This window comes from Microtus pennsylvanicus, chromosome 12 (genome assembly GCF_037038515.1).
Source record: "Microtus pennsylvanicus isolate mMicPen1 chromosome 12, mMicPen1.hap1, whole genome shotgun sequence".
NCBI classification, from domain to species: Eukaryota; Metazoa; Chordata; class Mammalia; order Rodentia; family Cricetidae; genus Microtus; species Microtus pennsylvanicus.
In genome coordinates this window covers 8526515-9505944 of record NC_134590.1, presented here as the reverse complement: position 1 = coordinate 9505944, position 979430 = coordinate 8526515, and the positions used below count along the sequence as shown (strand labels likewise).

Genomic DNA, 979430 nt, shown 5'->3' with positions numbered 1-979430 from the left:
AATATGAACAAGTCTGTGTGCCTGTGTGACCTGAGTCCCATGGCAATGGAGCTAAGGAGATAAAATCTGGAAGAAGCCAGCAGACTTTAGAGAATGAAGACATCATGAGAAAAACCAACATGTTTTTCCAGTGTGTCCTGCAGATGGCCTTTGTTCAGGAAACACCATTCCGAAATCACTTTTTATTTAAAAGTAGTATTTGATCCTCATGGCAATTCAATTCTTTTCATTTTCTAGTCAATCTCATGGTGAAACAACTAAGTGGAATCGAGCAAGGTAGTAATCTGGCTCCTGTTGAAGTGGGGAGAGCCCAGAGCAGAAACAGGGAGTTCAAGCAGTGCAAAAGTGGTGTATGGTGCAGTGTAACAGGTCCCAAACTGGGTGAGTAGAGTGGATTTGCTACAGTTCATTCTAACTGCCAAGCTGAGAAAATTTAAAACACCTAGGAAACAAAGCTCCAAGAACATGTACACTGGCATGTCCGGAGAGGTTTGTCTGATGTGTAAGATCCCAGCCTGAGTGAATGGCTTATAATTGGTGCCATTCCATGGTGGCCTGATACCCACCACACACACTGATTGACAGGTGAACTCTCTCTGCTTCCTGGCTGTAAATCCAATGCTATCACCTGCATCCTATCCCTGCCTTATCTCCCACAATAAAGCTCAAACTGTGTGAGTTGAAGTAAACCTTCCTAACTGAAGGTGCTTTGGTCTGTAATTCCGTCACAATAAGTATCAAGTATGGGTATTAAATCTGAATTGGATGTGTCTGTGCAATCTCAGATTCCAACGTATCCACCATACACAGCACATGCTTGTCCTGGAAGCTGCTAGAGTCTGAGTTCCCTGGCACCACTTTCACAGAAACAAGCAAGGATCCCCAGGAAACAAACAATTCTAAAGATGAGGCAGAGATAATACGAGTCTGGAACAGGCTTTTCCAGAGAGCAGTTAGCGAGCAAGATTAATCAAAAGGACACAGATCCCCATCTGAAGGAATTCCCACTGGGAAAACGTGGGAGAGCTGAGTGTTTAAATAGCCACAGCGATAGGAACAAATAGGAACCCGAGTGTATAGTGGCCACAGAGGGATAAGTTACAAGTCTGATTAAAAGAGGTTTAGTTGCAGAGTACCTGGCCACAGAATACATATTAATTGTTAAGAGGAACAATGGAAATGAGTGGCTGACATCACTTTCGAGCAGTGATCAAAGACCATATCTTCAATGATAGGCAATTCAATTTATCCTCTACCAGTGAAGATTTATGTCCGAACCAATCAGTCAGCTGTTACATTTTCAGGTGGACTGGTAAGGTGTATCTGATGTTATAGAGAGACTGTAATGTAATGGAGAGACTGTGATGTAATGGAGAGACTGTGATATAATGGAGAGGCTGTGATGTAATGGAGAGGCTGTGATGTAATGGAGAGGCTGTGATGTAATGGAGAGAGTGTGATGTAATAGGGAGAGTATGATGTAATGGAGAGGCTGTGATGTAATGGGAAGACTGTGATGTAATGGAGAGACTGTGAGACTGATGTAATGGGAAATTGTGATATAATGGAGAGACTGTGATGTAATAGGGAGAGTACGATGTAATGGAGATGATGTGATGTAATGGGGAGACTGTGATGTAATGGGGAGACTGTGATGTAATGGAGAGACTGTGATGTAATGGAGAGACTGTGATGTAGTGGAGAGACTATGATGTAATGGAGAGACTATGATGTAATGGAGAGGCTGTGATGTAATGGGGAGACTGTGATGTAATGGAGAGACTGTGAGACTGATGTAATGGGAAATTATGATATAATGGAGAGACTGTGATGTAATAGGGAGAGTATGATGTATGGAGATGATGTGATGTAATGGGGAGACTGTGATGTAATGGGGAGACTGTGATGTAATGGAGAGACTGTGATGTAATGGAGAGACTGTGATATAATGGGGAGACTGTAATGGAATGGGGAGACTGCATGCACCACTTCTAACAGTTCTGCCAGCATTGCCTAACCTCAGTCTAATCAGGACAAAATTTAAAAGGACCAAATCCTAGGAAAGCATGCAAAAGAACTGCTTAAAATATTCAAATATTAAGACCATATAATAAATAACAGTGGGAAAACCACCCCAGGCTGCAGGAGACTTGAGACATGGCACACAAATGCAATGTTTTTCCGAGTTGGATTCTCAGCCTATCAAGGAAGTTGGAGGCCAAATGGTGAAAACTGAGTGATTTATAAAGTTTAAATGGTAGTAAAGAAAAAAGGTTTATTTGCTGTTTGGAGCCATTATTTTGCAGTTGTATGATACAATACCCTTAACTGGCAATTGCACTAAAGTGTTTAAAAGTCAAGGGACATCATTGCAGCTGCTTGTGTTTATACATAGTCAGAGGAGAGAGGGTCTGTGCCATCCCTCATACTTGGCAATAAACTAGCTAATTCTGTTGGGACACGTGTACAGTATGCTTATAAATGTCACGGCTCTCTCTTCCCACCTTGCGGATTCCACAGATCAAATGCGCACCCTCATACTTGGCAATAAGTGGTTTCACCTGCTGAGCCATTTGCCTGGCCCCTGCGACTCTTTTCCTATTAAGTAAATATTTGTGTATCACATTTGCAAATTCAAAGCATCACTTCCTTATACTTTAAGCACAATATATAAACTTATTCTTATTTATTTTATTTATAGATTTGGTTAATTTTTGACACATTCTATAAAATATTAAAATTCATTTCTAAAATTGCATGATATTTGATTTTCTAAGGATTTCAAACCGTTAACGTATGAGTCTTCGCATGCAACTAAATAAATATTGCAAGTCTCAAGAACCAAACATACATAATATCTCTCATCCTTTATCAATTGTTACAATATATTCTGCCATGTCTAGCCTGGTGCCAGGAACAGACCTGACCAGGGCCGGGAAAAAAATTAAGAAAAGACATGCACGCAGGAAAGCTGGGCTCAGGTGTGTGAACTGAAGATTTGGGCTGGGGTCTCTGATGGAGAAACCACAGCATTCCTGGATATTTAGCATATAGGGTTAAACAGAAAGGCAGAGTTGGTCCTTGTAGCTGAACAAGGGGAAGCTGGGTCTCTTATATAGGAATAAATAAGGAGGCAGGTTTTGTGCTGTACAGCTGGAATGAGGATACAGGCTTAGTTAGTCTCAGTAGATGCATTCTCCGTAGGAGGAAAGTCTTCAGGCTCTAAACATCCAGGAAAAGAAAACTACGGCATTCATGTTCCACACACAGTTAACACTCACACGAGGTTCCCCAAGGAAGTTTCGCCATGCCTCTGAACCTCACCCCAGAGGGAATGCTTCCACAATGTCTTATAAAACTACATGCTTCTAATTTTAAATCATGTGTGCATTCATTATCCAAACGTCACATTTTAAACAGAAATAGCAAACGTTTATTGTTGAAATACTTATCGTCTAATGTACAAGATTCTTGTAGCTGTAACCACTTCAATTTTTAAAGCTATCATTTGAAGGCTGTTCCTATATTTAATTCCAATGTTTAAGACACTAGAAAAACAATTCTATCATCACCCGTAATTTTCCCATTAGTTTCTGAGCTGATCTTACAAAGAGTAAATACTCTCCAGAGATCTGAGTTGGATGAAGGGTTGCCATAACAAAGTGCTACAGGTCTGGTGGCTGAGACAACAGTTATTTCTTCTCTCACCGTTATGGAAGCCAGAGTTCTGCCAAGGGGTCAGCTCGTTTGCTTCTGCTGAGGCCTCAATCTTTGCCTTGCCCTCACCACCCTGTGTCCCAAGTCTTCCTCTGTGTGCACACATCTGTTGCCTCTGGGTTCCCCAGTGTCTTTGTATGAGGGTGCTGGTCCGATGGAATGAGGGCCAACCATAATAGAGTAGCATTAGTGTTCCCTTTCAGAATTCCTGTCAAAGCCAGCATGAACTTATGGCTTTGATCTATAAATTTTGGTAGACACATTTTATTCCATAGCACAGAATGAGGACAAAAAGCTTCTGATCCATTATTTTGAGATTATATGTTCTCATGCAATGCTAACCCAAGTCAAGATCTCTGACAATGTCAATATAACGCCTTTAAAATAAAATAGCCATGGTCCAAAGGCCCTGTACTCAAGTTTCGTATTATCTGATTTCCTCACCGCTGCAAAATGACTGATGGTCAGTGAATGCAAGTTTGGCTTCATTTATTGCTGAGGTACTTTCCTATTCTTTCTATCTGTAGGTCTGTGCTCGTAAAGATTTAATTGGCACCAGAGGGTTTTTTTTTTTTCATAGTTCTAAGGTCACACTATTGGAATGATTGAGAGTTAGAAGGCCTCTACGTGACAGCTTGTTAAGATGACTACCACCAAATAAGTAGATGGGGGAAATCTGTTAGGCTTACCCCAGCATAAACTAGAAGGTAAGTTTTACTGAAGCTAGGCCCAGGACTTGAGGGAGGGAACAAGGTATGTGACATGTCCAAGAAGATCAGGACACAGAATCACAGGCCAAAGACAGAACCAGAACTGAGCTAGCCAACTGAGGGAAAATTAAACAAGAAACTGGGCAGTGCAATAAAAAAATGAAGAGTATTAGAAACCAGACTGTTTGGCAAGCTGAAGTTGGTCATTGGCCAAATCACTTTATCTCTCCAGACTTTGGCTCTTAGAGGTGCCTTCAAAATCCAAAACATCCATGGTTTCTCCCGGCTGTTTCTCTAATCTATTTATAGACTGAGCTGAAAGGAAGAGTAACACAACGTAAGTGTAATTTTCTCCCAGCGATGGTTTCAATGTGTTATTGTGTATTTTAGATGGGTGTGACATTTATCTAAGTTGCATTTATATGACCAAAAAGATACAGGTATCACTTAGAACTAAAATAAAATAAATGCATCTTAATCCAGGAGCAACAATAATCATCAAACATGAAGACCACCGAGGTTCATTTTTAACTCGATACATTGCACTTTTTAGAAGAACAGCTCCTGTGTTCCTGCACACCTTCTGCCATGACAGGAAATGTGCTTTCCACTGCCCTTGAGTCACATGTTCTCAATCTGGGTCTCCGTCTTCCCCTTCTTCTCCCTCTTTCTCTCTTCTTCTCTCCCATTTTTTCTCAGAAGCCCAGAGAACAGACATTTCATTCAGTATAGTCAGGTGTCGAACCCCCAGCAAAATTTAAAACCTAAAAGATTCACACTATATAGAATCCTCATTTCTGTAACTACAGAAACTCTCCTGACCTAAGAATCTTCAGAACAGTGAGGAGTTCTGGGAGAAAGAATATATGTATTTCAATAGACTGGGAGGTCGCCCAGGTGGCAACAGTAAGATTGTATGTTGTGTAGATTCTGGGGCTTCACAGGAGCAATGCCTCAGCTGACTTCGTGAGGCAGACAACGGAGGGCCTGGCACTATGAAGCTTCTCTTTCTGTTTCTCATTCCCCAATACAACTAATGAAGATGAGCAAATGTGTAGTCAAAACCTCACCCAACAAATGACTTGCTTTTCTGTTAGTCATTTGTTCAGAATAACATGAATAGAAGCAGTACATGGTAACTGCTGATCCTTTTCATTTCAAGGAAGCTACAAGGGAAAAATCGATCGTTCCGTGTAAAGTACGAGTCATGGGTCAGATACACTTCTCAGACACTAGGAGGGTGTTTCAACAAATTTGCCAGCTTGGAATAAAATGGAATCTAAAGAATTTTGTTTTTATTGTTCTTGGCTATTGATGCCTCTGTTGTGAGTGGATTTTATCCCTCATCTCATGTTGCATTTGCCAAATGAGTATAGAGAAAGCAGGAATGCAGTAGAGTTTGAGTACACCTCTTCTATCTGTGCTCATTATGTGAACTTTCAGGTGATGCCCTGATTCTATAAATATATAGTGTATACAAACAATGATAATTTAGGCTCTCCCTTTCCTCTGGTTGTGTTAGTCAAGACGTTTTCAGACCCACGTGAATCATGGTGATGATGACAGTATACTGATAAGACCTCTAGGGAAGTATCTCTCAAGAGTAGGATATAGATTATTAGCCTTTCCCCCCTAAATTTATGGAATTAAAAAAAATATCTGTCATAAAAAGAGTATAAAATTAAATACTGCAGCTTTATCTGAGGAACTAACATGACACATTATGGTCCTGGGAAGTTTTGAGCAGGATTTTACAGATCTATTTAATCTTATTTCCCAAGTTGCCTACCAGTTGACCACCCGTACCCCCTGTTCCCACCCCCAAAATTCATTAGTGTCTACATTTCTTCAGATTCTTCAAATCTCATATAATTAGTCAGAATGGGGAATGTACACAAATCCTAGCAGCTCAAAACCAACACACTTGGGAAGGAAAAATGCAGAAGCGTTTATAGTTAGATGGGAAGTAAACCCCCACCTCAAAAGGCTCATGTGTTGAAGGCTTGACTCAGAAGTGGCATTTGGGAGAAGTGATTGTATCATGAGGGTTCTAACCTAATCAGTGTGTTAACTGACTGATGCAATCATAATTTGGTCGTATTATTAATATCCCTGGGATATGAGCTCCTCCCTTCCTCTCTAAACTTTCTTTGCTTCCTGGCTTCCATGAGGTAAGCAGCCTGCTGTCACACGTTCCTGCCACCATTATTCTGTTCCAAACCACATGTGTTTAATAACAGAACCAGCCAGCGTGGATCCAAACACACACCTTCCCCATTTAGTTGTTTAAGACCCAATGATGGAAAGTTGTTTGAAACATAGAAGAATGGAAGTCTCTCTGTCAAATACTGCTACAGTAAAGTTAAGCTCCACCCTCTTCACAGTTTCTATAAATTTCATATTTTAAATTCTGGAAGATTAATCTGGTTGCCCATGCTAGGGATGCATTATTCATTAGTCCAAAGTTTGTGTGGATCATCCCTGTTCCTCCTTTGTTTCTACAGGCATCCTCAAGCGATGCTTCTGATTTAGAGAGATATCTCAAAGATATCAACTTTAAAATATCTTTAATCAGTATTCATTTTGTTAGAGTTCAAGGATGACATTGTGCCTCAATTTAGTGTTAATATTTTAATTTTATTTGGAAGTATGCTGTTCTATTTTTTTTCACTTCAGTGAGTTTGGCTGTCCATGTATTCTTCCAAAATTAGTTAATCCAAAGAACTAAAATTATTATAAATAAAGTTAAGGTCTGCAATACACTGTGTGGTTGAAGGCTGAGAATCATTCTAGGTAAATGAGCTTTTCAAATTAAAATGATTTATTTGTTCTTAGAATATTTGATTTTTTCAATATTATGTATGAAAACACTTTACATACATAAAGTTTTATTCTTCTTTGTCAATAAAAGTTTACTTATAAGCCCTAAATATTGGGTTTGAGGTCTTTTTCAATTAATAAATTAATTTCAATTAATATTAAAAATAAATAAATTTCACTTCATTTTAAGAGCAATATGAGATTTACAAAAAAAAAATAGCACAAAGCCAAGGCAACATCTGAACACCTCTTCCCCACTTCTATGCATGGATTACTATATCACTAACATCTGACAGGAATGTGGCATATTATTTAAAACTGTTGAGCCAATATTGAGCTATTATTAACTGAGGTTCATACTTGATAATTGAGACCACTCTGTGTTCTCCAATTCTATATGTTTAAGATGATGCATGTCTTGTATCCACAAACAAAAATAGTAGTCCATTTCTTTTCAATTACTAAGTGATATTTTCTTGAAGGATATCTTAGTTGTTTCAAAGTCTGGCAGTTTTGAGCAAACTGCTGTAAATATTTGTGTGCAGTGAATTGCACAGACAGATTTCAGGTCACCTGGCTTGTACAAAGAGGCATGATTGATGGATGACAGGGTACAATTATGTTTAGTTTTGTACAAAATCTGAGAAAGTAAGCCATTTCCCAATTCACACCAGCCAATGAGAGATCCAGTTGCTCTCCAACCAAATCAGCACTTACTAGTGTCTGTACTTTGAAATTTCGCCCTTCTCGTAACTGTGCAGTAAACCCCACTCCCCCTTTTGTGTCATTTCAATTCTTCTGCTACCAAGCCTCTTTCCCTTTTTCAGTTTATTTCTGATTTTTGTTTATTATTTATCTCTGGGTCAACACCAAGTGTTTTCACTTTTTTCCTTACCACAAATTTTAATCTTCTTTATTGCAATTTTCTATAGTTCACACAATGATTTTTATAATATCTTTAATATCACTTTTTAAATGGTGGAATAATGTCTGAGGACCAAATAAAAACTAAGATTAATACCTACTTTGAAATAAGTATTTGATAAGGTTGTGTTTCTTATATAAATTACATGTTAAATGAAGTAAAATATCAACATTGTGTGTGCTACAAAAGAATCTAATGTTTTCTTTTCTCCTTCATCACCTGTATTTACTTGAGTTATCCACTCAGATCTGTTTCTCAGCTACTGAAAACTATATAAGTCTTCTTGGGAATAATAAGCATAGCTCACTCTCCCAATGAGGACCTATTCTTCTGTGCATGATGCCAAACCTTAAGGACTTATGAAACATATCCACTATATCCATAATGTTACACTGTGCTTTTATATAATTTCCTCCAGCTTCTACCTCAGCATTTTGTCCACAGTATACATAAAACTATAAGAACCTCTCTTATTATTATTATTCTGAAGGGGTGGTAGGATGGTTTGCCTGTTAAGGAGCAGGGCTTTTTAAATATTTGTTACTAATTCTTTGAGAATTTCATACAGTTGTCAATAGCTCCTTAACTAGGGATAAGAGGTGTTGAGCCTTCCCTTCATGCTAAATTGTGAAGTGTCCAGACCTTGTGAAGATTCTGTGAGCACTTGGATGCAGTAGTCCGGTCATGTCCAGAAGACACTGCTTTGCATATGTCCTCGCTAACTTCTATACCTACCATCTTTCTTACGGCCTCTTCAACAATGATGGCTGTGTCTTGAAGAGAGAAGGATTGACAAAGAGGTCCCCTTTGTGGCTGAGCACTCCACTGCCACATATTCTCTGCTCTTTGTCCAGTACTGAGTTTCTGTGTTCACCCCTTTCCAGAGAACAGTGCATTTTAAATTTAATTCTTTGAACTTAATTATGAACATTTATCTCAAAGAGCAATGCCAAAAAGATCCCCAGACAGAAGCTCTCACAGTCCACAGCAGATCTTCATGATGTTTCACTTGGACAATTTATTGCTCTGGGATAATGGTCTTATATGCTGTAAAGTTTTGTTACTCATATTAGTTTAATAGAGTGCTGATTGGCCATTATCCAAGCAAGAAGTATAGGTGGGGCAACTGTACTAGGAGAATTCTGAGAAGAGGAAAGGTAGAGACACAATAACCAGCAAAGAGCAGAGGAAATAAGATGAGAATGGCTTACTGAGAAAAGGTACCTAGCCATGTGGCTAAACATAGACAAGAATTATGGGTTAATTTAAGTCATAAGAGTAAATTAATAATAAGCCTGAACTAATAGGTCAAACAGTTTATAATTAACATAGATGGCATGGGATATCCTTCTGTATATGTGTTGCTTTTATTGGTTAATGAATAAAGAAGCTGCTTTCTGCCAATAGCTTGGAAATCTAGGTGAGGAAAACTAAACTGAATGCTGGGAGAAAAAAAGGCAGAGTCAAGAGATGCCATGGATCCACCAGAGGGGAAAGACGTGAGCTGAACCTTGTTAGTAGACCATGAGCCTTGTGATATAAAATAAAATACTGGAAATGGGTTAATTCTAGATGTAAGTTCTAGCTAGCAATATGCTTAAATTATTGACCAAACAGTATTGCAAGTAATATAGTTTCCATGTGTTTGTTTTGGGACTGAGAAGCCAGGAACAAACAAATGGCCTCTGTATTTCTTTGGGACTGAACAGCTGCAGGACTGGGTAGGACAGAAACTTCTGTCTACAAATGGCACCCAACATAGGGCAAGAATTTCCACATAAAGCCTGAGAAAGCTTTAAAAAATTTTTAAATAAATAAGAACAGAATCAAGTGCAGCTTCTTGGTAACCATCTTTACTCTGTTAGACTCTGTTTGCTGGCACGAAGCAGAGGCATTTTTTAAGACAGATTTCCTGACTCAGCGTTAGTGGCCAAAACCTCACCGCTCTTTAAAGAGGCCCTGCCACCTCTTTATGAGCAGCCAGCAATATACTTCTTAGTGGTGGTATGGGCCTAGAAACTCTGCAGAATTGTGGCAATCCTGCCAATACTTCTGACATGAATCAAGACTCTTGAGAAGCCAAAAGATGGAGTAGAGCCAGTCATCAAAGCAACAGCTTTAATCCTAGCCATGTTGCTTAGCAGATTAAATGCTCATGTGTGCAGAAAAAGAAAGGTATACAATAAAGACAGATTCATAATGACAAAAACTCTAAATAGTTTATTGTATGTTTAAAATATATATAGGCTTGGGAGAGAAAAGAAAAAAGGGTAGAGAAATTCCTTTTTAAAAAAAAGAAATAGACTAACTGAGCATGGTGGCATATGCCTTTAATTCCAGCACTGGGAAGACAGAGACAGGCAGACCTCTGTGTGTTCAAGGCCAACCTGGTCTACAGAGTTAGATCCAGGACAGCCAAAGATACACAGAGAAACCCTGTATCAAAAACCAAAATTTAAAAATAAAAATAAAAGAAATAGAGTTTTTAAAGCCATATAAATATGAAAAATACACAGAGTCTGGATTCTGTGTGTTATTGTGTTCTCTTTGAATTGTTTCACTACTGAAGAAGGAGCAACAGCTGCTAAAAGACATTTGATTATAAATGATGCTAGATTAATCTAACCTATATATTTTGAAAAATGTCTTGACTTAAAAATTTAAGTTCAAAGATATGTTACTTTGGAAAAGAGGTTTTGTTTTTATTTCCACAGGAAATGAAAGCCTGTGGATTCATTCTGGGTTAAGAAAAATAAGGTTTGATCAAGAAAGACCCCCTGAAAAATCTCCAATGGGAACAGATGACCCAAATGATGCAACATTTCAGAGCATCTCTGTTGTAATTTTTTTTTTGAGTTCTGTATCCAGAATAGCCTCAAGACTGCTGGCTAAGATGATCCAGCCTCACAGACTAGTCAGGACTTGACCATAATCCTAAATTTACTTTGAGTGCCCATAAGATAATCAGTTCCCCCAGTCAGTATGAAGTAGTCTAGAAAACTATGCCCACATTCCCAAAAAATAAGTTATGGATGATTGTCTTTGTTTATACTATGGGTTACAAGTTGTTATGGATAATTATTAGGAAAAAAAGCTAAACAAAGGAGATTAAATTCAGGGTCTTATTTTGAAAAGGAAAAAAGAAAATGCTGTGGGATAGTACTCATGTATATTGTAAAGATTTGTCACTCATATTGGTTTAATAAAATGCTGATTGGCCAGTAGCCAGGCAGGAAGTATAGGTGGGAAAATCAGACTAGAAAAATTCTGGAAAGAGGAAAGACAGAGATGCAGTCACCAAACAGAAGCAAAGGAAGCAAGATGAGAATGCCTTACTGAGAAAAGGTACCAAACCACATGGCTAAACATAGGTAAGAATTATGGATTAATTTAAGTTGTAAGAGCTAGTTAATAATAAGCCTGAGCTCATGGGCCAAATAGTTTATAATTAATATAGTCTTCTGTATGTTTCTTCAGGCCTAAACAGTTGCAGAACTGGGAGGGACAGAAACTTCTGTCTACAATTTATGCCATTATTAATTTTCTAGTTAAAGGCCAAGAAATGGAAAACAAGGCAAAAGAGAGACTCCTGTCTAGCTCTCCAGTTAGCACAGACGGGGGTTTATCAACAGAACAAATGCTAATATTTGGGGCTGGATAACCTTTTGTTAGAAGAGAAATCTGTGCATTGCAGACTCTTTTCTGTATTCCCTGTCCCCAGAGAATCACAACTGCTCCCAACTGATGGCAATGTCACCAGCTGAGAGGCACCAGTATAGCTTGAGTTTCCATACGGAAGGATTATAATAGCAGATCCGTTGGGCATCTCCATATCCTTCTTTATTTGACAAGTTTGCTTTTGAAACAAAAGCGAATGATGTTGCCAAGCTTGGGAAATTTCTGAAGACTTGGATTTGGTGTTTTCATATTTTAAAGAGGTGAGAGGAGCCTCATCAGATATTCAAATGTGATCACATTTAATGACTTCAGATTATAAGGTAAGGGAATGATACTAAAGATTTTAGTATTAGTTTTAGTTTAGGATGTCCAACAAATGAAGATAAAAACAAGCAACATTTCATTGGTGTGTTTTATCTGTAACAAACCAAAGAAGAGGTCACTAACAACTGATGTTATCAACTTTGCACTCTTTACTTAGCTCTACTTGGTCAACCTAGACCCATGGTTTTGCCAATATTTCATTTTCTCTAGTTTTACATTTGGAAACGGATCAGTGAATGACACCAATGTCAGATTTCCCTTCGCCTCTCCCCATGGGTGAGTCTTGTTTTAATAAAATCTAATTTTAAAGATAAAAACTGTTCTTTTCCAAGAAACACTAGCATTTAGTTTTAAATGACTCATAATCATAAAAGACAAATATTAGAAAACTTTCCTACTAAGAAATAATATAATTGTCAATATGTAGTTCTGACTTCTCTCAGGAAGTTAAGTAAATATTTGTTAGGGTGATTAAGCAATAAGTAATAATTAAAATTAAAAATGAATGTGTTTTTTCTTTTTCATTTATTTATTCCATTGCTCGCATAAAATCATGCAAAAGCCATGCATTTATTGTGTTATTTGTAATCACTTGTCAACAATTAAAGACGGGTGAACTTGTAAGCCTAATTTTTAGTTTATAATATGCCAATTATTTTTGAAGAATAGCATTTATTTCTCCAATATAATTTCTAGAGGGTTTCATACGTGAGCACCATACTTACCTCATCTTTACCTTCTCACTCTCGTCCACCAACTTTTCCCATGCCCCCAGGCCCTCTCAAACGCATGACCTCTTCTTCTTTAATTATCATTGCTACACATAGAAGGGGGTTACATAAAAGTTGACAAGACGCTTCTAAGGCAGTCTATATGATAAAAACTAGTGATTTTGAATTCATACACCTAAAGTACATTGGCCAATTTTTCTGCCACTCACATTGCTCACCGTGCCCATCAGGATAATGCAAAGGATTGCACAAGGTAAAATATCGAGGTACACTAGGATTTAATATTCTACCTCACAGTGATCTCAGAGGTCTCCACAAACCTGAGATTTGAACTGAGAACATAACAGGAGGAAAAATAGTTAAATTACCTTAATTAAGTGAGGTGGATTTTATGGCAGAGCTTTGACATGATTTGAGCCACATGGGTAGGTCATGTGTGCAATCATCGTTTGTATTATGAGGGACTTAGCTGTCCCTCTTTGGTAAAACAGGAATGTATTTGATGTAATCATGTTACAAGTTGAAGTGCAGCATATAGGCCCTTGTTGGCCATGGTCTAAATAACTTGCTTCCTAATCTTTTATGTCAGGGATAACCTTATGTAGTGTTTTTAAAATCTTATTTGATTATTGCATTTATGGTTTTCTGAGCCATGTATGGTGTTTTTGCCAACAGAAAACAGAAAAGACAATTTGGCTTAATTTGACAGTCAATTTATCCAAACACTTCTACCAGATCAATCACATTTTCCTTGATGGAAACAATATACATAATAAATCAACTCCAGGAGACCAAAGACTAAGTTCAGTTTTCTTATAATGAAGTTAAGAATATGAGCACACTCAAATAAAGTCAGTTCCAGCAGGGATTGTGAGTTTCATTATTCCTGAAGCATCCCTATCTGATGAACACATTCAGAACTGGATGCAACTGAATGCGAGGATGTTTTACTGGCCTCTACGTTGAGTAAACCATGAAATATTTATAACACAGTTCTGTTTATGGAAGCACAGTGTGAGAAAAGAATGTGGGAGAGAAGAAGGAAGAACAGATTTAGCTGGCTGAACTTTAGTACAGGACAGAAAGGGAAAACGGAATGTGGAAGAGGGAGAAAGGTATCATCATTTGATTAAACTCCACGTGTGTAAAATGATACCTTCTATATCTCAAAGAGTAAGTATACAGTGATAGTCATTGGCTCATCTTGTTGGGTATGTTTTTTCTTTTCTTTTTTGTTTTTAGTTTGTTTTTTTTTCATTGTTTTGAGACATTTAAGGATACAACTTAGACCCATAATTTGTGCAACTTGCTGAAGATACTTCAACTGGTCCCTCAGAGATTAACGTGGGCTAAACGCTAGGAAATATTTCCCATTTCCTCAAGTTTTTGGAGATACACTTTTACGAGACCGACTATTAATCAATGCTAAAGAATAAATCACCAAAACACTGAAAGCATCCATATGACACACAATGCAGATCTTGGCCATTTTCCAGGGCCATCAAAACAATGCCCTCAAGCCAACTTGGTTGCTCATGAGTAAAGCATATATTATGTGTACACTACTTAAGTGCCATCATCTGCCTTACCACATGATTGCTAAGTTTAGCTGAGATGACTTCAATCTATTTAAGATTATGAAATCCTAGATCAAGATTGTTTTTTTTTTAACTAAAAAGAAAACTTCAGAAGCAAATGTGTTTCACTGGTACCATTAAAATGGTAACATAGAGGACAGTTGTGTCTTTTATAACTGTCAGTTTCTGAACAAACTGTCATTGTACCCATGATGCTAAAAGAAACACTATACATGAAGCAATACTGTTTGAGCAATATAAGAGAGCTACATCACCATTCATGTTGCTATTTGAAGTTTTGCTACATATAGTCTCTGTGGTGGTTTGAATAAGAATGCCCCCATAGGCTTATATAATTAAATATTTAGTCACCAGGGCATGGAACTGGTTGGGTAGGATTAGGAAGTGTGGCTTTGTTGGAGTAGGTGTGACCTTGTTGGAGGAGATATGGCCTTGTTGGAGGAGGTGTGTCACTGGAAGTGGGCTAAAAGATTTCAAAAGCCCACAGAAGGATCTGTCTTCGTCCTTACCTGTTTTCTGCAGATTAGGATGTAAAGTGCAGGGCAGCTTCTCCAGCACCATGCCTGTCTGCCTGCCTGCCTGCCTTCTGTACTGATAATGGACTAACCCTCTGAAACTGTAAGTCAGCCCCCAATCAAATGCTTTCTTTTATAAGAGTTGCCTTGGGCATGGTGTCTCCTCAAGCAAGGCAGCAGTAACTAAGACAGTTTCTAAGGAGCTTGCACTATTTCTAAGAGACATCAATAGGATATAGACGCGTGGTCACAAAGTGATGTTCACAGAATTCATTACCTAAATTCCAGTATATCACAAGTTTTGGTGTTGTAGTAGCAATATAATTTGGAATTTCTTTTAAAAATTCACATTTCCTATTAATGGTCTTAATGACTTTTGTCAAAAGTCACGGAGAATCAGAACAGATGGAAAGCCAAGCCCCCTCTATTCATTGTCTCCAAGAAATGCACTTTGCCACAAAACGTGTTACCTCATGGTGAAAAGATAGGAAAAGGTATTCTAAGCAAAAAGAGATCTCAAATACATAAGTCAGTAATGTATCGTAGACTCTGAGAAAACCAGGTCAGGATCTCAAGGCAGGAAACTGGAGGCAGGAACTAAAGCAGAAACCATGGAGAAACAGTACTTCTTGGCTTATACTTCTACTGGTTTGATCAGCCTGCTTTCCTATACAACCCAAAACCACCCACCCAGGAGTGGTACCACTGGCAGTGAGCTGAGACCTCCCACGTTAATGCGCCAGTCTTATGTAGGCATTGTCTCAGTTAAAATTCCCTCTTTACAAATATGCTTCTTTGTGTCAAGTTTACAAAAACCAAGCAGCAAACTGGCCCAGTGGTCAACAGCAGCACAGTTCTTGGTTCCTAGTGAAAGCATGGGGTGGATCACGATCCTCATCCAGGAACCAGGGCTATCTTCCATTCTCCTTGGGTATATGAACATATGTTCACATAAACATACAAACACATTATTGTAAACACTAATAATAAATGGACTGAGCAGTTTTTGTATATGTGTGTGTGTTTACTTATGTTCAGTATATACATGTACATATATTTGCATGAGTACACGTATAATATATGCATATATGCACACACATATGTAACAATAGCAAAAAGAGAGAAAGAGAGGTCATCAGGATAAATGTACATGAAGAGGGCAGTCTTAGGGAGGGTGTCTGGGAGAAAATAGAGAAGGAAGAAGAGGGAAGTAATGCAATTCTATTTCAATTACAAATAAAATTTTTGAAAAAAAATTAAAGGTTCACAGGCTAACTATTCCGGGCTTTTCCTTTTCAAGTCTAATAAACCAAGCTTCAAAAAAGTAAAAACTATTTTGTAAAAGCGCTAATTGTCAGGTTCTCAAGCAAAATCAAGTGAAAACAAAAAAATGAAAAAATGGAGAAGAAAAAGGAAAAAAGCAAAGAAAGCAAAATGTTACAAGGAACCTAACCATAACAAAATTCAGGGGCTGGCACAATGGCTCAGTGGATAAAGGTGCTTGCTGTGACACCTGACAGCATGGGTTTGATCCCTAGACCCCTCATGATAAAAAGAGAAAACCAATTTCTTTAAGTTGATCTCTGATGCAAGTCTTCCATGCATGAACAGTGACACATCCATACACATATGCACACACATGGTGTAGGAGTTCCTTCTATTAGTGTGTTGCTTTCATTGGATAATGAATAGAGAAACTGCCTTGGCTTAGTTTATAGGACAGAACTTAGGTAGGCGGAGTAGACAGAATTGAATGCTGGGAAGAAAGGCAGAGTGGCAGATGCCATGGATCTTTCTGCCTGAGATGGACACTGGTTAGACTCTTGCTAGTAAGCCACAGTCACGTGGTGATACACAGATTAAACAGAAATGGGTTAAATCAAGATGTAGGAATTAGCCAAGAAAAAGTTAGAGCTAATGGGCCAGGCAGTGTTTAAATTAATACAGTTTCAGTGTGGTTATTTCAGGTGTAAGCTAGCCAGGTGGCCAGGAAAAACAAGAGGGCCTGCTCTCCGTGCAACACACACACACACACACACACACTTAAAAAAACTAATTTAAAAATTTAGTAACCAACAAGTTTTAAATACATTCCCAGACTACTACTTAGAGCTACTAAATCAGAATCTTCCAGCAGTGACACACTCATAGTAGAAATTATGACTTGGCCATTTTCAGTTAGGGTATCACAGCCCTACAGGCATCCCTTCATGGTAGGTCCCATAAAAATGGCTCTTGTCTAACCATTGCTGAAAGTGGCCCTGATCTTTGGGAAGCTGTATGCCTTATGTCCCTGCCAGTGGATGGCTGGTTTATACCCCACAGCTTCCCACTTGTAAAACTCTCCAAGAAGAAGAGAGAGGAGGAGGAGAAAAAGAAAGAATTGGTGGTCAGACCTGACAGACCATATTATAGAAAGATGCATTGGAGCAAGTCATATTGCTTCAAAAATTTTGTTTTCTCTCCAAAAGTTGCAGGCCCTACCTCAGTCCCTACCATGTGTGGAGGGTTTTGTGTTGACTCCCATAATCGAAATACACCACTGATAGATGTTCTAATTACACAAATGATCAATGAGTAGGATGCACACACACACACACACACACAGAGAGAGAGAGAGAGAGAGAGAGAGAGAGAGAGAGAGAGAGAGAGAGAGAGAGAGAGTCATTAGCTAGAAACATTTCCAGACAATTCGGCATATAAAATAAAATTGATATCTTATGAACTCGAAACTTTTAAGGGAATTCTGGAGCCTTGAAAAAGAAAACATTTATCTGAACTTGATAGCAATGCCCTGAATCACACAGTTTAGTTGAGGAAGAATATGTAAGATCAGTTGAGTGCTGCATTTATGATTTTCCAGGCTCTGAAATCACATGACCAGTTTGTAGCTCCAGAGAGGCTTCTATGGAAATGGAAGGGAGACACGTTTACTTTTTTTTCCTACAATGTACGATGTCCAACCTTATGTGGAAAAAAAAAAACTGGTTTTGTCTCTAGGGAAATTTTTTCTCCATTCTCTTATTTAATTACCTAATGTTTTAATAGAGGCGTTCTTAAAATCCAGGAAGTGAAACAAGAGAGAAATGATGTTTCAAGGCTCTTGAGGTAAAAATGACCTGAGGCACTGATCAAAAACATTAGAACCATTATTATCATAAGAGACTGAAACAAGGCTCCTTAATTAGATTAGGGAAGAAGAAATAAACTTTGCGCTGCCAAGCACACTCGGTATTATGATATGAAATCACTTTCTAATATGAGTTTATCATGAATCATGTCTAGTGATATAATTTCAAAGCCCTATCATAAATAGAGAGCAGGCAATAATCATTCCAAAAATAATGCTAAACTCAATAGAGAGGAACATGTCCTCTGTGTTGTGTTTGTTTTCATTGCCAGTGAATTTTGTTAGTGAATTTCTGTGTCTGTCCCCGAGAAGAGTTCAATATGCATGGTCTTTTGGAATGGTCCGAATACAGTTCACACTATGACTCCTTAAAGACTTGCTTCCTTTCCTGGCAATTCATCTTGCTTTAAGATTCCAGGCCCGCTGAATCAATGTAGACAACAATCTGGTGGGATCCAATCACTCTGAGGGACTGTCTTACTCCCTAGTTATTTATGTGCCCAAAATACTAGATTTGTAGGTGTGAACGATAATCTGTCCTTATGGGGAATATGCACCAATGGGGAATGATGATTAACTAAACATAATGTGATATATTCCGCAACTTCAGAGACACATTGCCGTGTGGAAGCAGAGGACTGAAGCCACTAAGTGTGCCATGGTACCTGAGGGCTGAAAGGATGCCACAGACCTGATCTTCAGTTTGATGTACAAATCTACTTCCCTAGCCCAGCAAATTTCTTTCCTTTGATTTTCTTTTTTTTCTGATTTTCACATTCTAGATATTTATCTTTTCTTTTTTCTCCATCTTGGGTGTCTATTGTTAGTTCCTTTAATATTTTTACAGCTAAAAGCCACATAGAACTTTAGGGCAGTCCTCTTTACAGCTAAGATTCATTTAAATCACGGCCAGAGTTGCTTTTCTAAAACCTCACAGGACCCTATTGCATGTGGACTGTGCATCGACCTTACAGACTCAGATCCAAACAATGACTCTAATAATAGACATGGCACTAAGCAAAAAGATGTCTTGGAATCTTGTCATGTTCATGTTCATAAAAATATAAACTCACATGGAGAAAATAGGTAAATAATCTAGCTAGTGGATCACCATGTTCTTTTCATTCATGATAGACCTTCGTACAGAGACCGGGAGTGATAATCCAATCTTGTCTATTTCTGTTTTCAAACAGTGAGTCAGCCTTTAAACAGAAACTTTTGAAATCATATGTTTTAAGATGTGCATGGTCTCCTATTTTATCTTTTTAATTTTCTATTTTTGTGTAACATAATCTTAAATTTCACTTTCATTTTTAAACCAATATTTATTGAAGAAGTGCTTTGTCCCAGCTACCATTAAGTAAGGACTTACTTCTTTTAGTCATCCAAACACCGTTTCAAAGTACATATTATTCCTAACTATACAGATAAAGATAACTTGGACTGAGGTAAATTAAATAAAATTTCACGGAAAAGCATCATAAGACTTTTTGTCATCCACACATTTATGGATGTCAGCTCTGATGCAGAAATCTGTTGTGAGCCAACAACAGTGTATTTTACTCCAGAAGGGAGTCATTTTTCATGTTTGGTGTCACTGTGTCATGGATAGATATGCCCAACTCAATTTCTATGTTATAGAGCCAACTTTATATTTGAACCTGAGAGAGGATTTGCCACTTCATGGGAAAGAAGAAGAAGAAGAAGAAGAAGGAGAAGGAGAAGGAGAAGGAGAAGGAGAAGGAGAAGGAGAAGGAGAAGGAGAAGGAGAAGAAGAAGAAGAAGAAGAAGAAGAAGAAGAAGAAGAAGAAGAAGAAGAAGAAGAAGAAGAAGAAGAAGAAGAAGAAGTACTCTATTGTCTATAATTAAAACTTGGTCAGCTTAAAATTTAATTAAAACATTACACCATTTTCTCCTCCCTCTCCTTTATCCTACCCTTCCTAATTCCATTCTTGCTATCCCTCCAAAATTCACCACCCCTTTCTTTAACTTTTGTTGTCTCACACACACTTAAAATTGTATTTTTCTCAGTTCTATGTGGGAGACTCTTATTTTGTTCACTTGCCTTCAGTGGTGAGGGCACACACATTCTCAGAAAGATGCTGTCCTTAGACAAATGTTCTGGAGACAAGAAATCACTGGCTCTTCCTTGAGGAAAAAACAAAACTGTACCCCTCGATCCACAGCTCCTACTGACCTTGGGAAGGAGCTCATTGCTTGGAATTCAACACACTGATTTGGGATTACACACTGCTAAATTCTCACCCCCCTTTTTTTGGCTTCCTAAAAATGGAATTGGCAAACATCTTACCTTTTGACACCCCATCTTTTTCTATTACCAAATACAGATCTCTGTATTTCTTACCAGGTGACAAATGTGGTTTCGAACCTTCAGAAACACACTGCAGTGAGCCAAAGTTCTCGACATCTGAAAACTTGTGAGAATTTAAATTATCTAGCAAAAAGCAAATTGTTTTCAAATATTGTGCTGGTATGCACACACACACACACACACACACACAGTCTGAATTTGCCCCTGAAGGTTCACAGTACTGAGGTTTTGTTCTGAAATGAGAATTCATGGAGTCTCCAGTTCTCAGATAAACGCAGAGTCAGCTCCCATGACTGTCTGGGAGGCAGATGGGGGCCCCTCATGCATACCAAGCAACTGTGCTTCAGGAAAGAAAACAAAAACCCAGGTGCAGAATGGATTGGAAAGTACAGATGGGCCTTCAAGAGTGCCCACTGTTTACAATAAATAGGGATGGAGGTCTCATCACTAAGTGCACACTCTTCCTGGAAATCCCCTTCTTCCCAGCTGGACTCAAAAGGAGTACCACCCCAAAGGCACAAGCAGCAGCTGTGAATGACCTCTGCCCCTTCCCAGGGTGAGGCTGGGTGGTGCTCTCGTCCCATAAATGTGGTCATTACTAATCCCTGCTGCACTGTTTCCGTAGCCTGGCCACCTCCTGGCCATCTCCTGGCCACCTCCTGTCCACCTTCTGGCCACCTCCTGGCCACGCTTCCCAGCTCCTCCTGAAGTTCTGTTTACATCTGTTTCAATTCAGATACCAGGCACCTTCTCCACCCAGTTTAGTTTTACAGGATCATCTCCTAGGTGTGTCTGAGGCATTGTGGGAATGAAAGTTGGTCCCAGGAAGAGACTGGGAGGAAAGTAGAGGCCGCTGGAGATCTGTCTGTGTGTGGTGAATTTATCGTTTTCACACACGGTCCATGTGACCATTTTCCTAACTGATTCACTGTGAGCAGACGTGGAAACTGAGGCTAGCACTCTTTAAGGCTATCTTGGGATGGAGCATTGGGATGGGTGGGTATATTGGCTCAAGCCTTTAATCTAAGTAATCAAGGAGGCAGAGGCACGATGATCTCTGTGAGTTAGGAGCAACCCAAGGCCACATAGCAAGACCTTGTCTCAAATAAAACAAAATAACAAAACTAAACTAAACCCAAATCAAAATAAAATTACTCTGCTGTCTCTTTTCACCCCAAGTCAATTTTTACACTATTCAACTAATCTTCATAAAATATGGCTCTGATTGCTCCACACTCCAGCACACATCCCTTGTCTCATAAATAAAGCTTAAATGGCCTCCCCTAGATGTGGCCTCGATTGGATCTCCCAGCCCTGACTCCAGTACTCCACTGATGTGTTTCTCTCAAGCAACATCCCAGATTTCACATTTTCCTTAATGGAATGAATCCTGAATGTCCTATCTATCATCTGGCTCTTTCTTCTTATTCTTCTCACTGGGGTGTCCAACCACACTTCGCAGGTGAGCACAGGCTCCGTCAGGAAACAAATTACTAGGTATTAAACTCACAGTACCTCATTAAACTTCTAACCCTTGCCTTTGTTCAATAAAGATAGAAAACACTGTATGTCAAAATTAAATCAGCACCTGTAATCTCCAAATTTCTAGCCCATGTAGCAAGATCCTGTATCAAAACAACAAAAAACTCATAATAATAACCTCCATGGGATGCTTTTTAGGTACCATTTCGTGGAGAATTCAAGAAATAGGCAAATAGAAAAGCATAAAAGGCTTGGAGAGGAAAGAGAACTTTTTAAAATAAATCGAGAAAAAAGTAACTCATTCTGATTTAAAAGCCATAATATATATGAAGATAATATAAAACTGAATTTCTAAGAAAAAATATATTAGTCTCTTTCATCAAAAAATATGAGGATCAAAACTTTTCATTAATAAATATATCTTTAGTAATGGCTGGGGTGAGAAAAAATAAACACTGCTTCCCTAAATTAAAAATATCATATATGATATATATTGTTTTATATTATATATATGAGAAGATGAGCTCATAAAGACTAACAATATCCCTCTGAAAAGAAAGGCTCCGAGACTCTGAGGTGTATCATTTGCCAATGCAGTGTAAATACTTCCACTACTGAGATTTCAACTTCCAGCTACTCTTGTAACAGTGCTAATAAAAGAGTTAGAGGAAACATTCAGTCCTGGCTCCCAATGGCTGGTGTCCCAGCCTTCAAGCACATTTTGATGGAAGCCAGCTATAATCCCCTTTAGACCACTGAGGAGACTGAGAGCCAGAGTATGGACCAGATCTCTCGGTAGGCTTATGGCAGAGGTGTGCAGGAAGCCATTGTACCAGCAAGTTACTGAAAGGAGACACACAGGCAACCTCTATCCTTTCTGTTTCTACCAGGAGAGAGGAAAGCATCAGGGAATGACTCTGGGGGAACCAAGTTCTCAGTGCAAGACTTCAGAAGAGGGGGAAGCTCACGTGCATGGTAATGTTCAGAAGCGAAGCAGGAAGGGAACGCAAATGCTTCCTTTCCACACACATCTACCCAAGCCTTTCCCATGCAGAGAAGCCCAGGATAATCTGTCTCTTATTCCAGCACATAGCAAGTTCCTCCTTACTCCCTCAGTCTATTGTTCAGTTTTCTTCATTTCCACCCTGCTTTGCTTTATCTTCCTTTTCTTCTTGCTTGGTTCTTTCTCCCTGTGAATGTTAACCTTATTGTTACCTTTTACTTATCAAGAATCTAAAGCAATGGGTACACCACTTCCCAACATTATTCCTTACACACAGTTTATTACCACATTGTCAGGAAAGGACTGTGCTTAAAGGGGATATCAAAAAGTAGCCCCCAAGGTCAGGAACGGTGGCCTGTGCTTTTCATTTTACTTCTCAGGAGGCAAAGGCAAGTAGGTGCCTGGCAATCCAAGGTCAGCCTGGGCTACACAGTAAAACCCTGTCTGCAAAAGAAAAGAAAGGAAGGAATGAAGGGAGGGAGGGAAAGAGGGATAGAGGAAGGGAGGAAAGAAAGGAAAGAAGGAACAAAGAAAGAAAAAGGAAGAGAAGACAAAGAAAATAAAAAGAAAAGAAAGAAAGGAAAGGGGGAAAAAAAAGAAAGAAATGGATCCTGAGCTTGGCTTTATTGATGGATGGTAAAGGAGTCTGTCTTAGAGTTGAGAAAACACAACATTCCTGTTTGCAGTTTGGAATACAAAATTAATTTCTGAGACATCAAGTGATACTTTAGTTCTTTTAAGTGTACACAGATCGTGGGTTTAGAAAGATTTTTAAGTTTATTTTATTTTTGTGGAAGTTCTATAGATTGAGCCTTAGTTCATGGTAGATAACCACTATATCATCAAAATGCTTCCCAAGCCCAAGGTGCAAATTTTACGGATATCACTCTTACATTCCAACACCTTGTTAAGCCTCATTATTATTGTGTGACTATGTGTGTGCACCGTGGGTGGGGTAGGAACATGCCGTGCCACGGCATGTGTTTGGAAGTCATTGCTTGCTCCTTCCTCCTTTAGGTGGGTTCCAGCAATCAAAGCCAGGTCTCCATGTTTGTCTCCCAAGAACCATATCCCCTAAGTCTCTTGCTGACCCTTCAGATCCCAATATCTTAAAGAAGGAAAGAAGGTATAGTGAGAAATGGACCAAGTATACCTTCTCTTGTTTCCATAAAGAATTCTCTGGGTATATCATTTAACACTGTTAATTTCTAACTCAGCTTCATAACTGATAGGAAAAAGTGATAGACATTGCAAACCAAGTAGATTACAAAGCAGCTCATGACAAAAAAAAAAAAAAAAGGAAAAGCGCCTTTGCAGGGAAATCATTTTTTTTTTAAGTTATGTGCTCAAGACTCACTTTGCAGTCCTGAGCTTTTTGTCTAACATATTCCCAAGGGAAGAGTTGGCCCCTCTCCCATCCACCAGCACCCTCTTCATGTGCCCCATTTGTCAAGCCATTTGTCAGCACACAGCCGCATCCAGTGGGCCTGGACTCTGTCAGCTTCTCATGTGGAAAGGAAAGCAAAGCTGTCTGTGGCCGGCCACAGCTGTCCCCACACAACGAACAGGGCCCAACCTACACAAACCTGCCACTGTTGAACTGCGTTCCCCTGCCGCCTGCCTCTGAGTAGCTGCAGATCGGCATCGACGGCACCATTTATAAAAACAGTGACAGGGAAGTCAAGAAGCAGGATGGACACCTGGCTCTGAGTGCCTCCAGGACTGTTTCTTCGATTTTAACCCAGAAGAGAGCTGAGACAGATGGTCCTAAGGTCATTTCCAGGTCAAAATCTCTGTTGTGCCTTGCTGTCTTGACTCCACACGTTCAGAGATTCAACAAGTAGGATAACTTTGGGGACATTCATCCTAAACAAGGGAAGCTTTGGAGTTTAATTAGTTTAGAAACTCATGGAGCAAGGTATTATATAACAGAGATCTCCAAAAGGCATGGTAGCTGTTTGTACATCCACCGAGAAGGTACTGTGTAGACACATCAGATAAAATCCCAGAGGGGCAGGGCCTCCCATACCTGCAATATAGTGGCAAAGCCAAAACTCAGAAATGTTGTGAAATTTCTCTAAACTTGAATCTTTTGGAGACAGGGATTGGTTTTAAACCTTGGTCTGTCAAGTTATAAAGCTAATTTTACATGATATTCTAGTACTTAGTATAGTCCCAGGACTACCTACCCTGAGAATCTTCAAGGTTTTGTGGTTATATTCAGTCCTGGACACTCTCTCTCTCTCTCTCTCTCTCTCTCTCTCTCTCTCTCTCTCTCTCTCTCTCTCTTTCTCTCTCTATCTCTGTGATATATGAATGACAATCCAATTTTTTAAGAATTCAGCTGATTGTTTCATGCATCCCAGTTAGAGGTCTACACAACAGCCTTTTGTCTTTCTAAGCAAAACTGGCAAGGTCTTGATATGTATTCAACATTCATAAAGGAAAAAAAAATCCCAAGACATGGAGATATTAAGAACACTTTAACACTTACTTAGGATGACCAGGATATTCACTTCCAACACTAACCTCTTCCCAGTAGAGGGTCTAGAAAGCAAGAAGAGTCCTTCAAACACATACCTCTGCCATAGGCTGACCCAACAAGAAACTAGTTTACACGATGCCCTGTAAGTTAGCCAGGTCTAACTTAGGGCTGGTAAAGGCTTGCTCTTTGCTCTACTCGGCTCAAATCACACACTGGTACACCGTAATCAGTCAAAGTGTAGAATAACACCAACTAGGTTATGGGTTCTGTTTCATGCTCTAAAGAAACAGCTTTAACCGTTGTCTTCAGTTTGTAGGTGATATAAACAGCCAACACCTGTAATTGGCGTGTTCCAGGTGCTCTCCTAAGAGCTTGGCTTTTCTTAATCTGTGTGAACTTTACAGAAGTGCAATGAGAGAAAACTCACTCGGTGCCCTCATTTCACAGGCGCCGAAACGGAGACCCTAAGAAGTTAGGTAAGTGTGGGACTGGGATATAAACACATGCCGCTAAGCCTCAGGCCATGTTCCTCCCTGCTCTGCCACGTTATGTCTAAAAAAGATTCCATATACTTATTTTTTGCTATTTTTAGTCTTTGATAATGACAAGCCTACCTCTATGTTCAAGTGGCATTTTTGAATGACTTTGAATCTAACAATTAAAGATGGACTCTCCGATGGTTTTGTCATACACACAGGACGATGGCGTGGAAAATCTAAGTTGCTTTTACTTATCTGCTTGTCATAGTCCCATCAACATGCTATCCACTCTAATCCCGTGATGATTTTAAAATGACATAATACAAATCCTAAACACGAATGTCATTGGGGAATATTAAATCAACTGAATGAAACATGAGATGTAATCATATTGTTTCTCCCTGGCTGCTTCAATCCTGCCTGACATTTGCCTGATTCTTTTTTATAATAAATTACTTACAAACTTAAGTTAGCCTTCCTATTTAGTGATACTCCCCTTACCACATTGCTGCTGACAGATACTAGAGATGAGTTCCAGCTAACTTACCCATTTCTTTTGTTATAATTCTGTTGCCTTATTTATTGGTCCTGTTGACAAATGAAACATGTACATACTTGTGGCACATGATGTCATGCTAAATTAATTACACTTGCAGTATTATCCTTGCTTTTCAAAACTCTGTTTCAATATAATCACGCTACAGAAATACAGTCGTGTTAGTTTAAAGAATGCAACTAAATTAAATTTACTCATAAAAATCTCTATTAGAATTAGGATATGGCTCACTACTTTATAAAAACCAAAAAAAAAAAGTAGCAAATGTATGAGATCCTTCCTCAAACGCTGCTAAAGACAGCAAAAAAAAGTCCTTGAAAAAAAATCTACCTTTGGTTTGCCTCAGAGAAATAGCATATTGCATTGTAAACACTTAAAGGTTAATGTAGCCAAACACTGTTCGGATGCTCATTTACAAAATTTAGTAACTGTAGAATGTTCAAAGAGACAGAGGGAGCCTATATTCAATGTGAAACTGGAAAAGCTCTCTGAATTATGTAGCATGTAGCTTGTGAATCGGCACAAACCAAGACTTAATTCCTTAAATCTGAAATAACTCTTGAGCTCGTTTCATCCGCTGAGGTCAGCAAGGATGAAACTGCTTGCATGAAACTCCGGTAGTCTGATTAGACAAAGAAGGAGAAACTTAAGTTTCGGTCTCAACTTTTTAATCTAAAAATAAAATTCTACAGACAGCTCTTGGCTAATGTGCAATGAGTGTTAATTTGCTTCAACATGCATATGTAAAACGGTCCTCAGAATTAAGGAGCACTGGTCCTAGAAGGGGCTGTGAAAACTAAAAGGGATACCAATTGGAGATAGTTTCTGGTCTTGGGCTTTTCTTTTCCTTTTCGGTTGTTTGGTCATATTCTGAATTATTTAGTTTTATTTGTCTTTTTATTTTATTATCATTCCTTAGGTGCCTATTTGTTTTCTAAGGAGAGACACAAAGGGGATGAATCCAAATGGGAGAAGAGATGGGCAGGAACTGGGAGAAATGTGGAGAGGGAAAATTGTAATCAGAATGTCTTGTATTTAAAAACTCAATGAAAGAAAAAATATTATTTCCTTTGGGAAAAATTAAAATTAAAATAAAAACTAAAACAGCCTCTTGGAAGGCTGGAGCAAAATATCCAGCCATAGTTATAAAAAGTTTTGTCAAAACAATACAGCCCTCATGAATTATTCCTCAATGAAAAACATAAAATATAGCCTCCAGTGAATAGGGAAGAGCCTATAACTGAAAATACGTTAGATGTAGTGTGGATGGAGTCCCAAAAGACAAGAGATACCTTTACTTAAGGGTATCTAGGACCAGGCTTCTAATGTATTCCAGTGTATCATCTGTCACTATGGACGATGTTTTATTTTTAAACTATTCCCTTGAAGATCTACAGCCTCTGGAGGTAAGATCTTCAAGGGTGACAACAGCCCCAATTCCAGCTCTGTCTATGAAGTCATCCTTTGCACTATGACCTCACACACCAGTCGGAGCTATCCATGCCGTGTGCTCCCTGGTGTTTTGCTGGGTGCCTGTGCAATGCAGAAACAGTGTGATCTGAATTTCCCAAGGCAGTGATTTAGATTGCTGTGACCTCAGTTAGCATTAGGAACTGGACAGTGTTTCCTCTTGAAATGTTTGCCTTAGTTTAATAAACAAACTAAAGGTGTAAGGAGGCCTCTTTCCCACCCTCTTCTCTCCTGCTGCTTTGCCTTCCTGTTAAGTTTCTAAATGACAATCCAGTCTACAATAGTCCTCCTTTAGGCAAACCTAAACACCTTATGTTAATTGAAAAGGAAAATGTGCTACAATGTTGCCTCAAGCCTTAATTAAAGTTGATTATCTATAAAATGAAAATAATTTCAGACTTTATCCTCTACCAGATAAACTGGGAGGCAGTCAATTAACTAGTTTGTGCGTTATTGAGAAATCAAATATTACAGAAAAGAAAAAAAAAACTAAGTGGAATGATTCAGCTGGGAGTGAATGACTAACTGGACACTAACATTCCTTGAAAGAGAAAATTAAACAAGATTTATTTCTAGAGGAGTTTCATACTCTATGCCATTGTAACAAAATGCTTCCGAGTCAGTAGTTTCTAAACAATAAAATTGATTTCTCATAGGTCTAGCAGCCAACAGCGCAAGGGCAAAGGGCCAGCTTGTTCAGTGTCTGAGGAGGGCTCACTCTGCTTCATAAATGGGACATTATTTCTCTGTGCCCTCACAGCAAAAGACATTACCATGCTCTGTTGTGTGATATTTTGTTTGTGTTCTGACAAATAAAGCTTGCTTAGAGTCACAGGGCTGAGCAAGGCATTAGTTAACCATAGAGGTCTAGAGGTCTGGATAGAGAGGAGACAGAAAGTGATAAGGCAGGGCGGAGAGGGGAACTAAGCCCTTTCCTACACAGGAATAGAAAAGACAGGAAGTCACTGGTAGCTGCTCTGCTACTTCTCTGATCCTTCAGGTTTTTACTCTGATTTCTGATTCCTGGTTTTTATTGTTAAGGCTAATTAGATTTATACACCAATGCTCCCTCCTTTATTGGGAGAATAATGACACTGGCCACCTTTAGGAAAGTAGACCCCTTGTCACTCAGTCATTTACCCAAAGCCCAATCTTTTATTATTATCTTACTTGTATTGAGTTCTGAGGAATACAAACGATATTCTAAATACTCTATTCTGTTCATCACATGAATTTGCTCATTGTCTTTCCATGTTTCTATCAAACTGTTTTTTGTTTGGGAAAATATGGTTGAAATAGTCTTTATTAATTTAAATTTTACCATTGCTGAGCCTTCTGAGAATATAGCCTGTCAAAATAATCTATCATAATTTCATCTTAAAGGAATTAATCCTAAAAATCCATGATTCTAAACCATGATTGTTTTCAATCTTACTAGCTATTTGAGGTAGGATATATAATTTAACTCAAAATGAAATTAATATTATTATTGAATAGTTTCTACTTCCTTGATCAATAACATATTAAGTAATATTATTTATAATATAAATATATTATATTTAGCATATAATAAGTTTTCAACAGAAAACTTTAAACTATTATATTTATGCAAAATATTAGGCAGTTTGAACACTGAATGAAGTTTATACCGAGATGTTATCATTTTACTTCAAAAGTGGCTCTCAGGACTCAGGGATATAGGTCTGGCAGACTGCATGTTTAGCATATACAAGGCCCTTGGGTATGTCTCCAATACCACCAAACGATGGCTCCCTGCAATAGAAGAATGTGTAGTTTGCATTAGAGTTATGAATATGTGGGTATTATTTAACCAATTCTCAGATTTTATGCTTTTTAGCTATAGTATATTATTAGCATGGTATTATATAATGAATATCATAATATAAAACTATTGCTTTCTGTGTCGTAGAAAATGGCAATATTTTCTTGTCTTAGTAGCCACTAAAGGGAAAACTCTTCAGGATGGTTGTTCATGTATTCATCTCCGTCTCTCTCCACACACAGTCAAATAAACGGAATTGTCAATCATGGCAGAAACAAATAGTTAAAGTGCTTTTGTTTGTTTATCCACTATCCAACACTAGTATATTATCTTTTAAATTCATGCCTTTATATCTAATAAAAGATGAGTGAAATGTCTCGACATGTTTTATTGTTATACATTGCACCTTCTGCCCTTCAATAAGCAATCAAAATAGGTACAATAATATGGAAAACATATTAACAGGAGGGTGTGAGACCAACACATAAAAGTTCATTATATATTGAAAATTAATATTATAAAATATAGTAATTATAGGGCCCTGATTCTCACAGAAGCCAGTTTGTATGAGTCCGTGAGGGGAAGAGATGATTTGCCATGTGAGAACCAACTGTCATGTCAAGCCAAAGTCATATCAACTTGCTATGAAGGTGGGGACAAAAAGGTTTTTTAAGACATTGCTTGAGCGACTTTAAGTCCTATCCTCTAAACAGCACAGCCCAGTGATGCAGTCAATACTAAGCCTCACTCAAAGAGAGTTCCGGGTATGTCATCTAGAGGAGAGAGCTAGATTGTATTCTCTAAGTAGATAGAACAAGGGAAATAATTAATGTGGTGTGTGTTTTGTTTATTAGAATGACAATCTTTCTGAACCTCATCTTCTACCTTGGAAACACAGTTATCAAAATGAAATAATTTCATGATCCTTCCTGTTCCAAAGTGTTGAGTGGTTTTTCAAATGAGTTATCTGAAATGCACAAACATATACATTTTTTATTTCACTTCCTCATTTTCCTCCCACTAAATCTTCTTGCACATCTCTTCATATGTGGAATAAGGCTAAGGATAGAGTGGGAAAGAAAGTCACAGGCACAGGAAGAAGTTGGAGAGCTTTCACTCATGGCTCTCAGAAGTGATTGAGGCTGTCTGGGGCAGGTGTGGAGTAAGAAGGGATCGACATTTCCTCCTGTGGGTCAGGCACTGCATAGTTCACATGAAACAAGGTGTGGGAGAGCAGTTAACACCCTCGGCTGCAGTGCTGTCATCACAAGGTCAAAGTGCAAGAAGCGCGCGTTGTTAGGCAGGACGGTTTAACCTTCACTTGCCCTCATAGCTGGGCAGGCCACGTGTGAAATACTTAGTCTTTTTCTGAAAGCAGAGGGATTTTCAGGGGTGGACAGATATGAGCAGAACCAGAACTTCCTAGGTTAAATATTCATTACATGTGGGTGGTATTTTTTAAACAGACCCAGACTTGCTATTGAAAGGCAGATGTGTGTTTTCTGTCATGAGGGGGAACTGAGAGAGAGAGAGAGAGAGAGAGAGAGAGAGAGAGAGAGAGAGAGAGAGAGAGAAAGAAAGAAAGAAAGAAAGAAAGAAAGAAAGAAAGAAAGAAAATAGTACCCGGAACTGGACATTGCCCCCTGGACCAAGGGCAGGCATGAGGCAAGACCACAAACATACAGGGAAGACATGAAGAAGGGAAGAGGAATGAGGAGTAAAAGGACCAAAGAGAAGTAGAAAAGGCCAGCAGGCTCATCCCAGGAGAGCTCATTAAAAAGCCACAGCTGAGCCCAGCTTTCTCAGCATCCAAGAAAAACTTCTCAAGCTGTAATGGACAAAGTGGTTAATAGTGGAGGCCTGGGAGGCAGAAGTGACTGAGCTGCTCTTGGGTGATCCTGGGAAGAGAAGGGTCAGATACTTCCTCCTGCAATTGACACAGTCTTAAGGAAGCTAAGGACAGAGCAGAAGAGGCAGCATCACTAGGGATGCAACAGAGGAGAGATGGCTGACTGGGGCGATACACAGGAGAGGCTGAGTTCTCCCCTGCTCTAGCAACTGGGTGATGGCAGTGGAACTGAAGGCCACTGGTAAGGTGTCTAGGAACAAACGAGGAAGGAAAAAACAATAATGACACTGCCCATCCTTGCATCATTTTCCCACCCTACATCTTTCTGGAATCTGAATAAAAACAGCAGCCAAACAAGCTTATTAATGCAGGAGCATTAATCAACAGGCAGTATTCCTCTTTTCTGAACTTCAGTATATAAAGGTAAATTATTAAAGACAGTTGAACAGTTAGGAGATAGATAGATAGATAGATAGATAGATAGATAGATAGATAGATAGATAGAAGATAGATAGATAGGCAGGCAGACAGATAGATGGATGATAAGTAGAAAACAAAGTGAGAACTAAATGCAAGTTATGCTTCTTTGTAAGTACAGGTTAAATCTAAGTCAAACAGAAATTTATAAAAAAACTATTTTAATCTTTTAAATTGATTTGTTCAACTAAACATTATGCATAAACACTAATGTGCTATAGACCAGGTTGAATCCTGAGCTCAGAGCAGTGAGCAGAGATGGATACATTATCCATTTTGCCACTAGATCAGAAGAACATGCCTGTTTATACCCTAATGTGCTGAGGTTCTTTTTCCTTACTGAGATGAGAAGTTCAAAACATTAAATGTGGCTTTTCTCAGAGTAAAGCTGGAATCTATTTATCAGAAAAAGATAACTGTATTAGCTGCTTGTAGATTATATGAATGGGAGGGAAGGTTGACAAACTGAGGAGGTTTGCAGACTCTCATCTAAGGTTGGAGGGAAGGTTGACAAACTGAGGAGGTTTGGAGACTCTTTGTCTAAGGTTGGAGGGAAGGTTGACAAACTGAGGAGGTTGGAGACTCTCGTCTAAGGTTGGAGGGAAGGTTGACAAACTGAGGAGGTTGTAGACTCTCGTCTAAGGTTGGAGGGAAGGTTGACAAACTGAGGAGGTTGGAGACTCTTTGTCTAAGGTTGGAGGGAAGGTTGACAAACTGAGGAGGTTTGGAGACTCTTCGTCTAAGGTTGGAGGGAAGGTTGACAAACTGAGGAGGTTGGAGACTCTCGTCTAAGGTTGGAGGGAAGGTTGACAAACTGAGGAGGTTGTAGACTCTCGTCTAAGGTTGGAGGGAAGGTTGACAAACTGAGGAGGTTGGAGACTCTTTGTCTAAGGTTGGAGGGAAGGTTGACAAACTGAGGAGGTTTGGAGACTCTTTGTCTAAGGTTGGAGGGAAGGTTGACAAACTGAGGAGGTTGGAGACTCTCGTCTAAGGTTGGAGGGAAGGTTGACAAACTGAGGAGGTTGGAGACTCTCGTCTAAGGTTGGAGGGAAGGTTGACAAACTGAGGAGGTTGGAGACTCTTTGTCTAAGGTTGGAGGGAAGGTTGACAAACTGAGGAGATTGGAGACTCTTCATCTAAGGTTGGAGGGAAGGTTGACAAACTGAGGAGGTTGGAGACTCTCATCTAAGGTTGGAGGGAAGGTTGACAAACTGAGAAGGTTGGAGACTCTCATCTAAGGTTGGAGGGAAGGTTGACAAACTGAGGAGGTTTGGAGACTCTTCGTCTAAGGTTGGAGGGAAGGTTGACAAACTGAGGAGGTTGGAGACTCTCATCTAAGGTTGGAGGGAAGGTTGACAAACTGAGGAGGTTGGAGACTCTCGTCTAAGGTTGGAGGGAAGGTTGACAAACTGAGGAGGTTGGAGACTCTTTGTCTAAGGTTGGAGGGAAGGTTGACAAACTGAGGAGATTGGAGACTCTTCATCTAAGGTTGGAGGGAAGGTTGACAAACTGAGGAGGTTGGAGACTCTCATCTAAGGTTGGAGGGAAGGTTGACAAACTGAGGAGGTTTGCAGACTCTCGTCTAAGGTTGGAGGGAAGGTTGACAAACTGAGGAGGTGTGGAGACTCTTCGTCTAAGGTTGGAGGGAAGGTTGACAAACTGAGGAGGTTGGAGACTCTCATCTAAGGTTGGAGGGAAGGTTGACAAACTGAGGAGGTTGGAGACTCTCATCTAAGGTTGGAGGGAAGGTTGACAAACTGAGGAGGTTTGCAGACTCTCGTCTAAGGTTGGAGGGAAGGTTGACAAACTGAGGAGGTTGGAGACTCTCGTCTAAGGTTGGAGGGAAGGTTGACAAACTGAGGAGGTGTGGAGACTCTTCGTCTAAGGTTGGAGGGAAGGTTGACAAACTGAGGAGGTTGGAGACTCTTCGTCTAAGGTTGGAGGGAAGGTTGACAAACTGAGGAGGTTGGAGACTCTTTGTCTAAGGTTGGAGGGAAGGTTGACAAACTGAGGAGGTGTGGAAACTCTTTGTCTAAGGTTGGAGGGAAGGTTGACAAACTGAGGAGGTTTGGAGACTCTTCGTCTAAGGTTGGAGGGAAGGTTGACAAACTGAGGAGGTTTGGAGACTCTTCGTCTAAGGTTGGAGGGAAGGTTGACAAACTGAGGAGGTTGTAGACTCTCGTCTAAGGTTGGAGGGAAGGTTGACAAACTGAGGAGGTGTGGAGACTCTTCCTCTAAGGTTGGAGGGAAGGTTGACAAACTGAGGAGGTTGGAGGTCTAAGGTTGCTGCATTAACCTTGTCTTTGCCAATCTGACAAGATTTACAAGCAGCAGGAGCCGGGGCAAAAGAGGAAAGTACACAATGAAGAGAGAAAATTTGAAAGAAGTAATAATTCTAAGAAGCAGAGAAAGCCAAGAGAGTCCATTTGTTCAGTTTTTATACAGATGATTGAAAAGGTAGGCTAGAAGGATTACAACTCCCCAGCCCCTGGGTCAAGGGTGGGGCTGGGACTACCTGTCTTTGACTACCTGTGAGAGACTCACTGCTAACACAGCCTCATTAGAGCTAAGGTTGTTTCACAGGCAGAGCTGCCCTTCACCTTGTCGATATTAAAAGAGTGAGAAGAAAAAAGACACCTCTAAGACCTACCACTATTTTAGTCTTCAGAACATCCTTCCACAGAGCACATATCCTTTTCTGAGCACAGCTGAACCTTAGGTATCTAAAAGTTGACTTTATAAGACAAACAGAAACAGCTAAGTTTAAGGAATGTCAGATTGGGAAAAAGAAAAGTGTTTATCCCTAACACTGCTGCCTACGAGCTGCATGACTTGGGTAAGAAGGCACTGCATTGTAGTTAAGTACACATACTAAGCTGAGAACTCAAACTCATTCATTCTTTAATTCATTCAACAAGAATTAAACATTCTCTTCAGGCTAATCAATGTTCATGACCCTGTAGACTCATAGTTTAGTATAAGTCAATAACAATGGAACCCAATACGTCAGCATTACCAGAGAAGATCAGACATCTCTTCTGGGCAGTGGAAACTTCCTGGAGAAGGTCAAATCCAATCTTAAGTTCTAGAGTTGAGGAGGAGTTTGTTAGCTTCATCTGTTAAGCTTGCTTTTACCAATAGAGTGAAAGAAATCGTGGTCAACCAGGCCAATGAAACACTTTAGCCTGGGGACTGGAGAGATGGCACAGCACTTGGGGGTGGGGAGGTAGGTGCCTACTAAATCCTTGTTCTACAAGTCATAATATTCTTGTCAGGGAGCCTCTGGCCATTTTTCATCAAATAACACGGGTTTATATGGTTTTCTATAGAAAACCACATAACACTTTATCTAAGATAGACTTCTTATCTAATTTATGCTGTTGATTCATTACTATTGAACTTAGTCAGCACACTGTTCCTCACACTTGAAGAAAGTGTGTTTGATACCCTCCTTCCCTATAAGATACACTATAGTCTTTCTGTGCTGAAGAACATCAGTGAACACTTTGGTATTGTGTCTGGAATCTCTTCTAAACAGCAAAAGTACTAACAAAAAGCACAAAAGAAAGGCATGTTAAAAAGGACAGCTGTTTACAGCACCAGAGCTGAACAAGAAATCAAATGTTGCCTTGGTCATGTTCATGTTGGACAACACACAGTTCTCACTCCCATGTATGTGCAAACTAGTGACTTCAGAAGTGTCCCACTATTTATTACACAATTTCAGCCAAGTTGGTAAATTTACAAATATGGCATCCATGAAAGATAAATATTGTAATTGTAATTATTACTACTATTTATAAAGAAATAGAGACATAGTGAATACATTATCTTACTTAAGGACTTCTATCTAAGAAGTAACCAATCAATACTTACTCACACTTTGCCTCATCTGAAGTCTTTAACTTTAATCCTCGTTTGCAAATTGTGTGATACAAGGACACACACGTATAGATTTTGGAATGTGAATGGCTGGGTTCAAATGCTAATCACCCCCTTATTTTCTGTTTGGCCTTAAAATAACAGCTAACTCCTCCAGGCCTGATTACCTGATTGGTAAAATTTGGACTCTAAGACTTAGGACATGCCTGGCAGAAATGAAATAGATTATCTTAACTACTCAACACCATTGTTTGCAAACAAAAGTGTTTTGTTAACCTCTCTGTAGCCACCACATGTTCAACAAGGACTGAATCCAACACTAGGTAGGAACATAAGATTCTATGTACTTCCTATCAGACTCAGGACAAAGTACAGAGAAGGGGAACCAAGCCAGGTGCTGATCAGAGTGCAATGGTACAAGATGAATCCATAGATGGAGTATAATCTATACAGTATGAATAAATCTGAAAGATGACTGTATACGTAAAGATGTGTAGATAGCAATACTGTGCTAAATGCTTACAGTGATAGAGGATTAATCGGTTATTAAATATGCTTTTCAAAACAAGAGATGAGCAGAGGAAACTTCTAGAGGTAATGATTAAGTCATAGAACATAGGGCACTACACTTGTAAGTAGCTTTGCAGGTGTTTATTTGTCCTGGAATGCATCCGTATGGATAGATCTGAAATTAATAGGTTTTTTTCATGTTGGAGGTAGCAAGTACATGTGTTTTGTGTGTGCAGATTAGAGGCATGTGGATGCCAGAAGTCATTATCAGGTGTCTTCCTCAAAAACTCTCCACCTTAGTTTTTGAGACAGGGTCGCACATTGAAACTGGTGCTCACCAATTAGCTAGGCTGGGTTGCCTGCACACTCCAGACTTCCTTCCATCTCCACCTCCCCAGTGCTTAGATCACAGGCATTTGCTGCTCTGTCTTGCTTTCACAGAGGTTCTCAGATCCTCATGTTTGCACAATAAGCATCATATTGACTGAACCAGGCACATGTCTTTCTGTCTTAGTCACAATTCTAAAACAAATTTGATTACAGACAGAAATGGCAATATCTTTTGTTAATAGAGTCTTTCAAATCACTATGAATAAATTCAATGATATTATAGTATGTGTGTGCATCATATATAGCCTAGAATGTTTATACGTTAATGTATGTGTGTGTACATGTATGTATATTCACAATTCTTCATCTTCACATGTAGGGAACTAAAAGGGACATGGCAAATATCTATAGTTTTGTCCATTTTTTCTTGAACTATCTTGTTTCCATAATTTTTTCAAGATTATGGTTTTGGAGACATCATGAGTCGAAAAAGGCACCAAAGAAAGGACTCTGTAAAGCTAATTTTACACCGGTTTCTCTAGGCTATGTTGTCTAATAATGTTTTATCAATGTTGCTGTGTTACTTGTGTCTCCTAAGTGAGATCACCTTGTAGACTCGGTTGTCTTCCAATACAGCGGATTACCCGCATGTCTTAGGTGGAGCTCATGTAATCAGTGAGGGTAATAGGAGTGAAGGCTGGGGTGTTCTCAGGAAGGAAGGATTTTGTCTCAAACTGCAACATACCACTCCCTTTCTCATTCCCATACTGCTGGCTTGCCTGCCCCACCAATTGGAGACTTGTCATTCCCATAGGAACAGGAGACAACTCCTTATAAAAGAGATGAAGAGCAGGAGAGAACCAGAGAGAGGGTATTCAAGAAGGATAATTTTACATATGTGTGTATGTCTATATACATACATAGGGATATATATTCCTATATAGATAGATGATAGGGAGGCAGATGTAGATTACAGATCTCCACATAGAAAATGCTTGTGAGTAGAATTTTCTGGGGTTTGGGATTTTACAATATTTGCAGAGATCACACCACTTGTTCATCTCTAATCCAAAGCTGAAACTGTAAGAAAGGCAGAATCTGAAAGTTTTTATAACATCTGTTGGGACTCCAAAAGTTTTGGATTTTGGCGAATCTTCATATTTTCAAATTAAGTATGCTCAGCTCCCCCTCCACGTGTGTGCATGTCTTTTTAGTTTTTCTAATTCTCTATAGAAAAACTTAATAATACAGTGAACAGCCATCCTGGGTTGCATAAGACACGGGTTATATGAGACATACTAAGACCAAAATAGTCTAGGCTAACAAGCCATGGTCTTCTAATATAGTGCCATCTGCAGCACACTGCCCAGTGAGGAGGACCAATAACATTGTGTAGATTTCCAGATTTCTTCAGACGATCTCTGGTACAGCTTATCCAGCTAATTCCAAGTCAAATTATAATAACTTTGAACTGCACTAGGGTGTGTGTGTGCGCATATGTGTGTTACACAGAGGGCCTGCACCTTAGGGAAGGTCAGTAAACCAGAAATAAATACTCTCTCCACTGAACAAGAGATATTTAAATTAATAAGATCACATTTAGATTGGAAGAAATCCAAGGCCCAGATCTGAACCTAAGCTTGTTCTCTCATACGTAAAACATGTATGCATTAAACCACAAATGCTCATGTCTCTTAAGCAGCAAATTAAAGGGATTAAATAAAATGATGAGTACAAACATATGAGCCCGGTCATGGAGAGGCTGGAATTAACTACACAATATGTATTGAGAGGTGCATCACACTGAGTCACGAAGATGTCTGGGGAGATTAGAGGACAGAAAAGGGACAGGATTTCAGGTCTGAAATTATTTATCCAAGCATTGAATGGCCCTACTGAACAGTCACTACACCAAATGCTTCTCAAAGTTCTGGGGTTGCCCTCGGAAAGGTAGGGCTTGTACCAGAGGCTGGGTTAAAATCCTGGCAAATTGGTTAGATGGACTAAAATTATGGGCGAATGGAAATGAAAACGAAGCTGACAGAGCGGACCGATAAATGCTATTGAACTTTGGAATGAGAAGTTCAAATGTCAGATGTTGGTCACCGGGGAATCACCGTGGATTCCTTAATAAGTGTGGAGTGGAAAGTCACCTCAGCTGTTCTCGTCCCACGTGTGCGTGTGAGGAGAGACAAACAAGCAGTAACGCTAAACCAGCTCAACGGTCAGTGCGTCCTGCTGCTGGAAATTGAGATAGCAGAGATGACTGTAGAGAAAGAAAAGACGAACTTCTCACTTTTTCACAGGATTGAAAAATAAAAATCCCTCCTCAGACTGACTTTGAGCTGGGCTAGGCTCTGCGTTCGGATATTACTCATAGATAAGGAATGCCATAAAACACCTGTGCTGGGCAATAAAGCCCAACAGTGCAGCTTTTACACGAGGGCCCTAGTCTATACCCATCAATATTTAGTAGGACTTCTACCACGGCCTGGGAAGAGATACAACTCGACCCACCTCTCTGCAGAATACAGATAAAATAATTTCACTAAATATCAGCATTCCAGGGCTACCTAATCCCATTTACAGGCCCATCGTAAAGCCAGTAATAATACTTTGTACTTGTGAACTGCCTCACATTGAAAATCGCCAATGTTTTATAGGCCATAAATTCTCCCAACACCCTTTATGAGATAAAAAATAATTATACCCTCCAATTAACAGGTAAAGTAGAAACTAGCTTAGCTGAAGCGCACACTTGTCCAAGGCCACTGGGCTAAGACAGAGTCCACCTGTTCTGAGGCCTTGAAGCTGATCCTGACTTGACAGCAAGGACAGCTACAGTCCTTCCTGCTGGGCACTGTTCCTACCCCCCCCCCCTCGCTTCCCTTCTGGACCAACTTTTGGCAGCTCTCCTAAATTCCCTTCAAGGTGTTAACTAGTACCAGTTGATAATACTCAAGGTGTTAGCCTTCTCAGGAATATCTCTGTTTTATTGGGGGACTTTTGAAGTTGGATGGCTGACAAGACCCAAAGAAAGAAATTCTTTGAATCTCTGATATAAAGATTGCCCCTTTCCTATAGAGCACAAAGTGTCCTATTGGGGGGCCCTGCTCCCCTGTACCTTACTTCTTGGAGACCATCTCCTTGGAGAAACTTCCTTCTATGATAGTCAGAATGGAAAGTCTTCCTCTATTTTAAGGAGAAAGGAGCTGCGTTAGAGTGACATTGGGATAGCAGCTTGTCTGTGCGCTCCTTAGAGGAAGGGAAAGTTTCCCGCATTTTCTAGCTCTGTTCCTTGCACCCACCTCTAGTGTACCAGTGAATTGTTTCCCGGCATCATCTGGAAACACAAGTCCTGCCACTGGTGAGATTTCTCTTACCATGCAGGACAGGCATTTTCCATAGGAATTCCAAGGAGGCTGACAATAGTTGAAATCCCTTCTTACAGAACAATTTGAAGCCATCAGGAAAATTCTTAGTTGCCTCTACTCTTTTATTGTGGCTTGAATCTGATGTCCTGAAACAATTTCAAATAGAAAATCTCTTTAAGTGATTCAAAAGAAAGGTTGGAGCTAAGAACTTCGGGTCTGAAAATCACTTCCGTATATTTAGTACACGCTGATGATGTAAAGAAGAGTTTGCATGATAAACAACCACGAATTTAGAGAGGAAAATGCCGAAGGCAGTCTTTATCATCATATCACTGCAAGAGAAATTTCTCTCTTCTGATGGAGACATGAAATGGAATTTGTTTCTGCTGAAAGGGAACGAGTGTCTGCTATCAATGGGAGGCGCAATGTTACAACAGGAGAAGAGAGAAGAAAAAAATGAAAATCAAATTTTCTCCTTCCATCTTCCTTTCCCTGGACAGAACAACTCTGCACTGATGGCCTTCAGCCACCCTTCAGGAGGGATTTACGAAACAGGCAAAGAGCTTTCCTGGCAAAGGGAGTGACTCTCACCGTTAGGAAGCTGGTTCTGAAGAGAGATACCAGAGTGCTCAGGTGCCCATTTGTGCTGGTACTGGCTCTCACCCATGTATGCACCGCATCCCTTGCTGGTACTAGCTCTCACCCGTTTCTGCACCACATCCTAACAGTCTGGGGTTGTACAGAAGGTCTGCAGGAAACAACTGGAAGCTGAAGTTGGGTCATTGAATAGGGTTGATAGTTTGGGCTGGATTCTTTGCCTGGGTCTCATTTCGGGGAAATTTTGCATTAAAGTAGCTAAAACAAGAACAACCCTGACAGGACAGAGATTTGTTGGAATGAATTCTTGGCAAGGAATTTGAACTGACAGATCTGGTGTTAAAATTCAAAATGTATAGTTAACTAACTACAAAGGTCAATACAATTCCTCCATCTGTACTACTTTCAAAACATGCGATTCAATAAAAAAAAGTGTTGCAGGTTGAACATAGAGAGTGGGATTGTGGAAACAGAAGAGCGGTTGTCCTGACCCCTGTGACCTGTAGAGTAAGGATTTGTCAGTTTCCCTTTCACTGTGATTCCTCTCTGCTCAAAGCCCATGGAGCTCCCCCAGCACTACTCCCAACTTCTGCCCTGTTTACAGCAATAGTTACCAGGACTGACAACATGGGTACTTGGAATATTTATATAGCGTTTGTGCAATCACTCTTCATTGCCCAGTAAAAGAACTTGTTTGCAGGGGCTGGCTCCTTGCCAGAGTTATCTTGATCTTAATTTTATAAGGCAAGAATTAACCTCAGAGTTCAAAAATTGAAAAACAGGGTGGAGGAGTTGTTGGTAGATGATCGCTTGTGGTCAAGGAAAGCTGTTAGTTTCTCCGTGGGCAGATATCCAGGGGCAGTTTAAAATGACTTCCCTCAAGGAGGAAATGCCATAGATACACCTGGGAACTCGGAAGCAAAAGTAGAGAACAAAACAGTCTGTGGTGAAGACTTTTTATCATATCTACACTCCCATCCAAGTATCTAAAACCATTGCCATCATACGTCAGCAGTTTTAACTGATCTTGTTAAGGTTTTACATGGGCCATCCAAGCAGCTACACCTGAAGTCAAGAGGGTGAAAAGGCAGAGGCCAGCTGCTAATGAATGAATGAATCTTGGATGAGATCACCTCCCCCAATGACTCAGCTCCAGTTCTGGGAAGGTCAGTATCTTCCTCCATCCACTGCCCCACTGCAATTATGGATGGTGTCAGTAAGATGAGAAAAAAAAAGAACAATATGGGGAAGGGTAAAGAGAGGAGCCTAACCTTGGGAGCAGGGACTCATTCCTGTGTGAGTCTTCCAACCACTCCCACTTGAGAGAAACCAGTGAAGAAATAGGAATAGAGACGATCATCAGATAATGTGTAATGTGATTGCCAGGTATAAAAATATTTGTTATGTGTTCCTGTTTTGAAACTCATTTCAGGACATTATCACCCAAGAACTGAGGTGAAAACAGAGAGGAGGGCTCTGGAAGAGTCATTTCCAAAGGAACTGTTTCTAAACGTCAGGAGTCATGGTGAAACGGCTACTGTACGGAACTTGCTTTAAAGACAGACAGAGACAGACAGACAGACACAAAGAGAAAACCGCCGCTGAAGGAAGGCCATCTAGAGGCTGTTAAGAATTTAAAGACAGATCTCAGATAAAATATAGCGCCTGAACAGTCTTCATGGAGACACTGACGAGGATGGTGAGTGGATCCACATGCAGAGCCCACAGACAACATGGGGAAAGCTACACAAACATCTCCTCAGCAAACCTGTCCAGGCTCCTCTCTTAAGGGAGCACAGAAGGGATGCATTCAAGGTAGGCTCACATCGTGTGTGCCTCTCGATATGATTCAGGTTTGACTGGAAACATTCTGTTGATGGGAACAGACAGTTAGTGGAAGTCAACTTTTTTTCTGGTGTTTGATGGATGTTGTGATAACTCCCCCTAGCACTGTTTTCAGGAATGAGACTTAAAAACTATGGAATTCAGTCACGCAAAGGAGAAGTACAGTCAAGTGTGCCGATCAGTTATCAAGCCTTAGTGTGCATGCTGTTCCAATTTGTTAATTAAAGAGGATAATGAAACAGCATAGAAAGAGGTTTGTTGTCCTCATAATTTCTATTTTTAATTAACTAGAAAAATCAAAATACTATATGATTATAAAGATATAATCAACACGCAGAGTATTCTACACCCTAGGCAAAGAGAAAGTGTGAGTGGAAAATATGTTCTAAAATGCTAATTTTGGTTTTGTTTGAGTCCGGTGACTATGGGTGACGCAAAAATATATAAAACACATCTTATGCCCTCAAGCAGCTGACTAATTCTTCTTTCTTATTCCATTTGTTTAGTCATCTTCAATTTTCATATCATTAAAACTTTAAGGAATGCCTTAATTGAAAACAAGTTGAGTGAATGTTACAAAAGGACAAAGTAAACAAATCATAGGATTTGTTCTACAAGAATGTAAAAATTATTTTAACTCAATGGATTTTCACAGATAAACAAATGTATTTGGCAGATTTAATGTGGCACCCATGTCACATATCCTTATCTGATTGAACTAAACACATAAAATATCCCTACAGAATATATAAATATTACTATAGAAGGCAACTCTATAGAAGGAACCCTACAGAAGGCAACAAGAATAAAATCTAAATAAAAAAAAAATCTGTGCCTCGAAGGATCTAGGATAACAAAGTAAATCATAGTGAAGATACAGCCAGCTCCCTCCACACACAAGACTGCCTCCCATTCTCACTGGGTGTTCTCCAGAGAATAGATACAGGATGTCTGATTTCTTTTTATGCCGATTTTCCAGAAAGTGAGAGATGGTCACTGAGTGGCTCTTAGCAGGCAGAAGCGGAGAATGGTCACTAGATGATGCTTAGCAAACCGTTCTTGCTAATTGGTGTGCTCATCTGGAACACTTGTCTTGCAGAGCCTCCTATACCTGCCTTTCAAATCATTCAAGTTTCCATTCCAATGCTGTCTGCAGGCAGCCTTTCTAGACCTCAGTATGGCAAAACTGCAATCTACTCCCACACTGGCCTTGATCCTGCAACTCTGGCTTATTATCTCCGTGGTATTTCTGTGCAATTCGTTTTTTTAAAATTTGGGGGAAATTCTCCACATTTTAGGACTCTAAACTCAATGTGGGAAGTCTTTCGAGAACTGAGGGCATCTACAAGAGTCTGCGCAGGCTTCATAAGATGCGCTCAGTGAAGATTTGTGACCTCATGGGAAAGGAACATCTGCCTCTGACTCAGTCTTGCTTGATCACGTGCAGGTAACAGTGTCTGGCATCAGTGACATTTCAAAAATGATGAAAAGACAGAGACTGCAAGGAACAACACTCAAAGGACAGGAAACCAGAGCTGAAGAAATGGCTCCATGGATAACGACATTTGCTATTCTTCCAGAAGACTCAAATCCAAAGGAGAATGGATGCTCTTTTATGGTCTCCTCAGGCACCCCTACACATGGCATACACACACACACACACACACACACACACACACTTACACATGCATTTTTCTAAGTCATATTTTTGAAAGAGAGAAAAGCAAAAGGAAAAATGTCATGTAAGACAGATTGTATAGTGATTGTATAGTTGTCTGTTATATTTGGTATATGTCTTATTTGGGGTTTCTACTGCTGGGAAGAGACACCATGACCACAGCAACTCTTATAAAGGACAATATTTAATGGTAGTGGCTCACTTACAGTTCAGAGATTCAGTCCATTATCATCATGGCAGGACGCAGCATGTAGACACAGTGCTGCAGAGGTAACTGAGAGGTCTACATCTTACATGGGAAACAAGAAGTGATCTGAAACACTGATTCCACAGTGACTCACTTCCTCCAGTAACACCACACCTACCCCAACAAGGCTACACTTCCTAATAGTGCCTGTCCCTTTAGGGCATTTTCTTTCAAACCACCATGGTATGCTTGTTTCTATCATCCCTGAATAAATTGAGTTTGCTAGTTCTGGTGTGTCAATGTTGAGAGTGAGAAGGGGATAAAGTTCATGTGAAGCTTGGGCCAGAATGAGTGAGAAGAACATAGGATGGTACCTCCCTGCATTCCTGTGGATAGAGGAACATGCCAGAAAACAATGGAGCAGACGTAAAGTCGGAGGTTAGATCCTGATATCCCTCACTGGGACGGAGCATTGTACGTTTATATTGTTGTTATTATTTCCTTTTTTATTTTGAAGAAGTGGGTCTTGCTTCATAGATGTAAACTAGCCATGTAACAATGTCTCCTGGGTGCTGTAAGAGACGTTCTGAGTGCTGTGGAGATGGAAAGGAGAAAGAGCAGACACCACTTTGAAATATTCATGGAAAAGACGACAGTTCCAGATGAGTGGACCACAATAGACAAACCAAGGAAAGGAAACTAGCAAGTGATCAAAGCTGTGGCTGTTCTATTGGAAGGGGGTGAGAAAAGAGGAAGAAACATTCAAAAATTGGGTGGTGGGAAAAATCTGAAAAGTTAGAGTAGGCCCTCAGGTCTTTATTTGACTTTTTTTTTTAATGTAGTTGGTTATGTGTTGAAGGGAGAGCAGGGCCCCTTGTTTGTCCGTAAATAATCACACAGAAACTGTATTCATTTAAACAGTGCCTGACCCATTATCTCTAGCCTCTTATTGGCTAACTCTCACATCTCGATTCAACCCATTTCTATTAATCTGTGTTCACCACGAGGTCGTGGCTTACCGGGAAAGATTCAGCATGTCTGACCCGGCAGCTCCATAGCAGCTCTCTCTCACTCTGCTTTCTTCCTCCCAGAATTCAGTTCTGTCTACTCCACCTACCTAAGTGCTGCCCTATCAAAAGGCCAAGGCAGTTTCTTTATTCAACCAATGAAAGCAACACATAGACAGAAAAACCTCCTACACCGGTTACATGCAGTTCCTTGCCTTTGGAAGAAAGTTTATAAGCAAAAGTGGTCGATTTGGAGAACACAAGCCTAGTAGTCAATATTCTAAAATGGCTCCTAGTGACCTGTGACCTTTAAAGGGGCCCTCCATTTTGAGTTGGAAGAGGTGAGATAATTAGTTTACATCATATGCCAAAGTTGACATTAAAAGTTGGAGATAATCATTGGTGGGCCTAGCATCAGGTAATTTCTTCTTCAAAAAAAAATGTTTTATTGGGTTTTGGTTTTATTTTTTCTTTTTGTTTGTTTGTTTGTTTTGTTTTTTTGTAGTTTATTCTGTAGAAATAGGTCAGACGTACCACAATAAACCATAAAATGGAAAGCAAAAAATGGAAGCACAGAGCAGAAATGTCTGGGGGCTTCCAGGCGCTGGTACAAGCCCCGGCGAACAGCTAGTGAGATGAGACCTCAATCCCACCACTGGCAGAAATGACTAAAATGGAAGAAACTAAAAGAGGATTTTTTTCCAGAACCCTCAAATGAAATCACCAAATTGGCCAACAATTTGACTGCAAGACCCTGGGCAGAGAACTCAGCTGAGTCCACCTGTACTGTAGACCTGGGAGACAATAAATGGGTATTGGTTAGGCCTCTAAATCTGTGGTAATTGCTTTCAGCAGTAGAAATCAAGCAGGGGGTTGGAGAAAAAAAATAAGTCCAGTTCAGAGATTATAAAACGAATCTATCTTAAAAATAAATCAGTAGCTCAATGAAAAAGGTTGCAATAGGAATAGATGAGGGGAATGGGGGGCACATAAAAGATAGAAGCACTCTATAGACTCCAAATAAGGACCATGACGTGGAATCTGGGTGACCGAAAGGGTGATGGGATCAGTCATAAATGTTTGCAGGCAAGAATATGCTTGGAGGGTGGAGATGATGAGTTCCATTTTCCCATATGCTAAATGTAGGATGTCAACAGGTCATCCACACATTTACTAGTAGTGAGTGCTGAAGCCTCATAGAAAAGTCAGACTCAACCACCTCATTTGTAGCTACCCCATAGCTAAATAAAAACACACAGTTAATGTGACTTAACTTAGGAAATAACTGGTGAAAACACTGGGCAAGGGACATGACAATTCCATAAAAAATGGCTTCCCCCACTCCAATGTAGTAGATGCCCTTTCTCAGCCCTGAATATGATCTATGGAGATAATCTTCTGCTGTCTTGAACATGCTATCTAAAAATCTCTTGAAAAGTCTCCCACTCAACTTCAAAATTGTTCAAATGTCGCCTTTTCCATGCAGTGTATCTTCTGTGGTTTTCTGGGGGGACTCAGTCAATCAAAATTACATCAATATTTCCAAAGTGAATTAATAAGCTACGTCCCCAATAGACTAAACTTTCACAGAAAGAGACCATATGTCATCATCTTCCAATTCTTTACACTAAATTAATGGTCATGATCAAAATGGATACAAAATATCCACTGGATAGATGAAATGAAGATGGGAGAAATAAGATGATAAGGACCAGAACCCACAGCTGCAAATACAGCCTGATATGACATTGACGTTAACTTTTCTGGGCTTTGGGAACAAGCCATTCAGTCCAGGGTACCAATGACAGACCAAAAACAAACAACAAACAAAACAGCTCCATCCAAGTCCAGTTCTATGAACCAAAATGTTTTCATTGAGGTCACTTAGAGGAGCACGCATAAGGGACTACCTACAAGGGAGCGAGCAGCATACCAGTGGCTACATCCATAAAGAAGAGGCCTTCCCACAAATCGTTAACCACTGTATATCAACAGGGAGGGCTGAGGGGCTCATGTGCTGCTCATGCTCCTTAAAAACACTCCTGTCCACCCACAGAGAAATGTTAGTGGGCCCGATCTTGTGAAAGTCTATGTGGATTATCACAACTGGCCTAATTTTAAACCCCTGTGTCCATGTTGAACTCAGTGCATAGTGTGTCACAGTATGTGAGCATTCGATGAAGATTTTAGCACATGAATGCCCAAGCACAGTGCACATACACACATATAGATCTAGGCTTTTGCAGCCAAAAGTAAAGTTCAACTCAACAGACTCCACTAAAATTCAAGCTGTGTTTTGCGGTGGTTTTGCAGCTATGAGAAACCCTTTCTTTAACTCTTTGCATTGCATTTAGGAAAGAGAGAAGAATGTGTCCCCGGCTTGGCAGTTGATTGTAACACTAACACTAGTATGTGTGGAATATCCTGTTACTAAAAATTAAAGCAACTTATTTAATCTGACACAATAGAGAGATCAGATACAAGATGTTTGTACCGGTTGTGTTTAGCCCTGGAGTTACTCTTTGTGGAAAGCTCTGGATCCTCCTCCAAACAAGAAATCCTACACTTGAGGCTGGCCAGAATTAGCAAGCCTGTGATCTAGTTATTTATTGTTTGGGGAAAGCAGGGATCAAGAGATACCAGAATTCTGAAACAATTTCAATGACCAGATCTGAGGTTCTGCAGCCCTGATAGCAGAAAACCCTGTCCTAGTGTCTTGATGGGCCTCAGTGACAACCGCAGGGGTGCTGATAAGGGGACAGTGTGTTTTCAGTGCAGTTTGCTTTCGAATCAGCTCCAGCAAGAGCTGCTTAGAAGATTGACAAAGGTGCCTTTGCTTGTCTTCACTAGACTCACTGCTCCTGGATTCCCCTGTTTTCAATATGCTTCCATCTTTCTGGGTGTATCAGTGTAAAGGAGCCTAAAATGGTTTAAAATTTGGATCCTTATAGGGTTGCCCACTTGGTTCAATGGTTTCCACATTCAGATTCCATTCTTGTCTTTGAGTTATAGCTGACAGCCCCTAATAGGGATCACTTCATATGTGTAACACCGTACTCTCCTTGTTTTGAAACTAGTAAGTGGTCACTGAAATACAGAGGTGGGTGTGGTCTGATGACCGCTTGTGACAAAAACTGACAAGCGCTTCTCCTAGGTCTCAGCCAACTCCTCCTATGCATGAAGTGCATGCTGGGCACCATGTTAGCACTTTCTCCCCACTCCACTCTCTCCCCTCCCCACCCCAGACCACCAGCATTCATAGTTGCTCCTTTCCTTCCTTGCTCCCTCCCTCCCTCCCTCTCCCATTTCTTCTGACAGGGGCTTAGTCTTGCTATGTTGACCAGGATGGCTTTGAACTCATATACAGCTTCTTCTGGCTTCCAATCTCCAGTCCCCCAAGTACTCAGCTGAGTCCTAGAATTACAGTACTGTGCTCTTAGGCCCAACGGAGGAGATACAAGCACAGAGAAGTTAAGGCTCATTCCGTTCGGAAGTACTCAGTCATTTCCACAAATTATGAGAACTTTATAAATTACAGGGCAACAAACTGCAGCGGAAATATGTGCCATGTACTGGAGTTAAAGGCATGAAGGAGCCAGGTCCTTGGGGATACTACGAGAAAGAGGGTGAACTTTTCACACTGAGGGGTCTGGCTGAAGAAAGCAGGACTGTGGCCTTAAGGACAACAGCAGGTCACAGTGACCACCTTAAGCAGGAAGAATCCAGAATTTTCTTCCCAATTTGGCATTGCTTCACGGCAGCACATGAAGATGTGAGAACATTTCACATGACTGAGACAAAGCAGAGAGGGGACAGAACCCAAAGATTCACAGGGGAAATCAAAGAGTAAGTTTCCAGAGCCTATTGAATTCTGCAATTAGGTTTTCATTATTAATCACAAAAGCTATTATGTTTTCTGTGCCAGACGAAGATCACCCACATGATCTCATTGAAGTCTCTCCACCACTCTGGAAGCATGGCTTATTATCTACAGGGTTGTTCCTGGGGTGGCTAAGGGCAAAATCCAAACAACAGAACAGTGGTTTGGAGTGACTCAGTGGGGAGAATATGGCCTACATTTGGGATAACTCGAGAAGAAAGGAACTGAGTCTGTACTAAAGACTAGGCATGCGCCAGTCACTGAGTACTGCTTTCTAATATGATCCCAACAAAACTCAAAGAGGAATTTATTATTATTCACCAATAAAGGAGAAACTAAGGCTCTATGTAACCCGTGAATCTATTTCTTTTCCAAAAAAATGTCCATGACCCGGAGCTGAGACAGTTTTCTGTAAGGGACATTGAATGAGAATTCTATTGCCACAGCCAGGAACTATGGTCAGGACATGCCCAGGGATTGTTTGTTCAGATTGGTTTAAAAGTCACTTCCATCCTTAAGAGTATGGAGAACACAGCTTAGAACTCAGGCTCCCTGGCTTTGAGTTCAGTTACACCACCTCCTAGGTATTGCCTTTTCTCTCAATACATCTGTAAAGTGGGCTTTGTTTTGATGAGTCTTTGAAGACAATACCTATAGCCCAACATGGGTGATCTATGCCGGTAATTCCAATGCTGTGGGGGCTGAAGTTGTAGGACTGTAAATTCAAAGCCAACCTTGGCTGCAGAGTGAAACCCTACCTGGCGGTTGGGGGAGACAACAAGTGCCTGGGATATGGTTTCAGCAGCCAGACCACTGGCCAACAGCTTAGTCTCTCTTTTACAATCAAGGATACAGGAATAACTTGGACATCAGAACTAGTTACCTTTAAGTCTGCTCTGCACACCAGGATCTTCTAGAATCCTGGTGGCTCACTCTCCAGTTAGAGGTCCTCAAGGACACCCACTGAGAGAGGGTCTGGTAGGATGGGAGTGGGCTTGGGGTAGTGTGTGTGTGTGTGTGTGTGTGTGTGTGTGTCCGGTGGGGTGCAATTTCATTTCGTTTTCTCCTCAGGAGAAGATGAGGACATATGTGAAAAGGAGAGCCAGCCGTGTTGGGTTAAGTTCTAGGATGATAGCAGAAGTGTCTGGGTCCAAGGCCCTCCCAAGAGGTCCAGGAAGGGAGCTAAGCGTGTTGTTCGTGTAATAGTGATTTTATTTGGAATCAGAAGAATACACAGCAAACTACAATAGCGAACACCTACACAATAAACAGCAGAAAAGGAAGAAAGTCTCCGGTTTGTTTTCTGCCTTTTGCTAGCAGGAATGAAGCCATTGTGCTCAAACTGATTTTTTAAAAGTCCCTCCTACTCTTCCTCCAGCCTCTCCTCACCAGAGCCACCTGCCCCTCCCTGTGCTCCCTTTCCCTTCTCCCTAGCCTTCTGGTTCTGGTTCGCTGGTTACTTCCCTCCCGGCTTCTCTTCTGGAGATAGTTGCATCCCAGCTGCCTTAGGAGTGCGAGGAAGAGGTTAGAGGGAGAAATTGGCCACAAGAGAACTGAACAGAACTGATCAGGGCAAGAAGGAACGAAACCAATTCTCTCTCTCTCTCTCTCTCTCTCTCTCTCTCTCTCTCTCTCTCTCTCTCTCTCTCTCTCTCACACACACACACACACACACACACACACACACACACACACACACAGACTAACTCACTCACACACCACGTCCTCTGAGAACTCAGCTGGCTGCAACCGCGCACACCCCGCCCCAGCGCGCGTCCCAGGCCGGTGGAGCGCAGATCCAGATCCCCAGCGCAGCCGCTTGGCCGGGTGTTCCCGAGCCTCAGGTGGCGCGAGAGGGAGAGCCCGCGCGTGACAACCCTGTTGCCCACGCCGAGACTTTCAGCCCTCCGGTCCTCGAGGGGAGCGGAACCAGCGCGTCTGCCACTCAGAGCCCACCTGCCGGCCCTCGTTGGCCCGCTCCAGCTGTGCCTGGCTCCGGGCGCCAGCTTCACCACTGGAACGCTAAGCGAACTCTGACTCCTTCTCCTGCGCCTCCCGAGTGCCCCAGACGACCCAAAGAAGCGTGGCGCGACAGCGGGAGCTCGCAATGGCCGGGGCGCGTGGGTTACTGTGTCTGTGGCTGGGCTGCTTCTGCCTGAACCTGGCGCAGGGACAGAGACAGAGCCTGCACCTCTCTGAGCCCCGCCGGGCTGGGACAGACGACCGCACGACAGGTGGTGACCCGAGTCCGGACCTGCCGCCGCACGACAAGGTGTCGGAGCATATGCTGTGGCTCTATGACAGATACAGCGGCGGTAGTAGAGTTCAGGACACCCGGACGCCCGGCTCGCAGCCCCTGGGTCCCCAGCCCCTGCGCGGTGGCAACACCGTCCGCAGTTTCCGAGCCGCAGCTGCAGGTGAGTGCGGAGGGGAGGGAGCCCTTCCCGCCCCGGAGAGCAGAGGGCAGTACCTCCCGCCGTGCCACCCCGCTGTCTCCCGGCCCCAGGCTGGGCAGTCCTGAGACCTTTCTGGGTGGCTGCCTTCCGGTCCCCTGCCCTCTCGGAATTCTCCAGCTGCGTTCTAGAAGAGCCCAGTTTGAGCCGGACTGAGACCGGCAAGTGGGAGAAGAGTTGGGACAGTGGCGGAGCTTAGTTAGGGGTGCAGCGTGGGAAGAGGCCAAGGGACAACACCACAGCAGACTTGCCTTCTCCCGGGCACCGAGAGGAGATCTTTCGCTGTTGGTTAAAGTGCTTGGCGGAAATTCCCTCCGACAGGCTTTGGCTGCCTTTATTCTGAAACGGATGCCATTTTATGCCAACCTCGGGCCAGGAGAGAAAAGTGCACTCAGCGGGGCAGTTCCCCAGACCCAGCACTCTTAACTCCACGACCTCTGTGTTACCATATCTGACACTTTCTTCTTGATAGTCCCCTAGTGGCAAACAGACAAACAAAACCAGGTGCGTGAGTGTTTAGATTATTTCTAACCCATCTGGGCAAGTAAGTCTGGCGTGGTCCAAGCTGGAAAGAGTTGGGGATGGGGCTGGGACGAGGCTGCCGGTGGAGAGTAAACATCTTTTAGTACCAGCGACGGAAATCTCGTCTTCCCATTTTTCAACACAAATCATTGACACTGAAATTCATGTCTTAACGCCACCCCCACCCACCCCAAGCCAGCCAGCCCTTGTGCTGCAGTGATCAGTTTACTCCATCAGCTTGAGGGCAACTTTCCTAGACACTCAGTGTTTATATCTGCTTTGAGGTCGCACTAGGGGCTGTGTACACCACCTTCACGATTAAGGAATAGGTGATTGCAAAGTCTGCCTTTCAAGCTTGTGTTAAGAACCAGCAAGAATGTTAAAGGATAGAGACTGTGTCTGGACTGCTCTCTCAATTCTGTCCAAATTACTGGACGGCTCACCCCCTCCCCAACTTAACTAGTTAGGACCCTGGCAAAAAAAAAAAAAGAGGGGGGAGTAATCCATCAAAGAAATCTCTTGCTTGTCACTGGAATTCATGAATTTATTCTGCAACTCAGAGGCATAATGACATCTACAATCTACAATAAATGTGAGTTGTGCTTTAATACAGAGAAGTCTTTCTCTGGAATCTGAGCCAAGTCAGATTTCACTTTCTTCATAGACCCATGGGCAGGACATGTAAAGAGCTGTCCTCTACTGAGGACACAAAAACCCATCTTGCCTGTGCATAGCCTCCTAACCACTTAAAGAGAGGACCCTGACAGCTGACCACAGCAGTGACCCTACTGTTTACATTAATGAACCGTTGAAGGTGGAGCTCAGCAGAAAGAGCCTGTGGGGCTAACAAGGTCTGGAAGAGGGCTGGTGGGTGGGCAAAGCAGGTGGCAATGAGGAAGACATCCAAATCCCTCTGGCTTTGATATTTTTTTATTTTTTTTATTGATTCTTTCCCCAGAGAATAGTTGAGGCATCCAAGTGACAAATTATTTTTGTATCAACAAGTTTTATTTTGAATGTGGATCGCAGTGTTAGAAGGTAAAACTAGAGTTTGTCTCATTCACACACCTAGTGTGGCTACTGATTTTAGACTGAGCAAATCATGGATAAGAACCTAATCACATCTCTGGCTTTCACTCATTCCACCCTTTATAACTGCAATGCCCATTATCAGCCTCACCACAGTGTTAAACCATGAGATGATAAACTCTTCCCCAGGCCAGACACTCCCTTGAAATGATGGATTGCAGCTTGGAACATATACACAAGGCTGTGTGCCCTGATAAGAAAAGGAATCACTTTAGCATCCTACAAACTGTCTTAATGACTTATTCATCAAATGTAGACATGAATGTGTGTGTGTGTGTGTGTGAGAGAGAGAGAGAGAGAGAGAGAGAGAGAGAGAGAGAGAGAGAGAGAGGGAGAGAGAGAGAGAGAGAGAGCTAAAGTACCAGATTACCTCTACTTAGAGACTCCTGGAGAAGTGGTCCATGTTGGACCCCTTCCAGGTTGTTTAGTTGTTCACACAGTGATATGATTTTGCTATAAGACCCTTCTGAATGACGTGAGACATGATTCTGGGAAGGAAAGTGCTAAAGCTGTCATGTGCTGCTCTCCCCAACACACCCTTCACTAGGTGACCTGTGTTGATGTAGGCAAAAGACGCCATCTGTGTTAATAAATTAGATTTGTTTTCCCAGCCCACCATGCTTAAGCTCCACAACAACATATGTTCCTCTCTCTACCTAAGTAAGACGTTACAGACTTTATGGAAGGTCGGGTGTCTATGCTCTGTATATAGAGTGCCTACTAATCTTCCAGGCTCTGCTAGTGCTTACTCAGGCTGAGTTATAGCCTTAGAGAGCCATTTGCTCCTCGGAACCTACCTAATTAGAATTACTTATTGTTCTAAACCTAGAATAACTGGAGTTGAGCTGCTGTGGGCTCCCTCTGATTATTTGCTACTTAAACCATTACTGATGGCAGGTGGTGTAGATCCTAAACACACTTGCTCTAACCCCTTTTCTCCTCTCTCAGCTCCAGGCAGCTGATGTGCCAAAACCAATGGTTGGGTGTCTTGTAAGCTTTTCTTTTGATATGTAAGACTTTATGCAAAGATGGGTTTTATCTTTTCCTTTGTAAAAAGTGATTCACAAAGTTGTGGCTGATAAAGAATTCCAATCTGCTAGAAACACATCATCTGGAGGGAAGACAAAAAGATGTGAGATTAGCTTTTATTTTAATCTGGATTTAAGTGTGTCCTTGGCTACTATCGGCCTACACAGTACTTTACATAAGGTTTTCTCCTGTCCTGATCCTTCACGGTACATAATTTATCTTCCTTATTTCCATAGACACTTGATCTTACTTGTCTTAGTCGTAACTTCTCTAGGAAAAGCAAGAAAGCTGAGTTTTCTTATTAAAAATCTATCACCACTTATGACACACAGCTATAAAAATATCACATTTCAGAGGATGCGTATTACCTTTAAGGAAAGTATACTTGCCTTCATGAATAACATCAGGAAGTATTGAAGTACTGCAGACTCAGGAGTGAATGTTTTGCCTCGATGGAGAAGGATGGGGGATGATTCTTACCTGATCTGAACCAAAACCTTTCAATATCAAGGACTGTGGCTTTGACATATTTCTAAAGTACGATGCTAGCCGATAAGGCTATAGGAAGGTTGATATATGATCCAGGCCTGAATAATCATTACTAGAAACGCACATGAAGAAGCCAGTGCCCTGAAGGATACATGGATCAGTGGGGAAGGCTCATTTTTGCTGGGTTTCATAACAAGAGAATATAATGATGTTATTAAGGCATAGTAATCAAGCTTCCAGGCACCTAGAAACAAGGCTTGAAACTCTAGAGTCCTTGGATTGTATGATGTTTTCATTTAAGGGACAATAGTACATCTGGAGGCGAGGCACTGGGATGCGCAGCTGCTTTGAATTATACACTACTTTGAATACATGATAGCCTCTAATGAAGTTTTACTGTAATAGGCAAGACAGCTTTACAATTCCTGACATTTAAAAATCCATAATACCATGAATTCTTGATTATTCATGCTAGACAGAAAGGAAAAAGAAAATGAATTACATTTTTTTTAAAAAAAATCAAATATAGCTTTTGTAGTGTGGTTACGCACACTCAAAGACCCCAAGAGAGCACAAAGGTCAATGTGAAAAACTCTAAGCAGATAATTCACTCAAGCAGACGATTTACTCAATTTTATAGACTACAACTGCATATATAATAAGGAGCTGAGAGAGCTACATGCATTACCTGAGTCATGGAAGTTCATAAGTGCTTGTTTGATTTCATAAAATATTTTAATTAGATAGAAATGTGAAGGCCAAATTTGCTTTTAAGTCTTTTTGCATTATGAACTTTTCTATTAGAAAGACAGATTGAAGAAAACAGGTCCATTGATGGAAGCATAAATGGTCTTCATAATATATTTGCTGGACGAATTCTCAGCACGCAGATCTAATTTCAAAATTGGTTCTTTCTAGTGGCCTGATCTTATTTTATAAAGGGAAATTTCACAGAAAGTGGTCTCTGGAAGGTACTATATAACTGGGTGCCGAGGTCAAATGAGTTGGAAAGAATGGTCAGTGTGGAACAGGCCCTTTAGTGGGGATGTCCCCTTAAAAGAGCAAGTATTCTCCTTCCTCCTCAAGAGAACCTTCTGAGAATTGTGGCCCTAGGATGTCTAGTTGGAAAAACATGGGTACAAGGGCATCCTAATTTGCCATAAAAGATCTGTAAAACTCAGTGCCCATCTGACTACAGATGAGCTGGGCTCTCTCTTCCCAGCAGCACAGGCTTGGGACACATGATTACACTGTCACCTTAATGACTTAGGTCCATTTGGCATGGTCCTGTCTTCTTGTTTCCAGGTTACAAACTTCTCTCTGTCTAACTGTAGAGCTTCTGTGTCTTTGCATTTTATTTTCTCCCCTTCCGTAGGAGTCATTGTTTTCTTCTCTGTGGTTGATATTTATTGTTTTATGGCAGGCATAATATCTTGAAATAAAAGTCTTATTATTTGTGGAAAAATACAGTAGTGGATATACATATCATATCATTAATATTTGTGCCAGCATACATGCCTTGATGAGAGGAACTCTTACTCAAGGCTTCTCTCAGGTCTTTTATTTATTTCCAGTGCCTGCTGTACTTGAGAGATCTAATAAAGTTATACCTATCAGGAATGCCTGTGACAATAACTGTGCGATTTGACATTCATTGTCTATGACCTAATCAGGTTTCTGTGCTACATTATGGAGAAGAACTTTTATACCCAAATTTTAATAATTTTCCTCAAATTTGCTGATTTTGCAAATTCTGATAATTAGTAACTTCATCATTTTTATTGTAGCAGAAGTAACAGAAAGCTGGAATTCTTACTGTTAAGAATTCTGTCATTAAACAGAATTTGAAAGAGGGAAAGAGAGAGAGAGAGCATATGTGCAGTGTGTGTGTGTGTGTGTTTGTGTGTGTGTGTTATCTGTGTGTGAGAATGCCATGTGTATCTAGGTGTTCTTAAACGCCAGATGAGAGTGTCAAATTCTTTAGAGCTGGATTCTGAGAAGACATCCACCTGTTCTCCAAAGGCTGGCTGGCCATCTCCCTCTCTTTTAATAAACCCATCAGGTCAGAAACACCCTGAGAAAGAAGGACAGGAAATTTTCATCAGCTTCCTTTGAAGCCTCCAGCATAGAAAACCCTAACACACTGAATGAGACAAGAGATAGAATAGCACTCCATAATTTAGAGAGTGTTGATCATGTTGGGATCCTGAGCGCTCGGGGGCCGCTCTAGAGGAGCCATCCTCGGAACTCACAAGTGCACACGTGCCAGGTGAAACACAGAGGAGAGCTCCAGTCCCACAGTTTGTTTGCAAATGTCCAATGTGGGCTGAAGAGTTCTCACAAGATTCTTGGTGTTCTCCATGCTCCACAACATAGAATAACCAATTTCAAGGATTCTATTAAGAAACGTTGTAACCCCGCTTTGCTCAGCCACCAAGGACAAGGCAGAACTAATCACCTGTTGAAAATAGGGTTGGAATAGCACGAACTGTGCCGTAAGATGAGTTCTGTGTCAACGCCATCCTGTAGTACCCTGGGATACAAAAACACATCTTATTTCCAACATTTGAGATGTGTTTATGTTTTATTTGAAGCCAGAGGGGAAACGTTTTTGAAAAATATTAAAGATACTCATGTTTCTAAACTTGTATTATTTCTTTACATTGACTTTTTCAATTGAGTTTCACTTTTTGTTCTGTGAGATAGGCTCGTTTGGTTTAACCAGTTTCATATGTGAGAAACGAAGCCCAGCCATGTTAGATGAACTAGCAGTATGCTGAAGATTAGAATTTAAATCTTACTTGTATGTTTAGCCAACAGAAAAATGAAACTTCTAGCTCCTCCCCCCTTTTTCTATATTAAAATCATTTAGCTTGCTGGGTATGGGGACATGTGCCTTTAATTCTAGCACTCAGGAGGAAGAGGCAGGCAGATCTCTGAGTTCGAGATCAGCTTGGTCTACAAGACAAGTTCTAGGGCAGCAAAGGCTGCACAGAGAAGCCCTGTGTCAAAAAAACAAAAGCAAACAAACAAGGAAAACAAAATCATAATAATTTAGCACAACCAATCTCTGAGTCCAGCAGCTAGACTCAGTTCAGTCTCCACATTAACACAAGGGATGAGGCTGAAAGTTGCTGTGAAAGGAAAATACACAGTGTGCCACACCCTAGCTGCTTAAAGTAAGAGGGATGGACACAAAGAAAATCTTGAAATTCTAAATTACTGGCTGCAGTTAGTACGTAAAGGATTTTGCCAGGATTTTACTTAGTAAACTAATAAGAAGTAGCTGAGGCTAGTTATACAGTGAGAGAACTGTGCCCAGGCCCTTTAAGTGATAGCATTCCCAGTGTAGGGAAGGCACTGTGGCTATTGAGTGGTGGTGAGGCTACTGTTGTTGGGAGGAGGAGCACCTTAAAACTAGATAGGTTGCAAAAGAATTCAGCTAACTCAGGATGCTTCTTCCACTCATGCCCGACATGATGCTATTTTCAATAAATGAAAAAGAAATCTATGCCTTTAAAAACAACCATCTTTTGCCCTTGTAGAGCATTCAAAGTGATGTATCAAAATTGTGCGCCTTTCTCTCATCTGTGCAGAGGGTTTTCAACACAATTTGTTCAATTGAGAGAGACGAGACCTAGGGTTTCCCTTCTTAGCCTTTGGAAGGCAGAATTTCTCTCCCTTTGCCCTGACAATTTGGGGGACCCGCCGCAGTTTGTCATATGGTTTGAATTCAACAAACATCTCAGTTGAATTGGATATGTTGTATAAGTTGTGAGTCTAGAAAAGAGAGTACCAAAGCCATCAACCAAGAACACTATCTTGGCTTTAAATAAATTGGCGTTAATAATTTCTAGGGCAGTATTTTATCATTAGCAAGTAAAATAACTGTATTCTACTTCATGAAATAACTGTTTTAATAATTCTCATTTTCATAGCCCAAGAAGGGAATTGCAGAGGTCCCTCATACTCAAGAATGGTTCCTCCAGCTTTGGGGAATTTGAAGTTACTTGACATATTTTTCGCCTTGGCGTTAAGTAGGAAACACTCTTGAACTTGGTAAAGGTATCAGCTGTTGATTTAACAAATCAAACAAATGGTCTTCAGTCGATAGGTGATCTGGACTGTCAAAGTAATCAAGGGGCATTCAAAGAGTCCCAGGAGCTGTCTGCCCCCTGGGAGTTCACAGTCCAGGAATGCCCTTGGGTGGAGGTTCTGTGCCCATAGTTAGTGAACGTGTTTCTAGTCTAGAAAAATATACATTAGCTCATCTTTTGCTGCTGTTTTGCTCTGGACACAGTGAATGGCTGTTTTGGGATCACGCAAGACCTGATCATTTGACTGAGACTTCAAACAATACAAAAAGCCATGACTTGTGCTCAGCTTCAGAGCCTCTGTCTGAAAGAAGAAGGCAACCTGGGGCAGAGCCAGCTGACCCACCAGGAATGGCTGGTCAGCTAGTGACTTCTGGGTACCTTCATCCCCCACCCCCCACTGGACCTTTCTAGAAACTCAACTTCCTCTGGAGGAAGAAATGGGGAGTGGGTGGGGAAACATGTACTTAATTACATATTTTCAGTATGGTAGAAATACTTTCCCTGCTTCCTAGGGATTTAACTAGCCATCAAGATTTCACTTGCTTAAAAATCGGACTTTCCAGGGAAAGCTTCCCATTGAATCTGCTAATTCCCTTTGAAAACTTTCTGCGTGGGTCCGCGTGAAGGCGCACTGCCTCTTTTGTGCCTGCCCCACCGTCTCAGCTAGTACAAAGGGTAGGTGACAAATGGAGACCAAAATGGTTCTAAGACCCCTAAGCTGCAGCCTGATCACAAGCCCCCAAATTGGACTCCACTCCCTAAGCTCAAGTCTTGGTTTTGTTTTTCAGATAAAATCAGGAACACATCTTCCACCTTTATTTAGTGATTAGAAAGATTAATACAGGCAAAAGGCAACCCGAGTTCCCCTCCAAACAGTTGCTAACTTGCCAGCGAATTTCTGTGTCCTTTCATTTTATAATAAGTGAACAAAGCTGGTATATTCATTTTACAGAACAAAATAAAGGAAGACACTTCTTGAATACAGCTGAAGGGTCAGGGAAACACAGTACAAAGCAGAGCCCTGTCACCAAGGAGTTCACAGTGTTTTGAAGGAGGCATCATGCAAAGAAGTAATCACAGAGGCAGAGGCCTAGCCAAGGAGTGGGTTGTCAGCACAAACTGACCTCTTGGCCAGTGCTGTTGCTTTCAAGGAAAAAAAAAATCTCCCCGGGGAGAGACTAGCTTAGTGGGATAGCTTGTCTAGCTTGCTCAAGACCCTTCTGTCTCCAACACAGAAACAGACCTTCCAAACCACCCTCCAGTTCTCAGATATGGAGAATATCTCAAAAAAGTCAGGACACAAGGTTGCGTGTGCTTGGTAACGCTGCCCCAAGTGCTGTAGATGGAGTGCCTGAACAGAAAGTTTTTGTGCAAAGTGGCCACCAAACAGTATGAAAATAGCGCCACCTATTGGTAGCTGTATTTTCTCATTTAAAAAAAAGCCACCTCTTTTCTGCTTTGAGAAAAGCTAGAAACAAACCTGTTGTGTTTTTTTGCTGTATTTTGCAAGGTTCCTAAGAAGTTTCTGGTTCCCGAACACCTTCTGTTACATTGTGGTGACACTCCTGTAGTGCCATTGACTTACGGCTGCCTTCCTGTGAGTCCCTTACATGTTTCTCTGTGAAGCTGGAGTCATGACTTATATGACCCTGCCTCCAGCCCCCATTCAGCTATGACTTTTAGAGTTCGGTCTCACCTACGGCACTGAAAGACACATCATGATTGTGATCTGAAGCCTCTCACATATTCAAACGCAATTCTTGAGGCTGGACAGATGGCTCAAAGACTAAACGTGCATACTGCTCTTTGGGTAGGATAGGCGAGGCGTTTGCTTCCTAGCACTGGCCTCACAACCACCTGTATTTATAGGTCCAAAAAGACCTGAAGCCTCTCAAAGAGTGTGGTTATCACTCCTCACCAAAGAAGCGTGTCTCTCCATCAAGTGGAGACCACTATAGAACCACAACCAGACACAATGCAGAGAGCAGGGGGCTTGTGGAGACTCCATTCCCAGGGGATTCTTCTGTAGATCAGCTTCTGCATCTGCTGCTCAGGGAGCATTGTGGGAAAGGAGGAAGAAAACTCAAAGGGACCAGAATGCCAGGAAGTCTTCTATGAGACTGGAGCAATTCGAAGCAGGCTGCACAAACACGATCTAATAACAACAGTAGCTAACACTGAAGGGGGAACATCTCACAGGGTCCACCCCTAGACAAAGAGCTGTAGGCAGCTAATGACTGCTGAGAGAGGCTTAACCTCTACCAAGGATGAGCCTCTTTATTGGTTAACTTATACAATTAGCCCTGAAACCACATACATAGAAACAACAACATGAACTCAGTAGGTTATATTTATATATTTGTAAGGTATGTGTGTAATGTGTGTGTGTGTGCATGTATGTGTGTGGTGTGGTGTGTGGTATGTGGGTGTATGTGTGTGTGTATGTGTGTGTGATCATAATCAAAGAAAAAGTCTATCAATTTGAGAGCTTGGGGTCTGTACTATGCTGTTTTGAGATTTCCTCTGTCAAAGAAATTAATCCAAAATTCTTCACTTTAGCTTCAGGCAGACTTTTTATAAAAGGCCCAAAAGCATCCATATTCTTTATCAAAATATTACAAGATCAGTTTCTAGGCCACATACTAACATTCTTTTCCTCTGAAACCTCTTGATCTCTACAGTTCAGATCATTTTCAGCTCCACTGCCTTCCATGCTCCTACTGGTATGTCCCATTAAATAGGGCTTAAACCATCCCACTGCTTCCCTAACCCACAGTACCAACGTCCATATTACTCCAAACAAAATTATGGTCAGGCCTATCATAGCAGTACCTCAGTTCCTGGTCCCAACGTCTACCTTATTTAGGGTTTCTATTGCTGTGATGAGACACCATAATTATAGCAAATCTTGTAAAGGAAAACATTTAATTTAGGTGGCAGCTTACAATGTCAGAGGTTTAGTCCATCATCGTCATGGCAGGGAGCATGGCTGCAGGCAGGCAGACATGGTGCTGGAGATGGAGCAGCTACATGTTGATATGCAGGCAACAGGAAGTAGACTGAGTATCACACTGAGTGAAGCTTGAGCAAATGAGACCTCAAAGCTGGCCCCCTCCGTGACACACTTCATCCAAAAAGACCACACCTCCTAATAATGCCCCTCCCTTTGGGGGTCATTTTCTTTCAAACCACCACAGTTACTATTGCTGTGATGAAACACCATGAGAAAAGCAACTTGGGGAGGAAAGGGTTTATTCAGTTTACGTTTCCACAGCACTGTTCATCATCAAGGAACTCAGGATAGGAACTGAAACAGGGCAGGAACCTGGAGGCAGAAGCTAAAGCAGAGGCCATGGATGGTTACTGTTTACTGGCTTGTTTCACATACCCTGCTTAGTCTGCTTTACTATGGAATTCAGGACCACCAGCCCACAGATGGCACCACCCACAGAAGTGTTACCATCACCTCCTCCATCAATCACTAATTAGGAAAATCCCCTCCAGGGTCACATGCAATCCAGTTTTGTGGAGACTTTTTTTTATATTATTTATTTATTTATTTATTTATTTATTTATTTTTGGTTTTTTTGAGACAGAGTTTCTCTGTGGCTTTGGAGCCTGTCCTGGAACTAGCTCTGTAGACCAGGCTGGTCTCGAACTCACAGAGATCCACCTGCCTCTGCCTCCCTAGTGCTAGGATTAAAGGCGTGCACCAAAGGTTCCTTCCTCTGGGATAACTCTAGCTTGTGTAAAGTGGACATAAAACTGTCCAGCACGAGAGGACATGAGAAGAGTTAGAAGGGGGGGGACACTGAAGTGGTTAGAGGAAGGAAGGGAAAACAGGGAAGTGATGTGATATATTTTAATTTGTGTCCGGCAGAATATCTAGCAGACTCTTTTGTGTAGCAGGAACCCCGAAGGACCATCTCCCATTTAGGCAAGCTCAGCAGCCATTTCTCTGTGGGTCCTGCATGTCCACTTAAGCAGTCCAGGCAATAGTAGTTTCTTGCCCAAATGGCTAGCAAACTCTGTAAGGAGCCTCTTCGATGCTCATCTTCCTCTTGAAGTAACTGGTGCTTCCAGAAGCAGACATGTCTCACTGTCATGAAAAGTCTTAAGTTCTTAAACATTTTAAATGCCATATTCTGAAGGTCTCTGAAAGATTTGAAGAATATTTATCTAACTGAAATACATCTCTATACATTTAAAAAATCTAAATAACATGACTACAAGCTTGACTATTATAGATGATTATCTATTAACCTATATTTCTTAATTATACATTACATTTTTAAATGAACTACACAATCACAACATCTTAATCAAGATTGGCCTTAAATTTAATCAATAAACCAAGATCTATACCAATGCAAATTATTCATATCTATATCATATCTCCCTTTAAATGTAAATAAACATTTATAGACAATATTTGAGAATATGGGCAAATTTCTCCATACTGCTTCCTGTGATTGTTGGGCATAGTAATTTTGGGGGGTGTTCACAGTGGCCTTCGGTGGGTGGAGGGGTTCTTGTTCCATCAAACCACACCAGTCTGGAAGCAATTCACAGGTTCTCATCCTCTGTGGAAACAAGAGAAGAACCTCTTTTCCAAAACAACATGTCCTCAGACCCAAATTTGGAAGTCATGATGCTTTATACTATACATGCTGGTTTAGCTTAGCAGCCCATACAATGAAATGTCTCTTTGTACTTAGCTTATTCACAGTCAAAAAAAATGAAAATAACACAATAATATACATAATCCAGACTCTCTGTGAATTTCCCATTTTTACCTGGCTTATTTTTCTTTATTCCTTTTAATCTATGACTATCTATACTCTGTCTCTTTAAAGACTTTACCCTTTTTTTAAAGTACTAACTTTATCTTATGACTCTCTATACTCTTTTTCTTCTCTCTTTCAAGTTTATGTACATTTATCCAACACCATGACTCATCTGGATTTGTCTCAATTAGACAATACCATCCCAAACAGTGAGGTTCTTGTTAGCTAATGGTTAATGGGTCAATGTGTGTTTTGATGGAATTCTTTCAATGAATTCTTATAATAATTTTATAGTTGATACTACTAAGTGTACTTTATAGATGAAGGAACCAGCAGTTTTGGAGTTTAGCTATTGTCTATAGTATGTATGAGTCTTGGCCATAGGGCTTTTACTGCGAAATAAGGCACTGGGCTGAAATCGGAGAGCTAGGATGAGAAGGCAATATGAGAGAATTCTGAGAGTTAATTTACATTGAAGATTGGATCTTAGGAGGAGGCTAAGTGATCGCAGGGTACAATGCAAGGAGAAATGTGCTTGAAAGAAAGACATATTTAGATGGAATGAGATAGAATGTGGAGGAAAGAGACAAGGTAAGTTTACCAAGTGAGACAGTGGCACCCCATCCTTTGGTGTTCATCAATTCCCTGCCAGTGTACTTGTGAGGAACCTTTCATTGCCATGTACTTGAAATGGGCAGCCTTCTCCTCCTTGCATTCTAAATGCCTCTCAGCTATGTGAAGTTTCGGTAAAAGTATATGTTGCGGTGACTGGGCTGAATTAAGGGCAGAGCCCCTGAACAGCCCTGATGCCATGGCTTTGTTATAAAGGTCTGTAAGATATTATCCCAGTGTCATGGATTATACAAATGTGCACAAATGGCAGTTTCCTCCTTTTGCTTCACACAATGTTAGAAATGAGTAAAATATGTTTCCCATTGCTTTTCCCCCATGCTTGGGGACTTGATGAACTCATTTTAAGTTTCCACATCTTTATAAAAATGTTTTGTTTTTTACTGAAACGTGGTTTTGATCAGGAACATAATTTCACGATTACGTGTGTGTTTCTGAAATAAGTATGTATATGGAACAAGTGCATAGAGGCAATCTCTCTGGGATAAACCCCAGGGTCTGGATTCTTCGGACCTCACCTCAGCCTAGCTAAAACTCAGTGGATATAATTCTGAGAGAACTGCTTTCTGCCTTCGCTGACCCGCTTCCTGCTCTCTCTATTGTTAATTGCTCAATTAGTACAATGACTTAACAGCTGCAGTCATTTTACTTGATCTCTGTACGTTTAGATTTCGAATTTATGGAACACCAAACTTCAGAAAAGCTGAACAGCAACGCTGTGTTTTTACATTTTTTAAAGGTGTGGCTCATTTGTTGAGACACAGTATCCAAATGCTAAGCTCTTACCCAGTCTTGCTTGGTAAAGCAGGTAGAAAGAGTCATAATTCCTAGAACAATGTCAGTCCAGGCTTGGATCAGAACAGCAATTTATATTTATATTTAAGAAACAGTAGAACTTTCATGAACATTATACATATATTGATTCTGAAGACAGAGGGGATAGACATTGTAGCCAAAGATTAGCTTGGTGGCTTCCAACAAAGTAGATGTGGCTCCTCACACAAAAATTCTGATGGGAAAGTAGTAGTGGTAAGATAGGCAAGGAATTTAATCAGTCTGGCAATAACAGAAAGACAGCAGAGATGAGTTCGACACCTCAACTCATCTTCAGAGAATTGGTGGGAGCGCCAGGTTTATATACAGGAATAGATGGGGCAGGATGCAAAGGGTAGGTCTAGGTAAGCAATCCTGGACCAATTATGGTCTGACTGCTCTTTGTCTCCGTTCTGTCTCTTCAAGTGACTCTGGATGAGTCCTTATCACTTGAAGAGACAACATGGTCCCCAGGATGATTTTTTTCTAGTAGTGGTATAGGGACAGCTCCAGCTTCCATGGTGATGCAATCATGCCCTTTTAGTAATAACTCCATAATAAAGTCAACTTGCCTGTAAAGCTTCACAGTTCCTGGAATTCAAAGTGGCTGTTTACTGGAGATCTGGAAGCCCCTTTTGGAGGAGGGGTTCAGAATAGGGCACTGACAGAGTCACCTGTGAAGTACCTTAGTTGTTCTTATTGTTATGCTTTCATACTTGAGGGAGACAAGGCTAGGTACATTTTGGGGCTTCATCTTTTTGCACCACCAGATTTTAGGCAGATAATCCTTCAGCCAGTTACAAGTCTGGTCCAATTAGGCAGGAATCTACTCCAGAATAGAGAGATATGAAATGAATGCAAAGATGCTAGGCTTTCACGCTGCTTTTAGCAGTCTTGTGACCCGATGGGAGTCCACGTTCTTTATCTAAGGCAGTTTGGATAATGCAAAGTATTACAAAGTGTCTTTTGTAATAGTCTTATATTTATATAACTCTGGACAAACTAATGAATGAGAACATTAGTTTGTCCAGAGTTATAAAGCTAATAAATCCAGGTCAAATTATAGACCCTCTGCTTGCACCAGAAGGATGCAGTGGGGAGGTACAGGGTTTGTAGACACCTGTCTGGTATTCTCCAGAGCTCACACATCACCTGCTACCATACACAAACTAAGTGCTATAATTTCTGCACATTTATGAAGCTTCAGCTGAGGGCAAACTAGCAAAGCTGACTGAACTTGGCCGTGGTCTTCTTCTAAAACTCACTCCTGTCAGTTGAGTGTTTTCCCTAACAGAGACCCTCAATAACGAGAGGCTGAACAATTTTTCAGTGTTGTTTTCCTTCTTAAAAAGTTCTTTCTTTTGAGACTATAATATAATTACATCATTTATCCCTTCCCTGTCCTCCCTCCTGACACTCCCATATACCCCTCCTTGCTCTTTTTCATGAAAGCAAAATTCACTATGAAATTAACTATTTTAAAGTGAGCGGATGATAAAGGGGCAGTGATGTTGTCAGGTGCCACACTATTGCAAAGTCCAACTTGTTCTGAAATACTCCCGTCAACTGGAAGTAAAACCTCAGAATTGTTACGGAGTTTCTTCTCATTCCCAGCTACCTCTAACCCCCAACAAACCCCTCTGCTCCTATCTTTGGATTTAACTAGTTTAGATCGTTTAATGCAAATAAAATTAAATAGAAAGTGAACTTTTATATGTGGCTTCTCTGTTCTTGCATAACTTCTCAAGCGTCATTCTTGTTCTAACACAGTAACAGCGTTCTGTCTTATATAGACACTGTAAGTTGTCTGTCTGTCCATCGGCTGAAGACTATATGGGCCGTTACCACCTTTGGCTACTGTGAATGTACTTAATTCAGTGTCTGTCTTCAGTGTCTGAGGAATTTGCTTTATCGTATGTTAATTTCCTGGTTAGGTTTTTGAGGGAATGCCAAAGTGTTTTCCATAGCAGCTGAATTAATGTATACCTACCCTAATAATGAGGAGTTCCAGGTTCTTCCAGTTCTGGTATCTGAGGCTTTCGATTGTTGCCTGTGATACCCACACTGTTTCAGGAGGTGCCATATCATTGAGACTTTGGTTTTATTTCCCTAGTGACTAATGATTTTCAACATGTTTTCATGTCTTACCAGGAACTTGTCTATCTTCCTTGGAGATGTATCTACTCACGTCCTTTGTATTTGTTGAATTAAAGCTGTCCCTTGTGTGTTGCTTTCTGGCTACTAAAGTTTTAGATACACGGATAGGTGATGTTTTATCGAATTCTGTAGATAATCTTTTCGTTTTCTCAGTACATTTTAACTTGATAAAGTCAATTTTATTTAGAACTTTTATTTATTGATGTGTTTTTTCTTTTTACTGAATTCATATGGTGGCATATTCATGAGACCATTACCTAACTCTAAAATCATGAGGATTTATCCCCATGTTTGCTTCTTACAAGAATTTTAGAGCTTTAGCTGTTGTATTTAGTGCACTGATTTATTTTGAGTTGAATTTTGAATAGTGTAGACAACAGTAGTAGTTCCTATTTACTTCAGTTTCTCTCTTTGTTTTTCTTCCCTAGGAACTCTTGAAAGAAAGGGGCTGCACACCTTTAATCTGACTTCTCTGACCAAGTCTGAAAATGTTTTGTCAGCCACACTGTATTTCTGTATTGGAGAATTAGTGAACATCAGCTCGAGCTGTCCGGTATCCCAAGGATGTTCCCATCATGCGCAGAGACAACACATGCAGATAGATCTCTCTGCGTGGATCCTCAAACCCAACCAAAGCCAGCTCTTGGGTCACCTGTCAGTAGATGTGCCCAAACCTTATCGAGACAGCATGACTTGGCTGTCGAAAGACATCACCCACCTCCTAAGAAAGGCCAAGCAGAACGAGGAGTTCCTCATAGGGTTTAACATTACTTCCAGAGCTCATGAGCAGCCCAAGCGCATGCTACTTTCCCCGGAGCCTTACATCTTAGTGTATGCCAACGATGCCGCCATTTCTGAGCCAGAAAGTGTGGTATCTAGCTTACAGAGACACAGAGATTTCCCCGAAGGAACTGTGCCCAAACTGGACAGCCACATCAGAGCTGCCCTCTCCGTTGAAAGGAGGAAGAAGCGTTCTACTGGAATCCTGTTGCCTCTCCAGAACAATGAGCTACCTGGGGCAGAGTATCAATACAAGGAGGATGGCGTGTGGGAGCAGAGAAAGCCTTATAAGACCCTTCAGACTCAGCCCGCTGAAAAGAGTAAGAACAAAAAGAAACAGAGAAAAGGACCTCATCAGAAAGGCCAGACACTGCAGTTTGATGAACAGACCCTGAAGAAGGCAAGACGAAAGCAATGGATCGAACCTCGAAATTGTGCCAGGAGGTACCTCAAAGTGGACTTTGCTGATATTGGCTGGAGTGAATGGATTATCTCCCCCAAGTCATTTGATGCTTATTATTGCTCTGGAGCCTGCCAGTTCCCCATGCCAAAGGTAGCCACTGTCATTTACTTTGTGCTCGCTTTGTTTTCGCATGGGTAGAGGAGCAGGCTGAGTGTGTTTTCATTTAAGAAACTCTATTTGGAACCTTATTTATAACATTCTAAAGTATAGCATAATGGGCAATGTGGTTATGCTTGGGTTTTCTTTGATGATTGTTAAAAGTAATATGAGGTATGAAGGCTATGAAAACCATATGTGGAAAATATGCATTTTTGTTTCTAAACATGGTGCATATCCAGCCATGTGGTCACTAATGAATATACACCTGTCCTCAGTGAGCAAGCCCCAGATGGCAAAAGCTGATCTCTGAGTGGTATTTAAGGGATGTATGAATATCGTGGAAGCAATAGAAGAAATAAAGGGTCTACTGCCCTGCTGTGGGTCATTTTTGGATAAACATTTTCTCATGAGGTGAAATGTCCCCATGCAGGTCAAGATTTGGGTTTGGCTAGGTCAACTGGCCTAACACCCAACAGATGTATGTTTCATTGCTAAACTGCGAGAGAGAGAGAGAGAGAGAGAGAGAGAGAGAGAGAGAGAGAGAGAGAGAGAGAGAGAGAAGAAAAGCAGAACGTGATGACAGTGACCTCCCCCAAGGCCCATCTTACCCTGCCGAAATTACCTTTGTTTATTCCAAAAGCATTAGAGACTGCATTTAATCATATAAGGTTGTTTTTGTAAGTCTTTCCAACTCCAATGTCTGTCTTTCCACGCAAGTCCAAATGGCAGGTCTCTCTGCACTGGAGTATAAATAGTACACTCTATAGTAATATTAGCCACACCCTCGGGATCAGGTTTGGCTTATTACTCCTCTTCCAGTCTCAGCTTACAACAGCTCCAATCTCTACACTTAAAGGTGACTAAAAGGCAGAGTTCAGAAGAGGAACCACAGTGGGCTTTTAGTAAAACCTGAGACCATTTTTGCTGTTCTCTAAAAATAGAGAAAAATGTTCCTTTTCTTCTTAGTCTGCAATTTCAGTTTATGGGTCTTTATATCGCTACTTTATGTTTTAATGCTGTGGTCACTGATTGACATATACAGAGAAAGGGCTGAAGACACAAAACCAGGTCAGGCTCAGGACCAGTGACCTATCCAAAATCCTGTTTTCCTTGTTAGTTATTTTGGAAAGATGAGTTTTGTACATTTCCTACGAAGTTGTCATTCCAGAGGAGGTTTGTAACTTTCTATTTTTAGAATACAACCTGAAGTCAGGGTTATGAATTCGGGGCTGTATCAAGAGCCTTATCTTACTTACTTCAAGATTCTTAAGAACCTTCAGTGCTCAGGCAAAATGTGCTCAGCTGGGGAGACATTCGGAATCCTGGGTGCAGCAAAGATGGCGAATGTTAAAAGCAGAGAGGTGTCCTATTTCAGGGTGTGGCTTGCATTGTGACCTTGAGATATGGGAATGTAATCCAAAACCGACTTTCATATCAGAGTGACGGACTTTAGGTAGGCCTTTAGGGTTTGTCCAAGCAACCTCTTTTATTCCCAGTTGTTGTAGTTTCTTCTGGGTAACTTGGAAAAAATTTTCTTCTCTTCCTTCATCATGCCAATGAATGTTCAGGCTCAAAACAACATCTGAACACAGATGCCCAATCCCTTCGCTTTTCATCCCCAAACTCCGGAGAGCTCAGGTTCCACCTTTCTACAGTTTCTCCCCACGTGGGACTCTAACTTCATTCTCTTTCTTTTCACTGTCTGTAAACCCAGTCTTTTCAGAAGGGCTTTTGGAGAAAACTGAAGAGAATCATAGTTTGAAAGCTCCCATGGGCTATGTTAATAACTACAGAGATAAATTTAGGGAGAAGCATCTGTATACTTCAACTGTTATACGCGGACATACTTGTTCACTGATGCTGCTGCTTCACAAACACTTTTTGGCAACAGCAGACTTGATAGTTTCTCTGGGCTTGGATTTTGGTTCCACCACTATGCAACAAGGGCCTTTTAATGAGTCAGTAAAAATTTCTACATGTTATTTTTTTGCTTTGAAACAGTGAAAGTAGAGGATAATAAAAATAACAGGACCTGCACAACAAACAGGGCGAGGAAATGAAATCACAGAGCAATGGACGTGGAGTTGTGGGTACTCCATAACCATTACTCTCCATGCCATTGAGGAGACTGAGTGGAACAGAAGAGGCATCTAAAAAAACACTGTGTAGGGAGAGCAAGCACGCAAAGGAAAGCCACCAGGCAAGACAGGTTTTGTAAATGTTTTCAGTCCTTTTTCAAACATCGCAAAACTGAAAATAGGATTCTCCCTCTGGGTTCAAAAGCCCTGAGCTCTTCCAAGGAGGTTCTTTCAGGGGGAGAACGGATGAGGAGAGGATCTGTGGCAGTAACTGGACTCATCATAATATTTGTTGAAACTTGGAAGGACATCAGAGCTCCAGGGACACATAGCAGGGATCCATGTAGAGGGCTTTTCTCCGAGGTTGCCATTCTCTTTTGCCAAGTCAAGAGCAGACGTTTAGCCTTGTGCAGACTGCTTGACTTTCAGCATGTGCTAGGGCTTCCCTTTAAGCTCTCGTGACTTTGTATCTTCCAGTCAGTGCTTTAACAAAGGAGGATGGGAAGTATGAGGTACAAGAAAGAGGTAGTTAATAGGCACTGCTGTTAGCACAGTGTCTGATGTGGCATCCAGAATGAGATATTTAAATAAAAATACAGTTTGACCAGCAGAGGAAAATGAAGGTCTCTCCTCAGATCAGCATAGCACATGTGGGCTGACTGAAGTGCCAAAGAACTTTCAGACTTCAGATATATATTTTGCCTCTGAGGAAAGTTCTCCCAGGCCAGACTCCTCTGTTGGGCCTCCTGTTTTTGGCCTCCTGGGTGAAAGCCCGGCCTATATGGCGGGGCCCTTCGTCTGCAAAAGTTGACAACCTGCTCTGTAATTCGGAACAGCTGTGTTCTGCCTTTCCCAAATTCCAGGCTTTGCCCTTTCACTGATTCCAATTAGATAGTTTCTGGGCCATCACACCCATGTGGGCTGGACTGGAAGAGCGTGGAGCAAAACCTCATGGCCCAGGTCAGGAATGAAGGTTCTTAGCGGCTGACATACTCTCCCTTCCAGTGCATCTGTAATCAAATGTAACCAGAGGACGTCATCCACGGCTTGGTGGGGCAAGCCTGGCCACTCGAGGTGTCATCCACAGACACAACAATTTGGGTTAGTTTTTTTTTCTTTTTTCTTTTTCTGATTTCTGGCTCTTGCAGCCAGCCTGTTCTCCCAGAGAGAGACTCTTGGAATGAAGCCATCTGATGAAAACTACCCAGATAGCCAGAGCCAAGTGCTGTGCCTCTGCCTCCCTCACCACCTCGGCAGCAATGGAAAACAGAAATTTCAAATGAAAATGATTGAGCCATTGTTCCTGACAGAGATCCAAGAACCCAACAAGGATTAGAGGAATGAAGTTATTTCTGCAAGGAATTGTGAAAAGGCTAGGAAGAGCAAAGATACAGAGTTAGGCAACAAATAATTGAAATACTTTGAACTGAGTCTTCCATATAAAGAGATTCGCATTTAATTGATTCAAAATGATAGAGTATTAAAGATGCCTCTAGATCTTCCCGTTCTAATCTCAGCCATGAAGACGAACACTATAAACTCGAAATCTCGACAAAACTCAGCAAAATGGCACCTGAATTGATGTGGAAGGTGGAGGCGGTCGTAGGAGAGTGATGGGCACAGGGCGGGGCACAGATTTGCACTTGTGATTGGCACCAGCCCCAAGCTCAGAAGAGAGGACTTGAGAAACATGATCCTAGCTTGAAAACAAGACTTCTTACTGGCACAAACTTCACACCAAGCAAATGACAGCATGGATTATTTGTGCATGATGTGACCGTTCCTGGTAACGGTAGCCCCAGCAGAGGATTCCATAGCTAGGCAAAGGGGATACTCCCTAGTCATCTGAGAAGCCCCTGATACAAACACCACCCCAGAATCAAGGGCTGGGGCCTGATTCCGGTGGGCCCACTGGAGACTACTCGTGTACTCAGTTTCTGAACGCATCAGTTCTGACTTGGATTTAAAAAAAAAAAAAGACAGGAATTTTCCTTAGGAAACACCCACGAATATTTTCCATATCTACACCAAGTCACTTGCACAGAATCTTTTATTTTTGTTGATAGGAGTCATTTCTCATAAGTGGATAAAACGGAGGGTGTATGATTTCCTCTAAGTATTTCAGCCTTTTAACAACATTGCTCCGACGTCTAGATGTACACTCTAGGAGCTGGGGGAGTCAAGGCATAGCTGGACTAATTGTTCAAGTACTCACCTAATTAAGGCTCTCCACACTACATGACATCTAGGCATCAAACATTAAACACAGAGAATAATATCAGAAAACCTGATTTTTCCTGCCTCCCAGGCTTTACAGCAAGCTGTTTGAAAGGCCGAGTCTTCCACATAGCTTTCAGTCAATGATAGAAAAAGTGGATTGTGGCAAGAGTTCCTTGTGAAGATCGTTAATGGCAATACTGCAGCCTGCAGTGGCTGTTCACTACCGTGTTACATTAATGGTAGCTCATGTAAACCTCACAGACTTGGGGAGGTCTTTTGCTTCTGTTTGTAAATATTAATTATATAGACCTCTGGGAATCATTGTGGCCTTTTGTATACACTTGCATGCTCTTTTGAGCCGTATATTTTTTCTAATAATTTTCATTCAGTAAACACATTTTAATAGAGAGCAAACACTATGTAAAGTACCAGTACAGGGACTTCTTAAAACTTAAGGTGAGACTACCCTGTTCTGTGATCAATTAGAGCTGATTACATTCAATTACCACTCAACTAATTAAAACTATTTTAAATATGCACTTCCAGTCAGTAGGAAGCAAGAGTAAAACAGTGCTGTATTTATTAACAGTAGATACTTTACATTTTTTTCACAAAAATTAAAGTGTGGAGTATGGATTCTTCTTGTTGAAATTAAAAGACGGAATGATTCAGCTAGCATTTCCCTTTCTCTGCCCGCACACTTTGTTTAACTTGTTTGAATTTCTCTGCTCGTATGTCAACTTTCTGCATTACCTCTCCGTTGGCCTGGGTGCATCCTTGACCTTCTAACTTGTCCCGATTGTCCACTCTGGTGTTGTTTATTGATTGAGAATTAGGGTCCCAATTCACGGATCTAAAAGTCTCTGAGGATCTAAAAGTCTCTGAGGCAGAAAGAAGTGAGAGTTTTAGTTGAAATGATATTGTCCATCTTTGAGGAATTATCCTCCTTTGTTTGGCTGTTGTTTCTTTGTTCATTGTTACTTTTGCTTTCGGTGTGGTTTCTGCTTTGTTTTGCTATAGAGTCTCCTGTAACCCTGAAGTGAGCTTCAATGACCCGTGTTATTGAGGCTGGCCTCGAACTCCTTCCCTTTCTGCCTTCAATAGTCAGGACTGCAAGTAAGCACCGCCACGCTCAGCTCTGTCAGTCTGCTTGCTTGTTGCATTTGCGTTTTTGAGGGGCAGCTGGGGACTCACACCTTACACATAGTAGGCAAATGTTCTGTTGAACCACAACTTGAGTTCTCAAATTTCTGTTTATAAATCTGTTTTTTTTTAAAAAAAAAAAAGTAATTTCATCTACCTAAGGAAAAAAGAATACTAGGAGAGATGATGTGTTGCCAGGCATTGTGGAATCCTGACCACTCAGAGCTTCAGACTGTGGCTCTTTGCAACACTTCTAGGTAGAGTTGAGCTGTATGTAGCAGCTTCCTACGTGAAATGCATTTTGTTTTCTCAGTGAAGAGATTTAACCAAAGTTTTCCTGATTGAACTCCTAACACCTGTGTGAAAACTTTAGACCCCATAGTTTATTCCCAGAGGACATGGCCCACCTTAGACCACCAAGCCACCCTTTTTAAGTTGCCCATGGAGCAACAGTGACCCCCAGTGGTCAATGGTATGATCTTGTCCACCCTAATCTGTAGCCTGAACTGAATAATTGTGTTATACGAATGGAATAGTAAGTAACCAAGCAGAGACTAACCCTTTGGGCAACTACAAAACAAATAAATAAATAAGTAGCCTTCTATCCCACTCTGTTTTGTTTTAATAATGGTGAATAAATTTCACTCTAGAGTTGATGATGATTATCTCTGTTGGTGTGTTTATTAGAGTTCTTCAAAGGTTCATAGGGGGTCAGGGACAATTTTTTTGTCATTGTAATTAAAAACATGGAGGATACATTAATTGGATGGTTCAGGGCTGAGTTGTTTCTAATTAAATGATTCCTGCTAACAGAACCAAGTTCGGAGTTTCAGTCTACTGTTTACCAGCTGTTTGACTTCAGACATGTCATTTAACTCTCTGAGTCTCTGCAAAAATGTAACCAATTTGTTGTGAAGATTAAAGGCACCACCTACACAACTCCTGGAGCGTAGCAGGCACTGTTTAGATGCTACATCCTTGGAGGTAGAGGAGTTTGGGCTGAGGATTCAATGATGTAGACTTTTTTTAGAACTGTTCAAACAAGTCCTTTTTCTTTTTTAAATGTAATGAGGTCTGGGGAAAAACAGTTTCACCTAACATGTTGCTCTTATTTCTCTTTCCAGTCTTTGAAGCCATCAAATCATGCGACCATTCAGAGTATAGTGAGAGCAGTGGGGGTCGTCTCTGGAATTCCCGAGCCTTGCTGTGTGCCCGAAAAGATGTCCTCGCTCAGCATCTTGTTCTTTGATGAAAACAAGAATGTAGTGCTGAAGGTCTACCCTAACATGACAGTGGACTCCTGTGCCTGCAGATAACCCGGCAGAGAAGGAAGTCAAAGGCTCCATACAGTCACTGGTTGGGTTTTTGGACCATTTCTTTCTTCTTTCCTTTCTTTTTCACTCTATTTGTTTTTGCACTGCCAATGCGTTTTGTCCCAAAACATGTTTTATTGCAGAAAAAGAATGATCAAATAGATGGAAAATTTCCACCAAGCAAAACTGAACTTTATTTTCTTCTGAATGTAACTAAAAGTAAGATTTTGGTAAATGCAGGCATCTATTTCTCTTTTTTTTTTAATCACATAAGAAAAGCTATTACTCAAACTGACTTTAGGAGTGTTACAGACCCTGTTGACTTACTTTTGCATTGGGATTTAAAACTAGGTGGGAAATAACAGCAATAACTTACCATTTGTCTCTACTCATCTAACGACTAAAAAGATGTAGATAGGAATCTTGAGGTTTTTTATTAGTTTTCTTGCCTTAGATTCATGAGCAACCCAGTCTGCTATACACCCAGCTGGCTTTGATGTTCACGTAAAGAATTTCTGAGATTTGTTTACCTTTGCTTTTTCTCCACAATCATGGTGTGTGTTGAGTTAGCATATGCTGAGGGCTAGTGTGTGTATACACGTGCCAGGTGCCTGTACTTTTGTTAAAACCTTTTTCCTTTTGTGGTTCTGAAGCTCCATCTTCATGGGATTCCTTTTCTTTTTCAATATCATATTCTGATGAGCACCATCCACTAGTGATTGCCATGATTCAAGAGCATATGCCAAGAGCAATGCTTGATCCAGCCATCTGAGGGGATGTTTTCATTCCACTGCGTTCCAGAAAAAGAGAATCAGGAATTCCATTTTTGAAAACCCAGATGTAGCTCTCCTGTACCTCCAAAGAAAAAAACCATTTTCATATGCTCTAAGCTAATTTCGGAAGTACTTCCTGAAGTTATCGGTTCTCTGGTTCTTTTGCTATTATCCTCTTCCTTTGTGTGCTGCTGTCCACAGACATTGAGGCTTAAACTCCGTCAGAAATGACCACGTGGATGACTATCATGTTCCCCACTTATTTCTAGGCTCTCCACCACAGAGTCAAGGTATCAGCCTTCATCATGGAACTTACAGTCACTTATATCAAAGTTTGCTAAAAGCTATCGACTAGGAAAGAGAGCCAGTCCAGACCACAGTGTGTTTCCATCTCCAATAGTCAAAAGTGCCTCCTTTTAGAATTGTGGTCCTTGAAAATCGCTTTATAGTCTTTCCCTCAGAAACTGGAAATGTATCTCAGTGGGTAAAAGTGCTTACTCCCCAAGTCATTCCTGGGGCCAACATGGTGGAAGGAGAGGAAGGGCTCCCACAAGTTATCTTCTAACCTGTGCACATGCGTGCGCGCGCGCGCGCACACACACACACACACACACACACACACACACACACAATGTTAACATTTAAAAGATCTTGTGACTGTTTTTACCTGAAGGACAGAGTAAATTCAGGTAGTGTGTGGCTGGCGGTTGTCTCTTAGATCAGTCTTACATGATGATTAGAAATAAGAAAGTCACTTCACAGTGTATATGAGATCAGAAGCCATGAGGCTTTATCCCATTTCTGCCTTTAGCTGTCTAGAGAGCTCAGCCGTTATTAAAGGCTGAGAGTTTGCTTTCTAAGATGAGCTGTCTCACACACAGTCTTTCATGGGTGACATTTTAATTAATAAAACTTTATTTAAATGGAATACATAAAAAGTGCCTATTCGCAATGTGTTAGGCACAAGTTTCCATACGGTGCCAATGTAAGATTTTGAGATCTGGGATTGATGGGAAAAGCATTACATTTTTAAAAGCTGTTTCCTAGATTAAACCTGCTTGGCCATCTCTATTTCCCTCTCTTTCCCTTCTCAACCTCACTCTTCCTCCTGTCTTTCCTTTCAAACACTGCTCTAGCCATTCTTCCAGACACACACACACACACACCACAAAAAGATACACAGAAAGACAGAGGCAAAGACAGATACACACGGGGAGAGACATTTGAAAATAAAATAATTATTTTTTATTAAACAAAAAGTCTACAAAATCCACAAAAATACCACTGGGTTAGTTTTATGTTGAGCATATTTACTCCTAGATGCAGAACCTGCCCTGCAGTGTGGTTAACATACCCAGCAACACTCCACTGGAGAATGCTAATTTTTCATCTGCAGGTGGGTATCAGTTTCAGAAAGCTTCTTGATTAGGGGTGGGAGCCTGTGTCTGCCTCCCCACTTAGAGCTAGGATCCCATCTGGCTTGAATCTGTGCATTCTTTTCCTGATAACTGTTTTCTGGAATTCCAGTTAAGGGATTACCCATATCCATGCAGTATTTCAAGAATTCTTCATTGTAACCTGTGTAAATAATATATAATTTACAGAATCTAATGCTGTAGAAGGAAACTGGATATTGAATGCCTTAGATCTCAGGATTGCAGTATTCCAGATTAAATTTTACACTCACCTAGCTATGTATTAACTGATGATCATTTATTCATTAATATAATGTTTTACTATTTCTGTATAAAAGTCTTATAACCCATTTAATATTTTATAGACAATTGTAAGTAATACTATCATCAGTCTGACTTATACAATGTTTTCTTTAACTACATTATCCAGTTAATCTTGAAGCTTTAAATTTTCTCTGTGCTACCAAGTAACAAATGTCTGAACATGTTGAATCAAGGTTGGGTTAGAGAATAGCTATGCATACCTGATCTATAAGGATGAGTGAGCAACTAAGTAAGAAATCTTGGGTAAGTCTGATTTCTCAGTATTTTAATTTAGCTTATAAGGGATAAAATGATCCCCCTTTTTCTAAAAACAAAATTATCCCTTCAACTTTTCACACTAATTTCTGTAAATGTTTAAGTTGAAAATCTAATGCCTGTACAGTCAGTGGCAATTTAAATATATATTATATGTATATGGAAAAAGTTTAAAGATGCTTTTAATTTATTTAATGACTGTTGCGTTTCTATATTGGTAATGATTTTCTTCCTTACAAGGTGAGAAAACATATTTTTTTTTTTACTATAGTTCCTAGATGGGACATGCCATTTGGTTCTTTAGTCAAGTCCATGTCAAGGATGTCTCCATGTAACTGTGAAGGGAACTTCACTACTGATGTATTAAGCTTTGCTGAACTTGTATCATTCTCCTCCAGTAACGAAGTACTTTCATTCTATATTACAAAAATAAAAACAGCTTAATTCAACGTTTTCCCATACTATTCTCTTTCCTGGGGACGATCCTGCTTCAGAAACATTTCTCACTGGGCCACATTTGGTACAAGGAAAGAAGCGGAAACGAAGTTAAATCTTTCAGAAGAATGAAAGCTTTCAATGAACAGAGTTCCCCCAACATCTAACCAACAGAACGTGACCTGCATCTTAGAGAACCACAGAAGCTCACGCAGGGAAATTTCTTGAGGCTTTGCAAGTGGGAACCCTTATCGCGATTCATTTAATGTTTTCTTCCTTCATTAGACCACAAATTCTACATTTTGTGATAGAGAGATGTAGGTTTTTTATTTTTCCCCCCCTAACTGTCTGGCTTCCTAGCTCAATGATAACTTTATTTCTGCAGCCAAGATTACCACATATTGTCCATGTTAGAATGTTAAGATCTAAATGTAATTAGTCTGATCTTTATGTAATTAGTCTGATCTTTGAGATGCTGTTTAAATTGCAAAATTCTCTTTATGAAAAAAAGGCCTGAGGGTATGGAATAAAATACACTCCCCTGCCCTTCCCACCCTTCAGTCTGAGCCTACTCCACTGTGGAGGGTGAAAGCCAGGCTAGCTGAGACTAGAGGCATTAACTGATCATCTTGAGCAAGTTCCCTGTTCTCGCACAGCCTTGTCTATCCTCCATATAAATGAGGTACTAAACTCCTGCCTCTTTACCAGCCATACATGTGATGGAAGATTGCCGACAAGATTATGCAAAAAACTTGAAAAATTGAACATCAAAGGGGGAAAAACAGCCCAATTTAAAAACAGGGCAAAGAATTCAACAGAGTTCTCAAAAGAGGAACTACAAATGGCTCTGAAATATTTTTTCAATATTATATTGAAGTTACACAATCAGATAAATACAAATTAAAACTACAGAATGAATAAGAATTTTTTAAAAGGGGGGGCAAAAAACAGCAGTGTGGAGTTGGAGAAAGAGGAGCCCTAATTCTCTGCTGGTGTGATTGCAAACTGGTGCAGTCACCATGAGAATCAGAGTGTAGGTTCCTCAAATGGCTAGAAACGGATATTCCACAGGATCTAGCTGTACCACTCCTGGGCATACATACACACAAGGGACTCCATATCCTTCAGGAATACTTGCTTATCCATATTCATTGCTGCTCTGTTCACAATAACCATAGTGGAAACAATCTAGATGCCAATCAGCTAATGAATGGAAAATCTTCACAATAAAATATTATTCATCTGTTTAAAAAAGTGAAAATTGAAGGCAAATGGATGGAGCTGCAAACAGTCATCCTGAGTAAAATAACTCAGATAGAGAAAGACAAATATCTTGTTTTCTTTCTATGTGGATGAATCATTGGACAGGTGTGTTTTTATGTGAAAAACCATAGATGTAAGAACACTAGCAAAGAAATATGGGAGAAAAGAGAGAATACATTGATAAAAAGGGAGAAGGTGTAATATTAGAACAGGGAAGAGCAAATGAGATGAGGAATGGGAGGAGGTCAGGGTAGAAGAGAGAATATGGGAAAGGGATCCTTTAAAAAAAAGTCATATAAAAGCCTACTATTTTAAAAGCATCCTAAGTTATAAATGCACAATAAAAAGAGTTTAAATAGAGTTACACAATAACAGGAGTATGATACCCCCACCAGAAACCACCGGCTAGCAAGTACAAAGCCCCGTAACAGAAATGGATTACCACTTTTGGCAACAAGGCCCCTCCCCGCCCCCTGGGGACTGACAAATGTCCCTAAATTACGCTGTCATTGCTCTTGGTTGCCCTCCAGGACTTGATGGTAAGACCCTGAAGACACTGAACCCTGGAGAAATCAAGCCGGTGCTATCCTGGATGGTTTACCCTTAGTGACTAGCGTTCCCAGTGCTGGAAGTTGCTATGCACTCATCTAGAGAAAAAAGTACTCATCAGTCCTACATGGGACATCTGTATCAACCCTTTCCCTCAGGGATCACCACAGAAGAGGAACCCGTAGTGCTGCATGACTACAGTGAAACGTTTCAGGACACAACAGGGCAACTGTGACATAAACTCACAGTAGTGATAGCGAGCTCACCTGTGCAAGCTAGAGCTAGACCAAACCCCAGCGTGGACCGGTGGTGAAGTAAACATAAATCGCCATCCCTAGCTGGGGAGCTAGTGGCACTTGACAGCCTCTGGAAGAGGCGGAGCTAGTTCTCTTTAAAGGTATGACTCCTGATTGGTTGAGCATGCATTGGTGACTCCTGATTGGTTGAGCATGCATCAGTGACTCAAGAGGGGCCAGGCCCACCAGACTCTCCCCGGGGCTGAACAATATGGTGAGTGTTGTGACTCAGCCCTCCCACCTGGGCCATGGGGGGGGCAGTGTCTCCATGGTGCTTATCAAGGTAAGCAGTTGTCTTACCTTAGGTCGGAGCCCTGACACAATTGTCTGGGTTACAGTCCAGCTAGAGGTAATTTTTCTATTCCTTCCCACTCTAGTTCAGCAAAACTAGGCCTAACACTCCCTCTGACATCCTATCTTACCGTGTGATCTCTCACACAGCGTTCCTGCTGTGATGTCATCCTCTAAGGTGTATATTTGGCTTGTGCTTACACTACGAGCCAAACACACTTTGTTTTGTTTTTTGTTTTTTGAGACAGGGTTTTTGATGTATCTCTAGCTGTGCTGGAACTCTCTCTGTAGTCAGGCTATCCTTGGACTCACGAAGATCCACCTGCCACTGTCTCCCAAGTGCTGGGATTAAAGATGTGCGCCACTTTCGCTCAGCCATAACTCTTGTCTTTATATATTACCTGAGGTAACAGAAATGAATTAAAACACCCACTAAAATGCTTCCATACAGGAAATTCTGAGCATCGCTACATCTCATTGAGCTTGGCTAGTCCAACAGACTGAGGACACGTTATCATAGCCCCAAGGAATGTGTTCTGATGGTGCAGTGGGCAGTTTCCATCTCCTAAGCAGTGGTGACATTGCTCCTTCTCCCTTGAGCTGTGAGCAGAGGCAGAAATGAACAAGAAGCACCTTTGGCCCCAGTCTACTCTAGTGGATGAGCCATGTGGTAGAAGAGACTCTTCTGACAGACTCTGAGATATGTACTGTGTCTAACCACTCTGAACTCAGCACGCTCATTGATTATGACCCTAAAATGAACAATTATTATGTACTGTAATAATTGTGTATCAGTTTTCAATCCCTCTCCCTCTCCATCCCTACTTTTTCCGTGTATATCTGTAAATCTCCTCCCCTGTTTACTATGCCTATTTTCTCTACAATCAACAGAGAAAGAGAATTCTACTTCAAGAGGCAATTGGTAGCTTTGGGTAGTTACTATACAGAAGAGAATGTGACACATTCTATGTTGCCCCACACTTGAGTATCGTCAGGTTTAATTAATGATGGTTTGGTATTTATTTAGTGCTCATTTTCTTCTAAAGCATGGAAGCACTTCCTTGTTGGCAATGATATCTCCAATCCCAGACAAAGTTCAACTACAGTATAACAGATGTTTTTCCCTCACAGAAACACACACACTCATGCATGCACACACACACACACACACACACACGCACTCACATACACATACAAACACACAAGGCAGGGAGGGAGAGAAATGGAAGATGGTCGATAGAGAAGTTCAGAGGAGGAGAAGAAAGGGGAGAAAAGGAGAAAGAGAGAAGCACCATTAAAGCAGAGATAGGATTACCATTGTGGTCCAACCCTCTGCCAGAAATATCAGTTTGGCTATGTTGTCCTGTTTATGGATGTCTCCCATGACCGTGAGCACTGACACATGAGCACATGAACATTCACGGAGTTCGTAAACGAGCTAAGCTTTTGTAATTTCATTAGACAATCTTATTGTTACAGGTGGGAGAAGTTAATGACACAGAGCCACATGTGTGCAATTGTGACAGTCATGTAGACTGAGGATGTGTGGGCACTGGACCACATGCTGTTGTCACAATTGTGTGTAGGAAAACTTTGAACCTTTGCAGTCTTTATGTTGATGCGGAGGTAAATGGTGAGCCTAGGAAGAGCTTACTGAGTTCGTCTACATCCAGACATAAGGCAGCCCTCTGAGCTGTGCTCTACACATTGGCTAGATGCTCACCTTCTAGCATACTGAAGTGATGTGTGTTACACAGGCAGGCTGCAGGCTGGGTCAAGAGCTCCTTGAAGTTGCTGTTTCCCCTAATGTCACCTCTAAGGTCAGTCTCCTAATTATTTCAGCAGAATTTGAGAGGATTCTTTGTTAAGTCTATTCCACTCCAGTAGAATTCAGCCGGAGATCTAAAAGGGGATGAAGAATTTATTATCACATGAGACATATTTGTCAGGTAGCAGAAAGGTGTCTATTTTGAACAACCTATTAGACACACCTGTAAGATTATTTTCTGCTAGAGAGCAAAGGAAAATAATTTAAAAATAAGTATATAAGTGATTTAATTGAAATTAATCTTTCGATATAATATCTTAGAGAAAATTGACCTTTGCTATTATTCTTCCTTCTGTAAATGTATGGAATAAAAAGTCATGGATAAGACTCCATTACCACAGCAGCATTAAATACTCCGTGGCAGAGGTGGGTAGTGGAGCAAACCATTCATCTCGTGAGCAGGAGGCAGAAGCCACAAACAGAACAGAACAAGGTCCCTTTGAAGACTAGCCCTCAATGAACTAAGAATTTACCATTAAACAAGTTCTAAGCCTCTCACCACCTTCCCATGACAGCACTCTCGGGACTGACCCGTTAGTACATATATCTTTGAGGTCCCCTCATCACTCATGCAAACCACAGCATCACTGAAGATTCACTTATGGAGAGGAACTTCCGGTGTACTGAGCTTATGGGAAAATGACAGAGCTGCACCCCAAATGTTCATAATCAGGTTAAAATAAATGCTTTTGGCTGCAAAGTTTCTTACTCAAAGAAAGAAAATAATGGGAATATCTGCTTTGAACCACTGAGTATTTGAAGAGGGTTACCATGATAGCCACTGGATACAAGAGATTGGGAGTGCGATTCATTCAGCAGTGGCTGAAAGGGAAGGATGCAAAGAAGTGGGCCAACTGGTTTTAAGGCACAACCTAAAATTAGCTCTGATGTAGGCTTTAGATGCCAGGCACCTGGTGATGTCAACCAAAACAACTCACAATAGATAAAACATTTGGTGAGTGTGTCCTGAAGGCTGACTGTATCATGACCATTCGATTCTAAGATCGAATAAAATTAAAGTTTTGGCTCTTCCGTTCAGCCGCATTCGAGTCCTTCCCAGCCTCATGTTACTAACAGCTTCCTTTATTGCTTTGCATAGGCATATCTCCATTACCAGTGAGTCTGACCTAAAGGATAAGCAGGAAGTAGCCTCCCTTTGGCTGTAGGAAAGAAGGGTTCTTGTCTAATCATAGGCTCTAAAATGATTAAGTTCTTTGGTAGATTAAAGATCAAACGACAGTTACAAAAAGATAAACTATACTTTTTTGAGATCGTGTGTTTATCACTCTGATGGATAAGCTGTCTCAAATCATTTCTCCTGCTTCTGGGTCCAGTTTCTACTCAATTTCAGTGCTTAATATAGATGTTAACTTACATAGAAAGCTGTGCGACTCCTTCTAACATTATATGACCAAGAAGATCCCAACAAGGCTTTCTCTGATTCTAACAACTTCATAGATGGCATTGGATCTTCCAGAAGTCACTCGTAATCAGTCATGTCTACTTGGGCAAGAAGATGCTCTTGTTCACCTTAGGAAAGTTCAGCATCTTTGTAGGTTGTAGGTGTGGCTTCTTTTACCTGCAATCTCAAGACTAGGGAGGATGAGGCAGGAAGAGTGCTGTGAGTTCAAGGCCAGCCTGGTCCACAATCAAGCCACTAGTGTGGTCTGTGTCAAAACAAAAACAAGTACAACAACCACAAAAGAAAGTGCATAACTTAATTGTAGTGGCCAGAGTCTGCACCCTTAGCACTCTAGAGGTAGAGGCAGACAGTTCTAGGTCATACTTCATTCTACAGAGAGTGTGAGGCCACCCTTGGCTGCATGAGATGCTTCCTTTAAAACGACATGTGCAGATAAAGATAATTCAGTAAACAATATTAAATCACTTTGCTCTGGTGTTCATCAGCAGTCATTTCAATCCAGTTTTGATACTATCTCATCTTAATCAGCTGTCCAGGCAAACTACCTGACAAATCAAAGGTGTGAGGCACAATCATGTAAAATGTTGTACGAGAAAATCATATTACATGTGTAAAATATTACATAAAGCACAATTTTCGTATACATTTCAAAAAACTGAGAAATCTCCAAATTTTCATCAACTCTACTTCTTTGGAGATATCAAAACATGTAATAAACACTTAGAAATAACTTGGTCAGAAAGGTAGCTATTTCCAAAGCTGAAATAGAACATCGTGGTTCTAAACTAAACAAAGACAGTTCTTTTTAGACTCCCCAGCTGGTTCTCCATGCGAGGTTGAATGTTTGCCCAGAAAACCACAGACTTACAAGGAAAGTCTTCAGCTTCAGTTACCAGAGAGAGTTGCTTTGTGCATTCTGAGGACGTGTGCTCCTCTATCATTTTAAAAACAAACAAACAAAAAAACAAAAATCAAACAACACTCCCCCATTATTTTAAGCTGTTCAAGCTACAAAAATCCAAGACAACTGACGGGAATTGCTAGTGTCTCCTATTCTCCTATACTTAGAACGAAGTTCACAGGGCTCATAAACCATGGGATAGGTCTGAGTTGTTTTTCACAGTGTGTAGAATGCAATAGGATTTCTTTATCAGTTATTCCCTCTAAAGTTTTGGGTGAAATTTTAGTCACAGAAATAAGGTGTTTGGAATGGAATTCTTGAGCACTGAATACAACCTGATAGATCTATAAGATGTCCAAGTTGAGAAGAGCTCTTTCGGTGTGTGGGAAGGCTGTGGAAGTCACAGGAAGACGCTGCTGCAGCTCCTTTTGCCCTTTGTCATTCTGATTGGTCAGCTGATTGGTCTTTCCTTAACCTCCTAGTGGGCTTGGATGATTCCTGGTTTTCTGTTTTCTGATTGTATTGTCTTCCCTGTTCTCCCCTGTTTGTCTATTGCTCCCGTGAAGTGTATTCCTTCCTGTCTTGTGGTTTAAACCATCCTTCTTCTTCCTTTATGTATAGAATTCTCGTACGCATTTTCTGAGGTGCTGGCTGTTATCATGAATTGCCTTAACTGTGCATGTCTTGAAATATTATAATTTCTCCATCTATTCTAATAGATAACTTTGTTGGATATTGTATCCCAGCCTCCAGCTGCCATCTTTGGAAGCCCCTCTCCTGTGCCCATTGCACGTTGACCCCTCCCCGAGAAGGGTCAAAGTTGTCCACCAAACCTTGACACTTCCCAGGAAAGGTAAAGCGCACTCCCACAGGCTATTTAATCTGCTCCCCAGAAAATAAACACGTAGTTTTTTCTCTTCCTCTCTGGTGGTCGCGTTGGCGGCTTTCCATTTCTGCTCAGGGCCACCTGGATATCTTTTAATTTGGTCTGATTTGGTTTGATTGGGATTATTGCACCAACAGAAAGGCTTGGTTAGGAAATATTCCTAACATCTTGGAGGTCCCATTAGGGGCTGTTTTTCCTCTGGGCCCATGTGTTGTTGGACTTATCCCCTTCTCCCGGTTCTCTCTGCCAGACTAAAAGCGATTTCCAGGATAGAACGGATTCCTCTTGGTAAGTCCCCCCCCCTTTTTTTGCCCTATCCTACTAGGGTTTTGGGGTACACATTTGTATTTACTTTTGTCGATTTTGGGGCTTTCACAGAAGCCGCAGTCTGCCCCGAAAGCCTGATCCAAGCACCTGAGCCAGGCTTGGCTGAGGTGAATTTTGATTGACCAGGGACGCCTGCCATTCAATTTTCACAGCCCCGTTTTGGCCCAAGGGTTATTTCGGTGGGTGCACTGTGATAGACTTGAGCCACACAATTGGACATAGACTTTTAAAATGGGCGCTTGCAATTTGAAGCCAGATCTGTTATCGCCCCTGGGCTGCCTCTTACAAAATATTTATAAATTGGGACTCTCAGATACAATCCCAAACTAATTTCTCTATGTACTAAGATTTGGCATCAAATACGACATTGACAATGGGACACGACGGCCACCAGAGGGAACCCTTGAGTTTACTGTCCTCAGACACCTAGAAAATTTTTGTCACCTGGAGACAAATGGACAGAACTCTTGTAAGGTTTTGGGGCACTGCGCTCTTGCCCCTCCCTCCATAGCCATGTCTTGCAATAATGGTTTTAGTCGCTAGGCTCACAGCGTCTCCAGAATCCCAGCCATCTGGGAATTGGGATCCCAATAGCTTGGCCTAGACCATGCAACCAGAGGCACTGGCCCTTCCCCTACTCTCTCTGGAACCCTCACTATCCAACCTCTCCCGCGGAGCAACATTCTCCACATTCCTCTCCTGACCCACCCTCACCTGCTCCCTTCCTAGGTCAACTTTCTCCTTACCTACTTTCCTCCCCTCCCCCACACTGCATCTTCCTACCCTTGGACCCCATCTACACACTGGGCTTACCCCTCCCAGTCCTCCCCCATCTCTTCCCACACCAAATCTCTCCATTACCCCACGCTTCTATGCCCTCTAGGGGAAGTAGCTGGAGCCAATGGCATTCTTAAAGTCCATGTTCTCTTTCTCTTCCAGATCTTCCTCAGATAGAAAAGCAGCTGGGTTAAAGAGTTTTGCTATCTGTCCCAGGGCCATGATCTCTCCTGGCATGACTTCTATGTTATCCAGGCTTCTACTCTCACTCCTGAAGAGCGAGGTAGAATTCAGGCAGCAGCTAGACAATATGCAGACCAGACTCATCATGTAGACAGTAGGGTCCCTGCGAGGGAAGCCACAGAACCACACTGGGATTACCAGTCTGGCCAAAGCAGCCAACAGAAGCAGGTTCACTGCCTCCTTCAGGGGATGGAAATGGTCTCAGAAAAAGTAGTTAATTTTGACAGACGAAGACCCAGCCATTTTTTTAAAAAGATCATGGACCAACATGCCAGGCTGGACCCAATCTCCCCAGCAGGAACCATGGTCCTAAATACCCATTTTATTTCTCAGTCAATACCAGATATTAGAAAAAAGTTTAAAACGCTGAGGGTGGTCCTCAAACCCCTATACAGGAATTGGTGAAAATGGCCTTTAAAGTTTTTAAATGGCCAAGAAGAAACAGCTGAGTCCTCCTGATAGACAAGGCTGTAACAGGTAGTTAAGCTCTAAGCCCAAGCCTTTCCAGCTGCCCTAGGCAAAGGAAGTCAACCATGAGACTCCATCCACTGGAGCTCAGCCTAAGTCAGCCTCGCTGGCAGGCTTCTGCAAATATGGTCTAATGTGCTGGCTTTGTGGGAGCCTAGCCAGTTTGGATGTTCACCTTCCTAGATATGGACGGACAGGGGAGGACCTAGGACTTACCACAGGGCAGGGAACCCTGACTGCTCTTTGGACTGGAGAGGGAGGAGGAGAGGAGTGGGGGATGGGGGAAAAGGGTGGGAGGAGGGGGAGACGGGTGGGAGGAGGGGGAGGGAAATGGGAGGCTGAGAGGAGGCGGAAACTTGTTTTTTTTCCTTTTCTCAATAAAAAAAAATCCTTTCAAAAAATATTTTTAAAAAATGAAAAAAAATAACCATTTGGCATAATATTGCCCTGAACCCCCACTAGCTATGAGGCCATGCCCTATCTGCCAGCAACCTGGACACTGGAAATCACAGTAGAACTCTCAGCTCCTTCTCTATCTAGCACTATGTCTCCCTGCATATTGTCATCTTACACCATGATGATAGTAGACTGAACCTCTGAACTCTAAGTGAGCCCCTATTTTTCTTTTGAGAATGAGATCCCTTTGAACAACTTTACTTAAATTTCTTGACTTTCCTGATTTGTTTGCATCGATGTAGGGGCTCCAGATATTAGTGTTCCCTGTGCAATATAAGGAACAACCCAATTGGTTATTTATATACATTGTTTCTGGGATATTTGTTGTTAATCTCTCCCAAAAATTATAGCAAACACTTTATCTATGTTCATTTTCTGCCTATAATGAAGAAATTTCATCATTAGTAAAAGGTACTACAAATTCTATTGGGTCCATTCCTGTTAATTGACAAAGTCTTAATTTTCATTTCAGAATTAATTCAGAAACTTTTTCTACATAGGTCTTTAATGTTTTACTCTGTTTGTGTTACAAAAATGTAAATTCTAAAATATTATCTTCTCTGTGCACAAGAATTCCTGCAGGAGAATGAGTGTAAGGTAGAGTGACTAGGATGCAGTCCAGCTCTGGATCCAAGTGGGTGTCCTGTAATTTTTTTTATACCAGAGTGAATTTTCTCTTAGCCTCAGATGATAGTTTTTTTGTACTATTTAAGTCCTTATCACCTTGTAAGGTTTGAAATAAATAAATACTTAATTATTGATTATGGGCCATAGTCAGTTAATATCTCCCAGAAATTTTTGAAAATCATTAAGAGTTTGTAAATAATCTTACCTGGTTTGAATTTTTTGAAAACCTATTTTATATCCTAGATAATTAAGAAAATCTCCTTTTTGTATTTTTTTTTTCAGGAGCAATTTATAGTCCCCAGAAAGGCAATATTTTCTTTACTTCTTCGTTTTTTTCTATGGCATCTGCATTTGAATCAGCTAGTAAGATATTTATATGATGACAAATTATGGATTGAGGAAACTGTTTCCAATGTCTGTTGTACAAAATATTGACATAGAGTAGGGTTGTTTATTTTCCCTTGTGGGACAAATTTTCATTGATAACTTTTAGTGGGCTGGAAGTTATTATACATAGGCACCATGAAGGCAAATTTTTCTCTATCTTGTTCTTGTAAAGATATAGTAAAAAAAAAGCAGTCTTTTAAATCAATTACTATAATAGACCATCCTTTAGGTGATAGAGAAGGAAGGGGAGTCCAGGTTATAAAGAACCTATCAGCCGAATTACTTTATTTATGGCTCTCAAATCTGTTAACATTCTCCAATATCCAGATTTCTTTTTAATGACAAATATAGGAAAATTCCAAGGACTGGTTGATTCTTCAATATGTTGAGCATTCAGCTGCTACTAAACCATCTGTTTTAATGTCTGATTTTTCTGATGTTGAAGGCCATTGTTCCACCCAGAAAGGTTTAATGTTAACCATTTTAAAGGTAGGGCTGTTGGTACCTTGAAAAGATTACCAGCTGTTGTATCCTGTTTATGTACAATCTGAATAGTCTGTGATTATTCTTTATAATACTTCTTAATATTTTTGTCAGAAACATATGTTAGTTTATGGTTTGTTTCTGAGATTGGAGGAATGTTAATCTGGGTATTCCATTGCTGTAACAAATTACTTCCCCATAAATTCATTGCTTTGTTTACCACACATGGCTTTAATTTTTCTCTTTCCTTCTGGTCCCATACATTTGACCCATCTTGTACTTTTTTAACCTGAGAAAAAATTCCAATCCCTAGAAGCTGAACATTTACCTCCTGAAGAGGCACATTTAGATGCCAAGATTTTGGTACAATTATTGTTACATCTATACCTGTGTCTACCAAACTGGTAATTTCAATGCCATTTATCTGTATTTTTAACTTTGGTCTTTGATCATATATAGAACTTTGTCAAAATATTTGCTTTATGATTTCTCCTGAAAACTTATTTTTTTCAACTTGTAAAGTTCTTCTGTCATCCATGGCAATGTGGTTTTCATGGCAGGAATTGTCTTTTAATTGCTCTGTGGAAGAGTTTTCCCAATGCTGACAGGGAATGATTGAACCGAATTTGACACAGGGGGATGTGAGAGGCCCACCAAAGCATTTCCCAATGGGAAAGGGTTACCTTGCCTGTCTCTTGTTGATCTGCATTCATTAGTCCAACTCTGGCCTTTGCCACCTTTGCCACACCTTCTGCATACTCCAGAAGGCTGGGGCTTTCTGTTTGGAATATCTCCAGAAAAGAAAATATTGTTTCTAGAATGCCTTGCCTACAATCCCTTTTTAGATGAACTTGTTTATCACAATTATAACATATGGCATTTTGATTTTTCTTAAAGTTTTTTCTATCTATCTATCTATCTATCTATCTATATATATATATATATATATATATATCTATCTATCGCCTAGTTTTCTTAAACTATCTTGCCAGTTGCTGGTACCAATGCTCTACGGATTGGGTTTTGCAAAGGTATTTGATGTAGTGATGATGTTCTACCAGCAGGTGGAACAGGTGTGACATCAGGCAGGAGAGGAGCTGTTACTGGGAGATCCAGGTGTAAGAGAAGTCAGCAGCTGGGGCTCAGCATGCCAGGAGAGAATATGCCGCAGCCTAAAAGTTGACCATAGGATGGCAATGGGGAGGAGTGGCCAGGCAGCCACACTAGCTTTTGCTCTGGCCCTTGTGAGTGCCAGGCCAAGTTGGCCTGGGAGGGGTGGCAGGCTGCTGCTGTGCTAAGTGGAAAGTGAGGACTAGGGTGGCTATGTTATGGCAGATCACATTGTTTTGGTGTTGTTTAATAACGCCAGGGCAGGAACTAGATATTGCTATTTCTCTTACCATTTATCAAAAAATAAAACTCGTAGATAAATATTAAAGATAAAAAGCTGAGACAATCAAAAGCAACTGTGAAGCATACTGCCACTACCGGCTTCCTTGTGTGAAAAGGCCAGAGCAACCTTCTGGGCCTGCCTCCTCTCCAGAGGGCCTTCTTTCTTTCCTCCTGAGTCTAACAAAGACTCTATGATCCATTCCAGATAGTTGAATGTGAACCCAGCCTCTAGAACAAAATGTTCTGTTCATTTGAACAATCGGACCACAATGTAAGCAAAATCCCGTAGCAGTGATATAGAAACTTCCTCTCTGTGTATAACGTGATTATGAGTGAGATGTAGGGTACCATACTGTAAGTTTTATTACTTATATTCCTCCTAATGTTATGGAATTGAGACCCAAAGGAAGTGAATTTACTAAATTCATATGGCAAACTAAATCTTATTTCCTGATTGTTTCCTTCACAATTCTTTCATTATTACTACTTCTTGATCCTGCAAGTGTTTATTGAGCTTTGTGCTGTGCAGGTTCTGAAGAATGCAGATATAAACACAAAGGAGATGCTCCTGGTACCTTCCCTAAAATGGCTCATAGTCCAGTCTATTCAACATGTGACTCAAGAGGCAAATAGAGTCTATAAAAGACCAAAAAAGCGAGTGTCTTCCCACCTTCCTCAGAAAGTCCCAGGACATTGTGTAGGAAACAGCAATCAGCAACCTCTTCTTGATATCTAGACAGTAGAGATGATCGTTACTGTCTTAGGTGACTATTTGTCTCCATGGTTTTCTGACAGTTGAGAATAATAGTTTGGGGACATCTGGACCATGAATTCTAGACACTGTGGATGTAAATGCCATTCCATGTAGGAATACCATTACACAAATAATATTGATGTGGTCTGACAGATATTTACTCAGAGAATCGTCAGCGCCTCCCAATCCATCGCTTCTGAGCAAACCGTCCAGATTCAGTACTACTGACCTTAAAGCACCAGCCATTGGGAACATATTTCAATAGAATGCATTATGTTAATAATCTTCTAACCATCATGACCATCTTAGCTTTCCCAGGGCTTGTTCCAGATTCCATTTGTGCCTTGGCATAGCTAAAGCAATACGCTTTCACTCTCAGAAGTGATCTCATTTGTTTAATAATTTATATAGCCAGCCAACTTGTGATTAATAGAGGCTAATTCCTGCTTTGCTTTCGTACAGAGAATGGCTTCCTTTTCATTTCTGAACCACTTGCTGTGTGCTAGGCATTCACTTAAGACATCCTTTCCTTCACAAGCATTAAATGTAAAAATATTGAGCTGTCCTGTAGATAAGAAAATACGAGTTCATTTATTTCTTAGGTAAAATGATGTGTTACCATAATAGTGATGGTGCCACTAAGATTTGAGAGCAATTCTGCTCCACTACAGTAATAGACAGAGTAACTTTGGCCACAGTATTGAAACTAGAGAAGCCTATTCTCCAAGAAGCTGAGAGTTTGGTATAATGTTGGGCTGGGAGAATGTAATCTGCCTTAGTTAGGGTTTCTATTGCTGTAAAGGAACTCCATGACTATGTAACACTTATAAAGGAAAACATTTTATTGGGGTGGTAGCTTATACGTTCAGAGGTTTAGTCCATTATCATCAAGGTGGGGAGCACGGTTGCTGGGAGTATGGTGGTGTGTAGGCAGACATGGTCCGGTAGAATTCTACATCTTGATCCAAAGGCAACAGAAAGTGAACTGAGACACTGGGTGATATCTTGAGAGTATATGAGACCTCAAAGCCCACCTCCATAGTGACACATGTACTCCAACAAGACCACACTACTTCAAAAAAGCCACACCTCTTACTCTTTGGGGGCCATTTTCTTTCAAACTACCATGTAATCAGAAAGACGACACAAGTGTGGAGACAGGAGGTCCATGGATTCATTGGCCAGCTCCACCCTCACCTTGTGTGGGGGCAAACCTTGGCCATTTTCTCAGCTCTTACACTTGAATCTGAGCAGCACTAGGCCCTATGGAGGCTGTAAGTACATGTTCAGAATGGAGACAGCGGTATGCATTTCCACCATGAGAGATGTGTTGGTATGCCCCCTCTGAGTGAGGCTTTGTATTCTTGCATGTTGCCTTTTTACCTCCTAAAGTATGGAGCCTCACTATAGAGTCTAGAGGATCTTAAGAGATAATTTTTCACTAGTAAACTAGATCTTTTATGGTCTGAAAATATTGAACCCCTTTTTTACTCCCTTTATTTACCTCAGCATTACGATAACGTGAAGTGGGAAATTACTTACACATGTGAGTTAGGAAGTGTCATAGAAAATGTAGTTAGGAGATTTCCATGGGAATTCTACCAATCACTTAGGCTTTCTCACCCTCAATAAAAATTGCTTAATTGATTTATATGCTAATAAAAGCGATTTGTCATAACTGTGTGGGACTATATACAACAGAGGAAGGTAAAATTGAAAGCAAAAATGTCTGTAATCTTAGTCCTGCCAGAAGTGTTCCCATGCGAATTCGTGTGAGTATACAGGCTATTCTCTGAATAGAACTATCATATATTGTAATATTCTTTTGTAAGCTATTTCCACACCAAGATTAACATTCTTTATGGTAATGTTATAAATATAGACCATATGAATTTTCTTCCAGTGTGATGCTCCATGCTTGTATTCAATTATTTAGCCACTCCAACATGACAGCACACTTAGGATTGGTTGGGTTTTGCTACTTTGTCCTGCTATCACACCAAATGCTACCATGGAGATTAGTACACAAACTATCTATATAATCACTCATCTCATTCTTTCTTTTTTCCAGATTAAAATTTTTGTTTGTATTTCTTCGAGAATTTTATAAGCAAATGCACCATATTTACATAATTTTGGTCCCTCCCCTGTGCCCTTCAACCTCTTCCCTCATTCTTTCCCACTCCTTCTCAAACTCATGCCTCTACCTCTATAATTATAAATGTTACATACATATTTATACATACAACCTATTGGATTCAATTACTGCTTTCCATGTGTACAAATGTTTGGGGCTGATGGCTTTGGATTGTATAGCCTATCAGAAAACTTGTCCCTGGGGAAACCACTCCTCCCTCCTTCCGCATCCATCGCCTTCCTGCAGCTCCTCATCTAGAGGTGGGACCTTGTGAGAATTTCCTCATCCATATTAGCATGTATTAGCATGTATTAGCATGTCACCTGATGTGGTCATTGTTCAGTCCACCAAGCTGTTGTGGTTTCCTGAGTGCAGCATCCCTGTCAGGTCCAAAAGATGCTATCTTAGGTCAGGTATTAGTTTATTTCTTTTAATCAAATTCGAAAAATGTTTTCTTTCTCATTCTGATCCATATCATTAAGCCTTCTTCTGAGCACGTCCTCCCTTCATCCATACGGTATAATTGCTAGTGAGCATTGATCTTTTTAAACTTTGCTGCTTTAACTAGAATTTTAATTTTGTTGTTGTCAACAGCAACTCGATTTAGATAAGTGAATAGTTAGTTGCTGAAATTAATTTACTTAATCATTAGTTGCTTTGATTTATTTAACTTCTAGTAAACTGAAATGCATTATATTATTATTATTAGATATTATTTATTATCTTTGGTTCTTTTATTGTCAGTAAGGAATTGGTATTTTTTTGTTTTCATACATAAGAATTGTTTATTCACTAAAACTATGAGATGTTCAACAGTTGCTCATGTTACAACTATTTTTCCTAAGTGGACAGATACTTTTTATAGACAGTGGATCGTCTTTTATTGAGTATATTTGTATACCTACATATGTGTGTACACACAGAGACAATGTATAAACACAGACAGAGATATGAATAGACAGGTCACAGCTACAGATCAGTATGTGTGATATCTCCTCATCCTACCACCTAGAATTATTTCATCTCTAGTGTTCTAGCTACAACTCTTTTGCAGCCTTCTGCCTATGAAATTTAGCAGAATTTAATGTATTTTAGACATCTGCATTAAACTTTTATATCTTCCCTAGAATTGGAAACCCTTGATGCCCCACACCACACCCAGAACAGCACTTGGTGGTCATCAGTTGAAAGAGAGGACGAAGGCTTTGTGCTTTTCCTTCTCAGTTCAGAGAGCAGGGACCTGTCCCACACAGCGGCCACTGACCTGCCTGTGGTTAAATAGTAGGTGTTTCTCCTGACATTCGCCTGCACTCATTTCATTATTCTTCCTGGATTCAAAGAATAACAAAGTCCTCTCGCAACAACTGTCCCTATGGGAAAGGCTTAAGAGGGCAACACCAGTCCAGCCCATCAGGTACTCGGCCACATCCTTGCTCACAAAAGAGAAGCATGAGAGATTCTGTCGTTTTATTTTACCACTCTCAGACCCTACAATAACAGCAGTAGCCGCCTCTTAATAACCATCCAGTCTATTAACTTCCATTTAAAGTCTGAATCCAAGCAGCCAGACCTTAGCTTCTTACTCCCACCACTAGAGGGCGACCAGTTACTAGCCTGGAGAGACAATACCACAGGCTTATTGTATCCTAGCTTTTGCATGAAGCCTTGGTGCTCTGGTTCAGTTGAATGCGACCCTATACTTGGAGACATAGAGGTCAGGAAACCGTTTAGTCCTGGCATTATAAGTTTGTTTCTCAGTGTCGCTCTTCATCGTGAGATAATTATTCTACGGTGAAGGTCTTCAGTTGAATTTTGAAGTTAGACTTGGATGCTAACAAAATGCATTCTTCCCTGTTTATCTTTTGAGTTGATTGTTCTCAGAATAAAATGAAACTCACGCGCCCAATCTAATCATAACTGAACTGAGACAGAAAGTAGAACAGAGAGAACAAGGAACATCACTTCCAACTCTGGGCGGTCACTTGTATAAAACTGAATTGCCTAGGCTCCATCCGGAGACATATAGGTCACGTTACCCTATTTCTAACTTTTAATTGAAGGAAATATTATTTTTACAGATTTATATTATACCAATATTATATTTTCTACTAGTATGTCTGAAAAGTACGTGAGCCAAAGAACTTATTTCATAACAAATGTTACAGGGCTCCCTGATTTCATGTTTACATGGATTACTTTGAGAATGATTAAGAAATTAAAGATAGGCTTGGCAAGGGAACCAATCATTTAACACATTAATAGCACAATACTTTGTGGGTGACCTGAGAAATAGAGTCAGTTACAAGCTTGAATTCCTGTGCGATATTTTAAAGAATGTAACAGTTCTGACAACATTTATAAGTTTCTTTGGCAGGTTCCACATGGAAAAGTCATATAGTATCATTGTCTTTTCCTTCCTGTCAATTCCCTGGCAGGCACTATAGTGCTCAACAGCAATGTATGAGGATAAGTCAGGTCTTGGAGATTAGAATGAAGGAATATTGAATAATGTTCTTGGTCTCATATAAAAACTAAATTGCTATTCCCTAATTTTTTTGCAAGCTGGGTGTTTTTAGATTATTTACATTCTGTTTGTGCATAAAGATGGAAATTTGCATCTATGTTCAACTTGGTCTAATGTACACTGTAAGCTACCATGCTTCGTTGAACATTTAAAGATTAGTGTTAAATCACATGACTGATGTTTAAAGAAATGGTCAAAGTTTTTTTGGGGGGGGATTATATAAATCATGTCCAAACCATATTTTGTATTATGTGGTTCTCTTATAAGCAAACACAATCTGTTTATTTGAAAATGTTTAGAAGATATAGACAGCCCAAATCTAATTTGATGTATAGTTATCATAGCTGTAAAGCAACGTTACAGAAAAGTAACTGGACTGGAGGATCAGAAGATGGGCATTCAGAGAAGCTTTATTAACAGTGAGTGCAGGTTTTTAACTCTTCGGTTTCAGTTACCTCATGAGTAATTCAAGCACTCCTTTATCCAAAACAAAAGTCAAATGCCCTTGGCATGCCAAGGATTGTTCTAGATATAGAGGAGAGAACACTTTGTTGAAGCTACATTTTATAAAAGGGAAACAGAAAGCAAGTAAAGCAAATACAAAGGCTCTTCTATTAGAGAACCGTAAAACATGTAAGAGGCACAGAGGTGGAGTAGCAGGACACTTAGGATTCTAAACAGAATCATCCAGATTAAAAAAAAAACGTGATGTGACGTCAGAGTTGGAACCTAAGGAGGCAAATGTGTATAGGAAAAAAAAAACACCTAAATTCCTGGCAGATTGTTTTAATTGACTCTTTAACAAGTTCAAGGAAAACCAAGAAAGCCAACACTAAAACAGGGGCAGTGAGTGAGACAGGACAGAAGGCCATTATGTCAGGGAAGGACAGAGATGGAGGGCTGGCTCCTGCTACAGTTTATGAATGGTTCTTCTTTTCTAAGTGTTCTAAGTGACGTCAGAAACCACTGCAGAGTTGTACGGAGCTGTGTCCTGGCTCCTCTTTCACAGGTGTGCATGGTCTGTTATAGTAATAGCAGTCAGAAAGGAATCATGAGTGTCAAGTTGGCTAGGGGGCAATTTTAATAATCCAGAGAAAAACTAAGAGCGGCTTAAACAACAAGGCAACACAACAAATCAACTTACGTCTCTAATCAATTTCTTTGAGGTACTAATAATTGAACCTTGAGTTTCATGCCAGATGGACCAATCTCCCTAACTCTAATTAAATAATGCTTTGAAGGGGAATGATAGCCCTTGTATCTTGCTTATGGGAGAGTCAAGACCTTACAGCCATTTTCTGTGTCCCATCCTAACTACTCCAACATGTATATGGCGACAATTTTGGGCCCCTTCACTTTCTGTGGTTTTGGATTCCTTGCCTGTGTTTGTGAACTGAGCTGTAAACACTCTAGGGGAAACTACAAAGTTTCTTAGCAAGCCTCAAAAAAAAATGGGGATGTGCTAGAATTGGGGATTGTGTCACAAACACAATGTGTACATGTGTGTGAAAGGGTTCGTGGAAGGAGGAAAGCCAGGTCTCCCATGACATTTGCCAGTGTGTCCACAGGGAGTGGAGTCAGAGAGGAAGGGCAATCTCCTGCAAGTACTCTGCTATAGGGCTGGGATGCGACTGGGATTGGAAACAGAGGTCAGGACAGAAGACTGACTATGTAACCATGATTTTAGTATTATGTATAATTAGAAGCTTCGTTGAATGTGCTTGTTAGCTACACATCTGTTCTTGCTTGATCATACCAAGGGTTTTCTGACTATAAGCTCATGTCGTCTACACAGGGAAACAATTTCACTCCTTCTTCAATTTGGATGAGTTCTGTATTTCTTCCTGCCCGATAGCTCTGGCTAAGGCTCCCACTGCTATTGGAATCAGAGGTGGAACGAATAAGCATTTTCACCTTGTCCCTGGCCTTAGAGAAAAACCCTTCAGGCTTTACCACTAAGTATGATGAGCTGCAAGCCTGTCATATGTAGCTTTATTGAGGCCAATTCCAACTATAGTTATTGCTTTGTCTTCTTTTGTTTATAGTGAAGGGGTCACATGCTGTAAAGCCTTTCTGCATTTATTGAGATAATCATGTGGTTTTTATCCTTCATTCTATTGACATGGTGAGTCATATTAATTGATTTACATATATTGAATCTGGATTTGGTTTGCTGAATTTGCTGTGGATTTTTAAATCTGTACTCATCAAGGATATTGGCCTCCAGTTGTCTTGTCTTGTGTGGTTGGCTTTGGTATTATGGTAATATTAGACTCATGACATGATTTTGGAAATATTCTTTCTCTTTATCATAAGTTTTTTTGGACAATCCCAATGAAGATTCACCCTAAGTATTTTTTAAACACCTGGCAGAATCACCAGAAAACGAATTGATTCTTGGCTTTCCTTATTGAAAGGCTTTTATTATTAATTCCGTCTCCCTGTACTAGTTTGCTTTCTGCTGATGTGATAAAACACTGACCAAACACAACTTGGAGAGGAAAGGGCTTGTTTTATCTCATCAAACATACCCTACATTGGAAGGAAGCCAAGACAGAATCTCAAGGCAGAAACCTAGAGAAGAATCTCCATTACTGGCTTGTTTCCTCTGACCTACTCAGCTATCTTTCCTACACAGCCCAGACGGACCTGCCCAGGGATTCTACTACCCACAAAAAGGTAGGACCTCCTGCATTAATTAACAACCAATCAAATGCCCTGATGACATGTCCACTGGCCAATCTGATTGAGTCTGTTTCTTTCATTTCTGTGTTTAAATATTTGAATCTTGGAACTTAATAGAAAAGAAAAGAAAAACAAATCAAAAACAGAAACCCAATTAAAAAGTGGACAAAAAGAATTGAACAGATGATTTCTTTCAAAGAAGATTAAGAAATGGGTATGGGTAAATAAAAAGATGTTCCCATTTCCTGGTTACAAAGGGGCATGCTGATCAGACCACAGTGAGGTATCTCCTAAGATGAGTTAGAAAGTTAGAATGATAGCTACTAATAAAAGGGAACAAAATGGCAAGGCTTAGTGAGAATAACTTTCAACTTTCTTTTCCAAGAACTATACAATGACTGTTTTTACACTATATTTAAAATTCCACCTAATATAAAAAGTATACTGAAGCAAGGCCAACTTAACAAGATTCAAGACAAAATAATAGAAATCTGAGGGGGAAAAATTGGAACCTATAAACCATCTGTGGGATTCAATCTCAACTGCTGTGTGAATTGTTGGGTTTCAGTGTAAGAAATTTTTATTATGATAGAACTTAAAGCTAGTGCTGTCATTTGTATATGGAGTTCCCTCCCTTCTGTTTTGCGCCAATGAACACTTAAAAGGTAGCAGACATTGAATTTGCCATGCAGAGGATTAGATGAGTTTAGGACACTCCCACTCTTGTGGGTTTGGACACTTGGCCCTTCGCTGGTGAACCAGTTCATTAAGTTGACAGGACCCTTAGAAGGTGGAGCCTTGCTGGAGAAAGTCTGTCGCTAGGGGTGGACTTTACAGCTTGGCCCTATTTTCTGTTCTTTATTGCTTGCTTCCTGTCTGAAGATGCGCTGTATTCAGCCAGACTTCTGCTTTTGCTACTTTTATGTAAAGCTGCTAAACCCTTTCTCCTGTCAGAAAGGCCTCCCGGCCTGAGGATTGGTCCCATAAATTCAATGTCAGAGCAGGGCATGTTTACCCCAAACCGAGGAACTATAGACATCCCTGTCTCTGTTCAAACTGAAGGCGGCAGATCCCTCAAAGACCCATAAACCCCCCAGCCCTCAAGGAGAGGCCAAGCTTTGCAGAGGATTTTTGTATGTGCCTTGCTGTGTCCGTATTTCCTCGCCCAAGCAAAAGCCTTTCTTTACTGGTTGACTCTGCTTACTTCTGTCTGCTATGTCTGAGATAACCCACCTTCTCTTATCACGACCCCCATCCCTGCAGACACCGCTGAACGAGAATTCCTGGACAGAGGCTGTGTCTGCAAACACTGATGATAACTACAGTACTGTGGAGAGATTCGAAAGGTGCAGCTCTAAAGGTTAATTACTTCATCCTGGGCTAGTTTGAGCAGGCCCCTACAGCAGACATTCCTTATGCACCTCTGTGTCAGAACCAACATCCAGTGACTATTAAATTAAAAACATTTTGAAACCTATTAACTTAGAGGACTACTAAATACCACCAACTCCAAAGATTAGAATGTCATCAGATAACCCCTTTGGCCGACAGGGAAGTTTTCCCTATATTACTGTAACCTCGGCTATGACATACCCACCAATGTATTTCAAAGTCACCTTGATTTATAATAGTGGAACTGCTTCTGTGTTGTAACATAGAATTTGGTGTAATCTAAATCTGTATTCCTGGGCTGTGGTGACTCAAACTGTTCCCAAGAATAAGCTATCTCTTACTCCCTTTAAGATGAGATCTTGTATTTTTTTTTCATTGACATATCTGTTCTGCTCAAGATTTTTCCTGCCTTTTAATTTTTTTTTTTAACTAGCGGGGAAAACAAACTCAGTCAAGATCCCCAGATGGTAACACTTCTTATCACAGTAATATAAAAGTAACCGATAAAGAAACTGGTGCCAGGAAAGTGGCGTTGATACGTGATGAACTCGATCATCTTGGGCTTTGGATGATGTGGAAGACTTTGGGTCTTTGGCTAGAAAAGCCATTAAATGTTATGGGTGGAGCTTGAAAGGGCGTTTTTGTGGGAACCTGCAAGACTACAGCACAAGAAGTGGAAGCCATCTCCAGGGATTTTATAGCAAGGATGTCTACCTGCAATGTGGCAAGAGGCCACCTATGTGATAATGTAGCAGAGAACCTGCATCCTGGCCCTGCTCTTGGAATTTGCATGAAGTTGCATTTTTAAAGAAACAGGAGCTTCTCTGGTGAAGAAAATTTCAAGCCCTCATAACATTGAGTCTGCGGCATGGTTATCAACTGAGTTCTCACCTCCTATGTGGATCTGCAGGGAAGCAGCAACAGGTGAAGGGGGAGGGGCCACAAATATGCGATTCGGAGAGGAGAGAAACACTAGGGAGCTTAAGGCTGCAGCTAAGTCATGTGCTGAAAGAGAGGCTGCAATTGTTAGACTGTCACGGTTAAAGAGAAGGTCCCCGCTCTGCACTGTAGGAAAGGTGCCTTGAGGGTAAGACTGATCCCAGCCAAGGCTCCCACTTGTGAAGGAGGAGAGCCTGATGCCTTCCCTGCTCCTAGAAGGTAGAACCCCAAAGAGTCCTTTTATTTGCATCACTACACAGAGGCTGATTCAACTGTGCTCCCAGGGTCAAGTTCTGTCCCAAATGACTATCAGAATCGGGCAGGGTCCTCTGTGTCGCACTGCCTTTGAAGATATGAGAGATACAAGATGAGGTTCTTCCTCTATGGTTTCAGAGATCTGAGGAAGCCAGCCAACATGTGACAGGGTTGGTGTCCCTGTGAGGAGGCGGAGAGGGCATTCCATGAAGCTGGGAAGGGAAAGCATGGGTTGGGACAGGAACCACAAATGGCAGACCAGCAGGACATCTGCGGAGAAGGGTTACTCCCAGGGGGTGGAACTGGTCCCAGAGAGAAAGATTAGCTGCAGACAGCTGAGCTGGAGGTGCAGAGTCATCTAAGCCCCCTTGAAATTGAAGCCCCAGATACCAGACATGGAGCAACAGGATTTGGTGTTTTCCCTGTTCAGTTTCAGTCTTCCTTTGGTCCGATCTTTCCTTGCCACACCCTCATTCCTCTGTTTTGGAGTGGGGATGCATATTGTATGCCATATTGCACTGGAGTTCTATAGTTTGGTTGTGGATTATACGAGGAAGTCACAGTAAGAGACTTTGGGCCTTTGAACAGAGATGGTCATGAGCCTATGGTAGTCAGAGTTTCTAGAACGAAGAAGCCTTAGAGATTAATGAAAATCACTTTAATAATAGTGTGCATCTGGCTATGGTTAATACCCAAAGAGGAGTCAGTCATGAATAAAAGCTTTTCTAACTTTATAGTGAAGTACTATTAATAAAAACTCAGAGAAAGAAACTGGGGTCTAACCTGAAGATCAGAAAAGCAAAGCAACCAGCCATTGGCTCTTACCTGGACCTCAGTCCAAAATGGCAATCTTGCCTCCAGGAATCTCAGAATGAGACTGAGCCTGAGAGCTGTCTCCTCCCATTTTATAATCTTCTCTAGGGCTGGCATTAAAGGGGTGCACCGCCCAGTTTCTATGGCAATTAGTGTTACCACTGCCTGGTCTACAAGGCTGACCAGTTGGGGCTGTTTGACTCTCTGATCTTCAGGCAAGCTTTATTTAATAAAATACAATTGAAACGCCACTACACCATAGATTTTAGGATTATGTATTACACATTGTTAATTCCACCCGTCAAGGATAAGATTGCTACTACAAATTAAAGTCAAATTTGAAGCAAGCTTTAATTAAATACTGTCCAGGTTGATGCACTCTCTGGCCAGGTCCATCTGTGGTTTTCCAGAAAATGGCCTCAAATCACATTTTGCAGGGGCTTAAGAGGGCAAAATCCATAAGTGTCACATTTCCTATGAAGTCTAATCAGGGGCAAGCATACATCCTGCCTGTTTACCTACTACCTACACCCAATCAGGGGCAAGGGTACATCCTGACAAAATCAGGTGCAGATAGGTCAAACAAACTCATTTAGAGTAGTGAAAACATGTGGCTTGTTATCTACCATAAACAATAGCCTCCAGATGTCCTTGGATAAGGAGTTTGCAGATCAGAGGCATTTATGTTTCATGGATTTCATAGGCATAGTAATTGAAACTTAAAGTGTAAGTTTGGCTCTCACAGCCCCCCACCCACCTTGAGTTGTATTCTGAGTCAAATCCTTGACTCTGTGACAGGTAACTATTTACACTGGGATCTAATAAACATCAGCTTAATGATACCCGGAAAGGAATTGACATTTAGTTAAGGCATCAATAATGTAAGAGCCAACAGCAATAAGCAGAAACAGAACGTCAAAAGGCCCTGTGATGGCTAACACAGAAAGAATCTGGAGATGAGAATGGGGAACAGTTCTTTACTTCATTTCTGGTCCCCTTTATTTGCAATATTTTTTGAGTACAGCCAGATTATTGCTAATGATTTCTCTTAAAGCTAAACAATGACTTCTCTGTCTTAAATTGAGCAGGTTGAGTGCCCTATCATACTATAGAACTATTTCAACTAATGATAGATCTGGGTCTCCTTGTTTTCAAAAGGTACCCGGTACATCAATAGGCACTACAGGTAGTTATTTTGTTCCCTATTTCAGGGACTATCCTTTTGATAGAAAATTCCAGCTCATTTGGGGACAAGGGGTAACGTACTCTCTTCTGTAACTATTTTCTGATGAAAGCACATTGTTGCCAGGGCCCAGGAGAGCTGGAATACTAATAAAGGCAAGAACAGAATTCAGGCATTGGGGCATTTATCAGAAGCATCTGGTTCACTGACCCAGCTGAAGGGACATTGGCCGGACAGCTTCCAGCAAGCCCAGGGCTCAAAATCATTTGTAGCAGGTTGTAGTCAGCATCTGATGTGTGTGGATGGTAACAGCCAGCCCCATGAAAATCTGCTGAGAGATATATATAGACTAGGGACAGAAACTAAAATTTAGTAACTTCAAAGAAAATCTTACATTTGAAACTTTCAGGACCATTACTCTGGGAGTTGGGGGAGGGGAAAAGTCCCATGACCAGGTTGGAGGCAGGGGAGAGAGAAAGAGAAGAGAGAGAGAGAGAGAGAGAGAGAGAGAGAGAGAGAGAGAGAGAGAGAGAGAGAGAAACATTTCACTCTCCGACTTTCAGGAATAGAAAGATAGGCAGATGGGAAAACTTAGGCTATACTTCTCTGGAGTCCTTTACACCTGTAAGAGGTGGATCCAAGTCGTATGGCTCCCTAGATTCTCTGAAGTTTACACGATCTTTTATTTTTTTTTTTTTTTTTTTTTTTTTTTTTTTTTTGATTTTTTTAAATTTATTTTTTAAATTTCAGTTTACATTCAACCATAGTTCTCTGTTGCACCCCTCCTCCCACCCCTCACCTCTCCCCAGCATTCCTCCCAACGGGTAAGGGCTCCCAATGGGAGTCAACAGAGTCTGCTATATTGAGTTGGGGCAAGACCAAGCCCCTTCCCTCTGCATTAGGGCTGAGCAAGGCATCCCACCATAGAGAATGTGTAGTAACCTGGAAACAACCTAGATGCCCTTCAACGGAAGAATGGATGAAGAAAGTATGGAATATATACATATTAGAGTATTACTCGGCAGTAAAAAACAAGGACTTCTTGAATTTTGCATACAAATGGATGGAAATAGAAAACACTATCCTGAGTGAGGTAAGCCAGACCCAAAAAGAGGAACATGGGATGTACTCACTCATATTTGGTTTCTAGCCATAACTAAAGGACATTGGGCTTATAATGCATGTTCCTAGAGAAGCTAAGTACACGATCTTTTAGTTTACAAAAAGACTTAAAAGTTTTAGATATTTTACAAATCTGAACTGAAATCCACTAGAGTCTCCTGTTGCGGGAGGTCCTTCCGCTCCTCCAGCCAATAGCCTCTGAAATACCAGCCCATTGGGGCGTGGTCTCTCTCTCTCTTTAAAAAAGCGAAGTCTTCCCTCCCCTCTCTCTCTTACTTCCTGCTCCGCTTCCGGCAACTAGACTCCTTCCTGATTGCGCAGAGGGCTGTTGTCTGGGATGGTGATCTCTAAGGTTTTTTTCCCTTTAAATAAATACCATCTTATTAATCATAATTCCAAATTGCTGTGGGATTGTTTGTGACTTACGCTGACAGTCTCCCTTATCTAGACCCAGCCTTATTTGGAAGTTTCCTTTATGTCCTTTGTCAGTTGAGCCACCTTGAGACACAGTGACAGAGAAAAGAAAGCAACATAGACCAGCCAAAAATTTACATTTGGTTATGTGAATATTCTGTACCTCAAGGCTTATAAGTTGACTCATAACCAACCTCTAGAGAAATTTTTTCTTGTTTTGTTTTTTCCTTATGATGTGGAAACAGAAAAGGGGAGGTGATGTGGGATTCCCCTCTGTATGTTGTAAATACCATTGATTAATAAAGAAACTGTCTTGGGCCTGTCATAGAATAGAGAAAGGTAGGTGGGGAAAACTAAACTGAATGCTGGGAGAAAGAAGGGCGAAGTTGGAGAGATACCATGTAGCCCTGCCAGAGACAGATGTCAGGACTTAAGCCGGTAAGCCACAGTCACATGGCAATACACAGGTTAATAGAAATGGGTTAAATTAATATGTAAGAGTTAGCCAATAAGAAGATAGAGCTAATGGGCCAAGCTGTGTTTTAAACAATATAGTATCTGTGTCATTATTTCAGTTCTGGGTGGCTGGGACAAACAAGCAACTTCCTTCCTACACCCTTAGTTTTGTTCTATAGATCTAAATCTTAGATATTTCTAGGAACTTTTTAATATTTTTATTTTCTTTCCTAAGTGTAACTGTGAACCAAAAACATCTACAACACAAGATTCAAGAGTCAGAGAACTAGAATAACTGCCTGGAGATTGTGCCTCTAGATATAACAAAGACGCTACACCCATGAAATCTTGACAATATGGTTGCCTAAACTAAACCTGCTAAATGACATCTCCAGCAGATATGTGAATGTGGATGAGGAAATCTCACAAGGTCCTACTTCCAGATGAAGAGGTACAGACAACCAACAGCTGCTTAGAGAGGGAGAATCAGTCTTCTCCAGCAACGAGCCTCCTGATAGGTTTTCCAATCCCAAGTGGTCACTGCTACATGCATGTACATGAGAGTTACATTAAGTGGATTCAGTAGGTCCTGTGCGCGTGCGCGCACACACACACACACAGAAGGCATGAGAAAAGTTGGAGTAAGGAGAGAGAAGGGTAGAAATGATGTAAATACAGAACATGTCCTGTACAAATGTGGTGGGCCAGATTCACACATACCTTGAGATGAACGCAGTCCACTGGCTACAGGTTGGATACACCTCTTAGAGTCTGCCTGTGCCTGCATTGTCCCCCATCTCCTAACTCAAATCTCTGTCACAGTTACCCTTTGATCAATTTCACCATTCAATGAGGGTCAGGGTAGATGACTTGTTTACTTGTTTCAAAGGCTTTCAGACCTGAAAGAACACACTCAAGGTCTGTACCCAGGGGCTCCATCCACACCTGAGTAGGATTAGTTGACAACATCCAGGATGCTGGGACTGAGCCTGTTGATATTTTTTTAATTTATTTATTTATTAAAGATTTCTGTCTCTTCCCCGCCACCACCTCCCATTTCCCTCCCCCTCCCCCAATTAAGTCCCCTCACTAGCCCGAAAAGCAATCAGGGTTCCCTGTCCTGTGGGAAGTCCAAGGAACCCCCACCTCCATCCAGGTCTAGTAAGTTGAGCATCCAAACTGCCTAGGCTCCCACAAAGCCAGTGCATGCAGTAGGATCAGAAACCCCCTGTTGATATTTTTATAGAGGCTCCTGGGAGGGAACGAATTTGTTTTGCATATGGGAGTAATGCGATAAGCAGCCAAAAGGGGACTGTGGCACTTTTAAGACTTGCTGCATAAGATTTGAAACCTTCTTCATTAAAAAGTCACATATGTAGAAGTTCATACATTGTACCCTTCCTTCATGTCTGGGTGGGCTTACGTTTCTATCACTAGAACACAGCAGACATACATAATGTTAAATCACTTCCAGAGTAACTCATGGAGCACCGCTATTTCTGCCTTGTTGGCTAGAACCCTCTTTCTAAGATTCCAGTGCTGCTCTTGAGGTATCTGGCTAGTTTAGGGATACCATTGTGGAAAGATGCCAAACAGCTGAGACAGCAAGTATAGGCTAAGTGGTACAGTTTTAGTTGCTGAACAGTTCAGCTCAGGCACCAGATGTGTTGGTGAGGAAGGTCCCTGGTCATTCTAGCTCCCAGCACTGGTGTTGTGGAGCAGACAGACAGATCTCCTTGGCCACCTGTCTAAGTTCCTGGCCCACAGGATCTGCGAATGACAAGATGATGTGAGTGTTCTAAGATTAAGGATAGTTTATTAGACGTGTACAACAACGGGTACCAGCCCAGACAAAAAACATTACAACTAAATTGGGAATGAAATATACACGTTTAAGGCCAATATGAGGCTTTGGAAACAGTCAACAGTTGGTGTTCGATATAACTGTAGAATCTTTTGTGAATGAAGCAATGGCTGTAAATTATCCTAGCATGATATCTGGCAATAAAGAACAGGATGGATTATTACGTCAAAAGAACACACACATTTCTGAGTGATTATTCTTTGTGACCAGCTAGTATCAATATTTAGGTTCAGTGTTTCAAAACTTTAAATGTATATTTTGAAATTACAGAGGAACAAGAGTGGATTTATTAATAAGGTCATGAAAGTCTGGGTCTCATCTCTTTCTTTTCTACAAACTTCATTTTTTTCATTCTCCAAGACATTTTAATACTTAGGTAAAAATTAATAAACTACAAAGATGAAAATTTGACCCCATAAGGAAAAATCTGATACATGAAAAATTAGTATTATGTTCTAGAAAAGAGGAGTTAAAAATGATTTAATGATTAAAATATAATGGGATTTTCCATACTTCCATGTGTGTGTGTGTGTGTGTTCATGCACACATGTGTGCAAATACAAGCACATGTGCATGTATCTTTAATTCATGAATTTCAAAATGTAGGTCAGTTCAGTAGAGCACTTCCTTTTGGGGATGATCAATGCTTCTTATAAACTGAAGTTTGATCAACCATCCTCACTGCAGAGACTTGATTTAACTTAACAGTTCTGCATACAGACACCACTGACACATGGTTCAGAACTAAGTGGTCAATAAGGCCGCTTTAATTTCAACAGAGACAGTAGCAGTAGTTCCCCTTGACGCATCAAGGATCACTTCCCAGACACCAGGTAAGGATCTGTCTGTAAACATCACTGCACCTTTGTGCTACAAGTAAGACGCGAGAACCCGAAGGCAAATCATCTTGTCAAGGTCACTGAGCTAAAAATCAAGCTGAGATTAAAAGATAATTCAGTCTTACATATCTTCATCTTTATAAAGGAAACACAGTAAAAAAAATCATATGTGAGAATTACATATGATATGACCACTCACAGGAAAAATTAACCTCTAGGTTCGGTTTTAAGTCTATACATGTGGTATTATTCTCTTCAATTAGAATAATGGAACAATTTTGAGAATACTATTGTTATTTTAACTGTACAGTCCTAATGTCCATTCAGTATATCCATTTTATACCTGTATATGTTGGTAATAATAAAATATATACATGGAAAAACATATAGTACATTACAAACCAAATGCAAATAAAATATTTTTAGACTTTAGAAATTCTTAAAGCATGTTATATTAATCCTATTAAAAATGGCTTTTTTATATACAATACATAATCTTTAAAAATCTACTCCGAGAAACAAAACTCTTTGGTTCAGCAAAAGGACTCTAAATATGTAAATATAATTTATTAAGGATGCACTTTCTTATTCTGGGCCTCGCTTATCTGGCTTAAATCTTCAGGAAATAAGTTGCCGACTTTCTATAAAGAATGAAAAAATACGTGTGGAGTTGGTGAAGTTTGCTTTTCACATAGAATATTATCATATGAAAATACAATCAGAAGTTTGAACGATACAGGAATTAGGAATGATGCAGAATGTTGTTTCTACCCTGCCGGATTAAAAAGATAGAGCGAAATTTGCCACCATTTTGGAAGGAAGAGAGGAAGCAGTTGTGCTCAACACCCACCAACACTCACTGGTGAAATCCTCAGGGACGGGTGACCAGGGCACAGAACCTCTCCTATTCACTCTTTGGAAGACTGCCAAGTCACAGCAGAAAGAGAGCAGATTCTAAGAGCTCCCTTGACTTCCGAAATCCTATCACATCCCCAGTAGCTTGTGCTGTAATTATATACATGACTCAAATGCTTTAAACAAAGCCACTAATGCCTCAGTGATTACAACAAATACCAGCATCTGCCAACCGGCTTCTCAATAAAGAGTAAAGGTGGTCCTTCTGTTCTTTGTGTTTATTAATAGCAGTAATAACGGACTAAATAGTATATCTCAGACTTTGAAAGGATCAGCAACTTTACCTACCAGAGTTCATTGTGCTTAGTCTTTTGTGGGAAGGAAATGTCCTTCGTATTTTGTTCCACCAGGTTTTCTATTTTGCTAGTGGAAATACTTTTTAATATAAGGTAAAACATTTCCAAAGGCCCAATATTTAGCCATACTTTCTAAATGATTTTTAATGAAGATACTGAAAAATCTCTGAGGTATCACAGCTGGCCAAAGGAAAAAGAAAGTTTTTGTTTACTTTTCTAAGTCATTAAAAATAATGTAATTATCTGATTTGATTAACTGACTTCCTTAAGTAACTGGTATTTCTGACTAGTATTCAAATGTTTTCTTTTCCCTGGATGGAATCAAAAAAACAATTTAGTGTATTTTTAGGTTAAAAGAAGATGAAATTCATGATTTCTGGAAACCACCACTTGAAGATGTCACAATATATCCTTGGTGTCTGTTCAGCCCTGGAAAGATTCTTCTAAAGTTGTTCATATTCTTCCTTCTATCTGGATGACTTAGGTGCTCAAGAAGAAAATATTAATATTTTCTTAGGATTCGAGGCAAGAGAGTATGAGTTGTAGGGAGTAACAGATCTCAGAGAAAACTATGCTATGCCAGCAAAAATAGATCTGATCAAGTAAAAGGGAGGGGACAGTCTTTGACAGCGGAGACAAATACAGAATGGGATACAGGGGTAATTCACAGCATCTAAAGGAGATGTTCTCATTCAGAACCACATCTAGCCACTCTGCTTCCGGGATCCATCAGGATCTTCTCCCTGATGATCTTCCAAGAGACCTTCCTGATGCTCTCACGAGAGGAATACTCAGCACGATGTCATTGATCCTTACATGCCTGCCGTCACTTTTCTTCTGTCAGAAGTCTTTATCCCAGCCTGACATCTCATCCGGAGGCACCCCCCTTTCAGGAGGATACTTGTCAAAGTAGCTGTGATCTATGGGACCACTGAGCTAATGGAGAAAGGACAGAGCAAAGGTGAGGATCGGGGTGAGCAGGCATGCCAGTACGTCATAGTCTCAACCTCATAAGACCATCCCATTAGATGATTAGATAAAGCGAATGATTTGGTTCTTGGTTACATTCCTCGGGAGCTACCAAACCTGAGGAAGTATTTTCCAAAGGAAAGGTGAAACAAGAACTATCTACCTTCTTTTTTCAAGTTAAGAAACAGTTTCAAAACAAATTTAAAAATATCAAAATTTATCAGAATTCCTCTTTCATTTAAGTTTCTTACCAATATTGAATTTGAATAGTTCATTCAACCCTAATAACTAATAAACTATGCAGAATAGCAAACAAATGGACAATTCAAAATCTTAGTAATGCTGAAATGTCACTAAGAGAATAAAATGACTCTGGTATTAAATTATTTTGTAACCAAGTGGTTTGAAATTCTTTACTTAAAACAAACTGCAAAGCACCTAATTAAATAAGATGAGGAACAATTAATGACATTATTGTGATTTATTATGGTGTGTTGGGAGTTTGGGGGCCATTCGTGGGTCATGCTGGGCAGCATAGGCTAAGAGAAAGTGGAACATCACGTGACTTGGGAGCAGTGTGTCAAGAACTAATAGTCAACATTCTACCAAATTTATGTGAGTGTTGTCCGAAAGAATTGTGGAAGCTGTGTCTCCCTTTGCTCACCCAGACATCGATAGCTCAAAGTTTGCACAAGAGCTATTCTGTAGTAGAGAATGAAATTCTATTCTGACATATTCATGTAAAAAATGTGATATCGCCTAATTTCTTAGACTACACTTACTGTAATTTAAATACCAGATATCTATTGATCATTTAAAACGTACACACCAATATTATTCTTCCTGTTCCTTATCCTTATTCTTCCTGTTCCATTCTGTTCCCCCTTCTAAATCTTTCTCAAAGGCAAATAATTTTATGACTGACCATTGCTCTTAATCATTCTTTATATGCCTTACATTTTAGTTTATTTTTCCTGTTTGTGTAATAATGCAAGCATTTCTTTCATATATAGATATAAATACATTTTTAGTAGCACGTGTTGTTAGATGACAAATACATCCCAATTCTTAGGGTAATTAATAATAAAGTGCATTTCATCTGGGCACCTGAGCAACTCTGATGACTTTGAGATTTAGGAGACACTGCCATATATTTAATTCCCAAAAGGCGACCTCAGTGCTCATCAAATAGGCAATACTATTATTTTTATTTGTGTGTATTCATAGAGCATATATGTGTTCATTATACATGGATAGGGGTACCGCACATCACACATATGTGTACATGCCTGCGGAATCCACCTCATTGCTTTCTACCTTATGTTTGGAGACAGTATCTCTCCCTGAACCTGGAGCTCATCAGTTTGGTAAGAAAAGCACTGGTGAGTTTCAAGAACCCTGCGGCCTCTGTCTCCCCAGTCTTAGGATTACAGGCACACACTACAACGCACAGCTTTTTATGTGTGGGATCTTCATGCTGCGTGCAAGCACTTGATAAACTGAGCCTTTTCTCCAGCCCCAGCAATACAATTTAAGTCCCTATATCATAATTACTAGGACAGCCTCACCTATTAAGTAATATTTCAAAGAGGCACCTAAAATCTTTTGTGTACATGCTATCTCGCTCTTCCTCTCCTTCTCCCTCTTTCAAAAATCTGTTTTGAAAACTAGTTCCTAGAAACTAATCGAGGGAATGTCACAGCAAACTCCATACCTCTCTTCGCAAAGGTGATGGAAGGTTCCGTGCTTTCAGGCCCTCCCAATTAAAACCATTTAACCACCTAAAATGAGAAAAATATGGAGGGTATTACTTACATAATAAATAACTGGCATTATGTAATAAATGGATGGCATTACATAATAAATGAATAGCATGTCAGAGCATATTTATCAATCCATTTTTTCACTACCTACCTCGAAAAGTGATGCTGCAAGCAGTCGAAAGTTAAAGGAGAAGGAACTGTTCTGACCCGTTTTGTGTTAAACTCTTGCCTACTAAGCACTCACACGGCCCAGAAATCATCCTAGATATTTTCTTGTCACACTTAGATTCATAACTTATAGTCCATCACCTCTCCAGACTTTCAGAACTTTATTCCTCTCTTTATGATGCCCTCATTTCTTTTTATTATTTTTATTTTTAGATTTATTTATTTTATTTTATGTGTACAAGTTCTCAAAGAATTAATAAAAACATGATTGAGAAATAAAAAGTCAACCTTAGAAACAAAAATGACAGAAGATGTTGAAGAAACAGTGAAATGCCAGCTCGTATTTGGGTGCTGTGTTAGAGTTTAGGGTGTATTGAGTTTAGGAGGGATAGAAAGACATTACAAAAGGATGAGGAAACAACACTATCTGGGTCACCCAGAGAACGACCACAGGGCAGAGTGGAGCAATGGCGGTGACTGAGGCAGCAGTTGGGAGTCTGTCCCTGTTCTCCATTTGTCACACCAGAAGTCAAACGTTCCCTCCTTCCACAGCCTCACCTCACTTCACAGTTCCGTTCTAGTCCTTGACTGGATTTCCCAGCGCAAGCCTAATTTAGCAAAGGATTGGGATCTAGTGTGTTCCACTTTAGATGCCATTTTGATAGAAGCTCCTACAACTAGTTAAAAAGCAGGAGGCAGACAAGAGTGTTAGCCAATGTCTGCCTATCCTCTGTCCCTGTGTGAAGCCATAGGTTTTCCCTCACTACACACCTTGGCACTGAGTGGGGGTCCCTCTTCAGACATTGCTGGGTACACATTTCTGCAGGATCTTCTATTGCCACCAATGCTTTTTCTCCAAGGAACCCCAGAAACATTAATGCTAACCATCACTGTGATTCTACTGAAGAAAGCATCCCTGCATTTCTCAGCGTCCTTGCTGCAATTTGACTAATGATGACAGTTACTTAGCGTGAGTGACCTTTCCTTTGATCCTGGCCTTTGAGATTGGCTGCATTTTATGCAATGAAAGTACCAGGACACACACATACGTGAATAACATTCAGCGAAGAAACGCTGACACCAAGAGCAGAGAAACTTTTGTTTTCAGGAGATTTGTGGACGCTATTCTCAGAAGTAATGGTAATGTATTTGATATCTTCTCCTTTCAGGAAATGTATACTTATATGCACCCAGGTTCACTAGCCTTCCTTTAAAATAGGTGCTAGCAATCCCAGAGAACCTAGACAACAATGAGGACCCTAAGACAGACATATATGGATCTAATCTACATGGGTAGCAGAAAAAGACAAAATCTCCTGAGTAAATTGGAGCATGGGGACCTTGGGAGAAGGTTGAAGGGGAGGGGAAAGGTAGGGAGAGGAGCAGAGAAAAATATATAGCTCAATAAAAACAATTTTTAAAAATACTTATCAACAAAAAATAGGCATTAAGAGAAAAGACTGAAGCCTCATTTCTAGGTTAGCTAATAAACAAAGGAGCAAAGATGATTTAATAAAGAATGCACAAATTGTGCACGTTCATATAATAGGTGTTATGCTTAGGCACACGTAGTTTTTTGTAGAAAGCTGGCATGAAAATTTTCTTTTAAAAATTAATTTTGGTCAGAGGAGTAGAAAAATCTATATAAACGTTAAAATATTTTCAAAAGATTTACTTTTTATAATTTTTAATAATATATTTATGTATGTGTGCCCTTGCACATGTATGTGTGTATGTGTGTGTGTGCACCCACTTCAATGCAGACGCCCAATGAGGAGGGAAGAAAAGGGTGTCAGGTCCCCTGGGACAGAACTCAAGAAAGCCGTCGGCTGCTGACACAGTTGCAGGGAACTGAACGCATGTCCTCTGCAAGAACAGTATTCGTTCTTAACCACAGAGCCATCCCTCCAGCCCCTTAAGGAATGCTGCTGTTGTTGATTCTTAAGAATATGCTGGTTATTAAGAAAGCTATTGTCTTGGGAGATTTGTATGAAGTTTAAAGACCCCATTTATCTAGAGAGAAACACATAGGCTTCCCCACCCACACCCTGAAGTTGTCGCCTAGCTTGATAGCTTAGAAAAGGAGCCAGGAAGAGGAGAGCAGAATGAAATTCTGCCTTTCAGTGCAGAGAGCAGCATGCAATCCGTTGTCTCTTGCCAACTTTCCCTTGCTTTCTGACCCTGAAGCTGTCAGTGGCAGGATTCTGCCTATTCCAGAGAAGGAACAAATCATCTCTCACGGAGGAAGAAAAGTCAAATAACAGCATGCATTTGCATGCACATCCTGCCACAGTCTGGCTGCTGCATTGGAAAGAGCCTCAGGTAAATAAGAAGAAAAACACAAGACAGAACCTCTCGGCAATTAGACTCTGTTTTCCAGCCACCCCAAAGCTAAGTATGAGGACTCCTTAATGAGAAAGAGGGGGACAAGATAATAAGAATCACTTTAATTGGTGGGACACTTGTCAGTACAGGTTTATATGTCATCTTCTAATGAGAAAAGAAACTGTGGCAAAGTATGAGGTGCAAAGGAGAAGATAAATTGGATTTTAAGATAAATCGAAAGCTTTGCAGTTGAAGGCAATCCAGAGGATGATACAGAATAAAGTATTACAAGCACTTTAATGTCTGTGAAGTTGCAGAAGAGTCTGTCTTGTGTCTGTCTGCCTGTCTCCCTCCTTCCCTCTCTTCTTTTCGTTCTAATTCACCCTATAAGGGAGCTTGATTGCACAATGGCGAACACACGGCTTGATTGTCGGGGAGGGGGTCATGAATTCATACAGCAGGACATGCTGTTTAGGATTTATTTATTTATTTATTCATTCATTCATTCATTTCGCAGCTGCTGTTAAGAAAAACCAATAGCAGCCACATGCCTCCTTTTGTACCCATACTGCTAATGTTCTCCTATTTCATCCGTGAGAAACATCAGTGAAGGGCAGTAGGTGCAGCTTAGTAGTGCATGTATTTATCATGCTTGGAACTCTAGATTTTATCCTGATTCTCAGCACGCATGCACACAGAAACACCACCCGCCCATCTGAGAGGAATAAAACATTATAGGTGTTTTTAGTTTTCAAAGTGGACATATCAGTCAATTCAAAGGCTTGCAATAAGAAAATTTTCATATTTCTATGTGGGATCATCAAAGTATAGTTCAGGTGATATTTTCTGTCTTGCAAAGTGGAAATAAAAATGAAAACATCTGAAAATTCCAGGTCTTGCCAAGGATTGTTTAAAAGCCATAAATCTTAAAGGTTCAATGTGCCACATATGAATATTTAATCAAATCAGAGAGGATGCCAAGGAAGTTATTGGGGGTCTAACAGCCATTAAAGGGGAATGCCAGATGACCCATGAGTCTATAGAAACCAATGTACATCAACAGAAAAGTAAATGGAGGTTTCAGACCTCACAGAAACATTCAAAGGACATTATATTTTAAATGAATATATAGTATTATTTAAAACTAAAATAGAATACAAGTGACATACAATAAGTCACGAACTGATAAAAACTAAATGTAATTTGAAAATATATTAAATAAAAAGGTTTAACAACTAAACTTCCGAACATCATAAGTAACAAAGTCAATGACTCTCCCGGTCTTAGGGGCTGTGAACCACAGCACAGTTTGACTTCTTACTCATCTCTTTACTCTTCAATTGCTGCAGAAAGGATCTTAATACATCAGGATATGCTTTCTGTGAGGAGCTATTTAGACATTAGCAGGCTTTAAAGATGCTGGCGCTGGGCCCCTTCCTCACAGTGCACAGCTTGTAAGGCCGAAGACTGGAACTGCAGGACTTCATTTATTTTTAAATGAGCAGAGTCATTTCTCTGGCCCTGGAGATGTGACCTCCTGAACTGCCCAGAAAGCCATCAGTACTATCTCCAACAGGATCCAGAATCCCCAAACCTTAGAAGACTACAGTCTAGTAGGAGCCTTGACAAATCATTGCCCCTCCTAATGCAAGTGAACTTATCAATTTGGACAGGAAAACACCCTTGGGAAAGCTGTCTGCTCATGGACTTCAGGAATAATGATAAATCCTAACTACACATACAGGCTGGAGCGACGGTCCTGCTCACCTTGGGTACTCTCGCCATGGCACGAGAGCACTCAGCTCTGCAATGATCCCTTTGGCCGCCACATACTCTTATCCATGGAAGCCACACTTTATTCTGTCATAAAATTCCCCCTATCTTTGCTACTACACTTGCCTCTTGTGAATTATTCTAATGGGGCTGTAAGGATTGAAGACCGAGGTGACGCCAGAGCAAGATCCTGCATAGTCCCTCCCAAAGGCTTTGCTTTCACGGAACCACAGCGAAAAGACTCATTAGTTGGTGTCGAACAGCGAGTCAAAGTGTACTGTTCTCTTCTACATCTCTTGTAGAATTATATCCCACCTTACTTACAAATTCATTGCCGAAAACATTATTTAATCCCTCTATGGAAGCTAGGTTAGCAATAATAAAAATAACAGTGGATAAAAACTGTTTCTATGACTGAAAGATGCGATTTTACAGCTTTTAAAATAACTTTGCTCCTTCTTGGCATGAATGTCCGACATTAGAGAAATCACATTGAAATGATTTGGGCAACTACAGCTAGCAAACTACAAAGAAACACTGAACACCGAAACACCCAAAAGTTGAAAGCATGTAAAATGAAGACAATGGTCTCCTAAGAGAACCTGTCATGATCTCCTCATGTACTGGTGACTCATATGTCAGGCTGATACCAGATAGGCTCCTCAGGGAGAGGGAACCTGAAGTGAGAAAATGGTCCCAGCAGATTGGCCTGTGGGCCAGTCTGTAAGCATCCTCTGTGGCCTCTGCATCAGTTCTTGCCTTGACTTCCTGAATGATGGTCTACAAGCTGTCAGATGAAATAAACTCTTCCCTCTCCAAGTTGCTTGTGGCCATGGTATTTATCACAGCAATGGAAACCTTAAGGCACCTGGTTATTCTATATATTTCTATTTTTATCTTGGCAACAAAGAAAATCGGTACCTGTGCTTCTTAATATCGTTGATCCCATTCTTCAGATTCCCCAGCCTTTCTGTTGGATTTTGCCTGGAATAATTTATGAAAGAAGTTTATAACAGTAATATTTGAGTGGTTTTAGATAATTGAGTAACATTTGTTTTTAAATTCATAAAACTTTCATGAGATCCTACTATGTGGGTCAGCCACTTGAGTACAGGGAGAGAACAAAGTCACGACCCTCTCACCGAGGAGCAATAGCTGAGTGTTGATGTATCTACCAGTTATTTATATGAGCTTTGCATAGATGCTGAATAAATGCTATCTTTCCAACTTGGCTAAGAGAACTGGAAAATACTTTAGAGTTTCACTTACATGGAACCTGTAATTCAGTAGTGTGCAGGAATCCCAAACTAGGTTTAATGACTTTACTAACTTTAGATGTTTTTAAAAAATCATCAAAGATAGAGCAGGGGATATTGTAGAACAATGCAGTTTAAGCACGGCAAAGCAAAACAAAAACTCTGGAAGTCTCCAATGTTTTTCTGAAAAATGATGCTTTTTGGTAGTAAGTAGAAGGCTGCAATAATTTAAAAGAAGACTGGAGAAATACTATTTTTTAAAAGACTATTAGGGGGCTGGAGAGATAAGCCAGTGGGTAAGAACACTCATTGACTGTTCTTCAGAGGACTCAAGTTTGGGTCCTAGCCCCCACATGACAGCTCACAATCTGTAACTCCAGCCCCAGGAGACACAATGCCCTCTTCTGACCTCTGGGGCCACCTCTGCGTGGTGTACAGACACACATGCAGGTAAAATACCCATACACATAAAAATAAATCTTTTCTTGAAACCTATTTTAAAAGGAAGAAAGAAAGAAGGAAGGAAGGAAAGAAAGAAAGAAAGAAAGAAAGAAAGAAAGAAAGAAAGAAAGAAAGAAAGAAAGAAAGGAAGGGTGAGGAAGGAAGGAAGGAAGGAAGGAAGGAAGGAAGGAAGGAAGGAAGGAAGGAAGGAAGGAAGGAAGGAGCTGAAGAGGTAGTTCAGTGGTTAAGGAAATTTGCTGTTCTCCCACAGGACCTGGGTTGGGTCCCCAGCACCCACATAATAGCTCACAACTGGAGTCTGTAACTCCAGTTCCAGATTTGATGACATCTTCTAGGGTACCAGGTATGTACTTGTGCACAGATATATACTTAGTCAACACACACACAAAACTTTCAAAAATAATTTTTTAACTTAAAAACTTCCAGTAAGCAATGGTGGCACAAATCTTTAATCCTAGCATATGGGAGACAGAGGCAGGTAGATCTCTGTGAGTTCGAGGCCAGCCTGGTCTACAGAACAAGTTCCAGGACAGGCTCCAAAGTTACACAAAGAAACTCTGCCCCAACACCCACCCCATCCTCCTTGTCCCCCCCCAAAAAAACCCCACAAAAACCAATTTCCTTCTGTTATAACAGCAACATAAAAAGTTCAAGTTGCAAACACAGAAACCTAACTGTGAAGCATCTATGCACAGCGGGTGAAAGCCTTCACACTTCCTCCAACACCAAGCATTGCTAATGGTCATTCTCACCTGCAAAGCCTCCGGATCAAATCCTCAGGCCTCCTTGTTATCTTCCTGGGAAAATCCATTTTTTCTATTCCTTTGAGAATCAAATTGTAGGTCATCATTTGGTCTATTCCAGAAAAGGGTGGGCTGGGGAAGATGCAAAATAGAACACACTTCAATGAATGTCTGAGAGAACTTCGCTTCTCTTTTCCTACTTCTCCTCCTCCTCCTTCCTGTCTTTCAAACCCCCTCTTCCCTTGTTAGTTACTTGACAACAGATTTGGTTATATTCTGGAAAAAAACTTTCACCAACTTCATATCACTTAAATGATCCACACAGGTAAATTGTCAGGCAGTGATAATCACTAGAAAGAAAAAAAAAAGCCGAGGAGACAGAGAGGGAGAGTAGCTGTAATTTTCTCTGAGTAGGAAAAGCCTCTTCTTTGAGCTGACAGAAAAGTAGGCGGCTGACTGGACAGAGGGAGTGGATGGGCTACACACTTGTTTGTGGGCACCGACTTCCGAGACAGGAAGTGCGAAGGAATGTGTCGGGAGTGGGCAGCTGTGGGCAGTGTAGGTGACAGAGTGATTAAGCTGTGAGGGGAAGCGAGATTATTGCAGCATCATATGCATCTAGTGAGCTACAGTAAGGATCTGGGGACCGATTCTGAGTCAGCAGTTGAACTCATAGCAACCACAGTCATCTGTTTTTAATACAAGAGATAAAGTACAGATGGGGGTGCTGAGCCTGGCAGCCTGGGAAGCAGTGTAGAAGGTGGTGAAATAGACATGACTCTATCTAAACCGTGAAATGTGCTACTTATGCCCCTTTGTCAGGTTGATCCCATCATCTCGAAGGGATGGCAGCTGGGAGCTTACGCAGCTGATGAGGTTCAGGTTGGGCCATGAAGGACTAGGTTTGGTGGTCTTCTGAGACAAAGTACTGGCTGTCCATCTTCTTCCTAGTGAGGATCTCATAAGAAATCAGAGGTCGGCTACTAGAAGAATCCTTACTAGACCTCATCTCTTTCCTAAGGCTTCCAGACTTCCAGATTGCAAGAAATAGATGATGTTCTTAAAAAAAAAAAGTCACCCAACTTACAGTATTTTGTTATAGAGCCTGCGCTAAGGCTGATGCTAAAGTTAACAGGATTTTCTAATGTAGTGGATGCAGCGCAGAAGAAAGAAAAGGGAATCGAGGACCATGTTTGGCTGGAGAGTCCACAGAATGGAACTATTGTCACTAAGAGAGGCAGGCAAACGAGAGGATAAAGGTGAGTGCTGTCATTTGGATCTGGGCTACTCAGAGGCCTGATCCCCAAGCTGTCTCGCAAGGGGAGAGCAATGGAACTTTTGAGAGTGAGACATACTGCAAGAAAGTTAGGTTACTAGGGAGATGACCCTGACTGTGATGCTGGGGTGCTCACCTCCTCTTTTGCATGTTCTGGCCACTGCACAGTGAACAGAACTGTTTGCTACATGTTCCTGTTATAGTGCACCATGTTCAAAATCTACAGGGTCAATCAATGAGTCAGAATGGAACTAGGAACCAGAACGAATCTTGTCTTACTCATAAATGATCTCAGGTATTTTATTTCGCCACAGCAGTGGAAAGCCAAGTGACTCAGCAGGTGGTACAGCTAGTTACAGGGAAAAGAATCAGGATATGATGCAGAACCACATGGCACCGCCGGGCAGGCAGTTGGATTTATGAGCCTAGCATTGAGGAAAGTCACTAAGGAATTATGGCTTGGGTCATCTCATAAGGTTTATGGCCATAGGGCTTGAGGATATTACCCTATGAGTGTTGGATGGAAAAGGGGCCACGGTCTGACTGGCCCAACATTAATCTATCAGGAAAATGAAAAGAATCTGGAATGGAGACAATGAAGGAGCAATCAGTGTTGGCTAAAAAAGGAGGAAGAGGCCCTGGAAACCACCTAGGTGAGTATTTCAAGGAATGCTGAGTAAAATCTGGTTGAGCTGAAGTTAGGCAGCATTTTGATTCATATGTCATTTTGATTCCTAAAACACTTTCTTGTCTGGTTTAGATGATCTAACTGTTGTATTGTATCTCAATTATGTTTGCGCCCTCTGGAAAGCAATAGTATTCATCCGTGACAAGATACAATAAAATAAAAACAAAACCTTGAAGCAAAGGCAGTGCATCAAGTTTTCAATAGCCTGTGCTCCATGTGTGAAGACAATGAAGGAGGAAGCAGAGGCACTGCTGGGACATCTTCAGTACACACAGATATATACGCATGACATCTTCAGTACACACAGATCTATACACATGACATCTTCAGTACACACAGATCTACACGCATGACATCTTCAGTACACACAGATATATACGCATGACATCTTCAGTACACACAGATATATACAGATGATATCTTCAGCACACACAGATCTACATGCATGACATCTTCAGTACACACAGATCTATACACATGACATCTTCAGTACACACAGATCTACACACATGACATCTTCAGTACACACAGATACATACACATGACATCTTCAGTACACACAGATCTACACACATGACATCTTCAGTACACATAGATATATACACATGACATCTTCAGCACACACAGATATATACACATGACATCTTCAGCACACACAGATATATACAGATGATATCTTCAGTACACACAGATATATACACATGACATCTTCAGTACACACAGATATATACACATGACATCTTCAGTACACACAGATACATACACATGACATCTTCAGTACACACAGATCTATACGCATGACATCTTCAGTACACACAGATACATACACATGACATCTTCAATACACACAGATATATAAGCCCACATTCATATTTGCTACTGGGTTACTTTGTTTCTTTTTTTTTTTGTTTTCTCATTTTTCCTTATATTTTAAACACTAGATTGGGCAACTAAAAATAAACTTTTCTTCTGCCCTACCCTGAAAATGTTTGGCCAGATAGCTTTATGATGGTTCAAGGCCACCTTAGCAATTCCAGGCTGTTGTGCTTTCTCCTCCTCCTTTATTTCCTCAATTCATCTTGCTATTCTACCTGACACATATCCCAGGTGACGAAGACCGATGTGTGTATTTTTCTGTAACTCCAAGAACCACTATGTCACAACCTCTCTCCTAGTAATTTCTATGTCGAGGGAAAAAAATATTGGAAAGAGCCCAGGGTTAGCCACACCTTAACACACTTGTCCTCCACGACGACCTGGAAATTTTCTATTCTTCAACCCACATCTTAAATGATGATTATTTGAACATGGTTATAGATAATGAATAGTGATTCCGATAAAATACGGATTTTTATTTCCTCAGTGTATGTGGACAAAGATGTGGACGGACCATGCTGCAGGTAATTTAACAGAGTTAGCTAATTAAATGGCAGTATTTGAGATGTTTAAGAAGATCCTAGCACAGTGGTTGAGTACTTCTTTATAGCAAGCAAAGCCCTGTTTAGACTTTTACTGTTGGAAAAAGAAGAAAGTTCAAGAAGATTCCATGAAATTGTGTTTTTTCACGTGCATGCTGATATTTATATCCCTCCCCCCACTAACAAACCCATTTCAGTATTGCTTAGAAAATTCAAATCTCTTAGAAACTAACGTTGAGCACAACTGGCTATAAAGGTCCAAAAGCATACATGTGTCAAGGAAGGCAAGTCACAGAGAGAGCCAGAAGATCCGGGATCAAATTACTGATCTCAGGCAGATAGCTTTGTGGCCTAGTTGTCTAACCTGTATAATTTAAACAATAAAATAATAAAAATATTAATTATAAAATAATAATAAAATTCCTACCTTATCTAATCCACACAAGTGTATGAAAACTAAACTAGATTATATGTAGATGTGCTTTGCAAACAGTGAAGTATTTTACACATGTGGAGTATGCTGTGTTGCCTTTGAATGAGTGTGTATGTGTGTTCATGTGTATTTGTGGGTGAACACACACGCTATACTGTCTTCAATATTAAGAACCACAGCAGATTCATTAATCTTATCCTTTCATCTCTTTGGAAATGGCAGTCCACTCGCTGAAACACACGCTGTGTCTTGACTCTGTTCATTAGCACCTTAGAAAGGAGTTGGCAGGGCATTTAAAATTCAAATTCACCACTGTAGCTTTCTTTTAACATTTCTGGTTAATGACATCTGGGGAGATGGAAGAATCTGGTTAAATTTAGTTTGATTGATCGATGAATTTTACTGAACTAGGAAAACAGCTTCATTTATTTAAATTAAATTAAAGAAAACTTTCACCAAGTCCACAGCTTTTGTTGCTTCTATTCCTGGATTATAAAACCTTCACATACTGAATGTGTTATCTGTAACAATGAAACTTGCCATTTTAGGTAAATTATAACAATTCTATACTCCTTTGCTTTAGCTTTCTGAATCTTCTATCTATATTTTAAACTTCCTATTCAAGCCCTATGCTTGAAGTATGGAGGAAAAGGAGAAATCTTTAAAAAGATATTTTCAGATTGTTAAATTTTGTATTTTTATCATTAATGAACTGTTTTGTACTGCTCTGAAGACAAGGCTGGGCAACACTGAACTGAGCGCTCTCACTTACTTGCCCGTTAGGAGCTCATATACTAGAATTCCCAGGGACCAGAAGTCCACGCTGAAGTCGTGTCCTTTGTTGAGAATGACCTCAGGGGCCACATACTCTGGAGTCCCACAGAATGTCCACGTTTTCTGCCCAGAGCCAATCTTCTTGGCGAATCCAAAGTCAACCTGAGACAGGATGTCAAATAAAACTGAAGATGTTATAAACTCTATACTGCTCTTAAATTATTGCAAACTCTATGAGAGTTTTCATCCAATCCACACTTCCTTTAACACACACACACACACACACACACACACACACACACACACCATCTCAGATACTCCTTTGTATGCCATGTGCCAATCAAGCTGTTAAGAGAAAGTTTCTTCATGCATACCTCATTACCCTTGAAGACAACTGAAATTCATTCTTCTCCTCCCAGCAAACATGTCTAAAGTATATTTTAATTCGCTGGTTTGCCTAATGGGTTGAATAGAGAAGGGGGAAATGACAGAGACATGTGCCTTTAAGACTGCACCATGGACTAAAATAATAGCAAAGTGAAGAGTTTGGGAAAGAGTCTATTGCTAGGAAGGGAGGCTAAAACCTCTGCCTAGTCCTAAAATAAAGACAAACTGTTCACAGTGTGTACCTCCTGTTGATTTCAGCAGCGAAAGCAAAGTCAACAGCATCCTTCCCAAGTCTGCCCTGAGCTCCCAACACTTCTGGTCCCCACTAGCAAGGTGGGTGGTAGATAGTACAGGCTTTAACTTGCTTAAATGTAGGGTCAGCACGCACTCTGACGTAGATTTTGTTCTGGGATTATCACACTGAGTTTGATAATGAGAAGCTGAGTGCTGGGAAGTTTATGCATGTGCGGCTAACCTGGCATTTTAAGATACACAGCAGGGAAGGAGACAGTGGAGGGAAGAGTAACATCCAGCACATCTGAAAGACAGGAGGGTGTGGGCACCATCTACCAGGAGGTGACACCTGGGTTGTCCCTGACTGTGGGTTAGGAATTCTCTCCCTTGGTAAGGGGTCAGCGGTCCCCCCCCCCCCACACTTTTGCAATGCATCTCTCTCTTCTCCAAGCTTTTACCCAATGAATTCTGAAGACCAGACAAGAAAGGAGGTCAGAGCTTCAGCAGCCCCTTGCTGAATGGCGCAGTGTGTGTAACTGAAACCCAGCCCTGCAGAACAACAGCGAACTTCTTCGCACAGGGGAGGTGAGCATGTACCCATTCATCTCTAGTGTGTACTGATTTCATTTTAACTTTCTTCTACCTCCCTCAAGTAAAAGGAATAGACATTCTTTCTGGGCTCACCGTGCCCATTTTAATGGCTTCATTGCATGTGGATAATTTCAATAACATGGCAATAATCTATGCTTTAAAATGGAGAAAGTCAACATCAGGATCAGCTCACATTTTGAAAAGCTGGGGCCAGAAACTTAAACACCCAACTCCTTTGTTTGTTCAAATGTTGTTCACATTTAACACTTTTGTTTTTCCCTTAAGAAGTAAATCTCTTTAAACTCCACACCCCTCCCTTTTCTGAGACTTTTCATACTTATCACAGAGTAACAAAGATTTCTTTTCTTTTTTTTTATTAATTACATTTTTCATTTATTTTACATACTGACCACAGTTTACCCTCCCTCCTTTCCTACAATTTTCTCCCCCCACCTCCCATATACTCCCCTCCCCAGATACTACTCCTCCACATCCTTCAGTTCAGAAAAGGGCTGGCCTCCCACAGACATCAACAAAGCAAGGCCCATCAAGTTGAGGCAGGACAGTTTCTTTATTGAAAAGGGGAATTCAAGCAACCCCAAAGTGGGCTTTTCCTGTATGCCTTCAACTACACAGCATGACTCACAAACATTAAATCTGAGAGATGGCTGGGAATATTATAAAATTAAACTCTGTAACCAGCTGAGATGACAATATCTACATATTCCTCAGAGAAAGAAACAATAACGAAAGCCCTTGCTAATTTTATAAAGACTGAAGTTTAAGAGGTGAGGAAACAGCACTTATAACTGCAATTGCATATATGCATATACAGAAACATTGCATTTTGTTGGTTTATAACAGCCTCTAGTCTGTTCTTTAATTGTATTTAATTTCCCTTTTAAGAATTACTAGAAGTTTATTTGATATTTAGGAGAGCTATTTTAATTTTTTAAAATAATATGTTTTAATTTGAATTGCTGGTAAGCTCTTGCAATATTTGCGTATTGGCTCAATGAGGTAGTAACAATTATATTAGCATTTGAAGATTTACAAGATTGTAGCATTTTCTTCCTCTACTTGGACCATACCAACTTTGATCTAATACATTTGGCATTCAGAGCTACCCAAAGTTGTGTCACTAATGTAGAAGATGCCAGACCTATGTCAAGTTCTGTGCATTTTATATCAGAAGCAAATTCCCCAAACCCATCTCAGCACCATGGCTACACCAAGGAGCCTTTCCCCTTCTCTAGGCAGCAGAAAGGTAACCTCCTTTTTCCTTTATTCGATGACAGTGAACATCATCCTAGAGCAAGTTCCAGGATGCACGCAAACCTCTAGCTCTCAAGGAGCTTCTATCAAAAAGGAGAGAAACATAATGAGCATGGAAACGTGTCATCAAAATGATACAATGTCACCAGATAAGACATGTTGTGGGGAAGCCTACAGAAGATTTAGGTGCAGATGGCAAGACAAATTGCACTTGAAATAACCAGGAGAACATACTTCAGTAAGGCAGCATTTGAACAGATTTGAGCAGAAATCTGAATGAAATAAGAGAGAGTTCTGTAAGCATCTAAGAGGGTCCTGCCAGGAGGAAGACACAGCACAAAGGCCTAAGACACAAACACTGGTGTTCAGTTCAAGGCCTGTCAAGATTAATGAGACTGAGCCACGGTACATTGAAGGGGGATTCCCCTCTGTATGCTGTGAATGCCATTGGTTAATAAAGCAGCTTCTTTGGGCCTATTGCAGTGCAGCATAGGGCAAGGTGGGAATTCTAAGCAGATAAGAGGAGGAGAGAGTAGACAGAGTCAAGGAGAAGCCGTGGAGCCTCCACGAGAGACAGATGCCAGATGGATGGAACTTAACCGGTAGGCTACAATGACGTAGTGATACACAGATTAATAGATGGGTTAATTTAAGATATAAGAGTTAGCCAGGAATGTGCCTAAGCTAACAGGCCAAGCAGTGTTTTAATAATACAATTTCTGTGTGATTATTTCAGGTCTGGGCAGCTGGGAACCAAACAAGCAGCTTCCAACTACAGTACGTGGAGGTAAGGAAGATATGCATGAAGATCTGCCATGGGTTGGCAAAGCACAAAAAGAAAGAGTATGATAATTCACATCCTCGAGGGATCTTGGAGAGAAGAAAGCAGATGTCCTCTCCCTTTGTTTTCAAATTCTGTTTGAAACACCAGGCTTTGCGATCTCTAGAAAAACTATACACAGATTTTTTTTTAACAGTCTGCATTAAATTTCCACTACTAAGGATGGCCTACATTGAGCCAAGAGTTTTCAAACATACTTCTAATGGCTGAAATAAACTAGAAGGATTTGAGATACTTCCAAACCTAGAGCTGTGGGTGCATCATTCAGAAACAGAAAAATCAGCATGTGACTTCTTAAAGCTGTGTCCAGCAACAATGATCTTTTTCTTCCTCAGAAGTTTCTCTCTGGGGGTACATTACACAGGCATTGGTTCATTCACGTAAGAACTGGGCACTAAGTGACCAGTCTCAATAGGGCAGGTAACTCATGGAGACATAATGCTCCATAAAAGTATTTATCTGGCATTTTTAGGGCACCTTCTTTACCTCAGGCTAGACAAGGGAGCATGGAACCTCTGTTTTTCTGCCAACTCCCACAGTGGACTAACATTCTTCTCTAGTGGACAGCAATAGTGCTTTTCTCTGAGTGGCAGGGGGAGAGGCAGAAGTAGAGGCAGTGGAGAAACCTATTTACAAAACAGCCCATTCTCAACAGGGTGAAGTGATTCACTAAAACTCTCAGAACACTGAGCTGGGCAAGGTAACGGGAAGACTATCATTCATATAGGAAATCTAGGGAAATCCTTCAAGGCTCATCTCACAGTACATTTCCTCAAAGCCTTCCCTGAAACACAGAACCTGTCTCTGCCCTTCCATGTTCCTCACCACCACCTAGTTTGCCTTTGGTAGCAGATTCTCACTGGATCACTACACCTAGCTCAGATATTCATTGTGTAGACTATAAAGCGTGATGGGTGTTCAACTTGTGCTTGTTGCCGGAAAGTAAAAGGTGATTAACTATTAAAGTCTATTTAAATAAGATAAATTGTGGTTAGAAAAGCCACCATACACACTTGCATGATATAAAGGCCCCATTCAGCATTCAAAGACAAGTGTCTTGCAACAGGTAAATTGCAGCAGAAGATACTTAAAGGAGAAGCAGCTGTATGTGGTAGGCATAATTAATGGGAAAGCTCAACTCTCACCTAGTTAGTTAGCATGTAATGCTGTATCTGTAGAAAATGGTTGAGGCCAGTGATCATTTTCGTATTTTACATTAGGAAATTCTTGACACATGAAAAACGTGGCACAAATGCATGGGAAGCAGAAGGCCCTGGTGCCCCAGCAGCTCCGTCACTGGAAGAGAACTGGGATGGAAGCCCCATCCTCTGTGTTCTTGCCCATGGCCTCTTGAGCACCCACACTCTTAAGCACGCACTTATCAGTTTTCCCATTCATTTCTAGCCTCACCACACACCCACTCTCCCAAATACGATACACCTTCTAGCTTTTAATTGCTAAATAAATCTTATCATACCAATTTTGGGCTGCATATTTCTCACTCAAAGCCATGATGGTGAGTTTACTGAACAATGTGTACTTATGTTTGTTGCTGCATGGTAACACCATTTAATTAACAACTTTACTATCTATGAGCATAAACTCACTATAGCTCCAACTTTCCCTTCCTCTGCTGGTGAGTAGCTGAGCTATACTTAGCTCACATAACTGAGGAGACAATCTCATTTTACCTGGGTATCCTTATTTGGCCTCATAAATGCCTTGGCTGTTCCGAGCACTTGGGTATTCTAACATATTCCTAGCATCAGCTTGGCAAGCGTCATTAACAGCTCTGGTGGAAATTTCATTAGAAGCATATCAGGACTGTAGATCAGCTTATAGAGGACAATTTCGGCAAGGATGAAGAGTCTTCCTGTTTATAAACATGATGTGTCTGTCTGAGTCAGGATAAGTAATGACAGATACTACAAAAATACATTCAGGAAGAAACTAAAGTTTTAATTGTACATTAATTGTTACTCACAAGATGTGTTTCCCTGGGATATATGTGGATCTTAAAGCAGTGATTCAGGGGCACAGACTTCAAAGTTGATGGCTCTGCTAATTCTGTGTTTGTTGACAAGCCAGGAAGGGCACTGAGACCCACATCACAATCACTTATGAGCCAGATTTGTGAGTGGATGAATCGCTTTGTAGTTCATGAGCTACAATGATATCACTTGGTCACAATGACCCAGAAAGAGGGCTAAGAAGAGCTGTCTAGCTCTGCCCAGAAGAGGGAATGAGTCATAGCATCTATTCATTATGATCTTTTAATATCTTTCTATAATACTTTACAAGTTTTTCAGTAAAGCTGCTAAATATTTTCATTACCCATGGCCCTAGATACATTATATTTTCACACTTTGTCAGTGGCATTTGTATCCCTATTTGCTCAGTTTCTGATTATCTTAAAATACAATATGTATCAAGACTTTTATATCCTGTAACCATACTGGAAATTCTTCATTTAATTGTAAAGTCTGATTTCATAAAAGTTTGTTTTTTATACAATAAATCATCCCATCTGATAAGTTCTGCTCTTACTTTTCAATGTATCTTTTAAATAAACTTACATCTTACTGCATTAGGGAGAGCACACAGTAAAATAATGAATAGATGCAAGCACAGCAATAATCTTAAAATTTTTTTAACTTTTTTACGTGACACATTTTGATTATATCCTTTCTACTCTCCCAAATCTTCCCAGGTCCTCCCACCTCCCTATTCGCTCAACTTCATTCCCTCTGTCTTTGGCACTGGCTCTATCTCTGTCTCTCTCTGCCTCTATCTCTCTCTCCAAAGCAAAAATCAAAACAAAGAAAAAAGAAAGCAAAAAAGATTTTCAAAAATATCAAAGCAAAATTAAAAGCACACACAAATCAACATGGGGTCTCTTTTGAGGTGGCCAAGTACTCCTGGCATGGGCCATGGAGTGCGCCTGAGAGACCCGGTGGTACTCCACTGGAGAAAACCAATTTCTTCTTTCTCAGAAAGTGTCAGTTGCAAAGGACTTTGTCTTCACTTCCCCTTCTCAGAGCTTGAATTTTGTATGGTTTGAGCCTGTGCAGGTCTTGTGTATGTTGCCACAATCTCTGTGAGCTTACAAGTTATAAGTTTTTAAGATTTCTAAGACAATACTGTAAATGCTTTGTCAATTATACACACACACACACGTTTGTACTAAGTTATATTAGGTACCTTTTACTAGAATTTTTTTTTTAGTTTTCTAAGAGATCTTTTTAAACATATATGAATGGAGAATTCTATTAATGTAGTGTGTTTTGCTGGAGCTTTTGAGTTCATTATAAAATTGCTTCTATTTTAATTTGCTGACTATGGTTTTTAGTATGTATATTTTAAGCCTTTATTTTCTTGTATATCAGTCAGTGAGACTCAAATGGATGCTACAGAGTTTACTCATATATTTCCTGTTCACTTCATGCTCTGCCTCTCTCAAGCTCAACAACATACCACAGCAGAACGTTTTTCTGCAACTGATGAACCTATATTGACACACCATCCTCCCCAAATGTCTCTACTTTACACTAGGATTCGTAATTGATGTATAATAGACTTGGAAAAATATATAATTCCATGCTTCTATCATTCTATAGAGTACGGTGTAATTTTGCTGTCCTCACACCAGCCATACTCAAGCCTCTCCTGTATCCTGCACCTTAACAACTACTGTTTTCACTATGTCCAGTAGTTTTTTCTTTTACAAAATGTCTTGCAACATTTCTAGAATGGTTTTAGTTTGCTTACCAACAGCATTTGAAGTTTCCACCACACCCTTTCAGGGGTTGAGGACTCACTTGTTTTGGCGCGGAATGAGTTTCCATTACCTGCATTTACCACAGTTTATCCACAGCCCAGCTCCGTGGTAAACCCATAAATGCACTGAACTGAACGATACCTTGGTTGCTCCCAAGATTCGGCAATTATGGTAAAGCTATAAACATTTATGTTCAGGTCTTTAAGTGATCATAGTTCCCAGCTCTTTACAGTAAGCACAAAGAACATAATTGCACAGTTGGTCAACGTATGCTTACTTCGTTAACGTGCCATTTGCGTTATCCCAGTACTGAATGGAAGTTTCCGACAACCCACATTCTTCAGGACTTGGTATTGTCCATGTTCCAAACTTTAACCACTCTAACTTGCATGTGGTGGTCCAGTGCTGTTTTAGTGTTTAAATCCCTTCCCCATCAATCTATGATTTTGTGTTTCTCATGTTTCTTTCCTATCCATAAATTTTCTATGGTAAGCCATCACAGATGCCATTAGTGTATCTTTAATCAAGTTGCTAATCATTTTGCTTTAAAATTTTTGCACATTTCTTTACAATGGTCCTTATCAGGTATGTCTCTTAAAAATATTTTTCTTTGGCCTGTCTTTAACAGATCAGTTCCTTTTAATATCAGTGAAGACTAGCTTATCAATTATCTCTCCCATATGTACCTAAAAAGTCATCACCATTCTGGAGGTCATCCATGTGTTCCCCAGCATCACTTTCCAAGACTCTGATGAGTTGTTATCTTATTTATGTCTGGGATCAGTTTTGACCTAGTTTTATGCAGGGTATATGTTCTCTGTGTGGGTTACTGTGGGGTGGGTTATAGATGTAATTACTCCAGTGTCAGATTTTATTTTTTTGTTTGTTGGTTGATTTTTGAGATTATCTTGGCCAGACAGATCACCTTTGATCATTTATTAAATATGAACTTCTTTGTGTCTTATTTCTTCCAGCATAGCATTTGGAACATTATGTCTTTCAGAGAATCTGCCCATTTCATTTAAGCTACTGATCCTGTGGGCGACATACAGAGTTACCTTATCACCATCTCAGAATCCACAGAGAAGGTAGTAATATCTTCTCCTACATTTGTAATACTAATAATCTGTGAGCCTTCTCTCTTTTCTTACTATTACAACTTGAGATTTATCAATTTTATTGATCATTTCAAAGCATTAGTTTTTTAATTGATTAATTTTCTCTATGAATTTTCTGTTTTCAATCATAATGTCTTATACACTGATAATCTTTAATTATCTTCCAGTCATTTTGAATGTAATGTTTTGCTTCTCCTTCTGTTTTCTGTTTGGTATCCCTCAGTCAGGAATATATAGATGGTTGATTTTGGATCCTTCTCCTTTTATGATAAGGGTGTTCAATGTTTTATGATTCTCTATAAACTCTGCTTTGGGGAACATTAAACAAATTATAATTCATTGGGTTTTTACTTTTATTTGAATCAAAATATTTAAAAGTTATTACGAGACCTTTTTATTGACCCATTGTGATGGTCAGTGTTGTCACCTTGACCTGCAAAGGCTGGAGGGTCTTCTGCTTCTGCAGAGTGACACAAGGAAAGTTTCTGCAAGTGCACTTCAACGGATCCAGGCATCACTGCAAGTGGGTACTCAAATCTGGAGGTGCTGTCTACGTAGTTCTAGCTTTAGGGTCAAGAAAGATGTACAAGTAAAGGTGTTGTGGAATCTCCCTCTGTGGATACAGAGTGCCACTGAGGACAGATGTGTGGCTGAGGAAATACTGCTTGAAGGCCTTGAGCAGCCATTCTATAAAACTGTGTAGGTGAAGCCTAGATTGCATTAGAGACCCTAAGATGTTGGAAATGCCAGAACCATGGGATACTTGCCAAGAGAAGCTGCTAACAAAGAGTAGAACCAGTCATCTAAGCTCTCTGATGTGAGATCAAAATATCACACAACATTTCCCCATTTTTGTCTAAGTAAAAGGGAAGGTCTAGCATAGTAAAATCATATACAATAAGTATAATAACGATATACACATACATACAGGTAAAGATTACATTGACAATGTTCAGTCCATTTGCATTTGGCAAAGTCAGAGAAAATACTCCATTATCTATCCTATCATTTTGAGTTCAATATTTTGTACATAATTCACTTTCTATCCTAACTTGCATTACGAACCCCAAACTATTTTTTATGTATCTCAAACATATATATTTTACATATCTTTTGTGAGTTTCTTTTCTGAATTTGGTAACAAGGAAAACATAACTATCTAGTCTTCAACTCCATCAGAGACCTGAGAAGACTATAAATATAACATGAGTAAACAACAAGTATAGAACAAATAACTTCCAAAACTAAGAAACGACAGGAACATCTGGCTGCCTGGACAGTCACCCAAGGTTCCTCTGTAATGTTGGGGCATCTATCTTTGCCCTACAAGTTTAGAATATCTGATAGACTTTTTTGTGAAGCAGAAATTTTGAAGGGCTTATCTTCGCAAAAATTCAGCAGTCATTTTCTTTTATGTCCTGTTTGTTCAATTTAGACATGATGCGGTCAGCAGGTGAGGCAAGGGCAGTTTCTTGCCCAGTGACTAAGTTTTGCCTCAAAAAGAAGTAAACTCCACATGGAGTTTATTTGATGCTCATCATTTGATGGAGGAGGGTCATCTTTCTATCTGTTGTTTCATTGGTTAAGTAATAAAGAAACTGCTTGGCCTCTGATAGGACAGAAAAGTAGGTAGGCGGAGTAAACAGAACAGAATGCTGGGAGAAAGAAGCTGAGTCAGGTCAGTCGCCATGGTTCTCCCACTCCAGACAGACGCAGGTTAAGATCTTCCCTGGTAAGCCACCTCATGGGCTACACAGATTATTAGAAATGGGTTAGATCAATATGTAAGAGCTAGCCAATAAGAGGCTGGAACTAATGGGCCAAGCAGTGTTTAAAAGAATACAGTTTCCGTGTAATTATTTCGGGTAAAGCTAGCTGGGTGGTGGGATGCAGCCCAGCCCACCAATCCTATTACAACAATCATTCTCTCTGAAGTAGACTGGTGTTGCCAGGAGCAGGAATATCTCATTATTATAAAAACTTATATTAATAAAGGATCTTAAATGCCATATTCTACAGATCTCTTAAGTATCTATCTAAAATATATCTCTGTTCAACTTTGAAAACATATCTAACATGACTACAAGTATGATTGTAATAGGTGACAACTACTAATCTGTATTTTATTTATCTTATCTATTTATCTTCATTATCTTACGTAATTTGTAATAATAACTTCTAAGGACTAAAAATTTACATTACATTGCTAAATGAGCTTCACAGGTACAATACCTTAAACAAGAGTAGAAATACATGTATAGTATGTCCTAACAAATATAACCTTAGATTTGTATTGATATACAAAGATATCTTAAGAGCAGAAACATATATACAGCATAGCAAAAATAACCTCAAATTTATATCAACATCTGAAAATCCATATCAATGTAAAATATTTAAAGTTAGTAGTTACCTTTTATGGTTTAGAAATAGATTCAACAATCTACCCTAATAGATTCAAAAATTTATCCTTTTATTCTATCATTTCTATATCCCCTTTTTTTTCTTTTCAGAATGATATCCCTGAATCTAATGTCATTTATTAAACTTTTTCCTGTCCATTTTCAATAATTACTTATAACTAATTCCTCTAAACAATGAAAAATATTCATAACTTACTAAATGACAAAAACCAGCCACCCCACCTCTTGGGAATGAGGGCACTGAAAAAACTCTGCATGGAGTTTATTTTTTTAGGGCAAAAGCTAGCCATGTGGGTAAAGAAACTGCTTTTGCCTCATTTGTTTACAGGATACTCTAAGCTAGACTAGCAGAACACAAAAAAGGTGACTTCCAAACTTCGCTATGATAAGATAGGATAGTCCTTTAAAATTTCCTGCTTCTCAGAAATGTCTATCAGATATACTAGACTCAAAGGGCAAAGGTGAATGTTACCACATTAAAGAAGAACCTAGGGTGGCTTGTCCAGGCAGGCAACATTAAACCTTTCTGGTGTCTGTGATGGAGTTGGAAACTAGATAGTCATAGTTAAAGTTTTCCTTAGTTTTGATAAAAGGTAAATTAGCTAAAAGAAAAAAAACCTTTAGACTCACAAAGATATTTTCTTTAAGTTTGCCAAATACAAATGAACTGGATATTGTAATTGCAATTCTTACCTAATAACTGTTTGGTTGTCTATAATTTCACTACGTTAAAGTTAAAAACCTTAATTTTAATTAGACAGAAAGGGGGAAATGTGAAATATTCCTTTACACGTGTGAATATATGTAACTCTGATTGGTTTAATAAAGAAGTTGACTGGCCAATAGTTGGACAGGGTAAGGTTAGGGGGAGAGCCAAACAGAGAATGCTGGGAAGAAGAAGGGCAGAGTCAGAGGAATAGTGAGCAGATATAGAGAGAAGCAAAATGGACATGCCGTACTGAGAAAGGTACAAAGTCCAGGAGCAAAGCATAAATATATCAGTTAATTGAAAATGTAATAGCTAGTTCATAAAAAAAGGCTTAGTTATTGGCCAAGATTTATAATTAATATTAAGCCTCTGTTTGGTTACTTGGAAACATCTTATTGGACAGAAACTTCCCCCTACACAGTGAGTTTTTTTTTTTTAACTTTAAAGAGCACAAATACATTTTAATACTGGTTTATTCATTCGTTGGAACCAGACAAAGGTTCTTAGCACTATTGTTTCATAAGTTTTCCTTGGCTTAGAAAGTGAAGCAAGATTTAAGGAATTATGGCATGGTCAGGGAAAAGACATGTGTGAGAATATTCATAATCCTTTGTTTCTTCAATCTGTACCTAGTATGTTTTCTGGTGAAGACTGGACCCAGGTAGAATCTGACTTGGAACAAATGAATGAAACAAACAAAACAAAACCAAAATGAAAGACCATTTCACTTGTGGCTGAAAAGGAAGAACAGAATGAGGTCTTCATTCCTCACCACAGACATACTGTCTGTAATTACCAGCAGTGGACACACTCTTATGAATCTCTAAAAGACACAGCCATATCTAAGTTTTTCTATAACTTAGGTATTTTTCCTCAGAATATCTGTTTTATTTTCATAATGAAAACTTCTTACTTCATTAGGTGTCTAACTTTTCATGAACATTTCAGGGAATGAAGGAGAAATGCATACACATATATGTACATACATGCATTCATACATACATATATGAGGTTAAGATCACCTTTACAAGGACGTTGTGATTCCTGCCATGCTGCCAGCGGGTACCCTCAACCTTTCAACCATCCCAGGAGCCCTCAGTCAAAGCAGTTCTATGTGGCTTCCTGCCAACAGTCCAAACCCTAAATTTTTCTCTGCTGAAGCTTGCTTAATGACCCAGTGTCTGCTAAAATTTTGCTCGTGTGCTTTCTATACCTTTTAGGAACAACATCCATAAGCCTACTAGATAAAGTTTATTGACTGTGTTGTGTTCTAATGCTTTAGCAATCTCTGGTCCAAATGTTCTATCAATTTCTGAGTGGTGTATTAAAATGTTTGTTCCTCCTAATTCCACCAGTCTGCTGTTTACCTTTGAAGCATCTTATTAGGAATTTTTTAAAAGGCTTTTTCTATGACCTTGATGAACTGTGCACCTTCTTATCATATGTCTTCATATTTAGGAATACTTCCTCTCTGATAGCAACATGGTGACACCTACTTTAGAACTGATTCAATATTTCCCAGATGTATTTTTTCATTCCTAATTTCAACTTCTTGCACCTCATATTTTAAGCTGTTCTGCTGTAAACACCATATAGCTAGTTTTTATCTTATAATTTTATTTAACAATACATTTTTTAATCTAGAGAGTTAATTTCATTTACATACCTTGGACTTCTCTCTAATTTCTTAGTTTATACTCTTTCCCCACCCCCTGGCTTTCCTAATTCTTGCTGCTTTTCTGTGAAGATGACATTTTATCCTCCTATTTTAATTCAGTCCCTGCTACTTTGAGTGTATACGCTGCTGCTGTGGGGTTAGTTAGCATGTTCTCATTTAAATGTGATGCGTTACTGTGATGACTGAGTCACACCATAATTTTTAATGAGTTGACAGATTTACCACTGTCCTGTGACTACCATTTCTTGTTGCTTTGCACTCCTGGGTGGGGACAGGTGTTCATTTCTTCACCTTCTGCAATCGTGTCCTTTTTGTGTAGGAAACAGCTCTCATCTTTGTCAGAATGTCATTGCACCCTTCCTGAGGGATGGTTTCTCTGGGCTTATAATTAAAGTTTGCCAGTTATTCTTACTCAACATTTTTTAGCATGACAGTCTACTGCATTCTGACTTTTTTTTTTGATTTTCGAGACAGGGTTTCTCTGTAGCCTTTGGTTCCTGTCCTGGAACTAGCTCTGTAGACCAGGCTGGCCTCAAACTCACAGAGATCCGCCTGCCTCTGCCTCCCGAGTGCTGGGATTAAAGGCGTGCGCCACCACCGCCCAGCTCATTCTGACTCCTTTTGCTGATGGTAAGATACCAACTGAAAGTCCCTTCCTCTCCGATATTTCTTCCCTTTCTATCTTTCCGTTTACACCTACCTGCTTTTTCTTGTTTAAGGTTTTCTTTGTTTCTTATCCCCCTACTACAAAAGCTAACATCCAAGGAGCTCTGATGATTAGCTCACCCTGGAATTTGAAGGCCCTCCCTCCTGCAGAACACCGGAGCTGGCTCTGCATGATCAATAGAATACAGTAAAGTGCTGACCCGTGGGATAGGGCTTCCAAGGCAAGCAGCTTGTCCAAAGTTACCTGGATGATACACTCTGATGGAAGCCGTGTGTCACATCTTAGAGACATTCAACCAGTCCCATGAAGAGGTTCATATGGAGAATTATGGCCTCCAAGAGACAGCTAATATCAGCTTGTGAGCCATGATAGATTGGATCCTCTACCCTTATCCAGTCTGCAACTCTTCAAGTGACCATTGCCTCAGCCAACTTCTAGCTGAAGTTTCGCAAGCAATACTGAATCATGTCATGGTTAATATTGATTGTCAACCTGATAAGACCTAGGAAACTAGGTTACCTAGGAGACAGGCCTCTGGCCATGCCTGTCAGGGATGGTTTAGATTGGGTTAGCCTCTGAGCATGTCTGTGAGACAGTCTCTTGATTAGGTTAACTGATATGGGGAAACCTCTCCTAACTGCTGGACATTATCAAGGAGCTAGGAGGCTGATCAAGAGCAGTCACTGTTCTTTGCTTCCTAACTGTGGATGTACCGTGACCAGATGCTTCAACCTCCCACTTCCGGGACTTCCCACCATGTCATATGGTTCCCTCTGTGAGTCAAAATTAATTATTCTCCCTCCCATTGCTTTTGTCAGATGTTTGTTTCAGCAAAAATGAAAGTGACGAATACCCTAACCAATCCATTTCTAAAGACCCAACTCAGAAAGCCTGTGAGGTCACAAATAATTATCATTATTTTAAATTTGTTTTAGATTGACATGCAAAAATTAGGTCAAACAAGTACAAGCAGTCCGACTGTGGATCTGTTGATGTTTCTCTACCTCATAATCAGTTCATATGTGTGTGATATTAGGTTATTCGTGCATGTGATCTATGTGTATGACTGTGTGGTTGGGAAAGTTTTAGCTATTATTTCTTTAAAATTTAAAACTGAATACACTTATTTATTATCTCTCTCTCTGTATGTATGTGTGTATGTGTGTACACACACGTGTGCAACTATGGACATGGGTATCACAGTATGCATGTGAGTGTCAGAGGGTAACCTGCAGGAGTCAGTTCTTCCCTCCCACTATGTGAGTCCTGGGGATCAAACTCAGGTGTGCCACCAGGCTTGGCACCAGCAGCCTTTTGCACAGTCATTAGTTGTTTTTTTTAATATTTCTTTGAACTCCACTCTCTATATTATTTTTGTATTGGACACTAATCATTTTTCTCACTGTATTCACCAAATTCCTTCATTTTCATTCTTTTGGTTTCAATGTTTAAGTCTCTGTTACATTCTCTGTAATTAGTCAATTTTCTTTAAGTCTCTGATTTCTCTTTTTGTGATAATTTTCTACTCTGCATTCCAAATACACTATCCTAACAGACCCATAATTCACAGGTAATAAAGCACACTGCTCTTTGGTGTGCAGTTCACTGAATCTGATGCTGATTAAACCCCTACGAGAGCAGCCACCCCCATAGGAAACACACACTCTCACTATACAGGGAAATTCCTATGGGTTTCTTTCCCTACAAACGTAGAGATAACCATTACTGTGTTTTTGCCATCTATCCTAGAACTTTGATCACTGTGATTGTGGATAAGGTACTTGTTCAACACAGGTGTTACCTGTGGTAACTCATCATTCCTTTGTATGACGGAGAAACATTTACTGCTGGGTGTGTGATTGAATCTACTTATGTGCAGTTAAAGATGGATATTTGGGCTATTTCTACTTTGAGAACTATTAGAAACTAAGCTGTTTTGAGCAACCATACATAATATTTTCCACAACATGGTTTCAACTATCTTAAGTAAATGCCAAGTGTGATTATTTCCTTACTAAGTTGTCTTTTGCCCTGGAAGAAACTGGCCAGTCATACTTCAGAGTGGATTACCATTCTCTGTTGGTGAGAGAATGTCCTCACCAACACTTGCATTTTTTTTAATATATTAATTGTAGTGACTATGAAATGGCATTTCCTTGTGGCTTTACATTGAATTTTCTTGAAGACTGAATAGAGCCAAGTGATCCTTCCCACGTCTGTGTTAATGAAATAGGGTTTCAAGGTTTTGGCTATTTAAAAAATAGTTTCTCTTTCTTGTTATTAAGGACTTGTGGGAGTTTTTGTATATTCTAGACACAAGCTCACTGTTACACAAATAAAGCGAAAATATTTCTCCTGGTTTATGGCATGCCTATGTGCTTTCTTGGCAGTATATTCCAATAATCAGTATTTTATGACATTTATGAAGTCTAATGAATCCTTTTCTCCTTTAATATTAATACTAATTGCTTTCTAAAGAATCTGTACCCATCCAAAGCCATAAGAGTACAACACTTCTTTCTTGTTGCATACAGCATGAGGTGGATAGTCTCCAGGTGTTCCCTCGGGATTTTTATAAAGGACAACCTATTCTCTCACTCATGTGATGTCTATCTGTGACCTTTTGTCTATGAGGCCATATGTCTGTCCTTAAACAAATGTCACATCACTGTCCACTGTAGCTTTGTACTAAGGCTTGATACCAGGAAGTGTAATGTTTTGTTTGTTGCTCTTCTTTTACAAAGTGGTTATTGGCAGGGGTGGTGGTGGTGCACACCTTTAATCCCATCACTTGGGAAGCAGAGGCAGGTGGATCTCTATGAGTTTCAGGCTAGCCTGGTTACAAGAGCTAATTCCAGGACAGGCTCTAAAGCTACAGAGAAACTCTAAAAACAACAAAACAAAAACAAACAAAACCAAAAAACAAAGTAATTATTAATTCTTACCAGTCTACATTTGCATGTAACTTCCATTTCTAAAACTTGTCTTCTCAGATTTTGATTGTACTGACATTATTAATTTGGAAAATATAGATAACATCAGACAATTTTGCTTTATACACCACTACTGTCTACAAATCATGAACACAGTATATAGTACCATTTAATTATTTGTATTAATATTCTACAATTTTCACTGAAGAGCTATTACACGTCTTTATACAATTTATTTTATTATTTATTCACAATGATACTGTTCCAGTATAATATTTTACAATTTTGATGTCATAAGTACTATTTCATTTATGAGTTTTTATCATTACCATTTAAAAAAAGAGAATTTTATTTATTAATTTTGTGCCAACAATGCCTAACTCTACTGTTCTAAGTACTTCTTTGATGGTTCTTAAGACTTCTCTAAATAATTTTAAATAAATAAAATAATAATAAATAATAAATAAAAATTCATGCTGTATTCAAATAAAAAGAGGTGACATATCTGATTTTCTGATATGGGGCCTTTTGTTGCCCTTTCTCAGTTTATTTCACTTACTGAAATCTATTACAATGTTCCTATCCCAAGATCAGATCCTCTCTTCTTGTTCTCCATCTAATGAAAGAATGCCCAGTGTCACTGACTGGGTATGATATTAACTACATGTTTAACCCTAACTCCTCATATACTGAGGCATGTTCCCAACAAACACCTAGGCAGCAGTTTTTAAATGTGGATCTCACGTAGCAGGATACCCTCTATCAAGGCTTGGATGTTTATTTTCAATGTCTTTTAATGCATTCACACTTTATACCTAAATCAGCTGCATCAGGATGGTCCAATGCGAGCTACTCCACCATTAGTTAAAAACTTCCATTGTACATTTACTTAATTATTATAGTCTTATTTTCTCAGCAGGCACTTCATTTGTTAGGTCTTTCTGCAAACTTCTTAGATCTCTTTTTGCAAGTTCACTTCAGCATCTACTTCTGTTATTTGTTCTTCTGGCAACCAGTGCCATAGCAGTGAGTACGGCTTTTTCTCACACATTTATTATTGATATATTTCTAGCATGAGCTTGTCTTTCCTGGAACTTCACCTCCAGAAGTTCTTTGTGTCCTGAGCTGACAGCATATTATTTTAAAAAGAATACACAGTGATGCTTAGGAACATGGGCATAGTTCCAGCATGGATCCGTTTTCATTTAAATCTTTGCATGGACTTTTCCATTAAGAGCAGCTCGTGGCCAGGAATTCTTAGAGCTGCCTTTTTCCATCCACTACCATGAGCGAATGATGAGAGAAGCAAATCTGCTTGCATGTACTGTCTTCGTAAGTCTGGTGTTTGTGTAAACTGTGTGGTGCCTGCTGCTCTATAGAGCTCTCTAGCTCACTTTCCCATAGTGCCCAGAGTGAGGTCGCCCATTCCTCAATGACACAGCTACTAAATCAGTCATTTAGACTTGCTGTTGCACACAAGTCAACAGCTTTGGTCTTGGTGCCGAAGACACAACCTGGGCTCTGACCACGCAAGGCAACTGTTGTACATCTTAAGACCTTCGGTGTTTGATCACTGAGCTATCTTCTTCCCCGACCCACAGAAACTACTGTCTTGTCTAATGTATGTATCCATCCATCCCTAACACTCTTTTTCATGTCTCATATGGTATTTTTGAATTTTATGTCGCAATAGCAATTCAGGATATCTAGTTTTAAATGCAATTGGTAATTGAAAACTCAACATTGAGTTTTTGAATAACTAAAATCACTGTTTATTTTTTTGGCTTTGAAGATAAATGAGAAGGCTAGACAATGGCATCAAACAGGGCAGTCACTGCCATCTAGTCCTATAAATAGTCAATACACTACCTGAGGTTTGAGAGAAAACAACTACGGAAGGTTGAGAGATAAATTTAATAAACCGTCTGCAGCCCTTGTGAGTTTTTCTTTCTTCTGGAATATCCCAGAGGGTTTTCCCCGAAGATCTGTGGGAGGCGCTGTCAATGCAGGAACTGTGAGGGAGTGCAGTGATTGAAGCCTCGTGTTCGTACCTCCCCAGTTCTGAAAGCTGTCTTTCATGGATAAATAAAGCTTGAATGGATCAAAATGTTTCTTGGAAGCGAGCCAGGCTGCACATGAAAGGGCTCTTATTTTACTTCAGAGGAAAAGATCTCTTAAAATTTGAACATAACAAACTTAGTCACTTGGGCTAAATTTCACAATTATACTAACTAAACCTATCTTGTACACTATTGAATAGATTCACTGTGAAAGTTTGAGCATAGCATCTGCCTATGACATCTGAGCAGTAAATAGTGGTATTTTCCTACATCAAAGGGTGACAATGTGCTTATGAGTGTTGAGTTCAGCTATAGCCTGATGCCTTTAAGGAGCTATGGAAACGGACCTCGGGAAGCTGTCTCCTGAGCTCCAAAGTGCCTTAATTTTCTCTCAGTTTGACCATCAAGTTCTATTAATTTCTCACTGAAAGAAATTTATGTAGTATCCTCTTATGCTCTCATTGATATGCAATGGATTCCTATTGGGAATTAATGGACCTCAGACACAGACAGCAAGGAAAGCTGATCCTCACTGAGCCTGTAGTCTCAGAGATTCGGAACCCTCGCTGCCTATTAGAACAACTAGGAAGATGTCAAAACAGCCACCAATGGTCACATGGTTCCTTCTCTCCCTATTTGGAAGGCGGATACCTTGAGACAGAAACCATACTAACTTCTTTGTTCTTCACAAGGCAGTTCTTATATGCAGCACCAAAAGAAACACAGTTAAAATGATTAAACAATACTAACAAATTCTAAAGGCATTTTATGGTGTGAATCTTCAGTAAGAGTTGTAGATATGGTCAGAAACACTGGTTCAGAAAAGAATATATACATAGTCACTGGAGACATGGCCCAGAGGTTAAGAGCACTGGCTGATACTGCAGAAGGCGTGCGTCAGTTCCTGCCACCTACATGGAGGCTCACACCTGTCACCGCAGTACCGGGTGTTCAATGCCCTCTTCTGGCTCTGCAGGCACAAGGTGTGAACACAGTCCACATACACACATGCAAGCAATCCATTCATACTCCATTCATACACATAAAAATAAACACTTAAATAGGCTACACGCATGATAGGGCTCACAGTATTAAGCATGACGTATTCAAGGGCTGTATCCCCTGTAGTGAAAACAGCAGCTGCCCCCAAACTGAAAAGAGATTGCAACGATAGCACAATTTTGTGGTAGAAATATTCCACATGACACTATGAGTAAGGAAACTTGCCTTACCAACTTAAGGTAGCCGTCGGCATCCAGGATTAAGTTTTCTGGCTTCAGATCTCTGTAGATAATGCCTAGTCCATGTAGGTAATCAAAGGCTTCTGTCACACAGGCGACACAGAATTTGGAAGTCGGTTCATCAAAGCTGCCTCTGCAATGACATTGCTTTCTTCTTAATGCTCTTTGGTACTCTTCTAAGCACATCTAGATTGTATTATAAAGATTACCTGATGTGTGTGTGTGTGTGTGTGTGTGTGTGTGTGTGTGTGTGTGTGTGTGTGCGTGTGTGTCCTGGTGCATATGTGGAAATCAGGTGCCAATGCTTGACTTACCCCTTATTTGATTAAGGCCTTGGTTTTGTTGTTGTATATCACGCTAGCCAGTCACCAAGCTTCCAGGAATTATGTACTATGTAACAGGAGTCATTGAAGTCACAAATGCCTGTCACCATGATCAACTTTACATGGTTATGGGGACTCAAATTTAGGCCTGATTTATGTGTGGTAGCAGTTTAACTCCTGAGTCATCTCCCTAGGCTATGTCAATGGACTTTTTATATCATTAACATTCAAATTTAATTTACATGAAAATGGCTATAAACAGATCATAAAGAAATTGATGGGAACATTTTATAAAACTATAATAATTACACTAAAAAATCCCTACATTTATGCACTTCTTTCTGGTAATCACATATGAACCCTGAAAACAGGGAGGAAGACTTATAACACCTGTGGCGTATTGTGGAGATAGGCAGCTATTTTGATGAAAAGATTGACCAAGACTTACATAATTTATCATTTGACTAAAAATGGTTCAAGTGGTCACTTTCATTCTTGTCTACACAGCATAAACGAGTAACCCCAAGAGAAAGCCAGTCATAACTTCCCTGCTGGGCTCTCATTAATCTTTTATTAGAGTTATTTCATATAAGGATGGTTTCTGGTTTTATACATTGATTAATTTTTTTAATGTGGTAGTGATTCCTCATGTTTTATAACCCGAGGTGTGACTTTGGAAAGAAAACTCAGTTTGATTCCTGAAAACTATTTTCTCCACTCTCCATATCCTCAGGTAAGTTATTCAAGTTCCCACAAGCTGGAGCGCCATGCCTCAATGACGGGTTTGTAACCAGGGTTGTCCTAAAGTGCCTACCAGGTGGCAGGAACTATCTGTTTTTAGGATACAGATTTCTCAGCAGATTGACCCGCTGAATCAAAGATGCACTCTGCTAATGCTTCTGAGGGAATCCCGAAGGTCTCCTTCATTTTCCTGCTTCTTCCCACTGGAATCCAACAACATGCTCTTAACACAACATTCATTTACTTCATGTCTAGCTCAGTAGGTCTCAGCCACAAGTGCACTGAGAAGCCCTTAAACAAATGATCTGCTGGACCCCACCCCAGTAAAATGAACACAAGTGTATTAGCACACAACAACGCAGCCAGGCTTGAGAGCCACTGTGTCAGAGAAGAATGTGCAAAGGTCGGCCTGTCAGTAACTCCTGTGCTCTAACGCACCACGCCCTCCCATTCCTCATCAGGTACCCTCTTCTCCTTCCTGCTGCTCCTGGCCCACAGCTTTCCAGCTTTGTCTGCCCTGTCCAGTCTTCGTCATTTTAGAGTGCCCCTGCTTTACCATTTCCTTACAGATACACAGCTTCTCTGGAATTATTCAGCTTTTGTATTGGTGGAATATTTTAATATCAGCCATTTTCTTCAGATAAACTCTAAACTTGTTTTTCTAAGGTTTATACTTGTATAGCCGTTTACATAGAACATTCGATACTGTCTAGGGAACTTGCAAGCTTTCACCATTGTTCCTTCTACACAGAAGCTGTTTAGTAGCCACCTGTGATTATGACGATATCAACACCATTCCTTTAATAAAAGCCAACCTTTGTGGACATCTGACCCTCCTTTGTTTGGAGGAGGACACAGTCGCTCCCCCATCACACCCCTTTTTTAGTATTCTAAATCTGAGTTTACACACAGGGTCTACCTCCTACCATCCATGTGACCTCAGACAGCTCACACATGCCTGAAACCTTTAGTCCATATACTTGGAAGTTAGTATGTTTTGGAAGTTTCCCCATGATGGTTCTGTAGCGTTAGCTAACAGAACGCACCGATTCCTACTGTGATATATCTAGTGACAATGTCTTCCTATAACTGCACCCTAGACTACGTCCTCCTAGGCCAGCCCAGATGTGAGCTGATAAGAGCTACTGTTCACACATCTCTTTTCATTACCTGTCCCTTAGAATACTCCACAGCTCTCCACCCAAGCAGGCCTCCAGAAGCATGTACACATATTTATTGTCCTTGAAAGTACGATATAATCTGTGGAGATGAAAACATAAGATCAGAATTGGAGGTCCTAACCGCTTTCATTTGCTTAAGTTACTCCAGAAACATCTGGAAAAACGATTCCCATTTCCACACCGATATCCAACAGCCACACGCAGGGTAGGGGCGACATGCCCTCTTAGATCATTCATTCCTCTTGCCCTGAATCTCTGGCTTTATCCTGTACGTAGAACAGACTGACCATCCTCACCCCCATTTCATTGCCAAAGTGTTATCATTCTTGAAAGTACCAAGGCCACCTTCATCATAAAGCAACTCCTTATCCCACCATCAAATAGGGCCTCCCTTCTTCCCCAAAGCCACAGAGCTGAGAATGTATCACTTTAATATGTCCATTGCACAACAGGTCATTATATTCATGTTGTATGTCCCCTAACTGTTTAGCCAGTATTGGAAACAGACTCAGGGACAGAGACTTCTAAGTAGTTAGGCTGGTGGGAAGTGACGTGGCAAGGACACCTAGAGGTGGGGAGCGGCTTGGGAGAGGGGGTTTCCTGTAGGATCTAGTGTCAGCAAAGGCCCACCTCTAAGGAGATCTGCTGCCCTTGGGTGACCCTGGAAAGTAGATGCTGAGTCAAATGATCTGAGAATTGAGAACAATGCCCGGGAAGGACAGAGCTATTGTACTTCACAGGCCTCCGTACTCAAACCTGTGGTAAGAGAGCCTCAGACCTGGAGGAGTGTGCCTGGGTACTGCACCACATTTAACGCTTAGGTGAACACATTTTCTGGGGCTTAGAGTTCAAAAAGAATCCATTTTGGGGGGTGGAAAGGTGGATCAGCAACTACAGCATCCACTGCTCTCATGAGAGACCTGGGTTCAGCTTCCACAGGACAGCTCACAGCGATCTAGAATGTCAGCTCCAGGGCCTCTGTCACTCTCTTTTTGGCATTCATGGCTACCCCATCTGTACATGGTACACATCCATACATGCAGGCAAACACTCATACACACAAAATAAATATGCGTTAGGAAGAGTAAGGGAAAGGTAGAGGAGAATGGGGAAGGAATGGGAGGAGGGGGAAGAGGGAGAGGAGAAAAAGTTGCAGTCCCCTTCCTCACTAGTGCTAACACCAGATGGAAGCAGCCAGGACAGCTAGCAGATAATGCGCAGACACAGAAACTCCAGGAGGTGGTCTCTCTAGAAGCTGGGCATGGCGGCACGGTGGCACACATTTGTATCCTAGCTCTCAGGAGCAGCAAGATTTCTGGGAGTTCAGGGTTATCCTGGACCACGTAGTTAGTACCAGCACAGCCAGAAAATGAAACGGTTTGAGTATGCAGACTCCAGAGCTGTAACCCAGGCTGGTGGCCAAATGGGACACTTATTTCCTCCATCAGTTATAGAACTGCAGCTTCTCATTTTACATATAGATGAATAAAATTACATACTGATTATATATTATTTATATATTACTGTTGGTAAGCATTTACTGGAAAACACACACGGACATTTCTGATTCAGTTCCTCATGAGAGACCAGTGATGCAAACATGATCATCTCACCGCCACCCCTGGTTAATTCTCACAGTCCCTTCTGTGTAAATCTCAGGATACTAAATGTCTTCCCTGATATTATTCTAAATACCATCACTACTGTCCTGCATCTCAGCCCTTTGCTAAGAGCTGGTATTGAAAAAACAAATACAATCCTTAAACTGCCCATCACAGCTCATTAGTGAATATGAATTTTAAAAGAAAATTCTGGAAAAAATTATAAATATAATTGAATGAATACTGTCAGCCTATATGCCTGGAATCAGTCTAATATTTTTAACAATGAAAACTGAGCCTGTAACTAGGGATAGATAGGAGATTCTCGCAAGGCATTTGGTCTTTCCTATCAGCTGTACATCATCAGACTCACTAGAAGTACACTTAGGGATCACTAAACAGAAAAGGAAAATCAAAACTGGCTTATGTCAGCAGCTTATCAATACACAATTGAAGAGGCCTAGATAGTATCTCCTCCAATAACAACTACAGGGGGAAAGAAAGGAGTAACTATTAGAAGATGATCACTTTGTAGCTTTGTGCTTTGGAAACTGTGTGAACCCAAATGCTTCTCCCTGAAGAGGTTTAACATCCACCCACATGAGCAGCAGCTTGTGAGGTCTTGCTTCCTCTTCCCATATTCTGCATTACCTTTGGATAAAATAATTAGCTCCAACTACCCTAAAATAGCCCCCTACACACAGAGAGAGAGAGAGACAGAGACAGAGAGAGACAGGGACAGAGAGAGACAGAGAGAATGAATGACCACATTAGCAAGGTTTCCCTAGAATAAAAGCAATTGGAAACTCCTGCTCAAGATCTCCTAGGAAAACTCAGAGACATGATTTAATGCTTCCTGGCAAGCCAACTGCTCACTCACTTCACTACGAATGGAGAACACAGCTCCTCCAGGATCCTCTTCTCCGAGAAGACATGTTCTTGCTGCTTAGTGTCAACTATGTGCTTCTTCTTTATACACTTCATAGCAAAAGCAACATTCTCATTCTTAACTTTAACCTATGTGAAAATGAAAGACTCTTGTAATTAATACATCACAGCAGTTTGCAATACAGAATGTAACATGTTATCAATGAGAGTTAAATTGTTATACATTTAAAGAGTATATAAGCTTTTAACTACTTGTCTCTCTAGGACTGATTTCTATATAACTTTATACACTTCCGATCATTTTCAAAATACTTTATATAACTTGGTTCTAAAATTTTTGTACTGAAATAAGAAAAAAATGTGGTTGAATTTCATTGAGAGATTTTTTTTTAACAGTTTTGATTATGTAACATGAACAGCTTTCATAAGAATTGCCATGGCTTCTTATTTCTTGATATTCACCTCTAACTTTCACAGAAACTCATATCAAGTTCTATATATGTGGGAAGCTTACTAATCGCATGAGGTAATGTAAATTAAATTGATTAAAAGTAGGAATTAAGTTCCTTGATTGGAGTAGGCACATTTCCAAAGCTCAAAGGGCACATGAGGTGATAAAAGTATGGAAATGCATGTCCATCATGGTAGATATTGGTCTGGGACACTAAGATAGGGCCTCCTCTGTGCGTGAAACTTTTAAAAGAAACTCTTTCTTAAAAGAAAATCAAGATTGAAACAACTAGATTTTTTTCTGATAGGCATAAAAAATCCATACGCAGGCAATAATGGTTAGTAAATGGAAATTACTCCAGCCCATATTTTGATCATATTTACCATTGGTAATGTCTATGGAATTTAAATAAGTAGAGAAATTACTGCTTCAGTAATTATTATCTCGGAAAGCAGGTCTTTGCATAGTTAATTCAATCCTTGAGCTGTGTTTTTGGTAGGAGACACCAGTGCAGAAGAGTAACTGCCCAGAGCCCAAGTCACTACAAATGTTTCAGCCCGTTACAAAAGTGTTTGCCCTTTAACCAACAGAGACAAGCTCTAAAATGGGTTTGAACTGTGCCACTGGGGCCTGGGGTATCATTTCACAGATGTTTGTGCCCAGCCTTCCTGCAGACAAAAGCAGCGACATAGCTCCCGGAGGTGGCTGTACAGTGAATTGTTAAAAATTGGCTGAGCAGAGAAGGGCTTGGTAATTGCCACAGGCTTGGAGCCATCTGCACCCAATGAGAGCACAGATTCCTATCCCACAGTTTCCTCAGAACACTTGATCTGAAGCAGGACTTGTGCTATTCCTTGGGAGCTGATTATGAAGCACAGACAGGTGGTGGCGTGGACGCTAACTGAAATCAGCTCTGGCTCCCAGCTGTCTGGTTGAGCACCGCAGAAGGCTGCTCTTCAAACATCCTTTTGCATTCATCTTCCTTCCCTTTTCTCTAATGGGAAGTTTTACACAACCCCAAAATAGGGTAATGAGAGCCGAACACAGACATAGAGGTAGGGTTGCTTAAGGAATATGACTATAATATTGAGGATCCCATCTATGGTACTTTTGGGGCCACATTCTCTTTTCCTTTAGTGTAGAGAGAACATGTGTTATGATTGCACACATCTAAGTACATGTAATTCATTGCTAGGGAATACATTTCTCTTTTACATCTCATAATCCTTCAGAATGCTTACTCGGTACACTCTTCAATAATTACTATCCAAGACATTCATCACAGGATGTGACGTAAGAAGACTGACAGCCATCTAACTACTCTCTGCAAGCAAGGACAGACTGAGACATTTACTTCCTTCAGTTCAGAACACTGTCAGACAGCAATGATAACTCATAGAGTCCTCCAACACAAGCTAGATACAAAACAAAACAAAACGAAAACGTCAGAATGCTTCGCTCAGATGCTTGAAACGTAAACCCCTTACAAGCTCCACTCTTCCGAACCCACCAACGCCCAGTGTGGCGATAACCTCGAGGTTCTGGAATGGGGACGTTGAGGAGAATCTGGCCACCTTCTCTTTCAGCTGAATCATCTCCAGAGAAAGGGCTTTGGACAACTTCCAGTTAGACATAGAGCGCCTGAAGAGAGAAATGAGACGTCACACAAACACCCTGAGCCACCCTGCTACCCCGCCATTCACAAACTCTACTCTCCCAGGGCTCATTTCTACCTGGAACACTGCCTATCAGTGCAACAAAGACTATCTCAACCCTGATAGAGACACGTTTAGTTCTATCCAGGGGGAAAAGCAATCTAAGACACATCACACGTAAGGACTAGACAAAAGTCAAACACAGTCAAGAAGAGGTAAAATGGGGAACTCTTGTAGCCTTTGAAACACATCTCAAAAAAAGCTGTTAATAAATAACCCAGGCAGGCAGTTGAGGAGAACAAAGGCAGGAACCTCCTTTGTCATTCACAGAAGGCCACGCTAAGAATTTCTGCTTTTTGTCAACAAAGCTTTTCACGCCTTACGCAGAATAACTGCTTTATGAACCATGAACGAACACTTCACATTTAAGCATTGCTGTTCACAAAATGCATGTTTTGTTTTTGAATTAAAACTTACGGTTCTGACTTATAAGGGCCAAGGGCACAAAAACATTGCAAATGCATTTCTTGAAGAAAAGTAAAGTACTGATTGAACACTTTAGCTCAAAATTTAGTCTTTCCAGAAAATTCGAGTGCACCTCTCTGGAAGCCTGTCTCATGAACATGAGCTGCAGCTTTCGCGTGTGATGTCCTAAGGTCTGGGGCTACCAGAGTGGAGAGCATCCAGCTTGGGTGTATGTGGCCCTGGGTTCTATTCTCGGCACAAAATATTACAGTAAAATTTAAAAGCTTTATCAAGCAATTATAATTTAACAAAAGTTCCCTATAACTGAAAATAATCAATCCCTATTACTAGGTTTGGAGTGATGCACTCACAAACACATCCTTGGAAATTTTCAAAAACTTCAAACTGTGAGCCTGCTCTTCACCCGTAATCATGTTCTTTTGAACTAAGGCAGCATTCTGAAGTGTTCCCTTTATCTGGAAATTTCTCCCTCAAATTCCTACCCAGCCTCAAAGATTTCAGTTAGAGGCTTCAAACCTCTCCATTCTGGAGCTGAAATGGTGTCCCTAGAATGTTCTAATGAGGGCACATGCTGCTGCTGCTGCTGCCAGAGGAAACTGGCTCACTTACTTGGCATGTCTTTTTTCATCATCGCGGTTCAGGTTGGCCACATACCCCTCAAGGTATTTCTGGAGCTCCTCAAATGTCCCAACAGTTTGGTTGAATGTCCTAAGTAAAATAAAATGAAATGTTCTGTTGTGGCGGTATCAAGGCAATTTAACACTCTGTTCCCGTTTCCCTGTGTTTCTACATTGACACAGGGGAATACCCGTGTGTGTACTGGCCATTGCCTTGAGTGTCATTACTCAGAGGCTCTCTGTCCACCTTCTCTTAGGACAGGGTCTCACACTGGCTTGGAGCCTGCCAATTAGAGTAGATTGCTGGCCAGCAAGCTCCAGATACATGACTCTCTCTACATCCCTCCTTTTATTTTTATTACCGTCCAGCTATTTCACACATTTCTTCCCAGTTTCAAAATAGGAAAGGTAACTCAACCATATTCTTCTTGCACAACAATCAAGAGTTTGTTTAACATTATGAGCTAGGGAAGAAGAAATAAGGATCTCCAGATTTTCTGTCACTCTGTTTTAGTGTGAGTATGGTGCCCTTTGGTCAAGCCACCATCTGCTGAGCGTGTCTCAGATGCCAAGGACTATGCCAGACGCTGGCTCTGTGGTCACAATGTACAAATGACATATTTCTCTGTTTCTGGGGTTGATAGTAGGTTGGTAGGACAGGCGTTTAATAAATTAAACTCTAAGTATCAATATGATAGCACCGAGTGTCACAAATGGTGCTGTTGCTGCCATTGCTGTAGGATCTTAATTTATTCTATAAGTCATAATTAGAGTTCATCATTTCATTGATCAACAAAACTGAAATAACTTCCAGAGCGAAATGAGATGCTACTCACAGATACATAACCGCAGCGGCCCCAGAAACCTAGGCTGCAGGTCAACCTACTTGTACCTGACAGTTCATCTTCCTCATGTCTACTTCATACAATGTTTCATCTTTCACTGTGCCAGGTGGATATTCTCAACCCAATATGCATGTAAATTAAACACTTTAAAACTGTAAGCCTACAAATAATTTGCAAAGCCCATAAAAGTATTGCATTTTTCATGGATTCTGAGTGATATTATCTGATATACGTGATAATAGATGAAGTTCATTCTCTCATATATTTTCTCCTGGCTTCTGGAGCAATTATACCACAGCTGTTAGTCAGCACGTGAATATAGCTTCTGAAAACTCATAGAAAACAGATTTACTCATGGAACGTAACTGAACTAACACATTTTCCCTCCAACAGTTATCATCTCAGGATTGCCTTTATCTAAATAAAGTTTGCATTTGCTCAGCCCTGCGCCTTGGCAGGTTTGCCTCTTTTAGAGTGATTTCTACATTTTCTCTTTGCTTAGAGGAGTACCATTTTCAGGACCATTTCAGCAATTTAAAATAAAAGAAAGCCTTTTCCACCTCCATGAACCATGGTTGCTTCTCTTTCTGACCAGGTGCTATGGGAGCCCTGTGGCATGGTTGGCAGAAGGATGAAATGAGCTGGGGGACCTGGGCAGTAGCCCCTGTCCGGTCACAGATGGCATTGCTGGGAGCAGACCTTTAACTCACTTGGGGTTTACTTGTCTTATCTGTAGGAAAGAATTATAACAGCTTGGGGGTACTGCATTCTAGATACGTTAACATTAGGATTGTGAGGTTTTACACATAGTATTTGGCTTTTGGAGACAGTATAGAAATATATAGACAAAATAATTGTGTATTTTAAATTTCCCTGAAAGTACCATAAAAACGCCATGGATCTGTGAAGCAGGTCGTACACTAGAAATGCATTGATGATGAATGAACTTCTTGCATTATGAAGTTCACAGTGCTGCTCTATTTTTCAAAGCTTGAAAATTTCCACGATAAAAAGTATTTTTCTAGGGTTCTAATTTTCTTTCCAGTGTTTCACATCTACGATTCAGTAAATGCTATCAACAAACAGCCGCTGACTATATTGCACTGTTATATCTTGTCATTTTACTAGTTTTGTTAATATTTCATAGGAGTGCATCTGAATTCTTTGATGACACCATGTCTTTACATAGACAATGGCTCAGTTTTGGTTTATGTGGATTTATTCTTTAGATTGATTACATAACCAGTGAATATTTAACTGATTAATGAAGGGTCCAAGGAGTCAAATTAAAATGGGCTTTTAAGCAGTAAGGGCTAAAAAGCCAGCCTTATTTTTAAAAGTTACATAAGAATGATACCAATATTGAATCATATCATTAAAAATTACTACAGATGGTCATGTTTTTCTAGAATGAAACTAGTTACTGACTTCACAGGAAAATTCTCGGCTGGCTCAACAGTTAGCAGAAATTGCTGCCCTTGAAGAGGACCCATATTTGGTTCCCAGAGCCCATATCAGGTGGATCCCAACATCCTTTAACTCCAGCTCCCGGGATCTGACGCTCTCTTCTGGTCTCTTGGATACTCACACTCGGGACACACCCACAGATACACAAATAAATCCATAAAAGCACTAACAAACTGATTTTCCTAAAAGACAGAGAATTTAACTTAGCCCATTGCTGATAATTATGTACCAACTTTGCACACAAAATATTTAGCCTGCCAGCATCTGCCACCGCAGAGACAGATTCTGATCAGAAGGCCCAGTTCCTGCTCATGAATTTTAATGGAATGCATTTGCAGCTGAGCATTGACCAGCATTTCCAAGTGGCGATGAATGTGCAAACAGAGAGAGATCCTAGGAACAGAAGCCAAGTCTTCCAAGTAGCAGGTGCCTGCGTTTTCCAACATCAGGATACTCACTCTCGGTCTATCACGAGGCACGCGACATCATTTTCTTCAGCAATTATATTGGCTGATCTGACATCATCACTGCAGATGAAAGAGAGAAGTCAGCTCTCAACACAGTCAGAAGCTAAAAGTCTGTTTTGTTAGGGAAGCCGCAATTTTATGTGAATTCACATCCACCAGCTAAACCATCCAAAGACCATAGTTTTTGTTGTTTTTTTTAAATAGTGTTGTACTTTATATTCAACCTTTTAAAAGTAGATTTGAAATATGTCCCAGTAAAGGTTATGTACACAAAGAATTCAGGGAAGGTAACCGCGCAGGAAGCACAGAAGAATCACCAACTGCGATGTGGAATCTCGTGTGTGTTCTCTCACAGCTGAAATGGAATAGCTCTCCCACATCAGAGGGGAATTCCTAATGAACAAGGAGGCAGCACAGAAAGCAGCTGACCAGGGAGATGTGAGCATCATACAGTAAATCAGTTGAAATAGAATCCACGTATATGTTTACAGAGCCATGCCAACACATTAACTGATTACTGAAAGGCCTTCATATCACAGGGTATAAAATGGATACTTTTTTCTCAGTAAAATCTCTGAAATTGCTATCTGTGTTACAGTTGATGATGAACCATAGTGTAATTAGTGCTGCTAACTTCCTTCTATGAAATGGAGTGGAGACTCTTACCATGGATATTTTAGATATAATGAGATGCGGTGAACTGAAGGCAGTGAAACTGTCTATGTCAGTGGTGACTGATGAAATATCCGGCATTTCCTCAGTGACCTTGGCTGACATGTCAGTTCTCTCCTTCTACTAGTCATAAATTGGACACTACACAAAGTTGCATACTGATAGCATCCAGTGCTCAGAGACTCCCTAAGAGTAACCCAGGAGTACCAATGAAATGCGGTCATCGCAAGGACAGCTCTGGACAGTTTCAGCAACAGTAGATTCCTTCACATTTCCTTAGTGGGAGGACAGAGAAGACTCAGGTAGCCCATCTCCTAGAGGCCCAAGAAACTCCCTTTCTTTCTAGATGATATCCAAAGACCATCTTATGTAGTTTACCATCTGCCCTCAGTGTTTAGGATTCCTTCTAGGGGTAACAGTGGAATGAACCGTGCCTTAGGGTCTTTCAGTCAGAGGCAGGACAGCTTTAGATCAGTTTAAACACACAGCACCAGCGGTCAAGGTGGAGGTATTAACAGAGGCAGGAATGGGGGAGAGGGAACCAAGCATAGACACAGACAGAATCATGAGCTTGGCTTATGAATTCAGAGCAAGGGAATAATTAAGGTTTTCATCTGGCACGTCCACTTCACGACTGTCACAAAGATCATTCTCTGCACACCCCGTATCCACCACAGTTTCCCGCGTGTGCTTTCAGAATAACTGTATGTTAAGTGCCATGGATTTATTTTTATAAATAAAATTCTGAAAGAACCTTTGAGACTATTTAATGTCAAATTTTTGAAAACATATAAATTATAAGCTAGACTGAGCCATGGTCAGCAACCTTAGAAAAGACAATCATAAAAGGGTGCAAAAATTAAAAATAGGAGAAACCTTTGCACACACATTTCCTTCCCATTCATTTTAGCTTCGTGCTTTCCGATGCTTTGAAGAGTTGGTCGTCTACGTTAAACATAAATTTTCATATTTCCTATAGGAAAAGAACTATACTTGGCTAGCTGCAGCTTGGGTCCTGCAAAACCAAGTAGCATACTAGCTCTCAAGAGCTACTTAATAGCTATACTACGTTATAGAGTCCCAGGAATCATCAAGGTTTCTTTGTTTTGCTTCAAAGAGGGTAGGAAATTATTACTTGAATGTGTAAGTATTAAGAACAAAAATGTTGAAGTCTTAGATAATTATGATAGTGTAAAAAAGAAGATAATTTCATTATCACAGTGAGTTCATTACCAGCTAGGAAATAAGAAAGACTCAGCCTGTCTTTAAATTCCACTTTGAAATTTCTTGCATAATAAATAAAGCCCAATGCATTATGTTTTAGTACTTGGGCATTCTTTGAAATATAAAAGACATATGAATTTTAGATAAGCAGATATGTCTTTGGATAATTTTGGAGCACTTTCTCTTTGCACTGTGATTATGCAGCCTGTCATAGAAATCATCCAGACTAAAGCTTCATAGGTGAAAGTTCAGGAAAAAATAAAAGGGCAGAAATAACTTTTTCTTCAGTAACTCTTTTCTTCAAGCACAAACTTGAAACAAAAGCATTTGCTGATAATATAAAGATCTAAGGATTTCCTATATAACTTCTTATTATTCACTTAAAAACATATAGAACTCAAAAAATGCTTCTTTTTCTGAACTTTATTTTCTATTTTATGAAACTATTTCTATTTAGGAAAATGTATTTCTTAAGATATGGTGGGTTTTTTGTTTGATTGACTGATTGACTGATTGATTGAGGGAGTACAAAGTGTCCCTTGAGCCACTTGTCAGCTTTTTAAAATGTATTTCCACCATTTAGGTCAATAGTAAATTAATTTAGATTTCAAAAGATAGAAGGGTCACATAGAAATTTCAAATGCATTATTTTGAGCTGATGCTAACACTTATAAATTGAGCTCACAAAAATTTCTTTAAAATAAGATTATTTTTGACATGATGCTTTAAAGACACCTAGAATATGAAAAGTTGCTGTGATTTTTTTAAAACATTTTATTACAGTTATTTATTTGCTCTGAGTTTACGTGTGGTATCTATACGTGTGTGTTTGCATGCCATGATACACATGTGGAGGCCAGGTGACAATCTGGGGGAGTCAGTTCTCTCCCTCCACGATGCAGATCCTGGGGATCAAACTCAGGTCATTCGATTTGGTTGCAAGTGCCTCCCCCTACTGAATCTTCACATTTTAATTAAATAGAAAATTTTGAATAGGATAGTATTTCAAACAATAGGAGCATAAAACCTTGCTCTAATTTAATAATTTTCTCATTTTTATATTTGTTGGTAATATTTTAAAGCTAAAAACCAATCTTGTTTTTACTTACAGGAGACCTTCCAATTATTTACTGGGCAAAATTAGTGTTTGGTTAGAGAGTAGTTTTAACATGGAAAGCAGTCCCAGTCCTTTTTCCTGAGTCTTATATAAATCCATGGACTCACCTGATCAGAGCTTTTTCTCCAAAGTACTCCCCTTTCTGCAGGGTTTTGATCAACTGGGGCTGATCGTGGCCTTCTGTGCTCTGTGTGACTTTCACCTAAGCAAAGCGAAACAATTCAGAAGAGAGATGAGAGTAAATGAGAGATCTGACTACACACCCATCAGACAAACTCGGCAAAACCTTGTGAAGGAAGGAAAAGAGGAGGCTGTATCACTGTCACGGCCATCACACCCTTACATTCCTTACACTGTCACGGACACTACACTGTGATCGTCCTTACACTACTGCAGTAGTTACACAAATATTGTTCTTACACTGTTACAGTCCTTACACTGTTACAGTAGTTACACTGTTAGTCCTTACACTGTTACAGTCCTTACACTGTTACAGTCCTTACACTGTTACAGTAGTTACACTGTTACAGTCCTTACAATGTTACAGTAGTTACACTGTTAGTCCTTACACTGTTACAGTCCTTACAATGTTACAGTAGTTACACTGTTAGTCCTTACACTGTTACAGTAGTTACACTGTTAGTCCTTACACTGTTACAGTCCTTACAATGTTACAGTAGTTACACTGTTAGTCCTTACACTGTTACAGTAGTTACACTGTTAGTCCTTACACTGTTACAGTCCTTACAATGTTACAGTAGTTACACTGTTAGTCCTTACACTGTTACAGTAGTTACACTGTTAGTCCTTACACTGTTACAGTCCTTACACTGTTACAGTAGTTACACTGTTACAGTCCTTACACTGTTAGTCCTTACACTGTTACAGTCCTTACAATGTTACAGTAGTTACACTGTTAGTCCTTACACTGTTACAGTAGTTACACTGTTAGTCCTTACACTGTTACAGTCCTTAACTGTTACAGTCCTTACACTGTTACAGTCCTTACACTGTTACAGTAGTTACACTGTTAGTCCTTACACTGTTACAGTAGTTACACTGTTAGTCCTTACACAGTTACAGTCCTTACACTGTTACAGTAGTTACACTGTTAGTCCTTACACTGTTACAGTCCTTACACTGTTTCAGTCCTTACACTGTTACAGTAGTTACACTGTTACAGTCCTTACACTGTTTTAGTCCTTACACTGTTACAGTAGTTACACTGTTACAGTCCTTACACTGTTTCAGTCCTTACACTGTTACAGTAGTTACACTGTTACACTCCTTACACTGTTACAGTCCTTACACTGTTACAGTCCTTACACTGTTACAGTAGTTACACTATTATCATAGTTACACTGTTACAGTCCTTACACTGTTACAGTAGTTACACTGTTAGTCCTTACACTGTTACAGTCCTTACACTGTTACAGTAGTTACACTGTTACAGTCCTTACACTGTTACAGTAGTTACACTGTTACAGTCCTTACACTGTTACAGTAGTTACACTGTTACAGTCCTTACACTGTTACAGTAGTTACACTGTTACAGTCCTTACACTGTTACAGTAGTTACACTGTTAGTCCTTACACTGTTACAGTCCTTACAATGTTACAGTAGTTACACTGTTACAGTCCTTACACTGTTACAGTAGTTACACTGTTAGTCCTTACACTGTTACAGTCCTTACACTGTTTCAGTCCTTACACTGTTACAGTAGTTACACTGTTACAGTCCTTACACTGTTTTAGTCCTTACACTGTTACAGTAGTTACACTGTTACAGTCCTTACACTGTTTCAGTCCTTACACTGTTACAGTAGTTACACTGTTACAGTCCTTACACTGTTTCAGTCCTTACACTGTTACAGTAGTTACACTGTTAGTCCTTACACTGTTACAGTCCTTACACTGTTACAGTCCTTACACTGTTTCAGTCCTTACACTGTTACAGTAGTTACACTGTTACACTCCTTACACTGTTACAGTCCTTACACTGTTACAGTCCTTACACTGTTACAGTAGTTACACTATTATCATAGTTACACTGTTACAGTCCTTACACTGTTACAGTAGTTACACTGTTAGTCCTTACACTGTTACAGTCCTTACACTGTTACAGTAGTTACACTGTTTCAGTCCTTACACTGTTACAGTAGTTACACTGTTAGTCCTTACACTGTTACAGTAGTTACACTGTTAGTCCTTACACTGTTACAGTAGTTACACTATTATCATAGTTACACTGTTACAGTCCTTACACTGTTACAGTAGTTACACTGTTAGTCCTTACACTGTTACAGTCCTTACACTGTTACAGTAGTTACACTGTTACAGTCCTTACACTGTTACAGTAGTTACACTGTTACAGTCCTTACACTGTTACAGTAGTTACACTGTTACAGTCCTTACACTGTTACAGTAGTTACACTGTTACAGTCCTTACACTGTTACAGTAGTTACACTGTTAGTCCTTACACTGTTACAGTCCTTACAATGTTACAGTAGTTACACTGTTACAGTCCTTACACTGTTACAGTAGTTACACTGTTAGTCCTTACACTGTTACAGTCCTTACACTGTTTCAGTCCTTACACTGTTACAGTAGTTACACTGTTACAGTCCTTACACTGTTTTAGTCCTTACACTGTTACAGTAGTTACACTGTTACAGTCCTTACACTGTTTCAGTCCTTACACTGTTACAGTAGTTACACTGTTACAGTCCTTACACTGTTTCAGTCCTTACACTGTTACAGTAGTTACACTGTTAGTCCTTACACTGTTACAGTAGTTACACTGTTACAGTCCTTACACTGTTTCAGTCCTTACACTGTTACAGTAGTTACACTGTTACACTCCTTACACTGTTACAGTCCTTACACTGTTACAGTCCTTACACTGTTACAGTAGTTACACTATTATCATAGTTACACTGTTACAGTCCTTACACTGTTACAGTAGTTACACTGTTAGTCCTTACACTGTTACAGTCCTTACACTGTTACAGTAGTTACACTGTTACAGTCCTTACACTGTTACAGTAGTTACACTGTTAGTCCTTACACTGTTACAGTAGTTACACTGTTAGTCCTTACACTGTTACAGTCCTTACACTGTTACAGTAGTTACACTGTTACAGTCCTTACACTGTTACAGTAGTTACACTGTTACAGTCCTTACACTGTTACAGTAGTTACACTGTTACAGTCCTTACACTGTTACAGTAGTTACACTGTTACAGTCCTTACACTGTTACAGTAGTTACACTGTTACAGTCCTTACACTGTTACAGTAGTTACACTGTTAGTCCTTACACTGTTACAGTAGTTACACTGTTAGTCCTTACACTGTTACAGTCCTTACACTGTTACAGTAGTTACACTGTTACAGTCCTTACACTGTTACAGTAGTTACACTGTTACAGTCCTTACACTATTACAGTCATCACACTATTACAGTAGTTACACTGTTACAGTCCTTACACTATTACAGTCCTTACACTGTTACAGTCCTTACACTGTTACAGTAGTTACACTGTTAGTCCTTACACTGTTACAGTAGTTACACTGTTACAGTAGTTACACTGTTAGTCCTTACACTGTTACAGTAGTTACACTGTTAGTCCTTACACTGTTACAGTCCTTACACTGTTACAGTAGTTACACTGTTACAGTCCTTACACTGTTACAGTAGTTACACTGTTACAGTCCTTACACTGTTACAGTAGTTACACTGTTAGTCCTTACACTGTTACAGTAGTTACACTGTTAGTCCTTACACTGTTATAGTCCTTACACTGTTACAGTAGTTACACTGTTACAGTCCTTACACTGTTACAGTAGTTACACTGTTACAGTCCTTACACTGTTACAGTAGTTACACTGTTAGTCCTTACACTGTTACAGTAGTTACACTGTTAGTCCTTACACTGTTACAGTCCTTACACTGTTACAGTAGTTACACTGTTACAGTCCTTACACTGTTACAGTAGTTACACTGTTACAGTCCTTACACTATTACAGTCATCACACTATTACAGTAGTTACACTGTTACAGTCCTTACACTATTACAGTCCTTACACTGTTACAGTCCTTACACTGTTACAGTAGTTACACTGTTAGTCCTTACACTGTTACAGTAGTTACACTGTTACAGTAGTTACACTGTTAGTCCTTACACTGTTACAGTAGTTACACTGTTAGTCCTTACACTGTTACAGTCCTTACACTGTTACAGTAGTTACACTGTTACAGTCCTTACACTGTTACAGTAGTTACACTGTTACAGTCCTTACACTGTTACAGTAGTTACACTGTTAGTCCTTACACTGTTACAGTCATCACACTATTACAGTAGTTACACTGTTACAGTCCTTACACTATTACAGTCCTTACACTGTTACAGTCATTACACTATTACAGTAGTTACACTGTTACAGTAGTTACACTGTTACAGTCCTTACACTATTACAGTAGTTACACTGTTACAGTCCTTACACTATTACAGTCATCACACTATTACAGTCATCACACTATTACAGTAGTTACACTGTTACAGTCCTTACACTATTACAGTCCTTACACTGTTACAGTCCTTACACTATTACAGTCATCACACTATTACAGTAGTTACACTGTTACAGTCCTTACACTGTTACAGTCCTTACACTATTACAGTCATCACACTATTACAGTAGTTACACTGTTACAGTCCTTACACTATTACAGTCCTTACACTGTTACAGTCCTTACACTGTTACAGTAGTTACACTGTTACAGTCCTTACACTATTACAGTCCTTACACTGTTACAGTCCTTACACTGTTACAGTAGTTACACTGTTACAGTAGTTACACTGTTACAGTAGTTACACTGTTAGTCCTTACACTGTTACAGTCCTTACACTGTTACAGTAGTTACACTGTTACAGTCCTTACACTGTTACAGTAGTTACACTGTTACAGTCCTCACACTGTTACAGTAGTTACACTGTTACAGTCCTTACACTATTACAGTCATCACACTATTACAGTAGTTACACTGTTACAGTCCTTACACTGTTACAGTCCTTACACTATTACAGTCATCACACTATTACAGTAGTTGCACTGTTACAGTCCTTACACTATTACAGTCCTTACACTGTTACAGTCCTTACACTGTTACAGTAGTTACACTGTTACAGTCCTTACACTATTACAGTCCTTACACTGTTACAGTCCTTACACTGTTACAGTAGTTACACTGTTAGTCCTTACACTGTTACAGTAGTTACACTGTTAGTCCTTACACTGTTACAGTCCTTACACTGTTACAGTAGTTACACTGTTACAGTCCTTACACTGTTACAGTAGTTACACTGTTACAGTCCTTACACTGTTACAGTAGTTACACTGTTACAGTCCTTACACTGTTACAGTAGTTACACTGTTACAGTCCTTACACTGTTACAGTAGTTACACTGTTACAGTCCTTACACTGTTACAGTAGTTACACTGTTAGTCCTTACACTGTTACAGTAGTTACACTGTTAGTCCTTACACTGTTACAGTCCTTACACTGTTACAGTAGTTACACTGTTACAGTCCTTACACTGTTACAGTAGTTACACTGTTACAGTCCTTACACTATTACAGTCATCACACTATTACAGTAGTTACACTGTTACAGTCCTTACACTATTACAGTCCTTACACTGTTACAGTCCTTACACTGTTACAGTAGTTACACTGTTAGTCCTTACACTGTTACAGTAGTTACACTGTTACAGTAGTTACACTGTTAGTCCTTACACTGTTACAGTAGTTACACTGTTAGTCCTTACACTGTTACAGTCCTTACACTGTTACAGTAGTTACACTGTTACAGTCCTTACACTGTTACAGTAGTTACACTGTTACAGTCCTTACACTGTTACAGTCCTTACACTATTACAGTCATCACACTATTACAGTAGTTACACTGTTACAGTCCTTACACTATTACAGTCCTTACACTGTTACAGTCCTTACACTGTTACAGTAGTTACACTGTTACAGTCCTTACACTATTACAGTCCTTACACTGTTACAGTCCTTACACTGTTACAGTAGTTACACTGTTAGTCCTTACACTGTTACAGTAGTTACACTGTTAGTCCTTACACTGTTACAGTCCTTACACTGTTACAGTAGTTACACTGTTACAGTCCTTACACTGTTACAGTAGTTACACTGTTACAGTCCTTACACTGTTACAGTAGTTACACTGTTACAGTCCTTACACTGTTACAGTAGTTACACTGTTAGTCCTTACACTGTTACAGTAGTTACACTGTTAGTCCTTACACTGTTACAGTAGTTACACTGTTAGTCCTTACACTGTTACAGTAGTTACACTGTTAGTCCTTACACTGTTACAGTCCTTACACCATGACAGTCCTTACACTGTTATAGTAATCACACTGTTACAGTTCTTACACTACTACTGTCATCCACTCCTGCACTGTGCTCTTGTAATCCACTTTACCTGATCTTTTTACGGCAGGTACAGACAGCCCACTGTAATAGGAGAATATTCCATTCAAATCACCTACCAAAGGTCAATATATATAGATTGGTTTTTAAAGACAGGGTTTCAAATGGTGTGTCCCTGGCTGTCCTGGAACTTGGTATTTAAACCAGAATGACCCCAAACTAGAGATTTGCCTGCCTCATAAGTGCTGAGATTAAACGCATGCGCCACCACATCTGGCTTTAAACGCCATTTTTTAAAATGTAAAACCAGTGATTCTTTTTGAGAGATCCTCAGAATAGATAATCTGAGTCCTGTGGGGAACTTTGTTGCTTCAGAAATTCTATCAGAGTTGATAACTTAATCAATAATAGTGTGAGTATCAGTTTGAAGTTTCTCCATAGGTAGGCTTTATCTTATGAACCTCCAAAACAGTGCAAACTAGTGACTGGGAAAGGGCTCACAACTCAGTGGCCATTTCACAGTGAAGCACAGGCTAGAAGAGCAAGCACAGAAACCTAAACTTACAATATTCCCTATATGAATTACTCTAGTTAAATGTTAATAAGTGTTGTTTCATATTAGCTAGAATTTGTGATTGATATTTATAAATGTCACAATAAATTAGTACTTTAAATTGTAATAACAAATGCAATTTCTTTATTAGCCAGAATTCTTCCAAAGAATGGAACTTTACTTGTTGAGTTCATTCTTCCAAACTGTTGATCATATCTGTTACATAAAAATGATATTCCAGTCCTGTTCTTGACCCATTGGGCTGACTGGCAATCACATACTCATTCCTAAAATGAGCCTCTAGAAATAAACCAGTCTTTATAGACATCACACACAGAGAGGCTTCCACAGAAAACAGAGCAACCTGTGTGCAGTTACCGATAAGCTACTATGTCAGCTGTGCCCTCATCCCCAAACACAGACGGCCTCGTAGAAAACCCCAGAGACCCTATCAGTGATACTTCATTATTCTTTCAGTCAGGGGGCTTCTTCCAAGGCAACTCAGAACACAGTGACATTGATGGCACACCAATCAGAGCAGAAGTCTTAATAACTTAAGTTTTACTTAGCATTTACCTTTCCTTTTGCCAAAATGAAAAAGGTACTTCCTTCTTCTCCTTCTCTGATGATGTAATCGCCTTTGTCATAGTATTCCTATCGGGATGAGAAGCAAACAGAACATCATCTCAAGTGGAGTTGTGTGACGGAAGAAATAGAACCCTTTGTGTCTTTTTTTTATTTTATTTTTAAATTTATTTATTTATTAAGGATTTCTGCCTCCTCCCCGCAACCGCCTCCCATTTCCCTCCCCCTCCCCCGATCAAGTCCCCCTCCCTCATCTGCTTGAAGAGCAATCAGGGTTCCCTGACCTGTGGGAAGCCCAAGGACCGCCCACCTCTATCCAGGTCTCGTAAGGTGAGCATCCAAACTGCCTAGGCTCCCCCAAAGCCAGTATGTGCAGTAGGATCAAAACCCGCTGCGATTTGGGATCAACCTACCCCTGGATCCAGCAATACCACTCTTGGGAATATACCCAAGAGAGGCCCTATCATACAACAAAAGTATATGCTCAACTATGTTCATGGCAGCATTGTTTGTAATAGCCGGAACCTGGAAACCCTTTGTGTCTTTAAATGAATGGGGATGACAAGTAAGATGTCCTTCCCTGCCATTAATGCTGTGGTAAAAATAAGGAGAGTTGCTTTATTGATCAGAAAGAAGAGTTGTGTTTACTGAGAAACTTCATGTATTCGACATTCAACAGCCAGGGACACGGTGTGATATCATCTCTGGCTGAACTACAATGTCTAGTAACTGTCTGGAGAGGAGGTCAGAGGTTCATGAAGGAATGTAAGATTGCATGATGATTTGAAAATACTCCCAGTGGGTATGAGGAACAGCATCCTCTATTTTCCTCTGTGCAGCAATGATACCTAAAGGAGTCCGTATATACAGAACAGGTAGTTCATTAGTTCTAAAGAACCCTCAACACGAAAGGTCCCAGAGACATCAGAACCTACATGTGCAATGCTGGATTTACTGTTGACTTATCCTCATGAAAGTGAAAATGATCGTTTATTTCTTTCTTGGATTAATTTTTCTGTTTTTCATACACAGTTGTATAATTTGAGAATTCTTGAGCAGAAGTATTGTATCCATTCAACAGAGCAAAGGAGCAAGCTGGTATCCTTAGCACATCCAGACAGATACTACCCTGTATGGCCTTAATATGTTGTCTTAAGTCAGAGAACTAAAATGGATTTCTTATTTATATTAACAAAGTGGCTCTGTTTAATTTTTTTAAAAGGCAAAACTGACAACATAATTTCACTTATTTGTTTCCTTTAGACTAGAAAATAAATTCTAAACTTAACTACTTTAATGTGTTTGCCTTTCAATAACTTTCTGATCATTTAGGAAAAATGATCAAAGTGTAATAGAATAAATATTTATAGACTGACTATTACTCCTCATATCAATGAACACAGCTTCTATTTTCCTAGCATTTTATATCTTAATAAGACATTTCAACATTTCTTAGAAAAACACATGAAACCAGAAGAACCAGATTCAAAGCCCTGCTCTACATGGAATTTCTTTTAAAAAACAAAATACATCAGCTAAGAACATTCCCTTTAAAGTTAGAGAAATTCACTAGTTTTCTGTAGATGCTAAAACAATCAGGCATGAACCTAGAGACCTTAAGCAACAACCTTTGATTAGCATCCTGCCTCTGGGGACCAGACAGCCCAAGGACAGAGTTGAGCAGCTAGGTTTTCTTTACTGTGACCCTTAAGGATGACCACAACCCTAGAACCCAAGGTGTCTTTGTTCTGGACCACCAGTCTCTTGAGTTAAGCTGCTGATAGCCCACGCCTGAGGAACTCATCTTTACGTCTCTTGTCCCAACTCCAGCCTCAGTTCTCAACACCCACATGGAGCAGACATGACATGAGAAGTTTCTGAGGGGCCAACAGACTGCTCTTCAACCATGACAAAACCCTTATATGTGCAGAGGTGTGGCTTTGATTCCTGCTAACCAGCTAAGTTGAAAGGGGACAAGCTTGAAAGGGGACATTGAGAAGGGTCTTATTATGTCTTAACAGGCGGCTTCCCCAGTAGAACCAACCCAGGAATGATTCTTTGTCACCCCAAACCTCGGAAGGAAGGCAAATAATACCTCCTGGTGCATGGACAGTAACTCATAGATGAGGAAAGGCTGTGGAAATAGGTCAGACCAAAAATATATAGTGGTGAGTGCTGGCTATGATGCTAGACTGCCCAGTATTTGCCAACTGAGGAATGCAGGCAGTCAGGCCAGGGCAGACACCGCAACCAAAAAGAGAAGTGCAAACAGTGACTGTCCTGTGGTTACATCGCTGGGTCCCTTAGAAGACCGAGAAGTCATGGACTCTATCCTGTAGGGAGATGATTCGCTTTACGTGGATACTTGATATACCCATAAAGGTACACACGCACATAGATAGATACTTAAAATCATGCCTACACTTCTACTTTGAGTTTGCAAAACTGTTTTATTAAATTGGTTTCCATGGCCCGAAAGGAATTTTTAAAGGAACATGTCTAGAAGTCTGAAGACGGATACAGACTATGTGAAAAAGATAAAAATAAAGAAATCAATTTCAGAACAGAATGAGACAAGAGCAGAAAAAAAAGCAATGTTAATGGACACCCACCCCTACAGATAGAATTTCTCACTCTTATGAAGACACCCTTTGTGCTGATGAAGCAAAAGGCCATAAATTGAGTTCTTACGCAGGAAACCTAAGAACGGGGAGGCAACTACAGAGTGACAGAGTAAAAGCAAAAATAATCCCAGACTTCCTCAATCTAGAACTTGTGCTACAAATTTTCACTGTTCAATGTATTGAACTGACAGATACGACCCGCATACATGCACACTCATCCATAGAAGCACACATGTGTCATTCATTCTGTGACTATGAATCCAAGTTCATTGTCCAAAGGCCTGCTCATAGAGCTGGGGAGATGGTTCAGTCAGTAAGGTGACTGTCTTACAGGCAGGAGTCCCTGAGTTTGATCCCCATCATCCATATTTTTGAAAGCTGGATATGGGAGCACTTGGTTGAAATTCCAGCATGAGGGAGGTAAGGACAAAGGATTGCTAGGGATCACTGGCCAGCCATATTAGTAAGATCTGACCAATGTGAGACCCTGTTAAAAAGAAAAGGTGGGTGGTGTCTGAGGAATGATACCCACAACTGTCCTCTGATCCCTTCACACATCACATGCATACATACATGTGTATATACCCACACACTCATCTGAACTACACACAGCATGCACAGGGAGACTAGATTTTGAAAAACATGATTTAAAGTGGTAATCTCTGGAATGAAGAGGTAGTCCGTGGCCCGCTCTACAAAACATGCTTTCAATCCCTTTTCACCCCCTGCCCTGCTGCTTCTTAAACTGTAGTGAGCTTAAGAATCCCATTCGTGAAATCTTGAAACAGTGGAACTGAGATTCTCTACCAGCTTCTGATTTGGTGAGTATGGTGGGTACCTGGGAATCTGCCTTTCTATTGGCACCCCCATCAGAAGAAGGATACAGACATTCACATTGCTGTGCCTCTCTCACCCCTGCCATGGCTGGAGCTCTGTGGAAGGTGCAAAGGTGGACATCAGAGTACAGAACTGAGAGCCAGCGGGTCAGGTTCCAGAGCTCTGCCCCAATAGGCAACTTCCTGCTTAATCTCTGTGTTTGTAACTCAGAACACAAAGGACACGAGCCACATTAGAATGTTCAGTATCATCCATTGTGGCCGCTACTCCAAACCTGCACTGCCTCACGGCTGTCATTAGCTACACCCTAAAGCACAGCAATGACTGGGTGCCATTATCCCCGCCCATGTTCAGCTCAGCACATGAGCAGGGGCTTCCAGAAGATGGCAGACTTCAAACTGAAGGCTCTGGGAGACCTGAGTTCAAGAAAACTGATGGAAAACTCTACTCCCAGAGTCAAATACTTGGTGTTGGAATGCGGCAGCCTGAGTCTTAAATACATAGAATCTGAATGAAAAAGGAGGACCTGACTGGCCAAGGTATGGTTGAGGAAAAGAGTTTTGTTGTAGACGTGAGGGAGAGTACAGCCAGAGGCATCTGGAAGAGTCCAGAGCAGGGTGAGAAAGAAGTACACTAAACATGACCAGCAGACTGAACAGGCCTAAGAGTGGGTGGGGGCAGGGGAGAAGAGAGAGGAGCACAAGAGGGGACCAGGGAGCCAAGAGTGGAGGCGAAAGAGCAAGAGAAAAGAAAGAGAATAAGGACCAAGAAGGCCAGTTGCTGAAATGGCAGGGTTATATAGGAAAGGAAAGCTGGGGGCAGGGAGACCCAACCTCTTCGCTACAAAGTTTTGGTGTAGAGAGCTGGGTGGGAAAAGCAGAGAGGAGCTGGGTACTGAGCAGGCCTGGTGGCCAGAGCGCTTTGGCATAGCAATAGGCCGCAGAGTTAGCCATTTGTGCTGAGTGTCTTTGGAACCTCACAGGATCCACTGCTTGGTGTTCATGCACTTGTGCTTGAGTGCGTGCGTGCGTGCGTGCGTGCGTGCGTACGTGCATGCGTGTGTGTGTGTCTGTGTGTGTGTGTGCATGCGTGCGTGTGTGTGTGTGTGTGTGTGTGTGTGGTGGGGGGTGATGAACTGGAGGACAGAGAAACAAGGACTCTCAACCCTTCTTTGCCTTTTTCTCCCTATACATAAAGGAAAAAGGGGGAAAGGCTGTGGTGGCATTTCATTTGAACTTTATTAAATAAAGCCTACCTGAAAACCAGAAAAGCAAAGCAGACAGCCACTGGCTCTAACCTCGACCTAAGTCCGAGGTGGCTATCCTGCCTTCGGGATTCTCAGGGGGGACTAAGACTAAGAGCTGTCTCCTTCTATTTCATATTCCTCTTTAGTTCTGGGGTTAAGGGTGTGCATGGCTTCTGTCTGGTTTCTACGGCAAGCTGGTGTGGCTACTGGGATTAAAGGTGTGTGTCATTGCTGCCTGGTCTGTAAGGCTGGCCAGTGTGGCTGTTTTACTTTTCTGATCCGCAGGCAACCTTTATTAATTAAAATACAAATGAAATGCCATTCCAAAAGGCTTCTCTACCAAGCAGCAGTTCAGATACCTTTTGTTTTCTGGAAGACTGTGGGTCTCAGGACATGGGCTCTAAGAACTCAGTAGGTGCTCGGTCATACCTGCCCACACCGGGGTGGGGCCGACTGTGGTGAGGACCCCGTAGATGGGTCAGGAGTCAAGTTTTGCTGGGAAATTGTGTGTTTTTCTTAGAACTAAACAGATCCCGTTACTCCTTTGCTAATCAGTTCCACATCCGAGAATTTTCACACATCACAGAGACACGCTTGTTTGCCAGGTAGAATAAAGAAGCCTTTATAAATGGCACCACAGTCTGCAGATGCTGAGATGCAATCAGGCTTTGCTGGGTGTTTTTAAAAGACGAAGCTTACAAACTTGAATTGGCTGCTAATTAATACTCAAATTAATAATTTGAGAAATTCATGTGCATATTCTGTAGCTGTTGCCTATGGTCACTATCAATATGTCTAACTGACAATTTATTTTTAATGACATCAAGTTCACATATTTGCTGTCGGCATGGGATTCCCGTCTGGTGACTCTCCTCTATTAGTAATATTAAAAACAGATTTCTTTGGTTAACAACAACAAAATAAATATGTATATATAGGGCTTCTCTGGCCTGAAAAGAAAACATCCTGAGAAATTAGGATGAATTATTAATTTGCAACATCTGTGACTGGTTTATGTTACACTGGGAAAATCCCAAAAGGATACAGACAACAGAGGCTCGTTGAAGCTGATGTCACATCCAAAGCCCCAGGGGACAGGAGGCAGGGCATGATGTCCCCATAGCCTGTCCTTGATAAGCTATCAAATGCTTCATGACTTATGTTTAAACATACTGACATCATTTAGGTTTAGGGTGAAATGGTCACTGCTTCCTTCTCAGCACATAGGAGTTTACATTGCTATGAGTTTACAGGGGCATGAATCTCTCAACAATCAGAGTAGGTGGGCCCCTGTCAATCATAACAACTGAGAGCAGCTCTGCACAGGTGTCACCTCCAGCTACGATACTGCCACCAATCCCTACCTCCTCTTAACCTCAGAAAAGTCATTTTGGTTTCAATGAAATGGGCCCCCAAGAAAGGGAGAGAGGCTACTTGCTCTGAATTAGAATCTCTGAAATCTGAAGAGGTTTTTCCTAAACTGAGTATCATCAAAACCCATGGTACATTATAAAAGCATTATTCACAATAAGGCTTGACAACACGGCGTAAAAGCAGCCATCTGGGGATGCCAGGAATAAGCTTTGGAACACGCTCCAATCTGCTGTGTGCCTCTAGACGTTGAAAGAGGTAAAGCGCTCGATTGCAATCTCTTCCCATGTGCTTCCATGGCCCAGAATGAGTACAGCATGCTGCATGGTCTGGCTCCAGACGCCTCCCCCACAGCCCCAGCATGCCCTTTCTGTACCCTGTTTTCTAATTATGCCTCGCTGATTCCTTTATATTGTGAAAACTCTGCGGGGATTGTGATGTTAATTGGAGAAAATCAAAGGCCTCTTGAGTAAGGCAGATTAGTTGTATAAAATGTACTAAAAAGATTAAAATATGTAAATCAAATTTCATCTTACCCATGCAAATCCAATTTCTTTTCGCAAGTTCCAAAGCTATCTAACCCTTGCTGGTCCCTTAATTCAGGGTGAGTGGGCCAAAGAGTTCTCACAAATAAAACCTGCACCTGGCCTCTGTAGGTTAGTGTTCTACCATCTTTTCCTCTTTATTTATTTATAGTACTAATAACATGATTAGATTGTGAAATCTTCTAATGATATTTAGTTGAAAATTTCTTACCACTTCCAAGCAGTCAATGATCTTGGTTAGTTTATCTTCAGGTAAGTTCTTCAGCAAGGAAACACTTCGAAGTTAAAAAGAAACCTTAAATTAATTACCTGTTTTTAATTAGGAAAAGTTTTGAGATAAAGTCTCATTATGTAGTCCAGGTTACCCCTGAACTCATGATTCTCCTGACTCAGCCCACTAATCCCTGGGATTACAGGCAGGCAACACCACACCCAACCTTTAATTAATTTTGTCTTAAAAAACAAACATTGCATACAGTCACTATAGTTTTACATTCACTTACTATTATAATGTGGAGCACTTCAGATTTTCCAAAATAAGAATTTAAATAACTGAGAACCCATAAATAACAGAATTTCTTGACAATTGGAAATCATTCATATGCACTATACTATTCCAAGCATTTGCCATATGTGCAAAAACGAAGGTACCAAGATCCTACAATGGCCATAATCCTATCCCGTCAGTTCTAGGGGGAAACACATAAACATTGTGGTTGGTTTTCTAAGTGACTAACATCTGGAGAAATGTTTTTCTCTGCTTCTCAATGTCTCTTAGAGCCTGGGTTAGTTGCTCTATTCAAAATGAAGGATCAGATTTTCATCTAAATCCTTGTAATTTAAGTAAACACTGAACCTATGGGGACATGGAAATTATCGGTGACAAGTTCTTTGATTATTAATCTTACTGTACTGTCTTTTTAAAAATCAGTGTTTCCAGAGGTAGGTAACAGGGACATGTAAGTGCATACACCTGCACACACACACACACACATACACACACACACACACACATGCACACACATGCACACACAAATAAATAAACAAAATGCCATAATAATAACTAAAATTATTTTTTTAAAAAATTAGTCTTTTGCTGGACTCTCTCAGACCATAAGTGCTTTTCAAAGCCTGGTGAGCAAACTCGGATGAATTTTTAGATCTTTTATGCTATGGCTTGCTCCTTCGATACAGAAATAAAAGGAATAGAAAGAAAATAACTCCATGCATAAGCAAATGTAATTTTTGGTATCTGCTGCCATTTGCTGCAAGGAAAATCTTTTGCTGCTTGCTTCAATTATATAGAAACTGCTTCAATTGGGGAAACTTAGGAAAATCATGACACTGGCAAATATTGACCTATCTGCTTCTGTCACATGGTTACTCTCACCTTCTGAGGAAATTTCTGTACTCCTCATCCCTGGCTTGGGCTGTTCTCCTCATAATGTTCTGGAATACCTCTCTGTCGAGCGCCCACGTTTTAACATTGGTAATAGCTTTAGAAAATTTGAGAAGATAATACAACAGTGTTTAGCATCAGAAAAAGAAAATCCTCCAAAATGTTAGCCAGTGACTATATATTCATTGGGAATGTACTATTTAAACATGCAAATGAGAGGAAATAATGAAAGAGTGGGTAATTTTACATCACTTCAGTTTTGAAATCTGCCAAGATTTGGAAGAGGGTACCAGGATTGATTTGGGTAGGATGATATTCAAATAGTTTGCAATTTCCAGTTACACACCACATCCATCGGATGTGTTCTTGAGTCATGCTGGCCAGCCTGAAGCCAAGCCAGATACTAAAGAGTTCATAAGCAGGTACCTGGAAGTTAAAAGCCTTGTACGCACAAAGATGTGAATGCGTGTCTTTTGACAATGCTTAGACACAGCTGCCTAAGAGCTAATTCCCACCCTGGAGAAAGTTCTTCTTAACCTGAATTATTCGTATCAAAGATCACATATGAATCTTTTTAATGCAATTATGTTTTTATAAATAAGAGGATATAGGGCAGAATGCCACCAGCTTGGCTAGGAGACAACCTCTTAGATACAGTGGTGATCCCACAGCTTCTCTCTTCTTACCTTTCACAGAGGCAGTACGGGTACAGTTGTACAAAATTGCCAGTTCCCCAAAAGTGGTCCACATTGGGATGGACGATAGCAACTTCTCTCCTTGGAACACCTCTAGTCTACCCTCTGTCAAGTAGCATTTAAGAAAAACAGAAATCATCACAACCTATCTGGGTTCCATAGAGAAAAAAAATAACCAGAAATCATACAAAACATTCAGTTAAGCTACTTAGGAAGCTGAATATATCAGAGTGGGTGAAAGATCCAGCCTGGTTCCAGACCTGCCATTACTCACACCGAGCAGCTTTTCATCATGGAAGGTGGGGAGAATCACATACATTTCATGTAATCATGAGAATTAAGTGTTAATACAGGTAAGGAACTTAAAACAATAGATAGCACAGGTTAAATGTTATGTAAATATTCATTCTGCCCAATGAAAAATGTAACTATTTCTCCCTTACCAGGAGACCAACAATCAGTGTTTCTTAAAATCCCTGCACAGCTGTTTCAGTGAGGAAAGGAAAACTTATCAGAGCCATGACGCCCTGGCTGCCAGGTCAAGTTACCTAGTGCTACAACTGGCTTGCACCAGTTGTTGACTGTATAACCCTGGAAAGTTATCCCAAGGTCCTCTGCTGCTGAACCTCCCATTTGGGTCCATATCTAGACCTACACAAAGCTGCGGCAGAGAAAACAGAGCACTGAGCACACTTCCTACTGTTGCTTTGCCCTGAAACTCTCTTTTCTTTCATCTTTAAACGAAGCTTTGTCTTAAAAAAAAAGCCATAAGCAAAAATATCTAAATTTTTGAAGGAAGAAAAATTGGGGAAGCAATGTCAACCTTTCGTTCTCCTATTCCCAAATAGCTTAGATCACTATGTCATCCACTCAATTCAACAAACCTGATATAAGAGCTGATATTGTTTCAGGAACCATTCATTATAAGTGCCAGACAAGAGAAACAAAGATGTTTGCTAGGGCAGAACTATATTCTAGGAAGAAAAAGGTCTTTTCTTTTGGTTCTAAATTCCACAGATTAGATATGCAGTTCAATGACTTCTTATCACAGCTAATTCTAACTCCATCACAACCACTTAGTGGAGCTATCTTGTTGATATGCTGAATCTTAGTTCATGTCAAGGTTCTTTGCTTAATTGGCTATAGCTCATGGGATTTGAATAATACTGAAGGATTATATGGAATATCAAGAGTTTAAGATAACTATGCTGTACTATTTGATATTCATGCTGTATTTTATAAAGGAGAGAATTTTAATTATCAAATTAATTTGCTCAGGCAGATAATTAAGCCAGGCAATTCAGTCCTTAAATGTTACCATAATTAATTCAAATAAGAAACCAACTAATTTTCACTTCCATGTGGGCTGTGTGTCTCAAAGGTTGAAGTAATATTTCTAGCCAAGACTGATCAGAATTACTGACAAGGAACAAGATGGACTGGAGTGAGGTGCTTGTCCTCTCTTAGCAGGTTCCATAAATATTTGTTGACTTAATGACCTATCTTCTCCTGTCAGAAAGCTGTCGTGTTGCCGAAACAGGTGTGAAACAGGCAAGAAAAATGTTGTAAGAAGAAAGTATTTTCTGTGAGTCACCTATCCCTCTAAATTTGAACTTCTGTAACGCAAAAAACACTGTCAATAGACAAAACAGTAGCCTACAGAGTGGGAAAAGACCCTCAACAACCCCACATCTGAGAGAAGTCTGATCTCCAAAATATATAAAAAAAACTTAAGAAATTAGACATCAAAATATCAAACAGTTCAATTAAATATTAGGATACAGACCTAAAACAGAATTCTCAGCAGAAGAATCTCAAACGGCATAGAAACACACACACAAAAAAAAATGTTCCTCACCCTTAGCCATACGGGAAATGCAAATCAAAAACGATTATGAGATTCCATCTTATACCTGTAAGAATGGCTGAGATCAAAAACACAAGAGATAGCTTATGCTGGAGAGGATGTGGTGTAAGGGGGACTTCTCCATTGCTGGTGGGAGTGCAAACTTGTACAACTAGTTTAGAAATCAATATGGTGGTTTCTCAGAAAATTGGGACTTAATCTAACTCAAGACCCAGATATACCAATCTTGGACGTATACCCAAAGGATACTCAATCATACCACAAGGACACTTGCTCTACTGTTTATAGCAGCTTTATTTGTAATAGCCAGAACCTGGAAATAACCTAGATGCCCCTCAATAAAAGAATGGATAAAGAAAAAGTGGTGATTTACATAATGAAGGACTATTCTACTGCTGAAAACAATGACATCAAGAAATTTGAAACAAAAGGACGGAATTAGAAAAAAATCATCCCGAGTGAGGTATCCAAAACCCAGAAAGACAAACATAGTATGTAGTCACTTATAAGTGGCTATTAGCTATAAAATAAAGGACAATCTTGCTACAATCAACAGACTCAGAGAGGCTAGGGAACAAGGAGGACCCAAGGGAGGACTTATGACTCCCTCCAAGAATGGGAAATAGAAGAGATCTCCTGGTTTGGGTGGGAGTGGGTGGGGATGGGAACTTGAGGGGTTGAGTTGGGGGTTGGGTGGAAAGGGAGATGACTGGAAAGGGAGGGGGCATTTCAGGGTCAGGTAGAAAACTGGTGCAAGGGAACCCCCATGAATCTATAAGGATGACCCCGCTAAGACTCCTATCAATAATGGATATGTAACTGGCCATCTCCTGTCATCAGATTGGTGACTACCCCAATTGTCATTAAAGAGTCTTCATCCAGTAACTGATGAACACTGATGCGGAGACTCGCAGCCAAATGTTAGGAATCCTCCTAAAGAGAGGAAGGGAGGATTGTAGGAGCCAGAGGAGTCAAGGACATTACAAAAAAACAACAACAACAAAAAAAAAAAACACAGAGTCACCTAACCTGGCTCATAGGAACTCACACAGTCTAAAGCAACAACCAGGAATCCTGCATGGGATTGACCTAAGCCCTCTACATAAATGTGACAGTTGTGTAGCTTGGTCTACTGTGGGACTCCTGGCAATTCCTGCCCCCAGTGCTTTGGCTGGCTCTTCATCATCCTAGATTGCCTTGCCCAGCCTGAATACAAAGGGAAGTGCTTAGTCTTACCACTTGATATGCCCCCAAACTTTGCTGATACTCATGGGAGGCCTGCCCTTTTCTGAACAGAAACAGAAGAGAAATGGTTTAAAAAGAGAAGAGGGAGGGGAAACTGCAGTCAGAATGTAAAATAAATTTTAATTAAATTTTAAAAAGGCCAAAATCAGCAAAAACATTTCATATGAGAACTCAAAAAAAAATGTGTGAAACTCACCTGCCAGCACAAAGATGTGGTTGCCAGGCTCTCCTTGCTTGATGATGTAGCTGCCCTGTGGGTAGCTCCGCCCGTACATGCATTCCACCATGTCTTTGATCTGCTGGGGGTCCAGTCTCTTCAGAAACTGGTTCTTATTGAGGGCGTCTGTGATGAGTTTTTTCTCACTGTGGGGCAATAACAGAAGTAATGAAAAGCATCAATGATTCATGTCATTCTGGGTTTTGATATTATGATCTATAAGCTTATAAATTTTTTTGCAGAGACATATTTGTTTCTTGATCTCATCAAAAACTGCACCTATAGAATAACCATATATTATGCAACAAACCCTTAAAAATATCTGGAATATTTTACTGGTAGTAATTATGATATCAATTTAATTATCATTTATAATCCTATCTCTCAATGGAAAATTCCCATGCCATGCAGCTGTCACACGGGAGCAGATCTAGGAAACAGGAAGAAGTTGCATTTGTGAGATTACAAAGCAGTACCCTTCATGGGTGCACGTATGCATCCCTTCTTTGCTGCACACATGCACATACAGTGCATGGGTAGTGTTCTTCTATATTTTATTTAATCCTATATCCTGTAAAATGGCTACTATTCCCATGTTTTATGAAGAAGCAGAATGAGAGGTAGGAAGAAATTTACTCCTCCACAGACTTAAATCCGAGCCTGTGAATCTGCCATCTATGACACTTCCTTCTATCCCACTTCCTCTTCCAAGGTTAAAGGCAGCCCCTCCTTAGGATTGATTGACATGGGGTGGGGTTCAAGTCTGGATTTGCCGGTTTTTTTTCTTTTTTCTAGGCATGACTAGCCTGGAGAGAAACTTCGTTTCCAGAGACACACCCTGCACTGCTCAGATTCAAGTCTTACTTACTGTCAATCCTAGAATCCTCTGCCTTCTGTCGGAAAAGCAGCAGCTCAAAACAGTTCCTCAACTGCCATGTGTTTCAAATGATTTAATTAGCATACCCATCGCAGACGATACAAAGTATTGATCTAGAGGAAAAGCTGCTCCATGAGCTTTCAGAGCTTTTATAGTCCATTTACTGTCAACGGGATTTTAAACCAGTTTTTCTGCATCATTCATTCAAATGCCCGTTAAAGGTAGATTATTATTTTTAATTTTGAAACTAGCAACCTTTTTCTATACAAATGATTTTCAAACACAAGCTAAGTCTTCCTAAAATGAGTAACTTCACTCATGACCTCATCCACGGGAAGAAAACAGATGATCTCCTTTGTAGGAACCCTCCCTTCTTAGAGTGTCTCCCCCATCCATAGAGAAATCCAAACCCAGGGACCATCTTAAGAACTCCCTCCTCTTCCATCTAAACCATCATAGAACCTTGCTAGTTCTATTTTAAATGTAAAAATTGCTTGTTTAATACAAATATCACACAGCTAGAATAAAGTATGCACTAAAGCAGACTCCTGCCCAGATCCAAACTCTGTCCATCTCAGTGAACCTATGGACAGTAACAAGGGCTATGCTGAATAGCCCTGGATCTTCACATATGCATAGTGAGAAGGGCCATTCTGAAGCCCTGGATCTTCAAGTAGGATTTTATGCTTTCAGTAGAGATTATATTTTTATGCATTTATCCACTATGAAAAACCATGTGAGACTTGAAACCAGAGAATCCTCTTCCATAGCTCATGTGTCCTTTATGTGCATTCCCTTCTCCCTTGTCACCTAAATGATTCACTGTGGCCACACTTAGTGCATTTACATATACACATGCATACATGATAGGCTGGTCCATGAATGAGGGAGAATGTGCAAGCTAATTTTCTTTGGGGGATTGGGTGACATTGCTTACTATTACACATCAAGCCCTTGCATTTTCTGCAAAGTTTGTGGTTTCATCTTTCTCGAAAGCTGAAGAATATTCTAATAAATATAATTGTTATATATTTAATAAATTCTTATTATCCATTCATCTACTGATGGGTATCTAGCTATTTGGATTCTGTTACAAAAGAACCACTGTTGTTCTTTTAATTTTCAGGTGGCAATGATGTCACCACCATCTAAGAACAAGTTACAGCTCTGGACAAAGTTAGCAGCTTTCTCTTCTGAGATTTCAGCTTCTTGGGACTTTTCCTTGAGGCGCATCCTGCACTATATTACAAAAATAATCTTGCTAGAAAAAAAATGACTGAATGTTTCAGTCTGGGCTGAACTCTCCTTTATCCACAAGCATAAAAATCCCCCAGCTGGTATATACTGAGAGCATACTTTAGCTAGGCACCCTTTTTGGCTCGAGTGCTAGATAGGAACAGTGTCCAAAGGCTCAAGCACCAGTGAACTTTCAATGTCCCTGTAGCATTCCAGGATTGTTTCCTCAGTGCCCAAAAACCCCGGTCTCATAACATACATTTTTTAGGGACACATTAAAGGGCCCCGAGTTTAAGAAAAATTGAAAGTTCACAAAAGTCTAGCAGTAAACAATTATCTTTGAGGCAGTGTTTCAAAAAATCATTTTAAATCATTTATCTGTATATTGACTTCTGTTTACATTCTATAAAACTGCTTTGAAATACCATTTGTCTGTGGAGGAAATCAATATTCTAAAGTATACTATTCACTGTTTTTGATAGCGTAGGTCGTTTTTTGAACAAATCCTTTAATGGAGTAGGATTGTTATTGTCTCCTAGTTCTGTCAGCTTTACCTTAAAAAGAGGAACATGTTTTCTCCTCCAGTGTGGTTTAGTTTCTCCTCACCTCAAGCTACTCATACCATATTCATCAACCAAAGAAAAAAAAGCCTCCAGTGTCCTGAGTGGATGCAGATTTCATATGAAGCTTCCTTTCTACTCGCAGGATGCTTGGATTTGTGCCAAATGCACTGGACAACTTTTTCAAACACTTACACAGGACACATGTAACAGGCATCAAGAATATAAACAGAATGTAGAGGTGGCTCCGTTGGCAAAGGGTTTATGGTGCAAATCAAAAAGACCTGAATTCAGATCCCACTAATCAGGTAAAAGCCAGGTGGGGTGGCATGTGTCCTTATCCATAGTGAGAGGGTGGGGGAGACAGGAGAATCTAATTGGAAGCTAATTGGTCAGCCAGCCTAGAAGAATTGATGAGCTCCAGGTTCAAAAGAAACCCTGTATCTGAATAAAGAATAGAAGTAGAGAGTGACTAACGAAGACACCTAACACTAGCTTCTGATTTCTACACACACTCATGAATATGAACTTTTCACTTCGATGTACACCAGTTAATTATCAGCACAACTTTCTCTGATTCCACGAAGCAACAACAGAAGATGATAGGTGACTAACAGACAGGTATACAGATAGACAGACAGATGACAGAAGACAGATCCAGCTGTTGAGACTTCTAGAGGCATACTAACAGAATAGTGACTCCATAGGAAGGGTCTCTTGGTGCAGCAAAGCGTTCCACCTCATGGAAGACAGGAGGTGGAGGACATAGCCTTCCTACCACTCTGTTTGATCTCATTGAATGCTCAGAAGAAATAGAATCAGGGAACACCGACTAAAACATCTTACACATTGAACAAAACCAAGCTTTCCTTCTTTACGCTGTTTATCTCAGGTAGTTTTGTAATAGACATAAAAACTCAATGTACTATTAGAATTTCTATTGTTGTGATAAAAAATTATCAAAATTGACTAGGAAGGAAAGGGCTTATTTTATCTTATAGCTTGTAGTCCCTCATTTAGGGAAGTCAGGGCAGGAAGCTGGAGGCAGGAGCTAAAGCACTGACTGTGGAAGACTGCCGGTGACAGGCTCTTTCGTCATGGCTTGCTCAGCCTACTTTCTCATACGTCCCAGGACTACCTACCTGGGGATGACACTGTTCACAGTGAGCTAGGCCCTCCAGTACCAATCACTAATTGAGAAAATGCACCACAAGCTCGTCCACAAACAAGCTGGTGAGAGCATTTTCTCCATTGAGTTTCCCTCGTCCCAATCTACCTTGCGTCTAGATGACATAAAAGTAGCCAGCTACAACTAGCCAAACTTCAACTACAACAATCATATTGCCATTAGTCACCTACAACAATCATATTTGATACTGCCATTAAATCAATTCAAAGATACCAAGCCATAGAAAAGATGCACTATAAACTCCAGACCAAATACAATTAAAATTATGCGTATGGTATCAGATAGATGGTTCAGTAGATAAAAGTGCTGAGTTTAATTCCAGCAACCAAGGTGGAAACAGAGAACTGAGCCCTGAAGTTGTCTTATGACCTTCACATTAATGCTGCATCCACATTGACATACGTCCTATTAATATACACATTACACACACACATACACATATCACACACACATACACACATCACACACATGTCACACACATACACACATCATACACATACTCACACACACAAACACGACACACACATCACACACATGCACACATCACACATACACAAATCACACACAACACACACATATCACACACACATCATACACAAATCACACACACACATATACACACAATACTTTTTAATAAAAATCTTTTAAAAATTATATCTAATCCCACCATAGTTAAATTGCTGAAAACAAAATACAAATAGAAGAGTTATTAAAGCAGCAAGATAAGAGACACATAACCTTCAAATGACCAACAAGAAGACTAATTCACTCTTGGGCAGAAATAATGGAAACCAGAACACAATAGGAAATCTCCAAAGTGATCCACAGAGCCCATTTCAATATCTCTGCTCTGAAAACTGACTTCAAAAATGAAAGCAAAATGAACACAATTTCAAAGTGTTTTTCCATTGGTAACAGATTCCTAATAGTGGATAACTCCAGACCGAAGGGATGAGAACCAGCAGAGGTAACAGGGAAGACAGAGCCACAGAGGAAGTGAGTGTGTGGGTGGCTAAAGGAAGATGGCCTTTATAAAAGAGTGATACCTTGTGGGGCATAAAACACATAATAAATGCATGAAACAGCCAAGACATGGAGATGGAAAGTAAATGGAGTCAACATAATAGAAGGTTCAGAAATTGATAAAAGTCTAACGTGAAACACTCATAAGTCAATGAGGCATGCTATAATTTAGAGCGTTTCCTACAAGATTAATCAGAGAATGTTTAAATAAAATACCAAAATAATGTAATAAAATATATGTTTAACTAATGCAAGACAATGACCAGATGAGATAGCAGGTTAGCCAAGATTGTCAAACTGATAGCCAAACAAAACAACCAGGCATGCTATGCATAAAACAGATGCTTCAAAGGAATGGGGTAGGAAATGGGAAGATGGGTGATACAACTGACCAGCTGAAAGGAACTGGGGCTGTTTCCTGATGAGAGCACCAGGGATCAGTTAACATGCTAAACAGGCATGCACCTAGGAAGACGCTATCAAAGTCTATAGAATGAGCACCAAAATTCAAAGTAGAAGTTGACAAATTCTAGATTCAACTGATATTTTAACAATCTTCGTTTAGTAAGCTCAAAAAACACACTATTCTGAGTGTACACCAAACTTCATGAAAACTGGTCACACATTAAACCAAGGGGAAAAAACACAGAGCTTTGAAAAATGGATACCTCAGTCAAAGAAAATGTTAAATCTAAGAACAATCTGGTACAAAACATCCAGGAAATCTGGAACACCATGGAAAGCCCAAATCTAAGTATAATAGGAATAGATGAAAGAGAAAAAAAAACCCAGAAAATATTTTCAACAAAATAACAGAAGAAAACTTCCTTAACCTAAAGAAGAAGATGCCTATCAAGGTACAAGAAGTACATAGAGCACCAAATAGACCAGATCAGAAAAGAAATCCCCTATACATAACAATCAAAACATTCACCATAGAGAACAAAAAAAAAAAGAAATTGGAAAAGATATCAGAAGATGGAAAGATCTCCCATCCTCATGGATCAGTAGGATTCATACAGTAAACATGGCCATCCTACCAAAAGCAATCTGCAAATTCAGTGCAATCCCCATCAAAATCCCAACACACACAACACAGATCTTAAAAGGACAATTTTCAGCTTCATGTGGAGACACAAAAACTCCACAATAACTAAAATAATCCTAAATAATAAAGAAGCTGCTGAAGATGTCCTCACTCCTGACCTCAAACTGTACTACAGAGCTATAGTAATAAAAACAGCATGGTATTGGCACAAAAACAGACACATTGATCAATGGAATCTAACTGAAGACCCAGACAAAAATCCACATACCTACAGACATATCTGTTTTCACACACACACACAGGAAAAGACAGCATCTCCAAAAAGCAGTACTGGTCAATCTGGATGGTTGCATGTGGAAGAATGCAAATAGATCCATAGCTATTACCTTGCACAAAACTCTACACCAAATGGATCAAAACCTCAGCATAAGGCCAGATACACTGAACATGATAGAAGAGAAAGTGGGGACAGTCTTTAATCCTTGGCACAGGAAAAGACTTTCTGAACAGAACACTGTTAGCATAGGCACTAAGGTAACTAACTATTAATGTTCTGTGGCTTGGGCAGACTGTGGTACCACTGGCAATGGGACCAGAATTTATCCCTAGAGCATGGACTGACTTTTTGAAGCCTATTCCCTATTGCGGGGGGAGATACCTTGCTCAGCCTCAATACAGGGGGGTGGGGGTTGGTCCTGCTTCAATATGATATGCCAGATGTTTTTGACTCCCCATGGGAAGCCTTACCCTTTTTGAGGAGTAGATGGGAGTTGGGTATGGGGAAAGTGGGGGAGGGAGCAGAAACTGTGGTTGGTGTGAAAAAGGCAAAAAAGTTATTAAAATAATAAAATATAAAAGTTTAAATCAATGAAGTATAAAATATGTACTCATCAGAAAGCAAATGTCTTAAGAGCCATTTCTTTGAAAAGACTAATAAAAATGAAAAGCATTCACTAAAGATAAGCATGAAGAAAGGAAGAAAAACATCTTGTTTAATGATATTTAAGAACAGTCAACAAAATAAATCTAAAATTAATAAAAAGTTATTTTGTACATCATTCTGTAAACAAATAAGCATGTAGCTGTTGAACGTAAATTATCATTTTCATCACAAGCACGCATACACACACACATACAAACACACCAGAGACAAACGATGTTTAAGAAATGAGTAACAAACACAAAGTTCTAGATCCCTACGATCCTGCTCTGTTCTCACATACCTACTTCTAGCCACACCAAGAACCTCACCCACTGTTGTCACCAGCATGTTCCCAGTCCTAGCTTTGTATACCAACTACTTTTCCATTGTTGTGATTAAGCACCACGACCAAAGCAAATCACGGAAGAGTGAATTCAGTTTATGGTTCTATGGGGTTAGAACAAATGTGGCAGCAGGCAGTGCAAGCAAGAGACTAAGAGATCGCATCTGTAAATGCAGCCTTGAAGCACAGAGAAAACTAGAGCTGGGTAAGGCTATTAACTCTCAAAGTCCACTCCCAGGGCCTAACTTCCTCCAGGAAGTCTACACCCCATCACCAAAAAGTGCCAATGTGAGATCAAACGTTTAAATCTATCTTAAACATGTTTAACATTCTGGTGTATGAAGCTAAAAGCCTATGAATCACAGTGCTGACCAGCATGTCAACATAGTCATCCTCAAGGGTTTAATAATGGCACTTATATACGGGGGTAGCAAACAGCTGTCTACTTAGACTTAAGGCCATATCAATGGGAGGTAATGTATGACTGGTACTGTAAACCTAGCCAACTAAACATGGCAGAGAGGCCATATACACTAGATGGGAACTCACTGCTACCATTTACCTAAAGAAAAATTATTTCTCACTGCATGCTTAATATTTACTCTTCTGCCACAGATAAGTGTAGATTTTACGCTCTCGTCAAAGAAGCTCCAAATTTAGTACATCTGTAATGCAACTTCTACACCTAAAGCTTAGAAAGGTGGTGAAAAAAAATGATTGGAAAGTTGACAGAAGCCAGAAGAGCAGAATGTGCTGCTACGTAGAGCCTTTTAGACATGAAAGGGAAGTTGTACCCATGAAATGATAATGATATAGCTGCCTAAACAAAGCCTCCACAATGATGACACCATTTGACACACCCCAGCCCTAGATGAGAAGTTATAGGCAATAAACAGCTGCTGAGAAAGAGAAAACGACTACCCAAAACCAAGAGGTCAGCCCTAAAACCATGTGGATGAATTACATGAAATGGACTCTGACTCTCTCTCTCTCTCTCTCTCTCTCTCTCTCTCTCTCTCTCTCTCTCTCTCTCTCTCTCTCACACACACACACACACACACACACACACACACACACACACATGAGAGGAATTGAAGGACGTGGAAGGAGTGGAGCAGAAAAAGAAGAATGGGTCAAAACAGTGTAATTACACTATCATGGGTGAGATTCTCAGAAAGATAAAAATATATTAAAAAGAAATTACTAATAACTTGATAGACAGCTTCCTATCCCTAAAAATCCATCATTTTATATCATTTTGTTTATTATTTTTATTTTAAAACATAATCAGATTATGTAGCCCAGATTGGCTTTGAACTCTAGACACTCCTGACTTTGTCTGTGAAGAGCTAAGATTACATGTTAATGTACCGTTATGTCCCTCTTGAAATTACAATACTCTTAATATGGAAAGTATACAGAAAATGTATATAATATAGACCATTTATACATTTATTCTAAATTGAATATTCATAAATCAAATTATTAAAAATAAACAAGATTTAAATCACAGGAAGATCAGCAATTAATAAACGGACCCACATGAAACTGAGAGGCTTCAGCATAGCATAGCATACCATCAATAGGCCAAAGTGTCAGACTATAGAATGGCAAAATACTTTTAGCAGCTACACATCCAGCAGAGGGCTAATATCCAAAATATATAAAGAACTCAAAAACTGGTTTATCAAAGAAACAAACAACCCAATTAAAATATGGGATACATATAGAAAAAGAGACTCCTCAAAATAGGAAACTCAAATGGCTGAGATACACTTAAAGAAATAGTCAACATTCTTAGTCACCAGGTAAAAGCAAATCGAATGACTCTGAGATTTCATCTTACACCTATAATAATGACTAAGAGCAATAACACAAGTGACAGCTCATGATAGCAAGGATGTGGAGCAAGGGGAAAATTTTCCATCGCTGGTGGAAATAGAAACTTGTACAACTACTAGATGGGAAACGATCTACCTTAGGATAAAATTTGAAACACCCAAATTTCCAGTATAAAGAAGGTCAGTTATTTAGGATCATACAATAAACACCACCACACAGCAATGATAATCCTTAAGTCATCATTAAGTGTAACACAAATGGGTTTTGCTATATAAAGAAAAGGGGAGAGCCTGTAGAGTTGTGATCTATAGCTCCAATAAAGTAAGTTATTAAAACACGTAAAACTCAACTTATGGGAACAGTAGTACAGTGAGTAACTTTGAAGTGGATAATGGATAAAAACTGGGAGATGCACTAGGAGCTTCTGAGGCAATGTTCTATTCTCACGCAATGATCAATGGTTACATGGATATAGTCACTTTATTATTTGTGTGCTTCGATGAGAAACCAGTTTGTGTACACTGTGATAATGCACACACATGTGCAGCCAGGGACCAACTTTGAAAGGCTTCCTTCACCGTTCTCCACATTACTTTTTTTTTTTGAGACAAAGTCTCTCACTAAACCTAGAGACTCCCAGTTGGCTAAACGGGCTGGCAGGGAAAATCCTTGAGGTCCTCCTGTCTCTGCCTCTCAGTTTTGGGACTACATGTGCACATTAGAACAGATGGCTTATTATGTGGGTACCAGAGATGTGAAATCAGGTAGCTGTGCTTGCCTGGAAAGCACTTAAACCATTGAACTATCACCCCAGAACCATCACTGCTCCCAATGTATGTTAAAATGTTTGTGGCTCAGGAACTGGAAAAGGCTAGCCTCAAATATCAGCTCTCTCATTCCCAGCTCCACAACCCTGGGCCCGTTACTCAGTCTTCTGAATTGTGGGTTTCTCCACTGTGGTTGGGGAATGGCACCCACACTTGCTCCATGGGAATACTCTGCACCTCATCACCAATAACATGACAGCATATCCACAACACACAGCAACATCAGCAGTTGGCAACACAAGGAATTATAGCATGCTCTTCTGGAGAGTCATGGAAAACCAAGGTTCTAGAAAAAAAAACACATTTCTGAGACAACTCTACTCCATTCCAAGTTCCTCTAGTGGGCAGAATCTCAAATTCATCCCAGCTGAGGCAACATCACAACCTTTCCTAATCATTTTACAGCACCAACCTGCATAATCAACATTCTTCTGAGCAATAAATCTCCATCTTCTAAGCTGGCTCAGGAAATTCCCTTTGTCAAAGTTCACCGACATTTCTCACTGCCCAGTTCTCAGCCGAGCTTCTGAGTCCTGGATGGTAGTGACACCTGGTCTCATCTTTGCTCATACTTCCTCATCACATGTCATCGCACTTCTTTACGTGAGGTTTGGCCATCTCTTACTACCAAGGTACAAGCATCAGTTCCGTGACCACATCATATGCAGTACTGGGTTTTATTTCACAGCTTAATTATGTAATTGAGTAAGAGGTATACACAGGACACTCTTGCTGTGAACACATGACCTTGAACTGGGATATCAGAGTCTGACTCCAAGGTCTCCCATTTATTAGCTGTGGAACTTTGAGCACGTCAACTAACCCCTTAGATTTTTTCTAAGCTGTAAAACAACAATAAACGCAGTCCACAGGTCGTAGGATTTCTATGGGAATTAAACAAGTTAGGAGCATAATGTACTTAGAACAGTAACCGGGACATAAAATATACAGCTCAAGAGTTAGCTATTACCATGATGATTCAGCTGCTCGCCACCAACTTCAAAACTGAGAACTGGAAAACCCTTTCCTTTTTACATAAGTTCTGTCTATATTCATCCAGGGAAATCACTTCCAAAGGTTGGTAGAACTCTCCTACTGGTTTAACCACTCTACTTGTCAAGTCTCTTCCCATTTTATGGTGTCCAGACCCACTGAACTTCACTGAACTATCTGCTGTCCCCAAGTGTGCCATCCCACATTATATCCCCATATCTACATCTTATTCAATATCCTTTTTGAGATTTTCTCTTAAGGCTGAGTGTGGTGGTACACACCTTTTATTCCAGCGCTCTGGAAGCAGAAGCAGAAGATTGCTGAGTTCAAGGCCAGCCCGTTGTATATGGTGAGTTCCAGACAGGTGAATTCCACACAGTGAGAACTTGTTTCACAATAAATTATATATATATATATATATATATATATATATATATATATATATATATATATATATATATATACTCCTGCTATGTCTTACAAGTATTTACCACTTGTGGAAGAAATAATTTCCCTAAAGAGAACCCGAATAGTCAGACCAAATCTATGCTTTCCTCCCCCAGCTACTACTTAACCTCTCAAGCTATACCGGGCACATATTAGGAATTTAATGAAATCAAAAAATCTGGGAAACATTCAAATTCCTTCTGTTTGTTTAAATATTATGGATGGAGGAGCAAGAGTGGGTGCAAATGACGCCAGTCACCTAATAAAACAGATAGAACAGAGTATGTTTCTCTTCATTTCCTATCCCCACACCCTAAATGTTGATAGATAAAATAACAGAACGATACCTAATAAATGTATGTATTTACAAACTGATGAGCCATCCTGCATAGAGAAGCCGTCATTCCGTGGAAATCAGAAAACAGGCATGACTTTGTCCTGCCCATTCTCATACCTGCTGTCCATGTAATCAAGCATGCCTTTAATTTAATCACATTGCTGTTTCCTCCTGCTTACAACAAACACTTCTCGGTCTCTTTCTCGGGTTTCTGCAGATGGTTCTTTTTCCATGGGTATTAAAGAACAGAGATTAATAATGAAATGTTGAAAACAACCGAAATGTACAAGGGGCTTAGCCTGACACACTTGATGATATGCGTGCACTTGATGGCACAGCACAGCAATTAGGTATAAAGGATAAACAGTTCTAAGTGTCTAATTAGATCCGATCTTAGATCTTTCAACTGATTATTTTGGAAGTCAGCTGTATGGGGAGAGGAGTACACCTCCTTATAAGACAGAGGTTCTCAGTGCTAGTGGTGAGCAATGTTTATAAATCTATAGGATGAGCCTGAGATCTCATCTCAAACCAATTTAAGCAGCCTCTCCCAGGGCTGGACCCAGATGCCTTTAAAAATAATGCCCCAGCACTCGGGAGGCAGAGGCAGGCGGATCTCTGTGAGTTCGAGGCCAGCCTGGTCTACAAGAGCTAGTTCCAGGACAGGAACCAAAAGCTACAGAGAAACCCTGTCTCGAAAAATCAAAAAAAAAATGCCCCAGGCAACTACTACAGTGACATGGCTCAGTGGGTTGCACGTATGTGCACACACACACACACATTCACACACATCAAATGAATAAGCAAATGTAAAACTCTTTTTTCTGAAGAGCTATAGGCACAGACAAGGGATGCCATCATTTCCTCTCTAGTTCTGCAACACTAGAAGGATGGGGATGACACATAAAGCAGCAACAATCTACTAACAAATGGGTGTGTTTGTCAAGCAAGCCATCAAGTAACACCGAGCAATTAATAGCTGACTATTAACCAATGTTTACTATAGCACTTTGATATGTCATGTTCTCTTTCGCGGTCTAACAAATGAAAACAAAAATGAGAACAGCTGTATTCCTGACTCAGTCCTCCAAGCCCCCACATCTGGAACTTGAAGCATGGCCTAGCATTTGGAAGTACAATGCTAATCAGCCTAGGACTCTAATACTTAATTTTTTGATTGTGATAAAATGTATGTTATAAAAATGTGTGCCATTTAGCTACTTTTGGATGCATAGTTCAGTAGCATTAGGTATATGCCCACTGTCTGCAGGCATCACTCACCTGCCCCCAGCTCTGTGCCTGTTACACAGCCCATGTCCCTGGCCATCTGCCCTGGTCATCTCCACTCTGCTTTATACCTCTGTGTAGTTGACTGCTTTAGATATCTCACCTATGTGGAACTACATGACACTTTTTTTTTGAGGCTATCATGATGTCTTTAAAAAATCATTTATATTATAGCATGAAATATAACATCTTGCTAAGGTTGTATCATGTCCCCCAGGTCTGCATTCTGCACACCACATCCTGTTTCTGTATTCATTATCTGGAAAACACTGGGTGGTTCCTATCATTTGGGTCTGGTGATGAATGTTGTCATGAACACAGAAGTATGACTCTGAATTTTTTGCATGTGTGCTTTTTAGACCTGCATGGCCATTTTTGATCAGAGAGACTCTGGAATAAAAGACTTTGGGATGGCCTCTACACTGTTATAGAACACCTTGCCATATAGATCCAAGGATTTTTTGCTCACGAACAAAACACACAAGAGTGGAAGGCTACCCCTATCTAAGTCAACTGTAAAGAGACTCCCCAACTGCCACAAAGAAGTGCCCACACGGCAGGTCTGAGTGGCTGACATCAGACCTCTGCTGAAACCAGGAAGAAATCTCTGTAAACACAATGCACTTAATACTACAAACAGTTGTATGAACTTGGAGGAAAATCTTTCTCTAGAAGGTTTTAGAAAAGAGCACTCTAGCCTTGTGATCCACCTACGCAAACCGAGAACACTCTGAGATAGCACATACATGTTGTTTACATTGTGAATTTGGCAGCAACTTATTACTTGGTTTTCTCCAAGTTCCTAGTCCCAATATCTCTAGTCCCAAGACATTTCAAACAGTGACCACTTCTAGTCTCTCCTTAGCTCCCCATCCCTTGTCTCATGGTGTGTGTGTGCGGGGGGGTGGGGTGTTGGGAGCTCTAGAGACTCTTTTCCTTCCCACCCCCAGAGCTCGGTTATAACTTCTGAAAAGATTGTCAAACTGTTGCTAGAAAACGTAGCCCCAGGCTGAGCTGGTGTGACAAAACATCGTCCTGAGAGGCCCACATGGACATAGGGATCCCTGACCACTCATACTCTGACATAAATTATATATAAAACATCCTCCAGCTATGGTTGGTTTTAGATTTAAAGAAGAAAAAAAAAGACACCTGTCAGTTAGGACCGCACTGAAAGATTTACAACTGAAAAATACTTCAAAGACAGATCATTTTCAAATGAGAGATGTGTATTCCTAGGATAAGAAAGGTACCCTTTGCAAAGAAGGGACTCCCCTAAAGTCTAGGCACCCGAGAGGTTGACCTTGTCTCCACTCTTCTCGCCTCGGAACTATACTGCTGTTTAACTCTTAGAAGGCAGGCAGGGAGTGGTGTTAGTTCACAAAGACTGCAGTGTTAGCAAAACCTGGGCCAAGGCAATGCTACTTTCTGGCCTAACAAGCAGAGAAAGAAAGATACTGTTTCCTCAACTGCTCTATTTCTACTATTGTCTTCTGTGGGGACACAGCAAGGAAAGTGCACAGTGTCTAGAAGACAGCAATTGTGACTGAAAGAGGAAGCATATCCGAAAGGTACTCCCTCTATCAGAAGACTTCAAAAAGGCTTCCAAGACAGGGGTTCAAAGCCAGCTTACACAGTTCCAAACTCATATGACCAACAAAGTCTATAGTAGCTACAAATTGAGGATCCAGAAAGCAAAATAAAACACATGTCAAAGTTGCTGGGGTTAAGTTGTAGCTAGCTTAACAGCTAGGTGAGGTGACACATACTTTAGATTCTGGAAGGTGCTATGCAGGCTACTGAGAGAATATAAGTCAACGGTCTTACCCACTGTGAACCTGTGTGCTGCAATAGTGACCCATATGTCAGGATATGGCCATGGGTGCAATAGGGACATGGATGTTATAGGGGTACACAGCTGCTTTCTGGTTGGATTTAAGGTCCACTCCACGGGGGGAAACACATGCCTCATACTGCAAATCTAGCCAAGAAATCATGGTTAGGGAGCTCACAAGCCCCAGTGGGGACTGTGCTAGTATTATTTTACTAAACGTACATAGTATCAGACTGCCCTATAAATGTGTGTCTCTCTACCCACAGAGCAGGGCAAGCTTCAGACCTGATCAGATTAATTTCTTCATGCAATTATAGTGGCAAACGCAGAGGCTTACAACTGTTCGAGCCTCTGGACTGCTCATTCACAGTTGGAACCACTGTAATATACCATGTTCCCATGGCTCAGGGGCCATATCAAAAGAGAGAAAGATTTTAAGGGCCAGGAGTTGAAGAAAAACACAGCAAAACATTGTCTTCTGGACATAATGGAACCACTGTGCTCTTGAACTAGCCAAAGATACGGTTGCCTGCTGCACAAGACCAGGGCAGCCAATATTCTTGCACGGAGTGGGACGGGATTCATGTACCCCGCTCCTAACTGAGGCATTACGGACAGCTGATGGCCTCTGGAGGAGAGAGGAGTTACCTTTCATAAGGGATGTGGCTCCTGGTAAGTTTACCACACTCCAGTGTATGGCCCTATACACACGAGTGTATGGACAGTGCAAACTGGAGTCTATGTGTTATTAAAAGGTAGAAAATAGGGGACCCAATTTTTGAGAGATGTGGATATAGTGGTGGATCAGGAGAGGGATGTAGAGGTTGAATTGGGGGGGGGGGATGTGGAGATAGATCTGGGAGGGAGAGGTGGATCTGGGAGGAAGAGGTGGATCTGGGAGGGAGGATATGGGAGACATTGGAAAGAATACGATTAAAATATATTACATAAAATTCTCAAAGAATAAAAATGTATTTTAAAAGAAACTGCAGATGACGACCAGGAACTAGGCAGTTTACTAAGCCTCACGTACTAGCACCCCGTGTGGTTACAATGACAACAGTGGCTTAACTCTATTTAAAAGATGGAGCATCATTGATTTAGCATTCAGTAAATAAGCATTGATTTGAATTTGTTACTGTGCAGGGTCGTCCACTGCTTGCTGTAACCTGAAGGTATTGGTTAGAATCAATACAGTTTCTGTGCAGTATAAAAATATCACAGAGTTTCCTCCTAACAATGTAGTCTGGGGAAGGGGGCGTATCCTCAACTCTTACGGTGAACACTTAACTTCAGAATATTCAAAACAGTCAGACTTTAAGTACTGGGTATTTTCCGAGACTTCGTTAAATGTTTTCCTGAAACCTAGCTGCTGACAGCCGGAAGTCAGGGTCACAGCAAGAAGGAATAAGTGGTAGAAACGAATAAGAAGAGCATTTGCGAGTTGAGGGCGGGGGGGGGGGGGCTGATTGTACCAGCTCAGAGCCTGTATTCCTAGAGAAAAAAGGCAGAGCCCGAAAGCGAGAGGAGCCAAATGGCAGCATCAAGGGAGGCCATTGATTCATTTAACTGCTTCTAGATGATAAGACAGCTGCACTTAATTCTAGACCCTCTTAAAATGCCCCTTATTTAACCTCCCCTCTTCCATAAAGCTTAAGGGAACCTCTCACCCACCCCAGCCCCCTAGAATTCCCCAAGCCTGCTTATATGACCTTAAGGGAAGCCATTCATACTGTAGGCTGCGTCTGGTTGAGATATGCACTAGGCACCAGGTAGACTTGAAAGTGCAAACCTGCTTCCACAGTCCATCAACACTACAAGCTTGAGTCGAGTGATAAATTACCCTGAGCTTTAATTTCACCTTTGGTACAAGGGAGAAATCTGATTAGGCAAGTCCAAAGCATCCAAGAGCTAATGTATGGAAAGTGCCCGGCAGTTAATAGTTAAATGATAACTTTGTTTTCTCATCCCATCCCTCAGCAGCTAGCTTGGATCTGGGTATCTATGCGAGCATTATTGTTATAAATCATAACCTTTGTTTCCAAACACCGTGACAACTTCCTGCGCACATGGCACTTGGCAAGCATCACCCGTGGCTTCTAGCAATCTGATCAAACAGTTGGAATTCTGTTTTCCCAGGCCTTCACTGGACTCAGCGCTTCAGTGTTTGCTTGGATAAATAGTGAGGCTGAGCTAGCAGCAGTATTCTAAGTGTATGCACCAAATTTTTAACTACGAAACTTAATAAGCAAAAGTCTAGAATTTGTTCTGAACATTTCTAATTGTCTGTTAAAAGCTCTCAGGTAGCAATGTATAAGTCACCAGCTCAGCCCCTGTGCCCCATCCCCATGCTACTCCCTGGTACTGCCTACTCATTTCAGAGAAGCCCTTTCTGAAGGTATCATTCTTCAAGGAGAATCAACAAAAGCAGACAGGGGTTTATTTGCTTACTTGATAGTGTTTTATTTGCTTTGCTAGTTATAGCATTTGAATTACCTAGATATAATTATTTAACAGGTAACTTACTACAAGGTTTTTCAACCAAAGTAAGACAAATCTTATTCTAATTCTAATTTTGGGAAAATAACATGTAGCAGAGGTTAGACCTCTGCATCTGTGTCTTTGAATTCCAGTTCAGAAACAAAGGAATTTGCACCCTTAAATAAGTGATGTCATGCCTCAGGTCCCAGTTTTCTCATACGGAAGGTGGGATATGATGATCTACTGTAATTTATGTAGCATTTAGGCTGGTGACTAGCCCACAGTTGCTAGTGTATGTGTGTGTGTGTGTGTGTGTGTGTGTGTGTGTGTGTTGTATGAGGCTGCTTGTTTACTTCTCGATCACCCGGACTCCCAAAATAATTACACAGAGTCTGTATTCATTCATTAAATCACTGTTTAGCTTATTAGCTCTAGCTTCTTATAGGCTAGCTCTTCTGTCTTAGTTTAACCTATTTCCACTATTTTATATTTTACCATGAGGCTCGTGGTCTACCAGCAAGATTCCAGCTGTCAGCTCACATCTTTCCCCTCTGGCAGTTCCATGGCATCCCAATGACTCCACTTTCCTTTTTTCCAGCATTCAGTTTAGTTTTCCCTACCTAACTCTACTCTTTTGCCCTATCACAGGCCAAGACAGTTTCTTTATTAACCAACAGTATTCACAGCATACAGAGGGGAATGGAATCCCACATTGTGTGTGTGTGTGTATATGTGTGTGTGTATGTGTGTGTGTATATGTGTGTGTGTGTGTGTATATGTGTGTGTATGTGTGTGTGTGTGTGTAATATGTAAAGAGGGGCAGCGATGATCTGCAGAGTCATTGGATTACATATCTCCATGTTTGTGAAGCACCAGACTGGTGACCAACACACATTTACTAACACATTATTTCTTTCCAAAGGTATTTCTCCGTTGAGGAAGGGAGACACGTTTCTCTTGTGCACACTGACTGCTCAGCACTGCTTCAGAAAGGAAGCACAAGTGAAAACAGCATACTGTTCCTCACTGCTTTCCCACATCTCACTTCAACGTGTGACTCACCAGCCCTTTTCCACGTCACCTATTCAGTGCCTGCAGTAGGAGTGACTAATAAAACTGTCCTTGCTATAACCGGAGTCAACATCTGAGGTCGAGGGCAAGGCTTTGTTGTCGCTTTCCTTTCCAGAGATGAACAATTGTTCCAAATGATAGTCTAAGCGCTCTTAGCGAAAGGCGCTCAGACCAGCCCCTTACCAGATGTCTCTGATGAATTTGCCTGTGTTCCACCAGCCATTCGGCATGAGCTTGTAATTCTGCTCTACCAATGCTGGGGTTGGCTAAACAATGTCTACAGAAACAGAAAACTCAGTTTCAGCACCTGATCTTACTCTGGATACTTAATTAACTTGCTACTCATGGAGAGTCTCACATGGACAGAAATACTGAACCCTTACCTGTCTTGGCCTTGAGAAGCACGGGATTTATTCACATAACCATATGTGATCTGCCACACGCAACACAGTTTGGGTCAGATTCATTCTTCACACCTTTACTCACAGGCCTTAGCTTGGGGCACAGCTCATGTTGACCATCAGCGCAGCAGACAGGTCCTACTCAGCTCCACGCGGAAGAAGGAGCCAGAACCACCATTAATAAACCACAGACTCTGTCATCATAAAGCATCTTGGCACTTGAACTGTAGGACTGAGGTCTGTGGGCAGATCTACAATATCAGAAGTTGCTAAGTCAAAGCTTGGATTCCCACCTGAGCTCACCTTCTATGGTCTATTTTGTAATGTCCAGGTGTGCCTTTCTACACTCTTCCCAGAAGAAAGTAGCATGAAAGGATTCCTAAGCTTCCTCTAGCTCTAAGATCTTCTGATATCCACCTATGTCACATTTAAATCAGAGACCAAGACTCCCAATAGAATGGAGAGACTCTCCTGTGAGTTAGAGCATTCTGGTAAACCTGGTCCCTGTGATAGAAGCAGACTTCCTACCTACTCAGCTGTCTGCTTTTGAAGATCTAAACTGGTCCACAGGCTCAATGCCTAGTGACTACAAAGGGCCTTGTAAGTCCAGGGCCACTTCACAGCTATTCTGCTCTGTGTCCACCTCAGTCTGCTAGGATAGTGAACATTTACATTTTCTGTGGCTTTACTTATACTGGCCTCACTTTGTCTATAAAGTGTTCCCAAAGAGCCCATAGAGATCTCCATTCTATCACTGGCAGTGGAAGTTATAGGAAACACCTATTCTAGAATGGCAATAACCAATAGTCTTTAGACGCATGTAGATATATAACCATAATTAACTGAAGTTGAAAATCAATATCATTACAGGCTCTACCCACTTTTCAAGCATGCACAGCCACATTTGACTACCGGGTACCACACTGGACAGCATGGGTTACAGAGCTGTCCAGTCACTGCACAAAGTTCTACTAGAACCTAATCCTTAAGAACAAATCCTTGAACGGTAGCAGAGAAAAATGTCTAGACCTCCTCCGCCCCCTGCCATGCCACTACATGTCCCCACCCCCACCCCCGCTCCAAGTACAGAGATGCAATGGGGCAAGTTGCCTCTTCAAACTCTAAAAGTGCACTTGGCAGGTCCAGGTCAACAAAGCTGCCATGGGCTAAGGCTATCTTGAGGTCAATGAGGGTCACTCAGCCGTCGCAGTGTATCTGTGGAGAGGTCTTCAAAGTTACAGGCGTGGTGCTGTGAGTGTCAGCTCCTCGCAGATTATTGAAACAGAACTTCAAAGTTCTTAATTTGTCATCTCACCAAATTTCATCCTCTGATTTCTCCTAATGGTTCACAGCTCTAAGACTGTTGATTTTAAGAGAGCTGTGAACCACTGCTGGCAAAGGCATTCTTTTACAAGAACATACCACAGTGATATTCAATGGCTTTCTGCACAGGCGTGGAGAGCAAAAGTTATCCAAAGTATATCTGATACATATATATTAGCTATAAATTTAGATCTCAATTCATCCAGGAAACATTACAGAAGCTCCACGAATAAATTATGAGAGCCTCAGAATGAACAGAACAGCCATTTTAACTGAGTGCATTCTGCTTGGAAAGTGGCCAAACCAATGGGTTACGTGTATTAGGTCTTGTTAGTGACCAACACCCCATATTCCTAATGCTCTGACTTCTAGAACATTGTTTCTTATAATTTTTTTTCATGAACGTCACAAGAAATAGTCAAAATTTATTTGGATAGACTCAAAACCAGAAGTGTTTAGAAATGGAAAAATGAATTGTTCGTGGGAAATACTTCTAAGACTCTGGAAAATCACATCTCTGCTTGGATTGAGTTAGCTGTGCTCAACCAGTTATTTCAGACTGAAGGAGACATGTGTTTGTACATTTAGCAAGGGAAGTTGAAGCACAAGTCAGTCAATGAAAGATGAGAGGCCCATATTCTGCTTAAGCATTTCACCTATGACCTCAAGGCTCTATGAGAGCAGATGATAATTATTAGGGCATGCATGATCTGCTGCTCTGCTTAGAATGAATCATTACAGAAAATCAATTCATCTTTGGATCTCCACAACTATAAAAGAAAATCAATAATTGCCTCTCTTCTTCCTGACCTACACATAGACATGTGACCGTCTGGCTTGCTGCGGGGGTGAGAGGACTCACAGCTACCCTTACTCACAGAATCGCTACCTTTCCAGTGACCTCGTCACTGAAGAAAAATGATGGGGGCTTCACTGAGAAATTCAAAGGGTACAGGTATCAGTACCCTTTGCCGTGTAACAACCGAGCTAACCAAACAGCTCAAAGGAATACGTTTGTCTCCTATTATTCAGCTCTAGGAGAGCAGTGTTTTACTCAAGGTGAGTGCAAGTCTTCAGACGAAGCAACTAAGCAAATCCTTGGTTTCAATAGAAGAGAGGGTAGCTTATGTGGATGGAAGGACAGAGATGGATTAGAGGTAAGCTTTCTCATACACTGTCCCATATATAAAACCAGATTCAATTTGAGAACATTTGGGGATGACAGTAAATCATCTATTACACATGTTCACATAGATACGTGTGTGTAATGATATAATGCATAGTGTATAGGTATACATCCTTATATCAAAATATATAGTCTATCAAAAAGAATAGTGGTTAATGTTCAAGTTCTGAAAAATATGCATGTTTATAATTTATAAATCCATACTACTAAAATAATTATTACTAGTTGGCTTAGATAGTAAAACTTTGGGCCTCACAAAACCTTACTAATATCTACTATTAACCAGATTCACTTCACCTACAGAATCGTATGATTAATAACTCAGCATGACTGGTTTTCCTCTCAAGTATTATTGATCATTCACTGCTTCAACTGCTGTCAACAAGGTGAAGAATTAAACCCCCCTTCATAATTTTGTTGTCAAGATTAATCAGCTATTTGTTTAACTTGGATGCTTTGTCTTGATTTATGTTACTTGTGCCTGTGAGTAAATTAAAATTTGATTTAATTTCATAGATCATGCACAGAGATACAGGCTCAACCAAGACATTACCAAGGCAAAGCTCTCATGTCAATTAAAAGCACTTACTCATTGGAAGACAATGCAGAGAGGAGACCATAACTCACCTTTCTAATCAATCTCTCCTAATCAGGAAATCAAACTTTAGACAGAAGTCTACCCATATACACACACACTGGCATACAGTTAAGAAGAAAACAGTGGGAACATTTTCTTTCAAAAGTTCAAAGTTTTGTCCCCAATGTGAATACATGGCGAGAACACCGAAATCCTAAATGCCCAATTTGATCAATGCACATTGGATACATGTATTGAAATACCAAACTGCACATATAAATATGTGCAGTTATTACATGTTGATTTGAAACATTTAAATGGCAATCAATCAAATTTTAAAAATTAATTCTAACTTTTAATTCATTCCCTTTGCCTGAAATGCTCTTTTCACCTGATTTCTGCTCAGCGTTTGTCCTTTGTGTCTGAGCTAAAGGTCATGTCATCCACCAGCCAGGCCTTCATGATAACTGCACATCTTTCACCTACGCCCCACTCCCTGGACACTGCCTACCACATGGCTTCTAGCCACTGTGCCTTTTGTTCCAATTAATAACCACACAGTCCTCGTTTGTCTCTCTCTGAGTGCTATCTCTCCACACAAAGTGAGATCTGTGCTGCTTATTTTAAACAACCAGCATGAACTGTGCTGTGAACGGATGGAGTCCTCATCCTTTGCGTCTCCATCATGGTCCTTTCTCAGGGAGTGTCAAGAGAACAGGGAGGTGTCTACTAAACTTGGCCCCTCGGCTGCACCTGTCTCTGAAACTATACACCTCACACCCCCGGTAAAGCACAATTCCAAATTTAAAGAAAAAGCTGCATAATAAGAGGTACAGTCCCCAGACAAACCTCTTCCACTAAGCTCTCCACAGCAGGGGTTCCCGTGCCCACGCCAGTTGGGAAGCTTTATGGCCACCTCTCTGGTCCTTCCTACTGTGAAGGCCCCTTGAAGGAACAAAGCACAGAAACTTCTTACCTGGAGTCCTTCCTGACTCTTGCTTTCTCAAAGGAAAACTCAGGAGGTTTGTTGAGGTCATAGGTTCGGGTGGTGGGCTCCGCAGACACTCCAGCCTTCGCCCCCCTCCTGCTGTGGAGAGAGACGAGCCCCGAGGTCTTGCGGTGGACCTCCAGAGGCACTTTGTCGGGAGAGGCCTGTGGAGGGCTTCCTCCCTGCACGTGAATGACATCCAGCAGCTTGTTCAGCTGGATACACTTGCTCGTCAGCTCTTCGGTGAGCTCCGCGATGGCCACAGTCTGCTTGGCCAACTGCTCCCTCAGCTCCTTCAGGTGGTACTCCCGGTCCTGAAGCTCCGCATCCTTCCTCCTCAGCTCCCGCTCCAGCTCTGCCACCTTGCTCCGCAGGGCATCCGTGCCGAGGTTCCCTGATTGGCCTTCTGGATGCTTAGCATGTTTGGGTTTCACCGAACCATTTCCCATGTTGTTCGGGAATCTAAGGGAGGGCACAGAATTGGGAATGAGCAACTGGAGTTCCGTTTTCTGACAGCCCTCCCCTTTCCAGTCTGCTTTATAAACAGACACACGGCAGTTGCCCTCCTTTGATGAACAATAAACTCTTCCATGGGTACAGAGGAAATGAATGACAGAGTTTCAATATCCCTCTATCAGGAGTAGTTAGCATTTGGGTTCCTTCTCCCCTGTTCTTTTACCGGTACAAGCATCACACCTGAGCATTTTCTACAACCGACCTGAGTCGCCTGCTGTTCTCTTTGGTCATTCCCTCTGGACAATTGTCAAGAGCATCCAACAAGACTGCGGTTTGAATGTCAGCACGTCAGAGATTAGATGCTAAGGGGCAGCCACAGCGACAGAGGCTTGGAAATGTCACAACTCCTGCCGGTCCCAGTGCGGCTCTAGTAAAGAGCACCCCTCGGTTTAGAAACAACACGCCTGACTTCCTCCCAGAGTAGAGGCAGAGTGGGTATCTCTTTATTAGCACTTTGTCCCTGCCTGGCACTCTCGTAAGTGTTGCCTCCCTGACAACGCTAGTTTTTAAAAACTTTTGAACCGTGGTCCCTGAGAAGAAAACATCCACATGAAGTCTCTTCTACATCCTTCACTTTAGATCGCTGTCACGTCATGCAAAAAGTGATGGCCTGTGGTCTATCCTTGTTAGGAAAACCTTCAGAGCTCGAAAGATAGCTCAGGGGGTCAAGCACTTGCCGCACAACTAAGGTCGCATCCACATGAATGCCGGGTAGGCACGTGAGTCAGCCTGCCTGTATTCCTAGTGCCCAGGATACAGAGACAGGAGATACCTGGAGCAAGTTATATAACTAGCCTAGCCAAATTGGTGAGCTCTAGGGTCGGGCGAGAGACCGTGTTTCAATGCATCAGAAGGTAGAAATGAATTTACAGTGACAGCCAGCATCAACTTCCAGCCTGCCTAGGCATAGACACGTATGTGTGAGCGCACAGACACATACACACACACACACACACACACACACACACACTCAGAGTCAGGTTCGTGGAGTCCCCAAAGTTGTTATCATTAATCCAGTGGGTTTCAGGTTTCTAGAGGAAAATTAGAGATTATAAGGGATAATTTTAGTTCATTTATCATGTTTTAAAGATCCAAAGCTATGTATTTATTTTAACATTTATTACAAATTTAAAAAGCTAGCACCAAAACATTTTGTTTCATTGATATTATTAGTCCAAGGGAAATTAAGCTGCGTGTTTAGGTTTACTGAGACAATTCTACATAAATAATAATAGATTTTTAAAAAGTAAGTCAGGGTTTAGCAATCAGAGTGGCAACTGCCCACAACCACCTGTACCTCCGTCACCCAGGGATCCAATGCCCAGTCATCATAAATACCACACTCACAGGTGCCTACACATAATTAAAATTTAAAAAATAGAATCTTTTTTAAGTAAATCACCTGCAAGTCATAAGCTTATGGAGTAAATGCGCACAGAAGAAGACAGCTGATGTTGCCCTAACTGCCCTTTGCACACCAAGCACCGCGGTTTTGGATGGCATAGTCTGGGGAACCATACAGAACTGTGAAAATCATCTGAAACACTTCTGATTTTATAAAGTCAGAGCTGAAGTTCATCAACATGCAGATTTCAAGTTGAGAGAGAAACAGAGATCTTGACTTGATTTTATTACTTCTACCAGATTAATTGTGGCCTCCACAGAGGCTGGCTAGGTACAAAAATATAACACAGCCTCCACATTTTAAATAGATGCTACCAGGCAATGGAGACTGCCCCAAACCAAGACAGAAACAAGAACGAAATTATCTTTCAACACTGGGCTACCTCTCAGCGGCTTCTCGCTGGGATCCTCCATGAATAAACATAAGCCTCCGCGGAGCTGCCTTCTCAGGCTGCAGACATGTAGCCTTCTCAGGCTGCAGACATGTAGCCTTCAGAGGCTGCAGACATGGAGCCTTCGCAGGCTGCAGACACGTAGCAGACATAGCCTTTAAGCTTCTGTTCAGCCGGCAGCATTTATTATTCTCACCCGTTAAGATCACACAGAAAGATAGAGGAGAGTAGAATTTAAAGAAGTGAGTCTAGACAGACTTGTATCCAGAGCAAGCCATTCAGAAGACATTAGAGAGGCTTGAGGGTTCACTTGAATGCTATTCTGAGAGGCACTCCCAAAGGTCTCTGAAATTAATACGTACACACGCTCCTATCGTGCAGCCCTGAGCCATCTTCCAGGCAGACTTTGTGAACAAGGAGAGGCAAGGAGGTCAAGGGATTGTCTTACAGAGAACCCAGCAAGCATAAGCAGATTTCAATGGAATATTAACCTAATGACTCACTCTGGAGTCACGAAACAATTGCTTACTAGGTTCCAAGTGTCATGGACTCTTACCAAGGCATGTCATCTTCTAGATTAGAACATGGATTTGATTATGAAGGGAGTTCTAACACCCTAAATATGAAAAGGTCTAGAATCACTTCTAGGGACAGAGCAAAATCTGTGTCAATTCAATTGTCTCGCAAGCACTATTAAGTAGAATGTCAGATCGCCCCAAACACCACTCTGCTCTTCGTTACTGAAGTCACTTTAGAAGCAGTTTTAAACTTGCAAGCTATTGAGAATTTCTCGAATGGGGAGAAATGAGAGCAGCTAATTTACCTTTCAAGTCACTGAAATACACAAGTTACCAAACACTTCCAGACTAGCACAAGCTCTTACTTCACCTGTTTGAGTGTTGCTGCCCCTAAGCAAGGTTTCAAGTTTCCAGCTGCATAAAACCTGATTAGCTTCCAGGTGCCTGCTTCTTATCTGTCCCTAAGGCAAGTGATTCCTCAAACATGGATTGCTAGTCACAAGGAGAACTGAGCTGCAGGATGTTGCTCCATCAATCTAGCAGCTACAGGTTATTAAAAATCAATTTCACCTCAAAGGGCACTGCGTGATGTCATAAGAAATGACTTTAGAGATAAAAGCCCAATTTAACAGGAGCAGCAGATTCAGGCTATGCAAGGGGAGGGAGCAACCCGGCCTCTCTCAACCTCCTCTAAGTTACATGGCATCCCTGATTTAAAATTTATATCTATAAAAAATGATATATTTATCTCCATATCATAAGGTCATAATGAAGATTGTAAAGCACCTTCTTCAGTACAAAACATTTACGAACCATCAGGTATATAGGGGTTTCTTTTAGCAATATGGACTAGAGATGGATGCATGTATCTCTGCAGTGGGAAAACACAGTTTCATTTCTGTAAGAGGCAGAAGTCTAGGGAACTGGACACCTTGAAAACAAGAGGTCTTTAAAGATGCACACAGTGCCTTGTGGGATGGAACCCTTACTCTTTCTGGACCTTATGTTCTACTGAGAAAAGAAACCATTGTGGAACAAAACACAACAAGGGAACCAAGCCCCACAAACCCCCACCAAAAGACTGGCATTGAGAAAACAGTTTGAATGATTGAGTAATGACACAAAATCATATCCAGAATTTCCAGGTCTCCTTAAGCTTGGCAACTCCTTGGCTTCTACTTATTCTCACATGCTGAAGTGAAATTCTTAAATCAAAAAGGCTCACCGAGTTATCTCTGAAGGCACAACATTGATCACTTGGAGTCTTTTATTTTAAAAGTTACCACCAAATTTAAGATCACCTAGACTTTCTTCTGGGTTATCTTCTAGGTTTCATAGTTCTGTGGCAGTCAGGGAGGAGAGAGAGGAGATTAAGTCATGGCATTTAGCAAGAGGAGAGGATAATATTATAGTTTCCTTCATTATATTAATTCTCTTTGTGCATAAAAATCTACTCAAAGAAGGGCAAAGGAACCAGAAGAACCTGCAGGCCAGTTTCACACCTTACAGTCAGTATAGCAAAAACTTGGTTTTTTCTTCAGCCCCGGAGTAGATTAAAAACAAAATCTTGGCTCTCATCTAGATGATATTTGTTATGCTCTAGAATCTGATAGAAATGTATTCACATGAACAGACACTGTACATACACAGACACAGATACAGAAACACATGGGGTTGGGGGGGGGAAGGGAGGCAGCTAGAAAAGGGGGAGGGGACATTTGCAAGCATATCTGTAAACATGGGAGATGGTGGTGAAGTGCTAGCTAGGGCCACAGAGCCAGAGTCCCTGATTCAGGAATTTCAATTAGTTTTTCTGTGTCGTCAAAATAGCAACTAGGCTTCAGTAATAAAAACAGAAAAGACGGATTGACACATAGATAAATAATTTGCATATCATTTAGAATTCTTAGAGGGTCATAAGACTTAGACAATAAAAAGAATTTAGCACTGTTCTCTGGTGTATGGCATTATGACTGAGTAAATACTAAAGAGTTACTGTAAACATTATTTACCCAAGGAAATGACTTATCTCGATCAAAAGTTATACCAAATTAAGCAAACTATTAAATTAAATTAAAAACTATTAAAAGAGAACCATCAGAGACCTGACTCTACCCCACACTATGCTCACTACAAAGCCACAAACATTGCAGGCATATGAACGGGAAGGGAGATGTGAGGGTCCTTGTGGATTTACAGGCACATAGATCACTGGAACACAGCATCCCAGAAGGGGACTCAATTTGAGCAGTGAACTGACCCTTATGGAAAGCAAAGGAAGGCCAGAATTTAACCCCAAGGAAGATCACAGACCTAAACGTAAGACACAGAACTATGAAACCTAGAAGATAACCCAGAAGAAAGTCTAGGTGATCTTAAATTTGGTGGTAACTTTTAAAATAAAAGACTCCAAGTAATTTATGAAAGAAGAGATTGTTAAGTTCACCCTGTGCTAAAACTCTGCAAAAGAAGGGAGTGGACCAGTCTGGGAGAAATCAAGTAAAGGGGATGTTCTCCACACACAACATTTTCCACAAACCTGAAAAAGACCTGAAAAGGTACTTCACCCAAGATTGATAGACAGCAAGGGAAAGAAGGCAAAGACACAGTCGTCTGTGGGTAGATAACTTTACACCAAGACTCCGTGATGACAGTTCACGCAGAGCATCCCAAAGCCAACAGGACAGGGACCAACAGGAAGGATGGTGTCACCAGAGCGTGTGTAAGGTGTTACAGAACCTCGGAAGACAGGGTGGTCACTGTCACTAAGTTAATCGTGGCTCCCTTGCTTATTCAATATGAGTCATGTGGCTTCCTCAAAACTTCCAGCTTCCATCCACAAAGGCGGTAACTGTAAAACAACCATGTCCTTCTAATTGGTTAACAAACTGCAGTTCATATATTTAACAGAATATTATTCAAGAATAAGAAGTAGTATTTGTTGGGAGAGGGGGCTAGTTGTTGGTTATGGCCACCCAGTTACAAAATAATCACACACAAACTGTATTATTTCCAAAGTCACTGCTTGGCCCATTAGCTCTAGCTTCTTATTGGCTAACTCTTACATCTTAATTTAACCCATCTCCATTAATCTGTGCATCACCATGAGGTCATGGCTTACCAGCAAAGTTTCTGCACATCTATCTCTGGTGGTAGCTCCATGGCTTCTCTCTAACTCTGCCTTCCCATGCTATAGACCAAGCCAGTTCTTTATTCAATAACCAATAAAAGCAACACATAGACAGAAGGACCTCCCACACTAAGTATTAACCCATGAAAAGAATTAGAGGAACTTTAAATACATGTCACTACTTGAAGAAGTCAACTGGAAGAACCTACATACTGTGTGAGTCCAGTTGCACAGAATTATGGGAAATACAAAGCATAGACAACGAACAGATTAATATCTGCCAAGAGTTGAAGAACAGGGGAGAATAAATTGATGGAGGAGGATTATCTTTCTATCTGTTGCTTTCATTGGTTAATTAATAAAGAAACTGCTTGGCCCTCTGATAGGGTAGAATTTAGATAGGCAGAGTAAACAGAACAGAATGCTGGGAGAAAGAAGCAGAGTCGAGGAGTCGCCATGATTCTCCCACTCCATACAGATGCACGTTAAGATCTTTCCTGGTAAGCCAGCTCATGGTGTTACACAAATTATTAGAAATGGGTTAGAGTAATATGTAAGAGCTAGCCAATGAGAGGTTAAAACTAATGGGACAAGCAGTGTTTAAAAGAATACAGTTTCTGTGTAATTATTTTGGGTAAACCTAGCTGGGTGGCGGGACGCAGGCCCACCGCTCATATCACAACATATTTCAGGGCATAAGCTAGCCATGCGGGCAGCCGGGTGCCAGGGACATAGCCCCGCTGCTCATATTACAACAATAAATAAGTGAAACATAGCAAGTACTGATGACATTGAGACCATGCTATATGACACTGCAATAAGAGATATAAATTATTGCACACTTGTCCTAACACATGGGATACACAATACAAGGGATAAATCAAATAATATCTGACAGGATTTGGTTAGTACTATGTTCATATCTGCTTATCAATTGCAGCTAACATGTCACACTGCTGCAAGATGTTAAGAACAGGGGACTAGAGAGACAGCTCAGAGGTTGACAAACCTTGCTGTGTATCCCAAAGACCAGACTTCAGTTCCCAGCACCCACATAAGTCAGCTCACAACTACAACTCCAGGGGCTCTGGCGCCCTCTTCTGGCCTCGATGGGCACAGCACACATATGGCGCAAGCACACAGATACATATGCAAGTAAGTAAAAATAAGTGTTAAAAGTTTTTAAAAAAACTATTTTCTAAGTTGTTAGGAACAACAAAAGCTGATGGGGGTGGTACATAGTTACTGTACTGTTCTATGAACCTAAAACTGCCAGAAAGTAGGGAATCTATTCATTAGAAAACAGAACACTTACGATGAAATACACACAAGAAAACCTAAAGCCTAACTCACTGAAGAAACGGGCTAAAAGCATGATGGGTGGAAGGAAAGTAATGAGTAATAAGGCTTAAAAAAGTAATACACTGGAGTAGGAACCCAAAAATGCACATGCCTTATTGTGGTATCTGGGTTTCAATGCAAGCCAAGTTCTTTTTCAAGCTGTATAGTCATATCTGTCCTTTAGAAGATAATGCTCCTGGAATAACTAGGAAACCAAATGAAGAAAGCTTAGGGGAAGGAAAACGAAGACAATTGCACCAATCCACGTAAGATGTGCTTATGAGATTAAAGCCAACCCAGAGTCTCAAACCTATCCTAATGACTCAAACGTCTTGAACTAGAGAAAATACAGACTATCTCCATGGTAACTGGGAGGAGGAAAACATTACTATAGAGGATTTCACAGAAGTGATCGTTATAGGTAACTGCAACTTCCTTTCTTTCAATAAATCATGAAAAGCAGAGTCGATTTTTTTTTTAAAAAATCAAATTGGCAGTTTAGTTTGAAATTGGAGGAGGGGATTGTACTGGCTTCCTTAGATAAATTCTAAGCTTATAAGAAACTGGCATGTATCTATATGACTATCATTTACTGATCTCTCCAGAGCTCTTTTAGAAAACAATTAGCCATCACTAAATACCTAAATCCCTGCTTCTTCTCCCTGAAGCAACCCAAATAGAACCGACCCCATGAGAAACAGCTAATTTTCATGGCAGTGCCACAGTTGAGATCCCATTTCCACCTGCCCTGTGACAGTGGACAGCAGGCTCAGTTTGGAGTCTGCTGCTGTTTTATCTGTCCACAGAATCCTGATTTGGAGAATGTTTTCCTCCTAATTCACAACCGCATGAGCTTGTCATACCAAACTTCCAGCCACCACCAGCTATCTGTGAAGGAACTCACCCCCAGCAGAATTCACAGGATGAATTGTATGAATACTATGTATCCTGTATACTATAAGATTTAGTAGCATTTCATTCAACTCTCTTGGTGGGGTGGTAGGGTGGCCGTTTTGCTACACAAGCATATTGACAGAAATGTGGGCTGTGGTGCACAGGTCAGGACATTAGAGCCAATGGAATTTGAGTGATGGCAGCAAGAAAGGGAATCAAGACTTCATGTTCACCTTGTGGTAACTGGATGAGAGCCGATGCCATTAGCCACAATGAGGAGTGGAGTTGGGAGATGGAGAACCAGTTTAAGGTTGGACATGCTCAAAACAAGAGGCTTGTATGAACTTCAAGCCTAGGAGTGCAGTAAGCAGTAATAAACAAGGAACTAGAATGTCTAATGAAAGGGAGAAATGAAGGCATGTAGCTGTAGTTGACAAGTAAGTGGAAACTGAAGAAGTTCCCAGGAATTCATGACCACACAAGGAACAGTAGCATTGAAACATAAGCATTAGATTGGAAAGAAAAGCAGAGCTGCGGTCAGAAGCTATGTGTTAACGTGAGGAGGACACCTACACAGAGAACTCCAGGCAACTGAGCACAGCTAAGAGCTGGGGAGGGGATCCGCCCCAGGGAAGAGCACACCAATTGGTTGTCCAGTGACAAGTGACAAGCCCTGAAAATACACAAACAAGTAAACACACATACAAGCAACATTATATGGACTGAACAGGATATCTTACGTATCTATCTAATTTTTGATCTATCAATCTCTATCTATCTATCTAGATAGATATCTCTAAAATACATATATAATACACATATCTAGATCGATACATATGTATATCATATAATAACAACTAAAAATGAGGCCATGAATTTGAAGGAGAGCAGGAGGGACATATGGAAGAATTTTGAGGGAGAAAAGGTAAGAAGGAAATGTTATGACTATATTATAATCTCAAAAACAGTTGAAGCGATTGAGAGTCAAATTTGGGGTAGAGTCTCTAACTGCACAGAAGACACTGGGGCAAGTCAGTTCCAATGTTTTGATTTTGGAGCAGCTGGAGGAAGTTGGTGTTTCCATTCTGTGTCCCTCATTCACTTGGTGTTCCACAGAGCACCATCTACAGTAATCCGCCATGGCACAGACAGGAGAGAGGGGCCATGCAGTGGAGACAGAAGATTTAATGAGTTTGAGATGCCCCTGCACCAACAAGATGGGGATGCCTATACAAGATGGGGATGCCTATGCAAGAAGCAAAGAAAGAAAAACTCAGGTAAGTTCTACAAAGAAAAGACTTGAATTCACATGACGAGATGAGACCACGGAGGGAGGTAAGAAAGAAAATCATTGTCAAATGAGGACATACATCAAGCCTGCAAGATTATAATTTATGGGAGAAGAGGAGAAGCAATCCCTTTTGGTTTGAATAGGGATAAGGAAAAAAATTGTAGGAATAAGAGAAGTCTTATAGACACCATGGAGATAGAAATTTCAAGTGGCCAGCAGCTCAAATCCCAGAAGCATCAAAAAGAAATGAGATCAGAGCCGAAAGCACAGACGTTAGCCATTTCAGAAGAGTGAAGCTAGAACCTCATTGAAAAGGTCCCGCGAAAAGAGCTGATGCCAAGAGTTGGGACTTCAGGATGATATTAATGGAACATGCAAAGAATTTTTACAGTAATAGAAATAAGAGTACTTATAGGCCCAAGATAATGAGCCAAGCAAATAGAGAAAATGAAAACACGGGAGAAGAGGGAATAACTGGAGAACAACACAGAGGAATCAGACAATACGAGACTACAGGGCTTAGGCAACCACTGGGCAGCACACATCTACTTCCCCTCTGAAGTGAGTTCTCGTCTTGTCTCCTGCAAATTCAGAGGCCTGGAGTCCAGGCCTGTTAAAGGTAGGTTCCCAGGCATTGTCTTTGCAAGTTGTTTATTCTTAGTTACGCCTTGTTGCGATTCGGAGAACAGTCTAATTCTCTGAGGAGATTCATCACCCCATCACCCCATTACCCTGGTGTGAGAAACACAACAGGAACACGAGCAACAGCTGCTGTGTATTCTGTGGGATGATCGCCTTCTCCGTGAGCTAAATAGAAACTTGCAAAGACGAGAAACGGTTTCTAAGGCTTTTGTGTGTATGGGGGTGTGGCAGGGAGCAGGTGGATGTTTTATTCTCTTTAAGAGAAATTGCCCCTTTCCTACAGAACTTGGGAAATAAGACGAAGATGCAGTAAGCTAGGCGGCATCCTTCCTAAGGGTCCCCTGAGCTGGTTCTGTTCTCAGCCCATGCCTCTCTCCTCTTCTGCCTAGGCACTCAGTTCTCATACTTGAACTGGAACCCATTTCTTTTTCTCTCATCTCCAAAGAGACTGGTTTCTTGGCGTTTGCTTGCTCTTTCCCCTTCTTTACCAGGATATGCAAAAATGTGGAAGTCCCTCAGGGTGCTGAGTGACAGGACACCCAAACAAGTTTACAAGCACTTATAAAAGTCCTTGCAGGAATCCTGCGTCCCCAGTCGGCTAGCCAGACCTTGGAGAACAAAGCCTGGATGGCCACCGTGACAGCAGTCCTGAGCCCTCAGTCCCAACATAGCTCAAAGATGTTGCAGTCACACTGTGCTCTGAACCCAGTTGCTGTACGGAGCCACCGGCGCCAAAGCAAGCGCCCACATGTCCACATGCAAACAGCATGAGAGACCCGCTGAGTGTGAGAGAAACACACTCCCAGCAATGCACGCCCGGCAGCACCCTCGTGTCCCCATGCCGTCCCTCTCCGCGCCCCGGCCCCGGGATGCCCGAGCCCCCCAGGCTCACCAGGCCGCCGCGTAACTTTCCAGGTGCGCAGCTCGTCCACTCCGCGCGGCCGCGGCGTCTCGGCGTCCTCCGCGACGCCGCCCTCCTGCGGCCCCAGCCGGACTCAGCTCGGCTCTCCCCCGCCGCACCGAGCGCACCGTGCGGGGTCCCGGCTGCTGGCGCTGCCGCTCGCGCTGCGTGGGAGCCAGGGACGCAGCGGGCGCGCTGCGGGCAGGAGCTGCGGCGACGTGGGTGCTGCCGCCTCGCTGGTCTGCGGGGGCCGCTGCGAGAAGGAGGCGCGCCGGAGGGAGGAGGGAGCTCGGCGGAGAGGAGGGACGGAGGAGGGCGGGGGTCAGCCCGGCGTGGCGTGGAGAGCCCGGAGACCGCTTCCTTGAAGGTGGGGTCACCGGCGCCGGCGCGAACCTGTACTCGGGAGCCAGCCTGCAGCAAAGGCGACAGTCTGCACTTTATACCCCGAACCTCCGGAGTGAGGCAACTTAAGTAGGGCGATAACATCGTGGATGCAAGCGGGTGGTTGGTTGTGTTATTATTTCTATTTCAAGTGTGTGGGCCGAGGGAGAGGAAAGTTGAGGGGGGTATTCATCATCGCCTTCCCTCTCCACCTCTGTGCCTCCAGCCTGCTTCAGTGCAGACTCCTGCTCTCGCTGCCTGGCAAATCTGCTGGCACACATCCTGGACATGCTCTCTGGTGTCACAGTGGTGCCCTTCTAGAAGACATGTGGCCCACGGGTTGCTTGGCCATGCTCTCTTCCACCACTTTGGAGCTTTAACTCGCTTCTAGTCTGCCTATTGTATGTGATGCCTGGTGGGTCAGTGTTTGAACTGAGTTTCAAAGGGACGGAGATAATCCCTCCTAAAATCTGTAAGGCTTTGTTAACATTCAAGAAGGTAATTTAATACTCTCCTGTGGCCTTCTAGGCACAGTATCACGAGGAGTGCATTATGGTTTTGTAAATATAAATAGATACAATCACCCACCGCAGTATGCTGGGCTCTAGTGCTGTGAGATCCTGCTGTAGGAAGTCCCCCTTTCTTCCTTCTCCCAGAGGGACATCCTGGCAGATTCTCAAAGACAAGAACAGTTTCTTAGCGGAGTGGACAGTACAGTAAGGGTCTATTCTTTGATTTGTATCCAGAGAATGTTAGAACTGGATTCCCTGGGGGTGTCAACCACCCGGAGGCTGTGGGTCTCCTGTAACTCCGGCATGCACTATTACATACATAAACCCACAAAGAAGGAGGCCCGTGTACACTTGTTGAATAGGGCCATTAAGTTCCAGAGGAGGAAAAACGGCTGTTGGTTTTTTTTCTCCTCAGTGGGGAAAAAGAATAAGCTCCTGTACTTTTTCCACGTCTGTACATGTTATGCTGACCTCCAATACCTCCTAACCAGAGAAGATGGGGGTAAAGAATTTTAAAGAAAAGGGGTAAATCCGTGGAAAAATAATTAAGTCATGAGTAAGTCCTGGTTTAGAAGAGATCTTAAGTCAGACTTGACACGTTGAGCCAAAGCTACCATTTTTAAAGAATATAAGAGACAGTAGGAGTCAATGGGTTTCATGAAATCTGCTGGCTCAGTGTGTGTACGCTGCTAGGTCAACCATGCAACAGGTAAGTTCTGGTCATGGAGGTCAAAGTTTGAAAGCCAGTGTTGGGTACAGACAGTGGCAAAAAAAAAAAAAAACCTAGAGTTAGAGAAGATGTTGGGTGCTCTCCTAGCACCCAGGTGGTGTTCTTTTAGGTCATCTTCACGGACAGCAGAGAAACGGAAAAAAAACATACAATCTGGGCAGTGGGGCAGGGTAGAGGCGGAGCTGAAGCCAGAGAAAGAGGCCAAGGAGGAAGAGGAGAGGGAAGGGGGAGCCCTATTGCTTAAGAATTTGAGGCTCTCACCCATTTTTTCTCAGAGAGTTTTAAGCAAGCCCTGATTCACTCTTAGTGTTTACTCCTGGAAATTCGATGGTGAACAAAATGAACTTATCCTGTCAGCTTAGAGTCTTTTATCCAGTGGAAGACACCGACGTTAAACCCGAAACTATACATGTGATAAATACTGTGAGAGAATATGAGGTCTTCATGGGAGTCTGTCGCTATTAATAAATAACCTATGTAAAATGTCTGAAATGATAAGGACATTTATTGTTCCATGCAGCAAGAGGTCCCAAGGTCAAGAGGCTGTAGTTGGTCAATTCACCGACTGAGTAATTCCAGGGAGGATTGTGAACTGTTTCCGTTATTCTGTCTGTTATCCCTGGCATGCCAGCTTTATCCCCAGAACTGCCCCACCCATAGCTTTTGGACTGGAGACTCTCGAGTTATGCAATTCTGGCCCTGCCAGAAGGCAACACAGTGTCTTTTTCAAGAACAGGACAGTCTCTCTCAGAAACCTCCAGTGAGCCTGCTTCTCACCTTCCCCTTTCTCAAAACTGGGTCGTGTGCCCAGCTCCCAAGGCAGAGAACAGGGCCAGTGGCATGTTACTTTGGTTGTTTGATTTGGGCTCTTCAGGATTAACCCTTGAAATCTTCAGGACTGCAGTCGCTAGTTGGATGACTGCACGGAAGAGGAGGAGGTGGCAATGATCCCGAGTAGGCAGCGTCAGGTCGGCTAGGAAAGCTCAGAAACATCTCACTGAGGACAAGCAATGTCATTCAAACTGAAGAGGAGTAAGAATTAGTTGGAGGAGAGGAGGGAATTTCTTTGTGTAAAGTCTGACCCTGGTGGTGTGGTAAAGGCTTCCTACTTTGTAACTTACACCATATACTGCACTAGAGAAGCAAGCTCAAGGAGTTGAATCACTGAGTTGATAAAGCTGATGATCTTGACTTCTTCAATCTCATCAGAGAGTGAAATGACATCACCGATTGCCTTTTCTCTGCCTTTGACAGAGGAATGCAGCTTACCTCTAAGCACCTTCAGAGGCATGTCTTTGGTCCTCAGACACAAAAAGTCAGTGTTGATGTATAAACCTTCTCTTGGATGTGACTATGATACACTTGGTTCCTCTGACCTCTCTTAAAGCTTCTCATGAGAGAATGGGTATTTTAATGATGTCAAAGCTCAGGCGTAGCCTACAGTGATGTGCAGAACAAAATGGCTCAACTTCTCCTCATTTTGCACCAATGATAGAAGTCCCAGCGCAGCCACCATGCCTTACAAAAGTCTCTCAGAGTCTCCTGTTCACCCCTTCCCACAGAGCATTGGATCACATTGGAGCAGGTTGAGCTGGGAGCAGGTTCTAGGAATCCTTCCAGACTCCCAAGCACCTGGACTACTAAATTCCTGTTCAGTCTCTTTCAGCTGGAGATCTTTTCCTGGGACGAATTTCCAGAGAGGAGCCTCTAGAGTTACTCTCCTTCCCCCTCCACAACAAACAATCGGATTGGCTCTGTGCTTCTAGCATCAAAGTTCAGCTTAAAACTCTCAAGCCAAGCCCTCTTCTGGATGCCAGCAGATCTGGGATGCAAAAGGAATAAAACCAGCATCCCAGTGGCTCATACTGTGTTCTCTCCTTTGTCCATCTCCTGCAATGGCTTCCTTTCTTACTTTCCTCATTCACGTGATTCTATACGAGTTTGGAACCTGACTTCTTGAGCAGTCATTCTCAGTGTTTTGACCACTGTATCTTCTTTCTTCTGGCTTCACCAAATTCTAATCTAGGAAATGTAGAAGGTGCCTTTGGTGCTTTGGTGTTTGGGCTCCAGCATTACTTGGCATGATAAGACAGCTGGGCAATGACTTCAACCAGTTTCCATGCTGTAGAGCATGTGCCCACCCCACCATCCAATGCCTCCTTGACTCCCATGAATGCAGCACAGTGGCTTTCTCTGACACCACAGCGTGGGGATGCTCCATGTACCAGACTTGTGGACGTGTTCCCACCTCTCCTACTAGAATTGAAAATAAGGACTTTGCAGAACTGACCCTTACAATTCCATAAATAACCTATTTCAAGTCTCTTCATTATTTAGAAAATAATTTTAACAATTAAACTCCTTCATATATTTCATTTTTTCACCAAGATATCAAAGACCTGCATGAAACCCATATATATGTGTGTGTGTGTGTGTGGTTGTGTGTGTGTATAGACACATACACAGTGTCTCTTCTTCTATGCAAACAAAGTTTTACTGTTTCTAATGTCTTATGATCATCCCAGCCCAGTCACTGGGATCATTGCTTTATTCCAGCCTGACATTACTGAGGGGTTAGTGGCCTCTCACTTGCTTAGCCTTCCTCTCTAATCTGAGTGAGGAGGATGAGCTTCATAAGCGTTAATTACAGGTGAATTTGGACATTTTTCCTGCCTCCCTAGGCAGTGGCTAGAACCTCCCTGTGTCCTGTCCCTAAACTGGCTTTTGTCTAGACCACGCTTCTCTCTACCTTTTACTACCTCAACTTCTGCCCAGTCTGAAAGATTCCAAGACTCTGCTCTTAACCCGGCTGCCCTTTCTATCATCAGTCTTTGCTTGTGGGCATCTGGTCCCCTGGCAGAAACCCCCAGCACTACATTTCTTCTCGGCTCCTTTCATGGCATTCATTATTTTCTGCTTTGTATTACCCCCATCGATCTGCGTTTGTACCTCCCTGGTGGAACTGCCAGTACCCAAGGACATGGCTCTCCTTTGCTTTGCCTTTGCTGCGTCTCTCCTAACGCGTGCAGTGGGGCTGATTCACACGGTCATTAATCATCCGGGATAATTAAACTTATGCTTCTGAGATGCCATGGAATATGGGGAATGTTCTTGATTTTCCTTATGAGATAAAGACAATGGTTTGGAATGATAATTACTTCATTAAGCACTCTGCTGAATCAGGAATCAAAAGATAGTAAATTTCCCACAAAGTACTAAAATATTAATTAATTTAGCTATCTGGTTTTGTCTGCATTGATTTTTTTATTAAAGAGTGTTTTTCCTTAGTTGTGGATGCCCTTTAAATATTATAGTTTTTTGGATATAAAGTATCTCTCTAAACAACTTGGGAATTGAACGATTGGCTCTAGACCAATGGCTCTATTTGGAGAGGTTTTTGAAACTTTAGAAGGTAAAACCTAGCTTGAAAAAGTAGGCCACTGAAGGTGGGTCCTTGAGGAGTGGGTAAATACCTTGCCCCTGGGTCCTTCTTATGTCCTATGCAGGAAGTGAAGAACTGCTTCTACCATGTCTTCCTACCCCAGTGATGGTTACCAAAGTACACGGAGCATTCAAACAACTCCACCCAAGCTGAGTCAAAACAATTCCATCCTCTACTTCAAGTCATTTCCTTCTGATATTTCAGCCACAGCAACCAAAATGCAGCTACCGTACCCCTGCGTACTCTGCACCAAGCCCCTAGGGTTTGGCACCCTACCATTCCAGCAGTCTGCGCTGTCTCAGAAAACCACACATCCAACACGCTGGCCTCTAAACGCTTCTGTTTCCCTATAATTAATCTCATACCTAATATACATCTCACTCAGCTTCAGCCATCCACTTCCACAGTCATACTTGGAATTGTTACTGAGATGACTGATTTTGATAGTATATATTCACCCAATAGCAGCCCGGACCTGTTTTCCCTTCAAGATCAGGGCCTTTTGGCTCTGCTTCTCAGCCACAACAGCGCTAGCGGTGGCTCATGCTATCTCCATGGTTGCAAGGCTGGAGCTATTATAGCCATTGAATTCAACCTCCCTGGACCTGAGGACCACACTAACACAGCTTCTGTAACACTCATTGTTGAAGGATCCTCAATAACTCCAGCTTCACGGGTTGACCTATCTGAACTCACAGGAGTTCTGGCTGTCCTCGATGCTGGTTGGAGGGGACCAAAACACAGCCCAGAAATACAGTGGAGTCCATGCCTTGTGGAGATGATCTTGACCACTGAGGGGGAAGGAGCCAGAAAGAAGACAACAGATAAATTGTTGGCCTGTCTGCCCACCCAAGAGCTGTTCGAAGACTTAGTGGTTCTTCACCTCTGGCTGCTTTTCCATGACTCAGCAACCAACTTGGTTGCAGAGAGACTGCGCTGTGGTCAAATGGGCAATATACCACCCTGTGTCTGCTCTCTTCCCTTCTTGCTTCCACTTTCTCCCTCCCTACTGCTGCCCTGGAGCAATCCCCTGAATAAAGTCTCTGCAGTAAGTGTGGTCTCTCTGAGTTCTATTTTCTAGGGAACACAAGCCAGGAGATTATTCCACTCTATTACTACACCCTTTCATCCTTCAATGGCAATGAAACATATTCACAGCTTACAGAGGGGCATCCACATCAGGTCTTCATATCAGAGGAACACACACTGGTGTCTTAGGAGGACCCAGACTGATGTTTCTGATTCTCAAAGGACTTGTGCTTCCCAGGGAGTGTGTGAAAATGCAGGTCCTGATTTACTAGGTCCTTCTCTCAGATCCTGTTTAGCACTTTCAACACACTCCCTACTCCATGCAGCTGACGCAGGGATCACATTTTTGGCCTACAACCCCTTCCTGCTCTTTCTGGTGGATGCCCCACTGAGAAGAAGATTTCTAAGGGATCTAAATTGACCTTGACATTCAGGATCTGGGAGGTAATGATAACCTTGTGCTAAGCTTTTCTAAGAAATGACTGAGGATTAGAAGATCGGGGTCATGATGCAGCATTGGAGCCGAAATGGGGGGGGGGGGGTGAGTAACAGAAAAAACAAATATGCACTCCAGACTTTTCTCACTCAGAATCAGGCATGCCCCCAAGCCTATTTTTAAGATGCTAGATCCTGGCAGATCCTTTTCCTTTGTGACAGCTTCCATCAAAGTGTTTTGTAATCCAGATTCTCATAGACCTAGTAGGATTAAATTGTAAACCCCTAAGGGGCCAAACCAACATTTCCTTCATGATAATCAGTGATGATCTATGGGGAAAAATAGAATTAGAAATCTATTCAGTCATAACTTCCATCTAGAATGCAGCATGGCTTGAGAATACACATCTCCACTCGGCACGTCCTTGAGTCCAGTGACAAGAGGTGAGCTAGCTGTTTGGAATCCCAACTGCCGTGTGCTCCAAAAAGCAGAAATGGCTTGAGATAGCCACAGATCTATAAATGGCACTCCCAACTGTAATTTTAAAAGAACACACACCCATACCTGGAAACCAGTAAGGCACTGGGTTTTGAATTTTCATTTGTTTTATAGGCTGTTTATATTGTCATTACACACTAATTTACATTAGCAGTAATGCAAACTTAATGCCAAAATAAGGAAGATAAAATAATGTGAGTGCTATTATTTGGCTTCCATTGGCTTTTCTGGAGTAAAATACTAAATGGATACGGACTGTTACTTTCCTATCTTGGTCAAACAGCAGAGCCTTAGTTTGAAATGCATTATGTTTGTCTCTTCATATAACCATCCAAGAGAAGCTAAATCCATTAGGACCTCGTTGGAGATATAAAATAGTTTCATTTCCCAAATTCAAACTGCTCTTTCCAGAAAATCCTCTAAAACACCAGAAGTTTCATTTAATCAGAAAGCAGTAACATTTCCCTGAAACAAAGATCACTGCTAAGAGTCAGTCCTTCATTGGGTCAATTATTTCGCAGGTCTTGCATAGTCTGTGTAAACAGTGTACCATTAAATGAACTCGTTTGATGCCATAATGCCAGGCAGAACCATCTGCTTAGAGACAGCAAACCATAAATCATCTCCAGACCTCGTGTGCAGCCAGCACGGTGCACTGGAAGGCTCTAAGACGCAACTCCTCCGCTGTCTTAACACATGGTCAAATGCCATTAAATATTTCCATTTCATGAATTTGGAAATGGGAATACTACAAAGTGACCTAACCTATGTGTTTGTTTTGTTTTTTTGTTTTCTCCTGCTTGTGTGCTACCAGTTTTGCGGCTTATTTATCTGATGTTCCTCTGGAGAGCTTAACTGGGAGCAGTGACAAGTTTAACTGTCCAGGGTGGTCCATTTAAAAACAGGCTCCTGTGTTGATGGAATACAATAAAGTGTATGCATGGATGGTCCTGGTCTCTAGTTTCCTCCTCAGGGGCCACAAGGATGCATGGCAGCATGCAGACTGGCTGTCTACCGACATTCGCTAAGCATCCGACACATAGGTGGAGTCATCAGCAAACATTCTGGAACGGGGATGTCAATATTGCTAGGTTTGTTAGCAGTAAGATCAATGATTAATTTCTTTTTTTCTTCTACTCTTATTTAAATTTAAGAAAAATGATAAAGGCATACACTGATTTTTTTAATTGTAGATTTTTATTAGAAATTATGCAGCCATGATTAACAGTTGGTTCATTTTTCCTCCTTTACTGAGGGAACATTTCAAAAATGACGTAATTAGTGTCCCTCCTGCAAGAGTTAGTTGCAATGATATGTCCTGAGATTTTGCTTGGGAACTAAAGTCCATCTGCATCGAGAGAGGAATCGTTTGAGGGATCTGCAACAGGGATGATGGATACCAAAATTTAGCCTTGGGACAGAGATGAAATATCATCTGGTTCTGGATGCAGGTTCGTGGGAAGAAAAGGAACTGCTTTGTGGAGGGAGTGGGTTAGAGAAACATAGTGGTGGATGGGGAGGATGTGGTTCCCTGACAGCTTTGGCACCCAACTTATGCACCAGTAGGAATGAAGCCTGCTGGACGCAATGCTTTCTGGGTGGACAGTGGGCTTTGATACTTCTTGTGAGTCCATATTTGTCTAGCTCAGAGGTTGTGATTTTTTGGTCTCAGAAGACTTTTATAGTCTTAAAATTATTAAGGGCCCTTTTCATATTTTTGTTTATGTGGGTTCTGTCTATCAATATTTATCATATTCAAAACTAAAGCTAAGAAATTTTAGAAACATTTGTTCATTTTTAAATAACTATTATTAATAAGTTACATAGGAGCATAAAAATAGCTGCTTTCCAAAATCAATGAAAAGAAGAATTGTTTTATTCTTTTTTCAGTAAATCTTTTTAATGCTGACCTGATAGAAGGTGCAAAAGTCTAGATTTGTGTATTGATATCTGTGTTTGATTTAATGTTTTATCATTTATCACGAGGTGGATGGGGCACTGCACGAAGGGAAAAAGAAGGATAAGTTCTCATTGTTGTCAGGACAGCCATTCTGATCTGTGATGCTGGGTCATTACCTCTCTCACTACTGTGGCCTGGTGGAAGCAGCCAAAAGTGGGCATGCTCATTTTGGCTCACAGTTTGAGGGGATGCAGTCCCCATGGCAGGGGGACATGATAGCAGACATATGAGAATTCATCTTCCATTAGGAATCCAGAAGACAAAGACTGTTGCTTGGCCAGCTTTCTCTTATTTCCCCCTTCATCCAATCAAGACTTCAGATCACGGGATGAAAGGTAGAAATACCCTCACAGACAAGCACGGAAGTGTCTCCTAGGAAAACTGTAACCTAGTTGAGTTGACAATGAAGATTGACCATGGCAGATGACTGGATGTTAAGGTCTTAGGGGTACCCATGGTTCCCAGACCACACCACACTTTTGAGAAGTGCTCCAGACTAGGAGTCCTCATGACTCCTTAGGTCGCAAGGATTCCTTAGGTTAATTATCACTCTGGGTGTCTCTGAGTTTCTGCCAAAGGCATAATCAGCTTATCCAAGCCCCACTTTCCAACAGGTAAATAAAATAAAATAAAGAAAATGTGTGGGAATCACTCGACTTCGAAAAATATTCTCAATTCCCAAGTGCAAGTAAGTTAGACAACATATGAATGAAATAAGATGTGTTCCTCGGTTGTAACACTTACATTTGCTTGATTTTAGAATTAGATTATAGTCCTCGTCATGAAGCTGAATAAGCTTCACTCTATGTGTGATTAAGAACAATGAGGCCAATTTTAGGCCCTTTCGCATGACCATTTATCTGTTGCTCTAAAAACCTGGAAAATACACAGGGAAAAGTACCCACACGGAGGACTTTTAACAGCTGAAACCACTCATTCATGTACTGACCATACTATTGATTCAACAACCAGAATTGGAATCTAAGGAGTCAAAGTAGAAAAAAAAAGTAAGTTCCCTGTTTTCTGGACATTTTAGAGTAAAACGGAAAATTCTGGCCTTTGTCTTATGCTGATCCTCTCAGGAACTATTACTTCCATGCAAGGAGCTTGACTGAAACACAGACGACAACAGCAACAACAACAAAATTATCGTGGAACTCCATTTAGTGGGCTACAAACCCAGGCAAATAATTACAAGAAAGCATGGCAAATGAATGGAAAATGAAGTGCGAGCTCATAGGAACTTTGAAAAGCAAAAGTATTTAGTGAAGGTTGACTGTTATCACTTTAGTCTTGGCAAGATGTCAAGAGATGGGGTCGCTGATTCTGTCCTCTGAAATACGCAGCTTCTAATGTCGCTGCCACCACCTTCTAACCTCGCCTAGCCTGTTTGTGAGGACAAACGAAGCAGTGTTTCTACAACCCCTAGCACATATTGTCTGTCACAATCAAATATTCTGCTGCATTCTTTTTTTTCACAGACAGAATATGTTCATTTATTTTTTATGCAGGTGGTATAAACACGGGGATATAGCTTAAAAATGTCTGAAAATGGCATAGCACTTCATTTATTCTGATTACCTCTTGTGATAACATGATAGAAAGTATAACTAAATATTCCTTCAATACATATTTATTTCACGACCAACCAATCTACAGGCTTAGGAGTAAAGCAGGTTTTATGTCTTTAGTTTTAAGAGCTAAGTGGACACTTAATTTTTGCCTTATCTGGTGTTTGCATTAGCCATAAAGAAATTCATAAGCCAAACTGAATTTCATATGAATTGCAAACTAATCCCAGACAAAATTATAAGAAATTACTTGAAATAATTATATTGTTAATTTAAAGTTGATCATGTTCCAGAATTTATTGTTTTATAATAAGTTAAAATTTCATCTTATTGTTTTTATAAAATTTCAAAGTGTAATTTAAACTTTGACAATATGTTTATGGTATATTGAAAAGAAAGCCAAGGTAAAAATATCATGGGGCAAATCTAGACAGTAGGCAGATTTTGCTATACCATTGTCTCAGTGTTTCATATCACAGGCGGAGGTCAAGTCTCTGCTCACCACTCTAAGTGTACTTTAACAGAAAGTTGTTTTTCATTATGTGTTACTTGTCTTAATTTGAATGCCTGATTTCAAAGCTAACAAGAAAACAAAAAAATCAGATGGCTAGACTTTACTTAAAGAGAATGAAAAAAGTCGATGCACATGTTGAAAATCACTCACACTCACCCTGTTCCGCATGTGGATAGCAACGAATGTCTAATCACTTGATGTATCTATTACTACTCTAAACAGAATCTTTACACAGCAGGTCTGCAATACTCAGGTAAGAGAGGCTAATCACTGTGGCTACTGCTTGTTCTGTGAACAGAAATGATCTACCGTTCCCTCGCTGAGCCTGTGTGTTGTTTTTAGTCATTATGAACTCCTGATAGTACTGCTGGGATGCCCAAACCTGCTCCTCTCATGTTATCTCAGAGGTAACACTTCTTCCTTACCAGATTCAGATCGCCACTGCCTGCTACGGCATATTTTGTTGTCATTTTTAGGAGAGCTAGCAATTAAATTACAAACATTTAATTTATCAGAATAGAAATGCTACTTAATACCATGTCTCTATTTCCCTGGTAGGATAAAGCATCATTTCTTTTTTTTTAATTTTTAATTTTTTTTAATTGAAAAAAAAATTCTGCCTCCTCTGCTGCATTCTTTTGGTAGAGATGAATGGGTTGACATTCTAAGTAAAGAAACCTATACTTGTGAAGGCAAGGACATCTAAAATAATACAATATTCAAGAAACAAACTTGATAAGCACAGTCAAACACCATACAGTAATTATTGAGATAAAGTCAGAATTTCATAACTCATGTACAAGAACCTTTTCCTTGAAACACCTACAGAGTAAATTAAAATAAAATATAAAGTCTTTGATAGAATAAATCACAGGGCTGGAAAAGAAAGACCAAGAGGTCTCATGTGTGAGCATAGGGTTAAGTAGCACCTCGCAACTTTCATCAGTTAGGGATGTGGCGTGGCAATGGACTTTGCGGTGATGTAGGATTCAGCTTCTTGAGCACGCATGCCCCAGCCTTTCACTCCTTCCTGAACAGGCTTGACTGACATTTCTGAGGAGCATAGCATTTGTAAATATTCTCGTCAAAAGTCCCTATTGTAAATTCTTCAGGGATGCTGCAGTAAACTCATACATTAAAACACACACACACACACAAGCATGCTCACACGCATGCATGCACACGTGCAGGCAGAGGCAAATCTGAGGCGTTCAAGGACAGCGTCCCAAGCAAAGGCGGGTGGACCTGGGAGAAGTCTATGTCCTGCTAACTATACTGCTTACTCTCTGAATTGTGCTTTCTGAATCAATTTCCTCAGACTACCATAGCAATGAGCTATACCCTGAAAGCAAAAAACAGGAGGAATATGTTGTGTCACGATCCTAGAAACTAGATTTCTAAACATGTTAGCAGTTCACCCTCCCTCTGATACCTCCCCTCATCTGAGCTTCCAGTGACAGGCACCAGGCCATGGTGTCCCTCAGCTCATCACCATAGAATTTCAGTTTCAGCTTCTGATTCTGTCATTCCATACCAGTCTGTCTCTTTGTGTGTGAAAGGTTTTCCTTTTTCAGAACAATAGCTGTACTGGATTAGGATCGCCTTCATGAGCTCCTCTCATGATATCTTCAAAAACTCATCTTCAAATAAGACCACATCCACAAGACCCAGGGGTCAGAGCTTCAGCCTACGTTTTGGGGGTGACACAGTCCACTTCTAATAGCGTCCTTAACGAATTAGAAACTAAATCTGTGTGCAATGGTGGTGAAAGTACAAAGTAGCTTAAAGGCCCTCTCTCTGCTCATCCAGAGCCTGCCTGAAAAATAAGAATGTCTATGTCTGAGAATCTTTGCATCGTCTGTGAATGACACAGCAGGCATCTGCGCTAGAGAATGGAACTGAAACCAGAAAACAAAGGGGTCTTTACACAATTGTTTTAGCACCGAGGGGCTACTGATGTTCCCCAGTGGCAAAGTGCTGTGCTCAGCTGTGCTCCATGAGTAGGTGGTTCCAGCAGTAGTCTGAATGATAGAAATGAATGGGGAAGATCAGAAAGAAACAGCAACTAAGCAAGCTGATGAGAGACTCTGGAGAAGGTCATTGTCTGTGCAAGTCTGAGGGTATGGGGGCAGAGGGTGCACCCGGTCCAAATACCAACCATAATAGGAAATGAAAGGGGTCAACAAGATTCGGGGGCACTGGTAAGAAAGAGGACCCAATCTTGACTTGGAAGCAATGAGCTCAATTAAGCAGGTGGGGACGAGTCACCATTAACTGATCAGAAACCAGAGGAGGAAATACAGGTTCTCTAACAGACAGAGAGAAGACACTATGTTAAGATATCCACAAGGCTCTCCCAGGCATGAAGCTTATTAAAGCCACTTTTGAGAACCTCCTGCACCCGGAGAGTTTTATAAGGACACTGTTCCATGGCATTCCTTTTTTCTCACAAAGCATGCAGTCACTCCACACTCGGATGCCTCCTCGGGCTCTTTCCGTCCCTTTGCACTCAGCCTGCTCCGTTGCCCCACAGCAGCCCTGCATCTTCCCTCACGGTCGCACCATCATTTTCTGTCTCCGAAGCCACAGACCTCAAACCTTCCACCAGGCCCTACCATTCAGCAACCTGGTCATCAAGTCTTCAGCTTTTCAGTGTTTGAGTCCCTTAAACTGGCCTGGCCGTTTTCTTCCTTAGCTTCTGGTTTACTCATGCTCCTAAATGCCTCCCCTCCCGCCCCATTACAGGGGCCACCAACCAATGCTATCTGCAAATATTCTTGGCCTCTCTCTCACACACACACACAATGCAGACAATTGACTCTCTGAAGAATGTGAAGTCTGACCATGTTGAATTCTGCTAAGATCTTTCCCTATCCCCCATTTCCTGATACACAAAATAAAGTCCAAACTCCACACCACAGCCTACAAGCCTTGAAGGATTCTGCTTCTGCTCATCGTTGGGCTCCCTATCTTCCTCAACACATCTAACACAGTTAAGGACTTGAGACTATAGTCTCAGAGTAATTCTTGCTCCCCCTTTCCTGGTGTTTTCTCTCCCTCACTTAGCCCTCTCCATCTTGCCTCTGAAATCACTTGCTTTTGAAAGTTCTCTCTGTCCTCTGAGCATAACTAGCCTTCATTCCTTCTCCTCCTTCTATATTGCATGCTTCCTTCTTACACTTGAACATTGTATGTCATTTTTAATGCAGTTTAGTTCCTCCAAGTCTCCTGCAACAAGTTGCAACAGCAACTACCTGAGTTCCATTCCACGTATAGACTGAGCAGGCAGGCTTTGTGTGCACTGTGTTTTTGCTCATGATGGGAAGATGAACGGATTAGTCATCTCAGGTTTATAAAATCTGTGGAGCAGAAGATCGGTCAATTCAGCTACCGAAAGTCAGAAAATGGTAATATAAAAAGAAAAATAAGTTGGTATAATCCAAACTGAGATATTATAAGTAATATCAGAATTTAATGTGCTTAGTTAAAAGCTTTTGTAAGACGAGGTTGCTGTTGTATTATCTATAAACCAAACCATATAGATCGAGTCAGAACAAAGTGAGAATTTCCAAATATAAAATTGATGGCATTTTTTAGGTCTTTCAAAAAAGGAGTCAGCAGACCGATATATTGCTTTTGATATTTTGTTCACACCAGGCAAAGCAACTCTCCACACTACCTCTCTCCAGTCAAAATAGAGACACAATATAAAACTACATTTATTTTGAAAAAAATAGAGTAGAGAAGTTATTCATTTTCTGATTAGAATTGCCCCCCAAAGGTATCTGACCTGGCTTCTGACTACAAACGTGCCTGCCCTGCCCCAAGGCTTCCCACCCAGACACCCACATTTCGAACGTGGCTGTGGTGTTCCTGGTCTAAGCAGGCCACCTGCTCTCCTCCTGCTCTCTAATGGACCGCCACAGTTCTTTCTTGACTCCTAAGGTACTGTAGGATCCTCAACTCACCTTGCTGATCGGTGCATAGATCTCCCTAAGCTACCACCCCTGGGTCAGGAATGCAGCCTGATTTCTGTTTGAAACACTCACTCCCCTTCTCTTTCAAGGGGCCCTGCTAAACTGCATTTGAACAACCAACAGCATATCTGGAAATAATTCGGCGTTTGACAGTTCACAGGTGTAAATTCACAGGGAATCCTGAGGTGGGAGGTGGACTCTTGAGAATTTGATTTTGACTATTTGGTTGTTGAAAATGATTTTGAGGTTCAGATACCTGGGGAAGTAGAGCAATGACCTTCTCAAAACTTGCGGCTGGCTCAGATTTAAGTTCAGTCTTAGCTTTGCAGTTGGGTGAAAGCTTCATGGTCCACTGCTGCCTTCACTTGAAACCAAACTTCTTATTCCCCATCAGGGTGTCCCACCTAGGTCCCGCATCTGTTGTCTGGTCCTCCATCCTAAGGCCTTGCTCTAGGCTACCATCCCTTTGTAAATGAACTATAGCAGCCACTTCAAACTTGCTTTCATTGCCCCTAGTTCTCATCTTCTTGCTCTATTCTGTATGTACTCTATAATAGGCTAAGTCACTTTCTACTTAAAATCTCTTACGGGCTTCCCCATTATAGGAATGAATGTAGTCCTTGCCCAGCATGGTCTGACTCACGCTCCTTGCGGTTTAGGCCCTATGGCAGTAGCTAGCCTCTGGTCTCCCATGGAAACAATCCTGCTCTATCACCTCCTTCACTGCTGGGGCTTTGCACTTCGCTATCTACCTTTCTTTACAGTGATGATTTGTTTTCATCTTTAGTTCTTGGCTTAGTATCACCTTCACTTGGCCCTGTCAGTCCCCTGACAGTGAAGACTTTGTCCTGTTTCAGGTCCATATACTTCCTTTGTGGGAATACATGTACTTACCACAAGAGCTAATGATCACCACTTTTGTTTTTAATTAACTTATTATTCCTTTTTTCTTCCTCCTATACTACAACAGGGGTTTTTTCCAGTTGGCATTCCCAGGACTTACCATTAGCACCTACTAATGGCCACTCAATGTGTGCTTATTGAGAGGGTAATCTTTAATTGTATGTCTTCTGATAAGTTTAAAGGAACTTTTTATAATTGAATGGGATTTTATTACTTGGATATATGATCTGCACTAAGGATCGATGAGTTCGTAGTTCAAGTTGAAGTCCCATTTTGGTCACTGCTTTATTCTGGGAATTCTGCAAGTGGTAAGCTCTTTGTCATATATTTTCATTCAATTCTATCAAAATAATATAAGACAATGACTGAAATAGAGTCCTTTTATTGCATGCGCAACCTCTTTAGAACTTCAAACCAAGAGTAGAATAGATAAGAAAATCAAGATCCCTCAGCGACCAAGGACTGTAAGCTTTTGTACCAGGAATGACGTGCCTTCTGTGTTCTGAGAATGCTCGCAGGTGGCCACAGAGTCGTCTCTGACCAGTCTCAGGCCTTTCGCTTTCATTTACTACTCCATCTATTCATCTCACCCCAAAATGGCTTCCTCCAGACTGTGCTGCTTCTGGAATCTTCCTTAGTCATTATTCGTTCCCTTCTTTGGCCTTTCTCCTCCTCATCAGGAATCTGCATGGCTTCCAGTCTCTGTGCACGGGCCAGTTCCACGAATTCCCCTTCTACTCATGCACTGTTTGTACCATTTTGTTTGCCTTTTATTTAAACTTGTTGGGATTATCAATAGAACAAACCATCGTGTTCATCAGGGATAACAAAGGCACCACATTCTTTGGTCAAGTGTTGGCAGAGACAGAGATATTAGAACAGTAGCACCCTCTTAGCAGGTAGGCTTGAAAGCTGACTCTCCTTCTCTGCACTAGAAAACTGGTCTGGAAAATGAAGTAGGTGGCTCATGTACAAGAAAGGAAATCATATTCTCGTCCACCCTTCAGTATATGTCCTTTCTCATCTCAGGCATTGTGGCTTAAATGTATGTCCAAAGGGTCAAGAAGGTTGTAATATGCTCTCACTTAGATGACTCACTCAGAGCTGGCGACTCTTCCCACACATACATCAAAGCTTTCCATGCACCAGCAACTACCAATGGGCACATAGTCCAACAGATGTCAACAGATGCATAGACTACACACCAACAAATGCCAACCGATGCCAACAGATGCGTAGTTCATGCACCATCAGATGCCAAGAGACACGTAGGTCTGAGTGCCAGTCGCTTTCCCTGTGATGTGATAAAATTCTGTGAAACAAAATCGAGGGGAAAGGGGGTCATTATGGCTCACAGCTCCTGCTCAAAGACCACCACTGCAGCAATGCTCGCAGCAGCTGCCCACACTGCATCTGCAATCAGAAGAGTGCAATTAATGGGTGCATGTGGTATCGCTAAGGCAGTCCCCAGGGGCTCGTCATTTACACTTGACACTGAGTAAGTCTTGTCTATCGCCACCCTCAGCTGGATGAGCTTGCCTTCAGAGCACGCTTGGTCACAACACCCCAGGTTACAGGTGCGTTTACTCTTTGGATTCATTTTTCCCATGCTTGTGGCTTCTCTGTTAATTCCACCAAACTCCACAAGGCAAAAGTGCTGCCCAGACGCTCTTTGCAAGAGTTAGAGCAGGCCCGAGCAAGGTAGCTATTGTTATTTTTTTGGTGGCGTAGATATAACCTTCAAATCTTCATCCTATGCTTTTTCTCAGAATCTCCCTTTCTGAGTGTCTACATCTTCAACATCCCCAAGGTTTTCTCCCTGCCCTCCTGATTCCACAGCGGTTTCCTCTTCATCCTCAAAGGTTATCACCTGAGGAAGAGAGCCTTCATCACATGGCATCCTCAGACTCAGTGGAATGTCAACATACTCTTTCTTTGCCTCAGAATCATCCACTCTCAGATACATAAAGCCCTGCTGACATTTACAGCACCTTACAATAAACTGCACCCAAGGTTATAAACACACAAGAAGTCACTATTGCCATTTAGCATGTTTATGTGACCACTAGCTTCATGTGGCCAAGGTTTTACTGACAGTGATACCTCTGAGACACAACCCAAGAGCCCTAGTAACCTACCCTTCACATAGTTCCAGCTGTTCACCCATTTCCTAAACAGTGCCCAGGCCACATGTACCTGCACAGCATGGAAGGGCGACACAGACTGCAGGTCAATGAACAAACTTTCTGTCTCCTGCCCCTTCCTAGGGAGGTGGGTCTGCTGGGAAAATTATATAACCCTGTCTTCTGAAGCAGAAGTGCTCTAGCAGATGCTGGACGCTGAGTTTTCCATGGGATTCATCAGGTTGAAGCTATGTTGTGCTGTGCTCCTGGAACTCAAGGTAGCTATGCCCTAAGGGACCCTGAAGTTGGAAGCATGAATTGAAATCCTTTTTTTGCAAGGGACCATAGAGCTATGGAAGAAGGGTTGACAGTCCCGTGAAGAGGGAGTCTCTGCCCATGCTCTCTTGTCCTGGAAGTTGTAGGCTGCCTCCTGTGACTGCCGCTCCTTAGTCTGTCATCTCAGACCTCCTTCCCAGGTGAGCCATAAACACTGTGCCAGAAGTAGCTTCATGTCCAGTGTGTCTATGGAAGCACCGTTTTAAAATCACCGATAATGTGGAGAAACATTTTCCCTGTGTGCATGTATGTGCACCAAATGCTTGGAGACCAGAACCGGAGTTATTGGAAGCTACTGGGAACTGAACCCAGGTATTCTGCAAGAGCAGCAAGTGCTCTTAGCTGCTGAGCCATCTCTCTAGCCCTGCAAAACACTGTTTCTAATGAAGAATCAATATTCTTAAAATCTTCCATGATGTTCAACATCCTATTCCTAATTGTTGGATAGTAGCTTGTGTGCTTTTTGACTGTAAATGTTTTCAGATTTTGCATTGGAGCATAATCTTATCCCACATATCTCTTCTGGGGAAGATGTACTGTGAGGCAGTGTCAAATAGCCATTGTGCAAGAGGACAGGGGTCATATTAGCCCACATGTCCTCCCTGTAATAAGGAGAGTCTATTTCCTGTAATAACCAATTGGCCCATTTTATTGTTCTGATTGATAAAATACAGCAATGTATTTTAATTTAATGATACTGGGCCAGTTATACATCTTATGAGACCTTAGAACACTTGTTCTTGTTTTCTTAGAAGTTTTCAGGTGCCATATGAATGAGCATGTTTGGAAGAGGAACACGTGTAGAAAGAGGTCCTGAGTGTTCCATACGCCCCAACTGAAGCCTAACAACCAGCAGGCTGGCCAAACACCAGCTGCCTGAAGAGTCATGAGAGAACCATGATACTCATGTACCAGTGCTCTTATAGTAGACACTGTAGCACCGTGGACTGTGTTAAGTGAACTTCTTGTTATTACTGTGTGAAGTACAATGCAAAGGTGCCAGCCAAGTTGACTTTTTTTTTATTCTTTTCAAGGTAAGGTCTCATTATGTAGTTTTGGTTGGCCTGAAACTTGATAATGTAGACCAGGCTGGCCTTGAACTCATAGAGACCTGCCTCCAAGTGCTGGAATTAAAGACCTATGCCACCACACACATGTAGTTGGTTCTTTCTATAGCCTAAGAAAGAAAGGTTTACCTTAGGCCTCTTTCCTTAGCTTGTAGACTGTGCCTCCCAGTTCAGGCTGTCTTGCCTGTGTCTCCACATTATCGTACTCTGATCAAATATGTATCTCTCTTTCTACTTCTTATAAGGATACTGGCCCATCCGGGAATGGATGCTAGCCTGAAGACTTGACTTTAACTTAGTTGCTTTTGAAAATGACTTATCCCCAAACAGATATCAACCTGAGATCCTAGGGCTTAGAACTTAAACCTAATTGTTGTGATTGTAGGTGGGCCATAATCTAGCCTATAACACCAGCAAAGACCAGCGAAGATAAGGGACCTGATTAGCCTAACCCCAACTTCTGACCTATGAAATCAAGAATCAGATAACCAGTCGCTGTCCTGTGTTACTAAAGCACTCCATTGCACAACTGCCGGGCTGCCATTCATTGAACTTTGGCATGCTTGCTGCTTGGGTTTCAGAGGGTACACTCGTAGATACCACTGAGTTCCAAGAACTGTTCTCACTATACAGAAACCTGCTGAGATCAACATCTCCTAGAAGCACACTTCGTCTCTCTGGCACTCCGTGACTGGCTATCTGTGACTAGCCACAAGGGTTTTTATTACTTCTTTCAGGTTATGAAGGCAGAAGCTGTATCCTCATCATCACCTCAAACAGGCCTTGTTTTTCAATCAGTATGGATGCCTGAAGTATGTGTTTGAAAATTTGTTCTCCTCCAAGTTTAACAAGACCTATTTTATAGTAAAGCTAGATCAAGGTCCCCCCACCTTCTCACGTCAACAGAAAACATTATTTATTTTTATGCCAATGCTGTATTTCTAAAATTCCAGTATTTTTGCCAGAATACACTTAGTCCTGTGAAGTTAAATTTCATGCATGTCAGAGGTATTTCCTCAACTGGGTAAATATTGAAAGGGCCAATCCTGCTTTTCGACAGAAAGTGCTAAATGTGTTTGGTTGTCAGGATTGACTGAGTATTCCAAAGGGTATCCAGATGTTTCTGGCAGTGTCTCAAAGCCCCAGTGAGTCTCCAGCCAACAACTGTTGCTTTGATGAGTAATCTCTTCTCCAGGAAAGGAGGTTTTCTAGTTAACTTACCTTTAGTTGCAAGTCCATATTCTCTGTTTTCATTTTGTGTATATGTGTGTGTGTGTCTGTCTGTCTGTCTCTCTGTCTGTATTGTATGTGTCTGTGGGCACATGTGTGTGCAAGCACAGTGACACTTTCACCCAAGAAATGCTTAACAAACTAGCCTTACAGTTCTCTTCCTGGAAAATTAATTTGTGATTCTAGTTCTAACTGGATTAATCTCCTTCAGAAGTTTACCATGTATTTTATTGTCCAACTTCATAGAGAATTTAGCAAATATTAGTGAAAACTACTAGAAGAATTAAGTTTTGTTTTATGTTTTTACTTCTAAAGAAGTATTACTAACATAATAAATATAATATACATGTCAGTGCTTTATGTAATTTACGTTTTTCCCCTTAGGGGGAAAATGTTGCAAAAATGTAGGTTCGTCGGGATGCTCCAAACTCCAAAACAAAACTCTTGGATATTTCCTACTCCCAAATGTGTCTTGATGGTTGGGTATGTAAATCAGTGGTAGAAGAGTCACCTTTCATGTACTAGGCCCTTGTTCCACACCCAGAATAGGACAAACAAAAAGTTCTCCATGTCTATCTCACTACCACCACCATTTGTAACTGGGCTGCTGCCCTGTGCTTCAAAGGGTCAACAGTTTCCCCTTGTGGTTGTCTGAGGAGATGGATAGGTTCTGCCTTATTTGGTCTCCACACTGCCTTCCTTGTGTTGGCTTTAACTGAGTTTCGGCCATTTTCAATGTTCCAGGAAGTCTTCAGCGGCTGCACAACTCTAATTTCGTTCACAAATATACAAAGTTTATCTTGTTTGAAGACACAGATTAAGCCCTAGATAACTTCATTTTTGATTGCAAATCGGCCATCCCAGGTAAGAAACCCTAACCTCAGTGTTAGGCTACTTTGATTTTCTTTGAGCTTTCATCTCTTCTTCTCACAGCCCCTAGCTGGGCAAAGGTCAGTTCACACATCCTCGTCACCTCTCTGGCTGGGGCCCTTTTTCTTCCTTTCATCTTTAGGAGTGGCACAATAGCTCTTCCCCTTTCTTTCTTGTTTTAAATTCTACTTTTATCTTTGCAGGTTGGACAGCATGAGAATTCTCTAACTTTGCTTTGCATCCCTTCTGCACCTGGCAAAGCTCTAGCTCCAACAAGGTCCCTTTCATAATCCAATTTCTTTGATTTTTTCAGGATCAACAAGTAAGTGATTCTTGTTATAGTTCTTTCTGAATAGAGAGCCGGTGTGCCAGGAGGTATTAGAGACTTTCTTCCCCAATTTCAAAGTTGAAAAACCCTTAATGTAAATTCTTGCAGAAATCACCTTTGGAGTCTGGCTTCTCAAGGCTTCCTCAGCCTTCTCTCTTTAAGAAGCTATCTTCCCACTCAACAGAATTTTTGCAGGACTGGACATAATCTTTCCTTGGAAATGAATAAAAGATGCATCCAATAAAAGCAGCCAGAATTTTTCCTTTGCATCCTCTGCTTCTGTATTTGGAAGGGGAAAAAAAAGTCTCCAACAACCAGGACATAGAACATTAATCCAAATAAAGTATCTTGACAGCTTTAATGATAAATGTAACTGTGTCAGCTAGCAATCACTTATTGAAATGGTCAAAATAATCTTAATATAAGTTTATCATGAAGCCAGCCTTTGAGCCATCAAATAATATCTACAGCTACCTGTATCTACAGCTACATGTGCAATCCACATGTCCTGGAAACCTTTATAGACATAATATAGTCCTATAGATTAGAATAAATTGATGGTTTTAGAGGGTTTTTTTCTTTTTTTATTTGTAATGTGGCGTTTGAGCTCACTGGAATAGAGGACAAAATGGAAGGCATTGATATTCATTGGGCATCTACTCTAAGGAAGTTACTGTCCATCATCATCTCATTATTTTTCACAATAAATCTCTAAGTACTAGTGAGAAAGCTAGAGAGGCATATACTAACAACAACCTGAGATCTATAGCCAGGATTGAAGAGTGGTTCTCTCCAAAGGGTATGGCCATTTTCCTCTACTTACATAGATCTCTACAAAGCAGAATTAAAGAGAAAATGCAGAGATAGGGGACTCTTTCATCGTCTTGCTCTTTCCTGCATGAAGTATGTCGAGGGCTTAGATGAGATGACACAGAGATTAGACAAGAGACGCGAGGCTGCATCTTATGAATATGGAGACACAAGAGGTAAACTCTTTCTACTGAGGATTGATGAGGATTGATGATTACAGCTTTTCTGGCTGTAAATATGTTCTCACAGACCATCAAGGACACAGTGCTGTGGGTTTCTTGGAATAGACCGTACATATCAGGTCTTCTTCCTCCCTCACCAACGGAATACTCTGACAATTGACTCACTGTGTGTGTGTGTGTGTGTGTGTGTGTGTGTGTGTGTGTGTGTGATTGTTTCCTTGCTTGTGAAATAAGAATGATTTTAAAGCACACCTTACTTTCAGGGGTGAAAAGAATTACCCAAAACACACATGGCAGTAAATTAAAGCACTGTAACATATAATAGGTATGTAAATGATACTTCTTATCATTATACTCAGAATCTTGGAGCATCTATAAATCTCTGTCATGAACATTAGCCATGAGAACCAATGGTGATATTACTAGATTGTCTTAGATATCCCTAAGATGAACTGTGGAATTTAGAAGAACATGATCTATTTTGTTGATAACTGTGAAGGTTCGTAGAGAATAATGGTTTCAATCAGGATGTGAACCTTAATTCTACTGTCTACTAGAAATACAGGCAGGACCACCTGGCTGAATTTTTCTCTTCTGAAATAAAAAAATGGCTACTTCCCAAGAGCATAGTGAGGACTAACCAAGCCATATTTGGTAGAGCATGTAAGGTGAAATGAGAAAGGCATCTGTGCGGGTATCTAAAACCTGGAGTCCCAGAACCAGAAATTCATATGCTAAGTGGGCTTTTTAGTTTACCTACCCTAGTGCTATGCCAGGGTCTCTGAAGCCCTCGTGGTGTGCTAAAGCTTACCCCTCATCTCGGTCACTCCACAAAATAGCTTCATGAGATAGGCTTTATTATCCTTAAGTTACAGGAAAAGGCAGAAAGATTTACCCACAATCACAAAATTGATCAATGATAATAGCCAGTACTTGAATCCAGATCTTTTGAGTAAAGACTTCTGGACTGGGTTCCCATGTCCTCCTGCTTTTGTCTTCACATCTCAGGTGAGTTATTAGAGACCACAGGAGGACAGGTATCCTACAGGTCCTGCCCATAGATGTTACACTAGTCAAAGTGAAACGGAAAGACAGGGGAGGAACCTTTCTTAAAAGTAAGAATACAATTTCAAAGTAGACAGAAGGATAAAACGTGAGTGGTAGTTCATCTTTTGTGTGTGTCTTTCATCTGCAGTCCTAAAGTCATAAAAAGTCTTCCCACTGACTAGGTGACTGAGTTCCCGTTGAGATTTCAAGAGATTTCTGAAAACAAGCTAAGCGGGAACATAACCAAACATTTTTATATTTCATGGTTTTATTTTTCTAATAGTCTCTTTTCACACACACAAATATGAGCATTGAAACCCCATTTAGAGCCAGTGGGAATATTATTAAATTATGAGGAAAACATTCTTGATAGAAATGTGTAGATAATTGCTATGATTTTCCCCCTAATCCACTGTCAATAGCTCTCACTCCTGTGGTGTAAGCTGACATTTACTTTCTTACTTTTTTTAAACTCCTGGGTTTCAGCTGAAGCTCAGTTTCCAGGAACTCCCTCCCCTTTGGGATTTGGGGTCACTGTGTACCACAGCCTCAAATTCCTCTCACATCCCTTGCCCATGTACACAGTCATACAACTCACTGTCTGTCTGTGCCGGTTTGGTAGGCAGTGCCCTTGTGACAAAATTATATCCCTTGGGAAGGAACTGGAAAGAGAGGGAACAGATATTGCCCTCTCATGGATGGGACTTGATGTGGGAAGCCATGGAAGCTGCCACCACAGTCCGAGGCTTTTCCTGCAGTCTGGGATTGCTTCACTTTGGTCATTAGAATCTGCCATGCTCCTTTAAAAGAGTGCTGAGATGTGAAATATATAAAACTCATCCCTTTCAAGGAGCAAGGCACCCTGGTTAATTTCTCACAGAGGCATGAAGTCAGGATATTACAGTAATGGCTTCAGGATGGGTATGGAGAGGGAGTCACGGGTCAAATATAAATGTCTTGACAAGCCTGAAGGGATTGGAGTTATGAACCAAACTATGGTAAGATGAACTCTGGGATAGCAAAGTTAATAGGTTGGTTACACATCTCCTCCCAAAGATTCATGTATGTGCCTGAGTATTTGCCAGTTCGTCCAAGAGCACAGCACCCTCCATGCTGAAATGATCCTACAATGTGGAAGATCACCAAGGCACCAAAGGCACGGAGACAGTTTGGGGAGTTTGTCAGCCAGCACAGACACGTTGCAAGGCCTTCGGTGGGCTGGGACCACAAGTCAGTGTGTGGTGCAGAAAGAACTCACCATGCAATTTGACAGATTCCAAAAAAGGAACAAAAATCCTAAGAGAAGACATTCATGACAGCAAAAATTATGGTTGGTGCGACTTGGCTGAATCGCCTGGGAATTCATGTGTCTGAAAAGATTTGCCTAATATATTGGGGTTAAATTCAGTCATGAAAGGGCCTATTTGAAATCATGTTGTTCTTGCAGCTGGCTGAGGGCATACTACCCCGAATTAACCAGACGCAAATGCTATTTTTACTCTTTCAACATCTGATTAAGTCAAGGGTTCACATCCTTTAAGCCTAGCGCTTTAAAGTCGCAGTATAGGCAGTAAACATGGGGACGCTTACAATATTCTGATTAATGAGGTGAATTCTCTACTTATGCAAGATGTTCTCCATCATCAGCTTTCATCTCAGTGCTTATTGAGAGTTGGGGCACGATGTAGACGCCTTTTCTGCTGTGAAAGTCAGTGTGCTCAATATACACTAATTCGTTTTGGTTTGGTTTGGTTTGGTTTTTCAAGACAGGGTTGTTCTGCGTAGTTCTGACTGTCCTAGAACACATTCTATAGATCAGACTGGCCACGAACTCAAAGAGATCCACCCGACTCTGCTTCTTGAGTGCCGGGATTAAAGGCGTGTGCCACCACTGCCCAGCTACTCCTTAAGTAATGGTAACCAAAAAGTGTAATAAGATCCTAGATATCTTTGAAATTTGGATCCTGGATTTAAGCACTATGATTCTAAGGCCTAGGAGACAAAATATATAATAAAATACAGAGCTATTTCAAAGTGGATTCTTGCCTCTAAGTACACGCTTGATTATTTTAAACATGCTGATGTTTTCAGATTATCACGGTAACTATTAAATACACATTTTATTTGATTTACTTTCTTTTTATTAATTTTTAATTTTTTTAAAAAAGGAAAACAAATTATCTTTTTAAATTACATATACCAATCCAAGTTCCCACTTCCTCCACTCCTCCCATTCCCTCCACATATGCCCCACCCCACCCCATCCACTCCTCAGAAAGGGTAAGGTACATTGCTTTGGGGAAGGTTCAAGGCCCTCCCTACTATATCAAGGCTGAGCAAGGTATCATCCAAAGAGAATAGGTTCCCAAAAAGTCAGTATAAGCAGTAGGGATAAATCCTGGTGCCACTGCCAGTGGCCCCTCAGTCTGTCTCAGCCATGCAACTGTCAGCCATATTCAGAGGGACTAGTTTGGTCCTATGCTAGCTCCTTCCCAGTCCAGCTGGTGTTGGTGAGCTCCCATTAGCTCAGGTAGACTGTTTCAGTGGGTGTCCGCATCATGGTCTTGACCTCTTTGCTCATATTCTCATTCCTTCTACTCCTCAACTGGATTTTTGGAGCTCAGTCCAGTGCTCTGATGTGGGTCTCTGCCTTTGTTTCCATCAGTTGCTGGATGAAGGTTCTATGGTGACATTTAAGATAGTCATCAATCTGACTACAGGGCAAGGCCACTTCGGGGCCCCCTCTCCTCTATTGCTTAGGGTCTTAGCTGGGGTCATTCTTGTGGATTTCTGGGAATTTCTCTAGAGCCAGGTTTCTTGTTAACCCCATAATGGCTCCCTTTATCAAGATATCTCTTTCCTTTCTCTCATCTCTGTCCTTCCTCCATCTCAACTATCCTGTTCCCTCAAGTTCTCCTGGATCCTCCCCTTATCTCCTCCTCTTCCCCTTCTCCCCTCCCTTCTTCGCCCACCCCATATTTCCAATTTTGCCAGGTGATCTTGTTTATTTCAACTTTCCAGGTATACGTGTGTGTGTGTGTGTGTTTCTTAGGGTTCACCTTATTACTTAGCTTTTCTAGGATCATGAACCATAAGCTCAATATCCTTTGTTTATGGCTAGTATCCACTTATGAGTGAGTACATACTATATTCATCTTTGGGTCCCAGGATACTGGGGTTCTTGTTCCCTTCATTTGCATGCAAAATTTAAGATGCCATTGTTTTTTACTGCTAAGTAGTAAGTAATCTAGTGTGTAAATGTGCCACATTTTCTTTATCCATTTTTCAGTTGAGGGGCATCAAAGGCAGCCTACTGAATGGGAAAAGATCTTCATCAACTCCACATCAAACAAGGGACTGAGCTCCAAAATATATAAAGAACTCAAGAAATTAGACATCAAAATTATAAATAACCCAATTTTTAAAATGGGGTACAGAACTAAACAGAGAATTCTCAACAGAAGAATCTCCAATGGCAGAAAGCCACTTAAGGAAATGTTCAACATTCTTAGCCATCAGGGAAATGCAAATCAAAACAACTCTGAGATTCCATCTTACACCTGTCAGAATGGTTAAGATAAAAAACACCAATGATAGCTTATACTGGAGAGGACGCGGAGTAAGGGGAACACTCATCCATTGCTGGTGGGAATGCAAACTTGTACAACCACTTTGTAAACCAGTATGGAGGTTTCTCAGAAAATTGAGAATCAACCTACCTCGGGATCCAGCAATACCACTCTTGGGCATATATCCAAAAGATGCTCAATCATACTACAAAGACATTTGTTCAACTATGTTCATAGCAGCATTATTTGCAGAACCTGGACATTGTTCAAAACGGCTAGTAGATGGGAGCAACTCAGGACTTGATTGACGGAAGAGAGGATAACCAGCATTCGCAGGCCTTCTGGACCCATCAGTCTGATTCTGTCTCACTCAACCATATCATTTTCTAGTACTATAAAGCTTTCTATAAACAACTGGGACTTTATACATACTTAGGACTAACTAATTTTAGGAAGCTGATTTCTGAAAGGTAGCAGGAAATTCAAAATGCTAGATAAGAGGTCTAAACAAGGTAAAGACTCAAGAGTCAGCCTGGCCAAGTGAACAAGTGACAGAGAAATGGTGGAGTCATTTCTCCATGGCTTAAGAGGCCAGAACACCAAATACAGCACAAGGTTTTCAAAAGCTAAAGGCACAAAGAAACTCAGTGCTGGACCAGGGATGGAGGCGAAATAGCATCACAAGCATGTATACTCCCAGCTTTTATATCTGTTCTCATGGTGGGTCCTAAAAATAGAAAGTGCCCATGGAATAATTCCTATTTTTAGATTGTACAGTCAATAGTTCCAAAACATTTCATAGTTTTATCGCAGCCTGTGTTCCTACCATCCATCTTTTTTTTATAGCCCTATGTCTTCAGGTGTCCAGGATTTTGATTTATACTACTACCAGGTCAGATACAGCGCTATCCTTTGGAACCTTTTCTGTGGCCAAACACGTCCTCTGAATGGTCCAGGAAAATAGTAACCGCTAGCAGTGTGGCCCTAGAGATTGTCCCCTCACTCTCAGAGTCTGCTTCTAATTGTTTCTGTCTTTGTAGAGGACTGTCCCGAAACTCCTGGAACAAGTGTGGAAGCAGGGCCAGAGCTTGGCGGGCCTGGGAGTTCAAAGCTTGCCTGACCCCAGCCCAGCCTCTGGGCAGCAATTAGATCTTGCTTAGTGTAAGAGAATGAGCATCCAGCACTCTTTCCTGAATCAAGTTAGCTTTGGCAGATGCCAACCAAACTCTAGGTTCCTATACAGCCCACAGCTGAAGCCACCCTATGCCAAGTGTTGCCTGGACTTCCTCTAGAAAGCATATAAATCCTCATGTCAGAGTCGGTGTCCAGGGGTTTCCTATACACATTAAAATGCTAGCTCCACTATGACACTTGCCCCAGCCCTAGTCAGAATTAATTCCTAATTTGTTTAAGAAATAATAGTACTTTATTCATATCTTTAATTACAGCATTGTTAAATAAATAGGTCTTAATATTCATAATTTGGTCTCTGTTATAAATTTAATTATGCCTTGCCAAAATCCATCTTAATGCTCTAATCTCCAATGTGCCTTTTATTTGGAAACAGCATCTGTAAGGTAGCAAGTTAGATTTATTGGGGTTAAAAAAAAATGGTTCCTAAGCCAATAAAACTAGAGACCTTCTGCCTCAAGAAAGAGATGGCAGGGATCTCTCTTTCCCAGAATGCATCCCTCTTTCCCAGTCTGCAGAAAATAAAGGTCTTTTAAGGACCCAGTAAGAGGGCAGTCACGTGCAAACCAGGAGGTCTTCCCTGAAGCTGAGTCTGCAGGCAGTGTGATCTGGGATTTCCAGTCTCCAGACCCCAAAGGAAGTCATGTCTTCCTGTGAGTTCAGACCGTGCTGGTACAGCAACCGTCATGCGCAGCTCCCGGGTGGGACATGGGCTCTTTCGAGCAGAAATCAATTCACGTTCCTTTTGTTTTGATCAGTACCTTAATTATACCAAGTAGCGAGTTAAAACTAAGATCTTTCTTTGGCGGTGTTACATGTTGCCTATAGTAAACATTTAAGTTTGGGAAAATGGCGGGGGAGGGGGTTTCTTTTGAAGTTTCTAGTTCCTATGTCCCTCTTACCGGCGCCACGTACCCTAACAGTACTCATCAAGCAACTACACTTATGAAGAAAGATGTAACAATGAAGACATCCATTTTGTCCTTTCTGTTGTCCAGCCCCACTCAGTCCTCTTAAAGTCAAGCTTACAGGAAGAGTGCTTTCCTCGGCATGTCCCTACAGGCATGGGCACAGTGCCCGAGGATGCCTTGAGTCTTATAATCAAGAGGAAAGAAACTGTTTCTACCTCAATGAATCGCAGAGACATTGGCTTCTGAAGCTTAGTCTATGAGGCAGGCACCTCTAAGCAATGGACTATGGTAAAAATGTAATCAAATTCGGACCTCACGGAGGTGATATGATTGTTTGATCCAATTCTTTCTAACATACTCTCATCAAAACCTTGTCTTTACACCAAAATGCATTAATGTGATCACTCGCTATCAATTCAAGAGCACCCTGATGGCCCTAACTGACTATGTGAGGAGTTTGCAGATTAATTTGCTAAAAAGGATGAAATGCATTAAACCTGATTCCATTCTGCAATTATTTTAAAGGGACTAAAATGAAATCACTTAAGGAATTCTTACTTTTTGAATTTCTTAGATATTTCAAGATAATGTCCAAGCATCGCCTCTTTGAAGTTTGCTTTTAGTTAATCTTCACAGCAGACTCTCGTGTGTTTCTGATCACACCAAATAAAAATGTAAGAACAATCTAAAACCTTGATGAATGCATGGCAGAACTTCATTTCAGTGTTTTCATCTCATGCCCAAAGTATTAATACTGCACATATACTCACGTAAGAAAATGGTCAGACACACATTTTCCTTAATCTACTGATAACCCAAAGACATCCTCAGGCCTCACCAAGGCAAACTGTAACAAGAAGAGAGTTCTCCCGCTTGGCACATTCCTATCGGGATGAGTTTAAGAGCCTGAGGGATGGTTTGCATACAAGAAATCAAGAGGAAGGAATATTTCTCTCCTACCTGGAAAAAACTAATGAGTGCCCTGATCTCTTGACAGTTCCTCCCCTCTCCACATCCCGTCCAGCATCTGACAGGTTTATTCCACCATGGGTGCTGCATGTATGTGAGTGACAAGAAGTGGTCACATGACCACTCAGACTGTCCTTGCCTCATCCCTCCATCTGGGTGGTCTTCAGAAAGGGACACAGATTAAAAGCAGAGCGATGATGCCACCCACATCGTGTCCAGGGTTAGAACCTAGCCAGCTTAAGCATATTGGCTATCCTAAAATAATAAAAACAAATTAATGGAAAGGCCCCAGGGGAAATTAACTTCCACTTACAGGCCGAGGGGCAGACACAGCTGTTAAAACTCGCTCAGCTGAAATCCCACAGCAGCTTGAAGGGGAGGCTTTTCAAAGGCTTTGAATCGGTTATGAGAAACCCAGCTAAATATTAATTGCTAGAATGAATTTCAGTGCAGGACAGGAAGAGCACGTGAAGTATGAACAATGGTTAAAATTGTGGCTGGGCCATTTGCAACATTTATATTCCAGTGGACATTGATAGACAGGTTCAGGCCCATTTTAGGTGGGGGATCATTAAAACCCTAAGAAATTTTTCCCCTGAAAACCCAGAACACACAAAGTCTTTCCACTAAGAACTTGAAGCCCCAGGAGCTTCACTGAGTGTGCTTTTCAAGGAGATTCCTGGGTGACATTTAAGTATTTTCATATCAGCCTAAAATTCCTATAATAAAACTCCTACCTAACAATGACAGAAATAGCTTAAATCCTATGTTGCTGGTCAGAGACGGGGCTCAGAGGATACAGGCCCTTGCTGCCAAGTCTCGTGACCTAAGTTCGACTCCTACATGTTAGGAGGAGACAAGTGACTCCTGAAAAGTTGCCCTTTGACCTCTACATGCACACCACAAGCAAACACACATAAGAACAGAGTTGCAAAAGTAAGTTTTAGAACCTTAGCTTAAATTTTAAAATAAAATCAATTGTCTGCATTCTTTTCCCCAAGGATCTTTCTATTTGGCTGAAGGGGTTTACAGCTCTATAAAGGTTTCCAGAGGAATCCCTGGAACCTTAGTAACACAGGAGTGCTGTGGAATAAGCCTCTTTTACACTGTGAAGAAGTCACTCAAATTGGTTTAATAGAATACTTATTGGCCAATATCCAGGCAGGAAGTATAGGTAGGATGATCAAACTAAGAACTCTAGGAAGAGGAAGGACAGAGTCAGAGAGTCACCTGTTGACTCGGAGAGAGCATATTTGGCACTGCTGAGAAAAGGTACCAAACCACGTGGTAAAGTGTGGATAAGAATTATGGGTTAATTTAAACGTAAGAGCTAGTTAGTAATAAGCCTGAGCAATAGGCCAAATGGTTTGTAAATAAATATTAAGTCTGAGTAATTATTTTTAAAGTGGCTGTGGGACTGGATAGGGCAGAAAAGTCTCCATTTACACAGGAGTGCTTCTGAAGAGAAAAGAAATGAGCTTACAAATCATTACACTTTCTTCATCTTTTTTTTTAAGAAAAAAAAGGTTGAAGTGGGATTCCCCTACAACAAAGGTTAACTTGCCTTAGATGATATCTGAGGCATCCTTTGGCTCGTGAGCACTAAAAACTAAAATACACAGAGTTACTCATACTGACAAACAGCAGAGTTAATGCTTTTTAGGCAGCTAGGGAGGCTTACAGTGGAAGATCACAAGCCTGGATACGACGGCCTCTTCACCAGTAGAACTCAATTCTTCTATCTACAGGCAGAGGAGATGTCATTATAAAGCTATGATGGGGCTCACAGACACAAAAGGAGACTTACAGAATCTGAGACTCTAACTCACAGGAATCAGCACTGTGGGGGATGCAAGAGGCCAATCTTCAAGACATTGTATTGGGACCAACTGGTTCTACCCGTTTTCCTTCTACCTTTCACGCTTAAGATTCAAACCTTAGGGAATAATTTCATTACTCATATGATAGACTGATGATCACTCTCATTCTGCCCCATTTCAGCATCCCTTCAACTATTGGGAAGAATAAAAATCTAAAAATTATATTTCTAAAAATTTTAAAAATTATTTCCTATAAATTACAAAAAGCATAATGCAATCTTCTTTAAAACCAACATTCCAGAATGTACCTAAATCTTTAGCTATTCCTATGCATTTGTGTGAGCTGATGTCACATGAAAGATGGCCTGAGGTAGAGGCATGCTTGTCTTGTTTGTACAGTGTCCCATGTATAGCAAGGTTGTCAGAGGGTTTGTTTTCTTGCAACATGTTTAGCTGAGGTCTCCAACACCAGACATTAGCTTAACAGGCACTGAGAAGCATGCAGGACAGGAATCACTCATGTCCTATGCACTTTTCATGGCTCTGTAGCCAGTGATTCTGGCTATAGTTTCTGATCATACAGTAAAACCCTGGGCAGCGCATTCCTGGAACCAAGAGCTACAAGAATATTCAGGATTTGGCACTGTATTTTCCAACTCTCCTCCTGATCATAATTAGATCACTCCACAGACTACTCTTGTTTTGAAAATAATTCCTGGAGCTACAGGTGTCTACTAATAAAACCTATTCTGCTTAAATATGGCTAGTTATAGTTCCATTTCGAACAATATACCCTTGTTGTTTTTGTACCTACTTCTCAAGTAGTGATTGGGAGCCCTACCAAAGTGGCATGTCCAGAGATAATTGTTCTCTGAGAAAATGAGGTGCAGGAGGGAGCTATATTATGGGTAAAATAATCAACCAGAACCCATCCTGTCAAGGAACACAATTGTAAAGAAATCAAAGCCATTTCAAAAGGGGCTTACTCAAACTTTCGCTATTTGCACATGATATGATAGTATATATAAGTGACCCCCAAAAACTCTACCAGGGAATTCCTACACCTGATAAATACCTTCAGTAATGTGACAGGATAGAAGATCAACTCAAAAAAATTAGTAGCTCTCCTATATACAAATGATAAATAAGCTGAGAAAGAAATCAGAGAAACAACACCTTTCACAATAGTCACAAATAACATAAAATATCTTGGGGTAACACTAACCAAAGAAGAGAAAGACCTATTCAACAAGAACTTTGAGTCTTTGAAGAAAGAAATTGAAGAAGATACCAGAAAATGGAAAGATCTCCCATGTTCTTGAATAGGTAGGATCAACATAATAAAATGGCAATTCTACCAAAGCAATCTATAAATTCAATACAATACCCATCAAAATCATAATACAATTCTTCACAGACCTTGAAAAAAGAGCAATCAACTTCATATGGAAATACAAAAAACTCAGGATAAGCAAAACAATCCTGTACAATACAGGAAATTCTGGAGGCATCACCATTCCTGATATCAAGCTCTATTACAGAGCTACAGTAATGAAAGCTGCTTGGTATTAGCATAAAAACAGATAGGTTGACTAATGGAATTGAATCAAAGACCCAGATATTAATCAACATACCTATGAATACCTGATTTTTGACAAAGAAGCTAAAATTACACAATGGAAAACCAAAAGCATCTTCAACAAATGGTGCTGGCATAATTAGAGGTCAACATGTAAAAAAATGAAAATAGATACATGTCCATACCCATGCACAAAACTCAAATCCAAATGAATTAAAGGCCTCAGTATAAATCTAACCACACTGACCCTGATAGAGGAGAAAGTGGGAAGTAACCTTCAATGCATGGGCACAGGAGACCATGTCCTAAATATAAAGCCAGTAGCACAGACACTGAGAGCAACAATAAATAAATGGGACCTCTTGAAATGCAGAAGCTTCTGTAAAGCAAAGGATACAGTAAATAAGACAAAAAAGGTAGCCTACAGAATGGGAAAAGATCTTCACCAACCACACATGAGACAAAAAACTGATCCCCAAAATATATAAAGAACTCAAGAAATTAGACATCAAAATTCTAAATAACCCAATTTTAAAAATGGGGTAAAGATCTAAACAGAGAATTCTCAACAGAAGAATCTCCAATGGCCAAATGCCACTTAAGGAAATGTTCAACATCTTTAACTATCAGGGAAATGCAAATCAAACCACTCTGAGATACCATCTTAGACCTGTCAGAATGGCTAAAATCAAAAACACCAATGCTAGCTTATACTGGAGAGGATGTGGAGTAAGGGGAACTCTCAACCATTGCTGATGGGAATGCAAACTTGTACAACCACTTTGGAAACCAGTATGGTGGTTTCTCAGAAAATTGGGAGTCAACATACCTCAGGATCCAGCAATACATCTCTTGGGCATATACCCAAAAGATGCTCAATCATACATAAAGACATTTGTTCAACTATGTTCATAGTAGCATTATTTGTAATAGCCAGGACCTGGAAACAACCTAGATGACTCTAAACAGAAGAATGGATAAAGAAAATGTAGCACATTTACACATTAGAGTACTACTTAGTGGGAAAAAACAATGACATCTTGAATTTTGCATGCAAATAAATGGAACTAGAAAACACTATCCTGAGTGAGGTAACCCAGACCCAAAAAGATGAATATGGTGTGTACTCACTCAAATGGATACTAGCTATAAACAAAGGATATTGAGCCTATAGTTTATGCTCCTAGAGAAGCTAAGTAACAAGGTGAACCCTAAGAAAAACATATATAGATCTACCTAGAAAGTCAAAATAGACAAGATCACCTGAAAATATTGGGAGCAGGGGAGGGGGGAGAAGGAAGAGTGGAAGGGGAAGAGGAAAGGAGAAGGGGAGGCACTATGAGAACTTGAGGGAATGGGATAGTCAATATGGAGGAAGGACAGAGAGCAAGGAAAGAGAAATCTTGATTGAGGGAGCCATTATGGGGTTAGCAAGAAACCTGGCTCTAGAGAAATTCCCAGAAATGCACAAGAATGACCTCAGCTAAGACCCTAAGCAACAGAGGAGAACTGGCCTTGCCCTGTAGTCAGACTGATAAATATCTTAACTAGCACTATAGAACCTTCATCCAGCAACTGATGGAAACAGAGGCAGAGACCTGCATCAGAGCACTGGACTGAGCTCCCAAAGCCCAGTTGAAGAGTGGTAGAAATGAGAACAGGAACAAAGAGGTCAAGACCATGATGTGTTCACCCACTAAACAGTCTACCTAAGCTAATGGGAGCTCACCAACACCAGGTGGACTGGGAAGGAACAAGCATAGAACCAAATTAGTCCCTCTGAATGCAGTTAACAGTTGCATGGAGCAGACTGGGGACCACTGGCAGTGGCAGCAGGATTTATTCCTACTGCTTGTACTGCCTTTTTGGGAACCCATTCTCTTTGGATAACACTTTGCTCAGCCTAGATTAGTAAGGAGAACCTTGGACCTTCCCCAAAGCAATGTACCTTACCCTCTCTGAGGAGTGAATTTGGGTGGAGTGGGGGGGATATGTGGAGGTAATGAGAGGAGGGGAGGGAGTAGAAACTTGGATTGGTATGTATAAAAAAAGATTGTTTGCTTTTTTAAAAAACTTATATTAAAATAAGAGGGGCTTGAACTGGCCTCAGTTTTTTGAATTCCTGAACTGTTCTGAAAGTTTCATTACTTCCTGGGAGGAGTTTAACTGCCCTGTGGGAGGAGTTTAATTACTCTGTGTGGGAGGAGTTTAACTACTCTGTGGGAGGAGTCACAACTTTCCTACACTACCATCTGATCCAGGACTTTCAGCTCAAGTAAATTTGAAGACTTTTCTGTGGAATGAGATCCAGAACTGAGTCTATACTCTGTCTGTGTGCATGGACACACATGTATTAAAAGTTTGAGTACATTGAGAAGTGAAAGAGAAGTCTTATTTGGAATCTTTACTGAAAGGTGTAAATATCATATCTACAAAAAATACTGCAAAGAAACACAGATATTCAAGACACTACAGACTCATATTCGTTTGCTGGAGAGTAAGAAACTCTCACTTCTGAGCCTTACCCAGGGTGCAATAGAAACATTCATTTTTTCAGGGCCTATTGGTGGCATTCAGAGCTTCCTGGCCGCCTCAGACAGAACTGAATTTAATTCCTGAACACATTCCAAATGCTAAGGTTCATTATCACCATAGCACCTGCTTGTTATTATGACATCTCAGCATTCTTCCCCAGGCTCAGTTTGTCCCTAGTTCTGGGATTGGTCCCTTAGGATACTAACTTTAGGCTGACAGTTGCTCTTGCCTGCCCAAATGCTAGACTGCTATTATTTCCTTCTCCATTCCAGCCAGAGCTGGGGTTTTTATTTCTATCCTGACCTGTGACTCCGCTGTTTTTCTCACTTAGCCTTTTCACACATTGAGGTCATCGTTTACGCGCACTGAAAATGCTGCTGGGACAACACTGTCATGATGATGCGCCGATCCAGGCTTGCATGTGTATTTTATGTGACACCTGATAGCGGGAAGGGAAGGAAGCAAACACTAAATGATTTCTATGATGTGTCAGGTATGTCTCAAAGACCCTCTGTATGTGTTGCTCAGCTCATATCATAAACTCAGTGGTTTGCTTCCCAGAGCCAATCATCTTTCAGTATCCATCAATAATTTGCAGGACTACACTAGAGTTCGGCTTAATTAACCACCCCTCTCCCAGAAGAATCCTTCATCGTACTTACTTGCCTTGTTTTCAATCACTTCCATCCTGGGACCATTTCAGCTCAACCTCCCAGCACTTGTGTTCCTTCCTGTTTTCATTCTTTCTATAGGGAAACTCTGACAAAACCCAGGCTAGTTCTAAGGGAAATAAAAGCATACATATCCCTTTGATGCTAAAACTGACCTTGCAGAGAAAGTGCTATGGTAGCTAGCAGATTTCTAACATACCTCCTTTTCTCTAAAAGCAGGCTCACCTGTTTTGTTTTGAATCAGGGGCACACTGGAAGTGAATGGGATTCTCCCAACAGGATAAAAATGAATGTGACTTATCACAGGATATCTCAAAGCTTTTCTGCTCTTCTTGGCCTTCCATGTGTCCTTTTCAAGCAGCAAGAGGATTGCTAAAAGATAAGCTCACAAAATATGATAAAGTGCTCCTCAAGAAATTCTGGGATAACTGTGGGATGAGTGAACAGTAACATTAGCAGCTCAGAGGAGACCTCTCCCATCAGTTAAGCAGATTCTGGGTCTCCGTGGACATAGATTCCACATGCACAAACCCACACAAGAGTTCACCACACACTCTTCCGCAGCATTTCAATGTTTAATGTGTTGCATTGCTTGTCCCCTCTCTGTATTCTGAAGCATAAAAACTGTTAAAGAAATAAGTCTATTTTTGCAACAGGATTCCTAGTATTAGGTTTGGCCACGGCTTAGAAAATAAAAGTGTTAAGTTCCTAAAAGAACTGTGAGAATTTGGATTCAGACACCTCCCCAGGGCTTGAGGTGTTAGGACGAGGTATTTCTATGCCTCCTCTTTCCAACCACCCCCAACACAAGATGAGAAATGGGAGCCAGAAAGAATTTATCTTTGAGGGAAGTACTGGACCCTTGCTTTTAATAAAAAACATACTATTCTCTGGAGCTCCTCCTATGGAGAAGATAAACTTTTCTTCCCTGTGTCCAAAGGAGGGCAGCTGGACAAGAATCTGTGGTGAGGTTTAAGGAGCAGCAGGGCAGTGTGTGGAAATGAAGGGGTGGGTGATGCAAAGGCATGATGGACTCATGAGGCTGTTGAGGTTTTGTTCTTTTGTTATATACCCACTGCAGAGCCTGACCAAGTCATCTGCTCAACACTTCTTAAGAGAGAAACAAGGGACACGAGGACAAAGCAGTGCACCAAAGAAGCCCTGAGGAGCTAGCAAGGGCACCTCCTATACCTATCTACCAGAACCTAGCCCCTGAGAGCTAGTAGATTGCAGGATTTAGAGGGGCAGCCCTGAGGTGCACACAGGGCCTGTAGTCTTGCATGGCACCACAACAGCATGGGTAAATGCAGAACTCAGGAGAGAAATGACTAGTCAATGTCACCAGCTACACACACCACAGAGTGAAGATGTGTGAAAATGGTTTAACACATGGGCTGTGGGATAATGTTCTTGTACACTATAAAGATTAGTCACTCATATTGGTTTACTACAATGCTGATTGGCCAGTAGCCAGGCAGGAAGCATAGGCGAGGTGACCAGGCTAGGAGAATTCTAGGAAAAGGAAAGACAGAGAGTCAGTCACCAGTCAAACACAGAGGAAGCAAGATGAGAAGGCCTTATTGAAAAAAGGTAACAAGTCACATGGCTGAACATAGACAAGAATTATGGGTTAATTTAAGTTGAAAGAGCTAGTTAGTGATCAGCCTGAGCAATAGGCCAGTTTATATCTAATGTATGTCTCTGTGTGTTTCTTTGCAATTGAATGGCTGCAGGACCAGATGGGAGAGAAACTTCTGTCTACACCTGTAGTATTCAGGCTGTAAATACCTCGTAAGCCTTAAAACCTGTATACAAGAAGGGACTTCAAAACAGACTTAAAAAGTGACAACTAACAGGAAAAACTACCATTTTTTTTTCATAAATTTCAAAAACTACACTTTGCTATTCGTTCTTTGTGGCAGCTGTTCCCCTGGCACTTCCAGACAGTCTACCCAGACCATCCCTAATTGACAGCTGCAGGATCCCCAAATGTGATGGTTTTCAATGGCAGATTCTCATGATTAACTTTCCCCTAATTCTTTTTAACTGTCAGAAGCCACTTGCTGAGAAATGTTTAACAACATGGTCTCCTGGGAGGAATAACACACCTGTTGTGTGTCCAATTTTCCAGTTTCTATGCCATAAACACCAACTATGTCTAATGACATCAGAACTACCAAACTACCAAAATGGCACCAGAAAAAAAGGAAATTTAGGAAAAGATTGGCACAATTGCTCCTCAGAAACCAGAGCAAGCCATCAGTGAATTGAAATGTAATTTAGAAATACATTCATTCTCAACCACTGTCTAGCTTCAAAATGTTGTTAGATTATGTCTTTGTCATTTGTGCTGTGTGTCCTTCCTCAAGCGATTCCAAATGGTAGGAAAAGAACAAACAGAACACTCGTGTGAAAATAAGATGGGGAGGAAACACAGATGAAAGGGTCCCCTTCACCAAGAAAAGTCTTGATGGATGAAACTAATTATGCATAGAAAAGTGGATAATTAACACATTTAAGGAGATAAAAAACAGTCCCAGTAGCTTTAGATGGCCCTGCTGCAGCATATTTTAAACCCAAGGCCTTTGGAGTAGATTTACTGGTGGTGGTTTCTAAAGTAATTTGAGGGATAATAGGTAAAAGTGTTAATCACGCAAACCTGACAACCTGAGTTCAACCCCTGGAACTCACCATGGAAGGAAAGACCTGACTCCTGAAATTTGTCCTCTCTCTCTCTCTCTCTCTCTCTCTCTCTCTCTCTCTCTCTCTCTCTCTCTCTTCCTCCCTCCCTCACACACACACACACACACACACACACACACACACACACACACACACACTAATATAAAGTAAAAGAAATTACCTTTATTGTATAGGACATTCTTTGCCACTGCACTGTGTGATCCTATCAATTGCTTATGGGAACACAATTGTTTATAACACAACACTGTAAATAACAAAAGATTCTAGGGTTCTTACACCAAAGAAAAAGGTGCCATAATCCCCAAGATAGTACAAGGGTATGTTTGGGACAAGTCTCTGATGTCCAGAGATCTAGTATTAGCTGTTTCCAGACTAAGCTTCTCACTGGGGGTCTCTGTGTAATTCAGATCTTTGGCTATAGACCAAGTGGAGAAGAAAATGACCAGAGCACAATTAAGGTGCTTTGTCAAAGAATGTGATAAAAAAAAAAAAAGACTATATCTATCACTGCTATTTCTTAGAGGAAAATACAAGAAAATCAGACTGTTTTCAATCAAAACCAACAACAAAGAAAGATTCAACAGCATGACCTCAATTTCACATCTACATTAAGAATTCAAGAAGAACAATTTTGAAGTCATTTCTGAGTAGAAGAGTTTATCACTGGCCCAATTCAATTACATGTTGAACTAAGGCCAAGTCAATTTTTAAAACAATATCACAGCAAAGACTGTATTCTCACATAGAACTTTAATAGAAGTCTACTTTGCTTTTGATGCGCTATGTTTACACAGTGATTATGTCCTTATGAAGTTCGGTGAACAGCATGAGGTCAGGCCAATTAGAAGAAAACATGAAGCCCTTCCTGCACTGGTGAGTCTGCTTCTCCTAGCTGCAATCTTCCTATTCCACGATGAACAGGGCCACGGTTTGCTGTGGGTATTTAAAAGTCTCACTCTGCCTTACTAAAAAGAAGAGTTTATTTTCAAAATTCCATCTGAATCCCTTTGTAGGTACATGTGATATGATCTCATGTCGCCAAAATGAAAAGTCAGAGTTAGAGAATCATATTTTCTCCCGATTGCCCTTTGGTCATAAGCCAGTCTCCTCCTCTTCTTAGGCAGACAGGCAGATTATGAATGGACAGGTGGTGACTCATAGATGATAGATACCAAGCAAATAGGTAGATAGGATCAAGATAGGCTAAAGTCCCTCCATGGGACTCCACCTACATCTAAAGAGCTTCTCCAGTAACACAGAGATAGAAGCTATCTTGGTTAAGAAGTTCTCAATCCAATATTTGCCAGATTTGCAGAGGAGAAAGCCCAACCAAGAAAATTAATTTTGTGAAATAACCCAGACAGGATGTGACCTCAAACCTAAAGGCCAACTCTGAGTATGTCATGAGTATGTGCCTACCTCAAACTTCACCTCTTGCTCAAGTTTCAGCAATGTTCCCTGTGAACTTATTAAACTGGATAGGGCCAACTAGGGACTCTAAGAGTAAAGTGACATCCATTTTGGCATGGCTTTATGGATATGGCCCCATTTGGAAAATAGATGACCACCAGGTACTCAAGGAACTTTCATAATTGTGAGCAAAAGTAGGACAGCTGCATGCAGGATGGGGCCAGAGGGCTATTTTACGGATTCCCTGAAGCTCATCTTCAAACGACGAGGCCCAGTTTTGTCACGTTGGCCTGATGGGGATGTGCTTTTAAAGACCCCAGGCTAACTCAGGCAGATCAGAGCTGCAGAAGGCTCTGCTTCTGCAAATACAGCTTCAGCCATGTTTCCAAGAACAGAGTGACTCCTTACAGCCACATTTATTTAGACGATGAGGCTCTGTCACTGTCCTCTTAGAGTTAAAGTCAACACTGATGACCTAGATACAGAAATTCATTTGGAGCAATTGCCTCCATGACATTTGAGGCAGCTGACAAGTGAGAACATGAAGAAATGCTACAGATTTTGAATTGTAGAACTATAGTAGTTGAAAAATGTTTGGAAAGAGAAAGAAGTCAACTTCAATAATAACCAAAGACATAAGGTATCAATTTTTATCTAATTGATACTTCTTCAATGATATTATCCAATAATTCAGAGAATAAAAAAAGGAAACAAAATAAATGTATTTACTTATTAAATATGCATCTAATAGATACCATATACTTAACATAGATTTAGCAATGTAATAATAAACATCCTTGTTGACAGATGAATAGACAGACAGATAATAAGTAAATTGGTAGATAGGATCAAGATGAAAACAACAGCTTTGCTTTAATTGGTCTTACATTTTTAAGACAAAATAATAAATGATTAAAATGACTTTTGTATTCATGTTCCTGTATAAAGTCCAATAGAAATCTTCATAAACAATGACAGGAGAAATGTCCATATCAGGTATGTAGAGCAATGCCTCTCAAAAGACATGATATTTGAGAGGCGATGGCAGTGTAAGGGCATTTTTAGTTTCAAAAACATGCAAAGGGGATGATATGCCTAAAAGTATTTGATGTGGCATTGAATGTATTCTATTATACAATCGTAAGAGATTAGAAACAACATAGAAGGTTGTTCTTTGCTTGGATTGCTTTTTCTGGAAGAAAGAGCTGCCATATTGTGGGTTGTCCTATATAGAGGACCAAGCAGTCAACAATGGAGACCCCAAGCCAACAGCCATATGAAAACCCTTGGAAGGCACCTGGTAATGGCCAAACCTTCTGACTTTGGTGGTAATCCTGATCCACCTACCTAAGCTTTGCTAAAGTTCTTCAACTAGAGGAGACTAAATTCATAAACTAATTTAACCTGGCCCAAATGGTCTTTGACATTTGAAACTCCGTCTTTTAGATTTGTAATCTAGTCCCCCTACTGCTCCTGGCTATCTCCACGCCCTTCTCTGACTCCCAACAGTGACATCTTTATGGCTTTTTCTCAGACACACAGTAAAAGATGTGTATTTTAAACAATTGTACTAGGCCAAATATCTTCATTCTGCCAAACCAAAAAATGCACACCTACATGAATGAGGTTTATAATAAAAACTATTTGAGAAGGGTATGTGATGTCCAAATTTCACTTGAAGACTCGCTGTGCATTGACATCTTGAAGGCTGTAGGACATCCTGCAGGAAAGAATTTTGTTGGCTTTAATATTAATCAAAGTTTAGGCAATTATCTATTCTTGTTTCTATACTTTGATTCTTTATTGCATGAGCAGTGGCTATGCAATACTTTAGGAAAAATTATTCCCGTTAAAACAACTAAAATTATGGGGTTTGCTACATTGTTATTGCTAATGGGCTAATAGAGAAATGACTTGGAAGCATACATAAGTCATTTTAATAGAGAAAGCCTTGCCTGGTCTTGTGAGTTAGGGACTTTTTTTTTTTTTTTGGTTCAGAATCAATACTGTAAAATGGTTACAAATCCAACACAATCCCCAGTAGTATTCAACAATATTATGGAAAAATACCTGGAAATCTGCATTAAAACATAAAATACTCTAAAGAGCCAAACCAATTCTAAGCAGGAAGAGCTGTTTTGGTGATATCACGATACCTGAGCTCAAATCACACTACAAAGCTATAGTAACAAGAGCAGCATGGTACTGATACAAAAGCAGACACGTGTATTGATGAATAGAGTACAGAATACAGAAAAAGCTTACCAGCTGCAACTACTTACTTTATGGACAAAGATGTCTAATTAGAGGGGGAAAAACCTATTCAACAAGTGGTTTGGGAAAGAATCAGATATCCATATAAGGAAATATGATGCTAGATCCATATCTTTCACCCTGCACAAAAATCAGTTTGAAGTATGTCATAGACCTAGAAGTCAGATCCACTGGTGGGAAACAAAGACAGAATATTCAGCACAGGAAAAACTGTTTTGTCAAGGATTCTAATAGTAAAGGAAATCATCTTAAGTATTTACACTAGATTACATATAATTAAGAAGCCAAAAAGTAATAATGGCAAAGTGAAGAACCTGCAGGATAGGGGAAAAATCTTTCCTAGCTATCAACAGACTGGCGATTAATGTCTATAATATAAAGTACTGCAAAAAATATCAACAAATAGAGCCAAATGTTACAATCTATCAAAGAAAAGAAGATATCTCAGGTAGGGTATTGGAATTCATGCAGAAAAAGGACTCTTGCAAGGAGGAGTGGACAACAGGAGTTGAATAAAGAGCAGTAAGGAAAGGGATCAAAGAAGAACAAAGTACATACGAAAATGCCGCAATAAACCCCTGGCTTTGGGTGCTGTCTAGACGCTAATTAGAAATGCAAAGGATATTTGCCTTGCTTCCTTCTGTGTTATAATCCATTGCCAAACACAGGTGTATAGGGAAGTCATTCCTCAGTAGCAATCACTACCACAATTTTAAGACTTTGCCAAGCTTCCCCCTCCTGTCTAACTAGCATCCAAATCAGAAAGCATGACTATTTACATGTTAGCTTCTAGAAATCAGATCAAAAAGATTAGAACAAGAAGAAAAAATGGATATACACATAATGATGTGATTCTTGGCTCTTTAGGTAGTAAAAATACAGCTCTTGTAGGAATAAAGATTACGACAAACTTAACTCATTTCCTGGAGTGTTAATCGGTTGGAGACCAAGTCTCTAACAAATATAAATGTTCCTTTCTTTAATTAATAAATCCTACCCAATTAGCAGAATATGCTGGCTACAATCCAGAGCCTTATCACAATTCAAAATGAATTCTTATGCCTTGGCCTGGCATCAGGGTTAAAGGAACCAGGACAGATAGACCTGGAGGAGGTGAAACCTGCAAAGTCACCTGGTACAGGGTTGGCTCTTAGTTACAGAGGATTCTGTTCAGAGTAAAGCCTGTATCCCACAAATACCACGACCTATGGTATCTGAAAATCCAACCAAGAAGTTTAGGGTTTTGCTGTTCAAAGTATGACCTCTAGATTGGCCTGGCAACACCAACACCTTCTGGGAATTTGCTTTAAAATCAGAATTGTTTAAGCCATGTGTAGATGCTATATGAACTAGCATATTTAAAAAGAAGAAAAGAAAGAAGCTATTGTAATCTGCAAAGATTGCATGTACAATAAGCTCACTAGAACTAACTACCCACTGTGGTTGACATAGTCTTTGCAGTCAAAGTCTATTGTGGATCCAATGGAAATTTCCACACAAATAGAAGAAAAAAACTCTAAAATTCAGATGGAGTCACAAGAGACCAAAGGAGACAAAACCGTTTTTGCAAAAGAGGAACAGATATGGACGCATGGAATTTCTGATTCCAAAGAGTAAAACTAGATACAAAACCAATGAGCAGACAAGCGCACACATAAGCTAGTTCATATGAGATCAAACAATCTTCACAAGCTGGTTTTGTTGGAAAACATAGACAGAGACCAAACTGGATCTTAATCTTATACTGTACACAGGAAACCAAAAATGAATGAATGACAAGCATGAGATATGAAACTATAAAATACCACATCAGGAAACGTCTCCTTGGCATCGATGGACCCTGGCAGCCTTGTTTTGAATCTGACATGTAAAGCACAGGCAACAAAAGTAAAAGAATAATTGGGATGGGAACAGACCAAAAACTTCCGTATGACAACAAAAGTAAGTAAAAAATAATAAAAAAAAAATCCCATTGCCATGGCAATACTAAGATAAGTCAACTTAGAGGGGGAACGTCAATTTTTAGATGGCAGGAGAAGTCTCAAGCCATAGTAAGTTCTTGAGTCTACTCCTTCAGGCCTGTGGAGAGGTGGGATATTATGGTGGAAGGGCCTCACAGAGGTAACTCCTTGGTTCATGGTGTCCTGGGAGCAAAGAGAAGGACATGCTCTCTTGAAGCACACACCCTCGCTACTCTAACTCCTTCCAAAATGTCCCTATAAGGGCTATTGCTTCTCAATGTTGCAAGATTGGCAACTCAGCCTTTAGTTTGAGGGACATTCAAGACCAAAAGCATTAACATCTGCTAATAACCAAGGGGCTGAACACAGTGGTATACACTTTTATCCTAGCACTCAGGAGATAGAAGTAGGCAACTTCTGTTAGTTTGAGTTCAGCCTGGTCTACAGGACAAGTTTCAGGACAGCCAGAGCTGTTACTCAGAGAAACCCTGTCTCAAAAAACAAACAAAACCAAAAACAAAATAATGTGTATGCCGCATACTGAGAAAGTTTAATATCAAAAATATATGAGGCATGCATATCACTCTAGAGAAAAAGGAAACAAAAACAAAAGCAACTGGGCACAGGACCTAAATAGACATTCTCTCAAAGGAGATGTTGAAATGACCAGCAGGTCAATGTGAAGATGCTCAAGACCATGTTAATCTTTAGGTAAATGCAAATGAACACTGTGGATAGCAGCTCAGGGAAATATATACCAGCACAGTTGTTACAGAAAACAGCATGTGAATGCTTCAGAAATTAAAAAATAGAACCACCATATGAGCCAGCAACCCCACTTGTGAATACATGGCTAAATTAATTAAGTTTGCCGAAGAGCTCTCTTTCTCACCTGTTTTAATGCAGAACTACTTAGAAATCTAAGATACAGACTCAACAGAAATATTTATCAGTGTATGAATACAGAAACTTTAGTATTTATGCATATGAAGTGTAATATTATACAACCTTTAAAATAGGAAGCTAGATATGGTAGTGTACACACATCATCTTCAGCACTGGAGAGACAGAAGCAGGACAATCACAAGTTCAAGGCTAAAGTGAGCTACAAAGTAAGCATGAGATCATCCTGAGCTCAGAGTGAAACTCCACCTCAGTAGGGAGGAGGAGAAAGAGAATATCATACCATTTTCAATTATATGGACGGATTTGGGAGACATTGCACTAAGTGAAATAAGCCAGAAGGGCATCACTGCATGTTCTCACTAATATATGCAATCAAAATATATTTCTCTCTTCAAAACAGTAATAGCATGGCAATTACCAACAGTTGGAGGCAATGGGTGTGAACGGGGATATGTTGGCCAAAGGACGTCGACTTTGGGTAACAAGGTGACTGTGTGGTAGAGAACTAATATATAGTTTTTTGTATATAGTCAATAGAAGCACATTGCATACTTAGCGAATTCTAAGATAGTCTATCATAAGTGTTCCTATCATAACAGAAAGGAAGGGGTACACATATGAGGTAATGGATATGTCAACTGGCTTGATTTTAATGGCTATTTTGTCATACATAAATATTAAGATATCTCTTCGATACATATAAGATATATATCAAAATACATCTTAAATATATCCAACACACACACCATTAGGAAACACTCTACTGTTATATTACTTTAGCAGCAGCTAGCTCCAATTGGTAACCTCTTTCAAAGGTGCAGTTCTCCAGCCAAGTCTCACTGGGTATAAAAACCACAGTTAAAGGTAGGCCGTAAGCCAAAAGTAGACAGCCAACACAAAAAGACATCAAGGGTACTTCTAGAGGGTTTTTGTCTTATAGGGCTTTGTCAGGGCATTTTTATTTTTTTTTACCTAGCAAGTGTTTTGCTTCTATTTTGTGTTTCTGATTTTATTTTTATGGGTTTCTCTGGGTGAGAGGGTATGTGTGTCCCTGTGTTTGTTTGTGTTTCTAGTAGTTTTTTTTGTTTTATTTTCTGTTTGTTTTGTTTATTGGTGGTTGTTTCTTGATGTTTGGTTCTTTTTTAATAAGAGAGAGAAAGAAAGGGTGTGGATTTGTGTAGTTGGGGAAGTGGAGACGATGTGGGAGGATTTAAGGGAAGGGAAACTATGATCAAAATATTTTATATGAAAAATATCTATTTTCAATAAAAATTAAAATTAGAAAAATGGCATATAACAAAATGTATCTTTTTTCTTCACTAAGCATGCTTCCTGCTTTTTTTCATTTTATAAAGGTTTGCATTATATTTCTTACAAATACTTTACCTCATGTTCTACTGAGTTATACTTGTAGAATAGGTTGAACATGAGATAATTTAGATACAGCATTTAGTTTTAGGTACAAACAAAGCAATTCCAAGTTAAAGCTACAAAGAAAAGCAAACAGTTCTTATTCTCAAATCACGCATGCTGGAAACGGCTGTATATTGAGAGTACCAAGTATGATGGTCATGGATCTGGAATACCAAGATCCTCCAGGAGCAATTTTTTATTGTTTTTATTATGCTATATATTTTTCTCCACTTCTCTCCCCTTTCTCCCCTCCCCTTCACCCCTCTCCCATGGTCCCCATGCTCCACATTTACTCAGAAGATCTTATATTTTTCTACTTCCCATGTAGTTTAGATCCATGTATGTCTTTCTTAGGGTCCTCATTGTTGTCTAGGTTCTCTGGGATTGTGAATTGTAAGGTGGTTTATCTTTGCTTTATGTCTAAAAGCCACTATAAGTGAATACAAATGATATATCTCTTTCTGGGTCTGGGTAATCTCACTCATTATTATGTTTTCTAAATCCATCCATTTTCCTGCAAATTTCAAGAGGTCATTGTTTTTATTTTTGTTGTGTAGTACTCCATTATGTAGATAAACCACATTTTCCTTATCCATTCTTCAGTCAAGGGAAATATCAGTTGTTTCCAGGTTCTGGCTATGACAAAGCTGCTATGAACATAGTTGAGCACATGTCCTTGTGGTATGGTTGAGCATCCTTTGGGTGTATACTCAAAAGTGGTATTGCTGGGTCTTGAGGTAAGTTGTTCCCTAATCTTCTGAGAAATTGCCATACTGATATCCAAAAGGGCTGTATCAGCTTGCATTCCCACCACCAATGGAAGAGTGTTCTTTTCCCCACCCCATCCCCACTGCCACATCCTCTCCAGCATAAGTTGTCATCAGTGTTTTTGATCTTAGCCATTCTTATAGGTATAAGATGAAATCTCAGAGTTGTTTTGATTTGGATTTCTCTGATGGCAAAGGACGTTGAACATTTCCTTAAGTGTCTTTCAGACATTTTAGATTCCTCTGTTGAGAGTTCTCTGTTTAGGTCTGTACTCCATTTTTATTGGATTATTTGTTCTTTTGATGACCAATTTCTTAAGTTCTTTGTATATTTTGGAGATCAGAGTTCTGTTCAATGTGGGGTTGGTGAAGATCTTTTTCCATTCTGTAGGTTGTTATTTTGTCTTATTGACTGTGTCCTTTGCTTTACAGAAGCTTCTCAGTTTCAGGAGGTCCCATTTATTAATTATTTCTCTCAGTGTCTGTGCTACTGGGGTTATATTTAGAAAGTGGTCTCCTGTGCCAATGCTTTCAAGTGTAATTCTCACTTTCTCTTCTATAAGGTTCAGTGTGGCTGGCTTTATGTTGAGGTCTTTGATTCACTTGGACTTGAGTTTTGTGCATGATAATAGATATGGATCTATTTGCATTCTTCTACATGTTGGTATCCAGTTATATCAGCACCATTTGTTAAATATGATTTCTTTTTTAATTTTATGTTTTGTTTCTTTGTCAAAAATCAGGTATTCATAGGTATGTGGATTGATATCTGGGTTTTCGATTGGCTTCATTGGTCCTCCTGTCTATTTTTATGCCAATACCAGGCTGTTTTCAGTACTGTAGCTCTGTAGTAGAGTTTTAAGTCAGAGATTATAATGCCTCCAAAAATTTCTTTATTGTACAGGAATGTTTTGGTTATTCTGGGTTTTTTTAATTTTTCATTTGAAATTGAGCATTATTCTTTCAAGGTCTGTGAAGAAATGTGTTGGGATTTTGATGGGCATTGCATTGAATCTGTAGATCACTTTTGGTAAGATTGCTGTTTTTACTATTCTAATTCTGTACACCCAAGAGCATGGGAGATCTTTCTATTTTCTGGTGTCTTCTTCAATTTCTTTCTTCAAAGATTTAAAGTTCTTGTCATACACATCTCCCACTTGTTTGGTTAGGGTTACTCTGAGGTATTTTATGCTTCAAAATATATCTTAAATATATACAAAACATATTCATCAAGATATAACATAAATATATACAATTTTTAAACAAACTATACCCCAGCAAACCTGGAAAACATGGGGTGGGGAGAAGCTATGCTCTCAGCTGTCTTCCCTCTGTACCTGTTTGAGGCCTTTTGTAAAATGGAAGAAGGAAACTTGGGAATGTTGGTGTTTGTTTTGTTTTGATTTTAATCTAATGACAGAAGGTATCCCAATGGCTATGTTGTGTGTATTGAGTTCCTTTGGGCTTTTCCCTCTAGGAGCCAATCTTTTGATAAGATTAAGCTTCAAATAATTGAGTTGTCAGAAGTGACCCCAGACACTCAATAGTGTATAGAAAGGAGAAAATAGAAAAGAATCGGCTCCAGCTGGGGCTGGGTTGGATGTTTGTGCAAGGACACCAGAGCTGGCCCTGCGGCAATGATCAGGGATTGGTGCAGGACACCCACTCAGCCCAGTCATCCCTTCAGCTGTAAGGGGACTAGACATTTTTACCCTCCATATTACATTTCTCTCTCATGGGGACAGCAAGTTCCTTTATATCCAGCCTGCCCTAGCAGACCTCAAGCAAAGCATTGAGAGTGCTCAAATTTGAAGTTGGATTTGAACGCGCCGGGTTTGTGTGTTACAAAGGGCAACTCCTATCCTTCCAGATGCCCTATACTTTAAATCCCATCAGTGTAAGCCAGTGGTTCTCAACCTTCCTACCTCTGCCACCCTTCCATACAGTTCCTCATGATGTGGTGACCACAACAGTCAAATTATTTTTGTTGTTACTTCATGACTACAAGTTGTTACTGTTATGAATCATAATGTAAATATCTGTATTTTCCAAAGGTCTTAGGTGACCCCTGTGGCAGGGTCATTAGAACCTCAAAGGAGTCGCCACCCACAGGTTGAGACTCACTGGTAGAGTGGCTTCACCCCTCCTCTCTGCAGTTGCAAACCAAAGCAACCCATTCTGAGGCAGCCAGAGGCTGACCTGCCCAACCATCTTTCAGAGAAACTTACCTATAAACCTGGCCAGTCCCTTCCCTATCCATCCTGGAATCTCAGAGAAATATTAACCACTGAAAAGAAAAACTAAAGGCTTCGAATGATTTGTTGCTTTATTCTGATTACTCTTTTAGGAAAGAGGGAAGAAATAAAAACAGTGAAGAAAACCAAAATCCTGTGTTATTTCTGCACTTAATGAAGCAGCTTCAAAGACCTGCAGACAGATGATTTTGCACTTTTGCATATAGTGTATGGAAATGCTTGTGGCTGTTTTCTGTAGTTAAGAATATTTGTAAAAAAAAAAATTGAAAAGTAAGGTCCCAGAATGCCTTATTTGCATCTTAAAATGAAACTTTTTTTAAATAAAAATATTTATAAGAGTTATTCATGATATACATCAATTAGGAAAAAAAAATCTCATTGCATTGTAGCCTAATCATTCAAATGGTGCCTCAGAAGGGGCCTGCCAGCCCCAAGAGCCGTTTGCATGCGTAGATATCCTCCTGGCCTGCAAAACACAAACACAGCTGTCGTCATGCGGGCAAGGCTGGGAGGAAGGAATCACACAGACATTCTCTTCTGGCCCACCCACGTCAGGAAGTGAAAAGTCTACCAAATGATATTACCTCGTTAATCCCATCATCATTAGATTTGCAAGGTGATTTGAATTTTATCTCCTTCAAACAGGCAGGGAGTCTTGACGAAATGACTGGTCTGGCGAGGTCCATTAAACTTGTTCACATCCTTGGAGATGCTTCGAGTTTGCTATTCTACGTAAGAAAAACCAGTCATTTCTCCTGTTGAAATTTGATCATAAAGCCACAGAAATATAACAATACTCTACACATATAGCACATTGGAAAGCATTCAGAGTCTCCTAAGTTCTCCTGCTGTTTATCAAGCCGAACACTAAACGCCTTTTGTGTGCAGGTGTTTTCTAACATATCTGCCTTGCCTTGGAAACAACTGTGCTGTCTCACATCATCTGCCACTTAGAAATAGAAAATTATTACAACATGGTTTTTAAAATCTGTGTAAGAACGTTTTATTTCTACAGCCTTCAAAAACAATTCTTGCTAAAGGTGCATGCATCTGCATACATGGGTGTCTAACTCCCTAACCACAGTGCCTGGCCAACAGGAGGAAATACTTTGGGGATCAAGAAAGGAATGGCAGAGGGAAGAGTTGAGATGGAAAAATGGAGCTAGTCAGGAAAACTTAACACTCTCCCGCAGGAAAATGGCTTCGTCTTCAAAGACAAGTACCCTTTTATGGCTGAGAATTTCTAAAGAAAAATTTACAATAAAAATTTGTAGGTGTCATGCTCACATGGTCTGTAGGATCTCGGGGAGCTATTTTTATGGATTTGAAACACTTTTGTCAAAACATATCCGTGGCCTCACCTGCTTAGCAATGCTTTATCGTGAAGAAAACATGGTGGTGTTAATTTGGAAACCACCCGAATTGAGAATGAAATGATGTCAGTGTGCAGATTCACTCAACTGGGAAGACCTCAGTCCAAATTCTAGTCCTTAATCTGCTGGCCCTCTGTTCCTCCCTTCCCTCTCTTAACAGAGATATTGCTCGTTATCTGGGAGCATCATTGTCCTGCTGTGGGAACTTCTTCAGCCAATAGCCTTTAAGATACCGGCCCACTTATTTGTTGGCTCACAAAAGATTTCCGCAACACTGTCCGTGTGTTCAATAAAATCAGTTAGAATACCTGATACTGGTCCTCTCCACTAGACAGTTGCCTTTAGCAGGAGGATGAATTTGTCTCATCAGTTAAGAACTTTCTCAGTTGTTATCAGACTTCCTGATGGTGAGTAGACAGTAGCAGTCCTTGTGCCAAAGCTAGTTTTAAACATCTGTTTCTCCCATTAAAGTTACTGCTCATTTCATCTTAAAATAGAAATAGAATAATGCTAAGCTATTCCAGAAATGATAAACCTATCACTCCTAAATAATTACTAGGGAGAACATCATTCTACAGGTGAATAAAATTATATTCAATGATTCAATAAATAGATCTTAGTCATAAGACAAATTACAAAATAGACTCAAGTATGGCGTTCTCTCCCCCCACCAGCCCCAAAATCACATCATATACTGAAGCCCAACTTGTTTGTGTAATTTCAAGTCTTTAAAGGTTTAAGTAATGCAATTTCTGCTAGTTAAATGACTCAGCCTAACGTATTTGTTGTGGCGGATTGAATAGACAGTGCAGATTCTCTGTAGGTGGAAGAAAGGGGGGGATAGGAAAAGGAAGGAGTGATATTTAATAATAAACGAAGACACCCTTTAGCGCCTTCCTGAAGTCATTGTTGCTGGTATGTCTCTGGAATTATAGAACTCTATTATTTTCTATAAATAAATAAACTTTTCAGCAAAGACCAAATTGAACAGAGTGTCTGGCTACAGTATTTGAAAAGAACTTCTGCATTTTTCAGGACCTTGCCCTGAGTTTCTGACCCATAGATTAGTAGGAAATCTATGCCTCACCATCCCATATATCATTTCTGCCCTTATCTGCTTGATGTAGCTAGAAGTGCTTTGCAATCTGACTCCTCCACGAGGCTCTGTGGAGGAGTTAAGGATGCTATCAATGTACAAGCAACACGGGATTTGTAGAGAAGGCAAAATGCATCCACAACAACAGACATTGGCTGAGGCCTCTGATGTCAGATTCATTTTTATCTGACAATGTGGGAGTACAATAAAAATGTGCTAGAAAAAAATAGTGTTTGTTTTCTCCCAGAAGAGTCATAGGAGATGAAAGAGCTTGGAGCGTGAGAGCTGAAAGAGTCATTGCAGAATAGCAAAGACAGAAACAGATGAAGTAACAAACATGGGCTGTCAGCACTGGGGGGAAGTGGAGTCTGACCCTGACCATGATGTAAAATGACCTCAAGAAATCTCACAGCATATTGATCAAGTCATGTTTAGTCCTGCCCAGCTACACTCCGTACATCATACTTGGTGCATACACATGTATCTCACTGTATGGATTTACTGAGCTTCACAGATATTCCAGCTTTTACTGATTTCAGATTTGTGGCAATCCTTCTGCATCGCTGTTTCGATTTTGGCAGCTGGTGCAATATTTCAAACTTTTTCATCATTATTGTTGTCTCTTTGATTATTTCTGACCAATAATTTCTTTTTCAGTTATTTTTTATCTTACTTTGGTAATATTTTGGTGGTTGTCATGAGCCATGCTCATACAAGAAAGTGACTCTAATTGATAACTGCCAATTATGTTTCAAATTCTCTACCACTGACTGCTTCTTTGTCTCTGCCTCTCCTCAGACCTCCACATTCCCTTAAACACAATAATATTGAAACCACACTAATTAATACCATAGGCTCTGAGTGTTCCAATGAAAACAAAAGTCCCAAATCTCTCACTTTAAAGAACGAGCAAACGATGCTTGAGCTGAATGAAGCGTGCATTCCAGAAGCTGAGATGGGCATGAGGAGAGCGCTCCGATGGTAAAATGCTGCCTCACAAGGACCTGAGTTCAATCCGCAGAGTCCATGTGAAAAGCTGTGTGTGTTGACACAAGCTTGTAATCCTGGCACTGTGAGACAAAAAAAGGCACATCCGTAGAGTTTTCTAGCCAACCAGAATAGCCTACTTGGCAAATTCTAGGCCACTGAGAGATACTGTTTTTCAAAACTGAAGTGTGACAGGGCATGAGGAATGAAATCCAGTCCTCTCACCTCCACCGGTGTGTTCACACACTTGCACCTACATACATGCACCAACACCCTCATAGCACACACAAAAATTATTTAAAAAAACAAAACAAGAAAGCCTGAAAACAAGGCCTCTTGGGCCTGGAAGCCAACAGATAAGTTCAAAGAACAAATCTGTGAAAGAAACTCCAAGTGCAACTTCAGAGAACACATGAAGGGCTTTAAGAAGCTGACTTGGCTTGCTTCGTGATAAGGAGAAAACTTTAGAGGTCTTGATGGACATAGCATATAGCCTTAAACGAAAGATGAATCTAGAGAAAGTCCCAAATTCTATTTACACCTACAAACGTTTGGAGGAAGGAAGCTGTAAAAGACAAGCTTGATACTACTGTGGGTTGATTCTTGAGGCTGAGCGCAAGACATAATTTTTATTGGAAGGTCAAGCAGCCAAGGCTGACACAGAAGCAGCAGCAAGCTGACCCAGCTAAGATCACTGATGAAGCTAGGCACACACCAGATTCTCAGTGTAGACACAAATTGGGGGAAATGCCATCCAGGACTTCCAAAGCTAGAGAGAAGTCAAAGGCAGGCTTTCTTGTCAGGGAACAGTAGAGCTAGCAAATTTAAGTGAATGCCATTGCTCATTTAACATCTGGAGAATTGCAGGACTGATGAGAATGGTTCGTTCCGCTCTGCTTGTATTCTGAAAATGGAATGCCCACATCTGACTACCAACATGTAGGTGAACATAGTTCACTGATTTCTTAAGACCTATATAGAGACCTACTTCTCAGGAACAAAGAGATCCTTTAAAATATTGCTTATGGACAGTGTACCTTATCAACCAGCGCTCCGATAGAAATGCACAGAGAGCAAAGCTGTCTTCGTGCCTTTTAAGGCAACTTCCCTCCTTCAGTCTGGGGACTGATGAAGGATTCTAACACTCTGACAATTTAACACCCAGAGATAAGAGGTAGTGCATGAAGCAATAGCAACTGTTAGACTCCTGGAAAGGACTCCTCCATCTAGAAGCCTTTAAGAACATTTATGGGCCGTGAAGGGAGATCAAAATAGCAACCTTAACAGGTACGGGAACAAGTTGACTCCAATCCTCGAGCCTCTGAGAGTGGAGGAAGTAACTGCAGCTGTGGTAGAAGCAGAAGAACTAGAATTAGAAGCGGAGCCTGCGGATGTAGCTGAATTGCTGCAATCTTGCCAGGGAAACTGTAATAGCTGAAGAATGGCTTCTGGATGGACAGGGAAAGTCATTTTGTGAGGTGAAATATATCCCCAATGATGATGTTGTGGGCCTTGAAATGACGGCGGAGAATTTTAGAATGTTACATAAACTTAGTTGATAAGGCAGTATTAGGTTTGAGATAACTCTTTTGGACTGCCAACAAAATTGCTTTGAAGTAAAATTTGCCCGCCCATGGTATGCCCCAGAGAAATCTTATGAAATTTGGGGTCAATTGATGAAGTGAACTTCATGGTTGTCTTACTCAAGGAGTAATCATATCTAACCTAACCTTCATCAACCACCAATGAGAGCAGTCTGCAGCCATCTATACTAAGGCAAGATGTTCCACCAGCAAAAATATTATAATGTGCTAAACAATCAGACGTTTGTTAGCATTCATTAAAATATATTGAAATTATGTTACATATATAAATGTGTGTCTGTGTATCTGTGTGTGGCGTATTCAACATTATGCCATTCCCCACTTAATAGACTTCAATATAGCATACATAGAACTTTCACAGGGACTGGAAAACCAGTCAATTGTGTGATTCCTTTTACTGTGACATTTTCTTTATGACAGTGGTCTAGCACTGTGCCCACAGTATCTCCTGGCCATACCTTTACTCTGTTTTCCTACATACAAAGAAATAATCCAAGCAAAGAGAGTCTACATATGCACAAATGCATGACTTGGTATTAGAAAACAATAGGCAAGGGTTTGAAGTGTCGCCAGGTTAATGTGGACAAATCGTAGCCCTTTTAGTGTGTCTGTTGAAAATCCATTGCCAGAGAGAGCTTTGTAGTCCCATGGAGCCCCGGCTATAACACAAAGATAAATTAGCTGGCATAGAAACAGCAAAGAACAGAGGATTTTGCAGGCTTCACCAAAGATTCGTAGCAGTTTGAGATATAGTAAATCCATCCCAGTGGTCAACCTGGGGCTGAGAATTGGCTTTCTATGTATGTGACTTAAAGGAGGATCATCCAGCGATTATTTGAAACAATAAATCTGTTGGAATGACAGAATATGCGATGAATTGTTCATCTCTGCATATACAATTTCCAGAAGTTAAGAGACAAATTCACAGAGAAATACCACATTTGTCATGCACCCCACAAAGCAGAGTTCATGAAGTCAGCACGCCCATCATTATTATGTGTGTCAATAAGCATCTTTAGCAGGAAACTCAGAGAAGGGCCCTGACCTTGAACCCTGAGGGAATTTCTTTCCTTTGGTAGCCTCAACCCCCCAGCCTCCAGTGCACTTGTCATGAACCTGCATTCACTTCACACCGAAACAACAAAATCTCGCCCAGTCCTTCCCTAGACATGTTGCTTATCACTTCCAACTTTATCTAAACTGTGGAATGGATTTTCTCCTTACAAGATGAGGCCCTGTTCTCTACAGTCTGTTCTGGTGAACCACAGGGGAAAACTGTTTCCCGTCACAGAACCAGATGTGATGCATTTCTTCCCCAGCAATTGAATGGCATATATTCCCACTTCCATTTTTTTTTATCTTCTTCAAATTTCTTACAGTGAGACAAGATTTTATGAGTAAAATAAATACCTAGGACTTGGTGATTGAATTTACTTGAAATCCATGTCTTTAAGCTGTAATACAGATTTTCATTTAAAACAAAGTACTGAATTCCTTTCCATTTCCCTCTATTTGAGGGTTTCCTCCTCCCTTTACTTAAATTCAGCAAAGTCATCCATTTCCTTTCCTGTACTTTGTACTAAGTACAACACAGATTTATATCCAGAGAACTTCTTAACCAGGGGCCACATCTCAAAAAGGGAAAATTTAAGAGCGAGTTTGCATACACAACAGTAACAGCAAAGCATGTTGGGATAGTGCCTCTCCTGCTAACAGTGCTGACTTACTATGTATTACTTCTCACCTAACGACTGTGAACATTGTCTGCTGGCTTGGTGATTCTGGAAACAGCATAGTCCCTTTATACTAAAAATAAAAACCCGTGACCGCCTTTCTGAGCCAATGTCAAAGGAGAGAGCTTCAGTTTGGAGGGGAAGGATTAGTACCCATTGCTTTCAACAAAATCCATCTTCATAAAGACCTGGAAAATCCCCAAACCACCTCAACTATTTAAGTAGACAGCATACTAATAAAAAACAAGTGAAAACATCAGACAGGAGACCTAGCTATCTACTGGGGCACTGGGCCATGCCCTAAGAATTTGGGGGTGGAAGAGTCTGAGAAGGGGCAAAAGACACAGCAGCAAGCCCATAGTTGTGAGCGTCAGAGAGGTTCAACTTGGCTTAGGTTGTAGGTGCTTTGCACTTTCTTTTTCTTTTCAGTACTAAGTTTGTATCCTTCACCTATATTATTACATAGATTCTGTTTTGAGACAAACTGGCTTCAGACTTGCTTTTCCATGCTTCAGCCTCCTGAGTAGGTGAGATAACAAACCTACTCCTACCAGCTTCTGAGATGCTAAAGGTCCTCCTTTGACACTAAAAACAAAACAATGAAGTTGACCTTTCAGAATTCATCCGAGGACATTTCTCTCAATAAAACATGAATTGTGTCAGGGTGGTGGGGCGGTGAGGGCACAGGGTTCATTTGACTTCCACAGTAATATGGGCCAGGTTATCACTAAAGGTCCCTTGGTTCTTGATGTACTTCTCACATACTTCTTGTTGTCATGAAAGTTCTACACATCTTCAAGATGATGGAGGAACATGAGGATCAGCCCTGCCCTCTCTCTCCCATGCCTCAGATGCTTGTTTTTAGATGTGGTACTCAGAATAATTCTTGTCATTGTGTTAGTATTATTGGCATAGAAACAAAGCCACTATCCTGTTCAGTTCAGCAGTGATACAGACTTGGCTATAGTCCTAGGACAAATATCCCAGGAAGGTAGATGAAGGTATATGTTGGACTCCTTTGGAGACTCAGAAGCACTAAGCAAGACCAAACAGAACTTGCACCATGTCATTCTGGATCCTCAGGCCCTCTGCTATTGCTTTCCCAAATTTCAGTCTATAAGACTCACACTGATTCCTACCTCCTTCAGTCCCTTCTGCACATTAAGAAATGCCCAGAGATCTCCAGAGACTTACGTTAGCTTCACTTACACAAAAAGGCTGACTCACTGGCTAGACTTCTATTCCTAGAATTCTGTTCCTACACAATGCTAAAGCAGAGAATCTTCCAGCACTCCCTGACTTGTGTTTTAATTGTATCCTGTGTAGGCATTACCTCTCCAGTGAGTGTGGCCTGTCTGATGGGAGGCTAGACCTTACCTTATGATGGTTCTTCTCCTCTTCTTCCTTTCCCACTCCTCCCAGTGCTTTAGTCTATATAGACTTTGAATGAATTGCTCAAAAATTGTTTTATGCAGTAGAGCTATTTTCTTTTGTAGATAAAAATGTCCTCAGGCAAACTGGTTCTCTAACTAACTTTATAAGCTTGTGTTCTAACTTCCTGGGCAAATTAAAGAGAAAAGGCATTACTATAACTAACATTTCTCTCAAGGAGCAATTTAAAAACAAATCTGAGTGGATGTTACTCTTTCTAATAGGCTACAGAAGATGTCATCAGGACTCTTCCGATAATGCACTGCTAAGAATCACAGTTACTCATTTTCCACTGCAAGTCACTCAGTACTCAGATCTTTCATGCAGAAAACTCCATTTTAAATTAAAGAGTAACAAATCATTGTAAAAATTCTATACTGACTTAATTCTTCATGAAAATTGACTTGCAAGACACAGGAATGACATGTCATAAATGTCCTTCTGAGACTGTCCTCTCCAAGAGAACAACCTGGAACTTGTCCTGACATTGCCAACTCTTTGTCTCCTTATGTCAAGGTCAGCGACCTGCAGCATTAGAAAGGCCCACGCAGTGGGTGGCTAACTCTCTTCACACCCAGGCTCTCTTGGGCTGGGGCGGGGGCGGGGTGTTTCATCTTTGGGCAAACTAGTGTTCTGCCTTAGGAACAAGTTTGTTGTGCAACATTCTGAGAGGCTAAAAAGAACACCCACCCTGTGTTTTCTGGAAGTCTGGTAAGTGCTCCATAGTCCACCTTTCCAAGAGGAGATAGAGATGCATTTCAGATCTGCTGTAACAAGCACCCTGGCAGCCAGGGACCAGAAAGATCGACTGATAGTAAATTTGATGAAGTCCAGGGCAGGGCTCACGTTGCTAACAACCTCTCGGACGCAGAGCAATCTCGCTCTCACAGTCATTACTGTGCTTGCTCTCTGGTTCTGCCCATATTTAGAAACCTTTGGCATCAGAGTGCTGAGAAGCGCTCTGAGCCCATCTTCTCCCTTCACACACAGCCTTGGCCGCCACCTCCCCACGCACACCCTGCTGCACTGCCCTTTCTCTTAGGAAGCAGTCTTGGGGCTAATCTTTGGAAGGACAGCTTTACTTGATGAAGAGCATTTTTTATCATTGCACTGGCTGTTTATCCTATAATATGTTGCTACAGATGTCTGAGTGTTGTGTTGGTATAATTATATACAGCAAATGTAATACCCAAAAGAAGTGTAAAATAGCATCCAAAATCCCTGGTGATTAATTGTCCCCCATAAAAATCCCTCCTACATGCATTAAACGCTTCACTGACTAAATAATATGTGTCGATCCTTAACTCGAGCACCCTGCGATATGAGCTAGCCTCAGGTAAGCATGCTCCAGACAGCAAATGCTGTGCCAGCAGAGTTCTGTGTCGTTTCATTTAACTTCCCCCAAAAGTCTTAGGATTTACTCATGACTCTCAATTTTTGCCAATGAAAAGTAGAAGTTCAAAAACAGTATGCAAGTCATTAATCACAACATGAATACAGACTCAAGTCTTCTGAATTCAATTCTAGAACTCCCTTCTCTCCCCACCCCACTCCCGCCACTATCAAGACACTTTTGAGTCATTTAATTTCCCGAGCTTGTTTTAAAACTACCTGCACCATCTGGGGTTACTAGGAGACCCAAACATGAGCTGACCAAGGATATGCCAATGATGGGCATGCTGAACAGCATGGGCAAAAGTTCAGGAGTCCCCACCCTTCACAAAGAACTCCAGGCAGCTGAGGAAAGCTGAGAGCAGGAGAGGTGGTCTCCCCCAGGAAAGAGCACACCAACTGATTGTCCAGTGCCCAATAGTCAGCCTGAAAACATATATACAAGAAAGATTATACAGGCCAGCCTGGTCTACAAGAGCTGGTTCCAGGACAGGCTCCAAAGCTACAGAGAAACTCTATCTCGAAAAACCAAAAAAAAAAAAAAAAAGTATTGTGGAGAGTGACTGAAATAGATGCCCAACATTGACCTCTGACCTCCATATACACATGCATAATGGCACACATAGGAACATGCGTGCACACACAATACATCAGTAAGTCTCCCCATGCTCTCTTTGCTTAGAGCTATAGTTTATCACAGCACATTCATGTTGTAAGCTTAAAATATAAGTATTGACTGTGCATCATGTGTGTATTTGGTCCCCTCAGAGATCAGAAGAGGGAACAGATCCCCTGGAATTGGAGTTGCATATAATTGTGAGCCAACGTGAGGGTGCTGAGAATCGAACAAATGCTCTTCGTGGCTGAGCTGTCGCTCCAGCCTGACCTTTAAAAGTCCTTAAGAAGTAAATTAATAAAGTAATTTCACTGCCAACGCAGCAGGAGATGTACTCGTTTCCTGCCCATTTCTAGGCTGTTTCCCATTACTGACAGAGGGGTCAGGAAGGAATGGATTCTCTTGCATCTTGCACAAATATCCAGGTCAGAGGAGGAACCCAGGAGTTGCTAAGGCAGAAGCCCGAGAAAGAAAAGAACTATGGTTCCATGCAGTTCTCTGCAGAAATCCCCAATCCCAGTGCCTCGGAAGAACAGAGGTTACTTATTAAATCATTTGCCTTATTCCCAGGATTTAATCTTTTACTAATAAGAGCACTGGACAAAGTTCATCAAGATTTATTGCCGTGTCCAAATGTTTAGCTAACAGGTCATATGACGTTAGAGCCTTCCCCAGTAGTCTGTTTCCACAGAAGAGATAATAAAAATGTATGACTCTACATGTTTTTAGCAAAAGGAAATCAAGTTGCATCTTCATATCTAAGCAAAACCCACTGCTTTATAATTGAATAAAGTAATGTGGCGGTTAATTATTTTGTTATGGTAATTTATTGTTATTTAAGTATCGTGTTCTTAGAGTTATTTTATTGAAACAGATCAGTGGTTCTCAACCTTCCTGATCTACCTCCTTAACCAACCAGAGCACCTCCAGTGTCAGTAAGAGCAAACAAGGCAATGGGAACTTTGTCGAAAGCTTAGATGGGCTGTATGCATCCATCTAACCATGAAGGGAAGTAAAAGAATAAGGCCTGCACACTGAAGGAATTTTCTAGATCAGTCGTGGAGGTAACTGAGTGAAACTCTTGCCTAGTATCTGGGAGCAACATGTACCTATAAACTTCCCTGCTAACAGAAATATAATAAGTCCTATAGAACATATAAGTTTGGGTCTATTAAAAGCCAGATCAGATTTGTGACATATCTCGGCTTTCTAAACAGTTTGACTCGCAAATCTGATTAAAGGCAAACATTGTGAGAAATGTGGAAATATTGAGACATCAGTGAGATGGGAACTTTTCTAAGTCCTGAATGAGATTTGATGTTAAGCTCACTCCAAAAGGCTGATTAAAGGGAGCTCTCCACCAGCCCCACTGGAGGCATCTACGTCACAGCTCTAGCACCTACGGCTTAGGGAACATTGTGGCAGAGGAAGAGAACAGATCCCAGGAGCCAGAATCCCAAGAAGTCTGCTCTGGAACAGTCTTTCCTAGAAATTGCTCCTACACAAAACCAGAGGAACAGTAACATCAATGGACATGTTAGTATGGAAGAGGGGACATTTCACAGGCTCTAATCCCTAAGCAGACTACAGGCAACTAATGGGAAAAAGAGAATGAACCCTCTGACTGGTCCAGTGCTGACTGGAGAGCCCTGAAACTCAGTGAGGGGGGATGGGAGAGAGAGAGAGAGAGAGAGAGAGAGAGAGAGAGAGAGAGAGAGAGAGATAGCTGGATAGATAGGTAGATATAGATAGATAGGTAGATATAGATGATAGATAGATAGATAGATGTAGTAATATGGGCGCGGCGGCGGGGCTGCGTCCCCAAACACCCCAGCCGCCTGCCCTGCCCGGCTAGCTTATGCCCCGAAATAATTACACAGACATTGTATTCTTTTAAACACTGCTTGGCCCTTAGCTCTAGCCCTTACTGGCTAATTCTGATATCCCTATCAACCCATCTCTAACAATCTGTGAGCACCAGTCTTACCGGGAAGATTCTAGCCTAAGTCCATCCTGGGTCAGAGCTTCATAGTGTGCGTCTTCCCTGGAGCAGGTAGCATGGCGTCTCTCCTGCGTCTGCTCAGGAGAGGAGAGCTGTCGAGTCTGACCTCACTTCCTCTTCCTCCCGGCATTCTGTTCTGTCTACTCCTCCCACCTATCTTCTAACCAATGAAATGGGCCGAGGCAGTTCCTTTACTGCTTAGCCAATGAAATCAACAGATTGATATATGACACTCCCACATCACTTCCCCTTTTTCTGTTTAAACAAAAAAAGGAAGGCTTTAACCTTAACATAGCAAAATTACATATAACAAAACAGTTATCAAGTAAAAGTTACATCAGAAACATTTATACATATAACAAAATTGACCGTAAATCTCTATCAATAAAGCAAAATCTATACTAATGCAAATTATTCATGTCTATATCATATCCCCCTTTAAATGTAAAAGAACATTTATAAACTATATTTGGGAACATGGGCGCAGTTTTTTCTCTCCAAACTGCTTCCTGCTGAATGGGGGCGTCGTTAATTAGGCCTTTCATGGTATAACCTGTGTGCTAGTGTCATTTCAGTTGGCAGTTGAGCAAAGCAATTTTCTGAAGATGTTCACAGCAACCCTTCAGGAGGACGTGGTCCATCATACAAAATCGGAATAGAAGAAATCCATAGAGTCTCATCCTCTGTGAAAACAAAAGAAGACTCTCTCCAAAGCATCATATCCTTAGACCCAAATTCTGAAATCGTAATACTCTTATATCCATTCTGGTTCCACTTGGCAGCCCATATAATGAAATGTCTGTCTGTACTTAGCTCCTTTACAGTCAAAAATTTTAAAGAAAACACAATGTACATAATCCAGACTCTCTGTGAATTTTCCATCTTTACGCGGCTTATTTTTATTTATATCTATAACTATCTGTACTCTGTCTCTTTAAAGACTTTACTTTTACTTTTTTCTTTTTAAACCATTAACTTTATTCTCTATATTCTTTTTCTTCTCTCTCCCAAGCCAACGTACATTCATCCAACAGTGTGACTCATTTAGTGGTCTGAATCTGTCCTATTGTGAATCTGCAATTTTTTACTATCCAGGAGCACTTTTGATTTGCGCCTTTAAATCACTAGGCGCTTAAGAATCTAAGCTGTGACATTCCTAGGTTAACTTTTTGCTTTTTGAGCGCACATCTTTGACCTGGAATAACCCTGTAGACCAGGCTGTCTTTGAACTCTCAGAGATCCGCCTGCCTCTGCCTCCCAGACATTGGGATTAAAGGTGTTTGCTACTACACCTTGAACTCACAGAGATCTGTTTGTCTCTGCCTTCTAGGCACTGGGATTAAAGGCGTGTGCTACCACACCTTGAAGTCACAGAGGTCTAACTCCCTCTGCCTCCCAAGTGTTGGGATTAAAGGTGTGTACACACAACAACTCTCTTCCTTTTTTTTTTTGTTTTTTGCTTTAAGAACTTCAACTTTCAGCTTGCATATATTTTTAACACACTTTAAACCATTCAGAAATTTTCTCTGTCTTTGAATCTCTCTTTACTGTATATCTCTTTTTCTGACCACAAGAGCCTTTAATTTACCAAGCAATATCAGTAGGACTAAAGGCGTGGCTTTGCCAGCTAGATCCAGTCCATTCCTTAGCTTTTCAGCCTCTTGGCTGAGGTACTGGCTGTAGCCATGTTTATAGCATTTCAAGGTCCCTGCCAGCCAGCAAGCTACAACAGACAACACTCAAGTCCTCTCTCAGTAGCCGGCCCTCCTGCCTCAAACAGTCAGAGTTTGCCCTGGCAGGATGGCCCAGAAAGCCGGCATTTTTAAACGGCGCAGCTTTTTTCCTGCTACGGCTGAAAACCGAAAAGCATGTGTTTAGCTTTTCTTCAACACCGTTTAAGTGTTTCGTGGCAGGACCTCTTAATGAGCTGCAGGCTTTGCAGCTAAAGCTGAGTCAGGAAGCCTCTCTTAGATGAGGTGCTTGCTTGCCTCTAGCAAGCAGAGTAGACCCGAGAAATTGCCACAAGAAACATGCTTTACTCTATTCTTTTCCAAGCTTTCTCAGGCTTTTTGTGGACTCAGTTAGCCACACGTCTGGGCGTCATTTGTAGTAATATGGGCGCGGCGGCGGGGCTGCGTCCCCAAACACCCCAGCCGCCTGCCCTGCCCGGCTAGCTTATGCCCCGAAATAATTACACAGACATTGTATTCTTTTAAACACTGCTTGGCCCTTAGCTCTAGCCCTTACTGGCTAATTCTGATATCCCTATCAACCCATCTCTAACAATCTGTGAGCACCGGTCTTACCGGGAAGATTCTAGCCTAAGTCCATCCTGGGTCAGAGCTTCATAGTGTGCGTCTTCCCTGGAGCAGGTAGCATGGCGTCTCTCCTGTGTCTGCTCAGGAGAGGAGAGCTGTCGAGTCTGACCTCACTTCCTCTTCCTCCCGGCATTCTGTTCTGTCTACTCCTCCCACCTATCTTCTAACCAATGAAATGGGCCGAGGCAGTTCCTTTACTGCTTAGCCAATGAAATCAACAGATTGATATATGACACTCCCACATCAGATAGATAGATAGATAGATAGATAGATAGATAGATAGATAGATAGATATGCTTGTGAGTGCATGCATGTGCACACACACCCACAAACCAGGGATGGGGGAAGATACCTGCACATAGCAATAATTATCAAATAAAAAGAGGCTACCAATTTGAGGGTCAGGAGACATGGGGAAGGTTGAAAAGAAGAGAGGTAATGTGATTATATTTCAATTACAAACATTTTTTAAAGAGGTGCAATAAATTTTCTTTATTCTTTTTCCCTTTTATTAAGCATAGATTCTTTTCTCATATAATATAATCTAAATAGTTTCCCCTCCCCCTACTCCTCCCACTTCCTTGCCACCTCTTCTCCTATCCAGATCCACTCCCTTTCTGTCTCTCATTAGAGAAGAATGGGTTTCTAAGAGATAACAACATAAAATACAAGATAAAACAAAACCCATCATACTGAAGTTGGACACAGAAAGACAGGAGAAAAATAAAAGAGCCCCAAGAGAATTCACCAGAATGAGAGACTCAGCCATTCACACACTCAGAAGTCCCCTGAGAGATCTAAACTGAAAGCTAAGTATACTGGCAATTTGTTTGTATTTTAATAAATAAAGACTGCCTGAAGATCTGAGAATAAAACAGTCCCATTGGTCAGCCTTACAGATCAGTTTATGGTAGCACACACCTTTAATCCCAGTAACCACGATGACGGGCACCTTTAATGCCAGTAGCCACACTAGTTGCCATAGAAATCAGGTGGTGCGTGCCTTTAATCCCAGTGGTGCATACCTTTAACCCCTCCCTAGAGAGGAATATAAAATGGGGTGAAACAGCTCTCAGACACAGTCTCCTTCTAATGTCCTGGGAGACAGGATCGCCATTTCAGACTGAGGTAGAGGTAAGAGCCAGTGTTTGGCTGCTTTGCTTTTCGGATCTTCAGGTTGAACCCCAATTTCTGGCCCTGAGCCTTTATTAATCATGCTTCAGCTAAGCACAGGCACAAGGGACCTGGTGCCAACCCATCCACATAGGCCCAGCGATTGCTGCCTCAGTCTCTGTGAGTTCATAGGAGTTTCACTCAGTTACAAACACTTCTTTTGAAAGGGGAGCTCCCCCAAAGGGAAATGTGATTGAGCTAGTAAAATATTAAGCCACACCATTTAACTCTCTGACATTTAAGAGATTCTGTCATACAGTCCCAGAAATCATACATTAGATACATTTATTTTCTTTTTTGAATTTTATATTAATGTTTAATTTTTTTTCTTTTTTTCCTTTTTGTATTACTTAAAACAAATACCAATCCAAATTCCCACTTCTTCCCCTCCTCCCAGTCCCATCCCTCTCCCTTCACAGACCCTCCCTTCACCCCTCCAACCCTAAGGGAGTGCCATGCACCCCACCCTGTGGAAAGTCCAAAGCCCTCCCTACTATGTCTAGGTTGAGCAAGATTTAATTCAAAGAGAATAGGATCCCATGAAGCCGGTATATGCAAGGAGAGACACATCCCAGTGTCACTGTCAGTGGCCCCTTAGTCTGCCCCAGCTGTCAACCCCCTTCAGAGGGACTTGGCTGTTCCCATGCTCATTCACTCCCAGTCCAGTTGGAGTTGGTGAGCTCCCATTAGCTCAAGCAAACTGTCTCAGTGGATGACCCTGTCATGGTCTTGAATTCCTTGCTCATACTCTCCCTCCTTCCACTCTTCAACTGGATCTTGGGAGTTCAGTCCAGTGCTCTGGTGTGGGTCATTGCCTCTGTTCCCATCTGTTATTGGACAAAGGTTCTATGGTGATACTTAAGATAATCATCAGTCTGACTACAGGGGAAGGTCCTCTATTGCTTAGAGTCTCAGCTGGGTTCATCCCTGTGGGATGCATTTTCCAGCACATATATGTGCATACCCTACACACATGTGCATACTTCTAAACATAATATGCACACTCCAACACATACATGTGCATATCCCTACACATATGTGCATACTCTTACACATATGTGCATATACCTACACATGCATGTGCATACCGTTACACTCACATGAATGCACCCTATGCACAAGTACAATACATAAAGTCCCCTTGCCAAGGAAACGATATCTACAAAACACACACTGTAAGCTCAATAACTTTCTAAGACCTTAAGTTTAGTAGGAAAGGTATAAAAATAAAATATTATTTATTTTGGGTTTTGAAGTGAGCAAACTTTAATATTATGCTGTATTTTCAACTTAAAAATTCTAATAAGTGTTTAGCAAATGAATGAAAAGTAAAGAGTATAACATAAAACAAATGGGCAGATTTAATTCTGAATCCAATGTGGTAGAATGAAATCTTTTCATTTTCCCCCAATCTACCTCCCATGCATTCTGTCATAGGAAGACGCTGGTTGTTAAGGAAGGCATGGTTCAAAGCCAGGAAGAGGAAAAGCAATGCTTTCTGGGAATAGCAGATCTGTGCACATTAGATTTGAGCACAGAAAGAGAGGACACAGTATAGGATGACATCTGCAAAACAAGACAAGACAGGACAGATAGGAGACAGAGGGAATGCTCCAGGACAGAACCCGACGTGAGCTATTAACACCTATGACGTGAAAAAATTTTAACATAATAATAGATGTATGGAGAATGAGAAGATGCTCAACAGTAGTGATAGTGACTAGCATTTATTGAACTGGGTCTTATAAGTGCATAGAGAATTATGAAACTGAAAAATTATATGACGTATCAATGATTAAATTTAAAGGAAATGTTATAACAAGAGGAAACTCATTCTGTGTACATAGTGGTATTGACAGTTATTAATATAAACAGCATATTAATAAGATAAGTACAACTCATCTATGAGGCTAAAAGTGCTGATGCCACTGCCTCAGTTAGGGAACGGTGTGCAGGCTTACAGGTGGAATTTCATAGAATGTTCTCATCGGTCACACTGAAGGATAATGGATAATGTTGAAAATAGTTCATTCAAGTAAATGTGATATAGCAATATGTAACAATTTTATCTCTAAATAAATATGATACAACCTCCAAAGGCAACAGTTGAGAATTAAAATGTTTATTGTACAATGTAGGACCAGTGGACTAGACTGTTGCTTTGTTTAAAAATTATAATTTATAAAATTACCAAACATACTCATTTTATTCAAAATATTTAAAATAGGCTCCATCTATTGCAAGATAAATAAAGGACAAACAAACCAAATCCTTCAAAGGCATATTGTCACTAAAGCTTCTTCCAGGGCAAGTTCAGAATGGCAAGGCTTTCCTCTCATCCAGGTATGAGGTTTACAGATGGTTGACTAGCGTGTGCAAAAATGGCACCTGCAGCTTCCTCCTCAAGAATGTGTACAGCCTGCAACTGTTCACCCACAGACACCGCCTATCAAAACTAGCTAACAAGTACACTGAGGCTCCCGGTTGTGCAGTAGTTGGTGCGTCCCCACCAGAGAACACACAGTCCATCTGTCCGCAGCTTTTCTGTATGTGTGTCTGTCCTTTCTTTGCTCCCTCACTACCCCAATCAGTTTCTAAAGACCAAGCCATGCTGGAAAGAGTAATGGACAAGTAATGAACCAAAATGGAACTAACAGGAATAACTAGGCACCCAAGAAACAATTCTTAGGTCTAAGCATCTTCTTCTGAGATTAAGAGTTAGAGATCAAAGTTTGGGGGAGGTTTGTTGTTGCTTAATTGTTTTGTTTTGTTTTTATGGTGTTGATATTGGTTTTAAACTTGTCATTATGAAGTGTGGGATGGTTTGCAAATGCACTCTTGGCTTGCTTTGAATTCCTGGTGATCTTCCTGCCTCAGGCTCCAGAGCACTGTGGTTAGAGATGTGTATCACCATTTGAAAACAGTATGCCCACAATAACAGTCATTCTGTGTGCTGGCTCTAGTCAAAAGCTGCTGCATGGACCTTTGTGAAAGGTACAGTGGTTGTTGTTGTTGTTGTTTTCCAGACGATTTTGGCCACACACAAAAACACTCATTGGAATGTTTTATGAAGTAACATCATTTTCAAATCTAAAGAAATTGCCAATAATTGTTAATGCCCATAAATCCAGGCCTAAGGTTATATTTACATAATTGTCTACTGAGATTTTTCTGGAAGAACTAAGTACTTCAAACAACTTGCAAATATTTGATGGCAGATAATGAGCCCATCTACCCCCTGCTTCTAATTTTCTTCTTGGCATGAATTAATGTATATTGTGTGTTTTGTAGATGTGCAGTTCCTACATATGAGTGCATACATGCACAACCCTGTAGAGCTCAGGACAGGACACAGAATTTCTTCCTTAGTTGCTCCTCAGGCTTATAGCCTTGATGCAGGGACTCTCACAGACCTGGAAACTTGCTATCAGGTTTAGATTGGCTGACCAGTAAACTCTTGGGATCTGCCTGTCTCCAACCCTCAAGGAGAGGGCTGTAGGTATGAGTAACCTTGGCTGGCATTTTAGGAGGGCATTGAAGATTTGAACTGAGGTCTTCTTGTTTGCAGAACAAGAGCTCTTACTTACTGAGCAATCTCCACAGCCCCCATCTTATTGTTTTCTAATCTTCATAGCTTTACCACACAATTTGAATTTACCACCTAGTTTGCCAATCACCCATGTTTTCCTTTCTAATAAGCTGTGCCCTCCTTGAATGCCAAGTTTTCATCTTGTCCATGTTTTATGCTGGTGTCTGCTTTCTATTAACCCTTCACTAAATATTAGTCCACTTAGAGTGAAGAGTTATCTGATGCACTTATTGAATTAAATTAATTAGATTGAATCAGAATTTAATTTGATGTCATGGTAGGCAGACTCATAAAAGAGCTATCAAATGGGCAAAGCTTCAGATCATTAGGAAATATAATGTACAAAAGATGAATTCAAGTCTCAGCTGCCTCTCTTATGAGTTCCAGAACTTCACCACGAACACAATCTCCATGAGCCTCAGTTTCCCTATCATAAAAAGCAGATTTATTACTAACAACTATGTTAGTAATAAATCTATATAAAGTATTTAGCATAATACCTGCCCCAATTAAAGCTCTGTAAGTACTTGCCATATATATTGCTGCCCTTTATGTTCTAGGGAAACCTGATTGTGGTCACTGTTAGGATCAACCTGGTGTGATTTAAGTCTTTGAAACAGGGGTGTGTATTCCTGTCAGTCACACACTTTTCACAAAACCAGACGGACTTTACAATAGCTTCAGATTGTCACAGCATCCCCTCCAGTTGTAAACTGTGACTCGTTAGACTAAATCCGGACTGAACATTGTGTGGCTATTGAATGTCAGACTCTGTCTTGCCCTGACCTGCCTTGATGATTTGGTATGACAGAAAGCAATATGCTACTCTTCACATGATCTCATTGGATCTTCCTGCCAACCGCATTTGTCCCTCAAAGGAGAAATGATTCATGAGATCCAAGTGTCAAGCGTAAGAAGCAGTATATTAGCTCTTCAGTCATTTACCAGGCAAAACCTTCTCCGTTGCCAAGAGTGGCCTCCTACAGGTCCAGTGAGCTCTTGTCTCACTTCTTCTTATCAGGATTTCTCTCTTGAGATGGGCTGCCTAGGCATAAAACATGCATGTGTGCGTTCTTGACCCTTACTTGGTAAGGTAAATTTGCACTCTAGGAACATTGTTAAATACTCCCAACTGGGATGCATGCTCCCTTTTTCCTAGAGAATCTGTGGTCTTGTGGCTGCTTTAATTTGTAGAATATGGTGAAGGACATTGATCTTTCTACGGCTGTCATGAAAGGCTTGCCTTTCCCCTTCTCTTCCCAATTACTGTAGCACTCTCTAAATTGTTATGAACTGAAATATTAGAAGAAAGCCTTAGCCATGTGACATCAAGTAGACTCTCAGGTCAACAGTTGCAGCTGAAGCCAAACTCGAGTCAACAAAGTCTAGGGGTCATCTATGTGAGTGGAGGATTTCCATGGGATTCTGTACCTCGGCCACTAAAGGCATCACTATTTGCTGGTCTAGTCTCCCAGCTGAGCACCAGGGATGTAAAGCTGAGAAAGGGGTCCCTACTACCATCTGCTGATAGCCTTGGCCCCAGAATCTGAAAGTATAATGAAATGCTTGTTGTTTAATGTTAATAAATTAAGGATGACATAATATGCACCCAGTGGGAGCATGAACCAAAGAGGAAGTCAGTGAAATTTAAAACCGTATGGAAAAATCCTTGAAAAATATGCATGGGGATACGCATGAAACAAGATAAAAGGTACACCTGCATGTGTGTGCACACACACATACACTATCATCTTTTTTTTTCTTTTTTAAAAACTTAAATGTATAAGGAATGGCCCCCTAACTTACTTTACTCAGAAAGGGCTTAAAAGCAAACACATGCCTCTTAATATTCTTGTCCATCACTGATTTTTTTCATACCTAGACCTCATCCAGCACAATCTAATATTCCATCCCACCCCATGAAGGCTCTCAAGAGCTATACCAGAATGTTGGTGTCATTAGTACCGGAAACTTTTTGTATCCTTCAATAATGGTAATGACTACTTCACTTATACCCAATGGTCAAGAACTACAATACACAACCCTGAGATGGTCCCAGACACTCTCAGATATAGTGTGCAATTCAAGAGCTCAATACCATACAAAAGAATTGCAAGACAGAAACCTGAGATGGTCCCAGATACTCTCAGATACAGTGTGCAGCTCAAAAGCTCAATACCATAAAAAGGGGGTCACGTCAAACTTAAAAGTTGGTCTATGGAACAGATGCCTGGGTTGAATTTTTTTAATTTGTAATACTTTAAACAAAAAGATAAATTTTACCAGTCAACCAAGAAATACCCCAAACAGATTTCTCATGAAAACTTTGCAAAGTAAGGATGCCCTATACAACAAAATGACTAAGATGTGGGCCTTTGTTTTAAGAGAATGTCACTTTGTTATAGCCTCTTAAAGAAACCTCAAAACCCCATGAAGTAGACAACATTCCATCCAGAGAATAGAGCAGGACCATCTTTGAACACAGTGACATCTTTGAATCCAGTGACATGGTGGGAAACCACACACATATTAATGGCATTGTCCAGCCACCGTCAACTCGGGCTTTCCAGGAAGCAGTCTAGGCTTCTGTTTATAAACATTCATGATGTCACTGGGAAAGGTGTCAGAGAGCCTTGATTTCCAGGAAGGGAAGCGTTGGTTCTGTACCCAGGGCTCAAGAGTGGAACAGCAGAACAGTGCAACCGAGTAGAACATCACACACATGTTCACAGGAGAAGGGAAATCAGAAGCTTCCGAGGCGAAGCAAGAATTTCCAGGTATTGAACATCTGTGTTGAGTCCTATGGATTCCTTCCCAAAGCTCTGTGTGTCCGATGTCTTTTACTTTAGAGTTGAACCACTTGGAATTTTATGAAGATGTCCCCAGTAGTCCTTACAACCAAAGCATTCGTCGGAACTGAAGATGGAATTCAGCCGCCTTTTTAGTAGCAGCAAATGTTGTCACTTTCTTCCTAATTCTCTACTTCTGTGGCTTTTGTCTGTTCTCTCAAGCTATGCTCAGCACCCCCAAAATATAGACTCCGGCAATTTCCGTGATTAACTGTATGTGAGATACAGCTGTGTACAGGAATAAATGTTTTCAAATCTAAGAGGGGGAAAAATTCTGTCCTACTGGGTAAGAAAGAAAAAGATCATGATTTTGGAAGAATCTTTTTTTTTCTTTTATTTTTGGGGGAGGGAACAATAAAATCAAATGTTTATTTAATGCCTATTATATGATAAATACTATTCATGATACTTGGGACACATCAGACACTAAAACAAGGAGCCCTGCCCTAGTGGAATACACAGTCTATGGTGTGTTCCCACTTCAACTATGTACTGCTTGTTACCTTGGACAAGTTGCTGCACTTCTCTGCCCAGTGGGGGAACAAACAGGCTGGCTCAGTGGATTCTGAGCCTGGTATATTGCAGGTGATGAACAGGACACCAGCCCAGACTCTCCACCCAGGCTGCAGAGAGGCCTCAAGCCTGGTTTTTAATAATCAAGTACAGTGGAGAGAAGGGGAAAGAGGCTGAGCCACACAGGCTAGTGGGCTCTGTGGCATTCTGCTGCTGTTGTTTAGTGGTAGCCTCACTGGTCGGGTCTTTACCTTCTTCTGTAGCTGTTAATATGGTCTTGCTTTCTCTTTGGCATCTATGGCTGTCCCAGCAAGTGTTTTGGAAGGGGCCTCATCATGTAGTTTAACCAAGCTGTTTTCTCCATTGTCTTGGTCACATTGCTTCTGAAGCAGGCAAGACCAAATTCCTGAGCACCTCTGGAGATGCTAAAGCTAGAGTAGACCCAGGCTTGCTGACAGATTTTAATTCAGCAGCTGTTGTTGGAGTTCCCATGGTAAATACATTGTTTGTTCCTCTTCAATCATCAGATGGGTGTGGTTGCTGTTTCAGGTGAAGGTGGTCATGGTCCTAGTCTGTGGGTCTTCAATAGAGTCTTCCAGGATGTGGCCCAAGTAAGCAATGTTTACAGAAAGCAATCTCTGTGCCCAACTTGGCATCCCTGTTGGTTTTAGAGGTCTTGGACAGGCATCCCTAGGGCCAGAATCTGGCCAGGGGTCACCTCTGGGAGCATTGTGTCTTCACTAAGACATGTTTGCTATAGGGATCCAGTATCATTGCCAGAAGGCTTCAAACATTTGGTTCTAGGACCTTCAGAGTACTCTGTGACCCAGCAAATGCTTCATCATAATGCAGGCCAGGTGAGTTCAGCATCCACACAGCATCTGGGTGCAGAGCCTGAAGGGCTCGTGGCTCACCAGGCTCACAGTTTAGCGCCCATGTGCCCTGCCCAGGTCGCTACTGCTACCATGAGGGGCCTCATCATGTAGTTTAACCTACATGAATCTTTTCCCCCAAAGATTATTCAACACTATTTTTTGGAACTAAAGTAGGAGATATGGAAGAATAAGAAAAACCATAGACTAAAACGATCAGACAGAAATTATGCCATTGTAATTCATATTATCAAAACTGCATGAGCCCTACAATTTCCTTGGCATTTGCTAATGGTGTTATTGCCTGTCTGACCCAATGCACCTTCACAGTACAAATGATGGGACAAGATATTTAAGACTTAGCTACATGCCGTGCTTCACATTTGTAGCATTCCAGCTAAAATACCAAACGCCATCAATTAAAAAGATCTCTGTGTCAGTTATTTGGGAACTCTTGGGTAAGAAAGAAAAGTCCACCTACAAAGATCTTCAGAAGTAAGTAGGCTCAACGATAGATACCTTTACTAGTGAGAACCAGGATAAAACAGAGGGCAGATCATGAGCAGAGTCTGTATGGTAGGCTGACAGCTGACAGCTGACAGCTGGTCATTTAAAACATCCTTCCACATGACCTCACTGAATCCTGAAATCAAACGTGTGAGCCAGCCCATTCTTTCTATTTCATAAATAATCACCAGCTCACAGTAGTTCCCAAGGAAAACCTCTGCATATCACAGCTTCACGATAAACAATGCCTAAGTGAAGATGAGAAAGATGAGACAGCATCACTTGAAAACACATTTAAGAAAAAAAATAGGCTTTTGCTTTCTTAAGAACTGGAAAGTGAAATTAGACATCTGAATGTAGATATCTGTCCAGAACTGGAGGAGGGAGAATCAGCATAAATTACAAACACACAAAGGCAAAAAAATAAAAATTCTAACATTACAGAAATATAGAAAATAAAAAAATTAGGGCTGGTGAGATGACTCAGTAGTTAAAGACTCTTGCTAACAAGCCTGGTGACCTGAGATTAATCCCTGGGCTCCACATAAAGCATGGAAAGACTCCATGGCAACACATCTGGAGGTTAAAGGGCAGCTTGCAAGAGAGCACACACACAAAACTCAAGACAATTGTATGAAGTCTCTGGTGATTGTTGTTTTCTCTATACTTGGAATTGCATATTCCTTTATTATCTCTTCAAATGATAATGGTTTTTATACTATAGAACACACCAAAAATGTATTCTTATAGCAACTTGATACAAGGTATAGTCATCTAGACAGAAAGACTCTTAGGAAAATGACTCCATAAGATTGGCCAATAAGCAAACCCATAGGGCATTTTCTTGATTGATGATTGATGTGGGAAGATCCAAACCATTGTGGATGGTACCACAGTGGTCCTGGATGCTGTAAGAAAGCAAGTTGAACAAGCCCTGAAGAGCAAGCCCCTACGTAGCATCTCTTCATGGCTTCTACTTTGTTCAGGCTCCTGTCTCCACATTCCTGCCTTGAGTTTCTGACCTCACTTCCCTCTGCAATGGGACGTGACCCAAGAGTTGTGAGCTGAAATAACCCTTCCTCCCGAAGTTGCTTTTGGTCATGATGTTTTATCACAGTAATAGAAACCCTGACTAAGACAATGAATGACTCAGTCTGATTTATCTGTTTCTTTCCGTAACTAAAAAATGTTAAACATGCACCCTCACACAGAGATATTATTTCTGTTTGTAAAACTTATAAATATTTATCACCTACAACATAGAGCCCTGATAAGTAAATCTGGACAGCTCCTATCAGCTGTAGAGTGAGATGCTTTGTACATAAGCTCCACTTCTGAGTGTTTTCAATATGAAATGCAGAGACTCACTAGGAAGCAATAGGATCCCAATTCTCTCCTTGCAGTCACACACATCCAGTGCTTAAGATACTTTTTCTACAAAGAAGCAAAAAGAAACCAGATTGTGTATCACACCATAATACAATCAATTAAGAATGGATCAAAGATTTAGATATAAGACCTAAAACTCTTCTAATCTACACGGGAAGTAGAAAAAGGCTAGATATCCTGAACAAATTGGGAGTGTGGGGAATCATGAGAGAGGGCAGAAGGGGAAAGGGGAGGAAGGGAGAGGAGCAGAGAAAAATACACAACTCAATAAAAACAGTAAAAAAATAAATAAAATAAATATAAGACCTAAAACTCAAAAACAGAAGAAAACAAAAGAAACACTTCAGAAGACTGGATCAGAGCAAAGAGACTTTTTTCATAACTTCCCAAAAGCACTAGCAACAAAAGTAAAAATAGGCAAAGAGGGTTATTAGCAAACTAAAAACTTTCATCCCAGCAAAGAAAATATCAATAGCATGAAAAGGTAACCTATAAAATAAGAATAACATTGTAATTATTCACATGAAGAGGACTAATATCCAGAATCATGATAGAGCCACAATTCTAACAGCTAAAACAAAAAAAATGAAAAAAAAGAAAAGATATTGTGGTTTTAAAATGGGCTACTGATATCAATAATCATTTCTCAAAAGAAGTTATACAAATGACCATGGTAACATGGAAAATTGTTAACATCAATATCCATGGAGAAAATAGTACTTAAAACCACACTGCGACACCATCTTTGGCTACGACCAATACAGCAACAAAATCCTCCACATTCTGGTGAGGATGTGAAGATGTAAGGAAAGGAGCCCTCGTGCACTGCTGGTAGCAAAATAACCCACACAGCCACTGTGGACACCCCACGGGGCGCCCTTAAACCAAAGAACCATAAACAGAACTACCCATGACCCAGCAGTTTGACCATGAGCACGTGTCCAGAAGAAATCGCATGTTGAAGAGAGTTCTACGTTCCATGCCACTGAAGCAGTATGGCAAACCGCGTGGCATCAGAGTGGGCATCCATCAACAGACCAGTAGATAAGGAGGATGTGGAACACTTGCTCTACAGTAAAATGAGATGCATTCGTGAAAAAGAATGAAGTTTTCAATCTTGCAGCAATACAAACGAGCTTACAGGCTGGAGTATTGGTAAAATAAGACAGGGACAGAAAACCAGGTCTCATCTATGTGGGGAAACCATCCAGATTGACACAAATACAGACTACTACTACTAAAGGGTAGAAAGGATGAAGAGAAAGCGGTCAATGGACAAAGATATGGCTGACTAGGAGGAATAACATCTAATGCCTCATAACAGGAGAGGATAATTAGAGCTGAGGCAATTCACTGTCTATGTCAAAACAGCCAGCAGAGAGGATTTTGGATGTTTCTCACACAAAGAAATGATAAGCATTTGAAGTTCTAGACATGCTAATTACCTGATTTTATCATTGTGAGTTGTATATGTGTCTGTGTTATACTATACCCCCAAAATATCTACGATTATGGACCAGTTAAGGTTTAATGTATTCTTTTTAGTTACTAAGATTTCAAAATCTTCCATTACTTCTTTGACTTAAACTTGAACAGTCCACACCATATCAAAATCCCAATTATCTAAGGACCTTGTCAAGCAGCACTTCTGTGCTAATGAACTGGAGGCTGGGCTTTACGGGGGCAAAAGGAGGCCCTGGGAGCTTCTGAATAATTTAAGATTTAAAGCCACTTCATCTAGATCAATTACAACCCAGCCTTGGTTAGCTTCATTTGCATATCCCTATTAGTTCTCCACCTCACCAAAGGCTGCTTTCAATTACAGCACAGGGCCTCAGTTATCAGTCACAAGTGATGCTGACGGCAAACAAGCAGCGCTCGCCTGCTCGTCTGTGGTAGAGAGGGCACAGCAATCCACCAAGGGGAGAGGCAGTCTCCTGGCCCAAGCAGCTTGAATGGATATGATGGCAGGGGCAGGGGGCACAGGACCCCAGCGAGCAGCAGTGTAAGCAGAGCTTTCTGAGTTCTGGAGGATTTGCAAATGCAAATGCTGCTCACTTTTGTAATTCTTGCATAATTGCAGGAAGCAGAGATGTTGACAGTCTAGACATGGAAAAGCTACTTGTAGCAGGATTAATAAAAACCCAGAGACAGAAACTGGCATTCAACCTGAAGGTCAGAAAAGCAAAACAGCCAGACACTGATTCTTACCTCTACCTCAGTCCAAAATGGCGATCCTGCCTCCAGGAATCTCACAATGAGGCTGAAACTGAGAGCTGCGTACCCCCATCGTATATTCCTCCCTAGGGCTGGGATTAAAGGCATGAACCATTGGGATTAAAGATGTGAACCACTACCACCAGGTTTCTATGGCAAATTAGCATGACTACTGGGATTAAAGGTGTGTGTCACCACTGCCTGGTCTATACGGCTGATCAGTGGGGCTATTTTACTCTCTGGTCTTCAGGCAAACTTTATTTATTAAAATACAAATGAAATACCACTACAACTACCTATTCCAAAATGGAGAAAAGTGACTTTTTAAAAATATACAATCAAAAATCTCAGTAACAACTTCTAACAAGATGTTAAAGGAGATTATTTATTTTATCAACTAAGAATTCCACAGTTTCAGACTCAGTGTAATCATATTTGGTTTCTGGATACTAGCTACAATGCTACCTGACAAAACAGTTCTCTCCAGGCCTGCAGAGATGTCTCAGTAGGTAAATTGCTTCCCATGCAAGCATGAGGACCAGAGTTCAACCCTCACTGCCCTTGTAAAAAACAGCTGCTGTTTGGGGAGGCAGAGACGACAAGACAATTTCAGGAGCTTTCTGGCCAGCCACTCTAGATAATCAGTAAGCTCTTAGATTATTCAGAGTCTATGCAATGACCTTTCGGGGTCCTGCCCCTAAAGATATGAGGGAGAGCCATTGAGGAAGACTCCAACATCAAACTCTGGCTCATGAACATTCAAAGACAGCCTACTCATTGCTGAACTCATTGTTATCTAATGTGGAAGCTTTCTTTATTGTCAGGTCTGTAACTCACCAAGATTTTCAGGTCTTCTCTCAGGGTTCTTCCTGTTCTGCTGTCATTATGTCCCATCCCAACAAAGCCGCAATGCTCATGGGTGGTAAAGGGCATGGAGACAAAACCAGTCCATAGTCAGCTTTAGAGAACGGCTTCTGCTTTCCAGCCTGTGAACAGCCACTCCCATAGTGGAAGCCTATCAGCTGTGATTAGTCAGCACGTTACCTTGGATTGGACAGTGAGCTCTCATACCACCGTGGTCTCTATGTAGAAGAAGCACATAAAAGGAGAAGTGGAGAGTGCAGACTCCTCAGCAAGCCAGCTACTGGTTACTCAAGCTACTGCAGAATTCAGTGTTCTGACTTCTGGGAATACTCAGGAGCATGGGGTGTCATGCCTCTTGTCCTATGGTTGATTCTAAGCTCTGTGCAAGAGAGGTGGGCAGCTTTTGAGTTTGATATGCGTATACCGCATGCAAGCCACCCTTTCCCTCTTCTACAGAGAATCTTTTGCATGGATGTTGGGCACTGCCTCCCTCCCTGGACACTGCCTCTCCTCCAAAGGCAAATTCAGTGATCCCAACAGGCAATACAGAATGGCAGTACTGTCACTGGAGTCCAGGAGATGTCTACAGCAACCTCAGTGTCAAGGGGCACAAGGATCCAGAGAGACAGCATCAACTGCTAACTCAATTACTTCAGCATTACAGCTTGTGCTTGCCAATAGTCATCAAAACAAATTATGTTGCTCCTAGGAATTATGATTAGTCCTCCATGTGCAGAGGTAAAAACACAAACCTGGGTGTTAGAGAGGAGGAAAAATGCCCAAGCTGGAGAAGTCATAGACTCTAGCCGAGCTGTTTCTTTCCCTTCCCCTCCCTCTCTGCTCTGTCCCTTCCTCCTGCCCTTCCTCTTCTCTTTACCTCCCCACCCCCACTACCTCTAACCAACTCCCATAATCTCCCCCCATTCTTCCTTCATTTGACTGAGTAGAATGAGAATTCAAGATTAAAATGATGCTCAGTTTTAAAATAATAACATCCTATTTGGCTCTACTAAGCTTATGGCCTATAAAACTCATTACCTAATAAGTACACTAGTGTCTCATAGCTATTTAGTAAGAAAGTGTTTGCTATCAGAAGCCCACATGGGTTTACAAACAATACATTCTATTAACTAACCAGTACTTTCTTAAGAAGAAAAAAATCTGGGAAATTTTGAGAAAAAAAAACATGAAAACTATAGACAAGCATCCATATTAAAGAAAGCAATGTGTTTTTCATAACATTCCAGAGTCAGAATGATACAGGAGAACGACTTCAAATTCCCATCATTTGAGTACAGAAATGAGGTTGAGGGGTTGCATGACATCCTCAAGGAAAAACTATCAAGCAGTCTCAGCAAGCGAACTTGAAATCTGGCCTCTTGTCTCTTGAGCAGCTCTCCAGGTGTGAAGCTGTGATAGAAGCCTAGGGCCGGGAGTCATGATAACGGCCCTAGCTTTGGGCAGCACGAAAAGCCAAATTGGGGGACATTAGATGAGCCCCAGCTAGCTCTACCCTCTAAGCCTAGGGGAGTTCTGGCCACCTTTCCTCATCTGGGGATTCAAGAGCAGACTCTCGGCCAACTCACAGCACCATTGTTTCATCCTTGTAGGTTCATGCCCAGGGCATCATGTTAATGTCATGAATTTGCCAGTGGTAGGAATGTCCCCAGGAGGAATCCAGCAGACAGTATGACTCAGGGCGTTACCCATCACCAGACACGCTCCATACAAGTAACTACATGTCACCGCTCAGGGTCACTCTTGCCTTCTGCTCTTCTTTTCGCTGCCACCATCTTCTCTAGTCCTGAGTGATATTCTCCCTCAGAGATCTTGAGAGTAAAAAGGAGTCTTCTTACATTGTCTTATGACACATGGTACCTAGGACCATGTCCATATCATTTTAAGGAAACCGAGGCCACTGTGCTGGCCAGACTTAGCAGGAAGTAAAAAAAGACAGCTAGAAGTTTCTACTGTCCTTCCCACTTTGGCTGAACTCTCTTTTCTAGCTCCCCTGAGTTCATGAGAATGTATAAACCCTTTTATACTTCTTGACACAGATAATGGCATGTAGTGAGACTTCTATGACTGCAGAACTAACAAATGCACATACAATCGGGATTTTGTCCTGAGCCCTACTGAGCTGGGGCTGGAATATAGGCTTGAGTATCCCTATGCTAAAAATCAAAAGTACTCAAAATCTGATATGTTTGGAGAAATAACGTGTTACAAGTAGGAAATCCCATATTATGAAACTTAGTTTCACATACAAATCTATTAAAATACAATGTAACAATACCTTTGGTGAGGATGTGAAGGAAAGCAAGCTCATATGACTTGTCAAGAATGGGAAATTGGAAGCAGATTAGTGTAACCATGATGGAAGACAGCATGAAGGTTCCACAAAGCAATGCACAGAACAGCCATGCCGTCAGTGATCCCTGGCTGTGTGCAGACTGGAAGTAAAACCAATGAGTTAATGAGATATCTGTACTTCACCCTCTTTGCAGCCAAGCCACAACAGCTAAAATTTACAAAACTAAGCCCCAGCTGACAGAGGATTAGGTATACCAAATCATGTCAGAGATAGACAGAGAGTATTTCAGGTTTGGGGTTTTTGAATTAGTGATGCTCAGTCTGTATTCCAGTACCAGATCAACAAGGATTGACTATCTTTTTATGTACATCTACCTTTATTATATCATGATACATACCTCAAAGCATACAATAAAATAAAACCAAAATCATAAAAACAACCAAAATTATATGAATCAGGAATACTTTATAGACTAGGAGAGAGGCAGCAGGGCTGAAGACAAAACTGAAGCTGCCAAGTTCTTGTGCTTGCTGGTGCTAGAACCTGGCCCCCTCCTGAAATTATAGTTTCATAAGACTTCCATTGCTTAGGCAATTCCTCAAGCTTTTCCTCTCACAGGTGTACGATTAGTTGGGATTGTCCTGAGATTAGCACTCCCATTATTCTATTTAGCATTAGACTTTCCTTTAAACTTCTCATCACCTTGAAGACAAGACTTGGCTCCAACATTACATTTCCTGCTGCTCCTTTTCTCTTCAGAATGTGCATTTTGTGTTTCTCTTTGCCCTACTTGCTCCTTTTCATTGTAGACCTATGTAAATGACCACCAGTAGCCCTGTGACACAGCCATTGGTAGACTATCTGAAATCTCCTCTGCCAATAATATTAGTCCAAAACTCTCCAATGTAGTCTCCAGCAGATTTTCCCAAGAACAGAAAGTAACCACATTCTTTCCCAAGAAGAATGTCAAGAATGGTCTCCTGGCTACCTGCTAATATTCTTCCCCTCGGGAACCTCTTGAGCAGGGCCTGTATAGTCCATATCACCCTCAACACTACTGTCTTCCATGCTCCTGCTAGGATGGCCCATTACACCCTGCTTACAGCATTTAACTGCTTTCCTAGTCCACTCTCAAGGTCTTGCATATTCCTCTGAACAACAGCAAGGTCAAGCCTGTCACAGCAATACCTCAGAGCCCAGTACCAACTTCTATCTTTATCACTGTTCTATTGCTGTGAAGAGACACTGTGGCTAAGGAAACTCTTATTAAAAGAGAGTATTTCTTTGAGGGCTTGCTTACAATTTTAGAGTATTAGTCCATGATCATTGCAGCAGGATGCTGACAGAGATGGTGCTGGAGCAGTAGCTGAGAGCATTACATCATGATCTTCAGGTAGCAGTCAGAGAGAGAAAGAGATTGGGCCTAGCATGGGCCTTTAAAACCCCAAAGCCCACCTCCAGTGACACACCTCCTTCATCAAGGTCACACTTACTCCAGAGAAGCCATACCTAATTCTCTAATCCTTCCCAGGCAGTTCTACTAACTGGAAGCCAAACATAAACTATATGAGCCTAGGGGTGCCATTCTCATCTGAACCAAGACAGGAACCCTACAGGAGATACTGTGTTGTGCGGGGATGGCCCCAAATCCCCATACCAGGGGAAAGTCTCTGCCTGTTCAACTCTCTGGCACCACAGCTGAATGGGCATGTGCATGTGCATGTTTCCTGGCTTTTGATTCATTCTTTTGTGAGTTGTAAAACATATGTGTGTCTGTATATACACATATACATATACATTTGATATGTAAACATAGATATATAATATTGAAAACCTGTGACTAACAACTAAATATTACTTTCAATACAATTACCTAGCTAATGAAATAACCAGATTTGACTTTTTAAAGTATTAAATGAACAATACCTTAGCAAGAGTCTAATATTTAGGCTAAGAGGGAAATGTATATCATATTACTTGATAAATCTCTCCATTCTTTGTTCAATGTCATTTATCTGAAAGTTATTAGATAGAGTATCAAGAGTCCCTTATGCCTTTAATACAGTAAATTCTTCCTCCTGGGGGAAAAAAGTCCTTTTTCTTATACATGCATATATAATACTGATATCATAAATACTTACAGGAACTGATGAAGCAAATTAACTCCATGCAGACCAGATAAAATATTTCAAATATCCTAAAATATATACCTTAGTAAATGCAAAAGACATTTCTGTACTTATATCCACATAATCTTATTTGTCCCTTCAGAGACCTAAGTAAAATTTATCTTATTAATGGGATTTTTCTATTAATGTATATTATTATTCCATATACAGTGAAAACTGGATTTGGACTAAATCCCACCACTTTTTCCTGAAATGCATCTAGACCAGAGGATATTAACAATTGCCCCTTAAGTGCAAAAAGCAAAACAACCATCTTCAGCTTGTTCAACCTAGTCTCTGCTAAAAATGTGTGATGTTCTTTCAAATGCACTGAGAAAATGTATCCAAACCTGGTTCAGTCAATGAAACACTTGCCGTTTAGATTAAGGACCCAAGTTCAAGTCCCCAACACCCCAGCAAAGGCCAGGCACAGACGTATGTATATGAAACCATAGCTCCAGAAGGTGGGAAAAGAGGCAGAAACAGACAGATCTCTAAAACTCAGTGGCTAGTCAGATTGAGCAATTGGTGAACTCCAGGTTCAATGAGAGATGTAGGGATAAGTCCCGCCCCTTAGGGAGCGTGTTCGCCTCGGGCTAATGTCTGCCTATAAATTTGGCAAGCGTGCTCCGAGCTGTCTCTTCTACTTTCCTGGTCTCTGCGGGAACGGTGGTTCTGTAAGTCTATTTCTACATTAAAACTATATATATTTTTACAAACTGTCTGCATTCGTTTACGCCGCTACATTTTGGCGCCCAACGTGGGGCTCGAACCCACGACCCTGAGATTAAGAGTCTTATGCTCTACCGACTGAGCTAGCCTGGCAGGCGGCTGGGATGTTGGGGACGCAGCCCCGCCACCCTTATTACTACAGAGAGACCCTGCCTTGAAAGTTAAGGTGGAAAGTGATGGAGAAAGGCACCCACCTTGACATCTGATGATGTGGGATGCCCTTCTATATGTTGTAGATATGGTTTATGATTGTTGGTTAATAAAGAAGCTGATTTGGCCAATAGTCCACAGAATAAAGACAGACAGGAAAACCAAGCAAAGTCAAAGAGAGAAAGAAGGCAGATCTGGAAGATGCCAGCAGCCGCCAGGGCAGCAAGATGTGAGGTAACAAGCCACAAGCCTTGTGGTAAAATATAGAATAGAAATGGGTTAATTTAAGATGTAGAAACTAGTCTGTAATAAGCCTGTGCCATTGGCCAAACAGTATGTAATTAATATTAAGTCTCTGAGTGTTTATTTGGGAACTGGCAGGCAGGAGAAAAAACTCTAGTTACAATCTGGCCTTCATGTACAAAGGCATACAAAGGTCTACACCCAAATACATACACATATAACACACACACATACATAATAATAATAAGAAAATATATCTGCTTAATAGAATAAAAAAATCAAAGTTAATTTTTAAGAATATTTAAGCTATTTTGTTATATCAGAGGAAGATTGAAATAAATGCATGCATGGTATAATGCCCTCTCTAGTAATGAAACAGTAAGTTGTTCCATTTATATTGTTCCCAAATAGACAGTTGAAAGTACGCTTTTTACCATAGACAAATGTCTGAGAGCTATTCTCATGGATGCTCAGCTCATTAAAAGCAGACCTGACCTTTGAACTGTTCAGTAGCTTTTCTAACCATTGAAATAGCAGGCTTTGATCTTTCTTCAGGTCTAAGAACCCTTCCTTTTTTTGGCCAAGGTCACCGGTGCCAGACTCTTGTGATGAAGGGCAGAGATGCCCATGATGTAACTTGTGAATTTTCCCTGCATGTGACAGAGAATGAAGAAGGAGATGTCTTTAAAATAGTAGCCCTTGCTCTTTTCCTCAGGGGACACAGCACAACTATTGCAGTGGATGCCTGAAATCCTCATTATAACCCAGCTCTACTCATACTATGTTTTTCTTGTTCATACATGTATGAAAGTTTAACTAAGTGCAATGAGAGATTAGCAAGAACTGAGAATAAGACACAACTCTAACAACATACTGAAATGAAGGTAACATAAACATGAGCTTTCTTGCTCTCCCTCCCTCTCAGTATCTTACTGCATATTCACTGTCTCACCTGAAGAAGCCTCTCCATGGCTTCTCTTCTACATGACTGTGACCCTTGTCTGAAGTACCAACCATATCTATACTTCGGGCCATTAGTTAAAATAATGGTTGCTCAAATGGAAACACTGTGATACCAGCAGAGTTACTATGACAACCAAGATGTCTAGGAAGAAATGCCTGTTGGGCAATGCACACATTGTGGATATGCTGGGTAAAGGGATGAATCAGTTTCCAGGCTGGGCTTCATTGTGCCCCTCATACAGGCAATTTCATTTAAAATTTATGAATTATTTTTTCTGAAATTTTTCATCTATTTTGTTAGACTGTGGTTAACTGTAGGTACTTGAAACTCTAGAAAGAAAAACTGCAGTCTGGAAAACCATCATATTTATTTATAGCACTGGAGTTGACCTTGACACTGTGTAGTAGCCATTGTCTTCAGAAAAGAAAACAAAGAAAGATCCTCCATAAAATATTCTGGGGGAAAAATGATTCCCACTGAAAACATGGGACTACTTTTTAGTGGACCTAAGGGATTTGAGGGCAAGGGAAAGAAATATTAGCACCAAGTTATGTTAATTATATAATGAGAAAAAACCAGCATGTATATTATAAAGGTATCATGACTTCACAATTTTGGTCTAATTATAAGTTGCTTTGGAAAAGAGGTTCTTCTTTTCACAGAAGATGAAAACCTGTGGAATGTTTCTAAACAAATATGGTATGGAAAGGTTGCCATGAACACCCTCAAAAAATTACTTTGCCCAACTGCTGACTGAGATGAACCATGAAAGACCTGACTAACAGTGCCCCCAATCAGCAGGAAGAAGTATGGACAGTACTATGCCCATATTCCCAAGTATTGTTTATAATTGTTTGTTTACATTTAGAGGGAGATATGATATAGATATGAATAATTTGCATTGGTATGAATCTTGGTTTATTGATACAAATTTAAAGTAAATTTTGTTATACTGTATTTGTATATTTCTGCTCTTTATTGGGGTCTTGTGATTGTGTAGCTCATTTGAAAATGTTATGTATAATTAAGAAATATAGCTTAATAGATAATCATCTACAATTGTCAAAATTGTAGTCATGTTAGTTAGATTTTCTAGATGTACAGAGAAGTATTTCAGATGGATAGGTATTCTTCAGATCTTTCAGAGACCTTCAGAATATGGCATTTAAAATGTTTTAAAATTTAGGACTTTTCATGAGAGTGAGACACATTTGCTCCTGGCAGCACCAAGCTACTACAAAAGGATGATGGGTAGTGAAGAGGCTCCTTATGGTTAGCCATTTGGGCAAGAAGCTGCTTTTGCCTGGACCTCTTCACTGGATATGCATGACTAGATATGAGAAATGACTGCTGAACTTGCATAAAGTTGAGATGATCCTTCATGGTTCCTGCTTCATGAAAGAGTCTACAAGACATTCTGCAGGATACAGAAGAAAATGACTGGCTAACTGCCAATACAGGTGGAACTGTATTTGAAATTTCCTGCTTCATAAAAAAGTCTGCTGGATACTATGGGTCTGTGGGCTGAAGATGGATACCCCAATGGTACAGAAGAACTTTGGGTGACTGTCCAGGCAGTGAGATGTCTGTCAATTCTAGAGTTTTGGAAGTTGTTTCCAATACACTTCCTGTTTACTTAGGTAATATTATATCCTTCTGGAAGATTTGATGAAGTTAAAGAATAGATAGTTATAGTTATAGTTTTCCTTATTTATAATAAAAGATAAAATAGATATAAATATCTAAGTGTAGTTTTTGCTTGATACCTGTTTTGTTATATGTAATTTTACTATGTTAAAGTTAAAGCCTTCCTTTTTGTTTAAACAGAGAAGGGGAAATGGTGTAGGAGTTCCTTCTGTTTGTATGTTGCTTTTGTTTGTTAACAAATAAAGAAACTGCCTTGGCCTAGTTGATAGGGTGGAACGTAGGTAGCCAGGGAAAACAGAACTGAATGCTGGGAGGAAGAAAGCAGAGTGAGAAAGAGATGCCATGAACTCATCACTGGAGGTAGTTGTTCTGAGACTTTGCTGGTAGACCACGAACTTGTGGTCATATACAGATTAATAGAAATGGGTTAAACTAATGTGTAAGAGATAGCCAATAAGAAGTTAGAGCTAATGGGCCAAGCAGTGGTTTAATTAATAGTTTCTGTGTGGTTATTTTCGGTGTAAGCTAGCCAGATAAACAAGTGGCCCCTTCCCCTGCAACATATCTTGGAGAAGATAGCATCTAGTAATAGTATTATCTGGTGACTGTGGACTACTCAAAGCACTTAATTGGTGATTATTAAAACTATAAAAATATTATGTACTTTTTCCTAAGCAAAAATATTACAAAACTGCCACCAAACACAATATGAAATAATCCTGAGTTTTTTAAAAAAATTCTTCCAGTTTGTGCCAAATAGAAAACTTCATCTCTTGTTATTTTGTATTTATGTATTCATATTTCTGTTATTTTTTGTTGCTCACTTAAAGCCTCAGCCATATCATGGTTATTTGCTATGCCCTAGGAATGTGATGACTTGCAAAACAAGTTCCTAATCTTCAGAGACGTGCAGGTAAAGCAGAGCAAGTGACAGACACATGATATATTACAGAGTACTGGAGAACATATGGGTATAGTGGACCTAGAGAGCAGAGGGAGGGAGGAGTTGGTGACAAGAGGGTCCCTGGTTATCAGGCTTGGCACTCACACATCACAGTTCAATTGACCATGAGAATGAGCGAAGGAGGCCCCTTTTCTGGGGGAAAGTAACATTTTTCAACCTCAAGTTCCCAGACTCAGGTCAAGAGCCAGTCAACCTTGTGAAAAAAGAGAGTGCTCAGGCCTACTGCAATGTTAACTCTTTTCACCGAAGAAACAGCTTGTGGTCCAATGACTTCAGAGTGACATAAGCAGGCTTTGAGTTGTTCCTTGCTGCGGCTGCCCTGGTTTTGATCACAGTGTGGCAGAGTTTTCAGTTCAGACACTAGCTCTCAGTTCAGCAGAGTGAGATTTGTATCCTGAGCTCTTAGGAAGTGCTGACCTTTGATTGGCCTGCTCAGTCCTAAGAATATATTCAGCCATAGATATAAATCAGTCATAGATGACTTGTTCCAAATGCACAAAGCCTGAGGTGTGATCCATGGTATCAAAATAAATGAGAGATCAATTAACTAAAGATAATGAGTGGCACCTGCTTTTTTGGTTGGAAGGATTAAACGTACACTAGCTAAGCTGATGTTTCTTTTCAATAACCTTGACACAGAACACCCAAGCTCAATCAAATCCCAGACCAGATATGTGCTTCCTCTGCCTGGCCTTAGTGTTTGTCATGTGTGGCTTACTTCCTGTGTTGATTTCAGTCCCCTCTTCATGCTAGGCTGCTGCTTTAACTGTCTGACCTCCTGCTCTTGCACCATAGCTGGTTGCTTTGGCAGACTTCCTCACGTCCCACCTGCTTCTTCCCATCATCTAACCCTCTTCTTCCAAGCAAGCCTGCCACCAGTGCTGGGAAGTGCATGCTCTCTGTCCTATCTCCCTATCTCTGAGGCCCGGGAGAGGGAATGACTGCAAATAAGAAAGTGTGTTATCTCTGCTCTTCAAACACGTGTCAGGCATTGGGGCCCCACACCTTGCTGGTGGACCGGGTGTTTACAACAGTGAACTTTGTCCTAACTTCATTCTTCCTCCCTCAGCCCTCTGAGAGGGGCAATCTCAGAGCCTTGGAGTGAAGCCAGAGTCCATAGTCATGTTCTCTTGGGAGAGGAGTGGCAGCTGGATCTCAGGCAGCTGCTGTATGGCAAGCTGATGCGGCAAGCTGATGCAGATAATCGCAAACTGGGAGGGAAGAGGAAATGTATTAAGGATTCACTGGAGCGCATCTCCAAGAACCCAGAAAAACTGGAGCAATTAGGAAACTTGGGCTGACAAGCAGCTATCAGGACCACAACTTTTCTTTTTAGACGCAGGCATTGAACTAACTAGGAAATGGTGCCTCTTGGATAGCTGTGACCAGCAGCAATTAAGCACATTTCCTATGTGCTCAGTTGAGCAGGGACTATTAGGCCATTGAGAGTATTTTTGGCTACGTGTTTATCTAGGTTTCAATGTGTCTTTGACAATGGATGTTGTATGTGCCGTCCCCAGGCCCCCTATTTTGCAGGATAGGCGTAAGTAGAGCTGTCCAGTCATTCCTCATTTTGATTAAAAGGACTTCAGCAACCACAAGAGACTTCAGTAAGCTGTACTGTTGTGTTGACTGAGTTTTCTGTCCTGCCAGGTTCCAACAGTCGTTAAGTCCCAAAGAAATCACATAGAGGTCTACATTAGTTATAAACTGATTGGCCCATTAGCTCAGACTTCTTATTAACTCTTATAACTTACATTAGCCCATTATTCTTGTCTATGTTAGCCACGTGGCTCGGTACCTTATTCAGCAAGGCAGTCACATCTTGCTTCTTCTGTGGCTGGGTAAAGACTGTAGACTAGGTCTTTCTTCTTCCCAGGATTCTCCTGTCCTCATTGACCAACCTCTACTACCTGTCTGGTTGTCCCGCCCATCCTTCCTGCCTGGCTACTGGCCAACCAGCGTTTACTTAAAATATAATTGACAAAACAGACCATTGTTCCACACCACTGTTGAGTAAGACCAGAGGGCATACAAGCTAACAATTAGGAGTACAGTATGGTGTGAAAGAAAAAGATGTGGGCTTAGATTCAAATTTGAAGTCATATGAATGTTTGTTTTCTGGTCTATAAAGTGGAGAGGAAGTGCCTCACACATTCTTTCAAGATTCCATGAAATAAAAACCTCCTCATAATAGAAGGTCTAAATGCAAGCCATCCCATCCTCTGCCTTTGATGTCCTGAGAGAGAACAGACAGATGCAGCAGGAGGCCTTCACCCTTGCCTTCCACTGGGCACTCAGGTCTTGTATTCCAGCTAACGAGCAGCCAGTTGCTCTGAACTGTTTCTGTAGCTCAGCTTCTAAGTCCTAATAAAGTATGAGATAATGGTTTTTACCATCTCCTCCTTCTGAAGAGGAGGCAAACCTGTAGAATGCGCACATCTGAGGGGTACATTTTTTCGAACAATGAGCTTCACAATGTATTTCCCGAGCTTGTATCAGAAGGAGAAGGGTGCTCACAAGCAAGGCTCTGAAAGATTCCTCAATGCAGTGGTCTTACATGGGTATGCTTTAAACACTTGTCTTCCATAAGGTTTTTCAACACATAAAGGATTTTTTTCAATACACTGTGGCTTCTATTTAAAGCTTAGAGACCATTCTTCTCTAATATTGTTATTCAGGGAATGTTTGGGCAAAAAGCAAGAGTATCTTTATATGTTGGTTCAATTAACACAGCTAGCTCTTGGGCTTAGTCCGTGGGGAATTAGAAATTGGTACACAATGTAAGAACAGTGCCCTGTCCATACCAGAACCGCATCTGAAATAGCACAGGGAATAGGAAACATTTTGAAGATACTGGCTTAGGCATTCCCCCAGACAACCTCAGATTCAGTGGGCCCCTTAGAGAATTCACAAGGCTCATTGTCTACTAATGATTATAACTAGGAATTATTATAGCCAAAAAGTACACACAAAAAATCAATGCATCAAAACTGTTGCAGTGGTTTGGAAGAAAATGGTACCCCAGGCTCATAGGGAATCACTATTAGAAGATGTGGCCTTGTTGGAGTAGGTGTGGTACTGTCAAAGGACATTTGTCTTGGTTTTTTCCTGTTGCCGCAGGATCAAGATGTAGAACTCTTAGCTCCTTCTCTAGTACCATGTCTGCTTGCATGCTGCCATGCGGTGGTATGGGAAGTCCTTCTGTCTATGTGTTGCTTCTATTGGTTAATGAATAAAGAACTGCTTTGAGCTTGCCTATGGCAGGGAAGAACAGAGCTAGGCAGGGAAAGCTAGGCTGTATGCTGGGAGGAAGAAAGGCAAAGTCAGGGAGGTGCTATAGAGCCACTGCCACCAGAGTCAGACGTGCCGAAACTTTGCTGGTAGGCCACAGCCTCGTGGTGATAACCAGATTAATAAAAATGGGTTAAATTAAGATGTAAGAGTTAGCCAATAAGAAGCTAGAGCTAATGGGCCAAGCAGTGATTTAATTAATATAGTTTCTGTGTGATTATTTTGGTTCTGGGCAGCGGGGACGAACAAGTGGTTCCTTGCAACAATGCTGTTTCCCACAACAATAATGGATTTAGCTTCTGATATTGTTAAGCCAGCCCCAAGTAAGTGTTTTCCTTTATAAGAGCTGCCATGGTCATAGTGTCTATTCACAGCAGTAGAAAACCTAACTAAGACAACCGTTCAAGGGGCAAAGACTAGAGGAACAAGCAGCAGGCTGCTCATAGTCTCTGCCCCGTGGAGCCACACAAGATGTCCTTAATGTTTCCAGCAATGACTATTGGTGAGCATAAAATTCTGCCTACAGAAAGGCTTGCTGAGATTAGAGGTCCAGGATTTTGTTTTTAAGAATAGTTACATAGCATCCTTTCCCTGGAACGTATCAGCCTGCTCAGCTTCCAGAAGGAAGTAAGGCACTTAGAGTAGGCCAAATAGTTTGTATAAAATAGCTAAGAGCCACTTTATCAGTTAGGACGACATGAATTTTCTCAAAACGGGAGTGTCCAGAATCTAGCTATGGGTCAACTGTGTACATAAGTCATTCTCAAGACAACAGCCAGGCCTGCTGTGTCAAGTCCTCTCTAAACAAACTCCCATAAAACCATGGGAAAGCCAGTGAGACAATTACCATGGAAGTATCAGGGCATGGAGGAGTTTTAACCATCTGTTTTACAAGATTCATCTACAATAACTTAAGCAACCGTGGTCACTTTTCTAAGAGAAAAGACTCAAGGCAGAGATTCTAATGAAGTGAGAAGCTTCGAAGTGGTGACAGCCTATGCTAACAAGTATGAACCTTGTAAGTGACAATAGCAAATAGTCCCTAAAAAATAAACCAAAAACCAGGAAGTTTACAGCCATTGGATAGACTGAGTATCATCATGGCTCTGAGGTTGCAGATTTATCACCCTATTCTACAGGTAAGGAAATGGAAGAGCTGAGGTGTGATTTGACCACTCTGAGATCACACAGCTGGTGATGGGCCCAACAGGGAGCACACTATGATGTGAATAAGGCTTGTCCCCTCCAAACTCATACAGGAGCTTGGTCCTTCATGTGACAGATGACAGAGTAGGGAGGCTGTGACCTTAAGAGGCAGTGAGACCACTGAGGGACTTTAACACCTTTCCTTTAAGTTTGCTAAGAAACCAGAGCAGATTGAAGCCATGCAAGTTTGTATGCCTTGATTCAGCCTATCTCTCTCCATGTAGCATCTTTCATACAAAAGGGCTGGCTGCTCTTATAGGCATTCCTACTACCCAATGACAGATGGCATCGTTATACAGACAGACAACCCTTGCCCGATAGAAAAGACTGCTGGATCTAAACTTTCAACTTCCCAAATTAGGCTACATGAATTTTTCTTCTTTATAGAGTGCTCGGTCCCAGGCATTCAGTTATAGCAATACAAAACAACTAAGATGCAGCAGAACCTGGTTGCCCAACTTATAGTGGTATGCTTTCTTCCTTCATTTCATTGCTATGTTTTGAAGTCCCCAGGGAAAGTAATCCCTACATTTGTCTTAAAAGGCCTTAAAAGATGTTAGATCATCATAGAATCAGTAATGGTGGCCATAACATTTATTAAACCCATAAATCCAAAATATTAAAGTCTTATGCCAAGGATATTAAGAAATGAGCTCTAAAAACATTTTTAGACATAGAATGTGAATGTCGCCATGACAATGTTGGTGAAGTGAGGGCTGGGTCCAGAACTGGTGTCAATGTCCTAGATGGTTCTCTCTGATACCTTCTTCCATATGTTAGTAGGCTCTGACTACATTAGCCTACTAACATAATCTAGTTGATGTTCAGCAATCCCATATTCTACTCCGATGTTCGCAGAATCCTTAGTGGATTTAAGTCTCTCATCTATGAATTGACTAATCAACTAATCAATGCAGAATGTCACTGAAGGTTAGCTGATGGACCGAACAGGAAGTCTGTACCAGACGATTTAGAGAGCGCTTGGTGCTGGCCTCCAGATAAACCCTGCACTTGCTCGTTGAACTCCTTTGTTTAGCCAACAGGCCACATATTAGGAGAGACATTACCTAAACTCTTCCTCTCCTCTTTGCTCCCCTCTCTCCCCATGGGGACAGAGATAGGACAATTGTGCAGAAGACAAATTCTTTTCTGTAAGAAGCTAAGAACTCTAAAATGCCAGTGAAACTTGGGGAAGGTGCTGAAAAGATGGACCTGATGGTCTCATGGTATCCTGTTCTTCCTGAAGATGCAAGCCAGGTCCCCAGCACCCAGAGACAGCTCATTGCCCTCTCGACTCCAGCTCCAGGAATGTAATGACCTCTCCTGGATGCCTTGGAGGCATGCACTCACATGTGCATATGTGTTCATTCAGACATACATTTATATATAATTAATTTAGAACTTGTCAGGAACAGGACTCCTGACCACAGGGAGGATGACACATCCCCTCAAGCTTCTCTGTCAATCAAATGGCGATTACTAGGGGAAGTCCACGTGTGAGAGGAGGAGAATCAAAGTCGTGACTCTGAGTCAGCACAAAATAAGATCAAGCTCCCAAGGTGCTGGACAATTAATTGCTTAGTCGGTCCCTGCCTGTCTTCATCACTCACGAGACAGAGAAGGTGAAACTGGCCTCCCCCACTCACAGAAGTTATTAGCTGTTCCTCCCATCCAAGCCCAGGAATTAGAGTTTCCCACCTCTAAGTATCAATGTTGGGTGCTTCTGATACCTGATGATCAGTGAGAAATTGCGTAAGCCTCTGTTTATCCTGAATGCTGGACTACTGAATTCACCCTCTTTTGCTGAGCCCACATAATTCCCAGTTCAGCATTCCTCCTTTGTAAGGATATTTGATTTTATTTTTCATTGTATTGGAGGAGGCACCTAGGTGAAGTGCCCTGGAGGCCACAAAAGGGGAACTGGATCCCATGGAGCTGGAGTTAGAGGCATATGAGCCACAGGATGTGGACACTTAGGCCTGTTCTTGAGTAAGGTTTGTGTGAGAGCTCTGGGCAGCTAAATCTGTCCCTCGCATGCAGTCCTTTCCTTTTCCTTGCCAGTTGCAATTCTTTGTCCCAGCTCCATTCTCTCAGCTACATGCTGGTGTATAGCACTCTATGCATACATCAAAACCTCCGCTTTTTGAACAGTTCTTTATGCTGCACCACCAAAGACATCCTTCTTGTTGATCAGATTTTGGTCTAGAACAGCAGTTGCCTCTTTGTTTCCTCCCTCTCTGTAACTTGGTATGGACAACAAACTAAATTAGAGTCTTTATACTTTCTTCCTCCTCCTCCTCCTCCTCCTCCTCCTCTTCCTCCTCCTCCTCCTCCTCCTCCTCCTTCTTCTTCTTCTTCTTCTTCTTCTTCTTCTTCTTCTTCTCTCTCTCTCTCTCTCTCTCTCTCTCTCTCTCTCTCTCTCTCTCTCTAGCTGAATGAGAATTGTAAAACTAGACAGATGGCAAAATTTTTTAATTTTAGTGTAATTAATCACTTTGTGTGGGGATTTTGCATGGTTTAACATCTTCATCTATAAATACAAAAGAGCAAGGAAGTAGGTGGGTTTTGTGTAAATGGATCTATGTATAAATATGAAATCACAGGAGATAGAAGAGTGAGAAAAGCATTTCACTGGTTTTGCTCAGCTGGAAATGATGCTATTTTAGTAGTTATCATATATGAATATTAGAAAGGCACACTGAAAATACAGCTAACTTGGTGGTTTAGCTCCTTTAAGAGATGAATAAGATAATGATTCTGAGTCAGATTCTGGAGTTTAACAGGATGAACTTTCAATATTGACTCCTCTACCTGCCTATCAGGTGACTTAATTGATGTGGGATTCCCCTCTGTATGCTGTGATTATCATTAATGAATAAAGAAACTGCTTTGGATCTATAGCAGGGCAGAACTTAGCTAGGAAGGAAAACTAAACTGAATGCTGGGAGGAAGAAGGTGGAGCAAGGGAGAAGTCATGCAGACCTGCCAGAGACAGATGCTGGGAACTTTACCCTGTAAGCCACAGCCATGTGGCGATACATAGATAAAAGTGTTAGCCAATAAGAAGCTAGAGCTAATAGGCCAAGCAGTGTTTTAAACAATATAGATTCTGTGTGATTATCTTGGGGGTCTGGGTGGCTGGGAAATAAACAAATGGCCTCCTTACAACAAATTGTATAACTTCAACCTCTGTAGACTACAATGTCTTTGTCTATAGCATATAATTACTGAAGTATCTCTCAGATAGAAATTTCAGAATATACAAAGCATGGAATAAACACCTTCAATTAGTAGCCATCATATGGGTGGGGGCTAAATGGCTCCATATTATATTTCAGGGCTAGTTTCATGAAAATGAAAATGATAATCAGGCTTAATGCCTTAGTATAAGTGGTGTGCTCGTGGCTGACTTGCTCATCCTTCCACTATCTATAAAGCAAACTGGCTCTTGGATTTAGTTTATTAAATAAACCAGATTCAATAGCATATTGGCCACATTTATTGGATTGACTTCCACAGTTGGGGGTTGAGTAGTTCCATGGTGGTCATGTACAGACTATTGATAACTGGTCAGTCCAAAAACCTGAAAACCAGGGCTGAAGAGATGACTCAGCAGTTAAGAGCACTCAAGCTCTTCCAGAGGACCCAGGTTCAATCCTCAGCAGCCACATGGTGGCTAGCAACTGTCTGTTACTCTATTTCCAAAGGTTCTGATGCCCTCTTCTGGGCTTCTCGGGCACCAGGTACACACAGATACACACAAGCAAACCATTCATGTACGTAAAATAATAAAACACTTTTTTACAAAAGATGCTAGAAGCCCAAGGACAAGAGGGGTCAATGGCATAGACCCAGACCAAGAGAAGGGTAGAATGTCTCCTGGAGTATTCCTGGATTGGGTCCACATTGATGGAAGATGGCATCTAATGTGAGGGAGTTTTCTAGTACCAATTAGTTTTCTTTTCCTACTGCTCTAAGCTTCCATCTATCTCATTTGCTCTTCTACATGTCAATCCTCTCTTGAAAGGCCCTCATGGATATCCACAGAACTGTCAGCTTTTTATTCCCGTTTTTCCCTTCATTAAATGTTACTTGGGAAGAATGAAAGAAATCAATATTAACTCCACCATTGTAACACTAAATACCTTGTTATTAGTTATGGTTTTTCAAACCCTGCCTTCACAAAGTAGCTTCAACAGGTGCCATGATTTCGTACAGTGATGGGTATGATTGTGCCTCATGACATCAAGGAGAGACAGGGTAGACCTTTATGCAGGGTCTCCAGACAGCCTGGTGGTGCAAGGATAACCATTGCAGTTAGCAAAGGTCTGAGTTGGCTTATGACCTTATGTCACAGACAGGACAACTACATAATGTGCAGGGTTCTGTGCAAAGGGAAAATGCAGGCATCTTGTTCAAAAGACATTTAGAATTACTGACTGTGACAATAGAGCATCAAGCCCAGCTCAGGACCCTGCTGAGCACAGGGCTACAAGCAACCAGACATCTGACGGTATCTGGTTATGGAACTAATGCAAGAGAGAGAGAGTGACAAGAAATCCAGGAATAAACTGAGTTTCTGCTTGCAGGAAATGGTGGAAACAGTGAAGTCCAGAGCCGAGAAGATGAAAAGAGGCCATCAAATCTGAGAGTCTGGAGGATTCCCAGAAACAGACTTCAAGAATGCTGAGTTACCACCCTGTGGTGGTTTGAATAAGAACAGCCCCCATAGGCTCATATATTTGAAAGCTTAGTCACCAGGGAGTGGAACGGTGGAGGGATTAGGAGACTTAGGAAATTTGGCCTTGTTGAAGAAAGTATGGTTTCAAAAACCCAAGTCCGTCTCAGTCTCTCTCATCCTACCACCTACGAATCAGAATATACCTCCCAGTACTGCTCCAGCATGAGCCTGCATGCTGACGTACTCCCCATCATGGGGATAATGGGCTAAGCCTCTGAAATTGTAAGTAAGCCTCCAGTTAAATGTTTTCCTTTATAAGAGTTGCCATGGTCGTGGACTAAGACACACCCTCATCAGCGAAGTTTCGGCTTGTGGCAAATAGGAATTAACACCAAAAACCACAACTGGATGGTGTGCTGAGTGGAAGAACTTGGAGCACTCACTACTGATGGGATGTCTTCATTACACTCCTCCCATGAAGGATCAGGGGTCTCTGTGGAAGAGAAGGAAAACAGACTGTATGGGCCAGAGGTGGTAGAAGACTCCAAGGAAACAGACACAACAGCACTGATGTATATGACCTCACATGGACTGTGGCAGCATGCATAAGACCTGCACAAGTTCAAGCCTGACAAAATCTCAGCATGGGAAGTGGGCAGGATGTCCCACGCATAGCCAGGAAGCTATCCCCAACTCATAGCTACTAAGAGGAAGGAAATTGGTTTTCTCTCCAGTGGCGTGAAACTGGCTCAAACTCAAATAAAAATAGGAAAATTAGGCTTCCTATTAAACAAGAAGGGTCATTTTCTTGTTTAAGGAGAAATTCTGGCATATGCTTACAAAAAATAAATTGGAAGTAGTTCAAGAGAAAATTGAAGTTAATTGGAAAAGGTTGTCATAACCTGTCCTTGGTTTATTTCAAAGTTATCCTTGAGCTTCTCTCTTAAATACAGCATTTTCCTACTTAAATTTAAATTATTTAATAAAGAAATCTTCTCCCAAATATAAGAGTTGTGTTGAACCTTCGATTAGGAGCTTAAGACTGTTTGCATTCTGTAACCACCCTCAGGAGTAGCCTGCCAACACCTTAAAGTTTAACTCTGATGAGCAAATAAAACTATACTGAGAAAGAAACCTAAATACAGAGCAGCTATAAACATCAAATGATATAAATATTATATGCACACAAAAGCCTAATGTTTATCCTCTCACTTTTCCTTCCTACATGGAGGTGGAATGGCCTCATTTTCCTTTGCTGTACCTAACACTTTCCTTGATATATGAGTTATATGATTAGAAAGTGTTCAGAGTGTATAAAGAAGTACTATGGAAGGCAAATCATTTCCTAATAAAATCAGCACTATTTCTTGTAGCAGATTACTGGCTATGGCAAATGTTACTCATAAAATACCTGTCAACGGACCAGAAAGGAAATCTAATTGTGTAATAGGTAGGAGAGTCTTACATCTTGTTTTGTTTACAGGGACTATGTTGTGTGCAGTGGAATTGTAAATCTTCCACATAAATCAGGGTGCTCTTTGTATATGGAGCACACAGGAGATAATTAAAATAAAGCACTGTCTCTTATAAAAACCTATAGGCAACTTTTTGTGCTCTGTTAGTTTTAAAGAAAAAGGTACATATTATCATGCTTTTTTCATTTCTAAGCAACAATTAGGAAAGAATCTAGAATATATTCTTCAATGAAAGCTCTTTGCTAATATGTAGAATGAAAAACAGACACACTCTTTATCATGAGCATATATCCAGGAGTATACATAAATCTTATATGTATTTGCACAACAAAGAAACAAGAAAGAAAACTTGCTGGTCCCAAGACTGTTGAAATTCAAAATTTATGTCTGTGTTTATCTCCTTGCTAGCCTTTTCTGTCCTTCCTGACTGCTTCTACCTCTCTGATGTCTGTCATACACGTTTATAGTCTATCACTATGCCAACCCCCTGGAGGTAGGAACTAAAGCCTCTAAAACTGTTATTTCCTTTGTACTTTATACCAAAGTGACACTTAGTGTCATTTGGACCTCGTTCAGGTTTTCCCCTCATCCAAAAGGATCCATCCTTAGCAAAAGATAAAGCAATGGATATCATAAATTGGATCTCACAGAAATGATACAATTTTATATTGCAGAGGATAACATCAAGGCAATAAAATTATGGACCCACGGAGTGGGAGAAATGTTTTTCAAATGGTGGTGTGTTTGAAGAGGAACTCACACCTTGAATATAAAAGAGATGCTTAGAACTCAGTAACAAAAAAAAGACAGCAGAATTTAAAAATTGACTAAGAGTTTAAACAGATATTGCTCTAAAGAAAATGTACAAATGGTACCAACAAGTCTATTAAAAAGTAGTCAACATTTTTAGCTATCAGGGAAGTGGAAGCAAAACCTAAGGCATCACTTCATACCCACCAGGATAGCTGTGGATAAAATATGGGAAGACTGGTACTCGTGCATGGTTGGTGGGAATGTCAAATTAGGTATGGTTGTTCTGAAATGCCCAGGAAATCCTCAGGTGGCTAAAAAAAAAGACCTACAAGGTTCAGTAATTCAACTCCCACAAATATAACATAAAAAAACAGTATGTGATCACATAAGAACTTGTACATGATTGTTTATAGCATCTCTAGTGACAGAAAGTTTGAAAAAATGGAAATAGTACCACAGAGGTGGCTCAGTAGTAAAGAGCACATACTGCTCTCCTAGTGAACCCAAGTTCAATTCTTGACACCCACATTGTAGGGGCTCAAAACTACCTGTAATTCCAGCTCCATGGAATTCAAGACACTCTTCTGGACTCCATGGGCACATATTCTTACATACACACAGACACATACATACATGCATAAATAATTAAAATAAACATTTTTTAAATAAAACCAAAATATGGTATATCTGTGGTGTGGGAGAATTGTCTATATTCTTTCAATTATGTTTTAAATAAATGCTAATTTGTCAGTAGCTAGGCAGGAAGTATAGGTGGGACAACCAGACAGGAAGTAGAGGTGGGTTAATGAGAACAGAAGAATTCTGGGAAGGAGGGATCCCATTCCTCCCCAGTCCTGTCCAGACACCAAAGAAGCAAGACGTGACCTGCCCCATCGAAAAAGGTACAAAGCCATGTGGCTAACATAGACAAGACTACTGGGCTAATATAAGTTATAAGAGTAAATAAGAAGCCTGAGCTGATGGGCTAATCAGTTTATCATTAATATAGACTTCTGTGTGATTTCTTTGGGGCTAAAGAGCTGTGGGACCTGGTGGGAGGACAGAAACCTCAACAACAAATGCAGCCAACATGGAATATTATTTGGCAGAAAGGAGGTATTGAGTACTCAGACATGCTACAACATGAATAAACCTGGAAAACATTTTATTACAAAAAAAAGTGCAAAGAACTTAGTGTTCCATTTAAATGGAATGTCAAGAATAAGCAAATCTATCCTGTCAGAAAGTATGTAAGTGATTACTTAGGGTAGAAGATGGGCGATTGGAGTTAAGCTGAAATAAGCTGAAAAATTCTCACCCCACCCCTATGACAGCGATAGTGTAGACACTGATAAACTTGGTCTCATGAAAACCTGCATGTTTACCTATTTCTTCAGAGTGGAGACATTACAAATATATGAGCTTTGTATCCTCATTTTTGATTGTGTGAAATTCATTTTTACATTTCAGAATCTCACAAGATAGCCATCATTAAAAAACCTCACAGATATTGTGAGAGTCAAATAATGTGGCACATCTAAGACGCACTGGAGGCTGTAATTGAATACAAATGTAAGTGGTTACTAACATCAGTTCTTTAGAGCCAGGACCTGGAGAAGCATGCCCCAAAGAGAATGGGTCTGCAAGACACAAGTGCCCCAAACGCAAACTCTGAGATCTGAACTCACAGTGGAAAAGAAAATCTCACCACCAAGCAGGTGGAGAGTCATGTCACCCTGCACTCACTTCCTTCCCAAGACAGGAATTTACTGGTGCAACTCAATTATCACTGCCAAGTTATTAAGAGAATCTAGACTAGGGGTAGAGGACTTGATTCTCTTTGATGTATCACCACGATGACACGACAATCCAATGACCACCATCCTTGGACTTGCCAAGCAAACCTGATACCATCCTCTTCAGTCAAAGGCTGCTCATAAGGAAGCGTTTGCACTGCTGTTTGCCCAGGCTCCCACCTGGGCACTTAGAACTGCCTCTGTACCATCACTCCCTGGCATTTCATACATTGGAACAGGTAAGAGTGGTCCACCTTGGCTCATAGACCACAATCCATCCTGGTGGAAAAGGGTGGAAGCTGAGCGATCCATCTGCAGCAGCAGGAGGGTGAAGCAGTGGCTTTTACATACACTAGACCAGGACCTCCCAGCACAGTGCTGCCAGCTTGGGACACACACTCAGGCACATTAGCCTCTGAGGAACAACCAGACTCGAGCTGAAACACAATGCAATCACCAGTCTCGACTGCCTTTCATACTTACCGTACTGATTTTCTCATGACTGTGACCCGTTCCCTGCTCTCTCTAAAAACTTTGACCCCATGCAAGTTCTACCGAGAATCTCAACTCATCTCCATGGAAGGGTTTCTTCGCTGGCTCAGTTGTCCTACAGACATTTTATCTGGGACCACAGGAATCCTACGACGAAGAGTTATTAAGATCATTGCAAAGTTCTGCACGGCCAGGGCCTCTGTGGTTGGTTACAGCAGCATGAATTGTCCTCCTCAGAAGCAGAGCCCTAGCCTCCAAGTCACCTGTCTTTCTGATATGGGCATATGCCTACTTCTGCAGAAACTTAGCCTTGCCCTAAAAAATTTCAACAGTAGAAGAATGAAAAACACTTGAGTTTCATGGCTAGAGCATTTTTTTTACTATCATGGAGAGGCCTTTATTCTAGAGTAAGTGAAAATGTAACAGTTAGCAGATGTATGGAGTCTTCCCAGAAATACAGACATCACTGGGAATGGTCTAGAGCATAACAGCAGAAAGAATATGGATTTTTGAGTCAAAGACCAAACAAAAGTTTGTTCAGCTTGGCCTCATCTAAGTAGTACATCTTGCTGCGGGTACTTAAGAACACTGAACTGGCTGCCATCCATTACAACTGTCTTTCCTGAGGTTGGCCTATGTGCTGGCTACTTGTCTCATGAGAACAAACACCAACAGAAACGCCTTAAGGTTGTAGAAGCCAGCTTGTTTTGGCTAACAGTTTCAGAAGGTGCAGTCACTATGACAGGGCAGGTCTGGTGGCTAGGGGAGAGTGGCTTTATCTTTGCTGCTGGGAACCTGGAGTGTCTTGGTGGATCAGGAAGCAGAAATCATCAAGGCTGGTCTGATGCCCTATATCGTCAGCTCTGTGTCAGTTCCAAAAAGCCCTATAATCTCCCCCAACAGCGCCCCAAGATGAGAAACAAGGGTTCAAACACAGACTTGCCAACTTCACTGTTGTCCTGCAACAGTGAACAGCCAAAGCAAGCAGCGTTGAGCCCAGCATGCACTAGGCACACCACAAGGGAGAGAGAGCTGCACCTTCACAGTCTTTAGAGAGACCTCGGCCGTCCAAAGTTAAAGTCAGCATAGATCCTGGCTTCTGTGTGACCTCCCGAAAGTATGACTTTCCAGTCATTATTTTTAAAGTGAAGGGTAAATGTCAGTTTCCATGTTTGAAAGGAATAACAGTGCGGTTTAATTTTTTTTTCCTCAGCACACTGAATGTTTTTTTTCCTATGCATTCCCCAAAATGGACTTGGTGCAGTATAGAAGCTAAGTCTGGTTTATGGGGCAAGCTCTTAAGAAACTAGCCCCTATGTAGAGAACACAAACAGTATCTGTACAAATCTTCTTGTCTGATCTCATGTGCTATTTCAGGAGGACGAGAGGGAGAGGAGCAGATCACAGCAGCACAGGCATCTAACTTCAAAGCCACTTCAATTTAAACTGCTGTTTGACTTGGAAAAACCATGGTCAGATGTGTGGGCTTCTTTTTTAAAATCAAACAGCACATAAAGCCCCAGGAGCTGAATTCCCTGGGTTTTCAAACCTCATCTTTTCCAGAAAGGAAAGGACGAGCAGTCAGGAGTGTGGTGTAATGAGACATTTATAGCAAGTCGAGTTCGTTGCTGTGTCAAGGTGTTTCTCTGCTAATGACACTGGCAACCCCTTCCCCATGAATAAACAGATGCAGAAAAATGGGACCCCCCCCCAGATGAAAGATCTGCGGTAGAACGCCATCCACCATGCAGTCAGTCTTAAAGGGAGGCTGGAGTGATCTTCCCTCTTCTTCTTCCTAAGAGCGTATGTTCTGACTCTGCTTTCTCTTGGGCTAGCCTCCAGACTTCAGGAACCTGGGGGGCCTCAGACACTCAAGGAACTTCATCTCCTATTTCCCATTGGCTGTTTAAACTAGTTGTTTGTGACTGTCATAACAAAATACCAATATCTGGGTGAGTTAATTAAAAGAATTTTTTTCGCAGTTCAGAGAGCAAGTCATGATTAGTGCACCAGCACAGCCTTCTAGAAGAGTCCTCTTCCTATTAGGCAGAAGGATATTGAGAGCCAATGGATGCTGAAGGAGGACACCGAGGAGGCACTGCCTCCTAGACACAACAGGAAGGATGCACATATGAACTCACAGAGACTGGCAACGTGCACAGGACCTGCATTGATCTTGGCCAGATCCCAAGGGTCCCCTAAATAAGAGGGAACTTGCATACAAGTCACCATCCCTAAACCAGAAGTTATCTCCAATTAACTACTAAAAACTTAAAATTTTGTTTTTCCCATGGGGTCTCATAGAGTATACAAACCACACTTAGAGCAGGTCCCATATTCAGCAGTAGTAGTGGGTCAAGAAGAAGGAGGAGGAGGAGGAGGAGAGGGGGGAGGAGGGGAAGGGGAAGGAGGAAGAGAAAGGAAAAGACAAATTTCATGGTAATTTTGGAGTTTTTCTTTGTTTTATATTGTTTTATAATGCTTTGTCTGGGATTTCCTGCCGGTCTTTTGCTTGCATATTATGGTGTCCAGTTTTGTGCTTTTATGGGATTTCTCTGTGTGTGAATGTCTATGTCTCCACAACCATATGTATTTCTTAAGGTTTTTCTTTGGCTCTCTATTTTCTGTTTGCTTGTTATCCTATTCTAGCCTGTTTTTACTTTATCTTTTGATTTTTTTTAATTTTCTATTTTTGATACCTGTTTGTTTTCTAATGAGAGTGAGAAAGGGTTTGGATTTCGAGGGGGAATTGGGAAAGATCTGGGAAGAGTTACAGGAGGAGAGGATGGGAAACCATAATCAGAAAACACCACATAAAAAATATTTTCAACAACAACAACAAAAAGCCTTCTTCTTTGGTTCTATCTGGTACCCATCTCACCTTGCACAAACAGAAAACAACACATGCCACCATACTCTCCTAAGTATCAGAGAGTGCAATGGAAACCAAGGCATAGAACACACGCCCAACAAAAACAAGATCAGACATCAGTACCTAGAATTGCAATTATCCCAAACACAGAGGCCTAGATGCCAGTATAAAAACACAACCAGTAACAACCAGGATGACAAGACAACTGAAGGAGGTCAAGAGGATACAGATTGCAAAGGACAAAATCAAAGTATTGTTATTTGCAGGTGATATGATCATACACATAAGCCCCTCCAAAAATTCTACCAGGAAAGTCTTACAGCTAATAAACATTTTCAGTGATGTATTTGGATACAAAATTAACTCAAACAATCAGTAGCCTTCCTATGTACAAATGACAAACAGACTGAAAAAGAAATCAGGGAGACAACACCTTTCACAGTGGTCTCTCATAATATAAAATATCTTGGGATAACTCTTATACAAGCAAGTAAAAGACTTATATGATAAAAACTTCAAGTCCTTGAAGAAATTGAAAAAGATATCAGAAGATGGAAAGCTCTCCCATGCTCATGGATTAGTAGGATCAATAAGGTAAAATGGCCATCTTACCAAAAGCAATCTACAGATTCAAAGCAATCGCCACCAAAATTTCAACACAATTATTTACAGATCTTGAAAAGACTTTTTTTAGATTCATATGGAGACACGAAATCTCAGAATTGCTAAAACAGCCCTGAATAATAAAGAAGCTGCTGGGGATGTTACCATCCCTGATGGCAAGTTTTACTACAGAGCTATAGTAAAAAATACAGCTTGATATTAGCACAAAAACAGTATGTTAATGAATGGAATCAAAATGAAGACCCAGACATAAATTCACACACCTGTGGACACCTGTTTTTTTGATAAAGAAACCGGAAGCACACACAATATCTTCAACAAATAATGTTGGTCAAACTGAACGGCTGCATGCAAGTATCCAAATAGATCCATACTTATCACCTTGCACAAAACCCAAGTAGATCAAAGACTGAAACATAAAACTAGATACACTGAACCTGAAAGAAGAGAAAGTGGGGTATAGCCTTGAACACATTGGCACAGGAAAAGACTTTGTAACCAGAACACCATTAACACAAGCACAAAGATTAAAAATTAATAAACAGGACTTTATGAAACTGAAAGGCTTCCTCACAGCAAAGGACACCATCAGTCAGATAAAGAAGCAGACTACAGAATGAGAAAAGATTTTTACTAACTTCACTTTCAATAGAAAGCTAATATCTAAAATATATAAAGAAATTAAAAAACTGGTTATCAAGAAAACAAATAACCCAATTAAAAATGGGTACAGATCTAAACAGAGACTTCTCAAAAGAGGAAACACATGTGACTGAGAAACAATTAAAGATTTGTATGACATCCTTAGTCATCAGGAAAATGCAAACTGAAATTACTTTGAGATTTCATCTGACACCAGTCAGAATGACTAAAATCAATAAAACAAGAGACAACTCATATTGGCGATGATGTGGAGTAAGGAGAACACTCTGGTGGGAGTGAGAACTTGTACAGATACTACGGAAATCAGTGTGGCACTTCCTCAGGAAGAAGGGAATCAAACTATCTCAATATCCAGCTATCCCACTCTTGGGCATGAATCCAAAGAATGCTTTATCCTACCACAGAGACTCTTGATAATCAGACACTGGAAACATCCTAGATGTCCCTCGATAGAGGAACATGCATAAAGAAAATGTGATACATTTACACAATGAAATATTGCAATTGTAAAAGAAAAGCATGAAAACACGTTATTCACAGGTACATGGATGGAACTAAAAAAATTCATCCTGAGTGAGGTAACCTAGATTCAGATAAAAAACTATGGTATGTATTCCCTTATATATAGATGTTGACTGTTTAATCAGTGATAACCAAGCTACAATCCCTAAAACCACATAGGTTAAGTATAGAGTAAGAGATAGGGGGCAGAAGAAGGACATAAAGATAGGTCTCCCTAGGAAAATTGTGTATACACACACACACACACACACACACACACACATGATACCATATATACATATACCATATACACATATCCAAATGTTATATATATATATATATATATATATATTCACACACATAGAGTTTTTCCCATATATATGTATGTATGTATGTATGTATGTATGTATGTATGTATGTATGAGCTGGGCGCTAGTGGTACATACTTTTAAATTCAGCACTTGGGATGCAGAGATAGGTGCATATTTTGAGTTTGAAGTCAGCCTGGTCTACTGAGTGTGTTCCAGGACCACCAGGGCTACACTGAGAAACCATGTCTCAAAAAACAAAACAAAAAGAATATAATATATAGTTATGGATAGATGGGGATGAGAAGGCTGGAAAAGGATGACCAATAGCAGGGAGGGGGGAAGAAATAAGAAAGTTCTATGTGAACAAGAATTAACACAAGAGATTATCTGCATACTTAAAATATTTAATGTCACATGTAAGGAAAGCCTGATATATCCAGTCTCACTATAAAAATGGCTAAAACCAAAGAGACCCTGAGAATCAAGTTCTATGGCAAGACTTTGTCTTTCTGAGCAGGCCCCCAATAGACCTAGTTCAGTAACATTTGCTTGCTTTTACTCATAGTTCTGCTACCTAATTATTGATCTTTGATTACTTTCATCTGCACTTGATTCTTCCATGGATATGAAAGATTATCTAACTTCATCTTAATTTATTCTTTTAACTTTGGTATGTGTCAATTCTTGTCCACATCCAGCCATTTTTATTATTTTACTCTATGATACAATATCTTTTTCTGTTCCACTTTTGATTTTTTTAGGTTTTTTTTTCTTTTTGCCCATTTTAAATAATGTTTCTGGGGCTAGAGAGATAGCTCAGCAGCTAAAAGTATTGGCTGTTCTTCCAAAGGGCACAGGTTTAATTCCCAGCACCCACATAGCAGCTCACAATGATCTGAATTCCAGCTATAGGGGCTCTGATGCCCTCTTCTGGCCTCTTCAAGCACCAGGCATGCACATGGTACACAGACAATCAAAATAGTCACACATAAAACAAATTTAAATTTTAAGCCAGGTGTAGCTGAACAGGTCTTTAACCAATGCCCTCGGGAGGCAGAGGCAAGTGGATCTCTGAGTTTGAGGCTGGTCTGATCTACATAGGGAAGCCTAACTCAAAATAACAAAATGTATTAAATAAAGTTTCTTTGAAAGTACTTGTATATGTATTTGGGTAAAAAATAGAATCAAATAGACATTCTAAAATTGAAAACACTCACACATGTCCTTGGTTTAATTACAAATGAGAGTAAGAGAAGGTACTCATTAACCAAAAGACAGATAAGCGCAAGGGACGCAGCTGATGCACAGAGGGAAAAGACTGGGAAGGCACACAAACAGGTCAGCACAGCTCCAGTGCTGGTTCTCCCACCTCATCCAAGCCCAGCTGGGAGGATGCTAATAGCTGCTTAGCCCCAGCAATTCAGATCATGGCACTCAGCGCCAACCTGGGAGCTGGGCTTTAGACCACTTGAGAGAGATGCTGCCTTAACTCCTGGCCTGGACCCATGGAGGAAGGTCAACCTGAAGTTCCAGGGTCAAGTAGCACCAGAGAAGAGGGTAGCAGTCTTGAGTCTCTGCAAAGAGCAACAATAGACTTGTCCTGAACTGCTTGGTTGTTTGAATAAATATTTTTCCTCTAGCTTTAGAGGATTTCAAAGTAGCTTTTTTTTTTTAATTTATCACTTGCAGTGGGAACTATACTATAAATACTCCTTTACTCTTATACCCTTCTCAAATGCCTTAATTCATGTCTTCCAAAAGAAAAAAGTCTACCTCAATGTCTCTGTGTGTGTGAGAGAGAGTGAGAGACAGACAGAGACAGAAAGAGACAGAGGGAGGAAGATGGAGAGAGAGAGAGAGAGAGAGAGAGAGAGAGAGAGAGAGAGAGAGAGAGAGAAGAAGAAGAAGAAGAAGAAGAAGAAGAAGAAGAAGAAGAAGAAGAAGAAGAAGAAGAAGAAGAAGAAGAAGAAGAAGAAGAAGAAGGAGGGAGGGAAGGAGGGAGGGAAGGAGATGGAGGGAGGGGGAAAGAGGGAGGTGGGGAGAGACAGAGAGGGAGGGAGGGAGAGGGAGGGAGATGGAGAGAGAGACAGAGAGAAAGAGAGGGGGGAGATTGGGAGAGAGAGACAAAGAGGGAGGGAGATGGAGAGAGAGAGAGAGAGAGAGAGAGAGAGAGAGAGAGAGAGAGAGAGAGAGAGAGAGAGAGAGAGAACTGAGATTCTGGCTGGGAGCTCACAGGACATCTGGGTCGCTCTCTTCTCCGGCAGATCCCAACTGACCCATATTCATTTAGCGAGCCTCTGCATTCCTCTATCCTTGGCTCGTTTCATGGACTTCTAAGTTTAATATATGGTTTTAATTAGCACTAAAAGCTTGACTCTTGAAGAGCAATGGCCTTTTCTGAGTGGAAGCATTCGTGATTCCTTGAGGAATGGAACCCTATTCCAAGGGAAGGGAAGTCCTGCTCGCTTCAACACTCTGCTCTTGAGTTGAGAAGGAAGCTGGTGTTCAATGCTGCCATCCAAAAGGGCAGAAAACCTATTTGCTCACCTCTCTATAACTTGCCAGATTGAGCTTCTCAGCATCCTCCTGTTGAGTACTGTAGGCCCTCGGTTCTGAGCTGAGCAGTGTTTGTTGACGGTTGGTTATCACATAAAGAAACCGCTTTCACTCAAAGTTCTGTCTTCAAGCTCAGCCCTGTCCCCAATCCGTCCTTCTTTACTGGATTATGATTTTTTTTTCAAGTGGTGATATGGCTTCTTATTCTTCACTCTGTTTTATTCTTTGTGTGCCTCCCCTTCCCCATAACCCATACATGCATAAATTTAAAACAGGCAGACTGTAAGGCTGGCCCAAAGATATGCTTTATCTTGCTTTTACAATGCATCTTTAAATGATGCCTTTGCGATTAAATTTATATCAATAAAGCAAAATTTAAAAAAAATGACGCCTTTGCTACGTGCAGTTAATACTAAGGAATGTTACATGACAGCTCTCACTTCAAGATTCTCTTGAAAAATCAGATTATCTGCCACCCATGGCAACAGTTAGCTAAAGCAAACTAATCAGTGTTGCTTTCCATAAGCCTGGTCCAAGTCAGTCATTTCCCTGGGCACTATGAGTTCCAGGAAGAAAGCACCATACAGAGTACAAATAGCCTCCGGGTGGACAAAGCCTTAAACAGCCTAGGGCATCTTGCTGTATAGTCTTATGTGAAAACTCCAGACTTAAAGAGGCCTAGAACCCCGAAACTGTGGGCTACAGATGAGTGTGCAATCAAGGAATTGTCAGTTGATGCCACCAGGTGAACAGAGGAAGAAAGAGATCATCAACCCTGCAAATCAGCACTCAAAGCAACGGAATTCTGGAGAAAAGGGAGGAGCTCCATTGTCAATGTTGGAGGTTAACTCTTCTCAGAAACTGGTTCCATGGAGTAAGGGGCACCCCCTCCACAATACCAAGGCTGTTCCTTAGTTCCCCAGTAAATCAGGATGGTCGTCTTTTACACATTATTGAAGGAAGCCTCATAACAAAATAATTTCCCTCGCATTTGGTCACAGGCTATGCTATGTTTCTTTGGTAGTTTTTACTCTCACAAACTTTTGGGTAAGCTCCTGACATATCTGATTACAAGAACACTTTTCAAAGTGTCTAGCCATAAACTTATAAATGACCTTGGCAGGTTGTTGCTTTTGTTTGTTATTGACATTAACAAATGAAAAATAGAACAGCAACTAGGAGACACTTAAAATTCAAACTACAGCTATGCTTATTTAAAGTAGAAAAATTGAAGTTTCGTCTCATATTTTAGTATTCCCAAAGCTTCGTGGTAGGCATCTACTCTTAACATATGTCCCCCCATTTTTCTAAGACAAAACAAAATTTGATTTGCATGCCACTTCAGAACATCCCATTTCATCCTGAATGCCTCCACTGTAGATCCTCAACCAGGAGCACTGTGTGGTATCCCACAATCACCTGCTCATTTGATGGGGACGGAAGGGCTAAATAATTCATCCCAAACTTGAATTTCCCCTGCACCACAGAGCAAGGTGAAAGAGAATGTAGAAAGTGTGGTTCAGAGTATAATCCTCAAGTCATGGTGGATGTGAGTGGGGTGTGTGAGCATATCTTCTAGGCAATGGCGCCTGGTCTTTATCGCTCATATTTTTGCTTCTCTAGTGTGTGTCCTTTCCCTACAAATGCTCAGTTGGGGAATCGGTTTCAGTAGAGGTATGCATTAGTTGAACTCCTCTAGAAGCAGATCCTGAGCTAAGCATTGAATGCATGCAGTTAATTCTATAAGTTGGGGAATGGATGAGACCGAGAAGGGCAGCCAGTAGGGTAGTGATATTGAGCCTGCTGTCTCCGTGGGGAACTAGAACTTCTTCTGAGTGGGAAGCTGTGGAAAAGACATGAAGCACTCATCAGAGCAACTCTGCCACCATGCACTGGGTTGGGGTGTTTATACTCGCACTCTATTGAAATATCAGCTTGCTCCAGGTATTTAATTTCTTCACGGTTCAATAGCCAATATGGCTTCCAGAAGCCCCAAAGCAGGTGTTGTCCATTGGTAATTGGAACCAAATGTAGGAAAATGGTTCTAGATTTTCAAAGACAACAGGACAGACTGCAATACGGCATATCTCAAATACTCTAACTTCATACAGTCATTCAGACTGGCTCTTTCTGATCCCTTTGTGTTGTTGTATGCAGAACCTCCTTTCCCTTGGAGGTGAAGGCCGTCTGAGAAACTCATTCCCTTTTATCTCGCATTAACGAAAACAGCTACTTTTTGACAGAGGAAACGGTTTGTGTAGCATCTGTGATGTGGCACACAGATGTGTACCTCCCAGAGGTGAAACGCCTGCATCCAGAGCACACTGCATCACTGTAAGAGAGCAAAGATGCAGAAAACTGGGGGGATGTCTTTCCTTCCAGGAAGGACCACGGCTTTGTGGACTGCTTTGATGTCGACTCTCCTGCTTTACTACATGATGTTTTAGTTTACAAGCAAAGGAAACATCTGGGCAATTTCTTTCTGCTGGCTGCTCTCTTAAGTGGCGTTTGGATTGTTGTTTGGACAAGGCCAATACTCAACCTTGCCAGAGATAACACATGCTCTGGCTTTGTTTCCTAACGTTTGTAACATTGCCTCAACAAGTGTCCAAGCCAGCCCTGCGCTAACCAGATGACCCTTGGCTACTAGCGTCCATATTTACTCTCATCAGAGGGTAAGGAGATGGCAGGACAGCTAATGTACTTGGATGGCAGTGTTCTGTGCCTGATCATTACCCAAGCAGGACAGGGCCATGGGGGGGGGGGGAGTTATCTGGCTGTTTTCCTTTGATCCACATGTAAATCCATCCTGCTGACTAAGCACATATCATTTTCCTCTCCAATCGGAACTGACTTTATTTTTTTTTTTAGGTTGTTGCTATCTAAGGCCTTGGTGTAGGGATTTGTATCTGGGAAGATCCTTGAGACACAACAGCAGGCATGGGATGAGACTCTTTGTGTCAACTTCCCACTGGCCATTCCGCACATGCCTCTTGCTTGACTATGAACCGTGCCTCCTTGTTTCACTCCCACTACCTTGCCTGGTGAATTAAAGCTCTTTACATTCTCATAGTCACTCGGCAGGTCAAAGATGCTTTGGAGTATATTTTCAGGGATAAAGACTGCTATATTAAATCTTGTTATTACAAACCAGAAGAGAGAAACTAGATTGTGATGCTTAATTGTATTGTTCTAAATCAGAAGACAAAAACTAGACTGTGTTAAAATACTGCTATTCTAAATAAGAAGACAGAAAGTAGAAATTCATTGGTCAAATTTAGTATATGTATAAATTTTGATCTAAAGACATAGACCAATGTGAAAAAATATATTCATAATTTTAGCATATATCAAGCTGTATAATACAGATATGCATGCTTTGTTTGATTCTGAAAAATCTAAGCTAGTAGATATATAGAAAAATTATTAAAATTAAATACACTGAGTTTTGTTGTGTGTGTGTGTACACATGTGCATGTGAAGGGCACAGTGTGCATGAATTTGGCTGTACACCCATGTAGAACCACAGGTAAACTTCAAATGCCATTTCTCACAATCAACCCATCTTTTCTGATACACGCTCTGCCACTGGTACCTGAGACTTGTCAACGAGGCCCAGCTAGCTGGCCAGAGAGTGCCAGGGATCCTCCGCTCCTTAGCCCTCGGATTACAAGCACCTGCCACTCGCCCAGCTTTCTCAGTGGACACTAGGGATCAAACCCAGGCCTTTCATAGCAAGTGAACTCTTTCCTAAGTCCCTAACCTAATTTTTAATGACAGTGTTTGCATACAGTTACATTTCGTTTACTCCTTATAAAAATGTTAAACATTTGACCCATTTTTAAAATGTCATATCACATTTGCCAATAAAGTTTTTTTTTTCTTCTTCTCTCAAAATGCTAAAGATTCAACACCACTGGGCCCTCATTGTGCCCAGTTACCATGTCCGCAGCAAGAAAACTCTGCTCCTGCAAAGGTGAGAGAGCTGCCCAGTTTGCCACAGACCTTGTCACTTGCTGTTGGCTGTTCTCTGTGGAACTCGATGTCTGTCACCAGTGTTTCTGGGAACACACACTGCCCTAAGTGTTTGTATGGATGTGAGACTACAGTTCTAGAGCAATGGAAAGTTAATTCACTTACCATTTTTCATCGCGTACCTACCATATTCATGAATGAGTGCAAGCTAATGGGTAAAGGGAAGTTTGTTCCTATCTTATATTCTTTATCAATGAAAGACGTTTGGCTATAGGGATAGAACATTGGGCTTCAGCACCTGTCTTCGCGTCACCTCTGCTGGCACATGGCTTGAAGCAGAGTCAACAGCCCTGGGAGAGTTCAGAGTGGGACTGATCAAAATGACAAACGCTGAGCTCATTGACATAGGCTCTGGGAACTCCTCTTCCAGGTCACAAAACACTTATAAGGGGTGAGGGGCCTACTGACTCTTCTTCTGCACAATGTCGCGGTCTGGATGGCAGCGGATCCTTTGATGCCCACATGTTAGGAAACCGGAGTTTATCCCCCTGCTCTTCCCATGGCCTTTTACTACTAATACTGTTCAAATAATAATGACTATTTTGTTCAATTTAGCTTTGTATAAATAAATATCACTGATATGTAAAATGTCTTGACTTTTCCAGAAGGTGTTCGCTTTAAATTGTTTCCTTGGGCTTGGAACATACCGCAGGAGTGTGCCTTAATCAGAGAAATCCATTGATCAGGTCTTCCATCCTGCCCTTCTAAATTAGAGTGCTTCTGCCCAATGCTAACTGAGGGACAGAGACAACACCCATCCCTGATTCCCACCTCCCTCCAGAGTCAACCATGCCAAAGAGAAATCATAATCTCATCCAAAAGGCCTTCAGAGTAGAAACCTAAGCTGTGAGCCGGAAAGAAAGCACTCAAGATACCATCTATGATGTTAAAGAAAAAAACAACAACTTTTAGAGTGAAGAATATATTTATTCTTCTGTCTCTTTAGCAGCAGATTCATCCCTTACCCGATTCTACAAAGCCTGAGTTGATGAGCCGAGTTTCTTCCTGTGAACTTTGGCTCTGCTCTGCATGCCCTAAGAGCCTTTTCCATGAGCCTGGAACGCTGTGATCTGCACACAGATGGTTTCCAATCATCCTGTAATCTGCTCTGATAAGCCCCTCAGAGACGCCTCCCTTGACCACCCCATCTAAAGAGCCCCAACTCCCACTTTCTTACAAGTTAACATTATCAGAAGTAATCTAGTTGATTCTCTCTTTTGTTGTCCATGTCCCTCTGGACTTGGCAAAGTGTTCTACCAGAGCCAGGTCCTGACTTCTGTGAATCACCGTGTTCTAAATACATGGCTCATGGTAACTCTTCAGAAACAGTTGTTGGATGGAGGAATAAATAATAGAGATGCTTATATGTTTGTGTGCTTAGAAGCAGAGTTTTAAAAATCAGGAGGAAGTCTTCCTCTGCTACCTGCTGTAGTAATAAGAGCGGCGGGGCTGCATCCCCAGCACCCCGGCCGCCTGCTTGGCTAGCTTATGCCCCGAAATAACAACACACAAACTGTATTCATTTAAACACTGCTTGGCCCATTTCTATCTAGCCTCTTCTAGGCTAATTCTCATATCCCGATCAACCCATCTCTAATAATCTGTGAGTGCCAGTCTTACCGGGAAGATTCTAGCCTACGTCCATCCTGGGTCGGAGCTTCATCACATGCGTCTGCCCAGGAAAGGAGAGGATGGCGTCTCTGAGCTCACTTCCTCTTCCTCCCAGCATTCTGTTGTTTACTCCACCCACCTATGTTCTAAGCTATGAGCCCAAGCAGTTTGTTTATTACTTAGCCAATGAAATCAACAGATTGATATATGACACTCCCACATCAACATGCCTTATCAACCTCTGCGTGGATACAGCTTCCATCTCAGAAGAGCACTTGGCAGGTGAAGGGAGATGCAGGAACCAGCGGCTATTGCTCCCTGGAGCCTCACTAAACACCTCTACGCTATACTCCCATCATGCCTTTTGTGTGTGAGGAGCTTGGAACACATAGGCCACCAGCTGGAACAGCCTTTGTCCTGCCTGCAGGGGTCAGTTTGCTCCAGCCCTGGGGGAGGAACAGCCTGTTAACCACGCTGCATAATCATTTCCCACTTCCTTCACTTTCTCCAGCTGGGCCCACTTATTCCTTGTCCCTGTCTCCCTTGGGAGCTTGACTCTAAGAACCAAAAGGCTTTGAAGGCAAGGTTTATCCCCAATGGTGAGCTGTACGGATGCACTGATGAGGGGCTGAGCAGCTGAGGCCAAATTCCTCAGATTCCTTGTCTCACGGAAACCTCGCACCTTCTCCATGACGGTGATCCTTGTCCACACATCTCAGATGAGAGACCAAAGCTCTGAGACTTAACCTTCCTGATGCCACAACCCAATGTAGACCAGACGCGACACATAAGTCTAGGTCAAGCTGGTTCTAAATGCTTTCAGGCTTCATTACCACCAAATGAGTAGATCTCTATACCCGGTTTTGTTTTGGTCTTTAGCACTTGCTCTTATTTAACTGAATAACTGGTTCCTGTTGTCTTTCATTATTGTGTGGAAGATAAATATCTAAGTGTATTAATCTAATTTTCTGTAGATAGCCACCATGAAATTCAAGGAAATGAGGTGATCTCTGCATTTTTAACTTTTATCAAGGGAATTGAGAAAATACGTTTTTGCCTGTCGGCTTTCTAAAATTCCCGCCGTGCCTGTCCCAGATATCCCCACCCGACGCTCTAGCCAACTGGGTCCATAAAGCAAACAGCAGCTTCTAGCTCCACACTTTCTATACCGTGCTGCCCCCTAGTGGTGAAAGTCAACTCAGCATACATACTCCCAAACTGCAGGTGTTGGCCGGGTCCAGGTACACTAATTGGATAGTTCAAAATAACTAACCGGCACTTATTGAATGACACAGATTCCCTCTCGGCCCAACAACCCGGGATTGTGATGTGGGTTCAAAACTACTGTGAGACATTTCCAAATGAAACAGGCTCCATTCCACCTGTTATCATCTTCTTCTAGACCAGAAATAAAGCAATGGCTAGAAGGTGTGAGGACAGGCTGAGACTGTGGCACATGATACGTGGTTCACAGGCAGCTGTCACAGGCAGAGCCTACCGTCCCCCATATCCGAGGGAGTGAAAATCAGCCAGCGCTGTTGCTGTGACACTAGCTATAATGTGCACGGCAGTCCCTTCTGAGGAATCCTAGCCTCTTTTATTTGTTTTAACTCAAATGAGAAAGTAGGGACTTTAGAGGAAAAGAGACAGGGCCAGGAAGCACTCTCCAGAAGAAGTACAAGTCCCAGTCGCGCGGAGTCGTTTGTTTATTGCAGCTCATTGTGTAACTTATTTATGAGAAATCGTACCAAGCTCAGAAATCACATCAGCATAAGGTTCTGAGGTTGGCCAGGCTGCCTCAATCCGCCCGCCCTCCAGCTTTTCCTTCGCTGAATCAGCAGCTGTTCTAACCCCTCACAGAAGTGACGAGACCAGCCCAGTGTGATGGGCCAGACCATAGAGCTTGCAAAAATTCGGACAAGGGTGACTTTCTCTTTGATTTGCTTGCAAAGCCACAAACAGTGGGAAGGTCATAGACAAGGCAAGGGGAGACAAAGCTAGACCCTGGCCGCTGTGGCCTCACATGTCCATCCCCAGAGAGCATCTGGTTCAGCAGCGGGTCCAGCCCACACGGGTGACATACCACCCAGAAAGGGGGAGCCAGACTCGGGTGACAAGGAGCTCCGTGGATCACCTGAGAATCTTGAATTGGAGTAACACAAAAGGGCTGAGGGAGAATCTGAGGCTGTCTCTCTCAGAGAGGTTAAATGTACTCCCGCTGAAGGGGATTTGTGTGTCCCAGGGGAACAAGGGCTACCACATATTTCCTAATCTAAAAGCGCGCTGAACCCACAGAAGGACGCGGCTTCTTTTGCTGCCTCCAGGTAGTCGCGTGGCATAGTGCCAGTCAACGAGGAAAAATAGAAATCCCCGGAGAGTTTTCCTAGCTAAAAAGACAGTGTGTCCTTAGGAAATCTTCAACTTTCTCTCATCCTTCTTTTCCACGCTGGAACCCAAATGGAAGCCTGGAGGCACTGTATCCATAAGTCATGACTGGAGGCAGCAAGCATGGAAATGAAGGTTTAAATGTTAAAGATGGTGGCGGTGGGTATCACTGTGCATCGCTGAGCCAAGAGGGCAGCCTTGCCTGGGGTGTCCATCCATCCTGCAACTTTTATGAGACAAACCTTAATGTGTAAGCCTTTCTTGTACAAACTGTCTTAGCTTGAGCTTCAATAACAAATTACTATACATCAAATGTCTTAAGCAACAGAACTTCCTTCCTCTCCATGAAGGCTAGATGCCTAAGGTCGGTGCTGGCAGATTCTCTTCCTGGTGATGCCTTCCTTGCTGACCTGAAGACAGCTGTCTCCTCACAGTAAGTGGATGGCCTATCCTGAACACATGTATCTGTTGAAGAGGTCTCTTGTGTCTACGAAGACACAGGTTCAGTAATATGGACGCCACCTTCATGGCCTTAGTGCCTTCCAAAATGTCACATCTTCAAATGGCATCCCACTGGATCCAGGACTTTGAGGGATGGACAGATGTATGTAAGCATAATACATACACAGCTACAGTAAGTCTGAGTTAGCTCAGCAGTTGAGAGCATTTGTTGTTCTTGCAGAGATCCTGGGTTCAAGTCTCAGCACCTGCACAGTGAATCACAAATATTTGAAGCTCCTATCCCAGGAAATTCAATGTCTTCTCCTGACCTCTAAGGGCACCTACCTGCTGCACACACAAACATATAGGTAAAATGTACACCTAAAATTTTTTAAAAAAATCTTTTTTAAGAAAGAATTTTTATCATTTTCCTTTAGCCATATTGTACGGGTACATGGTGGGCTTGAAAGTGTCCTATAAGCCATAGCATAGAGAGCGTAACATAGAGGTCCATCGGGAAGGCTACCCTTGTCCAGAATCAAGGTGAGCCTTTGACCTAGTTGAAACTTTATCAAGATTTATCTTACTAGCCTAAGCCATCTTGGAGAAATAGAAAATAGTTCTATTTTTTAAAGGACTCATAATTAGTTAAGTCATAAGTCAACTTTGACTCTGCTGAATTCAGGATGTGAACAATCAAACACTAATTTCTATGTGGCTATCAGCATTAGCAATGCATCTCCCATTTTTAAAAATGTGCCCATATATCTGTTGACAACATAAATGGCCTAACTTCATTTTGATACCCAGACAGCTTCCAACAGCATGCAGTTCTCACAGCATCCTCGGAGGAAGGATGAAGAGGAGGTCATTGTGAAGCCATCAGTCTGTCCCCACCACTGGCACCTGGTCTCAAGTTTGAATATAAACTGATAAAGAGATGGATTCAAGACAACACTTGAAAGAGCAACACAGCAGGAATACTTTGTGTTAATTCATCAAGAAAGTGGGTAACACTGAAAGCAAGCTCCTCCCGTCATAAGGCATACATAGAACCGTCAGCAAGATTCACAATCACAATTACAGGCCATAATTATGTCTTGTATAATTATGTGTTTCTATTTTTCTGTTATATAAGTATTTTTATTAAACAAAGAAAAAAACACTGTAAAAAATTTTAAAACATTTTACAGGACTCCTGCATTTATTTCATTCATAACCGTTGTAAAAGGCTTTATATAGTTCCCATCACATCCACAAAATCACACAGAACTCAATGAGCTCAAAACCAAAGGTTTTATGTTCTCTGGGGGTTCATTCCTTAGTTCGGAAGCTGACACCTTCCTGCCCTTCCATTTGAGATGCCAATGTAGTTGATGCAGGGTGATGGTGGTACTGAGTTGTTGAGGGAAACTATTTAACTGCAACATCAGAAACCGCATCCAAGCAGAAGGCGCGATTGCTGAAGAAGGAGACTTAGAAACCTCATCTGCTTTCTGAAAAGGTCTTGTTTTCCCTTTTTCTTTAGTTTTTTTAAGACAGGGCTTCTCTGTTTAGTCCATTTATTCTGTTTTAAAGAAAAAACAATCTACGAAGTATATTTTTCTATGTGTATGTTATTTTAATAAAAAGTATTATAAGAGAAACATGTGAAGTCAAAGTTGTAGATATTTGAGAAATTCATTTCTTTGAAAAATGTCATCTTTGTCTATCCAAATCTTTTCTAATTAAGTCAAATTCATTGGGGTTCATGTGGCCCTGGTGTACAGTTTCCATGTGTTTTCTTCACCTGCTCTGAGGATGACCACACTGGGGAAGTGTTGAGGTTATGATTTTTTATTCCATGCCTAGGAACCACATTGTACTAAACACTCTAGAGAACTGAATCTATAATTTATTCCTGTACATATACCACCTGCAAAATGGAAAACACCGCAGGCCCACAGCCCCATCATGGCTCCTTCCTGGGTTTCAGCACAGTCAAGGACTTGGAGGATCAAGGGAACCTGATTTGTGACATATATAATCTTGTGACCTAATCATGGTAACTGAAGGAACTCTTAACACATGTGAAGATCAAGAAGTGTTAGAATAGGGGTCCGAGTTATATTTCACATGAAGTAGTATGTTGGTGAGTCACAAAGTTCGGCTTCAGAAATCAGTCCTGGGCCCTGTTCCCTCTTTACCCTTATATAGATGTCAGATATGTGCTTGAACATGACTATAAATGACTATAAATATTTGTTCATAGGCAGGGAAGACAAGGGTTGCTATAATGGCATTAGAGATGCATGTTTAAGGAGTTGCTAGCCAGTAGCTCTGGAGCCATATAAAACTAGCCTAGCCATAGACTAGCCAATATTTCTCCAAGTGTAATCCACCCCTTTCAGGTGAAGTACGCAGGAGCCTGTGCTACTGAAGGCATGGCATCTTCACCAAGAACAAGCTTCATAATTATTTTTATCTATACTTTGGTTTATGAGCAACAAGGTGTGATCATTTCTCCACTCATTCATTCATTCCTCCACTCATTTATTTGTTCAGTGGATATTTATTTCATTTCTGGTAAACACTAGATAGTACAAAACAACTTGGTTATTATAGTATCTGTCTTCAGAAAACTTAGCAGCCCCACTTTTGCTGAACTGTGTTACATAGTTCCCAGTGTCATCTGAGACCTTAATAGTTGTTACAAAATGTTAAACAGCTCATTCTGCTGACTGAAAGGAGAGCCATCAATCACCTGAGAGCTAAAGAGTATAGACAGTGGTAGCAACTGGAGACCAGGTTTTCATTATCCCTAGGGCTTGCTAAGTGGAAGCCAAACCATTACCTATGCTAACTCCATTTTCTGTGCAGAACAAGAGGAGGTGGGGCAAGAGGAGGAGCCATACATTGAAATCTCTGACCAGAAGTGAATAGGACTGTATCTCAAGACTACTAGTGAACAGAAAGGCTGATTGTTTACCACAAATATGAAGTTCAAAAAAGGTATTAGTTGAAACTCTCTTAGAAAATGACATGGCTGAGGCTGGGGAGATGGCCCAGTAGCTAAAGTGTTTTCTGTGCAAAAATGAGGACTTGAATTTGGATCCCCAGAACCCACAGAAGCTTGTGCCCATTACTTCAGGCCTTGGGAAACAGGTGTGTCCCTGGAGGTCACTGGAGCCAGCTCAGCTGAGTCAGTGAATCATGAGTTATGTAATATTATATCTTGACGTAGGAGATTTTTCTGTGTATGTGTTGCTTTTATTGGTTGATGAATAAAGCTGTTTTGGCCAATGGCTTAGCAAAGCAAAGCCTGGTAGGAAATATGAACAGAGATATATAGAGAGAGTAGGCTGAGTTAAGGAAATGCCATGTAGCTGCTGAAGAAGACAGGCGCTGGACCCTTACCAATAAGCCACAGCCTCATGCTGATACACAGATTAATAGAAATGGATTAATTTAAGATGTAAGAGCTAGCAAAAAGTATGCCTGAGTCATTGGCTAAGAAGTGTTATAATTAATATCGTTTCTTGTGATTATTAGGGTCTGGGCGATTGGGAAACAAACATACGGTCTCTGCTTGCCCTTCTCTTTCTTTTCCTCCTCCTCTTCTCCTTTAGAAAGATAGAAGCTATTTTAAGATCAGGTCTCACTATGTAGCCCTGCTTCTGCTTCAGCCTCTCAAGTGCAGGTGCTACAGATGTGAGATGCTACACCCAGCTTAATTCCCACGTCACCTGTCTGTTCCTGCAGGGGACTTGCTGGTCCGCCAGGCCTAAGAGAGAAGTGACACCTGGCAGCTCTGCACCCTTGCTGATGTATCTGAGACATTATAACAGGGCTTGTCATAAAAGAGCAGCTAACTCTGGAGTCCCCAGAGGTAAGGGGCTGGAATTCAGCACAATACTAAGAAATTTAAACAAGGTCAAATTAGAAGCTCAGCAGAGCATGCTGTAGGGAAGATCTAACACCCAGGAAAGTGAAGAAGGGAGAGCTGAATGAGAGCCTTGGCCTCTAGATGACAATTCTGAGCTTCACATGTGAGGCTCCCCAGCTGACTCCCCAAACCACACACAGCACATTACAGCATACTGTTCTGTGGTTAAACTATGTTCTGTCCTCCAATAAGACTGGTATTCAAGGTAAACTAGCCCCTACACACAACACGCCATTACGTTGAAAATGATGGTGACAATCAATGTACTGAAGACTGGGAAGTTCTGTGGAAAGGCCTTTATGTTGTATTCAACTTGGCATTTCTTTATCTTGGTTTGTGAATGTGTGTATGTGTGTAGGTGTCATGTGTGTATGTGTGTAGGTGTGGTGTGTGTATGTATAGTGTATGTGTGGTGCAGGAGGGTGCATGGTGTGTGTGTGTGTGTGCTGGTGTGGGGGGTGTATGTGTGGGGTGTATTGTGTGTGTGTATGAGTATGATGTTGTGTGTATGTGTATAGGTGTGGTGTGTGTATGTATGGTGTGTGTGTGGTGGGGGAATGCATGGTGTGTGTGTGTATGTGCTGGTGTGGGGCATATTGTGTGTGTGTGTATGAGTATGATGTTGTGTGTATGTGTGTAGGTGTGGTGTGTGTATGTATGGTGTGTGTGTGGTGGGGGAATGCATGGTGTGTGTGTGTATGTGCTGGTGTGGGGCGTATTGTGTGTGTGTGTGTATGAGTATGATGTTGTGTGTATGTGTGTAGGTGTGGTGTGTGTATGTATGGTGTGTGTGTGGTGGGGGAATGCATGGTGTGTGTGTGTATGTGCTGGTGTGGGGCGTATTGTGTGTGTGTGTATGAGTATGATGTGTGTATGTGTGTAGGTGTGGTGTGTGTATGTGGTGTGTGTGTGCATGTGTGTGTGTGGTGTAGAGGGGTGCATGGTGTGTGTGTGCTGTTGGGGGGGAGGTGTATGTGTGCGGTGTATGGTGTGTGTGTATGAGTATGATGTGGTGTGGGAGGGGTGTCCTGTGTGTGTTGTGTGTGTGTCCTGTTCTCTCCATCAGGATACTAACTTTCCACAGGAGGCACTTTGGGAAATAAGTGCTGGGAAAATTGCTACTTAATAGATTATAAAATGTAGTTCCATGAGGTCATAGATCAAAGAGATTACCTGTAATATATGATCTTAATATTTTATTAGTGTGCTCTCATTGTAGTCAGTAAAAGTAACTTTGAAAGGACTACCATCCATAAAGCAACAATAACTAATCTTTATTGTTGCTTCACGTCTTCTGGAGACTTTTCTAAGCATTTTACAGGTATTACCACATTTCTCTTCCCAGGAGCTTTCCAAAGTAGACATCATTCATCTCCCCAGATTACAGCTGAAAGGATAAAAGCCTGGGCCACTCGTGGAGACCCCTGAGACCATGACTGTCAGAGTCCGGGGCCGTTGGGCTATGTGGATCTGCATTCGTATGGGAAATTATCCAAACCGTGATTCTAATGTTACTCGTGACCGCACTGAATAATCAGTCAAAGCTGTGAGTCTTGCAGCAATTAAAATAATTCTGCCTTTTTTAACCTGCACTTGCAGGTTAAATAACAATGTCAGGGCTTGCGTAGTGAGTGTACTAATGATCTGAAATCGATATGAACTACAAGAGAAAGGCCACGGGGAGGGTGAACAGCTGGACGCCGAGGAAATGTTCGGGTTCCTCTGGGTGGCACATTATATGAGCCTCTAGTGTGTGCGTGAGGGGGCGGGGGTGAGGGCGGGAGAATATTTATCTTCACTATACCCCGAGTATGAGAAAATTGGTTGCAGATGGCTCACAGCTGTAAGGAATACCTTTGTTTCATTTGAAACTTGGTATAAATCTCTTCCTTAAACTACCTGCTCCGATGACTTTTAATTTAGAGGCTGTTGGGTAAGCCCCTGTCTCTGACCCCCATATATTATCATAAAGGTGGTGGGGTGGTTTGGGCAAGAAACCCTTGGGAAAGTCCCTGGATTTATTGAAAGGTAGGGTTGCTTCGGGCAATTTGGAGGGCTTGAGTAAAGACTTTTTACCGATTATCAACATCGCAAGATGAAATCAACTTTTACAAGAGGAAGGTTTAAGGGAAACAAATCCCCTTTAGCTTGCTATTTTTCTGGGGGGGGGGGGAGTGCTATGTTAGATTTAGTGGGTTTTATTTTGACCATGTTTTAGAAAATGGAAATAATATTCTGAAAATTGGGCTTGGATTAAAAAGACAGCGGTTTGGGGAGTTGGTTCCCCTTTTATTTTCCCTACAAAGTTAGCAGTGGCTGGATCAAGGACCAATGGTCTACTCGGTGAGGAGGCTAAGCTGACTACAAGAGGTGCTTGGTTCCATGAAGTTCAAATCAATGCACGCCATCTTTGGAAAGAAAAGTTTTCTGTAACTGTGTGTTTGTTCCGTGCAAGTTTTCTCTAGTTCTACAAAGTAATTTTATATTATTTAAAGAGCTTTTCCTAAATATTGAAAGTTACATCAACTTCTATATCACTGTTTTTCTTTCTCACTCACTGAAGGCTCAAGCATCATCAAACCCTAAGTCTTTGAAAGGTGAAAGTTCGGTTCTTGGCAGTATCCTCCTTGAACTCCTTGGAAGTCCTGAAAACGTTTGTGGGCAGACATGCTCCCCTGATATGCTTTGGTGAATGTTCATTTGCACTTGGCGCAGCTGCCAGCAGAGCCCAGTCGGACCTCACTGCGGGTTCCAGGGTCCCTCAGAGGATTTGCAAGACACAGTGGATGAAGAGCTAAGGAAGACCAAGGGAAGTGTGTGTAGTGCTTGTAAGCCCTGTAGAATTCAACTATTCATGTTTGCGTTTTAGCTTTTGATAGACAGGAGATATATGACAAGACGGTGGGCGTGTGAGCTCAAGGCCTAGCTAAGCAATGCAGGGGAGCTGGCAAAACTGGATTTCCATTATGATCAATAATCAGACTCATTTTTCATCATTCAATCCATTCTCAAAAATGATACTGTTGAAAACTCTGCAAAGAATTCCAGCGAAAGCATTTCCACTCCCACCAAAGTTACTGTATAGCCAGAAGACACACTGACCATTGGTGACAATCCCACTGTGTAGTCAGAGAACACACTGACCGTTGGTGACAAGCCCACTGTGTAGTCAGAGAACACACTGACCGTTGGTGACAAGCCCACTGTGTAGCCAGAGAACACACCGACCGCTGGCGACAAGCCCACTGGGTAGCCATGCGACAGGTATGTCACTTTGTAACTTCCAAGTGGCTTCACACTTAGGAGTTTACAGTGGTGGTTTCACGCATGTATTCAAGGTAATAAAATCAAGGAGTAAAGTTTAAAAAGGGAAAACCCAGATGGTCCGAAATCTTTCTACATAAAAATAAACCTTTTTCTAGAATCCAATAAATATTTCTCAAATAAAATAAATATTTTATTTATCTTCCCATAGATAAATAAAACAAATGGAAAAAGAGACCTGGAGATATCGGAGCCGGTACAAGGATCAGAATAGCCACAAACAGCATTCGTACCCGCAACTTTGGGGCTGCTCTTGGGATATAGACTAATTGTATATATTTTGTGTTTATAACTTAAATCTTATTTCCAAGTTATCCCAAACACTTTTTTTAACCTTGCTCCCCACTAGTGTATTTTAGCACATTCTGTTAGCAAGTTCCACATTTTCCTGGGTTTCAGCTTTGCCCTTGATGGCTGGCCACCTCCTTGGCTTGGCAGACCAGCCCATCCTGAGCAGAAGCGCTCACCTGCTCTCCAGGGTGTGACAAAAAGCTGAGGCGTGGGGGGAAAGAGAAGGAGGTGATTTAATGGGGGGTGCATACATTCATAAAATTTTCAAACAATAAACTAAAACAACAAAACCCCGGACACCACCTGAGGACCCACGCCTTTCTTTTGCCACTCGGCCTGTTGTTTTTTATTGTTTGGTTTGAGATGGGTGCTTTGTATTGTTGTTCTGCTTTCTCTGACCCCTGTGGTCTTCCACCCACTGAGGAGACAATGAATATGCTTAATCAACAGGTCCCAGGTAACACAGCTGGAATCTGCACTTCCTAGAAATTCAGTGACAGATTTGCTGCTTACTTGTTGCAAGGTTGATGAGAGAGAACACTGGATAAGGAAGATGCTGAGCTGTCAGAGGAGGACTCATCAGTGGAAGTGTAGGGACACCTTAGGACAGGCATGAGCTTAGTGGTGCCCTATAGGAACTCGTTTGACAACTCCGGCACATCCATGAACAGCTCTATGCAAATTCCAATTAAAGAGCACCGGTGAAGTTTAGTCTTTACAGGGAGCTAGCATTTGTGCCCTTGGATTTAAACGGGATGAAAATGAAAACATCAAAAAGATAAAACTGGGGACTCGGGTGCAGATTGACTAATGAGGCAAGAGGGAAAAAAATAGTTACAAGGTCCCTCTAGAGAAAATATAGTAAATGAGAAGGAACAAATGCCACATGAAGAAGCCTTTGTTAATTGAGTATCATAAACCTGCTGAAAAATCCTGTTTATGTGAAAGACAGCCAAACCTTGGGGGAACGAGATCCACAATTGAGACCATACACATTCTCTTACTATGTTTGGGCGTTAGGGGACTGAAACGTGTGCTTACTATCAAGATAATCTCAGGAGAGCTTTCTCTGCTAGCTAACACAAAGCAGTTCTGTGTCTTCTATAGATGAAGCTGTGTTTTGTTTGTTGTTAAACTTAGGCAGAGAGAAGTCCATGCTAACTTCATAGCTTTGACTCCATGTGTGTGTTCACAAGTACACTTGGGCACACCCAGGTTGAGTCAGTCTCTCAGAACACGCAAAAGGTACTCCAGGAGTATTGCCCATACCCTGAAGCAGGGGCTCTGCCCCTACCCTGGAGACGCTTAGGGGTTTGATAAGTTATTGTTTGCCATGTAGTATGGTAATATTTGAAGACGCTACGCAGCTAGACAAACCATACTGTTGCACGCCCAGTGACATCAATATTTCCAGTGGAAGGAGAACGGGAGCCATGAGCACTAAGAGAAGGAAACACTGAGATTCACCTGTTGAACCCTGGGGCGGAAAACACAGTTACCTAACTGTGTCACACCAAGTATGACCAGGAGAGCATTTCTAGCTGCCCCAGGGGAAAAGAGCTCCTGCTGTCGAGAATGATGGAGATGGATTGTGTGCATCACGTTCTTTCTGTATTCATCAGCGCATTAGCGGATGTCAATCAGAAAGAAAACCCTTGAACTTGGTTTAGCCGCTATACTTCTACTGAACACCTACCCCAGTGTGTGTATGTGGGGTCTCTCGTGAAAGGGTTTCGTTTCTGTGCAGCACTCATGTTCTGAGCAACAAGTTGAGGAACACCATGGTAATTGTCCTCTGCACTTAGACAGGCCGGGTTTATGAGTTCTGGCCACAGCTCACCATCGATACACCCAAAGGCCAGATTTGTCCCGCAGCGGAAGTATCCAGAAGGGTTCATGAACTTGTTGATAGTAAGACCAAGAAAAGCCCTCAAACAATTTCTATAAATTTCAAAAAGAAAAAATAACTTGCTTTGGGTTTTTGTGTATTTTATTTTGTTTTGGTTTTTTTTTCCTCCACTGGGGATGGAGTCCAACGCCTTACACATGTCAGGCAAGAATTCTACTATTGAAGTACACTTCCATCCCTCAGACAGCAAACATCTTTGAGACATTGTCTATGTAATTTATCATCTCTGTTGATGCAGCATAGAAGTAGCCATATATATCCTATGAATATATAAATGTTTCAATAAAATGCTATTTACAAAACTGGGCAAATGGCATTAGACTCATGGGTTGTAGTTTGTAGTTTTTTTAATCAAAAACTTAAAAACAAACAAAACAAACCATCCTATGTCTTGTGAAAACAAAAACAACCAAGAAAAAAATGAAAGCTAGGCCCCAGAAGTCAATGAACTGGAATTTGAAAATTAATAGAAATAAGTAAATGGGCCCTGTCACTCTCCAAACCTATGAAAAAGAAATGGAACTGAGGCAGAGAGGAGGAGAAAATTCCTCACCGCAGTGGAAAGTTGCAGCAGGAACACAGGGGGAGGAACTTGCCCTGCGTGCCCGAGACATTTAAAATTAGCCTTGCTTCAGCTACTGCCCCGAGACCACTGGGGACCGAAAGCCTGAAGACAATTGTTTGGCTGAGAATCAAGTAGCTGTCACTTCGGTGACCCTGCTGCTCGCTACTATTTTTATTTGATAAGCAGAACCTTCTACTTGGGTCCAGATTTGAGGCAAGATCATCAATGATTCATGGTTTGGGGACCAAAGCCCCCCCCCCATCTCTACATTGGCTGTGTTTGGGATTCCTTGGCTCGAGTATTGTAGATGTTTTCAATTAGGTGAAAAGTGAAACCTCAAGAGAGTATGGCTTTAACCCAAATAAAACCTCCCCTTGAATATAATTTTTCTCTCTCCTTCTGAAGGTGAATGCTAGTGTGTATGTGTGTGTAAATGGTTGAGACAGCTGCATCACACAGGTGGCATCCCAAGCAATAAATAATACAGATTTTATAGATGGCTTGAGGCGCACGGTCTCAAAACAATTAATTTTACCACTACACATTCGACCTAAGAGCACTTTTATCACAGCAGGAATTCCTTATCAAATTCTCAGGTGCAGGTGCCCCATAAACACTTTGGAGTCACGGCCGAGGTGGCTTAGTAACTTGAGAAAGAATAAGAAGTCATTAGAAGAAAGAGAAATAGAAAAGACTGACCTGCACTCAAGAAGGCAAAGCCAATGCTCAACTCTGCAAAGAAAGATAAATATAAAACACTGGCCCTTGCTCAAAAAAACAAACCCAAAATTTCATCCCTTCCCTTGTGGAGGTGTTTGCTTATCAGTCAGCCATATGAGGTACTGGGAGACCCAGGGAACTCAGAAGTCAGCAGTCCAGACAAGGAGTTGTTTTGTAGCATGTAGTTGTTATGAAGCATGCTCATAGTTACAAGAATCTTATTTCACTTAGAAAGCATGTATAAAAATGGTCAAATGGGGGACAAAGGAGTTACCCTCCTTACACATCAGGGCTACGGAATACCCTCTAGAGGTGACTCCCCAAAACAAGAATATTTCAGAGGAAAAACACACAGGAAGAAGAGAGTATATTCAAATGTACTTTCAAGTTATGTGTGCATATCTGATGCTAGAGACAGGTTTTATTCATTCATAAATTATTACATTTCTGAATATTCCTTATCCTATTGTCTCCATTTGATTAAGCAATGATTTGTGCTACAGATTCACATGATCTCCAAATTAGAGATTCTGCCAGGATTTGTTCTTCAGTTACCAAATTTCAGTTTGGCTGTTTGGTTGGTTGGTTGGCATTCATTTTTTTCCCTCACTTTACGTCTGCTTGACCTTCATGTCTTTGTTTAATAGCAACAAGGGGCGAAGGAACTACTACAATTATTTTTGAGATCCTTCAGAGTCCTTACACTGTCTCAAGTTCAACAAGTATTTTTGCAGACTGTAGCCTGGAGTGACAGTTGGGTACACAAATCACCATGGCTACTGAGCATACATTGAAAGAGCGTCCATATGCTTCTATCCACCAGGCTCCCCTGAGATGCAGCTTGTAGGCCCTAGAACAGAGCAGGGGCACTGGGGAAAGAGGAGGGCATTACAGAAAAGTCTGGCTCTCTTGGTGTGAGCTTTATGTGCAACCATAAACCTACAGACTTAAAATCCCTGTAGTGCATACGAAACATCATATTTGCCTTCCTGGCCTCTCCCACTTAAACTCAAGTCTTGTTGCGTTTCTTACCCCCATTCCACTGTCAAAATAAAATTGTTCTGGTGTCTTCCTAGGTACAAGATTCTGATGCTTGATGACTGGGACCTAATCTCCTGGAAGCTGTGGTTAGCATGGGACACACATAGCACAAACACATAACCAGTTAGAAACCAACAAAATCCCCAAAGCACCCTGTGATCCAGGTCTCTTTCCAGAAAAAAAAAAACGCGCTCATTTGTTTAAGCCTGAAATGTCTGGCTCAAGTATTATTTCACTATTTTCCTCAAATGTCTAAAATGTTTAACACCTCGTGAGTCTCAAGTGGTTTCCACTCTTTCAAAGGGAAACTGTTACACATTCTCTGTTAAGAAAAAAGTGTTAGTAAGACAAGAATGACAGGATATTTGTTCGTCGGGTTTAACTGTATTTGGGCATTTGTCTGTTCTCTAGAGATGTGTGTGTGTGTGTGTGTGTGTGTGTGTGTGTGTGTGTGTGCAAGCATGCACGTGAGTGCATGTGTGTGCTTGTGTGTTCAACAAAATCATTATTATGAGAACCATTTAATGTATTTAATCAAAAGCCAAAATTACTTGTCTGTCATCCACGGAGAGAGAGATCACTGAACACCCTGAAACACAGATTTACACCTGAACTCTACAGATGTTAGTTGGAGGGGGGAAAAAACCCACTCTCCATTGAACTGTGAAGTCAAAGAGCAACCTATAAATATCTTTAATTTAAAAATTGAAGAATAGTAGAGCTACAGCCCCGTGTGCACTAGGAAAGTGGGACCACAGCCCCATGTGCACTAGGAAGGGGGAACACAGTTAATAAAGTGCAGCATAAACAAAAGAAACACACCTGAAAATAATATTCCCCAATTCTTTCTAAGCAAAAATAAAAAGTTTTAACTTTAGCATAATAAGTCTGTATACAATATGAACAATTTTTAAGTGAAGATTATATTCACAATGTACTGAATTCCAATTCACTTGTGTCTGGTAAATTTAAAGAAAATACTCTATACTCTATTCTATCTTAGTAATCCAAAATTTTATACCTAACTTACTTGCTATCATATCTAAGAATAACTGCAACTACAGCTATCTAGTCTTCAACTCCATCGAAGAAACCAGAAGGATATAATATTATTTAAATAAACAAAAAGCTCTTTGCATATGACTTCTAAAAACTCTAGAAATGACAGAGACATCTGATTGCCTGGATAGTCACCCAAAGTTCCTTTACAATGTTGGGGCATCCATCTTCAGCCTATTGGCAGACTTTTCAGTAAAGCAGGAAATTTGAAAGACTTTCCTCCTATATTGGTTTGTCAGTCACTTTCTTCTGTGTCTGGCAGAATGTCTGGTAATTTCTTCTGTGAAGCAGGAATCCTGAATGACCACCCTGCCTTGTTTTGGCAAAGTTTGCAACAGTCACTTTCCTGTGGTCCTCATGTCTAGTCTGCACAGCAATAGCCAGCAGTCAAAGGCAAGAGCAGTTTCGTGGCTCAGTGGCTAACCTTGCCACAATAAACAAAACTCCATAAGGAGCTTCTTCAATGTCCATATCTTCTCTGAAGTAAATTTTTGGTGCTCCCAGGAGCCAATGTGTCTCGTTGTCATGAAAAACTTTAAATTAACAAATCATTTTAAATGCCATTTCCTATAGGTCTTTGAAGTATGTGAAGATGATCCATCTATCTAAAATATATCTCTATGTGATATGGAAAACTTACCTAGCATGTCTACAAATTTTACTATTATAAATGATTAACAACTGACCTGTTTCTTGATTATCCTAAATAATTCATAATAATAGTTTTTCAAAAACAAGAATTTTACCTTACATTTTTAAATGAACTGCATAGGTACAATACCTCAAACACAAGCAAAAACATGTAATATATTATAACAAAAATAACCTTAAATTGATATCAATATACAAAATCCTTTAAACAAGAGTAGAAACATACATACAATACATAAATTTGTATCAATATGCAAATTTCCTCTAAACAATAGTAGAAACATATGCAGCCTAACAAAACTGACTTTGAATTTGTACCCATATACCAAAATCTATGCCAATGCAAAATATCTGAGAAAAGTGGTTGTCTTTTTGTCCTATAGTCCCCTAAATATAACAAACATCCATGACCCACAAAATATTCAAAGACCACCCACACCCCCTTTTCTCCTGGGATTGTGTACATTGTGTTCTCTAGACTACTTCCTGCTGAATGTGGGCAAAGTATTTTCAGGGTCCCAGAGGAAAAAAAAATTGAGATAACAGCCACATCCTGGAGAGACCACTTAGAACCTTTGTTGGTAGACATCACCTGTCAAGTTTTAGGAGGTCTCCCCTGATCAAACCAGATCTCAATCAACCTGGACTGAATCCATAGCCTCTTGCTTCTTATGGAAACAAAAGCAAAACCTCTTCTCCAAAACATTTTTGATTTCCCTTTGACAAACACTTTTTTTTTTTTACTTTTTTAAAGTTAAAGCATTCTTAAAATATCTAGGCTGGTTTATTTTCACAGTCCCTCCTTCAATTCTAGGTCTCTTATCAACTGTCCTTTGCTCTTCAGCAATCAAAAAATTCAAAATCAACACAATACTCCCTGTGTGTTTTCCATCTTTATGCTGCTTTTTTCTTTTACTTTCCTTTTACTGTCTCTTTAAAGACTTTATTATTTTTAATCTATTTATTTATTTCTATTACTGCCTATACCCATTTTCTTTCTCTCTTAAGCCTACACACATTGTAAAACACGCTGGAACCTGTTTAGAGGGTTTTTTTCCACCTGGACCTCCTATCTTTTAGCCTTTTTTGACCACACGAGTGCACTTTAAGACTGTTAAGCTACACCTGGCTCCTCTGCATGCTCTAGCAGCTAGTTCTGCCCACTCTCAGGTCAGGTTGTGAAAACCAAGCCCCAATTTGCACCCTGGTCAGAGGTTCATGGCTGAGAACTACATTAAACCTTCCTAGCTGTGAAAGTCGGTACTTGTGTTGCCACAACCGGTTTTTGCTTAGCTTGCTGGTTCTAGTTCTTAGCACTGCCAGCTCAACAGTGAAGTCAGAAGTGATAGATGTTGTGAATAAGTTTTTATTGTCATTGGTTAATAAAGAAACTGCTTTCAGCCAATGGCTTAACAGAGTAAAGCTAGGTGGGAAAACTAAACTGAATGCTAAGAGAAAGTAGGCAGAGTCAGAGAGAAACAATGTAGCTGCCACAGGAAACAGATACCTCTGCTGAAACTTTGCCGGTAGGCCACAACCTAGTGGTGATACCCAGATTAATGGAGATGGGTTAGTTTACTATATAAGAGCTAGTTAGAAATATGTTTAAGCTATTGGCCAAACAGTATTGCAAATAATATGGTTTCTTGAGTGCCCCAATCATCAGGCAGTGGCCTGTAACCACGTTCACATTCCCAAAATAATGGATTACGGATGTTTGTCTTTGTTTAGAGTATTGGTTACAGGTTGTTATGGATAATGGTCAAAAAGAAAACTAAACAAAGGAAATTAGATTCAGAGTTTTTGTTTTTGAAAAAAGGGGGGTACTGTGGATCAATGGTCTTGTACCCTGTAAAGATTTGTCAATTGTGGGGCTGGAGAGATGGCTCAGAAGTTAAGAGCACTGGCTGCTCTTCCAAAGGTCCTGAGTTCAATTCCCAGCAACCACATGGTGGCTCACAACCATCTGTAATGGGGTCTGGTGCCCTCTTCTGGACTGCAGGCATATACAGACAGAATGTTGTATACATAATAAATATTTTTTAAAAGATTTGTCACTTGTATTGATTTAATAAAATGCTGATTGGCCAGTATCCAGGCAGGAAGCATAGGCAGGGCATCCAGAATAGGAGAATTCTGGGAAGAGAAAAGAGTCAGGCTGTAGACATCACCCAGACACAGAGGAAGAAGGTGAGAACGCCTCACTGATAAAGGTACCAAGCCATGTGGCTAACACAGACAAGAATTATGGGCTAATTTAAGATGTAAGAATTAATTAATAAGAAGCTTGAGCTAATAGGCCAACCAGTTTATAATTAATGTAGACCTCTGTGTGTTTCTTTGGGACTGAATGACAGTGGGACCTAGTGGGACAGAAACCTCTGTCAACAGAACAGAACTTTTTTTTTCTCTTTTCTTTTAGGTTTCTCAGGCGCTAGGTGGATATTCAAGCCCCAAGTTGGTATGCCAGAATATTGTATGATGTTTTACTCTTTTGGACAGTTCCCAAATAACTCACATATGAAGACCTATTCTTAGTTATAAATGCCCAGCCTTAGCTTGGCTTGTTTTTAGATATCTTTTCTTATCTTAAATCATCCCCACTACCTTTTGCCTTTGGGTTTTTAATCATTCTTACTTCTGTATGTCTTATTTTTCTTCTTCCTTCATGACTGGCTGGGTGACTGGGTGGCTAGGTGGCTAGCCCCTAGTTTCCCCCTCTCCTTGTTCTCTTGTTCCTCCTGTTTCTTTTGTCCCCTGCTATTTATACTCTCTGTCTGCCAGCCCTGCCTATCCTTGCTCCTGCATGGCTATTGGCCGGTCAGCTCTTTATTAGGACCATCAGGTGTTTTAGACAGGCAAAGAATCACAGCTTCACAGTTAATCAAATACAGCATAAACAAAAGTACCACACCTGAAAATAACATTCTCCAACAAAATATGGCTCTGATCTCTCATGGTTTTAGGCTTCAGCTCCTCAGGCCTAGAGTGGATGGCTCCTCTCCCATGTGTTTGCCTTGTCTTGCAAGTAAAGATAAATTACACAATAAAATCACATGAAAAGCTTCGCCCTGATTAAATTAAATCTATTTCTTTATTAAAATTAATCCTCCAAACATGGACAGTGGTGAGTGCACACCTTTAATCCAAGCACTCAGGAGGCAGGATGCTGGCAGATCTCTGTGAGTTCAAGGCCACCATGGTCTACAGAACCAATTCCAGGACAGCCAGGCTACACAGAGGAAACACTGACTCAAAAAAAAAAAGAGGGGCTGGAGAGATGGCTCAGAGGTTAAGAGCATTGCCTGCTCTTCCAAAAGTCCCAAAGGTCCTGAGTTCAATTCCCAGCAACCATATGGTGGCTCACAGCCATCTGTAATGGGGTTTGGTGCCCTCTTCTGGCCTGCAGGCATACACACAGACAGAATATTGTGTACATAATAAATAAATAAATATTTTTTAAAAAAAAAAGAAAAAAGAAACAGAGAGAGGGGGGAGAAAGAGGGGGGAGAGAGAGAGAGAATTTACAGCTGTCTTTTTTATCTTTTTTTAAAGTTCAGAATCTCATCCTATGTGTCATATAATTTTGATTCACCTTGATTATTTTACACTAACTATTGTAGACATTAGTTAATTGTTGAGGACTGGACTCAACAAAATCACTTGTCGCATTTTGTCTAGCAATCACCTTGGTTACCGCTGAGATTGTGGCAGTCCACTTATAAGCATTGCAGCTAGCTGAATCTGAACCACGCTGTGCTGTAGAGCCAGGAAAGGCAGGAAACAAAGTTCAAAGGGCTCTACCTCCCACAGTCAGTGCCCAGAGCTGGTCAATAGAAATGCCTAGACGCTACTTGACCTATGAGCCAAGGAGTCTGTATGTATAATTCTATGGTTTTTAACAGAGGAGAGGATTCAAGAATTTTCCTAGTTAGATGATTACAAGATTTAAAATAAAAAAAGGAAGGACAGTAAGAATCAGCACGGCTGTGCCCGCCTAAGCTTGTGGTCTCATGCTGCAGTCTCAGAGCCGCTGCAACGGCGGACACCTGAGAGCCTGTAAATTTATCAGCACCTCTAACCCTGGCCTCTGATGGGACTGTTGAACATAACAGGCAGGCATGGCCTGTGCCCTGCCTGGGAAGAACAGGCAACAAGGGACTGACTGCCTGGTCCCAAGTACCCTCAGGACGGCCAAGCCACTGAGGGAGTCTGGCTTGGCCTGCACTGTGCAGTCCAGCTTTAGCTAGGAGCCTAGCCTGACCTGAAATGCAAGCTACAAACAAGTACCCTCGGGGAACTGCAGCTTCAGGCCAGTCTGTGAAAGTCAAAATAAGAAGGTGAAATATGCTTTCTTTTTTCCATTTCCCATTTCTTGCTTCTTTGTCAAAAATCTGGTGTCAGTCGGTGTACAGATTGATACCTAGGTCTTCACTATTGGTTCCACTGGTCCTCAACAGTTAGTATTTCTGAAATTAATAATTCTTCATCTTTTAAGTGTTGTTTGGTTCAAACGTCTTAGAAACATTTGAACATCTTATTTTATGAGCCTCTAATTTACATATGAAATAACTTTGGATTTATAAGCTAATGCCATAAGAATATCATAAAATCTCTTCATTCTGAAACCAAATTTTATTCTAGTATGCTGACAATAAACACAGTTGGTTGGAGACAAAGACTTTAGTCACGACTTTTTTTTCTCTAGCTGGGATATCCACTAATCAGTCTGTCAGTACTTATTAGCCCATAAAGGCTCTAAACATAGCTTTCCAAAACCCAATTTTCCCTTCATTTTTTTTCTCCCTCCTTCTGACAGAATCGAGTGTCTAACTTGTAGTGTCCGAGCGACTACTCATACTACGGTCCTGTAGCGCCCGTACTACGTGTATTAAGGTCCTCTGCCTGTAGGCGGCGCCTGCACTGCGGACCGTTGGCAAGTCTCCACCTAGGGCCCTGGAGATTTAAACAAACAAACACACCGAGACCGGACACGGGTCATCCTTGAAACAAGAATGCCAACAATGCCCACTTTATTTTGTGCAGGGGCAGCTTATATAGTGCTCTGGCCACGCCCCAGCTCTCCGGATCTTTCAGCTGCAGCCACCAAAAGCCACTCCCCTATCTCATGCTCAGAGCAGCTGCAAGCAAGTTGTTTACAGGAAATTCGGGGTCTGAGGGTCCATAGCCCCCAGCATCTCCTTACTTCTAGCACCAGCTTCCAACACGTGTGACTTTCTGGGGCTGTTGTTAGTGGAAGTGGATGGAAACAGGGCCTGGTCACACTAAGGAAGGTACCAAAGGGTAACTTTGGAAGTAGTTTCTCAGCCTCCCCCTCCAGAGAGTGGCAAAGATGGGTGCAGCCTTGACTACCCCTGGCCAGTCTGCAATCAGGGACCAACTTGAACATGAAATCAATACAGCCGAGCTGAGCTGAGCAGAGCTCACAGTGGTATCAACCTGGGCCCTGAGGGCATCATTGATTTCAAGTTCCCGGAGTTTGTAAGTTTCCCTTGAAAGCGGTGTGTCTCTCTGATTTTTCTGGTTAAAACCATTGGGGTTCTGCTTGCTTCTTCCCTGCAAATCACACCGGTATCTCATCTCTATTTGGGGCTGGAGGCTGGTGGGCCAGACTGGGATAGGATGACATTTTTAGTACTGTCTGACTACTTGAATTTTAGAACATAAAATGACTTAGGTGAGAGAGAAAATGGATGGGGGACTTGGAGCTGTAGAAAGGCCAGTTGGACCCCATAAATTCTATTTATTGACTTTGCCAATTAGTTATTGCACACCCCCAAGTCCTCAATTGAAGGACAAGTTCATTATTAATTGAAAGCACTGAACCAGCTATCCACAAATTCCTTTCGTAAAGAGCCAGATCATGAATATTTTATACTGGCAGACCACACTGTCTCTATCACAAATATAAAACTCGGCCATTATCGTACAAAGTAGTCGTTGGCAATATAAGTACAGCTATTCCAGGAATGGCTTATTTATACAAATAGAAGGCAGACTGGATTTCGTATGTGGTTTGAAACACCTGAGTTAGATTATAGGGAGGCTGTAACCTGACAGTCAACGAATCCTGACTGAGACAGTGTAGTACATGGCATCATTCATGAGGTCGTTTGATTTCAGCTTTGACAGTGCCAGAGGATGGGAGAGGGTTCCACCCACACTAGGCAAGTACCAGGATTTTCCCCCAGCCCTCTCTTTCAAAGATTTTCTTTTACTTTTTTATGTTATGTATATGGGTGTTTTGCCTACATGTCTCTCTAGGTATCGGGTATATTCAGTGCCCGCAGAGGCCAGAAGAAGGCATCTGATCCCTTGGATCTGGACATACAGGCAGCTGTAAGCAGTCAAGTGAAGGCTGGGACCCTAACCCAGGTCACCTGAAAGAGCAGTCAGTGCTCTGACCAGCTGAGCCATCTCTCCAATCCCTCCCTCCAGTCTTCTTTTTACTTTTTATTCTTTGAGACAGTTGCACGGGGTTTAGCTGACTTTGAACTCCTTCTGTAGCCAAGGTGGACCTTAAATCTGTGACTTCCTTCCCTGTGCAGCAGCTGGAATTCCAGGACCGCACCTTCATGCCTGCCTCTATAAAGCATTTTTGTACCTATTCAACCACCAGAGACATTGAACTTAATGTAATTAAAACTAAAACGCAGTTAACAGGGAGAAAAGGAAACGTGTTAGATGTTACAATGAGAAAACACACAAGACACGTCCAGAACCTTGGACAGTCATAGTAGGCAAGTCCCTGCTCCAGAGTAAAATAAATTATCAAATGTGGTGTATGGGTTTTGTTTGAACCCTAACAACTAACCTTTTAAAAACTATAAAATATGGGTGTAATTTTCAAATATCTTCAGTATTGAGACCAAGAAATTATTGGCTATGTTGGGAATGTAGTGACATTGGAATCATTTAAGGAGACATTTATGCCGGTGTAGTGGTGGCACACACATTAAATGCAGCATTCAGGTTTCAAACTTCCAGGGAGCCCTTGTTTGCCCCCCTCGCAGGGATGGGTGTAGGCAGAGTGGTGGAGCAGGCAAAGAAGAACAAAGGGGCCTTAACACAGAATTCATTTTCATACGTAAGGATGAGAAGATGTGAGGTCTGAATTTACATAGAGCATTTGGGAAAGAATTTAAGACAATCAAGTCTTAGCCCAACCTTACTTTCTTTATCTTAGGTTAACTGTCCCTTTCCTTAAACAATCTAACTTTTAGTTGAAGAAATTGCAGTGACTTTTCAGATGATAATTCCCTGGAAAGTTACTTGTTTTTATTTTGAGCAGTTGCCTTCATTGTTTTTCCATGAAAATATCCCTAACTGACCTGAGAACGGTGATGTATATACTGCTTGACTGTGCATGCACAGTGGGCCGAGGAAATGGCCAAAACTGACTGGAAATGTGTCATCTCTGAGTTCAAAAACCAGGCAACCAAGGAAGTAATGTGACATTTTACTGTCTCCATTCCTCCTTGATGACTTGCTGCTACTATGTGTATGGGTGTTTTGCCTGCATGTGTGTGTCTGTGTAACAAATTGACACCCAGTGCCTGCAGAGGTCAGCGGAGGGCCTTCAGTCTCCTGAAACTGCAGTTACAGAGGGTTGTGAGCTGCCATGTGGGAGCTGGAAACAGAACCTAGGTCCTCTGGAAAAGCAGCCAATGCTTGTAATCACTGAACCATCCTTCCAGACTCTCTCTGTTGACCTTTAAACCCATGGATATAATCCTTAAAATACAAACAAAGACAAATTCAATACAATAAAGACAAATAGGGTCACTTTGTACACAGATTGGCGCACCGATTGGCAATCCGATTCTATATAGTTGTCTATGTCTCAAGTTAGGGAGTCCTTCAGCATCCAGTAAGCTTGTGATGGCCAAGAAGGGTGTATTAAGCTCATTTGGAAAATAACTTATTTTTTTAGTGCCTGGGACCCTGTGTCTCTTACCTATACAGAGCAGCTTTTCTTGAGTCTACTCAACAAAACTGAAGTGTGAGTCTCATGGAAAACCCAAAGTATCAATCATGGGTGGATATGTACATTGGATGGAGAAAAAAACCTCTCCAGAGAACTACATAGGATGAATGTGTTCCTCCTTCCTCTGTCCTCTTTTGCTTTTTCTCTGCATGAGGAACACTTCATGCTTTGGCTCCTACAATGGTTTTCTTTGTAGCACTAAGCCTAAGGACATCTTATGACCAGAGATTCCCTGAACTGAGACGGGAGCTCTACGTGAATCCCGTCAGAAGGTACCATGAGGAGGATCGCTAGAGCAAACCTCTCCTGTGTCCCTTCCCTAACCCTAGGCTTAGAAAATCTGCACTTTGACAGTGAGGACAAGGACGTGAGCCTAAGAAGAACAGTCAGCTCATCTCCCACCAACAACTAGCTTGGTTTAGTCTTTATGATGGTGGGCAGAAATAGGTGCCTAGGAGTCTCAAACAACCCAACCCATTTTTCCACATCAAATAACCAGAGAGTGTGTTCACGGAAGTACAGTACATTTCTACATTGTAGTTAAGTTGTTTCCAACCAGAAATAACTGCTAGAACTTCACAATCACTGAGGGCAAGTTCACTCCCCTTTGGTCACCTTCACACAGTGTTAGCCAGAGGGGAGCTCCCATCCCTACTAACAGCCCTCAGCAATAAGTTTTCTTTGGGATGCTATGTGTACCATTGGCCACTGATATCCTCAACCTAGAATCTACTCCTTGTTTCTGGTTGCCTACTGTTGTGAAAAACTGTCCCTTCTGGGAGAATCACCTCAGGGATTCGACAACATTGTGACTGTATGGGCAGATCTTCACCGAAGCTTCATAATAATACAGTAAATAAATATGACGCGCCTACGACATTTCAGTGCTATAGAAAACCCTGGTGCTGAAGTCACTGGCTCGTGGTGTAGATAAGAAAAAACTTCTGATTACATAAAGAGTCACTGTGGGAGAATCACACAAAGATGAGAAGGAGGGGCACAATGACATCATCTGTCCCAGCAGAAGAGAGCAAGGTGACAGGCCTCAATGCAGTGGCTGTCCAACCAGGCAGAAAGACAGAAAGGTGTCCCAGAGAACAAAGTCAATAAATGCCTTTCAGAGATGTCTGAGGAACGTCTTTGGTGGCAGGAGGAAAGACAGTGGATTTAGGCCATCCTATAGAAGGTTCTGGATTCCTTGATGAGTTTGAACTTTACTCAGTAGGAAAGAGGCTTTATAAGGGGAATGACAGGAACAGGCAACTGTATTCAAGGACCAGCCCCATCTTTATTGTTAATTCCTGTAAGTGATCCTGCCCACCAATAAATCCCATTTATTCAGCATTCCCAGAACGGCCCTTTCACTTTCTCGCTTTTCCAGCTTTGTTTACTTTTTATCATTACCCCCACCTGAAATAAGTTCTCAATTTCCTGTTTAACAGAAGTCTACCCATCGTTCTGAGCCTAAGCCAAATCCTCTCCTGTCCAAAAGGCCTGTATAGCACCTCCCATGATACCGTGAAAAGATTAGGCTCCGGACTAGGGCAGCTGCTTTTTCACAGCAGGCTGTAGCTTAGCCTGTCTCCTCCCTCTCCTGGCTCTGTGGCTAAAGTCAGCAGCAAATGGAGAAAGAAGGGGGAAAATAGTGAAATAGATCACTTCTGAAGTCCATATTGGACTCTCAAAATCTCTCCTTGCTTTAAATTTATAGACTGCATCGTTGATTTCATTTCCATCATTTTTTCCTGTTTTTTGAGACAGGGTTTCTCTGTAGCTTTGGAGCCTGTCCTGGAACTCGCTCTTGTAGACCAGGCTGGTCTCGAACTCACAGAGATCCACCTGCCTCTGCCTCCCAAGTGCTGGCACCATCAGCACCCAGCAACTTACATATTGATAGTTCTTACATATAGAAAACAATAGTTGTTGATTGGGTAGTGAATGGAATTGTCTGAGGAAAGTACCACATAGGCGAATTCTTTTCTCCATTTTAATTCTGCTGTGGGTTTCTTTGTGAACTGTGGAGTCTACCTACAAAGTAATTTCACAAATTTTGAGTCATTTATTTTACTAGTTGGGAGCTGAATGAAAAGCACAAAGGAAGCAGACACAGTGGGTCAGGATGACGGTTCTACGTGACCCACCTGGTGCTATGGTCATCATCCTCATGTAACTAGGCCTGGCATCCCTTCACTTTCCAGCTGTTCAGAGGGATACACAGAATACAGGCAGCATGCAAAATGCCCCCGGTGGTCATGCTTCCTCATACTGAATCTGCTTTGTTTCCTCTGTGAACAATATAAACATATCAAAACTTGATAACTCATGAATCACCTGTGAGCTTGTTTAGTGGAGCAAGTGACAGTGACTCATAACTCTGGACTGATCTTGAAAGGGTCTAAAACAATCCAGTAAATTCTCCTATCACTAGTGTCTTCGTTAGGGTTTCTATGGCTGTGAATGGCCCACAGAACAAGCTGGGGAGGAAAGGGTTTACTTGGCTGCCGCTTCCACATCAACATTCATCACTGCAGGAAGTCATAACGGGAACTCAAACAGGGCAGGGACCTGGAGGCAGGAGCTGATGCAGAGGCTATGGGGTGCAGGTGCTGTTTACTGACTTCTTGTCCTGGCTTGTTCATCATGTTTTTTATAAAACTCAGGACCAACTGCTCAGGGATGGCACCACCCACCATGGGCTGGGCCCTCCACCATTGATCAGTAATTAAGAAAATGCCTCACAGCCGGATTCCATGGAGGCATTTCCTCAGCTGAGGCACCTTCCTCTCTGAGGATCCTCTCTCTCTCTCTCTCTCTCTCTCTCTCTCTCTCTCTCTCTCTCTCTCTCTCTCTCTCTCACACACACACACACACACACACACACACACATACACACACACACACACACACACACACACACACACACACATGACTCTAGCTTGTGACAAGTTGACACACAAAATCAGCCAGTACGGTTGACCTCTCATCAACATGACATACAAATGTATCACTATTAACCCACAACCCTTCCTTTCTTTTTTTTAATCCTTCCTTTCTTATTCATCGCCAAGATCTCACACTAAAATCATAATTTTAGAAGTCCTACAGTCTTTACAAATCCAAACACATTAAAATTACAGTCTCTTTAAAATATCTAATCTTGTTTAAAAGTTCAAGACTTTCATTTGTGGGACCCATTTTGAAAAATCAAAATTAAGTTCAATACCTTAAGAGGGAGGAACCTGGGCAACATCACAATCTGAAACGAGCAAAACCAAATTCCAACAGTATAAATAACTCAAAATCCAATGATCTGGGAGTCACTCACCATCTCGGCTCCTCCAAAGGACTTGAGTCACTTCTCTGGCTCCACCCTCTGCCCAGCTTGTCTTCTAGGCTCTGGCTGGCTCCACTCCACTGCTGCTGCTGTCCTTGGTGGTCATCCCATGGTGCTGGCATCTCCAAAACACTGGGGTCTTCTGCTGTAACCAGGCTGTTCTTTTACCAATAGCCTCTCCTAGGCTCTCTTTATGGTACCAAGCCTTAACTTTGACTGACTCTTCAGTCCTTGGCCTTCAACTGCCACTGAGGCTGTGCCTTCACCAACGGAGTCTCCTGGCCTCTCACAGCCACGACCCAGCTGGCCTCTATGACCCCTGCATGCCTTCAGAACCAGTACCCCCTGGGTGCCTATTACACATGACCAGGTCCTGCTGCCAGCAGAAGGTACAACCTTGGCCGCCTCTGGAACACAGCTTCTCTGTGTTCTCAGAAATCAGTTTCCAGACGATTTCCTCTCAGTGATGCTGGGCTCCTCTTACTCATTGCTAATGTCTTAGCTCCACGTAGCCAGCACTGATTGTCCCAGTAACTTAAAGATTTCACTTCAGTAGTTCGGGTGTCCTCAGCCTCAGCTAACCAGAACCACAGGATCTTAATTCAAAATAACAAATGGCCTGTTAGAGTCCTTAAACTTCCCTCTGAAACTTTACAAGCCAGACACTCCAGCTTTGGCACTGTCTCAACGTTCTTGTCTTCTAAGTTCCCACAGAACATCCCACAGAGCTCTTAACAAACGGTGGCTCTTCTAGGCCAAAGTTCCAAAGTCCTTCCACTATCCTCCCCAAAGCATGCTCCTGCCGCAGCAACACCCCACTGCACTGGGACTAATTCGTCTTCGTTAGGGTTTCTACTGCTGTGACAAAACACCATGACCATAAAGCAAGCTAGGGAGGAAAGGGTTTATTTGGCTTCCACTTCCACATCAACATTCATCACTGTATGAAGTCAGGACAGAAACTCAAACTGGGCAGGATCCTGGCAGGAACAACTGATACAGAGGCCATGGAGGGGTGCTGCTTACTGGCTTGCTTCCCATGGCTTACTCAGCCTGCTTTCTCACAGAACCCAGGACCACCATTCCAGGGATGGCACCATTCTTTATGGGCTGGACCTTCCCCCACTGATCACTAATTGAGAAATTATCTTACCCCTGGATATTTCATGGAGGCATTTCCTCAACTGAGGTCTCTCTCTCTCTCTCTCTCTCTCTCTCTCTCTCTCTCTCTCTCTCTCTCTCTCTCTCGACTCTACCTTGTGTCAAGTTGACACACAAAACCTGCCTGCATGTGCACTTAGAAAATTCAAATAAACACGATGAACAATTAGTACATATCACTGATAGACCAGGGGTTCTGAACAGGTCTTTCCATTTATGAGTTTCCAGCATGTGACCCTATCCACTAGGGATCTGGATAGCCATTACCTTCCTTATGTCACCTAATCATGATGTCATTTCTCTAGTGACTTGCCACTAGGAAAACTAAAATGAGGGCGAAGGCTTTTCCAGAGCTGTAGTTACTAAAGCTGTCCGACCCTGAGTGTCTGACAGTGGAAAGCTGGCTAGCTCGTGTGTCGATGTCTTATCAAGCTCAGATTCTGATTCCGTCCTCCAACCTGGTCAGAAACAGGCCTGGGACACAGTATTCAGCCACAGTGATGCAGATTTGGGACCAGTGTTAGGCAAGTTTTCTGTACCCGAGAAGGCAATATCTTAAAAGCAGTTGGGCCTCCAGAAGCTCTATATAAACAGGTTTTGTTGTTTTGGATATGTGGGCTTTCCTGTTATTTTTGTCTTTATTGGGGTGCACACATGCTCCTGCAGTATATCCCCAGGAAGTCATCCTGACATGGAGGCATTAATTCGGGTTTCCCCCAACCCTCATCCTGAAGCAGTCTGTCTATGCTCGCTCCTGGTGTGATGGGTTTACGTCATTCCTTCTTCCTTCGGGATCTACTGCTCTCTCCTACTTACCCAACTGCTCTCTGCTCCTCACTGCACCCTGTTGGAGAACAGAAGGAGCCAAAGTCAAGGGCTTCTCCCAGATCCTCCCATATCCATGTCCTGGTGAGGCTCAAAGGTGACCCCAACCATCAGCAAACAAAAGCATTATAAGCCGGAATAGAGCGTCCTGTGATGTCTCCACAGGAACAGTCAGCGACGTGACCATTTCTAACAAGCGCAGTACAAGAGATGAAAACAACACAGTTTCTGTGTGAGAGGAGACTCCAAGCATATCAAGGGTCATCAATAGCCTTGCCATTTAGTCTCCTTTTTCTGGGATAATCATCAAAGACATTTTTCGGGTGGCCCTCTAGACAGTGGTGTGCTGATGCATTTTCCTTTCTTTTCTGGTGTTTAGTGGTACTATGAATGAAATCCAGGGCCTCATGAACAATAAGAAAAGACTCGATCACTGAGCTCAAAATCCCTGAAGCAGACTGGAGTGTAGCACAAATTCTAGTTGGTCTTACTAATAAAAACTCGGAGTCAGATATTAGGGGGTGGAAGCTAAGAGACCAGAGAAGCCATGTAGCCAGCCACCAGAGAGACCTTTCACCTCGACCGAATCCTCAGACTGAAGGGGTGATCCTGTCTCTACCAATCCTCAGACTGAAGGGGCGATCCTGTCTCTACCAATCCTCAGACTGCATTCTCAGATTCTCAGACTGCATTTCCAGACAGCGCTGAGTTCCTGTCTCCTCCCACCTTATACTCCTCTCTCCACCCAGCCATATCACTCCTGTCTCCACCTCCCTACTGCTGGGATTGAAGGTGTGGGAGCTCAAGTGCTGGAATCACCTTTGTGTGAGCTCTGTTTCTCTTAAAGACTAGACCTATTTTGTGTAGCCCAGGGTGGTCCAAGTCCTGGGATTAAAGGTGTGTGCCACCACTGCCTGGCCTCTAGTGGCTTAGCTCATCACTCTGATCCCCAGGCAAGCTTTATTTGTTAAAACACAAACAAAATATCACTATACTGAGCACACGCTGCTTCTACAGAAAACCAGGATCTGATTCCTAGTGGCCATATGAAGACTCAGAACCATCTATAACTCCAGTTCCTGAGAATCCAATGCCCTCCTCCACCATCCTCGGGCATACATTTGTTGTACAGACATACAGGCAGGCCTTTTAATGATGTATAAAAACATTAAGGGCATTTAAAAGGGCTAATCTACACAAGCTGCAGTACAAACACCATAATTTCTAAGAGAAGGTCAGCTCTCCCCCATGCAATATGTGAGACTAATCCAACCTAGAACAGAAATATTTGCATAACTTCTAGATAGGTAGCATCAGGACAGTCATTCAGCACCTACAACAAGGTAGACAGTTCATAGTTCTGAGCACCTACAACAGGGTAGACAGTTCGTAATCCTGAGTACCTACAACAGGGTAGACCATTCTTAGTCCTGAGCACCTACAACAGGGTAGACAGTTCGTAATCCTGAGCACCTACAAGAGCGTAGACAGTGCGTATTCCTGAGTACCTACAACAAGGTAGACAGTTTGTAGTCCTGAGCACCTACAACAGGGTAGACAGTTCGTAATCCTGAGCACCTACAAGAGCGTAAACAGTGCGTATTCCTGAGTACCTACAACAAGGTAGACAGTTCGTAGTCCTGAGCACCTACAACAAGGTAGACAGTTCATAGTCCTGAGTACCTACAACAGGGTAGACAGTTCATAGTCCTGAGCACCTACAACAGGGTAGACAGTTTGTAGTCCTGAGTACCTACAAGAGGGTAGACAGTGCGTAGTCCTGAGTATCTACAGCAGGGTAGACAGTTTGTAGTCCTGAGAACCTACAACAGGGTGGTCATTCAGCTATGCTGAGCACCTAACTGCCTGCTGGACACTTCACAGGTAGCAGTGAAATCAGTTGATAATCCCAGATCCAGTAGTTACAAAACAATGTCTCAGTTTCACTTGCTTCACTGCGTCTAGCTTTTTTTCTGCTTCTAGGAGCAAAGACGGGTGGGTAGTTTTTACAAATAAACTAGTTGACCTCAGAAGTGTTTCTACCTCATTTCAGGTCTGTCCTGGAAAAAAATAAAGCTGGTCTTTCCCTAAGGTAACTTCTGTCCTTCAGTGATAATGAGGCAGAAAGCACCGGGAACAGTTTGAAATGATCTTGTTCTCAACCTTTAGAAGAGTGGAAATGCTCAGCTGGAAGTCTCCTCCCCCAAGGGTTTCCTCCTACACTGTCTCAGAAAGAAGAGACTGGGGAGTTGGCCTGAGTCAGGCAGCAGAGGGACTCTTATTAGAAATGACTTGGGGGAGGGGGCATCACTTTACTAAGCAAATATTCGGTGCTGTGTGGGCTGAGGGCCATTAGTTAGAGAGTTGTGAGGGAAAGTGGAGCAGGAGAATGCCTACGAGTGTCCGGGGATGGGCTCCCAGCAGACACCGATTTAAACAGTGACTCAGGAGTCAACACATCTTCACACAGCTGAGGAAACCAGGTTTGAGGCCATGAAACCTGGCTGAGTAAAATCATAAGGGATGCCATTTTGAAAAAGCAGGACAGTAAGAGTTGTTTATGTTAGCAACTCCAAGTAGTTCAGTGAGGAGGGAGAAGAAATTACATCTATGCCTTAGAACTGAAAACCAGTACCAGGCCCACCCCTGAGAAGCCCCGTGCTCCCTGTTCCCAGCCTGTTAAAACAGACCAATAAATATAAATAAACATATCTCGGAAGAAGACATACAAAATTGTTAACAGGTATGATGACAAGAGTTCAGTTCAAAAACCATTAGGTGAATTAAAATCAAAATGAGATATTCCCTCACTCTAGTAAGACTGGTGGTGATCAAAAAGGTTAGCATGAGCCAGCAAGGATGCAGAAATAGAGACCCCTTACAGTTCATCAGGAACACAGATTAGTGCTGCAACCAGCCTGCTGGAAGAGAAGATGGCCTGAAGGATACTTGTGTCTCTCAATCTCACTGTGAGTCTATTCAAAGGCCTGGAAGAAGGCAGAAGAAGGGCCAGGATGACCAACTCAGCTGCCATACTGGCTCAGATTTAGTACTCATAGTCAGTGAACCCCAACATCCTCTCCATCTACAGAACAAGTGGAGGAGTCGGTCCTATGAAACCAGATGGAGAGCACGTCATGGCCATCCAAGATGAAAACCTGAAGTAAAGCTGTAATCAAAGATGGTGGCAGCTGCAGGCACCTGCCACAGGACTGTGGAGCAGCTCTGAGGTGCGTGAGAGAGCCTTGGAGGAGGAGCCTGCAGAGCCCACAGTGTCCCTGGGACGCCTAGGGAAGTGTAGGTCCTCCAGGAAGATGCTTAGTAAAAGTGGACTCATGAAATCGGGAGGAAAGATAGCAGAAGAGAGCTGCATGCACAGGAGAGAGTGGCAAGACAACAGAAGCTACAATATAGGATCTGGGAGGGAGACGGGTGCACAGCTCCAGCAGAGAAAGAACACGGGTAGTGAGTAGAACTGATATTCTCAGGGAAGAGGAAAGAAGCAGCCAATCGTCACCCAGACACAGAGGAAACAAGATGAGAATGCCTCACTGGTAGAGGTACCAAACCACGTGGCTAAACAGATGAGAATTAAGTGTTAAGATGTAGAAATTGGTTAATAAGAAGCCTGAGTTATTAGGCCAACCAGTTTATAATTAATGTAGGCCTCTGTGTGTTTCTTTGGGACTGAACAGCTGCAGGACCGGGTGGGACAGAAAAACAATGTCAATAGAAAACCTAAAAATGTGGGCTTCATGGAATTTGAGACTGGGATGCTGGTTGCTAAAAGCTTTGGAGAGAAGGAGGAAGAGAGGGGAGGGCTGGAGAAGTGTTGAGCAGCGAGCACCAAGTTAGACATGAACCAGAAGTTCTGCTCTGCCTCTACAGCCTGCAGAGATTGGCCTGACAATAATGTGTATTCCAGAAAGCTACAGGGAAAGAATTTAATTGTTTCACCACAAAGAAATGATAAAAACTTGAGGGGATAGACAAGTTTAATCTGACTTATTAGTTATGTAATAGAAACATAGCATGGTACCCCATAAATATGTGCAATTTTTATATTCTTATGTATACATTTTACAAATAAATTTAATTTAAATGTAAAAATAAGAAAAGAAAGTATTTACTTCACAGGCCACAATCAGGGCTCAAAGTTTCCTGGCATGGGTTTGAAGCACTCAATTTGCTGCATTTGTGGAATCAGTTTCAAGTTGCCTTCTCCCCAAAGGAAGGTCAGAGAGAGGCCATGTGTCTGGGCCACACTTGAAGGCTAAGAGATGGTCCCTACAGCCTTTCAGGGCCACTTGCTCACTATGATTATGCCGCATCCATGAAGTCTCATCCGTCCCCCTAAACGTTTTCCAATGAAAAAACTGTTTTTAATAAAAATTAATCAAGCTGTCATGGCCGCTCACGGTGTCACCTGCGTCCGTGTACAGTCTAGGTTTTTCACGTTTATGTTGAAGATCCGCGTTTTCAAAATTGACCCACTTGGGAATATGCTAGATCCCTGTCTGGGGACCGTGGTACGTGGTTATAAAAGCAGCTGTGCAGGCGCTTACATTGTTTTGCACACTCAGCTGTGCAGGTGCTTACATTGTTTTGCACATTCAGTTGTGCAGCGCTTACGTTGTTTTGCACACTCAGCTGTGCAGGCGCTTGCATTGTTTTGCACACTCAGTTGTGCAGCACTTACATTATTTTGCACACTCAGCTGTGCAGGCGCTTGCATTGTTTTGCACACTCAGCTGTGCAGGCACTTACATTGTTTTGCACACTCAGTTGGCTCTGGGTGGCAGAAAAGCTGTTTCTACTTTGCTTGATGAGCAGATGAAGCCTGGAAGAATGCGATTCAAGCCAGGGGGTCCCTTCCCTCCACACAGCTAAATTTCATTCCTGAAATGCAGATGTCTGGCAGCTTCTATCCCCTCAGCAAGTGCTTCTTAATTGCCAACGGAGAACCACAGGTGCTTCTCCCTGAGCATCCTTCCAGGCAGCCAAGACTCGGTGGTTCTGAACCTGAGAACGACCCATCTGATCAAATGGATGTTTCCTTTGGAGTCTGGCAGTCACAATGGTCACTAGACTGCACATTGAGCATGGGATGCCTTAGTTGAAAGTTACAAGCAGACTGTGTAACAAAGCTATAAATTGTTGCCTTTTTGTTGGGCGAGAGTCTGTCTTGGAATGAAGTAATGATTCCTTTCATGGAGCTCCAGAGACGTCAGATCTGGCATCTGGCCTGGGGTTAAACATTTGCTGAGGAGGACCATTTGTTTCCTTCAACGTACTGCGATGGGATTTCCGGAAGTCTTCACAGTTGGGAGTGTCCCCTTGCCTTAGGTGGCAGCTGTTGTACAACCTTGAAGGGGCACTGATGCCACAAGAAGTAGGCTATGCCACCGGGCCACAGAGAAGCTAAATCAGATCCGCAGTCTGGTGTGGGGGAGTGGCATGGAACTGACGGGCTAAGCCAATGCCATGAACGCCCGTTTCTCAGAGCTGTGGGAAAGATTGCTTTCCTGAATATCTTTGACACCCGTATGTGCTGCCATCTTAATTCAGAAAATTGAGAGAGGTTCAGGCTGTAACTGTGGTAACAGCATCACCAATAGCAAAGGCCCAAACATAACGAGGTCCTCCTACAGCCTGGTACTTTTGTCAAGTACTCAGAATTTGCAGACATTTTTTAGTCGAGGTCACTATATGCATACTGTCACTTGTCCTGGCGGAGAGCTCCTAGGATAGAGAAACCAGACTCCAGTTACTCTTGTAGCAGACTTCGGGTAATCAGAACATAGCCTTTGGAGTCCAACTGACCTGTTTTGAGTGCCAGACTTTCAGATATTCTTGACCTTGTGAGGTTACTTAGCTCCTCAAGCCTCAGTTTAGACATGAGCTAAATGGGCACAGCAGCTTCAGTGCCAGCTTTTTGTCCTTACCTTGACTATGAAAGTCCTGACTATCGTGCTTGACATATACACAGGAGACATTGGAGCAAATTTTCCTAAAGTAAGCAGCTAACATTTTCAAAACTGAAATATATATATATATACATCTTTATTAGACCAATCAGGTGCCTTGGGCAGGCAAAGTGAAACAAATGCAACACATCTTTACATAATTAAACAAATGCAGCTCAAACATATTTAATACACCTTTACACAGTAAAGTAATATTCCACAACAGACATCTTTAGACTGCTGGCTTTGAAAACAGAAAGCAAGGGTTTTGCTTCTTATTCCTATTTTAAAATATTATTTCACCTAGTATGTTTCCAGTTTCTCTATTTTCCCCCCTTGTGCTCAGTGTAAAAAAAGTGGAAGAAATGCAATGGAGCGAGAGGTCCAGGTCTATCAATAGATAAAACGTGGACCATGGTCTTTAGCTCTTTCTGGAAATCCTGGTATTATGTGTCTTATGGACTCTTCTGAACCCAGCACGTGCCTGTACAAAGGAAGGGGGGTCTGCCAGTGAGGTCAGCAGCAGAAGTGGTGGCTTCAAATGGGAACCGAGTGAAAGGTGTTCAGCTTGACTGAACTTCTGAGTTACACACTAAAAAAAAAACCAGAATACTAAAAATTGACCAAAAAATATAATTTAAAGTCACAGTATTGTACTCTGTAGTCAAAATGTACTTTGTACCACTGATTTATTTTTGAGTGGCCATTTTTTTGTTTGTTCCTCTTTCTTTTATTGAATATAGCTTTTTTATTCCACAAAGTATTTCCTGATTATGGTTTCCCTACCCTCCACTACCTCCAGTTCCTCCCAGCTCCCCTTCCATCCAATCTGTCTCTAATTAGAAGACAAACAGGATTCTAAGTTATAATAATATAATATAATACTGTAATAAGGTAAAACAAAAACTAACACATTGGAATACACAAACAAACAAAAGGAAAAGAATACAAGAAACAGAGATGCAAGATTCACTCATTTGCACTAAGGAATCCCATAAAAACACAAGTCTGGAAGTCATAATACATATGCAAAGGACCTGTAGAGTTTAAACGGGGGGGGGGGAGAATAATTAGCTAAATAAATAAATGAATGAATAAGTAGATTAAATACATAAATGAAATAAACATTTTTAATTTTTTTTTAAAAAAGTCCTGATATTACATTATGAGACAAGGTACCTCCAAAGATGTCATTGATTGTGTCTTCCGTTGGCCGTCTACTGCTGGGGATGTGGACCACCCTAAAGAGTAGTTGTTTCCACGGTGAGACTCCCTTGGAAAACACTAAGCTTTCATTTGCAAGTGACCATCAGTTGGTGGTAACATCTGAGTTAGTAATGGGTGCAGGTATCCGCTTCTCCTTTCAGCTCTAGGGCCCCATCTAGTGGAGACCCTGCAGGCCCTTGTGCTTGCTGCCACAGTTTGGTGAGTTCGTGTGAGCATCAACCCTGCTGATACAGAAGGCCTTGTTTCCTTAACATCCTCCCTCCCCTCTGTTACACTCTTTCTCCCTTTTCCACGGGATTCCCTCAGCACTGAGAGGAGAGATTTGATGGAAACATCCCATTTAGGCCCGAGTGTTCCCGGTCTCTCATCCTCTGCAGTCTGGCCGTGGGTCTCTGTATTTGTTCCTGTTTGCTGCAAGAAGAAGCCTCTCTGAGGATGGCTGAGCAAGCCACTGTTCTATGAGTACAGCAAAATGTCATTAAAAGTCATCTCATTGCTGTAGGATTTTGTTTGTTTGTTTTTCCTGACAGGGTTTCTCTGTGAAACAATCATAGCTGTGTCCTCTTGTAGACCAGGCTGGCCTCGAACTCACAGAGATCCGCCTGCCTCTGCCTCCAGAGGGCTGGGATTAAAGGTGTGCGCCACCACCACTGCCCAGCCTTGTATCTGGTTTTATGTTAAGGTCTTTAAAGTTGAGTTGTGTGGAGGATGGAAAGTATGGCTCCGGGTACACTCTTCTGCATGCATCCATGCAGTCTGACAGCACTGTTTGTTGAAGCTTCTATCTTCTTCTTTCCAGTGTATATTTCTGCCTTCTTTACCAAAATTCATTTGTTCATAGGTGTATGGACTTATGTTTAGGTCTTTAATTCAATATGTCTGCTTTTCAATATGTCTGTTTTTCAATATGTCTGTTTTTGAGCCAATACCATGCTGGTTTTTTTTATTGTGATAGCTCTATAGTATAATTTGAGATGAGGGATGGTGATACTTCCACAAGTTCTTTGATTATTCAGGATTGTTTTTGGCTATCCTGGGTTTTTCATGTTTCCGTATGAAATTGAGAATTGTCCTTTAATGATGTGTGAAAATCTGTGTTGGAATTTAGAGAGGGATTACAATGAGTCTATAGATTGCCTTTGGTAGGATGGACATTTTTACTATGTTGAACTTACTGATTCTTGAGCACGGGAGACTTCCCATCTTCTGATATCTTCTTTCAAGTTCAAAGACTTGAAGTTCTTGTCATACAGATCTTTACTTCCTTGGCTAGTTTTTCCAGATACTTTCTATTGTTTGAGGCTATTTAAGGGCGATGTTTCCCAGATTCTTTCCTCGGTCTTTTGTCATTTATTTATAGGAGGGTTACTGATTTTTGTGAGTTTATTTTGTATCCAGCTATTTTCCCGATAGTGTTTACCATCTGTAGGAGTTCCCTGGTAGAATTTTTAGGGTCACTCATATATACTATTATATCATCTACAAAGATACTTTTATTTATTTATTTCCAATTTGTATCCCCTTGATCTCCTTCATTGCCCTAGCTACTACTTCAAGTGCTATTTTTGAGTAGTTATGGAGCAAGTAGACAGCTTTGCCTTGTTCCTGGCTTTAGTGAAATTGCTTTCTCTGTAGTAAGGAGCGGCAGGCTGCGTTCCCACCCAGCTCCTTCAGGGCTAGCTTTACCCAAAATAATTACATGGAAACTGTATTCTTTTAAACACTGCTTGGCCAATTAGCTCTAGCCTCTTACTGGCTAACTCTCACATCTTGATTAACCCATATCTAATAATCTGTGTAGCACCACGAGGTGGTGGCTTACCAGTAAGATCTTAACCTGCATCCATATTGGAAAGGAGAGCAACTGCCTGACTCGGCTTCTTTCTCCCAGAATTCTGTTCTGTCTACTCCGCCTATCTAAGCTGCTGTCCTATCAAAAGGGCCAAGGCAATTTCTTTATTAATTAACCAATGAAAGCAACAGATAGATACAAGACCCACCTCCATCATTTCTCCCCACTTCAGTTGATGTTGGCTGTGACCTTGCTGTAAAATATCTTTGATAAGATTAGGTATGTCTCTTGTATCCCTAATCTCTCCAGGTTTTTTTTTTTTATCATGAAGGGTGTTGGATTTTGTCAAAGGCCTTTTCTGCATCTAATAAAATGACAACCATGTGGTTTTTTTCTTTCAGTTTGCTTTTATGGTGGATTATGTTTATTGATTTACATATTTTGAATAATTCCTGCATCTCTGAGATGAAGACTACTTTAATCATGGGGGGTGATCTTACTGATGTGTTTTTACATTCAGTTTGCCAGTATTTTATTGAAAATTTTTGCATCTATGTTGATAAGGAAAACTGGTCTGTAATTCTCTTTCTTTGTTGGGTCTTTATTTAGTTTGGGTACCAGGGTAATTGTGTCCTCAAAAGATGGGCATTATTTCTTCTGTTTCTATTTTGTGAGATAATTTGAAAAGTATTGGCATTAACTCTTCTTCAAATATCTGTTAGAATTCTGTGCTAAAACCATCTCACACTGGGCTTGCTGTTGTTGATGATGATGATTTTAATGACTGATTCTATTTTACCAGGGTTTATAGGTCTCTTTAAATTGCTTACCTGATCTTGATTTAGCTTTTATAAGTGGTATGTATTGAGAAAATTATCCATTTTTTTTAGATTTTTCAAATTGGTAGACTATGTCTTGATGGGAGTTCCCTTGGTGTCTCTTATTATGTCCCTTCTTTTCATCTCTAATATTTTTAACTTGGATTTTCTCTCTCTACCTCTTACTTAATTTGGAGAAGAGTTTGTCAATCTAGTTGGTTTTCTCAAAAAACTAACTTTGTTTTATTGTTTCTTTGTAATTTTTGTTTGTTTTTATTTTATTGAATTCAACCCTGAGTTTATTTCTTGCCATTTACTCCTTTGGGTGTGATTCTACTTTTTGTTCTAGAGTTTTCAGGTGTAATGTTAAGTTACTAGTATGAGATTCAGAACCACTTTTATGGTGTCCCATGGGTTTGGGTATGTCATGTTTTCATTTTCATTCAACTCTAGAAAGTCTTTAATTTCTGTCTTATTTCTGTCTTGACCCATTTTTCATTTTCAAAGTTTTCATTGCCAGATTTCCCTCAGTTTGAGATTTCTTTTTTTTTTAAGATTCATTTATTTATTTATTATGTATACACTATTCTGCCTATGTGCATACCTGCACCCCAGAAGAGGGCACCAAATCTCATTACAGATGGTTGTGAGCCACCATGTGGTTGCTGAGAATTGAACTCAAGACCTCTGGAAGAACAGTCAGTGTTCTTAACTGCTGAGCCATCTCTCCAGCCCCCAGTTTGAGATTTCTTTATCGATTCTATTTCCACTTTTGTGCCTTGAGCTGTTTTATTTACTTCCCTCCACTATTTGTGTTTTCATAGATTCCTGTGATTTATTCATTTCATCCTTGAAGGCCTCTAGAATATTCATAAAAGTTATTTGAAGGTCCTTGTCTTGTACTTCAGCTATGTGGCAAACCTCAGGACCTGCTGTGGTAGGGTTTCTGGGCTCTAATGGAGACATATTTTCTTGGCAGTTATCAACTTTTTTATGCTGGCATCTAGGCCCTTAGACTTCAGATGATTGTAACTCTAGGTGCTAATACCTGGTCTCGTTTTCATTGGATGGCGTTTTATTCCTTGGTCTGTTGTCCTCTGTGGTTCTTAGGAGGGCGTGGTCTCTGTGTCTCTGTGTGTTGTCTGGTAGGGAATTCTTCTGGGTTCCTGCCAGGTGAGGCCACTGAGGGTTCTGGGTAAAATGTGTTTCTAGGTATTGGGATCCGACATTTAGGGACGGGGATGTGAGCTGGTCCCCGGGGGAAGGAGGGGGACAGGACTGACTACCAGATGTGGTTAGGCCCCTGGGAAGGGGGTCAGAGTGTGATGCCACAACAGGTAGTGTGCTACCAAGATCTGGGGATGAGACTGGGGGATTGGATTTGGAGAGGAAGAGGGAGACTGGAGACCTGAAGCCTGCCTGCTTGCCTCATTGGCCTACTTGTTTCTCTGCAGGCTTGACTGGCGGGTTCCCAGGGAGAGTCTGCTGGGGCTGGGGCTGGGGCTGGGGCTGGGGCTAGAACAACAGGATGAGTGGGGGGGGTTGGAGGGGAAGACCTGAGTAATGCTGGAGTTGGGACAAGAGAGGACTTGCCATTTTTGAAATGGCCAGCACTTCAGTGTGAATTCAAGTGTGGTGAACACTTTTTTTTTCTCTTGAGGGGATGAAAAAGTACTAAAAGCTTTGGTGAGAAAGGGGGCATAACTCTCTCTCTCTCTCTCTCTCTCTCTCTCTCTCTCTCTCTCTCTCTCTGTGTGTGTGTGTGTGTGTGTGTGTGTGTGTGTGTGTGTGTGTGTGTGCGCGCGCGCGCATGGGCTTCTGTGTGTTCTGTTTATTTTGCTGATATGGATGAGGCTGAGAAATTTATACATTCACACAGAAGTGGCCAGAACTACAATTCAAAAGTCACATATTCCATTTCTGTATAAAAGAAAGATATCAGTGCCAAAGTTTATTTGACTGAAGTCACAGTTTTGCCTAAGGATGAATGCTGACTTCAAGGGTCCCGCATCTCACAAAGCTGACAATACACGCTTGGAAATGCCACAGTTCTTCTCACAATTCCCACAAGATGGCAGCATTTCACCAAAGATGTCCCTTTCATAAGAGCCAGAAGTAGAAATTAAGTAACCCACAGGTTGAAAATTCATAAAAACAGAGAAAGTTCAAAAAGTTCCAAATCCTGATCATCACCAATTAAATAAAGACCTTTAACCCGAGAGTTTACTTTCAAATATAAGGACTTCCAGCCTCCTACAAATTAGAACAAGCCCCCTTCAGTTCCTTCAGCACTGCCCTGTGTTTACCACATGGGGGCAGTAAAGGCCCTTTCACATCAGAGTCGTTTTGTTTTTTAGGAGTTGATGGTTCTGGATCCATCCTTTTAGGTTCTTGTGGAGAAGAATGTACAGTTATCTCTTGGGGATACTACCCCTCCCTGAGCTGTGGCTTGCACATCCGAGCAAGGGCAGGGTCACAGGCGGACTCACTCTTTCTCCATCATCGGCCTAATGAATTCAGGAATTTTCGTCCTTCAATCCCCAAGGCTCCACAGTTGTCCAAGTCTTCTTGAACTTTTCTTAAACATCTCCTGAGCTCCCGGTCCAACCTAACTTGATCCTATTTGGCTTCTTGAAAAGAAAGACTATGTTCAGCATTTGCGGGAGGTAGACCACATTCCCTGGGGATCCACAAAGATGATAACAAGCCGGGTATTGGAGACGAAAGATCATGTGAGGACAGTCACAAAGGACTATCCAGAACCATCTTCACTCTCTGAGTACCTTCAGTATAATATCAAGGCTGCTGTGGATCCCTCTCACCCCGACCCCACCCAGCATGTGTTAGCTAACTTACACGCTTACAAGGTAACATGGTTCGGTTCTACTTAGATGAACATTGCTGCAAAGAAATCATGGAGAGAATTCAGGAAGGTCGGTAGGAGATGAAGAAAAGCCAGAAAAGAGACTTCTGTTGGGTAGCTTAAAGTTTACTGGAGGGGGGGGGATAAGTAGGTGGGTGGGTGGATAGAAGGGCAGAAAGGAAGTGGACTTTGTAAAATCACTTCAGTCTCTATTGCCCCGCCCCTGTAATTGAGGATGATCCGTCTGCATCTCTGTCTGCCTTGCTACTACTCAGATTGTATCTGTGCTGAGTGAGGCAATGCCTTCTTGGCACTCCCATCACACACACTCGGTGTTTGTAGACAGTTTGTATCATTAGTCATTGCCCAGCCAGCTCTGCTCCTATGTTTCCACACAGACGAGTCCCTCCCGCCCCCTCAGCCATGTCTGCCCCGCTCTCTGATCTCCTTCCAGCCCTTCGCTCTTCCTCAGGCCCCAGAGCTCTTCACTAACAACTTACTGTCTCAGGTAAAAGATCAAAGTTATCCGGGGAGGATGTGGGGGCAGGACGGGGGATGTTGTGTAGACTTGGGGGTGGGGGAGGAGTGGGGGGAAGTAACACTTTTCACACCATTCTAAAGCCAGAAGCAGAGACCAAACGACTTCATTACTGGCCACAACTATATTTAAAGTGCTTGACTATTGCACGCCAGACACTTACACTTGGAAGCATACCTGCAAAATGTATTGAAGACATTTAGTGCTTTTCTTTCTCTTCATCAGAGAAAATCTATTACAGAAACCATAAACTTTTGCAGAACAAAGAACAGACCCAAGACAAGAGGAATGAGGACCACAGAAAGAGGCCTCATCCTTGAGCCAGAAGAGTCTGCATGCTCCAAAGCCTCCCACAAGCAGTCATACCAGGGGCAAGCATGAGCCAGTTGGAAAAGAAGATGGGGAGGTGGCACAGGAAGGTGGAAGTTGAGCTGATTTATGTCTGCTGGCCTTGACTATCTTGATGAAGCAGGAGGCGAGGGTGAATGGCAATGAAGTAGTTCTGAAGAAAGTCAGACCAGAGCAGCCTGGAAAAGAGAAGCGTTTAGTCTCAGCAGAAAGTGGACACCCCCACCCTGCTGGGCTTTCAATCTGAGAGTTCGGTGCCCTCCACCCCAATATACCAGAACTATCATGAGTACTCGTTCCTTCTGACGGTCCCTGTTCTTGGTTCTGTACTCTTTCCCCCATCCTGACAACCATTCTCTCAGTAGGGGTCCGTTGTTGTCTCGTCACCTGCACAGTCATTTGGTCAATCTTTCTCCTCTGTGCTCCCCACCCCCACCCCACAGGCCTCTACCAAACCTCACCACATAGCTCTAAGACTGAAAAGTCTTCAGGGACTGTGAGACAGAAGTCAAGCTTCTTTCTTTGATGCATAAGACTTGATAAACTGAAAAATGGTAACAAAATGTATCAATTATATGAATATATTTTTGAATAATGTGGTGGTTTGAATAAAAATGCCCCCTTCTCGCCCCCCCCCAGATTTATAGATTTGAATGTTGGTTATTAGGGAGTGGCACTACTTGGCAGGGATTAGGATGTATGGCCTTGGTGGAAGAATTGTGTAACTTGGTTTGAGTTTGCAAATGTTTGCAAATGTTCAAAGCTTCCTGCTGTCTGCAGATCAGGATATAGAACTTGCAGCTACTTCTCTATCATCATGTCTGCCTGAGTGCCACCATGTTCCCTGTCATGACAATAATGGAATAAACTTCTAAACTGTAATTCAATTATAGTCTTCCTTTGTAAGAGTTGCTGTGATCGTGGTGTTTCTTCACAGCAATAGAACATTGACTAAGACATATAGTAATTCTGCATCTCTTCTTTTTTGAAAGATGGAGTCCATCCTGATTTAGGCTTAAATACATGACCTGAAGGCAGCTAAAAATGTCACAGAGAGAGGTGGGGTGGAAAAGCTTGAAAGCATGTGTGTTCTTCTTGATCTTCTCTCACAACACCTGGAGAAGTCCATGTGAAGAAGCTCACCTCAATAAATTAGGACACCTCACAAAGAGACTGAACATCCTCTATATTGCAGACAAGGCCATCATCACCCAGACAACTCCAACTGACCACAGAAAAAGGATCCGGTGAACTCACCCCAAAGTATTGACCCACTGATTAATAAACTAAACTACCAAGGATTGAGAAGTCTAGAGGCCAGGCCTTCCATGGAGTAACTGAAAACCCTCGGGTACAGATTCCAAAGCAGTCCTCTCAACTGTGACCATGAATGCTCCTTAGAGCTCCTATTGCTGAGTCTGCCATCCATTGGTTATATGGTCATGGAAAATGGACACAAGGATCCTCTTCATCAGGTTCCTGGGAAGTTTGTCCCAGCCAGTCGGCAACTGGACCATGGCCCTTACTCCCCTTCACATCCTGTCTTACACCATAGGATGCTGCACTCCTCGGGTAGGCATTGTGATCAGACACCTGCCTCGGACTTCCCACTAAGGTAAGAAACATGCATTCGGGTTGTAGAATCCCTGGGAACACAAGACCAGCCTTGTCTGTATGTTGAGTTCCAGGTCAACCAGGACTACTTAGTGAGAGGAGAGAGAGAAGCAGACAGAGAGAGAAAAAGACAGACAGACAGATAAAGAGAGAGATCAACCAGATTCTTGGCCTTGAAATGTGAGCAAGGAAAAGTAAAGAAGATCTACCATAGATTGATCAGTAGCATCCTTCTGCCTATGAAATGCCCAGTTCGCCAGAACACCAAATTGCATTCCGGAATTTGCCTTCTGGAAGCATCATAGTACTGTCTTCTCCCTAACAAGATTTCCAGGATATTGCTGCCTCCCTTGAACTAGCTTGTTTCCACCAGTTAGCTCTTGGCCTTTTTCCTGCTTTGGTGCTGTTCATCCTTTGGGTTCCTGAGAAGCTGCATCTATCCCACTGAGTATGCATTCTCTCTGTATCTCTGCATGGTTAGTTGTTTTGATGGAAGCCTCTCTCTTTCATGCTGGTTAGAAAAGATGCCATTGATGCTCCTACTAGAAGATATTATGGTCTTCTATGTCATATACCCATCCTCCAAGCTCCTTCTGCATACCTCGATGCCAATGGCTCATACCCTATATCAGGAATTCCATCACCTGATATGCAAGAAGTTTTTTATCTTCATCCTCCCTCCACCAAGGTAACTAACTCATAACCAACCAATGGGAGTTCAGGTACACAAGCCAAGTAAAGTCTGGCGTGTACCACGAGTATCAGAGTTCCCTTGGGAATCAAGATGCACCTGGAACTTTACTTACGATACTCCCTTGCTTGGCTTTTTCAAATTTTTATACGATGCTCTTAGCTCACTTGTGGTTCCTTTTAGAAGCAATTTTGTAGTATTTATTCCCTAGAGACACTCTTACCATGTTAGTAAATTATACTTAGTTTTTCTTTCTATCAAGTGCCACTGACCACCTTGAAAGACAACGAATCGCCTTTCCTCCGGCCCACTATGATGTTCATTCAGAGCAATGCCAATGATCACAATTAAGCAAATCAACATCCATAACTGAACAAATCCCTCCATATGTCAATGATTATTAGGGAGAAGGGTGTGGTTGCTGCTATCTACTGGTCTATCTTCCATCATTAGGGACGAAGAATATATCTGTTGATTAGGAAACTTTTGGCATTGCCCTGAAATCTGCCTCTTTCTAATTTGTTTACTGGTACCCATCTTGCTTTTTTTTTAATATTTATTTATTACGTATACAATATTCTGTCTGTGTGTATGTCTGCAGGCCAGAAGAGGGCACCAGACCTCATTACAGATGGTTGTGAGCCACCATGTGGTTGCTGGGAATTGAACTCAGGACCTTTGGAAGAGCAGGCAATGCTCTTAACCACTGAGCCATCTCTCCAGCCCCCCATCTTGCTTTTCACACAGCAGAGTTAACAGCCCACCAAGCTGTGAGTCTCGACAACTCTGCGTCTAGAATCTCTCACATGCTTTTGAGTCACATGACTTACCATCTTCTCGCTACTCTAAAATCTGTCAGTGTCCTCTCAGAACCTGATACTCAAAACTGAAAACAGGAGGCTGCCACAAGACAGACATGTGTCAACTGACCTTCTCCTCAAGCCGAGTCAGGCTTTGTCTGTCTGTTTTCCTTACTGAGACTGAAATGTTTGCAGGAAACGCAGGTGTGGTGTCATCCGAGGGTCCACATGAAGAAAGCAATCAGTTAAAACAACCAGGCTCCCTTACGTGGAGATTTGGAGCCCGGTTTTTCTCCTCTTGAATTAACAGCATTGGATTTTGAGCCTAACCTGAAGTTTTAACTTCTATCTATCAGGCATAAGCTCTTGATCTTGTTTTGTCCATTATTGTCCCCAAAGGAAACTTTTTCCCCAATATTGATATATCAGTTTGTGACCTGTCTAATCCTTTTCCTGATTAATAAGAGAGAAAAATGAGAGCAAGGCAAGGGCAGAGCCAGAAGCCTGTCCCCTCGTTAAACATCCTTATGCAGGGGACACGAACTCATTAGTATCCCCCCAGCGGAGACTGTCGCCAGCAAGCTTACAACTCTCCTAACTACTATGACGCCATCGGAATTTATTTGCTCATGGAGTGATGTAAATACTTCTTTTTAAAATTGCCAAAATCAATTTTCAGCGTGCACTTGAAATGTTCCTAATGGAGAGAAAATTATATAGCAACAAAATCATGATTTCAGGGGTCAGAGTCAGATAAATCTGAGTTCTGCCACTTACCAGATTTGTGACCTTAAGCAAATATTAATATATCTAAGCCATCATTTCTTTATTTCTTAAGTAAAGATAATTATGGTTTCCATTTCGTAGGAAAGTTGAAGTAAATAAAATTAATCAGAAATTTAAGAGTCTGGATGTCCATCCATAAATCAAAGGACAAAAAAAGTGTGGTATATAGGTAATAAAATTTTTTTCTGTAATGAAATCACTTTGATAAAATAAGCCAGAATTAAAAAATATGTTAAAATAAGAAATCATTATTTTAAAATAACACAAATTTAGAAAAATATTACGAAGAATATGTCTTTAAACTTGTACAGATATAAGCATGTAAATGCATACTGTATAGACATGTATATGACATGGAAACAGAAAGATGGTTATTAAAGAGGTTGTGAGGGGAGGGAGAGAGGAGGGAGATCTAATGGAGAGGGCAGAGAGAGAGGAGAGCAATTCACTGAGGGAGGGAATAGAGAGATCTATGGGAAGGGGGAAAGGAAGGAGGGAGGAGGGAAAAGATCTAATGTGGAGGGAAGGCAGAGAAGAGAGAGATCTAATGTGGAGGGAAGGCAGAGAGGAGAGAGATCTAATGTGGAAGGGAGGGAGAGATGAGAGAGGGGGATCTAATCGGGAGGAAAGGATCTAATGAAGAGGGCTGGGAGACAGAGGAATCAGTCACTGGCACTCTGTGTCAAGGAGAGAGAGCAGGACTATTTAGGAGGGAGAGGGGTCCGGCAAGAAGACAAGATGGTGCAGGAGAGACAGCACTTTGGCGGCTAATAATCACAAAATATAATTACACATGTGTATGAAAACGTACATAAGGAAACCTATTTCATTGCAGCTGAACCCAAAATAATAATTTCTAAAATACCTTCATTAAACAGAATTTAGTAGAGAACAGAATCATGCAGCCGTAACAGTTCATCTTCTTACGCTAAAGCAACACAGATGCTAAGGAGATACCAGCTGATGGAGAAGGAACCAGAAGGCTGCATGGAGGAGACTTTTGAGCAGAGAGCTGATGGCAGAAGGAAAACAGGCAAGATGCTGCCCTGGGAAGAGTGTCTCAAGCCTAGGCAATGGGAAGAGCTCCCGCTAGGTGATGGGATCTGAGATATGAATGATCACAGGGTAGAACCACAAGAAAGGAGATGAGGATGGAGATGAAACAGGTTTAGACCTCATACGACCTTGTATTTCACCATGGAGGATAATAAATCATCATCAGAATATGGACAATGATATTAGCAATGCAAACGAACTCTGCTCTGATGATAACCACCGTTACGTGGTTACTAGGCCATAAGAAGTCAGAGTCTGGGCAACTGCTGTGGGAATCCAACAGAAGATGAGGGTGTCTTGACCCGATGAGAGTTGTGGATGTGGTGGGCAGTGGTCTGTTTCCAGAAAGAGTTGAAGATGCAGTCTTCAGGACAGGTGATGAGAGACCAAACAAGGATAACTTTGTGATTTGGCAGAGCAATTTAGATTATTTATTAAGATGAAAAATTCTCAGACCTGAGAGTTGTCTGTCATTAGTCTATGTTATTAGGTTAGTCTGTGGGTATTGTCTTGACTGTTTATTAATGTGGGAGGGCTGTACCAACTGTGGGCAGCACCATCCCTAGGCAAGTGGTCCTGGGATTATTAAGCGAGTTTGCTGGGAAGGAAGCCAGTAAGTAGCACTGCTCCATGGCCTCTGCGTCAGTTCCTGCCTCCAGGTTCCTGTCCTGAGTTTCTGCCTTGGTTCCCCTCAAGGATGGAGTGTAACCTATAAGCCAAGTACACCCTTTCCTTCCCAAGTTGCTTTTGGTCATGGTGTTCTATCACAGATATAGAAAGCAGTATCGGCCGAGCAGGATGCTCAGGTTATTGCTGACCATTTCTGTGGGTTGGAGCCAAGGGGGAAGACAGAAGAGAGAAAAGGGCACTGGGATGTAAGTCTTGTTTCTCTGGAGCCACAGGCCTCTGGGAGGGAAAGGTTCATTTCTTTACTAAAGGAACTTGATTTTAACTCTTAATTCTGATCTCTGTCTTTGAATCTTGCTATGGTGTCCCTAAGGCTAGTTGTTACACTTCACTGAGTCTTTTATAATTTTATCTCCCCATGTGTAACAATAAAACAGGTTTAGGACATTGACAGTGTTGTCTGAAAGAATAATGAGAAAATTAAAGAACTCTTTGCATGTGCTGGACTCTCTAAATACGGGCATTCTGTGAGGAGAGGTATTTTGGTGACAGACCTGCACTCTTCGTTATAAAACTTACTGGCAGATCTAAATGTCACACTTATTCCACTCTATAGCTGGCGATCACAACAGGATTGGATTCATCTCTGTGACTGATTGTGTAGGAATACCCTAGCAGAGTGCCCAGCCCGTTGTCATGGCAACATGATCTCTTTGTCATCTATTGAGTTTACTCTTGAAAACTACAGAACCAAATTTCAAAAAATAGAAAAACAGTAGGCTGAGGTGACAGCTCAGTCAGAAATTTGTTTGTCCTGTAAGCAAGGGATCCTTAGAACCCATGTTTAAGACAGGCACGGTGCCCACAACCGTAATCCTAGTGCGAGGGAGGTGGAAAATAAAAATCTCTGGGTATTTCTTGCAAGCTCAGGAGCTTCAGTCCAGTTGACAGACTTTTTTTCAAAAGCAATATAATAAGGGTGGTGTCTAAGGAATGACAGCCGAGGTTTCCTCTGGCCTGTATAAGCATGCGCACACCATCACCGCCACCACCGCCACAACCATCACCACCACAAATCCCATGACATTTAAAGCAAGGTTCCAGTTTTATTTTTTTTTTATTTTTTTTTTTAGTTTTTTTTTCGAGACAGGGTTTCTCTGTAGCCTTGGAGCCTGTCCTGGAACTAGCTCTTGTAGACCAGGCTGGTCTCGAACTCACAGAGATCCACCCGCCTCTGCCTCCCGAGTGCTGGGATTAAAGGCGTGCGCCACCACCGCAAGGTTCCAGTTTTATGTCAGGATACATTCACAGCTATCTGCAGTCACGTCAGGCTTGTCAACTGCATGTAGTCATGCTAGGAGGAGAGAAAACATCTCCTAGTCTGGAACTCTTGAGGATGTTAAAGGAGCATCAGAGCACAAGGGAAGCATGCAGCCTCCCAGCCAAAGGGATGGGATTTCCTTGACGGTGAGACCACCACTGTCTTCCCCTGCAGTTAATCTAGCTGTGCTGACCATCATCTAGCCTCCTTAGACCATGCTAAAGAGACCAAAGAAGTGATGAGTCCTTTACGGGGCAGCAGACTGTTCTGTCCCAGAGCCCCTGCCCACTAGCATAGTCCCCAGGAGCCTCCCTGGGGTCTGTTAGGACTGTCCCTGCCCCGTTCTGGAGTCCTGAGTCAGAAAGGCTTAACCTTCCCCTTTGTGTTTGTTCCCTTCTGTCTCTTTCAGGTGCTGCAGAGCCAAAGCATACCTCAGCTTATTCTCTGGGCTTCTTGACTCTTTCTCTGAAGCTCCCATTCCAGACAAATGGCTGCTGGTCCTCCACGTGAATCACGCCCATGCCTAACTCAAACATCACGACTCTTTCTCCCTCTTAGGCGCCCATCTATGAATCCATAACAAACTTTTCTCTAAAACTTACCTTCTCTGGTCTGCGGACTTTGGCCTTTGAATTCATGAGACAAGAACCTGAAAGTCACGAGCTTGAGCGGCCAGAGTTTCCAGGACCCTAGCTCCTGAGAATGGTGTTGTTTTCAAAGGCACCCCATAACCCATGAAAATGGGGGAGGCTGAGAACTCCCTGGGTCGTTCTGGTCCCAGCTCCTCTTTGCCCTTCACAATGGCCTTGTTAGTTTTTGAATAAGTAGAGAGCAGCAGCTGATACCTGTTTTCTAGAACTCACGGGGTCAGTTCAGTAAACTAGCACAGCTGGAAACAGGCCTCTGAGTTACCTAGGCTACTCACTCACCCAATACCTAATTTAATAGCAAATAGTTCCTGGGTTCCCCGGAGAACCGGTTTCTTGGCTTCATTGTTTTCTCATTAAGTCTGAAACTAGTTTGACTATTTCAGATGCTCAGATATCCTGAATCTGACACCTCTTCCCAAGCCCTCTTCCTCGCTCACCCAAATCTCTCTGCTCTGCTATTTCCACATCCATCTGGGGGACCGGGTTTGTCTTTCTCCACCTTCACCTATTCTCTTGTATAAGCCAATTTTCAATTGCTGGGCTGGGTAACGACCACTCTTTTCTATGAAGAGTCTTATCTTGTTTCGTGGCATGCAGCTGGAGGGGTGAAGGGAGATTCTGCCAGGCCTTTGTCTGCTACCCCAGAGTCCTAGCTAGGTTACAATTCACGGGGTACTTCCCCACAAGGAAAGGTCTTTATCCTCCAGGGATGGTGTGTCCCCTTTCCGATGTCCTTAGATAATAGGACTTTGTCTAGCATACAGGACATTTTCAACAGCCCATCTCCAACTGGACAGCCTTCAAAGGAAACCATCTCGTGTCCCCACAAGGGTGGTAACAAATTCAGGACAGGACGGGGATCATCACCTCTCTAGATCTTGGTAAGCCAAAGAAAGTCTTTCTGTAAATGACTAGGCACTTTAGGATGTCCACCTATACATCTAGATTAGCAAGCTAGCTAACAGCAGCTGTGACAAAGACGCACACATGACAACAGAGTCATTTGTGGAGTCCTTGGGCTTTCCCAGTCTAGCAGCTTGAAGTTATTATATTGGGTCTTGTATAAGCCAATTTTCAATTGCTGGGCTGGGTAACGACCACTCTTTTCTATGAAGAGTCTTATCTTGTTTCGTGGCATGCAGCTGGAGGGGTGAAGGGAGATTCGGCCAGGCCTTTGTCTGCTACCCCAGTCACAGCCTCTCTCCTTTTCCCTCTATAAACACACTTAAACAAACACAAAGGGGTCAAGCAGAGGAGAAGGTAGCAGTATACAAACAGGAAGCTGCATCTACTTGCTAATTTTCCTTTGAATTGGGCAAGCCCAGAAAGTGGGTCTAATACTAAAAACCTTTAGGCCCTCAACAGTCCATTCTGCTTCCCTTAGTCCAGACCCATGACTCACAAAGAAGATCCTGAGGTTCAGAGAGGTGGAACTTCACCAGAGACCCAGAAGCCTGGCTGGAGGGGGGTCACTAATTAGTCCCCAGTCCTGCTCTGGTGCTTTCCTAGGAAGTGTTCCACACTTATCCCATGTCCCTAAGTCATTCCAATCACTTTGCTGGGTTTTTATATTACTGTTAAGGGCAGACTTAAAGTCATCTATTAATAACTACAGGGAAGGATTAACAATTTAACCATTTATGGGCTGGAGAGATGGCTCAGCAGTTAAGAGCACTGGCTGTTCTTCCAGAGGACCCAGGTTCATTTCCCAGCACCCACGTGGCAGCTCACAACTGTCTGTAACTCCAGTTGCAGGGGATCTGATACCTTCATACCAATGCACATAAAATAAAGTTAAATAAAATTAGAAAAAAAAACAATTTAACAATGTGAAAAAATACACACTAACTTGGATTTTCTTTGCTGGTCTCTGTAGAGGCAGTGCCACCCACGATAGTTATATCAGAGTCGCTTTGATTTATTTAATTTCTCAAGTGCAGATATGTTAATTATTTATCTAAAGAATATGAAATCTGCGACTTCTGGATGATAACCAGGCTACTAATCGTCTTGCTCATGAGTATGTTTACCGAGCACACGTTATCTCCTCATCACCAGCCAGCTGCACCTACGAGTCCTAATCACCTGAGAAGAAACAAAACACGATGCCTGTCCTCCAACCACGTCGTCTCAGGTGAATTGACAACGCATTCTGCTAAACTCACTTTCCCACAGTGATTCATCAGGAGACAAATGATTTCACACTTTCATTTCCCCAAGCAGCGGGGTGGGAAGGGAAAGAAAGCAAAGCCTGGCTTAGGGAGACGGCAAGTTGGGTGTCTCATGAGGGGCACATCTTTTACAGCTCCCTCAGGATCCCCAGACTTTTCTCTACCAGTGCTGAGGGGGACAGCTCACACAGGTGACGAGACCCTAAGACTGAAGACACGCTGGCATAGAGAGAGGACAGAGGCTCGCTGAGTGCAGGAATGAGGCCTGCAATGGCTACTAGTACTAAAAGGGAATTAGCTGCCTGGGAACTTCTTCAGTGAATTAGAGGGAGGGAGGGAGGGAGGGAGGGGTAAATAATCCTCTGAAAGGCCTTGGGTCTTAAGTACAGAATTGGAGTATTGTTCTAGTTCACATCGAGGCAGTCTGCAACTTTGAGTTTCTAAACCACACGACTTGGAGACAGAAGTCTTCAGTCCCAAAATCCTTGTCATCATTGAGTAGAGTCAAGTGACCTTGACTACACGAAGCAGAGAATGGAGGCAATTCTCAGTCATCTAATCACACACACACACACACACACACACACAAACACACACACACATACACGAAACAAACAAAACACAAGCTTTGCCTTTCAACTTTCTGCAAGGCAGATAAAGTCCATGGCCTCCCCGCTTCATATCTTTGAGTTTTACGGTTAGTCAGTAGTCACTGACCGCGTTCTTATTCAGGAACTCCTCTGAACCCTCAGCTATAGCAGAAAACTGCCCTAAACTGCTTTATTCTCGGTCTGGCAGTCTCCTACCCTTAGACTAGAGAGGCGAGTGTTGTTTTGTGTTGAGAATCACGGGTGAAACAAAAACCACCCGTGAATGGTGGTGGCCACTCATAGTCTTCAGCTCCATATCTACGGATGGAGTCCTCACACAAGGAGCAGGGCAGCAGCAGAAATGTGCCCAAAGAGAAAGGGTGCTAGGAGAGGGGTAGACTTGGAAGGAGCCGAGGTTCCAAGACAAAGGCCACAACAGGTTTAATTGCAGTATCTTTGTTAGACATGGGCCACCCCCTGGCGCACTGAGCTGGGTCCTCAAAAGCAAGGGGTTATTTCAAGTAGGGATACACTCTCCTGTTATCTACCCACATCCATCTTCGGTCAGACCCCAGCCAGGCCCCAGCTCAAAGCCCTGTAGGTTTGGAATGTGTGGTGGGCATGCCTCAACACAACTACTGATGCCGCCTGGTGCTGTTCACGCTTGCCTGTACGTGGGCTTCCAGCCAGCCATACAGGTCATACATGTGTCTACTGAACTCCTGTGAAGGCCACACACACACACACACGTGGCACAAAAGGGAGAAATACTCAGTAGAGTCCAGGAAAGTTTCCACATGGTTTAAACCTCTGGCTCACTCGGATAGTAAAACAGAACGGGAAACCTTCTCTTTAAACTGCCTTAGAATCACTAGTCATAAGACCGCATTAGAAAAAAAACAAGATCAGTGGCCATATTTAGGTATCTCATGTCACAAGGGTAGCGGTTTTGAAAACCTGAGCGAAAAGAACTACTTAGATAAACTATACTTTCCATACAGGGACAGAGAGTAAACACGTGGCTTTGGAGTCATCTGGTCTCTGCCCCAACTATAACACTGCGATTGCGGCAGGGAACAACCACAAGAGACACGCGTAAGTGGCTAGCATGACCATGGTCCCTTAAAGCTTTATTTACGGACACGGAAATTTAAAATTCCCATCGTTTCCATACAGCATAAAATGTAATTCCTTTTTCGAGTTTTTCAACCTGTTACCTGTATAGGCCATTGAGAACAAGTAACTGGCTAGAGGGGACGACCCCTGACCATAGACAGATGGAATATAAACATTGCTACTGTCAGCTACGGTTACGGCAGCCAGGGGAAGACAGCGCTAAGGGAATGGGACAGTATTGCAGAGGTATAGTCATCACATTTTAACGTTTTCTGTAAGATGTTTTAGCATCCTAAGAACTTGGCTGGCTGGTGAGAGGCAAGTCCTCCCAAAGCTAGACAGGCCTGCAGAGAGTGAAGGTGCAGGGGACTCCTTTCATACGCACCCCGACTAATTCCTAGTCTGTTCCACTGGCCCTCTCCATCGCCTGACTCCCATGTGGCATTTCTCCTGTCCTAATCATTTCAGGGCACCCGAGGACCGCCCCAGGCCCCAGGAATTAGAGATTAATGTTTGCCTTGCCATGCCTTTCCCAAAGAAGCCTTCCTATAAGGCAGGGCCTCTGTTTCTCTGCCTCCTGCACCTACTGATTCCCCTCCGGTCCTCATGGCTATGTCCTGTCCACTTCTCTGAGAAATGTAAGATCTCTTTCAACAGTGCTGGCTCTCCTGTGTAACTCTCAGTCACTTCCACCAATGTAAATCTAAGACCAGGATGCGTGGAGTCTAAAATGGATCCAGGACCCCAGCATCACAGAGGCCCCACGCCAGTCTTGCAGGTTGAAAATCTTCAGGGAAACAAGATTCCCCAAGCTATCTGCAAGGGTACAAAAGCCTGGAATACCCTGATGAGTTAAAGCCTGGCTCTGCATTAAAAGGCCTAGTTTAACCCTGTGCCTCTCATTAGCTCTTCAGCCTTCGACAACTTATCAGAATATTCACATTTCCTGTTGTGCACCTAAGGGTGGGAATGACGGTGGCAGAATCTGTGCTTAAACACCTTAGAAGTGTCTGAAACATGCTTGCTAGGGTTTCTTTTCAGAGCACAAATACCCATCCATGCTCATAGTCCTAAGACCCTCCTTCAGGAGTGCACACATTCTGAACCTCTAGCTATAAGCCCACCCAGCCACAGTTCTGTCCAAAACGCAAAGAAAGACGCCACACCTCTTGGCCACAGAGTGTAAAATGTATTGACGTTGTCAAGGGACGACTTGGTTCAGGCCTGTTGAGACAAGGCATGCGCAAGGCGTGCTGGTTCTCAAAACAGCATCAGAGAGGTCAATGAACACGCCTGGGGTTGGAACTTGGATTGTGCGTTTTTATTAGCCGGGCTCACTACTCTAAAGTTTCTCCTAGAGCATGTCTGAGGGCTGCTTTCAGAGCAACTACAGGCCTATTAGATGTTAACAAGGTGAACTGGTTCACAGTGAGACTGACCATTGCGCTACCAGCAACCTGGTTCTCATTAGCTTTGTTCACTGGGGGAGGAGGCCACTTTTCCAATTTCCTCCTCATTTACACATGTAATCACCAACAGGCTCCAGAAAATAATGAACAATAAGTTAGTTAAAAACAAATATGGTTATGTCATAGATTTTTTTTCCCCCAAGACCCTTAATGTCAGACCATTTACATTTACGGGGATGGGTGGGGCGTTATGGGAAACTAATAACAATAAAAACAAAAACTACTGAAAAATACATCTATAGAACACAGGGGTCAGTTGTAAACAGCTCAGAGGGGCGAAGAAGACACCGTCCGTCCTTCCGGCAGGATGGGCAGGCCAGCGGGCCAAACTCTGCTTCGTTTGTCTGTTTCCCTAGTGGCTATTTTCCTACCACAGTGTTGCGCTTCATTATTATATTAAATAACTTATACGGGCAAGGAGGAGTGTGCTAACCAGCAGCCAACTCAAAACCTCCGGGGAAGAGGGAGAAGAGACGTTGACCACACTGCACACACTATGGGAACAAGGTCCCCGGGCAGCGGACATCCACCCAGTCTTCATCCTCACCAGGACACTGCTGGCTCAAGCAGAGGTCTGGGATCCAAACTGAGGTGTGTGTGTGGGTTCTCCTCCCTCCTCTCCCTTTTTCATTTAAATTAACAAAGAAACATGGACTTCCATAGAGCCAGCACTTGGCTGGGTAAGTTCCATTAGCAGCAAATGTTCAAGCCAAAAAAAAAAAAAAAACAACCAACCACACACACACAAAAGAAAACTCCATCCAGGTGCAGAGCTGTGATTCACGTGGAAATTCCAGGAGATGAATCATGGGCAGAGCCGGGACTTTTAGAGGATTCTTTCTCAAGTGTCTTCAATGAGCATTTTGGTCTCCACGCTCTGAGTGCGTCTGTTGGCTGTAGGAAATGAGTTCTCCATCTGCTCTGCAGTTGGGCTTGCTTGCAGGGTCTGCACTGATTGTTCCTAGTACTAGATGCCAGAAAACAAAGGCCAGGCCCTCCAGGGTCTGTTTGATGCAGCAGCAGCAACAACAACAGCAACAGCAGGTCCCATATGTTAAACTCTGCCCAGCAGGCTGGACCTGTAAGGCAGAAGGCAGAGGATACTTGTATTGGCTCAGATCGCCTTGGTTAATGCTCATCTCTCCTATATTTTCAATGTCTTTTCACATAGTGAAACGATGGGTAGAAATCAAGATCTGCAGGAAAACTGCTACACCCTTAAACAGTTATTAATGGAGACAGCCAAAGCACTGCTATTGTTTGGTTGAGTGGTTTGATATTAAAACAAAAGGTGAACACCATTAATGATAACATGTGCCTGATAGCCAGGCTTATGCCTTAGGCTTCAGTTGCTGTGATAAAACACAAGGATCGGAAGCATCCTGGGAAGAAAGGGTTTATTTGGCTGACACCTTCCACATCACAAGCATCGTCAAAGGAAGTCAGGGCAGGCACCTAGAGGTCAGACTTCGAACCAGAGGCAACAGAGAAGTAAGTGTTGCTTACAGGCTGACTCCTGATGGCTTGCACTCAGGACCACCAGTCCATGGCTGGCTCCGCCCACAATGGGCTGGCCTTCTCCTGTCAGTCATCAATTAAGAGACCGCCTAACAGGCCAAGCAGGTGGGGGCATTTTCTCAATTAAGTTTCCTCTTCCAAAATTATTCTAGTTTGTGTCAAACTGACATAAAACTTGCCAGCACAGTTTACTTAGTAGGATAAAGGCAACTTCCACCGTGTTTTCTATGATCACTGAAGGGAAACAGCAGGTGATAAGGTAGGTGTCTGCCCTCTGCTGGGGGCTCAAGTTTGCACTGGTGTTCTGAATGTAGGAACATCAGGAAAAGCATCTATGGACAGCAGCTCACTGCTTCAAAGCTAACGGGTACATGAGGTTTCAGGCAGGAACTGCCATTCTAAAGAGTTTACTGACATTTTTATCCTTTCTGTGGTTGCTAGGCCTTGGCCAGCACCTGCCATGTCCTAGCGTCATTCTGGTGATGCGGATGGGCATTATAACCCAGGCTGGCTGCAAAATCACTGTGTAGGCCAGGCTAGCCTCAAACTCGCAATTCTATTACCCCAGCCTCCCAAGAGCTAAGATTCTAGGTGTATGTCAACATGCCTGGCGTGCAATCCTCAAAATCATTTGGACCAGATAAACATTATTGCTGAACATTTCTGAATTTACACAACTGTAAAGAGATCCCCACATCCATGCCTGAATTCAGCTAGCACACGGCTCTCTCACCGCACATTTTCGGTTTCACCCACTGAAGTCTTTGGTTACGTCAAATTTTTTGGTTACCATATACTGTGTGTAGAGTCTACAGAGCCATGGGAAAAGCATGCAATCCATTCTTTCCTGTCAAGCCTTCTATTTGCAACCTAACAACTGATTGCCACAGAACAGAGTAAAAGAAAAGAATTATGGGTAGGTTTTGGGTTTTTAAAATATATCTGCATTTCACGTGTAATTCAGATACTGAGTTGCAAAACTGATCTGTCTACTTCTTCAAATTCACACACACACACATAGGAGCTGGTATCTGGCTGGTAACCGACTGTGAAATGATACCCTACCTTCAACTGACCTTAATTTTAACCAGCATTTTTGTTGTTGCTTTGCCCAAAAAGAGTTTTAAGATTAGAACTAGTCAACAATAAAGTCTGGACTTACAATGATAGAAAAATGGTATTTTAAAATTATTTATTTTAGTATACCATGGGGTAATCTCAGTTTCACATTCTATTACATAATAGGGGAAAAACTGAAGTCATGGTATTAGCTGCCAGTGCAAGAAAAAAAAAAGGAAAACCAATAAAACTGAGTGATGGGTTGGCTGGGCGATGGTGGCGCACGCCTTTAATCCCAGCACTCGGGAGGCAGAGGTAGGCGGATCTCTGTGAGTTCGAGACCAGCCTGGTCTACAGAGCTAGTTCCAGGACAGGCTCCAAAGCCACAGAGAAACCCTGTCTCGAAAAACCAAAAAAAAAAAAAAAAAAACTGAGTGATGGCAATGAGAATCCTAGGCCAGAGAGATTCTCTGAACTGAAGCTAAGACTCTGCCAACATGACGAGGTAGGCAGGGCCCGCCCACAAGGTACATACATGGCTTTCCTGCGGGGACATTGACGCTGCCTTCAGACTAGTACAAGAAGCACCGAGACTCACCTTAAAGACTTCCATCTGTCCTTCTCTATGTTATTTTCAGGTCCTTCACTCTCGTAGGATGCCAGGTAGAGAGCTACAATCAACCAAAGGAAAGAAGAGTACGGCGTGAGTGAAGCCTTCTGATACCTGACCCCACGGCTAGGAAGACCTGCCTGCCTTAAGCCTGACTTCCAGAACACCCTTCAGATACGCTGGAAAAACACAAAACGAACAGCACTTCTCATTGACCAGCTCAGCAAAACCTGCTTCTGATTGGCCACTTCAACAAAACCCCTGCTTCTGATTGGCCATCTCGACAAAACCCCAGGGCTCTAAACGGAAAAAGTACTTCATCACCCAAGAATTTATGAGGCAAAAAACTTTGAAAATGCAAGCCATACAGTGCTGTTGAAGTACTCGGGTTTATTTTATTCCTTACAAAGGAAAGGGTCATGGCTCTTTCCTGGAGCCTCAGAACTTTAATAAAGGCCACGTGCATGTTGTTTAAATCAGAAAGAGCAACATCTCAAAACTGTATTGATCTTACTTATAGAGATGAAAACAATCAAGTTCCCGCCCCCGCCCCAAAACAGGCGACAGGAATTCAAAATGGCGGTTGGACAGACACCATCAACACACCATGAGGGTACAACAGTGCAGCAGAATAAGTTCTCAGGTCTTCTGCAGAAGACTCGCCTGGTGAATCTTCCTATGCAGAAGCAATCCTTTTTTCCTGCCCCCACTGCCCAATGCTTTCACAGTCAAGGCTTCCCATAGCTTTCTGAAATATTCCTTAATAGCTTTCTACTTAAGCTCATCACTGCAGAACAGGCATTAGGAAGGATGCTTAAATGCATTGTGTTTGGCTGATTAAAAACATTTTAGGGGTGAATTGCAAGAAAGAAAAGGGTGGATCAGCTCAGAGGCCTGGTTTCGGAAGTGAGAGCCAACCAAGTAGAGACATTTAAAGACAGGATCTGGGGGTGTTCAGGGCAGGAACGCCCTAAAGGCCTCACCGTCTTCACTGAACACGGGCACTGAGAGCAGGTACTGTAGGACCTTCCGGTCATGCTCAAACGGACACTCCACCTGCTTCCACGTCATGAACTCGCTCACTTGTTTGGCCAGTTCCCAAAATTTCTGAAAGAGAATTAAAAAATTGTAGGGCAATTGTCAAGAATGAATGGGCTTGCAAGACACAACTCAGTTTGCAATGTACCCAGTTTTGGAACTCTGGGATCAACTCTTCTTCGCTTAAATTAACATTATATTTGCTAAGTAGGGAGGGTGAGATCTAGTCACGTTCCGTCAGGTGACAGCACTGATGGGTGACAAGGTTACTAAGCTACTTGGTGGTGTTCATTTCTCACAGGCAGTAGGGGAATAGCAAGCTTGTTCCAAGCTGTGGCTCTGCCTTGCTACTGACTGGGACACTTAGAAACAAACCATTCCCACTCCTATCCTCTGGCATTAATTTTAATATTTTTAGGTTTTTGAGACAGGCTCTCACTATGTAATACTGGAAGGCCTGAAATTCACTATGAAGATCAAATTGGCCTCAGACTTGTGGTGGTAATCCTCCTGCTTCTGCCTCATAAATGTTGAGATTGCGAGCCTGTACCACCATCCTCCCTGATCCCTCCTCTAGATAGCCGTACCCTACGTCATTACACTCACCTCAAAGTTGACATGGCCGTTAGGAAGACGGTTGGCACAGCCCTCGTTGAGGAAATAAATATCTTTGATTAGGAGACTGAAGAATGGTATCACAATCTAGAAAGAAACAGATCAGGGTTGCCTCGGTAAATAAGACATTTAACCTCTTCTTACAGACAGAAGTGATTAAGGAACAATGTGGATTAAGGATTATGTGGAAGGCCACAATGAACAAGTGTACACTGCACGTCCGCAAGACAAAACTCGCTTCCTTACACGGCATAGCCCAAGATGCAAGTGTCATCAAGACCCAAGCACAGTAGGGACTAGCACTATTGATAAGTGGATGGATACTTTTTGTACAGTTTTTCCGATTTTCTTCAATGTTTAACTTGATAAAATCGAAAGGTTCTGACCAAAATGAAAGTATATAAAAGGACGCTATTCATTTAGTGACCCCTGATTCTAGCAAAGACCTAAAGGCACATGGCCTATCTCCTGGTTGTGCTCCAGAATGCTCCATCACCACTTAGACATCTACAGTTTAGTTGACGTTTTCTTTCTTTCTCCTTGTTTTTAGTTGTCGTTTTGTGTTTTATCCTTGAAGCCTTTGCTCAAGATAATGTGACAGCTGAAGGTTTTAAGCAACAGTTGCTACATTTCCTGTTGAAGGAACCTGGCCGTGTCAGAGAACATGTACGTGCCTGCTGTCTAGGAAAAACCCCTTGGGAGGACCTGGCACCGTCTGCGGCAAGACAGATGCTCCTCAAGAAAGGGAGGGAGAGAAATGTAGGAAATAAAATTAAAGACTGTCCAGAGGACAGTATGCGTCTCTGATGATACCTTCTTGGCCCTGATTCCTTGGTCTGAGGAGGTGGTACTCAGCCTAAAGGAGCAACCTTTAAAGGGACCCTAAGTCTGACCTCGTCCATCACAAACAGAGATCAAAGTGCAGATACAGTAACTTTTATTTTTTCCCCTCAAAGGCAACATATTCGAATCAAAACGTTCTGCAATGTAAATAATGCATCAAACAGATTATTTGGGAAATTCTGAAAACCCCAAGATCAGGTCTTTGAAGTCTCCTAAGCTCATGACTCATGGTGTGAAAACGAAGTTTTGGCTCACACACAAACAGTAAGTAACAATCCACTTCTAGAGAGAAACTCCGACCGTTTCCCCCTGAAGTCATTTTCAAAAGGATAAAACACCTTTCAAATTTTCGTTTCATTGATCTCTGAGGATAATCAAATTTATCCTCAACTTTACTAGTACCCTTGACTACATAGTATTTGTTCTTGTCTGTGGAGCCCCTAAAGCAGAATTAGCAGGGAGTGTGGGTACTTTCTTCCCCTCTGACATTATGGGCACAGGGCTGGAACTAAGAGCAAGACAGATCTGAACTCCACCTCTTCCAAGGAAGCCTTAGGCTGGGAGGTGCTGGGCTATGGACTCCTAAAACACTGGCTCTACAACTGGCTAGTAATAAAAGCCAGGGGCTGGAAAAATGCAAGGATTTTGTTTGTAGGTTTTGTTCTGTTTTAAATGTATGTGTTGTTATTTCTGGTATGGCCTAGGAGACATACGCCTTACATTTTTAAGTCGCTGGGGGAGGGCCTCAAAAGAATAATGGCTTCAGGGTGCATGAAAAATCATGTGAAATTTCAATGACAGTGACCACAGGATTTCTCTGGAGGATGACCATGCTCATTCATCTAGACACCGGCTTTCCGCTACTATCCAAGTAGAGTTTACTCTTAGAAGGCAATAAACACCCATCATCCCGGGATAGCTTCAGGGAAACGGAGACAATGAAAATCAAGGGGTAGTAGTTGACAGGGCAGCAGCTTTGAAGAAAGAAGTTCCTGGGCTACCCCAGTTCTTGGGGCTGGACTGTGAGCCTCAGGTACTGTCTTTGATTGGTACTTAGACTCAGTTCTTGTCACAGCCTATAAACTGCAGGAGGCAGAAGGGTTCCTTCTGTGAATTTTGCCTTCAGTCAGTGTCCCTACACGATGCCCTACTACCAACAGAGTTATTCTTCCAGGAACTAGGCAACACAGCCAGCCTCCCTTGGGGCACTTGACTGCTGTGTCTCATGCCCATGAGAAGGAGGGAATCTCAAACTTCATTTCCTTCTTCACTCATGGAAGTCCCCACCAGCTCTGCACAACCAATTGAACAGTGAAGAGGAGAAGAAAATAATAACTCAGGATTGTTAACGAGAAAAGTATAGAGAACAAGTCTTGTTTCTATTAGGTCCTGCCAATATTATTATTGGGCAAATTTCTCAAGTAGCCATATATAAACTATTATATATATGGTAGGGTCATATATTCCTGACTGGCCTGAAGACTTACTATGTAGCCAAGGGTAACCTCGAACTCCTCTAACTCTCCTGAGTGCTGGGATTTCAGGCATGGACCACCTTGTGTGGTTTTGTGTGGTGTTGGGGACTGAACTCTACTGTTTTTGTGCATCCTAGACGAAGACTCTACCAACTGAGCTACACTGTCAATTTCCCCTTAAATAATATTCTGAATCCTGGGACTAGAGAGCTGGCTTAGCCGTAAAGAGCACCGGCTGCTTTTCTAGAGGTCCTGAGTTCAATACTACATGGTGGCTCACAACCACCTGTAGTGAGACCTGATGCCCTTTTCTAAAGTGCAGGCACGCATACAGACAGAGCACTCATAGACAAACACATAGAATACATATATCCATTCTGAATTCATTTGGGGCTGGTAATCTCAGCTACCAGGGCGGCTAGGCTGGATGATTACAGGCTGAAGACTGTCCGGAATTCCTTCTCAAAAACAAAACAGTGAAATGATGGCTGGACATACAGTATAGTTGAATAGCAGAGTGCTCCCTGGTAGGGGTAAAACCCTGGGTTCACTCCCTAGCACCGTAAAAGCAAAACATTGGTAATTCAGAGTCAGCCTTTGTACTTGAAGGTATTATCAGTTCCATGTCTAGAAGGAGATGCTAATGAGGAGGGCCAAGTCTACAGAAACAAACAGAATAGCAAAAAGATGGAAAACCACATAATCACGTGAGGCATGGTTAAAAACCCAGAGCCACAAGCACTTGCAAGGAGGGAGACTGCTCAGAGAGCACCTCAGCACTCCTGTGTGGAAGAAAGATTTGATTGGCTTCCTAATAAGCACCTGGAACGTGCTTCCCCCCCACACAAACTGGAGATTTGAAAAAGATCAAAGACCATGACTCAAGATATGCTGCCCAGGAGACTGTAAAAGGGGACGTTGCTTTGGAATCCTTCTGCTCAAGATAAGAAAAATAACCTCAATGTTTAATGAAGGCTAGATTTAGCTGGACATGTTCTTATTTCTTATTTTTCTATCAGCTTGTTTGGTTTTTTTTTTATCAGCTACAAGGTAAAATCTACAAATTTATGCAGAACTGGCTTTTAAAAGCAAAGCAGGAAGAATTTACTAAGTGGCATAAACTGTAAATAACTAGGTTTGTTTTCTTTTCTGGGAACAACTGTTAGGGTTTCACAAGGGACCACTCTTGGTGGCTGATGATGGAGCGGCAGTCCTCAGACAGACTCCACAGCCTCCTCCCACCGCTCACTGAGGGCCATGTGTGAGCCTGGTATGAACCACAGGGAGATGGGGCGTGGTCTCACAGCCTCCCTGCATCCTTCACTTCAGGATGTGGAGGTCCTCCCACACATGTGTTCATCTTCAGAAAATCGACCCACTTCCGATTAGGTCGTTTCAGCAAAATAGAAACCCTAGCAAACTCTCAGGCACCTGGACGTTTCCTCGTCTAAATATCAGAGTGAATACATTGTCAGTGTTTCTCAGGAGTCACTAGAGCCGGTATTTCGTGTGTGATGACAGAAATGTCGCATGTTTAAAAGGAGATTTCGTCACAGTTCTTGAGCCTGATGATTCAGGGGGGACGTGACTTAGAAGCCGGGGAATGTTTTAATCCTGTTTTCCCAAGCTGGTTGAAAATACTACTTAACGCGGGGACAGAATTCAAATAGACAATAGCTGCCACTAAGAAATCAGCATTAGCTGTTTGTCATAATTGGACATTAATTCTCAAATAGCACGACAGACAATCTGTCCTTCCTCCACGAGGAACTGAGACAGAAATGGGCCAGTGGGACCAACAGAATCCAGAACTCCATAGATCCAGGGTGCACTAATGGGTAGGGGACAGACGACAGGATCATTCTTTTTTTTTTTTAGAAATTGCCCCTGTATTTTTCATTCCACCTACATATCCAATTAGTAACAGCAAGCCTAATGTTAGAGCAACTACCCTACTTTCTGAGAATAAATGACTGAACTGTAGGAGGTAAGCTAATTCTTCTGAAAGAAAAGGTTACATTAAGCGAGCTCCTTTATGCAGAACTTAAATGTCTTTTCCCCATTAAACCAAATTACTCTCTGGTGCTATTAGTCACCTATCACATGATTTAATTCACTGCCTTAAACACAGAGAAGACACTACAGAACACACCAAAAGCACAACAATGCAAGTCATATCCAATATCCAATGCAAAATTAGATTCCAAGTCACTCCTCTTTGTCCACAGCTCAACACGGCTCTATGGTCGCCTTCCTCGTGTGCCAAGGGATACGATGTGTATAAATGCACTTCTCTTAGATCTGAGCTGGCAACAAAACAGCCCCAGGGAGTGGTTCACGTGTCAGTATAAAACATGGCAACTCCCCAACAGGTAATCCACACTTTTCAGAGCATACCTTCTCTCTGCTGCTGTGAGCAGTCAGGGACCTTTGCGCTGCTCCTCGGAGAGCCGTTCTGTAGTTATAGAAATTGCTTGAAGGGTCCATCTGGTGCTGTAGAAAGGCAATGTTATTAACCACTCATTCTTTACTGTAGCTGTTTACAAGATCATGTCTTTAACTATACATACAAATTCAAAGTTAGTTAGGGAATTCATAGAGGTATGATTTACCCATCACATACACTCCACACACACACAACCCCTCAGGGTTATACAGGAAGGGCTGTTGGTATTAACCAAATTTGCACAGTGGTGAATAACTATTCTCAGGCTAAGGATGCTACACAGAAGTGTGCAAGGCAAACTGGGATGTTGACCTCTCTACTGTTCGGGATTCTGGGTCTATTCTGGCATACACAATCATGTGATTGGGAAGTCAGCATCTTCCATCAATCACTCCAAAATGCCCGCCTCTATTTTATAAAAGGATCAACCTTAAACCCAGTTTGTGTTGCCCTATTCCAGCCAGATCCCTCTCCTACCTCTGGGTCTGAAAGTCTTTTCCTTTGATAGTCCTACCTAATCAAGAGGCAGCACCACAGAGTGGTGCCTTGCTGTTCTGCCCAGGCTGTCCTGAAACTCAAAATCCTCCTGCCTCAGCCTCCTGAATGCTGAGATCACAGGCACGCTCTCTCCATTCAACTCTGAAACATGACTTTCACATACCTCAAGAATGTCAAACTTGGCAGTCTTCACTTTGGCCCAAGTTTTTTTTAGTCTCGAGACTGGGCTCATGTTCATACCAGCTTCCCGTTTAAAATGCACATGGAGAGAAGAAAATCAAAGTAGAAATGTAAGAAGTCACTCTAGCTTGGACTCCAAAAAAAGCATACGTTGCTAAGCATTAATAACTGAGTTCTGCACGTGTGGTAACAGCCTCGAGTTTTACACCATTTCCTTGCAAGCTCATCCTCAGTTAGGGCTGAGCACATTCTTAGGATAAAAACAGTAAACATTTTAGGGTATGCAGCCCATGTGTGGGGCATGACACTGCCACGTTGTACCACGTGAGCAGCCACAGACACACAGAAACAACAGGCCGTGGCTGCCGTCCTCCACACGTTACGCATAGATTCCAGGGCTTATGCTTTGCTGACATAGGGTCTCAAGAGGCTCAGACTGGCTGGACTTGGCTTTGAAGTCAAGACTTGAATTCCAAACCCTTCTCCTTCATCTCCTACGTGTTAGGATGAAAGGCGGAAGACTTCATACCTGACTAGATGAAGTTTGAATTTAGATTATATTTGTATGTGAGAAATTCTTTTTTTCCCCAATTTTTCTCAATCACTTCAAAAAATGAGAACTCTAGTTAAGTAAACGAAACAAGACAGTAGGTGACTGGGCCACAGGCTGTCCTTTGATGACCTGTTTCTCTTAATACGAAAGTTGATGCTGCTGACTGATGCTGTACTCACTTGTCTCCAGGATTCAGCTGGAGCGAGTGACAAACACAGACTTTTTTATTATTGATTTTTATTGGGCTCTATATTTTTCTCTGCTCTCCTCCCTACCTCTTCACTCCCCCTTCAATCCTCCCCCAAGGTCCCCATGCTCCCAATTTACTCAAGGGATCTTGTCTTTTTCTATTTCCCATGTAGATTAGATCTATGTATGTTTCTCTTAGGGTCCTCATTGTTGTCTAGGTTCTCTGGAATTGTGGTTTGTGGGCTGGTTTTCTTTGCTTTATGTTTAAAAACCAATTATGAGTGAGTACATGTGATAATTGTCTTTCTGGGTCTGGGTTACCTCACTCATTAGATTTTTAACAGAGGATAAATGAACAAAAGCTATTCAATAAATTCAAGGTTACTAAGGAAAGAATATGCATCTTTGCACCAATTTGGTTCCATAAAACATTCTGAATGCTCTGAATTACTCCAGATTAAAAAGAACACAGTTTTCAGAAAAGAAAGATTTCCTTTTCTTTCCTCCTTTTTTTCTTGTTTTTGTTTTCTTCAGGACAGTGTTTCTCTGGAAAGAAATTTTTCAATGGATACATTTTGAAAGCCCCATAAAATCAGTGTTCTCACAAAAATACTCACAGATTATTGCCATCAAGGAATTGAAGTTCCCGATGTTGAAACACTCTCGAGCCACGTCGATGAAGTATTCGATCATTCTCGCTCTATGTTTCTTCTTCACGGGCTGTAAGGAAAATGACAATGAGCGGACAGGAACCCAATACGTGGGCCCAACAGCTCAAAAGTAAGCAGGAAAAAATGCACTGTCTCACCATGCAGATTTCTGTAGCGACCAGGTAGCTTAGGCGATTGAACCACTCTACGTAAGCTTCTAAGTTTCTCGTTTTCTTCCGCTCACTGTAGCAAGTCTGTGGAGAGCAATACGGGCAGATGAGGTCTGGAATACACAACACGCTGATGCACTATGTTCCTCTGGGGTCATGAGTTCTCTCAGACCCTCAACTCCAAAGAAGGATTTGCTGGTTCGTTTTAACCCCCAGCTTGCCACAAACGAGAATCCGATGGAGGAGACTCTTAGTGGGGAATTATCTAGATCTGGCTGGCCTGCCAGTGTGTGGGAGACTGTCTTGACTGTTAATGGAAGTAGGGAAGAGAGCCCACTGAAGGTGGCACCATTTTCTTGAGGCAGGGGTGCTAAACAGTATGAGGAGCGAAAGCTACTGGGCACAGCAAGGGAAGCGAGGAAGGGCACAGGCCGGGCTGTACTTAACTTCTTTCTACTCCATTTTTTTCCTTTAAAGATAAAAGTCTTATTTTTGAGAAACTTGTTGCCATATATTTTTTAGAGAAAACAACATAAGAAAACAAAAATGTTACCCTTCCTTCATCCAAGGAATAAATAAGGGCATAAAACCTCTCCTTAAATGGTGGCAAATCTCTCTGCTCTTGACTGTGTGGTATGACTAGCTGCTTGAATTCCAGCCTTGATTTCCCCTCTGTAGTGTTCTGGAATCTGGAAGTGTGAGGTAAATAAGCCCCTTCTCCCTAAGTTACTTACTGTCTGGATACTATATCCCAGCAATAGAGATGTCACTAGAACAAGGGTTGCAGGCTCAAACAGGATGCAAATGCCAATTGCTATCAACACAGCAAGGAGTGGCTGAGCGTGCGGGGCTAGAAACCCTCTCTCACATTTAGATGGGAGGCAAGATGTCGGAGCACCATTTACCCAAAGATAAATGGAATTCTACGCTATTACTCTCTTGCTTAGGGTGAACAGGGTGAACGGCACACTGTTCAAAAGCAGAAGCTCATCTTATCTTGGAGTTCAAGGCCACGCTTGAAGAGGTTCATTAATCCCTCTTTCCTTCCTTTCAGAAGACACAAACAAAAAAAAGTCCACTGGCCTCCTACTGAAAATCATGTCTTCACTTCCCATGCGGAGTGAAACTAGTCTAAGGCCGGAAACAGCTGTGGCCTTGTCTCCCCGAGAGACTTCAGCAGTAGGCGAAGCAGCCACAGACCGCCTAACAATTCAAAATGCTTCTAGAGGTCCCACTCTAGAAAGAAAAAAAAACCTGTGCATGTGTTCATGAAATGGACTGTGTAGGTCCAGGACCATGTTCTTTCTGTGTGTACTTTGCCATAACGCTGTCGTGAGGGATTCACTTACAGCAAGGGACCAGGCTAACTGGAGCTCTGCTGGGCAGGCTGGATGTACATCCTGTCTCCTGCCCCTGCTGCTGAATCACAGGCAGACTATTCTCTTTGATTTTCTTTCTGGCTTAATCTGCTAAAACCATTAGATGCTTTTTATCATCTACCTTCAGCACCACAAACACTTGGACCTTGCCAGGAAGGGCTTCTTAAATTCCTAAATAAGGAGGAAGTGATGGGGTAAACTATTGTACAGGCACTTAAGAGACCCAGCCCAAGAAAACAACAGTGAATCACACACAGCTAATGAAAAACACAAAAACAAACAACTTGATACTAATTACCTTATCATTGTCCAAGGGGTCCTTCTGCACGAATGCCTGAACAAATTCTTCTGGACCAATGTAATTGAGTCTCTCCTGAAACAAAAGCCAACAATATTAAATAAACAATATTAAAGAAAATGAAAAGAAACAGATGGCCACATTTCCCCTTATTAATTTTGGCAGCACCCCCAAATTTCTTAGATTATAAAATAAGCCTTTAGCCCTAAATACTTTCTTCATCTTCAAGAGGTGAAAGGAGATGTTTCATAAGACAGCTGAAGAATGAACAGTTATAGGAAAATAATTAGAGGCAGAAGATAAAGAAGGTCAATAAACCTTGCTTTCCCTCATCTTGTTTAGTATGTGTTTATGAGTAAATTCCCAGGATATCAGAAACATCCATATTCAAATGCCAAAAACAAAACACGCTTCAGTTTTGTGGATTGCTTCCCTTTTGAGTTATTCTGACCTTTATCAGCAAACAGTCTCGTTGCCAAAACAAACAATTCTGGGGCCACAAAGGGCAAAGAAGATAGGGCCTTACCAGCTCGATGTGAGTCAGCTGCTGGGCCAATGTGTAAGGGTCGCTGCAGACCGTCATGATGTCGCGCTGTATGGATTGGGGCTTGGTCTTCAGGACCGTGAGCCGGTCAGTGGCTGTGGAGCTGAGCTTCGCCAGGACTTCCTCGTACTGGCTGAGGGCGGCGAGTTTTCGGATGAGACACTGCATCATCTGCTGGACGTTCTTTCGGTACGTCTGCTAGGAAGCAAGGGGAGGATGACACTCTTGACCTGCCTGTCCTTTGCCAACCTCAGACACCCTGCCTTCAAACGCTTTGAGCTCCACCGGCTTCCAGTGTAATGGATACTACACACAAGGAAGTGCTCTCTAGTGAGAGTGTGCCTGTTCACTTCTGTTAGACGAAACCAACGTGTATCTCAAAGCAGATCATCCTCTCCGTGTTCCTATAGCCGCCTGCATGACTTCTCCATTCCTATCACTTTGCCTCATTCTTCTGAGGGCGTGGAAGCTACGTGGGGAGAGCGCACCTTACTTTCCACTCCCCTGTCATTCACTTTCCTAACATCTACAATGGAACTGGATACCCATTTTTGTTATCTGACCTATTCTTGATTCATGTCCATTTTTTTCCCATTCATGAGTTGATATTGATGTCCACACACACTCTGACACGTGGCAGTCAATCCATTCATCATCCATCCATCCATCATCCATCATCCATCCATCATCCATCCATCATCCATCCATTCATCCAACATCCATCATCCATCCATTCATCCATTCTCCATCCATCATCAATGCATCCATCATCCATCATCCATTCATCCATCATCCATCCATCCACCCATCATCCATTCATCCATCCCTAACCCCTTCCTCTATCCTTTCTTTGCGTATACTTATTTAATACGGTGTTGCTCTTGTCTTTCTTTTCTGGCCCCAAACTGCTAACAGCAACTATCCTTCTAGGTAAATGATGATGCCTACGTAGACGAGAGGAATGCAGGCTGACACAGTGCCAGCTGGTCACTTAGGCTGACAGTCCCAGGGAGTCTACCAAGGCAGGCAGGCCCGTGCTTATGCCTCACTGGCTTTTTAAAAGGTGCCTGATACCATCTGCCAGAATTGGCAATTTGGAAATTATAAATCTAAAAGGCATAAAAAGTATCTTTTTTTCTAATTTGGCTTAGAGTGTGTTTAAACACACACACACACACACACACACACACACACACCTGTAGCTGTTCACAATAAAGAAATTACAAATCTGAAATTGGCTACATCTCATGTAGGCAGAGGTTCAAAGCAACCACTGCCTTCTCCATCTTTTTTCGTCTCTACCAGGCAATGACATCAAATACGCTCTTAAGCAGGCCCACTGTATACCCTCTGTTTTTCTCTACTTTCACAGAGCAAGTGGGGCCTGAGGACTGGGAGTTCAAAGTCATCCTAGGGATAAGCCTGAGATACATAGGAACCAGTCCCCACCCCACCCCACCCCCCAAAAAAAACCCTCACCTTTAAACAACCTATCACCCTTCTAGGACTAGAGGTGGAAGCTGGTAGTCTAACACTCAAAGAAAATGTGTCTTTCTTTGGTACCCAAACCAATCAAGGCTAAGGAATGTGCTTCTCCTTCCCCACCCTAACCTCACCTTTCTTTGGGAACACTGAGATACACTAAAACTAACTTGTGTTTACTTCAGTCTTCTGTACCAAATGTCCTTATAAATGAGTGCTCCTGCTACTTCTTAAAATTATGCAAAGAGTTCTTGAGACACTTCAGCTGCACCATGTACCATCCTAAGTAGAAAACATGTTATAAGGTTGCCTTTTTACAGCCATTAAAACCTACTTACAAGAGTAACCCACAACTGCCATTACTAAAATACGAAACCCAGCATGATGTGGCTAAGAGGATATTGGTCAAATTCTTCTAAGAAGAACTCAAAGGTTTCTAAACGGAAACTTACTTCCCTGAACCCACCGTTCCTCGGGTGGTATCTGAACCTGTACAGAGAGCCATACGTGCCCAGGGGGCGCTCTGGGAGGATGCACACAAAACTGACAACAGCTGGCGCTGTGCAGAGAGGAGGGATTGGTATTTTTACTTTGATTTGGTGCAAATACAGTGGAAGCCCACCTGGTGGTATTTCTCGGACACCATACATATGAGACATGTGTAGGAAAGTTCTTTTTCACTTGGAAAAGTGAAAAACTAATCTTCAAAATGTCCATTATTTACATCCCACACGGGTTGTCTGGGCACCTCACACCTCACCTCTTCCCTCTCAGGGTCCCTCACACAAAAGACTTCGGGTAGAAACAGCCCATTTTTCTTCAGGTCACCACCTGAAGGTCCCAGCAGAATAGCAAGGGCAAAAGAAAGGGCTGAGTAGGAACAGTCTGCAGCCTGAGTCCCATGCGGAGGATTCCCACTGAGCAGGGGTGAGTACTGGGAGAAAGATGGGGGAGGGGGTACTGGGAGAAAGATGGAGGGAGGAGGTACTGAGAAAAAGATGGGGGAGGGGGTGCTGAGAGAAAGATGGGAGAGGGGGTACTGGGAGAAAGATGGAGGGAGGGGGTACTGGGAGAAAGATGGGGGAGGGGGTACTGGCAGAATAATGGGGGAGGGAGTACTGGCAGAAAGATGGGGGAGGGGGTACTGGCAGAAAGATGGGGGAGGGGGTACTGGCAGAAAGATGGTGGAGGGGGTACTGGGACCCTTTTCAGTCTCTTGCTTTCATCTGATCCCTTTGAGGAGTGAGGCCCTGCGTGGTTAAGCATGCTTCCTCACTGAGTCACGAACTGCTAAATGTGTACTTATTCTTTTTTATGACCTCAGTTGCCAGAGACAGTAATTACCTGGCAAATAAAGACAGAAGTCCTCATAGAGACCAGCCCCTTAAGGAAGAGAAAATCGCGTTCTATCCACTCCAGCCATTTGTCATGGAATTCAATCATTAGATTCATTTCATGATTCTTCCCGGCGAGCACCAATAAACCACCCCATTTGGGGCAAATCCCCAGGGGAGAAGCATATTAAGCCAAATTATGTGGAACTGTCCTAGCAGATTCTAAGGAACCTGACTAAATTATATACAGGGCACACCTGGATTCACCGAGTGCCAAAAACCTTCCCTGAAGTCAGAGGCAAGAAGCAACAGGCCCTGGTTCAAACCCAAGCTTCTTCCACAGGGAGGAATGATGTCTCCCCATTCTCGCAGTTGACTTCTTTGTTAATCCGCTCAGTTTTTCTTTCTTTCTTTCTTTCTTTCTTTCTTTCTTTCTTTCTTTCTTCCTTCCTTCCTTCCTTCCTTCCTTTCATCCATTCATCCACCCATCCATCCATCCGTTCAAATATTCTGAGAACCAACTACATGCCAGGCATTCAGACAGGAGTTAAAGATGTCATGGGGAACAAAGAGAGCATCATCAAAAGTCCAGCGGAGCCACAAACAATTTAGCACAAATCCCAGAGTACTGTGAAGCAAAAAGCACAAAAGCCAAGAATGGGAGGGGCTGGGACTGGAGTTGTGAAAGGTCTCTCTGAGGAGAGAGGTTTAAACACGTGACAGGAAGGAGACCGCCAAGACAATAAATGCAGCAAGAGCCTCTACCGCACCAACATTAGCAGCCACTCAGTGCCATGGTTTCTGGAGATGGGAAGGGAGCGAGCAATTTGGTGGACGAGGCAGAGCACACTCCACTCAAGCAACGGTTATGTGTGGACCCAGTTCCTTAAGTCTGGATAAAAGCAGCCGCCCTGGCCAGTCAAGGCAGATGCAGCCTCCACTTGACGGAGTCCCTGTTTCCCTAGGAGATCTTTCTCGTGCCGTGCCACCGTCAAAGCCAGCTGACTTTTCATGGTGTGGGAAGAGTAGGCCAGTAACACAAATGCCAACAAGAAGCCAGAGTCAGAAGGCTGTCTGACCCTCTCCTCCACGTCACCCAATCCCTGGAGGCTTGACCTTGTTTATAAAGATCAGACCTCAGTTGGCAAACAGAAAGGATCAGCATCTCTGGTTTCAGATAAGAAAGACCAATAGCCATCAATAAGGCATTTTCAAATCACTGCATTTTATCTGTTAAAAAAAAAACAAAGTGTTCCTTTTGGGAAGAAACAGTTATAATCTAATTTCTCTGGCTAATAGCTCTGTACAATTGAATGGAAATGAAAATTTGATTGTGACTCCTCACCTTCATACAGAAACAGCCCTAGGATGGCACCTATCTTGGTCACAAACCAAAGCCACTGAGCCAACCCTGGCCCTGCCAAGCGGCCAGTAGCAGCCACCCATACAGAATGCCTGCAGCAATGCTACCCTGGCGGACTTTCCCTTTTGTGGGGGTTCATTCACAGCAGCATGAACCTAAGGCGGGAAAACTGACTAGAACACTGTGCGCTCACCACCAGCTGGGAGTTCCACATGATGCTTAAAGCAACAGCGAAAGCCCCTGAGTTGAATGCCACACAAGACAACCAAGCACAGAGCTCTCAACAGCCGGGTTTTCCTAACTTCACTGATCTCGGCTTAGGAAAATGGCAGCGTGAGCATTCCCGTGAATCAGGACAAGTGTCTTGAGCTCTTATCTGTGCAGCACGGAGCTGAGAGATCGGCTTCTTCAGGGAGCTGTCATGGAGGGGGCAGTGTGTCAATGAAAAGGACATCCCTGCCCTGTCAGGTACTCCAGCTACTTCTCTCTAGGTGACAGAGTTACACCGTGCCAAACTTACTCCCAGACGCTTATCTGCCGCACGGAAACTACAAACATATTCTTGCCCAGCAAGCCTCAACACACAAAGTTAGCCCTCCAGGCCTGCTTCAAATACCTCGGCTCTGTTGAAGCTGCTTAGCACCTGCTATCAAAGGCTGAGTTGGCAGAGGTGATATTTATGGAAGATGACCTAAGAGACCTGCTTTGAACCTCCACTTATTCCAGGTCCTAGCCTTGAATCTACTTCCGGCACCAGAATACTTGGATCGTTTCCTGCACGCCACCCCCAGCCTGACACCCCAGTTCCACGAATTACCTTTGTTAATTATACAACACTTTGTGCTCTCCCTTTGATCAAAGTGTGCGCTGTGAACACCATAAAAGAGCAAGCGAGGCCTCCTATGTGAAACCCACCTAAGAAGACTTTGTTTTCTCTTGTTTTCATTGCATTCACCATCACACCGGCTCGTGTATGCCACACGAATGTTCTACCAGCCCCAGATTTCTACGTTTTCCATCTAATGCCCGGAATCCCTAGGATGCTTTTTCCTTCCCCTGTAAATTATGTAACCAACTGTATTTCCCTTTTATCTGGAACGGACCAATCACAGCCGTCCTTTCCAGATGCACTCGCTCTCAACACCGGCATATGTGCGTTCCCCCTCCATAGTCTGGACTGTCTATTTCTAATGAGTTATTAATATGCTATTTAGTTATATCTACTGTAAGTGTAGGTAGACACACAGAGAGAAGAATTAACATGTGAGCTGGGTCAAACCTTTGAAGAACACAGACCAAAGTGGAATAAAAACAAAACGCGCCTGGCCACACGAATTAGCATGAACACAGCTGGGAACAACAGCCTAAGACTCCAGATCACACTCATTTAAGGGCATGGAATAATCATTCACCATGTGACACACCAAAAAGGCCAACATATGCTATGCTGAGGGCTGGCTGAAGGCAAAAGAAAAAGGCAGCGCTGAGTTCTGGGTCAGTTCAGCCCCGCTTCCCTCCCAGTTTCCACCTGGAAACCCCATTGGCTCCACTACATTCCCGTGACCAACCTCCTCGCCGCTGGCCATCCTGTGTGCCAGGTCCTTTAGGTTTCTCATCATTCTCTCGTCCCGGAAGTCATAGGGAAACGTTTCCGTCCACTCTGTCAGGAGTTGAAGAATTTTAGGTGCAATTTTTCTCATCTGGTTCTAGGGAGAAAAAGAAATCTACATCAGGGATATCCACCACCAGGGTCTGCGTTAAATAAATAACGAAATAACTGTGTCACTGACTAACTTCTGGTGCCGCACGTTCTCTGGGGAAGAAGCAACAGCTATAGCCCCCTTCATAGCAATGCCAAGTATAGTTAACAACGGCAGGACAGTCCTCTGTGACTTTTTTTTTTTTTTTTTGGTTTTTCGAGACAGGGTTTCTCCGTAGCTTTTGGTTCCTGTCCTGGAACTCACTCTTGTAGACCAGGCTGGCCTCGAACTCACAGAGATCCGCCTGCCTCTGCCTCCTGAGTGCTGGGATTAAAGGCGTGCACCACCACTGCCTTGCTTTTTCTGTGACTTTAATACGGCTCCTTGTTTTATTGTATTTTGTTTTATTTTGCAGTGCTAGGGAGCTAACCTAGGGCTGTACACAAAGGAGGTAAGTGTTCCATCACTGGCCCACTTCTGCAGCCCTACCCCACAATTCCTTCACACCAGCCACTGTGCCAGTTAGGGCTACGCAGGGGTCACTTTTGGAAACCATCACCATGAAATCTAAGCCAGAGTTAGCAGATCCAAAAAAAACCCCAAAACAACAACAATAACAACAAAACCCATAAAACTCAAATGCTGTGTTACCTTATCACTGTCCCCTTCACTGAGTCGCTGGTGCTCAACACACAGGTGGCAAACCTTGGCCATCAGCTCGTACGGATGCATGAATAACCGAGAGCTGAGCAGGAAGGTGAATATGTACGTTCTCTGCAGCAAGAGAGAGAGAGTCGTCTTCGTCACCACCTCTCTGAGTTTGCGCCATCCCAGCACACTATAATCTCCTCATACATTGGAGCTAAGAGGCTGTGGGTTCTGGTAAATGCCAAGTCCCCTCCACCGCCACTTTATCTTTCCCCTTGAAACATACTAAAAATCACAGGATAAATTCGACTCCCGAAATGGCCCAGAGGACATTTTCTTATCTGTTATCAGGGAGCCAGGATGTATTTGTTTTCCAGTGTAATCAAGAAGAATGAAATTCAGCCCAGCGAGAATCAAGGCTGGCTTAAATAGGTTACCCACATTAAAGAAGGTCACATGTCCACATACTATTTTAACCAATAAATAACAACGGAAAAACAGAAACCCTACCCTACCCGCATTCAGTCAAGAACTGCCCAGTGTGTTCCGTGCAGCACACACGGTGTTTGTGTTACAACGTTCGAAGGCTGACTTTCAACTGACCTCCTGGCTTGCTCAAGACTAAGCAATCTGATAAAGCACAATATAGCACTATATACTTTTCTCAAGCAACCACTGATGAAGTGGTGATTATTTATGCTAACAGTTTCAGGTTCTCCATCAAAAGAGGAATTCCATGGGTTGTTGGCTCCCCCGGCCCTCCTTCGGCACCTTTAGTGCTTCATAAACACTTACAGTACTGAACAAGGGATTCCTTATACTCTCGATAACAAGTTTGCTATCTCTGGGAACATATTTGAAAAGGCTATGTAATGAATCACGCAGAGATAACTCAGTTAAGGACATTACGGTGAATTACCATTGGCAAGCGCACGCTCTCCTCTGCAACACGAGGTTATGATTGTATTTATAAAAACTAATAAATGTGGTCTCTAGGCATTTCCAGGAACTCATCATCAATAAACGGCTGCCTGTTAAACTCAACCTTCTTGTCCTTCTAAATCCCCCTCAACAGACACAAGAGGGGAGGGGCGCTCACGTGGCCCAGAAAGACCACCTGGCTTGACTGCTGATACTGAGAGGAACCAGTGAGTAGATACGTCTCCCCTTTTGCCTCTCGGAACAACCAAGACTGAGCTAGAATACAGCAGCCCTCCCAGGTTAGAAAGTGCTGTCTATGCATGTCAAGAGAAAGCAAAAGTGAGGCCCACACCACCCGATGTCTGATCTGTAAATTACTGCATCTGTGTGTAACTTATCTCTCTCTATGGACTTTCCCTAGGTACATTAAAGTCACATGACAGAAGCACCCAATGCTATCCTTAATTGCATTTTCACAGAGCAAGACATCAGCATGGATCAAGTCTACAGATATCTTTTCATTTAGACTGCCTAATGTGGTGGACAACCTAAAAAAAAAAATCAGATGTGGAGACTTTGCCTATCTGACCCATCCCCAGGCTCAATGTGGTCTCAGAACTTTCAATAATTACTGTATAATTTCTTCTTAGAAAAAATTCTTAGCGACCAAAGTAATTTCCCAGCAAAGATAGTATGCCCGTATACCATACTGTAATTTCTTTCTTTCTTTGTTTGTTGAGACAGGGTTTCTCTGTAGCTTTGGAGCCTGTCCTGGAACTAGCTCTTCTAGATCAGCCTGACCTCGAACTCACAGAGATCCACCTGCCTCTGCCTCCTGAGCGCTGGGATTAAAGGCGTGGGCCACCACCACCCGGCTCATACTGCAATTTCTAAGCCATACCAAAAATGGGTTTCAGAGGAACACTGATACCTACATCTGGATAGTAATCCACGTTGGGTACTAAGTGTTGGATAAGTGCCTCCAAAGATCCAGAAAGGAGGTTGTTGTCATGGTAACACAAGCCCCCGCAGCTGTCCTCTGCAGACTGGTAGAGGTTTCGATTGTAACCACTGCTGTCAAACATTGCTGAAAAGGGAGGTGTCTGAGGCATACTTTCCTAAAAAGAATGAAACACAAGAAAACACAATCATCAGTGACATGTGATACGAAAAGTAAGATTTCATCAGTAATTCTCATAACAGCGGAAAACACGCAGCTTGAGGAAATAGCTGTGACACACTGTCAGAACCAGGAAGAGCCCAAGTGCTCTGAGTTCACACGTACACACACACACATGCAATCAAATATTACAAACTGCTTAGATCCAGTCTGGACTGGAATCCGCATGGTGTCGTTTTTACACACGTTCCTTTACAGTCACTTGTGAACAGGTGTAGAGGAACCTGGCTCCAGCTGCTTAACCTCACTGAGCCAAGAATTTTCAAGTCAAGACATCACCAGGACGAATCAGATAAAACTGAAGGAACCTGACAGGCACTGGACATGTGGACGAGCACCAGGGCTGAAGTTGAAAAGATCTTCATTTGCAAGAGGCCTGGAATTAAAGGGCACCGATTGCATCTTTGCCTGTGTGTGTCTAACGTGTGTGTCTGTGTTTGCTCATGTCAAGAGACATCATGCTGGCTCCCCAGCGTGTTATCTGGCCTTTGCTCCTCTCGTCAGCTCTCAGGTTTGGGATGCTGTGTGTGTACTGTGTGCAGAGCCTGTCTCAGTCAACGGGCAGGATGAGAAGGCACTTTATATTTGGGAACAGGGAGTACTGCCTCAGTCTAGAGAAGTTGCTCTTGACCCTCTGTATTTTGCTACTCAAAAAGCCCATGTCAAACAGTGTTCAGTGCAGGCCGAAGGTCATTAGGTTATTATTGGGATTCCTGGGGACCTAGTGCAGGGCCCTGAGAGCAGACTCAGATTTCTGGCCGCGTGTCTAGACACTGGAGGCATTCAGAATTCATGGAGTCTGGGGATTCAGAGCTGAGGGAAACTCAAAAGGACTGATGAGGAGCAGCCATGGAGGTTGCAGGAGGACACAACCTGAGCTAATCCTTCTTTTTAATAGGCTGAAAGGTAATTGCATCTAAATGAGGGGGCTAAGCTCAGCCCCCCAGCAGCATCTGTTCCACCTGTGGAGGTGGGGGATAAGATTGGGGCTAAGAACCTCGTAACCAGGTGGTGTGTGGCTGCGGTAGGCGGTGCCCACGGAGAGGGTGTTAGAACAAAAAAAAGTCTATAATGTCAGTGTGTCAAATGAAAGCAGCATTTAGGAAGAGCGTATCAAGAGAGACATGGAGATACAGGAGTCCTGGAAATGGTGGCGCACGCCTTTGATCTGAGCACTCCAGAGGCAGAGGCAAGCAGGTCTCTCTGAGTTCAATGCTAGCCTGGTCTACATTGTGAATCCCAGGACATCCAGGGCTATGTAGAGAGACCTTGTCTCAGAAAGAAAGAGAGACATAGAGAAAAATAGCTTCATGTTCTGACCTCTATCCAACCAAAAACCAGGACAGAGATAGAATTTCTAAAAGTTCCATTAAAAAAAAAACAAAATTGGCCAGGCAGTGGTGGCACACGCCTTTAATCCCAGCACTTAGGAGGCAGAGACAGGTGGATCTCTGTGAGTTCGAGGCCAGCCAGGACTACAAGAGCTAGTTCCAGGACAGGTTCCAAAGCTACAGAGAAACCCTGTCTCAAAAAACCAAATATATATATCTAGAAATGGGAGGAAAATTATCCTTGAAAACTCCTCCACTGGGATTTTCAACACCTGGGTTATCAGTGTTGTGCTTCTATTAGGGAGGACATGGTCATAGCATCCAAAGGCTAGACTGTCAAGTCCCTTGGCAAATGGTTAAACAGGACAGCCACTCAGATGATAATATCTGAAATCCAGAAACTGTAGGTAAACTAAAAAACAAACAAATAAAAACAACAAAAAAAACCTCAGTGTTATTCCCTTATATGGCATAGACTGAAGTGACTTTCTTTCCTCTTCAAATCGCCACTTTTCCTGAAGATAATTCAGGTATAATTCACTTGTTACAAATCACTGGTCCCTGACGAGACAAACGGTGGAGAAAACCTTCACCTGCGTTACTTGTCACAGCCCGGGAGGAACCCTGTCTCCATCTGGTTGTGGCTCTCTTAGAGCAGCCTCCAACAGTGGCAGCCACACAACATCCTTCACATACAGGATGAAGGCTAGGACTCCCGAGATGGGAAGCTTTGATACCCAGAACTGTGACTTTTCCTTGACATCTCTACTCACCTGTCACTGAATCCAATCAAGTGTCTTTGAAGATGGTTGGCCAGGACTTGAGAACTCCAGAAAAATCAATAAATGATAAACCTCCAAAAGGGCCCCAGAAACTGTTTCAAGAGGTAGAAACTACATTTCTAAGTACACTCGATGAGAAGTGGCTGGTCAAAGGACCAAGGACGGCCTGGAGGATGGGGGTGGGGGGCTGGAACTCAGTGGAAAGGTTGTTCTGAGTGATTAGCACAGATGGTGAGAGGCTAGAGAATAAGCCGCCCAAACTCTTGTTTCTAAAAATGTGGGACCTGGAGCTAAGGAAGGTGAATTGGGGTGACCAGGATAACATACACAGCCACATAACTGCAGGACAATGTGGCTCCCCAAGGAATCTGTGCCCCAGTGCCAGGAGCCTATCAGCAGTAAACAGCTTACCAGATAGTCCCAGCTCACCCCAGTTCCCTTTTAAGAGCTTATCCCCCAAATTACCAGTATTTATTATCACTCTTATTTACTCTTCTGTAAAGTAGATAAGAACTTGGATTCCACCCCCACACCTATCCCCCAAATTCGGACTCAGTGCTGGAGAGACAGCTCAGCAAAGAACGCTCGCTGTTCTTGTACAGGATTTGGATTCAACTCATAGCACCCACATGGAGGCTCACACCAGCCTCTAACCCCAAAACCTACTTCTGGCCTCTACAGACTCCTGCATGCATGTGCTGCATGTATGTACACTCATGCAGGCTCACACACATACACACAAATATAAATCTTTTTTTTTTAAGAAAAAAAAAATCAAACATATTGAAATAGCCCTTGATAGTTGTGAAGTCTTAGAAAGTCATCTGTCCCACATCCAGGTACATTTCACACCTGTCACTTTCGGGATTGCTCAACTTTTCCCAAACCCTAATGGCACACACATACACACAAACACACACAAAACACACACACATACACACACATGTCTGTGTCAACATCTTGTCAGCCTAGCGGAGCTCTTCTTAGAACACTGTTTTGAGGGTGGTAGCAAAAGCCTTTAGGGATCATACCACTCCAATCGCAATGGTAGCACTCAGAAAATGACCCCCCCCACACACACACAAAAGACTCCTCAAGAAAACACTGTAAGTAGAGCTGGCAATCTAATGGAGGTAAGTTAATCAGTATTGTAGCTTAATATACCTAAAACATTAGTGGAAGGAAAGAGTGTGTCTCTGGCGGTCATCTGCCATCACACTGACGCAAAGACCTGTGGCCAGCCGCTGAGATCCAATCATGACACGAGACCTATACACAAGGGGCGTATTACTTAGTTCTCGCCTTGGGCTCAGACCCATGCCTCTGTCCGTCATCTCCAAGCCCTGTTCTCTTCACGGTGACCCTTCTGCCCTCTGTGATCTCAGACGCTAGGAAAGTCATCTACTTTCCATGGCTCATTTCCCCAGAACTTCCCCCCACCCCATGAAGTTGTCCCTCCAGAGGGACATGCAGGCAGGGCTCTGGGAACCTCACTGACTTCTCTTGTTCAGAGTTTCCTGACTACAGATGTCTTTCTGGATTGCCCTCTGGTAATTCTTATAATCCTTCTTTACATCCATTTGTGACAGACATCCTGTTTTGTTTTGTCTCTCCCACCTCCATGCCTTCCCTGCTTCCCCCCACACACATAAGAAGACTACAGTAACTTGCCTGGAATTACATACAAAGTAATAGGTAGATTAGGACTTCAAAGTTAGGTCTCCAGATCCCAGGGACAAACTTTATTATATTACTTAGATTACATTTAAAATAGTCTTTGAACTTCTAATATATAGCCATAAAGTGAAAACCCCAACATTTTGCCCCAAACTGTATGCTATTAGAATGATTTATATGTTTTACATGTTCTGCATATATTCTTATTTCTAAGATATGTTAAAATCATGAATTATTCTTATTAAAATACAATCACACTGCTAAGAGTAGCAGTTAAGCGTCTGACTCTGGTGATCAATACACATTTCCATCCAGACCGGAAGTTCAGAGGTTCCAGTATGTGCCTCAAGAAGCACACTCTCTTTACAACTGGGGGGCATGGAGAGCCAGAATAAAGGGGTTCCGTTGACTTACTTAAGCAGCATATGAAAGAGCGCAGCGTTGTAGAGTAGATGGCTCAACCTGTGCCCATGGCTCCATGAAATGCAGAGGTATTTCCCTGTATTTACTCACAGATTACCAGCCAAAGAAAACTGTAATGAGCCATTGACAATAGACCATGGGACAGAGTGTCCATCACTCATTCTAGACCGTCTCTAGCGAGCAGCCAATGCAGGAGTTTTCTGAAAGTCTCACCGCCTAGTTAGGAGATCAGTACAGAAGGTACTGTTTGGAACCTTAATTTTAAATACCTAAGAAGACAAAGGTTTGGTTTCTCGCAAGCATTCACGGTCCCATGACCCACATCTACAGCTAGGGTTCGTTCAACACCATTCACCTTCCACATCAAGGTCTCCCACTCCATTAGGCTCAGGTCTGGGACTGAAAAGTGGAGCCCAGAAGATGAAATAAGATTGTAAATCGTCAAGAAAATAAATTCAGTATCTAATGTACTAGACATAAGAATCTGAGACTGCCTGACCCCTGGGCTCCACCATCTCCAGGAACTTCTTGCCAATGACTCCTCGAGGGAGATCCAGGCAAGAAGTCGCTCTCACCCTCGGGCTCCCATCCATCTTTCCGGCTCCCTGCAGTTCTGCTGCCTCTGTTGTACGGTCATAGTGACTAATGGGTTCTGGCTCTAGGGTTCATGTGCTTACTCCTTCACACACTTTCTAACGTAAAACCAGCCCCTCCGATGTCCATTCCTTTTCCCTTTATGAAAAATCTGTCCTGTCCAGTATACTCATAAACGGGGACCTGCTAACCAAACACCTTGCTTAGGAAACAGAGATTACTTCAGAATTATAGTGTATGACAGCAGTTAGTTAAATCCTGGCTCGATTTATACCTAATAAACACATAAAAAGAGTTAATTCCCTTGAAGAGGAAATCTGTGTGAGACACACACACACAAAAAAAACCTGTTGGCGATTCAATCACTACTTAACCTACACTGCTGACTGGAAAACTGTTCTCACCTTAGAGAGTTTCATTTCTAGGTTGGTTGCTTGAAATTCAAGATACATCCTAGTCAGCTAATGGAACAGATCTTTTTGAAGAAATCCACACCTCTCTGCTGCTGTGCCCACATAAATGCGCTGACATGTCTGCATAGACACTACTGGAGCTCCTGTCCAGCACAGGGTGCTGGCCTAGCGCGAAGCCTAGAAGGCTTATATCTACTGCAAAGCAGGAGAGTGAGGTGGAACGACAGGGAACCTTTCTCCAAAGACATTCAGGACCAGCTCCTTCTAAATTAAGTGTGTGTGTGTGTGTGTGTGTGTGTGTGTGTGTGTGTGTGTGTGTCTGTATGTGCGTGTATGCATATGTGTGTATGTATGTGTATGTATGTGTGTACATGTGTGTGTATGTATATATGTATGTATGTGTGTGCATGTGTGTATGTGCATATGTATGTGTGTATAAACGTTTATGTGTGTGCATGTATATGTGCATGTGCATATGTGCGTGTGTGTGTGTGTGTGTGTGTAGTACCAATTCAGCTGAGTTAAAGAGAATACAAGAATGGCAGGTCTGAAGGGCAGAGTTCCTGAAATGGGCTCCCTGGCCCAGTGGGGCATCACTCTGGGTAGAAGGCATAGTAAGACAACAAGAAATAGATTTTTATTTTATGAAACGATAGACTAGGATGAAGAAAAAAATGCCTTTCTGAGCACAAAAGCTAGCCCACAGGTTATAAGTTACGCTGGAAACGCTTCCAGCAGGAACAAGACACACCGAAGCCAGGCAGAGTAGACAAATATTCCTTCTTAAAATTGACTTGGGAAACGGAAGTCAGTTGACAGACATCTTACAGGGGCTGCTAATTTGTGCACAAGCATAGATCATGTTCTTCCAAAGACCCTGAAGATGACCCTGACATTGATCCCAAAGCAAGGGCCTGCTGTGGGTGATTTACAGGATGAATTGATCTGAAAGGCATGTCGAATGGCTTCAGACCAACCAAAGCTCCAGATGAAAAGCCACCTTTCCTTGACCGGCAGATTGTGTCTGAATTAGCAACTGCTTTGGTAGTGGTGTTTACGATGAAGCAGGTGCACTGGGGAGGAGGTGGTGTCAGGTGAGAACTCCAACTGGGAAGGAGGCTGGGGTATGGATGGGCGTGGAGCCACATCAAAAGCCACCCCTGACTTCTGTGACAGACGCTCTGACAACCTTTCCTAGAACAGCACGTCAGTGATCCTTCCATCTCAAGAGAAAACAGAAAATGTGCAGGGCAGAGAAAAGCACTTTCCACTCACCCTGCGTCACCACAGGGCGCAGTGTTTATAAACCCAACAGCTCTGCACTGATTACAGTGTTTTAGCATCAGTTAAATGCTAGACAAGTGTCCTGACTTTAAAAAAAAAATGCAGGCAAAGCTCTCCTTATCTCAGCTGAACCTTGAAAGTGTGTTTGTTTAGTGGGAAGAGATTTCATTTAGTACCTGGAATTTGACCTTTCTCAACTCCTGTCTAGATTCCAAGGGAACTTTGAGCTTCAGGATCTGCACACTGGACAACTCTTCTTTTCTCAGTTGATGCTGCAGACGCTAGGTAAAAGTTCCTAGCACCCTCCTAGCTAATGCCTAGACCGACAGCTTCCCTTGTGTGACACAAGACTTGGGAATGCAGACAGACTGAAGGCTCCGGTGACTGTGGAGCTGAGCCTGGGTGGCATGCCAAAGGTGAGCCTCTGACGCTATCTAAAGCGTGGCTTATTCTAAGCTTGGAAATGTCAAGATGATTATCTTCTCGATTCTTTCCTTAGACTGAGAAGCCCTTTCAGCAGAGACCTCAGAGAGGATCTCTGAAAGCTGGGATGCTGCTCCTCCTCTAATCGTCTTAGGAAAAGAGGTTGTGCAGTGAGAAGACACAGGGCTGAGAGAAAGACGAGAGAAAGTTAAGAAGTTCACAGATGAGAGCAGAAAGGCAGAATACACGGAAGCAACTCCGCAGTGTGCAGATTTGAGAATTGAATTCCAACGTTCAGTACGTTTCCCAGTTAAAAGAGGGGAAAAAATAGCTTATTTAAAGTTTTATTATTAACGTGTACGTGGGGGTGGTACCTGAGGAGGCCTGAAGAGGGCATCAGATCCCTGGAGTTATAGTTGTCTGAGCCAACACAGGGGCTGAGAACCGAACCTATGTTTCCTCTGCAAAGGAATGGCGGTGTTTCCTGATTTGAGTTGCCACGTGCTCCGCACCCCCAAACACACAACTCAAATTTACATTTTGCTTTATCAGCTCTTATGCTTAACTAGGATTTTTTTTCTAACTAATCCCTAATTGGTGATGGAAAAGAATTCTGACTCAACCAGTTACAATTTTCTGTTGGAAGAACAACAAAGATAAGATTCGTGATCTTCTGTCATGGGACAGTGGCAGCAACTCTGAATAGGCCTGGGGTGTCATTGAAATCCTTCCTATTGGGTGTGTGGGAAGGCAAGCCAGGCCATGCTGACATTCTTCACGCCTAAAAAGCCTGTACCATCTACAGCATTCTTGCAATTCTCGATCTTAGCAGTAGGTGGCGCCTGGCTCCCTGTCTTTGACAGAGCGGGCGCTTCCGAGCACTAACAGCTGGGGCTGGTTTAGGAAAACAGGAGAAGGGCGGCTACGGTACTGGGGGAAAGGTGACGATCCTAGCACGTATTGAACTCGGGGAAGGGGCACCGCCCGTGCTGGACTAGCCGGCAGTGCCCAACAGATCTATTTCCTGATGTCTCAGGCGCCCATCTGTGATGAGAATCAGTTATTTCATAGTCATAGATGGGTAAAACTCATCTCCAAATCATTACTACCAGAAGGGCTGGACTCCTAGAAGACTCGCCTCCTCTTGGATCTCTGATAGCCACCACCAGCCACAGTGACCACAGCGACCGAAGGGCACTTCACACAGGCAGAGATTAGGCTAGAGAGTGACTTGGTGGCCCAGCGCTTCCACAGCATGCACAAGGCCCTGGGTTTCATCCCCAGCACAAGACGGAAAGAAACAGAGGGGGGAAAGACAGACAATCAAGAAGTATGCAATTTTGTTCAACTTAAGCATATTTCTATGTAAAGATCTATATGCAACTAGAAGCTGCCATACTAAAGAGCACAGACATGCTGGGTTTATAAGATATATGACAAATCTGAAGCTAAATCATGAAACATCACAGGGGGATAACTTTTATTAAGATATTTTACTTTTCTGTGTCCAGTTTGTTTCAACAGGGAAATGGCTTGATACTTGGTAGAGGCATTTGTAAAAAGCCAAGATTATTTTTCTTTGTATTTAATTATGTAACATGGTAACTGGGATTTTTATTTTTTTTTAGGACTCTACGTTCTTAAAATGTATGGATTTTTTCCCCTTCAATGTTTTTTTCTTTTAGATAAATTGAAAAAGGTTAACGATCTACAACACGTTTTCCGTTCCACACGACTAAATTGTTTGTGTCAAACTTTCGCATCGGGTTTCTGTAACACATTTTAAATCAAATGGATCATTCCTGGGTATATATTTACCTTAAGAGAAAAATATAAATACATAAACCTATGAAAACTGATTGGTAAAAGAAAAATTGACAATTAGTAGACAAGAATGACGAGTTAATAAGCCAAGAAAAATTTTCTGGCCCTACTTTACTGATAATTAGTAATCTTAAGTATTCCTAAAATGAAGAAGAAAAAAAGCAAAAAAGGCAATTCCAGAAAATACTAAATTTCTATGAAAATCCACCGAAAAGCAAGTGTTACTTGCCCCTTTTCGTGTCCCATGTGCTCAGGAAACACCTGCACGGCTAACAGGCATCCCACGCTGGCATGACCCTCTCTCATACGGATGGATGAAGGGCACAGAAACGAAATGAACCAGCTGCCACAGAGACACAGAGGCACCGGAGACCCATATCCTTCCAACGCCCACCCCACAGATACCACAGCTACCTAGAGAAGGTGTGGGTCTTTTGGGGCTCCCCATCTGCCCAAACCCCAACTTTTCATTTCCAGGGCAGAGCTCTGCAAAGCTACAACTGTCATTTTAGAAGGAGCACTGCCTGCCCAGGTCTAATTTTTGTAGACTTAACTAATGAATTAATAAAAAGATGGCCAACAATATAATACAATATAATACAGCGTGTTAAGTGGTTCTGGAATAATAAAAGGGGTGGAGATAGACAATACTTAAATTCAATTACTAAACCCCTCAAATCCTCAATGGTACAATTAGCCAATTTTAAGAATCCACAAAACCTCTTTAAAATCTTCTCATTTATTTTCTCAATATTTGCGCCATTAGAATTAAGATTCTCTTCAACCCTTGCCTGGGCTTCCTAAACTCTTCTCCCAGGCAAGGCCTAGAACCCTTCTTTCCCTATCTCCTTTCCAAGTATTCTCCTTGGAGGTCATCCCAATATTGCAAGTTCGGGTCTTCTAAGTAAGTAGCCTTTGGAGACTGAACAGGCTAGTCCCATGGCTTTCTGTACTAGACTGGAGACCCCCACCTAGTCTGTGTAGGTCCTCCTGGCCCCCATCTTCCTCCCTGTTTTCCTACCTATTCTCTTTCCTTTAGATGAGTGGTATTTAACCGGTTCAATTTGGCCTATTGTACTCCATTAAACAGCGAGGTCAATGTTAGATTATAAGAATGAGATGTTAATAATGGCACAAGGAATATTATGATAAACAATGAATACCTAGCAATATTTGGTTACATATACTTAAAATAGATTAGATGCTAAGGTTAGGAAAAAGACAATGCAGATACATTCTGTTGATTCTCTTTTCCACCAGGCAGGACACAGCATGTGGTTGGTACACAGACACCATGTAGAATGTAGCTCATGCTATGGGGAAAAGCTGAAATAAATTCTAAGAACCAAACAGGCCTCAAGTCCAAGGCCAGTATTCTTGGTATCCAGAAGGGCTGACACCTCTAGGAAAACAAAGGATTGACTGACACAGGGAAGTGACTTGCTCACCAGAGGTTGATGGTATCTCATGCCTGTCAGCAAGTCTACTTGAAAGGGATAAAGCAGCCAGCACTGTTTGTGACCGCTGACTTCTGTCAAAAGTGCCCTGGGTCCTCAGTGACTCAAACATTGCTCCCTGCCCCAAATAAAAATGTCATTAATGAATAATACTATTTAACTGCGGTTGTCATTTTTCTTCTATATATCCTCAACAGTCAAAAAAAAAATCCTTAAAAAAATCAGTTCTCCTTGTGCTTTGAATCCCACATTACCAGTAATCTCCTCCTGCATCCTCAAATCGGCTACACACTATCTTGGTTTTTAATCCTCTTTGCATAGGCTGACCACCCTGGTCACAACTATGCGCAGATTAAGGCACGGTCACCACAGGCTACGTTCCAGCTACTGTGCTCAGGACGAAAGAATAATTATTTACCCACCTGAGTCTGACTGGGCCAGACAACAGCCAGGAGCTCGGTACCCTGATCCCTAGCCTCTTCCCGCTTTATCCTCCTGGCTCGAGACCCGTCCTCCCTGTGAGACACCATCAGGGCTAAATATAGATCTACGCACACCAGCAGTTCCTGACCATTGTCACATGGCGCTGCTGACGAAGGACTCCTTGGAGACGCGTTCATCCAAACATACATACACAAGTATGCGTGCATATTTATTCATATGCACCAGACCCCGCAAATTCATCTGCAAAGTGGTACATTTACATTCAGAAGAGAAAACTGCAGCCTAGATGCTCTTCTGGCGCTGTTTACCACACCGGTCCACCCCCATCTCCCCGCACTATCTATCTATCGGAAGGCTTAGCCACGGTGTTTTGCTTTGCCTGAACTGCATCAATTTGAATGGTGGCAAGCAATAGTCAAATCTTTCTCACACACACAGAGGCGCGCACACCTCTGTTTTCCCATTTGCCCTTTTCTCTAGTAGAGTCCAGAAGTTGCTCTCAGGGCTCTCCAATAAAGAGGCGCCTCCCTCACGCTGTCAGCCCATGAAGCTTCCAGGTACCCTAAACCACGTTAGTATAACCCAGGCTAGTGTCCGAAGGCAACTCATCTGGTCCAAAGCAAACGCAAAACAAAACAAACAAACAAAAAACCAGGCTACTTGTTTAAGTTTGCATAAGAGTCAGGGAAACACAAGACTTCTGTTTCCCTGTCTGTTTCTACAAGTCAGACCTTAGATTATAAGGAATCAGCAACAAAAATAAACAACAGTCGGTACACTCACAAACACCCCAGGAAACTAGCCCAAAGTATATGGAAACAACCTAGATGTGCACAGGAAGCTTAGAAGGAAAGCAAAAAAGGATGAATGCGACTCCAACTCAGACAAACCCTCAAGATCTAACAAGATCTCTAAACAGAAGGCCTGGCTGGGCACTGGGGCGAGGCGCAGCACTGCGTCCACGGATCCCCGGGTCCCCGGCGCTCAGCTCCGCACCTGTTGGGACCGCGGCAGCCTCTGGCACGAAAGCAGCGGGCGCGGGAACTCCTAGGTCCCTGGCTCCGCCGGCGCTCGCTAACCGGGGACCTCGAGCCACGCCGGGTGCACTGGGCAGCTAGCTGGGTCCGGGAGCAGCATCCACGCAGCCCCGGAGCTCCGTGCAGCCCGCTCCCTCCATCCCGCCGTGGGGGCCGGCGGAGCACCTACCCGCACAACGGCCCCGGGCCTCCGCCTCCTGGCTGCTGTACCGCGGCGCCCCCAAAGGAGAACTCAGGACCAGGAAGGACCGAACGCAGAAGAAAGGAAAAACCCGCCGATCCAGTCGGGGTCCTTGTTTATACTGAAACTCCAGCCGCAGTCGCGCACACCCCCTTGCTCCTGAATGCCCGCCTCCTGCCGCCGGCGGCCCGCCCCCGCCTCTGGCCACGCCCATCCTCACTGGCCAATCGCGGCGCTGCTCTCCGCCCACGCCGCCCTGCAGCGGGCGCTCTGGGACTTGCCGGGCCCCCGCGGGTTGGGACTCCCGTGACGCTGCGGCCGCAGCCGCCCACGCCGCCCTCGGAGGCTGGGTTGCTGGCGCAGCGGCTCTCAGCAGCCAGGGCTGGCCCCACTCCGGCGTGCGCTTCCTCCTTCGTGCCGCTGCCCGCGGCTGTTTGTGCAGTCATGTGTCCCCGAGTGTGTATTCATTTGCCTGTGTGCTCTACCTGTAAATACCGGCTCGACTCGTTGTACAGTATCTATGATCATAATTATGAACTGTAGGTTACTGTCCGTGTAACTTTCCGAGCAGATCCGGAAGGAACCACAGAGTACTTGCTGGGTGCTAGATATGGTGCAAAACGCTGGGGGCGCACTGGTGGCTGCGACCTGCTGGTCCCAGACCTCTGAAGCTTACTGGCTACTGGAGGGCAAACCCTAAGTAAACTGCCCGTCACTGAAATTACAGGTGTGAGAACTTTCCTCCTCTAATACATGAGGCTAGTCCTCAGTGAAGGTTGTTTTATCATTGTAACCACATACTTAAAGCTACCATCAGATACCTGATAACTATTTTAGAAAAAAGGGGGGGGGGCTCAAAACTTCCCTTGTAGGCGCCATAGAAAGGTAAGCGAAGAAGTGAGGGGAAGAGATCCGTGGGAGGAAAATTGTATAAGATCTGAAGACTTGGCAGCGCTGTGACCCTGGGTAAGAAAAGAAGGATTTGAGAGCTTCCGTTAACGTATAAGTACTGATGGACCATCCAGTAGGGCTGCAATTGGCATTAATAGAGCCCCTGCTCTAAGGTCCCTGCCTGTCTCCTTCCCGGAGTGGAAGGCGCCACCTTGACCTAATGTTCATTGCCTGTCCTCTGGCTGGAGAATCATTAGCAGGTTCCCTTGCCTATCTCTCTAGCCTATGCTCTCCTATAGATGGGTCTCCCTGGACCAGCAGTTTATTCTCAAAACTCTGAGTCTTTTGTTTACCTCTGGCATCTCTGAGCTGTGAAGAGGACAAATGAGCAGGACTGCAGGCCCTCAGTCATGGCTGAGCTTTCCATCCTGTGTTTGCTAACAAACAGACCACAGGACACGGGGCAAACCACACTCTCATTACGGAGTCTCTCCCCTCACCTGATAAAATGTGAGCTCCATGGGAGCAGAGCTGGGCGTTTACCTGCCCTGTTTCTACCATAAGCAAACTGACCAATACATAAGCCCTTGATAAGTGTGTACTGGCTTAATAAAAGGATGATGGATGGATGGATGGATGGATGGATGGATGGATGGATGGATGGGTGGATGGATGGCTCAAAACACAGTATGTAATTTTGTTTCAACTGTGTCTTATATTTTCTATACCTCACAGTTTCCTCCAGATCTTTTGACTCCATGGGATCAATTTGTGTCCTCCTGAAAGATGTTGGAGGGCCAGTGAGATGACCCATCAGGTATAGGTGTTTGCTACCAAACCTGGCCACCTGAATTTGATCCCCAGAAGTCATGTGGTGAAAAGGGTGAACTGAATCCTTCAACTTCACACACACACACACACACACACACACACACACACACACACACACACCCTTGATTAATATAACAAAAATGTAAATATTAAAAACTCAACAATAGTAGTCAAGCTGATTGAGACAAAGCCCTGCAGAGCAGAACCTCATCATAGCACTAAAGGCTGGCGGCCCGCGTTACATTTCCACTCCACAGAGACTGCGTAGCTATGTAGGGAAGGTTGCTTTTCCTAAGCCTCCTGCACTTCAGGTACACAAAAGAAGTGCAAGTATCGTCATGAACAGTACAAGTCCAACTTCCTTTCTTTTTGCCACTTTCATTTCCAAAGAAAAATCCCAACTTACATCATACTGTATTCAGTATAGTTTTCAACCCACCTTTTGGGAACAATGATGTTATTGCTGCAGGAATCCCGTGAGAACATAGGCTGAATTGTCATTGCGCAATCCTTTCCATTCTGTTTCCTCCATTTCTGCTCACCTTCTGCCTTTTTAAATAATTTATTTCATTTCGCTTATTACTAGAGGGTGTGCGTGTATGTTTGTGAGAGCCAGTGTGTGTGTATGTGTGTGAGCCAGTGTGTGTGTGTCAGTGTGTGAGAGAGAGCCAGTGTGTGTGTATGTGTGTGAGCCAGTGTGTGTGTGTGTGTCAGTGTGTGAGAGAGAGCCAGTGTGTGTGTGTGTGTGTGTGTCAGTGTGTGTGTGTGTCAGTGTGTGAGAGAGAGCCAGTGTGTGTGTGTCAGTGTGTGTGTGTGTCAGTGTGTGTGTGTCAGTGTGTGTCAGTATGTGTGTGTGTGTGTCAGTGTGTGTGTGTGTGTGTCAGTATGTGTGTGTGTGTCAGTGTGTGTGTGTGTGTGTCAGTGTGTGTGTGTGTATGTGTGTGTGTGTGTGTCAGTGTGTGTGTGTGTGTGTGTGTGTGTCAGTGTGTGTGTGTGTGTCAGTATGTGTGTGTGTGTCAGTGTGTGTGTGTGTATGTGTGTGTGTGTGTGTCAGTGTGTGTGTGTGTGTGTGTGTGTGTGTGTGTGTGTGTGCCGCAGCATGGCTGTGGAGGCCTGAGGACAACTTTTGGAAGTTTTTCCATTCTGGATTGTAGGGATGGATCTCAAGTGTCAGGTTTCATAGCAACTGGGTTTTTTTTTGGAGGGGGGGGGGGTTTTGTTTTGTTTTTTGTTTGTTTGTTTTTTGAGACAAGGTTTCTCTGTAGCTTTGAGCCTGTCCTAAAACTAGCTCTTGTAGATCAGGCTGGCCTCAAACTCACAGAGATCCGCCTGCCTCTGCCTCCCAAGTGCTGGGATTAAAGGTGTGCGTCACGGCCACCAAGCCTCATAGCAAGTGCTTTTACCTGCTGACCTTAGGTGTAAGGATTGTGTTGCACACTCTCCAGTTGAGGCTGGGAACCTCATGATCGCTTCCTCCCCCATTTTGATTAGTTGAGTAGCATTCATCTATTATTAAAAAAAAAAGAAGTTTCTCTGATGAGGGGGTGAGAACTTGTCCTTATCCATGGTGTAAGGATAAGTATTTAGCATACAGTTGGAAGCAATATTAATTTAGCAAAATGATTGTAGTGGAATCTCCTCTAAAGTCTATGACCCCTGCAGACATGGGTTCATGGCTAGGTTTATAGCACCAGGCATAAGCCCCATCCTATTGAGAAGTCCAATTAAACAGCTGCTGGTTATGCTCATATCTTAAGTGCCACCATTGCAGAGCTGGGGCTATCTGCACTGTGGCTCACAGACTTACGACCAGGTAGCGTTGTGAACAACGCTTTCCCCCTGGTGGCTCGCACAACATCTTCTGACACTATGAGTTGTTAGGGATCTTTAAAAGCTTTATGAAACCATCATGTAAATCTTCAGAATGTGTTTATTCTACCCTCACTAATTTGTTCTCTTGGTCACTCTGGAATGCGGATCCAGGCCCTTGAAGGTGTGAACCCCGAGCTCTAGTTTGTAAATGGATAGAAACAAAGGCGCAGGCCACATTGCTAGTCTCTGGTTAGCCTGGACACTGCCTGTTCTTCCAGCTTTCAAACCAAGAAGGGTAAACCTGCTCTTAGGAAGGACGGTTTACAATGCCTGTCTTACGTCATGACGAAAGATGATGAAAATTTTGTACAGCAACGCCAGGAAGAGCGAGCACAGGAAGTGCCGATACACTGCATCTAATCATCTCTGGCTATCACTCTGCAGCTTGTTAACCTGTCGTGTATTCAAAGTGGCTTCTCAGTGACAGGCAAAAGTGATGGTTTTTCTTCAACAGGTAAAAAGTAAGAAGGGAAAAAAACCCTCTGATACCTAAAGTACTTAACAGACGAACCACTCCCCATCAAAGAAAGTCCTTTCTGTTTCACAACTAAGAGATTTCTGAGAAAGGAGGAGAATGTAACACCCACCCCTCCAGACCCCATAGAGGAGGAAACTTTGCAGCTGTGTGGCCAAGACAGTGGAGAGCACAAGGCCCGCCTCCTGGGACCTCCGCCTTTGAACTCAGCAATCTCATTCGGTTGCAATGGGAAGACCACTGTGCCAAGGCCTTAGGACAACGAGAGCACTTGGCTCCAGGCCTTAGAAAAAATCCCTTATTTCCTTCCTTGATTTTTTATGTTGTTTTCCATCACTTCCCTTTCCTGGTGGTCTGAGGACCTACAGCAGAAGGGGAAGAAGGCTGCTTGGCGTGCTTTGGTTTCGTGCCCTCTTCCTGCTTTGACCTAAGGAAAGCCTGTTGGTGACCAATCTAGCTTAGAAGATGGCCATGTTGGAATTCCTTGGAAATACAAAGGTGGGAATGGGCTCCAAACATTCACATCCCTGGACCACGGTAAGAAGAACAGGGAAGGACGGGTCTGAAAATGTATTTATTTATGATTCTGACTCCTTGCCCAGTGCCTTCAATTCTTTGATGACTGTAAGGTTAAGTCTTGCTGCTTTGGGGGAATTTCTATGATGAGACAAATGACCTTGGGATGAATATTTCAAACATTATCAACATGAGTCAGTTTACAAAACTCTTTCCCATCTATTAATTGTTTTAGGGAGGAGATCAGTGAGAAGATTCTATCCAGCCTGCTAAGACTTTACACCTAAGTGGGAGGACTTGAATACAGAAGACAACTTCCGGAAGGTTCTTTGACATACCCTCGCTTGTGCTGTGATCACTGCCACTCTTTAGCTCACAGACCCAAAACTTCCTCAAAAAATGTAACAACTGCACGGGAAATTCCACCGTACATATGATAGTTTTTCAGTTCCTTTAAGGACGTGTGAAAATTCTAAAAATTACTGAAGACAATAGCCGCCAAAAGGCAATGCTACTACTTTTGCTTTGATGAGCGTTGTTATTTTACTTACCTACCAGTTCAAATGTATTGTTAGAAAGAAGTTATGTGTGACACAGACAATGTCTCTCCTTAGACTGACTACTGACAACGAATAGCTAATATAACATGACCCGATCACAAGAGCAATGCATCTCTGTTGATAATGTAATGAACCACAGCATACTTTTCAGCACTGACAAAGAAACACCTAATAAATACGTGTCATTTGATTACAGCATATCACCACTTTGAACAGGAGTGTAACTGTGCTTGAATTTGTATGGCTATTCTTCACCGTATAAATTGTTATGGTGAAAAGCAGGTGTGTTTCTTTATTTGTGCTTTCTATGTTGCCAAGATCTGTCTGTTTTCTTCTGAATGAGTTGGTTTTAAAATGAATTAAGAATAAGATAGCTTTCTGTTGTTTTATTTTGAGACAAGGCCTCATGTGTCCTGGACTGCATCAAACACTCTACTTGGCCAAGCATGACAAGAGGGTTTTATATTTGAGATACTTACCACCTTTTATATTAAGCTCTCTTATTTTTCTAGAAGGTCCCTTCAGTTCTAACTAATTATCACTCTATGTCCTAGAACACTGAGTAAGAAGGAAGAAGGGAGAAAAATGAATAATAGAATAAGACAATTTTAGAGCTGGAAGGAATATTAATTATCAACTCTTCTAATCTTTCCGATCCTCATGCCACCAATCAAAGCATTTCTGAGATGAAGAAATTGAGTCCCAGAGCGAATAAATGATATTTCCAAGGCTAACAAGATAATAGCAAAGTTACACTTGTCCAAGCCCCGGAAATAAGTCAGGACTTCAAACAGTACCTGATTTGACTTGCTAATTATTATCCCTGCAGGGGCAATTCTGTAGGGCTACCTTTACATTGTACAAGCAAAATTTGTTATGAAACACCGAGAACAGATGTCAACACTAAGGACTCTTGTTGACATGACAACGTAGAATTCTCTAGATTCTGCTGACATAGTGAAATTCTCTAAATGTTACTAATCCTGGTCAATTATGATCTTACGTAATGTTTAAGGCAATGAAAGAATAAACACTTTAATATCTTTATCCATAAAGTAATTGTTTTCTGGTCACTCTATTAGTCAGACCTCACAAAATTATGGTGGTCAAAGGGCTTCCTCAACTAGCATATGCTGTTGTTATTATGAAAACTCATACCTGAGGATTCATCTCTCGCATAGAGTCAGGCAACCAATCAGAAGATTGTGTCATCTTTTAAATCAATTAGACCAGTGGCTCTCAACTTGGGGGTCAAACAACCTTTCAGCAGGAGTCGCGTATCAAATATTTACATTATGATTCCTAACAGTAGCAAAATTACAGTAATGAAATAACAACAAATTATTTTATGGTTGGGGTCTCCACAAGGTGAGGAACCTTACTAACGGGTCGCAGCGGTAGCAAGGTTGAGAACCACTAAAGTAGGCAATTTGTCCAAAGCAATGACTTCTGGCTGATTATGTAAAGTTAAATCAGTGACAATACCCAAAAATTCATTTTGATTTGTAGATGAACATTATCTCATCAGTAGAACCAGTATTCTAACACAATCTATCTAGATGCTGTTATGCTTGGAAAAGCATAGTGTTAAATGTATTTCACACACACTCACAAACATTCACTCAGACAGACACACAAACACACTCACTTACACGAAGTGATCATAGAAGTCAAGTTTTTCTCCAAATGAATGAGGAAATCTGTCTCTGGGACCAGTTGAGTCTGGGCATGGTGGGCCAGTGAGGCTCTAACTTACCCTGTAGAATTCAATTCCTTTCAGAAAGACTTCAGCAGATTTGACAGTGTGCTGATAATGATCATTTGAATGCAAGTAAATAGATACTTCACATTTTTATTTTGTGAAGTCCTTAAAAATGGAAGAATTTATAATCAAAATTGGATTTTTCCATATAGCTATACTATATAAACTTAAAATTCTATATTTACTTAAACACAATATATACTGATGAAGCTAAAAAAAATGTCTCTTAACTTTCTCTCCTTATGGGTTGATCACATTTATAAAGTTGAAGTACCTGTCAGTAGTCCGGGTAATTGCATCAGGTGCCACTGTGTAAAATGATAATTTATGTGACGCAAGTTTATTAAAGAATGTGATGGCCCTCACTTGTTTATCACATTAGCCGCCTCTCGTGTTCTGATGTGACTGTGTGGGGCCCACTCTGTGATGGGCGCGGTGACACATGGCTAGCCCATGGATGAGCTTGGCTTCTTGACTGAAATCTGCTTGAAAGTCAAATCTCCCACATAACAACACCATTAGCATATGATTAATGTTTCCAAGGCCTGGAATTAACTGGTGATAATTTTAGAATCTACAATTACCCACACAATTGTCTCTAATTAGCTGTCTCTGAAAGAGTGGTCAAGAAGGAGAGGAAAATGGAGGCTGGCTGAGGCTCTGTCTCCCTATGGCTTGCACGGTACCTCTACTTTAGATTTCTTGCAAGAGCGAAGAAGAGGTGCTGGGGTAGGAGATGGGCTGGAAGGACAGGGCTGTGGCAGAAAGAGCTAGAAGAATAGAAAGGCAGGTTGTCTGAGCCGGACCATGGCTCAGGGATTTAAGAGATCACCTAAGCATTAAAGTAACCAAATCTGAGGAAGCCCAGGTCTTCTCTACAGAGGTACGAACTCAACACCTCTCTCTCACAGCAAGAAATACATGGGGGAGGACAAAACAAAATGTCCCAGTCTAGACAAAAGCCCCACAGAAAAGGAAAATATTTGCCTTATGTTCTGTTTGTTGTTTTATTAGAAACTCACAACAAATTCCTTTCCTAAATACCCCAGTTGAAAAGTCAAACACCAGCTGTTACAAGTCATAAACCCAAACTTTCTTGATGTCCCAAATACTAATAAGTGCCATTTTCCTCCAAAATAGTTGAACTAGGACATAGTGTTTTAAAAACATCTCTAAATAGATGTTTGGTTAGCCCTAGCCCCTCTCACTTTAAACTTAGTCATAACCTTCTGATTCAGAGTCCACAGCAAAATAAAAATGAACATGAATTTTGCTCTTTCTCTTGATGAGACAAAACAACTGTCAAAGCCAGCCTCTAAAAACTGTCACAGAGCGACAAACTTGAGGGAAAAACCTAACAGTCAAGGGGCCCAAAAAGCTCCATGAACGTTACAGGACAGTTCTCGCCCTCTGTGTGTGCGTGCATGTGCGTGCGTGTGTGCGTGCATGTGTGTGTGTTTCTCTCTGCCCCTCCCCCAGCCTCTCTATCTTTCTGTCTCCCACCCACCACTGCCCCACACCCCTTCTGTGGAAACCAGGCTACAAAGATGGGTAGGCAGATAAAGTGCTTGTCTCATAAGCACAAGGACCTGAGTTTGAATCCCCAGAACCCGTGTATTGCCTGACATGGGAACTCACATCTGTAACTCCACTGCTCCAAAGAAGAGATGGGCCTGTGGGTCTCAGGCCAGCTGACCTAGTGTACTCAGGAGCAAACAAGAGACCCTGTGTCAAACAAGGTAAGGACCTACACCTGAGGTTGTGTACCTTGGCACCTTCCCCCACCACACCTCTCACACACACACACACACACTCACACACACTCACACGATCTGAAAGCCACAATAATGATGAAACCATTTTCATCCCAAACTGAGGAGCGGTCACCCATGTCTCAAGGAAGGGGAAGTGTCTGGCCTGCTAAGCAGAAATGCTCTGGGGGATAAAATAACATGGAGGGGGCATTCGCAGAGAGGGTAGCAAGACTTGTTCTGGAGAGCTCTGGCGGGAAGCAGTACAAACCAGGAGAACCGGTGAGCAAACGAAAAGACAGCGCTGTCTCACCTGGAGAGACTTTGGCAGTATTTCAAAAGGACTTTGGCCAGATTTGAGCAAAACACAAGCAACCGGCTCAGAGAGCTATTGTTTCAGATTCTCAGCGTTCTATGTGAAGTGAAAGATGGCAGCTTCCTGTGAAGACTACGCTTTTGTTTGTTTGTTTTCTTTGCTTGCATTTTATTTTGAGACAGGTTTCATGTCACCCTGGCTGGCTGTGAATTCACTACAGAGCCTGACGATAAACATCTGATCCCCCTGCCTCCACCTCCCTAGTGCCAGGACTGCAGGTGTGTGCCGCCATGCCCAGTTTATGCAGCCCAAGGTTTTAAACGTGCTAGGGTAAGCCCTCTGCCAACTGGACTGCACACATAGCTGTCAGACTAAGACTATGATAACCGAGTGGCTTGACAAGGCCCAGGAGTGGCAGACTTGCTCCAGCCCCGCTGGTGTCAGAGAGAGAGGGTGCAGCTTTGTTCAGAGACCCACCTGTTATAGAGGAAGGGGGGGTAGAGAAAGGGGAGGAGAAGGGAGAGGAGAGAGGGAGAAAGAGGAAGAAAAGGAGGGAGAGGGAATGTGAAGGAAAGGGAGAGAGAGAGAGAGCTAAAGAGAGAGAATTTCAATAGAATAATTGGAAAAGGCACAAACTGACAATGGCCTTGTCTGCACCCTGTTCTGATAACAAAATACTTGGCATACAGCAGGTACCTAATGCTTAATTAGTAAACACGCGCATGAAAACATTACTGCTTTTTTATGTATTATGTTCAGGCCCTCCATCCACTTTCCCTGAATACTTCCTTCTCTTCTCCCCAGCCTATCCATAGCCTGATGTAATTATAGATCAAATGGACCATGGCTCCGCCGTAGGCTTCAGGCTAGCGGTATCTGGGCCAGACTATATCTGCTGGTTCAAAGAGAGACTGTAAGCCTCTGCCTTTGCTCGGTGCCCACGTGGGAAGCCCGTGGGAAGCGCTCTGCTACCTGAGCCGAGGTGAGATCTGTTTCTGTTTTAAGCTCTGTGTGTCATGATCTGACTCTAAGGCAGAAAGACCAATGTTAAGGCACAGAGTTGCTGCAGACTGGCAATTCCATTGTTTGCATTAGGGAATTTCTCCCCTTCCTCCCGTCATGACTGTCTATCACTTTCTCCCTGGTGACCACGCCCCCTTTCTTTGGTCAGTTGGGCTTGAAAGCTCAGGGCCCTGTTGACCCTCAATGCCTACCTCAGGAGGAGGCTCTGGCCTTTGTGTTTCACTCAGGAGAGCCTCTCCTTTCCCTTGTCTATTGTGAGATGAGAGAACTGTCAACCCCTTCATTTCTCCCCACCAACAGACACACATAATTTACTTCAATCAAGGTCACAGTCTTGCACACCCCACGGGATCGGAAAAGGAGTTGTTTCTTTGCTTTCAAGGGACAATGGTTTGCTATGTTTAATAATCTGAGTCCTCAGGTTTATTATTTACACTTTTCTATACATACTAGCCCAAATGATGGATTCCTTACCTGAGCAGGAAAGAATCAGCCTACGCTTTCCTCTCCCTGTGGCTTTCTTCATACACTTCTACGCATACAGGATGAAGCTTCAGAGCCCTCAGATGGGTTATTAACAGCTGATATTTCTTTTATTTTTAGTACACTTAGTTTTCATTTCTGTGTAAGCGTGTGCAGGTATCCTTAGGTAACAAGGCAGAGTGGCAGATCCCTGGAGCTAAAGTCACAGGCAGTTGGGAGCCACCTTGTGGGTGCTAGAAACTGGACTCAGGTCCTCTGTGAGAGCAACCACTGGTCTTAACTGCCAGGCCATCTGTCCAGACCCTTTACTTGGCTTCGGAAATCTACTGACAACACCTTAATCTTCAGTTCCTACATAAAATCTTTAAATAGCTGGCACAAACTAATAAATCATAATGGTTAACACTAGCAACTTTCTGTACATTAGTTGTGCAATATTAGTAGATTTTAGGGATTTGATGTCTTAATGCCTGGTGCCAAGTTGACAGCCACGGGAATGCTTGCAGGACCCAACAATGCAATCATTTTAACTTAAGCGTTTTTTGTTTTTGTTATTGGTATAAACTAGGGTCCTTTGGGGACATCCAAGTTAAATGCAACAAAAGGTAGGGGACATAGTTAACATTTATGATCATTTTTGTTCCATGGTCTCCTGATAAATATTCTTAATCTTATAAAAATCATATACATGCCTACCATTATCTCCACCATCACTGAAGTGGAAACTGAAGATGAACAAAGTTTTACTTACGGACCCAATGGAGCTTACTCCAGAGAGCATGCACTTTGTGTAAAACAGTTACATAAACAATGGCCCACTTTCAAGTAAGTGCTGCAGCTCAAGGGAAACAGAAAACTAAGTCCTTTTTATTCCTTCACAAGTGGTTATGAAGTCTGGGGCAGACAACGTTGCACAATGACCGAGATCACCCACCATGGAAAGAGGAAGAACCTGCATAAAACCCCAGCCCAGAGAGTCCTCTCGGCTACTCTCAGCTGCGTGTCTAAGACCAACCCCCCCACCGCCATGTCTAAGACTAAACTAATGCTTGTTTTGGAAATGAAGTTAAATGATGCATCCAGTCATGGGCGCAAACTCTGGAAAATAGAAACCAATAAATAGTAGTTAATTAAATATAATTACCAAAATTATCCAGCAGTCTCTTTCATGCCTCATACCTCAGTCTCTCCCTGATTCCTTTAAAAGTCAGGTGATCCCAACACGTCAGAGGCAGGTACAGGAATATTGGGAGTTCAAGGCTAACCTTGGTTACATAAAGAGTTCAAGGCCACTAAGCAGCTGAGACTATTTCAAAAAGCTACACACACACACACACACACACACACACACACACACACACACATCTCTTTTTTTATGTGTGACGAGCCAGGCATGATGATGCCCACTTGTAACCTCAGCATTTGAGAGGCTGAGGCACAAGACAATAGATCATTATGAATTCAAGCCAGCCTGGCTTATACAATGAGCTCCTATCTAAAACCAAAACAAAATAGAAAAGAAGAAACAAGTGTGACTGTGGATCTTCTTATTCTGTATAACTTCATTTTGTGTTGTCGAAGAACTATTTAAATATTTGAGTATTATTACCCCTAAAATACATTTGTTTGTATCATCTCCTAAAATAAGGATTTTATTATATACAGTATAATACAGTACATTCCAGTATCCCTGAAGAGTATCCAACAATATCCCTATAATCTAATTTCTACTGCATATTTAGATTTCCTAAATGAGTCTCAAAATTATCCCCAAGAATAGACAATTTGTCCTAGAGAAAGCACCATTTTCTGTATTTGCCTGATATTTGTCTGTAAGTGATTTTTAATTGCTCATCTAACCTCTATATTCCCTATATATCTGAATGTCAATCTTTGGTTTTATTGCTTTTAACTTGAACATCATGGTGAAGATGCTTCTTTAAAGTCAATATTACTCAACCTAATCAAACTTTCCATGACCACTTCCTCTTCCCAACACGCTGTGGCTTCCTGGCTTTCTCTAAGGTATGACCAGACCAGTGGTTTTCAACAGTGGCTTCACTTAGAGCCCTCCACAGAGTTTTAAAAAATATTTGTGCCTGAATAACACCTCTAAGCTTGAACAAAGGGATAATGAATCTTCCCAGGGCATTCTCACGTGTAACTCAAGACGAGGCGTGGTTTGGACACCGCAAAGTCAATGTTCTGTTTTTCTTGTTTACTACCACGCATTCTCAGTGTTGAGAAGAGTGCCTGACTCATAACTACTTTTTAACATGATGTGAATTTCAGCACATAGACGGCTTCAGCTTTGGTCCATGTTCTGACTTTTTCTTCTTACCAAATGGCTTGCTATGGCTTGAGGGGGAGCAAAACTGGGATTTGCCTCAGTTGTCGCTGTTTACCCCAAACATACTTAAAAAAAAAAATTCCAACCATGGGGAAGAAGCTGCTGGGACGGACCCTGGATGTGTTCAGACTCAACTTGAACCAATTCTTACAAGAGAATAAACAACTGTCTGACTTGTCAGTGCTTGCCACAAACAGAAATCAATTCAAATAAGGTAGGGGTAGCCATCCCCCCCTAAAGAAACCTGTGTCAGGATTAATTCGGGAAGCAGCTAACACCCTTGCTTACAAACCAAACTAAGTGAAAACCATCAATAGCCCAACAGGAAGTCCGTGAAACACTAAAACTACCCTTTGTTTCTAAATGACTCACACAGAAGAAAAAATGCTCACTCTTGTTCGTAATAGAAAAATAGTAAACTCAAAACATACTGTTTACTCCTGAGATTGGCAACATCTACTCTACCGTGAAAGGTTGGGAAGGGTGCCCCCCCCCTTTTCTGTTTTGTTTGTTTGGTTTTTCAGACAGGATCTAACAATGCAGTTCAAGATGTTCTGGAACTTACTTTGTAGATCAGGCTGACCTGAAACTCTTGACCCTCCTGCCTCAGCCTCCCGGCGCTGAAGCTACCAGTGTCCGGTCCCACGTCTGATGGAGGCACATGTCTGTTAAGAAATTCCAAGGATCAAGATTCCCTAGATTTGCTCCTCTTGACTTATGAATAACATTTGGACAAACTTACTTATTCTCTAAGGAAAAAAGATAAATGTCATTAACACAGAACTGGCCAGAACCTTCTGAGATGCCCATAGCAACAGGCACCTTTTGGGTATGGATGGAGCCTCAGAGTAAGACATTGGGGATGGTATTCCATAATAGCCATGAGAGAAAGGAACAGGAAGGAAGAAGTGTCTGCACTGGATTTGTCTATACATAAAAAGCCCCTTGGGTAGGTAAAGAAGGAACTGCTAAGTGGCTGTCTGGAGGAGTAAAGCTGTAAGAGGAAGAGAAACAGAGGGGAAATCTTCACAGGGTACCTTTCACAGCGTATCCTGTTTGAACTGTGTAAAGCACACATTCAAATTTTCAGGTTTTTTGAAGTATTATTGGATGTTCTTGGGAATGTATTTTTTTTTAAATAAAATGTATTCCAGATACTCTTGCTGCCCTTATTCCTGTTGGAGGATCCTAGAAATTACTTATATCCCTCTCTGGTTTCACTAAAAATGAAAGTGAAACTTTGCATATTTCTCATTCCCAGGCCTAAAAATGGCTCAGAAGAAATGTCTCATGATCTTTTCCAGCCTTGAATTGGGTTCTTCTGCTTCATCTAACATTTCACTGTTTATACATGCATGCAGCTCAATATCCCTGATCCTAGAGATCCCCCCTCACATGGAAACAAGGGTGTCAACGTGAAGAGAATTCTTTATCTTCTGAAGCATGAGACTAGATGGGGAGAGAAATTCTTTGTAAGAAAAAAAGGATTCTTCCAAGATAAACCAATAAAATCAGAAGAAATTATGATTGACACCTTGGCCTCTCAGCATCTACTTCTCTAGGTTAGGACTTATCTTCTGTATGTATAATCTAAAAACAAAATATTGTCCTTCACCAAGTGCAGTACATACAAGTGAGTCTTAGGAGTCTGGCAGACTACAGGTCTCTGGTTGGCTATCCTCCCTGCATCTTCACTCGGGTTCTTAACTGGAAAAGGAGGGATGGTACCTCATCAGAATGCATTGTATTTCTCATATGGTGACCAATAGCGACAACTTGACAGATTTTTGAAAGTGTGCATTGAAAATAGTTCTCATACTACTGTAATTACGGCAAAGGCATCAATCACCAGACAAGGTGGAGGAAGAATGCGGTCCTGGGAAATGAGGGAAGGAAGCTTAAAAAGTCAAAACCAAACAAACCTTGACTAAACCCAAAACTAGTCAGAAGCACAAGGGAAGACAAACTCCCATCCAGATGGTTTAATCAGCTGCCTTGTTGCCCTGTCTCTTTGCTTCCGTTACCTAAGCCTAGAGAATTCGTGGAACGTGTGAGGAAAGAGAAGGGAGGGTCGCTGAGGACGCTGTCCCCAGAGGGACAGAAAAACACTGGAGTAGAGAGAAGGCACAAAGGACAGTGACATGTTAGGTTGGTCCTGGCCTGACAGGGACAGTATACAGAGCAGCGGTAAGGAGCGAATGCTGTAGTAAGCTAACACTAAGTGACTGTGATCCACCAGGGTTGTTGGACACTGGTATCTATCTCATTTAACCATCACGGATGGGACTAATGTCGCCTCCATTTTCTAGTTAGGGAAACAAGTGAAGGCTGATTGTCTCCAGAGCCTTGACGATCCCTGAGACAATGTGAAACTGCATGACCACTCCGTCTCATAGCATAGTCATTGATAAAGGTTGCAGACGATGTGGCCCAATGGAAAGAGAATTTAAAAATAGTTAAGGGGCAACTAAAAAGGCATGTTTGAAGATTAAAAACTAATTCATTTTGATGATGGTTTTCTTTTCTGAACATTGAGGGTAAAAAAAAAAAGTACAGCTATCACTGATGTGAAGGGTTTTCTTTCTGGGAGATGGTCTAGAGTTGGGTTCTACTTTACGATGGACCTTCAGGATGCTCCTATCAGAAGGACCAGAACCGGGCTCTGGGTTGCTTCAAAGCACTGCCACATAGTAACAGAACAACGTGCGGGTGAGATGAGCTAGGAGCACCTATTTCTCTGCACTGAGACTGCTTCTGCGGGATGATGAGATCCAACAGAAGTCTAAGTTTTGTGCAACATTCTGAGAGAAGGGATGGGCATGCTGTTAATCCTCCCAACGGTGTGAGGTGATCTTTACTGTTAACTCCACTTTGAAAACAAAGAGATTGAGATGTGGAGAAGTTAAGTAACATATTCAAACAGCTAAGAGTGATGTGGCTGGGATTCAAACGGGCAGCTTGGGTGGAACATCTCTGCTTTGCGCTTCTCAGCTCCTCTCACCTACGGCTTAACTTCAAAAGCAATTTTGCTGCCTAGCTTAAAACTCTGAAATTCTAGAGTTAGACAGAAAAGCATTCATTTATCTCTTTATTAAGTCATTCCATTACTCATCTATTATGCATTCCATTGCTATATATTATGTATTATACTCCTGTTATGTACCAGTCCTAATATTAGCAAAAATAGACGTGATTTCTGGGATTCTTGGACTTAGATTCTATGAGGGTGACATACTTGAGCTATTACAGCTATTACACTAGTAAACATAAAATCATACATGCTCATAAGTACTTTAAGGAAAGATACAGGGTGTTACAATGAAGGAGAGAGGTGGGGTGATGGCTCAGAGGTTGAGAACACTGGTTGATGAAGACCAAGGTTTAATTCTCAGCACCTATATGATGGCTCACAACCATTTGTATCTCCACTCCCAAAGGATCAGGCACCCTTCTCATGTGGGAACCAGGTATACAAGGGGTGCACAAACACACAAGCAGGCAAAAGACCCATACACATAAAATAAAAACTGACCACAACAGAAGATAATAAAGGCATTTAAATAGGTACATGGCCTAGCAGAGAGCAGTAAGTCCCGAAGTGACCTTTGACCTGGGATTACTCAGCAAGGCTCCTCTTACATTCTTTAGTGTTTCAAAATCTCAATTCCCCATGAGAAAAATAGGGTCAAAGGACTGAGTCCGAGTCACTGTGAAGATAACAGACGCTAGAAGGCATTCCAGGATTCCAGCACCAGAGAAGACAGCTCATGACGGCGGCTGTTTTTCCCATTGCTATGACCCCTGTCCAGCAGAAAACTGGGTAAAAGTTTTAGAATGACAACAGTCAGACATTATGAATGGAGCAAGTAAGGGAAGTCTTTCAGAAATGCTACGGAGTTTACTGCTGTGAAAAGTATGCTGATTCGATGGATTTATCCTTTTAATGGAGTTATTCAGTAAAAGAGTCGCATATCACAAGTAAGCAATCTGGAAATAATTACCTATGGGGAATCCAGTGCCTTGTTAACATTTTCCCCGACATCTCCGGGATTCTGTCATGGTGTTGCCCTCTGTTGCATGGTCTTTCTGTTCTTTTCAGCATTTCTCCGAGCACAGATCCAAGACTGCACCAGCTTCTACGCAGACTTTAATACCAAAGTACAGTGGGCAAAGACCAGTGAGGTGGACTGTCCCAGGGTGTTCAAGGGCAGTGCAGGAACCACAAGGCTCTTAGCTAGAGGGTCAAGAGATACTGCAAAGCCAGTTTCAGGGTTTTAACTTGGTGGCTTGCAGTTTCATCTTAGAGAGAAAGAGGAGGATGCAGGCAGCCCAATGAGTCTGCCCTCACAGAAATGGACTCTCTCCTGAACCGTGAGGGTCTCAGGAGGGATCTGCCTGGGAGGGCTCCATCCTGCTGCATTTTCTTGGCAGAAGTGTGCTTACGTGCCCTTCGGGAGAGCACTTCAAAGCTTGGAAGGCTACTTCAAAAGCTCCCCGCAGGCTCCATCCATGACTGGAGCTAACCCGATTGAGGGCTGAGCTCTGGCAACCCTGGCTACATGGGCAGATCAGCAGCTAGGCCATACAGACAGGCACATCCAAAGCACCAGCTCTGCCCCTTCGCCTTCTGGGAGGGGTCAGGGTGGGGCTATGTAGTGTGAGGCCCGGTGAAATCTGGGAAGGAGCCTCTTTGTCCAGGTTAATATAGACTTTAACCTCCAGGTTTGTCTCCACAGCACCAGGCCAGGCCAGCAGCATCTTCCAGGAATTCTGTGAACAACTACCCTGCTTTCTGCCGCAATGCTGGGGCACCTTTAGTCCTTTTCTTTGACTAGTTTGTAAAAAAAAGTGTCCAACTTCCTCTGCCTGATTCCCTCTAGGAAAGATTCTAAAACATGAGAGAGAGCTTACATTAGAGCTGGAGATGTGGGACACTGAGTGCAGACAGCTTCTGGAGGCCAGTGGTAACCACAAACGTGCTATCCATGTTCCCCCAAAATGCAGTTGGCTTTGTTGGTAGTGGATGCAGCCGTGTGTTGGCAGAGGCTGCTTGTTCGCTTCCCAAGCACCCAGACCCAAAATAATCTCACAGAAGCTGCATTAATTACAACACTGCTTGGCGTATTAGTTTATGCATATTTCTAGCTAATTCTTACATCTTAAATTAACCCATTTCTATTATCCTGTGTATCATCATGTGGTTGTGGCCTATCGTCTGTCCGGCGTCTGGCATCTGTCTCCTGTGGCAGCTACCTAGCTTCTCTCTAACTCCACCTACTCTATCTTTTCCAGCCTGGCTATATTCTGTTAATCCATTGGCTGAAAGCAGCTCCTTTATTAACCAATGGCAATAAAACATATTCACAGCATACGGAGGGGAATCCCACATCAGTAGTGTTTTTTTTTCTCATCAAAAGAAGCAAACAGCAGACCTCAAGTTTCCAGATGGATTCTTCAGGGCTCAGTCTTTCATCTTGAAGCCCGTTCATTCACTGTAGCTGCTGGTTAATAACAACAGCAGGGTAGGCCCCTCCCCTCCCGTACACATAGGTACTGCATACAGTGGAGGAACCAGTAAACAATGGGATAGGCTAAGTATGTCGGCATGGGCCTAGAACTCTAACACTTAGGAGATTCAGTCAAAAAGGTTGTGATTTAAGGCTAGCCTAAACTATACAAGAAGACTTTGTCTCCAAAAACCAAGCCCACATATAAAGATCTGAGGGAGAGACTTGAGAAGTGGACAGAATGAAGAGAGAAGAGAGTTAAGGAAAGAGGCCTAGACAAGAAGCAATAGGGAGAAGGGAGATTCTGTGGACATAAGGACCCTGGTGAGAGCATGAGCGTGGGAACTCGGAATTGAAAGCTTCTAACTGCAGCTCAGCTCCAACAGGAACATCTCCAAAAGTGTACCATGCAGGCAAGGACAGACAGACGCCTGTCGTCACACAGAGGCGAGGACAGACAGATTCCTTCAGTCACACAAAGGCAAGGACAGACAGATGTACACCCTTCAGTCCAACTTAACCTTAAACCTGCACAGCAAGGGGGATGCCGTTCCCTCTCTCTGGCACACCAAATGACTTTTAAAATGATGGATTCCCATGTGCACCTCCTTTTCACCACTCCTAGACTACAGTTGCTATGGGAAGCCGCTATTGAATAAAATACATAAAATATGGAAAACCGATGTGTTCCAGGAAACCCATGCCTGCTTCTTCCTCAGGAAAACAACTTAGATTATTTGACTGATGTCAAGAAACAAAAGCCCCTTGCCGCCCTGTGCTCATTCTTTCTCAGGGATAGAAAACACCTTCTTGTTTATTGTGTGCCCTGTGGCTGCCGTACCTAGATTTAGTTTGAGAAATAAAAACAGGAAAAATGTCTCCAAACAGTTTTTCTGAGAAGGGGCCCCTCCCCCAGGGCTGTTTGCTGTCATCCCCTTTTCTTCTCTGTTTCCTCCCTCCAGCTTGACGTCTTCTCAAATGCTACCTGACAGACTGCCGCCATCACCCTGTGAATGTAAGTAATTTCCTTATTGACAGCCCCCCATTCTCTCTGACATCTGCCAGCACTCTCTGACACTTGAATAAGCATTAAGACATTAACAGTCTGGCACAGGTTTAAGGGCTGGAACGGTAATGCATGGCAGGCCTGCTGCACGGAGCCACAAGCAAAGGGACCCCCACCCATTCAAACTCCGCTGTCCTTCTGCTTGGAAGACGGAGCAGAGCCTGTGGTAAATGTCGATTACTCGCTTCGCTGCGTTGGCATTTTGGTGTCTCCTTAGGCAGACCAGATTGGACATTAAAGGAGAAGTAAAGGAAAACACGAAAATGCCTGCTTCTGAGGCAGTGAGATGACGGGGCACGTTGCCGTTTTGTGGGATGATCTTAAAGGAGTTGGTTTAGAAAGAGGCAAAGTCAGGCTCCCCTAACTTGCACCCGGAACATTTGCATCAGACTTTCTTCTGATAATATCACATTCGTCCCACACACTCGAGCTGGCAAATGCCAAGGATTTTTTTTTTTTAAGACAAATGTGTCAGATCGAGGATGTTCAGAAAATGATTAAGGGAGAATACCCGGGCAGCCTTTGTTGCTACAATCTGTTCACCGAGGAATGGTGAAGCTATTCACAGGCAAGGTATTAAACCATTAAGTGAGTCACGGGGCTGCCTCACTTCTGTTCTAAAGAGGGTTTATTTGGAAGCAGAAACTTGTAATCCACCCAGGTAATGCTAAAATTAACATCAAAATAGAGAGGCAGAGAGCCCTGCCTGAGTGGGACGTTTTCTTGAGTCGAAAATGACTCAGTATGACTGCAGGAGGGAAACAAAAGAATTAAAATGGCCTTTCTAGAAGTTCAAGGTCATCTGTAACCGGTGGGCCAGCGAGACTCTGTGACTCCTGGCTCTCTGCACACCTCCTGGGGCCCCAGTCCAGACTTCTCCATTTATCACCACGAGGGTAGGCTAGCTGCCTGTGCACAGGGTACACTGGCATTCCTTTTGCTAACTACCTTTGTGTTCTTGTTTGATCTGGGCCTGGGGTCACTGTGTCAGGATTGCAAACGAGGAAGAGAAAGTTGCTCAAAAAGAACACAACACTTTCCCCCAGATCACACGGGTTATTAGGAGCTGTGTCATAATTTGAACCAGCATCTGAACTCCTGTGTTGGTATGTTTCAGTTACATTCAGTTCCAGCCCCAGGGAGCAGCTGGGTCCAAACTGCCAGCAACAAGGCATAGTAAACCTGAAAGGGCAGTAGTCATGTTCCTGGGGCTGCAGGAGTGTCTGTGGCCTCGATAAGCCTGGTGGAAGCCTACTGCTGAAGCCAGAGCTCCAATCCACTAAGGTCTCTGAACGGCTGTTTGGGACAATGCTGTCCCTTCAGAGGCAACACTGTCAGGACCACAACAGAGTCCAGACCAGCAGCCAGTGGGTATGGGTATTCACAGGAGCTAAGAAGGGGACTGTGTGCTGAACAAATCAGGTGCCAGTTAGCTCTGGATCTGGGGCCAAGGGGACATGTAGGCTTGGCTGTATAACTCTTGTCTAAGCAAATGCTTAGAGTACTAAACGGTCAAGAAACTAATGGCTCCATATTTTTAGTATTCATCCATAGAGGAGCCTGTGTAAAGCTCCTCTCACTCACTGTCCCGTCACCACCTCCTTTGGTCACTCAGTGGCTGAGACAACATTGGTTCCTATGGGGTTCACTTGAGGCCCCATCTTTGTGACTTAACACCACTCTTTAGATGTTCGGCTTCAGAGGCATACCCCAAACCAGTTCATCATCCACATGGCCCTAATCATGACAATAAAAAGCCACCAACTCTCAAGCCAGTCACCTGGGCTTATTGTCTCATTTATACTGAAGGTTGGGCTGGTCACTTTTACAGATGGGGTCCTTAAAGCTCTCAGAGGTCAAACAACTCATTAGAAGCTCCTCAGTGGTTCAATGTCACTTGATGGGAGGGGTCACCTGACGCCAGAGCCTGTTTGGGCTAACTGTCTAAGCTAATGCCTGCCAGTCCCAGAGATGAGGCTGCCCTTGCTTTGCCTTTCTCTTCTCCTTGGGTCTCTAGGGCAACACACAGGGTTCTCCTTTCCTGCCAGCCCTCACATCTGTTGTGGGATAATCTTTTTGTGCACTGTGAAGATGAGTCTCTGCCTAAGGTCCCTTCTGATTGGTTTAAAAAAGAACTGAATAGGCAATAGCTAGGTAGGAGAAAATAGGTGGGACTTGTAACTTCCGGAAAGAGAGAGAGGAGAGAGAGACAGAGACAGAGACAGAGACACAGAGAGAGACAGAGACAGAGAGACACAGAGAGAGACTGGGAGAGAATCTGAGGTATGCATGCTTGCAGGATTAAGCCAGCCAAACAAGGAGTGACTCACACATATAGAATGGAGGAGAGGTAACGAGCTTTGTGCCTACTGGCAGAATGTAAATGAATAGAAACAGGAAGTTCTAAGAGCTAGTTGGGAACAAGCCTAAGCTACAGGCAAGCATTCATAATTAATAATAATTCTCCTAGTCATTATTTGGAAACTGGCAGTACAAAGAAAGTCTGGCTGAACACATGGAATCTGTGAATCTGGCTGTTCTGGTTTAGGTCACTTTTCTATCTGCTGGAAATTTTTTTCTGGATGTCTCTTCCTCTTTCTCTGATTCCTTCCTTACTTCCCCATCCTCTTCCTTTCCTCCCTTTCCTCCTTTCTCCCATCCCTTCCTTTTTCTCCGTAAAATAGTGTTACCACACATCTTAGGCTAAACTTGAACACACAACCTAGCCTAGGATGGCCTTGAATTTTCAATCTTTCTGCCTCAGCCGCCAGATGCTGGGATTGCCAGCAGGTATCACCACCTCCAGCTTGGGCATCCATTCTATACCCAGCCAGCTCTCTTTCCAGCTCATCTTGCCCACCACAGTGCAGCCAGCTCAAGTTCCCCACTATATGCTTTTGCCATGCCCTGAAGCAGCCCTCCACGACTCCTGGTGTGCTGCAGCCCAAGACTGGTCAGCCTTAGTGGGGAATGAGATCTGCTTTTGCTGTCAATGTGCAGTTGGGCTTTTCAGCTTTCCCTCTGCCTTCTGCGGGTACTTGGTGGAATGCCAGTTCCAGGTGGCCACAAGTTTTCACCCCTTGATCACTGACACATCCCCACTCAGAGACTGAAGCCTGGCTTATTGTAAGTGCTCACTAAATGGTTGTTAGATTAATTAATGAAATTATTTTCCCAGCCAGTGAGATTATACCCTTTCTGTGGTACTTCAACAAGAATACATTGAAGACATAAAATATGCTGTCAGGTTTTTTGAAGAAAATCTGAATAAGAATTCTTAAGGTTTGTTATATTTTATGTGGTTGTTTGTGTGTTTATTTGCTGTGCTGAGGGTAGAACCCACGGCCTCTAGCTCGCTAGGCAAATTCTCTTTCACAGAACAGCACCCTCAAACCCCAAGTCTGTTATATTTTAAGAGTTAACACCTCTCCAGTAAGGAAGGGCTTTAAATGTTTATGAAGCGATGCACTTAATTGTTCTATTCCAAGATAATGATAGTATGACTTGTCTCCCTTCCCTCTCCCCTCGCTTACTCCAAGATAATGATAGTATGATTTATTCTGGTGACAAAGGACTCCTTGCTGTGGCCAGTAGAAGCCTAGCTGAGATAGGAGTATCAAGTCTTTGAGTGCACCCACCCACTGAGACAGTGGAGATGATCTACTGGGAGCTCACCAAGGCCAGCTGGACTGTTACCAGAAAAAGCATGGGATAAAACTGGACTCTCGGAACATGGCGAACAATGAGGGCTGATGAGACGCCAAGGACATTGGCACGCGGTTTTGATCCTACGCAATGTGCTGGCTTGGTGGGAGCCTAGCCAGTCTGGATGTTCACCTTCCTAGATATGGATGGAGGGGGGAGGACCTAGGACTTACCACAGGGCAGGGAACCCTGACAGCTCTTTGGACTGGAAAGGGAGGGGGAGAGGAGTGGGGGGGAAGGGGAGAGGGGTGAGAGGAGGGGGAGAAGAGTGGGAGGAGGGGGAGAAGAGTGGGAGGAGGGGGAGGGAAATGGGAGGCTGGTGGGAGGAGGTGGAAATTTGTTTTTTTTTCTTTTCTTTATCCTCCTTTTATCAATAAAAAAATTTAAAAAAAAAGATGGAATCCTAGGACTAAAGCTCTGCTATCCGCTGCATGCTATGGGCCCTATCTACTCATATTCCCTTCCTTCCTATTTGGGTGTTCACCACATGCCCTACCTACCCTTCCTCCCCTCCTTTCGTAGGATACGCTTGTCACAAATTCTCATTGTCGCAGCTTCTCCATAACGATGTACAGTGTCAATACATGGTCTATCCTATGGAATTTTGGTGGACTGGTCTGCCCTGGTTTATGAGAACAGGGTCCATCACCCATCTCTTTGTCACGCTGCCTCCTACTGTGGATCACAGAATGCCCACGGGGGCTCAAGATGTACCGTGAGTAAAGAAACAGCTCTGTCAAAGCAGGTAGACGTAACAGATGGCTGGTGTGTTGGCAGAAGGCATGGGGTGGCTGGCCCAGCTCATGGAGGGAGAGGGAAGGGTAATCTTGGGAAGGGAGAGTAGGCGGATTAGCAGAGGAAGGCAGAGCCAGGGACTAAGCAGGTATGGGCATGCTGCTGGGGTTCAGAGCTAGTCTGTCTTTTGCTTTTTATGTGGACTTTAGATATCCAGAGGCCCTTCCCTTGTATCACAGATTCCAATGGGTATTTTTGTTTTCTCCTCTAAGAGTGGCATATCTCAAACAGGTCTTCCCATTCGTACTGAATCTAGCACCCAGGAGCCAGGTGGAGCAGCACCTGGCACATCCCAACCATTATACACCTGTGGCTACAAACCACTTAGATCCAGGGAGGTCACTGTGACATAGACTGGTGACAGCTGACCAATAGTCCAGCAACTAGAAGTGCTCAGTCCCTGTAAAGTCCTGCAAGAATGCTTGGATTGTGATGAAGTCTCGGTGGTGACCATCAGGGCAAGTGTACTGTGACGTTGGACATCACTTTCTCATTTGCACTGGATCGTCTTACAGGAAAGGGCATATCCCTGGACCCGCTGATGTAGTCTTCCCCATGTGTGCCTCTGATTAGGAGTGGGAAGCCCATGTTCCAATTAAAATCTGCCCTGTGACCGCGGTAATAGGCCCATGTTTTCCGGAGCTATTTCTTTATAAATGACTATTGACATTCCTTCCAGCATAAAGAAGATTTTGCATCTCTAGGCAAACAACTGCTGGAATCTCCCTCCTAAGTGAGCGCCAGCAACACCACTTGCAAAACCAGGCTACCAGGGCCTCGCCTTCTGGGTTCTTTTCTGCTTCCACAGAGCTTGGGTTAACCCTTAGCTGTGGCCAGCTTTCTAGGTAATGGCGTTTTTTTAGGACCCAGGAAAATGACATTTTAAAATCATTTTATTTCCTCTAACTTAAGGTCACAAAGCGGTTGGACAGAGAAACAAGTCATTTCCTAGGAAAGGAGAAACCACGCTGTGCCTCGGGGATGTGAAAGCCCCTTTAGCTGACAGTTTCTCCTTTGACTTTAAGGGCTTAAAATAAAAAGCAGGTACCAACTGAAGACAGCAAGGGAGGCAGCAAGCTAGGTGGCTGCAGGAAGTGGATGGAGCTCAGGCTGAGAACCAGAACCCAGCGGGCTTCCAGCCAGGTGACCTTGCCACTCGCTTCCCTAGGTTTGAATTTCCCCATCTGCAACAATAAATGCCCTGAAAACTCCTGTTGAGTGCACACTCATAGCTTAGCACTCTGACTCCATCAAAGCTAATTGACAAGGCTGTTTACTGCAGGCCTTAAAAGGCAGTCTCTTCATTTGTAGCTGAGGGGAGATACCGTAAGGGAGAGAAAGGTTTACAGTGCACACAAAACTTCTGAATTGCTAAGATGCTTTGATCCCAGAGGAAGAATGAAAGAACCTGATTTATAATCATCTAACAAACAAACCATATTCAAACTGCTACAACAGCAGGACAAGTGTCCATCCCTGCCCACTCTGGAGGTTCTAGGATCTGATGAAGGGCCTAAGCTCTGGCACATTCCTCCAGACCAGAAGAAGTCTGTCCATGGTAGGCAGCCATCCTCAAAGTCTCAGCTAGAGATCTATCAAGTATCAAATTTGGTCCAGGGATTAGTAGTGCACTAATTTCAGGACCCAGGTCCATGTGCCATCACCTGGGCTGGCAGGTGGCCGCTGTTCCGATGTCCTCGGCCTCAGCAGAGGTGACAGGTTTCTCTGTTGCCTCTCCTTGGATTTCCGCACTCACTCTCACTGAAGACCAGACTTGGTCCATGACATGTGCCCATGTCCACAATCTAAGCCCAAGCATGAGAATGTGCTCTGAGACCTGATTCCCCATCTTCAAAACCATTCCTCCTACAGAGACTATATGATTACAAAGCTATTGGAAACCCACACTCAGCCTCAGGAGGGCATGTCAGAACACACATCCCTGATCGGCTCTGTTGCCTGGGAGCCTCTATGGAGGACGGAGAAGATGGAAAGTCTCATGTTCTTCAAACTCAAGCAGTATTCTCTTTCTGCCATTCTTCACGGTGTACTAGCAGCCACGGTGTGTGTGTGTGTGTGTGTTTGCATGTGCATACACACATGTGTGTGTGCGCCTAAAGAGGATTCCTCTGATGAGGATGAACACTTTTGCTTCAGCATCTCCTCCAAGATGGCCAACATTATTTTCTTGGTACCTTTTTTTTTTTATTACCAGAAGCAGTTTCTACCTAGTCCTTCCTCTCTCCTTTCACCAGAGAAGCCCATGTTGCAGTAGAGGGTCAAGCAGGAACCCGGAGCGTGTGTAGCTGAACGGAGCAGGCTCAGCTAACTCTTTCCTTGCACTCTGACTGGCATACTATTCTTTCTTGCCTCCCTTACTCCCATTTCCACAACTTTCCATCGATAGTGAGCAAGATCACCTTCTCTTAAGGGACTCCCTCACTGGGGCGAGCTTTAACTTTCTTACCCCATTGACCTTCTTCTACATGAGGGCTTGGGGCCAGTTTTCACTTCTGAAAAAAAAATTCCTCTTGAAGTGGGACTCTGGAGACTCTTCAGTAAATGAAGATAGACTTGGTGAGGAAATTCCAACCCTACAAGCAGATAATTAAGAGAGATTTCCCAAGCCTAGGGGGAAATCAAAGACCATTATGGATGTATGGTTTGCGCTAAACCACTTTTATTACAAATTGAGCCCCCATACAGCTGTGAGCTGTGGAGCGGGGAGAACACGGCCAATGAAACAATTAAAAGCCATGTGGAAGCGGGCCTTGTAGTAGCTAACAGGAGCCATTCTGTTTTTCTGCCTTGTGGGTTATTTCAAAACCCCAAATCAGGAATTCCATTGCAGTTCTGAGAAGAACACGATGAGGGAACAGCTAAGGATAATACTGCAAAATTCCCCAGTCCTCCCTACTCTACTCAACTCTCCTTGACAGAGACGGGGTGAGAGGGATCCAGTTTGTGGAAAGTTACCTGAAGTCTTGGGGAGTTTAGAGGGAAAATCTAGAAGCAGGCGGGCTTAGAGATGCAATTTAGTTCTGCCACCCAAGATCTGTGAGGTCTTGGGCAAGTTACTCAGTCTCTCAGCGCTCACCTTTCCCTGCCAGATGGAGCTACTGTGACAAGTGCACGAGACAGGACAAGGAAAGTGCCTGGCACATGCTAGCTCTCCACCGGATGATGTCTGTGTCCTTCGGAAGGAAGTTATCAAGAAAGTCGTTCTCCCTCTTATAACTGCAAGAGAAAATCATGGTGTCCAAAGGTTCTGCCATAATCAAATATCCCAAATCAAATGTTTTGCTAAGCCATTATTTTGTGATTTGAGAGGAGGGGAAATAAGGTGAGTGGGAAGAGTCTTGTCCTATCTAAGGAAGGCAGCCAGTGTGAGGGCGGTGCCTGCAGAAGTACTTGCCGCACATGCTAGAAGACCTCAATTAAATCAGCAGAACCCAGGCTAAAAAAGAAATCTGGGTGCCCTGTTCTGGGCTTTTCATCTCCACACTGGAGCAAAGGAGGAAGGCGGGTCTGTGGGGCTTGCTAGTTAGCCACTCTGGACTACTCAGTGAGTCCCAGTTGGAAACCAGGGTTGATCTGAGGAGATGATCTATGGATAAATTCTCTTTCTACACAGTTATAAGGCCTGGACTTCAGACCCCAGCATGTTCATAATAAGCAAGTCTGTAACTCCAGTTCCCGTGCACGCGGAGACAGAGGGCATCCAGGCTTCCAGCCTAGGTGGGGAAACTGAGCCCCAAGTTCAGGGAAAGACCCTTTTGCAAAGGAATCGGCCAAGAGCTGTAGAAGAGGACACTGGTTACTATTTCCTGGCCTCCTCACAAATACAAGCAAATCTAATAAAACGACAATAGCCAAGATAGATAGCTCTTAAAGAACACTATTCAAGGTGTCCCCTGGCATGAGTGTGCACACCACACACACGCACACACGCACACACACACACACACGCACACACACGCACAAACACACACACGCACACACACACACGCACGCACACACACACGCACGCACACACATGCACACACACGCACACACACGCACACGCACGCACACACACACACACGCACACCACACACACGCACGCACACGCACACACACACACAAATATGCATGCATGCATGACAGATACTCATACACCCCACATGCATTTATATTTTCAAAAACAAAGAGAGATGACCACTAAGAATTTCTATCTGATTTGAGAGGGTCTGTATCTCTTCTAAAGGTAGTGGTGAGCTTGATTCTTATGGATGTGCTGTGGATCCAGTATTAACTGGCAATTTCACATTAAATGGCTGCTAATATAGTTAATAAGGCCATGGAGTTTAAAAGCAATCTATTGATTGGTTATGTAGCCTGAGGGCTGCATTGTAACTTCTAGAAGGTGAGAATTCTATGATGACTCTCTATATTGTAAAATGTTTGGGCTTAAATACAATTCTTCAAATAATTCTATGCAGTATAAATAAACCAATATACTAAATATCCCTGCCTGCATATTTCTGCTTCACCAGGAGGTGAAGATCCAAAAGTATCCTTGATAAGATGTGTGTGTGTGGGGGGGGTTGCCGTTATTTATTGCCGGACACCAGCTGACTGCTCCTGAGCATGCGTAGTTAAGATGAGTCTCGGCTGTGCTGACTGAGATAGTTTCAAGATGTGTGCCTACAAAGTACCATGCTTCCAACACTTGTCTACAAAACAGTGTTCCTCAGCACTCTCTAGGTCGGCACCAAGAATGGAGGATATTAACCCGAGGTTTGAACATTAGCCCCCAAACTGTTGCCTTCAAATCTTAAAAGAGGAAGCAGACAGGGCTTAGAAGAAATCATTTTATCCGAGTTTTCCAAGGCTCCAGCCGAGCTTTCCAGTCACAGAGAATGCTCTGGAGAAGAGTTGGCTGGGAACCACCCAAGGCAGAAAGCTTTAAGCCGCCAGTTATTTAATTAACTTGCTCCACTCCGTTTCCGAGCCAACCACAGAGGAAAAAAGAGAACTCTTTTTTGATATTTCTATATCAAAAGTCAAATAAAATGTTAAATCTCACTTTCGATTGACAGTCTCCCACACGGTTGCCTACCTAACGCTAGCAACTTTAAATTCAGATCACTTGTGAAACCCAAGGGGTTTCCAGGGTATGAGACAATCCAGATGTGTGTGCCTCATTCCCAGAAGCCATCTCTGTGCGGGAAATGTCCCGGTGACTTCCATCTGGATGGAAACAGGTATGTTAAGATAGGAGGTACCCCAGCTACAGGGGGATGATGGTAGCAGAGACGTGGAGGTCCTCTGATGATATAAATGGGTTTGCTCAGAACTGGCCGAAGGGAGCCGAGTCACTGATATCACTTCCCACCATCTCAGTGTGCCCTGCAATCACGCTTTCACCCAAGAGTTGCTCAATTCACAACTGACCACGCAGTATTGTGCAAGTATTGGATCTGAGATCAGACCCACTTGGTAGACTGACCACCTTGTTGACACACCACATGCACAAGTTTCTCAGGTACTCTTACTATTTCCCTAAGCTTCCAGGGCTAAAAAATCCAGGCCAGGAATTTCATAAAGAAAACAGTCTTAAAAGATGTTCACATTCACATCCACCCTGTGATGTGGGAGTGATTTCTTTCTGATCTGTTGCTTTCATTGGTTAATTAATAAAGAAACTGCCTAGGCCCATTTGATAGGCCAACCCGTAGGTGGGTGGAGTAAACAGAACAGAATGCTGGGAGAAAGAAAGTTGAATCAGTGAGTCGCCATGATTCTCTCACTCCAGACAGACGCAGGTTAAGATCTTCCCTGGTAAGCCACCTTGTGGGCTACACAGATTATTAGAAATGGGTTAGATCAATATGTAAGAGCTAGCCAATAAGAGGCTGGAACTAATGGGCCAGCAGTGTTTACAAGAATACAGTTTCCGTGTAATTATTTCAGGGCATAAGCCATGTGGGCAGCCGGGTGCCGGGGACACAGCCCTGCCGCTCCTATTACAACAACCCTGGACACCGAAGGATTTCTTCCCCTCTCAGAATACAACTATGCCAAGAAACATTGATTAGGATCTATAGAAAGTGACAGACATTATTCTACCAAAATGATATCTCAGGGATCAGTAAAAAAAAAAAAAATCTCTCCTATTACCAGGAAAAGTCATACAATGAAAGTCATAAAATGTAGGGTCCAGACATTCACAACCAAGGGTGTCTGATGAAGAACGTGGAGGTCTTTGAGAAGCAGACTCAAAACAAAGCCGCTCTTCTGGGAAGCAAACTATCAAATGGAATTTTTATTTGAAAACCCCGTCTCCAGTTACGTTCCTTGTTTCCCACTTTTCTCCTTTCTCACGACCCCACGACAACTCCCTATCACAAACATGATACTGGCCCTGATGACAAATAAATATATTTCATCTTGGGGATCTACTCATTTTAAAGGTAAATATATTTCAATCCCAGCACTGGGAAATGTCTTCATTTGAGAAAGTCGTTCAGTCAAATTTAAGAACACATAAACCGGTAAGCTGACCTTTTGTAACCACCCACGTTCCCTGGGATTATCGTGTTCCCAGGGAATTTCATCATCTCCACCGGGTCAACGCTACAGTTTCCTTCAACGGCAGGAGTCCAAAGCACACAGCTAGGCCAGTTTGGGTACAGGGTGATGGTGACGATGTGACTTCTTTGAAAACAGCACCTCACAATGGAACCTCCAGGGCCATTTATTTAGTTATGCGTGCGTTCATTCACTTTGCTGTTCTCCCTCATTTAAAAGGGTAGTGAGGACACTAGCTTGCAAGGTTACAGAGGTGTGCTAGGTAGGCTGTTTGTGCAGAAGACAGGACATGAACTTTAATCGATATAATGGCAATGTTTCAATGCAGATTACTGCATTGTTCAAATTCCTGCTGTCATTCCAATTAGAATCAATGGTCTTCTTTCTTACCAGTCTCCTCCAATGTGTAGGTTGCTGCTACCTGCCAGGAATGTATTAGATTTTCTTAATAAAGATAGATCGATCACAGCAGTGGGCTAAGTGGTACAGCCAACAGTTAATTCTTGCTTCATTAAGCCAAACCAAATAATTCTCTTTAAATGAAGAAACTCATCCTGCTTCCCAGTAAATATTTGGTATTGAAGCAGCAATGAGAACCAATGCTATGTAAACCTTACTTCTCTTTAGGGGGTCCTGGGGGCATTTCTGCTGGAACCCCACTGAGAGTGATAAACATTCAAAATAAAATACTGGTCTAGATAAATGAGTAAAATAAGCTTTGTGAAATTGTCTCCCAGAGTTTGTGTTCTTTAAACATGTGCACCCACGTTTGGTCTCGAAAATATTCTCATCCTCTAAGGGTTTCCCAGCCCGAGGATGAATTAGAAAGTTCTATTGGATAACCTCTGCAGATCGTCTAGTAGGAAGAGCCTGGGCCTTTCCAACTAATAACACATTATAAATAAATCATCATCACTTCAGGGTTTATTCGCAAAGGACGGATATTTGTAATCCTAGAAGTGTGTATGTGCCTGTGGCTACTGATTAACTGTTTCAAATTAATAGCTTAAAATTAAAACAAGCCTGGGGTTAAAATAAAGGGAAATGGTTTTCTTCGTAAGAAAAGCTTCAGTACTTTAAGAAAGCCCCTTGTCATTTTCCCTTCCTCTTATTTTCCAGCCCCCAGAGTGCTGTCTACAGGGCTCATTGATGCCTTGCTATGTGCATTTCCAGATTTCACAGGCAAGAGAAGCAGTGGACACAGCCAGGCACAGAGATGTTTCCAAAATGCATTTCTCAAATATTTCACTTAATCAGCTTGAATGTTTCCTGCGGATGTCACCCTGCGGTGGGACAGAATGATTTGTCTCCGGTCTTTCCTGCATGCATCGATACAACGCCGCTTGTAGAACACCTGCTACACTATACAAGTGCCTTCCATCGTGGAACATCGCTCACGAGAGAAAATGGTCCACTGAGAATAGAAGACAGGAACGAATGAGTGGTCCTAGAACCGCAGGGAGAGCAGGTGACCCTGAGCTGTAAAACCAAACTGCTCTTTTAACAACAACAATAACCTCAAGCTCTTCTTGCTATGGTTTGCTCTCTTTGAAGCTTATGTTGAAGTTTGATTGGCAGTTTGGAGAGGTGGGGACATCAAGAGTGATTAAAATCTATCTCAGAGCATGTGGTTGTTGGAGGGAAAGGCTATCCCTCACGTTCTGACTGCCCCAGCCATACCCACCCCGTTGCCCTTCAGTCTTTTGCCATGGGATGAGACAACACGAGGCCTTTGCTGGAAGCCTGTTCTCGGAAGCTACCTACTTAGCACTAACGCAATCATGTGAACCACTCCCCTTATGACCTCATGTAATGTTAATTACCTTCCATGAGCCCACTTCCCAATACCATTAACATGATAAGGAGGCCTTTCCCTCGGCTTCTTGCCTGCTCTCACGTGAAGTTTCCTCATATTCTCATGACATGTCACACCACAACCTTAGGTGGCCCCGACTCCAGGAATGTGAGCTAAGTAAGTTTCCTTATGTCTTGCACACCCACTCCCTGATGTCTCCTTCCAGCTCTGCGAACTGGACGAGGGTGCTCTTCTTGCTATTTTGTCTCTGGTATGCCAGGCTTAGGTTTAGTTTGGAAAGTGTTAGAAATAAGACCCACAAGGCTATTGCAGCTAGCCTTCTAAAGTTAGATGAGACATAAAAGAAAAAGAACCTGTATTTTTAAAAGATCTGATTTTTTGGCAATAGAAATTTTATCTCAAAATTCTTGCTGCCTGAAGGTATATATATATATATATATATATATATATATATATATATATATATATATCTCGAGATTTCTTTGTGAATTAACTATGGTGAGGCCACAGTCACTACACTGGCTGTACAGGCTTAAGGACTTTAGTTTAAGCTCTTGAACTCATGTTTAAACACTATGCACGGCAGCACAGATTTGTAATCCCAGTTCCAAGGAGGCAGAAGCAGGAGGAATCCTAGGGTTTGCTAGTCAGCCACTAGCTAAACCAATGAATTCAAGGTTCCCTGGAAGATCTACGGGCATGACTTTAAATAACAAAACCTAAATACCCACCATGACAGACATTCTCTACCCCTTCTCATTCCTTCAATTTAAAATTCTTCCTTGAGATTCAGTGCAGTTGTATTTGCTGTGTTTTGAGCATGTTTCTACAAAACTTGGGCACTTACACAGAGGCCTCGCAAAGGTATCTGTGACCTCCCTCTCGAATGAGATTAGAGAAACCCTAAAGTAAGGATTTGCTGGAGCAGGTGTATCCCTGTTTGCCCTTCTGTCTTCCACCATGTGACAGGGCAACAGTCACGGTACCAGCTTGAGATAGCCAGCATCTCTCCAGATAAGGAGCTGGCCAGCACTTTGGTGGCTGCCTTAGCTCCCTGGGCTGTGAGAAGGAAATTTCCATTCTCAATAACTTTTCCAGCGGTATTTCATCACAGTGGTGATCAATGTGATATTTCATCACAGTGAACCAAATGGACCAACACAATATCCTCTATTCCTTCTCAGCCCTGCCTGCTCTGTGGGAGACACTATGACAAGCGGTTAGAACACTTTCTGAGAACATCCCACTTGAGGTGACAAGATGTTGCAAGAAAATGCATCTAGCAGGTAATTAGGGCATTACAGACAAGTTATTAGATGTGTCAGTATAAACGGCAGGTGCTAAGGAATATTACGCGACAGAAAAGGGTTTTTATTTCATTTTCTTGATATGTAGGGTTCCAACTCACACAAGCAAAACAAAGCACTTTAAGAACAAGCAAACAGGACACTTAGTTAAGGAGGCTCAAGATTTGAAAGCAGAAAAGAAGAAACTAACCTAGCCGAGACAAAGACCTTGTTTGCTAAAAATGGCTTAATAAATACATATTTGGGAAACGGTTAATAAAGATCCTGGGCTATTTTTCTAATTAGCAATCCAACATAGGAGCTCTTCAGAAATAGAGTGAAAGCAGAATTCTGGAGAAGTTATTGCTATGGAGGATGGACTGGGAAACACTAGTGGATCCAAGCCAGTGGTTAGAAGGAGTTGTCCTTGTCCCCTTCTCCGGGGACAAACGAACAAGCCCTAGGTTCATCTACAATACACAGCTTGATCCAACCATTAACACAGAGATTTGATCCATACTCACTAAAGTCAAGAGGGACTTAATTGTAATAGTCAACTTAACTAATTTAATAATTTAGAAAATTATATTCGATTATTAAAAGGAACAGCGTGTTACGTGTTTATCCTGTTCTATTAATAGCAAGGCTACTCTGTAACATTATTAAGTTAGAATAAGCAGTTATTGGTCTTTCATCAGTTCATCAAATGTTTACTGAAGTGTGCTTCCATATTAGGGGGGAGGCTGTTAGGAGAGACACAGTACAGTGTTGCTGGGCCTTAGTGATGCTAGAGATGGGAGGAGCAGGTATCAGGAGGTATACAAGGCGGGGAGACAGACTCTGGACACAGCGCCATGTGTGCAAGGCGGGGAGACAGACTCTGGACACAGCGCCATGTATTTTCTAGGAATGAATATGGATCTGTTTCTTTCTGTAATCACAAGCCATGGAAGTGTTTTTGTAAATTACAAAAACAATCTTTTAACTTTTAAACATCTTATTGTGTAACTCAGTGCAGCACTGGCAAGTGCTTAGTGTTGTGTCTAGTACAGAATGTGTATCTTTTTGTAGACAGTGCAGCAGAGCGCTGCTTGGGGTATGAAAGTGAGCCACAGCCCGAAGCATAAAATTATCCATAGGAATTATTTGCACAGACAAAGAAGTTGGGGTTATTGTATTTTAAACCCAGAGACAGATTAAATCTTAAATGTAGAGAGAGAAAGAAAGTAGGATAGAATAAAATCAGTATGGGAGCTGCCAGGAAAGCAAGTAGGTTTGTGTACCAGGGAAGGCCCAGATTCAGGAGTAAGGGTTTGTGATAGCTGGCACATTTACAAACTGAAAACTGAAACAACCTGGCAAATATACACAAGAAGCCCAGTTTCACCCCTGACCACATCTGTCCAGACTCCCTTCTCCCACCCCTGACCACATCTGCCCGTCCACTCCAACCACAACCCACTTTGATAACCATTTTATTATATTGTTATATTTATTATATTGTTATACTCTTCCCATTTTTGTTTTTGCAAGCCCCGCATAACGTTTTGGCAAATATAAAATTTAATTAGAGAAAGAAGAAGGACAAAGGCAACAGCTACGAGGGAACCGAACGAACAGGACAGACACTGGCCCTTGTTTTCCTCAGTTCAGTTACCAATTCCCGAGGACATCTCAGAAAGTTGGCCTTTTATCTGCCACCAGGCAAGGCTTCCTGTTAGGTGGGCAGGAGAGCAGTCCTTCGCATGGTACGCTCTAGACACCCTGTTTCTGGGGCCCCTCTGGTCACATCCCTGATGGCTTCATTTCAGCTCACTGTGTCGCCCTCCCCAACCGCTGAAAATATCTGCTGTTTTGAGGACTAACTCTTGAAGGAAGTGGGAGCCATCAAGGCAGTGCTCTTTGAATAGAAGCTGCTCTCAGTATAACGCCTCTGGGAAGAACTTCCTACATGAGGCCAAGCTCATTCAACACATGTTGAGGTCTATTTAACTCATGGAGAGGGCTCCCTTTGGATTTAGTCTCTTCTGATGCCAACCTTACTCCTAAGAGAGTAATAATCTTTATATCAACTCTTTATAGCAACAGAAATAAACCCAGGAAGCAGGTGAATAGGCCCTGTCTTGGACAATGAAATCGAAAGCCTTGGAGCAAGAGACAATACATTTACCCACACCGGAGATCAGAGAACTTCCATAAACAGCCAGGAAGGAACAGTATATACAGATCAAGATGGGAAGTATTCCCTTGCTTCTTTAACATGGGCAAACAAACCAAGAACGGTCAGGGCCCTCTTGGAAGGGATGATTGGAAAACCTAAGGATTTGCAGTTTTACCTCTTTCAATAGCAGCTTAGGGGTGTGTAAAGACCAGTTAATGATTTATAATGTAATCCAAATGCAGAATTATTTAAATTAGTTAAAATTAGTTAAGCTGATATCAATGAGAAGACCTTAACAGTGTGATAAAGCAATAGGTGATTTGTCCAGTGGCTAGGAAATCAAGCAGCCATGGGGTCTGGACATATTTCCTTTGCGCATTTGAAATTGAGCCTTCAGAAGTTAAGTTTTCTTTGTTTGTTTGGGGGAGGTCTCACTAAGCAGCTCACACTGGCATTGAACGCACACCTCCTACCCTAGCCTCCAAAGTGCTGGGGTTGCAGCCATACACCGCCACTCCATAAGGTTTTCTTCTACCTTGCTGCTCGTGTCCTGTGGAGGCAGGAGCTCCGCAACACTGTCGGGTTTGTACAGAGACTCAGCCTGACCTCCCTGGGTTCCTGCATCGGCTGACGGCCTAGAGTGAGTCTCTTGAATAGTGTACAGCGGCCTCTGCCCACTCTGAAGACCTCATCCTGTCTTGCTTCTAACAGCTTCATCTCTCCCTTTCCCCACTGGACTTCTCCTGTAACTGCAGGCCTCTAGAAACAAGGGTCAGGGAGCACGGTGTGCATGGAAACCTGTTTTCATCCACTCGCCCTTCCCTGAGGCAAAAGAACTCAAATTCTTTTGTCACTACTCAGAAATGGTCAGGAAAATTTATTTTAATCATTCCATAAATTACACTAGGACATAATTATTTTTCTGTTATCTGGACAGCAATCCTAAAGGAGCAAATAGTCAGGTCCCGTCTACTCAGAAAACACCCATCAGCTCGTATTATTTTTTAGAGTCACAGATTCTCAGACTCATGACCTGGAATCCTGGAGAACTCAGCAAATATGTTCAGAATTAATTTAGTGTCTTAATTGCTAGTACGGAAATGGGTACTTTCCCACGGTTGAAAAAGTATACACGTTGGAATTTTGAAGAAACAATAATTCAACTGAAGCTGAAAGAATTACTTCTTGGAATGGGGGGAAGCTGTTGAGATGATGCAGTCAGATACGAAGTGCTGACTTTACAGCCAAGAGGATGTAAGTGTGAAACCCCACACTCATGGAAAAGCCAGGCACAGCCTTCCTGTAATCCCAGTGACAGGGAGGAGGATCCCTGGGGCTTGCTGACCAGTCCGTCTAGATGAATCAGAGAGCTCCAGGCCCAGCAAGAGACCTTATCTCAAAAAATAAGGTGGAGACCCATTGAGAAAGACACCTGATAACCATCTCCAGCCTCCCTAGGCACGTATATGTGCACAGGCACACACAGGAACACGAACACACACATGCACAAATAAAATTTTAAACAAACAAATCACAACTCACAAAAGCTGAGTAGGCAGCAGGGGATGAAGCCAAGCATAGGGAAATGGAGGCACAAGACAGTTCCAAGCCCAGGAAAGCAGTGACCCATGTCTCTCTATGATACTCTTAGCTTCTAGCCTGTGGATGAGGGGCCGGCTCTGTGAACATTTGTTCAGTGAACGCACGCCTGCACATATGCAGGGAGGAGAGTAGAAGACGACAAAGTCACGGGGCTGGTGGGGCAATTCTCAGCTGGAAAATAGAATTTACAAGAGAAGAGGCCTCAATAAAAGGGTGCATTGTGCAGGTTGGATGGGGCTAAGGGAGGAAAACTGGCATCAGCCTGCTGTTAGCATCTAGGCATCAGCCATACGGGACTGGGACTGATACCAGCTCCTAGGCTGAAGGAACAGGAGCTCACACAGAGCAGTTAATATTGGGCTGGCGATTCGGATCCATTATTTGTGCCCAGCCAGAAGCCAGAGACCATGAGAGCAAGGCAAAGAACTTTAGTAAGTGGCTCAGCCAGGGCTGACTCTGGGTGTGGACACAGTCACTGGCTCAGAGGCCTAGCAGACATAGAAAGCTGGACTGGAAATAAATCATATCTTCATATCCGGTGCCTTCAATCATTGCTTTCTCCCCGGAGACATCCAAGGTCCACTTGTCTCACGCCAATTGCTATTAGCTATGGAAGATGTTAAGGGAAAAGGTATTAAAAAAAAACCTACAGCTCCGGGAAGCATTATCCCGGAGTTCAAACTCCAACCCCGTCATTCTTATCACTGAACTGGGTTAGTCACCTCAGATCTCTACACCTCAACTTTCTTATCTGTAAAACTAAGGGAACTGGAGCTGCTACCTCACAGCTTTGTGAGGAAGATCGCCTGAGATAATCTAAATAAAGTTCTCTGGCCTGACAGTATGGCTTTAAAGAAATTAGCATGGGCACTGGCTTCAGAATATTTGTCCTTCAGAAATGACAGGACAGTCTAAAGGGAAGGGAGGTGGGAGGGTATCTGGTGGGCTCAGATGGATGGGGACCAAGAGAGAGGATCCACAATGAAACCTAACAGTGTGTATGCTATTTAAAATTTATTTCAATTAAAAAATTTGTCAGGCCAGCGGAATGGCTTAGAGGTCAAATGCACTGGCTACTTTTCCAGCTGACTTAGGTTTGATTCCCAGCACCTACAAGGAGGTTCACAAACATCTCTAACTCCAGTTCCAGGGGATCCAATGCCCTCTTCTGATCTCCTTGAGCACCAGCTCTGCATGTGGTACACAAACTTAGATACAGTCAAAATACCCCCCACAAAACAATAATAACCAGTAATAATCATAAATAACAATAATGATAAATAATAGTATGACAACAATAATTACAAAAATGTCTCGCGTGTTGAAGAATTTATTCTCAAGTCTGTTAGAGCAAGGGCCTTGTCACTGGAGTTTCTGATGACTCTGAGGGTCATGTACTGGAACTTGCATTTGTCTCTGTAGACTGAGAAGTTCTTTTCCTCGGACATTGGCTTTTCCTACTGTTAAGGATGGCGGGGTGTTACAGAGGCTTTGGGTAGCCCCAGTGAGCGTCACCTTCCCGCCATCTCAGGGCACAGTTGAAAGTTAGTCACTGGGACATTCTCATGAATTGCTTCCTTGGCTTTTCAGCATTGCATTGAAAAAAATAACCGAAGCAGAAAGAAAATCAGGCAGCAAGAGAGCTTCATTTTTAAACTCATTAGTTGGGAAGTTGAACAATTTGCTTAGATCGGCAGGGTTTTGAATGCAGGAACAGGCTTCTGAGAGGCAAGACAGTAGCTACAATCGAAAAGCCTTTCCTCACCCGCTCCCACATCTTTATCACAGGCTCCATGTGCCCTGTTGACGGAGCTCTCCCTGTGCCCTCGTCAGTATCAGACCTGAAACAGACAGACGGACACTCCATAGAAAGCGCAGGTCTATTTATGAACTGTACGCCTCCCCATTTCCATTTTTAATAGAATTTTTATAAAGACAAATAATGTACTGAGTTCTTGAATCATTTCAAAAATTTCTAAAACTGTCTATCATATTTACAGTTGCAGCACACCAAACTGACCGGCACGGGTTAAGCCAGGGGTGGATACGGTCCTTTTGATAGCTGGGAACTGCCACTGATTCATCCTGACGATTCTTCCGGTTGCCCGTGATCAAAATATATGCTTCAAAGAAATAAATGACTTCTAAACACCACTTTTCCTGGAAGTCAGGCTTTTCTTAAGGTATCTAAAATACATTCAGATTTTTTAGGCCAGAAAACCCTTCAGCAGTGATTTTTTGTGAACTTCCCCTGTCTTTATTTGACAATATCAAGGCTACTAGACGGTCCCAAATCATACACTTTTATGTGTGTGTGTGTGTGTGTGTGCGCGCACGCATATATATTTAAGCTATGATATTTAATCAGCAAAACGCATTGCATAGAAATATTAAATTCAGCTAGTGTGGGAGTCAGCAATGACACAAAAGCTTACCTACAGAGGATGTCCATCCTGGGACCCTTTCTCCCTGTCTTAGACACATCATCAGGGACTGTGGGGACAGGCCCCCCAGGTTTGAATTTGATTCCTGGCGCCACCACTTACTGCTACATTTCAACCATGACATCTCTTTCGTGTCTCAGTGCGATTACCTGGAATGGCAAGGCATGCCTCCTGGGACTGTTACAGAGCACACGGGCGAGCTAATGCATGCAGATGCCCGTGTGCGATAAATACACGGAGCTGCTTTGTGGTTACTTCACTGCTTATGATTCCATCTTTTCCCATAGACCGTGGACCCTATATCATATCTAGCAAGTAAGAGATGCACTGTGAAGAGCCGTGTATGATTTCCACACAGCAAAGTGGTGTAGAGTGTCACAGTTCCACAGTAGGGATACAGCTCTGTCTGTTCTCTCGTCTGTAATCTGACCTTATTTTAATCTTCATTTCCGTCTAAAGCCCATCAGCACTGCTCAGAGTCAGTTGATGACAGCCACAGACTGCACTGCCTGGCGGAAGAGGATCCTTAGACTAACGGGGTGGTGCGCACCTGTAAACCCGGCACTCAAGAGGCTGAGGCTGAAACCAGCCTGGGCTACATCCTGCACTATATAGAACAGCTACCCCAAAAAAGCAACAAAGAAAAAGAGAAAGAAGTGCTTGAGGAGGAGGAGGTGCAGGAGCAGGAGGAAGCGGAGGAGTGGAGCAGCGACTTTCAAATATCAATCTTGCTAACATTAGAAGCGCTAATCGGTTTCTGGTTCTTACGTGGGTCACAGGAACTAGGTCACATCTGCACCACAAGCTCAGGAGAGTCAAAAGGCACCTCGTCCTTTAGGAAGCAAGCCGAGGCTCATAAACCGCTCAGTATCCTGCCTGACACCACTCTCCGCCCTGCCCCGGCGGCAGTGGCTTGCAGCTGTGGGGCAGTGCACTGGACACGCTCATTTCTGAGAAAAGGACAGAACATGTATAAACGACTGGCTTGGGACTTTGTAGAGATGAATTTATTCTAAACTTTCTTCCAACTTCATTTTTCCTTATTTTAAAAACAATTTTAAAAGTGAAATATGTAGGAGGAGGAGGGCCCACACGTTCATCCCGGCTGCCTGGCTAGCATAGCCCCAAAATAACCACACAGAAACTGTATTAATTAAATCACTGCTTGGCCCATTAGCTCCAGCTTCTTATTGACTAACTCTTACATCTTAATTTAAGCCATTTCTATTAATCTGTATATCACCACCAGGTCGTGGCCTACCAGCAAAGTTCCGGCATGTCTGACTTTGATGGCGAATCCATAGCGTCTTCCCGGATCCACCCTTCTTTCTCTCAGCATTCAGTTCTATCTTCCCTCCTTACCTAAATTCTGCCTTATCAACAGGCCAAAGCAGTTCCTTTATTCATTAATGGTAATGACAGCACACAAAGGGGACTCCCACAGCAGAAACATGCACTTAATCTTTTCAAAAATGTTCCTGAGTGCTGGAATTAAAGGTATGCACCATCACTGCCTGGCTCCACTGTATTCTTGAGACAAGGTTTCCCAATAATCCTAGAGCTTCCTGATTTGGCTAAAATGATGGAGAATTGCACCGGTAGATCAAGCCTGTCTCTATTCCCCAGTGCCAGGATTAGAGATGTAGCTGCCATTTCTAGTTCTCTCTCTCTCTCTCTCTCTCTCTCTCTCTCTCTCTCTCTCTCTCTCTCTCTCTCTCTGTGTGTGTGTGTGTGTGTGTGTGTGTATATGCAGGGGTGTGTACAGATGTGTGCACCGGCACCTCACATATGCATACAAGTACAGAGGCCAGAGGCGGGTGTAGAGTATTTAGCATTTGTAATTGAACCTCATTTAACTCCAATTCTTGTCTTCTTGCTTATATATAGACTTTGTTTTAAAAAAAAATTAAGCAAACTCACTGCTATGTATCTGTATGCTGACTTAGGAAGATATACATTATCCACACTCTTTTGTAAGATGAGGCAACCAGAAGGAATGAGGGCTTAGGATTTGGCACAGTGGTAGAGTGTTTGCCTAGCGTGCATGAAGCCCTTGATTCCACTCAGCCTTAGAAAAATAAATAAAGAGAAACAGGAGTGATGAAATCACCCTGGGAGGGGACCTTCAAAGGGCCATACCTGCCACTCCAACTGCCCTTTATTAACCCATTATAGGTCATTACTTCATTAAATGAACCATCAAAATACCCAGGGGATGAGTGGGAAAAATAGATCCGGGGAATTAACAGATACAAAGTAAATATGGTGCCGTGGAGGGAACTCAGAAGACAGGAGGGAAGTCAGTAACAGCTCACTGAGCAGTACTGGTGAGTGTCTAATAAGTTGCAGAGTGATTTCGTATAAACAAGGGGTGGGTGGGAGGGGAGTGAATTTGTAACTGTACTGTCTGGAAGGAATGGCTGTCTTCTAAAGAGATAATGTGTTCCCTTCTCTGGCCATCAGGCTATTGAAACAGTGGACCTCAAGAAAATAGAATCTGCCGGGCAATGGTGGCACACACCTTTAATCCCAGCATTCTAGAAGCAGAGAGAGATAGGCAGATCTCTGTCAGTTTGAGGTCAACCTGGTCTACAAACTGAGTTCCAAGACAGGCAGGGCTGTTACAAAGAGAAACCCTGCCTTGAAAAACAGGAAAAAAAAAAGAAAAAGAAATTAAGGAAGGATGGATAGATGGACAGAAGGGAGGAAGGGAGGGAGGGAGAAAAATTAGAATCTTCCCCAGAGATCTCCTGTGTAGGGAAGAAATGGCTGATGCCTGGGACAGCCAAAGGAGGAACTTGTCTTCTGGACTAAGAGTCACAAGGTGTCAGATGGCCTATGAGGAGAAACTTGGAGTGAAGACCAGGTAGGCAGGGGACCACTCCTGATAGACGGCGTAATTATGTACATCCCTCACCTTCTAGCTCAATCCTACCTCATGCCAGAATCTCTGAGGGTGAAACTGGGGGAGTTGCTGGACACTTCATCTCTTTTCTTAATGGGACCATATTGAATAAATCTCCCATTTCTGCTTTTCGCTAATAATTTGGCTCCTCTTTTACTGGCTATCAGAAGAGGCGTGGTCTCACCTGGCTTGTTGGGGCACAGACTGTAACCCCTAACTAGGTCTGGTGACAATATAATGGCTATGAAGGGACAAAAATGAACATTTTTGGCCTATGTATTGCCTGCAGCGAGTTGACTGTGGACAGATGGGCAAGATGGGAGTTGTCAGCAGCAACCAGACTCATTTCATTCCAGGGACATTTCCTGTCTTTTTACCTCTGTCTGGTGAGGAGTGCTAAAACAAGGATTGGATTTTCTTTTGGATTCTAGCGAAAGTCTGCTGAGTTTCTCCCCCATCACTGCACCCCAGGCTTTGCTTTCCTGCAGTTTTGAGTATTCAGAGATTCTTTTAAGCCATTTGGAGTGGCTTCCATTTGTCGATTGGCTTCATCTTTTGGGGTTCTTCTTTGGGGCTATTGAGTAGAGAAACAGTGGCTACAGCAAGGAAAGAGAGAGCGAGCACTCAGGGGCACTTGGAATCTGGCCATTATTTAGGAACTAGGAAGACACTGCTCCACCACTCCTGCAGGAGGGGAGGCATGGTTAGGTCTCCTTTACCTTGGGTTTGCTTTTCCCTTGTAGATTCCTGTGCATCTTCTTGCTCACAGGAGGGTGATGGCAGTTCTAAAAGGGAATAGGGCTTGTTTTCTTTAAGTTATGAAGTCTGAATTTCCAGAATGACCAGTGTTCAAAGGAGAAGACCATAATCTAACAATAATGCCATCGGTAGGCCAGGCCTGGTCAGTTTGAAAGCTCTTGGGAGAAAATGTGAAGTTCTGTTGAACTATTTGTGGCATCAGCTATATGACAAGAAGAGTTGGGGGGCTCTTTTGAGTCACTGGGGTTCTGTTGACTAATTTCAGATAGAGAAAGGGGGTGTTAAGATCTGTGCTGTGATTTTTGCTTTGACGATGTTGAGATGGGCAAATTTTGCTTTGGGATAGTTGCTGAGACATAATGCATTGTGTTGTCAATCACGTTATAGAAGTATGTATTTTAGTATTTAAATTTACTGCTGAGCAAATCGGGGTTTCTTTTTTCTGGGTTTTTAGTCCTGTTGATACAAGAAATTAGAAACAGGACTTAAAGATCGTGACATCTGAGAGACAGGCAAAGTGGGCAGCCTCAGGAACGGCAGTCTGGACAAAGTTACACCGAAGGACGGGGGTCTTCAAGAGCTGGATAAAAACGTGTAGAGGCAGCACGGATATGTTTCGGATCTTGGTTGGCATATAATGACATGGAGGGGAGGTAATGTGTGAATTGGAGCTGTGAAAAGCGGGCAAGGTTCTATTCTTTCGACAAGGAAAAGTAGTTTTCCTTTAATGGGCCTTGGCAAAGGCTGATACCTCTGCCTCTTTCCCTTCACGTGGCTCTTCCCATTCTCTGTGTGTGGTCCTGAAAATGTGAGACAGGGCCCAAAGTTGACTATGAAGGAAAGGCGCCTCCTCATTGACCTCCAAGCCTGCTGATGGCTGTCTCCTGTCTATCTGAACAGTATAGAGTAAATGTGCATTGCAAATTATTAAGATAAAACCAACTTGCTCACAAGTGGTAAAACACTGTTTCTGTTCACTGAATTATTAAACTTGATGTTCACGTTTGTAGATAGGACATTGTTATGATATATGTTACATGCTATGTAACTCTGGCAGATGAACATCACTAGACGTTTATGTTCAGATATATTTTAAATAAAACACAGTGGTTTTCATGGCTGCCAGCAGCATGTGGTAGTCTCTGAGTGTCAAAAACCCACTTGGAACTTACTTCTTCTCCAGCTTCTAATAAACCCTTATTCCCCTCTAGCAATATGGAGTTAACTGTCCCTTCTTTGTCCCCGAGCTTTGTTTAAACCCCTATTCTCTCCTAGCAATACGGAGTTAACTTTCCCTTCTTTGTTCAAATAGTTATGTATTTCTCGTGAACTGAAACTCATCTGCCTGAAAACATGGTCTTTCATCTGGGGTTGACGGTTTGCATGTTTTTTACTGACAAGCTGGGTCTTTGGTTGTTCACGGGGTACATGAGATAGATGTAAACTCTACCAGAAGAGGATATTTTTAAATATTTTTATTTTAAAATTTTTTTAAAGGATAACACCAATCCTAAAAACAGTGCTTATCTTCACTAGTCAGTGTCTGTTTAATTTAAAGTTGTCAGTTTTCCCTTTGAAACGGAGCAAAGGGTAGACGTAGAAATGACTGTAGGCTCTGCTTCTCTTTCTGCCTCAGCTTCTTTGAAGAGAAATGCCTTCTGGCAACCAGAAATGACAGTTCTTAGGATTATGTTTGTTGAGGAAGAAAAAATAATAGTTGTTTTTGGTTTGTCTGTTTGTTTATTATGCTTTTGGTCTTTGTGAAAGTCTTAAAATACTTCTGAGCTAGAAGGATGCTCCCGTCAGTATTTTAGAGTACACGCACACAGGAGACACACCTTTATACTGCCTCCCTCAGCAGCCTGAGCGGTACCATAGAGTTTTAGGGGTCTCAACTCAGGTCTAACCAGGGATGCATTGTTTTTGACACTGAAGGCAATTTCGGGACTAGCTGGTGTGGTAAAGCAGAGGTGGAAAGACATTTAGCATAGGCCCAAGCTTGTTTGAGACTGCCAGGTCATGCCAGGGAAAAAGAATGAGGCCCTGCTCAAGGCCAAACACATGCAGGCTTCAAGCCTAAGTTGGTATAGGAGATCCTTCTGTCTTTGTGTTGCTTTCATTGGTTAATAAAGAAACTTCTTTGGGCCTGTTGATAGGGTAGAACTTAGATAGGCGGGGAAAACTAAATGGCATGCTGGGAGAAAGGGGGCAGAGTGAGCGAGAGCCACCGTGGAGCCACCAGAGTCAGACATGCTGAATCTCTCCCAGTAAGCCACTGCCACGTGGCGATATACAGATTAATAGAAATGGGTTAAATTAAGATGTAAGAATTAGCCAATAAGAAACTAAAGCTAATGGGCCATGCAGTGTTTTAATGAACACAATTTCTGTGTGGTTATTTCAGGGCTAAGCTAGCCAGGCAACTGGGACAAACAAGCAGGCCCTCTCCCTACAACACTGACTCATGGCTCTTTTAGCACAAAATATCGATATGTGGAAGGAGCATTACCTTTTTCTACAAATGTTGCTAATTGTGCTAGAATTCTTGCTTTTAAGCTGTTGAAAGGCTTTAGTAAGATGTAGGCTCCTTTCTCATTCCTGGCTCCCCAATTGTCCGTCTTTTTCTCATGCCACAATTCAACCAATCAGAAATCTGAAGTGTATCAGATTAAACGTTGTCTTTCTAGTCAGTCATAGGCTATTAACAGCGGAGAGTTATGACGGTGATGAGAGGTGGCTGTGATCATGATGATGCTAAGAAGAGATGGCTGTGGTCATGACGACGCTGAGAGGTGGCTAGGCTGTTGCTTGGCTCTCAACATGTATAATGGGTAAGAACAGATGATTGTTTATGAACTAATCTGTGTGGTTTGTATAGTATTTGTCTTTTGGAGGCCTGGAAAAAAAATATAAGACAGTCCACATCATTAAATGGCTGCCTGTCCTCTCCTGACATTCTGGAACTTAGATATTAATAATTAATACTGTTTTATCTTTCTGTGTTTACTTGGAGAACAAGACCTGTATTTAAAACAGGGCTAAGAAAAAGAATGTAGGGGGAATGTAGTATGTCCCCTATAACTATAAAATTCTACAGTTTGGGAATGAATGAAGTAAGATTCATCTATTTAAAAAATGGAAATATTCTACTATAAAGAAGCTAGTATAACGAGAAGCTAATTTATGTGTCTAAAGCAATGAGATTCTCCTAAGGATATTGTTCTCTACGTTTAGTAATGTTCTGTAATTGACTCGGAAGATAGAATTTTATGTCTTGCTTATTTTTTAAGTTTATATTTTAGGTTTTTATTTTATTTATTTGTCTATCAATTTATCTATGTATCTGTGTATATATGTATGTATTTTCAACACACAGGTTTTCTCTGTATATCCCTGCTATCCTGGAACTTACTTTGCAGCCCAGTCTGGCCTCAAACTCACTGAAATCTGTCTATCTCTGCCTCCCAAGTGGTAGGATTAAAGGTATGTGCCCAGGAGCTTTTGCCTGTTTAGGAAAATGTCTTTAAAAAGTTAAGGTTTGTTTGAGCTTCAGTTTGTGTTGAAGTATTTTAAATGACACTTTGTAGGCAACTATGTCAAGAGGATTTCAGGACTTATAAAGTCCTATGTGTCTGTGATTGGAAATATACGGAGCAGTGTATCTGTACTTTACCTATTATAAAAACCTTGCAGGGTCAAAGGTAAAGTCTAATCTTTACAAGGCAGCCAGCAGGTGCTACTGCTTTGAGCACGGCTTTCTCAGCAGCCAGGTTTGACCTGAGCCTTGGCCATGGGTACAACAGGCTACAGCAATGCTCTACTTCGTCATGGCTGTGGGGTAGGCCCAATAGTTTGTGTTAACCCAGTGAACATGGAGGAATGAAAGGCAGCCCCCACAGCAGCACCTAGATGGGAAAGAGGAAACCTCATGGAGACTGTGGATTATGGGGAGTGGGGTGTAACAAGGAAACTCCTTCCATCCACACATCTCTTCCTAACTGGGAGCTTTTAAAGGAACAACTGGTACAAAGGATGACATTTTTCCATGTCTAATTGGTCCTTGGTAGCATTTTCTCTTTGGTTCCCTTAGTAACTGACTCCAGAAACCAACTGGTACCTGCTTAAAATGGGTAATGACAGGCCTTCATAAATCCTGACCACCTTCTATAAAAAGGTTCATTACACGTGTGGCATGGGGCTGACCTCTCACTGTCTTACAGACTGAAAAAGACATCTGGGGAGTCTGCCATCTGGACAATTGTTGTTTGGAACCCTGGTACATGCGTGCTTGCCTTGACAGAATAAGAGCTGTCACTGAATGCGTGACACACACTTGTGCATAATCGGCTTGAAATAACTAATGCTATTTCTGAATAGATGTGATATTTAAAAATCGGTGCTATAGACATATCTTACTAAACCGAAGATTCTAAATATTGCTTTAGAAGTAGAAACTAACAATATACAATGGGCTTCTACAGAGCTCTGTGGAAGGAGGGTAGTTATTGCTGGCTCTTTTATACATACAGATGTCTCTAATGCTATGTGAGTCTTCAAAAGACGGGTAGGTATGGGATATGTATAAATTTGTGCATAATTACTTGACTTTCAAATTAGTTTTACCCATGTTGGTTATTTTTGTAGATGTAAGTAACTGAATATTCCACAGAACTCACGTTTCTGACACAGGAGCCTGGAAGATTTGTAAGAGGCTGGGGCATTGCCCCCAGGGCACATGGACTGGACTCGGGTGCGCCTGACATAAGGGCCATTCCTTCTGTATCTTGTACTTGCTTATAATTGGACCAAAGGCGTTTATTGGCCCTAACACATTGGCATTTGCCATTTACCGCCCCCCAACACGGGATACAATCAGACCGATGGGGACACAATCTGATGCTGCTGACAAGGGACAATGGAGAACAAGCCGCCAGATCTTAGTCATGATGTTCAGAAAATATTACTCAGAGATAAGGCAGGGAGTCAGAATCGAACAGATGTCAATGCCTGGCATGATAGCATTTGGCTGGAAACTCGAAGAAGGAAGAAGTCCAAAGTCGGCCTAGGTAGGCTTCGTGATGAGACCCTGCTTCAAACTGACACAATCAAGGAGCTTTTTGCCAGCTCTTCTGAAGCCGGGAGGCGACACAGAAACGGTTCATATGCACGGAAATCAGACACTGTCTGGATGTGTTTTAACCTGGCTCACTACTTGTGTTTTATTTATAGTTGTTACACACACACGCACGCACACACACACACACACACACACACACACACACACCACACATGCGCCCACTTGGCTCCTTTAACGGGCTTTTTGAGGACAGGTGGTCAACCCTGGCTTGCTGGGGCACAGTCTATGACCCCTATGTCTGCTTACACATTTGCCTGGGTAGGAAGGCTTCACTAATACTCAGGGTCTGGTTTAGGCTGTAAAATTGCTTTGTTACCTGAGATAAAACCGTGAAGACTACAGTGATGCCTAGAACTGTGAGAGGAGGCTCACTCTCCACCCGTGACATCAGTATCTCTGCTTTAATGTAGAAAACCAGATCACTTTGATTTTCCTCAGTTTTGACCTAAAAAGTGGCACTAGGAGACGGGGTTTTAAGAGCTTTCTTTATTCCCAAGGCTGCGCAGGCTTATGAACTTGGGAGATCAAGATTCCACAGAAGCATGGCACAGGGGAAACCATGACCAAAGCCTTGGCAGCCCTGGACCTGAGGAAACTGTTTCTGAGCACTGACTCTAGGCAGGCGTTGACTTGGTCAGTTGGGGAGATGAGCGAACAAGACCCAGTCGATCACAAACTCTGACACTTTTGTGTTTAAATCACACACTCAAACCAGACCCGATCCTGTGCTCTGCAGTGTTTGAGCTTAGGGGAAATATGGGAGGAGACCGGAAGAGAGTTGCACGCCTGCCCAGGCAGAAGGCTCTTCGCAGCATTTTACTGCAGTTTCTCTTGGCTTTGTTTCCCCAGTGATGCACTGAGCTACAACACAGAGGGAAAGCCCGTTCAGGAGAGTGGGGTTATTATCTACACACAAAAGGCCATTTAGGGAGAGAACAGCTCTGCAATTGAGGCTGAGGCTGCCAGAGACTAGATCCATTAGAAAAAGGTTAGCTGTTTAAGTGGGACTACGAAACAAACGCAGTAATTAGGGCTAACTGGACAGCCTCCCCCAACCACGCTGCCTGGGATCATACACTAATTTCCCTGAAAGTTCCAAGCTTAGGGAGAAGCAAATCATAGACTCCAAATGACAGTTCTGTTATTAACCTTAATCCTACTGGCTAGGTAACTTTAGAATTTATTATATGATGAATGAAAGGAGAAAAGAGAGGGTTTTTTTGCAACAAAGGAATGGATTATATACTTAAATTTATTTGAAAATATTGATTCTGTCTGAGAATTATTTCTCTTCTATTTTATTTTTATTATGTAAAAACAATTTTTAAAATTTAAACATATTTTGGTCATATCCTTTCCCTCTCCCAAGTCCTTCCAGATCCTCTCCTTAACCCTAACCACCTAATTTTATGTTCTTCTCCTCCCCAAAAAAATACAACAACCCCCCAGCCAAGTAAATACAATAAACAACACCCAAAAAGAAACAAACAAAAGCCCATCAAGCTATAACCAAATAAAACCTCATTAAAAAAACCACACAAGCTGTGGAGTCTACTTCCTGCTGTCAACTTCTCCTGAACATGTGGCCTGCCCTGGAGAGGCTGACGTATGTATACAGTGTCACTCAATTGGAGAAAACTGATTTTCCCTTTCCCAGCAGGGAGAAATGACAGTTTGATTGTTAAAATTCACCCTAGTGGTTGGGTTTGCATTCATTTTTTTAGAAAACCTTTTAGGTATGATTTTTTTTTAGATGTACTTTTATAGGGTGGCCTGTTCTTTTTTATTTTTCATTTTTTTTGTTATTTTTAGTTCAACATTATTGATATTTTGTATCTCTCTGTGTGTGGTCTGTGTAAGTAAAAATACATCTGTTTTTAAATTAATAGTGTTTCATTTTAGTTTTGAATTATGGGGAGGCATTGGAAATGGATTCCCCTTATCTCTAGACCTGATTGTCTTTTATTAAACACAGTGTAAAAAGCAAGCAAAAACGACATGGGTGTTTCACATAAAACTTCTTCTTTTTTTTCCTTTTTTTCTCTTTTTTGTCAAGACAGGGTTTCTCTGTAGTTTTGGAGCCTGTCCTGGAACTCACTCTGTAGACCAGGCTGGCCTCGAACTCAGAAATCCGCCTGCCTCTGCCTCCAGAGTGCTGGGATTAAAGGTGTGCACCACCACCGCCCAGTTTCACATAAAACTTCTAACCTGTCTCAACTAAAGGAAGAAGTACAAGTGAAGTTTCCGTATGAATAATCATGAGAAGAACAAATGGGAGTGAGACAGTGTCCTGGAGGTACAGGGACTCCCAGGGATGACAACCAGGTCCCAGCACCATCTAAATAACCACATTTTCAGATATCATCATTGTTACTAAGATGACCAAGTATCTGCCATGTCCATGGCTCCAGTGTCCAGCTTAAAAAAAATCATGCTGGGATGTTTTGGTTGCTAAAGACCAATCATACACTAAGAGCATGGATCAGTAAATACAGACCTTAAATATTACACTCTTGAAATTATTTTTAAAATGCTTCATCCACAGAGGTAAAAGGACAACAAGTGGTCTTTGAATCTTGATTTGTAGGAAAACACTAGAAGTGAGTGAAGGGTGTAGCCTAATCAGGGTTGGGATAAGGATGTTGGTTCACTTCCTTTGAGACACTGTCTAAATGCTTGCTGTATATCAGGTGCACTGTGTACATAGGTTTTACAGAGAGACAGGAGAGCATAGTACCTCAGAAAACAGTGGTGGGTGGGGAGGTCACTGAAAAGCAAAGCAAGGCATAGAGGGTTTGAATTACGCTCCACCATGCAAAACCTTGAAGAAGGTGAAATTCAGAGTTACATGGATATTGGGGAGGAGAGATGTTCTAAGATACAAGTAGGGATACTAGAAATGAAAAACTCTTTGTTAAAGACACTGTTCCCCCTCCAAAAAAGGAATTTGCCCAAAATGTAATTAGCATATATAACACTACCCTACAAAATAACAGATAAATACTAACAACACCAGATTATTCTTACAACTAGCCTATTTATAGTTAAGGACTAGCAAATTAAGTGTCTTATGTGTTCTAACCTTCACATGTACCATGTTCCCCGTTAGGAGCTGGGATGATGTTACATTCACAATGATGCAACTAGCTTCATATGGAGAGGATGCTGCTGTCACTCGACCTATTTGGGGAGGCAGGAGATCCTCAAGGAAGAATGAGATTTGAGCTAAGGCTTTAAGGGCAAGTAACAACTATCTAGACAGAGGTAGAAGGAAATGTGGAGTATTAGAAAAATACAAAGACTAGCTCAAGGGGAGAGATGTCCAGTTGGCCAGGATCCCAGCAGAAAACAGAGGGGTCAGCTAAGGACAGTTGAATTAAAGGGCTCTTTATTGTGGTATCTCAATGGTTAAGGGTAACCAACAAGGGATGTACAGTACCCTAGCACAGCAAGAATGAAAAGCTACAGCTGTGCCTGGGTACCAAAGTGGAAGGCAGGGATGCCTATGAGAAGACAGTTATAGCCATAATTTATTTCATAGTAATTGTGGCCTTCTGTAAAGACTTGGACCCAGTCTGGGGCTCCCCAGCAAGGAGAAATCCAGAGGGAAATTATATACTATAGTACCCAGCCTCTTCCTAAGGCACAGAGCAGGGTGGAGAAGGATAAGGGGATCTTCAGGGTGATGGAAAGCACCCTGTTTGAGAAGAAGCAGATTCTACCAGCCAAGTGAAAGCATCTCATGAGGGATAGTGGGCTCGGATCCACGTTCTTCAAAGGAAGTTGCTCTTGTAATCCGAGTGGGCTGAAGCCATGCATGAAGATGGAGGAAGCTCGGTTGTCTGTAATATGCTGGCCAGAGAAAAGAAATCTACTAATCTGGCGGTTGTGGGCAGTGGGGGAGGGGACTTAGAAGGCCACGCGTGTGAGCGGTTTTGGAAATGGGAAGTGGGGAGAGGAAATGAGACGCGCGGAGAAGTCTATACTTTTGGTTTGTGTAATGGGATGGATGACGTCATCTTCCCTGCAGGTGAATTCCATGGGTTAGGGAATGGAAAAGGTCATAAACTTGATTTTAGATATAGTGGGTGTCTTCCAGGAACCCAGCAGTAAATATCAAATCAGCACCCACACCTGGGATCCTAAGGAAACTCAGAGCTGGGCATTCTGCATGAAATGTTTTCTCCCATCCGGGTATATAGATGCAGACTCTCCCTCTTCCCCCATTTGATAGATGAAAACTTTTGTGAGGTGCTGAGTGGTTAAAGTCCTTGCTCACATTTAGAACTGGAGTCTAAACATCTCAGACCTAGCTAAACTTCACCTCCATATATATATATATATATATATATATATATATATATATATATATATATATATATAGCTATGTCTGCAGGTCACTGTGGGTCAAGGAAAGCGAAAACCCTTCTGTTGTGAGCTCTCAGTTCATTTGGAGGAACATATGGACCTTGTCCCTCTGAACTCTAGAGTGAGCTGCTCTGAGGTTTTGCTTGTTTCTCTTTGCTTTCATACTAGTGCTCAAACCCAGGGTCTGCATGTGCAGGGCAAGTGGTCTAGCACTGAGCTGCGCATGTCTAGCCTTTAGTTCCTTGTTGTGTAGCCCAGGCTGGCCTTAAATTCACTGTGTATGTAGCATGGGCTGCCCTAGAGCTTACCACCATTCTATCTTTGCCTCCTAAATATTGGGATACTAGGTTCAGGCCACCACTGCCTGCTCATGCGGCTTTCAACTGATCAATCAGTCAATAATCACTTAGCAAATATTATAGCCTTAGGGCTTTTCTGGCCCCCATATAAAGGTTATAAGTAGCATGTGCTTTGTCATGATTAGAAGGCTTAAAATGAGTCGTGGAAGCAAATAAATGCAGGAAACACCCTTACATGTGATAACATTATTCGAAATGACAGACTGCATCAAGCTTATGACTGGAGAAACGGACAGACTGCATCCTAAATTGTATGGAAGGAATGTGATCAGTGAAAATAGCACTGCTGTGTGTTGAGGGTTTGCTGTGGGATAACACTTCTACATGATGTGAATATATGTTGCTCTTACTGATTGATAATAAAAGCTGCTTTAGCCTATAACAAGGTAGAATATATCTAGGCAGGAAAACCAACATGAATACAGGGAGAAGGAAGAGCAGAACCGGACATGAGCTAGCAGTCCAAGAAACAAGATGCCAGAAGACCCAGACCAGTAAAAGCCATTGCCATGTGGCAATAGTTAGATTAATAGAAATGTGTTAATTTAAATGTAAGAGCTAGTTAGTAATAAACCTGAACTATAGGCTGAATAGTTTGTAATTAATATAAACCTCTGGGTGATTATTTAGAAGCAGCTGCCAGATGGGGCAGAACAGAGGAACCTGTGCTTACAACAGCCTCAGATGTTTTGACATCTAAGGGTTGATTTGTAAAGGGATGTCTCCTTCCCAGGAAGTTTCTTAAGTGTGTAATTAGTTATACTTAGCTAAAGAAAGTACATATCAAACAGCCTGAAAATGGAAGTTTCTGGACTTATTTTATTTAACATTTCTTTTTGAATTTCCAGTAATCAAGAGTGGTTAGCTTCTTTGATAAACAAAAGAGAAATCTGTTTACATTTTTTGCTGAAGGATAGGCTGAAATTGCGAACATGTTATGATCTCAATTCTTATCTCTTTCATGAAAAATGCCATCACCAAGCCTTAGTCTAAGATCTTTGAGGCTCCATAATCACACTGTGTATGAAAAAGCATCTCAAATCTACTTTCAATAGAAAGATAAGGCATCTCAAATAATGGTACCCAGTGCATTATAATGACTGATACTCAAAGGGCATCTTTGTGTGATGCTCCTGTGTACTGCATTCCATTGGCCAACTATGGAAGCTTATTTGGAAAGTTATGTTGGGAATGTAGTCCTCCCAGCAAAAAATCAAAAACAAAAACAAAAAACAAATATTGTTTTAATTACATTTATAAGGAAAAAAAATAGTCTTAGGTACCTAAACAGTATGAAGGATATCATATGTTGCTATCTAGTAAAACACTGTAGTAATATGAAAAAGATAGCAGTTACATGTACAAGAACTAAAATGGATTGAACCAACTCAACATCTGGTTCTAGTACATATACTTATATGTGCCAGTTTGCTTAATGCTACTGATTTCTCTGTTATATAGATGAGGGAACACAGAGAGGGAAAAATATGCAAGGAACTTGCCCAAATAACTTACACAAGTAGGTAACAAAAGTACTGGGTTCTGAACTCAAGCAGATTGCCTCCAGAATTCTCATCATTTTTAATCGATACAGGACCTTGTTATGTAGGCCAGGCTGGCTTCAAACTGGATGCAGCTGGCTTGGCATCCTTACCACACAGATTACAGGCACATGCCATCACTGAACTCTTAGTCTTAACTGCTGAAGGCTTTACAAAATGAACATTTTCCCTTCACGAACAGTTTCTCAAGTAAAATTATAAGACTGCCAATAATTTGCAAACATAAATAAAAATTTCAAAACCAAAGCAGTCGTCTGGCTACAAACGCAAACTATTTAACAAATTCATATATAGAATATAAAAGATAATCAAAACCAAACGATCTGTTGGGAGAATTAGAAGTGGACAATTTTCTACTTTTTTTCAATTTATTTTTTGAAGAAGAATGAGAGGTTAAGTAGGAAGAAGTTAGTTATGCTCTAGCCTGACCCGGTGCTCTTATAATTGTAAAAATGTGGTCTTAATTCTTTCTAAACCATTTCCTGCTTCACTTGGAAGGGAAACTAGAAGTTCTTTCTGCCTTAGAAAAATTCTATTCCTGAGCTAGAGCAGAATGTTCTAGAGTCCCTGTCTCAGAATCGCCCTTCTCCAAAATCTAATTTGTGGGTTCATTTATTTATGGAGTTGGGAATTAGACCCAGGACCTCACATAGTTAAGCATGTAGCCCTGGACTAAGTTACATCCTAAGCCCTAGATCAATCTCAGAAATAGAACACCAGAAAAAGAAATAAAACGCAGAGTGATAGAAATGGGAGTGCCGTGCTCAAACACCGAGCACCATTCAATGGCACATGATTAAGAGTGGTTCATCTCTCCAGGAGAAAACTGCTAAGATAAAGCCACGTGGTGGACACCAACATGGGGGAGTCCGGGCATCGGTGTGTGGAGGCTGGAGAGGAGGGAGGAGACAGGAGGCTGCAGATGATGTCATGGCAGCATGTGTTCCAGCTCTTAACGGGGGGGGGGGGGGGGGGGTGGCTTTTCCTTATGCTTCATAATTTACATATTCTTGAATTTACGCTATTTGGTTTCTTTTATCCAACAATAAAAGTTATCAGGAAATAAATCTAATTTACAAAATGTTTATCTCTGGCACAAATACGATATTAACTGTGTTTCTAAAATAGGATCTTCTCCATAATAGAGTGGCTGGTGACAGCCCAGACACCTAAGCATCTCTCGAATGAATTTAGCTTTATTCAGTGGCTTGGAAATGACAAAAGAAACCTCCTTTATCTCAGACAGGCCTCTGAGATATGGTAGAATGCTTTTCCTTAACTCTGGATACCTGTGTTCTTTTTATTTTTGCTCTAATTTTCAAGTAGCAAGATTAAGTGTCTCTCTAAGATCATGTCCTTAACACACCATCAATAGGCATACCAAACAGACTTCAGAATGGCTGCCAAGGTACTTAGGCCACCGGAAATACTTGGTTCTTCTAACAGTTCAGCTTTTTACTGGAAAGGAACGAAGTGATTCTCGGAAGGGGGAAAAGGCTACTGCTTGCAGTTTTCCATCCTTACAAAGTAAACTGTTCACATGTATATAAATAACTCAGAAGAAATACAGTGGTTTTGCACTGGAGATCCCACTTTCTCCAGGTAAGCAAAGAAAAATGAGGCTTCCAAGTCAAATGAGGCTTCCTACAGTCATTGTTTTGTAATGCAAACTGTCTTTAACAATAGAGATAGCATTTAGAGTGCCCCCCCACACACACACACTCCACATCTAAAGCCTCCTGCTGGAGCAGGGTTCTCTAGCCAACAAGGGAAGGCTGGGTGGGGTGAGCCCCCAGGGGATTCCTCTCCTAGGGCTCTATCCTGGGCAGCTGTTGTGAGTAGACAGGGAGGGTTGTGCAGGGGTGGACCTTTCAGAGTAGGGGACCAACCATGGGTATTTCAAAGGCAGGTAAAGCCAAAGCTAAGTGCCAGCAAGAGCCAAGAGGGTCCATATGTCAGTATCAATTGAAGGATACCTTTCCGGAGGGCTCAGTCACAAGACGTATTTATATTTGTCTGCCAAACTGTTCAAGACACTTATACAAAGAAAACTAAAGACTGACACTTAGTTTGTCTTTCTTGTGATGTGGGCTTCCCCTCTGTGTGCTGTGAATATCATTGGTTAATAAAGGAACTATTTTGGGCCTATAGCAGAGCTAAAGGGGAACAGAGCTAGGCAGAGAAAACTAAACTGAATGCCGGGAGGAAGAAGGTGAAGTCAGGAAGAATCCATGTAGCCCTGGCAGAGACAGACGCCAAAACTTTAGCAGGTAAGCCACAGCCACATGGTGATACACAGATTAATAGAAATGGGTTAAATTAATATATAAGAGTTAGCCAATAAGAAGCTAGAGCTAATAGGCCAAGCAGTTATTTAATTAATGCAGTTTCTGTATGATTATTTCAGTTTCTGGGCAGCTGGGAAACAAACAAGCAGGCTCCTCCAACATTCTTGCTTTTCTTTCTTCATTTTAATGAGACAAAATGCTAAGGTCCTAAATCTAGAGGTGTCAGAGAGCGCAAGGCCACAGCCCTAACCTACAGGCCAGTTCACTGGGGCATTGGCAGTGGCAGGCTGAGGTTGAGAGAGGGGCTGGGGTGGGGAAGGGTGGGATCTCACAGAGAAGATGTGTGGATGTGGGAAAATACTATACTGTTACATTATACTGTTTGCTATATCGTCAGATTCAAATTAGCAGTACTGTCCCCAGGTGTGACATAGTGGTTCCTTTGCATTTGTCAAAAGCGGCTCCATAAATTGGGCAACCAGTTCCACTCCCTGGTTGCAAGGACCGGGCACATTAAATCAAGAACTGAATAAATGTTAAGAAAACCCTTCACACGCAAAGATTGGTATTAGCGAAGAAGGGAAGAGCTAGCTAAATCTAGATCGAGCTGGACAACATCTTGCAGTTTCTAGAAAAGCTACCAAGACCTGAAAAGTTTTAGAAACGTGTAGAGAAATAATGGTTTAAGGGGAAAAAAAATCACCTATGTCTTTAGCTTTGGGTTACTTCTCTAGGCTCTTGTTTTGAGCTACTAGCCATTTTCTTTCCTTTGCTTCCCCTCTTTAATACCAGGGTTGGGAATTCACTGTGTCTGAAGTGATGTAAAGGGATGAGCAGCAGCAGCAGCGACAGCAGAGCTGTCATTGTTTTCTGAATGAGGAAAAGGAAAGCAGGAACTTGGCCGTTGCACCCCAACACACTCTGAAAGCCAAAGGTAAGAGGGAAATGGCCCGCAGAGAAGTTGCACAACTCTGTGCTTCTTTACAAATCTGATGTTAATTATTAACAGAGAGAACCCTCTAAGGAAGAGCAGGTGTATACGAGTAAGAGAAAAGACACACCGGTTTGTTAGGTTGTGGTCCAGGAAGACATGCCTATCATCAAATCAGCACGGTACCATAGTTTAATCAGGCTGCCGTCTAAGATGAAGGCGTGGGAGGTTGTTTTACAAAAGATTCATCAATAATAAGTTATTAACATAGTCGATTTAGAATTTGGGAGTCAGCAGCACTTCTTAGCCTCAAATTCATCAGCTTGTCTTCAAACCAGGACACCCAAAGTCTTCATTTAATCAGAAGTGTGCATGGCTCAACTCACTCACTCATTCCTGAGACGTTTACGAAGTGGTCCGTGAGAGCTTTGCTGAAGGACACTGATGTGAGAGATATGGACTTAATTTGATATCAGTGGAAGTCATCTACAAATGAACATCCACCTCACCAGCCAACCATCACAAATCTTGGATGCTTCACTTTATGTAATTATGATTTTAAGGAACTGCTATTCAAATTGTGGTCCTTGGGACAACAAGACCAGAATCACAGAGACATCCCTTCAACGTAGTTCAAGCTTTTAAATCAATATTTTGAACATGGGTTTGGACTTTATCTTCCTTATATCATACCTTATGAATTCAAACCCATGTCCCCCCGTCCTCCATGGGTTTGATCTAGGACAGCAGCTCCTTTCTCATGAGAGACTGAACCTGGGGCTAGAAATGCTTGTCATTGCACACCTCGCTTCATTCTAAGCATCTTAAGAAGGCATAGGAACATGAGTAAGGCTATGCCAGGAATTTAAAATGAGATGACTCTTGCCACATGCTTTATCCCACTCTTTGCAGATAGAAACTGAACAAAAGGAACTTGGTCACTATTCAGCTTCCTATTGTCTTGATGTCCCCATCTGTGAAACACTTCTCAATCAATAAACTTTTTTTTCCTTTTTTTTTTTATTGAGAAAAGGAAAAAAACCAAGTTTCGGCCTCCTCCCAGCCTCCCATTTCCCTCCCCCTCCTCCCGCCCTTCTCCCTCTCCTCCCACCCTTCTCCCCCTCCCCCCACTCCTCTCCCCCTCCCTCTGCAGTCCAAAGAGCAGTCAGGGTTCCCTGCCCGGTAGTAAGTCCTAGGTCCTCCCCCCTCCGTCCATATCTAGGAAGGTGAACATCCAAACTGGCTAGGCTCCCACAAAACCAGCACATTGCATAGGATCAAAACCCCGTGCCATTGTCCTTGGCTTCTCATCAGCCCTCATTGTTTGCCATGTTCAGAGAGTCCGGTTTTATCCCATGCTTTTTCAGTCACAGTCCAGCTGGCCTTGGTGAGCTCCCAATAGATCAGCTCCACTGTCTCAGTGGGTGGGTGCACCCCTCGTGGCAAGAGACTTGAACCTAGAGTGGCTCCCAGGAGCCCAAGCCGAGGTCCCCAGTTAGTTCCTTGGGCAGCTGAGGATAGGGAACCTGAAATGACCCTATCCTATAGCAATACTGACAAATATCTTGCATATCACCATAGAATCTTCATCTGGTGATGGATGGAGATAGAGACAGAGACCCACACTGGAGCACTGGACTGAGCTCCCAAGGTCCCAATGAGGAGCAGGAGGGAGAACATGAGCAAATCAATCAACTTTTGATGGCGACATCTAGCACCGAAGAGTTATCACATGACTACTGTTACAATGACATAGCAAATGCATACAGGTAGTTGGACTTCCAGGGAGAGAGGTTTTATTGGCTATTAAAACTGTCAGATTTCTGTTCCTATCATGCCACAAACAGCCAGCAATTTAGTCTTGCTTATGCCTAACACATACACACAGTTCCCATCTCACATGGAGACACCAAGGCTTAGTGGGTCGCAGTAACTTGCACTAGGACCGCATGACTAGTAAGTGTGATCCTGGTCTCCCTGCCGTCCTTGATGGCGTCGCGATAAAGTCTATCCCCATTGCCAAAGCACCACAGCTAGTGCAGAGATGCTAGTGCAGAATCTCGTTGTTTGCTAATTTGTCAACACAGCTGTGAAAGCATCCCAAGGATTGCCCAACCAGCCAGAACACTGAGAACTCAGGTCATTTTGTAACTAATTCCTAAATCCATGAAGTAGATAAATGATGGGCAAGTTCATTGAACTCAGTTTAGATCCGAGCCAGTGGAAAACTCCAAGTTATTATTCTGATCTAGGCAATATCCAGCAACTTCTTAAAAATTAGTCTTTTGTGAGTGTGTGTGTGTGTGTGTGTGTGTGTGTGTGTGTGTAAGGGGGAGCCACGTGCACGTCTCTGGCTGTTTGAGGATGCAGCTGTCCTTACATGTATATGTGTAGACCAGAGGTCAACTTTGGATGTTTTCCTCTGTAGCTCTTCACTTGATGTTTTCGGCACAGGATCCCTCACTAATCCTGAACCTAGAGCTTGCCATTTTGACTAGATTGGTTAGCTAGTAAGGAGAAGCATCTGTCTTCCCTGCCACTTCTCCCCAGTACTGGGGTTACAAATTGGGGGCTGCTGTACCCTAGATTATGTGGCTGATGGGAACTGAACGCAGCTCCTCAGCACTTTACCCACCTGCCACTTCTTAGACAGGAGGATTACCCTTTTTAATCTAATTTTTAAAATTTATTTTTATTGAGCTATTTTAAGATTTTTTTTTTATTTTATGAGTGTGTACTCATGTACTATGTGTGTGCCTGGTGCCTGTGGAGGTCAAAAAGCAGACAGTCGGCATCAGATTGCTGGTAATGGGAGTTACAGATGATTGTGATCTGCCATGAGGATGCTGGGAATTAAACCTGGGTTTTCTGGAAGAGCAGCCAGTGCCCTTAATCAGTGAGTCATCTCTCCAGTCGGCAATTTCATTCTTAACAGTTAAAAGAATATCCAGGCATCATGGTATGCATCTGTAATCTCTATACTTGGGAAGTTGAGACAGGGGAATCATCATAAGCTTGAAGCTAGCCTGACCTAGAAGTCCTAAGAAAGCCTAGGATACACCAAGGGACCAGACTTAAACCTCCCAAGCCTCTGAGGGGAAAAAAAAGATAAGATAACAAAAAGCACACGAATATTTTAACACAAATAATAAAAACATTTTATGCTTTCAACATTATATGAGATCTTATTTTTATTGAAAATGGAAAATAAACATTTCTACTACCTGGAAGAAAATGAGTAATTGTTTGCTATAGAAAGAGAAACAAATAATAAAACTTGAGAAGTATCTAATGTATTTGTAGATGGAGAACTGTATTCACTGCAGAATAGAAGCTGGTAGGAATGTGCGTGCTTGCATATTTTAGGTGCTGAGTCCGAGTTTACAAAGAATACTTAGTGGCATTCACTTCTTCCAATAGCTTTTAAGTATCAACTGCATGTGGATTTGGCATTATCTCTTGAAATAATCACTGGAATAAATTCACTTTGAACAGAAACAGTTTTTGATCTGCAAAGAGAATTTCTTCACGGCAGAGAAACCACATTAATAAGGCCATCATCTTTGGAAAATGATTTAAGGAGTCAGCATTCACTTCTGACTTGTAGGCTTATTTTTTATCATCTCAAGAATTCTGGGTTCACAGAAATGCATGCGTATGTGCGCGCGTGCACACACATTCACACACACACACACACACACACACACACACACACACACATTTTCCACTAGCATATTAGGACCCTGCCATAACAGAGGCTTTCTTATTTCTCTAAAGAGCATTATGAGAAATGGACACCACCTTTGAATAAATTAATCCAGCCCCATTTTCACTCTCAGACTGAGGAAGAAAATACATGCCGTAGCTTGTAAAAACGGATGAGATTGCTTAGAAGTGTTATTTCATTTCCCTCGGCTTCCCCTACCAAGGCAGCTCAATAGTCAGGTGTGGTGGTTTGAATGAGACATGTGCCCCACAGGCTCACATATTTTAACACGTGGTCCCCAGTTGTGGCCCTGTTGGGGAGGCTATGGGACCTTTGGGAGGTGGAGTCTTGCTGGAGAACATAACTCACTGGGGGTGCCATCTGAGGGTTTATAGATTCCCCTGCAGTTTTCTGCTTCCTGTGTATAGATCAGATGCGATCAGCTGTCGCCCAGCTCCTGCCACCTTCTGCCATGCCTTCCCACCATCATTCTCTCTTTAGAACTCTAAGCCCAAATAAGTCTATAAGTTGGTTTTGAACATGATATATATATATATATTTTGTGCCAGACAGGGAAAGGTGGATAAAGTACCAGGCCTCACCGTTGTACAGCATTTCCCAGAATCCTCCGCCACCATCTCTTTCTCTCACGAGCAATCAGGACAGATGTCTGCTGTACACTGCTGCTTCGTCGGTAATGAGGGAATCTCTAAGGCCTCTCCTGCTTCTCCAGCAGGACATGTTGTGCTTGCTGCTTTACCAACATATCAGGTCTACCAGGCTTGCCGTGAGGGCACATGCCATGATTTGCCACTGCCACGTTGGGCACATCTCCTAATTCTCAGTACCTCCACAGTGTCAGAGGCGTACTTTCCTGTATTGAACATGGGCTATGATCTATCCTGACTCCAACCGTTAGCACAGGCTCAAGCAACTGATAGCTAATGGGTGACCACCTACAGAGTGACCAGCAATCAGATTCACTTGCTAGCTGGCCAAGTGCCCAAAGACCTCGTAGACTATGGTAAGTACGAACTGGGGATGTAATTTGGATCAAAACTCAAAATGTGTCACATCATCCCCATTAATATTCAGGACATGGGGCTATCTGCACCCTAGTTTGGACTCGAAGACTCAGAGATAAAGGGACTTTCAAGCAAAGTCATCACTCCGTAGGGGAGAAGGGGGACGAAAGGCCTCTCTCACTAGCCCTACTCCTGGCTGGTCAGAATCTAAAGGCCAGAGGTCACCTCACCTCTTTTGTGCTGCATCACAAGGACACGTGGGTGCCAGTGTTAAGCATAAAGAGCAAGAAATATGGGCAGGGGCAGCCTTGCTAGTCAAAGCTGTTCCTTTGGGCTTCACAGAGGGGTAGGTATGTTGTTGGCAGAGATGCTGAGAGTCTGGGTAAAGCTACTGCTCTGAGGGAAGAAGCTCAGGAATCCCACGGTCTCTGAATTGAAACTAGGACAAGTCATTTCTTTCCTGGGGATGACGTAGTTGGATGGGATGAACTGCTGCAAGGCAGGCAGAGGCAGCCCCTCAACCCAGCTGCACTGTGTGCTGCACAGGAGGGACCCCAACGTTCTCTACCCCACACCTCCACGTCAGACAGTGTTTAGGAAAGCTTTGCCTTCCATGGATCTCGTAGGGCTGGCAGAGTAGACCAGGTGGTCGCCATGATTGTCCATGGAATCCCCTTTGGGACCACAGTAAAGGAGATACCGTTGGCATGATTTGTCTTACTGGACTATATTTCCTGAATAAACTCTCCCTCTCTCTCTCTCTCTGAAGACACCAGAGATCCCTTCTTCCCTAAAAAGTCCTTGGAGCGGAGCCAAGAACCTAACAAACATATTGGCACATCTCCACAGGAAGATGGAGTTGCCTTTCTTAGTGTGTAATAGTCGTTCAGACTAAAGAGTTTCCTTGTGCTCTTTTTATCCATGCATATTACACACTTTGGTTAAATTCACTTCCTCCTGCGTCTCAGTTACCAGCCCCCTCCATCATACTGATTCCCTTTTCTCCCCTCACAGACTCACCCCTCTGTCTCTGTCTTTTACCAATAGAGTTTGTATTTGTTTGTTTTTGTTTTTGTTTTCTTCACAAGTTTATCTGGGGGATTCAGCAGACACTGCTAACTAACCACATCCGTGTTTGAAGTTGCCATCCCCGCCACTCTCTGTCATGAGTCATAATCTCATCCACAAGCAGGTATAGACTTGGAGACCGGTTAATGCAAAAACTGAGCTCTGAGGCTCTTAACACAGGAATCTAACCAAGATGATAACCAGAAGTTTGGAAAGTCATAGGGAGAAGAATTTGGTAGAATTTTTTTTTTAATCTTAACTTCACTCAGTATTTAGCAGGTGATGAACACAGTGTCTAGGACAGGAAGATAAATGTGCCTTAGTTCCTGTCCTTTTTGATCTCAGAGTCTAGGTATAAAGGCAGACACGAAAATACACCAATGCCAACTGCCACAAATCCTCCACGAGAAGGTGGCCATGGGAAATTTTATGAACATGTAACAGACACATGCATGCTGTGACATGCAGGGGAAAAGCTAGGTTTTAATACGATCACTAGGCTGTGCCCACACCGGAAAGATCAGCGGACTTACAAATGATGGCACATTCACTTTTTGTTGCATGGCTATTCCAAGCTCGGAATACAGTATCCACTCAGTGTGCTTCTGTTTTGATTTATTTATGGCACACTCGTGGTATCAGTGACTGGCAGTGGCCTCTGGTTTATGGAAATACATCTCAATAAAGCAAACTCATTTACTAGGAAACCATTGGAACATCGTGGTCTGGTGGAAAAACACAGTTATGTGTTTACTGATAATTTATTTCCTGATTATGTAACTGACCTGCCACGCTAAAGATTCTTCAAGCAATGTTTACAAAGAAAATGAGCAAAATTATTCTCCAAAAAAGAGTAAATGTTTTTCTCAAAGAAGAAATAAATTCCAATTAAAATTAGTTACTACTTTTAATGGATTTTTTTATACAAGACAAAAATATTAAATCCATAAAACATTTCTTTGGGCTTGGAATTTTTTAATCACCGCACTTAGTTAGGAACCAGGATAACTTATTACATTAAAAATTGTGTGTGTGTGTGTGTGCATATACACGTGCACCCAGCAGTTTGCTTTCCATTGTGATAAACATGCCTAAAAGAAACTTGGGGGGAAAAGTTCTGCTATCAGGTCACAAACCCATCTGTGAGAGATTCAGAGTGGAAACTTAGCCAGCAATTCAGTAGCGTCAGGACCACAGGGTCCATTTCTCCCCTTTGCTGCCTGGTATTTGCAGTAATATTCCATTCTTTGAAATAGAAGCAGAAACCACTGGAAAATGGAAACAAGAATACCGCACACTGCTTCTCTTTCAGAATCCTGCTCATGTACCTCTCTTAGATGGCCAAAGCTCACCTGCCCAGGGCTGGGACTGCCTGCAGCGAGCTCGACTCTCCCACACCAATTAGCAACCACGGTCTCTAACAGACATGGTCACAGGCCAATTTGAGCTGAACCTCAGCTGAGGTCTCTCTTCCGTGATGTGTCAACAACCAAGACTAGCCGTGGCAGTGTGTCTCTGGTGTGTGCACACCTGTGTGCAGGTGCACTGACTTGATCCTGTGCACACATGGGGGCCACACGAGGATGTCCAGTGTCTTCTCTGTCATTCTACACTTATTCCTTTGAGATCTGGTCTCTGCGGAACCTGGAAGTCAGGCTGGAGACGTTCTGTTTACTTCCCCACCAAGGCTAGGGTTCCAGTTGAGCACACCACTGTGTGAAGGCTGGGATGTGAACTCAGAACCTCAAGCTTATGCAGCAAGCACTCTCACCGACTGGGCCACCTCTTCAGCATCTCCTCCTAGCCCTGCACTAGTCACATGATCTCTTTTCAGGTTTCTGTGCTGATCAGACATTTCTACAGCTGGTGACAGACAGCTTCAAACTATTAGTTGAAGGATTTGGGAGTGAATGCTACTGATTCCACCATCTATCTTCTTATTTTCTTTACATTTTTTTGAACCGTGTTTTTTTTTCCCGCCTTACATTTTGACACTAATACCTGAAGCCAGTCCCTTCTTTTTCACCTTGCATTTTCCTGCCTTGAGATTTTCAGTGATACACAAATATTGCTGGGGTCTTTGATGGACATTAGCTTCCTTAGAGAGATCTTGTTTGTTCATCTCAAATAAGGCAGTGTAGACCTCTCCTTGTAAAACATAGTTTTACATTTGGTATAAAGTAGAAATTTATATCAATCAAAAAGTCTTGCTCAACTAGGGCTCTTGGGGGCTATTGCTATTTAACACAATTGATGGTCACATATGATGTAGGCTTCTTTTGCTTCTTCAGCTACTAGCATCTCTATGGCTTCTTAGAGATTCACTCATGTCTAACACAGTCCACAAAGTCAGAGAGCCACTGAGAATAGCGTGTCACTGAACCCACAGTGTCTGCGAAGGAAAGTGGATGTTTGACTTATGAATGGTTAACCAGAGCCAGCCTGCAGGAACTACTGAGTTGAAGTTCCTGTTTCTGTGTCAGGGAATTTGGACTTGGTGAAGTCTGTCCTCTACCTAAGAATGCCATTTTGAAAACTGAGAAGCTGAGAGATGGAGGGAGAAACAGACACCGTGATACTGAAGCAATTGCCTGATCCACAGACCTTACTGAGTCCTGTGGCTGTATAAATGTTTATGCTATACAAAAATGAAGCTGTTGAATTACTAAATTTATTACAGTATTTATCCTATTGCTTAAAGAGCACATTGGCCATATTAATGTCTTATTATCTCATGTCTGTGAGTAGATTTTAAATTTTATTTTTAGTAATTTGAATGACTGTTTTGTTTGCCTGTGTCTATACAATGCATTCATGACTGGTGCCCTTGGGTCAGAAGAAGATCTAATGCCCACAGAGAGCAGAACAAGCATCAGCTCCCCTGGAACCGGACTTATAGATGGTTATGGGTCACTATGTGAGTACCAGGAATCAAACCTGGGTTCTCTGGAAGAGTGGTCATGCTTTTAACTGTTGAGCCAGCTCTTCAGCTTCTTCCTGCCCCAGAAAATACTCAGTGCCATGGATCACAATGGCAATAATGGATGTTTAATAAATACTTCTGTGAGAATATAAAATCTATCCTTAAAAATAATACAACTAGATATTCATATATTTGTAATATAAAGATTTTATACTACTAAACAAGAAGTTAAAAAATTTAAAACTAAAAAGAACATTTATTTTGTATTCCATGTATGGAAACACTAAGACAACACAAGTCCAAGTTTTATGATGATCAACTCTCAATATTTATAAACAAGAAATTGGAAACTACTTGATTTAAAAATATCTAAAAAAGACTTTACACCTGATGTGGGAAGTCCTTCTGTATATGTGTTGCTTTTATTGGTTTAACGTATAAAGAAGCTGCTTTGGTCTGTGACAGGGCAGAATAGAGCTAGGCAGGAAAACTAAACTGAATGCTGAAAGAAAGTAGGTGGAGTCATTGAGATGCTATGTAGCTGCCAGAGGAGACAGACGCCAGAACTTTGCCCAGTAAGCCACAGCCATGTGGTGATACACAGATTAATAGAAATGGGTTAATTTAAAATAGAAGAGCTAGCTAGCAATATTCTTAAGTGATTGGTCAAGCAGTGATAAATATAGTTTCTCAGTGATTATTTTGGGTCTGTGCGGCCGGGAAACAAACAAGCAGCCTCCAGCTATATACACCTATAAATTTTCTGCTGATAGAATTGCAAACACAAAGACATATGAAGACAAATAGCACCTTCTACTTTAATTGAAGTTACTGACACTTTACGTACAGATTTCCAGGAAATCTACACGAAGAATCACAATTTAGATTCTGCTATGCCTACTGTGGTGTTTTGTTATAGGAATTTTGATTATGTTGTGGTCTGTTGTCCAACTGAACGGACTGTTTGGTTCAAGAGGTGAGGTTTACATTTAGCTGGTCAGAATGGATCAGAGAGTCCTTGGTGGACTTGGGATGAGAGAAAGAGTGGCCCAAAGAGTCTAGATCGGAAGATTTTGTAGCCCTTTTAGAGCTGGGAGTTGAATGGTGGCAGGTGTGTCATGGCCATGGTGACTGTCTCAGGTTCTTCTATCTGTCCATGTGTTTTATATTATAATAAACAGTAAAAGAAATAACAACAAATGGTGGCCAAATGTCCTGCACCTACATCCACATAAGATCTGAGAAAGTTTTTAAAAAGTTCTAAATACACAAAAATGGAGCCAAAAATGGGTTCCTAGTCTCAGGTCTCTCATGCTGGCCCATGGTACAGAGAGACATCTCCCAACTGCTACCTTTAGGCTTAAGCTACCAGTGTGACTGCTGCCAGAGTGAGGCCCACCAGCATGTCATGAACTCAGCCACATGGCAAGTTTATGTTTTGCTCATACAGACAAAAAGATTATAGACATGCAGTGAAGACAGGTCCAGACAGAAAGAAACCTCTAAACAGATTACAGTGTGTTAAAAAGAAATGTACATAGGCTTGGAAAAAAACGGAATGGTATAGACATCATAGAAAAAATAGCTTAAAAATAATAAAGAAAAAATAAAGTAATATAAAGGAAGAAGGCACATAAAGATGGGAAATACACAGAGAATTTGGGTCCTGTCATTATTGTGTTGTCTTTAGATTTTCTGATTGCTAATGAAGGAACAACGGCTGCTAAAACACATTGAATTATGAAAACTACTGGATTAAACCAACCTATATACTTAAAAAATGTCTTGACTCAAAATGAAAGTCAAAAGATATCTTACTTTGGGAAAGAGGTATGCTTTTTATTTCCACAGCAAATGAGAGGCTGTAAAATTGTTCCAGGTTAATATGGGTCAGGTTTGATGAGAGAAGATCCCTGAAAATCCTGACTACAGACATAAAGAAATAAACCTAGAAAAACTACAGAACACATAACATCTATTTTAACTTCTCAAATATGAAACAAAAAAATCATCTTTGCCTAACTTATATACAAACACAGTCTGTACTTTTATTAATATGAAAATATATGTTACCTTTAAAAGTTTATATTTTCAGAATGAGGAGACCAAACACCAATAACAATGGATGACTCAGATGATCCAACAACATCCAGAACAACTTCAGGGCTGTTGGCTGAGATGATCCAACCTCACAGAATACTCCAGTCAAGACTTAACAATTATTCTGATTGTCTCAAGGTTCCCCTAATGATGTCAGTGCCCTCAGATGACAGGAAGCAGTCTAGAGAAACACAATGCCTACATTCTTAAAAGATTGGTTATGGACGTTTGCTAACATTTAAGGGGGGACTGGAACAAGTTGTTATTGGCAATATTTTTTAAAAAGCTAAGCAAAAGAGTTAAATTCAAAGATCTCTTTCTAAAGGAAAAGAAGGATATGATATAGAAATGATGAGATAAAAGGGCAGTTTATTGAATCTCCTTTAATCCAAAAAACAACTATTAATCTCAAAAATTTTACATTGCTATTGATTTTGGCTTATGGATAGAAATTTAAAGTATGTTTCTAATTTTGTTTAGGTATTGCATTTATGCAGTTCATTTTAAAATGTAACATATAATTAAGAAATGTAGATTAATAGTCATCTTACAGTTATGTAGGTATGATTTCAAGATCATACACAGATTCATTTAGATAGACAGTCATCAAACACTTCAAAGACCCACAGAATATAGCATTTTAGATGTTTAATAACCAGAAGCTTTTCATGACAGTAAGATACATCTGTTTCTAGCAAACCAATCTACTTCAGAGAGGATAATGGGCCTCAAAGAAACTCCATGTGGAGTTTGTTTTCTTTATGGAAAAAGCTACCCATTTGGGCAAAAAAACTATCCTTGCCCCAATTACTGACAGTATACTGTCCAAAGTAGACCAGGAAGACATAAGAAAGGCAACTGACAAACTTTGCCAAGACAAGGTAGGACAGTACTTCAAAATTCCCTGCTTCATAGGAAAGTCTCTCATATATAATAGACTTGCAGGCCAAAAATAGATGCCCCAACATTATAGAGAAAACTTGGATAACTGTTCAGGCAGCCAGATGTCCCTGTTGTTAAGTAACATTGCATCATTCTGGAGTCTTTGAGGGAGTTAAAGATAAATCATTAAGTGTATAGCTTTTCTTGGTAAAGTAAATTAACTATAAAACTTGAGGCTAATAAAGATAGGTCAGATAATAAAATATTTTCTCTAATTTAGCAAATACAAAAGAACTGGATACTGTAATAGTAATTCTTACTTGATAACTGTTTTCTTTGTATATAATTTTGCTCTATTAAAGTTAAAAATATTCTTTTTAATTAGACAAAAAGGGGGGAATGATATAGGGATTTTTTGTTTATGTTGTGGTCTGTTGTGCAATGGAATAGAGCATTTGGTTCAAGAGATGGGGTTCATATCCAGTTGGCCAGAATGGATAAGTGAATCCTTGGTGGACTGAGGACAAGGGAAAGAGTGCCCCCTGGAGAAGAAGAGGCAGGATTGAAAGGTTGCATGACCATTCGAATGATGGTGAGTGTGTCATAGCTGTGGTGACTGTCTCAGATTCTTGTCCCTAAGTTTTATATTATAATAAATCTTAAAGGAAATTGTAACAGTGGTTTGAAAGAAAATGACATCCGAAGGGAATGGTGCTGTTAGGAGCTTGTTGGAGGAAGTGTGTCACTGTGGAGACAGGCTTTGAGGTCTCATATATGCTGAAGACAGAGCCAATGAGAAAGACTGCTTCCTGTTGCCTGCAAGACAAGATATAGGATACTCTGCTACTTCTCTATCACCATGTTTGTCTGCATGCCATCATGTCACCCACGACATGGACTAAACCTCTGAAACTGTGAACCGCCCAATTAAATGCTTTCCTTTATAACAGTTGCCATGGTCATAGTGTCTCTTCACAGCAATAGAAACCCTAAACACCTACTCTAAAATCAATACAAAAATCATAGATAAACAACTTCACTGTCCTAGTCTAATTTCTGTTGCTATGATAAAAAACACCTTGACTAAAAGCAAGGGGAAAGGGTTTACTTTCTCTCAATAACAGGTTTCAGTCCATCATGGTGTGGAAGTCAAGGCATCAGGAACTTGAACTGTTCCATCACATCCAGGGTCCAGAGCTGCACGCTTCCCGCTCAGCTCGCTTTCTCCATGCTTACACAGTTTTCGATCCAACCTAGGAAATGATGTCACCCACATTTACTCTGGGTCTTCTCATATCACTGACATATTCGTGACAACCCCCAGACAAGCCCTCCAGAGAGCCCTCACTGAGGCTCTTCCCAGCTGACTTCTGACTGAGTCACGTTGACAAGACAGTCACATTCGCTTTTCTTTCCTAAAGTCTATTGACATGGTGTCTCTACAAGAGGAAAACTTATCTTTCCTCTAACTACAAGTCGACCTAGTAATTTGTAGATTTCCTTTAGTTCCTACCTATGAATAGTCTACAAATGGTACGTTAGAATCACCACCATCTGTCATTGTTTGGGTTGCTTAATGGTGGGGTCATTTATTTGTGGATCTCTGGATGAAAAGAAACAAATTAGAGAGATTAATGACTCACAGAAACTGTAACTTATAATTCAAGACCCTGTGTTTAGAGAAGCAGGGAAAGGCAGAGCCTAATCACAGAACTTCATTAGCAAAGAACTCTATAATTAATCTGCAATCTACTTCCTGTGTCATGAAACGCTGATACCTGAAGGCCACAGCATACAAAAATGAGCAAGTCACTATTCTCTCCATGGCCACGACACACCCATCAGTCAACACAGCTTCTGCCCTGGAGCCCCTTGGCCTCAGTCACCACTAGCTTTTAATCCACATGGGGTGTGGCCCACCCCTAGGAGGGACATGGTTATTGTACTTGGCACCTCTTTCTCTGGCTTGTAAAATTGTTTAACAGAGATTTAACCACAAGTTCAATGTCCATTGGCTTCTGGTCAACAGAGTTCACCTTCCAGATTGCTTGACTTTTGTTTGGGAAAGATGTTGCTTATCCAACCACTGGGGATCTAAACGTTTAGAGGACAAAGCACTCATTGTCCATGAGAGGTTTTGTCTTCCTGCTTTAGGAAGGTGTTGGATTCTGTATGACTCTATGGTTGGCCATTTAGTATGATTTGTTCTGTGGTGGTGAGCGATTATTTAGTTAAGTTATTATGCTACATTCTTACCTTCTAGTAAGAGTATCTGCTTCCCACAGTAAATCTTACTTTTTATGACGTTAAAGATGACTTTCTGTGTGTTTGGTTTTCCTTGGCATCTGGCTTTAGAGACTCTGCAAACATCCCTGGCAGGAGAACCAGCTCCTTGCCATGACATTGCCACACCACACACCCCTGTAGAGCTGAGCAGGCCTTTGCTCCTCAGGAGAGAGGCTCTTATGAACCAGTGACAGTACTATTAAGTATTGAAGGATGTGTGTGGGTCTCAGCAATCTGTTAAGAGAGCATTAGCACTCTTTCATGGAGGCAAAGAGAGAATAGAGTGTTATCACTCTCCCAGGTACCTGTACACACAAAAACATGCACACATGCGGATACACTCAACAGGGGCCCCAACACCTAGACAGCCTCACTGGGTTCCTCTTCTCACTTCACAGCTTCAGCAGCAGCCAAGAAGACCTGACACTTACTGTCAAGAACTGCCAGGAAAGTTCCTGAACTTCACTTGGATAAATTTTGAATTCATTTAAAATTGTGTGTGTGCGTGTGTGTGTGTGTGAGAGAGAGAGAGAGAGAGACAGAGACAGAGAGACAGAGAGAGAGACAGAGAGAGAACCAGATGACAACCTTGAGAATCCTCCATTCCCTGGCTCCTCCACCTTGTTTCCTTGTTTTTACAGGGTGTCTCCCTGGTCTGGAGATTGCCAATTGGCCTAGGCTGGCTGGCCAGGGAACCCCAGGGATCCATCTGTCTGCTTTGCTAGGCCTGGGATTCCAAATGTGCCCTGAGCCTAGTTGTGTTTTGGTTTTTTTTAGTGTGGGTTTGGGGGACTGAACTCAGTTTCCTGGGCTCAGTATGATACTGAGTAAGCTACCTCCCTACTTTCTTTTGTATGTGACTTTCATTTCACACCATGCTTGCGTATCTGCTTTAAAGTCAAAAATGATCACACAAAACAGAAAACTTAGCACTCCTTGTTTTATATTTATAAAGCTATATTATCTTTGTTTTATAATCACCTATTCGTGTGAGTTGTGAACAACTTTCCAAAAAGCTTACAAACCCTGCCCAACTTTGATTCTAAAAGCATAGCCCATAATAACCCTCAGGAATTATGGAAGGTTAAAACAAAAAATAAAATAAAGGCCCTCCTACTGTGAGCTGACTTGCTAAGTCTTCCTGTATGTCATGGACAGGATAATTTGGAAGCTGCTTCTCGGTTCTTATGAGTCATGCAATGAGTCACATTGCCAGCTCTAATTTTCTTACATCAATACATTTTTTTTAAAAAAGTAATTTACTCAGGGTCTGGGCAAATGGCTCAGAGGATGATATGTAGATGTAAGGACTAGTTCAGATCCTTAGCACCCACTGAAATGCAGTTGCCCATAGCCCTGAACTTAGGGGGCAGAGAATGGGATCCTGGATCAACCTGGCTAGTTAGTCTAACTAAATCAGTGAGCTTCAGGATGCCCTACCTCAGCCAATGAAGTGGAGAGGGATGGAGTAAGACACCTTTATACCAACCTCTGGCATGTGTGTGCACGTACACACACACACACACAACACACACACACGCTCAGCTAAGATAAGCCCTCAGCAAACTTCATAAAGGACCCACACCAAGAGCTCCCTTCAATGGCTACACTGGATCTCTGGATCCATGTGTGAAGTAACTCTGCAGTAAAACTGTGCCTGCATCCAGACAAGGCGGCAAGTGATACTGAACACACATCAAGATAAAATGGGTTCTGTAAGAACCCCCAGTTCTACCATGTTAATCGCAGTGCAGAAACCCAGCCTGTGTTGTCACACGTGAATCTTTCAATAACATGAGATACCAATGACAATTACTTAATATTCAGTCATTTTAGAAAACGGATTATAAGAGGCGATGCTAATAAAAGCCAACACTCTAAAGCACTTCCTATGTACCTGATGAGAAGTAGCGTGAGCCTTTCCATGTAGTCTTCCACAAACACATGTCACAAGAACCCTATGAAGCAAGTGTTTTACAGCTCATTCCACAGATGTGGTAACTGAGGCACAGAGCTAAATAAACCACTCAACCTTGTTCAGGCGGCAAAGAGAAGGGAGACAAGTCAGGCCTGTGACTCGGATGCCTCTTGCGTCATCTATGCAAAGGACCAGCACTCCACAGAGGTTTCCAGGTCTCCAGAGCCCATTCTGCTTTTTCCAGGCAGACCTTCCTAAATTCCAGCAATGGTCACTAAGGAAATCCTCCTGTGTGCGGCAAGGTAATGGGAGTGCCTTTCACGTTATGACTATCTCAATGCAAGTGAACGAGTAGCCGTGATTTCAATTGCCTTCTCCTTCCTTAAGACGGCCTCTCCCCGGTATTGGGTGGTTTTGGGGGGGGGGGTAGTCACAGTAATAAAGAATCAGAAGAAGTTTATTACAGAGGATGCACATATAGTACATTTGAAAAGATACAGAAAACTAATTCAAGAAAAAGGAGTGAAACAAAGAATCGTGACATATTTAACCTGGGCAATACAACAGCAGCCATAAAACCTCGGCAGCACTCAAGTGCAGCAGCTTTTGCAGGGGACCTGACAAGGCTTTGAATCACAAGGCCAGGCGGCTCTGACCCTTTGGGAGAGATTTTCTCCTCATACCGCTAACAAACTTAGACGATTTATTCCCCAGGCAAAGGTGAACTCCAAAGGGTAACCCACCTCTACGAACAACTTCTAGCACATACAAGGAGCAATTTTTTCTACGTGTTTATCCTCAGGGGACGATAGGGCTTTTTATCCCATAGGTATTTCATGGGACAGTAAGAACTGGCCCCAGCTGTAATTGTACCATTGCAGGAGCCAAAGGTTCCTTGGTACCTTAGTGCTTCCCAGGCTGCAGGACAGGGAGAGATATGAGCAGCAGCAGCCAAGGAGCAAACCAGAAGGGGGAGGATGGGCCAGGGACTCTCTGGGCTCCAAGGCTGCTCAGTGCACAGGAGTGCAGACAGAGCAGGGACAGGAAGGACCTCTTAAGAGACAGCTCAGAAAGGACAAGAAGAATGCAGGTAAGAAGGTCTTGAGGGTCAGACAAGGCAGAGGAGGCTTCAAATCGATGCCAGTGTGTGGCCAAGAGTCTCTAGATAACCTATAATGGTTAAAACTGCGAACTGTTAACTGTTAAGAAGCAATGAGCGTTCAAACAGTCAGGCAGCCTCGGAATGCCCTGTCCCTTCCTCCTGACACAGGATGAGGAACCGACCTTCATGAATGAGTGGTAATAGCTTTGATGTTCACGTGGTGTTCTTTCCTTTAACCCAGTGGTCAGTGTGTGGACGTGTGGGAGAGAGTTATGCACGTGTGTGAGTGAGTGTGTCTGTAGTGAGTATTGTGGCTGTGTGTGTGTGTGTGTGTGTGTCCTTGAATAGAGCCACAAGACTCAGGGGATACGTCGGACTGAGCACTGTCTGTACTGCCTTAGATGGAGTGACAAGCACCCTTAAAAGCCCATATTGTATTATCGTGTAACTGTTGAGGTCAGTTAGAAAGCATCTCTCCAGCAAATTGCTGAATTAAAATGAAAAGAACATAGCTATGTTGTAAGAGTGATCGGGCCACGACGCAATGATAATTTAAGGAGTTAAGCAGAAAGGGCAAATGCTGGATTTAAACAGGGAGTTGGCAAAGAGAAGCAGCAGTCAGCACTAAAAGAGGGAGGGCTGGCATCAGAGGAAGACATGAGAAATCCTTACACGGTAAATCAGGGCACTCTGACCAGTGGGAACGAGGACAGTATGACTCCCTAAGTAGGTGAAAAGCTAGAACAACTGTAATCCTTACAGGAAGTGGGTGGGACACAGATTACCATAGGTGACCCTGACAGGAAGTAATTGCTGTTAGCTAAATTCGCTCCCGAGTTCTTGAGAAGGGAAAAATACTGTGATGGAAATGGGGTACACAGAAAGCAGTCTCTTTTCTTTCTTTTTATTTTAGGCTGACCTCGAACTCACAGAGATCCACCTGCCTCTGCCTCCCAACTGCTGGGATTAAAGGCGTGCGCCACCACCACCCAGCAAAGAAGCAGCTTCAGATAGGAATTTATGCTTCTCCCTAGAATGGAGACACTGAACTCAAAGGTAAAGATGGACAATATCTCTCACCTGCTTTTTGGCCTCATTTTTATATGACCAGTTCTATATTGAGAAGAAAAATGACTAGACCAACGGCTTTGGTTCAAACCTTCATTCCCCTGGCTACTATTTTCCCTTCCCAGTCTAACTTGATCTCTCTGTTTTTAACTTCTTTATTGCCTCTACTTGTGTCCGGGATGAGTCACATTGCACCCAGGCTATCAGATTCTTCTACTGTAACATAAGGAGGTACGATCTAGATGGGACCTAAGGGTCCCATCAAAGACAGGATAGGGGACCTAGAAGACTTGAAGCTGAAGCCAGAGTATGTCTCACTGCAGAGCTGTTAGTCATCTAACCCAACGCTATCCAGACAAGCCAGGGGCTCAGGTGGATGGCAAACGGTTTCCGCAGTGACTGTTTTCTTTAACTGTCGCCCAGAACGTCCTCGGGCAGTCTTTTCACATCTATCCCAGGCTCTTCTGCAGCAAACTGATTCATCATAATTATTACTAATCTTGGCTACTGTTTCCCAGATTAGATTCCGAAACCTATTTGTGGATTGAGCAGTCAATACAGTGAGTGAATGTAATTTTTTCCTTGTTTGTTTTTGTTTCGAGACAGTCTCCCTAAGTAGCCCATGCTGGGTTCAGACCCAGGATCCACCTGTGCCTGCCTCTTAGGCCTACAATTGTGAGCCACCCTGCTCCATTTTAAATTTATTTATGATGAAGTAAGAAATTGAGTGTTTTTCTCCCCCCACCTCCTATTCTCCTTTCTTTTACTTCAATGCTGCAGACTGAACTCAGGGCCTTACATATGTGAAGTGAGCACTCTACTCCTGACTATACCTCCAGCCTCATACCATGCTATCTTAACAAATAACACAACACAACCAAAAATGAAAACCTCAGACCATATCAAATATGGCGATTATATAATTCTGAGACTTCTTGCTCTGTTTACACACATACATATGTACATACGAATTGATGAATTCTCTTATAATAGTCCTGACTCGTGGTTTAAAATGTATTTCTACTGCACATTGTGGCGAACAACCAAAGAAAGATGTGGAAATGCTATTCCAGACACTCAGCACGAGAGGTGTGGCTATTCCCACAGCTCAGTGCCTGAGCAGCCAGGTAGAGTTACTGGATCTTGAGTGATGGCTGTGACCCTCAGAAGCAGTGTGCCCCTTACCTAAGTAAGTGACAGAGTTTAACATTCCCAACCCCAAAGTATAATTATTAAAAATACAAAGCTGTTTGAGTGTAGAAATGATATCATAAATGGAAAATTCCACAGTTAATCTCATGTGATAGGTCCCAGTCAAAACAGACATGCTAAAAATATCGTTTAAAAGTGCCTTCATGCTCTGAGAATGAGGTGTGTATGAGACATACGTGAAGTCTGTGCTCAGACTCGGGCTCCATCCCTAAGATACCTTGTTACAAAGAGGGTTTTTTGGGTTTTGGTTTTAAAATCCCAAATGTGTCTGTAGCCGAGCAGCTTTGGTGCAGGATGCTCAGTTTGTACCGTGGGTGAGTTTGAAGTAGCCACTCAGAAATAAACCTTTGGTAGATTTATTTTCTTAATAAACCATCTCTACTACATGCCAAGATCAAAGACCTCATCCATGTGATGGTCCCCTGACTAGTTTATTGAATAAAGAAACGGATGGTAATTTATAATAAAAAATCCAGTTGACCTCCTGGAAGTCAGTGACTATACTCTTTTGTTTTGTAAAGAAAACTTCCAGGGAAATTTTTCTTTGAAATCTGGTCCTGAATGTTTTAAACAGACAGAGCATTCACTTAAGGAAGGCCTCATGTGAGGAAATGGGTATTGCTTAAATACCTTCCCCAGGCATGACTCAGTACAGTAAAGAACCTTGCAGGCATGCAGGCTCCTTTACGGTTTCCTATATGGCCTGAGGTTTCTGCTTTTGCTTCTATTTCGAGCATCCTTCCTGTACGTCAGAGAAGGGGGCTTCCTACAAAGGAGGAAACAAAACCAGCGGTAGTGATCACGAAATTGAGAAGGAATACCCCCACACACACAATCACACACACACACACACAAACACACAACGACTGTAGACTGGGGAGTCGGATTCCTTAGTTCTTTAGCCCAACATTTTATGCTCTTTCAGAGTTCAGCCAGGGGTAGCAGCAACCTATGGCGCTCTGAGATGTCTTCCTCTAACCATTTCATATTTTCAGTGAAGGAACTAAGGTTTAAAGAAAACAATCAAAACTTCCTGTTACCTGCAGAAATGTCTAACATGTCCCTTGATTGCGTTAGCTTAACCTCCTGCATTTAGAGGCTTTCTCGAGGATATCTTGAATCCATGGATGCTGGAATACTCTGGGATTCTAAACCTGCAACTGGGTTCCCAAACATCAACCTGTTTGTCCCCCTTGGCAGAAATGTATGGTGCACATTTAGGCTATTAAATAACAATAAATTTGGCAAGGGATACAATTGGATTTTTAAATGTTTAAATTGGATTGTCCTTGCTGTGTGTCTCTTGCAGGGGAGTAAAAACTTATTTTTCTCAAATATATTTGTGAAGAAGATCGATGCCAAACAGATTTCCCTCTTCCTGGACATTCAAGTGTAGGACATTTCTCAATTCATTTGGGCACTGAAAGGTGACACCGTTGTCCGTTAGGGGAGATTATGAGACAATATGCCTGGTCCAATGGCGTTTCCACTCCTTTACCCGGAGACTAAGGATTCTACTAATTTTATTTTATCTGAATTGGGAAATACGGATGATTAAGAAAATCAGTAGCCTTTTTTTTTTCAAAAAAGTCACTATTTTGAATAAGAAAAGGAATGTAGTTTTCAATACACAGTAGAGCAAAAGGAGGAAAAAAGCTTTTGACATCTAAGTGAGCCAAACACCGTCAGCTGTCTTTGATTAGTATTTCCCTGGTTTGCTGTCAAGACGATTTCCAAGCAAATGAGATCTGTTTTCTCAGTTCATATCTTGGTAAAATATGTTTTACTAAAAAAATAACTTTCTCTTGATAGTATGGTTAAAACTAACAAAATGTTCAGAAAAAATGTTTTTCAACAGTCTGAAGAAAGAACTATTTTGTTTGAAATACAAAAGTTCATGAAAATAAGTAAAACACAGAGATATACTGGTACAAATAAAGACTAGCACTTCATTCATTCACTGCATTATGTAATAACTGAACTATAAATAAAGACTGGATAGCAGGGCAAGAAATATTTATGGCATATTAAGTGAGGTTATGGATCTCTATGAAACAAAATCCCTAAAAAAAACAGAAATAAGCATTTTTTTAAAAGAGTGTGTCAAAACTGAAGTCAAATAAATCTGGGGTTTTATCTCTATTTTTTACAATTTATTTAATTTTATATGCATTGGTGTGTTGCTTGTATGCATGTCTGTATGAAGGTATCAGATCCCCTGGAACTAGAACTGGAGTTACCTACAGTCTTGAGCTGCCATGTGGGTGCTGGGAATTGAACCTGGGTCCTCTGAAAGAGCAACCAGTGCTCTCAACTACTAAACCATTTTGTCAACCCCATAAATATAAGGGCTTTAAAAGATAATAATATTTACAATAGAACTCTTGGATAATGTTTTTGAGATTACTTTTAGTTGTCTTTATTGTTTTTAAAAAAATTGTAAAATAGGTAATGTCTCACACCTTTAATCCCAGTACTTGAGAAGTAGAGGCAAGGGGATCATAAATTCAAGGTCAGCATAGGCACTACAAAGTTAGACACTCTGTCAAAATAAATGTGTAAGATAAACATAAATTAAAATTTTTAGAAGTCATAAATGTGTTTTGACGTGGGAGGGAAAAAATACCCTTCCTTTCTGTAACTATTTTTGCTACCAATTTTGTGTTGATGAAGTCACCATTGTCCCGGACTTCCTCAATTTATGCTGAAGTATTTCATTATTCCCGAATGCACCTAGATCTGAGATAAGAATATAAATAAAACCAAATCAGCTTTTAGCATCCGGCTGAACCTGAAGAGTCCACACACAAGAACCCAGACTGACAGACCCAATAGCTGAAGTTCAGGTCTCCAGACTCAGAGCCCCGAAGGCTGAAGTTAGGTGTCTTTCTCTTCTATTGGATCAGAACTGGTTCCTGCTGCCTTGCCCATGGCTTTGTGTGCACAGCTATTTACCACCAAACCCTCAGTAGATTAGAGATTATAAATCGGAAGGAGAATGTAGGGGATGCAGCAACTGCCAAGAACATGGCAACAAGAAAGGGAATAGAACAACATAAAATAAAACTCATGAGAAAAGCCCTTAAGCCAGTGGTTCTCAACATGTGGGTCACGGCCCCTTTTGGGGAGGGTGGGGTACTAAATAACCCTTTTTCAGTGTTCATTTAAGACCATAAGAAAACACAGATATTTACATTACAGTTCATAACTGTAACAAAACTACAGTTATGAAGCAGCAATGAAATAATTTTAGGGTTGGGGGTCACCACAACATGAAGAACTGTATTAAAGGGCTACAGCATTAGGAAGGTTGAGAACCGCTGTTTTAAGTGCCTAGGTGATGAAGGAAGGGCTCACATACGCAGGCAGCTCACATCCTTCAGAAGGACCCAGACTATCCCTACAGATGTGCAGAGGACAATCTCAATTTGAACAAGAGTCAACGCTGAGTAGCGAAAGAAAGGCAAAGCTAAAATCCAAGTACACTTTTTAAAAAATAAATCAAAGGATGCATTATGCTATTTACATAAAACACTAAAAATAATCCAGCACTTCAAAAGCTACGTTAATTTTGCTATTTTTAGCCATTTCTTCCTTTTTCTCATCATTTGAGAACAATTTATGTTCTGCAGGTAGTGAAGCAATGTCAGGGCCAGTCCATTAACAGCCCCTTCACAGACTGAGACCATACGGAGGGAAGATAACGGCAGCTAACGACAAGATTATTACTAAAACTGTCCCAGCTTTGTTTTCTAGGGATGTCGGTCACATTATCCACTGCAGGTTAATCAGTGTCTCACACTAGCAAGTCAGGAAATTACCCCTGGAGAGGCAACTCTGTGGCTGCCTCACGTGACACGGAGGTGCCCTTTGTGTGGCACCAGCGGATCTGTGGTTAGGCATCACCTGATTACCACAGTCCAAGCGGAAACATAAAATTTGGGGGTGGATCTCCATTCAGGGGATGCTAACGACATTTACAAACTGCTAACACAGAATCCCCAAATTTTATGTCATCACGGGATAAACTGCATTCCTCAAAATGAGTTATGAGAGAATTCCGAAGTCAAGATCCAGCTGGGTGTACTCTGGGCTGCTGGCCTGGGGTGGGGGTGGGGGGGCTTGCTCCTCTTCTCACCCTGTTCCTCCGATTTGCAGCTCCGGTTTTTTCCTGTGAGTTTCGCTTTTGCTAACACCAGCCAGGCTCTGCTCTGCCCTCAGAGTTTCCATTTCCCCAGTGAGTCTGGAGGGCGGCCTACTCCTGCCTCCCGCCGCTACTTGGCCACTGTCCGGTGGGTGGGGTGCCTCTTGTCAAGGACTGTCTGGGTCAGAAGTGACTGGGCCGATGCTCAGCTGGAGAGGCAGACGCGCTGTCTCCAGCTGCAGGGCCAAGAGATAAAGGGCTCTTTCAATGTCCCTTTCTCCTCCTCACTGGAAAAGGGATCGTAGAAAGTTCTTTCTCCAGTTCTGCCCCTCGCTCGCCCCTGAGAATTCTATGCTCTCTGATTTCTGGGTGGAAGATGTGTACAGAAAGTGAAGACCAACTGTCATTGATACCCGTGAACTACCGAGGAAAGGTCTACCCATGTAATCCGTCTCATCACAGTCAAAACATTCACGATATCTTCTAGCCAATGTGTCACGTCCCACTCAATTCCTGAACTTTACAGAACTTTTGTTGCCAGATTCCCGTCTCCCTTGGAGCCAAAGTCAGCAATCCCACGGTGACTTCCTGAGGACACAGTTTCTCCCCAGAGCAGCTGGATTTTGCTTCTAGCCCATTTCTACTTGTTCCAGCTTCTAGTTTTCTTTTCCCTTTTCATCCATCCTTAGCATCCTCTCAGAGCCTGTACCAAGTCCTCTACCCCAGTGTCTTTCCCACGTTCTCCCCCTTTCCCATCTGCCTCTCCCCAACACTCCTTCGGTCATGCTCCCATTTGAATCTTTTCTCATGCTCTTTCTGGTACTCTCTGTTCATGATCCTTAGCTCTCCTGTCCTTCATGTTCTGTTTATCTTTCTTTTCTTCCAGAACTAAATGCAATAAGGAGGGAGGAGACATGGCGTTGTCCTGCCTGTGAAGTTTTGTCCCTTTCACTTGAACAAAAATAATCGCTGCCAGTAAGATTGCTCAATACTTGCTAAATGTTTGCAAAAGGATAGGAAACAGGACAAAAAGTACTCAGCTGAGCCTGGGGTTTAAATATGATACTGCACTCAAGAAGAGATGGGGCTTTTAACTGATAAGAAGCCAAAGTTGGGAAGCTCAGCCTTGTTATTCTGAGGGTCTGTTCTATTTCAACTGTTCACTTAATACGGGGTAGTTTATCATTTCTTTGTGTGATTTTTGCTTTTTAAAATTATGGGATATTTAAGACGGGGCCTAGCAGGTCACACCTTTAATTCCAGCACTCCAGATGCAGAGGCAGGAGGATCTCTGTCAGTTTGAGGACAGCCTGGTGAACCTAGTGAGTACTAGGACAGACAGAGCTACACAGTGAGAGCCTGTCTCAGAACAAACAAACACAACACTAAAGTTATTACATAGTTTTCATAACAGCCTAAGTCCATTGTAGAAAAATTAAAATACATAAAGACACAGCACAGAAGGTTATTCTGTAATCTACCCAATTCTTGACTATTTTCTTAGATGCAATCACCTTTATTCATCACGTACCGATACATTTATGTATAATGCATTGTTCATAATGGCTATATATGTGTATTTCATGTATGTAGCTATTTTGATATTCTTATCCTCTCCGTTGTATGCACAGGAGAACACACTGTACACATTATAATGAAACCTGGTCCATTCACCTAACAATATATAGTATAGATAACTCCTGCTAAGCATTATAATGAAACCTGGTCCATTCACCTAACAATATATAGTATAGATTACTCCTGCTAAGCACCGATATATAACAATAGATAGTATAGATAACTCCTGCTAAGCACCGATATATAACAATAGATAGTATAGATAACTCCTGCTAAGCACCGATACACCTGCTTTAGTTTCCTCCGCAGCCGCAGAACTCTGTTCTAGTAATATACTGTATTTGAGTAACTCTGGGTCATTTTAGTCTTTAGAAACTTGATAATATTAAAAATTACTGAAGAGGGCCAGCAAGATAGCTCCGGGGTAAAGGTTTACCATTTAAGCCTAAAGGCCTAAATTTCATCCCCAGAGCCCTTGATGGAAGATCTCCATATACATGCCCTCGTACATGGGCACCCACACATCCATGGTCCATACAGACACATTCAAGTGCACACACACTCATACACACAATAATACATAAAAACTTAAAATTGACCAAGACTTTAGAGAGCTCTTATTTATATATCAATATAAATGTCAAATTATTAGAAACTAATCTTGATAAATTTTACAAGTATTTTAATGAAGTAATGCATAATTATATCTTAAATTAACAAAAGTATTTTATGAAAATTAAAACTAATCACATTTCCCATGATAAAACAACCTAGTAAAGAAAAGTGACATTGCTTTATAAAATTTATAAATCTCTTTGATTTTGGGCCTAATTAAAAACGCTAGAACTCTTGTATTTGCTTTTGCATTCAATCTGTCACAAATATTGTTTTAGTAAATTATACAAAGAAAATCTGCTGACATGCAGATCTGTTGCTGGTAAGGGAGGAGTGTTGTAATAACACAGCCAGGCAGTGGTGGTGCACGCCTTCAGTCCCAGCACTCACTCGTAGAGGCAGGGGGATCCCAAGTTCGCGGCCAGTCTGGTCTAGAGGAGTTCTAGGACAGCCAGGGCTTCACAAAGAAACCCTGTCTTGAAAACAACAAAAAACAGCAAAACAACAACAAAAGACCTTTCTGGATCATTATGGTTAATCTTCTCTGGCCAGACTAAAACTCAATATATTAGTAATTTCCTAAGTTTAGTTCCAATAGAGAATCTGAAAATACATCGGTAAACTTCTGCCTTATCACATTAAGACACAATCTGCTGTTCCATCTTACATCTCTGAGCAGATCATTTGACCATGCCTGATTTTTGTTACTCATTCTGAACATAAGTTCATGTTAGGCACAGTTCCTAAATGCTGATGAATTTTATTATGTTGTAACATAAAATTACATTCACGTATCACCATCAGTATTTCCCCAAAGTTTTCAGAGAGAGTCTCATAATGTTCATGGGGCAAACGCAAGGTTTCCAAAACTCTAATTTTCTCTTGAAAGCTCAGATTTTGCCATTGTCAATAAACATGGCCCATTGTATGGTTTTTTTTCTAGAAGTGATACAATTTACTTCACGAATTTTTGTATGTCTGGCAAATAACCAGTTCCTAAGATGTACGGTTTGCCTTTGATCAGTCAACCCAAGGGGTCTAAAGACTGCATTTTGAAAACGGCTCTACAACACGTTTCAACAGGCCCATCTTCAACACATAGATTTCCCTTTGGTCTTTTGCTAAAAGAAACCTCCATAATAAATATCCTTAAGCTACTGTTTCTTGATGTTTTATTTTCTCTGTGTGTTTAAGTGTTCTAGCTTCAATAAAATTAAAAAGCTGCAAACCTCTTGCTCCCATCTCTTATCATGACTACTTAAGTATTTGTTGACAGCACGGATGAAGACCTGCGAAACGCAAACACCAACCAGCACTCGGTGTCAATAGCTTCCTTGGGTAGATGAAGGCCTCAGCTGACCTGCATTTAGGGATTCAGAGAAAGAGAAAAAGAATTTGGGCAGGACAGTCTGTGATCTTCATCCCTGCACTTAGAGACTTTTCTCAAGTTGTGTTCCTCATGATAAAACTTTCCTTTCATTAGTTTTTAGATATCCTTCACGTAGTGTGGCCAAAATCAAATATGCATGCATGAGGAAAAAGAGCCTCCTCCGGGCAGCACAATAAATGTGTTCCTCATACATGGAGTTCTAGGGTGGACTGTGTGCATGTTTGAGCATCTCAGAGGTAACACCATAGTTAATTATCTGTCATCAATTGGCTGGTGTTTTAAAGGTTGTTCATTATTAATGTTCTACCTAGATTTATCATTAGGTATTGCAAGCAGGTGCCTATTGTTGGAGGTTATTGATGCTGGGGGAGCTAATCCATTCAATACTGATGTTCTGAACACTTTGTAAAGCCGACTCTCGGTTTATCGTGTGCTGGCTCCAGGCTACCTTCTGATGATCGGACGCCCTTAATCATAACATCACTTTAATGAGAATGCACATTTCATGTTTCAGTGCATGGAGGGATCCATGCCAAGCAGAGACGAGAACAGCAGAGACGCTCAAACATGCACACATTCCACAGCTCACCATTTATGAGCAACACATTTATCGTGCTGGCTGTGGGAGGGCATTTTTCCTCATGCGTGCATATTTGATTTTGGACACACTACGTAAAGGACATCTAAAAACCACTAACGAAAGGAAAAGTTTTAATATAACTGATGTCTTATCGTGAGGAAAACAACGAGAAAAATCTCAAAGTGTGGCAATGGTCAAGCCATAGAAGTGACTAAGAACCTGTATCCAGGCAACTGTACCGATCTTATAGGTATTTGAGATGTCCTTCATTGTGATAGGACATAGCATCACTGTTGCTTGCTCCATCCATGACTTAAGATCATAATCTGCTACATAGATAAGCTGTGTTTGGTGGTCCTGGCAATGGGGTTCATGGTTCTCTTAGTTGACTTTCAGAAATGGGTGACACAGAGACAGGAGACGGTACACTGTCTGGTTAAACAATGGCTCTGAAATGGGGAAGCTGAGAGGGTACTAATACTGGGTATGCTTCAGTTCACTCTAAAGGAAGAGCCAGTCTTGGAGACTCATTTCTGCAGATCTTCTTGTTTCAGCTAAGACTCTTCAGGGGTTTGCTATTATTCTTGGATATATTTGAGGTAGGGTTTTACTATGTAGCTCTGGCTAAACTGGAACTCCTATCCAGTCTGGATAAGATAATTCTCTTACTCAGGGAATTCTCAGAACACAGATTCTTCAGACAGTCCACTCTCAACAACAATGGGGAAGATGCGGCTGACTTCCTGAGAAACCTGGCTGTGCTCCATGGGCCAGGGTGGAGGAATTAATCCGTGTTTCTTTCTTTTGAGAAGGAATCACATTTTATCTCTGAAAGTGGCTATTCCACCCTCAGATCTACCCAGGTACCTTCACACACACACACCCATACACACATACACACACACACACACACACACACAGAGATGGCATCATGGAACATTTAACAAGCAGAGTGTAACTTTCGCGGTTGCTTCTTAATTTATTTTTTTAAATAAAAAAATTATTTTTTTATTGTGTTGGTAACAACGTGATGTAATTTGTTAAAGAAAAATTTCAGGAGAGCAGCTAATTTCATAGACGGCAAAGAGAAGTCAGCGCCAGAACCTAATTTGTCAGTTGCTTCATGTAAGAGCAGAAGCCCCAAGAGCCAGTTGTGTACCCCTGATGCTTTCTGAAAACTTAACCTCTCGATTAACTAATTTTCTTTTAAATCATTGTTCTTAATGCAGGCCAGCATCTGCTCAGGCATTAACTGTGAGACGGTCTAGATCAAAGGGCCTGTAATTATCTCAGACTTCTTCAGAACTTCAATTTCATCAGCTCAGCTAATGAGATAAAGAGAGATCTTAGGAATAGGTGCTGAATAACCCCTCTAGGTATACAAAGCATAAAGGAAGACGCTTCTAACTCACCACACACACACACACACTTGTTTGTTTCTATTACCCTTAAAAAGAATGTGATAAACCATTTTGTTCTTAGCTAACAACATGAAAGGGTTTCATGTGAAAGTTACTAGAACATTAGAGGCAGCTCAAACATATACTTGACTTTTATCAAGATATCAAAGCATCTTTAGAAAATGGGGAATATGAAATGAAGATTTAAGTTCATTCTAGCCTTAAGAATATATAACTCTGAATATATAACTGAATCATATCTTTCATGTTTTTTTGGGGGGGTGAGGACCCGAGACAGTGCCTGCCTAGCAGGTGGCAGGTATTCCATGTTTCCCACAGATAGGTAAGTATTTTAAGGTCTCATGGAATCTCCACAAGTGTAAGGGAACTATAGGGATGTGCTGCAGTTGACCGACCCAGGTGGTACACACCTATAATCCCTCCACTTGGCAGACTGAGGTAGAAGGATTGCATGTCCCCTGTGTTTATATTTAGAATTTTCATCTCAGTTTTGGGATGACATTTTAAGTTCTTGCGAAGAGAGGAGGCATTTTGAAAGACTGAATGACATGCAAGATTAGCAGCTGTTCTTCAATAGTAAAATAAATACGGAATGAGCCTTGAGATCAAGTCATAGGATTTTTGTTGGAGTCCAGTTTGTAGCTTTCAAGAGGCTCCATGCACAGAAGTTTACATATTGCAAGTGCGCTGGATCTGTGTGTGCTTCCTTCCACTCCTACAAATGACTAACTTCCCCCCATCCCCTTTCATTTCCTCCAGGTTAAGCAAGGCTGGATTCAAAGTATACAGGGTCTTTTTTCCCTGCCTGGGGCAGGGGAGACTCTCATTTCAGTTTGAAGCCCCGTGTTTGAATGAAATTTCAGTATTCGAAGATGTCTTTCCTTATCTGCCATAGGGTAGATCTGATTTTCTGTTCCTCCCATCATCAACTTGACTTGAACCTAAAGAATTTCTTCTCTTCTTAAGATCATGTTTATCCACCAAGAGCAAACACAGCAGAAGGAAAGAAGCAAAAGCTTCTTTGTAGAGACAAACAGCTAGATTGAATGAGACTTGATTCCAGGTCTGGAAACCCCATATTCCTTGGCATCTCTACTATAAAACCAAATGGAGCCGACAATCTTCAGTGTGTAAGCAAAATCCCTTCACAAAATGTAATTCATAGCAAAATGATGGTTTACTGGAACCTGGGGAATTGGGGTCTATGTCAAGACAACAGGGTATGATTTTAACAAGTTCTGGAGTCTGAAGGCTTTGCAGGAATTTGCAGTTAGACTGAACATTTCAAGCCCTGCAATCAACAGGCTCTGGCTTGCAATCGGAGGCCTTTATTTATGTGGTTCAGGTAAGGTACCATCCCTGAAGGCTGCAATTGTTCTGGAACAAGAGCCAGGGGAAGAAGCATTGTGGCCACCATCTTACTCTGAAGTTGAGCTAGCATCAAACTTTATAAATCAAATTGGTACTGAATTACAAGGTCATTTGGTTGAAATACAATCATTGTTTTCTCTATTAGTGGGGGGGATCAAACCTCATGTTTGATGCAGGCTAGGCAAGTACTGAGATACATTGCCATTCTTTAAACCAAACAAGCAAGCAAACATTTTTCAAGTACATTATGCTTTTGATTATAAACTATGTGTCTACATTGGACTGAAGAGATTGTCTAGTGGTTAAGAATATATACAGCCATGTCCTTTGCCTTGCAGAAGCTTCTCAGTTTCAGGAGGTCCCATGAATTGATTGTTGCTCTCAGTGTCTGGGCTACTGGGGTTATATTTAGGAAGTGGTCTCCTCTGCCAATGTATTCAAGGCTACTTTCCATTCTCACTTGTATCAAGTTCAGTATAAATGGATTTATGTTGAGGTCTTTGATCTACTTGGACTTGAGTTTTTCACAAGGTGATAGATAAGGATCTATTTGCAAACTTCTACACGTGGACATTCAGTTATACTGGTACCATTTGTTGAAGATGCTTTCTTCTTTCCATTGTACAGTTTTAGCTTCTTTGTCAAAAATCAGGTGTTCATAGTTGTGCAGATTAATGTCAGGGTCTTCAATTCAGTTCCATTGGTCCATGTGTCTGTTTTTATGCCAATATACCAAACTGTTTTTATTACTATAACTTTAAAGTAGAGCTTGAAGTCAGGGATGGTGATGTTTCCAGAAGATCCTTAATTGTTCAGGATTGTTTTAGTTATCCTGTTTTTTTTTTGTTTGTTTGTTTTTCTATATGTAGTTGAGTATTGTTCTTTTGAGGCCTGTAAAGAATTGTATTGGGATTTTGATGGGAATGCATCGAATCTGTAGATTGCTTTTGGTAAGACTGCCATTTTTACTATGTTGATCCTACCTATCCAAGAGCATGGGAGATGTTCCCATTTTCTGATATCCTTTTCAATTTCTTTCTTTAAATACTTAAAGTTCTTATCATACAAGTCTTTCACTTGTTTGATTAGAGTTACCCCAAGATATTGTATAGTATTTGTGACTATTGTATCAGTATTGTGACTGATTTCTTTCTGGGCCCATTTATCATTTGTAGATAGGAAGGCTACTGATTTTTTTTAAGTTAATCTTTATCCAGCTACATTACTTAAGTTGTTTATCAGCTTTAGGAGCTCCCTGGTATAAATTTTGGGATCAGTTATGTGTACCTTCATATCATCTGCAAATAGTGAAAGTCTGACTTCTTCCTTTCCAATTTGTATCCCCTTGATCTCATTTTTTTTAAAAAAAAAATCTTATTGTTCTAACTAGAACTTCAAGTCATATATTGAATAGATATGAAGAGAGTGGACAGCTTTGTCTTATTCCCGATTTTAGTGGAATTGCTTTGAATTTATCTCCCTTTAATTTAATGTTGACTGTCAACTTGCTCTAAATTGCCTTTATTATGATTAGGTATGTTTGTTGTATCCCTGATCTCGTCAAGACCTCTGCATGTAGGCGACAGTTGTATAGCTTGGTCTGTTTGAGGGGCTCCAGGATCTATCCCTAGTGTGCGAGCTTTATTTTTTGGAGCCCATTTCCTATGGTGGGATGCCTTGCTCAGACTTGATGCATTGGGGGGGGGCGGTCCTACCTCAAGGTAATGTGCCAGGCTTTGTGGACTCCCCATTGGAGGCCTTACCTTTGGGAGGAGTGGATGAGGTGGGTTGGGGGGAGGTGGGGGAAATGGGAGGAGGGGAAGGAGCGCGAACTGTGATTGGTAAAATGAATAAAAAAAAATTTAAAATAACAAAGAGAAAGAAGAAAGAAAAGAGCATATACTGCTCTTGTAGAGGACCTGAGTTTGGTTCCTAGAAACTATGTAGGATCATATGACTTCATCATATGGCCTACGACTTCAGCTCTGGGAGGATCTAGTGCCAAGCCTCGTGTGCACATACCCCTACACACACACACATGCACAAAATAAATAAATAAGTACTCATTTTAAAATGTATCTATTGAAGGAAAAAAATTATAATAATAAAACCAATGTTCCATTGCTATGAAGAGAAATCCTGAACAAGGTAACTCTTCAAAGGAAAACATTTAATTGGGGCTGGCTTACAGGTTCAGAGGTTTAGTCCATTATCAACATGGCGGCACACGGGCAGACATGGTGCTGGAAGTGGAGCTGAGGGTTCTGCATCTGAATCAGCAGGCAGCAGGAAGAGAGAGACACTGGGTCTGGCTTATGCATTTGAAATCTCAAAGCCCACCCCCAGTGACACACTTCCTCTAGCCAGGTCACAGCTACTCCAACAAGACCATACCCTCTAATAGCACTACTTCCAGGTAACCAAACATTGAAATCTATGAGATTACAGGGGACATTCCTATTCAAACCACCATGATGAAATAAAATAAATTTTTATAATATCAACTGCAGCTAATATTTTGACATAGTTTTCTAATCATTTCTATTCATCCCCATTTCGACACAGTGTTTAAGTACTAGACACACTTCCGGATCTTTGTGCATAGACACATGCCCTGGGCCTTCCTGACTTCTCTCTCTGGCCACGGGACTCTGAGAGGCTCACTTGTAAGCTAATGGAGAGGCTGCAACTTGTGAGCTGACTCAAAAGCCGAACTGCGCCCAGCATTTTAGGAATTTAGAACTAGGGAACGAAAGCTGGAATCAACTAGCAATGTGGCTGACACGGACAGATGGAAGATGTACTAGAAGCCCAAGAAAAGCAGATCACAGGTAGGAGGAAGACAGAAGGTGGCAAAATCGGCTTCACGAGAAGAGCTCAGAGTGGTAGAGAAAGCGGGTGGAGCAGAAACTCAGGAAAAGATTCCAGAGGAAAATCCAGGAGCCCAAAAGAGGATCCCTATGCTCCAGAAATTTCCAGATTAAATTTGCAAGAGGCCTATCTACCATTGATTTCTATGCTTCCATTGTCAACAGACTTCTGATACACACATACTTACAAGCTCTTCCATCTGAACTGGCCAATGCTATTGGCTGCCAAAAAAAAGACTTAACCCTCTCAAATTTAAATGTCAGCATTTCTGTCAACTGTTACAATCCCATATACCATAAACCCATACCTGCGGACGGTTAAATCTTTTTTACAGTATGCACCTAGTGCTTAAAGATCATAAGACATGATACCGTTGTTTACCATAAATATTAAAGTTATTCTGTAGGTACTAAGAAATGTAAGAGCTGCAGTAGCCTAAATAATTTCTTTTAAAAAATATATTTTTTAAAGGATAATTTCTCCTATTAGAAGTAGTAACACGCTTGGGGCTGGAGAGATAGCTCAGCAGTTAAGAGCATCTACTGTTTTTCCAGAGATCCCTAGTTCAATTCCCTGCATCCACATGGCAGTTTACAACTGTCTGTTCCAGGGGATCTGACACCTTCACACACATAAAATAAATTTAAATAAATTTTTAAAAAGAAGTAGCAACACACACACACACACACAGAGAGAGAGAGAGAGAGAGAGAGAGAGAGAGAGAGAGAGAGAGATCAATTTAGTATGGAAAAAATCCAACTTAAATAGAAAAGTTTTCCTCGAGTGCTGTTTTCCTAACTGCCCACTATTTTTATCAAAGGGTATTTTCCAGTTCTCGCATGTATTATAATTCACACTAGGGCCAACATAACCCCACTCTAACCTGATCGTTGTCCCAGGGACAAGATGATCTGGGATAAAAGTCGCTGAGAAATATGGTGGCCAGGTTAGGACCCCAGAAACAACACATGTACTGTATCCAACATCTCCATTTTCTTTCTAACAGAAAGCCTGAGCAAATTAAAAAAAAAAAAATCTGTCCTAAGTGTCATTTCTAAGTACAGCAGAAACTGTACCAAGTCAGCTTGATACCAACCCTCAGTAACACCCCAAGCAAGCTGTGAAGAATCTTGGTTCTGTTCTGTTTCAAAAGTACAATATCAAATGCTGGGAAAGAAAGTTTGCAACCTTCTCTGTTGCAAAATGTATCTACATGGTCACTTGACTGCGGTCCAGTGGTCCCAGCGGTCCAGCGGTCCCAGCGGTCGGTCCAGCGGTCCAGCGGTCCCAGCGGTCCCAGCATAATAAAACCATTTGTCTTCCTGCTCTGTCTTCCTCCACACCTCTGAGCCCACACATTCCCGCACAGCCCCACCAGCACAGACTAGCAAATTCAGATAGAGACCGTGATTTTACCCAAGGCACCAGGGCCCTCCACATGAGGAAGACAGTCTTTCTTCCAGTGCGTTGCTTTCTGACTTTCCTGAGAACGAACAATTGGCACCGTGAAGTAGCTAAACAGCCTACGAGGGAAGGATTTCAGGTTTTAGTATTTACTTGGAATCATTCAAGAGCAATCATGAGCTCAGGGATGTAGTTCCTTGGTACAGTATTTGTCTAGCATGTTCGAGGGCCTGGGTTAAATCCCCAGCCTGGAAGAAGAAAAGCATCGTGGATCTACATAACTCAAAATTTAATTCTGAAAGAGTGCAAGGTGCATAGAGTGTTCTCTAAAGGGTCAAGCTAGTCACAAAAGTCTTACTTTGGCTTGCTGGTCCGGTAGGCAACAAGATAAAGTGAACAGACAAATGGGAAGATCACAGACTTGGGCTCAAATGTCATACAAGATCCTCATCACTGGATTTGTAGCTTCTTCATCTATAATAGTGTATTTTTGATGTAGGAGACATTTAGTCTGATAAGATGTATGTTCTGTGTTAATGATAATGAGACTAGGAGATGTTTTGTTTGTGTAGATAGTGGCCTCCACAGACAAAGGTCAATAGAACTGTCTCATGCGTTCCATAGTTAGTTATGGGCTAGCCATTGCTTCTCTCTGTTGTAAGATTTCCTTTGGTGACTCTCCCTTTACCCATACTCACAGGTGGGTATGTCTTACATTCTTCTGAGTGTCTCAAATGTCTTTAATAAAATATCCAATTCTGCTTCATAAAAGTTTTCCTTGATAATCTTCCAACCAAAATATAAGACTTTTATTGTCTTTTACTTTCAATTATAGAGAATGTGCACTTCTGTTAGAAAATCCTAGGGGGAATAAATATTGGAATTGATTTTTTAAAAAATTTAGTATGGTATCCCAATTGAAAAATAAATATTTAAAAACTCATGCTATTCTATATATTAACAGGGAAGAAACTAACTTACTGATGATGGTGTTAGTAAAATTGATCTAGAGCTTCACTCTGTCTTAGACATCAGAAGTCATTAATCCTATGGTTGTTAAGGGTTAAAGGAAACCACCAGCACACAGAAGCCACCGAAGAAGAGAAAGATGGTAGCATTGGGTGACCTCAATGAACACACACAAGCACACATCCCTCTCTCCAATTCACCAGAGAGGCAGAGATAGACACATGTGGACACTTATTTAGATGGCGACCAGAGTTGTAATGCCATCGGTGACAGGACACAGACAACTTCCGGCCAGCGCTGACAGGAGCAGCCTGCTTCACTGGGTGCTCAGGCCTCCCTGTGCTGCATCTAATGTTACACGTTGTGTGTGCTTAAAGAAAACAGCTTTCCCAACTATAAGGGGTCTACTTATAAATCTAAGTTTTTTAAGTTGTTATACCTGCTGCTTACAATGCAAATTCTGATGTCAATTAATATAAAAGAGAATCTATTTTTAAAATCTCAACTAATTAATCTTTTGGGCCATGTTAGAAACATTTATGTTATTCTTCTTCCTTCATTCTCTTCCTTCCCTCCTTTCTTCCTTCCTTCCTTCCTTCATTCCATTCTTCCTGAGAGTCTCATTATGTAGTCCAGGATGCCCCAGAATTTGCTATGCACCCCCTCCTCCCCCGGGATGACCTCGACCCTCTGAATATCCCTGTTCCATGTACAAAGCACTGTTTAGTCATGGAGCTTTACAAAGTTCTACAAAAGCCTTAAAAAATCAATGGCCAATAGAAAAAAAATGTGACAGTATTGTATTTACTGTTATTATTTATTATTCAAGCCCCAGAACCATAGAACCACAGGGTAGGGTGGAAAACACAATGCTGTACAGTCATCTCTCACCTCCACATGGACAGCGTGACACAGACATGCCAAACAATACACAGAGAGGGAGGGAGAGGGGGGGTGGCAATACAAAAAGAAAAACAAGGAAAACGGGAGAGGGGAAAGGGAGGGGTTGTACGACCCAACAGCTAAACACGAGCTTTAGATTCCTCCTGTGGTGTTGTACATTTCTAAGGAAAGGTTTAACACAGAGTTGTTGGGATTCAAATAGAAAAATGGGCCAAGGATATAAACAAATACAAGAGAGGAGCAGACAGACAAAAAGAACTCAATAGGCAAACAAGAAAAAAAAATCAGTGCAACTGGTGAGCACATAATACAAATAAAGCCACGGGGAGAAAATCAAAATGGCGATAGTTGGTGCTGCTGCTGATTCCAGCAGGTTGGCATCCTTACAAACTGCTAGGAAGCATACAGATAGAACAATCTTTCTGAAATACAATTTAGGCTTTGTATGCTCCCTTCGCCACTTACTCCGGAGGTAGTCACACAAACACACAGCTCTATCTATGAACAAGTATTTCACGGCTTATCTTTAGCACTATCTATAAGGATGAAAGTTAGAAATGGAAAAATGTCCAGAATCAATTACTGTTAAACATTACTAAGCTATAGCAATATGTTCACACACTAGAAATTAAAACATTATTTTGAAATCCATTGAATGACATTTTTAAATACTCACACTGTAATGTGAAGGGGACACACACTGGGAAGGAAACGGCACATGTTGAAAAATATGTTATGTAACACAGATGTATACATAAGAAGGAAGAAGTATGTCAAAATAGTCACAGTGGTTATTTTTGTGGAAATTTTTATTTCCTTCTTGAGTGTCCCTAAGATTTTCAATGAGGAAGAATGAGGCTATTACTTTCACAATCAGACTAAGACTAATTCTTTTATAAACCAAAAAAATTCCAAATTTGATTGCAAATAACCACGACTTACCCCTATTTGTCAGTAACCATTTTAAGCTCACAGGTAAAACCTAAAGAAAAATTCTTGTATTCTTAAAGAGACAGAGATATTTTTCTTGAAAATAGAATACTCTTGGTCAGGCATAGTGACACACACCTTTAATCCCAGCACTTGGGAGGCAGAGGCAGATGGATCTCTAGGAACTCAAGGCCAATCTGGTCTACTTGTTGAATTCCCAGGCAGCCAGGGCTGTGTAGAGGTACCCTGTTTCAAAACAAAACAAAAACAAACAAACAAAGAAAGAAAATAAAATACTCTAGTTCTAAGTGATTTAATAAAGTGTGTGGGGTGGGGATCAGGGAAAGAAGTGGGGACAAGGAACTATAGAATTTGAGGCAGGTTGTGTGGGTTCAGGAAAAGGTATTTGCTACAAACGATAATGATTAGAAATAGGTGTCATGCCTCTTGCCTTTTATCCCAGCAGTCCAGAGGTAAAGGCACGTGGATCTCTGAGTTTGAGGCCAACTTGGAGTAGGCAGTGAGTTTTAGGCAAAGAAGGTCTACATAGTGAGACCCTTCTCAGAGAGAGAGAGAGAGAGAGAGAGAGAGAGAGAGAGAGAGAGAGAGAGAGAATTCATTGACATTTGAGACATTTACCTTTATTTAACAACATGACGCAGTTGATACTAACAACAGGACTTTATCTGGAACACTGTGGCTGTGTAAGATACAAGCTTTCTGGGCACACTGTAGCCAGGACCACAAGCTGGAAGTTAACAGTGGAGCACAAGATTGGATAAGTTCTTAAGATAGGAGCTGAAGCAAACCACGCATCCCTCTATTCCGGGCTCCACCCTCATTAGGTAGGAAGATGGGAATAATTAAGAATAACTCCTCTTCACTCCTACCAGGCATATGGGAGCTAGCCTAGTAGTAGAAAGTTAGGACGCAGCTATCTTTTTGCCGGGTTTTTTGGGTTCTTTTGGTTTTGTTGTTGTTGGTTTTTTTTTTTTTTTTGTTTTTTTTGCTATTAAAATATCCCTCCAGTTTGGATGGGACTTCAAAAAGCAAAAAAAAAAAAAAAAGAACCTTAAGGGGAGTCCTGGACTTGCCGTGGATATTCTGCTCTTTGGATTGTTCTAGAATAAAGCACTTCCCCAACAGCCAATGCCACAGACGGGGAACCCCAGCAGCAAACATGATTTGAGGTCCTCACTTATAAAGTTTCTCTTATGACCCCTCAACCTACTCCTGGCTTGAATTATTTTCAAAGTAGCCTATTCTGGACAGGTTTTTTTTTTAATCGCTTCTAGTCCCTGTAATTATAAATAATACTGAAATAAATATAAAAACACTTATATGCAGGACAGCATATGTTTCGGTTATGACTTCCTTATTCCTAGAAATAGATGGCAAAAGTTAAGAACCTAAAATTTTACAATATGTGCAACCTAGCTGTGTTTCAGAATAATTTTCCATCTGTTTCTCAATGTGCCTCAAATGAGGGTCAGTCTCTGCTGCACACCGCGCCCCCATGTTTGCACTTGGTGCGCTATTACCCAGTTCGCCAGTTCGGGCAAGGGGGCTGGAGGTTAAAATACATAAACACACAAAGAAAGACAGAGACACGGGTCATCCTTGAATTCCCCAAGAATGCCCCCTTTATTGTGTTCAGGGGCAGATTATATAGAGATAGCCACACCCCAGCCAAACCCACCAGAAACCACTCTCCTGCCATTAGAAACTCCTGAAGGTCTCGTGCTCAGAGCAGCTGTAGGCACTCAGATCAGGATCTGGGGTCTCACTGCTCCCAACAAGTCTCCCTGAAGACTCCATGGTAAATCACAGTGACTTCTCTCATCATTCTGGAGCCAGGGCCAGCCACCACAAAGCAACTCAAGATAGACACGCCACCATACTTTGGAGGTTTCTGTTTTTGTCTTTTCTTTTGTTTTTTAAACCAACATTTTTCTCCTCATAAAGTGTATTTACCATAAAGGGAATAAAATTTATAAGCCCTAAGAAGTGGCTATAATGGGACAGCCATATGGCTATCAACCAGATTAAGGACACTGTCAACACCCTGGAAACACCCACACTCCCTGAGTTCAACTGACACCCTCCTTCAGCCTCGGCAGAGATTCTTCACCACGACTGTAGCAGCCTGGAGAAGTGTTGGGAACTCTTTCCAAAAATAATCCTTACTGTATGCCACAAGGCACTTTGTTGGTATTTAATTCAAAGGTCGACACTATTTAAAAAGATTTTTCTACTGATCACAGAAAATAACTATCTTCCAGAGCATAAAAGGCCTGTGCATTTGAGAGCACAGTTCGATTTCGGAGTTTAAGATAGTTCACCTTGCTTTCTCCGACTATTTCTGAAAGAATATTTTAAGTATTTCACATTTGCCCTTTTGAATTAAATATTTATATTTTTAGCTGTTGTTTTCAGCATTTTTTTCTATCAGCTTGAATGAGTATGCATATAAAATTGGATCTTAATTCTTTATAAATATCTATATTTGTAACTAGTATCATGCCCAGTCATTTTTTAAAAGGAGTTCTTGAAAGTATTTTTGTTAGTCAAATCTGGTTCTACCACCTGCTCTGAGCCAATAGTTTTAACAGTTATTGGTGATTATTAACTATATCCACTGGTGCAATGGCTTTCTACCATTTTCCAGCTAACCATTCAGTGATTTCCCAGATTTCCTTGGCATTCTGTGTACATTCTGTGTAGGGACAGAGACTGAAGACAGACTTCCTCTTGTGCAGACAGCACACAGGGCTCAGAGTGAAGGGTGTCTGAGAAGCTGGGCGGCTTCTGTGCCTCTCTAAAAAGTCAACCATCCACACCGAGGCTGACTTTTGTAATCACTCAGGATTTAGTTGAATTGGTCCACTTTAAACATCATGAAAATGTCAGCTGTTCAAGTCTGCAAACCATCATTTTGCCATTGAGGGGAATAACCTTGAAAAGTCTGCACACATGATATAATGACTCACATTTGAGCAGAAGGCATTACATTTCCTGTTTCTCTTCAAGGAAAAGAGCATGGCCACCTCTTTCCAAATGCCTGTGTCTTGGGTTCCTTACAGTTGCAGAAATGAAACTTCTTGGCTGGGTAATTTTTAGGTCATTAGACCTTTGGTTTGATTAATAAAAATAGACTGGACGGCTTATTGGGAATGGTTTTTCCACCTCCAAGCATGCCCCCTTCGGGTTAATGTGAGGCTAGCCTTGCAACAATTTTAATCGTTTAAAACAAAACACAAACACCCAGAAAACACTCAAGAAGCATCAATAGCTCCTTACTGCCTAAAAACTCAAGTCCAAATTTAAAAGCTGTTCCCCTCCTCTTCTTTCTCCTGTTCCTTCTCTTCTTTCTCTTCTTCCTGATTTGAGATATAATCTGTATATGTGTCCCAGGCTTGCCTAAAACTCCTGCTCCTCCTGCCCCAGGATCCCAAATACTGGGGTTACAGATATGCACCACCGCACCTCACTCAAATTATACACATACATCCCCACACCTTTCTTTCTTTCATGCATTTATTAGAGTTAATATTTTTGTATTTTGTCACCTGCCTTCTTGGACCCACACTCACCTCTGGCATCTGTACCTTTCTCATTCCTTTCTCCTAACAGCTAATCTAGCTTTCTAGCTTTTTTTTTTCCCTGAAAAACCTAAACATAACTCATCTGTAGGCAGCTCTGTGCTGGTGGTCCCCACAAACCTTTCTGCTCTTTAATCTAAAGAGAATGTCATAATTTGGCTTGCAGTTTTTTTTTCTTTTATTTCTTATATTAGATCTGTTTTGGCTTGTCGTACTGCACATAGGCACAAACCCAAAAGACTACATAGGGACTTTATTTTTAGAGCTTGTGCAGTTGAAATTCCTATGACATATTTAAGATTAATTTCAATGGCATGACGGATGATGTGATCTTACAAGTGTAGATGACCTTTCATATCTTATGATTTCTAGAACATTCAAATGACTTTAATATCTCACAAGGGGATGAGTCTACTTCCGGCTTTGGCATTTGCCAACTTTGCTTAACCAAACATACTGCAAAGGGTCTGTTCTGAGCTTAGGACTCATAGGGTTTTCTTAACTTCGTCAGAATAGACCCATCCTTTGCTCCATGAAGGATGAGAAACTAGCCATCTCAATGGAGATTCTCCTGGCCTGGAAGCTGATCCACCCAAGTTCTCAAGAATCACTGAGATGACCTAACCTAGCTGATATAACACAGATTTAGAAGCAAAATGATTATTTAATCAACTAAATTTGGGGTGGACTTCATGCAGGGTGAACAGTACTGGATACAAAGGGATGTGAAGAATGTTAGCAGTGAATCATGACTGCAAGGGATATCAGCATCCTAGGGGAGCAAACCATGCGCTGAAGCTAAACTATAACTGTATTGTATGAAAAGTTCTAAACTCGAGTGAAAGAACAAACGTAACTATGTGACTATAAGATAACAGAGCTAGAACTCATTAACAAAACAGAGTGGCTGCGGTTTGACCACAAGGGTATGACTAAACTTTATGTTTCCACACTTCCATCAAAGCTAATTTTACACAAAATGAAACTTTATCATGTGCTGATCATTTAAGAGCCTAAAATAGAATTTGTCAGAGAACAGAGTTGGATGCGAAAGTCACAAGGAAGGACAGAAGGGGATGCAACTGTAAATTCCACAGAAGCACTGCAGGGGAGGAGGGTTGCAAGAGCTGCTGGCCGCATTATGACAAAGGATTAGACATGTCTCATGCCTTCTCACTAAAGACAGGGGCACGTGTCTTCAGATCAGCATTGGGAAGATGTTGATTTCGAGAGGACACACTATCTATGACTTTAAAGACAGGTCCTCTACTTTATATGATACATTTATCACACAGTTTTGTGATATTGAGCCAGCTGTGTAACATTGCTGAGTCTGTTTTCTCATCTGTAGAATGCAAATAACAACAGGACCTTTTGAAAACATGGTTAATATTAACTAGGACTTTTAAAGATAAAAAGTCCAGGTGTAGCTCATACATAGCTAACACTCCATGAACTTTACTTTCTGTCAATATAGAAAGCATTAGTATTATGGAGTAAGTTACTTAGGAGAAAGAAAGTGCTCTCTTTCTCTCTCTCTCTCTCTCTCTCTCTCTCTCTCTCTCTCTCTCTCTCTCTCTCTTCTTTCTCTCTCTCTTCCCTGGATGTAGTCACAGGAAGTGTGTCAGATATTTGTTGCATACATCTGAACATCAGATGGGAAGTGGCATTTCAATTATCTACAAACACAGACTGATTCTTTCTATATCCCTTAAGACTTGAATAACTTTGTGTTTTTCAAAATGCCCAGGACTATCAACCAAGTAATATTCATCTGTTTTACTTGATAAAACTTGACTTTATAAGCTGTACTTTATACTTTCCTTGTCCTAAACATTATTTCATAGTGAAATAAATTAAGATGTGTGAAAAGATTTTAATGATGTGAGATTCCCCTCTGTATGCTGTGAATACTATTGGTTAATAAAGAAACTGTGTTGGCCTGTTGATAGGGCAGAACTTAGATAGGCATGGAAAACTAAACTGAATGCTGGGAAAAAGAAGGGAGGAGTCAGAGAGAGAAGCCATGTAGCCCCGCAGGAACTATAGCTGGTAAGCCACAGCCATGTGGCAATACACAGAATGATAGAAATGAGTTAAATTAACATGTAAGGTTAGCCAATAAGACGCTAGAGCTAATGGGCCAAGCAGTGATTTAATTGATATAGTTTCTGTGTGATTATTTTAGGGCTAAGTGGCTGGGAACTAACTAGCAGCCTCCTTTCAACATTTAAAGATTAATTATGTATATATCTGCATGTGGGCATGTTCATGTGAGTATAGGTACCTGTGGAGACCAGAAGTGTTAGACCCTCCTAGAACTGGAGTTACAGGCAGCTGTGAGCTGTACATATTGAGAATTGAACCCAGGTCCTCAGCGAGAGCAGTACATACTGGACTGCTGAGCCATCTCTCCAATCCCATCAGAGATCTTTGTAATATGATGAAATTAAAGTTGCCTTTATATATAGGTGTTAACTAAAACTGAAGCATGCAGATTTGCATGTCTTCAATTCTTCTCTATGCTATGTTTAAACTGTTATATGAGAAATTCTTTCCTGTTCACATTTATCCTTGCTAAGCAGAATGCCTGAGTTGCTTGGTACAATAAGCTGAGCTTTCTTCTTTGATTGACCTCAAATCAAAAGTCTTGGCTTGCAGGCACTCACCGCTTCTCATTTCTTTCTACTTCCCTTACCTGCCAGGGCTATCCACAATTATCCTCTCCTGCTAATGGCACAGCAGGTAGTTCTAACTGCCGCAGCAATTCCATTTAATGAAACAGACCTGGTATAATCACCTAAACTGGATAATATGCCTATCTTCCTCAATTATCTCATTGTTATGAGGTAATAGAGAGGAATTCACATTGGTCAAGGCATCTACCTTTATGGTTTGTAACTGATAATCATCTTGCCTTTTTCTTTTTTTTTACAATGAGTTCCAGCATAATAATAGGTATTAATAGACATTAATCATCTCCATAGAAAAGAAATATTTTAATTAGGGTTGAGGGTCTTGGACTGTAGTGAAGAAAATTCTAAAATGTGCCAGTGACAGAGGAGATTTGAATTCTAAGTCTGAATGATGAGCTCTGGGTTCTGGGCGTGGAGAGAAGTGAACGGACAGACACAATGCATGGGCACAAGAGGGTCATTTGGTGCCCAGTGTGCACCACATGTGCAACGCACCCAAGATTCTTCAATGCCCAGAGGATGCAACAAGGGAGAGCAAAGCAGCCATGGAAATGCAGAGTACAGATTCAACTGGGAGGTGCGTTTGCAGTAGAGAAGGGGGAAAACCAGCTGTAGACCAGAAGGAGACTTTTGAAAAGAACAAAGGGCCAAGCAAGACTGAGTGAAAGGAAGAGAGCAGGGAGGACACACTGTGCTGGCGGGAGCACGTCCATATGAGTGCAGAGGCCAGCGGGAAGCCACTCGGTCTCTGAGTCAAGTAAACTGATAACACTTACACTCTGCATCCAGTATCTAAATGAGATATGGTCCAGGTCATAATCAGAGCCCAAAGTGTAAAAGGAGAGGGCGAGATGCTAAGGGTTTCGAATCTTCTGACTGTAGCTGCTGGAGGAGCAGATGTCCAGGAGGGAGGGACTATGAAGGATGGCAAAGTGTCCATCTTTCCATCTTGCATTCTTGGGTCCGAGGAGGCAGAAAGAAAAGTGAACTAACCAGTTTAGTTCGGACATGTTGAGTAAATGAGTCAGTAGAACAAAGAAATCTGCTCAAGGAAGCTAAGTTGGCTGTCTGAAAACAGTGCCAAGATGGCACTGTGGGAGACCCACAGTTACAGGTGCTGTGGAGGTTCTTCAAGACACACCGAGATGGTTGGATGAAAGTGGAGGGATCAGAGCTCATGAGAGTCAAGAAAGGAAAAGTGTTCACACAGAGGCCAGCTGAGTCAGGTACTGTGATGATCTTTGTCTTTGTCTTGGGCAGTTAGGGTTTTCTTACGATTCTAGCAAGAGAGTCTGGGGCAGCAAAGAAAACTTTTATATTAATGAGCACAATCTCTCTCTGTCTCTCTGTCTCTCTCTCTGTCTGTCTCTGTCTCTCTCTGTCTGTCTCTGTCTCTGTCTCTGTCTCTCTCTCTCTCTCTCTGTCTCTCTCTCTCTCTCTCTCTCGTGTGAATCTCAACATGATGACTCTTATTTCCGATTGCCTTTTTGAAAAGTTTTTAGTGGAGAAGTGGAGACTTCTGGTTTTTGTCAATGAGCTATCATTTGGTAAGCAGCTGTCTATTAAGTAGAGTTGGTTTTTTTTTTTCAGTGAGGACTTCCTTACAGGGATGTGAAAGGCATTGAATGAAACTATCCTAAGCTCAGGAGTCAGAGCCTTCCTCTATCACTTCCTCTTCCTAACAAGCAGCTACTATCCGGATAGCACTGCACTCAGTGCTCTGGGAACATAAATAAGAAATAAGGTACAATTCTGCCCCATTCCAGCCTGTAGCAAGGATATCAGAAGCCAGTGAAAGAGACAGACATGCAATCAACCAACCTTAAAAGAAGGTGGGTTGAAAGAAATGTTCATAAAGGTATAAGCCACGTTTTATGGGGACCAAAAGTAATTCTCCATCTCTCATGAAATGCAGGAAATGACCTTTAAAAACAGACACAATTGGGGAGTTCACTGCACCCTAATTACCTGCCTACTCTCCAGACCATAAACTTTTATGCATGATCTGTTCTCTGTTCACTTCATTCATACACATTTATTTTAACAGGCATCCATATGACCTATATGCAAAACTTAACAAGCGTTCGTGGCAAATGGCGATCTCAACTCCACCCTTGGTTTTGTTTTGATTCCTTCATTAGATGGAACTTTAATGATCTTTAATAACACCACTTGGATTCTTTTCCTTGGGAATGTCAATATTCTTAACATCAAATGCACAGCCTCACGGCTTATGTGAGCACCAAGCCTCCTTCTCCCACAGCAGATAAACTGGGACACCTAAATATATGGCATAGCTTCTGAGGACTCCTTCTGAATATTTTGATCTTCATAACCTCATGGTGACATTACTGCTGCTCCAGCTCCCTTTAAAGTTCTTTGCAAAGCCATTGCCTTTAGAGGGTCTGCCCAACACTGCGTGCTCAGAGATTTCCTATTGGTGCAGAATTGCTATTTTTAACCAGGGCCGTTTGGTAAAAGAAAATCTAAGCTAGGTTAACTGCAACCAAAATGACCTACAGTATAACACAAGCCATACTATTTTTTTTTTCCTTTTTACATCCTTCTTGTATCCTCTTGGAAACTTTGGTTCTATTTCAACAGGAAAGTGGTTGTCTAAACGTTAGAGCGCCATCTCTGCCAGGTGGATCAGGCGCAGGTTCTGAAGTCAGCATGTTTGGATCTGGATGCCATCTCTCCCACCATTTATTAGTTTTGTGACCTTGAAGCAGTTGTTTATCCTCTAGGCTTCACCTGTAAAATAATTAAGTGACATACCGCCTATAAAAACTTATGTTAGTGTATGGTGCAGAGTCCTCAAACAGTGATGGCCATTAGAGCAATTATTATTGCTGTTATCATTGGGAACCAAATTGCCCTGCAATCCTGTTTAAAGCACGCTGCATCATGCGGGGTGGGTCATATAAATCTACGTTTCCTCTTCTCGCGGGAACATTTGAGCCAGTCTATTGAGCAAAAGGCACACTTGGCATTTGTCAGTTGGGCTCCGTGAGACAAGCTGGGGCACCGCTAATGGAAAGAACTGGTGCATAGAGATAAGGAAAGAGTAAACAGCGTCCACGCAGCCCAAACATGACACTGTGCCCCGTGATAATGAAGCATTCCACAACAGAAGGGTCTGGGGTTGTTTATGTGTGTGTACGTGTGTGCACACTTAGCCCATGTATGTTGTATTATGTAGTTTAACCTTTACAGACCAAGAGTGAAGTGAGAGCAGAGGAGACAAGGCTTTCTTTCTCACATTTCTCATTTCTACTGTGCGTCGACATCAACATACGTGGGGAAGGAATTATTAATTATCTAATAGCGTTAATAACCTATTATTATTATATCAGCTGTTCATATTTCTTTTATATTCTGCAGCTTCTTACAGGTAGGACTTGGTACTTTTAGGCTTGAAGGAAGATGTAAATTGTATTGTCATTGACTATGCATTCTTGTTAAATTTTTTAAAAACCCTCTGAATTCCTCCTGAGGCTATAGAGTGGCAGCAGGTCAGGCTCCATGCCCTACTGTCTTAGACTGTGCCTCTCAACCCAGACGATTTCCTGAGGATGGAGCCAATGTTACGAGCCTTAGCGCCTGTGGTCCTATAGGTGTTGGTGAGATCCCTGGTAAATAAATTTCAGGATTATATATTCCCATTCTTGATTATTTATCATTTACAGGACAGTGCTAATTGCATTCATTAAAAAAAAATACCCTGCTTCAGCAGGCCTATACCATAGAAAATAAAATTTAAAAAATCATTATAAATGGGGTAAAGATAGAAACAGCCAGCTGAACAGCAAACAGCTTCAGTCACCGAGCCACCAGCAGACAGGTACCATCCCTTGCCACAACAAAGTGCCAAGGGCTCTGAGGAAAGGCCCAGTGAAAGAAAGAAACTGTCCTGGGCTCCAGTGTCTAGCAGTGGTAACAGCTGACATTTGAGAGAGTTGAATTGTGAAGGTCAAATAGAAAGTGTTCCAGACGAAGACACGAGAGTAGGTCATTTTCCATATAATCTTGATTGACGGAGAGAAAACAAAGCTGGGGTTCAGGGTGTTTGCTCCACGGAGTCAAGCCCGCCATAGCAAGTGAAGAGCTGGAGATAACGGCATATTCCTAAAGTGCTGACGGCTGCCTACAGATGATGGGAATCGACGGGAAGATTGCGTGCTAGACAACGGCTCGCTCTGGTTGTCGTCTTTGCCTTTGCCTGAAACATTATTCTGCCTTTTAATTCTCTGAAAACCTCACACTCGTGTACTCTGAGCTTTGTGTCATTTTCATCCCCTCCCCGAGAGCCCCTCTCATTAACACTCTCTTTCTGAAGCCCTCTTTTCCTCAAACAAATCTTCAGCTACTTTAATTTGGGTGGGGAGGGACCCCTTGAGTTTAACTGGACTCGCCTGCAGGAACATGAGTGGGGATTACTCACTGGAACATAGGCAACTTTTCAGTGGCTACACTGCTGGCAACCTTCCCCCAACAACCATTAACTGCTCGTCGTGAATGGTAGGGCCTCATGAGCCTCACGAGTCCCGTGACACCCCATCCCACCCATAATAAAATAGTGGCGGGCACATCTTGTGCATGTAAGCACAGATGCAGTGAGCCCCTGGGTATGATGACAATCACATGTGGGGACTGTTCTCCTCTCTAACTTCTGGCTCTCTTTTTCCTGTCTCTTCTCCCAGAAGATCCCTGACCATGGAGAGGTGATGCCCCATTTAGGATCAAGCATTCCCTGTCACGCATTCTCCTGCCCTTGTGAGTCTCTACATTAACCACAGCAGAAAAAGAACCGTGTCTCTGATAGAGACTAAGTTCAGCTTTAACATAGGAGTGCGAGCATAAGCATTCAAAACATTAAATAGTCTACTTCTACATGTTCATTTTGTGCATATGCACACACGTACAGCACACGTGGTATACACATGTGAAGGTCACAGGACAACTTACAAAAGTCAACTCTTTCTTTCCTCCCACCATGTAGATCCTGGGGATGAAACCCAGGTCGTCAGACTTGGTGGCACGTGCCCTTATCCACTGAGTCATCTCATTAGCCCTTAAACATCAGCATTTAGAACACAGTTGGATCCCTTGCCCACTTATCTACTACAGTTCCTGAATATTTTCAAACAAATGTTATGGGCCTCAGTTCTGGGAATTTCTTTGAATCCAGATAACCCAGGTGCGTTCCCTTCAGTCCTTGAAGGCAGGGTCTTACCCCTCACCCTTTCTCAGAGGTCAGTGTGAGCTTCTCCGCCTCCCCATGCCCAGGCTGGATTTAGATGGAAGATGCTCACAACTCAGTTCCGCCCGCACTTCATCCATTAGCTGCTGTACCTGCTTGACCTGCGCTGGACACTGAATGCCTCAACGGTGCAGGCAGCTGCTCTCTCCCCTGCTCTAGGTAACTGCTGACTTGGATACCATACTGTAGCAACAATACCAGCACCCAAAGGGTACAGGTGCAAACAAGATGGAAGGCAATGTCTGCCTTAAGCAAGTCTAAGCAGTCAAAGACTCGAGAGTCAGAGACCCTAAGTCTTCAGTGTGGCCCCTCTGCTATCCTGTCTTAGTCGGGTAGAGCAATTCCAGCTTTGGTTGCCACCTCCATATGACACACCCAGTAAAAGGGGTAGGATTTGCAAATATCATTTTCATTCACTTCCCATTGGTTGTAATCTAGGTCCAGCCATGTCTAGATGCTAAAGGGGCTAAGAGTGTACTCTTATCTTGGACACATGCCCAACTAAAACCGCCATTATTTTAGAGGCAGAAGAAAACAGACCTGGCAACTTGACAATTTTCTTCTTGTCACAAAAACTCCCAGAAGACAAATATTTGGCTTAATTCATGTTGCCTCGATGGCCAGAAGCACACAGAGAAGAGATGAAACTAAGTCAGGTGTTCTTATGTAGAAAATGTAGGCTCCTCTATTACTATAGCTATTGAATGGGCGCCTTGCTTCCCTAGGAACTACCTACTGATTGTTCCCATGCCTTTAGGTAGTTTTTGTTTAAACAGTAGTAGACCGCAGACTGGTTCTGGGGTTAGCATCTTCATCTATTTGGATAACCGAAACTCTCATTAATAAATATAAAGTTCCACGGCACTTAAAGACGGGGTGTTGTTCACCCAGACCCAGGTGACATATCACGACCGGGAAAGGGCTGTGTCATAGAAGACCACGCCCCTCATTTACAAGGCTCAATGCTGTTTAGTAAGAACAGTTTTATCTGTACAAAGGACGCCCCTATTCTTTCTTCCCACAGATGCCTCCAAGCTTTGACACGCAGCAGCACTGTTGACTCTGCGGTCCCCCGTCCCTCCCTCCGTCCCTCTCTTTTTTATCTGGTGTTTATCCAGCCACTTCCACCTGGCTCCTTCAGCTTCCCCTTTGCTCACCCAGAAGCACAAAAGGGTCCAGGGAGCGTGTTTACTTTCTCATCCGCGCCCTTCCATTTAATAACACCACTCTCCTCTCAGCGCTGTATCTCTCTGCCTTCTCCCCCAGTCCAATCGAGTCTTCAAGTTACGTCTCTCCGGAGCCAAGGTATGTCTACCTACCATCTGAATTCCTTTGAGAAAGGCAAGTTGTCTTCACCATGGTCATGGGCAGTCCCTAATCCAAATGACTCTGTTTGCTTCCTTGTCCCAAGGCCTGTGAGGGTTGTGGGGCCGAAGGCATTTGCACAATGCCTTCTGGAAGCATTAATAGAAATTTTCAAAGACCTAGGGAGTGAAGTTTCACACCACCCCTTAATGCTACCTATATCCTTGGGTCTTTGGATCTCTGCCATCCTTGGCTAGTTCCTCTTGAACCATCCACTTTCAGTCTCAAATTAATTTATTTAAAGCCAGAAATCTTTTTCTTTTTTTGCATTTGCTGTAATCTGAGCAACCTCTAAGGAATAGCATATTTACCATCAAACATTCTTAAATACTCTACCCTGATTCAACTCATAGAGCATCCCCTCCCCCAGGTCACACAGTCCTCTAGCTATAACACTGCTGAGTCTGCCCTGCTGAGTTCAACTCCAGCTTTCACAACGGGATCTTGAGCAGCTGGAAAGAGAAGGAAAACAGGGCCTCCAGGCTATTCCCAGGAAATCCCAAAATGCATATTTTTAACATTTGCATTCTTATTTCCATAAATTTGTATGTTCCACGCGAAAGGCAGTGACTCCAGTTATGCAAAGCTAAAACACGGGGCTCTCCTTTATCTGCAGGTGAATGCTCACATACTCTCAGCTTGCGCGCCTGCTGCCTACAGTGATTTTTTTTTTTTTGGCTTCTCCTTCTCAGTTAGCATCCAAAAGTGTCCCTGCTTTACTCCGATCATGGCCATTAAAAACAGAGTTATCCTTTAGGGGCTTTACTACAGTTGGCTCCCAAATATTCTTTCCTTCTACTATGAACTCACACCGGAAGTGTCTGTCTAGCTGGCATTTTTGTAAGACCCTACATTCCCCCCGCAAGGAAACACTGGCTCTGAATTCAGTTGGGACAGCTTCATCTGGGTGTGGAACTTCCATGTAGGTCTAGCTTTCAGTCTTCTACTCCCCTGGAAAGTTTTTGCAGTGAGGAGGGCAGGCTGGATTCTGAGCAGAGTAGCGGTCAGTGCCAAGCGCCCACATCAAGTGTCTTCCGTTGACTCCTGTAACTGAACCCTGAAAGCTGCTTTTGCTGTCAGGGTCCATAGATCTTTCCTGCACTTCCACCAGGTCATGGATATCAGAGCGATGGAGAAATAAAGTCACTAGAGTACTTCACAACAGCTATATTAAGTCCAGAAGTCAGGGCCGTGAGAAAGAGAGAACATAAATGTCCTTTCGGGTCCATCTCAACCCAACAGTTTTGGGAAAACACAGAAATAACTGTGCTCACTGAAGAGCAGGTGAGAAGAACCTGAGGGCCACTCGGAGAAACCATGTCCCTGGATCCAGAGTGGCCATACTGGACCGTAGTCCCTTTCAGTTGGTCAAGAGAGACCTCTCTGAGGTGCATAAACTTCTGTTGACAGCCTCGCCCTCTTTCCTCAGACAAAGTGGTGGTTTATTAGGAGGCTATGGGCCAGAGCAGCCAGCAGCTGAGAGAAGCAATGAGCGCTGAAGCGCTTGCCAGAGCATTTTGTGAGCAGTATTTTGTTTGTTGGCTGGTTTCATCCTCAGGACAAATGAAACTCCTTTCACTGAAGCGAAGTCAGCAGAGGGGAAGTACAGACCTCACTGAACACCGAGAGAACGCAGTCTCAGGAAGCCTGACCTCTTCCCTGCCACGTCTGCTCAATGTCAGGCCTGCTGACACCACAGTCGGAGACAGGCTTCCTCATCCAGATTTCACCCTACAGACCAAGGCCATGGGCGGAATGCAGAACTGGGGTCAAATCACCAGAGCTAGGCAGGGAGAGAGACCCATCCTGCTATAAAGATTGTAAGAACTGGCTTGCCCATATGCATCTATGAAAGACCGTTTAAAGAATTTTTATGTATTTTGTTTCTCTTTCCCAAAGACTATGATTCGTCATCGGCATTGGATTGTGTATAGAGGCATCTCAACGGCTAAAGGCAGGCAGGCTGTGGGGAACCAGATGCTTTGTGCCCTGTGTGAAGTTGTGCCTGGAAAATGCCTCTGAGCAGCAGGGCTGTCTTCACCTTTCTTTCCTTCCTTCCCTCCTCCCCCCTTCGCCCCTCTCTTTCTTTCTTTCTTTCTTTCTTTCTTTCTTTCTTTCTTTCTTTCTCTTTTTCAAGACAGTGCTTCACTATGTAATAGTCTTGGCCTGCCCTGGAACTCGCTTTGTAGACCGGGCTGACCTTGTGCTCACTGAGATCTGCCTGCCTCTGCCTCCCAGGAGCTGGGCTTAAAGGCGTGCACCACCACTGCTTGGTTCTCTTCACCATTCTAAAGTGTATTGTTGCCTTCCAGTTTCTCCAATTCAGCCAGCTGGAAATGTGCTTTGCCCAAACTTACTATTTAACTTTCCATTTTGCTCAGTCAACTCATTTGCATAACCCATTCAAAACATGGCTAGACAGAAAACAAAACAAGTTCAAAAAAAAAAAACTTGCATTGTGGATATGGAGTAAAATATTTCACCTTTGCAACAGCCCCCCCCCCCCCAAAACAGGCCTGGTATATGAGCAGTTCTTCTAACAGGAACTTGCTCAAACTCTAGAGAAGGCAGATGCTAAGGTCAAGGCTACTCCACCCATGTCTGTTGGACTCAACACTCTGCCACTAGTAGCAACCAAAGAGTTGAAGTTCAGGACTTTTAACAACTACTCTTATGAGATGGATTAGATCAATTCCCCCGATCGCTCAAGACGAAAAGAAAGAAAGGCCATTTTGCTCCAGTTATGACATTCAACAAGATGAGAAAGTCTTACTTTCCCTCCTGGCTTCTCAATCAGAGGGCTCTTGAGGCACGCGGCAGCGAGACCGCAGTACACAGGCGTCCATCGCTGCTCCTGCAGAACAGAAAGACAGAGATTTCAGACTGTGGGGGCTCTCCTGCAGGGAGGAGCCCATTCCCTGCCTCAAAACCACCTCCAGCACTAAATGCAAAGGGTGACATTGAAATGCCTGAGCCAGCATTTTCACAGGGTTGCTTCAGGCTGCTGCCTGTGCAAACCCATTTAACCTTGTTCAGGGACACATTACAAAACCACTTACCACATGTCCAAAGAATTCACAGATACATGTTGACAGAAATTCAGAATATTTCTGCTTTATCTGTTAAGAGATCTTTCTAGGACTTAGGTCAGCATATAAGACTCCAATCTCATTGTCTGGAAACAGCACTCGGAAGTCTCTGGCTTCTGATTCCCGTGTGGCAAAATTTCCAAAGTCCTTTTTTTTTTCTTAGTTTTTGTTGAGACAGGGTTTCTCTGTACCTTTGGAGCCTGTCCTGGCACTAGCTCTTGTAGACCAGGCTGGCCTCGAACTCACAGAGATCCACCTGCCTCTGCCTCCCGAGTGCTGGGATTAAAGACTCTCTGCTCAGAACCCACTGAAGAGACCCCACTGACTCTTTCAGCCTCAGCTCCAACTCTCTCCAACAGTCATCACAAACCTCAAGCTGCACTGTTCCACGTGATTGCCGCAAGTCCCCAGCGTCTTTGTGCAACTCCTGGTTCTTAATACCTTTTCTTCAGGGTCTGCCCAGGAATTCCCACCCGTCCTGTAAAGCCCAGATCAGATTCCCAAGGAAGCACATGACCGCTTCACAGGCGAGAGGGATAGGTTTCTCTGTGCCGCAGGTCCCACTGAACCATATTGCTAGAAAACACAACCCATTACTGTGTTCCCCTGGGAATGTGAGCTGCTGAGAATGGGACTTAAGTCTTGTTTTTCTTGTGGCTTCATTATCTAGCATGGGTCCCTCCACAGTGGAGGTCAGTGGTTCTCCATCTGTGGGTTGCAACCCCCTGTGGGGCCAGTTGACTCTATCCCGGGGGTCGAATACCGTATACTCTGTATATCAGATATTTACATTATGATTCATAGCAAATTTCAGAGCAAGTAACAAAACTCATAGCAAAATTACAGTTACAAAGTAGCAACAAAAGTAAATTTATGGTTGGAGATCACTACAGCATAAGGAACTGTTTTAAAGGATCACAGCCTTAGGGAGATTGAGAACCTCTGATGTAAGATCTTTCTTCCATAGGTAAGTTCTCCTTCAGCCAACTGAAACTTTTCATGTCTTTACGAATTTCCATGATATGCTAGTAGACCCAACTGCCTCCAATCCAAACTCACATTTCTCATGACACGTATTTATCTCTTGTAGTCTTGATAGAGAAGGGACGGTGAAAGACTTGTTAACCAAAAGGGAAGAAAAGGAACTAAACATATCAGCCTACCCAATAAAATAAAAATGAACTTTAATAATAAATCAGCAAATATTGACACATCCCTCCCCCCTGCTGTCCCTTAATTGGCTGTGTTCCTTGAGGCAAGGAAGATTTTTTTTTCCCACTGGTTTGGAATCTCCCTTCCTGCTGCTATGAATTACCTTCCCTTCACCCCACTAGGGCAGATCACACGCTCTCCACCGGGGTGGCCCTGCCTATGAATATGACTTGTGTTATTTACACACATCTCATAGAGCATTCTGAGACAGAGTGTAGAGATACCTGTGGCCCAGAAGGACAAAGCATAATTGCCTGGAAGGAGGTTCTGCAATTTCCCCTCAAGAGAAATCATGCCAAACTCTGACTGCAGAGGCCGGAAAAGGGGGGGCTGTGCTCAGATGCCCAGGGAGGCGGCCTGCTGCCCATTAGGAGTTAAACGAAGACCAGCAATTCATTTCACAGGTCATGTTCCAGCCATCAAAGTGTAATTACCGTCAAACCCCACTGGCACAAGCCCCAACTGTATTATGAGTGAAAGTTTTATAGGATTCTAAAGGATCCCATTACAACTTCCGCCTTCTAGAGATAAAAAGACACTGGATTGCACTAGGAAAAATGCCTGAATAAATGTATTAACTTGAGACTGAAACCATTTTTGTCGTTGTTGTTGGGTGTTTGCTTTTTTTTTTTTTCAAATGAAAATAAAACTTGCAGTGTTGGTGATGGAGAAACATGACTGGGTTTGGAAGAAGTCAATCTGTTCGAAGCAGCAGATGAATTTGAGAACACTGCCCTTCAGTTGCTATAGCAACGTGGAACTAGCTTTCTTGGGGGCTTGGGCAGCCTGTTTTTCTGCAGGCCAAACATCCCCTTGATCCCCCTGCGCTGGGTACACTTGAGACTAAGACAACAGAGCATTTGCAAAACACAGATTCCTTACGTATAAACCGTTTGTTTGGTGGGAAAGTATGATTCTGGGCTGCATGGGTCCATATGCAAAATGTCGATAGTGTCGCGCACATAGTAATGATGAAAAGACTTTCCTCTTTCCTGTCCCCTGCGCTCACCTCAGGGTTTTCTCAGTTTGTTCCCTTTTCAGTGCTGAATTGCTTACATAGCTGGCTGGCATGAACAGTGGTGCCCCCAACTTCACACTCGCTGACTGTGGGGAATGAGAGCACTTAGGATAGATGTGGAATAAAGAGAGAAACAGCCATGTTGAGCTCCTTCCCTGCAGGAGAAATTAGCCATCCTCCCAGACCTCTGCAAAGTGAAAGCAATTATCACTTCTTATCTTCCCACCATATATTCCCAAGCTCTCCCAAGGAGTTGTAAAAGTCACTGATCCCCAAGGGGGTGTGTATGAAAGTCAGTGGTCCCCAAGGGGTGTCCAGGGGTGTGGGGGGAGCTACCTGCTCTAACTTTCTGACTGGGCTTCTCAGGCTAGCAAGGCATCAAAGACCTCCGGATAGAATTGGAAATATGAGTGGCCCTTTGTATGAAAAGACACAAGTAACCAGGGCTTTGAAGGAAGAGAGGGACCAACTGGATCTTCACCTTATTGAACAGGGGGAGATATCTGTCTGGGCACATCTGCTTAAGGGCCGTCACTGGGCAGCTAAAGGATCTAAACGAACTTTTACTCCAGGGCCTTATTTTCATACTCGAGATAAAACACGGCTATTTAAGACCATCAGCTCTCCCATCCTCTTCTCCTCTGCTCCAAGTGAGCTGGGAGCTAGCCTGTTTTGCCATGGAAGCAGATTCTAGCAAGGGTTACCATTTCTCTAGCTAGCCTCCTCTTGACCCCTTTTTTCCTTATTTTAAGTGGGGAGCAAGCGTAGCGGAAGCTTGCCTAGGTAGTGTCGGTATTCCTACGGAACTGCTGAGAGACCACCTTAGCTGCCCTTCACAGAGCTCCAGAACCACATCCGGTCCCGGGTACCTACGAGGGAGTTTGGATATCTCAAACAACCTGTGGAAAAAGAGCAGGGAGACGTCCCTGAATCTAGATGTGAGGCAGATAGATAGCTGTCACCACCCAGGCCCCTGCTCTATCTACCTCTCCCCCAACCTGACTGATGAGGGACTAAGTTACTATGGACTTGCCCCGCCCAGGCCAGCCACGGTCCCTTCCTTGAGGAGGAGGGTAGGGTGGAGGGCAGCTATGGGTTGACTCATCCGGGGTTGACTAGACTTCCTCCCTTTTGCGCCACATGAGTGCAGTCTGGCTGAACTTTAGTGAACTGTGTCTGCTCGAGGTTCGCCTCCTCCCTCTTTGGTTATTATTATCACAGGATTCTGAGCAGACAGGGTACCCCCCCTCCCGCCGTTGGAGCCGGTGCGGGGGTCAATGTGGAGAACATCCCAACTTTCAGGTTTCCCAGCCAAACCTGTCCTGTTTACGCATTTTTCTGTATCTCCCTCAACCCTCGCCCACCTCCCCGCCTGCACCCCAAAATCTCTGCATATAAATTTCCCTTCCCTGGGTGTTTTACAATGAATATTGAAATGTCCTTATTCGTCCACCATACTTTGTGAACTTCCCTAAGGCCTGTACCCACCACCAAGCTATCATCATCTAAAACATTAAAGTAGGGGCTGCTTGGAAAAGACCTTTCTACTAGGACCTTCTACTAGGTGAGCTTCCTGCCAGGAAAACACATGCCAAATGCATGTGTGTTTAGGGAGCACACTGCATTGTAGCAGACCCGCGGGCCTCTTCCCATCCTGCATTGTATATTTCCAGCAGTTTGATGTAGTCAGGATTGCCACCATGCAGTAAAAACGCAATGCCCCATCAGTGATGCAAACGGGGACACGTGTGAGGTCTTGGGGTATATTTTTACTATTTTCTCCTGTAATTAAAACTACTCTTTTCTATTTGTGCTTTGAATCATTTCTTTAGGCTATGTTTCCAAAAATAGAACTCCAGGGACAAAGACATAAACATGTTTATAGCTCTCGTTATTTTTGTTCAGCTTATAGCTTTATAAAAGGGCCTGGCTGACTTACAGAGCTGAATCTTGTATATTGTACAATGGGTGTGTGTATATCTATTACAACACACATACACCACCTTTTTTTTAACAGCAACCCCCCCCAACACACACACACATACCATATCAACCTCACGTTTACAGATGAGGACAATAAGGGCCACAGAGGTTAAGTAACTCAGTGTCAGATGACCAACGTCCTCTTTATGGTTGCATTGGTTTCAAGCGTTTGCTGTGCCTAGGCTGTCCCTGGTTTCAATGAGTAACTGCTGACTATGTCTCTAGCCTATAATTTCCTTAGCTTGGGCCACAGTGGAAACCATGAGCATGGAGTCACACACATTCAGCCAAACTCCAGATCCAACATATTAGTAAGTCACATAACCAGTGAGCCGCCGAGCCTTGCTAAGCCTCAGTTTCCCCAGAGTAAAAGGGTACGGCATCACAACATCACAACCTTATTTGGAGGCTTTAAATAGAAACTCGGCTTAGCAAACAAACCAACACTGAAACAATGCTCCTCCTGTTTTTCTTCTAATGAGAGACGCTTTGTTGTGACTCTCCCTTGGAGCTTTTGTGGCGTAAAACAGAAGCTATTTATGAGTTTCCATTATAGCCTAATGCATAGCTTTCCGCCCCTGATGTCAATCATCGAATGATTCTCTAGGTGCTGGAACTTACTTCTGTGCTAAGTTTAGTGAGGGTTTTTACATATCTATTTATAAACTGTGTCATAAAGCAGTTCCTTAAAATATCTGAGCAAAACTTATTAATAAAGATTATGAAAGGTACAGATAGATTATTTAGATGTTTACTAGTATTATAAGTAGGTATGTTTACTCCAAAATTTTAAAATATTCAATACTCACTGATCACAATTTTAAATACAAATCTATCAGAACGTATACAATTAGAGTATTTATATAATAAACAAATATTTAAAATATTTTATGGAAGTACTAAAGCATATTAATTCGTAAGAACAATCTTTAAATAGTCAACGCTGATAGACTAAGTTTCTCTATCCCTAAGGGCCTTGTAAGTGAGAAACCTACAACACAGTGAAAAGTGCACTGCCCTTAAAACTGGCTTTGACACTTGGTTGATACAAAACCTCTTTTGGGGTTTCATTGTGTATAATTTTTTAGAAGGCCCAATAAAGCAATATGCCTAAAGCAATAAACAATCTCTGATATATCTCCTAAGAGAGGCATATAAATTGCATAGCTCTTCAGAATGTCAAAACAAAGCACATGTTACTTAAATCTCAGTCCATTTATTTCTAAGGTGTGAACCCGAATTCTCTAGTAGTTCAGGAAAGTGAAAAGAGAAATGAAGACAGGAAGTCATCTACTGAAGCGTGGGAAAATAGCACAGGGGAAGAGACAGTTCTCTCTAGTTCCCATAGGTCGCTGGAGTTCAACTTCACCCTCAGCAGGAGAATGAGGCTAGGAAGTGCTGTGGAACAACCTTGGGACATTGTAAGTGTGTATTGCTGTCATCGTTAATAAAAAGCTGACTGTCCAATAGCTGGGCAGGAAGAGATTGGGCGTCGAGGCGGCCTGACCCAGAGAGAATGCTGGGAGGAAGAAGGGTGGAATCTGGACTCACAGCAGACGCAGAGGGAGCAGGCGATGAACGTGCTATGCTGATAAGGTACCGCCATGTGGCAGAGCATAAATAAGGAATATGGGTTAATTTAAAATGTAAGAGTTAGCTAATAACAAGCCTGAGCTATCGCCAAACATTTATAAGTAATCTTAAGTCTCCATGTTGGTTATTTGGAAGCAGGCGGTGGGAACAGAAAAACTCCATCTGCAAAGAAGTCCTGGTCTCTGCTCTGGGAGGAGGAAGAAGAAGGAGGCAAGGATGTAGGGGGTTGTTACCTATACCTTTGGGTGAGGACGACTGGGAGAAATGTAGATAATTGAGGATGGTTATGGATGGGAAAAAATGTGCTGTGGTTGAATTGTGCCACCCCCAAATTCCTACGCTGAAGTTCTAAAATTGCCTCATTTCTATGTTTAGAAGCTGAGACTTTTTTTTTTAAAGGCAGGTTTCTCTATGTAATAGCCCTGGCTATCCTGAAACTTGCTCTGTAGACCAGACTATTCTCAAACTCACAGAGATCCACCTATCTCTGCCTCCCCAGTGCTAGGATTAAAGGCATGTGTCGCCATGCCTGGCTGGAAACTGGACATTTTAAAGAGTTAATTAAGTCAAATGAGATCCTTAGGGTGAATCCTTATCCAATCTGACTACTATCTTTATGGAAAGAGATTTCAATACATGTATGGATAGAGAGAAGACTGTAAAACAGCAGGGGAAAGACAACTGGGCACTAGCCGAGGAGGGACCCCTCCGAAGGAGTCAACCCCATCCGTAATCCACGGTTAGTCAGACCATTAGAATCAACAGAATGCACACGGGGGTTGAAGGGCAGTTGACAGGAATGGCCATGGACAGGTTCCCAGTGCCCGGGCAATCGAGGAAGCAGGACAAACCCTGGGCAGGATTATAGGAGAAGGGTGCAGAGGGGTGCTCTGTGTAGGAAGAAACAGCCAGCATCAAATGGTGCAAGCACCACCATTTGTTTTAAATACTTCATTTTTTCTATGCAAATGTGCTGCGTCTGGGTGGATTTACCCCACTTTCCTCGCTCAAGTTTCTGCTACAGTCAAAATTTCCTGCTGTCTCCCGCACACACATTCTGCTTATTTATAGTTTATTTTGTCTTGGTTCCTTTTTCTCTCCGCTCCTCCCTGCCCCCACCCCGTTCTACCATCTCCTGTGTGAAGGGATTTCATGCACATCCCATGTTTCCAGGCCTTCCATACACTTCCTCATTCTCAAAGCAGAGGTGACGATGATGCCCAGGAAACGAGGTGGGTCCAGTGAGCAAGCCAGGTTCTGAAGGAACACACTGGAAAGAAACTCTAACCCAGAGGGGTTAGGAGAGCCAAGAATGCTTCACAGAAGTGGCAGCTTCCACTTCTTGCTGCCTGCCCTCTTATACATCTCCTCTTGGGCTGTAGAAGACTCTGCATTGTAGCTCCGTGTAAATCTGTTCTCCACAGTATGCCTGGTCTTTTTAAAAATAAAGCGAGTTGTGATCCTCCCACGGCGGTGTTCTATTTTCTTCCTGCTCAAACCAAACACTTCAGAAGTTCCCCCACTCTTTCCCATGCAGAATAAAGCTTTATCTTGGCCTATAGGCTATTCTTGGTCAGGCTCTTCCTTTTATTCCTGACCGATGCTGCACCGTGTTCATCTTTCTTCCAGTGTCCTTCCTCAGACCCTCCGCTTGTGCTCTTCTCTCAGCCTAGAACAAAACCGACGTCTCCTAACCTCCAAGCATCCACTCCTCACTTCCCTTTCTAAGTTGATCAGTTTCCCATTCACGATGAAACATGGCTGTGGTTTCCACTGGAGACTGTTCATTCAAATCCTTCTATGTTCTCATTTAGCAGAACAGCCCTCCCTCCTTTGGGATCTCTGTAATATTCCCACCTGCCTGAGACACTTGTCCTTGCAAGTGTGTGTGTGTGTGTGTGTGTATAACACACACATAGTGAGAAGTGAAAATAGCTATGAATTCTTTATACTCCAACACAACTTTTACAAAAGGGAATAAGCCTAATGGTGCTCCCATCTTCAGGGAACCCTCTGTTTCCAAAGTAGGTAATTTTGGCTGGAATTCACATCCTCTTTTCCTGGACTTTTGGATGCAGAAAGTGTGGAAAGAGGAACATCTCTAGACAGAGCACCATCAAGGATAGACACCTTATTTCCCCTCTTTTGGATTAGTCAAAAGCCTACTCAGAATTACTATGCAATTTCAAAGAAATTTAACAGTTAACATCAATTCTATACAATGCAGGCCTCCTCTAGCCTGCCTAGAAAGTTCCTGCATATCTAGGATTAAGTGGGATCGGTTGGCTGATAACATGCCAAATGGAGCCATGATGGCAGACACAATCCTGTCAATCCTGCCCGAAAGGTCATGACTGTTGCCTGGACACCTTTTCCTCGTCCAGTGTTTGGTGACCTGGTAGATAGTACTTTGCAGTCATACTAGTGGTTAATGCATTTGGAACAAAGCTAATCTGTCTTACTAGAAGTACTTAACGATAAATCAACAGAAACTGAATTTGGATGCATCTTTAAGATGTGATCAGAAATAATGAAATGACTCTAGTAAGAATTTCCCAAGCAGGGATTACATCCATAGTCAAAATCCTGACTCTGTAGGTGAGTGTATCTTATTTCCCTCCCATGTATACTTTGATTTACTCTGGGAAGGAGCTCTGAAAGGGGGGGATGGTTTGTTATCTTTAGCTACCAGAACAGAATGCCTTTGATCTCACACATCTTCTCCAATGGCCATGCTTCCTGGGAGGTCGGAGCTGGGCACCATCAGTCCTGCCCTTGACTGACGTTAATGACAGACGCAGAATCTGTTGCACGCTGCTTTGAAGGAGCCAGAGACACCCAGCCCTTTGCAGCACGAGAAAGCCCCCAAAGCTGGAATTTACCTTCACGTCAGTAATAACTGAATGTTTTTTAGGGTTAGATTTTGTTACGTCGTTTGAATTAACTTTGAGGATGTGCTGGCTTTGGAGAGGAATTGTTTCGTGGACACTGGTACTCTGAACTTGATAGCTAACGGGTCTAAAGTGCACGTTATATGTAGGTTTTAACCAGTCAGGAGATTTTTATGTAGCCAGTGATAGTTACTTTTTTGTATGATTTTTGTTTGGACTGCAATGCTGTGCCTTTAATTTGGTCTTCTTGCTATCTTAAGTTCATTACCGTGTTTAATGGCATTCTTACAAGCCATTTCGCATGTAAAAAGCAGGGCTTCATGTTTTTGTTTCTAACAGCTTCATGTAGAACCTGAGACTTACGATGAACAGGAATGAGTGGCAGACCTCCTATGTTGTCTCTTGTTATGTAAAGCTATGGCAGAATCTTAGTGAATAGAATACTTCAAAGGTTTGTTGTCTTTGTATATTAACAGACTATGTTATATAAACTTACATGAGAGATGCATTACTGCTCTTCCTGGGTCATGTTTTCTTAACATTTTGCACCTCACACCTCTGCTGAGTTATTAGGAAGGTTAAAAGGAACCGATAAATCATTTTTTTTCATTTTAGACTTTTAGATAATTAGTTGATATGAAATATAACTTGATATACAATTTTTCCTGTTTCAGAGGATATAATGATTATAGCAGAATATGCCCAGAACATTTTGGCATGAAAAGAGATTGAATAAATAGTTAATTTACTTTAAAAACAAAAAAGGGTGTTCAGGTAGGAGATGACAGAGTGGTCCAACCCCATGACTGAAACTGAGAAGGGGTACACTAGAGCATTCCACTTGGATCTGGCTCAAGCTGGAGTCTTGTTCTTCCCAGTTAACTAATGTATACCTCAGGGATGCTGAGGCTAAGGAGACCTTCCTTGTTTTAGTATCAAGTATAACATGGCAAAAAAAAATAATAATAATGGCTGCCCCGATACTGTCTTCTTTGAAGACTTTACCCCATTTATGACATTGCAGGTATGTATTTTGACCCTGTTCGTGTGGTCAGAAACAGGATTTGTGTCTCATGGCTGTGGATCCTATCAGCTGAGCTTTCTGGTCAAGAGAAGATGGTCTGAACGGAACCTAGAACACAGAGAGATGTGACAGCTCTGATGGAGCCCTAAGGAGCATCTGTGGAAGGACTGTCAGGTGCTGCGTTTAGTTTTCAACTGATAAACTAGCTGGTCCATTTTACCTATTAAAAAGTGTGACCCGGAGAGTACATTATCTATCTGACTATCTATCTATCTATCTATCTATCTATCTATCTATCTATCTAACATCTATCTATCTAACATCTATCTATCTATCATCTATCTATCATTGATCTATCTATCATCTATTTATCATCTATCTATCTATCTATCTATCTATCTATCTATCTATCTATCTGTCATCTTCTATATACTTATTGTAAAGACAGGGTCTCAGTTTGCAGCCCTGGCTGACTTGGAATTCTCTGAGTAGACCTTGGAATTTACTATGTAGACAATCCTGGCCTTGAACTCATAAAAACATCCTCTTGCCTCTGCCTCCAGAAATCACAGATAATCCCAGTTAACTGTTCTTACTGGCTGATTTTACAAGAGTTTTTCTGTTGGACAAAAACTTATGAAGTATATATGACTAGTAGCTACTGAAATTAAAAAAAACTGGTATTTAAGAAATTGGTATGAGTTTGCTCAAATCAACTATAAATAATTACAAAACAGGAATCAAAATGGTTTTATTCCAAAGACCATACCGTTTACCAGCATTGACACCGACTCTTTAAGATGGAGAAAACAATTGATAAATTTATTATAAAGCATTTGAAGCCAGTTTTGTTAAGTCCAAATAAGAGCAGACAGCACTAACCACATTTCAGAGTTTTGTATTGTTTTGTGTCCATGTAGAATATTCTAGGCAGCATGACAGTTGCGTCATTAGCAAGAAAAAAACATCCCAGGGAGTAGAGCGCACGACAAATTGTAAATATTCGAGTTTACTGGAAGCTTCTCAGTTGGAATGTGCATCCCTACTGAGGTTTAAAAAAAAAAGTAGAAGTCTTAGGTAATAGTGGGTGAACCCACACCCATAAAATAGCTGCATCCCTAATCACTACCAATTCAAATGTGTCTAGGATAAGGACTAAGACCTCTTCACCATCAACATTCGGCTCTCTTCCTCAGAGTCAACGTTATCATTGTACATACACCACAGAGAGAAAATACAATTTGATTTGCTGTTAACTTTTGCTTTGCTTAATTTTTAGATACTGAATTTAAGTCCCCCTATCAAATACTGAGTGATTTGGCCTGTGGGACTGGCACGGACTCTGAGGTTGACATGTTCACATGAGGGTTGGCTGGCGAGCACCGAGGGCACCGAGGATGTGTTTTATGCGGCTGCTGACTCTTCAGTGTTGGGCTGGCATGAACTGTTCCTGACCTGACCCATTGTAAATGCTCCAGGGTGGCTTTATCCAGATGCAGAGGATTTCTGCCCCGGATGGCATTTCCCTTGAGTCTAAATTTCTGTGGATTCAAAATGGATGTCACAAGAAGAAGATTCGGGAAACTGACTGGATTTGATCCTGGGAGGGCATTTTTGCACGTCATGTCACATCAAAAGGCAACACTGGAATCCACTCCCACATCAGCGGTTAGGGTCAATCCCCAAGAAAAGGCTTTTCTCGGCTTGGTAGGAAATGCAGAACCAAGGAGTAAGAAGAATAAAAACATTTTCCCTTGCTGGCTTAGTTCATTACATTGTTTCACAAACCAGCCCTTCTCTGAAAATCCCTGCTGGCCAAAAGCTTCCGGCAACACCTGCTGCCTGCTGCTTACATTGTCACATAAACTTGCCAGGTGCAAATCAAGTAATTAATCAGCCTTGAGGAGAAGCGACAGCCATGTCTTCCAGACCATAGCCATGACAGCCCTCTGTGCTGGTGTCCTATCTGCAGGCCGGGCTGCTGAGAGGCTATAGAGGCTGCATGCTGACCAGCTGTTGCTCCCGCGATTTCACTCTCGCCTTCGGAGTGTGGACACCTGAGGTCTTGAAAATTCCGGCGGGAGAAGCGAGCACCTCCATGCACCTCCACGCACCTCCCACTCTGTCCAGGCTGCAGGCGGGAAGCACATTACCATCCCGCACTGGGAAAGGCACAAAGACAGCTGTACGCCACCAGGAAATGCACAACCTCAGCCCGTTATCCTATTCAAAGGTCTCCAAGCTGCTGTATTCTGGATGGACAGGAAATGTTCCTTCGGTGTCCCTGGATATAATGGAGAATCTTAAAGACAGAAAGGTCTGTCGAGGATGGATGCTCTTGATGGAAGACAGTAACTGAGTCTTGGAAAGCCCCCCGCTGCCGCCATCGCCCCAATTCAACTATGAAACTCAGGAAATGAGGGAGGCACTGTTGCCTGTTCTAAACCTGGTATTCATGTGCCTTTTCCAGCCAAAGGCACTTTTAGCCTTGTGTTCAGTCTCTCTGAGCCTAACAACTAGGTCCTTACCGTGTCATTTCAGTGACTCTTGTTGACCTCAGCTTCCAGAGACGGTTAACACAAACACAACACCATCTCCCTTGGCTTCTTGTTTAGATGCTGGAGTGCACCTGTTACATCACTGCTGCCCTGGCGGACAGGAGAAAGAAGAGACAGGCGAAACTAATCCACCCCATTCTTTCCTTACCTCTACCTGGCCCCTGCTTGACCTGAAAGCAAGAATTTCGTGTGCCAGCCACCAATCACTGCAGGTACAGCAGGAAGCGTGATGACAGAACCCACAGGAAGGAAGAGCTATCTCACTGACCTTTCAGCAGGAAACGCCCTCTGCTCTTTGACTGACAGCTCTGAGCTTCGGCCCATGAAGTCTATTTGTTTTGGCAGAAACTTAGAATCTGGGTAACGCCAGTTTTCTCATCAACTGGGAATTCAACTTAATCTGTAAACTTGTAACAAGCAGGTTGAGCAGATTCACTGCCTTGGTTACTCTTGGCATGCGCTGCCGGCACACTTGAAGGGTTGAGTCAGGGGACATCGCCGTCATACACGTGGACTCGCCTTTGCTTTCTGTCATCTATTCTGTCTGCATGCTGACTGTTAAGTCCTGAGCATGTCCTGACCTGGGAGGGCTGTGATCTGGAAACCGGCGACACCCAGAGCGGCTGGGAGCTCTGCTCAGTTGCTCTGTCTTCTAGGTTAAAAATGTGGGTGGGGTGGTGGGGTGCAAATAAAGGGGCTGGAGAGGTTTTGGTTTCACATTTCAAGGTTCAGCCAGGTTTCTGAACCTGCTGGCCAGTTCATCTCTGGCATCCCCCCTCCCCCTCAGCCTCGCATGGAATAGGCGAGGGTGAATGAATACATTTGTCAGCGCTTTCTGAGTTGGGCCGTGTGCAATTTTCATACCTTATAAAGTTAGTTACAATGAGGGAATATCTTAACAGTGGAAGCTAGTATGTTGGCAGTGCCTCATATTTCATTCCTATCGATTGCCTGGATCAGTGTATCAACTAGTCCACGCAGAAATGGAAATCCTCCACACTTGGGAGGAACAGAAAATGGACAACAGAGGCAGTTCACCTATTTCCCAGGTGGATCGGGGTGATTAAGGAAAACTGGGCCTGGCCCTACATCCAACGCCTTCTGCCAAACCTGAGTGAGGTCAGTGACTGAGTTGTTACGATGGAATTCCCTGCACACTAGGAGAAAATGCCACAATCCACTGTCTTCAAAGGCAGTGAGCCTTTCCTTCTCCTACTTAGTGGCACCTGAGATTCCAGGCCAATCTGGACGTTTCTGCTCCGAGAGGTGCATTCTGCTGGAGCCGCCTCACGTTTAAAGAGGGAAAACAGAGCATGGAGAGGTGCTGGTGCGGACACAGATCTCACAGCCGGCCAAAGTCCCCAATGAATCACTCGAATGGGCCTATGACCACTTCCAGCCTCCCCGCTATTTTTTCCATCTAATTTACTGAAAAACAAAATAACACTTTAAGTGTTACTCACACGCACGCAGTAAGAGTCATGTAATTATCATTATTCCGTTCTAAGTCTATTTCAAGCTTTGCTAAATCCAACTTAACCTAAAAAGTCACTGCTGCGATCTCTAGGCTTTCTCCGCAGTTTGGCTCAAAGCCGAGTCCACAGCATCGGTCTCTGTCTGCGAGCGAGGCCAGTGTGCTTACCGCAGCTGCTCCTCCTTTCCTTGCTGGATACCCTGGAGACTTCTCAGCCTCCCTTGACGTCATAATGACCTCGGGGAAGAGGCTGGAAGAAAGCCCAGTGATCATTACGGCTAGCAGTTGCATCTTTCCTTACAGCCTCAGACTCTGACGTATCAAGCTGAGCCAGTGACGTCAGAGGAGGCTGGCAACACCGCTGCCAGCTTAGGCTTCTGAGTGACTGTGTCCACTATCCAGTTGAGGCACTCAGATTTTAGGGGATCATGGGTTACTGTGGCACCGTGCAGCCTGCCATGACTAACATTCAGTAAACATGTTGAAGACATGACGTACGAATTTACTCTGAATTAAAGAGGGCAAATCAGAACTCCAGAGACACGCTTAGGCTTCAAGAGTGAGTTTTTTCTTCCTTCCCATGCAATTGACATGTAAATGACAAAATTCACGTATTCAGTGTCCTAGTCAAGGTCACCACTGCTGTGATGAAATACCGTGACTAAAAGCAACGTTCATCATTGAAGGAAGTCAGGACAGGAACTCAAACAGGGCAGGAACCCACAGTCAGGGGCTGATGCAGAGGCCATGGTGCTTATCACTGGCTTGTTTCTCATGGCTTGCTCAACCTGCTCTCTTATAGATCCCGGGACTACCAGTCCAGGCATGGAACCCCCCACCATGGGCTGTGCTTTCCCCTATCAATCACTACTTATGAAAATGCTCTATAGGCTTGCCTACAGCCTGATCTTACGGAGGTATTTTCTCAACCCAGGAACCCTCCTCTCCAGTGACTCGTGCTTGTGTCAAGTTGACACAACACTACCCAGAATATTCCATAAGTATTCATGAAGCAAGATACCTTCTAGATGTTGCAAATTCAATACTAGATGAAACCAAGACAGAAGATTTCTGCACTTGTGGACCATAGATTTCATGGTCGTGGATAAAGTAAAGTTAAAAAAAAAAAAAAAAAAACAAGTAGGGAAGAGGTAGGATTTCAGGAAGGGAAAGTTAAAAAAAAAAACAGGTAGGGAAGAGGTAGGATTTCAGGAAGGGAAAGTGCACTGTTCATGGTGGCATGGACCATTCATTTCAGTACTAGGGAGACAGGCAAGGGGGGGAGCAGAATCTCTGAGTTCAAGGTCAGACTTGTCTACAGAGTAAGTTCCAGAACAGCTGGTACTACGCAGAGAAACCCTATCAAAAAAACAAACAAACAAAAAACAAACCAACCAACCAGAAAGTGAAAAGTGCTTTGGGGGGAGGTAATGGGAGGGAGATATGAAGTTCACAGAGAAGGAAGGAAGGCTACATTCCCACCATCTATGGTGTTGCCTGGCCCTCTGTGAGCCTTCAGTAAATAAGGGCCCGGTCACTAGAGCACACTATAAGCTCTCAACTTCCCTTCAGTTTTAGCTCCGCACTGTCTACTACGTCTTTCTGTACGTATATGACCCTGAGAACTTGCCCCACTTGCCCATTGCCCAAGAAAGTAAGAACGGCAGGTGCTAACATCTCTGAAGAAATAGCTCTGTCACCATCTGAGATATTCCTCATGACTCTTTTCCCAGTTGCCCACTGCCTTCTCCTACTGCAATCTGGTCTTTGCTGGGCTCCCAAATACTGGTTCCATTTTTCCCTCCCAAACTGCTCTTGACTTTTGGTGTTTAATGCTGGGGGATATGTAAGCTTCTCAAGTAACTCTCAACTCCCCTTCAATGACACATCTCATTCCCCAGATTAGAGATGTCAGTTAGTGTCTGCTCCCCGACTCCATCCTTTGTAGGGACCTTCGCCACGCTTAACCCCTGGCATTTGGATAGCCACATTGTAAGCCTACAATCCCTTTTCTTTTTCCCCTCCTCCTGGCTCTGGTGATTAAGCTAATGGTGGACACCTGAGCCACGCTAATCCTTTAGTTTATAGGTATTCAAAAAGAAAAAAAATAGATGAGCTGGGAAAGCTAAGTTTTCTCTCTTAACTGTGAATTAAGTCAGACAGAGCATATGAGTTAATGAACCTGAAGAGCCACCGTGGAGCCGTGTTCTCAGGCACACGACAAACCAAAGTTTTGAGGTGGCAGAAACTTTGAGTCAGCAGAAAAGGCTACACAGCAAAGCAAGAAAAGCAAAGCTGACATCAGGAAGAGAAAAGGTCAGAGAAGACCAACCGGTGTGTTTATTGTTCTGTGGCGTTGTAGCAAAAGAGTTTTATGCCTTACCCCCTGCTAGACCAACCCGAACCTCCGGAACAAACACACTCTGTCGTCACATGACCTTGACAATCTTCCTTCTTTTCTTTATAGTCAGAAAACCCATCAAAACCCCACCAAATCCCCACCAGAAGACCAGGTCATATCGCTTCTATTTTCTTTCTGCAATTGCTCTACCCATTTGATTGCCTGGCCATGCCAGGAAGACATGAATTTGTCCCCAACTTCAAAAAGTCAGAAAACAGGACTGTAAAACATGATTTCCAAAGAAATAAAAACATGGCGATATAGGCTCGAAGTGTAAAATTGTCTTGAGGATGGCAACACAGTTAGCAGCTAGAGCTGGGGAGGCGCCAAGGCTGCCCACGTCTCTTTGAACTCATCGGTGTATGCAGACTATCCCACTGGCTATGCTTCTATTGCTTTAGATTCCCTGTTTGGGACTGAGGGGCCACTTGAGACTTAGTGCCCCGACATGAAACCTGTCTGTTTTCCTGGTCCTTGGCACCCTGCTTCGCTTGGCAGTGAACCTACCCAGGAACTGAACCTCCACTGCCACGTTTCTTCCTCCTCAATTTCCAATGAATGGCATTCTTCCCAGAAAAAAAAAGTCCAATGTTTCTTTGAGACCAGACACATATTAACTGAGCGCCAAGGGACTTCCTTACCACAGGGCCCTGTACTTCCTGGCAGTTTTGCCTGGAGAGCTTTGTGGTTGTTCATCCATCCATCCATCTGGCTATACTGGGGACAAAAGAGACAGCAAGGGCAGTGACCTTTTTTTGTAGTGCTTGCCCCCTCCCTTCGTTCACATCTCTGCTCAGCTGCCCATCACAGACAGACTCTGAGTTCACAGCACACAGTAACAACTATATCATGACGTCATGTCACTTTCCCCTCTTCATAGCACTGTGGTGATCCGACAGGTCTCAGAGCTGTGATTTCATGTCTTCACAGTGGAAGAAGAGTGCAGAAATGGATGGAGAAATGGGAGGAGAAAGGAAGTGAGGAAGGAATGGAGGGAGGGAGGGAGGGAGGGAGGGAGGGAGGGAGGGAGGGAGGGAGGGGGAGGAAGAGGAAGGGGGATTGTTGTATCTCTTCCAGTGCCTGGAAGCTAGTAGGTGATCAATGTTTGTTGTGAATCCAGGGAAAGGCACCCAGAGGAGAGGAAACTAGTCTTGGCTCACAAAGAGTTTTCTCGTGAGTATGTACAGGAAAGCCATTCCGAGTACAAAGAAGGACATCAGATAAGGTCAGAGGTCAGACTCTACGGTATACAAGGCCCCAAAAGGATGGATGGAGCGCTGTGGTTCTCATGCAGCAGAGAATGGGGCAGAGCAAGGGAAGGTGAGTGTGCACAGAGGCTGGAACATTGTATGAGTTCAGGTAGTTGCCAGACTACAAGAAAAAAAAAAAAACAGCTTGTGGAAGGTTAGAACCAGAGACAGGAGCAGGGACCCTGCTGCAGCTCTCCAGACAAGACAAGGCACCAGAACCCCAAATCCCAAGATCTCACGCATCTGAAACCACAGGCCCTGGCCCTGCAAAGCTGAGAGCACCATTACCTTTGAGCTCTGCTTTAAAGTACTCAGGACCTTGTGTAGGGGAGCCGCTTCCCTTACAGAGAGCCAACAGGGAGGTGGCCTAGCCCCTCCCCATCCAGTGGGTCTACTTCTAGGTCTTATGTCTTCTTGTCCTCATGAGTAATGGGTAGCAGCAGGTTTTCTATCCAGGCCCCTTGAGCAAGGGAGATGGGTTGTGCACTTCCCCAAAGACTTTCTTTTGCGGACACAAACACAGAAACAGTTCTCAGTCTTGGTGGCCTATGACGGTGGCTTTGGGGCATTTGATCTGCAGTCCAACCCCTCGGCAATTCTGTCTGTCTACCTCTCAGCGGTGCTCTTGTTTATGCTTTTAATTCTCCAAGAGAATCTGCCCAGCATCGATTCAAACTATAGGACTTGAGAAGAAACAAAACACTTTCCTCATCCGTCTTTGCATTATAGATAGAACTGTGATTCTCTCCTACTTTTCTTCTTTCGTTTACTAACAAGGAAATCAACATCATCATCAACAACAACAAAAATTCATTTGCAAACATTTTTCATGTAACATTTCAGGTGGTTGATGAGGAAACTCTAGGATAGATAGATAGATAGATAGATAGATAGATAGATAGATAGATAGATAGATAGATAAAATATAACAGGCTAAATAAACTGCATTATAATCAGTCAGGACCGATAAAAGTTAATTTCAAATATTTTACATTCCAAATCCTGGATTCCCCTCACCAACTCCATTCTATAAGAATCTCCAGTCAACACACCTCTCTAATCAGCCCCTCTCTATTGGTTGCCTCTAGATACTGAGTTATTTCTAGATTTTGTGGAGGACATTTTTGATTTCATTTTACCTGCATGTCGATACTATGTGGTAAGAATCAAGACCCCCCATGGTGATAAAACAGGTTTACAGCGAACGGAGATCCAGCTCAGTTGGCATACAGCAGTAAATGCTGGATTCACACTTATATACCAATCTTCTGGCTCCACCTCCAGTGTTCCCAAATGTGGGCTCAGAATCGTCAGGACCAAAAACTCAGGTAAGAGCAAAGTAGTCTTAGAAAGGATATTTTAGGTCCAAATATGTAAGCTATTCATACTATTTCTTCCAATTTTTCCCCACCCCCCGAGGTCTTTACATAAACACTACACACCCGACATCTCCACTTAGGTAAGTCACACAGGCTACCCTATAAGAAAAGACTTGCTGATGGCTACCATACTGCCCCTCCAAAAGCAGTGATTCTTAGATTATTCTGCTTCTCAGAAAACGCATATGCAGATGCACATTCGCACAGTGTGAATACGTGAGAAACAGGACATGCCCTACTGTGATGTCACGGTGTGCACCATGTCATCACAGCTCAACTGTAAATCACAGTGCTCCCCTGTGCACCACAATGATGCCTGGTGATATCGACTCTCCACTGAGCTGTCAGAATGTTCCATTGTGCCAAGGCAATGTTGCATTGTGAGATCGTAGTTCCCCAGTGATACTACTATACAGGAGTGACATCACAATTCTCTATTGTACCCTCACAAATGTTGCATGTGACATCAGTACTTCATGGTTTTACAAACCAATGCTGCCTGGTGATATCACAGCTGCCTGTGTCAATAAAAGCTGTATTATGACATCACAGATCCATCGTGACACCACTGTGCTCCAATGTGGCATCACTGTTCCACTGTGACATCACTATGCCCCACTGTTACATCACTATGCTCCACTGTGACATCACTATGCTCCACTGTGTCATCACTATGATCCACTGTGACATCACTATGCTCCACTGTGACATCACTATGCTCCACTGTGACATCACTATGCTCCACTGTGACATCACTATGCTCCACTGTGATATCACTATGCTCCACTGTGACATCACTATGCTCCACTGTGACAGCACTATGCTCCACTGTGACATCACTATGTTCTACTGTGATGTCACTATGCTCCACTGTGAGATCACTATGCTCCACTGTGACATCACTATGCTCCACTGTGACATCACTATGCTCCACTGTGATATCACTATGCTCCACTGTGACATCACTATGCTCCACTGTGACAGCACTATGCTCCACTGTGACATCACTATGTTCTACTGTGATGTCACTATGCTCCACTGTGAGATCACTATGCTCCACTGTGACATCACTATGCTCCACTGTGACATCACTATGCTCCACTGTGACATCACTATGCTCCACTGTGACATCACTATGCTCCACTGTGACATCACTATGCTCCACTGTGACATCACTATGCCCCACTGTTACATCACTATGCTCCACTGTGACATCACTATGCTCCACTGTGACATCACTATGCTCCACTGTGACATCACTATGCTCCACTGTGACATCACTATGCTCCACTGTGACATCACTATGCTCCACTGTGACATCACTATGCTCCACTGTGATATCACTATGCTCCACTGTGACATCACTATGCTCCACTGTGACAGCACTATGCTCCACTGTGACATCACTATGTTCTACTGTGATGTCACTATGCTCCACTGTGAGATCACTATGCTCCACTGTGACATCACTATGCTCCACTGTGACATCACTATGCTCCACTGTGACATCACTATGCTCCACTGTGACATCACTATGCTCCACTGTGACATCACTATGCCCCACTGTTACATCACTATGCTCCACTGTGACATCACTATGCTCCACTGTGACATCACTATGCTCCACTGTGACATCACTATGCTCCACTGTGACATCACTATGTTCCACTGTGACATCACTATGTTCCACTGTGACATCACTATGCCCCACTGTGACATCACTATGCTCCACTGTGACATCACTATGCTCCACTGTGACATCACTATGCTCCACTGTGACATCACTATGCCCCACTGTTACATCACTATGCTCCACTGTGACATCACTATGCTCCACTGTGACATCACTATGCTCCACTGTGACATCACTATGCCCCACTGTGACATCACTATGCTCCACTGTGACATCACTATGCTCCACTGTGACATCACTATGCTCCACTGTGACATCACTATGCTCCACTGTGACATCACTATGCTCTACTGTGATGTCACTACGCTCCACTGTGATGTCACTATGCTCCACTGTGACGTCACTATGCTCCACTGTGACATCAATATTCCATTTTACTCAATAGCATCCAACCGTATGATCTCAATGGTTCACTGTGGCCTTACAGCTTTTTTGGGCCATCACAATGATCCATTGTCACATCACAGCACTTTATTGTGTCAACACAGGCTGCACTGTGACATCACAAATTCAATATGATATCAAAATGCTCTGTTGTGACATCACAGTGCTCCATGGTTTAATCATGACGCTGTATTTTCAGACAATAATGGTGATCAATGCAGCCCTATTGTATTGTCACAATGCCCCATAGTGATGGCATAAGAACACGTGCTTTTTAAAGTGGCTGATCTGATGTCACAATAGAACAGAGTGCATCTGTGGAGTATAGTGATGTCACAACAGAGCACTGTGAGGATAAGTGGAGTGGTGATGTCACAATGAACCATTGGGACCGCATGCACAGTGCTCCATTTGAGGATACATAGCTCAAAGGGCTGCTCTTTGTCATTCTGGGAGACCAGTGACGTCCTATCTTCTATCTTCCCCTTTCCTCCGGGATTTCTCTTTCTGAATATTCTATAACCAACATGGAATGCTTCCCAATCAAGAGAGACTCAAACAATGAAAGAAAACAAGAGTCTCTGAAATTCCCTTTTTCTCCCTTACCTACCCTACTGTCATACGTTAGCAGCAAAACCCACTTAACATTCTTTCTTTCATTAAGCCTAAATACACACTCCCCTACTATCACCAGAGTGTCATTTGTGATTATGCTTTTACTGAAAGTCTATAAACGATAAAATTACTCAGTGGGTCATCATACAACTCAGGTATTACATACAAGGAGGAAGAAAACCCTTCTTTCTCCATTTTGCATCTCGAGAAACATCTCCATGGTCTCACTTATCATTAGCTTCCAAACGCCTGAGGTTGGCAGTATTCACGTCAAGGGAAAACACACGAGTCGTTGTAGGAAGCCACATATGCAGTTATGGAAAGAAATACAGGAAGCATCTATAGTGGAAGGCTAAATTTTATGACTGTAAACTATGAGTAGGCTGTCCTGAGTATTTATTGTTCAAACTTTTGGGAATGAGAAGGCGTAGCAATTGTAGTTTCCTGGGACAACAGACAGAGGCCCCAAACCTTCCAAAAAATTGGGGTATAGGCACCCACATAAGGAATTAAAGAAAAGAATTAGGAATTCCCACTGCGATGCTCCTCAGATAGTAATTACCCAGGCCCGGTCACTTTAGCTTCTGACAGTCCTAAAGCACGTTCCCTGTGTCACTGACCCCACTCCACAAAGACCTGGGGTCCCCATGTACACACAGAACCTTTGCACTAGCCCTCTATTCCCAGTGAGATCCCAGTTCCTCAGTGCACCCGAGGACACTTTTGTCTGGGAATCTGGAACTTGTTGGTCCTTTGTGTCTACAGCCTACTGTTGAAGGACAGTTCCTGAGGCTATGTGAACCTCGCTAGTGTGACCGCAGAAGCAGGTCCAGCCACCGTCTGCCAAAACAAAGGCAAAGGGTCCCTCGACTTGGGTCTTGGCTAAAGAGCATAGACTCCAGCTTTGCTGCTAGTAAGGGCTCCTTCCTGTGGTTGTGGAACATGATTTAGGGGGTAATGAGGAAGTCCTGCAGTGTTACACACAGGCTCCACCGGTGCAAACTCGCACTTGACCATAATGCACGTACATTTCCTTCACCAGTGAAAACTTAAACACAGGAGCGACCCATCACCCCTTGAGGTCTTCCTCAGCCCTCTTCTCGGTCTCTCTCTCTCTCTCTGCTGTGTGGACTCTTGGATATGCTAATCCTCATGCCATGCCATGCAATAATTCAACACCAGAAGTTATGGCCAGCGGTATCCTTGGGCAGATCGTGTAAAGGCTTTTGACTTTAAATTAAGACTCCATTAAGATAATAAAACGTTTTCTTCAAGTTTATTGTTATTCTGCCTAAGGGGTCTGTGGGGAACACAGGATAAAAACTATAGAGGGAAAAAAACATCCCCTTCACTATGGAAACAGATTCATTTATTTTTATGGGCTGATTTTTTAATTCCTCTCCCTGGGCAAAGCCCCACTAGTTTCTTCTGTTTGGAGAACGAGCTCATTTGCAGCAGTTTGCTGCGTGAGGTGGAGTGGTGGGCTCCCAACAGAGTCAAGATGGACAATAGACATCCGGTGGTCTGACTACAACAGAACGCCTGACCGGCTGGAATAAGGAGACCATGCTCATCTTACTAGGAGCAAGAGGAAAATAGCCCTGTGCTAGTTACTAGTTTAATATTCACAACTTGAAAAATTCAAAGACAGCTTGGTGCGAGGGTATATGCCTGCAATCCCAGCACTCAGGAGGTAGGGGTGGGAGGCTCACTGCAAGTTTGAGGTCAGCTGGCCCTACCTAGCAAGACTTCATCTTGAAAACAAAATTCAATACCAGTAGCAAAAACAACAATGTAGAAAGGGTTCAAGAGGCACGGTCACAATGAAGCTCGCTGGGGGCTTGTCGGCTGTCTACTGCCACATCATTGCTGTCCACAGATGAGCATCACAAAAGGGTCTGAAATCTTTCTGTCAATTACTTTTTGTATTTAAATTAAATTATATAAAATATCACATTTCTTTTAAAATGAAATATTTTATTAATCCTTTGAAAATTTCAATATATTTTGGACATATTCCTCCCACTGCCACCCCCAGTTCCTCCCAGATCTACTCCTTACCTCGCCACCCCTCTCAAAGTTGTGCCCTCTTTTTCCTTTCTTTTCCCCAAATAACCCACTGAGTTCAATTTGTGCTACCTGTCTACTCACAGGTGTGAGGCCCTCCATAGGTACCTACTCAGCCTACCAGAGGCTTAGAGAAACCTGAATTTCCCTCCCCCGGAAGGTATCAGTAGTCAATATCTCCTCATCAGTAGTCAATAGTTCCTCATTTTAGGAATGGGTGGGGGTGAACACAGGCAATCATAGGCACTTGAGAGCTGAGGAGTGCTGTGGTCATGTGATGTCCAGACAACACTGTTTGGCACCCGTCCTCCATGATCTCTAACTACATTTCTTCATAGCATTTTCAAGCATAACTCATTTTGTTGATCCATCCATTCTCCCCCATACCTGTCTCCTCCTTGAGCCCTTCCACCCCTCCTTTTGGCTTTCACGTCACATGTGTTCCATTATCCTCCCTTCTTCCTTACACCACTTCCCCTCTCCAGTCCTCCCTTTTCTGATTTCACACTCCAGAAGCACATTCATGGCCATAGATAGATAAATGATTGATTGATTGATTAATTGATTGATTGATAGATATATAGATGATGGATAGATAGATGATAGACAGACAGATAGATGATAGATAGATGATAGATAGATAGATAGATAGATAGATAGATAGATAGATAGATAGATAGATAGATAGATAGATGGGTGGGTGGGTGGGTGGGTGGGTGGGTGGGTGGGTGGGTGGATGGATGGATGGATGGATGGATGGATGGATAGATAGATAGATAGATAGATAGATAGATAGATAGATAGATAGATAGATGGATGATAGATATTAAAGAACATGCTATTTTTGTCATTTTGAATCTGGATTATTTAACTTAATATAAATTCCAGATCTACCTATTTTACTAGAAATTACATGATTTTCTTTTTCTTTATAACTGAATAAAATTCCGCTGTGTGTATGCACTACATTTTCATTATAATCAATTATTCATTACTTATTATCACTAGAGTTTAGCAGAATACAAAATCCCCTCTCTAACAAGCAGCATTTTTGAGGATTAGCACGTCTCCCACTTTTCCGTGAGTGAAGCGGCAAGAGAGGGTATGGCAACTTTGAGAACCAGCAGAGGGTTGGACACTTGCTGGTACTGAAGTCTCAGCCTGAGATGTTTGCGGGATACAAATAGCATCTTGATGACTTAACCGGACCTGTTTTAAGGCATCCTGTGCTGCGGCTCCTCTGCATGTCAGTGACATCATGGCTGGTTACACTGTGTGTTGTACAGTCTGATCAACCATGCCTGGCCAGTGGCAGATGCGCAGTCAGCGCCTGTCAAAGCTCTGGAATGCAGCACGGGGCAGTGAGTGCACAGATGATTGACAGAAAGACCCGAGGGACGATGTATCCATCAAGTCTGGCTGAACATCGGCCACACCCCTTTCAGGAGACTCAGGCATTAGCCATCGGTCTTGAAAGATGGCTGGATCTGAGCCAGCGAACTCATGAGTCAGCAGGTTGAGGTTCACACAAAGGTCAGTCCAGTATGGTCTGTGTGTGAGTGTCTGGCTGGGGTATGAAGAAGGTTGCAGGCATGGTGAAAGGTTCTCTGGAGAACGACAGCCATTTTCCTAGAACGGGCTCTCCACTCAATCTCTGATGTAGAGAAACTTTTTGGAAGTTTGGAGCTAGTGTCTAAGTGAGGTTTCATGTTTCCCAGTGACACACCAGAGTCATTAGCTCTCTGACTAGCATCATCATCACGGTTGTTACAGATGCTATTTTTGACTTCTTTAATTGTGATATGAATGAATACAGGGGTACCAAGAGCAGGATGCAGAAATGGGAGCGATACACAGAAGACTAAACAGCAGAACCTGGAATAAATAGGACAGGACATGGTGTTCCAAGGACAAATCTTCCAGAGAACAAGAGGGGAGTTTGTGTGTGAAGTGAGGGTTTTGGTAAGGCATTTGTGATATCTGTGAGTTAGGAGAAAGAGTCATGAGTTGCCCAGGCAATAGAAACGTAAAGCAATCACACTAAATCCTCAGTTCAAGTCAGTTACTATGTGTTCCAGGAGGTGTCCAAGTGACAAGATACACAACACAGTCCCTGCCCTTGGTGACTTTGTAGGTTAAAGGACACAGACCAGAACACAATGACTCATCCAAAGGAGGAGGGCAGGACAGCCAGCGATGCTGACATTCTTCCTGGAGTGAGCAGCAAGAAAGGCGAGGATTAGCAATGAAGTGGTTTTTATGTATTACGAAGGCAGCACGTGCTTGCTCCTCCACACCCCTGCCCCACCGGGGAGTCTATGAGGTGGCCTCCCTTCCCTGGGCCCACCTGAGCACACAGACACAGGTAGAGTTCGCTACTACTAACTACACTAATTTGCAAGGTGCTTTTTTTGCTTCAAAACACAACACGTTTTGAAGAACACGTCTTTCATATCAAAGAGCTACATAGTGGCTGTGTTTGCCAACACCCATCTCCCCAGAGGGACATTCATGTTATCAGTTTCCAGCCAGCAAAAAACGATGTCGTAGACATGTGACCTTATAGAAATACGCTGTGATTTTAATGAAACCAACAGTGGGCTTCACTATGGTGGGAAAAATAAAATAAAAATAAAATAAAAAACCAATACAGGAGACTCCTGAAGAAGTTCAGGCCCCAAATGACATACTGCAGTCCTGAAGGGCACTCACTGGCTCTGTAGCCTCCTGGTGGCTGGAATATGGTGGATGGTGGGTGGCGACTGTGGGACCCCAGGAAGAGAAGAGAGCTGTGTGGGGACCAGTGGGTTTCTTTTCTAATAATAACCCTCTCATAAGAACTGCTGAAATGTCACTTGAGAAACAGCAAAGGGTTACCCAGAACGTGCCAGCTCCAGTGAGTAGGGACATTCCCACGGGAGTCCCTTTCCTAAAGATTTCATCATGTCGCTGGAGAGCCACCCAGGGACTCAAACCTCCAACCGTAACAGACCCGTGGGAGCCACACTGATCATACTCAAATCAGAGCAAAGAGCACATGTATTTTATAGCTGGATCTATCAAACCCAGACTGCTTTTCAAAGAATGCATGCCATGAACAGAATTCTTAATAATGCTAGCAACTGTGACAATGGAGGGCTCAGATGGAGCAGCAGGAAGGAGAAATAATATTTAGTTCCATTTTTAATTAGTTAAATCTATGGTGCCTACTAGGCATCGATGTGTTAACACCCAGCAGGCTGTGAGCTGTGCAGGGATAAATGACTCTAGCATCTAAGTGGATGGGGACAGCTCTGGGGAAGAGAAGGATGGAACAGAGAAAGGTTAACTGTATGTCCGGGGTACCACCCCCACCATAGAGCTGCAGGCAGAAACTAGGAATTAGCCAAGGAGGCTAAGGGTGTGCCCGAGAGCTAGGAGGAAAAGAAAACAAGAGAAGAAGCAGACTGAGTGAGGGAGAGACAGCTGGGCTTCAAAGATGTGGGGGTGTCAAACAGCGGGGTGGCCTGGACGCTGGTGTGACTTCTAGTTAGAGCACAGAAGTTTGAGTTCCAACCTCACGTTCTTTTAGAAAAGCTGCTTCTGTGTCAATTCTAAGAGAGAGTGTGATAGCAACGAGTTAAATATACCTTTCTGCAAAAGTCAGCCCACGGCGGCACAGTTACTAGTGTGAATCTTCCTACTCCACGCGAGCAAACGAGTCTTCAAAGCTGCCAGTGAGGTGATGCTGTATCTGTGTTTTAGCTTGCTTCCCCTCCCCCACTCTCTGGCAATCACGGAATAAAGTGACATAAATCATTCAATGACTATATATATATTCTATCCTAAAAGTGATCAAATGCTGACCTCATCAGTGCTGACAAACAGGGCCCGGATGCCACGTTCTCATTCTCCTTAGCACTCTGAACAATGGAAATAAGAGTGCTGACCTGCCTGTCATCATGAGTCCTCTTGGTGACAGCTCTGAATAGGCCTCTACAGCAAGCACACCGTGTAATTATCTACATCACCCACCTCGTGACACTGGGCTCCGTTTGCAGAAGGGATCCAGAACAGGAAATGCCTCTGTCATCGATGGGCCCACATTTTTTTGTACAACTAAAACACTGAAGCACTCCAGGGAACGCTGACAGCCTCCTCCCTTTATCCCCTATTTAGTGAAGACCCACTCTGCAGCTGGAGCTGACCTGGGAGGCAACACTTCCAAAAGGGGCAGTGGCTCTGTGGCCTGGTTAGGATGGTGGCTGCCATAGTCCTGACCTTGTTGAACCAGGCACTGTACAGCACTGAATGCTGCTGCCTCGGCAGGTACCTGCGAGGGTGGTGTTTGCACAACAACGATAAAGGCCACCATGGGAATTGCAAATTCCGTTTGGCTTCCAGCAGTCAGGCTTGCCTCTGGAGACTGAGAGGATTTGAGCTGCCAAGAAGCGGGGGGAGGGGCTCCACCCCACTCTTTGCATTGCTGAAAATTAGTATGGATTGACAAAATGAGATAGCACAGTTGTCTGGCAGATAGACGGTAATTGCAGTTGGGCCACCGGGGCTGGTCTAGCCCAGAGGGGGAAATTATCATTTTGATTATGTTCGGGGAGATCTATTTATGAGTCCAGGGTTCTTAGTTGAGTTAGATGGACTATTTTTCTGGATGTAGAAAAACAAAATTTGGATATGAAAAAATGTAACCGCAGGTCTGTTCTTTGGCCCAGAGCGTTTCTAACCGTTTCTGCTTGGTGAGCAACACGGCGAGAAAAAAGCAGAAAGGTTTCCCGTTCTTTCACACCTGCTGTCTGGCGGAGGTTTCTCCTCTGCTTTGACAAAGAGGAGCCAGCCAAGTGTCCTTTGCACCGACGCCCTGTCACAGCTGAGCCTCCCTTTCCTCATGCTTTCTGCAGCCCAGCTGGCTCGCTAAAGTGACAAGGAATGAGGAAGTGAAAGGGTTACGCTGTGCATAGGAGGTCCTGGCCCATAACAAGGCCCTGACACATGGAAAGAGACACCAAGTCACACTGGACTCAGGGTTCAGACAGACCTGAGTTCAAATTCTATCTGGGCCAAGGAGGAGACACACGGGCTTGGGTGAGTTACATAACCTTTGCTTCCTGATGCACAGTAGGAAGAGGTGGGCGGGGCTGCCATTTTAGTAAGGACAAAGGGAACTGTAACCACAGCAGCTAGCACACTGACCTAATGATGCGTATGTGCCCCCGGGACCTTGCAGGGACCATCAGAATGTAGTCATAGGAGGGTGTGTCAGGCCTAGAGGTATGTGTGCTGGATTTAAACTCATAAGTTAGTTCTCCTTAATGTTTAATCAAGAACACCATTCAAGGAATGGATATTTTTCTATTATTTTTCCAAAACAATAAAAAAATTTTTTTTCTTCTATCTACTTCTATCATGTAGGCTGAGGAGTCTTAGGTTTAGGGACCCCACTAGTCTCAGGTTGGATTCTCCTGCAATTACCCTGAAGTTAGAGAAATTAAGCAATCTGTATGGCCTGGGGAGTCCACCTCCCCCACCACAGTTTGTCAGTCCAGTGATCCCCACATGCTTTCTCATGGAGCTTCTGTCTCTAGTCTCTACCACTGCTGGTCTTCCCAACTGGGCTCCATTAAGTTCTCACCTAGAGCCGGGTGGAGTGACCCAAGTGTGTAATCCCATCACTCTAGAAACTGGGGAACAGAATCATGAGCTCAAAGTTCATTTGGCTCACATATTGATACTGTCTCCAAACAAACAATCAACAAGCAAGTAAACAATGAACCAAGCAACCTTGGAGTTAACCTAGCAAAACAGAATCCCATGTAAGAAGGCCAGGGGTAGAGTTCACAGGGGAGTGCTTGCCACACAGGCAAAGCCCTGGGTTGCATCCTTAGCAACACACACAAACACACACACACACACATATACACACACACGGCTAGTGGGTCCAGAAGGCCTGGGTTGCTTCCCTAGCAACACACATACACAAACACACACACACACACATGGCTAGTGGGTCCAGAAGGCCTGGGTTACATCCCTAGCAACACACACACACACACACACACACAAACACACACACACACAAACACACACACACACACACACACACACACACACACACACACTGCCAGTAGGTCCAGAAGGCTGAGGCTAGGAAAATCACACATAGAGCATGTTTGGAAAGAAAAGAGCCAGAGGCTAGAAGCAACTGCTAGGCCCATTTTCTACAGGGATCTGTGCAGGAGCAGAGCTTGGCCCTAAGGATTCGGAACTCAAAATGTCACAATCCCTCAGAGTCTAATAAGGAGCAGAAACACAAAACATTGTCATGAATGCTGATGATCAAGGAAATAAGGGTGCATAGATGGGAGGCCCCCACCAAGATGGGTTCTCCAAGGAAGTGAGGTTGAAGTTGCCCGGGAGTCAGCTGGGCCAAGAGATGTCATTTCTTAGCTGAAGGAATAGCAGTATGGACAGCAGACCGGCAGGGGAGACACAAGGAGTCCGTGGGCCTAAGGAAGGCAGTCCTGGTGGACAGTCCACAGCGCCTGGTAGATCCCTGGTAATGCTGAGCTGGACAGAGCTGTGCCCACAGGGCCCCTCCGAACCTTGCCTGCACCCCATACCACTTTGGCTATGAGCATGTTTTTAAGCTCTCTCAAAACCTCATTTTTACCCCCACAAAGGCTATTCTAATGTCCCTTTTCCAGCGGTTACTATAGCAACAAAATGAAATAACATGTAAGAATCACCCAGCATCTTCCGTGCTACCAAGTACTCAGCAAATGTGGACTGTTATTAATATTAATGGAGATAACAAGAAGAAGGTCAAGTTTAGCCAGCAGGAATGAAGCTGCAGATGGAAGATGGTCCTAGGGATGGATCTGGGACAAATCTAGATCACGGGAAAACAGAAAGGGAAATGAAAGCCATGGACTAAGCTGATACTCAAGATCTCCCCGCCCCCTCCCATTGCTTACCAGACTAGGTAGACAAGAACACACCAATGGACTCAATGACACAGAGCTGAAGAGTGGGCAGGTGGGCGCATCAGTGTGTCCCAACAGGGATTCCATTTGCATTCTGGGTCAGGAAACTGTGCAGGGCTGACCCTCCCGCTAGGACCATCACCATTTCTGGTCTTATGCACCGCATTCCACTGCTGCCTCCCTTGCTGCAGCACCAGTTTCCGGAGCATCCTTCAGGCGTATTGTTGCACAGCTTTGGGGACCACTGCACTTGCATATTTAACTGTGGGTACTTAAAGTCCAGGAGCACCCTTTATCCAAGGAGGGCTGGGACTCCCAGCCTTGCAGGTTTAGAAGGAGATGATGAATAGCACTGTGAGGCTCTCACAAAAGTGAGCGCTACATGTAGCACACGACCGCACCACACGCCGGGTAGTGTGTATTTGCTTGTGCCTTTTTAATCATATATTCTCCTCAAGGCAGAGACAATGCCAGGAAGGTGAGGTCTCATTTCTGGCATACGAATGAGCCAAATGCATCTCTGAAGAAGGGAGCAGAAGTTGGTGCAAATTATGCAAATGGCGTAAGTATAGGTGCCTCACAGAAGTGTCAGCAGAATTAATTTCTCAGGTCATTTTGCTGAGTTAGCTGGGCAGCAGTCTCAGTGAAAAGAGACCCACAGCTAAGATTTTACAACATTGTGCAAAAATGATCCGGGGCTCCTTCTGGGTCACTGAAACCGCATCTCTCCCTATGTCTCTCCCTTGTCCTCTATAAGGGAGATGCCACAACATATGGCCTGGAGAGAGGTCAACGGGCCTCAAGTTCCAATCCATAATCCCATTCGCCTTCCCACGTTGTGTCGAAATTGAGACCACAGCCAGGCCAGCTCAGAGGTAGAAATCTCTGGGCTGCAGGTTCACCCAACATGGAACCAACAAGGTGGCTCAGTAGACAAAATACTTGCTAGGCAAGACTGGAGATCTCCTCCAAAGCCCCCTGCCCGCTCGGTGCCTCTTACTAGGTCTATAGGTAGAGGGTCCTGTGATAGGCAGCTTCTAAGCCTGCCTTCCCTTTCAAAAGACAGCAGCCCCAGCTGGCCAGCCCTCAGGCGCTTTTCAGCTTAAGCTCCTCATGTGTCACTAAACAAAGTGGCCTGGATGGGAAGGGGACCTCTGTTTCTGATTCCTGACCCCTGGTCACCATCAGGAAGGGCGGCTGTTTTAATTTCACAGCAGCGGAAGGATGTACATTTTGAAAAGGATTCTAAGTTAGTCAGAATGGACCAGACTCCTGGAATTTGGCCAAAACCCAGTGATGAGTACAGAGAATTGAGGTAAAATGACTGAGCCACATTACCCCAGAGGGTTGTGCGCTAAAGAAACAGTGTGCGTTGTTTGCAGACCGGGGGTTACAGGTGTGTGCCAGCACACCCAGCTCAAATGTTGTAATGATATAAATATGACAAGAAGCAGTAGCAGCCCGTCCTATAAGATTATCAAACCTTTGTCGTCTTCTCATACTAAAGACAAGCAACCCAGTGTGATATACAAATTATTGATGGGTGCTCAAAAAATAAAAATAAAATGAGTGGGGGGAAAAGATCAGTTTAAAAAAAAAAAAGATGCACAAATCCCAAAAGAATGAAGTTGGTTCTTCTTTCTCAGGCCTGAGCTTAACAGAAGGTACAGGAGTAAGTTTCTGTGACCACGGACGGAGCAGTCTTCTTAGATGGCACACCCAAAGAACGTGAAACAAAAGAAATAAATCAATAAATTGTACTTCATCAAAAATGATACATTTTATACTTCAAAGCATACAACAAGAAAGGGAAAAGATGGGGCAGTGAATTGCTCAATAGGTAAAGCACTTGCTACCCAAGTCTGCAGACCCGAGTCCGAGCCCCTGAACCCACACTGAGGTGGAAGGAGAGAACCAAGTGTCCGAGCCCCTGAACCCACACTGAGGTGGAAGGAGAGAACCAAGTGTTCGAGCCCCTGAACCCACACTGAGGTGGAAGGAGAGAACCAAGTGCACAGGCTTGTCCTCTGACCTCCACGGGTGCACCATAGTGTGTGCCCCCAATCATCATGTGGACACAAATACATTTCTTAAAGAAAGCACAGAACGGTCAAATATTTATGTTAAATACATGACAGATTTGCATTTAGAGCCTAAAAAGAACTTAGTAATAAAGTGACAGATAACGCGATTAAATAATGATGCTAGGATTTGAATAGACTCTTCTCCAAAGACCATTAATAAAAACATAAAAAAATGCTTCATTTACCAACTACTAAAAAACACAAATCAAAACCACAATAAGGTACCACACAACACATACCGGAGTCTGTGAGGTACCACACGACACATACTGGTGTCTGTGAGGAATAACAGACAGTACAAGTTAGCAATGATGTGGAAAACTGGGACACCCCCCCCCCCTGCACAGTGACGGGAAGAATATGTAGTAGCACAGAAGCTTTCGAGAACAACACTCTGGATATCTTATCATCCCGGAATTCTACTCCAAGGGATACAAAAACGTATGTTCGCAAAACAACTCTCCAATGTGCTGAGAAAAACCACTCATCTTACTTAACTATTAAGAGACAAATTCCATAAAAATCTTGTACACAAATGCGCATTGTAGTATCACCTGCAATACCCACTTTGGAAAAGCCCCCACTTTCTGTCAGCTGAGAAAGTGATGGAAATCTGTCGACTAGAAAACTATGTTACCTTCAAAATAGAATGAAGCACTGATACACACCACAAATGGTTAAACTCTGAAAAAATGATGTCAAAAGTACAAGACATTAGACACAGAAGATCACACCATTGATGTGGAATGCCAGGAATAGGAAACTCTATAGGGCTAGGAAGTCGTTTCCCAGGGCCGAGGTGACAGAGACTATTGGGAATGACGCGTGTTTACTTTGAGCGCAGCAATTGTAACTTCATACAACATGGATGGATTGCCGCACAGGTTGGTTATATACAGGGAACTTCAAGCCAATTGCAAATGTCTTCCGACGTCCATTCCTTGCCCATCTGCCCAGCTCTACCCTTTCAAGTGTTGGTATTGCCCTTTCTTCATGCCAGGCATTGGACATACATGCAGGGATCCAGGGATCAGGCATTCATATCCCAACATCTCAGGTCAAGGCATAGTGACCTCCATTCCAGATGAGCATCACCTTGGCATGTTTGGTGGAAGACAGTGGGAAGAATGAGTGATTGGGGAGGCTGGGGTGGAAAGCGAGGAGATAGAAGAGAAAGCCAGTATCTCTCCTTCCAGGACCCAGGTACCCATTAACCCTGGCTTAGAAGTTGCATCTCTTAGGGTCTCCTGTCACTGCAGGTTGGCACAACAGACTTGTAAAAAGGAATGATTGACCTCTCGCTCTTAACCACAGTCCTCTGCTAGGGTGTAGACTGTTGTTTTGACTGGTGCCAGGTGGGAAAGGGATTCTGACGGTGGGTGGGTGTCTGTGCAGTTCGCACGTGCCCTTCATTCCCATGCCGAGATATTGTGACAGGAACACCAACTATAAAGCTCCTATAAGAGAAAGAACATTGCAGAGAGAAGACAGTTTTCAACATTTGACATATTGCTGCCTTCACCCACTCCTTTCCCTTTTCCTCAAATACAGGGACTTGAATTTTTCTTTCATGGAGAGTACCCAGTGCTGTTTCAAAGGATGCCAGAGATGTTGGTGGGGACGGTTTCTAGAACTTCACAGTGGACATCATGAAGAACTAAATATAACAGCCCTGTCACAGGGACTCATGTCTTGAGTTAACTCTAGGAAACCTTTGGTTCTCTTGGGGACTTCCAGCTTGAAGACTTGGGAATTTGGGAACTTCGTCAATTTATGAGGACAGTTCTAGGGTGGATTTACTTATCCTGAAAGGAAACAAGAAGACTAACAATGAAAGACCTTGGCAGGGAATGATGTGGACATGTCCTGGAGAAGAATGAAGACTTCCTGTCCTCCCCCCATCCTTAGGTCTCTGTTGTGCATCAGTTTCTCCTGGCCTTTCTTGTGTTTCCTAAGCACCAGCATCGGGGACTATGAAGTGAGTAACATATGTAGTACTTACGATGAGCTAAGTGCTACGGGTGCACCTTGATCAACAGAAGCTCAGTTCAGAAGTCAAACAGCCTAGGCCCACTGCAGGGCAGCTATGACCTTGAGAAAATGATTGCACCCAGTTTATCTGTAAAATGGGAGGAGTTGGAGCACAATGCAAATGAATTTGCAAATATCCAATGAGTTAATACACATAAATCACAGAACGCTACCGCGCAAGGAAGCATTTTATAAACATTGTCTATTATGAGTTTTGAAGAGTTTTTTTGTTTGGTTTAATCTTACTTTTTATTTTATTTTTTTTTTAATTTTTTTTTGTTTGTTTTTGTTTTTCAAGACAGGGTTTCTCTGTGGTTTTGGAGCATGTCCTGGAACTAGCTCTTGTAGACCAGGCTGGTCTCGAACTCACAGAGATCCGCCTGCCTCTGCCTCCCAAGTGCTGGGATTAAAGGCGTGCGCCACCACCGCCCAGCCCTTAATCTTACTTTTTAATAAGAAAGCTAATTCACATTTCTCACAAGTTGCATCTCACTAATGTTTACCTTTAAGACTAGTCTCCCCAGACTTACTCTTTTCTCACTACAGCCTCCCTGCAGGAGCCCATACTCCCAGCTAGGCCCATTCCCTGGGGGCTCTGATCCTTGGTGCAGAACCAGAGTTCCCCTAGCTGCTCCCTAACCATGCTTCTCAGCTTTCCTTCTATTCTTTGTGTCAGTGGCCTAACTACAGAAATATTTTACCAGGGACCCCCCAGTGGCCACACTGAGCAGGGAACTCAACTTTCCTCCATTCCTTGGTGTCAGCTGTGACCCCCAGAAGCATTGTCTATCAGAAAACCCACTGTCACTACACTTCGTAAGTATCCAGAGTGGGCAACAGCAACCAAATAACAACACTCAGCCAACAAGGTAAGACCAGATATGTATGCCAAAAGCACCTCAAACATCATAACTCCAGATGCCTAGATGCCAGCACAGAAAGACAAACATGAACAGCTAAGACAATATACCTCTTCCAGTAGACCATAACTCTACCGGAATGGGCTCTGGGAAATGCAATCTAGCTAAAGCACAAGACAAGGTCTTCAAACTAGCAATTATAAATAGGTTCAAGGACCTTAAAGAAGTTATGCGTAAATGTCTTAGCAAAGACCATGAGAATATGAAGAGTTGAGCGAAATAATGAGAATGCTTCAAGACATAAAAGTAGAAATAAAATCAGTAACAAAAATCCAAACTGAAAAGAAACTGAACATGAAAATCTTAGGAGGACCAACAGAAATCTCAGCAACAGATCATAAGCCATAAAAGAGACAAGGTGGAAGAAACAGATTGCTTAAAGAATGCCAAATCCAAAGACAAATAGCAGGAGTTCTGGAAGTGTGAAAAGATGGAACCTAGGAATAACAGGGATAGAGGAAGGAGAGGAAACCCAGTTCAAAGGCGCAGAAAATATTTTTAACAGAACCATAGAAGAAAACTTCCCCAATCTGAAAGAGGTGGTTCCCCAGGTGCAAGAAGCACACAGACCACCAAATAGACTGGACTAGAAAAGAAAATGCTCACAACACATAATAACCAAAACACTAGACGCACCGAAGAAAGAAAGGATATTAAAAGCTGCGAGGTAAAAAGACCACGAACCGCATTAAGGCAGACCCATTAGAATAACAACTGACAGAGAAGCCCAAATTTTATGGGCAGAACTTTCTCATGGGGTTTAAGGCCAGCTCCATGGGATGGAACCCATACAAGACACTGCCAACATGGTAAGGGCCTGAGACTAGACTGGATACAGTTCTGGGGAAACATTATTATACTCTAGAAACACGGCGATAAATGACTCCCAATGACACACTGCTTTACCCATAGACCAATACCTCCACTCAGACCTCACCAGACAGGCTTCCTCTCATAGTAGATGGGAATTAACCCAGAGACTCACAACTGGACAATGGGCAGAGAGTGAGAGACTTGGAGCACTCGGCCTAAGGCATGTCTTCATCTTCCCGCAGGGCTCAGGGATCTAAGCAGAAGAAGAGATGGAAAGACGATAAGAGCCAGAGGTGATGGAAGACGTCAGGCAAATGGTGTCTTCCAGACGCAGTAGGAATGTACACACATGAACTCACAGATACTGTGGCAGCCCGCACAGGACCCGAGCGAGTCCCATGCCCAAGAGTCGCTGGCCAACAGAAAATGAACTCAGTGGTACTTTTTGTTTCGTTTTGCTTTGTCTTACATTCCTTTTTTGTCTTTATTGGTCTTTTGCTTGCTTGTTTTTATTTTTTGTTTGTGGATTTGTGGGGGGGGGGTTGTTTATTGTTTTGTTTTAATTTGGTTATTTTTAAAGAAGAGAATAGGAGAAAAGGAACATTAAGCTGGGTGGGAAGAGAAGTAGGGAGGGTTGGGGGAGGGAAAATATGATCAAATATATGAAACAAAATTCAATTAAAAAAGATAGAAAAAGTCTAGTAACGTGTTGTAGTTTAGGAACTCAGTTGATTCTAGCAGGAATGCAGCTTTCAGTAAGGATGTCTGGAGATGTTGCTTAAGCAGTTTAGTACAGCAGGCCATCAATTTGCTTCTAAGACAAGATTTCACACTGTAGCCCACCCTGGCCTTGAAACTTGACCCTCTTGCCTCAGCTGTGATTACAGATTCTTGCCACCATGCATTAGAGTTAAGTATATTTATTTACTTATTTATGAAAATGATCTATGAATCATTTAAGTTCCAAAACACCATTCCAGGAGCCCCACAAGATAAGAAATGTAGCTTCCAATCCATGAGGTCCTGCTTGGGTTGGTCCTGAAAACCTGACTGCAGTGGCGAGGGAATGAAGAAAAGACAGACACACAGACACATGTGTCAGAAAGCTGGAGTCAGGCGGGCCATGCACCAGTCTGATGGAGCAGCACCTTCTGTGCAAAGCCTGGGAGCTCAGCATGCTTTTTATGTACAGCACAGGGGAAGGAGTTAGCTGGTCTCTATAGGCAAGAAACCTAAGGCTGTGAACATCTGGGAGAAGGAAGCTGCTGCTGCTAGTTTTTACATAACACTGCCGACATCCACACTTGATCACACAGAGGCTCGCCATCCCTCTGAGCCTCATCCGGTGGAGGAGCTTTGCCAGTTCCCATGAGTCTGAGGCCTTGGGTTCTTAACATGGCTGTGCCCATGTCAAACAGTGCACATTGACTCTTCGAGGGTGGGAAAATTCACATTTTGAGAGTATACATCTACTATCGAAAACCTACTATTGACACAGGCTGTGTTCGTTTAGATCCCTGCGATGTCTCCAAGCGGGAGTTCTGCCTCTGACAACCTATTTCCTGCAGGAATGACAACACAGACTGTTTCTGCATCATACATGTTCTGTGCCAGCGCCAAGTTCTTTCACTACGTGACCTCACTTGTCCCCACTACACCTTTGCATGATCCATTCTTATCTTGGTTTATTGGATGCTCATTTCTAATGCTGGGACGTGGGCAGGGCTGGGAGTTGAGCCCACGTCCCCCTGATATCAGGAACTTTCTTCCCTGTGAGTACAGAAGTGAAAATGGAGTTCTAGAATATGAACACTGGGCAGAAGCTTTTACTGAGTGGAGAAAGGAGCTGAAGAAAAGGAGACAGAATGGATTGTGGGAGACTCTTCCTACTACCCACAGACAATGGGACAAACTTTTACCAGTAAAGACAAACTTTTACATTGTTACTCATGAGAAATATATATAATATATTACATATATACATATAAACCAATGAAAATATATATACATATATATACACATATATTTTTCTATTAGCATATATTCAGCTAATAGGGTGCTGAGTTCTATGAGGTCATTATTTTCATACAAATGTCTAATGTACTGGGAACTTACTTCCCCACTGTAACTTCCATTTTCTTCTCCCCTTAGTCCTGTTTGTTCCCCTGGATGGTTTCATTTCTGCTTTCAGGTTATATATACAAATTTGATTTTCTAGATCTCACAAAATGAGAGAACACATACAATACTTGGTTTTCTGAGAATGACTTAATTTGCTTAGTATGATTATCCACAGTTGTTTCCATTTTCCTGCAAAGAACATTGTCCTGTCCTTCTTGATGGCTACAGACAAGAAAATCCACTGTGTACGTACACCACACTTTTTCTTAGAAAATGATGCTTTTTAAAGCAATTGCTTCCTGTGGCTTGAGGCTATTTTCCTGGGTAAGACACAGAGCAGTGGCCCACTTGTCCTTGGAGACACCCCTCCTGACCCCGCTGCACCTGGGGAGTTTTGTTTTTTCTTTTTTCTTGTGATGAGAAGATAAGGGGCAAGCACATTCCATACACTGTTGATAAGAAAGGAGAAAATCTCCTGGCAGATAACAGGTTTTGTGGAGCAAGGGGCATGAGGGGGCATCTCTTGCCCCCATGAGGGCCCCTATTTCTATTTCACAACCTCCGAATCCACTTTTGTTTTTTTTTTTTAACTAGCTCTTGCTGTCACTGTCACCAGGCTCTGTTTCTTCAATGCCGCCCTGGGAATTTCCCTCCTCTTCTCTTTCCTGCAAACAGCCTGATCTCTGCTAACTCCTGCCAGGACTGCTGTCTGGAGCTCTGCTCAGACCCATTTGCATGACCATCGCTCCTTTCCCAGTCTCCTCTCAATTAGTAGCTTCCTCTCTTTCCGAGAGTCTATTTCTATTCTATTTCCCCATTTTTGTAGGAACATGCAATGCCTTGGTAATCAAATCCAAACTTCTAACTTGGACTGCGTGAATCTTTAGAATCATCTACCCTCTGCTACGAGTCAGAGGTGATCTGCCTGTGCACGAAGAGTGTACTAAGTTGGGAACTTGCTCCCCAAGATGGCTGTATCTGGAGGAGGTGACTCCTTTACGGTGTGGGCCTAGTGTGAGGTCCTTAGACCACAGGGTGGGGGCATCTTCTGAAAAATCACTAGAGCCCCCTTTTACTTCCCATTAAAAATGTGTGCTAAATAAACTTTTTCTTTATGAAGAACTTTCATTATAGTAGTGAAAATCTGGCTACAGACTAGAATCACTTGGTGAGCTTCAAAAATTCCTCTTGCAGTTCTCAGCCTGGCTTGGACCAGACAAAAGCTGCTTCTAGCCTTGAACACAGGAAGCCCCTCCTTGCGCTGCGCAGAGGTCAATGCAAAGGCCCATGGCTGCAGAAGATGCTGGAAGTAAAACATGGCTGAGGATTCATCCCTAATAAAGACATTTATACTGCCCACTTCAAGGCCCAGGGGACATTGCACAAGAGGAGGGCGGAGAGAACATAAGAGCTAAAAGATGGGAAGAAGGGCTGCGAAACCCCACCTTCTAAACATGTCACGGCCGTGGAAACCACAGAATCATAGCATCTGTGTACACTGGCTGGGGGTCCCTCTGAACAGTCAGCTATGGCAAGGAAGGGGACTCACCAGATCCTACCATAGACTGCTGAACTATTGCCTACCAACATATTCTGAGTAAGGGGGAGAATTATATCTGGTTGAATACCCACTAGCAAGCCTGCCAGGTTCTCATGGTTTGGTGGGCTCCAAACTCAGATTCACAAACATAGCCCTAGTGTTTGAGGGACACTCACCAGAGCAGCTAGTATAAAGGGGAAAGAGATGTGTAGGGAATCAGAGGGTTATTAGAGACCCGAGAGAAAGAGAAGCAGGTGAGAGGGAAGGAAGGACCCAAAAATACAGTGCATATACAAAACTGTGAAAGAACAAAGGTTGCTGTTAGTAAAAATCTTATTGCAAGGAATACTTTCTAGGCTGGATAAGTCAGAGTCCCTAGGGGCGAGACTCAGGCTGAGTCCCTACAGATGGGACCCAGGCTCTAGTGTTTCTTAAGCCTCTCTGTGATCCCAGTGTGCGCTCAAGATTGAGAAAACACTAAAGTAAACCAGTTAATCCCCGGACATCAACTCCCTCCTAATTGCTGGGCTCATCTTTTTATTGTCCTTTGCGTGTCCCACCTCTGCCCACAGCTGTAATCTCACTGCTGAGATTCTGTCCGGGAGAATGCTTTCTTCTTCCCACGCTAATTTGGATCTCCTAACCTGCCAGACCTTGCCTCACCGCAGCCCATTCCAGAACGACTTCCTTGAATGTGCTGACCTCTGAACAAACCCGGATCTGAATACGCACTTACAGCGCAGGCACTCAGGCGCACGATAGTGCATTTCGTGCGCCCTTGCTGCCTTCTAAGCATCGATCCGCAGTCTCTCGGATGGTGTAAGATGGTGGTGCCAGGATAGTTTCCTGTGTGCTGGATTCTGCCCACGCTCCCGCGTCTGACTTCTCAGCAGCGCTCATTCTCTCATATCTAATTTATGCTCCTGTCTCTCTGTTTGATCTTGTCTGCTCGCTCTTGTCCTGGTGCCGCTGATTCCAACACAGACCCTTCCTTTTCACTCCTGCACGCATGCTCTCGCTCTCGCTCCATATTCTTTCCTGTCACTCTGGCAGATGTCGGCTTCATCCACCTGTCAAAGCCCTCTTCTCTCCCAGGTTGTCTTCTGTGATATTCCCCTCGTCAGACAAAACTAAGGGTGTTTCCTTCACATTCCCACTGCGTTCAGCTTATCCCAGTCACTTAGAGTTTGTGGCAATGTAGCAGAGTTCATGGTCTCCACAAATCTTAAATGATCTATAACACGGTAAGGGCACACAGGTAATTCAACATGAAGCGAGACTCCCAGCACTGTTTTATGAGGGGATTAAAAACCAAGGACTTCCGGTAGGAAAGACCATTTTCTGCATTCACATCATTAATTGGAAACTGAACTTTAATTAGCCCCAGTCCTGGGCATCTGTTTTCTTGTATACATGTGCTACGGGTAGGGGTGTGCCAGCTTTCTTCCGATAAAATTGCATCAAGTGAACTGGTGAACAGGCAAAGTGTGCAAAACATGTTGCTCTGTTTGAAAGCTGTCGCCGGTCAGAGACAAAAAGACCTGTGGACTGGCAGAGCAGAGCAGACTAGAAAACCCAGTGCCTTGAGCAGACCCACAAAGCTGCAGCTTCTTCCCCCAAGTTCCAGATGCAAAATAACCTTGCAATCCCTCATTTTAAAATAGCACCCACAGAAGCTGTGCCGGATAAGAATCCCACACTCGTAAGGAATCTTATCACCAGGGGTTCTGGATCCCTCCTCTGAGGAAAAGACTCTCTGTAGCGAGAAGCAAGAAGTTAATTTCACATTTCAAAATTAAATTGAAGCATGCTTGCTGCTATAAAAGTTGATGAACTGAGTTTTCTAATCTTGAAATTGCCATTCTCCCATCTCTATGGGAACACATCACAGGGAAGACATGGTGTGGAAAGAGAAAGCGTGCAGCCTGAGTATGTAATTCTTTGGAGAATGTCCCTATCAGAAACTAAAAGTTACCCAACAGGGCCCCACCAATTGCCCCATTGTGACTGAAACCTCAGTTTTATTCTACAGCCTCCTTCAAAGAACCTAGCTAGAACCTCAAGCTCTGGTCACATGGATGAGCAAGCAGATTTTAGTCATTGTTATGATTTGTCTATAACATCCTTTTGGGTTTTACCAAGTTTACTCAACTGACAAATCTCCAATGACAAAGATACGTGTGCACTGAAAGAAAGTTCAACTGTAACAGGGTGGGAACACGAGGACAGGCAGGATACGCAACTCCTGGTAGAGATGATATTTGGGTGTGTATTGGAAAATGAGTACATTTTGCATAGGTGGATAGAAAGGAAATCACAGGCAACAGCTTGGGATGGGTAGGAAGGACTCTTTCACTGTAGATGGAACAACTGGTCTACCTACCAGCATGTGTTGAATTGTGTCTTCTCTCCAAATTCAAAGCCGTGTACTAACCATCAATACTCACTGTGTGATCTTACTTGGATTCGTATCTTTTGAAGGGGTGACTAAGTTGAAACAAGACCATTAGGATGGGTCCTGGATGAATTGTGCCATTTGATGAAGATGCCAGGGATCTGTGCGCAGAGAGGAGAGCTGTCATTGGCCATGTCAGAGAAGCAGCAGGTGGCAATTGAAGTTCCTTCCAGGTGTCAGTCCACCAGAAGAGAATCCTTTGATGGACCAATCTCATTTGCAAGGTCTTTTACATGTTTGCTGTAGCTCCCTTTCTCTGCTGTCTAGCATGGTGTGGGTGGATGTGGGGAGATCTCCACTGCCTGTAATATAGTGTGTTTATCTCTTGGAAACATCCCATTCTACTGGGATTTTTACCTGTGGATTGTCAAGAAGATGACCTCTCCCTAAGCTGCACTATCTAATTTGATAATAAAAATGGTAGCCTATATAAAGTTTTGATGAATAAAAATAAATACAAGGATATGTTTCAGGCAGGGTCTGTGAGTCTCACCTATGGAGATGAATGGATTGTAGCTCAAGTTAACGACTGACAATTGAGTCCCTATAGCCCAGCCAGTTTAAGTTCTTTTAATCAAATGTCAGGAGATATGTTCACAAGTCTCAGAGTACATCATAGCTAAAGCAAAGCTTTGAAAATAAAAAAAGTTAGACGAAAATGTTTTTGTTAATTAGCTTTGAGGTGAAAAATGCAAGACAATCTAAAGTTTTAGAAAGGCACAGAGTTGAATATGGAACTCTTTAAGGTCAGGGAACAAGAACAAAGCAACCCAATTATTACTGGCTGACATACTCTCCTTACTAGGTTTGGTTGATGACCAGAGGTGACGACAATTCCTTATACATATTTCTTCCCTCAATCTCATATACTTAGCTATTGATGAATGGATATTACCCCAAAGATTTAAAGTAGAGCTGAGTGATTCTTTTTCATATATAAAGGTTCAGGTTTGTGATTTCTTTAAGATTCTTTCTAAGATTACCTTTCCAGGTAAGTAATAAAATAATTGGCTCTTTCTTTGTTACTGCAAAATGCAGCCTGCCAGTAAGTAAGAGACCTGACAAAACACTTCGCTTGCCACATGGGTAATCTATAACAAGTTGCTTGGGTATGAATGTATGTGGGTTCTTGGGATAACTTGTTTTTCACTTGTAATACATAAAATGTTTACTCATGTAAGGGAGATGAAAACCATGTTTTTACCTATAATCATTCACTTGAAAATGAAATGCAACTGTTTTGACTCTCGTACTGCCAGGGAGATTCTTAGATATACATATATACATATATATGGGGGTATAAAAGCTGTGGGAAAACATGAGAGAGAAACAATAAAGAGAAAGAATAAAGAAGGAAACCATCAAGAGAGTATTGGGAAGGTCTTCTTCCCTAACTCCCCTCAGATAGGAAAGTTTAGCCTTCTCAACTCGGTGGATTCCCATCAAAGCCCTGTGCTGCTAGAGGCTGCCCCCCCCCCTAGACAGCGATAGAGAATCCTGTGAAAGAGAGCAAGGCAAGACTACCTGCAAGATAAGTGGAGATCCTAGAAGCAGCCAGTGCTGCTGATACCTTGATTGTGAAATTCCAGTCTTCTGAAGGCTGCAAAACCTATTGTTGCTGATCAAGACACACAATCTGTGGTATTTTGCTATGGCAACCCCCCTAAATGACGATGACTGCCAAACAACCATTTCTCAATCCCCTTTCCCTGCCTAGCAGAGCCCACTGCCCACCACAAGTCTTTCAATTGCCTATGCAATTGAGCAGAGACAACAACCCTCAACATAGAAAGGGATTTGTCCCTTCCTTCCTTCCTTCCTTCCTTCCTTCCTTCCTTCCTTCCTTCCCTCCCTCCCTCCCTCTCTCTCTCTCTCTCTCTCTCTCTCTCTCTCTCTCTCTCTCTCTCTTCCTCCTTCCTTTCTCCCTCCTTTCCCTCCTTCTTTTGTATTCTAGCATCACTGTCTGTTGGAATAATTTATATAGAAATCCTTGATATGACAACAAAAATGATACTAGAAATGATTCACAATTGTTTCATGATAATCTGCCAGGCTTTCTGGTAAATCTTTTGCTGTATTATTTCTTTTAATCTTAACTCTTAACTTTCAATCTTAATTCATATTCTCTTTTAATTTACAACACTAGGACTTTTAAAAAGATTTTATTTTTAATTATATATATGCAGGTGCTCCCAAGAGGCCAGAGGCATCAGATCCTTTGCAGTTGGAGTAACAGGCAATTGTGAGTCACCCAAGGTGGGTGCTAAGAACCAGACTTGGTCTTCCGCCAGAGAGGTATGGGTTCTTAACCACTGATCCATGTCTCTATGCCCTGGAGTAGGAAATTTTGTCATTTGTTTTATAAATGAGAAAGCTGGAACACACAGAAATCTAGACAGTGGCTCGGGCCACAAAGCTGTTACAGGAAACTGAGCCTGAGTCTGTGCTACTGAATTCTGTTCTCCAGACTAAACAGAAGCCCTGTTGGTGCATGTATGTCTATGCATGAGAGAGAGGGTAGGCATGAGGCTGTTTATACACCGGGTCTGAGGAATCTGGGGATGGAACTCCTCTAATCTAGATAGTCTCCAGGGCAATGATTTGCTAAGAGAGGGGGCAACAGAGAAGGTATCCAGATGGGCCTTGGGGAGCAAAAGGAAGGATGCATATTGTAAACAATGCAGCATTTTGTTTCATGACTTTGACTTGTCTTTAATTATTCTCAAGTTTATTTGAATTTAATTGTTATAAATATGTTAATGATCATGCCATACATCCATGAACAAGCATGGGCGATAAAACACTATGAGAACACTGACTGAGCAGCTCTTGAAATGTGTGAATCTTAACCTTCCCGGTTGTGAGATCTGCTTATTGCCTGCTCCTTTCCAGCAATCTCTGTTCCCCTTCCTAACTTTAGATGATTCAGCGAGTCACACATCCTAATTTACAACAGTCGGGAGGATGGGCGCTCACATGGCATGTCAATCAATGGCTCCCAATGGGGTGCAATCCTCTTTGTGTGCAGGCACACATGCATGTGCACACCTGATTTCATCTTCACCAAGCTCTTGTCACACACTTCAAAAAGCTTTCCTGAGCTTGTAGCCATAGAGAAGCAGCTATCCTGCCCGCTCACTGCACAGGGACATCGCTAACGGAACTCACATCTATCAATAACAACTCATTTGATTCCCAGATGCCTCTGTGAACACAGGGTGGAAGCTCTGGCAGGACAGGGCTCGGCATGCAGTAGACACTCAGTGAATAGTTGCCTAACTAAAGCAAACAAGGCCCACTCTGCTTAGTTACTTTCCAATGCAGAATCTGGAAAATGTCTTTTCTGGGCTTTTCAGAAAGATTCTGGGGGAAAACTCATCTTCTGGCTTTTAGAAAGCTGTCTGACAAGAAAGCCACATGAGTGTCTGACGTTGGGAGCCACTGCTGCCCTTTGGTGATGATAAGTGAGGAGACCCCAGAATGAGATCCTTGTTCCTTCAGCCATATAGCCCTTCCCAGAATCACCTCCTCCGGCTGTTAAAACCATGGTGAGATTCTCTACTCAAAGCATTCCTTAGTGTCAGTGGACATTTTGAAATCAATAAAACCTGGTCTCTGACTTTTCAGATGACTCTAAAGAAGCAGACTGCCCGATTAAATATAGAACACTAGATTAAATTCAGGACTTGAAAGAAAAGTCAAAGCTGTGCCTGTTGGGGGGTTAGATACAGTTTCATTTAAACAAACAGAAACAAACAAACAAGAAAAAAAAAAACCTTGTGATTTTTCTAAAACTCAGTTTTAACTGTGAGTCCTCGATTTGTGTTTGCTCAACTCTCGGTGGACCCAGAGTAACAAACACCTTTTAAAAAGCAGCAAAAAGGACTCTTGACTTAGTAAACAAACCCCTCCCAGGATGAGATAACACAGTAATAACAGCTTGGGTCCCCCAGGCCTGCACGGTTTTCAGAGAGAACTTGCAGCCATGACTCATTTCCCAAACAGCTTCAGGCTTCCACCTGCAAACAGCTTCTCCACTCTAACAAGCTATCTGCCTGAGGTAGGAAGAGTAGGGCTCGGGACCCAAACTCTTTGGCTACCTGGATCTTTACACAGAGGTAAAACTTGAACACAGAGCCAAATCATCACAGGGTTTATGGAAATCACAGAATGCTTCGGTGGGAACCTGCCAAGGCATGAGAAAGGCAGAGGGACACACATTTCTTACAAAGGCCCAGACGACACTGACGCTTGCTAGTCCTGGAACCAGTGAGTGCTTGAATCCACTGCTTTACGTTGCACCAACTAAGGTGTGTTTAATTTTTGTTTGTTCTTAGCAAGACAAAAATCAACAAACACCTACCTTCTTTCAGAAAAGCAGAAAAACCTAGGTGGCATGTTAATTTGTGCATTGCAGTATTGGTTGTACAGGAAAGAAATAGAAACAGTCTAAGAGTTCACAGATAGGAGGATGGATGAACAAAAGGAGTTGTCGCTTTTGTTGATATTAACTGCAAAGATAAGTAACCAAGCCCTGTGCATCTCTGAGTTGTCGCATTTGGAGTCAGCAATGAAATGAATGCACACAGAAACAGTTTAGGCTGAACATGTCACCTGTGCTCTTAGCGTGCATAGCTCACTTTATTCTTTTGATCCACCAGTTTTCACTCACAGTTGTGGGGCTGCACAAGGAAATGGGGTTTTAAATATAAAGTGTGGGGAACACAGAAGCATGTGGGATGTGTGCGTCTAGGAGTGTTATCATGGTGCGTGAAGAATTCTGAACAGGCTGCGGGGGCTTATGGGTCAGTATTCCCAGGACTTTCATCTCCTAAGTCCAGTTTCCTTCGGGTCTTGAAATCTGACTCTTTGGAAGAGAAGTCAGAAAGTGGCTGTCTTTATCCAGGCAGCACCTCACCCTTTTCCTCTCTCTCACCTCACCTCCATCATCCTCTCAGAGTGACCACCTAACAGCCCGAGAGACACGCAAGAACCCAGGAGAAGCAGCCCAGGGCAGAGCAGTCCTGTGTGGCCGCCAAACCTCAAGCAGCAGGCGTGAGGAAGGAGGCTGGTATGTGAAGAAAAGACAGAGAGCTATGTATTTGCCAAGACATAATTTCACTGTCTTCAAAAACAGTGGCCAAGAACACTAAGAACAAATAGAACTCTACTTCTTGGTTCATATTCTCTGGAAGTTCCTGCATGCATGAGTGCAAGAAGTCCTTTGGGGTCCTCTCAGAGGCTGTAGCCACCCTTAGACCTGCAACCAACGGGCATTCCCAATCCTCATTGCATTCTCAGCCAGACATTGTCCCATCGCCTCTCATCTACTTAGATGGTTTCTCTAGCTATGTCAGAATGAAGAGCAACTGGTTGGTTTCTGTTTCCCTTTTCAGAAACGTGAACTCTATAGAGCGCTACAAAGAACATTTAAGGTCTCATCTAGAAACCAGTTTCTGGTAGCATCTCCTGGGGCTTCTCCTGGGTTTTCACAGTTTGTTTTTACGGCATGAGATGACAGATACCACAACACAGCTTTGCAAAGCCACCTATCCGGTTCCCCGGATCCTTCTTAGGCAACAAATACCATGAATTTTATATGACTCCTTTCATTCCATTTGCAAATGTTTTACATGCATTCAGTGCATCATAAAACAAAATACGGTTATTATTTTTGTTCATATAAATAATTCATACTGAGAACCTTGCTCACCTCCTGTTTTGATGCCATATAACATTCCTGAAATCTAAACCATCTCTTTTAGGTGCTCGCTTTAACTGTTCATTTCATTTACCTATTCCTCCACAAATGGGTGCTAAGATAGTTTCCAATGATTCACTCCTGAGATCAAGGCTATCGTATCTGTGGTGGCACACACAGCAGTGAGTTTTTTAGCTGCATGCACACAAGAAGTAGGATTTCTAAAACTAGGTGTTATCTGAGTAGGAAGGGGAGGGCTTGAGACCTGGAACTCTCTGGTACCTGGATCTTTTAAAGTGAAACTTCAACACAGATCCAAAACACACGCAGGATTTATGAAAATCATAGGATGCTGGCTAGCGGGGCAAATGCTTGGTACACCCCACTCCTGCTGATCCATAGACCCGAGGAGCCCAGGGAGGCACAGCCTTCTGTGTTCTCTCAGCACTAAACTACTTTCTGAGTGAGGGAATTTCTGTGCACCATGTTCTGTAGGCAACTGCGCACTGCAGGAAAAAACCCTGCACTTAATCTCAGATGCTTAGTGTGTCTCTTCTGTCATGAGGGGGTGAGGTGCCAGTGCATTTATTCTCCTGGATGTGAGTGTGTCAAAATTGTCCTTCTAAGAGTGAAGCAAGGGAGCAGTATTTTACCCACATCCTGGAAACTTTGGATATTAGTCTCACTTTTTACAGACTGCCACAAAAGTTTTTAAAATTTGTGTTTCATTGCAAATTATTGAGATTCTGCTAAATTAGATTTCCCTGTTGCTTGACTCTTCCTATATTTACACACTTTTCCATATGGTTATTTGCTTTTCGCACATTGATTTATGGGGACATTTTTATGTCTATCTCTTGTCTGCCCATCTGTCCATTCTGAACAATATTACATTATCTGTCATTTCTAAATATTGTTGCTTCTTCTTCCTGCCCAAGGCTTATGCATTCATGTTATGTTTAAGTAATTTATTGCTAGCTAGAGAAGGCAAAAGAAGCAGGCACAGCCTGGACCAGACACTGCACATGCAATCCATCAGTGGGCTGGGGGATCAGGAAACAGAGTCAATGTACCAGAGGAATCCACATTCAGAGTTGAGGCTAAACCCTACAAAACTAGAGCTCACTCCTGATCACACGTGCACTGTGTGTTCCCTGCCCATGAAATGGCTAAAATGTGCAAAGGGGAAAACATCAAAGATCAGAAAAATCTCTGGGAAGCCAGTTAAGGGCTGCAAATTTTTATTTGCAGAACTCGGGTATTTCCTGGAAATGAGCATTGTAAGCAAACCCCCAGGACACAGTGCACAAGTCAGTGGGCGGGACTCTGGTGATACCTGATGATGGCGGCGGGGAACCAATGCACTTAGGAGGGGAGCTGGTGGGGCCCAGACCAGATCTGAGTATGCCAGTCAGCAGAGTAAGTGCGTGATATGCCCCACTGCTGCTGATCCACCGGCCCTAGGAGCCCAAGGATGTACAACCAACGTATTTGCTGAGTGAAGGAATGTTCTGTGGGCCGAGCTCTGCAGGCAACTGAGCACTGCAGGAAAAACTACATCTAATCTCAGATTCTCAGCATCTCTTTACCATCATGAGGGGGAGAGGTATCAGAAATTCATTCTGCATGCTAGATGCTATTGACCTGGGTTACTTCATAGACTTGATCTGTCGCATTAACAACTGTCATATCACAATGAGCATATCACAAAAATAAATGTTCCTATCTGTGGTTCTGTTTATAAATTGATAGTTGATTTGGAAGGAGAAGAAAAAAATCAAGTCTACTATGTGAAAGGAAAATATACACAAAGAGAATATGCACAAAGAAAAAGAATTATTAAGATCTACTTATAACATTTGAATTTTGTTGAATAATACTAATACAATGTGAAGATATGTCAGGTTGCAATCCCAAGAGTGACACGGGTACCATTTCATCATTTCACTCGAATTGAACATCCGTGCACTTTTGGAAACAGGCCTTCTTTGTTCTCCTTATCCTGGTGCCACACTCAGAAACATTCTCAAAGATTCTGCTTCTCTTTAAAGAAGGGGTGACTCACTGGACCCTAGGTTTCACTCCTGACAGTGCCTTCATCTGGTTTCAGCCCTTTCTGTCTTTGATCGAAGCTGTCGGCATTTTCTTCCTTCTATGCATGCTTTAGTCACAAGCTGTTGAGAAGATCCGTGGGGTCTTCTCTCCGAGGCAAGACACTCAATGACATCTTGAAGCCAGACAGGAACTCACTATGGCAGACCTAGGTATGATACAATGGGCAGAGATGTTCTGGCAGGGAAGAAAAAAGTGCAAGCATTTCCGAGAGCTTGGTCACCTTGCCAGCTTCCAGTTCCTTAAAGGGACAGGCATTGTTAGATAGCCTCAAAAGGTATGAGTGAGATGAGGCCCCAGTTACTGAGTAGGAAGCATGACAGAACCATGAGAGAATGTCATTCAGGTAGGGTTTTATCTCTTCGATATCTTAATGAAAGAAGATGTGAAGTTTCTTTAAGATGAGAATGCTAAAACTCACTATGGCTTTAATCTAGAAACATAGTTGTTTCTGGTTTAAAGATACACCAGTGGGTAGTCTTTTCCCCAGCCAGAGAAGGTGGGAAGAGGCCCGAACCTTCTCAGTCCCCAAAAAGCACCATGAGACTCAGTACAGTGAGCTGCAGGTGGCAGCTGCTCTGAGTGGGTGATTATCTCCTCTGGAGGAGGAATGGAATTCCCTCTCTCTCTCTCTCTCTCTCTCTCTCTCTCTCTCCCTCCCTCCGTCCTCCCTCCCTCCCTCATTCTCTCTCTCTCTCCCCCTCTCTCCCTCCCTCCCTCCCTCCCTCATTCCCTCTCTCTCTCCCTCTCTCTCCCTCCCTTCCTCATTCCCTCCCTCCCTCTTTCCCTCCCTATCCTTTCCTCCCTCCCTCTCTATCCCTTCCTCTCCTCCCTATTCCTTTCTCCTTCCCTTCTTCCCTCCCTCTTTTTCTCCCTCCCTCCCTATCCCTTCCTCCCTTCCTCTCTCTCTCCTCTCTCCTCCCTCTCTCTCCCTCCCTCCCTATCCCTTCCTCCCTTCCTCTCTATCCCTTCCTCTTCTCCCTATCCCTTCCTCCCTCCCTCTCTTTCCCTCCCTCCCTACCCCTTCCTCCCTCCCTCCCTACTTCCCTCCCTCCCCCTCTCTCTCCTCTCTTTCTCCTCTCTCTCTCTCTCTCTCTCTCTCTCTCTCTCTCTCTCTCTCTCTCTCTTTCCTCTCTCTCTTGCCAAGACTGACAGTCAAGCTCGTCTCTGTTCTAGCCTCCAGGGAACTATTGCCCTCTCTTCAGTCCATGTCTGAGAGACCCAGACTGAAGAGGGCTCTATGTACACGTATTGTTTGGGTCTGTCTCCAAGCGCCGTGCAGTTGGGACAACTTACAAACGATGTTCAAGGCCTTTAGGATCTGAAGAGCCTAGGTTGAGAGTCTCCAGAGCTCAAAGAGCTGAATTCACCCCTGCAGTAAACTTATCTGTAGCCCTCTGAAGACACTTCTAAAATTTTACACACTGATCATCTGTGTGAGAGCATGTGCGGAGGTCAGGGGACAACTGGCAGGAATCAGTTCTCTGCCATCTAAGTTTTGGGACTGAACTCGGGTCGTCGGGCTCTGTGGTCTTATGCTCTGAATAACCTTGCTGACCCTTTGAGGACATTTTAAGCAAATAACTCTGATTAATTTGCACTAGATTCACAGAAACAATTTTTTCCTGTAGACTAAATACTATGTGATGGTTATTTTCTGGTCTGCTTAAAGTTCTTGTTCTTGGAAACAGGAAGTAGAAAAATAAAACAGTTCAAATTTAGGGCAAAATCTGCAAGTTATAGAATTCTGGCAGAATATATTTTCTCACCTTGACATTATGAATATTAGACTCACAATGGTTTTGACAGAAGGAGTACAGAATAAGTTTTTTTTTAAAAAAAAAAAAGAAAATCTGTTCGGGATAAACAATCAAATTTTAATCGTCACTGGAATCTTTTCTCTATGGGCCAGTGTTGGAGGGGACAGCAGGGGAGAGTGGTTCTTTGTCTTCTGCAGTATGAGTCTCACTTCACACCACTCAAAAGCCTCAGGCCTCACCCGCATGGTCCAGTCTTGCCCAGCTGCTGTCTGCTTCCCCTTTCATCCCATGGGCCAGGGTAGGAGTGTGATTGCACGCGGAGCACATGTGTAAGAATCCACGCCTCTCTTAAAGTCTTATTCTAATTCTGTAACGTCCCACTGTGATGACGCACCCTCTTGGACTACTGGCTTCCCTTCCCCTCCCACAGTCCATGTCTCTACCTGCCGCATGCCATTTGCAAAGATCCACTCAGAGCCAGGTGTCATTTCGGAATGCCTTTTGTGTCCCCGATACTGCATTTAATACTTTCATGCAAGTTATTTCATGGTCGAAATAGCTTTGTCGAATAAAATAATTACCCCAGAGGCAGCTACAAAAACCTGTGGTTCAGTCCCCGAAAGCAACATAAATAGAAGTCTTTGGTTTTAAGATTCATACTCAAGCTGAAATGAATCTAAATGACAATAATTTTTCTGTACATTATACGTTTAGACACAGACACAGGTCTAAAGGACAATGAGTTAGAGCACAGTTCCCTATTCTCTGCACCAGAACATGTCTCGTGGCAGAGACGAGCGAATGCATGTAAATATGCAGGTGTGCGAAGAGTGGATGTATGTGAATAGGTGAACAGCGCATGTGCACACACGGGAAGAGACAGGCACGAAGGAGCCCTTGGAGGATAGCGGTCTGTAGCATTTGGTTGTACGCAGAGGATTTTTTTGTGGTCTCCTATTAATCATACAATTCTGTTCCAAAATTGCATTCCACTACTTCATATGTTTCTGTTCGTTGGAATGGTTTCCTTTGTTTCCTTCATTTTCTTTTGGTCTTTTGGAGACCAGTTTCCTCTATTAGGCACCTCTGGCTGCCCCGGAACTCACTATGTAGAGGGGATGACTTCGGACTTGCTGCACGGTTTGCCCACTCTAGAAACCCCTGGTGGCTGTCTAATGAACTGCAGGGAGCAGAATATAGACTCGGTGTCTGGGCAGACCTAGATCTGAACCTCTGCACCAGGAGCCTGCAGATACGCTGAGAGCAGTGAGGGAGAAGACACCTAAGACCACGTCTGTCGTGGTGCTATGGCATGGTTGGCACTCGGTAGCAAGGGTCATCGTTTTGGTGCTGTTTATTCTGTGACCGAGCTGGTTCACGGCATTTCTGCTGAGGCAGCAGCTGCACTCTAAAGCCACGTGTCCCGGATTCTGTCAGATCCTGTTGTCACATTCCCTTGATACATCGTCATTTTCCTTCAAAGCATTTACTGAGAAATACATTATTCTGTGTTTCTAAGATAATAATCTTACTTAATATAGTTTTTCCTCACAGCGCTATACACATTGAAGAGCAGATTCCTTCTGCCTTGCTCACAACTGTTTTAATTCCCAGACTCTAGTTTAGTGCCTGGAGCAAAGTAAGTGTCCAATCCTATCACAGGAATGAATGAACGAGTGAATAAGTGAGTTAATGAAGGAATGAAATTATAAAGGCACGGTATAAGACATTTGTGTCTTTATATCACGTAACCTACAGACATTATGAGGGAAATGTGCATATTAGTTGGGGCCGAGGAGTCTTTTTCTGTCTCCTATGATTGCTACACAACGGTCTGTGCCATGGATGATGTATAATGTTCCACTGTAGACCAAACACATTGGCAAGGATATCAATTCGAGTTACCCAAACTTCTACTATCACAGACCAGGATCTGCCATACATACTGACCTCGATGGCTGCCCAGTAATGTGTTTCGGGGAACTCACAGTAGCCATGGGGAAATCTCTGCTTCCATTGTATTTAAAGGGAAATTACAGGTATTTATTGTGCCTTCTGAATTTATAGTCACGAGTATCATATAGAAGCTTGTTAGTACGTAGACACCTGGAGCCCCTTTCCCATCATTGTCCTTTAAAACATCAGGTATGAAACCCTGGAACTAGCATAGTAAGCGAGTTCTCTCAGGGAGACACGGGAGGACAGGTTCACTCCTTAGCAAATGATTGAAAACAATTACCACAGCATTTCCTAATGCCCTTCATGCAGATTAAACTGAATCATTATTTCTGGGACTTTAGTAGATATAATATGTAAGATTGTATGTAAATCCTGGTGAGCCTTTCATTGGAATCTTGGCAGACTGACAAAGCGCTGTATTAAGTAAAATGAGAGGGAGAGTTAATAGTTTGATCCTTTAAACAATCAAATACAAAAATCTCTTCGAACCTCAAGATTTTAAACTCCTAGAACTTATACATTTCTGTTTAGCTGAACAAAGAGAGAAACACCTTGGACACACTCAGGCCTCCGAGATGGCTATTTCTAATGGGTAAGGCGATAATGAAGGAAATGAACAACCCTGGTGAGTGCTGGCTGGTCACATTATTCTAGAAGTCTTTGAAGGGTAGAGGATGCCAGAGACTCTCGCACTTGGAAGGGATCAAGCAGGAAAAGTGCAGAAAAGGCCTGGCCCACTCACCCATGCCACATGGACTCAGAGTCCTCCTGATGTCACTGAGTGGCTGGGAGAGGCTGTGGAGGAAACCCATGCTCACGGTAGTAGCTGGAAGGGAGGAAAGCTTTCAAAGCCCCAAGTGCAAGGCATGCCTCCCAGTTGAAAATCGCGCCTGTGGTGCATCCCCCAGCCACAGTCACCCCATTCATAGCTGCTGAAGCCATTTCTCTCCCAAGCGTCGCCTGTGCACCTGAGAATAAATTACCAAGCTACACAATGGATTCTACCTCTAATTTAGAACCTGAATTTCACGTCTTCAGAGGTGTACAAAAGGCCCGTGTCAACCTCTTGCTTACCATCAAGGCAGCAATTTAGGCCATCACCAGACACCTGTCTAACCTGTAATTTTTCTTTACTCCATTTTTATTTTGACACCATGGATATGTAAATGGCAGGGCTTGCCAGAGCGCTGAGCCCCAGCACAAAGGAGTGAGCAGTGAACTGCCGAGGTGGAGGTGAAGGGAGGAGAGATGGCCGCTTACAGGTAGTGAGTCTCCAACACTGGAATCAACCGTCCTTCCCCTCAGCCTCCATAACTACACGTGATCTATTGTATTTGGGGGAGTAAACAAGCGGCCTCAGAAGGCAATTAGGGAAAGGACAAAAGCACAGTAATCAGGATGATGAGAGAATAACACAGACTGGGAAGAAAAAGAGCAACATGAGGTCAGTCCATGGAAAGAAGGCTCTCGAATGACTTTGTTACGTCCCTTTATTTGGCAGTAAATTCAGCATTATCATTGGCAGTAAATTCAGCAATGGCGATATTACTGCACATAGATAGCAATGGAAAGCCTCTCGGGTTCTTCTGAGCTCTGATTCTCTCTGCACTGTAGGCACTGATTCGCTACTTCATTCAGAAAACACACTGAGCATCAATTACACACTAAGCATTTGCTCTTGGAGCAGTGTATGAAGAAAATCAGACTGATTTCTACTAATTTTCAGTGTATTTGACTCGACTGGGAAATAAAACTTCAACTCGGCGTATCTTCTGGCTAAAACTTGAGTGTTCAGCCAAGGTTCCTAGTACTGATTCCAGCTGTGTTTCCAGAGCAGCAGAGGTTTCTAAGAGGCAGGGAGAGCAATGGTGCAAGAAATGGAGGAGGAGACTCCCAGGTAAATGCGGTAAATGCTTGGTAACAGATAGAGATCCCACAGTCAACAGGATGTGGAGAGCAGAGAGGCGGGGTTGTGCTGATGAGGGGCAAGTTTGGGAGAAGAAGAAAGAACTGTGTGCTGTCTTATTCCGCCGCTCCAGACACAACTCATATTCCTTCCTGGCACCCTGAGCTAATCTAGCTAAGCAGCCAAGCTTTGAAGATTGACTGATGGTGGTCTCAGAGCTATTCACTTATAGCCAAGATAAATACATATTATAGCTGCTTAATCTCCCTACATACAGCAGACCCCAGGGCTCTGTTTCTTTTGACTTCTCTTCCTTACTCCCTCCATTTCCGGCACAATGAACAATGATATCTTCAGTGCTGCTGTCCCAGACAGATTTAATGCTATCTTTCAATGTTTACACTATCTAGATTACGCTAACTTTGTAAAAATGTCTCTCTCTAAATTCTTCCGATTTTATGTTCAGTTGTGTTTATTTTCTTTTCAAACATTTATAGTGTCTTCTTGATGTTTTTAGGAGTGGCCTATCTAGCAGGCCAAATCTCCTTGCTCTTGCTGTTGATATAATCTATGAGTTAAATTACAAACGCCAGGGCTTTGTACTGGCACCAAACAAAACATGTTAAATGGGCACATCCCTGTACTTTCATCTGCTTTGCCTGGTGTGGAAATTCAGGAACACACTTTTTCCTGACCCATTCTTCAAGCATTACTGAAGACTTAACAGAATGCACTCAGAATATCTCAGAAAATGGAGTGTTAAACCTGTTCATACCAGCTCACAGAAACAGGCTACTAAATTCTCAGAAATTCTGTGACCCAACTGTTAAATGCTATTAAAAATCAAACGATACAACACAAAACATGATGTGTGGGTAGTGTATACTCAAAGCTCATCACTTCCTAATTATCCTACTATTAATGCTCTTCAGTTTACTGTCTATTGCTTCTGTGGAATGTTGTGCAACATGGGATGCTACTGTCTGTCTCTTCTCACTCCTGCATTTAATGACGTCATGTGGATAACTTTAAAAAGTTAATAGAAGTATTAACTTAAAAAAGAACTGGCAACTCCAAGCCAGTAAAATGGCTCATCAAGCAAAGTGTTTGCTGTGCAAGGCTTCTGACTTGAGTTCGATGCCCGCAAAGGTGGCAGGAGAGAGCCAAGTCCACAGAGTTGTCCTTTGATCTCCATAGGTACATTGTCTCTCAGAACGTGGACACATGTGGGCTCCGGAATGCACAGATTTGGGGGACAATGAAGCAACACATCACTGTGGAACACTTGTTCGCTGCCCTGATTTGAAGTATTAGATGCAAAGCTGTGGTAGTCTGAAGAGTGTAAAGCCTACTTGGGCAATCCACCCACACTCCGTACTCCTGCTAACAGTGGTCATTGTGCAATCCACCCACACTCTGTACTCCTGCTAACAGTGGTCATTGTGCAAGTCTCCCAGACATTGTGAGAAGCCCCAAGGTGGAGGAACTTGTTCTGTGGATTAAGGTAAAAATTGTATCAGTATTTCACATGCCAAGAAATTTCTTCTCAGCCTCTCCAGTTTTTGGGTGCTCTAAAAGAGAATACATGGTCCCAATAATATGAACACACAAAGTAGGTCACATCCAAGATTCCAACACCAATGATCATGCAAGTGGATTTTGCCAGAAGGGCTTAAAAGGCCACTTGAACTTCTCCATGATTCTTGTGGCACTCTTGAGGTATACTCAAGGAGAAAAGGCAAACATGCTGTTGCTTAGAGAGGAGTGAACACCCTGTGTTTCAACTGCTTTCCTGAATTTAAGAACAGAGCGAGTTTAAGTAAACAGCCAGACCAGAATCTTCACTCTCTGACCTGTGATCAAACATGATTCTCACCCCCAGATGGCCCTGAACGGTGGTTCTACATCTCCACTTTAATCCAAACAAATTACTGCCACAGAGAAACACACAGCAGTCCAAACCCCCTTCCAATTTCTAAGGTTCTAGGAAAACCTTTCCTGAACAGGCAAAGAGACAGACTTGTATATCTGAAGGTCTCCAGGGTGCTTGCCCTAAGTCCCAGGCAGAGAAGTGAGTATTACCATTATACAGCAAACCTTTTCCTTAAGATGGCAGAGGCTTGAACAATTTCACAATTTCTGCCTGATTCAAGGACTCCCCGGAGCTGACTAAGCAAATAAAAAAGAATAACCTTGTCTTAGTCTGCAGCTCACTGAGCATACCATCCTAATGCGAGCTGACTGGCAAACTCAGAACACCTCCCAGGTCTTGTCTCATGAGAACGAGGAACAAAAAGAGGGTATTTCACCCATTCTCAGATATGATGATGTTTAATCCCAACTTTTTCCCTTACAATTGTGTGTGTCGTGTGTGCGCATGCACACACATGCGTGTGTGTGTCCAAGCCTATGCCAGAGGGTACGTGTAGAGGTCAGAGGATGGCTTGTGGGAGTCAGGTCTCTCCTTCCTCCATGCGGGTCTCAGTGAAAGAACTCTAGCGACCAGGTGGCAGCATGCATACTTTTATCCACTGAGCTATTTCATTGACCCATTAACTAACTCATTATTAATCACCCGAAGGAGTACAGAAGCATCCGGAACAATACACTCTAAAGGCTCTAGTCTCTAAACACCTCTCTTGATTAAGACATTTCTTTTTCTGAGTTTGAACATTACAAAAAAACTCTCATGTATCTTCGTGGGAAGGATTTGCTTTTCTAAAATCACCATGAAATGCACGTTAGAGAGCTCTCCCAGCTGGGATTAGCACAAAGGAAGCACTCGTGCCATTACCTGCCCAGGACAGACGTGGCCAATCAATCAGAATGAGCGTGGATCTGTCTTTATCAAGAGATCAATGCAGCTCCTTATTCCCCATGTGGGATGCAGTGTATAATCTGCCTCCCCACCCCTCCGGGCACTGCCACAAATGCATCGAACCTGGACTTCTGACCAAGCCCAAATTTGAACCAAGGTTTTACGTCATTGAAAACGAGGACTGCAGGAGTTAAAATCCTTGGCTTTATAACAGCAGCACCAGAACTGGAAACTGATTTGATTTGCCACGCTTTTTTTCTCTCACATTGTGTTGCCCGCACTGCACTAGTAGGGTTTGGTCTATGGGCTGACGCAACCAGAATTCCCACCCATTGATTTAGGGATCAGTCGATGGATAAGACCAGGGAGGGCACTGCCTTTGTTTGACAGACTAAGACAAATGAAACTGGCAATGAGCTGTACACACACAGACAGCAACAGACAGACAGACAACACACATAGACAACAAAACAAGATTCTTTTCATAAATGAATTTTCACTGTTTATGATATTAAGGCCAAGTGAAGAAATTAAATGGGCCAAAGATCTAGCTGCAGGATTAAGGAGGTCTACAGTGGCTTACTCGTATGCTTACTCAAGTACAGTTATGAGTTGAATTGAGAGTAAGTAAAGCATTTCAGTCTCACGGGCCCTCCTCTTTGCCTTACAGACTGTGGAGACATGGGTAGGTACGTGAGGGATTTGGAAGAAAAGTTACAGTTGATGGAAATTTAGAAAGAGACAAGACTTAAGCTGCTTTCCTTGACAGTCGATGAGAAAGGACTAGCCATGTGCCCAGCAAGGCTAAGAGCAAGTAATTAACGTTTAATATCTTGCAACTATCAGACATAGGAAGCAGTGTGGTTGGGGCACAGGACAGGAAGGCCTACTGTGAGCACAGCATATTCTGCTAGCTCTCAGAGCAGCTCTGCCATCGGAGCTGCCCACACAACCTGACTGACACCCTGCCCTGGCTTTGGGAGACACCGGCACGCTTTCTATCTCCACCCTTGGCAGTAGGCCTCCTTGGGATGTGCCGCTTCACCGAGAAGCTTGCTTAAATGGGTAAGTATGACTCAGAAATTTCCTATTTCCAAAGCCTTGTTAAAGTTCAGATATGTAGAGGAAGCAAACTACGAAAGCATTGGGGTTTCTACCTGATCTTCCATCTTAGCATACCTGCAGGAGCAGTCCTTTCTCTCAGCAGAAGACCTGAAACATGTCGCTGGTATAAATAAGATGCTGACCTATGAATACAGACAACATCGCTATGCCGTCCTGTGTTGGTTTCTCTTACTGAGACCACGATGTCATCAAAGGAAGCATTAGGAATTCAGTAAGGTAGTTACAGCAGTAATAGCGCTCACCATTGCTATCTTACAGAATTTTATTATACTGAGACAACTAAATCTAATGTAGAGACTCTGCACATGCAGACCATTCTCACTGGCCACTTCAGAGGTTGCTGCTCCAATAACATCGGGGGTTCTGCTGCATGTGAAGAGATCTCGGGACTGCCCCAGCAACCGAGCCTCCAGCAGACACGCAATGCTCATGGCATCTCCTCCTCATCTCCTTGGATTCCGGGTTCTTAGATTTTGTGCAAAATTATGCATATTATTTATATAATATATACACATATATATGTGTGTATATATATATATATATATATATATATATATATATATATATATATCACATATGGGGTGGGGGGGATAAACGGATAGAGAGTGTCCAGGAGGTAGACTGTGCTTCAGGCTTTCAGCTTGCCTTTCTCCAGGCCTGAGGCTGCCCGGGGCCTCTGGGACTCCTGTGGAGAGTAGGGAAGTCATGCCTGAGAACGAATGGAAAAGTTTCCTCCTGCAGCACTGAACACCACTGTGTCTCAGGAGATAATAAGAAGACCAGGGAGGTCCACATTCTATTATTTATGTGTTCATTTTTACATTTGAGACAAAATGTTTATGAAAGATGGAAAGAGGTGGGTTTGTTTTGTTTTTTCCTTGTAAGCTAGCTTCCCACAAGATTTACTGATAATGGCCCCATTTTGGTCACACAGTGGCCCTTAAGATCAAGTTCCCCTCTTCCCCAGTTCCATCCTGAACCACTCCATCTCTTTTCTGTGTTTACTGTTACTAGTTTCATAATAGAGATCAGAAAACTTCTAGCTAAAAACACCAAAGGGGGGGTAGAGAAAGGAAAAACCAAAAGGTTCACAACACCACTCTGGACCAGTTACTCAAGGACCTCAGGCAGTGGTGAGGCACTAAGAGAGCCAATCAGTGGGTGTGCCCTTCCCTGTGGAGGCTAGCCTCTGCTCTAGGAGAGCCAATCAGTGGGTGTGTCCTTCCCTGTGGAGGCTAGCCTCTGCTCTAGGAGAGCCAATCAGTGGGTGTGCCCTTCCCCATGGAGGCTAGCCTCTGCTCTAGGAGAGCCAATCAGTGGGTGTGCCCTTCCCTGTGGAGGCTAGCCTCTGCTCTAGGAGAGCCAATCAGTAGGTGTGCCCTTCCCCATGGAGGCTAGCCTCTGCTCTAGGAGAGCCAATCAGTGGGTGTGCCCTTCCCTGGGAAGGAGCCTCTGCTCTCAGCATTCCTTAGCAGCCTGGGCTTCATGTCTGTTGGTGTTGTCCTTGCTCACTTCATGCTTAGGCACTCCTGTTGGTGAGACTTCACGGGTGCAGCTTCTGACAGTGCTAAGAGACACAATCTCACAGCAAACTCCCAGATCCTCTGACCTTTTCAATCTTTCAGCTACTTCTTCAGCAATGTTCCCTGAGCCTTAGGTTCGAGAGTTGTTTTATATATGTATCAAGGTGCGTTCACGTATTTAGGAATATATTTATAAAACACCCATATATTTATGTAACAAGAGTTAACAAGAAAAAGATGAAGTAGAAAAAGATCAAAGAGGGGCGTGTGGGAATGTTGGGATGGAGGAAAGACAAGGGAGAAACGATACGAATATATATCCTAATCTCAAAAATATAAAAGAAGTAGTTATAAAAAGTAGGGGTCAAGCCAGGCATGGTGGTGCACAACTTTAATCCCAGCATTTGGGTGGCAGAGGCAAGTAGATCTCTGTGAGTCTGAGCTCAGCCTGGTCTACATAATGAGCTCCAGAAAATCCAGGGATATGCAGAAAAACTCATACCCACGTGAGTGTGCATGAATTCTCTCTCTCTCTCTCTCTCTCTCTCTCTCTCTCTCCACATACACACACACACACACACACGGTGACAAGACACCAGAGGCTGCCTGAATCCAACCTCCTTCGTGATAGTTACCACGTCATCAGGGGCATCTAGCAGGACCCCTCATTGGCTGAAGCCGAGGAACAGCAATGGACCCAGTTCACTTGGGCAGTTTATGGCGTCCTCGCAGAGTAGCTACGGGGAATGCAGGTGGGAGGCAGGGAGACACATGGGTAGGGCCGCAATAAATACCTACTAATGACTGCCAGGTACAAAGTACAGAGGCGGGCTGTGTGGAACATGGCTTCATCAGAGAAGAGGGGAGTAGGGAAAGCATTTATTGTGTAACTATTGAGTCAGGCGCAGTATTAAGTAATGTGTGCATTGTAACTTATTGGGAACCACCAATAAACAGGCTGTGTGGGGAGGGCAGGATATAAATGAGGGAAATACTGATCATCGTGCTGAAAGTCACGTGGTGAAGTGGAAGGGCCAGAGGATGGTATTGGGGGTGGGTGTGTCAGATCAGAAGGCTCTCCGGCAACAGAGAATTACTTGGTTTGTTTGCTGGTATTTTGGGGGAGGAAGAGGCATTATTTACTGACTGCTTCCCAGCCCTGTGATAGTATACTTAATATTTATAAGTCATATTTAACCAAGGCTTCACAAGTATCCTATTGGGTGTGTACTGTTGTTTGTGAGATGTGAAAGGTGAAGAGATTGAGGTAAAAAAAGACTAAGTTTTTTTCTAGCCAGCAGAAGTCACACAGCTAACCTGCAGGGCATCACGTCCTTGAACCCAGGCAGTTTGGTTGTGGGACCCAGATCATATCGTCCGTATATATAACTGTATTGCATGGCTGTGTCTGACTCTAAAAATTTGGGGGATGATGCGAAGATGGGAACCACTCTGAGTGCTTGTGCTACCTGCACGCCTCGCTCCAACACCACGCACACACTGAGTGTGCTCTGCACTCCTCGCTCAGACCCTGCGTACGCACTGAGAGTGATCTGGGTCACTCTGAGTGCTTGTGTGATCTGCACACCTCGCTCCAGCCCCACATACACACTGAGACACACTGAGTGAGTGTGATCTGAGTTAGCAGACAGCAGCTGGCTGCAGCGTGAGGTGGAGTACCACCGCCCTCATGAAAATGACTCGATAGAGTAACAAAGTTCATCTGATGGAGTCAAATAGTACAATCACAATGTCTTAACCCGGGCGCCCCAGGATACTGAATTCAGAGATCAGACAAATGAGATAGGTAAAATATGGGTGGCTGTCTTGGTTTGATTTTACTAAATTTGAAATGACAATTACCAACTTTCGTTGAGACTGTTTACTTTAAAAAAAAAACATGATGTAAGGTTAAACTTGTGAAAAATGCGATTATCTTACAGAGAGCACACAGGCTCACAAGCTGGCACTAAGCAACCACGATTCTAGTTGTGAAATCAATAGTTGATATTTAATGTGCACCTACTATTTTCTAGGGGATTATTGTGAACGCTGAGTACAACTCTATAAAGCTGATATTACTATTCCCTTTTAAGATATTTGAGCCCTACAGTAGTGGTACAAGCCTTTAATCCCAGCACTTGGGAGGCAGAGACAGAGGGATCTCTGTGAGTTCAAGGCCAGCCTGGTCTACTAAGTGAGTTCCAGGACAGTCAGAGTGTGAGAAAATTTAGTTACACCCAGAGCCATTAGTTAGTAAGGAACACTAATAAATAAATTATATTATTAATTAATAAATCTAACTTCAAAGCTCATATTATTGCATATATTTTCTTAAAAATTTTGGTAGAGTCAATCTCCTATACCATCGATTGGTTTATAACTTCCCCACAATCGGAATATTTTACATTCTGAGTTATCCTAGACATATGACAAAAAATTTCAAAAACGAAAGAGAATATTGACAGTGCAATCCACACAGAGGTTCAGACCCTCCTTTGAAGCCACACTGTGGTCCGGTAAACAGAGTCCTTTGTTCAGCCATCACCACCCATCTGTCACGCCTCCTGCCTGGTGGCTGAGCTGGTGGCGGACATAAGCCAGGCCTCTAGCAGCAGAGGTGACACCGGAAATGGTGACACTGAAGCTGACTACTGGAAGCCCGGCTGAGAGAGACTCCGTGAGGCAGCCGAATCCTCGCCAAGGCTTTCTTTCGGGAACCCTTCTCTCGGAGGTGCTAAGATATTGCTGGGACGTGGAAGGGAAATGCTCTGATGCTCTGATATTTCGTGGAGATAAAGCCGAGATGCTAAAGATCTTAATAGAAACTTTAACGAACCCCACCCCCCAGCCCGTCAACACAGCAACAGGACTAGAGCACACGGACAGGCCAAGGAAACCACGTTCCTACAGAAGGCCAGCTCTGCGGAATTTTATTTAAAACAAGAGAGAGGATTGTTGTGAAAGACTGGGGAAGGAAAACTGTCTAAATAACACCATGTGTAGTATGGTCTCCAACTCCAGGAAGCCACCTTTGAGTAAACAAGTCCCCTTCAAGCAGCTAACATCAGGGCAAGACGCATGCGATGGCTAAGCTACAGGACTTCTTGAGCATCTGAGGTTACTTGGAAATTGACTTTTAAGATGATAGTATAAACATGAAAATGCTAATTAGTATAACTTAATTAATCTTTTATGACTTAAAATTTTAGGAGCTCATCATTTAATCGCTTTAATGAAGCCATCATTAAAAACACCAGTTCTAGATCCATTAACCACACAGAGGTCCTAGCTAATGAAGCCTGGCTAGCAATTGACACATGCTAACAATAGCCTAATTATCGTCTGTGTTCTGTCTGGTCTGCAAGTAAGGCATGTTCTGAAATACCTGGCGCACGGTGAACACACAACAGGTCTGTGGTTATCTCTCCCCTCTCCCGGGCGGGGGTGTTTACATGGCTGTTGTCGATGTGGGTGGCATGTGCGTGTGTACATATGTGTATGTCTATATCTGTTGGAGAGAGAGTGATGTGGCTGCCTTAAGAGCTCAGTCTTAAAAAGACGGCTTCATGGAAATCACATCGGTAATGGTGGCAAATTAGTTGCCAGAATACAATGCTGTCCTGTTCTACCATGTGAAGAAACGCGTCTTCCCACCCACAGAAGAGTCTTGGTTCTAATAAGAGCTAAGAGGGACCCTAGAGCCAGTAGAGTGGGGGCAGAGATGGATTTCACTGGAACAGGGACTCTGCTAGGGAGAAAGGCCACTTCACTTGTCCTGGCAGTGACACACCTCAGACTAACTGGGCAGGTGGATTCTCTAAGGACCTCGTAAAGAGACAGGTGTTGATGCTAGACTTAAGTTCTGGCACAAGATCTATTTCTAACAGGCTCCCGAGCAATGGCCATTCCAGTAGGCTCATAACCCACACTGTTAGCTGCAGGGACTGAGGTCACCAGTTGCTCACAATTCACATAAGGACTGACAGTCATCTAGGAGTGGATCAGCATGATTTGAACCTGGGCTCCATGTTGGGCATCAGGAATTCAGCCTGTGGGTCAGGTGGCCTAAAGGACGAGAGCTGTGTCCAGGCTGACCATCATACTACTGGCTGTAACTACTTGTCCTTGAGCCTTGGACCGGAAGCCGTACAGTTGGTTCAGAGTTTACATGTTCCTCTGCACTTCGTGGTCCTCAGCCTTCTCATTGTCAAAGTGCTAGGTACCAAGGGCATCTGACTCATTCATGAAGATGACAGATGGCACCTTCTCCTTGGCCAGGACACAGGACTATTTCCAGTGACTGTCTGTACCAGTTGGGGCCAGTGGGTCGAGAAGGTGGCCTTGATCTGAGCAGCATAAGGCCAACCAGTAGCATCTCCCCGAGAGCAGGCTGCACATAGCCACACCCACTTCAGAATCTGCCTCAAACTTCCCTCTGTGGTTCACTGGTAGAAAGACACCCTCTGGGGTGGGTTATAACTGGGGGACAAATGGAGTAGAGTAGAAAGCCACCGATTTTGTAACCACATTTTGTTTTTGTTTTTGTTTTTTGCAGCTTTGGGAAATTTGCTAAAACTCTTTCAGTGAACCTCTGTTTCTGTTTCTATAAAGTATAGGTGGTTGCTGGTAAGATGGCCCATGACTTTAGTCCCAGAACTCAGGAGGCAGAAGTAGGGAAGTCTCTGTGAGTTCAAGGTCAACCTGGTCTACATAGCAAGTTCCAGGCAGGGTTACATAGTGAGACTTATATAAAAATAAAATAACAAAAAAATAAAATAAAATAAATAGACAATCATTCCATCTTACAAGGTCTAAATGGAACAATCAAAGAAATCACGTATGATCCAACAGACAGTACCAGAGGTTAATGTTGCTGCTTTCACTGTGAAAAAGAAAGTCTGGTAAGTGATAATGAAAAATAAAAATTATGCTAATATTAATTCATCATAGAAGTTCATATTTTACTGAGCACGCCTTAATTCCATAATTCACAACAACAGTCTTGAAACTGCAGGACCTACTGTGAGCCGATGACAGCATGGTTTTGAGGACATTGCTGTCATGCTTTCATTCCAGAAGACTTGGGGGTTAGAGGAAGAAAAGTTAATATTAGCAAATTTGGCTCCGACCAGTAGCCTACATTAAGGGGGAAATACACATCTCCATTTAAGAAAGAGCAGCTCTACCCCAGGCGAGCACACACTGTGACTACTTAGATGTTGGTTATAGTGTTGGGGATGACAACCTCTTGTTACCCCACACCCTCCAAACACCACGGCGACTCACTTCTAACTTCCCAGAGAATTTCTCACACAGGCAAGACTGACTTTCAGGCCATCTGGATGTCATCAGAAATGAAGATCAGAAGGAATAATTTACTGAGTGAACAGACAGGGAAGCAGCCAGTGTGGTGGATGACAAGAAGCCAGCCCATGTTTTTGTTTTTTTAAAAAAAACATTTTTGTCATTTGGCTCATATGCATTTCACATTTTGAAATATTTTGGGACAAGCATTTAAACTGTGAGATTGGATTTCATCATTCTGTAGAAAGCCAGGGTCCTCACGGAAGTCAGATTTTCCTTCCTTACATGGCTGACCCGTCTTCCAGCTCACAGTTGTCTCAGAATGAAACCTGAGGTCAGAAGACACCCATGCAGCCTGAGCACCACACACACACACTGAGGGGTCATCCTTCCAGGCAGCCTGGACTTGCTGAATTGATTTGTCTGGCTCTGCTATGCTCCCATGATGCTTTGGGCAGACTTTTTTACTTTCCAGGTCTTTCTCAATCTTTTCGGTCATCAAATAGAAGCAGTTTTAGCTGCTGGATGCCTTAGCGGGCAGAGTGGATTACAGGTCAGAGGACGTAACCAATGAATATTTGTAAACACACAACCTGGGCCACAAACAAGTTCCCACCCACTCTATCGATGCTGGTGGAGAGTGAAGGATCCCCAAGACTCTGATGTCCCAGGGAAAGACGAGGGACCCCCCAATTCAGAAGACAGCAAGTCGGAATGGATGAACTCAGTCCTTGGGCCTGCCTAAGGGTTGATGTGGGTTGCATTACCATATACATGTGTTATGATAAAAACAGTCCTTTTGGATCAGGATCAAAAGTAGATGAGGGAATGTCTTAGAAATATCAAAACAAAACCCAAGCTTTTCCCTCCTCTCTCCCTCCTATACTTATAGTCTGTGGCCACCTCAGAAGTTCAACTTCCTTTAGGAGAAGGTAGAAGAAACCTATATTTAGTCATTAACTGTAAGAAAATGTAGGTGTAATAATAATAATAATAATAACTGTTTATTTTAGACACTTTCATTATGTAGCCATGACTGACCTTTGTCATGTAGACCAGGCTTGTCTTGAACTCACAGAGATCACCTGCCTCTGCCTCTGCCTCCCAAGTGCTGGGATTAAAGGCCAGCACTTAAAATTCAATTTGAAGTTAGCAGACAAAGTAATGTATTTCATCATGCCATCCTCATACACGTGTGTCATTATACTCTGCCCTCATTTGTTACCTTTCCCCATTGCCCTCCCCCTACCATCCAATCAAGTTTCCTCATAAACGTCTTCCAAAGGGGACGTACAATTCACAGATGTACACCGAGACTTGGGCGACTGCTGAGGGGGCACCAGCAACTGTCCAGCCATCATTGTGCAAGACTGACTTTTGCTTTTAGTAAGCCGGCCCCATACAAGGGACATAAAGCCAGAAGAACACACAGGGACCAGTTGCTCTCAGCCTTGCCTGCTGTCCTCTTCATAGTCAGAGAAAGCCTGACTCCGAATTGCAACATTAGTTCTTTGTTTTGCTTTGCTTTGTTTGAGGGCTGATTTTAAACCCCCACAGATGCGAGTTGCAGATTTGATTAATTGGCAGCCCAATCAAACCAGCTTCTGTTCAAATCTGGATTCAGTCACCAATTATGTGACCATCTTTGTCACGCTGCTGTTCCTGTGAGATGTGTTACTAGAGCTCTCTAAATATGGACCCTACTGTATGTGTCACCACAACGCATCCCAGACGAAGTGGTTAGGTGCCATAGGACAGCATCACTGCTGCGTCTTGTTTGCTCCGCTGAGCAAGTGTTAAGGCCCACATAACCAATGGTGAGCTGCCTGCCTGCAGCTTCACCTACCTGCACTTTACCTGCAGGGCCCCGTCTCCTACTGTAAAATGAACTGCCAAGTCCTAAGGTACATGAAACTTATATTTTAATACATGTTACCAAACTACTCCCCCAAAATCAAGGTGATAAGTAACAGGGATTTTTTTTGATTGAATACATACTATGAGACAGGCATTATACTGTATGTCATTTAAATCTTAGTGTGATGTTTTTCAAATGGATTTTATCTTCATTATATCATATGCCAAAATGAGGTACAGGCGAATCAAGTTAGGTGCAGAAGTCACACAAACAGAAGGTGATAGAGAAAGATTTGATTCAGATCTGAGTCAAAATAGACCAGATATACTCTCCAGTGCCTCCAGAATTAAAAATTACCCACAAATCTGTCAGGCTTAGAAGTGACTGGATACATGAACCCTACATTTGCTTACTTGCCTACAAAATGAGCTATCACAACTTAAGCAGCATGTAAGGTTTCCGTACTCTCCGGCACTGGTCCCGAGTGATGTTGGGATATCTGCATACAAGCAGTTTGGGATGGTGTGTTCCTTCTCCATATCTGCAGGTATCAGATAAAAGAATGGACTCTTGGTAAAGACAGAAGCTTTTAGCAGAGGTGAAAGAAGCTCATCTAAGATTATTTGACTGCCTCAGATAAAACCCAGATACACTAATGGGTTCTGGCTGTAGACATGTCCAGAGGGAAGAGACAGTTAGCAGGCATATGTGGTTTGGGTATAAAATGCGGTAAGTGAGGAAATTAGCCTTTAGCAATGTGATTCTGTGGATCGTGCCATAGAGGAGATTTGGGATCCTTACAAGGTGAGTACTCACAAGAGACTCCACCGAAGGCATGAGAACTGTAATTCTGTGCTCCCAAGATGACGTCAGGCACACCTGTTCTCTGTCCCTGAATCTGTAGTGAATGGACCCTAGAATGATAATTTTCACCCATTGTTCCTTGTTGAAAACATGGCTCGCTAACCTTCCTCTTAACAAAGTTTTTAATTCATCGGGTTTCTGATGGCAGCAGCATTCTGGACTTGTTCTAAAACCCACAGTTGGTTCTCAGAGGAGGGGTTTTGGGGCTCCCTTTGAGAAACAAACACCACACCTGGCTGATACGGTAAAGGAGGGAAGAGAAGTTTCATCTCTTAGCTTGCAAATGGGCTTACAGATGTTCAATTACAGGGCGGAAGAAAAGCAACTACAAGGTTAGGACAGGCAGACAGGGAAAAGCATTTCCTTGGGAGTGTATTTTCCTCCTGTGTGTAATTACTGATGCTATCAACGTCCATAGACATAGTATTCTGTTTTCACTGCTACTGAAATTATACAGCAACGTTAAGCCCTATTTATTGATATCAAAATAAATCCAGGGAAATTGGTAAGAATGAATACCACCATAAAACCTTTATAATCTCCTTTGAAGGGCTTGTTTTACAAACATTGGCAATTGCCTTTGCTGACTTCTCTTTGAGAATATCAGCTCAGCATCCCTGAAAAGATAAAATTTGTCCCCTGTATCCTATGGTGATACAAAGGGCTTAAGTCTCTCCTGTAGAAATATGTGACTCAGCGTGTGAGTCACGTTTATTCAGCACTGAGCATAGAAACATTGAGTAAACACAGTAGGCAAGCGTCTAGCTCTCATAGAGCGTACAGATGAGTAGAGAAAAGTGCATCTAGTGCGCAGTCTAAGTGTGAGCAATCCAGTGTGAGCAATCCAGTGTGAGCAGTCTCAGTGTGCACAGTCTCAGTGTGCGCAGTCTCAGTGTGAGCAGTCTAAGTGTGAGCAGTCTAAGTGTGAGCAGTCTAAGTGTGAGCAGTCTAAGTGTGAGCAGTCTAAGTGTGCGCAGTCTCAGTGTGAGCAGTCTAAGTGTGAGCAGTCTAAGTGTGAGCAGTCTAAGTGTGAGCAGTCTAAGTGTGAGCAGTCTCAGTGTGAGCAGTCTAAGTGTGCGCAGTCTCAGTGTGAGCAGTCTAAGTGTGAGCAGTCTAAGTGTGAGCAGTCTCAGTGTGAGCAGTCTAAGTGTGAGCAGTCTCAGTGTGAGCAGTCTAAGTGTGAGCAGTCTCAGTGTGAGCAGTCTCAGTGTGAGCAGTCTCAGTGTGAGCAGTCTAAGTGTGAGCAGTCTAAGTGTGAGCAGTCTAAGTGTGAGCAGTCTAAGTGTGAGCAGTCTCAGTGTGAGCAGTCTAAGTGTGCGCAGTCTCAGTGTGAGCAGTCTCAGTGTGAGCAGTCTCAGTGTGAGCAGTCTAAGTGTGAGCAGTCTCAGTGTGAGCAGTCTCAGTGTGAGCAGTCTCAGTGTGAGCAGTCTAAGTGTGAGCAGTCTCAGTGTGAGCAGTCTCAGTGTGAGCAGTCTAAGTGTGCGCAGTCTCAGTGTGAGCAGTCTCAGTGTGAGCAGTCTCAGTGTGAGCAGTCTAAGTGTGAGCAGTCTCAGTGTGAGCAGTCTCAGTGTGAGCAGTCTAAGTGTGAGCAGTCTAAGTGTGAGCAGTCTAAGTGTGAGCAGTCTCAGTGTGAGCAGTCTAAGTGTGAGCAGTCTAAGTGTGAGCAGTCTCAGTGTGAGCAGTCTCAGTGTGAGCAGTCTAAGTGTGAGCAGTCTCGGTGTGAGCAGTCTAAGTGTGCGCAGTCTCAGTGTGAGCAGTCTAAGTGTGCGCAGTCTCAGTGTGAGCAGTCTCAGTGTGAGCAGTCTCAGTGTGAGCAGTGTCTCAAGGACAAGCAAAAGCTGCTGTGAGAGTAGGCAGTTGAGGAACACACCATTTAATGCCTGGAATCATGGGATTGTTCTTTCCTCAGTAAACACATTACACGGAAGGCCTGAGCAGTTAGTAAGAGCTTGCTGGGGAAGGAGAGAGTACAGAGACAAGAAAGGGCACATTCATTCAAGGACCAAAAAGGCCCTTGTGACTGAAGCAAGGAAGAAGGGCTACTTTGTGGGGGTCAGGATTATGGACTTAACCCTAAATTTAATGTGATTCAATAAGGGGATTAAAGCAGAAACTGGGGTAATCTGATCTGCTATTTCAGAAGCCATATTTAACTGCAACGTGGCAATGGGACCTCCAAAGGTCAAACATGGGAGGCAGGAGAGGGTTTGAAGGCACCTGCGGTGGATCAGGTGGGTGACACCTGTCAGGCACACTGTGACGGGGGGTAGGGGGGCAGTGAGATGGAGAGAACCGGCTGAAGGGGGCAATGACAGGAATTGTTGGGTTGACAGAGCATAGGCAGAACAAGTGGCCGAGAGTTTTCAAGCTCTAAGAGCCACTGTGAACCACCCTGAGATGGGAGAGGTAGAAAAGAACAAAGTGAAGAGGAGGAAGTCACAGAGTTAGACAGAGCGACTTCGTGGCATTTTGAGAGCACGTGCTGTGAAATTCCTGGTAAGAATCCAGATGAGATCAGTGGAAACACCCCCCCCCCCGTTTAGTTCACCCCAACCCATTGGAACCAGGTCTCTTCACCCAAGATCCATCAAGTGTGAAACTCCCCGGCAAGTTTCTGCCCAAACTTCTACTTTGGTGAAATTCTGAACTTAAAGCCAACAAGTTTCCAAGTGAAGCCACTGAAGGAGACTTGTTTAAATCTTTCATACTGAATCTCCCATTAGTGCTAGAGGTTTCTTTATAAATGGGCCCATACTTACACTTAACTATTTGCTTAACTTTTAAACACATATTCTTAAAACCCTCAAACTGTAATTCTAGGAGAGCCAGACTCCCATTGAGTCGGATTAAGTGGAGTTGGAGTGGGTGGGGCTGGGGGCTGGGTGGTCAGAGAGTTAGTAAATTCTGTGGCTGGGATTGACACCTAGGCCTCCCTAGGGCCCTTCTCCCCTTTCCTCTTCTCCAAGCTGCCTCTTGTAAATGCAACCACCACTCCAGCCTTTAAGGGTTTACAGGGTGTGTGTGTGTGTGTGTGTGTGTGTGTGTGTGTGTGTGTGTGTGATTACTCCCATCTCCTGCGACTGGGAAACCATTTTCCTTCTCTTTTAAGAAGCATGAATAACATTTTGCACCTCTTTGATAGCCACAACCAATTGTCTTGATATCTTCATGGTAATGTACGTGAAAAGAATGCCTTTGATGTATTTCAAGAAGATTGAAGAACACTGTATGCAGCAACACAGCATTAAAATAATACTTAAATCACTGTAAACTGGAAACAACCCAATTATTCATGAACAGGAGAATAAAATTATAGCATATTCGAACAATTGAATACACTTCAACAATGAGTATGAATTGACTATCTGACAGACAACCTGGCTGAGTGCTGAGTTCCCCAGGCAGTGTGCTCAATGAAAGCAGAAAGACACCAATAAGCACCTGGAGTGTAATCTGGTACAGAAAACTCTAGAATACAATATCTGGGGGAAACCCCATGCTGTTAGGATTCAGGCTATTGGTTCCTTTAGGGCTATGACTAAAAGCAAACAGAGTCAAGGTGCACAGATTTCACTTTCAAACACCCAACCAAGCAGCAAGTTGGATCCCAGCCAAGGCTACATAGAACCCTTTGTAAAAAGAAAAAAAAAGTAAAAGAGAAAATGAGGGACACAAAGAGGGGAGGGGAGGAGAAAAAAGAAGAGGAAATGGAAGGGAAAAGAAAAAAAAGACATGAACCCTTGGAATCCTTGGATATTTAAAATACTTTAATGAAAATATTTTAAAATCCTCTTCTACTTTTAAGCTCTGACCTAACATTCACAGCAGACAGTAAAGAACACACAAAGGCACAGCTTAAAAATAACCTCAAACATAACTTGAAATGCTGATACCCAGCCACTGAAAATATTTTTCACAAAGGTTATTAATACATTTAAAAGGCTCTCCTTATGAAGAGTCAGACCTCAGAGAGACTTCAGCTACGGAAACTTAAATGACAATTCCCACCATGATCGTGGCTAAATTAACAAATTCCTCTGTTCTGTGCCGCCACGCGGAAGAGCAGAATAACTCCTACATTCCTCCCAGGGTGTTGTACGGCTTAATTAATGTTTGTAAAATACTTTCCACTCCCAGGGTGAAAGGTACCACTAAAGAATAAAGCATAATTATGTTTTAATTGCAGGACTCATTTTGAAGATGCCAGAAAAGCGCCTGTGAATTTATTACAGACGGCTCCACTAGAATCTCAGCCGGGAGTTCTGTCTTCTATGCAGAAATATTACCTGTTACACCAAGGACCTGGACTTTCTTTAGCCCTGGCTCAGTTTTCCTATCGAGGAGTGGGGTGGTATTGTTTCTATGATCTGCTAGGACCCCTTCGCTGTTTGCAAAATTCTTCAGTGATCCTTAAATGAAAAGAGAGGAAGAACTGCAAAGGCCCAATGCTGCTTGAGGCGAATGACTCCTCTCAGAGGGAGACCAAAGTGTCAGCCTGTCTTGCAAAAGGACCTCTGAGAGGGGAGGCCTGTAGAAGAAGAGGCCAGCTGCAGGAAGTCAGGATGCTGGGTGGCTGAGTTAGAGGTGATTATTTGTTGACATCAAGGGTTGTTTTATTCAGTTTTCTCAAAGGGGCCGCGGATTCCATGGTCTCTTTTATTGAGGCCATCTTTATTCCTGCTCTTAATCCAAATGGTTTCTATTAATACAAAGCCAGTCATTAGAAATCTGTGTACACCTTAGACTCTGGCCTTTCGTGAATTAAGAGATGAACAACCGGCCTGAGGGTCGGCTAGATTTCTTAGCCCTAAAGCCCGGTCTGTCCTAGATTTTGACCTGGGGAGTTCAAATAACTGACTTCTTGTACATTTCATGTTTTGGAAGAGAAGATATTTATAAAAAGAAATTCTAGTAATATTTTTCATCTTATATTTCAGTAGGCTAAATAAAACATAAAGAGATTCACAGAAAGGTATTTGATTCCTTGGTGACAACTTTTAAACATTACATATTAACAACATAGAGCTTTGTGGAGTGAATTTCTCTTAATAGGTGGCACTTCATGTCTTTTATTTAACGAATATGCACACATCAGCCTTCCTCTATAGGAGAAAACACATGCACAGTCAGATCCAGCTACACCACGTCACATGTTTTGGAAATATGCTTCCCTAAGGCACAAAGGTTTTAAACAAATAATCTTTCTTCTACAGGAAGAAATAACAGGGAGGAATTTTAACATCTTTAGCAAGCATCCTAAATCTTGATGAATGAAGATATATTTCAGTCACCAAAATTCCCTTGAAAGACTAAAATCTGTTTGAATATCTGCGTGTCCTCTAAATCCTTTCAAGGAACAATGGCAATGAGATACTCTGAGTTAGTGTGCATCATGTTCACAAGGTGTGTGTGTGTGCGCACACAAATGGATGTGTGCATGGTCGTTAACATTTGTGCTTTATGTGTGTGGGTGCACTGTCGGTTCTCTTTCACTGGAGAACCTAACAGAGCTGCCAGTCTGACCGGTTACGTGATTGCCAATCATTACTTTCTGAAGCTCAGTTCAAGGCGGTCTGATTCAGATTCCTTCTGTAGAACTAATCATTTAAGAGACTCCGGAAATTTATGTCATAGTTCTTAGTACCACCCATCAAAGGTTTCCTATGCTTGTTCTTGAGTAACATTTTTTTATTAGTGCACATTTGCTGGGCATGGTGCTGACTTCATAATGACATTTTCATACAGGTATACTTTATCCCAAGTCCTCCTAGCCTGCCCTTTCCTCCTCCCCGCTTTGGACACCTTCATTCCCCTATATATGCTAGATATATAACGTGACTCTATGTGCCCACATGAAATCTAAGCTCCACGAATACAAGAAAATATGATATTTGTCTCTCTGAGACTGATTTGATTTGTCCAATGTAATAATTCTCCAGTTGCATTCATTTTCCTGCAAATGATATAATCTTGTTATTTACAGCTGAATAAAAATATATATAATATCTTCTTTTATCCGTTATTCTATTGACAAGTGGCTAGCTGACTCCATAGCCCAGCTATTGTGAACAGGACTGTAACTTCGTGACTATGGGGCAAGGCATAAAAGAGAACTGTGTAGAGTGGCGTGGTCACGTGACTTCCTTTAGCCAATGAAGTAAGCAGAAATACGTCCAGTTCCAGAATAGAAGTTTGAAGAGTCAGTGAGCTCTCTTTCCCTCTGCAGCAGCTACTGGCCATGTTCTAGGTGGGAGGCCCTTTGTCAGCTAGGGTGTTGGGGACAGGGGTAAGGACAGGAAGTTCACACATTTCACCCAGCATATGTGGCCACACGGTAAAGAAGAAAGATTTGGGCCTGTTCGCTCCCATTACGTACCCAAATCATTGACTGACTCAGTTATCCATTAGGCTTCCTTGGAACTCCTAGGAGGACGCCTAGCAGGGAGAACTGTCAAATCCATTTCTCTGCAATTCCGGTACTCCTACGAGGCTCTCGGCACTACTTTCCTCATGTCCCCAGGATGGCCACACCTCAAGTAACTACAAGCATAGGGATGTGACCTCAATACATATGCAAACGGACACTTTCATATACACATTTCCCAACTCTCCACCTCTCTCTCAAGGGAACTCCCTTCCTTGGACCATGATATGCTCATCGCTTTGCTTGGTATGTGAAGGGCAGTCTAAGTCTGACAGCAAATCACAGTCATTACTCTGCTCCTGCTGGGCACACAGCAGGGACCAATGGCAAACACGAGTCCCTTCTGCTTTGTACCAAAAGGAAGAGTTTTACTCTAAATCTCCCAATGTTCTTAAAGCACCACCGACGTCAAAGAAAACGGCTTTGTAGAGACAATGGTGGTTCACTCTCAAGAAATGAAACCATACATACCCAAGACGAGTGAGGGCACATCTGACTGAGCTGGAGATTCTGGTGGCCGTCCATCCAGAGGCGCACAGAGCATCTGGGTGGAGTTGGTGGATTCAAAACTCCACACCCAGATGGCTTTGTTCCAGCATCAGCTGGCAGGCATAAGCACAGACTGCGGCTCTTACGTGAAGAAGGCCTGCTGGAGAGCTACACTCTGTAATTCTGGGCAGAAGAGTTTAATTCAGGAGGGAAATTAATAGGAAGCCTGGTTGTGACCATAAACCTAGCTACTTTCTCCAGCTCACCATAACCAGCACCTGGTACATCCCAACTGTTATACATCTTCGTAAACAGCTTTTTCAATGACTCAGTAAGACCAAGGAGAAGAGTCATTTGATCATTTTGCTATTGATGATATTAAAAGAATAAGTTAGTATTAATCCCCAATTAGGTCATTCTGATTATTAGGTTTTGTTTTTTGTTTTTTGTTTTTTTAGACAGGGGTCTTCCTATATAAGCCTGGCTGGCCTCCAACTCTGAGATTCGCCTGCTTCTGCCTTATGAGTGCTGGCTTTGGGTTTTTTGTTTGTTTTTTATTTGTTTGTTTGGTTTTGGTTTTATTTTTTGAGGCAGGGTTTCTCTGTATAGCTTTGGAGCCTGTTCTTGAACTTGGTCTATAGATCAGGCTGGCCTTGCTCACAGAGATCTGCCTGCCTCTGTCTCCGAGTGCTGGTACTAATGGCATGCGCCATCACTGCCCAGCTTGTCCTGATCATTTTTAAAGATAGATTTTATTTTCTAAAGATGTCCACAATGGTACTTCTATTCCACATATTTTATACACCTTGTGCTGGCACCATTTTCCCATCAAGTGATAGAGTTGATTTTTCTTCTCCTTGGACACATTAACCAATACAGTATAGTAGATATCACACTCTTTGATGATGGCAGTTAGTGAGTAAAACTACAATGCCTCTGCTCACTGGACTGCTTGAGCCTGGTACACTGACCTAGCAGGTTAGAGAAGTCTGATTTCCCTCCAGGTGTGACGACCAAGTCACGTAGGCAACCCCTGAGTAGTAGCTCCATGTAGCATCACTGAGCCAGCCCTGCCTACATGCAAGGTATGTAAGTAAAGAAACGGCAGCATCAAGTCCTTCCAAGTCTGTCCATCTTTTCAGCCAAGGCTCAGGATATATGTGGAACAAGAATAAATCATCTATGCTGTTCCATGTTGGAATTTCTGATGCATCGAATCCATAAGAAAACGTTCTGAATTTCTAAAGATACTTATTATGCAAATTGCTAACTGGAATAATACCTACCTTGTACATCTGCATCTCACTGACTTTTCCAGAACCATATCTGAGTATCTTCTATTTGCTGAGCAATAAGCTAGGCCTGGAAGGCTCATGGGTGAATCAGACACAATTCTTTTCCTTAAAGGTGTCTGTAGAACAGAGTTGGCTTTGGAAAGTATGAGTTTGCAGGAGTCGGGTGAAGAATTGGAGATCTCCCTCTGCTCAGGGCAGCTGAGTTAACGCTGGTGGCAGACAGAGCGGCACTGGCCTAACACCCAGGTGACTCCTCTGTCTGACCCACAGCCAGTGTTACAATTGCTCGCTCACACGGGGAACTGAAATCAGCATTGTTTCTAAAATACGGTGAGTTCCCATAAAGTTGTCATCTGAATTACAACCCAACATAAAAACCAAAACAAAATTCCTAACCTAAAAATTCCTTCAGACCAACACCATCTATGGCTGCTGTCTATGCCACCCAGACTGTAGTGTTTGTTATGGGAACACCATCAAACCAACAAAGTCGGCATGGGCTCTCCGGTCCCACTGACCACATGGACCACAGAGGTGGCAGAGGTGGTGGAGGCTGTGAAGGAACGGCTCCATTTCTTCTGGCGGTGCTGCCATCTTTCCCAAGTAAACTTACATAGTTCAGTCAGCCCCTTTAACGCATACTGTAACTTTACCCCAGCATAATTCGTGAATTTAGATTATCGCTATGACTCTGTGCCATTGGTATAAATACTACTTAAACATCAGCCCTGATGTGAAGAGTCAAAAGTGTTAAAAAAAAAAGGGGGGGGGAATCTTTTCCATAGCATTTGGAGAAGCTACATGTTTAATAATTAGTTGTACAGGATTTCAAATTCTCTGAGAAATCTGAATGTAGTTCCAACTTTAAACAGAGGAAAAATACAGAAACAGATCCCTGTCACCCAGAGAACTCTTTGTGGATAGAAGTGGATAATAAATGAACGGCTGAATGAATGATGTGTCCATCAGGAGTCAGGGGGCATATCTATACAAATCAGAGGGTCACTAGGTAAGGCTGGGGCCACATGGTCAGGTATCTCTATCAGAATTACTCCACATGGCCCCACAGCAGTTGGTGGGTGCACATATGAATGGGGAAGGCTGTGCTACAAAAAGAAAAAGAAATTCACAACAATCCAGTTTATCACTTTACCAAACCTGGGTCTGAAGTAAGAGTTCTCCTGATTGATCAAAATCTTTTCTCACACTTGATTCTCTCCAACTTTTCGGACAAACCACCCATTAGAACCCAATGTTCTCCACAGTGTGAACCAGACAGGTCTGTCTTCCTTCTTCCCCTACAGACATGGCCTCTGCTCCAGTAAGCTGCACAGTTATCCCCACGTTCCATGTTCTCACACCGACTTCGCAAGAAGAGTCCCCCTGTCCTCTGGGGCGTTGCTTGTCCTCAGGGCTGTGCTTGTCAGGCAGCCCTTGGCGCTGTCCCATTGTCTGTGTTTTCTCTACTCAGAACCCCAGACTGGCATTTTCCTAGCTGTTCCCTGCTCTTACTAAATCTATCCTCACATTAGCCAGTTCCATGGCCTCTTATAACCTCCCACAAGACCCCCGACCTCCTAAGAGTTCTATTCCCTTCAGCTCTGACTGTCCGGCAACAGCTCAGACACACTACACGCTCAGTAAAGACTCCATGGACTCATGGAACCGTGCCGTTGTGAATCTGATGTCCCAGCACAGTAAACACAAAGCATAGCATAGACTGGTTCAGCTCTAAACAAATCCCAATACTGGCTGTCTCTGCAGTATTACAACAGCCAGCTTCTATGGCCGTCGGCCTGATAGAAATGGAATGGCCTTGGCGGCAGAACCTTAAGAACGCACTGAGAATCTAGAATTCCTGGAGCTAGCTATCTTTTTAATTAACTGTGACCTGCAGGCAGTGACCACCTCCTCAAGTGCTAAACTTCCAAACAGGTCATCAGGAATAGAGTCTACCTGCTATCTTCCCAAGGCCTTGCTTAGAGTTAGGCTCTTCATGCCGGTGACTGAGAAGTGATTCTCACCTCAGTCTTGTCCTGGGTGTGTCCGCACTGCAGAAAGCGCCATGTGAACGAAAGATAAGTAAGACAGGAGCTGTCTGCCTCCTGGTAGCTGACAGTCCAGTCAGGGAGACAGACACAGATCCAAGGTCTAAAATATAAAGTGGCCAGTGGGAAGGGATGCAATAGAACATACGGTAGGAGGCTGTCACTGAGAGACAAATTAATTTTGATACAGGCAAGGTAGTTTGACCCACGAGGTCCCATGGAAGGGATGGAATTTAAGCAGGAAGTTGGAACAACAACAACAAAAACAAAATCTGTTGTTGAACTGGAGATATTGTGACATCTCAGTGACCTCTGACCCACTCATTAGGTGAAGAAGGGGAGACTGAGGCAGGAACTGAGGGCTGGCTGATGTCAGGTAACCCACTTGGCCCCTCTGAAATCAGCTGCATGTGACTCCAAACTCACTTGAGAGGAAGAAAAGGGATCTGAGACGATAGTGTCTTCATTACTAAGCATTTGGGACAAATAATCAGAGGTAGTGATTAGCAGTCTGACCACACAACCACCTCAAGGCCATGATGGCCCCCAGTGAAAGCCATTGCCTCTGGTAGTTATCAAGGGACCAGATTTAGCTGCCAGCAAAATTGCACCTGCGTCCTATAACTGAGGATGAGGCAGCCCACACAGGCAGCAGCGGAACAAAAGCTTGCAGTGAACCGAGGGGGGGGGGGGGACACAGACCAGTGTGAGCTTTCAACTTTGGGAAGGGAATCTTCTAGAAAAGCTCAGCTTCGGTTCAAAAGAAGAGGCCCGAAATGCAATCAAAAGGGTAGTAATTTGCCCTAGAATTACAGGCTGCAATCGACGGTAGGAAGGGCACGGGTTTGACTCCTGGCGGTGTATACTTCCCTGATTGAAGCTTGAGGGAGCTCACAGGTGTCCCGAGCCTCCCTCTGCCTGCCTGCAAAGCCCCTTCACGCACTGAAAACACTTCCTGTCAAGGACAATGTGCTCCTTGCGATTGGGCTGATGCCAACCCAGAAAGTAAACCTCCAAGGTAAGGCAGAGAAGGAGCTGAGAGAGAGAGAGAGAGAAAAAAAAATCACCACGACAGTTTAATTTAAATGGACTATTCAACTGCCTTCATTCTCCTCACTTACAGGGAGCATGCAACTGAATAATTAAATGAGTCTTTATTTATTTATTTTACATTCGCAGGCACAGCTGTGTCTCCCTTGCCCCTAGAAGAAACCGATTTTGTCAAGATCCTCTTTGCCAGGACCCCTCCCCTCTGTATTTCTGCAACTCCAGAGCCCAACCTAACCTCCTGTCCTACCATGGCAATGTGTCAGGATCATACTTGTCTGTTGAAAAAAAAAAAGACATAGTTTTCATAAAATTCAAAAATATTATCTCCAGATATATTTAGTAAAACTCTGAGTTTTCTTTCTTTTTGATGAAATTTACAGTTATTTTTCTGCATATAAAATTCCCAAGTTAAAAAAAGGAGGGCTCAGTGACCTATTCGTGGAATTTGTTCTTCAAAAACGGAGAAAACCAGACTTTTGAACGAGCAGTAAAGTGCCTCTCAGTAGTGTTATGGCTTGCTTTCTACTAATGTGGCAAATATCAGAACCAAAGGCAACTTGGGGAAGCAAAGGGTTTGCTTCCCTTACTCTTCCATGTCATCACTGAGGGAAGTTCAGGGCAGGAACTCAAGGCAAGAACTGAAGCAGAAGTCAGGGAATAATACTGCTTGCTGGGTTGCTAGACTACTCTAGAATACAAGGAAGACCACCTTCTAGGGGATGGAACCACCCACAGTGGGCTGGTCTCTCCCATGTCAATCATCAGTTAAAGAAATACCATACAGATTGCCTCCAGGCCAGTGTGAGGAAGGCATTTTCTCAAGTGAGGTGGCCTCTTCCCGGATGACACTGGCTTAGGATAAGTTGAGATAAAACTCCACTCACAGCCTGTACCTGTTTCATCTAGTTTACTGAACACTAGTGGCACAGGGGCTACCTCGTTCTAGCAAAAGTGAAGTGAAATGCAATGCCGGAAGGTTGGACCACAGACATAATCAGCCCCTAACCCTTGTTCACTTTACAGATGAGAAAGCAAGAGAGGTCTGCGGGAAGCAAGCTGACTGCTTAGATTCAGTAAGGCTCACAGGTTTGAGAGACCCACTCTTTCCACTACATCCTGCCTCTGTGTCTTCAGCCCCAGCTGTGCTGGCTCTCTCTCCCCAACCTCCCGTATACAGAGCGCAGGTTCGCACGAGGTAACTGGCAGAGTTCGAGCACAGGAATTGTTCCTTGTAACCAAGAGGAATCATCCTCGGAGGAGGAGGAGGGAAGAGCTATCAGAGCCCCTGCCGCAGACACTGGAAGGTCATTGGCTGAGCTCCTTTATTCATTTCAGATCAAACACTTGGCACCTGGAAGCTACTGATTACAGCTGTTGGTTCAACGATGGGTTTCATCTCCTCAAAGGTCTTAAAACAAAAGGACTGAAAAGCTCCTATTAAAATTCCTGTCTCACACTTGCGTAAATTAAACAGGCAGTTTAAAATGTTGATTCTTCTGTGTCCCTGAAAGATACCCAGGCTAGCTTTCTCTCAATTCTTCACTCAGACATAAAATATGAATACATTTCATTCCTGGCATTGGAAGGAAGGGATAAAGAGATGTTGTAGTGGGTAAGATCATTTGCTGTGTAAGCCCTGGGGGCCTGAGTTTGATTCCCCAGCACCTACATAAAAGTTGGGCACATTCAAGGGTGCCTGGAACACAGTAAGGGGGCAGAGAAAGCCTGACCCTGGAAGTGTGCTGGCCAGCTGATCTAACCAAAATGGCCAGCACCGGGTTCAGTGAGAAATCCTGTTTCAAAGGAAAAAGGAGAACAGTGGAGAAAGATGCCTGACACTCTCCTCTGGTCTCTGCCTGTGCACACACAGGTAGGTGCAACCCATACACACATGAGCATGTACACGCATGCCACTACACACATGCACATGCATGCACACACACATGCACATACACATGTGCGCACACACATGCACACACACACAGGAGAGAGAGAGAGAGAGAGAGAGAGAGAGAGAGAGAGAGAGATTGTCCCACAAGCTCCTAGCCTGAGGTCTCCTTAGGATCTTTGTACCTAATGACCCCTGTTGTCACTGACTGGACCACATGCTCATTACTACAGAGTAGTGGTGTATTTTAATACAGCTAAAAAATAAATTAATTAATTAATTTAAAAAAAGGCTGTCCTTGCAGTGGAGAAACACACTCGCTAACGCTGGAAACTGTGATACACTCTCTAGCCTCATTTGGTGGGGCCCCTCATCGATGCTCCTGTTTTGAAACTGCTTGCTTCCTGTTCTTCCAGCACTGGAAGTCTAGGGCAAGCCACCCAGGTCCGTATCTGTGAGACTGCCTTTCTCCTGTGCCCGACCCCAGCATCACCTTTTGCTCTTTTCTTTATCATCACTCACATCCGTTTCATTACTAAAATCTGTATCGTTGTCTTCCAATATGTCCTTCATTCGGAACTCCACTCTCTCTTCCATCTGCTCACTCAAGCTCACACACTTCTCTACAATGCTCCTTAGGTAGCTTCTCTAAACCCCATCCCTGTCCCACCAAGTACCAATACCAAGGGTTGCTTCTGACACACCACAGGCCTGCGGATACCATTTTCTTTAAACTCCAAAGCTTCTAACTAACCCCCAAAGGCTCAGTTCTGCTGTGCTAGCTGGTCTTAAGTCAACTTGCACAAGCTGAGCTATCTGAAAGAAGGGGACCTCAATGGAAAACACGCCTCCGTGAGACCTAGCTGAAGGACAAGTTCTTAATTAATGACTGATGGGGGAGGACCCAGCACATTGTTTGGGAAAAACCCCGAGCCTAGAAGCTAAGTTGTGTGTGGTGCAGAGGGCAGAACCTGAGAAGCCACCCACTCCCCTTGGAGGAGTCCAGAGACGATGAGATCCTAGACACTGGGCATTGTGTTGTTTACACAGTTGGGAGCTTGGTTTTGCTTGACTTGATTGTGACTGTGCCCTGGTTCTTCCATCTTGAAGTAAGAAAGTATTCATTTTTTTATTTTACTGAAGTCCACAGTTGAGAGACTGAATTTTGACAGAATTTGGGTATTAAAGAGCCTGGCGATTTTAAAGGGGTTGAAATTTTAATGTGCTTGAATTTAAGAAGACTGTAGGATCTTTAAAGATATTCATGTCTTTAATGTGAGATCTTGGGGACGAATAAGAAAGGAAAGGATGTGGTTTAACCAGGGTGTGTTTGTGCATCAACTGCCAAGGGGTCCTTTGTGCTGCCTGGTCTTATGCAACTAGACACAAGCTATCTGAAAGGAGGAAACTTCAGTTGAGAAAATGTCTCCATAAGATACAGCTGTAAGGTGTTTTCTTAATTAGTGATTGATGGAGGAGGTCCAACCCACTGTGGGCTGGTGGTCCTGAGTTCTATAAGAAAGCAGGCTGAGCAAGCCATGTGGCCCAAGCTAGTAAGCAGCATCCCTCCATGGCTTCTGCATTAGCTCCTGCCTCCAGGTGCTTGCCCTATTTGAGTTCCTGTCCTTCAATAATGGACTACAATGGAGAAGTGTAAGCCCACTAAATTATTTCCTCCCCAACTCCCTTTTTGGTACTTGCTTTTTGGTTATGGAGTTTCATTGCAGCAATAGAAACCCTAACTAAGACTTTTGAAGTATTACTTTGCTAAAATCATTTTGCAGAATATTCTGACGCAGACCGGACCTTCCTCACTGAGCCATGAACTCATGATGTTTATGGTTGTCTATGCTCCCTGTGTTCCAACTCTAGGGTTTTCTGTTTGTCTTTGTCTCTGAGGCTGTTTCATTCCATGGACAATATACTAATACACAGTTTTTCTGAGGTTCAAATAAGAATAGTGCATCTGAAAGTTCTTTCTAAACTGTTAATGACTTCTTAGGTCACTTTCAACCTGTTTGTAAGACACCGATGGTCTAGCTGGGCTGACAAGCATGTTCAAGGCATCTGTCTGGCTCCACCCCCGGAGCACTGGGATTGCAGATGCACAGAGCTATGCTCAGCTTTTAGGGTGTTGGGCATCTGAACTCATGCTTTACTGACTGAGCCAGCTCTCCCAGTCCTCCCTAGTCCACTAAGACAGTTACACTGTAGATAAGCTTTCCTTTCCACCAAACAGAACTGCCACCTACTTGGAAATACTTTCATTTTATCAAAATTGACTTAAGATGTTGCTTTCTTCTACACAGAACTCTCTGGTGGAATGAAATTGGCCCAGCAACCTGTGCTTCTCAAAGACCTGGATGAGTAGGTAATAAGTCTGCGTTTGCCACTCACTCCAGCTGAATGCTGGAGACAAGTGAGTAGAGCATCAGTCAGCAGCAGCCAACTTTCGTATTAAGAGACCACGGAATACACGGTGATTAGTGAGAAACATCTGTGAGTGCTAGGAATAGACCGGGAAACGTTTGCCGCAAATAGAAACTTCCTACTCTGGGGACATTCAAATGATGGTTTCCCAAAGAGTGGTTAGAAACCCAAATCTTCTAGTTTGCAATTTCTGAGCTGAGGAGGGCCGAAGCTATAGAGAGAAACTCAAATGTAAAAGGGGAACTCTCAATGAGCAAAGCATTTTGGCTAATAGGAGGCAGAGACTTCATGGCTTTCCCTGGTCCCTTTCTTTGGTTTCCTAGTTCCTGCTTGACCTAGAATACAGTGTGTGTGTGTGTGTGTGTGTGTGTGTGTGTGTGTGTGTGTGTGTGTTGTGTTCTCAGTAAAGTTCAGTTCTTCAGCCAAAATATATGAATAATTTTTCAGCATCAAATCTCAGTGAGGTCTTCCTCACCAAGCACATCCCTACATGACCCCAGCCATACAAGTTTATGAAATAGGTGTATAAATCAAATATTTGATGATGTTATAGATACATTTATTTTAAAACTATGCTTTAGTACACATATAATTTTATTATTTATTAAGGATTAAATCAAATTTGCATACTAAGGAGATGAGTGTGCTTATTTATTTCTACATGTAGAAGTCTTGGTTGAATAGTTGATACTGCCAGACAGATCATATCTTCAATGTTCTTCGTGGTTGATTGCTATTTTAACTATATAATTGCCAATACTGAGAAGATCACTTTGTCGGAATATATAGTACCAATGGCAAAAGAGTAGTTACGGTCATGTCAGAAATTGTTGTAAATGCTGTCCTGGACTCAGCCCAAAATTCCTTGCATGATTATTTTTAATAAAATATAGGAGAAACTCAGCAATTTGTAAAATCAAACACAGCATAATACGATCTAAAGATATGCTAATGTGTCACTTACATACTGAGGAGTCATAGTAGAAAAATAATATCTTTGCTTCCTCTAACCACGGTGCTCCTATTAGAGCAGGAATCATTTTATAGACAGTAAAAAAATTACTGCAACCCATTACATTGTATTCTGAAATCTGAGCAGACACTTTCAGGCAACATTCAAAAGGAATTTCGTGACGTGGCAGGCAGCATTCACTGGCACTGCACGATGTGGCAGGTGTCATTCCCTGGCATTTCATGGCACGACAAGCATTGTTGCTGGCATTGGCTGGAATGAGAGGCAGCGTTCACTGGCACTGCCTGACACGGCAGGGCGCTCAGCGTGAAGATGTCAACAACGACTACAGGGAAGGTGCGGGTGTGACACAGGCAAGCACTTCCAGAAGAGCCACGCATCCGCTATGTATTTGATTTGCGATTAATTTCAGCTAATGTGTATTCAGAAACCTTTAACTGTCGCCAAATACTTTGTGATTTCCCCCACATTTTGCGATGTGGTCCTGTTTGGGTCACAACCTTCAGTTTAAGAAGCTGGCGTCTAGACCACCCAACGTAATGTCTAATCAGGCATTTTCTCTCTTTCCCTTTCTCCATGAATGCCTCAGTTCCCATCTTTCTAAGTAGATACCATATCTCCTGCGCAAAGCCGGCATGCCCCATGTTAGCTATACCTGTGCATTTATAACGCCCACTTTACACGTTCTCAATGGGGATAACATTCAAAGTACCAACTGTGGCTTAAATAGAAATGCCGTAGGCTCACATGTTTAAACATTTGATTCCCATCTGGAGGTACTGTTTGGAAAGTTGTAGAACTTTCTGGAGGTGGAGGTTCTCTAGAGAAAGTGGGTCGGTGCAAGTTTGCCTTGGGGGTTGGTAGCCTGGCTCCACTTCCTGTCCGTGCTCAGCTTCCTAGTCCACCAGGACGTGAGATGAGAAGTTCTGCCACCATGTCGCCATGCACCGCCACACATGTTATATTTAACAAATGAAAATTATACCCACATTCTCATCACAGGACAGGACGAGAAATGAGTAATTTACTAAAACATGTTTACTGTCAGGGCTGATGAAGTCCCAGTGGAAACTCAACTGGTTTGTTTGCTTCTGAGTCAAAGGGTGTAAGACTGGTGGGTACGAATTCTTCCCACCGCCCTGTTCTCCTTGGAGCTTTACTACAAAGTGTGCAACAGAAACTGGCTTTTGTATTTCTTCAGTTGATCATCAAACATGTATAAGGGAAAGAGGCTGAATATCACCAGAGACAGTTCACAATTAAGAAAAATAAATGATAATAAACAATAAATCTGACGGTGGGGATTTAAGATGGAAACAAGAGTTTATTCAATTGGTTTCCAAATTCAACTCCCACAGAGACTCCCTTCTTCATCCTTGGAGTATCATACTGACTTCAGTGTGAAAAAAAAATACTATGCCTGATGAAACATTGTAATGAATAACTCCCAATTAGCATGTTTTTATATGTTGTTATATTAAATTATTGACATTTTCCAATGCCAACAGACATTACATCAGCCCTCTATTTTTGAGTTTATTTTGGGGTCCAAAACTATAGGAAAGGGGCTTATTAATCTTTAAAAAAAGTCATCTATTATAGATTATTACATGGTGACCAAGCTAGGACAGAAAAAAAAAACAAGCTAAAATTATAGATGACTTTTCATCATTTTTAATTTCTACTTTTAGCTTTGCCTCCCTCAATTTTTCTAGTAATAACAAGAGCTCTTTTAACTGTGGAAGGTTTTCTATTTGTTTTGTAGTGTTAGAGAAAGACCCCAAAGCCTCGCGAATGATAGACAAATGCACAGCCCCTGAGCTACACCCACAGCCCCGATAAAAGTCATTTATCAACAACTTCATTCTTAGCAACCGAAACTTCACATGCCTTTTTCCTTTACATGTTGATAAATTATTCAGTATTACTTTTTATAAGCTAAGATGATGAAACCATGCCTCATATCTGCAGGGAGGTCATCTGAGAAAGAAGCGCTGGTGTCCAAAAGATGTGGATGCATCGTGGTTACGATATGAGGACATCCAGAGCACCACACAAGCATTAGAGAAGAAAGCCTTGGCTTAGCTTGTCACAGGAAAGAGGAGCAGAAGCCTCATGAGAGAAGCAGTCAAGCTGAGCTCAGGAGAAATGTTCCTTTTACTACTGGGAGAAGAGTGAAGTTAGGAAGAGAGCCCCCAAACAGAGGGAAAAGAGCAGAACCCATAAAATTATCATAGTAACTCAGAAAATCAAGATGAAGGCAAGACCCATGGCAGGATGGAGGGAATGGCAAAGAGGATGTGAATGACAAGAAAGGGTAGAACTGTAAGACTTGGTGACTGGGTGGCTGTACAGGTTGAGAAAAGGAAGGAGGAGTGGGCCCCACCTTTGTAGACCATTCAACCCTCCAGTACCCAGGGATTAGTGAGGCCATCAGTCCGTAGACTACATTAGAAGTATCATCTTTCGGGGAAGATGGGAACTTATTTGGGTCATGAGAGTTTGATCTGCCTCCCAACTGGGCCTAAAGCTGTGTTTCAAACACAGAAGCATGACGCTAGAATCTGGAGGGAGCTCAAAGCAAGAGGTGAACACCTGGGTGGAGAGGTCACAACCCAAACACAACAGCTGTTAAGAGGGAGGACGGGGCAGCCCCGTGAGCATGCTCTCTATTTTCTTTTTTTTTCTGTTTATTTATTTATTAAAGATTTCTGTCTCTTCCCCGCCACCTCCTCCCACTTCCCTCCCCCTCCCCCAATCAAGTTCCCCTCCCTTGTCAGCCCATAGAACTATCAGGGTTCCCTGCCCAGTGGGAAGTCCAAGGACCACCCACCTCCATCCAGGTCTAGTAAGGTGAGCATCCCAACTGCCTAGGCTCCCACAAAGCCAGTACGTGCAGTAGGATCAAAAACCCACTGCCATTGTTCTTGAGTTCTCAGTAGCTCTCTAGATCAGTTAACTGGTCCTCATTCCCACCTTGCTCCCTTCCCCAACGTGAAGCCCTATGGGAGACCTTAAAATGTAATGTCCCTACTTAGAGACCTTTAGTGTACCCAAACTCACTGGTGGGCAGACAAATGCCAACTGAAAAGACAATGGAATTCTATTTTTGTCTCCCGGGTTAGGAAAAATTAAAGATTGATAATATCCATTGCTGGAAGGCACCCGGGGAAATGAACACTGCTATATTCCTGGCATGAGTGCAAATTGCTATGATATTTTGGGATATCTATTATCCATTCAACCCCTTATGACTTATGATCCAGCAATGCACTCTTAGAATCTATATTTCAGGAACCAAAGCAACAGTCCAAAGGACACACGTACAAAGTCTTCATTCCTAAATTACTTATAAGAGTTAAAAGTTTTGAGGAAAAAAAGAAAAAATGACAACTAAAAATGTCATGTTCAGAGAACTAAAATCTATATTAAGCAGTATTATGTAACTGTCATATATGTTTGGATATGAATCTACAAAGGCGTGTTTGGTAGACCCAGGTGGGGGGACAAGTTGCCAAATTCTATATTGTCTTATTAAGAGAAAACAAAGGGGAAAGTACATCTTTTTAAAGGTTTGGATTTTAAATTTTTATTCGTGTGTGTGTGCCACGTGTTTGTTCATGCATGTATACATGCATGCATGCCCTTGGAGGCCAGTCGAGGTGGGCGGACATGCTGGGGCTAGCAGTACAGGCAGTTGTGAGCCACTCGACATGGATGCTGGGAACCAAACTTGAGTCCTCTGCAAGAGCAGGAACCCTGGAACCTGATCCCCCCCTTCTCCAGCCCTCAGGTGATCTCCTGTAATAGCCATATAGCAGTAACAGATGAAAGCCCAGCAATGACTTGGCTAACAAAGATTATGTTAAGTGTAATATGTATTGTGCATTGCATATAAAAATCCTATAAAATGCAAGTAAGGGACTATCATCATTCTCATGTTTAGATAAAGAAAATCAGGGAAGTAGCCCAAGGCAGGTCACACATGAAGCAAATGGTTGCTGGGCTTAGAATTTGTACATTGAGTCTCTGGACTATTTGGAGATTTTTTTTCTTCATATCACTACATTGTTTAAAAATATGCTATAAATTTAAAAAATTAAATTTAAAAATATTCTAATTTTTAATAGCTTTTAGAAAAATATGGGGGGATTAAAATGGCTCACCATTGTTTTTACAAATTCACAGTTGGTAACAGGGGCCTATGGTACCAACTTTCCAAGAGCTAATGAAACGGAGGACCTAGCCGGCTGGTGCTTAGCTGCTTCCAGGCTTAGAGCTTTGTTTAGTTAAAGACACTGTCTATCTCTAAGCACAAAAGTCTCTAAAAAGCCTCTGAAGATGCTGCCTTCTAGGGTAGGGACTGGAAAGAGCAGGGTTGAGCTCACTGATTCAGTTATGATTTAGCATCTGGGGACTCAGAGAAGAAATCTATTATCAGAGAACACAGAGGGTACCGCTTTGCCAGCCTGATCAGGAGCAGAGCGTGTGGAACAGAACCCTAATGCCTCATTTATGTGACAGTTCACAGCTGTCCAGGATGGACCTCCCATTGCCCCTTACAGCTTTGGTCACCTATAAACCTAGAACGCAAAAACGGGCACGAAGTGAATACCCACAATGCACTTCCTCCAACTCTCAGAACTGTTTCCCATCATTCAGGTCAAGGCTCAACGATCCAAGGTGGCCACAATTTCAGTCTCAGATAGCAAATAGCAATAATAATAATAAATAATGAACAAATAGCAAGTGACAGACAGCTAGAATCAGCAGATAGGAAGCTGTTACCAGGGTAGAAACTCACAGCAACCAGTAGGAATAACCAGAGAGCGTGGGAGCGGGAGAGAGAGAGAGAGAGAGAGAGAGAGAGAGAGAGAGAGAGAGAGAGAGAGAGAGAGAGAGAGAGAGAGAGAGAAACATTATCAACTGGGGACTTAGAACATCCAGAACATTCAGCAGAAAGGGGCTGGGAAGCAGTAATGAAGAAGCTTCCGACCGGGGGTTTCTCCACTGAAGGGTTTTCCTGCTGCAGGTATTTTTATGCCATGGGAAAAACAACACTAGCTTCATTTGGAAATGGCTACCTTCTAACTATTCTTAAGAGTACATTTTTTTTTAATACCTTCCGCTGTTGACTTTCTTTTCTTCTCCCTGCAACCCAATTGGGGGAGGGCAGTCTACCCCAGAACATGGAGTTTTGGAGGACACCTGGATATTTTGTAGGTGTCCTAGACAAGGGAGGACTTCCTGTTTCAGAGTCTAATTTTTAAGAAAGTCACACAGTACTGGAAATTTACCAATATAATGTATATTATACATTATCAGACGACTTCCTCCCTGAGCAAGAGGCACCTCACATGCTTCTTTCCCTATCTTGCATTGTTATTCCACAGAGCACCTACCTCTCCTTCACACGACACTGTAGTTTGGTCATGGAGTGTCCCCCGGAGTTTTATGTATTAAAGGCTTCAGGGAGCCGGAGAATCATTGGGTAATAAAATCTAGTGAAAGTTAGGTTATTGGAACCCCCCTCTCTCTTCCCCACTCTGGCCCAGCCCTCCTTTGCAGCCACCATGAGGTAAGCAGCTTTGTTCCACCATACCCTCATCATCATGGTGTTCTACCTCACCATAGACCCCAAAATAATGAAGCGTCTATGAGTTAGAGGTCAGTCTTAGCACACAATGAGACCTTGTTCTCTCCACCCTCCAAAAATGGACATGTACATTAATATCGAGCAATTAGTCAAGATTTTACTATCGATAGAGAAAGACAGTTTTGAAAACATAGACTAGGAAGGAGTTAGATGAGGAAGGTTGAGAGTATTGCTAACTCTCTGAAGGAAACTCCACTTTTGTCAGAGGTGACCCATTTTCCCATTGGTTGGCTCTTCGGGATTCAGAGGGAATAGAAGGAATAGTTTCTTTTGTTGTTGCTGCTGCTGTTGTACTTTATACAAAAAAAAAAAAAAAAAAGACAAAACAGAGAAGCGAAAGCTACTTTTCTCTTAGCATAGAAACCACCCTGGAAATGCGCATAGAAACCACCCTGGAAATGCGCACAGCATTTGGCATTGATTTTCATGCCCCTTTAGCTGTCTTCGGCCTGGAGGAGTTCTTTCTTCATTTTTTTATGGCCTTGTCATTTGAAAAAGCACAGGAGCCCAGGGACACTGTGGAGAATCCTGGTCCATTCTGGTTTCTGTGACGTTTTCAAAGGATGTGATTTAGGTGACGCGTGACGGCCGGGTGACAGAAGGGCAGGCCTGCGTGACTTGTGAGAAGCACTGGAGATTGCTTTGCTGCGTTGCTGGTGAGGTGGACTTTGATGAGTTCTCCACCTGGCTTCCTCATCAGAACGTTTCCACTTCCTCTGTGATAGTAGGGAATCTGTGGGGAGAGACTTCTGAGACCATGAACTATTCTGCTCGTCAACCCCTCACTCCTTCATTTTCACGTCAATAGATGGTTCTTGTTCTCTTGTTTTGAGACCAGAGTTTACTCTGTAGCTTAGGCTGGCTTCACAGTTACGATAATTCCTACCTTATCCTTTGGAGCTGGGATTAAAGGCCTGAGGCCCCAATCCTGAGTTCACACTCATGATTCTTCCCTGAGTAGATATTAACTGTGTGAATGACAAATGGTGGGTTTTCTAACTCCATAAATCTTTCTCTTTTTAAAATTCATTTAACTTTTTATTTTAAGTGCATTGGTGTGAAGGTCTCAGATCCCCTGGAACTGGAGTTAGAGGTAGTTGTAAGCTGTCATATGGATGCTGGAAATTGAACCCAGGTCCTTGGGAAGAGCAGCCAATGCTCTTAACCTCTTAACCATCTCTCCAGACGTCCATAGTCTTTCAGTTATTAATATCAAGCCTGTTTTTATTAGTTGGGGTTTGCTTGCCAGCAGGCACTTCCTATTTACCCATTCATTTGTACAGATTTCAATTTAACCACAAGTCAGTATCTAATGTTCCCATATTCACATCACCTCCGACTTGGCCGGGGAAGACCCTTCAATCTAACCCTCTGTTCCTCTGACAAGTCCATTATTTCTGAAGCACTCCCTTGGTTTGTGGCACACTGAAATGTTGCAGGCTCACATTATACTTCTCTATACCTTGAGCCCTCGAAGCATCCACTTCTCCCAAGAGCGCTGGCTCATGGTGGAGAACCTAAGGACCAGACCTGGCAACAAGGTCCCAGGATAACGCTGGGCGAGGCTCTTCTTCCCATGAAGCAGCATGTGCGGTGTGCCCATTCCCAGCAGCACAGAAGCCAGGTCCAGCTGGCCCCTGTGTACTAACATTCCCATCACTTTTTGAGCGTAGTCTTACTTTTCTTTTACTTTGTTTGGTTTGAGACAGGGCTTCTCTGTACCTTTGGAACCTGTCCTGGAACTCTCTCTGTAGACCAGGCTGGCCTCAGACTCACAGAGATCCACCTGCCTCTGCCTCCTGAGTGCTCGGAATAAGGGCATACGCCATCACCATGTCCAGCTCTCCAGCCCATTCCTGGCTTACTTGTACTTAGCCCTTGTCTCATCCACTTCTCTAAGAAATTCTGGTACCCTAGAACCCAAACCTGGGCTTGCCATAATCCTTTCTTAAGGCAAGACTTATATTATTTAGGTTTTTTTTTTTTTGGTGGTGGTGGGAGGGATAATTTCTTGCACAAATCCCAGAGTAGCCTCAAATTCATTCATGGCAATCTTTCCTGACTCCTGAGTGCTGGGATTATAGGCATGTGTCTCCACACCTGGCCAGCAATCCCCCCGCCTCCTGAGTGCTGGGATTACAGGCGTGTGTCACCATACCTGGCTAGCTGTCCCCTGCCTCCTGAGTGCTGGGATTACAGGCGTGTGTCACCATACCTGGCTAGCTGTCCCCTGCCTCCTGAGTGCTGGGATTACAGGCGTGTGTCACCATACCTGGCTAGCTGTCCCCTGCCTCCTGAGTGCTGGGATTACAGGGGTGTGTCACCATACCTGGCTAGCTGTCCCCTGCCTCCTGAGTGCTGGGATTACAGGGGTGTGTCACCATACCTGGCTAGCTGTCCCCTGCCTCCTGAGTGCTGGGATTACAGGGGTGTGTCACCATACCTGGCTAGCTGTCCCCTGCCTCCTGAGTGCTGGGATTACAGGGGTGTGTCACCATACCTGGCTAGCGGTCCCCCAGCCTCCTGAGTGCTGGGATTATAGCCTGTATTTCCATACCTGGCTAGGACTCATTCACGCTATTGAATCTACTCACTCCTGCCATTCCAAATGGCAGAATTGAATTAAAGCCATTTGTTTAAGATGATAGTGGCTTACTTCCTGCGCACCTGAACAGACAGAGAAATCCTGCACTGGGAGGGTGAGTAGGGCACTGGAGAAATGGCTCTGAGGTTAAAAGTTTGTACTGGTTCTACAGAGGACTTGAGTTTGAGTTCCAGTGCCCACTTTAGTTGGCTCACAAGTGCCTTCAACTCCAGCTCCAGAGGCTCTAATGTAGTCTTCTGACCTCTGTGGTACTGTCTATAAATGCCCCCACCAGAAGCATACAAACATATAATTAAAATAATATGTATGTGTGTATATACACACATATACATGTATATACACACACATCTCCTACAAGGATTGGTTTTGCTCATCAGAGGATTCTCAACACATGTACAGAAAGTGTTCTATAAATACTGTCTGAATGACAACCAAACACACCTTAGAGATATCTGAGTTATCATTCCAATTCTAAGTTCAAAGGTCTCCACAGAGCAGTTACAGTCCCTGTGTTCTTTTGTTGTGGCCATTTATCACATTTAAAACAGACTTCTCTGCCTAGAAGTTTAGTGATATTTGATTAGAACCAGGGTAAATAGTTATTTAGTATCCCTTTTTTATTTAAAATTTATTGTCTGTGCACAACACACACACATGCACACACAACATACAAGGGTGGAGGTCAGAGGAAAACTTGTTGCAGCGGGCTCTCTCCTTTCACAATGTGGGTTCTGGGGATCAAACTCAGGCCCTCCAGCTTGTGGGGAGGCATCTTTACCCACTGAGGCATCGCATGGGTCCCAGTGGTCCTTTTTCAACGCTCTCTCTACAGGTCCTCTTTTCAGATCCATGGCTGCTTTTCCACAACAGTCCTGACCTCTACAAAGTCTGAGTGAGGCCCCCCTCTTGCCCGTGGTGAAGTTCTCAGCATCTCCCCATGGGGTGGTAGCTGCTGTCTTCAGTTATTGTCTGTGTGTGTGGCCTCCAACTTCTTTGTTCCTGTTCTCTAGTGTCCCTTTAACCAATCCAATGTGAAACATTTTGTTATAATAACTGGTCTGATATGCTTATGTTTCTCAGTACAGCATGTCATCTTGCTTCTGTGTGTCTGCTCGCTACTCCTCTGAGATCATTTTCAAAGACAGAAAGTTAAGCCAGGTGGTAGTGGCACACAGCTTTAATCTTAGCACTCAGGAGGCAGAGACAAGTGGATCTCTGTGAGTTTAAAGTCAGTCTGGTTTATAAGAGGTAGTTCCAGGTTCTCCAAAGCTACAGAGAAACCCTGTCTCAAAATAATAATAATAATAATAAGTCTTTAGGCACCTCTCACCCGCTTTTTCTGAAATCTGTGACCCCAGCTCTCCTTCTTCATGTATTGGTTGCCATCTTTCCTTCTTCTGATCAGTGATTTTCTGATCAGTAATGTCCCAAAGGCTTTGAGGTCTCATTCAGAGCAGCACTGTCCCTCATCCTCATCCCTCTCTGGAAGGACAGAGACAAAGACTTTGCCAGTTCATAGGGAAGTACTTCTACCCAGGAGCCAGCACTAAGCAAATGCTGAAGCCGGTGCTTTTAAACCACTCATCACCTAGAGTCTCCATAAAACAGACTCCATGAAGGCTTTCAACAAAGGCCAGAGAACAGGAGCATACTTTGAGCTGGGGCTGGAGAGGGTGCACTTGTTGTACTTGAGGGATGTCTTTCATTAAACAACTCAAGAGCATTTTCTGGTTGGGAGCAGCTGCACGTAGGCATCCTCCCCCGCTGCCCCAACAGGGAACAAAGAACCATACAAACACGGAGCTAATTTATCTTCCTGAATATAAAATGTTCCATCAATTTTTCAAGGAGATTTATTGAAGACATAGCCCTCAGCATTCTTTCTACAGACCAGTAGAGATGTCAGAAGCGTCTCTCTTCTCTGCTGATATCACTATTGGGCAGCTCCTTTGGTTGCCTGGCTGGCGACTGATGCCAAGGAGACCAAGGCCACGCATGGGATGTCCTTATACTTCAGTTCCATTCACACAAGCAATTGTTCCATACACATGAGGTATACCAACAATGTTAGCAATGGTGCCACAGAAGCAGGGTGGAAAACTGTTGATGCAAAACCCATCACATATGCACAGGGTACACGGCTCAAAGTCTATTTGAACAGACTTTCTTGCCTAACCTCACATTGCTCCTCCATACCCTACACACTAGTCTTTTTGTTTGTTTGTTTGTTTGGCGTCCACTGTTCTCATTTTCTTATCATTTACTGATGGTTGCCATAGTGATTTTCCTAAGCTTGTTCTTAAATAGGGATACTTGGTGCTGCCCTGATCCTATATTTGGGAAGCAGAGGGCAGGGGAACAATGAATCACCAAAGCTCTACCTTTCGACTCTTTTCTCAGTAGAATTAAAGTTCAATTTTAACGTCTGAATTAAACTATCCCCTGAGACCCATAAAGTATGGCAACAACATGGCCTTCGTTCTAGTGCAAATGCTTTGGGCAGCAATGCTGCACTGATAGATTTACTCTCTTCCTGTAACTGTGCATTTCTGAAGCTGCCATACATGAAACATGGACTAACTAAGGACAGAACCTGTATGGTTTGTGTTTGTACATCCAGGAGATACCTTAATACCTGGCATGTAGTGAGTTTCAGAAGATGTTGTCAAATGGCAAGCTAGATAAACACTGTTGTAGGAAGCCGCTTGTTTGTTTCCGACTTCTCAGCCCCGAAATAACCACACAGAAACCGTATTATTTACAATACTGTTTGGCCAATAGCTTAAGCATATTTCTGGCTAATTCATATCCTAAACTAACCCATCTCCATTAATCTGTGTATTGCCATGTGGCTGTGGCTTACCAGGTAAAATTCTGGTGTCTGTCTAGTTTCCCCGCCTAGCTCTGCTCTATCCAATCACTGGCTTAAAGCAGCTTCTTTACTAATCAATGTATTCACAGCATTCAGAATGGAATCCCACACCACCTCCCCTTTTCTGTTTAAATATAAAGGAAGGTTTTAACTTTAACATAGAAAAATTACATATAACAAAACATATATCAAGTAAGAATTATAGTTACAAGATTTATATCTACTTTATCTTTTATCATAACTAAGGAAAACTATAACTGTAACTATTTATTCTTCAACTCCAATGAAGACTCCAGAAGGATATAATATTACGTAAGTAAACAGGAAGTGCATTGTAAGAAACTTCCCAAACTCTAGCATTGACAGAGACATCTCACTACCTGGACAGTCACCCAAAGTTTTTCTGTACCATTGGGGCATCTTCAGCCTACAGGTCTGGCAGACTTTTCCATGAAGCAGGAAATTTCAAAGACAGTTCCACCTATATTGGCAGCTTGTCAGTCACTTTTTTATGTATCCTGCAGAATGTCTTGCATACTCTTTCACAAAGCAGGAATCATCTCACCTTTAGGCAAGTTCAGCAGTCATTTCTCTATGGATCCTGCATATCCAGTTCACACAGCATAACGTCAAGCAGTTCAGGCAAGAGTAGTTTCTTGCCCAAATGGCTGTGCTTAACTCTTTTCTTTTGTGTCTAGAATTATGTTCTAAGCTTTCTCAGGTTTTATGTGGATATAGTCGACCACACTGGGCTCCAATTTGTTGTAGGAAGCCACTTGTTTGTTCTTGGCTGCTCAGCCCCAAAATAACTATACAGAAACCATATTATTTGCAATAGTGTTTGGCCAATAGCTTAGGTATATGTTCGGCTAACTCATATCCTAAACTAACCCAACTCCATTAATCTTTGTATCTCCACATGGCTGTGGCTTGCGGGGTAAAGTTCTAGCATCTGTCTCCGAAGGGGTTACATGGCTTTTCCCTGACTCCGCTTACTTTCTCACAGCCTTCAGTTTAGTTTTCCCTGCCTAGCTCTGTTCTACCCTATCACAGGCCCAAAACAGCTTCTGTATTAACCAATGGTATTCCCAGCCTACAGGGGGAAATCCCACATGAAGACACTATTCTGTAGGTCCAGACCTCCACTGGATTTGATGCTAAAGTAAGGCAAAGCTAAAGACATATCCTGATTCTAACCTTCCACAGTTCTGAGTTGTACTATTCTCTTCCCTGCAACAAACAGTCTGGCCATGGCAACTTAAGGGTGAACAGCTAAAGGTGCTGGCCCATAGCAGCAGCGGCTTACAGGATAGTCATTCAAACTTCTGTGAGTAGGAAATGAAGGCTTAGGGTGGAAGTGAGACTGTGCCCACTCTAGTGACCCACTCTGTTGGCCATGTTTCCTGCCTCAAGGCTAGAACCTAGAACACTGCCACTACCCAAGGACCAAGGACCAAGTGTTCACACATTAGCCTTGAGGAATAGTTCACATTTGGACTAAAATACTCGGTTAGCCATACACTTATCTGCAAAGCCAGCATAATGGCCATGCCTAGATTTGAGACACAACAGGTAACACTACTCTATCTGTATTCAATATTAAAACCAGGACCATGAGAGATCACCTTGTTAGTCTAACAGAAGTTAAGAGGGGCAGCCAGAAGATCTGTCCATCCAACCAACAATTACAGAACACCTGCTGTGCAGCTGGCACCCTTCACAGGGGCCCAGGTCTTCTGGGTCATGCAAATCAAAGAGGTGTCAATTTGCCTCCCATGGAAGGTGTGGATTAAGGGGCCCCACTATAGTTACACACAGCACAGCAGAGCCAGGAAATTCATTCCTTGAGCAAAGGAATTATTTTTCTTTGAATGGAATTTTCCATTCTTATTTCTTTTTTGAAAGAGACCTATTATGTCTCTTTCAGCTTATGTAACGCTTCATACTCGAACAACCCGCATTTCCTCTTTTGAGGCTCACAAAGACACTCATCTTTCTGAGCACGGTGACTACGTAATTAAGAAAAATGGAGTGTCAGATGCCACCGAGGATGGATCCATCTTTGAGAGGAAGCCAGCATGCTTTCTGTGCTGAAAAAAAATTAATGTTGGAAGGAATAAAGTTTCAGTGACTGTCCTAGGTCCTAAACTGTCATTGGCTTGTGTGACCTTTGGTGGATTATGTGTCTCCTCTGGGTCTCAGTTCTTCTCCCTAATAGGTAATTGATAGTCCCACCCTAGGGCCACTAAAACAATAGGCCACCTGCCCTGCTACACTGATCACCTACATCAGAGAGAGGATTCAAAGACTTAACCCAGAAATGCCTTTAAGTTTGAAAGAACTTAAGGACACCAAGGGGACAGCTACTCTCTAAAGAACTCTTGTTTTTCTGTGAAAGGAACATTCGCCTTTCCTGCATATGCCTAGCTAGACTGGAATTCTAAGGATTTTATTTAAAATAGTCACAGTGCTCTCCTGCTCTCCTAACTCTCTCTCTCTCTCTCTCTCTCTCTCTCTCTCTCTCTCTCTCTCTCTCTCTCTCTCTCTCACACACACACACACACACTATATGTGTTTATTGTATGTAGGTCTGCGTATTATACATGAAAGAGTTAAGATTTTTTCATTTGCTAAGAAGGAATTTTCACCTCCATGGAGGTGATATAAGCCTCCAAGATATGTGATCTAAAGTAGACAGTCAATGTATTTTTTTCACATACAGTCAATATTTTTAAATCAAAGCTTTCTTCCCTGTATATCTTACTTTAATCTTAACCTCATTTAGAGCAACGCTGTGTTATCAGCAAGTGCATGTTTACAGTTGGAGAGGCTGGGCTACAGCACCAAGGGGGGATTGCTGTCTTAGCAACAGAGAAGGGTGTTCCTAGATACCTTCAGCAGTGAGCTGCTGCCTCGGCCAGTCATACTCTTCTCCCCCCAAGCAGCATCCAGTGACTGTTCCTTGTAGAACATAACATTTTACCCACTGCTAGTCCCGCCTTGGGAAACTCTCAAGGGCTACCACAGTCGGAGAGAACTCTATGTGGTTGGCTAAAGTCAGCTGACCAACTCCTGATGTATCTTTTCACTTCAGGATGTGATGTAGGGGCCTTGTAATAAAGTAGCTTGATGTCAATCTTTATTTGATTATGGGGAAACCCAATCAAGGATTTTGCATGACCACTTCTGTTATTTTCTGCACTGATTCCCCATAACTTCTATCTTTCATTCTTCATTTTACCCTTGAGTGTCTCCTAGGGTCCTTCTTTCTGTCGTCACACCTTGATAAACTCCACTCAACTCTACAATCTATGAGAAGCCTCTCCCCATTTTAAAACTGTAGCTTCTGAAGTACTTCAAATTCCAGGAAATTTGAAAACCACTCACCAGTCTAGGGAAGGAAAATATTAGAATTTTAATTTTATTTATGTTTGATCCAATTACTAAAGAACAAATTGAACAACTAATATTCCATGGGCAAGTCACAGGGATGCAACAGAAGCAAGTTTGCTTTGGGGCCTCGGAATTTGCATGCTCAGAGGAGCTGAAGAGGCATTAGGAACCACTTACTTTTGACGTCTAGCAAGTGCACAATCTGATGTATTTATGGATAATTGCTTTGAATGCTAAAATCTTCCTAGGGGTGTCTAGCAGTGGGATGCTGGAAACCATGAAACTCTTGCTCCACAGAGGTCCACTGACCTCCCCTGGACACCGGAGAGCAGTTGAACCTTGAGATGATTCTCATACACTTGAGTCCGTTAGGCACACTTTCCAAAGCTTTCTGTAATACACGAGATTATCCACAGTATCTAGGGAATAGTTCTCAATATTTGACAATAAATGCCCTTTACCATTTTTTCTTTTGTTTGTCGCTCCTGATATAGGAGTGTTTTAACAATGATTTAAAAAAAATCACTAGATAAAGAGAACATTTTGAAAACAGATGTCTGGTACTATTTCCACAATCACATGGTCTTGTTGCCTGAAAACAGTATGCCTCACTTAAAATATTTTTTTATCTGCTCTCTTTGGAGACTTGCTCTATTTTTAAATCTTCTAAATAAAGACATCTGGGTGGGGCTTGAACTTACTCGTTGAAAGGATAGGGACTTGATACCATCTGATTAGTTCATAAGAGCAACTGATTGACAAAGTGATGAAGGTGAAAATTTATTAGGAGGCTGTGACAAGAGATGATTTGCATAATTAGTAAATGGGACTGGCAAATGAAAGGATAAATGTTGTAGCAAACATAGCCACAGATGTATTTCTTTCTTTTGGATCTGCATATCTTGGCGAATTATCTTTCCTAGCTGCAATAGCCATTTGAATAATATATTCAAAGAAACTAAACTTTGAACCTCATCCTTAACAAAGTATTTACAAAGATCGTTAGCAAGCTGTTAGATCACGATTTGCATCCTCATTTGCATTGCTTTCATTAAAATAGGAAATTTTGTGGTAGAAGCAAAAGATCTTTTATTCCATCAGTAGTAAAACAAAAATCACTTATATTACTTATCAGCACATCATTTAAAATTCCTATTCTATGTGCCTTAGATGCGATATTGGCATTATGCTATGTATAAATACTACTGGTAAGCATGTCTTAGATGATGTGCTCAAAATATTTTACTCCTAAATGCAAAAATAAAATCTTAAGAATGCTTCTTGGATTTATTTCCTGTAACTATTCTAAGAAATGACTACAGACTTAGTGACATTAAAAAGAAAGAAATTGGGGCAGGGAAATGGCTCAGTAGGTAAAACATTTGGCATGCAGTCATAAAGACCAGAATCCAGTTTCCCAGAACCCCCATAAAAGCCAGGTAGGCATGGCAGCCTGCCTTAGAGACAGGGAGCCCTGGGGCAAAACTGCACACTAGCCCAGTTGGTGAGCCTGCTTTCAGCAAGATACCAGACCTCACCATAGAAGGAGAAGAGAGACAAGGAGGAAGCCTAACATGAACTGCTGGCTTCCACACACGCAAGCACACACATGCACCTGCACTGGCATACATGTGCACCTCGACATGTGTGAACACATGTGCAAGTGCAGAAAGCAAAAGACATTTCCACTCTTCTAGTTCTAGAGGCCATATACTCATAGGTATTGAGACCTGTCCCCAGAGTTTCTGATTCAGCAGGTCTGTGGCTGATCGAATAATTTGCATGCTTGCCAGGTTCCCATGCTTTCCTGAAGCACCTGGCCCTGGGGTCACGTTTTGAGAAGCACTAAAGAGGGAATGTATTGAGGCCCTCATAAGTTAGAACAAAGGGCTAGATGCCAGAGGTGTGATCTCTAGTGTGTCCTGTGGCTCAAGGAGACAAAGGAAAAGTGATCCTAGTGGGCAAAAAGGACACAGAGCACCTGCTGGTTCAACACACAGCCTGGTGATCTAGTGGCCAGCAACCATATTGAAGCCTCAAATATTTCAACTTAGTATTGAGTATTAAAGACTATTTAGTCTTTAACTTTAGTCAAAGACAATGATAAAGTCATGTTATCGTGCGTTCTTTAGAGTTGATGCAAGCAGATCTTAGGGTCAGTTTCCTCATTTGAATGAGTCCATCTGCAAGGAGCTCAGAAACCCCTGAAGAAATAGAGAAGACAACCATGAGTAAGCTGACAGGGTCATCAGCCATGGCTTCCAGAAAAACAGTTCATGCCAGAAATAACCGCTATTCCCTCCTACAAGTTTTGCCTCCGTGTCAGATGCTCCTGAGTGGACTCTGGATGACATTGAAGACACACTCATGAGCACACACAGAAGTGTGCACTCAGTCATTCAACAAACCCTGTTCCAGGTTCTGTCCTCGCAATGGATGCTTCGTGAGAATGTGCAGCTTTCAAACCTACAGCGTTTATGATAATTTTAAATGTTCTTTTAAACATCCTCTTATATGGCAAACACAAATTTCCTCCCAACACCTGTGTTCTTTGTGTTCTTCCATATAAGCTCATTCACCTCCCTCATGTTAAGGTGTGGTCCTAGGGCCAAATTCTTGACTATAAAATTAAGCGCATTAATGTGCATTTGTCCTGGCTTGACCCATCAACGTGTTTAAAGCATAAGGTCACCAGTTGAGTGGACAAAATGATCTGAACAAGAGAAAAGTTATAAGGCCGAGATTGGAACAGCTCATCTCATACCCAGCTGAGTAACAAATACATTTCTATCGTCTTCCATTTCTGGAATGAGGAAATTGTTTCATACTGTAGTTAGCCTGCCCCAATAGTAAGAGCTATCATTACTATCAATAGAGCCACACTTTCAGAGACATACTGGAATTTGTGTAACAAATACGTTCATTTTAAGTTTCAAATGAATGAAGAGACTTGATGATGCTAGGAGGATACTGTTTATGGTCTGAAAACTCTAGCATGGCCCTTTGTGGTCTGCAGCAGCGCATGATAGGGGCAACAGAGAAGGAGGACCATTGTGTTCTGATAATGCTGAGTAACGCTCACTTCAATCATACTTTACTCTAAGTCTTAAACTCGATCTCAGCCAAAGGGCTAAGAAGTGATACCTTCAAAAGAAATATAATAAATGGAAAGCATATAGCAGTCAAGCCCAAGGAAATTCTAGCTGTTGAGAACATGAAAACCCCAGCTGTGATGTCTCCTGTCATTTGGGTGCGGACCATGCTCGCATGAGCGCCATGTGTAGAAGAAAACAACACACCTCTGAGACGCTTGCTGAGGGAGAGCAAACCCATCAAGCATCTCTCTTTGATTCACTCCATCAGACCCTTTCCTACGTGAGCACAGAGAACTCAGTAAGTAGCACAAAGCAATGGTCACTATGGCCAACATGGAGCAACACTTCTGCCACAAGCCAAGAGGAAGCACGCAGCTCACATGTCCACAGTGTCACTAAGCATCAGAGGATGCCATGACCCTGACACCACACAATGATTTCCTTACAGCTCTTCAGGATGCTGGCAGAGAGGCAAAATCAATGGCCAAAGCTTCGAGCCATCATCTAGGATCAAGACCGAGTGCATTCTTTAGTACAAGTCCCTTGCTGATGATTCATCAGGAGCTAGACACCCTGGACTGTTTCTGGAAAGGAAAATCAATACGCCCGTCAATGAACTGCCTCTCTTGCTGGAGCTGGTGAGCATGCTGTTCCCAAGTCTGCTCATAGTCCGTTTGCCCCTGGCTTTCCCAACACCCACACAACTCTCTTTGTCACAGGTCAATAGAGGAGCAGCTTCTCAAATTTCAGATGCTATTATGTGAACATCTGTGAGCAAATAAACTGTGAGTGTGGTTTCCAGGCCGTCCCCTGCTTGGGACCCCACATTTCATTTCCAACCCATTGAGACCCAATGCACCTGGCAGATGAATCCATGCTCAGTGGGTGGCTCTAAGTCTATAAATAATTCAAAGACAATAAACAAACAAGGGCTCCATTCCCTTCACTGAGAGGAGACCGAATTTAGAAGATTATCACCTTAGGCTACAATTTAGGAAATTACATTTCCGTTTCAAAAGAACTGATCCTATAGACATAAAGTAAAATCTCCCTGAATGCTGTCTGACAAACCCCTGCCATTTTCCATTACAACAGCATTGGTCACCGTGAACACAGTGCTGCAGAAACCCAACCAAAATGCCACACTGGACAATCTAGTAGGCATCAGAAATGTCAATTAATTTCCCATTGCGAACAAAGTAGCCTCTTAGATGTGTCTCCAACCATCAGTCTGACGTGTCTGTGTTGGAGGAGTCAGTCATGTCCATGGTGTGATGACTCTGATGTATAACTGGGGCAAGAGAACATTCTAGTCTGCTGGGCTTTGGTCACTTTTCATCTGTTTCAAGATGACTTGGGAATTGTCGGGCAAAGTGCCCCCCCCCCCAAAAAAAACCAAGTTACTACAAATTTGGGAGGCTGATCAGAATCCAGATTTTACTTCTCAGGGTACCGAGACAACAGGGAGGTGCGAGTGTGGCTGCAATAGTCTGTTTCTGAAGGAAGCAGACTCCGTGAGGTCTGGAGGTCTCCACATCCCAACCATTCATACCCGTTTTTAGTCAAGCCTCTAAGAGAAGAAGACTTTCTTCTTAGGGATCTATGGATGACGATCTCCCAAGACAAGGAGGAAGAATCTCACAACTTCATCCTCATTTGTACTCAGAGTGACCAAAGGCACCCTGGTTTGGAGAAGATCCAAGATTTAGCCGGAGAAGCCTAGGCAGTCTGAACTTGAGTAGCAGGACACATGGACAGGACTGAGAACGTTGGACATTGCCTCTGTCCTCAGCCATGGTTCTCCTAAAAGCTGCGTTCTCAGTGCTGTGTGGTTGGTGCAATCTAAGGAGAGGTCAAACCACACACTGAAACGAGCCCCAGGACTGCAAAGTCCTGGTTGACTCTTCGTATGTAATTCCTATGGGGCGATGACCATAAGAAAATCCAGACACTGGGAAAATGATTCAGTGAGAAGTGTTTGCTACAAAAGCCTGAGTACTTAAGGCCATGTTTCCAGAACACACGCAAAAAGCCACATGTGGCCATACACAACTGTAACCCCAACTCTGGGGGAGTAGAGACAGGAGGATTCGGAGCTTGCTGAACATAAGCCTGCTTGTGGAGAAAAAAATGCAAGCTTCAGGTTCCATGAGATATTCAGTCTCAAGGGAATAAGACAGAGAGCAGGAAGCTGCCCCAAGTGTTTTCCACACCACACAAAGAAAAACCTGTGTTGCTCACTCTTCATCCTGGTTTCATTTGCTCAGCCTGCGTAAGTGGAGCGCAGGTATAGTGCACCAGTGTGTGCTGAAGATAGCATTGTGAATGGCCCTCCCGAGGAGCTTATCTTCATGATGGCTACCTAGTGAGAATAGGAGAGAACTCTCTAAAGTCAGTAAAGAACTTTCTGGCCACCTTAAGTCCCACAAATAGATTGAACCGGATGCAGAGAAAGGATGGGACAGAGGGGAGTCCCTTCAGATAGTGTGTTCAGGAAAAGGTTTCTCTGACATTAAAGGTGACATTTAAGACTGGAGGTATGAAAAGGAGCCAACCATGAGGAAGGCAGAAGAACATTCTAGACAGATAGATGAGCATGTTCCAAGGCTCCTAAGCCTCTGCAGAGCCCGGGCACAGAGCAAATGCCAACAGACAGGGAGCAAGGCTTAAAGCAGACAAGAACCATAACCTGTAGAAGTTGGGGAGCCCTGGGAAGGCAATCACAATCAATTTGAAGCCACAGGGAAGACTTTGACAGGTTTAAAGCAGAAGGCTGACACAGTCCACTTGATGTTTCCCCAGCTCTTTCTGACTGCTCTGTGGAAAACAGGCTGGGTAGAATAGAAGGATAACCTGCTAGGACGTGGAGTAAGTTAAAACATGCTCCATGTGCTCTGTGAAATCTAGGAGGTCAGCCGCGATGAGGCAGGGAGTGAAAAGGATGACCATTACGAAATTCCTGCCATACATTCTGTGGGGCACATGTACCCTAGGTGCCTCAGCATTATGAAGGGGCATTGGGTCTCGTTTCCTGTCATCTAGCAAATTAAGCTGTGTTGAGATAGATAGAGTCAGAGGGTGTGGATGGTGGTCCTTAGCATACCGTGTGTATCTTCATGTGGAGTCAGAGAGTGTGGATGGTGGTCCTTAGCATGCAAAAATGAGCATAGCTTAAAAACCACTCCGCATTTTCCCTGAAACTGAAGACTTCATCCATGCAGGGGTGAGACTTTGGCAATTGATTATCAAATTATAAATAGGAACTTAGTGGAGTTTGGAATTCTTGGTTTTCAAACAGTCTGTTTCCTGAAAGATTCCACAATCAAGTTTTTCTGGGTCTGGTGACAGTGACCGTGGCGGTAGCAACGACTGAAGCGAGTGTGTTGGACTGCATGGGAAGATCCGCTTCGGCAACCCATCAGGTCACGGAGCTTGGTGCACATCAGCAAAGTGGTCTTCTCTCTTGGGAGCTCAGCAGCGGCAGCCACTCTCAGATCTCCGTGATCGGTGAGGATATGAGCGCAATGATTAGCAGACAGGTCAGAGGTCTGTGTAGCTGGGTGGGGGCAATGACCCAGCACTGGCAGTTAAGAAATAAGGACATCCCCTCTGCTTTCCCTTCTGGCAAAGAGGCTGGCTCTGGATGCGACAAAATGGCCTAGCAGCATAGAAGAGGAAGGAAATCCTGAGACCAGGGCTGAGAGAGAAGGATTTCCTTTCTTTCCCCTCAACATCCTTCCTAGCTCTGGAGACACGGTGAGTAGCCGAATGCCACAGGGGTACACCACTCTGGGCAACGCACATGTCCCATAAAACCCGCTCTGTCACTTGTTGGTCTTTGGTTACTGAGCTGCTTGAGCTCCAGCTTCCTGGACACAATGTTACTCTAACGCTCCCACTTGGGACTTGTTGCAGGTCCAGAAGGAGGAGAGCTTGCTCAATGTATCTGTCCCCCTTCTCCTCAACCCCCTTGAAAGGATGCACTGGTTTCTCCTGCCTGGAGACTTGACCTCACAGACAGGGGACATGTGTGCAGGCAGGGCAGGGGGGGGACATGGCAGGGAGAAGGGAGGCTGTAGGTGCCTTCCCTGCTGGAGAGACCATAGTGACAGGAAAGAAGGAAGTAGAGTTAAGAGGCTGCAGGATTGCTCAAGGCCCACAAAGCCCCGCCCCAAACTCATCACTGTTCTGACACTTGCATGTTAGCTCAGTTTTCTTCCAGAGCAGTTGCTGTATCCTCGTTATCTTACCTCTGACGAAGGATGAGCAGACGACACTCAAAGCTTTGCAGGTGGCCTCTCACCACGCAGTGACTCTTTATTAATGCTTTCATGATGGCTGTCGATATAAACCCTACCGACTCCTTATGTGCTCTTTGATTAACCTTTCCTCCCTCTCATTATGCTAGTGTCTGCTGCGTTCTACAGAGAAACAGCGCCCGGTGGGCACAGTCATTAGCTGGAGGGGATTCCCGCCTATACTAAGATAGGCGGACAGCTTTCTGAGTTTATTAGGAGACCTTAAGGCTTTCCTGTGGTTTGTTATTCTCAGTTTCCTGGGTGTACTCTCAGCTAGAACTTCTAAATGTCTTGCAGACTTGTTCTATGCTGGAGAAGGCCCAAGCTAAATGCTCATCCCCTTCTATCTGCTGGCTGTTCGGACTAGCGGAGTGCCTAGAAACAGAGAACCCCAAACCAGAAGACTGAATTTGAATCTCAGTGTCACGGCTTACTGATGACCTCAGGAAAGTTACTAACACAGTAAAGTGAAACAAAGCAAGCCCCTGCCCTTTAATGGTTATCAAGCATTAATAGTGTAAATGTTTGGGATAGTTACTTCAGCACATAAGCTATTGTGAACTACAGGGAAACTCTCCTTTGCTCCTCTGTCTTTATGCTAGGGGGAAAAAAATCTAAAATAAGCGGCATTTATTTTTATGCCTCATTCAGTACAAAATTTAAGTGTAAGCATCCAGCAAAGTTAGCCTTCCTCTGTCAGGATGGCCTGTCTTGGGGCTCCCACCTTCTGCCCTGGTACAAAAGAGAGAATGGCAGGCCAAGGTGTCCTGGGACTGCTCCCTCCCTGAGTGACAGCTGGTGCTGTCAAGAGTCGTTACTGCTGCGGAGCGCAGACCTTCTGGCAAAGGCGGGCAGCGCAGAGGCGCCGCCGCCTCCCTGCCCACCTGTCAGCCTCATCCAGGAACAGCACAGATATTTGCTCTTTTCTTCCGCCAGCGACCAGCAAGCCCCAGTGCCTTCATTACTGCTCGCCGCCTCTTCAGTCCCAGCCTGCCTCCCTCCCCCTCCCGGAATACAAACTCTCCAACCTAGTCTTCCAAGAAGGGGATTAGGCCCAATTAATCTCTGGACAAATGTCAAGGAGTCTGGGGGAGGGGCCACCTTTCAAGGGCCGCGCCCCAAAGAGCAAATCAAGCCAGACGTGTGCCGGGCTGCTCTGCACCAGGGTGAACCGCAGCAGCTGCCAACACAATCAGCCAGGCCTTCTTAATCTCAGGCTTAGCTGCTGAGGGGACTCGCTTTCTTGCCAGCCTGTCTTGACAGACCGCAAAAGCCCCGAGCTGCAGCTCCTCCTCTCTGACCATCTGTGGGGTTTGTGGGGTCCAGGAGCGGGACCGGAGGCCTCCCCTGTAACAAGCAACGATGCTCCAAGCAGCATCCCTATCCTGTAGCTGTATCTTCTCTTGGCTCCCTGGCTGCCCTCCTCTGTCCTGGTCCACCCTCAAAGGGCTGGCACTCATTTCCAAAGCAGCCTGCATGCAAAATGAAGAGACCTAGGAGGCAAAGAAGACAGCTAGGCAGACAGGCTGCAGTCCGAGTGAAGGGAGTTCTCATATTGACATAAAATTATCTGACACCACAAGCATTCTATTGACCTAGCAGACAGAATCCTGGGCAAACCATGGGCATATTTCTTTTCTTTGCTATGATTGCCAGAAAGACTGCATCCCATCCGTACTGAAGCAACTGTTCTTGCAATGCTCCTGGAACCAGGTTCCTCAAATGCTACCTAAAATTGCTCCAACTTTTTGATTTACATGTCAGTGTCTAATAAATTAATGTGCTTTTATTAATCCTCTCTCTTTCTCTGTCTGTCTTTCTCTCACAAGACCTGGCTTAACCAGCAGGTTGTTAAATGCACTTCCACCTGCTCCAGTCCAATGATTCAGTAATTAATTTTCATAATGGCGATCTGGAAGGATTTCTAGAGCCCATTAGAAGATCCAAGAATTCTCTCCACCCTACTGGCTATCCTGATGGCTATGCATATGCTTGGTGGGTGGGGGTGAGAGACAGTCAGGTGTCCAAGCCTGCTGTGAACACACACCAGCTGTGTGACCTTGGTTCAATTCCTTAACCTCTCTGTTTACTGCCATTTTCTAGTCTGCGACAGGGGAATACAAAGTTGATTAAGAAAGACAATAGCTTATCCTCTAGCTACGAACTGTGTCCTATGAGCCAAATGTTGCAGGTGATGTATCTGAATCATCTTGATTAACCCTCACAACGGTCTTTATCATAGTCTAGTGTGTCCAGCTTCACCTCCATGCTTGCAGCACCCACAGCCAGTGCTAACAAGAGTACCTGATTGGCACAAACAGCTTCCTTCTGCTGGATGCCACAAGCAGTCTACAGTCATCGCCCAAAACACGTCTGTGTTGAGGTGACTTTCAGTTCCTAAGACAGCGTGGCTCAAGTAGCAAACACAATACACTGGTCTTAGGCAGCATCTCAGAATCAAACACATGAGAATTTCTGCACCAAGAAATGTGACCGTCCTCTCTAGACAGGACAAGAAAGAGCAACATGACATCTCAGAGTGGGTTTTGCTACCCAAACAGCTCAGCACAGGCAGAAGTGATGCAAAAAGCATCTAGCCTACACCCAGAAGAGTGCACAACCATTGGACAGTTTGAACTAATCCTGGCCATAGCAAATATAAATTAAAATATCTATTTATATAAATCCAAACATTCAAATACACAGAAGTATCGGTGGAAGAAACTCTTCTTAAGAGCTACAGAGACAGTACCGTAATGGGAAGATGAAAGACGGTTTTAAAGCCCAAAGATTAAACCTTGTACCTTTTGCATAATGATTTAACTAGAAAACCTCTAGCTAAGAGAGCTTTAGCTAGAAACCCTGAAACCAAGCAAGCTACCTGAGAACAATTTTATGAACCAAGTTGGGGTGGGGAGTATTGACAAGGTTGTTTGGATTTCACGATTTCATCAGCTTTCTGGATGGAGGGCCAGGCTTCTAGTTCTGGTTCTGACAGGAATTACTGAATTCGGAAAGCATGACTCTAGAGTGACCTGAGATTTGTCAACAAAATGGTCACCAGTCCTTGTCCTTTACAGTAGCCGTGAAGATCAAATGGGGCAGGATTCATCACTGCTCGTATGACTAAAGTGTTCGGCGAACTCAAGTTGTTTATTACCTTTTCAAATTATTCTCAAGATGATTACAGCTTTCATTACTCACTGTTTCGTGTTTGAAGGGCACAGTGTTGCTGGGATGGGACAAGATCCCCAATTAAATCTCTCTTATGTGTGCATCACTGTTGTTTCCCGAACATCAATAAAGATCGGCGCTGGTGGGATGACCGTGCCGCTCAACTATTTCTCTGATTTGCCTGGAGTTGCCCTTAGAACACAATGACGGGCAGCGGTGTCAAACCACGTAGGTACCGAATGCCTGACGGACATCGAAGAAACAAGCTTTCCAAGTGTCAAGTGGATCCTCATCCCACAACTTCCTGAAGCTCAGCTTGGGTCTCTGTAGTTGCTATCGTCTATGGAGAAAGCACCGTCAGCGTCTCACAACCCATCGCTAGTCCCATCGAGCCTCTGATGTTCTCCGTGACCCAGGCCAAGGAACAGCATCTCTCAGGTGAGATCGCCACCTGATGAGCCTGGTTGGATGGCCAAAGACGATTGGCTGTTGATATCTAGTGCTCTTAATGGAAGACACTTCTCACTGTACACAAAGCTTAACTGTTTCTGACTTGGACGGTGGCACTAACGCCAGCCTCATGCTGGTGACGTCAACCCAGCCAAGATAGCTGACACCACAACCAATAGCAGAGTGAGCCGTCTCTGCCCTCGTGATAGGGACACACACACACACAGCAGCCATGGTAAAGTTTGTGGCCTACTTCCCTGTGCATCTCCACAGCCTTTCAACTGGAGAAGTCTCAATGGCTGAGGGATCTGTGCCATTAGCCACAGCTCTACAAAATCAGCCATGAGTATTCTCTAGCCTCACGGTTATCTTTCTGCCAAGGAGCAATGGTTTTTTTAGATGGTAGCATTTGCTAGCAAATGGTTCCTGGGCAACTAGGTTGCAACAAAGTAGGTGCCCCCTAAAAATGAAAATGTTGCAGGGGTTGGAAGTGTAGCTCAGTGGTAAAGAGTATGTTTAGCAAGCTCAGGGCCTTTGCTTTAAGCCCAGAATGGAAGGGAGGGAGGAAGGGAAGAAGGGAGGAAGGAAGGAGGAAGGCATGCAGGAAGGAAGAAAGGAAGGAGGAGGGATGGATGGATGGATGGAGGAAGGGCTAGTTCCAAATATCCCCTTCCACAGACAAAAGAACCTACCAAGCCACCTTGGCTGTGTAATAAACCTAGTAATTACCCTCTGTGGCTAAGGGCATCCTGGGTGTTACGATCCGGAGCCCCAGGGCAGGCATGGACATGGCAGTCAGTGCACAGCATAAAGCAACACCGGGCTTGGAGCCCAGACTTTCTTTTCTTCAGAGGCTATGGCGCAGTGGAGGCAAACATACAAGGAAGCTGCCGAGTTGTTCTATTCCTGGCATAAGATAAAGTATAGAGACTGTGATAAGAGACATATAGATGGCCATGTTTCTAGGAGCATACACCTTTGTTGACACAGTCGCGCACATGGGAGCCAGGCAAAATGCAAAATGCAAAGACAGGCCAGATAATTGAGCCTTTGATGCCCTCTTCGCAAGGGAGGGCGGCACGGAGAAGGCAGGTAAGCTTAGATGGGAGTAAATGGGTTTTAGGGGAGAGCGGAGGCCGGGGAGAGAGTTCCTCCGTGCTCTAGCTGTGGAATCTGCTCTGCAGGCTCTCGTCTGTGCCGCGGTTTTACCTGCCTTGGCTCATGACATTTTAGGAAGCCTGCCAGCAATCATGTTTCTTGGTAGCTGGTCACATCTGGGGAAACGTGAGAGGACTTTAGATAAAGTCCTCCCATGCTTCCCTGGTGCTCTCAGCTTGAAGGCAAAGTGGCGTACTTAGCACTGACGTTTTCCATGCATCAACACCATATAGTATCTATAAGCAATATTTAACAGTATTATAATCACATCTTGAAGGTTAACCAACATAATTTTAATTACTTTCTCAAATTCATGGTTAACTCACTCCTCTGCTGGCTAACACTTTTCTTAGCACACATGAGCACGTAAATGCATGTGTGCTTGTGCATTCACATGAGCGTGTATTCACACACACTTTAATACAGACTCTGATATTTTCTATTACTTGGTTCTTTCTCTGTTATTATTCAGTTGAAGAAGAGAATTCAGAAACCAGAGACTTGCTGGTTTAATTGTTTTTAGACTCCCACCATCATCACAAGAGGAGCTTATACAAGTAAATTAAAGCCATTTACAATTCCATCAGTATTTAAAAAACACTTTATGATTTATTTCTATGCAAGGAATTTTTAATTAAGCTTAAAATTAAGATAATGCCCAAAGTATTCTACTGGATCATGTATGGGACTCGACTATAACGTAAGAGTGTCACCAGTCTGATTCTGAATAAACTCATGGTGAAAAGCAAAGATCTTTATTTTCTACTCAAGTTTAGGTAAATAAAGATTCATCATGTGTCCTGGGTGAGTGGTCAGGGCAGGGCAGCCCTGCAGATTTGTGGGAGAGCTCCCACAGGACTGAGCTTTAATGATTTGGCCTCCCAGGGATTCACAAGTTAGAGGCTTGGTCCTCCCTGAGGCCATCCTGGGGAGTGGTAGAACAGACAGAAGTGGCACCTAGTGGGAGGTGACTAAGTCATGGGGGCACATGACCTTTGAGGGATAAAGCTGGTCTCACGGGACCCCAAGTCGTTCCCTTTAGAGTGGGCTGTGGAGAGGAGCAAGCTGCCCCCTTTCTTGCTCTCTTGCTTCTGTTATTATATGGTGCTTTCCTCCTGCATTCTGCCATCTGTGATGAAGCCACTGCTAGAGACCAAATAGCCTTTATGCTGGGAGTTCAATGAACCCCTTTTCTTTATGCAGGGTGAAACTGTGGACATGTCTTCAGTAAGTGGAAAGAAACAGCAGTGATATAAAAGCTATCTTTATGACCCAGTGCCCAAGGGCTCATAGTTCCTTTTCTCGAGATGCCACACGTCGATGCTCAGACTCACCCTGCAGGAAGAGATCACAGTGTGGCTGAGTTAACTGGACAAACCCATCATGACACCAATGACCCAAATGGGATCTCACCCATGACAAAGACTTCTCCCCTTACTAGAGAACTATGTAGCCACCAAAATACAGTAGTAGAAAAATACTGTATTTGGCTCTGTGGTATAATATTTAGTCTGCATAATTCACACTTTCTTTATCTGTCAAAAAGTCAGATGCAATTACATGGTAGTATAACAATTGGGGTCTAGACAAGAACACAAACATCACTTCACATACTTTTAAAGGTTTGCTTATTTCTCATGGATGTGTATGTGTGTGAGCCTGTGTGAGTTTGTGTGACCCATGCATTGCCTGCAGAGAGTGGAAGAGGTTATCCAAAGCCCTGGACCTAGAGTTACAGCCGGTTTTGGGCCACCCTGTGGAGGCTGAGAATGGAGCCTAGGTCCATTCTCAGTGAGCAGTGAGCATCCTTAAAACTGCTAAATTCATTCCTCCTGCCCCTTCAGATATTTTTGATAGAGCAGATACAAACAGAGAAGCGGTTATTCAGGTGTGTTGACTATTGCCCCGACCAGATAATGGACCTCCGCGGAACAGAACTATTGCAGGAAGCATATCTATCCTAGATGGAAGAAAACAGAGGGAAAAGAAATGTTATCAGAATCTGAGGTGGAGCCACCAGTGGAAGCTAAAGCCAAGCTTGCCAGGCTCATGGGAGGTGAAGCCAAAGAGAAGATGCAGCCCAAGGTAGCAGGAGCTTGGGTCAGGGGACTTGGACAACATGGTTTCCTTCTAATTGGCTTCCTGTATCTCCCCAGGGCCTTTAAATGCCAGTGCTACCCTCTCCTGCAACACAAAACAGAAGAGAGCCGGGGTGAGATGAGATCCAAAGGCCAGCAGCTCAAGACGTGCCCAAGACTCCACATAATTACCATGAGGCTTAAATGAGGCTCCACATAAAAGCATCCATCACAGGGCCTCGTGCATACTTAGCTTTCAATAAAGGTTTGTTTAATAAGAGAGTGCAGTCCACAGGGAGGGCAGGGTGACTCACAGTGTTACCAACCTACTGCTGCAAAGTGAAGATGCTTATTACTTTAATTTTTTTTGGAAAGAGTTAAAAAAAAATACTTCAGCAAAAATGTGTTGCCATCATCCAAACAGGAAACTGCAGATGGTATTTACGGTTTTCACAGAAGTGTCTCAGTTAAATTAATTGCTTATCTGTTAATTTTTTTAAGCTGGCAGCTCTTTTTTTCCCCAATGTGATCACTTTATGCAGAAACCAGCAGCCAATTAAATCAGAACAAATGACTGGCTAATGTTTAAGGTTATTCCTGGCTCTGACTCCCAATCAGTGCCCAGTGGCATCCATGATACAGTGATAAAAGGGCCTGGGCTTAGTTCTGCTCCTTGTCAGGCCCAAGTACCACCTGAACCCATATTGACAAAACCCCCTCTTCCAAAAATCTTGAACACCATTGGGCAAAATAGAAAGCATTTTAGTCTCTTGGTTTTGAAAGGGGACTTCCCTAAGATAATTTATGTGAAGAGTGTGTTCTATCTTTTAAAAGGACACCAAAGGTTCCTTGTCCTCCTTAGGTCTTAATCTGTTCACAATGCAAACATTTATTTAGCCTGGAAGTAATAGAATTGAGTTTTTAAATTCATAAACAGATTTGGAAACTTCTAAGAAATAGTGATGCTGCCCATTCAGGACGACAATAATAGTAGCAATAATAATAATAAATTATATTTATATGGTGCTTATTATCAATTATCTTTGTGCCCAGAACTTCATAGCTATCAGCATATCAATTTTCTGACAAGCATGAAGTAGGTGCAGGTAGATTTCCATTTTACACAAAAAGCAATGGAAGCCCAGAGAGACTCAGTAACTTTCTTATGCTTCTGTGTTGGTTACTTTTCCTGTGCTGTGATAAAATACCATGACCAAAGCAACTTTTAGACAAGTGTTTATTCTGGCTCATAGTTCTAGGTGGGTAAGAGTCCACCACAGCAGGAGGAAAGAGTCCACCATGGCAGCAGGGAAGAGTCCACCATGGGAGGAGGGAAGAGACCACCATGGCAGCAGGGAAGAGTCCACCATGGGAGGAGGGAAGAGTCCACTATGGGAGGAGGGAAGAGACCACCATGGCAGCAGGGAAGAGTCCACCATGGCAAGAGGGAAGAGTGTAGTAGGAAGGGCCACTTGTTGGTTCCCAGCTACTCAGCCCCGAAATAATTACACAGAAACTATATTATTTAAATCACTGCTTGGCCCATAAGCTCTAGTTTCTTACTGGTTAACACTTATATCTTAATTTAATCCATTTCTAGTCATCTGTCTATCACCACATGGCTGTGGCTTACCAGGTAAAGTTCAATCTCCGGCAGGCTACATGGCTTCTCTCTGACTCCGCCCTTCTTTCTCCCAGCATTCAGTTTAGTTTTCCCTGCCTACCTCTATTCTTTTGCCCTATCAGGCCAATCCAGTTTTCTTTATCAACTAACCAATCATATTCACAGCACACAAAGGGGAAATCCCACATGACAAGAGTCCATGATGGCAGGAAGGCAAGGGTGGTAAGTGGCAGGCATGGTGACAGGAAGCTGAGAGGTCACAACTTCAATAGAAATACAAAACAGGGATAAACCTGAAAGCTTGATGCTCTTCCCTACCCGTGTACTTCCTCCAGCAAGGCTCCACCTCCTAAAGTTCCCATAATCTCCCCAGAGTGGTTTCATTGAGAGCTAATCCCCCATAATCTGTGGGAAGTGGTCAACTGGTCAACCCCAGAAAGGTGGAAAATACAAAGTTCATGCTGTGTACATCTACCCCAATAAAAATTGAAAACAAAAGCAGAACCATCAGCTTGGGAATTTCAGCGTCATTTAAATCCTTTCCTGCATTTACTAGTCCCAGACAATCACAAGGTTAAAACAAAAAGTCAAAGAACAATTCTTTTGCTCTGGAACAATTTCCTTTTTACATTTCTGCATGTCATCATAAAGGAGCATGAAACCGAATGCTTTTTGATAAATAAGGCTACACTAATAATCCCAACAATGTCCACATTTTGTAACTTCTAATAGGAATACATTTCTTGATGTTTCTATAAGTGCATGTGTACCATTAAGGAGAAGTCCTTCGGGACCTGGCTGAGGGAGAAGCCGCGTGCCATTCTTGCAGGAAAAGAAAGCGCAACAAAGCAGTGGCTGCCTTTGCCTTCCTGTGTCTGCCCAGCAAAGCATCCTTCCCCTTCCTGCGCACTTCAGTGGCTAAAGCAGGCATGGGAAATGGCAGGGGAATGTGATCCTGCTGAGTTGCACAGGTAGAAGAGAGAGGCTTGGGGACCACTGCAAGCTCTCTGCTCACTCTAGGGTTTGTAAATATTTCTGCAGCTATTCCAAACTTCATTTTAGTTATAACTTATAATTAAATAAAGATATGATATAAATTATAGTGTATAATGACAAGGAAGGAAAACCCAGTCCCTTCATCAAAGGATGTGGCCAACATCCTGCCATGTGTATCTTGCCCTAGTGCGAGTGACTGCACCTGCTATTCTGCCAAGAGCAACATCTCCCTTCCTCCTCCCAGGACCTCTCAACGCCCTTTTGTCCGAGAGTCCAAAAGCAGAGGAGCTGCAGGCATGGAAAGACATGGCACTGTGTGTTTCACTTGTGGGAGTAAAATGCCCTCTTGGCCTCAGCAGAGGAGCACCTTTGAAAGGGAATGAAAGCTTCAAGGACATTCATCTATACTGGGATTTTTGACCTCAGAAGATGCAGAAGTTGTGACACGTTTTCAGAGATGTCAAAGACTCTGTAAATCCACAGGGACAATATTCGCAAGTTCAGGTTGGAGCACAAAGAGAGGAGCACTGCCCATTCTGTGATGTGCAGATATACTTCTCTGCCAGGGAAAAGCCTCCACGTCTGGCCCTGCGAACAATGGAGCAAGCATAGCTATGAAGTCCACACCAGGCACCCAGCATGCACTTGCTGGTCTGTGAAGCCAGAGAGCCACAATGAGTGTGTCAGATAATGGATACTGGAACATAGACCACGGAAATGGCTACCGACATGCGTTCAAACACAGATTAGGAAAACGTTTGCTGTCCTCTTGTCCTGGCAACTGTGCCTTGCTCGGTAGGAAGACAGTCAATATCAAGGAAGCTCACACCTTGTCTTCCGCATGTCTCCGTCCAATTTAGTCACGTGATAACAGGCACAGATGTCCAGGCTTGTTACACATAACTCATAAATGGTAACATTGGGAATGTTTTCAAATATCTCTTGCAAAATGAGCAGATGTTGAAACAATTATTGGCTGAAATAGAAATGGAGTAAAAAAAAATGGAGTATGAAAGCAAATCTTCAAGGCAGAGAATCCAGCCGTGCAGTGGATGGAGCCCACACAGGAGGTCACGCGGCACTCTATGAGTTTGTGCTTTGCTGTTGACACTCCCTTCTGGGATTATCTACATTGCATAAAGAAATATTTCAGCTTTCGGCTACTGTCTGATCTTCGCCTATACACCAGCAAACCCTTAGAAAAGATACATTTTTAACTGACAAAACATGACCAGGTTCTGATTCTGAGGAGGAATGAACCAAGGAGCAGAAAAGCGAATGGTTGTCTTTAGGAAGTCAACGCCTTTGCCTGCAGCAGAAGGAAAAGAGCGTTTACTTTCCAGAGCTGAGTGAGGATCAGACGAGACAATATGTGTAAAATCCTGACTTAGTAGATTACATGGGGCACAGCCAAGCCTGGCAAAGCCTCGGCGTCACCACTGGTGCCACTTCATATATATCCCAGGCAGGGGAATCCTGAGCCAAAACCAGGTCAGCTCTTGATGGCGGCTTACTTGTCCCAATATGCAGAAAGATCACATGTGACTCTGACAGACATTCTTTTCTCCCATGTCACAATTCTCTGGCTACTCACCCGGAGATCAGGGGGTGATAAAATGAAGCACCTGGTTTTGCTGTCTATCTTGATGTGCACAGCAAGGAGTGAGTTTCATCTGTTGAGATTATTCTGCTGTCCAATCTCCAGGGATAGCAGTGGACGCGCTGCTAGTAACAAAGCTGCACTTTCTGCCTTCAGCTTCCTGAGCACCCATGAGTGTCTGAGTTTGAGAGACAAAGACCATAATATTCCCTCATGCAAACAGATTAACGACAGGAACAAAATGGGAAGAGATCAAATGGTTTCTGTGGTTTCCTCTGAATCATGTTTCCTCTACCGGAATGACCTGCATTTATTTTTGGTGCCTTCTCCTTGAAGTGATATCATGAGAGCATGCCCTTTTATCTGGCCCAATAGCCTAAGGAGTCTTCTAAGTTTTACATTAGCAAGGATCTGTAAGCCTTTGATTTGTATCCTTCTCTATGAATTAGAACCGTTGGTGAGCAGACTCTACCCAGACCAACTGAACCTGACTCCCTGGCCTGTCACTCATTATGCATGAGAATAACACACATCTGGAAGGTTGAGAGCTCTCTTGAGAAGGATGGTGGGCAGTTACACTGAGCATCATGTTGTGCCAAACCATACAGCTCTTATCACATCTTAGGATACATGGAGACACAAGCCCAGCTGGAGGCCGGTGATCAGTCTTGAAGCTTTACTGGATAGACTAGCCAAACAGACGCTGTTGCAATGACAATGCTGGGGTCCACAGTACACAAATACACCCTTGCACCCATCCTTCGACCCCGCCTGCCTCGGGTTGCTGTGATTTCCTGCTAGGAGACCCATGTCTGCCATTTCTCCTCTAAAGCGTTTTCACCGCCCGCAACTGTCTGCACTGTCTCATACAGTGACGGTGACCTCCCAGATAGAGAGAGCCAGCAAGGAAGGTTTCCTTCCTCAGGTAGACAAATGGACAGGAACAGGGCAGTTCCAAGGTCACCCTGGAGCAGAGAAGTGAGCAGGAGAGCACACCCCCTTCCCACTGCCTGTGTGAAGGACAATAATAGCCAGTGGCACCAGGTGATTAATGCAAGCTGGGAAGGCAGAATCTAATCTAAATTGCGCCTGAGAATTCAGGGCCCTGGCTTGAAGGGGCTGCACTTTATTGTTCAGCCTTCAGCCCCACCTGGCTATGTAAGTAGCCTCAGTCACTTCATGCCCCTACTTCCTTTCTTGCCCCTACTTCTGCTCGGCTACCCATTGCCCCAGCCAGGCCCTCTGCTGTAGTTCAGAAGGGAAGGTCATGTCTGCTTCCCTTCTCCCTTCAAACCAGCCTGCTTCTTATTCTAGCTTCTTGGCTGACTGTCTTATGTTTTCCCTGGGTTCTCCTGCCGTGACTGGCAGCAGGAAAAGGAACAGAAAGAGTTCTTACCTGGAGCATGAACTCAGGGAAGGGCCTTTGCTCCGGGAGCAAAGATGGGGCAGGGAGAGGTGAGCAAGTGTGAGAACAGGGAAGAGACGGGCAAGGGACGACCAGCAGCGCGAGTTGGACAAGGTGGAGCCAATATTTGTGCTTATCATGTGTCAGAACTTTTCTTAGTTTTGTTTAGTTCAGTTCCCTGCCTATGACTCGAGCTCCTAGTCTGTAGAATGGTGATAACGTTGTCTCTCGGCTACTGAGGGGCTATAAGGATGTCACCCCAGGGCCTATGTGCTATGTCTGATGGTGGTATGATTGTGTCTTCTTGGGAATGTGAAGTCACAAGGTGCAAGAGTGGGAATAAAGACAGAAAGTAACTGAATTTATGCCTTTTAGCATAAAACCTACTGCGATTCTTGCATAATTTTGTTAAATGGAAAGTTCAGAATCCAAAACAGAGCATTTTTGATTATTTTTGCCATTAGTCCATAAAATCACTGCATCTGTCCACATTCGCAGGTCCCCATCCTTTGGCGAGACTTGCCTTGTAAACCGGATCTGACCTTTGGGTTCATCCACTTGAGGTGCTCAGCATTCTCAAACCACGCAGCCTACTCAGGAAGGGGCCCCGTGTGATGAACGCTGGCCCACCAGCCTCAGAAGAACCACTCAATTCTGAACTGGCTGTCCAGCTCTGATTATTAAAAACAGATTTTTATGAGACCCTGCACCTTCGAAAATGGATTTTAGTTAATTCACCGACAAAATCAGTGTCCTGTCAACAGCCTCTCCTCCATGGGGAGCTCTCCTGGGGCCTCTCTTGGACTTGCTATCCTCTTTGTGCAAGATGCCTTCCCCATCTATGTCGTGACCAGCTGCCCTCCACCTCTGGCCTCACCAAACACCTGGCTGTTTTAAACCGCCACATGTATTTTTCCAGGACCTATAATAAGACTTGGGGGGAAAAAACAACCCAGTGGTCAAATGTTCCTTCTCATTTTCTCTACTCAGTGGCGAGACCAGCTGCATCAATTGTCCTTAAGGAAAATCCCACCCCTGAAAGGAGCACATTCAACCCCAAGGAAGAGCACATGGCTGTCTGGAGTCTGCTTACATGTGAACATAAGTAACCTTGAACCATGCTCTTCCTGTCTGGGACCTCCCCTTGAATGAATGACACGTGTTTCTCAGCAGCTGAGGGTCCAGCACTTCCTCCCAGGGTGGTTGAAATGTCTGATGGAGATGAATTTAAGAAACAATACTAGCACTTCTTAGACAATCAGAAAATGGTAGAAACCCATGACTGTTGCCACGAATACAATGTGTGGCAATGTATGCAACACCCGGCAACACCTTGTACCACACAGCATGTGATTCAAACTGAGGGGCTTAAACTCAGCGTCCAGCGAAAGTGGCTTTGCCAAGTTGATGATCACTATTAATAACTTTTTGACGGAGCAACGGCTTTGTTTCTTTGTTAAGAAAAGCAATGTCCATCGTGTGAGAAAGATAAAGGCGTATGCCTTTCAGTGAAGATATGGCTGGGCAGGAAGCCAGTCAGCTGTATAAACATTTCACTTGTGATGTCGGGAAGGACGTATTCCCTGTAGATACCAATGTTTGATGATATTTTACAAATCACATTTTATTATTTTATAATCCTTACGCCAAATAGGAAAGCTTCGGATGAGCCAAAGTGGAAGCTAATTTCACGCTAGGACATGCCATGAGAAAGGAGACTCTGGGGTATTCCATGCCACCTTCAAGGTGCCTCTTCTTAGATGTTCGTTTTTTTTACATAATAAGACAAATATTTTCTACCTCTTGGAATTATTATGAAGATTTAATAATATTATTCTAAAGAAGCTTGTAACCTATAAATGACATTAAGCTAAAACTCAGTAAGTACTAACATTTACCACATTATAATGCCACTTAAGACATAAAGCCATGGTTCTAAAGGTACACACCTTGGCTCTTACACTGATTAACGGTTAACTAGAGATAACATAGGAAGGTTTGTTCATGCTATTGTTAAGAGATAAGACAAACTCAACCAAAGAAATAAAATGGTTCAGGTCTTCTCCCATCTACAATGTGGGGGGCTCCCACAGACTGCATTGTTACTGAGTGCTTGGGTCATTTATATAGTATGGAAATTCAGAGGTTGAATTAATGTGCTTGACTTATGAAAGGTGAGACATTTCAGAAGAATTTGTCCTCCATGATAGTCCAAGAGGCACGATACCCTGCTTAGAAATAACCCTTGACATCCCATGGAATAAAAAGTTCCCATGAAAATCAAGGACTTGAAGAGATGGCGTAGCTGTTAAGAGCACTTGCTACTCTTGCAGAGAACCCAGATTCCACTCTCAGCCCCACACAGTGCCTCACAGCTGTCTATATCTCCAGTTCCAGGAGATCTGATGCCTCTTCTGTCCTCCATAGACACACATGTGATGTACGTATATGAAGACAAACACTCATACACATAAAATAAATATAAATTTTAAATCTTTTAAAAAAGAAAAATAAATTACCCTTGCAGTTCATTATGGACACTGCTGAGATTTCCTTCTGAGAAAATGTACCGTGTCTTTGGTAAAGTCCCTCTTCCTAGTCTTAAAATGACCAGTTAGAACCTTTACTCTTAGCTACAAGAATATTCCCCAGAGAAAAAGATCTGTTTCAACTAACAGACAGACAGAGAGACAGACACACACACACACACAGAGAGAGAGACAAACAGAGAGAGAGAGAGAGAGAGAGAGAGAGAGAGAGAGAGAGAGAGAGAGAGAGAGAGATACAGAGGGAGAGAGACAGAGAGGGATTTCACACTGAACTTGACCCTGCTTCACTGAGAAATGAACCTGTCTACGTCAAATTCATCTCTGCCAGGCTCTCCTCCAGTTTGAGAAGACTCCTGCATGCACCTTGATCCCTTTATTCCAAGCTGGAACTTGTCCACTTACCTTCTTCTTCCTTTCAGAATCCTGACTAGGCCAGGCTCTATCCTGAGACGTCTATGTATGAGTCATCTCACTCCAGCAAACATCCCTCGACTCAAGCCATCTTCTCCCTTTCTCTGCATGTGCCTCTTTCCCCTGCCAGGTTTTCGTAGTCTTCCTTTGAATTCTCCCTATGACCATTCTTCTACAATACATTCAACAATTAGTTACTGAGCAACTGTTAGTGTCAACCATGTGCCAGGGTTTATGCTGAAAGACTACACAGCGCACAGACATGACCATGGGCACCTAAGCCCCAAGGAGCAGACAGGATGGCTTCAGTTTACTAAATAAAGTGGCTCCCTGAATTCATCTTTTGTGTTGGGGAGATGCTGTGGAGTCGTGTCCTGACAGATCAGGAGGACTTTGGGAGAAGGGAAGAGCCAAGCAGAGGAAGGAGAGCAGGAATGTCCATAGCTGAGGCAGAGGCATGAGAAAAACCTGGGGTTGTAGCAGCATGTGTGGTCAGAGACCCTCGAGTGGGTTAGGACGTCTGGTGTGGGGAGGGTGCAGAGGAAAAGGTATGAGCTGAGACCTAAGAGACAAGCACCCCAGATGCAGGCCCACAGAGCGTCTGATGTTCACCCAGATATTGGCTTTGTCCTCTTTCTGGTTCCATTTATTCCTGATGCTCCCCTTTGGATGTTCATAAAGCCTAAATATGTAACACAAGCAAGATGTCAGTCGTACGTGTTGGGCATGGAGGAGACCATAAGTTCAACATCCAGTAATAAATGTAGCACCATCTGGCTCTTCCAATACATTGAAATCATCACAACTTAGTCTCTCTCTGGGGGAAAATAAAGCACTTAATTTTTGCTACCATCCTCCTATTGATGCACAATAGTATAAATTTTTGGTAATGCAGTGAGCCTGGGAGTCATACCTGCAGCCTCTCTTTTCTTAACAACTAGGAATTGACCACGGCTCCATAGAGCAAACTTGGTTAGAATTATGCCATTTGTTTCCTCCTCTTTCCTCTCTGCTGCTACTTATTGAGCATAAACTTTTCTATCATATCTTGCCTGCAGAATGCCTATGCACCCACCCTTCTCCCTGACCTAACCCCTGTAGAGCCACAGAATGATCCTCTAAAGAGGTGCTTCTCCAGCTTCCATGTAAGACAACCAGTAGGAGAACTTGCCCAAACGCAAGCCACTGGAGGCCTTTTCAGAGACTGATTCGGTAGCTCTAGGCAGGGTCTGATAATTTATGCTTCTAAGGAAGAGTCCAGGCAATGGCAGACACAGCAGCCCCTGGTGTAGGACTGTCCTGCATCACATCTAAAAGGGTCCCTTCTCTGATCAACCCCCCTCCCCACACACACACTGTTCCCACTGCTCGACTCTAACTTGAGAATGTGTCTCTTGGATGGAAGACTCTACGATTCAGCCACTGCTGACCTCTGCCGCCATGTTTCTTTCCCCTCCCCTGGTGATCTGTCTGAATTTGCTCTGCCTTAAGTCTGCGTGAAACCTTACCTTCAGGCAGGGCCCTGTCATGTCTGTGGCAAATACCTGCTCAACTTTTCAAGAGTGTCTTTAATGTCCCATCTTCTAGGAAACTTCAGGAGTGCCACCTTCCCATCTTGTCTGAGTCAACAAAACTGTCCTCTGAGAATCCACAGCTCACAAACTTACATTTACTTTAATAGATATTTATATTAATCTATGCATTTATATACTACTGCCTGTCTGCTTGACTACATGCTCTTGGACAGGACTTTAATTCCAGATTTAAATAGCCATGTATAACACAACACCCTTACTCTACAGGTGCTCATCAGTAACTGTTTAATGAATACACCCAAATTAAAATTGTTACAACTTATTAGGCACTTCCTATATGAGAATCACAGGCTATGCTATAAATGTGTATGTATGTGAGTGTGTGATGTGTATGTTAATAGACTTAATCTCACAAGTCCATAACACCTACGTGACACCAAGTAGCCAGTGCTTCCAGAGTTGGGAACTTTCCTAAGTATAACACCTATTTAGTGAGCCAGTCACAAACTGAAGCCACGTCTGATCTTAGGCTCTAATTATATCACTACTGTACCTTACTGAAGTCTAAGTATATCATCCAATCTGCATGCTTTCAGTGATTCCACTGTAACATTATATTGTCACATAGCTGGAAATCTTAAACATTAAATTAATCTAAATGTACAAGACTTCGCTAGAGCAAGGGAGGGAGCTTGGCTAGCAGAGTGCTTGCCTAGAATGCACAAGGCCCTGGATTGGCCTCCCAGCCATGGTGATATACCTACACTCCCAGCACTCCAGTAGACAAGACGAGCAGAACATTAAGGCCACCTTTTGGTACATATCAAGGTTCAAGGCCAGCGTGGGGCACAGGAAGCTCTGTCTCAAAAAAGAAAAGAAGACAAAAAAGAAAAAAAGCAAGAAGAAAGAAGACAGGCAGACTTCATGAAATAAATCTACAAAATACTATGCATGCCTATAAAGCCTGAATGTGCTTGCACATGCACGAGTGTGCTAACGTATGTGTGAGTGTGCATCTCAGGCCAGAGGCCAACCTTGAGATTGTTCACCACTTTGCTTTTTGAGACAGAGTCTCTTACTGAGACCTGAAGCCCTGGGGATTTTTACTATGTGTTGCTACTTTAAATTTTAAAATTAGGAATTAAGAATCCTAGCAGTAAATATCAAAGGCATTGCCCTGTGTATTTTAAGAGAAAAGAGCAAATCCTTTCTAATAATAATATCCATAACGATGATATTCTGTCCCAACATTTCTCAAAGAAGCTTAGCTCTTGGAGATGTTCCAGAAAAAACAAACGGGCAAATAATTTTGGAAACTGTGCACCACAGAGCCGGCCTCCTGGAGAGTCACAAATTACTCAAGTGAAAGACTTCTTCAAATTCTGCAATGTGGGTTTGAAAAAAGCTAGGCACAGTCCTTGAGTGTCCCATACATTATACCTCAGAACCCTGGCAAAGAACTAAGTACATGAAGAAATAGAAAGAAAAGGAAGGAAAAGGAAAAGAAAAGGACATGGCTGCTCCTAGACACAGAGGAGGAGAATGTTTATTATAGATACATGAGAGAGCGTAGCCAGAGACAGGGACATCTGTGGAGTCCAGAGTAGACATGACCCGACTCTTGGGCCATGTGTGGAGAGAGAAAGGGGAAGAGAGGAGAGAGGAACTCGGTGTAGTAGGCAGCAGGCCAAAGATACAAAAGGGTTGAGTAACCAAAATGTCTGGATTCTATAGGAGCCTTTGGGGGAAGGGCAGCCCAGCCTCTGGGCCTGAGAATTCAGGGTGGAGGGAGGGGTTTGCCAGGGACTGAAGGATGCTGGGAGGACCTGGCATCCAGGTTCTCTTTGATACACTAAACAGGCACCTCAGCCATTTGTCCCAAAGTCTGAGATTTAACGCTAAGGTCCTGTGGAGAACACACAGGAAACACTGATTCTAGCAATAGTTTCCTCGACTCAAAATAAACAACCCAAAGCACAGAGCCGGTGTTCTTTGCAATGCATATGCCCTTTGACCCGAGCCTGCGATACACATGGGATCCATAGTCATGGGCTGTTTACTGGGATTTTTATTGAACTTTGTGAACTACTATTCCCATTTTACCCGAATCCCGCCCCCTTTTTAAATTTTTATTGTTTCCTCCGAGTAGAGAGAATTTTTAGAGAGTTGACATACAAATCATAAAAGGATCCACCATCCTTGAAGGGGCTGGTGTCAAAGTTAAAGTGGATGAACTATAATAAAGTGTGTGTGTGTTCATAGAAACAAAGAGTCAAATTAGCATTTTCCTTTATTAGAGCTGTGTACCAAATTTAGCTCCCACTTTCTAAGGCTTAAGCAAAGATGGGGGAAGCAAGATGCATCACGCCTATAAGAGGCAGAAACCAACAAACACTATGGTTGTTCCTGATACAGAGGGCTCCAGAAAGGTCTCCCATAGGAGGTCACAATGAGGCCATTATGACATGTGTGAACAAGGCCTTCATACACATCCCACTGTAAAGTCCACGGCAGGACTCAGCTGATGATGAGCAGAGCTGCCGAGGACACTATCCTCTCTGCAGGAGCAGAAGGAGCGGCTGGACCGTCATGTCTGTTCATGCAACTTCGTGACTATGATTTCTGATAACCAGACTTTTGATTTGGACAGGAGATCAAGCGCTAACGGGCAGCTCGCTCCTCAGCGGGCTTGGCAAAGATGCTGTCATGCTGACCAGCTCTGGCTGCTATAACAAAACAAAATAGCTCTCAAATAAACAGATTTCAAAGAAAAAGATATTTCAGTTCTGGAAGCTAGGTGTCCAAGAACAAGGCGCTAGGCAATCCAGGGCCTGGTTGAGGACTCATTTCTTATCATTTCATTCTTCTTGATCAGGAGTCATCTTCACTGGGCTTGGCAGAGGCAGCAGCAAGTCTGGCATCTTACCCAGAAGTCACCCCTCCTCTGGCCGGTGCCTTGAAAGCAGGGTGCTCACACACTGTATCTTAGTATTTCTCTTTTCATGTGCACTCCTTGGGGTCAGCTAAGGGCCTCTTTTGTGCAGTCCAGGAACATTCCTCTGTCTCAGCACCATCAGTCTCGCTGTGGGCAGATTCCCAGCCATCTGTCCCTCCTACCTTCTTGAGCTCTCCCTGAAGTCTACTTGGAAAGTCTTCTTTTGGCTATTAGTTCCCAAACCTGTTTCTTTCCTTGCTCTGGCTAAATGGGTTAGGTAGGGAATCATATTTTTAAAATATAATCATATTCCTTTCACATTTGGAGCAAGAGAAGACTTGGCTTCAATTTTTTAGTCTACCGTGTAACGCTGACAACTGAATTAATACTATGTGAAGCCAAGCACTGGGACTGGACATTTCCGGTTTCCTCTCTTTTTCTGAAATCTCTCCTGTACTCATTTGCATTAATCACACTTATTCCTGAAGAACACATTTTCAGGCAGCCAGTAGCTAAATCTATGGTCTTATTTTAAGACTATACAGAGTTCTAAAATTTAAAAATAGCACGGAGTGTTTTGTGCACTTACCAGAAAATAAAAACGGATTGTGCGGATGTCATTTTCTTAGCAATTTGAATAATGAATTAATTTTGCCGGTGAATGTGTCAAAGTAGGCCTGTCTTCCACAAAAGGCTTAGGAGTCTGTGCCATCTATTCATCCTGCAAGTTAGCTCAAGGGAAGAATCGCTAGAAAACATCCATTCAGTAGCGGGGCCACAGACTCTTTGCTTTGTGTGTTGAGTTTAAGCCTCTGTCACCACCAGGCCTTCTGCCAACACAATGATGAATTCACAGCTCTTCTAGCCTGATTGAGAACCCCCAGCTCTGCGACATGAACCCCCTTTGCCCTCTGAGCAGTCTGCTTGGGGGCAGTCCCCTGTTGGCTGACGCTGAAACAGCAGCCTCCAGCCGCCCTTTGCCGGCCTCTGTGGTCCTCTTGGCACTGGGCCCAGCCAGCACCTGTTCCCTTCCAGAAGCTTTCGGTGACCTCTACAGACACGCATGTGCACACACACACACACAAACACGCATGTACACTTGTGTGCACAAGCCCCTTTAGATAAAGAAGGACACTTAGTTACTGTCTAACTCAGGCTCCGGGACTTTAAAGGATCTCCCGGTCCACTTCTAGATGGAGTCACTGAGGCAGACAGTGTTTTCAGTCACATGGTGCCTAAATCTTTAACAGCTTAAGGGTCCTGGTATGAAAATGGGAGAACTGGCAGAAGGCTGCGCTCCCAGAATTCACCAGGGAGTGGTAGAAGTCAAAAGAGATGGGCTGACCTAAACACTCCAAGGCAGGCTCTGAGCTCCCTTCAGCTGCTGCCTCCCAGCCCCACAAGGGAGACCGCTTCTTATGAGGAAACTTCCCCCAAAGACATAGAAGGTAGATATTTGTTCTATATTTTCTATATGAGATTACCCCAGAAAAAGCATTCTTAAGGGAATAATCTGAGTAAACACAGGATCAAAAATTAGTTTCTTCCTATATGATATCTTTATTTTATTCTGAAACTATTAGGCAAGATAGTGTCTCCCAGCATTCCGCAAATGTGGAGTGACCTGAAAATGTATAAAGTTGGTCTTTGGCAGGTCTGTGAACTCTATCCTGGGCTGAGCATTTCTTGATCCACTTGTCCTTATTATGAACTTGAAAAATAATTGGAATTTTTCATGGCTGCTTTAAACTACTATATTTAGCATCATATTTATGTTTAGAACAGAAGCAGACAGACACAAACGTGCATATACATATATCTATTTTAATGTAATTTCCCCCCAACTCTAAGACACATGGTACAGGAGTTCATTCTTGAGTCCTGGAAGGTAAGAACCATCAACCCCATGCTCTATCAGTTCTTCTAACACAGCACTCTAGAGATAGGAACTCACAGAAAACGTAAGAGAAGCACAACCTTTGAGACACTGATCGGCATGAACAGGAAACAGCAGGCCCGCTAATTTGCATGAACAGGGAATATCAGGCCTTTGGAATGTGTTTCATGAGGAGCTTTTGTCATAGGGACAGAGGTGCAGAAGTCCAGGTGTGTGACAGGGCCACGTCCTGAAGGGACACCTCCTATCCCAAATCCAGAAGCTTTCCCCAGAGTATTTCTAACCCACAGTATCACCAGGGAATACATAGAGTGTTGGCTGGGTAGCTCAGCCTAGGGGCAGTGGCATTTGAGTGGACCTTGACGGAACGCTACCACAGGAGGTGATTAGAAAACGCAGCCAGGACATGCATGAATGGCCACAGTCATTCGCGTGCCACAGGAGGACAAATGTTCGCAGAGAGAGGGAAAAGGAATGCTTCACAGAGCTCTTACTATCTTTAGTCTCACAGGAAAAAAATATTTACTGTGTTCAATCACCAAGTCTATTGAAGGCAATTTAAGGCATTAAAAACAAGATTACCATTTAAAGTTGTAATGAGAGATGTCACAACCACGAACGCAGATGTGACTGAAGAGAAATCAGCCAGATTTGCAACAATCCACACACGCCAGGCCTGATCCTGGGAATTGCTCCACTGTGTCCAGCTGTGTGGAGCCTTTATTCAGCACCCCGCAGTTTGTCGGACACCAGCCTGCTACAAACAGGAGCTTTCGTAGGCACAGCTTCGTGGTACGCTGTGATGCTGGCCATCCGAGGATAGTCTGGGGGGAGAACAAAGCACACACTTCCCCTCACTCATCGCTCCTGGTACACTCTGGGCGTGCTAGAGAATGATGATGTTTCTATCCAGAGAAATAGACACAGGCAAATAAAACTCAACTTACTTATGACCAAAGGGGCAGGATGGTCCACACAGACCCTTTACAGATCATTTTTATAGTTCTGTGTGAACCCGAAATCTAGGACTGGTTCTGTTGTTCTGGGTAACTTTACTTGGTAACGATAGACTCTACTGTAAAAAAAATGTGAAGGAAATGCCCAGTTATTAGTCAGAAAATCACAGAAATATAAAATTAAAACAAGATGTCTTAGCTTTACCACTATTAGCATTTGATACTCTTCGTGGTGAACGTTGTCATTAAGCGTTCCCTTTTCTTTGGTCTGTAGACATTTGTCCTCCTATGGCACGAAGCTCTTGACTGTGGTCATTCATTCATGTCCCGGCTGTGACTTCTATCGCCTCTTGTGTTAGCTAGTGTCTGTCACGGTCCACTCAAATGCCACTGCCCCTTGGCTGAGCTTCATGGGGAACCTTCTGTATGTGTTCCTTGTTCTATGTTTGTATCACCACTGGTTTCTACCAACTAGATGCCAAGAATGCCCATGCTTCCCAGCTGTGACAAGGCAGATCATCTCCAGATGTTGTCAAAAATCCCCCCTGAAGTGAAACCTCCCCATTTGAACCAGTAGTTTAGGGAAGCTCATGGCCCTTTAAGAGACTAAACATGGAGGTCTTCATGCCATGCTTCACATCCTGACTGATAGCTTCCAACAGAGATACAACACCCTTAGCTTCCTCTAAGCAACTGGAGCCCTAGGCTGACCTATTCCGTTTAACCTTTCCTTTTTACATTTGCTTAACATTTTCCCTCAGATATGCCATTCCATTTCAGCTCTGTGAACACAAAGTAAACAAAGATAATCCTTCCACTGAAGGAGTTCAGAATTTTAAGGAGGAAACAGAATTGTAAGCAAAGAGGTCAGGGACCTCTGAGGTAAATGTGTTTGCTGAGAGGTTTGGCAGTCCAAGTTCTGATCCTCAGGACTTATGTGGTGGAAGGAGAGAACCAACCCCTGCCAGTCATCCTCCGACCTCCACAAACCCTCCCTCATACTCTTACACCAGGAAAGCCGAACGCCCGTGGGCCTCGGCATCGCCACATTCCCGCACCCTTTTCCCTTTCAGCTGCATCACATCTAAATAACATCTGGCTGCATCTTCCCCCGGAGCTTGGCTAAGAGATTTTGAAGAATGAGTATTCTAGTGTCCTATCCACTACTCATCTGCCCAGGGTGAGCATGGCAGGGTTTGGATGTGGGTGGACATCCTCTTGAGAGTCCCATGGTCAGGAGAGATGCGGAGCTGCCTTGCACATAGCTGAGCTGATCATGCTCGGGTAAGAAGAAGTACTGAGAAGGTTAAAGTAATCAAGTTTTAACATTCTCGTATTCATTTTTGCTCATCCCAAGCTTATGGCATGTTAAACCATTGTATATTGATGTATGTGTGGTAGAGTCCCTTTACCTGTATAATTAGATAAATTATGGAAAAGTGCCACCTATTGTGATTATCAATCATGATTAGTAATAAGAAAGAACTTTATGCTCTACCTACCTCCTGCCCTTCTTCCAGGGATGATAACACAACAGCATCTGGATTCTGTGCTTGTGATTAGCATCCTGCGTCCAGCCATAATCCGGAACGAATGCTCTGCAGGGCGACAACAGCCCTGCTGAATTCTAAAGGCTCCCAGGAAGCACACTCTGCCGCACACTCAGTGTGAGCAGCATTTTGCACAATTCCCCCACACTTCTTTGGCTTTTGGGGATGTGACCCTATGGTTTCTTTATTCCCTTCCTGGCCACACCTTTCTAGTTCGCTGACTCCTGCCCCTGTGGTTCATTCTGCAGGGCACAGTTCTGAGTTCTCCAAAAGAAACTTTCTTTTCTTGAGAGAGTTTGTTTCTCTCTCTCTCTGGGTATGTGTGCGTGCATACGTGCTCATGTGTCCTTGTGTTTCTCTGCCCCGTCTGTTTTTCTCTATGTCTGTCTCTCCGTTCTCTTTTGCTCCCTCTCAGATATGGATGAGGAATTCTACAGCTCTGATTTAAGCCATGAAGAACTCCACTGAAGGATCCAGAATGCATTGGTACACATAACAAAGAGAAGGAAATGCCCTCATCTTTGAAGACCTCATTGAAGCGCTGGAAGAATCAGTCCAGAAGTCTGCATCTAGGCTGCTTCTTATATGCAATAACAATGTCAAGCTAGTTTCACTTTGGTCTCCCGTTATATAAAGGAGGAAATATTCTCATCGATGGTATCATATGTATGCTTCCTGAATTTTAAAAATTACATTATTTGTTAGGCATGCACGGGAGGTCAGAGGGCGACTTTTGGGAATTGATTCTTTCCTTTTACTGTGGATTGTGGGGATCAAACCTCTGATCTTCAGGTTTGCAAAGCAAGCACTTTACCTACCGATTTGCCTACTGGCCCTAAGATCTTCATCTTAACCATCACGTCTGCTTCATAATCCAGCACCACTTTTCCGTGGACATCTTGATCTAGTATCTAACAGTCCTACCCCACTAACTTATCCAAGAGCACTGCATGGTCTTTTCTGTCCAAACGTGTTTCTCCCCTGGACCTTTCTGCCTATGAGATGTTGCAGTATACTCAAGCCAAAACACAGGAATTGCCTTGGATAACCACCCCCTCTCATCCATGTTCACTTTCTCCACCTGCTCTTTTACCTAGAAATGCTATCTAATGTTTTCACTTGTTCTCTTCAACCCTGTTTTCCAGATCAAACTCCTGGCTTCCTTCACTTGGGCTCATACACTGGCCTCAAACCCAACCTTCCTGCTCCTCTCTAGGCTTTCTCGTGGTCTCTCTTTGCAGTCGGAGTAGTTCTGCTGAACGGCCGCTCCAATCACTCACATTCCCTCCTGAAACCCACAGTGACACTCAACGCTTAAGCGCTATACCTTTGCCTTCAAGATCCCATATGCTGAGGCTTCTCGACTCAGTGTCCGCCATCACTCAGCCATTTAGGCTTCCTGCACTCTGCTGTGTGCCCTCAAACCAAGCTCACCCTGCTTTAGGATGCCACACTTGTTCTCCCTTCTGCCACGTGTGCCCTTTCTCTCCAAGTTCTACACGGTTGGCTTACCTCATTGTTGGTGTCTCAGAAGCCATACCTCCTCAGACAGACCATCACCGCTCAGCTCATGTACCTCTGTATCATCTGGACATATTGTCTTTATGGACTTACTGGTTTAGCTGTGTGTCATTGCTTACTTGTTGAGGCGGGGGTCTTGCCAGCCGTGTTCAGTGCTGTACCGCCACTTCCTAAAGCGCCACTCTTGAGAAAGTGAGTGGATGGCTCCAAGGATCAACTAATAGGTCATGGAGAAACACTGTACTGCTCTTTTAAGGTTTCTTTGTTTGTTTGGTTTTGCTTTTTTTCTCTGAAAGGACGCCTAAATACTGTTTTTTAAGTTGCACACAGTGAAGCCAGACTTACCCCATCTAGATCATACTGTGATCATACTGACTACAGCGACCATGGGTAAGGCAAAGTTAATGTCTCCTACCCGTGACATTAGTTAGTAATAGTATCTACCTCACAGAAGTGGAGAATAGTACATGAAAGGGCTGAGAACAAGGTCTGACATAGAAGGACGTCGTGCAAATTTGACAACCGTGGTAATTACTCTCTCTCTCTGTCTCTGTCTCTGTCTCTCTGTCTCTGTCCCTCTCTTCTCTCTCTCTCTCTCTCTCTCTCTCTCTCTCTCTCTCTGAAATGGATAAATGCAACCCACGCATCAAATCCACCTCCGTCTGTTTTTTTTTCTTAAATTAAGGCTTTATTGAATCGTTGCCATATTGATTCATTTATATTTTGTCTATGGCTGGTTTTATTCTATAACAATAGAGTTGATTAGTTGAAACACAAAATCAGTTATAGCCCTAAACTTAAAATATACGCTATGTGATATTTGGGAAAAAAAATGCCTGCAAATCATTATTTTACAATTATTATGACCCAGAAATTTATATAAATGTGCATAAACATAGCAATGATGGCTCTTTATAGTTATGCTGACTGAATTACCAGAAAAGCAAAATGTCACCTACAGCATTCAGAATCTGGGACCTTGATTTCATCTTTTGGGCCCCAAGTTATACAATGCTATTTAAAAGTAAATGGCAAAGCTGTTGATGGCCCAAGCTGCCCTACCCTGGAGGGCTGATCAGGGCCACACAGGGAGGGAGCACTGCTGGTGGCTGCCGCTAACTTCCCCATTAATCCCTTTAAATCAGTAAACAGAACTCCAGCCATTACTAACAGCCCTCTGGTACAACAACACTTAGAAGGAGCCTTGACAATGAATCTTTTGAGCCTGCAATGAAAGAGCAAGCCTACCTCCAAGCCCAATGATCTGAGTTCAGTCCCTGGAATCAAACTTAAGTTGTGCACTATGTGGTACTTTACAGAAATGGAAACTTCCACAGGTTGTCATCTGACCTCCACACAGCAACAATGGCTTATTTAAAGAACAATTACACACACACACACACACACACACACAAATGTATTTTCTTTTAAAGTTTTCAATTCTAGTTTCTGGGCTAGGCCCTCAATTTCCTGTGGCATACACTGCAGGCTGAGTCACATAAAAACTACGTGATTTCAGCCCTTCTATGCTTGCCTCTACCTTAGAGACTGGAACACAAAACATGTGCCAGCATCTCTTCCAGTGAAAGGCAATTGCGTTTCACAGTGCCAGACAAAATGACGTGAGCACAAAGCTGTCTGGACCACCTTTCCAGTGTCCGCCCTTTGTCTCGAACACAAACTCGCTGCTTGGGCTGCCACAACTGTAGTGAGCATGCGGGAACAGGGACGGCAGTTCAAGTCATTTGAGCCTTAAATCTGGACCACCATCAGCAAAGCCCACCTGTGCTCTGGACAGAGGAATGGATCAGTCTTCCCGTCAGCCACGGTCGCTGTGCCTCCTGTAACTTCCCACAAAAGTCCCTCCTAAATGCCGTATGTCCCACCCAAACTGAGGAGCTAATAGAAGCAACACTGCATGAGAGAGCCCGCCAGGGGCAAGACGAGACTCTGGCCCTTCCATTGTATGAACAATATTAACTAGGGGACTTAATGTAGCTCATTTGCTTGCTCTGCCATCCCAACACCCAGCGACAGAGAGAAATGGATTGCTGCTGCATGCTGGCACTCCGCTCACGCCCACCACATGTTTGCAGTCTAAGACCCAAGCCTAAGGGATGGTGCTGCCCAGAGAAGGCTGGATCTTTCCATGTCTATCAACACATGCGGGACAGTGCCCTGTAGACATGCACACAGGCCAGCCTGATCTGGGTGTTTTCTCACTGCGACATTCCTCCCAGAGGAGTCTAGATTATCTCAAGATGACAGCTGAAATGCTCATAGCACCTTATTGTTTATTAGCGTATGTATCGATTGACATTCTTCTCTCTGTGTGTGTGTGTGTGTGTGTGTGTGTGTGTGTGTGTGTGAGGAAAGGCTGTCTGATCGTTTCATTTACCCTACCATCCGAAACTTAGAAACCTTTAATATTAGAAACCCACAAAACTCACCTCACTAATGTCTCCTAAATCATAATTTCAAGACTGTGGTCTGAAAAAAAATTAATATTTTTGACAATTTCTAACTCAGTCAGCGATTTGGGACCACACTTTGAGCTGGGTGTCTTTCACTCATGGTAAGGAGTCTGACTGAAGGTGGAAGTCCAGCCCTGCAAACGAGGGAAGAGTGCAAAGCTCTTAGGAAGGTAATAAGGACTTCTGCATTTCTATGAGCTCTGGTTCAACATTATTACTACTTTTATCCTAAAGTTACTTTGATCATAATTAATTGTATCTTGAAAATTCTTTCTACCATTTCATACTTCATTAAAATGAAGACACATGAGCAATTTATAGGCCAGAAAGTTGAAATAACCATGTGCATTAGGTTTGGAGACAATCTAAGCTAAGCTTTCTGCTTCTTTGGGTGGGGAGAGGAAATGACTAGGCTCTCCTGTATAACCCTAGTTGGTCTAGAATTCACTACTTAGGCCAGACTGACCTGGAATCTGCAGCCATTCTCTTGCCTCTGTGTCCCAAGTGTTGAGATTGCTGGCAAGTGACATCACACTCAGCTTTGGCCTTCTGCTTCTTTTTTAGAGACTTTGAATGTTTGACAAAAATTTGAAGGTAAAAATCCTTATTCCTAATGAGACCAGCTTTGGCCACAGACCTGTGACCTCTCAGTTGACACCAGAAGAAGACATCTACTTTTTCTAAGACCACAGTTACCATTTAGACAAAAAAGTCCTCCTTGGGATGTCATTGAGCCTTTTTGTAATTTATCAAATATAATGGTATTATAAATATTTTTTATTTGTCCCTTCCAGATAGAGTTTATGTTTCTAATTAGCAGTTAATAATTTATTGGGTACCTGCTGTTTATTAGACTTTTTCCTGGGCAATGTTAGACCAGTGACTTCTACAACCATGCTGGGACAACAGAAAGCAAAAGCTGCAGGTACCGTCTCATGGCAAGGTGGCTTTGGCTGAGGAAACAAATAGAGCCCTGCTCAGAGCCTAAGAACGCCACAGAAACATACAGAAAACTGCAGAAAAGGTGCTTTCTGTGCACACCGATTCTCACCTGTGATTGGCAGCTACCACCACCATCAGCAGAGAGATGACTTTTGCGTTTTGGAAACTGCATGTGTGGGTGAACTAAAGGCAGGAATTATTTATTTATTTATTAAAGATTTCTGCCTCCTCCCCGCCACCGCCTCCCATTTCCCTCCCCCTCCCCCAATCAAGTCTCCCTCCCTCGTCAGCCCAAAGAGCAATCAGGGTTCCCTGCCCTGTGGGAAGTCCAAGGAACCCCCACCTCCATCCAGGTCTAGTAAGGTGAGCATCCAAACTGCCTAGGCTCCCGCAAAGCCAGTACGTGCAGTAGGATCAAAAACCCATTGCCATTGTTCTTGAGTTCTCAGTAGTCCTCATTGTCCGCTATGTTCAGCGAGTCCGGTTTTATCCCATGCTTTTTCAGACCCAGGCCAGCTCGCCTTGGTGAGCTCCCAATAGAACATCCCCATTGTCTCAGTGTGTGGATGCACCCTTCGCGGTCCTGAGTTCCTTGCTCGAAGGCAGGAATTTTTTAAATGTCTCACAAATGAAGCGGGATGATTTGATTACTTGTATGACATTAGTCCATGCCAAGATGCTTACAGATGGCCTGACGACAACACATTTTCTCTCTTCTTTCTTTCTTTTCCCTCCTTTCATTTCTTCTCAGTGCTAGGGACCAAACCCAGGGTCTTATACAGACTGGGCTAGCACTCTCCCACTGAGCCACCTCCAACCACTGAGACAAGTTTTCTGAAGCAACAAAAGAGCATCGTGGACACTGTGACAAGGAGAGTCGGCTCAGCGGCATTGGCAGGTCCATCTGTGAAGGTGGCGGCTAGGTGTCTCTAACGACCTTGCTGAGTGCCATCATTTCAAGTTTACCTATGATGACTTCAGCTTTGAGAGTGAGGGAGCATGGGAAGAAGCAGAAGAAGAGGACATGGAAAGGACTGGACAGAGGAAACAGAAAGGTAGAAGTGACATAATTATATTTTAATTAAAATGTATTAAAAACAAAATTATATATTAAACAAAGAATTATAAAAAGAGAAGGGGAGAGTGGGTATCTGAGCACTGTCTTATCTTATCAGAGAGTTTTTAATAACAGGAGCCTTAAAAATAAAAAGCACAGGATCGAAGCACAAAGCCTCCTTGGCCTTTGGCAAGCCACCCGGCAAAGGTCACCTTAGGCCTTTCCTCTGAGATAATCACTGTCAGAACAAAGCTAACTGTAGACTTTTCTCCATCTTCTCAGAGAGATGACTTGCAGAATAGACTGGCTCTCCTCCAACAGAGAAGCACCTTGGACGCATGATTCCCGGAATAGCGCCGCCCTTTCTGCCTTCTAAGGGTTAAAACAAGGAGGCTCTCAAGGCTCAGGATTTGAGGTCTTCCACTAAGAGGTGCTTTTAGATTAGAGTTTTTTCTACTTACTTTGCAATAAAAGTACATAATTGTTTTATATATGTATGTTTATATAAATGAGTAATTTTCAATGGCACAGTGTCTGTTAGAATGAAAATAACATTCATATTTAGCCTAGAGGAAAACCTATATACTATCTATTAATTGAAAAAAAAAGCGTCTGTTAAAATAAAAAAATTGCTGGGCAGTGGTGATGCCTGCCTTTAATCCCAGCACTTGGTAGAAGAAGAAGAGGAGGAGGAGGAGGAAAGGGAGGAGGAGAAGGAAAAGATGCTAACTCTATCAAATTGTACAGGCTAATTATCCTCCAACTTTGAGTAAGTACAGAGGTCAAAAGGCTAATATGTAGCTTAATCAGAAAATTATGTAAATTAGCCCAAATCAAGCATACCACATAACCCCACAATCAGTGAAATGCGTGCTTCGCCTGAAAGTCAAGGGAGACTTCCAGCGTTTGACCATCAAGGGAAAGAAGGAAAGCCTGAAACAGGTGAGCACTGCAGCTTCAGGGCATTGGTTGATTTTAACAAAGTGAAAACATAGCATTGGGGAAGGGGAAGAGACTTCAGCAATCCCCGGGAATGAAGACACCAGAAATCTACAGGAGTGAAGACGCCAGCAATCCACGAGAGAAGTGATTTTAGCATTGGCACTGCCATGTGAGCACCAGAAAGACAGGGTGTTTGGGTTTGTTCGATCCCTACTACCCAGCGCATAGCAGATCTTCAGCAAATCTTCTGGAGTGGACAGTTAATGGAACAAGAAACACGAGCCAACAAGGCATGGTTAAATTCAACAAATACAGCTATGTGTCACAACTTACGTCTTTTCTTCCTGAAGTACTCTCTTATCCATGATCCCCCTCCTTGAACAAATATAAACATAAAACAACACTAAAGCAGAATTTAATTTTCTAAACTGAACAACAATATTCTTTGTGTTTACATGAATTGCTCTTAACTCTACTAATATTAAATAGTCCTAAATATTTGGAGCTATCTAGTATGTCAACATATTCAAATAAGGAAGCACCCAGAAGTAGAAGCATGGTTTTTTAGCCTAAGAGTCACCATGAAGTCAAGCCTAATATAACTGATTTGCAGCATCAAAATCCATCGAGCATTCTCTGCTTCGTCTACTGACACCCTTCTAAAGGGCTGCTTCGATGGGCTCCTCTGCACCTATGGACAGAAAAAGCTTCATCGTTTCCCCTTACTGCTCAAACCTCACTGGTGCATCCCTTTAAAAATGTCTCCCTCAAGTCAGGCATGTTGCCATACGCCATTAATCCCAGCCCTCAGGAGTCGGGAGCAGGGTGGATCTCTGTGAGTTCAATGCCGGCTTGTTGTAATATCCTAGGTGAGTCAGGGCTACATGGAAAGACCTTGTCTCTAAAGAGATTGTGTTCCTCCATATGTTAATAAGTAGGAACAAGGCATACTTGATAACTTTTTTATTAGAATTAAATTCCATTAGTATTAGAATAACTCACCATATTCTAGAACAAATTCAAAGCAACTTATGAAATACTAGATGCTATGAGAAAAACAGCATGCTATTTAAAAACAGTATCCTATTGGAGAGGCTGTGGATATAGTTCAGCTGTCAAAGTGATTGCTTAGCATGCATGAGGCCCTGGGTTTGATCCTCAGCATAAACAAATAGCGAAGATGCACACTGGACAGACGACGGCAGGAGGATCAGAAGTTCAAGGTCGTCTTCATTTTATAGAGAGACTGAGCCACCCCCCTATCTCAAACCAAATAATTAACAATAAAAAGTGACAGGCCACACAGTGGTGGCAAATGCCTTTAATCTGTCACTCCAGAAGCAGAGAAAGCCAGCCTGGTCTACACACACACACACACACACACACACACACACACACACACACTAAAAATCCCTACTCCATAAGATGGAAATAGGGATGAAACTGCCACAAAAAATGCAAACCATGATGATTTTACGCATTTTGTAGGAAGTCACATATTTCCAAGTACCCTTGCAATCAAGATTAAAAAAAGAAGGCACAATCACATAATCCTGAGTCTAAAAACCAAACCAATTAAACTGGACAGGAAGGCAGTCTTGGAGCCGAGAACAACGAGGGAAAGTCTTTCTTTGTGTCTGACAGTATGGGCAGTGGGTAATCTTATGAAGAACACTCCCACAGCATCTTTCCTGTTAGCGGCTATGCGTGCCACACAGGCTGTTAAGGTGGCCTTCACTACCAGGGAATTCAATAACGCCATGGGGGATGGGGAGCGAAAGGCAATGACCAGGCCCAGATGCTATCAGAACTGGGCTGACTTAATCCAGAAATTGATCTTCAACGTGATTAAAGGAGTGGAAAAGCCACATCTCCTGCAGCCAATTGCCACAGATGCTGCTTCGTTAGCGTTTGATGAGAGCTATAAGAAGTGTGTTCAAAAGCCTGTTTCTTCAAGAATCTGCTTCATGCTGCTGGATCCAAATGAGCACAGAATCATACATAGCACCAGCTATAAAACACGTGGGGGCCGCACTTAAATGATACTGAGGAACTGTTTGTGTAAGTTATTAAGAATTTTAAGATGGTAACAACAGAACAGAGCCCAGTGTGTGTGCTGTGTGTATATGTGTATGTTAATATGTGTATGAGAATGTATTGTACCTTGGTATGTGTATGTGTGTGAGTGCATGTTTATGTGTGTATGTCAGTGTATTGTGCCTATACGTGAGTGTTTATGTTTAAGTGTGTATGTGAGTGTATATATATACATATATATGTATATATATATTGTGTGTGTGAATGTGTGTTTGTGTGTGTATGAGTGTATTGAGCCCGTGTACATCTAAGTGTGTGTGTGCTGGACTGGGTGGTAGCTTCACAGATGATACAACATGAAAGTGCTTCTGACCAGGGGCTCTACCAGTCAGGCAGCCATTTTTTTAGGTGCTCCTGTCCGGGCTGAAAAGATAACCTCTGTCTCATGAAGAAGACTCAGACTGTTCCAGTCTAACTCACAGGCAAGTTAGTGCTCACGGTGCCAGAGCGCAGCCCCAGACACATAAACCTGCAAGCCTAACAGTTATAGAAGTAGATAGCCTCAAATTCCCACTTTAACAATGAAAATCAAATAAGATACTAAACTTGGGAGCCCTGATCAAAGTCTATCAAATTTATAAAGCTCTCCCCACACACAAGCATGCCTATTGTCAGAATCAAGGCCTGAGATCAGGCCATACTACATTGCCCAATCTAATACAACACAACACAACACAACACACACACACACATACACACACACACACAGAGAGAGAGAGAGAGAGAGAGAGAGAGAGAGAGAGAGAGAGAGAGAGAGAGAGAGAATATAACAGTTATGCTCAGTCCAGGACCCAACATGGTATAAAATAAATAAGTGTAGTTCAAAGGCATTAAGCAAAATAAATTAAAAAACGAGTGTCATTATCCCTAAAATAAGGAACCCACTCCTAAACAAAATGTAGTATTATGTCAGGGGGAACCCCACTCTCTGAGGTGAAAAGAAATATCCCTGAACTGGTTATGGCTTGAAAGCAGGAAAGACCCATCCCTGGTGAGGTTCCGGCTCTTCTGAGGCAGTGATGTCTATGAATAAAATAATCGTGATTAATATTGCATTGCCTTTCCTCACGTAATGAAATAAAAGACCTCTTGTTACCCCAACAGCCACGGGGAAGGAAACCTCACAACAGTAGACGAGGACAGTAAATTGAATTGAGTAAAATCTTGGAAGTATAGATCAAAATGGCACACATGGGCAGGGCTGTCAGCAAGGAATTCTCAAGACATATTTCTCTCCCCGTCCTTGAGAGTACAGTTAGAGAGGAACAAACTTCCTAGGGCTCCTCACAGACACTAAGCGAGATCTTCCATAGCTGGTGTAGGAAAGTCACCGCAGTGATGGACAGACAGAGCAACCAATCCTGTAGGGGGCAGAGGAACAGGGGTGGGAGGGACCAGGCCTTTCATGGAAATAGCACTTTCTTCCCGTCAAAGCTGACAGCACACGACTTAAATTTCATTTTATTTACATGGGAAGCAGCACTGATACCATTAGGCCCAGTGTCAAGAATGAAGTTCCCAGACGGGACACAAGCTTACTAGTGATAGATTTGATTTTGTCAACAAGCTGGAAATAGTGGTTGAACAAACATGGGAAGGAATGAACAGAACGAAAAGACTTGTTAGGCGAAGTGAGTTGCGGATAATCAAAATAAACAGGTGTGAGCTTCCAAATAAAAATTCATAAGACACTATTTGAGTGATAAGGTTTCTACATTAACTTCTGTAAAAAATAATAAGTAAAATATCTCTTACACAGTTCACCTCTTCGCCAAATGATATGAAGCAGGGTGGAAGATAAACTAAATCAACAAAATAAATTCTTAACGGGAAGTTTTAATGGGAGGAGAAAAGTAAATAGTCAAAACACAATGAGTCAGGTCACGTGACTGCGAGGGACTGAAAAAGGCCAATTACAATCACTCGATAAACAAGGGGAAAGTACGATAAGCCTCATCATTCACTTTGCTATGAGAAGAGGAAACCCACAGCTTTCCCGAGGGAGATAACGCCACTCCTAGAACTCAGGAATTCCCCACGTGAGGAAGAGAGAAGGGATCACTCGAGATCTGTAGGCGGCACTTTACAGTTCCGGAGCAAAGGCAGAAACACTTGAAACGGTGCAAGGGCAAGCAGCACTTAACGGAGTCGGAGTCATACACCTAAAACAAAGAAGCAAAGCCTCTCCTAAAAACCCTGGTCCGAGGACAGAACCTCTGGTCCAGTTTGCTTTCTGTTGCTGCAATAAAACGCTGACCACAACCAGCTTGGGGGAGGAAGTCATTTATTTAACCCAGACTTCCAGGTCGTAGTTAATCTTTAAAGAAAATCAAGGCAGGAACTCAAGCAGAGACGTGGAGGACTGCTACCTCATGGTTTGCTTACAGGCTCCCTTCTGCTACCTTTCTTTTACATTTCAGGGCTACCTGCCCAGGGGTGGTACTACCCACAGTAGACTGGTCCTTCTCCCATCAGTCCATCACCTAGGAAACGCCACACAGAGATGCCGACAGGACAATCTGATAGAATCAGTCCCTCTCCTGAAGTTCCCTTTTTCAGAAGACTCCAGTTCATGTCATGCCATCAAAATATAACCTGCACAACCGGGATCTAAAAGTTAGCATACAGAACTAGATGTTGATAAAGGAGGTAATCTAATCCTGGATGTATTTTTTTATGAACTATACTGTAGTGGTCAAAGTAACTATAGCCATGTAAACAAACACATATTTATAAATCTTCCCTGTGTATCTGGTTCTGGGATGGGTCCTTTATAAACATTATGCAATTCACGTTCACAGCAACACTATCACAGCATAGCCTGACATTACCGAGAAAGCAGACTCAGTTAGGAAACTGTCCAGGAAACCTACCACAAGCAACGCGGATCCATCTAACTGCTGTCTTAGCCCCTGTGCCTGTCCGTCTCCTGACTCGAGACTCAGTGGACCCAAAGACTCAGATACATTGCTCAGAAGAAAGGTGGGGGAAAGTCTCTAGAGCATGCTTAGAAAATTGTTTGTTCAGAGCCTTAATATTCTAGAACTCATTCCCTAAATCATACTCAGAAGCCATCTAGATGGTTTCATACCTGCAGAGTTACTTAAAACATAAAAAAATAATAAAAACAAAGATATCCTGGATCAGCTTCCATATTAGACTGAGCTTTGAAATAACTCTAGAAGTTAGAAGAATTCTCCGAGAGCTTAGGTTGGACATTAGCTGAATTGCAATGAATTGATTTCAAAGTCCTCTTCAGAAAAGAACTGGGGGGTGGGGTCCATCCTCGAGCATCTATTGCTGTGAAGAGACACCATGACCATGGCAACTCTTATAAAGAAAAATATTCAATTGGTCCTGGCTTACAGGTTCAGAGGTTTGGTTCATTGTCATCCTGGCAGGGAGCATGGGGGCACGCAGGCAGACATGGCGCTGGGGAAGGAGCCAGGGGTTCCACATCTGGATCAGCAGGCAGCAGGAAGAGAGGATGACACTGGGCCTGGCTTGAACTTCTGAAACCTCAAAGCCCACCCCAGGGACACACTTCCTCCAACAAGACCTTACCTAGTTCACAAGGCCACACCTCCTAATGGAGTCACTCCCTATGTGCCTGTGGGACCATTTCATTCAAATCACCACAGGGTATAATAGTTTAATAAATTTCAGATTTTAAAAAATAGAGTTCTCAGATTCCCTCATTTTGCTGTGACTAACAGAATGCTATAGAGTAATGGGAAGCTGTTGATCCTAATAACTAAGTCTCCCACCTGAAATGGACCTACTTAGATGTGGTTTATCATATCTTCCTAAAATAAAATAAAACACACTTAGCAGAAAACATAAAAACCCTCTATATTCATGACTAACTTCTGGCTTTTGTGTGACTTGTCACCTAAGTAATTTGTTAAAATCTAATTTTGTTTAGGTTTGGTGTCTCAATAATCTTAATTGATTTGGAGATTAGGAGGACAAAGACTTTTCCTACTGCACGTACTGGCTTTGCGGGAGCCTAGGCAGTTTGGATGCTCACCTTACTAGACCTGGATGGAGGTGGGTGGTCCTTGGACTTCCCACAGGGCAGGGAACCCTGATTGCTCTTTGGGAGGGGGACTTGATCGGGGGAGGGGGAGGGAAATGGGAGGCGGTGGCGGGGAGGAGACAGAAATCTTTAATAAATAAATAAATAAATAAATAAAATATAAGTGATTGGTATAGGATCTCAGTAACATAAAATATGGAAGAGGGCTGGAAAGACAGCTTAGTGATCAAGAGCACTGACGAATCTTCCAGAGGACTTGGATTCAATTCCCCGCATGCAAACTAGAAAATGACCTCAATAGGCCAACAGGGCCTTCTTTGGACCGGGCTGAAAGTAGACATTGGGCAAAGACTGTCCTTATTCTCCCAGGCTGGAGAATCGCCTCATGAGGCTTTCCAGGAGCCACCCCCTGCTACAGAGACAAAGGCCTATGGAGAAGAGTTACATCAACCTTCAGAGCAGATCAGAAACCAGAAGCCAATGCAACAAGGTACCAGGACCTTGCTTGTGGAACAACTGCAGCATTTCCAGAAAAAGGAATCAATATTTTCTCTCCTTCCATTTCATATAAGTGGATCTGGGATTAATCTCCCTCACAGTATTGATCCCATGGCTGAACCAAAAGTGGACTGGCTCCAGAGTGACCTAATCACAATGCCCCTAAGTTAGGAGTATCAATAATCTTACCTCGACTTTGTCTCATAATATGATAGCAAATAAATGTTTGCATATTTGTTAAAACCCTGCTTATGTACTACTGCAGACATACGATGCACACAAAAAAATTAAGAATCCAAATGTTACAGATGATAATGTACTTATATGATCTGGACTTGGCCTCTTTCTTCATCCCTCCTCTTCCTCGCCTCACACTCTCCAGTAGTAATTTTCTGCGGCTGTGTAACCATTGTCTCCTCTGCATGAAAGACAACACAGCTTATAAGTCTGGGCTCTCGTGATTATAGGATTTTGAGCCAACTAGAAAACGTAAACCCTGAACTATAAGCCCTGATGTTTTCAATTACCAGTCTACTGGGTATTAGCCCTGTTCAGCTCTGCTCACGATTGGGATATGAAATTATACCCAGTGACTGTGGAGATTAAATGCACAGCTCTGGGCATGCAAACAACGTGGGGGTGGAGATGGCTGGAGGGCGCAGGATGAGGCAGGTCTACCTCACACCGTTATTAACTATAGATTAAAAGGGAAGAAAATCTTTCTTGTTCTGTAGAGCTAACCTGGCTGCCAACTACCACCACAGTATAGTAAACAGCTATTCTTCAATAACATATACCAAATGTTTTCAAGTGCTAAAAAATGAACAACAGAAACCCTTCTCCCTAAATGAGTTTTGATATTGCTAAACAATAAAGTTATTATCACATTAATTCCATGCAGTCCATAGATGTAAAAATAGTTGTAAGTCCCCCAACTCTATTTGCTCTCCCAAATTTAACTGCTAACAGTTTTGTTATGCATCACAGATCGATATAGACAGATAGATTTAAGATTATAAAGGACAGATAGATTATTAATGGTAGATAAATGATAAGTTATAAGATTAGACAGATCATTGATACAGATGATAGATGATAGATAGATAGATAGATAGATAGATAGATAGATAGATAGATAGATAGATAGATAGATAGGTAGATAGGTAGATGATGACAGTCTACACCACAAATGCAAATTTATTATATCCCCCCCTCCCTCCCAGCAGTATTGGCTCTGATTCGTATTCACATGCAGACCGTAAGGAAGAGCAAGGTCACTTCGCATGAAAGCGGTTTTACAGTTTTCAAACTCACAGAGTCACTGTTAATTTCTTATCCTCATAAAGTTAACACTTCCTTTCAAATCACGCAGAGTTGCCGCTGAATCTTGTTGTGGAGCGTCAAGCACAATGAGCCCTCCCTCTCCCGCCTGTGGTCTCAGATTTAATGATCGGTGTTGCAGACTTTCCTATTTTTCAAGTAGCTTTAACCATGAAAACACAAACAGTACTTTCTCCATTCCTATATGGAAACAAATATCATCTTGTGGTTTGATAGATCTTTTTCAGTTTTTTTTTTTTTATCAAGGTATCTAGCCTAGCAAGAAAAGCAGCATCCTCTGTCTACCCAGGGCCATTATCTGTAAGTCAGGCTCGTGTGTGCATGCTCACCTCGGTGTACATAGAGGGCACAGCTTGTTTCTTCATAAATATGATTCTTGGCTTTTGTTTTTTTAAGCAATCAGGTCCCTTTATGATCACCCAAATCACACTTCTAAGGGTGAGGAAACAGTCTGCTTAGCACAGGCTGTGCCTCTGCATCTGTGTGCAGGAGCCCCCCACCCCCACCCCCACACAGACCTTCCAACAGCCCAGCAGCCTCGAGAGTGAACCCGCGAAGCTGTTAAGTAGATGCCATTCACTGGTAGCCACCTCACAGTGCATTCATTATGGCACGTGACACAGTGCATTCCCGGCAAACAATGAAAGCAGGAGAGAAATACCCAACTTTCCTCACTGAGGAAACACGGCACACACCTCCCTCACACAGGTCCTGTTACCATGGGTTACCACCTTCCTGGGCAAGAATGCAGACAGCCAGGAAGGCATCCGTCAGGGAGCTCACTGACAACAACTGTGTTTGTTGTGTCTGTGTGTGTGCACCCGCTGCAGAGACTAACAGATTCTGCCATGAAGTCATTTTTAACCATAGCCCAGACTGAACTAGCAAGCCATTTCCTTGGCTTCTTTCTTCTTGAGGCAAAGTGTTTCGTCTACAATTTTAGTGGTTTTATTAGAAACATCTTCTTCCTGAGGCTTTTAGATCATTCATCTAATCTATCATTCCTGAGATTATTAAGTTCTAGGACTTCCTTGATTTGTTTTATTTTCTCTTTTGGGATTCAGGGCCTTGCGATTGCTAGGCAAACGCTCACATCCCAGCCCAAGGACTTTTCACTACGAAATGAATTACTTCTAGAAAGAGAACTTGAAGCCACTAAATTAAATTTTTGTGATCAGTCCTGACCTGTCCTTCTGAGTCTGTAGACTTTGTGTCTGTGTCAATTACCAAGGAAACAGAATCATTTGATTGACGGGAATATAGAGTGACCTAAAGCAGGGGATCAAATCAACCCAAGGTAAACTTGGAAAGGCTCCAAGCCTACAAAGAAACTACAGTATTCTGATTCACTCAGAGGGCTGAACCCTATTATACCTTAACAACCACCACTAAACAGTCTATTTTAATGGACTATGACATAGTAATGACCTAGGAGGAAAACCCCCACCCTCACCCAAGGTTCTGTAAACTGGTCTATTTTTGTTTTAGTTTAGTTGTGTTTTTGAGAGGGCTAGGGATCAAACCCAAGGCCTTGGCCATCCTAGGCAAGGGCTCTACAACTGACCTATATCCCGAGCTAGATATCTGTGTTTTCATCTGGTCCTTATGAAGGCCATAAAGTATCAGCAGAGAAATCTTAGAGGAAAGAGACCTTTCTCTCAGTTTTTTAAGAGTCTGGGGAGTAACACTGTCAGTGAGCATCACATCTGTATTCAGTGATTAAAACTGATGGGAATCTTTCAAACTCTTCACGGCTTATCCAAGTTTTCCCTCAGGAAGCTCACCATTTCCCCCCACCAGTGTGTCAAAAGGTCCATCCCAGAACAGTGGTGGGTACCACAGAGATGCTCACACTGAGACTTTACAGTACCTTCTGTTTAGCCGAAATGCTGGTATGTGAATTGAGACATCAGCAAACATCATCTTCATTGTCCCAGAGAGTGACTATTTTAAGCTTTGGGGCCATAGAGTCTTGATTGCAAGTAATTAACCCTATCATTTCATATCAGAGCAGACATATACAATTAAGAACAAAAATGGACATAGCTGTATTACAAAGAAATGTTATTTACAGAAAACATAATAGGTAAGTTGTCACATTTGATCCATGAGTCATAGCTCACCTACCCCTCACAAGACTCTATGTAGTCTTATGGTTTATTTTTTCATTTTATTTAGCTTTAGTTTATGTAGCAGTGCAATGGACTGAACCCAGTGTTCAGTGTGAGGCTTTTAAAAGACCAATCATACCAATTCTTAGAAACATTTGATTAGTAGTGTTCATGCTTTTTAACTGACACACTGTATACATATGTATACATATGTTTATTCTTATTATGATTTATACACCACACAAGGTCACTAATAGAACAAAAAGAAAAGGGAGAGAAGACAGCTCAAAATTGACAATATAGAGACTCTAACCTCAGCAAACGCCCATAGAGCATTTTTTGGCTTATGAAGGCTTTTCTCGATTGTTGTCTTATTTGGTTTTGCAGCAGTGGGCAGGAGCTATGACTCTGTCGTTTAAAGCTGAGCTCACGCGCTGTCTGTGGGACTGGGGTTCAGAGGTCAGAACACAGAGTTGTCGGGTTGCAGAGTGACTAGCGATGTCAGCACTGGAGATCTCTGATACACAGCCTGCCTGGCAAGGCAAGATTGCAGACGTCTGACCTCTGCTTCGCAGGCAGAGCGTTTTCTCCTTAAGACCTGAAGATTCCGTGGGCAGGAATGAACTGGCAATTCATAGTGTAAGAAAATGGATCTTGTACTCCAGCCTGCTAATGTCCATTTTGTGCCCGAATTTTCCCAGTGGCACGGAGCCAGGAGGAACGAAGCTACTATAAATGTCTAAGCAAATGCCTGAAAGAAAATGCATAGTTATAGAACTAGTGAACTAACGCTGAAGTTACTCAGTCACAATACTCTCAACATTGCCCTGTGAGGTCCTGCAGCAGGGGCAAGAGATGCAGATGGGCAGGTAATGAAAAAAGATCTGCATATTTTCCTCCTGGAAAGACAGGCACCAGAAAAGGTGCTGAACACAGAAAGGTTGGGAGAGAAGAGAAGCCTCCAATTTGTCCTATGCTACCAATTTGTTCTATGACCAAGAACATTCTGCTGACCTTTTATCCCCCCGCCCAAGAAAAACCTAGAAGAAATATGTCCAAAGAAAGTATAATTAGAAATGTCTTTTCTTTATTGAATTATATGGAATTTTTTAGCATACGTGTACAAAATAATTGGTTTTCCTCTGGCATTTTTATACATGCATGGAATGTGTTTCCTACTCCGGGCGTCAGGCTCCACACAGAGCTCAGGTAATTCAGAGAATGTTCTGGAAGACCTGCTGCTAGGAACATTCCTTTCTGCTGTGTGAAGGGCTCGGCTGGTCTCCCATGGGCCACATCATTTCCTACTTACTCCACATTGCTCTCCCGCACTTCAAGCCGGCCTTTAAGAAGTCCCTAACAGACGCTTCTCCCACATTTCCCACAAGGTCTAAATTTAGCCCTCTGTGTAACGTGCCTCATGGATGCTCTCGTGTTGCCTTTTCTCTGAAAGCATCATGCAAATGAGGGAATATTCTAAGCAACTGCTGTCGGGAACCACGCTGCCAGCTCTGTTTTACGCAGATGGCTGTGTTTTCAAACGTGCATCTGCAGGAACAAGATCAGCACTGTTTTGAAAAAAGAGAGGACTAACCCGGAGATGCTGAGACCATTCCTCAGAGGGTATAAGGACAGGCTTAGATTTCCCCCACACCCGACCTGGAAACAAATCCTTGGAAATGTTCACCGACACCTTCTACCTAAGCAAATTATGGTCCAGTCTTGAAAGAATCCACAAAATGGGAGAATCTATGGGAAGGAGGAAGATAAATGCAAGCAAGCCGCATTTCATCTGCTGACGGCAAGCGGCACGGCACGGAACACAGACCCGGCCCCTTCCATTAAGTTACATAAATCTCGACAAGTAAGTTCAGCCATATGGGTTGCATCTCCTCCATCATAAATATGAGAACGGTGATGTGTGTTATTATGTTTGCACACGAACGAAAGAAATTTGGTTTCCTAAACTGGCATGTGTGATCCAAACAGGAACCTTTGCACAGTCGAGGACCTTGCCCTACTGAGGATCCCTGGCATGTTTATCAACACCACATCTACAGTCAGAGTAGGCATCAACCACACTCAGTAGCTGCGCTGCCAATGCCTGTGTGGAACTGGGTGGTATGAGAGGCATACACTAAAGGGGAGATATCATTTATGTCTATGATCCCATGGCATTTTATTGTCTGGGGAAGTACCTAGAAAAGCTCTTTCTCACTCATGATGTTGAAAACAAAATATATGTGAAATTGCCTTTTTAAAAATTAAGTCAGACACACTCAAATACTGGCAGTTTGACATAGTTCAACCTGGCCAGAGACTGAACCCGAGCTCATGGTTAACGTTTGTTAAACCTTGTTCCATATAATGTACTCCACTGCAGCTTTTCCTCCAGTTTACTAAGTCCTTGGTTAACTAAAGCACTGTTTAAATGATAATAAACTTGTACATTTGGAAACATAGTATCTCAGAGGAGGTAATAAGTAAGTACCATTTAAATACATGAGAAGCACGAATTGCGCCCTATTTTCTCCAGCACTGAAGACCAACCCCAGGGCTTTCTTTGTGCAGTCTCTTAAGGGAGCTGTGGCTTTCACCTTAACATCCCTTCTCTTTTTCTGTTTAAATAATGGAACTCCAATAGTCTTAAAGGAAACAGAACCAAAAGAAGATGAGGAGACTCATTTTAAGGATTGGCTAATATTGTCGTGTAAGTTAGGATTACAAGATTCACAAGGAAAGCCCACATGGTAGTTCAAGTCCAAACCCTCTCTGCTGGCAGGATTCTCTTTGTCTTAGAAAAGCTCTTTCTGTCTTCTGTCCAGCCAAGGCCTTCGGATGATTGACAGAGGCCCACGCATATCATGGATATCAATCTACTTTATCTAAGTATTAACCTAATGTTAAACTCACACAGTGTTACAGAAACACCGGTTCTGGATATTCTTGCAGAAGACCTGGGTTCAATTCCCAGCACCCACAAGGCTACTCACAGCTGTCTTTTACTGCATTCCCAGGGCATCCAGTGACCTTTGCTGGCCTCTGCAAGCACCAGGCATGTATGTGATACACAGTCATCTATGCAGGCAAAACACCCACACATAATAAATAAGTAAAGTTTAAAGAAATAAAAACACTGCATGCCGTATTCTTGTTAAATTTACATTTTATATCCACTTTGTCATAATAAAGATTTTCCCAATAGGTCTTCTATGCCCTTGAAACTGCTGGCAAGGAATGCAAGAGTCACGGGTAGGGCTCTCTTTCCTGTGGTATTTTTGAGAGAGGCTCCATTCCATCTCCCCAGAAGCATGATGTGACATCTTACCTTGAAAACTCAAATTCAGTTTCTAATTTTATCAGATAGCTTGAGCTGAGTCTTTTTTATGTAACCCACCTTGAAAGCCACTGCTGCACCACTGAAGACAAAACCACAGGGTTTCCTCTTGTCGAGAAAACTAATAAAGATTTTTCCTGGGTTGAACTTCTTATGAAAGGCAGAGAAAACGGGCCAGGACACACAGAACGACATTTTAATCTGTCGATCCTCTTTCCCACCTCTAAACTCATTCACTTGGGTTTTATTTTCTCACCTGCTCTTCACAGAACCCATGAGAGACAGACAACACCGAGTAACTAAGAAAACTCACTGTGAGCTTCACCTCTATCCACCCACCAGCTCCCCGGGGCTTTAAGAGGGCTCAGGTATAGGTTCTGAGAACACTGCAAAGCCCTCTGTGAAGAGGGAGCAGGGCAGTGAGGACGGCAAAATTAACCTTCTAGCAATATCCCACTTTGAGGACTTAAGCCAGTGGGTAATCTCATATGTCTTTCCTCCCGTTGGCTTTTTAAAATTAAATTTGTCAAAAATAACCCACCTAATCTTATATACAGTATTCTTATTAGGGTATTGTCATGTAAAATATATTACCATTATACGACGGCTACAAGGCCTAACGCTTAGGAAAATAGAGTAATTATCATCACTTAGAGGTCCAGGAAGAAGTAGTGCAGCGTAATGGAGAGAGAAATCTAATAAATGTGATTGCAAAACCCACTAGACGGGCTCAGAAATATTTCAGAGCACACAGGCACTTTCTTCCCAGCATGCACTTCTTACTGTCTCTGTCCAGTTCCCGTGGTCCTTCTCTTCCCTGCCTGGAGAAGGAGGACACACATAGAATGCCAGCCTTTTCCTGGGTAGTCATAGACCACTGACCTAGCAGACGCACAAGGAGCCAAGGGACCAGGGACCCAGTATTTTACTTATCCAGAGCATCAAAAAATTAAATTCGCCATGCTAACATCACATCGGAATATTATCCTGACGTAGAGTCCTCTTTCTGACCGTTCACGTTACTCTCCCAACAGATAAGAAGGCTTCTGTCTCAAGATCCATTGCTCTGCTTCATCTGGATTCCCAATAGCTAAGCACACAGGAGGGAGTAACTGAGTAAGTGACTATCTGTTTTTATTATTATTATTATTATTATTATTAACTTTTTGAATTTTCAGGGTAAGCAGATTGGAATGAAACAGGGAAGGAAAAGGTAACTGTTTAATTCAATATGCCACTGTGATTTTTTCTTTTCCCAAAGTAGGAAAACAAATTAATTACATGTTATTAATTATTTCCTAAAGATTTAACTATATCTATTTCCCAGGGATGTGGCAATAACGGGCATCCCAGAGGTTAGGACAAAGAAAAGAATAAATATAGAAATCAAAATTTTCACAAGTAGGGGCCAGAGAGATGGCCCAGCAGTTCAAGGTACTTGCTGCTCTTGCAGAGGAATCCTATTTGTTTCCTAATACCAGTGTGGGGCTCACAACTGTGTATAACTCCAGGTGTATGTGACTGGATGCCATTTTCTGCCCTCTGCGTGCACTAGGCATACAGGTGGCACATACAACATACATACAGGCACATGCATGTACAAGAATAATAAATATATCTTTTAAAAGTGAAGATTTTTCACAATGAGACTAGAGGTTTATGGTATGCCAACCCTGACCTTTCTCTTCGCATGCAATTTCCTGGAACGAACTCATTAATCCACAATACATTTTTCCATTGCGACTCTCAAAGCCCTTCTTTTCCTGGACTTGGTCCTGAACTGATTGGCTAGGCTAAAACTTCAACCAAAGCCTCTAATCAGGCTTGAATCCAGGAGTTTCTCTCTAAAGCTCATTGCTAATAACTTTAGGACCAATATTCCATGGTTTAGTCTACCATGTGTTTCAGGAAGCAAAGGAAGATGGTCCCAAAGAAAATTAAACAATTGAACAGAAATCCGAAATGAAAACCCCATGTCTGTGACCTTTCCTGATTCTAGGACCCATTCCTGTATTCCTACAAACAAATCATGATTGTGAACTGAACATCTTTGAATTCATGTCTGCTCCCTTCAGCCCATCCCCCATATTAATATTCTGAGGGCTTATTTTGGTTTTATTTTGAGAGATAAGGAACCATACCTCCCCCTTTCTGGATGGATACATTCATAATAGAAATGTTCTTTTTCCAGCGGAGCCTTCTGAGCTGACCCTGGCATCTGGCAAGTCAGTTACACTTAGGTCCAACCATCATTGTCACCTTCTCGTAGTGAGTGAGTGAAGACTATGTGCGTGGAGCTCTGAGTGAAAGTGTAGGATTTGACATGAGGGAGCCATGGCATGAATCAGGATCTGTGGGAAACTGGCAAAGCCTTTCCCTGAGGTAGGTCTTGGGAAAGCATCACCTTCCTTAGGTCCAAGTTCAAGTGCCTACGAAAGACTGACCCGTGTATGCAAAAATAGCAACTTCAGCCACCTCCTCTCGAGTGTGCTGCATGCAATAGACACTCTGAGGTCCTAAGTGACTGAGGTGGTTGGTGCACCTCCACCAGAGTGCACACAGGCTGCCTGTCCTTGCGTCTGTCCTGTCCTGTGTCTGTCTTTTCTTCCTTCTGTCACTGCCCTGAGTCAGAGTCCCAGGGCCAAGCTGTGCTATCTTCTGACTACTGAAAGCAGAAATGCCGTAATCCTGAAAGTCAGAAGAAAAAGTTGTAGAGATGATTCTCTTTCCTACAGCCTAGCAGATGCACAGCTGACCTCTGAGACTTGTAGTTTTTAATAGGCCATAAAAGGAGATCATCCCTATTGATGGGATCACAGACACTCTTGGGGGAGGAGCCGCACATCATGAATATGTAATAAGAAAGCTGGCACGAGAAATGTTTCTCTCTCATGCTTGCTGGCTTTTTAATTTTATTTTTATTCCCCTTTTCCTTTTTAATCTTTCATGCATAGCAAAACTCCTCACTGGTTCGTTATCTGTTTCTACATCTTTAACACAAGTTCATTTCCATTCTGCCTGCCAATCCCATGGCTCTTCATTGATCTCCTGATGCACCCACACATATGTCTATAATAATGTATTCTAAACACATCATTTGATGTGCATTTTACCTCGCTCCTGTGATCACCAGGCTACACACTGAAAGAAGTCAGGAACTGCTGCTACAGTGCCAGAGTCTAATCACATAGCCAGGCCCAAGCCACAAGTCTCTTAATATCCATCGCCTGCTTCTGTTTCCTTGGTTAGCTGTGACTGATGCAGAAATCGATAGACTATATATAAAGGAAACCAGGTAGTAGGGTCAACTTTGCTTGTGCTCAGAATTCACTCCCTACCCTTTCTGTTCAATGGTTTCACCAATGGCCATGCCAGCTAGTGGTAACTTCTGGGCCTTTCCTCACAGTTGACCAACACTACAGGTTTTTGCAAGTACTTCAAGAAAAATCATTATTTGCTAGATCAAATCAAAGAATACTTTTAATTCAAACCTCCATTTTATTATCTTCCTCCTTTGGAATGTTTGGGGACTTTCTTCTAATTCATGTGTTTCCTTTTATGCTACATGAAATTGGTTAACCTAGCCAATAACTTTAGTCATTATTGCCAATAAAGCCTGTTCTAGTAACTTTATGAAGGCAGGATCCAGTTCCTAACACCTTGTGAAAATTGGTTTCATCTTATTTGCCATAGTTTCCCCCAGATAGTCTACCAAAAGTTTTGTTAGAGCACCAGGGTGTGGCCTGGTGGTGAGGTGTGTGCTTTGTGTGGACAGGTGCTGGGTTCAGACCTCAGCACCAGAAACAAGACATTCCATCCAGCACAAGGCTAAGCCCATTGCTCTAGAATGTTTGCTCCATTTAGAAGTTGTCTATGCTCTTCATTCCCCAAGCCATGTCTGCTCTTAGAATATTTTGTGGCCTTGTCTTTCGTCATTTGATTTTGTTAGCCCACTTTCTCTGTTCTCTTATTCTTCCTGCCCACAAGTCTGCTCCACAGTGAAATTTCTCACCTTCAAAGTCTCTGTCCTGGACATGACTATAAGCCAAGAACCCCTTCATGTGTGTGTGTGTGTGTGTGTGTGTGTGTGTGTGTGTGTGTACATGCACGTGCGGTGTATGACATGTTTATACGAATGTGTACAGTTGGTGGGCACTGATGGCTAAGGTCAGAGGTCGATGTAGGTGGCTTTTTCAGCTACTCCCCACCTTCTTTCTTCAGGCAGGGTTTCTCACTGAACCTAGAACTTAGTGATTTAACCACACTGCCTAGACAGGCAACCCAGAGAACGTGGTGCCCCTGCCTCCGCAGCTCTGGGGCTGCAGGCGTGATCACCATGCTTGGCTTTCTCTGTGGTGCTGACGTCTGAACTCAGATCTCCATGCTTCGTTGGTTAAATGGGATTTTAAGTTGTTCACATTTTGACCTGTTGCATTTTTGCAATTTCTTAGGGAAAAACACTTCATCTGCTGCTCTGGCGGATGTTTTAGAGGCGTTTACTTGCTCGTGTGCCACTTCTGTTATCGCTGGGGAGCACAGCTATCATTAATGTCATTAATCAGCTCTTACATCTCCTATCATACTGTAAACCACTCTGAAATGCTGAGCTTCAGTCTCAGGTTCTGGACTGTTTGTTCTAAGGCTTTAGACAACACCAGTTTTCTCTCATGATATTCCTCCACAGATGGTTGTCCTGACAACACAGAAAGCAATACATTCTAAAACAGATTTTTCATCATATATGTTTTGAAGAGGATGGGCATTTACAAATCTTTTCTTTTTCACCAACTATACCATATTTGGTTCCTAATACTTTCTTGACTCTCAGAATAAGATGTAGATTAAAGGTAGACACGGGTCTCTACAAATATGTTCAGCGAGAAGCAGACACTGTGGGAAAGTGCTGTTTTTTAATAGTTTGGCAAAGTTTGTTCATCAGATCCTGCATTTGTATTAAGAACATCAAGTTCTTCCATTCAGACTGCATCCCTGACTTGAAGGGCCTCTGGGAATTAACAGCGATTGCCTGTTGACAAAAAAGAATATCTGAGAGAACATCTTAAATACCCACACTTTTCCCAAGTGTTTCCCAGATGCTGGACTTACAAATTTTTATAATAAAATAATAGAGAAAGTTTGCTTCTGGTTTTCTAGAAAGAGGGGGGTTTTAAATCATTATACATAGAGAAAGTGCATGTCTAAATATGTTTTGTAGCAGTTATCTGGTGGGGAGTAGGCCAGGATTTCTCTAACAGGGTCTATGAGTAATTACCATAAAGGCAAGAAACACAGGGTGGATGTCTCATGAAGCTGAGGTGAAACCAAAACACTGGAAGACTGCAGTGCTTGGGCCTGGCCTACTTAGCCTGTTAGCCTGAGTGTCCCGTGCTCTTGGGCTGTCCTGTTTAGTCATAGATGACAGACCTCCTGAGCAGAGTTTCCAAAGTCTTGGGGAGTCAGTTTAGCTCAGAACTGGATTCAGATTCTCTTCGGGCACAAAACTATTGCCAAGGCGTTACTGCTGTATGGCTGTTGATGGAAACTTCAAGGTGAGCCAAAGCCAGGCAGAATGTAGGCATCGTTTGAGAACAGAAGCTCGCTCACTGGTATCTTATATAATGGTCCGCAGTGACTGCTGGAGGTTGGCTGACAGCTGTGTGCAAGGATGGCATCCAGAGTCCTGGAGTGACAAGAGCTCTGCCCTCTCAGCACGTGACTTCCACACTGCTGTGATCGGCCAGGAGGAAGGATGCAGAGAGATGGTGAAGGGTGTTCTATCTTCAGAACCCCAGACCAGCAGCAAAACTCAGCTCTATCCAATTCCACAAATAAGAACTTAGCCTCATGGACCACAGCCAACTATAATAAGAGAAGGAAACTGATTTCTATCTTGGTAGTTATATGCTCATTGTGACCCCACAACTATGGGCGAATGGGTTTAATGGTAGTTAGCCTAACAGTGACCATGTTGGTTCACCTCATTCATCTTTGGCAGTGGTGGTCAAAGTTTGACCCTGTAGAATCAGCTGGGAAATTTTTCCTAATGACACATGCACAAATTATATGTAGCTCTACTGTGAGCCTCTATCGGGGGTTATACATATGGGGATTTTTATTTAGAGAGACTTGACTGCTTGCTGCATGAAAATATAGGTATGGTACAAAAAGAGGGGAAGACCCACTCAGGAATTTCTAAACATCTAGATAGGGAACTGCCAGTTGTCAGTCTCAGAACCTAGAAGACAACAGCTAAATGATTTGACCTTTGCAAGGAGCTGAGCTGAGATGCAGTAGCTAAGTTCAAGAAATCGCAGGCAGGAACAGCACTGGGGACACACTGGAGGTGATGCCAAATAAGGGGGAGGAGGGGGAGTCCCACAGTTCTCCAGCTGCCCCCCGTAGGAACAGCATCCACCAGGTAGGGAAGATGAGGTTGGGGATGACTCAGAGAATCATTGAGGGTACTGGGATTTCACCGGCACACATCTCAAGCCCCCTGGGCTGATTATCTAAGCTGTCTTCTCTATGTAACTTAGTCAGTACCCCTCTTCCTCAGCAAACCACCTTCCACAGCACATCTTCTACACCCTTCCTTCTCTAGGTTCCTGTTCACAAACATTATTTCCTCTATTGGACTATAAGCCCCGAAGAGAAAATAATTTTGTCATATTAGTATTTGTGTTCATGTGGCTTGATGCAGGACAGGTATACAATAAGTATGTATTTATGAATATAGTATTTTAAAAAGCATGTCTAGTATGTGCTTGGGAACAAAGAACAGATCACAGCCTGGGGATTGGGAAAGATTCTTCCACAGTGGTAGCTTATCTTAGGGTCCTACTAAAGGGCTTCCCCGGCAGAATGGGAGCAGCAGTATGACAAAGTCAGACACAGGTGGGAAAGAAAGGTAAGAAGAAATGGTTCAGATAGTCTAGCATTCTTCTCTTCGACCCTGAGCCCCTAAAGTGAGACAGGGTTTGTTCTATGCAGTCAGCTCTTGTTGCAGATGTGTGATTCTGAAGATCACAGAAAATTCACCCATTCTCATTCTTCCCCCTTAAAGCTCATTCCTAACTGACTACTCTCTAGCCATGCCTATATCCTGCTTATAGAATTTATATATGGTAGCGACTAAGACCAGATAGGATCTTCTGCTCTTAAATGAGAACATCCAAGCCTTTAGGCTACTTCTTTCTCCTATGTCCTGTCCTAACCCCAGCTGTGACAACACCAGATTTCTCCCATTTTGGTTTTTTTTTTTAGCAGCTCATATTCTAGTAAACATACCCGATGGACAGAAGGTGCTGCGGGTCCTGATCCACTTTGGTTCATTCGCTCACACACCAGCAGAATCAGAACACTAACACTGTATCCCAGAAGCAGTTCTTTAAAGTCTAATTTTTTTTGCAAGTGCTTCAAGGCCAAACCTTTCAATAACTTAAGACATCTCCAAGCATTTCCTCAGATATGCTATGATCCCAGGGCCCGCTGCTCTTTTCCAATGCACACTGTGTGGCATTGCCTCTGCCACTGTGGCAAACAGTGTTCCACAAACCATTTTATTTTCTGAAAGCAGAAAGCAAAAAGATTCTTTTGTGGTTTGGAAGTCCTCCAACTGTGTTTACATCATCACTTCCTACTGTAGATAAACAAACAAGCCGTTGCCGCAAGGCTTACAAATAAATGGCCTACCTGCTATTTCATGGTGCTGTGCGCACCCAACTGCTTTGTGCCCACCTATGTGTGTGTTTTATGGTCTGAAAAGTCACCTAATTGAAAAGTCATCAAACAGGAGCTGTGCATTCACCTATTCACTCCCAGAGATGTGGGCATACATCCATCTGAGATTGCTCGCTATCCTCCGGAGGATCCACTCATTTATCTAGCCATCGCTTCACGGGCGTTTGGAACTGACTCGCCCTGTTCCGGGTTAGTTTGGATGTGCTGTTGTGGCAGAAGTAGCAGTGCTGTTCCTGCTCCTGAGAAGCTAACGGCGTGCAGGGTTTCTCACAGTGCGTCCAGAGTGCAGCCCAGCTACCGTCATTAGAAAGGATGTAATGAGCTCTCCCTCCACTGCATCTTACTACTGTCTCCACCCGTCCTTCACAGAAACTGCTGGACTGCTCTTCTCTTGCCTTTCTCCCTCATGGGTGCTACCAAGAGGTCTTCCATCTGATCCTTTCCCTTTTCCTCTCTTCTTTGCCCTCAGGCAAGGGAACATGATAGTGGGGACAAACTGTCTGTCCCCACAACATTCTGTACATCTGGCCCAAAATCTATCATAACCATTGATCAGCAAAGAAACACAGGTCTTCCATATAGCCACGGGATATTGGTTGCAATATCTGAGGACACTCTGAACTCTGAGGATGGGCAAGCTCCTTCTATAAAATAGCATAACATTTACATGTAACCCAGGCACATCTTCCCGTATACTTTAAACAACCTCTAGACTGCTTCTAAGAACAGTACATCATAGGTGCTGTGTAAATACTTACTATATCACACTGTCAAAGAAGGTGGAGAGAAGGAAGAATCCTATGCACATTCATTTAAATATAACTTTACAAGTATTTTTCCCACTGCAATTGATTGAGCCCACAGATATGGAATCAACAGACACAGAGGGTTGAGTGGATTTCTAAAATTAAGATACTTCCTCTAAATGACATAAATCCATAATGAAAAGAGATTCATGGGCTATCTTTTTTATTGTGCCACAGTGACTTGAATAGGGTCACCCCGACTTAGTCATATCAGTTTTCCAGGTATTTATAGTTATGGCTAGCTATTTTTCATAAAATCAATCTAATTTTAATTTTCCTTTATTCCTGGAGTTGTGTCTATTACCTCATGCAACACTTTTTTCTCTTTAATTGAGAATTTAAAATAGCAAGAAAATGACATCAAGTTCAAAACAAGATGGCAGGGTTCCATGACCATGTCATGGGTTTCCTCAGTGCTCACTGGACTTTATCTGCAGACCAAGGCACCTTTACAAAGCTGACGTAGCATGTGTGGTTGGGCGGATGTGGCTGGGTGATTCAATAAGTGCCCTGGCTTCCCTTTTATGAATGAGGGTCAAGATATGAATCTATGCACGCTCCGGCTCTCTCAACCCTTTCCATCTGGAAACTGCTGAAATGGGTAACATTAGAGATAAAGAACACAGAGCACAGACCAGGACTTCTTCTCAAAGCTTATTGATAAGAACAGAAAGATCAACATTTTTTTTTCAGACTAATTGTCACACTTTCCTGAAACTGGTTTTGGGGGCTCAGACTTCAGGCTAGTCACTAGCTGAGAGATAAAGTTACCACGATATTCTGGCCAGCCAGGATTAGGATTCTACGTTTCTCTGTTCATAGCCAAGAGAAACTGACCACCTGAGCATATGAACTATGTGACCCGGGAACCACTTTTGGATGGAAGGGTGGGTAAATGTTTGGATGCAAGGGCGCTCTAGAGAAGAGGGCTGGAGTTACGGAGGAGACAGACAAGCACAATGAAGGATGATGCTGAGACAGGTTTCCTTTTAGACTAGGAGAAGTTGTTAGGGATCCATGGCAACAGCATTAAGGACCGAAATTAAAGGTATTATACACAGGAGAGCATGCAAGCCTGAGCTTAAGCCGTGCTGGTTTGAGACTTAAGGACGCACATTCCTAGCAGAAGCAGGCAGAGGGTGCTTCCCAGTTTATGACCATAGCATAGCAGAGCTCTGCAGGTCTGTAGAGCAGAGCGGCGTGGTGCTGGGGCCCAGGCAGGAAAGTGGGACGTTTCTGAAAACGGCCAGCCACGGTGGCCATCATCTCTCTCAGGTAGCTAGTTCATCCATTCCCATGTGGTGTCCTGAAAAGTCTGTGTGGGAAATTCTCACAGATGCCTAGAAAAGTATGGGAATAGAAACTCGCTCAGAACTTGAAATGTCTTCAATGGTGGATGTAAGCAGTGATTTGACACAATACTGACTATATCCAGTGTTGCTTTTGTACTCCAAGCCTTGTGAGACCTGTGGTATCCAGTGAAACAAACCAGTAAGACAGGCAGTTCTATAGCTGACTCCTTTGTACTGAATACAAGGAGTGCGACTGAAACAAACGGACTCGGCCAAACGACAAGAGTGTCAGGGCTTGAAGACTGCGTTCGGACCACCTCCGTGCCAGCTATGTCAGGATGAATACAGGCCGTTCTGTTCAGTGTTCGCAGACCTTGTGTCCTGCTCTCCTTTGTCTTTAAGTCAAACTAACCAATCTTATCAGGCACTGAAGGTATGGTTTCCAAAGTCTGCCTCTAGGTCAGTGAGTAACCAGCACACCCTCTTCCTCCTCTTATCTAGTCCATTCCCAGGACTCCATCCCTGAAGCGTGAGCCAGGCCAGACTCCCAGACAGGATTTCCTGGACTCTCTGACCTTGGAACTAACAATCAATACATCCATTGCTAAACGACAATCAACTACATGCGTACATTTGTGCGTGCCTGCGTGTGTGTGTGTGTGTGCGTGTGTCAAAGTTCTCAGATAGCTTCCTTACATCCATAAGGCAGGGTTCCCATGGCACAAAGCCTGCTGGTTGCTCTAGAAATACAGGAAACAAACTGCCAGGAGGAGAGAACGGTGTCCTTCCCTTTCCCACAGTCTCAGAACCAAGGATGCTTATATGATTGGGCCTTTAAGAGAGCGATCCCAAGGCTCACATGGATGCAAAGAAAACTGGTGGCCCTTTAGTTGCTGATATGTGAAGACCTCCGAGAAGGTGGGACTTGGTTAAAAGCATAAAGATGAATCCCAGGGAGCTACCACACCCCCTAGAAGCCCAGGCAGATCCTGTTTCGCACTCTCAGAACAGAGATCAGCGTACAAAGAGAAGAACTAGGGCTTGTCCTCAGGGACTATGAGCAAAGATTCCTCATCTGGGTCCCATGAGCACTGTAGGAGAACGTGGACCTTGGGTGTGGTTCCTCAGATACACACAAACATGTACAAATTCTCTCTCTCTCTCTCTCTCTCTCTCTCTCTCTCTCTCTCTCTCACACACACACACACACACACACACACACACACACACACACACACAGCGTTTCTATGCTAATATGAAGAGTAACTGAGAACTAAAACTAAAAGCAGCAGATGTCTCAGGGTGGATCAGGAACAAAAGCTGGACAGTCATTCCTCATTCCTGCTCAGGGCAACCCTGGGAGAGAGAAAGCACATCTCAGCCCTTCCCAGGCCAGTCTTTCAAAGGGTGTCTTTTGTATAGTCCCCTGGGCAGAAGGTGGGATGTGGGAGTTCGGGGTATGCCAAACATCTACAAACACGAAGGAGGCTTCCTCTGCAACTCCTGGCATCTCTGCTCTTCACAACTGAGCACCAGATCACCTTAAGGACTGAAAAGGGATGGACTCTCAATACCACATCACCCTGATAACGCTAGAAGGCCTCCAGGCCTCCCTGGAATTCCCGGAGCAGCGTGGGATGACAAGATTAAGTTCAGCCACGGCCGCAACCTTTCATCGGGTGAGTTTCACCTGTTCCAGACGCTAACTTTCCTGGCTCCTGACCAAAAAAGAAAACAGCACTTGCCTTTCCCTCCTTGGCTCACCTCTAAATCTGCAAGGAAGCCTTTTCCTGGAAGCTCTCTCCAAAGAAGGAGCCTCAGCAGGAGGACCCAGCACCTGTCTCTCTCACTGAGACAGGTGGACGCTGGCAGTGACTTTTGGGGTAGCAGCAGGTTGCTGGCACGGGCTCGCTGCAGTTCTTTTCATAGCCCACCATGTTCAGGTGCTCTGCGGCGGGCTGCCAGCTCGAGCACTAATTAATTAGAGGACTTCCCTTGCTGAGGATATTGGCCATTTTGACACCTCAGTTGGATGCTTGAGCTCATGGAGGAGCAGCTCTGCCTTCATCCCATTTGATCTCCCCAGTGGGAGAAACCAAGTGCCCAGCGTAGCAATAACCATATTAAGTACCGGTTTCCTTTGCCAAAGCACAGCGCACGCTTTCTTTATCCTTCCCTTGGGGAAAACTCCTACTGAGTCATTTACTGGGTTCTCTGCTTATCTTGCAATTCCACACCAACAGTATCATTTTTTTTCAACACACGTAGGCAGTTCCACAGGCTGCAAGGTTTGTGGTTTTAAAGGGGATCATTACATTTAGGCCCAACCCCAAACAGAGCAGTTCAGCGCTTATGGCCCTTTGGGATAGTATTTACAAGGTGAATTCCCCATGAGATAGGCAGGAATGACCTTCAGAAATAACCTTTGGATACCATACAGGCAAAAATCAACTCAGAATCCCAGAGAGGTGCTTTGGCAGATGTGTTCATGGGTCTCCCAAAGAGGAACATCTGCAACCCGCTCCCTGCTAGCAAAGCAATCCATTTTTGCACATGTTATAGAATTCACCCTTTTGTGATTTCCCCAGCCATGCATAGTTTTATCTGTCAATCCTGAGTCATGAGCTAACTGGTAACAGGACTTTGCTTGATTTGGCTCTCTAAATTATCTCCCGAAACCTTTAATGTGCAACTGGGTCTAGATGAATCAAGGCATCTTCTCTGCCAGGGTCTAAAGAGGAGAAGACATATTACGACTCTGTGGTGGGCTGGGATGATGGAAACCACTTATGATTACTAGCCTGCTACCTTATGTATTAGGTAAAAGTGGGGAGGAGAAGGAAGAATGGATGGGACCACAAAGGTAGGAACAGAGAAAGCTAAACAGAGAAGTTTTCAGAAGAAAGACAGAAGAACAAAGAAGAGGATCTCTTCATGGCTGGAGTTTATGGTTGCAAAGGTGTCCGGTAGATGGTTGGATCTATTTAGCACGCTAAAATGGACTATCTCCCTAACACAATGAATGTTTTCTGCTCCATGCCACAGTAATAATGAAATGCTAGGGAACTAAATCTCTTTGTTAATCCTTGAAATAAATGTATTCAGGCAGCTATAATCCCCCATAAATATAAGCAGGCTTCAGGTGCCAAGCTAAATTTGCCTAATCTGACACTTAACTCTGCTCGAGCTGAGTAGAAATGAAATTTAAATTGTCAAAAACAGGTTGTGTGAAAATTTGGCAATCAATCCAAAGCCATTCTTTTGTCCAAAGAGGAGGCAGAGCTTATGTTTGAAATTCATGAAATGTCACCAAATCTATACCTAACACTCCACACTTTTGTAATGAAATGGTCTAGTTAGCAATGCCCCTGTGATATCAGACATGGTGCCGGGAGACCCTGCTGCTATGATGCTTCTGTTATTGTTATGGACAGGATTCAGACAACACCACACTAACCCACTGGGACTCAATTTCTGTAGATATTAATACACCAATTCTTTATTTTCAAACTCATCAATTGCCCATTACCTAATCCATTAGCATTATTTGAAAGCTCACGGTAGTGAGTCGACATGTAGCAAATGTTTTATAGAATTTTATGAAACAAGGATATATTCTCCATGAGATGTCCGCAAGGCATTGTCCCGGAAGGGCACACAGAGCTCAATAAAATCCTCTACCTTTTATTCAAAACTGATTTTCTCTCTTCACTTTCTCAATATGTCCTGTAAGTTTTCCCCATTTCTATAGATTCCACCCTTGCAAAGTAAAAGAAGAAAAACTAAGAATTTGAGAGAAAAATCGAAGAGTTCAGAGACAAAGGACATGAGAAAAACAGGAAAGCAATAAGAGGGGCCAGCCGTAGGGGAGCCTGGACAGTGGTCCTTAAGTTTGCTTAGCTCCTGTCCATCTTCCGTGACCTTTCTTTGGAGAGCAGCGCTCCACATTCTTGGTCCAGAAGTTTGGGTGACCCTAATCAGTGCCCAGGCCTGTTCAGTCAACATTCTCCATTCTACAGACACTGTAATTTCAATGGGTGACTCCTCGGCCACGCTGGGTCAGTAAGGGTCAATTCTGGGGGTTTGTTTTGAATTTGTCCTTCTTACAAGTTGGTCAGTCAGTAGGCAGTTTCCAATTTCCTGGGAGGAACCTGTTGTAAAATAAAACCAATGCTGTTGAAAATGTGAGCGGATGATAGAAAAAACAGAGTGGAATTCCCAAAGCTCTCACTTGGGCATCTGAATGGGCTCGTGCCTGGGATCAACTCTCCAAGGCTTGTGTCCAGGTATATTTGGCATTTTCCTTAAGCCAGTTGGAGTTGGTTTATGGCATTTAAAGCAATGTGACACAGAGCTCAAATTACTGGCATATTACACACACACACATTTTTGCTAATGGATTAATAAGTGATATTAACAAGACAAATGTTCACAAATGAGGTGATTTAATAAATAATGAAAAGCTCTCACACTGACCTGGGATGTTCTTCAGCTTAAGTGAAAAGCACTTCAAAATCCACTTATGCTCTTTCTAAGTGGTTAAGGAAACAACTTGAACCCTGGCAACAGACAGCCAGGATATTAGTCTGTGTCTTACTACAGGGTGACCTTAGACAAGCTAATTAACTTCTCTTCACCTCCACTTCCTCATCCAGAAATAGAGATGGTAACCGTACCTCGGGAGTCCATTGAAGACTAAATGGATTAATCCCTACAAAGGGTTTAATAGAGTCACTGCACATAATAAACGTCCAATAGCTGTTACATTTATTTAATATTCGATAAGTGCTAGGCTGTTACTTTCATCCAGCCAGCCACATTAGCCTCTTCCCTCCCCAACATATGCTCCAGGCAGAGTCTAGCCTAGGTTTCAACAGTCTGTTCCCTGTACCTGGAAAGCTTTCTCCCAAAAAATTTGTGCAACTTGCTCCTTCATGCCATCTTCAAGCAAATAAAACCTTCTGAGTGGCCACAGGTTAAAGATTGCTATATGTTCTATACCTATACAGTATATATGTCATATGCCCTATAACTATACAGTCTGTATGTCATATACTCTATACCTATATGGTCTATGTGTCATATGCTTACACCTGTACAGTCTATATGTTATATAGTCTATCCTATATAGTCTATGTGTCATATACTCTGTACCTATACAGCCCATACATCATATGATCTATACCTCTACAGTCTATGTGTCATATGCTCTATATATAAGGTCTATATGTCATTGCCCTATAACTATACAGTCTATATGCCATATACTCTATACCTATATAGTCTATATGTCATATGCTCTATACCTATACAGCCTATATGTCATAACTCTATCCTATGCAGTCTATATGTCATATACTCTATACCTATACAGTCTATATGCCACATACTCTATACCTATATAGTTTATATGTCATATACTTTATGCCTATAAAGTCTATATGTCTACTGGAGAGAAAGAACTTTGGAATAGCAGGGATATTTTACCTATTCTATTCACTGACTATGAACTAGTACCGGAATAAATTTCTTGTACTTCTGCGCCACTGTCACTATTTTCTGTCATAGCATATAATATAAACCCAGAGTTTGTGAGCTGACTGTGACCAGGTAATCCTCTCTAGGGCATCCCTTAAGTAATGGAAGAAAAAGCCATCTCCCCAACATCCATGCCTTGTCGATGCCTCTCTTCCCTGTACCTGAGGGGGAACTCACGGGTCCACATCATGTAGCCCCTGGCTCTTTCACTCAGTAGCTCTAAGGTCAGCACACACAGCTGCTATTTTTGTGGTTGACTCGAGCAATGATTTGGGAGATTATGGCAATCAGCAAAGCGTAGAATTAAAATAAAGAAAAATAATCAACACAGGAAGTAAGAGGAGGGACAGATTGCTTCTGCCTATACAGTGCAGTTCATTTACATAAACAAAAGGAAAAGCACAGAGCAAAGAGGCAAATCAGAGGTTGCAATTAGCTCAATTGTAGAGTAACTTGTTCCCGTCCTGAGCAACAATAGCCAGAGCAATCATTCTTAATTGAGGTAAATTAAGTATTCTGACTATGCCACTTTTATCAAGAGACTTCCAAGCCAGTAAAGAGATCCAATTTACACAAACTCTTCCCCATTCTTCATGCTGATTCATTGCTTAATCTTTACAGCTTCTTTTCACTTGTAGTCTACTTTGCTGTAGACTAGAAAAACAAGATAAAATGTGTGTGTGAATGCCTACCCTCCAATGTGCATCATGTAGAATTAAGAGTGTGTGTCTCTGTGTGTGTGTCCCTGTGTGTGTGTGTGTGTGTGTGTTTACATGAGCACATGCATATCAAAGTAACTAAAGCCCTGTGTTAGTTATGGGGGATTTTGCAAAATCCAAAAGGCAAATAATGAGGGAAGGATGGTGGGAAGGAAAGAGGGAGGGAGGGAGGGAGGGAGGGAGGGAGGGAGGGAGGGAGGAGGGAGGGAGGGAGAGGGGGCAAGGAGAGAGAGTTGCACTAGTGCTCTTGAGACTGAATAATACAGTAACCTAGAAGAAAAATTCTGCCTCACAAAGGTAATGCAATTTTCAGCCAAAAGGTCACCGTAATATCTTTAGTGCCCAATAAAGAAGCACATGAAATCAAGCTAGCAATTATTCCACTAAACAGAGTACCGTTCCTAGCAGCCACCTACAAAAGAATAGCACAGTCATTAAAGGCCCTATTCACATCCAGTTTGCAAGCTTAGTCAGCTCGTGGTCGCCGCCGTCGTCATTGCTTCCACCCTTGAAGTCATTTTGGCAGTTGGGGATAGCTGCAACCAAACCCCATGTTTCCTGGTAGCAGGTGTCGGTGCAGGGGGGGGGGCTGGCTAATTACCACGGATCCCACATAGTTTAAAACGTATATTAGGCGGCAGCTCTGTCTGAAGCATGGGCTGCACAGGTCATCTTCTTGAAACTTGTTTCCATGCAGCTGCAGCACAATAATTAAGGCTAAAAGGGAACGCATGTCATAGCCTTTGCCCGTCACCGCCGCTCTCCTTTCAGCAGCTTTGCTGGTGCTGGTGAGCGTGTCATAGAATCCTCAGGCTAAACTTGCTGCCTGTCCTGAGCTCCTGGGGACCACAGCGGCTGGGAGAGAGCAGTGGCCGTCCTCCAGCGCTGACAGTGAGAGCTGAGCAGCGGGGCCTCAGCCGAGAAAATGCTCACACCCCAAAAGGCACCAGGTGATGCTGTCGCCTGGTTCTGATGATACCAGAAAAACTTGCTCTCATTAAAAGGCAAGTTCATGGCTACAGTTTACTCTTTGATTCTTCCTTGGGGTCAGAAATGCTTAGAAACACATAATGCTGTTCTTTGGATCATGAGGTCATTTTCTATAAGCAGTTTTAATCCCATAAACTATAACTCACTGGTTTGACCTTGAGTATACAAGAACCCTTCTTTTCAAAAACTTCATCATCGGAAGCTTAAGAATAAAGTGTTCTTAGCACGCTGACGCAGCGGGAGAGTCACCAGGTCCACCCTATGCAATGATCGTCATGGCTACTGCACTGAAAGTGTACACTCCCATTAGTATCTTATGGTATCAGGCCAGCTCCTCCATCCACTGAAAGGTGGCCTTTTATGAGGAGATGAGGCCATGCCAGGCCATAGTACCAACTCCGCTTAACCAAGACCAAGGTAACAAAGTGATATTTTCCCCCAACATATGAGAACGCTACTTGCCTTCAACAAGCCCCTCCTCTAAAATCAAAAAGGATCAACACTTAGAAGATGTACTAGATCAATATTACTTGAGAGAGAGAGAGCTGCTCAGTAATTGATTCAACCTCTCTAAGCAAGCAAGAGTAGCCTATGAATGTTCTAGAGTCTGACAGAGAAGGAATAGACTCCTCCTTCCCCTTCTTTTTCAGTTCAGTTTCTGCAGGCCTTGGGAGCAATCATGCTATGCCATAGTTATGCATTAGCAAGTGTTTGAATGTCTGCTGTGTGCTCAGAACTGTGAGCAGGGCAGAAGACAGCAGACACACTCTTCCTACCACTAGGAAGGGTTTATGTGCCGCTTGTTACGAAATGCTTTGCATCTGCAGAGCTGGACTGAGAACAAAACGGAACTTGAATATGGGTTGATTATTAGGAATTAGAACACTTAAACTATATATGCCCCATCTGGGAGTTTCTCCAGGGCCACTATAGTTAGTTTTTTTTTTTCCGGGTGCTGCCATTGGCCCGAGTCTGTTGTAGGCACTTTCACTGATATTGTGGATCTTCTAGGGCAGAAAGAAAAAGTCAGATTCAGAGCAAATCACTCCCAGCAAGGACAGGAGCAGAATAGTAATAGCCCTTACAACGACACTGCTCTAAGAATTTCACAAGGACTCTCATCTTCAAGACTCACAACAATTCTATGGGTGGACATCATTTATTTCTCCCAATTAGCAGACGACGAGGAGGCGGAGACTACAAGATAGGCAGCATTAGAAAGCTGTGGGTGGTGGGAGGGGCTTAGCCACAGGACGAGGCCACGGAGTTTGTGGGAACCGCAGCCCCCACCACCTTCCACTGTCAAGAAAGTGGGGGGGGGGGAGCAAAAAAAATCCTCAACAATAAAAACACAAACCAGACCAGGCTACGGAACCTTAAAGAAGGACACATGGAATCCTGAGCATGTGTCCAGTTATTGCTAGGAGCATCTTCTCGCTGAGAAAGAGAAAGCAAGGGGAGGAGTGGGCAGGGGAAGGATGATGCAGTAGCGGCCCTCGGTTCAGCAGTGATGGAACCTCCTTCCCGTAAACTGGGAACCTGTGTTCACATGTGAGAAAGGGAGAACCTTGAAAGTGGGCACATGGCATCCTGTTCCCAGCAGAGGGCCCTACAGAAACTTTGCAAAGCCAGCGTTCTACCAAAAAATGAGCCGTTGCTGTTTCCCAAAACACTATTTTTAAAGCAAACAGCATTAAAATATACTCGAAATGACGCTCCTTGCTGTAACTGCTTCAGAACATGGTTACTGTGTTATTCCAAAAGGGAACGGAGGAATTTCCAAGATGCTGAGGGGGCTGACTTCATCTCTGTGCCCTCTCCCAGGGCATGGGAAGAAGTCATCATGACCTATGAGCCTGAGAATTCTTCCAAGAGTCTGAGAGTCGTGGGAATCTATCCAGCCAGCTTGTGGCATCCAATGGATGCCAGCTAGACACTGTATCTATGCCACAGAGACAATACTGCACTCTTAGAGCTATCGTGCCATGCTGGCCACTGCTGAGATTGATAAGCATCATAGTTACATAGGATTTTGATTGTTTTCCTCCTTTGGAAGCCTGCATGACACCTACAGGTATTGGGAAAACTACTACTCAGGGAGTTGACATTCAGGTCAGTTCCAACTCAAACTTCTCTAGATCCAGTTTCTGAAGTACATGGTGTCTTCAGCAATAGGGACATGGCTTCTTCCTCTGGGGGCAAACTGAGGGTGATAGCAATGGGCCATATGTTATGGGAATCTGCTGGACAATTCAAGAGAAGACTTCTCGTGTCTGGTATTGAGGTTTTATTAGGTGGTCTTGCTCTCGGAGGGAGCATTGTCAGCCCAGGTGAGAAAAGTTCATTAAAACGGTTTCTGTATATGTATACACAGACTATTATAGAGTTGGGTTTTTATGTAAATAGTTGATAGCATGATTCCTTAAAGATTTATCAGACATCCTGATTGTCATTTAACCCCTTTCTGTATTCACCTCCTCTCCCTGCCTAAAGACCCCCCCCCCCCCGCGCGCGCCTTTCTTCTCCCTGATCAGATCATTATATCTTCCTGTTTCTGTCTCTCTGTTGCTCCCAGCAATCTTTCCATTCCTTCTTCTGCAGGGTTAGGTATGAATCAGGAACAAAGTGTTTTGTAGATGTGTCTGCTGGGACTGGGTCCACAGCTGGGTGCAATCCAAGTAGCTGTGGTTTTCTGTAGTGGTCCCCTGCTGTTGTGAAGAGAAGATTCCTTGACAAGAGGTGGAGCTTATGGGTATAAGGACAAATGTCTAAACTGTTTTAGGGAATAATTATGCCAGTTTAGTAAACCAGTGGTTCGGGTTCTCCTATAACCATGACTTTGCCAGCACTGAGTAGTTAGCTAGGTTTCCAGTATCAGGCATGTTTTCCCTTTTGTTGGCAAAAGATCAAGAAATTTTCTGTGATGCTGTGTCTCCTAGTAATGTTAGAAACTACATCCATCATGTCTAGCTGGCATGACTGCCCAAACACGAGCTGAACAAGGAGGACACCAACAGACACGTCAAAGTGGCCAGAGAAAAGCCCACGAGGCCTCAGCCATACACAGGTACAGGAGATTGAAGGATGCTAAGAGGGGGAGGAATTGTGTACCCCAAAGAGCACATCAAAGGCTACCCAGTACCAAACAGCAGCCCTAGGAACATATTTGCAGTTAGCATGCAGGCTGAGCAGCTTATATTTAGAATATAACCTTATATTTAGAATATATATATGCGTCCAGCTTTGTATGCAATATAATTAATGATAAAAAAAGAGGTCATGAATTTGAAAGAGACCAAGGAAGGTATACGGGAGACTTTGGAGGAAGAACAAGGAATGGAGAAACGTTGCTAATTATACTATAATCTCAAAACTTAAAAGAATATAAGCAACAAAGTAAAGATACATTATTGTTTCAAAAGGCTGGAGAATTGAGCATGAATAAATATCTTTTTATGAATAAATATCTTAACCACCAATACTGCTATCTTGACTTGTCTTTTCCCAAGAACCCATTTATCAATATTGACGAAAAGCTTGAGCTTCCACTGGCCCATCCCACTGTGACCTTAAGTCACCTCCTGAGGGAACATTACCAACACAATGCAGCAGGTCACTGTGCAGTCAAGGTAAAAGCGTCACCCAGTGAGCTCGGAGGCCACAGGGTGCATTCTCTGTTCACTTCCAGGCTCTTGTTAACAGCAGAAGGCTCCCAAGTCAAAGTGGGAACATGGCCACAAATACCTCACAAAAATTTCACGGCCAAGCAGGTTTCCTTTATATTATCACGTATGCCAAAGTCAATACTCTTTGGAGTTAATATTTGTTGTTTTTGTTTTTCGTTTGTGTTTTGAGACAGGGTATTACTGTGTAGCCCTGGCTGGCGTGGAACTCACAGGGATACACCTGTCTCTGGCTTCTAAATCCTGGGATTAAAGGGATGTGTTACCACCCAAGCCCAAAACACATACTCTTTATTATATGACATAGTTTTCTGAATTATCTATTAAACTAATTTTTATAGCAAATTTTTCTAAGACACCTTCTAAAATGAATATTTCCATAGGTTAAAACCTCTGTATGCCAGAAGTTCAGAGGCATACATAAAAGGAGAATAAAGGAAATAGCCCCACTTCTACTTACATGTGCAAAGGGCATATAATAAACCACCAAAATGCTTTCTGCATTTTATTTCTAAAGATTTTGTTTGTTTGCTTGTTTGTTTAATGGGTATGGGTGTTTGGCTTGCACGTGTGTCTGTGCACCACATTTGTGTAGTACCCACAGAGTGCACCCCATGTGTCTGTGCACCCCATGTGTCTGTGCACCCCATGTGTGTAGTACTCACAGAGGCCAGAAGAGCATGTTGGGTCTCCCACAATCACAGGAAGTCGTGAGCTGCAGTTACATATGGCTGTTAGTGGTTTCGTGGGGGCTGAAAATCCAGTACAGATCCTCTGAACAAGTAACCTGTGCTCTTAACCACTGAGCTCTCTCTAGCCCCACTTTCTGAATTTTAAAAGCAAGCTTTCACCCTGAGAATCCTAGTGTTGTGCTCTAGGTGAGGGTTCCAGATTGGGCTCTAGGTTACCCCATATGGATAGAAACAAGAGCAGAGTAAAGTGATTTTGATATTAACTTGGGGGGAAAAATCACTGTTTTTCATTTCCAAGTAATTTGCAAAACAAGTATGTCCATACTCAACTCACTCCTGGGACCGATTCATCTGTTTCTGACCTCCGCCTTCTATGTCAGCCATACCTGCCCATCATTTTTAGCCCCCTATGATCTGTACCCCAGGGTGAGAGAGAGCCACAGAGGACAGAATGAGCCTGGGGTGGTGGCAAGCGCATCTTTCTTCTTCACTATGCTCAAACTGCTGTCTGCTGTCAGTTAAACAGCACTGGCTCAGAATGTCCCACCTCGAGTACTGAGTCACAATGACAGGACCCAAAGATCTTCTACTGGGAGAGATGAACATATCAGACACAAAGATACAACAAAAGCTAGGCAGGGCAAGACACCAAGGGGCCAGCCTGAGGACTGTTCTCTGGCACTTACCAAGCCAACATACCTCACAGATGTCAGCATTGGTTAAAAAGCATTGGGGCAGCGATGCTGTCAACACACGTGGGTGGGACTTAGGCCTGTCCTGCAACCTGAGTTGAACTTACCCTGGAGGGAGTCATTAGTTTCTTTTCACACATCAGCAATAAAAAGGACCTTCAAGTAGGAAGCACTCAATAAATAATCCACAATAAATGGACAAATGCGCACATTTCCCCTAATGGGCTTCCAGGCTTTCTGAATTAACAGTTAAGAAAACAAAGGTTCTTACAACTCCATAACATGCTGATGGAGGAGCAGACTTTGGGGAACTTTCTAAGTCTGACCACCTAAAAAAATGGCCTTAATAAATAAATCTTGAATATAAATATTCTTTTTCAACTCCAATAAAAAGGGAGAAAACAGTTTGCTTGTTGGAACCACACAGTCCTAGAATGATGTCATACTCCTGGGGAGGTTATGTGCCCAGTGACTCTGTCTGCTAAAGAAACTCTCCTGAGCCTTTATTGCCTAACAAGCATTGTCCCTCTGTTCCTAACAGAACCAGCCTTGTTTCCCCTCTCCAGGAGCTAATCGTGGGGGTGGTGGGACCCATTAAAAGGTCTTTAAAAGTCAGTGGGAAGAAGACGTAGTAAACACTAAGAGCCACACTGTGCAGGCGCCAGACTGCTGGATTCAGACTCCAACACCTACTACTAGCAAGACTGCAGGCAAGCTCCTCCGTGCCTCCAGCCTTGGTTTGGTTTGTATGTCAATAACACAAGAATAGCATGCTTTCTTCAAAGAGGGGCCACAGTAATCAAAGGAGATAATCCGTGCAATGCACAAAGCTGCCACAGGAACGCGAGGGACATGGGAAGCAGTTGACAGGCTGTGCACTGATAGATATCATACAATTTCATTATCCCAAGTCTCAAAGCCTGAAACCCAGAAACATTTGGAGGACTGGTGTGATGGTCAGGAGGTGAATTTTACACATGACCTCATGTGACAGGTCTAAGGCTCCCTCCAGGCTATGTGTATAAGATATATATGAAACATAAAAGGATTTTATATTTATATTTAATCTTGTGTTCCACCCCCAAGATATGCATTTATCACATGTGTGCAAAAATTCCAAAATTTAATTGTTAGAAGTCAAACACTTACTCGACCTATATTGAGACCAATTGTAAAATGTTAAATACGCAAGAGGCAAAGCCGCTAGCTTTGCCTGATGTTCCCCTTTTCTTTCGCTCCTGCTATGATAAAATACTCTGACCAAAACCAACTCGGAGAGGAAGGGGTTTATTTGACTTAGGCTTTTAGGTCATAGCCCATCACTCAGGGAAGTCAGGTCAGGAACTGAAGTGGAAACCATGCTTCCTGCTCACTCAGTGCTTCCTGCTCAGCCAGCTTTCTTGTACAGCTCAGACAGACCCATGTGCCTAGGGATGGTGCCACCCGCAGGGGTCTGAGCCTTCCCATATTCATAATCAGTTAAGACAATCTCTTACAGACACGGACACCAGCCAGTCTGATCCGGGCAATTCTCCACTGAGGTTCCCTGTACCCAGGCCATGTCAAACTGGTAATAAAACTAACCAGTTCACCTGAATAAGTCAAACAAACCAAGTTATAGGAGTCTTGTCCAAGGGGTCTGTCCATGGAGAAGCAAAGTTTCTGAGAAAGGTAAGAGAGGGAGGAAAGGACTCGAGAAAAAGTGACACAGAGTTCTCAGAGCTCACATTCAGGAGCGGAATGTTCCAGGCCGCCACGCTCTAGCCATCTCATGGGGTACAGCAAAGGGAGCTGGAGGGAACGCAGGAATTTCTCAGGGTGACTTGTGACTAGAAGCAGGAAAGACTTCTCGGCGGGCTGGGTGGGTTTTATACTGACTAATGCTGAAATCTGTAAGATTGCTTAAACATTTTTATTTTTATGTCTTTACTGGCATTTATTAATTATGCAGGACAATAGGTTCCATTATGTCACGTAGATGTTTCCAAGCAATGAGCTGGTACACTTGCTGTTTGCTAGTTTGGAACACAACACTAATAGCCAACTGAAAAGTGGAGCGGGGAAGGGAAAACTTGGCATGAGGAAGGATCAAGGAGAGAGTTGTTACAGTCCTTCCATGGAAGAATAAAGAACTAAGGGAGATGATGGAGGGACTCCAGGGACATTTCACTGTGGTATTTGTAGACTTTGACAGCTCTCTGGATGTGAGAAGTGAAGGCGGAAATCAGGTAGCATACTCGGCTTGCTACTTGGAATGATGAGCCAGTAACTGGGGGGCGGATTGAGAGCAGAATGTGCAGGCTGTAGAAAAGATTCCTATCTGGGCAACACCGACATAGGAAAGACCTCCAGGCAGGGAGCAACCTAGGCTCCCAAGAAATTTGACTATTCGAACTACATTAGTGAAAGATTTTCTTATTATAAATATTCTTTGAATAGACAATATTTCTCAGAGATTTGGATCACATGGATACTATATATTCAAAATATATCTGTAGACAAAACAATTATTTAAAAGTAGTATATTACAGGGCAGTAGAGATGGCTCTGTAGTTAAAAGTACTTACTGCTCTTGCAGAGGACTTAGGTACCTTCCTCAGCACCCGCATGGTGGCTCACAACCTAACCCTCTGCATCTTCAGTCCCAGGGGATCTGGCCACTCACTTCTAACAACTGCGGGCATTGGGTACACACATGGTGCACACACATACATGCAGGCAAAACACTGATACTCATAGGAAATTTTAAACTACAAGTAGCATATCTTGGTATTAATAATGTATCCAAGTTCTTCTTAATCTCCCTGTCTATAAAACTGAAAAAAAATAATAACAAGAAAGTATCTTGGGTTCTTCTAATTATTCTACATATGGATACATAATATAGTTTCACAGATTCAAGGAGACTGAGCAATCACCCCACACCCACCTCCATGTAGAAAAGTAAACAAATTGATTGTAGCCATATAACTGCACAGCTGCCTTTTTAGTTCCCTTTTTCTACATAAATTCTATCTTCCCTGTTACCATAGGGTAGCACACTGGCTCCGTCTAAGGTTAATTCTGGGCTTTGAACCCCAAATCCCTCCATCTTCTCAGTAGCCTCAGGAAGGAGCCATCCCCCAGCCTCTTTGCAGAGAGACCTTATTCCTCCATGTTCATTGTCTTCTCTGTGACAGTGTTTAACACATTTGATCATCTACCATACAGGGCATCCAGCTTTAGTCCTGTAACCCTACAACTATTCATCTCTGCCTCTTTTGTAACAAATTCCTTTAAAGACTGTGTTACTGTTTCTATTTTCTCATCCCTCTTGATCTTACATCAACCACAATCTGATTTTTATGAGCCTCCTCTGATCTCAATAAATCCATCAATGGCCCAGGGCATGAGTAAAGCCAGAGTACACTGCACGGTGCTTGTTTTACTTAACTTCCCAGCAGCGGCAGTTTTGAGAGGAACGCCCACCTCTTCTGCTGGGGACTTTCTGAGCTGGCTTCCAACACATCACGTTTTGTCTTGATTTCCAGCCTTTGTTGTGCTCGGTTTCCTACAAAATTGACAGTTTCCTCCTAGCTCTAATGTGTTAATTTCCCCCGAATGTTCTGTGCGTAACCCGCTTATTTCCAATGCAGCTCACTCCCAGGGCGATCTCATATTTTCCCCTTCTTTCAATCATTTTCTGTGTGCCTATTCCTCCCACATTCATGGGTCCAGCCCGGGTGTTTTCCTGAATTAAAAGTCATCATGCCCAACTGTCATCCTTAGTAACACCAGTGTGCCCGGCCCAGTGCTGATGTAACTTGTTCAGACACTGTCCCACGTACAACTCACATACAGGTGCTTCGTGGTCAACTGTTAACTGAGATAGGTGGGAAATGCAGCCATAGAAATGACCACCGCTAAGATTGTGCATGTGTAGAAACGGGAGAATCGATAAACAAGCCAAATGACGTCATAAAATACGTTTGATGAACCACCATTTTTAAATGAACAGGGTAATACAAAACAGCCCACATTTACACCATAAAAATTGTTTCCCTGAATATAAAAGTGAATCAGTCATATGTGATACCTCAGGTGAGAATGTCTAGCGGACATGACCAAGGATTTCAAACTTCTCATGGCCAACAGGAGGACGTAGCTTATGAGTAGAAAGTGAGGACATCTCAGACAATTAGTGTTAGCATCACACTCAGGAAAGCTGGCTTCTCACTGCTCGTCACTTTGCTTTGGTATACACAACTTCAAGTCTGTTCCTTCTCTGCAGCAGGCTCAAAAGCACTATTTGTGCCATTTCCCTCTTGTGAGGAGGTGCTAAGAGCCTCTTGCTGCTGCGAGCCTCTCAAAGCCCTGGCGTTTCTTGAAGGTTTTCCCAACCCTTCCCCCACCTGTATAAAGACTCCAGTAAACAATCTGCTTTAAAATCCAAGAGACCACACGGGCTACCAGAAGTTGAGCCCCCAACCCAGACTGAGACTCCTGCTCAAGCACAGGTCACACCAACCAGAAGACCTGAGAGGAAGCAGAAACCAAGGAACAAAACACACGTCCAACAAAGACAACCCCAAGGAAGCTCGCAGCCGGTCTTTTCATCATAGGTCATGTCTCCATTGTGCCTTGCTCACAACAAGCACATAAACAAAGCATGCAGAATGGAGAGTGAGAAATCCCAATGCTCTGTGACAGTGGGGCCACATCTGGAGAATAATGCATAATCCTAGACAATGGTAACAAAGGTAATGCAAAAAAAAAAAGGCAACTTGCTATATAAAGTCAACAGCTGCAATAGCTAATACAAAATCAAGGGGGGGCATTTTGTAAGTACTTTATGCAGACTATTTCATATACTATATCGGATTAGTACAATCATTATTTCCCATTTTGCATATTATGAAAGTGAGGCGCCCATAGGTGTATAACCAACCCAAGTAAGTAGTAAGTAAACCAGATTTCAAAAGCAGAATGCCACGCTCCTTGTTCATTGGAATCAACCATATCAAAGGCCTATCAGAAGTGATAAGGAAAATATTCCCCTAGGAATCAAATGGGAGGAGATTCAGAAGGAAGCATATGAGCTGGTCTACATGAAATGAGCAGGTAGGACTTATAGGAGGCAGGGACTGGCTCGGTCAAGTGATTTTAATTCTTTGACTCGTCTCACTAGGGAACAACCAGGCTCGTAGAGTTCACTGTCAGCAGAGGACAAAGGTCTCTCTATAAATACTATCAAAGCTAGCCCCACCCTGGGAAAAAGGTGAGCCCAGCGATCCCTTAAAGTCTCTTTGTTCACTGAGATCTGTGGTTCTAAAAATAACACATGGTCTTCATCTCTAACAGCTCGCCACCTCTTATAGAGAATAAGGCACACGCAGCAGAACTCAGGGAAGGTAAATCATCTAAAAAAATCTATCAAAGTAATAAAAGGGAGTGGGTCCTCACACTGCCCCTAAAGATAAATACCTCTACCTGCTTCCTGATTGAGCAATACTAAAGATGGAAACCACACAGTACATAATGCCATGATAGAAATCCTATGAAATGCCAAGTAACACATTAAGTCCTCTCTCCCCATGCACCTGCTTTTTCATATCCACGATAGTGTCAAAGAATCTGAGTTGTCTGACTGTGAAATCACTTCCCCTCCTCGACCAGAGGACAGGTTCTAGTTAAAGCTGAGATTAAAGAGGTGGATCAAAGTGACCCCTGGCCCTCAAAGCCAGGAATTAGCCACGCTGCGGTGGCAGGCACCGCAGACGACATCTATCAGATGTGGGTGAAGCGAATCCGTTTGCAAAGCATGACAGCGTCCTCAAACATGACTGTGGTGAATCCAAACCAGATTTTTACGCTATATAACCAGCTTCCAAAATTCAAAGTCATTTTGCTGTCACGTTGAGCTTACAGTTTACAAGTTTTCTATTTGCAGCCAAAGACACAGATGCCCGCAGTGCAGTCTACTGGACGGACCTGAACTCCCTGGCCACTCATCTTGTGTAAGAAAATACCAGATAACAGCAATATGGAAATATACGGAGTCAGTGTCTCTCTGCACCGAACATCTGTCAGACGACAGCGGATGTTCCCGCATCCTGAAAATGAGCCTTACATTCATACCCTAAAAGCTGTTCGCAATATGCCATCAGACAGACCATCCTCAGAGATCGCACGCAGCTTTTCAATTAAACATCACCAATCCTGAAGCAGTCAGTCCTGCTGCAATTCTCCGCATGCCCGCTTCTTACCTTTTTGTAGTCAGATGAGGACTTCTCACCAGCCAGTGTGCTAAAAATGGTGCCCTGCAAAACAGGAAGGACACAGACACATCAGAGCTCTTCAGCGTGGAGGACATCACCTTCCCTTTTGCTTCCGGTCTAAGTGCACTTTCTTAGTCCCATGGCCTCCGATCTCCCTGCATTCCAGAGGCCACCATCTCCAGGTTAGACCATTTGTTTCAGGCCAATGAGGAAATGGCTCGCACCTTCATTTCACAAAGAATCAAATAATAATATCTTTCAAGTGGCTTGTACTATGAACCTGAGCTCTGCAGCAGGGCCCTTTCCTGAGAGAGAGAGTCTACGTCTGCACACAATGGTGCTAGAGCTTGGGGTCTCCCTCCCACTCCCTTCAGCACACTTGTTCCTCCTGCGGTTGACTTCTTGCCTGTACCTGTCTGCATGTGTGGCTTCTTGGCATGATGTGCCCCTTACAAGGCTTTCTAGCATCCAATGTTGCATGGGGATTTACACACAAGGAAACTATCTTGAACTGTTCCGCATAAAAAACATTGCTAGCCACAAGATGGCTCAAGGTTATCATCTTCTTGACTTTTAAGTATAAAATGAATGCACATGTTTTATGATGAAATCTCCTTGATATCCTGTTCTCTTGAGGTAGCCAACAGTGGAAAGAAAGTTCCCAGTGAATATGCATGAGAGAGGTACAAGATTGATACAGAAGAGCAGCTGTGTGCCTGACCCCACAGCATCTTCTGGAGGTCTCTGTGGGAAGGCAGACTCCCACATAATAACTCTATAAAGTGAAGTTTGGGGAGAGGCAGACAGGCGACTGACTCCTACATAATGGAAAAACACATCTTTATTTCAGACCTAGACATTGACTACTGTCCACTTATGTGGCTAAGCTGGGGTTTAGAACATCCAGGAACTGATAATTCTTGTTGTGGAGAGGAGAGGGGCATGCCACCCATCCAAGGATGCCCTACCTGGGGCAATATCATCCCCCTGGCAGCTTCCATTGTAACACCAACCTATCTTCACACATTACTAAATATTGCTTCCGGACAAAATTGTCCCTAGCTGGAAACAGCTTGTTAAACCTCTAACACGGCTTGTAGAAATGACCTGAATTCCATGAGTTATGCAACTAAACTTCCCCAGAAGTCTGGTTGCAGAATTTCTCTACCAACCACTGAATTTATGTGTAATTCTCTATTCTAACTAGGAATAGGAATATGAGAAAGGCCTAACTTTCAGCTACATTTGTGCGTGGGGGGTGGGAGGTGCTTCAAGGACCACGACTGTATTTTTAACTAAGTTTAAGATATACCAGCAAGTCTGGCAAGATAAGCTCTGTGAGCAAAGCCTCTTATTGTACCAACTTGAAAAGAAATACAGGTTAATAGATAGTCATCTAAAATAGTCAAGCTTGTAGTCGTGTTAGTTAGGTTTTCTAGATGTACAGAGATGTATTTCAGATGGATAGTTATTCTCCAAACCTTTCAAAGTCTAACAGAATATAACATTTAAAATGTTTTAAGAACTTAGGACTTTTCATGACAATGAGACATGTCTGCTGCTGGCAGCACCAATCTACTTCAAGAGTATGATGGGCATCACAGAGGCTCCTTATGGAGTATGTTAGCCATTTGGGCAAGAAACTGCTCTTGCCTGGACTGTTTGATGTGATGCTGTATAAACTGGACATGCAGGACCCACAGAAAAATGACTGCTGAGTTGCCTTAGGAAGGTGAGATGGTACTTGGAGTTCCTGCTTCTTGAAATAGTCTTCCAGACATTCTGCAGGATAAAGAAGAAAGCAACTGATGGACTTTGCCATTACAAGGCAAAACAGATCTTCAAATTTCCTGCTTCATGGAAAAGTCTGCTAGATACTATGGGTCTGTAGGCTGAAGATGGATGCCCCAATAGTACAGAAGAACTTTGGGTGACTGTCCAGGCAGCGAGATGTCTCTGTCAATTCTAGAATTTGGAAGTTGCTTACAATGTACTTCCTGTTTACTTAGGTAATATTATATCCTTCTAGAGTCTTTGATGGAGTTGAAGAATAGTTATAATTATAGTTTTCCTTAGTTATGATAAAAGATAAAGTAGATATAAATATTGTAACTATAATTCTTGCTTGATTCCTGTTTTGTTACATGTAATTTTTTGTTACTATGTTAAAGTTAAAAACCTTCCTTTTTATTTAAACGGAAAAGGGGAAATGGTGTGGAAAGTCCTTCTGTATATGTGTTGCTTTTCTTGGTTAATAAAAACACTGCTTTCATCCAATAGCTTAACAGAATATAGCCAGGCTGGAAGAAATACATAGAAAGAGAGTAGGCAGAGTCAAACAGAAGCCATGTAGCCTTGCCGGACAGAGATGCTGGACGCTGGACAGAACTTTACCCAGTAAACTACAGCTATGTGGGGATACACAGATTAATAGAAATGGGTTAATTTAAGATGTAAGAGCTAGCTAGAAATAAGCTTAAGATATTGGCCAAACAGCATTGCAATTAATACAGGTTTCTGTGTGATTATTTCGGGTCTGAGCTGCTGGGAATGAATGAACAGCCTCCAATAACACTCTGACCGCTCTACATGAGCTGTGGTAGGCTTGTGTCCATACTCACACCCATTGTATACACCCATCAACTTCCACAGAAATCAACACACATACACACTCATGCACACAATTCTGAGAAGAGCAAATTAGATGGTGTCTTTATGTGAGGGGTGTGCACATGTTTGGGTGTTTGTGCACACTGGTGCATATGTATTGAGAGATCAGAGGTCAGGTGTTTTCCTTGTTTGGTCACCGTGTTATCTTTTGAGATGAAGTCTCTCTAAACTTGGAGCTCATCAGTTCAGCTGGGCTGGCTGGACAATAAACTGCAGAGATCAGCCTAGCTCAGTCCCACCCACCACTGAGTTTACTGACATGCACCACTAAACCCAGATTTTATATGGGTGCTGGTAATTCAAACTCAGGTTCTCTGGGCTGTAGGGCAAGCATGTTATAGACTGAGTCATCCCTAAAGACCCCAGGAATATCTGAAACTCCAGACGTTAGTGCTGTAGCCCCAGGAGAAATGACCCACAAAATTAAACAATACCCTTCCATTTCCTTAGAACAGTCCCGGGTGATTTGAGAAGTGCATTTGAAGAAGAAGAAAGAGTCAAAATGTGCAGAAGTGGCTACACACACACACACACACACACACACACACAAAGAAAAGATATGGCGAGCTGGAAATGTTGTATTTGTAGAAACAACTCGAGCTGAAGGCCAATGCATAGCAAAGTCTTAATACCTGGAATGAGTATAAAAGAGCAATGGCATGGATCAATGATAGTCCATAGCCTTAATTTAGCTATTTGCTAAGAAGATTTTACTTATACGCTTGGTCAATTTCATTCCATTCCCTTCCAAAGGCTTTAACTGGCATCCAGTTTCCTAATTGCAACAATTGTGAATGGCTATGGGTGGGCTTTCCGAGCCCTCCCATAACATGCTTGGCTTAATTACTGAAAACGAAAGACTCAAGAGGGTGATGACCTTCTTGGGCTGTGACCTTCCTGATGATTGCATCAATATTTCTTTACGAAAGGAGAAACTGCCAATGAGTCACCTCCACCAAAGTTTGCATGAGGCTGTGTTTGTCACACGACACAAGCACAACAAAACGCAATGTGTTTTTAAAATCCCCCTGCCTCGGACCTTATTAGTGAGATGACCTGCATGGGGTGGACAGCATCATACATCAACAATTAAAGCGATTTTCCCCAAATACACTCAGGAAGTAAAGCCCTGCCCTTGTGTGCTTATGTGGTGATGCTTGAGATTTCTTTTACAGGATTTCTGTTTTTAGCATTAGCTCTGATTCATAGGAGATGCTCACGTGCTGGGGCCACTGCAGGAAGGGACAGTGGAAATTTCATGCTTATACTTCATTAGTCTCTTATATCTTAAAGGAAATAAATTCATCTGATCCACCCCAAAAGCATATTTTTGGTACCCTTTTCTTTAAAATAATAATAATAAAGCAGATTTGATTGGCGAAAAGTAAAGAGACTTAGGTCATGAGGGCATTGGACACTCATGGTGAAGGGAAAAGATCTGAAGACACAGGTCAAGGGTTAGATTCCCTACAAAGCAAGCTGTGAAATGGAAATGTCACGCGAGGGGCATTCTTGGTGTGTGTAGAGAAGGGAAGGTCACAGGATGGAGCAGAGGATGGCAGTGAGCTGCGGAGCAGGCTCAACAAGGATCTCAGGCAACCACATAGGATGCTCTGAAAACAGGCAATACCTCAGTGCAAACACGGGCACAAGAAGCATTGTCCTAGAAAGGGAACATGTTTTTCTAGACCACATGACTCTTTCCACCCCTGAGCTAGAGCACTTAACTGGCAGCATCAGGGAAATCTGTGTGGAGTGTGGCTAAGCCTACTATATTACACTGTGTTTTAACAAGCTCTCCCTAGCCAGGCCTTGCTTGTAACCTCTTTACTACAGTGAAACACGACTTCTTACTGATGAATGTCTGCTGGTCTTTTATGATGTCTTGAATAGAAAACCAAGTGGACCACCTGCTTGGGAGCCTCAGCCCTAACCCTTGTCCCTTCCTAACAGATTATTGAGCAGCTTAAGATGGATCCTTGATCTCGAGGCCCTCAGTTCACCACTCTGAAATGAGAAAGCCCTATATCCTTTTTCCTTTAGGGTCATGAGATCCTTTGCTAATATGAAGAAGAGGACCCTGATTTTATCGGGCACAGTGTTTGGAAATCCGCAATTAGGATAGATGGCTACTTCTTTCCTCCATCAGCTAACACGAGACCATTCCATAGAATGATGTAGTCAGCTTCATCATCTTCTTAGGCACAAAGAATTCTTGTAAGTAGTAGGTTATTAGTAGGTTCTCCAGAGAAGAAGAACTGATGGGCTACATAGAAACCTAGAAGAAAGGAGACTGTGTGGTTTGGCTCATCCCACTAGGAAGGATGAGGAAGGCTGCAAGATGTCATCTTCATGCTAGAAAGCCAACCAGGGCAGCCAAAGGCGTAACTCAACTGAAGACAGGTCTGAGAATTACAGAGCCCATGGTTTAATTACCATTCTGAGGCCAAAGGTTACCACCCCTAAGAACCTTGGGAAGGAGAATGGGTCTTAGTATAAACTTTAAAGTCCACAGAACCAGGAACCGGAAGCTTCTATGTCTGAAAAGAGAAAAATATGGATGGCCCAACTGAAAGAGGGTGAGGGACAGAAAGAGAAAGAGGGAGGGAGGGAGGGAGGGAGGGAACTCTTCCTCACCTTTTTGTTCTATTCAGGCCCTTAATAGATTGCATAATGCTGGTCACATTGGTGAAGACAGAGGAGCTCAGTCTTCGGATTTGCATACTAATCCTTGCAGATAAAGCCCTAAAATAACGCTCTGTCACTTGTCAGGACACCTCCAGTCAAGTTAACCAACAATATTAACCATCACGACAGGTAGAGCACAAAGGGAACAATTACAGAACGGCACTTTGTTTGACTCTGAAACACATTAACACGGGAATTGAAGACTAGCGCGCACAACCTTGTCTCCCAAGTTAATAATCACCTGTAGAAATAACTACATAGGCAGAAGTCACGGAGACCCAGAAGAAAGCGTAATTCGATATTCAAAAAAGAATGAGCCTAGCTAGTTCTTGGTTAGAGAGACCACTGATGAAATAGAAGTAATTCATGGGCATCCAGTCCAGCATGAACACAGAGAGCCATGGAAGCTGAGCTGCTCACCCCGTTCTCAGTGCTGGGAATGCTCTGCAGTGACCGAACACCAACAAGAGACACGTGGCTCCTATTTCCCTGTAAATGATGGTTTAAGTCTGAGAACAAGCAATGTTGTTGATCTCCATTAAATTAGGCTTGGGAAAAGAAACCAGAAAACTGTCTTCTGCCTCCACTGAAGTACTTCTGCCATCCAATGCCCATAAATATTTTTTTTAAAAAACAGCAAACATCTAATATTTATGTGATTAAATTGAAACAACTCAAGTATTGTATCACAAAAATTAAAGTATCCAGAGCCCAGATCTCTGAAATGGCAGCATTATGGAATTCCATCCCCAACCTGTGGATGGGTGTCTGTGAACAGGTGCATTATTTTACTCTTAGGCAAACCAAACAGAGGGCTGCTGGTTTTGATGAATGGTCAAATAAAATCACAAGCTAAGGTCCTTTTAAGGAAATGACACCTGAATAAAGCCCATCCATCTGAGGCCTCCGGTCCGCACGCCACAGGCACGGGAGGTGATTTTTCACTTGTTGGTGGATGTCAGCACTGAGCCTAGTCCTCTCACTAACAATCTGAAACCTCTTACATTTAAACGGATGGGTCCCCAGAATACACACCACGTGGATGCTTTCTTAGCAAACCAATCCTTGGGCCTCTTCCCAAAATCCACATTTCCGTCCTGTTTTCATGCTTTAGACTAACATGGACACATACATGCTTTAAAAATGGCGTACCCTTCAGGCAAAGTTCAGCACTCACATTTATTTTTTAACTGCATAATTATAAGCATCAACCAAAGGGGGAAAAATATGCTCCCAAATAAATGATAAAATTACAGTGTTTTCTTGTCGTCCATGAATACGGAAAATTTCAATTAGCCAAGTGAAAGCCATTGAATATGCCAGCACGATTTATATACCAGACTAATGACCATCATCTGCATCCGATTTAGCTAATGAAGGCTTGGAACACTTGTGGATAATTAAGGCAAAGCTGATGGGAGGAAATTCGAACCATGGAAAGATCAAATCTATTTATGTCTGCATTTAAAACTAAACACACTTAATAGGTCGTTCAATCAAAGCATAATGTCCACTCATCTGGGATAAGAGAGATGCACATAAGTTATGTAGCCAGCACGGTCCCCAAACCCAAAAGTCATTCGTTCTTCATTCATTCAATAATTATTTAAAACCCCCAAGTGCCTCTGACCTTGAGGATTAACATGACAGCACCATAGTTCCCTTAGTGTTTCTCTCACCGCTTTCCTTCTCCATCATAATTAAATGTATAGCTCTGGTTTTCTGTCTAAACAGAAACTTCCTCCTGTGTACTATGAGAGACACAGCATGGCTGCAGTCTAGGGGCCGACAGAGATGACCACCCGCCTGGGAATCATGGCAGACACAGAATGGCTGCAGTCTAGGGGCCGACAGAGATGACCACCCGCCTGGGAATCATGGCAGACACAGAATGGATGCAGTCTAGGGGCCGACAGAGATGACCACCCGCCTGGGAATCATGGCAGACACAGAATGGCTGCAGTCTAGGGGCCGACAGAGATGACCACCCGCCTGGGAATCATGGCAGACACAGTATGGATGCAGTCTGGGGACCAATAGGTAAGTACAGATTGCAATGACTGCCTAGATTTTTCTCAGCCCTGGAAGGACCCCTCAGAGGGAGGTAGATATTGGAATATAAAGACAAAATCCTGATTCTTGGGAGCAGCTAGAACAGGACTCGTGACCCACTGGGTTCCACTCATTTCACTGAGTAGAGAGAGTCCTGGTTAGCTCATCCAACTCTTCCTGGCCCAGAGGAGCAGGGAACGTGGTAAAGCTCACTCTCGAGGTGCCATCATCACCCCTAGTAAGTCTGTACTTAGCAGATTATAGACATCTCAAGAACCCTGTGAAATTCCCACTTTCTCTTCTATGAGGTTCAGTGTAGCTGGTTTTATATTGAGGTTTTGATCCATTTGGACTTGAGTTTTGGCCATGGTGATAGATATGGGTCTATTTTCATTCTTCTATGTGTTGATACCCAGTTATGCCAGCACCATTTGTTAAATCTGCTTTCTTTTTTCCATTTGATATTTTTTGCATCTTTGTCAAAAATCAGATGTTTAAAGGAGTGTGGATTAATATCCAGGTCTTTTATTCGATTCCCTTGGTCCTCCTGTCTGTTCTTATGCCAATACCAGGCTGTTTTCAGTACTGTAGCTCTGTAGTGGAGTTTGAAGTCAGGGATTGTGATGCCTCCAGAAGTTTTTTTATTGTACAGGATTGTTTTGGCTATCATGGTGTTTTGTTTTTTTTTTTGTTGTTTTTTTGTTTTTTTTTTTTGCTTTTCTATATGAAGTTGCGTATTGTTCTTTTGAAGTCTGTGAAGAATTTTGCTGGGATTTTGATGGACATTGCATTGAATCTGTAGGTTGCTTTTTGTAAGAGTGCCATTTTTACTATGTTAATTCTGCCTACCCAAGAGCATGGGAGATCTTTCCACTTTCTGGTGTCCGCTTCAATTTCTTTCTTCAAAGATTTAAAGTTCTTGTTATACAAGTCTTCCACTTGTTCGGTTAGAGTTACTCTGAGGTATTTTATGCTATTTGTGGTTATTGTGAAGGGTGATATTGCTCTGATTTCTTTCCCAGCCCTTTTTTCACCTGTGTAAAGGAGGGCGACTGAGTTTTTTTGAGTTAATCGTGTATTCTGCTACATTACTGAAAGTGCTGGTGAGTTGTAGAAGTTCCTTGGTAGAATTTTGGGGATTGCTTATGTAAATTATCATATCATCAGCAAACAGTGAGAGTTTGACTTCTTCTTTTCTGATTTGTATCCCCTTGATCTCCTTTTGGTGTCTTACTACTCTAGCTAGGACCTCAAGAACTATATTGAATAGATATAGCGAGAGTGGACAACCTTGTCTTGTTCCTGATTTCAGTGGAATCGCTGGGAGTTTCTTTCCATTTAGTTTGATGTTGGCTGTTGGCTTTCTATATATCGTCTTTATTATGTTTAGGTATGTTCCTTGTATTCCTGCTCTCTCTAAAACCTTTATCATGTTGTATTTTGTTGAAAGCTTTTTGGCATCTAATGAGATGATCATGTGGTTTTTATTTTTCAGCTTGTTTATATGGTGGATTACGTTGACAGGTTTTCGTATGTTGAACCATCCCTGCATCTCTGGGATGAAGCCGATTTGATCATGTTAGATGACAGTTCTGATGTGTTCTTGGATTCGATTTGCCAGTATTTTATTTAATATTTTTGCATCAATGTTCATGAGTAAGATTGGTCTGTAATGTCTTTCTGTGGTTTGGGTATCAGGGTTAATTGTAGCCTCATAAAAAGAGTTTGGCAGTGTTCCTTATGTTTCTATTGTGTGGAATAATTTGAGTTGTATTGGTATTAGTTCTTCTTTGAAAATCTTGTTTCTGAGCTGAAACCATTTGTTCCTGGGCTTTTTTGGTTGGAAGACTTTTGATGACTGTTTCCATTTCTTCAGCAGTTATAGGTCTGTTTAATTTGCTTATCTGCTCTTGATTTAATTTTGGTAAGTGATATTTATGCAGAAAGTTGTCCATTTCCTTTAAGTTTCCTAATTTTGTGGCGTACAGGTTCCTATATATAACCCCAGCAGCACAGACACTGAGAGTTAACAATAAATGTGAACTCCTGAAACTGAAAAGCTTCTGTAAAGCAAAGGACACGGTCAACAAGACCAATGACAGCCTACGGAGTAGGAAAAGATCTTCACCAACGCCACATCAGAGGACTGATCTCCAAAATATACAAAGAACTCAAGAAATTGGACACCAAAAGATCACATAATCCAGTTTAAAAAAAAATGGAGTACAGACCTAAACAGAGAACTCTCAACAGAGGAATCTAAATGGCTGAAAGACACTTAAGGAAATGTTCAACATCCCTAGTCATCAGAGAAATGCAAATCAAAACAACTCTGAGATTTCATCTTTCACCTGTAAGAATGGCCAAGATCAAAAACACTGATGACAACTTTTGCTGGAGAGGTTGTGGGGAAAAGGAAACAGTTCTGCATTGCTGGTGGGAATGCAAGCTGGTACAGCCCCTTTGGATGTCAGTGTGGCAATTTCTCAGAAAATTAGGAAACAAGCTTCTTCAAGACCCAGTAATACCACTTCTGGGTATATATCCCAAGGATGCTCAATCGTGCCACAAGGACATGTGCTCAACTATGTTTATAGCAGCTTTGTTTGTCATAGCCAGAACATGGAAAATGCCCCTCAACCAAAGAATGGATAAGGAAAATGTGGTACATTTACACAATAAAAAAAATACACAGCAGAAAAATAATGACAACTTGAATTTTACATGAAAATGGATGGAGCTAGAAAACATTATTTTGAGTCAGGTAACCCAGACACAGAAAGACAATTATCACATGTACTCAATCATAGGTGGTTTTTTAGCATAAAGCAAAGAAAACCAGCCTACAATTCACAATCCCAGAAACCTAGACAATAATGAGAACACTAAGAGAGACTTACATAGATATAATCTACATGGGAAGTAGAAAAAGACAAAATCTCCTGAGTAAATTGGGAGAATGGGAACCTTGGGGTAGGGTTAAAGGGAGGAGGGGAGAAGGAGGAAGGGGAGCAGAGAAAAATGTAGAGCTCAATAAAAATCAATAAAAACCAAAAGAAATGAGAACAATAACAAAAAGAACCTGTGATCTTAGGATGGCTGATTTATGTAATAGCTATATCAATTTGTATCCTCAGCAGCAGGTAATAAAGACTCCTTATTACCCACAACCTTCCCAACTTTTTGTCAGATTTCTTTATGACAGCCATTCTGGTTGGAGTAGGAGGAGGTCTGTTCTGCATAACCTTGAAACTAGGATTTTGAACATGCATTAAAATAGCTACTGGCCATCTCTTTCTTTGAAAACTACCTCTTCATTTCATTGACCCATTTGTTGGTGAGAAGTTTTGTTTCCTTGATGTTTAATTTTTGCATTTCTTTGTAAATTCTATATATTAACCCATAAACCTCTAGCCAGCATTAAATGGAAACAAACTGAAAACATTTCCTCCAAAATCAGAAATGAGACAAGGATGTCTACCCATCTTTCTTAAAGATATTATTCAGAGCTTTGGATAAGCAATTAATTTAATTAAATGAAATTAAAAACTAAGCAAGAGACGGGTGCAAAAAGGATAAAAAATAGGGAAGAATGAAGTCAAGCTAGTCTTATTTGCAGACAATATGATTCTACACTTAAAAGACACCATAGAATTTACTAGAAGTCATTTAGATACACCACTTACAGTACAGCTGTAAAAATACAAAATTAACCTTAAACTGTAGCCTTTCTATATACCAACAATGAACTCTCACAGAAAGAAACTGGGGAAAATAGCTCATTCACAATAACTCCAAAAATTACCTAGGAATATGCCTACCCAAGAAAAGAGAGACTTGTATATTTAAGGCATTGAGAACAAAAACCAAAGACACTAGATGATGGAAGAAATCCACGTCCTGACTGAAGGAATTAGTAGCATGTAAATGGCTACCTTCCAAATTTAATCTAATGATTCAATGCAATACTCATCAAAATTCCATTTTAACCTCACTTGTCTAGAGAGAGCAATGACAGAATGCATAGGAAATCACAAAAGCTCAGATAACAAACAAAGACAACCTTAAGAAGAACCCATCTAGAGTTGTCACGATACCTGGTACTACACTACGGAACGGTACTGACAAAGGCAGCCTGATATTGCCACAAAGACAGACAAACCAAAGAAACAGAACAGAGGCCCAAGAAATAACCCAACAAAGCTATGGCCACCTAATTTTTGATAACAATGGCAAAAAAAAAAGGTAACTGATTGAATAAACGGTGCTAGTAAAACATAAACTCTACCTCGGAAGAGCGAAATTAGATCCAGTCGTTCATCTGACACAAAAATCAAATTGAAGTTGATCAAAGGCCTTAAGTAAAAACTCCAAAAGATGAAGATGCTAGAGAAAAGTGTACTTTCCAAAATACTGGGTAAGAAAGAACTTCAGGAATAGATTTGCAAGGGTACAGGAACTGGTCTCCAAAATCAACAGACGGGGTGACATGAAATTTAACTTTCTGCACTACAAAAGAACTAGTAGAACAAACACAACCCACAGAATGGGAAGAAAAATAGAAAATCTTTACCAGCTGTGCTTCAGAAGAGGCTAACCCTAAAATCTCCTTAAAATTCCTTGTGGAACATGCAATCCACAGCCTAGGACAGGGCCTGCGTGTGTACTTCCGGGTAGATTCTGCGATGAGACCTGCTCTCTGGGGTCCCTGGAGCAGAATATGAAATCCATTTAAAGCAAATCACAAGCAGGGCTGGGGAAATGGCTCAGTGGTGAAAGGGCTGGCTGCCTCAGCCGGAGGGCCAGAGTTCAGATCCCCTATTCAGTGACACCAGCTATGGTCCTTCCCAGCTCAGAGGCTGGTTCACCTGCTGAAGGGAGAAGGGATTGAAGGAATGGAGCAAAAGGATGAGCAGAGGATTCTACTAAGAATAGTGTGGAAAATCTATTCTCAAATAGCATGTATATTCCCATCTATACTTTCTGGTTAACCATATCAATGATTTTAAAGGATTATTACCCAACATCTAGGGATTTAAATACTATAATACCCCACCGTACTTAGACAAATTTCTTCGGCAGATTTTACAAGTGACTTATCTTCTGTACTGGATTGTAAGCTTGCAGACCACAGGAGCAAATTCTTAATTATTGTCTCTATTCTACAGTTGAATACAGTGATGGTTGAAAGCAAGGAGCGACTTCATAAATGTTAAGTGTACAGTGAATAAGGGAAGAAACAGACGTCAAAAGAGGAGAAGGGGGCATCAAGAGAGGTATGAGGAGGAAGAAGGAAAAGTAATGAAAACTGGAGGAAAATACTCTATATGGGACAGAGAAAAATTCCACCTCCCCCAAAAGAGATGCTGACATTCTGGCCAATGGAACTATATTTAAAAGCAGCCTTTGCTAGTAACACATTTAAGATAAGGATACTCGCTGGAGAAATGGCTCGGTGACTAAGAGTACTTGCTATTCTTTCAGAGGATCTGTGTTCAAATCCTAACCCCCATATGGCAGCTCACAACTATCTGTAACTTCAGAAGTAAGACACCCTCTTAAAGACATATATACAGGCAAAATACCAATGTACATGAAAGAAAAATAAATAAATCATTAAGACAAAGCTATGGAAATAGGTTCTAATCTGGTATGACTGGTGACCTCATAAAGATGGTGAAACTGCCCACAGGCAGAGAGAGAAGAGATGAGGTGAGAAACAAGCATGGGACAGCCACGAAGGAACACCGTGGCCATGATCAGAAGCCACACACAGGCTAGGAAGATGTGTCCTTGGGGCTTCAGATGGAAAGACAACACTTTGATTGTAGACTTCTAAACTCTAGAACTATGGAATTTCTGTTAAGTCCCCCAGCTTGGGGCACATTTTACAGCAGCCATCAACGTCACATGGGGACTGTGAACCACGGACGTCTTGTTCTAGTGGTTGGTGATTTTCCGGTGTGAAGGACAAGAGAGTAAATGTTCCAGGCTTCAAGGCCCGTGAGGTTACTGTCGCTGCTGCTTAGCTATGCCACTAGAGCTTGAAAGGGCTTGCATGCTTTATGCAAATAAGAAAGCCTGGTTAGATTCTAATATAGTTTTCATATGGTATGAAATAATATTCCTCTTTCTTTCATTTCTCAAATTATTTAAAAATGTCAAAATCACACTTGCCCTATAGTCCATACAAAAATAGGCATGAGAAATATGTTTTTCCACCTTGGATTTAGATCTGGGAATCAAGCAGGCCAGGTTTCATCAGTGATTCTGTAACCTGCTTAAATAAGGGTGTTCCTATCTCCAAGGAGCATAACAATCATCTTCCTGACCACCTGAAGGGCTAATGAATGGATGGTCATATACCTTCAAATAGACTACAGTAACAGTATGTGTCCTGACACTATGAACTGTGTCTCACACGAACAGACATAAGTGTGCTCATGAAGGCCAGAGTGATGATCCGCTAAGTTACGGAATCAGAGCAAGGTGGAAGGAAATGCATGAGCCCTTCACCATCTACACCTCCAGTGGAAAGGACAAAGCTGTGAGTGACCAGAGGACATTCTGAGGTAAGTAAATGCTTGTCATCTAAGGTTACCTTTGACCTCAGACTATTGCTGAATCATGAATTTTTATCTCCAGGGAAGGCTATGCATTAGGACAAGCCTAAGAGGCTGCACCGCAGCTCCCTAACTCATCCTGATGAGTATTCATCAGCCGCTAACACTTCCCTGGCCATCTTCAGCCCTTTTCTGCGGTGCCAACAGCTGACAAAGCCATAAATATTCCCCTGCATGCAGACACACCCTCACACTCATCGCCGTAAGGAGCTGGAACTCTGCCACTGTGCTGCAGAGGAGCTGGACCAGAGATGACAGCTACAGACGTTCAGGTTTAGCACGAGATAAAGCCAAAAAAGAAGAAAGAAAGAAAAGAAGAAGAAAGAAGAAAGGAAACAGTTCACAGGAGGAAATATCAGCTGCCAATACGGCATGGGATTGCAAACCTCCCAAGAACTAAGGCAATACTCCCTGGAAAACAGTGTGGATCCTTTCCAATCACCAAAGTCACAAGTCCCTAAAATATAGCTTTCCCCCAACTTAAACACTCCAGTTCCACCCCATCCCTAAGACTGCGCCATTTCTCACAGAGAAGTTCTGTCTCTGACTCTTCATACTTAAGTCTCAAATGGACAGAGGATCCCTGTCCTTAGTCTGCCAATCTCCTCTCTGCCCTTTCTCCATTTTTACTCTTGCACATCATCACCAGCAGCTTTCAAAGGAGCAGAGAAGCTAGCTAGAGCTCCTGAATGTCCGTCCAGAAGCAGCTTCATTTAAAAGATGTTTACATGAAAGCATGGGTAGCCCGAAAGGATGGTGTCACAGGAACAGAGTTGCTCAAAGGAAGGGTAGGGGACTCACATCCCAGCTTGACCCCTGGCCATGAGGACAGAGGCTCCAACTTCAGTTCTCTGAGCCTGAACTCCCTGGCTGTAAAATCACAACAATATTATCCTGAGGGTTTTCTAGAACTTAACACAATGTATTCTTGGTAACAACTGCAACTGCGGTGATTTCTGAGAATCCTAGACATCTTATCCGTCTCTAGGAACATGTTCCACAGAAGTCATGGACGCCGATTTACAGGACTAGATCTATGTACCAGGGCGCCTAATGGAGGGTGTAGAGCTAAAGCTACAGTTTAGTTGAGACCCGAGTGACAGAAGAGCAAGCGGTAAGATCAGAGAGGAGGCACTCTCTCTCTCTTCCTCAAATAATCTTTGTATTATTATGTACTGGTAACGTTCACTATCCCGGTTAAAGTGCATGGAGAATACCTGACACTATAAATATCTGAGATGAAAAGAAAATGACACAGGTGATCATTGCCAACACACACATGTACACACTCATATCACACACACACAGACACACTCACACACAATCACACACACAGGGTCGCATACACTCACACATTCATATACACCCATGCAATCATACGCTCACACTCTTACACACTAACACACACACATTCACACTGTCACACATGCACGCATACACTCACACACACACTCTAGCACACTCTCACACACTCACTCACACACATTCACACTGTCACACATGCATGCATACACTCACACACTTTCACATACATCTACTCACATACACTCACTCACACACACTCATACACACCCACACAATCACATCACACACAGACTCGTACGATCTCACACTCACGCCACATTCTCACACACACATACATACACCCACAGTGCTCAAAAGTCTGAAACAAAAAAAAATCCTATGTTTCTATACTTCTTCCTCTATAAAAGGATAATCTTTTTTACAGTAAGAGATAAAATACAGAAAAATAACTTTCAACTTAAAAAAAACATCTAAAAGACAGATAAAACAACTAAATACAAGATGCCATAGCACTTAGAACTGGGAGGTGGGGGTCCAAGTACTGTTGTCTCCAGCCCAGATCCATGGATGATGATGCTCAGGAGATGCTCAAGGATGCTCAGAAGAGATGGGGATGAGAGAGCCTTGGGCAAGGAGGCTGACAGTGCTGAGCCTGGGAAGACTCTTCATATTGGAGCATGTGTAGGAGGCAGGGACATATCATCACAAGTTCTAAAACCTAGCATCTTTCTTTTGTTTTTATGGTAATTCTGTACCCCACTACACGCCTAAAGAAGCCCATTCATACAGGGGGAGCAACAACTGCTCGTTTGCAATTAGAGTCACACAATGCTGTGAAAATTGCGTAGATGAGGACGAGCAGAAGAGAAGGTCAAGGCAGAAAGACATTCGCATAATTGCTGGCTATTACAAACCGTTAAATGGACACACAGCAAGAACAGAGGGTATGAGGCCCAACAGGACCGGTTCCCATGTAAAAGCCTAGCACTGCGGTTAGCAGTTGAATGGTGGTGCACCGTTATCTCAGGCTCTCTGGGTGATGGTTTGACAGGAAATCAATGGCTACATAATTTTATTGAACACCAGAAATATAAATAAAAAGGCCTCCCCTTGCCATGAGCACATTTCAGAATTCATGCTCTGACAGTTCCCTGGCTGTCCACCACTTCCATTCCTCCAAGTTTCTGTTTAGTTCCAACTGCGCAAGATCTTCAGGAGAAAGGCAACGGCAGTGAGGAGCGGTTCTCTGGGGCTTGGGAAAACCCTGTTTTTGTTGTTGCTGCTGCCGCTGCCGCTGATGATGATGATGATGACGATGATGATGAAGAGGATGATGAAGATGATGATGATAATGATAATGAAGAGGATGAAGAAGGTGATGGTGATGTTTTCTCCTTTTTTCCCCCTTTTGTATTCTCTTCTAACTACTGCAGACCCAAACACCAAATAAGTACATTTGAGGACCAGACTGGATTCCACTGTGCACTACGAGATGAACTCCATGACTGAGTGCTTTGGTGGCTATCCTTGGTTGTCACTTTGACTCCATCTGTAACTAAAATTCAAACATGAAGGGCACACCTGTGTGGGTTTTTTGCTTAATTTGAAGTAGAAAGAACTACTTCTAATCTAAATCTTTGAGGTAGGAGGACTTGCTTTTAACCAGGATCTTTAATCCAGATCTAACCGGGCCATGCCTTCAGCTGGAAGCCTGTACGACAGCGGTTCGCAGAAGCCTGTATGGCAGAGGTTCGCAACGTGTGGGCTGCAACCCTTTCACAGGGATCACCTAGGACCATCAGACATAGCAGATATTTACATTCTGACCAACAACAGAGGCAGGATTACAATTATGAAGTGGTCTTATGAACCCCCAACCATGTATTTCTTTTCATTGCTACTTCATACCTGTCATTTTGCTACCAAGTGCTGTATTCACCCCTAAGACCATCAGAAATAGTGTTCTGATGGTCATGACCTCCCAGCTTGAGAACCATTGCTCTGAAGCGTCCTCACTAATCCAAGCACCTTCAACAGCTGGCATGTAGATCTAAGCAGTTTCCTGTGTTCTTTGGAGAAGTTCTACTAAGTCCTGTCCTTGGCTTCTTCTCTTCCACAATGTCTCCAATCCTTTGCAATCCTGTTGTTCTTGGTGTCAATTCTGCATCTCATACGCCCTCTGTGACATTCCACTCCATACAGGTTCACCTTTCTTAGGCTATGTTGCCTCTCCCTTCGAGGCCTACAGAAGCCACACTAAAATGCAGTGTGGTTCCTACTCTAAACGGCTCAGCAGGCTTAGTCAGTCTTTGAAGATCTGTTGGCTTCTTTTAAAGACTCTTGGAGAAGTAGAAACGCTGTTTAAAGCTTTATTGAACAGAAGCACAATCCACATGGCTTCCACCACCAGCCACGGAAGAACCATTTTCAGTGTGTTTGGCCATCCCTTTCCAAGCTTCAAAGTTATTGCTCCCAGCTGACAGTTAAACATGCCCACCAGAACATTCCATGGGCATCTGAGACTTGTCTAGAACCAAGCACATCTTATTTTCCTCTCCCTTCTCTTGCCTGCATCTTGGTTAACAGTGAATTCGCTTATTCACTCTCTCAACCATGATATCCTCTCTGACTTTTCTCTCCTCACCCATCACAAGCTATGGATCCAATGACAGAAAAAAAATGCTCATAATCATGAAGACGCTTTTCTTATTACCACTCTCTTAGTTCAAGTCCTCTCACCCCTCACTTAGTTTTCTGTCATATTTTCATGGTGAACACTGACACATGGATTCCCACCTTGATTTTGCCCTTTGTCAATTTAAAGAGTGCTGGCTGGCTCCCTGGTGTCATGCATGTGATGCCCTCAATAAAAACACACTGCTTCCTTCCATTGACACACTGACTGTCCCTTCTTTTCTCAGGCATTTCCCACATATCCTGTAAACTGCCATGGACAGACCATGGCTCCTTGCAAGGTCTTGAGTGTTTACTACTAGGTTCTCTCTGCCTAGAAACCCCTTCTTTCCCTCCTGGCCAGTTCTGACTTCCTTCTACATAGTTTCCTGTCCTTCCCCATGTGTTGGCAGGTTCCCTCTTCATGGTCTTAGTCCTAAAGCCCACCCTTGTCACATATTTATCATAGTTCATGATTCAGAACGATCCTGAAGATCTTGTTAGCAAGGCTGGAAATCACTGAGCGTGGTGAGGGTGATGCAGACATGGCCTAGTACATGATAACTTGTCGCTGACTGTTTGACAAAATAATGAGTCATTAATAGTCAAAGGCTGGCTGGAGATACGTCAGCACCACCTCTATATGACAGTTGAAGCCATGGTTATGATTGAGAATACCTAGGGAAGTATATAATTATAAGAAATTACAGGATGCAACCTCTGGCAAGCATTGATAAAAGTAGGAAGAGCTAGCTAAGGGAATTGAGAAAAAGCAGGCACTGGGGTGGGAGGAGAGCCAGAGAGTAGCCACACAAGCTCGCCTAGGACAGCACTTCTGGAAGGAAACCCTCCAGGGTCCGCTAGGTTGAGACTAAAACCCTTTTGTCTGTTCCCACTTCACACCACCGTTATCCCTCCTGGAGTGCTTCTCACAGCATGCTTTAGCTGTCCGCTCTCTGTGCCACCCCTGAATTACTTCCTCGAAGGCAGGGATTCCGCCTCACTGGCAGTGTGATGTGTACATGTATATGCAACATTCATGTACCCAGTGTTCAAGAAGTATTTGCTGGATGACTGAAGGGGTCTGTGCTTACATGCATGAGGGAAATGCAGCTGGGAAATCATGCCCCATAAAGATTCAGAGATGCTTTTGAAATATCCCCCTACATATTGCCCTGGTTTCAAACTGGAAGGTCCAAGAATTAGAGATGGAAGGAAGAATTGGCCTTCCTCCTGGAGCAATCAACATGAAGAGGGATGGATGAGTCTGAATCACTGCAAACAGACTTCACCCAGCATTTTTTTAATAACCAGATAACACAGAGGAGTCACTGCACCTTGAGAAGCATAAAATGCATCATCTAAAAGTCACACCAGCAAATGGGATCATCCTGAAGCCAATGAACTGACCCATGTCTTGGTGATCTTAAAATTTCAGCTATTATTTCTCACACATGTTATAATCCTATAGCCTATATTTAAGGAAGCATCAAAAATAGAGCAGCATATTATCACCAGAAGACTCCAACTTGCTGTTAGAGGTAGGGTATTCTGCTACAAACCCCCAGACAGATGACTAGAGGAGACCCCCTAACAGGTTGCTACACTTTTGCTTTCAGATTCACAAATGAATGGAGCTTCAAAGAACAACTGGAAATGGAAAGCATGGGTGTAATCAGTATAGACAACACACAAGTTTCTCACCTTAGGCGGGCAGTTCGAGGGGATGCTTTCCAGTGTTTTGGTACAGTGGCTAGGTGTTGTAGGAGACCACTTGTTTGTTCCCCGGCCTCCCAGACTCCAAAAATAATCACACAGAAACTATATTATTTGCAATACTGTTTGGCCAATAGCTTAAGTATATTTCTAGCTAACTCTTACATCTTAATTTAACCCATCTCCATTGATTAATCTGTATATCACCATGAGGTTGCAGCCTACTGGCAAAGCTTTGGTGTGTCCAGTTCCATGGCTTCTGCTTCCCTTCTCCCAGCATTCAGTTTAGTTTTCCACACATTGTTCTGTTACGCCCTGCTCTGCTATAGGCTCGAAGCAGTTTCTTTATTCATTAACCAATAAACGCAGCACATACACAGAAGGACCTCCCACACCGGCTAGGGATTGAAATTTAGCTACCCCAGTCCTTTATGAAAACAATAATAATCAGAAAACCTTATTACCCATCTCTCAAGTTTGAATTTCCAGAATCTACCAGTAAGCCATATACATGGGGATTGTCAAGCAAAAAGGATGCAGGGAAGAGCCTGACCCTGTTTCTTAGCCTTGTGCCGAGGGAAATGAACATGGATGACAACCTTTCCTTCTGGCCTGTGACTTGCATCCTCATGACATGTGTTAACTGTGACTGGAACCTACTGAACTTCATTGTCTGGCATTCTCAGTGAGACTTGAAGGAAGTGTGTATGTGCGCACACACATGCATGTGTGAGAGGTGGTAAGTTTGGCTTTGTTTTATTTATCTTATTTATTTTTATTTTCTCTTTAAGTTCAGGACATCTGGAGAACTGTTTCCCAGCACAGTACATTGAAACACAATGCATCCATGCTGTCTCCTGCAGCATAGTGTTTATTCTTCAGGGTAAATACACCTCTTGGAGACTTCCAGAACCACCTCAGCCTTTTTATCACAAAGATCAAGGCTAAAATTTAGAACAATTGTCATCATGTTGTTTAATCAAAGAATTCAACATTTTTAAGAGCAGCCATGGATCTGCTCAACGTTGTTCAAAGAGGGATGAGTTATACATTAGAAAAATCTCATATGTGAGACACAAGGAGCCCTAACATGCATGCAAATCAAGTAAAAAGAGTTAATCTGAAGCACAAAAATATTCTGCTTCAAAACAGACCTCTATTACCACAATGACTGCACACAAGCCACTAAACCTCTGGCCCTCTGTCTCTGTGACTGGACAATGGAAACCAACAAGCTTACCTGCCAGGGTTTGAAGTCTTCAATACAGTAGTAGATGCAACACGTACAGTGTAGGCACTCAGGAGACCCTGGACAGATGCTGCTCACTCTTTCCTTCAGAAGCGCTCTCTCTCTCTCTCTCTCTCTCTCTCTCTCTCTCTCTCTCTCTCTCTCTCTGTCTCTCTCTCTCCCTCTCTCTCTCACCCTCTCTCTCTCTTCTCTGTTTTTTGAGATAGGGTTTCTCTGTATAGCCCTGGATGTCCTAACACTCACTCTGTAAACCAGGCTGTCCTCGGACTGAGAGATCTGCCTGCTTCTGTCTTCCAAGTACTGAGATTAGGGGTGTGCACCACCACTGCCTGGCCTGAGGTTTGTTAAGAAAACTGGACTTCAGAAGGAAGTCCATCTGTCAAATAATATTCAGAACAGTTTACATAAATGACACCTCTAATAAATTAAAATGGATATACCATATCTGATACAGATACCATACTCTGTCAAAGACACCATCATTCATAGCCAATTGTGTATTGCTATGACAGTATAAAAGAAATACTAAAACATGAAAATGTGTGCATATTTTTATTAAATTGGTAAAATACAGTAAGTGTCTAGAATTTTAGGTACAAACTATATTTCTTCTGGCAACTTAACTTGTTTCCTTGAGAGAGGAGAAGTCAGGAAGATATAAGCCAGAAGAAGCATCAGCTCCTTTGGGGTTGCCTTTAATTCTGGTTTATCCAGTTCCTACCAGTAACAATTAATAGTGTTTGAGGGGAAAGACATCGGAAGAGAGGGTTTCAGAGCAAAGGGCGAGAGGGGGTATCCAAGGAAAGGGAGGGTGTTTGAGGCTTCCCCTCTTTCTTTTACGAACCACCCTTAATTTCCACCTCGTCCTGTGTTGGAATTGAGTACGGAGAGTGTGTACCTCTATACCTAACAGAAATTTATCCAGGAGTTCTGACCGATGGGTCAGGTGTAAAAGGCCTGAGAGAGGGCTCCTGACCTCTTACATATGCGACCTATAGCGACACTTAGTGGTAGTTCCCTAAATTACAACCAGGAGTCCGGAAGGGACCACTGGCAGACAGGGAAATATTAGCCGAATTCTCCCTCACCCCATTCAGAGATGGCACCATAATCACACCAGACAGGTGACTCTGAGACCCTCTGGAGGTGGTGGCAGTGGCGGAAGCGGTTCATTTGTCACGGTCTTCTCTTTTCTTCCTTAGGCATTGTCTGTGTATCTTTGACTCCATAACAGGATTGTATAGCTGAAAGAGACCCTAGGGATTAGCCAATCAGTTCTTCCACCTGAGATTATAAAACAACAACTCCACATGGCAGCCCAAGGTCACCCGGGTTGGTAGAGTCTTATGCAGAGTCTGGAATGCACTGCGTTCTCAGCAAAATGATTTTGTTGTTCATAAAACACAGTCTGGAGTATTGGTTCTTCATATTTTCACCATGTCCACTGCTCACTTAATAAGAAGCCAAACACATTGAATGACTGCTTGGAGTTCTGTGGAAGGCTTGAGAGGTGAACTAGGGAATGGTATACAAAAATCAAAGGAAACGAAAATTAGTAGTTACCACCAACACAGCTAGGATGCCTATGACAGAGACAGCTGACCCCTCTCAGTCAAAGGAGCTGGGGCAGAAAGAGTTCCTTATGATAAAAAAGAAGTAAACAGAACTAAAACCCCTAAAAGATCCCCAAGCAAGTAAGGGTAATGATGAACTGTGAGTCTGCTGTCAAGGAAAGGAAGCTGGGCTCAGTAACAAGCTGCAGTGTTAGAACCGTGTTTGGAAGAAGGAAGGAGAAATGGGTATTGGAAAATGGCACAAGGGAGAAACAACCAGAAGACATAAGAAACCTAAACCACCAACTTCCATAGCAGGTACCAGGAGAAACTCTAAAACTGAGAAGTGAACACAAACGGAACATGAATATGGAGATGGTTATACAGAGGCGAACCCAGGAGAGACTCAGAGGGAGACCCTAGAGGTGTCCAGGCAGACCAGGCACCAGTGGGAAGCGGAGGAAGGACAGCGTTGTTTTAGGTTATAAAGTTTGCAGACCAATTTAGTGCCCTAGAATGTGTGCCTCTGTAATGTGACAAAACGTAAAAGCAGATTTAAGAACTATAAGATAATAAAGGCAAATTACTTGGAAGTATTTCTTTCACATGATATGCAGAAGAGACCAGCGAGTTTCATAAGCATCTCAGAACCAACAGCCCGTTTCATATAATGGTCCACTTATACCATTTGTATAGGACACAAATCACCAAATTTAGGACCACACTACAACAATGGCCTTGTACCTATAATTAAAAGATTGGCCAGTGAACAAACATCCATATATTTACACTGAAATAGAAAGTGTTTGGAGCTATATCATCATTCTGTGTGTGTTCCTCCTCTCTGGCTGAGTATTTGCCTTCACCTGCCAGCACCATGGAGTGTTGGCACAGTGTGGCTGCCGTGATGCCTGACCACATTCCATCTTCAGGACTGAGGCCACTCACTCCTGCTATTGGAATGTTGGCAGGTAACAGAGAAGCGTTAAATCACTCCATAGTCATTACCTTCGAGCAAATAGAGAAGCCTGGCCCAAGGCTAATAGCCATTTCCCCTAAAACTCAAGATGGAAACAAACTTTGGGGTCTCTTGTCTCAAGATGGAGCAAGCTCACATACTATGCACCAACTCCGAACCACCCCGAAGAAGGGCTGAGGTCTGTGTGGGAGCAGCGTGTCCTGCTTCCAGCTGTCTCTGCTGGGGTGTTGGTCCTGCCCAAGTCAGACTAAAATAACCCAAAGACAGAACACTCAGTAGACTGCAGCTGGAGGCTGAGTAAACCACGAAGGCAGGGAAAGTCTCTCCTGAAGGCTTCCATGTGACAGGAAAGAAGAAATGCCTCACAGACACAACCAAAAGAGCAAACAAACAGGCCTCATTTCATTCCCTCTGCCCTCCACTTAGTCCCACGAGATCACACGCCCTTGTCATATCACACTTCTGTATGAGCGTCCACCACAACACGGTTTTTCCTGGGTCTTCGCTCATTGAGTTTATGCAGCCTTGGTCATAAGAACTTGCTATGTGCCTTCTCCTGTGGCTTTTGTTATAAGGGTCTCAACCATGAACTTTGTGAGGAGTGAAGACATAATATTTCTCCTTTTCTGTCATCTTTCTGGAGAGTTTCCAGCAAACCTCCCATATATTAATCTCCTGAGCTTTCAGTGGATTTGACACATGACCATCAACCATGAGTCCTCTCACCTTCCTGCTAGGTATAATACCATCATTACTATGGACAGGAGCTTTAAGGATAAAATTCTGTGACTCTTTTGCTTCCCTTACTTCCCTTTCAAAGGGCTTGTAAACAAAACATGCACACCCGCGCCAAGCAGTTCTCCAGATGACAACACAACAATCTTAAAGCCTATTCAGGTTTGTTCGAGCAGCTGTTTTATGTGCCGTAAAAGAAGGAGGGGGAAAGCACTCGGTGAGGGAATCAACACACAGTGGGTTCTTTCTTCCTCGCTGAATTTAAATTTTGGTAGAAAAAACGAAGTGCATGGCCATTGCTTTGAAGACTAGAATGCAACAAAGAGTTGACGATGCTGCAGAAGTTCAGAAATGATCGTTCTGGGTTTGACTGCGGTGAAGACGAAGGGCTTTTAAAGTTCCTTCTTAGCCTAGCTCAGCTGACCTTTCGCATAGCTGTAACAGGCACAGAGGAGGGAAGGGTAGCAATGTTGTGATACCAGCTGCTAATCCAGTGTGAATAGAGTGTTGAAGGGTTGATGAGAAACAGTAATGAAGAAAGGAACGTTGGGAGCGTGAAGATGGCCAGAAATATATCTCTTTGGGCTGCACATACCAAATGACGCACGTTAAGGCCAGGTCAGGAGCACATGATCAGCACATGGCTGTGGAGATGCCACGAGGAACTCAGTCTCCACCCCTCCAACTCCAGGCCACTGTGGCTGCCATGGGTACCCTGCCTGAGGGACCCTGCCTCCTGCAGGTGAGTTTGCTTTTCTGTCAGTCTTCTAGAGAAAGCCTCCAGGGATTGCCTTCCAAGGGGTTGCTTCCAATACACTAGTACCTATTTTAAAACTGGAGCTTTCCCAGGAGAAGGAACTGTTTTGAGACTTTTAGCAGTCAAACTTCTGTAATTATCTTTGAGTACTTTTAGAAATACATTCGTTATTGATTTTATAGGTATTTTATGCTTACGTGCATTTCTAGCTGTATTAAATATGATTTAATATTTATATAAATTTAAAGATTTCTAAAGATGAACTGCAGGACACCTCTCTAATTTCTGTGGATGGATAGTCTCCTAACTCAGGGACTTTCTTCATTTTACTTTTATATTGAATTCAGCCTAAGTTCAGAGACTGCAATAAAACCACATTTCACACTTTGTTTAGAAAGCAAAGGCAGGCTGGGTGTGATGGCACAAGCCTTTAATCTCAGGATTCTGTGAGTTACAGGCCAACAAAGGCTACTAGTGAAAGCAAACAAAAACGAAGACAAAAAAGGGGGTTTTAGCCATTTTCTTTCTTGATAATTAGTGGTTATGGTCTAGCCCTAGCAAACACACTAGTCTTCCCACGCTCTTGGTAATTTTTAAAATAATCACAGCTCTACATAATCTTAGACACAACTCATACTGTGCAAAGACACTTCAAAATACAACCTTTCTGTCCTAACATTGACTGTTGATCAAAAACTACTTTTTAATCTTTCCTTTTTAACAAAACTGAGAGTGAAGAAATCCCTTCCCATTGTTAGTGAGTTTGCTGTGGAATCCATTTCTCATCAGAATCTTGAAGCAAAGGAAAGAGAGAGAAGGGAATTCCTAGCTGTCTCAAAAGTGGCAAATTCTAACTCTCAACCCACACATTATCTTGTTCATTTGTATTCAGTGGGGGAGGAAAACCGTGTTTGAAGCATTGTAAGTGCAGTGCATGCAGGGATGTTTAAATATGCCAGTGAAGAGAATGTCTAAGAGGGAGAGTCGGGATTTTACTGTATATTGTCTTGGTGGCGCTTGTTCTCCCTCCTACCCCATGGCACCTTGTAGGTTCCAAGCCCATTAATCATTTCCCACATTTTAAGCTTGTGTGCACATCTTCAAGAGTGACTTTTGTTTAGAAATAGTTAATAACACTAAACCGAGGTAATTCTCCCATCATCCTAGTGGTACAGTAAGGCTTACAGAGGGATAAATATAAGACTATACCTATATCATAATGCTGATAGCTAGTTAGTGAGCAACAAAAGCTGTCATTCTCTGAAAGTTTAAGAGAAATTGATGTCTGATACAGAGAAGAGAATTTAGAGACGGTTTTAAAAAAAGACACCTATCATTTATATATCTAAACAATGATGAAATTCTTTAAATATGAACAAAGATGAAAATGGAAACCTAGAGAGAGGAAAGCCAAATTGCAGATAAATGTATTAAATACGTGTGTACTCAAGAAGGGCACTGATCTATCTATTCAACAGCAGAAGCAACAGCAAGTAGCTGGAATAAAAGTTAATCTGGGTGATGGAGCTGTCCAGCAGTTTCCATGCTCCAGCTAACCCTGGACTAGGTTTGGTCTTCATGACGGAGCTGTCCAGCAGCTTCCATGTGCCAGTTGACCCTGGACTAGGTTTGGTCTTCATGACGGAGCTGTCCAGCTTCCATGCTGCAACTAACCTTAGAATTTGTTTTCCTACTGAAATCCCCCCATTTTCCACAAGGGAGGAACCCAGACATTTTAGGTACATTTTTAAGTGAAGGGGAAAATTGGCCCAGTTCAGGCTTTCTGGTTTTACAGAGAGGTTCACCAAAAGGAGCAGAGAAATTTGGCTGTTGGTTTTATTTGCATTTTTACATCCATTTTTTTAACTGGATGCTTTTCTCCTAGTGCTTATGAGGAAGCTTCTAAACCCTTTTCTTAGGAGTTTGCTGAACCTCACAATGGTTCAAAACAAAGCCTGATTTTTTGGAAATGACTGGTAATATCTTTTAAAAAATATTTTCTTACATAGATTTTTTTTGCATATAGGACAAGAAACATACTGAAATCAAAGGTGAATGATTTTTGACTAATAACTTCACTCAAAATTTACAAAAGAGCAAACTGGCTGAACTTAAATGATGTCAATGTTATATAAATTCATAAGGATAAAATAGCATTCAATTATAGATAGATGATAGATAAGATAGATATAGATAAGTGATAGGTAAAAGGTAGATGATAAATATGATAGATGATAGATAGATGATAAATATGATAGAAGATAGATAGATGATAGATAGATAGATAGATAGATAGATAGATAGATAGATAGAGTAGAAGAAATGAAGAGTTGAGTAGAAACAAGACTTTAATATTCTCCAAAAGATGCAGCTTACATTTGGATTTGGAGTATTGACAACTTGTAGTATCAGACTCTGGCCAGTTTGTTCATGGGAGTTGGCCAGGAGAGCCTTCTCTGATGCCAAGCTTCTCTAGCCAAATGTCAGTGTGGGGACACCCCTATGAGCTGGGAATCTCTAGATAATTCACCAGTAGTCTAGAAACTCCATGTTCAATTCTAGTGTCTCATCTCTGGTCATACCAACACAGAACCTATCTCACCTCTCTTCTGGAAGGTTCTCATTGTAAAAGTCTAGAAGTGGCCATCACCTCCATCCTCAGAAGATCCATGGGTCCCCAGACCAAGCAAAGGTTTGGGTTTATTCCACCAATGAACATATGTCTATCTGATTGCACAGAAATCTCGCCAAATAACCTGGCAGTCTGTATGTACCCTGGATTTCAGAATCATAGAGTCAGTTTTAGCAACCTGCCAAGACAAGTTGGTTTGTCTCCCAAACAATTTTTTAAACTCAGATTGAAAAGAGACTTGGATAGCATCCCAGTCTTTGATAATTCAGCGTAGTGTGTTAATAAGTACTTAACAAACAAATGGAGGGAGGCGAAAGCCTTTGTCATCTCCAGGTAGACGCATAGAAACCACCCATCCACGTGCCATGGAACAGCTGTTGCTAAGGCAGATTAAATGCATCAGGGTGGTTCAGTGTGGATTGTTTTGTTTGACTCCAGAATCTAGATGAACATGTCCATCCATATCTTTCCTCACAGTGTTCAGAATAACATTTGTACAGATGAGTAGTCAAAAAACTCCTCATGTGTTGAATAAGAAACAATTGTTAACTTCTAGACGGAGCCCTTTGCTCTCCCCCCCCCCCCCACTCCAGTGTCAAGAAAAGAATGCCATGGGGACAACGGCCACAAGGACACCATTGGGTGGAGTTTGGGGTATGATAAAGGTTAAATGTCTGCTTTGGGGGTATAGTATTCCCCTCGATTTCATCATTGGAATCCTGACTTGTTTTAATTCTTTCACCTGTACCTGCCCTCTGACTCTGCCCGACAACAGAAGCCATTCTTCTTCCCGTTTTCACCTCTCTTTTTCACTGCCTCCACATCTCCTCCTTAGCAAGCAATGGAAACCAGGCTTAGACCTGACAAATGGGGCCTGTGGCAGCTGCCTCACTCCATCTGCATTAAGGTGGTCAGAAGCAGACCCAGCATTTCTCTAAATCATCTGCCTTGTCCCCACTGGCCACCAGGAAGGACACAAAATACAGAGAGACACTCAGGGGAAATCAACTATGAAGCTGTAGTATGAGCTTCAGTCGGTGACCTGGACCTACTTTGCACAAAATATCTCCTACATTCTTAACCAGAAGACCTTGGACTAGAAAATGATTGGTGACCTAAAATCCAAACCACCAGCAGAGAGAGTATACTTTTTGTGCTTGCCTTCTATTTGTATATCTCTTTATAGCTCCTCAGTCTGAGGTAAATGGCCAGCTCAATGTTTACAGAGCTCAGAGCTGGAGAGATGGCTCACTTGGTGAAATGGCTTGTTGAGTAAGCACAAGGACCAGGGTTTGATCCCCAGCATCCATGTAAAAACCCAGTGTGGTGGCGCATAGCTGTAACCCCTGAGCTTACTAGCTAGTGAGAGAGACTATCTCAAAATCTAGGGTAAAGAGCAATTGCAAAAACAAAACAAACAAAAAAAACAAACCTGATATTAACCTCTGGCCTCCACAGACATACTAATGAACAAGTACAACCTCTCTCTCTCTCTCTCTCTCTCTCTCTCTCTCTCTCTCTCTCTCTCTCTCACACACACACACACACACACACACACACACACTCATATTCACACACATACACACACATGAGAGAGGAGAGAGATATATTTAAAGAGCTTAACCATGGTCAAATTCTTCTTGACACAACTAGCACATATACATATAAATCAATAGAACTGTTTTGGATGAACGGGATTAGCTCACACCTCTAAAGGTTTCAGAGTGGTGACAGAGCATACCATCTTTAGAGTGTAACTGTAAGGTCACATCATGAAGGAGAAGAGAAGGCCAGCCACTTCCTCTCAGGGATCTGAGAAGATGGCAACAGCACACGGTCCCTGAACCAACAGCAGCTTGGAGCTCATGCACACCCTCGGTGGATGTGACTGTCACTTGACTATGATCTGCTAGCCATGTCCTACGTCCCCAATGAACTCACCCTAAGCAGGGGTAAGTCGCTATCCACTGTCCTCAGAGAGCCCAGCCTCGCCATGGTTAGAGTCACTTCTCCACACGCCTTACTGCACTGTTATTCTTCTTGCTGTAGTCATCAGCGGCCAGAATATAATGAAATGACTGATGGGATGAAGCTATAAAGTAAGGGTCAGTTTGGGTTCACAGTTCTGCAAGTTCAAGCCCAAGATCGAGCAAACCTATTGCTCTGGACCTCTGGTAGGCTCACAGAGACCCGACAAAACAGCCCAAGCTTATCTAACCAATGAGGACAGAACTACAGTTCACAGTCAGGAAGTATGTATTGAGTTCCCATGTACTACTGAGTTGCGCTTTTTTAAAAAGTTAAAAACAGAAGCCATTTAATATTGAACAAACCTAAGCATGCCAAGTCTCACGCAGAGTACCCCCTTCAGCTCACACACACTCAAAAGCCCAGAATAACTTACAGAGATACTCTCGAGCCAACCCATCATTTGCATCCTGCCTGCACAGATGAAAAGAAACGGTCAGCACAGTGAAGGCTGGAGTTCATGCAGCTATAGGTGTTATAAACTGTGAAGTACGTGCAGGCAGTCAGGAACCTGGCTCAATCTTTAAGCGGAAACAAAGCCCAGAGTGCTGGTAAGAAAGATGCAAAGACTAAAGAGGACTCTGCTCATTTCGATACCAAATTATGCAAATCATATGCAAAGTACACAAATCTGTGTGAAGATAAAGAAGAAGAATTGTGTTTATTTTTTCTTTCTTTAAGTCTTTCTATAGACAGCTTCTGGGACGAACAGTGAGGGGGCTGAGTGTGCATCTCACAGGGAATCTTCTAGCTACAGCGAAATCTTGTCCATAGGAAACTGAATTAACCATAAAAATTAACCGAAAAATGTAGGTAGTGTAGGAAATTTTGTAATCCTTTTATCCTCGTGGTCGTTCAAAATTGGCTTTCAAGTACCTTTGGGGTCTTTCTCTCTACTTCTAGGTCTCCGACCTTCACACATCATCTGCCTTTTGCATTAGTGCCAAAAGATGGGGTATCGCTGACATTAAAAGTCATCAGATTTGGTACCAGAAAAGCAAGAATTCAATCTGACTAAGGGTATATCTATTATATTTGTTAATCCTAGTTTATTACTAGATTGCTAATTAGTAATGGGTATTTTCATTATAAGCTAATAAACTATATTATAGCATAATCTATTGAGCAGGATAAAAATTTCCATATATTTGATCCTCTGAGCTTCCTAACAAGGAACAGTCTTTTGAAGCCATATTATTCTGACCTTAGGAGGAAAAGTCTGCCCTTCAGACAAGCCCAGAGACTTCAACACACATTTCTCTACTTTTTTCTGCAGCGCCTATAACTCTCAAGATAAGTGAAAAAAGAGTTTCTCCAGGTAGGAATAAATAAAAACGTAGACGCCTATAAAACATGAAGTGCATGAAGAAAGCCAATTAAAAGAGCCTAAAAATAGGCCTGCCAGTTACTTCTTTAGAAAGAAAATCCATAAAGAGTAGCAGAGACACAGATAAATGAAGTCTGCCTTCAGCCTTCTCAAAAGGTAATTAAGCTAAATTTAAGATAATCAAAGCTCAAACCCAGGAAACAAAATTTCAGATCCATCAAAGTGCCATGTCCGAGGTGTCCCTCAAAGAGACAAAGCAATTCAAACTATGAAACTGTCCTACTCCTAGAGACTTGTCTTGCCCTATTTTGGAGTAGAGGGCAAGGAAATAGCATCTTGTTTGCCATGGCCACAAGACATTAGCAGTGTCCAGGACTGCAGGACATCTTCCTTAACATGCAGAGCGTTAGTTATTGATAGGAGATGCTCTCAGCCTGGCAACCCACCTCCTAGCTCTCATTATGCCAAATAGTACTCACTTAAGGATTTCGATTATCAAAACTTCTCTCCACTCAACTTACAAAGAACTGGCCTCTAGCCACATCTTCTTTACAAGGAAGGAGTACTGTGTGCTTGCGGATTGCTGCTAAAGCATCTTTCCACAGCCAATGTCGTCAAGTCACCTCCTTGCTTTACAATACTGCCTCTTCCCAGAGGATACAGTCCAGCTGTGGTAGGAGGCAAGTTCATTCACGACTACATCTCCAGGCTGGGCCAATCCCGAGGCACTACTCTGGAAGTGAAGACCAGAGGGCTCCGGGGCTTGCAGCTGGCCAGTCAAACATAGTGAGCAGCCCCTGGGTCCAGCGAGAGCTCATCTCAAAACTAAGGTGAGGGGATGCTGGGAAAGACACGACATCAACCTCTGGCCTCCATATACACACATGCATGTACACAACATGTACACACACAATACAAATCTCTTTCCTAAAGACTATTCACTCAAACTTTCCAGGTGGGGTTAAGCACTGCCTTACCGATACCTCTGGGATTCCTGCTGCTGGGTTAATCCCATGCTTAGCTGTAGTCTATTTCTTTTTCATTTAGAGTGTGATTCCACACAGGGGATATGCATACCCGACGTGGTGTGTGTGTGTGTGTGTGTGTGTGTGTGTGTGTGTGTGTGTGTGTGTGTGTGTGTGTGTGCGCGCGCACGCGTGTGTGTGTGTGTGTGTGTGTACAGGCCTGTGCACGTGTGCACGCATGTGTGTGTGCAAGGGCACTCAGACGTCAGAGGACACTCACTGTTTACCTTGATTTTTGACACAAGTCCTCTGAGTGATCTGGACTCACGGTAGAGCAGGCCAGGCTGAATGGACAAAGCCTCAGTGATTCACCTGCCTCTGCCTTCCCAACCCTGGGGTTACAAATGCGTGCCACCACACTCGGCTTTTATCGAAGTTCTGAAGGTTGAGCCCAGGTCCTCAGGCTGGCACAGAAAACGCCTTACCGACTGAGCCATGTCCCAGCCCCACTTCCCTTTCATCTCCACGTCCCGACTTGGAGAGATACTTAATAAATAGGGATTGGGCTAAATGAATGGGCTAGAAGCTGACATTGGCGGAATTACTTCTGACTGTTGGTATCAGAGAGCACTAGTTCAAAATATGGTTGACAGTTACCAAGGGAAATGTGGAAGGTAAAGATTAATGCAATTATTATTGCTATAAATTTACAACAAAAAGTACTTAGCGCCAGATTTTGGAGGGTGGGGTGTGACCCAGAGAACAGCCCACGCACAATGTACATTGATTTAAGCAGTTTTTTTTCCAAGAAAGGCTCTATTGAAACAGGTGACCTTTATTACGACTTTGCTTTAATTGCAAATACTTTTAGTACCTGATGCCTATTAATTTGTCAGCCATGCCAGAAGCACAGCCAAGAAACCACAACAAAAGAAAAATAAACCTTTTAATACAGGCCATAAAAGAACTGACTCTGGGTAACAATTACCTTGAGTAACGCAGCAGCAATAAGTAGCCAGTGCCGTGTGCTAAATAAATTCCACTCTTAATTATGGAAAATAAGGACGACAAAATAAAACTGTCATCATTCATCGTAATTTGTAGGTGTCCAGAGGGATGTCTGGATTGCTTCAGTTTGCTTTATGGAGTAGAACCATTCAGCTTCGCTGGGCAATTGCACCTGCAGAAAGGGCCTGTGCCTCCACGTTCGGCGCCATCTGTGCAATCTAAAAGGAGAAGGCCCAGACACAATGGCCACTCCAGAGTTTACATCAATGGTAGCAAGACAATGGAACTGGGGGAACAGATAGCTGCTTTCTAATTCTCTCTGAAAATTGATTGACTATTAAGCTTGGAATCAATAAACTATTCAGAACGCCCATCATGATTGATGTTACAGTACAGCAGGAAACAAATATTCTAATCATGCAACTGCTATCCTAGAAGCAAAAATTTTTGAAAATTCCCAGCCTTGGGGGTTTCAAATTCTTTGACCATGCAAGAGATTGAACCCCACCAAGCTATGGGTTGCAAAGCAGATGGAGGAAGCTGTGTTTAATCCTTTCTGTGCTGGCGGTGTAGACTGCTTTACCCAAATAACTCAGACTGGATAATTTCTAAACATTATAAATTCATTCTTCTGGGAAGGCCAAGATTGGGGCACTGGCAGATTCAGAATCTGGTAAGGTACCTTAAATGCACCCTTACAAGGCAGAGAGATGGAAAGGCAGGAAGGGGCCCTTCTCTCTCCATCCCTGTTACAAGTTACAAATCCTATCCAGGAGGATGAGCTTCCTGTGGCCTGAGACCTTAACAGTCCAGCCTATACCCTAAGACTGTTTGCACTGGGGATGAAATTGTAGACCAAATTTCAGAGGTGACCCAGACATTCAAACTGTAGGCAACCCAATTAAACAGTCCAGGTAGGAAATGGGATGCTCCCTATAGGAAGACCTAAACTACTAACAAAGTAATAGAGAATGGGGGAACAGGCATGGTGAAGATTTAAAAAAAAAAGGTATACTTTGAAAACCTACAAAAATGAAGAACTGGTGAATGTCAGCCAAGAAACAGCGATGTGAGGACATACCTAAATACTTCCCATCTGCAGAAATAACTTGAAGATTTATTCCATGAGTGTCTGGAGAACCCAACTAAGACCAACTCACTGGAAGAATCTTAAAGAGCTAACTCCAACTTAATAAAGAAATGTATCACAGGGGAACTAAAATTAAGTTCAGGGCAACAGAGATGGCTCATCAGCTAAGAGCACTCACTACTCTTGCAGATGATCCAGATTTAATTCCCAACACCCATGGCGGCTCAAAACTATCTTTAACTCTGGTTCTGGGGGATATGATGCCTTCTTCTGGCCACTACACATGGTACATGCACAGACACGCAGGCAATACACTCAAACACATAAAGCAAAAACGAATAAATGTGTTTATAAAATGAAAGACCAAAGTGGGCTAGCTCTAGTCAAAAAGGAAAAGCAAAGATTTTTCTCCCAGTATCCTTGCCTTGGACCTATGTCTGTCGTTTCCGAAGAGACTCTCCTGGCCTGCCTCCTCTTTTTCCCTTACATGCTTTCAACTGCCCTTCCATGGGCAGTTATACCGCTTAGTCAAGAATCTCAAGGCCTGTCTGTCCCTCTCAGTCTGCACACGGAGTACACCTGTCTCCTTCACTCCGGCCTCCTTTCTATAGGAATGCTCACGAGACTGCTCTGGTGCTGTGGGAAGAGGAGTTAGCAGTTGTAGGGTCCTCATGTGGTGGGTGAGCTCAACCCAGATGATGAGAGACTGGAAGTCCACTTTGAACACAGAATTCAGCATCCATGTGGCCTGCGCTGGAATCAAGGTTAATCCTTTTAACCTCTGGCTGTACTCCCCAAATGGTCTAGAATGCAAAGGAGCAGAGATGGAATCAATTGGCTCAAACAATCTACTTTTGAATTCCTATATGTTTGAATGAGGATGTTTAGAATTATCCCCCTAGAGTCCACAGCCATCTGAGATGTAGGTGCTACGAGACCACAAAGCAAACAGACCAAAACTCAGTAGGTATTGCCATGTGTGGAGTACTCAGAACTAGGCTAAAAGATTTTTTTTAAAGATTTATTTAATAATTATGTATACAGTTTTCCCTGCATGTATGCTGCAGGCCGGAAGAGGGCACCAGATCTCATTAAAGATGGTTGTGAGCCACCATATGGTTGCTGGGAATTGAACTCAGGACCTCTGGAAGAACAGTCAGCGCCCTTAACCTCTGAGCCATCTCTCCAGCTCCTAAAAGATTTTTTTTAAACCATGTATTTTATTTGTTTATTTCTTCACCTATTTAATGTGTGGGGTGTTTCCTCTGCACATATGTCTGTATATCTATCATTGTGTCCTTGATGTCTGAATTGGATCCCCTGGACCTGGAGTTCAGAGGGTGGAGTGCTGTCAGGTGGGTGCTGGAAATCAAACCAGATCCTCAAGAAGAGCCACCAGTGCTCCTAACCACTAAGCCATCTCTCCAGCCCCAGCTGAGACTTCTAACTGATAACAGAGCACTAGAAAACAACGTAAGAGACAGAAATCTTTAATAAATAAATAAATTTTAAAAAAACAACGTGTTTCTTATACTGCAAGGTGGTAACTACTTCAGGATGCATGTTTTAATGAACTCGCCATCCCTACAAGCAGAAAACGCAACTCCTTCCTCATTAAAAAGCCATGTAGCATGTATCAGCTAAGGTCTATGCCCAGGTTTTTTTTGTTTTGTTTTGTTTTGTTTTGGTGTGTGTGTGTGTGTGTGTGTGTGTGTGTGTGTGTGTGTGTGTGATAAAGAGAGAGAGATCTTTTCTTTATTGATTTTATTGAGCTATACATTTTTGTCCATCCCCCTCTCTTCCTCCCCTCTCCTCTTCTACCCTCTCCCATGACCCCTACACTCCCAATTTAATAAGGAGTTCTTGTCTTTTTCTCTTTCCTATGTAAATACATGTCTTAAGATCTTTTTGTTGTCTAGGTTCTCCATGGTTGTGGACTGTGGACTGGTTTTTCTTTGCTTTATGTCTAAAGCCAATTATGCGTGAGTACATATTATATTTGTCTTTCTGGGTCTGGGTTACCTCATTCAATATGGTTATCTCTAATCTATCCATTTACCCACAAATTTCAAGATGTCATTATTTTTTTTACCACTGTTCAATACTCCATTGTATAAATTTACCATATTTTCTTTATCCATTGTTTAGTTGAGGGGCATCTAGGTTGTTTCCAGGTTCTGGCTATTACAAATAATGCTGCTATGAACATAATTGAGCACATGTCCTTGTGATATGATTGAGCATCCTTTGGGTATATACCCAAAAGTAGTATTGTTGGATCTTAAGGTAGATTGTTTCTAATTTTCTGATAAATCGCCATACTGATTTCCAAAGTGGCTGTGCCAGTTTGCACTCCCACCAGCAATTCAGGAGAGTTTCTTTTACCCCACATCCTCTCCAGCATAAGCTGTCATCAGTGTTTTTGATCTTTGCCATTCTGACAGGTATAGGAGGTTACCTCAGAGTTTTTTTGATTTGTATTTCTCTGATTGCTAAGGCTATTGAGCATTATGAAGGGTGATGTTTTTCCGATTTCTCTTTCAGCTCTTTTATTTTTTGTATAAAGGAGGGTTGCTGATTTTTTAGGCCCCAGTTTTGTTTTGCATGAAATAAAGTAATTATAATAGTGTTTTGCAACAAGGTTGGAAAATGACTGATTGTGTACTTAATAATTATTATAATCATTATTATTTTATAATTAGAATATGCTAATGCTTAAAAGAAACCCTTGCCTTCCAAAAGTAGGTGTGTTTCTGTGAAAATAACTATCGACATTAGTGGGAAAATCTGGAAAAATGAACGTGCAGGATCAAGAATGTACAAAGGATTCCCTTTTAAAAACACATATGTGTCTATGTGCTCATAGGTTGCGTGTGTGTCTGTGTGTCTACAAGTGTAAAGAGGGCATTATATATGCATGTGCACTCCAGAGGTTGACCTCATTAATGCCTACCGAGATGGCAAAAGCTAAAAAGAATAACACCACTGAGTGCTAAGAGGGGCAGAGTGAAACCGAAGCTGGCATAAACTGTGGAGTAGAAAGTCGGACAACTGGTGTGCAGAACCTTGTTCTTGGTACCCCGAAGGGTACATTGTATGCCAGCTGCTCAGGGTGTCCCTACAGTCACTGTGCAGGGCTCTGCTCATGGTGCCCCCAGGGGTACACTGTACAGGACCTGATCATGGTGCCCCCTGGGGTATACTGTACAGGACCTGCTCATGGGGCCCCCCTGGGGTACACTGTACAGGACCTGCTCATGGTGCCCCCCAGGGGTACACTGTATAGGACCTGCTCATGGTGCCCCCCAGGGGTACACTGTACAGAACCTGCTTATGGTGCCCCCCTGGGGTACACTGTACAGGACCTGCTTATGGTGCCCCCAAGGGTACATTTAGCCCTTTTCCATTTCAGTACTCAGTGACTTCACAGCAATAGCTTCTAACTGGTTACAGTGGGAATGTTTACACCCAGGAAATCAGCAACATAGCACTTCATGGTGATATGGCCATCTCCTCCTCCTTCATCTCTTCTTCCTCCTCCTTCATCTCTTCTTCCTCCTCCTCCCCCCCCCTTCATCTTCTTAGGAAAACTAGTTAAAAGGTATTTACCGTCAAGACCAATTAAAGTCATTTCTTATAAAAATAAATAGATATTTACTCTGATTTATGTATTTTAAAAATGTAGGAATGCTCATGACAGCTTTGTTCATAGCGGTCTAAATGAACTGAGATCCCGTCAACAGAAGAATGACAAAACACACCGTGGTAACCACATGTGGAAGAGCCCACAGCGACGAAAATGAGTCAGTTCCTCAACATCCACTAAAGGGATTGACGCTCAGGTACCATCAGCAGATAAGAGATGAGGAAAACCATGGCAATATACACATCAGTCTGCCGTTAGTAAACAAAGGCATGATGTCTGCAAGAAAATTGATGGAACCAGGGCTTGTATTAAGCAAAATGAGCCAGACTCAAAAAAAAAACACATTAATTTTTTTCTCTCTTAAAGGGATCTAGATTTTAAAAGGGGTTGAGGGAAGAAAACAAAAACTATTAGGGGGAAGGAAGAGGGGTGGGGGAAGGGAACAGAGGAGAGTGGTGGGGTAAACACAGTAGAAATGCATGATGTGTGTGTGTTTGAAAAGGTCATGAGGAAACTTTTAGTTTATACAATTAACAAACTACTAAGCCTTATACAGGACTGCCAGCTATATGGTTACTTTAGCACTCTAATAGGAAAATGGAGGGTCAGACAAGAGAGCAGCAGCGAGAGTTGAACTGGAGTAATTACAGTCTCCTGTTCCGTGAGGACAAAGGACTACGCCTGTGTGCATAATTCCAAAATTCCCATTGAACTCTAACCCCCATGTGATGGTCTTTAGAGGCCACAAGCTCCTGTGATTGGAACCCCAGGGATGAGACCAGTGCCCTCACGGGAAGAGACCAAGAGACTCCCTGGTTCCTTCTCTTTACATCTCTTTACATACACTGAGATGTCTGTGATCTGCAGCCAGGAAGACCAACTTGATTCTGCCCTTGTAGCCTTCAAAACTATAAGATGCATCCCCTAACTTAGTTCTTTAACTGCTCTGAATTCAAGGAAAGAATCATTCCCATTTTACTGGAAACTAAACAGTCATTTGCCTCAAGTCCACAGCACATACATGAGGAATGACCTCATCTCAAAAAAAAAAAAAAAAGTCCTGTGTGAGATGAGCAAAAACAGGGCTGGAGAGCCAAGAGTGAAGAGACAACTAGAGATAGAGTATTGATTGCACAGTCTCGGATTCACATATCGTTAAGATTAACAGCTTTTAGCACGGGCTCCGTAGTTCATGGGGTTGGCTGAAAACCAGTGTCTGTCCCTTGTCCAAAACTTACCAATAATATCAAGACAGCAGAGTATTACACCGGGGGTCACTCCCTTCTGAGAACCATTTCTGTCACTCAACCCTAGAAGTGGGCCCCAAGTGGAAGACAAAGAGTGTTAGCTGTGATTGCAATCACTCACGCAACCTTTTCTGTGACTGCTTTTTCCTGTCTTCACATCTTAAAGTTGGAGGCATTGAACCCAGGGAGCAAAGCAAGGTCGGCGCAAACCTGGGCGGTCATGGCATCTCTCCTCGAGCTGTAGAGGGGCCCTGTGAAAATGAAGGCACATTATCTGAAGGCGCTGCTCTTCCTCACAAATCGGCCTTCACAGATGCATCTGGGAAACACTGATGGATCTCCCTACCACAACAAACAGGCTCCATAGCGGCAGGCTTTGTCACCATCTGACTGAACTAACTCCCATCCCTTCCCTCCAAGTACGAAGCCTGCCAGGAAGCCACAGAATGGCTTCTCCTGTTCATACCACTACCGTCCACCCTCAGGATTCCTAACTGAAGAGCTCATTCCTACTGCAGAAAATGGAGACCAAGGCAGCAATTGAAAGTGCTTCAAGAATAAAAGTCCCACTCCTTTCCAGGCCTTGACAATGCAGCTGCGGCCTAGCAGCTTCCTGCTCACATGGTGGCTGTAATCAGTAATTCTCAGGCAAACATAAAACACGGCAGTTTTGCTATGGATAACGGGCTGTCTATATTTTTTCATGTACGGTACAAAATGCTTCATTTCGACTGGAATAAGGATGACAAATCGTTCCACTTCAGAATTCTGCTGCCTGTCTTAGGAAGCTACAAAATACTGTCACGTACAGAATTGTACAAAGACCAGGCTAGAAAACAGCGCCAGAGACAGGCTGCCCTCCCTGTTTCGTTTTGCACCAGACCCTGCAATCATTCAAATTTAAATAATTTCTCTGTAAGCCTTGATAACAATCACATTCAGAAGTGATGCCCCAAACTACTAGGATGTAAGATTTCTCTGTAGGAGAAGCCATGGATAGATGCTACAACTCCCAGAAAGTCTTTTCATTTTAGAGAGAAGCCACCAAGTGAACTTGGAATAGGGGGACGGCACTCAATCTGCTGACCCTTGCAATGTCTAGGGCTGCCTCAGTAAAGGCTACAAAGAAAGAAGAAAAAAAAAGCAAAAACAGAAACAACAATTTTGTGTGTGTGTGAAATGCAGAAGCCAACATTGCTTCCACAGTGGCTGAGAGGCCCAGTTGCCTTCTGTCTGAGATTCAGAAAAAAATCATTATGCATTTTTTAAATAAAAAGAGACTCTTCTGTCTTGTAGGCTTTTCAGCATCCCTAGAATTAAGTAAGGAAACATGGGAATGGCGGAGCCTGCCTATTTGGATCAAGGTCCCTCAGGTCCTGGTAAGAACCCAGACCAAGAACAGGTAGAATCAGCGTGGGCTTTTTAATTTGGAGAATTCTCAGCAGTCAGCAGATCATGGGAATAAAGACAGGTGGGGCGCCTGCTGAGTGTGTTTGCAGATCAGCACACAACGGTGTGGAGCGATGCCAAGGCAGTAGCTGAAGCCTTGTGTGAGTGTGTATTTATAGCCTCACCTGCCTCTCAGCGAAGCCAGGTCTTCCCTGAAGTAAAGTGAGCATGTGGATCTCCCACCAAGACTGGGCAGGCAACGGGTGGTGTGTCTGACCACTGGTGAACCGACTTTCTGTCACTCCTGGTTTCTCGGAGCACCAGTGACATCTTTGGAAACCATTCACTACAGTCAACTAGTTTGAACCAGGAGGCAGAGATACCAGCATCATTTGAAATAAGATGGGGAGATGCCTGCCTTAAATCAAAAATACATTGACACAAAATCCCTATTTCTAATCATTGTAACATATCGGCATTTTCAGGGAGCCGGTTTTTATTCATTTGTTAAGCTGGGAAGAAGATAAGGTTGGGAGGCAGGCAAACCTGGTGGAAACTCGCTTCTGCGGGTTAATAATTTAACTGGCACATGTGGAGCAAGTGCTTAGCCCTAAACCTCCTGTAAGACAGAGGGAATAATACCATCTGATCTGTGTTATCTCGCGGTGGGATAAGATGATATATGTAAAACACCCAGCACTGGCAGAGCATGGAACACGTGTGCGCACACAGATGGGGCTCTGACTCCAAGCTCTGCCGTTCCCCCTCACCGAGTCACTGGAATTACGGCTTTGTGCCGCCTGCTTTGCATGCATGCTAATGACGTCCTGAGGGGGCTTCGAGTGCAATTTTAACAGTCTCGTGTCATTCTACTTGTTAGTAGTTACACTGAATAATAAATGTGACTTATTAATCATTCCAGGTAGTCTTTGCGACAGAACGTGGCACGGGCAGCTTTCTGTATCAAGAGGCTGAGATGAGTCCTGAATGGAACAAAGCTTGATCGCACAGCTCAAGTTTCCAGATGCCATGGTTTGTCTCTCAAGTGAGACCCACCGGTGTGCATACAGCTGCCTATATCTGATTCATATTTCTCTCTAATAGATATTCAAAAATTGCAAGATCCTTTCTCCAAATCAACGAAGCACTTAAGCCCTAGGCCAGACAGACACCCAGGCTGGAATCCGAGCTTCTCTGCTGGGTAACTGGTGACCTGGGCAGGTGACCAGTACCCTCCACTTTCATTTCACCAGATTATCTTTAGGACTAAACAAACTTATGGTGTCATACTATGCACGAACAGGATAAGAATTCAAATCACCATTCTTCTCAAGTCAACTAACACATCAGCTGAGAGATTTTCAGGGGCAAAGCAAGGGATGGCTCCCTTCAACTAGAATGTGGGGTCACCATTTTCCTGGGAAGGTCAAATGTTTCCCAACAGTGACTCCAAACTCTCTCTGGAGAAATGGACCAATGTGTGTCCTGAACCAAGGCTACCAAAGGGAAAAGTGAGAAAGTCTTTAAACACAGGAATGGCAGCTCCAACAGGCAAGTAATTCCTGAGGTGCTTTGCAGTTTGGAAAGTGAAATATTTTAATCATTTTAATCATTTAATCATAGAGACTTCCCTATGGAAATCATTCCTCCTAATGATACCAATGCAAATGGACATCAAGAATATTTTAACCCAGGCAGCAGGGAGACAGACCCTCCCCCATCAGCCCAAATAAACACAAATCATTCCCTGGGCAGACATTCAGATGCTCACAATAGTTAGGTCATAGCTATCACTCCTAAGATCCTAGAGGGCTCCAGCGCCCACACAGGTTCACAAGTCACATGACTGCAATACTTTCTCAGTCCTCTATTCTCCCCTTCAGCGGCTCTCAGCCTTCCTAGTGCCGTGGCCCTTTAATGCAGTTCCTCATGCTGTGGTGACCCCAACCATGAAATCATTTTGTTGTTACTTCATCACTTTAATTTTGCTACTATTATGAATCATAATGTAAATAGTTTTGGAAGCAGGGGTTTGCCAGTGAGATCATGACCCATGGGTTAAGAAGCACTGCTCTACAGGGACTGACCTGTAGATGGATAACGGAGAGAGAGGAGCCTGGGACACTCCATCAACAGCTGGCCATGGTCATAATCGAGCTCTGTGTATCACCTCAATCATGAGGGACCAGAAGGTGGTTTCAGGACTGGACCTTCCTTTGCTTGGCCATTCTCCGTGGCTTCCTCCTCTCCTCAGAGGTGTCCCTCTTTAAAATGGTCAACAATTCCTTCCCTATGTAGTAGGGAACAACTATAGAAACAGAAATGAAAGCCAATTCCTTGTCCTGACCTAAATACCCTTCTTAATCTCAGATACTCCAGTTAAGCCACACTGAATTTCAGGCTGTTCTAAAACACACGCACACACACGTTTTCCCCCAGAACACATCTGGATTAACATGTATTGAGTCCTGAGCTCTTTTCAAGATTGTCCTCACATCTGGAAAGTTTCTAAAACTTCTCCTTACTTCACTGAAGTATCTGCTTGAACGTCCCCTCTTCAGAGGGGCCGAGCTCACCAGCCTAACGTGAGATGAAAAAGTGACTCAGAGTTCCCTCACGTGTGGTAAAACAGTTATAATATTGATTTTCTGTGTGTGCTTTACAAAAGCAGTCGAAGCAGAGCCACGTTCATTTTTCAAGCATCTACTTTACTCATACATGATACATTTTTCAAGCTAAAAGAACAAGAAAAACATAATACAGACATTAGCGCATAAGCGACGGTACTGGAGGCTAGCGCGGGAAACAGTGCAGAACCAGTTCCCGCAGGAACTAAAGACAGATAAGCCTGCATGACAGAGTGAGCCAAGTGGGATGGTGACAACAGGGACCAGACAAATAAATGCCCTGACGGCTGCATAAATAACTCACTAAGAGGATGTCACCAGCAGAAGCGACAGAGATGGTGTTTCCGTGGAGCGCATCCCTATGAATCCTCTAAGTTCACGTTGCTCAGGCCCAAAACACAGAGTAGTTTTCACAAGAAGGAAACAGCACAAATTAAATGTTTAGCACTGATGGTTGAAGGTTCTTAACATCTAGATTATTCTGAAGACCTCATGTTCCTGGTGTCATGAGGGAAGTGGAGAGCCCAGAGGCTGGACTCTCAACATCTGCCACGGGTTTCCCCATGGGATCTCAGCGGCTCAGCTTCAGCTAGGATGAGACCCAGGGTTTCAGGTAAGAGTTCTCAGCATTTAATGTTCCAGACTAATTCCAGTAGTTTAGAAACATTCGTCAGCTCAGACATGTCCACAGCCACCAGCACACTTCAGTTTCTGATCGCTAATGTGCTATTTAGATGTGGGACCACAGAAGGATGGAAGTAAGGTGTCTACTCTCTGTCTCAGCAAATTTTAAAAATATCTGTTGCCTATACAACCTTCTTCTCAGTTGCAAACGAGGGAGACCTGAGCTATCCCAGCTGTAGAGAGGCTATGAGCTCTATCAGCAGAACTTTAATGATAAACTCACTTTGTTTTACCAACAGACTTTATAATTTTACTTTTCCCACATAGTAAGTCTGCATCTTTATGGGGTATGGTGTGATAATTAGATACCTGTACACAGTATAGAATGATCAAGTCAGGGTAATTAGCATATCTAGTGCTTGAAAGGTTTATCCTTTCTCTGTAGTTGGAGTTATCCCTTCCCTTTCCTGGAGTTATCCATAAAGTGTGCAAGTTGTTACAAACGGCAGTCGCCTGGTCATGCTGTGGAGCCCAAGGACTTACTCCTGCCTGGGTGTGCCTGGGTGTGCCTGAGTGGTCCTGAGTGTGCCTGGGTGTGCCTGGGAGTGCCTGGGTGTGCCTGGGTATGCCTAGGAGTGCCTACGTGTGCCTGGTTGTGCCTGGGAGTGCCTGGGTGTGCCTGGTATGCCTAGGAGTGCCTAGGTGTGCCTGGGAGTGCCTGGGTGTGCCTGGGCGTGCCTGGGAGTGCCTGGGTGTGCCTGGGAGTGCCTGGGAGTGCCTGAGTGTGCCTGGGAGTGCCTGGGACTGCCTGGGTGTGCCTGGTAGTGCCTGGGTGTGTTTTGGAGGGCCTGGGCGTGCCTGGGAGTGCCTGAGTGTGCCTGGGAGTGCCTGGGAGTGCCTGGGTGTGCCTGGGAGTGCCTGGGTGTGCCTGGGAGTGCCTGGGAGTGCCTGGGAGTGCCTGAGTGTGCCTGGGAGTGCCTGGGAGTGCCTGAGTGTGCCTGGGTGTGCCTGAGTGTGCCTGGGTGTGCCTGAGTGTGCCTGGGTGTGCCTGAGTGTGCCTGGGTGTGCCTGGGAGGGCCTGGGCATGCCTGGGTTGCCTGGTTGTGCCTGGGAGTGCCTGGGTGTGCCTGAGTGTGCCTGGGTGTGCCTGGTTGTGCCTGGGTGTGCCTGGGTGTGCCTGGGAGTGCCTGAGTGTGCCTGGGTGTGCCTCGAAGTGCCTGAGTGTGCCTGGGTGTGCCTGGGAGTGCCTGGGAGTGCCTGAGTGTGCCTGGGTGTGCCTGGGAGTGCCTGGGAGTGCATTATCCAGCTGCCCTTCCGAGCCTTCAGGGACTACCACACTAGTTTATCCCCAAAAATGAATGGGAATATGTGGTATTTGTATGCATGTTTTGTTTTATTTAATGTAATCTCTCCCAGCTCCATCCATGTTGCTACAAATGGCATATTACATTATTTTCCTTTTATCTCAATAATACTCTTTTTTTATTTTTGATAGTGTCCCAGTAAACACAGGAGTTTGGGTAACCCGTTGATATTATACACAAACTCTTAAAGACTCTGTGACTCTTTGTATGACCAATAATTCAGTTATCGTGGGTGAAATAATACGATTCTGGTCAACATATACATTTTTTAAGCAAAGTAAATGTTTGAGTATCATAATTATCATATTTACTGCCCAGTTTATTAGTTTAGCAGAAAACCAAAGCAAAAACACAAGCCTAAAGCTAATATACAAACCAAGGGCATTGGTTTTTGTAGAGTTAATGCTTACTAGTGATTGAATCCCAACAGGCTGGACCATACGAAAGAGGCACCAGCTTCCGCGGAGTTTGCTGAGTGGCACAGCGGCTCCCTGGAAGGCACATTCCCTGGGGTCTTAGTGTCTTTCATCCCCCATGAAAATCTGTGTACGTCTCAATGATCTAACATGACCACACTTACTAGGGAATTCACAGAAATCAGTACGTGGATTAGTCTATTTTCTATTGCTCCAGCAAAACCCCTAATGCCAAGAAATAGTTTTCAAAGGCTTATTTAGTTCCTAGTTTGGTAGCGCACACACACATCCCACTGCCACCAATGTCCCATCTGGCCATCAGCAGCTGAGGACCCTGTGGAATTCTAACAGCTGCCATGCTTGCGGATGACATCACACGGGAAGATAGAAAACCAGGGGGCAGGAAGGAACCGATCTTGTTCTTTAGTGAGAACTCGCCCGATCTTTCCAGAGGGCAGCACTCCAGTGCCCTGGCCACCTTGAACCAAGCCCCTCCTCTTAAAGATGCCATCATTTCAACATGACTACAAGGGAGACCAAGATTCTAGCACAAGTGTCTTAGGGAAATAAACTCCACCCAGACCACAACAGGCTGTTTTCCTCATTTGTGTGTCCTCTGGATCTGCAGCCTATTCAGAGCCGGTGAAGTCCTCTTTAAGGTCAAAAGGCCTCTTAGTGCTGGAAGCGTCCCCGTGTTCCCAGAGCTCAGCCCTGGCCTCCTGAGCCATCTCATTTGCAGAGTCCTGCTCCTGCCCCCATTCAAGGCTGACAAAACCCCCATCTCCCTCTTGGCTTGTTAGCTCCTGCTTGGGCCCAGTCACAGACAACAGATGCCACCACCGTGACCACTTTAAGCAAACACTATCTTATTGCCAGGAATTAGGTGCTTAACACAATCACCAAATGGAATGGAGGAATATGTAAATGACAAACTTCCCTTCGGCAGACAAGAGTGACAGTTACAAGAAAATGGAAGAAGATGGCTCCCTCAGGAGCTATCTCGAGATACTGTCAACACTCGGGATTGTCACTAGGAAGGGCATAACCCAGGCCGCACGCTTTTCAGCTTAATAACAAAAACAGCACTGCCACCCGTGTGTTTTCCTGAGTTCTCTACCTTCGGCACTTCATTTGACCTGGGCCTGAGAAGTGCAAATGTATTTCTTATGAGTGCAAAGCACAGTCTTGTAGAGAACTCATAGCATCTTAAGCAGGTAAGCATGAGTAATGTGTTCTGTGGCCCCCTGGGCACCTCTTTCCCCAGGATGGTTATGGAGGCTCCGCCCTGGAATTCTCCAGCTCCTTTCCAGATCCCTAGCACAGCACAAACGGCTGGTTCAGGTTCCACTCATTCTGAGTCTCTGCCAGATAGAGGGGCAAAGGAGAACTTTGGAAGATCACGAAAACCCCAGAGGAAAAAGGCAGGGTACTCTTATGGCATTGCTGGAATGCTGGTAGCATGTAATACTGCAAGAAACATAGACAGTCATGATACTCCGCTCACCTCCAGATATAACCCTGTGTCCAATCACGTCCCAACGTCCACCACCAGTTCTGCAGAGCAGAGGAGGTCACCGTACCCAGTAAAAGAAATGTCCATGCCCTAAATCCTGTGTGAGCACAGAGCCCAGGACTCTGAGACGTTGCGGCTTTCACTGCGACAACTGCATTTTCAAGCCCAGGGTCGCAGGCAAGACAACATTTGTAATTGTCTTGTTGGCTCGGGGTAAAACAAATACACATTTAGATCACCACAGATAAGTGCTTTCCCTGAATTAATCACACATGTGAGGCCTGAAAACACACTCCTATCAGGCAAATTGGATCTTAGAGTAGTAAATACACCCACAAAAAAAAATTGGAACTTCTTGAACTAAAAGGGGATTTTAGAACATCAGTGATACCCTTCAAGTTTTTTTTATAAAAGCAAGCCTGCCAAATGGCAGCAGACAGAGAAAGCCAGCAGAGAAGGCTTGGAGGTAAATGGCAGGCTCGGGACTCATGTTTCCCAAGAGATACCCCTGTTCCAGCTGGGGTGGCCACATATGCCCTACAGACATAGTACAAATCATGTTCATATGTGTTCTCGCATGCTCAGTGTGAACTTGGCGCTAGCAACCAGGAACGCTATCTGCATGTCCTACCAGCCATAACAGTCTTGCTGAGAGCCCCTCACCCTAGAGAAGCCACTGGACTCTCACCTGCGTTCCAAAGTATCAGTTTTCTGTTAGGTATACATACCTGTTGCTCTGCTCAGAGCAGAACTAGGGAAGTTGGACAGTCCTTGGAAAGCATGGGATAAATCAGGTCTTGTAACAGAGCAGACTATGTATGGAATTATTATTGCTGCCCCAGTACCAGCCCTTTCTGATGGAAGGCGAGCAGAACAAACCATCCATCACTAGACAAACTCCCCACTATGACAGCAAGCACACCAAGGGAGCCCGCCATAATACATAACCAGCCCTTAGCTCCCAGTTGGGGTTGACCCAACTCCAACCACATTGAGTTTTCCTGGAAGCAGTCAGGAAGTGATTCTTCCATGTGGATGCTTCCCACAGCCACTGGAAATGGCAGTCCAGAGAGCAGACTTGGCTCCTTGAATCTTCCCCCTTCCTTTGCACCCCTTTGTTTCCCCTCTTTCCTCTCCCCTCTTGTCTCCACCCCCACAGGTTCAATTCTCCAGGAAACAGCCCGTGATAAAGCTTCACCTTCAGGAACTCTGTGGTCTGGAGTCAAGGGAATCGTAACCATGACAAGTGAGGGAGGCAAGCTTGGATAGGAGGGGCAGAGCTCAGGTACAGCGAGGGCTTTGAGCCCTTCAGAGATGTCCACAGTGGATCTTGGTAGTTCCATGTCAAGATGAAGTTATAACCCTGGACAGTTCCCTTCAACCAAGGACAATGTCTTAGGGAAGACTCAACTGGGAGCCATCAGCACCCAGCATAGATCCAGTAATTCACTTCTAAAATTCACCCAGTGTAGAAGTCTCCTCCTGTCCCCTCTTCCTCTGGCCCTGGGTCCTTACACCCCTATGTTCTCCTTGGCCACATTTGCAATAATTCTATTCCATCTACTGTCACTAAACGGGGACACAATCTAAGGACAACCAAGGACCTGCAAGATGGCTCAGTGGGTACAGGTGCTTGCATGTAGCCATAAAATCAGAGTTTGATCCCCAGGACCCATAGGGTAGAAGGAGAAAACTGATTCCCAAAAGCAGTACTCTGGCATTCATTCTATCTCTCTTAGTGTGTGTGTGTGTGTGTATTCTTTATTTATTTGTGTGTATATATGTATACATATATATGCTTTATTTATGTGTATCTATGTATATGTATACATATATGATTTATTTGTGTGTATATATGTATATGCATACCCAGAAATAAATATACATACAAATAAATAAATAAAGCATATATAGTTAATATGTGGCATCACTTAGCAAACTTGCAATAAATTTTCAAGAGAAAATCCATTTAATATAAAGTCCACAATATCAAATGGTATCATATATCATCTCCCACTCAACTGAATGAGATTTGAGTGGTCTTAAGTAGTTAAGTGTGTTCTCATTATCTGGGATGTAAAAATGTGTTCAGCGAAGTCTTTTTATCCTAGCGGCTCAGAGTATACTAAAGAGGAGAAGGCACATAAGGGCGGTGACAGACGTCACCTGTTCTCATTTACAGCCCCTTCCTGGTGGAGACACTATAACTCACCTGACCATCTATTTTACTTAGCTTTACTAAACTTAATCCACTAATGTTCTTCTCAGATGTGCTTTCTGATAGACAGACTTGTCTTGTGTGTATCTGTGTATGTGTATGGTGGGGAAAGGGGATCCCAAAATCGAGGAGGGTGGCTGGAGTTCAGAGTTAATGGATTCAGTTATTACTAGTTCCATCACCTCAAAATAATACTTTAGTGATGAGCACTGCCCTCTGTCTTAAAAACTGGCTGAGAAAATGGACAGGTTCAGAAACACAAGTCTAGACATAAGTGTTTTCTTCATCTAGGTCTAAATATTATCAAGGAAATCAAGGTTCCTTTTTTTTTGGTTTTGAATCTCATTAATAAAATAAATTTTTAAACAAGGTCAAAAGGAAGGCCGGGCACAGTTATACCAGAGTTTGAGCAAATACAAACAGGGTAGGTGAGCTGTAAACCGTGGAGGCTGCCAAGATGAGGGACAGAGACAAGAAAGGAGCCATGGCTTTCGTAGTTAGGGTCCAAGACAGCAGGCAGTCCCTGCAACGGCAGCCTGGAGGCCAGTAGGCAGCTGCAGGACAAGGGTGGCAGGGAGAAGGCTCTGTGTGCGAGGGAAACAGACCTGCGGCTGTTGTCCAGTGGCCAAAGGGGAAAGAAGACAGAGAAAAGCTTGTGCTTTCCTGACTTAGAACATCGACCACAGACAAGCGAGGAGGCGGGGCCTGATGGTAGCATTATAAGTGGCTACCTCAAGGAGGGGCTTCAGAGCTAAGTATATTAGCTCTATGAGGGGATAATTATGCCTCTCATCTCAATGGATCTCTTGGTTAACCAGCTTCCTGGAAGGGTACACCATAGCCAGGTTTTTGACAGGTCAGGCTGGATTAACTCTAACAGAAGCAGAAATAAATAGAATGTAGTGTTTTCTCCTTTGGAGCAGTTCAGAATGCCATGTATCTGCCCAGGGTCAAAGGTAGCCTACTATTAGGACCTGGGGACATAAGAGGAAGGAACAAAGTTGATGTTGACCTTTCTAGTGTTACCAAGGAAACAAGAGATGGGGTGAGGGAGAGGTTACTTCTCAATGCCCTCTATGGCTTCTAAACCCTGGGTAGGTTTAGATCTCAATTTGAGAGTTGAGATCCTAAAAACATTAGGAGATAGACTGAAATTTGGGGAATAGATATAACCAACCGTGCCATGGAAACCCAGAGATTCAGTTCCAAAGCTACTGGCAAGAAGGGATGAGCATCTGCACCACAGCCCCCACAAGCTCACATGTGCCCTCCAGCATTCTCCACCCTTGGTCAGGACAGAACCAAGCTGCCCAGAGGGTCTCTCTCTCCTGTCCTTACCAGGAGTGCAAGCTGCATTCTTGTGAAAAGAATAAACCAAGAGGACCAAACAAGACAGCAGGACCGTGGACTTGTGGACACTCTCGGCCTCACTCCCTACCCCACTTCATGGGCATTGTTCCAAATTCAGAAAGTGACTCCGGACATTACCTTTTCTGTTCCAGTCTTAGGCTTCACCTGGAAGGAAACCTGTTCTTGGCTCTTACCACTCATCCATCTTCCCCCTCCCACCCATCTTCCCCTCCCACCCATCTTCCCCTCCCACTTTCTCTCCCCTCTCACCCATCTCTTCCCTCCCACCCCTCTCTCCCCTCCCACCTTCTCTCCCCTCCACTCAGTGGTCTCCATTCACTTTGTATGTCAGCAATACCAGCTGTTTTAAAAAAAGAAACTCTTGCTGTAATTAACACCTTGTTCCCTTAAGTATTTTGTTCATATTTATGTCTTCTGATGTGACTGAAAACTCAAGACAGAAAGGAATTAAATAGATTTTAAAGAAAAGAGCATGCTCTGTCTTCCTCCGTGTTCCAGGAAATGTTCTTAACACACATAATCAAACGGGAGACACCTAATGAGCTCCAGCTAGTGTGACCCTTCCTGGATGGTTTAAATGGGGTCACATGACAAAGGGCCTTTCAATAGCATGAGAAGGAGCTGAGGAGGTGGCTCAGTCAGAAAAGTACCTGTCACACACGGACGCAGGAGAACCCGAGTTTGGGCTCTGAACACTTATACAAAAGTCAAGTACAGACTTCGCCTCAGGGTCAGCAAAGACAAGCAGATGCCCAGAGTTCCTTGGCCTGCTGGCTGATAAACTCCAGAGCAAGTGAGGGCCCTTGTATCCAGAAATCATATAAAGAGCAATCAAGGAAGACACTAAATACAAACCTCTGACCTCCACATGCAGAAGCACCTGATGCAAGTGTGTGCACATGTAAACATGTACAAACACTCATACCACATCACATACATAAACATGTACATGTGTACACACATACCACATACACAAACATGTAAACATACACACACTTACACACATACAACACACACAAACACGTACAAGTGTACAGACACACTGCACACACAAACATTACACATACATACATACCCACACATACACACTCATTGTAGGGGAAACTCCGCCCAATGGGGGGCGTGTTCGCCTCGGGCTAATGTTTACATATAAATCTGGAGGTGTGAGCTCCGCTGCTCTCTTTTTTTGTATCTCCTGCTCATCGCTGGATCCCTGGTGTTGTAAGCTATCCATTAAAATTTGCTATTTCATATTAAGCTAGCCTGGTTATTACACATATACCTCACACACAAGCATGTACACACACACACACACACATATACCACATACACAAACATGTACACACACACAAACACACATCGTGAGGAAACTCTAGAAACGTTTAGAGATGGGGAATACAGCACGGCATGGTCCTGAAGAAAAAGTCCAAGATTCAGAGCAGAAAAACACAGCTCCCCTTCCTTTCGACTGCTTGAGGGTTTAACATGTCCATCTCTGAGCTCAGTGGCCGCCTCCTTGACTTTAAAAAGAAATTATAACCTCAGGGGGAAAAAAGTGAAGAAGAAAACCCTTTAAAATGCTTTTCTGTTGAGGTGACTTCTTTCTGTAGTGAACTAATGGGTAATTAGTTCTTGTCTGAAGTCATTGGTGTAGGGACCTTAATAATGACAAAGGAGGGATTACCCCTCAGAACAAGAGTGCACACCCTTCTAAACCCACCATGCCCCAAAGCAAGCGACCAAACACTGGAGGACAGGCTGCACCAACTCCTGCCCTTCCCTGTTGCAGCCTTCTCAGCAGTTGAAAAGCACTTCTCCCCTTTGAGGTGAGGAGGGTAAGGGCAGACTGTCTGCTCCCAAGCCCAAGCCATGAACAATATGGAGAGGGGTCTCCTGTCATGGCAGGGCTCATTAACTGTCCTTATAAGGCAAGTCATGGGGAGAAAGCTCTCTGCTAAGTTTCAGCAAGGATGCCACAAACAGGGAGGCAGGAGCACCCAGCAGTGGCCTCCCAATGTTCAGTCAACCAGCTCCCGGGCTTCCCTGGGAGCCCGGACTCCCTCGGAGAGCTTTATTACTCTGTCAGCTGCGCCCCCCCCTCCCCCGCTCTCATTAATGCGTGTCCTGGGGTCCTCTCTTCAGAAGCTGAGGCAGCATTCTTCAAGAAGGCTCTCCTAATTGATGGAAGAGTGCTGGGAGGTACACAGTCAGGCAGAAGCAAATGTTTACACGGTCCTTTCCTCTTCTTACCAGACCCCTGGGGCAAGGTTTCCTGGAATGCGCGGCTGCCTCCCCAGTCCCTACCCACCCGTCTGCACAGGCTCTGCACCACCGCAGAATAGGCTCAAAGCGGAGGCTCCCAAGTCACACTGCCAGAAACTGAACCCCAGTCTGCACGACTGCAGGAATCTAGGTAGGTCACCTCACTTACTGCTACCCAACCTGTGCAGCAGACAGTGATTTCACGAAGGATTATTACAGGGAATAAATGATACAATTATGTAAAGTGCCATCAGGCACCGTCCCCGACAGAGTAGACATCCACGTCAATCACACCTACCGTCCTCTCTGACCTCCTGCCACGTGGTTCCTGCTGAGGTCAAGCTCACAAGGCCATACGATCTGTCACAGAAGAGCAGAATCCTCTCACCCTACCCTAGCCACCAGAGCTTCGGTTAGGGTTTCTTTTAACCGGGACACATCACTTTTTATGACACCAGGATGCTGCGCCTCTCACCCCGGGTCACAGCTGCACCCGGGATTCCTGCGCAGAAAAGCTAAGTGCAGCAGAGCAGCTGGGAGATGCACAATTACTTCCTATTGTATTCTGAGCCTGATAGGATCGGAAGGCATGAATTTTTTTTTGTGGAGAAGAAAGGAAGAAGGCCCCACTCTACCAATGGGAGAGGGAAGCGCTCTAAGGCAATTTTCAGCCATAATCAATCACTCCCATTGTTTCCTTACTTGTACTTACAAATTTGAGGAAGGGTATGTCTTTGTAAGATCTGCATGTCAGCTTTTAGCAGACACGACATTTAAGAGAGAGAGAGAGACTTTGCACACGGCCACTTATTCAGGCATACCTGATAATGCCCCGTTGTAATTAAAGAAATGATGGCTGGTTTGTCCATTTTAAGACAACACATACTTCCAACCTCTCTCTTCTTGGGATAAAAATCGCTCTGGGACTAAGGGAACCGAGAGTCAGCTTCATTAGATGGATAAAGAAATAGAGAAGGAGGAGACGGTGCCCCAGGGAGGAGGAAGGACACGGGACGTGCCTGCAAATGAAGCTGCTGGTGAGAATTGAACTGGAACCGGCTAGCACACAGAGACCATCTCCACAGCTGGAGAGCAGCTGGATTTGGCTGCTTCTCCCTTATCCCTGTAGGAAAGGGAGCCTGCACAGGTGCACAGAAGGGAGCTTGGAGGTGAGAGGTGCAAATGAAGACAGGGAGATGGAGTGTAGGAAGAGATTCCTAGAGCGTCTCTAGGGCAACGGAGCCACCTGCAGACAAGAGTCCTACTGGCTCTATTTTCTGAAGTCCCCATGAAGAGCAGCATTATACTGTAGCCTTCCAGAGAAGCCCAACAACCAACAGTCCAACGACTAGACACAGGGCTCCCAAGAGGCTCTCTAAAGATCTACCTCAAATATGAACAGATGGCCAAGGATGCCAGGTATTTGAGGAAAACATGCAGGATTAAAACAAGATGAACAAATAATTGGGAAAACAAAAGGAATTCATTCCAAATAGACATGATGCAGTAAGAAAAAGAAAAAAGGAAGGAAGGAAGGAAGGAAGGAAGGAAGGAAGGAAGGAAGGAAGGAAGGAAGAAAAATTCTAAGATATCACAATCAATCTCTGAAAGTCTAAAGCCCTCTCAGTCAATACAGGGTCTTCTAGCTGGCCCAAGTGCTGAGTTGGCCCTGTGGGGGACATGGCTACCACTTCCTCTGAGGCCCAGGAAACATCTCAGAGGAGCAGAGCCATTATGATAGGGAAACCAGACAAGCGAAATGCATAAGAAGACATGTGCTGGATAGGACCTGGCTGTTCTGTTCATGAGCCCAGTGCAGTCCATAAGACCCATACACGACTGGCCCCCTTGGCTTGTTTCTTCTGCATTCTTTGTCAGTACTCTCTTGTTCTCTTCCAGGAATTCTGACTGGGCTGGATCAAACCTTATTTCTGACACTTTCTATCCTATTTCCCAGCTCCTTGCCATTTTGCCACACTTTCTGGGTGACTTTTCACTCTTGCCGTCCTTCCTTTTCTGCTTACTGTGTTTGGGTTTTAGTACTATTTAAAAATAATTACAAGTTCTTTCTCTGAATTTCTTGCAGAGAAACATATTCACCTCCTCCCAACTCTTCCCAGACGTCCTTCCCAAACTTTACTTTTTTTTTTTTCAATTAAGACTAGTTTTTGTTGTCCAGGTTTTGCTGGAAAATTAAAAATAATGATCTTTAAATATCTGGGTTTTTATTTATTCATATTATAATAAAATGATACATTTTATTAAAATAAAAATTAATGAAAAGTAACCCATGTTGAGATGCTACTGTAAAAATATATAAATATTGGAAATACAAAGATCTTAAAGCTTGTCACTTCACAAAGCAAATACCAGGAGTGTTCTTCCACCTCTAAAAAGCCACACTGCAAGATAGAAGTCAGCAAAACAGCCTCCAAATCCAAGAGAAAAGCATTTACAACCAAAGATTCTGGATGCAGCCCAGTTATCAACCAAGCAGAAACACTATAAACAAATACGTAAACCTCAGAAAGTCAGAAAACTGACTTCTGCCCTTTGAGCAAGGCGAATACACGACCTGGAACCCTGCACAGAGAAACTGAAGTAAACCTCTGGCAGAGGCCAGCTCTCTGTTGGCCCAGAGGGAGGCAGACAAACCATGGCTACAGATGCCAGGAAGAAAAAATGGATGACCAGAGACTCCATGGCTTACCTATCAGAACTATTCAAGACATGTCTTTCAAATAGCAGGTTGGGCATAGCTGGGCAGGAGATGAGAAAGGAATAAAAGAGATCAAACCAATGAGTGAGACAGCGGCTAATTCCAGATGGGGGAAACGGTCATTAAATCCAACTAAAGTAACTCTAGGCTGATCTGCGGCTCAGCAGTAAATAGTACTTGCCTGATTAAAAAAAAATCAACATGGATGCATCAGAAAATGAAATAGCACACTGAAAAATAATAAAAATTCTGACTTCAAAATACAGAAAGTCAGAGAACAAGAAAATAAAATGCTAAGCTGTTCATGGTGCCTGCACAGTTGGTTTACCCTGGCAGCGAGGCAGCTACTCCTAAAGATATCTTTCTTAGCACTTTAAATTCCCAGCGTTTTTATTTGTTTACCTAGTTAGTTGTTGAGTGTGCAAAGAAGGGGTACATGCATGCTACAGTGTACATGTGGAGACGGGGTACATGGATGCTGTGGTGCACATATGGAGAAGGTACATGCATGCTGCAGTGCACACGTGGAGAGGGTACATGCATGTACAGAGCACATATGGAGAAGGTACATGCATGCTACAGTGTACATGTGGAGACGGGGTACATGCATGCTGTGGTGCACATATGGAGAAGGTACATGCATGCTGCAGTGCACACGTGGAGATCAAGGGACCGTTTGCTGGAGTCCATTCTCCCCTTACATCATGTGGATCCTGGGAAGCAAACTCAGGTCACCAGCCTTGGAGTCAAGTGCCTGTGCCCACGGACCCCTCTCTTTCAGGGCTTCGTGACTTAAACATTCAGGTAAAAAGCTGAATGAAGAAACATCTTAAGAGGAAAGGTAATACTATCGTGCATGCTTTTTTTTTGTCACTTAAATAGTTCTAAACTGAACTGAAAATATAAAAAATTAACTCTTGCTGGGGGTGGGGATTGGGGGTGTGACACACGTCTTTAATCTCAGCACTAGGGAGGTAGAGGCAGGAGGATCTCTGTGAGTCGGAGGCCAGCCTGATCTACAGAGTGAGTTCCAGGAAAGCCAGGGCTACACAGAGAAACCCTGTCTCGAAAAGCAAAACAAAATGATCTCTTACTAACACTAAGGTATGCATTTGTGTGAACTATTTCATTTTAAAGATTTGTTATATTAATTCCTTCCTTTCATGCATCCTTCTGACACAGACTGTCAGAGTCTAGAGTCTGTAGCCATCATTTTTCTTTCCTATCATTATCACCCACTCAGAGATGTGGGCGTTTCACAGTGACTCCAGTCACCACCAAGAATGTTTCAATGACAAAGCATGACAGCAAACACACAGGAAGGCTCCTCCTTTGGCTCCGTTTATCATAGCAAAAGTAATGTCAACCCCAAAACGATCTACCATAGAAGACTACAACTTGCTGTAGTGACATTTATTTTAATCATGCTACCACGAATTAGGATTCATTATAAATCCTAAGTGATTCAATAAATAAATAGTGGAGTTCATTTGCAGGGTGTCATGACTAACCTCGAATTAGAAAAGATTCATCCCAGCATTTAATACACAAGAAGAAGCAGAGGCTAAAACACTGTGAACCCTTTGCTCTCAGCATGCCTAAGAGGAAAGAGGTTCGGAAGCCCACAAGCCATTTCCCCCTCGCCCTAGGAGGGCATATTAGCATCCCACTGGTACAGAGAGAGAAACAGAGGAAGAGAGACAAAGACAGAGAGGAGTAGCTTGAAAAAAACTTCACAGGTATTTCTAGCATACCCCCATGTGGCCTGCGTCTACTCAGTGATATTTCCCCTGCTACCCCACCTCCACCCCACCCCACCCCACCCCCACCCCCGGTCACTCTGCTGTTTGTTACCCATTGACCTCACTAGTTTAGGGACCAAATTAAGAAAGGAAGAGGTAGAGAATTGGAAGATTAGGAGAAGGAAAGGAGGAGGCAGGAGAAAGGGCAAGAGGATGGAAGAGGAGGTGATGGTGGGGAAGAAGGTGGTGGAGGTGATGGTAGAGGAGGTGGGAGGTGGTGGTGTTGAGGGTGGTGGAGGTGATAGTGGTGGAGGAGATGGTGGTGCTGATGGGGGAGGAGGTAGTGTTAGTGGAGGAGGAGGCAATAGGTAGAGGAGGAGGAAGTGGTGGAAGAAGAGGGGGTGGAGAAGGTGGCAGAAGAGGTGGTGTTGGTGGTGGTAGAGGTGGTGGTGGTGATGGTGTAGATGGAGGTGGTGGTGGAGTTGCTGGTGCTGGAGGTGGTAGTTATGGAGGTGGCATTGGTGGAGGTGGTGGTGGCGGTGACAGTGGTGGTGCAGGAGGTGGTGGTGGAGGTAGAGATGGAGGCAGAGGCTTTCAGTGCAGAAGACAAGAGCCCCCTGCTTCTGGTTCCATCATTTATGTTGGGTTTCCACAGCTAACAAGAGAACGAAGGATGACTGCAGAGAGAGTGGCTGTGCACAGAGGAGCACTTTCTCTCAGATTTCCCTCTGTCCCCATCCTGAAGATGGGACTCTCATTTCCCTCATCAGCCCATATAAGCTGGGACTCAATACATTCTCACCCTGCTCCTTTGGTACCCTTTCTGTACCCACACTATAATGATCTCAGTACCTTGATTGATGATGAGAAAAGTGATAATATGCTGTGGGGAAATGGTCTTGTACCCTGTAAAGATTTGTCACTTGTACTGGTTTAATAAAATGCTGATTGGCCAGTAGCCAGGCAGGAAGTATAGGTGGGGTGACCAGATTAGGAGAATTCTGGGAAGAGGAAAGGCTCAGTCTGCAGTCACTACCCAGACACAGATGAAACAAGATGAGAATGCCTTACTGAGAAAAGATATCAAGCCACATGGATAACACAGACAAGCATTATGGGTTAATTTAAGTTGTAAGAGCTAGTAACAATAAGCCTGAGCTAATAAGCCAAACAGTTTATAATTTTTATAAGCCTCTGTGTGTTTCTTTGGGACTGAATGGCTACAGGACCAGGCAGAACAGAAACTTCTATCTACAATAATAGCTCACAATAAATGGACTCATAGCAACCTACCATTTTATAAAATAAATTTCACAGATAATATTTGAAATGCTGCCCATATCATTTATATGACTGAAGAATACAGCTATTTGGGGAAAGCATTCCATACCCTTACATAAATCTGTGTTATAGCCTAAGATGAGTTGTACACAATTTCATACAACTCTGAGTTTTCACTTGGTTAAAAAAAAGGGGGGGGCAAGCATCTTCACATGGCTCCTCACATTTACCCTATCAGAGTTCCTTTTATCCCTTAATGCTTCAATTAGAACCAACATTATCTTATCGAGCATATGTATAGCCAGTGTTAAGAGTTCACTTGAACTGTATTTGACAGTAGTGGGTAAGATTCCTTCAAATTGAGTCTTCTGAACCAGAGGTATCATGGCCCAGGTTCTGAGAGCTTCATCCCCACATGTCTGGTCTCTTCCCTCATACCTGCGTTGGCTATTTCCATGATGCTGACATTATGAGCTGTGTGAGAAATGCCTCCTGGTCCAAACTGCTTAGCAATTAACACAGGACCCTTCTGACTTGTGCTGCTCCCCCTCCCCCACCCTGCAGCATGTCCTCTATAGGTCAATCTATATTTTGAAAAGTCTTTTATTTTTAAATTATTAATCCAAAGATTACTCCCTCCTTTCTGAATAAGTCTAAGATTCCTTTAGGTAGTATTAGCCATTACCTTTCCATGTTCTATTTATGAAAATCATTCCCTTGAAAATATTTACTACTCTAGGTGGTAAGTTTCCAGAAAACAGAAATATAATCATATCTAAATCTCTCACATGGAACTTGTCTCAAAACCACTACCACTGTATATCTTGATTGACTATGTGAACAGAAAATCATAGAGTACACAGCCTGTGTTTTTCCTTGGTACAGCACCCAGACCAGCATCATAGACATTGAAGAAGCTCACCAAAGCTCTATGATGGCAGTTGTATCAGACTCACTTGGGTTCTAACCAACCTTCTTTTGGTTTTACATCTGATTTCAGAAGGGATAGAGTGGACATTTGTGTGAATCAGATGCACTTTGAGGTAGCCACCTCTTCATGAGAGAATACTCAACAATGGATGAGCATAGAGCCCACCACTCCTTTTTATAGCTCATCACTCAAAGGCACCAACCATAGGACTAAAATGCTGACACTGACTCAGAAATTTCATTGTCCCACAACATCTCTCCTTTATTTGGTCAACTTCTATCGTGATATCTCTGTGTCTATAAATGTTGCTACTAGGAGCTTATAGCTAGATTCTTATCCAGAGAAGAGTCTCTGGGGACAAAAACGCACATGGGTTATTTATATTTCCCCAGGTACGGACCACAGTGAATGACTGACATTTACAGTGGTACCCAGCATTTTTCTTCAGACGGGGCTTGTCTAAGGCACCAAATCAAGCTCCAGGGTGTCCCACTCAATCAGTGGGCTGCAGCATGTCATTGTGCATCTTGGTTCCTGCTTTGCCTGGCTCCCTCACTTGTTTCTCTTAACAGATCTCCCACACATCTGCCTCTGGGGACTCCAGCTTCAGACAAGACCCATGTTTTATGATTCTGAGTCCAGTGATCCCTTCACTACAGAATTCTGCCTGACCAAAGAAAGGCAGACAACACTTGATTCTAGTCCTGCCCCCTCCAGAGCTCATCATTAAACCACAATTGTCATTGTGATGACATTAAGAGATAGGACCTTTGGGGATGATTACATCATGAAGAATCTGCCCACAGGATGGATTAATGCCATTTCAGGGGAGTTACCACAAGAGCGGGTCCTGGTAAAAGAATGAGTGTAGCCCAACATCCTCCGTCTCAGGCATGCTCACTTGCCCTTCTGACCTGTTACGACAAGGCCCAAAGGTTCCCAAGACGCTAGAATCCTAATCACAATCTTATTTCCCAGCCTTCAAAACTGTTAGCCAAATTAGTGTTAATAACATCCCTAAGCTGCGGTATTGTTAGAACAGCAATTCATGGACCAACACAAGTCCCTCACCTGACATGATGCTATGACCCATGTGAGAGAATTTTCCTGACACAGAAAAAAATCCCATGAACTTATTTGCCACCCTATCTAAATAAGGTCCGCCTCAAATAAGGACAGAGATGTCATGCAATTATGTACAAATGTTTAAGCATTTCAATTAATATATTATAGTACCATTGCTTTATACCATATTAGATCCCTCCCTAATTATGAATGTTATATAAATCCAAGTTAGACAATAGAGAACATCATTGGTCCATGTAATTAACATGTCTTGTTTTATAGTAGAATATAAAATAATTTATCACCTTATTGATATGCTGGTGACATTATTATAAAATAATAGCTATCATTTCTTCTTCTTTGAGGTCTTAAATGTGGTAAATGTCCTAAACTCTGATTTTACAAACTTAAACTTTCAAAAATTCTTCAAGAGACCCATTTAGCCCATTGGAAATCATCGCAGGAAACAGTATCTATACTAGTCCAGGTTTAATTGGAGCATCAGGAACCACTTTGTAAAGCTGAAACAGAGAGTTTAATAGCATAGAATAGGTGGCAATGGAGGAGCTGGTGAGATGCCAAAGAGAAAGGCCGGCCAGAGAACAGCATCAGCAGGAAGCCACCGATGTTATGGCCAATACACACGTTAGGGTTAAAACAGCAAGGCCCGGAACACCAAGGAAAGTAAATAAGAAGCAGGCTATGAGGCAGCCAAGCTAACCAGGAAATTGAAAGGATGGGGCTATGTAAAAATCAGCAACCAGTCTTAGCGGGCTCCAACTCACACCCATTCATCATCCCTTGCAGATGAACCTGAAGCTCTGTTGCCTTATACGCTCTTCTGACACATCAAATTACAGCAGATTTATTGTGGGTAATGACAGTGTCTATAAAAGCTTCCACTTTTCCAGTAGAGACCCTGTAGATAAGGAGCTAGATGGGGGAAACCAAGACAAACTGCAGCTACAACTTGGTAGCTGTGCCTGCGAACCTCAGAATGCCCCTTCATGCTTAAAGTCTTTGAAACGGCAGTTATGGTATAGTTCCCACTACACCATAAATGGAGTCTCCAGGGTTTCCTACACATGAGCAAGAACTCAGGGTAGGCACCCTCACCAGACATGATGTCATCATTTTATCACTTGTACATCCCTCCCCTTCTATTGGGATCTTGACAGGATATGCCCTGAAAGAAAGATCCTGCCAATCTTATCCCCAAAGGGGTGAGGAAGGGGACACCTGGGCCTTCCCCATCCTCCATCCTCCCGGTACTTCAAGTATCTCCTTCATGAATCAACCTGGCAGGGAGAAGTTGAGGAATCCACTCTGCCAGGTTTGATCTCTACCACCACACGGAGCACAACAGAGGAGGTAGGTAAGGGAGGTGCCTGCAGGCACATCACACTGCCACCTGCAGGGTGACACAGCACAGCTGTGGTCAAGAACCTCAGACACAATCAAAGCCCCACCCGAGAAGCAGCACGTGGAGATCAGGGCCCGGAATCTTAACACCAGCGAGCAAGACAAAGGGGAAAGTGGCCTTTGATTTTGCAGCTAATGAAATTATAAATCAAAACCATGGGGCAAGCCTTTGTACCCAGGCTTGCAACTGTGCTCACAGGGCCACAGAGCCTATGCCGCATCACCCCTGTTGGCTTTGGTGACAGTGTGAGCCGCTTTGCCTAAAGGAACACAGAGACTTCCCAACAAGCAGAAGGACACTGTACCCTGCTTTGGTTGCTGCTACAGTCACCCAGCCTTCCAGCGTTTCTGTAAAATGTAAATTCTGCCGTCCATCATCTGGGGTAGGCTGAATTATAGATTACTAAATTTAAAATAAAAAGTTTTTACATTTTTGGCATAAGAAATACAATTGGAACACTAGGTACTATAATTAATGCTTGCAATGATACTCCTCATTAAAACAAGCTGGATTCAAACATAAATCTTTGAAGTGAAAAATTAAGCTTAGTTAAGAAGTCTATTGTGCAAATTAAACACAGTGTAGCAAGTCCAATAATTTCTGTAAGTTATTCATTTTCAATGTTTTGTTTCATAGATGATATAATCAGAACATGAAGTGTAATTAAAAACTGTGAAATGTATGTCAGGATTTGCAAAGAGCAGAAAAGTGGGGAAAAAATTTTTTTTACTCATGGTCCTGCTAGCATATTTATGTTCTAGCCATAAATCATTTATTTTGAGGCCCAAATGGGCTAAGCCCTATGCTGGAAAATGGACTATCTCAATTTGATGGTAACCCTAAATCAAGTTCACAGATCTTAGCCTGGGAGCCCGGAGAAAGATAAAGAGAAATGGTACATTTATTACCCTCATCCTGCAGTGACATGGCAATCTGCATCCAAAGAAAGCCCCCACATCCTATGGGGCTATAACCCCATATATAACGTTCTACAACCCACCATCTGGGCTTCCGGTAGGGTTTCCCAGCCCCAATCAGAATCACATTTCACATGCTCCATGAATGACGTAAGAGAAGCAGATCCCTGCAGAGTAAGAACTAGAGCTCTCTGAGGAATATCCCGCCCCCTCCTCTCTTTAGGTCTTCAGCGTTATCCTTCGGAAGGTTTTAATCAATGAAAATGAGCCTTCTGAGAGCAGAAGTTGCAATCCCAACGTGGTTTCCAGAGACCAGAACTCATGTCACATAATTTAGAGCCCATAAGTCTAACTACCTGATAGCCATCCACACATATTTCAGTATCAGGGGGCTGCAATCAGACGAACGCCATCTATTCCCATTATCAAGCCCCCCACCTCCACCAAGCACCTCTTCCACACTCAGTGAGTATCTTCACACTGTCTTCTATGTCGCAAGTGTCTGTCTATAAAATCCCCCAATAAAGTAGGCAGACATGTTTGCCGCACACAGCTAACATAAGTGGACCCATCGTTCCCCTCTGCCCTTGCTCAAGTTCTTACCCTCTGATCCCACCCTGCAGGCCTGGAAGGACGGACAGATAATGACGCCCTTGGACAGTTGGCTGAGGAACCCCAGCCAACAGGGCTCTTTACTGTTTCATGAAGCATCGCACAGGGAAAGTGCGGCTGCCACTGACGACTCTACATTAAAGAGTAATGATGGCCGCAGAGGCAGAGTGGCCGGGAAGAGAGGGAAAGGCAGTGGGAGAGCGAGGGGAAGGAAAGGAAAACATATCAACTCAGAGTGCAAGGAGGGAATCCGGAACGAGACCCCCGGGCTTGCTTCGGCTGCAATAAACACCTCGGGCTGTCTCTATTAAGATAAAGCTGTCAATTAAAACTAACTGTAAATTCTGATAAAACATATGGGTGTTTAGGTCAGAACAGGGGTGCACACTGAGCCAGGGAGCTAGAAAAGCAGGTTGGAGCTACCTCCACACACTCATTTCAATTCAGTGCCCGTAGGTGGAGGCTTGCTCTTGCTCCCATTTGGGGCTTGAGTTTCTGCTGAAGCAAGCTCAGGCTCATTGATCTTATCTCATCTGTTCAGGGTCATCAGGGCTCTGTCTTTGGGTCTCTAGGAACTCAGTTCTCACTCCCTGCGTCTCCTTCCAGGCTTCATCCCTCTCTGTGACAGCGGTTTGGACAAAAACGTCTAATATATAGACACTTATTAATTAACTAATAATGGGGAATCTTCCTCAGTATGCTGTGAATATGCTTCATTATCATTTGTTAGTAAAGAAGCTGTTTTGGTCTATGGCAGGATAGAATATAGCCAGGCTGGGAGACATACATAGAGAGAATAGGCAAAGTCAAAGAGATGCCACGTAACTGCCGAAGAAGGACACCCAGAACTTTTCAGGTGAGCCACAGCTTCGTGATGATACACAGATTAACAGAAATGGGTTAATTTAAGATATAAAAGTTAGCCAGGAATACGCTTGAGCCATTGGTCAAACAGTGTTGTAATTAATATAGTTTCCATGTGATTATTTGGGTCTGAGTGGCAGGGAAACAAAAGCACAGTCTCCGTTTACATTTAGTACCCTTGAGTCTTTCTATGTGTGTCTTGTTCTGGTCCTGAACTACCCCTAACCCAACAAGCACCACCAGGATAGTGTTAGAGGCTGGAGCGCCCATTCAAGACTCCAGCCACTTGGTCCCTGGCTCTGTTTGTCATTGTCATCTGTACCCTTATATTTACTGAACATCTTTACATCTCAGTTTTCTTTGCCATGAAATGGGAAAGGGTGGGAAAAATAATCACCACTGCCAGATGACTTCCGGTGACAGTTTTGGGGATAGCTATACCTTTCATGCCTTCCTTCCTCACAGTTCCTCAGACATACCTTAGATGCATAAAGACAGAATCATGGCGAAGATTCCAGACCACAGGTTCAGATCTTACAGAATCTTAGCATTTTCAGTTTAAGGTACCCAGATATCCCCTGCCTTGCTCCCTTTGTGGATTTCCTTCTCCCTTCTATTTTCTGTCTCCAGCTTGTCTTGTGACTGAGTTGTCGATGTATGAAACTATGTTTTAGCTTGAAAAACCAGTGATTAGAACGACATCTGAACTTGAACAAATGCTGCTATATTAGGAAGCCAGAATATTCATGTCTAGACTCCTGCCCTTAATTTCATCTTAAAAGAAAATTACTCTTAGCTTAAAAATAAATGCAGAACAGCCATTTGATAAACCTGGGGTGGGGTTGGTCTATGATGGCTAATATGCATTGCTAACTTGGCAGGGTCCTCTAGGGAACAAACCTCTGGGAATCTCTGTGAGGGAGTTCCTACTCCGGGTTATAGCTGAGATGAGAAGACCCACACTAAGTGCAAGTAGTCCCATTCCGTGGACTGGGAAGCAGGACCTCATTCAAAGGAGAAAGTGAGCCAAGTGCCAACATCCATCGCTCTGTATCCTGACTGTGTATACAATGAGAGCAGCCACCTCACAGCTCGGCCGCCAAGCTTCCCTCACAAAGATGGAGCAACGGTGAGCCATGAGAAACCCTTCCTTCCTGCCTTAAGTTGCTTTTCAAGTATCTTGTTGCAGCAATAAAAAAAAGCAACTAACAAATCTCTCCCAGGAATTGTGATGCTGTGTGGAACACAATTACCAACTACAAAAGGCTCAAATATCACAATATATCAGAAGAAAGTTTAATCCCCAAATTATTCATATATATTCATATATTCATAAATAAGCTATTGGTTGAAGCCAAAGATGTTTCAAACTAAATATTAGCTCCCAGTTGATGAATTTGCTAAGACTAAGTCTGTGAGACACCTCTTCACTACATACATATAATTGTTTTTTTAAACTTCTTAAAAAATATTCATTTATTTATTTGTATGAGTGTTTTACTTGCATATATGTCTGTGAACCACAAGCATGCCTGGTGCCTTGGAGGTCAAAAAGGGCTTTGGATCTCTGGGAACTTTGAGATGCTGGAAATCAATATATAAAAAACATTGTCCTTTCTAGAAAAATAATAGTGGAAATAGCAACCTCGCCTAGCATCTGCTGTTTTAAGCCTATAGAGATGACCTCCTGAGATGAACTCATTTCACTGTTTTTGGTACTGTTAATTCCAACTAGGTCCCCCAGAAAGCCACTGGGGCATCTTTTACAGGTTGTGGGGAAATAATACAGACTAAAGGCAACACCACAGACTCCGCTCTGGGGAGTCTAATCCCCTTCCCATCACCTGTCAAAACCTTCAAGGAGAATTGTCACTTCCCTGAAGCAGCAACTTTTAATTTCCCGTAAGCTAGAATCTGTCCTCAGGCCTTTGCAATGACACAAAAGGCTCAAACTACTCCTTCTGAAGTCTGCAACACAAATGACAGGATGGGAAGGAAGTCTTCCGTCTGGAAACCTCACCTTCGGTTTCCACTTCTTCACTGTCTAAATTAACAAACTCAAAAATATTAAACATCCAAGATACAAAGACCCTACACATATACTTAATTATTGTCAGTTAACGAATGTTATGTGGTGTTCATCTCTTCTAAGTTTCCAAGCAGAACATAATCCATTCTTGAGGCTTAATTCATGAACGTTTAGATGGCTGAGACCAAGGAAGCAATGTGTGAGAGACACTGGGTTTGTTATGTGGTGTTCATCTTTTCTAAGCTTCCAAGCAGAACATAATCCATTCTTGAGGCTTAATTCATGAACGTTTAGATGGCCGAGACCAAGGAAGCAATGTGTGAGAAACACTGAGTTTGGGTATTATATTTGAAGAAAATAGAAGCATGGAAAATGCAGTAGAGGCTCTGAATCATTTGTGGAAAATAATAAAGTTTGAAAAAAGAAAAAAGTTGAGATAGTAATTGTGCTCAAATGAGTTGGGAAGATAGGCCTACACAAAAACCTGTACATGGGTGTTTCTAGAAATCTTATTCATAACTGCCAAACCTTTAGACAATCAAGATAGTCTTCCAAACTAACAAACAGTGATACTCAAAGACAATGAAAAGTTTAAGATTAAAAGAGAAACATAAGGCAGGAGTGGTAGCGCCAAAACTAGACACGTCTATCATATTTCCTACCATACACAAAGAAGGGTCAGAACAAAGGAGGCCTAGCAGGAACATCATCGGAGCATGTGAGGCAGATACTAGGGACAGCAGGGATATGGCAAGTGTCAGGGATGCCACAGAGCACAGAGACTCAGGACGTCCTGTTATAGAAGGATCTGAACATACTGCCCCACCTCTAGCGATCAACTGTCAACTAAGACGGGCATGTCTGAGCACTGCGAGGTAACCAGAGATCCTCAGCAGTTCCTACCTATGCCCTACACCTGAAACAGTTACTGCTAGAAAAGCCAATCGCCCATCAAGGCCTGACCCCTTTCAGAGAGCTGCCACATTCCCACAGCACTGTGTTTCCTGGAGAAAGTGTCTATTCCGGGTCTTGTTCTCCTCTACCCACACTCCTGCGGCACAGGGGCATCTTCAGAAGCTACTCATCTGCAGTCTTGTGCAGCATGCACAAGCTACTGAGCCATGAAAAGATAGAGGAAATGCAATGCATATCACTAAAGGAAAGGGGCCAAGCCTTAGGAGTTCAGCTACATGGTCCTATATTGACTGGCAAGCAGACAGTAAAAGTCAACTGTTACCAAGTGTGGTGGTTTCAATGAGAATGGGCCCCATAGACTCACATGCTTGAATGCTTGGTTGCCAGTTAGTGGAACTATTTGAGAAGGATTAGGAGGCATGGCCTTCTTGAAATAGGTGGGACCATGTTGCAGCACTGATGGGGGAGGTTCTAAACCTTAGAGGTTCCAAAGCCCACACTAGGCCCTGTATCTCTCTGCTTGATCATTATATAGATCTTTCAGCACCAGGTCTGTAAGCAAGCCTTTTTTATTATTGGTTTTCAAGACAGAGTTTTAATGTGTATCCCTGGCTGTCCTGGAACTCATTCTGTAGCAGGCTGACCTCAATCTCAAAGATCTGCCTGCCTCTGCCTTGAGTGCTGTGATTAAGGACCAGTGCCACCACACCCAGATGAATGTTTCCTTTGATAAGAGTTGCCTTGGTCAAGTTGTCTCTTAAGACCCATAGAGCAGGGGAGGGAAGAGTAACACAATTAAAAACATTAAAAAATCTTTTTAACACCACCAACAAAAGAAGTTATGCCCTGTTTGCTAATGCCAGAATTCTACCTCTGCAATTCACTTTTATTGGCTTCTGCTACTTGTTAAAATGCAAATACCTCTGGGAGAGATTAGAGCTGGAGCCACACAATTCAAGTGTTATTTACTGGAATTGACTTGATTTGGAAAGATGATTCTGACAGAAGAAAGTATAGAGCAAACTCGAGATCATTGAAAAACAAACGATTTGTGAATGGACGGCTGGGGATGTTTAAACACTCTATTAACTCTAGCAAAGTAATTTTTCTTTTTGGTAAAATAGAATGAAACCACCAAAGGCTTTAATCCATGAAAGAAAGAAATGATACAATGGGCTTTATTAAAATTAACTTTTATGCTCTGCAAAGACACTGCCAAGAGAATATAAAAACAGGACATGGGAAGGAGGTTGTGGGATATTTGAAAACATATGTATCTGATGAGAGATTGAATAAATCAAATCAGATACCCAACAATCAAGCTAAAACTTGGGCAAAGGCTTTTAACAGACACATCACAATAAAGGATACATAGACGACAAAGAAGCACATGAGAAGATATTCCACATCATATACTGTGTCTTTTAATAAATTAAGCTGGCCTCAAGTTCAGAGAGTAAACTTACACTTACACTGATCAGCCTTACAGAGCAGGCAATGGTGACACACACCTTTAATCCCAGTAGCCACACTAGTTTGCCATAGAAACCAGGTGATAGTGGTGCACATCGTTATTCCCAGCACTAAGACAGCTCTCACACACAGTCTCATTCTGAGATTCTGGAAGCAGTATCGCCATTTTGAACGGAGGTAGAGGTAAGAGCCAGTGACTGGCTGTTTTGCTTTTCTGACCTTCAAGTTGAACCCCAATATCATGCTACAACATATCACCAGGGAAACAAAAATTGAAATAACAAGATGCCATACCCATTAAAATGATCAAAACCCAGTAGCAAGACTGTAGAGGAACAGGTGCACCCCCTGCTTCTAGGAATGCAGAAAGTGTAACCACTCTGAAAGAGAGTCCCCAGCTTGACTGCGGAGGTACAGTTGGAAAAGCGCCTGCTGCACAAGCATCCTGTGTGAGTTTGGATCCCTAGCACCCACATCAATGCTGTGCGTGGCAGCACGCCTGTCTGTGACCCTGATATTGGTGGTGGAGGGAGCAGGCAGATCCTAGAGCTCACTGGCCATCTACTCTGGCTCATCAATGAGCTCCAGGCTCTGGGAGAGACACTGGCTCAAAAATGAGTGGGTAGCACAGACCATCCCATCCAGTGTACACACGCGCGCACACACACACACACACACGCACAGGATGTGCACACACTCATGCACATTCACTCACATGCACACACACACACGAAAATATACATACACAGATAATACACACAAAACAACCCACTAAATTCATTTTAACTATATCACCCAGGAATCATATCCCTTGGTAATTTACCAAAAGAAGTTGAAATTTTCTGCTCAATATATAGGTAGAAATTTATAGCAGCTTTCTTCCTAACTGCCAAAATATTAGATGCAATCAGATATGCTAGCCCTCAACAATGAATGAATACACTTCAAGGCATCCAAACAGTGGAATATTACTCAGTACTAAAAAAAGAATGAGCTATTAAGCCAGGAAGGATGTATGAAGAAAACCTAAATATATATTTTTAAGTGAAAAAAGCAAATATGGAAATGTCACACACTATATGATTCCAACTATGGGACATTGTGTAAACGGGAACATGGTAAAGGGAGGTAAGGATCAGTGACCGCCAAGAGCAGAGAGAGCAATCAAATGCAAATCACGAGGCATTTTAAGACAGTGGAGTCATCAGCTTGATTGTATAATGATAGACATGGTGTGGGTCAGTTGTCTATATTCTGTCAATTATGTTTTAAATAAACACTTATTGGCCAGTAGCCAAGCAGGAAGTATGGGTGGGACAACCAGACAGGAAGTAGAGGCGGGCCAATGAGAAGAGGAGAATTCTGGGAAGAGGGAAGCTCCCTCTGCAGTCCTGTCCAGACACAGAAGAAGCAAGATGTGAGTCATGTGGCTAACACAGATAAGAATAATGGGCTAATATAAGTTGTAGGAGTTAATAAGAAGCCTGAGATACTAGGCCAATCAGGTTATAACTAATGTAGACCTCTGTGTGATTTCTTTGGGACTTAACGACTGCAGGAACCAGGCAGGACAGAAACCTCAGACAACATAGACACACCTCACTGCACACCCATCCAAACCTTCAGGATCTCCAAACACCCAGGGGAGCCCTAACAAAAGAGCTAGACTTTGGGGTGATCATTAAGTCTCAGTGTAGCTAGCCAATAGCAGATGTACCGTTAGTGAGGTGAGGATAGTGGAGAAGGCTATGCCCATGCAGAGGCAGAAGGTGTTATGGGAAGTCTCTGCCTCTGTTCAATTAATGTGAGCTTAAACCTGTTATTAACAGTTAAGTCTGATATTTAAAAACCAGAATGAAAATGGTGTAACTACTTAAAGTTTACAAAGCCAAAAGAACACTGATTCCATGTCATCGTCTTGTCTTGTTTGGGCTTGGGTTTCTGAGACAGGGTCTAACACAGTCCTGGCTGACCTTGAACTTACTATGTAAGCCAAAAATGCCCTTCAGCTCTTGACTCACCTGGCAGGTGCTGGGACACCAGGCCTGTGTCACTACATCTGCTTCTGTTTACTGCTATTATTACTATTAAATGTTAGATACTTAGGAATAGCAAGTGTGTTTAATAGGGAGACAGAGATTCTTTGATTGATCTCTGCCTCTCCCGCTGACATTAGCACTGAAATAACAGACGAAGTGCCCAGTTACATCATGTTACTACACTACATTACAACGAACAGCCAGGAGGGCAGGGTCCACATGCCAATGCTGAAGTTACCACCGACAACCACCATACTGTTTAATATAATCAGGTGCCCTATAAATAACAAATCAATGGGTAAACTCACTGATTTTCCCTGCTGGGTGAGAGCGGACGTGAAAGACTAACTCAGTGCCCAGACACGGCTCCTGATAAAATTCCGGTGTTCAGGACACCATTTGTCAAAGCGCAGCCTTAACTTCTCTCCAAAGGCCATGGAAGTGTGCTCGTTACTGGCTTGCTCCCCCTGGCTTGTTCAGCCTGCTTTCTTATAGAACCCAGGACCACCATTCCAGGCATAGCCCCACTCACAATGGGCTAGGACTGCCACACAGAGGAACCCTGTCTCAAATAATGATGATGATGATGATGATGATGATGATGATGATGATGATAAAAGAACCAACACATCTCTCTAGCCCTGAAACATTTCAAGGCTCTTGCTCCCATTTCAGTTTTACCACTGCGAAAGCAAAAGAAATGAAAATGAAAAAGGACTTTATCTCTAGGGACATCTCGGCCTTCCAAAAACAAATATCCCTGTACACCAGCAAGAATCGTTAGGTGTTCAATGAAGAAAAAAAAAGCACAAGAAAAAAACATACCTTTTGCTTTGTGCTTGACTTCAGGCCAACTTGGGAATGGCTTTTCGACTAGAGGACAAACGAGAAAAAAAATCTATGAAGAATGCACACAACTGTAGAATTTATGCTACAGCCCTTTCTTCTAGAAGGCGAAAGTTTTGAGTTAAAGCCCATTTCCTTAAGTTTCCATCAAAACCACCAGAAGTCCAGCAACACAGCCTAGACAGGGTTTTCCTCACTGAATGCCAGCCTGTGCAAGCCTAAGAGGCGACAAGGCGGAGCAAAGTTTGCGCTTGTCAATGCCTCGCTCACAGTTACCACCTCGCACACAGTTACCAGTTCAGCATCTTCTCCTGGAGGACGCCACAGAAACCACCAACTGTAACACATGAAGAAGGGTTCACTGCTGTGATGAGGCAAACGGAAAGAAGAGGGGGAATGAAAGCAAGCGGTGGCAGGGGGCAAGGCACAGGAAGGAGACAAAAGTTCTGAACATTAGAGGAAAAGAAAGCAGATGCATGCAATGAAGAGATGAACCAGTGTACCGCAAGGCTTCCAAGTACATTTCTAGAGGGCAGACGTTAAACTTTGCTCATAAAACGTGTCCGCAGTAGACGGAAGCAAAGTGCTTAGGGACCAAAGCTTGTATTTAAGGGCCTTTTCCTCAAGGTTGTTCACGAAGCTCTGTACTGACTGGGGACTAGTGAAAGAAAAGCAGGCATTGAACTGCACAAGAATATTTGCACCAGTAATGTTGCACGTTGTTTTCTCATAAAGGAAAAGCAAAAGTCAAACTTCCTGTATGAGACAGTGAATATATTTAGCCTCGAGGGTATGATGAATCGGTTAATTCAAAACCAAAGACTAGAGTAATGTCTTCCTAAGTCAGCAATCTCAATGCTTTTAGGCTTGGGTCACAAAGGGCTCTGTATCTATTTATATCTATTTATTTTTAGCAACTAGGACTGAGAATGTTTTCAATATATATTTATTAGTTTTAAGATATCAGTAACAGGCCCATCTTACACGACCTGGCATAAGTTTATAGATTTGGTGTTATGCTGGATATTGACGAGAAAGCGGCACTTAGGTTTGTAACTCCCTTTAACCTTTGCCATGAGTAGAGAGTAACTCCGATATTATATTTGCTTTCACATTTACCCTACTTTGTTCACAGCAGATAAACCAAGTCTTTTCTTACCCGGATATGCATCTGGAAAAAGAAAGGCATTTAAAATAATCATTTCAGACAATTTCAGATCTTCCTCCCTGATAATGAGTGACATTCACATAAGAAAGGAGAACAGTATCCATACAAGGAGAAAACCCCACATGAGGACCAGAGTGTCTATCTACAGCTCGGGAGCAATTCATCCTAAGGAAGCCAGACCTGATGACTGCCTGATATTGGATCTCCAGTCTCCAGAAGAGTCAGAAAATTCATTTCTATGGTTTACATCATCTGGCTGTTGCATCCTCTATGGCAGCTCCAGCAAACTAACATAGAGACCCCAACAAATCTACTCCCAAGAAGTCAGTGACCCTGAAGGCAGAGGCTCAACAAAGCCATGAGCAAAACTATGTTACCGTGACTTCCATCACCAGCCCTATGCATTCTACAACAGTGAACTCGGGTTAGTGATGCTCAGACTCCACGCTTTTTACAGACACTGTCCAGGGGCACAGCTTGTCATGTAACCTTCCCAAACCCAAGTCCAGAAATTCCAAATCAAGACACATTAGACACTTTTCGCCACTGAAAACACGTGTGCTAAACAACCTAATAGGAGGGAAGGGTGATTGTGGCTTGGGGTCTCAGAGGCTTCAGCCATGGTTGCTTGTCCTCATAGATTTGGGCTGGAAGCAAAGCCAACATCATAGCGGAGTCTGCATGGTAGGACGGAAAAGTCCACCTGCTCACAGTATGGGTGAGGAAATAAAGAGAGAGACGGGAGGAAGGAGAAGAGGGAGGGAAGGAGAGAGAAAGAGGAGAGAGAGAGAGATGATTATCATAAACAAATTATACACCACTTAAAGAAGCATGCCCAAAGAAACCTACATCTTCTAACTAGATCTCACTTCAAAGTTTGTGCCACGTTAAACAATAAGAATCCATCAGTGGAAGAATCCATTGATAAAGGAACAACCCACACAATCTGATGGGGGAGAGTCTTCTGTTTTGTGTTAATTTCATTGGTTAAATAAAGAGACCGCCCTGGCCCTTTAATAGGACAGAAAATTAGGAAGGCCGAGTAGACAGAACAGAATGCTGGGAGAAAGAAGCCGATTCAGAGAGTCGCCATGATTCTCCCACTCCATACAGACGCAGGTTAAGGTCTTCCCTGGTAAGCCATCTTGTGGGCTACACAGATTATTAGAAATGGGTTAGATCAATATTTAAGAGATAGCCAATAAGAGGCTGGAACTAATGGGCCAGGCAGTGTTTAAGAGAATACAGTTTCCGTGTAATTATTTTGGGTATAAAGCTAGCCGTGCGGAGCTGGGCGGGAACACAGCCCCGCCACTGGGATTACTACAGAGTGGCGCCCAATTATTTTGGGGCATAATCTAGCCATGCGGGCGGCCGGGTGCCAGGAACGTAGTCCTGCCGCACACATTACAACAACAATCCAATCACTTCCCAGAGGCCCCACCCCTGAACACTGTTCTGTTAGCTACCAAGCCTTCAGCACAGGAGCTTGTGAAGAGCATGCTGGTGTCTAAGATGGAGCAGGCATTTGAGAAGCTCAGCTGGTATGTGGCCTTATCATAATCTCGGAATCACATGTATAAGGGTGACAGCTGCTGAGAATGATGAGTGGGAAAATACTGGGAGCCGGTGCCATCGTCCCTCCCTTCTCTGTGAAGAACACAGACAAATGGACCTGCTCCTCTCCCTGTTAAATGCCTATTAACAACCCTACTTTGATCGGAGCCTGTGGGTGACCAGGAAGAGCGAAAGCAGGTGAACAGTTATCGAATGACTCCAGCTAGTCTAAAACAGACCTGCAATCTTTCCTAACAATGCCAACTGACAAATGCAAGCACAGAAATCCTATTTTTGCTTCCTTTTAGAAATTTTATTGTACTTCTTTATCATATTAAACACCATGAATCTATGAATAGGATCTTTGTGTATCACTCCTCATCATAATAGCTAAGACGACTTCAAGAAAAAAGTTTTCCATCATTGATAAGAAAGATTAAAAGCTGAGCTGCTTCTATGCTGGGGCTTGTTGCTGCTGCCCTTGTGCGATCCCATGGGGGAGGCTGGGGGTGAGAAGACCAGACGTGGAGGCAACGACACAGACTCCGAGAGAGCTCAGTGTAAAGACTATTGATTGTAAAAGAATCGGGGGTTTTATGGGGTTGGGGAAATTAAGCTGCCACAGGAACTTTTTTTGGTTGGTCCTTTTGAAACTAGCTCTCGCTGCTGGCATGTTGTGATTGGCTAGGAGTGCACCATTAGTTACTGTGCGTCTGGTCCACTGGCAGGTTGTTTTGGCCAATTTTGCGTATTCACTGTGACTTTGCCTGTGCTTGCTTGTGCTTGTGCTATTGCCCTGGCTCACTTCTTGAAAAAAGAATGCCATCTCCACTTGAGGTGAAATGAGTCTTGGGTCTCTCATGGTGAAAGATTGCTCTAGCTAGAATGATGTTGGGCTTAGTTAGACCACCCGAGCCACATACACTGGGCATCACAGTCCCCTTGAAGTGAGTTGGTAGCACTTGAAATTTTTCTTTTATAAATTAGACTTTATAGTTTATGTTTTTCTGTAAAAATAGTTTTGTAGGCTATACTACAAAGGCCCATTTGATGTCAAATATAACCAAGATGCTGTGAGATTGCCAAAAACATAAACTATCACAATATTAACAATTAAAGTAGAAAATAATAACATTTTCCCAGAAACTGTCATTTTTTTCATATATGGTATTTCTAACAATAGCATCTTCAGAAGGGCATACTTAATTTGAAGAGGATAGACTACAATGGAAATGCAGGCGTCCTGAATTTCAGGGTGCTGATTTACTGTTGATGTGTCTCCCACCTTTCCCACCTGAACGCCTTCATTTTCCTTTCTCAGGTCATCTCCAAATCACTGTGACCTTCAGCAGCCACACACAAAGTGACTTTAGACTCCTGCTGGAGAAGTGGAATCGGCAGAGAAAGCCATGGAGCCACTTCCCAGGCCCGCTCACTTCCATGGGCTCTCCGTGAGCCCAGGCTACCACCTACTGTCAGCCGGCTGTCTTAGTTCAGTCACTATTGCTATGATGAAACTCTATGACTGAAGCACCTTAGGGAGGAAAAGGGTTTATCTGGCTTACATTTCCACATGTCATAGTCCGTCGCTGAAGGAAGTTAACACAGGTACTCACACAGGGCAGGAACCAGAAGGCAGGAACTGATGCAGAGGCCATGACGTGTGCTTCTTCCTGGCTTGCTCAGCCTGCTTTGTTATGGAACCCGGGACCACCATGCCAGGGATGACCCCACCCACAATGGGTTGGGCCCTCCCCCATCAGTCACTAATGGAGAAAATGCTCTATAGGCCTGCCCACAGCCTGATCTTAAGGAGGTATTTTCACAATTGGTGTTCCCCCCTAGCGTGTATCAAACTGACATAAAACTAGTCTGTGTTTTTCTCAAACAGTTGAGTAAAAATTGGAAAAGATGGGACGGGAAAGAAAGATGTTAAACATGCTTACTGCACCTTCCAGCCGAGACTCTTGGAGGCATGTAACCCACACGCATGGCTGAAAGGCAGGGTAATTGATTACTGTGCAGGTTTTATGGACGAGAAGGCTGAGGAGAAGGTAGCTCAGTAATTTACAAAAACCCACACTTGCCCCAAAATGCTAGAACCAGATCCCAGCCAGCCTATCAAACCTAAAACCCTGGGGTCTGAAAACGCTGCACCAGCTATCTGAGGAAAGTTCCCCAAGGAAGAATTAGCTGAGCCCAGAGAACAAGAGGAGCTGCGCTGTGTGCAGAGCTGTCTCAAAGGAAGGACAGAAAGCGTCAGAGAAGAGGCGGTAGATTAGAACCTCACCACCAAGTTGGTCAAGTGAGAACCGAGCTGGCACCCATGGCCAAAGCTCTGAAAGTTTTCTCTGCCTTTAACACATGAATGGCAGCAGGGGAAGGGGAGCGGGGTGGCTTGGGGTGGAGCAGGGTGAAGGGAACTGCATTCGTGAGCCACACACAGCAGCGATGTTGATAAGTCAGGTGGGCCTAATTCAAACTTTGCCTAGAAATGGTTTTTTTTCGTAGACTTCAAGACATTTAAACAAAAACCAACCCACCTTTCAGGCTAACAGTGAAAACATGCACACATGCACACACACCATCCCCTACCCCCAGCCCCCACATGTGTGCACATAATCGAGAGGCAGCATAAAAAATTATAAATGAAACCAACAATAAAATTATAGTAAGCTGTTGCTGCTGCAGGATTCTGACACTAACTCTTACTGAGTGGTGTTAACTAAAGCAGCGAATTCTCTACTTCAGTGATCCAAACAGCAAGAAGTGAGTACGATTATGTTTTCCAAACTTTCTAATGGAAATGCGTGTTCTGATACCTATTTCTCCAATTAGGGTCAAGATCACTGCATGTGTGACTTCAACGGGAACCAAAAGGATATTAATTGACCTTTTTCAGCAAAGACCATTCGATTTCCCTGCCAAGGATCCTGACCGCTCGCTGAGACGACTCGAGCTCGTGAGCCCTCTGCTCTTTTAGCAGAATTGGGTAATGTTTCAGTTTGCTCTACCAACATTAGAGAATCCAATTTCAACCCCAAGATGAAACTGACAAAGGCGCATTCTTAAATGCAAGCTCTGGTCTACGTTCCCATAATTGAAAGCTGCAGGGTAATGTAATAGGGTCACCCTGCAAATACGACAATTACCTACTCACGGGCAGAGAAGACTGTTCTCTTATCAAGATATACTTTGAAGTGTCACCCTGTGTTCAGGGGCTGGACCAAAGACACCTCAGCTGATAGGACATTAACAAAGCCTCCCATTATACATGGCCTTCTGTTGCTTACTTTCTAAAACAGCACAGAAAGAAAATGGGTGAACGGAAAGTTCTAGAAATAAGCACTGGCTACCTAATGACTGTGGGTGGCTAACTCTGCAGAGAGCCTTGAAGAGCAATGGAAGAACATATTTCCTGACTTCTGGCTTTTGTTTATTTTTTCCAATCTCATCTTCTTTCAAAGAAATCACAAAGGCAATTGAACCCAAAAGATCAATGATGTTTTGAACTGAGATTATTTTATGATGCAAGACCATTCCCTGCTTGCCCAGAGGGAGACAGAGAGCAGATAGTCTCCAATAGATAGTGAAGAAGCCCTGCACCCTCTGTTTCAGAGCAGTGTCTGTGCAAATGACTGGGACAAACCTCTCCGTGGTCCCCCTGGGTGGCTTTCAGGCCCTTCTGGATGTCCTTTCTCAATTCTATTCTCTTCTGCACCTTTGGTCAGAAGCCAACTCAGAGCCCGGCTCTGTCAGCAGGTGGACAATGCTACCCTGGGGAGCAGCAGTGGGCTCATTTCCACCACTGACAGACAACTGTACCTCACAGCTCTGTGCCCAGCATCTGGTACTTGCGTTGTATCCTTCCATCCATTGGGGTACATCAGGGTAGAGGAAGAGATTCAGGGCTGACCCGGGATCTAGAAAACCAACAAGGGATGGAGGGGCAGCCCAGGATATCAATGGTGGGAAGTTTCCCATGGACAGGGAGAATGGTAATGTAGATAAGGGCTAGAGACACAGTAGTAGCCAGAATGCAACCCAGTGGGCAAGGAGTCAAAGCAGGCTGCCTCTTTTCACCTGCCCGTCACCTACTGCCGCTGTCAATCATCCAGAATGCTATGGCAGGCAGAGGGCCAGGGACTCAGGCACGGTCCTTCATAGTCTGAACAGCTTTCGGCTTATGCCAGCTTTAACTCATCTTTTTATGTTCTATTTTGTGATTTATAACCTGGTACCACCGTTTATTTTGAAGGTGAACTGTCACAGATGTGGCCAGTGAGAGGCCCTCAGACTGTTTTTAGGTCCATTTGACTCAACCCCGTCTTTCTTTGGTCCCTTTCCTACTTCTCTGCAGGACATTTTCAGATCATCTTGTGGCTTCCCAGCCCCAACCTTTCTTTACTCAACCATTTCTCCAAAGTTTCTGCATTCCTTTGAGTCAAGAATGGTCCCTAAAAACATGCATCAAGAGAAAGCAATCTCCACGAAGAAGGCAGACATTTGCATTTCACATTTTTTCCCTATCCATCTATCCACCTCCACCCATCTAGAAACTCATGAATTCATACGAATACCTCAAATTCCAATCCAATACCACACAGTTGATTTGAGTTTCCTCTTCCATATCTGTAACCTGTTCCTCTTTGAAAATTATGTCTTCCCTCATCCTTAAAACAGTTACTCATATAACCAATATCCATCCCTATTGCCACTCCCATTCTCTCCGGAACTCTCTGCAAACCCTTCCTGGTTCTGACGCCTCCCACAGAACTCTCTGGTCATATGGACACAGCATCCCCATCCTCCCCAAGATGAAATTCCCCTACTGTGCTCACAGACCCTCTTCACCTCACTCAATGCTACATCCCAACACATTCATCTTCATGGACATTTTTCTCATCCTTTATGGCTACCTACAACCCATACTGGGCTGCCATTCCGTTACAGTGCACTTTCCTCTGAGATTGAAACACTCCACCCTTCAGGGACACTCATTAAGACAGGAAGTAAACAATTTAAAACAGCTTCAGGAAGTTCCTGAAACTGAACAGATTCACCAGTCCCCTCCCTCCCCAAGAGTATATAATCAGAAAGACTGCTGGGAATGACTCTCTAAGGAGCCTGTGCAAAGGAAACTCAGACAAGCCCAGCTGCCTGGAAGAAGCAGAGACCAGCCAAACTGCCTAGAAGGCCAGCTGGGATACCTGAATGGCTCAGGTCAAACCTGCTAAGCTGCCTACAGGCTGCACAGTGTGGTCCATATTTTGAGCTTTTGTGAGCGGTCACCCATGCCCTGATGGATGAACTTCGATAATGCAGCTGTCTTTAAGTCGTTTCCGCTCCTGTGAGTAACCCCTTCACCAATAAAACCCATTGGTTTCCAATTTAGACTTTCGTTATATTCATTTCTTGGTCTGTTGAGGAATCACTTGCTAGGTTGGGAAGGTGTGTGTGTGTGTGTGTGTGTGTGTGTGTGTGTGTGTGTTGTGTCCCCAGGAAAAGTCTGTCATATAACCCCCTCAGCTGAATACTGGTCCTTCCTCATCTCCCTTGGCACAGCCCTTCTACAGACGCATTGCTCATCCTACCTATTGCTCTGACATCCTGCATCAGAAGACCTCACTCAGTAATGCCCACCTCACCCCACATGGACTACAACACCTTGTGCTAGACCATCATTGCCTCAGTAGCAGCCCTCCTCCAGGGCACTCCTAGCTTGCTCAGCGCCACACACTGTGTCTGGGGTGGTACTGTTCGGGAAGGGGGAAAAGAAAGAAGGAAAGGAACTGGAAAGTTCCACACAGGAAAGTAAGCCTGACAGGATATAACCTGGAGGGCATCCATGGCCATACCACGTCTGTCATCAGGATCTGAATAAGCTGATGCCAATGCAGCTGGATGCAGAGTCCGAGAGCTGCTGGAGGCAGAGCTGCACATTTGAATGCTGTAATCCGGCCCTGCCAAGGCAGACATGCATTATGGAAAGCTATGATAAAATTCTGCGCTCAAGCCAGTTCCACTTGGGATTTCTGTCACTGACACTAGGCAAATCTTAATGGAGTCTTTCTCGTCATTAATGTGATTCTCACTCTGTGCCATAATGCTAATAATTGGATTGCCTGCAATAGACCCAATGCTAAGAACCTATCAAGTATTTCAAATCAGATAATGGGATTTTCATCTTAATGATGAAACTCCCCCGCCATGTTATAAGCACACAGCTTGCAGTTACTGCTTCTGTGTTCCTTGCAACAACACCTGTCACCTCATTGTATGCTGTCTTTGGTGACTTTGCCATGAAGTCACACCCTGCTTTCTGGAGACCCCACTCAGAACTGAGGTCAAGTCATTCCATATGAACTAGTGGCCGGGACCCTAGGCTGAGCTCTTAGAACAATCAAATGCACCCTGTCTGCCTAGACTCGTAAACTTTTATATCATCTCCTGATGTTGGTGAAAAAGCAAAATCACATTTGTCTAACCCATTAGACAAAGAAAGCAAAGCTGAGAGACGCCCCTGGCTCACCTGAAAGCACACACACACAGTCAGTATCTCTGCCTGGGTTTGAATTCGGCCAGCTTGTCTTCAAAGATGCCCATCCTTCTCTCTTCTTCTAGATAATCTCTGATTTAATAAAAGTAATAATAATTCTAGTGAAATACATCAAACATGAGCATCAGCATCTGAGCCATTTTGAGAGCTACAGTAGTGTTAAGTGTGTTACATGGCTGCACAGCCTTCAGAGCCTTTCTCTCTTCTGCTGGGATTCCACAGTTAGTTAACCCCCTATGTACCTTTCCCTTCAGTCTCTGGTACCCTCCACGCCACATCCTATCTCTGCACTTCTGAAGGCTCTGGGAGGTTCGTATAAGTGGAATACTGCAGCATTCGCCATTTTCTAACTGGCTATGCCATTTATCATAACAGCCTCAAGGTTTTTCTGTAGTGTGCCATGTGTCAAAACACCCTTTCCTGCCTCAGTGGGTCACCCAGGTGAGCACCATTGCCTTCTAGATTCTCTTCCTCTCTAAGCAGGATATCCAACTGCACACACAGAACACACCTCATCCCTCCATTTATCTGGCCACAAGCAGAACAGTCGCTTCGGGAAGTTGCCCCTCTTTGCCACTACCTTAGGCAGCTTCCATTTCCCTTGCTGCCTGCTCTCTCTATTCACAGCTTCTATTCTTCCTGGACTGCTCCTGGGCCTCATTTGGAGCTGTGGTGCTGACCAGCCTTTTAGTGCTTTCCGGTAGAGCTGACCACTCCTCCCAGATGGCGGGAAGCGCGGGCCTGAGCCCTAGTCTCCAGGTCCTCACTGTCTCTGTGGACCGCCTCCTTTACTCCTTCACAGCGGCCCTACCACAAGCCATGTCAGCTACAAAGAGAAGAGTTTTGAAGGAGTGAACCTCCCAGCAGACAAATTACTGGGGAGAAGACTCCTTCCCATCTCCTTAAAACATCGCTCTCAGCCACGTGGCTGACTAAAGCTAGGAAGCTCTCGTTGCTATTAATAGCTCCATAGTGCAGAGGGGAAGAAGGCATTCTCAAAATGAAACACTGATGAGCTCGGCTCACGGATACAGGCAAGACAAACGACTATGATGTATTCTGCATTCCTGTATCACTAAGGTGAATTCGTGGGAATTGAAGACTGAGCACTCCGTGATAGCAAAGCAACAACGAGAATGTTACTAGAAACGAGATAGTCTCGTCTGAGAATCTCCAAATCAAGGGTAATGCCTTAGAATTCTTCTATACTGCTTTCTGAAGATGTGTAATGAACATTTATTCATCTTTCCAAGCAACATTTCTACAGTTTTACTCTGAAACAGGCTTGGGCTGTATTAAGAGGTGTCTTGGAGAACCAGGCAGACCCAGCTCAGGAAGCTACAGGAGCCAGCCGAGACTACAAGGCTTGAGTCCACCAATCCCTGTAGGAGGCAGAAGGAAAGAGATGAAATGGAAGGGTTTCTTTCCTAGCTCTTGGCTCTCCATGACCATTCTAGCCAGAGAAAGGACACGAAGCCTAGGAAGCCACCATTTTATATGCCGCCACAGGAAGAGAATGATCGTGATTGCTCGGAGATCACTTAGAACACTCTCAGCCTCTGTCCTTGGAAGGGCTTTATTGTCAACTCTTTTGATTCTGAGAGCTCACCCTTCCCCCATGCTTTCTGTCCAGGAACACATGGAACACAGCCGTGAAGTGTAAAAGAGATGCTCGATGGTCTTCAAGGCTTTTGTAGCTTCTCCGTCCAGGGTTCAGAGAACATGCCCAGAGACTCCCACAGCACAGCATATTAAAGGGTCCACATATCCACTCCTGCATCCGCATCCGCTACCCAGTCGTGACAGACCCACCGTGGACCAGGCACCGTGAGCACATGGCGCCGGACAGGACCAGGAGGTTGCTGTCAATCATCAGGCACACTGAAGCAGAGCAACAATCCTTTTAGACCCCAAGCCCATAAAAGTCTGCCTCTGCTGGAGTCTGAGAAAACTTCAGGTTAGGTCCTTTGTGGTTTAATTTTTATGTTTAATTATGTAATCCATTTGGTGTTGATGTTGCTAGCTGGTGTAAATGGATTTTCCGCCCAAATCGCTAACAAGTCCTTCCTACAGAATTGATAGGAGCAGCAGCCTTTGCCGCTGCTTGGCATGCTCTCTGGGATCCCGTAATTAACTTTTTATGTGAGGTGCCATTGTTCTTTAAAAAATATTTCCTTGTGCCTTTTCTTTGAGGCTAATCTAGTTTTTTTTTTTCCCTGCCATCCTTGGAAAGGGGGAGGGAAGGCTATATTAAGCCTTTTTACAAGGGAGACTACCAATAAGATGAGACGGTCACAAACATTTGCAGCGTTTATGGTACCCCACAAGAGGAAACAGGCAGACACCTGCAACAATAAATGAATTACATATTTTCCAATTTATGGCTGAGCACCGAAACATTTTAACGATCACAGTTTTTCATGGTTTAAGATCTAATAGGGAGAGCATCTCGCAACAGGCTTTCAAAATTGCCTTTGTAAATGCTTGACTATTCCTGCAGATTAACTACTTGTCCCGACCAGATTGTAATTACTACTGTACTGGCTCCATGAATTAGTGTGGGGGAAATCCGTACTTATCTAATCTTCTCGTCTGGGAGTTACTCACTTTCAGTGAATTTGGATCATTATGCTTCTCAAGGTCACCCTTCAATTCCCAAACCCCAGCCTCACTTACTCTGTGAATAGACTTACTTACTCCCAAGGAAGACTGGGTCTATAGGCAGTGAACACTGTCCAGAGATGGGAAACAAATTTAAATGAGCATATTTTCAAGGATTTTTTGTCTGTATTCTATCTGGATTCTAAGAATGATTTTAAGTCCCCGAAAGCCTGTGCCTTCTGCACCACCCATGTGGCATAGCCTTTAAATTAAACTGCACTTATGAAGCCCCAATGAGCTCTTTGGATTAAATACTAAATTTAAGTTCTAAAAACTCTCGTCAGTGCAGAGGGTACCCAGAGGGACATTCACACTCTCTAGTTCCTTATGCTGCCTCCCCATCTGGGCTAGACCCTGTTTCATTAAAATTTCTATTAGTGTGATTCAGTTATGATTAAATATTCTTCATACTTTTTAAAAGAAGAGCAGAATACAGCTAGCTCTTGATGGCCTGTGTCAACTGGGAACATAGATTAAGAGAACAGGTAAAATCCACAAGCAATCCAGAACCTTCACTTCAGCTGAGCTCCTTCAACAAGCCTTTTCTGAGAGCAGTTAACACATATTCTGCTTGCTAAGAGTCCCTTTTGGAAAGGGTCAGCTGTGAGTTTTGGGAGGTAGCTACCTGCTACTCTGTACGCCCAGAACCCTTCCTGTGTCTTTGTTCTGTAGCCTACGCATAGACACTTCTTAAACCCTCAGCACATCTGCCTTTTATAGGGCCATTTTGTAGGTCCTGACCCTGCTGGTTTCCGAATGTCTGCCTTTGCCCTCCATCTTCGCCATCCCTAAGACTCCTCTACTTATCTAATAAGACAATTTTTGGATACCATTTATGTTCTATTATTAGACAGGACATATTTTTCAAAAGAAAATTTAAGACAGTCATGACTATGGCTGGGGCATGGCTATAATTCCAGCTGTTTGGAAGACTGAAGCAGGAAGGTTAAGTTCAAGGCCACAACATGGGCTACAGAGTGAGTTCAAGGTCAGCCTAGGTGCTGGTGGTACAGCTCAGTGGCAGCGGTTCAATCCTCATCGCTATAGAAGTAAACAAAGGCCACCAGGTAGAAGAAAGGTGGTATGCAGGATCGCATAAACCCCAGGTAAGCATGTTCGGTAAGTTACACCTGTGAGGCATTCTATAAAACAAATCTACCTTTTCACTTGAATCACATTCTAACTCTAGAGAAGTTCATCTCTATTCCCAACTGATGTCCCACTGATAGTGGCTCCTAGCTCTATGCCTTTAGTCATTTTGAAATAATTAAATCTATACAAATGTGCACTTTGTTTTAATGGCCAAGCAATAACCCTATACACAAAAAATCCTATAATGAGGGGCTGTAAGATGGCTTTGTGGTAAAAGAAGATATAGATATTGATCTAGAAGATACAGATATTGATCTTCTCCGCAGAACCTGCAAAACCCTAGCATCCACTTAATAAGGCAGCACTTCTACAGATCTACCCTAGTTCTGGGGGGAGTATGTGGAGCCAGGCAGAGCTTAGGGATTCACTAGCTAGCCAGTCTAGCTGATCTGGTGAGCTCCAGGTATCAAAAAAGTATCAAAAAACTAGAGATACAATTGAGGAAGATACCCTGACATCAGCCTCTGGTCTCTGCATGTACCTGGTGGAGTATACACATACACACACACACACACATACACATGAGCCCATGCAAGTGCATGTACACACTTAAACACACACACACACACACACATACACACACACACACTTCTATAGTGAATCTTTTAAATACAGGATCTTTTGAAGTATAGATATTGATCTTCTAATTTTCCCATTTAATTAGTTGGTGAATGCCTCTGTTTGACAGACACAGAGCAATTATTGTCTGCTGCTAAGGCTTCCATTACAGATGCAAGAAAGGCATCCTTGTGCTTTCTATCTGCCTGACTATGGCAGCCGAAAGTGAAGGGCAAATACAGAGGAAAATGAGGCACAGTTTTGTAACTCAGATGTAAGCTTGCAAATCAGCAGAGAGCCTACTTTATCAAAAGAAGAATCTAGAATTTTTATCTAAAAACTGAATCAGAGAATCTAATTTCCAAATAACCAACCTACATTTTCTAAAATGGTTGAAGACATAAACATTTACTACCTTAGCTCCCCACTTGAGGAGTATCTCAAGATAATGAAAATCGACATGCAAAAAGTCTAGACAATGACAGGGCCCTTTAAAAATTCCTCCTGAGGGGTTCTTCTAAATGAGAGAAGCCTGATTGCTTCACAAGTAGAGTTCAAAGTCACATAGAATAAGGTTCACTTCCTCTCGGCTGCCTTCTCCGTCACTGAGCTTCTATTAGGATTCTCCAACCATGTCTTACTGTGAGAAACCCTTCACTCCCACCTGCCTGCGCATCCACCACTCCCAGCCAGTTCTGTGCTGTGCTGGTCCCACAACTATAAAGGGGATTCTACTTCCCAAAGTTTCAAGGCACCCTGCTGTGGCTTCGGGACTATAGCTGTCTACCTACCCATTCCTATTAAGTCTGCCGCTCTTTAAAGAACTCTCAGAGGGGCTTTGGCCTCCAACAGGAGAGTTCCCAATTCTGTATCACAAAGCTTTCCTTGCCCCACCTGGCACTTCTATGGTACCACTGAAAGCACGTTATGGGTCTCGGAACCCTCCAGACAATGCTAAGCTGGTGGGTGACTTTCACTTTCAGGTCTCCTGGGGCTGCCACTACCTACAGTCCCTTGGGTGATTAAACTGAAGTTTTGTCAACATTTTTTGTTGAGTTAGAGAATGCCGTCTTCAAGTCTGAGCTCTGCTACATTTCTGTTTGCACGTCATTGGCTCCATCATTCAGGGTTTCTATTTGCATGTCATTGGCTCCATCATTCAGGGTTTCTATTTGCACATCATTGGCTCCATTATTCAGGGTTTCTATTTGCACGTCATTGGCTCCATCATTCAGGGTTTCTATTTGCATGTCATTGGCTCCATCATTCAAGGTTTCTGACCCTTAGTTTCTTCATCTGAAACAGGGTAGCTACTAACCACCATCTCGGTCAGGCACAGGGACACATTCATAGGGATGCTCTAGGGTTAAGTGAGAAAAGTCCCTAAACCACCCAGCACAGTTTCTGCCATGGTACACCAGACAGGAAACACTAGCAATGATAGTGGTGGCCTTAGCTGTGGAGGTCACCTATGGTATCCTCTTCATGTAGTGTTTCCTGGCCATTTCTCAAATACAATTCTCAAATAACTCAGCCTAGGATAAGCTTATCTAAGAACACATGAAAGTAGAGCCTAGTGTCTGGTGAGGTTCAACAGCTGCCTTTACATGGCCTGTGTTCGTAAAAGAAGAACGTTGACCTTGGTCTTTTCTGATTCAAGGCCACATTATGAAGACTTCTTACTACATCCTTCTCCATTCTTTGTTTACTCTCTCTTTTCCTTTTCCAACTATCAGTCACATTCCCCAAATAAATACAAGCATATAAAAGGAACTTCTTTCTGTTTTAAAGGCCATGAACCCACACAAATATTCTGCAAGGTTCCAATGTTTGGAAACCCTTGGACTGACCTCTGGCTATGGGAGGAAAAGGGTCTGGCCAAGAGCAGTGGGGCACAGCAGCGACACATGGACCATGAGGAAGGTGCAGACATCACCAGATTTATTTACCTCCAGTATGAGAGAACGGGAAAGAATCTTGGACAATTGTTTTTGTAATATGTGCACAGCCTGGCACATTTCCAAAAATATCCAAGTTAACTGGAAGCATGAGTGAATTCTCAGGAGAAATTTTATCTCACTTTCTGAGGCAGAAGTTACTACAGGGACAGGTCGTTGTGCATATATTAAGATGGTGTGCATCGGAAATCCAGTTTGCAGATTTATGACACTGTGTATTTATTTATTGGCTTAATTGCAGATCTACCTAAAGGTCTTGTTATGAGTTTCTCCATGTTGTACCAAACTTCTGATAGCTGGAACCAAAATGTTTCCGTGCTGTTTGTCAACCCGTAGGAGTATTTTGAGCAGAACCAGATCGCATCATCGTTAATGACTGATATTATATCTATAGAGGGAGAAAAGTAACAACTGACAGACTTTATGAAAACTGAACAGGAACATCAAGTTTTCCTAATTTTTTTAATGGTCATTTGTTAGCTCCTTTGATCAAACAGACTGAATGCTGGCACTGGAAACTCTATTCCCTTCCTCAGAATACCATCAATTATCAGCTACCATTTGCAGGGTTTTAAAAAGCTGAGCAGGAGCATCTCACATTGGTGAGCTGGCTCCTGCTGGCACAAAGAGCCCTCGTACTCCATCAGCTCACACTCTGGGGAACTTAATTCCAAAGGGGAAAAACTGGACCCACGGCAGCATCTAAGCTCAAAAGTGCTCGTGGAGGTTGTCTCTTCCTGCATCTTTGGTGGGGTTTTATCCAAACAGGCTGTCCCTGCTGCCCTTTCCAGAGTGAGTGGATTTAACCCCTTACGCAGCAGTAGCTTGTCCTCTGTGGTGGTTTACTTCTGCTGCTTTCTTCTCTGTCTCTGCTTCCAGGGCAGCTGCAGGCTTCGGAGAAATTCTCACTTGCTCTTTTTTCCCACTAGAGATGGATGTTCTGGTTCTGACTCACAGCTGAGTCAGACAACAGCATCAGGAGCAGACGAACTGGGCAGGGAGTGGCTCAAAACATCCTGACTGGCCTAAAACACTGGCTTGTTAACAGGAATGTGTGATTCTCTAGAAGTGTTCTTTGTTTAAACGCTGCTTTCCTATTTCTTTAATGATAGGATATGGAAAAGACCTTGGCTGCAAATAAGTAAAACTGGATGTCAGGGCTTGTAGCCCCATTTCTGGTCTGTGGCTCTTCACCTTCAGCATGGTATCTGACCCCCTTGCTTTAACCAGTATCCTCTCAGCTTCTGGCTCAAGACCAGACATACTCTAATCACAACCTTTCTCTTTCTGTTTTGTTTTTCTTGTTTGCTTGTTTTTGCCGCAGTATTCAGAGGAAGGGGTCTCCAGAGTTTTAAGTGACACCATTGAGTCTCTATCAAAGGAGCCAAGAAATGATCATAAAGCAAAAAGTCAGGAAAACGTGAAGCTTTAAGAGTAGAAATGACCACTTCAAACGCTTATGTGTGCATATCATCCCTCAAGGACCAACTGAGATCTGAATGATTATATTCCCTGATAGGAACCATCTGTCCTTCAGAATGGCCCCATGAGAGACAATGGGAACGTATACACACACACACACACACACACACACACAAGAGGAGGGTGGTCTACCTCACATGGCTTATTCCATTCTATTGTCCTCATTAGGAGACCTTTGCTGAGGCAAATAACTTGATCATGTATTACAAAAGTTAAAGGCGGGGGAGGGGGTGGAGAAAAAGCTTAGTTAAGTGCTTGTCACACAGGCATGAGGACTTGAGTTCAATCCAGATCCCACATATTAAAATTCAAGTGTAGGGGCACACACTTGAGTTCTAGAGAGTTGGAGATACAGGTGGACCCTAATTATCAAGCTACAAACCAACAAGAGACCCCACCCCAAAAAACAAGGAGGCCTACATCTAAGAACAACATGCAAGGTAGACCTACAGTCTTCACGAGCACACATACATGCATATACCTTCATACAGCAACATTAATGAACACACACACATGCACATACCCACATACACACATATGCACACAACATACATACACATGCACACATAAACATGCACACATACACACATGCACAATGCACACACACATAGCTGCCAATAAGCCTCCTGGCCTGAGATGGATCTTCAGAACCGACATAGTGGAAGGAGAGAAACTATTCCCACGGCATTCTCCTGAGCTCCACACTGACACCATGGGGCATGCATACGCACTCCAAGCAAACAAATGCCAAAATTTATAAAATTCATCCCTATTTAAAGCATTCCACATCAATGATTTTTTAAAGAAAATTCTGAAGTGTTTGAATAAGCAGAGAGGAGTTTACTATATAATGCTATATATAATTCAGGTAGACTTTGGGAAGCAATACTGTATAATTAGCCCTCGAGAATCAGGTATCTACGAAAATAACCATATTTCAATATTAAACAGGCCATCATTTATTCATTTCTGCGCCTGCTCACAAAGAGGATCATTCTCCTCCCAGCTTTTTGCTAGAAGGCAATTTTCTTGTCTTTTTTGGAAACAGCTACATTTTGACACTGCAAAATACCTCCAAATCTACCTGACTTAAAGAGAATTTAGAGAGAGGAATTTGTCTCTTCTAACTACAATAATGATTAGAAACATGTCTCCAGAAGTAAAGAATGCCCCAAACAGGGATGGTAAAAGAGCCTATCTCTGAGAGCCAAGGACAACCCTGAACCTGACGGACACAGACAAAAAACTGTAGAGTTTGAGGAATAGGGGCTCATCAAAATATTAGATAGGGAATAAGTGATGAATATATGATATCTGAGGCTGCCGGGACATCTTAGCCACGTCCGTGTGCATCCCAGACTCGGAGCAATGCTGAAGCTACCATTCATGAAGTTATGTGACAAGGTCAGGAATATTAGCACCCTGTGTTTGTCCCAAAGCACTGCCAACTTCTAGCTCTCAAAACCTGGAGAAGTGGCTCTGGGTCTCAGTCCCGTAGCTCCTCTGTACCCATGTGCCATCCCACTCTGAGCCTCAGCAAGCTGAGCCACATCCTATGCACCAGTGGCTCCTTAGCTTTCTGGCTTTCAGTGGGATTTGGTCAATAAAAGGCAGCAGAAGCAAACTATGCAGGCATCTCAGAGAGTAAGGACGAGCATTCTCCCAGCTCTCTGACAATATATCTCCTCCACAGCCCACAGGTCCCTGTCAAGCGGTCCTATCTATGTTGCTTTGATCCCCGGAATTGCAGGTTCTTGTGATCCCGGAATAGGAATGGCTCACAATACAGCTAACTCTTGTTTGTCTCCTAAATCCTTCCTGCGCCTTTATACATAATTCCTTTAACAAACTCCCCTCCAAATTGAAGGGTGGGGTGGTGTTACGTGTTGTAACCCCAGCATTCAGAAGGTGGGAGGATCCCCAAAGTCAAGGTCAGCCTGGCCTATTTCGTAAGACATTGTCTCAAAATAAACCTTTTGAAAACACCTCTCCCCTCACAAGGCCCTTGGTTGATCTACTCAGGTAAGCTATCTCATTTCTCTGGACTCCAGGGTGAGCAGCCATAAAACCTGTCAAGTCAGAGGGGTTTACTACTGTGCACACAGGGAGCATTTGATTGCTGTCAGCTCCACGTCTGTTACATCTCCTATCCTTATTCCAACAGAGCAGATTCTTCCTGATACAAAACTGAAACTTGCTTTCCATGCTATTTTGCAAAAAGCCCATAGTTGTCCTGTCCTTCAACACCCATGTTCTTGATGCCCGTGATGGTCTCTGTTAGCCCCTTGGCCATCAGCTTCAACTTGCAAATGAAGTGCAAAGTATTTGGCTGCCGATGTCGAACAGGGACTCTGTGACCTGCCCTTATTTTAGTGCACAGATATTTTAGTAGAGGTCTACCACCTGGAAAAATTAAATATGATCTGAGATCTCACTCAAATTGACCTCGTTAATCAGACCTAAATCACCTAGGCTTTCACTTCCATAACCTTGGCTAAAATTACAGGACAAGCTCAGAATTGCTTCTTGCAGGCCGAGCTCCCAAAAGTTCAATAACGATTTTCACTTGTGACAAGCAGCAATGGGCTTTATGTGAGAAACAATTAAAATAGCATCAATATACACTAATGTCTTCTACCAAGGGATCGGGATTGTGAAGATGCCCTGGACTCCAGGAACATGATGGATCTTGTAGGCGAACGCCGTTGTCATGGAAAAGCTAATGATCATTATTTTTCATGGATGAAACTTCCACAGTGCCAATAAAACCTTCCTAATGGGCGGACGTGTATCCCTCAGGAAGCATGTTTAGGCATCGTTAAAATCTGTTTCTCTCTTCTCTCTCCCCACAGCCTTTTTGAGAGATTGATTATTTAATGGCAAGCCTTTTTTTTCCATCTTGCTTCCTGTTGATATGGTGGCATCTTAGATTGTGTATGTCTTACCCCTAGTCCTGTTACCCCTTTTCCTTTTGCCTGTACTAGCTTCTCACCAAGAAGAAACCTTTGCATGTATTGACTTACTGTCTGTGTGTCACACATGTGACGTGTGGAAGTGGAAATCAGACAACTTGCAGGAGTCAGTTCCCTCCTTTCTTCATGTGGGTCCCAGGGATCAACACGTCACGGGGCTTGGTGGCAACAACCTTTCTTGCTGAGCTATCTTGCTGACCCACTTTTTTGTTTTTTGTTTGTTTGTTTCGTCTGAGCCTTCTGAGAAAATCTTAGAATCACAGTTTGACAAGTCATGTAAAGAAACACCTTGTGAAAACAAAACAAACAAATTCAGGAATAAAATGCCTTGCCCACCCTCGTATTACAGAAACCAAATGTTAAGCCTTGAATTTGAACAAAATATAGTGTCGTTGAGCCTCAGGAACAAAGCTCTGAGAGGAAATAGAGCCAATGTGCCAAATCATCTCTGTGGTGGAAAACAATGGTCCGTGAAACTAACCAAAGATTATTGGGCTCAGACTTCATGGATGCGCTGTTTTACTTACAAATGATTAAAATGATTTCTCGATGCATGGATGCATTGAACTAAATTCTGAATGACATTAACACACATGGGCAGTACCTACTTTAACATCCAAGCTTGGAACTGAAAATGCTCAAGCTAACTTCATCTTCATCAGTTGGTCCCAGTCCATGCCATTAATCACTTTCTTGTTCCTGTATTCTAGTTTCTAGAATATGCCATTCTTTGGATTGAACCTCCTCTTTGCTTCCCTGTAAGTCAACTTAGAACGTATTGAAGTTGAAGATACAATCTCCAGAATTATTTCTTCTTATCACTATTTCCGAGCATTATTTTTCTCAGAGAATCTTTCATCTGGTAAAAACATTTCACCCAAATTTTTCAACAGGGAGCTGGAACAAAGCTCATGGGTAGAGACTGTGTGACCACACTGTGTCCTGGGCTGACATCTACATGTCCCCAATAGAGAAAGAAAGAGAATACATGGACCCAGAATCCTTGCTTCATAAACACCATGGCTGGAAACAGCATCTCATTCCCATCCTAACAGTGAGAACATTACACGAACATGCTTAGCCTCAAGAATGGCTGGGAGATCTCGTCCCTGCTGTTTAGCTGCTAATCCGCAGCTGCTGTGTAGCAGAAGGAGGAGCATGGAATTGGGAGTACAGCCGGCTGCTGCCTCTGTCACATTCTCCACTATCACTGCCATCATGCATGGCAGCCTGTGCCTGGGGGACACCCTACCAGGGGAACCTGACTGGAAAAGCAACAGGACACTTTCCCCAGCTCATCTCTGTCACTGGTGACTATGGGGTTGGGGCTGCCTGGTGAGGAAGACACACAGACAAACCATCATTTCTTAAACCTGTTGAGAAAGAAGACCGACCTGAACTGGTCAAGCTCCCAAATCATTAGAATGCGCTAAGCTGAATGAAGAGTGAGGTTCAGCTCCTGAAAGCAGCACTTCTCCCAAGTGACTTCCAGACTAGCCGGCAGAGGCTCTGATGTGTTCGACAGTAGTATACTTATACATACATTTTCTACAGGCGCGATTCTTATGGAAACTCTGGAGGATGCATGGCCAGCGTAGAGAAGAGCCTGACGTAGAAAATGTATTCAATGAGACGGAGACTAAAGAGGTAACTTCAAAAGCTCATTTTGCCACCACAAAGGATTCTCATCGCTGTCCTCTACGGGCCCTGGAAGGTAGACCGAGAACGAACGCACAGCGAATTCTTTTCCAGTCTAGTTAATGGATTTGCGGTTACATTTAAAGGTCAAACACACTGGGCTCTAGATCCTTCTCCACTTTATTTATACCATTAGATGATAACATTTCAATTGCATTAAATGCTTCAAGCTTTAGATAGATAGCAAGTGCATACCTTCAAGCAAATCAGGATTCTGCTGAGTAAATGCATAGAGTTCAGAAAAGAAACTGTAACAAAGAGAGATACCGAAAATGCCCATCATTTTTCTTTTAAACTCAGTATTGATGTTATTCATCCTAAGCTCTACACTGAGAAACCAGAACCAGAATCTCAGTCAGGAGCATCCCCGGTGATGGCAGACTCCACATGAACCTGAACTGCTCTATTTACACAAGAAGCAAGTATGCCTGCCGGGGGGGAGTCCAGTCTCCCCAGCCTCCATGCCTGCTCTGCTTCCTGCCCATGCTGGCTGGGATCTCAAGTCTTCTACAATCGTGTGAACGGCCTCCCAAAACGATTCTTTTCTGCTTAAGTTTGTGACAGTTACTTGCTGTTGTTCACATATGAAAACTTCAGGCAGAAATACCCCTTTGCACTGAGGACACAGGCTCAAGACGTTTCTATGAAACGGCAAAGACTGAAACTTCACTGGCAGCAGAGCAAACGGTAGAGAGTGATGCATGCTGTTTTGCCTTTCTGCATAGAGTAACTTCCAAGAAATCTCCAATACAGATACTTTTCTGTTTTTACAGTACCTGCTCTGAGCTGGGCTGCTTTCATGGAGATGCTGTGTTCAGTTCATCCCCTTGCTCTCCATGGCTTGTAGCAGAGCCTATGATGCCCTGTGTCTTCACACTCCCCGGATTACAGGCCTGAGTCCAAGAACCAACCTATGGAATCTTTGAGGTCAGGCTCCTCAACCATTTTGAATTGGACTGAATGTTTACAGAATCTAGATTGATCCGGCAAACACACATTATTATTACTTCTTTATCCAGCCATGACTGAGAAGTAAATCAACTTAGAAACGTCATAAACAAAAGCCACCACTGACTCTGAATGAGAATCTTGCCAACTCTACCTTCTTCTGCCACTGACAACTTCAAGACACAATACTGCCCAGCAGAGCTATGACTCAGGGGCGTGGCCACAAACATGGCTGCTTCTGGGAGCCCCACTCCAGCTCAGCTTTGTCTTAAGGATGGAAAGAGGCCAGCTCCTTCCCATCCTCCCAGCTCTTCCTCAGTAGAAAAGCGCACTGTTTGTAGAACTGAATCCCTGCACCTGTATGGCTGATGAGGAAGGAAGGAAGGAAGAGGTCATCTAGAAAGCAAAGCAACAGAGTAGGAAGACCCAAGTGTGCTCATTCAGTTAGCACAAGCAAGCCCAGGAAAACAAGACCATAGCCAGTAAGGAAAAACCTGCTTTGAATCTCTAGGAGGCTTCTGGAAAAACTGTCCTCCCTAAATTAAGGCTTCAAGCAAAGCTTTATTTGACTCCCTGGGAGATCGTTTCTCTGTGGAGAGATTCTCATAATTCACAAGCCACTTCTCTGAAAACGCGGCTGCAGTCTGCGACCTCCATAGTAATAAGTTACATCGCAAAGAAACACCTTGAGCCCCTCGAGCTAAGAAGTCATCCCCCAAGAGCCTTTTCTTGCCGAAATCCGTACTTCTGGCCATGTAGACATTCCAGGAAAGTGGCACCTCCATGGGTAAATGTCTTCTTGGCTCAGAAAGTTTTTCTTCCATAGAATTGTGAGAATTTTTGCTGCCTGTACAACTTAATTTCATCACAAAAATTTACAGATGTCTAAACTCAACAAACTGCTTGCATAAAAAATATTTTGATCAGCTGCGCCTCTACAAAATTATTTTAAAAGTCACCAATAAAAGAAAATCCTCACTCCAGCTCTCCTTTTTGCTCCCTGGCTTGCCCCATGCTGCCTTGCTCAGCTGGGTAGTAACAACTGGAAATCATTCTCCCCAGATCCCTCCTTAACCTCGAGGATCACTCAGAATAACTTAAACCACATAAATACAACATAAAGTGGCCAAGGGTCTTCTGTCTTTAAAGACACAACAAACCTCCATGAGACACCAAGATGTGTGTTGTGTCTCCACCCTAAAAACCCTGAGCCAGAATCTTTCTTCTCAAAACTCCTGGGAGCCTGAAAAGCGGGAATGGGGCCTGACTAAAATATTCCCTTTCCGTTCCTTGCTCTTCTGGCACTTTTTTCGCAACATTAAATTCACAGCCTATCTCATTATATTCTGGAAATACTCAAACATAAATCATACATGAATAATTCACCTCTCTTTCCATTCTCATGGTTTTTATGTGAAACCATTGGTGTCACCCCGCTCTGACTAAATCTGGTGCGTCCACAGGCTTTCTTTTCACTGGCCCTCAGACACGCCCATCCTCCATGTGCGTGGCTCCCCATTCAGCTTGCCTCCAGGTCACTTGCTCTTCCTTTCCCGCCACCCTTCTTGGAGATTAACTTATGTGTTTTGAATAGGAAACACATCCACACAATACTAAAAGCAGTACAAACCATGAAAGAGACTAAGCCACAAGCAAATGAACCACCCACCTTAATGTGGCCAGCCAGTATTAAGGGAGCTTCATTGCAATGATCTATACCTTATTTGCAAAATTCAATTACTCAGCAAAGACTGGGAACCCATGGTACACAGTGCACTAAGAACCGAGTATAAACCATCATGATGGAGCACTTAACTCTCACCAGGCAGCAAGTACGAGCGAACATGTTTGATGTGCACATCTCTGCTGGTCATCATGATACCACCGTGAGCTTGTTTTACATCCTACAGTTTAGTAAATAAGGAAGGTAAGAGTAACTCATTTGATCAAGATGGTTTAAAACAGCCCTTACTATGGGCAAGAGAGGTGCGCATGTACTTCAGAAAAGAGAACATCCAGGAGGCCAGTAGCTAGGTAAAAGCTACACACTTTCTCCGTCATCGGGAAAATTCAAACCACAAGGACTTGCCATTACCCAACTGGGGGAGGATAAGGACAGATGATGCTCTGGCTCTGGAGCTCTGGGAATACCTGCTGACTCGAGCATTGCAATTCCACAACTAGAAAAACTTCAAGGCACAGACATGCATTAGAATATTCATAATAGTTACTACCCAAAATAACCCCAAACTCAGACAACCCAAATTCTTACCAGCCATAGAAAGGATAAGGTTTTGAATAGACCTACAGTAAAATGCTAAACCAAAATGAATAATCCACACCACCCAGAATGATAAATGTTGATAGGCACAAAAGAATTTCTACTGCATTACTCCATCTGCAGAAATAAAAGCAAGGCAATTCATATCTAGGTTGTTAGACATCAGAATAATGGTTTCCCTCAGGGACATGGGGTGGCAGGAAGGGGACCTGGTGGAGGCTTCTTGGATGCTGGTAATGACCAATGTATTCAGTTCATGAAAATTTATCAGGTTCTACACTTAGAATCTATGCTGCGTATAGGTTTACTTTCAACAACTTTTCAAAAGTGCATGTTCTCATGAGGTTTGCATTCTGGTAGAACAGGGATATAGCGACTGCAGAAAAGGGCAGATGCCTCGTTTCTTACCCATGAATTCCTAGGTCACTGGGCCACTACACAGCAGTGTTTCTATCGCTGTGGAGACGGGGGCTCCATGACCCTTTCACATGTCAATCTCTCATCCCCACTCACTGAATGTTACAACCGCTGCACTCATATTTAAGATGAGCAGTGTGTGTGTGTGTGTGTGTGTGTGTGTGTGTGTGTGTGTTGGGTAAGTGCATGTGTATGTGTGTATGCATATGTGTTGTTCCTCTAGACAGCCATTAGCCTTGTCTAGAGAGGTCACTGGGACCTGGGACTCTCTGATTAGGCTCGGCTAACTAACCAAGGCGCCCTAAGGATCCCCATGTCTCTACACTCCCGGTATGGGGATTATAAGCACATATCATAACGCCCAGCATTTTACATGGTGCTAGAGATCAAATTTGGGTCCTGATGCCTGTAAGGCAATCATTTTATTGACTGAGCCATCTCTCCTGATAAAGCAAGTATCTCTAACATGGAGTTTTCAAATCTCCGAGGGGCTGTTGGATAGAATTCAGGGGTTCATGAAACAGATAGGAGAAATCCTAGCTTTGTTTAGAAAGCTTTCTCTGAGATTTATTTTTTTCTTCAACTGTCATGGAGGTACCCGAGACAAATCCCCAGTAAAAACATAGACAGTTTCATGTATGTTCCAGTAGCAGATACCGCGAAATACCATTTACACAAGCAATTGTGGAAATTTTGGTCAAGTAGAATCTGCCATTCAATCTTATAGTTTTATATGTTAATAAAGAGATACACACTGTGTGTACTGCTATGTCATAAGTATATTTTTTTTAATATTTTGAGAGGTGTTTTTAACAACTACAATCTTCTCTGTTCAGTTTTGTGACGATTGCCCTGAAATCAGAATCTGTAGTTTTTTGGCCTTCCCAAAGGGCTCACAGGATAAAAAGAATGTTGACATACTGCCTGTTTTCGACTCGCCCCTCACACCACGTCCTTGCAGCCCCACCCACAGGCTCCGAACCTTCAGTAGTTCAGTAGTTCCTGCTTTCCTGTTTCCTGGAAGTAGGCATGCTCATCATGTAAGAGCTCCCTCACAGCCTCTGCTCTGGGGAAATGCAGGAACCAGAGAATGGGCGGCACTGGGGAGTGGAGGATATTGGCTTCTCCACTCTGTCGCCTCAAGGCATGGCTGTTCTTTTCCTGTGCCTTCGCCATTCCTGCTGTGGCTCACCCAGGGGTGTTTTAAGCCTTTACTGGTCCTTTAACTGACCCAAAGGTCTAGAAAACATCCCATAATTAAACTCTCCCCAACTCATGTCTTTTGAGAAAAAGATCTACTTCTTGCCAGCCTGGTTCAACTTACAAACTGGGTTTACCTGGTAAACCAACGATACCAGCAAGAATATACACTGCACTCTCTTTTGGGGTAGCTAGTGGAATGGGAGTGTGTGTGTGTGTGTGTGTGTGTGTGTGTGTGTGTGTGTGTGTGTGTTTGTAGGTGTGTGTAGGTGCATTCACTTTGGGGGTAGCAAGTGGAGTGCATGTGAGTGTGTATGCACGTGTGTGCGCATGCACATGTGTGCACAGATTGGGAGAAAATACCATAGTCAGTACCCAGAGATTCCCTGAACTATGGCCGTTTTTCCAGCTTTCCAATTTCCTGAACAACTTCTGTGAGGTACAGGATGTAAAACCAGGCAGGGAACATTGAGAAAAGGTCATGCCTGAGCTGAGTATGTAAACAGCTGCAGGAACTGGCCAGGGGACATCGGGGACAAGGTGCAAACAGAGGCATTATCTTAGGCCCGAAGGTGGGAGGACTGCTGCCCATGGTCCTCCTGCAACTGCCACGTGCTAACATCATCTGTAGTCCAAGCAAGGGAAGGAAACAAAGCAAGCCTTTCCCTGGAACACAGAAGGCGAGAGCCGGTCTGCCTGAAGCAGATCCTCCAGGAAGTGAGACAGGGCACAGCATCCCCTACACAGGCTGCCGCTCTCCTAGGGGCCTCTGACTTCTGAAGGCTCAACAGACAGCAGGAAAAGAAACTGATAAAGTTCTGCCCGCAACGAAGATCATTTCTCCTACGCTATTCCTTGGCTCTTCCCCTCCCCTCTAATTCCCCTGGACAATGCTGGCTGACAGCCCTCTGATATGGAAGAGTGAGCGGAGACTGGCCAGGCAGGGAAGGAAGGAAGCCTGCCAAGAGCACACTTCCATATATCAGTCTGAGCTCAAGATAAATAATCCCAGCCAGCCCGTGCAGCTATCAAACCAAAGGGCATGTTGCAGGTAGCAAGATAAATCGTTCCTGTCAAGGATGTCTTTGTTTGTCCCCGACAGCCTCTTACTATATCTCCCTCTCCTGACAAAGCGACTCCAGGAACAGGATTCTAACATGCATTGCCCTCTGGAAATGATAGCACTAAAGGGGGAGAAAAATGAGCCCCGGATCCTGGGTCCATAAGCCAATATAATACTGCTGGCGGTGGGGCTGCTCACTAAACACAGGTCAGAAGCAAAATCCATCGGAAACAAAAGCTGTGGGTTATTTACATTCCCCCAGACCCCTCCCAGCTAGCCAGGTCAGCAGATAGGAATGGCTAGCGCTCCAACGACAGGCTTGTATTGTGAATTTTATCCATACTGGCGTTCCTGGACTACCTCCCAGCCCATCACAGCTGCCGTGGTCATGAGACTCGCGGCAGAGCAGGAGGGCTGCCTAGTAGAAGGCAGTGGTCAGATTCTCCTTCTAAACCTAGAAACAGTCCTGATAGCTATCTAGGAGTCAGAAGAAGACAAACCTTTATTGTGGTAATAATTACAGCTGCATTTGTTCCAACTTTTCATTGTTTAGCCCTGGGTTTGATTCCTAGAACTGTGTGCATGTGCACACGTATGTACGCATATACACACACACAAAAAAAAACCACACCTTTGTAAATATTGAGCTTTCATCGGGTAACTGGGAGGAGGAAACCTGGAGTTACCACACTATAGTTTCCCCTGCCCTACACAGCTGCAGAAATTATTTGAGGATTCTACATGGATTGGGAACAATGAAAGGGAAAAGTACCCATCCTGACTTTAGTAGCAGGCAAGACACGCCCACTCTCTCCTACTCATTCACGCTTTTCACACATGACATCACGTCTTAAGAGGTTAAGACAAACCCCATTACTCTTTGTTACACCAGAATGCGGTTATATCACACTGCCATGATATGAAATGATACGTGCCTTAGTATACATCTCTGTGCCCTGGTATAAAAACAGCCTCTTCTGGAAGCTCGGGAGCTCTGTCCTTCCTTCCCAGAAGGACTGCATTCCTGTCTTCTCCTGTGCTCAACGTGACAGCTATCCTTGACAGTCAACTTGGCTGCATCTGGAAAACCCAAGAGCCAGGCTTCTGGGTACACCCGTGAGGTGAGAAGATCCACGTGAATCTAGGCCATGCTTTCCCATGACAGCCATATACATGGAAAAAGGAAGCTCTTGTGCTTTGCCTTCCTGTCCTCACTCTCTTGGAAAGTTCATTTCTTCATTTACATTAAAACCTACTTCTTTGGGATTCTGAAATATACTGAAGACCAGAGGAAACATCCAGTCCCGGGGACTGAACACCTACTAGATGCTTGAACTTTCTGTTGGGAGACAACCATTGTTGGAACAGTCGGACCACACTTTATAAACCACTCTAGTAAATTCTATTTACACACACACACACACACACACACACACGCACATGCACACGTGTGCGCGCGCGCACACACACACACTCTTCATTCCGTCAGTCTGCTCCTCTAGAGAACCCTGACGGATACAGTTATCCACATGGTTAGCATGGGGAAAGGGTTAAGAGTTTTGGTTTATGTCCTGGTTCTATCACTTATCATGAAACCTAGAAATTATTTGTATTTCCATTTCTCATCATTAAGATGCAAATGGTAGCTTTGTCAAGACGATACATTTCTACAGGCCATAGAGTGGCACCGTTCCAGGGTGTCCCTCTGCTGTGAGAAAACCCTAGCCCCAAACAACGGGGGAGGAAAGGGTTCTTTTAGCTTATGGGTCACAGTCAGGGTAAGGACTCGGGAAACAGGAGGCTCGGGAACTGAAGCAGAGGGCATGGGGGAACACTGCTCACAGGCTAGCTGTCTCAGCCGGCTTTTTATACAACCCTGATCACCTTCCCAGAGGTGGCACCGCCTACATTGGGCTGGGTCATGTCCCAGTACCCACAAGCAAATCTGATGGAGCCTCAACTGAGGCTCCCACTTCCTAGATGACTTTAGCTTGTATCAAGTGGATAGCAGAAAGACTAACCAGCACAGACATCCCCAGAGTAGTGAGGGCTACAGTTTCCGAAATAAACAAAAACTTAACCAAGCACATCCATCTGTGGCTGCACATTGCCCTGCTAACTCTCCAGGAGTCTCCATGTGCTCCTGGCTGTGCCCATCTCTGCCACTTTCATGAGGCTCCGTGATGAGGCCTCTAGGGGATGCTACACCATTGGATTCAGATCCTCAGACAGTTCTTTGCTTTAGAACCAATAGCTACTCATCATAAAGGCTCCTCTCACTTCTGTCTTCCTTCTAGAGGCTTCAATACCTGCTCATCCATAAGGGCTCCTCTCACATCGCCCTTCCTTCTAGAAGCTTCTCTGAACCATCAAATCTCCTTCTTCCACAATCCTACAGTCTGGTGCATTTGCTCTACTCATAATATGCTAATTTCTATGAAAATAGCCTCCAGAGATGCACATGATTGAATACTTAGCCCCCAGGTGGGTGGAACTGTTTGGGAAGGATTAGGGGGTGTGGCCTTGCTACAGAAGATATGTCACTGGGGTCAGACTTTGAGGTTGCAAAAGACTCCATTCCAAGTGCACCCTCTCAGTCTCCTACCTGGGCATTAAGATGTGGGTTCTCATCTGTTCTTGCCAAATACCTTTGCTCCATGGTCATGTATTCTAAACCTCTGGATTGTAAACCTAATTAAATGCTTTCTTTTACGAGTTGTCTAAATCATGAGCGTTTTGTCACCAACAGGAGAAAAGTAACTACTGCATATTCTGTTTTAAAATTTTTAAGACTTATTGAATTTTATGTGCATGCTTTTCCTGCATGTATGTAAATGTACCACATGAGCTCCTGGTGTCTATGGGGGTCAGAAGAGAGCACTGGGTCTCCTGGAAGTGGGATTAGGATGCGAGGGCTATGTGGTACTCTGCACAGGTCCGGCCATAGATCAGAGACAATGGTGAGTCACCATCTATACACTGAGAATCAAGCCTGGTCTTCTGAAAGAGCTGGTGCATTAAACCACTGAGCCCTCTCCCCAGCCCCTCTGCCCACTCTTTAACTCATCCAGCAAACACAAAGTTTTCATGGAAGGTGCCCTGCTGGATGCTGAGCCAGGACATTCTGAAGAGACACTTCTGGGAGGCCACAATATGTGACAAGAATACTGAATAACTCATCTATGTGTCTGATCGAAGAACAGAGCAGAAGCTTTACAGATTAATAAATAACTCTGAATTCAGTCTGTGCAATGAGATCTGAGGGGTTAACCTGTCTCATTCTGGACCCAACTGACTGGAGTCTCCTGTAAGCTGCTTCATCTGCAGCCAGCATAGACACACAGGACACAGCAGCACTGTCCCTGGCCCATGGCTGGGCCTGTGCAGAGTGCCACAGAGCCCTTCCCAGAAGACAGTGAAGAGGACAGTGCCCCAGACACAGAGAGGCCAAGGACCAAAGAAAAGAAGTTCAACAAACTAGAGTAAGTTTCCATTTCATGGAGAAACATTACCCCCCTGTCTCTCCTGTCACCGGCAACCGTGCGGCTTGGCAAATGTCCATTCATTAGTTGAAGCAAGACAGTGCTTAGACACAACGGTGCCTCGGGTTGTTCCCACAGATGGCAGTGACTCCAGCCCTGATTTATCTGCCTCTGAGGATGATCGTCTTCAAGTTACTCAGCATAAGCCCTGGTGATAAGACAATATGGCTGTCATCTGATTTGTTAAGAGATATAGCATGCGGGATGTTGAATCTATTGATTCATAAAAATTTAAAACAGGAAAATTTAAATATAAAAGAAAGGCTTTAATTTGTCTTTAATTTTGTAAATAAAGGAGGGTGAATGCAGAGCTGAAAGATACAGGCAGGGGGCTGGCATTCCTGAAGGGCACAGGCAAAGCTGCTGTGTTTGGCCAGAACCAAGAGAAGGGAAACCACCAAAGATGGGCAGAAAGAAATAAGAAATGGGGTATTAATACAGAGAAGTCAATGGTTTTTAAATTAGGCAATTTGGATTTTAGTCTTCTTTCTTTTATTTAGCTGAGTGGCTTTAAGGAGCATTTATCTTCAGTTTTACAACAACAACAAATGGGGATATTAATCCCTGCTCGAGATAGATCTCGGGTTTGACATGAACAAGTCAGTTACAGACGTAAGTCCTTAGAGTGGGCCTGGTGTCCAGTGAGATGTGGTAAATGTTCTCCTTAGAGTGGGCCTGGTGTACAGTGAGATGCTGTAAATGTTCTGCTTAGAGTGGGCCTGGTGTACAGTGAGATGCCGTAAATGTTCTGCTTGTACTTTCCACGTTGGAACAAAGTAAAACACTAACCCCGTGATCGGCTTATAGCCTCTGATGTGAGTCATGATAAACTATGCCAGTCATGAGATTTTCCTGGCACTTTTAAAAACAATAATCATGAGGATAGCTTTTACAATGAGCGTTTATAACACAGAAGCCAAGCCCTGCGTGTGTCACATGCGTGTTTATTCTCTATATTTTTCTTTTTAAAAAGTTTAATGTTTTATAGATTTTTTTTGAGAATTTCATATACAAGTTCATATATTTACATTGCCCCCTCTCTTTTTCTTCGCTGCAACTTCTCCCGGATCATCACACCTCCTCCTATGACCTCTTTTATAATTGTTGTTGTTCTACATAAACGTACATGTGTTGTCTATAGTCTACAGATTCTAATTAGCACTGCGTGTGTGTGTGTGTGTGTGTGTGTGTGTGTGTGTGTGTGTGTGTGTGTGTATACGGCATAGGGTAACTGGGAGGAAAGACCAGCACACAGGAGCCAAGTGGCACAATTTGGAGTGCAGCAGGCAGAGCTGAAAGCCAGCTTCCAGAGCACATCCCAGTGTGGCCAGGTTGAGCCACACAAATGGGCTGCAGGGTCACACAACCCACCACTGTCCCATGGCACTGCATGAAATGCCTGCTGAAGACAGGGGCGAGGGTACCTATAGCATGTGCGAGGGTACCTATAGCATGTGCGAGGGTACCTATAGCATGTTCAAATGGATTCTGCTGAGACACACTCTACAGAAGACTTAGAGACTAGTCAACATATTAAACACACTACAGAGATGATCCTGTTAGTGGGTGCTGTCGGGGTCACTGTGGTGACTTTCCCGAGCTACCATTCTGGAGGAGGGCTGCTAGTGACCATACACCATCCTCAACAGCAATGACATAAGTTCTCCTCCCAGAGGCAGAATCCACGTTTCCAAGTTCCTGAGGGGTGACAGGAGCCACCGGTGTAAGAGGCCCATCCAAAAGGACCCCTTTTCTCAGCTACACTTTTCTCCTGCCACACTAGAGAGCACCTCCCATACTCTTCCCCAAACTCCTGCCATGAATTCTGTTGTCCCAGTGCCTCCGAGGAAGAAAGACTGCAAAGATGAGGAAAGGAACCTGAAAATCAAATGGAAAAAAACACCTTGAAGGTCAAGCATGTGGCTAAGCTACAGGCTGTCCTACATGTGACGAAACACAGAACAGCGGACAGAATTACTTTGGGCATGCAGCATCCTCAGTGCGCTACAAATCGCTTCTCTGTGAACACTACCTACACAGAGAACTGCATAATATGCAGCTTTTCTAGTAGGGGTGCCTGTCACCAAGACACTAGAAAATGCAGTTTATAGAATGTGGGTTCCTAAAACATTGGGATCTGAACAATTAAACCTCCCTATGCCTCTGGGGACGTCGCACTTTATGTCAACAAATGTTATGTCATCCCTAACCATGCCAATCTCCATTTAAGAACTTCGAATTATTCGTGTGGCCAGGGGGTGAATTCCAGTTTTCTGGCTGATGGTTTCATTACCTCGTCCCTTACTCCTCCTCTTCCATCCCCACACCCAACCCAGACCCAAGAAAAAGACACTGGAGCTTTGTCTATGAGAGAAAAGTAATCTTAAGCAAACCGTGTCAGCTCGCAGGGCCATGGCTCCAAACGGCCTCTCCAGCACCACGTGAAATAAATACATTTTGTTTTCGAACACATCATTGTATCCCTGCAGGTACTAAAGTATAGTTTTAGTTTGTCACCAATTGTTCTGTATGGCTGCAAATTTTTCCCGAACGTCCCTCCACAGGGACATTGCAGTCTCGCACACGGGGGAGGGCAAAGATAGTGAGGTGTCTAGAATGTAATTAAAGGAGGTTAGAAGATGAAATCTACCCTGCAATCTCACGGGCCACTACTGCAGGAGGACTCTGCAATCATGGGGGTCCCTGCATTGCAAAGAGGCAGCTGTATCAGTTTGAGAATTAGACAGACTAAGCAACTCGCCTCCCAGGCACCTGATGTGCACAAATTAACATCTCGTGCCCTGCAGTCAGTGCCGCAGCTTGGAGACATGTTTGGTCAAACATTTGGCCTCTCCTGGAAGGACGCGTTACTAGTCCCTTCGAGCATTCTCCACTTCTTTGCGATCTCAGCTTTTCACCATACTCAAGCATTTGGGCTTGAGAACTGGGTGCATCAGACAGCAGCAGGCATTTGGCTGGGTGGTTCCTTCTTCACTTCTGTCTATAGGGCACCAATTAACTGACAAGTCGGGCTACTGATTGCATGGCCAGTAGATGCCAGAGCGTCCGAAGCCATATAATGTCCCATTACCAGCCTTCCTCTCCCCTGAGGGTGTTGTTAATTGTTTTCTGTGTGAACTTGTACGTGTCCATGCACGGTGCCTTTGGTTCGCAGGGAGGATCAAGCCTGAGTCCATTTGGCTCATTCCCCTGAAATAACTTTCTGATGTTTGATTTGATTCTTTACATAACATCATCCTCAACCCAACTACAGTGACCAAGACCTTGTCTGTTTCTGAAAGCTTGTCATCTTATTACTGTTTTGTCCTGGAAGGAGCCTACAAGGTGCGTGGTGGAGAGGGGAGGAATTGGGGCCAGGGAGGACTTTCTCTAGGAACCCTCAGAGGGGTCACCTTTATCTCCTTTTCTCAAGGACTTTCCACATATGGGTGGCGCCTGGGCCGCGGCACCAAGTCACAGTAACAAACTCCATGCTGTGTTCTCTCAGAGGTTAAAGTAGGGCAGAAGGGGAGAAGGAGGAAGGGGGAAAGTGTGTGTTAGTGCAAGATGTTTTCCTTTTATGGAAGAGTAGGGAGAGGAAGAGCTCAAATAATTCTCACTGTGCCTCTGGCTGATCAAAAATGATAGATTACTTTATGAGAAATTAATTCCTAAACAAAAGAAGCCTTTGTGCTTTTTCTTCTAATGAGAGCTGAGGTGGTAAAATAATAGGGGGAAAGGAGAAGGCTCTTTTTCTAGAGTGGGCTAATACTAGATAAATAAGCTATGGGATTGCCTGGGACATGCTCACCCACTTAGCAAACATGCATTTAGCCATTACTTTGTCCTGGGCACTGAAGGAGTGTATTTAGTGGTGTGGGAAGAGGGCTGCCTGAAGCTGCCACTCCGGATGCTCAACCACACGCAGATTAAAAAGAGAGAGCCAAGATGTTGGAAAGAAATGAGTGATCTTAAGAAATGGGGGGGGGGCACCTCGAGGGTAAAGGCAAGAAGCAACGACAACTGCTTGCCAAAGCACGAAGAGTTGTTAAAGAGGTCAGATTGCTTCTGTTTGACTCTCAACACAGGACCCACAGGTGAGCGTGCTGAGGAGGCACATTGGGTGAGTTCCAGTGGAAATAAGACCCTTGGAGCCATTATTACTAAAGCCTTAGTACTGATTTGCTTTTCATCACAGCAAGAGTTCAAGCAGAATTGAACCAATACCTGTCGTGCATATTGAGTGGAAATTCAAACAACCCCAAAGAGGCCTCGCCAGTAAAAGCTCCCTGTGGTTCTTGGAGCTTCCAGGAGGAGTGCTTGAGGTTTTCCTTCTCTAGCAAACTTTCAACTTGTTTACTTTTAATAATTAATCATGCAAATTGTTTGACTTTTGCTGTACCCTAACATTTGTGAAGTATTTGATTCAGGCCTTCTGTTTATTTCATTTTATAAATAAGAAAACTGATAATGTTTGAATTAAATAAAACAAGAGTTAAGGAGGGTTCACTGGCTAATGATGTCCCATCTCTGCGATTCCATGTGAACGCAAATGCTCAGGATATCTGTCCATCTATCTATCTAACAGGAAGGCAGCAATGGAATCATAAAAAGAAAAATATTAAAATTAGAATGCCTAGGCTCTGTCTTTCTACTTCAGGTCTCAAACTTAGATAAGAATAATAAAAATAACCTTAAACTAAGGAATTTTTCAGTTGACCTCTGGATTTTTTTGACCTCCTGAATATTATATAATTACAACTCAAATTGTCATCAGGTAAACCACATTTTTCAGTGTTCCTCTCCTAGCTCTGGAACTGCCAACTTTACCATGTCCATTCTCCAAACCATTCAAGGTAGGAAAAACTGAAAGTCAACAGAAGCCAAGTTTCAAATATAATCACACCCACCGCCCTTCTCAAGCTGCCCTGTCTTTGTCTTTCTGCCTTGATGACTCACCCAACCCCCTTCAATGCCTGTGTGCACACATAGAAAAACGTGGAGACACATATATTCCTCTGAAAAATTCACTGCCCAGTGCCCACAGACACTGAGCCCTAGCAAGTTCTATAGCCTCCAAAAATTTGTATCTATTCAAGCAGCTGTGACCAAGAACTTCCCCTGGAATTTGGGAAGCTGACCACCCAGAATCAGAATAACTTATTCAAGACATTTAAAACCCACCAGACAGAGTTCCAGAGATTGTGATGAGCGGATCAATTCTCCTCCAGCAAAGAAATGGACTGGGTGATTTAATGTGCCCTTCCCACTGCTAATTTCTGTGTTCTGGAGATTAATTTAAATGCAGATATAATTTATTTTGAATAATGTCTCAAGAAAAGAACTTGGTTGCTATTTCAATAGGTGTCAGGGTGTGAAAAATTATTGTCATAATTATAGCAACTGGAATTGAGCTTGTAAAAATATTTTTGCGGAATATTAAACAGTTCCATAGTGACTAGGACCACACAGAGATGCACGCACATACGCACACACATGCACACACACACATTCATACACACCATAATAAGGTCTCATTTATCATTCATGTATATTTTTCCTAGACTATGTGTACGAGATGCTGTTGGGTTAGAATTATCTTGGAATAATTTATCCCAATTATCAGAGCTAAAGAAGAGATAGGGCTGACACAACCTTCCTGTGTCCGCTGTCTGCAGCCGTGACAGAATATCTGAGAACACAAAGCAGCAGGGATTTATGGGGATTCCTGATTTCCAAGGGTTCAAGCCACAGCTCCATTGCTCCAGCCTGAGTGAGACAGATCATGGCAGCAGGAGTGTGTGGCAGAGGAGATTGTTGACCATGGGTAGCCAGGAAGCATAGAAAACAGGAAGATATGAGGGCAGAGATAAATCCTCCAAAGGCACACCCCCAGCCACTCCCTGAAATGGTCTGTCTGGAACCCTAACCCTAACCAGAGACAAGCTCCCCCATCCCGCCCGCTGAAGCAAGCAGAACTTCCAGCCTGAGTTCCTTCCTTTCTGTCTCTCTCCCTTCTTCCCCCTTCTCCCCCTCACCTTCACCCTCCTCTCTCTCTCTCTCTCTCTCTCTCTCTCTCTCTCTCTCTCTCTCTCTCTCTCTCTCTCTGCCTCTCTCTCTGCCTCTCTTTGGTCTTTCCCCTTCTCCCCTTTCCCATTCCCTTCTATAACCCATTAAGTCCAACCTCACTCTGCATGGCGTGTGCCTATCCATCTCTGTCTCTCAGCCACCACACGCCACTCCCTGTCTGGGACTCACTGTCCTGAGGGGCCTGCTCTGTCCCTCGTGGCCCGCAGGCCCCTCAGGAATGGTGCCATTTTATTTTTACCATAACACTCCCTCTCCCCGCCGGTCCTTAGCTTCCTTCATCTCCACTCTCTCCTAGTAAAGTATTCAATCATGAATCCATTGGGTAGATTTACCCGTCAGTACCCTCACAATTCAGTCGGTTCCTAAAAACCCCAGTTGTGAAAATTGTACTGAGGACAAAACTTTGAACACACACCCTATTGTGGGGACACTTTGTAGACACCGTAACTCTGCTTATGACTGGAAGGTGACTGAAAGCCAAAACAAATTCTCAAAACGACAGCACTGAGAACGTAGCAGGGCGGGAGCACCTCGTGAGCATTGCATTCGAGAACCCTTGCGTGTTCACAGACATGGGTTTGCATCATGTTGAGTGACAATTTCTTGGTCGTTGGGTTAAAATATTCTAGTTCCAATAAACACATGATTCAGTGTGCATGTATTGCCACAGTGGTGCTGAAATGACAATAGAGCTAGTAATAGACGCAGCAACGCCTTGCAGCCTGGTAACTTCATATTTTATTCATTGTTTTCTCATAAAGAAAGTCATATCAAAATGAGTCTATGGCCTATTTTCCAAACACCAATAAAAAATGTAGCAATCCACACACACTTTGTTGTACATCCACTACTTATTCTGTATTTTATGAGCATTGTATAAAATCCTTATTAAAATGTATGGCAGAATCATAGCCGTGATGTTAGAGATGAAGAAACTGGGAGTCAGGGAGGTCTGCTATCTTCACCAAATAATGAAGCAGCAGAATAAAAGTTCCACTTAACTCTAAGACCCATGCTATATCATCTGCATGTCTCAGGACCCATGTGAACGTCTGCAAAAAAAAGTTGCCCCTATTAAGAAACTGTGGATGAATCTGTCTTTTTAAAGCTTAGGTTTTTTTCATCGGACACAGTTTTTCTCCCAAGTCACTTTGCAACTGCAAGCTTTTCTTACATCTCGCAATGTAACAGCCCTGGGAGAAAGTGTCATCATCTTGATTTTACAAAACAAAAGACTGAGGCTGGTTTAATTTTAATATCCCAGGGGCTGACTAAATTTTAACACACTTCAGTGAACTCCACTCATAGGTACAGGTAAATACTCTGAGGATTTCAGATAGCATGAGAAGCACCTTAGGTGAACATGGGTACGGAGTCATACCCTGGGACTCTTGAAGCCCATCCTGGAGAGGGTGTAAGCTTCCCAGCTATGGGCCCAGAGGCTTCCTTGCTTAAACGTAAGTCCCACCTGGCAGCACCCTGTAGGCAGGTTCTGCCTGTCCACTTATGACATGTTTGAGTCACAGATTCACTCGACAGTTGTCAGCTTATCCAGTGACGACAGCACACTTCAACACAAGGGCACCCAGATCTGCTTTGAGACACCGTCCCCAGAAATGGTCTACAGCAGCTGCTCACAACCCAGCAGGCAGTAACCAACTCCCAGATACACGCCAAGCACCTACAACAAGAGAGGATCAGTAGGGTGGGGCCCTTGCCTGGAAACCCTACAATCCAGAACAAGTAGTGAGAGAATAAGTAACAAGTGACCGCTCTGGCCTTGGTCCAGCCCAGGACAAACCTTCTCTTAGTCAGAAGGGATGGCAGGATGAAATAAGATAGGGGTCCTTGGCACACGGCAGGCACACAGTCACAATTGCTTCCCTTCTTTCCCCCTCTGGCCAGGACTCCAGGGAACCGCAGGAAGCCATCCTTGCAGCTTCTCCTTTCCTCTGTGGACCTGATAAGATGGCTTCTGTGTCCTTTTGAACACCAGTGTTCACTGATAGTGCTTCTGTCGTGATAACCTGGCCGCAACCGGTTGCTTATAACAACGGAGTGTTTCAGCTTTCTGCCTTGCTTCTGTTTGTCATGCTCCAAATAACAAAGTGTCACAGTCCAGTCAGTGACCAGCAGCCTGCTCCGTTGATGGGCTTGGCCTGGATACTGCCTATCCAGATACTGCCCGTTCCGTGATTGTGTAGTGCCTAGATCTATCTGCTCTTTGAGTTAACCAATTAAATCACAAAGATCAACTCACTGAGGTATTGTATTGTTGCCTGAAGTCATGGCTAAGAAGCCCAAAGCCATGTCCAGGTTCTCGGAAGCAGATGACATGATCAGCCAGTGATGGCCGTCTGTGGGACAGAAGGTGGGCCTGATGCAGGAGAGCTGTATTCTTCCACCGCTGTATCATACTCCGTTATCTTATGCTTACTTTCCTCACTGGGTTCTGTGTTGACTTGCCATAGTTACCTACTTCCCAGCAAGTGAGTCAGCAGCCTCTAATTTAAATTGTGTGTGTGTGTGTGTGTGTGTGTGTGTGTGTGTGTGTGCGTGCGCGCGCATCCGCGCACATATGAGTGCAGATGCCCTTAGAGGGCAGAGGCAACAGACCTCTCCAGAGCTGGAGCTACAAGTGGTTTTGAGTCCCGATCATGGGTACTGGGCCTCCAACTCAAGTCCCCTGCAAGAGCGGTAAGTGCCCTTCACCATTGAGCCATCTCTGCAGCCTGTCAGGGGGGTCTGGATTTCACAGGAATTCTCTGACACTGGAACCTGCCATACTGCCCCGGATGGACCATTCTGATAGGCACTAGGGGCAGGAAAAAGGGTTTAGAGGACGGAACTGGAGGTCTGTCCACTCGCAGAACAAGCCACGTGATCGTGTTTGCCAAGAAGCATCACATGAGCAGACATTTTAGCTCACACCTTGCTGACACTGTCAGCTGGGACCACAGGTGTGGGTTTGGGGGTCAGTCTGCGATCATCAAACCCTTGTGGAGGCCCAAATCTGTGACCCTATTTCCACCTTGTCTGAAGCTCAGAGAGTTTTAGCTTGTTCAAAGTTGTTGACGAGCGTGGCTACACACCCTGACCTAGTGTGTGGTTACACCCTGACCTAGGGTGTGGTTACACCCTGACCTAGGGTGTGGTTACACCCTGACCTACTGTGTGGTTACACCCTGACCTAGTGTGTGGTTACACCCTGACCTAGTGTGTGGTTACACCCTGACCTAGTGTGTGGTTACACCCTGACCTACTGTGTGGTTACACCCTGACCTACTGTGTGGTTGCACCCTGACCTAGTGTGTGGTTACACCCTGACCTAGGGTGTGGTTACACCCTGACCTAGTGTGTGGTTACACCCTGACCTACTGTGTGGTTACACCCTGACCTAGTGTGTGGTTACACCCTGACCTAGAGTGTGGTTACACCCTGACCTACTGTGTGGTCACACCCTGACCTACTGTGTGGTCACACCCTGACCTACTGTGTGGTTACACCCTGACCTACTGTGTGGTTGCACCCTGACCTAGGGTGTGGTTACACCCTGACCTAGTGTGTGGTTACACCCTGACCTAGTGTGTGGTTACACCCTGACCTAGTGTGTGGTTACACCCTGACCTACTGTGTGGTTACACCCTGACCTACTGTGTGGTTGCACCCTGACCTAGTGTGTGGTTACACCCTGACCTAGGGTGTGGTTACACCCTGACCTAGTGTGTGGTTACACCCTGACCTACTGTGTGGTTACACCCTGACCTAGTGTGTGGTTACACCCTGACCTAGAGTGTGGTTACACCCTGACCTACTGTGTGGTTACACCCTGACCTACTGTGTGGTCACACCCTGACCTACTGTGTGGTTACACCCTGACCTACTGTGTGGTTGCACCCTGACCTAGGGTGTGGTTACACCCTGACCTAGTGTGTGGTTACACCCTGACCTAGTGTGTGGTTACACCCTGACCTAGTGTGTGGTTACACCCTGACCTAGGGTGTGGTTACACCCTGACCTAGTGTGTGGTTACACCCTGACCTAGTGTGTGGTTACACCCTGACCTAGTGTGTGGTTACACCCTGACCTAGTGTGTGGTTACACCCTGACCTAGTGTGTGGTTACACCCTGACCTAGTGTGTGGTTACACCCTGACCTAGTGTGTGGTTACACCCTGACCTAGTGTGTGGTTACACCCTGACCTAGAGTGTGGTTACACCCTGACCTACTGTGTGGTTACACCCTGACCTACTGTGTGGTCACACCCTGACCTACTGTGTGGTTACACCCTGACCTACTGTGTGGTTGCACCCTGACCTAGGGTGTGGTTACACCCTGACCTAGTGTGTGGTTACACCCTGACCTAGTGTGTGGTTACACCCTGACCTAGGGTGTGGTTACACCCTGACCTAGTGTGTGGTTACACCCTGACCTAGGGTGTGGTTACACCCTGACCTAGTGTGTGGTTACACCCTGACCTAGTGTGTGGTTACACCCTGACCTAGTGTGTGGTTACACCCTGACCTAGTGTGTGGTTACACCCTGACCTAGTGTGTGGTTACACCCTGACCTAGGGTGTGGTTACACCCTGACCTACTGTGTGGTTACACCCTGACCTAGTGTGTGGTTACACCCTGACCTACTGTGTGGTTACACCCTGACCTACTGTGTGGTTACACCCTGACCTAGTGTGTGGTTACACCCTGACCTAGAGTGTGGTTACACCCTGACCTAGGGTGTGGTTACACCCTGACCTAGTGTGTGGTTACACCCTGACCTAGTGTGTGGTTACACCCTGACCTACTGTGTGGTTACACCCTGACCTACTGTGTGGTCACACCCAGACCTACTGTGTGGTTGCACCCTGACCTACTGTGTGGTTGCACCCTGACCTAGGGTGTGGTTACACCCTGACCTAGTGTGTGGTTACACCCTGACCTAGTGTGTGGTTACTTGGTGTTTTGGACATTAAGATGCCCATAAAGGTAGAACCACTCCACCCTGACCAATGGTCAGGAAATTCAACAATACTTCTCTTTCTTCTTTTGTATGGAGGTTTGGTATTGGGAGAGGTGACCTTCAGGATACCTGGTCTAGGATGGGCTCACTGCCAGAACAGAGTGCTAATAACTTGATGTCTCAAAGTATTGACGCGAATAACTGTTGTGGTTGTCCTTTGTATCACATTAGTGCAGTCTTGGTCTTCTTCCCCTGTTGTGTTGGGGTATAAAAGTGTATGGGAAATCAAACACAAGTTATTTCAGGATTCACTGGAACTCCCTCCCGGTACTAGCCTATGTTTTCTGTTTTATTATTTTTTACTTGCATCTTTGCTCTCTTTACTTACTTTTCTTACCCCCATGTCCTACCTGGGTAACTGGTATTTTTGTCGAAGCTGGTCTCCAGCCACCCTGAGGCTAGGGGATGGGTCCTGGGATCTACCCAGAAGCACCTCCGGGTAGGGTCAGGCCTATTCACAAAAGGCACTCGTTTGGCATGGTGCATGTTGCCAGTCAGTTTTACAATCTCTACACTATGAAGCCTACCCTATGCGAATGGGGTCGATTTAAGGAACAAAATCAATATTCAGGCCTTAAGAACATACGAAGAGATGGAGTGCCCGGGTGACTAAACAAGACGTGTGATTGGACAACAATGCTAAGCAACGATTTGATCTGCAACCAAACTGAGAAAACTCTAGACTTCACACCTGACCAATGAAAAAGTCAAAGTGGAGTGAGACAGATGACTCAGTCAGCAAACTGTCCAGCACATAAACATGAGGACCTGGGCTCAGATTCCCCACACGCCCCAGGACTAGGGAGGTGGAGACAAGAGGGTTCCTGGAGCTCACTGGCCGGCCAGCCCAGCCAAATCAATTAACTTCAGTTTTAGCAAGGGACCCTGTTTCAAAAAATACGGTATGCACATACACATGCATATAAACACACATACATGTGCATGCAACAGGACAGATGCATAAATAAAAGCACACACATGTGCATGCATGCAACAACAACACACACAAAGTCAAATTGTTATGCAAATCCAGACAGGGTTGACTGATTTTGCGCTGGGGTACGGTTGGTGGTACACACAGGGAAGGGAGGGTGTCCCGCCACTGAAGACACTGCACTGTTTCTTAGTCCTTTGTAGTGAGTGGTAAGAAGGGTGGATGTGCATATTTCCCACAGCACATTGGTGGCCCTTTCGATGGCAGAGAAAGAAATCTAGAAGGGACAGAGGGCAACCAGTAGAGAAGACAGCCAACGAAATGGGAAGATATTCTAAAAAAAAAACCTAGAACCGGCAAAGAATTGAGAAGTAGAGAACTGAAGAAGGAACCTGAAGGCAAGAGTTGACTGGAAGAACTGAGGATTCTTGTGATGGAAATACTAAAATCAACAGCAAATCCGGGTTACTAATGCTGCCTCAGAATATAAACCCCTGTGTTTATCTATTGGAGTCTACTACAGATTCTCACAGAACTGTTTGTCTAAATCAGAGTAATGGTTCCCAGAATAAGGGCATTTATTTTTCTAGATGCATTTTTATACTCAGAGAACAAGACTACAACGTCAAGGAGCCCCGGGAGAAGCAATGTAGGACCATGTGATCTTCCTGCAGGTTCATGGCTCAAATTATGGAGCCACCCCACTTACAACATGCCTAGTTCAGGCCAACCCTGGTTCTCATTGGCAGAGGGGTAGGCAAGTAGATGTTCTCCCAGCTGAAGATGATCAATGCAACTGTTCCAGCCTGATTCTGGTTCATAGGTTCCAGACTGGCTGGGGGGGCCAGGCTCTCACTGCCTGCTGAAAAATCATTACCCCTGCCGCACACCATCTAGTTTGTCTATTTCCTATTCTATGCCAACATTTTATCCTGAGACACTTTATCCTGAGACAGTTTCTACTTACTCTTACGAGTTATTTTCTGCCAGGCAGTGGTGTCACATGGCTTTAATTCCAGCACCCAGGAGGCAGAGGAAGGTGAATCTCTGTGAGTTCAAGGCCAGCCTGGTCTACAAAGTGGTTTCCAGGACATCCAGAGCTAAAAACAGTGAAACCCTGTCTCAAAGAGAAAAAAAAATACTATGAGAATTCTGAGAAGAGAAAAGGCAGAGATGCAATCACCAGACAGACACAAAGAATGTCTGAGAAAAGGTACCAAGCCACATGGCTAAACACAAAAAAGAATTATAGGTTAGTTTAAGCTGAAAGAGCTAGTTAATAATAATCCTGAGCTAATAGGCCAAACAGTTTATAATTAATACTGCCTCTGTGTGTTTCTTTGGGAATGAACTGGGTAGGACAGAAACTTTCATCTACAGACCTGTGTTGTAAAATATTAGTCAAAAATGTGTTACATTTGTTTATGCTGTGGAACATTTTTTAATGATGCAAATTTATGTTGCATTCTTTTATGCTGTGTTTGTTTAGCTCTGTGAAGCTGTGTTACTTTGCCTGTCTAAAACACCTGATTATTCTAATAAAGGGATGAACAGCCAATAGTTAGGCAGGAGAAAGGATAGGCAGGGCTGGCAGGCAGAGAGAATAAACAGGGGGAGAAATCTGAGAAAAGCTAGAGGAGCAAGAGAAGGAGGAAGAGGACTCCAAGGGCAGCCACCCAGCTGCACAGCAAGCTACAAGTAAGAAGTAAAGAAAGATACATAGGATAAAGATAAAAGCCCAGAGGAAAAGTGTAGACAGGATAATTTAAGAAAAGCTGCCTAGAAATACGCCAAGCTAAGTCCAGGCATTCATAAGTAATAATGAGCTTCCATGTGATTTATTTGGGAGCTGGGTAGCAGGCCCCCAAAGAGCCAAAAGAGTAAAACAAAAACAACCAACAACAGACTTGAAGCTACATTAAGTGAATTGAAATTATATAAGTACAAATATATAGAGGGGTATAATTTATACCCTTTAATTTTCACATTCATATTCAGCTTCATATTCATAAACAATATTCCTACCAAATTTCTCAACTGGATTAAACTGTTTCAGAAGCTGGAGATGATTGACAAGGAGAGAAATTACACCACAGAAATTGGTAAGCACTAGGAACTGTAGTCTTTAGTGCAGAGGCCACTCAACAGTTAGCACTCAAGTGTTGCAGAAAGGTTGCTTGTTTGTTTCACAACGGCTCAGCCCTGAAATAACCACGCAGAAACTATATTATTTCCAAAGTCACTGCTTGGCCCATTAGCTCTAGCTTCTTATTGGCTAACTCTTACATCTTAATTTAACCCATCTCCATTAATCTGTGCACCACCACAAGGTCGTGGACTACCAGCAAAGTTTCAGCAAAGGTCTGTCTCTGGCAGCGGCTCCATGGCTTCTTTCCACCTCCACCTCCTTTCTTTCAGCATTCAGTTACTCTACCCAATTACAGACCTAAGACAGTTTCTTTATCAACCAATGGCATTCACAGCATATAGAGGGAAATCCCACATCACTCAAGAAGTATAAGCTATTAATAGAAAAGGTAAAGAAATGAGGCTGGAGATACGGCTGGGAAGTAAAGAGCACTGAGTGCTCCTCTAGAGGAATTCCCAGCACTCACACACAGCACATAACTGTCTGCAACTCCAGTTCCAAGGTATCCTCTTGTGGCCTCTGAGGGCACAAGACAAACATGCAGGAAAATATTCAAACACATAAACCAAAAGGAATCTTTAAGGAAGCAAAAGGTACAGAGAAGAACCTCTAGATAGTTAAAAGATTTCCTCCTTAACAAAAGCAGAAACAAAAACAAAAGGCAACGTTCCAATTACACTGAGAAAACTGAAAGTCAAACTATCCTTTAGTGCTATGTTTGCTTAAATTACACACACACCAGACTTCCTCAGCCACAGAAAGCTTTAACAATTTATGTGCTCTTAGCCAGAAGGATCCCGCATGTTTCAACCTAGGGACAAGTCAGGCGCCTCATAGAAAATACATCACACGTGTCTCCTTTTGCTTTGGCTCAGCGGTCCTGCCAAACTCAAGGACGTGTGAGCTACATATCTCTCTTGAAGTCTGCAAACGAGTGTATGTTTGGGAATCAGCTCAAGGCCCAAACAAATAGTCTGAAACACAAATATCTCAAGGATATAATTTTATAGAAATGGCTGATGGACCCTTTCATCCTCCAACCAAGGAAGGAATGGATGGACTGGATTCTTCTGTGCTTCCAGCTTTATCCGTAAAGCAGATGGATACAGAGTAAGAGTAATCAATCAATCATGGCTTTCCGATGGGGAATCTTTGCCAACCACTTATCTTTATTGACAGAATTTAAAATCATGTTAAGTTTCCTGCAGGTCCCACTGTGGCATCTCCTTAGATGGGGTGAAAATGGAGCAAGTGGATTTTCACAGTCTTACTGTCTGTATTCTACTCTTCGGTATTCATAGGGGATTAGAGAAGACTGGAAAGGGTCCGATTCACATTACCAAAGATTATGAGCGAATCAAAGACCCAGAGATGTGACAGTGTGCAAAGGGAAATCCTAAGTACTTCTGAAACATGGTTAGCAATGCTCTAAAATTTCCTCTTGCACTAGATGGTGGCGCACAACTTTAATCTCAGCACTTGGAAGGCAGAGGCAGGCAGATCTCTGCGAGTTTGAGGCCGGCCTGGTCTATAGCCCAAGTTCCAGGATAGGCTTCAAAGCTATACAGAGAAAGTTTGTCTCAGAAAAAAAATAAAACAAAACAGAAAAGTTCTTTTCCAAAGCATCCTTAAGGATGGAACACTTGATGAAACAAGACAATGAACGACTACTAGGTTCTAAAAGTCTCTGCCAAGTCATTCATCCCAGAGCCCTGAGGCATATCTATACTTCTGTATAAAGTGTTTGTTGTTTTTATATTATTTATATAATTCAGACAGAAGGAAAATTAGCCACCATTAATGTACTAGCACCCCACCTCTCCCTTATAACCATCGCCAGTTTCTCTTGGCACAAAAGGACCGTGTCACAGCACAGGGCACAGTTGACCTGATGGCTTTTCCAAAAGCTTTTCTTTGGGGGGGACTGAATCCCACATCTTAATGTTTCAGTCAGTGGTTTGGGGTAGGTAACGGAGGTGTCACATGAGGCTTTCCCAGAAAGAACAGAGAGGTTTGCGGCAGTATGCACCAGGATGGAAGTGAAGGAATTGTGTTGTTCTAGAGGTTACTCAGGTGGCCTCAGAAGCAGGCGAATGAGGATGTGGTTTCTACTCACTGAGAGAAAACAGGAACACACACATCCTTTTCTAGCCCCTCCACTCACGGGCAAAAAATAAAAGTGTGGGAGTTCCTATCAATGGGGCTTGTCATGAGCTCCTCTCCTGCACCCTCTAGGTAGGGCTCAGGAAAAGGAAAGAGTGAAGCCATGTCCCACGAGACATATCTACTTAGTCCAATATCACAGGGCTCCCAGCAAAAGGCAAACCAAGCCTTTCCAAGCCCACATTCCAAAACGTATAGACCGAGGAGAAGAGTGAGTAGCCCGGCAGCCTGGCCACTCCCTCCCAGCTGACTGGGGGTGTGGTGGCTTGGAGAACAGGTGCCTACATCAGCAGGCAGGTCCTGGGCTTCCGGCTCACATTCTTTTCTGAGTACTCAGTGCTTGTCCCCATCCCTCGCCCGTCAGAGACTGTGTGCCCTGCCTGCTCTTACAGCAGGGGGCTGTACCACACTTTGGCTTCACACCATCCTTGCTTACAGCCAAGGCTGCCAGGAAATGGTAGCTGGGGTCAGCAGATTGTCTCTGAGCCCCAGAACAGACAAGATTTGGGGGTGTGGGGACACCAGAGTCAATCTTGTTTTCACTATTCACCGTCTCTCTCACTTTGGAAGAATTATCCTCTCTCCAAGAAAGAGTTGTTGCATCTACAGGTGAGGACAAAGCCTTTGTGTCTGCAGATTCAATAGGAGGATGGCTGTACAGTGACTGACACAAGAAGCTACAATCCCACTGACGAGCATTAGATGTAGGATTTATTACAACTCATTTTAAGTAAGTCAAGAGGAGCTCTAGAGGTCCTAAACCAGGAGACAGAGTCATGTGACTGAGGATGCACAAGAGGAGAAGAGAGGGCTATCAGGAACAAAGGAAGTCCTGTGGTTGTTCTGCATCCAACACCTTTTCGGTTGGCAGGATGGTCGAGTGTAGAGGCAAGCAGATGAAACTGCATAGAACATCCAGTGAAGACGTTCAACAGTTAGCAGCAACACAGGTCTGCCCTTGAAGCCTTCCATGTGGGGGAAGCATGCTTAAGGACACACCCATGATTGCTGGGGGGTGGGTGAGCTGACGGCCACACCATGAGGATAAACGGAACACACGCAGTTAACTGTTCCCTGTCTCCTTCTGGGAAATTTTGGTCCCTCCAAGGGATGCAGAGGCTTACATCACCCCACTCCCTTCCTCAGTCCACAGAAAACCAGCCTCATCCAGCTCAGCTCATGGCTGAAAAGCAAATCTAATACACTCATACTCTAACAGAGCCATTTTGAGCAGCAAAAGACACCACTTTGGATGCTTCTGTATTTTAGTCTCATTTTATTTATTCATTTATTTTAGACGGAGCCTCTTTATGTGTTCCAGGATGGTTTCAAATTGACAATCCTCCTGCCTCAGACCCTCAAGTGCTAGGATTTTAAGTCTTTGCTTCCTAAACCTGCAGGCAGCATAAATGTGCTATTTATTTGTCTCTTCAGCGATCCCTCTTTGTCTGGCAGGTATTTATGGATTCTAGAAAACCAATAAAAAAGATGGAAAACTCAAACCAACCCAGCTATGTCCAAAAAAAAAAACACTAGTTACACTGACTGGCAGAAAAGAAGACTATGCTTAAGTCATACACACGGGGAGTAACAGAAATATCATTAGTGTGGACCATCTCGGTTTTCCTTGAACTTCCAGGATTATAACACTGAATGCATTTCGATGAACTCTTCTGTTCTCCTAGAATGCAAATATAGGATACAAGGTAGGAAACAGAAGAGTATAAATAACCATTCCAGCTTAGTCAACTTGGTTTAACCTTGGTTTTTGTCTCCAGCCAAGACCTGCCCACTCAGGGCTTCCTGCTCTGACCTCAAGAGGTTCCTCGCTACTTAAGCTAATTTCGTCAGCACCAAGGATCTGCCCCTTCCACCCTGGGGAGGTGGCCATTTAGAGAGAGAGCAGTTAAAATGTGAAGTTCATCAACAGCAGAAGCTCCCGGGATGACCCAGAGGGCTCACGTCAGGAAGAGAAAATAGGATTTTAATTGACAGTTTCGATCCCAGGTCCTTCTCTAGGGCCTCGACATAGAGGTCATGAACGGTGGTGCTGTGTGGCTTCAAACCACTTTTGATGCAGTTCACACTTGACCTCCAAGGAATGCATTCTAGGCTTCAAAGTCATCCCATTGCCCAGTCTCAATTGTTCCATCCCGTCTCTCAGCCTACCTTGCTATGGCTTTAACTGGAGACACACAGATTGTGCCGGTCTACCTGGTTGCATACCTTCCTTCCAGACCTTTCCAAATGCATCTACTCTGTCCCCAGCATTGATGCCTCTGAGCCGGTCCCCTGCTCCTCGTGTACAGACAGAAAGACAATCACAGTCAGACTGGGACCATGACTAGGACTTATCCTCAAACCCAACTAAGGGTGCGGCAAGTTCAGGGGCTCTGTTCAGAGTAAAGTCCTTAACTTTGGGGGCTTGTTTGCTCCTCAATCCCCCACGCTCAGAAGAGCAGCTGGTGTTGGTGTCTGAGAAATATTTTGCAAACTAGTAAATGAAGTACTTATAACTTCAAAAGCAAATCTCCACTTTGAAGCTTTCAGGAGATCTCCACAAATTATAGAGATGATGATGACGGGTAAAGGCCCTGCTTAAAACGTGATAAATGCCCTGCCTCCAGCTCTGCTAGACTTCCCACCTGGGAAAGCGTCTCTTTCTCCGGCACCCAGATGAGCTGAGATGGTTTTGTATTTGCTGTGTTAGCTGCTGAGAACAAACCACTCCCTGACGCCACATGTGTTCTAGGGCCATTCTGCATTTAATCAGGCACATGCCCAAGTCAGAGACGAACTTTAAGGAGTGAGGCCAATCAGCACCTTGCTTTTTCTTTGGCTTCTGTGATTGGCTCAGAGATGACCCAAGAGGTTGAGACTCACTCTAAAGCCATGAGCGGCTTCATTGTGTTTTTAAAGGAATTGTTCTTTGTGTTTCAGGGTCTTCTGCTTTGAGCCAAGCCCTGTCCCCAACCCCCACCACTGCAGGACACAAGCCTAGAAACTGCCAGAAGCTATCCTGTGACCGTAAGCAAAGATATCCCTAGATGAAAACAGACTCAACAGAAACAGAAGAGAAAGGCAGAGATAATCAACAGCATCAGTGAGCCACTGGCCACCTGACCCACCTCTGTGGCTTCTCAGTTGCCCAAGCTAATAAAGACCTTACTGTTTTAGTCAACTTTGGATCGGGTTTTGGTTACAGTCACATGTCTGAAGCCAAACCCACTGAACTGAGCAAGGCAACTTTGAGTAAGCTACAAGTGACCTCTGCAGAAATCAGGGAGAGAAGGTGAAGCCACTTTCGGGTTATGAGGTCACTTCTGGCCATTTCAGCCTCGCTGAGTTCATTCTGCCATTGACTCTCATCCACTGCAGCTAATTCATGTTCAAGCCAGGGCCCACACAGTGGCTCTACTCTCTAGAAGCTCCTAAATAACACAGAACACACAAAACAAGGATTTAAGATAATAAATATGCTCTGTTGGTAGACTTCTAAACTTTCCTCTCTCTCTCTCTCTCTCTCTCTCTCTCTCTCTCTCTCTCTCTCTCTCTGTGTGTGTGTGTGTGTGTGTGTGTGTGTGTGTGTCATTTTGGTGTTTAGAATGCTGTTTTGTTTTTACTTGAGGCAAGTCCTCGCATTGCAAGCCCAGCTAGCCTCACACCCAGCCACGCTCCTGCCTCTGCTTCCTGAGACCTGAGATTACAGGTGTGCAGTAGCATACCAAGGCAGAAGGGAGCCCACAGAGTCTAAGTGTGCTAGCAGTAAGTGTCACACAAATACTATCTGCGGGCTGTGGCTGGTAAAGTGCTGTCTGGACAAACAAGCAGAAGGACCTACACTTGGATCCCTGGCACCCATGGAAAACGACCACAGCCTGCTGGTACCTTCATTTTAGCTCAGCGAGACCCCTCTTAGACTTCTAACTCCTGGGAGAGAAAAGTGTAAGTGTGCTGTGTTTTAAGGCACTGAACTTGTGGCACTTTGTGCCATAACACAGAAAGCTGCATACATTTTCCTGTGCTGTATATATAGGAAGGGAAGAAAAGTAAGTTTCCTCTACCATCTTAAGGGCAAGGTGGGAGGAACTGCAGAAACACATGGGACATCATTGACAGGAAAAAGCTGAAGCTTATCAACATGTATGTCTCAAGCATGCATGGAAGACATTCAGGGAACCAGATTCTTCAAGAAGGGGCTTAGAACCCCATCTTATAAAACATACTCAAATAAAAAGAGAAAATTCTTAGAGATGAAGGACCTATGAATCTCTAAGAACAGCGAACTGTGGGAGGCGATAGGGTAGGCAACGCCTCTGAGGAGAGCCTGTCATGCAGGTTCCTCTGGTGCCACCTCCAGGCCGAGGAAGATCTAGAGCCATCTTCAGTGCTTAGCCTGTGTTCTGGTAAAGGGGAGGAGGCAGCTCTGCTCATGTGTGTTCTGCTTGTCGGCAGAAAGGAGGAAAGAAGAGTGAGGCTTCCCAGGTCTGTGCCCTTCCTTCTGACCCTCAGCTGCTCAAACTCATCTTTAGAACCAGAAATTTATTTAGCATATTCCGGTTTTCTTCAGCAGGTGAAACCTGGGTAACTGGTCTGATGCTGAGAGACCTCTCAGAAGTGCTGTTAAAATCCAGTGCCTTGAAGGATTGGCCCAAGATGACAGAATTGGGTTCAGCTCAGAAAGTTAATATCCTAACTCACTGCTTCTCTTCCTCTGTAATCTGGAGACAGGGCTATAATTAAATTAATCGTGGTGTGTGTGTGTGTGTGTGTGTGTGTGTGTGTGTGTGTGTAAGCGCGTGTGTGTGTGTGCACGCATGTGCAAGGGCCAGGCATTCTTGTGGAGGTCAGAGGACAACTTGGGAATCTGTTCTCTCCCTCCACCTTGTGGGTTCCAGGAATTAGACTCAGGTCCTCAGGCTTGGTGGTAGGAGCCGTTACCCACGGAGCTGTCTCTCCAGCCCTAAAAGAGTTTTTCAAGAACTGCAAACGCAATGCTAATCACAGGACTTGGGCATCCCCTGTTTCTTTTTATAAACTCTCAGAAGAACACTGAAAATAAACGCTAATTTCACTTGGTGGAATGCTTGCCTAGCATGCACGCACTGGGCCAGGTCCCTAGCACTGTTGTGATATCACACATCTGTGAGAGCAAACACCTGCAATTCCATTGTCAGAGAGGTGAAAGCAGGGAATCAGAAACTCAAAGTTATCATCAGCTACACAACAAATCTGAGGCCAGCCTAGGTCAACTAAAACCTTGCTTCAAAAAAATGTATAGGAATTTATAGCTCATCAATGTCATTTGATAAATGTAAATTATATGCTATCTTCAAAAGAGAGACCTATGGACCCCATACTAGGGACCACTCTACAGTTTTAGCTCTCTCTCCTGACTGCATTCAAGCCAGATCTCTTGATGCAGGGATCAAGTTCACCTCCTAGTAGAATGGTATTCAAACCAGAAGACATAAACAGATTGATCTGTGTTCATTCTGCAGAGCAAATAACCAGTCATGCATATGTTACTTGGGCCACTTCTCAGGAGGGGCACACGTTCTTAAAACAGCTTCCTTTGGGGTTCAATTCTGATCTGCATATCAAGGTTTTACCCTTTCCCCCAGTGACCCATTTGTCCGAGGGAGGCATTCAATTAGACTGCCAGAGCAAATTGATTCAGTATCGACCAGGAAACGCTTCTCACTTGACAGACGGCTGGGCAGGGGTGGGGCGGTTGCGTTAAGTGTGGGTCCTCCAAGAATAAAGGCCCGGATATTGTGTGAGATGTTGACCCCGCTTCTGATACAGAATAGACAGGACGGGAGGGAAAGCTGCTTAGAAATGAGTTTCAGTGAAGTCGCTATCTGGCTCCCACCCTCCGCTCGCAGGAATAGGAGAAGAAAAGTAGGTAATGGTGTCTTTGCTTCTTGGAAACCTCAGCAGCTTCCTCTCTCGAGGTCAATGCTCTTAGGGGAGATAGCTTTGTTCCTTCCAGGCACTGCTGTGGACCTGCCTCTCCTTCCTCTCTGGACGGCAGACACAGAACCCAAGGCTGCCAAAGTCATCAAAGCTCTGGGTTCCCTCCTTTATGTATTATACTTATCTTTACAAACAAGAAACAAATGCTCAGTTACTGGACTCAAGAAATTGAGTCCCCTTACACCTCGAGTATCAGAAAGCAGAGTACATCCAGTAAGATCAGAAAAGGTAAAAGTGCTATACTTAATTTACTGCTGGTACTTAGACCAACAGGCAGGAAGGTCACCAGCTTGTGGTATACAGCGCTGGCTATTCACCATGGCTATTTTTGAAATAATGCTTTGATTTGTTGAAATGTTTTACAACCTTTAATATCTGACAGAATAAATTAAATCCATCATAGCAGCCTTCCCTTGACTGCCCCAAGTAGAAACTATAGGTAAGATGACCCTTTATATCGATCCTGAAAACAAATCATTTAAAAAATTGATTCCATTAAAATAATTAGGACCTCACACACACAAACACCTTTATTTTAAGGTTGAGCTGCTAAACAATTATATGACTATGCTTTTATATTTATGTGGTCACATTGTTGGAATAGAGAGACATTTATGTGGCACACATATCATCTTGACATGCAGTATCTAAATGTCCCCTGTGAGAGGTGAGTTCTATTATCAATGGCAGAAATGAAGCCGGTCATGCTACTCAGTTGGAGAAAAGAATTAAGAGACTTAAGCTCAAATCTGCATAATCCCAGGTAGAGGGGAGAGTGACTGTCATCTACGATGTGCAAACCACGGGGGAGAGCTGTGCACATTACAGAGCAGATGGTCTGGATGCAGAGAACCAGGGAAACGCTTAGACAGATACACACAGTGCCCTGAACCAGGCCAAAGCACCGCTATCGTTTGTGGAGTTGTCGGGAAAAGTCAATCCGACACCTACACACATGTCTGTGGTTGGCAGAATACGGCTGTGGCTCCTTCTGTCTTCATGTGGAATGAAGTAAGTGTCCGATGAAATTTAGAACTCTGCCTCCAATGCTATCTAAAGAGGTCCTCCTTGGAAACCACTTCTTTTGTTCGTTACTGCTCTTCAAATACCAGTCAGATGTCCAGATAAGAATGTATTCTGAGTATCATATATAAACGGTATAAACATAATAAGAAAATAAGTGAGACAATAATAATAAACACACATCCAAGGAAGAGAAAAATTACCTGCAGACTCTAGAACTTTGCTTAGATAGAAGGAAGAAGCAATTTTCTCAAAGAAAATATGAGCATAGGGAATTAGAATATGCCTTTCCCATATATGCCTCTGTGGCACAGGAATGCTTTAAGATGGTTATTCTGGGGAACTACACACAGGAATAGTTCTGAAGAGTTGCAATCTTGTAAAGAGAAGCTTGTCCACAGAGAAAAGCTCTATTTGTGAGGATCTGTGAGGGTCTCTGTCTCGGGGTGATAAATGACACTGAGCCATTCGGGAAACACGGGTGTTTCAGCCTGAACTCTGAGGTCTGCTACGGGTTTCTTTGGGTTATCTTCCACGTACATAGATAGCGCACATGCTAGTACACACTCATTTGCTTTTCTCTTATTAATCTGTCTATCCCAACTAAGAACTGTGGAGATAATTATTCCCCCTACCCAGTCACTCAAAACTGGATCCCAAATATTTTTCTAGGGGAAATTGTTTTCATCATTTTCCCAAAATACTGAATCCATAAGTTCAATGCTAACAAAACAGCACCACAATAAATGTTTGGTGTACTGCAACTCAGTACTGGCATTAGTATGTAATTCTTATTCTGGCAAAGACCGTACCAGCTCAGATATGAGAAGAATCAAGAAGGAACACACCAGGAAGAGCTACGGCCACTACGCTTCACACAGCACTATGACCAAAACCACATTAGCAGACCAGGACATATACAAAGCCCTTTAGAAGAATACTGAGGTGACCAATAGGTAGGACGCTTCCCTTCCTTGCCAGATGTTTTAGTGCCAGCCATACCAGCTTAATGTAGCTTCTCTCCTTCAGATCAATGTCCAAACTCAGACCAGGGACTCCTCGGTGTCGGGGAAGAAAGGTTCACTGCCAGGGCTGTTAGTATCTGGGCACCTGTGAATGAATGTTTTAGATCCATCTCTGCTGCCATGATAAATACTGATGCAAACCAACCTGGAGAGTTACTGCATCTTATATTAGAGTCCACCATCAACAGAAGCCGGGGAAGGAGCTCAGGTGAGCCTGAAGTCAGGGACTGCAGAGAACCACAGCTACCTGCTGCTTACTCTGCTTGATTTCGTCCAAAACACAGGGCCACTTGCCCATAGTTGCCAAGCTTATAGTGGGATGAGCCTGCCTATATCAATTACTAATCAAGAAAATGCCCCGCAGACTTGCCTACAGGTCAATATAGAGGCAATTCCTCAACTGATATTTCCTCTTCCCATATGATTTTAGCTTGTGTCAAGTTGACAAAAAAGTAATAAATTCAATGAACACAAAGAATGAGTTCCTCATAAACTGAAAAATCATAAGAACTTATTTAGACAAGTCACCATAGAATACTGTTTAATTTTGTGAATGCTTATAAGCTATAGCCTTGATGCCAGCTTGTGGTAACAGGGAAAAAAAGACTCTTAAATACAGCAAAATCAGAAAGGTTTTTCTGTTTGTTTGTTTGTTTGTTTGGTTGGTTGGTTTGGTATTTTTTTTAAAACTTCTCCTTTTGGAAATAATATGGTAGAAGCTCAAAGCTTTTATAATTATGGAAAATGTGAGGTTCTTCTTTGGGAGTGTACACACAAATGAACCAAAAGGGCACAAATAGGAGGGACCAAAATTGACAATGCTCACATGTAACAAGATAGCAAAACTGCACAGAAGTATGATCTTGGCAAGATGGTTGACTAGTGGTGCCCAGTGTCCTTAGCACCTCAACAAAGGACCAAAAGAAGTTGAAAACAACAGCTATACAATGAGAGTATTTAAGAGAAAACGCCAGCACCTCGTGTGGCAGAAGACCGTGCAAATGAAAGAGATACACAGTGACCTTTCAGAGAAGGCGGCTAAGCCTGTAGCACATACTGTCCGTCTCTAAGGTCAACTGAAGCAGAGCTGGACTTGATTTAGCAAGAAAAAGCCATCAGGAGAGAGCAAAAACATTTCTTAGAAACTCCCAGCCACACAGATGTGATTTATATAAATGGTGGACGTGACCAGACAGACCCAGAATCATTGTTGGCTTGACAAAAAGCGTCATCTGTGTTTTCTCCTATGATCCTTAAAGGGAAGGCAGGGTATGTGGCATAGATGCAGAAAAAGAGAAACCACAGACTGCAGCAGGCAGGAATCCACCAACTCCTCCAACTTCGCTCCTGCGCTTCCCTGACACTACCTACGCTGCCTCCCAACCTCGGCAGGTTCTATATTCCTCCCTCCGGTCCTGCTGTCTGGAGACTTCTCCCATCTTTTATTGGTTCTGAGTTTTAGGGAGAGTTCACTCCACCTGAGTTAGTCTGAAACACCCCAGCTTAGGAGTCCTTGGTCCACCGGGTGAGGCTGGACCCTCTGTGAAAGAAGGGGAAGAGGGCCTTGACTCGGCTCCCATCGGCTCTCATCACTCAGCTGCGTCACTGAGGTCAGGAACTTTTTCCTGCTTAAGTCACAACTCAGAAAAGTGCCTTCAGCATGTGCAGGATTGGATTTAAAACTCTAAGTCAGGGGCGTATCCCTGGGGTAATTAGTAGTGAAAATCAATATGGACATCTACCGTTAAGTAGTTACACAGGGAATCCTCGGTGGTAATCAGATGAGGTAGATGAGATACTATTTCACTTACACAGCTTATCCTCTATGAATTCTTTCCCTTCTGTTGGCTTTCTTTAAAATACCACTGCTTTCCATCCTTTAATAAGTGTCCAGGAAATACGGTCTATCATTTTACATAGTAAGTCAATATTCTCATCACCATTTATTAATACTGAGATTTGGGGGAGTCTTATATGTTAAGGCGACTTAAATTTCTTAGTGTCTGTGTGGAAGCCAGAAGATGATTACGTAATATCTTAAGTTATTTTTTTTCAAAGACATTTGCATAATGCTTGATCACCAATACTCTATTGGGAAAAGCCATTTTAACGGGAAAGATTGAAAATATCGGAATATATAAGCATAAAGAAGACAAGTAATTGTGATTTAATACACCTACGAAACTTTAATTTTAAACCATCGCGGAGGGAAAAATGGACATGATTTGTTCAGATTCATGAAGACGCTCAATAAGTATTCTGTACCTCCAAAAAGAATGGAAAATTAAACAATGTTGAAAGCTAGGAAAGGGATGCACATTGGACCTCTAAATAGCCACCCTGTCCCTCAGCCATAGCCACCCTGCCCCTCCAGCCATAGCCACCCTGCCCCTCAGCCATCCACGGCCACCTGCCCCTCCAGCCGTCCACGGCCACCTGCCCCTCCAGCCGTCCACGGCCACCTGCCCCTCCAGCAGTCCACGGCCACCCTGCCCTTCCAGCCCACCCAGATGCATACTCAAACACCTACAGGACCTGTGGATTCACTCTCAACAGAAGACTCTCTGAGCTGGGGAATACTAGGGACAGAAGGAGTAAAGGATACCACATCTATAACAGAAGGAGGACACGAGAGCAAACGCTGAAATGTGAGTGTCTCAGAGTCTCCCTCATCCTTGTCTCTAGAGTTCACACAGTTTTACAGGTGTACCTCTCCAAACAAACAAGAATTTGGGGTGTTTCTTCTTGGGGAAAATATTAGCTAGCCTCACAGAGAAGAGCCACTGGCGTCAACACGGCTACATTAAGAGACAGTGGGAAGAAATGGCTTAGCAGGTCATCCCACACTAAGACTTCACGAGTCACCAAAGCACACGTAGAACTTCCGTGAAGTATTTTATTGCCCCATTTAAATAGGAAAAACAGAGAGTGGGGCAACCAAGAAAGGAAATCTCTGAACTTGTACAAAAATGTAGGGGAAGGTCTTTAAAAGTCACTGCAGCCAGTTACCATTATTAAAATCAAATGCCTACAGTAACTAATCAAGTACCTACACTAACTGATCCAATGCCTACAGTAACTAATCAAGTACCTACACTAACTGATCCAATGCCTACAGTAACTAATCAAGTACCTACACTAACTGATCCAATGCATACAGTAACTGATCAAATGCCTACAATAACTGATCCAATGCCTACAGTAACTAATCAAGTACCTACACTAACTGATCCAATGCCTACAGTAACTGATCAAGTACCTACACTAACTGATCCAATGCCTACAGTAACTAATCAAGTACCTACACTAACTGATCCAATGCCTACAGTAACTGATCAAGTACCTACACTAACTGATCCAATGCCTACAGTAACTGATCAAGTACCTACACTAACTGATCCAATGCCTACAGTAACTGATCAAGTACCTACACTAACTGATCCAATGCCTACAGTAACTGATCCAGTGCCTACAATAACTAGTCTAAAAGAGCAAGGTTTGTTGACTCACACTTCTGGATGCTCCTGATAAAATTAAACAGACCTACTATCTTGAGCCTCTCGCAGGAGTGCTGGAAGGGAATGGCAGATTTCTGTGGCGGAGCAAACCGCTCACTTCATGCCTGGGAAGCAAAAGGCAGATTAAAAGAAGAGGCTGGAATCCTCAGGGACCTATGTCCTCCCACTAAGGTCCTCCTAAAGGTTCTACCACCTTCTGGAAGCCAAGCATTTAACAAAAGGACCTATGGAGACATTTAACATTCGAACTGTCATAGACAAAGACACTCTGGTTGCTAAGAGGAGATCCTGAGCTAAGAGGAGATCCTGGACTAAGAGGAGATCCTGAGCTAAGAGGAGATCCTGAACTAAGAGGAGATCCTGAACTAAGAGGAGATCCTGGACTCAGAGGAGATCCTGAGCTAAGAGGAGATGATCCTGAACTGATGAGGAAGAGTGTGTGCAAGAAGAATCCTCCAGGAGAAACTGCACTAGGCAAGTTAAATAGGTAAGAAAAACTTGACTCACAACTATGGCAATAAGAGAGACTGACTTCAACTCTGAATACAGTAAGTATGCCAGTGGGCAGGGTGAGGGAGTTATTATGGAGAATTACTGGAGGAACTTTCTAGGTATTGAGTTTGGTGACAGTGAGGTGATAAATGACTTGATTGGGTGTTAAGGGTGAGGGAGTCTCTCACATTGGCCCAGCAGCTTCCTAGCCAGAACCTGTTCAGCAGACCAAGACAGGAAAGGAAGCTCAGCAAAGCTGGACTCAAGTTTGCCCTTGGCAGGAGTCCTTGCCAGCATCCTAAGTCGAAACTGAGTTTCTGGGAAAGAAGACCAGAGTGCCAAACACACAAAGAGCAATGTGGGAACCGGAAGATGATGAAGAAAACTAGAGACTAGAGACTGCCAAAGGCCTGATGGGAAGAAATTATTAAGAACATGAACAAAAATGTTCCCAAAGATAGAAGGAACATTAAGAGCTCAAACAAACAAACAAAAAGCCTACAAAATACTTGGTAAAAAGAAAGGAAAAGGCTGATAGTACCTATATGTTTGTGAATATTAGAACACAGGAACTGTCGGGGAGAGAAGGTCTGTGTGTTGAAATGGCATCAAGCATTTCACAAAAAATTTCAAAATTTACAAAACCATGTTTAATGTATCAGATTCGAGTTTTTAAAAAATAAAATTAGTACAATAAACTAATTTATGTAGGATCTCATATATTTACTCATACATTCCATGTCCTTTTAATAAGTAATGATTAGAAAATGTATTCTACTACCCGAGAGAATAAATTAGTAAGTATGAACATGTGGCAATTAACACAGGAGATTTCCACCCGGAAACAAGCAACAGGCAAATGTGATCATGAAGGAAGTCCTCAGAATGCCAGCTCTATCAGGCCCTGAGAGCAGCAGCCAGATTGTAGGGCCTACACCAAGTGGGAAAGAAGCTGGCTGCGTGACTTGAGCAAGTGAAAACGTACTACTGGGTAAGTCACAGTTCTGCTAGAGTCCAATAAATAGTTCACGACAGGTTACAGAAACACATACACACACCACAAAGATACATACCACACACATACACACACATACACACACCACACAAATATATACCACACACATACACAACATCATACACACACCATATACAAACATACACACACACACATGCACCAAAACAGAATGTTAATGTCTTACAAAAACCCAAAAGAATTTCAAGAAAATGTTATAACAAACTTCATGCACAGCTAGCGATAACATCTGTACAGTCCAAAGAAGAAATATTAAATATTGATTTAACAGCAACAAAAAAATAGAGCCATACTAAGGGGAGGGAAAGTTGCCGGAAGAGTGGAATACACTACTAACTTTTCATTTCCCTTGATAGCAGGTCAATAAATAATATGGAAAAAAAGAAAGACAATCTCATCTTCAAGCCACTCTCCCTCGCTCCCTGGAGTCAGCCATGCCTCAGTGACTTCTGAGCTGCATGACCCCGCTCTGGCTTCTGTGAGACCACCAGAGAACATTCCCAGCTGAGGCCACATCAGCTCAAACCTTCTCTTCCAGAGAAGAGAGTGAAGATTCAAGTAATACAAAACCGCACCCCTCCCAGAACAAACCGACAATGGAAGAAAGCCAACAGGTCAATGTTATTGGCATGTTCTCATTGCTTGCATCAAAATTTTAAGCTAAAAAAAAATAGTGCCTTGAAGTTTATTTGTTCATTGGTCTCAGACACCAAAAATGTTACATGTCGACTATTAAGTAACATAGGAGCTTGGAGGTCTTTCACACTGAACCATGTCCATCCCACGCGTGAGCACCCTTCTGGGTACAGGAGCTCGTCCTGTTCCTCGCCTGCCTCCCCACTGCTTCCGCTGACAGGGAACCCAGGGAGTCAGCATCCCAAGATCTCCACCTTCTCATTTTCCTGCCTTCTACTCATCTCCAACTGACCAAATTCAGTGGTTAGACTCAGATGATTTAGAGCAGGGAGACCTTTTCTCCTCCGACGTCACTTCTTTGCCATTGCTGACTCTTGAATCCCAAATTGTCCCCTTTAAACTCCATTTTGTGCTAGCTGAAGAGCCTCCCATGTCAGCTCCATTAGTAATGGTCCCCCTTCCCTCTGCTCTTCAGTTTCCTGTCCTCTGGGACAAGCTTTCACTATGCACCCTAGACTGCCTTGGAACCCACTATTTAATCCAGGCTGGCTTGAGTCGTGGCAATCTTCCAGTTCTCTAGAGCAGGGACTATAAGCACAATAATTCTTATTATAACACCACGTCCTTTCCCTTCTCCAGCTGCCTTCTAGTCTTCCAGTGCCCTTCTCTCCACTGTGCTGCTGGGCAGAATTCTCTCAGCATTCAATCTGAACAGCAATGCTTTTTAGGGCATTCCATAGGGCGTTCAGTCTAACTGAGCTTTCAATAAACAGTAACTACCTGTCTCACGACTCAGTGTAGGAAATCAGATAAATCATATATTAAATTGTGCATTTATTTTAGGTTTTGAGTATCTTATAATGAAAAAAATGTTCTGTAAAAAAAGAAAAGGAGGGAGAGTTTAGATGAATGAGACTTTATATTAAAATGTGTATAATTTCCCTTCTATCTTGAGTATAGTGTGTAGTAATAACTGTACAAATGCTTTCTAGCTTTGACAGCTACTATTACATTATCACTGTGTGCCAGGCATCTGCCCTCATAGAACTGGAGGAACAGATTATTATAATGCTAATTTTATAGGTGCTAAGAGGAGCTGGGTAGCTTGCTGAGACTACCAGGTAACAGATGGCAGGGGTATGGTTTCGTTGTACATCATCACAATTTAGAACTTATGTTCCGAGCACTTCCACGTAGCAATTCCTACAGCTTCCAAAATGAGTGCTATCTGAATCTTAGAAAATTGAATAAAATTATCACTGTGAGAGGAAGTGAGGATAATCAGAGACAACTATTATTGAAGCCAGTCGGGTCTGGGGAGCTGGCTATTTGACCTTGAGGATTTGTGTTCACATCCCTGTGCCCATATAAAAGCTTGGCATGGCCACAAATGCCAAAGCTCAGTATGGGCAGGTATGGACAGGTGGATCCTTGGAGCTCACACAACAGCCAGCCTAGTTGAAACACCATCATCAGCAGGCCCTGGCTCAAGGGAACAGGGTGGCAAGCAATAGAGGAGGACTCCCAAGATCTGGTCTCTGCGTGCGCACACACACCCACCCACACATGCATACACACACAACACATACATACTCAGTTTTTAAAAATAAAGTCCAGCTAGTGGAATAGGAAAAAAGATAGAAACCCATTACATCTCCCCAGATTATTAAAAGTGGGGATTGCTGCCTTCTTCCCCTAACATCAGGTAAAACTATTGCTCGCCCCACCTTTCATGGTGAGCCCCAACAACGCACGCACAATGATGACTGCAGGAAAAAGGCCCCACGGGGTGCTGTATTGGACATGGTGGGGCAGATGCTGAGGAATTCTCCCCTCTCGTTTCTCACCGACCCCAGTAGAACAAATAATAAAAACCCAGAGACAGATATTGGAGTTCAACCCGAAAACCAGAAAAACAAGCAGCCAAGCCACTAGAGAAGTCTTCCCTCTACCAAGGCTGGGTGACTGCAAACCAAGCAGCCATCCTCTCTCTCCCCTCCCATTTTATCTTCCCTCTAGTGCTAGGATTAAGGGTGTGAAACTCCCTAGAACTGGGATTAAAGGGGTGAGCCACCACCACGTGGACTTGTTTCTGTATTGATCTTGTGTAGCCCAGGGTGGCCTTGAACTCACAGAAATCCATCTGCCTCTGTCTCCCAAATGCTGGGATTAAAGTTGTGTGCCATTGTTGCCTGACCTCTAGTGGCTTTAGCTTTGGCTCTGGTCTTCAGGCAAGATTTATTTATCAAAATACAAATAACAGACCCTACACCAGGCCACTCCTAGGCTCTAATCATTCTTAAAGGGAAACCAAATTGTCCACAAGATTTCAAGTGGCCAGGTGACATGTTTAGTTCCTCAAAGAAAGGGGAAAAAATTTTCAAAATAAATTGGACTGGTCTAACTGCCATTCTCCGGGTTTAAAGTGAATGAAAAGGTTTTCTTATTTCTTATCTTCCCATCTTGAGTGAATTTTAAGACCAATAAAAACAAGAGGTCAGAGAAAAAATTAGAGATGGAGTATACATTCTGAAACTTAAAAAAGTGCAAAAAGTAAGATGCCATTGCAATTCTAGTAACTGGGATAGGCCCTACTGCTCAGTTTTAAGCTAATGGTAAAATACAAGGTTTAATTTTTCAATATAACATTTTTATTGATTCTCTAGGAATTTCACATCATTCACCCTGATTGCATTCACCTCCCAGTCCTTCCACATCTGCCCCCCAACCCTTGTGGCCTCCCCCCCAAAAAAAGTTTTCAAAACATTCAATTTGTATTACCTACATGCTCACTGCAGGATGGCTTAACTCCCAGTGGCCTGCCTTCTCAATAGACTGTGTCTTTCCCCTCCTACACTCTTGCAGCATCCTGTCCCCCTTTGGGGGTAGATGCGGGCTGGTTTTGGGGTAGGGGCTGTCACAGAAGCCCCTCAATTGTGCATCTGCAGTCATTGATATGACAGCAATGTTAGCCTCCATGCTCTCCACAGGCAGCTGGAGCACAGATCATGGGCCTCCACATGGCTTGGCGACACCACAGACCCCAAACACAGCCCCTGGCCACAGCAGGACCGAGGACAAGGTCCTTGGAGGCAGACCTGATCACAGACATCATCATGGCCTCGGGTGGCAGCATGGCCCACAGACATCACATGGGTTCAGGCTGCACCACAGACCACAGAAATCCTCCTAGTCTGTGCTGGTACCATAGGCCACAGACATCAGCACAGACCTCTGGTGGCCTCACAGACCCAGGTGATCCTTCTGAAGGTCCAATCCAGAAACGGAACCATTCCCCATCCCAGGCCTCCATAGTTGCCCAGAGTCAAGGTGATCCCGGTGGCATGTTGGGGTTGGGGGAGGCTGGTGTAAGGTCCGGGCTGCGGCACACCATCCTGACAACCCTACTGGGTCACATGGTCCACTATTGACCTCAGACCTCTCTCACACCGGTCACCTCTCTCCACAGCACACACACGGCTCCATTTCTCTGTCTTTCCTATCTCCCCATCACACATTCATCCACTGTAATGGTGCCTGCCTGGTGAGGTGGGCGTGGCCTCAAAACACAAGGTTTTATGCCATTTGCATGTGTATATGGTAGAGCAGGAATAGATTATTTAAAATGCATAAAATGCCATGAGGTCATGATAGCTGAAAAATTAAGCAAGAAGGAAATAACATATCCCGAGTCACAGACAGACATATCCAGAAACATTAAATGCCCACATGAAAAGAATCCACTCGCAAGCCACCTCCAGCTAAGCTAGTTTCTTTCATCACAATCTGGTTTCCATTTCATTAACCTTTGGGTCACAGCTTCCAGAGACTGTTGACTGTTCCTCAAATGAAGCGATAAGTGTGGAAGGACTGATCAAGGGGACTTCTGGGGAGATGACAGCGGCTGCGATATAGTTTGCAGATCTCCATGTGCCCCCCATGAGAGCAGACAGAGCAATCAGAACACCAAAGTCACGAGCAATACATACATCAGATGGTAACTACTAGCCGATGGAACCCTTTCCCCAGGAACCTGAACATACAGCTAGAAGATAAACCTCCAGCCGTTACATGACTCTTACACTCTCTGCTGCCACAGAGGAAGAAATGGGATTCAGGGTGTCTACTAGACCTGAGAATGGGAACCCCTAAACTTGCCAACAAGAGCTCAGTGGAAAATACACCACGCCAATGTGCACACTGTAGCTAGAATTCAGACGAGATTATTCCCATTTGTGATGCAACAGCTTCTCAGTGATGGCTCCCTTAAGGGACCTGGGAGCTTGGTTCCCATAACTCTGCAAATCAACCATCTAAAGCTTCCAGGATTAAAACCCACAGAGAAGGGCTAGAGTGATAGCTCAGTGGTTAAGAGCAATGCCTGTGCTTCCAGAGGTCCTGAGTTCAATTCCAAGCAACCACATGTGGGCTCACAACCACGTGTGATGAGATCTGGTGCCCTCTTCTGGCCTAAAGACATACATACAGAACATTGTATACAAAATAAATAAATAAAACCCACTGCTGGTGGGAATGCAAACTTGTGCAACCACTCTGGAAAGCAGTGTTTCGGTTTCTCAGGAAATTCGGAATCAACCTACCCCTGGATCCAGCAATACCACTCTTGGGAATATACCCAAGAGAGGCCCTATCATACAACAAAAGTATATGCTCAACTATGTTCATGGCAGCATTGTTTGTAATAGCCAGAACCTGGAAACAACCTAGATGCCCTTCAACGGAAGAATGGATGAAGAAAGTATGGAATATATACATATTAGAGTATTACTCAGCAGTAAAAAACAAGGACTTCTTGAATTTTGCATACAAATGGATGGAAATAGAAAACACTATCCTGAGTGAGGTAAGCCAGACCCAAAAAGAGGAACATGGGATGTACTCACTCATATTTGGTTTCTAGCCATAAATAAAGGACATTGGGCTTATAATGCATGTTCCTAGAGAAGCTAAGTAAGAAGGTGAACCCAAAGACAAACACATAGGCATCCTCATGAATATTAACCTTCATCAGGCGATGAAAGGAGACAGAGACAGAGGAGCACGGGACAGAAATCTCAAGGTCCAAATCAGGAGCAGAAGGAGACGGAGCACGAGCAAGGAACTCAGGACCGCGAGGGGTGCACCCACACACTGAGACAATGGGGATGTTCTATCGGGAACTCACCAAGGCCAGCTGGCCTGGGTCTGAAAAAGCATGGGACAAATCCGGACTAGCTGAACATAGCGGACAATGAGGAATACTGAGAACTCAAGAACAATCGCAGTGGGTTTTTGATCCTACTGCACGTACTGGCTTTGGGGGAGCCTAGGCAGTTTGGATGCTCACCTTAGGAGACCTGGATAGAGGTGGGCGGTCCTTGGGCTTCCCACAGGTCAGGGAACCCTTATTGCTCTTCGAGCAGATGAGGGAGGGTGACTTGATCGGGGGAGGGGGAGGGAAATGGGAGGCGGTTGCGGGGAGGAGGCAGAAATCCTTAATAAATAAATAAATTAAAAAAAAAACCCATGGAGAATGAACTGGTAGACGTAGATGTGAGCTTGGGCAAGACAAGGAGAGAGAAGAGATCCAGAGCAAGAGTCAAAGAGAAAAGACACACATTCGGGGCACTTAGCTTAAGCTTGTCTGATCATCAGTGCTGTCATCTGAGCTAACACTTCAATTTGTTTTCTGTTTTTATCCAGTTGTTTTGCATTCTGTGGGGGAAACCTGGCGACACTAAATAAAATGGAGCCTAAGGATGAACAAGTGATCACACTTGGATGGAGTTTGTCACATTACCAGTCTAGGAGAAAAACAAGCTGATAGACTAACAACCACAAACATTGACTTTTTAAAGCATCTTTTCTCATTTGTGTGTATGTTATGTGTGTGTGTGCATTGGTATGCATGAAATTATGCCATGTGCACGCTGGTACCCGCAGAGAACAAGTGTGTTTGCAAGTGTTGGGTCACCTGGCTAGAGTTACAGGCAGCAGTGACCTATCCCACCTGTGTGCCCGGAAGAACAGCAAGTGCTCTTAACTTCTGAACCATCTGTCCGGCCTCCTACACACACAAAAATTCCATACACGTGCCGTTTCACTTCTATAGTATAACATAATAGCAGCCAACTGTTGGTGAAGGGCTGAGCTGACCAGGTTGTACATCAAGTACTTTCTATGACTGATAGCATTTGCTCATAGTAACTATTATTACTCCCAATTTTTTTACTCTGTTCTCTTTTGTTTTCAAAATAGGGACTCACTATGTAGCCCAGGCTAGCCTCAACATTGCTGTCCTTCTATGCCACTTCTTGTTCCTTTTTAAAGATGGGTGTGCTGGCTACTGATGCCCGTCTGTGATAGAACAGCTATTATGAACAACATAAGGGAGGAAGAACCTATCTTCAGAGGTTTGGGTCCATAGTCCTTTGCTCCATTGATTCTGTACCCATGATGAGGCAGAAGAGCACAGTGGCATGAACACATGGTAGAGGCCACTCACCTCAGCATGGAAAAGAAGCAGAGGGTGGGACTGGGAAAAGATACGCCCCTAACAGCACCCTCTCAGTGGCCTAGATACTCAAACTAGCACTACCAGTTGGGAACTGTGGTAGTTTAAATGTAACATTGTTGAAGTAGGTATGGCCTTGTTGGAGAAGTGTGTCACTGGGCGCGGGGGGGGGGGGCTTTAAAGTTTCCTATGCTCAGGATATCACCCAGTATTTCAGTCAACTTCCTGTTGCCTTCTGATTAAGATGCAGCCAGCACCATGTCTGCTGGCATGCCACCATGCTCCCCGCTATGATGATAATGGAATGAACCTCTGACACAGTGAATGATCTGCCCCAACTAAATGTTTTCCTTTAGAAGAGTTGCCATGGTCAGAATGTCTCTCCACAGCAATGGAAACCCTGTCTAAGACAGGAACCAAGCCTTCTTATACATGACCTTCTCCTGGGGACACTCATATCCAAACTGGAGCAATAAAGAAATATACCAAGGGAATTATCTAGTCTATAGCAACACAGCCAATAAATGGAAAAAAACAAGATTGAAATTCCACGTGATTCTAAATTTCACTAATTTGTATTTGTAATAAAAAACTAGTTTAGTAAAATACTATGTCAAAAATTAAAATCTGGTATTATTAAAACATATTTCCATATGACCAAACTATATTTTTCTTAAATGTTTTAATCTAAAAGATATGACTAAGCAAAAATAGAATATTTGTGAGGTTAATATGTAGACTGATCTTTTAAAATATTTAACAACAAAGGTCTTGTTCATTCGTGCCTGTGTGGAGGGGAGGAGAGCTGTTTTCTTATTGTACAAATATGACCATCCTGTTTATATCCAAATGCTACTTAACATTCAAATCTCAGTCATTCTCATCTACCATGTTTCTTTCTCCTGTCATTTGAGAAATGATTTCTTAATTTCTACAGCTGTAGTCATTGTATTTAGCGCATGGTTTAGTATATAATTATTCCCCAATTATAATTAGAGTGTTTGCAGTAACAGAAACCCAATTTAGCCTACTTGCTGAAACTACAGAAAGATCACACAAAATATGTAAACCAATGTTTTGCAACAACGTAAGATAAGAGGATTGGGAGATCAGACAAAAGTCCTGAAGGATGAGACTCAAGTAAGATACCGCTTACATCCTGAGAGAGTTTCCAGACTGTGACATGGAAGAGGGGCCTTGGAAAGAACCCAGGTCATTCCCTGAATCCAGAAGACAAACCTGAGAAAGACCAAAGCCTGGAAAGACCAAAGGAAATAAAATTTACACAACAAAACACCAAGCAAGAGAAGGTGACACAGACTGAGAACTCTGTAGATCTCTCTGAAACCTTGGGTGTGGCACTGATTTGTACACAAATGTGCTCTCCCCTCAGATTTTCAGTGGAATACTTAGATAGAAAGTCTGAGTTCAGAGATTCCATCAACAGCAAAATTGAGAAGCGGAGATTTGGTAAAGACAGGGTCATCTTTTCAACAAACAGTCTAGGTATTAGCATTTAATTAACAATGAAGGAGACTTTGGTCCATACCTCATTTACAACTCAAAGTAGACCACTGACATAAATGAAAACCATGAGGCCAGGAAATATCTACAACAAGTAAGAATCCATTAGATTTAACACCAACTTCATGGCCCATGAAAGACAAAAAGCAATTAATAAAACTTCATCAAAATGTAAATCTACTTAACAAAGTCTGTTAACAAGATGTAAAGACAAACCATTGGCTGTAACAAAAGACTTTCAACTTTGAGGAAAATTCTTGATTTTAGAATATGTAAAATCTCTCTCAAAACTGAGCAAAAAGGAAAACAGAATAGGCAAATCATTTGTACAGGGACTTCACCAAAGAAGTGATGGTGTTTGCTGAGGTACATGGACGGCAAACAGGCCATTACAGAATGATCAACATCTGAGGTAGAATTTGGTCAGTAAGTCCAAGGCTCACTTGGGCAACATTGTGGTCCTTTGTCTCAGAAGAAAAATAAAACGAGAAGACAAGGATACCAGGGGACCACGGCACCCATATCCTAGTAAAAGAAAAAAAATGTCAAATTTGTCAATCACTCTGAAAAACTGATCACCCATTTCTTCAAACAGTGAACACAGGCCTCTACCACATGGGATGGTCATTTCATCCCCAGGCATGACCCAAGAAAAATGAAAATATGTGTGCATTTGCACATGTATATTCTTGAAAACTCTGTTTGCAAGTTCCAAAACTGTACATAATCCAAATGTCAATCAATAGATGAATGCATAGGCCAGACGTGGGATATTGTATAAAAGATGCTCTTAGCTGCTGCGGGATTCCCCTCTGTATGCTGTGAATACCATTGGTTACTAAAGAAGCTGTTTTGGGCCTGTGATAAGGTAGAACAGAGCTAGGTGGGGAAAATTAAACTGACTGCTGGAAGAAAAATGGCAAATAGAGAAGCCACGTAACCCCCTCCGGAAACAGACACTGGACGGAATTTTACCTGGTAAGCCACAGCCATGTGGTGATACACAGATTAGTGGAGATGAGTTAGTTTAGGATATGAGTTAGCCAACAATATGTTTAAGCTATTGGCCAAACTGTTTGCAAATAATACAGTTTCTGTGTGGTTATTTCGAGACTGAGCAGCTGGAAACAAACAAGCAGCCTCCTACAACACTCAGCAAAATAAAGAATGAAAAGTTAGCATGTAGCCCAAAAGGGTAGATCATAAAACAAATGAGAGTGGTGGAAAAAGGTGAATCAATGTTGAAACTGCCTACAGTATAAAACTGTAAAACTAAATGCAAAGGAACCCCAGTAACAAGGAAAAATAAGTGCTTCCTTGGAATAAGACGAGGAACAGGTAGAAACATGGTGAATCAGGCTAAGGAAACTGAAGGATACTGTGGATGCTCATTGTCTTGGCTGTGGTGAGACTTTCACACGTCTTCACCTGTGCCAAAGATATCAAAGGAATTTTGTACCTTTATTGCAACTTATAATAATATGCCCAATATGCCACAGTAAGGCTTCTTAAGTAGTGTTGATTTTATGTAAACTAAATCATATGGGTTTCTTTCCATTCAATTATTTACGCTTCCTTCCCTCCTCCTAATCCCCTCCCACTCCCCCACACCCTCTCCTCCCTCTCCCACCCTTCTTGAGAGAGGGCCAGGAATCCTGCCCTGCGGGAAGTCCAAGGCCCTCCCCCCTACATCCAGGCCTAGGGAGCTGTGCATCCATATAGACTAGGGTCCCAAAAAGCCAGAACATGCTGTAAAAACAAGTCCCAGTGCCTTTATCAATGGCTTCTCAGTCAGCTCCCATTGTCAGCCACAATCAGAGGGTCCAGTTTGATCACATGTTCGTTCAGACCTGGTAAGAGACCTATTTTAGGGTTGGCAAGAGACTTGGTTCTAGAGGGGATCCCAGGTGTCCACTGGATGTCCCCAGCTAGGTCCTTGGACAGCAGAGGAGAGGGTGCCTGAACTGTCCTTGCCCCACCATCACACTGATGATTATCTCAAATATCACCATAGAATCCTAGTCTGGCGACGATTGGAGATAGAGACAGAGACCCTCATCAGAGCAACAGACTGAGCTCCCAAGGTCCAGTTGAAAGGCAGAAAGAGGGAGAAGAGAAGCAAGAAAGTCAGGACAGCAAGGGGTTGGTCCACCAACTGAGGCAGTGTGCCTGTTCTAATCAGAGTTCACCAAATCTAGCTGGACTGGGTCTGAATCATAAGGTTTTAAAAAGACAATACAGGAGTGTCATGAATGAATTAACTTTTTTTTAATAGGGCTATGAGTAAACACTATGTATGTACGTGAAGGATAAAAATATGACTTTAAGTTCGATGGGATCTTGTATTTTTCCCATAGACAGCATTTGGAAGACACAACATCTACATCTTCCAAAGTTTTTCTCCCCATGCTAAGTGAAATACAAGAAATCTTACTAATTTATTTAAAAAGTACCAAAATGCATTCAAGTGTTTCCAAAAGACAATCAAATCAGGATTAAAAAAAATGAGAAAAATAAAAAAAATACCAATCCAGTTGGCAAGAACAGGCTAAATGTGTCAAAAAAAATCCTGAATGGAATAAACCTTACCAGATATGATTCTGCTGAGCATGATATTGGAAGGGTAGCTTGTATTTTTCTGAGTTCTTTTCTAAAAGTTTCTTAGTTGTCTGAATTCTGTTCCAGTCCCAGATAGATACTGTATTTAAATAGCTGTTTTTAACATAATGTGGTAATAGCTCATACTTGTGAAGTATCCCATAGTCACAACTTGCAGGCCTTTAAGATATTAAAATTTCTTTCAAACACAAGTTATATCATCCCAAATAGTGTTGTTACACATTGGTGAATCTTACCAGTGTACCCAGTGAGGCAAGAAATATATTTCTTTGTGCCCAGAGGGTTTTCAGAAACTTATTGCATAGTGGCTACTTCCTGACGCCTAAACTCTGTGTATTTACCTACGGTCCTCCAAGCGTGAAGGCAACGCTGGCTGGTGACGCAGAGAAATCGCATAGATTCTCACATGGACTGGCCATAGGTGGTGATGAAGTAAGCAGATGTATCCAGAAATCCAGCACTCTTCTCTGAAAATGAGGGTCACACTAAAAATGTCCTTGGGCTGCCTTTATTTTGTGACCACGTCTAGAAAGAACAGCGCTCTTTCAGCACCATGGACAGACACAATCGCCCTGGACATGTGGCAATCGAATTGTCTATAAGGTTCTTGTAGCAAACTGTTTTGCTATGTCAAATTAATTTGGTGTTTGTGATAACAAGGGGGAATTTTTTCCATTTTAATTTTCTGTAGTGCTTTTAAAAATGATGAGCAACTTTAAATATAGCAAAAATTGTTTGCTATGAGAAGGGAATTGCTATTTTTTAATCCAAAAGTATCCAAAATGATCTAATAGATTGAAAGTATGTATGCAAAATGCCTCAACAGATAAATGACAGCAAAAAGTTACACAAAAAGGGAAGCAAAAGTAATTTTATGTCATGTTTCTGTGCTTTTCAATCAGGTGACCCTAGTAAGGCACAAAAGTTACAGTTCCCATTCCACCAACTTAAAAAGTCAGCTGGAAGTACTTCTATCCATATAAACAGTACCAAATGTGTTATAATAGTATGTGTTTACATTCACATCAGGGTCATTTTCTCCCAAAGGAAGACAAATCATATTAGCGATGCTAACATCCCTTCCTATCCACCTTTAAATTTGGAACGCAAATATAATTAAATTAATATAAAAATCTTAAAAGGGAGAAATGGTAAGGGTCCACCAAGAAAGCATCTTTACATATATAATCAGCCAGTAGAACAACATCCAGATTCTCTTCCTAGTGAGTCAGAAACAATAGAAGAAAGAAGTCTGCTGGAAAGGGAAAGGTGTGCCTTTGTGCATTTATTCACCAATGTATGAAGAGCTATATCATTTGGAAGCATTTCTAGGTGGGGACTACAGCAGTGATGGACAATCAGCACAGTTTCATGTAACTGGAATCCTGCTATGTTAATAGACCCCCATCTCTCATACCCTGGAAGAAGCGTGACTAGAGAAAGCAAGACGTTTACTGAAATGGCCAGCTCTGAAAACACACAGGTAACTTTGTCTGGACCCAACAGACTATATTTAGGAACATATATATATATATATATATATATATATATATATATATATATATGCACATACATATGTGCATACGATAACAATTAATGAGAAAAGAGTCCATGAATTTGAAGGAGAGCAGTGAGGGCTCTGTGAAAGGCTTTGGAGGAAGGAAAGGGAAGGGAGAAACGTTATTAAAAGACAATCTCGAAAACAAAGAACAACAAAGCTTGCAGACCCTCTTCAGAAAAACAGCTCTCTACCATAACAAAGACAGAGCAGGTGACTCTGTAATTTTGCAAGTGGGCGTTTCCCTGATCCTTAAAATTTTTAAAGAAAAAGAATCCGACCTAGGCATTCGGTGACTCGCTAATATGGCTCAATCTGAGCCCTTCCCACAGGCCATCAGGTTTGCACACCTAGAGGTCAAATAGAAAAGTGAGGTTTGAAAAAATGAGTAACAAAGAGATGCTGAGCACGCCATCTAGAGGAAAGTTGTGGAATTTTCCCTTTACAACTGAGTAAACATGTTTCTCTAGTCTTTTCAGTAGATTCATTTCTCAGGAAGCTTTACAATCCAAACATAATCAAGCCAGGCCTGATTTAAAAAAAAAAAAGACAAGGAACCATGCATTTATATTGTCTGAAAGGGAATGAACTATATTTGCATTACACAATGGCAAATCAGTTAGTTGCAAGTTCTGACAGATGTTCATGAGGTTCATGATCAGCTTTACCTAGAAAGGCAAAAATAAAGAAGTTGTCAGCACAACTCTATGAAGACAGTGTGGCTCGCTGATATGAGCAGTATGCAAAGCCCACAGCCAGTGAATGGCTCATGGTTATTTCCCAAGGCTTTATGTATAAGAAAGTGGTGTTCTAGAGCAAATTTATTTGAGTCAATTGATTTGCCTAATGATTTCACTTAAAACGTGAAATATTAAAAAAATATTGGGACAAGTGAGGTGGCTTGGCAAATAAAGGCACTCACTGCCTAGCCTGGGAACCCTAGATCAATTCCCAGGTCTAAGTTCAATTCCCAATTTCTTCTTTTATGTTAGAAGAAGAAAACCAAGCCTAGAAAATTGTTCTCTGATCATCACACATGAGCTGTGTGTCCACGCACATATAATATACACATGTACACATAATAATGAATAAATGTTTAAATTATTTTAAATAAAAATGAGATAACTTTGAATTGATAGTCTGAGTTTTGATGTGCATCCTGAAATAAAAGCAGATTTCTCTTTCTCTCCTCATATACTATATAGAAAGAAGTATTCCCAGGGCATGAGCTGTCCAGTTTAGCAGCTATTAACTAAAATAACAAATCCTGTTTGATTCATCATGCTAACACCTATGCTTGGTGCATCACACTGACACCTATGCTTGATGCATCACACCTATGCTTGGTGCATCACACTGACACCTATGCTTGATGCATCACACCTATGCTTGGTGCATCACACTGACACCTATGCTTGATGCATCACACCTATGCTTGATGCATCACACTGACACCTATGCTTGATGCATCACCCCAACATCTATTGTGGCTTCATTTCCTTGTCAATCACTTTGCTAGTAATCCCCATTTCCCCTGTCTTGCATAAAAGGGGATAAAAGAAACTAAGACATAAAGGCAAGTGTTTGTCCTTGACGTCAAGGCTTATACTGTAATGGATAGCATTACCCAGTAGGGCCTCCTAGTCATTGACATAAGCAGAAAATGTTATCATTTTTTGGTTTGGATATAATCTCCACCTTATATTCTTTGCATTAGGCTGTTATTATCGTAAGGGGAGACACTAACAGTTTCACTGTAACTGATACTTCGATTCTCAGGGGTATACCCTGAAGCTCAAATGACCCTTCCTGATGAGACAATGAAGAGAGACCAGTTCCCTAGAAACCAAAAACTGTGGAATATATTCAGGGATTGGGATTCTTTGTGGGTGTTTTTATAATCCTTCAACACATGTATAAATTATATTTTCTAAAGCCAAAACTATCATGCAACAAAAAGTCTCTTAAAAATATGTGTTTGAAGACAGGAGAAACATCTTTAAACAAGTGTAAGTGGGCACGACAGGTGACTTCCACTGAAACACTTTGGGTTAATTGCTTTTAAAAATGAATCAAAGCCTACCAACCACCCTCATGCACCTACCACTGAAAGCCCAAATATATATATATATTTCTAATGGAAACTAAATCAAATCACTATACAGGGTTTGGAGCATTAAAAAAAACACTAGCATTAGAGTCATAAAACATAGCTAAGACCTAGTCTTGCTCCAGATTAGTTGTTGTGGTCTGAAAGCTTGAATCTGCCCCGAAATCACAAAACCCTTAACCTTCATGTAACAATACTAGAGAATGGGGCTTTGAGGATGATTTGCTCATGAATTAGAATCCTGCATAGGGTTAGTGCTCCTACAAGGGTGGATAAAGAGAGACCCTTCACCCTGGCATCAGGCATGGGATTGAGTCCTGCATGCGGTTAGTGCTCCTACAAGGGTGGATGAAGAGAGAAACCCTTCACCCTGGCATCAGGCATAGGACTGAGTCCTTGTATCAGGTGAGGTCAGCAAGAAGAAAGCTTGCCTTGAGGAGTACGTCAAATCAGAATCTTGTGAGTTCACACACACCAGACAAACAGCACTTTCCTGAACTGGAAGGGGTTAGCAGGAGCCAATAACTCAAGTGATCATTTTTATCTTTCAATAAGCTGCTACCTCATGAGCACTCAGGATGCCAAGGCAAGAGGTTGAGGTCAACTTGGGCAATAGAGGAAGTTCAAGGCCAGAAAGACGAGGGAAACAAAAGATTGCTTTTGATCCTCTATCATTTAAAGTCCTGGTCAAAGCATGCAACATATTCAAGTTTTGTAAACCTTGATGGCTTACAAAGATGGAATTAAGGAAGAGTACAGGAAAGTCACCAGACATGATGTAATATCTTGGAGAACACATCAGGTCACCACTCCTAAAGTATCAAAGGGGAAATCACAGGCAGCTGCAGCCGAGGGCTGAGAGGAGAGATATTCATCACAGGGGCTGTAATCTTAGGTAGAGGGACAGGGACAGACCAGAGACTCCACCAAGACATCTGAGGCAGCAAATGTCTTTTCTTTGCAGTTTCTTCTCCCCCTGGTCAATGTTTTCCTTGGACAAAATAAATAGAGAAACTGAAGCAGGAGAGTCATGCATCATGACACCTGGCCTGGAAGCTCACTGCCTGGAGCTCAGGACAGATGGAGATCAAGAGCTGGCAAGAGAATTCAAGTCTCTTCCCCTGCTGGGGAGCAGAATAGCTCCTCCGTGGTGCCCTCAGCTCAAAGCTTCTTAGTGATGTCATAGGCATGAGCTGCTCATCCAGGGAGCCCATGTGCTGTGCAGAATAGAATCCCTTCTGAATTCTGTCCACAGATTAGTGTTCTAATAATATCCATCCTGACACCAAGAGCCCATTAGAATCTTACGATGTACTCATCTGGAATAATCTTAGACCTCCACAGGATTCCACAAATAATGTAAGCAAATCAATTGCTTAAGTTAGATGAAATGTCAATTTTAGTAAAGATTGATTTTCTATACTCTCTCTCTCTATTAGTTGCTTTGGACAGCAATGCTTTGATGCACGCACATGCATGCACATGCACACACACACTCACAAACACAAGCTATAATGATTTATTTTTATTTAGGAGCACCAGCAAACCAGAAAGATTGAAGCACAGCCTCATTAACCCTTTGATGGACTATGCATGTGGTATCATGCCACACTATAGACAGTGGTCCAGGGTAAAGGAGGAAGCAAGTGGAAGGGAGTTTCTTCCAAAGAAATGGCTAATATATGCCTCTAGCGTAGGAAGGACAAGGAGTATGTCCATCACCATAGAGAAGAAAATATTGCTAATTAAATACCCACTGTCAGCACTAACAACTACCCTATTACATCCTACCTCACTTAGTCTGCACAAAAGCCAAACAAGATGCTGTCATTTAGAGCTTTATATGTAAGGGGTGGAATTTTTTCTGAGGCACAGCAAAACAAGACCAGGAGACCCAATAAACTGCCCTCCTTTGAAAAAGATTGTTCAACTGGAAGCAAGTCCACACGGAGCCCCATCTTCTGCTGCTTTAGATGCTTGTGTGCATGTTGGAAAGCAATCGGGTATACATGACAATGTGTCCCACCTGAGTACTGTATCAATCAAGTACACACGACAATGTGTCCCCCCGTGGACTGTATCAATCGGGTACACACAATAATGTGTCCCACCTGTGGACTGTATCAATCGGGTACACATGACAATGTGTCCCACCTGTGAACTGTATCAATCGGGTACACATGACAATGTGTCCTATCTGAGTACTGTATCAATCGGGTACACACGACAATGTGTCCCACCTGTGGACTGCATCAATCGGGTACACATGACAATGTGTCCTATCTGAGTACTGTATCAATCGGGTACACACGACAATGTGTCCCACCTGTGGACTGTATCAATTTGGAAAAGCACAATTTCTTCTAAATTATCTACATTTGAAAAAATGCTTTGAGTAATGTTGCCACACCTAGAATCATATTAGAATAAAATGGGCTCATGAAACATTTAACCTAGAATAGGCACGGCACGCCAGGTGTGATGGCGCACGTCCTTAATCCCAGCATTTGGGAGGCAGAGGCAGGTGGATCTCCGTGAATTTGAGGCCAGCCTGGTCTACAAAGAAAGTTCCAGGACATCCAAGGCTATATTATACAGAGATACCCTGTCTCATGGGAGGGAAGGGGGGCATGGCAACTTTGTACCACACCTTGGCACAGGATGAGTCTCTGGGTTTTTTGTTTGTTTGTTTGTTTGGTTGGTTGGTTGGTTGGTTGGTTGGTTTGGTTTGGTTTGATTTGTTTTTTTTTTTGTTTTGTTTTGGGTTTTTTTTGTTTTTGTTTTTTGAGACAGGGTATCTCTGCAGCTTTGGAGTTTGTCCTAGAACTAGCTCTTGTAGACCAGGATGGCCTTGAACTCACAGAGATCTGCCTGCCTCTGCCTCCCGAGTGCTGGAATTAAAGGCGTGCATCACCACCGCCTGGTGAGTCTCTGTTTTTATGCTTAGAAATCAAGCCTGCTCAAGTAAACTTGAGGACAAGTACCATGTCCTGTTCCCTTTGTGCTCTCTCCAGCACCAGACAACATAAGGCACACACAGCTGGGCTAAAACATAGACTTGTTCAGTGAGGAATCAGCCTATCACTGTTGGTGCTGTGAAATAAATTTGGGTTCCATGCAGGCCAGGCATAAAGTATGTGTCAGGGGCCCTTTCCCATTCTTACCACATGTACACTCAACACTCAAAATTCTGACATTTGCAAAAGAATAGCACAAATAAAATTTTAGTAGGGTGGCCAAAGTGCTCATCAGGGAAGGGTCTTGACTGCCAAGTTTGAAGACCCGGTCTGGTCACCTGGATCCACACAGTGGAAGGAGAGAAATGGCTCCTACAAGCCGCCCTTTGACCTCCAAGTGCACAAAGTGTTTGCACAGAGAATGTACAATCCCCAGCATACATACAAAATAAGTAAATTATATAATAAAAATAATTAGGAATTTGAAAGACACAGGCTAAAATGTAAATCAAAATCAACTACAAAATCTAAAGAGAAGAGAAATGCTAAGGTTAACTGTACGTGCACTCACACTTAACACTAGATCTTGTTTTCTCATTAATTCTCATGAGAAGGACTATCCATCTTCACTTTACATATGAACACTTTAGAGCCATGACATTAAGTAGCTTGGCTATCATCACATAAACAACAGACAAGTAACACAGAAGAGATTTGAACATAAACTCCAGAGAGCAATCAGTGAAGGATAGTCCCAGACAGTAGAACCAGGAAACCAGGCTTTCATTGGATGCTGAAGCCATCTTTGAGAAAAACGGCATGTCTGGGTCTCAACTTTCTCCTTACACTGATGAGAGCCTCTCAGTTGCCTGAGAGAAAAGAGCGGGAGGCCCGGGACTGGAGTCCCAGCTCTGGTACTTCTTGCCTGGTTATACCAGGATGCCTGCTTCCTCTCTTTGAACCACAGTCTCAAAATCCTTCAAATGGAAATGATAATCTTTCAAAGGCTATTAAGAGGATTGGTCGAAGTGCTTCAAAATCTCTTCATTACTAAGCTATAGACTGTTCTGATCATTCTCTCCCACTCTAGCATCCTCAGCCTCCTGCAAGGCAGGAAACCACACAGCTTCAGATGCTGGGGGGTCACCCCAATCTGATGCACTTTCACAGCCATTTGAGAGAGAGAGAAAGATGCTACCATTCTCTAGAGTTCCCAGCTCGCACGCCCTGCACCACGACGAGAGGAAATCAGAGGGATCTGGTGACCGGAACAAAGGGCATGATTTATGCTAATGGCATGGCACAAAGCCCTGGAATAATTCTGGAGAGCATCATCGGTACTGCTGTCATTGTTAACTTATTTATAGGCATGTGCAGAAATGGGAAGGCCCTAAAGAAAATACTTTCATTTAACTAATATTCTACCTCTTAGGCACACCTTTTGCTGGTGGTAGGTGTTTTAAATCGCTGGGCTGGCCCACATTCTTTCAGAGACTATCATATCAGGGTTCTTTCTGTTGGGGTGTTCTTATAGTTTGACTCTGTCACTTACACTCAAGGTTGATAATTTAGTATCAGGATATATACAGTAAAAATTAACATGCCCACCATTATCCATCTTTGCACAGGGTTACCCCTTTTTATATGTGTGTTGGAAGCACCTAAACTATATTCGCTTAGGAAGATATTCCAGACAGACAGAATACACTATTTTTAACTCTACTTAATCTTCACTGAATTTGCTTCAGCTTTATACCCTTGGCCAATAAACTCCCTAGCAACACCCCCAACACACACACACACACACACACACACACACACACACACGGTAACTATTATCCTTTTTAAAAAGAAGACATGTCTGCTTTTATAAGGTAAGAAATTATTTCTATTATCTGAAAAGCTGACCAGAAAATTTTAGATCCAAGCATTTTTTGTTTTCTTGTTGTTGTTGCTTTTTCTAGTAACTATTATTTTCTAATTCTCTGCATCTTGGCTTCTTTTACCTGCACTAAGGTAAAACAGCTCCCTACAGTTCTTCTGTTTCTAACAAAATAATTCATAGTGCTTTTGTAATTTCTAAAGAATTATTATATATTGCCCACCAACTCTGCTAAGTGAGAACCTATTTCTTAGTCACCCTAGCCCATGACATTCTGAAATCAAAGATGCAGCTCAGGACGAGGACAGAGAAGCCCTTCTCTTTATTCTGGAAGCATTTGCACATAAGGGAAGCCTACCCAGCACACAGAAAGAGGGAGCTGCATTAACCAGGGACTCCAGAGGGTCCACCCAGCTGCTTGGACATTCAAACCCAGCACCAAGCAAACAGACCTTTAAAAAATCAGTCATCAGGATGGCGCACCCAGCCATCTGACGGACTCACAGCATCTGGGCATGAAATATTTTATTTCACAAATCCCTCTTCCCTGCCCCCCTCCTCAATCACACGTACAAACAATCTGGACAGCCCATAAGGCAGAGGATAATTTTAGGGCTTTCCCCAGGGCCTGGCTGGAAGCTTTCCAATCATTTCTTTCCGTGAAGTCAGATGCACTGTTTCTTTATACATGTAAAAGGATGAAATCAGTTTCTATTCCATTCTATTTGCAGAATGAGATGGAAAAACATAAAAGTCTCACACAGCCCTGTTGCAGATTCCTAGAAAGGAAACTCCCTACACTGGAAGAGGAGGGAAAGGAGGCAAAAGGAGCACTCCAAAGGAAAGCAAGAGCAGTTTGCTAACCCCTGAGAAGGCTCCATGTGCATGATCTCACATACACAAACACACATGGGGCTGGAGAGCAGAGCTGAGGAATAAAACCACCGTCATTTCTGGGTTTGTTGCAGCTGTTGGTTCTGACATGGTATTATCCTCAAGGCCACTCCAGGAGCAGATGCTCATATGTCCATCTGCCTGTGTAATCTTTCCGTCCAGATAAGGCTCTGTGCATGTCTGCCCTCTCCCGTCGTCCCAGCTTTTCCTAAAAGATAGATAACACTATTTATAACTTTATTTTTATTAGTGCTCACAAATTGTCCAAGATAACGTCTTTTGTTATGACATTTTCATAGTGGGAATGTATAATGTACTTGGATCACATGCTCCTCTCTTCCCCTGACCACGTTAGATTTCCAAATCATCGTCCTTGGATCTTAATGAATTTTTAAAGGTCTAGAATTTACATACAAGAAAACATGATATTTGCTTTCGGAAATTTGGCTTATTTTGTTTAACATATTGAAATTTTCCCACAAATATGATCTCATTTCTTCTTTGTGGCTTAAAAACGCTCTCTGGTGTATATATACCATGTCCTCATTATCCACTCATCCACTGATGGGCTGATCCCACACCTCAGTCACAGTGAATAATAATAAAGATAATAAACACTGATCTGCTGTTATCTCTGTGTGCCAGCTTGGCTTCCTTATGGTATATACCAAGAATGCTATAGCTGGATCATATGGAAATTCTATCTTTAGTCTTAGAGGAACAACCTTGCTTATTTCTGCAGTGCCTACACTAAATTGCATTCTACCCACAGTGCATAAGGGTTTCTGATGGTCCACAGAATCTCGGTCAATGTTCGTTGCTATTCATTCCCTTCATACTAGCCTCATGACCGGTGTGAGAAGGACATTCTGGAGTTTTTATCTACATCCCTGGACAGCTAGGCTGCTGGGTGTTTCTCAAGTTCATATTGGGCAGCTGAACTTTTCTTGAGATTTGTCTTTTGCCTATCTTTACTGGGTTATTCTTTCAGTGTTCTTTGCATATAATGGCTATGAATCCTTAATTGAATGAAGAGCTCACACCAAGACTTTCCGCTATACTTAGGCAGGCTAAGACAACACATTTTAATATACATAGGATTTGGCTTAAATGAACACCAAGAATAGGTTCATTGACAAAAAAATAAAAGACTTGTGAGGGTATGTTTCACAAAAACCCTTCCTGAAGCCCACTGAGAGAACAGAATAGAAAGGAATCAACAGGATTGCATAGATCAATTGTGTGTATATGATTACAGAAAAATGCTACCTTCTCACACCCATGCCCTGATCCTGCATCACACACCCCTCCACTTCCATCTTGAGGACATCAGGTTCTTCCCAGGTACCCCATGTGTTCTCTGGGGAAAACTGGGTCATGTGAGCTCCTGAGTCAACCCATGGAGCCCAGGGTTGGCAAAGGCTACTTTGTAGGGGAGACTATAGATCAGTGTGGCCCCTCCCACAATAACCATTTTCTGCTTTCCTGATACACAGTAGAATTCCATTCATCTGCAAAGGCAAATGAAATTTTCAAGTACGTAGGTAAAATTAGAGAATTTACACTGCACAGGATGAGGCAACCCAGACACAGAAAGACAAACATGTTCTGTCTTATATATGGATCCTAGTTCCAAATCTTGAGATCTGTGTATCTAATTTGAAGGGCCCACTTCTAAGAAGGAAATGGAGTGTTGGACCAATCAGGCCCCCCTGGCTGTCTGAAACAATGAGGTAAACTCTTACCTTCCCTGCCTGTGTCCCTCACTGGGCTTCCCCAAGTAGGATAGATTGGGTAAAGTATAACACCCAACGTCGTAAGAATCTGAAGAGAAATGCCGCACTTTCTCCAGACTAAAGCAGGATTTAAACCCCAGTGACTGCTGGGAGCCCATTCAAGCCTGCAGCCTTCCCAAGAGATCTAAATCACGACAGATGACTTTATCATCATCACAGGGTAAGGAGTGTCATTCCAGAAAAAAGATACCTCCATAAGACAAAGCCATGGGATCTTAAGGTGGCCAGGAATTCAGGCTGTCATCACAATTAAATCACATCGAGGCACTGACTCAGAAATACAACGGTGTAGCTAGCCATCCGCCTGCTGGATTTAGAAGTCCTGGCTCCAGCTGTCAACTGTAACTGCTCCATCTTTCCTTCTCTGCCTTCCAGACAGAAGCAGCCCTCTTCTTTCCCATCCATACCACCACTAACTGTTCCTTCACCAGCAAGTCCCTGCACACCCCCGATGGCCAAGTAGGGGCCTTGGGTGTCTGTTCTCTTCATTACAATATCAGAATAGCAATTCAGATTTGTATAACACTTGATGAGTCATAGCTGACTTTCACATGTGTTACACACAGGACCTGACATCACTTCTGTGAGTGAAGCAAATCAAAAACTGACTCTTTCATGTCCAGGTCATGAAGTGGACGGAGGGGAGGGCATTTCCTCCAGTAGGCAGTCGGGAAGCAGGTGAGCTGCCCCTGGACCACAGCTTGGGATTCCTGCTGCCTGCTCTCTACAGTTCAAAGCTCCGTTGCTCTTGTTCCCAGCCCCGTGGTCCTCACTATAGACACCCTCACTCAACTTCCAGTCAAGTTCAAATGCTGGCAATGAAAGCAAACCCCCACGTATCCTGGCACCACACCGAGTTTCCAGGGAAGTCGGGCATCATTACTGCCTCTGTCCCGCTGGGGACATAATAGGGAAGCCCACTGAGCAAGTGCTCTTTGGAGTAAATTACTTCTGGAGTAATCGAATCTAACTTCTGATCAGAATTCCTCACCAACAGCATGGAAAATACGAGTCTGATGAACAAAACGTTGTCTTTACTGCATAGATTTGCTCCACTTGACCTACATGGAGGGTACATGTATGCAAAGCAACTGAAAACTAAAAGCACTCCGGATTTAACTATATTGCAATCTACGGCTGAATTTCACTTAAGTGGCATTTATAATTGGCACATTTTTCAAGTTCTGTTTCCGCCACAGTCATGTGTAAAAGTACATTATCGTCATTTATACATCCGCAGCCTAAGTTAGCTGCAATATGTGTCCCATAGATTGGAGGGCAAGTCGTTAAAAGACATGGCTGTCACATTTCCATGAAATAAAATTACATATATCTAGAAATAAATTGGTTCCTAGATCCTGCTCAAACAGCATATGGGAGTTTTACAAAATTAAATAGGCATTGACTGAATACCCCTATTTTGCTCAGCACCGTGGAGGATTCAGAAACGTGTGTGTGTGTGTGCGTGTGTGTGTGTGTAAGTATATATATATATACTATGTTCTAGAACAACCAAAGCAGAGAGGTAACTTAGGCCATGCATTAGGCCACGATAAAGATTTATAATAAAAAATAAAGTTAGTGCTACACATGCCAACTGCTATTTTAATTAATCCTCATAATGACTCAATAAGACATTATTGCTATCCCATGGTTATAAAAAACAAAACCGAGGCACAAAGCTAAGACCTATTTAATTAAAGTACCTTAGATAAGGCATGAGAGCCTGTGTGCTCAGCGCCTCTCTGCTATCCACGGGACAGGCTTTGTAAAGGGCTGACTCCTTGCTGTGGCTCTGAAGACTGAACAGCATTCGGGTAGGAAGAGAGGAAGAATGACATGGGTGGGTCAGAGAGTCACAAGGCCCAGCAACCACAGCACAGAGGCAAGGATTTCTACCTGACACGTAAGGATGCTGAGCAAAAAGAAAAGCAGGCCGTCAGCTGGACTAGGCAGCGCGGGATGCCCAACGGAAGACCTTCGAGACCACCTAGGAGAACTTGAAGACCAGACTGGTAAGTGCGAACCTGAGGGTGAGAAGGCACTGTGTGTGCACACAGCATCTTCAGGACTGAGGAGAGGGGACACTTGCAGGGCAAAACCAATGAGTGACTGTGTGAGACGGCCCACAGAGCCACTGCCCCTTGATTACAGCAGGCTCTCAAACGATGGTTGTCGTATCAGTAAATGAATGAACTCGTTTTCATTCATTCAACTATGAAATTTAAAGATATAAATACAAGGAAGATTGAACAGGCACCCCTGATGGGTTGTCCATAGTAGAAAGGGAAAGAAGAGAAACAAACGGGACGGCCCAGTCCACTCTTGGAGAAAGAGAGGAGGCGGGGTAAGACGCATGGACTTGGAAAGCTGACCTGACTCTCAGGTGGGCGCAGGGGGCACAAAGCGTAGGTTTGTAAGAAACAGTGACCGAATGACAGGCATCTGGAGAAAGAGGTCCCACTTACACTTAAAATCCACCAAAGGGGAGAAGCACAGTCCTTGTCTATCACAAATTCAAAAAAAAAAAATTTCAAGTTGCTATTTTGTTGATAAGCTCCCTCTAAAGGCACATATGCAGGTAGAAGTGGCATTCCTAACATGAATGTCACTCACTACTGACCTGTTACATTTGATCAAAGACGAGTAAGGAAGTTTTCAATGTACATAAAGATTCCCAACCTGGAAGAGCTGAACAAAAGGATGCATTAAGAGCTAAGCTCCCAGACCCTGCTCCCTGGGACTTGCCGCCAGCACCGGCCATTTGGCAGCTATGAAACACCAGCCTTTCTTTATCAAAATACAAAGAAGAAAAAAAAATCATCCAACGGGTTCTCAGCAAGAAGCCATTAGACAGATGTAATCATAATGGGACCAAACATTCCTATAAATAAAACGTGCACATTTAGAGCCGCACGCAGCATTTGAAAGCAGCTACCACAAAGGTAAGGAGAGTGGTCGCTGCATACACAAGGGCTCAGATGTGGTAGCAATTCAACTGGCCCTCAGATAAAAAAAAATGTGAATTTATGGGACAAACCCAGTATCCATTAGCTTAAAATCCGAATGATCCTCATGGAAAACCCAGCTGTGGCAACGGAGCTATTATTCTCAGAGTAAATTCTTCTCCAGGTGCCCATGGCCAATCAGCCCATTGCAAAACCTACAGCCAGGCTTGTCCAAGTCATTGCTTTAGAAACAACCTGGCCAAATGGTTCTTTTTCAGATGCTTGAAGCCCAGTAGAATGACCAAGTAGTACAGATGGTACAGGGGGGTTTGAACAGACAAAAAGAGTTCAACTATCCAGTATAATGTATAAACTAATCTAACAGAAATGAGAGGGGAAAGGAGCTGAGAGAGTCAGCAATAGAACCTTCTTAGAGAAGGGATGGAGCTGACAGAAACACGAAACTGGAAAGCTATAAGCATATGATAGGATAGAAATAAACGGAAATTCAGTCACATTGTTTAAAATATAAAAAAACACAGATCATGGAATGTGTGAAAACTTCGACCCAAATACTTGGCAATTTAGAAAGCAGGACCTTTCGAATGTAGTTTGGTGAGTGAGCTACTTGAAGCTCCAGAAACATTCCTCCTCAAAAAGAATGTTACTCGCCATGACTGGCTTCCCAGGATAGAACATTAGACCTTCCTATTGATAGTGCAACAATGTATGTGTATAGTGCAGGGATAATGAAGTAATACAAACTGTTTTGTAAAAATAGAAACTTATTGTTCATTATTCTATATAGAAATCCTTTTCAAATTATGGGTTACAACCCATGAAATCAATTTAGTCAGTCTTTACCAGTTTGTCTCTTGAAAGGGATGGAAGAAATGGGACACAAGGCAAAGAATTGCAAAGTCCAGAGGTATGAGGAAAAACATTGTTCTTGCAACTTAATTTCAGGATTGTAGTTATTTTAAAAAAAACTGTGTGCAAAGCAAAATAGCTTTCTTACTGTGAGTTACAGTCAAGACAGCTTGAGTAGTCTTTTCGAAGGGCCCCCAGGGGTTCTTGGAACAAAGAGAGTATTTTATAATACTGAACAAACGATTGGTTGGATGAGTTGATAAACCCGTGGAAAACAAATAATAGGCTGCGAGTCATGTACCTCTCAGCCACAACCTTGACACCTGCAATGGGAAGTTTGCTGTATTTGGCACTTTTATACTGAGGCACTGAAGGCAGAGAGCTGACCAGTTACAGTTCCCTGTGTGGGGGTCTCTTGGCCTGGGATGTGATCTCTGGTGAAGTAGCAATTGTAAATATGGGGATAGGAACAAGGGTCCCCCAAAGTGTGGGGGTTCTGGGGAGAACGGGAGGACAGAAAGAAACCACTGCCTGATCTTTTATATGAAAAATACATGATGATCTGTCAACTCTGAATTTCACATGAACCTAAACAAATACTTTACTGGCAAAAAAAATTATGACCCTACAGGGATGGAAGATCACTTTGAGTAGACACTTATTCGATGCAAAAGTATGTGCAAAACATTATGCTAAGTGCAACGGAAGGGGAAAGTGCATCATCCGTGATATTGAAGAGGTACGCCACAATATCAATAAATTAGCATGAATTGAGCACTATTTTAAGTACTTTTTGGGAATTAATTCATTTAACACTCAGTTCCCTGTATTAAGCACTGCAACTGTAATTACCTTTGAAGATATAACTGAAGTAGTTTAAAATTGTCCACGGTATCATAAACACACACACATGCATGTACGTGAACATACATGTACACAACACGCACACACACACACACACACTGTTCAATAGACCTGAATATTATCCAGGGAGTATATCTGGACATGAGACAGGATGGGATGTTAAAGACAGATAAAACTTCAACAATGAATATTAGAAGAAGAAAAATTCAGGTGTCAAGCAGCATAACAGCATCAGGACGTGGGCAGGAAGAGGAAGCAACATTAAAACTGCCAGAGCACACAAAGCATCATAGCAGAATGAAGGGGATGGGACAAGGATACCAAACTGTGATTATCATATGGCGAAAATCCATGTGCTTTTACTGAATCTATACAGTGGCAAACCACAAAGGAATTTATGACAATTAAGTGATCACCATTTTGAGTTGGGCTGTTAGAAACATGATTTGGTCCATAGCACAAAAGACAGTGGATGAGAAAAACATCAGAGGCCAAGAAGCCATGTAGGTCAATGCAAGTATCTGTCAAGCACTGTGGCAAAAAGCCCAGGGTTTATTTTCTAGACTAGATCTTTTGTGGGTGGGTGACATTGGACAATTCATAGACTCACTCTGAGCTTTGGCCTTTTGTTCATAAAACAGCACTAACCATACCACTTACTTTATAGCATTATTGGGGAAATAAGGAAGGTCATTGCTCTGAACAGTGACTACAAGCTAATGAAAACTTTCCCCAGAATGGAGAAAATAGCACACAGGAAAACATTCTACAAACACCAACGCCCTCTAAAGGACCACCATGACTGAGCTCGAATCTTTCCCAAGACGATTTTTCAGAGTCCACTAAGCCTTTAAACTTCTCTGGGAATAAGTGACGTTCATGTCACACCGAGGCTGACATGGTGAGGACAGAACTAACTTTCCTCCGTTGAAAACTCTCTCTTGGAATGAAGGGAGATGACGAAAGCCAAAACAGACTGTGAGTTCCTCTTCCCACGGCTGTGACTAAATACTCAACAAAAGCGACTTTGGGGAGGGCCTTTTGTGTCTCACGATTTGAGGGTGCGGGCTGTCATGTTGGGGAATCCCAGCAGCAGGAACACAAGGCAGCTGGTCACATTGCACCGAATCAGGAAGCAGAGAGCGGTGTTGCTGCTCAGCTTGTCTTCTTACCCACGCTGGGGCCCCAGTCTGTGGACTGGTGATGTCCACATTTAAGATGGACCCTTCTTCCTCCATTAACACAATGTAGAAAACCGCTCCTGACCCTCATGTGTCCAGAGCTGCCCTAGACGGTTCTAGATCCTGTCAAGTTGACAGCTGATAGGAACCATGGCATTAACCAACTCCAACAACCAAGGAGTTATAGATGGATGAGATGAAGTGAACTTGGACATAACGAAACCTTGAGTTATCATCCCATTCCAGCACCCACTATGACAGGACCTTAGTAAATTATTGATACCCTCTAATGCTCTCCATTTTCTCATCCATAAAATGTGATTGATAACATCTATGTCATGAGACTATTAGCACAGCTGAGATCATGTATAATATGTCCTTAGAATAATGTGATGATAACAAATAGCCACTATGTATTATGCATTGATGAAAATCAAGCCATACTTACCTGCACATAGGCAGCAATTCTGGTAGAGACGGAGATCAGAAACATATAGATGCTATGTAAGCATGGAAACTCTAGACACCACACCCATGAAGGAACTCAACATTCCTGTTATAGAGCCAGATGTGTTCCCCAACATAGGTGACTCCATAAAAACCATCCACTGGGTTAGTAAGGATGACAGGAGCTAAGAATGCAGCTATGCTGTGAGTGGGGAGAGAGCAATGTGGAAGATGGAAAAGCTATAGCCTCTGAGTGAATTATTCTCCCACCATGGCTTAGAACGTGGACTCCATCACTAAGACAGAATGAAAGCAAGACTTGGCTTCACATAGGGAGCATGTCATAAGTCAAAGGGGACAGGGAGAATGCCAGACAAGGACACATATACTACACTCCCTCCTCCCCTCTTGGGAATGGAAACGCCTGTATGAATGTTTCTGGCCTACCTTTCTAGATATTAGAATACAGAGAAACCCAGCTGTTTCTGTACATGATCTGCCTGAGTGTGGCACAGAAACTCCTAAACCGCCCAGTGCTCAAGCCGCTATCATGGTCCTGAAGTCCTTCATTTTTCTCCTAGAAATTAATTGTTTCCAAAAATTTGGTTTTGTTTTGCTTTGCTTTACAAATATCCAAATTTTACTAAGACCACAAAAGGTAACAAAATGGGCAGCAAGGCACTCTGGCTGCAATGTGCATGCATCTCAGCCTCTGGAGGTGGGACAGGCAGGCAGGCACACACTGGAGCTGTTTTTGCAATCACAGTGACATTTTGCCCCACTTTGTTTGTTTGTTTCTTATTAGCCACAACCTGTCAGCTCTCCTTGATCAAACCGCAAATGTGGAAGAGTTCCTGGACTTCATACTTAGCCTAAAGACCTCTCTTGCAAACCTGGTTTGGCCACATTCTCACCAAAATGAAATCAAGGGTTGGTCATTCATTACGACAGTATCCACCTCTTTTTCTAATTTTCCTGAAACTAAAGGGAAGCTTCAGTGTTAGTATATTTGGCATTTGGGGGATTAAATGTTGCCCTCCCTCTTTCAGTAACTTAGTACTTTCAAGAAATGAGTATTTAGAGAGGCTTAATTCTCTTCCACATTTCTCTCCATCTCAAATGTAGTAAGCTGGACCACACCCTTCCATTTAGAGCAGCAGTGTTCATCTGAAAGGTATCCACAGGGCACATTCCTGCATCTTCATCTCCTCCTCAGGCACAGACACTCCCAAAGGGAGGAACTCTCTCCAGGGGCACTGATGATATGTGACACCTGATACACATTTTAGGTTGATTCGGCCAACAGTAACTCAACCAGTTGATGGTGAGAGGCGATGCCGAAAGTAGTTCCCACCTCCAGATGAGTGGGGAACACCACAGATCAAGTTATAAGAAGTTACCAAGGACTGAGGGACACCTCTTCCCCTGGGACTTTTCAAAGACAAAACAGCCACTTTGGTTTGAAAATGGCAGTCATCTAAATGTGCAGGAGACTGGTCCCAGGGGTCAGCTCCTCTTTAGAAGAACTGGGAACCCGTTCTGAAAAGTCACGGTGAAGCACCTGCTGCCTACAGAAAAGCAGACGCAGGGCCGTGTACCCAAAAGGCAGTGCATACACCAAAACTTCTTGGGGGAGGCTTTTGGAATTTTATACCAAAACATTCCAGCCTAAGTAAAGAGAAAATGAAGAGGGCTGGAGAAATGGCTCAGCGGTTAAGAGCACTGATTGCTCTTCCAGAGGACCCGGGTTCAATTCCCAGCACCCACATGGCAGCTCACAACTGTCTGAAAAAAAAATCCAGTTCCAGGGGATCTAACACCTTCACACCAATGCACATAAAAAAATAAAGATAAATAAATCATAAAAAAAATTAAAAAGAGGACGTTTGAATGTGCATTTTAGAAAAAAAAAGAAAAGAAAAGAAAATGAAGAGACTGGCAATTTAAAGGTGCACTGCAGATCTCCAGAGCGGCCTCGTAGCCATCTGGCTGCCTAACATACCATGGAGAAGATGCTGAGGCTCGGGGAGGGGGTGGCTAAGGCTGGACTCTTCATCCTTCAGCTCTCACCTGTGTGGGCATTTCCCCACTTGCCTTTTCTAAGTTCCTCCATCCACTCACCCTCAGGCTCTCCCTGTCACTGAGAGAAGTGTGGATTGGACAATTTGAGCTCTAAAGTCACAGGGAATGGTTCCATGTGATCTCAGAAGAAAACTTAGAATTGCAAAGGTGAAGGGGGACCAATAAGCAGCTGAGAAGACTTTGGAACGGGAAGGAGTTCCTGGCTGAAGGACACATTGCGTGCCTGAGAGAAGAAACTCAAATCTGTTTCTCCATCATTCTGGAAATAGCTGTCTGTGAGTGCCAGGGCACCTGGGGCTTCCAGGAGGCTTTGAGACCGAGACAGGTGGCAAGGCTAGTTGACCTGGCCTGCTTGTCGGGCAGTCTGTAGGAGAGGGTAGGAGCAAGAGAGACAAAAGGCACTCTGTTTCTAACTACAGAGTGTGAAGGGTCAAGCAGCCCGGAACTGTCCCTACTGAGTGGCCCAGATGGGTCTCATATAAAACGCTGATATGGCCACTTCCCCCAGGAGGATGAGCAAACCAGCCAGCCAACTCCTAGCAAGGATGCTTGCAGCAGGGTCACCGCACCACCAGCAGGTGTGGGCAATTAGGTGTAGCTGCCTTCAGAAGGCGCAATGTGGCTAATCCCATTGAATCTCCCTCCCCACGCCCAGTGTACCACACACCAGAAGAAATGAGTTAACTTACAAGGAGTTTACGCCTCGCTGGAGGTTGGGGGAAGGGAGTGGTTAGAGCAGGCAAGAAGGTAGAAACCTCTTGAAATGAAAGATTGCTTCCCGTTAATAATTTAGAAAAGCCAGGGTAGGCAGCGGAAGGATGCGTAAGAGACAGCTCGTTTTCGAATGTGCCTGGCATGTTAGGCAAGGGGCAACTCGCAAAACACGCGATTCACAAACGTGTTCACCTGTCAACTAGGGAAGAGAAAAACAAACATGCAGTGAGGGCTGAGGAGGCAAGGAATTCAGACTCAGAGGCTTCCATCTTCCCCCCTCACGGCCCTCCTCAGCCCTGCCCCAGAAGTCCTTCAGGTGAGACACACTTGCCAAGTGGTGAGGACCCTAGCGGCGGGTCAGGGGTGCTCACCGCCATCGGCCACAACCCCTGCAGGACACACCCTCCACCTACCTCCAGCCTGGGAGAGGCGCCTTTGCTCGGCAGTGTGCAGCCCAGGAGCGCCGCGAGAAACTTTGCCATATACGAGCAGGGAGACCGGGTCCCCCTGGTGCTCGCCGCCTCCGTCCTCGCCCTGCCCCTGAGCTGGGGTGAGCAGGGCGGACCGAAGCTCGTGGACCCGGGCGGGGTCGGGGATCCGCCTGCTAAGGCTGTCCGGTCGGGGGTCTCCGGGCCTGCGGGAAGCTCACCGTTACGGCTCCGGAGGTGCCCGGGTGAAAGGAGCAGACAGCCGCGGGCGTCCCAGCCTTGGCGCCGCGGGAGCTCGGCTGTGCTAGCCGGTCCTGCTGAATGTCACAAGCGCTGTAGTAAACGGAAGGGCCCCGCCGAGGGGGAGACGGGAGGACCAACAGCGCACGACCCGCGGCGGTGCCCGGGCAAGGGCGGCGGGCACAGCGTGGCGACGCAGCGACAGGCCGGCCCGCCCCTGGGCAGTGATGCAGATGATGCCCAGACTCCTATGACAGCGTGTGGCAAAGGTGGGAGAGGCTGTTCACCGGAATCCCCATTTCCCTAGTTTCTGCCTGATTTGTGACGAAGCAGGTGGGAAAGGAGGGTGTCCAAGTCCGATGACACTTGGCGAATTACCAGGACAAAAACCAAGCTGACCACAAGGGCTCCCCACCGGCCAGCACCAGCCTCACCCTTCCTGTGGGGAAGGAGAAGGCTCCAACACTGGAATGAAGAACTCCACTCCTGTCACATGTGAGCCCCTGACGCTGGGTGGGACTTGCACAACTAAGCCCCAAAGAGGAGCCGGTGACTTTGGGTGATCTCGGCTGGCTCGCTCCCTGGACTGCCTTCCAACCAGCAAGGCCCCAGGGTGGGCATGGCTGTGACAGGGACACTGTTGTTCTTCCAAGAACCACGCCTGGAGGGTTTCTCTGGAAGACTGGGGACCCAGGGCCAGCATGACACTTGACAGTACTGCTCACGGCTGTACTCCCACTTAGTGTACTATGGATGGCAAGTGGAGCGTGCTGAAAATGAGAAGTCCTGACTGCAGTGAAGTCTGGGGCAACCTCACGATCTGATTCTTTATTAGGTACACCCAGTCCCGCCACAGGTGGTGTCTGGCTGTGGTTTGAAAAACACTACCCAACTGTGCCAAAGTCAGAGGTTCAGAAATGACACAGGAACCCCAGAAAAAGCGTTAACCTCTCACCGCCCGCCCCCTGACCCGATTTTGTATACAAAGTAAGAGAGCAGAAAGTCTCGGCTACTCAAGTCAAACTCAGGACTCACGGTTGTGTATTGTGCATGCACCTGTAAAGGCTGAAGATGCTGGCTGAGGGGGTGACTAGAAATGAGGGGTTGATCCAAAGAAAAACATATAGTCATCCTCCTGGATATTAACCTTCATCAGGCGATGAAAGGAGACCGAGACCCACATTGGAGCACCGGACTACAACCCCAAGGTCCAAATCAGGAGCAGAAGGAGAGAGAGCACAAGCAAGGAACTCAGTCAGGACCGCGAGGGGTGCACCCACACACTGAGACAATGGGGATGTTCTATTGGGAACTCACCAAGGCCAGCTGGACTGGGTCTGAAAAAGCATGGGATAAAACCAGACTCTCTGAACATAGCAGACAATGAGGACTGCTGAGAAGTCAAGAACAATGGCACTGGGTTTTGATCCTACTGCACGTACTGGCTTTGTGGGAGCCTAGGCTGTTTGGTTGTTCACCTTACTAGACCTGGAAGGAGGTGGGAGGTCCTTGGACTCCCCATAGGGCAGGGAACCCTGACCCCTCTTTGGGCTGTTGAGAGAGGGAGAGTTAACTGGGGGAGGGGGAAGGAAATGGGAGGCGGTGGCGGGGAGGAGACAGAAATCTTTAATAAATAAATAAAAATAATAATAATAAAGAAAAAGATAATGAGTGATTGGTGGGTGGTGCTGATGCAAGGCTAGATTTCCTGTAATCACTGGCCTAGCAAACATCACTTCAGGGAGCATCTTAGTTAGGGTTTTCAATGCTGTGAAGAGACTCCATGACCATGGCAACTATTATTTAAAAAAACAAACAAACATGTAATTGGGACGGCTCACTTACAGTTTCAGTGGTTCTATTCATTATCATTGTGAGCATGGCAGCACGGGCCAGAGTGGTGCTGGTAGCTGAGATGCTACATCTTGCCTGGAGCAGGAAGTTGACTGGCAGTCACACTGAGGGAAGCTTGAGCAAAAGAGACCTCAAAGCCCACACCCACAGTGACACACTTCCTCCAACAAGGCCACACCTCCTAACAGTGCCACTCCCCTTGGAGGCCATTTTTTTTTCAAACCACCACATTCCACTCCCTGACCCCCAAATGCTTATAGCCATATCATAACGCAAGAAATATGTTCAGTCCAACTTCAAAAGTCCCCATTGTCTATCACAGTCTCAAACTGGTTTCAAAGTCCAAAGTCTCTTCTGAGACAAGTGGAAATCTCTTAACTGTAATCCTTCTGTAAAAATCAAAAATCAGATCGCATACATCTAATATATAATGGCATAGGATATACATTACCATTCCAAAACACAGGGAAGGAAAACATAACGAGGAAATACTGAACGAAAGAAAGATTGAAAATCAACTAGGCAAACTCCAAACTCTGCCTGTACACGTATGATGTCAAAACATTCTTCAGATCTCCAACTCCGTTCAGTTTTGTTGACTGCAACCCACTTCTTTCTCTTTAGCTGGTTCCACTCCCAGTTAGCAGCTCTCCTCGGCAGGTATCCCACGACTCTGGCATCTCTAACATCTTAAGTTCTCCAAGGAAACCAGGCTGCAACTTCACAGCTTCACAAACTGGCCTCTCTCCCTAGGCCTCCATGCAGGGGCACCCCTGACACATGCCAGGCCTCAGGTACTGTTACATAACTCCTCTTTTCTATCCTTAACTCTAAATCCAGAACCACGCAGCAGAAGCTGCCAAATTTTGCTGCTTACTAGTGCTGGAACATGGTCTCCATGTTCTCTTCACCAGCTCTCTGTTTTTGATTGTCACCCTCACTGCCTAAGTTTGGCTGTCCTGAAAACTTGCTCTGTAGGCCAGGCTGGTCTCAAACTCAGAGATGCACCAGCCTCTCAAGATGAAAGGTGTGTGCCACCACAGCAGGCTCTAAATTTTCCTTTAGTTCCTTTCCTCAAATTGTAATTTTTTTCTGGGTGGGATCTTGCCCTGAGATCACCACTCCCTTTATTCTATTTCTTAATCCCTTTATCTTGTTGAACACGAGATTTAGCTCCATTCTACGTCCGAGTGCTCTTTTTCTCCTCAAAACTTACTTTCCTGTAATTACACTGCTCAGCTTGCTCCTTTTCATTATAAATCTTTATTAGAGTTACCACTAATATCCAAGAACAGAGTCTACAGCAGGTTGTTTGGAGATTTCCTCTGAAACCTCTTCTCTTTAGCCTCAGGCAGACTCTTCAGATGCATGGGCAAAAGCAGCCACTTTCTTCATCAAAATATAAGAATGACCTCTCAACACCATACTAAAATTCTCCTCCTCTGGAACCTCTTGGGTGAGCTCCAACCCCTCAGATAACTCTTAGCACTTCTGTCTTCCATGCTCCTATTAAGCAGCACTTTTTAAAGCATCCCACTGCTACCCAAAGTACTAAAGTTTATATTCCTCCAACCAAAAGCACAGTCAGGCCTTTCCTAGCAACACCCCAGTCCCTGGTGCCGACTTCTGTCTTAGTTAGGATTTTATTGCTCTGAACAGACATCGTGACTATGGCAACTCTTACAAATGAAAACATTTAGTTGAGGCACTCACGGTTTCAGAGGTTCAGTTCATTATCATCAAGGTGGGGAGCATGGCAGCATGCTGACAGATGTGGTGCTGGAGCTGAAGTCAAATGACTCACTGGGCAGTATCCTGAGCATGGGAAACCTCAAAGGCCACCCATACCATGACACATTTTCTCCAACAAGGCCGTACCCACTCCAACAAAGTCATACCTTCTAATAGCGCCACTCCCTATGAGCTTAAGGGGGGCCAAATGCATTCAAACAAGCACAGGGAGAAAGGAAAGTATCATCCTAACACCATTGCCCCTGCTCCTCAACCCTGTTCAGTCAAGAACCTTTCCCAATAAAAAGCTGATCAAGAACATAGTTTATTTTATAGCTTTCCTATAAATAAATGTTTTTTAAAACCTATGACAAATTCAGACTGCCTATGCTTCTTCCCATCACTTCCTCCATCTTCCAACTGCACTAAGTCCTTCCAAGATTCAAAGCTGTCTGGCTTCATCTTTCGCCAACAGCCAGAGAAAATATTTGCATCTAAGGGGCCCGGACAGTGACGTCAGTCCTAGATCCTTCCTAGTTTGCAGTCAACCCATTTAGACACCATCGTTACATCTCATGCAGTGTGAATCAGAATAACACCAGAGGTGATCAACCACAAGAAGGGTGCAGACCCCTCTTACCACAGGCTTATTTTGAGGAATATATAGAGGATATACTTATCATTGCCTTATTTTGTCATACCTATAAAAAGAACTTAAAGGTTGGCTTTTTTATTTTTAGTTTTTTTTCTACACATAACCACTTCAACAGGGCTACACTCTATTTTAAATGTGAGAAACGGATATTCAAAAAGACTGTTCAAGACCCCAAAGAAGGCTGATATCAAAGTCAGCAGTACATCTAGGACAGCTGCAACGATGGGCATTTAGGCATTTCTCCTTATTATACCGTTGAGAGCTGGGCACCAAGACAGAGGACAGAGAGCAGTCATTGGGAGGAGCGAGACCTGAGAAAGAAGGCGGCAATAAGCAGGCAAAATATCACAGCAGCTTGCTGTACACTGCTAGCTGACAGGAAGGACAGAGTACTAAGTCCTGACTGGAATAAGAAGCCAACTGGCCTTGCTGGCTTCTCCATCTGTATGTCCCCTGTGACCTAGACTCATTCCTCCCCAGAGCTCTCCTCTCCTCTTTGACATCTGTAGCATCAGGAAGAAATAAACACATCTGAAAGCTGGCTGTGCACTGGCCCAGCCTGGACAGTGTGAGCATTGTGCAGGGCCACACCCTGGTTAGAATCACCACCATGACTGTTTTCTACTGTTCTTGGGAGAGCAAGGACAGGGACTCAGAACCAAAAGAAAAAGAAAAGAGTTAAGGAAGAGAGGGAGGAAAGGAAGGAGGGAGGAAGAGAAGAGGAAGAGAAAAAGGGAGAGAGGGAAGAAAGGAGAGAGGAAGAGAGGGTTAGAGGGAGGAAGGTGAAAAGGAGGAGGGAGGGAATAATTACACCCATACCTCTTCTCCTTTGAAGACAGGCTGCAGGAGCATTCCCTAGAGAACTGTTTGTATATTAACCCAGTGTTTCACTTTTCTGCATTTATCCGAAAGGAAACAATCAGAGAATTCCTCTAAGACAGCCCATTTGAAAGTGTTTCCCACACCTAGGGTCAAGTGAATCTTTTCTACTAGTGTAGTGCACACAAAGAGAAGGGGTGGGCCTAGAGTTGGGTGTGAACTCTGCTGCTGCCCGTGAGGATTCTGCAGCAAGTCTAAAACTCCACTTCCTCACCTAAATAGAACTGCTAGTAAGACATACCTCATAAGAATTCAATTACTTAATACTATAATCTTACATTAATTTATTATATTGCATTCAAATAATTTTCATACCAATATCCACAAATAACTTGGACTTGAGTAATAGGAATAAACGTTATCTATTAGAAGGACTACAATTAATCATATATGCTTTGCTTCTGGCTCTGAGTCAGGCACACAATACTCAATAAGCTCTGGTTATTTAATGGACCAATGGACAAAGACCCTTGTCACAGCATTATGAAGCCCAATCGTGCAAGCCATCTGAAGTCCAACCATGAGAGATTGGCTTAATATATTATGGTTCAAATGCTTAGAACCAACTGTGCTTCAAAAGAATATTGAATGGTCTAGGAAACGTCTTTGTGAAGTCAGCAGGTGACAGCAAACACTAAATGCAGTGTAGCCTAAATCCACAGCTAGTTTGCAAGTACATATGGAGAAAATATAACAAACGGCAGGCATAATTTCCTGGAGTTAAACTTTTTCACATTCTCCTGAATTTTTTAGATTTCCTGCATTGCACGTGAACATAATCCCAGTTCAAATGCTCCCCCTGGTCCTATGAAATAAGAACTCAGGCATTTAAAAAGTGATCACAAATTAATCCTAACTTAAGATCTCATCACTTCAATGAAACATTTAGAATGAGGCATTTAACGCCACGAAACCTGCCCCACCAATACTGTCTGGAAGGCACAGTGCGTTTGTGATGGGGTTCTAAATGTCACCCAAAATTTGATGTGGAGTGCACCTTTGCCATGAGAGCAACAGTCCAGCTGTTGACAGTGCTGAACCCCAGGGATTACAGTCACCAGTGCAAATACAGTCTCCTTTCAGACTGATCTATCAACCAGGCAACATGGTGTGTTTTATCCTTGCACTCAAGAGGTGGAGGCAAGAGGTAGAAGCAAGGAAATCTAGACTCCAAGGTCATCCTTAATGACATGGTGAGTTTGAGGCCAACCTGGGTTATGTGAGACTCTGTCTCAAAACAAAATACATAAAACTTACCTGTTATCTCTTCCAGTTTGGTTGTTGTTGTTGATTTCATGTGAATGGGTGTTTTATCTGCATGTATCACATGTGCCTGGTACCCTCAGAGGCTGGGAGAGGATGTCAATCCCCTGGAACTGGAGTTACAGACAGTTTTGGGTTGACATGTGTATCCTGGGAACTGAACCTGAGTCCTCTGGAAGAGCCGCCAGAGATCTTTGCCATCGCAAAGACCTTGCCAGTCTCTATTCACTTTGTTTAGTCCAGAAGCAAATTACAGGACTCATGGTGTAAAGCCTGGAAAGCATCCTTGGCCCTAGTGAGAAATCTCCATTACTGCAAGCCTCCTGCCTCATCACAGAGCCCCCCACCCCAGATGCTGGACTTTCCTCTGCAGCCCTTACTACCACACTGTAAACTGATCTTCACTGCAGTCAGGGATGGAGCAGTCCAAAGAGTCAACTAGCCCAACTCTTCACTATCACTTGAATTACCAACACCTGAATAACCACTTTGAAAAAAGTGAGGCAGATATAAATTGACATTTATATCAAAACTCCACAGAAGCATCCAGCTTTTGTAATCCTTTGATGAAATGGAAGGCACCTCGGTCTCTTGGGGTATCAGGTTCATCCGCAAAAAGACATCTATCCCAGTAGAGTGGATGAATGGGGAGGCTGGTTTGCAGTTGAGGAGATAAGAGCAAGCCAGGATTCCTGTTGAGGAGGCTGAATCGATGCCTACTGAGCACCTCCAGACAGAGGCCCTTATTTGTGTCGGATGTCACAATTACTAGTCCACGAGAATACAACAATGAGGTTCTAGTTTACAGCAAAGAAAACGAGATTCCAATTATCCAACAATCTTCCTTCCTCCCAGTGAAACTCATCCCCCATGTAGACTTAGAGCAGGGCCAATTACAACCCTGTCTCATGCACTGGGTGTTTCTGAAAGAATTTCATACCACACGGCAGCTGCTGGCAGCGACCAAAACAATTTGTGAGAAAACAATTTCATCTTCTGGACTCAGGTAATGTTATTGATTTATACTAAATGCATACTGCCTGTTTGTTCTTTGCATAATGTGCCGGCATGTGACCTTTTTCTGGGTCCCCATCCAGTCTTTACAAGAGGCTGGGTGACAGACAGATATGAGTGTGGGCAAGACATTTGTCCATCAGGAACTGCTCCATACCAATTTCTATCATAGAAAACATATTTTTAAGATCATGTAGATGAACCCAAAACACTCATGCACACACACGTGTATATATGTGTGTGCTTACACAGCGAAGATGGACACTAAAAAGAAACCCCACACTAGCTCAGAATTGAGTTAATAAAGGGTTATTTATTTCAGGGTAGACTCACAGATCACAGTCCTCTGCATGAACAGAGAACAGGAACCGAATCCAGCAACCAGAAAAGAGAGAGAACACACGCTTTACATCAATACTATATTATAAGAGGCCACGCCCAAATGACCAGGTAACTTAAAGGCTACTGGCTGTAGAATTTCGTACAGCACCTTCCCTTTTTGTTTAAATAAGAGAGTTCTAAGCCTAATGCAAAATTATATACAATAATAATAAATATCAGGTATAAAAATTAGAATTACAACCAGCATAAACAATGTCAAGCAAGAAATGTGAAAAATGTTTCAATAATTATCCTAACCTAAGGAGTTTAAGTCTTGGATTATAAATAACTTGGCCAAGTCATGAGAGGAAAGTAACTATGACTATCTAGTCTTCAACCCCATCAAAAACACAAGAAGGGAAATAATATTACTTGAGAAAGCACATAGTACAATCAAGCAACTTCCAAAATGTGCAACAAATGACAGAGACAACTAGCTACCTGGGCAATCACCCAAAGTCTCATTAGCAACGTTGAGCAACCAACTTTGGCTAAGGACTAAGTAAGTGACAGACCATTTTCAGAGGCAGGAAATTTTTTAAAACCATCTTACCCTGTCTTGGCAAAGTTTGAAAGTCTTTTAATTGTATCCTGCTTGTCCTGTCTGGACATCATGCATTTTGTCAGTGGTTGAGGCATAGGCAGTTCTTTGCCCAAAGGCCAGTTTTGCCAAGAAGAAACAAGCTCTAAGTGAAGTGTCTTTGGTGCTCAACATTCTCTTGGGAATAGATCGGTGCTTCTAGGAGCAACTGTGTCTCACGTCAACAGAACCCTAAGTTATTTAAATGCCATATTCTACAGCTCTTTGAAGTGATTGAAGATTATCTATCTATGCAGAATACAATCTCTATGTATCTAAAGAACATAATTAGTCTAACTATAAGTATGACAAACATAGATGACTATTGACCTAAATTCTTAATACCTCTATAACTTAAAGACTAAGAATTCATATTAGAATATTAAACAATCTTTAAACAAGTGTTCAACAAATGAGGACAATGACCTCAAAATGTAAAACATGTATAAGTATCTTGATCAGAGGTAGAAATGTATATTGCTATATGATAAATATATCCTAAAATTGTATTAATATACAAAATATCTTAAGCAGAGGGAGAAGCATGCATGCATACAATATGACAAAATAACTTTGCCTAGGTATACAAATATTGTAGACAAAAATAGGAACATATTCAATATAAGTTTATATCAATATACAAGAATCTATACCAATGTAAAATGCCTATAAATAATAGCTCACAATATTCACTTACTCACTATTGTTATTAGTGTAAACTCACACTAATCCATTATCCCACCCAATTTCCCTTATTTTTTTTCAAAGAGATCTCTGAGCCTACATAATTTCACCCCGCAACTCCGAACCCTATACCAATTATAATCAACCCCTAAATCATGTCCCTAACCCTGAGGACAAACTTTGTTGGGAGAGAGGATGTCATCTTCTAGAATTACTTCCAGCTGTCATGGGGACGATGTTCTTTCTCTGGGATCCTGTGAAAGTAAAATGATGGTTAAGTTCCAAGATTACTGTCCGGCATAATTGCAAATAGTCTCAGTATTCAGTAGTATTCAGTAGTGTTTTTCTGAGGTTCCTATTTGGACTTCTGGCCAGAATGTTGTAAAAAAGTGCACCATTTCAGTTAACCAAGTTAGAACTATCTTGAGCAGCTGGTACCCAAAACAGATCTTATAGTAGTGCTATCAGCATTGTGACATCATATCAACCAGGTGGAGTCGTTGTTGTGGGACCCCATCTTCTTCTTGGAAACTTCAAAGATTATTGCAGGAAAATTTATTGTTCATTGTGAAAAACCTAAACATTATTTATGCAGATACATATTCAATGAAAGGTATGATAGAGACAAATATAAGTTTGAAGAAAAGTAAATTTTTTTTTCTAAATTCTTTCTTCATTCTGTCCTATACTGGCTCCTGGTGTGAGACAGAAACTCTGAATTTATCTTTTAGCAACATGCCTGGATTTAGAAGACAAAGCCACTGTCCAAAGCCAGCTTTGATTTTTAAGTGAGTCATGACTATTATTCTAGTTAATATTCTGAGATTCTTACCCTCAGATGACCTGTCCTCATAAGTGATAATTCTCTCTGCATGGTGATCCTATCTGGATAATTATCTTTTTCTCTGTAGGCATATAGATGTCCAGGGTCTCTTGACTTTCTGAAACTGAGTATTTTCCTGCAAAGACGAGAACAGAACCCTGCCCCAACCCTTATGAGGTTTCCTTATCACATGTATGATTGTCACCTCTGTGGATGAGCCGTCATTTCTCTTTCTCAAGAGATTTCTCTTTTTCAAACAAAATCTTTATTAATTTTGATAGTATCCATAACTTTTCTTCTCCTTTTGTAACAAGAACAAAACCCCTTCCCCAACGTAGCACATCTCCTGGCTTCCATTGTGAGGTCAACATATTCTTGAAACATACCAGCTGATTTAATTCAGAAGACTTTCCTATTTTCCAGTGTCTCTCTGCTGCTTTTGTTCCTTTCTCATTAGCGTTAAGAAAATTCAAGGTTAATAAAGCATTATGTAACCTATTTCTGCAGGTATTTTCCATCCCTTTCTGTTTGTTTTAACATATCCTTTATAGTACAGGTTGATCTTTCTATAACTGTCTGACCTGTAGGATTGTTTGGTATCCCTATAATATGCTTTATATTATAATAAGTAAAAAAACTGTTTCCTTTTCTTAGAGACATTTGATGGACCATTATCTGTCTTTATTTGTGCAGGTATACCCATGATGGCCATAACTTAATAACTGTGTGATTACTGAATCAACCTATTCTGAGCTCAAAGCAGTTGCCCACTGAAAACCTGAATAAGTGTCAATGGTATGGTGTACATATTTTAATTTTCCAAAATCTGCAAAGTGGAACACATCCATCTGTCAGATTTCATTCATTTGAGTACCCTTTGGATTACTCCCTGCAGGCAATGGTATGGTGTTTGATTTTCGATGGTATTAATCCTGTCAGGTAGCTGCTCATTATTAGTCTATAAAGACTGTATCATTTCTAAAAGTGCCTCATTCTTGGCTCTGTTATCAAACTATTTTCTTAAGGATATAATATGAAGAAAAAAACTGAGTCCCAATATCCAAAAAATGGATGTATCACAATAACCACATAAGCCTTGCAGAATGCAACCCATAGTATCAGCAAAAAGGTTACTAAAATTTTCCATAAAAATATTATCTGCCATTCTATAACTTTCAAGTTTATTGATTTATTAATTAATAAAATATTTACCTGCTATGAAGTCCGGTAAATTGCTTTAGTTGTAATAATCTTTATTTCCAGCAGGTGTTGTGGTTGTGGAGTCGCGACCAGTGGCGGCACAACCAGTGGGGCCATAGACAGTCCTGAGCCGCTTTGGTTTTCTGCCTTGGTGCTGGTGAAATACAGACAAATGTGCTTTGCTTGATAAATTAAAAGCAATTAAGTCAACTCCGTATATGAAGCAAGGAGCCCAGAACTCAGGATCAGGGAGCACAAACTGGAAGCTGTGCAAGTTGCCCTGTGGCAAGGAAGGTGGCAGCGGTGGAGGGAGTATGCTCGAACTTGGGAAATTTCCAAGTCGCTATGGGCACTTAGCTCCACTATGGTGGGGCTTTAAAAAAAAAAAAACAGTAGATGAAAGCAAGCCAAGCAGGCAGGGGTGGGAGACCTTCTGGGCCTATTAGAACAGTCCACCCGGTAGGTGTGGATTTCAGATCCACATGGGGCACCAGATGAAGATGGACACTAAAAAGAAACCCCACACTAGCTCAGAATTGAGTATAATAAAGGGTTATTTATTTAGGAGCAGACTCACAGATCACAGTCCTCTGCGTGAACAGAGAACAGGAACTGAATCCAGCAGCTGGAAGAGAGAGAGAATGCACGCTTTACATTGGCATTTATAGTAGAAGAGGCCATGCCCAAGTGGGCGGGTAACTTAAAGGCTACTGGCTGTAGGATTTCCTACAGCATACAAGGACATACATACATACAGCCACGCCCATCCCATCCTCTTAAAAGTCGACTCAGATTTATAGGTCCTGAGATGTTCTGTATCAGATAAGCAGTAAGTTTGGAGAGCCTTGGACAAAGCCACCGGCACGGCTCCACCCATCGCCCAGACATTACAATCAAACATAACTAAGTTAGACCAAGCCTGAAAGCCGAGAGAGCTGTGGAGAGGACAAGGTGACTCTGACCCCATGGCACACCTCCATGAGTTCTGCAGCATCCGCAGACCTTAAGGAATGTCTTCAGAAAATACAAATTTTCTCCTTTCTTCATTCCTTTTCCTGCCATTCTTCTCCAACATTGGTGCTCGCTGGGGACTAATTGTTTAACACACGAGTCTGTGTCATTGCGCTTCATCAGCCCTACGACTTTATAAATCAGGAAAATGTACGTGGAGATATGTACCACCTTACCTGGGTCATTTAGCTTGTAGGTACAGGGAGATGGCACCTGGGCTGGCACCCAAACCGCCTCCTTACCCAACACCCTATCAACACTGGACTAGGAAAGCACCAGAGAATTAGGCTCTCTCAGCCTCGGTTGTTGGAAGAAGTGAATTAGAAGTAAACAGAAAGAAGACACAATCATTAATTATATGTTACCTGATACAAGAGGAAACATTTGGCTGACAGAATGAATATAGCAAGAATATTAAATTTTTATCCCTGCACCCAGGACAGTATCTCTGTTAGTGACCATCTCAGCTCAGAATAATCCCCAGAGAAGTCCTAATCTCTTTCCAATCAACTGTCATGTAAATTAAAGCGCTTTATAAACTCTCTTGCCAAATTTTCTAACTTAAGTGAGATTTCGTGAACTCCATTGGACTGACTCAACTTATTTTATCTTTAAGAGTTCACACTTCGTCTATGTTGATTCCTTTTTTTAAAAAAAAATTATGTGGCCCCGCATTTTAAGGCAAAGATCTAACATTGATATATCTTTGGTCTTGAATGAGCTGTAGTCACTAGGAGCAACCCACTGGTAAGGAGTTTGTTCTCAAAAGAGAAAATGAAGTTCAAGTCATATCTCAGAGAAACTACACCAGGTTCAGCTATCCATGGTCTAATCTGCACCACTTGTAATGTCCACATACCAACTACCATGTATATGGCATGTATACTAGCCTCACTATGCCAGAGATGCCAGTGTGCTCAGGTCTATGTGAGACGCACACCCTCACACAATCACTCTTAAATGCAGGAGCTTGTTGACATTTATTTGAAAGATGCAGTCTGTAGGAAAATGGAAAATAGTCATTTAAATATGCCAGTGGCATCAGGAAATAAAACAAAAGTAAATATAATCACAGAAAGGGTAACCCTAGTAACCTACTCCACAGATAAGGAAAACATAAATGTTCTACACTAAATGCTTCGGAAGGGGGGAGGAAAAAGAAAGGGGGAAATAGGCTTTTTGTTTTGATTCTCAAAACATATATTATGCTTACACTGAGCATTGGCGGACAGATGGCTGCAGCTCTTACAAGGAATATTAAATCTTTGTGAAACCCTCTTGCCCTCCTGATACAACACTGCAGATGCCTAGAGGGCAAGACAGTGAGCTCGCAAATGCCCACAAATCACTCAGACTCTGCCGCTAACTGGGAAACCCTCACAGCATCCATGAACACAGCGGGGTTGAATAGTTGGCCCCATCCATCACAGCAGGTCAGATGGAGTCTGCTCTTTCTCTCTCTCTCTCTCTCTCTCTCTCTCTCTCTCTCTCTCTCTCTCTCTCTTCTCTCTCTCTGTTGTGCGTGCGTGTGTGTGTGTATGTGTGTGTGTATGTGTGTGTGTGTGTGTTCATCCTGATCTGCCATTCTAGGCAGTTATAAAATGAAACGGCACATGACAAAGCCCCAGCATCCCTCCTATTCGTGCGTTTCAGGGAGCACTTGCAATCTTTTGGGGGACAGAAGCTCATCAGTAGATATTTTAAAGGCCAGGAAAAATGAAGAATCAACACATTTTACCTGACCCCGCTGTCCTTCACTTGAATTCTCCAAAGTGCTCTCATTCAACAGCACAGTAAAGGTGACACATTCCACTAATTCCACCTGGAAATTACAAATCTGGGGTAAAGGAAGTCACCTCAAAGAAAAGAAAATGGCACAACCCGCTCCATGGTTTGGGCACCTAAATTTTAGAGACTTATGAATATTTGAAATGCCAGGTATTTTTTGAGTCAAACTACTTACGGGACAGATCACAAACCAAGATCATTGGTGCTACCAGGAGCTGCTTAAAATGCAGAATCCTGAGACAATCCCAGGCCTCCTGCATTGGGATATGCATTTCAGACAAGCTCCCCTGATGAGTTTGCTCTCTCCTAAAACACTCTAAAGCAGTAACTCCAACGTGTGGCTGCGTGATCTACTGGAGTACAGAAAGAAAATTCTCCACTTTCATTCAGTTATTTTTTTATATTTGTTGTATTTTTTAATAATGGGCTCAAAGGAGAAAGGAATTGAGCTGCTCTACAATTTGGCATTTACTTTGATAATGGTCCATGAGAACCTGTGTGGAGAATGTGATCTCAACACCCTTGAAATTGGTGGAACTGTTCACTTAAAAATGAGAGGCCCCCACCCCTGGATAAGCACTGGTGTAGGCAGGCCATCTCCAATAACACACTCCTCCAACAACCCTCGCCTCCTGATCTTTCCTGAGCAGTGTCACTCCCTGACGACTGTACATTCAAATTTATGAGTCTATGGGGGTCATTATTATTCAAACCACATTAGGTAAAAATAACCTGCTGTGCAGCTGAGTTTGATCCTAAAGCCCAGCTGAAGTGGCTCCTATCTGAAATCTCAGCACCTCTGCTTCATGACGGGAGGCAGAGCTGTCTAGACTTGTGTACAGCAAAGACAGTCTCCTGCGAGAGAGTGTGGACTTCAATTATTCAAAGGGTTCACACTGTCTGTTCTAGCTGCAGAAATATGAACGCATGCTGGGATATCTGGAGAAAGCCTAATGCCACACACTGGTTTTGAAAGGGCCCTTTGAACGATAAAAAGGATTTATCTAAGCAGAGAAAGGGGGGACATGAGGGAAACACTTGGGCAGAGGCAGAAAGTGACCACCATGTGTGGTGTGGAGTGTCCTTACAACACTGTCTGATGGAAAAAACAGACAGAACCATCTGAAATTTCCTGTTTCATGGAAAAGTCTGCCAAATACTATGGACTTGTAGGCTGAAGATGGGAGCCCCAGCATTATAAAAGAACTTTGGGTGACCAGGCAGCAAGAAGTCTCTGTCAATTCTAGAGTTTTGGAAGTGCATTTTCTATTTACTTAGATAATATTATATCCTTCTGGAATCTTCAATGGAGTTGAAGAATTGATAGTTACAGTTTTCCTTAGTCGTGATAAAAGATAAAGTAGATATAAATATTATAATCATAATTCTTGCTTGATAACTGTTTTATTATATGCAATTTTACTATGTTAAAGTTAAGACCTTTTTTATTTAGACATAAAAGGGGAGATGATGTAGGAAGTCCTTCTGTATATATATATATATTGCTTTTATTGGTTAATGAATAAAGAATCTGACTTGGCCTGTGACAGGGCAGAGTAGAGCTAGGCAGGAAACCTAAACTGAATTCTTGGAGAAAGAAGGTGGAGACAGTGAGAAGCCATGGAGCCACAGCAGGAGACAGACACAGGAGACAGAAGCCAGACAGAACCTTACCTACCAGTAGGCCACAACCACATAGCAATATACAGATCAATAGAAATGGGTTAATTTAAGACATAGAACTAGCTAGCAATACGCTTAAGCTATTGGCCAAATAGTATTGCAAATAATACAGTTTCTGAGTGATTATTTCAAATCAGGACAGCCGGGAAACGAACGAGCAACCTCCAACATCGTTGTACAGGCATTCCAATTTGCACAAGAACATCCTACTTTTAACTCTGACCCGACATCTCAGATACCTTGGGTGACTGTTATTCTATTGTAGCAATCACTTCAGATGACCTCAGAAGTAGGTTAACAGCACATAGTGACGCATATATGGGTAGCATCTACAAAAATGACATTGAAAGATTTGACAGCTATTTCCCATCTAGAACCTAAAATAATAGCCTTTTGTCACCATGGAGATAGAAGTAATGGTGTGTCTCTTTGATAGCTGCATGAAACCAGTCGTTAGAAAGCCCAGAATGCAGTGCATGTCATTGCCTATGATGACATCTGCATTGGCTTCCGCCTGGAGCTGTGACAACTTGACACAAGCTAACCAGCTTAAAATACCACAAACTTCTTATCATGTATGTAGCCCTCGAGGTCAGAAATCAAAAAACAGCTCAGCAAGATTGCGCATCGTTAGTGAACTATATGTGAAGATCTACCCTATCACAGAAGACAGGTTGTTGCTACCAGCTCCAAGCAACTGGCATTCTTTGGCTTGCAACCCCACATTCCTCTGACTTCTGCTTCCATTGTTGTATCTTCAGACTCTAGCCTTCTTATTACTTGCCCTCTGAAGTCCCTGATGCTTACACTTTTATGTTACAATCTGAATAATCCAAGATAAATGCTATCTTAAAATTTAAAGAGCAAGAAAGTCAACAAAGCGCCCTTTGTCATGAAATTCATTATAGTTATTTATTTTTCCAATATGGACATCTTGTGAAGGGATATAATTCTATTACAATTCTTCATTATAAAATTCAACCTAAGAATGAATTCATTTTAAAAGATATACATATATGTATAGATGTATATAATTTAGATCTCTATCACATCCTGGGTTTGACAGGGAGGTACAGTAGTAAAGACCACATTCTATGTCCTCATGGAGCTGGCTGGCATTCTGGTAAAAGGGACAGTTAACAGATCCTGGGAGTGCCATGAAGAGAAAAAGGCTGAGAGCTAAGCTAAGGCAGAGGGAGGCCTGGGGAGCAGGATGCTAGCCAAGACAGGTCCGCCCTGGATGGGGAGGCAGGAAGAACCCAGCCCCCATAGCCTTCATCAGAAGTTACAATATTGCTTTCAGTTGGAACTTGTTTTCCCTTTGGTGCTGAGTTGCACTGAGTCAGTCCCAAAAGGGACATAACACTCTTTGTTTCTCTTCTTACTCCCTTCAAAATTAACTCAGTAATTTTAAACCTTCAGCTGAACTTTTGTTGCTTTTAGTTTATACTTTCATATTACACTCCAGCATTTCCACTCCCTAGCTCCTAAAGCATCCTCCAAACACCCTCGTGGGGTTTGCTCCTAAAGCATCCTCCACATACCTCCTGGGGCTTTCATCAGCAAACCAAAGCTATGGTAAACAGGTGACCCCTGTCCCCGCTGTGGGCCAAGGACCAAGACAAAGTCTACTGATTAAATTCCCATCAAAGGCTCAGTCCTTCTCAAGAGAAAAAGAAAAGCCATCTGGAAAGTCCCCAGCTTCGTTATGACAGCTACAAATTGCCAATTATTAATGGCTCCCAATTCAACAGTCAGACTGAAACCAGGACTCGATTTGTTAGGGAAATGCCAGAGACAAGCAATTTAGCATAGAAAAGGGCAAACACACCCGCCCCGAGTCCCTCCTCCAAGCAGTTCAAAGGTTCCAAATCCTGCCGCTGGAGAGGTAAACGTGAAGGCAACTCATTAAGGGGAGAAGGCCGATGCTTCAAGCTGTGGCTCATGACTAAATCCTACAATGCAACACCTTCTCATTGACCTTGATTTATGCATTCAAACAATGTGCCCTGGCATTCGAGTTGCAATCAGGATAGGCACGATTAATGGGAACATTCCTCAGAATTGTGTAGGAAATAGAAATACAATCTGGGGGAGGAGGGTCTCTTGTGTTTTTCATGAAAGCATTTTAAAAATTGAAACAACCTTCCTGTGATTCTGAAGGTTGTTTAACAAGACACAAGAATGACAAAAATATTCCGGAAACTTAACTGTCGTGGATATTTAGCCTAGGCTTCTAGCTTCCTAAATTTATTTAATGATTCCATTCCAGTCATTACAATCATCTTAACATTACACTGTTCACACACAAAAGTAGTTTGGTCCAAGCCCTATGGAAAACACCAGGAATCCGGACATTTATAGTTGTATTTAACATGACCCTGAAACGGAAAGCAAGAAGCCAAGAGACTTCCCCAACCACCCAGACTAAGCTAAGCTGAATACTTTACAAGCCACAAATCACAGGTTTGTTGGACAACCTTACAGGTTAAACGATGCACGCAATTTTAGTGCGGGCCGGCGTGATGTCCACTGGAATGAAATGTGAACCCATACCTACGGGGAGATGTTCAAGCTGATCCGTGAAGATTTAACCGTAAGTCACTCATTAGAGTTAATGGAGCATGACTCCGAAATTCCAGATCACGCCTCAGACATCTGACTGCCCGTGGAAAGGCAGATCAAGGCAGCCGCAGCAGCTGTGACCTGGGGAAACTGGAGGGAGATACAATGTTTTCACCTGTTCAAATTAGTGAGGGACCAAAGATGTAAGTCATCTCTATTCATTCTCAACTGTCAACGCAGGGCAGTTTGTACAGAGACTCCTGTGCTAGAACAGTCTTTAATGCCTTTGCTGTAAATGATGTGAGAGGAGACAGATGTGTTTAACCTGATTTGACAGTTACATAGTGCATTCATGTAGTGCAGCATCACGGAGCATGCTATCAGTGTATAGGATGTTTATGGTTTTGTATATTAGCTTAAAATAATTAAAAAAAAAACCTACCTTGGTCTACTCAGCATTGATCTAGTCTAAAAGAGAAACAGAACCAGGCAGTAATGGCCCAGGTGGCCTTGAACTCACAGAGATCTGTCAGCCTCTGTCTCCCAAGTGCTGGGATTAAAGGTATGTACCACCACTGCCTAGCCTCTATGGCTAACAAGTGTGGCTGATCTTCAGGCAAAGTTTATTTGTTAGAGCACAAACAAAGCATCGTCACATGTTCCTGCCTGAAATTTGCAGATGTGGAAATGATAGAAAGACAGACCAACCTCAGGCCAGAGCCCAGCGGGGAGCTGACATTGTGGAGTGACTTCTTTCTTATTATGCATCTTCTTGTAGTTTAGATTTAGTTGACTTGGTATTAAAAATACGGCGTTTCTTCTCAAAATGACTTGGGGGAAAATAAACATAAGCAACTTAGTTTTAATTCTAGAATATTGAGAAAGTAAACACTTGTCAGAATGTCTGGCGAAGGGCTGAATTTCAGAATACACGCCAGTTTAAATTCATTAGCATGGGGCACTGAGGCAAGGGAAAACATGTTTGCTCAAGCATCGCCGCTCCAGAATTCCTGAAGGCCCTTGCGACACATAACTTCATGCATTTCCCCAATGACAGGAAACCCCAGTGAGGATTGCAGAATTCCACAAAGGAAGGAGTAAGCAAAAAGGAAATTAAAAATTGTGAGAAAGGGGACATTAAACAGACTTCGTTCATTTGTTTTAATTAGCATAGCTGAATTTTAATTATCGCGATTCTTCACCAGACACTAGTAAATGTGCTGAAACCATCTTGTAAAATTAACAGAGCTCTAACACGACAGGCCCTTGTTTAATTCTGTTCTATTCTTCATTGGTTTAAAAGAAAGTAATTTCAGGAAGAAGGCGGGGGGATTTGGGTAGACAACTAGAGTAGAACGAAGTAATTCATCTGAGCACAATCTCCATGAAAGCAGAGTCGCCTCTGTCCTGTTTATTAGATATTGCTTCTAGCATAGTTAATAACTGGTACCTGGCGGAACGTAATCATAAACAAATAGTACTTCCTCTTGTTTCCTCAAAAGGACTATAAAGCTCACAAAGGCAGAGATCATAGCTTTTACTTCTTCTTCATCCACTTCTGTCAGCAGAAGGTTGGGTCATCAGGAGTCAGTCAGCAGGTATGCCTTAGCAAGCCTGCTTTCCAGGGAGGAACACCCTTCACCATCTCCTGCTGCAAAGGTCCTAACAGTCTAGACACCAGAGGTCAGATCAGTGCAATCCCAGAGGAAGCAGACTCTCCTGCTTCCATCCCCACTCCGAAAGGATAAACAATAAAATCAAATAAATACATTTAAAAATAGCACAGTTGTCCCTAGATTGTCAGAGAACGACTGGTTATTCTCTTTGTCAATATAGTCATGAGACTAACGCGGGCTATAATTACAGTCAGGCCAGGGCCTATATTCCTCACACCTCAGTGGGTGTTTCCATGTAGCTCATTCCTATCTTCAGGGCTCTTTCTGTCACCAGAGGCTATGGAAGTCTGGAAAACAAGACAGCCCTGTGTCATGTGACTCCCCAAGGCTCCCTCTCAGCTCTCATAGATCAGTCTCTGGAAGATGCCAGCTGCCAGTGTCTTTTATTTTTGTCTTCACTAAATCGTTGATAGATCCATCAATTCAGACTATAGATTGGCTGACTTGGGGCAGAGTATCTCTGACAAGAAGAGAGCGTCACACCTCATCCTCAGGAGCATTTCCTCAGCTCACTAATCCCTGACATGGTTGAAGACGGGAGCCTGAGAGCCTGAGGTTCCCCTTCACTGTTGACTTCCTTCCTCTCACTCAGAACCACAGTAACCATGAGATTCTACACCGAAACAGGTTCGTATTCCTGGAAATGGGAGGCCAATGTTTAGGAAAGCAACACACGTACATGCAGTTGAACAATATTACATTAGATAGAAAGCCACTCCACAGGAAAGACAGCTCCTTCACAGTCTCACTCCCAAGGAAGAGCAATGCCAATCATCTCACTGGGCTGACTCTCAAAGCCCTTCCAGTTCAACACCTCTGTCGTGCTGGAAGGGGTGTGTCTCACTGTCATCTATCAGGCTGGACTGAGTCACAGGATGGAAAGACCACAGTGTTATAAGGACACAGCTCAGCCCATAAATTGCATTGGGCAGTAATTGGAGAGTAAATCAATTGCCATTATTGAGCAAAGTTGGGGGCTATCTGTCCCATCCACAACTGCCTGTCCCTCTGCTTAGACTTCACATGTTTGTTTAGACTGTTTCTAGATCACACACAAAGAATATAAAAAGAAATAAAAATGATTTGGAGCAAAGTGAGTTTTGTTTTGTTACCTTTCAATCTATGCCCTCATCTCCTGGGCTCGCCTTCTAACATGGAAGATTTGATTCTTCTACACCTACTTGCATGTAGGCATCAGATTTATACGTCAGGTGCTCTACAGACCTTCAACTTTACAAAATATAGTTGCCATCTGAAGTCAGGTTTGCTTTTACCGTACAAACAGGTTTCAGGGCCTCTCTATATCTAAGGGCTTACATTTCACAAGCAAGGTCAAACTTTCCATACATGAGTGATTAGCCTTAATCCCTGCAAGAGTTAGACACAACAGTAGTTATAGATATACCTGTGTATAGATGCAGGCACATATTTGTGTGTGTGTGTGTGTGTGTGTGTGTGTGTGTGCGTGTGCGTGTGCGTGTGCGTGTGCGTGTGTGTGTGTATGCCTCTAAGAAAAGACAAAACTTTATTAGGTTCCTAATACTGGAAACAGAAGAACAGAACAGATTGTTGATAGTGAGCATGGGACTCGTGTCTTGCTAGTCTGAAATTCTTCATTCTTTTCATGCAGAATGTGTTATGTCTATCTTTATGTACTATGTGTAACATTCAAAGAAACGAATCCTCCTGCACATAAAGTCGATGCGTGCTGAAAGGTCTGGAGTGGGGTTCGCTCAGCATCCCTCACTCCTCCAGGGAATCACTATGGGGCACAAAATAAGAGCACAGCACCAGGCTTTTTGGAATTCACTTTCAGAAGCTAAATCTACATTCTCCTTCCACCATATGCTCAGGTAGCTTTCAATGGCACCTCATGCAGCTGTGTCATTGAGTTCCGCCGTCTTAATGAAGAAACTAATTACAGCCTGAGACGAAGTCTTGCTGACTAGCTATCTCCTGTTATAGATCAAGGAGCGAACTTTATTCCCACAGCTATCTGCTAATTTGCATTAGCCATAAAAGTGCACCCCACAGCCTTCTCTAGTTTAGCTGGGCAACAGGGTTGCACCCCCAGAACACTGTGCCGCCGCTGGTATTAATTCCTCACAGGTCAAGTGGCCCAGTAGGTATGCTGCTACCACAGAGATTTTCAGGTCCAAGTGCAACTAGGTAACTCTCGATTCACTTGAGTCTGATGGCCGGCTGACACATTATAAATCCCACTGCATTGAATTTGACAATTAAGTGATATTATTCCTTTGAGTCCTGAAGTTCTCTTTGTTTACAAAAGATTTCCAACAGTATCAAAATAAAGCTTTGCCCATTTGAAGCCTTTTTAAATAGTGTAAATTTATCAAGTACAAATATAGCTGGGTCAGCTGGAAAAAAAACCCACAAAACCTGACAGACACCAGATGTAAAGCAGATTTCATGCTCTGCTCCCAGATTTCAAATGAGAAGTCTACAGTACATGTTAATTATAACACTGGTTTGGATTCCAACAACACAGTTCTCAGATGGAAGTAACCTTGTAGTGACTTCATTACCAGATAAACTCCATCTTGCCAGCACCAGGTCTCACAACTGTAGCACACAAAATACAGAGTCGAGGGCTTCTGCACTTCCTCCTTTCTTGGTGTGCTTGCAGTTTCCCCACTGGACTTGTAGAATTTCAAAGAGTGACAGCTCTGACAACCAATAGAGAAAGGTGAGGGCTGGACTATAGTCCACCTGTGGTTAGACCTGCATTACAGATGGACTTTTAGACTCTAGGATTCAGGTTTCCTTCTCTACAGAGTAGTGTGTAGTTGAGCTCCACGGAGAGCAGAAATATAAAATTAAATACCTATGATACCTAATGATAGGTGCCAAACCATGTTTTACTAATCTTTGACTGAATTAAATATACATGTTTTCTAATTTACACATTCCCACGATCATAGATAGAAAATATGACCTCTTGAATAGAAGAATCATTTCGCAAATAGATATTTGGGTAGATAAAGAAAGGAATTGACCCAAAATGTACATCCAATGCTCATCAGCTGAGCCTAGATTTTAGGCATAATTAGCATAAATGGGCTCTAAAGTCTAATATCGCCAGATGCCATCCAAGGCATGCATTTAAATTTGTGTTTCACATAAACAATAAAATGTAGTGTATTGCCAAGATATCACAGAAATGGGCAAGCATTGGAGATATATCATTGTGTGTGTGTCTGTGTGTGTGTGTGTTTCCCTGATCTGGCAACTCTACATACAATCAAATCTTAGCTCTGTCATTTTCTGGCTGGACAATCTCAGATGAGTGAATTGAGATCTCTGTAGTTAGGCCCATCTTTCTGAACATACAGCTAATAGAAGCACATACTTTATAGAACTGTGACAATTAGGAGTCCAGTGTCATCTTACCACACAATGCCAACTTTTTCAAGTCTATAAAATGAACTCAAACCCGACTAGAAACGCAACTGTATGTAACCAAGTTTAGAGTTTTGGTGATAGGGAACAACATTACATGGTGTGAAAGACCATGCTCTCATGTCTGAAAGTGAAAGCATCATTCTCAATCACATAAATAGGAAAGACCTGACTGTTAATAATTTTTATCCATTCACACATTGCTATCAGTTCCATTATCCCACCAGATGAGTGATATCAGGCTGGTCTTTAAACCCACTCTAATAGCAAACACTGAAACCTATATAATCGGGCAATGGTAAATGTGACAGGCCCACACTGTCATCATTATCTGATCATTGCCTATCCAGTCAAACATAGTCTAAATCAGCTGCACTAAGAGAAACACAGTCAAGGGATCAGTCAGAGAGCTGAGCAGGAAAAGGTGCTGCCACCAAGCCTAAAGACCTGAATTTCATCCCCAGTACCCAAGGATGGAAGGAGAGAACTGACTCCTGCAGGATGTCTTCTGTCTGTTATACCTGTACTGTGTTACATACATGCATACACAGGAGATAGATAGACGATAGATAGATGATAGATAGATAGATAGATAGATAGATAGATAGATAGATAGATAGATAGATAGATAGAGATAGATAGATGATAGATAGATAGATAGATAGATAGATAGATAGATAGATGATAAACAGACAGACAGATAGATAGATGATAGAGAGATAGATGATAGATAGATAGATAGATAGATAGATAGATAGATAGATAGATAGATAGATAGATAGATAGATAGAGATAGATGTAAATAAAACCTAGCCAAGTAATGACAGAAATGTGTCAAGTTAGAAACAACTCTAATATTAATGTGCCCTAGTGGGAAATATTGTCTCCGGTAGTACTATTAGAAAACACACACACACACACACACACACACACATAGGCACATCTCAAAGCAATAAAGGGCCTGCAGAGAGAGAAAGCAAAATATGCTTGCTGAGCAATCATTATCGAACAGGAGGAAGCCTGAAATCAACAAAGGACCAGTCATGAGAAATTTATAAGTTAATATCGGTCACACCTGCAAATTACTACAGTGAGACCCCTGACCAAACCCAGAACACCATTTAAATGGATTCGCTGAGACATTTATACACCCTTGCAGTCACTGAAATGCTAGGAATCTAAATTTGCCAGTTATCCCAGATAAGGGCAAAGGAAGCGATGCCTGTCACAGCACGGATGAAGCGAGTTTCAGGGTGTCACAGAGAACACCTAGAGCATCTGCAATGTGTTTCCTCACACACCTTGTCATTCAGGATGCAAATGTATTAATTCCTTTAAATCTTCCCTTCCTAAAAATGGCCAGACTCTTAAATGCCTTAAAAAACCTCCAACAGGAGACACTCCGGGGGTGCCTTTAGCCTTCTTACGAAACATGTATTTTGAGTTGTTGGCCAAAATAACCCACTTGAGTAACAATTTGCACACATGTCACATCTCTTCATCTCCCTTGTTTTCAAGGAAAAGGTCAAAGCCATCAAGCCGACATGCTTAGCCAGAGTCGGAGAGAGGCGTCATTTCACGGCCATGAAGTGGAACTCACAGCAAATGAGGCTAATCACTCAGCAACTAGGAGGGAAAGAGATTATATGATCATCATTTTCTCACCAATTGAGAATCACTGTGCATAAAAATAGACATTACTGGGGGGAAATTCAGACTCCTTAGCAAGGAAATAAGAGCACTGGATAGAAGCCTCTCTCAACTGAGGCTTGACTTTCTACTGCAGGAGAAACAGAACACTCGCTGATATTTCAATGGGATGACAGCAAAGGGAAATGCCTCCTGAAAAAAAAAATCTGATGTTTCTTTATTCTCCAAATCCGGTTTGTGGCAGACACCCTCAGTAGCCCGGAAGATGGCACTCACCTGGTGTTGGTTACACACTCTTTCTGCTACTGAATGGCAAATGGTTCCGTTTCTGTAAATATCAGTGATGTTGTCCCCAACATGCCCGCCAGAGTGCTGTGAAGAGCCGGGAGGCTGACGAGGAGGCCCTGATGTGCACCTGCTGGTTAAAGTCCTCCACATGTCCTGCTTGCCTGTCCTCACACAAGCATCCAACAGCAAAGGGATTCTCTAACGACGCGGGAAGAAAAGAGCCTTTCTCGGCAGCTATGCCTCGAGGAGTGCCTGGATAGAATTAGTTTCTCCATGGAAGAAATATACAATAGATCTTAGGAGAATGCTTTTCAGTGCCAAAATTGTATTCCAAAGATGATAGGTTCTGTTAGAGAAAAACCTAGATGGGCCTTTTGTTGAGTCAAGCACCTTAGTTGAGGCTGGAAGGGTAAAGGTTGCAGGATGGGAGGCTCGGAGCACAAACAGTATTTTCTGGATAAGAGTGAGAAAAAGCTGGCTTCCCTGAGAGTAAGCCTGGAGAGGGGAGAAGTCCCAACAAGCCAGGAAATGGGGAAGACCAACAACAGGTGTATGTGTGTGCACGCATGTGCATTCATGTATGTGTATGTATGCGTGCACGTGTGTGCGTGTGTGTGCATGTGTGTGCGCATGCGTGTGTGCATTTGTGTTTGTGTGTGCATGCCCATGCGTGTGCAGTTTAGAATTACTGCAGCTGCTGATGCAGCTTAGAGCTCCTGTGTGTGACAATCTGCCAGGACCTCAGTCTAGCAAAGGTTACTAAAAGACACGAGCTATGAGACGTGAGACACGGAAACGAGCAGGGTGATTTTAAACATTTAAAAACTCACCAAGTTTATAGCAGAGTGACTCCTAGACCTTGAATGACACACACCACAATTTTATTGGTTGACCTTTCAAAAGAGAGATCTAACTAGACACTCTGATATGCAGCTCTGAATTACAACGAGCAAGCAGGGGTCCCCAATTCCCCCACCTTCACAACCAGCCATCCGGTAATCTTGCTAATTAAAATTCCCGGCAATGCTACCTCCAAGTGGAAGTCCCCCTCCAGCCCACACTGCTTGGGCCTGCTATGTGGGGTGGCTCCCCCTCCCTGGCATGCTACCTGCTGTGCTGTTTCTCACCACACAGATCCTGGCTTATGACAACTGCAACGTATTTCTGTAACAGACGCCCTGTGTTTACTTGGGTGTCTAGAGAGGATCTCTTCAGATGGGTAATCATTAGAATGAGGAAATTCGAGAAATCACTGTAATCCCTACCTTACCTGCTGGACAAAATAAATTCCATGTAGATTAAAGACTTACAGCCAAAAACCAAACCAGAGAAAGTCCAGGACAATTGAGCAGGTTAGCTGCAGTGTTTATAAGAGTAGAACTTGGCTAAAGATTTAACTACAGCCTTCGCCTATGGGGAAACATACAAATATACATTGTAGCATTATGCAGTGATATATGCAGCCACCAACTAGCCCTTTAAAGGAAGGGGTGTCGGCTGGCAAGATGGCTCAATAGGGAGTGTCATCCCTTATACATACATGATAGAAGGAAAGAATCAAGCCCCCAGGTTGTCTTCTGACCTCCCAACACAGCATAAACACACACACACATACACACATGCACGCAAATTACCATTTAGATTTTGCACAGAAAAGCTGTCTGTGACATTGGTTTATGGGAACAAAAATCAAGGTGAGGTATGTGTTAATAAACAAAGGCCTCATGGGTCTAGGATGGAGACTTCTGGGGACCACCAGTCTCTTCACGCGGCTCTGTATGCTTTTCAGTACAGCTCGATATCTGTGATAGAAGAAGGTACAATGCAGTACATTGGAAAATTCCACTCATCCCAGAGGGAAAAGGAAGGGCCATTTAAACAGTGTGATCTTGGTTAGGAGAACAGAGCCATGGATCCCAACGCCTACCCGGTCACTGTCTAAGCGTGCCAGCGGCCACTTGTCCACTTTGTGCCCATTTGCTTTCCATACACCAAGTATGGAAACACGCGCTGGTGCTGAAATAATTAATTGGAATAGCTAATACTTATAAGTATTCAAAAAACCGATGAGGGTTCATTGCCTCGTCTAGTGCATTAAAGGGCGGACACACCACCTTTTCTCATTCGTGGGCTTCAGTGTTCGAGCCTCCCCTAGTGTGAACATGTTTCTGGGTTCCATGGGATTATGGGATTTGAAGATCTATATTTTGATACTGAATGGATCATAAACAAGAGTCAATGGCTTTTAGCAGTTAGTCAAATACACAGTGTTTTGCTTTGACAACTGTGTGCAGGGTGTTATTTTTACTGAAAAAATAATGCTGAAAAATATTCACTGTGACACTTGTAAATACAGTTATGCATACCTAGTTTATGTGAAAGTTAAGGGACTTTCTTTATGGGTACTTTATCTTCGATTCTTCTTCTTTACACATTGACCTCAGACCCTAGTCACAAAAAAAGATGTATTTCTTCTTAAAATCTAAATAACTGTTGAGTTCCCATGCTTTGCATATGACAGCTAGAATCATTACAAGGAGTCCTGACTCTTTGATTTCCTGATGTGACCTCTTTTCAGGATAACTTCTCTTCTACACTTTCATCTTTTCAGGATAACTTCTCTTGTACACTTTTATGCTACAAAGGGTTCTGACTTTTCTCTCCTGAATCATTTTGTATGTTGGCTTGATGAGGGATTGAATGAATTCCTGGGGAGAAAAACCACACAATTACAGTCTCTAGGAGACAGAACACCATAGGCTATCTGATTCTGGCAGCTATGTGACCTGAAGACCTCTTGGGCTCAGCGAGCTAGTTCCCAGTGGGCAGGTAAGAGCCACATTCGGGAGAAGCAGCCAGAAGAGGTTCACCACCATAGAGATGACCAAAGTGCCATGGAGCAGCAGCCTAGAAAATGTCACGAGATGAAAGACAGAAATGTAGAGCTGGTATGTTTTAGGGAGTCAAAGGGGATTTCACAGTGGAATCTACCTTGCATCCCCACCGGAATTCTGGGTAATACCATTCAGGGCAGAATGTCGGATTTGGCATTGGATGTGGATCTAGGACTAAATCTATTCTCTGTGCACTGTATACTGAAACAGAACAAAAAAAATCTGAAGTTATCTCAGGGTTCACTTCAGACCATGGGAAAATGTTCACTGTGTGCAGGAATTCTATGCCACAAAGCCACCCACCAATCCAGGATCATAAATCCCTCCAGAGACTCCTCAGTGACACTAAGGATCCAGTCAGCTTAGCAAGCCTTGACGCCCAGTATTTGACCACCAAATGACACTTAGGAAGGAATAATAAACTATCCAAAAAAAAATCCTGCAAGAACTTTCCTTGATTATCACAGGGAGAAGCCAGAGAAGGAAGTGGCTGGCCAAGGTGGGCTTGGAGATTCAAAAGCCCCTCAGTCACATGGGTGGTCAGCTGATCCAGAATAGACATGAACTTCAGTGGGCCTAGCTCTCAGTCCCAACCCTCAACCTCATCCTTCCTCCAGACCTTCCAGAGACGTGTCTTCTAACTGATCTGTATGGGGAGGCCGCTAGAAGGATATGCCTCATGTTTCTGAATTTTGAGTTTTATTGAATTGTTGAAGAAAAAAAGAACACTGCCTCAGAAGAATATGTTATTAGGGATATCCATATACTGTAGCTGATGGATCAGGCTCCGAGCTTTTGAGTAGGTCTATTAGTTACGGTCTCAGCTACTTTTCAACAGCTGTGACTGACAAAGCACTATGGCCAAGGCTACTCCCAAAGCCAAGTGTTTAATTGGGGCTCGTGGTACTAGAGGGTTTGAGTCCATGAGCATTCAAGTGGAGTACAGCAGCAGTCAGGCAGGGATGGTGCTGAGGCAGTAGCTGAGAACTTACGTCCTTGTTCAAAAGTAAGTGGCAGAGAGATAATTGGGGAAACTTTCAAAATAACTTTGAAACCTCAAAGCCCACTGCCAGTGACACACTTCCAACAGGGCCACACCTCCTAATTCCATCAACAGAGGACCAATGACTCAAACATGTGGCCTGTGGGGGCCATTCTCACTCAGACCACACCAGTAGAGTACGAAAGGCAGGTTCCCGGATTGACTGGTGTTGCTGTTGCTGCTGCTTCTGGTTTTGTTTGAAAGGTGATAGTGGAGCCAAGCAAAGGTTCCCAGCAAGTCATTTTGAACCTGTAACTGCAGAACTGACTGGACAGTCACCCCAGTTCCCACTCTTGATAAACATTAATAAGGATAATAAAGAACCAGGCTGATTGTCCTCATCAGAGATTCTGCCTTTCAAAGTCTTTGGTTTTAAACATCCCAAAGTCAGGACCCAGGTATCTTTCCTGATCACTGTCTAGAAAATGAGCATGTGCAAGTTGACTGTTCACAGAAAGGCAGACGTCATCTCTGGTTGCTTCCTTCTAAGAAAAAGGCAAGAGTCAAGAGCTGGGCTGAGTTTTACTATTAGGACAGTCTCTGTGTACAAGAGTACAGTACACTGTGCTCATCTATAGTAAAACATACTACAACTTAAAGCTGTGCCATACACACATACACAAGACGCCTTCCCCTGCGAGCTTATGAGAGAAGATCTTTACTATATAGAGGTTTGTGTCTATATATGGTTTGTGTATGAAATGGCTACCACATGCTCATATATTTGGCTTTTGGTTAGTGGTGCTGTCTTAAGAAGGAGGTCATTTGGGGTCTTGGAAGCGATACTCGCTCTAGTTTCACCCTTTGTTCTCTATACACCCCTCATCCAGGAAGCTGTTCTACCGTGCCTTCTCCACAGTGAACTGAAATCTCTCGGTAACCATGAGTCAGAAAAATCCCATTCTCCACTAACACGCTTCTGCTAGCTTTCTTTCCGCAACAATGAAAAGAACATACAATACAAGATAAAGAAGCAAGTTTCAGTCTGTTCTGAAAAGGAGACCCTAGATGCTTGTCCATTATCCCCATGGGTCTCCCTTCCAGAGTGACCCTGCCACAGTGCCAAGTCCATCTACACATCCAAGCCTACTCATGGCCGCTTCAGGGGTTTCCTCAATTACTTTCTTCCTAACAAACAGTTGTGGCCATCTATTTCTCCTATATGGAAATATTTGGAGAAAAGTCAGATATGGGCACTATCTCGAAACATATAGGCCAAGGAACTCGCATCAGGGAAGTGCTGATAACAAAACCCCTTTGAGGGATAGCTGCCTCTTTCTCACCTGTGGGTCTCGAGCTGGGAACCATGGTGACCATGCCCAGACCCTGATCCTAAATAGACTCTTAAATAATTTGTTCTTTACAAAGCTTTTCCTAAATCAGAGAAACCCACGTGACTCCAGAATCTGCAGCACCATTGGATGAAAGCTTTCGCCATTTTCCAAACACTCTTTCGGATTTAGAGCCTTTTCCCAGGTCATGCTTTAAATATAATCACAGTCTAGCTCATCCTAATGGGGCAGGTTACACAATAAGCAAGTGCCATTAGATACCAAAGCAAATTAGAAGGGCCGTTTGCTGTGTTCTGTGCTCCCAGGGAACCTGCTAAAGCTGTTTAGCCTGCCTTCCTTACTGAACACCCTGCCAGCTTCAAAGCATTTAAAATAATCAATTAACTAATCCCTCAAAGACCTCAAAGGGTTGAGCAAATGGTCTCATAACATTTTAGAGATATATTTTTAAAAGTCAGGAAAAAAAAATAGTGGGCCTGAAAAGCAGTTGGATCACACAGCGATGCAGAAAAGCTGAGCAGCCAGCAGCCAATGCTGAGGGTTAAGACCCAAACAAAAGAGTTTTCCTCCACCAGGGACCTCCTGCTTCCATCGCTCACTATTAGAAGAAGATTCGTCTGAAAAATTCCAGAATTGGTGTTAGATTTCCAGAGCAACTGTGACCAGTCAGTCACAGAAATAAAATATCATTTAGATAAGCAAAAATGTGTGGAGCATGGGAGCCCCCCCCCCATTTGAAACACAAGGTCAGCACCACAAGAGGAAGAGGAATTAAAAATGGCTACTTTGGAACTGATGGGGCTTACAAGTGAGTGATGCATTCAGCGTGAACGGAAACTAAGACAGTCTGGGATGCTCACACGGATTCTTGCAATGCACTGTAGGATTGGGTAATGGAGAGGGTGATATTATCCCCATCCTAAATCTGAGACTGCCGAGGACCAGGTTGGTTAAGTGATCTCTACTCCCACTTAACAAGTGGCAACCATGTGTTCAACCCTGGGTCAAATGGAAGATGATCACTAGGCTAACCTGCTCTGTAGCACAGGGACTCTTGAGATAAGCGTTCTCTGCTGGAGCCCTGAAAGAAACAGCAGATGCGACTGAGGAACCTAAGGAAAACTGCATCAGTGGTTTCTCTACCGTGGTGTGGCAGAGAGCTGAACTAAGTCGCTGGGGTTGGGAGGGTGGGGAACTAGACTCAGAAATCATGTCTCCTAGCAACTAGTGGGCTTGAAGGCAACAACATGGTCACCGCAGTCACTTTCAGAGAGGAGCAACATACAAGAACTACAGGAGAGAAAAACAGGTAAAATATATCAAAAGACGAACAAACAAGGGATCACCTCCATTAGAACATCAGCGGAGGGGGGGGGGGTCTATACATTCCTTCTTTAGTCAATGGCTACTGCACACTGAATAAACAGCTACACCTATCAATTCTTTCAATTTTCACTCTGCTAAATCCCTGTGCAATGAAGAGTGACTGTATCATTAAGGCCTAAATGGACATTGAAAGGAAAGCCTATTATGAAGCAATATTTAAATTAAGATGAAGTGCAGACATCGGTGGCAGTCCCATTAGTCCCCCGAGACAGAGGGTCCTGCTGCCCTGCACAATGTATGCAGCCTGCTGAGGGAAAAAGACTATGATGGACTACGCATCATGGTGGGGACTTTTCCCCGTTATTTGTTGCTGTTGTTCTAATCAATGACTGCCTAAAAACTCAGAGAAAGTAACTGAATCCCCCATATTTCCCTCACTGGTGAACTTGGCTGAAGAATGTCCGACCTATAGCCTGGTCTTGACGTTCACCCATCATGGTTAGAAATGGAGCCAGGCAGATCAGCAGATAGTGACGGCTGGAGCCAGCAACTCACCATAATGACAAAGCCCGTGGACAAATTCGCAGGCTGTTCCAGAGTTTTGCCTCACAGGTGGCTGTAGGTTTAGCTTAAGGTCATAATACCTACTGGGGTAACAGAGACCTTCTCAGCTAACCAGAGCTACAAGGAAGGATACATTGCCCTGGCCCAGATACTTCCCACTGCAGGGCAACGAGGGTGGTGGTCCAAAGACTAAGGAAGGGGTAATGGGGGTTGGGGGGCTATAGGGCAATGAGCATAGTAGTCCAAAGATTAAGGAAGGGGCAATGGGGGAGGGGTTACAAGGCAATGAGCGTGGTGGTCCAAAGACTAAGGAAAAGGTAATGAGTGGAGGGGTGATTGTTCTTCTTCTTCAGCAGAGCTTCAAATTTTTTAGGACAAAACTTACTGCATGTAGCAAAGGGCATGTTTGATGGAGGAAGGTCATTGATTAATTAATAAAGAAACTGCTTGGCCTAATAGGTTAGTACATAGGTGGGTGGAGTAAACAGAACAGAATGCTGGGAGGAAGAGAAAGTGAGCTCAGATGCCATGTTCCCCTCTCCCGGGCAGACACGATGCAGCCAGCCACCAGGTCAGACATGCTGAATCTTTCCCGGTAAGACTGGTGATACGCAGATTACTAAATATGGGTTAGGCAAGATTGTGAGAATTAGCCATTAAGAGGCTAGAACTAATGGGCCAAGCAGTGTTTAAATGAATACAATTTGTGTGTTGTTATTCTGGGGCATAAGTTAGCTGGCGGCCAGGAGCTGGGCGGCAGGAATGCAGCCTGCAGCTCCTACTACACATGTTCCTGCGGATGGTCCCATATTCGGGAAGCTGTGGGCAACACCAGTTGGATTAGTTTTTGTTTTTTTTTTTAAAGAGGACACAAAGTTGGGGGATTCAGAAAGTGGGGATGAATTTGGGAGTAGTTAGGAGAAGGAACAGGATACGGACATGATCAAAATACATCACATAAAATTATCAGAGGAATAATAAAACCATAATAAAATAAAAAGAAACTAAACCTTAGGGGAGGAGAAAGTAATTGTGATTAAAAAGTGGGGGACAAGCTGGAGAAGGGAAGGGGGCATGTCTGGGAGGACACTGTGATGAAACTTATCACTTTGTATGCTAGCCTCTCATACTATTCTCTTAAACTGAGGGAGGGAAAGAAGAAAGGAAGGAAGGAAGGAAGGAACAAAGGAACGAAGGAATGAACGAAGGAAGGATACCTGAAACTGCCCCTCTTCATACACTTCAACAGTCAATACATGCTGTTCTGGAATCTTCTCTGCAAACGAAATTAATTCAAAACTCTTCAATTTAACCTCAGGAAGATTCTTAGGACAAGGGAAAAAAACCAACCACATACTTTGCCAGAATATCACCAAAAATAATTCTAGCCCAACTGCTAATATTCCCCTCTATAACTTCTTCATCTAGGCCTCCATAATCCACATGATTCTCAGCACTGTTGTCTTCCAAGCTCCTACTAGGATGGCCTGTTACGCCATGCTTAAAGCATTCATCTGATTTTTTAGCCCAAAGTACCAAAGTCTTCCACAGTCTTCTAAAGACCAGCATGGTCAGGTCCATTGCAGCAATACCCCAGCCCCTTATACTAACTTCTGTCTTAGTTACTGTTCTTTTTGCTATAAAGAGACAGAATTACCAAGGTCATGTATAAAAGAAAGCATTTAATTGGGGGCTTGATTTTGGTTTTAGAGGTTAGTTCATGATCATCATAGTGAGAAGTAGACAGGCAGGACACTGGAGTAGTAGCTGAGTAATGCGGGATTCCCCTCTTTATGCTATGAATACCATTGGTTAATAAAGAAACTGCCTTGGCCTGGTGATAGGGCAGAAATTAGGTAGGCGGGGAAAACTAAACTGAATGCTGGGAGAAGTAAGGCTGAGTTTAGAAAAAGACAAGTAGCTCCCATCAGAGACAGATGCCGGATGGAACTTTATTGAGTAAACTACAGCCACAGTATTTTAGGATATGAGTTAGCCAGAAATACACTTAAGCTATTGGCCAAACAGTATTGTAAATAATATCATTTCTGTGTGATTATTTTGGGTCTGAGCTGCTAAGCAGCTGGGAACAAAATTAGCAGCCCCCTACAACAGCTGAAAGCTTTATATCCTGATCTGCAGGCAGCTGGCAGACAGAGAGAGATTGGGCCTGGCTTTGAAATCTCAAAGCCCACCCTCAGTGACACACCTTCTCCAACAAGGCTACACCTCCTAATCCTTCCCAAGTAGTTCCACTAACTGGGGACCAAACATTCAAATTTATAAGCCTATGGAGGCCATTATTATTCAAGCCACCAGAGTTGGCTAAGCAGGACCTGCATAATAAAAACACTAATTGGCATGCCATCATGGACAAGGTTAGGTACACCCCCCCAGGTGAAGAACTACAGGTAACCAACAGCTACAGAGATGGGGAGAATCCGCTTTCTCAGAGGACAAGCTCCCTATTAGTATGCCCTATGACTACCCAAGTATTCAGCACAGGTACATACAAGTAATCCTATTTGGACTCATCAGGAGGTGTGTGGGTGTGTGTGTGTGTGTGTGTGTGTGTGTGTGTGTGTGTGAACAGTAATACATAATAACATATAGAATATTATAGAAGAGGTCATGAATTTGAGAGGTAGACAGAAGAAGACATAGGAGGACTTGGAGGGGGCAGAAGAAAGCATGCAAATAATATAGATATAGTATTTGGTAGGAAAGTCTCAAAAACTTCATATATTTAAAAAGGTATCTTTTTTTCTTTTATTGAAAATATATTATTTTCTCATATGATATATCCTGATGACAGTTTTCCCTCCTCCATACTCCCAGTTCCTCCCCACCTCCCCTCTGAATCCACTCCCTTTCTGTCTCTCGTTAGAAAAGAATAGACTTCTAAGAGATAACAATCAACCATGACAAGAGAAAATATAAGACAGAACAAACACCATCATATCAAAGTTGGACAGGGCAACCCAGCAGGAGGAAAGAGCCCAAGAGCAGGCACAAGAATCACAGACCCACTCATTTTCACACTCAGGAGTCCCAGAAAAATACTAATCAAAAGCTATAATATGGACTCAGGGGATCTGGCCGATGACAACACCCACACAACTCATTGTGTAGTTGGTGCCTAAATGGAGCTTTTACCCCTGTGTTCTAGAGTATTTGGTGCAGGAAGGCACTCTTCAAGCTACCAAAAGAGAAATGTAAATACCACCTCAGCCATAAAACCTTTGCCCTACAATCTGCCCTGTCTAGAGCAATAGTGGCAGAGAATCTGTGGGAGGAGCCAAGCAATGTTTGATTTGATTTGGCCTAAGGCCTCCTCCACAACGTAGAACTCTTACCTGGCATTGCCCGGGTAAGCCAGAACCAGAGACTAGATAACTCAGAGACCTAGAGTTAAACTAAGCGTTGTTGGTCTAAAAAGAAAAATGTATCAATAAAATGACTCCTGATGATAGTCTGCTATACTTACAGAATAGTGCCTTCCTCAGTCCTCATCAGAGAGGCTTCCTCTGGCTGCAGATGAGAGCAGATGCAAAAACCCGCAGCCAGAATGATGAGGAAAGAGAATCTAAATGGGATGTCTCCACCAGATCTTCCCCTTGGAACTGCGGCAACCACATGGAAGGGGAGGCAGGACAAGTATAGGAGCCAGAAGGAGTAGAGGACACCAGGAGAACAAGGCCCTCTAAATTAACTCAGCAATGCACAGATGAGCTCACAGAGACTGAAGCAGCAAGCCCAGGGCTGACACAGGCTGTGCCAGGTCCTCTGTGTGTATAGAATAAAAGTATCTTAATGAGCATCCAGAATGAACCCAGGGCTCTTGCTGGTGAAAAACAGGACACCCTAGAGATCGTGCCTGGATCAAAATAGCTCTCACATTCCTTAAGTTCATGTGAATACAACGACACTCACAGGAGCCTACATGGTTAAGAGGGAGCGTTCACACCAACACGCCCTTCCCCTCCACTAACGGAATGCGAGGGAACTGAGGGGACAGGCAAGCTCACTGCAGCACACAGGAGACAAGCTGCTTGGCTTCGGGTAGTACAAGTTCTTGCACATGTCACTGTCAACTTTTTAATTCAATCTTCTATTTGACAATAAAAACTTAGAATATATGTCTATCCATTATGATATGGGTAAATCTAGATAATTACCAATTGTAATTGTCTATTTTAAGGTCTTGAAATATTACATAAAGTGGTCATTGGCTACCATAAAGCTTATGGCATTCTGAAGTAACAGTTTAAAGGGGGTATGTGATTATCAGCCCGGTACTCCTATTCAGCATGGCATCACCATGTCCCGTCACAGCACAGACGTCTCCGTGCGTACATGACATCACCATGTCCCGTCACAGCACAGACGTCTCCATGCATACATGACATCACCATGCCCCGTCACAGCACAGACGTCTCCGTGTGTGTATGACATCACCATGCCCTGTCACAGCACAGACGTCTCCGTGTGTGTATGACATCACCATGCCCCGTCACAGCACAGACGTCTCCATGTGTGTTGTTGCTCTGTTCTCTGCACTGGACAATACCTTAAGTGACCAGGTCTCTCTCGGGGTAGTTTCCATGTGGTAGATCACAACAGAACTCTGATCATAAATATGTACCCAGTAGAGCTTCTATATTTTATTTTCAAAAGATGTCTATCTCCTGAGATTTTTAAAAATTATTACCACTTAAATCATTTTTAAATTTTATTAAAAAAAAACCATTTTAACCAACAGGAGCGATTCTGTCTGATACTTTACCTCAAATACCTCCATGGATTATTTTCAGTATAACATATTTATTATTCAGACAGTATGTCCATTTTTCATAAAGTCTCCAGCTAACTGCATTTCTCAACTCTGTACTGAACAACGAGGAAGAAGACATCACAAATCACCGGGCAATAACACTGACAACTGCCGGGGCCTCCTACAATATTAAATGCCGAAGACGAAGCAGCCAATCATACAGACCCAAGTGCGGGTCGCTTTGCATAATGAAACGAAACTGCTGCATGCGAGAGCTAGGCAACCCTGACCCCGATTTGTCCAGGAGGGTAGCTGCCCTAGATGTCTGTCAAGATTGTGCATCAGAGTGTATTCTTAATCAGCGAGCAATCAAAACAAATATTTCACTTCACTTCATAAAGCCCAGCCGTGTGATTGCATCTGACACATCTAGGGGAAGCAAATCCCTTACAGTTCACTTCTTCCTGTCCCAAATGGAGGCTGGGCTGCCTGAAGCCAGTCTCCACTCTGCCACTTAGTAAACAGAAGGACACCGGGCGTTTCAGGGGATCTAGTGCCGTCATGATTTCTTACTGGAACTAAGAATTACAATAACAGTGACCCTCTGCCTAAACAGGACTGTCAAAGTCAGCGGGGGGGGGGGGGGGGGGCTCGCAAATCAGCCGTGGTAGGAAATTAAGGTGAGATTCTTTTCAACAGAAACAAAGGCAGCAGTGTGGTTATTTCCATCCTTTTGGCAGTCCCACAAAAGCGGGGGCGGGGGGAACACTTCAGTTACTTATTAGTTTGGAAATGGTTGAATGATTTTTTCCTTCATTTGCTCATACAGTGTGTTGTGTGGTGCGCACAGCCAGACCGCCCAAGGTTTCTCAGTCCACCACTTCCTAAGATCGAGATGCTCACAAATTTCTGCCTTATCTGCGCTTCACTTTCTCAAATGCTCAATTTCAAAAACACTGATAATACCAATGACTACGTCACAGAGCTGATGAGGGGATTAGATACAAGTAACGCCTTTATAAGAGTGATTAACCGTTCAAAAAAGGGCACTTTAATAATTAAAGAATTCAGTTAAGCCTGCTTAGGTCCACTAACTGATTGGATGCATGTCCTTGGCAAAGCCATGCTCAGAGTAAGAGACTATGAAAGAGGAACCCCATGAATCCTAACCCTACACACCTATACATATTTGCCTGGTATAATAGTAATAATAAATAACAATAATAATTATAATAATCTAGAAAGATATACAGCAAATTTTTTCCACTAGTTCCTTAGGAGTGGGTTTGGCTGGGAGAAATGAAAGAGAGGAGAAGTAAGCATGTGTGGTAAGACCTAAACACGAGACTACTTAAAGTCGGAGCTACCTAGCCTTGGGCTTGGCGACAGAAGTCAGCACAGGGCCGGGAAGGAAGAGAAGCTGTTGGAGGCCAGTCCTGACAGGCGCCTCCTTCCCACCTGCTCCTGTCTCATGACTGCAAGCTCCTGAAGAACGCTGAGTGTGTGGGTAACTTCAGCTGTGCCGGCAGCCACAGAGGATCCATTAATGGGTGATTCCGTCCCTGGAGGCATGTGTTCCTAGATGTGTCAGTGGGGATTAGGTTATATGGCAGAGCTTAAGCAATGGACGTTTCCTTCCCCTTCACACTATAGCTCCAGTGTGGATGACCACAGCTCCATGCTGGACCCCATGGAGGCCCCAGGGGGAGGGCCCCAGCCTCCATCTGGAACAGAGCTGAACTCCGGGCAGAGGGGAAGAGAGTGGAGCTACATGGCGACTGTTACAGTTTTGTCTGCACGTGGCTCATCTCTGCTGCTCACATTCCTTTGCCAGAGAAAGGCACATGAGTGTGTCTGGACAGTGTGTGCTACAAGAGTGTTTGCACTCAACAGTATGTGCTATGTGTGTGTACACTCAACAGTGTGTGCTACCATGAGTGTGTGTGCACTCAACAGTGTGTGCTATATGAGTGCCTGCACTCAACAGTGTGTGCTATATGAGTGTCTGCACTCAACAGTGTGTGCTATGTGAGTGTCTGCACTCAACAGTGTGTGCTATGTGAGTGTGTGTGCACTCAACAGTGTGTGCTATATGAGTGTCTGCACTCAACAGTGTGTGCTATGTGAGTGTGTGTGCACTCAACAGTGTGTGCTGCCTTCCATCATGAAGGTTCCAGTGTCATGGATAATGAGGCCATCAGCCGTACTGATTCCCCAGCACACTGAACGGTTCACACAGCTTCTCCTTTGCTCCCTGAGCTCTGGTCCACAGTCTGCTACTGAATGCCTTGAGCTGGATGCATTTCAGAATTCTGAACTCCACTATCACACATTAGGTAATCACTGAAATGAGATTTGGGTAGCACCTGCACTGAATACTTCTGTAGAAAAATAGCCAGATGAAATGAGATCAAACCAGAAATCGTCTCACCCAGGTTTAGAACTGGCAATTCCACTAAACAAATTTGCATCATGCTTATGAAAAAAATAAAGATTTTCAGAGCTGTGAAATTGAGGTTGTAAATATTATGGAGAGTTGGCTATTGAGGAAGTCCACTTTCAAGGTCCTTCTTCCAGCAGAAACAAAACAAAACTCCGAATAAAGAGAACCTTAAAAAATAAAGTAGCATGTTCAGCGGGTCCATGAGACGCTCCCTCTACTTCCTGTCACGTCCATAAAATTATATCAGAATTTAAACTCTACCTCCCAGGTATAAAGCATCAAGAAAAATAGGAAGAGTGGGGAGGGAATCAAAGCAAATCTGAACATGCTTCAGATCTCTCCACATTGTAGCTCTGACCTATATTTACAGGAAAGATGATTGTTCATTTCAATAATCTCTCAGGAGCTAAACTTTCAATATGCATTCAGGAGTTTGGACAAATAAAAGGTGATAAGATAGAGAAATCATCTTGAACAAACACGAAGACAAAACGGCATGGAAAATAAACACACTCCACAAGCTCCTGCTGTCAGGCAATCCAAACCCAGAAACCTGGCTGATGAGTTCTCACCTTCAGAAGGGCTGCGGCAGCCACTGTTCCAGGAAGGGGCTGTGAAAAGAGCATGTGTTGTGGTCAAAAGACCTGGGTATCATTGTCCTCTGTGCCACATGCTTGTTGTGTGAGCTTTAGCTGCATGGCACATTCATCTCTTCCATGTAAGACAGCTAGTGACTTTACATCTGCATCATAAGATTGCCGAGATTCACGTAAGAAAATCCTTCCATGCTCCCAGCTGCGCACAGATGCCGGTGCTTCTGCTCTGGCCACGCCTTTCCCACCCATCTTTCCTTCACACAGCCATATGGAGACCACGTCCAAAGTTCACTGGGCTTGTCCCATCTTGAGGTGCATTCTGCTCTTTTAAAGTACCCAGGATAAGACTTAAAAGAGGATATTTTGTTTCAGTTCATAGTTTCAAAGGTTTCTGTCCAGGGTCAAGTGGTTTTATTGCTTTGGGTCTCAGTGAGGCAGAGCACTGTGGCTGAGTGTGTAGCCAGTGATGACTGCTCATCTCATGGTGGCCAGGAAGTAGAGACAGAGAAGGGAAAAGTTTCCCGTGTCTCGTTCAAAGGAGCTTTTTCTCTGGCCTCACTTCCTCCCACCAGGTTCCATCTCCCAAATGCTGCAAACCTCCCCAGAATACCATAGGCCTTAGGATGTGGTCTCTGTGGGACATTTCATCTGTAAACTGTAACAATAGGCAATGTTTCTTGATAATTACAGGAAATACTGTGAACTAAAAAAGAACGGAAACAGATTTTATGTTTTATTCTAATCATTTGCCCTCTAAGTTCAAATTGAAAATATTTGCATCTTTTTAAGTGAAGGTAGCTTCTTCAGTCCTTCTTTAAGTAGGATTTGCTGAACCCCTATTACATAAGAAACATGAGTGTGGGGCTGGAGAGATGGCTCAGCGGTTAAGAGCATTGCCTGTTCTTCCAAAGGTCCTGAGTTCAATTCCCAGCAACCACATAGTGGCTCACAACCATCTGTAATGAGGTCTGGTGCCCTCTTCTGGCCTTCAGGCATACACGCAGACAGAATACTATATACATAATAAATCAATCAATCAATAAATAAATAAATATTTTTTAAAAAGAAAGAAAGATGAGTGTGAGCAAATCAGTGTATCGCTTTCCCACATAGGGCTGTCTGAGGAAGTTGTAGATTCTGGCAGATGCAGATCCTGAAGCTGCAGGAGGATTGGTACCAAAGGTCAGCCTTACCCCGCTGGGGCTCTGACAAGGCATTTCCGGCAAAGGCTCATAAGCAAGGCTGCATGAAGCTGTCTGTCTTCTAAACGGGGCATCCCAGAGAGGTCAGATAAAGCTGGGGGCAGCTCTGTTAGGTTTGACAACTCTACAGAGATGTGATACACAGCCCAGAGTTATCAGAGAGACTCGGTAAAATATTCAGGAATCAGCAGACAGGACCCTCGGGGACTCCTAGATCCCTGCTTTCATCCTTCACCTAGTTAAGTGTGAACGGTCCTGCCAGAGCTGTAGAGATGTAAAACAGCTCCCGGTCCTGAAGTTGGCAGGAAGTTCCAGGTGGATGCAGGGCAAAGCTGCCTGGCTCTCTGTGAGGTCAGGATGACAGGTGTTCAAGTCCTCTGGGCCTTGTAGCCAGACAGGAAAGCCTAGAAGGGGGATAAATGAACCGCAAGTCCCTGGGTCCGTTCATGAGGACCACGGACAGCGCAACAGAGAGACACAGCCCTCAGAATGAAGGATGCAGGATGCTCACAAAGCCCCAACACCAGAGCAACATGAAAGATTCTTGGGATGAATCCATTGTCTTTTCCCGAGATGTCCCGTAAGTCTATCATGGACGGTTAAGCCTCTGTTAAATGAAATGGAGGATACGTTTTCAGCACGATGCTTTGTCAGCCGTTGCTTGCTAGGGGTGGCCTGGATGTATTGCTCTTCTCACTTGTGGGAGAAGGAATCGATCGGAGCAGGGAAATACGCTTAGATTCTTCCTAGAATACCACCATGTGGGCGGAAAGGCACGAAGAGGGATCAGTTGGTTCATTGAGATGCGGGGGCCGCCTGCATATTCATTTGGCACCATCATTTTATTGACGGCCTGCTCTGCCTCACTGGCAGAAGGGCTGGCTAGTTGAAAGTCCAGGAGCCCTACAGAACAGCAATGAGTCTGGCTGGAGTTCAGATGTAGTCCACTGTCTATAAAACAGTCAACTTCCCTGTGTGGCCTTGTCCAAGGTCAGTATTACACTCTAAAAGCCAAGCTCCCTGTGTGGCCTTGTTCAGTGTCAGTATTACACTCTAAAAGCCCTCCCATGTAAGAGTCGGGTAGATGACTCCCTATGAGAAGACCCTCGGCTGCGTCAGTCGCTGCTTCATTTCCTTCCCAGGGAAGGCATTTCCACAGACCGAGGAGTTCTTACCCATCCACTGTCAGCCCCCTTGAAGCTCACCATCTTTCTGGCATGAACTATACCAAATTGACAACTCCTCATAGCAAACCACACCTTCCACTCACCTTGACAGTTAGGAGTTAAAAGGATGCTTTGTCCCTCCAGTCCACATTACGCTGATTCTAGCCTGGGCTGTCATAATGCCTGCTCAGAAGGGTCAGAGTAGACGTGTCTCAGAAAATGTGCACTGCAGAGCCCAAGGGCCCCTCCCTGGCGTTCTCATCTCAGAGACAAGAAGTAGAGGCCAGGAATCTGTATTAAAACAAATACCTAATATTATTCTACCTCAGGTCCAAAATTCTGTGAGAATCAGCGAATAGAGTCTGGAGTGGAATTCTGGTGTCTGATATTTACTAAGCACGGGAAATGCAAAACCAATATAGATTCAAAACAACAGAAAATACGGATGAGAGCTTGTGCTCTCAAACATGCATGGCACCCAGCCTGCCACCTCCTCAGAGAGGAGACCACTGCAGGAGAAGAAAGGCCTGCTACGGCCAGCTGGGGACATCCCAGCCCACATCCCTGCTTAGCTCTGGTCTCATCACGCCACCTCACCCTCACGCCCACTGGGGGAATGACTCGTTCACTGTCTTTTCTAGCTGCCTCAACTCAACAGCTGGGAACATCGTAAGTGGTACTGACTGAGCGCAGTCGGCAGAACTGGAAATTAACAATGGACTAGATGGTCCAGCCAGGAAAGCTGAGGGATGATTTCCTGAAAGAAAGATTACCAGTACAGTCTCGAGGTGTGAATAGGGTGTTCCCAACCAAACGAGGGAACAGGAAGGAGATGATGAAGAAACATGACCAAAGGGAGCATGGCTAGCATCTGGGGTAAGGGCAGACAGCGGTTCAGCATTGCTGGACTATACAGTAGAAACCTGGAAAGGGAGTATATGAAACAGAAGGGCAAGCACAGGCCAAGGTGTACAGGGTGCAGATTGATTTTTATGAGTGAAGAGTTGCCAAGAACCGCATTTAATGGAAGGATAGGCTAATTTGCATTTATTTATTACTTTGATTATTATTTTAGTACCAGGGACTGAGTTCAGGGCCTCGTACAGGATAGGCAAGCACTCCACAGCTGAGCTGTATCTCCAACTAGATTTGCGTATTTTGAACATCCTTGGTCAAAGTAAGGATGGCTGGTACGGGGTGAGCAGGGCAGGGTTAGAGGTGTCAAGAGCAGTTATAAGACTTCTGCCGTGGTCAAGCCCAAACATGATGATGCTCCTATAAATTCAGAGGTGATCGTGAGGAAGAGATGGGTCTGAACAATTGTTGATAGGACTCGACCAATTGGGTGTGTGTAGGTGAAGTTTTCCTGTCCTGGCAACCACTTCCAAATTGCCACACAGAGGCTTATATTAATTGTCTGCATGGGCCTGGCTGTTCCAGAACTTGTAGACCAGGCTGGCCTCAAACTCACAGAGATCCACCTGCCTCTGCCTCCTGAGTGCCGGGATTAAAGGCATGTGCCACCATGCTTGGCTAATGAATCCTTCTTTTAAAGTCTAGATGTGAGCCAAATTTATTACATTATTTAGGTGGGATTTTATAGCGTCCGTTTAGGTCTTGTATGTGTGTGGCTGTGTGACTTTGTGTACTGGGATGTATACCGGGCATCAAATCCATGGCCACGTACATGCTAAGCAAGTGCTATACACCTGAGCTGAAACCAGGATCTTGAATAACATTTTCTATGTACATTTTGAGTCCTTCAATAAGTATTTGCCATACATTCATGTTCACTTTATACCACCCAGACTAGTGGACTATGAAGGGCTCTAAACTGTAAGGAATGCTGGGAGAAGTGATAGAAAGGTATGTCTTTGTTTTGATGGCATTAATCTTTCAAACTTAATAATTTATTCTAAATCAATTGGAAGGAATATGTAGATTTTCAACTGTGGTATTATTATCATTGGAGTGTGTATGTGTGTGTGTGTGTGTGTGTGTGTGTGTGTGTGTGTGTGTGTGTGTGTGTGTGACACAATGTCCCTTCTCAGGACAGGAGGGAAAGAAACGCCTCAGTCCAGGTTCATGGGCTAATACTTCAGGAAAGGACTGCTAAGCGCAGGCGGACTGACATAACCCTGACAGTCCATGGTGGAGATCTCCACTGAGAGGGCCTAGCTGCTGGCCCAGAAGATCAGAGGCATTTCCAAACCTTCTGCTAGTCAGGGACTTGAACAGTGGATGGGGGGAAAGAGAACATGTCTTGGAACTGTGGGTGTCAAGGTGACACAGCATAGTGATAGGGAGGTTGCTGTGCATCTGGGCTCTCTGGAGCTGGTGCCGGTGCCCAGAGGCTCAGCAGCTGAAACCAAAGGAGGAAAATGCTCTTTTCATTATGCAGAAGGAGGCTAACAGCCAATGGGGCCGGTGGAACATGTGCAGCAGTAACTTCCTTATGAGCCAACCAGAAGTCTGCCGTGAGGCCTGGAGACCATTGATGTCACGATGACCTGGGCCAATGAGAGAGAGACAACACAGCAGTCCAGATTGGTGCCACCCCTGGGTCCTGGGAGGGCGTATAAGAGACTGGCCATGCCCTCAATAAAGGAGTCGGCTTTTGCTTTCGCCTGACTCCCAGAGTCTATGTGGTTGACTCCACGCCTTCTTGCCCCCTCCCTCAAGGGGTGTCCTTGCAGGGTCTATAGGGCAAAAGGAACAACTGGAGCAGGAAACCAACCAATCTCTGAGCACCCTGACTCTGAACCCAGAGCCAGTGAAAGAAACACACCCTGGATTTGAGACCTGAGTCACGGAAAAAGACATATTTATCCCTAAACCCAGGACCAAAAAAACATGCCCTGACTCTCAAACCAGTGCCAAAGAAATACACTTTGTCCCTAGAATCAGAGCCAATGAAAGAAATATGCCCTGGTCCTAAAATAAGAGTCAAAAGGCTAAAAAGGACCAGTGAAAGAAACACAGTTTGGCCATGAAGTCAGAGCCAGTTCTGCCCCTGACCAGCTAAACTGACCTATCCCTGAGCATGGAAAACTAACCAATCCCTCTTCTTCCTGGGAAAACTCTGCCCCTAAGAAGCCCTATATAAGCCTCTCTGCCTCTTCACTTAGAGGCTGGCATTTACACCTCCCTAGCAGAGGCAGCCACTCTCCCGGATTCCTCCTTCCCAAATAAATCTCTCAAAGAAAAGTCTTGGGTGACAGTCTTCATTCACCAAAGCAGAACAGGAGAACCTGGCTGGGACTGAGCTGAAAAACCTTGCTGAGATGCTCGCTAAGGGGGACTGAGCAAGGCTGAGCAGAAAAAGTAACAACTTCTCACAGGAGCTAGAGGAGGTCGCTGCATTTCTGCAGGGCTTCCCTTTGGCAGGGTTAGCAAAGGAAGTAACATCCTGGGCCAGAGAAGAAGGGGATGGTTCTGCTAAGGGAACAGAGCAGAGCTCAGTTGTAAAGGTTCTCCAAGAGAAGAGCAGGATTGCTATATCCTGCAGGGAGTCCATTCCCCCACTGTACCCCAGCTTCAGACAGCCTGCCTGGCTTTCTGATAAATCAGGAGCTGTCCTGTTGCAGCTCCAGCCTCTAGAGCTGTCCTACTGAGGCTCTAAGCATAGCCTGGCTTCCTGATAAGTCAGGCTGTCTTTGCAGCTCCACGCTGTAACACATCCCCTACACGGTTTCTCCCAACACCTGGCCCCATCCCTCTTTATCTCATTAACTCACATACCTGTCCGGATCACCTGTAACAAAGCAGATACCAACGGTAGCCGAGGAGGAATGTCACTTTCTTCAGTGGTATAACCACTGGTAAGTTGCCCGTGATCTGACAAATCACCTCGAACCCATGCTCACGCAGCAACCTAGTTAAACTCAGAGGGACATACACACGAGACATAAAGTAAGAGGGGACATTGGGGGAGACTAACCATTTCTGCAGGAGGATGAGGGAAGATAAGCGGGGTGAGGGGGACTGAAGTTAATTATACACACATCTGAGATCGTCAAAGAATGAAAAATAAATTAATGTAAAAAAGAAATCCATAAACTGAGATGGAAACAGTCCTGGAGTTTGGAGTTTGGTTTTTTTTTCTAGAATGTAAATGTAACACTACAGTACACAGTTAAAATGGGTGACCTAGAGCTGGAGAGATAGCTCGGCCGTAAGAGCGTTTTCTACTTCTGCAGAGGACATCGGTTCAATTCCCAGCACCCCCATTGCAACTCACAAGCATCAATAACTCTAGATCCAGGATATTCAGCCCCCTCTTCTGGCCTTCAGGAGCACCAGACATGTAGGCAGAGAAAATACCCATACACATAAAATAAAGTAAAAATAACTTATAAAGAATGGACAACATGGTAAATTCTAGGTTACATGTGTTTGGCCACAGATCTCAAAGTGATTTCAGCATGAAGGAAGGAATCTCAGCTGATGAGGAGCTGGCCAAGTTTCGCCTCATTTCTCCTGGAGTCTGTGGATGGGAGTCAGTATGACACCCAGCCCCCAGAGAACGTTTGCAGATCAGCGGGAAGCCAGGGGCGCTGCTGCCAGCTGGAGCCAGGCAGTAAGCCTGGTGATGAAGATCTTGGCTGATGGGGTTAGACAGTCACGACGATCCCAGCTCCACCATCCAATGACATAGCCCTGAGCAGGTTACTCGGCTAGAACTGCATCCTAATTGTAAAATGAGGTAATAACAGCCATACACACTGGATCGCTACAGAATGAAGTAAAGACGAGGCAAAAGATGCAGAACAATGCGTGATACGATGGTATTGTGCTTGAAATGGAGGAAATGCTTCAGAGACGCTGCTATGTTTGTGCGTGTAGAAGCCTCTAAGAGGGTTTATGAACATGAGTAACGGTGATGGCTCCTTTGGGGGACGGTAACGGTGATGGGAAAGAGGGAATTTTAGTCACCCTCTTTCCTAATGAACCATACACATATGGTATCTACTATTACCCACAATCACTATGTCAAAAGACAGCATACAGAGTGCGCCATTCTACATGAAAGAATTGTCAGTGATGACAGCCACCCCTACAGCTGCCAGCCTCACCCGAGTTCCCAAGCCAGTCAACACTCCTTAAAAAGTCGAGGCCTTAAAAGAAACCAGAGATTCTTGCCTGAGTCTTTAAGACCTGAGACTCCCCATGACTGTCCCAGAATTCCCAAGGCATTGCCCAGATCAAAACTTCTATAATGCTTAACTGAGAGTTTCTGTAGTATGTTTCCACTGCTCTCAAAGCTGACACTTACAGAACACAATACTAACACGACCAAATGAGAATTCCAACTCAAAGAACATAAACTCAGGGAAAGGTCGGGATGGAGACAAGGCCAGGGCAGGACAGGGAATAATCCTAACCATAAGCAGAAGCATGACCTCTCCCCCCATTTCCCTTTGTTCCCACAAATTGCATCCAGAGTCCTCCCTTCAAGCTTTTTATGGTTAAACCTGCACTATCAGTTTAAATAGCAATAGCCTAGACCCCAATAGGCTGGCATTAGACTGCCTCTGTCCGGCGTGCCAAACCACGCGCCTTGGATCTGTGCGCCCACAGTCACACAGAGACAGCTCTAGCTGCTTCCCAGCCCTAGGACCCCAGCAGAGCAGAAAGTGCCTTCAGGGCAGTTCCCTAGGATTTGAGGAGCCGGCTCCGTACACTTCCCCCACGCTCTCCCAAGAACACAGCTGTCTGATCCTAGGTACTCTTCCCATGTCTTTGGCGTTCACGTCTTGCTGGCATCCATCATCTGGTCTCAATGCCACTGCCAGCACAGAAAGGCACAAACGTTACTGAACAGCACCACAGTCGGCATGGCCAGACAGCTGCTGTCGGCATACTCCCGTGTCCTGCACAGACGGCCTCGTCTGGGCAGTGAGTTATTTAAGCAAATCTGCATTTTTATATCCTACCCTGTACAAAAACAATCGGTTCCACTTGGGTACACAAGAATACAGAGAGAAGAAGGAACACATTGTGGTGTTAATATTGGAGCCTGAAGATCATTGAAGAGAGATCAATAAAGGTTCTACTGTCCGCAAGGCGTCCCCTCCCAGCCAAGTTGATGTACGGGATGTTTCTCGGCCCATTCACCATGGTAATCTACCACTAATTCTCAGAGATTTATTTAATTATGAAGGATCAAGCCTTTCAAAAATAATTAATTATAAAAGCTACTTAATATTCAGAGGTGTCACGCAAGCAGAGAGCTGGCATTCTCTGTTTGTGGTTTAATTAGACAAGATGATGAGAAAAGCTGTCATTGCGGGTGGGTGGCTGCGGAGAGGGACACGCTGGGAAGAACCACCAGTTGGCCATCTGTACCAACACAAAAGCGTGGCTCTTCAGCTGGCCTCCCTTCCAGACAGCCCCTCACACTTGCCGTCTCATCCACGGGCAGTTCCTCTCTGTGACACACGGCTGGAGACAGAAGATAAGTGTGAACTGTAATCTCAAAGTCGATGTTTCATGGTTTCAGAAGGTCAGGGAAAACAAATAACCACTTAGTGCCTCAGTTTCTCCACCAGAAAAACACAATTTGTAAATGTCACCCATCCATCTGCCTCCTGGAGCAGCAGCTGTTGAGTATTTTCTTTACAAATGGCCAGAAATATGCCAAGTAACAAAGCTGCCGCCTCCCCACAACACTCTGATACAATAAGCTGGCGAGAGGAGGCATCTCGGTTTTATGCTGAGTATGTCAGAGCTGGCTTTTAAGATTGCTGTGCATCCACTGTCTGTATTATTATCTTTCCTGTAGTGTCCTTAGACAAGCGATAACACTGCCCGGGACCACTCCTATCAATCATTGAATCTGTGTTCACGTTTAAGCTCAGGACACACTGAGGTCACTGGGTTTTGTCACTACTATTTCCATTCTAAAGGAAAAGAAACTGAAGTTTAGAGCACTAGGGTGACCAAATCCGTGGCCTAAAATTAAGTGGCAAAATTGGGATTAGAATTCACATCCAATTGTCTCCAAGCCCCTGAAGATTCTTCTGAAGGAAGAAGATATTTGTCTCTCTGCACGGGCAGAATAGCCAGGATTTGTGCTGTTTAGAAGTCACCATTGCCATGGAACATGGGAGCAGCAGAACCAACTGTCTTGTGAATGTGGTCATTCAGTGCACAGCCAGGCTCCTGGTGAATGTGGTCATTCAGTGCACAGCCAGGCTCCTGGTGAATGTGGTCATTCAGTGCACAGCCAGGCTCCTGGTGAATGTGGTCATTCAGTGCACAGCCAGGCTCCTGGTGAATGTGGTCATTCAGTGCACAGCCAGGCTCCTGGTGAATGTGGTCATTCAGTGCACAGCCAGGCTCCCAGACAGAAAAGGCCATCAGCGAGAAACACATGGAGTCTCCTCCCAGATCACATGACCAAGCCATCCTGGACCAGTACTGCTCTTGCTTTTCTAAGCTGAAAAGCTGGCAATGTTTTGTGAAATTTGATTAAATTTAAATAAAAAGTAGATTTGAATGGCTAACTGAAGTCTGCTGAGAGTCAAAGTTGGCCTTAAGGTTAGGAAATATTTAATCTACATACAAATAGTGATATTTATTTCATATGACACCCAATTCACCTAATTTTTCTTTTTAAAATTGTTTAAATTACATTTATTTATTTATGTATTTATTTATTGTGTGTGTGTGTGCACTCAGGTCATCTGCTTAGCAGAAAGATCTTTACCCACTGAGTCATCTCATTGGCCTCACAAGCCGTTTCTTGGTGGTGTTTTTTTTTATTATTTATTTATTTATTATGTATACAATATTCTGTCTGTGTGTATGCCTGCAGGCCAGAAGAGGGCACCAGACCACATTACAGATGGTTGTGAGCCACCATGTGGTTGCTGGGAATTGAACTCAGGACCTTTGGAAGAGCAGGCAATGCTCTTAACCTCTGAGCCATCTCTCCAGCCCCTCTTGGTGGTGTTAATGGGGAAAAAATTGATTTTTGTGTATTTTCACAGATAAGAGTTCATTAAGCAACAAAAAGCAATCAACTTGTACATTGAATTTTCATATTTGGGGTAAAAATTAAAATAATAATTTTGAAACTGTTTTAACTTATCAAGTATTGGATCTCTAAATAGCTTCTTTAAACAATTTATTTAATATATTGTATAGATTTTAAATATTATTGAACAAATCTGCTTCAAATAAAATTAACTTTTATTATTTTTTATTATAAAATTAACTTCTAGTAAAAAAAATATAGTGACACAGGTCCAAAGCTACATACTTTTTCAAATTTGTTTTTGATTTTTGCTTTGTTTTTCAAAACAGGGTTTCTCCATGGAACCCTTACTGTCCTGGAACTCACTCTATAGACCAAGCTGACCTCTGACCCACAGAGATCTGCCTACCTCTGCCTCCAGAGTGCTGGGATTAAAAGCGTGGGCCACCACTACCCTGCAATTTTTCAATTTTTCAAATAAAAAACAGACAACAAAATAATATGCAACCACGTGAAGCTACAGATCCATTAAAATTATAGTTAAAGAACTTCTGGCACATTAATAAGCATTTCCTTTTCCTTTATTGAATTTCTGGTCAGAATTTTCGTATAGCTATCTAGTGAAAAGTGTTAAATGGCTTCCACTTACCTTGTATCCTTGAACAAGCACTGGTAATTTTGTTTTGACAATGGACTTGAATCAAACATAAACGAGCTATGAAATAAAGCAGACGAAGAACCATATAGTGCCTCAGAACACTAAAATAAAACAAACCTACATATTAATTTTCTTCCTGCCTCACAAACCCTGTCAAAGTGTATACTAACAAAACAAAGAACAACAACAAAACAGCACAGGCCTCCGAGTGACAGCTCACCAACATAGCCTCTGGATGGGCTCTCATTCCTACCGGCGCACACTATGATTTCTCTGTAATTTTTATTACCAGTGAAGACAAGGCGTCAATCCTCTTCATTTCCGGGGACCGATTTAGAGAACATTCCAAAAAATCTGACTCAGCTTCAAGTCACCGTGAGTTTGAGTCTCAAGCACTGAAGGAACTTAGTATCAGTGGGAGGGGCTCCATGAAGAAAGAGAACCCAAGCAGCCAGCTGTCTTCCTATATGCTACAATCCGAAGCTACAGGAGCTGATAGTTATAAGCAGGAACACCCATGTCCTGTTACAATGGGCCAGAGGTCAGAGGCTGCACCATAGCAGGGCTGCCTGCCTAATTGTCTCTGGGCTTAAAGTTCAGTATCAGATGTCTTTGGGGATGACATGACAGTCACACAGAGGAGCTGCTGGCATGCATGGAATTTTCATCATGGTAAGTGTCTCAGGACAGCTTTTAATTCTGCAAACTGTCGAATGCATGATCAGCGGTTGAGATGCATTTGGGTGGGAGGTCAACAGGCTGGATGCGTTTGGGAAACTAGTACGTATGATTCTTGCTGTTTTATGACTTAAAGAACTTTTGGATGGAGTTTATCACCGATTTCTGTTTCAATAGCAATTGCACCAGGGTTCCTGGTTGGAGGGAACCACAGGCATGGAAAAGATTGAGGCTCGGGTGGATGTTTGAAACTCCGGGATGCAAAATTCAGTGCACAGGTGCATTTCCCTGGAAAGTGGGCCACTACTGCTCATTCTCAAAGGCATCTCCTGTTCAGAAGGGAAATACCACTCTATGAGAGCCACCGAGTCCTTGTAGAGATCCAACTGATACGTCCGCAGAAAGGAAACCATTGCAGATGTCTCATGGGCCGTTTTATGATGCTGCCCATGCAGTCTCAGATGCTGCATCCCTGTCAGGACCTCAGCAGGCATTAGCATGTGGCAAGAGTATCTGTCAAATGAAAACAAAGATGTCATTAGGGTTGCCCCGATGCAGCACAGCTGGATCTCTTATAAGGAAAGGGAACTTGGGACAGACTTGGTGGCACAGGCCTGGGGGCTCAGCTGCTAAGGAGGCTGAGCCAGGAGGATCACAAATTCAGGCAAGCTTGTGAAACTTAGTGGGACCCTACCTCAAAATGAAAAGGAAAAGAAGCTTGATGACAGAGCCCTTGCTTAGCACACAGGAGGCCCCGGGTTCCCAGGACTGACTGCTCCAAAAGAAAAAGAAAAAAAAAACTTAAAGGAAATTTGGACACAGACACAGGGGAAGGAAGACTGTGAGGACACGAGAAGGGGCGGACAGGGGAAGGAGACTGTGTGGACACGAGAAGGACGGACAGGGGAAGGAGACTGTGAGGACATGAGAAGGGACGGACAGGGGAAGGAGACTGTGTGGACACGAGAAGGGACGGACAGGAAGGAGACTGTGAGGACATGAGAAGGGACAGACAGGGGAAGGAGACTGTGAGGACACGAGAAGGGGCGGACAGGGGAAGGAGACTGTGAGGACACAAGAAGGGACGGACAGGAAGGAGACTGTGAGGACATGAGAAGGGACGGACAGGAAGGAGACTGTGAGGACATGAGAAGGGGCAGACAGGGGAAGGAGACTGTGAGGACACGAGAAGGGACAGACAGGAAGGAGACTGTGAGGACACGAGAAGGGATGGACAGGGGAAGGAGACTGTGAGGACACGAGAAGGGACGGACAGGAAGGAGACTGCGAGGACACGAGAAGGGACGGACAGTAATACTGGACTGTGAGGAAAGGATTTGCCTACAGTATTGGGACCATTTGGAGTCCTGGCCTCCAGCTGCTCTTCCCTGCTAGAGATCTTCACTTTCCTTCTGATTTGAGTCACTGAAAGCTGTGTCAGAGTTGTTTACCAGCTCTGCTTCACGAGCATGGGTTGCCTTGGCCTTGAGGATCAGAGGATAAGGTTTTCACCTGTTGGCCCACCTGACTGTTGGGTATTTGAGCCTCCATGGTGCTATTGAATAAAGGGCTTCTTACCAGTGACTAGAGGTCCGTGTCTCTGTCTCTCTGTCTGTGTGTCTCTGTGTGTTTCAACCTCCAGCCCCTTGCCCGAAGCTCGCGAACTGTATAGTAGCTCATAGAGCACAGACAGGCGTTGTGCACGGCCCTACAGCTCTTCGGCACAGCAGTGTAAAGAGCTCAAACAGACGCTTGCTGTATCCATTTCAGATTCCATACACTGTGGAGAGGAAAACATGGGAAGGACTGTTTGAAAGAAGGGAATACCCACTATTTCACTCTCATTTCGATTTTTATACACAAGATCATAAACATGAGAGACTAGAAACATCCACCTGCTCAAACAGCCCACGCATAGAAGGAATGACGAACATAAAATGATTTCTGCTAAAATCATTCAAGAGTGAGTGGCGAGCTGGTGCGTGAACGGCGAACTGCATCTTGCAGCCCATGCCTTCCCATCTCTCCTCTCACAGGTTTCTCAGCGAGCAATGCAAGGAGGACTTTGTGTTTTACCTTTTATTTATTTTGAAACAGAACAGCATGAGGTTCTTCTATTTTTTTATTCTTTTATTGAAAATACATATTTTTATGTGATATATTCTGGCTATAGTTTCCCCTCGCTCTACTTCTTCCAGTTCCTCCCCACCTCCCCTTCTATTCAGCTCCACTCCCTTCCTGTCTCTCCCTAGAAAACAAATGGAATAGGAGCCAATGTTGATAAGAGTTCAGAAAACAAGGACCATTCACAGCTGCCAGGATATTAAAAATATCCTAATCCTCACAGAAGCCAATTAATAGTTATGTGCCTTTAAATCCTCTGAAAGTACATTCAGGCACTGAACATCCACTTCTAGGAATTTCTTCAAGGACATTGCTTATTACAGAATGCCCATGCTAAAGCATAGCCATCCCTATAGATCTGCTAGGTCTATATTCACTCAACCAGCTGTAGATGGAAAGTAACTCAATCCACAAAAATTGCATCTGTACTGAATATGTAGATTTCTTTCCCTTACTATTTCAACACAAACATTTTGCTATATATTAGAGGTAAAATAACAATCACTAAAGTATAGGGAAAGAGAAATTCAAGGTATAAGCCCTTCCAAAAGCACATCTTTATATAAGAGACTGGAACACCAATGGGTTTTGATACTTAAGAGGTCCTGGATCCTGGAAGAAATCTCTCCCATGGGCACCATTGGATGACTGGTTTTATATCAGCCTTGTCAGTTAAAGCCAAAAAAACCTGTAACCAACTAGAAACAATAAAAAGCACATTAAATAAATATAGGCCTATATTTATTTTATATATATGAATATATACAAGTGTGCCCTCTGAATTGAAACACTCCCTCCTGTGTGGAGGAAGGGGGTTGATAAGATTGAGGAAGTAAATAAAACTCACAGGACTGATGAGGTTCACTGAAAGGTAGACACAATGTCCCTCCCCACGGTTATATAAGCGAGGGGGAGAGGGAGGGAGGGAGGGAGGGAGGGAGGGAGGGAGGGAGGGAGGGAGGGAGGGAGAGAGACCAAGAGACCTTCCTGTGGGCTAACCAACTTGCAGGACTGGGGGTGCTAGTTGCAGCTTTCAAGAGTTACCCCCGAAGCTGAAGATTTTTGAGTCTCTAACTGTGGTGGTTTGAATGACAATGGCCCCCATAGGTCCTAAGAAATGACTCTATTTGAAAAGACTAGGAGATATGACTTTGTTGGAGGAAGTGTATCACTCGCTGTGGACTTTGGGGTTTCAGATGTCCAAGCCAGGGCCAGTTTCTTTCCCTCTCCCTATCTCTCTCCCTCTCTCTCTCTCTCTCTCTCTCTCTCTCTCCCTCTCTCTCTCCCTCTCCCTATCTCTCCCTCTCCCTCTCCCTCTCCCTCTCCCTCTCCCTCTCCCTCTCTCTCTCCCTCTCCCTCTCTCTCTCCCTTCCCGCTGCTGCAAATCCAGATGTAGACCTCTCAAACAACTTCCCCAGCACTGTGTCTACCTGAGTGCCACCATGCTTTCCGCCATGATGACAATGGACTGAACCTCTGAACTGTAAGGCAGCCCCAATGCAATGCTGTCCTTTATAAGAGCTGCTGTGGTCGCTGTGACTCTTCACAGCGACAGAACACACCAATCAAGACACCAACATTGCTAAGTGGCCCTGATAAACTCACCAGTTCACTGGAGTCAGGTGGAATCCTTTTCTCTGGCCAGTCACTGAGGCCTTATCTGGAGCAAGTAGATGTTTGTCCACAACTCCCCAGGGGAAATTCACACAACAGTAGCCTTTCTGCATTTTTACACACTGTACACATATTAATTGGGTACATGCTTTAATTTGCAGGACTAAATTTCAAGGCTTCATTAAGTCTAGTTTTCTACCGGTAAAATTTCTTTCCAAATAAGGCTTAAAGCGGGAAGAGAATCTAATTACTGGAAGTTTCTGCATTAGCAAGGTTCTTGTGAACTACGGCTTTACTATAAATAAAGATACAATCAATAAGCCATTAATATCTGTCAAGCAAAATCGAAGACAGAAGCTGCAAACAGTTGTGACTTCACAGCTCAGGGGCTCAGTAATGAGCTCTTGAGACCCCTAGGTCCCCAAAACTCCACAAAGCCACCCCAGGTTGGGGATCTGACCCCTCCCCAGAGAGGCCACAGGCACACTTGTGCAACAACGCACACTCTATCTGCCAGTTGCATCCTGTTGGCCCGGGAGTGGTTTAGTCTCACAATGGGACTGCACCCTTGCAAGGTTTACAAAGAGGACACAGGCCTCCTTCCTGCCTCCTAGAGTCCTGAATGTGGGAATTTCCCAAATGCTGGCTGTTCACTGTCCTGTGCTCCGGGCTAGCTGGCCCATGAACTTCCTATGATTCTCCGGTTTCCATCTCTCATAGCGTATGCTAGGATTACAGATGCCTGCACTACTGTGTCCCTCCAGGCTTTTCTATTGCTTCTGGGGACCTGATCTCTGGCCACCAGGCTTGGGCAACAAGCACGTTGCCCAGCTTCTTAATTCCTAAGCGGGGGGGGGGGGGCGGGAACTAAGATAGCAGTAGTAACTGCAGGTAACTAACTGATTCTCAGAAGGCCTAATTTTGAGTTTGAAACCTGAGTGATCTGTGAAATTGACTACATAAATCGATTTCTCTGAAAGCCTATGAAAACTCACCACAACAGTAATACAATAGGTCACACACACCCAGCAGAGCAACAATTCCCAAGAAGATCAGCAGCAGCCGGTAAGAACTCCCAAGATACAAAGGATGGAACCCTATCCTGAGACAGAAACTCAAAAGACAGGGAAGCAGCAAGCTGTAGTCCTCCAGGGATCCAGGGGGAGGCTGTCATTGGGAGCTTATGTACAATAAAGAATTGTGTTAGCGAGGAGGGGGAACCAGCAGCATTTGAACACCGGTGCTTTGCTGGTTAAAATGGTTTGGCTCTTAAAGCTTACAGCTGCCCTGTGGCGATTAACTTCTAAACCAAATGCTACTGGAACACCAAACTCGGAGGGAGTGAAAGGAGAATTCTAAACTTCTGTCCCTCCTTCCACTGTCAGAGCCCCAACCACACTGTCAGCCTCTCCCCCTCTGTCAGCTTCTCCCCCTCTGTCAGCCTCTCCCCCTCTGTCAGCTTCTCTCCCTCTGTCAGCCTCTCCCCCTCTGTCAGCTTCTCTCCCTCTGTCAGCCTCTCCCCCTCTGTCAGCTTCTCTCCCTGTCAGCCTCTCCCCCTCTGTCAGCTTCTCTCCCTCTGTCAGCCTCTCCCCCCCCGTCAGCTTCTCCCCCTCACTGTTAGAGCCCCTGTCCACACTGTCAGCCTCTCCCCCCGTCAGCTTCTCCCCCACTGTTAGAGCCCCTGTCCACACTGTCAGCCTCTCCCCTTCTGTCAGCTTCTCCCCTCACTATTAGAGCCCTTGTCCACACTGTCAGCCTCTCCCCCCCGTCAGCTTCTCCCCCACTGTTAGAGCCCCTGTCCACACTGTCAGCCTCTCCCCTTCTGTCAGCTTCTCTCCCTGTCAGCCTCTCCCCTTCTGTCAGCTCCCCACCATCAGTTTCTCCCCCTCTGTCAGCTTCTCTCCCTACTGTTAGAGCCCTAGACCACACTGTCAGCCACTCCCCGTCTCTCAGCTTCTTCCACCCCTTAGAGCCCCCTGTCCACACTGTCAGCCTCTCTCCCTCTCTCAGCTTCTCCCCCTCACTGTTAGAGACCCTGTCCACACTGTCAGCCTCTCTCCCTCTCTCAGCTTCTCCCCCTCACTGTTAGAGCCCCTGTCCACACTGTCAGCCTCTCTCCCTCTCTCAGCTTCTCCCCCCTCCCCCGTTAGAGCCCCTGCCCACACTGTCAGCTCCCCCTACTATCAGTCTCTCCCCATCAGTCCCCAGCCACCTCACCCCCATCAGCTCTCTTATCACTGCCAGCTGTCACTTCTCATTGCGACAGAGGTCCCTCCGCTCTGTCTGCTGTGTTGTATATTTGCAGTTCTGAGCAATAGCCTGAGGCCAGTTCCTTCTTCCCTGCAGGACAAAGTTCTGAGCAGGACAGCAGCAGACATCCCTTTGTCTTCTGCCAACTTGTGTTCTGAACAAGCGAGTCTGTCTGACCCCTGCATGAGATAGTTTTATGGGATAAGAACGTGTCTTTTATACAAAAACCCTGGCACATTGCTCCAGAGGGAAGAGGATTGGGAATTAAATCCCTTCTCTGCTCCTTGTGAGTTTGAATTCAAGACCAGTCTCAGCTAAATGAGCCCCTGTCTTGAGAAAAGAAGAGGGGAGGGGAAGGGAGAACATTTATGCACCTAACATCTGTAGCCTCGAAGTGGTGCCCGTTACCCAGTGGAAGAACAAGAACTTCAGCCGAATAAATGACAAGCGCGCCTCACGGGAAGATGCACATATATTAGGGAAACGCGGCTTTTCTCTCACCCCTCAAACTCTCGTAGGTTAATGTCTAAGTCTACAAACACTTCTTGAAAAAAGCTGAGACGGGCTGATGGGACACTTTTGTTGTGGGAAAATGCCGCACTCATACATGGGTGAGATTTGTGGCCGCAGAGGAGAGAGACGCCGCGGTGTGACACCCTTACTGCTGTGAGTCTCTGCCATGTTCCAGCTACGCAGCATCCACCCTCCCCCTGCCAAAGACAGGGTCCCTTTAAGATTCTGCTTACTAGATGTTCCGCTCTGCCCTATGGAATGGTGGCCCTGTTCTGTGCATCCTATTACTATATCCTACCTCTGACCTTGGCTTAAATTCTGCCCGACCATTACTCCATTTCCACCGCCTGTAACGGCCTTCACCTGTGTGATCTCTGCCTCTCTTCACGTGACTGCTGATAACATCAAACTTCATCCCCTGTTCTCCAACAAGGGGGCCTCACTTCACGCTTGCTCCCTGCCTCAGTTTCCCTGTGGTAAACCTCAGGCTGGCATTGCAGCTGAGCCTGATTAAGCCCACCTTCTCACCAACTGAGAAGTCAGCTGGGCCCCTAGCCCCAGAGGGTAACCAAAGGAACTAGGCCAACACTTCGTTTCAATCCTGTTGTGTAGCGCATCGTAGACAGTGGGGGTTCAATCCGTGCTGATGTCTGTATGAAATCTTAAATGTTGGCAACACCGATTCCCAACTAAAATCAGAAACTGGCTGGGCAAAAAGAAGCCAACCTTGTCCTGAAATAGTCACGCAGCCAGCAGAAATTTCCACTACATCAATCAGAAGTGCTCCCAGCAAGCAGCCGCTGAACCAAGTCAAGTGACCTTCACACACACACTCCCCCCCCCACTGCTGCCCCACCCCATATTCTTGTTAGCTCCAATTGATTGATGGCTTCCAGAAAAAGATGATCCATCACTGCTCGGACGAGCAAAGCTTCTGCCAGGACGTGTAGGTCATTCCAGCATTTTGTAAAAGTGAGACAAAATATGAAGTCTAAAAAAAAAATGCCAACTCATGGGAAATAAAGAAAAAGCTCAATAGAGTACAGCGTTGCCAGGTACCAGGGAAACTAATGGGGTAGAAGATGGATAGATCTACATTTGAAAGCAAAGCATATTTGGTATAGAAAATGCTCATATCACAAACACATTTAAAGGCCTGGGGAATGATTTTAAATTCACACCAGCAGACACACACTATCAGAATAGCAACTGGGCAACCTCAGTGCCTAAGGCCAGTGCCAACCATTACTAAGACTGCATTCTGGCAAACGCCAGGCTGTGTATTAGCTGCCTTGCCTATGTTGTCCGCCCCAATCCTTGTTTCTGCTGAAAGTAAAAGTATAGGATTGGGGTTTTGTGTTTGCTTGGGGGGATTTTTGTTTGTGTTTTGTTCTGTTTTTGAAAGGGAGAATTCCCTCCTGGTCATGCACGGAGCTGGTAAATGTGAACACCAGATCCAAGGCAGAGGTTTCGTCTAATGCCCACACTTACCAAGCTGCGTGCACATCTCCTCCCCGGTTTTCAGAAAGGCAGAGTTGGTTTGAGTAACGATGGTTAGGAAAATGAAAAGATGAGTCTTAAAACATGTGGTACCTGTAGAACGAGAGGGCAGCATCACTCTTTACAATGACGCTCAAAATGCCGAGACCCTGTGAGGCACTCGAGAAAAGAAATGGTCTTGAATGTGTAGAACAGCGCATCATATTTTGAATGAGAAAATAATTGGGAAACTGTCAGTTCTTCCTACGAGATTTCATGAATATTGCATAATGTCAATTATATATATATATATATCATTTTTCTCAAAGCCAGACAAGTTAATTATATATTTTAGTCAAAAGAACAAATAAGAGTAACCATGGAAACACTAAAACAGTGAGGAAGGGAGACTATCCCCTCTGGATATTAAAGTGTGCTAGAAAGCTTCACTATGAGCAGGCTGCCTAACAGATGGACCAAGAGAGAGAAAAATGAAGCCCCAAAATACACCAGACTGAGCATGGCAGTTTCGGATGTCATAAAGGCTGCATATCTCAGCTCAGGAGAGGCCAAGTGGACTAATGGACAGCTGCTTAGTTATGCAGAGTGAGGTCACACTAAAGCCAATTCTCACACTGCACACTAGGATTAATTCCAAATGGGTCTGGACGTTAAATAAACAGACTGCATAAATACTAGGGAGCCGTCGGTGGCTCTTGTCCTTTCTGTGACTTTAAATTTAGCTGTAATAAAGGAAACAAGATCAATTTGATCACATAAAAATGAAAATATTTACATAAGAATAACATGTGCAAAATCAAATAATAAACAGGGATTATGGTAGAAGGTTTATCAATTAAGCCACTTGTAGCGTGTTCCCACTCCTAATAAGCAGCGAACTCTCAAAGACTATGAAAATACAGTAGAAAAATGGGCAAATGATACTGTTCACAGGAAAATTACAAATGTTTACAGTGTGCTCTACACTAAGGCATGGGAAAACAGGTAAGACATTCAAGTTAGCATAGTTCCAAGGGGCAGCTGGGTTAGATCTGGGATGAGTTTTGTGCTTTCCCCATTGGCCCACTAACCAACCTTCTAGGAACGTTCTCGAAGGCACAGTAGAAAACTTTTAAGGGTGTAGGGATAAGGAACATTGCTGTAGCACTATTTGTAACAGTAGGAGACCAGACAGAGCCCTACAGAGTGGACACAGCACAAGCAAACTCCGTGCTTTTACAACATGGAGTGCAATGTTCCATTAATGCAGTGGGAAAGGACTCGGGATTGTCAGATCTGTGGTTCTCCACTATGCACGATTTTGGTAGATAGTTTTCCCCCCAAAATATACCATTAAGTGAAAAAGACAAGGGTAAGAGTGTCTTAGCAGGGTCACCATTGCTGTGATGAAACCCCAGACCAAAGCAACTTGGAGAGGAAAGGGTTTACTCAGCTCAGGCTTCCCCATCACAGTCATTCATCAGAAGTCAGGACAGCAACCTGGAGGTAGGAGCTGATGTGTGGAGGGGTGCTGCTTACTGGCTTGCTCCCCATGACTTACTCAACCTTCTTACAGAACCCAGGACCACCAGCCTGGGGTGGCCCCACCCACAATGGGTTGGGTCCTTCCCCATCAATCACAAAGAAAATGCCCTACAGACTTGCCTACAGCCAGATTTGTTTAAATTTATTTAGTTTACATCCCAATCTCGCTGCATTTCTCCTCCTTTCTCTCCTCCCATTCCATCCTCCCACCTTCCCTCTACCCCCCAATCCACTTCTTTTTCCTATTCAGAAAATGGGGCCTCACATGGGTATCAACAAAGCATACACAGCTGGATCTTATGACAGCATTGTCTCAGTTGAGTTTCCCTCCTCTCAGATGGCTATAGTTTATGTTGAATTGACATAAAACTAGTTAGCACATAGCGGCACACGCCTTTAATCCCAGCACTCGGGAGGCAGAGGCAGGCAGATCTCTGTGAGTTCAAAACCAGCCTGGTCTAAAGAGAGAGTTTTAGGACAACCGGAGATACACTGAGAAACCCTATCTTGAAAACACCATTTTAAAAATTCTCCATATTACTTCCTAAAGCAGAGTCTTTCGCTGATTCCAGAGATTTTCAGTTCAGCTAATCTAGCTATCCACCTTGCCCTGAGGGGTCCCTTGTCTCTGTTTCCCTCATCTGCTGGGATTACAGATGGGACTGATTCAGGCATGCTGGGATTGCAGCTAGGACTGATTCAGGCATGCTGGGATTGCAGATGGACTGTCCCTCATGCTCACTTGGCAAGTGCTTTATCCACTGAGATGTGTCCTTTTCCCTATCAAACTTCCTGTCTTAGTCCATTGTGTTTGTTGCAACAAATACCAAGGAATGGATAATATATAAAGAAAAGAAATCTACTCATAACTCAGTGTTCAGATACCAACATCCTGTGTGAGACCTTCTGACACCATCCTTCCATGGAGGAGGAAGGAAAGGAGAGAGTGGGGGGAGAGGAGAGGGAGGGAGAGAGAGAAAAAGAGAAGGGTTGCGGAATAGTTGATCTCACTGTGAAACTCCAAGACTGTTAACCTTGGATTATGTGGCAGAGCCAGCTAGTAGTTGACAAGAACTTGTTGATGGGGGAGAGTCTTCTGTTTTGTGTTAATTTCATTGGTTAAATAAAAAGAAAACTGCTTGGCCTTTGATAGGACAAAAAATTAGGTAGGCGAAGAAAACAGAACAGAATGCTGGGAGAAAGAAGCTGAGTCAGGCAGTCGCCATGATTCTCCCACTCCAGACAGACGCAGGTGAAGATCTTCCCTGGTAAGCCACCTCATGGGCTACACAGATTATTAGAAATGGGTTAGATCAATATGTAAGAGCTAGCCAATAAGAGGCTAAAATTAATGGGCCAGACAGTGTTTAAAAGAATGCAGTTTCCGTGTAATTATTTCGGGTAAAGCTGGCTGGTGGCCGGGCGGCAGGAACACAGCCCACCGCAGTTCCTTCTACAACTTGTCATAGAGAATATGGAGAACCCAGGAATATAGATAGAGTTCACAGGAAGGAGTAGGGAGGGATTAGTGATTTGCAGACCTTTTTTGTTTGGGATAGGAGATACACTCTCTTGCTGGGTCTCATCTAGCCCAAAAGGATGATCAGCTGATTGATTCTCAGCTTCTCTGATCTAGAAGGTTTTCACCACAATATCTGACTCCCACATTTTTACTGGTAAATAGAACAACTCAGATAAAAACAACACTTGTCATCCAACGTGTGGCATGAGATCAAACAGTGGCTTCTGAAGCTGCCCCTTCTCCTCAATGCCACAGCCACTCCCCAGGCAGCTTCTCCCACCATGGTCTCCCCTGCATCTGCCCCACCCCAAGTGTCTCACAGTCCCAGCACCAAACCTGCATTGCTACAGTGCCCACTCAGGCTTCTGTAGTCTCCCAACCCCACCTCTGCAGACATCGCAGCAGATTTGGTAGGACACTTGGGAAGTCCAGACAAAAATCTTGGCCACCTTAAGAATGGGAAGGATCACAATACCGGGAGTTAGGACTCTGTATACTGCCACAAGAGACGGCTTGAAAATGGAAAAAATAAACGAAGGGATGATCAACTTAGCTGAGACTGACATAATGCTGATATATCTACTATAAGTTTGGTAATTCATACTTTATCCTTTAAAAAGTGACTTGATAACTGTGTCAAATATGAAAAATTGACTGATAAGATACAAGCCTTAGAAAGACCTACTAGAGAAAATAAGAAAAACACTCAGATACAGACAGAAGAGCTTAGACAAGAACCCAGCACACCACTGCATGATGAAACTGAAGAGGGTCAGCCCAAGGTTATTAGAAAACCATCCTTAGTTTATCCAACTACTAAACAAGAATAACCAGCATCCCCAAAGGCATGTACAGGTTAAATGGAATCCTGTAGAGATATTATTAGATTGAGGAGATTTAAGAAAGTTAAATTGTTTTATATGATTTGTATTCATCTTATTTGAAGCAGATGTTAAATTCATGGGCAACTGAGAACAGAATCACCAACCAAGACTGGAAAGATGTAGCTACAGAAGTATTGAAATCTGTTCCTCAGTTACAATGGTAACATGGTGGAAAGGGGAAGTTAGAGCCTTAGAACAATGAAATAAAGGTAGATGTGTTGATATTTCTCAAGACCAGTTTGTCAGTGAGGACCAATATGCTGATTTGTAAAGAGAGTTTGGATTTAATGATCACACCTTGGCTGTTTAGCAGCTCTGAATGCTTGAGACAAGGCTGAAGAGACAGGAAAGAGGTCTGAGTCATTTGCTGAAATTCTACAAGGCCCAAAAGAAGCCGTCACTAATTTTTGTTTTTGTTTTTTCAAAAACTGATTTCAATTGTAAATAAGATAGTATCAGACCAGAAGTCAGACAAATATTAATTGAACCCTTGGCTTTGGAAAATGCTAATTCAGAATGAAAAGGGATGATTAGGCCTTTAAAGGCAAGATCAGCACCAAGAGATGAATGGATTAGAAATACAGCTCATGTTGGATGGAGCTCATGCTTATTTTGATAGAAAAACTAATTTCTACATTTTTAAGAAAAATCAAAATGTCAGATGTTATAAGTATGATAAACAAGGTAATTATAAAAGGGATTGTAGGCAGGGTGTTCCAAGCAACAATGTTTTTTCAAGGGATAATTCAAACAGAAGGTTTCAGTCTTCTGGAGTATGCAGAAGGTGTGGCAAAAGTTGGCATTGCACTAATGAATGCAGATCAATAAGAGACCGGTAAGGCAATCCTTTGCCATTGGAAAATATCTTGGGGAGCCTTTCACAGGCCCCAATATCAAATTTGGCTCAGCATTCCCTGCCAGAATTGGAGAAACTCATCCACAGAGCAATTAAAAGACCTAATACCTGTTGTTAAAAACCACACTGTTCTGGATACGGATCAAGGGTGGAACAGTTTCAACAGGGACAAGGAAAATCGCAAGAGAGACCAGAAAACAAATATTTTGGAAAACTGCTATAAATGGTCAGAAACCAAAACTAAATATACAAATAAATGGCATTGAAATTGTAGGTTTACTGGACACAGGCACAGATGTAACCATAATTTCACCAGAATCTTGGCATCCAAACTGGCCTCTTCAAGAGGTAAATATTCAGCTTTTGGGGATTGGAACTTTATCTCGGGTAAAGTGAAGTACAAAGTAGGTCAAGTGTATAAGGCCAGAAGAACAGATAGGAAAAATAAAGCCAAGTTGGCTAACATAAATTTATGGGGACATGATTTGTTATAGCAACAGAAAACACAGATTAACATTCCTCCAATCTCAGAAACAAACCATAAAATAAAGAATGCTTCTGAGAGAAACATTAAAAGGTGTTATCAAAAAAAAATGTGTTATCAAGAACAGTCACAGATCACTCAGGTCAGCAAGGCACAACAACTGTTGGTCTTTCAAAGGTACCAACAGCACTACCTTTAAAACAGTTAACTGACAAGTCTGTGTGGGTGGAAAAATGGCCTTTGACATCAGAAAAATTACAAGCACTGCAACGACTGGTACAGAAGCAGCTAAATGCTCAACATAGTACAGAATCTACCAGTCCTTGGTATTTTATATTTGTCATTAAAACGAAATCTGACAAGATCTTCTAAGTAAATTGGGAGCATAGGGACCATGGGAGAGGGTTGAAAGGGAGGGAAGAGGCAAGGAGGGAAGCAGAAAAATATAGAGCCCAATAAAATCAATAAAAAAATTAGAGAAAAGAAAGGCAAAATCCCAAAGAAAGTCAATCTGAACATGGGAAACAAACAAACAAACAAAACGACCCAAAATCTGAAAAATGTAGAATGGTAACAGATCTGAGAGCTATTAATAAGGTGACCCAACCTTATGGGTCTCTACAGCCTGGAATTCCCTTGCCTTCTTTTTGACCAAAGGGATGATCTATTATATGAATGATTTAAAATGCTGCTTTTTATACTATTCCTATACAAGAATGGGATAAAAAAATTTGCATTGACAGTACCCACTTATAACAATTCTCAAAGTATCTGAAGATACTAGTGGATGATTTTGCCACAATAAATGTTAAGCAGCACCACTTTGTGTCAATATTTTGCACAACAGCCATTAGAAATAATTCATAAACAGTTTCCTCAGTCTCTATGGGTGATTTTACTGGCCAATTGAGATGCAGATATCTTAGAAAATGTTTGATGAAATAAAGAGAATTTTGCTTTGTTGGGGACTACAAATTGCTCCTGAAAAAAATACAAAGAGGGGATTTCACTTATTTAGCATATCAGATAGGTTTACAGAAAATTCAACCACAGAAAGTACAAATCAGGAGAAATCAATTACAAATTCTTATTTATTTTCAAAAACTGCTATGAGATACTAACTGGCTAAGGCTCAAATTAGACTAACTACTGAATAGCTAAATAATTTATTTCAAAGGTTACAAAGTGATAAGGACTTAAATACTCCAAGAAAATTATCAGCTGAGGCTCTAGTAGAAAAGAAATTATGGGATGCACATGTGGATCCCTTGGATCTAGAACTTGACTGTATCCTAGCCATTCCACCTTCTAGTCCTTCTCCTAGAGTAATTCTTATGTTGAGAAATGATACTATCTTAGAATAGACATTTTTACCACACAAACAGAGTAGAAAAATTAAAGACCTTTGTGGAAAAAGTTTCTGAATTGATTCAGAAAAAAAAATTGAGATTTGATCAATTAGCTGGAATAAACTGAGCAGAAATTGTGGTACCTTTTACCAAGGTGAAAATTGCTTCATTATGGCTTAGAAAATAAATTTTGGCAAAGAGTTTGCAGTAATTTGGGGGAAAATATTAGCAATAAATATTCTAAAAGCATGAGACTTTAGTTTATAAAAAGAACTAATTGGATTCTTTGCTGTAGTCCTGCTCCAAGCTTACAGTAATAAAAGAAACCAATTTCTAGAGTCCCTACATTCTAGATGGATGCAAACAAATCAGGAAAGGCAGGTTATAAGTCAGAAAATTTAAGTGGCTCAAAGCCCTTATGATTCAGTTCAAATGTCAGAATTATATGTTATTCTCGTGGTATTATTGGATTTTCCAGACCCTCTTAATATAGTTACTGATTCTCCAGAGGCTAGCCTTCTCCTAGACAATCCCTCACAAGTATGATCAGAATTTCTCTCTTTGTTGATTCTATCTCTGAACAAGCTGACAACCAAGGTTATCCATTATAATCACATTGTCCAAAACTGAGTAAGGGTTAATTTAGAAATTAGAAAGACTAAAAAATACAGATTCTCTAAGTTAGGGCATGACTCCAGTGGTCTGAAGAGAGGGACCAGCAGTTAAAAGCATTTCTTTTTTTTTCAAAACAGGAAGTGTAATAAACAAGCAAATATCAAATGTTAACAGCCCACAAAAATCCTTTATATCTTTTTTTTATTGAAAAAAAAATTCCGCCTCCTCCTACTCCTCTCCTCCTCCCCCCACTCCTCTCCCCCTCCCTCTCCAGTCCAAAGAGCAGTCAGGGTTCCCTGCCCTGTGGAAAGTCCAAGGTCCTCCCCCCTCCATCCTGGTCTAGGAAGGTGAGCATCCAAACTGGCTAGGCTCCCACGAAGCCAGAACATGAAGTAGGATCAAAACCCCGTGCCATTGTCCTTGGCTTCTCATCAGCCCTCATTGTCCGCCATGTTAAGAGAGTCCGGTTTTATCCCATGCTTTTTCAGTCCCAATCCAGCTGGCCTTGGTGAGCTCCTAAAAGCATTTCTTGTTCTTCCAGAAGAACTACATTTGGTTCCTGGCACCTACACCAAGTAACTCACAACCACTTGAAACTCCAAGTCCAAGGGACCCAACACCCTCTTCTGGTCCCTGGGAGCACCTGCATACACATGGAATTCACTCACAGACGCACATGTATGCATACAACAAATAAGTCTTATTTCTTAAGGCACAAGTCCTTAGATTGCTGTGGGCTGAAAACATAATGGGGCAGCCCTACAGCCAAATCCCAGCAGATGCACCTGGAGGAGAACACCATGTGCTAGTGTCAGATCTTCGAACTTATAAATCAGAATCTAATTCAAAACAAAACACTCTCTGTGGTTCAGTTGGAGAATATATGAATGGTTCGCTGACATTCCCAGCTGTCGCAAGAAAATCAGTCAAGATTTATACTAAGATAGTTGTTTATCCCTTGGGATTTGAGAGTCATTTTTGTGGTATGATCTAAATCAGTGATTTTTCCAGAAAAGCAAGACATCTGGGAAGTTCTACCTTTTGTATATTAATATTTTACTCAGCCGAGAATAAAGCAAGAAAGAAAATCCATCTTAAACATTTAAGAATGCAAGACTGACCACCCAGCTGGAATCCCATGGGAGCTCCAGGATCAGTCACACTTTCTGGAAATATTGTGTAATATATGGTGTGGTTGTTGGGATACAATGGCCCCCATAAGCTCGTAGGGAGTGGCACTATTAGGAGGTGTGGCTTTGTTGGAGTAGGTTGGTCTTGTTGGAGGAAGTGTGTCACTGTGGAGGCAGCCTTTGAGATCTCATATATGCCCAAGTCACAACCACTTCCTATTCCTTGTGGGTCGGTTTAAAGGATTCTCAGCTCCTTCTCCATCACTACGTCTGCCTATATGCCACCATATCACACCATGATAATAACAGACTAAAACTCTAAAACTGTAAGCCACATCAATTAAATGTTTTTCCTTTGTAAGGGTTGCCATGGTCATGGTGTCTCTTCACAGAAATAGAAGCCCTAAGACACGTGGGATAACAGAACTCAGACTCCTGCTTTAAGAATGGAAAGTTGGGTAAAAAGTGACAGATAGGAATGCACATTCACATAGGAAAGTGGCAAACAGACCCTGTGTTCCTTTCAATGCACAGCCTTCCTGACTGACCAGTGGTTCTCGATCTTCCTAACGCTGCGGCCGTTAATACAGTTCCTCATGCTGTGATGACCGCCAACCCTAAAACTATTTTCACTGCTATTTCCCAACTGCAATTCTGCCATTGTTATGAATCAGAATGTAACTATTTTTGGAGACAGAGGCTTGTCACAGTGGTCGCCACCCACAGATGAGAAGATGTAGTCCCACTGGGGAGGACGAGGTTCTTCTTCTGTTGTGAGTGCAGTATTCTGCTTTCCTCCTTGCTAGCTTGTTACCGTTTAAAGTGTTATAGTTGTACTGAAGAATAAACTTCTTACCAGCATCAGACAACAAATGGTGGTTAAAGCTATTCAGACATAACAAAAGGATGATACCAACAGTCTTTATGTCACTGAAACTGTACACCAGTGAATATGCATTCCCCTGAAAGCAGATTTAAAAGAAAATACACAATGATAGAAACGTGGATACAGACAAAATACCATTTCATCAGATGGAGTATTTGCTATGAGCAAATGATATTCTAACAGAGTTCTAACAGACAAGATCACACAAAGAACATATTCCAATAGCAATCTAGAAACTTATCTAAAGCAGTATGTAATATAGTAAGTAGCATGTTCTCCTACCCTGAGACAGCTGAAAATGTGTACAGTCTAACTGGTCTGTAATGCTAACACACAGGAACCAGAATGTATGGAAATTTAATAACGCCCCATGCTTTTCCAATATGGAGTAGGTAAATCACTCCTTATAGTGAAAGAAAAAAACCAGCGACCTGTTTAGCAAGCACTGCAAACCCCTGTGCATTCCCAGAGTCTGAGCTGCAAACCCCTGTGCACTCCCAGAGTCTGAGCTGACATGAAAATAGCATGGCTTTCACACAGTGATCTTTGGCGTAAGTAAACAAACGGAGTGAGAAGACAGACAGGACCGTGACAGTCCACCCAAGGCTGCATGTCATCAGACAGGACAGTGACAGTCCACCCAAGGCTGCATGTCACCAGCTCTGTGTTTATCTAGAATCTCTGCCTATACTCTAATTATATGTCTGAAGAAAATGCTAAATTGTCATTTTCAGTTATCGTCTCAAATAAAAACGTAAGCTATTATGTTCATTTTGTTTCCAATAGTATTATGGTGGACTTAAATGCTCAACTGAATTTTGATCTTCTGCCAATGAGCTTAGAAACCAACGGATAGATAGATAGATGATAGATAGATAGATAGATAGATAGATAGATAGATAGATAGATAGATAGATAGATAGATAATAGATAGATAGATGATAGATAGATAGATAGATAGATAGATAGATAGATAGATAGATAGATAGATAGATGATAGATAAGATAACCAGGAACCACATTCATTCTCAAAGATAAGATTATAAAGTGAGAATATGAGCAATATCTGTCATTATTTTCCAAAATCACTAAAACTGACCTGAATTGCTATGGATTTCACCCCCTATCTTCTGTCTTCTGTCTATATGCTGTACTCTGGAAAGCAGCTCCGTTTCCTCCCTACATGGAAATTACTAGAATACACTTCAAGGCTCTCCACTTCTGCTGTGGCCTTAGTCCTAAGTGAGGTTCAACAGCTCTTGTCTAGGAAGTAAATCCTGCCGATCTTTAATTGATTTCTCTGCTATTTGTCCTCAACCCATTCTGAAAAAAATCCCAATTCATTCCTCTGACAGCAGAGCAATGATCTGAGGATGCACTGTGGAGAGTCTGGGCCTTGCTTAATGTCTTCAATGGCAGAGGGAGCACTTCTGTGGCAGAGGGAGCACTTCTGTGGCAGAGGGCGCTTTGGTGGCAGAAGGAGCACTTCAGTGGCAGAGGGAGCACTTCGGTGGCAGAGGGAGCTCTTTGGTGGCAGAGGGAGCACTTCTGTGGCAGAGGGCGCTTTGGTGGCAGAAGGAGCACTTCAGTGGCAGAGGGAGCACTTCGGTGGCAGAGGGAGCACTTCGGTGGCAGAGGGAGCACTTCTGTGGCAGAGAGAGCACTTCTGTGGCAGAGGGAGCACTTCGGTGGCAGAGGGAGCACTTCGGTGGCAGAGGGAGCACTTCTGTGGCAGAGGGAGCACTTCGGTGGCAGAGGGAGCACTTCTGTGGCAGAGGGAGCACTTCTGTGGCAGAGGGAGCACTTCGGTGGCAGAGGGAGCACTTCTGTGGCAGAGGGAGCACTTCTGTGGCAGAGGGCGCTTTGGTGGCAGAAGGAGCACTTCGGTGGCAGAGGGAGCACTTCTGTGGCAGAGAGAGCACTTCTGTGGCAGAGGGAGCACTTCGGTGGCAGAGGGAGCACTTCGGTGGCAGAGAGAGCACTTCAGTGGCAGAGGGCACTTAAGAGGCAGACAGCGCTTCAGTGGAGTTGTGCATGGAGGCTCTGGTGGGAAATGACATTGACGAAGCAGATGTTGGTCACTTCAAGAGTCATATTAAAAACCAAAAATGAAGCCAGGTGGCACATCCTTATATTTCAGGCAGAAAGAAACTAGGGATAAAGGATAGGGAATTCAGCAAGACCTCATATGAAATAAACAAATGAATAAATTAAAAAATGATTTTAAGAGGGATATTATGAAGTTCTTTTTTGCAGTGGTCTGATCAATAATTAAATCATTAGGATTCTGTCCAATGTTTTCCTCAGTTTTCTTCATTCACCTGTTAGCTGAGAATGCTCCCTAGGGCTCTGTCATTGCCATAGCACACTGGGAGTGCGTGCCTTCCTAGAACAAGCTCACCAAACTCAAGCACAATTCCTAGACCTTGCTGTGTCGATGTGTGTACTAGAAAAATAAAAAAGAGAATCTGGTCCTGGCCTGGTTGATTTTTCTAGGGAAAAAAAAAGGCAAAATTTACTCTAGAGAAAGAAACTAAACCCGATGGAAGGCTAACAGAGATAAGAGACTAAAATCAAGACGTGCTATGTCTGAAGTCCTGCAGAAGAAGTTCAGGACGGGTACAATTAGAGCCTACTGCAAGCTGGAAGATAAACGGGCAAAAGGCTTCTAAAGCTGTTGCGTTGTACATAAATGTCATCTTTATTTGACATTGTCCAAGAGATTACAATAAAAATTTTAGAGGTTTTTTTCGAATATTTTATATGTCAGATTAGTGGAATATCCAACAGGGTAAGGTCCTGAGTTTAGAGCAAAGACATCCAAGACCACCAGGGAAACATGCATACATGTGTACATACACACGTGGCTAGAAAACATGCTTAATGTTTAGGATGCTGTTTAAAACATCGTGTCTAGGGAGCCTAGGCAGTTTGGATGCTCACCTTACCAGACCTGGATGGAGGTGGGTGGTCCTTGGACTTCCCACAGGGCAGGGAACCCTGATTGCTCTTTGGGCTGACGAGGGAGGGGGACTTGATGGGGGGAGAGGGAGGGAAATGGGAGGCGGTGGCAGGGAGGAGGCAGAAATCTTTAATAAATAAATAAATAAAAGGAAAAAAGTTGCCATTTAAGATCAATTGTGTTCATTTATACAAGATGATGAGATCATAACAAAGTTATGCGATTGCTTTAGAAACTTGTAAGGTATAAATAAATAGGTCAATAAAATAATAAAATCATTTAAAAAATCGTCTCTAGGCTGTCATTTCTAAATTACGACTTCCAAGCACCCTGCCCTTCGTATCTAGACAGCACTACTTAAAGAAAACACTCTAATTCCCAACTCGCATCATCCAAGCAATGTGTGCCTCAGTTCTCTTTGCTACAAATGTTCACCTGTTATACACCGGATCCTGTGTTAGCAATCTTACCCTCGGGGCACGCAGCCCGGCCACACTCTCTGAGCCTGCTGGAAATCACTCAGGAAGCCAGCTTTACTCTCAGGCCTGTCCAAGACATCCTGTGTTGCACACTCTGTCACAGCAGCTCCCACCTTCACCCGAGAAAGGCCCAGCAGGCCTCCCCCAGGGGGAGAGACAGGCTTCCCAGTAAACACTGTCTTCACGTGCATTCCGCAGCCTCAGAGAGTCCAGGGTCCGGAGGGATCCAACTCCTTCTGGGGGGGGGGGGGGTCAGGCTTCAGAGGAGTGCTCGAAGCTTATCAGCGGCCGACTGAGGAACACAGCCACAGTCTGAAAGCAGCTCTAACGCTGATGGCCTGTCTCTGAAGCTCTCTCTGAGATCAACTAGACCGAGGGACCTAAGCCAGACTCTGTGGAGAGTCCGCACAGTTAGGAGTCACTTGGGCTTGAAGAGGTCCTCATTTCTCTGTCAGGAAGGACAAATTTTGCTACAAGAAACAGCCTGCCTTACTTAGCAGAACAATTTAGAAAATTTATCAGCTCACATCTCAAAAAGCAGTGATGAGGTTCAGGTTCATTTTCCCTCCAGTTCTCTGTCCGTGTGTCTGTCCACTCTGTGCTGGCTGTGGCAGTTTCAGCTCTAACGTCGTAAACCTATCAAGAAGAGCAGGCACCTCTCCTGTGCCTCTTAGAGAAGTGATTCTACCCCAAGCTCCCATCAAGCATCTGTGGAAATGACCCATAGCTGTCCTTCAGTTCTAAAGGGGATTGGGTCGCCGCTGTGTCTCTCAGAAACTACTAAGAGAGTGAAGCGGGGGTGGGGGGCGGAGGAGGACATGGACACGAGGGAGGGGAGGGACAGGGAAGGCACAGAACAGAGAGGGTGGGAGCAGGGAGGGCAGGAACAAGGAACATTTATCTTTCCCTGGAGTTCAGGGGCTGTGTCAAAAAAGTTGAACCCTGCATCCAAAAAAAAAACGATGCTTCAGGAGGAGGGGACTGGATGCAAGAATATCAGTGTCTAAATTTCCCACAGCAACTCTGTGCTCTCTGGCCTTATCTTCAGTCCATCCATATTTTGAAGGCCAGGAAGCAAGACAGAGGCCGCAGCAATATGGGCGGCCTTGAAATCAGGAGTGAGCACTAGGCTGTGGGCTTGGCCTATGTAGTCTAAATAGAATTGGAAGACCTTGGGCCATTTCATCTTCTCCAGGGATGTGCTCGGCTATCAATTCTGTATTCTGACAGAGCTCTTTAAAAGCTCTCTGTTCGGTTCTTTAGAACGGAGGATCTGTAATGCATTCATATCTTTACAATACTTATCTTTATTCTTCATTGTCATTAAATGGAAAATTCAGCTGTTCAATATGATGATCCTTCCCAGCCTTTGATAAGATGTTTCCATTTTCTTTTTTTTCTTTGATGCTTCTAAATTGTAATAAAGCTTTAAAGACTGAGGTACCCACAGCTTCGCTCATCTGTCTCTCGAGTATAATGAATGTGTACAGGCAGAGAAGAAAGGGGATAAGGGATTTGATGTAATCCTATAGCCTCACTCATTTCCTTGGTAAGGTTGAATAATTCCAGAGGAATGTCACATAATAACGATGCGTTATTGTCTCCTCGGCACTGAAGAAATGTTCGACACCATGCGCATGTGTAAACTACAAAAGGAAAATAGCTCACATGTGAAGCATCATTAGCAGCATTGCATCAGAGGCTGCATGAAAACCTGGATGCGTGTACACACACCACAGAATACGGAAAACCTGGATGCGTGTACACACACCACAGAATACGGAAAACCTGGATGCATGTACACATGCCACAGAATACTGAAAACCTGGATGCGTGTACACACGCCACAGAATACTGAAAACGCTTCCCAGAAAAGGTTGAAAACGTACTACGTTTCTCTGTCACACAGAACAAGCAATCATCTTTTGTAACTATACAAGTCCAAATGCTGACAACACACCTACAGTGGGGGACACAGGGTTCTTCCATTGGAGTCTAACTCTCAACTTGCATTTACACCTCTGCCATTTTCACAACCATTTCCGGTTTAGGACAACTGGTTTTGAAAAGAATGAATGCTTTCTATGTTTTTTAAGCATTTTATTATGAAATATTTTAAGCCAATAGTAAACATAGGTTGGAATATCTTAAACTCCTAGCCTGCTTCCATCCAGACTTACAGAAAGCAAGAAAGGGGGGTTACTGTAATTGGATGTTTCTTTTCCACCCGCCAGTTTCCAAATAACCACTCAGAGGCTTAATATTACTTATAAATGCTTAGTCAATAGTTCGGTCTTATTACTAGCTAACTCTTACATTTAAATTAACCCTTATTTCTTATCCATTTGTTGTCACTTGGCCCGAGGCTTGTTACCTCATTTTCTATACATCCTGCTTCCTCGGTGGCCAGCTGGCTACTCCTGATCCGCCCTTCTCCTTCCCATCATCCCATATTTCCTGCCTCGCTACTGGCCAATCAGCATTTTATTAAACCAATTCAAGTGACAAATCTTTACAGTGTACAAGAGGATTATTCCACAACAGATTACGGCCAGTTAACTTGAGAAGAAGCAAAGAAAGTGGCTATAACTGTTGACAATATAGCATCATTAAGGAGAACACTCAGACTTCCCAGTGGGACAATAAGGAAGTCACCCTGAGGGAAGGACTCTGCCCATGGAGAGGTCCAAGATGGAACAGAGCAAATGCATTTGAAAAGTGATTGCTTAAACAGGGAGCCTCCATGGTGCCCTCCTCCTCCAGTAGGGACACTGGTGAGATTTTCCAAGGTTCAGCTGAATGGCATGGGTAGGCTATCCTATCTGTAGTCCCAGAGAGGCTGCCATCTCAAGACAGCAGTAGAACCTGGCGTTGTCCATGTGGTACTAGTTTTGTGGGCATGAAAATGCAAGAGTAAGGGGTCATAGAGGCTTGCACCAAGGTTCCAAAAAGCTTCTGGACCTGGGTTCCATTTCCAGCACCCACATGGAAACTCGTTACTGTCTGTAACTCCAGTTCCAGGGGATCTGACACCCTAACACAGACAAAACACCCATGCACATTAAATTAAATTTTAAAAAATCAACATACAAGAGTAAGTAAGGTTTTTAGAAATTAATGAACATGCTGAGAAAGATGCCAGTAAAATAATTCCATTTACAAAAGCCTCAAGAAGCTAAAATACTCAAAAAAAAAAACAAACTTAAACAAAGAGAACAAAGACCTCTACTGTGAAAACACACAAAAGAGATACTAGAAGATGGAAAGATTTCCCATGCTCATGAATCCTAGGATTTGAAATATGAAAAATGGCCATATTACCAGAATCATGCACAGATTTGATGTGATCCTCATTAAAATTTCATTCTTCACCAAAATAGAATAAAAATACAAATGTAATCACCAAAGACCCCAAATAGCCAAAGTATCTGAGCAGAGAGCGATGTGTTATAAGAACCACAGTGTCTGACTTTAAATTAAACTACAGAGCCATAGTGACAAAGACACAGGACTGCACAGAAACAGACATATAGCCAATGAGACAGAACAGATGCAGAAATAACCCATGCAGCTACAGCCCCTGATTTCTGAAAAAGACGAAAAATACACACTGAAGAAGACAGTTTCTTCAACAAATGGTCCCTGGATCCCTGACATTGTTAGGAGAAAGCAGAGGTGACACATTTTCAAGACACGGGCATAGGCAAGAATTTCTGAACAGTACTCCAACTGCTCCAGAAACAATTCCAAGCACTGACAAACGCGGTGCGTGAAATTACAAAGCCTTTGCACAGCAGAGGAAAGGATGTAAAGACGGAAAAGACAGCCAACAGGAAAGATCTTCCACTTCAGACAGCTCCATCAGGGAATTCCTGACAGGTGAGCCCAGCCACATTCACAACCACATCCCTCACAGTGCTCCTCTCAGAAATGTTCCTGTGTTCTGACTTCTCCCTTAGAAACTGATTCAGGGGAACCCAACCTGGACCACATGCATGGCATCCTTTCAATATCGACAGACCCAGGACACCTCCATGAGACTCAGTGTGGCCACTGCCTTTCAGCGTTGTTCAAAGTTCCAGATACAAACTAATCACCATCATCAATTGCTTGTGCCAAAAAATATTATACATTGACCCAATCTTTCAAATTCAATATGCAGATGAAGAAACAGCTAGCATCTAATAGTGCCAGTGTGGTGATATTATGTTTGTGATCTAGCAGATAAAGCTTGCCTGAAGATCAGAGTGTGGAGCTAAGTCACTAGCTAGCCATACAGGCCAGGCAGTGGTGGCACACACCTTTAATCACAGCACTTGGGAGTCAGAGGCAAATGGATCTCTGTAAGTTCAAGGCTACCTTGGGCTACTCAATATTGATCAAGTCTAAAAGAGAAGCAGAACCAGGCAGTGATGGCTCACATCTTTAACCCCAGTACATGGGAGTCACATGCCATGAATCCCAGCACTAGAGAGATGGAGACAGAAGGACTATGGCTAGGCAGAGAGATAAGGCAGGAGGAGAGAGGAGCTCACAGCTTTCAGTCTGAGAATTCCTACAGACAGGATCGCCCATTCAGTCTGAGGATTCAGCAGAGGTAAGAACTAGTGACTGACTGGCTTCTCTGCCTCTCTGATCTTTCAGCATTTACCCCCATATCTTACTCAGGGTTTTTCTTATTGAAACCAACTAGAATACACACTACATGCCAGGATACAAGGGCAGGCAGACTTTGATGTAAATAATCTGGATTCCATTTCTCCACTGCTTCTTGTTCATATAGATTCAGCGATGGTCGTGATCCTGTGTTGGTCACTGTCAGTCCATTCAGTGATGGTGGTGTTCCTGTGTTAGTCAGTGTCAACCCCATTCAGCAACGGTAGTGATCCTGTGTTGGTGACCGTCAGTCCATTCAGTAATGGTCGTGATCCTGTGTTGGTCACTGTCAGTCCATTCAGTAATGGTCGTGATCCTGTGTTGGTCACTGTCAGGCCATTCAGTAATGGTCGTGATCCTGTGTTGGTCACTGTCAGTCCATTCAGTGATGGTGGTGTTCCTGTGTTAGTCAGTGTCAACCCCATTCAGCAACGGTAGTGATCCTGTGTTGGTGGCTGTCAGTCCATTCAGTAATGGTCGTGATCCTGTGTTGGTCACTGTCAGTCCCCAAGTAGGTACTCACATTCTCTTAGTGGGGCCACATAATTGGGATAGAATTATAAGATGCTTTCTTTAACAGATTCCCCTCTTATTGTGTTCAGTTCATTCTACCAACATTTCTATACACTACCTAGAAATGAGGACTGAAAGTCAGTGAGCTGAACTAAATATATAATGGAATATAGTAGAAAGGTCATCAAACATAAACATAAAACATTAACATCATCAAGGAGTCTATTTATAGGTGCACCCAAAAATCTTTGCATCTATTTTTAGATTTACTTACAGTATTTTATGAGTGTTTTGCCTACATGTATGATATACCATGTGTGTGCCCAGTGTCCTTCGAGGTCAGAAGGGTGTTGATTCCTTCATACTGGAGTTCCAGATGGCAGTGAGTCACCATGTAGATACAGGGAATTGAACCTGGATCCTCAGCAAGAACGAACGTGCTTTTAACTGCTGTCTTTCCTGCCCACATTAAAAGTATTCTTAACCTTGTAATTGCAATAATAGGCAAAGGCTTGTCAGTTGCCAAAGCCCACTGCAGTACAAACAGAAGAACCTAAACTCCAAGCAAGCGTGGAAGGGTTACAATAACCAGGGCTTATCTTTTTCTTCATTTTCCTTTCTATATAAATATAATAAACAGCAATCAATAAAAAGAAGGAAGAAGCATATGGGAAATAAAAATAGTAAAGCAAATCTTCTATAAAAAAAAAATAAATAAATACTGTAATTAGCTTTGTTTTGGGGGTCTCAGGTTCCTGTTGCAGTGAGAACAGATTCCTGAACATATTCCTGACCATGCTTGCTGTTAACATGACTGATTTATAATAAAACAAGTTCCCTTTTACCCGTGTGTCCTTTTTCAACCTCCGTGATGTGAAATAAACATGAAGCTGTCAAAAAAAAAAAAAGACTAAACTGAGACAAGTTAAACTAATCCGCCACTGCTGGCAGGCATCATAAACAATGGGAATGTAGCCCCGCCTCCCTGGCGCTCACAAGGGGAGACGTGGAAAGACAAGGGCAAGGTGAGTGAAGTCGACAGGAATATCCTCGATCCTGACACCAAATCAGAAGAGCTTCGTCCTCCTCTCTCCCCCTTCTTCACATGTCTGCCTGTCTGCCTTTGAGAGCCCTCTCCTTCCTCAGTGTTCGGTGGTTTTAGGAACTTCTCACTTTATAGAGTCAGATAAAGACAAAATTATTAGATATCATGATCTTGTCTTTCGTTTTGAAAATGAAAGTAGCCATTGCTAATGAAGACCTCATTAAATTTATGTGTGCTCTCAGAAATTCTGAAGAGGATACGAAGTTCCATTGGAAATACAATCAATTACCTCCCATTTCTGAAAATATATTCTAGTGTAACAATCCAAAAAATAGACTATGCTACTGTTAATTATAGTAAGAAAACTGGTGGGGGTAAATACCATGCAATATGGGTATAGATGATACAGGACATGGGAAATACTATGACCTGTCTTAAAGTCAAGAGCTTTAATAATGTTTACAAAGTCTTATATTGGGTGGAGGTGTGGCTCAGTGCTAAATCATCTAGCATTTGGGATGTCCAGGGTTAGGCCCCTAACACTGAAAACTTACGTCATCAGGTTAAGGTTTTTTTTTTTTTTCAAAAAAAAAGCAGATAATAAAATTATGGGCATAATATATTCTCAGTTATGTTCAAGCACGCACAAATATACTCCTGACTCTCCTCATTTATTTTCTGTTGCTGTGCTAAACACAATGACCAAAAGCCACTTAGGGAGGGAAGTGGCTTTATTTCAGCTTGTGGGTCTGTCTTGTGAACCAGACGAGCAGGAGCTCAGGGAAGAATCTGGATGACGGAACTAAAACAAGTCCTGGAGGGGCACTGCTTCCTGGCTTCCTTCCCTGCGGGTACTCAACCAGCTTCTTTCTGCACCCGAGGACCACCTGTCCAAGGATGGTACCACTCACAGTAGGATAAGCCCACCACCACCACCACCAATAAATCAAAACAATACCCTACAGACATGCCCACAGGCCAGCCTCGTAAAAGCAATTCCTTGATTGATGGTCTCTCTTCCCAGATGCCTCTAATTTGTGTAATTTAACAAAAGCTAACGAGCACACTGGCCAAAGACAGCCAAAGCAACTTTGGAGATGGTGAAGGAGGAGGAGGAGGACTGCATTCTTTCCACGCACCATCTCACTGCTATTTAGCTAATGTGTGAGGAACAGGGCTGAGGCACAGAGACCAACCAATGGACTAGAACAGGTACTACTATATGAATGATGTAATATGATTATATGCACAGACAGACACGTGTTTTCTTATGTATGTAAACAAATAAAATACTATTAACTAACATTAAAACAATGAGCTCCAAATGGAAATTTATAGTTTGTGTATAATCTAGTATATACAATTAGGTTGTCAACTCATGCTGTATTTAAAATCTAAAATAAATATAACCAACTTAAATATGAAAAACTAAATATTTTGCAGGAAAATATAGGTCATATCATTATGATCTAAGAGTAGGGAAACATTTCTTATATAAGATACAGGATGAGTAAGTCTTAAGAAAGACTAACCAATTCAACTACACTAAAATTTAAAACCCCATGCACCTCTATTACAACATCTCTCCTTCCACCTGCGCATCCCTCCTCCGCTGGTGCATAGTCTCCCTGTCTCTGACCTGCACATCCCTTCTCCACTGGTGGGCAGTCTCCCGTCTCTCTTTCAGGATACTATGAATAGGTTCAGAGCTCTCCTGCCACAGGCAATTGGCTCAGTAGAGGCTCGGGAGCAGTATGGCTCATAGCCCATACTGGGTTTGCTCTCCAGCATAACTCCTTAGCCACACTACACATGCGCATGGTTGCTGGTTTTCTTTTTATAAGGTAGCATTTATAGAGTCTAGAAATTGGGATCTGATATGTTTGGACAACCATTACTAAGCCTTCATCACGAAGGATTCCATTTTTTATGTTTTCCTTATAAACTCTACAAGGTAATATCGATCTCACAGATAGAAGTCTTCAATCCATACATCCTAATTCCTCTAATCAGTGCCCACGCTGATGCGTGGTGGAAGTCAGACTTGCTCGCCTACATGATGAGGGAACACAGTGCAAACGGGTGCTTTGCCGCGTCAGACCCTGTGTGTACCGTGGAGGGAAGCAACGCTGTCGGTGAGATTGTATCACCCGACAGATGCAGGCGAAGTGGGGGTCCATGGCATAGCTGAAAACAATACAGACAGGCTTCAGATCCTAACAATCATTTTCCATGAGGGGCTACAAACAGATTCCAGTTTTGAGCAAGATAACCCTGGGAAGGAAGTGCAGATAATTCTTACTGAGAGAGCCAAGAAGCCAAACCAACGCCATGACAGGCTCCTAACAGCCTTGTCAGGGACCAGGCCTCAGTTTTGATTTCCTGGAACTGAACAAGCAGTTCTTGGAAAGCTTCAAGTGGGACACAACCAATCAGCAGACACCTCACGGTCTTCTGCTCTCTGAAGAGAGCTTCTCCAATCTTGCTGCTGGAAAGTCCCTGGTTGCGAAGCCACCAACCAGTTCTATAGCAACCTGTAAACTTTGAGTGTAAGCCTACCAACCGGTCCCCAGACTGACCTCTCCTCCCTGGAATTCCCCTAATCTTGCTTTTAAGCTTTTAAGGAGCCTGCAAGCTTCCTTCGGGATCGCCATTTGCTCATTTGCTGCTGAATGGTTGACACCTTGCATGCACGGAAAAATAAATACACGCCCTTGTTGACCGTAGACGTGTCTGGGAGTCTTTCTGTGGGGCTTCTCACAGACCCTAACACTTCGCATTGCATATGTTTCTGAAGTGGCCTAAGAAAGACTCCAAAGCCCAAACGCTCTAATTCCTCCACCTCTTCCCCTCTTCCAGCCCCCACTTCCACAGTCTCTTTCTCTACAGAGCTTATGTCACATACAGATGCTATAGCCCCTTACCTCCTGTCAAGAGTTAACTCAAATAAGCTTCGCCAAAATTACCCTGCTTCTCCGGCTCACCCTTAAGCATCCCTCAGACCTAAAGGGAGGAGCCTGACTCGACACAATGCACAGCCGTGAAAGATGACTGATTGAGACACAGCACACTGCGCGTGCTGCCAATGGTGACACTGTTCCAGCAAATTCATCATCCTGACACGTTCATAATGCTCCGACACTGTTCTCTGATTGCGTCTCTCACTGCAGGGTGGCAGCTTACGCTGGGTACCACAAGGAGACAGATGGCACTGAGAAGAGCAGCCTCACCTGAGCCTCTGCTCTACCCCATGCTGATTGTGCTGAATAAACAATGCCCAGAAAGGAAAGGAAATGCTCAAGGGCAAAGGCCAAGGGGCTGGCACCCGGCTGAAATGGAAGCCGGGTGGATACTCTCTCGTGGGCTCTTCTGAGCAGGCACTTGAAGGCCGTGCTAGCAACATCCGCAGTATAGGGGCTGATGAATGGGCTGACCAGAAAGGACTCTATCTGAAGCCAAGGACATTTCCCTCAATGATGCAATTACTTGTAGACAGGAATGCTTCTCGACCCTAAACACCAAAGAATTAATAGCCCAAGGTGAGCCGGAGTCAAGTGTCAAGAGAAACCCATATATTCTCTTCCTTCCTCCCCACAGCTTGCTGCCACGTGTGTGTTCCTGTACCCACAGGCATGCTCATACACACACTCGATGTTAAATGATGACCACAAAACACCACGTGTGAAGCCCACTGTCTTTGCTTAGGTTTCCTATTGGGTTCCCTTGTCCTTTGTTGGCACCACAGGCCCTAGCGTGGTCAGTTTGAAAGCATTAATAATAAACTCAGAGTCACTAACAATGAGCTGTGTTGCATTAAGGAAAGAAATAAAGGAGTCATTTAGCATCTTCTTGGAGTCATTGAACCAAAAGTGAGTCCAGTCTACTTCATGTCCCTCTGTCTTCTGTCCTCTTGTCTGTTGCATGAGTCTGAATCTGTGCCTGCCTGGCGACTGCCTTGTCTGTCCGTCAGGAAACTGTGTGTCTGTCCCTAACAAGGGGCTTTGCTCTGTATTTACTGAACAGCAACAGAAGACATTCCATGGGGAAGGAATGAGGAACACTTCACAGACATCTTTAACAGAGTTTCACAAGGGATTAAATCACAGACTCTTACTGACTCAGACAATGAATGGTACCACAGACACCATCATTGACCAAGCAATATCCGCATCTTGTGTCCAACATTTCGTGTGGATATTCGTTTTGTAAGACTGCTTTTGGCCTCTACCTTTGCTGTTTCTGGCAAATGGTTATCAGAACACACATGCACATGACTCTGGGGCAGAGGCATGGAAGAGGACATAACTTAAGACTACACCTATGCATTAGCTTTCCAAGGCCAGTTAAACAAACAGGCTGCACACACAGTAGGACAGCAGTGTAAGTTTTAAGTGACCTCAAGGTGTTATTAACTCTGTGTGGTCCGGCAAATGCTCCAGTCTCGTCCAATGCGTCTCCACACCCTATACTAGAGCACTCTTTCCAGTAGGCGACTAGCAAAGGAGTAAGGAAAAAAGAAAGAGCCTCTGCCCAAGGAAAAGGGTACAATATCAAGCCAGTATCAGCGGGAGGAGGGGGCAGTCTCTAGAACTCAGAAAACACTCATCTCCCTGGAGCCCTGCCAGACAGTCCTGGGGGTCAGGCTATTTGCTGTAAGAGTCCATTAGTCACTGGTTCAGGGTTGCTTCCTAGAGGCACTAATTCCTCTGTGTTTCTGCCTAGCACTTCTGACCTGTTCTGGATGGGTTGATTCTTTAGGGCCACTGTGGGTAGTATAGCATTATCCCACGAGACTCCCCAAGCACTTTTATAAGTTAGCAAAGTAGACAGACAGCCATTAACTTCCAGTCCTAAAATCAAGCCATGGGAGGAAGAGGTCCTACACACACACACACACCTTAAAACCTGGTTGTGGCTCACTGGCTGACTGTCCCACAGAGGAGGCACACGTCCTGCAGTCTGGGCACTGGAAGAACCAGAACCACCTGCACTCGCTTTGTTCAGGAGAAACTGTGAAAGCATCGCTCCCCTGTGATTCAAAACTTCTGTTTTCAGCTAGCCAAGCCAGAGACCGACGACACGGAAGACTGTGCAGGAGAAGATGGGGGTTGTTCCTTCTGTGACCACCCTCAATCCACTCCTCTTCTGGAACTCCCCTCTCACCAATTCAGCACCAGATAGGCCCTTCAGAGAATTTTCTGATGTTGGTCATTTGCCACTGTTGTGTGACAAAGCTTTTTCTAAAGAGCCGCAAGACACGTGTAGTCACCGCCAGTAGGGAACAGACCAAAGTATGGACACCACCAAAGTCCGACTTGGTAAACCAATGAGTTGTATGGGGTTACTTATAGAAATAAAGGTAAGGGTTACTAACAGGAGCAGAAATGACCCAAAGACATTTTGATAGGGCAGCTCACAGAGCTGGGAACCTGAAGCACACTGCACAGCCTGCAGGCAGCTCAAGGGATTGAAGAGTGTCCACCCAGGTGCTCCAGCTGGTCCAAATCTCTTCTAGGCAGCTCAGCTGGCTTCAGTTTTGTCCAGGAGGTCTGGTCTCAGAGTCCCCTGTGTAGCTCAGTTTCCCTTTGTCTGAGAGGGACTCCTAGCTCTTATTGCTCACTCTGACAGGGAGGAGCCTAGTGAATCTGGTCAGTTTCAGAAGCTTCAGGGCTTCCTGAAGCAATTTTGAGTTACTTACCTTCCTGATTTAGGAGCTTCCCTGCAGGGAGGGACATTTCAATCTCGAGGAAACCGTTACTCAACGGCCACTAATAAAAATGTACATTTTCATTCACTTAACAGATGCCTAGTGAGTGGCTTGCTTTGAGCCTGTCATTGTGCTGATGTGGAGACACAGAAATACAACTCAGCCCCTGTCTGTAAGATGTCATAAGTGCAACGATTAAGACATACAGCCCAGGGAGAAAGCTTGCGGGACTTCCTGCAGGGAAGCAGCTCTTCAGTTAGTGAATGGAAGCCTTGGTACCTCATTCAACGTATTTCCAGCATGGGTGAGAAGGCAGAAGGGACTGGGGAATGGAAAGACGCTTCCTGCTCCTCAAATCTTTAAATCACACATCGGAGCTGCAGAGAATGCAGGCATTCGGGTACTTTCGTATTCTGTCTTCATACGGTGCTTGGCTTGCGGCCACGGCCTGCAGAACAAATTGAACATGAGCAGCGAGCAGCAGTGTGAGCATGTGCTCCTGAAATCCTGCTGTGCATAAAGGATGGTTTTTAATTCGCTTGCACATTCCAAGAAAAAAAAAGGCTTCCTACTTATAGATGAATCCACCATTCTGGTACTAACGCGCTGCTGGCTCATTATTCAACGCGGAGATTGCCTCTGTTTCTGCCTACACCTGTTTGGCTCCCTCATCCTGGAATCACGTGTCAGGGAACCCAAGGCAAGTTCTCTGTGGAAAGACTCTGTGTCCTATATTGGTTTCATCTGCAGAAGGAAGGTAACAACACCTCGCGGGGAAGTTGGGAGGATTAAGTTGATAACGGATAGCATACGTAATTTGGAAAGTTTATTTTTTTCCAACAAGCCCCAGGCTTCCCTGAGATGTGGCAATAAAGTCTTCTGCCGCATTTTCACATGAATAGTCATGAATAGTTATCAAATGCTTACAGGATCTCTCCAGGAGGAAATAAGTAGGCCCTTGAAAATACACGCGTGCTGCACGGGAGGATGCTAACCTCACAGTCTCGCTGGAAAGGAAGCTGTGTGGCACTGCAATTATCTTCTAAACAAAGAGTCAGTGAAGGACCAGACAAAAGGCATTGCAGGCTTTGCCAGTCAGGAAGTGGCTTACCCAGGGCTGGGGATGTACTCAGTGCTCACTAAGGAAGAGCATCTGCAATGCAAGCAAGAGCAATGGAATTTGGATTCCCCAGAGGCTGTGCAAACCCACGGATAGCCAACATTCGCCCACAGAAGCAGACTGATCCTGGGAGCTCACTGGTCCCCACTTCTAGCAAGCTTCAAATCAGGAACAGACCCCGTCCCAAAAACATACGATGGAGAACAAAAGAGGGGAACTCCCTATGTGCACATATGAGCATGTACACAGGTACACATATCCACACAGGTACACACATCCACACAGGTACACACATCACATCCACACAGGTACACACATCCACACAGGTACACACATCCACACAGGTACACACATCCACACACGCCTGTGAACATTCACACCACACGGACACACTAAAGATCAAACCTCTTCATTTGAAGTGTTCAAACAGAAAAGTTAACAGGGTTTTTGATTATTTTATTTAAACTTTTACATTCTAAAATGTAGAAACTTTTCCTAGTTCCAGGATGAGGTTTGGCCTAATAGCCTGTACTTTGCTGTCTGGTGATCTGAGTGTCAGGGAAACAAGATGAGTCCACGTTTGCAACACAAGGTGCTAGAAAGCAGATCAGCACCATTAGAAGTTGGAGCAGTTGTGGTCAGAAAGAATGTGAGGGTAGTTATTGGGAGGGTGTTCAATACCATGAGGGACTGTTGTCTTCACCCAGGTGTTGCTATCTGACTGACTGTGTTCACATGATATCATTTATCAAGATACATACTTGTGATTTATGAGCTTAACTAAATGAGATTTTTTTTCCCTTTTTCTTCTATAAAAATGTAAAGGTCCAGAACTATTGCCAGAGTGAACAACAAAATCAAAGACCCCATGAGTGTTTCTCATCCCTGACAGAATATTAAATCATCTCAAAGAATAGTTGATCAACATCTTGGTCCGGGCCCAGACCTCACAAATGCTGATTTCAATGGTTTGGACGGGGACCCACCCGTCAGTGATTAGATGCTCACTGAAGATATCGTAAGTCAAAGGAGATTTAAGGCAGGTGAGTGTCGCATATCCATAAGATCAGCACAATGGAAACTGAGGCAAGGATTGTGAGCTCGAGGCCAGCTTGGCCTACACAGTGAGGCCCTACCTCAGATCAAATATGTTTACCATGCCCAACAACATAGCATAACTTATTCTACCTGTTTGTTTAGGTTAATTTTTATTCTCTCTCTTTGTCCTTTCTAAGTTTTTATCAGCAAACAGCAATTATATATGGTAACAGCTCTCAGATGAAACTTTCATGTGTATACATATTTTGACACATCGCCCTCCACGGTCCTCTCTTGTCGCCTGACACTCATTCTGACTCCATTTCTCTTCCCACTGACTTCTATATCTTTTTTTTTTAACCCGATGACCTTAACTAGGGCAGCTTAGAGAAGTATGGGTATAGGGTTATTTACAGGAGTATAGGCACCTTATCAGTAGTTAAACCACTAGGTAAAATGTCTTCCCTTCTCCAGCAACCACTAACTGCTTACAGATGGCTCTTCGGGGAAGGATGGGGCTTCCTAAGTCTCTCCCACAGTATTCATTAGCGGCCAATAAAAATCTCAGAGAAAGGTGGGATCTTGTGATCCTCTCCCTGCGTCAGTAATGGAGTACTGTTAGCCAAAAATGTCGTGGCCACGTCATGCCTAGAAGACAGAGGTCTGCAACCCTACCTTAGTCAAGAACGTCATTGCTATGCCAAGCCTAGAAGACAGAGGTCTGCGACCCTACCTTAGCCAAGAATGTCGTGGTCATGTCATGCCTAGAAGACAGAGGTCTGCAGCCCTACCTTAGCCAAGAACATCACGGCCATGTCATGCCTAGAAGACAGAGGTCTGCAGCCCTACCTTAGCCAAGAACATCACGGCCATGTCATGCCTAGAAGACAGAGGTCTGCAGCCCTACCTTAGCCAAGAACATCATTGCTATGCCAAGCCTAGAAGACAGAGGTCTGCGACCCTACCCTTTCCTCTGGCTTTTCCGTTCTTTACACTGTCTCCCCTGTCATGCTCCCTGAGCTTCGGAGGGGATGGTAGAGATGTCCCAATTAGGGCTGAACAGTCAAGGGTCACTTATCTCACCGTTTGCACCAGTCATGACTCTGCAATGAACACTGCTCACTGTAGTGTTCTCTACCAAAGCTGACAGAGCACTAACTTATGAGCAGGAATAGAAATATTTAGAAGGTCATTTTACAGGCACATTTTATCCAATTACCAATAAAATAGCCATATCTCCCCACCCCCAACTATGAGCTATTGAGCACAGGTACAGTATTAGACGAGTATCTCTTCCTATGTGTCAGGCCTCACATCCAGGGAGGATGCCAGGAATCTAGGCAGGCATGCCACACCTCAAAGTCACAGCCATCCTGCCTCCCCTCCACTAGGTATCAGGACTCTAGGCAGGCAAGCCACACTGAGATGCTGATATTGCTCTCTATATTGATAGCTGTTCCTGACACATTTATCCTGGAGGCTGCAGCTAGAACTTTATCATTTACCACAACCTGAGAGAAATTCTACTGCAAGAAATCAAATGGCAGTCATAAAGGCCACTTTACAGTTACGCAGCAGGTAACATAACGCGGAGCGATCCTCAATGGTGCCATCAGCATAACCCTTGGATCGTCGCTCAAAACCGATTTACTCCAAAGGACCTGGCTCAGCACATTTTCATTCCCCCCTGCCCCTGTTTTGTTTTCATTACTTAAATTCTGTTGGGAAGAAAGGCCTTGATGTTAGATTGTAGATCTCACATAAAATATCTGAGCTATTGGATTTGTCAACTCTCAAGGAAGGCAGAGTAATTGAAGTCCATTTATAAAGCTTTCACGGCACAAAAGCGGCAATATCAACTGACAGCCGCAACTGACAGGGGAGGAAAATTCTCCTGACATTATACATTCAGTATGAACTTCCCACACTTATAAAAAATGTCCTAAAATAAAACAGGAAGCTAGGGTTTAGTGACACTCAACACTCTGACGATAGAACAAATTACCCACTGCCCTGTGGCTCCAATCTCATCTGTAGAGAAGGCTCTATTCTGCCTGCCTCACACTTCAAGCAAGTGTGTGTGACCTCCACCCAATGAACAAGCGATTGTTTTAGGCAGAATTAAACCCTGCAATATGTAAAACTAAAATAAAATGTCATGCACCAACTGGGTTTGTTTTATAAATAAAAGGTTGAATATGAAAAAATCAATCAATGCAATTCACTGTATTAATAGATAAGAAACAATACAGTATGGTCACCTTAGCAAATACATTAGCAAACCAGGTCTAAAACAAGGCTCCAACTGGTATTTTTCAAAAACTATTGATGTGGAAGTCCCTATGTATGCTATGAATATGTTTTATTACCACTGGTTAATTAAAAAAAACTGCTTTGACCTATAGCAGGGCAAAATATACCCAGGTTGGAAGAGATACAGAGAGAGAGTAGGTGGAATCAAAGAGATGCCCTGCAGCTGCCGACGGAGAAGGACCAGGAACCTTTCCAGTAAGTCACAGCCTCATGGTGATACACAGATTAATACAAATGGGTTAATTCAAGATGTAAGGGCTAGCTAGATATATGCCTGAGTCATTGGTTGAACAGTGTTGTAATTAATATGGTTTCTGTGTGATTATTCAGGTCTGGGCAACCGGGAAACAAACAAGCAGTCTCTGTTTACAAACTACAGTTTTTATCATTCTTCTAAAATAAAAAACAATTATGTCTCCTTCCACTTTAGTAACGAAAATTGGATTTCTCCATAGCACTCAAGTGGCCACAGTCTGGAATGACATATGTGGCTCAGGCTGACACTGAGCATCATGAAGAAACCCAGGTTGGTGAGTCCAGGTTGGTGGCCAGACCAGGATGCATCCAGATCTGAGTGACCTCACTACTGGCAAAGATGAACCTACCCTGAGGGCCTGCATGTAGGGGAGCTGATTCCACCACCGCACCTGAGGCTGGTGGCCCCAGGGGCTCAATCTGACCTGCCTGGCTAACACCCAGGTCCAGAACGAGACCTTGGTTACCTACCCTAGCATCCACTCTGGGTCCTGCTGGAGCTCCTGAAGGGACTGGTCCTGTGGAACTATTCCTGCAAGATCTCCAAGACTCTGGGAAGCCACAGGACATCCCAGAGGAGCTCTGGTGCGGATTCAAAAAGGACGGTGTACCAAAGCCCACAGGCCTTGAACCAGACCGGTGACTCATGGCAATGAGCATGTGCCAGTCAAGCTGATGGGACAAAGGGATTTACTATATGACACATGGACGCCTCCAACGCCACCAGGACAGATAAAGAGGTGATGGAGAGGCAGCTGAGGAGAAGCAGAGACTTTTCTGTTCCTGGTGTGGTTTTCTGTTTCGAAAAAGCATTTGACAAAATTCAACACCCCTTTATGATAAAGGTCTTGGACAGGTTAGGGATACAAGGATCCTATCTAAATATAATAAAAGCAATATACAGCAAACCAACAGCTAATATCAAATTAAATGGAGAGAAACTCAAAGCCATTCCACTAAAATCAGGAACAAGACAAGGCTGTCCACTCTCACCATATCTCTTCAACATAGTTCTTGAAGTTCTAGCAATAGCAATAAGACAACATAAGGAGACCAAGGGGATTTGAATCGCAAAGGAAGATGTCAAACTTTTGTTATTTGCAGATGATATGATTGTGTAGATCAGTGACCTCAAAAACTCTTCCAAAGAACTCCTACAGCTGATAAATACCTTCAGTGATGTGATAGAATACAAGATCAACTCAAAAAAATCAGTAGCCCCTCTATACACAAAGGATAGAGAAGCAGAGAGGGAAATCAGAGAAACTTCACCTTTCACTATAGCCACAAACAGCATAAAGTATCTTGGGGTTACACTAACCAAGGAAGTGAAAGATCTATTTGACAAGAACTTTAAGGCTTCAATTGTGGGTTTTTTTTATTTTTTTTTTATTGATAAAAGGAGAATAATAAAAAAAAAAACAAATTTCCACCTCCTCCCAGCCTCCCATTTCCCTCCCCCTCCTCCCACTCTTCTCCCCCTCCTCCCACTCTTCTCCCCCTCCTCCCACTCTTCTCCCCCTCCTCCCACCCTTCTCCCCCTCCTCCCACCCTTCTCCTCCTCCCCCCACTCTTCTCCCCCTCCCTCTCCAGTCCAAAGAGCAGTCAGGGTTCCCTGCCCTGTGGTAAGTCCTAGGTCCTCCCCCCTCCGTCCATATCTAGGAAGGTGAACATCCAAACTGGCTAGGCTCCCACCAAGCCAGCACATTAAGTAGGATCAAAACCCCGTGCCATTGTCCTTGGCGTCTCATCAGCCCTCATTGTTCGCCATGTTCAGAGAGTCCAGTTTTATCCCACGCTTTTTCGGTAACAGTCCAGCTGGTCCAGGCTAGGGAGGCAGTGGCTCAGTCAGTAAAGCCAGCTGTGCCGGCATGAGCTTGAGTCCCAATCTCTGGCACCCACATAAAAGCCAGGTATGATTACATACCCTAACCTCAGAGCTATGAAGGTGGAGCTAGTAGACTTCTGGAGGTGACTAGCAACCAGGCCAGCCAATCAACAAGCTTGCCATTCAGTGATCATCTCAGAAGATGAAGTGAAAAGCAATAATGGAGGACTTCTGTCAACCTCTGACCTCCACACGAAAAAAACACATTCATACCCACCGGCACCTGCACATTTATTTTTGCCTACAAATACACATAAGCTACATACAGAGAGAGACAGAGACCGAGAGGGACAGAGACAGAGAGATAAAAAACCCTATGCGTCTACACACACACACACACAAAAAAAAACAGACTGAAACACTACATTTAGGGAAAGAAATCCACACCAAAATCTGCCTATTCCATTATCCCATTCATATAAAATGTAGGAAAGACAAACCTGATCTCCGATGACAGAAATCAGACCTACAGTTACCTAGGAAAGCACCTGGGAGGACAAGAAGGAATACCTTCAGATTATTCAAGAGGACAGAGATACGCTGCTATCTTTTTATAATTTTTCTTTTTCGATAATCTCATGCATACATACAGTAAAATACGACCCTATTCACTACCTATTTCTCCCCTCCAACTCTCCCATATCCCCCAACATACCCCATCCTAATTTCATAAGTTGTTTTTCTTATTTTTGATAGCCCACTAAATCCAGTCAGTGTTGCCTGCGGCGCATGACTCCCGTCTGCGCTCTGTGCGCCACGATTCGTGAACCAGGCAAGGGGCTGGAGACTGAAACACACAAAGACTCACAGACAGCACAGACAGAGACAAGGATCATCCTTGAAACAGGAAGGCCCCAAGAATGCCCCTTTATTGTGTTCAGGGATATTGTTATGTAGGGATAGCCACGCCCCAGCCAAACGCACCAGAAACCATTCCCCTGCCCTCAGGAACTCCTGAGGGTCTCGTGCTCGGAGCAGCTGCAGGCACTCAGATCAGGGGAAAACAAGTTGTTTACAAGAAATTCAGGATCTGGGGGTTCACTGCTCCCAACAGTTGCCATGTCATTTCCAGAAGACAGCCATTTTCTTCACTCTTCCTCATCTTCCAGCTCTCACGTTCTCTCTGCCTCCCCTTCTGCAGCATTCCCTGAGCCTGGATGAAGGTGATAAGAACGTTCCACTTAGGGCTGTGTACTCCATCTCTTCTCAGAGCTTCGACCAATTAGGAGTCTCTACGTTGACTACTATTCATTGGTTAAAGAAGTTTCTCTAACCAAGGCTAAGAACAGTGCATGACCTTTTAGCAAAAATTACAATGGCTTCCCAGGCATGGGTTTTTGACCAGGATTACAGTACCGGGCATGAAATTCCCTCTGTGGAGCAGGACTCAAATCCATTCAGAAAGCAGTTAGTCACTCCGTAACAGTCATGCCACTATTACAGCAGGACCTGTCCCAGCGGGTCATTTTCACAGCATACAGGATCTATTACTGGATAAGATCACTGATGTCTTCTCTCCCTCAGCAGCCTGCAGAACACCTTCCAGAACTGTGAAAGCCAGCCAGGGGGGAAGAAGTTCCTGGTCAGCTTGAGACTGGTTTCTCTATGTCCTTCAGCCAAAGCATGCGGTATCTTCAACAATAGTGTCTTATGATGTAATTGGGGCGGGGGGGGTAATCAAAGGTAATAGCAACAGCCTGTGTTTGGGAGACCTCTGAACCCTCCTTCATCAGTAACTTTTGGGGCTATCCTATGCCTTTATGCTATTTCCGTTGTGAATGCATGTGTCGAAATTCATGGAAACATGTTATTGTTGACTAGTTGGCTAAATGATTAACATTTGGATACATGTTGACCTGTGACATATCTAACTATATTGTGACACCACTGATATAATAAAGAGGCAATGACTATGATTCATTGTAGGTTATTGCTTATTCATTATTGTGTACTAGAATCTATACTCAGCACTTTAAGAGAACGTTCTCATTTCATTTCCCCACAGAGCCAATAGCTGAAGCATTATCCCCAGTACCACTCTACAGATGAGGAAATGAAGACTTGGAAGTTTGGACAGTTAATACGTAGCGTAATTGGCTGGAAAAGTCAGGCCTATCTGTCTTCAAATTAGCGCTGTGTTCTCTGCGGTGCCACTCCGTGCTTTCTCCAGCGGAGGAAGACATTATGCCTCTGTCACAATGAAACACGCCTAATGAGATGCCAACAAAGAGAGAAATACGGGGATTTGTCACTGGGGCAGAAGAGGAACATGATAATAAATCACCAGGCTTTTCAGGAACCACTAATGTCAACAGACCATCAAATCCGAACTGATGGACTGCAAATGTAATTATTGAACCAGGACAATTCCAGTTTAAGATACTGATTAATCTCAAAGATACAAAGGTCCTTGTTATTATTCACTTGAGGAGGGAAATTAACTTACAGAGGAGATCAGGCATTGGCAGAGAGTAAAAAGAAAAAAATCCATGCTGTGTTTCTTCTTCCACTTGTCTTGTTTACTCCAATGCCTGTGTTCTCTGCCAACATTTTACAAGTGAATTCTTACACATAGTCGATCTCATATTGAGTAAGCGGACTCAGTGCCAGAGCACAGCAATGGAAACAGCCTAATTAACTCTAGGAAAGCAAATACAGCCCAAATATGAAAAATTAACAAAGATAGCACCAAAAAAGTGAGAAAGGGAGGGAAGACCTGGACCCAGAGAAGAGAGGGCAGTGCAGGAAAATCTACAGGAAAACCTGACCTGGGAATAAACAACTAAACTGCGAACAGCATACTGGTAAACATAGGGTTAAACCAGGACAGACTGGAGCGGTAGTTTCCAGCTTCCCAACGCTTCGCCCCTCTACTACTCATGCTGTGGTGACCTCCAGCCTAACACTATTGTTGCTACTTCATAACTGTAATTTTGCTACTGTTATGAATTATAATGTAAATATCTGTGTTTTCCAATGGTCCTAGGAAACCCCTGAGAAAGAATTGTTTGACGTCCCCCCAAAGGGGTTGTCACCACCGGTTGAGAGCCACGGCACTAGAGGCATACCTGAGAGGTAAGGCTTTTGCCTGGAATTTATAAAGCCCCAAGTTAAATCCCTAGCAGAGAGGTAGCCCAGTCCCTGTCCTTGGGTTTGTATTTGCTAGCTTAGTGTGTCTCTTTGGGATATTTCTCTTGGGTATATGGTAACGCCATAAAACCTTTTTTATATACATATATGTGCTTTATGAAGCTTCTATAATAGTAGGATTCCATATAACTTTTTTTTTAAAAAAATCAGTATTCTTTAAGGGTAGGGCAACCATGCTCCAGTGGGTGACCCCATACCTATGGTCATCTAACCAGCACATACTGAACATGGTGGGTGAAAGAGAGAGGGAGGAATGAGGAATCTGGGAGAGAAGGAGTTGGGAAGGAGAGGGTGAACAGGATCAAAATACATCGTATGAATTTATGACATTCCCAAGGAATAAAAAGAAAATGTGAAGTCCCTGCCGCCAAGCCTAATAACCTAGGTCCAATACCTGAAAAACACACAGTAGAGGAGAGAAACAATTCCCAAAAGTTGTCCTCTGGCCTCTGTAAGCACCCTATCCCACACACATACATGCCCAGGCCCACGCACACACGCGCGCGCGCACACACACACACACACACACACACACACACACACACACGGAGCATGGCAAGATATGCCCATGGAAGTCGCGTGAATGTTATGGTGATAACAAACCACCTTCTGCTTATATTTAAGACTCACTCTACAGGAGGAAACATGTCTGGTGCTATAAATCTGGCCAAGAGACCATGGTTGGGGAGTTCATAGACCCCAGGGTAAATATGCTACTGTTACTTTGCTCAATAAACATAGACTCAAATTGTTCTCTAAATACTCATCTCTGTGATGTAGATTAGTTCTCTCCCAGGCCTCATCTGAAAAGCTTCTCATCCAGCAGATGACAGTTAACAAAAGAACTCACAGCTGACCAAGGTTGCAGAGAATAAGTGTTTGCGCTCAGTCGCAAATGGGACACCTACGTCGCAGGCACTACACCACGGCTCAGGGACCTTCTCAGACTGCAGGGAACCTGTCTCCTGGACATGACAGGCTGCTGCACTCGAACTCACAGCAGTTACAGCTGCCTGCACAAGACCTGCACAAGACCTGCACAAGACCTGCACAAGACCTGCGGAAGACCAAGCCAATCAAAGTTCCAGAAGGAGGTGGGGAGTGGCTCACAAGCTCCTGCCCCTGGCTAAGGAATGTTTACTAGGATCTGAACCAAAGATCCTGAACCAAGGCAAAAAAAAAAAGGCACTGTCATAGTATTTATAAATACATACAAGTCCTTTTTTAATTTAATATTTTGTATTTGTGTGTGAGTAATGAGCAGTGTGAATTTCACTGGTGAATTTTGATTATTTTTTAAGGTGGGGTAAGGGATGGATCTGGAAGGAGTTAGGAGGAGTGGGGTGGATATGATCAAAATACATCTTATGTGTATATGAAATTTTCAGAGAATTAATAAAAGTATTTTTAAAACATTGTTTAAAGCTGAATATGCAATCTCAGAACCCAGAAAGTAGAGACAAGATGCACCTGGCACTTTTGGCAAATGAGAGGCCACTGAGAAAAACCATCTCAACAAAAACTTGATAGTGCCTGAGGGATAATATTCAAGGTTGTCTTTTGGCCTCTGCACACATGTGCACACACGTACACATGCACCTGCCCCTGTGCACACACACACACATGCACCTATCCATGTGCACACACACACATGCACACACGTACACATGCACATGCCACTGTGCACACATGCAAACCCATTATATAGGAAAACTATAAAGCCTTTACGGGAAGGAGGAGTCACTAAACTAAAAAAAAAATTCAATAAAATAAAATAGTAACAGTTTATTATAAGTTGGAAATTTCTCCAAATTTAAACAAAAAAATTTAAATTTACAAACTTAATATTTACTGATATAGCAGATGAATGAGTACCCCATAACTCACAGTGTTCATACATACAATCGGGGTGTTATATCAGTTATGCTAATTGTTAGCAATTACGATATTACAGCCTAATCCGCCAGAGGAAATACAGCCCACAAACATTGGAACACGCTCCAAAGCACAGTAACTACAGTACAACCATGGTGAGGGGTCTGGCAAGTGCTGGATGCTGACATCACAAACCAAGCGTCGTGAGCTGGGCACGTTCACATGCACTGCTGAAAACCAAAGGCGGTTTAAACATTCTAAAACGCTTTGACTTCATTCATAGCCTTTGACCCAGTGGCCCCGCTCCCAGAGGCTTCTCAAGACATGCATCTAGGCAAAGCTTATGTGGGATGATACTCACTGGAGTGTGATTTGTAACAGCAAACTGGAAGAAAGTTCTTAAATGTTCAGTAATAATGAGAAACCACAGAGTAAGCTATGGCTATGCTGACTGACCCGAATGGAAGAAGGTATTTAGAGCGATGGACAAAAGAATTAAACACATTACTTTCTAGGAAGTAAAAACATATAAAGAATTTTCATTATGTATTTAATGAACTTTGGAAGGGCTGAGTATGCTGCTATCTTTACTACTGTAATGGGAAAGGAGATTTTAAAAAGTATTTCCATTTTGGAAAATGAATTGAGATGATGGCTATGAGGCTTATGCTAATGGGAGAACGAGCCAGCTATCCTTGAGGGGGAAATACCTGCAATGAAATAAGCCTGGACTGCAAGTGGATGTGTTCCTGGAGACGACAGATAGCTTTTCCTTCTTTTTGTAAAGCACTTTTATTGAACTCAGCCAACATTTATCCAGATCCTAAAGTTCCTGAAGTAGGATAAAGATGTAAAACGGGCTGTTATGGTTCTCACAAATGTGTCCAAATATACTCTTAGATAATACTTTGTATTTATTCTCTGGGGATTTCCTACATGGATACAATGTATTTGATCAGATCCATGCCTCATTTCCAACTCCCCCAGAACACATACCCCTTGCATCCTCCTGCAGACATTTTAAAAACTTATCTGCTTAAAATATATACATATCTACTGAACTGGATTAGTGCTACCCACATACACATGGATCATAGCCCATCTACCAGGGGCCACGCACCCAAAGAATAATGACTGTCCCTCTCCTGGCAGACACTGATTGCCAATATCCCCTCAACGATGGGCGAGCCTTTGTGAGCCCTTCCCTCATCGATACCGTAAAGTGGATTGACTTGTTCCGTGCAGGAAGCACAGCTGCCATGAATTGATGAGCGCAGACAACCATGTTAGCACCAGAGGACAGCCGTGCACAGCCGCTCCCCACCCTGACTCTTACATTCCTTCTGCTCCATCTTCCTTTATGCCTCCCGACCTCTGACCAGTTCTGAGTCTGCATGAACCAATGCCCACCGCAAAGAACAGCTCTCCTGACCAGGCTGGGATCAGAGCCAGCTTATGGACTACACTGGTCCAGTTACACGGAAGTGAAAAGATGGAGTTCTCGGTTCCCTCTGGCTGTAGCAGGGTGCATGTGGTACTGGAAAGGAGGGGAGGATGGGAGCCCTTGATCTTGACAGCCTCGGTGATCGTGGAGTTCTGGCATGAGGATAGAAGAGGGTGTTTTTCCTGGTGGTTCCCTCAGGTGCCAGCAGTTTATCGTGGTCCTAAAGGTCCAGTGTGTGGGAGCCACCTCTCCCATTGGAGTTTACACGGCTCTCTCTCCAGTTCTTTGAACAATATTCTAATGGTCCTTTTCTGCCTGGAAGAGTTCTCAGGGAGTATATCATATGGCACATCACAAACTTTTCTGCCAGGAAATATCGCGCATATTTTTGTTTGTAAAACCATAAAATCCATTTCCAAAACTGAATAACAAAACACCATTACCATTCAATGACTTCAGGTTGTAATAAAAATTCCAAATATCAAATACAAGAAAAAGAGAGAAGGAAATGTCTTTGTTCCCTTGTATCTTTAGACTGCTAAACATGTATTGATGAAAAATTTTCAACAATAGGAAGCTACGTTTATATTTTTTATACTTCAAAAATGAGTGTGAATGTCCAGATCAGAATAATGTCTGAGCACTGAGAGATAATTTCTTACCTTTTTCTTTAGTTAACTGAGTCTGCTGTACTAAGTATACATGCACACTTAAGTACCCAGCACACCGTAAGTGCTACACAAAGCTCAGGAATATTCTGAACGGCTTAACAAACCTTTCTCAGCAGCGACCATGTGTCTGGCACGACGCTACACTGGTCACTAGCGCTGAAGAGCCCGAGTATGAGACACACACCTGCAGCCTGAATCCTAGCGGGCTGAGGCAAGGGGATCACCTGAGCTTATGCATCTGAGGCCAGCCAAGGCCAAACTGTGGCACCAGCTCCAAAACAGTGAACGGGAGAACATTTCTGTTTTGTTTTTGCACGCTCTGGGGCTCACGCCAAATCTCCATAATCAATAACAAATAGACGCAGCGGCTTACCATTGAAGAGAACAGAGAAATAAGGCTTCCTTTGAAGCTGCAGAAGAGAACAGAGTCTCAGTGGGGTTAGTAATCGGTTAGGAACACGGCATAAGCATGAAACAGAAATGAAAAACCCAAGGGGGGAGCAAGAATATGGGGAGTCACACTGGGTAAATACGGGGGTGCGATGACAGAGTTAGCAGTGTATCTGCATAGGCCTCCCTTAAGGCACCTCTTGACCTCCTCAGGACCTCACTGACACATGCTAATGTCAGAGTGACAGCTCACGGAAGGGACATGGCATTCTCTGAGACTCACAGAAGCAAGCATGAAGAATCACTTTAAACTGAACCACTGAACAAACAGCAGCTTTGCTCGTGAAAACTCCATCGAATGTCACACAGGAACGAGCACAAATCACAATCAGACTCCATCTCTGGGAAGACGTAACTTCACAGTCAAATTCAACATACTAACTACTGAGATTTGATGTAGCTACCACCATTCTTCCCCCACCTCCTAAGAATCTACTCTTCTTTAAGTTAAGTAGAAATGTACTTGGTTGATGAATTAAAACGTAAACACTCTAATCAGCACCATAGGAAGCAGACACATATTTTGACAGGTTTAAAGACCAAACTCTAAATACTGCCATAGAAATGCTCACACAGTCTCGCCGGCTTCGCGCCTCCTGGCCTCATTACTGCACCGCACCCTGCCAGGGGGTCTATACCTGTTCATCGCACCGGCAGACTCCCAGGAATCTTAGTTTAATGTGTGTTTTTCTCCATCCTATCACCTGGGGAGGCTGGGTCAGAGTGGGTATTGGCTACGGCGATTCTCAGTCTCAGCTTGGAAAGTGAGGGAGGCCGGAAGCCTTCTAGGGTCTTTCTGCACCGACATCAACTGTAACAAGGAGAGCATCTTTGCTGGATAAGCATCGAAATCTCTCTTTGATCCCTTGGGCAGACTTCTGAAACAAGAGCCTTGCATTTTCTCTAGCTAATTTATAAACAAAGCAGAGATCATTGTTAACTCTGCCTTTTAAAGACAAAAAGAGAAAGATGCTGTTACAGACATATCCGTGCGGCTCTCAGTCAAATTCGGAAGTGTTTACTTCTGAGGAAAAGCTTTCTTCCCTTCTTTGACTCTGACAAAACCCTCAGAGGACCTTCAAAGTTATAATGCCTCAACTACCATGAAAATTGTAGTCAAATATTTGAGTAAAAGAAAACCAGCTGTTAAGTTGCCAAACAGAATAACGTCTGTGTTGTCTAGTTCATGTGAGTTTGTGTGTGTGTGTGTGTGCATATGTGTGTGTGTGTGCGTGCAATTACTATTAGTTACATCCTCATGACACGCAGATGCGTATTTTAACAACTTCTTTGAAGATTCAAACATGTAAGGTCTTCTGCTTCTTACCCAAATCTGGGCACTCAGGCAAAGTCTACCCTCAGATGTGGCCCACAAGGAGCCCACCCTGGCTTCTGGCCATGTAGTAAGGAAAACTCGAAACTCTTCCCTAACGATCCTAGAGAAAAAACAGTGACCACCAATGACTCGTGCTCCATTTGCCTATAAATGTGAAGGCTGGCACTGACGAGTTCTATCTATTATTGATATAGAAATCGCTCATTAATGTGACCCCTGAAGGTAACATCATTCTTTATGCACCAGACTCACGAGGCAGTGACAGAAAGAACGCTTGCTCTGAAATTACACTGCACATTGGCTCCCTAGGAGCCACTAGCAGCCTGGCACTTGCTCTCAGGGGTGTACGAAAATGGGCACGCATACAGAAGCTACCCATAGTTCTCTTATCCACAAGCCACCCTCGCCAGCTCTCCAAAAGACAAGAGGGCTGAACTCACACCTTACCCTCTGTGCTTTCTTCATGGCAGCAGAACTCAAACCCCAGGCACTGAAGGCTCACTAATTTAAATTACCACTGTCTTCACCTTTTGTGAAGAGATGACTTAAAAAAAAGGAAACTAAAATAATAGATTAATAACAGAAAAACTAACCACTGACTTCATATTTCTGTTCAACAGGTAAAAATAATTACTATAATTAACACATGTTGAGTTTTACATGTAACTCAAAGTACTGAATATGGAGGGCCCTGGCAGTAGGACCAGGATCTATCCCTGGCGCATGAGCTGGCTCTCTGGAGTCCGTTCCCCATGGTGGGATAATTTGCTCAGCCTTGATGCGGGCGGGAGGAGCTTGGTTCTGCCTCAACTTCATGTGCCAGGCTCTGTTGACTATCCACAGGTTGCCCTACCCTTTCAGAGGAATGGATGAGAGGTGGGGTAGGGAGGGGTAACGGTGGTTGGGATGTAAAATGAACAAAAAAATTAAAATAAAAAAGTACTAGATATATTATTCTCTATTTGATCTCCACAATGTCATACTTAATATTAGAGTGTACTTTTCCAATTATTAAATGTCATGCATCCAGGTAAATGAGTGGCAGGAAAAGATAGTCATGGCATATTGAGTACAAGCATACTGACTGCTCAGTCTCAATTTTTAAACACATTTTTAACTGTGTGTATGTGTGTGTGTACACGCGTGCACACATGCTCATGTGCACACATTCAGGGACTGGGGACATTATGTGCTCGTGGATGCACTGCCCAAAGAAGAGAGTTGGAATCACAGGCATTTCTGAGCCACCCAGTCATGTGGGAACTGAACTTGGGTCCTCAGTAAGAGTAGCACACGCTCTGACCTGCTGAGCCATCTCTCCAACTACTTCAGTCTTGTTTTTTGTAGAAAACATATGTACATGTGTCCATGGAAAAGTGGCTGTTTGTGGTGGGAATTCATTCCATCAATAGCTTTGGGGTGCTGGTCTTAGGGTGTGGCTTCTCATCTGTGGATGTGATCTCTTGAAAGTAGAGAGACGGGCTGCAGGCTCTCTTGGGTGGTGTAGACCGGGTCAGGTAGCATGAAGCAGTGTGTGGTTAGTCCCCAGCTCCCTTGGTCCCAGTTCCGTGAGTCTGCCTTCCCCCATAGCACCCCTTAATAAACTGATATATAAATATCAAATCAATAATCTAGATATATACCTCAAAGTCTTAGAGGATAAAAACAAAGAATAAGCCAAGCCCAAAGTTTGCAAGAGCTGAAATGGAAACTAAAATAACAGGAGGAATAATCAATAAACAGAGTTTGTTTTTGAAAGGTTAAAACCTTAGCCAAACTAAGAGGAAAAGAGGGAGACAGGGAGAGGGAGAGAGAGAGAGACAGAGAGGGAGAGGGGGTAGAGAGGGACAGAGAGATCAAATTAGATAACACTGATATCCATAGGACCATTAGAGATTATTTTGAAAATTACATTCCAATAACTTGAAAAAAAATCTAAATTAAATGGGACAAATTTCTAGACCTAGAAGACCTGTCAAAACTGAACAAAAGTATTTAAACACATACACACACATACACATACACACACATACACACGCATACACATACACACTACACACACGTGCACACACAGTATGATGTAGGTGGGTCTTCTATCTATCTGTTGCTTTCATTGGTTAATTAATAAAGAAAACTGCTTGGCCTGATAGGTTAGAACATAGGTAGGCGGGGAAGACAGAACAGAATGCTGGGAAGAAGGCAGTGAGGCAGATGCCATGGAGCCAGCCACCAGGTCAGACATGCTGAATCTTTCCCGGTAAGCCACCACCTCGTGGTGCTACACAGATTATTAGAAATGGGTTAATCAAGAGGTAAGAATTAGCCAGTAAGAGGCTAGAGCTAATGGGCCAAGCAGTGTTTAAAAGAATACAGTTTGTGTGTTGTTATTTCCAAGGCTAAGCTAGCCATGCGGAGCCGGGCAGGATGAAAAACAGGCCTGTTTGCCACATCACTATACACAGTAGTAAGAACTCTTAGCAGGTGTCTATTCGCTTTTTTTAAATATATTTTTTAATTTAGTTGTTTTTATTTAATCTTAATTTAATTAAAAATATAATACATCATTTTCTTCCTTCTCCCTCCTCCCTCTAACCTTTCCCATGTTCCCTGACTCCATCTCAAAATAGTGGTCTCATGTATATGTAAATATATATATACACTACCTGATTAGTCCATTTAATGTTGCTTGTATGTATGTAATCTCAGGGCTGGCCACTTGGTGTTGGATAAGCAATTAGGGGCTCATCCCTAAGAAGACTAACTTTCCCTCCCTCACAGTTACTGTCTGGAGTTCTCTGTCTCGGGGCAGAGCCCCGAGAGATTTCCCCTTCCACATTAGCAGGTCTATTTCTATTGCCACGGTTCATTTGAGTAACCACACTGTTAAGTTACTGTGGTAGCTTCACTATCATTTCCAGGATGCGTAGTCTTGCAATCCACTTCCTGGCCGTCTGGTTCTTGCTGTCTTTCTTCCCGGATACTCCCTGAGCCTTAGAGGCAAGCGTTGTGATGCTATGGATGTATCTGCTGGAGCTGGACACCGCAGAATCAGCTGATGTATGCATTTTGATCAGCTGTGGTCTTCCCTATTTATTTTTTATTGCAAATAGTACCATGAAGCTTTCCTACTGCAAGTAGATCTTGGAAATGTTGGCAGCCCAGCTACACACCAAAGGAAGTGGGTGTTAAAAGATGGTTAGGTGGGCCAACCCAGATAACACACTTTCAGTTACGGCTCCTGAGCAATGACTCACCACAGCTGGTCAGGACTACTTCCTCATGTTTCAGCCCTGTGTCTGGGAAGAGCAGTTGGCTGTGATAGACCCAAGGACCACACAATGGAAGTGCCATGCCTGGAGCACTAATCATGACCAAGAAAGGATGAAAAGGCACCTGTTACAGAAGCATTATAATTGTCACAGTTGGTGACAAAGGTCAAAATATACATAGACAGACACACACACAAACATGCATATACGTATAGACAAGCACACATATACATACACAAACATACACACTCACACATACATCCATATGCCAGGTTGGAAAAAGTTGGAAATTCTTTTAGAAAACCACATGCTGAACCTGTTTCTCATGAGTCAGTAATACGAGCAGCAGGGTCGCTTTCATCTCTTCACTCCCAGAAACAGCTGAGAGTTTCAGGGGATTAACACCTCCCTATTCTCAGTTGTTCACTCTTGGCTTTCGGTCCTTCAACTAACAATTATTTTTAAAGTGTATATTATTAGTTAATTATGTAGGGTATGGTATGCGTGTGTGTTCAGGTACCCTCAAGAGGCCAAAGTCACCAGAGGGCCTGGAGCTGGAGTCACAGGCAGCTGTGAGCTACCTGACACAGGTGCTGGGATTTGAACTCAGGTCCTCTGCAAGAGTAGCAAGCACATGCTTTTAACTGCTGAGCCCTCTCCCTAGTCCCAAAGAGATTATTAATAAGCCAAATCATATTAAGGGAAGAAACAGGACTTATCTAGGTATTTTTATTATAACCCTACAAATTATCATCATGAGGCAATATTTATTGGGAAGAGAATTAAAGGGAAAAAACTAAATTAAAGAAATCATGAATAATGAAAACTAATCTCTCCCATTTAATTTTCCCTACATCTGTCTAGATGAAATTACACCTACTAAATATTGACTTTCCTTCTCAGGACCCGAAGGCATGTGACATATTTTATTTGACATAGATCACTACGTTTAACCTTCGGAGAAGAATGAGGCCGGCACATCTCATTCAGTGACACAGGAGAAAGCGGTGCTGAGAGGTGAAGTGATGAATGTAGGCGCACCAGTCACAGAGTAATTGCCTTATAGATCCCACTGCCATGGGGGGGGGGGGGCTGATGAGCTGCGGTGCCTGCTCCGCAGCCAGTTCACACCTGCACCCACAAAAACAGGTTCCTCTCGCAGAGGTTCCCCTCGCAGGGCCCTGTGGACTTGCAAGGGGGAAATACTGGCTTTCTTTCACAAAATCCAGCATGTTTGCTTCCTTTTAACTGCCGGCTACAAAGCCCAGAGCGTGAGCGGCAATAATAAATTCGCCTCTGATTGGGCATTTGTGAACTGTGCTGCTTCCATCCCCAGCCCATTGCTACTGGTTCCTTGCCCAATTATTGTGCACATCACCTCTTCATAATTGCAGCAGCCATCAGGCTTACTGTGTTGTGATAACTGGATTTTGACAAAATTGATTTTCTTCATAATTCTATATATTTCATCTCAAGTGTTCAAAACCATTCTAGTGGCTGAAGGGGATTTGTAGCACAGAATCAACAACAAAAATGGATTGAGAATTTCTGCACTGAGGAATATCAAGGGGCCTCCAACAAGGGGGGCTTTGAGAAGATGGGAAAAGGCCCTGGTGTTCGGGGCTTACCCTGGTATTCAACCACAAATCATCAGGCCCATTGACAAACATTGCGTTTGTCCCACAACCAACACAAGTCTGATAAATCAAGCTCTGCTCTCCACTCCGGACTTTCCCCTTCTTGGGGTCTCAGAGCCCTTTCCACTCCCTGCTCTCAGGGTGTGAAGGGTCTCACACACGGCCTGGGTCACACACAAAGCTGTAGCCATTCCCGGCAGCAATGCACCAGGTCCCCACCCACATTCTAAGACACAATCAGTAACAGCAGAACCTATGTTTTCTCTTCTCTGTGGAGAAGGTCCCTGGTTGGAGAGAAATTCGTATTCCTTCTACTGCACAAATCAGCTGTCACTCCGCCG

The 979430-nt window shown here is 42.9% G+C and overlaps 3 protein-coding genes, 2 long non-coding RNA genes and 1 pseudogene across 13 annotated transcripts; 2 read left to right on the top strand and 4 right to left on the bottom strand.

The window, feature by feature from the left end:
• Positions 1 to 50818: 50818 nt before the first annotated feature.
• On the top strand, positions 50819 to 78723 carry Bmp3 (bone morphogenetic protein 3). Its single transcript, XM_075943156.1, has 3 exons — positions 50819 to 51771; positions 67849 to 68753; positions 75328 to 78723. Exons 1-3 carry the CDS (start codon positions 51462 to 51464, stop codon positions 75517 to 75519), a joined length of 1407 nt encoding a protein of 468 aa, XP_075799271.1. The 5' UTR covers positions 50819 to 51461; the 3' UTR covers positions 75520 to 78723.
• A 29066-nt stretch (positions 78724 to 107789) lies between these two features.
• Prkg2 (protein kinase cGMP-dependent 2) lies at positions 107790 to 211218 on the bottom strand. The gene is made up of 19 exons (XM_075943101.1): positions 211078 to 211218; positions 200046 to 200519; positions 177245 to 177411; positions 173928 to 174041; positions 173233 to 173338; positions 172054 to 172117; positions 165211 to 165288; positions 157729 to 157823; positions 154600 to 154668; positions 151822 to 151920; positions 150559 to 150712; positions 148613 to 148749; positions 146121 to 146210; positions 143878 to 144019; positions 123950 to 124113; positions 119372 to 119494; positions 117823 to 117885; positions 112587 to 112653; positions 107790 to 110839 (listed from the first exon to the last, which is right to left on the bottom strand). Exons 2-19 carry the CDS (start codon positions 200504 to 200506, stop codon positions 110744 to 110746), a joined length of 2289 nt encoding a protein of 762 aa, XP_075799216.1. The 5' UTR covers positions 200507 to 200519; positions 211078 to 211218; the 3' UTR covers positions 107790 to 110743.
• A 73547-nt stretch (positions 211219 to 284765) lies between these two features.
• Positions 284766 to 285487, bottom strand: LOC142832965 (PRELI domain-containing protein 1, mitochondrial pseudogene; annotated as a pseudogene).
• Positions 285488 to 382325: 96838 nt separating this feature from the next.
• Positions 382326 to 874447, bottom strand: Rasgef1b (RasGEF domain family member 1B). Of its 9 annotated transcripts, none has more exons than XM_075942478.1 (17): positions 874015 to 874447; positions 781344 to 781391; positions 709770 to 709823; positions 528448 to 528528; positions 405074 to 405256; positions 403221 to 403343; positions 402438 to 402575; positions 396673 to 396885; positions 396147 to 396221; positions 394458 to 394553; positions 394267 to 394369; positions 392891 to 392970; positions 392181 to 392276; positions 387457 to 387552; positions 386796 to 386919; positions 385801 to 385873; positions 382326 to 383704 (listed from the first exon to the last, which is right to left on the bottom strand). In XM_075942478.1, the coding sequence occupies exons 1-17, from the start codon at positions 874081 to 874083 to the stop codon at positions 383680 to 383682; spliced, it is 1677 nt and encodes a 558-aa protein (XP_075798593.1). In that variant the 5' UTR covers positions 874084 to 874447; the 3' UTR covers positions 382326 to 383679. The 9 variants fall into 9 exon arrangements, with proteins under 9 accessions (XP_075798593.1, XP_075798592.1, XP_075798595.1 ...); XM_075942477.1 differs by having other exon boundaries at positions 396673 to 396888; positions 874015 to 874444; XM_075942480.1 differs by lacking the exon at positions 781344 to 781391 and having other exon boundaries at positions 396673 to 396888; positions 874015 to 874444.
• LOC142832648 (uncharacterized) lies at positions 534408 to 542506 on the top strand. The gene is made up of 3 exons (XR_012907250.1): positions 534408 to 534572; positions 538485 to 538658; positions 539764 to 542506. It is a non-coding gene; the product is annotated as an uncharacterized LOC142832648 (long non-coding RNA).
• An 8987-nt stretch (positions 874448 to 883434) lies between the features above and the next one.
• LOC142832543 (uncharacterized) lies at positions 883435 to 892426 on the bottom strand. The gene is made up of 3 exons (XR_012907238.1): positions 892372 to 892426; positions 885346 to 885487; positions 883435 to 883564 (listed from the first exon to the last, which is right to left on the bottom strand). It is a non-coding gene; the product is annotated as an uncharacterized LOC142832543 (long non-coding RNA).
• Positions 892427 to 979430: the final 87004 nt, after the last annotated feature.

What these genes read in the sequence shown, in the direction of transcription:
- Bmp3 (XM_075943156.1), top strand. Translation starts at nt 51,462, where the DNA reads ATGGCCGGGGCGCGTGGGTTACTGTGTCTGTGGCTGGGCTGCTTCTGC. An exon ending in TTTCCGAGCCGCAGCTGCAG is followed by an intron (nt 51,772 to 67,848) that starts GTGAGTGCGGAG and finishes TTTCTTCCCTAG; the next exon opens with GAACTCTTGAAAGAAAGGGG. An exon ending in GCCAGTTCCCCATGCCAAAG is followed by an intron (nt 68,754 to 75,327) that starts GTAGCCACTGTC and finishes TTCTCTTTCCAG; the next exon opens with TCTTTGAAGCCATCAAATCA.
- Prkg2 (XM_075943101.1), bottom strand. Translation starts at nt 200,506, where the DNA reads ATGGGAAATGGTTCGGTGAAACCCAAACATGCTAAGCATCCAGAAGGC. An exon ending in CCGTACTGCCTCTGTGAAAG is followed by an intron (nt 173,339 to 173,927) that starts GTAAGAAGAGAG and finishes AATTTTCTAAAG; the next exon opens with CTATTACCAATGTTAAAACG. An exon ending in GGAGAAAAAGCTCTGATCAG is followed by an intron (nt 154,669 to 157,728) that starts GTGAGTCCATGG and finishes TTTCATCTGCAG; the next exon opens with TGATGATGTCAGATCAGCCA.
- Rasgef1b (XM_075942477.1), bottom strand. Translation starts at nt 874,083, where the DNA reads ATGGCAAAGTTTCTCGCGGCGCTCCTGGGCTGCACACTGCCGAGCAAA. An exon ending in TTGAGAAGCCAGGAGGGAAA is followed by an intron (nt 405,257 to 528,447) that starts GTAAGACTTTCT and finishes CATTCTTTTTAG; the next exon opens with GAAAGTATGCCTCAGACACC. An exon ending in AGCTGACTCACATCGAGCTG is followed by an intron (nt 396,222 to 396,672) that starts GTAAGGCCCTAT and finishes CTTTTGTTTCAG; the next exon opens with GAGAGACTCAATTACATTGG.